Source organism: Pinus tabuliformis, chromosome 3_1 (genome assembly GCF_031772625.1).
Source record: "Pinus tabuliformis cultivar Carrire ecotype Pingquan chromosome 3_1, CPIR1, whole genome shotgun sequence".
Classification (NCBI taxonomy): Eukaryota; Viridiplantae; Streptophyta; class Pinopsida; order Pinales; family Pinaceae; genus Pinus; species Pinus tabuliformis.
In genome coordinates, this window is record NC_142301.1 from 564,381,530 (window position 1) to 565,534,962 (window position 1,153,433).

General features: G+C 38.2%; 2 protein-coding genes across 5 annotated transcripts; both read right to left on the bottom strand.

Annotated features, from left to right (window-relative positions):
- Positions 1–348,054: 348,054 nt before the first annotated feature.
- Positions 348,055–349,825, bottom strand: LOC149188245 (putative LRR receptor-like serine/threonine-protein kinase At5g48740). 3 transcript variants are annotated; one of them, XR_016256258.1, is made up of 6 exons: positions 349,617–349,825; positions 349,310–349,500; positions 349,078–349,204; positions 348,912–348,968; positions 348,365–348,806; positions 348,055–348,246 (listed from the first exon to the last, which is right to left on the bottom strand). XR_016256258.1 is itself a non-coding variant. In XM_089412965.1 (5 exons), the coding sequence occupies exons 1-5, from the start codon at positions 349,672–349,674 to the stop codon at positions 348,475–348,477; spliced, it is 777 nt and encodes a 258-aa protein (XP_089269091.1). In that variant the 5' UTR covers positions 349,675–349,821; the 3' UTR covers positions 348,289–348,474. The 3 variants fall into 3 exon arrangements, 1 of the variants encoding a protein (XP_089269091.1); XR_016256257.1 differs by having other exon boundaries at positions 348,070–348,246; positions 348,912–348,980; positions 349,617–349,821; XM_089412965.1 differs by lacking the exon at positions 348,055–348,246 and having other exon boundaries at positions 348,289–348,806; positions 348,912–348,980; positions 349,617–349,821.
- Positions 349,826–349,842: 17 nt separating this feature from the next.
- On the bottom strand, positions 349,843–353,048 carry LOC149188246 (putative LRR receptor-like serine/threonine-protein kinase At5g48740). Of its 2 annotated transcripts, none has more exons than XM_089412964.1 (8): positions 352,772–353,048; positions 352,064–352,598; positions 351,219–351,691; positions 351,010–351,136; positions 350,836–350,907; positions 350,326–350,394; positions 350,156–350,227; positions 349,843–350,056 (listed from the first exon to the last, which is right to left on the bottom strand). In XM_089412964.1, exons 1-8 carry the CDS (start codon positions 352,860–352,862, stop codon positions 349,981–349,983), a joined length of 1,515 nt encoding a protein of 504 aa, XP_089269090.1. In that variant the 5' UTR covers positions 352,863–353,048; the 3' UTR covers positions 349,843–349,980. The 2 variants fall into 2 exon arrangements, with proteins under 2 accessions (XP_089269090.1, XP_089269089.1); XM_089412963.1 differs by having other exon boundaries at positions 350,156–350,251.
- Positions 353,049–1,153,433: the final 800,385 nt, after the last annotated feature.

The window sequence follows — 1,153,433 nt, forward strand, 5'->3', positions numbered from 1 at the left end:
TATTGATGAGGGATCCCTTTTGACAACTTAATCATTTGGGGTTTGGTCTCCGAGCCGATGTTGCGATCCTCCACTTGTTCATCATCTCCTTGTTCAATAGGTTTTGAAGGCACACCATTGGATTTGAATAACCTCTCCAAAGGAGCTAAACCACGGGGAATGGTGTTTCCCTTTAACTGCAGAACTTTATGCCCTACAATAATTTCCTCCTAGGCTATTGGTTGTTCCTCTGTCACTTCTTCTTCTTCTTGGTCGATCATAGAATTCAAGAATTCCCCAATGAATTCCATGAAACACTTCATTTTTTCATCATATTCGAACACCTACAAGTATTTAACATTGTCAGGCACTGAGGGTCTGTACCTAACTTCAATTTCATACTTGAGAAGTGAATTTTGTGGCGGCTTGAAATTGTTGGCAGCTATATCCAAGGAATCAATCATTTGATTTCCTTCCTCGCATAAGAATTGGACATTAAAATCTAGAAATAATTTGTCAATTAAATCCCAAACCTCATTTATGTAGGCCCTTAGTCGAGGGTGCTTAGTCTGACATTGGTCGTTGATTTTCTTCATCACTAGTTCTGAGTCTCCAAACATAGCTAGGCATTCAATGTTTAAATTCCTTGTTGCTTGTAGGCCTAGTAGTACTTCCCCATGCTCTTCCACATTATTGGTTGCCTCGAATTATAATTTGAAGGAGAGGGGAATAAAGGTACCCTCTGGAGATATCAATAATACTCCTACTCCATTTCCTTCTTTAGAATTTGCACCATCAAAATACAACTTCAAGACATGACTACAATCTCTAAGTTGTTGGTCTAATTTGGCTGCAGGTTGTATTTATGTTTCTTATAAAATAATATCATATTCTTCTAGCATTAAGCAGGAGAGATACCTTTCTTAACCATACACAGGAGAATTATTTGGGAAGTCATAATAACGAACCTTGAATCCATGTATTGTCGCCTTTCTTCTCCACCAAATATAGGTATGGTAGCATAGGTAAGATCCAACTTGATCGAACCTCCAATCTTTGATACCAAATATCTAGACAAAATCATACCAAACATCATAGGGATATCATCTATTATAATGTCCTGTAAAATTTTCTCTACAAATCAGCTAGCTCACAGATATCATGTACAAATTTCACCTGAAGATCAAAATGATATATGCAATGTACTAAAGCATAATACTAGATCTACATCTACCATAAACTTTGTGAAAGCTTAATCAACCATGAGCAACATCAAGCATGAACACATATAACTGATGAGAAGGAAACAATCACACATAACACAAAATATATCAGTGGGGAAAGCACCAGCATAAAACCCCAACACTGTATTATCAATCTAGTGGAAATCCTTAACAACATACAAAAAGAATCAACTCAAAAGCTATCCTACTCTCTCTGTACTCTGATGATGTAGTTCATGGATTCTCTAGGCCTGTATATATAGGCTCCACAAGTCCTCCAAGCCCCTATTTCCTTGCGCAGTTTTGATTGGGGTCCAATTACATAACATGTGTGAATTGGCCAAATCATACCTGCTATCACCTTAGGTACAACTATGCAGTACTAAAAGGAATAATATTCCTTCCTCATGCAAGAAATTTTCACTAGGAATATCCTAGCAACTGATAGCACACTGTCCCTCATCTGATCTCAACTGGGTCTCTGTCTGAACTGCCATGCATCAATTATCCATGAGTGAATACTCAGTTATCTGAAAATACCAGTTGTCACATGCATGCAAGCATCAACAAATTGAATCTCATTAATTTAACAAACTGTTAAATTAATCTAACTGGACTTGACTAAGTTAAACTAAGTCAACTGATCCTCTCAATATAGAACTCATCCTTAATTCCTTAATCAGTGGAGCAAATCAAGGACACATTTCCCAATCAGTGGAGAAATTATTGCATCTTCTCACAAAGACTTCAAGTTTGATTTTCCTTAACTAATTAATTCAAACTGAATTAACTAATTAATATTCAAACTGCTGGTGAGACCAAATTTGAATTTTACTTCCTATTTTAGACTAGGGACTTCCTAAAAATAGGAATCCAACCAGAACTGCTAATTCCATTTTTCATTCCCTGTTTCCGAATCCAGCACTGGTACCCAAACTACTATTTTTAGCACTTATATTTTTAGAAATTTCTTGTTGCCAATTTTCAACACTCCCTCTCAACAAGAAAGGCTCCCTCTCGAACCTGATCCTGTACCTATAGAATGTTCTGCATGCAACGCATCTACCAAGTGTGGTTCTCCAACAACTCTCAGAACAAAAAACGCTCCCAACTGACCTCTCTGTTGGGCTAGAAGCATACTCTGATGCTGAAGCTCTACCTACTATTGATAAGTGCTCCCTATCTGACCTCTACACTACTGCAACATCTCCATGCATATCGCACTGTTGCATACCTCTCTGTGCTACCCTACACTGTGCAACACACTTGTGCCTCTCGCATTGCTGCAGCCTGCTAGCTCTGTGTCATCCTAGGATTCCTCACACTATAGCTATCTCTTCTACTCCATCTGCATCTGTCTCTAATCAATCAGTCAGTTGTGCTACTCCTCATCGGGGCTCCCATAGAAAAGTCGAATCAAAGAGGTTGGGTACCTCAAGGATCTTGTCCCTCCTCTATGGGATGATCACTCCACATTGCCCCATCTCCTACCTGAAGGTATGGCTGCATGTGATCCTTCAGCCCACCTGGCTCGAAGTTTCTCCCTATTGGAGGTCTCTGCATGAGTAGATGTCTCTACTCGATCTCCACTTGGCTTCCCTTGTTGTGGCTGCTCCACAACCTCCTGAAGTTGCTGCACCAAACATGGCTCCTCCACAATCGTCTGACACTTTTTCTGGCACATCATATTGAGAGGTAATATACCCTCCCTCTCAACCACCAAGTCTCCATTAGTTTACTTGCGGCTCAAGGCTTTGCATACATCTTGAACCTCAAGAGCATACAAATTCTTGACCTGTGAACTAATCTGCTTCACCTGTCTAGTGATGATGTGTCTAAGGAAAACCTTTCCCTTACTGAAGACTACATCATAGCCTCTATGTTCTAGCATTGCAATCGACACCAAGTTTCTCTTCAATCCTGGTACATACTTGACATTGGTCAAGGTAAGGCGAGCTCCATGCTCCCTCTAAAAAATAACCATGCCTACTCCTGGGACACTATACTTTTCATCATTACCCATCGCTATGAGTATCTAGAGATGTTTCTCCTCCAAAGTACTGAACAAAATCTTGTCGCTGGTCATGTGGAAAGAAGTTCCACTCTCAAGAATCCAACCACTTCCCACCATGGATGAAACCATGCATGCAAAGAGTGTGAAATCCAACTTGAACTATGAAGGAAGTGCCTCACCTTCAGATCCTTCCCTGGATCCCTTCTTGGATTTCCTCTGTGGACAATTTGCAGCAAAATGGTCCACCTCATGACAACGAAAGCATCACACTTTTGAATTGTCAACCTTCTTCCCACCATTGGAAGAACTGGATTCGGAAAGAGAAGCTTTCTATTTCCCCTTCTTTGCCTTACTTGCTAAGGAACAGTTCTCTTCATCCTCCATGGATTAAGAATTGTGTCCGGTGCTCCGTCTGATCTCCTCCTACAACAAATCCGACCATAGTCATTCCCAATACGGCAGTTTCTCCCTTCCATTAACCGAGTCTTGGTAGCTATGATAGCTCTTAGGAAGACCAAGGAGTGCTAGACTCACCATTTCATCATCATCTGTCACAACCCCTACACTTGCAAGCTCATCCCTGCATGTGATGAGCTTGGTTAGATACATAGAGATCGTCTCATCCCTTTCACACTTGATCTTTCGAATTTTATCCTTCAGTGCAAGCTTCCTTTAATCACTGCTATTCTGATATGAGTCTTTCAATGTTTTCCACATTGCAAATAGAGTCTCCTTCCCATGGAGGCTTGAGACAATGTGATCTCACATTCCATCAAAGAGAATTCTCCTAGCTCTAGCCACACACTTCTTTCATTCTGCTAGTTGAGCAGCATCAGTAGGCTTAGGTACTTCTTGATCAATGAAGTCCTTAAGGCCGTTTTCTTCCAATACTCCCTCCATGCGATCCTTCCAAGCTATATAGTTTGAGCTGCCATCAAGGGCATACTCAATCCTCAAACCATAGAACACCATCAGTGAAATAGATGTGATAAGAATTTGAGATCTATATCCCAAATAATAAACTTCGAATTCCTCTTGCTAGTATATGTTCTTCCTTGATCACTTGTGCTCTGATACCATGTAGAATTTTCTCTACAAATCAGCTAGCTCACTGATAGCATGTAGAAATTTCACTTGCAGATCAAATTGATATATGCAATGTACTAAAGCATAGTACTACATCTAAATCTACCATAAACTTTGCGGAAGCTTAATCAACCATGAACAACATCAAGGATGAACACATATAACTGATAAGAAGGAATCAATCACAGATAACACAGAATATATCACTAGGGAAAGCATCAACATAAAACCCCAACACTGTATTATCAATCAAGTGGAAATCCTCAACAAGATACAAAAAGAATAAACTCAAAAGCTATCCTGCTGTCTCTGTACTCTGATGATGTAGCTCATGGACCATCTAGGCCTGTATATATAGGCTCCACAAGTCGTCCAAGCCCCTATTTCCTTGCGTAGTTTTGATTGAGGTCCAATTACATAACATGTGTCAATTGGCCAAATCATACCTGTGTCACCTCAGGTCCAACTACGTAGTACTAGAAGGAATAATATTCCTTCCTCATCCAATGAATATTCACTAGGAATATCCTAGCAACAGATAGTACAATGTTCCTCATTTGATCTCAACAGGGTCTCTGCCTGAAATGCCATGCATCAGTTATCCATGAGTGAATACTCGGTTATCTGAAAATACCAGTTTTCACATGCATGCAAGAATTACCAAACTGAATCTCATTAATTTAGCAAATTGTTAAATTAATCTAACTGGGCTTGACTAAGTTAAACTAAGTCAACTAATCCTCTCAATGTAGAACTCATCCTTAATTCCTCAATCAGTGGAGAAAATCAAGGACACATTCCCCAATCAGTGGAGAAATTATTTCATGTTCTCACAAAGACTTCAAGTTTGATTTTCCTTAACTAATTAACTCAAACTAAATTAATTAATTAATATTCAAACTACTGGTAAGACCAAATTCGAATTTTACTTCCTATTTTAGACCAGGGACTGCCTAAAAATAGGAATCCAACTAGAACTGCTAAAAATAGAAATTCTATTTTTAGCACTTCGATTTTTCATTCCCTGTTGCCCAATCTAGCACTGGTACCCAAAATGCTATTTTTAGCACTTCTATTTTTAGCAATTTCTTGTTGCCAATTTTCAACATGTCCATCACCAAAAATTTTACTGGGATCTAGGCTAAATTCACCACGAAGTCCTTTATCATTCCCAATCACTTTACCATCTTAGAGTCAAAAGAGTAGACATCTTTGTATGGTCTAGTTATCTCTAGACCTAGTTGCTCCATTGCTGGCAGTGGAATCAAACTACGGGAAGCCCTTGAGTCCAACATGCAGTATGGAGCAAGAGGTCATGTGATACTAGAGTATCATAAAAAGGTGTTGTGTAGGGATCTTGTTCTTCAATAGGGGGTACAAAGACAACCATTGGCCTTTCTTCTTGGAGGTTTAAACTATCAAGAGGTTGGACTGAAGCGAAAGGAAACATGAACTGAGAAACTTGCGCCTTATAATTTGGTTGTTTCAAGAGATCGGATAATGGGATCTGGATCTTGAATTTCTCAATCTCTTTTTTGAAGATTAACGATGTTAGGGCCTTTTTCTACAGTGCTAACTTCTACCATCTCCTTTTATTTTTCATGCATGGGTCTAGAAGGGGGAGGTGATTTCCATTCTTTGAGGACTTCATGCTTATGGCAATTTTGATATGAGGACTCCTTATTTCTTTGAATAATCAGATCTAGAGGCCCCTTCCCCTTGTAAGCTAGCTTAGGAGGCTCTTGGGAAGAAGTACCTTCATTTTGGTCTTGTACTCTCCATCTCTTTCTAGATTACCAAATATTGTATTTCTTATGCAGCTGAGCTTGCATGAAATCAATGAACTACTTACAATAATCATCAATATCATCATCGTTCAACATTGTGTCAAGCTCCTCCTCCTCTTCTTAATATGTTATGAGTTATTGTTCTTCATTAGAGAAAGAGGAATATAGGTTCCACTAAACTTAATATGCATATGGTATATGTTCCTCTCGATCATCTTCTATATAAAAGGGAGGATGAATGTGATATCATTTCTCTTTCCTCTCCCTTTGTAGTATCTATAGGGGAGGCCTTCTGTATTAGCGATTAAAACCCCGATTAGTAGTCGAGAAGTTCTTTTGTTGAGGGATTTTATTTTCCAGCACCATTTTTGCCAGTTTATTTGATAACTTATTTATCAACTCATCCATCTCCTCTATCATTTATTCTTGGGAGTCTCTTCCATGACTTGAGGAAGATGCCTCCTCCTTCCCTTTTTCTTCTCTCCAAGGTTAGTTATGCTTCTTGACTTCCCTGTTTATGTAAAATTTTCTTCTACCTCGAGGGAATTAGTTTGAATATGGCCCAAGGTAGGGGCCTTCCTCTCTTTGAATGTGAAGCCGAACATTGATTCAAAGACCCTAATAAAAAATACTCGGGAAGAAGCCTGTGGAGTTTTAATCTTAGTAGGTAGATTGTTGTATGCCTTATTAAACATTTTATGAAATCTGAGATATCCTCACCATATTTATTCTTTATAGCATTGAAATCAGTAATAATGTATCTATGATCTCTCTTCTCTCCCCATTTCTACATAAATTAATCCTCCATTTCTTCCCAAGTGGTAATGGAAGCATCTAGAAAGGATTTGAAGCATTTCCTAACTTCCCGATCCAAATATTGGATGAAGAGCCTCAACACTACATCCTAGTGCTCAACATTCAAATTTTCTACAAAGGCACATAAAAAATCTATGTCTTTGCACTGATATGTTAGCTTCTTCATTAAACCTGGGTAGGAGCTTCAGATAGTCATGTGGCATACAATTTAAAGGTTGAGGAAGGTTTAAGGGAGAATATTTATTTAAAAAGAAACCTAGGACATCCATATGGATCAGAGGTGGTGGTGCTTTATTTATTTGGGGTCTTTGAAGTATGACCAATTATGAGACAGCAGACTCACCGTGGAATGAGAAATTTTTCACACTCTAGGTAGGGCTACTCTAGAGTATATCTTTTATCTCCTCAACTATAGGGACAAGAGGAAATGAGAGAGAAGGGATGTTGACTGGAACTTCTCATTCTTTGACCTCTAGGGAGGAGTTATTGAGTAGCTGACCACATTCTTAAGGATATACCAAAACTATAGGAGGAAAATCATAGCACTGAATTATGGCATCGTGTGAGATGGATGAGGTTGTTTCAAGAAACGAAGAGATAGTAGCACCAACATTTGGGGTTTTTTCCTTCCAAATCCTTTTGAATATTATTCCTTATGGGTCAACTACATATGGATTTATTTGCTAAGAGGTATCAGAGTGGGTATGGGGCCTCTTATAAGCCAGGATGATCAAATAAAAATTCAGACAGTGTAGTCGCCAAGGTGTTTATAAGGAAATTCAGATAGTGGAGTCACAAATGGGAGAGATATTTAACCCACACTTCCCTTGCTCACCTGATAGAGGGAATGTAGATATTTTTCATACCTAGGGGAAAAATTCTCTAATCTGTTCCCTGACAGTGGTGCCAAAAATATGTTGTCACTCCTAGAGACAACTTCTAGGTTGATGGGAGACTAGTGCCTAGGACATGTTAAAGAGTTCTATCATATATATCTTGAAGACGTATGTCACTATAGTTTGTCACAAGTAATGCAAATGGGATTGATTCAGAACGAATCATAAAGATAAAATATATGAAGAAACTTATACATAGGAAATAATCTTCAACTAGTGGTGGCCAAATTAGATTGAGAGTTTGCAACAAATTAATTGTTGAGATAGATGTAATGGTAGAAGACCGTGGAGGAGAAATCCATCATACAAAGAATAAAATATAAGAATTCTATACATATGGATTTAGAGAGAAGTGAGAGAAAGGTAGCATTTATGGAATGCTAAGATGCATGGAGATATTTTTTAAAGAATTAATTTCCCCATCAATATAGGCATTATCCAACAATAACTTGATTCAAATGAATCTGCATCTAAAGGAAAATATTTCTAGCTACTACATGACATGCAATCTTAGAAGAATATTTAACACATATTAAAATACAGAGGGAGAAGAACATACTACAATCCAATAAGTTGGAATCACCACAAATATTGTATTAATCTTTTGAGAAAAACAATGTACAACAAGATTCATACATGCCTCTAGGAAACCAGGAAAAGGTCCCGTAAGAGAAGTTTTTCCCAAAAATTATGAACCTTATTTAAGTGTTTCGTCCCTCCTTTTGTAAGGAGAGGGAGAGTCCAAAAATCAGTTACAAAATTATCCCATCCCGAGCTCCAAATATTTGATCGACTAGCTGTCTCGACATGCAAGGTATCTATCACACAAATCATTGCAACATAATGATTCTTTTCTTTAAAATATGATTACAATAGAATAAAAAAACAACAGATTTAGCAAAACATGTGAAAAATGAATTATGACTTATATCAAAATATCCTCATGCCACTTTTGATGACTGACTCTCGCCAAGTCACATCTCTGCCTCAAAGTGCATCTCTCACTTCTCGTCTAGTTCCCATCACTTTCCACCTCATCATCTCGAGTTCCCCATCTTCCAGAGCCGTGATCAATCACCCATGATGGCCTTAAACATTCTCTCAATGCAACTACCGACTCATCCATCTCCTTTAGTTCTTGTATCAAAATATCAGAACCCAATATGCCTTGTGAAACAACCTTGTTGCAAACTTCACAGTGGTGTGGCTTTTAAAACTGTTGATTTTTGATATCCAACATGATGAGCTACTTTTGATTTAGCCCCTTTCCAGATTTCTTCACCATAGAACTGAGGATGGTGACCATGTGCTTAGCCTTAAGGTGCTAGGGCTTTTAGTTCCTATCGAGGGGCCATTTTTCTTATGTAAAGTGGCCTTATACCTTTGATCCTTCAAGTTCATATTGACCCTTGTGCTTAGCCAAATATCGGAGCCCGTTTAGTTAGCAGTTGTTGGCTTAGTGGGGCCTAACCCAGGTTCAGAAGTGATTTAGCCAAGCAAATCCCTATACTACTAGCCCTTTTGGCAATAGTCCATGGAGCGCAGACTGAGGTCTCACCTAAAGTAGTATGGAAGGGTGCTAGGACTAGGTTTCCGCACCCTGGGGATGTCTAATATGAGGTGATTGGTATGCGGTCCAACCTTCGCACTTATTGTGCTACGTGCATCAGCGGGCACCCTGCGCCCCATGATATAGTCTTCACGCAGTTCTAGTCATAACGCGACCCGTGTTATTTACCCAAGTCTTCCTTAATTAGGCTTTGTTAGCTGATTACTTATATTATTTTCATATATAAGCATTCATAGAAGTATTTACCAATTGTGCACAGTAAATAAACAGAGTAAAAGTAATGCATAACATCAAAAGATGGATTCAAGAATAGATGTATATACCCAACTCCGCCCTGCACACTCAGCTGCAGGGGTTCGTGCACTCAGCTACAGACTCTACTACGCCTCTGTGCACTCAGTTGTAGAGCCTCTTCCTACTACTATGACCCAGTACACTTCAGATCTAACTCTAACCCTGAACCATGCCTTCGTTATTCTATCTCTCCTTGACCCTACTTTACAACTTAGAGCCTCGCTCTATTTATACAATCCCATGGTCTGTGGACCATGGGTAGGCCGACACAAGTTTACATCAAATTACAATATTTTAGGGTGGATAACCCTATGAGTCATCCTAGACTTCGCGCTCCGCACCCGCAATTCGCATAGTATTACAATATCATTGACCAAAACTTGGGCTTTGAGCCCCAAAAACATGCTGCGGGGGATCCCAATCCCAACAGGCCCCCAAAACAATCATTGTGACTCATCCCGAGTCACTCTGCTAGTGTGGTGATCATGGTACAGAGCCCCTCCAACTGTGCCTATGCTGCGAGAAGGTCCGTATTGCACTGTTTTGCTATCTGTTGGATCTGCTCTGCTCTTTCAGCCGAATGCTCACTGTTAGGGGAAAATCCCTATCTTAAGGCATGCATCATTTTCATCTGTGCGAGCTTTCCTTCGATGTCAGCAGTGATGAGGAAGGCCTCATCAATCCAAGGATAGATGCATGCTTTAAGTACTATCTCTTTCTATCGCGCGACATCCGCCTGTTCCTTCAATGCCTTCGCCAGCTGTAGCTTCGCTAGTCGTTGGGTCAGGAAAACTGTCTCCACCATTCCGCACATACTGTCATACTACAATTAAAGCTCCCACACCTTTGTTTCCAGACGCTGTATGGTGGGTTCCTCCTATAAGGAAGTGAGGACTGCAAAGGATTCTTCCAACATAGTAGTATAGGTCTGCACTTCCTATCCTATTTGCTCTGACCCTTTTTGGATAGCACCAGCACGTTGTTCCCTAACTTCTGGGGGCGTGGATGACTACATCTTTAATCGTATTTCGACAATCTGAAGGTTGAGGTACAACTATATCCTCGTTTTTTCCTCCTTTGCCTCATGGAATCTACTAGCCAATCTGTGAATTCGCACTCCCACTGGGAGGTTTGTCACAATTTCTAGCTCTGGAACATGGCAGCATGCTTCCTCTACCATTTGCTCCAATTGTTGATTCTACACCAGTGCTTGATCACGTTGTAGACTAAGCTTCTCGATGTTGATTCTCTATTCGCTGAGCATCTATACTGCGTCCTTCCCCAGCGTGGAGTTCTACTGTTGCTCCATCCTATAGCTGGTATAATGTATCCCCCGGAAGGGAAACCAAGTTTAGGCCAAGTCCCTTGATCCAGCCCACCACGGCTCTGTCCTTCATGCTTTCCACTGTTAGTGGTCCTTCCAGCAGCACGATGGTATTAGCCATTTTGGCCCATAGTAACTGCTCTGTTGCCGATGTACCTGCCGAACCATAGGTGGCTACCGTTCCCTCCTGTGGGGGTTGTACCTGCAGTTCCTGCAGTTGGTTCGTGAGGGCCCCCAACACATTCTATTGCTCCATCATCACTTCCTATAGCACTTCCTTGGTGACCTCGCGAACTGTGTTACCGATGTCATAGAGGTCACCCTTTGTCAGTGTAATAGGTTCACTGTCCAGTTTGGAAGCCTTGGTCTGCTTCCGTGGGCCTACTCGTTTCGTACTACACGGCTATTTCAATTGTGTAGATGTTGTGCTTGGGTCCGTGCCTTCCACTATGTCCACTGTTCCTTGTCCCGTGGTCAATCTCGGGCCTACTTCCTTCCGCTTCGTGGCAGCCCCTATTGCCTGTGATTTTGCTACTTTTTTGGCGGCCTTGGTTTTCTCTTCGGCGGCCTTCGTTGCCTCGCAAAAGGCTCTTACCTCCACGACAAACTTCTCGTTGTGCTTCTACTGAGCCAATAGGTTGGTGGCATCCTTTTGTTTTAGTATTGTTGTCTTACTGCACTTTGCTAGATTTGGGGCGTGCCAGTCAGGAGGGCATGAGTTGAGCACGACGAAAATGGAATCATCAATCGCGATGAAAGGAAGTTTGGTCCAATTCTACGCTAGATCCTTACGCGCCTTAATATACACATTGTGCATATCTGCCTTGAGGTCTACAAATATTCGCAAACTGTTGTACACGATGGGGGATAGGCACGACCTTTTGTTAATCCACATCTGGATGCTCGCCTCCATCACCACCCAGAAGATCTTGGTCTTGAGGATCCATGTGGCGTCCTTTGTAGCCCAGAGCGATGCATATTTTGCGGCCTCTGGCAAATCCTAATCAAGAGGAGGAAACTTACTATCCTCAAGCAGTTCCCCTGACACCAGTAAGATGGACAAGAGCAACCACGTGTATTGGAAGGTCTTGCCCTACTCCTGGACTTCCTTGCAGTTGGTGAGGAATTCTTCACAGAGGAAGGTGGCCCAGCTGAATTGGATCCCCTCTGTGCATTGTTTGGCCAGTGTGACGACTAATGCTAGTACCTCGTTGCCGCAACGTTTTCTCATCACCTTCCTAGCCAGCAGATGGGTGGCAACACACACCCGTTTTTCTGGAATGCTACTAATTACGTAGCCTCTATGCTTCTTTTCCAAGTTGTATTTCTTCTTCATTGCCTCTGCGAGCGCCAAATCTCCGCTTTTTGCAGCTATTTCTGTCGGGTGCCTTCCCTTACAGGGAAGCCGAGAAATCTTATGAATAAGCTCCGTTGTGATGGGAATAGGCTCATCTAGCAACGAGTACCCATCATGCACTAGGAAAAGTAGTTGCTTGATGATAAATATCATGATCTGTGCCCAGTAAAAGTGTGGAATCCATAGTAGTTGGAGTAGCCCAGCCTTCTCCACACTGAGCAACCATTTCCGCAGCTCTAGCACTATAGCTGACCCTTCCTTGCTTTGTTTCATGAGGTTGCTAGTCTCCAAATATGGGAACTTTTCACTGTCTGTGAGGTCCCAATATTCAAATTTCATCGTGGGCACGTGGCCCAGGACTGTGCCTTCAAACAGAATACCATCTGGGAGGAGTGCGGTTTAGAGTGTGCTCTTAGTGACATCCAAATCCTTGGGTACCTTTTCTTTCCCTTTCTGTGGAGGGACATACTCGGGCAGTCTTACTGTAGCATGCACCAGCTGGATGTCTTCTTCCATTTCTTCATCTGCCTCTATCTCCTCTACGAAAGACTAGAGGTCCTCCTCCTCATCATCTCTCTCAAGGTTAATAGTCTTTCCCTTGTCTTCCATAGAAATTTTACCAAACCGTGGATTTCACGGGGACATGTGGACTGGTCTCACTGCCTATGTATCTATCTTGGGCCTCATTGTCCAGGGTGATTTTGGAATTTCTAGTGCATCCCACACCAACTCCATAGGGTTCTCTGCAGCTTCCCTGTCAGTACTCTTTACAAATCCTACACCTCTCCTAGTAGTTGTCATCTTGTTGGAGCTGTCTGTAGTTGTTCGTGACTTTGGAAGCTTACACACTGCTTGGTGCTCAACACTCTGTGCCCTTTATAACAACTCAAATCTAAAATAAACAAGTGTTGTCTCATGGCCCACCTTGGTAGTTTTATAGCGTCTTTTGAATTCGAATTTGACTGTTCCCCCCATTTCTGGGTCATTAATGCATTCTTGGTGGTAGATCGTCCCAAATCTAGTTTTGACTTCATGTCTTAATTGCCCACCGTTTGCTCCTCTTTGTCTTAAATTGGACATCTTGTCATGGACCGTGACACCAACGATCACTTCCTAGCCTACCCGTGTGGTAGTGTATCCCCCTCTGTTACAGGGAAAAGTGTCTATATATAATTGCTCTATCCCACTAAGGTGTGACAACTGCCTTAGAAACAAACAGAGAAAAGATACTTTCGTTTTTCCTTTATGAATTATAGATAGAGAGGAACAGAAAGACCAACCTCTGTCTTGCGCTAATCTCCTGATTTGATCCCTCTCTTTTTTGATAGTCCTCAGCTACCTGCTCCCTTGCACGTCCAGCTTCACAAAGTACCTGTAAGATCACAGAGCATAGCACTATACAAAGACCTGGATCTATAATCATAAACAATCTAGGATCAGATGTAAATTGACCATACAAATGTGACAAGCATAAATGACACAAAATCATGGAGGAAAACTCAAATAGCTTTTATTGATAAACAAGAAAAGAGCCAAGAGGAGTTACAACTAGTTGTTGTGACCCAGCATCAACCTCCCAGCAAAGAAGCCCCTCTTCACCTCAAACAAAGCTTAGATCACCCAACAATCTGATGTTTGTCTCAAGAAACCAACAATAATTCCTTACAATATGCAAAATTCCAGCCCCTGGATCTCTGGGATGAGGGATCCATATATAGATATCTGTAAGGGGGATGAGTCAGCTTGTGATTTGATTAGTTTCTTCTCTCTGATAGTTCTTGCTTCCACTTGGAGACTGATGGCCTCTTACTCATCCTTGGTCGAATTTAGTGAGGCAAGTGTCACAGGAGAAGATTTTGGAAGCTTCCATTGCCTCTCCACCTCGCAGAATGACACTGCCATTTGTCATTTCCCACCCATCGAACCCCACATAAGGGACTTTTGAAATGAAACGCACCCTCACAGTGTATTTGGGTGAGATGCAACGCACTTAGCCAGTGGAGCAGCTGCAATGATCCTGTTTTGACCAATTCTGAGGAGTTTCTCATGGAGAACTTCTTGGAGAAGCTGTAATCTGTTGACCTTGTTCCTTTAGGGGTTAGAAAAACACTTTTAGGGACTTAGGAGCCCTTGGTTTTATGGACAATTCATGCTTGGGGTTGTAGGGCCAAAAAATGTCTATAACAGTTGCCCCCTAAAGCATGAGGCCGTTAATCTTTTGATGTCGGGTGAAATGCTTTATTATGAGGATTTGAATTTCTTTCAATGTTGGGAGGAGACCTGTAATAAGATACAATACAATACATCATCTTCATACTATTTTCATGATCTAGCTGAGGCGGGCATTCCCATGCTCAGCTTTATAAATTCATTTTCATGTACATAGGACAGACAATCGTCTGAGTGTAGATTGATGATTCTGATAGAGCCATCATCCTTTTGAGTGGATGATTATCGGTGCAGCAATGATGTACATTTAATGTCTTTATTTCCTTGAATATATATCGCAGCCCGGATGGATGAAACTAGATCCAGGGTCTTCAATCTCGTCCGATCTTCACTCAAAGTACAAGTCGATCCATGTGAGAAATGTTCTGAAGTCGAACATGGAAAGACATCGCTTGATTACCAGTCAATGATGTAAACTATTAACAAGCACGAGAGGAATCACTGATAATGCTAATGACCCTCAAGGTACTGCAGTACAATTCACGTGGTGTGAATAAAGGACTTGGCGTCGAACACCACGCAAAATCTTTCGGTCCAAGGCCATTGATGTAAACCTGTCGCCGGAAGTGAGAAACTTGCCATTGAGGCATGCAAGCTTCAAAGTACTGAATGGGGTGTTCCTAGATCAACTTCTTGGATAATGAGCTGATGTCGACAAGAAGTGATCCGTCACAGGAGGGCCTTAATGAATCCCACATCAATGACACGGAACGGAGCAAATGATTTTAATGGAGGTGAAAACGATCTGGTGATATAAGGTTCAGGGTGGCGGTCATGAAAGAATGGAGTATAATGTATGGTAGTGGGTGAGACACAGGTGAATTCTCTGAATGACTTCTCTTGAACATATCGGCGACACTGATGTGATGGATTGGTAGCATTAACCCCAAATGTGGATGGTATGGCGTGACCACGGTGATGTGACCGATGAATGAAACAACCCAACCCGACTCGGACACGGAGTGGAAGTGTCATGTTCAAGAGCGACTTGCTACCAACAAAGTTTCTTTAAGTTTTCTTCCCAATTTTCCCCAGTCATTGCTGACCAATACCTCTTTATTTTTGTCAAGCTTGAGGAGGATAACATATGCCTGTTCTATAATTTTCCCTTCGGGCAAACCCATCGCTATGTTTTAACGAGCCTAGCGATAGTGAAACTCGTTCTCGTCTGTAGACAAGTTTGTCGCTATTATACTTTTAACGAGTTTAACGACAAAGATAAGTCGGTCCTTCTCAATTTTAGAGAGTCTGAAAAGGAACGTGAAGGTAACTCCAAAATTCCTTTTTCGTCATCTAATCCTTTAAGTCCGTAAAAGTATAAAACAATATAGAAGGGATGAATTTTCGATACTTTTAACGAGCCGAACAAAACAAGCGCTCGATCTTTTTGTGTAATAATCCCTCAGGTCAAAAAAGATTAAAATCTGGAGGAGGGATAACACTTCCTGTCCCTTTAACGAGCTGGAGAGGCCAATGGCTCGACAATCTTTTCATATTTTACGAATCAGTTGAAAAGAGCTGAAAGGAGACTCGTCTTTTGAGGAACGAGTGATAAAATGGGTAGCAACTAATTCCAGGTAAGGTTTGGAATTTTCCAATCACAGCAGTGTCACAAGGATGGCTAGTGAAATCAGTCTTCACAGCTGTTCCTCAAAATGGCTAAACAATCAAATGGAGGTGAATGATCGACCAATGAAAAAGTGGAGGTGACGGTGCAAACACGACCAAGGCTTTAATGGCTGAAGTACAACATTCAAGATGGTTATTTACTGGGGAATAGTTCATTTTTTAACGAGCTTAAACGCGGGGGGAAACATTTGCTTATGTCTTATGTTTATTTTTTAACGAGCTTGAACTATGTGCTAAAACTTCTCTATTAATCCAATCATGTGATAAGAATGTCTCATATAAAAACGACAACTTTTAGAGTTTTTCCCAACATCCTTTCTTTATGCAAGTTAGGAAACGACCAATCCTACGAGTTTAAACGGTTATTGGACCTACAAATTTAAAAAAATAAATAGTCGCTCTTCGCTTGCACGCCAAAAGGTTTGCATGCCCTCAGGTATTAAACAGAGTTTCAAGGTTACCCCTACTTCTTTCCGTTAAAACATTTGTTTTAGCGAGAGAGGCCTACCTCTTATAGGTTACCCAAAGATTGTTCTATTCACAGTGCAGACAAAACACTTGTTCAGCGATGTCTACCGAAATAAACAAAGGTTAGTGGCGATGCCTGCCAACTCACATAACTTTGACAAAAGGATCTTATTCCAGTCCAACTCCCTCTTCCAATCACGGACGGGAGTACGGAGGTCATATTCTCTCGCGGAAACCTACCCTATACCTGAAGTTTTCCTGCCGAAGCAGACCAGGGTGCATGCCCCCTGGGTTTTAGTCATGTCCCTCGAATCACTCATGCTCATTGGGTGGATGGATTGGGGGTTGAGACATTTCTTGCGTGAAAATACCATTCAGGGATGGTATATGACTATTTTCTATGTGTGATCTGGGATATGAAAGATGGTCTACGAGCTTGACCACTCTTCCTTCGTGCGGAAAACACATCACTCTAAAGAGTGATGAGACAATGGCTCTCATGCAATAAATATAGTCTCGTCCAAGGAGTAGATTGCAATCTAGGGGTCCTTGAACTACCATTACATTCATGTGAACAGTTTTCCCTCTCAATGTTATGGGCACATTGGGAAGGATCCCTAACGATCGATTGGTTCCTTTATCAAAACTTGTTAGATTTCTCATCTCAGGCAAAAGCGATGGCGAACCAAGCGCTTTCCAAGCAGTTGAGGAAAGGATACTCACAGAAGCCCCCTCATCTATGATGGTACCAACCATAACCATTCTATATATTTGAACAATGATTCGGAATGGTATACTAGCTGGTAAACGGGGTCTGCCTAGTTGATTCCAGTCGAAGGAGACAATTAGGTTGCTTGGAGGTGGGACCGAATAGATGGTCGGGTACGACTCTGACGAACTTCCTTCCTGCAGTAAAGGAATGGGTAAATTTCCCCCATGTTCGTTGGAGTCTGTGCTTATGAAAAGAATTTGGATAGTGTCATCCTTATTCTCTTCAGTGATTGTATCATCTGAAGATGGAACCTCTGAAGGCAAGACCGGGTCAACTGTCGCCTCGACCTTTTGACTTTCGTCTGCTATGGATTCAGATGGTTTATCTTCAATGATAGATGCTTCGGCCGACCACCTGAGTGGGCCAGCCAGATTTTCAACTAGTGACGTACTCGACAAGATTTTTTTATATCCAGGAGGAAGTCGTAACGGTGAAACCAGACGATCATCCAAAACTCTTTTAGCTTCGTCTAATAAGGGACAATGGTGGACGGCATGATCGCCTTCGCACAATTTACAAGGAAATCTATATTTTCCTTTTTGTCCTGGGGCTTCACTTTCACTAGTTGACGGTGCGTTTTCAACATGATCATCAGAGGTTGACGACACCGGGTTGTGCAAACGAGGAGACCAGTCCCTTAAGATCCGAGGGCTGCAAGGACAATCTCTGTGATAGTGGTCTCCTTTGCAAATGAAACATGGCAATTTAGGCCTGGTCGGTGCAGTGTGTGGCTTTTCGCTAGACGACACTCGTTTGCCCCCATTCGCTTTTGGCTCCTTCTTCTTCTTCTCTTTCTTCTTCTTTTCCTTCTTCTCCTTAGGTACTTGAATTTTGGCTTTACCAGCCCTATCAAGCAAAGAGGAAGGAGGAGAGGAAGAATTAGAGGAAGTAGAAGGATGGTGGGTAACTCTGGACTCGTCTAGTTGCTGATTCGATTGTTCAGGAATTGTGGTGTTTTGAACGACAGAGGTTGAGAAGAGCCATACAGGAAAACCAATTGTCAGTCCTGGAAGCGACAATGTGGCCATATGGGGTGCACCAACATCTCCCCAAGAGGAGAAGGGACTAGGATTTCCTCCAAGGGGAATTCCTTGGTTGGTGGATTCTATTTTCTCAACCCAAGATCAACGTAGGAAAGGGTAATGAATATTCTGTTTAAAATAAATTTTAGATGCTTTGACACAACTTGTTTTTTCAATTTTTAAGAGTCGAGAAAAAACAAAAGATGACTCTAGTCTCCTTCAATTTTTAATGAGCCTGAAGTGACAAGTGCTCAGATGGACCTTTTTCGTTAAGGAGTCTGAGAAGGAACGAAAGGGACTGCTCTGGAAATCTAGGTAGAGGGATTACCAAACCAATAGCAAAACTACAGAATACTTTTTATGGTACGGCAGTCAATCTTCCCGAATGTTGTGTTCAGTGCATTGCGATCGATAGCGCGACAGACACGGCTTCCTATGGATAAAGAATTAAGCCTATTGGGGTCTCCCAAAATATACTCGACGGTACGTAGGAGCACAAGTCCGTACTGGCACTTATCGTCTCAAAGTGGAGGAATCACCCAACCATCAATGAGAACAACAGTTACCAGGCTTTACGACGTCGGAATACGTCTCTAGCCTAGACTTCTAAATGTTGTGCGTTAAGTTCCAAAGCGTTGTTAGATTCATTGAATTTATTTTAAGTTGATCTTGTTTATGAAGTTTGCATTTCAAGTTCACCACGAGATGTAGATGTAATTCCTAAAATGAAATCTAAGATGATAAACAAACTTTTTATCTCCTTTATGCAATGAAAATCCTAGCTACTAGGGAAAAGAAAGACAGAATCTTTTCACCAAGAGCAAAGAGCACACTCTAAATGCACTTTCCTAAATCAAGCCAATCAGACTCTCTATATGCAAATGCAAATGCACATGCATGTATTTGTTTTTGACTTTCTTAGTATATGAATGCTAAAAATAAAGTTGATGCACAAATCTGAATTTCTTTTCAAGCGACAAATATCAACAAGTTTCTTTTCGAAATAAAAAATGGAGACGATCACAACACTTCACGATTTTGAACTAAATACTTGTTCTCGACACTAGAAAATTACAAATTTAGACCAAAAGCAATAGTAACAGGGTAATCGACCATCAATAGCAATCAAGCTCTTTCCTACGATTTAAATCGACACTTGTGACAGATTCAAATAAAAGGACGACAGTATGATTACACTACTTTTGCAAAGGAGAACTGTAAATGACTCAACAAACACACAAAAACATCTACAGTTATTTTGTACAAAGGAGGTGGAATAACAACAAGGAAAAGGGGTTTCAAACAGACATATACTGATCACAGGAAGCAAAATTCAGGAATAGAACTGGAAAGAATGAATCACAGAAGCCACAATTGCACAGAGCTAGTCTGATCAGTGCACTTGTAACACAGAGAATCTGAAATGCAGCGCAGGTTGTCCACTCAGGAAGTGCGCTGAAATACAGAATCTCTGAACAGTACCTGTGCTGGGCCAGAAACGAGACTCTGTTCGGGTTCTGGGTCACAGTTTGTAGTTTAGCTCTTGGGTTTTGGCCGAGCAAAAAGCAATCAGTAATGCAACAATCAAGGGTAGATCTAAGGAGGATCTAAGAGCTATCACAAGGGCAATCAGATAGTTTGTGAATCAGTTGTTTAAATATTAAACAGATCCAGTGGATGGATTGAAGTAGCAGTTATGTACTTTGCATTTGTTATGGCAAATGCAGTTCGAATGCTACTTGTAAGTTTATGAAAAAAACAACAAAGAATGATAAAAAAACAAACTAATTACTTCCCCAGTGGAGTCGCCATTTTGTTACAGGGAAAAGTGTCTATATAGAACTGCTCTATCCCACTAAGGTGTGACAGCTACCTTAGAAACAAACAGAGAAAAGCTACTTTCATTTTTCCTTTATGAATTATAGATAGAGAGGAACAGAAAGACCAACCTCTGTCTTGCGCTAATCTCCTGATTTGATCCCTCTCTTCTTTGATAGTCCTCAGGTACCTGCTTCCTTGCACATCCAGCTTCACAAAGTACTTGTAAGATCACAGAAGCATAGCACTATACAAAGACATGGATCTATAATCATAAATAATCTAGGATCAGATGTAAATTGACCATACAAATGTGACAAGCATAAATGACACAAAAGCATGGAGGAAAACTCAAATAGCTTTTATTGATAAACAAGAAAAGAGCCAAGAGGAGTTACAACCAGTTGTTTTGACCCAACATCAACCTCCCAGCAAAGAAGCCCCTCTTCACCTCAAATAAAGCTTATATCACCCAACAATCCGATGTTTGTCTCAAGAAACCAACAACAATTCCTTACAATATGCAAAATTTCAGCTCCTGGATCTCTGGGATGAGGGATCCATATATAGATATTTGTAAGGGGGATGAGTCAGCTTGTGATTTGATTAGTGTCTTCTCTCTGATAGTTCTTGCTTCCACTTGGAGACTGATGGCCTCTTACTCATCCTTGGTCGAATTCAGTGAGGCAAGTGTCACAGGAGAAGATTCTGGAAGCTTCCATTGCCTCTCCACCTCGCGGAATGACACTGCCATTTGTCATTTCTCGCCCATCGCACCCCACAAAAGGGACTTTTGAAATGAAACACACCCTCACAGTGTATTTGGGTGAGATGCAATGCACTTAGCTAGTGGAGCAGCTGCAATGATCCTGTTTTGACCAATTCTGAGCAGTTTCTCATGGAGAACTTCTGGGAGAAGCTATAATCTGTTGACCTTGTTCCTTTAGGGGTTAGAACAAAACTTTTAGGGACTTAGGAGCCCTTGGTTTATGGACATTTCATGCTTGGGGTTGTAGGGCCCAAAAATGTCTATAACACCCTCTATGCGAGCGTGACCCTTGTGACATGTTGATCCTGCGCGCCACCTTTTTATCGCGCAACTTCATAGTAGACTCTTTTATAGTCTCGTGCTCTCTTTAAACTTCTTGGAGCATTGAGATTGTGCTTCCTATGGCTAGGCAAGTGGTAACACCACTTGGGCGAGTCTTCAATTCACCTTCTAGCCTAGTCTCCGGGCACTCCTTAATTACCCTTGTGACATTCAACGTCGCGCATTCTTCCTTGTGTGGTGCGCTCTGCTGGTTACTTTTTTTGGTAAGGTGTGGTTGCATCCATGGTAGCAGAGTCAGAAATTCTCGGCAACAATCTTCTAATGCAGTAGTATGGCTATCTGTATCTTGTCTTTTCGTTCTTATTTTATCAACGAGACATGCTTGTGTGATTTCATTTTCCAGTTTTTTGATCTCCGCATCCATTAACTCAGTCGTACCCGATCTTATTTGAGTTTGCGAAGTTTAAGGTTCCCTCGCCGATTGGATTCTTGAATCTGCATATGTTCGCCCTCGTGTAGCTGCATGATTCCTTCGTCCTAGCCTCACATACCATCCTAATTATGGGAGCTATTGCATGAGAATTCCTTTCCTCCGAACTTATGGTCTCGACTTTTTTCCTCAGCTTTAGAATTATCTCCATGCTCAGGATTTTGCACATGGTCCTATAGGCCAATCGAACCACTGGAACGCATAGGTCCCAATTAGTTCTTTTCACTTGGTGAACCCTGTTTAGGACTCTGCACACCTTATTGAATGCTTCCACATGGAACGTTTGTGGTGTGCATCGCCTTTCTTGCCGCTGCGTCTTGTTCCGGTTTTGAACCTTGAGTTTGGGGTGTGCTTGTGCGGGCTGCACAACACATGTCCGTACCCATCGAGACAGGTGGGAACATAAGTTGCTCTGTCCTTGCTAACCGACTCTTGTTCGAAGTTGTGGGCCTCCAAACCGTAGGCACATCATCCTTCTCCATCTACACCAGTCCTCAAAATTTCCTTGATGTGTACCCTACCATCGTGCCAGCGTTGCGCCCAATGCCCACTTCAACCCATCGAATCGCTGTTGTTCCGGTACTGTTCTTTCAAATTTTCTCAGGAATTCATCCACCACCATCAATCCATCATATGTCGACAACTCTCTTGCCTCTATTTTCATGAGATGCAGTGCTCTAACCATCATGTTGCAATTTCGCGTCGTCACTTTGTGCAACCGATTCTACCATCGCTCTACTTCTTCATCTGAATCCGAAGTGCAGGAGCATTCACACTCCCACGAGATCCTCCTATCTATAGTCATATTCACCCAATCCTAGCTGTGTGTATTTATCTTGTAAATAAAATCAAGATCATCGTCGCACACTGGTTTAGTGTAGTGCACTCCTTCTGTTGGGTCTAGTGGGACTACTACGTGTAGTGAATTTTTATTGAAGATCATTTTGGACTTCTTCAGGTTGATAACTCCGTTCGTATTAGTGGCCCAATCTATTATTAATAGTGTGAGATAGGGATTTTTGTCATCGATAATCTCTATTACTTCAAAATTTGCCTGCGCACTTGCACCATCAATATCAACTGTTACCCCTTGCAACATCCCCATGGGGAAAATATTCTGTTGGTTTGCCATTCGTAATTGAATAGGGGACCATTGTAACATGCGCCTGCCCATGCATTCCCATGTTTGCTTTGGTAATACATTCGTGTCCGAACCCAGATCTAGGATTACTTGATCCATTTCACACTCACCAATCTGTGCAGTCAACCTCATTTCCCTTCTAGTGCGCAATGCATGCTTCCCCAATTTTTGGACCATGCATGGTTCTCCTAACCCTGTGCACCTGGTAATCAGCTCCTGTAGTCCTTTAGCTGCCTTGTTATCACACAACAGTTTCATGCATGTCTCCAGAAAGGTAGTGAGAATTGAAGGATCCATTCCTAGCTCTAGTTGATCCTTACTACCTAAAGTGGAGGCCTCCATGAAGCTCTTCTTAGATTCCATGAATGTCTCCTTGGCGTGTTCTTAGTGAAACTCGGGTTCCTTTGCAAGAACCTTGTGAACTCATGTACTTTCCTCTAGCTACTTCCCCATATCCTCTCCCGTGGTCGTACCTCTTCTAAGCATCATGTTTATGTTTGGGTCCTCTTCACGCGGCTCAGACCTCATAATTGATATTTTGAGTTGGGGGAGGCTGGAATACCCCTTTTTCGCGCATCCTTGTGATCAATGTAGGACAGTCTATTGTTTCATGATCAAATTGAGCATAATATGAACAAGATATCCTCATCGGGTTGGTACAATCGCGGGCATAGTGACCTGGTCCTCCGCAATTGTAACAAATTAATTGTCCGTGGTCCCTTCCTGGTCCCATTCCACCTCATCCTCAACCTTGCCCCTAAAATACAGTGCGCACCATCCCCGCATCTAGGTCGAGGGCTTGCGTTTCGGCATGCATCCAGTAGGAAGGGGTCTGATCCATCATTAGCTCGTAACTACGACAATTGCGCTCATCGTGGCCTACCGACTTGCAGAAATTACAAAACAATTGTTGGGGTGTCTGTGTATACTTCTGCAACAAATGACAATTATCCATCGTGTGTTTCCCTCCTATCTGACAGATCGTGCACCATAAATCAGGTGTTGCACTTGGCCTTGTCTGTGCTTCCTGTCTCAACAAAATTGTCCCTCCTCCTACCAAGTAGTTCGTGAACATTAGACAACGATCCTTGTCATGGCCCTAGCCTTTGCATTTGATGCACCATACTTCCTCACGCGCCTCTGGCCACAGTGCCCTATCCTGCTTTAAACTTTTCATTTCCAAACACAGGTTCTGTAGTTGCGTGTGGATTTGTTGAACTCCCAACCCAGGGTCTTTTATCGGGGTCTCATGTAATCTCATTACCATTTCTAATGCTTTGGCCTAGGTGGAAAATTTTTGTTGTGATAGCTTCATCCTCAAGTGTAGCGTCAGAGATGCTACAAACCATGTGTGATGTTGTCCATCTGTCAACATCATATTGGCTTCACGGATCATACTCTTTAGTCATCGATCTAGATCCCAGGGAGTCTCGCCCGAGAGCATCGTGAATTCTTTAAATCCGATGATTGATTGTGTTTCTGACATTGGCCTGCTAAATTCCTAGTTCAACTAGATCTCTGATATCCCTACATTTGGGTGGTCGTTAGAGTGCTTTATATACCATGTTAATGCATGATCCTACATCGCGCTCATCAATGTAGCCTTCTTAATATTATCATCCATTACATCTTGTGCTTCCCATACTACTCTTACCACGAACCAGAATTGGTCAAGATCTTCATTCCTTACTTCGCTGAATAATGGTAGTTTGATCGCACTTGCCATACTGCACTGTGGAGGTGGTGGAGGTGAAGTGGGCGAAGATGGAGGTGAGGGAGGTAAAGTGGGTGGCAGTGTGGGTGGAAGTGGTAACCACGGAATTTGCTACCTTATCAAACTGACCGCACTTCTCAGAGAGACTTTAGCGAACTCTTCCTCGCTCTCTCGTGACGGTGAAACTAAGGGACTGTTTTCTAATTATTCCCTAATTTTGCAGATCTTTCCACTCCGTGTAGTTCCAAACATTAATGTATTCGCATGAACCTTTTTTCACACAATATCATCTTAATCCAAGTATTCAAAGATTTAATATACTTACCTCACGGTCCTTTGAGAAAGTGTCATTCTGCCTCGCTGTAGCTCATAGTTGTTTCTACCACAAACTCAGTGATAAATCCCCCTATTATTCGATCGAGCCAATGGTCCATAGCTCGTGTGATCTTATCCTCTGATGCTTCTAGTTTGCGCACTAATTCCAGAGTCCACACTATTGGTTTGTCGAACCTACACCTTCCCTGGGTGTCAGCTAACTTTGCGATCCACTCATACAACTCAGAAGGAAAGGTTGCAAAGAAAATATCATGGATTTCCATATACACGTAGTGCTCCAACCACTTTTACTTAGATACTTGCGGAGTTATGCTTTCCTATGTCGCGAAATCGTTAATCTTCTTGTCCAGCCACTCTTCAATTTCCTTCTTTGTTGGGTTCCAGTGGCATGACATCAGACATCCCTTATACAAATCCTGGTCCTGGCAATGGAACCATTTGTTGTCTTAGTGGGGCCTGACCCATGTTCAAAAGTGATTTAGCCAAGCAAATCCCGATACTACTGGCCCTTTCGGCAATAGTCCGCAAAGCGCGGACTGAGGTCTCACTCGAAGTAGTATGGGAGGGTGCTAGGACCAAGTTTCCACACACTGGGGATGTCTGATATGAGGTGATTGGTATGCGGTCCAACCTTCGCACTTACTGTGCTACGCGGAGTAGTGGCCACCCCATGCCCTGTGATACATTCTTTGCACAGCTCTAGCCGCAGCGTGACTCATGTTATTTACCCAAGTTTTCCTTAATTAGGCTATGTTAGCTGATTACTTAGATTATTTTCATATATAAGCATTCATACAAGTATTTACCAATTGTGCGTAGTAAATAAATAGAGTAAAAGTAATGCATAACATCAAAAGATGGATTCAAGAATAGATGCACAGAATAAACTTCTCTTTATTAACATTCAATCCCAAGTATAGACCCGACTCTACCCTGTGCACTGAGCTATAGGGGTCCACGCACTCAACTGCGGACTCTACTAGGCCTTTGCGCACTTAGCTGCAAAGCCTCTTCCTACTACTGTGACCCAGTACACTTCAGATCCAACTCTAAACCTAAACCATTCCTTCACTATTCTATCTCTACTTGACCCTACTTTACAACTTAGAGCCTTGCTCTATTTATACAATCCCATGGTCCATGGACCATGGGTAGGCCGACACAACTTTACATTAAATTACAATATTTAGGGCGGAAAACCCTATGACTCGTCCTAGACTTCACGCTCTGTGCCCACAATTCACAGATTCTTACAATATTGTTGACCAAAACTTTGGTTTTGAACCCCAAAAACATGCTACAAGGGATTCCATGCCCAACAGCAGTTTATTCATAATAGACATTATGAAGTAGTGAGCTTGGATATCCTTATGCCCCTTTCTTTAGCCGCCTTCTTTGTTTCTGTATCATAGAACCATGGTACATGACTTGGTACTGAGCCTTAAGGCATTGGGGCATGTTGTTCCTTCCCAGGGGCTACTTTCCCTTTATAAGGTGCTTTGCATCTTGATTTCTGTAACTTCCTCTAGACCTCGCGCTTAGCCAAATATATGAGAGCTCTACTCATCAGAGGTTTCTGGTTGGGGATTTAACTTTGGTGTCATGATATTTCAATTCTTTGATCATTGATATATGATTGGTGCTTAACCCTGACTATGCCTTTCCTTCTTCAAGTCCTTGTGACCATGGTGCCAGCCCTTATACTAGAGCCCCCTTATTAGCACTTTTTCAAGTGTCCACTACTGCAAAGTATCGACATCCGTCAACCTTCGATAACAAATATCTGAGGTGATATCATCACTGCCACATGGAACTTCTTGAGTGGTGACATGTGTCACCCATATATACCCCCATGGTCCCCCCTCAAAACACCAAAAAAGATTGCCACATGTCCTGATCAGAAGCAATCCTGTGCTGCCACATTTCCTCATGGAGGAGAGAAAAAAGGGCCCGTCCACCGTTGGTTTTTCACTGAAATCCTTTTGTAAATCATTCCCAGTGCTCCCCGAAAGTTTAACACGCAATCCACACTTTACCATTTCGTAGCTTTTTAAAAGATTTCATGTTCAGAATCGTTGATTGCCGATACGCAATCAGAAATATGCCGGAAAACTCGGGTGTGCATATAGTTGATGTGCTAGGACCTTTGATTATTGCAATTAGCGATCTTCCACCTCTGATATATCATAATTTTGTTACACGAGGTGTTGATATGCCATGTTTCTTGATCCTCCGATTGTCGATCTCCGATATTGGGCCTCTAGTATTCCTTCTTTCCTAAGTCTTGATATCCTTAGACTTCAACATGCCATATCTTCTGATCTAGAAGTCCACTTTTAGACTTCCACATACCATTGGAAATCTTGTTTAGAGAAATTTCCAATGGAAAGGGTATGATTTGGGTTTTGAGTGCTTATATGGCTTGGAAGATGGATGCGAACATATCTGCTCTTTTGCACTCTTTTTATAGCTGAAAACACATTTTGTAGAAGGTGACAACAACATGCTTGGTTACATTCTTGTATGCATGGTTGCATTTATCATTCTTGTAGGCTTGGTTAAAAGTGTTGTTTGTTTATGCTTGATTATATGTGTTTATGTGTGTGTGTGGTCTATATTTATGCTTGAGTGTTGTCTACATGTAGACTGGTGTATTGCCTACATTATGGTTGTGCATTGTCCACATACATTGGTACGATTTATGTCATCATGCATAAGGTCATGGTATGTGTGGTTATGCATTGATTATGCATGTTAATGTTTTCATGTGGTCAAGTGTAGAGTGATGAAATCGTTGTTATCATGCATGAGGTTGTAATATATGTTTTTGTTAAGGTCATGCATTGATGACTAGACTCTAGATAGAAGGATGGTTGCATAGATATATGTTTATGTGTTATGCTTCTATAAGTTGTTATTATTATATTATGCATGTATCACGTTATTTTTGATCTTACAGACAAGGCATCTTCCCCCATCTATGCTAAGGTACGTTTCTTTATTTTGATTTGGGTTAGCTAACATGATATACCTTGCAGGAAAAAATATCAAATGGATATCAAGATGGTTGACTACAAAGATTGTCCCTATGAATCCAAAGAACAGTATGGTGTTAAGAAATCTTCCGATTTGGAAGTGACACTAAGAAGATAAAAGGAAAAAATAAGGATTTGTAAGGGAGATAATGACATAGTCAAGTAGGCATATGAGAAAGAAGCATAGGTAAATGTAGTGATACTTCAGAGTTTGTCAGACTTGCAATGACAGGGACCATGCTAGATCAGTTATGAGCAGGAGGGAATAATTAATAGGTCCTATGGTAGTATATCACATGGTGGTCACAAATCAAATAGAGATGAAACAACCAAAAATGGAAGATTGTTGGACACTTTGGAAAGGATAGGGGATACAAACAGGTACTAATCTAGTTTTGATTCAGATAGGCACTATGATCATCATCATTATCATCCTTATAGGAGGAGTGATAGGGGATACTTTCCAGATGAGTTTAAGAAATAAAAACCACCTACTTTTGATGGAGAGATGAAGAAACCATAGGATGCAAAGGCATGGTTGCTTGGCATGAGGATGTTCTTTAGGTGAAATGATTATTTAGAGAACATGAAATCTAGAGTAGCTACATTAAGTATTAGAGGTAAGGCAGACATTTGGTGGGAATATGTACATAATGTCAGGTGTACTCATGAGGAAGACTTTACTTGGAGTGAATTTGAGTGGATATTAAATAAGAAGTACCTATCAAAGAGATATTTTGATGACAAGGAAAAATAATTCTATGAGCTAAAGATGGGATCCATGACAAATGAGGAGTACACTAGTAGGTTCTTAGAGCCACTCAGGTATGTGCCTTATCTCACAGAGGAAAAGGCTAAGATTCAAAGGTTCATTAGTGGGTTAACGGTTGCATTCAAAGATAATATTTTGTTTGATGAGCCTAGATCATTGACGGAGGCCATTCGGAAGTTGAGAAATTGTTATGAGAAATCGAAGCACAGATCTAAGACTAAGCCATATTGGAAAGGTAATGCAAAGAACAAAGGAAAATGGGACCGAAAGCGAGCAAGACCTTAGGGTACAGGTAATAAAGATAATTTTGCACCATATAAGAGGGTTCAATGAATCATATAGAGGATAGGGACATCGATATGAGGAGTAGAACATGGGTGCAGGTTGGAAGCCTATAGAGTGTTTGACTTGTGGCAAAGATCATCACAGGAGAGACTGTTCGCAGAATTAGTGTGGTAGACCTCATATATAGTGCACAAGAGGCACAAAATGTTGGGGATTTTGGTTAGAGTATTCAACATATTTATGCAACATTCAGTAACAAACAGGAAAACCATTAGGCATCTATCATTGAGATGGAAGGTAATCTTTGTGATCAAGTTATTCCTTTTTTATTGACCCTGCATCTGAATATAGCTATGTTTGTCCCCACTTGGTGGATAAGTGTGGTTTGAGTAAGGAATTTCATGCAGAGCCTTGGTTAGTGAAGTTGGCTACAGATACAAAGAATCGAGTTCATCATTGGATAAGAGCTTGTGCATTTGATTTGAAAGGTATGCCTATTGCAACAAATTTGAATGTATTACCATTGGGATCATACATTTTGTTTTTGGGCATGGATTGGTTGTATATTCATAGAACCAAGGTGGATTTTTATGATAAATATATTGAGTGCTTGGATGACAATGGGGAATCAAGCGTATTATAAGGTAAGAAGAAAGCCACATCAGTTAGGATGATGAAAACCATGCAAGAAAAGAACATTCACATGAAAGGGTGTAAGTTATTTGTAATACAAATTTCTAGTGATAAAGGTAAGGAGGTTAAGGATATAGATGTTTTGAGTAGGTACCGAGTTCTACAACAGTTCAAGGATGTATTTCTTGAGGATATTTCAAATTTTCCACCTCATAGGGAGGTATATGTTTCTATTGAGTTTGTGCTAGGGGTAGCTCCAACATCAAAAGCACCTTATAGGATGAGCACACTTGAGTTGGTAGAATTGAAGTTGCAACTAAAGGAAATGTTGGAAAATGGATACATTAGGCCAAGTGTATCATAATGAGGCACACCAATATTTTTTGTGAAGAAGAAATATGGTACTCCCAAATTATGCATTGACTATGGGCAGTTGAGCAAAGTGACCATCAAGAACATGTATCTTATACCGAGGATTGATTACTTGGTAAATTAGTTGAAAGTAGCACCAATGTTCTCAAATATCAACTTGAGATCCAGATATCATCAGGTACGTATCAAAGAAGAGGACATTTACAAGACTGCATTCAAGATTAGGTATGGGCATTATGAGTTTGTTGTAGTTCCATTCGGTTTGACTAATGCTATAGATACATTTATGTTCTTGATGTATAGTGTTGCATCCATATTTGGATACATTTTTTATTGAGTTTATTGATGATATATTGGCATATTCTAAAAATGAAAAAGATCATGTCGAGAATTTAGCAGTAGTATTGAGGTTGTTGAGAGAACATCAATTGTATGCTAAGATCAACAAGTGTAGTTTCTTTCAAACCGAGGTACATTTCTTTAGGGATGTTGTCTCGAAGGAGGGCTTTGGAGTAGATCTAGAAAAGATAAGAGCCATCATGGAGTGGGTAGCTCCTAAGAATGTGGATGAGGTGATATCTTTCATTGGTTTGTCTAGCTACTACAGGAGGTTCATCAGGAACTTCTCACAGATTGCTTATCCTATTACATCATTATAGAGGAAAGGAAAGAAGTTTGAATGGACAGAGGAATGTGAGGCTAGTTTTGAGTAGTTTAAGACGTTGTTGAAACATGCAATAGTGTTAAAGATTGCAGATCCAAAAAAAGAGTTTGTAGTATGTATATATGCTTGCAAGAAAGGACTTGGTGGAGTCCTTATGTAATATGGACAGGTGGTATCCTATGGGTAGTGGGAACAGAATGAGCATGATTAAAAATACCCCACACATGATTTTGAGTTGGCAGTGATCATACATGCATTGAAGATGTGGAGACACTATAATTTTGACAGGAGATCCACATTGATGAGTGATCACAATGGTTCGCGGTATCTTTTTGACCAACCAAATCCGAATGGTAGGCAGGCTCGATGGTTGGCTATGATCAGTGAGTTTTATTTCAAGATCAGGTACATTAAATGTAAAGAAACCAGAGTGGAAGAGGCTCTTAACATGCAAATATAGCTAAATCAATTAGTAGTTATGAGCTCCTATATGATAGAATTTCAAGATAGGATCTTGCAGGTAGGTTAGCAAGATGTGAGATATATGGATATTATGCATAGCTTATAGTACAGTCATAGGTGGTAGTATAGTTATAGGTACAAGGACAACTATAGGTACCTGTACCTATAGGTAGTATGGTATAGGTTCAGGTTCGCGGGATGTGGATTATTGTCTAAAATAAGATGAATTGGTTAGATTTCGAGGCATGATATATGTGTTAAATAATAGTGATCTCAAGAAGGTGATCTTGAGAGAATTTCATGTGAAACCATATTCATGTCACCCAGGTTATCAGAAGATGTTGACTGTAGTGAAAAGATTTTATTACTGGCCAAACCTAAAGAGTGATGTAGCAAAGTTTGTGGCTTGGTGCTTTGATTGTCACTGTGTGAAAGAAAAGTGTAAACATCCAGGTGGACTACTACAAACAATTGCAATTCCGAAGTGGAAATGGGATGCCATTTCCATGTACTTCATCACAGGGTTGTCGAGAACAGTGAGACAACATCATTCCATCATGGTTCTTGTGGATAGGTTGATAGAGGTTACACATTTCATTCTAGTGTGTTAGTGCAAGGAGTTACTCCTAGACTGCAAATGGGGTAAGCCTTGCACATCATGATTTCATTGAAAAAATTTACAAGGGTTTTTTGAGTGGTGGGATGGCTTCTGAAGGAGTTTTGAAATGATTGAGTTCCTCTTTAACTTTCATGCATTTGGCAAGTTGTGGAAAGCATAAATTGTATGGTTAAGTGAGTAGTATAGGGGAGCAGAAGAAGGAGAATAGGTAGCTGATACTTATCCTAAGAAAACTAAGTATCTTAAGACAATCACCTCAACTACATAAAGCCTTATAGCAAGCTCTGTTTTTTTATAAGGAGAATAACATATAGAAACTAAGAAAAAGTATAAAGTATTTCACAAATCCTTTTCGAAACCTTCACTAACAATTTCTACTTAAACTGATATTATGATTTACAACAAACTGGATAGTAGATAAGTCATCATTAGATCATATTAATGATTATCACTCATACTATAATAGCTGCTGTAATTTATCATTTAAAAGATTAAAACAGGATTGACAAGGAAAACAACAATTAGGAAGTAAAAATATGTATAAAGTATCTCACAAATCATTTGTGAAACCTTCACTAGCAAGTTCTACTTGAACACAAATTATAATTCATAGAAAAGTGGACAATAGATAAGTCATCATTAGATCCTCTTAATGATTCACACTCATACTATACTAGCTATTGCAAATTTATAGTTTAGAAAGTTGAAAAAAGGAGATAGACAAACCACACATTAGATATGACTTGAATCACAGAATCCTCCAACATGAAGTGTAGAAAAAGCTATTTTATTAAGCTGAGTCTTCAAGTGAACAAAAATCCAATCTTGAAGTGATATTTACAAAGCATATATATAGGGAGAGAGGCACCAACTCCAACTCTCCTTAATTGGTGGTTCCACTATATTCTTGTTACATGAGTGTCTTTTAGACATTAAGATCATCTCCTATCAAATTACAACATAAAGTACAGGTGTAGATGAGAAGAATAGGAAGAATGACACCTTGCAGCTGGAAAACTGATTGGCTGCCCCTTTTGCTATTGAATTTTCTCTTTATGGTCTTGCCTATTGAATGACCATATGTCTTCATTAAATCTAACCTTCAAAAACCTCATAACTGTCTTATATCCATCATATTTATTATCCCTATCCTTATGAATTGTTGTCTTCTAAAATTGGCTCAGAGGTTTGCTGCTGACAGCTGTATATTTCTGTTGTGACAGGTGCTACTGGAAATTCTAGTAATACCTCTAATGGAGAAAAAACTGGAAACACTTCAAAGCTTTCAATAGGATAATGTTTCCACTTCAAAATTTCAACAAAAAATGCTTCAAAATACCCTTTCATCCTATGTGAGCTCTAGCCTCTGCAAGCTTATCCAAGTTGGTTTTAATGCTACCAGATTTATACCTTGTGATTTTTGTTGTGTATTTTTTGATGATGGCCTCTCTCTTTTCTGCTTCTTTTTGGATCTTTTTTCTTTTGGAAGACTCTGATGGCTGGTCCATGGGAGCTTTGTCTCTTTGTTTCTTCAAGGATCTTCTGATTTTTGCAATTGAAGGATCCTCAGTTTGCAGCTCTGTAGGTTGTTCTTCTATAACTATTACTTCAGTTAGCAAACTAGGGTTATTTAGGGCCTTTGATTTCAGTCTGTATTTGTTCTTTTCCCTAGTATGCCTCCTCCTAGTTCTAGCAACTAGTCTTGGCTCTTCTTCCTTGTTTTTACTAGTTCTTGCATACCCTTCTTCCTTCAATATTTCCTCATCAAAATCAAGAGGTTGGTCTTCTTGTTGCTATTCATGTGCTTTTGGAACTTCTGGAAGCACCTGCGCTTTAAATTTCTCTTCAGCTACAAGTTTTTTTCTCCTAGTTCTTATGTAAACTTTAGGAAAAGGTTTAACAAGAGGAACCTTTTTTGAGCTTTCAACTTTCTGGGAAGAAGAGCTTTCTCCTTGATCTTTTTTGTTTTAAATTTTAGTAGTTGAAGGCTTCTTTTTGCTGCTTTTGGCACCTCTCCTCAAACCTTCCATTCTTGTCTTTCTTTTGGGGCTTCCCTCAGTAGATGCAGTTGTTGTTATCTTTGTTTGAACTCGTGTTGAAGAAGGCTTATTAGTTTCTTGGGGTTTTGGTGCAGGTTGGCCTGCTCTATAAAAAAAGAAATGGTCCCAAGTCTGGTTTCTCTTCTTCAATTCTTATTCAACCAGAACCTTGATAATTGCCTGATGATACAGGTTATACTTTGATTCTTCTTGATGTTTTTGAATCCTGGCTGCCATTTTGGTTAGGATTTTCAATATAAAATAAGGCAGATTAAGAGCCCTCATACCTGCAAAATGAAAAAAAAAACTCATATGGTACAGAAAAAACTACTGTATATCTTCTCTCACAGGTGAGGAAGATCTTAACTAGCTTGACTATTTCTTCCCATTCTTTCTTCAGATAACTATTGGGAATTCCTTTGACCCAATTGGGATTTTGGTATTCATCTCTGATAAAAGCATAGAGATCTCCTCCTCTGATAAGCTGTCCTTTTAACCACTCTTCTCCTTCTTGGGGAAGGTTAAAAGCCTCTGCAATAGATTGTTCTGAAACCTGCAACTCAAAACTAAAAATGATAGCTTCCTGTCCATTGAAAGTTTGAGCAAATTCATGAGCTACTCCTTGATGTGAGTCTCCTAACCTCATGCAGAGTGGATACTAGCCTGCCTGAATGAATAGCCTTCTTACCTTTGGATTAGCATTGAATAACTCAGCTCCTTGGGGTTCAATTCTCTTGAGCTTTTCACCTTTCTTAGACTTTGGTGCCATAGAATATTTGCTTGTTGATTATGAAGAATACATGGCAAAGTGTTTGAATCCTTACCCAATAGGGGTTGCAACTATCATGAGTTAGGCTGCCTAGAAATATGGGATATGTTCTTTAACTCCTTCAACAGTGTCTCCTTAGCTGCTCTTCAAAAATTCGAAATTGTGACATTTCTTTCATTTCCAAATATTTGATATGAAGCCATGGTTCAATCTCCTATGCATATAATCCTTCCTGCTTACACAATATTTCATGTCATGATAGACATAATGTTGCTGTAATGATGAAATCGAGTTGTCTTGGAGAGTGTAACTGATCTGCTATAGGTGGCTATACGATAATCTTGCAAATTTGGCAATTTTCCTGCATTAATTCAGATGCTACTGGAAATTCTGGTAGTGTATTACACGGAACGGAAAGAGAAACCATCATAATTTAGATATCTGGCTGAAACTAACACTGCATACATGCTATAGGCTTTGGGAAACTAGAGTTATTTAAGATGGGTGGGGTAGAAAACAGTTGCATAAGGCTATGGCTGACACCTAGCAAACATGATCAACCAAAACGATTAATGACTACCAGCTGACTTGACTTGGAGTTCATGACCTATCTAATTATGAAATCTCATGATTTGGATTTGATATTCCATTGACATGAAACATGGATAATTAGAAACGGTTGTGTTTTTCTAAATTATTTTTAAAAACGGGAAACACTACTAGAAATTCTGGAAACATCGAAAAAAACAAAAAAAAAGCATAAAAATGGAAAGAATGTCTGAAAAATAGGGGAGACTGTTTGAACGCGAAAGGAGGGTGCTATCGGAAATTCTAGTAGCATTTTATTTTATTTTTGAATTTACAAAAATTATTCCTTAAAATAATAAATTTCAAAACCTACTCATGACTTAGCCTAGAACTGTGCTTACATTAGCTCCACAGGGGATAGAGCTCTCCCTATGAGGCTCTAAGAACTTTTTTTAGTTTCAGTGCCTTGTCATTGGGCTATGGAGTCTTATTATGAAAGCACACTGGTATTTATAGTGAACTCAGGCTACCAACAGTGTTAGTAAAACAATTTTTTTAGAGAACGCCCATTAAATGGGCCCCCATATAGTTTTGTCCCATCAAGATTCTACAACTCAAAAGTATTGTTTTGTAAGACTTTTGAGATTTTGAAAGGACCAAGCCATAAAGCATCAAATTTTGAATGCTTACTTGGATCTTGGTGCTGTGCATCCCACTTCAGCCCTAGATCTCCAATCTGAAAATCTTATTTTTTAGTCCTTTTATCAAATACTTCCTTCATACCTTACTGATATTTTCTTACCAAATCATGTTGTTGTCCTCTCTTTTATTACACTTCTATGATCTAATACATTCTTCTACAATTATCATTTGGTTCAGATTCATGATCTTGCAGTAGTTTGGCTAGAGGAATAGCTAATTGGACTGCAAAAACAACATCAATCCCATAAACCATCTGAAAAGGTGATGTATTGATAGACTTTTTGATTGTCACCCTATCAGCCCATAAAGAAAATTTGAGTTTTGAGTCCCAAGCTTTCTTGTTTTGCTCCAACAACTTGGTAATTATTCTTACCAAAATTTTATTAGATTATTCAGCTAAACCATTCCCTTGTGGATAGTAAGTTGTAGAATCAGTAAGTTGAATACCATAATCTTCACAAAAGTTTACCAGTGGTGTGGCTTTAAAAGCAGCTGCATTATCTACTACTAGTCTTGATGGACATCTAAATCTGGTTATCATTCCTTCTAGAAAGTTAATAATAAATTTATGAGTGGCATTCTTGGTAGGTATTGCTTCGATCCATTTCGTGAAGTAATTAGTAGCAAAAAGAATCCAATGATGCTGCCCACTTGAGGGTGGATGAATTTCATCAATGAAATCTAATCGCCACCGCTGGAAAGGTACAGAAACGCTTATGGGCTTGAGAGGTAATGATTTCAGATGCTTTTTACCAGTGAACCTTTGACATTTTTCACATGTTCTAACCTCAGCATATACATCAGAAAATAAGATAGGCAAAAAATACATAGCTCTCAACATTTTTTATGTAGTAGTTCTCCAATAATGATGACCTCCACAAACACTACTATGCATTTCAAATATGAACTTTTTAGATTCCTATGGATCAATGCATCTCAATAGAACTCCTGTAGGATCTTTCCAATACAAACAATTATCCTTGATGCAATACTTAATGGTTTTCAACTTCAAAGATCTCACTCTACTTTTATCATACTCTAGAGGGGGTTTAAAATATTTTAGAAAATAAACAACATCTTTGTACCAGCTACACTCAGCAAGCTTTGAATCTACTGTCATATCATCAAAAAGTTCTGAAATTTTCCCTTCTAGATTATCATCCATGAAATTCAAACCCAACACTTTACAATTTTCTTTAGCAAGTAGCTTGGCTAGTCCTTGACCTTTGATTAGTTTAGTAGGCTTTATCTCTAAATCAAATTCAAGAACTTTAGTCACCCATTTACTCCTCTTTCCATCAATATCAGGCTGAACTAGTATCTCTCTAACAGTAGATGAAGGGCCATAGGGTATCGCTTGAGCATGCAAAATATAAACTCTAAAAGATTTCAGAGCTTTAACTAATGCATAAGCATTCTTTTCCAACATTTCATACTTTAATTCTCCATCTCTAAGAGCTCTGCTGAAAAATGTTATGGGCACTTCTTTATTTTCTGAATAATTTTGCATCAAAACAACAGTAATGGTGCCTTTGTTAGGTCCCTATAATACTAGTGATTACCCAATTACTATTGTAGTTGTATACCTTATTAATATTTTTGTGCCCCTATTGTTCCCATATTGTTATTATTGTGCCCCTTAGAATCCCTCTATTGTTATTTTTGTGCCTTTATATTATTATTATTAGGTCGACTGGGTTATATTGTGACCCCTTAAACTCCTATATATAGAAAGGAGGTTTTGTCATTTGAATCATCAAAGAATAATTCATTTGTGTAATGTAAAGGAGGTTTCCCCCTCAAAGAGGCTGAATTCTAAGGCCTTGATCTATCTTTTCTATCTTTTTGTGAGTTGGTTTCATAACATTTGGTATCAGAGCTTTGGATTCTAGGGTTTCGCTGCTCCAAATAGGTCATCGTGGAATTTTCTCTATAACTTTTTTTTTGCAATGTTTTAGAAGAAAAAAAGAAAACCCATTTGAGACGAAATCGCACTGAACTTCGGTTTCAAATTTCAGAGCTTTTCGTGCTATATTTGCGGAGATACGATCTGAGGAAGTTGGTCTTTTTGCAGACTCATGAATTAAATTCCAAACAGGGGACCTGGGGAAAATCGTCGTAACTTTCGCTCTGAGCATCGGATTGAAATTTCATAAGAAGGTATAGAAATAGGATGGACTGTGATTCCTTTTACATAATTTTCAGAACCAAATGTTGAAATAGGGACACGTGGCACGTCGTACAAGTTCGCTCTACTGAACTAGTCTATAATTAGGTCACTGTGGGATATTTGGCATAACTCTTCTTTGGAGAATCCAATTTGGATTAGACTGGCGGCATTGGAAAGAGGACATAGAGGGCTACTAGAAGCCAAAATTTCAGAACTAGATGATCCAAACTTACAGAGATACATCAGAGGCAATATAGAGCTCCTATAAAGTGAAAAAAGGTGTGTAGATTTTTTTTAAATTTTTACTTAAGCTTGGTTTGAAAAATTATTTTGAAGGAATTCAAAGGGCATAGTAGAGCATTATTATTGGTAACTGATGCCCCAAGGAAAGAAAATGCAAGCACCTAGTAAGCAACCTAAAGGCTCTAGCATGACTCATGAAGAAGAGGAAGAAATGCTACATGATATATCAAAATTACAAGACCAAGTGCAACAAATGTCACTTTCACAAAAGCTAACAGAATCTAAGATAAATGGCGTGGAATATAAGATAAAGGGCATGGAAGCTAAGATGAATGGCATGGAAGCTAATATGAACAATTTGAAGATAGATTTGAAGACAGATTTGAAGACAGACATGGCAGATTTGAAGACAGATTTGACAAATTTTCTACAAGAAATACTTACTAATGGTGAAAGGGTAGTAAAGGAAACTCATGATGTGAACAAAAGAAATGTTAAACATCATTTCATAGACTCTAATTTTGGATAGAATAACCACCATATTCCAAAAATTGATATGAGGAAGTTTGATGGCAAGGATCCCGCAACATGGATATTACAGATGGAGCAATTTTTTGATCTCAATAATGTGCAAAACACACAAAAGGTACGTATTGAAACTTTATATTTGGAACGAAATTAGTTTGTATGGTACCAATGGCTTTGCTCTCGTAAACAAATTATCACTTGGGCAATTTTTATGGAAGAATTGACAACACATTATGAGGATACAAAAGCAACACTTTTTTTAGCAAATTGATAAGTCTCAAACAAAAGGGTTCAATAATGGAGCACATTGAGGAGTTCCAAAAATTGAACATAAGGGTAAAAAATATTCCAGAGGAGCATAGGATTGATGTGTTCATAGGGACTTTAAAGGATAATATCCATCATGATGTTCGCCTTTGGGAACCTGATTCATTAGAGAAGGCATTCAGGTTAGCAAGAAAAATGGAAAGCAAAATTATGGCAACCAGGAAGCATACCACTCATAACTACAAAGATGGAAGTGTTGTTGCCCTTAGTCTTCCAAAACATATAAATTTTACACCACAACAATTTGAATAAAAAAGAGCAAAAGGGCTTTGTTACAGTTGTGATAGTAAATACACTAAATTTCATAAGTGTGATATGAAGAAATTATTCTACATAGATTGTGAAGAGGAAGAAGAAAAGGGGAAAGAAAGGTAAAAAGAAGAAGATATACTCCAGGAAGAAAGCCTAGATAAAAAAGAAATGAATCCAACTATATCTTGTAATGCATTGGCTGGAATTACCACTCCTCAAACCATTAAGATAGAAGGATAAATCAAAAAGAAAAACGTAATAGTGTTGATTGATTCAGGAAGTACCCACAATTTTATTCATTGGAAGGTAGCAAAAGAATTGAACTGCTTCCTATATCCAGCACCAGACTGTCAAGTGATGGTTGCAAATGGAGGAACAATAAATTGCTCTGGAAAGTGCCATAATATCAAGCTATCCATGGGAGAATATGTATTGACTAGCCTAATGCTTTCCATTCCAATGGAAGGTGTTGATGTTGTACTAGGAGTCCAATGGCTACAATCCTTGGGTACAATAGCTTTTAATTTTCAAGAACTTTTCATGAAATTTTCTATGGAAGGAAAGGAAGTTGAATTAAGGGGTATTGCAGGGAAACCAAGAAAGATAATCAGCTCTAACGGAATGAAAAAGCTTCTAGAAAAGGAACAAAGAAGTGTAATTTCACAATTATGTTCATTAGATGTTTCCACATCGAAATCATCTATTTCTCCAGATCTCCAAAAAGTTTTGGACAATCATTCCAAGGTATTTGAGACTCCCAAAGGTCTCCCACCTATTCGTGATCATGATCATGCTATTCATCTGATTCAAGGAAGTGTTCCTCCAAACATCAGGCTGTATAGATATCCCTATGCCCAAAAGAGTGAAATTAAACGTATGGTTGCAGAAATGCTAGAGGCTAGTATAATTCAACCTAGTCAAAGTTCTTTCTCTACTCCAGTAGTATTGGTGCACAAGAAGGGTGGATCATGGCGCATGTGTCCAGATTATAGGGAGCTCAACAAGCTCACTATTAAAGATAAGTTTCCCATTCCTGTCATTGATGAATTACTAGATGAATTGCATGGATCAATTTACTTCACCAAGTTGGATCTTCGTTTAGGATATCATCAAATCAGAATGAAGACTGAATACATTCCGAAAACATAATTTAGAACTCATGAGGGCCATTATGAATTTTTGGTCATGCCTTTTGGCCTTACCAATGCACCTTCTACATTTCAAGGTTTGATGAATTCCATTTTCAAACCCTTCCTTAGAAAATTTGTGTTAATATTTTTTGATGATATACTAATATACGACAAGTCTTGGAAGGATCATGTTGAACATGTTGATAGGGTGCTACAACTATTGGAGGAGAAACAATTATATGCAAAAAGATCCAAATGTTTCTTTGGAGTACAAGAGGTGGAATATCTGGGTCATATTGTATCTCATGAAGGAGTTAAGGTAGACCCTAGAAAAATTAAAGCCATTAAGGAATGGAAAATCCCCACATCCATAAAGCATCTGTGAGGATTTATCGGGTTGATAGGGTATTATCGCAAGTTTGTTAAGCATTATGGGAGAATAGCAGCACCTCTAACAACATTATTGAAGAAAGATGCATTTTCATGGACTCCAGAAGCAACAAAGGGCTTCGAACATCTTAAAGAGGCGATGTGCCAAGCACCGGTCTGAGCTGCACTGGACTTCACAAAAACCTTTACTGTGGAATGTGATGCTTCAGGAAATGGAATTGGTGTTGTTTTAATGCAATATGAAAGAACCATTGCTTTTTAAAGTCGTCCAATCAAGGGAATTTTTTTACACAAAGCTATTTATGAGAAGGAAATGTTGGCAATACCACATGCACTTAAGAAATGGTGACCCTACCTAATGGTGTTGGGGGGAAAAATGCCTATGCAGGACGATCCTATCCACCTAAGGTGTGACAGTGCCTTAGCAACAAACAGAGACAGCTATTCTAGTATTCTTCCTTTATGAATTAAGAATGAAGAGAGATGGATGGACTAACCGGTGTCTTCCGTTTGTCCCTCGATCCAGCTTCTCTTCTCTTTGAGAGTTCTCAGCTACTTGCCTTCTCGGTCGCCCAGCTTCAACAGGTCTCTGCAAGATCACAAGAAGAGAACACTACACAAAGACATGGATTCATATTTATAACTAGTTCAGGATTAGAAGTAAACTAAACATACTAATGCAATCATACATCAAAGATACATCAGTATATAGGAGAAACCAAGATAGCTTTATTGATGAATAACAAGGTTCAGGAAGAGATACAACCAAGAAGGCTCCAATCTAGCATCTCCTTCCCAGCAAATGGAATTCCTATCTTCACCTCCCTTCAAAGCATTAAGCACCCAATGATTCCAATCTCAAACCAACAGAAATTATTTGCAATAACAAAATTCCAGCCTCTAGATCTCATGGAGGAGAGATCCATATATAGATGTTTGGAGAGAGGATGAGTCAGCTTGAGATCTGACTAGTGTCCTCTCCCTCTATCAGTTCTTGATTCCACTTGGAGGTTCTTGCTTCCACTTGGAGATTGAGAACCTCTTACTCATCATAGTCGAATTCACTGAGGCAAGTGTCATTGAGGAAGATTCTGGAAGCTTCCTGGGTCTTGACACCTCTTGGAATGAACTTGCCATTTGGCAATTCCCGCTCAGCGCACCCTGGTAGTGCTTCTACGTGCGTTGAAGTGCATGTAGCCAGTGTTGACTTTGACATTCAGCACAGACAGCTAGTGGAGCCACTGAATTGATCCTGAATTGACTTGTTTTTTAGCAGTTTCTGGTGGAGAACTTCTGTGAATTGTTGTGGTTTGTTAGCCTTGTTCCTCTATGGGTAGGAACAACATGTTTAGGGACTTTGGATCCCTTAGATTATGGACATTTCATGCTCAATGCTGTAAGGCAGAAAAATGTCTATAACAGTTGCCCCCAAAGTATGAGGCCGTTTATCGATTGAAATGCTTTATCCAGGAGGATCTGAAGTTCATCCAATGCTGGGAGGAGACCTGTAATAAGATACAGTACAATACATTATTTTTCATACTGCTTTCATGATCTAGCTGAGGCGGGCATTCCCATGCTCAGCTTTATAAATTCATTTTTCTGTACATAGAACAGACAATCGTCTGATGGTAGACTCATAATTTTGATGAAATTATCATCCTTTGGGTAGGATGATTATCTGGTGCAATGATGTACATGCCAATGTCTTTATCTTTCCTGAATATATATCGCAGCCCGGATGGATGAAACTAGATCCGGGGTCTTCAAACTCATTCGATCTTCACTCTAAGTACAAGTCGATCCATGTGAGAAATGTTCTGAAGTCGAACATGGAAAGACATCGCTTGATTACCAGTCAATGAGGTAAACCGTTAACAAGCGCGAGAGGAATCACCGATAATGATAATGACCCTCAAGGTACTGCAGTACAATTCACATGGTGTGAATAAAGGACTTGGCGTCGAACACCATGCAAAATCTTTCGGTCGAAGGTCATTGATGTATACCTATCGCCGGAAGAGAGAAACTTGCCATTGAGGCATGCAAGCTTCAAAGTACTGAAGGGGTTGTTCCTAGATCAACTTCTTGGATAATGAGCTGATGTCGACAAGAAGCGATCCGTCAAAGGAGGGCCTTAATGAATCCCACATCAGTGACACGGAACGGAGCTAATGATTTTGATGGAGGTGAAAACGATCTGTGACATATGATTCAGGGTGGCGGTCATGAAAGGATGAAGGATAATGTATGGAAGTGGATGGGATACGGTTGACTTCTCTGAATGACTTCTCTTGAACATATGGCGAAACTGATGCGATGGATCGGTAGCATTACCCCAAATATGGATGGTATGGCAAGACCATGGTGATGTGACCGGTGAATGAAACAACCCAACCCGATTGTGATACGGAGGAAAAGTGTCATGTTCAAGAGCGACTTGCTACCATCAAAGTTTTCTTGAGTTTCTCCCAATTTTCCCTAGTCATTGCTGACCAATACCTCTTTATTTTTGTCAAGCTTGAGGAGGATAACATATGCTTGTTCTATAACCTGCCCTTCGGGCAAGCCCATCGCTATGTTTTAACGAGCCTAGCGATAGTGAAACTCGTTCTCGTCTAAAGACAAGTTTGTTGCTATTTAATGATTTTAACGAGTCTAACGACAAAGATAACTCGGTCCTTTTCATTTTTAGAGAGTCTGAAAAGGTACATAAAGTTAACTCCAAAAGTCCTTTTTCGTCATCTAATCCCTTAGGTCCGAAAAAGTATAAAACAATACAGAAGGGATGAGTTTTCAATAGTTTTAACGAGCCGAACAAAACAAGCGCTTGATCTTTTTGTGCAATAATCCCTCAGGTCCAAAAAAGTTTAAAATCTAGAGGAGGGATAGCACTTCCTGTCCCTTTAACGAGCTAGAAGGCCAAGGACTCGGCAATCTTTTCATATTTTACGAGTCAGATGAAAAGTGCTTAAAGAAGACTCGTATTTTGAGGAACGAGTGATAAAACAGGTTAGCAGCTGATTCCAGGTACAGGTTGGAATTTTCCAATCACAGCAATGTCACAAGGATGGCTAGTGAAATCACTCTTCGCAGCTGTTCCTCAAAATGGGCAAACAATCATATGGAGGTGAACGATCGGCCAATGGAAAAGTGGAGGTGACGGTGCAAACACGACCAAGGATTTAATGGCTGATAATGTTACATTCACAGTGGTTATTTACCAGAAATTGGTTCATTTTTTATTTTTAAATGAGCTTAAACGCTGGTGGAAACACTTGCTCATTGCTTATGTTTATTTTTTAACGAGCATGAAGTCCGCGTTAAAACTGCTCGGATCTTGCGTTTATTTTTTAACGAGCATGAACTGTGTGTTAAAATTGCTCGATTAACCCAGTCATATGATAAGAGCATCTCATTGAGATTCTATTTTTTATGAAGCTTCATCTCACAAAGCTATGACCTGCATCCTTTCCTTATGCAAGTTCGGAAACGACTAATCCTACGAGTTTAAAGGGTTAGAGGTCCTAAAAATTTAAAAAAATAAATAGCCGCCCCTTGCTTGCACTCAAAAAGGTTTGCATGCCCCCAGGCATAAAGTACGATTTCAAGGTTACCTCTACTTTAGTCCGGCAAAACATTTGTTTTACCGAGAGATGCCTACCTCTTTCAGGTTACCAAAGATTGCTCCACTCGCGGCCACGAATAAAACACTTCTTCGGCGATGTCTACCGAGATAAACAAAGGTGAGTGAAGATGCCCACCAACTCACATAACTTTGACAAAAGAATCTTATTCTAGAATAACCCCTCTTCCTAGACGGACGGGGTACAGACTAGTCATATTCTCCCGCGGAAACCTACTCTATACCCAAAGTTTTCCTGCCGAAGTAGACCAGGATGCATGCCCCCTGGGCTCCAATCATATCCTCCCGGATTACTCGCGCTCATCAGGAGGACGGACCGTGGGTTGAGACACTTCTTGCGTGAAGAGACCATTTAGGGATGGTGTATGGCTATTTGCAACGCGTGATCTAGGAAATGAAAGTTGGTCCACGAGCTTGACCACTTTTCCTTCATGCGGAAAACACATTACTCTAAAGAGTGAGGAGACGATGGCTCCCATGCAATATATATAGTCTCATCCAAGGAGTAGGTTATAATCCAAGGGTCCTTGAATGACCATCACATTCATTTGAACGGTCTTCCCTTTCAATGTGATAGGCACATTGGGGAGGATCCCTAAAGGTCGACTGGTTCCTTTATCAAAGCCTGATAGATTTCTCATTTTAGGCAAAAGCACTGGTGAACCAAGTGCTTTCCAAGCAATAGAGGAAAGGATACTCACAGATGCCCCCTCATCAATGATAGTGCCAGCCATTACCATTTTGTATATTTGAACGATAATTCTGAATGGTATACTGGCTGGTAACCGGGGTCTGCCTAGTTGGTTCCAGTCGAAGGACACAACTAGGTTGCTTGGTGGTGGGACCGAATAGACGGCCGGATATCGCTCTAACGAACTTCCTTCCTGCGATAAAGGAATGGGTGCATTGCCCCCGTGTTCGTCGGAGTCTGTGTTGATGAAGAGAATTTGGACGGTGTCGTCTTTATTCTCCTCTGTGATGGTATCATTCGAAGATAGAGCCTCTGAAGGCAAAACCGGGTCAACTGCCGCCTCAACCTTTTGACTTTCGTCAGGTATGGATTCACACGGTTCATCTCCAATGATAGGCGCTTCGGCTGACCACCTGAGCGGGCCAGCCGGGTTCTCAACTAGTGAAGGACTTGGCAGGAGTTTTTGATATCTAGGAGGAAGTTGCGCTCGTAAAATCGGGCGATCTTCCAAAACTCTTTTAGCCTCGTCTAAGAAGGGACAACAGTGGATGGCATGGTTGCCTTCACACAGTTTGCAGGGAAATCTAGCTTTCCCTCTCTGTCCTGTGGCTTCACTTCCACTAGTTGACGGTGTGCTATCAACATGGCTATCAGAGGTTGACGCCACCGAATTGTGCAAATGGGGAGACCAGTCCCTTAGTATCCGAGGGATGCAGGGACAATCTCTGTGGAAGTGGTCTCCCTTGCATATGACACATGGCGATTTAGACCTGGTCAGTGCTGTGTGTGGATTTTTGTCAGAAGACACTTATTTGCCCCCAGTCGCTTTTGGCTCCTTCTTCTTCTTCTCTTTCTTCTTCTTTTCCTTCTTCTCCTTAGGAACTCGGTTTTTTGTTTTACTAGTTCCGTCAAGCGAAGAGGAAGGAGGAGAAGAAGAATTATATGAAGTAGAAGGCTGGTGGGTAACTCTGGTCTGGTCTAACTATTGACTCGACTGTTCAGGAATAGTTGTGTTCTGAATGACATTGGTTGAAAAGAGCCAGACCGGCAGGCCAATTGTCAGTCCTGGAAGCGACAATGTGGCCATATGGGGCGCACCAACATCTCCCCAAGAGGAGAAGGGACTAGGATTTCCACCAAGGGGAATTCCTTGGTTGGTGGGCTCCATCTTTTCAACCTAAAGATCAACGCGGGAATAAAGGGTGATTGTTCCGTTTAAAATAAATTTTTAACGATGCTTAGACACAACTTGCTTTTTCACTTTTAAAGAGTCGAGAAAAAGCTAAAGATGACTCTAGTCTCTTTCGATGTTTTAACAAGCCCGAAGTGACAAATGCTCGGATGGACTTTTTCCGTTATAGAGTCTGAAAAAGGCCAAAAGGAACTGCTCTGGAGTTCTAGGCAGAGGGTGTGCCAAACCTTTCGCAAAACCTCAAAATACTTTTTAAGGTACGGGCGGTCGATCTTCCTGAATGCTGTGTTCACTGCATTGCGATTAGTAGGGCGGCCGACACGGCTTCCTAAGGATAAAGGTTATATTACTATAGGGGTCTCCCAATATATACGCGACGGTACTTGGGAGCACAATCTGTACTGGCGCTATCGTCCCTCAGGAGGAATCACGCACCATCAACGAGATCGACAGTCACCAGGCTTTACGACGCCGGAACACGTCTCTAGCCTAGACCTCTATGTTGTGCGTTATGTTGCGAAGCGTTGTTAAGTTCATTCAATTTATTTTAAGTTGATATTTTTAGAAATTTGCCTTTCTGGATCACCATGAGATGTATGATACAATTCCTAAATGCAGTCTAAAGATGATAAGCAAGCTTTATATCTTTTCAACTATGAAAATCCTAGCTACTAAGGGAAAAGAAAGACACCATCTTTTCTCAAAGAGCAATCAGCACACTCTAATGCACGTTTCCTAAATCAAACATGCAAACTATCAAAATGCAAATGCACAATGCAGGTGTTTGTTTTCCGCTTTCTTAGTATTGATGCCTACAAAGAAAGCTTTTTGTACAACTTTGAATTTGCTTTTACATGACGAATACAAACAAGTTTACTTTTTCGAAATCAGAAAGGGTAGAAGAGAATACAACACTTTGCGACTTTCGAAATGAACACTTGTTTCGACACTTAAATGAGACAAACTCAAACCAAAAGCAAAAGTAAATGTATAATCAACTGTAAACAGCCAATGAACTCTCTCCTAAGATCACAATCAACAGATTTGAATCAAGGGCTACAGGATGATTATTTCACTCATGCAAAGGAAAACTGTAAATGACGCCACAAACACATAAAAACACTCACAGTCTTTTTGTACAAAAGGAGGCGGAATTTAAGTAGAGAAAAGGAGTTATCAGACTGGTACCTATGCTAGTTACAGGCTGCAAAAATTAGAGATCAAAACAAGGCAAAACAGAGCAGAGAACCCCAGCTGCACAAGGCCTAACCGGATCAGCGCAACCTCAACACAGGGGTTTTGACATTCAGCGCAGGTAGCCTTCACGGGACCTGCGTTGAAATGCAGAACCTCTTCACAAGGGTCGCGCTGAAGGAGAAACGAGATTTTCTCACTGGGTTCTGGGTCACAGATTGCTGATTAATCTATTGTTTCAGGCCAAATAAAAGCAACAAGCAAGGTGAAATCAAAGGGATTCTTTGAGGGAGTACTAAGATCCATCACAAAGGATCATCAAATCATTTGTGATTCCATTGTTCAGATCATAGACAAATCCAGTGATTGGATCAAAGCAGCAACTGTCTACTTTGCAACTGAGAATAGCAGATGCAGTTCGATTGTTGCTGTTGAGTCTATGAAACAAACAATGATAGAGACACAAATAAAATGACTAAACAGATCTCCCCAGTGGAGTCACCAATTTGTTGGGGGGAAAAATGCCTATGCAGGACGATCCTATCCACTTAAGGTGTGACAGTGCCTTAGCAACAAACAAAGACAACTATTCTAGTATTCTTCCTTTATGAATTAAGAATGAAGAGAGATGGATGGACTAACCGGTGTCTTTCGTTTGTCCCTCGATCCAGCTTCTCTTCTCTTTGAGAGTTCTCAGCTACTTGCCTTCTTGCTCGCCCAGCTACAACAGGTCTCTGCAAGATCACAAGAAGAGAACACTACACAAAGACATGGATTCATATTCATAACTAGTTCAGGATTAGAAGTAAACTAAACATACTAATGCAATCATACATCAAAGATACATCAGTTTATAGGAGAAACCAAGATAGCTTTATTGATGAATAACAAGGTTCAAGAAGAGATACAACCAAGAAGGCTCCAATCTAGCATCTCCTTCCTAGCAAATGGAATTCCTATCTTCACCTCCCTTTAAAGCATTAAGCACCCAATGATTCCAATCTCAAACCAACAACAATTCTTTGCAATAACAAAATTCTAGCCTCTAGATCTCATGGAGGAGAGATCCATATATAGATGTTTGGAGAGAGGATGAGTCAGCTTGAGATATGACTAGTGTCCTCTCCCTTTGTCAGTTCTTGATTCCACTTGGAGGTTCTTGCTTCCACTTGGAGATTGGGAACCTCTTACTCATCATAGTCGAATTCACTGAGGCAAGTGTCATTGAGGAAGATTCTGGAAGCTTCCTGGGTCTTGACACCTCTTGGAACGAACTTGCCATTTGGCAATTCCCGCTCAGCGCACCCTAGTAGTGATTCTACCTGCGTTGCAGTGCAGGTAGCCAGTGTTGACTTTGACATTCAGCGCAGACAGCTAGTGGAGCCACTGAATTGATCCTGAATTGACTTGTTTTTGAGTAGTTTCTGGTGGAGAACTTCTGTGAATTGTTGTGGTTTGTTAGCCTTGTTCCTCTAGGGGTAGGAAAAACATGTTTAGGGACTTTGGATCCCTTAGATTATGGACATTTCATGCTCAATGATGTAAGGCACAAAAATGTCTATAACAAATGGGAAGGCACTTCAAGGTAAAAATGGATCATGATAGCCTTAAATACTTTTTAGAACAAAGATTATCCTCTGAAGAGCAACAAAAGTGGGTCACAAAGATGTTGGGTTATGACTTTGAAATAATCTACAAAAGAGAGAAGCAAAATGTCGTGGCAGATGCACTCTCAAGAAAGGATGAGGATGTGGAAGCATTGTTGTGCGCCATTTCTATTATCTAACTAGATTGGATAAATGAAGCAAGGGAGGAATGGAAGAATGATGAAGAAGTGTGGGCACTTATTCAAAAGTTACAACAAGATTCCAGTACATCTGATACATTTAGCTGGAAAAATGATTCATTATGGTACAAAGATCGCTTATACCTCTGTAAGAATTCCCAACTCAAACAAAAGATTCTTACGGAATTGCGCACTTCTCCCTTAGGAGGGCACTCAGAATTTTAAAAAACTTACCACAGGGTTCAGAAGGAATTTTTTTGGGAAGGCCTTAAATCGGATATTCAAAAGTTTGTGGTGGAATGTTTTGTTTGCCAAAAAAATAAAGTTGAAAAAATTAAGACCCCGGGTCTATTACAACCTTTATCCATTCCAAGCCAACTTTGGGAGGAGGTTTCAATGGATTTTATCACAGGTTTACCCAAGTCTGAGGGAAAGAGTGTCATCATGGTGGTAGTTGACAAAATTACCAAGTATGCACGCTTTTATGCATTATCACATCCATTTGAAGCCAATACAATTTTTACTGCGTTTATGGAAACAATTCAAAAGCTACATGGAAACTACAAGATTGTTGTAAGTGACAGAGATCCCATTTTCACTAGAAATTTTTAGACAGAATTATTTTCTTGTCTCGGTACTCAGTTAGCTCATAGCTCATCTTACCATCCTCAATCTGATGGGCAAACTAAGATAGTAAACAAATTTTTGGAAGGATATCTTCGTTGCTTTGTATTTGATAAACAAACACAATGGGTCAAATGGTTGCCTCTGGTTGAATGGTGGTATAACACTTCCTTCCATACAACAACAAAAATAACTCCATTTATGGCACTTTATGGATATCTGCCACCATCTATCACATCATATTTAAGAGAAAATTCTTAGGTTCAAGCAGTGGAACATCACATCGAGCATCAACAACAAGTCCTCCAACTCTTAAAGGATAACCTCATGTTAGTGACGAATAGAGTGAAACAACAGGCAGATCAACATTGCAGTGAAAGAAGTTTTGATGTATGTGATTGGGTATTTCTTCGGCTACAACCATATAAACAAATGTCCCTCAAGCAAGCTAAGAAGGATAATAAATTATCACCAAAGTATTATGGTCCGTACAAGGTGTTGCAAAAGATTGGTACTATGGCATACAAATTGGAGCTTTCTGTAGCTTCTCGAGTGCACCAAGTTTTCCATGTTTCATGTTTAAAGAAGGTTATAGGCGACAAGCTCCCAATTCAAACAATATTGCCAGAACTTGACGAGGAAGGAAAAATTATATTGGAACCAGAATCAGTCACAGAAACAAGAACTCGGCGGCTACGAAATCGATCAATTTCAGAGTATCTCATCAAGTGGAAGAACTTATCCGCTGAAGATTCCACATGGGAGGATGAGAATTTTATACAAAAGCATACAGAACTACTCAAGCGTTGAGGACAACACTTTTTTGAAGGATAGGGGCATGTTAGGTCCCTATAATACTGGTGATTACCCCATTACTATTGTAGTTGTATCCCTTATTAATATTGTAGTTCCCCTATTGTCCCCATATTGTTATTATTGTGCCCCTTAGAATCCCTCTGTTGTTATTTTTGTGCCTTTATATTATTATTGTTAGGTCAGCTGGGTTATATTGTGACTCCTTAGACTCTTATATATAGAAAGGAGGTTTTTTCATTTGAATCATCAAAGAACCATTCATTTCTATAATTTAAAGGAGGTTTCCCCCTCGAAGAGGCTGAATTCTAAGGCGTTGATCTATCTTTTCTATCTTTTTGTGAGCTGGTTTCATAACAGTCTTGAGAAGCAAATGCGAATATTAAGAAAGGTTTTGAATATTCAACACTTATCAATTGTGGTGCTTCAATGATAGCTTTTTTGATCAACTCAAATGAATTTCTGGATTCAACTGTCCACTTGACTTCTTTGTCCTTCCTTAGCAAACAAGTAATATGTTTCACCACTTCAGAAAAATTTGGGATGAATCTTCTGAGCAAGTTGATCTTACCGGAAATATTGAATCTCTTTCTTGGATCTTGGAAGTGTTAAATCTTGAATTGCAATCACTCTTTTTGGATCAATCCTCACTCCATTTTTAGAAACTATGTTACCCAACATCTTACCTTCTTTGAGAGAAAAATGAGAGTTCTTTAGATTCAAGGATATACCATGTTTTCTACATTTAAAAAATACTTGTCTCAAGTGCTGAAGGTGTTCTTGATTTGAAGCTGAAAAAATAGTAATTTCATCCAAATAGATAACCAAGAACTTGTCCTTTTCTCCAATGAATGCAAAGTCCATAGCACGTTGGAAAGTAGCTCCAGCATTCATGAGCCCAAATGGAATCTTTGCATACATGAATGTACACCAAGGAGTAGTGAATGCATTCTTTTCTCGATCTTCTGGCCAAACATATATTTGATTGTACCTAGAAAAACTACCTAGCATGGAAATTCTGTCTGACCTAATCACCTTTTGAAGAATATGCTCCATCTTTGGCATTGGGTAGTTATCTTTCTTGGAGCTTTTGTTAAGATTTATGAAATCCACACACAATCTAATTTCACCACTTTTCTTTCTTACTGGCACTAGATTGGAAACCCAATCTGAGTATCTCAATGGAATAATGATTTTAGCATCCAACAGTTTCTTCAATTCCTTTTCCATCACTGGTAGCAATAGTGGATTGATTTTCCTTAACTTCTGCCGAAAAGGTTTAGTACCATATTTCAATGGTATTCTATCCTCAATGATAGATGTATCATATGTCTTAAGATCTTCATATTTCCAGGCAAAAACATCAACAAATTCACAAAACAGCTTGTGATATTCCATCTTTCTTTCATCTAGTAAATCTTTTGACAACTTCACATACCTTGGTTCTTGTGCTGTACCCAAGTTGAAATCTTCTAATTCAACATCTGCTTCTGCTAACCATGGCTTGATTGCAACATCATTTTGATCAAAAAATTTCTCAAGTGGAATTAACCCCTTGGGAATATGATTGGTAGGCAGATGTATGATAGGTTGATCAACAATATGCTTTTTTAGATTTCTAGAATCTTGATGATCAACATTAACTTGTGGTAGGTCTTCCTCTTTATCAATATTTAGAACAACAAAATGTTCAACAACTTCAATGAATTTTCTGATCTCCTGGTCATCTTAAAAAGACTTTCCAATTCTTAACATTATCAGGAATGCTAGGTCTAAACCTAAATTCCACTTCATACTTAAACTTTATAGACATTGGAATTTTGAATGAGCTGGTTGAAATAGAGAGTGAATTCACTAGAATATTTCTTTCTCTTGGAATAAAGGAAATGTTAAGGGCCAGGAAGGATTTTTCTACAATGTCCCATACTGCATGCCTGTAATCTCTAAGTCTAGGATGCTTAGTTTGATAAACATTTCTAATTTGTTGAATAATAAGTTCAACGTCTCCAAAAATAGAAATTTATGATATATTCATGTCTTTTTCCTTTTCTAAGGCAATTAATAGAGTTTCATATTTAGCCACATTATTATTTGTCTCAAATTCAAGTTTGAAAGAAAAAGTGAAAATTTCCTTCAAAGGAGGAATAAGAACAATCCCTGCACCAACACCTTCTTTGGAACATGAGCCATCAAAAAACATTTGCCATACCTTTGATCCTTCATGACTGATTTGATTTTCAGTGGGATATAAAATCTAAAAATTTTCTGTATGCAAGGCAGAGTCAACCATATGTAGAATACTTGAACCAACTCTAGTTCTTTTGGAATATATCGGATGATTAGTAGGGTCTTTTCTATCACTAATGATATATGCCAGCTGAGCTTCTCTGTAAAGTCTTCTTTATTCTCCTCCAAAAACAGGAACAATAGCATAAGTTAAATCCATTTGCAAGGTTCCTCCCAACCTTTTAATCCATGACCTAGAATGTAACATACCAAATCTGGGAGGGATATTAGCCACAATAATATCCATTACCATCCCTCTCATAGGTAACTAAAAAATACATACTGCAAGGTCTTTGATGACACCAAGGCATTGGAATTTCTGGGAATCAAAAATAAAGATATTGATACTCCCTAGTTATCTCAAGACCTAGCTCATCCATAACTACCTTGGGCATTAGATTATGTGAAGCTCTAGAGTCCATAAGACAATTATGCAGGGTCTTTTCATGAATATTTAGAGATAGATAGAAGGGAGGGGTAGAGTCATCTTTTTCTTCTACCAATGGACGTAAAATAACATTGGGCCTATCATCTTGAAGGTTAACAAAATCAGAGACTACTTTAGTAGGTGACGGTTGACAAGCTTTCAATAAAGTATTTTTGAAATCTTGATTTTTCATGAGTTCAACAACGGGAACATGAACCTTGATCTTCTGAATCTCATTTTCAAAATTGAAAGAAGATTGTGGTTTGTGAGCAATTTTACCTCAAGTAAAGGCAAATCAGACGGTACCAGAATTTCCGATTTGTCAGGTTTGGTCACTTGTCTCTCTGCTAGAATATCGGATGCTACTGGAATTTCCAGTCTGTGAGATTTTTCCGCTGAAACTTTAACTGCATCTTTTTTCTTCTTTGTCTGTGAAACATGCTCAAAAGTATCATCATTTTTTTTTATCTAAGGTTGTATCTGCTTTTATGATCAGTTGCAATCATGGAATGATCAGGATTCGCTTCATTATTATGAGTATATGACATGAAGTCTTCATACTGTGCTTGTGTAAGATAAATCATCCCTTCTTTGTCTCTAAGACAATTTATATCAATGCCTCTTTCCAACCCTTCTGCTTCTTCTTCATCTTCAAATATAACATTTTGCAAAGGAGGCTCCACCTTTTGATCATCAACATCTCTTCTTTCTCTCTGCGAAATTTGAGGAGCATTAGGTCTTCTAAACTGCTGTCTATTTGGCAAACCAAATGAAACATTTCTAGTAGTAGATGGTCTTGATTCCATCTTCAACTTAGACATATCAGTAGTCAATGATTTTACCATCTTGGTAAGCTCATCTAGCTTAGGATCTATGTCAGAAGTTCCTGAAGTAGAAACTTCAGATTTTTGCTTTCCTTTTTCTCTGTCAATCCCTCCTCTGAGTCTATTAGCTGCTAATATATTTGATTCAACCTCTAGTGCATTATCTTGCATTTGTTATAGCATAGCAGATATTTTTTCTCTTAATAATAAATAAAAGTCACGATCAAAAGCACCAGCATAACTGATTTTAGTAGAGGCCTCAATAGGCTTGATTTTAGTAGGTATATTTCTACACATTTTATTGAATCTTTCAAAAAAATCAGAAACTGATTCTCCTTCATTTCTTTTGATTGCACGAATTTTGTGATATGATACAAAAAATATTTCTTGTCACCTAATTTTCTTAAAAATGTATCATCTAGGACTTCAATTCCAGTGATGCTACCAGCTGTCAAAGATTTGAACCATTTCCTTACATCACCCTCAAGACTCCGAACAAAAATTCTCATCCAAACATCTTCATGCTCAATGTTCAGATTATCAGCATAAGCATAAAAATCAGCAAGATGTTCTTCAGCTGTTACCTCCCCTTCACCATTAAATTTAGGTATATACTTGAGATAATCTCCTGCATGTAATGCATTCATAGGTTTAGGTAAAACTAAAGGAGCATACCTAGCAGCAACAATTGCATCCATTCGATTATAGGGTGGATTAGGACCTACCATGGTTGGAGTTACTGGGATTTGTGGAATAACATTGTAGTTATTGGGATTTGTGGAATAACAATTTGAGGATTTTGAACACTAGATGAGGAAGCACCAACACTAAATGTAGAGACTATTTGTTGACTGGAAAATGAGGGAGGTACATAAATACTTGTAAAATCGGGAGATATAATTTTTTGTAATTTTTCAGGAATAGATTTTGAAAAATCAAAAACAAAAGAAAAAAGATTTCACTTACACTTTTTCTTGATTAGCTTCTCAGGATCAAGGAATTGGCTTTTCAAAGGAGAATGTGGGTTTGCCCTGGTTTTAGCCTTACTTGGAGCCAAAACTTCTACAATGGAGTCGCCACATGTAAATCAGTCTAAAAAGATAGCTATAAATGTACACCTTAGAACCAAACTTATAACTTTGTCATTTACCCCGGGATAAACTTCAATTCACCTCCCTGGCAATGATGTCAAAGATGTTAGCTCAAGGAGTTACTCCTAGACTACAAAAGGATTAAGCCTTACACATTATGATTTCATTTCAAAATTTACAAGGGTTTTTTGAGTGGTGGGATGGCTTCTGAAGGAGTTTTGAAATGATTTAGTTCCTCTTTAACTTTCATGTATTTGGCAAGTTGTGGAAAGCATAAATTGTATGGTTAAGTGAATATTACAGGGGAGCAGAGGAAGGAGAATAGGTAGCTAATACTTATCCTAAGAAAACTGAGTATCTTAAGACAAACACCTCAACTACATAGAGCCTTATACCAAACTCTTTTTTTTTGATAAGGAGAATAACATATAGAAAGTAGGAAAAAGATAAAGTATTTTTCAAATCCTTTATGAAACATTCACTAAAAATTTCTACTTAAACTGATATTATGATTTACAACAAACTGGATAGTAGATAAGTCATCATTAGATCCTCTTGATGATTCTCACTCATACTATACTAGCTGCTGTAATTTATCATTTAAAAGATTAAAATAGGCTTGACAAGGAAAACAACAATTAGGAAGTAAAAACAAGTATGAAGTATCTCACAAATCCTTTGTGAAACCTTCACTAGCAAGTTCTACTTGAACACATATTATAATTCAGAGAAAGTTGGACAGTAAATAAGTCATCATTAGATCCTCCGAATGATTCTCACTCATACTATACTAGGTACTGCAAATTTATAATTCAGAAAGTTGAAAACAGGAGATAGACAAACCACACATTAGATATGACTTGAATCACAAAATCCTCCAGCATGAAGTGTATAAAAATATATTTTATTAAGCTCAGTCTTCAGGTGAACCAAAATCCAACCCCGAAGTGATATTTACGAAAGGTATATATAGGGAGAGATGCACCAACTCCAAATTTGCTAAATTGGTGGTTCCACTATATTCTTGTTACATGAGTGTCTTTTAGACATTAATATCATCTCCTATCGAATTACAATAGAAATTATAGGTGTATATGAGAAGAATAGGAAGAATGACACCTTGCTGCTGGAAAACTGACTGGCTACCCCTTTTGCTACTGAATTTTCTCTTTATGGTCTTGCCTATTGAATGACCAAATGTATTCATTAAATCTAACCTTCAACAACCTCATAACTAATATCCATCATCTTTCTTATCCCTGTTGTTATGAGTTGTTTTCTTCCAAAACTGGCTTGGAGGTTTGCCGCAGTAAGCTATATTTTTTTGTTGTGACAGGTGCTACTAGAAATTCCGGTAATATCTGTAATGGAAAAAAAACTAGAAACACTTCGAAGCTTTCAGTAGAATAATGTTTCCACTTCAAAATTTCAACAAAAAATGCTTCAAAATACCCTTTCATCCTATGTGAGTTGCAGCCTCTGCAAGCTTATCCAAGTTGGTTTTATTTCTAGCAGATTTAGACCTTGTGATTTTTGTTGTGTCTTCTTTGATGATGACCTCTCTCTTTTTTGCTTTTTTTTGGATCTTTTTTCTTTTGGAAGACTCTGATGGCTGGTCCATGGGAGTTTTGTATCTTTGTTTCTTCAAGGATCTTCTGATTTCTGCAATTGAAGGATCCTCAGTCTACAACTCTATAGGTTGTTCTTCTATAACTATTAATTCAGTTAACAAACTAGGGTTATTTAGGGCCTTTGATTTCAATGTGTATTTGTTATTTTCCCTAGTATGCCTCCTCCTAGTTCCAACAACTAGTCTTTGCTCTTCTTCCTTGTTCTTACTGGTTCTTGCATACGCTACTTCCTTCAATATTTCCTCATCAGAATCAAGAGGTTGGTCTTCTTGTTGTTGTTGCTGTTGATATGATTCTGAAATTTCAGGAAGCACCTGCGCTTTAGATTTCTCTTTAGCTACAAGTTTTCTTCCCCTAGCTCTTAAGTAAAATCTAGGAAAAGGTTTAACATGAGGAACCTTTTTTGAGCTTTCAACTTTTTTTGCAGAAGAGATTTCTCCTCGCTCTTTTTTCTTTTTAGTTTTAGTAGTTGAAGGCTTCTTTTTGTTGCTTTTGGCACCATTGCTCACTCCTTCCTTTCTTGTCTTTCTTTTGGAGCTTCCCTTAGCTGATGCAGTTGATGTTTTCTTTGTCTGAAACCGTGTTGAAGAAGGCTTACCTGTTTATTGGGGTTTTGACACAGGTTGGCCTGCTCTATAAAATAAGAAATGGTCCCAAGTCTGGTTCCTCTTCTTCAATTCTTATTCAACTAGAACCTTGATAATTGCCTGATGATATAGGCTGTACTCTGATGCTTCTTGATGTGTTTGAATCCTGGCTGCCATTTCGGTTAGGCTTTTCAATATAAAAAAGGTAGATTAAGAGCCCTCATACCTACAAAATGAAACAAAAACCTCAAATGGTATATAGAAGCTACTATATATCTTCTCTCACAGGTGAGGAAGATCTTAACTAGCTTGATTATTTCTTCCCATTCTTTCTTCAAATAACTGCTAGGAATTCCTTTGGCCTAGTTGGGATTTCGATATTCATCTCCGATAAAAGCATTGAGATATCCTCCTATGATAAGCTATACTTTGAGCCAATTTTCTCCTTCCTCGGGAAGGTTAAAAGGCTCTGTAATACATTGTTCTGAAACCTGCAACTGAAAACCGAAAATGACAACTTTTTTTCCATTGAAAGTTTGAGCAAATTCACAGGCTACTCCTTGATTTGAGTCTCCTAACCTTGTGCAGTGTGGATACCAGCTTTCTTGAATGAAAAACCTTCTTACCTTTAGATTAGCATCGACTAACTCAGCTTGTTGGGGTTCAATTCTCTTGATATTTCCACCTTTCTTAGACTTTGGTGCCATAGAATATCTACTTGTTGATTATGAAGAATAGGTGTCAAAGTGTTTGGATCCTTACCCAACAACTATTGCAACTATCTTGAGTTAGGCTGCCTAGAAATCTAGGATATATTATTTAACTCCTTCAACTGTGTCTCCTTAGCTGCTCTTCAGAAATTCGAAATGGTGACATTTCTTTTACTTTTGAATATTTGAGATGAAGCCATGGTTCAATCTCCTATGCATATAATCTTTCCTGATTACACAAGATTTCATGTCATGATAGATAACAAGTTGTTGTAATGATGAAGTCGAGTTTCCTTGGAGAGTCCAGCTGATCTGCTACAGGTGGCTATACGAAAATCTTGCAAATATGCCAATTTTCTTGCATTAATTCAGATGCTACCGAAAAATCCGGTATCGTATTACGCGGAACAAAAAGAACGATCATCGGAATTTAGATATCTAGCTGAAACTAACACCGCAGAAATGATATAGGCTTTGGGAAACCCGATTTATTTAATATGGGTGGGGTATAAAATAGTGGATAAGGCTATGGTTGAAACCTAGCAAACATGATCAACGAAAACGATTAATGACTACCAGTTGACTTGACTTGGAGTTCATGACCTATCCAATCACAAAATCTCATGATTTGGACTTGATATTCTGCTGACATAACACGTGGGTAATTAGAAATGGTTGTGTTTTTTGAATTTATTTTTAAAAACAAGAAACGCTACCAGCAACGTCGGAAAAAAAAAAAAAAAGGCATAAAAACGGAAGGAATGTCTGGAAGACAGGGGAGACTGTCTAAACGAGAAAAGAGGGCACTACTGGAAATTCCAGTAGTGTTTTTTTTTTTTGGAAATTTACAAAAATTAATCCTACAAATTAAAATTTTCAAAACCTACTCATGACTTAGCCTAGAACTATGCTAACATAGCGAAGTCTACATTCTCATACTATCTGAATGAGAAAAGGGGGCACTACTGGAAATTCCAGTAGTGTTTTTTTTTTCTTTTTGAAATTTACAAAAATTAATCCTAAAAATTAAAAATTTCAAAACCTACTCATGACTTAGCCTAGAACTATGCTAACATAGTGAAGTCTACATTCTCAGCTGGTGATGTAGCATAGGTATTCATTAGATATGTGGTTATATTGCATGGTGTTCCAAAGAATATTGTGTCAGATAGGGATGAAAACATCACTTCCAAGTTTTGGAAGGAGTTATTTGCAGGTTTGGGCATAGAGTTGGCCTTCAATACAACTTATCATTCGTAGATAGATGGATAGACAGAGAGGGTCTATAGGATATTGGAGGACATGTTGAGGATGTATGTGATGCATCAACCGTGAAAGTAGGAGGAGTATCTTCCACTGGTAGATTTCTCTTACAACAATGGTTATCAAGAGTCATTAAAGATGAGCCCTTTTGAGTCATTGTATGGGCAGAGTTGTAACTCTCCCATCAGTTGGAGTAATCCAGTGAACATGGTGTTGATTGGACCAGACATGTTGGCAAACATGTAACATGAAATGTAGGTGATCAAGAAAAATCTAAAGGTAGCACATGATAGGAAGAAGAGCTATGCAAATTGGAACATGTAGTTTAAGGAGTTCCAAGTTGGGGAACAAGTGTACTTTCATATCAAACCGAAGAAGAGATCCTTAAGGATTGGATCATGTGCCAAGCTTGAACCATTTTTTTGTGGACCCTTCAACATTATTGAGTGAATTAGGCTAGTAGGCTGTCGACTTGCACTGCGTATGATAGTGAAAGGACATGACATTTTCCATGTGTCATTTCTTAAGAAATATGTTAAAGATGTTGATCATGTGATTGACTGGTCTGTATTGCAGGTGGAACAAAATGGAGAATTCCAACTGGAGCCTCAGTTTATATTGTAGAAAAAGGTTCTCATGCTTTGGAACTGAGTAATCAAGAAAGTTAAGGTGTAGTGGAAGAAATTTGGGCCCGATGAGGCTACATGGGAGATGGCGGATAAGATGCAGGCTATGTATTGTTCCATGTTTTCTGGTTGAGGCAAAGTTGTTTTGGCATGGTGTTTTGGTATGGTGTTTTGGTATATGTTTTGGTATACATTTTGGTGATGTTGCTATAAGTACATATGGTTATGGATGTAAATACCACCATGAGATGTGCTATAAAGCTCCAATAAATGGTATGGGTGTCATGTCATGGTGATGTTATGTTTTTATATTTTCAAGTTGGTTTTCTTCTCAGCAGGTTAATCATTGTAAATACTACATCAAGCTAAGTTATAAAGCTCCATTGACAATATATTTTTCTTACAACATTTTTTTGTGGTTATAGGTGTTGTTGAACACTGAGGATAGTGTTCCCCCAAGGGGGAGGGTTCTGTAACAACCCTGGTAAAAATTTCATGTAATAAAAGTTAATAAAAGGAAAAATAATAACCATGGTTGATGGGAGACTTATTCACAGCTAAATGTTGGGCAAAATCCTAGTGATGGGGATCACTTGTGATTGTTTAATGGCTAACTATTTGGAAAAGTAAAATGGCATTTTGGCACAATTATTTATGAAAATAATGGAAATTAGGAGAAAAAGGAGGTGAAAGGTCACAGGTTTCATGTGTGGAGGAAAATCAAGCAAAATAATGGAAAATGAAGAAAATAGAGGCCTCATACATAAAAAGGCTTCTTAGGATTAGTTGGTAACCTTTTGTCAGTTTAGTTTTGGAGGTCTCTCATTATTCTCTCTCTCTCTCTCATACTCTTGGAGACTTAGAGGTTTCTTTGAGCACTCTTGGAAGGTGTGGCATACTTGGATTTTTGGAGCAAGAAGGAAAAGGAAGAGTGGGAAAGTGCAAGAGGGCATCGATATTAGTAGCTATTGTTAGTGTTGATATCTTCATCCCTCCATCAGTGATCAAAATTTCTCATTTTGCATGCATATTTGGTGTCTCATCTGATCAGCTGCATTCTATTAGGTCATGGATCAATTGATCGTAGTGGTTCATTATCAAATATCCCTCATGGTTTTTACCTGCTGGTCTATTTTCACAAGTTCAGGTCATTTACAGTCATCATTTGTCTTTACATTTGCAAAATCCATTTTTAGGGTTTTAGGTCGCATTAGGTTTAGGGTTTGTCATATTAGTCTTGTAAAAGCTCAATAATGGTCAGTCGGCACATGAGGAGGTCTAATAAGGTCTCAGCATCAAAAATTTCAATAATGACATGCTCAGTAATTGATTTTTCCTCAAAACCCTATTTTGAGGAAAAACAGAGTTTTATGTTCTATGGATAAAAATTTCATGTAATTTTAATTTTTCTTTATGTAATAAATTTGGAAATGTAGCCTTGGGTCACCTTCCCAAAACTCCTACACTCTATCTCTTGCAAAAGAGACAAGAAAAGCCAAGCATTAGTCCATCAAATGCCAAAAAGAGAAACAAACTGCAAAACAGAGTTTTTAAAAAACAAAGTGAAAAATCAAACTTTAGAAAGTGGGTTAAAGTCAAAAGGTATATAAAGGGTTTATTGGGTTGAAAGCTTCATTTTTGATCAAAGAGAGAGAGAACAAGTGAAAATCACGTTTTTGAGGTGAAAGAAGGGAAATCGCAGCAAAACTTAGAAGTTTAACTAGGTGCCATGCACCTGGGTATTGGCGCGGCACACATAGCGTAGAAAATACAAAGGAACTTGAACTAGCGCGGCGCACTTGGGTGTTGGCATAACGCACTAGTATTCCAAGCCTAAATTTCACCCAAACAATCTTCTAAAGCTCCAAATCTTGCAAACATCATTCCTCCAAGTAAGTAGAGCCTCCTAATTGCCGTAGCAAGACATTTGATCATCTTTGATGGTGTTTTAATAGGTGAAAAATGAAACCCTAATTTCTGCACAGTTATATTGCAAAAACTATCTAGGGTTTTGAATTTTTGTCATTCTTGCTGTTTTACTCCCCTGCATTATTTTCACATCCATCTCCACTGATTTCCCTAATTTCGTTTCCCTTTCCCTCTCTCACTTACACTCATCCTACCTCCTATCCCTAAAACCCTAAAACCCTAACACATGATTTCCACCCCAAACCCTAATCCTCATTCCCAAAACCCTATCACTCCCTAATAACCCTATAGCCATCATCAAAATCCTCCATTCATCAGTCCCACTCATTAGTCCCATTCATCAAACAGCAGTCACCTATTCTTGAGATAAAATCTCTTCATACTCATCATTTTACACCATACAGTGGCAAATATGGAAATAGATTCAACTTATGAAAGGGATGAGGAAACTGTGAGTGATTCCTCCCAAGAGATTCATGCACCAGGAAAACCACATAAGGGAGGAAAACACATGCGGGAAGAGCCCTCTACACTCATAGAGTTATTGGCTTGTCCTCTTGCAGTAGCATGCTTTAAACATCAGTCTTGCTACCAGTTTTGTGAGATGGTGGAAAGGCTGAAATACCACTTTGAGCTTGTTAGGCTATATTTTCTCCATGTTCACAATGGCCAGGTCAATTTAGCAGGTGTTACCTTCACTTTGACACCTGAAACTATAGCAGAAGTAATAGGTATTCCTAATGTGGGTGAACAGTGGAACAAATGACAGCTTGTGGACAAAGAGCATGATGAGCCTTATATTGAGGCTAGTTATCAAAAGAAAATTAGTAGGGTCTTTCCTTTCAGATACCTACAGGACATTTATGCTCCCCTCATGAAGCTCATTATCAAATACTTCAGCTGTGAAGGGAGATTTTCTCGCTTATACACTTATCATGTTAGATTGTTGATGCATTTCACTAGAGTGAGGATGATGAACCTCCCCTATTTCATATGCAGAAATATTGAGAAAATGACCACATTGGTGCAAAGAAAACCTCCTCATCAACAATACAACAAAATCTATCACTTTGCGTTGATCAAGATTGTTGTTTTGCATCAGCTGAGCTTGTTGAATGTTTCATGGGATGATTTCATTTCACATGGGGTTCTGAAAATCCCTCAAGTGACCCCATCAATATTTCAAGAGGCAGGAAGACCTTCAAATCAGCAAGAAGTTCATGAAACTCAAAGTATAGGTGTGCCAGTATTTATCACTTATCAAAAAGGCACAAAGAGATTAGTTGCAGCTGCCAAACGAGTAGTATCTCCACCTGGGGTGGAAGGGATCTCGTTTCCTTCTTCAGACCATAGGAAAATGATATCTTCACCTGGGGTGAAAGGGGATTTGCCTTCTTCTTTAGCAAAGTAGGTACAGGATAAAGGGAAACAACCATTGCATGATGAAGGACCTTCTGAAGGTCATGAGAGAGATTTCATTTTGATTCAGGATGAGAATACTGATTTGGGCTCCCAAAGCTCAAAACTCAAAGAGATCATCAAAGAAAAAGAAGCTGACATCCATGACCCATCTCTTAACCTTGAAAGAGCTAAGTGGATCATAAATTACCTGAGCAACAAAACAAGTAGTTGGAGGATAAGCAGACAATCATGGAGTTGCAAAACATAAGGGAAAACAAGTAAGCAACAAAGAGGAGGAAAGTCGAATTGACGCTGCTTGAGAAAGAGATTGATGTTGACTGGGAATCTTGGCTAGAGAGGGTAAATATGCATTTGGAAAAGCTTCTTGAGAAAGCCAATAAGGAGGAAAAGATGTTGTGGCACATGGCTTATCACTATTTGGCACGAAACAAGATTTGCAAAGCAAAGATAAGGAGCTTAAAAGCTAGGTTGAGGAAGACATTAAGGAGAAAGAAAGAGAAAGATAGGCTCAAGATCTTGGCTAAAGCTTCATTGTCCCAACATAGTACTTGATGTAGATTACTCATGCCAAATTTCAAGAAATTTGGCAAACTTTTTGGCAATTTTTAAATTTTTAAGGAAAAAACAGGGTTTTCCGACAGGTGGGTAGCGCCACCTGGCGCTCGCTTTTGATAGGGACCTCCTCTGGAAGAAAAAATTACGTTTTTGGATTCCTCATGAAAAATTATGCATACTTAGAAATTACTAGAAAATTTTGACAAGTTTTGGGCCTCCAAAAGGGTCAAAAACACCTCAAAAATGCCCTCTTTGCCACTTTTTGGCCACACAAGAATCAGTGTTGGGAGAACTAATCTTTGGAGGGGCAAATGGAAACCAAATTCAAATATTCCACTTGTCCTAGAAATTAGACAGACAAGCCTTTCCAAAAAGACCACTTGGAGTAGATTTGTTGAAGGGGAAGGCCTCAAAATGTAGCTGGGAAAAAGTGATACACACAGGAAAAAGTGGCGCTATGCATAGGATGAAAAAGTGCCAATTTTGCTAAAAAAAACTTTGTTTTTCACCTAGTTTTTTCTCAGTTTGACTTTTTCTCACTCATGGTCGAAAGCATGATGTAAATTGATGCAAATTGATGTAATTTGATGTAAAAATGATGAAAAATGACTTAAGGAGGTAGATACATCATGTATAGGTGGTTTTAAACTAAATGAATCAGTTTCCTAGGTTTTAGAGGCAAGTTGTTCCACTGCCTATTTTTTAGTTCTTAGTTTAGATTTTGTTGAAACAGCTCCTAAACTCATTAATTCAACCCCTAAAGGATAGCATGGGTGGCTTTTTTCCTATATCTAGTACTTTTTCAGTCATTTTAAAAGGTTTGACTGTTATGAATGCTTGAAGCATTATTGTACATTCATCTCTGCAGTTTGGTAAGGAAATAGACCAGGGTTTGCAGCATTTTGTGGGATTCTTGTGGCAAGGTGATTTAGTATTGTTTTTCCTTTTGTGATTCAAGTTTACATGTGTTCACGTGTGCCATCATCTCTCTATTTTCAACTTAACTAAATGAATTAAGTATAAAGGTGGAAATCATTGATGTTGTAGTGCTCTACCTTAGGGTTTGTTTAGCTATACATGTTTTCTACTGTTTGAGGAGGACTCATGACACTCCCATGCCCTCTTCAACTCCTAATCAGTCTTAATACTCTCCATTTCAATTAATTCAAGATACTAAAGCATTTGCCTACCTCTCCCCATAAAAACCTCTGCAAGACTGAGTCCATTCCCTGGACCCAAAATTGCCTTTCACATTTGATCCATCAAACCAACATAAAATTCAATCAAACTCCTCCAAACATATACCTTGCCTAAAATTAGTCTTTACATCAGTCATCTCAAGCCTCACTTGCTATATTTTCCTGAGATTGACAAGGAGAGAGTCCTCTCCCGACCTGGTAGGGCTAGCTACCAAGTTAAGCATGGTTTGATGTTGCCCTAGACCTGCCTTTCTCAGCCTGAGGTAGATTTAGGCCATAACATATTGGCGACTCCACTGGGGAACGTAGTTTTATGTTCTTCAGCAAAATCTATCAAGTTTAGATCTGATTGTTGATGGTGAACAACGATCAGACATCGGAAGGCTGAAATCGTTCACCTGGAGACACCAGTGTCTAAGAATCCCAAGGTTCAGACTTTTTATGGCAAATCTACTCTTCAAGAATCAGTAGCCTGAAGAATTTCTTGGTGAATTCATTGCTATCAAAATGGTTTCACTGGATCTAAGGTATGCTCCCATGAGCTGAGATCACATTCCAGGTTTTCCAAATAAAATTTTGAAGGTAGATTGGCAAAGGAATTTGCCTATGTTTAAAGATGATGATAGGAATGATGCTGCTTTACATATAGTTAGATTTCACATGCATATTCGCAAGTTGAAGGTTGATTTTCCTGAAGATTGCTTGATGAAGATATTCATGGCCACTCTGGAAGGTGAAGCCTGATCTTGGTATGAAAGTTTTCTACCTGCTTGTATTTACTGTTTAAAGGATTTTCATACCATGTCCTTTGAAAGGTATAAATAATCTTAACCATCCTTGAATTTAGTTCAAAACTGTTGCAGACATGCTTATTGTTTTATTGAAAGTATTGAGAAAGTTGATGAAGATGATAACTTCATGGATGATGAGATCTGTTAGTGTCGGTATCTTCATCCCTCCGTCAGAGATCAAATCCTCTTGTTGCTTTTCATATTAGGTGTCCCGCCTAGTCAGTTGCATTCCATTAGGAGAACAGATCATCTGACGGTAGTGGCTTCTTCTTCAGTTTCCCTCATGTCCTTTACCTGCTGGCCCATGTTTATTCATCAAAATCATATACAGTCACCTTTTTGTCTTTAAAATTTCAAGAGTCATTCTTCTAGGGTTTCACTGCCATTAGGTCTAGGGTTTCATCAAATAGGTTTTCAAAATGTCCAATAATAGCCAACAAGCACATGAGGAGGTTCCAGTACCAATAAATTTCACAATCAAGCGCTCAGAGATGTATTTTTCCTCAAAACTTTGTTTTGAGGAAAAACAGAGCATTTTAGGTTTTATTATATAAATTCATGTAATTTCAATTCTTTCATATGTAAATCAGTTCAATGGCAACTCTGGTCACTTTCCCTAGCCTCAGTAGCTCCAATCCCCTACCAAGCAAACAAAAAACAAGTCATTCAGTTCATCAAAGAGCTCAAATAAAGTCAAAAGCTCAAAAAACAGAGTTAAAAACTCAAGTCATATTCCAAACATTGTAAAAGTGGGTTTTTATGAAACAAAAATTAAAGGTCCTTGTATACAAATGATTTCTTCAATTTAAAAGCTCATTTCCATCCAAGCAACAAAGTGTGAGCAAAGGAAGGCCGTGTTTGAGCAAAAGAAGTGAAATTGGAGAGAAAACTTCCCGAAGTCAGAGGCGCAGTGCACTGGGTGAGAGGCGTGGCGCATACATCAGGTGCAAAACATAGGGCTACGATTTCTAGTGCAAATTTCAACTAGCACGACCCACTCAGGAGGTGCGGCGCATTGGGTTTGAGGTGCGGTGCATAGAGCTGCCAAGCCCGATTTCTTCAACAACTCCCTCAAATCGCCCAAAACGCTCAAATATTTTATTGTGCAAGTAAGTCACAATCTCTTCATTGCTAGTGAAGGAATTTGTCATAAAGTTTATGGTGGATTGTGTAAAGAAAAATCAAACCCTACTTCCTTGCCATTTCTCAAAGAAACTATTGCTTAGGGTTTGAACTTATCATTTTGCTGCCAAATCTATTTCTGCCACTTCTTCATTTTTTTTCACTCCCTCACTCATTTTCCCAGTTTATTTCCCCATTCCCTAACTCCCATATTCCCAAAAGTCATCTACCCCTATCCCCAAATCCCATTGTCCCAAATCCTAAATATAAATTCCCAAACCTAATTGTTGTCCCTAAAACTCCTATATCACTCCCTAATCCCCTATTTCCTTAACTCAACCTTGTGCTGACAGTTCCAAAATCCCTCATACTCTCTCCCTCCACAGTCCCTCCTATACTTTCCCATGGTGGCAGAAAATTAAAAAACACCATAATGCTCCTACTACTCATCAAGAAAACACACCCAATAGCAGAGATGGAGTCTGATCCTTCATATGATCATGAAGAAGAGACACACAGTGACTCTCCTACATAGGTACATGCACCAAGGAGGCCTCATAAGGGTGGCAAACACATACGAGAGGAACCTACTACCCTTGCTGAGCTACAGGCCTGCCCTCTCACCATGGCATGTTTCCAGCACCAGTCCTACTATGAGTTCTGTGAGATGGTTGCTAGATTTCAGTTTCACCATGAGTTGGCCCGTTTGTTTGCGCTTCATTTGCATGATGGTCAACCCACTCTAGCTAGTGTAACATTCACTTTAACACCGGAATCTATTTCACTAGCAACTGGTATTCCTAACATTGGAGAGCAATGGAACAAGAGGCAACAAATTGATAGGAAACATTATGAACCATACATCAAGCTTGGTTATTTGAGACAACTCAGCAAAGTTTTTCCTTTTCGGTACCTGAAGGATTCTTATGCTCCTTTGATGAAACTGATAATGAAGTATTTCAGTTGTGAGGGTCAGTTTTCATGTTTATATGCCTATCATATCAGGTTGCTAATGAATTTTACCAGGGTAAGGATGATGAACCTCCCTTACTTTATGTGCCGAAACATTGAGAAGATGACCACCCTAGTACAGCAAAAGACTCCTTAGCAGCAGTTTAACAGTATTTACCATTTTACTCTCATTCAGATTGTGGTCATCCATCAGCTTGGTTTGCATGGCATCACTTGGGAGGACTTCATTTCTTGTGAGTTCTTCATAGCTCCTGAGGGACCACCAGAGGCTTTACATGAGACAGGTGGACCTTCACATTAGCATGAGGGTCATGAGACAGAGACCGCTCGTATGCCGGTGTTTGTCACCTATCGAAAGGGCACTAGACGGTTATTTGCAGCAGCAAAGCGAGTATTATCTCCACCGGGGGTGGAAGGGGTCTCGCTTCCTTCATTAGCACAGTAGGTTCAGGACAAAGCTAAGAGGCCATTATAGGATTAGGGACCATCAGGTGAGCAGGAGATTGAGTTCATTCTCATTGAGGGTGATGATATTGATTTGGGCCCACAAAGCTCAAATATCAAAGAAGTCATCCAAGAGCAGCAGGCGGACATCAATGCCTTGTCCCTCAACTTGGAAAGAGCTGAGTGGATAATAAAATACCTGGAGCAAAGAAATAAGTAGCTTCAGGATCAACAAGTGATTATGGAGTTGCAAAACATTTGGGAAAACCGCCAACCAGCCAAAAGAAGGTGAAGCTCACATCGCTTGAGCAAGAGATCAATGCCGATCGAGAATCTCGGCTTGAAAGAGCTAATACCCACTTAGAGAGATTGTTGGAGAAGGCCAACAAGGATAAGACATTTTTGAGGCATATGGCTTATCATTACATGGCGAGAAATAAAATTTGCAAGGCAAGAATTAGGAGCTTAAAGGCAAAGTTGAAGAGGGCATCAAGGAGGCGAAAGGAGCATGATAGACTTCAGATATTAGTTGAGGCTTCCTTGGCCCAACACAATTCTTGATGGAGAAGACTCAGCCCAAATTTCAAACAATTTGGGGCACCTTTTGCATTTTTGGAACTTTTGGCACAAAAAAAAGAGTTTTCTGCCCTATGCGTCGGGCCACCTGGCACTCGCTTTTGATAGGAGATTCCAAATGACAAAAACTCAGCATTTTTGGATTTGGCATGAAAAAATATTCTTTCCTACCAATGGCCAAGAAATTTGGACAGGTTTTTAGCCCACATAAAGGTCAAAAACACTCAAAAAATGACCTTACTGCCCCTATTTTGACACACAGGAAGCAATGTTGGTAGAACTGATGTTTGGAGGGGTAAATGGAGGCAAAATTCAGAAATTCTACTTGGGTTGGAAATTAGACAGGTAGGCCTTTCCAACAAGGACACTTTAAAGCAGATTTTGACACCGGGAACACCTCCAACCGTGGCTCCAAATAGGCACTACGCATAGAGAAATCAGCATGATGCATAGGGGAAATTTTGCTCAATTTAACCAAGTATACTCTGTTTTTCGCCTAGCTTTTTACAGTTTGACTTTTTCTCCTTCTTAATGTCAAACTTGTGATGTAATTTAATGTAAATGGATGGATCATCATGTAAATATGTCAAATTTTCACTTATGAAGGTAGATTCATCTATCAAAAAGTTGTTTGAAACTGAATGAATTAGTTCCCTTGTTTCTAAAGGCATGTTGTTCCACTACCTAATTTCTAGTTCTCAGTTTAGAATTAGTTGGAACAGCTCCCAAACTAGTGAGCTCGACCCTTAGAGGCTAGGATGAGCTATGGTTTTTCTATATTATGTGGTTTTTTAGTCATTAGCATGGTTGGACTTTTGAGAAAGCCTTGAGCTTCATTGTATACTCTTATCAGCATTTTGGCTAAGGAATTGAGACCAGGGTTTGCAGCACTCCTTAGGATTCATGTGGCATTTTGTTTTGGTACAATGCTTTCTTCTGTATTTGTGAATTTACTTATGTGTTATGTATGTCATTATCTATCTTGTTTCTTCTTAACTAAATCAAACAAGAGTGAAGGTAGAATCCATTGAAATTGCAGTGCTCTACCTAGGGTTTAGTTTAGTTTCTTGATGTTTTCAGCTGTTTTAAGAGGATAGATGGATTTTCTTGCCCTCTTCAGCTCCTCACCTATCTGATCTATCCATCTCATTCAATTTGAAGTTCCAAATCAGTTGCCTACCTTGCCCCATTGAGATCTCTGCAAGACTGAGCCTCATTCCCTGCACCCAAGATCTACCTTTCCATTAGAGCCAAAAAAAATATCATTTCATTCAATCAAACTAATTTACACACATACCTAGCCTAAAATCAGTCAGCATATCAGTCATCTCAAGCTCTCAGTGATCATGTTTTGTTGAGATTGACTGGGAGAGAGCCCTCTCCTGCCCTGGTAGGGCTAGCTACTAGGTTAAGCGTGGTTTGATGTTGGCCTTGGATCCTACCTTTATCGACCTAAGGTAGATTTAGGCACTAACATAGTGGCGACCATACTGGGGAAGAAATTGTTTGTTTGTTAGTGTTCATCGTTTTATGCACTACAGACAGAGTCTGAAAATTAGCTAGGTAGCCTTCCAAACGCTTTTGCTTTGCATTAGCACAAGTATATTAAAGCTACTTCAGTCAATCTCCGGTCTAGTCTTATAAATGGAATATCTAACTTGAAAATTACCCCAGTACATTTGATAATTCTAAGCTTATGGATGATAAGTTTAGAATTTGATAGGCTGAACAAGTTTCTCATGTCCATTTGATATCTTGGAAATAATAGCACACTGGCTTCCAGAAGATATACTAGAGCAAATCTGGATCTTGATCCTCCTCTTGTGTATGAAAATCCCAATCTTATTCCAAGAATCCTTCGTCAAGAAAGTTCTGTGATTCCCGTGTTCAAATCTCATTCATGCCCTATGGTTTTTGAGTATCTTGAAGATCTTGAGTTTGATGAACAATTTGATTTGTCGTTGTTTGAGATGAAATCAGAAAGTGTTATTGTTTCTACTGTCCTTAATCCAGAGTTTGCCTTGAAATTGAAAAGGCCAATAAATCAATTGATGATTATATCTTGAAACAACTCCAAAATTCAATTGTGGCTTCAAACATCGCTGATTTATTAGAGTCTACATCTGTAACCCTTGGGTCCTCCGTGATTGCATCTAGCTCAAAAATTCCTACCGAACCGCCTTTCATTCCCACCATCCACGTGCAACCTTCTATCTCTGATAAAAAATCTGCAATGGTGTCACCTCCGTCTACTCCGTCTACCCCTCAAACATCTAAAATTTCTTCGCCTCCACACACACCTCCTCATATACCCCATACATCAGTTGTACCCACTCCCCCAACATCTCCAAGGCCAATTGCAAATCCACTAAGAGCAATGGCTGCTTGTTTTGCACCCCTTGTGCCGCCTCAAAATTTAGATGATATGCCCGCCGATTATCAAAGTAAAATTCTATTGTTTGATGGCACTCCTCACAATGTTATTTCTCAACAACATGTGGACAGGATGGTAGATTTCTTCGATCTTCATGAGATTGATGCAGAAAATGTGACAATGAGACTGTTTTAACAAACCTTCGGTGGTGAAGTGAGGAAATGGTTCAGAGCTTTGCCAGCTGCAAGTATCACTACATTGGCCAATCTGCAAAGACAATTCTTGGATCACTTGGAAGTGAAGAAAAATCCCCTTCAGATCCTTTCCAAACATGAGAACATCAAGCGGAATGTTGGTGAGTCCGTCCAAGGTTATTGTATCAGATTCAACTATGTTTACAATGCAATTCCTGATCATATAAAGCCACCTATGGGGCTGGCCTTTATTAAGTTTCCGGATGGTTTCATTCCTGGTATGGCCTATCAATTAAGAGAAAGAGATACACCCACTTTGGAAGACATGCAGAAGATTGCAGTCAGCATTGAAGCAAATTTGCTTGCCAAGAGAGCTAGAGCAAGAGCTAAAAAGAAAGTCACAATAAAGGAAGAGGTTTCCACTTCAGATCAAGTGCTTTGGAAGATGGAGCAGATGTTTGATAGATTGAAAATCGACAAGCCTAAACCACAAGTCAGAAACCCCAACTTCCGTGGTCAGTAGCAACCACAATTTAGAATCAAATAAAGAGAGCAGCGAGCACAAGATCAAGCAGTGCAGCAGCAGGTGAAGACTCCCTTACAGAAAAAATTTGTACATGGTCCACAATTAGATGAGGAGGAGAATGTAATTGGAGACGAGAATCATTTCTTTACACCTTATGATATGCCCATATTTATCACTGAAGATGAGGAGTACTCCGAAAATTCAGTTGTACAAAGGACGAAAATTTCATTTTGGCAAATGAGACAGTTCTTGAGGAAGAGTTTGATGAATAGCAAAGAGGATATATGAATGCTTTATCAGCCCAGTAGCGACAATATTCCCTCAGAAGTAGAGATGTGCCCATAAATCCAATTCAGAAAATGAAGGAGGTAGCAGTGTCAAGGAATGATCCTCCCATTGTGCAGAAAAAGGGAAAAGAGATGGCTGATCCTATCACCAACAAAACGCCATCAGTAAGTGAAAGATCCAATCAGCGAAGTGTGTCAAAGGAGAAAACCTAAAAGAAGGATGTTTCAGCAAAAGAGGTAGAAAAAGTTTCAGTTTTTAACTTAGAAAATGAAATTGCTAAGTTAAAAATATCTATTCCTTTGACTGTATTGATGAAGAACAGTAATTACAAAGATCAGGTTTCTAAGATTCTGAATTTAGATCCATCATCCAATATGGTGAATGTGGAGGATGATAGTCCTGAGTTGATTTTTGGTCTGCATTGGAAGGTTAGTCTCGAGATAGTGATGTAGCTCCTCTTTACATCAGTCTTAGGGTGCATGACTATGTGCTACACAATGCTATGTTTGATTTCAGAGCCTCTCATAATCTCATGCCTAAGGCCATCATAGAGAAATTGGGATTGGATATCACTAGAAAGTATCATGACCTTTACTCTTTTGATTCCGCCAGAGTAAGGTGCATTGGTCTTATCAAGGATTTGGTGGTCAGTTTGGATCAGATTCCAGCTAAAAATGTTTTGATGGATGTGGTTGTGGCAGCTATACCTCCTAGATTTGGCATGCTCCTTTCCAAATCTTGGGGAGCAAAGATTAAAGGGACAATGCAGCTTGATTTCTCCTATGCTACCATTCCCATGTTCAGTCAGATGAGGAAACTATATCGGGAACAAAAGATGAAGTATATGATCACTAGCAAGGATAAACTGGTAAATCATCCAATCAACTATGTACATACTGATTTAGAATCATTTGTTTTGTATTCAGATATCTTTAATGATGTAAGTAGCCAAGAAGTTGAAGTAGAATAAATTCCCAAGATCACTGAAAATTTTAGAGAGATCTTAAAGCAAGAAAGAAAAAGACTTGATAGTACTGCTGAGCAATCAGCCTTCTGACAGCAACAACATATTGATGGACAACAAGGAAGAGAAATAGATCAAACTGAATTTCAGCATTTGGAAGAGGACGAAGCAGGCCTGTGGAACATGGATTTTGATGGTGCAGTAGAAAGGGAAGGTGATGGAATTGGAATTTGGATACACAACCCTATTTTCACCCCAAACAAAGTGCCAAGAAATGTAAGCGTTTGCTCTTATAAACTAGCTTTTGACTGTTCAAATAATGAGGCTGAATATGAGGCTTTAATTGCAGGTTTGAAAATTCTTAGAAAATTGAATGCTAAAAGGATTTCAGTGTATGGTGAATCTGAGTTAGTTATCAAGCAAGTGAAAGGGGAATACCAAGCTAAGCATCCTCGAATGCGAGCCTACCGCAATGCGGTACTAGATATTTTGAGAGTATTTTCAGATTATACTTTGACATGTGTCCCTCGTGTTCAGAATGTCATTATGGATTCACTTGCAACAGCAGAAAGTAATTTGAATATTCCAATGAATTCAAACAACAAGTTTGAGATTCATGTGAAACATCGCCCAGCTATCCCCGACAATCAAAGGTATTGGCAAGTGTTTCAAGATGATGATGAGATCGATGAATTTCTGCAAAATGAAGGTAAATTCAAAGACACTTCTATTGATGTAGAGTATGATGATGGTGAGGTAGATATAGAAGTCAATTAGATGGAAGTTTTGCAGCTGAAAGACAACATCATTCCTAAAAATATAATACCTTTAGAGGAGTTGTTCGATTAGGATGATGTGGCTCGAAAACCAAGCTTGCTGCCAACCGAGAAAGGAGTTAAGGATGTGAACATTGGATCAGTTGAAAATCCTAAGATGGTAAAATTATCAAAGGTGTTGCCTCCATAGGTAAAAGCAAAGTATATCAGTTTGTTATCCTCTTTTACTGATGTATTTTCTTGGGATTATTCAGATTGAAGGCATATGATACAAGCATAATTCAGCATATCATCCCGATCAAACCAAATCAAAAGCCTTTTTGTCAGAAGCTAAGAAGAATAAATCCGAAGCTGCTGCCCTCAAATGAGAAGGAAGTGAATCAGTTGTACAAAGCTGGTATTATTGTCCCCATAAGATTTTCATATTGGATTTCAAACTTGGTGCCCGTGCGCAAGAAACTAGGTGAGATTCGGCTATGTATTGATTTCCGAAATCTGAAAAAAGTATCCTTGAAAGACAACTGTCCATTGCCTAAGATGGATCACATACTTCAGAGAGTAGTTCGAGCATCCCACATGTTGCTACTTGATGGTTATTCAGGTTATAACCAAATTCTAGTCCATGAGGATGATAGAGACAAAACAGTGTTCACCAGTCCGTGGGGAACTTTTCATTATGCAAAGATGCCTTTCGTATTGAAAAATGCTAGTGCAACCTTTCAGCGGGCGATGGATATCACATTTGCTAATGAAAAAATGTCTTTCTAGTTGTTTATCTTGATGATTTGACAGTTTTCTCTAATTGAGATGAAGATCACCTTTATCATTTGAAGATTGTATTTCAGCGGTGTAGGAAGTATGGCATCTCTCTCAATCCAAAGAAAAGTTTGTTTGCCATGGATGAAGGTAAGCTTCTCAAGCATATTATCTCAAAGGAGGGCATCCGCATTGATCCAGCTCGGGTGGAGGCCATTCAAAAGATTGATTTTCCATGAAGTAAGAAAGAAATCCAATACTTCAATGGTAAGATAAATTTCTTACATCACTTTGTGCCCAATCTTGCAGAACATTTAAGGGAAATCACAAACATGCTCAAAAAAGATAGTGTAGTGAGATGAACTGAGGAAGCAGTTAAGTCCTTCAATTTAGTGAAATTGGCTCTTTCTTCAGCTCTATTTTTTATCAGCCCAGACTATACTCAATATTTTATTTTGTTTTCCTTTGCCTCGGATCATACTATGGCAGCAGTCTTAATGCAGAAAAGAGACCAGCTTGAGAAACCAATTGCATTTTTTAGTAGAACTATAAGGGATGCAGCACTAAACTATAATATTATTGAAAAAAAGGCCCTTGCTTTGGTAAAGGCATTGAAATATTTTCGGGTTTGTATTTTTCATTCTCATATCCTTGCTTATGTCCCTAACGCTGTTGTTAAGGATGTATTAGTGCAAACAGATCCGGAGGGGAGAAGAGGCAAATGGATTGCTGCCTTGTTGGAGTATGACGTGGGAATCAAACCAACAAAGCTCATTACAGGATAGGGGCTGGCTAAAATAATAGTTGAGTCAAATTTGCATGCCCTAGACATTAATCTCATTACTGCTATGTTCGAGGAAGATGAAGAGAATCTGCCCGCTCAGGTATCAAAATTTTTTCTGCTTTCTCCTTGGTATTCAGACATTGTTTATGTACTCCAAAATTTGTCATCACCACTAGGAATGGCTAAGAAAAAGAGTAGGACCCTGAAATTGAAGGCTGCAAAGTTTTGTATCATGAATAATGCACTCTATTGGAAAGACCCCGGTGGTGTCTTGCTCAATTGTTTAGTGGAGGAAGAGGCAAAACAAGTTATGGAAGACTTTCTTAAAGGAGATTGCGGAGGCCATCTTTTCTGGAAGACAAAAGCCAATAAAATCTTCAAAGTGGGGTATTATTGGCCAACTCTTTTTTCTGATGTGTACAAAACAGTAGAAAGCTACCATGAATGTTAGATTTTTCAAGGTAAGAGGAAGTTGCAACCTTTACTTCTCAAACCCATTGAAGTAAGTGCTCGATTTCAGCAGTGGGGTTTGGATTTCATTGGTGAGATCCATCCTTCTTCTTTAGCATAGCATAATTGGATTCTCACAACGATGGATTATTTCACCAAATGGATTGAGGCGATTCCCACGAGGTAGGCCACTGATTCGGTAATTATCTCATTTCTTGAAAACAACATTTTGTCTCATTTTGGCTGTCCCAATAAGCTAATAATTGACAATGCAACAACCTTTAAATATAAAATAATGATTGACTTTTGTCATAAATATCAAATCACTCTGGGGCACTTGACTACTTATTACCCACAAGGCAATGGATTGGCAGAATCCTCAAATAAATCTCTTGTCAACATTATCAAAAAGACGTTGGAAACTAATAAGAAAAGTTGGCACAAAGAGCTGGTCAATGCACTTTGGGAAAATAGGGTAAGTCAAAAGAAATCCATAGGAATGTCTCCTTTTGAGCTTGTGTACGGTGTGGACATAATCTTCCCGACCTCTCTGGCAGTCCTGGTGGTCAAACTCCTACAAGAAATAGGCAGTGAAGATGATCATATGCAGCAGAGAATCAATCAAATTATTCATTTGAAGCAAACTAGAGAGGAGGTATTTCAGAACACTTTCAAGCTGCAAGAGAGAATCAAAAAGATATATGATCGAAAAGTGAAGGCAGACAGGTTTTAAATAGAGGACATAGTTCTGAAATGGGATGCAAGGAACGAAGAGAAAGGTAAACATGGCAAGTTTGAAAATATTTTGAAAGGACCTTACCGGATCACTGCATATCGGGGCCAAAATGCTTTCCTTTTACAAGAAATGAATGGCGAAGACTATCCTGGTGGGCCGGTCAACAGTCGGCTACTCAAAAGGTATTATTTGTGAAGTGTTTTCTGCTATCATACCCATCATTGTACATACCGGTTTGTTTAAATTCCATTGCAAGTATGTACTATTTTCATTCTTCAGTTTGGGGCCCGAGGTGAAGGCTATAAAACTAAGGTTTGATTTCAGTTTTGTTTGGTTTGTTAGAGTCAGGTCTTTCAGTCAATTTCAGTCTTGAAAATGAGTCAGTTTTGAGTCACATTTCAATCCTGAAATTGAGTCATTAAGTCAAGAGTTTGGTTTTGGTCTACCAAAGTTATTGACTCCATAGCCCAATGAACGAAGGCACTGCCTGCTTTCCCAGAGATCTATAGTTCTTGGCACCTCCAAGGAGCTACAATCCCCATTGGAGCCAATGTTAGTGTCAGTATCTTCATCCCTCCGTCAGAGATCAAATCCTCTTTTTGCATTGGATATTAGGTGTCCCGTCTAGTCAGTTGCATTCCATTAGGAGCATGGATCATCTGATGGTAGTGGCTTCTCCTTCAGTTTCCCTCATGTCCTTTACCTGCTGGCCCATGTTGATTCATCAAAATCATATGCAGTCACCTTTTTGTCTTTAAAATTTCAAGAGTCATTCTTCTAGGGTTTCACTGCCATTACGTCTAGGGTTTCATCAAATAGGTTTTCAAAATGTCCAATAACAACCAACAAGCATGTGAGGAGGTTCTAGTACCAATAAATTTCATAATCAAGCGCTCAAAGATGTATTTTTCCTCAAAACTCTGTTTTGAGGAAAAGCAGAGTATTTTAGGTTTTATTGTATAAAGTCATGTAATTTAATTTCTTTCATATGTAAATTAGTTCAATGGAAACCCTGGTCACTTTCCGTAGCCTTAGTAGCTCCAATCCCCTGCTAAGAAAACAAAAAACAAGTCATTCAATTCATCAAAAAGCTCAAATAAAGCCAAAAGCTCAAAAAACAGAGTTAAAAGGTCAAGTCATATTCAAAACATTGTAAAAGTGGGTTTTAATGAAACAAAAATTAAAGGTCCTTGTATATAAATGATTTCTTCAATTTAAAAGCTCATTTCCATTCAAGCAACAAAGTGTGAGCAAAGGAAGGCCGTGTTTGAGCAAAACAAGTGAAATTGGAGAGAAAATTGCCCGAAGTCAGAGGCGCAGCACACTGGGTGAGAGGCGTGGTGCATACAGCAGGCGCGACACACAGGGCCTCGATTTCCAGTGTAAATTTCAACTGGCGCGACGCACTCAGGAGGCGCGGCACGTTGGGTTTGAGGCACGATGCAAGAGCTGCCAAGCCCGATTTCTTCAACAACTCCCTCAAATCGCCCAAAACACTAAAATATTTCATTGTGCAAGTAAGTCACGATCTCTTCATTGCTAGTGAAGGAATTTGTCATAAAGTTTATGGTGGATTGTGTAAACAAAAATCAAACCCTACTTCCTTGCCATTTCTCAAAGAAGCTATTTCTTAGGGTTTGAACTTATAATTTTGCTGCGAAATTTATTTCTTCCACTTCGTCATTTTTTTTCACTCCCTCACTCATTTTCCCAGTTTATTTCCCCATTCCCTAACTCCCATATTCCCAAAAGTCATCTACCCCTATCCCCAAATCCCATTGTACCAAATCCTAAATATAAATTCCCAAACCCTAAATTCCAAAGCCCTAATTGTTGTCCTTAAATGTTATAGACATTTTTGTGCCTTACAGCTCTAAGCATGAAATGTCCATAAACCAAGGGATCCTAAGTCCCTAAAGGTGTTGTTCCAGCTCCTAAAGAAACAAGGTCAACAAATTACAGCTTCTCCCAGAAGTTCTCCACCAGAAACTGCTCAGAACTAGTCAAATCAGGATCATTTCAGCTGCTCCACTAGCTAGCTGCGTTGCAAAGCACCCAAATACACTGGCTAGGTGTGTTTCAATGCACTTGAATGCACTACCAGGGTGCGTTGAGCGGGAAATGACAAGTGGCAGAGTCATTCCACAAGGTGGAGAGACAATGGAAGCTTCCGGGATCTTCTCCAATGACACTTGCCTCACTGAATTCGACCAGTGATGAGTAAGAGGCTCTCAGTCTCCAAGTGGAAGCAAGAACTGACAGAGAGAGGCCACTAATCAATTCATGAGCTGACTCATCCTCTTTGCATACATCTATATATGGATCCCTCACCAAGAGATCCGGAGGCTGGAATTTCGTACATTGCAGAGAATTGTTGTTGGTTTTGAGATAGATATTAGAGTATTGGGTGATTTATGCTTTGTTGGAGGTGAAGAGGGGATTCTATGTTGGGAGGTTGATGCTAGATCAGGAATCATTGGTTGTAACTCCTCCTGGATCTTATTTTTTTATCAATAAAACTATTTGAGTTTCTCCTACATGCTTGTATATCATTGATGTTTGTTATATTTGTATGTTTAGCTTAAATCTGATCCTAAGCTATTTATGAACATAAATCCATGTCTTTGTGTAGTTTCTTTCTTCTGTGATCTTACAGGAACTTGGTGAAGCTGGGCAAGTAAGGGAGCAGGTAGCTGGAAGCTATCAAAGAGGAGAGAGATTGGATCAAAGGACTAGCGCAAGACACAGGTTGGTTCATCCTATTCCTCTTCGTTTATAGTTCATAAAGGAGAATACAAGAGTAGTTTTCCCTGTTTGTTTCTGAGGTCACTATCACACCTCAGTGGGATAGGGTCGTTCTAAATAGACACTTTTCCCGTTAGCAAAATGGCGACTCCACTGGGGATCGTGTCTAATTAGTTTGTTTGTGTTTCTCCTATTGTTTGTTTCATAAACTTAGAAGTAGCGAATCGAACTGCATTTGCCATTAACAAATGTAAAGTAGACATCTGCTGCTTCAATCCATTCACTGGATCTGTTTATGATTTGAATAGCTGGTTCACAAATGATCTGATTACCCTTTGTGATAGCTCTTAAACCTTCATTAAATCAACCCTCTGATTGTGAATTACTGATTGCTTTTACCCGGCCAAAAACCATAGATTAAACTGCAAACCATGACCCAGAACCCAGATAGAATTCTCGTTTCTGCCCCAGCGCAGGTGCTATGAAGAGTTCCTGCATTTCAGCGCAGTTCCCGAGAGGGAAACCTGCGTTGCAATCCAGTTTCTCTATGTACCAAGTGCGTTGATCAGCTTAGCCCTGTGCAGCTGAGGTTCTTTGCTCATTTTTTCTAGTTTTGTCTCTGATTTTTGCAGCCTGTGATCAGTGTGTGTGTCTGTTTAAAAACCCCTTTTCTTTGCCTTAATTCCACCTTAGTTGTATAAAAGAAACTATTATTGTTTTTGTGTGTTTGTTGCATCATTTACAGTTTCCCATTGCAAAAGTAGAATAGCCATACTGTCGTCCTTTGATTTAGATCTGTCATAAGTGTCGATTTTGATCTTAGGAGAAAGTTTATTTGCTGTTGACAGTTGATTATGCTTTTACTTTTTCCTTTGGCTTGAATTTGTGAATTTCTAGTGTCGAAACAAGTGTTTACTTCAAAATCATAAAGTGTCGTAATCGTCTCTACCTTTTTATTTCGAAAAGAAGCTTGTTTGTGTTTTTCACTTGAAAACAAATTCAAATTTGTACAACAACTTTCTTTTTAGACATCAATATTAAGAAAGTGAAAAACAAATACATGCACATGTGCATTTGCATATTGACATTCTGTTTGGCTTGATTTAGGAAAAGTGCATTTACAGTGTGCTCTTTGCTCTTTGAGAAAAGATTGTGTCTTTCTTTTCCCCTTGTAGCTAGGATTTTCATTGCTCAAAAGAGATAAAAGCTTGCTTATCATCTTTAGATTGCATTTTAGGAATTACATCTACATCTCGTGGTGAACCCAAAAGGCAAACTTCATAAGAAAGATCAACCTAAAATAAATTCAATTAACTTAACAACGCTTTGTAACTTAACGCACAACATCTAGAGGTCTAGGCTAGAGACGTATTCCGACGTCGTAAAGCCTGGTAACTGTTGTCCCCACTAATGGTTGGGTGATTCCTCCACTTTGAGATGATAAGTGCCAGTATGGACTTGTGCTCCCACGTACCGTCGAGTATATATTGGGAGACCCCTATAGGCATAAAACCTTTATCCATAGGAAGCCGTGTCAGCCGTCCTACTAATCGCAATGCACCGAACACAGCATTCGGGAAGATTGACTGCCATACCGTAAAAAGTATTCTGCAGTTTTGCGATTGGTTTGGTACTCCCTCTACCTAGACCTCCAGAGCAGTCCCTTTCGTTCCTTTTCAAACTCCTTAACGGAAAAGGTCCATCTGAGCACTTGTCACTTCAGGCTCATTAAAAATCGAAGGAGACTAGAGTCATCTTTTGTTTTTTCTCGACTCTTTAAAACTGAAAAAACAAGTTGTGTCAAAGTGTGTTAAAATTTATTTTAAGCGAAATATTCATCCCCTTTTCCTACTTTGATCTTTGGGTTGAGAAAATGGAGCCTACCAACCAAGGAATTCCCCTTGGTTGAAATCCTAGTCCCTTCTCCTCTTGGGGAGATGTTGGTGCGCCCCATATGGCCACATTGTCGCTTCCAGGACTGACAATTGGCTTGCCAGTATGGCTCTTCTCAACCAATGTTGTTCAGAACACCACTATTCCTGAACAATCGAATCAGCAATTAGACGAGTCCAGAGTTACCCACCAGCCTTCTACTTCCTCTAATTCTTCCTCTCCTCCTTCCTCTTCGCTTGACGGGACTGGTAAAGCTAAAAGCCAAGTTCCTAAGGAGAAGAAGGAAAAGAAGAAGAAAGAGAAAAAGAAGAAGGAGCCAAAGGCGAATGGGGGAAAATGAGTGTCGTCTAACGAAAATCCACACACAGCACCGACCAGGCCTAAATCGCCATGTGTCATTTGCAAAGGAGACCACTTTCACAGAGATTGTCCTTGCATCCCCCGGATACTAAGGGACTGGTCTCCTCGTTTGCACAATTCGGTGTCATCAACCTCTGGTGATCATGTTGAAAGCACACTATCAACTAGTGAAAGTGAAGCCCCAAGACAAAAAGGGAAAGCTAGATTTCTCTGTAAACTGTGTGAAGGCAACCATGCCCTCCACTGTTGTCCCTTCTTAGATGAAGCTAAAAGAGTTTGGGATGATCGTCCGGTTTCACCGTTACGACTCCCTCCTAGATATAAAAAACTCTTGCCGAGTCCGTCACTAGTTGAGAACCCAGCTGGCCCGCTCAGGTGGTCGGCTAAAGCGCCTATCATTGAAGATAAACCAACTGAATCCATACCAGACGAAAGTCAAAAGGTAGAGGTGGCAGTTGACCCGGTCTTGCCTTCAAAGGTTCTATCTTCGGATGATACAGTCACTGAAGAGAACAAGGATGACACCGTCCAAATTCTCTTCATCAACATAGACACCGACAAACATGGGGGCAATCTACCCGTTCCTTTACCGCAGGAAGGAAGTTCGTCAGAGCTATACCCGGCCGTCTACTCGGTCCCACCTCCAAGCAACCTAGTTGTCTCCTTCGACTGGAATCAACTAGGCAGGCCCCGCCTACCGGCAAGTATACCATTCCGAATTATCGTTCAAATATATAGAATGGTCATGGCTGGTACCATCATAGATGAGGGGGCTTCTGTGAGTATCCTTTCCTCTACTGCTTGGAAATCGCTTGGTTCGCCATCGCTTTTGCCTGAGATGAGAAATCTGACAGGCTTTGATAAAGGAACCAGTCGACCTTTATGGATCCTTCCCGATGTGCCCATAACATTGAGAGGGAAGACAATTCACATGAACGTCATGGTAGTTCAAGGACCCCTGGATTATAACCTACTCCTTGGACGAGACTATATTTATTGCATGGGAGCCATTGTCTCCTCACTCTTTAGAGTAATGTGTTTTCCGCACGAAGGAAGAGTGGTCAAGCTCGTGGACCAACTTTCATTTCCCGGATCACGCATAGCAAATAGTCATATACCGTCCCTAAATGGTCTCTTCACACAAGAAATGTCTCAACCCCCAGTCCGTCCTTCCGATGAGCGTGAGTAATTCGGAGGGATATGAATGAAACCGAGGGGGCATGCATCCTGGTCTGCTTCGGCAGGAAAACTTCGGGTATAGAGTAGGTTTCCGCAGGAGAATATGACTAGTCTGTACCCCGTCCGTCAGTGGAAGAGGGGTTATTCTAGAATAAGATTCTCCTGTCAAAGTTATGTGAGTTGCGGGCATTGTCACTCACCTTTGTTTATTTCGAGCAACATCACTGAAGAAGTGTTTTGTTTACATCGTAAATAGAACAATCTTTGGGTAACCTGTAAGAGGTAGGCCTCTCCTGATAGAACAAATGTTTTGTCTACAAATTGAGAGGTAACCTTGAAACTCTGTTTTATACCTAGGGGCATGCAAGCCTTTTGGAATGCAAGCGAAGAGCGACTATTTATTTTTTAAATTTATAGGACCTCTAACCCTTTAAACTCGTAGGATTGGTCGTTTCCTAACTTGCATAAAGAAAGGATATGAGGCAACACTCGAAAGATTGTTGCTTTTATATGAGACATTCTTATCATATGACTGGATTAATCGAGTAGTTTTAGCGCATAGTTCAAGCTCGTTAAAAAATAAACATAAGACCGAGCAAATGTTTCCACCCGCGTTTAAGCTCGTTAAAAAATGAACTATCCCCCCGGTAAATAACCACCGTGAATGAAGCATTTTCAGCCATTAAATCCTTGGTTGTGTTTGCACCGTCACCTCCACTTTTCCATTGGCCGATCATTCACCTCCATTTGATTGTTTACCCATTTTGAGGAACAGCTGCGAAGAGTGATTTCACTAAGCCATCCTTGTGACACTGCCGTGATTGGAAAATTCCAAACCTTACCTAGAATCAACTGCTACCCTTTTTATCACTCGTTCCTCAAAAGACGAGTCTTCTTTAAGCTCTTTTCTGCTGACTCGTAAAATATGAAAAGATTGCCGAGTTTTGGCCTTCCAGCTCGTTAAAGCGACAGGAAGTGCTATCCCTCCTCTAGATTTTAATCTTTTTGGACCTGAGGGATTATTGCACAAAAATATCGAGCGCTTGTTTTGTTCAGCTCGTTAAAGCTAATCGAAAATTCATCCCTTCTGTATTGTTTTATACTTTTTCGGACTTAAGGGATTAGATGACGAAAAAGGAATTTTGGAGTTACCTTTACGTACCTTTTCATACTCTCTAAAAATGAAAAGGACCGAGTTATCGTTGTCGTTAGACTCATTAAAAAGATTAATAACGACAAACTTGTCTTTAGGAGAGAACGAGTTTCACTATCGCTAGGCTCGTTAAAACATAGCGATGGGTTTGCCCGAAAGGAAAATTATAGAACAAGCATATGTTATCCTCCTCAAGCTTGACAAAAATAAAGAGGTACTGGTCAGCAATGACTGGGGAAAAATTGGGAAGAAAACTCAAAGAAACTTTATTGGTAGCAAGTCACTCTTGAACATGACACTTCCACTCCATGCCTGAGTCGGGTTGGGTTGTTTCATTCACCGGTCACATCACCATGGTCACGCCATACCATCCACATTTGGGGTAAATGCTACCAATCCATCACATAAGTGTCACCGACATGTTCAAGAGAAGTCATCCAAAGAAGTCACCCGTGTCCCATCCACTACCATACATTATACTTCATTCTTTCATGACCGCCACCCTGAACCATATATCACCAGATCGTTTTCACCTCCATCAAAATCATTTTCTCCATTCCGTGTCATTGATGTGGGACTCATTAAGGCCCTCGTTTGACGGATCGCTTCTTGTTGACATCAGTTCATTATCCAAGAAGTTGATCTAGGAACAACCCCTTCAGTACTTTGAAGCTTGCATGCCTCAATGGCAAGTTTCTCAGTCGTGGAGACAGGTATACATAAATGACCTTCGACCGAAAGATTTTGCGTGGTGTTCGACGCCAAGTCCTTTATTCACACCACGTGAATTGTACTGCAGTACCTTGAGGGTCATTATCATTATCGGTGATTCCTCTCGTGCTTGTTAACAGTTTACATCATTGACTGGTAATCAAGCGATCTCTTCCCATGTTCGACTTCAAAACATTTCTCACATGGATCGACTTGTACTTCGAGTGAAGATCAGACGAGATTGAAGACCCTGGATCTAGTTTCATCCATCCGGGCTACGATATATATTCAGGAAAAATAAAGACATTGAAATGTACAACATTGCAGCACAGATAATCATCCTACCAAAAGGATGATGACTTCATCAGAATCATCAATCTACCATCAGATGATTGTCTATACTATGTACATGAAAATGAATTTATAAAGCTGAGCATGGGAATGCCCGCCTCAGCTAGATCATGAAAACAGTATGAAGATAATGTATTGTATTGTATCTTATTACAGGTCTCCTCCCAGCATTGAAAGAACTTCGGATCCTCCTAATAAAGCATTTCACCCGATAAACGACCTCATACTTTAGGGGGCAACTGTTATAGACATTTTTGTGCCTTACAGCGCTAAGCATGAAATGTCCATAAACCAAGGGATCCTAAGTCCCTAAAGGTGTTGCATCCTGGTCTGCTTCGGCAGGAAAACTTCGGGTATAGAGTAGGTTTCCACGGGAGAATATGACTAGTCTGTACCCCATCCGTCAGTGGAAGAGGGGTTATTCTAGAATAAGATTCTCTTGTCAAAGTTATGTGAGTTGGCGGGCATCGTCACTCACCTTTGTTTATTTCGAGCAACATTGCCGAAGAAGTGTTTTGTTTACACCGTAAATAGAACAATCTTTGGGTAACCTGTAAGAGGTAGGCCTCTCCTGATAGAACAAATGTTTTGTCTACAAATTGAGAGGTAACCTTGAAACTCTGTTTTATACCTGGGGGCATGCAAAACTTTTGGAATGCAAGCGAAGAGCGACTATTTATTTTTTAAATTTATAGGACCTCTAACCCTTTAAACTTGAAGGATTGGTCGTTTCCTAACTTGCATAAAGAAAGGATATGAGGCAACACTCGAAAGATTGTCGCTTTTATATGAGACATTCTTATCATATGACTGGATTAATCGAGCAGTTTTAGCGCATAGTTCAAGCTCGTTAAAAAATAAACATAAGACCGAGCAAATGTTTCCACCCGCGTTTAAGCTCGTTAAAAAATGAACTATCCCCCCGGTAAATAACCACCGTGAATGAAGCATTTTCAGCCATTAAAGCCTTGGTCGTGTTTGAACCGTCACCTCCACTTTTCCATTGGCCAATCATTCACCTCCATTTGATTGTTTACCCATTTTGAGGAACAACTGCGAAGAGTGATTTCACTAGCCATCCTTGTGACACTGCCGTGATTGGAAAATTCCAACCCTTACCTGGAATTAGCTGCTAACCCGTTTTATCACTCGTTCCTCAACAGGCGAGTCTTCTTTAATCTCTTTTCATCTGACTCGTAAAATATGAAAAGATTGCCGAGTTTTGGCCTTCCAGCTCGTTAAAACGATCGGAAGTGCTATCCCTCCTCTAGATTTTAATCTTTTTGGACCTGAGGGATTATTGCACAAAAAGATCGAGCGCTTGTTTTGTTCGGCTCATTAAAGCTAATCGAAAATTCATCCCTTTTGTATTGTTTTATACTTTTTCGGACTTAAGGGATTAGATGAAGAAAAAGGAATTTTGGAGTTACCTTTACGTACCTTTTCAGACTCTCAAAAATGAAAAGGACCGAGTTATCGTTGTCGTTAGACTCGTTAAAAAGATTAATAGCGACAAACTTGTCTTTAGGCGAGAACGAGTTTCACTATCGCTAGGCTCGTTAAAACATAGCGATGGTTTTGCCCAAAGGGCAAATTATAGAACAAGCATATGTTATCCTCTTCAAGCTTGACAAAAATAAAGAGGTACTGGTCAGCAATGACTAGGGAAAAATTGGGAAGAAAACTCAAAGAAACTTTATTGGTAGCAAGTCGCTCTTAAACATGACACTTCCACTTCGTGCCTGAGTCGGGTTGGGTTGTTTCATTCACCGGTCACATCACCATGGTCACTCCATACCATCCACATTTGGGGTAAATGCTACCAATCCATCACATAAGTGTCGCCGACATGTTCAAGAGAAGTCATCCAGAGAAGTCACCCGTGTCCCATCCACTACCATACATTATACTTCATTCTTTCATGACCGCCACCCTGAACCATATATCACCAGATCGTTTTCACCTCCATCAAAATCATTTTCTCCATTCCGTGTCATTGATGTGGGATTCATTAAGGCCCTCCTTTGACGGATCGCTTCTTGTCGACATCAGCTCATTATCCAAGAAGTTGATCTAGGAACAACCCCTTCAGTACTTTGAAGCTTGCATGCCTCAATGGCAAGTTTCTCACTTCCGGCGACAGGTATACATCAATGACATTCGACCGAAAGATTTTGCGTGGTTTTCGACGCCAAGTCCTTTATTCACACCACGTGAATTGTATTGCAGTACCTTGAGGGTCATTATCATTATCGGTGATTCCTCTCGCGCTTGTTAACAGTTTACATCATTGACTGGTAATCAAGCGATATCTTTCCATGTTCGACTTCAAAACATTTTTCACATGGATCGACTTGTACTTTGAGTGAAGATCGGACGAGATTGAAGACCCCAGATCTAGTTTCATCCATCTGGGCTGCGATATATATTCAGGAAAAATAAAGACATTGAAATGTACATCATTGCAGCACAAATAATCATCCTACCAAAAGGATGATGACTTCATCAGAATCATCAGTCTACCATCAGATGATTATCTGTCCTATGTACATGAAAATGAATTTATAAAGCTGAGCATGGGAATGCCCGCCTCAGCTAGATCATGAAAACAGTATGAAGATAATGTATTGTATTGTATCTTATTACAAGTCTCCTCCCAGCATTGAAATAACTTCGGATCCTCCTAATAAAGCATTTCACCCGATAAACGACCTCATACTTTAGGGGGCAACTGTTATAGACATTTTTGTGCCTTACAGCTCTAAGCATGAAATGTCCATAAACCAAGGGATCCTAAGTCCCTAAAGGTTTTGTTCCAGCTCCTAAAGAAACAAGGTCAACAAATTACAGCTTCTCCCAGAAGTTCTCCACCAGAAACTGCTCAGAACTAGTCAAATCAGGATCATTTCAGCTGCTCCACTAGCTAGCTGCGTTGCAAAGCACCCAAATACACTGGCTAGGTGCGTTGCAACGCACTTGAATGCACTACCAGGGTGTGTTGAGTGGGAAATGACAAGTGGCAGAGTCATTCCACGAGGTGGAGAGACAATGGAAGCTTCCGGTATCTTCTCCAATGACACTTGCCTCACTGAATTCGACCAGTGATGAGTAAGAGGCTCTCAGTCTCCAAGTGGAAGCAAGAACTGACAGAGAGAGGCCACTAATCAATTCATGAGATGAATCATCCTCTTTGCATACATCTATATATGGATCCCTCACCAAGAGATCCAGAGGCTGGAATTTTGTACATTGCAGAGAATTGCTGTTGGTTTTGAGATAGATATCAGAGTATTGGGTGATTTATGCTTTGTTGGATGTGAAGAGGGGATTCTATGCTGGGAGGTTGATGCTGGATCAGGAATCATTGGTTGTAACTCCTCTTGGATCTTCTTGTTCTATCAATAAAACTATTTGAGTTTCTCCTACATGCTTGTATATCATTGATGTTTGTTATATTTGTATGTTTGGCTTAAATCTGATCCTAAGCTATTTATGAACATAAATCCATGTATTTGTGTAGTTTCTTTCTTCTGTGATCTTACAGGAACTTGGTGAAGCCGGGCAAGTAAGGGAGCAGGTAGCTGGAAGCTGTCAAAGAGGATAGAGATTGGATCAAAGGACTAGCGCAAGACACAGGTTGGTTCATCCTATTCCTCTTTGTTTATAGTTCATAAAGGAAAATACAAGAGTAGTTTTCCCTGTTTGTTTCTGAGGTCACTGTCACACCTCAGTGGGATAGGGTCGTTCTAAATAGAAACTTTTCCCGTTAACACTAAAACTCCCATATCACTCCCTAATCCCCTATTTCCCTAACTAAACCCTGTCCTGACAGTTCCAAAATCCCTCATACTCTCCCCCTCCACAGTCCCTCCTATACTTTTACCTTGGTGGCAGAAAATTAGAAAACACCATAAACCTCCTACTACTCATCAAGAAAACACACCCACTAGCAGAGATGGAGTCTGATCCTTCATACGATCATGAAGAAGAGACACACAGTGACTCTCCTACAGAGGTGCATTCACCAAGGAGGCCTCATAAGGGTGGCAAACACATATGAGAGGAACCTACTACCCTTGCTGAGCTACATGCCTGCCCTCTCGCCATGACATGTTTCCAGCACCAGTCTTGCTATGTGTTCTGTGAGATGGTTGCTAGAGTCCAGTTTCACCATGAGTTGGCCTGTTTGTTTGTGCTTCATTTGCATGATGGTCAAGCCACTCTAGCTAGTGTAACATTCACTTTAACACCAGAATCTATTTCACTAGCATATTCCTAACATTGGAGAGCAATGGAACAAGAGGCAACAAATTGATAGGAAACATTATGAACCATACATCAAGCCCAGTTATTTGAGACAACTCAGCAGAGTTTTTCCTTTTCAATACCTAAAGGATTCTTATGCTCCTTTGATGAAACTGATAATGAAGTATTTCAGCTGTGAGGGCTGATTTTCATGTTTATATGCCTATCATATCAGGTTGTTGATGCATTTTACCAAGGTAAGGATGATGAACCTCCCTTACTTTATGTGCCGAAACATTGAGAATATGACCACCTTAGTATAGAAAAAGACTCCTCAGCAGTAGCTCAACAGTATTTACCATTTTGCTCTCATTAAGATTGTGGTCATCCATAAGCTTGGTTTGCAAGGCATCATTTGGGAGGACTTCATTTCTCGTGATTTCTTCACAACTCCTTAGGGACCTCCAGAGGCTTTGCATGAGACAGGTGGACCTTCACATTAGCATGAGGTTCATGACACACAGACTGCTAGTATGCCGGTGTTTGTCACCTATCAGAAGGGCACTAGACAGTTATTTGTAGCAACAAAGCGAGTATTATCTCCACCCGGGGTGGAAGGGGTCTCGCTTCCTTCATCAGCACAGTAGGTTTAGGACAAAGGCAAGAGGCCATTACAGGATGAGGGACCATCATGTGAGCAGGAGACTGAGTTCATTCTCATTGAGGGTGATGATACGGATTTGGGCCCACAAAGCTCAAATCTCAAAGAAGTCATCCAAGAGCAGCAGGCGGACATCAATGCCTTGTCCCTCAACTTGGAAAGAGCTGAGTGGATAATAAAATACCTGGAGCAAAGAAATAAGTAGCTTGAGGATCAGCAAGCGATTATGGAGTTGCAAAACATTCGGGAAAACCGCCAAGCAGCCAAAAGGAAGAAGCTGAAGCTCACGTCGCTTGAGCAAGAGATCAATGCCGATCAGGAATCTTGGCTTGAAAGAGCTAATATCCACTTAGAGATATTGTTGGAGAAGGCCAACAAGGAGAAGACATTTTTGAGGCATATGGCTTATCATTACATGGCAAGAAATAAAATTTGCAAGGCAAGAATCAGGAGCTTAAAGGCAAAGTTGAAGAGGGCATCAAGGAGGTGAAAGGAGCATGATAGAATTCCTATATTGGTTGAGGCTTTCTTGGCCCCACACAATGCTTTATGGAAAAGTCTCACCCAAAATTTCAAAAAATTTGGGGCACTTTTTGCATTTTTGGAATTTTTGGCACAAAAAACAATGTTTTCTGCCCTATGCGCCGCGCCACCTGGTGATCGCTTTTGATAGGAGCCTCCAAATGATAAAAAATCAGCATTTATGGATTTTTCATGAAACAATATGCTTTCCTACCAATGGACAAGAAATTTGGACAGGTTTTGAGCCCTCAAAAATGTCAAAATCACTCAAAAAATGACCTTACTGCCCCTATTTTGACACACAAGAAGCAGTGTTGCGAGTACTGAATGTTGGAGGGGTAAATGGAGGAAACATAAAACAATTCCACTTATTTGGAAAGTAGACAGGTATCCCTTTCTAGAAAGCACACTTTGAGTGAGTTTGGGCACTCGGAAGGCGTTCAAAAGTGGCTCCAATTAGGCGCTATGCATAGAGAAATCAGTGCGGTGCATAGGGGAAATTTTGGTCAGTTTGACCAAGTATACTCTGTTTTTTCCTAGCTTTTGATAGTTTGACTTTTTCTCCTTCTTAATTTCAAACTTGTGATGTAATTTAATGTAAATGGATGGATCATGATGTAAATATATCAAATTTTCACTTATGAAAGTAGATTCCTCTATCAAAAAGTTATTTGAAACTGAATGAATCAGTTCCCTTGTTTCTAGAGGCATGCTGTTCCACTGCCTAATTTCTAGTTCTCAGTTTAGAATTAGTTGGAACAACTCCTAAACTAGTGAGCTAAAACCCTAGAGGCTAGAATGAGCTATGGTTTGTCTATATTATGTGGTTTTTCAGTCACTAGCATGGTTGGACTTTTGAGAAAGCCTTGAGCTTCATTGTATACTCTTATCAGCATTTTGGCTAAGGAATTGAGACCAGGGTTTGTAGCACTCTTTGGGATTCATGTGGCATTAAGTTTTGGTACAGTGCTTTCTTCTGTATTTGTGAATTTACGTATGTATTATTTATGTCAATATCTATCTTGTTTCTTATTAACTAAATCAAACAAGAGTGAAGGTAGAATCCATTGAAATTGTAGTGCTCTACCTAGGGTTTGCTTTAGTTTCTCGATGTTTTCAGCTGCTTGAAGAGGATCCATGGCTTTTCTTGCCCTCTTCAGCTCCTCACCTGTCTAATCTATCCATCCCATTCAATTTGAAGTGCCAAATCAGTTGCCTACCTTGCCCCATTGAGATCTCTACAAGACTGAGCCTCATTCCTTGCACCCAAGATCTACCTTTCCATTAGAGCTAACAAAAATATCATTTCATTCAATCAAACTCATTTACACACATACCTAGCCTAAAATTAGTTAGCATGTTAGTCATCTCAAGCTCTCAGTGATCATATTTTGCTGAGATTGACTAGGAGAGAGCCCTCTCCCGACCTGGTAGGGCTAGCTACCAGGTTAAGCGTGGTTTGATGTTGGCCCTGGATCCTACCTTTCTCAGCCTGAGGTAGATTTAGGCACTAACAAGATCATGGAAACCCTATATGAAAATCCATTTTAGCAGCATAAAGATAGCTTAGAGGATACTTATCAAGATGTGCAGGAAAATCTGCAGCAGAATCAAGATTTTAGTACAATGGAAAATGATGAAAGAGAAGGGATTATTTTAGATCTGTCCATAGAAGAAAATAGTATGCAGGAAAGTCAAGTTTCAATTTCAAAATGTGATAAAGTCAAGTCGACTATTTTAGAATCTCTAGATTCAGATTGTGATCATCAAGAGTACGTTGTTCTGAATCCCATGAAGGAGAGCTCTGTTATTGAGATTGTCTGGAAAGAAGAAGACAAAGTTATTGATCCAAGTGTTCTCATTTCATTAGAACAAAGCCTTCATGAGGAGGTAATTCAATCCTTTTATGAAAAAAAAGATGAGATCTTTGTTCAAGTAAGTGAAAAATCTTCTTTCGATAATTCAGTGGTAAATGATAATTTGATTGCCATCTCATATGAGGATGATCAACAATGTTTTCAAATTTCAGAAGATTAGGGAATTGAGGACTGTCAGTCAAGTTTTTCATGTTTTGAAATGTTATTTCAAGAAGACAATGATTGCTTGAGCAAAAGAAAACAAAAAGTCTTATCTCCTCTGTCTAAAGATGAAATAGATCAACTCCTGAAAGGTCATGTTACAGCCCAAGCTAATGCAGGTCTGCAGTGTGCACCTGGTCAAGAAGATGTTGGTGAAACTTCTTCCACTTTTGAAAATGATGACAGTCTTGAAATTAGATTTATAGATCAGCGAACAGATAATGTTTTCTTTCATGAAGATGATAGGGCTGTCATGTTTGATAATCTTGAAGATTGTTTTCTGTTTGATAACGAATTAGACCATGAAATTGAGGAATATGAGCTTAACAGAGACAATATGTCAGAATTTCTCATGCTCAAGGAATTTACAACCAAAACTCGCATTTTAGAAGCTTATACCTCTCTATGCCTTCCTATCACTCAGCAACCAGTTGTTCTTTCAGATCATAATGAAGGGAGTACTTGTATTTTTGCTGTTGGATCTCAAGACAAGCTAGTGCTTTAGGATTTTCAAGATCCCTTTGGCATTATTTTGCAAGAATTAGAGAAGATAAATTTTTCCTGGTTCATTAGCATAAGCCTTGGTTTCAGTTGTTATGGTGAGTTGCCTACATGTACGTCATTCTGCCTACTCGGGGAAAATGAGAGAAGAATTTCAGTATGTAGCCATCTGTTGGATTGGTTACATTGGAAGGCCCACTTCACATGATTGTACATATTTCATCAGTAGGTAGGTCGTTTTCATCATGATTTGAAGCCCTCAAATCTCAATGGTCTGCTGCCATTTAAAATCTTTGTAAGTACTTGCTTCAGTTAAGTTAGTCTTGAGTCATTTTTTGTTTTAGTCAGTTTAGTTTTGAGTCTACATATTGGTTTAGCTTGTAGAAGTTATTGACTCCATTGCCAAATGGAAGAAGGCACTGGTATGCTCTCCCAAAGGTCTGTGGTTCTTGGCACCACCAAGAGCTACGATCCCCATTGGAGCCCATGTTAGTGTCGGTATCTTCATCCCTCCATCAGTGATCAAAATTTCTCTTTTTGCATGCATATTAGGTGTCTCATCCGATCAGTTGCATTCCATTAGGTCATGGATCAATTGATGGTAGTGGTCCATTATCAAATTTCCCTCATGGTTTTTACCTGCTAGTCTATTTTCACAAGTTCAGGTCATTTACAGTCATATTTTGTATTTAGATTTGCAAAAGATATTTTTAGGGTTTTAGGTCTCATTAGGACTAGGGTTTGTCATCATAGTCTTGTAGAAGCTCAAAAGTGGTTAGCAGGCACATGAGGAGGTCTAATAAGGTCTCAACATTAAAAATTTCAATAATGACATGCTCAGTAATTGATTTTTCCTCAAAACCCTGTTTTGAGGAAAAACAGAGTTTTATGTTCTATGTATAAAAATTTCATGTAATTTTAATTTTCATATATGTAATAAGTTCGGAAATGCAGCCCTGGGTCACCTTGCAAAAGCTCCTGCACTCCAGCTCCTGCAAAAGAGACAAGAAAATCCAAGCATTAGTCCATCAAATGTAAAAAAGAGAGACAAACTGCAAAATAGAGTTTTTAAAAAACAAAGTGAAAAAGCAAACTTTAGAAAGTGGGTTTTCTAAATGAAAAAATTAAAGTCAAAAGGTATATAAAGTGTTTCTTATGTTAAAAACTTCACTTTTGCTCAAAGAGAGAAAGAAGGGAAATCACATTTTTGAGGCGAAAGAAGGGAAATCGCAGCAAAAATTAGAAGTTTCCCTAGGCGCGGCACACCTGGGTATTGGTGCGGCACACTTGCCCTGCACGGTGCACAGAGCACGAAAAATACAAAGGAACTTGAATTGGCACGATGCACTTGTTAGGCGCGGCGCACATGGGTGTTTGCGCGACGCACCAGTCTGCCAAGCCTAAATTTCACTCAAAGAATCTTCTAAAGCTCCAAATCTTGCAAACATCATTCCTCTAGGTAAGTATAGCCTCCTAATTGCCATAGCAAGACATTTGATCATCCTTGATGGTGTTTTAATAAGTGCAAAATCAAACCCTAATTGCTACACAGTTATATTGCAAAAATTGTCTAGGGTTTTGAATTTTTTTCATTCTTGCTATTTTACTCCCTTGCATCATTTTCACATCCCTCTCTAATGATTTTCCTAATTTCATTTCCCTTTTCCTCTCTCACTTACACTCATCCTACCTCCTATCCCTAAAACCCTAAAACCCTAAGACATGATTTCCACCCCAAACCCTAATCCTCATTCCCAAAACCCTATCACTCCCTAATAACCCTACAGCCAACATCAAAATCCCCCATTCATTAGTCCCACTCATCAGTCCCATTCGTCAAACAACAGTCACCTATTCTTGAGATAAAATCTCTTCATACTCATCATTTTACACCATACATTGGCAAATATGGAAATAGATTCAGCTTATGAAAGGGATGAGGAAACTGTGAGTGATTCCTCCCAAGAGATTCATGCACCAAGAAAACCACATAAGGGAGGAAAACACATCCAGGAGGAGCGCACTACACTCACAGAGTTATTGGCTTTTCCTCTTGCAGTAGAATGTTTGAAACATCAGTCTTGCTACCAGTTTTGTGAGATGGTGGAAAGGGTGAAATACCACCATGAGCTTGCTAGACTATTTGTTCTCCATGTTCACAATGGCCAAGCCAATTTAGTAGGTGTTACCTTCACTTTGAAACTTGAAACTATAGCGGAAGCAATAGGTATTCCTAATGTGGGTGAATAGTGGAACAAAGGACAACTTGTGGTCAAAGAGCATTATGAGCCTTATATCAAGGCTAGTTATCAAAAGCAAAAAAGTAGGGTGTTTCCTTTCATATACCTACATGACACTTATGCTCAACTCATGAAGCTCATTATCAAATACTTCAGCTGTGAAGGGAGATTTTCTCGATTATACACTTATCATGTTAGATTATTGATGCATTTCACTAGAGTGAGGATGATGATCCTCCCCTATTTCATATGCAGAAACATTGAGAAAATGACCACATTGGTGCAAATAAAACCTTCTCATCAACAATACAACAACATTTATCACTTTGCATTGATCAAGATTGTTGTTTTGCATCAGATGATCTTGTTGAATGTTTCATGGGATGCTTTCATTTCACATGAGGTTTTGTAAAGCCCTCAAGTGACCCCATCAGTATTTCAAGAGGCAGGAAGACCTTCAAATCAGCAAGAAGTTCATGAAACTCAAACTACAGGTGTGCCAGTATTTATCACTTATCAAAAAGGCACAATGAGATTATTTGCAGCTGCCAAATGAGTAATATCTCCACCTAGGGTGGAAGGGCTCTTGTTTCCTTCATCAGACCATAGGCAAATGCTATCTTCACCCGGGGTGAAAGAGGCTTTGCCTTATTCTTCAGCAAAGTAGGTACAAGATAAAGGGAAACAACCATTGCATGATGAAGGGCCTTCTGAAGGTCAGGAGAGATATTTCATTTTGATTCAAGATGAGGATACTGATTTGGGCTCCCAAAGCTCAAAACTCAAAGATATCATCAAAGAACAAGACGCTGACATCCATGAATTATCTCTTAACCTTGAAGGAGCTAAGTGGATCATAAATTAGCTTGAGCAACAGAACAAGCAGTTGGAGGATAAGTAGAAAATCATGGCACTACAAAAAATAAGGGAAAATAGGCAAGCAACAAAGAGGAGGAAAGTCAAATAGACACCAATTGATAAAGAGATTGATGCTGACCGGGAATCTTGGGTAGAGAGGGAAAATATGCACTTGGAGAAGTTTTTTGAGAAAGCCAATAATGAGAAAAAGATGTTGTGGCACATGGATTATCACTATTTGGCATGAAACAAGATTTGCAAAGCATCGATAAGGAGCTTAAAAGCCAAGTTGAGGAAGACTTTGAGGAGCAAGAAATAGAAAGATAGGCTCAAGATCTTGGCTGAAGCTTCATTGGCCCAACATAGTACTTGATGCAGATCACTCATGCCAAATTTCAAGATATCAACAAGCCCACCTGGACAAAATTTGGTGAAGGGGAAGGCGTTCAAATGCAGCTGGGACAAAGCGCTACACACAGAAAAAGTGGCGCTACGCACAGGATGAAAAAGTGCCAATTTTGCTAAGAAAAACTCTGTGTTTCGCCTAGTCTTTTCTCAGTTTCACTTTTTCTCTCTCATGTCAAACTCACGATGTAAATTGATGCAAATTGATGTACATTGATGTAAAAATGATGAAGATTGACTCAAGGAGGTAGATACATCATGTATATGTGGTTTTGAATTGAATGAATCAGTTTCCTAGGTTTTAGAGACAAGTTGTTCCACTGCCTATTTTTCAGTTCTTAGTTTAGATCTTGTTGAAACAGTTCTTAAACTCATTAATTCGACCCCTAAAGGCTAGAATGGGTGGTTTTTTGCCTATATCCAACACTTTTTCAGTCATTTGAAAAGGTTGGACTCTTGTGAATGCTTTGTGCATTATTGTATATTCATCTCCGTAGTTTGGTAAGGAAATAGACCAGGTTTTGCAGCATTTTGTGGGATTCTTGTGGAAAGGTGATTTAGTATTGTTTTTCCTTCTGTGATTCAAGTTTACATGTGTTCATTTGTGCCATCATCTCTCTCTTTTCAGCTTAACTAAATGAATCAAGTGTAAAGGTGGAAATCATTGATGTTGTAGTGCTCTACCTTAGGGTTTGTTTAGCTTTACATGTTGTCTACTATTTGAAGAGGACTCATGACACTCCCATGCCCTCTCCAACTCCTCATCAGTATTAAGACTCTCCATTTCACTTAATTCAAGATACTAAAGCATTTTCCTACCTCGCCGCACAGGAACCTCTGCAAGACTGAGTCCATTCCTCGGACCCAAAACTGCCTTTCACATTTGATTCAACAAACAAACATAAAATTCAATCAAACTCCTCTGAACATATAGCTAGCCTAAAATTAGTCTTTACATCAGTCATCTCAAGCCTCACTTTCTATATTTTCCTGACATTGACAAGGAGAGATCCCTCTCTCGACCTGGTAGGGCTAGCTACTAGGTTAAGCATGGTTTGATGTTACCCTAGACCTGCCTTTCTTAGCCTGAGGTAGATTTAGACCATAACAACTATATCAGATTTTCTTGCAGGTACTTATTTCATGTAAGTTTTCTTCACTAGTTTTGGCATGCATGGAATATGCATGTGGGTTATTGGTCATGATCTATCACTGGTATGGAGGATTTCCTGGATTGGCAGTGGATTTCCTAACCTTACCATTTCCTAGATAGCCACGGGGATTGTGGGTTCATCTCCATTGTTTTGTTTGGTTGGTTCTCATATTTCCTTAGCTTGGGTTGCGTTATTAGTTCCTCGGAGCCCTGGTTGGACAAACACTCTGGAGTACCTATAGCAACTTGGTTTGAGTGACTAGTCCTAGAAGCCTTGGTTGGGAAAATACTATGGAATCCCTTGGTGAGTTGAGTTAATAGTCATAGAAGCCCTGGTTGGAGAAATTCTCTAGAATCCCGATGACTTTTATGGGTTGAGTTATTAATCCTGGAAGCCTTGGTTGGAAAAAACGCTCAAGAAGTCCTAGAAGGCTTGGATGGATACCAATCTAATGATGGTTTTGTGATGTCCGACCATGAGGTGGAATCACTATTTGATCAGTTGAGGTGGATGGCCCCTCGCAGCACTAGATGGTTTTGGATTGATGTGTTCTATGAGATCCCACATTCATGCTTGGAATATGGCATGGGAGTTAATGGATGAAGAGAGATCTGGCTTAGCCATTCTATGGTTGCGTGGAACATGGATGTCCCATCCTGGGTTTGGATTTTGCATCATTAACGAAATTTTATTTCTCCTTGTATTTATATGAGCATTCAGATGGATTATATGTAGTCTATATGGTTGTACTTTCATTGGTATTTATGTTTCTGTTCTGCTGGTTATTTGCGTGTTTTATAACATGAGCTATGTATGGCTGTCATCATGTTTTTACTTGTAAATGAATGCTAAATGTATCTATGACATAATGGATGGAATGGAAGTTAATGCTCTGAGGCATCAATTTTTCTGAGTGACTCTCAACTAAGTATGAGACCCTTATGCTTACATATGTTATTTACACCTGTATTTTCCAAATTCGTGATATTTTTGACGAAATGCCTATCATTTCTAGTAGGGATATAGTCAAGATCTTAATGAAGTAATTTCTTTAGTACTATCATTTCCATGTTATTTTATTATTTTGAAGATGTGATTCAATTCTGGCCAATGAGTTATACTCTAGGCTTGAAAATGTGGCTCAAATATAGGGGACACTGGCACAACACTGACAAAAAGAGTCCTTGAACACTGGCAGAGAGGTCCGTGAGAGCGTGCAAAGGTCCTTAGATGTCAGCATGCCTATAGCATGTAGACTAATGGGGTTTAAGTTTTCCAAAATCTTAGTGGGACCCAAGGACTCGTTGGCATAATGGTTGGATTGGTTCTTGAAAATCTTAATGTTGATGTTGAATGTTTGTATGGTGTGTGTTCATCAATTCCACTTCATTAACATTACCTAGGAGGTTGAATAATATCATTGTGTCCTCTCATTTCATGTTTAGCTTGGCTGGACAGTCACTTCGGTAGATGTGGGAGGAGGGTGTTGCAGAAAGAAGCATCATAATCATTGCAAAGTGGACATAATATCACCTCTCCTTCTTGATTTATTCTTGAAATTACGTTTTCTTGCAATTGTAGTAGCAGTCATTTGAAAAACTCAACAGTGCAAACCCACATAGGGCCACTAAAAAACTAGGGCACTAATTGGGGGAAATCCCCCCAATCGTAAATAAAACCAAAACTAGGGTATGAAAAACATGAAAAATAAAAACAAGAATGTTGGTATATGGACTAACCAATATTGCACCATTTGTAGAGAATATAGACATTATGCACATAATTTACCTCAACTCCCAAAGTCGAAACATATGAGAGAGTCTAGCAAGAAGGGGGGAGCAAACCAACATTGAATGACCATGCAAAATCCATTTCCCCGTAAAGGAGTTGTAGTTACTCAACATGAGGCTCGTCATCCTCATTTGAACTACCCCATCTTTGATTTTGATATTGTTTGGAGAAAGACATGTTGAAAATGACACCAAGAAAGATTCTAAATTAAATTTGGCTTGAATTAAATTAGAAGAAAATTGTAATTTGACATCACATGACAAATTGTATGAGTTAAGTAAGTTAGTTTGACTTAGTTTGTTCAGTTAATTTGAGTTGAGGGTCTAACTTCGGTCATGGAGGGTGGCTCCTACTTTATAGGAGCCCTTGTAGAGTTTATTTTGAGATGTAATTGATTAATTCAGTTTATCTGAGTTAAACTTAGTTTAACTAGTTCCAACAGTTGGAGGAACTAGTGGAAGGTCAAAGTGTGGAAGTGGAACTTCAACCGCACTTACTGATCAACCAAATAACTGATAAATCAACCATAAATAACTCATTCAAGTATGATATGTGAGTTACCACATTGAGATTGGAGTTCAAGGGACGTATGCTATCAATTGTATAATCGTCCAAATTGTACAGGTGGTGAATTCAATCAGAGGAATGCCTATGATGGATAATTAAGTATTGAATGGGGATTTTCCTAATTAGTAGGAGCTGATTACCAAAGGAAAAAACGCAAGGAAATAGGGACTTAGGTAAGCCAAAATTTTGTTGAGTATTAGCCTAGGCTTGTCTAGGAAGTAGTGAGACAAATAGTGATAATGTAGAGGTTGCTCAAGCTTGAGCAAAGAATTGTAATCTTCTCATATTTTCTGACTAACGCAATATAAGGATAGTGAGGTTTTTAGTTGTAGCTTTTCCCAAGAGATCATTGTGTAATGCTTTGATTGAATTATTTATCTTGTATGCTTCATGATTTCGTGATCATTAATTATTTTCGTGGTTGGTAGAGTAGATTTAGGTCTATTTTTCTAGTAAATTACAATTATCAGTTTGAATCTACAAGGAATTTCTAAATGGTATCAGAGCTGAAATCACAATAGAAGAGAAGAATATGAGTTTGTACTTGCAGGAGGAACGAGTTTTGTAGATCTCTTCTCTAGAGCTAGCAACTAGATTAGGACGAAGTTCTATGGTTTGAGGCTAGTGTATTCCCTTGAGGATAGCTCGAATTACATTTCCTGGAGAGACCAAATGGAAGTAGCCATGGAAGATAATGGATTGAAGGATTTTAGTGATAGGGACATCTTGAAACCATCTCGAAATGGTGCACATGATCTAGCAGAGTGGAAGAAGTGTGTAGAAAAAGAAAGAAGGATCCTACTAGAAGGAGTTTGAGATGATATTGCATCGAACCTTTAAGGTAAGGTGACTCTATATGGAATATGGAAAGACTTGACAAACTTGTTTTAGAACAATGGTGACCATAAGAAATTGACACTAAATGAAAAGATCAAGAAAATCGAGATGGAGAAGAGTGACACAATACCACAATACTTAACTAGGTTCACCTAATGTTTTAGTTGCTATGCTGGAAGACTGTCACTATGATGTGATATTTAGAAAAGGAAAGGATTTCCTTCGACACATAGCCACATGAAAAAGTGAAGAGGGTTGGGGTTCAGGTGAAGAACCTCTAAAAATTGGATGTAGAAGACTGTGCTATTTTGAGCATAAAAGTAGATGAGGTGGAGAGCAGAGACATCAGTGAATTATAGCACATGCAACTTAGCCATTTGCACAATGGAGCTTTGAAGATCACGCATCAGATTTCTACAGGACTTACCAAGGGTACACTAGATTATAGAGATACATGCAATGGGTGTACATTGGGGAAGTACACAAAATCCACCTTTCATGATAAGCACAGTTAAGCGTACGCGATCCTTGAAAGAGTTCACTCAGATGTGTGTAGACTATTCTTGACAACCTCGATGGCCAAGCACATGTATTATGTGATATTTGTTGATGTTTTGTCACATAAGTGTAGGATATTCTTCATGCAAAAGAAATACTGAACATTCTCAAATTTTTGTGGGTTTAAAGAACTTGTTGAGAAATACACAGGTAGGAAATTGAAGGCTCTCAGGAGTGATAATGGTGGATAATATGTGTCAAATGAATTCAAGAACTTCTATGCATAAGAATGGATTCAATGAGATTTAATAGCACCCCATAACCCACAATAGAATGGGGTTTTATAAAGAAAGAACAAACATATTGTAGGGGTTGCATGAGCGATGTTCCATGATCAAGTCCTACCATTACACTTGTGGACTGAATAATGCAACACAATTGTAGAAAAAAAGTCCTCATTGGTTTCTCGAGATGAATACACCTTAGGAAGATTTTTCAGGTAAGAAACTAGATGTGGCACATTTCAGGCTTTTTTTCTCATCCATTTACTGTCATGTTAGCAAGGATACAAGGAAAAATCTAGAAACAACAATAGAGTTGGGAATATTTGTGGGGTACAATGATACACCTCACAACTATCAAGTGTACCTTCCATCTCACAGGATGACATTTTTTGTAGAGATGTGAAGTTCGATGAAGGGAAAGCCATGGAATGTTCCATTGAGAGGGAGGTTCAGTGTCATGTAGAAGAGGATCTTTTTGCTCCAAAGAAACAACATCAGTGGGTTGTGGAGTAGCCACAAATAGAGGAGGAGAGAGTGGAAGCACCCATTTATGCAGAGACATCTAGAGATGGAAGGAAGCACACCGGAGAGGTTGATAGGTTGATGGATGACGCTAGAGAGAATGTGGGAGTAGGCACATCACAGTACAGGCAGAGGAGGTCACGAGATTGTTACACTGGCTACATGGCTCTTATGAACGAGAGTGTAGAGACTAAGCCATCCTCATTCGAGGAAGCAGTGGAGAAACTAGTATAGATTGATTCCATGGTAGAGGATTATGACTCCATTATTAGGAACAATGCTTGGTAAGTTGTCCCAAGGCCAAGGGACAAGTGAGTTGTAGGATTGTTGGCTTAGTGAGTCCTGATCTAGGTTCAAATTTTTTTTTAACAAAATAATCCCTACACTACTGGCCCTTTCAGAATCAATCTACAAAGTGCGGACTGAAGTCTCACCTGAAGCAATATGGGGAGACGCTAGAACCAAATTTCCACATCCAAAGATTAGTGTAATGTCATTTTATGCCCTAAACCTGCCTTAGCGTAGAATGATAAGCCTTTAGGGCTTATCAATATGACTCCCTTTAATCAACCTCTAGACATTCACGAAGGTCTATGATTGTCTTTCGTGGACCCTAAATAGGTGAATCAACTACTTACATGACTCTGTGATTACTCTTAATCTTGTATTTATCCACATCATCCTAAGCATTGAGAACTTCAACATGTAATAAGATATGCTTCGCATAAACAGTTAATATTAAGTGCTTTCATATAACAAAATCAATTATGTAAAGTTGTGCATTAGTACAATATTACTTCATAAACCCATCATTCATTAAAAACATAAAGGCACATTCATTCATAACATAAGTATATAGACAAAACGTAGGAATTTCTAGAATAATCTCTTTATTAATAATTCAATTCTACTTACAGACTCACGACTTCCCTGTGCACTTAGCTGCAAGGGTCTACAAACTCAGTTGTAGACTCTACTCTAGGCCTCTACACACACAACTACAGAGCCTCTCTTCTACTCTAATACTTCTTCTCTCTTCCTCCTATTGACCCATTACATTCGTCTTCCTCATCGATACTACTTCCTTAAACATCCTAAGACACACCTTTTTATACAATCCCATGGTCTACAGACCATGGGTAGATATTCAAAAGCTGACTCAACTTACATAAAATAAGGGTAAAACCCTTTATGACACTTTACTATCTACGCGCTCCATGACCACAACTTGCGGAGCTTTACATTCAATACAAAAAAACTTGGGCTTTTTCCCCAAAACTGACCCTAGGGGACCCTGTCGCAACAGGCCCCCAACACAAAGATCGTGACTCACCCTCGAGTCACTCTTCTGGCATGCATATCTTACTACAGAGACCTCCCATCTCTACTTGTGCCACTACTACCTAGGCTGCGCTATGCATGGCTGCTTGATTGATCTGCTCCACCAGATGCTCTGTTGTTGGTCCCGCATTGTCTTCCTTATTTTTTTGCTGCATGCTCTGTAGTCTTTCCAACTTCTCCTGAATGTTTTCGAAGATAATGTAAGCCTTATCCAGCTAAGGCCACAATCTAGCCTTGAAGATAGCCTCTTTCCTCTACGCTGCTTCCACTTGTTCAAGTAGCTATTTCGCCTCCTGCAGCTTGGTTAATTGTTGTGCTATAGCAATGACGTGCATCGTCACTCTCGCTTCATCATACTGATACAACAATTGACATGCTTCTGTATTTAACCTCTTCAGGTTAGGATCTTCCTATAGAGCTATGACTACCTCCATGGATTTCTCGAAGAGCACGGTGCAATCCACCACTACAGCATCCACTGTTGTGACTCCATCCTTTACAGCAGCTTCGTGTTGTTCTCTAATCTCTGGCGGAGTTGAAGGATGTGACTTCAACTCTAACTCTATGATTTTTAGATTCAGTTCAAACTGAACCTTGGCCACTTATATCTTAGCGTTGCGCACACCTATAGCCAACTTCCTGATCTTCGCCTCCAATGGCGCTTCCTCCGGGATATGTAGTTCAGTGACTGTTCTGCATGCCTCAGCCACCATGGCTACAAGTTGGTCGTTTTGCGACTGAAATTTCTTCTATGCCTCCAGCATTGCTGATTTATCCACGAACATTTGTTCATTGTTGACTGTGTACTCTCTTAATAGGCTCAACGCATGCTACTCCCAATCCTTACCCTCTACTATCACACCTGCTTGAAGTGTGTGAAGAAAATCGCTAGGGAGCATGACGAAGTTAAGGCCAATATTCTTCAAAGAGTTCACAATAGCCTTGTCAGTGGCCACCTCCATGCTCAAAGCTCCATCATCCAACCTGACTTCCCAGAGGTCCAACGACTGAACCATCTTTGTGGCTTGCATGGTTCCCAACACCAAGCTTGTTGATGTAGCACTGCTCTCTCTTGCACCTGCCTGGATTCTAGTCATCTGGATCTACATCTTGTGCCAACCCATCTAGATGGTGCTTAATGCCTACATTTGTTGTTGCTTAAACTGTTGTAGTAGTTCTGCGGTAGTGTTGTTATGCTCCTATAATAATAGGTGTCATATTTCATGATTGATTGGTTGTGCTCTATAATATGTTCATCCTTTCCTTGTTGCAAAGGTTTCCATATTATAAAAAAAATAAAAAATGTATAAAATATAAAGAGGGTATGCCCTAAAAGAAAAATCAAGGGTAAAATAAGAATAAAGTGGTCAAAAGAAAAATGAAAAGAATTGAACCCAAAGCAAAAAGACCAGGAAAGTGTGCAAGCCCAAAACGCCACTACTATTTTATTTTTGCAATAATCTGATTGTGTGCAGTTTGTTAAATATTGCCACAGTTGATGAATGGCCAAACAACTCAATCTTGGCCAGTTCATGTTTCAATTTACTTGTTTTAGAAAAAGAGAATAATAATCTGTCCAAACTGTTCAATCTTGGCAGATAAATAATTAGCTAGAGAAGCAAAGGAACTCAATTGCTTAATCTGAGTCCTTGGAGGAAATAAGGGTAGATTTAGATAGGTTTATCATGTAAAGAAAAGAAAAGCTAAAAAAGGGTCTGCTAGTCCAAATGCACCAATGGAAAGGGAAGAAAAATCTTAGGTACAGTAGGCTGGGTAGGCAGTTTTGATGTTGAAAAAGCATACTTGTGATTAGTTTTGTCTCTCAAAGTGTTAATTTTACCTCTATCACCAATGATATGGTTAATATTTCTCTTGGAGCAACTCAAAGTGAGGCAGATTTCATGACTAATTCCCTCTCATATCTTTTCCCCAAATCATTTACTAAATTCCCCCAGAGATATTAAGATCTGCTCAATATCACTGAGTCACTCATTTCATTCCATAACAATTGCCTAAGTAAGAATCTGTTTTACTTAGGGAGTAGTCATATTTCTTGTATAAACTCTTTTTGCCCCTTAAGCCTAAGTCTAGCACTTAGCACTTTCATTTCTACTTCAAAAAGTCATATCAACACTAATCTTTTATTATATAAACTCCCTTACAAATATTTTTGCCCAATCCCGTATTATATTAATAGATAAAAACCCCAATTTTAATATATCCTGCCCCGGTCAAAATACGACCATATCACTGTTCAAGAGGAATTAACAGGTTTAAATGAAACTTGTTAAAAGAAACCTTCCTGTCGCAAATCACAAATCACACATTCACCACTGTTGCTTCCGCTTTCCTCTTTAACTTTCACGATGCGATTCTGCAATGCAATCTAATCGTAGATCGTGGATTGTAGATCAAAAAATGGCAAATCATATATGTATAAAGGCTCCAAACCCCTTGTCTTCCACCTATGTGATATTGCGATCGCCCCTCCGTCGTCGGATCTCGGCCCATTCATCCAACGGTCCATGATCATATCGCAACCCCCATTTTGGCCGCACGTTAGCTCCCAGGGAACAAGTGGTTTTGGCGCCCATGCTCTGGCACGCGTCGCGCTCCCAAGTTTCTCGCTGACCCTCCACTTGAAACTGCCCTAGCCCAAAGGTGGTGTGGGCCAAACCACTTACCACCATCTGCCCCGCTGACATCATGCTTACCTCATCTGTCCCTTACGTCATGCTGACGTCATCCGTCCTTTGGACCAAAATTTCCCGCTAAAAGTCATTTTTGTCCAAAATGTGGTAAAAGACTCAATTTTGTTATATTTTTATGCAAGCGGCGCTGCAGGCATGCAATCGACCATCTCAGTTCCAATGTTTCAACCACTTATGGATCACAAAAGCTCCATCGACGACCTCGACCTCGACAAACCCACCATTTTGCAGTTTTCTCCCTCTTACACACAGTCGGAAGCAAACAAAGGATTTCTAAACCCGCGAAAGATGGAAACATAGATAAATAGAGATACTTGTTGCCCCAGCCAGTGAAAATCGTCCAAGACATGAATTGCTGGACAACAGTGAGTAGAGATTAGAGCAAAGTCAAATAGTATCAGATCAAGCCATAAAGAGTATCAACACAGAAATAAAGGTAAATCAAGTCAGAATTAATGAATATCAGAGCCAACTAAGAAAAGTAGATCAGAAGTTAAGGAATAGTTAATGCAAACAGTCGGCACAGAGCTACAAAGGACATCTACATGCTGAACCCTAAAGAGCCAGCCTCTAGCTCAACATCAAACATCTTCTCCGAGCCATTCCTATCTACTTTGCTTGTAAATTAGGGTAAACTTAGATATTATCTCATAGCTTTGATGGGACATCCTGTTGTATATATTTTTTGTTGTATAAGTACCCCCTTCCTCAGCGTTTTTAGGAGGTGGGGTATGTGTAGATTTCCTTAGACTTTGCTATAAATACTGAACTTTGGAATAAAAAGTTGTTGGAAACATCTGTTGTTCGGCTTACTGGATGAGAACTTGATGCTGAGGACCTGTTACAGAATTCTTGAATCATATTATGGATCAATAAGCCCCTTCTAACTTGTGTTTCACAGTTTATCTGTTTATTATTTCATCTATGTTTCATGATCTCAATAGTAAAGAAAAAGAATAATTCAGAACTTGCTTAATTGTACTCTGTCTTCAATCTTTGCTATTTTCTATGTTTTCTTCAGAATTAGCATATACAGTGAATTCTTAATTGCTCCTGTATCCCCTGATTCTTTCACCTTGAATATTTGCTAAGGAATTCTTAATTGCTCCTTAACAGTAATCAACCATTTTCCCTCTATCAACATGATGAAGGATTCTTAATTGCCCTTCACCCCTTGACTCCACTCCATCTGATTTCAACTTATGAATTGTTCCATATTTGAGTACCTTGCTCTGTGATGCCATCCTCTATCAGAAGCTAACTCCAGAAAGCCTATTTCATTTGAGTCCATCATGCCCAATGGACTGAACTCTTCAATTTTACATCTTTGTTCTATTGACTCAGCACCGAAACTCAAATCAAAACCCTGTACTTCATAACTAGCCTAATATCCTAAAAAACAAAGCTAAATCATAAAGAGAGAGCCCTCTCTAGATGCAGATTGGCTAGAATCTGTATCTAAAAGATTGGTCTGTGGTTACCTCGGCCGTATTCCATTTCTTACAACTTTTGGGAACAACCTGAGTGATAACATCATTGGCGACTCAACTGGGGAACTGAATAATTGTTTGTTACTATTTTTTTCTGTGTAAGCTATAGATAGAGCCTAAAGTTAGCCAAGTAGCCTTTGAAACTACTTTTGCTTTGCAATTGCATAAGTAAATGAATGCTACTTCAGTCTATCTACGGTCTAGCTTATGTTTTGAATAGTTGGTTTCAAATACCTAATCAGTTCCTCCTATCAAATAAAATCTTTAAGAAAATTTAAAACTCATATCTGAAGCCTCTTAAAGAAATCATAAAAGTTGTTTTGGAAAGTCATAAAAGTAAAAATAATCAGAAAATACTCAAAATTTATTTTTCTGGAGAAACTAACCTTTTCTTCAAAAATTGTTTTACAGATTCAGATCTGACCTATGATGGTGGACAGTGATCAAACACACAAAGGTTAAAATCATCCACCTGACAACTCCATATCAATTTCACAATCAAGAGTCCACTAGAGAAATGAACCTGAAAGAACTGTGTGAAGAGATCAGGCTTTTAGCTTGGATTGTTATCCAAGACATTACGTTCTTTCTAATTGACAAAGTTTTTCAATCTATATTGTATTTTAGAGATGACTTCAGATTAAATTTTTATTATTTTCCTTTGAAAAATACATCTGAAACTCTCCTAACACATTTGAACAACAGTCTTCTAATTCTTATGAAGATTATCTTCCAATTAAGGAGAATTAAAAAATCAATACCAATCAGTCAGTCCCTATACATATTTTGTTACCTCCTAAAGTTCTTGTAGGTATAAACCACTCATTTTGCCTCCTACACTCCATGCTTTCCCTATCAATTATCCCATGTATCTCCCTAGATTTGATAGAGAGAATGGCATCACTGCCCAAAAACATGTCCAAGTCTTTGAGGATTATCTCGACTTATTTGAAGCAAATGATGAGGATGTTAGTATTAGGTTTTTTCTCTTTCTTTGCAAGGCAAAGTCAGGAGTTGGTTCAAAACCCTGCCTGAGGAAAGCATCTCAAATCTTGAGCAGTTTCTTAAACTCTTCCTTGATAGATGGATAATCAAAGTCAATCTCCTCATGATCATAGAATACTATAATCAGTTAAAAAGACATCCAGATGAAACAGGACAACAATTTTCAAACAGGTTTAATCAGATCTATCATTCAATACCATTGAATATCAAACCTCCCCCTGATTCAGCTCTACTGCATTACCCAAGAGCATTTGATTCAGAGATAGAATTTCATCTGAGAGAAAGAAACCCCTCCACTATGGAACAGATGCAGAACATGGTTGTGGATGTAGAGGTTAATCTGAAAATTAGAAAAGAAAAGCTGAAAGCAGAGAAAGAGGAAGGACTTGACATTTTGGTAAAGAACGCAGAGGAAGTAATGCAGAAGATCACAATGAAAGTTGAATGTTTTGTTCAAAATCATCATAACAAAGTTGTTTCACAAGAGGAAAAGGTTGATATTCATGAACAAATTCCTACCAATTCCAACTGCCATAGATAAGAAAATAGACACACAGAGCAATCCCCTAGTCTAAAGTGTGTATTTGGTGACATTCCTCCTTTTGATAATTCACCCAGATATGACTAATATGATGATGGTTATGTTTCTCAAATCCGAATTAACCCTACATAGGAATCAGAAGATAATTTGGGGAATAGCAAAGTTCAGGTTCAACAGCTTGAAAGTAGTGATCAACTTGTTCATTTCAGCTATAAGGATAAGGAGGAAAGTGTAGAAAATTTTGCAATCAGTAAAGGAACTTGACCATTTTGTTTTGAGTCTTTTCAGTTTATCAGAGATAACTATCATGTAATTAAAAAACAAATGTCAAAAGATCTTGATATTGACCATCTAGAGGGTAATCAAATCGTTGTTCAAGATTTATCATATCTAGATTTGCAGTCCCAGAATGCCATTAAATATCACACTGTAGAAGAAAGCTTGGAAACAACAATATATGATCAAAAATCCCAGGTTGATTCTTTGCCCCTTTGTTTCAAATCATCTGAAACCTTTAAAGAAAAAGAAGAGAAGCTTGTAGGAATCTGTCAAGTTCCATTTGAACCCGTGTGCAATAAGTTGCAAGGATCCTCCCAAGTTCTTTATGATCCAATAGTTGACAAGTTGAGCGAGGAAAGAAATCAGAGTTTTTCTCCATCAATAGACTACGAGAGTTAGAATCAAGATGATAATGGTTTTACAAGACATATATTATAATCAGTGAAAATATCATCACAATGCTCATCTGAAAGCCTGTAGAGTGACAAAGACAAAAGTGATTTCTCAGTTTCATGGCATGAGAGTTATCCAGGATATTTGTACAGTTGTTTGAATCATTTCAAGAGTAGTTTATATATTTTACAAGATCCTTTTGTACAGTTTCTAGATTCAACAAAGGAGAGTGGGAATTTCCTTATCTTCTCAAAGGTTAACAAAGCCAAATTTGATTACAAGATCTCAATTTTAAACACCAACAAGCACAAGCAGCAAAGTTCACCAATGTATATAATGCTTGATTGGTTGCATTGGTTGTTTCATTTTACCTAACCAACAAACAGAAAGCTTATTAGAGTAAGTAGGTAGGATTTCAGTTTTGGTTCAGATAGTAACTTGTTGCAGTTGAAGCCTGAATAGATGGCCCTAAGCTTCAAAAGTGTGCTGTCATACATACAATAAAGTAACCAGCAAAAGGAGATTTTAGGGCGAATTCAAAATTGTTCAAAAGGATATCTGACCTACTCTTCTTGACTTTCCACAAGGGAAAGCCATCCCCAAGTGGAGCCAGTGTTATGCTCCTATAATAATAGGTGTCATATTTCATGATTGACTGGTTGTGCTCTGTAATATGTTCATCCTTTCCTTGCTGCAAAGGTTTCCATATTATCAAAAAAATAAAAAATGTAAAAAATATAAGGAGGGTATGCCCTAAAAGAAAAATCAAAGGGTAAAAAAAGAATAAAGTGGTCAAAATAAAAATGAAAAGAACTGAACCCCAAACAAAAAGACCAGGAAAGTGTGCAAGTCCAAAACGCCACTACTATTTTATTTTTGCAATAATCTGATTGTGTGTAGTTTGTTAACTCTTGCCATAGTTGATGAATGGCCAAAGAGCTCAATCTTGGCTAGTTCATGTTTCAATTTACTTGTTTTAGAAATAGAGAATAAAAATCTGTCCAAACTGTTTAATCTTGGCTGATAAATAGTTAGCTAGAGAAGCAAAGGAGCTCAATTGCTTAATTTGAGTCCTTGGAGGAAATAAGGGTAGATTTAGATAGGTTTATCATGTAAAGAAAAGAAAAGCTGAAAAAGGGTCTGCTAGTCCAAATGCACCCATGGAAAGGGAAGAAAAAATGTTAGGTACAGTAGGCTGGGTAGGCAGTTTTGATGTTGCAGAAGCATACTTGTGATTAGTTCTTTCTCTCAAAGTGTTAATTTTACCTCTATCACCAGCGATATGGCGAATATTTCTCTTGGAGCAGCTCAAAGAGAGAAGATTTCATGACTAAGTCCCTCTCATGTCTTTTCGCCAAATCATTTACTAAATTCCCCCAGAGATATTAAGATCTGCTTAATAGCACTGAATCACTCATTTCATTCCATAACGATTTCCTAAGTAAGAATCTGTTTTACTTAGGGAGTAGCCATATTTCTTGTATAAACTCTTTTTTCCCCTTAAGCCTAAGTCTAGCACTTAGTGCTTTCATTTCTACTTCAAAAATTCATATTAACACTAATATTTTATTATATAAACTCCCTTATAAATATTTTTTCCCAATCCCGTATTATATTAATAGATAAAAACCCTGATTTTAATATATCCCGCCCCGGTATAAATACGACCATATCACTGTTCAATAGGGATTAGGAGGTTTAAATGAAACTTGTTATAAGAAACCTTCCCGTCGCAAATCGCAAATCGCACATTCACCACTGCTGCTTCCGCTTTCCTCTTTAACTTTCGCGATGCGATCCAATCATAGATCGCAAAATCACAAATCATATATGTATAAAGGCTCCAAACCCCTTGTCTTCTACTTGTGCGATATTGTGATCACCCCTCCGCTGTCAGATCTTGGCCCATTCATCCAACGGTCCATGATCATATCGCAACCCCCATTTTCGCCGCACGTTAGCTCCCGGGAAGCAAGTGGTTTTGGCTCCCCTGCTATGCCACACGTCACGCTCCCGAGTTGCTCATTGCCCCTCTGCCCGAAACCACCCTCGCTTAAATATGGTGTGGGCCAAACCACTTACCACCATTCCCCCCGCTGACGTCATGCTTACCTCATCTGTCCCATACGTCATGCTGATGTCATCCGTCCTTTGGACCAAAATTTCCCGCCGAAGTCATTTTTGTCCAAAATGTGGTAAAAGACTCATTTTTGTTATATTTTTCTGCCAACGGCATTGCAGGCATGCAATCGACCAACTCAATTCAAATGTTTCAACCGCCTATGGATCACAAAAGCTCCATCGATGAGCTCGGCCTCGACAAACCCGCCATTTTGCAGCTTTCTCCTTCTTACACATTGTCAGAAGCAAACAAAGGATTTCTAAACCCGCGAAAGATGGAAACAGAGATAAACAGAGATACTTGGTGCCCCAGCCAGTGAAAACCGTCCAAAACATGAATTTCTGGACAGTGGTGAGTAGAGATGAGAACAAAGTCAAAGAGTATCAGATCAAGCCATAAAGAGTATCAACACAGAAATAAAGGTAAATCAAGTCAGAATTAATGAATATCAAAGCCGACTAAGAAAAGAAAATCAGAAGTTAAGGAATAGTTAATGTAAACAGTTGGCACAGAGCTACAAAGGACACCTGCAGGCCGAACCCTAAAGAGCCAGCCTCCAGCACAGCATCAAACATCTTCTCCGAGCCATTCCTATCTACTTTTCTTGTAAATTAGGGTAAACTTATATATTATCTCATAGATTTGATGAGACATCATGTTGTACATATTTTTTGTTGTATAAGTATCCCCTTCCTCAGAGTTTTTAGGAGGTGGGGTATGTGTAGATCTCCTTAGACTTTGCTATAAATACTGAACTTTGGAATAAGAAGTTGTGGGAAACATCCGTTGTTCGGCTTACTGGATGAGAAATTGATGTTGAGGACATGTTACAGAATTCTTGAATCATATTATGGATCAATAACTCCCTTCTAACTTCTGTTTTACAGTTTATACATTTATTATTTCATCTATGTTTCATGATCTCAATAGCAAAGAAAAAGAATAATTCAGAACTTGCTTAACTATACTATATCATCAATCTTTGCTATTTTCTATGTTTTCTTCAGAATTAGCATATACAGTGAATTCTTAATTGCTCATGTATCCCCTGATTCTTTCACCTTGAATATTTGCTAAGGAATTCTTAATTTCTCCTTAAGAGTAATCAACCATTTTCCCTCTGTCAACATGATGAAGGATTCTTAATTGCCCTTCACCCCTTGACTCCACTCCATCTGATTTCAGCTTATGAATTGTTCCATATTTGAGTACCTTGCTCTATGATGCCATCCTCTGTCAGAAGCTAACTCCAGAAAGCCTATTTCGTTTGACTCCATCATGCCCAATGGACTGAACTCTTCATTTTTACATCTTTGTTCTATTGAATCTCATCACCCAAACTCAAATCAAAACCCTGTACTTCATAACTAGCCTAATATCCTAAAAAACAAAGCTAAATCATAAAGAGAGAGCCGTCTTTGGATGCAGATTGGCTAGAATCTGTATGAAAAAGATTGGTCTGTGGTTACCTCAGCCGTATTCCCTTTCTTACAACTTTTGGGAACAACCTGAGTGATAACAAGTATCTCGTACCTTATCTCCAATTTAATCTAGGTCGCCATCGGTAAAAGTAATCGGATCTAGCGACAGCTTGGTCGATTTTTTCTTCTTCTGCAGTCCTTCCTTTTCCTTCTCCCTATACCACTTCACTTGAAAGGGAGTTCTCCCCTAAAGCTCACTGACACCTTGCTCTGACCGCTCTTCCTCCTCCGTTTTGGGTGAAGGAGACTTCTGACTTCTTTCGAAACTATTCTCTTCCTGCTCTGCCTGTTTCTTCACGATGCGCTCCACTTCTAACTAGGCCTTCTCCTCAGCCTCTTTCTTGCACTTTTCAGCCAACTTCTGAACCTTCTATTTGGCTGCATCCTTCTTCTTCTTCTCCACAGACTTGCTAGTCCCTATGGCTAGGATGGAAGGAGAATTCCACTCTATGGGCCAGCACTTGATGACCTCTTCGATAGCGTCATCCGTAGTAACGTAAGGTAGGTTTAACCACATTTTCTTAGGATCCTTTCATCCTTGGATGTATACATGATGGAAGTCCACTTTGAACTTCACATAACGTAAGGGTTGTTCAAACACGGTTGGTGACAACTGCCACCTCTAGTTGATGGCCGTGCGAATCCTTGCCTCCATTAGCACCCAAAAGACTTTTCTCCCTATGACCCATGGAGCCTCTTTCGTGGCCCAAAGAGATGCAAATTTCACGCTTCCTGTAAATATTTCTCCACTGGAGGAAACTGGCTATCCTCTGGAAAATCCCACGTGACGTGTACTATTAGAGCAACAACCATGAATAGTGGAATATCTTACTCTTGTCCTATGCTTCTCTACAGTTTTCTAGCAACTTGTTAGCACCTAAATTTGCCTTAGGCTGAAGGAAGGCAAAAATTAGGGTAACCACAAACCATGCTCAGTTTGGTAGCTAACCCTTCCAGAACAAGAGAGGGATCTCTCCAAGTCACACTCAGTGAATAGATAAGCAAAAATGGTCTGAGATGACTTACAGTGAAATATTGATCTTAGGCTAGTAAGTGAATATGGATACAAGAAACAATTTTTATGAATTTCCGAGCTTCTGGGATGGTATGGGACCAACGGTCATCAAAGAACAGAGAATTTAATACAAAGGAATAGATTAATTCGTGAGGCAAGGAAGGCAAAAAGTGTAGCAATTTAGTTTGGAATAACGCGGAGCGGAGAGATTGCTGAGGAATGTGAAAAGGGCATAGGAACATGAATCATTTTCAACAGAAGAAGAACACTAAACATGAAATTTTCCCACAGGCAGAGCAATAAAATTGAATTCTACCTAATCTCACTCAAAAAATTTCACTGGAAATGAACATGAATTGAATTATGAAACATAACGAAATACATATGAAAACATAAGAGACACATTTGCTACACTCACAACCACAAGAATCTCATGAAACAAAGCCACTGCCTTTCATTAATTCTCTGTCAAAAATACACAGTGAAGAAACAGAGTTTCTTTCCCACAGTCTCCCAGAAGTTACAAACCAACCAACCCTTTGCAAATAGCTTGCATAAAATATATAGAATGTGTAAGGAAGAGATAGAACGCCCAAGGGTTGGGGAGTTACTCGAATCATTACAAAATGGAGATGAAGAGCCAACCATCAGCTACAGGTGTAGCGCTACAAACATGACAGTTGGCTTGGGTGACCGTTTTCCTTCCTTCGCCACTTGGATAGAAGCAAATCTAGAGAAAAAATACTTTAAATGCCGCCTTTGGTGACAAAATACTGATGTGTAGATGAGCGGGTCCACTTGGAGAAGTTGCGAACCGAAATTTCGCGAAATGGAAGCAAATTTGGCAATTTTTCCTCTGTGCGCCGCGCCATTTTCTTTGTGCGCCGCGCTAATTTGGGGTCTGTTTTTGGGCACTTGCAGGTGTCCAAAATGTGCCCATGTGGGGTTTTTAGAAAGTCTGTCTTGTCTAATTTCTAACCCAACTAGAATTTTTGAATTTGGTGCTCATTTGCCCCTCCAAATCTTCATTCTCCCAAGACTGCTTCCTGTGTGTCAAAAAAGGGGCAGAGAGGCCATTGTTTGGGTGTTTTTGACCTCTAGGAGACTCAAATCTTGCCCAAAATTCTTGTTCGGACACCAGTAGTCGTGATTTTCCATGCTGAATCCAGAAATGCAAACCATTCCTCATTTGAAGCTCTAGATTTTTAGCGTCGTGCCACTAGGAGAAAAACATTTTTTTTTTCCCAAAAATTTGTCATGGGACCAAAATTCCCCAAATTCCTTGAAATTTGGGCTGGATGTTCTCTATGGGGTGTTGTGATGTGCCAAGGAAGCCTTAGCCAAGATTCGAAGTTGATCTTTCTCTTTTTCCTCTTTTTCGTTTCTTGTTGCTTCCTCAATTTCGCCTTCAAACTCCTTATCCGGGCCTTTGCACTCATATTTAGTGTCCTGTAATGATAAGCCATGTGTCTCAGTAAGGAAAGGTCCTGATTGGCCTTGTCCAATAGTCTCTCCAAGTGCATGTTGACCCTCTCGAGGTTGGCCTCTCGATCCTCATTGACTTCTTGCTCCAATGATGTGATCTCAGCTCTTCTCCTTTGAGCAGCTTGGCAATGCTCACGAATTTTTTGCAGCTCCATAATCACCTGCTGGTCCTCAAGCTGCTTGCTTCTCTGCTCCAGGTACTTCATGTTCCACTTGGCCCTCTCCAAGTCAAGGGATAAGGCCTCAATCACTGATTGCTGCTCCTGGATGATCTTTGTAAGCTCTGCATTTGTTGGTTCTGTATCTGTCTCATCATCATCATTGAGGAGAACAAATTTAGTCTCTCGTTCACCTGATGGCCCTTCCTCCTACACCGACTCCTTACCTCTGCCCTGCTCCTGTGATGCTGATGTCAGAAGCGAGGCCCCTTCCACCCTGGGTGGAGATAACACTCGATTTGCTGCTGCAAACAAAGGTCTACTGCCTTTCTGATAGGTGATGTATACTGGCATAGTAGCAGTCTCATGGCACTCATACTGATGAGATGGACCACCTATCTCATGCTCTGCCTCTGATACTACCTGTGGAGTGCTGAAGAAGTCACGGGGGATGAAGTCCTCCCAAGAAATACCCTGCAATACCAACTGATGATCCACCAAAATCCAGATAAGAGCAAAGTGATAAACGTTGTTGAGCTGCTGCCGAGGGGTCTTGTGCTGCATGAAATTCTTCATCCTCTATATGTTCCCGCAGATGAAAAATGGGAGGTTCATCATTTGCACCCTGGTAAAGTGCATGAGCAACCTGATGTGATAGGCATAAAGGTGAGAAAACCTCCCCTCACAACTGAAGTACTTCATGATCAATTTCATGAGCGGAGCATACTCATCTCTCAAAAAATCTAAACGGGAAGACTCTTGTAAGCTGACTCAAACAACTTGCCTTAATGTAAGGCTCATAATGATGCATCTCCACCTTCTTCTTCTTATGCCACTGTTCTCCAATGTTTGGTATGCCTGTTGCCACTGATATGGTTTCAGGTGTCAATGTGAAGGTGACCCCAACCAAGATAGACTGACCTCCATGTAGGTGAAGTGCAAAAAGACGGGCCAACTCATGATGAACTCTGACATTTTCCACCCTTTGACAAAATTCAAAACATGCTAGGTGCTGGAAACGTGACATAGCAAGAGGGCATGCCTGCAACTCAGTGAGGGTGTTTGTCTCATCTCTAACATGTTTGCCACTCCGGTGATGTCTCCTAGGGGCCTGTTCTCCTGAAGCTGTATCACTGTGAGTTTCCCCCTCATATTCTGATGAACCCTTAGATGCCATGGTTGTTGTTTATATGTTGTATTAAGGCTTCCCTTTGATGATGGTGAAGCTGGGTGTTGTTTTGATAATCTGCCACCAAGGATAACAATGAAACAGGGAGTATTAGGAAGGGAGTGATGTAATGGGAATAAGGGTTATAGGGAGAAATTTGTTTAGGGATATGGGAAGAGTTTGGGTATTTTGATAGGGTAGGGTTTGGGGTTTTAACAAGGTAGGGTTTGGGATGTTATGTTGACCAAATAGTGGAGGGATAGGTGAGAGGGTTTGGTAGTAATTTAGGGCAGGGATATTAGGAAAAATGAGAAAGGGAGGATAGGAAAAATGGTAGGTGAGGGGAAAATGATGGGTGGAATGGAACCTTGGCACTAACAACACACTTTAGCAACCTTAGCCATCATGGTTTTTTAGTGATTTCTTATGGTTGATTTTATTGAATTTGGTTGCATTCAAACATTGCTATAAACCACCATATCGTTTATAAAACTTGATGAACAAATGATGTCAAAGAGCCTACCTTTTAATTTGATGGGCTTCACAAAAATTTGGAGGTGATTTGGCCTTGTTTCGGCCCTTGGTCTATGTGCGCCGTGTGCAAAACCCAGTGCGCCGCACTCTGGGTATGCACCGTGCCTGTGGAAAATTTGAACTACGGGCAGGCTCTGTGTGCATCGCGCCCTCTGTGTGCACCGCACCCCTGAGTATATGCACCGTGCTTCTTCAAACTGCCTCCAACTCCCTCAAACACTCACGATGCACACTCACACCTTTTGCAACATTTCTCCAAGGCTTGGATTAGCACAATGCCTTTGATTTTGATGAAAACTTGTATATATAGCCTTGGAAGTAATGGGTCAAATTTTTTGCTTCCTTGAAAACCCATTTTTCTAATGTTATGTTTTGACACTTTTTCACTAACGTTAGAACACACTGATTTTCACTTTCCCTTTGAAATTTTAGCTCAAACGATGAAATTTTCGGCACTATTTGCAGGGATTGCATGACAGAGCATCTGGTCATGGAAACCATGACTGCACTAGAAGAAATCAATTGTCGACCATTTTTTGAATTTTTTTTCACCAATAGCACTGTTTGACTTTTCTTCAAAATAGAGTTTTTAAGAACCGTCGAATTTTATCAATAAGATGATGGAAATCTACAGATCATTACTTTGCAAGAGCATCACTCTGGCCTGCATGGCTTTACTGGACATATTTAAAGACAAAACTGATCAATCCAGAGACCTAATGACCAAAAATGACTTTTTTTCATTAAAGGACCAGACCTTGACTGTTATGGACTTTTTGATTATTTGACACAAAGACATAAGCCAGCAGGAACCAGGCATGAGGGGAAATGACTAGCATGACCTTCTCCATCAGAATATGGCATGCCCTAGTGGAATGCAGCTGAGTGAATGGAGAGAGACACCTAAAAATTAAATGCATAAAGAGTTTTGATCTCTGACAGAGGACTGACTAGACCGACACTAACAGAACTCATTACATAGGTAGCGCGCCTAGTTCAACTGTACGCCCTCTGCACACTGTGCTGCCAACGAAACTGCAAGCGTTAACACCTCGTCCGTGCATCACTCTCTAATAACCTTGCTAGCCAAAATCTATGTGGCAACCTTTATCGTGGGGGTCAGTAATTGATGTAATCGAGTACCCATGCAGATTCTTCACAAGTTTAAACTTCTCCTTCATCTTCTCAGCGAGGTCGTTCTCACTCATCTTTCTGCCAAATGCCTTGGCCAGATTTAACCCTAAGTGTGGAAATAGCATGATCCAATGGATCAACATATCGATCATGGGTATTAGCACACTCAACCATAAGCACCTATCATTTACTAGGCACAACAACTGCTTAATGACAATCAAGTTTATATTTGAGCGATGGTAGTGGTGCACCCACAACACGTTCAACAACCTTGACTTGTTTACTCCACGAATCCATTCCACAGGCTCTATCCCCATGACAAAAGACTCTTTATAGAAGACTCTCTTCATGTACGTGTCTATAGCCAGGTGGGGGAACCACTCGTGGTCTTCCAAATCCCAATATTCTAGCTTCAAGTGTGGGATCTGCACCAAGCACAAACATTCAAAGGTGATGTTCTCCAGCAACAGGGGCATGTTGAGGAGGAACTATCCTGCATCTGGGTCTTTTGGGACCTTCACCTTTCCCTTGTGTGGAGGGATATACTCCATCAACCTAGATATAGGGTCCACCCCCTCAATGTCGATATCTTTCGTGCCCTCCTCAACCTCAAGATCCACCACTTTCCCCTTCTCCTTCACACTCATCTTTTCTTTCCTCTAGGCCTATGTAGTGACATGCTTACTTAGTGACTCGTGCACTGGCATAGGCTTATTTTTCTTATCTTTATTTGGTTTGGGGAAATCCCTTACCGGTGTAGGCTTTGGTCTAGGCAAACTTGGCACCGTAGGCATTGTAGTTGGGACCTCCATACTCACAACATCTGGAGTAGCTCCCTAAGAGGTGATAGATTCCCTAGTACTAGCAGTCTCAGCTGGTCCAAACATTGTGCTAAGAATAAACCACTGAGTGTCTTTAGATAACTTCTCAAACATAGAGGCATTGAACAAATCCACGTAAAGATGAGGATTCATAAACACTCGACAACTGAACTTAGGAATTATCAGGATGCAAAGTGTTTCTCGTTGGATGGCCACACGTAATTTATAGCTGAATTCGAGTTCAAATTCGATGGTTCCCCTCAAAATCATCCGTAAATGCTAGATTGACGATAGATTTCCAAATATTTCACTCTTAAATTATGTCTTAAATGTCGCCCCCCACTCCTCTTAACCATCTCCTTAATGTCAAATGATGAACAATGATGGTAACAGTCATTTTCTAGCTGTTTTGCACGGTCTCTCCCACTATAGCGCAACTCTCTTCGTGCTTCTTCTAGTACTGTGACACCCTTTTGCTTCGCTCTTACCCCTTGTGGCGTAACTCTACAAACTGGCCAATGTATGTTATAGTCTCGGGCCTCCTTGCAGCTGCCTAGAGCACTAAGATTGTGCTACCATCATGTAGTCATTGGGTCAGATCCTCGGTGTATGGCTTCAATTGGCTTCCATTTACCTTTCCCGAAAATGGATCTCCATTCAATTTCATGAGCTAAACTACCTCACCATCAATAATCTCTTTGATGACATATGTCCCCAGCCAATGCATCTGAAATTTTCTTGGAAACTTATCAAACTTACTGTCATATAATAAAACTAAATGATTTACCTTGAAGGTGCAAAGTTTGATGTGTCGATTGTGACATGCCTTTTCGCGTTCCTTTTGAACCTGCTGACGAAATCTAGCCAAACATATATCTTCCTCGAGCTCTACTACCTACATGAGCCTTTCTTCTAAGGCTTCACGGTCTGCCATTCCTGTAAAATCCTCTATGCGTAGGCTAGGCACAATGTACTCGATAGGCATCACAACATTTACGCCATGGACTAGCCTAAAAGGTGTCTGACTAGTAAGCTTCTTACAAGTAGTTTTGTAAGCCCATAATATTGTTGGTATGTGCATGTCCCAATCATTCCTCTATGGATTGCAAACCTTTGTTAGCACACCCTCCAATATTTTATTAAACGCCTCAACCATCCCATTGGCCTGAGGATGATATGGCATACTCTTCTAATGATAAAATTGGAATTATTCTGTCAGCATGCTGATCGTTTCATTGAGGAAATGCATACCATGATCACTCATCAAAATATTCAGACAACCAAACCTGGTCAACACATATTCAAATAAGAAATCCACTGCTATTTCCCCTGTATAGTCCTTCATGGGTTGTGCCTCTACCCATCTAGTCAAATACTTGGTCGCGGTGATGATATACCACACACTTGTCTTCTTTCCCGAACTTGATATGACCTGGGAATCTATACAATACATTGTCATAGCTACGTGAAATTCCCTGGACCATGAGTTAGCGCTGCACGAAGGTCAATTGTACACCTTCGCGGTGGTACTAAAGGGCTGAATAAAGGGTAGAGTGACAACACCCTAAGTATTAGTGACCTATGAAAAAGAAGGGGTAGAGGGTATAAACTCACATCACGACCATCCCAGGGTGTGGAAACTTGGTTACAACAACCCCCCATACTGCTTCGGGTGAGACTTCGGTTCGTGCTCCGTGGGATGATGCCGAAAGGGCCAGTAGTGTAGGGATTTGTTTGGCTAACTAACGCTAAACCTGGGTCAGGGTCCACAAATCCAACAAATGGTTTTGTTGCCAGGATCGAAATCTGCATGAGAGATGTGTGATGCCGTATCACTGGAATCCAACTAAGAAAGAGGTCGAGGATTGGTTGGATAGAAAGATCCACAAATTCAAGGCACACGAGAACAGAAACTCGCGGTTGACAAAGGAAATCCATGAGATCTTCTTTTGTTCCTTTCAAGTTGAATTATACGAGTGGATCATGATGCTAGTAGATAGCCAAGGAAGGTGGAGGCTTGATGGTCCTATTGTCTGGACCCGAAGCTAGTATAGAAACTGGAAGCTTCTGAGGATAAGATCGCCCGCACTATCAATCATTAGCTCGATCATATCATAGGAGGATTTTTGAGTGAATTTATGGTCAATACTTTAGTCAGTTACAATGAGGTGGAGTGATGTTTTTTCAAAGGTCCGCGAGGTAAGTACCCGAAGTCTTTAAATACTTAGATTAAGATGTTATTGTGTGAAAAAAGAGTTATGCAGCTACCTTGATGTTAAGAGCTATGAAAAGTGGAAAGACTTACAAGAATGAAGGAAGAAAGGGACCTGAATATAGCCCACTAATTTCACCTCCTTTAAGTAACAAAGAGGGAATAGTGCAGGTTTCTCCACAAAGTGCAGTTCAGTTAATAAAACAAGGATTCCCGTGACTGCCACCTCCACCTACACCACCTCCAACTTCACCACCGTCACCTATGACTTCGCCCAAACCACCACCACCTCCACCACAGTTCAACATGGCGAATTCAATGAAGCTAACTTTGTTTAAGGGCTTGGGAAATGAGGGCCCGGACCAGTTCTGGTTCATCGTAAAAGTTTTATGGGAAGCTCATGGTGTCACAAACGATCACATGAAAAAGGCAACATTGGTTAGTGCTTTACAGGATCATGCACTAACTTGGTACATCAAGTACTCTAATGATAACCCAAATGCTGGGTTGGCAGAGATCTACACCACATTGAATAAAGAGTTTAGTAGGCCTAAATCTGAGGCACAGTCAATTGTGGGGTTCAAGGAAATCATGATGAAAGCAGGTGAGACACCTTAGGAATTGGATCAAAGATTGAAGTGTAAAATCCACAAAGCTAATATGAACTTAACAGATGGACAACACCGTGAGTGGTTCATGGCTTCACTCCTGCCTCACCTAAGGGTTGCACTGTCACAATAGAAGATTAAAACTCAGGCAGAGGCCTTGGAGATTTCACTAAGACTGCATGAAACACCAATGCAAGATCTAAAGTTGGGGGTTTAGCAGATCCATGTGCAGTTGCAAAATCTTTGCCTCAAAATGCAAAGCTTGAAGCAGGATAGAACAGTTCGACCGAAGGCATGCAAAGAGATATGGTGCGTAAAATGTAAGTATCAGGGGCATGAAAAAGACCACTACCTAGTCTTTGCGAACTATATTGTAGGAGGAGGACCGATTCCTTTGAGGCCGAAATTCCAAGCAGGACCGAGTGCGAGGCCTGCATTGTGTTGTGCTATATGTCAGGTAGTAGGGAAACTTACGACTGATAATTGTCATTTGCTGCAAACGTTTGTACAAACACTACAACGACTGTTGTGCAAATTTTTCAGGTCGGTAGGGCATGATGAGCGCAATTGTCAAAGTTATGAATTAATGATGGACAAAACACCTGCCTATAGAGTTCAGGTAGAAATGCGGCCCCCTCACTAGAGTGTTGGGATGGAGCGAGCAGGCTATCAGGGGTGCGGATGAGGCCGAGGCAGAGGAGGACCTAGAAGAGGTCGAGGAAAACTGATCTATTACAATTGTGGAGGACCAGGACACTATACCTGTGAATGCACTAACCCAACGAGTTTGTCATGCAAATATTTTACTCAGTTTAATCATGAGATGGAGGATTGTCCTACACTGATAGAGAGGATATCTGAAAAAAGGGTTTTTATCACCACAGTTGATCAAAAAATTATCTAGGACTTCAACCACAATGAAGAACCAAGGTTAAAGATCTAAGGGTAAAAGGTTAAAGGGTTAAAAGAGCTCATTTGACCTTAAAGCCCAAAACCTTTGTTAAGCATTAAATCCTTTGCTAAAGCGCTAAATTCTTGGTTAAGCGCAAAACCTTCTATAAAGTGCTTTTTCGTTAAATCCAAATAAAGCACATGGGCTATATTGGCCAAAGCAGTAAATGGTATATCACCCGGGTGAAAGGTTGGAAGCGATAATCAGCCAAGAGCATGCAATTCCATTCAACAAGCGACACATAGTGGAGAAAAACTACTCTTATCATGCACCCTTGGTCAGATATCGTTCGTTCAGGAAATCTGTGCGATATGAGCAACGTCCGTTGGATCGAGTGGGGTCACATCTACAATCAAGATTGTCCGGGCAAGTTGTCCGCTGGACAACGTGACATCCATTGGATGACGGGACAGATCCATGGTCCAGGATGAACCCGACTGCAAAATCGCAATGGCTGAATGTCCCTAACCACTGGGGTTATATCACACATATGTGCACCCAATAGTTGCAGTAATATAAATGACTACCTCTGTTAGTTAGCCTAGCAAAATAGCTAGAGTTTAGCGAATGTGCTAATTTTAGTGGAAGTCAGGTGCGATAGATAAATTTGGTTGAGCTGTCAAATAAAAGTAGAGACAGAATAGTTGACAAATGATGGATTCCAAATTCCAAAGGGAAATGGGGATTACAAAGGAGTTTTGTAGAGAGTCCAAAGAGAGAGAAGCAGAGCCTAAGAATGAACCAAGAGGTTCACTAGACTAAATAGCGCCTTCTGCAGCTAATGGAATGATCCATAGAAGCTGAAGAGGTCATCTTCATGGAGAGTTCCATCCAAGAAGATTGATTCTAGAGCTTAGAAGCCACCAAAGGTTGTAGGCAGTTGGAGGAGCTACCAGAGCTCATTCTCAGTGATCCAACAATCCATTCTAACTGTAAAGGACCCTCTGAATCCGTTGTGGGGATTTTCAAAAGCATCTGAATACTTCTACGGGCCAAGATGCTACATTGAATTTTTATAACAGAAAATGATCAAATGATTAGTTTGTTGCTGGTGTCTGATGTGTGTTGAAGACAAAAGAAAGAGTTCTAGAGATAGTTAGCAGAATTCTGAGGGAGTTAGTGCCATCCAGAAGCTCAAGTCAGCTTAGTGTACTAATTGAAGGAATCTAGTCCAGATAAGCCTAGATCTATCTGCAGAGTAAGGACAATGAGGGATACGATGGTATTCTAAGCCCATTGGTTCAGTTGTGAACCTTTGGATTTGAGTTTGGAACTTGTAAAAGAAGTTTTACCATAATCCCAAAGAGCCCAGTCAAGTTGACTAGAGCCCAAGGAGATGTAGCCCATGATATTAGGGTGAACTCCAACATTATATTGATGTTATGTGTGATTGTCTATTTTATGCATTTTATTATTATTTGTCTTTAATATTAGCATAAGCAAATAAGCACTTAAATAATATAAACAAGGACATACACCTAATTCAAGTCCTTAATTCCACATTTGTCAATATTAGCTAGATCATAAATTTGTTAAGCTTTGGAGTGGGAGGTTCTTATAAGTATGACAAGAAGTTAGACCCCCATTTCAGATCAGGTGGTATCGGAGCTACCTACTTGATTGACAAAAGCATAAATGCTTGATTGATAGAAGCATAGATTGCTTGTTTGACTTGAAAGGTGTTTAAATAGTACAAATGATTAGACTGTTTGATTGTTTGTAAACTCACTATTGTTTGAGTTTGAAAACGTGAAGGGAAGGCTACTGATATCTAAGTCCAGGAGAGGACAAGAAGGAAAAAGGTCTGAAGGCATTCTCCTCACCCCAAGGACCTCAAGGCAATCCTTGAAGCACAAGAGTTTTGATTGGTAAAGATTGCTTGAATAAGTTGTTTGTGAATTTTGTTGAAGTTCTTTTGTTCATTGTTATAGTGACAACTTCTACAAGTGAGTTCTCAAAATCCTCCTCCTTCACAAGATTATTTGATGAAGACTTGAAGCAAGAAATGTTCATCATGATGAATATGGTGAGAGAAATGTATGAGGATGGAAGGGAGAGCATCATACTGCGAGAGCAGTTGAATTCCATGAAGGAAGAGAAGTAGTTGCTTTCTGATAGATTGCAGGAAGTGGAAAGCCAACTTCATATTGCAAATATGAACCTTCAAAGGATGCATGAGTTGGAGACATAACTCCTTATTGCCAAAGAAGCCTTAGTCAAGTATCAACTTGCAGAAAAGGTAAACAATTCCACTATTTCTTCAATTTCCTCTGAGAATGTAAATGTTGGTTCTTTGAAAAACATACAAGAGGAATAGGGTCCAAGTTGATGTCAAAAATGGGCTATGAAGGAAAAGGATTGGGCAAACATGCATAGGGAATAGTTGAGACAATAATGGTTGAGCAAAGGCCTAAGTATTTGGGTCTTGGCTATGGACAAGTTGATGGAGAATGTTCCAAAGCAGCCATGAAGGCAATTGAAATATTTCCTAGAAGGAGTCTCATGTCAAGTCTTCTACCTCAAGAGTGTAAATATTGTATTCTTGGGAAATGAAATAGTTTGAAACATACTTTGCAGGAAGAAGGTGTTCATAAGGAGGCACTTGAACCAGAGAGTTGTAAAATCTCTGAAAGCATTGAAGAGATCGATGGTGTTCCAAAGGAAGCCACTTCATTCGATTCACCTCCTCATGAAGGTAAAAAAGGTGACAAATAAAGGTATAGATCTGATTTTAATCATATTCCTTTTGATTATGTAAAGCATGAAAAATTTCTACATAAGCATGGGAAAAGAATTGCATGTTCCTTTTGTGGTTTGTATAACCATATTGTTTCTAGATGTTGGAAGAGAATGGCCACATACAGGAAACTACTGAAGAAAGGGAGGCAAGAAGCCAAAGGTCCATTAGACAAGGTAAATCATGCTATCAAGAAGATTCACATGTGTTTCACTTACTGCCATAAGAAAGGAAACATTGCTGAAAAGTGTTGGACTCTGAATCCAACAATGCTTCCAGAAAACCTGAAGAAGGTGGAAAGAGAGAATGGAAAGAAAGTTTCCATAATTGATGTGTTGTAGGATGATTCATATGTTGAAGTCAATGAGAAGACAAAGGAGGAACCTTTGAAATGGATTGGTAATTAATGGTTAGAGTTCTTAACTAATTAAAGGTTGCATGTCTTTGATTTGCTACATTTATTTGCTAATGAGATGCAAGTTGAAAGGGTTTACCAATAAGGTGAATTGTAAAGTTGAGTATGTAGACTCACTTTATCATTGCAAACATTATATTCATTTTAGGTTTCAAAATACAGTGTGCTTAAGAGAAATTTGAAGGATGGAGAGCATGCATGAGAAATATATGCATGAACACAGGGTTGTTGATGATTTCCTTGTACCTAAACATGTATGTGTAATTAACTTGAAGGGTTGATTGCTTTGTTTTTTTTTTTTAACTGCATGTAATGTAATATTGACTTGGGAAAAATTGATTTGGTCTCCAAGATTGTAAAAGGGAGAAAGTGATGAAGTGTTTCATCTTTGAAAAATAATCCTTAAGTTCTTTTTACATGCTTGACTTGAAGGGTCAATTGTTGTAAAGGAATGTTTTTGTTGGCTTGTTAACTAGTCAATCATTTGTACAAAGATGTAAACCCATGATGATGATTCACAGTATGTGAAATCTGTTTCTTTTGATGAAGCAAGGGTCTAGGCCATCCAATTGTTTTCTTGTATTTTGTTGTTTTTAACAATATGTCAGAAAAACATACTATAACTAGTACAAATGTACATTTATATTAAGAAGATGTAATCTTACAATTGTTTGAAACACCATGGATCATGATCAAGGCAGAGAGGTTCAAACTACCTTCTGTAACCTTCTCAATAGGAATTCTACATGAATTCAGGAAGGAAAACCATTTTTAACACGAGGACAGTTCTTAACAGGAGAACAAGTGCATCCAGGAAGGAAAGCTTCAAAGTTTTGGTTCAAAGGCACTAGCCATGCATGGCAAGTGTATGGAGGCTGAAAGAAGAGGGTGTCATACTCTCATCTATAGTTTATATCAGTGTATTAGTCTTTTGGGGTCCAAAATATTCTCAATGGGGAAGAGTGATCAGAAAATGATCCAGGACTTCAACCGTAGTCAAGAACCAAGGTTAAAGAACTAAGGGTAAAAGGTTAAAGGGTTAAAAAGGTTCATTTGATCTTAAAGGGAAAAACCTTTGTTAAGCATTAGATCCTTTCCTAAAGTGCTAAATTCTTGGTTAAGTGCAAAACCTTTTATAAAGTGATTTTTCATTAAATCCAAATAAAGCACGTGGGTTGTATTAGCCAAAACGGTAAATGGTATATCACGTGGGTTAAAGGCTGGAAGCAGTAATCAGCCAAAAGCACGTGATTCCATTAAGCAAGCGACACGTAGTGGAGCAAAACTGCTCTTATCGCAGACCCTAGGTCAGATATCGTTCGTTCAGGAAATCTGCACGATATGAGTGATGTCCATTGGATCGAGTGGGGTCACATCTACGGCAGAGATTATCTGGGCAAGTTGGCCATCGGATGACGCAATAGCCATTGGATGATGGGACAGATCCATGGTCCAGGATGAACTCGACCACAAAATCTCAATGGCTAAATGTTCCTAAATGTCTGGGTTATATCGCACATATGTGCGCGCAGCAGTTGCGGTAATATAAACGGCTACCTCTGACGGTCAGCCTGGTGAAATGGCTAGAGTTTAGTGAATGTGCTAGGTTTAGTGGAAGTCAGGTGTGATAGCTAAATTTGGTTGAGCTATCAAATAAAAGAAGAGACATAAGAGTTGGTAGATGATGGATTCCAGATTCCAAAGGGAAATAGGGATTACAAAGGAGTTTTGCAGAGAGTCTAGAGAGACAGAAGAAGATCCCAAGAGTGAACCAAGAGGTTCACTAGACTAAATAGAGCCTTCTAAAGCTAATGGAATGATCCATAAAATTTGAAGAGGTCATCTTCATGGAGAGCTCCATACAAGAAGATTGATTTTGGAGTTCAAAAGCCACCAGAGGTTGGAGGCAGTTGCAAGAGCCACCAGAGCTCATTCTCAGTGATCCAACAGTCCATTCTTACTGTAAAGGACCTTCTGAATCCATTGAGGGGATTTTCAAAACCATCTAAGACTTATATGGGCCAAGATGCTAATGTGAAGTTTCAGAACAACAAATGATCTAACGATCAGTTTGTTGTTGGTGTCTGATGTGTGCTGAAGACAGAAGAAGGAGTTCTAGAGACAGTTACCAGAATTCTAAGGGAGTTAGTGCCATCCAGAAGCTCAAGTTAGCTTAGTGTACTAATTAAAGGAATCTAGTCTAGAGAAGCCTAGATCTGTCTACAGAGTAAGGATAGCTAGGGATAAGATGGTATTATAAGCCCATTGGTTCAGTTGTAAACCTTTGGAGTTGAGTGTGGAACTTGTAAAAGAAGTTTTACCATAATCCCAAAGAGCCTAGTCAAGTTGACTAGTGCTCAAGGAGATGTAGCCCATGATATCAAGGTGAACTCCTATATTATATTGTTGTTATGTGTGATTGTCTATTTGTTGCATTTTACTATTATTTGTCTTTAATATTAGCATAAGAAAATAAGCACTTAAATAGTATAAACAACGACATACACCTAATTCAAGTCTTTAATTTTGCATTTGTCAATCTAAGCTAGATCATACATTTGTTAAGCTTTGGAGTGGGAGGTCTTGTAAGTATGACCAGAAGTTAGAACCCCATTTCAGAGTAGGTGGTATTAGAGCTAGCTTCTTGATTGATAGAAGCATAGATTGTTGATTGACAAAGAATAGATTGCTTGTTCAACTTGAAAGGTGTTTAAACAATACAAATGATTTGACTGTTTGATTTTTTGTAAACTGACTATTGTTTAAGCTTGCAAAGGTGAAGGGAAAGCTACTGATAGCTAAGTCCAGGAGAGGACAAGAAGGAAGAAGATCTAAAGGTATTTTTCTTACTCCAAGGACCTCAAGGCAATCCTTGAATCACAAGAGGTTTGATTTCTGAAGATTGCTTGAACAAGCACTTTGTGAATTATGTTGAATTTCTTTTGTTCATTGTTATAATGATAACTTCTACAAGTGAGTTCTCAAAATCCTCCTCCTTCACAAGATTATTTGATGAAGACTCGAATCAAGACATGTTCATCATGATGAATATGGTGAGAGAAATTAATGAGGATGGAAGGAAGAGCATCATATTATGAGAGCAATTGAATTCCATGAAGGAAGAGAAGCAATTGCTTTCTGACATATTGGAGGAAGCGGAAAGCCAACTTCATATTGCAAATATGAACCTGGAAAAGATGCACAAGTTGGAGACACAGCTCCTTATTGCCAAAGAATCCTTAGTCAAGTATCAACTTGCAGAAGAGGCAAACAATTTCAGTATTTCTTCAATCTCCTCTAAGAATATAAATGTTGGTTCTTTTGAAAAACAAACAAGAGGCATAGGGTCCAAGTTGATGTCACCAATGGGCTATGAAGGAAAAGGAGTGGGAAAACATGCACAGGGCATAGTTGAGCCAATAATGGTTGAGGAAAGGCCTAAGTATTTGGGTCTTGGCTATGGACAAGCTGATGGAGAAAGTTCCAAAGCAGCCATGAAGGAAATTGAAACAGTTCCTAGAAGGAGTTTCATGTCAAGTCTTCTACCTCAAGAGTGTAAATATTGTATTCTTGGGAAATGCAATAGTTTGAAACATACTTTGTAGGAAGAAAGTGTTCATAAGCAGGCACTTGAACCAGAGAGTTGTAAAAGCTCTGAAAGAATTGAAGAGATTGATGGTGTTCCAAAGGAAGACACTTCTTCATTTGATCACCTCCTCGTGAAGGTAAAAAAGGTGAGAGAGAAAGGTATAGATTTGATTTTAATCATATTCCTTTTGATTATGTAAAGCATGAAAAATTTCCACATAAGCATGGGAAAAGAATTGCATGTTCCTTTTGTGGTTTGTATAACCATAGTGTTTCTAGATGTTGGAAGATAATGGCCACATACACGAAACTATTGAAGAAAGGGAGGCAAGAAGCCAAAGGTTCACTGGACAAGGAAAATCATGCTGTCAAGAAGATGCACATGCATTGCGCTTACTACCATAAGCAAGGACACATTGCTGAAAAGTGTTGGACTCTGAATCCAAAATTGCTTCCAAAAAATCCGAAGAAGGTGGAAATAGAGAATGGAAAGAATGAAAAGGAAGTTTCCATAATTGATGTCTTGCAGGATGATTCATAGGCTGAAGTCAATGAGCAGACAAAGGAGGCACCTTTGAAATAGATTGGTAAGAAATGGATAGAGTTCTTAACTAATTAAAGGTTGCATGTCTTCTGATTTGATGCATTTGTTTGCTAATGAGATGCAAGTTGCAGGGTTTACCAATAATGTGAATGGTAAAGTTGAGTATGTAGACTCACTTTATTGCTGCAAACATTATATTCATTTCAGCTTTGAAAGAATAGTGTGTTTAAGACAAAGTTGAAGGATGGAGAGCATGCATGAGAAAGATATGTGTGAACACAAGGATGTTGATGATTTCATTGTACCTAAACATGTATGTGTAATTAACGTGAAGGGTTGATTGCTTTGTTTTTCTTCTTAAACTGCATGTAATATAATATTGACTTGGAAAAAATTGATTTGGTCTCCAAGATTGTAAAAGGGAGAAAGTGATGAAGTGTTTCATCTTTTAAAAAGAATCCTTAAGTTATTTTTACATGCTTGACTTAAAGGGTCAATTGTTGTAAAGGCATGTTTTTGTTGGCTTGTTAACTAGTCAATCATTTGTACAAAGATGTAAAGCCAAGATGGTGATTCACAAGATGTGAAATCTATTTCTTTTGATGAAGCAATAGTCTAGGCCATCTAGTTGTTTTCTTATATTTTTATTTTTTTAACAATATGTCAAAAAAGCGTACTGTAACTGGTACAAATGTACATTTCTGTTAAGAATATGTAATCTTACAGTTGTTTGAAGCACCTTGGATCAATGATCAAGGCATAGAGGTTCAAACTTCCTTTTGTAACCTTCTCAGTAGGAGTTCTACATGAATTCAGGAAGGAAAACCATTTTTAATAGGAGGACAATTCTAAACAGGAGAACAAGTGCATCCAAGAAGGAAAGCTTCAAATTTTTGGTTCATAGGCACTAGTCATGTAGGGAAAGTGTATGGAGGCTGAAAGAAGAGGGTGTTGTACTCTCATCTTCTGTTCAGATCAGTGTATCAGTCTTTTTGGGTCCAAAATATTCTTAGTGAGGAGGAGTGATCAAAAAATGATCGAAGACTTCAACCGCAGTCAAGAAGGAAGGTTAAAGAACTAAGGGTAAGAGGTTAAAGGGTTAAAAAGGTTCATTTGACCTTAAAGAACAAAACCTTTGTTAAGCGTTAAATCCTTTTCTAAAGTGCTAAATTCTTGGTTAAGCACAAAACCTTTTATAAAGTGCTTTTCCATTAAATCCAAATAAAGCATGTGGGTTGTATTGGCCAAAGTGGTAAATCGTGTATCGCACGAGTGAAAGGCTGGAAGGCATAATTGGCCAAGAGCACATGATTCCATTCAACAAGCGACATGTAGCAGAGTAAAACTGCTCTTATCACACGCCCTCAGTCAGATATCGTTCGTGCAGGAAATCTGCGTGATATGAGCGATGTCCATTGGATCAAGTGGGGTCACATCTATGGCGAAGATTGTCTAGGAAAGTTTTCCATCAGATGATGCAACAACCGTTGGATGACGAGACAAATCGACGATCCAGGATGAGCCCGATTGCAAAATCTCAATGGCTGAATGTCCCTAACTGTCGGGTTTATATCACACATTAAGTGTGCCCACCAGTTGCATTAATATAAACGTCTACCTCTGACAGTCAGCTTGGCAGAATGGCTAGTGTTTATTGAATGTGCTAAGTTTAGTGGAAGTCAAGTGCGATAGCTAAATTTGGTTGAGCTATCAAATAAAAGCAGAGACAGAATAATTGACAGATGATGGATTCCGAATTCCAAAGGGAAACATGGATTACAGAGGAGTTTTGGGATGATCCTTTTGAAGCTATTGGAATGATCGATAGAAGCTGAAGAGGTCATCTTCATGGAGAGTTCCATCCAAGAAGATTGATTCTAGAGTTTAGAAGCCACCAGAGGTTGGAGGCAGTTGCAAGAGCTACCAAAGCTCATTCTCAGTGATCCAACAATCCATTCTGACTGTAAAGGACCTTCTGAATCTATTGAGGGGATTTTTAGAAGCATCTGAAGACTTCTACAGGTCAAGATGCTACAGTGAAGTTTTAGAACAAAAAATGATCTAATGATCAGTTTTTTGCTGGTGTCTGATGTGTGTTGAAGATAAAAGGAGTTCCAGAGATAGTTAGCATAATTCTGAGGGAGTTAGTGCCATCCAGAAGCTCAAGTCAGCTCATTGTACTAATCTAAGGAATCTAGTCTAGAGAAGCCTAGATCTATCTACAGAGTAAGGATAACTAGGGATAAGATGGTATTCTAGGCCCATTGGTTCAGTTGTAAACCTTTGGAGTTTAGTGTGGAACTTGTAAAAGAAGTTTTACCATAATCCCAAAGAGCCTAGTCAAGTTGAGTAGAGCTCAAGGAAATGTAGCCCATGATATCAGGGTGAACTCCAATATTATATTGTTGTTATGTGTGATTTTCTATTTGTTGCATTTTACTATTATTTGTCTTTAATATCAGCATAAGAAAATAAGCACTTAAATAGTACAAACAAGGACATAGACCTAATTAACATCCTTAATTCCACATTTGTCAATCTAAGCTAGATCATAAATTTGTTAAGCTTTGGAGTAGGAGGTTCTTGTAAGTATGACAAGAATTTAGATCCCCATTTCAAATCAGCAACCGAATGAGAACTTGCAGATGATGAGGGATGAGACTCACGAAGAGGATCAAAATGTGAATATAGTGCTTTGAAGTGGAATTGAAATGCACAACGATAAGGGGAAACAACTAGAAGACAACGCATGTGTTCATAAAGCTCTGGCAAAGGAGGTTGAATTTTCTTTGGATCATGCACGTGAAACATTCATGGAAGCAAAAAAGAGATTTGTCAAGGCCTCTACCTCAGGGAGCTGAGATAAACCTATTCAGGAAATGGACCCTTCTATGCTTACGGACTTTCTAGAGACCTACATGAAGCTGATGCACGATAGCAAGGGTATCAACGGGTTACAGGAACTTATAAATAGATGCGTCGAAAATGCTCCGGGTGAACCACGCATGTTACGAAAGATTTGTAAGCATGAGGCAAGGACAGGGCGTGAGATGAGACTCACCATGTAGATAGTAGAATATGAAATGGATCAGATTATTCTGGCTCTAGGGTGAGAAGCAAACATCTTGCCGAAGTAGAATTAGGAGTGAATGGGGAGACCTACACTACAATGGTCTCTGATTCAGTTAAGGATGTCAAATTAGCAGACAATCATCCCCATGGGATGGTTGAAAGGAGTAACTATAGATATTGAAGGCGCAAGTGCATTGGCTGACTTTAAAGTGATAGAAATTGTGGATGATAGCAACCCCTACCCTACCCTCCTTAGCATTTATTGGGCTACTAACATGAATGGGGTAATCAACCTAAAGAAGCGAAAGATGATACTTGAAAAGAAATCGCTTCACATAATAGTACCCCTAGATCTGGCTAAAGGACCACGCTATACTGAACCAGTCCGCGATTATGAAAGCTATGATGATTTGTACTACATATATAAAATGACAGTGGGAGACCAATATTGGGTGAATCAGATAGCGGTCCGAATTACATAGGATCGCAAGAGTTCCTGCACCTCAGACTTCGATGAAGTATTAGAACACTAGCAGAATCAGCTACATGAAGTAGCTACGCTAAGATGTAACATGATGACCTAGTTGCTATGCTGTGTGTCGCTAGAGGCATGAAATCTGCCTACTTATGAGGGCTTGAATAATGTGGATGTGTTTTTGGATGCATTTGAGAGGGAAGTATGAGAGAAGAAGCACTTCCAGGCTTTAGACTGGGCACTCTGCGCTACGCCCGCGAGATGGTGGGGTACGCAAAAGGGTAGCTTTGACAACTAGTGCGAGTGTAGGAGGATGATGAGAACATGCTTTGGGAAGCCGAAGGTACGAGTGATAGACAAGTATGACGGGAAGGACAATCCGCGTGCACACTTGGCCAAATGGCTAAGGCCTATGGCACAAAGCCTCAACCTAAATGGGTGCACTTGTTTTGTCACACCTTAGATGTCATCCCGATGAGCTGGTACTTGGAGACAGAGTTCCACCATGACACAAAAGAATGGGATATTCTACGCAAAGTATTCATAATGATGTTTAGCTTCGAATACAGGTTTGACTGTATTGATGAAGCGCTACAAGAAGTTAAAGCAGTAATATTTAGGATACCGTAGGATCCTTTGGATCTAATTAAACTGATTGGACTACTCAGTTGAGCCACACGATGGAATGCTATAACGTGACAATCAAAGAAGAAGACAAGGACCCCCAAAAGATTGATATCCTTGAACCTGAGGGTCACCGTGAGGTCGAGGGACCATAGATCTATTGGGTTTGGAGCATGATTATATTTTGTATTCAAAGGTTTCAGCTGAATGTATACCCCCCAGGAAGATTGCACACCCCTCCATGCGGGGTGGACAAATCCCCCCTACGGGGGCCCGTGGGGGCTAATCCCCCTCGGCTAGGGGGTCTGGGGGCCAGCAGTGGTTCAGTGGAAGCACCCCTAAAGCTAAAAATAGATGTAAAATTGCCTTGTAAAAGTCGAGTAATTTCTAGTCAATCTGGGCCATTCATTAGGCGAATGATCTGACGGTAGAAGTTATGTTTAATTTAGGGTTTTTTGCTCTAGAAGGAAACCCCTCACTATATATGAGGGAATTGCATTGCATCTATGTATATTTGTATTCTGAGTGAGGGAGAGAGGAGATTGAGAGTGAAGAAGGTGTTACAACGGATCTATTGTAGGTTGTATCTCTTCAGTTTGTTGGATAATATAATAAAAGAAGGACTGATTGTTTCTCTGTGGATGTAGCCCAAACTAGGTGAACCACGTATATCTGTGTCTCTCTTGTTTTATGTGTTTTCTGTGTTTACATTTCTACAATATTTTATCTGTTCCATTGCTCCGTAATATATAATTTTCTAACAACTGGTATCAGAGCCAAAGGTCTATTTGGTTGATAAACTCGTAGGAGAGAAGGGGTCCTGGTTCGAGTGGGAGCAATGGCGGAAGATGGTAGGTTTAGGGTCGAAAAATTCAATGGCCAAAGATTTTTGCTGTGGAAGATGCAAATGGAAGATTATCTGTATCAGAAAGATCTGTACCTACCATTGGGCGGAAAAACAAAAATGTCGACGGGTATGACAGATGAAAAATGTAATCTTCTCGATAGAAGGGCACTCAGAACAATACAACTATGCCTAGCAGCGTCAGTAGCATTTAATATTTCAAAGGAAATGACAACAAAGGGTTTAATGTCGGCATTGGCCAAACTATATGAAAAACCTTCAGCCTCAAATAAGGTATTTCTTATGAAGCATTTATTTAATATGAATATGTCAGAAGGTGGATCTGTTTCAGAGCATTTAAATGATTTTAATACAGTTACAAGTTAGTTAAGTTTTGTAGGGGTAATTTTTGATGATGAAGTTAGGGCTCTGTTATTTTTGTGCTCATTGCCAGAAAGTTGGAATGGTTTAGTTATAGCCATTAGTAACTTTGTCTCTGGATCTAGTACTTTAAAGTTTGATGATGTTGTCGGTGCAATCCTTAGTGAGGAAATGCGACGAAAAAGCTCCGGTGAGACATCAGGTAATGCTTTGACTACAGAGACTAGGGGAAGAAAAATGGAAAGAGGAAAGAGCCCAGGAAATCGTAGTAAGCCAAGAAAAGGCAGATCAAAGTCCAGATTGGGGATAGTGTGCTGGAAATGTGGGAAGAAAGGACACCTGAAGAAATACTGCAAGTCTCAGAAGGGAAAAGAAGGAGATGCACAACAAGAAAACAATCATGAAGCGAATGTAACACGTGATGTGTTGCAAGATGCTTTTGATTCTTTCATTAAAAAATATTATTGATGCATGGGCGGTAGATTCAGGGGCCTCATTCCATGCCACACCTGATAGGAAACATTTTCATGATTGTGTTCTAGGAGATTTTGGACAAGTTCGATTGGGTGATGATAAACCCTGTAAATTCGTTGGAATGGGTACAGTTTTCATAAAACAACAAAATGGAAATCAGTGGCTATTGAAGGAGGTAAGGCGTGTTCTAGATCTGAAGAAAAATCTGATTTCAAGAGGGAAGTTGGGAGGTGAAGGTTGCATAAGTACTTTCACAGATAAAACCTAGAAGGTCACTAAAGGATTCTTAGTAATAGCGAAAGGAGGAAAGGTTGGTACATTGTATTTATGTAATGGTATTTCTAATTCTGTTAATGCTTTAACCTCTACAGGAGAAGATACGACATTGTGGCATCATAGGATCGGGCACTCGAGTGAGAAGGGGATGCAGATTCTTCACTCAAGAAATTTGTTGCCAAGTTTGAAGCATGTTGATTTAAAATTCTGTGAAAATTGTGTTTATGGAAAATAGAAGAAAGTCAGATTCCTTAGAGTTGGGAAAGAAAAGAAGAGCGAAAAATTAGAGCTTGTGCATATAGATGTATGGGGACATGCTCAGGTATCATCTCTTGGAGGCTCCCATTATTATGTTACTTTTATTGATGATGCAACGAGAAAAACCTGGATTTATTGTATTCGAAATAAATATGATGGATTTGATACTTTCAAGAAATGGAAAGCTTTCGTTGAAAATGAGACAGGGAAATGGTTGAAGTGTCTTAGATTAGATAATGGAGGTGAATATTGTAGCAAAGAGTTTGATAGGTACTATTCAGAGAATGGAAGTGGCAGAGAGAAGACAGTTTGAGGAACACCACAAGAAAATGGTGTGTTAGAAAGGATGAATAGGACAATCGTGGAGCATGCAAGGTGCATGAGATTGCATGCAGGATTGCCTTTACAATTTTGGGTAGACGTTGTAGACATTGTTGTTTATCTAATAAATAGAGGGCCTTCAAGTTCCTTGGATGGTGGTATTCCAGAGGAGGCATGGACAGGTAAAAAGGCAAACTACTCATTTTTAAAGACTTTTGGTTGTGAAGCCTTTGTCCACATTGATAAAGAAAATAGAACAAAGATTGAGGCAAAATCAAAGAAATGTACCTTTATTGGATATGGTGTTAATGATTTTGGTTATTTCTTATATGATTATGAAAATCACAAAATCATTAGGAGCAGGGATGTAATATTCAATGAAAAGGTCTTGTATAAGAATCAGTTACAGGAAAAGAAATAGGAAAAAGAAAACAGAGAATACACAGTGCTTGATGATATCACAGGAAAAGTGATAGTGCCTAAATATCATAATGATCAATAGCTAGAAAAATAACCACAACAACAACAAGCGCCTCAAACACCTGAAAGTGGTGTTAGAAGATCTACCATGATAATTAGACCCCGTGAACGATACTCTCCTTCATTATATTATGTATTGTTAACTAATTCTAGTGAACCAGAATGTTATGAAGAAGCAGTGTAGGTAGAAACCAAGAAGAAGTGGGAGCAAGCCATGAAAGAAGAGATGGAATCCTTAGCACATAACCAGACTTGGGATTTAGTCAAGTTGCCTACAGGTAAAACAAAAATGCAGAATAAATGGGTTTGCAAGTTGAAGGAAGAAGATGGAGGTAGAAAAAGGTATAACACTAGACTTGTGGTGATAGGGTTTGCACAAAAAAAAGGTATAGAATTTGATGAGATATTTTCTCCTATTGTGAAAATGACTTCAATCAGAACTATTCTAAGTCTAGTAGCTGTTGAAGATTTACATCTTGAGCAGTTAGATGTAAAGACAACCTTTCTCCATGGGGATTTGGAGGAAGAGATATATATGCAGCAGCCACAAGGATATGAGGTAAAAGGGAAGGAGAAACTAGTGTACAAGTTGAATAAGAGCGTGTATGGATTAAAACAGGCTCCAAGGTAGTGGTATCTAAAATTTGACAGATTTATGTGTGAACAAGGTTATACTAGATGTCACTCTAACCATTGTGTTTATCTCAAAAGCCAAAATGATGGTAACTATATTATATTGTTATTGTATGTAGATGACATGCTTGTTGAAGGTTCTAACATGCAAGAAATAAATGCGCTCAAAAGGAAATTGGAAAACTCATTTGCAATGAAGGATTTGGGTGCTGCAAAACAAATCCTTGGTATGAGAATAACTAGAGACAGGAAGAATCGAAAATTAACATTGTCTCAAAGTGAGTACATAGAAAAGGTGTTGAAAAGGTTTAATATGCAGAATGCAAAACCAGTTGGTATACCTTTGGCTAGCCATTTCAAGATAAGTAAGGACGTGTGTCCCAAGACTTAGGAAGAAATGGCTCATATGTCTAAAGTTCCATATGCATCAGCAGTTGGAAGATTAATGTATGCACAAGGCCTGATATTGCACATGCAGTGGGAGTTGTAAGCAGGTACATGAATAATCCAGGAAAAGAACATTGGATGGCAGTGAAGTGGATTCTCAAGTATTTGAGAGGTACCACAAATCAAGCATTATGCTTTGGTGGTTCAAACATTTCTCTGCAGGGATATGTTGATGTAGATATGGCAGGTGACATAGATAATTGGAGGAGCACTACAGGATATGTATTTACTCTAGGTGGAACAACTGTTAGTTGGGCTTCAAAAATCCAAAGTGTTGTTTCACTTTCAAAAACAGAAGTAGAGTATGTTGCTGCTATAGAGGCTGGTAAAGAAATTATTTGGTTACAAAGGTTTCTGGATGAATTGGGTAAGAAGTAGGAGTTGGGCAGGTTATACAGTGAGAGCCAGAGTGTCATACATCTTGCAAAGAACTCTACATTTCATTCCAATACTAAACATATACAACTCAAATACCATTTCATATGGTCAGCATTGAAAGATGGACAGTTGAAGTTGGAAAAGATACACACTAGCGAAAATCCTACAGATATGCTAACAAAAGTTGTAACCAGGGAGAAACTGAGAATCTGCTCAGTTTCAATTGGTCTTCAAGTATGATGAAGAAGATGAGAAATAGCCAGGTCCAAGTGGAGTCATTGTCTAGCAAATGAAGCAGTGGTGGAGTTGCTATAATCAGTCTGGAAGTAGGAGATTGTTGGGTGTGGAGCCTGATTATCTTGTGTATTCAAAGGTTTCATCCAGATGTATACCCCCCAAAAATATTGTACACCCCTCCAAGTGATGGGGACTTGTCCCCCCCATGGGGGTCTTTGGGGCTAATCCCCCCTGGCTGGGGGGTCCGGGGGCTAGCGGTTTCCTGGCGGGGGTTTGGGGGCAGCACCCCCGAAGCTAAAAGTTGATGTAAAATTGCCTTGTAAAAGTCTAGTAATTTCTAGTCAATCTGGGTCGTTCATTAGGCAGATGATCTGACGGTAGAAGTCATGTTTAATTTAGGGTTTTTTCCCTAGAAGGCAACCCCTCACTATATATGAGGGAATTTTATTGCATCTATGTATATCTGTATTCTGAGTGAAGGAGAGAGAGGAGATTGAGAGCAAAGAGGGTGTTATAACAGATCTGTTGTAGGTTGTATCTCTTCAGTTTGCTAGATAATATAATAAAAGAAGGATTGGCTGTTTCTCCATAGATGTAGCCCAAACTGGGTGAACCACATATATCTATGTATCTCTTGTTTTATGCATTTTATGTGTTTATATTTTTGCAATATCTTATGTGTTCCATTGCTTCATAATATATATTTTCTAACAAGATCGATACTCTTGATGTAACCGCACAACTAAAAGTGAAATAGCTAAATATTCGTATGGAGGAAAAGCCCAAATTCGTGAAGATTGGATGTTACTGGGATGAAACATGGTAGATAAGGTCGTTGAATTAATCCGTGAATATCGAGATTTGTTCCCTAATAAGTTTACAGAGTTAAAGGGGATAATAGGAGACCTGGGCATTATGAAGATCACGTTAAAACCTGATGCGAAGCAGGTTAAGAAAAGACCTTACCATCTCAATCCGAAGTATAAGGAGAAGGTCCACTTAGAGTTAGATAAGATGCTCACAGCAGGCATCATTGAGCCCGTAGAAGAATCTGATTAGGTCAGCCCAATGGTGGTACAAGAAAAGAAGTAGAATGATGAAATAAGGATATGCATAGATCTCAGGAAGTTGAATGACACTTGCATGCATGATCCTTTCCCGAATCCGTTCACTGATGAGGTATTGGATAATTTAGGTGGCGAGGAAGCGTACTCCTTCACTGATGTGTTTTTTTGGTACCATCAGATCAAAATCGCGCCTAAAGATAGAAGCAAGAAGACCTTCATGACTGAATGGGGATGTTTTTAGTACACTACAATGCCTCTAGGATTGAAGAATGCGCCTATGATTTTTTTGCACGTAGTCATTGCTGCATTCAAAGACATCATTCATAATTTTCTGGAGGTGTAATGTTATGACCGGAATGTGTTTGGGTTGGTAAAATTCCATGTGGCCTGTTTGCGCTTAATGCTAGATACTTGTCAAAGGTACCAAATTGCACTCAATTTGAAGAAATGTTTGTTTTGTGTTCCTTTTGGGACTTTGTTGGTTCATGTGGTTTGTTGGTTAGGTAAATCCCCTCTGTGGACAGAGGCGATCCCACTAGCTTAAAATAGAACTAGCCACAATCAATCCACGCTACCACGCAAGTTCCTAGTTGTACATTAAAGGTGAATTAAGAAGACCAACCTGGATTCCAACGCTATAGTTGAAGCAGAGTTGGTGTTCCCGCTCCCTCGCTCCGGCAGGTCACAATCCTTGCGATCCTTGCAAACGGACACCTGCACATGCAAAGGAAGAAACAGATACAAGCATAAAATCCACCAAGGCACAACTATATTTCAGTCAGAAAGGAAATAAATCAACATCACTATAATAGACAATGAGATTGGAACTATAATAACAGTCGTTCATTAATTAATAACAGACAGGAAAAGTTACAACCAAGGTTCTGACGTTGAACCTTTCCTCTGGCTGGGCGAGCAGCTATATGCCTTACAGTAGACTTCCTCTCTCTCGGACTCCTGGTAGCATTACCTCTCTAGCATTACTCCAACAACTCAAGAACTCAAAACTACAACACTTCGGAACTCATAAACTTGCAACTCCTAAACTTGGAACTCATAAACTTGGAACTCCTAAACTTGGAACTCATAAACTTGGAACTCATAAACTTGGAACTAGCTTGTATAATGCATGAGGACAGGCTTTTATAGATGAAGAAGGGAGAAAGATTCAATGCACCAGGACACCCATTATGGAATGGCAACATCCATGAAAAGCTACTGCGGATAGATATGATGACTCTCGAGCTTTATCAGATGGATTTTTCCCTCAAAGGACTTCATGTTCTGGGAGGAAAAAATCATATAGTCGTGCTTTTGGCAAAAACCATTACTAAACTCGACTGGCGCGGGCATTTTTCTAAGACAGAGCGCCAATGGGTGCACCCCTTTCTGAGGATCTGAGTTATTGGCGCGGGTCAGACATTGGGTACCTGCGCCAATGGGAAAAGGGCACTTTTCAGGGATAATTTGTAGAAGGTGTCTTGAGGGAACATGAAGTACATACTCAGGGGAACATAGTGCAAGTGTTTTTAGGCTATGTCACTGCTCACAGGTCCCGAAATGCATCCTCCAATGTACTGGAATCGGGGCGATAGGGATGGTGACCAATGGTGACAAATTACTGTGTAACATGGTTTATAGACAGGGAATGATGGTAGATCTTGTGAAGATCGCAGTGATACTTAAATTGGAGGTGTCGAGGAGTGTGAAACAACTGTGCGCAACCTTGGGACATATTAAGTACGACAGGAAGTTTATCAAGGGCTATGCCCAGATCACCGCGCCTATGGAGAAGCTGTTGAAAAAGCATGTCACGTTCTGTTGGAATGAGGACTGTCAGAAAAGCTTGGATGTTCTGAAAGGAAAAATGGTCACCACGCCGATTTTATTCTTCTCATATTGGAAGAAGGAGTTTCATGTACATGTAGACACGTCATGTATAGCACTAGGAGTAGTACTGACATAGGTCAGCAGAGGAGACTTGGACCATCCTATAGCATTTGCAAGTAGGAGGTTATCCAAGGTTGAGAATAGCTATTCCACCACTAAGTGTGAAGGATTAGCCCTGGTATACGTGCTCCAGAAGTTTAGACACTATTTGTTGGGTGGACATTTTAAAATGTATACGGGTCATTTCGCATTGAAATACCTAGTCAATAAGCCTGTGTTGGGGGGAGAATCTGTAGGTGGTTATTATTGTTCCAGGAGTATAATTTTTAAGTTATTGTGAAGCCTGGATGAATGAACGTGGGACCAAACCAACTGTCGCGCATAAAAACGAGGGAAGAGGCCATTAATTTGGAGGAGGGATTTCTTGACGTGTATATCTTTGTAATGTGCATCATGGATGGTCGCTTTGAAGACATCATACACTTCTTAGCGACAGGAACTACCCTGCAAGGGTACATTGTCTAGCAGAAAAAGGAGTTAGTGGTGCGCGCGACAGACTTTTATATCATTGTCGGACATCTGTACAAAATGGGGTCTGATGAAGTATTGTGATGATATGTACCAGAGTTTGAAAGAAGCAGTACCCTCATAGACTCTCATGGGGTTGCCATGGGAGGCCATTATGCTAGAAGAGTGACTGCACAGAAGATTCTATGCACAGGGTTGTGGTGGTCAACCCTCCATCAGGATTCCAAAGCCTACTGCAGGGCATGCGACGTGTGTCAAAGGAATGGTAGGCCATCGTGGAGAGATGAGCTGCCCCTGAACCCACAGATGATGTTACAACCTTTCAAGAAATGGGCCATATATTTTGTGGGACCCACTCAACCCCAAGGAAAGTAGACGAGAGAGTGGTACATTATCACCACGATTGATTATTTGACTCAATGGGCAGAGGTACATCCTAGGTTTGATAGCACAGGATCAACCATTACAAAGTTTCTCTTTGAGTATGTACTGATGCGATTTGGGTGTCCAAAGGTTATTATAAGTGATCACGGTACGAACTTTTCTGAACAAGATGATTAGCACTGTGACAGAGGAATTTTAGGTGTATCACCAGAAAATCACACCTTATAACCCACAGGCTAATGGGATGATGGAAGAATTCAACAAGGTGCTAGAGAACACATTGAGCAAGGTTTGCAATGCTCAACGAAGTGATTGGGACCAACACATACCCACAGTACTATGGGCCTATCAAACGACATGCATAAAGAGTATTGGGCAGACACCCTTTAGGCTTGTATATAGTGCTGAAGAAGTGATGCCCGTGGAATAAACTGTTCCTAGTTTGCACATAATGGCACTCACATGTATGATGGATTGCGTAGCCCTGGAAGAGAGGCTCGTGTAGCTTGCTGAGCTTGAGGAAGAAATATTTCTGGCTAGATTTCAACAACAGGTCCAAAAGTAGTGCGAAAAAGCATGGCATGATTAGCGCATTAAATTGTGCACTTTTAAGGTAAATGATCTAGTTTTGTTATATGACAGCAAGTTTGATAAATTTCTAGGGAAATTCAGAATGCACTGGCTAGGGCCCTATGTCATTAAGGAGATTACTGATGGTGGAGCAGTTTATTTGGTTAAATTGAATGGAGATCCCTTCTCAGGAAAGGTGAATGGCAGCCAATTGAATCCATACACTAGTGATCTAGCCAGATGACTATATGAAGCTAGCATAGTCTTAGTGCTCTAGGCAGCTGAAAGGAGGCGCGGGACTATAAACTACACTATCTGGGTTGGGGAACTGCATGATTAGGAGATTGTGCAGAATGAGGCAATGTCACAGGGTTCATGACAACACAAAGAGAGTTGCGCTACCCAGGGAACAACCGCGCAGGTCATCTGGAAAGTGACCGTTAAAGTCATTGTTCATGATTTGACGATGAGAATGCAGCCAAATGGAGCAGGCAGTAAACATTTAAGACAAAATTTATGGGTAAGATCCTTGGAAATCTTCCACCAATATGGCATTAATGAATTGAATGTGGGGGGAATGGTCGAATTTGAATTCAAAATGGCCTACAAATTATAGGTTGAGGCCCAACGAAAAACACTTAGCAGTTTGAACATTGAGTTGGTGAGCTCTTAGATGTGCAGGATCTGCACATTCTTCAAAGAATTGCTTGACTACCTAATGGTTGATCGATTTATAGAGTCAAACAGCAATTTCATCTGTGATTTTATCCCAAGACCCACAGCTATTGACGCCAAAGTAGTGACATCTGAGGGGGCTGTGCCGAAGGTTGTTATAGAGGCAGAGGGAGTTGCTCCAGAGGTTGTAGAGGTACTAGCTGAAGTCCCCAAGTCACCACGGATGCCTATACTGAAGCCTACCCCGACCAAAGAGAGTTCGAAGGATAAGAAGGGAAAGTAGGTTGCGATACCAATGCACATGTCGCCTAGAAGAAACCCATAGAATGAAAAGCTCACGGCATAGGAAAAGGGAAAAACCATTAACTTAGAGCTGGAGGAGGAAGAAATTGAGGACGTCCCGATGGATGATGAGGATTTGGGGGTGGAAGTAGAGGATGTTGAAGTTGAGGGTTCTAACCCTATCACTATGTTGCCTCAGTACGTACCTCCACACAAAGGAAAGACCAAAGTGCCGAAGGACATCGACGAAAGCAAGGTCGCCCTACACATACCTCTACTAACGGATGAGATTGTCTTTGAAGTTCCATGCTTGGGGTGGGTTCCTCTGTTAAAAATGGAAGATTGGGACTTTGCTGACAATGAGAAGTTCCTACACTTGGTCAAAGAATAGCTAGTGCACCATGTTGTTCACACAATCACCGAGATGATTGCATTGGAACTGTGGTAGCGGCTTAGGCATGTAGACAAAGTAGGTCTGATCAACCTACTATGGGTGCCCCACTATAATGGAACACCCATTATAGTATTGCTCATCAAGTAGTTTCTATGCTTGGTGACGATGGGTGTCTGTGGCTGGAGGAGCCGATACCCATCACTGACAGGTTGATCCATAGGATCACGCGGCTGCCCTATACAGGGCAGAATCTGACCATGATGTTTGGTGGAAAATGTGGCAAGAAGGCCCTCACAGAGGCCATGAAGGAGAAATTCAAGCTCGTAAAGAAGTTGTGTGGCTATGCCATCTCGAGTTTCTGCGACCTTGCAGTCAAGGTGGCCACGCAGATCCTGGCAGTAAAAGTTATGCGAAAGTGTTTCACAGATGAAGTGTTGGCACCTGTCGTTTCTCTAGTAGCCCAATGCACCGAAGGTGTCCAGTTTAATTGGTTGTGATACCTCTGCGATGAGTTCCTTGCAAACTACTGTGAGGCATAAGAGCATAACAATACCTTCCACTATGCGCCTCTTGTTGTTCATTGTGCTGGTAGCCTGGGAGCTACCAAAAGATAGTCAATTCCCCTCAATCACATCGGACCTACTAGAAGTAGGGAATTATATTTCACTGTGGGTGACCAAGGATGCTCAGTGCATCAAGGATAGCAAGATCTTTTGGATCTTGATGGAAATGAACATACGCATGGCTATCAATCGCAAACTGCAATTGTCGCCAACTTTTTTTGCCAAATTGCTGGAGTATGTGGAGTTGAAGGCATACTTTTAGTGCATTGCGATCAGGGCATGGAATGACCCTAAGTAGAAGTGACATGACTTGCCTTACTTCGCGACAGATGTCGCAATTGATGTAGTTCTTGATCGTTGGCTGGCAGAGTGGCACACTGCCTCAGACTCAGCGGTGGGGTCGAGCAAGTCCACCGTGCAACATAAAAGGGAGGAAGCCAAGCTCAAGATGGTGCAATTGGCTAAGAAGAGGAAGAAGGATGCTGTTGACAAGGACCAGGTAGAGCGCGATGCCGTCCAGCAGGTGGAAAAGAAGATAGGTGAAACAAAGCGTGGATCTGACAAAGGTGCGAGGTTGCCTTCACCCAAAATAGAGGAAGAAACGGACAAGCAAACAGAGTAGCATGGAGCAGACGCACAGACAACATCATACCACATCAAATGTCCAAGAGAAAAAGAAAAAGTGGGGCTATGGAAGAAATCCAAGGCTAGTAAGATGTCACTGGACCCAATCACCCTAACAAAGGAAGATTTGAATGACATTAGAGAAACGGTGCACGATGTTATCATGAAGGTACTACAGTGGTTCGAGCAGCAGCAACAACAACTATTGGGGGATATTCAGACAGGTCTGCATGAGCTGCAAATCCACCCATCATAGGCTGGCACAGTGTCCACAAACCCCTCTATTGGTACTTTAGAAGCTACCGAGATGCTACGTGCAAAGGAATCTCGAGCGATAGTACTGCCGGATGGAGCACTCACCACAAAAAACAAAGCTGACATGCCCACTGTCAGTGCCCTCAAGGGAATGGGGTTGAACTTGGCAGCACTTCCTCATGAGGCACTCCACCTACTACAGGATGGGGTGATTGCGGAGCTGAGGGACCATGAACAGTGCGCCTTGTAGGTAATTAGTGAGCAGAAGATTAATAATGTAAAGATGGCCCTGCAGTAAGACACCACCATCACTTCCAAGGTGGAACTTACTAACACATATGTGCATGATTAAGGTCGTGAGGGAAGCCTGCTGCATGGTCCCCGAATTAGCCATTCCTAACAATAAGGAGGTAAATGAACTGGTCTACAAGCTTGCTATAGGGGTGTGTGATGCTTGCATAGAGTTGGCTAAATTTCAGCTGGAGCTAAACCTACATATTGTAGATTTACAGTTGAAGGCCCAGCCATCAACTCTGCTAGAAATAAAGGAGCAATGCATAACCACTGTCACAGAGGTGATAACAGTGGTAGAAAGTGGAGTAGCAGACTATACACGGCTGTTTGAACAATTCGAGGTCATAACAAGTCTGCAGGAGGATCCTAATGTACAATGGCTAGAGACAGAGGCGCAACAACTGCAGCATCACTACAACGAAGTAAAAGGTACAACGTGCACCGTCGCTCTCACACAGAGACTGGTGAAGCTACAGGAGGCTAAAACATTGAAGGAACATGTAGATGCAGCATAGCACAAAGAGGCAGTACTGAAGGTGCACTTGAAGCCTTGGTTGGATGAAGCTTATTTGGTCACAACCTCCATTGAAGGCAAGCTTTCTAATATCCAAGCAATTCATTAGAAGCTTCAGGTTAACAGTTCAAGATCAACAATAGAGCAGTTGGTTAAGGAAGTGAAGCAGAAGGTCACGCAATGCACCGCCGAAGTGGCAGTCATACAAGTCGAGATCGGAGGTCTTTGCACCAAGATTTTCGCACCCACTGAGTGACTCGAGGGTGAGTCACCATGTTTGTGTTTGGGGCCTGTTGGGAACGGGTTCCCCCAAGAGCAGTTTTGGGGCTAAAAGCCCATGTTTTGGGATAATTTTGTAATAAAGTTGTAAATTCTCTGCATTTTGTGGTCGTGGAGCGCGAAGGTTTCAAGAGTCATAAAGGGTTGTCCACCTTTATTTTGTAAAGTGTCAAGTTAGCTGTAAAGATCCACCCATGGTTCGCGGACCATGGGATTGTATAAAAAGGAGCTAAGTAAGTAAGCTCTAGGTAGTGAAGTTAAGTAAGGAAGAAAGCAGTGAAGTAGAGTGGAGAAGTCTAAGTGTTCCTGGGTCTTAGCATAGGTAGAGGCTGTGCAGTTGAGTGCATAGAGGCCTGGGGTGGAAGTCCACAGTTGAGTGCATGGACCCCTGCTACTGTGTACGCAGGATGGATAGAGTCTATATTAAACTGAAAGATATCAATAAAGAGAAGTATTCTGCAATTACTATGTGTTTAGTTCCTGTTAATGCATTTGATTATATTTCATTTTGGCTTTAATTTACAATGTTTGTTTGATGCATGAATATATGTGATTGTATCGGTTGATTGAACGCAAGTAAGGATATTATTTTACACGGCACTAACTGTGATTGATTAGCAATATAAGTAAAACAGTTGAGATAACTTGGGAACCTATACAATAAATTGTCATATCTGCATGAAAGTACCTGGACCATGGGTTACGGTTGTGCGAAGGTCAATCATGAACCTTTGTGGAGGTACTGAAGGGCTGAATAAAGGGTAGACTGACAGGGCCCTAAGGCTTAGAAACCTATGCAAAAGAAGGGGAATAGGGTATAAACCGACATCACGACCATCTCATGGTGCAGAAACTTGGTTCCAGCATGCCCCCATACGGCTTCGGGTGACACTTCAGTCCACACTCCACGAAATGATGCTGAAAGGGCCAGTAGTGTAGGGATTTGTTTGGCTAACTAATGTTGAACCTGGGTCAGGGCGCATAAAGCCAACAGAGATCACTAGTAATAAAAAGGAAATACAATAGCGATATAATAGTGTCCCAACCCAAATGATCAAACATGCATAAGGGAGTTTATTCTATATACTACAAGGAAATATGTGTGCACTTGGCCTCCTCACAGGCTGGGGAAGGATTTTGGGTCTGATGCAAATTCTCACACTCCACTCAAGTGATCTACCTTGTCCACACCTGATCTCAATCCCTACACACAACCATAAACAGACAAAGACAACAAGTGAGCTTTCTCGGAAGATTGTTAGTTTATAATATCATACAAAAATTAAGAAATATCACTGCAAACATGTAGATACAGAAAATGAGCATGAATCTATTGATCCAAAATGAAAGTAAAATAGATGTATATCTTCCAACAAAAGAGATCCTCTTTGTAGAGCTCTTGTGCTATAGTTTGGACACTCCCCTTTTCCTACCTGCTTTGATCTTGGCGAGATTATAACATGTCATATTATCCTTTAGGGGAATGTATATAGACACCTTGGGGATTGAGAAGTTAGCAAACTTCTACAATAATGGACCCCTAGCGAAATCATACACAAGTGGGTCAAGTTGATATCCTTGGGAATGGAAAACTCTAGAAACCTTTTTAACAAGTATGAGATTTTTTCAATTATCTCAATTATGAAATAATTATTATCTCATAATTATAATATTTTGTCAAATCAATTATGAGAAATTTCTTAATTATGTAATTCCACCCTTTTATCATGGGATAAATCTCACATAAGTAAAATAAAAGGTGAAAATGGATGCATTTCAGCCAAACAACCAAGGTAAGTTGATATTGGGCTTCTCTCACTATAATGGAGTGGAAAATAGGGTTATAACACAATGATAGAGTTTGTGTGGAAGTAAAGTATATGTAGAGGTAAAAGGGTAAGTTCCACTACTCTACACAAGGTGGGGCCAAAAGATATAATTTAGCTTTGCACATGCCAAGTTCGACATAGATTTTAGCTGCACACATGTCTTACTTCCATGCATTCCTTGCTTCTGCACATACCTTATGTTGGTATTGATGTCAACAATGTATCATGGTTCATTTGTTTACCTAATTGATAGATAGGTTCTCTAATACAGTGTATTGGAAGTGACCTACTGATGCTTCCCCGATGGGTCATTTATAAAGAGAGTGTAAGTAATTATGGCTCTAATAGAGCTTATTTCACAACTGAAAGGTGCTAACGCTAAGAAAAGAAAAGTGATAGTAGAATTTACAATGGATTTCCCTCTACTCTCTGTAACTATATTGAGTTGTATTTTATAGATTATGGAAATTACACTTGGTTCCCAACTGTATTCACACAAACATTACCAGGCCTTGTAAATAATTCTTGAGACTCTCCTCATGTTGAATCTTCAGTTTAGTGTTGGCTCAAATTACCATTGAATACTGCCATAGAAATTCCCATTTTAATTTGTTCAGTTGGCTAGATTAGGTCACTAATTGTGGGTATAAATCACCACTTTTAGCATCAAAGAAGTAAACAATGTAGAGAAATTAACTGGTGTGGTTTGATTAACATAGTGGTGTTTGTATTTTTTTCCCACAGGAGCATGGTGTTCACATGATTCTCATGTGATGGTGGATCTCCTTTATGATTTTAAAATCAAATTAAATATGGTGAATTTACCTTTTTCCTTTTTTCCTTGTTTTAGTCCAAGTATATTGTTACATTTATGAATACAGTATATATGGCCTTATTTGGTGCTGAATAGAAGAGTAATTTTTTTTTCTAATTTGTTGTGTATAGTCCTATTAATGAATTTTGGGTATGTGGTCTAATCTAGTGTGTGATCAAGTATGAGAAGCAACATCACTAAGGTGAGAATAACAATATCCATCCAAAGGGTATTGATCCTATAACTTGTGATCATGTGTGTGCGGTCATGGTTAATCTAGAAAGTTATCTTCAAACCAATTGGGTTATGAGTCAAGACTAATATGTATGTGAAATTAAGTTACAATTTAGTGCATTGGGGAAAAAGGGTGTATGTCTCTATGATATTTTTTTGCATCATTTCTCTTTGGAGTTAATACCATCCAAATTATAGTGCCAGGAGCATAGGCATGTGGATGATCAAAGAAATAGGTAGCACATTCTGAGGGAGTTCGTGGTGAGCATAAACAAGGTTAAGTATGGATCTTAGATTGATAAAGTTTAACTTGTATACAATATCTTGAACTATGCATGAAGTAGGAAGAATGGTATGTAATACCTATTCATTTTAATGCTTTGACGTCATTCACATATAATGGTTAGGGTGTTTAATCAATGATAAGATTCCCTGCAAATTAGTTTAAATATATTTGTGAATAGTCAAGCAATTATGTATCTCATATTGTTATAAATATTTATTGGCGAAATGTGCACAATGTATAGTGTTCATTTTATGAAACAAATTTATGATGTGTGAAGGAGATTTATGTTCACAACATTCAAACCAAAGGAATAGTGCTATAGAATAGATCTATATTCCAAATTTTTGTAGGACCAACGTGTGAAATCAAAATTCTAGTATGTAGGGCCAAAGACTGATAAACAACGCTCCTAACTAACTCTATTGCAGGATATAATTACGTCAAACGATCAAGCTATATTATTAGGGAAGATATTGTACACTTATGTTGTTCTCTATGTGAGGTATACAAGTGAACAAGATTGGAGAGTGTCATAAAGACTAATACCAAATCTGGTTATTGTGTGAAAACTCTCTCTTCATTAAATATTTTTTTGAGTATTTTTTAAGTAAGGAAATTGGAAGCATATTGATCTTAATGTTGATCTTACATATGAAATGTTGAAGTTGTTTCTAGACTTATAGTTGTGACAATCCATGGAACAATGTCAGGCTTCTTTGAAATCTCTAGTTCTTATGGTGTGTATATAAGGTCAAAATTTGAACACTAACCATTATTGTGACAGATGGTATAGTTCTTTATATAATGAATTGGTTGTCTATGTAATTGTTTGTTGAGGTGAGGTCAGTGTTGCTAATTTCGTTTTCAGGACTTATAAGAGTTTTATGTGTTATCCAAGAGTAAGTGAAGATAATGATTTGGTTATTGTAGCTGATTCAGATTACGAATGTTGATATGGTGTATGACAAGACTCAAGTTGTGACTAAGATATGTGATAGAGTAAAGGAGTTTTGATAGTGATATAGGTTTTTTCCAGGATATGGGACAATGTTAGAGGATTGTTTGAAAAATCAAGCTCTTGTCATTTTAATGCAGATACAAACATTCACCACCAACAATTTATGGATACTACAATGAGTATGTTATGAGTATTGTTATGTTAGAATTATGTCAAGAACATAATTGGTTTATTTATTTTGCTAGGGGATGATTATAATATAATAATATTGTAAAACTATAGTGTTGAGCATGATACTGATTAATGGTTTTTGTTGTTGAGTTACATACTTAGTGTGTTATCAATGACATAGTGTATGGTGATGTTGTTGACAATGGAATGTATAGTTGGTTTATTGATATTAAAGAGGTATGAAAGCTAATGATAAGGTTTGGAAAATTATACTACAAGATATATTATTTATTATTCGAAGGTTGTGATGTTGGGATGAATTTTGAGAGTAATTGTCGATAACAAAGTAAGTGTGTTATTGAGTAGATATAATGTGTTGTTGAAAAATGAGAGAGAGTGTGTTTGTAGAGAGAGAAAATTTTAGGTGTTGATGATGACAGTGGAGAGAACATGTTCTTGAAAAAAGAGGAATATTTAGGAAGGAAAAAATTTGTTTGAAATTATTTTAGGTTTGTGCCAAAGGAAGTGGATATAGTTTGAAAATGGATAAAGGGAGGTCCACAATGATTTTAGGGGTCAATGCTTCTAACCATTTGGTGAAAACAGACGAATCTGGTGGATTAGGTGCTTCTTGCTAGTGGGTCCTATCAAAATAGTGAAAATGAAGCGAGTGATTCTTTCTATTGGGTGCCAGTGAAATGGTGTGAAGGGAGTGGGTGCTTCCTGTTGGTGGCTACAAGTGAAAATTTACTAGGGATTGAGTGCTTTTTACTACTAGTTTCTAGTAAAAACTTTGAAAGTAATTAGGTTCTTCTTACTGGCTTGTTCCAATAAATTCATGTAGGAAATGATTGAATATAAATAAGAGATACTCATTCACCCACTCATTATTTCCAACAGTTGGTATCAGAGCCAGGTTCTTCAACATTCTTTTAACACCTGGAAGAATATTGAAAGAATTGTGGAAAATAAAAAGAAACACAAGAAGAAAACATATCAAATGAATAAGGAAATTCATATGAAGGATTTTCAATATGAAAGTAATCTATTAGCTGTATTTGTAGTATTAGTAATTGTCAATAAAGGATCATAAAATTCAGAATAATTCATTTCAGAAAACATAGATCATCAATCTTTGCCTCTACTCAATGATGAAAACTATCTGGTTTGGAAATTAATGATGAAATCTAGATTAAGAGATCTCTAATTTGATGTTTGGAATATAGTTTTTAATGGCTATAAAAAAATCCCCCATCAAGTAAATAATTGTGGAAGAATGCTCAGGCTCTGAATGAAATTTTTTGTAGTCTACCTAATTTAGTATTTAAGAAGATTATGCATAATGGAATAAAAAATGATATATGAGACGAGATACAATCTAAAAATGATGCATGGAATATGTTGGAAGCCCTCCATGAAGGAGACAACAATGAAAGCTATGTATATGAAGAACAAGTTCAATCTCCAGGTAAGTTTCTATGTATGGAGATAGGTCATCTTGCTTCTTACTATTCTAGAAACCATCATAATGATCAAGAGCATAGGAATGAGGAAACATTCAACGTGTCTAAAGAAAATTGTACTTTGTCAAAATATGGGTGTGGCCATGTAGAAGAATATGTTCCTTTAATGCTAGACGATGTTATAAATTTAGAAGAAGAATGGTTAGAAATGGAATTTGATTTTAGAAGGAAACTTGTCTCTTCCTTAGAAAATATTAAGAGTCTCAAGGAGATTTTACAAATATATGAAAGTAGGGATCAAAATTTGGGTGAATTAAATAATAATAAAGTAGCCCTAAAATCCCAAGATAATGTGTTAAATAGCTAATGAAGTAGTGACTAGATAGTAAATGAAAAGGAAAGTCACTGTGAGAGACTGGGAGCTCAAATTATCTCTCTAAGGACTAATCTAGGAAAGACAAATGAACTTCAAGAATAAATTACTATGTTCAAAACTCATTTAGAAGAAGAAAGGAGAATTGAATAAGTAATGAGAAACCAACTAAAGGAACTATAAGTTCAATATAAGAGATTATAAGTTGAGGTTGTTTCATTAAAGAGTGATATAGAAGAAATTAAAAAACAATTGGAATTTCAGGATAGTTCCAAGATATTTCCTAATCGCCTTAGCTTCCAAGCGTCTCCCTCCATTAAATAAGGTCTTGGATTTCATGGAATGACTATGGGAGAATCTAGCTCATAGGCCTATACCATAGTAGTCTGAAAGAAATTAAGGCAACATCTAAAAATACTGTTAAATAAAATAGTAGGAACAAGATAAAGAAAAAAATAATGTGGTCAATAAAAAGGAAGCAATCAAGAAAATGAACAACCAAGAAGATAGAATTTTCCAAGAAGAGAATTTGTTCCCTGGGATGAGTATGGCAAAAATATAACCTTCCAAAAGTGGAACAACAACTAATTTTATACTTTTATAGATGATATTGGGTTCATTATCTACCAAAACTATGGATGCATTTTAGTTTATTGTAGAACCAGATTGTCTAGAACTTATAATTAGATTATGAAAAGGAATAATATTTCTCAAGAAACTAGTCAAGGAAGAATATTCTCCCCCGTAAGAAGATCATCAGTTACCAAGTATACAATTTTCTTCTACGGCTATTAATTTTCTTGTACTTTATTTGGGCATAAGGTTGTATATTGCAATGGAAATGGAAGGAATATGAGGTAGAAACCATATATGTACAATAGTTTTAGAATGCATGATTATTTTCCACCTCCTATGGACACATAAGACGTTATGCATGCAATGAACTTGTACACATGGAAAATGATTATAGGAGTGAGCCCAAATAGTAGAAATAATTTACAAAAAAAAAGAAGTTGAATGAGAAATCAAAGGAATATCCATTTAAAAAAGTTAAACATACTAAAGCATGGTAGACAAAGGAAGAGAAGCAAGAGACATATATTCTTACTCAATATGTTGAAGATGTGGAAAAATTATGGTACATAGATAGTGGATTCTCTAATCACAAGAATTATAATAAGAGTAGATTAATCACTATGAAGAAAACTATGGGTGGAAATATTGTTCTAGGAGATAATACGTCAGCTAAAGTGATAGGAAAATTTAAAGTCAATATCAACTACAAAAATATATATGGAGTAATTGTTCTATTTGTTGAGGGACTATAACACAACATCCTAAGTGGGTCAAATAGGTATTAGAGAAAATGTAGTCATATTTACTTCAAGAGAAGTAAAGGAATAAATTAGAGATCAAATGAAATCCCTTCTTCATATTTGGAATAAAGGAAGCAAGGCTCATCTGTAGTCCTTTATTCCCAATATATAGACAATGAGAACCACAAAAGAAAGAGAGAATAAATATTAACAGTCTTAGGGGGAGTACAATACAACATCTCAAGGTATATGAGGAAGAGAATAAACTTTGAAGATGAAGCTATAATATAAGAGTTGTAAAGGTCCAAATTTTTAGTTAAGTCCATAGGAATATCTCTCAAAAGGAATCAAAGAAGGTAGATGTCATGTAGCATGGACAACCACATGATGAAAAAAGCTAGATGAGCAGTTTAGAGTGTTCCACATGTTGAGGGGGAGCATTTGCAACAAAATAATGGATCAGTAAAAAAAATATAATTGTTTGACATGTAAGAACAATAGGATTTATCAGTACAGAATATGGCTATTAATGATTAATTTTCAGGTGCGACACATGCTCAGGGAGAGTGAGTGTTTTGATAAGTAGGAATTTTAAAAAATTCTTAACAATATGTGTTAGTAGGTGCCACATGAAATATAATCATATGTAATAACCACAAGAATTTTTGTAGTTGGCATTGATACTTGGAGGTGTACTGGGATCACAAAAAAGGATTCCAATATTATTTCCCTTTTCCATTCATGTCGAAAAGGGGAGAGAGACATCAACCACAACTTTGGTTGTAGTATGTGGTTACCATCAATGCTAAAGAGGGAGAATGTTGGAATTTTTTGCATTGACATTGATGTGAATTATGGTGGCATGGATCATTTGTTTACTTGATTGATTGATAAGCACTCTAATGTAGTGTATTGGAAATGAGTTATTGATGCTTCTATGATGGATCATTTATACATGATAGTTTAACTAATTGTGGTTCCAATGTAGCTTTCCTGATAGTTGAAAAGTGTCTAGGCTAAGAAAAGATATGTGAGTGTAGAATTCACATTGTGTTTTCACTTCTTCTATGTGTAACTAATTTAAGCTATATTATACATATTGTGTAAATTATGCATGGTTTCTATGTGTAGCCCATGCAGATGTTTCCAAGCCTTGTAAACAATGAAACACCTCAAAAACCATCAGATTCTCCTCATGTTGGCCACTCAATTTAGTTTCGAATCATAATATTGTCGAGCTTTACCATAGAATTTCCCATGGTAATTTGATTAGATGGCTAGATTTTGACACCAAATGTGGATATAAATCACCACATTTGGAATCCAAGGAGTTCACAACGTAGAACAATTAAATGTTGTGGTTCAATCACTATAATGGTGTGTCTATTTTTATATCATAGGTGCATGGTGGTTGCAAAATTCTCATATGATCAGTGTGTCTCCTTTATAGTGTTAAAATACAATTAATTCAAGTGTCTACATTTTTTTTCTATATGAGTATATGGTTAAACTATATGGTCACATCTATGACTTCTGGGTATATGATATGATCCGGTGCTCCATTGAAGATTAAATTTAATACCTATCATCCTATGTATGGTGACATCATGAATTTTGGGTATGTCATCTAATATTATGTGCGATCAAGTGGGAGAAGCGAGATCGGTCAAGTAAGAATAACTATATCCATCCAAAAGGGAATAAACCCTATAGCTTGTGATCATATGTGCATAATCATGGTTAATCTGAAAAATTTGTCTTGAAATCAATCGGGTGAGGGGTAGAGCCTAAACTATATTCAAAATTCAGTTGTAGTTAAGTGCATTGGGAAACTAGGGAATATGTCCCTATAGGGTCCATCGCATGATTTCTCTTGGGAGTTGATACCATCCAAATAGTGGTGCAAGCAGCGTAGGAATATGGGCCAATGAAATAAATATGTAACACGTCATGAGGGAGTTCATGGTGAATTTTTTTGGTGAGAAGAGGAAAGTTCAAGCATGGATCTTAGATTCATGAAGTTTAAACTTCTATACAAGATGTTGAAATCTACTTGAAGTAGGAAGAATGGTAGCAACAATTATTCAACTTATTGGTCAGACCTCATTCGGGTATAATACTTCATGTCCTTGGTTAATTATAAGATTCCCTGCAAAATAGTTTAAATATAACTATGAATAATGAAGGAATTATGTACCACATGTTGTTGTAAATCTTTATGAGCAAATATATGCAATGCATAACATTCATTGTATGCAATGGATTGATGATGTGTGAAGGAGAGTTATATTAGCAACATACAAACCAAAGGAACACTAAGATAGAGCAGAGCTATATTCCAAATCATTACAGGAGATTTGTGCGAAATTGAAGTTATTGTATACATGGCCAAAGACTAACAAATAAAACTCCTAATGGACTCTATTGCATGACATAATTGCTTCAAAGGATTATGCTATATTATAAGCAAAGATCACAACACACTTCTATTATTCTCTATGCCATGTCTATAAGTGAAAAATACTAGAGAGTGTCAAAAGACTAATACCAGATCTAATTATTGTGTGAAGACTCCTTCTACTTTAAATTCTTTTCCTAGTCTATTTAAGGAAGAAAATATGAAGCCTGTTGATCTTAATGCTGACCATACTTATGAAATGTTAAAGTAATGTTATTGTATTTACTACTTTTATGGTCATTTTGATGCCCCGAAAATCACTGCATCAACATCAGGGAAAATCACCCAGTCCGGACCTTAAAGCAGTTCCTTTTCCGTTTGGTGTGGTGGCTCTGACTGGATATAATGGGACCAGTTTCCCAATGATATATGATTTGGATGGATGATTGGTTTATAATATCTAATGGGGGTGATAAGTGCTCTATTCTAAAATGAAAAAAATATATCCCGGGAATTCTTTCTCTTAATGCAATTTTTGGTTGTTCTTATTAACAAGTAAACATAAAGATGACTTACTCATAAATAAAAATATTCATTCATAAGATAATTACTTTTTTCAAGTAATTGAACAAAGTAATAATTAAAATATTATCACACTGATCATTATATATCACTGACATATTTTTATAGACATTTTTGGGCACTACAACCCCAAGCATGAAATGTACATAAACCAAGGGCTCCTAAGTCCCTAAAAGTGTTGTTCTAAGGTCAACTGATTATAGCTTCTCCCAGAAGTTCTCCATGAAAAACTGCTCATAATTGGTCAAAACAGGATCATTTCAGCTGCTCCATTGGCCAGGTGCGTTGCATCTCACCTGAATACACTGTGTGGGTGCGTTGCATTTCAAAAATCCCTTCTATGGGGTGTGATGGGCGAGAAATGACAAATGGTAGTGTCATTGCACGAAGTGGAGAGGCAATGGAAGCTTCTAGAAACTTCTCCTGTGACACTTACCTGTCTGAATTCGACCAAGGATGAGTAAGAGATCATCAATCTCCAAGTGGAAGCAAGAACTATCAGAGGGAAGGCACTAATCAAATCATAAGCTGAATCATCTCCATTACAGATATCTATATATGGATCCCTCATCCCAGAGATCCAGAGGCTGGAATTTTGCATATTGTAAGGAATTGTTGTTGGTTTCTTGAGACAAACATCAGATTGTTGGGTGATCTAAGCTTTGTATGAGGTGAGGAGGGGCTTCCTTGCTGAGAGCTTGATGCTGGGTCAGAACAAATGGTTGTAACTCCTCTTGGTTCTTTCTTGTTTATCAATAAAAGCTATTCAAGTTTTCCTCCATACTCTTGTGTCATTGTTGTTTGTTGCATTTGTATGGTCAATTTACATCTGATCCTAGATTGTTTATGATTATAGATCCATGTCTTTGTATAGTGCTATGCTACTGTGATCTTACAGGTACTTTTTGAAGCTGGGCGTGCAAGGGAACAAGTAGCGAAAGACTATCAAGGAAGAGAGGAATCAAATTAGGAGATTAGCGCAAGACAGAGGTTGGTCTTTCTATTCCTCTCTATGTATAATTTATAAAGGAAAAATGAAAGTAGCTTTACTCTGTTTGTTTCTAAGGCAGCTGTCACACCTTAGTGGGATAGAGCAGTTTTATATAGACACTTTTCCTTGTAACAAAATGGCAATTCCACTGGGGAAGAATTAGTTTTTTTGTTTATCATTCCTTGTTGTCTATTTCATAAACTTACAGGTAGCATTCAAACTACATTTGCCATAGCAAATGCAAAGTAGATAAATGCTACTTCAATCCATCTACTGGATCTATTTATGATTTAAATAGTTGATTCAAAAACTCTCTGATTTCCCTTGTGATAGCTCTTAGATCCTCCTTAGATCTACCCCTGATTATTGAGTTACTGATTGCCTTTTGCTCGGCCAAAACCCATGAACTGAACTGCAAACTGTGACCCGGAACCCAAACAGAGTCTCATTTTTGGCCCAGTGCAGGTACTGTTCAGAGAATCTGAACTTCAGCGCACTTCCCGAGTGGAGAACGTGTGCTGCATTTCAAATTCTCTGTGTTACAGGTGCGCTGATCAGACTAGGCTCTGTGCATTTTTGGTTTCTGTGTTTCATTCTTTCCAGTTCTATTACTGGATTTTGCTACCTATGATCAGTATATGTCTGTTTGAAACCCCTTTTCCTTGTTGTTATTTCGCCTCCTTTGTACAAAAGAACTGTAAATGTTTTTGTGTGTTTGTTGAGTCATTTTCAGTTCTCCTTTGCAAAAGTAGCGTAATCGTACTGTCGTCCTTTGATTTGAAGTTGTCGCAAGTGTCGATTTCAATCATAGGAAAGTGTTTGATAGTTGTTGATGGTCGATTATCCTGTTACTATTGTTTTTGGTCTGAATTTGAAATTTTCTAGTGTCAAGAACAAGTATTCATTTCAAAATCGTAAGGTGTTATGATCGTCTCCATTTTTTATTTCGAAAGGAAACTTGTTGATATTTGTCGCTTGAAAAGAAATTCAGATTTGTGCATCAACTTTCTTTTTAGCATTCATATACTGAGAAAGTTGAAAACAAATACATGCATGTGCATTTGTATATAGACAGTCTGATTGGTTTGATTTAGGAAAGTGCATTTAGAGTGTGCTCTTTGCTCTTTGTGAAAAAATTCTGTCTCTCTCCTTAGTAGCTAGGATTTTCATTGCACAAAGAAGATAAAAAGATTGTTTATCATCTTAGATTGCATTTTAGGAATTACATCTACATCTCGTGGTGAACCTGAAAGGCAAATTTCATAAACAAAATCAAATATAAAATAAATTCAATGAATCTAACAACGCTTTGGAACTTAACGCAAAACATTTAGAAGTCTAGGCTAGAGACGTATTCTGGCGTCGTAAAGCTTGGTAACTATTGTTCTCACTGATGGTTGGGTGATTCCTCCACTTTGAGACGATAAGTGCCAGTACAGACTTGTGCTCCCACGTACCATCGAGTATATTTTGGGAGACCCCAATAGGCTTAATCCTTTATCCATAGGAAGCCGTGTCTACCGCCCTATCGATCGCAATGCACTGAACACAACATTCAGGAAGATTGACTGCCGTACCGTAAAAATTATTCTGCAATTTTGTGATTGGTTTGGTAATCCCTCTACCTAGATTTCCAGAGCATTCCCTTTCTTTCCTTTTCAAACTCTTTAACAGAAAAGGTCCATCTGAGCACTTGTCACTTTAGGCTCATTAAAAATCGAAGGAGACTAGAGTCATCTTTTGTTTTTTCTCGACTCTTAAAAATTGAAAAAACAAGTTGTGTCAAAGCGTCTAAAATTCATTTAATTCAGAAACATACTTCCCCTATATTTTTAGTTGATCGAGATATCCGCAATCGTGGAAGAAAGTCAATTGAAACCCCGTCGTTCTCGGAGGCTTACGAGCCAACCGTCTTTGTCTCCGGAATCAAAGCTAGTACGGACAAAGCGAACTCGTTTAACCGGTTCCAAATCTCCTGTTAAAGTTAGAACAAGTGTTCCAACAACATCAGAGACTCCAGTTACTCCAAAAAATTTTGGAATCCCTGCCTCTACGAAAGAAGTTCAGCAGCCACAGAAGGACAGTAGTACTGATCCTAGTCTGAGGGTAAACACTTGTGTTACTGAACCAGTTCCATTTACAACCGGTTTGGAGAGTCTTGCTGCTCAAACATATGTTGCTGCCGATTCCATACCTTCTTCGGCACCAGAAATATTCTACGGACCTGACGGTCTACCCCTCCCACCTGGTCTGATTGCCATAGAAGAGATTGTAGAAGATCCTCCAAATAGTACTCCATTGAAATTTGGAGTCGGGATCACTCTGTATCCTTCTTCATCAGAAGTTAGTCTACCACCAGCGGAAGCTCCTGTAGAATCGCTAGGTAATCTTTTGGATAGACTAGAAATGTCTGAATAACCGTCAACATCTAGGACTGTGTCATCTAACACAACGACGGCAGAACCCCCTGCTATCACTCCAACAATGTTCGCCGGTATACCATCTATCCCAACTAGCTCTCAATCGCTAGAAGGAGCCCACTCAAGGGCCATTTCGACAATATGGTCTGTTCCTGTTTGTTCATCCGGAATAATATCCGGGAAGTCTTATGTTGAGTCTCAACAAATTGATCCATTTGGAGGTCAATTTGGGTAGTCCGGCCCTCAAGGGCAAACCATTCCCTCGAGTTCTAGATTACCACCGTATGGAGGGTAGTATGCCCTTTCATTATCCCCTCCGGGAGGACAACCATACGGGAGTTCACAACAAAATTCGAGTTATGCTGGAATTACTTCAACCGGTTGGGTACCAATACTACCTCAACAACCAAGAGTTGTATACTCAATGCAACAATGCTTACCTATGTCAAATATACCAACTACACTAGCTATTGTGACGGTGTCGCAAGTTCAAGCGCTGCTTGTTGTATGCCAACCTCAGGTTTCTCAGGTTGTAATGAAACAGCCCCTTGACCCTGCAACTCAACCACAATCGCCGACTGGTGGAATGACACAGGTTCAGACGGGTACAATTACCCCTCATCTTGGTCAAACTGTTAGTATCGGGCAACAACACATGGCTTCACAACCATGGCTAGTACAATACCAGCAACCGCAATCCCAACAAGTATACCAAGGTTCTGAGCAACAAATCTTTGCAAATAGTAGACAGCCGTATATTCAAAACGGTCAAAATCAACCATTTTACAATGGTCATGCCCACCAACCTTACCAAAGTTACCAGCATCAAATGCATTATGCCGGTATGCAAATACCAATTGCTCGGGCAATCCCATATTATCCTGGGTATGCTTCACCTAACATGAATCAGCAGTTACCCTTTGTGGCAACTTTAGAGTTACCTGATTTAAATCGGTTAACAAACGATCCAATCGCTTACGCCCCTTGGTGGCCAGCGATTCTGCATAAAATTCCATCAGATATTCCTAAATTTAATGGAAATCTGGGTGAAGATTTGTCGAATCATGTGATGACCTTTCATCTGTGGTGTTCATAAAACACCCTAAATGATGATTCGATAATGCCTCACCTTTTTCAGAGGATGTTAACTGGTCCAGCGGCAAAATGGTACATTGAATTGCCTAGAGCTTCATTCGACAACTTCAGTACCCTAGCCACAACCTTTTTAACCCATTTTCAATTACCGATAAGGTACGAAACAGGAATGGAACTCCTTACCAACTTCAAACAGACAATGACCACTCACATATCTGATCATATACATGAGTGGCGACGTCGTCGTAGAATGGTAAAAAAGTATGTTCTCGATCAGCTCTTAGCTAAATGGTTTATCAAGTCATTACTACCTTCCATCACGGAATATGTGGCAAAGGGGGGGGGGGGGTCGTAACAGAAGAGAAAGTTATCGCTCGTGCGAAATATTTGGACTTGATTACACTCAGTTCGGCATGCTCTATGATAAAATACCTGATGCCCCTAGACCAGAATTCTCAGTTCCTCCTCCTCCTAAACCAAACAATGACTCTCATGCCAGCGATGGCGTGATTGGCGCAACAGACACAAAATTGACAAAGGCTACATCCAAAAATGCCCGTAAGATTTCAGGTCAAAATGCAAAAGGTGAACTTCTTGCCTCGGAAGTAAATGCCGTATCGACAGAAAATGGTAAAGAAACCAAACAACCAGGGGGCAAGAAGAAAGGGAAGAAGAAGAAACAGGAAGAATCATCACCTAAAAAATATTCTGCAAACCCTCCTGGAGATATGAAACCAAAAAATCCATGCTTTATATGCGATGAGGATCATTGGACCACAAATTGTCCACACAGAGCTGAGCTTAAAAAATTCTTCAAGAATTCAAAAACCTCCGCAGTGTTAACTGATCTGTTTCTGAATCCAGGAACAAAATTGGTTGAGAGTGGAAATGCTTCCCCGTCTCAAGTGCTAATGTTGTCGGTTTCAAAACAACAAAATGATGCTTTGATATCGACGAGGAACAAAGATTATGGGAATCCACAACTGTTGAACAACAAGGATAAAGATCAACCTAGTAGTTCGACAACAACTTCAACAGAAGTTGCGCCGCCCATCATTCCTGAATTGACAATAAAACCACCAAAGGGAGTAGTACAGAAGTCGACGTTTAATCCCCGTGCTAGAGTGGCACAGCATTATAATATAGTGGAAGTTTTGGCCCAATCGCCATCCGCTATGTCGACTCTTGAAGTACTACAAAATTGCCCATCCCAAAAGCAGGCTTTATTATCAGCCATTGGTGGGATAGACCCAAAGGATTCCAATCGTGTATCCTTCGATCATAAAGGATACGATCCTCAATTACCAGCTCAACTAGCTTTCCTTGTTCAAGTGAAAGCCCTCAACAAAACTGTTCATTGAACAATTATTGATGAGGGAGCATCTACATGCATTATGTCGATGAGTTGTTGGAAAACTTTAGGATCTCCAACCTTGTCGCGATCTTCGAATACATTAAAAGAATTCGACGGAAGAACATATACCCCATATGGTATTCTAAATAACTTGAAGGTTGAACTAGGAGGGAAAACAGTAGAAATAGATGTTGAAGTAATCGATGGGAATCTCGATTACAACATCATACTAGGAAGACCATGGATATATGCTATGGCTGCCGTTGTGTCGATCTATTTTAGGAAGATTTCATTTCCCTTTCAAGGAGGGATTACAATCGTCGATCAACAAAAATTCCTCCCTAATGGTTCTCAAGTTACAAGAATCATTCCTATGATCCATGGAAGCCCCCATTCGCTTCAGAATATCGGAGTAGGCCTACTAAAAGATCCTATATTAATGGGAACTTTCACCCTTCCACGTCCAATCAATCTGGCAGAAGTAGCATCGGTAGGAACCTGCAATATGATATCTTCTAAAAAGATCTTAGAAAACAATATCGACATGGATCATGCAATGGTTTTGCCTCCAAGCCCAACGAAAATATTGTAGCAATCAATGTTCCTAGCATGGAAGGCAAACCCAAATCAACGCTCATCAAGCGTTTGGATAGATAGGTTTGAGGAATATGGTACCCCTTATTATCCTTGGTCATGAGTTCATGTCACCGACGAAGGAATTTTTCAATCAATGGTAATTGAAGGGGCACCATGGAATGATTCCCACCATCGTTCCCTTCTTCCAGATTGTGGATAAGATACTCCTGATGACCTTTATCATCCTTCAGTTTTTGATTTTCTATCAAATATTGTAAACACGGTGGATTTCAAGCGAAACTTGTCCAACATTGAAGAAACTATCGCCATAAATATCTCGACCAAAACAGATGTTGTAGAGAATATTTATGTTGGCAAATGTTGTTCTCCTTCAGAACTGGAAATATATGACGCTCTTTTTCGCAAATTCAGAGATGTCTTTGCCTGGTCATATAGTGAAATGCCAGGCATTGACTCGAGTATCGTTGAACACGAAATTAAGATGTATCCAGATGTCAAACCAGTACGGAAACGGCTACAGTAGGTGCACCCCATGAAAGCCACTGCCATTAAGGCAGAAGTTGAGAAACTTCTCCATGCTAGTTTCATTTACCCGGTTCCTCTAACCGATTGGGTATCGAATATTGTCCCTGTTATGAAAAAACAAGGAACAATTAGAGTGTGCGTCGATTATAGGGATGTAAATCAAGCTTGTCCAAAAGACAACTACCCTACACCCTTCATCGACCAGATAATTGATGAATGCGCCGGATGTGAAATATTTTCATTCATGGATGGATTCTCCGGGTATAATCAAATAAATATCTGCCCACAGGACCAGTCAAAGACTGCATTTATTTGTCCGTGGGGCACATTCGCATATCGAAAATTACCCTTTGGTTTAAAGAACGCAGGGGAAACGTTTCAGAGGGCAATGAATTATGCCTTCCATGACATCAAAAACATCGTTCAACCATACCTCGACGACCTTCAGGCTCATTCGTGAAAATGGACTGATCATCCGCAGCATTTAAGAGCGATATTTCTACGTTTCTGACACTACAAAATACGACTCAATCCACACAAATGTGTATTTTGTGTCAGTTCTGGTCGTTTACTTAGCTTTGTAGTCTTAAAAGACGGGATTCATCTCGACCCATGTAAGGTTCAGGCAATCATAAATTTTCCTCCACCTTCAAATTTGCTTCAGATTCAGAAACTCCAAGGGAAAGCAAACTTTCTGAGGAGGTTCATTCCAAATTACGCCAAACTTGCTAAGGGTTATACGCGTCTTTTGAAAAAGGGAGTACCCTTTGTCTGGGATCAGGTTGCGCAAGCTTCCTTTGATGCTTTAAAAGAATCCCTAATGAAAGCATCATTAATGTACGCTCCTGATTATCAAAAGGACTTTAACTTGTATCTGGCTGCAGCGGATACAACCATCACAATGGTTTTAGTTCAAGAAGACAACGGAATTGAACATCCTATATATTAATTAAGTAAGAACTTAAATGATACAGAAAGCAAATATTCTTATGTTGAAAAGCTAGCGCTCGTAGTTGTTCAAGCGGTACAGAGATTTCGACACTATGTCCTCTTTCGAAAAACTACCATTCTGTCAGATTGCAACCCCATGACTTATATATTATCGCGACAGTTGCTGGGGGGAAAATATTCAAAATGGATAGCAATTCTACAAGAGTTTGATCTAGAATTTGTAAAATCCAAATCAAAGAAAGCTCTGGTTTTCGCAGAATTATTATGTGATCTCCCATTGTCGTCCAACGATGAAACATCCAAAGAAACGATCGTGGACGAAAATTTGTTTCTAATATCTTCAAGCAATCAGTGGTATCGAGATATAATCATTTATCTCCAAACCCAAAAATATAGGCCGAATACCTCTCGCTCCGAACAAAAACGTATTCGATACCAAGCAAAAGACTACATGATCGTCGGTGATACACTTTACCGTCGCGGCGATACAGTTCTGAGAAGGTGCCTCACCCATGAGGAGGCCGAAAAAGTCCTGAATGATTTCCATTCGGGCGCGTGTGGGGGGCATCAATCCGGTTATGCTACAGTGCAAGAAATCTTACGAGCATGATACTTCTGGCCAACAATGTTCAAAGATTGCATAACCGCAGTCAGAAGTTGCCATGCTTGTCAAATTTTCGATAGCAAAACCAGAAGATCACCCGCACCTCTGCAGCCAATAGTTGCTGTCGGGTCATTCGCCAAATGGGGCATCGATTTCATGACATGTAACCCCACCTTGACTGGGGGGCATGGGTATATCATAGTCGCAGTTGACTATTTTACTAAATGGGGTGAGGCGATGCCTACATTAGATAATACTGGTGAAACAACTGCCCTCTTCTTTTTCAATCATGTAGTCGCCAGATTCAGCGTACCACAAGCTATAGTCACAGATCATGGATCGCATCTTCGCAATCACATGATGGTTGAATAAGCTGCCAAACTAGGGTTGTCTCACGACAGCTCTACTCCATATTACCCGCAAGCCAACGGACAAGTTGAAGCAATCAACAAGGTCCTGAAATGCATGCTGCAAAGGATGATTGGAGTTCACAAAATAATATGGCACCTAATCTTGTACTCAGCTTTGTGGGCTTACCGAACGTCGGCAAGGAATGCAACTGGGTTTACGCCGTTCCAATTGGTATATGGCCTGGAAGCAGTCTTACCAATCCAGTGCAAAATCTCGTCTCTCAAACTCGCAATTGATCTCCTCCCTAGAACTTCAGAAGAGGAAGCTTGTTTCTTGGAACTAATCCAATTGGATGAAACTCGTCGTGATGTTGCTTTGGCTAACGAAGCACATAAGAAACGAGTCAAAGCGCAGTTCGACAAAAATTTCAAACCCCGTGTCTTCTCAGAAGGTGACTTGGTCTTGCTTTACGACCAAGAATTCGATAAATTGGGAGCAGGTAAACTTAAGTCTTTATGGATGGGCCCCTATATTGTTAAGCGAGTGTTAGCAAAAGGAGCCTATGAGTTAATGGATTATGACTGAATTCCACTGATGCAACCTCGTAACGGGTTGTATCTCAAGCGGTACTATGCATAATGGTAACCTATATGCTTTTGTTATGTTTTTGTTTTCGCTAAAGTGTTTATTTTGGTCAAGTAATCCACTTTTTACATTTATTGCAGATGTCAAACCTATTGGAGTCATGTGTTGGATATGCCGACGGAGGGAGTCGTAGTTCGCGGAACCTATCTTCCGCAGCTTGGGCCATTTTTGATCCAAGTGGCAAGTTAGTAAGTTTCAAAGGGGTATGTATTGGTCGATCAACAAATAACATTGCTGAATATAGCGCGTTGATAGAACTTCTCTCTGATGCCATCGCACATGGTATACCCCGACTGATTGTCAGGCTAGACTCACAACTCGTCATAGTACAACTCACTGGTATATACTCTGTCCGAAATCCAGCTATTTATCGCATGTTTATAAGGGTTAAGATTTTGGAAAGGAAATTTTATTTTATTCAATATCAACATATTTCCAGAAACTTAAACACATTAACTGACTCATTGGCAAATTATGTGTTAGATATACATTTGCAACATTTATAAAAAGAAGCATACCATCAATGTTTGCATTTGGATCATGTAACTTAACCAAAATAAAACTCAGAAAATAAAAAATATATATAACTGTTTATGGTTTACACATAATGTTCTGTAACCATGACAAAATCGGTCAAGTGACCAAAAACTCAAAATGCTAGGGGGCACCCTAGTCTAATGATGCTCGTGATAAGAAGTCACTGCCTGTGCAATCATGCATAACAGACGAGTCCATCGTCTTGGCACACAAGTAGTATGCCACTGCAACCTCAAGGGCAGCTCGTCAGTCCTCACATCTGGAATACCAAGAGTGAGTCCCTCAACCTGCTCCTGTAATGCTGTGAGAGTCTCAGCCACATCAAGGTCGCGAAGGATAGCCCTTCCAACAGCCTCTCCAGCTGGGGCGGCAGCTGGCACTCTCAGGCGTGCTACTGGCCAAATAGGACCAACATCTGTAGGTTTTAACCCTGTACAGAAATAACCTGCATACGAATTCTTAAACAAAGAAAATAAACAATGCGAGAGCATAACCCATAAAACACATATGCACAGAGATTTTTCCCTGGATCCCAAAACCGGGACTACCAGCTTGATTTTTCATTATGTTCCTTTCAATGTTACAATACATATTTATACATGCCGAAGCATCCAATACCATGGACCGAAAAACCATCGCGTCTAATACCATGTGCGAAAATCATGCACAAAACCATAGGTAGGTTCGCCCAACCTAATATAGGGTCCAAAAAAAAATTTCTCGGGGCGCTGCCCCGGACCCCGTAGAGGGGGGCTACCCACCCCCCGCTATGCAATCGGTGCAACGAAGGGGGGCTACCGCCCCCCTCTAACCCCCCGTTCAACTATGTCGGTTAGTCGTGGAAAGAATATAACACAACCCAACAATGTCCCACTTGTTGTTTTCTTTCCACAGGAGAGCTTAGTCATTTTTCCAGCCCTGAAACACCCATTGTTTCTCTACACCAAGAGAACTTCTCAGAGCTCATAGATTTTGTCAATGCATCTGCAGTATTCTTCAAAGTGTCCACCTTTACCAGCAACACCTTTTTGTCTTCTATCATATCCCTCACAAAGTGATACTGAACATCAATGTGCTTTGTCTTTGAATGATAAGCAGGGTTCTTTGCCAAGAAAATTGCAATTTGGCTGTCACAGTCTATTCTTATATCTCCCTGTACTAACCCCATACTTGAACACAACCTCTGCAACCAAACTGCTTCCTTGCTTCCATGAGTGCCTGCCATGTATTCTGCCTCTGTAGTTGATAGTGCCACTACAGATTGTTTCTTACTCATCCAACTGACTGCACCTCCAAATAGGTTAAACACATACCCACTTGTAGATCTTCTCTGATCCAGATCTCCATCCCAGTCTGCATCAACAAAACCATGAATATCCAACACTCTGTCCAATCTTGGTCTTCCTTGGTAGCACAAACCATAATCACTAGTGCCACGCAAATACCCGAAAACCCGCTTCATTGCTGTCCAGTGCTCCTTCCCAGGTTTTGACATAAACCTGCTCAATACTCCCACTACATGTGCAATGTCTGGTCTAGTACAGACCATTGCATACATCAGGCTACCGACTGCACTTGCATATGGAACACGGGACATGTCCTCTTCCTCTTCTTGTGTCTTGGGACACTGTTCAGCAGATAACCTCACACCTACAGGAATAGGAACCTTCACCGGTTTACTATCCTGCATATTAAACCTCTGCAGTATTGTCTCGACATACTTCCTCTGGTTTAACTAGAGCTTCCTCTTTGCCCGATCTATTTTAATTTCCATGCCCAAAATATAGTTTGCAGCACCAAGATCTTTCATGTCAAATTTGGAGGACAATTGGGTCTTAAAATCCTGGATAATTTCTTTTTCATTTCCAACCAGCAACATATCATCCACATACAAGACCAGATAAATAACACGGTCACCAATTAATTTAAAATACACACAATGATCTGCTTTGCTTCTGGTGAAGCCAAGTCCCCATATAAATGTATCAAATTTCTGATACCACATCCTTGGTGACTGTTTTAACCCATACAGAGACTTCTTTAACTTGCATACCAGTTCTTTCTTACCCTTCACCGCAAAGCCTTCAGGTTGCCTCATGTAGATTTCCTCTTCCAAATCCCCGTGAAGAAATGTTGTCTTCACATCCATCTGTTCTACCTCAAAATCAAAAGCAGCAACAACAGATAAAAGTAATCTAATAGAAGCTACCTTGGCAACAGGAGAAAAAATATCACCAAAATCAATTCCCGGCACCTGGGAATAACCTTTTGCTACCAACTGAGCTTTGTATTTCTCCACCTTTCCTTCTGCATTAGTCTTCTTCCTGAACACCCATTTGCTGCCAATGGGTTTCCTTCCAGCCGACAACTCTACCAGATCCCAAGCCTCATTTTTGTGCAAAGATGCCATTTCATCAACCATGGCCTCTTTCCAAAGTTTTCCATCCCTTGAATCCACTGCTTCATTCACAGTTCTGGGATCATCATCAGTAACAGACAAAGCAAAATTTGAACTGAAAGCAGACGGACTATACCTTTCTGGCTGCCTTCTTTCTCGACCTGATCTTCTCACAGCCGGAGTTTGTGGCTCTTCATCTTCTGATTCCTCCTCTGCTGCAGAGTCTGATTCTTCCTCCTTTGGCTCAAACTCTATCTTCTCAGGTTCCTTTGGTTGGACTTCAGATTGAATAACATCTTTTACCTCTCTGAACACCACATCTCGGTTGTACACAACCTTCCGTGTGACTGGGTTCCAAAGCTTATAACCCTTTAAACCATCCTTATACCCAATAAAGATGCACTTTTCAGATTTACTATCCAACTTGGTTCGTTTCTCCTTTGGAACATGTACATATGCATCACATCCAAATACCCTCAGATGTGAAAGAGAGGGTTTCTTACCAGTCCATACTTCTTGTGGAGTCTTATCCTCCAACGTTGATGAGGGTGATCTATTGATCAGGTAACGTGCAGTATCCACCGCCTCTGCCCAGAATTCCTGTCCTAACCCGGCACCACTGAGCATGCTTCTTGCCCTTTCCATCAACGTCTTGTTCATTCTTTCTGCGACTCCATTTTGCTGAGGTGTATATGGAGTAGTCTTCTGTCGTGCTATACCACACTTCTTACAAAATTCTTCAAATTCCTTGTTGCAAAATTCTCCACCATTATCTGTCCTAAGCACCTTTATCTTCTTCTCTGTCTGATTTTCCACCAGAGCCTTAAATTCTTTAAACCTGTCAAAGACTTCAGATTTCTTCTTAAGGAAATATATCCATGTATTCCTTGAGAAGTCATCTATGAATGATACATAGTACACAGACTTACCCAGTGATGGAACCTTCACAGGTCCAAACACATCACTGTGCACAAGCTCTAATATCTGTTTCGTCCTCTTACCACCAGAGGGGAAACTCACTCGATTCTGCTTCCCATACACACAATTTTCACAGAAATCAAAATCCAGAGAGCTATCATTCATACCTTCTACCATACCTTTACCATGAAGTATTCGAAGGCCCTTCTCTCCAATATGTCCAAGCCTTTGATGCCACAACACGGTCTTCTCTCCAGAGACCACTAGATTTTCTACTCCATTTTCAGGAACCATAGAACTATTGCACCCATCAACAACAGTGCTACCTTGCATCTTGTACAGAGTTCCAATCCGAACTCCCCGCATCAATATCAGTGCTCCTCGAACCATCTTGCAGGTATCTTTCTCGAACACCGTCTTTACACCTGCATCATCCAACTTGCTTACAGAAATCAGATTTCTGGCCAATGCAGGAATATGTAGAACACCCGGAAGTGTTCTAACCCTTCCACCTTGCAACTTCAACTTTAATTTTCCCCGACCAATGATTCTAGCCTTCCTATCATCTCCTAAGAAGACATCACCACCATCGTATTTCTCATACTCGCAAAACCACTCTCTATGGGGAGTGAAGTGAAAGGATGCACCTGAGTCAATCAACCATGCCTCATGATCTACATGTGTACTTGAAGAAGCCAAGTACACATCCCCACCTTCATCTGAGGTGGTTTTCGCCTCTGCAGAAGGAGCATCATCAGATCCCTTTCCTTTATCAGGAGCTTTAGATTTACAATCCCTTCTGAAATGCCCTTCCTTTCCGCATTTCCAGAACACCACCTTTGTAGGTTTTCCTGGAGATTTAGATCTCCCTCTAGATTTAGATCTCCCACTCGATGACTTATTTTTGTTTCTGTTTTGGGACCGTCCTCGTACAGACAAGGCATCACCATTCTGGTTGTCCATATTCTCCATCTCATCTCCTCCGTCAGCAAGGCTGAGACTATTTCATCAAACTGCAAAGCAGTTGCATTGCTACCTATTGCAATAACAAGACTATCCCACGAATCTGGTAGAGAACACAATAGACTGATGAACTTATCTTCATCTGAAATTTTAATATGAATAGATAATAATTGACTTACCACAGTATTAAACGCATTCATATGCTCTGTCACCGAGTCTCCATCTTTCATCCTCAGGTTATACAGCTTTTTCCGCAGGAACAGTTTATTCACCAGAGACTTAGATTGGTACAAAGTCCCTAACTTGACCCACAAAGCTTTTTCCGTAGCTTCCCCTGATACATTCAGCAATACTGAATCTGAGACACACAATCGTATTATGCTCTTTGCCTTCCGATCCAATTTCTTCCATTCTTCATCGGTCACTCCCGATGGTTTAGTACCCGGATCTACCGCGATCCACTGATCTTTATCGACCAACAGATCCTCCATCTTGAGTTTCCACAACTCAAAACTCTGACCATTGAACTTCTCAATCTCGATCTTTCCACTGCTCGCCATCTTCTTTCACCACCAAAATCGATCTCGTAGATCTCCCACTGAACAGGGTCTACCACAGGCCCGAGCGAAACCCCTCAGCAACAAAGGCGTCCCCTTGAAGCCAAAACAGCTCTGATACCAAATGTAGGTTTTAACCCTGTACAGAAATAACCTGCATACGAATTCTTAAACAAAGAAAATAAACAATGTGAGAGCATAACCCATAAAACACATATGCACAGAAATTTTTCACTGGATCCCAAAACCGGGACTACCAGCTTGATTTTTCATTATGTTCCTTTCAATGTTACAATACATATTTATACATGCCGAAGCATCCAATACCATGGACCGAAAAACCATCGCGTCCAATACCATGTGTGAAAATCATGCACAAAACCATATGTAGGTTCGTCCAACCTAATATAGGGTCCAAAAATAATTTTCTCGGGGCGCTGCCCCCGATCCCATAGAGGGGGGCTACCCGCCCCCCTCAAACCCCCCTGTGACCCCCTTGCTACGCAATTGGTGCAACGAAGGGGGGCTACCGCCCCCCTCTAACCCCCCGTTTAACTACGTGGGTTAGTCGTGGAAAGAATATAACACAACCCAACAACATCTGCGTGAACACATGAGTTGGATTAAGTCTTGATAGAATAAAGCATAAGGACATTATAAATGAAAAATGATAAACAGGAATATGGTCAAATAATTTACCAATGGTGCCCCACTGTTTCCCATCCGGCAGTACTAAATCTGGATCACCCCGGAAGTCCATGCCAGTATATGGATACTCGGAATAAACCATCTCCTGATGATCAAACCACCTAAAGAAGGTATCAAAAAATGAAATCTGAGACTGACCAGTGTGCCTAGACATATGGTCAACCCATCCCTGCATACGTGGTTCAGTAGGTGAAGGTAAATCGAGTGCGATATACTGCGACTACATCAGTGGTATCTTTTCCAAGGCAAAGGCGGTCAAAATAGAACCATATGCAAAGTTTTTCAACCTCCCACTCTTTATCTTGGTCAACTGTTCTTTCATCACAAGAAGTACTGCATCGCACCAGTTGAACACCTTCGGTTGGAGGCATTCCAAGGCATACTTCATATAAGATCGGTTGGCTACATGAAGAGACGCACCACCAGCCATCCTACCAAAAGTAAACAGAATAGTCCTGAGGGACCTGTCAGTGACATCACGGATGATGATATTGTTGTCTTTACTCGGCTGGGATCCCTCTCTGCAATATCGACGAACATAATCTCTCACAGATTCACCTCCTTGGGCCAAACCTGATAAAGAGATGGGGGCACCCCGCCTCGACAAGCCAATCAAGAAATAGATGTCTACTACAGTCAAGGGGATAGATTTTCCCTTGATCTAGAACACCTGGTTGGTAGGATCCCAAGCATTGAGAAAATACTATAGTAAGTTGATCTGTTGCCTCATGCTAGAAATGCGGAAAAACTTCAGTAAGACATAGTTCTGCAGTGCGTTTACTGTAACCGGATCATGAAGGGCAAGCATGTCCTCTTCTTCATGCTCACGTTCTCGCCATGTAAAAGTCATCTTACTCGAAAGATCTCTGAAAAACAAACAAGAGAAGAGTTAGATCCTAAATTTGGTAAGAAACAGGCAAAATTTCCATCAAAAACTGTGCATAAAATTCCTTCTCTGCACCCATCGCACCTACAGTAGTGCTATGGGTGCATTGCATGTCAGATAGCCATTAGACAGGCCAACATCCAACGCACCTTTCGATACACAGAGGGTGCGCTAAAGGTAGAACGAGTTTTTCAAACCCCAGAGGTTCAGAAAAACCAGGAATCAATCTCAGAATGTAAAATGGAAAGCATGAAATGAAAGAGCTCAGGTTTAGCTCCTACCTGGTCCGGACGGTGCCGAGAATCGTCCACAGAATCTCCCAAAATCAGCTGATGAAAATCAAGGGGGAAAGCACCGTAAAGCTCCAACAAACCAAGAGTTCAAATGAAATGGTAAAATGAGAGGTAAAATAACTTTTCCATTACTTTTTACGTAGTTCAAAGTAAAATATTAGTGTTCTAACTCATTTTTCAATATTATATTATTCATTTCTGACTAGTTTGATGAAGCAATTGAAAATACAGTACAATCTTTGAAAGAACAAAGCTATTTATGGTAAAATAAAAAAGAGACCATTTCATCGAGCAGTTTTAGCACATAGTTCAAGCTCGTTAAAAAATAAACATAATCCATGAGCAAATGTTTCCCCCCGCGTTTAATCTCATTAAAAAATGAACTATTCCCCGGTAAGTAACCATCGTGAATGTAGTACTTCAGCCATTAAAGCCTTCGTCATGTTTGAAACATCACCTCCACTTTTGCATTGGCCGATCATTCACCTCCATTTGATTGTTTACCCATTTTGAGGAACAGCTGCGAAGAGTGATCTCACTACCCATCCTTGTAACACTACCGTGATTGGAAAATTTCAAACCTTACCTGGAATCAGCTGCTACCCATTTTATCACTCGTTCCTCAAAAGACGAGTCTCCTTTAAGCTCTTTTCAACTGACTCGTAAAATATGAAAAGATTGGTGAGCCATTGGCCTCTCCAGCTTGTTAAAGGGACTAGAAGTGCTATCCCTCCTCTAAATTTTAATCTTTTTGGACCTGGGGGATTATTACACAAAAAGATCGAGCGCTTGTTTTGTTCGGCTCGTTAAAACTATCGAAAAATTCATCCCTTCTATATTGTTTTATACTTTTTCGGACTTAAGGGATTAGATGACTAAAAACGAATTTTGGAGTTTCCTTTACGTTCCTTTTCAGACTCTCTAAAACTGAAAAGGATCAAGTTATCTTTGTCGTTAAACTCATTAAAATTTTAATAGCGACAAACTTGTCTATAGACGAGAACGAGTTTCACTATCGCTAGGCTCATTAAAACATAGCGATGGGTTTGCCCGAAGGGAAAATTATAGAACAAGCATATGTTATCCTCCTCAAGCTTGACAAAAATAAAGAGGTACTGGTCAGCAATGACTGGGGAAAATTGGGAAGAAAACTTGAAGAAACTTTGTTGGTAGCAAGTCACTCTTGAACATGACACTTTCACTCCGCATCCAAGTCGGGTTGGGTTGTTTCATTCACCGGACACATCACCATGGTCCCATCACACCATCCAAATTTGGGGTTAATGCTACCAATCCATCACGTCAGTGTCGTTGATATGTTCAAGAGAAGTCATTCAGAGAATTCACCTATGTCTCACCCACTACCATACATTTATACTCCATTCTTTCATGACTGCCACCCTGAACCTTATATCACCAGATCGTTTTCACCTCCATTAAAATCATTTGCTCCGTTCTGTGTCATTGATGTGGGATTCATTAAGGCCCTCCTGTGACAGATCGCTTCTTGTCGACATCAGCTCATTATCCGAGAAGTCGATCTAGGAACACCCCATTCAGTACTTTGAAGCTTGCATGCCTCAATGGTAAGTTTCTCACTTCCGGCGATAGGTTTACATCAATGGCCTTCGACCGAAAGATTTTGCGTGGTGTTCGATGCCAAGTCCTATATTCACACCATGTGAATTGTACTGCAGTACCTTGAGGGGCATTATCATTATCAATGATTCCTCTCGCGCCTGTTAACAGCTTACATCATTGGCTGGTAATCAGGCAATGTCTTTCCATGTTTGACTCTAGAACATCTTTCACATGGATCGACTTGTACTTCGAGTGAAGATCGAACGAGATTGAAGACCCAAGATCTAGTTTTCCGGGCTGCGATATATATTCAGGGAAATAAAGACATCAAATGTACATCATTGCTGAACAGATAATCATCCAATAAAAGGGATGATGGCTCTACCAGAGTCATCAGTCTTCACTCAGACGATTGTCTGTCCTATGTACATGAAAATGAATTTATAAAGCTGAGCATGGGAATGCCCGCCTCAGCTAGATCATGAAAATGTTATGAAGATAATGTATTGTATTGTATCTTATTATAGGTCTCCTCCCAGCTTGAAAGAACTTCAGATCCTCATAGTAAAGCATTTCACCCGACATCAACAGATTAATGACCTCATGCTTTAGGGGGCAACTGTTATAGACATTTTTGGGCACTACAACCCCAAGCATGAAATTTCCATAAGCCAAGGGCTCCTAAGTCCCTAAAAGTGTTGTTCTAACCCCTAAACGAACAAGGTCAACTGATTACAGCTTCTCCCAGAAGTTCTCCATTAAAACCTGCTCAGAATTGGTCAAAACAGGATCATTTCAGCTGCTCCACTAGCCAGGTGTGTTGCATCTCACCTAAATACACTATGTGGGTGCGTTGCATTTCAAAAATTCCTTCTATGGGGTGTGATGGGCGAGAAATGACAAATGGCAGTGTCATTCTGCGAAGTGGAGAGGCAATGGAAGCTTCTAGAAACTTCTCCTGTGACACTTGCCTCTCTGAATTCGACCAAGGATGAGTAAGAGATCATCAATCTCTAAGTGGAAGCAAGAACTATCAGAGGGAAGGCACTAATCAAATCATAAGCTGACTCATCTCCATTACAGATATCTATATATGGATTCCTCATCCCAGAGATCCAGAGGCTGGAATTTGGCATATTGTAAGGAATTGTTGTTGGTTTCTTGAGACAAACATCAGATTGTTGGGTGATCTAAGCTTTGTATGAGGTGAAGAGGGGCTTCCTTGCTGAGAGGTTGATGCTGGGTCAGAACAAATGGTTGTAACTCCTCTTGGTTCTTTCTTGTCTATCAATAAAAGCTATTCAAGTTTTCCTCCATACGCTTGTGTCATTGTTGTTTGTTGCATTTGTATGGTCAATTTACATCTGATCCTAGGTTGTTTATGATTATAGATCCATGTCTTTGTATAGTGCTATACTACTGTAATCTTAAAGGTACTTTGTGAAGCTGGGCGTGCAAGGGAACAAGTAGCGAAAGACTATCAAGGAAGAGAGGAATCAAATTAGGAGATTAGTGCAAGAGAGAGGTTGGTCTTTCTATTCCTCTCTATCTATAATTTATAAAGGAAAAACGAAAGTAGCTTTACTCTGTTTGTTTCTAAGGCAGCTGTCACACCTTAGTGGGATAGAGCAGTTCTATATAGACACTTTTCCCTGTAACACATATACATATGAAAGATGACAATTCAGAAACATTCAATAGTGACAAGTTAAAAAATTGTTATGGAAACATATACACATCAATAATAGCAAAGTTGATAAATTTTGATTCATATAGAAGCATATAGCAAAGGCATAGATAGTAGTACCATATGCATTTGTGTCTCCTCCGATATCAATCCCATTCAAATCTTAGCTTTTAATTTGAGACTACTTTCATAGGAAGAAAAAGTGCATATGACATAAAAGCCTTCTTTATCAAAACTCAGAATTTTGGTCCAGTATTTTAAAAATATATATATATCTGAAGTACAATAGTGCAACCTCTGATTTAAGTCTTAATACAAAAAATTGAGGACCCTTTCCAAAACATTGAAAGGGTCTATAAATACTACAAAAAATAACAAACTATGAAAGAAAATATGCTCTGCGCTAGTATAACCGAAACATAAAAATATGGGACTCATCCCAAAATAGCAATACTACAGTTGGTCAAAGAGGTTCACTATATTGGCTGATCATTTTGTGATCAGAACTGACAAATGGTAAGCATTGGCTAGAATTTTGGTGGATGACTCATACGTGAGTGTAATTGGGCTGTGTATGTGGCATCTGCAAGCTCGGAGATCATGTGACTAATCGCATTGGTGAGACATCTCATCATTGTTTTCTGACTATATGGTTTCACAAGAAAAAGACAAAAGGTTTCCCATGTTAAGCTGTGAATGCATGCGATTAGTTTTTCCTTTTGCTCAAGCTCTTGTTTCCACTGCTGCTTTAATGATTTCATTTGTGGAAGTTTTCCTGGGGAACATTCTATTATTAAGCTTGATAGATACAAACTATTGCTGATTTATTCAACGAGGTTGCTTTTTGCTAATCTACATCTGGATGTTTCTCTCTCGGCCTCCATTAGATGAGACTCCCATTCGATGAATATAATTTCTTTATGCGATTCTTGGATTTGTTATTGGCAGCTTTTCCCTCTTTCAAATCCTGCCAAGACAGAAAATTCGTTAATTTCTCATCTGCTTTCTCTAACTCCAGTCTTGCATTCACTGATTTTTCAATCATGGATGATGAGATATCACACAAAGGAATTTCCAACGAAATATTGTGACATAGTAGGTTCAACTGCCAAGACAATGCCTTGGTAATTTCTAGGGCCTCAGTTCTAAATTCTCCTACTTGGGGATATTCCTTGAATCGCTTTATCTGAAATTTCATTTGACTGATTTGCTCTTCTTTTGATTTACTCATTTGTTCATTCAATAGCTGTAACTTGCTTAATGCTTGAGACAACTCCTGCTACTTATGAATAGCTTGCTCATCAATTCTTTGCTTTTCTTTGAAAAATTGCTCATTCAACTGTTCATTAAGTTGTTTCTGTGTTGTTAACTGTTGTTCCAACTGTTCTATCTTCTGTTGTTTTTCTTGTGACTATGCCTCTAGCAGACTGATCGCTTGGTCCTTTTCTTTAAATAAGTTACTGACCTCCAATGCCTTATCCATTGTTGCCGTTGTATATGCTCCGGCATACTGAGAAAGTTTGGTTAGATCTTCAAAAGGATTTACTTCCTCCCTCCATATCACATTCATCATTTCCATTTGAGGAGTCAAAAGAGGAGAGTGATCAATTTTACTTTTTTTCCTTTGTCTTTTGACTACAGCCCTATGCTTAGGGTTGTAGAAGATATCTAGTGGTGGTATCTCTTGTACATGCAAAACAATCTCATCGGAGGGATTTTTCAGGGATAATCTCTATGTCTTTATGAATCTTGGGTGGGTCGCTTGTTTCTTCAATCAGAACTATGTTGACTACTATTTTCTATGTTGTAGACACCTCTGGTGTAGTAAACCCTTGGTTATTGATGATAAAATCAAATTGTTCCCATTCCTTGATCAAATTTTGGTCAACATTACTGTGTGTATCAAAGGGTTCACTACTTGTTACCGTCTTCTACTCTAGTTCAGGTGTCTTCTTCTTCTCAAGAACCCCATCCACTATAGGGGGATTCTCAACAATTTTCTGTTCATTCTGACCTTGTGGTTGAACTGTTGGGTTTGTAGCTAATAAATCCAAAGGCAGGGTTTGCAGTCTCTGGGCTCTAAGCCTATTGAATTCTTCTATTCCCAATTTAATCTTAGCCAAACCCTTGACCTGGAAAAACAGCTCTGTTGAACAAAACAAGTCATCAAAGATATCCTCTTCATGATCAAATCTGGTGAGTTTAGCCTAAGAAGTAACATTATAGGCAATCTTTTTAGGGTTATATTGCCTCGTTGGAATAGTTGTGAGATTTAACATTTGAATTTCTCAGCCTATTTCTCTACATGTTTATAATCATGCAAGTAAAAACGCCACACCAAAGGGGAAATGTAGGTCACATGTGTTTCTTGGAATCCCTAAGGGTCTTTGACGTTCCCACAACTGGTATCTAATATGCTAACTCACAAGCCAACAGTTTATTGGGGGCATACAGAAGAAGAACATGGGGATCAGTGGGGCTGCCATAAAGCCTTACATAAGTGAATTTATCTTCTCCAAACCAACTTCCCACTGTTGTTAGGTCAATTGTTGCTTCCTCAAATATCCTAGGGGCAGGCTTATTAAATATAGCATAATATACAAGCCGAATAAAACCATTATAAATTCTATAGAAATGACTGTTATAATGGGCCTTCCATAGCTCTTTGTGATAGATATGAATAGGATTGGGATCCAGGGAAGTCCATTTCCATCCGAGAATGGGGTATTGAGAATTAAAACAAATCATATTGAGAATATAGGCACTGTAATGAAAAGGAGGAATGACCTGGGTAGTTGCATACCTCTTTTTCCTATATTCCAATATCTCAGTGGCTATTCTATCATAGAGAATATTTGCCCAATCCATTACATAACCATGAATTACAACTTCCATTAATGGGACCATGCCTATGGAGAGCTTAGCAGAATCATGGACTCCCCACAGTTTACACGTCACTGCGCCAGCATAACAATAAGGAGAGGCTAATGAATCAATTGAATACATACCTGATGACTCATGTTTATGTTTATTTAGGAAATTCCTCTAGCGCCTGATCGAGTCTGACTCCATGTCATTTTCTTTTGCGAATGCCTCCAGAAATGCCTTGTTATAGCGATTTTCCGGTTGAGGTAGATGATACATTTGCTTAAGATCCTTTGGTTTAAATGACCCGAATATTTTTCCATCGACCGTGGAAAATGTTCGGTCTGTGGTTGGAATTTTTTCAACAACCCATCTAACCACATCAATATATGGCAAAACTTTGGCCTGCGCTGCTATTCTGTGTAGGTATGAACAAGCCAAATCTTTCAGAGTTCCTTCTGATTTTCTTATGGAATCAGCTGTACCTTCCTCTTCAAGTTCTTCAGGTTCTGCTTCGATTAAATTATAGATACTCTCCCATATTTCATTTCCTAGACCGAGGCATGTCATATTTGATATCAATCCTTTCTTATTCGGCTCTGGTTCTTTAACTATGGTAGGGGCCTTGGCTTTCTTTGCTTTCTTTCCCATTTTCTCCAAATTCATGAGCTCAGAGTAATTCTGCACAGAAAATGGAAAACGTAATAGAGAAATATTTTACCGCTGAAAGCTAATGCGGAAATGAAAAGAGAGTTAAGGAAATTCACATATGACAAACCAAATGTAATTAAGAATCACCACAGGTGAAATCCTTGAAATATCCACCCTTAAATTGTGAAATTAATAACCGTCATAGCCGCTAATCGTAGTGAATAAATTTCATAATTACTCATCGCATCAACCATATGTTGAATGATTATTTCAAGTGTGTCTTTAGATTTCTTCGTTCAACGATAAGTGATAAATCGCAAATCGCAATCGGGAGATTCAATAGGTAAGGTTTAGTGTGATAGTCCCTGATAACTCCGATTGTGATAGAGTAAAATTATAATAAGGCTGAGGCATGATTTTAAGCGAATTAGTTAAATCTATTATTTTAAAAGAGTTATGCATGCAAACCATACCGCTTTAATTATTTATCCTTGAAATGCGCACCTTATTTATGAATCACAATTGGGGAATTGGCTAGTGCTTTGGATTTTTGTCATATGATACCTCCAACTGCCAATTGTGATTACGTTTATCAGATTTGAGGTTTTGATGAGGCTCCTTTTTGAGTGTATCCTTTGATCATTGCGATATGCAATCTTCAATCACTTTATTGCATCATAACATTATTTATGATGATTTGTTCAAAGGAATACTTTATATTTTATTCAAAAGGTTTCATATAATAGTTAAATTACATCGGGCCTTTTGATAAATGTTTTTTTTTTTTTTTATGTATGATATGATTAATGCCAGGCATGTAGGTTTATTAAATCAAAAATTTCACTAAGTTTTAAAAGGGACCCATTTCTAGCTAAAGGTTTTTGTAAAAGTTTTTTAGAAATGGGGGAGGGTTGTTGTACAACACAAAAATTGGCGATTCACTGGGAGAAATAGTTATCTCTGAGAAAGTAATGCAATATTCTAACTTTATTAATCTGAAAACGTTTGGGTATAGAGAAAATCTAAAATAACTAGATAATTATGAACTCTCAATATAATGAAAACCATGTCTGCTATCTCTTTCTTATCTCAAAAAAAAACATTCCAAGTTTTATTAAGCCTTAGTTGGTTGATAAAGATAAAACAAAAATATTTCTCCAACTTAGCTTATATAATGGCTCTGGTGTCACAGGTAGAGACTTTGCTACCAACAAACATTTATAGTCTTGACAGGGTTACCTTTTAACCATTCAATCATTCATTGTCCCACCCATTTGAGAGTATAATTTCTAAGAATCAATCAAAAAAGATATGTTTCCACATATTTTACTTCTTTTTGTATTTTCCATGTTCTTTATTTCTTATTTTAAAAGATAAAAAGCCACTGTCCTGGTTTGGTGGCCAGCTATTGGCAATGCCATTCACCGGTTGTAATTTAATCGAACAAGTTGGCTCGTGATGAGACCCCTTATCTTATAATTATAAGCCATTACCCTGTTTTCGTATGCAGTATTGGTAATGTCAGTTGAATTAGTTCCCTATGATCATGGTAAGCAGACTCGTAATGAGACCTCTTATCTCTTATATCAAACATATTTTAGAATTACACTTTGAAAGATCATAAACTTTTGTGGATGGGGTGAATGATTTACTCCTTAAGAGAACATGGATGACAATTTAAGAGTTGAAGATGCTAAGTTTGGATAATCTTTTCTTTTTATTGATAACCTTATTTAGTCCTAAAAACTTAGGATAATTTACAGTATTTCCGATGTTTGAGAAGATTTTACAAAAATAAAAGGGGTTTTCAGAGTTTAATTATACCTAATTTCCTAGAACTTTCCTCTTTTCCTTCAAGGCTTCCATTTATCAAAAGTAAATATTAACACCATTTTCTTTAGCAACTTTTTCAAAATAGTAAAGACCAATAGAAGGCTATTTACAACCTTATTTTCTAAGAAACAAACAAAACTGCAAATTCACACAAATATAGCTAAAAATTGAATATTTACAAATAAGAAGGGATTACCTCCTCAAGTAAAGAAATTTTTTAAAATAAGCCCATTGACAAGAAGAGAATCTCCCTTTCCTGATAGATCTTGCAATATAAATGTTTATGGGACTATCTTCTCGATGATTTGAAACGGTCCTAGCCACATTTTCTAAAATTTAGTGTGTTTTCCTTTATCCTTGTGTGCTTTGTCCCATTTCAAAACAAGATCACCAACTTGTAAAAAAATTTGGCCGGTAGAAATTGTATCAAAAGAAGACTTAATAACTTGTTGATGCTTTGCATGTGTAATTCTGGATTTCTCTCTATCTTCTTCTAATTTAAGGATCTGATTATGTCTCAATTGAATAGAAGATGAGGGATTTTCTTCAATAAACTGCACCAGGGCCAGGGAAGGGAGTGCTAAGTTTGCTGGTATGACAGCCTCCTTTCCATACACCAGATTAAATGGAGAAGTGCCTATTGAGGCCTTCTGCATTATGCGATCTACCCATAATGCAAATATTAAATACTTATGCCAATTCTTTTGATTCTGATCAACAGTTCTCTTAATGATTTTGATGAGATTTTTATTGGTGGATTCTGCTAAACCATTACCCTGAGGATAGTAGTTTGCAGAATATTTCAATTTAAACCCTCTTTTGATAGCAAATTCAAGTATAGTATTACTAGAGAAATAAGATACATTATCAAAAATAAGAGCGATGGTACACCAAACCTAGTAATGATGAACTGATTTATGAATTCGATGATTGCCTCAGAGTTGGTTGCCTTCAAAGGAATTGCTTCTACCCACTTAGTAAAGTAATCTGTGGCTATAAGGATGTACCTGTAATTTCTCCAATGATATCTAATCCCCATTGTTTAAAGGGCTGCTCAATGTTAACTGGTTGCAAAGGAAAAACTAGCTTTCTTTGTCTTCCACTGGCAATTTGACACATTCAACATTTCCTCACATATTCATGGGTATCTTTAAATAAAGTCAACCAATAATACCCAGCATGTATAATTTTGTGAGCTCTTGTATCAGCTCCAAAATGTCCACCTACTGGACCATCATGTAATTCCTGCAAGACCTTTTGGGCTTCAGTCTTTCCAGGCATCTTAACAAAATCGAATCATAATTCCTCCCAAACAACACATCATCAACCATAATGAAGTCTTTTTCTTTCAACATTAGGGCCCGTTTATTTTTATAGGAAAGAGCAAAAGCAACATATCCATTTTTTAAATAAAATATCAAATCTGCATATTGAGATTGAGGATTGATGATACTTATTTCATTGATTTCCTCAATATTGTTTGAATCTTCATGTCCCTGAATATTAGAAGCTCCTACTAACAACTTGCAAAAACCTTGGCGTTTGACAATCTTTGCTGGTTTAATATCCAAATCATATTCTTGTAGAGCTGTAACCTAGTTTGCCCTCTTTTCTCCCAATTCCCTTTGCACTAGTAATTGTCTTACTGCTGAAAAAGGGACTATTACTTTTGTATGAGTCTTTAAGAGGAAGGGCCTAAAGTGTTTAATGGATTTGAACACAGCAAAGGCTTGTTTTTCAACTTCTGAGTAATTAAGCTCAGCACCTTGAAGATTTGAACTATAAAATGATATCGGTGCTTCCATGTTTTGATCATTGATTTGTGTCAATACTGCTGCGTAAGAGGTATCAGATGCTAGAGTATATAAAATGAATTGATGAGAAAAATCTGGAGTATTTAATGCAGGAGAATTTATGATTGACTATTTGATTGAATCAAAAGCTTCCTTTTCTTCATACCCCCATTTGAAGACCGAATTTTTCTTGATCATATTCTGTAATGGTAAAACAATTTGTGAAAAATCTGGGATAAATCATTTTAAAAAATTAATCTGACCTAAGAATGATTGCATTGAATTTTTGTTATGAGGAAGTGGAATATCAGAAATCTCTTTGATTCTTTCTGGATCAATGTAAATACCATCTTTTGAGACAATGAATCCTAAGAGTTTACCTTGGTTGAGAGTAGAAAATGACTTCTTGGGATTTAATGAAATTCTATATCTTATACAACGTTCAAAGATCTGCTTCAAATCATGCAAATGATTTGATCTTTTCTTGGAAAAGACAGTAATTTCATCTAAATAGACAACTACTGACTTATTAATCAGACCTTTGAATGCTATATCCATTGCTCTTTGGAAGGTAGCTCCAACATTAATTAAACCGAAAGGCATTTTCTGGTAAGCATATGTCCCCCACTTAGTTCTGAAAGTAGTCTTGAGTCTGTCATTAGGGTGCACCAATATTTGGTTATATCCAGAAAAAACATCTAAGAAAGACATTAATTCAGAACCAGCTACTGAATGAAGAGTTTGTTCCATCATTGGTAGTGGGAAATTATCCTTTTGACAAGGTTTATTAAAATTTTTGAAATCAACGCAAATTCTAATGTCACCATACTTCTTTCTAACAAGCACTAAATTAGAAACCTATTTTGAATGTCTAACAGGGAAAATTATCTTAGCCTTTAAGAGTTTGTTTAACTCTAATTTAATCTAACTTTCCATGTTCGGATGAATCTTCCTCACTTTTTGCTGCACTGGCTTCTCTTCAGATATCATTGGAATTGTATGTTGTATGATAGAAGTATCATATGTTTTCAAGTCATCATAATTCCAAGCAAAGACATTTTTATATCTATTCAACAATCTGATAAATGCAAATCTTTCTTCTGGAGTAAGTCCTAATCCCAGATTGATAGTTTGTGGTTTGACCTCAGTGCCAAGATTTATTAATTCAAACCTTAAAGTGGAGCTCTGAAGTTTGGAATTAGTAACCTATTTAAACCTATCCTTGTTGTCATAAAGATCTTCAAGCTTGACTACTACTTTAGGTATAGAATTCTCCTCAAGTCTTTTCTTCATTTGAAGATCATGCTCACTCTCACCAATAATCTGGTCATCATAGGATTTATCAGAAGTCAAGAAATTCAAACTCGCCAGTTAGTGACATTGTCAAGAACCGATGGTCTAAAAATTAATTCAACTGAAAATCTATTTGGATTGTAATACTCAGATGGTAGTAGCTTAGAAGCGACATTAGCTAGTAAATCAGCTCCTGCATTCTGGGATCTAGGAATGGGAGAAATATTAAACGCAAGAAAATGAGATACAAGATCTTGAACCAAGGACTAATAATGTTTAAGATGAATAGAAAGGCAATGTATAGTATTCCTTACTTCTTTAATAATGATTTCAGAATCACCGAATACTTTAAGATGCTTCACTTTCAAGCCTATTGCTTTGTAAAGTCCTTGGATCAATGCCTCATATTCAGAAGTATTATTTTTACACTCAAATTCTAGCCTGCAAGATAGCATAGTCTTTTCTCCCTCAGGACTAATTAAAATACATCCTCCTCCTGCACCATCATTGGACTTTGAGCCATCAAAATATAAAGACCAAAATATAGGTTTATTTAGAGTTTTATTTACAATTTCCTCAGTAATATCAACACAGCTTGATGTATTTGTATGAGAAAAAATTTCTATTTGAGATGTGAAACTATTAACTGAGAAAGTTGATAATTGAGCATTAAAATTACCAAAGAATAATTCAAATGAGTAGTTGCCAAGGATGCTATTGTTGAATGCTATAGGTTGATTCTTTTGACCGAATTCTATTAGAGTATGAGTCATGTACTTCTCTCGATCGATCTTAATTTGATTTGACTTTCCTTTATAAGGAAGCCACATGTGAGACCAATCGGTAGAAATGTAACCATGAAGTTTCTCAGACCAATCTATGCTTAGAATCAAACCATAAAACTCAAGAATATCAGCAATTAATATATCAATTATCTTAACTACTCTTGGATCAGCTAACAACCTAATGGTAACTGAATTGGTTTCTCCTAATACTTGGACCTTAGTTCTATCCAACTGGACAATATGCACTGTAGAATTTTGGGGTTCAATATTTAGTTTTGAGAAAACCAAAGCTGGCATTATACTCGATGAGTCCCCTATGTCTATCAAGCAGTTATACAAATTTCTATTATAAATCTCATAAGTCAAGAGAAAATGAGGAGTATGGGAATTAGATCTATCTCCGATTAAAATAGCATAAGTATCTTCTACTCTATCAGATGGTGGCTTCCCTGTTCCATTAGCTGCCTTGGATAGTACAGCGCTTGGAAGAGGAGAAGAAGGCACAACATTTAATTCTTTAAGTATTAATTTTTGTTGATGTTTGAGCTTACTAATCTCAAATAAAGAAATATTTTCCTTAGTCTTCTTCATGTCTTCTATGATATTATAATCCATAGAGTCTGAGACTACCAATGTTTTGGATGATGAGGAAGGATCTGTAGATGTTGACTGATTTCGAGTAGGTACTGTTGTAGACTTCCTTGTGGGAACCTTATCTTTGGTAGTAGGACCCATATTTTTCTTCTTTAGAGTTGGTTGAACAGGTTCTATGGTTCCTTTACTTCTTGTACTTACTGGGAATGCTTCCTGTTCATTTTCAGTATCAGAATTTGGTAAAATGAAGTCCCACATACCATGACATTCAACAACCTCTTCTTCCTCAGCTTCTTCTGATGATAAGATAGTATCTTCCTCCTCATCATTGTCTAGATCTGATTCTGCATTAGATATAGCATTAGGTGGTTTTGTTTCAGCTCTTTTGAAGTTTCTAAATGGCTTCTTAGTTGAGGTCTCAGCTACTTGTTTTTTGATTTCTACCATTTCATTTGACATAGTTTTTAGAACCTTTTGAAGACCTTCCATATCATATGGATATTTAGCCATTTTCTTCTTTGAATCATCTTTAAAGGTAACCTTTTTGGACTTTCATTCTTCAATGGCAGTTTTCTTCTCTAAGGCGATGACACATTTTTTGACAGCGACTGCTTCCTTCATATTCTCTACTAAAGTGGGATTTACAGCTCGGTCAACAAAGATTGCTATATTTGAAGGTAAGGTTGATATGTACCATTCACTTCGAACCTTTTCACTAGGTTTAGATGTAGTAGGAATCTTGTTTAAGAGCTTGTTAAATCGAGAGTTGAAATCTTTGACCGGTTCTCTTGGTTCAATCTTGAGATTTGAGAGATCGTTGACTAATGTCACTCTTGATCTATCATTCCCATATTTAGTCAAGAACTGCTCTTGGAAAATATTCCAACTAGTAATAGATCCTGATGGTAATGAAAAATACCAAGACCCAGCTACTCCTTGGAAGGTATACGGGAAAGCTTAACAACCACATCTTCTTCACTTACTCCTTTTAATTTTATTGACAACATAAAGTTGTTTATGTGTTCTTCCACTAGTATGCCTGTATCTGAGTTAAACTTTGGCAGCCATTTCTCGAGATGAGCCGGAAATTGACTCAAGGGTGTAGGCATTGTGATTTCCCCTCGATTGTTCCATGGTCTCCGAGCCATTGTTGAGCTACTAACAGAGGAAAGGGCATATGAAGTCCCTAATGGTTGGGAAGGAGACGGTGAAGTTCCAATACCCTGTTGAACAACAATATGGAGTGGAGGGGTAGATGGTTGACTTTGCAATGGAGTTGATGAAATGGATGATGATGATGAAAGAATCTCACTATTAGACTCTTCAAGTGTCTTCCTTGCTCTTTTTCTTTTAGGTAGAGGAAATTCTATAGGTTCAATACCAATCTTTTCACTTTGTAGTTTGGTAAGAGGATGGGAAGGAATGTATTGTGAAGTCACACTGCCTTGAGATACCTTAGAATTCTGTAGTGATATTGAAAATCCTTGAAGTTTGTGAATTAAAGACTGAACTTTAGGAGGTTCAAGAGTAGATTTATCTAAGATGTTTTGGGGTTCAGTAGTGGTTGTTGTTTTCTCAACTTATCACTTAGAAATTGGAGATTGAGAATGTGAGGGAGAAGTCGAAGGTGATGTGGAGGGAGATTTACTCTCAGAATGGGGTATAGGTTTGGATTTGCTTACCATTCACAGCTTTTTCCCTCCTTCTAGCACCAAAAATTTTGATGCCTCGAAAATCGCTACATCAACATCGGGGAAAACCACCCAGTCCGGACCTTAAAGCAGCTCCTTTTCTGTTTGGTGTGGTGGCTACGACTGGATATAATGGGACCAGTTTCCCTATGATATATGAGTTGGATGGATGATTGGTTTATAATATCTAACGGGGGTGATAAGTGCTCTATTCTAGAATGCAAAAATATATATATAAGTAACTAATCTATCCTGGGAATTCTTTCTCTTAATGCGATTTTTGGTTTTTCTTATTAACAAGTAAAAATGAAGATGACTTACTCATAAATAAAAATATTCATTCATAAGATAATTACTTTGTTCAAGTAATTGAACAAATTAATAATTAAAATATTATCGCACTGATCGTTATATATCACTGACATATACATATGAAAGATGACAATTCAGAAACATTCAATAGTGACAGGTTAAAAAATTGTTATGGAAACATATACACATCAATAATAGCAAAGTTGATAAATGTCGATTCATATAGAAGCATATAGAAAAGGCACAGATAGTAGTACTGTATGCATTTGGGTCTCCTCCGATATGAATCCCATTCAAATCCTGGCTTTTAATTTGAGACTACTTTCATAGGAAGCAAAAGTGCATATCACATAAAAGCATTCTTTATCAAAACTCAGAATTCTGGTCCAGTCTTTTATAAAAATATATATATCGGAAGTACAATAGTGCAACCTCCAATTTAAGTCTTAATATAAAAAATTGAGGACCCTTTACAAAACAATGAAAGGGTCTATAAATACTACAAAAATAACAAACTATGAAAGAAAATATGCTATGCGTTGGTATAACTGAAACATAAAAATATGGGACTCATCCCAAAATAGCAGTACTGTAGTCGGTCAAAGAGGTTCACTGTATTGGCTGATCATTTTGTGATCGGAACTGACAAATGGTAAGCATCGGTTGGAGTTCTAGTAGATGACTCATACGTGAGTCTAACTGAGTTGTGTATGTGGCATCTGTAAGCTCGGGGATCATGTTACTAATCGCATTGGTGAGACATCTCATCGTTGTTTGTTGACTATGCGGTTTCAGAAGGAAAGACCAAAAGGTTTCCCATGTTAAGTTGTGAATGCCTACGATTAGTTTTTCCCTTTGCTCAAGCTCCTGTTTCCACTGTTGTTCTAATGATTTCACTTATGGGAGTTTTCCTGGGGAACATTTTGTTATTAAGCTTGATAGATACAGACTGTTGATGATTAATTCAACTAGGTTACTTGTTGCTAATCTGCATCTGGATGTTGCTCTCTCGGCCTTCATTAGCTGAGACTCCCATTCGGTGAACAAAATTTCTTTATGCGATTCCTGGATTTGTGGTAAATTGGCAGCTTTTCCCTCTTTCGAATCCTGCCAACACAGAAAATTCGTTAATTTCTCATCCACTTTCTCTAACTCCAGTCTTGCATCGACCGATTTTTCAATCATGGATGATGAGATATTGCACAAAGGAACTGCCAACGAAATATTGTGAAATAGTAGGTTCAACTGCCGAGACAATGCCCTAGTAATTTCTAGGGCCTCAGTTCTAAATTCTCCTACTTGGGGATATTCCTTGAATTGCTCTATCTGAACTGTCATTTGAGCGATTTTCTCTTCTTTTGATTTACTCATTTATTCATTCAATAGCTATAACTTGCTCAATGCCTGAGACAACTCTTGCTACTTATGAATAGATTTCTCATCAATTCTTTGCTTTTCTTTGAGCAATTGCTCATTCAACTGTTCATTAAGTTGTTTCTGTGTTGTTAACTGTTGTTCCAACTGTTCTATCTTCTGTTGTTTTTCCTGTGACTATGCCTCTAGCAGACTGATCGCTTGGTCCTTTTCTTTCAATAAGTTACTGACCTCTGATGCCTTATCCATTGTTGCTGTTGTATATGCTCTGACATACTGAGAAAGTTTGGTTAGATCTTCGGAAGGATTTACTTCCTCCCTCCATACCACATTCATCATTTCCATTTGAGGAGTCAAAAGAGGAGAGTGATCAATTTTCCTCTTTTTCCTTTTTCTTTTGACTACAACCCTAAGCTTAGGGCTATAGAATATATCTAGTGGTGGTATCTCTTCTACATGCAAAACAATCTCATCGGAGGGATTTTCAGGGATTATCTCTATGTCTTTATGAATCTTGGGTGGGCCGCTTGTTCCTTCAATCGGAACTATGTTGACAACTGTTTTCTGTGTTATAGACACCTCTGGTGTAGTAAACCCTTTGGTATTGATGATAAAATCAAATTGTTCCCATTCCTTGATCAACTTTTGGTCAACACTAATGTGTGTATCAAAGGTTTCACTACCTGTTACCTGCTTCTGCTCTGGTTCAGGTGTCTTCTTCTTCTCAGGAACCTTTTCCACTACAAGGGGATTCTCAGCAATTTTCTGTTCATTCTGACCTTGTGGTTGAACTGCTGGGGTTGTAGCTAATAAATCCAAAGGCAGGGTTTGCAGTCTTTGGGCTTTGATCCTATTGAATTCTTTTATTCCTAATTTAATCTTAGCCAACCCCTTAACCTGGAAAAACAATTCTGCTAAAGAAAACAAGTCATCAAAGACATCCTCTTCATGATCAAATCTGGTGAGTTTAGCCTGAGAAGTAACATTATAGGCAATCTTTTTAGGGTCATACTTCCTCGTTGGAATAGTTGCGAGATTTAACATCTAAATTTTCTCAGCCTCTTTCTCTGCATTTTTATAATCATGCAAGGTAAAAACGCCACACTGAAGGGGAAATGTAGGCCACATGTGTTTCTTGGAATCCCTAAGGGTATTTGACGTTCCCGCAACTGTTATTTGATATGCTAACTCACGGGCCAATAGTTTATCGGGGACATACCGAGGAAGAACATGGGATGAGTGAGGCTGCCAAAAAGCCATACATAAGTGAATTTCTCTTCTCGAAACCAACTCCCACTGCTGTTAGGTCAATTGCTGCTTCCTCAAATATCCTGGGGGCATGCTTATTAAATATAGAATAATATATAGGCAGAATAAAACCATTATAAATTCTATACAAATGATTCTTAAAATGGACCTTCCATAGCTCTTTGTGATAGATATGAATAGGATTGGGATCCTAGGAAGTCCATTTCCATCCAAGAACAGGGTATTCAGAATTAAAACAAATCATGTCAAGGATATAGGCACTGTAATAAAAAGGAGGAATGACCCGGGTAGTTTCATACCTCTTTTTCCTATATTCCAGTATCTCAGTGGCTATTCTATCAGAGAGAATATTTGCCCAATCCACTACATAACCATTAATTACAACTTCCATTAATGGGACCATGCCTATGGAGAACTTAGCAGAATCATGGACTCCCCACAGTCTACACATCATAGCATCAACATAAAAATAAGGAGAGGCTAATGAATCAACATAATATATACCCGATGACTCGTTCTTATGTTTATTCGGGAAATGCCTCTAGTGCCTGATCAGGTCCGACTCTATGTCATTTTCTTTTGCAAATGCCTCCAGAAATGCCTTGTTATAGTGCTTTTCTGGCTGAGGTAGATGATATATTTGCTTGAGATCCTCTGGTTTAAATGACCTGAATATTTTTCCATCGACCATGGAAAATGTTCAGTCTGTGGTTGGAATTTTCTCAACAACCTGTCGAACCACATCTGTATATGGCAAAACTTTGGCCCACACTGCTATTCTATGTAGGTATGAATAGGCCAAATCTTTCAGAGTTCCTTCTGATTTTCTTGTGGAATCAGTTGTAGCTTCCTCTTCAAGTTCTTCAGGTTCTTCTACTTCTATTAAATTATAGATACTCTCCCAGCTTGCGTTTCCTAGACTGAGGCATGTCGTATCTGATATCAATCCTTTCTTATTTGACTTTAGTTTTTTAACTACGGAAGGGGCCTTGGCTTTCTTTTTTTTCTTTCCCATTTTCTCTGGATTCATGAGCTCAGAGTAATTCTGCACAAAAAATGGAAAACGTAACAAAGAAATATTTTACTGCTGAAAGCTAATACGAAAATGAAAAGAGAGTTAAGGAAATTCACATATGATAAACCAAATGTAATTAAGAAACACCACGGGTGAAATCCTCAAAGGATTCACGCTTAACTTGTCAAAGTAATAACCGTCATAGCCACTAATTGTAGTGAATAAATGTCATAATTACCCGTCGCATTGACCATATGTTGAATGATTATTTCAAGCATGTCTTTAGATTTCTCCATTCAGTGATAAGTGATAAATCGCAAATCTCAATCAGGGGATTCAATAGGTAAGGTTTAGTGTGATAGTCCCTAATAACTCCGATTGCGATAGAGTAAAATTATAATAAGGTGGAGGTATGCTTTTAAGAGAATTAGTTAAATCTATTATTTTAAAAGACTTATGCATGAAAACCATACCTCTTTAACGATTTATCCTTGAAATGCGTGCCTTATTTATGAATCGCAATCGGGGAATCAGCTAGTGCTTTGGCCTTTTGTCATATGATACCTTCGACTGTCGATTGCGATTACGTTTATCGGATCAGAGGTTTTGATGAGGCCCCTTTTTGAGTGTATCCTTTGATCATTGCGATATGCAATCTTTGATCGCTTTATCGCATCGGAAAATTGTTTATGATAATTTGTTCAAAGGAATACTTTATATTTTATTTAAAAGGTTTCATATAATAGTTCAATTACATCGGGACTTTTGATAAAGGTTTTTTGTTTTTTATGTATGATATGATTAATGTGAGGCATGTAGGTTTACTAAATCACAAATTTCACCAAGTTTTAAAAGGGACCCATTTGTAGCTAAAGGTTTTTGTAAAAGATTTGTAGAAATTGGGAGGGGGGGGGGGGCGGTGGGTGGGGGGGTTGGTTGTTGTATAGGGGGGTTGGTTGTTGTATAGCACAACAGGTCATTGGAACAATGTTAGGACTATTTGAAATATTTACTTCTTGTGGTGCTTATATAAGTTTAAAATTTGAAGATTAACCCATTGTTGTGATAGAGGGTATAATTGTTTATATAATGGTTGGGTTTTCTATGTAATTGTTTGTTAAAGTGAGTTCAATGGTTTTATTGTTTTATTAAATACTTGTAAGAGTTGTTATGTGTTTTATTAGAGTAAGTCATGCTGACTGTCTTGTTGTTGTAGTTGAGTAAGATGATAAATGTTGATTAGGTGTATGGCAATGTTTCTATTGTGACTAAGATATGTGATAGAGTAAGGGGTTGTTGAGAGTGACAAAGATTTTTTGTAAGACATGGGAGTGTGTTAGAGGTATGTTTGAAAAATCAATTTCTTTTTGTTTTAATGTAGATACAAAGGTTCAACGCTCACCATTTATGCAAGCTTGCATTGAGTACGTTACAAGTATTTTTATGTTATACTATGTGAAGAGAAAAATTGTTTTATTTCTTCTACCATGGTTTGATCATGAGATCTTTTTGATGCAAGAATGCATTGTTGAGCATGATATTGATTAATAGTTCTTCCTACAGAGTTAGAGAATTAGTGTGTTGCTAATGACATATGGTATGGTTATGTTGTTGATGACACAATTTGTAGTTGGTTCTTTGCTATTTCTTAGGTATGAAATCTAATGAGAATGTTTGGACAAGGATGATGTAATATATATTACTTATCATTCAAAGTTTTTGATGCTATGATGAATTGTGAGACTAATTATTGATAAGATAGTAATTTTATTGTTGAGAAGATAGAATTTGTTGTGGATGATTGAGTGAGAGTATGTTTGCAGAGAGAGGAATTTGTAGGTGTTGATGATGATAGTGGACTAAATGTTTTGTTGAACAAAGACAAATTTGTAGGAAGGTGTATACTGATTTGAATCTTATTCTAAATTTTATGCTTAAGGGAGTGGATCCAAATTGAAAATGGATGAAAGGGAGGTCCATGATGATTTTTAAGGTCAGTGTTTCTAGTTAGTTAGTTAGTTCTAGAGAAATTATTTGAGGGAGTATGTACTTCTTGTTGGTCGATACCAGTGAAACATTGCAAAGGGATTGGGTGCTTCTTTCTAGTGAATCCCAAAAAAAAAAATGCAAAAGGAGTGGGTTCTTGTTACAGATCCATTTGGGCACATCACTCCCATCATCCAGATCAATGTTTTAGGGCTCATCAAACCCTAATTTCAGTTACTACATACCCTAAACAAGTCACCCCTTTGAATGCCTCCTTCCTAGATAGTTTCATGAGTTGAAGAGATCCAGAAATGGCCTCTAGGGGGACCAGCATAGGTAGGCCCATGTAAGGGTGCACAACAGAGTAGCTAAGTCCATGCCAAGGTTCTCTGCAGAGCACTTAAGCTTCCTTTCACTTGCGCTAGGCGAGTTTGAGTGAAACTCGCATAGGGTTTGGGGAATATTCTTATCTTTTGGAGTCATCTAGAAGGTTCCCTCACTTATAAGCTCCCATGAGCTTGAAAATGGCAGGGGAATGATTTACGATGCATCATATCCTCTCATCCCTTCCTCCATGGAACTAATTCTAAGTATGGAAGGCCATTTAATACCACCATTTATGATAAAACCTCCTTCATCTCCCTATAAATTGACCACTCATCTAAGTGATTAGGGGCTAGATTATGTTGAATTGTAAGGAGATAATGTTGCTATGAGAATTGGCTTTGAAGCAAGTATTGTAATTCTACAAGTTTGTCATGCTTTTGATGTGATGTGCATGGGATCCAAGCTGGAGGAATGACTTTGAATCAGACACAATGGTTGTAATTCCTTCTTCTATTCAATAAAGTGTTTGAATGTTTCTCCCATATGTTTTTATTGTCTTATAATTCTTATATGTGTGAAATGTATCTTATTCCATTCACTTATATTCAATATATCTTTTGCTTTGATTGATTCTTTATTTTATGTTGTGTTTACAGTTACTTCTCAAGCGTATTAAGTATGGGAAGGAGCGATAGGATCAATACAAAGGAGACAATGGGAAAGCAGAACTACAAGTAGGTCTTATCATCTTCTCATATTATCTATTGCTTATAGGGAAAGACTAAAATATTTTAAACTGTTGTTCTAGATATGGCTACTTCTCTAGGGAATTAGTATTTATCCGTACATAGCAAATTCTCCAAAACAAATTGGCAACTCCACTGGGGATGATCACCTTTCCTAGTAGCTTATCCACCTCCTAGGACATTCTTGCAGACCCTACTTGTGTTCATTTATTGTATTTCAGCTCCTTTTCATTGAAATGTTTGTCAAAACGATGTCAAATTGCCTTTTGAAATGGCTCACTGTCACCAACGCAGGATTGTGAGGGACACAGTGAACTGCAGAGCACCCCTGGCTTAGGGACAGTGCCTTGAAGGGCACTGTCTCCCATTCAGGGTTATGTTGATCCTCCTAGGGTTAGTTTCACACCTCTGGAATGTGATTTTGCCAACTTTTCTCTATTTGTTTGCTTGTTGATTGATCAACAAATGCATTTCTCGGAGAACAAGTTTCTATCTCCTTTGCTAGCCCTACTTTAACTTGGTTGATTAATGGTTCTTAAATGTTTTCTTTGTCGTTATCGATCCATAGTCAAAGTTAGATTATATTCAATTAATCTTTGTTCGAAAGAAAGTGTCATAAAAGTCTTCTTTTCCTTCGAAACAGAACTGTCGTAAAGTCTTCATTCTTGTTAAAGATTGATTGATTGTATGTGCATTAGTTTCCTTTTTGTTCATCATAACATTAAGGGATTTGAAAAGAAAAACTTTCATTATTCATATTGTAGTTTGTGAATTCTTGAAAGGAATGGCTAGGGAAATTCCATTAGATGTGCTCTTTGCTCTTTGTCAAAGATCTAATTGCTTTATCCCTACTATCTACGGTTTTCATTGTTCAATTGAATGAGAAGAATGCTTATCATATTAGCTACATTTTAGGAATTGCAAACATACATCACATGGTGAACCTTGAAAGGAAAATTCTAAAGAAGATCAACTTAAAATTTATCTGAATTTACCTAATGAAGCATTGTCACCTAATGAATAACATTTAGAGGTTCTATGCTAGAGACATGTTTCAGTGTCGTAAAACAAAGCAGTTGTCACTAACTTGTCTAAAATACATCCTGTGTGTGATACCCCATTCCACGTACATTAGTATATCGTAGCTCGTCCACGTACCTTTTGGTATATAGGGTGGTGTTATAGTAGGTAAAGTATATGGGAATGCTCTCACTGTGCAGTTTTGCATTAGGTAGCGCTTATACGGATTGGGCCTCCACGTACCTTCAGGTATATAGGGCAGTGTTACAGTATGTAAAGTATATGGGAATGCTCTCACTCTGCAGTTTTGCATTAGACAATGTTTATACGGATTATGCCTCCACGTACCTTTGGGTATATATGGGAGGACAACACTAGTTGGATATCCATCCTTAGGTAACCGAGTCGCCGCCTTGTACACTATGATACACCGAACACAACATTTAGGGAGATTGTTTGTCCGTACTTCTTGGTTTTTCGGGAGGTATTTTTTAGTTCATAGTTTCTTGGTAAATCTTTTGCCTAGATTATCCCTCTTTTGTTTTGTTATGTTACTTTGATTAAAATAAAATTAATTGACCATGGATAACATCTTCCACACTCGCTCCTTAGTTGATCTTAGGTTGAGACATATGGAAATAAATTCAGAGTCCATCGATCAAGGAATTCCTTTTGATGGGAATCCTAGTCCTTTTCCTCCTTTTGGAAATATTGGTGCTCCATATATGGCTACATTGTCCCTTCCAAGACTTACCGTTGACTTGCCAGTATGGTTGTCTTCAACCTCCTTGGTTCAAAATATCATGATTTCTCCATAATCGAGTACACCTCCAATTGGACAAAATCAACCTCCAGTTGATCCTAAATTTGACCCTTTTCCTTCTTCCTCGGTGGTTTCTTCCTCCCCTTCTTCCTCTTCGCCTCGTGAAAGTATTGGTACTAGTAACCAGGTGGCTAAGAAGAAGAAGAAGCAAATTCAATAGAGGAGCAACCAAGAAACCATTGCTTTGAATGCAACATCTAATGAGAGACTGTCCATCAAGCCTCACAAAGTTTGACATCCATGCAAACTTTGTGCGGGAGACCATCTTCTTCGAAATTGTCATGATAATACTGATATCTTAGAAGAATGATCTTCTCATTCACATCATCCTGTGTCATCAACTTCTAGAGATCATGCTAGTGGCACACCATCAACTAGTGGTAGTAAAGTTCATGGAACGAAGGGTAAAGTTAAGTTTCCATGTAGGTTATGTGAATGGAATCACCCCATTCACCTTTGTTCCTATCTGGATGAAGCAATAAAAGTGTTGGATAATCGTCCTGCTTCACCGCAGTGAATTCCATCTAGTTACAGGAGACTTTCCCTTAATCCTTCACTAGTTTAGGAATTGACTGACTCAAATAAACCATCGGTCAACCACACTCTCTTTGAAAGTGAATCCCATGAGTCTATACCCGACCCAAATCAACAGGTCAAGGAAACACTTGACCCGATTTCACCTTCAGTTAATCTTACCTTTCCCAAAGAGAGTGAATATGATACCACTCAAGTTCTTTTTGTTTCTTCAAATTCAAATGAGCTTGGGGGCAACCCTTCTGTTCCATCAAGATAGGAGGAAACTTCTCCCATTCCCGTAACTCAAGGGGATAATACTTCCATTTCTACGATACCCCCTCCAGGTAGTCTTGTCACTTCCTTTGATTCAAGTCAACTGGTAGGATATCGTCTTCCTTCTTATGTGCCTTTCCACATCATAGTACATGTTTGCAATATGATTGTAGCTAGTACTATTATATATGAAGGTTCATCAGTGAGTATCCTTTCCTCCACTGCTTTCCAAGCACTCGATTCACCGTCGCTTGTGCCAGTTACCCAGAAATTGTTGGCTTTTAACAGAGGAACCAATCAATCATTAGGGATCCTTCCTCAGTTGCCTATTACTTTGGGAGGAAAAATCAGTTATCTGAATGTGATGGTAGTCCCAGGCCCTTAAGATTACAATTTACTTCTTGGGAGCGACTATGTTTATGACATGGGAACTATTGTTTCAACACTCTTTCGAGTGATGTGTTTCCTGCATGAAGGAAGAATTGTCACTGTTGACCAGCTTTCATTTCTCAGTCCAAATATGGCTTCTAGTCAACCATCTTCCCTAAATGGTCCTTTTGTACCAACAATATCATTCCCACCACGGGTTAATTATGTGGCAACCAATTCCATGCCTACATCAACTAACGATCAATTCAGTGATGTTGTACATTATGTATTGGGGGCATTAGAACCAAATATCTCCTTCTAGAGCATTGTTCTCCCATCTGATGAGAACCTCTTGGAAGTCATGACCTCCTATCATGGGTCATGAAACAAAGGGTACGAGGACAATTCCTTATCTTTTGTCAACCTCGTTAAAAAATGAAACCAAATATATGAGGATAATTCTTTTATTGTCTCAACCTCATTAAAAAATGAAACAACTCCCATGAGGATAGTTCCTTGTCTTGTGTCAACTTCGTTAAAAAATGAAACCAAGGATATGAGGATAGTTCTTGGTCATGTGTCAACCTCATTAAAAAATGAAACAAGGAACACGAGGATAGTTTGTTGTCTTGTGTCAACCTCGTTAAAAAAGGAAACAAGGAATATGAGGATAGTTCCTTGTATTGTGTCAACCTCGTTAAAAAATGAAAGAATAGGCATGAGGATAGTTCCTGGTCTTGTGTCAACCTCGTTAAAAAATGAAAGAAGGAGTATGAGGATAGTTCCTTGTCTTGTCTCTACCTCCTTAAAAAATGAAACCAAGGATATGAAGATAGTTATTTTACTATGTCAACCTCATTAAAAAATGAAACATCTCCCATGAGGATAGTTCCTTGTCTTGTGTCAACCTCGTTGAAAAATGAAACCAAGGATATGAGGATAGTTCCTCGTCTTGTGTCAACCTCATTAAAAAATGAAAAAAGGAATATGAGGATAGTTCTTTGTGTTGTGTCAACCTCATTAAAAAATGAAACAAGGAATACGAGGATAGTTCCTTTTCTTGTGTCAACCTCATTAAAAAAATGAAACCAAGGATATGAGGATAGTTCCTTGTCTTGTGTCAACCTCGTTAAAAAATGAAACCAAGGATATGAGCATAGTTCCTTGTCTTGTGTCAAGCTCGTTAAAAAATGAAACAAAGAATCTGAGCAGAGTTCCTTTTCTTATGTCAAGCTCATTAAAAAAATGAAACAAGGTCCCCTAGAGAAAAGTTCCAAGTCGAGTCTTTAAGTAGATCTCATAAAATCCCAATCGAGTCTTTCACTTGATCTCGTAAATGAACTTTCATTCCATCCACCAGCCACGAGTAGTCTACTTAGGTGAATGTAATGAAGCTTGAGGGGCATGCACCTAGTGGTAAACTTAAGTTTCCCTTTAGGTTATGTGAAGGGAAACATCCCATTCACCGTTTTCCCTATCTAGACGAAGCCAAAAAGGTGTTGGATAACCATCCTGCTTCACCACAATGACTTCTAGCTTGTTACATGAGACTCTCCCTCTCATCATGTTGGAGGCATGTAAACCAATCTCAAGCATAGTTCTTCATTGCAAGCTTCTGTAAAAACTAAACTGAATTCAAGCATAGTTCTTCATTTTAAGCTTGTGTAAAAATGAAACTGAATCCAAGCATAGTTCCCTATGGTTCAAGCTTGTGTAAAAATGAACCCATTTCCATTTTTAACCCTCGTGATTTCCATTCTATCAGCCTTTTTCATCAAATGAGACTTGGTTGTTTTCATCCGATTGCCACCCTCCCTTTGGCCGATCATACACTTTCACTTGGTCGTTTTACCCATTTTTGAGGAACAGTTACAATAAGTGGTCTTATTAGCCAGCCTCTTCACATAAATCAACATGTTTTGAGAAGTTCCAACATCACCAGAACCAGTTGCTACCCTAGACACCACTGTAGAGCTATAAAAAGGCTCTCTTTCACCTCTAATTACCTCACATTAATATGTCAATCCGGGAGCGTTTTGTTATTTCAAAGAGTGTCTCAGTCTGGGGCTATCATTTGTTAGAGTAATGCTAGTAGTACAACATTCAGAAATATAAGAGTAAATGGATGCTTGTCTTCAACTAAGCTAATTCAAAAGAGTAAATCACACACTTGGAAAACTAAGCAATTTATCAGTCAACGGTTCGGCAGCGATAACCCATCCCTTTGGAAATCGATGGAAAGGAAATTAGGGAACAGACCACGGGTCTGGGAACCAGACAGTAAATGCTGAGGCTCACTACAACCTTAGATCATCTCCTACACCAAAACAACAAATGCTAGTAAATGACACAACAAATAAGAAACTGGAACGACAAATAATAAATCGAACAACAAATCTGGAATGGAACAACAATTATGAAATGGAACAAAAATTCTTAAAAGGAACAGCAGCTAAACAACTAAGTATCTCAAGCAGTAATCAAACTTAATCTACTAACTCAAATGCATTAATCATAATCAAACAACAATCTTTCACTCTTAAGGCAGATCAAGAAGCACACACTAATGGAACAACACTGATTACTGATACGTTAAGGAACAGTGCTTGGAAACCATTTACACACACAACACGCTTGAATAGTAATCTGATCTAAGCATTAATCTCAATTAAAAGGAATATGACTGCATTTCAAAATGGAATAGTATTGCTTCCGAATCCAACAACCGTAAAGAACACAACTTTCAAGATGAATCCTATAACATGAATGTACAACACAAAAGCTCTGTAATAAAATAGTAACAATATTCGGTTAAGACTAATAATATTCAATCAACTTTGAAAGGAACAGTAATATGATGCAGAGTCAATACAATAGTTTTGTCCGTAGAAATCTTAATGAATTAATCTTAACATAGCATGTGATGTAAACTTATAAAGCATATATGATTACCAAATAACGACGATAAGCAAATCATGCAGAAATCAAATCATAATAATACAGAAGCAAGTGTCCTCCGGGGTCGGGCCCTTAGCCTCCAAGGGTACACCACTTGAGGTTAATCCAGACGCAGAGATGAAATAATTACCAAGTTTGTATTAATGCATGAAACAAAATTACAATGAACCAGTTCTTATCGAGACTCGATGATCAAAGTCTTGATCTTAACAGAAATTACATAAAAGCATAATCATGTCGAACTCCCAAAGCTAACAATGTTGTCCCTTTTTATAAGGGTGATAGCGGAGATGTCAAAGTAACAAGATAGATAAAGCAGCAATCCCTCAAGATCAAGGATCCTGAGGGATTCGCCAAACCGTTAATCCTTAATCATCTCTTTTCCCTCCTGCGCCGAGCTGGTGTCTTCACCTCCTTTTCAGGGCCAATTTTCTTTGATCTTCTTAGCCTTGTTTGCATTCGGTCTCCCATCAAAGGGAGATTGGTTACCTCATCCTTGTCCTTTCCTTTGGAACAACAACTCCTCGTTTTGACCCCTTCCTGCACGAGGGAATGACATTTGTCAACGGTTAAGTCTTGCATATTAATCTCACATGTTTTGTTATAATTCTTTATCATTTTCCAAGTTCATGATGCAAAAAGGTTTACAAGTTCTACTGAAAGGCCACTGCAATGATCATCAAAAACATACCTTTTTAGTACTCCACACACCCCCCTACTTACCCTGTTTCATGCCCTCATGAAAACGTTGTAGTTGACATGCAAGGCAGTGAGAGAATAGGCTGGAGAAGGAATCTCATGTGAAGGCCTACAGCCATGATGAGTAACTAGGTAGTCAAAGAAATGGCCTGTTTGACTCTCAGGCATCTCATACAAGGCTTGGTATCCGAGTGCAGGGTGCCAAATAATTGGACTATGGAACCTATATCCTAACCAAGATTGTCCTGCTCTCAAAATGCTTTCGCCATAAAGGTGCAAACGATTGGCAGCTAATTTAAAATTCTCATACTTAAACGGTTCCCTGAGCTGGATATTCGGATTAGAGATTTGATACCGAAATTTAGCTGCATCAATGGCAAGGTCTTTGATAGAAAGAAAGTATTCTAATCCTTGTTGAATAAGTGCCTCATGCATGGGTCCTAATGTTTCCATGACACCCGGAGTCTTCATGAGGTTTCTATGTGCTTTCCACAACTATACTGGGTTGCTAGTCTCAGCCCTTACCCACAAATCTAAGCCATTTTCTTGCCTATGGAAAGTATTGTAGGCTTTAAGCCATTTAATCTGATTAACCCCAAATGAGATGAATGCCTGCAATTGGATGTCTCCAAAAAAGGGGCCAGGGTTCAGCTCAGTCTCCTGGTCTAGTACAAGGTTATGCAAATAGAATTCGCACAGCAGTCTCTGGACCTTCACCCCGTAGTGTTTACATCATTCTATAAAGTCATTGACAATGTTAATTTGTATGGGAGCACCTGCTTTAATAGCTTTTATTTTTAAGTGAAAATACCATTCCAGTAAAAACAGGGCATAATTTTTGGTAGGGGCCCTACATGCTAAGACGTCATTGTATAAAGAACACAAGGTGTCCATCTGCTTGATAACAATATCTAGCCTACAAGTTACCTTTGCAACATTCTCTTTTTCCTTCCACCAACCTTCAAAGGCCTGGCTTTCGGATTGATTGACGTTCCTAAGTTGCTGTTGTAGCTCTTCATACTTTTCGCGAGGGACCGTTTTCTCTCTAAGATTTTCTGCTTCTTGATGATCTTGTTTCAACCCCTTGCGCAAGGTTACTGTTTTTGGATCTCTTCTCCATGCAGCAGTGGAGGTCGGGAGTTTTACGTGAACTTTCTTATTGCGTTTCTTTGAGTTCAGAAACCTTATTACCCCTGAGAGTGGTGCCTCCATCTAAATTTTCTTGTCACAGGTCATCATATCGTCCATTTCTATTTTAACGTGGATACCAGTCTGTTGCTGTTGCTTTTCAAATGGAACAACAGTCTGTTCTTCAGCATCATTTGGAACAGCAGCTGGATTTTCAACAGGGTTTTGAACAGCAGGACGAATTCTGATCCTCCGCCTTTTTTCCTTGCGGGGTTTTGCTGGAGTGGTCACCCTTTTCTTCCCTGCAATCTTTCTTACCCTCTGCCTTGCTTTCAAGATCCTAATATGCTAGTGGAGCTGGGTTATTATTATAAATAATCTCTGTTGTTCCTTTCACAATTCTTTAATTTCCAAAATTTCGTTAGAAGGAACAATAGGCTATCTGCTGCGGCCTGGGCCGTGACTAGTCCCTAGATCTTCCTTGTGGGGTATTTCTTCATTGTTCTGCTCCGCCTGTTCTGAGGTAGGAACCCTAACTGGTTCTGTCAATTCTTGGGCAACTTCTTTTTCTGCCCCTGCTTCCTCCGGAATTTCTTCCGGTGTCTTAGGAACGAATTGTTCCTGTTCAGTATCTCTTATTTTCTCTTCCTCATGAACAGGTAGGTTTTCTTCTTCTGCCTCTTTTGCATGTGGTTTTTCAGGTGCATTTTCCTCTTGGGGTTTGTCATCGAGGTCCGATGGACTGGAAGGTTGGCCATGTTCACCCATATTGGCCAACACTTCGGCCAATTCATCTTCTCCTACTGGGTCCTGTGGTGGGCTACCTTCCTGCTGTCCCATTTCCTCCTCCTGCTTGGATTGTTCAGCTTCTGCTTCAGAATGCTCAGCTTCTGTTTCAGAATGCTCAGCTTCTGTTTTAGACTGCTCGGCTTCTTCCTCATTTTCTTCTTCGGATTGCTCGGCCTCCTCTTCAAATTGCTCTACCTCTTCTTTCTCTTCTCCTTTAGATTGCTTGGCCTCTTATTCTGGCCGTGAGGGTCACTCATCTTCAATTTCTACTGGCTGGCTGGTGTTTTCCTGGAGCTTTTCCAGCCTTCCTCATATCCGAGCTAACCTGACCGATTTCTTGCGTTTCTCTGGTTGTTTGGGTGTACCGGTGGCATGCTTATGCTTTGCTGATTCCTTACGTGTTTCTGGACGTTCGGATGTACTAGTGACATGTTTCTGTTTTGTTAATTCTCTGCATTTTTCTGGACGTTCTGGTGTGCTGGTAGCATGCTTATGTTTTGGCGATGGTGCTGTCAACCCCCCCTCAATAATTGCAACTAGCTCTTCCAAGCTGCTCTCCTGCTGGGTGAGGCTATGACTAACAATTAATCGAATTAACCCATGATGACTAACAACTGACTCTACATGCTGTGCCTCTTTTAAGCTTCGTGCAACGTCATGAAGTAACGAATTCAAAAGTGCAGGGAGATTTACAAAGCATTTCTGATTTAAAATAGCTAAGAGTTTAAGATGTCGTGGTCTTACCACATCTTTTCTACCCTCGCAGGTGATGTAGCTTTGAACGGTCCTTGCCAATTCTGCCTAGAGCTCTCCTAGCGTTGTTGGCAGAACTCCCTTCCCTTTAATTGTCAAGCTCTGGCCTTCGTCCTGGAAGATTTCTACAATCTTCTGTAATCTCTCCTTTTTTAACGTTCATACAGGTCCGGTGGCTGGTATTCCCGAGACTTTTGTGATTATATCATCAGTGACTGTTATCTGTATCCCCCTTACTGTGGAGTAATCCTCCTGCAAATTCTGCAGGAATTCAATTGCCACTATCTTGTTAGACTCCTGCAAATGATTGAGATAAGTTAGCCACCCTGCTCTTGCTAGGATTTCCCGGGCAGCAGTGAAGACTGTCAACACCTGCGGTTCCCTCCGGATCGCTCTTCCTCCCATGGTTTCACTGTGAATTCTCAATGGAACAGCAACTGTTCGTGCCGTTGAAACACGGGGAGGGTAATAGACGCAAGACTTGTTTGAAAAAAATAGAGTATGCAACAGAAATGGCTTATGAACAGTAATTCGTGTACCAAAAATAGAAAATAGCATGTCGTTAAGCCATGCCATACTTTCCCGAATAGTAAGATGACACGTAATCCAGGGAATAATGAGGTTAACCTCCCCCCCGCAATGTGATAGGTTGTCCCAGCCGTCAAATAAAGGAGAAGCGACCATTCTGAAACAAGGTCATAAAGGAACAGCATATAAAAATATGCCATGTTTAGAAAAACAACAAATTACCGAAATTGAGGCGGAGTTGGATCGCGTATTACATAAGAGGCTGTTGTGATATGATTCGAGGCTGGGGGGATAGGACGTCTGTCGTACTTGCCAAATCTCATGTGGTCATTGTCACTTACTCTGCCATGATTGGTGGTAATAAATTTTCATGCGATATATAATTCGGGAAATGATATATGATTAATTACTAGGATATAAGAAACAAAAGAGTATTAGTATCTTACCTATTGGTGTAACCAATGTGACTTCAATACCATTAATAGTGCTCTACTGCCGACAGGTGTCCATAACCTTGGCTGAGTTGTTTATTTCACCCCAGGAACCATGATACTTTGTGTATATGTTAGGGAGTGTAATGTCAAAATGTAGGCCATTATGCTGGCTTGGTAACCAGTTAACCATAACACCATTGAAGAGGAAGGAGAAAAAAGTGGGCAGGCCAGCTCGTGATGAGACCTCCTGTTCCAAGGTTTGTTTATTTGATATATCTTTTGGACCACATCCTTGGTGTGGTGGCCATAGTGGGAATTCCACTTCGCTTCCATCCTCATGATCATGGTAGGTTGGCTCTTGATGAGACCCCCTATCCTGCATTTTACAACTCATAAGTCATGTTTACTTTCTTTTTTTCTTTTTCATAGAGTACTTTTCCTTATTTATACACAAAGGGTGGTTCAACACTCCTTAAGAGTAGGAATGGTGGAAGAAGTCTTATCATCTCAATAGGAAGATATAAACCCTTTGCTCTTATTCCTAAATAATAATCAAAGGGGATTAAAGGGATCGTCATGATAAAGATAACCAATCAGAGCAAAATGAGTAGAACAATGAGAGCAAAAGATGATAAGTAAGTGTGTCCTTCCTTTTGTCCTCTTATCAATGCACAACCTTATAAAGATAGCGATTTATGATTTGAGGATTCCAGTGTGTTGTGATTTTGTATTCATTGCATAAGTGCATAGTTGTCTTATCATCTCAATAAGAAGATATAAACCCTTTGCTCTTATTCCTAAATAATGATCAAAGAGGATTAAAGGGATCGTCATGATAAAGATAACCAATCAGAGCAAAATGAGTAGAACAATGAGAGCAAAAGATGATAAGTAAGTGTGTCCTTCCTTTTGTCCTCTTATCAATGCACAGCCTTATAAAGATAGCGATTTATGATTTGAGGATTCCAGTATGTTGTGATTTTGTATTCATTGCATAAGTGCATAGCTGTATCTTAATGACTTGAAAGAATAGGAGCAAGAAGCATCCTCAATTTAGATCATCAAAAGGAATAAGCTGTTTCACAAGGAGAGAAAAAGCATGCTAGTGGTGTTCCTTTTGGAAAAAATAACAGCAAAAGACCATAGATAGAAAAAATGCAAATGTCGTTCCTTTGAAAAAGAAACAACAGAAGACACCAATGCCATTCCTTTGAAAAAGGAACAACAAAAATAAAAAAAAAATCCTATTCCCTTGGAAAAGGGCATCAAAACACTCGAAATGTCGTTCCTTTGAAAAAGGAACAACAGCAGCCAAAAATGTTGTTCCTTTGAAAAAGGAACAGCAAAAGACGCAAAAATGTCATTCCTTTGGAAAAGGAACAACAGAAATCAAAAAAGAAAAAGTATGTTGTTCCTTTGGAAAAGGAACAACAAAACATGCCAAAATGCTGTTTCTCTGGAAAAGGAACAACTGAAGTCGAAAATGTTGTTCCTTTGGAAAAGGAACAACAAAAGATGCAGATATGCCATTCCTTTGAAAAAGGAGCAGCAAAAAAAAAAAAAACCGTTCCTTTGGAAAAGGAACAACAAAAAGCAAGGATGTTGTTCCTTTGGAAAAGGAACAGCAGCAACACATGAATGCCATTTCTTTTGAAAAGGAATGGCAAAAATAAAAAATGTTGTTCCTTTAGGAAAAGAACAGCAAAGCACACAAAAAATAAAGGAAAAGATCCTAATGACGGCTGATCCTAAAGGATTTGCTTTTCTTGAACAAGGAACAACCGGAAGAAATGTTGTTCTTTTGAAAAAGGAACAACAAAAATGACAGCAAAACATTAATTCAAAAATATGTACAAAAAATGATTTAAAGAAAAAGAACTTATGTAAAAACTGTAAAAAGAAGTGAATTCCCTAATGAATTACAGGTGAGGAAGACTTATCTTCCTCTCCCAAAATCTCCATATCAGTGTCTCGGCGTAGCTATCAGCAGAAGGACTGCTGAGTGAGTGGTTTGCGATAGAGACAAACTCGGTGGGCATTTACTTTGAAGGCATATCCAGAACCGTCAATAGTGCTTAGAGTAAGGGTTCCATTGTCATGTACTTTTTGTATTTCGTATGGTCCCAACCAACGAGTCTGGAGTTTCCCAGGGAAGTCCTGAAACCTAGAGTCGTACAATAGATCCCAGTCTCCCTCGTGGAAGACTTTGTTTTTAATGAGAGCATCATGCCATTTAGCTCGCTTCTATTGAATCAGGGCAGTATTTTGAAGTGCAGAGAGCCTAATTTCGTCCAACTCATTGATCTGTTGTATTCGATTAATCTGTGCCTCTCTTAGATCTAAGCTAACTTCCTGTGTTGTCCGTAATGTTTGGATTTCGAATTCTATGGGGAAAATGGGTTGTTTTCCAAACACTAATTGATAAGGTGAGTAACTAGTGGTGCTTCTCCATGTTGTTCTGTAGGCCCACAATGCTTCAGGTAGTCTGGCAGCCCAATCACGCCTGTTTGACGCAATGGTTTTTGTTAGGATTGATTCTATTACCTTATTGCTGCTTTCTACCTACCCATTTGCCTGTGGGTGGTAAGGAGTAGTGATTTTATGTTGGGCGTGATAGTTGTTGAGTGTTGCAGCTATTTTGTTCCCAGGAAATTGTGGTCCACCGTCTGTAATTATTTCTCTTGGAAGGCCATAATGTACAAATAGATGGAATAAGAACTGTATGACAGAGTCCTCTGTGGCTCTTGGCAATGCCTCTGCTTCCACCCATTTGGTGACATATTCTGTTGCCACCAAAATATATGTTTTCTGATTTGATGATGGGTTGATAGGTCCAACGTGTTATAGACATTTATGTGCCTTATAGCATAGAGCATGAAATGTCAATAATCTAAGGGATCCAAAGTTCCTAAACAAGTTGTTCTTACCCTTAGAGGAACAAGGTCAGCAAACCACAACACTGCAAATCAGTTCTCCACTGAAAAACACTCAAAAACAGGTCAGTTTTGGATCATTTCAGCTGCTCCACTAGGCATCTGCGCTGCATAGCAGGTACAACAAAGGCTACCTGTGTTGCATAGCAAGTAGAACAAAGGCTACCTGCGTTGGGCGTACTTGGACATGTGGAGGAATCTTTTTCTCAAAGTGGCAGTGCCTAGGAAGCTTCTAAAAAGACACTTGATGATAAGATTCGCCTAATGATGAGTTAAGAGCTTCTAAAACTCCAAGTGGAAGACAGAAACTCCAAGTGAAGAACTGAAGAACAACTGGAGTTGAAGAGGACAACAAGTCACACATCAAGCTGACTTATCTTCACTCCAAAACTCTATATAAGGATCTCATCCCATAGGATCTGGAGGGCGGAATTGAGTGCAAAGAATTGATGTTGGTTTACAGTTGTGAGCATTGGGTGATTGCTTGAGGGAGGTGAAGAAGAGATTTCTCTCCGTCGGGAAGGTGATGCTGGATTGGACCTCTTATGGTTGTATCACCGCCTGAACCTTACTTCCATATATTAATAAAGCATTTGAGGTTCTTCTATTCGCATGTGTTTCAATGATGTATTGTCTTACTTGCGTATTTGATTTATGCTAATCCTTGAATCAGTTATGAATGCATGCTTCTTGTAGTTTCCTTTTCTTGTCTTATTTGTAGGATCTCGTGTAGCTGGGTCCGTAAAAAAGACTTGGATCTGGGAGCAAGCGGCAAACAAAGGAGATTGGATCGACCATTTGCGCAAGACATCGGTAAGTGGATCTCTCCCTTCTATCTCTTGCATGTCATAAAGAAGAAACTTTAGATAGCTTTGCTTTCAGCTGTTGCTAAGGAACTGTCACCCTTAGAGTGGGTTAGGGTCATTCCGAGTTGGATACTTTCCCCCACAACAGACTGGCGACTCCGCTGGGGAGCATGTCTTGTTGGTAGCTTGTGTTTCTTGCTATTCATTTCTTGAACAAAGAGAGTACCGAATCGAACTGCATTCGAGTCTTTCGAATGCAAAGTAGAGGGCAGCTACTCTAGCCCAGTGCTGGGCCTGTTTATGATTTGAAGAGCAGATCCACAAGGACTCTTTTTAGCTCTTTGTGATAGTGTTCATCTTCCTTTAATCATCCTCTAGTGTATACTTGACTGACAGCCTCTGATTTGGCCAAAAACCGCTCATTTTTGAGCAAACTGTGACCCGGAATCTGAGAGAGACGTGACTTGTCTCATCAGTGCAGCTTCCACAAAGGCTACCTGCACTGCAATGCAGGTCCCGAAGGGGCTACCTGCGCTGCATCTCAGATTGATAGTGCAGCACCTGCGCTGATCCAGTTTTTCCTTGTGCAACTGGGATTCCCCACTGTCTGTTGCCCAGTTTTCAGTATTGTTTTTGCAGCCTGTTGTCAACCTGTATACCCAGTTGAAACCACTTCTCTTTGCCTTCATTCTACCTCAGTTGTATGAAGAAACCGTGATTTTTCTTATTGTATTTCTTGCTGTCATTCACGGTTTCCCATAGCGAAAGTGAACTAGTCTTGCTATGACCTCTTGAATCTAGACCTGTGAGAAAGTGTCGTTGTGATTCTAAGAGTTAGTTTATTGTTGTTCATAGCTGCTTGAGCATTTGCTTTCGTTATATGGTTCGAATTTCAGTATTTCTTGTGTTGAAACGAGTGAATCTTAAGGTGTTCTTTTGATTGTTGGACAAAAACTTGTTTTCTTTCACTTGAAATTGAATTCGAAATTATACAACAGCTTTCTTTTTGTAATACATCAACATTAAGGAAGAAGAAAAGAAATACTTGCATTGTGCATGTGCATTTTGACAGTTTGCATGTCGATTTAGGAAAAGTGCATCAGTGTGTGCTCTATGATCTGTTTGAAAAGATGATGTCTTTCTTTTCCTTCAGTAGTTAAGGTTTTCATAAGTTGAAAGACTTGAAAAAGCTTGCTTATCATTCTTAGACTGCATTTAGGAGTTGTATCATACATCACGTGGTGATCCGTAAAGGCAAACTGCTAAGCAAGATCAACCTAAAAAGAACTGAATTTTTCTAACAACGCTTTGAAACATAACGAAACACAGTAGAGGTCTAGGTAGAGACGTGAACCGGCATCGTTAAACATAGTGACTGTTGATCTCTACGAAGGTGGGTGATTCCTCCTGAGGGACGATAGCACTAATACGGACTTGTGCCCCCGCGTACCGTCACGTATATTGGGGGACCCCTATAGGAACAAAGCCTTTATCCATAGGAAGCCGTGTCGGCCGCCCTACTGATCGCAATGCAGTGAACACATCATTCACGAAGATCGACCACTCGTACCGTAAAACGTATTCTGTGGTTTCGCGAAACGTTTGGCACACCCTTGCCTAGAACTCCAGAGTAGTTTCTTTTGGCCTTTTTCAAACTCTATAACTGAAAAATTCCATCTGAGCATTTGTCACTTCGGGCTCGTTAATGCATCGAAGGAGACTAGAGTCATCTTTAGCTTTTTCTCGACTCTTAAAAAGTGAAAAAGCAAGTTGTGTCTAAAAGCGTCGTCATATAAAATTCATCTTAAACGGAACATAATCACCCCTAATTCCTACGTTGATCTTAAGGTTGAGAACATGGAAAACACTAATCAAGGGATTCCACAGCATGGGACCCCTAGCCCTTTCTCCTCTTGGGGAGAAGTTGGTGCGCCCCACATGGCCACATTGTCGCTTCCAGGACTGATAATTGGCCTGCCAGTTTGGCTATTCTCAATCGCTGTGGTTCAGACCACCACGGTTCCTGAACAGTCGAGTCAACAGTTAGACCAATCTAGAGCTACCCTCCAGCCTTCCACTTCTTATGATCCTTCCTCCGATCCTTCTTCTTCGAAAGGTCAAGCCGCCAAAAGCGGAGCTCCCATAGAAAAGAAGAAGGAAAAGAAGAAGAAAGAAAAGAAGCAAAAGGAGCCAAAGGCGCCTGGGGGCAAGCAAAAGGCATCTAACGAAAACCCACACACAGCACGGACCGGGCCCAAATCGCCATGTGTCATATGTAGAGGAGACCACTTCCACAGTGATTGTCCCAGTATTCCCTGGATACTAAGGGACTGGTCCCCTCGTTTGCACGATTCGGAAGCGTCAACCTCTGACAACCAGGTTGAATGCTTACCGTCGACCAACGAAAGTGAAGGTCGCAGACGACGAAGAGGGATGAGATTCCCCTGCGAACTGTGTGAAGGCGATCACACTCTTCGCCGTTGTCCCTTTTTAGACGAGGCAAAGAGAGTTTTGGAAGATCAACTGGTGGCACCGGTGCTACCTCCACCTGGATATCAAAAACTCGCGCCAGGTCCTTCGTTGGTCGAAAATACAGCTGCCTTGCTCAGAGGGCCAGCTGAAGTGTCAGTCACTGAAAGTGAACCTACTGAATCCGGACCGGACGAAAGTCCAAAGGTCGAAATGGCAGTTGACCCGTTTCTCCCTTCAGAAGTTTCATCTTCAAACACCACAGTCACTGAGGATTCATCTTTAGTTGACACCCCCGCCGAAGAGAATAAGGATGACACCGTCCATATTCTTTTCGTCAACTCTGATTCTGATGAACATCAGGGCAATGTGCCCACTCCTTTATCGCAGGAAGGAGCGTCGTCAGGATCATATCCGGCCGTATATTCGGTCCCTCCACCAAGCAACCTAGTTGTGTCCTTTGATTTGAACCAACTAGGCAGACCCCGGTTACCAGCGAGCATACCATTTAGAATTATAGTCCAAATATACAAAATGGTGATGGCTGGAACTATCATTGATGAAGGGGCATCTGTGAGTATCCTGTCCTCTATTGCTTGGAAAGCACTGGGTTGCCCGGCGCTTTTTCCCGAGACAAGGCATCTCTCGGGTTTTGACAAAGGAACCAGTCGACCATTAGGGATTCTACCTAATGTGCCTATTACCTTGAAAGGGTAGGCCGTCAAGATGAATTTGATGGTCGTCCAAGGACCCTTGGATTATAACCTACTCCTTGGACGAGACTACATATATTGCATGGAAGCAATAGTCTCCTCACTCTTTCGAATAATGTGTTTTCCATACGAAGGAAGGATGGTCAATCTCGTAGACCAACTTTCATTTCCGGGATCACGCATCGCGAATAGTCACATACCTATCCTCAATGGTCTTTTCGATCAAGAAAGGTCTCTTCCCCCGGTTCTTCTTCTTGATGAATGCGAGTGATTCGGGAAAGGAACGCAGGAGCCCAGGGGGCATGCATCCTAGTCTGCTCTGGAGGCAGAAAAAACCTTTGGTGTAAAGTAGAATTTCCGCGGGAGAATATGACTAGTCCATACCCCATCCCCCCCTTCATCTTTGAGAATCTTCCTCTAAGCCATATTCATGGAGAAGAAGGACAAGAAGACGAGGAGAGAGATGGGCTCTCAGAAGGGGTAATTGGGAGTGGGGTTGTTCTAGAATAAGATTCTCTTGTTAAAGTTAAGTGCGTGGCGGAGCGTCGTCATTCACCTTTGTCTAAATAGGTAGGCTCTGCCAAAGAAGGGGATCCGTTTGCGGCAGCAAGTAGTAACCATCTTTGGATAAAAGGCAAGCCTCACCCATTAAAACAAATGTTTTAAAGGATAAGTAGGGGCAGCCTCCAAAGAAAGAAATTCTATTGCTGCAACAAATTGTAACCATCTTTGGATAACCTAATGATAGACATCGCCGAAGAAAGTTTCTGTTTAAAAGAATTAACAGAACAATCTTTGGGTAACCTGAAAGAGGTAAGCCTCACCTGTTGAAAACAAAGGTTTTTAACGGAAAAGTAGGGGCAATCTTGAAATTAGACTTACACCTGGGGGCATGCAAACCTCTTGGAATGCAAGCACGGGCGGCTATTTTGTTTTTAGTTTTTTAGGTCCTCCCTTTAAACCTGTAGGTCTAACCCGTTAAACTCGTAGGATTAGCCGATACCCAGCTTGCACAAAGAGAGGATATGGAGCAAAGCGTAGGGAGATGAAGCTCCTTAAAAAATAGGAATCTTCCATGAGACCTTACTACTTTATGACTGGTAAAAACGAGCAGTTTTGGCAAAGTTCATGCTCGTTAAAAAATAAACGCAAAACCGAGCAGTTTTCGCAAGAGTTCATGCTCGTTAAAAAATAAACACACATGTGAGCAGGCTTCCCCCTAGTGTTCAAGCTCATTCAGAAAAAATGAACCGGTAAATAACCATTTGAGACCGTAAATTCATCAGCCATAAAAGCCTTGGTCATGTTTGTGTACCGTCACCTCCACTTTTCATTTGGCCGATCATTCACATCCACTTGATTGTTTACCTATTTTGAGGAACAGTTGCGAAGAGTGATTTCACTTAGCCATCCTTGTAATACTGCCGTGATTGGAAAATTCCAACCTGTACCTGGAATCTGCTGCTATCCCTGTTTATCACTCGTTCCTCAAAAGACGAGTCTTCTTTGAGCTCTTTTCACTGACTCGTAAAATATGAAAAGTTTGCCGAGTTTTGGCCTTCCAGCTCGTTAAAAAGACTGGAAGAGCTATCCCTCCTCTAGATTTTAATCTTTTTGGACCTGAGGGATTAGTGCACAAAAAGATCGAGCGCTTGTCTAGTTCGGCTCGATAAAGATATCGAACATTCATCCCTTCTGTATTGTTTTATACTTTTTCGAACTTAAGGGATTAGATGACGAAAAAGGACCCCTGGAGTCTACTTTATGTACCCTTTTCAGACTCTCTAAAAATGAAAAGGACCGAGTTGTCTTTGTTGCTGGGCTCATTAAAAATATTAGATAGCGACAAACTTGTCTTTAGGCAAGAATGAGTTTCCCTATCGCTAGGCTCGTTAAAACATAGCGATGGGCTTGCCCGAAGGGCAGGTTATAGATCAAGCATATGTTATCCTCCTCAAGCTTGACAAAAATAAAGAGGTACTGGTCAGAAATGACTGGGGAAAAATTGGGAAGAACCTCAAAGCTTAATGGTAGCAAGTCGCTCTTGAACATGACACTTTTGCCTCCGTAAATATCGGGTTGGGTTATTATCATTCACCGGTCCCTTCACCATGGTCTTGCCATACCATCCATACATGGGGTAATGCTACCGATCCATCACATCAGTGTCGTTATATGTTCAAGAGATGTCATTCAGAAAGTGTCAACCGGGTCCCATCCACTACCATACATCATCTTTCATCCTTCCATGACCGCCACCCTGAATCATATTTCACAGATCGTTTTCACCATCATCACTAGCTTCGTTCCGTGTCACTGATGTGGGATTCATTAAGGCCCTCCTTTGACAGATCACTTCTTGTCGACATCAGTTCATTATCCAAGAAGTTGATCTAGGAACACCCCCTCAGTACTTTGAAGCTTGCATGCCTCAATGGCAAGTTTCTCACTTCCGGCGATAGGTATACATTAATGACCTTCGACCGGGAGACTTTGCGTGGTGTTCGACATCAGATCCTATATTCACGCCATGTGAATTGTGCTGCAGTACCTTGAGGGTCATCATCATTATCGGTGATTCCTCTCGCACTTGTTAACAGTTTACATTATTGACTGGTAATCAAGCGATGTCTTTCCATGTTCGACTTCAAGAAATTCTCACATGGATCGACTTGTACTAAAGGTCGGACAAGTTTGAAGACCCCGGATCTAGTTTCATCCATCCGGGCTGCGATATATATTCAGGAGATAAAAACATAGACATGTGCAGCAGATGAGCATCCTACTAAAAGGATGATAATTAAAAGCAGAGAATTATCCGTCTCTTGTCAGACGATCGTCTGTTTATGTACGGCAAATGTATTTATAAAGCTGATCATGGGAAATGCCCGCATCAGCTAGATCATGAAAAGAAAGTATGAAAAGATAATGTATTGTATTTTATTTTGTTACAGGTCACCTCCCGGCAATTGAATGAACTTAGGATCCTCCTAATAAAGCATTTCACCCGATAAACGACCTCATACTTTAGGGGGCAACTGTTATAGACATTTTTGTGCCTTACAGCATAGAGCATGAAATGTCAATAATCTAAGGGATCCAGAGTCCCTAAACAAGTTGTTCTTACCCTTAGAGGAACAAGGTCAGCAAACCACAGCACTGCAAATCAGTTCTCCACTGAAAAACACTCAAAAACAGGTCAGTTTTGGATCATTGCAGCTGCTCCACTAGGCATCTGCACTGCATAGCAGGTACAACAAAGGCTACCTGCGTTGCATAGCAAGTAGAACAAAGGCTACCTGCGTTGGGCGTACTTGGACATGTGGAGGAATCTTTTTCTCAAAGTGCCAGTGCCCAGGAAGCTTCTAAAAAGACACTTGATGATAAGATTCGCCTAATGATGAGTTAAGAGCTTCTAAAACTCCAAGTGGAAGACAGAAACTCCAAGTGAAGAACTGAAGAACAACTGGAGTTGAAGAGGACAACAAGTCACACATCAAGCTGACTTATCTTCACTCCAAAACTCTATATAAGGATCTCATCCCATGGGATCTGGAGGGCGGAATTGAGTGCAAAGAATTGTTGTTGGTTTATAGTTGTGAGCATTGGGTGATTGCTTGAGGGAGGTGAAGAAGAGATTTCTCTCCGTCGGGAAGGTGATGCTGGATTGGACCTCTCATGGTTCTATCACTGCCTGAACCTTACTTCCATATATTAATAAAGCATTTGAGGTTCTTCTATTCGCATGTGTTTCAATGATGTATTGTCTTACTTGCGTATTTGATTTATGCTAATCCTTGAATCAGTTATGAATGCATGCTTCTTGTAGTTTCCTTTTCTTGTCTTATTTGCAGGATCTCGTGTAGCTGGGCCCGTGAAAAAGACTTGGATCTGGGAGCAAGCGGAAAACAAAGGAGATTGGATCGACCATTTGCGCAAGACATCGGTAAGTGGATCTCTCCCTTCTATCTCTTGCATGTCATAAAGAAGAAACTTTAGATAGCTTTGCTTTCAACTGTTGCTAAGGAACTGTCACCCTTAGAGTGGGTTAGGGTCATTCCAAGTTGGATACTTTCCCCCACAACACAACGAAATCAAGAGCCCATCGCTCGAATGGTTCAATGACTAACTGTGGTTTCAGAGGCATATCATCAGATTGACCAGGACGTCCTGCTCACTGGCAACTGTCACAGGCTTGGACAAATTTCCTTGCATCTTTGAAAATCGTGGGCCAATAATACCCTGTCTGCAGCACTTTATGTCCAGTTCTGCACTCAACGAAATGTCCACCACATGGTCCATCGTAACAGGCTTTTAGGATGTCAAAGATTTCATCTTCTCGAACACCTCTCCTGATATGCATGTCTGCCCTTGTGTGAAACAAATAGCCCCCAATCCACGGGAATCGAGCACTCTTCTGAACAATCTGTTTGTGCTCATTAGGGGTTAGGTGTTTTGGTAGTTTACCTACTGCGAGGTAATTGGCAACGTCAGCATACCAGGGTGTTTGAACAACAACAACAAACAGATGCTCGTTCAGAAATTGATCTTCAACTGCTGATGCATCGATTGGATTTGGCATTCTTGAGAGAAAATCGACTACAGTGTTTTCTTTGCTAGGTTGATCCTTGATTGTGATATCAAATTCCTGCAATAAAATCAACCATCTAGTTATTCTGTCATTTGTGACAAGCTTATTTGCTAAATATTTTATGGCTGAATGATCTGTATACAAGATAACAGGATATCCCGTAATATAATGTCTAAACTTATTGACAGCATGTATTGCAACTAGGAATTCGTTTTCAGTAACAGTGTAATTTAATTCAGCAGGAGATAAATTTTTGCTAATGTAATAAATAACATATGATTTTTTTATCTTCTTCCTGCCCAAGGACTGCGCCAATGGCTGTATCTGAGGCATCAGAGGATATCTGGAATGGAAAATACCAGTTTGGTCCTCGAAGGACTAGGGTTGTGGATACGAGCTTCTTTAAATCCTTGAAAGCACGCTCACATTTTTTTGTCCAAAGAAAATCAATGTTACCAGTTAGTGCATATAAAGGTGCAGCAATGTTCAAATAATGTTCGATAAATCGCCTATAATAACCAGAAAATCCAAGAAAGCTGCGTACCTCTGTTTGAGTAGTAGGAGTGGGAATAAGCAAAAGTATTTGGATTTTGGCCGGGTCTACCTAAATGCCAGCTGCTGAAACATAGTGTCCTAGGATAAGTCCTTCAGTCATCATCATATAACATTTCGTGGCTTAAGCAAAGCCTGGTAGCGATGCAACGTTGTAGGACTTTTTCTAGGGTGTCTAATGTTGGATCGAAATCATCTACATATGGTGTAAAGTCATCCATGTATACTTCAAGTCCATCATTTATTAAATCTGCAAAAATACTAAAGATAGCCCTTTGGAATGTGGCAAGAGCATTACATAAGCCAAAAGGTAGAACTCGATAGGCAAATGTTCCCCAAGGACAATTAAAAGTAGTTTTATCTTGGTCTTTAGGGGCAATATGAATCTGATTGTATCCATTGAAGCCATCCAAGAAAGAAAATAATTTCTTTCCTGCTAGAGTATCTAATACTTGGTCTATGAATGGCAGAGGAAAGTGGTCTTTTTGTGTTGCTTTATTTAGCTCCCTGTAATCCACGCAGATTCTCCATTTCCCATTCTTTTTTGGTACCACCACAAGCGGAGAGACCCATTTACTATCAGAGATAGGATAGATAAAATTGACATCTAAAAGTTTTTGAAGTTCAGCTTTTACCACATATTTTAGATGAGGATTAGGTCTCCTTTGAGGTTGAAGAACAGGTATGGCATCATTTTCTATATAAATGTGGTGTGTACATAATTGGGGGTCAATTCCTTTCATATCAGGGTAATCCCATGCAAATGCTTCTTGATATTTTCTTAACAAATGGATGAGCTTCGTTTCTTCTTAAGGTGTGAGGTTGGCATTAATATTTAAGGTTTTTCCTGATTCAATTTCCACAATTTTACTATTTGCAACAGAAGTAACCGGTATTGTTTGATCATGTGTATCTTTCAGAGGATCTTCCTCTAATTCATTATCAAATGCTGCTTCTATCATGTGACATTGTGTGAAGGATCCGGATTCAGTTTGGCTAATGAAGTTATTAATGGCATCATCTTTTGTTTGGTCTTTAAAATCAAGTGCCTCTTGTATAGTTAATGGAGATCTAATGTTATCAATAAGGTATGATACATGGTGCTTGTTAGTTTTAATTATTGTGACACTTGGCTGTGCTGGAGGATATAGAACTAAATTCTTGATATTTGGTCCCTTGGTTATGGTCATATTTCCTTATCGGCAGCCAATGTAAGCATCGGCAGTGGCAAGCCAAGGTCTACCTAAAATCAGCGGGTGTCCATCAAGTCGGGTTTTTGGATTAATTATCAGGAAACCGGTTGGATATTCCCAGGAATCTATAGAGACCATGACATCATGTAGAGTACCCTCCGGCCTAACCATAGATCGGTCAGCCAATTCTAGCAAAGTAGAGGTGGGTTCTACAGATGTAATGTCGAGCTTTTGGCAAGTAGTGGTTGTTAAAATATTAATTGCAGCTCCTATATCAACTAAGGCATTAGACAGGGTATGACCATAAATTTGAACAGTTACAATTGGATTTCTTGGGTCTTCATATTTAATGGGTGTTTCTTTCCCTGATAGTAAATCAGATAAACTGCCGACTACTTGGACTCTTGGATTATTTGTTATATTCCTCCTTGGTTTCTTTATGCACAATTCTTTGATAGTTTTTGTGTATATGGGAATGTCTTGAATGGCTTGGAGGAATGGAATTTTTATGTACAAATTTTGTAATTCTCCCAGAATGTCAAAATCAAGATATTGTAAAGGTCGAGGTATGACTAATCGTTCTGGGAATGGAGGAGAGGATGTGGTTTCTTGATTATGAGTCTACTACTTATTCACATCCTCTTGTTGCAACAGATGTTCTTTTGGTAACTGATTTTCAATATGAATTGTTTTATCTCCCTCAGTTTCAATAATATGTCCAGATCTTAACTGAAGATCATTACATTCCCTCAGGTCAGGTCCTATTTCTGGTGATTCTATAATTTGGAGAGATTGGACCGGTCTGTTATTTGGATTGGGGTTGGGTTGGGCTGGGAGTTGCGGTCTCAGATTAGACTGGGGATTTTATTGTAAGGCTGGCAGTGTAGGTTGAGGGAACGGAATAGTTCCTACTGGTTGATGCATTGGTCTCTACCAATTTGTCTGCCAGGCCGAAATTTGTGAAGTAGAGGGAGTCCATTGTGGAGGATATGGGCTACCTTGCCAATATGGTGGAGTGTAAGGGAAATTCGGCCAACCAGATTGGCTTACCTAATTCAGCGACGGGTTTGAAGAAGGAAACGACTGTGATGACCAGTTTGAAAACGGGGGTTGGGACTGACTTTTCCACATACTATATTGTTGAGAATTATACTATGGAGGCTGAAAAGAAGAAGTTGGGTCTGGAAACATACCAGATTGTCTCAGTTGCCACTGACGGCACTGGTTGATCAAGTACACCGATTCTGGTTCTTCTTCGGCTTCCTTATATACCACTTTCAATGCAGGAAGTGAGGGGCAGCTCTCCGTAAGGTGATCTTTTGTACAGATGGCACATGTTTGGACTGTATCCAGTGGACATTCATTGTGACTATGCTTTTTCCTGCATCGGGGATAGAAGATCGCCAAATTCTGTTCTGCTTCCATTTGCTTCTGTTTAGCCTGCATAATATCAAGTTGTGTAGTTAGTGTCCCCAAAATATCAGTTTTAAAATTTTCCAATAAATTTCCAATTTCTACACGTGTTACTCCTTCTGTTGAAATTTTGATATCTCTTACAAACCGATCATGTTCAGCCAGTTTTACTCTTGTGCTGCCTCTCGAACTCCTGATACATAAATCAATAATGTCAGTAAAATTCTCTTGATAAATATCCCCTTTTCCAATAATGTTTAATATTTCGATCCATTGTTCCTTCATGCCCCTTATCAATGTTGTTTTTAACACGTTATCAGGTAAAGGTAGTGATGCATAAGGAGATCTTTGCAGATTATACTGGAAACGTTCCACATACTCTTCTAATGTTTCATTCGGTCTAGCTGTCATTTGGAATATTTTGTCCTTCAGTTCTCTATACCTGCAGTAATCCTGATATTTTTTTAGGAAAGATTCTTTAATTTGATCCCAGTGGTTTATGATCCCACCACCTAATCCCATAAACCATCTTAAAGTAGCCCCTTTTAGTGTAGAGGGAAATAATTTTAGTTTCTGGGGGTCGGTGGTGTAATCATATCCCGTACACAACACATCAAATTCAAATAAAAATGCATCCGGATCTTCTGATGTGAGACTGTGAAATGTAGGGATATGTTGAAGAGGGATTGCTTTCATAGGTGCATTTGCTGCAGAATCCACTATAGGGTATTGTAATGTAGAGGTTTGAGTGTTTGGCTGATTCTGAGCCATAGGGTCGAATATATGCCAATAACCTTCTGGGATATCTAGGAGGGTATTCCTAGGTTGAGAGGGAATGGATTTAACAGGGATAGTTTTAATAGCACTTCCTCTATCTGGGATAATGAGACTGCCTAATGTCTGAGGAGATTGGGTTCCTTCAAGAATGATTTTTGCAGCACTCCCCTTATCTGGGCTATTTGATGGCTGATTTGTTCCAATAGGAGATCTTGGTTCCTCGGTTTCCCCTGTTTCTCCTTCTCCTTCACAAAGATTGCTGAAATTCCCTTCCTGTAATAGTTCTAGAGTAGAATTTTCAATTTCTTGAATGTCCTGCTCTTCAGTTTGACTATGCACCTCAGCAACGGCTACAGATGGTGATCCTGTGGCCTCAAGGGAACTAGTAGGCTGTTTAGAAATGATTTTCCTGGGTCCTACTGATGGCTGAGATTCTGTTTTCTTACAGATTTCGTCTATAAAGGTCGTTCGGCCAAGGGTCACCGGCCCCTTAGCTTTTTCAGGTTTTGGTGGATGTTTGATATTTTTTTCTGGTTTTTCCTACTTAGTCATGCACTCAAATGAACTATTAAATTCTATTCAAACAAAGCAGCAGCAAATCTGTTAGGAAAGCGGACAGAGGAGTAGGGCTTTTACATGCTCCGTACGCAGGTTCTTACCTTCCGTTTTTAAAATCCAACTCTTCCCTAGCAGGTTCATACACTACTCTGAAAAGAAAGGACAAATGGCTACACTCCTTCCCCGGCAACGGCGCCAAAATGTAGAGCTATAAAAATGGGCTCTTTCACCTCTACTTACCTCACATTAATATGTCAATCTGGGAGCGTTTTGTTATTTCAAAGAGTGTCTCAGTCTGAGGCTATCATTTGTCAGAGTAATTCTAGTAGTACAGCGTTTAGAAATACAAGAGTAAACAGATGCTTGTCTTCAACTAAGCAATTTATCAGTCAAGGGTTCGATAGCAATAACCCATCCCTTTGGAAACTGATGGAAAGGAAATTAGAGAATAGACCACGGGTCTGGGAACTAGATAGTAAATGCTGAGGCTCACTACAGCCTTAGATCGTCTCCTACACCAAAACAACAAATGCTAGTAAATGGAACAACAAATAAGAAAATGGAATGGCAAATAAGAAATTGAACAACAAATCTGGAATGGAACAACAATTCTGAAATGGAACAACAATTCTTAAAAGGAACAGCAGCTAAACAACTAAGTCTCTCAAGCAGTAATCAAACTTAATCTACTAACTCAAATGCATTAATTGTAATCAAACAACAATCTTTCACTCTTAAGGCAGATCAAGCAGCACACACTAATGGAACAGCACTGATTACTGATAAGTTAAGGAACAGTGCTTGGAAACCATATACACACACAACACGCTTGAATAGTAATCTGATCTAAGCATTACTCTCAATTAAAAGGAATACGACTGCATTTCAAAATGGAACAATATTGCTTCCGAATCCAACAATTGTAAAGAACACAACTTTCAAGATGAATCCTGTAACAAGAATGTACAGCACAAAAGCTCTGTAATAAAATAGTAACAATATTCGGTTAAGACTAATAATATTCAATCAACTCTGAAAGGAACACTAATATGATGTAGAGTCAATACAATAGTTTTGTCCGTAGCAATCTTAATGAATTAATGTTAACAGAGCATGTGATGTAAACTTATAAAGCATATCAGATTACCAAATAACGACGATAAGAAAATCATGCAGAAATCAAATCGTAATAATACAGAAGCAAGTGTCCCCCGGGGTCGGGCCCTTAGCCTCCAAGGGTACACCAATTGAGGTTAATCCAGATGCAGAGATGAAATAATCACCAAGTTTGTATTAATGCATGAAACAAAATTACAACGAACCAGTTCTTATCGAGACTCGATGATCAAAGTCTTGATCTTAACAGAAATTACAAAAAAGCATAATCATGTCGAACTCCCAAAGCTAACAATGCTATCCCTTTTTATAAGGGTGACAGCAGAGATGTATAAGTAACCAGATAGATAAAGCAGCAATCCCTCAGGATCAAGGATCCTAAGGGATTCGCCGAAGCGTTAATCCTTAATCATCTCTTTTCCCTCCTGGGCTGAGCTGGTGTCTTCACCTCCTTTTCAGGGCCGATTTTCGTTGATCTGCTTAGCCTTGTTTGCATTCGATCTCCCGTCAAAGGGACAGCGGTTACCTCATCCTTGTCCTTTCCCTTGGAACAGCAACAACTCGTTTTCACCCCTTCCTGCACGAGGGAATGACAATTGTCAGCGGTTAAGTCTTGCATATTAACATCACATGTTTTGTTATAATTCTTTATTGTTTTCCAAGTTCATGATGCAAAAAGGTTTACAAGTTCTACTGAAAAGCCACTGAAATGATCATCAGAAACATACCTTTTTAGTACTCCACAACCACTAGTTCCTCAAAGTGGAGTACTCTTTAAGCTCTTTTCAGACTCTTTAGATATGAAAAGATTGTCGAGTGCTTGTCCTTTTTAGCTCATTAACGGATTGGAAACAACATCTCTCTCATATTGTTTTACGCTTTTTTGGGCTTGAGAGATTAATTTACGAAAGAAAATTGTGGAGTTTTCTTTTTTTCCCTTTTCAAACTCTCTAAACATGAAAAGGACAGAGTTATCTTTATCATTAAACTCATTAAAACATCAAATAACGATATACTTGTCCATCTAGAAAAGTCTAAGTTTCACCTTCGCTAGACTCGTTAAAACATCACATAGTGATGGATTCACCCAAAGGGTGGAAATACACAACAATAATATGTTATCCTCCTCAAGCTTGATAAAAATAAAGAGCCATTGGTCAAAAATGACTAGGTAAAATGAGAAAAAGGGGAAAACCACTTTATGGTAGTAGGTCACTCTTGAACATGACACTTTCACTCCATCACCATGACTATTTGGGTTGGGTTATTAGCTTGATGGTTATCACACTGTTGGTCTCTCATACCATCCATCACATTGTTTTGGGTCAATGCTACCAATTCATTTCAGTGTCATCGACATGTTCAAGAGAAGTCATTCAATCAAAATTCATCCTTTTCAATACCATACACCTTCATTTTCATGACCGCCATTCCTGAACCTCGTGTCATCAATCAAATTCCATCTCCAAAATCATTACACTCATTTCGTGTTGTTGATGTGGGATACACCAAGGCCCTCCTGCGATGAGTCGCTTCTTGTCGACATCAACACATTATCTAAGAAGTTGACTTAGAAACACCCTTCCAATACCTTGAGGATTGCATACATCAATGATAGGTTTCTCACTTCCAGCGATAGGTTGACATCAATGGCCTTCGACCGAAATAGTTTCTATGGTGTTCGACATAAAATCATCCATTCACACCATGCAGAATGTGCTATAGTACCTTGAGGATCATTGTCATTATCGGTGATTTCTCTCGCATCTGTTAACAACTTACGTTATTGGCTGGTCATTGGATGGTGTCTTCCCATGTTCGACTTCAGATCATATATTCACATGGTTAGACTGGTACTCGAGTAAATTATTTGAGATAGAAGAACTCGGATCTAGTTTCATCCATCAGGGCTGTGATTTTAGGAGTACTAAATAATATGTAAAATGGTTTTACATTGATAGTCATTCCGATCATGGGTCTATATCTATAGACGATTGTTTATGTACATGTAATGAAAGTTTATAAGCTGAGCATGGGTATGCCTTCCCTCAGCAAGTTCATGTAAAAATCAAAATAGCATGATATATGTGTTGGGCCTAAGAAGAATCCTTAAAATACATGCACTTTCACTCCATTCAACATCCACTTTCTCTCCATTCTCACATTTTCTCACCTCTATTCCACCACCATGTCATCACATTAGCTTCACTTTCATCATTAAATGGGTTATCATTGTGTTTTCAAAAACATTATTAATTCTTAGTATTTTTAAAGAATTTGTTGTTAAACTTTAGAATATAATATCCATATACTTATACCTAACAATTAGAATGAGTTTTTTGACATGTGTAGGTACAAAGGAAGCTTCTAAGTCACCCTTATGTGGCACTCTATGTTAAAATTCGAATTTGAGGAGATCATGAACCTCATGGGGAAGATCATGGAGGATAGGGTTATGTGTCACCATTGGTTGAGAAATATGTGGATCAAAGGAGGGAATAGTGGATCATCATTATGAGTTTGTTATCTCATCTTGTTATATAAATAGGAGTGTTATCTCCTTCATTTGTAATCTTAATTTCCCCTAGAATTTAGATACTTAGTACTTCATTTGTAATTTTCGATTTTAGGATCATTGTAATGGAGATTTAGAATCTCTTGGAATGTAGAACTTGGAGCTTGTAATTGCAATTTGCAATTGATGATAAATAAAGTGGATTGGATTTTCTTCTACATTTGACTTCTTTCTAGGTGTGCTTGTGGAGCTATGGAGGACCCCCATTTCCTCACTTGCATACTTGTTTTCGTATAGTAAGGTTTCATTTATGCTTTTAATTTCATTAGTTTAAAGATCTTGATGCTGTAAATATAAATGAATAGTCTCTTGTAAGAGAGATTTAATATTTCCTATAATCAATTTGAATTATGTTTAAATGCCTTCATTTCTTAGTTTATTGATTAAGATGGTTAGAAATATTAATGAATAGACCTCCTGTAAGGGAGCTTTGGTATTTCTTCACCTAGATCTTAATTTAGTTTGTCTCTAAGTCCACATATGGTGGATGTTCCTTGAAGTTTTACTTTCCCGGGTTGATAGTAAATGAAACTCTAATTTGCATCTGCATTTTAGACCCAACATTTTGGCATCACTGCCAGGGAGGATCATTTAGAGATAGACTTAGGAAGTTATCTTTATTGCAATTTCTTTTTATGGACTAACTTGTGAAACCTGGTGACAGCAGGATCTTCATAAAGATGTTCAAGTTGAGCTTTTTTATTTTTCATACATAGTTTGATTTTAAATTTAGTTTTTTATCAAACCCCCCATTTCTTACTAATTCATCTATGGATGAGAAATTTGAAGATGTTAAACAGGTACTTCTTGGAGAGAAAGGACAATACTGAAGACTGGTTTCAAAAGAACCTTGCCCCAACTCCAAGAATAAGACATGTTACTCACATCCTTGCAAATAATCAGGTAAAAATTTTAAATCTTGAGGTGAGCATTTTCGAATTCTTAGTACGTAGGTGGCTTCACTGGAAGCATGCTTTTAGCTAAGAAAAAAAAAATCTTTTAACCAAGTTAAGGTAGAATATATTAGAAAAATAAAATGAGATCTCACTAGATTTTTTAGCCTAGTTTTTCTTTGAAAAAAAAACATCCACATTTCTCATGAATAAATTTAGGTAAGAGCCATTTCATCCACGCTAACCTGCAAGAAAAAGAAACAAAAAAAAAGAAACAAATCAATAGGTTAGTATGCTCTCTTCTTTTGCTTCGAGCGATCAGGGAAATCATAAAGTCTCTTGATTTATTTTCAAAATTAAATAAAAATCTCTTGCTAGGAATTTGCACAAATCATTAAAACTACAAGCATTATAAGAAATCGAAATCATTTTTTTTTAAGAAATTCTTTATTTTTGATTTCAAAATTAAATCTGTAGTTTCATGATTTGATAATTGTGTTAAAACTTCTCTGCATCACGAACATTTGAAACATCTAGTTGTTGCATCAAGAGATCATAAGGTAACACCTTTGTAGTTTCTGCCAATGTTAACATTGTTAGCTACTTCAATTTGAGCACTGAGCAGAACACCAAAATATTCGATACCGAGAGAATTTCAGAGAAAGCGAACAATGATGAATGCACAGTTGCATTTTGGATTAATTTGATGACTGCATCTGCTCCTCTGCATCTCTTGTAAATATTTAGATACTTGGTGCTACATATGTTTCCATTTAATAACAAAGACCCTGGCAGATGATAAGAGAGATTATATCGGAATCGAAATCAAACTTAGCAGCTGAATCATTTGTTGTTGCTCCTGCTTCCTGAATTGAACAGAGGCAAGCAGAATATATACAACAGTTCGTAAAGGAAGCAGAGAATGCGAGAGGAGCGATTTGAGCATGCATATTTTGGGGCACGATTTGAGTGGTTTGATGATTTGAGGATTACATGCAGATTTTCTGCCATTTCACTAGAATAGAGATTTGATCTGCATATCTTTATCTTAAGAAAAGGGAAAGGAGCCACCATCTACTCTGGCATTTCCTACATAATTGGTCAATCTAATACTGAAAGGAGCATTTTATCAAATCAATGCAACTTTAATGTACATTTGCTAAGGAATTTACTCTTGGGAGTCTATGCATTGATAGGTTTACTCAACAGATATTTGTTGCTACCCTTCCCATGCTCTGGTTAAGTGACAGGCCTTTTTCGATACTACTAAAAGAAAAACAAGCATAACTCCACCAGTTTTCTTTGAATATGGTACCATTTCAGAAATGTCCTCCACCTACTCAGCCTTGTTTGTAATCACTTCAGCCCACAAGATAGTCACAAACCAATCCTCCTTTCCTTCACTTGAGCTGCTTCATGTCTGTGTTTGGGTTCAGATGTCTTATCTATGAATTGATGCACAGGTTTGACAAGCACTTGCATGTGATTCAAGGTCTAACAATCCTCCCATGGTTTTCATTTAACTCCATTATACTATCTATCCCTGTTGTGCTTCGTCTCTCCATTATGCTCCTCATATGCTTGTGCCTTTATCTCAAACACCTCTTCTCTCATCAGTATATAAAGAAAGCATGGGCTAGCAACATCTATCTCTCTACTCTTTTTTGTCATTGCCACTAGCTCCACGAAAGGCAACACCCCATCCCCAAACGTAGTTGTGGCAGCTTCAAGCAAGTAAATCTAGAAAGGAATCGTGGACTATGTATAACATTCTCTCTCCTCGGGCTACGTGTTCTTAGCCATCTCCAGCATTGGAGCCACATGCTTTGGCATAGATAAATCCAAAGAGGCAAACCTCTTGTCCTACAATGCAAGGTTTATTTTCTCAGGGCTTCACGCAGAAGTTGTGTGAAATTATGTGAAGTATGTGGGAAGGTCATTACTAAAGCATTTTCTTGGATTAATATTCTACAATAAAGGGACACTCTTCCATTATATTGCATGAGGAATATTTCATCCACCGATAAGTCAGAATTGTATATAGTTTCTGGACACCAGGATTTGAGTGTATGCATGAACTATAATTCATACACTAAGAGCCTTTAGAAACCAACACAACCATGACTACTGTAGACAAAATGAATTTCAATTATCTATGGTGGAGATGCGGGGAAAGTAATTATTGTTTGTGTTGTGGCCAAATTTTTGCTATAGTGGTTCAAAAACTTGATGTTGTGAAAGAGTCTTGGTGTTGAGAGTCGACGGTTATGTCCAAACATATTTCAGTTGTTAGAGAAAGTAATGAATAATCACGTTGACCGATATGATTCGAGCATTGCACATGATCTTGTGGATGTCTTACTTGCAACTTTTGCAAAGAAAGATAACGAGTTCCAGATTTCATGTGATACTATATAAGCACTTGCTTTTTATATGTTGTTGGGTGGCTTAGAGTCAGCATCTATAGTGATAGAGTGGGCAATGGTAGAAGCCCTGAGAAACCTGCAGGTGATGAAGAAGCTTCAGGAGGAGTTGGAATGCGTCGTAGGATTGGATCACATGGTATGCGAATCTGATCTACCCACCTCATTTATTTACAAGCTATGGTCAAAGAAATGATTCACTTCCATCCACCGTTGTAACATGTACTAAATGTGATGTGGCATGTGCACTATATGCCAACCTCCATCGAAATAATCCCTCAATTACCGCAGTGGATTGCAATAGCACTAGCGGAAAACGTGGAGTAAAATTTGTGCACATATCGTGCCTCAAGAAAGAACTCAAACAAACGTGGAACCTTTTGTTCGCTGTCATCCCACCAATGCCTTCATCGTAAAACTCCACCAAAGGTGGTTAATGTTACCAATTTTCATGCGCTGTTCCATAGATCATGCCAAGAACTTGGCATGCCAATGGTAATTTTCCACTGATTGTGAAAAAAAATATCATCGAATTAGGTACGATCTAACATTTATCACTGACATATGATCTATTGAATAGAATCCTTGCACTATTATCAACTTCATGAAGAATAATCATAGAAAAACATTTACACGAGGAGGACAAGTTGGTGAGACAGGACGGTATGGAAATGGTTTGTTTCACATATACGTCATTCCAGAATCGATTGTAGTCGGAGGTAAGAGGTAAGCACCTATCAAAATTTATGTGCAATAATGATTGAAAATTCACCTACATTTTGATTTCTTCAGTAACGATGGTATACATAAAGGGTAATAAGGGGAGATACTATGTATTGTAAATTTTTTGAAAGCACATATAAATATAATAATTTATATATGAAAAAAAATGATTCATTGAAAATTTAAAAGAGTCATAACTGGAATAGCTCCTAGCTCCTATTTTCTTATAATTCCTTCACAATCTATATTTTCATAAATATGATATTCTAATCATAACTCTTACAATTACTCAATCACAATGTAGATTTTTGCATAATTTTATAAATATAATATTATTAAACAAAAGATTTTTAAGGAAGAAATGAAATAAGATTGGACAATCGCTCAGTTAGTCAAATAACCAATCCAACATTTGACATGCAACAAAAATATTGAAACTGGGTATAGAAGGTGAATGGCATGTCGATTGGATACAATGAATTATTGACAAGTGGTCTGTGTTATAGTTGAATAACAAGTCAAAGTGATTCAGTATGTTCACAATTGGACACAAATTAGGAGGATTCATTTATAGAACATTTAGAGGATTATAGATGGAATTAAAAACTATGCTTTATTCTTGTTGTATGCTTTTATGTAACGTACTAAGGTGCAGGACACAACAAATCTCTAATGCCATGCACATTCCATGAACCGTCTGACACAAACAGGAAGTAATTTAATTTTCATGGTTATTACTTAAAAATGGATTATTATCAATATTATGAATTGGAATGGAAATTATGCTTTTGATTCTCCATAATCTGTCTCATTTGGCATTAATTTTTGCGTAAGAATCAGGAAGGGAATGGCTAATTCTTCTTGAACACACTTCTGTTCTTTATGCCAAGTTTTTTTGCAGATTTCAGATGATCAACTGATCATTAAGGAAAAACATTGTGCACACAATTGGTCTTCAAAAGACAATTCTAAAAAACAAGACCATGTAGATAAACAAAATTTCCAGAAAATTACAAGTTCTTGCAACTTCTTGTAATAGCTTAATAGTTTGACATGTTGCATGACAGATTAGCAAATTCAAAGATCTGGGGTTTGTTCCTAAATGTACAAGGATGGTGAAATACCTATCCACACATGAATTCAAAGAATACAGGAGGCTATTCAACGATGGTGAAACTCAGTTATTTTAGCAGAAATTAGGAATTAATGAGCAAATTTGCTATTTTTGAGATTTTGGATGCCAAAATTTAGTTTTTCCCAACAAGAGTCATTATCCAATTCCCATTACCCACAGACACTTCATTACATTTTCTTCAATCCTAACCCACCAATAAAACCAACTAAGCTCACTTACAAGATTTTTGTTCCACTTTACATATTCATTGTCAGTTTCCTTTTTCCTACCCTTGCAAATAAAACCTTGCTTCTGTACACCATTAAGTCCATAGTCCTTGAGTCTAAATATTTTTCTAAAAACACCTTGAAGCTTGCATGCCTTAAGGGCAAGCTATCATGCCAATAAAAAAGAGAATACATCAATGTCCCTTGTTCGCCGGATCATATGAGTATTCGACAACAACAAATTCATTCATACCTAGAAAGATGTGTTCGAGGCATCTTGACTCTCATCCACATCAAATATGAGAGCTCTCGTGTTGACTAGTGGCATACATCAATGGCCACTAAGTTAACAATTTCTTGTTATGTTCGACACCGAAACATTTATTCACATGACAAGAATTGTAACAATGAGCATTGAAGACATGAAGACCAATCATTTCGTAGCAGAGGAAGCAGAATTACTTTCATTACTTTTCAATTTTTGATGTAAATGACTTGAGGACAAGTCAATAAACAAGGCTGGGGGGGGAGTGTAAATTCTAAATTTTGTATACCTTCCAAGCCTTACACATTTTCAGCCACATTCAGCAACAGATTCCGAACATTCAGCAGAAGATCCAGCAGCAGATTTAGCAGCAGATGCAGCAACAATAAAAGATTCACTTTTTTTTACTTCATCAACCATTTTCACAACCAAGTGAAGAAGACTATGATCATAATTTTGCAGCCATGCATGCACAAATCTCATCAATTTTTTAAAGGGTAAGTTGAGGTATGATATTTTCTAACTTTTAACCATTTAATTCCTTGAAAAACTAGAATGATAATTTTTGGAAAAAAAAATAAACTTCCTTTCCTCATTTCACAAAATTGCCAAAACCATCAGTTTGGGGGGAAGCGGGGGGATACATTTACATTCATACTTTGTCACCATCATATTTTTCCATATTCATATATCACATTCTAAAACCGACATACTTCCAAAATATATTGACTATTACAACACCATGAGCATAAAAATGGCTCTGTAAAAAGTATTTAAAAGTCAATTGGATGCCAAAAAAATCATGGTTGTTACACAAGAACCAACCATGATGCATTCCAACAAAAATACATCGCAATAAAAATCACATTATCAATATGCAAAGATCATACATTAAAATTGAATGCAACAAAAAAAATATGGTTGAAACAAAAGAACCAACCAAGTTGCAATCCATCAAAAACACTTCGCAAGATTTAAGTAAATGATATCATGCAAAGTTTAAGCTAAAGCTCAAGTATCAAAAGTAATGTAATAGATTCCATGAGGACATGCAATACTTTCAGTTTGGGGGTATGTTGGGCCTAATAATTATCCTTAAAATACATCCACTTTCACTCCATTCAACATCCACTTTCTTTCCATTCACACATTTTCTCACCTGTATTCCACCACGATGTCATCACATTAGCTTCACTTTCATCATTAAATGGGTTATCATTGTGTTTTAAAAACATTATTAATTCTTAGTATTTTTAAGAGAATTTGTGGTTAAACTTTAGAAAATAATATCCATATACTTATACCTAACAATTATAATGAGTTTGTTGACATGTGTAGGTACAAAGGAAGCTTCTAAGGCACCCTTATGTGACACTCTATGTTCAAATTCGAATTTGAGGAGATCATGAACCTCATGGAGAAGATAATGGAGGATAGGGTTATGTGTCACCATTAGTTGAGAAATATGTGGATCGAAGGAGGGAATAGTGGATCATCATTATGAGTTTGTTATCTCATCTTGTTGTATAAATAAGAGTGTTATCTCCTTCATTTGTAATCTTAATTTCCCTTAGAATTTAGAAACTTGGTCCTTCATTTGTAATTTTAGATTTTAGGATCATTGTAATGGAGATTTAGAATCTCTTGGAATGTAGAACTTGGAGCTTGTAATTGCAATTTGCAATTGATGATAAATAAAGTGGATCGGATTTTCTTCTACATTTGACTTCTTTCTAGGTGTGTTTGTGGAGCTATGGAGGGCCCCTATTGCCTCACTTGTATACTTTTTTGGTATAGTAAGCTTTCATTTACGTTTTTTTCCATTATTTTAAAGATCTTGATGTTGGAAATATAAATGAATAATCTCTTGTAAGAGAGCATTAATATTTCCTGTAATCAATTTGAATTATGTTTAAATGCCTTCATTTCTTAGTTTATTGATTAAGATGGTTAGAAATATTAATGAATAGACCTCCTGTAAGGGAGATTTGGTATTTCTCAACCTAGATTAATTTAGTTTGTCTCTAAGTCCACATATGGTGTATGTTCCTCAAAGTTTTACTTTCTCGAGTTGACAATAAATGAAACTCTAATTTGCGTCTACATTTTAGACCCAGCAATATGTATTGTAATTGATGCAGGTCACCTTCCACTTCGAAACTTCCTCATCACATCGTAAAGCATTTCATTTAACATTGGCATTTTTCCAACTTCATGCTTTAGGGGGGAGCTGTTATAGATCCATTTGGGCACATCACTCCCATCATCTAGATCAATGTTTTAGGTCTCACCAAACCCTAATTTTAGTTGCTACATACCCTAAGCAAGTCACCCATTTGCATGTCTCCTTCCCAGATAGTTTCATGACTTGAAAACATCTAGAAATGGCCTCTAGAGGGACTAGTGTAGGTAGGCCCATGTAAGGGTGGGCTAGAGAGCAGCTAATTCCATGCCAGGGTGCTTTGTAGAACACTTAGGCTTCTTTTCCACTTGTGTTGGGTGAGTTTGAGCGAAATTCATATAGGGTTTAGGGAATATTCTTATCTTTTGGAGTCATCTAGAAGGTTCCCTCACTTATCAACTACTATGAGCTCGAAAATGGATGACGAATAAGTTAAGATAAATCCTATCCTCTCATCCCTTCCTCAATGGAACTAATTCTAATTATGGAAGGCCATTCAATACCACCATTTATGAAAAAACCTCCTTCATCTCCCTATAACTTGACCACTCATCTAAGTGAGCAGGGGTTGGATTATGTTGAATTGTAAGGAGATAATGTTGCTATGAGAATTGGCTTTGAAGCAAGTATCATAATGCTACAAGTTTTTCATGCTTTTGATGTGATGTGGATGGGATCCAAGTTGGAGGAATGACTTTGAATCAGACACAATGGCTGTAATTCCTTCTTCTATTCAATAAAGTATTTGAACCTTTCTCCCATATTTTTGTATTGTCTTATAATGATTATATGTGTGAAATGTATCTGATTCCATTCACTTACATTTAATGATATCTTGCTTTGATTGATTCTTTGTTTTTTGTTGTGTTTACAGGTACTTCTCAAGTGTATTATGTATAGGAAGGAGCAACAGGATCAATACACAGGAGACAAGAGGAAAGGGGAACTACAAGTAGGTCTTCTCATCTTCTCATCTTATCTATTGCTTATAAGGAAAGACTAAAATACTTTAAATTGTTGTTCTAGATATGGCTACTTATCTAGGGAATTAGTATTTATCTGTAGATACCAAATTCTCCAAAACAGTTCTTCCTATTGGTGGGTGGTAGAAATTTTTTACTAGGGAGTTGGTGTTTCCTACGAGTCAATGAAATTGAATTTATCATAAGAAAATATTGAATATCAAGAAGAGAAGAAGTATGGTGGTTTTGTCCCGTTATGTGTTTCCACAAAAATCTTTCTGTCATTTTTCCTTGACGTTTATATGCAAGTTTATGTTTTACGATTCTTCTCATATGATTGATTGCTAAAAATGTTCAGAGTATTAATTTATAATAATTCTTAAAATATTGATTCACCCCCTCTCAGTATTTCCAGCAACTTTCGTCAATTATAGGCTCAGTAAGAATTATCCAAGAGGGAAACTTCTAACACAAGTCTATAGACATTAATTTATGCACATATATATTTGCATTAATGGAATTAATAAATCCTTTACCAAAAAATTAAAAATTTCTTGTAAGCATAAATTCCTAGACAATTTTTTTCAAGTAAAAACATGGGAGTTACATTTGGACATAATATCTTATTTCACACATGAAATAATGCTAGCACACCAAAATTTATGAAACAAAAAAAATACTTACAGCAAATGGGGGGGTGTGTTGTTACTCATTCATGAATATACATGACCAGGCATTTTTTGAAAACACAACAAAGAGTGTGATGGCTCATAATCCAAATATGCATAAATAATTGTACCTAGTTGTGTATCTAAAAATGGTTTTCAATTGGAAGTACTTCCACTCTCCACCGAACCATAGGCCAATGTACCAAAGAATTGTTGTATTTGACAACCCTTGAACCATATTTAGAGCTGGAGGAGTTAAGTGTGCAAGGGAATGTATAGCAATATTTATTTAATAGATAATCAAGGCAAGCATTCCATTGTCCAGGCAGTTTATTGAGTGCCTCTAGCAATAAGAACCACAATGTTGCTTTAACCAAACGAGAATCAAATACAGGGATTCACCAAAGTCTCAGTAATGTATGATTCAGTTTCAGGAGGTTGAATACACTATGTGTTTCGTTTATCATTTGATATTTGCAAGGAATGCATTATAGGAAGCAAGAGCCCACTAACGAGGTGTTTTAATCATGATGTATTTAATAAAATAGAGTACTTGGTATGTAAAGTAAGTGAAGTGAGATGAATGAAGGGTAAATTGGCTAAGGATTTGAGACCATGCCATTTGTATTGTGAAAGAAAAACCCTTAAACCATGAGTAGGACCACTAAGATGAGATGAGGAATTTAAGGGGGACATGATGATGACATCCATTATGAATAGAAAGTGTTCTAATTTATGAGAAATGAGCTTGTGGGATATTGTAACTCCCCCCTCATCATAATAAACCCTTTCTAGTTGAATAATCTCACGAAACACTATGCTCACTAAATCCACAAACAAGGTCGTGCTCCATTGAATCTATGGAGATAAAACCACAAAACTCAAATGAAAAAAATGAGAAATTAACCAAACTACCTAGCGAGTAGGGCTTTTGTCCAAGTCCTCCATTTAGGAATGGGATGTGGGCCTCATACAAGGCCACATGTTGGCTAACCCCCCAATTCCATTACATAATCCTCTAATTCAGGTAGGGGCATTGTTTACATAATTTTATTTTTCTTTCTTATATTTTAAGATTTCTTAAAGTTTTGTTTTTCTCTAATTTTCAATTTTAATATTATTACTATTTTTATTACCTAATACCATTAATTATACTTAATTTAAATTACTAAGGTGTAATCAAGTTTATATATAATTGGGGATTAATTACATAAGAAATGGTTAAAACTAGCAATTGCACCAGATGTTGCAAAGGAAACGCTATAAGGCATAAATTCAAGAAGAATCGTGATATATAAAAAATCATTGAAGATAAAAATTAGTAAACAAAATGTCATTCAAGGCTAGAGGATAAAGAGAAATCACTTACATTAATATGCCAAATTTTTGTTTAATATTTTTATTGATTTTGAAGAATAACAAGTATTATGTCATATTTTAGTTAGAAGAAATATAAAGATAAATTCCAACTATTTATACTTATTTTATTTTGATGTTATGCTCTCAATATTTCCCAAATTTCCTTCTAGGTGGTAGGTTTCTACTTATGAAAGAAAAGGTAAGGATACTCAAAATTGCATTCTAGTTATTAGGACTCACCTTAGAGAAAGAAAGGTGGTGATACACAAATTGTATATCATTTTGCAATCTTTTAACTTAGACGGTAACCCCTCTATATATTCTAGGGATTTCTAATTTTTTGAAGGTTTGTTTTTTAACATATTTGACTTTGTACTATTTTATATCTGTTAACACCCAGGTTGTTCCGTATGACTCCCAAGGGAATACGGCTGGGGTAACCACTAACCAATCTTTGGACGACAGTTTCTAGCCAAACTGTAGTCAGAGAGGGCTCTCTCTTTATAATTTATCTATGTTTGTAATGATTTTAGGCTAGCTATAAGTTCAGGTCTGTTTTAAGTTTTTTGCTTGGATGATAATTTCAGTCAAGGTGCTTATGTATTTTCCAAAGAGTTCTAGTCCATTGGGCTATGGAGTCAGTGGTCCGTTAGTTTGGTGTGCTGATTTACCAAAGTAATGAAATTGCAAAGCTGGGTAACCGTCTGAGAAACGATGCTATGAATTTGTGGTTTAGTGTGATATGATCAGAATATGAAAGGCACTTAAGGATCTTTCATTAAACTGAAATACTGAAATAGTGATAAAGAGATAATGTTACCTAGAAGCAGTGAAGGATTTCTAAATAGCATTTACAATAAAGATTTAAACAAAACATGAGCATTTAAGAATTCATGTCCATTTAATTTTGAAGAAAACATTTACAGCAAAACAAGATTGAGCATAGGGTGTGAAGGAAACATATCCTGCACTATTCTTTTTCTTTATTGCTAGATTTGATGAAAACATGAGCATGTAACAATATAGGAAAACAAAACAGAGATTTAAGAAAACATATCATTCCACCAGACGGCACAAGAATTCTGCAACAGCACTTAGATCACCAGCAAAACACCATACTTCCAGAAAATCACTGAGTTGAGCTTGCTCTTTGTATTAAACTCTTCTGAAAATATACAGTATACATGCCTTAGAGTGAAAATTCTCAACCCTTATGCGTTACCAAGGGGAGTATATATAGAAAGTTTACACAAGAAAATATCTAAAATGAAGAGTACATGCTGCATTAATATCCTGCCAACTGCTGGAGTGTATTAGTTGAGAAAGTTAATGCTGTAATAACTTCCTGTCTTTTAGCTGTCAAAATTGGTCAGAGCCTGTTGATCCGGTGGCAGTTGGAGTCGGCTGAGGGTATGCTGTCCAAATTTGCGCAACTCTTTATCTTTTGGCTGGCCGTTAGAGTCTATATGCTGAGTCATCACTCAGCTGCTTTCAATGCTGACTTTATCATGTTGTCTGTCTTTAAGGTGACTTTGAGCTGGCAGTGACCAAACAGCTGGAATTACCATGGCAAAATCTGAAGCATAAACTGCCACCAATCCTCCTTAGGCATTTGATGCCTGCATATTTTTATCAATGTTTCCTCTGCCTCTGTATGTTTTTAAAGATTGGGAGGGGTCTCAAACAGGTGATTCACCTCATTCTCAATGAAGAACATGCCTTCAAGTTTTTCATATAAACTCTGTCCTGTAGGAGGCCCTGCTGGTTCAGATGTACTGCCAGATGCAATAATCTGATTTTCAATAGTGGTTGCCATTCTGTTGGCCATTTGATCTAGGGAGATCAGCTTTCCTGCACCACTTAGCAAGCTGGGCAGGCCTTTTGCTTGCAGCACTCCCATTTTGGCCTTGTATTCCTCCACATCTGCTTGCATTTCAAAAAATTTCCTCTCTACTGTTTGTATATAGTTTCTTAGAGTTAGTGCCTTCTTGGCAGAGAGGACAACTTATGTTCTGTTGGGAATGCCTATGGCTGCCAATTCTTCCCTTTCCTGTCTATTCAGGAAGTCGATCATCCTGTTTGCCTGTTCTGTTTTGTTTCCTAGTACTGTCTTGGCCTTCTGAATTTCCGCTTGTGCTTGGCCCATCAAATCCATCTGCTCATGCATTATTTTTATTGATCTCCACTGCTGTTTGATGGATTGGCCAATTTTAGCCCATAGGATTCTCTTTATGTCAACCATAGCTGTCTCTAGATTCAGCTCCTTTTCTAAGGCCTTTATCTTGTCTCTTTGGGCCTTTATTTCTCTGCCCTGTTCTGCTACAGTCATTTTGGAGTTGGTATACTTGGAGTCCAGTTCTGCCAATTTTTCCTTGGCCTTCTTTATTTCGTCTGCTTGGAGCTCCATTGCTTTGACGGCCTTGGTCAATTCTTCTATACTTGGACTGGCATCTGGGGCTGCTGCTGTTCCTGCTGCTTCTGTTGTGGGGGCACTGCTGCCCCTAAAGTTGCTGTTGTTGTTGATGTAGTTGTAGGAGCTTGGGAAGTGGAATCTGCTTGTTTTTCCTGTAATATTCCTTCCAGCTCTTTCTCCAGTTCCCTATTCCTTTGGTCTTGCTGCATTAGGAGGTCTAGCTGGTCCTCAGCCCGTTTTTGCTTTTGAAGTTCTGTTGTTTGAGGGTGCTCTGTGGGCTCCAGCTTCAACCTCTTCTTTAATGCGTTCAAGTCATCATCTTTTTTCTTCATGAGGGCCTTTACACCCGTTGGATCACTAGGATCATGTCCTAGATCGATGATGATCTCCTCCAGGGACTTTATTCTATTGTCTTTGGCTTGGGATGACAATCTCTCAAAATCCAACTGGGTGTTGGTGTTTTTTAGGGACTCCTTCAGCTCATGGGCCAAGGTGGCCTTCTCTACTAGGGTTGCATAGACCATCTCTCCAGTTTTCTTGTGGAGTTCAATCTGGTCCATGGGATGTATATCCCTGGCTAGGACCTCCACCCTTGTCTTTATGAAATCTGCAGGTGTCTTAGGCTCCGGCCCCATTGGCTTGAAGTGGCTCAGGAGCAATTTCTCCTGCTGAATGTCATATACCGACAATAGTCTCTCTTGCTGGGCTGGTGTTGCATCTACGAATTGCTTGTAGACCTCGGCCCTTAGCAGCTCATTCTGAGCTTTTATCTGTTTGAAAGAAGCCTTGGTGCTTTTGGGCTTCTTTGTCATCTGGGAAGAGGAGGACACCTCTAAGCCGAGTTGTAAAGTTTGCTCCTGCTCAAAGGAGCTTGTACCTGTGTGTTGACTGCCCTCCTTGTCTTTTCTTTCACTCTCCAAGACATCATCAGTAATGTATTCTACCTCTAGGGAGTCTGCTCTTTGCCTTTTGGCTTCTGGCTGGTGGGAGGATCCACTGAGAGGAGTGGACTCTTCTCTATCTCTTTTAGTTCCCCTTTCCTCATGTGCTGGGGTCTGTAAGATTGGGGCAGTTACTGGCTCTTTTTGTGGAGGTGGAATTTGCAGTGTTGGAGCTGCTGGTAGCTGAGTCTGTGGAGGGACATTTTGCCCTTGTTGCTGTTCTTGTTGTTGCCCTGTTTGCTGCTCTGCTTCAGGGGCAGGCTTTTCTTTTTTTACCTCCTCTTCTGTACCCATTATACCCTTGCCTTTATCTAACACTGGTGCTAATGTTGAAGGTGCCTGTGGTGCAGTCTTTGTAGCCGAGGTCCCTTCTCCTATTGAATAAGGCGGTCTGAAAGGTACCTGCTGCACATAGTCTAGGTCAATAGTCTTTTCAAGCTCCCTCCTACTCTTTAGCATTCTCTCTTCCTCAGTTAGATTTTCAACTAGAGTGTCCATCTGCCATTCTTGCAGGTTGGCATATTTTTCAATGTGAGAGTACTCGCAATGTTTAATGCCTATAAGCCTATACTTGTTTCTTCTAGCAGTGATGAAACCTTGAGGGTCATAATGGACCCACCGAAAACTATAGGATAACTTGTATTTATCCTTGAGGATTAGGTCTGCCTCTTCCCACCCTTCTTTTTTGTTCATGATGAAGGGGCCCAACTCGTGTTTGAACTTGAGGTGGGCCTTCTTTTTGGCGCTGTGGAAATGGGTGAGGTCTGACTGAATCAACTGCCTGTAATATTCCAAGGCAAATAACCTCATAGGTACATATTTTGGGATCCTGTATGGACAGAGCTTACAGCCATAGATCCTAATGACAGTATGGTTCTCATATAGGTACCAGTCACCTATTTTATATTTTCTAGAAAGCTGCAGGGCTTTCTTTATCTCATTTGATATTCTGGGAGGAGGGGACTTCATCAACAGGCAAGAGACTGGGTATACAAATTGGTCAACAAATTCACAGTAGGTATAGGGTGAATTTGTGACCTTATGAAAGACAGAGGTCCAGAAGATAATAGATCTTCTTTCCCCTTTGTGATCCAGCCTTCTGTTGTAGCATGGGAAGGCTTCAGAGTGGTAGTACATGAATAGGTGGTAAATATAGGTTGAGTACCTGAAGACCCCCTACCTGTCCACCTTGCTCAGCTAATCATGAATCTTATTGGCAATGAATTTAGCAAAGTTATATTTCCTGGCAGGGGGTTGGCGTGGGCTATATGCAGATAGCAATACAAGCATTGTTTTGTCCACATGCTCACTGTTTTTGTATCCCAGCACATAGGCAATCATGTCCAGTAAAAGCCTGCCTATATCATTGAAAAGGATACCCAGGTAGGGAGGTGGCTCTGTAGGCTGGCACTCAGGTCTCATGAAATCTCTGGTGACCTTTTGAATCTCCTCACTGGTCATCTTTTCACCAGTCTCTAGCAAATAGCTAATGGAAAACGGGATTAGCAATTCTGTCTGATCAAAATGTAACATTTTGTTGATAGACTCAGCATTAATGTAGAAAAGGATCCTCCCAGATGTGGAGCTGTAACAAGGGTCTTTTTCACCTCTAGTTATCTCACATTACAAGTCAATCCGGGAGCATTTTGTTATTGTAAGGGACATCTTAATTTGAGGCTATTTTTCAGGATAATGCTTTGTAGTATAGATCTAAAGAATACAAGAGTAAACGGATGCTAATGCTAAATTACTTTTGCATAAATAAATCACACACGCAGCAACTTCGTCGGTCGAGGGTATGGAATCAATAACCTATCCCTCTAGAAACTGATGAAGGAGTATGGATCATGATCTGGGAGCATTATAGCGTCTGCTGTATCTCACAACAGTCTTGAACCTCCTCTCATGCCACTTCAATAAACTCAAGCAAGAAAACAGAATGAAACAGCAATCTTCAGAAATGGAACAACAATAAAAGGAACGGCAATAAATGGAACAGCAGTAAATGGAACGGCAGTAAAGAAACTAAGTCTCGCGAGGTCTACACTTCGAATCCTTGGCACACACTTGCATACGAAAAGGAAAGCAATCGTTTATACAGGTTTGCAGCTTTAACCAAATGGAACAGCAAATTATTAAAACAGGAAACGTCAATCATATATATATCAAATGGAACAGCAAATCATTAAAGACAGGAAACGTCAATCATATGTATACGATCTGCAATAGTCACCAACAATCCATTAACCCCAATCACCTGTAGCTGAAATATTCTACTTATGAATCCTGTAATTAATGCAAACAACTCAGATCAACAGTATGCGAAGAAATCTGAAAGTATGATATGAACTTATCACAGAGATTTATAACAGGAAAGCTATAGATGAATAAATATGAAACAACATGCAACCATAACAGATTATGAGAAACAAACCACACAAAGCAGAATTGTAATGGTACAATCATCCAGTGTCCGTTGGAGCCGGGCCCAAAGCTTCCAATGGCGCACTGCCGTAAGCTACTTCAGACGCACGGAGAAATTAACGCCAAAATATTATATTAACGCATCGATGAGAGTACAAAACTAAGTCTCAGAGAGACTCAATAGTCTGAGTTCAACTGACAATAGAATTCATGAACAGAAAGTTAAAGATACCAAAGTCCTACTAGTTTTCAATGCTACCCTCCTTTTATACAAATAACGGCGGAGTTCATCGGTCGACAAAACGATTGATCATAGCGATCCCTCAGGATCTTCGATCCTGAGGGATCCGCTAAACTGTTAACGCTTTCCTTTACTCGGCCTGTATTTCCGAACTGGCAGTCCTTCATCTCGTTCCGGATTGATCTTCCTTGATTTACTCGACCTGGTCTGAACCTTATTTAGAACTGGAGGGACAGCCGTTATCTTCTCGTCAAATCCTCGTTTTGTATTGCGCCTTCCTGCTTTTACCTTTTCCTGCGCAGAGAAGACAACTGTTAGTGATTGGATTATTTTAGACTCGTTCTCGTTGCATTCTCCCTTCTTTATAATAAAGAAAAGATTACAACTATTGCTTAAGACATCACTAAATCATTTATTAAAACATACCTTCCCAATGCTCTACACACCCCCCGACTTACTCTGTTTCATGGCCTCATGAAACCGTTATAATTAACATGGAGAGCAGTAAGAGAATAGGCTGGAGAGGGTACTTCATGAGGGGGTCTGCAACCATGATAGGCAACCAGATTATCAAAGAAATAATGCAACTGTTCTGCAGGCATATCATACAAGGCCTGGTACCCCGGTGCAGGGTGCCAGATAATTGGGCTTCGGAACCGATATCCTAACCATGATGGTCCAGCTTGCAGAATGCACTGGCCATAAAAAGGCAATCGTTCAGCAGCCAGCTCAAAGTTCTCATATCTGAAGGGCTCCCTGAGCTGGATGCTTGGGGTGGAAATCCGATAACGGAATTTGGCAGCCTCCAAGGCGGAATCTTTAATAACCAGGAAGTATTCTAAGCTATTTCGAATCAACTCCTCATGCATGGGTCCTAGTAGTTTCATAACGCCAGAGTTTCTCATAAGGCTTTCGTGTGATTGCCATAGGCGAACTGGATCTCGAGGCTCAGCCCTGACCCATAGATCTAGGCTGTGCTCCTGCCTCTGAAAGGCATTGTAAGCCCTGAGCCATTTTAACTGGTTGACCCCAAATGAAACAAAGGCTTGCAGCTGTATATCCCCCACAAAGGGGCCAGGGTTTAGATCAGTTTCTTGCTCAAGCACCATATTGTGCAAATAAAATTCACATAATAATCATTGGACCTTAACCCCATAATGTTTGCAACAATCAATAAAATCATTAACAGTGTTAATCTGAATGGGGGCACCTGCCCTGACAGCTTTTATTTTCAATCTTAAGTATCTTTCAAGGAGGAATAAAGCATAATTCTTCGCGGGGGCCCTGCAAGTCAAAACATCATCATACAACGAACATACAGTGTCCATTTGTTTAATAACAGCATCTAGTCGACGTGTTACCTTAGCAACCTTTTCCTGCTCCTTCTGCCATCCTTCGAAAGCCCGACTCTCCGATTCACTCATGTTTCTCAGCTCCTGTTGCAGTTTTTCATGTTTTTCCAGAGGGATCCTTTGTTCCTCTAACTGCTCAGCCTTCTGCTGCAATTCTTCGTACTTTTCTCGAGGAATCCTCTGCTCAACTTCCTGCTGCAGCTCCTCATATTTCTCTCGAGGGATCATTTGCTCAACTTCCTGCTGCAGCTCCTCATATTTCTCTCGAGGGATCATTTGTTCAACTTCCTACTGCAGCTCCTCATATTTCTCTCGAGGGATCATTTGTTCCCGTAGCTGTTCAGCCTCTTGTTGGGCCTGTCTTATCTCACGGCGCAAGGCCTTGGTTTTTGGATCCCTTTCCCATAATTCCCTGGAGGCCGGAAGTTTCGCCTGGACCTTTACATTTCGTCGCTTAATTCTCCCTGAAGGTGGTGTCTCAGTGTGGACTGCTCTATTTTCCCCTTCCTTCTTGACATGTACAAAGGGGTACGGTGGTCCCTCTGTAACTGGGATGTCGTCTTGTGGCTCAACTTTAATTGGAACGACAGTTGGTTCTAATGGGCTGTTTGGAATATCAGCCTGCTCCTCTATGTCAATAGGAACGGCATTCTGGTGCTCTGTTCCAGATGGAACAACATTTTGTTCCTCAGTATTAATTGGAACAGCTGCAGGTTTGCTAGCAGAATATCGACCTACTAGATGCCTATAGGTGCTCTGTCTTCCTCTCTGAGAGGACCCAGCTGTATTTGCCCTTCTTTTTCTTCTCACAGTCCTCTTTATTCTCAAACTGGCTTTCAGACTTCGAATTTTCCGCCGAAGCTGGGCTATAATGGTCAGCAATTTCTGTTGTTTCCTTCTCAACTTCTTAATTTCTTTTGCCTTGGCTGTGGGCACATGGGTGGCCCTCAGTTCTGCTCCTCTTTCATCGAGGGTTTCTTCCATCATTCGGGGAACGTCCTGTTCCCGACAAACATTTTCATCCTCCTCGCCATCAGCGGGTGGATTTCCTTCTGGTGTTTTAGGAACGGCTTGTTCCTGATTGGTATTCACATTTTCTTTGTCAATGACAGGGGAGTTTTCTTCTCCTGCCATTCCATCATGCAATTCGTCACGCGTCTCTTCCTCAAATGGTCCTTCGGGAGGCTCTGCCGGACTAGAGGGTGAAGGATAACCTCTAAGGCTGGCCAAGATGGTGGCCATCTCTTCTTCCTCCACAGGGTTTTGTGGATGGCTACCCCCCAATTGTTCCATCTCCTTCTCCCGAATTGGCTGCTCAGCAGCTGCCTCTGGATAGCTGGTCTCGGCCGCAGAGTCGTCATCCCTATCTCCTTCTTCAGCTTCTACTTCATTCTCTGTTTGTTCCAGGTTTTCCCCAGGTATTTGTTCTGGCGCTGGAGGATCTACTATTATTTCAATCGGCTGGCCTACGTTTGGCTGGATTTTCTCCAGCCTACCTCTTATCTTTGCCAACCGAACTGACTTTCTAGGCCTCCCGGGCTGTTCGGGTGTGCTAACCACCTGTTCCTCCTCCTCCACCTTTCTGCGTTTTTCAACCTGTTCTTCTATGCCGGAGGAATGCCTTCGCTTTAAGGTAGCAGGTCTTTCTGCGGCCAATTCCTTACGCTTTTCTGCATGTCTAGTTGCTTCAGGGGTGCATTTCTGTTTCCCTAGCTTTATGCGTTTCTTCGCTTGCTCGGTTGTGTCCGAGGGTTGCTTAGGTTTTGGCGATTCTCTGGGTTTTTTAGGTGTTTCGGAGGTGCTAGCGGGGTACTTCGTCTTTGGGGATGGTGATTCTACTTCCCCTTCAATTGCTGTAAGAAGTTCCCGCCAGCTAGTCTGCTGCCGAGCGAGACTGTATGTCACTATCAGGCGGATCAGCCCGTGGTGGCTAACCACTGCGTCTTCATGATGTGCCTTTTTCAGGCTCCGAGAGGTATCATGCAACAATGAATTTAACAATGCAGGGAGATTCACAGCACATTTTCCTTTTAACACAACTAAGAGCTTAAGGTGACGCGGCCTTACCACATCTTTTCGTCCTTCGCAGGTGATGTAGCTCTGTACTACCTTTGCCTGTTCGCTCGAAGATTCTCCTAGTGTTGCCGGCAGCACTCCTTTTCCCTTCACTGTCAGCTCCTGCCCTTCATCTTGGAAGAGTTCTACGATCTTTTGCAGTCTTTCTTTCTTTGTCGTCCAAATTGGACCTAAGTCTGGTAATCCGGTTACTTCCGCGATTATTTCCTTCGTGACTGCTATTTGCTTCCCACCTACCACTGAGTGTTCTTCCTGCAAATTCTGCAGGAATTCCATGGCCACTATTTCGTTTGATTTGCGCAGGCGGCCAAAATAAGTTAACCACCCTGCTTTTTCTAAGATCTTCCGAGCGGCTTCAGAGACTATGAGCTCGCTCGGCTCACTTCTGATAGACTTTCCTCCCATGGTTTTGTTTCAGGGTCTAGATGGAACAGCAATGCAAAGAACGTAATTGCGGCAAAAAGAAAAGATACAGAGCATGCATGAATAATTGATCATAAATAACAACTTTTTCAAAAAATAGCATTGTCATGCCGTTAACGCATATCGTACCTCCGTATCATATCATTTCCGAATGATGTGTTAACACATGGCCGGCGGAGTAATGAAGTCACCTCCCCCCCGTGCGAAATGATAGGCTGCCCCAGCCGTCAAAATAGAAGAAGGCGGTCATCCCATCACCGAGTCATAATGGAGCAGCTTTTAAAATTTTTCCATGTTTTAGATTAGACAAAGAAATACCGAGATCGATGCGACAGATAGATCGCATTTAACATAAGCCTTCGTGATGTGATGCAGAACATAAGGATAGGACGTCTAACACTCATGGAAAGTCTGAGATTGTCATAGTCAATGCCTTTGCCATAATTGGTAATGATAAATGTTCATGTGACGCATCCACTGAGGTGTAAGATATAATTATTACGAGGATAGAAAGAAAGATTTAATAAGATCCAAATTGGTGTATATGTTTTGACTCCGATACCATTAACAGAGCTCTGCTGCCGACCGGTGTTTATAACCATGGCAGAGTTGTTTATTTCACCCCGGAACCATAATCCTTTGTGTAGTTTTGAAGAGCAATTCTTGTCAACATGCAGGCCATCATGCTGGCTTGGTGACCAGATAACCATGACGCCATTCACCAGAGAGGCGCGAAACGTGGGCAGGCTAGCTCGTGATGAGACCCCTGTTCCAAGGTTTGTTTATATAATGAACCTATTGGACCATATCCCTGGTGTGGTGGCCATGATGGGAATGCCACTTCGCTTCCAATCTTATGATCATAGTAGGCTGGTTCTTAATGAAACCCCCTATCCTGCTTTTGACAAATAATTTCTTTTGGTTCTGCTGTTGCTTTTTTTCTTTGAGATGGACTTTTGCTCTTGTATAGTTACACATAAGGGTGGTTCAGCCCTCCTTAAGAGTGGGAATGGCGGAAGAAGTCTTGTTATCCCAATAGGAAGATATAAATTTTCTATTCTTATTCCCAAGTAATAATAAAGAAAATTGTAGGAACGTAACATGATAAAGTTTTCCAACAGGGCAGAGGAGGTGAGACTTATGGCTGAAAGAATGATGAGTGTAAGGTTCCTTCCTTTGTTGTATCAATACTAGGGCTGTTATAGATAGCGATTTATGATGTGCTGATCTTGATATATCATGCCTTTTATATTTGTTGCATAAATATATAGCTGCTACTCATGGCCTCGGGACAATGTTTTCTTCTTATAGAAAGGACGAGGGCATACTATTTCTTCCTTACAAGGGAGGGTGGGAGGGTTCTTTTTGATGCAATGTCCTAAGATAACAAAATCACTCAAATGCTGCTTGCTAAAAAAAGATTGAAAAAAAACACACAAATGTTGCTCCTTAAAACGTAATAAGAAAATTCACAAGTGTTGTTCCTTTTGAAAAGGAACAGCAAAAATTCAAAAGTGTTGTTCCTTTTGGAAAGGAACAGCAAAAATTCAAAAAGTACTATTCCTTTTGGAAAGGAACATCAAAACTCAAGGGTGTCGTTCCTTTTGAAAAGGAACATCAAAACACACAAGTGCTGTTCCTTTTGAAAAGGAACAGCAAAACACACAAGTGTTGTTCCTTTTGAAAAGGAACAGCAAAACACACAAGTGTTGTTCCTTTTGAAAAGGAACAGCAAAACACACAAGTGCTGTTCCTTTTGAAAAGGAACAACAAAACACGCAAGTGTTGTTCCTTTTGAAAAGGAACAGCAAAACACGCAAGTGCTGTTCCTTTTGAAAAGGAACAGCAAAACACACCAGTGCTGTTCCTTTTGAAAAGGAACAGCAAAACACACAAGTGTTGTTCCTTTTGAAAAGGAACAGCAAAACACACCAGTGCTGTTCCTTTTGAAAAGGAACAACAAAACACAAGGGTGATGTTCCTTTTGAAAAGGAACAGCAAAACACACCAATGTTGTTCCTTTTGAAAAGGAACAGCAAAACACACACTTGAAACATATATACAAAATGTACAATCTTATATACAAAATGTGGTAATTAAAGAATGAAATTCTTACTCATCTATAGGGGAGGAAGTTTTTGCTTCCTCTCCCATAATCTTGATGTTAGTATCTTGGCGTAACTGCTGGAAAAATGATTCCCGAGTGAGCGGTTTGCGATACAGACGAACTCGGTGGCCGTTTACCTTAAATGTATATCCAGATCCATCGATTGTAATCAAAGTAAGGGTCCCATTGTCATGGACTTTTTGAATCTCATATGGTCCCAACCATCGAGTCTGAAGCTTCCCCGGGAAATCCTGAAATCTAGAATCATATAACAGAGCCCAATCTCCTTCGTGAAATATCTTGTTTTTGATGAGCGCATCATGCCATTTGGCTTGCTGCTGCTGGATGAGTGTTGTATTCTGTAATGCAGCGAGCCTTGTTTCGTCCAACTCATTAATTTGCTGTAATCGATTTTTCTGTGCTTCACTTAAATCCAATCCGACTTCCTGGGCAGTTCGCAGGGTTTGGATCTCAAATTCTATAGGAAAAATGGGTTGCTTTCCAAACACTAAGTGATATGGTGAATAGCCAGTGGTACTTCTCCATGTGGTTCGATAAGCCCACAGTGCCTCCGGTAGTTGGGCGGCCCAATCGCGGCGGTGTGAAGCAACAGTTTTTGTCAAAATGGACTCTATTATCTTATTACTGTTCTCGACTTGCCCATTTGCCTGCGGATGGTATGGGGTAGTAATTTTGTGATGGATGTGATGGTTATTGAGCGTTGCAGCTAATTTATGTCCCACAAATTGTGGTCCTCCATCTGTAACCACTTCCCTTGGGAGACCATAACGTACAAACAAATGGAACAAGAACTGGATTACTGACTCCTCTGTAGCTCTGGGTAATGCCTCCGCCTCAACCCATTTGGTAACATATTCAGTTGCCACCAAAATGTAAGTTTTTTGGTTTGATGGGGGGTTGATGGGTCCGACAAAGTCCAGAGCCCAGCGTTCGAAAGGTTCGATCACCAATTGAGGCCGCAAAGGCATTTCGTCTGCTGGGCCAGGTCGTCCTACACGCTGACAACTATCACAGGCCTGGACAAATTTTTTTGCATCTTTGAAGATTGTAGGCCAGTAATATCCCATTTGTAATACTTTGTGTGCTGTCCTTCGTTCAGCGAAATGTCCTCCACATGGCCCGTCATGGCAGGCTTTCAAGATATCAAAGATTTCGTCTTCTTGAATACATCTTCTGATTTCCATATCTGCGCCTGTGTGAAATAGATAGCCCCCAACCCACGAAAATCGATTGCTTTTCGCAACGATCTGTTTCCGTTCGTTGGGAGTTAAATGTTTTGGAAGCTTACCTACTGCAAGATAATTAGCCACATCAGCGTACCAGGGAGTCTGAACAGCAACTGCAAATAAGTGTTCATCTGGGAATTGGTCCTCAACTGCTGTTGTTTCAACTGATTTTGGTATTCGTGAAAGAAAATCAGCTACAGGGTTCTCCTTCCCTGGTCGGTCTCTGATTGTAATGTCGAATTCCTGCAACAAGATCAACCACCTGGTTATTCTTCCATTTGTAACAGGCTTATTTGCTAAATACCTAATAGCAGAATGGTCTGTATACAAAATGACGGGATAGCCTGTAATATAGTGTCTAAATTTATTAATAGCATGTATCACAGCTAAAAATTCTTTTTCGGTGACAGTGTAATTTAATTCAGCCGGAGCCAAATTTTTGCTGATGTAATAGATAGCGTATGGTCTTTTCTCTTCTTCTTGGCCCAACACTGCACCGATTGCTGTGTCTGAGGCGTCGGTTGAAATATGGAATGGTAACTTCCAATTAGGTCCTCTGAGAACTGGAGCTGTAGATAGCAATTTTTTTAATTCAGTGAAGGCTCGATCACATTTTTCTGTCCACAAAAAATCAACATTTCCAGTTAATGCATGTAGAGGTGCGGCAATACGTGAATAATGTTGTATAAATCGTCTATAATACCCAGAAAAACCAAGAAAACTGCGTACCTCTGTTTGATTAGTGGGGGTTGGGATAAGCATAAGTATTTGGATTTTAGCCGGGTCTACCTGAATGCCAGCTGCTGAGATGTGATGTCCCAGAATGAGTCCTTCTGTCATCATCATGTAACATTTTTCGTGACTCAAGCAAAGCCTGGTAGCAATGCAACGCTCTAGAACTTTTTCGAGAGTGTCCAGGGCTGGATCAAAGTCATCTCCATATGGTGTGAAATCATCCATATAGACTTCCAATCCATCATTAATTAAATCTGCGAAGATGCTAAGAACAGCCCGTTGGAATGTAGCCGGAGCATTATATAATCCAAAGGGTAAGACTCGGTAAGCGAACGTTCCCCAGGGGCAAGTAAAGGTGGTCTTGTCCTGGTCTTCAGGGGCAATCTGAATCTGGTTATATCTGCTGAAGCCATCCAGGAAAGAAAAAAATTTCTTGCCTGCTAAGGTGTCCAATACCTGGTCTATGAAAGGAAGAGGGAAGTGATCTTTTTGTGTAGCTTTGTTTAATTCTCTGTAATCAACACAGATCCTCCATTTCCCGTTCTTTTTAGGTACTGCCACAAGTGGGGAGACCCATTTGCTGTCAGAAATAGGATAAATACAATTAACGTCTAATAATTTCTGCAGCTCATCTTTTACAACATCTTTTAAATGGGGATTGAGTCTTCTCTGTGGTTGGCGAACTGGTCTTGCATCTTTCTCGATATAGATACGATGTGTACATAGCTGGGGATCAATCCCCTTCATATCGGGATAGTCCCAAGCAAATGCCTCCTGATACTTTCGTAGGAGCTGGATGAGTTTGGTCTCTTGCTCAGATGTCAGATTAGCGTTAATGTTCAAAGTTTTGCCCGGTTCAATTTGTATTACTTTGCTGTTAGCAACAGAGGTTACGGGTATATTTGGGTCATTGTCATCTTTTAGAGGATCTTCCTCTAATTCGTTATCAAATGCTGCTTTTATCATAAAGCATTGTGTATACGATGTGGACTCTGTTTGATTAATGAATTTATTGATGGCATCATCTTCTGTTTGATCTTTAAAATCTAGCGCTTCCTGAACTGTTAATGGTGGTCTAATATTATCAGTAATATATGAGGCAGGGCGCAGATTGGTCATCGATATATGAGGTGTGATGCTTGGCTGGGCTGGCGGGTACAAGATTAAATTTTTGATATCCGGTCCTCTGGTTATGGTCATGTTTCCCTGCCGGCATCCAATGTAGGCGTCAGCAGTAGCGAGCCATGGTCTACCTAGAATTAGCGGATGTCCATCTAGTCGGGTTTTTGGATTAATGACCAGAAAATCAGTCGGGTATTCCCAAGAGTCTACTGAAACCATGACATCATACAAGGTGCCTTCTGGTCTTATTACTGATCGGTCAGCTAGCTCTAGTAAAGTGGAAGTAGGTTCTACCGATGTGATTCCAAGCTTCTGGCAGGTTGATGTTGTCAGGATGTTAATTGCAGCCCCTAGATCTACTAAAACGTTGGTCAGGGTCTGCCCATAGACTTGAACAGTGACAATTGGGTTTCCAGGATCCTCATATTTAATTGGTGTTTCTTTTCCTGATAAGAGGTCGGATAAGGTGCCGACTACCTGGACTCTAGGGTTAGGGGTTATATTTCTTTTTGTTTTTCTGCTACACAGGTCTTTTATGGTTCTTGCATATATGGGGATATCCTGTATAGCCTGAAGGAATGGAATTCGTATATACAAGTTTTGGAGTTCTCCCAGAATATCAAAATCCGGATATTGCATTTGTCTCGGAATGGCCAGTCGTTCTGGGAAAGGTGGAGAAGATGTAAGTTCTTGCTGATGAACTTGGTCTTTACTTACTTCTTCTTGTTGTGACGGTTGTTCTATCGATAACTGGTTTTCAATATGAGCGGTTCTATGTCCCTCAGTTTCTATTATTCGCCCAGATCTCAACTGAAGATCATTGCACTCCTGCAGAGCAGATTCAAGCTCGGAAGATTCTATAATTTGAAGAGATTGAACTGGTCGATTATTTGGGTTCGGGTTGGGTTGGGCTGGGAGTTGCGGTCTTAGGTTGGGCTGGGGATTTTGTTGCAAGGCTGGCAGAGTTGGTTGAGGGAGCGGAATTGATCCTGGCGTTTGATATGTCGATCTTGGCCAGTTTCTCTGCCAGGGTGAACTTTGCGAAGTGGAAGGGGTCCACTGTGGAGGATATGAATTATTTGGCCAATATGGCGGAGGATAAGGAAAGTTTGGCCAACCAGCTTGGTTCATCCAAGGGTTCGGAGTAGGAAACATTTGAGGCGGCCAATTTGAAAATGGGTGCTGAGACTGATTCTGCCACATATTCTGTTGCTGAGCATTAAATTGCGGCGATTGAAAAGAAGAGGAGGGATCTTGAAACATACCAGGTTGCCTAGGTTGTCATTGACGACGCTGGTTGATAAAATATGCTGATTCTGGTTCCTCTTCTGCTTCTTTGTACACTGCCTTTAAACCAGGGAGCAAGGGACAGCTTTCAATCGGATGGTCCTTGGTACAAATAGCACATATTTGAACTGTATCAAGCGGGCATTCTTTCTGGCTATGTTTCTTCCTGCACCGCGGGCAGAAAATTGCCAGATTCTGTTCCGCCTCTGCTTGCTTCTGTTTAGCCTGCACAATATCAAGCTGTGTAGTTAATGTCCCCATGATATCAGTTTTAAAATTCTCTAACAGATTTCCAAGTTCCACTCGTGATACTCCTTCTGTTGATATTCGATTGTCTCTAGTGAAGCGATCATATTCTGCTGGTTTTATCCGTGTGCTGCCTCTTGAGCTCCTGATACACAGATCAATAATGTCAGCAAAATTTTCCTGATAAATGTCTCCTTTTCCCATAATATTCAACGTTTCAATCCATTGCTCCTTCATACCTCTAATCAATGCAGTTTTCAACACGTTATCGGGTAGAGGTAACGATGCATATGGAGATCTCTGCAAGTTATATTGGAAACGTTCTACATATTCTTCTAAAGTTTCATTTGGTCTGGCAGACATTTGAAAGATTTCATCCTTTAGTTCTCTTGATCTACAGTAATCCTGATATTTTTTTAAGAAGGCCGCTTTCATTTCGTCCCAATTGTTTATGACTCCACCCCCTAGACCCATGAACCATCTCAGAGCTGCTCCCTTCAAGGTAGAGGGAAACAGTTTTAGCTTCTGGGGATCAGTGGTGTAATCGTATCCCCTGCATAACACATCAAATTCGAATAGAAACGCATCAGGGTCTTCTGATGTGAGTCCATGAAACGTTGGAATATGTTGAAGCGGAATTGCCTTCATTGGCGCATTCGCAGCAGAATCTACTATGGGATATTGCAAAGTAGAGGTTTGGGTATTTGGCTGATTCTGCGCCATGGAATCAAATATATGCCAGTAATCTTCAGGAATTTCCAATAGTGTATTCCTTGGTTGCGGAGGGGTAGTCTTAGCAGGAACTGTTTTTACAGCACTCCCTTTATCAGGGATAATGATGGCCCCTACGGTCTGAGGTGAATGAATTCCCTCAACAAGGATTTTTGCAGCACTTCCTTTATCCGGACTATTTAAAGGCTGGTTTGGTTCAATAGGAGATCTAGGTTCCTCGATTTCCCCTGTTTCTCCTTCTCCTTCGCAAAGGTTGCTAAAATTTCCTTCGTGCACTGGTCCAGGAGTCGAATTGTCAAATTCTTGAAAGTCCTGCTCCTCTGTCTGACTGTGCACCTCCGCAAAGGCTTCAGATGGTGATTCTGAGGCCTGAAGGGAACTAGCAGGTTGTTTAGAGTTTACTTTCTTATAACCTACTGATGGCGGAGATCCAGCTTTCTTGTAAATTTCGTCTATAAAGGTCTTTCGTCCAAGGGTCGCCGACCCCTTGGCTTTTTCGATTTTGGATGGAGGCTTTTGATTCTTTTCTGGCTTTTTCTGCTTAGTCATGCACTCCAATTAAATTACTAAATCAATTCTGCTAGGAAAGCGGACGGTGGAGCAGGGCTTTTACATGCTCCGCACGCAGGTTCTTACCTCCCGTTTTTAAAATTTAGTTCCCCCCTAACAGATTCACACACTACACTGTTAAAAAAACAAATGGCTATGCCCCTTCCCCGGCAACGACGCCAAAATGTGGAGCTGTAACAAGGGTCTTTTTCACCTCTAGTTATCTCACATTACAAGTCAATCCGGGAGCGTTTTGTTATTGTAAGGGACATCTTAATTTGAGGGTATTTGTCAGGATAATGCTTTGTAGTATAGATCTAAAGAATACAAGAGTAAACGGATGCTAATGCTAAATTACTTTTGCATAAAGAAATCACACACGCAGCAACTTCGTCGGTCGAGGGTATGGAATCAATAACCTATCCCTCTAGAAACTGATGAAGGAGTAATGATCATGATCTGGGAGCATTATAGCGTCTGCTGTATCTCACAACAGTCTTGAACCTCCTCTCATGCCACTTCAATAAACTCAAGCAAGAAAACAGAATGAAACAGCAATCTTCAGAAATGGAACAGCAATAAAAGGAACGACAATAAATGGAACAGCAGTAAATGGAACGGCAGTAAAGAAACTAAGTCTCGCGAGGTCTACACTTCCAATCCTTGGCACACACTTGCATACGAAAAGGAAAGCAATTGTTTATACAGGTTTGCAGCTTTAACCAAATGGAACAGCAAATTATTAAAACAGGAAACGTCAATCATATATATATCAAATGGAACAGCAAATCATTAAAGACAGGAAACGTCAATCATATGTATACGATCTGCAATAGTCACCAACAATCCATTAACCCCAATCACCTGTAGCTGAAATATTCTACTTATGAATCCTGTAATTAATGCAAACAACTCAGATCAACAGTATGCGAAGAAATCTGAAAGTATGATATGAACTTATCACAGAGATTTATAACAGGAAAGCTATAGATGAATAAATATGAAACAACATGCAACCATAACAGATTATGAGAAACAAACCACACAAAGCAGAATTGTAATGGTACAATTAGCCAGTGTCCATTGGAGCCGGGCCCAAAGCTTCCAATGGCGCACTGCCGTAAGCTACTTCAAATGCACGGAGAAATTAACGCCAAAATATTATATTAACGCATCGATGAGAGTACAAAACTAAGTCTCAGAGAGACTCAATAGTCTGAGTTCAACTGACAATAGAATTCATGAACAGAAAGTTAAAGATACCAAAGTCCTACTAGTTTTCAATGCTACCCTCCTTTTATACAATTAACGGCAGAGTTCATCGGTCGACAAAACGATTGATCATAGCGATCCCTCAGGATCGAAGATCCTGAGGGATCCGCTAAACTGTTAACGCGTTCCTTTACTCGGCCTGTATTTCCGAACTGGCAGTCCTTCATCTCGTTCCAGACTGATCTTCCTTGATTTACTCGATCTGGTCTGAACCTTATTTAGAACGGGAGGGACAGCCGTTATCTTCTCGTCAAAACCTCGTTTTTTATTGCGCCTTCCTGCTTTTACCTTTTCCTGCGCAGAGAAGACAATTGTTAGTGATTGGATTATTTTAGACTCGTTCTCGTTGCATTTTCCCTTCTTTATAATAAAGAAAAGATTACAACTATTGCTTAAAACATCACTAAATCATTTATTAAAACATACCTTCCCAATGCTCTACACCAGATGGAGTGCTAACAGTTCTGTGCTGCACATTATAGTTTTAAGCACATAGGTGAATGATTTCAGGGAAGACATTTACAGCTGGGAGACAATAGTATGGTAGGTTTGACTCCCATATTCCATGTGTACCATGACCATCCTTATAGTCCTCTCTCAACTAACTGAAGGTCTGCAAGAAGTCCCTGTTGCCCTCAAAGTCTTCAATAAGACAGTCCTTGTCAACAAATGGCAAGGCCTCCAGCTCTCTATTTGTTGGATTCAATGGAGCTACACTGAGGGATGACGATGCAGAAGCAGCCATTGTAAAACTTGATTTGAAATAAGGTGATGGCAATTGTTTACAAAGTCTTTTAAAAGCTTGAGTAATAGGACCAATACAGACCAAGTCTGAAGTGTTTTTCTCAGTGAAAATGCAAGCTGGTTTCTGCAGTTTGCTGCAACCTCTCAGGGACGTGAACTGCCAAGGGTAAGTTGCAGAGGTAATGAGGTTTCTTTTGGTAAAAATGCAGCTGGCCTGTACTCGGAAAAAGGGAACAATGCCGAGCACCTCGAGGACAATTTTATGGTTTCATCCCGTGGAATGAGCGCTCTAATGTTGAATTATAGTTCAGGGGCGGTGCAGGTTGCTTGGGCTTACTTTAGGTAACAAGCAGAGGTGAATTTAGGATTTTTACCAGTTTTCTAATGGTGAATTTACAGAGAATTGGAATGCATGGGCAAAAGTGGGGAAAACTGGTGAAATACCTAGAAAAACTAGCTTGGAAGCTTGCGGGCCGGGCTGTGGAGGTTTAATGCCATCGAATTCTGGACTTGTAGCGGTCGAAATGTTGAATTTGATGGCTGGGGACAAATTTCGCGGCAGCTGGTTGACAACGGCTACTTCTTTTGCGCGTGAAAATGACCCAAAACGGCTCATTTGGTCGTTTATAACGTTAAATTTGGAAAAAGTATGCATTTGGCGCTTTTTCGCCGATGACGTCAGCATGACGTCATGGCGGGGCCCGGGTACGGAGGTGACGTGGCTGCTGAGGTGTGAGCTAGGGTGGCAGGACACGGTGGCGGGTAAATAAGGTGGCAGGGCTACATGGAGGGCCACGGGATGCGGGGGCGGCGGAAGCGACATGACGTCAGGCAGACGTGAGTGATGACGTGCGGGGAGGGCAGTATCGGTATAGTGGTAAGCGGGTTCCCCGCACCGCTTTTGCTGATGAGTGGTATTGGGGAGGGGGGCTCCGAACAACCCCAGCGTTTGACACGCGTCCCTGTACGGGGCGGAAAACCATTTTCCCCAAACGCTAAAGGTCGGCAGGTCGGGGAACAGAAATGACCGCCCACCGTAGGATCATGGGTGGCGGAAGATCGACGGCTGATGGGCCCTCCGACGGATCGTGCAGGTTTGGGGGGGGCCCGCTGGCCTATTATAATATTCAATTTAATATTTCGGGCGGGGAACCTTGGGATAGTGGGATTTTCATGTGTTTTGGGAAATTTTCGGGTTTTTCAAGGGTTTTGTAAGAGAAAGGGGTTTATAGGAGGGATTTTAGCAAGGGAAAAAGGGGTTTTTTGTGCTTTTGAGCAGAGGGATGGTGAGGGCTGAGGGAAGAGGTTGCTGCTCATAACCAGAGGTTAAAGCAGCTCCAAGATAGGGTTGACCACAGTCCCAGATGGACTAAAGTCTCCCTTGACCATTTATTTGGCTATAGTGCCAAGAGGAGGATATGTACATAGTGTTGGGATTTATACACCATAGTGTTATTATAGTAGGGAAAGGGGGACATAGGGGATTTAGATAGTAGAGTTAGGGGTTAAGATGTATGAAAGGGTAAATGAAGGGGAAACCACTAAGTTTGTTTGAAACTCAGTTAGTTTAGGGAGTAGATCAAAATGAAAAGAACTTTAGACAAGAAATGTGGCTTCTTAAAAGATTACGAATCACCATGAAACCATAATTCTTCCATGAATCTCAACTGATGAGGGAATGTTAGTAAATGACATGAAAAGGGGGAAAAGGGAGGTTAGACATGCTCCTTTGCTTGCTGCAACTTGATGAAGAAGAACACCTTCTCAATTCATTGACTTTGCTTTGGTAAACAAAGTTAACACACATGCAATGGTAAAGATAACCTTTCTGCAACCCCAACTACTTACCCAGCTACTTGCCTAGCATTTTTTATTTCTTCTTGGAGGGTGCACTTGGACTTGCAGACCCTTACCTGCCTTTTCTTTTCTTTGGCTTTTTCTTTTGTTTTTCTATCTACTTCTACCCTTATTTCTTCCAAGGTCCCAGATTAAGCTGTTGGGAGCCTTTTCTTCTCTACCTGAACTACTTGTCTGCCAAGATTAAACAGTTTGGACAGACTTCTTTCTCTAATCTACAACTGCAAATTTAAACCATGGAATGATCCAGATTAGACTGTTGGACCATCCATCAAAATTGGGACGCATTAGGCTATTTACACACCTTGTACTCCTTTGGAAATATGTGATCTTTGCATGATCAAAGTAGATCATATTTGGAACTTCTATAGCCAATCATGAAATATGAAACCTATTGGTATAGGTAGCTAACAGTGGCTCCACATGGGGATGGTTTTTCATTTGAAAGACCATGAACAGCAGGTCAGATTGCCTTGGCCCTTGACATGTTTTACCCAAAACTTGAAGTGTGCTGCTTTGAAATGCCGATCTTGTGCTTTTCCTTCTTAGTAGATCTTTGAATCTATGTGCCTTTTGCTGACAGTCAATAAACTTGGAAAACTGCATTTTTACAATCTAAACAGAAAATAATATATACATCTTCATATATACAAGGGAACCTCAGGTTGTACGCATGGGTAATAGTCAAAATAATGCTTCAGCATCCTGCCATTCACAGGACCTTCATCCAAGTCAGTTTCATTAAGACTTTTTAGGAAGTAAGTGTTGTTACCTTGCACTGCTTGGACAACAAATGGTCCTCTCCATAAGGAATCGAATTTTCCATGTTTTCCTTTGTCTTCTCTTCTTGCATCCCACTTGAGGACTTTGTCTCCCACACTGAAATCTTATGCCTTAGTTTTGCGGTCAAAAGCCTTCTTTAGCTTTTCTTGTAACACTTGAACTCTGCTGAAAACTTGATCTCTGGTTTGCTGCAGACATATGATTTGATTGATTCTTCTTTGCATATCATTTGGTTCAGCTTGGCTTTCTTGAAGAAGCTTCATAACAGGCACTCCTAGTGATGAGGGGAATTTGGCCTCTAATCCATAAACCAACTCATATGGGCTGGTCCCAATTGATCTTTTGGTTGTTAGTCTATCTGCCCATAGGGCATTCACAAGCTTCTTATGCCAATTCTTTTTGTTCTCTTCAAGTACTTTCTTTATGATATTTACCAGACTTTTATTTGATGACTTAGCAAGGCCATTTCCTTGGGGATAGTATGCAGTAGAATGACCCAAAGTGATGTGAAATTTATGGCAGAAGTTCACCATTTTCTTGGATCTGAAAGCAGCAGCATTGTCTGTTATTATCTTGTCAGGACAGCCAAATCTAGCTAATATATTGCTCTCCAAGAACTGAATAATTATTGAATCATTTGCTTGTCTGCATGGGGCAGCTTCAATCCACTTAGTGAAGTAGTCTGTTGCTGTTAAAATCCATCTGTGTTGTCCTGAAGATGAGGGGTGAATTTCCCCAATGAAATCCAAGCCCCATTGTTGAAAAGGTCTCTCTGTTGCAATAGGCCTTAAAGGAAGTGGCAGCAACTGTCTCTTTCCCTCAAACACTTGACATTTATGACATGAGGTGATGAATTTCTTGACATCAGAGAACATGGTGGGCCAGTAATATCCAGCCCTTAGTATCTTGTCCACAGTGGACTTCCAGTACAAGTGCCCACCAGAGTCACCTGCATGAAATTCTTTTATGATATTGTCAGTTTCATTTTCAATTAAACAGTGCAGCAATATACCTTCATGGTTTTTCCAAAGCAGATTTCCATCCATCACACAAAATCTTGAGGTTTTCATTTTTAAGAATCTACACTTAGTTCTGGACAGTCCTGGGGGAGCACACAGGTTTTGTAACACATAACAGATATCAGAATACCAGGGGGATTGTTCAAAGGCTACATTGATCTTTGGAGTCGCCAGCTCCGGTTCACTGTCCAGCTGGTTGATGTCTAAGGCTTGGAAATTTGTTTCTGTCATTAATTTGGCCAAGCCTTGCCCTTTTATTAGTTTTGTAGGTTTTATCTCAATGTCAAATTCCAAGATGTTGGCCATCCATTTTCCTCTTCTGCCCTCTAAATTTTCTTGGGTGAGAATGTCTTTGACAATAGGACTTGGCACATATGCTATAACATGGGAATAAAGGATATAAATCCTAAAGTCTTTAATGGCTTTGAATAAAGCATAAGCTTGCTTTTCCATGATTTGATACTTTAAAGGTGCATCTCTAAGAGCTTTTCTAAAGAAAGCAATTGGCTTCTCATTTCCTTGGTCATCTTTTTGCAATAAAACAGCAGCAATAGTATGCTGGGAGGCAAAAGAGAAAATGATAAATTCTCTGTCAAACTGAGGATTGGTCAACACTGAGGTTTGGGTAAGGGCCAATTTTATACCTTCAAAGGCTTGATTGGCTTCAACAATCCATTTGACTTTTGAATCTTTCTTTAGCATGTTATTTAATAATCTGATTAGTTCTGCTAAGTTTGGGATAAACCTTCTCAAGAAATTGATTTTTCCCAAGAATCCTTGCAACTCTTTGACATTTCTTGGGTGGGGCATTTGTAGGATAGCCTGTATCCTATATGGGTCAATTCTAATGCCATCTTTAGAAATGATGTGGCCCAATAGCTTACCTTCCTCTAAACCAAACAGGGATTTCTTGGGATTCAAGGAAATTCCATATTTTCTGCATTTTAGGAAGATCTGTCTCAGATGTTTTATATGTTCTTGGTCTGATTTTGAGAAAGGTGTAAGGTCATCTAGGTAAATGACTAAAAAGTCATGAATCTCCTTGGCAAAGGCAATATCCATGGCTCTTTGAAAAGTTTCCCCTGCATTTTTCAATCCAAAAGGCATCTTTACATATTTGAAAGTTCCCCATGGGGTTGTAAATGCAGTTTTGTCTTGGTCATCAGGGTGCACCAAGATTTGATTGAAGCCTGAAAATCCATCCAGTAATGAGATCCTTGAGGCCCCTAACACTCTTTGGAGAATGTGATCCATCTTGGGTAAGGGATAGTTGTCTTTGAGGGATACTTGGTTCAGATTTCTTAGGTCCACACACAGCCTGATTTCCCCAGTCTTCTTTCTTGTAGGGACTAAGTTGGAGATCCATTCAGAGAATCTGATTCGCGCTATGATGCATGCCTTAAACATTTTCTGTACTTATTGTTCCATTGCTGGGAGAAGCATAGGATTGATTCTCCTCAATTTTTGTTTAAAGGGCTTTTGATCAGGCTTGAGAGGGATAGTGTGCTGGATTACAGAGGTGTCATAGGACTTTAGGTCCTCATAGCTCCATGCAAAAACATCCTGGAACTCTTTAAAGAGGTCAATGTATTTTGGCTTTTGATCAGGAGGTAAAGATGCAGACAATTTAATTATTTTGGGTTTGTCAATTGTACCTATGTTGCATTCTTCAATGGCTGCATTTAAGGGCTGCATTTTTGGTTTTCTGGGGATGTCATTTGAGTCAAAGATGTCTTCTAGTGGAGTTAGGCCTGTTGGAAGAAAATTGTCTTTCAGCTCTATGATTTCAGCTTCAGCATTGGCTACCTCTTCACAATTAATTTGTTGAATTTGCTGAATGTTTTCCTTGTTGAAAATGGTTGGATTGAGCATTTGTTTTGCTGTTCTAGGTGATATTGGGTAAACAACCTGTTGAAACTGTAGTTGTGATTGACTTGCTCTGTCAAGTATTTGTGATTGACTTGCTCTGTCAAGTATTTGTGATTGACTTGCTGTATCAAGTATTTGTGATTGACTTGCTGTATCAGTGTCAATATTTAATCCTGCAAATTCTTGTTGCAGAGTTAAAAATTGGTTTATTTGCTTGTCATCCTCAAATACTTGCCAATCATTAACATTGTTCGGGATGGAGGGTATGTGTTTTACCTCAGCTGTAAAACAATGATGAGGCTCAAAAGGCAGCTTGCAGGTACTTGCAAAGGTGGCTAAACTATGAGCATGTAGATTGTGGGTTCTAGGAATTTTAGTGATTTGAAATTCAGAGAAAAAGTTTAGTACTTCAGCAACAGCAGACCTATAAGTCCTTAGTATTTTGTCATTGGTGACAAAGTTTCCCTTCACTTGTTGAATAACCAAATCTGAATCACCCATGATTGAAACCCCGACAGCTTGTAAGAACTTTACTAACTTGAGGCCTAGTAAAAGAGCTTCATATTCTGCCATGTTATTAGTACATCTGAAGTTCAATCTATAGGCTCTGCCTTCTGCATGACTATTCTCTTTATTGTGTACCCAAACTCCAGCTCCTGCCCCTAATTTGTTGACTGAGCCATCAAATTCAAGGAACCATAGAATATCTTGTTGTGGTGGAGATTTGATGATCGGTTCATGGGCTAGCAATGTGAGTAGCAGTTGTGGTTTTTCATCCAGCATGTCTTCTAGGACAGTTTCATCATTTGATTGGGTATGCTTGATATTTAGAACAGCAGCAGTATCTAGTGTTTGATTGACTGTTGTTTCATGGGTAGTAATTCTTTCATTTGAGCTTTCCTCCTGTATGAGTATCTTGGTTTCAACCTCACCTTTTGAGGGAGTTGTGCTGTCATTGAAGAGAATGTATGAGTCTATGTCTGAATGGATGGCATATATGGGGAATTTTTGAGGCTTTTCTTCACTGCTGACCATATATTTCATAAGTGTTTCTCTGTGCAGTCTTTTTGGTTGCCCAAAAACAGAGATGGTGGCATATGACATGTCTAATTGTAGGGAACCTTGGAGTTTAGCTCCCCATGATCTTGATAACAGCATCCCATACTTAGGTGGGATATCAGCAACTACCACATCCATTAGGATTGTCTTGTTTGGGTATTGAACCAGAGACACACATAAGTCTTTTATGAGACCTAAACACTTGACTTGGCTGGAGTCAAAGGAAAACAGGTCCTTGTATGGTCTTGTTATGTCTAGATTCAATCTCTCCATGACCGCTTTTGGCATGAGATTGTGAGAGGCACCTGAGTCAAACATTGCGTTATGTAATATTTTATCATGAATATGTAAACTGACATAAAAAGGTAGTATCCCTGTGACTACTGTTTTTCCATCCACTTCTGAGCCAAATAGGAGTTCTGGGGTGTCATCCAGCACATTGACATCATCTTTGTTGCTAGTGAGTTGAAGGGACTTCTTAATTTGTAGTTTATAGATGTCATGCTTGGCTAGTTCTGAGAGAGGGATTGCTATTTTTAGTTTGCCGATTTCAGTTTCTAGGTCAAAAGGTTTTTCAGATTGGGTTTTGGGGTTATAGATAACAGTCCTTTCCTTGTTCATTAAATCTTCTTCTTGATTTTTATCTTGACTTTGGGACTTGCCTCTTTTACTCATCTCTTGGGGAGTAACATTTAAATTAGGATGAGAAGATGAAGTGGCCAGAGGCTGCTGTCTTAAGGACAGTGGTTCAGTGATCTCTTCAATAATCACTTCTTCTGCAGGTGAATTTTTTTTGTCATTAGGCTCTGTGACTATGACTCTTTCAGGCTGCTGATTGCCCTTTATCTTTTCAGGCTGGTTTACAGTCACAGTTCTGCTCCTTAGCTTGTATTGTTTATGGACCTCATAAACAGCAGTGTCATAGCCTTGCTTAAAGTCAAAGGATTCACCTGATTTAGTTTGGAACAGTTTTCTTTCATCATCCTCATGATCTTCTTGTGTTAAGAAAACCTGACTTTCACCATCTAGACCCATTAAATTAATCTCAGGATCTTCATTGGGCTCTGTTGATGTGGAAGTTTCTGCATAATTTTCTTGGAAAGGGGGTCTTATGTCTTGATCAGCACTGGTTTTTCCAATGCCTGGGTTTTGAGTTCTCCTAAAACTTGGATTCCTAGGAGGGTTGTTTTGTGGTGCTTCCCATGATGATTTTCTCTCAACCGATTCCACTCTATCACCCAATCTTTTCATTCCATTGAGTATCGCATCTAGCTTTTGGTCAAAGGCAGAGGGTTCTTCTTTGAAAACAGTCCTCTTTTCCAACCTTGCCCTGTTTCTTTTGGCAATTAGGTTGGCTTCCACTATAACTGCAACCCTTTGGGCCTCTGCAAGGGATTGAGGATCTCTTTCCTTCAACTGATAGGCCATGTCAGGGTGAAAACCATCAGGGAATTTGTCCAAAGATAGATCAGGAGGAGGTCTTAAATTTTGTGGAATCGCGTTATATACATTGTTAAATCTTGCACAACACTCCAAAACAGTCTCTTGGAGACCTCTTTTGATAGTGTCATATTCCCCAAGTATGTGCAGAGGATCTTTCTTCTTTTCCCATCTACTGGTAAAGGCTTGATACAGTTCATCAGGAGTTGTAATGGAGTTTGCATTGAGGGATCTAAACCAAGTTCTTACATCCCCAGTCAGGCTTTGAACAAACATCCTCATTCTGACACTGTCATCATCTATTTCATAGGTCTCAAAATGGTCTTGCATCCTCTTAGCATGTTGGACAACTGTCAGAGGGCCATTGGAGTCAAAATATGAGATTTTGGTTTGGTAATCTTGGGGTAGAGCTGCAGCATTAGCTGGTATCTGCAAGGGTGCATATCTGTTAGCCATATTTACAGGATTTAGAGGATTAACAGGGGCAGCTGGGATAATAGGAACAGTGGGTACCACAGGGGTAACAAGTAGGGGTGAACCTAGAGTGTTGGTCAAGGGGATATGTGCAGTGGATGAAGATGTGAGAGGAGGACTTTGAGATGTGGATGGTGAACTAGGGGAACTAGGGGTAGACCGGAAAAGGACTTTGCATGGAGTAGGGATGAGGCTGGGATGATCTAAGTCCGAGGTTAAATCAGCAGGCTGCTCCTGCCTTTGCTGCCTCCTGATGTTTCTAGGGATGGTATTTGGATTATCAACAATGATGGGTGGATTAGGGTCAGGATTTGCCCTAGTGTGCCGTGGATATTTCTTGGGAGCCAGCTTCTAACTGTTTTTTAGGATTTTGTAGGAAATTTTTATATCTGTAAGGACTGGATAAAGATTTTGGAATGGCTATATATACTTCAAAGCTGAGATGAAGATTCTCTGAAAGAGCTCTTCCCTAGAACTATCAATGTTACACAGAAACAGTTTTGAAGGCCTCCTGACTTGTTTCAGGCTTGATTTCAGGCTTTGAGGGATGTATAGAAATTGGAAAATCCTAAGAAGTCCCCAGTGGAGTCGCCAATTATGTTAACACCCAGGTTGTTCCCTATGACTCCCAAGGGAATACGGCCGGGGTAACCACTAACCAATCTTTGGACGATAGTTTCTAGCCAAACTGTAGTTAGAGAGGGCTCTCTCTTTATAATTTATCTCTGTTTGTAATGATTTTAGGCTAGCTATAAGTTCAGGTCTGTTTTAAGTTTTTTGCTTGGATGATAATTTCAGTCAAGGTGCTTATGTATTTTCCAAAGAGTTCTAGTCCATTGGGCTATGGAGTCAGTGGTCCGTTAGTTTGGTGTGTTGATTTACCAAAGTAATGAAATTGCAGAGCTGGGTAACCGTCTGAGAAACGATGCTATGAATTTGTGGTTTAGTGTGATATGCTCAGAATATGAAAGGCACTTAAGGATCTTTCATTAAACTGAAATACTGAAATAGTGATAAAGAGATAATGTTACCTAGAAGCATTGAAGGATTTCTAAATAGCATTTACAATAAAGATTTAAACAAAACATGAGAATTTAAGAATTCATGTCCATTTAATTCTGAAGAAAACATTTACAGCAAAACAAGATTGAGCACAGGGTGTGAAGGAAACATATCATGCGCTATTCTTTTTCTTTATTGCTAGATTTGATGAAAACATGAGCATGTAACAATATAGGAAAACAAAACAGAGATTTAAGAAAACATATCATTCCACCAGACGGCACAAGAATTCTGCAACAGCACTTAGATCACCAGCAAAACACCATACTTCCAGAAAATCACTGAGCTGAGCTTGCTCTTTGTATTAAACTCTTCTGAAAATATACAGTATACATGCCTTAGAGTGAAAATTCTCAACCCTTATGCGTTACCAAGGGGAGTATATATAGAAATTTTACACAAGAAAATATCTAAAATGAAGAGTACATGCTGCATTAATATCTTTCCAACTGCTGGAGTGTAGTAGTTGAGAAAGTTAATGCTGTAATAACTTCCTATCTTTTAGCTGTCAAAATTGGTCAGAGCCTGTTGATCCGGTGGCAGTTGGAGTCGGCTGAGGGTATGCTGTCCAAATTTGCACAACTCTTTATCTTTTGGCTGGCCGTTGGAGTCTATATGCTGAGTCATCACTCAGCTGCTTTCAATGCTGACTCTATCATGCTGTTTGTCTTTAAGGTGACTTTGAGCTGGCAGTGACCAAACAGCTGGAATTGCCGTGGCAAAATCTGAAGCATAAACTGCCACCAATCCTCCTTAGGCATTTGATGCCTGCGTATTTTTATCAATGTTTCCTCTGCCTCTGTATGTTTGTAAAGATTGGGAGGGGTCTCAAACAGGTGATTCACCTCATTCTCAATGAAGAACATGCCTTCAAGTTTTTCATATAAACTTTGTCCTGTAGGAGGCCCTGCTGGTTCAGATGTAGCCAGATGCAACAATCTGATTTTCAATAGTGGTTGCCATTCTGTTGGCCATTTGATCTAGGGAGATCAGCTTTCCTGCACCACTTAGCAATCTGGGCAGGCCTTTTGCTTGCAGCACTCCCATTTTGGCCTTGTATTCCTCCACATCTGCTTGCATTTCAAAAAATTTCCTCTCTACTGTTTGTATATAGTTTCTTAGAGTTAGTGCCTTCTTGGCAGAGAGGACAGCTTCTGTTCTAATGGGAATGCCTATGGCTGCCAATTCTTCCCTTTCCTGTCTATTCAGGAAGTCTATCATCCTGTTTGCCTGTTCTGTTTTGTTTCCTAGTACTGTCTTGGCCTTCTGAATTTCCGCTTGTGCTTGGCCCATCAAATCCATCTGCTCATGCATTATTTTTATTGACCTCCACTGCTATTTGATGGATTGGCAAATTTTAGCCCATAGGATTATCTTTATGTCAGCCATAGCTGTCTCTAGATTCAGCTCCTTTTCTAAGGCCTTTATCTTGTCTCTTTGGGCCTTTATTTCTCTGCCCTGTTCTGCTACAGTCATTTTGGAGTTGGTATACTTGGAGTCCAGTTCTGCCAATTTTTCCTTGGCCTTCTTTATTTCGTCTGCTTGGAGCTCCATTTCTTTGACGGCCTTGGTCAATTCTTCTATACTTGGACTAGCATCTGGGGCTGCTGCTGTTCCTGCTGCTTCTGCTGTAGGGGGCACTTCTACCCCTGAAGTTGCTGTTGTTGTTGATGTAGTTGGAGGAGCTTGGGAAGTGGAATCTGCTTGTTTTTCCTGTAATATTCCTTCCATCTCTTTCTCCAGTTCCCTAATCCTTTGGTCTTGCTGCATTAGGAGGTCTAGCTGGTCCTCAGCCCTTTTTTGCTTTTGAAGTTCTGTTGTTTGAGGGTTCTCTGTGGGCTGCAGCTTCAACGTCTTCTTTAATGCGTTCAAGTCATCATCTTTTTTCTTCATGAGGGCCTTTACACCCGTTGGATCACTAGGATCATGTCCTAGATCGATGATGATCTCCTCCAGGGACTTTATTCTGTTGTCTTTGGCTTGGGATGACAATCTCTCAAAATCCAATTGGGTGTTGGTGTTTTTTAGGGACTCCTTCAGCTCATGGGCCAAGGTGGCCTTCTCTACTAGGGTTGCATAGACCATCTCTCCAGTTTTCTTGTGGAGTTCAATCTGGTCCATGGGATGTATATCCCTGGCTAGGACCTCCACCCTTGTTTTTATGAAATCTGCAGGTGTCTTAGGCTCCGGCCCCATTGGCTTGAAGTGGCTCAGGAGCAATTTCTCCTGCTGAATGTCATATACCGACAATAGTCTCTCTTGCTGGGTTGGTGTTGCATCTACGAATTGCTTGTAGACCTCAGCCCTTAGCAGCTCATTTTGAGCTTTTATCTGTTTGAAAGAAGCCTTGGTGCTTTTGGGCTTCTTTGTCATCTGGGAAGAGGAGGACACCTCTAAGCCGAGTTGTAAAGTTTGCTCCTGCTCAAAGGAGCTTGTACCTGTGTGTTGACTGCCCTCCTTGTCTTTTCTTTCACTCTCCAAGACATCATCAGTAATGTCTTCTACCTCTGGGGAGTCTACTCTTTGCCTTTTGGCTTCTGGCTGGTGGGAGGATCCACTGAGAGGAATGGACTCTTCTCTATCTCTTTTAGTTCCCCTTTCCTCATGTGCTGGGGTCTGTAAGATTGGGGCAGTTACTGGCTCTTTTTGTGGAGGTGGAATTTGCAGTGTTGGAGCTGCTGGTAGCTAAGTCTGTGGAGGGACATTTTTCCCTTGCTGCTGTTCTTGTTGCTGCCCTGTTTGCTACTCTGCTTCAGGGGAAGGCTTTTCTTTTGTTACCTCCTCTTCTGTACCCATTATACCCTTGCCTTTATCTAACACTGGTGCTGATGTAGAAGGTGCCTGTGGTGCAGTCTTTGTAGCCGAGGTCCCTTCTCCTATTGAATAAGGCGGTCTGAAAGGTACCTACTGCACATAGTCTAGGTCATTAGTCTTTTCAAGCTCCCTCCTACTCTTTAGCATTCTCTCTTCCTCAGTTAGATTTTCAACTAGAGTGTCCATCTGCCATTCTTGCAGGTTGGCACATTTTTCAATGTGAGAGTACTGGCAATGTTTAATGCCTATAAGCCTATACTTGTTTCTTCTAGCAGTGATGAAACCTTGAGGGTCATAATGGACCCACCAAAAACTATAGGATAACTTGTATTTATCCTTGAGGATTAGGTCTGCCTCTTCCCACGCTTCTTTTTTGTTCATGATGAAGGGGCCCAACACGTGTTTGAACTTGAGGTGGGCCTTCTTTTTGGCGCTGTGGAAATGGGTGAGGTCTGACTGAATCAACTGCCTGTAATATTCCAAGGCAAATAACCTCATAGGTACATATTTTGGGAGCCTGTATGGACAGAGCTCACAGCCATAGATCCTAATGACAGTATGGTTCTCATATAGGTACCAGTCACCTATTTTATATTTTCTAGAAAGCTGCAGGGCTTTCTTTATCTCATTTGATATTCTGGGAGGAGGGGACTTCACCAACAGGCAAGAGACTGGGTATACAAATTGGTCAACAAATTCACAGTAGGTATAGGGTGCATTTGTGACCTTATGAAAGACAAAGGTCCAGAAGATAACAGATCGTCTTTCCCCTTTGTGATCCAGCCTTCTGATGTAGCATGGGAAGGCTTCAGAGTGGTAGTACATGAATAGGTGGTAAATATAGGCTGAGTACCTGAAGACCCCCTGCCTGTCTACCTTTCTCAGCTGATCATGAATCTTATTGGCAATGAATTTAGCAAAGTTATATTTCCTGGCAGGGGGTTGGCGTGGGCTATATGCATATAGCAATACCAACATTGTTTTGTCCACATGCTCACTATTTTTGTATCCCAGCACATAGGCAATCATGTCCAGTAAAAGCCTGCCTATATCATTGAAAAGGATACCCAGGTAGGGAGGTGGCTCTGTAGGCTGGCACTCAGGTCTCATGAAATCTCTGGTGACCTTTTGAATCTCCTCACTGGTCATCTTTTCACCAGTCTCTAGCAAATAGCTCATGGAAAATGGGATTAGCAATTCTGTCTGATAAAAATGTAACATTTTGTTGATAGACTCAGCATTAATGTAGAAAAGGATCCTCCCAAATGGAGTGCTAACAGTTTTGTGCTGCACATTATAGTTTTCAGCACATAGGTGAATGATTTCAGGGAAGAGATTTACAGCTGGGAGACAATAGTATGGTAGGTTTGACTCCCATATCCCATGTGTACCATGACCATCCTTATAGTCCTCTCTCAACTGACTGAAGGTCTGCAAGAATTCCCTGTTGCCCTCAAAGTCTTCAATAAGACAGTCCTTGTCAAGAAATGGCAAGGCCTCCAGCTCTCTATTTGTTGGATTCAATGGAGCTACACTGAGGGATGAGGATGCAGAAGCAGCCATTGTAAAACTTGATTTGAAATAAGGTGATGGCAATTGTTTACAAAGTGTTTTAAAAGCTTGAGTAATAGGACCAATACAGACCAAGTCTGAAGTGTTTTTCTCAGTGAAAAAGCAAGCTGGTTTCTGCAGTTTGCTGCAACCTCTCAGGGACGTGAACTGCCAAGGGTAAGTTGCAGAGGTAATGAGGTTTCTTTTGGTAAAAATGCAGCTGGCCTATACTCGGCAAAAGGGAACAATGCCGAGCACCTCGAGGACAATTTTATGGTTTCAGCCCGTGGAATGACCGCTCTAATGTCGAATTATAGTTCAGGGGTGGTGCAGGTTGCTTGGGCTTACTTTACGTAACAAGCAGAGTTGAATTTAGGATTTTTACCAGTTTTGTAATGGTGAATTTACAGAGAATTGGAATGCATGGGCAAAAGTGGGGAAAACTGGTGAAATACCTGGAAAAACTAGCTTGGAAGCTTGCGGGCCGGGCTGTGGAGGTTTAATGCCATCGAATTCTGGACTTGTAGCGGTCGAAATGTTGAATTTGATGGCTGGGGACAAATTTCGCGGCAGCTGGTTGACAACGGCTACTTATTTTGCGCATGAAAATGACCCAAAACGGCTCATTTGGTCGTTTATAACGTTAAATTTGGAAAAAGTATTCATTTGGCGCTTTTCCGCCGATGACGTCAGCATGACATCATGGCGGGGCCCAGGTACGGAGGTGACGTGGCTGCTGAGGTGTGAGCCAGGGTGGCAGGACACGGTGGCGGGTGAATAAGGTGGCAGGGCTACGTGGAGGGCCACGGGATGCGGGGGCGGGCGGAAGCGACATGACGTCAAGCAGACGTGAGTGATAACGTGCGGGGAGGGCGGTATCGGTATAGTGGTAAGCGGGTTCCCCGCACCGCTTTTGCTGATGAGTGGTATTGGGGAGGGGGGCTCCGAACAACCCCAGCGTTTGACACGCATCCCTGTACGGGGCGGAAAACCATTTTCCCCGGACGCTAAAGGTCGGCAAGTCGGGGAACAGAAATGACCGCCCACCGTAGGATCATGGGTGGCGGAAGATGGACGGCTGGCGGGGCTTCCGACGGATCGTGCAGGTTTGGGGGGGGGGGGGCGCTGGCCTATTATAATATTCAATTTAATATTTCGGGCGGGGAACCTTGGGATAGTGGGTTTTTCATGTGTTTTGGGGATTTTTCGGGTTTTTCAAGGGTTTTATAAGAGAAAGGGGTTTATAGGAGTGATTTTAGCAAGGGAAAAAGGGGTTTTTTGTGTTTTTGAGCAGAGGGATGGTGAGGGCTGAGGGAAGAGGTTGCTGCTCATAACCAGAGGTTAGAGCAGCTCCAAGATAGGGTTGACCACAGTCCCAGATGGACTAAAGTCTCCCTTGACCATTTATTTGGCTATAGTGCCAAGAGGAGGATATGTACATAGTGCTGGGATTTATACACCATAGTGTTATTATAGTAGGGAAAGGGGGACATAGGGGATTTAGATAGTAGAGTTAGGGGTTAAGATGTATGAAAGGGTAAATGAAGGGGAAACCACTAAGTTTGTTTGAAACTCAGTTAGTTTAGGGAGTAGATCAAAATGAAAAGAACTTTAGACAAGAAATGTGGCTTCTTAAAAGATTACGAATCACCATGAAACCATAATTCTTCCATGAATCTCAACTGATGAGGGAATGTTAGTAAATGACATGAAAAGGGGAAAAAGGGAGGTTAGACATGCTCCTTTGCTTGCTGCAACTTGATGAAGAAGAACACCTTCTCAATTCATTGACTTTGCTTTGGTAAACAAAGTTAACACACATGCAATGGTAAAGATAACCTTTCTGCAACCCCAACTACTTACCCAGCTACTTGCCTAGCATTTTTTATTTCTTCTTGGAGGGTGCACTTGGACTTGCAGACCCTTACCTGCCTTTTCTTTTCTTTGGATTTTTCTTTTGTTTTTCTATCTACTTCTACCCTTATTTCTTCCAAGGTCCTAGATTAAGCTATTGGGAGCCTTTTCTTCTCTACCTGAACTACTTGTCTGCCAAGATTAAACAGTTTGGACAGACTTCTTTCTCTAATCTACAACTGCAAATTTAAACCATGGAATGATCCAGATTAGACTGTTGGACCATCCATCAAAATTGGGACGCATTAGGCTATTTACACACCTTGTACTCCTTTGGAAATATGTGATCTTTGCATGATCAAAGCAGAGCATATTTGGAACTTCTATAGCCAATCATGAAATATGAAACCTATTGGTATAGGTAGCTAACAATATCTATCCCCTATTTTATTTTGGCTGGTATTCAAGTATATTTCTAAAGAGTATAAAATCTATCATCAAAATCAATCCACTCAAATATGTTATTGGAATCGATTCATGTAAAGCATTGATTAAAAATTCTATTAACAAATACATCCATTTAAAATTACAACTCGGAAGTTGGAGCCCTAGGAAATAGGATTTAAATTGAGATTTTAATGAACCTTCTTTTAAGAAAATCCTAGGATAAAATTTATCCTAATAGGAGCTAGTATAAAAATAGGAGCTAAGTATAAACGTAGACTATGAAATTGAAGCTAGTAAACCAAGTCTAACATATTAGACATACATTAAAATCAGAAGAGATTAAACATACATTAAATTGATTATTAACAAAAAGGTTGGAATCCATTATAGATTCTTCACTATTGCTATTGATTGATGCTTGCTAGGAGAATTCGGGTAGACAGGCTTGTTTGTTGGCTCGTTGGTGGTAACCTCACTTGTTTGTTTGTAAGTACTTCCCTCTCTAATCAGTTGGGAACGATGGGGGACATCTCTTCTCTCATCTGGCAAACATCTCTTCTTTCATCTGTTGGCAACTTGGAATGGGTGAGTTTGGGGAATGGGTGCTTGCTAAGTATCACCTCCCCTCCATCTGGCCAACAACATAATAAAATTTCATTCGCATGGCTTTGTTGAACTAATTTTCTCGAGTCTAGTGGAAACTTGGGAACTCAAGAAGATCATATGGTAATATCTTGGCTTAATCTCTTATGGTGGTGGTGGTGGCTAAAAGGCCTTCTCTTTCTTTCAAGTACTCAGTGATGGGGACCTTCTCTTGTGGTCTGGCATACTACTCTCGTCATCTATTGGGAACATGGATTATGTGGAATATTTAGGGTGATGGGTGCTATTACAAGTACAACTTAACACTAGGACTACATAATGCACTTCCCACACAGAAAAAGCTACACATTCACTAACTTTCTCTTAGTTGGAGGTTGCATTGTATCATAAGTTTTATTCTGAGTTGGTGGGTTTGAGAAGTATTATTGTTACTCTTAAAGAAGAAATGATTATACTCTTTCTTCCTCTTTTCTTGCCCTTATCTCTTTTTATCCATCCATATCTTATGGAAGTCATGTTGGCCTCCTCACTAGTCTTAAGTCAAATTGTTTCCTCTAATTTATTTGGCTCCATGACTTGAGTCTCATTTTTTATTAGAACCTACAGTTCGTTGAGTAAACAAATGACTTAAGTTGTCCATCCTTCATAAATGAGACATACTTTAGAAGATTCATGAACTTACATTCATATTTACGTAGTGTCATAGTTCCCTTATTTAGGTCATGAAACTCATTGAATTTTTTCATATAATAAGAATAAAATCAATACCTTTTATCAAGGTACCTTCTAAATTGTTTCTAGGTTCGTTTCCTTTGTCTATCCTTCTTCCCTTGTTGATTATGTTCCCATGATAATGAGGTATTCTCAGCCAATCATATATTTCAAATCTTGCCTTTTGGCTTCTTGTTAACCATGCTTCAAATTCTTGCCTCATTCTCATCTTTGCATCAAATGTTAGCAATTTTTCTTTATTTCATATTCATTGAAGATTATTGGTGGGCATTTCTACCTTTTTATCAAATTATGATAACTCTATGATGGCTCTTAAGGAAGTGGAATCAGAGGGTGAATTCCTTGATCCATGAGTTCCCTTTGTTAGTGTCGGTATCTTCATCCCTCCGTCAGAGATCAAATCCTCTTGTTGCATTTCATATTAGGTGTCCCACCCAGTCAGCTGCATTCCATTAGGCACATGGATCATCTGATGGTAGTGGCTTCTCCTACAAATTTCCCTCATGTCATTTACCTGTTGGCTCATGTTTATTCATCAAAAATTGTATACAGTCACTTTTTGTCTTTAAGATTGCAAAATTATTTTTAGGGTTTCATTGTCATATAGGTCTAGGGTTTCATTAGGGTTTCATCTAAAAGTGTTTCAAAATGTCCAATAACAACCAACATGCACATGAGGAGGTTCCAACATCAATAAATTTTATAATCAAGTGTTCAAGATGTGTTTTTCCTAAAAATTTTGTTTTGAGGAAAAATAGAGTATTTTAGCTTTTATTGTACAAATTCATGTAATTACATTTCCTTCATATGTAAATCACTTCCCCTACAACCCTGGTCACTTTCCCTAGCCCCACTAGCTCCAACCCCCTGCAAAACAAACAACACGTAAGTCATTCAGTTCATCACAAGTTCTAATAAAGTGAAAGAGCTCAAAACAAAGTTAAAATAAAGTCATTTTCAAAACATTGTAAAATTGGGTTTTGCAAACCAAAAATTTAAAGGCTCCTTGTATATAAGTCATTTCTTCAATTTGAAAAGCTCATTTTCACTCAAAGACAAAGTTGGGCAAAGCAAAGTCGTGTTGGTGAGTAAGTAAGACAAAGTTGGTGAAAAATCGCCCCAAGACAGAGGCGCGGCGCATAAAGCCGCGATCTCCAGTTCAAATTTATACGGGCACGACGCACACACAGGGCACTGCGCATTGGGTTTGATGCATGGCGCACAGAGCCGGAAAACCCGAAATCTTCCACAACTCACTCCAAATTTCCCAACATGCTTGGATCTTCACTTGTGCAAGTAGGTTGAGCCTTTATCACTGCTAGTGAAAGATTTTGCTACAAAGTTTATGGTGGTTGTCTTATGGTGATTGTTTAAAAGGAAACCAAACCCTATCTCTTGAAATTTCTCAAAGGAAATTGTTGTCGAGGGTTTGTATTGATTATTTTGCCACCAAGTCCACCTTTCCACTCCCTCACTCCATTTTCCCTCATTTCCCCTATTCCCTAAATTCACACATTCCTAAAACATCATTTATTCCTACCCCAATTCCCATTTCCCAAAATCCCAAATACAAATTCCCAAACCCTAGTCGTGTGCCAAAAGCTCCAAAATTACTCCATAATCCCTTGTTTCCCTAAATAAACTCTAGCCAAACAGTCCCTAAAATCCCTCATTTTTCCCTCCCTCTACAGTCCCTCATGTCACTTTTCCCTTGGTGGCAAAAGTCAAAACACATCACAAATCACCTACTTCTCATCAAGACAACTCCAAGACAGCTCACCCATTAGCAGAGATGGCATCTGATCCCTCATATGATTATGAAGAGGAGACACACAGTGACTCACCTACAGAGGTACATGCACCCAGGAGGCCTCATAGAGGTGGCAAACATATTCGAGAAGAACCAACCACTCTTGCTGAGTTACAGGCCTGCCCTCTTGCCATCACTTGTTTTCAGCACTAGTCCTGCTATGAATTTTGTGAGAAGGTTGCTAGCATTCAGTTTCATCATGAGTTGGTCCGCTTGTTTGTGCTGCATTTACATGATGGTCAAGCCACTCTAGCTGGTGTAACTTTCACATTAACACCAGAATCTATTTCACTAGCAACCAACATTCCTAACATTGGAGAGCAATGGAACAAGAGGCAGCAAATTTACCGGCAACATTATGAACCATACATCAAGCTTGGTTATTTGAGACAGCTCAGGGGAGTTTTTCCTTTTCGGTACCTCAAAGATTCATATGCTCCTCTAATGAAACTGATCATGAAGTATTTCAGCTGTGAGGGCCAGTTCTCCCATTTATATGCCTATCATATCAGGCTGATGATGCATTTTACTAGGGTAAGGATGATGAAGCTCCCATATTTCATGTGCCAAAATATTGAGAAGATGACCACCCTAGTACAGCACAAAACCCCTCAGCAGCAGTTCAATAGTATATATCATTTTTCTCTCATTAAAATTGTGGTCATCCATCAACTTGGCTTGCAAGGCATCACTTGGGAGGACTCCATTTCTCTTAAGTTTCTCAGAGACCCTCAGAGACCTTCAGAGGCTTTGCATGAGATAGGTGGACCTTCTTATCAGCATGAGGATCATGAGACACAGACCGCTAGTATGCCAGTGTTTATCACTTATCAGAAGGGCACTAGATGGTTGTTCACAGCAGCCAAGCGAGTATTATCTCCACCCAGGGTGGAAGGGGTCTCGCTTCCGCCATCAGCACAATAGGTTCAAGACAAAGGCAAGAGGCCATTATAGGATGAGGGGCCTTTAAGTGAGCGGGACTTTATTCTCATTGAGGGTGATGATACAGATGTGGGCCCACAAAGAACAAATCTCAAAGAAATCATCCAAGAGCAGCAAGCGGACATCAATGCCTTGTCCCTCAACTTGGAGAGGGCTAAGTGGATTATAAAATACTTGGAGAAAAGGAATAAGTAGGTTGAAGATTAGCAAGCAATAATGGAGTTGCAAAGCATTCGGGAGAATCACCAAGCTGCCCAAAGGAGAAGGGTGGAGTTCACTTCGCTTGAGCAAGAGATCAATGCCGATCGGGAGTCATGGCTTGAAAGAGCCAATATTCAATTAGAGAGGTTGTTGGAAAAGGCCAACAAGGAGAAGGCATTGTTGAGACATATGGCATATCATTATATGGCGAGGAACAAAGTTTGCAAAGCGAGAATTAGAAGCTTAAAGGCAAAATTGAAGAGGGCATCAAAGAGGCAAAAGGAGCATGATTGACTTCATATATTGGCTGAGGCTTCCTTATCCCAACACAGTACTTGATGGAGAAGACTCAGCCCAAATTTCAAAAAATTTGGGGCATTTTTTGCATTTTTGAAATTTTTGGCACAAAAAACAGGATTTTCTGCCCTATGCGCCATGCCATGTGGCGCTCGCTTTTGATAGGAGCCTCTAAATCACAAAAACTCAGCATTTTTGGATTTTTCACGAAAAATATGTTTTCCTACAAATGGCCAAGAAATTTGGATAGCCTTTGAGCCCTCAAAAAGGTCAAAAACACTCAAAAAAATGACCTTATTGTCCCTATTTTGACACACAGGAAGCAGTGTTGGACGAACTAAATTTTGGAGGGGTAAATGGAGGCAAAATTGAAAAATTACACTTGGGTTGGAAAGTCGATAGGTAGACCTTTCCAACAAGCACACTTGTAGCGAATTTCGACATCGGGAAGGCCTCCAAAAGTGGGTCCAAACAGGCGCTACGCATAGAGAATCACGCGCGGCGCATAGAGGAAATTTGGCCCAGTTTGACGAGGAATGCTTTGTTTTTCACTCAGCTTTTACCAGTTTGACTTTTTCATCTTCTTAATTTCAAATTTGTGATGTAATTTCATGTAAATTGATGGATCATGATGTAAATATGTCAAATTTTCACCTAGGAAGGTAGATTCATCTCTTCAAAAGTTGTTTGAAACTGAATGAATCAGTTCCTTTGTTTCTAGAGGCATGTTGTTCCACTGCCTGATTTCTAGTTCTTAGTTTAGAATTAGTTGGAATAGCTCCTAAACATGTGAGTTCGACCCCTAAAGGCTAGGATGAGCTATGTTTTGTCTATATTATGTGTTTTTTAAGTCATTAGCATGGTTGGACTCTTGAGAAAGGAAGGAGCTTCATTGTACACTCATATCAGGATTTTGGCTAAGGAATTGAGACCAGGGTTTGCAGCACTCTTTGGGATCCATGTGGAATGTTGTTTTGGTACGGTGCTTTCTTATGTATTTGTGAATTTTTTTATGTGTTATGCATGTCATCTTCTCTCTTATTTCTTCTCAACTAAATCAAACAAGAGTGTAAGTAGAATACATTGAAATTGCAATGCTCTACTTAAGGTTTGCTTTAGTTTCTTGATGTTTTCAACTGTTTGGAGAGGATCCATGGCTTCTCTTTCCATATTCAACTCCTCCTCTGTCTAATCCATCCATCTCACTTGATTTAGAGTTCCATATACAGTTTCCTACATTGCCCCATTGAGATCTCTACAAGACTAAGCCTCATTCCCTGCACCCAAGATCAACCTTTCCCTTCGAGCCTGCAAAAATATCATTTTGTTCAATCAAACTCTTTGTACATATACCTAGCCTAATATCAGTAGCTATATCGGTCATCTCAAGCCCTTAGTGATCATAATTCACTGAGATTGACCCGAAGAGAGCCCTCTCCCGACCTGGTAGGACTAGCTACCAAGTTAAGTGTGGTTTGATGTTGGCCCTGGATCATATCTTTCTCAACCTGAGGTAAATCTAGGCTCCAAAACCCTCATTGGAATCTATGTTTCCATTGTATATTATTTTCCTTTCAATTGTTTATTTATTTATGCAAATTTCCACAACAACTAATTATTTACCTAATTTTTATCCTCTTATTCTTGCTCTATATGCACAAAAAGGTCTCTTACTATCCTAGCAAGATAATTTTGCATCTCTTCTAATGACCATTTGAATGCATCTCTGCTTCTTTGATGTGGATTTAATGCTCATTAAAGTTCCACATAAGAAGGAAGGCATTGAAAGGACTTTTTGGAGCTGACTATCAGGTTAAAACTAACAGTTTTCTAGGGAGCTAGGGAGTAGGTTTACTTCACGAATTCAAAATAATATTGATAAGGATCCATTTTTTCCTTTATGTTTCAAAGGGGGAGCCTTCCCATGACTTATGTAATGAAAAATCGTACACAACCACAATTATTCACACAAGTTCCAATTAGTAGCAATTAGTCTAAAATGACTCAAATTTCCACACTTGAAAGACTCCTTGATCACTCCTTCTTGAGAGCTATTCAAGAAGTACCTATATGCCCTCCTACTTAGACACCTCTATACTAGTGCTTCTCCAAAAGCACAGAATTGAACTTATTTTTCGCCATTTTTGACATGGATAAACCCTTAAAAAATTTATCACTTTCTTTCTTCACTAACTTGAGTGAGAGACTTATTCTTTAGTCCAAGTGACTCCTTCACTAGGCGGTGACTCACATCCCAAAGGGAGTCAAACATAAGTCCAATTTATTCAATGTAAATTGACCAGGATGAGCCCAAGCAAAAGACGGGAAAAAAACCAAACATAATGCCATGTTAACTATTTTGACATTACCAGGTACAATGCTAAGTTTCTATCAAGGAAGGGAACTTTGCAGTACCCATTACCTTCGGCCTCTATACTCCCAAATTGTTACTGATATTTCCCGTATTTTCTTCTTTATTTTCTATAATATTTGACTAGGAAACATGGAATCCAAATCTGAGGTTGAAGTCAAAATCGATGAGAACGGGTTTGTTATTCAAATCAAGCAAGGTATGGACCTACAACAAGAAGAAATAGTTCCCAACGGGAAAGTTACTCACAGATTTTAGAAAAGACTCAACGGTCAAAAGTTTGAGTCCGTCGTTGTGGAGGAGTTTATGAAGCATGACTCATGAATCTGGAGCTCATAGCTCATTGAATACTAGGAAGCAACCTTGTCATGGATCATGGCTCCAAATGTCGCCTTCCTTGTTGAATGCCTGCCAGTTTTATGCGAGACATGCAGACCAAATCTTAGATGCAGACGTCAGGCAACTTGGTCGAGTCTTTGATTCGACTGGCACCAAAACTGCGCACAAATCCATTGTCAGAGATACAAACACAGAGGTCATTTTAAGAAATTTAGTAGGCGGAGAGAATTAAACCTTAGAGGTGTAAATATTTCTTCATGTTTTATGTTTAAAAAGAGGTTTACATTTGGAGAGATTTGATCTTTTTAGATAATTTGTGAATAAAAGATTAAAATAGATTTATGTTGATTATAAATATCTTGAATTAAAATATTTAATTACTCAATGTCTATTTCTCATTCATTTTCAAGGGGTAAAAAAATATTTGAAAACTTTTTCATTTATAAATTTAAACTAAAATAAATCTAAATTTATTGTCTATTTTTATTAAGTATGGGGGATTTACGCAGTGCATTATATTAGATATCATTTTTGGGATTCAACTGCGTTAAGTAAGTCATTCAAACGTATGACCATTTCCATGAGAGGTAGTCGTAACTGACTAATTTCTCATGATTTTTGAATAGTTCACTTAGCACTCATTGCATCGGGTGATGCTCACAGGGGTGAAGAAGTGGGATTGAAACTAGTGAAATGTGGAGAACGAATCACATAGCATCAATCATCACTTCCGGGGCTTGCACCCGGTAACCAGGACTTCCCAGGAGGTCACCCATCCCAGAACTCCTCTGGCTCAAGCGCGCTTAACTGTGGAGTTTTTCCCCACAATCAAGCCCACTTAGCTTGCTACCCCATTTGCAAAACCTTAGCAAGTATTGTGCCTCATGAACCATTCAAGTAGAGATCCCTTGACTTTTTTTGAATTTAAGTATGGGGGATTTACGCAGTGCATTATATTAGATATCATTTTTGGGATTCAACTGCGTTAAGTAAGTCATTCAAACGTATGACCATTTCCATGAGAGGTAGTCGTAACTGACTAATTTCTCATGATTTTTGAATAGTTCACTTAGCACTCATTGCATCGGGTGATGCTCACAGGGGTGAAGAAGTGGGATCGAAACTAGTGAAATGTGGAGAACGAATCACATAGCATCAATCATCACTTCCGGGGCTTGCACCCGGTAACCAGGACTTCCCAGGAGGTCACCCATCCCAGAACTCCTGGTTACCGGGTGCAAGCCCCGGAAGTGATGATTGATGCCATGTTATTCGTTCTCCACATTTCACTAGTTTCAATCCCACTTCTTCACCCCTGTGAGCATCACCCGATGCAATGAGTGCTAAGTGAACTATTCAAAAATCATGAGAAATTAGTCAGTTACGACTACCTCTCATGGAAATGGTCATACGTTTGAATGACTTACTTAACGCAGTTGAATCCCAAAAATGATATCTAATATTTTTATTAAGTTAATACATGTACTTATTTTGAAGTAGAAATTGGATAATTCTTATTTTAAAATTATCATTGAAATGCAATAAAGAATATATTATTGGTCCTTTCTTCATGTTTTGTGTTTAAAAAGAGGTTCAAATTTGGAGAGATTTGATATTTTTAGCTAATTTGTGAATAAAAGAATAAAATAGATTTATGTTGATTATAAATATCTTGAATTAAAATATTTAGTTACTCAAAGTATATTTCTTATTCATTTTCAATTAAAATATTTAGTTACTCAAAGTATATTGCTTATTCATTTTCAATGGGTAAAAAAATATTTGAAGATCTTTTAAATTTGGCTAAGTCGTTTATAAATTTAAACTAAAATAAATCTAAATTTATTGTTTATTGTTATTAAGTTGATAAATGTATTTATTTTGAATGGTACTCTTCCAACTTTTTTTAAATGTGAAAAATCTTATCATCGTGTGAGAGAATTAAATCTTGGAAGTGTAAATCTTTCTTCATGTTTTGTGTTTAAAAAGAGGTTCACATTTGGAGAGATTTGATCTTTTTAGATAATTTGTAAATAAAAGATTAAAATAGATCTATATGATTATAAATATCTTGAATTAAAATATTTAATTACTCAATATCTATTTCTCATTCATTTTCAAGATGTAAAAAAATATTTGAAGATATTTTAAATCTGGCTAATTCGTTTATAAATTTAAACTAAAATAAATCTAAATTTATTGTTTATTGTTATTACATTAATACATGTATTTATTTTGAAGTAGAAATTGGATAATTTTTATTTTAAAAATACCATTGAAATGTAATGAAGAATATATTATTGGTCCTCTTCCAACTTTTTTTAAATGTGAAGAATCATGGAGGTGTAAATCTTTCTTCATGTTTTGTGTTTAAAAAAAGGTTCACAATTGGAGAGATTTGATCTTTTTAGATAATTTGTAAATAAAAGATTAAAATAGATCTGTATTTATTATAAATATCTTGAATTAAAATTTTAATTACTCAATGTCTATTTCTTATTCATTTTTAAGAGGTAAAAAAATATTTGAAGATCTTTTCTCATTCATTTTTAATAGGTAAAAAAATATTTGAAAATCATTTAAATCTAGCTAATTCGTTTATAAATTTAAACTAAAATAAATCTAAATTTATGGTTTATTGTTATTAAATTAATAAATATATTTATTTTGAAGTAGAAATTCGATAATTCTTATTTTAAAATTACTATTATAAAGAATATATTGAAATGTTATAAAGAATATATTATTGGTAGTCTTCCAACTCTTTTTAAATGTGAAGAATCTTATCATCTTTCTCCATGGCTTATAAAATTAGAATTTAAAGGCATCTAAAGTTATCATTCATTTAATTTAATGTTCAATATGTATCCATTAGTTAATTCAGAATTTGTAACCACGCCCAATATCATTCGCTTACCCCTGGAGCCGTGTTTAAGCCACTTCTTCACTAGGTGCTGAGGGCTGCCTATTTGTTCGAGCATGTGAAATTGTTAATATAGAAAACCGAAAAAGAATTGGAAACCTGAACAAGTAGTGGATGAATGCTAGAGTGCTAAAAGTACGTCCGTATGTATTCTGTAATTCTAGTTCTACAAAACAAAAACGACTAATTTTTCAAACAGAAGCCCAACACTATAATTTCATATTCATCACACATCCCAATATACAGAACCCTAGAGATGAATGCCAAATTATATCGACAGTTTCTCTATTAGATGGAATGAAAAATTATCAAATGGAAGACTGAAGATACATAAATTTCTATCATGGAATTAATGTTGGAAGAATATGATCAAAGACATATATGACATACACAGGGTTGCTCGCTTTGCGAATGAAATAAAACCTAATTTCTTCATATGAATTCCTCGGTCTGTTTATTCCAAATCATTTAGGATCTCCACTTAGAAGCGCTCCACCCTCGACACGGTGTAATATTTTCTGTTCTTTCTGCAACAAATACCCATTATAGTATATACTACCAGATTCTGCGTGAAAAATGCTTTTCATCCTTGGTTGACTGGCCTAGGATTCGACCTTGCGGCGTTATACATAGACGTGGCAAGCAGCATAAGCACTCTAACTTGTGTACCATCATGTGAGTGCCTGCATACCCTGGACCTGCATCTTGAGCGCCACGATGTCGTCAGCGACCTCTTCCAAGAAAACGGGCGTGTCCAGCCGGAGACTTCCGGGAATGAGCTCCCTGAGTGTCTACATACCAGGAGCCAGAGTGCCCTTTTCTGAGCGGATGCCAGATTTGAGCATTCAGATAGGGCCATAGACGTAGCATGAGGCCATAGACCTAGCATTCCAAGCTTTGGGGGCCCCTGGTGCGATGGTTTTCATTCGAACGGCGAAGCCATTCTCATTCTTTAGTAATATTGCTTCTCTTCCCATCCAAATCCGCAACTTTCTGACAGTTAAACATGTGGAGAGAAGAGAACCGTGTTGTGTGAGCTTATCCTATACCAGGATAGCAACACTGAATATATTTGGCACAGAATAACCCTCAACGCTAACCAATCTAGCTCGCAAGATTTTCAAAGGGAGTTGTCTATAATGCGATTTTTTGGAGATTCCGGTGACGGAATCTGGCGGAAGAAATTGAGATTAAATCATGATTTGTTGCAGTTAAAATGGTTTTTTAACTGCATATTCGGATTCAGCACCCTGAAAAACCCCTCGGACGCTTTGATTGTGCAGAAAATAGCTATCAAACTTGAGATTCCAATAAATTGCTGCCGGATTTTCACCGGAAAAACCCGCCAGAAAGGCTTTCAAAAAGTCGCATTATAGACAACTTCTTTTTGGAGTTGTCTATAATGCGACTTTTTGGAGATTCACGTGACAGAATCCGGCAGAAGAAATTGAGATTAAATCATGATTTGTTGCAGTTAAAATGGTTTTTTAGCAGCATATTCGGATTCAGCACCCTGAAAAACCCCTGGGATGCTTTGATTGTGCAGAAACTAGCTATCAAACTTGAGATTCCAATAAATTGATGCCGGATTTTCACCGGAAAAACCCGCCGGAAAGGCTTTCAAAAAGTCGCGTTATAGACAACTGCTTTTCGGAGTTGTCTATAATGCGACTTTTTGGAGATTCCGGTGACGGAATCCGGCGGAAAAAATTGAGATTAAATCATGATTTGTTGCAGTTAAAATGGTTTTTTAACTGCATATTTGGATTCAGCACCCTGAAAAACCCCTGGGACGCTTTGATTGTGCAGAAACTAGCTATCAAACTTGAGATTCCAATAAATTGTTGCCGGATTTTCACCAGAAAAACCTGCCAGAAAGGCTTTCAAAAAGTCGCGTTATAGACAACTGCTTTTGGGAGTTGTCTATAATGCGACTTTTTGGAGATTCCGGTGACAGAATCCGGCGGAAGAAATTGAGATTAAATCATGATTTGTTGCAGTTAAAATGGTTTTTTAACTGCATAATCAGATTCAGCACCCTGAAAAACCCCTGGGACGCTTTGATTGTACAAAAACTAGCTATCAAACTTGAGATTCCAATAAATTACTGCCGGATTTTCACCGGAAAAACCCGCCGGAAAGGCTTTCAAAAAGTCGCATTATAGACAACTGCTTTTCGGAGTTGTCTATAATGCGACTTTTTGGAGATTCCGGTGACGGAATCCGGCGGAAGAAATTGAGATTAAATCATGATTTGTTGCAGTTAAAATGGTTTTGGTTTTTTAACTGCATATTCGGATTCAGCACCCTGAAAAACCCCTGGGACGCTTTGATTGTGCAGAAACTAGCTATCAAACTTGAGATTCCAATAAATTGCTGCCGGATTTTCACCAGGAAAACCCGCCGGAAAGGATTTCAAAAAGTCGCGTTATAGACAACTGCTTTTCGGAGTTGTCTATAATGTGACTTTTTGGAGATTCCGGTGACGGAATCCGGCATAAGAAATTGAGATTAAATCATGATTTGTTGCAGTTAAAATGGTTTTTTAACTGCATATTCGGATTCAGCACCCTGAAAAACCCCTGGGACGTTTTGATTGTGCAGAAACTAGCTATCAAACTTGAGATTCCAATAAATTGCTGCCGGATTTTCATCGGAAAAACCCGCCGAAAAGGCTTTCAAAAAGTCGCGTTATAGACAACTGCTTTTCGGAGTTGTCTATAATGCGACTTTTTGGAGATTCCGGTGACGGAATCCGGCAGAAGAAATTGAGATTAAATCATGATTTGTTGCAGTTAAAATGGTTTTTTAACTGCATATTCGGATTCAGCACCCTGAAAAGCCCATTAATACACGTTAATAACCGATTAATACCCGTTTTCAATCAATCCGATGGCAGAAATTATTTCTATCGTCTAACATGAAAATCAATGACTCACAATTGGACAGGTAGCATGCGAGGAGAGTTATTCTCATAAGAAACGCCTTAATAATTGTAATTCATAATTTCTAAAGTTAATTAAATGTTATTCAGAGTTAATTCGTTTAGATACTTTGTTAATATTTTTAAAAAATGAGGTACCTAATTAATATTAGTTAGTGATAATGTATATCAATTTATGATGATTAAAATAAACCTACAGTTGTTATAAGACTAATATGGTAATACTATTAATTGAATGTTTTTTTTGTGGGCATAGGAATTTGGCATGCTAGGAAGACAGCTAAGGGTTATTATCAAATACATGAAAATGAAAGTTATTGTTTAATAATTTAAATGGCATCACTATTAAGTGGAAATAATAATTGCAAATCACTTAATAAGTGTAAATGGTATTAACCATTTTTATAACAACAAACCTCATGACCTCATAAGCATAAACGATTTTCCACAATTTCAAAAAAATAAAAATATATATATATATATATATATATATATATATATATATAATAAAGAAGATTTCAAACTTATAGGTTATGAAAGTGTAAATTTATCAAAATATTTTTAGTAATGACCATCTAATTTGGTTAGTTATGACCTTTATATATATATATATATAATATACCAGAGATTTTTTGGGGTTTAAGGAAGACTTGTATTTGATCTATATTTAAATATTTGTTCACTTAGTTTTTTGTTTGAATAGTTGTTATTCATCTGCTTTATAAAAGAAAAAATGAATTTTCTTTTGCTATCATTTCCCTACTACTAGCGAGTGACTAAAGAAAAGAAAAGAAACAAAATAAACTTAATACATATTTTTCTTATTCTTCTTCTTTTGGGGCTTTTTGTTTAACCATATGGAATTTATGATCAACATTAAAAATGAAATATGCTTCTTTTCTACTACTTCTAAGGTTTTCAAAGTCATCTACATGTTGTGGCAGGTGCAAAATTTCATCTCTTCAACTTTTATGCAGAAAAACAACAATATGGTAGCACTACTTGAAACAAAATTTTCCATAGTTCATAGAAATAGGTTATATGATACCAAGTTATTCAATACAAACTTGCATACCTATATCCATACATCTATAAAAGTGTGCATTTAACTCTTATTAATAAGTTTCTAGAAAAATGTTGGTTTAACTTTTATTATATAGGTCTATAAGCTATCGACTCACTTTGAGGATATTTTTTCAAATTCAGTGAAAAACATGTTTATGTGATAAAATTGACAAAGTGTTATGGTATTCTTAATGCAATATTAGAAATGAATATACTAGTTCATTTCATTGGTACTCTTTCTATAATCGATAACTAAACGCGAGTTTAAACATGAGTTTTATTACAAGAATATGAAAGTTTAGAGTGATACTATTTGTTTACATCTTGATATTCAACCATTTTTTTCATTTTTCACAGTTACATCCTAGGGAATCCACAATTATTTCACATTATCCAAAGAAAGATAACATTTGAATTCTCAACATCTTGAAACATTGTGATATTTTATTATTTTCATTGGATTCATTATTCAATTTCAAGGGAACATATTATCTCCATCTAAGGTGGAACTTGTCAATATTTATTGGTGTCATCATAATTCTAGAAAATTTCCATTTGGTACAAGGTATGCACCTTTGACCAATATGTAAATGTTATTAATAGAAATTGTTTCTGTAAATACCCTCACTTATACTTAAAAAATGGAATTTCGGCACTCCTCTTTAGATTTCGAGTTTCGTTTTGGCTTCGAGACTTAGGCTTTTGGTTTTGGCTTCCTCTTTAGCCTTTTTTCACTTTAGCTCCCCTTTTTGGCCACCATTTGACATAATTTTACACAATTATAAAAAGGTGTAGTAGGTGACAACACACACCACAAATTCCTTGTTGGGGTCAGCCAATTTTAAAATTCTAGTTGGATACAAAGTTGTTTAAGCTTGTCAAAACTATCTTAACACTTTTGACTCCACTGAAATTCGATCCCCTTATTTTGTAGACTAGTGATTGGGTATGCAAGCTTAAAAAATACTTATATAAAAGTCATATAGTAGCATGTGATGCCCATAAAATGTTTGACTTCTTCCACATTATTGGGTGTTGGCCATTCCATCATTGCTTTTATCTTCTTAAGATCTACAACAATTCCTTCTTCTGATATTACATGTCCTAGATAGTGAATTTGTTGTTGGTAAAATGAACACTTTGCTAAATTTAGCATATAGCTCATTTTCTCTGAGAGTTTGAAGGATCACCTTCATATGTTGGTCATGCTCTTCCTCACTCTTTGAATATACCATAATATCGTTTACAAAGAAAATTACAAACTTATCTAGAAATAGCCTTAGTAATTTCTTAATGAGACACATGAATGTAACACTATAAATTAGTCAACTCCAATGGAAGAACTATAAAATCATATAGTCCATAATGTGTGTGAAACATTATCTTGTGTATGTTCTCATCATGTTGGGAAGCAAATGGGTGTTTAAGAAGAATATGAATGTAGAAGGAAAGGTGGAGAAATACAAAGCTTGGTTGGTAGAAAAAGTTTATTCCTAGGTGTCAGGAATTGATTTTGGTAATATTTTTTCTCCTGTTACAAAGGTAGATTCTATTAGATTAATTTTATCCGTTGTTGTTGCATTTGATTTTGAGGTAGAATAGATGAATGTGAAGATAGCATTTCTTTGTGGGGATCAAGAAAAAGATATCTGCATGAAGCAACCTTAAGGATTTGCAGTGAAGGGAAAGAAATAACTAATACACAGGTTAAAAAAGTCTTTGTATGGGTAAAAACAGTCACCAAGGATGTGGTATCAGAAATTTGATACATATATACGGGGACTTGGATTCACAAGAAGAAAAGTGAATCACTGTGTGCATTTTAAATCAATTGATGACCATGTTATTTATCTCGTCTTATATGTGGATGATATGTTGTTGGTTGGAAATGAAAAATAAATTTTCCATAATTTGAAGACCCAATTTTCCTCCAAATTCGACATAAAGGATCTTGGTAGTGCAAACTATATCTTGGGCATGGAAATTAAATGATACCAGGAAAAGAGGAAGCTCTGGTTAAACTAGACGAAATATGTCGAGACAATAATGCAAAGATTTAATATGTAGGATAGTACACTAGTTAAGTTTTTGATTCCTGTAGGTGTACAATTATTTGTTGAACAATGTCCTAAGATGAAAGAAGAGGAGGAGGACATGCCTCATGCTACATCCGCAATTGCAGTCGGTAGCCTGATGTATGCAATGGTATGTACCAAAACAATCATTGCACGTGTAGTGGGAGTATTGAACAAGTTTATGTCAAAACTAAGGAAGTAGAAATGGACAACAGTGACGCAGGTTTTCAAGTATTTGTGTGGCACTATTGATTATGGTTTGTGCTACTAAGGAAGACCAATATTGGACACAGGTTTGGAATTATGTGGCTTTGTTGATGCAGACTGCACTAGAGATCTAGATTGGAGAAGATCTACAAGTGGGTAGGTGTTTAGGCTATTTGTAGGTCCAGTCAGTTGGATAAGAAAGAGACTATATGTAGTGTCATTTTCAACTATAGAGGCACAATACATGGCATCCACTCATGCAAGAAAGGAAGTATTTTTGTTTCAGATATTGTGTTCAAGTATGGGGTTAGTACAACGAGCTATAAGGATACACTGTGATAGCCAAAGTGGATCTTTCTTGGAAAAGAACCCTTCTTATCATTCAAAGACAAAGCACATTTATGTTCAGTATCACTTTGTGAGGGATATGGTTGAGGACAAAAAGGTGTTACTAGTAAAGGTGGACACTTTGTATAATGTTGCAGATGCATTGATGAAGTATGTGAGCATTGAGAAGTTTTCTTGGTGTATAGAAATAATGGGCATTACAGCGCTGGACCAATGACTAAGCTCTCTTGTGACCCCCTGTTTGGAAAAGAAAACAACAAGTGGGAGAATATTGAGTGTGTGGTATATTCTTTCCACAACTAGTCACATGTGCATGGGGGCACAACCCCCCTGCACGAGGTCCAAGGTAGCGCCCTAGAAAAAAAAAAATAGACCATAAATTAGGTGGTTGAACCTACTTATAGTTTTGTGCATGGGTTTTGCACATGGTTTTGGGCATGATGGTTTTCTATCCATGGTATTTTATAGATTTGATCCAGGAAACTACGGTTATGTTCTAATCCAGGGTTAATAGATTGGGGCTTATGAATTCTTCATTATGTATACATATGTATTGTAATATTGAAAGGAACATAATGAGAAATCAATCTGGTAGTCCCAGTTTTGGGATCGAGGGGAAAATATCTATGTATTTGTTTTATATTCTCATCATTGTTTATTTTGTAATTTTTTACAATTTGTCTCTAGGTAATCTTTGTACAGGGTTAACATGCACATCCATAATCCTGATTTGATGATACCTTGATATTAGATCAATTTTAGAGAATAAATAAGCTCCTCTAACTTGATCAAATAAATCATCTACTCTTGGCAGGGACTTCTTATTTGTTATGTTCATATTATTCGGTTTTCTATAGTCTATGCATAGTCTGAATGTTCCATCGGCATTTTTCATAAATAACATTGGTGTTCCCAAAGGAGATACAATTGGATTACATAGTTTTTTTCCAATAATTCCTATAATGGAATACTCAACTCGATTAGTTCAAGAACACGTATTCTGTATGAGGCCTTGGAAACTGGAACAACACTATGTATAATATCAATGGTAAATTCAATATCCCTCCTTAGAGGAAGTCTTGTTATTTTTTCGAAATACATCCTTGAACTATTCTAATACAAGATATTCTTCTAATGATGGTTGTTGTTTATTTTCAGAAAATTCTTGTACTTGGAATATAAATAGACGACACCCTTTTCTAGAATATTTATTCATCTGTATAACAAAAAATTGTCTAACAATTCTTTTTCTTGAAATCCCTTGAAGCATACGAGATTTTCCTTCATCATTAACATAGGTAAAAGACTTTTTGAGGCAGTTTAATATCACTTTATGTGCTCCTAACCAATCCATTACTACGAGGATATAATAATATCCCAATGGTAAGATGTTCATATTAAGGGTAGTTTGCATTTCATTCAGATTTATTGTGCAGTTTTTACTCATTTCAGTCACTATTCTCTTAGTTCTTGTGGCCAACTATACTAACCAAGGCTTATATTGTTTTTCTTTTCCAAGTTTACACTTTTAAACTAAAATAAGGGAAACATAACTTAATGTAGATCTTCAATCTATCAGTAAAAAAACAATTTTATTAGAGATTTTATCTTGAACTTCCACTGTGGTTGAATAATGATCTGCTTGCCTCCCATCCAATGCAGTGCTAATTTCACGTATGTTACATGCAACATCATTTACAAAGGATGCTTCCTAAAAATTATTTAAAATTATCTTCTTCTTTAATGGATTTTGTGGAAAATCTATCCATGGGTAGTTTTCACCACAACCACAACATTTTATAGGTGGTTTTACTGACTCACTAAATTTTTTGTTTCCTATAACATATCCTCCTTTATGTCCAAAACTTTTTTACTAACTAAAATTTCTATTGTAGTTCCATTCTTGGGATTTTTAAAACCCTTTCTTTTGTTGTCAAAGTGGTAAGGCTTCTTTGATATCCATCCTTTAAAATTTTCTCCTTTTGGCTTCCTCTAATTGAAACATAGTTTAGCGTTCCTAATGGTTTCATCCATAGTTTTAGGTTGTTCAAACTCCATGTTTTCCCTATATGATAAAGGTAGGTTACTAGAAAAAAAATTGGGTTTTTTCCTCCTCCTTCTTCTCATCCATAGTAAGTTGTCCCAACTTTAGCTCATGAAACTCCCTAGCCTTTTCATCAAAATATATCTCAGTGATATATTTCCTTTCAAATTCTTTCTTAAACAATTTCCAAGTTACATTCTTGCTTCTGATTCTTTTGACAAACTTATTTTCTTCCTATCATTAGGTTTCCTTACTTGTCAACTAGTTAGTTACCATTCTTTCCATGAGATTACTTGGATAATTGAATACTTCGAAGTATTTAGACACATTGAGGAGCCATGCTTCTACTCCTTCCTCAAATTGACCATCAAAATTGGGAGGTGTGATTTTCTTAAATTCTCCCTATAATTGAGAGGATGATCTTATTTTCCTTGGTAAAGAGGTGTTTCTAGTGGATTTCTATTTTTCTTGACCACTAGACTGATTTGTTTAGTTTTCACTATAAGTTATTGAATTGGTTATGCTTAGCGTGCTAGTAGATTTACTCCTAGCTATTTTCGTGTGAGTATTTTAATCAAATTTCTTATTCTATAATATCCTTAACAAATACCCATTTATCTCCTCTTGCTCCTCTCTATCCTTGGCCAACATTTCCTAATTTTCCTTTATATCATCTAGATTTATTTTGAAAATCCATATTAGTTGCAATAGTTCATAGTTTTTCCTTTCTACATCATTGGTTCCACCATCAACCATTTTTAATTTGGTGTCATTCTTTTCATCACCCCTTCATGATCCTATAGAGGTTGTTCCATTAAATTATTCATCCATACTTCAATTTATTCAGTTCTTTTTATGTAATTTTTTCATGATAGGTATAATTAATTTAATTTCAGGATCCATAAGAGGCCAAATGTTGTAACAACAACTCTGATACCATTTGTAAAGACCCTAACTTATACCTCATAGATATATATATATATATATATATATATATATATAATGCTCCATCTTCAATTATATAGTTAATCCATTTATTTGTTGTAACCATTATTGTAACTCCACATTTATATTCTCTCTAATGGTTAATGCTTTATAGAAATGTTAATTAGGAACACCATTAGGTATCTCTTCTCATTATTATTATGGTAATCCTTATGGTTTATTGATCCGAATTGGATCATTATATTATTTTTCATCCATCTTGATGCAGTTGGAGTGAAAAAATTGGAGGAATCCCCTCACGGGAAAATTATTACCGGTGAGACCCAGTTTGGCGAAATGGGGCTTGAAACTTTTTGAGAGCATTTTGAGGCATGAAATGACATTTGTAGGGGTAAAAAGTTTTCGCTTCAATGTGGCATAATTTGATTCTTTTCTACACACATATATATTTCCAACGGTATAACAAGTGCATCAATCAAAGTCAATATGAAAAAGTAATGCCTCGAAAGTTGACACTCTTGTTTTGACACCTATAGTTCAAGAGGATACCATGTTAAGCCCCATTATTCATGGGAAAGGGGCTAGCCACATGATTATGATATAAAAGACTGTAGAAGAGTCTATATTGTAACTCTAGTGAAGAGTTGATGTAGTCAAAATTAACCACAAATGATAGTGAGGAGAGATAGAAGGTAGAGAACACAAAGAGGATCTATGCATTGTAACATCCCAAGAGTGATTTAGGTGGATATTAGTGGTCACCTACCTATTCCACTTGCACCTCCACCATTGTTTCTTTCATTTTTTCAGTTTCCTCAGTTGTAGCACAATTTACTATTTTTGGTAGTTTTTTGGGTCCTAAACTTCCAGAGCTGTTTTGAGGCCCTAAATGACATTTTTTGGGAAACCCACCGGTGGAAAATATAACACTTTAACTTCATATTCACTGTCAGTAATTGTAATCCTCAGATATATCTTTCTAGTGAGGTACCATGTGCATCAAACGGAGATCGTATGCCAAAGATATGACCCCAGGAAGTTGATGTACCAACTTACCCCAACGGGGCCCACAGTTTGGCGTTTCAACTCCTAGGGTTAGGTTTTTCCATTCTTTCTCAATAATAAATAGGCCTTCAAGCCTCATTGTAACACATTGTAGAGGGATGTAGCCACCACATGTGTTCTCAGAGTTAAGCTGCAATTGCCCGAGCTAGCCTTATTTTCATTCTGTTTGTAAGCATATTTCAGTATTTGATATTAACGAAATGAAGTGTTATTTATGTTGCATCTCTGTATTTATGGTTATATATGTAATTTTTTTCCTTCTTGTTTAGATTCAGATCAACGAGCCATAGGCATTACTACTTTTTACCTACAACCATATTTCCAGATAGAGAAAGAGAGTGGAGCAGCCTCACCTTCCAACTGGGTTTTCTCCCGAAAGGTTTCCCAGAGAGTATATATTGTGTCTTCTGTGTGTGTGCTTATTTTTTCATTCTCTAATTTTCTGAATAATTTCCATTCGCATGCATGCACTAATTACTATTAAATCCACAAATCCTAAAGTTTAATAAACTATAATAGTGTAGAATTTCCAGAGTTTTAATATAATATTATTAGATATGTTGTGATGAACTCTCCAATTGAATATCTAGGACATTTTATGGATCTTTTAATGTTAGAAAATATTTATTTTGGTATTTTGTGGAGATTTCATGGATCTAGATCGGCGTGGCCAAAAATTGTAAAACCTAATCATGGCCGATGAATTTGTAAATGAAGCTCGTGATCTCGCAGAGGTGACATTTTTTCGGCCCAAATAACAAGTGGTGGATATAAACGCAATGTAAAATTCCTCATGGTGGCCCTAAGAAATAATTTTGGGATATTTGGAGAAGATGGGGGTTCGAATGTAGAAGACAAATCATAAGGGGGATCGGGAGGTCAGGAAGACACAAAGAACCAACCAAAGAAAGAACCTGAAAAATATCAACCTAGTTTGAGTGTTGTGAACCAATCCCTACTTAAAATGGAAGAAAAAGTTGATATCAAGTCATACGACAACAATATTGATGCTCTAAATTTGAACCACTACTTGTAGCAACTGGAAGTTTATTTTAGCATCCATCAGATTGAGGAAGGAAAGAAAATCTCATTCGCACGACTGAAATTGGAGGGTCATGCACTGACTTGGTGGGAGAGCCACATGGAAAACCTAAGGTTGGAGGGAGAACCTCCAATGACTAAGTGGGAAAAATTCAAAGGTCTCATTAAGTCATAGTTTTATCCCATTGGGTATGTGAAGGACTAGTGGATCTGATGGCATTACTTTTGGAAAAAGCTAATCCAAAGCATGCAATAATACACCATGAAATTCAGAAATATGGTTATAATGTTGGGTATCTCTCCAAAGAAACAAGATGTACTCCTCAATTATTTGGGGGGTCTACACCTCCATCTACATGAGAAAGTGTTTTTTTTTTTAATCCCAACTTAGTGGATGAGGCTTATGTACAGGTACAATACCTGGAGAAAATAGGCCTGAAAAGACTGCAATCAAGTGGATTGAAGGAGAAGGAGAAACATGAAGCTTCTAAGGAGGGGAAGAAGAAGTAAAAATGGGTAAAATATAAAAATATAGTAGCCACAACACACTAGTGCAAATATCCTAGCAACCACTGCAACTTCTACAACATTGATGGCCATACAAAGGAGAAGTGTTGGAAATTGCATCCAAAGCTAAACCTGGAGAACAAGAAGAAAGATAATAAAAAGAATAATCTCATGGCCACATATTCAAGTAAGCAAGTTGAAAGTACCTCAGACATGGATTAGATGATCATTTTTACATTACTGCAGAAGGAGGCCAACAATAAGAAGAGAAAGAAATGACCAAAATCTTCCATATAAAGATATAGGTTAAGAAGACAAAGATTGATGTTTTGTTTGACTAAGGATGATATGTGAATCTCATTGGAGCAGATCTAGTCAAGAAGTTGGGGCTGGAAGTTCATGATCATCCAAAACCATATCCATTGAAATGGGTAAATAAGGACGAAGAGTTGAAGGTAACAAAACAATGTATAATTAGATTTGTTATTAGTGTTGATTTTATTGATGAGGTAGACCTAGATGTGGTTCCCCTTGATGTACTATGTGGAGTCATGTTTGGGAGTCCATACATGTATATCTGTCATGAAATATTCATGAGGATAGCTAACCTATATTGGTTCATCAAGGATGGAAAATATTTCATCATCAACACACATAAAGGCAAGTCTAAAATTTCATTGATAAGTGCCAACCAAGCTATGAAATTGATCAGTTCCAATAAGAAGTATGTTTTATTATTTTTAAGAGAAGCTTAGTGTCAAGAGGAGTCAATAAGAGGAAAGGCATCCCTAGAAGGGTGTAACAAGAAACATAAATAAGAATTGAAGGAGTTTTTACAGGCATACAAGGATGTGATCCTAGAGCCCAAAATGTTACCACCTAATAGATAAGTGGAGCATAAGATCCATCTATTACTAGACTCTCCATTGCCAAATATTGGGTTGTATAGGCAGTTTTTTATAGAATCAAGTGAGGTGAAGAAATAGTTGTAGCAGTTTTTCGAACAAGGTTTCATTCGACTAAGTGCATCACCATGTGGGTCACCCATAGTCATTGTGGTGAAGAAGGATGGGACTTGGCATATGTGTATATAAACTAGAGTGTTGAATAAAATCACACACAACAACAGATAGCCCCTACTAAGGATAGACGATTTTCTAGGTCAGTTGTAGCAAACAAAGTACTTCACCAGGTTTGAATAAAAGAAGAATGTACATGGAAGACCACCTTCAAAACTAGGAAAGGTTTGTATGAGTGGTTAGTTATACCATTTGTCCTATGTAATGCACTAGATACATTTATGACATTAATGAATGATATGTTGCGACCTTTTATATATTCAATTTTTATTGTCTATTTGGATGATATACTCATATATAATGCTACCTGTGAGGAGCATATTTCATATTTGATGCAGGTGCTACAAACACTGAAGAAGCACCAATTGTTATCAAATCTCAAGAAGTGTGATTTTGTGCAGCAGTCCTTGATGTATTTGGGGTATGCGATGAGTGGAGGAGAACTGAAGATAGATCCTTCCAATATTGAGGCCATCATGAAATGGTCGGTACCTACTAATGTTTCTGAGATCAAGAGTTTCATTGGTGCAACATAGTACCTGAGGAAAGTCATAGCCTCATTTTCAATGGTAGCAGCACCACTCCATGCCATAATAGAAATGTGGAAATATTTTCTAGTGGGGAAAAGGTTACCAAAAGGATTTCGAGGAGATAAAGTAGAATATTAGTCAAGCACCAATTTTGGCATTACCAAACTTGCAGCGACCATTTAAAGTGGAGACAAATGCGAGTGGGTATGTTATTAGAGTTGTCTTAATGTAGGGAGGAAGGCCTGTATGCTACCATTCTAAAGTATTTCATGGGGAAGTTCTTAACTACCCTACCTATGACAAGGAGCTTTATGCCATGGTGCAAGTTGTGAAGAAGTGGAAGCATTATATGATGGGAAAGGAGATAGTAATCCACAAATATCATGGGTTGTTACCATACTTGAAGGACCAAAGTAAGCTAATACATACAAGGAATTACAAGTGGATGGGGTTTCTACAATTATTTCATTCGATGATCAAGTATAAGAAGGGAAACACAAACAAGTTGGACAACATATTGTTAAGGCCACCCACATCGACAATGACATCTTTGGGGACTCTTATATACATGGAACCATTCACCCATGATGCATATAGAGAGGAATATTAAAAGGATGAGGACTTGAAGGAGGTGTATCAACAGTTGCAGAGTCAGAGTTATGTGCACGATGGTGACATAAAAGTTGACTACCATCTCTAGGATGGGTTACTCTACAGGGTGGATAAGCTATGTGTTCCTAAAGGTGAGCATCTTCAGTTGATTAGAAAGGATCACACCTCTAAGGTTGCAAGGCACTTTGTTGTGGGGATGCCCATGGATAACTTGCATAGGTATGTGTATTGGCCCAATATGCAAGAGAAGGTAGCTAGGTTCTTAAGAGGATGCATTCTTTGTTGTACCAGCAAGTCATGCAATAGGAAACATGGTCTATATCGTCCCTTACCTATACCTACTCATTCTTGGGAAGGCATTTCCATGGACTTTGTGGGAGATTTATCAACACCCAGGAAGGGACATGCCTACCTATTCATGGTAGTTAACAGGTTCAACAAGATATGTGTTTTGATTCCCTATAAAAGGACCATCAGTAGACAAGAAGCAACAAACTTTTTCTTTGGACAGTTCTAGATGCACTTTGGGATACCAAGGAGCATCATTTTAGATAGGGAAACAAGATTTCTCAGTGTATTCTGGACTACATTGTGGGAGAATATGGACACAAAGTTGAAGAGATCTACAACATTCCATCCAAAAGCAGATGGGAAGGAAAAATTAGTCAATAAGACTTTGGTGCAGCTTCCGAGGGGATACAACTAGAAGCATCTGAGGACCTGGGATGAAAATATGGTATATATACAACATTATTATAACATATAAATCCAAACTTCTACAGGAAATCCCCCATTTAAGACTTTTTTGGATATTTGCGACGTTCACCTTTCGATATTGCATTTCGGCAACAAGGAGGAGTGAGGGAATATCTTATAGGAGATGCTTTTAGGGCTAAAAATTTTATAGAGAAGATCATGAAAATCCATCCATATGTACATTAAACACTACATAAGTTGCATGATAAGTATAAGGCTAAATATGATCAACACATAATAGAGAAATGATTCAAGGTGGGAGATTGAGTATCGTTATAGTTGAATAATGAGAGGTTGCAGGGTCTTGGTAAGAAAATCAAGGCTCTAAGGTATGGCCCCTTTGAGCTACTGGAAAAGGTCATTATTAATTACTATAGACTCAATTTACCAATGTATGTTATGAAACCAGCTCACAAAAAGATAGAAAAGAAAGATTAATGCCTTAGAAATCAGCCTCTTCGAGGGGACCACCTCCTTTGCATTACACAAATGAACAAATCTTGGATGATACAAATGAAAAAACCTCCTTTCTATATATAGGAGTCTAAGGGGTCATAATATAATCAAATCTGACCTAACAATAATAATATAAGGGCACAACAATAACAATAGTGGAATTCTATGGGGCACAATAGTAACAATATGGGGACAATAGGGGCACAACAATAACAATAAGGGCTACAATGACAATCGTAATGGGGAATCACTAGTATTATAGGGACCTAACATGCCCCTCTCCTTGAAAAAATTGTTGTCCTCAACACTTGAGTAGTTCTGGATGCTTCTATATAAAATTCTCGTCCTCCCGTGTGGAATCTTCAGTGGGTAAGTTCTTCCACTTGGCAAGATACTCCGAAATTGATCGATTTCGCAGTTGTTGAGTTCTTTTTTCTGTGACTGCTTCATGTTCCAGTATGATTTTTCCTTCCTTGTCAAGTTCTAGCAATATTGTTTTAACTAGGAGCATGCCACCAACAACCTTCTTTAAGCGTGAAACATGGAAAACTAGGTGCACTCACGAAGCTACAGGAAGCTCCAATTTATATGTCGTGGTACCAATCTTTTGCAACACCTTGTACGAACCATAATGCTTTGGTGATAATTTATTATCCTTCTTAGCTTGCTTGAGGGAAATTTTTTTATATGGTTGTAGCCATAGAAATACCCATTCACCTATATAAAAACTTCTTTCACTGCGATGTTGATCTCCCCGTTGTTTCATTCTATTTTGTGCCAAAGTTAGGTTATCCTTTAAGATTTGGAGAACTTATTGTTGATGCTTGATGTGATCTTCCACTACTTGAACCTTATAATTTTCTCTTAAATATGATGTTATGGACGATGGGTGATATCCATAAAGTGCAATAAACGAGGTCATTTTTGTTGTAGTATGGAAGGAAGTGTTATACCACCATTCAGCCAAAGGCAACCATTTGACCCATTGTGTCTATTTATCAGATACAAAGCAACAAAGGTATCCTTCCAAACATTTGTTTACTATCTCAGTTTTCCCATCAAATTGAGGATGATAAGATTAGCTATGAGCTAATTGAGTACCAAGACAAGAAAATAATTCTGTCTAAAATTTCCAATGAAAATGGGATCTCTCTCATTTACAATAATCTTTGGGTTTCCATGTAGCTTTTGAATTGTTTCCATAAATGTAGTAGAAACTATATTGGATTTAAATGGATGAGATAATGCACAAAAGTGCGCATACATGGTAAGTCTGTCAACTACCACCATGATGACACTCTTTCCTTCGGACTTGGGTAAACCTGTGATAAAATCTATTGAAACCTCCTCCCGATGTTGACTTGGAATGGATAAAGGTTGTAATAGACCTGGGGTATTATTTGTTTCAGCTTTATTTTGTTGGAAAACCAAACATTCTGCCACAAACTTCTGAATATTAGATATAAGGCCATCCCAAAAAAATTCCTTCTTAACCCTATGGTAAGTTCTTAAGAATTCCGAGTGCCCTCCTAGGGGAGAGGCGTGCAATTCCATAAGAATATTTTGTTTGAGTTGGGAATTCTAACATAGGTATAAGTGATATTTGTACCATAATGAATCATTTTTGCAGCTAAATGTATCAGATGTACTCAGACTGTGTTGTATCTTTTGAATGAGTGCCCACACTTCTTCGTCATTCTTCCATTCACCCCTTGATTCATTTATCCAATCTAGTTGGATAATAGAAATGGAACATAGAAATTCTTCCACATCCTCATCCTTTCTTGAGAGTGCATCTGCCACAACATTTTGCTTCCCTTTTTTGTATATGATTTCAAAGTCATAACCCAACATCTTTGTGACCCATTTTTGTTGCTCTTATGAAGATAATCTTTGTTCTAAAAAGTATTTAAGACTATCATGGTCGGTTTTTACCTTGAAGTGTCTTCCCATTAGGTAGGGTCATCATTTCTTAAGTGCATGTAGCATTGCCAACATTTGCTTCTCATAAATAACTTTGTGTAAATACTTTCCTTTCATTAGATGACTTTCAAAAGCAATGGGTCCTTCTTCTTGCGTTAAACAACACCAATTCCATTTCTTGAGGCATCACATTCCACAACAAAGGTTTTTGTGAAGTCCGACAATACTAAGACCAGTGCTTGTCACATTTCCTCTTTAAGATGTTCAACCACCTTCGTTGCTTCTGGAGTCCATAAAATTGCATCTTTCTTCAATAATTTTGTTAGAGGTGCTGCTATTCTCCCATAATTCTTAAAAGACTTGCGATAAGACCCTGTCAACTCGAGAAATCCTCGCAGATGCTTTATGGATGTGGGGATTTTCCATTCCTTAATGAATTTAATTTTTCTAGGGTCTACCTTAACACCTTCATGAGATACAATATGACCCAGATATTCCACCCCTTGTACTCCAAAGAAACATTTGGAGATTTTTTCATATAATTGTTTCTCCTCCAATAGTTTGAGCACCTTGTCAACATGTTAAACATGATTCTTCCAAGACTTGTTATAGATTAGTATATCGTCAAAAAATAATAACAAAAAATTTCTAAGGGTTTGAAAGTGGAATTAATCAAACCGTGAAATGTAGAAGGTGCATTGGTAAGGCCAAAAGGCAAGAAAAAAAATTCATAATGACACTCATGAGTTATAAATGTTGTTTTCGGAATTTCTTCAGTCTTCATTCTAATTTGATGATATCCTAAACGAATATCCAACTTGGTGAAGTAAATTGATACATGCAATTCATCCAATAGTTCATCAATTACAGGAATGAGAAATTTATCTTTAATAGTGAGCTTGTTGAGCTCCCTATAATCTGGACACATGTGCCATGATCCATCCTTCTTGTGCACCAATACTACTGGAGTAGAGAAAGAACTTTAACTAGGTTGAATTATACGAGCCTCTACAATTTCTGCAACCATACACTCTTTTGGGCATAGGGATATCTCTAAGGCATGATGTTTAGAGGAGCACTTCCTGGAATCAAATGAATAGCATGATCATGATCATGAATAGGTGTTAGACCTCTGAGAGTATCAGATACCTTGGAATGATTGTCCAAGGCTTTTTGGAGATATGGAGAAATAGATGATTTCGATGTGGGAACCGCTAGCAAACATAATTGTGCAATTAGGCCTCGTTGTTCTATCTTTAGAAGCATTTTCATTCAGTTAGAGATGATTATCTTTCATGATTTCCCTACGATACCTCTTAATTCAACTTCCTTTCCTTCTAGAGAAAATTTCATGAAAAGTTCTTGAAAATTAAAAGCTATTGTAACCAATGATTGTAGCCATTGGACTCCTAGTGCAACATCAACACCACCCATTGGAATGGAAAGAATTAGGCTATTCAGTACATATTCTCCCATGGATAGCTTGATATTATGGCACTTTCTAGATAAATTTATGGTTCCTCCACTTGGAACCATCACTTGACACTCTGGTGCTGGATATAGGAAGCAATTCAATTCCTTAGCTATCTTAAAATGAATAAAATTATGGGTATTGCCCAAATCAATCAACACTATTACCTTTTTCTTCTTGATATGTCCTTTTATTTTGATAGTTTGAGGAGTGGTAATTCCGTCCAATGTATTACAAGATATGGTTGGATTTGTTTATTATTTCTCTAAGGTTTTTTCATGTTGTATATCCTCTTCTTTTGATGTTTCTTGTTCCTTTTCTTCCTCCTCTTCACAATATATGTAAAATAATTTCTTCTTAGCACAATTATGACATTTAGTGTATTTTCTATCACAACTGTAACAAATCCCTTTTTCTCTTTTTTCTTCCAATTTTTTGGCTACCAACCTTGTAGATTGTGGAAGGCTAGGGGAAAAAACAATTCCATCCTTATCCTTGTGAGTGGTAGGCTTCCTTGTTTCCATAATTTTTCTTTCCATTTTTCTTGCCAACCTAAATGCCTTCTCCAATGAGTCAGGTTCCCAAAGGCGACCCTCATGTTGGATGTTATCCTTTAAAGTATCTATGAACACATCAATCCTATGCTCCTATGGAATATATTTTACCATTATATTCAATTTTGGAAGTCCTCAATGTGCTCCATCATTGAACCCTTTTGTTTGAGGTTTATCATTTGGCTAAAAAATTGTTTCTTTTTGTTTCCTCATAATGTGCTATCATTTCTTCCATAACAATTTCCCAAGTGAAAATTTGTTTATGAGAGCAAAGCCATCAATACCATAAAAACTGATTTGGTTCCAAATATAAAGTTGCAATGCATACCTTTTGTGTGTTTTTCACATTATGGAGATCAAAATATTGCTCCATTTCTAGTATCCATGTTACGGGATCTTTGCCATCAAACTTCCTCATATCGATCTTTGGAACATGGGGGTTCTTCAATCCTATGTTAGAGTCTATGAAATCATTATTAACATTTATTTGTTCTCATCATGAGTTTCCTTTATTACCCTTTCACCATTAGTAAGCATTTCTTGTAGCAACTTAGTCAAATCTATCTTCCAATCTTCCATGTCGCCTTTCAATTTTTCTTCTATACCATCCATCTTAGCATCCATGCCATGCATATTAGCTTCCATGCCATCCATCTTAGCTTCCACGCCATCCATCTTAACTTCCACGCCATCCATCCTAACTTGCACACCATTCATATTAGCTTCCACACCATTCATCTTAGCTTCCACGCCTTTCTTTAAACCATCAATCTTAGCTTTTGTTACCTTTTGTGAGAGTGAAATTTGTTGCACTTGGTATCATAATTTTGATATATCATGTTTCATTTTTCCTCTTCTTCATGAGTCATGCTAGAGCTTTCAGGTTGCTTATTTGGTGTTTCCATTTTCTTTCTTCAGGGCATCAATTAATGATAATTATGCTTCACTATTCCCTTTGAACTTCAAACTATTTTTTCAACCCAAACTTATGCAAAATTTTAAAAAGACTACACACCTTTTTTTGCTTTGTAGATGCTCAATATTGAATCTGTTGTATCTCTGTAATTGCGGATCTCGAAGGTCTGAAATTACTTCCTATGGTATCCCTCTAAGTCCTATTTCCAATGCCACTAGTCTGATCAAAATTGGATTCTCTAAGAAAAAGTTATGCCGAATCTCCCAAGATGACCTAATTATATAATTTTTCAGTAGAGCAAACTTGTACAATGTTCCATGTGTCACTGTTTCAACCTTCAGATTTGAAAAAGATACACAAAAAACTAAAGTATGTCCTCTTTCTGCAACTTCTTACAAACTTTTAATCTGATTCTCAAAGGGAAAGTTATGAATACTTTCCTCAGATCATATCTCTGAAAATATAATGAGACAAGATCTAAAATTCAAACCCAAGATTCATAATGATTTCGACTCAAATTTGGTTTTTTTAAGCTTCTGAAATGTCGCAGAAAAAAAATGTTATAGCGAAAACTCCACGATTACCTATTTGGAGCAGAAAAACCCTAAAATCCAAATCTCACATACCAAATGTTATGAAACCAACTCACAAAAATATAGAAAAGAAAGATCGTCGCCTTAGAAATCAGCCTCTTCGAGGGGGAAACCTCCTTTACATTACACAAATGAACAATTATTGGATGATAAAAATGACAAAACATCCTTTCTATATATAGGAGTCTAAGGGGTCACAATAATATAAGGACACAACAATAACAATAGTGGGCTTCTATGAAACACAATAATAACAATATTGGGACAATAGGGGCACAATAATAAAAATAAGGGCTACAATGACAATAGTAATGGGGGAATCACTAGTATTATAGGGGCCTAACACTGCATATGAAAATTTACTTAGTTGTGAATGTAGAGAATTTGAAACTCTATGAGCCTTCCATGCTAGATTAAGAAGAGGAAGAAGTCCTACCTTCTTTGGAGGATTTGGCACCAAATTCTTAGGTAGAGTTGACAGAAGATACAGTTTTGTAGAAGAGGTCCAGAACTACAATACAAGGGCAACATGACCTTTGGAATACTGTGTTGAAGGGACAACTTTGAGGAAAAGCTAAATGTTATACCAGAGAGAAGGTGGAGGAAAAAATTCCTCACCTCATTCTGTAAACTCTTTTGGGGACCAAAATCCTCCCAAAATAGGGAGGTGTGATCCAAATTGTATCATTATATTGTTTTTAATCCATATCAATGCATTTTGAGTGGAAAAAGTGGAAGAATCAACTTACAAGACCATTTTTACCTACGGGACACAATTTGGTGAAACGAGGTCTTAAACCTTCTGGGAGCAATTTGCGGCACCAAAAAACGTTTTTTGGTGGTAAGAATCTTCTTATTTAGTGTGCCACCCTCTCATGTTATTATACACATAAATATATTTCCAACGGCGCAAGAAGCGTGTCAATCAGAGTTTGTATGCCAAATTTATGCCACTTAGACGTTGACCTTCTTGTTTTCACACCCATAATTTGGGAGGATGTCCAGTCAGCCCCTATTATTCATGTAAAATGGGTTAGCCACATGATTATGATGTAAAGGACTCTAGAAGAGTCTATATAGTAACTCTAGTTAAGAGTTATTGTAGTCAAAATTAACAACTAGTAGGTTATCGAGTTATGTTCTAACCGGGCCACTACAAGGAAGATGCATTTCCTTCTTCCAAGAGAATTTTGCTCGATAGCTGAGAAAAGATAGACAAGAGAGATAGGAGGTAGAGCACTCAAAGAGGATGTGTGAACTATAGCATCCCATGAGCCACGAGAATTACTTCTTTGTACCTGCAGCCATATTTCCATACAGAAAAAGAGAGTGAAGCGACCTCACCTTCCAACTGGGTTTTCTCTCAAAACGGTTTCCCATAGATCATATATTGTGTCTTGTGTGTGTGTGTGTGACTATTTTTTCGTTCTCTACTTTTATGCATAATTTCCATTCACATGCATGCACTAATTACAGTGAAATCCACGGATCTTAAAGTTTAATAAACTGTAATAACATAGAATTTTCAGAGTTTGAATATAATGTTATTAGATATGTTGTGACGAACTGTCTAGTGGAATATCCACGTTAGTTTATGCATCATTTATATTGTAAGTATTTTATTTGTAACTATTTCAAAACCATTTGTTTATGTATTTCTAGTTCCACCACCAACCATTCCTAATTTGATGTAATGTTCCACATCATCCCTTGGTGATCCTATAGAGGGTTGTCCATTAAATTCCTTAGTCATACTTCAATTTCTTTAGTTATTTTTATGTAACCTCTTCATGACATACATCACTATTTTAGTTTTAGGACCCATAAGTGGCCTAAGGTTGTAACAACAACTTTGATAACACTTATAAAGACCCTCACTTATAACTAAAAAAAAAATTCCCCATCTTAGATTTCTGTAGTTAATCCATCAATTATTTGTTGTAACCATTATTGTAACTCCACATTTATATGCTCTCTAATGGTTAATGGTTTATACATATGGTAATTAGGAACACCATAAGATATTTCTTCTCATTATTCTTATTGTAACCCTTTTGGTTTATATGGTAACTATTTTATTTGTAATTATTTCAAAATCATTACTAAGGATTTTATCCTTTCACATCTTACCAATTGTCTCCTTTACCAAAGATTACTCACATAGGTTTGTTAGTGTTTCCAGGAAAACTAGTGTCCATTCGGACTGCTGGTCCCACTAAGATGGGTAGCTATCTTAGAAACAAACAATCAAAGAAATTCAAGATTTCCTTTAAGTGTACTAGATAAGAGGGAAGAAAAGAGGACCAACCTAGATCTTCTGCTTGGATCCTTGTTTGATTTCTCTTTCCCTTGATAGAATTTGCCACTCCTCTCCTACTTGTCTCACTTTAAAGAGTACCTATAGAGTCAAAGTAACTGAAAACCATCAGATCATCTCTATCTAAAGCATCGTAAACAATGCAGAATCAGAAACACATTGACCATACAATTGCATTCAGAAACAATAAGATTCACAAACACACGATTATATGGAGGAAAACTCAAAGAACTTTGTTAATAGTAGAAGAGAGGATTACAACCCAGCTATCTGATCCAGCATCATCCTCCCAACATAAAAGCCCTCTTCACCTCATGAAAAGCAAGATCACCCAACAATACAATGTCTCTTCTCACTGATAAACCAATAGCACTTCCTTGCAAATTACAAAATTCCAGCCTCTAGATCTCTCAGATGAGGGATCCATTTATAGATGTCTTTGAAGGGTGTGAGTCAACTCTGGGTTTTTTATTAGTGTCATTCCACTGATAGTTCTTGGTTCCACTTGGATATTTCATTGATCTGTTACTCATCCATGGGCGAATTCAGAGAGGCAAGTGTCATATGAGAAGTTTCTGGAAGATTCCATGATCATCCACTTAGCAAAATATCTCTGCCATTTGTCTATTCTCGCTCATCATGCCCCACAGAAGGCTCTTTCAGTATGCATCGCACCTGGATAGTGTGGCAGCCAGTATGCATCGCACCTTAACCATGAAGCAGTCAGTATGGTCCAGTTTTGGCTAATTCTGAGTGGTTTTTCAGGTGGAACGTCTGGGAAATGATGTAATCAGTTGACCATGATCCTTTAGGGTATGAAACAACACTTTTAGGGGTTAAAGAGCCCTTGGTTTATGGACATATGATTTTGGGGTTGCAGTGCCAAAATATGTCTATAACAATTTCCCCCTAAAGCATGAGGTCGTAAATCTTTTGATGTCCGTGAAATGCTTTATCATGAGGATCCGAGGTATTTGAACTGGAAGGTGACCTGTATAAAATACAATACAATACATCATCATCATATTATTTTCATGATCTAGCTTAGGCATGCATTCCCATGCTCAGCTTTATAAATTCATTTTCATGTACATAAGACAGACAATCGTCCGCTATTGCAGATTGGTGATTCTTCGCATGAAGAGTCATCTTCCTAGCTTAGATGACTATTTGTGGAGCTTCTGCGTACAATTGATGTCTTTATTTTCCTAAATATATCGCAGCCCGGATGGATGAAACTAGATCTGGGGTCTTCAAAGTCATTCAGTCTTCGCCCGATGTACAAGTCGATCTATGTGAAAAGATGTTCTGAAGTCGAACATGGAAAGACATCACCTGATTACCAGCCAATAATGTAAGATGTTAATAGGCGCGAGAGGCATCACCGATAATGATAATGACCCTCAAGGTACTACAGTACAATTCACGTGGTGTGAATATATGATCTGATGTTGAACACGACGCAAAATCTTTCGGTCAAATGCAATTGATGTAAACTTGTCGCAGGAAGTGAGAAACTTGCCATTGAGGCATGCAAGCTTCAAAGTACTGAAAGGGTTGTTTCTAAGTCAACTTCTTGGATAATGAGCTGATGTCAACAAAAAGTGACTCATCTTAGGAGGGCCTTAACGTATCCCAGATCTACGACATGAAACGGAACAGAAAGATCTTCTGGAGGTGAAAACGATCTGGTGATATAAGGTTCAGGAATGGCGGTCATGAAAAAATGAATGGTGAAGGTATTGCAGTGGATGAGGCATTTGGTGGATGGTGAATTCTCTGAATGACTTCTCCTGAACATGTTGGCGACACTGAGATGGATTGGTAGCGTTAACCCCAAAAGATGGATGGTAGGGAGGACCAATGGTGATATGACTGGTGAAAGTGTCATGTTCAAGAATGACCTGCTACCAATAAAATTCTTCAAGTTTTCTTCCCTTTTTCCCCAGTCATTGCTGACCAGTACCTCTTTATTTTTGTCAAGCTTGAGGAGGATAACATATGCTTGTTCTATAATTTGCCCTTCGGGCAAACTTGTCGCTATGTTTTAATGAGCCTAGTGTTAGTGAGACTCATTCTTGTCTGGGTGGACAATTTTGTCTCTATTGTTTTAACGAGTTTAACAAAAAAGATAACTCGTTCCTTTTCATGTTTAGAGAGTTTGAAAAGGGATGAAAAGGAAACTCCAATATTCCTTTTTCGTAGCATAATCCCTTAAGTCCGAAAAAGTATAAAATAATACGAAAGGGATGATTTTTAGATTGCTTTAGCGAGCCGAAAAAGACAAGCACTCGATCTTTTTGTTTGATAATCCCTCAGGTCCAAAAAGATTAAAACATATAGGAGGGATGGCGCCTCTCCTTACTTTAATCAGCTGGAAAGGCCAATTTCTCGAAAATATTTTTATATTTAACGAGTCTAAAAAGAGTTTAAAAGAGACTCATTTTTTAGGAACAAGTGGTGTTTTCAGGTAGCAACTGGTTCCAAGTAAGTTTGGAACTTCTCAAAACATGGCAGTGTGAAGAGGGTGGCAATTAGAATCACTCGTTGCAGCTGTTCCTCAAAAGGGTAAACAATCAAGTGGAAGCGTATGATTAGCCAAAAGAATGGAGGTGACTGTAGGAATACAACCAAGGTTCAAAGGGGCTGATAGCAGGGCAATCACAAAGATTATTTACCAAGGATGGATTCATTTTTTAATGAGCTTGAACTAGGAGAAACTATGCTCGTAGGCGGGTTTATTTTTTAATGAGCTTGAACCTTGCGGAAACATTGATCATGCCAATCATTTTAAAGATTTCTCTCATTGGTAGGCTTATTTTTTAATGAGCTTGAGCTCTACTATAACATGTGCTCATCGCCTTTTTATGTAAGCCAGAAACGACCAAACTACAAAGCTAACTACACTAAAAAGCTAAAAAGCTAAAAAATGCTAAAAAGCTAAAAACTACTAAAAAGCTAAAAAATGAAATTGGTCCTTTTTCACTTGCATACAAAAGGTTTGCATGCCCCCAGGTATTTAAGAAAAGGAGAGTTTCTAGGTCACCCTATGGAAGTCCCTGCAGTTAGGCAGGATTGTTTCTGTCAGCAATAGACAAAAAACACTTCCTTGGCTTTGTCCATCGAAATAGACGAAGGTGAATGGTGTGAACCTCCAATCACGTAACTTATAAGTAAATGGTTGTTTCAGACTGATCACATAACCTACAAGGAAATTGTTTTTCAGTCCAATCATATAACCTTCAAGGAAATCTTTCTTTTCATCTGGGTTCGCCCGAAGCAGACCAGGGTGCATGCCCCCTAAACTTCGTTACATTCACCAAACTAGTCGCGATAATTAGGTGGATGGAATGAAGGTTGAAGGGACATTGTTGACGCAAAGAGACCATTTAGGGATGATGGTTGATTCGTAGCTATGTTTGAACCTAGAAATGAAAGCTCGAAAAATTGTACCAATTTGCCTTCTTGTGGAAAACACATCACTCGAAAGAGTGTGGAAACAATAGTTTTCATGCTATATATATAGTCACATCCAAGGAGTAGATTGTAATCTAGTGGCCATTGGACTACCATCACGTTCAAGTGAACAATTTTCCTTTTCAAAGTTATCAACAACTTCGGAAGGATCCCTAACAGTCGACTGGTTCCTTTGTTGAAGCCTGACAAATTTTGTGTTTCAAGCGAAAGAGATGGCGAACCAAGCGCTTTTCAAGAAGTTGAGGAAAGGATACTCACTGAAGACCCTTCATCTATAATAGTGCCAAACATGATCATTTTGTAAACTTGTATTATGATCCGGAATGGTACACTAGATGGAAGGCGGGGTCTTGCTAGTTGATTCCAATCAAAGAAAATGACTAGACTGCTCGGAGGAGGTACCAGATAAACGGCTGGATAAACCTCATGAACTGGGGGGCTTTCCTCTTGTTGTAAAGGAATGGGTGGATTGCCCCCAAGTTCACCAAATTCTATATCGACAAAAAGAATTTGAATGGTGTCGTTCTCATTCTCTTTGGAAATTGTATCATCTGAAGGTGGACCTTCTGAAGGCAAGACTGGGTCGACTGCCATCTCGACCTATTGACTTTGGTCCGGTATGGACTCAGAAGGTTCTCTTTCAATGATAGGAATTTTGACTGAAAAATGAGTTATTTCAGTCAGGTTTTCAACTAACAATGGACTTGGTAAGAGTTTCTTGTATCCAGGCAGAAGTCGTTGTGATGAAGTGGGACAATTATGCAAGATTCTCTTGGCCTCATCTAGAAAAGGACAACGGGGAAGGTGATGGTCTCCCTCACATAGTAGACATGGAGTTTTGACCTTTCTTTCCTGTTCAGGGATTTCATTTTCACTAGTTGACGGTGTGTTATCAACCTGATTTCCAGAGGTTGATGACACTAGATGGTGCGGATGGGGAGACCATTCTCTCAAGATCCATGGAATGCAAGGACAACCTTGATGAATATGGTTTTCTTTGCAAATTAGACAAGGATATCCAAGAGATTTAATGTGTGAATTTTCACTAGATGAGTCATTGTTTCCCCCTTGTTTAACTAGCTTCTTCTTCTTCTCAGCTACTTGGTTTTTAGTATCACTAGTTTCACCAAGCGAAGAGGAAGAAGGGGAGGGAGAAATAAGTGAAGTAGAAGGTGAAGGGACCGCTTCAGTATCATCTAGTTGCTGATTTGATTGCTGAGGAATCACGGTATTTTGAACAACAGAGGTTGAGAATAGCGATATTGGTAGGCCAATTGTGATTCCGAGAAGGGACAATGTAGCCACATATGGAGCACCAATATCTCCCCAAGAAGAGAAAGGACTAAGATTCCCTCCAAGAGGGGTTCATTGATTAGACTCCATTATCTCAAACTAAGATCAATGAAGGAACAAGGATGTTATTCCGATTTAAATAAATTTTATGACGCTTTGACACAACTTTGCTTTCAATTTTTAAGAGTCGAGAAAAAGCTAAAGGTGACTCTAGTCGCCTTCGATTTTTAATGAGCCTGAAGTTACAATTGCTCAGATGGACCTTTTGTTTTAAGGAGTCGAAAAGGAACGAAAGTGACTAATCTGGAAATCTAGACAGAGGGATTACCAAACCAATCGTAAAACGACAATATACACCTTGGTGGTAAATTAAAGAGAAATTACCAAGGACTTCACGTACGGTAGTCAATCTTCCCGAATGTTGTGTTTAGTGCATTGCGATCGATAGGGCGGTAGACAGGGCTTCCTAAGGATAAAGGATATTAGCCTATTGTGGTCTCCCAATATGTACCCAACGATACGGGGAGCAAAAGTCCGTACAGGCACTTGTCATATCAAATAGGAGGAATCACCCAACCTTCGATGAAAATTATAGTTACCAGATTTTACGACACCGAAACACATCTCTAGCCTAGACTTCTAGATGTGTCGCTTTAGGTTCCAAAGCATTTTTATGTTCATTGAGATTTATTTTAGAGTTGATCTTGCCTTGAAGTTTGTCTTTCAAGGTTCACCGCGTGATGTATATGTAAAATTCCTAAATATGCAATATAAAATGATAAACAATTGTTTATTTTTTTTTAGCAATGAAAATCCTAGCTACTAAGGAAAGAAGAATACAATTCTTTCAACATAGAGAAAAGAGCACACACTAAATGCACTTTTCCTAAATCATCTTTCACACACAATATAAATGCAAATGCAAATGCATGTATTTGTTTTTCGTTTCCTTAATGTGAGAATGATCAAAAGGAAAAATAAGTACAGATCTGAACTATTTTCTTCAAAGCAACATTTCGACAATTTCTTTTCAAAAAACGAAAGGAAGACTAAAACGACACTTTTCGATTTTGAATGGAAAACTGCTTTCGACACTTCACATATTAAAAATCCAAATAAAATACAATGACAAAAGTACAATCTACTATATAGAGGAGGAATACTTTACGACACTCTTCTTTTTGACTCAAAATGACAGTTACGACACATTTTTGCATCAAAAAATGGCAGTTCGATTAAGCTACTTTCGACAAAGGAGGACTGTAAATGGTTGACAAATACATAAAAACATTTACAAATCCTAATCAATGGAGGCTGAATAATGTAAAGGAAGGAGGCTTCAACAATGAGATACTGATCATGAACAGCAAAACTACTGAATAGAGCTAAAAATAAAGAGGAAAAACCAAATTTCAAAGAGAAAAATAGTGTCACTCAATCATCGCACATGTCCTTCAGGGAAACAGGGATGCATCTCACCTACAATACATGGGAGGTGAGATGCACACAGGCTTCCCAGTTGTAGATAGTGCGATGGGCCAGGGAGAGAAACTGAGTTTGGTTTTTGCTCAAAATTTACAGCTAAGTTCAGTGATTTAGGCTGAGTTATGATGGACAGTAAAAAAAAAGTATAGGGGTATGATCTTATGAGGTTATGAGCTACCATAAGGGAACTTAGGATGCTTATAAGTCAGATTTTCAGTTCATAAACCAACCCAAATATTGACTAAAGCAGCATTAATCTACTTCGCAATTGCATAGCGAAGGCGGTTCAAAGGCTAGATGGCTAACTTTAGGCTTTGTCTTTAGTTTATAAAGCAAACAACAATAACAAACAAACAAACTATTCGCTCCCCAGTGGAGTCGCCATTTTTTCCGGGAAAACTAGTGTCGATTCAAACTGCTAGTCCCACTAAGATGGGTAGCTATCTTAGAAACAAACAATCAACGCAATTCGAGATTTCCTTTAAATGTAATAGATAAGAGGGAAGAAAAGAGGACCGACCTGGATCTTTCGTTGGATCCTTGCTTTATTTCTCTTTCCCTTGATGTAATTTGCCACTCCTCTCCTACTTGTCCCGCTTTAAAGAGTACCTATAGAGTCAAACTAATAGAAAAACATCAAAGCATCTCTATCTAAAACATCATAAACAATGCACAATCAGAAACACATTGACCATACAATTGCATTCATAAACAATAAGATTCACAAACACATGATTATATGGAGGAAAACTCAAAGAACTTTATTAATAGTAGAAGAGAGGATTACAACCCAGCTGTTTGATCCATCATCATCCTTCCAGCATAGAATCCCTCTTCACCTCATGAAAAGCAAGATCACCCAAAAATACAATGTCTCTTCTCACCGATAAACCAACAACACTTCCTTACAAATTACAAAATTCCAGCCCCTAGATCTCTTTGATGAGGAATCCATTTATAGATGTCTTGCAAGGGTGTGAGTCAGCTCTGTGTTTTTGATTAGTTTCATTCCACTGATAGTTCTTGGTTCCACTTGGAGATTTCATTGATCTCTTACTCATCCATGGGCGAATTCAGAGAGGCAAGTGTCATAAGAGAAGTTTCTAAAAGATTCCATGAACATCCACTTAGCAAACTGTCTCTACCATTTGTCTATTCTCACTCATCACACCCCACAAAAGGCTCTTTCAGTATGCATCGCACCTAGCTAGTGTGGCAGCCAGTATGCATCACACCTTGACCATGGAGCAGTCAGTATGGTCTAGTTTTGGCCATTTCTGAGTGGTTTTTCAGGTGGAATTTCTGGGAAATGATGTAATCAGTTTACCATGATCCTTTAGGGTATGAAACAACACTTTTAGGGGTTAAAGATCCCTTGTTTTATGGATATATGAGTTTGGGGTTGCAGTGCCCAAATATGTCTATAACAGTTAGGCCAATATTTTTTGTTTCCATTTTATCCTTTCACATCTTACCAATAATCTCCTTTACCAAAGATTACTCACATAGGTTTGTTAGGTCAATATTTTTGGATATTTCTTTGAAAATATATTATACATGTGTTATTTCTTGCAATTATATATATATATATATATATATATATATATATATATATATATATATATATATATATATATATTTGGCTATATGTGGAATATTTCTTGGACAATATACATCATGACATTCTATAAACTATGTAAATTAGTCCATTAACATATTTAAATGCAAATGTAAATGAACTTGCTGATTATTTAAAAACTCTTATACCTACCCTACTACCATACCTATAATATTTAATAGTTCTCACCTTATAACTTCATGAAGTACGACTTGTTGCTTTGACCCAATGTAGACATAGCTGTATGAATGGTGTTGTGTTATACCTATCCTACTAGCATAGCAATAATATTTAATAGTTCTCACCTTATAACTTCATGAAGTACGACTTGTTGCTTTGAGCCAATGTAGACATAGCTATATGAATGGTGTTGTGTTTTATATGATTTTGAATGTGGTACTATTTGGACTCACACATGAAACATTTATATCAAATTCATTGCAACGTAAGCAAGAAGCTCGTTTTCATTGCCACGTAAACCACATGACCTAACCCAGTGTAATGGTTCAGACGAATTGTTCTCAGATAGATGATAGGGATAACATTAGGGTTTTCATTGATTTAGGTTTTCATTGATTTACTAATGAATATATCTTTTTTTCTTTATAACATTCATTTTGTTGATGTTTTCCACTGATTCTGCCTCTTTGTATCTAGGGTTCTTGGAATCACAAAATAATGAACCCTTTCTAGCAATTATATTTTCCTTTCCGTTTGACTTTTTATTTTCCTTTAGTGGTATGAGTTTGTTCACTCTTGTTCTATCAAATTGATTGGCTTCCACCTCTTCAGGTCAAGCGATTTCAACAAAGGTAATTCTCTTTAAATGTTATTCCTGCCACAGTTGAAAATTGTGTTTTCCCTTTACAATTGATTCCTTTTTTTCTTGATACATCAATTTTCATCATTTGTGCAGGTTTGCAAAGGCTATTATTCTTCATGAACAAGTTTTCTAAGGATTCTTCTATCCAATCCCTTTTATGGGGTTCTATATCCATAAACTTCAGGAGGGTAACATCCGACTGGGTTACCTCCTTCAGCAATCCAAGTATGACTCTATAGAAGAACCAACTCTTAAATCTGGTACTTCTAATCTATTCCTCTTTTACTGGTTATTATACTCACGGAGTTATTTACTCTCTTAGTATTATGGGATGATAATGTTACCTTGTTTGTCATAAAGTTTGAGAAAGTGATTAGGGTTTATTTGAAAGGTTGGATTTTCGCATTCAACATTTTTGTTGGGAAATATATCTGAGTTTTCTCTAATATAAAAAATTAGTGATGAGGGTTTATTTCTTTTTATGGCTCCTTTAGTCAAGAATCCCCATCCCCATTCTCTTAGAACGGTTTTTTTTTCTAGAAACAAAATTAGCGTTTGCTCAATTTATATTAAATAAGGAGTTCTTTGGAGGTTATTCTCTCTTGTTATTTTAATTCTTGTATTTGGAACTTTAATACCCAGTTCGACTACCAAGGTTTTTAGTAAAATGAGCATTTTTTCCTTTGTATTTTTTAGACATCCAAGCGAGAGATTTAAGTGTATAGGATTGAGTATATTTTTATTTGTTCTTCTAAAAGTAGTTTTGAGGTCAAGCGCATCATGGTTTTTTATTTTATGCCTTAGATTACAGGGTTGTATGGCTAAGCGTACTTGGTAATGGGTTTTTTTAAAGTCATCCATGTTTTTCATATATTCATTTATAATTCGTGGAATTCAACCTTATTGTAAAGTCCTTTTAGAGTGTGATTTGCAAACTATATTTATAACTATTTACATTAAGTCCATGGAAAACCATTACATGATTTTCAATTTCAATTGTAGTTTAATTTGTATACTTATTAATTTTCTAATACAACTCCTTCCTTCTAAACACACGTAGTAGGTTCATTCCAACAATCTTCCATCAAGGTATCTATTCTTTGATATATTCTACATAGTATTCTATTTTTTAAACTTACATCATTTCACACAATGTACTCATTACTCTAATTTATTTTTCAGGCATTTATTATACAATTAATTTTCAAATATTTTCGACATTAACATTCTCAACTTTACAAGCTTTGGTCTACAACTCATCTATCTTTTTTAAGAGGTGTTGGGAAGAGATCCCCTAGGGTTAAGCTTACATGTTATGATTGACGCTTAGAGTCTGAACTGCTTTTTCTGTATTGAGGTGAAGGGGAGGGCTCCTGGTGTTGTGTGTGTGGAGACCTTGGTAAGTGTGTAGCTCAATGTGCATGCCCCTACTGCTGTGTGCACATGGTCTGAAAAGTATATGTATTGAAGATTTGGAATAATAAAGAGTATTTGAAACATTTTTCTTTCCAAACTGTATACTTATGTGTTTTCTATATTTATGCTCAATTGAATACCATTTATCTCTAATATTGTCTTAATTACACCGTGAAGATCTCAATTTACCGTTATATGTTATTTATGCATGATTAGACCCTTAGGCGAAGGTCATAACTCTCTTTAATTGGAAATTGCTTTAAGTTTGGGGATTTTGACGATAAGGGTTCGCTAAAGGTAAGATCAACTCTCAAGCTTAAGAAACACCTTACCCACACATCACATAGCCTTTTGGATGCAAAAAATTGGTTCTAGCATCCCCCAATACTGCCTCGGTTGAGACTACAACCTACACCAAGCGGGTTGTTTCTAAAAGGGCCGATAGTGTAGGGTTTTTTTCGTTAGCGCAACTAACTCTGAACCTGGGTCTATGCCCCCTCAAGTCAATAGCCCTATTACACCTAGAGGTGCGATGCAATTACTAGATCGAGATACTTCTCGAATTACACATCCATCCACTACACCTCTACCTTCACCTTTGCCTCGTATATATACACCTCCACCTCCACCTCCACGTCCAACTCCACTATTCAATATGACAAATACAATGAATGTGCCTGTATTTAGGGGTCAGGAATCAGAGGATCCCAATTAGTTTTGGTTCATCGCAGAAGTTGTGTGGAAGGCATAGTGGGTTAACAATGATGACATGAAGAAAGTGCAATTAGTTACAATGCTATAGGAAAGAGTGCTTACTTAGTACATAAGCTATAGTACGACTCAACTCGCCGCTTCATTAGCTGAGACGAAGGATGCGCTGAATGTAGAATTTAGGAAGTGAAAGTCGCAAGCTCAATATGTGACCGAAATAAAGGAGATCAAGAAGAGGGTTAACGATTCTGCATGGGATATAGATCAACAACTCAACTGTTTATTGAGCCAAGCTAATCTTCAGATTTCAAATGAAAAAAATAAGGACTGGTACATAACAACATTATTACCTCACTTCAGGTCATAGTGACATTCGTCTCATGTTTACCCTCATGAGATTGTGAATTTGTGTAAATGTGGGAAGGGATGGTTACAGATACCATATGCCTTAGAATTGATCTCTTAAGGAAAGTAAACCTCTAAAACATGAGTTAGGGTTGCAGGGACTGAACTAAGAAACTTTGACCGCGGTGACTATGACGTTAGGGTGCACCATGTGACCCTAAGGCTATGATCCCTCTGTTAGACACTAGGTTGCAACAATTGTGGAAAAAAATAGGTTAAAATAATGGCCAAAGCTCAAGCAAGATTGATGAATACGAACTCTAGGGAGAAAAATTAGGCTGATAGCAAATAGTCCTACATGAAATCTATATGATTGCATGATCCATTCATCAAACAACAATGGGCATAAATAGAGGCCAAGATGTTATCACAATGACTTCAACAAATATAGAATATCAATGGTTCTTGTGGTGAAAGCTCATTTCTATGCATTTTTCATTTAACGTAACATGAATATGACGTGGCTTTCTTGCATCTCATTATGGCCTAGAATTTCTCAGACATAGTTTTTAAAAGTGATTCTTTTACATTAAATTCATAGACCACTTTTTCAAACTTAACATAAAAAAATAAAACAGGAGTTTCGGATTGGAAGGGTTATATTTTTCTTTTGTAACTCCCATATGACAAAAGATACATAGAAGGTGGATTTTTTTTTCATAGATGGCTTATGTTTTGGGGCTACATATTTGTGTGTGGCCTGTAGACACAGGAGATATTTTGACTTGATTTAACTTAGACAGCTACAAGTTAGGCACACTTAATGTTATTCAATATCATAAAATTTGGTGCAATATCATTTTGAACCATTGGAACACAGAGGAACTATATTTATGAATAGCATACCATTACTTTCAAAAAATACCAATTGTATGGAATAGAATAACAATTCCCTTCCATAAATAAAAAAAATTCTTAGAAAAAACATTGAGCCAAACCAAAAAACGATTACAATTCCTATTAATGTTTCTAAGAAAAACACATCAAAGAGCATGGTAGTTTTGTAACTCAATAATTTAATTTATTAAACCAAAAAATCAACGGAAAATCAAAAGTAGCTAGAGTTCATCATAAGAAGAGGAAGTATCCACTAAACAACATTATCACACTCACTAAACAAAACTTTGAAAAAACAATTGTTGATATGCCTATCTATGATTTCTCATGCTGTTATCAAACTTTCTTTATAAAGGGTGTTATAAAAAATCAACAAGTTGATTCACAATAAAGAACATGTTGCAACTAAACGCATGCATCTGAAAGACTACAATAATGTCAAACTGGAAAATGAATACATTTGAAAACCATATAAGAAATCCTTGGACCATGGTCAAATTCCCAAGTTTTCATGCCCTCGATAAATTAGATGCAATAAGTGTATCCACATCTTAAAAAAACTAATTGAGCTAAAAAAAATGACTAGTATCAATGTGCTTACCTTTCATGCAAATTTTGGAGTTGGACCAAAAGTATATAGGTAAACAAATGTTCCATACTAGAAGTATAATGAATGTTCCCATTAACATGTGTCGGATTCAACATGCCCTTCCAAGTGATATAAAAGGAACTAATACAATTGTTGTGGTGATACAAAAAAGTTGTGCTATAAAAACACTTATGCTTATGGTTATGTTTAGGTGCATCTAGTCATGAAAGAATTGCATCGCTTACACTAAACCATGATTTATTAGATGGAGATGATTGTCATAAAAGGAAATTCGAAGGAGATTTTTTATGGAGGCTACAGATACAATTGCACTTGAGATATATATTGAAATAGAAAGTGACATCAATGAAAACAATGAATATCAAGTGACAAAAAAATTATTGCATGGGTTCACAGAATGACATAGTATTTATGATCTTAAAAGTAATTAATTAAAACCTTCCCCTGGTGAGGAGTATATACCATTGGAAATTTTCCACGACAAATATTCATAGGAAATGAGATTTATGGAACTTTTTTATGTATAAAAACATCCACATGATATTACACAAAAGTTTATATTTCAAAAAACTATTCAATGGGGAATATTTCACAAGGACCATGAGTTTTCATATCTGTTATGAAACCAACTCAGGAATGGATAGAAAAGATAGATCAACGCCTTAGAATTTAGCCTCTTCAAGGGGGCAACCTCCTTTACATTACATAAATGAACAATTCTTGGATGATTCAAATGACAAAACCTCCTTTCTATATATAGGAGTCTAAGGAGTCACAATATAACCCAGCCAACCTAACAATAATAATATAAAGCCACAAAAATAACAATAGAGGGATTATGTGGGGCACAGTAATAACAATATGGGGATAATAGGGGCACAACAATATTAATAAGGGATGCAACTACAAAAGTAATGGGGTAATTACTAGTATTATAGGGACCCAATATGCCCCTCTCCTTCAAAAAAAGTGTTGTCCTCAACACTTGAGTAGTTCTGGATGCTTCTGTATAAAATTCTCATCCTCCCATGTGGAATCTTTAGTGGATAAGTTCTTCCACTTGATAAGATACTCTGCAATTGATCGATTTCGTAGCTGTCGAGTTCTTGTTTCTGTGACTGCTTCTTGTTCCAATATAATTTTTCCTTCCTCGTCAAGTTCTAGCAATATTGTTTGAAATGGGAGCTTGTCACCTATAACCTTCTTTAAACATGAAACATGGAAAACTGGGTGCAATCGAGAAGCTGCAGGAAGCTCCAATTTGTATGCCATAGTACCAATCTTTTGCAACACCTTGTACGGACCATAATACTTTGGTGATAATTTATTATCCTTCTTAGCTTGCTTGAGGGACATTTGCTTATATGGTTGTAGCCGTAGGAATACCAAATCACCTACATCAAAACTTCTTTCGCTGCGATGTTGATCTGCCTGTTGTTTCATTCTATTCTGTGCCAACACGAGGTTATCCTCTAAGAGTTGGAGGACTCGTTGTTGACGTTCGATGTGATGTTCCACTGCTTGAACCTTAGAATTTTCTCTTAAATATGATGTGATGGATGGTGGCTAATATCCATAAAGTGCCATAAATGGGGTCATTTTTGTTGTTGTATGGAAGGAAGTGTTATACCACCATTCAGCCAGAGGCAACCATTTGACCCATTGTGTCTATTTATCAAATACAAAGCAACGAAGATATCCTTCCAAACATTTGTTTACTATCTCAGTTTGCCCATCAGATTGAGGATGATAAGATGAGCTATGAGCTAACTGAGTACCAAGACAAGAAAATAATTATGTCCAAAAATTTCCAGTGAAAATGGGATCTCTGTCACTTACAATAATCTTTGGGTTTCCATGTAGCTTTTGAATTGTTTCCATAAATGCAGTAGAAACTGTACTAGCTTTAAATGGATGTGATAATGCACAAAAGTGTGCATACTTGGTAAGTCTGTCAACTACCACCATGATGACACTCTTTCCCTCAGACTTGGGTAAACCTGTGATAAAATCCATTGAAACCTCCTCCCAATGTTGGCTTGGAATGGATAAAGGTTGTAATAGACCCAGTGTCTTAATTGTTTCAACTTTATTTTGTTGGCAAACCAAACATTCCGCCACAAATTTTTGAATATCTGATTTAAGGCCATCCCAAAAAAATTCCTTCTTAACCCTGTGGTAAGTTTTTAAAAATCCTGAGTGCCCTCCTAAGGGAGAAGTGTGCAATTCCATAAGAATATTTTGTTTTAGTTGGGAATTCTTACAGAGGTATAAGCGATCTTTGTACCATAAAGAATCATTTTGCCAGCTAAATGTATCAGACGTACTGGAATCTTGTTGTAAATTTCGAATAAGTGCCCATACTTCTTCGTCATTCTTCCATTCCTCCCTTGCTTCGTTTATCCAATCTGGTTGGATAATAGAAATGGTGCACAACAATGCTTCCACATCCTCATCCTTTCTTGAGAGTGCATCTGCCACTACATTTTGCTTCCCTTTTTTGTAGATGATTTCAAAGTCATAACCCAACATCTTTGTGACCCACTTTTGTTGCTCTTCAGAGGATAATCTTTGTTCTAAAAAGTATTTAAGGCTATCATGATCCGTTTTTACCTTGAAGTGTCTTCCCATTAGGTAGGGTCGCCATTTCTTAAGTGCATGGAGTATTGCCAACATTTCCTTCTCATAAATAGCTTTGTGTAAAAACTTTCCCTTGATTGGACGACTTTCAAAAGCAATGGGTCTTTCATCTTGCATTAAAACAACACCAATTCCATTTCCTGAAGCATCACATTCCACAATAAAGGTTTTTGTGAAGTCTGGTGTAGCTAAGACCGGTGCTTGGCACATTGCCTCTTTAAGATTTTCAAGGCCTTTGTTGCTTCTGGAGTCCATGAAAATGCATCTTTCTTCAATAATGTTGTTAGAGGTGCTACTATTCTCCCATAATTCTTAACAAACTTGCGATAATACCGTTTCAACCCGAGAAATCCTCGCAGATGCTTTATGGATGTGGGGATTTTCCATTCCTTAATGGCTTTAATTTTGCTAGGGTCTACCTTAACTCCTTCATGAGATACAATATGACCCAGATATTCCACCTCTTGTACTCCAAAGAAACATTTGGATCTTTTTGCATATAATTGTTTCTCCTCCAATAGTTGTAGCACCCTATCAACATGATCCTTCCAAGACTTGCTTTAGATTAGTATATCATCAAAAAATACTAACACAAATTTTCTAAGGAATGGTTTGAAAATGGAATTCATCAAACCTTGAAATGTTGAAGGTGCATTGGTAAGGCCAAAAGGCATGACCAAAAATTCATAATGACCCTCATGAGTTCTAAATGTTGTTTTCGGAATGTCTTCAGTCTTCATTCTGATTTGATGATATCCTGAACGAAGATCCAACTTGGTGAAGTAAATTGATCCATGCAATTCATCCAGTAATTCATCAATGACGGGAATGGGAAACTTATCTTTAATAGTGAGCTTGTTGAGCTCCCTATAATCCAGACACATGCACCATGATCCATCCTTCTTGTGAACTAATACTACTGGAGCAGAGAAAGAACTTTGACTCGGTTGAATTATACCAGCCTCTAGCATTTCTGCAACCATACGTTCAATTTCACTCTTTTGTGCATAGGGATATCTGTACGGCCTGATGTTTGGAGGAACAATTCTTGGAATCAAATGAATAGCATGATCATGATCACGAATAGGTGGGAGACCTTTGGGAGTCTCAAATACCTTGGAATGATTGTCCAAGACTTTTTGGAGATCTGGAGAAATAGATGATTTCAATATGGAAACATCTAGCGAACATAATTGTGCAATTACACCCCTTTGTTCCTTTTTTAGAAGCTTTTTCATACCATTAGAGCTAATTACCTTTCCTGTTTTCCCTGCACTACCCCTTAATTCAACTTCCTTTCCTTCCATGGAAAATTTCATGAAAAGTTCTTGAAAATTGAAAGCTATTGTACCCAAGGATTGTAGCCATTGTACTCCTAGTACAACATCAGCACCTCCCATTGGAATGGAAAGCATTGGGCTAGTCAATACATATTCTCCCATCGATAGCTTGATATTATGGCACTTTCCAGAGCAATTTATTGTTCCTCCATTTGCAACCATCACTTGACACTCTGGTGCTGGGTATAAGAAGCAATTCAATTCTTTTGCTACCTTACAATGAATAAAATTGTGGGTACTTCCTGAATCAATCAACACTAGTACCTTTTTCTTCTTGATTTGTCCTTCTATCTTGATGGTTTGAGGAGTGGTAATTCCCGCCAATGCATTACAAGATATGGTCAGATTCATTTCTTCTTTATCTAGGCTTTGTTCCTGGAGTATATCCTCTTCTTTTGACCTTTCTTGCTCATTTTCTTCTTCCTCTTCACAATCTATGTAGAATAATTTCTTCTCAGCACACTTATGACCTTTAGTGTATTTTCTATCACAACTGTAACTAAGCCCTTTTTCTCTTTTTTCTTCCAATTTTTGTGGTGTCAACCTTATAGGTTGTGGAAGACTAGGAGTAACCACACTTCCATCTTTATAGTTGTGAGTGGTATGCTTCCTGGTTGCCATAATTTTTCTTTCCATTTTTCTTGCTAACCTGAATGCCTTCTCTAATGAATCAGTTTTCCAAAGGTGAACATCATGTTGGATATTATCCTTTAAAGTCCCTATGAACAAATCAATCCTATGATCCTCTGGAATATCTTTTACCCTTATGTTCAATTTTTGTAACTCCTCAATGTGCTCCATTATTGAACCCTTTTGTTTGAGACTTATCAATTGGCTAAAAAAAGTGTTGCTTTTTGTATCCTCATAATGTGCTATCAATTCTTCCGTAAAAATTTCCCAAGTGATAAATTGTTTACGAGAGAAAAGCCATTGATACAATACAAACTAATTTGGTTCCAAATACCAAGTTGCAATACGTACCTTTTGTGTGTTTTGCACATTATTGAGATCGAAAAATTGCTCCATCCGTAATATCCATGTTGCGAGATCCTTGCCATCAAACTTCCTCATATCGATTTTTGGAATATGGTGCATATTCGATCCAACATTAGAGTCTATGAAATCATGATTAAAATTTCCTTTGTTTGCATCATGAGTTTCCTTTACTACCTTTTAACCATTGGTAAGTATTTCTTGTAGAAAATTTGTCAAATATGTCTTCAAACTTGTCATGCCTGTCTTCAAATTTGTGTTCAAATCTATCTTCAAGTTGTCCATATTAGCTTCCATGCCATTCATCTTAGCTTCCACGCCATTTATCTTAGCTTCTGTTAGATTTTGTGACAGTGACATCTGTTGCACTTGTTCTTGTAATTTTGATATATCATGTAGCATTTCTTCCTCTTCTTCATGAGTCATGCTAGAGCTTTCAGGTTCCTTACTAGGTATTTTCATTTTCTTTCCTCGGGGCATCAGTTACTGATAATAATTCTCTACTATGCCCTTTGAATTCCTTCAAAATAAATTTTCAAACCAAGCTTACGCAAAAATTTAAGAAAATCTACACACCTTTTTTCACTTTGTAGGAGCTTGATATTGCCTCTGATGTATCTCTGTACTTTCTGATCATCTAGTTCTGAATTTGTGACCTACACTAGCCCTATGTGTCCCCTTTCCAATGCCACAACTTTGACCCAAATTGGATTCTCCAAGGAAGAGTTATGTGAAATCTCCCACAGTGACTTGATTATAGACTAATTCAGTAGAGCGAACTTGTATGACGTGCCACGAGTCGCTGTTTCAACCTTTGGATCTGAAAAATGCATACAAGAGACTACAGTTTGTCCTCTTTCTGTACCTTTTTACGAAATTTCAATCCGATCCCCAAAGAGAAAGTTATGATGATTTTCCCCAGATCACCTGTTTGGAATGTAATTCAGGAGTCTGCAAAAAGACCAACTTCCTCAGATCATATCCCCGCAAATGTAGCGCAAAAAGCTTTGAAATTTAGAACCGAGGTTCAGCGCCATTTCTTCTAAAATGGTTTTTTTTTTCATCTTCTGAAACATAGCAGAAAAACAGTTATAGCGAAAATGCCACGATGACCTGTTTTGGAGCAGCGAAACCCTAGAATCCAAAGCTCTATTACCAAATGTTATGAAACCAGCTCAAGAAAAGATAGAAAAGATAGATTAATGCCTTAGAATTTAGCCTCTTCAAGGGGGCAACCTCGTTTACATTATATAAATGAACAATTATTGAATGATTCAAATGACAAAACCTCCTTTCTATATATAGGAGTCTAAGGAATCACAATATAACCCAACCGACCTAACAATAATAATATAAAGCCACAAAAGTAACAATAGAGGGATTATATGGGGCACAGTAATCACAATATGGGGATAATAGGGGCACAACAATATTAATAGGGGATGCAACTACAGAAGTAATGGGGTAATTACTAGTATTATAGGGACCCAACAATATCACATCACAAATTTGTTTTACAAGGAAATATGCATTATACTTAGAAAGTTAACAATTGTATTTGGGTAAGAATAAGAAAAGGAGAATTAAAGGGAGGAAAACTACTAACAAAACCTATTAACTCAAAGACAAATCTAGGACACATTCTTAAATTAGATGTTGGCTACATGGATTTAAGAACAACCCACCCATTTCCAAATTACTTTCTTGGTTTAAGTAGGAATTTCTATGCAATGACAGGACAATTGGGTCCAATTCCGACATTCTTTGTCTCCTTTAGTTGTGTTCAGCACCATTGGAAACCTTTAGTAAATGCAATACAACATCTGAAGGAAAAAAATGACCATTCTACTAACAATGAGAAAGAAAAAATCATGCTTGAAACCTTATTAAGAAATGATCCACTAACATGATCATGTTACTATAATAATAAAATGGGTGCCCAATGACAACTAGTTTCCAATGATAAAAAGTATCTTTGTAAATTACAAGATCATTTTTTTTTAAATTTCAAAACATAGGAAGCCAATATCACCACCCATTTCTATGGATAAAGAATGCATTGGTCTATCGCAAAAATAAAAATGTTGAAATAGAGGACTTTCCACATAGACATTGGCTAATGATTCACGGATTGTTGCAAATGATCTTAAAGCAATTTAACATCATCATTATACAATATATTTTAGGAAAGAAAATGTTCATTGTACATTCATTTTTCCCATTCCCGAATAAAAAAAATAATTATACTTGAACCAACTGAGTTCAAAGATTACTAAACAAAGAAAAATGGAAAACTTATTTTGAAACACTTGAACATACCAGATAAAATGAAACATATATATTTGACACAGTTTTGAGAGATTTGAGTTTGACAAAGCATAAATATATTAATGCCATAAAATCTAGTTTAAAATATACAATTATTTTACTGAAAGGAAGGGAAACTGACATATGGACAATAATTATTTTTCGTTATATTCTAAAAATGTGCAATACAAACATAGATGATCAAATTGTGGTTGATTATGATGAAACAATAAAATACTATAGCTCTTATATGATAAAACCCGATAAAACCATGATAGAAAATTTTAAACATATATGAGAAAAATATATATATAAATACTTGGATATTGTGCAAACAATTGTCTCACTTGGAAAATATTTGCTAAACTTGCAACAAATGTTTGCACACCAGGTTGTATGTATTTTTTGTCCCTTCATTTGCCTCCTATTTCAGAAAAATGTATATTAATCAATAATTTTCCTAATGACCAATTAGTGTCTATTAAATTACAGCAAGAAGCAGATGATTCAGAGAATGTGTTCTACACTTCAATAAATGATTGTTACTTGGAACAACATTCAACCATTGAACACATTTTTTTAGCAAAGTTCGCATCAAGCTATACAAAAAGGGGAAAGAAATGAAAACATGGCAATGTGCGAGATGTTATAATATTCATAATATATAATAAACATAACGATGGAGACACATGTTAGTGAGAAAAATTGATGCTATATGTCTCATATAGGCTTGATGAATATAATTTTAATCTTATGTACTCTACTTGGATTAATGTATATTTGAGAGTAAAATAAACCATAAGACAAAATGAATAAAGCTTCACTTATATAGTTTGTAAAGCATGGGGTGACCTTTATGACACACCAAACATTGTTGAGCTCAATGATTGTGGAGATTTCTTTTTCTTTGCTGAAGCAAGAGATGATCCTTCTATTTCATTAAAACAAAAATAATGTTACAAAATATACAAAAACCGTCCGATTTCATGGACTTAGAAGAGACAAGTGGCAACCCGCCATAGACTTGACCCCCCTACAACCATCATTAGCAAACTCTTAAATTACACAAAAAGTTGGACTAAAAGTTTCTCCAACCACGTAGTAGACTCAGTGCCTTCCACCCCCCCAGCCTGGACAAATAACAATAGTCGCCACCGACTTGAATTCGCGCACTAACCAATGATAGAGGGAAAAGGTGCCCTCATAAGACTCGTGGACAAAAAGACCTGGACCCACCAAAATAGCATGGCTGAAACTGACCGTAGATCTCGACGGCTATATCCAATGGCCAGGAGCCATATCGCGCTACTTAGAAGACCGGACATTAGTGTGCGATGGGGGGCGGTATTCCTTACCACCCCCCTGCCACGTGTAGGAAGCCTAATGGGATCGCTTCCAAAAATCCAATACCACTTACCACTCCAGAGCCCTACGATCACCTGGAAACTGCTTTGTACATGGTTTTCCGTTCCGAAAGTGGATTGAAGGGAGATTGCCACTGCCGAAAAACCCGCCAATCTAGGCTGAAAAATAGTACGATTAATCCCGGCTGTCGAATCACTTCACTTGATCCGATGGTTGAGGATCAAATCATACCACCTGATAATATTGAGAATTAGCACTTCCCACCAGATAGACCAGTAACTTGCATTTTCAATCCCTGTCGTTGAAACGCTCCGCATGATCTGATGGCTAAGGATCATTTCGCACCAACTAATTTTTCTAAACATTAGTTTGCAATGAGGGTGGTATTATAGTCGACCCCACTGCCACGTGTAGCCCTCTATATGGAATCGCTCCAAATTCATCAAAACCATTTTCTGCTTGTGAGGGTTGCGATCACCAGAAAACCTTTCTCGGCCCGGTAAACTGATCTCAGACAGAAAACCCCTGCTTTTGCGGTTGCCTAGAGTTCCCGAGATCCTTCGTAAGTTTTCTTTCTCTCTGCCTGAAACTAGTGAGGCTGAAACTCCCATCAAACATTCTTTTTTATATGAACCAGGGCCACCGGACTGAGTGTCCATTGGAATATCAAAAACAAATCTGACTCATTTAACTATGGTCGAAAAGGAACTGTAACCCCCTGAAGACTTGAAAGTAGAAAAAGAAGGCACATAGAACACCTAAATCAATTAGATTCCATCTCCATGGCCCTACTCCAAAATACAATCCTGTCTTCATCTACCTGGTCCGAACATTTTTCTTTTAGCCTACTCTGAGGCATTTCTTTCCAGCTGAATGCAACCATGTTCTCTGTGTGGATCACCCCTTGATTGGCCAGAAGATCAGCTAATTTGTTTGTCGATATTCTTACATGCTTAAAACTAACAGTCTTAAGGCTCTGGAGGTGCTACTGAATCCATTGAAAGCCCTGGATCAGACACCAGTTCCTTGAGAATTTTTCCAGCTTTGTGCCCCAACTGATCCTCTTGACTAATTCGATGATTAACTCTGAATCAGCTTCAACAATCATGTTTTGTCGGTTATCCTGTTTCAGGAAATTTAAGCACTACTCCGTAGCCATCAATTTCACCATATTATTAGTGGCTCTTCCTAAATGACAGTAGAAGATGAAAAGTACTCCACCATTCTCATCCCTTAACACACCTCTGTGACCCGCAAAGCTCGGATTTCCCTTTGAAATCCCATCAATGTTGAATTTTAAAAAGCCTTTTGGAGGGGGAATGCCAGAAATCTTGCTTAAAGTCAAGGGAAATATTTATGCTATCCCATCCTTTAGGTATAAGGCCCTGCAGACCCAGATCACCGAGAGTTTCAAATCCTCAGCCGAAGGAGGGTTCTTAGATAGATTTCGCACAATAGTGCTAACTGTTTCCTTGATTTGTTTTAAGATCTGTTCAAAAATGCTTTGGGATGGTCTCTTTTCACTCTTAAAGATTCTATTGTTACTTTCTTTCAATACATTCCAAATAATGAAACCTGGCATGATGGCCCATGCTGAGCTTAGAATCTCATTGTCTGAAAAGGTTCTTCTCCATCTATTTAGGGTATTGATAATGCTCCCTTTGTCCCTGTCAGTCTGTTGGAAAATGTTGGCAAAAGAATCCCATAAACTGGATGTGAAGATGTAATTGTTGAGGAGGTGCTCCATAGTTTCCTCTTGGGCTTCACAGAGCTGACATCTAGAAGGCCCCAGGACACCCCTCTTCCTAATATTATCCCAGGTCAGGATTTTCTTGTGTAGAACCAACCACATGAAGAGTTTAATCTTCATCCATCCTTGATGTCTCCATAGGTCTTGCCAAGTCTTATCTAGAACATGTGAGTTAAGGTCAAGGAGAATGAGTTTTTCTTATTTGAGATTAAAGGTACCCTCACTTTTGTTGCCCCATCTTAGTTGATCTTGCTCCCCTGATTTCAAGATCTTCCTTTGTTCTAACATATTTTTTAGAGTCTCATCTTTAGCCTTCAGGGTGTTTTCATCCCTGGGCTCAAAGTTCCTCCAAGTTCCCCATTTTTCAATACTATTGGTTTGGACCCAAAAATCTTTTACTTTAGATAACCCCTTAGAATTTGTATCTTCCTTGAGATCCCTCAAGTCTTCCTTTAACAAAATAGGTTCTTGATGCCATCTGTCCTCCTAGAATAGGGCAAGGTTTCCTTCTCTAATTTCCTAGAAGTTGTTTCCTTGGATTATGCCGCTATTGTCCCATGCATTATCCCAGATGTGAGAGCCTTTATTATATCTTGGCATTCTTATTAGATCATTGTTTTGCCACATGTGTGAATATTTTTCTTTCCATATCTTTGCCCATTGTGCCTCAAGATCTTTGACCCATCACCACCATAATTTAGCTCCTAAAGCCTTACTTAGAATCTCAAGATCATCCAGATCGAGTCCTCCATAGTTTTTGGGTTTACAGATTTTTTCCCATGCTACCAAGGCCCATTTCTTTTTTTCTTCCCCCTTGCCCCAAAGAAAGTCTATTTGTACTTTTCCAAATTGTTGTAGAACATCTTTGGGTGCTGGGAGAGCTGATAGCATGAAGACTGGGATTGCTTGAAGGACAGCCTTGGTTAGCACAACCTACTAGCCAAATTTAAAGATCTGAAAGTCCATTTCCTAATCTTATCTTGTAGTTTGCTAATCACTATCTCCCAGATACTCTTGTGTAAAGGCTTGGCCATTAGAGGGACTCCCAAATATTTTTAAGGGAGGATCTCCCTCTGAAAGCCCAAAATTCTTGAACTATTTCTTTGAATAGCAATTTCAGTGTTAAAGAAAAAATCTTAGATTTGGAGAGATTAACTTCCATACCTGAAGCCATGGCAAAGTCTCTCAGGATTTTCCTGTAAGCTAGAGCTTCTTTGACTGTGGGGATGCCTTGTAGCATGGTATCATCCATAAATTGTTGATGTGTTAAGGCTTGACCATCTTCAGTAAGTTGGAGACCTTTGACTTTACCAACTTCTTTAGCATGCCTGATAGATCTGCCCAACCCTTCCATCATGAGAATGAAGAGAAAGGGAGAGTGTGGATCTCCCTGAAAAAGGCCTCTTGAAGGAATAAAAGTCTCCGAAGGAGAACCGTTAACAATAATTGAAAAACTATGAGAAGTTACTAGGGCCATTACCCATCTGATCTAATTGTGATCAAACCCAAAAGCCATGAGAACTTTCCTGATATAGTTCCAATTCAGTTTATCATAAGCTTTGGCTATATCCAACTGCATGATCATTCCAGCTTTCCTCTTGCTTGTTAGTGAGTGCACCACCTCATGAGCTTGAATAATGATGTCGATGATTTGCCTACCTTCCACATATCCAGATTGTTCTCCTGACATCAGGGTGGGGAGAATAGGTTTGATTCTATTCGCCACAACCTTGGATATTATCTTGTAGACCACATTGCACAGGGCAATGGGTATGAACCTATCAAGAGTTAGAGTTGAATCTTGTTTAGGGATCAAGGCAACAAAGGTGGTGTTAAGCGCCTTCAGAATGGTTTTGTCCCTCCTAGAGTTTTCCACTACATTCAGAACATCTTGTTTTACAATATTCCAGCAAGCTTTGAAGAAATCAACATTGAAACCATCCAGACCTAGAGCCTTACCATTTTTCATTTCTTTTAGGACCTCATTAATCTCCTCTTTCGAAATTGGTCTATAAAGGTTGAAATTGTCCTCATCGGAAACCAGCTTAGGTATGTGTCTTGAAATAACCCTGATAGACTATTCCCTATCTGAACAGGATTCCTAAGCAATACCACGAAAGTGCTGAACTAGAACTGTTGCTATTTCTTCATGAGAATGAAGAAGATTACCTCCTTCATCCTTGATAGAATAAATTTTGTTGTGAACTCTATTCGCCAAAGTGGATCTGTGGAAAAAACAGGTATTGCGTTCTCCTTCTTTTAGCCATTGTACTCTGGTTTTTTGCCTCCAAAAAATATCCTCTTGTTTGCAAAAGTTCTCCCGTTCTTGTTGATACTTGGTAGCCTACTCATTTATATCCTTATCGAAGCCCTCCTTGATGAGGGTTTGGTTGAGTTCCTGCATTTTTCTCTCAACATATTTTTTTCCTTCAAAAATGTTACCAAACTCCTTGTTCCATTCCTTGAGCCTAAGTTTGATGTGTTTTAGTCTTTTTTGGAGTAGGAACATGCTTGTGCCCTAAATGTTTAATTCTTCCACCCACCAGATAGCTATGTTGTTGGCAAAATCTTGGTGGGAAAGCCAGATGTTTTCAAATCTAAAAGGTATATTCATGGGAGTACCAATACCCTACATTTCCAGTTGCACTAGCCAATGATCAGAGCCTCCAAAGGGGAGAACTCTTGCAACAATGTCCTTGTCCTTGAGCATAATATCCTCTGAGATAATGAATCTATCTAATTTGGAAGCCACCTGAGACTGTCCTCGTCTTTTATTGTTTCAAGTAAAAGTTCCATTACTCATAACAATATCCACTAACTTCATATTATCTATGAAATATTGGAAAGCACAAGAATATTTATTTAGAGTTCTGGTACCCCCTTTTTTCTCCGACAACGATTTGATCATATTGAAATCACCCCCCAAGATCAAAGGAATACTTGCATGTCTTTCGTTGAGATCCTGCAGGGAGTCTAAAGGCTTGAGTTTGCCATCCATTCTTTGGGGGCCATACACATTCGTAACTAGGTAGAATTACTTATCTCCCACTGGCTATATGACCACTGATAGATAATCCCTGACTACCTCTGCATCTATAATGTCAATTTTTTGGGGGTTCCAAAGCGTGAGAATGCCACCTGTTGAATTCTCTTCTTTGACTCTGAGAAACCCAAATTTTTTGAGCCATTTACTGTGAATCTCTTTTATTTTCTGAATGGAACATTTAGTCTCCTGGATGAAGATTACATCTGGTGCTGCTTGTTTCATTCTATTACTAAGTAACCTTTGTTTTCTTTTATTTCCTAGGCCTCTAATATTCCAGGAAGTGAACTTCATTATTAACAATCTGTAAAGGAGTAACTGGATAGGTCTTTCATCTTACTTAAGTCTATCATTAGCTTTCCACATTCCATCAAAATCTCATTCTACTTTTTCTTGCCTCTTTTCTTTCCTGGGTATCTAGGTGCCAAGACCGGTTTGGTTTTCATAGCTTTCGCACCTTTGCTGTTGTGCCTTTCATGATTCCCTTACTTTTCTAGCCCTGTGGTCTGAGTTTTCCAGAAGAACAGCTGTTGAACTCTATTGAACTCCTCTAGAGGTAACAAATCCACTCCCTCCCTAGTTCCTTGTTTCAGGAATCCTTCTAGATCTAGATTCTCTTTCTCAAGAATCTCCTGTAGTTTGTGGTCTTCCATTCCCATCTCACTCTGGGTCATTTCTAGATCCATCTCTAATTCTGTGTCACTTGTCATTTCTTCTTTATATTTGTTAATTTTTTTTGTTTGCTCCCCCTCTTCTTTGTTCTCCTCGTTCACTGGAGTGTCTCCCTTAGCCTGATCTGCTTTCGTTATCCCTTCTTCCTCTTCCTGTGCTTGGAATCTATTTTGAGTGTCTTATTTCCTTTCATTTTGATGTGTATTCGATCCCCTCTTACTCCCTTTTCCTTTCTAGACCACTTTATGAAAGCCTTCATTGTCTTTTATGGTATTGGTTTTACTAGTATTTTTAGTTTTACTGAGAGGGAAATCTCTGAATAGATGCCTATTCTCATGACATTTACGACATCTAAATGGGATGTGCTCATAATCCAATGTTTTTACCCATTCTTTGTCAAACACTTCCAATATTACCTCATCCATCAGAGCTCCAGAAAGATCCATCTCCACACATATTCTTGCAAAGGATGTGTATTTTCCTCTTCTAGTGGCTTCAGAGGCTTTGAAAAAATGTCCTAACTTATTTCCTATGGCAGATAGGGATTCCAGTTGCTAGTAATCCAAAGGTAGAGAGTAGAGTCTTACCCAAACCAGGACCGAGGTAAAAGTTTCACGTTCTGGGAAAAAATTCATGATCCAAGGTCTCATGTACAGGCCTGCTGCTGCATAAAAGTAGGGCCCTCCTTCGAACACTCTGTCCTTATCTTCAATGTTTGCAAAGACTACAGTAAAGAATCCCTTTGACCCAAGATGTAGTTCTATGCTTCCTTTTGGTTTCCAGTGGTATTTAATCCATGTCTGTAATGCTTTTTCAGTGGGCCATAAACCCATGAACTTACAAATGATTGCATAAGTCTGCATGTGGTCCCCATGCGCCTGTAGAGCAGGGTCATTCAAAACAACTCTAGGAGTGATAGTAGTCTTGGGTTTTCATGGTCCCCTTTGTGTTTTGTCTTTTGTGTCTTGTTCCTTGTCCTCTTCCTTGCTTTCTTTAGTGTTGTTATTCTCCTTAGATTTAGAGCCCTCCTGCTCCTTTTCACTATTTCTTTGCCTTTCAGCTGAAGGATCTCTATCCTCTTCTTATGGTTTCTTTCCTCTATTGGCCACTGCCTACTTGTAGGAGGGAGTGGAGCTCCCTCCTTTGTGGCCTTCCATGGAGAACGAACTTTGCTAAATTGTAACCATAGCTCCAAAATCACCCTCCTGCGTGCTCTCCCGTTCCCACCCAACTCATAATCACGTCCTCTCAATGATTGTGGAGATTTCAATAGAGATATAATGGAAGAAAAAAATTCAATTTCCAATTCCATCTTCTTGAACAAAAGTAGACAATATGAAGAGTATGTTATTGATGATAAGCTTCACTACTTTCATAGAACGAAACACATAAAAACATAGTTGATCAACTTTATCATATTTTAAAACAACCATATATATATAGAGGAAAAAGAATTCTATAGCATAAAAAGACAATGGAACAAAGAAAAAGCAACAATAGTAAAATACATCTTGAGTAAAAAAGGAATGGGAAGGAACCAATATATCTTTTTCTACTTGAGATGTAGACACTAGAAATATGTTTATTACAAGAGAAATTTTTGAATCTCTTGTGTACATATACAATAATAATATTGAATAAGATCCACTTACATTGAAAGGAGTCATTATAGTGTGTACAAGAAAAGTAGCTTTTAATGTTGGTGATGTCACATTGCACTTTGCCCTTCCCATGCCTTTTAACAAATATGAAAACTTTCCTTTAATAATGAAAATATAGATACATTGTTGAAACACTTTGATTGATAAGGTTTATCTTGTTGGTTCTACACTTTTGTACCATCTTGATAAACAATTGCATTAAATAAAACATACCCCTATAAAATGCTTTAGAAATGTAGATTTGATAATGCATGGTGAATTGTATCATGCACCTCTCAAAGACACTATGGTCTCTGAACACTCAATGTTGAACGAGGTGAGAGTGCCATATATTTTTTGGCAAGAAAACGTAAAATGCTATCTTTTGCATATTCCAATCCATCAAAAAGAAATAAATTTTGCTTTAATTTTAAACAAAATGAGATTGAAAGCCTAGTCAAATGCTGACATAGAATTCAACAATCATCATTGTTATAGGCCACCACCAATTGATCCACTTTTCCATATCTATTTTATAGTAATAAAGGTGCAAACATACAATCAAAAAATGTTGTTACATGTGGCTACAAAGTTAATAATTCTTGAAGCATTTGACAAGGTTGAAAGCATCAAACAAATTTTGTATCTTATGAAACAACAACCATACTACTATTGAGAATACTAGTAAAACTAAATATTCTCTTTGAATTATATGCTGGAAAATATGACATCAATGATGGCCTTGTTAATGGTGATGATGGAGCAATGAAAGCTTATTCAATTGGAGAAAATGGAAAAGATGCTTCTTGTTGTAAAGTTATTACCATCATTTAGGTAGAAAAGAAATTGCATTATAAGAAGACAATTTCTAGTACAACTAGCATGCACTAGGATAACGCATAGAGCATGAGGCTTGACTTTAGAAAAACTTGCATTTGTCCCAAGTGAATTTAGAACACAAGGTTTAGTGTACAAATATCTTTCACAAGTGAAAAACCATGGATTCATTGTTCTTGCATCAGAGATTAACACGCCACAACTTCCATTTTAGCAAAATAATAGACACATAAATGAAACACTTGGTTGAAAATGCATCATGGAACTTTGATCTTGTTTGTAATTATTTTGCAATTACCAATAAACTTACATTAGTGTCCTTGACCATGTAGCTTGCACGCCCATCATGATTATATTAAAAAAGATGAAGACATTATGAACAATATGGTTATTTGCAACCAAGAGATACACACACATTTCCTATCTAACTGACAATATTCAAATTGAACGCATCATACTTTGTTCATGATTTCCTTGCAAAAAAAAACATAATCATATTTGAAACAAAAAACCTTTGAAATGAAAAAGTTGAGTTTGTAATGTGAGAGATCTATATAATACAACCAATTTGATTTATGAACATATATGTTGTTCCTTTTACTGTTGTCCTTACAATAAATGAAATGATAGCAATAACCATATTACACGTAGTGATTATGATTGGTAATTTCAATGTTGACATCTACTCAAATAGTCAAAATAGTCAAAGAAGAAAGCAACTAATTGAATATACAAAATCAATTCACTTGCAATAATTGACATACAATTACACTCCAAACTTAGAATCTCAAATACACCATGTTTGGACAAGCAAGAATTGACATACAATTACACTCCAAACTTAAAATCTCAAATACACCATATTTGGACAAATCTCTATGCAAGTTGTTGTCAAGTAGGTTTGTTAGATGCATATTAGAGTGATCATACAATTCATGCTATCTTGCACCTAAACTTAACTTTACAACAAATAATCATATACCTATTTTGTTTTACCTTTCAAAAAAAAAAAGTAAAACTTATTATAGAGAGAAAAAATCACTACCCTTATTCCTACAATTGTGTTCTCCTCTCATTATTTATATTCTTCTTTAATACTTGAAATATTATCATATGCTATAGTACCAACACTAACCTTTGTAACATGAATTTAAACATTTTTTTGATAAATAAGAGATGAAAATTCTATTAATCTAATCAAATTACATAATATACAGAGTGCCCTAGATAGCAAGGGCAGAGAAAAACCAGGAACCAAATCTTACAAGATTCTTACAAATAGCACAGGGTGGTTCCTCCTGCATCCACCAGATGGACCTGATGGCAACAATAAAAGTCCACTAAACAAAATGGGTTTGAAACCCTTAGGAAACAGGCAGGAACCAATCCTCACCGTTGAAAACATAACCCCAATCCAACGGCCAACAAGCCAAGGGACCCACAAAGGGACCCACCATCAGGCAACCAACACATCTAATCCCAGTCGTTGAAAGCAAAGTCTCGATTCAACGGCCAGTGGGGATATCGCACGGATGACAAGCATGGAGGTTAACCGCGCGATGAGAGCGGTTTTCTCTCCCCTCTCATTGCCACGTGTTACCCCCTGAGTGGAATCACATGCATCTTTCACAAAACCAGATACCAGCCATGTCTCGCACGATATACCAAATAAGGTTTTGGGTTTTGTGTCCATGGTTTCGCAGAAAGCCCGGGGCCCATACAAGGACCCACCGTGTACCCCACTACCCTTTGCAAAACGGACCCGATCTCAACTCTAAACTAGATCTAGAAAACAGAAATAGGTCCGGAGCCCTGAGGCAACAAGCCCAATCCATCTCAGCCGTTGAATACATAATCCCGATCCAATGCTCATCGGTGATATTGCACGGGCAAGAAGTGCAGAGGTTAACCGCACAATGAGAGCATTTTTCTCTCACCTCTCAATGCCACGTGTTTCCCGCTGAGTGGAATTGCATGTACCTACCAAAATACCAATCTAAGTCCCATGCGAAATACCACTTATGGTATTGCGTTTGTGGTTTCATAGAAAATTTGGAACATTCCGCCAGACCTTGTGGAGCCTTCCACCTGGAGTCGCCAACAGAAACTCGCTGAGCCAAATACACCCAAGCAATCCATTTTGTATCATTACCTAACTTGAAGCCTTCGTCATTCATCCGAAAGTGAACAAAGTTGTGGAGAGCAACCATATCCCAAAATCGTGGATGAATTAGGTGATATCATCCTCACTCCTATCTCCCGAATCCCTTCGATCAGCATTGTTCATCCATAAATCCCAATCATTGGCTACCAAGATGAAATAGTCCTCTCACAATTTCTCTTCAGGTAACAACTCCCAAGAATGTCGAGAATCCCTGTCCTTATTGGCCACACCTTCGTTGGCCAACCAATCTGCAAGCATATTTTCCTTCCTTCTAACATGAAAAAATCTAAACGTTTTAAGCGTCTGCAAGTGAGAGTGGATATGGTGAAAAACCTACAGCAGCTTCCAGTGCTTTGACACTTTATCTGGCGAAGTTCCATTGTGAATATTCTTGGCTGCTCTGATGATCAAATCCGAATCTGCTTCAATGATAACATTCTATAAATTTGCCTCCACCAGAATCTCCAAGCATTGATCTAATGCCAGAAGTTCAGCCATGTTATTGGTACCCTTTTCCAAGTGGCCATGGAAGATGTATTTTTTGTTCCCCTAATGATCTCTTATAGCACCCCCAAAGCCAGCTTCCCTCGAATTGCCCTTAGAAGCTCCATCAATGTTTACTTTGAAGAAGCCCTAAGGAGGGGGCTGCCATCTACTGGCCTCTGTGTTAATTGTTCTCACTTCCTTCCTTATTCCTTGAGGATTTATAGATTGAAGACCCAAATTAAGGATAACAATCACCTCGTGAGGTAGCAGAGAATTCATGGGAATTGACCTCAAAAGGCTCTTAACTTTTTCTTTAATCTGTTTTATAATTTCATTGATTATGTGTTGTGGCTCACTAGCTTTATTTATGAAGATCCACCTATTGTGTTCTTTCCAAACATTCCAAATGACAAAGCCTGGTACTAGCATCCAGGCTTTGTTTATGGTCTCAGTCTCTGAGAAGTTCTTCCTCTAGTTTTTCAGAGCGTTGGATATGTTGAGACTATCCCTGTCAGTTTGTCTGAAGCTTGAGGCCACCTAGTCCCACACCTTAGTAGAAAAAGAGCAGAGGTTGAGCAGGTGTTCAATCGTTTCCTCATGTGAGCCGCATAGGTGACATTTGGAAGGGCCACTGAAGCCTTTCTTTAGGAGGTTTTCCCAAGTTAGGATCTTTCTTTGGTGCACAAGCCAGATAAATAACTTTATTTTCATCCAGTGAGGATTTTGCCAAAGCTCCTTCCAGACTTTATCAGCATTTACAAAGTTGAATCCTGTGATTGCTTATTTTGCCTCTTTGAGGTTAAATTTACCTTCGTTATTCTTCCCCCATCTTAATTGGTCGTGTGAGGAGGAAACCAGAATCCATTTGTGCTTTAAGTCCATGGTGAGAGCCTCTGCCATGGCCTTCAAAGGACTCTCATCACTGTAACTTAGTTCCTTCCACTTCCTCCATTTATCATTGTTCCTTCCCTGATCCCAGAAATCTTTTACCAATAATAGGCCTTTGTTGTCTGTGTCTCTTTTGAGGGTTGCCAGGTCATTCCTGTTAAGGATGGGTTCCTGTTTCCAGCTGTCCTCCCAGAATCAAGCTCGGTCCCCTGCTCGGATTTCCCAAAAGCAATGCTATTGAACAATGCTTTTCTTCTCCCAAGCAAGGTTCCATATGTGTGAACCCCTGATTTGTCCTGTCATTCTAATAAGATCATTTTCCTGCCAGTGCTTGGTGTACTTTTGTTTCCAAAGGTTGGCCCAGGGGGCATTCGGCTCCTTGATCCATCGCCACCAAAGTTTAGCTCCCAAAACTTTACTGGGAGTTTCCAGATCATGCAACCCCAAGCCACCATGGCTTTTGGGCTTGCAGAGCTTGTCCCATGCAACTAAGGCCCACTTTTTTTTCTCTTCCCCTCTACCCCATAGAAAGTCCCTTTGAATGTTCCTTATCTGTTGCTCAATACCTTGAGGAGCAGGGATAGATGCAAACATAAAAATGGAAATGGCTTGCAAGACCACCTGTGTGAGCACAAGTCACCTTGCTAAGTTTAAGGATCTGCATATCCATTTTCTGATTTTCTCCTAAAGTTTAATTAAAATTGGTTCCCATATTTTCTTGCTAAGAGGTTTATCATTAAGAGGAATGCCAAGATATTTCGAAGGCAACTATTCCCTTTGAAAACCAAGAATCCTAGTATTGTTTCTCTGTATAGCAATATTAGTGTTAAAGCAAAAAACTTTGGACTTGTTTAGGCTTACCTATGTACCTGCTTCCATAGCAAGGTCCTTTAAGATATCTTTGATTTCCCTAGCTTCCCTGACTGTGGGTATGCCCTGCAGCATAGTATCATCCACAAATTGTTGATGAGTGTTAGCCTCTCCATCCGGGGTGAGCTTGATCCCTTGAATTTGACCTTCAACATTAGCCATTTTAATTGCCCTGCCTAGCCCTTCCATCATGAGGACAAAGAGGAAAGGGGAGAGCGGATTGCCTTGTCTGAGCCCTCTGGAAGGTGTGAAGGTATTTGAAGGAGCTCCATTAAGCAGAATGGAAAAACTAGTTGTGGTGACTAGTGCCATAACCCATCTTATCCAATTCTGGTCAAAGCCATATGCTTTCAGAGTAGCTCTGATATAAGACCAGCTGAGTTTGTCATAGGCTTTTGCAATGTCCAACTAAATAATCATGCCTGCTTGCTTGTTGCTTTTGAGAGAGTGTACCACCTCATGTGCTTGGATGATGTTGTTGAGAATTTGTCGTCCCTCCACATAGCCTGTTTGCTCTTCCGAGATGAGGGAAGGTAGTAGGGGCTTGAGTCTATTGGCTATCACTTTGGAGATGATTTTATACACCACATTACATAAGGCTATGGGTCAAAATCCATCCAGAGTCATAGCGTTTTCCTTTTTAGGGAATAAAGCTATGGAGGAAGCGTTCAGTGCTTTTAGAAACTTTTTGTATTTGCTTGAGTCCTGCACAACCTCGAGGATGTCTTGTTTGACTGTATCCCACCAGGCTTTGAAGAAATCAACATTGAATTCATCCGGGACTGGTGCTTTTCCACTTCGCATTTCCTTGATCACCTCACTGACCTCCTCTTCCGAGACTGGCCTATTGAGATTATGATTGTCCTCTCTAGTGACCAACTTGGGAATATACCGGGTGAACTCATCAATGAACCTAGATCTATCCTCCATTGGCTCCTTTACAATATTAGAGAAGTGTTGTACTAGATTTGATTTCATGTCCTTGTGGGAGACAAACTCAACACCCTGAGAATCCTTAATCTTTGTGATTCTATTATGTGCCTTGTGGGCCATAGTGGACTTGTGGAAGAACTTAGTATTTCTTTCTCCCTCTTTGATCCATTGAATCCTGGATTTCTGTCTCCAGAAATTTTCCTCTTGTAAGCATCGATCCTCCCATTCTTCCTGTAAAGAGTTGGTTAGCTTTTGCCTCTCTTCATTGAAGCCCTCTATGATATTGATCTGATTGATATCCTAGAGTTTTTGTTCAGTCTCAATTCTAGCCTTGAGGATATTACCAAATTCCTTTCTATTCCAAGCTTTAAGTTTGGGTTTAATATATTTCAGTCTCTGCTGGAGCATGTACATTTTAGTAACCTGAATATTAAGATCCTCTTTCCACCATTTGTCAATGTTACTGGTGAATTTGGGGTGTGAGAGCTAGGCATTCTCGAATCTGAAGGGCCTGTTCCTTGGAGTGCCCATAAAGGTAGCTTCTAGCTGAACTGGCCAATGATCTGAACCCCCAAAGGGTAGAATGGACGTTGTGATGGCTGGTCCTGTGAGGAGGAGATCCTCAGAAACGATAAATCTATCAAGTTTTGAAGCCACTTGAGAAGCCCCTCCCCTTTTGTTATTCCACGTGAAGGTTCCATTTATTGTCTCGGTGTCCACTAGTCCCATGTTCATGATGAAATCTTAGAAGGCTCCAGAGTCTCTGCCTAGTTGTTTGGTGCCTCTTTTTTTTTCCAAAAGAGATCTTATCATATTGAAATCACCTACAACTATCCAAGGCATATTGGGATATCATGCTCTTAGATCTTCCAGGGAGGTAAGAAGCTTGAGTTTATCCACTTGCTTTTGAGGTCCATAAACATTTGTTATCATGTATATCTCTTTATCACCTACAAGACTACACACCAAAGATAGATAGTTCCTGGATGCTTCAGCATCCAGGATTCCAAATTTCTGTGGATCCCATAGTGTGAGAATCCCACCCGCCGACTTATTTGCCTTAACCTCTAAATACTCTTACTTTATTAAACATTTATTATGAATTTCTCTTATTTTCTCCATTGAAAATTTGGTCTCCTAAATAAAGACCACATCTAGTTTTTCTCCTTTTATTCTGTTACTTAGATTCCTTTGTTTCCTTCTACTACCTAAGCCTCTAATGTTCCAAGTTGTGAGCTTCATTGAGAAACTTTGGTAAAGGAGTAGCTGGTAAAATCTTTCATCTTACCTGAGTTAATCAGTAGTTTTCCACATTTGTTTAGTAGTTCATTCTGTCTTTTCCTTCCCCTTTTCCTTCTTGAGTTCTTTGGAGATTGTGCCTGTAAGTTCTCCATCATTTTAACCCCACTCTGCTCCTGGCTTTTGTGGTTTCTCTTGACACCAGTTCCCTTCGATTGTGCCCTCCATAGAAAGAGCTGCTAAACTCGATCATAGTCTCCTTTTGGCAAGGAGTCCACTCCTTTGTTGCTGCCTTATTCTAGAAATAGTTCTAAATCCAGATTTTCCCTATCTAGAATCTCCTATAGTTCATGGTCCTCTGTTCCTGCTTCAATTGGAGTCATCTCATGGTCTTTACTAATCTCCATGCTGCTTGGAAGATCCTCCTTCAGCTGGTTGTTTATTGTGATATCCTCCATTTCAGCTTCTGTTTCCTGCTCCTTAGATGTGTTCTCCCTATCCTAGACTATCTCCACATTCTCCTCTACTTCCTCTAGGATTTTGAAACTATTGTGTCTTGTATTTCTGTCTTCACTACTTTTCTTGTGTGGTCGTTTATCCCCTTTCCCTTTGGCCCCAACCTTGGTAAAACCCTTCTAATCTCTATCCAAAGAGGTTTTCACATTGCCTTCCATACTATTTGTTGGGCAGTCTCTAAATAGATGGCCATGTTCATGACATTTGCGGCACCTAAGAGGTATGTGCTCATAGTCCACCATTTGCACCCACTCTTCATCATATACCTCTAAAATTATTGCTTTTGGAAGGGCTCTAGATAGATCCATTTCCACACATATTCAAGCAAAGGAGGTATATTTACCTTTGATAGTTCCCTCTGATATCTTCAGAAAATTCCCCAACTTGTTGCCTATGGTTTTCAAAGATTCTGGTAGCCAGTAATCCAGAGGTAGTGAGTATAGTCTGATCCAAACTGGTACAGATGTAAATGTTTCACGTTCCGGGACAAAGTTCATCATCCATGGTCGCATGTAGAGTCCTGCCGCAACATAGAAATATGACTCCCCTTCAAACACTTTGTCTTTGTCTTCTAGGTTCGCGAACACCACTATGAAGAAGCCCTTAGAACCCAGATGTAAATGTATTTCTCCCTTTGGCTTCCAATGGCTTCTAATCTAGATGCGAAATGCCCTTTCCATTGGCCATAACCCCATGAACTTGTAGATAATCACATGTTCTTTCATATGATCCCTGTGCACTTGAATCACTGAATCACTCAATATGACTCGCGGAATGATGCTTGATTTGGGTTTGCAAACCCCCTTGGTTCTTGTGGAAGTCCCTTTTCCGCTGCCGCCTCCCTTCCCTATTTCTTTACTTGTTTCCCATTGATTCCCTTCCTGACCCTGGGGTTCGTTTCTTCCAACTATCTCCTTGCCTTTTGCTTCTGAAATCTTTTCCAACGGTTTTTTGAAATGCTTCCCTCCTGCTTCCTTGCCTCCTTCTGTGACTACCTGACTGTAGGAGGGAGCAGCGCTCCCCCTGCGCGTCCCGCCATGGAACCCTAATGCAAAACCCCAGCGTCAACTTCGATCCTCATTCAGGTTCTGCTCCCAATCCTTTAACTCCCCTCAATGAAATTATTTCCTATTAGGTCCATGAATTTAAACATTAATTTTGTTATCTATTCACATTGTTTTAACCTTCTTTTAAGCAATACACTTATTTATGTGAGATAAACATTGGTTGACATTATTTTTTTTATTATTTGTAGTTTTTTTCTAACATTTTTCCTTCTTCATACATTCACACTTTAATATAATCTTACTTAATAATATTGGATATTTGGCATCTTTCTCATCGTGCTTGTTTGTGAAGCTCTAGATTTTATCGTATTTGTAATTCCTAGAGGTTCAAGTGAAACCAACAACTTAAAACCATAACACCTTCCTAACAAATACATGCACACCACATTTTTTTTCCTAGCTCTAGCTCTAAAGTTATGAATCAAAGGACAATCCCTCAATTAGAGAAGCTTTCTTCCTTTTTGCATTATACATAAAACTACTCTGCTTCCTTTTTGCATTATACATAAAACTACTCTGCTTAAATATAACTAGTGATAAACTGAGTATGTCTTTGTGCATGGTATTTGTTTTTTTACACAAAACTTAGCTATTAAACCTTTTTCAAGTCATACTTTGTTTCTTTCATTCTATTCTTCTTAATGATGCAGTTGTAGCAACGGTGTTATGTAGTCCATTTTAACTGTCTTTCATTATGTACATACCTATAAATTACTTACATATAATAGACATAGAAATATGTTGACTTGAACAATGCTTACTCAGTTGCAGCAATCGTGTTATGTAGTCCATCTTAACCGTCTTTCATTATGTACCTACTTATAAAGTACGTAATAGACATAGACATATGTTGACTTGAATAATACTTACTCTTTAAGACTCATATAGATGTAGCTATTGAATGTTACACTAAAGGCTACCAATGATTTGTAGTCTCTCTTATCTAGTTTGTTTTTGTGGCTCAACCTTGTAGTCTCTCTTATCTAGTTTGTTTTTGTGCCTCAACCTTCTTGATTATTATTGGGATAGTTGAGACCTCTAATTACTCTAATTTAATTTAGACAATATTAAGAAGAAGAACTCTTAGCATTGAATTTGAGGGTATTGTTTCCTTTTTTTCCCAAAAAAAACCTAATAGTCTATGAAACTTCTACACCCTATTCTATAATAAACTTCTGCACCCTGTTCTCATGTATAAACCAAGCTGGCTAAAGGGGATTTAAACCTGGGTTGCCTTATTTTCACAATTCCACAAACTTCTAAAAAAACCTAATTGCGCTGAGACAAATTGAGGCTATTGTTAATCAAGCAATGGGGTTATAGTTATTTGAACTACAAAAATTAATTCTTTCAATGTGTATTTTCTAAAGAAAGCATCTACTGGAGTAGTGTTTAATATCTAATTCAAATTCTCGCGTTTCCTTAATGCAAATGAATAAATTTGAACAATAATTCTGTTTTGTACATATAAATAGATTTGTTACATGTTTTTAACACTACATATGCATTGAATCGATTTCTGCATTGAGTCGATTAATGAGATAAGTTTAATTTACACAATCAGAGTTTAAAACATCTAGGTCCCTGGATATAATTTTTCATAGTTGATATGCTATATATTTACTTAATAATTCTGTGAAACAATGAAAAAGATATCAATTTCTGTGAAACAATGAGAAAGATGTCAATTAGCAAAACGGATAATACAACAATTGAAAATAAAACTAGGCATTTATACAAACAATTCATACTCCGTCCACAATCGAGAACAAAGCACAATCTATGCATTTTGGCATTAATAAAATTTTGCATTTTCTTTTACAGTTTGTAAAATGGAAAACAGTACAAACTATTAAGACAAATGTTTTCTTTAAAATAGGCAGACCAAAACAAAAGCAACATCGTCTTCCCTAACTGACATTTGCATAAAATATTCAACAAATATTATTGAAGAAAATGTCTATAGTGTAATCTTGGTTCTAGTAGAGCATCTTCATCACCAAAAACTCAAGTCGTACATGCTGATCTGGTTTACGCGGTAAATGGACGTATTACAATAATGACAAGCTAATAAAGCAAACAAGTGAAGATTGATTCGACAGGCTTTACCGGTCAGCGCAATTGGTTGAATGGTTATCAATGAGCTTGCACTCATCTTACGTTAATGGACGCACTTCGGAGCTGTCGTCAACCCATCCCATATCCTCGGATTGAGCATTATTCTCTTTCTCAACCGTGATAGCATCTTTTATCTCTCCCACTACATCGGTCATGCTTGGCCTCTTCTCTTTCTCAATTGGCCTCTTCTCTTTCTCAAGCCTGATAGCTTTTTTTATCTCTCCCACTACATCGGTCATGCTTGGCCTCAAGCTCGGTGTATCGTCAACACATCTCAGCGCCAGTTTTGCAACACGATCAATTGATTCCAAGTTGTAATTTCCGGCCAACCTCTCGTCTATGATTTTTGGGCCTGCTTTTTCATCCTTCACGTAAGGTGTCACCTGTAAATACATCCAAATATAATTATTACGAGTCTCACATAACATAAGCTTAGTATGAGATACGCTTAGTCTTTGGCAGAAAATGCAATTGAATGTTATTTTATGTTGTTCAGATTACCCAATTAACGAGGTTAATTTCCTCTTCATGCAGACTTTCATCTGCGGCTTTTCTGCCGCATATCATTTCAAACAAAACGACTCCAAAGCTATATACATCACTCTTCTCAGTCACCTTGTGAGTGCGTCCATACCTGTAAAACATCCCCAAACTAAATTGAAATTGCTTCTTCTCTCATTAAGTAATCGAATAATTTTAATCATGAAGAAGAATATTTGAAAGAAAGTGGAAGTTATATGTGTGATATACTCTGGATCGATGTATCCAGGCGTTCCCTTTGCCATAGATGTTGTAGCATGTGAAGCCTCCCCATCCTTTGCTATCTTCGAAATACCAAAATCGGCCAGTTTTGCATTCATATTGTTGTCTAGAAGGATGTTGGCGGTCTTGACATCCCTGTGAATTATCTTTGGGGTGCAACCCGCGTGCATGAATTCGAGTCCTTTGCACAGAAATAGATGATGTATATTGTTAGACATGATTTGTCCTTTGTAACAGCGTTTAAATCACAAATAATAACTGTGCGTTAAATTACTGAAAGAGTTACCCTGCGCCACATTTAAAGCTATGTTCAGCCTTGTTTTCCAATCAAGGTTCGAATCTCCTGCAACAGCACCTGGACGATAAATTTAAAATCAAATCTAAAGTATTTTTCTAAAATTCTGTCGTAGTAATCAATGTTAAACTTCAGCAACTCAACGAAACATCTTTACCATGAAGCTTGTCCGATAGGGATCCTCCTGACATGAGCTCGTAGATAAGCATAGGATTTTTCAATTCACTACAGTAACCGTGTAAAGGCATCAAGTTCTTATTCTGGGCTCTAGAAAGAACATCAGCCTGTTAATAAAAGAAAGCCACCCACATGAATTTTAGTGTACATTTTTTGGGTGCAACCAAATTATTGTCAGTATAATTAGACAATGCAGAACTTGTATTATGTACCTCATTCAGGAACTGCTGAAATGTTGAGAACATTTTAACTGCTACATCTCTCCCATCCCGCAACTTACCATAGAATACCTTTCCCGAGTTCCCTTGTCCAATTTCTCGACTAAAGTCTTCTGTGGCTTCCGCCATATCCTTAACCGTAAAGCGGGGATACTTTTCGAGCTGTGGCACCTTTATAGTGTCATCTGCAATCCAGATAAATATACAAATTATAAAAGCAGGGTTTTACGCAATTTCTCATATGCGTTTCCTAGGACGTCTCATATGACAATATTCGTAAAATTGCAAATTCCTGCCTGACCTTTATTGTGGCGCTGTCTTTTCCTCGATTTTCTCCGGTATACGGCAATAGCCCCCATCGCTAAAGCAATTAAACCTCCACTTATAGTTATTCCGAGGATAATTCCGAGATTAACACGCTTTGAATTGCTTCTGGTTTCCTGAATTTGTCGGACACATTCCCCCGCCTCAGAACTGCAGAGGTAGTTGTTCCCAGTGGATCTGCAACAAATCAAAACGATTTGCTGTGAACTATGAACTTTAAGCAGTAAGGCTAGATATGAGGTATCGCATTGCTGGTAAAGAAAATACTGAAAAATCACTACTTCAAAATATACGAATGGGAATCTACGGTGAATAAAAGAAGTAAAATATAAGATATTTGATTACTTGATATTCAATGAATTCTTGTCGAAAAGTTGCCCCGGAATTACCCCGCTGAAATTGTTGTTCTGGATAAACCTGTTATAATGGTACAAATGATGGCTATATGATATTAGAAATTACAGTTAATGTTAATTTTAAAGAGGAACTGGCAAATGAAGCAGGATCGGGATATACAATTCTTTAAGGTTGTTGAGGTTGGATAACCAGTCTGGAAGACTACCGTTCAAGTTGTTGTTTTGTAGATGTCTGCACAACAAGCGAACCAAGCCTCTTAAAATTACAATCTATCTGAGTTAAGAACAAAAGACTTACAGGGAGGGTTTATGTTTAAAAGAATTACTTACAATCTCTCCAACATGGTTAAACCGGACAAATCTGGCAAGGGTCCGATCAGATTATTATTTTCAAGTGACCTGCTTATTTTCAAACACAAATGGGTGAATGCCATACCAATATAATATTCAAATTGCTAGCGATGCTGCCTAGACGCATCATCAAACTCTATTTTTTACACAATCACAGGTGGGAGGGAGATTTATGAACCGTTAATAATTTTTAAAAGAAAATGAAGAATGGTAGGACACATTTCAACTAATTAGGTGCACATGAACGAGTCTGTTCTGTCAAATTTCGAACTTCACACATACATGAATTTTAATTTTTGCACAAATATTTTCAATCAAGGTTTCAAAATCCTTTGTTGAGGTTTATATATATATATATATATTGAAAATATAAAATTTTAAACTTTATTGGACATGGCTAAGTATCATAATTGCATTTGTTACCCTGCAACTTTTCAGTATAAGGATTTCAGGATGGAAGAGTTACACACAAAATTAAAGTCTACTTACACGTTGACTAACGCTGTCAACTGTCCAATTTCCTCAGGTACGGATCCTGTAAGATTCCTTCCCGACAAATTTCTGGCGACATGGAGGATTACTGTAAGGTCTTGCAATTTTGACTTAGAAGTTTTCAGTTCTACTGCAATTTCAGCTATAAACAAATCGAAGAATTAAACTTACATTTCCGAAATTTTATTGGCCTGAGAACTGTAAACACAGCCCAATCCATTCCACGGAATCAAATAACAAGGATCGGAAATCCAGCCTTTTATGCCATACTTACTTTTTATAGCGCCAAGAGCTTCAACTGCAGAATAAGAACTATTTGGTTACACGTTGAATTCTGGTACAAGTAATTCTAGGAGTAGAAGTTTAGTGAGGGCACTTACTGTCCTGTGAATTTGTTGCCGTCTGCGTAGGATGTATCGTGTAATACTCAAAAGCATTAATTATAGGACGATTCGTGGAGCGAGGAGCCTTCACGAGGTGAAATATGAACTCGTTTGCTTCATTGGATATGAATGTTAGCTCTAACGCAGAATAATTTCTCACCAGCCAAATGGTTTCAGACCTGTATTCCCCATTTATGGTGACGTAAAAAGATGTAGATTCGGATGTATTGAGCGTCTCGAGCTCCGCTAAATATAGCAGCAGTAATGACTTGGCCCAAGGGGCTGTTGGTAGAGTAAACCGAAAGTCGTCGATATTCATGACCCATGCCGTTTGCATGACAGCAGTTGGAGGATGGTTTTTGGTACTGTCTGAGAAAATGGGCTCTTTCGAACTTACATTCCGTACGATACTTGAATCAGTAAGATCTATATCTGGTTTCCAGATGCGGTCGAAGTTGTCTCGAGGATATCTGCTTGAGTAACCGTACAAAGCACAATATTAGTGCATCAAAATTGGCTTACCTACATCACGCTTGTTTTAGGCATATTTGGTAACGGTGTGAGAGGTTTCACTTAATCTCATATAATCCTTTCTATCAATTATATGAAAACCATAAAGGAAAACACAAAACATCACGCTTGTTTTAGGCATATTTGGTAACGGTGTGAGAGGTTTCACTTAATCTCATATATTAATCCTTTCAATTAATTATATGAAAACCATAAAGGAAAACACAAAAAGCCGTTCTACGAAGTGATAACTGAGCTTCAAGCAGTATATAGATTGAACTATAGAACAACTCGTTTCAGTATGTAAAAAGTCTAATGCTCAAAATGCTCACCTCACTATCGAATTTCCACCAAGATCTGCCCTTTCTTGCATAAACAACATTGTGCCTGATTTCGCTTGGCTATACATGCCATTTTGGAGGGTTCTCAACTCAATAGCATTGATAAAGGGATCATCCGCGTCCCGGCTTCTGATTAAACAAACATATAGCACTTCCCCAGAACTAACATAGATTCCTTCATGAATATATGGATCTGGAATGGGATTCGGTAACTTCAAATAAATCAACATACCAGATGTCTCAATACTGCGATTAAATTCAGGGTAGGAGCCGGAGAATCTACTGTAATTTCCAAGAGCGAAGGATAATCGTAAGAGGTAAGGCACATTGGGGGATACAGGCAAACGATAGCAAGACTTGTTGAGAGGCTTTGGGAAGAATCTTAGTCTTTGCAGGTAAGATGGCAAGGTTGCGTTCCCGGTGACTGCTGTCTCACCGACGTCTATGTAATTAGCATCGGTGACCCATGAGATTTTGTTTTCGTCAGTGTAATTTTCTTTTCCTGCGCAATCAACACTCAGAAATCCTGCTACCACCCAAATATTCAATTAATACAAAGAAATATCTTGTCGACCAAAGAATAGTAGGAACACCAAATCAGTGATGCATCTTTGAAAAACAAAACGTTCAATGACAATTCAAAACGAAACTAAACAGAAATTGCCGGTAAGAGCGTGCTGGTGTGGAGTCTTAAATCACCTGGTTGAGCAATAACATTATCAGCCAATAAACTCAACAGCACGGTGATCGCCATCCAAATGGCCCATTTGCCATAGCCAACCTTTTCCATTGTTCCACCAATTTTTAGGAAGCCGCACCTTACTCTTAGAATCAAGGGAAGACCATGCACGCAGGATTGAGAATCCTAAATAAATCTGCCTAATCTTGGAAGCTAATATGCATCTAAACAGAGCGGAGTTTGTAGCGTCTGTTAGATCCAGGGGAATACAATGCACGCAGGATTGACAATCTTAGATATATCTGCCTAATCTTGAAAGTTAAGATGTATATAAACAGGGGAATTTCTAGGAGTTGTTTATGGAGGTAGATGAATTGTTTGGACGGTCAAAAGTGGCTGGAATCTGGTCAAAATAATTTCAAAAATTCTGGGGAAAATAATTTTCAAAAAATCTTGTGGATGCAGTGTTTGAATCATGTTTTTGATAGTAAAAATGAATTCGCACCATCAAAATATAAAACACCTAAAATTTTAAACTTTAACAACTATAACTTAAATTTACAAAAAACCTTACCAAATTTTCTCTAAATATGACTAAAATTTCTGGAACTTTCCCCACCCTTCTTCCTACTGGTTAGAATACGGCGAATTTCTATCGTCCGACGGTCTAAGTTGCTGCAATCATTCACAACATGCAAGGAATCTACTTTTGGCTCCGTAGTGTCTGTTCCGGTGGGCCCGGAAGGGCAAAAAGGGGTTTACGTCATCATCAAGTTGCAATTATAATTATGATTATCTCGAGAGTTTCTCCGTGATCCCGAGGTAAAAAGGTCATCCTCGATTATTACCATTTAAGATAAACTTTCATCTATTAATAATAAATTGATATTAAAACTAAATCGAGGTGTGGAGATAAAAACATTAAATGGGATTATTTAATTTTTTTGACTCAATAAATGATGTCTATGCATATATACATTTTCTTATTATATTTTATGATATTGTCATTTGCAATTATGTAAATTATAAGAGGTATTGTTATTACTAAATACACTTAGGGTAAGACTTTAATTATCGGGGGGATTTAAGATATTCCGTGATGGAAACACTAAAGTTTTTTGTTGGTATTTTTTTTTGAGTTGTTTTTAGTGTGATTTTTTGGAAGCTTTTTCGGTGGGTTTTTTTAGTCTATTTTCTCTAAAATTTGGCAAGAATTTATTGAAATCACAAGTTTCATAGGTAACTCCTACACAATCGAAGAGCCTTAGGGGTTTTTAAGGGTGCTGAATCCATATATATAGTCAAAAAACCAGTTTAAATAACACAAATCAAGATTTCACTTCAATTTTTTCTGCTGGATTCGAGCATCGGAAAGTCCAAAAAGTCTCATTAAAGACAATTCTTTTTTTTCTTGTGGGGGGGCGGTTGGCTAGGGTTTTTCATTCTCATGAGTTTTTCCTTAGTTATAAGCTCCTTTATTATGTCGCTATAGCTTCACAATGTACATCCATTAAAATATGAGTATTTTTTTTGTAACAGGGTGTTTCTCTCCTTTAAGGTGATGCCATCACTTTAGATCACTCGATCTTTTTTATTTTCGTGAGGCTTTCTCTGAGGGGTACCCTCTATTTGTTGGTGGGAGCTTTGGCAATTCGACATATTTCATGATGGAAACACTAAAGTCTTTGGTTGCCACCTTATTTTTGGGGGTTTTTCATCTTCATGAGTTTTTCCTTGGTTAGGAGCTCCCTCATTGTGTCGCCATAGCTCCACAATGCACATCCATTATATTGTAAGCAAATTTTTTTTTGTAGCAAGGTTCTCCCTCCTTTAAGGTGATGTCACAGCTTTAGATCACTTGATCTTTTTGGTTTCCAAGGGGACTTCTCTCAGGGGGAACCTTTTGTCTACAGGTGGGCACCACCAACATTCTCGCAGAGGAATATGTTCCATCTCAATGTGTTTCCTACATGGGGGTAGGCAACTTCAAGAAGGGATTTTGCTCAAATATTATGGTATAGCTAAGGACATCTTAATCCCATTAGTCTCAACATTGAATGTAGGAGCCGAAGGCTAGGGTGTTACCTCTTCCTCTGAGCCATGATCCTTTAAAGTTGCTCTAAAGCTAGGGCTCTTGCAATAGACTCCCAAAGTTATCACAAGGTCATCCCTCATTGTAGAACAAGAGGAAGATATTCTAGAACTAGAGGTTGAAGACCCAAAATCCAATATTTTTAGCTTATCCTATGAGAAAAATGCCATAATATGTCGTTTTAATGGGCTATGGCCATAAAAATCCGAACTCTAGGAATGGATGAATCAAACCTAGTCCCGAAATATAGATTTATATTTCTATTCAAAAGGATTCTTTTTTATTTATTTCAAAACTTTGAAGGGTCGTCAAAGATTTTTTATCAAATACCTTGGTTTTCAAGTTGCTCTAGGCTCTCCTTTTAGCAATGTTTTGATGAATTCAACCCTTTATCCATGATAGCTCTCGCCACTCTAATTTGGGTAAGACTTCCTAATATGCCCATTCATTTGTTAACTTTGGATATCTTAGCTTTTATAGGAAACTCTCTAGGTCATTTTATTAAGATAGATAATAATAAGATTGAGAGGGGTATTGTAACCTTTACACACAACTGTAAATAGATCTTAGCAAAGGGTTTTCTAATAAGATCTTTATCAATTTGACTGACATAACATTTTCATAGCCTATGGATTGTAAAAACACAACTTCATGCTATGGGTCTCGTCGTCAACAACCAGGTCATATCAATAATGATTTTCCTTCTTCTAAAGGGCATTCTCATCCCCTTGATGCCAAGAAAAATATTAAGAATGGAAAGACCCAAAAGGATATAAGAATTAGTCATCTCACACACATGATAACATGCAACAATAAAAAGAAATTGCAACCAAATTTAACTCTTCGACCTTAGCTTAAACACTCGTAGTGCCAATTCATCCCACAAACACTGTGATCACTCCTCCTTTTCCATTTCCCCACTTTCATTCTAATCCTTTGGATAGAGAAGTGAGAGATACAACTATGATCTTGGCTTCATCCACAAGTGGACATAAACATCATCATGAATCATGAATCAGATCACTTGGATAGCAATATGGAAGTAGCCATTATTGCATATCCTCCTAGAATAGAAATTCCTAATGGAAATGCAACAATTGTCTCCATATGAGATGCTCCCAACAACTTCTTGGGATGGATTGACATTCACAAGGAAAAAAGAAGAAAATACCTTTGAACTACTCATTGATTAGTTTTTGTCTCTGGTTGTTGGTCTCCCTCGAGTGGGGCAACAAATGGTTTTGATCTCTATTTTTTCTAAATCCTCTTCTAACTTTAATGTTTGGTTTCCAATGTGGGACACAAGAAAGAGTAAATAAATCTTTTCTATTACCATCCAAAAACAACTTTAAAAAAATAAATTATAAGGATTTTTATTTTATGAATGTTGATTTTGGTTTTTAAAGGATTTCTAATTGATGGAAAATTATGTTTTCTATTGCGATTAAATATATTTTTAATAATATTTTAACTTTTTTCTTTTTTAGTTGGATTACAATTTCGTTTAAAATTTAGTTGTAAAAATATTTTAATAATATCATTTTTTTTAATTGGTCTTCTATTTTTTCAATGGTTTAACTACGAGTGAGTATTTTTATGCCATTTTTTCTTAAATATTAATTAACTTTTATTGGAATTCAAAACAATATTAGAAATATCTTATCTTTTATATTAAATTATTTTGTAATGTAACATAAGTGTTGTTATGTAACCTTAAGTGCCTAGTCATAGGCTGACTTTTAATAAGTGGTCGTCCATATTTTAACGAGAAGGTTTGATAAGGAAAAACAAAATACACCTTTCACTATTCCTAATTAGCATGAATATAAAAAAGAGGAATGATTACTATCCTAAACTGAGTAAGGGCAACACTCTCAATTTAGAAAAAATAACAGAACATTTAAAATTTATTTATCAATCTTTTATCACAAAGAAAAACTAATCTTTTGATTTTTATATATCTCATCTTATTGTTAGAAATCTGCTATTGGAAACAGCAAATGCTTTTAACGTTAAAGCAGTTTCTAATCTTAATGTGACCCGATCTAATCTTAAAGCATTTAGATCTTATCTTAAAGCAGTTTCTAATCTAAAGCATTAGATCTTAAGCGTTGAATTGGTATATGATGGACGTACCAGATTAGAGTTAAATAATATATAAAGGATTGGGTCCTCTCTCTCCCACACAAGAGTTGCATTCTTCTCCATCAAGAAGCACATAAAGGAAGTGAGGGCAAGAGGAGAGAAACCGAATTCTGAGAAGAAGACAGACAGAAGACAGAAGATGGCAGCCATTACATCTTCCGCTGTTAGTCAAGGTATGTCATCTTAAACAACATATTAAGTTCTGAATGTGAAATATTTGGTATTGATAATCTTTGGATGTTAGTAGCTATATTTTAAATTTGGTATCAGAGCCACAATCAATAACTGAATATTTCCCGTGATTGCAATTGATCTGTTCTGTGCTTTACTCATGTGATTGAGCCTTCGGGAAATTGTGGGGGTTTCATGAAATGATCACGAAAAAAAAAATAACACATAGCAAATGTAACGCAGTGTAGTTTTGTGTTTCATAATCTCTTTTTCCCACTCCTGGCGAGCCTCTGGAATGCCATAGAGGGAAGGGAAGCACGTGGACGAACTTTTTTGCTTACAGCTCATTACAGTATGAGTGGATGGTCAAGATTATTAATTCCAAGATAAGGTTTAAGATGGGATGAATTTTAATACCCTATTAAATCATTCACACCTCATGTCGCGCCCTCACTCCGCCACGAGACTTAGTAGTCGAGAGGGCAGTTGAAATAAACAGGGGAAGTATAAACAATCCAGGGTTAGTCTCCGCAAAATCGTGAATCGATTCGAATTGACAATGCCTACACTCAATTTGAGTACCAATGTGCCGGTGGATAGCGTGGTCAGCTCGGATATCCTCAAGGATGCCAGCAAAAGTGTGGCCAGAATCATTGGCAAGCCCGAATCAGCTAGGCACCAATATTAAATGAAAATCCCATCGGGTTATGTACAATGTATGCGAATTAAAAAAACCAACATAGCTGAACTGAAATCAGAACTGACTACATTTCTGAGAACTAACTACATTTCTTATGAAATAAAGTAACAAGAAGCTTAATCGATGACGTTTCCTATGAGATCTGTCACTAGTACAAAATAATTGTTTGAAATTTGGGCATAAAAGTAATTGCTCTATGACTGATTGTTTTGCATAAGGTATGTGTTATAAATTAATTATGCACATGAGATTTATGATTTTGTTAATCACCAAAGTGGTCAAAATCAGAATGTTGTTTTGCATAAGGTATGTGTTATAAATTATTTATGCACATGAGATTTATGATTTTGTTAATCACCAAAGTGGTCAAAATCAGAATAATCATTTAGTGCATAAGTGACATAATGATTATTGATAGAAATTGCCAGTTATAATAATACCAATTAAAAACTGGCGTCACTAATGATAGAACCTGAGAACTTACCCAAAGGAAAGTCTTGTTCTATAACTAGTTGACATGATGAGGTTTGATAGATATTTTGATTAAATAAATATTGATCATCCAAAGATGTCAGTTCTATTTAATTGAATATATTTATTACCTACTTATGTTTTGGTATTTAATTATGTTAAGTATAAGATAGTATCTACCCAAAGGAGTGCTATATTATACTATTATGTCTACATCTGAATCGCGTTAGTTATGAGCTTATAGTTATTTCATTTTTGATTTCAAGGTTATCTATCTTTCGTATGTTTTGAATCAAATTTAGTTGAAGTTCCTATTAATACATGGTGGCTTGATACTGGTGCTACAACTCATGTTTCCAACAATATGCAGGGATTTCTTACGATCCGAACCATAAATCCAAATGAAGATCGTTTTCTCTTTATGGGAAACGGAATGAAATCTTCAATTGAAGGCATTGGGACTTATCGTCTAATTCTAAAAAGTGAATATGTATTAGACTTATACAGTACCCTTTATGTACCTTCATTATCTAGAAACCTTATTTCCGTAAGTAAGTTGGATAATTCTGGTTTTAGATGTATGTTTGGATCTGGCTGTTTTGATTTATATAAGAATACTAATAATGTTGGTTATGGTATTCTAATTGATGGTTTATATAAATTGAAACTGAATGACACTTATGCGAATTCCTTGTTGAATGTAGTAAATAATGTTGGATGTAAACGTAGCAGGTTGAATGAAAATTCTGCTTTCTTGTGGCATAAACGACTAGGTCATATATCCAAAGAAAGAATGATGAGATTAGTAAGTAATGAAATTTTGTCAAATTTGGACTTTAGTGATCTAGAATTATGTGTGGATTGTATTAAAGGTAAACAAACCAAACATAATAAGAAAGGAGCCACTAGAAGCAGCCAGCTTCTTGAACTAATACACACTGATATTTGCGGACCTATGGACACTCCAGCCTTTAATGGAGAAAAGTATTTCATCACTTTCATTGACGATTTTTCCCGTTATGGTTATGTCTATTTGCTTCATGAAAAATCTCAATCTGTGAATGTCCTTGAGACGTTTGTAAAGGAAGTTGAGAGGCAATTAGATAAAAAGGTGAAAATCATAAGGTCTGATAGAGGTGGTGAATATTATGGTAAATATAATGAGTCAGGCCATTGTCCAGGTCCATTTGCAAAATTCCTCGAAAGTCATGGTATATGTGCGCAATACACAATGCCAGGTACACCACAGCAAAATGGTGTAGCAGAAAGGCGCAATAGGACGTTAATGGATATGATTAGGAGTATGATGTCAGATTCTACACTACCTAAGAATTTGTGGTCGTATGCTCTCAAAACCGCTAACTACACCTGCATGTTTGGGGTTGTCCAGCGGAAGCGAGAATTTATAATCCACATGAAAAGAAATTAGATTCTCGAACGATCAGTGGGTATTTTTTAGGTTACCCTGAGAAATCTAAAGGGTATGTGTTTTATTGTCATAATCATAGTCCAAGAATTATAGAAACTGGTAATGCAAGATTCATTGAGAATGGTGAAGTCAGTGGGAGTACTAGAAGAGAAATAGTAGAAATAAAGGAAACAAGGGTAAATGTTACATTGCCTAGAATAGTTCCTCCATCTACTATTACTCCAAATGTTGTTCCAGCTGTTGTAGAACGGCATGATGATAATGAACAACATATAAATGAAGAAGTACTTCCTGAAGGAAATGACTTACATAATACTGATATGCATGAACCACAACAAGTAGCATTAAGAAGACCTCAAAGAAATCGTAGGTCATCTATTTCTGATGATTATGTGGTTTATATGCAAGAATCAGATTATGATATTGGAATCAATGAGGATCCAGTTTCGTTTTCACATGCTGTAGAAAGTAAAGAGTCAAAGGAATGGATTAATGCCATGAAAGAAGAAATGAAATCCATGCAACATAATGAAGTTTGGGATCTCGTTGAGTTACCACATGGCTGTAAAAGAGTCGGATGCAAATGGGTTTTTAAAACCAAACACGACTCTAGTGGTAATATCGAACGGTATAAAGCTAGACTTGTTGCTAAGGGTTACACTCATAAAGATGGTGTTGATTACAAGGAGACATTTTCTCCTGTTTCGAAAAAGGACTCACTAAGAATAATAATGGCATTAGTAGCTCATTATGATTTGGAGTTACATCAAATGGATGTGAAAACAACCTTTCTGAATGGAGATCTTGATGAGGATGTTTATATGGATCAACCTGAGGGTTTTTCTGTAGAAGGTAAAGAACAATTGGTGTGTAAACTTAAGAAGTCAATATATGGGCTTAAACAAGCATCCCGACAATGGTATATTAAGTTCAATACCATTATTACATCTTTTGGTTTTAAGGAAAATACGGTTGATCACTGTATATACCAAAAGATCAGTGGGAGCAAGTTTATTTTTCTGGTCCTTTATGTTGATGACATCTTGCTTGCTGCAAATAATTTAAGTATATTGCATGAGACTAAGGAATTTCTCTCAACGAACTTTGAAATGAAAGATATGGGAGAGGCATCCTATGTGATTGGAATAGAAATATTCCGTGATCGATCAAAAGGAATATTGGGATTGTCTCAGAAAGGATATGTCGAAAGGATTCTAGAGAGATTTGGAATGAGTAAGTGTTCACCTGGAATTGTTCCTGTACAGAAAGGTGATAAATTCAATCTCATGCAATGTCCTAAGAATGATGTTGAACGAAAGGAAATGGAATCAATTCCATATGCATCTGTTGTTGGTAGCCTAATGTATGCTCAAACCTGTACTAGACCGGATATCAGCTTTGCGGTTGGTATGTTAGGGAGGTATCAAAGTAATCCAGGAAGGGAACATTGGCAAGCTGCAAAGAAAGTTTTGAGGTACTTACAAGGCACGAAAGATTACATGCTCATGTATAGAAGATCCAATGAATCAGAGGTGATTGGATATAGCGATTTAGATTTTGCTGGATGCATCGATACTAGAAAATCGACTTTTGGTTACCTGTTTATGTTTTCTCAAGGCGCCATATCATGGAAAAGTGTGAAACAGACTATCGTTGCTTCATCCACTATGGAGGCAGAATTTGTGACATGTTTTGAAGCCACAATTCATGCATTATGGTTGCGGAACTTTATTTCAGGACTTGCGGTTGTCGACACCATTAGCAAGCCGCTGAAAATTTATTGTGATAACTCTGCAGCAATATTTTTCTCAAAGAACGACAAGTACTCTAAAGGTGCCAAACATATAGAACTGAAGTATCTTGTTGTGAAAGATGAGGTTCAGAAAAAAAGAGTGTCAATCATGCACATCAGGACAAAACTTATGATTGCAGACCCTTTGACGAAAGGGTTACAACCAAAACAATTTAAGGAACATGTTCAAAGAATGGGTCTTGGTTGTATTAATAATAATTGATGTGTGACATTCTGAGCTCTTTTATGTGTTTCTGATATACAATTATGTGTCTCTTGTTTTAATGTAGTAGTACGTATTTTATGTAATTTTAAACAAGAAAGAGTCTTATAAAGATATTATGTTTAATCATTATGATATAAGACATTATGTGGACCATTATGCTGTTTTATATAAATTATGAGTATGAATTGATGGATTGCTGGTATTGTAGTATATGGAAGGGAATGCATTGAATTAATAGTGCACAACTGCCATAACTCTTAGCAATTTATCATAGTATGATGTTCAACACTTAATATTATGAATAGTCGGGTCAAGTGGGAGAATGTTAGAAATCTGCTATTGGAAACAGTAAATGCTTTTAACGTTAAAGCAGTTTCTAATCTTAATGTGACTCGATCTAATCTTAAAGCATTTAGATCTTATCTTAAAGCAGTTTCTAATCTAAAGCATTAGATCTTAAGCGTTGAATTGGTATATGATGGATGTACCAGATTAGAGTTAAATAATATATAAAGGATTGGGTCCTCTCTCTCCCACACAAGAGTTGCATTCTTCTCCATCAAGAAGCACATAAAGGAAGTGAGGGCAAGAGGAGAGAAACCGAATTCTGAGAAGAAGACAGACAGAAGACAGAAGATGGCAGCCATTACATCTTCCGCTGTTAGTCAAGGTATGTCATCTTAAACAACATATTAAGTTCTGAATGTGAAATATTTGGTATTGATAATCTTTGGCTATTAGTAGCTATATTTTACACTTATTGCTAGTGGCAATCTTTTATCACAAAGAAAAACTAATCTTTTGATTTTTATATATTTCATCTTATTGCTAGTGGGGATTCAAGTTTCGTTAGGTTATTAGTGGCGATTTGAGTTTCATTATCTTATTAGTGGGGATTTGACTTTAAATAAGAAATATAATATCCATTCTCACCAACCACCCAATATAATCTCAATTAACAATTCATTTTTTAATTATATATATGTTATTTTTTTTATTTCATTTTAGTGTTTCAACAATCTTTTTAATCAATGAGTTTAATATGTTTAATGACTTAGATGGAATATGAATTTCAAATTTCTAGAATATAGAGTCTTTATTTGCAAAATGGAGTTTTTGAAATTTGGCTTCTCTTTATTATTAAAATTATGGAAATCATTTTTAAAATTATTTAAAACATTAAATAAGTATATTACTTTTTATTAAATTTTATATTTATTCTTAAAGTTTGGTGTTTATGTGCTTTGATATAGTATTATTTTTGTATGAGAGTACCGATGCAATTTAGGATAGGAAGAAATATTAGAGAAATATTGATTAAAACATATTTACCATATATGATGGTAAGGTAGGAGAAATACTGAATAAAACATATTATAGAGTGTGGTGATAGAAAAATATTAGGAAAAACATATCTACCAAATATGATGTGATGTGAGGGTGGGAGAAAATATTAGATTTTCCTAATATCCCACTCACCTCATCCTCATACTCTTAATATTAAGATGAAATGTCTAAAATTATTTTCCAAAATCAAGTTTGCATAAGCTTACTAATCATAAAACAACATCTATTTTATTAGATTTATGATTATTCACACATATGAAAGCTTCTATTACGAAATATTAAGTTGAAAATGCATGTTTAGTTTATATGAACTATTGCTAAGAAAATCCTTGTGTATATGTTTTGGACACCATATATAGGGAAAGAATAAAAAAAATGGTGAAGATAGACTGAAGATAATAATTCCAACATGTATGTTACTCTTCTATTCACAATAATTAGCAAAAACAAATATATTAGTTAATAGTTAATTGATGGGAAAAAATGCATATCAAACATCATGCAAAGAGTAGTTTTAGAATGAAAACTATCAGGGATAGCGGGTATTTGTTAACCGTTTGAAGGTTCCGATGGATTTTGTCATGTGCATGCATTAATTGATGACATTTTTTCATAGTGAAAGTGACGTTGTGGTTCAAGCCATATGCTTCGACACTGTCCATTGCAATAAAAAATTTCAACTTAATACCTCTTGGAAGGATATTACAGATTGATATAGATAATATCCCCAAGGCATTTGAGAAGGTAATATCTATAGTTTTGGCACATCATACAAAGTGAGATGAAGAAGTCTGTAACATACAAAAGGTCAGCAAAGAATCACACTTGTTCTACAATTCTTGCCATTATGGAATTAGAAATATATATTGAAACTAAAATTCTTGCACCATTGTTATTGTAATCAAGTAATATAATTGTAAAATCACATTAATATAGTTATCAATGAAAACCTAGAAGACGGAAATAATGCCTTCAAAAACCTGGAAATATCCCTTTATCGAGCTTGAAAATCAAAGGATAGGATGCCTTTTCCTTAAAAATAGGTGAAAGATTAGTCTAAAATTAATGGGACACCAAAGTAATGCCAGTGAGACTAGACCAAGTAGTTACTATATAACTTCCATCTCAAGATAGGTGGGAAATATGTATGAATCTCATTTTAATAAGTAGTATTTTAGTTTGAAGCAACTAGAAAATGAAAAAGGGAGGGATAAGTTTCATTCAGTCACTTGAAATGCTTATATCATTGAATGGAATTCTTTGCATATTTCATTTGTTTGGATATAGGTGTTCTAGTAATGCCTAATGTTTCATGTTTTATACATGTGGAAACTTGGGTAGTTATTATCCAATTTTTTTATGCAGTGGAGTTGGTTGATTGAGTGACTTGCATGCAAAAAAGATAAAAAGGGGAAAAAATGTGAACTCAGTTTAAACAATCAAAGCATGCCAACCAACTTGGAAAATTAGGAATAGATGGTTATTAAGTTATGGAAAAACTAAAAAAGCTCTTAAAAAGTTATTACTTCATGGAAATGATTCAAAATAGGATATCATGCATTCATAATTTTTCATCCAAATGCTCAAAATATCTAGGAATCATGAACATTTTTTTTCCAATAAATGCATGCATTCCTCTTCCTCTTATGTTGAAAAGTGCATCTCACCAACCTTGCAATATACAATGAATTATCTTGGAATTTCTCTAATATTCTTGAAAACCTTTGGTCTATCTCTAAATGTGTCAAAATGTCTAAAAATAATTTTGTATGTCATTATTCAACCTTTATGAGCATGCCATGAGTAAAACCTAGAGATAGTGATATGAACTCTCAGTAAAGGGTCTCTTCGTGTGATATCCCTCCGCTTAAAAACTTAATTATATTTATATGTATATATAAGTTTAATTTTTAAGTTAGTATACTACATTAGAAAGATAGACATATTTGGTTATGAGTAACGTACTGATAAGGATTGAGGTATAGTTGATGTCGAAAAGATTGAATTTGTATTTATTATATATATATTTATAAAGGACAATTGGAAATTAATGACTAAGTACAAATGAATGAAAGAGGAAAAAAGATGCAATTTTATTTTGGAAAAATTGTTATTGTCTGTCAAAGTCCTACGAATCTAATATGGGTGATTATATTTATTTATGAAATTATTTTACTGGTCAATTTCATGTTTCCTAGAAGAGGAGATGTTGTCTCCAAAAGTGGGAAACAAAATCTCATAAATGTGCAGTTAACTACCTACCACATGTTGGTGAGGTGGAGGAAGTTAATAACCACCCAAATAGTGGCAGATGGATATTATCTAAGAATTCTCCTATTTTTCTCTCAAGTTTTTTGAGAATGGAATAGGAGAGACTAAAGAGAAGAATGGAGAATAGACATACAAAAAAAAGTTTGCAGACCTAAATTGCATAGGGGGACAAGAATATTTTGTTGTGTCAAGGTTGGGAGAGTTATTTCAAGTCGGTGCTTCTCACCTTATACTTTTATGTTTCAGAAAATTTTTATGTTCAACTTTTTCATATGTTAATTTATGTTTGTTGTCCCAAGTTCATTGAAAACAAATGATTAGTTCATGAAAACAAATGATTAGTTTTTTAGATGGGATTGTGAAGGTTATTTTTTTAAGTTTCTAATTATGACATTTGGATTTTGAATTCTAAAAGAAAATATCGTATTGAAATGATATTATTAGTAAATTATTAACCTGAAGGCACAAATAACCTTGCAAAGGATTATTCCATCGTGGTACTACAAAGTTGAAATGTTGTAATTAAAGTAGTAAATAGTAGTTATGTTTATAATGTTGTTGCTAAGAGAAAAATAATGTTTAGAGGAGCATTTATAAGTGGATGACACATCCTCCATTTTGTGTTTAAAAAAAAACCAGAATATGTAAAGAAAATAAATAATTCATGATAGATATACAATCATATCTACACTTTGTTCTACAGCTAGAAAGTATAGATTGTATAAATACATTTACTCACATAGTGATATATTCTAATCATATTGATGTGTTATAACCATTGGAATGCAATCATATATATATTATTATATTTCTAACATTAAAACAAAAAAACAAAGAGAAGAGAAATTTTTTTATGAGTGCAATTATATAGCACAAAGAAAGGAACTGGTATGGTGTTTAAATAAGAGTAAACTTCTATCTCTTCAACAATATTAGACAAAGTAAGAAAATTGATCATTCAGTTGAAAGAAAGAAAGACAATGAAGTTAAATATGTGTGTAGAATGCATATACATTAAGTAATTTGGTTTAACAACTTGTAACACAACTATGTCTTACTGAAGAATATCTACAAAACATATATAAGTTATATTGGAAAATATACATAGACAATCAGTTAATGGAGAACTTACTAAAAGGAAAATTTAAAAATAATTCAATATTATATACAAATTGTATAGAGAATCCTTGTTAGGCAATAATTCCTGTATTATAACATAAGCACAATTTTCCTCAAAGGAAATTACATTTTCCCTATTACTTGACATGAAGAAAATGAAACTAAAATGAGATTAACAAATACAACAAATGTTTCTATATTGTATAACAATTGTCTCACTCGGGAACACACAAGAGATACTGTGTAGTAAGCCAACTGGGAAGCAGAGGAAGTGATGTGTTAAAAACTTTGGAATCCCATAATATCAAGTTGTCACTTAACACAGGAGGAGAAAAAATACAATTACCTAGAACAAGTAACAAGAAATCTTTAAATTAATGTACGATAAAGAGTAATATAAGGAATATTATTTACCCACAAACCAGGGACAAAGTTATGCCAATAGATACAAGAAACTACTCCAAAGTTCTGCCTGTCTTGTCACTGAAGCAGAAAAATGTTAGAATTATAACCTTTTTCAACTTAGGAATTTTGGTGATAGATTAGAAGAAAAATAAAAGAATTTGACAATAGGATTATTAAAAACCTTCCGCAATTTTAAAATCTCTAAAATAGAGGAGAGGGGAAGACTCTTAAATATTCTAAAAAGAAACCTTTTGTAAAATTTTAGAGTTAATGGTAAGGTTTTTTGCTATAATATATACAAGTCATAGACATAAAAGTGACGAGAACTACTCAGACCCTTAAAAGTAAAAATATACAACTAGAGACTATATTTGTCTTTCGTGCGATAGTTACACTCTGAAGAAAGATATTTATAAATAACAATAGCTAGTCATAATTTTATAACCCTAGGGTTTGGGAGAGTCACAATTCATCTATGAAACCCCATAGGGTTCAGTGACATAAAATACTAGTGACTCAACTATTCAACTCAGATAATATAAAAAACTAACCAAGTCCATACAAATTTATTGCAACCAGTAAGATACTATAAAAGAAGATTCGATAAAGACAAAAATCCCCTATGAACACTAACAGGGAGAAAACTATAAATAATACAAAACTTATTATGCAACAGATATGAGGGTTTCCCCAAGCGAAACATAATTACAAAAATAATACTAGGGTATTTTGTATCTAGAACAAGTTGCATAAATTTCAAGAATCATTTATGTTCAATCACATTGCTTACCTACATGTTGCATATGTTTTGGAACCATAATCCTTTTCCATCAGTTATACCCAAATAAATATCCCTACAGACCTATAGAAAGGAAATGTAAAATCTTTAGTATATTCTCAAACCAAGTATTTAGAATAATAGAAGAAAATCAGAATACCACATGGGTGCGAGTCTATTTAAAGTATAAATTTACCTCTGTTATTGAGCTCTAGAGTTTAACAATCACATCATTAGGGAATTTTGAGGTCTAAAATGGGCCTCCTGAGAAAAATGTATAACCAAAATAAACTTTATAAGAACCAATAGGATTCAAGATGATGATGTAAACCATGGGGGGTGATTCACCATTTTTGGAGTCAAAAAGTAAAAAGATTAAAAAATAATAAATTAATAAAACTACTTTTTTAACTCATATTTTCAACTTATCTCCTAATGTTTTAATCAAATTTCAAGCAGGAGTACTTGTTGGATGCAAAATGTAATTCCTCATCCAAAGAATACCCATGTTCCATACTTTTGATGGACCCTGCTACATGAAAAATGAGAAATACATGAAAAAATGTGATTGCAATCACATTTTTCATGTATTTCTCATTTTTCATGTAGCAGGGTCCATTGAAAGTATGCAACATGGGTACTCCTTGGATGACGAATCAAATTATGCATGCAACGAGTGTTTCCACTTGAAATTTGAGTAAACCCATAGGGAGATAAGTTGAAAATACAAGTAAAAAAATAGTTTTTCTTTTTTCCCTCTAAAATTTGATGATGTAATATAATCTTGTTTTATTATTTCCACTATTATTTTATAATTTCCTTAGGAGTCCCATTTTAGACCTAAAAACTCCCCTAATGAATCTTTCTTATCAATAGGTATTGAAGCCAATTATCAATCTGTAAAATTTGAGAGGCCATTTTTCCAACAAAAATGACCCAAAACTACAATTTTTAATGTATCCTCGAAGGGAATGTAAGTTCCATTGAAACCCTAACAAAATTATATCCGCGGGAAACAACATGACCAAACAAGAAAAGCATAATGAATGGGAGAGAAACGAGTCTTGAAAACCATTCATTCCTTTGGAAACCCTAAACAAACGGAACATTGTTCTTTGATAACAATGTATACATACTGTCAATGAGGTCAAAATACAGGAAGGGATACGTGGCAATGTGAAACTAGTTCCCGTCTAGTGGTCGAACATTCCAGATAATATCTCCAAATAATCCCATATTGGAAATGGAAAAATAAAGGTCCATGTTTATATAAGTTCCAAATTATGTAATGAGAAAAACACATAGAAATATGACCAAAGTATTGACAAAGCATAATTGAACGATAAATGTCATGATAGGGGTGTTATATGTATACCTTGCAAAGATTCGAATGATGGAATAAAAATTACCATTGCATTAGTATATAATATTGTATAATTGGAATAGGGTCTAGCGTTTTAAAATGAGTAAAAGGAACATTGGAAAGGTCGATGACAACAACAATATACGATTATTTGTAACTCAAATTTCTTTGTAAAATGAAAATTTTATATTGAACAAGGTATAAGAAATCTAATTTGATATGACTCCCCACACACACATATATATAAACAAAGGAAATATTTATTTTTTATAAATATACCATATACAAGAAGTGCTAAAATAAGCACGGTGATGAAATAAGTTGGATGAAGATAACTTTTATGATGGGAATAAAATGTGAAGTATTAATTTACGACAAAAAACCATGTATTAATTTGGACAAATGTGTCAATTTAAATTAATTAAAATTCCATTGTAGAGCATTTTTTAGTAGTTAAAGATATGAAAATGAATTGTACATTGAATAGTCATAATAACAAAATGGAAACTAATTGAATTGTACATCATCATCATCATCATCATCATAATATTATTATTATTATTATTATTATAGTGTCTTTACAAGTGGTATCAGAGATGTAGTTACAAAATTGGGCCTTTCTTAGGTCCAGGAAAACAAAACTACTACACCTGTCATGGACAAATTGTATTGAGGAATGAAAGAACTAGAAATGTCAGGGGAATTTAACAGTCAAACCTCTGTGGGATCAACTAGAGTGAAGCAAAATATGATACTGAAATAGGAATGGTTGGAGGCAGAACAAGTAATGCATAAGGGAAACATATTAAATTTCTGCAAGTAATAAGGAATTTGAAAATTTACTTGGATGATATTAAAACAAATCAATAAAGACCGGTTAAAGAAAGATAAGACCTAGAAGAAATCAATGGGTATTTGTGAAGAAAAATGGAGAAGGAAAAGGCTAGTAGAAAGAATCATAGGAAGAGATGTAGAAGTAAATTTGTTAGCACTACACATAGAAGTAATTCAGAAAATTCTAGTGGTAGTGAAACCAATGAGACAAGTGAGCAAGAGGAACATAATCAAGAAGTAGCACTTCCTCATCTAGAAAAAAAAATCATATTCTCAGTTACAGGGAGAGTTTAAGAAAATACGACCTCAAAATTTTGATGGTGAAACTAAAGAAGGAGCAAAGGTGTGACTCCTTAATATGTCCAAATATTTTGAAGTGTACAAATTTACAAGAAATCTTAAGGAAAGTTTGGCCACATAGCAATTTACTGGTAAAGAAACCTTATGATGGGAAGAAAATAAAGTTGTTAAAGTAATCAAAATCAAAATTCTAACTTGGAAATCGTTCAAGAAGGAATTTAAGAAGTATTTGAATTAAAGATACTTTGATGAAAAGGATAGAGAATTTCATGAGTTGAAACAACAACAACTCACAATTGATGAGTTTTTCAATAAATTTATGAGTCCCTTTAGGTATGTCCCTTACTTGAAAGAAGAAAAATAAAAAATCCAATTATTTATCAGTTGTCTACCTCTCTCATACAAAGAAATAATTGAATTTGATCAACCAAAAACAATGGATGAGGCTATTAGGAAAGGAAAACTATTCTTTAATTGGAGTACGAAAAAGGGAGAAAGCTATAAAGGATGGGTGTCCAAGAAATCAGAAAAATTCAACAGTAAGAAGAAGGGGTTTAAAAATCTCATTGTTACAAAAAGTATGCAAGATGGAAATTATAACAGTAATTATAATTAGCAGAAAAATAGTGGAAATAAAGGAGGAACTGTTGCAAGTAACAAAAATTTCATTGAATCTGTGAGGCCACCCATAAAATGTTGGGGTTGTGGTGAGAGTCACCCGTGGAGAGATTTTCCATAGAATCCATTAAAGAAAAAGGTTGTGTTAAATCAAATACAAGAAGCCTCAACAATAAATGATGTAGCCTATAATATACCAAGGATCAATGCAAATTAGATGGAAGGGAGGAAAATCATCAGTCAAAGGTGATACAAGTGAATGGTAAGATCTTTGACAACAATGTATCTATACTTATAGATCCAAGATCTACCTTAAGCTATATATCACATGTTGTAATTGAGAAATGTAAAGTTAGAAGAGAAAAACAACATAAACCTTGGTTAGTGTAGTTGGGCATAGGAAATAAAAGAAAAGTATCTGAAATCAGTAAATACTACACTATAGATATTAATGGAATTCAAATTGTCCTCAACCTATACATTTTACCATTAGGATCCTATTATGTCCTCATAGGAATGGACTAGTTAGAACAAAAAAAGTAATATTAAATTGTCTAGATAAATCCTTTAACTTCGTGGATGATGGAGGAAAAGCATACACGATTCAAGGCATATGAACAAAATTTTTGTTCAGACATAGTTTTGTTGTACAAATGAAGAAGAATGTTAGGAAGGGTTACCAATTATTCACAGTTCAAGTGAAAAATTGTTTGAAAAAGACAAGCAACCATCATTGGATGAATACCCTATATTGGAGTAGTTTAAAGATGTATTTCTAGAGGAAATACCAATACTTCCTCCAAGAAGGGACATTGATTTCACAATTAATCTTGTACTTGGTTTTGTTATGGCTTTCAGGGTACCATACAGAATGAGTTTACCTAAACTAATGGAACTAAAACTTCATCTGCAGGAGTCATTAGACATAAAGTAAATCAAATGAACTGTGTCTCCTTGGGGAGAACTTGTATTTTTTGTGAAAAAGAAGGATGGAACATTTTGATTGTGCATAGATTATAGACAATTGGATATGATGATAATTGAAAACAAATATCCCTTGCCAAGAATAGATGACTTGTTTGATCAAGTTATGGGAGCTTCTATATTTTCAAAGAATTACTTTAAGTCATGATACCATCAAACTAGAATCAAGGATGAAGATATACACAAGACAACTTTTTATACTCATTATGGGCACTATGATTTTGTAGTGCTTCCATTTGGGCTAACTAATGCACCTGCCACATTCATGTGTCTCATGAACAGTGCGTCAAGAACCTTCTTAGACAAATTTGTCATTTTATTTATAGATGATATTATGTTATATTCAAAGAGTATGGAAGAACATGATCAACACTTGAATATGGTTCTCCAAACTCTAAGAGATAATGAACTTTATGCTAAATTTAACAAATATTCATTCTACCAAAATAAAATACATTATTAGGGACATGTAATATCAAAAGAGGGAATTTTTGTAGACCTTGAAAAGATAAAAACAATTTTGGAGTGGCCAACACCCACGAATGTGGAAGAATTCAAATATTGTATGGGCACAACAAGTTATTATATGATATTTATCGAAGGATTATCTAAAGTTGCTTATCCAATCACTGATCTATAGAAGAAAGGAATCAAGTTTGAATGGAATCCTAAGTGTCAAGCTAGCTTTGACAAGCTTAAATAGCTCTTGAAAGTAACTCCTACTTTAAAACTAGATGACCCCAATAAATAATTCATGGTTTGCACATAAGAAACCAAGGAAGGATTGGGAGGAGTTTTAATGCAAGATGGACATGTCATTTTCTATGAATCCAAAAAATTGAAGGAACTTGAGAAAAAAGTATGGTATGCATGATTTAGAACTAGCGGCAATAATTCATGCATTTAAAATGGGGAGACATTATCTGATAGGGAGAAAATTTTAGCTAAGAATAGATACTGTAAGTCTGAAATATTTGTCTGATCAACCTAATATGACTTCTAAACAAGCTAGATGGTTAACATTCATTAGTGAGTATAATTTTGAGATTTTACACTTTAAAGGAAAGGAAAACAAGATAGTTGATGCTTTACCATATTTTTGCTACAACAACAATTATTTGGTTGACAGATATTCCTGAAAAAAAGTCAAAACACCTGCAAGTTCAGATCTAAAATATGTAAAGATTAAAGAGAAATTGCAGAAAAATAAAAATTTGGGAGAAAAATAATATGATTTCTCAATTAACAGCCAATATTTATTGTTGTTTAGAAGCAGAGTTGACATACCATATGAATTAAATATTAATAACTGTGTATTAGATGAGCTGCAAAAAATACCAATGATTGGTCACCCTGGATATAAAAATATGATTACGATATTGAGGAAGGATTTCTATTGGCCCAACATGAAAAGTGAAACAACTAAATATGTAGCAAAATGTCTTGAATTCCAACAAGTTAAGGCATCTCATCAACATCCTGCTAGTTTGTTACAACCATTACGCATTCTTGAATGGAAATGGGAGACTATCTCAATGGATTTCATAACAGGACTACCAAGAACTATGAAGAAACGTGATTCCATTCTAGTTGTAGTTTAAAAACTCAACAAACCAACACACTTCATTACATTCAAATACACTTTTAAGGCTATAAAATTGTATAAATATTTGTGAGGGATATTTTCAGACTTCATGGGATACCTAAAGTTGTAGTTTCAGACAAAGATGCTAATTTTACCTCTAAATTCTAGAAGGGATTATCTAAAAACATGGGAACCAAGTTAAATTTTAGCACATCCTATCACCCTTAAACTGATGGTCAAATAGAAAGGACCAATCAGATATTGCAATAGCTCTAAGAATGTATGTGAATGATAAACAAACTAAAAAGGAATATTATTTACACTTATTTGAATTTTCCTATAACAATGGGTATCATAATTCTCTAAAAATGAGTACATTTAAGGTCATATATGAAAGGATATATAAGGTTCCATTGAGTTGGGATCACCCTAAAGATATATTGATGTTAGATCTAGACATGTGTTGCGACCACATAATTCTGCAGCTGAAACATGGGGGATAACCACCTGGTCTGAACCTTAAGGAAACTCCTTTTCTGTTTAAAGTGGTGGCTCCGACTAGGGATAATGGGACCAATTTCCCAGTGTCAATTTTAAGATGAGAGTGGGTGGTCCACAACTGTTTGTAATAGAATAATGATAATCTAAATGACTTATTCTATGATGGTATTCTCTAACTAAATTATTCTAATATAAACCCGAATATTCCTGTGTGGTATGCGATCTACAAAGATATCTGCTTAACATGTGATAATAAAGATTGATCACAATTAAACAGAGATGATAACATATAAAGATAATTTATTTGACTAAATAGTTAGTCAAAGAAATTTTCACATATATGATGACTTATATATGAAAATCACAATTTCAGCTCGGCATCATACAAAAGTGCAATTAACGCATAACTGAAACAATAAATCTCACACACAATTCATGAAAGTAAAGTTTTTCCACTAATTAAATGTAAACAGAATCAATCATACAAGATAATAGTACCATATGTGTGAATTCCTCCTCATTTGACAAATGACATAGACCAATTTCTTTCTTCCAATCAAATTGTCTCCCAAGAATACAATAGTGGATCAACAAAGGAAAGTAGTCTGATATCTAAAAGAAACGATCATGTTCCATAGTTTCACCAAAGCATTCACAAACTTACAATAGTGCATTCTTTGCAAATGTTTTTCATAAAGTTCTGGAGCTTTTTCTAAATGCATGAGAAGGGTATAAATACTATTCTAACAAATGTGCAAAAATAGATTATATAAAATTTGAGGAGGTTTCAAACAGCCTTCCTCCTAACTAGGTAACTAACTCCAAGAATAAATAGTGGCTAAATGAACAAAACTAAGAGGATCACTTGATTTCTGCCAGCTTGTCCTTCAAATTGCATATATCGATCATCGGTTGAATTTGAGGAGGTGCCCCAAAATGTGTCCTAAAATGCCCTATGAAAATCACATCGGTGAGAGGTGGCAACATTCATTGAGTCTTATGAAGGGGACAATTGAGAGTCATAATTTGGCTGTGTGGCTTAACAAGATACTACCAATACAACTCCCAATCAGTCGTGGTCAATTTTGTAATTGCCTCTCTTTGAGTCCCCGCCTTTTCTTGCCAGCTTCTATACAGAGTATTTAAATCGGGCATTTCTTTCAAATTTCCTTCTTTAATCAGGTTGGTGGCAAAAATGGTGTGATTAACTGCCTTAATGATATTCTTTGATAGCCTAGTTGCCCTTGCAACTGCTAGCTTAGCCGATTTGATTTTGGCATCCCAATCCATGAACAGAATGTCTTTATGAGTTTCCTCAATCTCGGGTAGATTGGCTTTCCTTCGGTCTTTTGTTTCCTACCATTCGATGAACTCAAAGATTATGTTGTCTAAATCGTTAAACTCTATTCTCTGGTAGATTGCCTTATCTGTCAGCTAGTCACTAGTAGTCAGATAGGGAGTAATGTGTGACATCTTCTAGCAAAAATACTTTTTTTGTTTCACTAGAAGGGAATTTAATTCCAGTGCCTCTTTAATAAACTCCTCAATAGTGGGAACATCCTCGTATCTTTCCATGGCTTGCTGAATTTCTTGGAGTTGCATGTTTTTGGTTGATATATCGACTTCATGGCTTATTTTTAGGACCTCCATGTCTTGTTGCAATTGTGTGAGCTGCTCAGCCACTTACCTGTTTACACTTTCTCTCTCTGCCTCGAGCTGTGAAATCCTCTCCTCTTTTTCCTTAACAAAGTAGAGACTTTAGTAGCTTTGTCCATAGTGGCCGATGCATATGCTCCTGTGAACTGTGATATTCTAGTCAAGTTCTCGACCGAATTGAAAGGAATGTCCTTCCAAACAATGTCCATCATCTCATTTCCAGGTGGGAATTCGAGTGTGTCTACCCTTTTCCTTTTTCTCTCCCTTCTCACTACAGCCTTGTGGAGAGGGCTATAGAACACATCAAGTGGAGGTATTTCAGTTATTTTCAAAACAATTTCTGATGTGTGTTATAGTTCCAGATATCACTCTTGATATTTGTGATGCTGCATTTTTGGCCTAGGGCAACCACTCCTTCGAGACTTGGTCCAAATATTTAAAAACAATGTTTTACTCCCTGTCCATGGCATTGCCCTGAGCTAAACGTGTGTGTACATAGGTCAGTGTATACCCAACCCGCGTAAATGTCTCAAAACACTTAAAAAAATTAAATCTCCTTAATTTCAGGCGGATATCACGGGTTTTACCTGTTGATTACCTATTAGTGCGCATGGCCCCAACTGTTCCCAATGAATTCCCAACTAAAAAAATAATTTGGGAGAAGTATAAAAAGGCTTCAATGGGAAGGCCTTAAAGAGGAGAAAAGAGAGAGAATTACTTTACTGAGATTATCCCTGATCAAGTCTGAAGATCCCTATCCTTCCAGCACTTCCCCCACTATAGGAAACCCTTGTTTCCTTGAGTTATGATGTCATTTCACTAGTTGAGATATTCTTGTGTGAGTCATGGAAGGAGCCTTTTGAAGACTTGGGATTGGACAAACCCGAAGGATGGTTCCACTTGGAGCCAGCAAGAGGAAGATTTAGGTGATATCATCCCTTGCGTTTTCTTAGTTATCTGCAATGAAGAAACATTTGTCTTGTTCCTGAAATCAATCTTCTTTATGCATATGATGTTATTGTTATGGTTCACATATGAATAGTTGTTTCAATGTATAACTAACCATCTTTCAATAAGTTATGAATTTGATCTCTATGTGATACTTTGTCCATATATTGCTATGCTTCTTTGAATTGGTTGTTTTGCAGGTTCAAGGATCGAGAGGAACTCCAAGAGGGTTTGGACCCTGGCTGGATCTACCTAAACGAAGGACCCCCAGGTGCACCTCTCTTCACATAGTTTTCTTATTTAAGTATCATGTCTATGTGGAATGCTTGTCTTTTACTATAGAAAACCCCTCGCTCTGCTAGGGTGTTGACCCAAAACCCTAGGGGACTTAGTCCCTCAACAGAATTGGTGACTCCATTGGGGACAACAGTATTATTGTTCCTAGTTTGGGTTAATTTAAGCCAATCAGGGGTTAGCCATTGATTTTCTTGTTGTAACTGATTTGTTTGTTCCTGTAGGAACTGATACTTTAAGTCTGAGCAGTTTCTTTAGACCTCCTTTTTGTTTTTTCTTGTGAACTATCATATACGCAGCTTTGTCAGGTTACAATAGCATATGTATGCAAGTTTCCCCATATGAACCTATGTATATGTAGGTTTCTTTGGGTTGAATTGCATATACATGCAACTGTGTATTGACACAATCGCGTATACCCTAATTTTCCAAGATTTTTTCAAGTCTTTCTGTCTCAGAATATTTGTTTGTTGGTCTAAGTATTTCCTGAGCAGCCAATTTTTGTTGTCAGTCTTTGATTTTGCAGCAAGTTTACAATTTTGAATTCTCTCATGTTGTGGAAAGTTTTGGTCTTGCTTTGTTTTGTTGCGAGTGTCATCATTTGTGTTTGAGCACACGAGATTTCTTTCTGGGAATCTTGGCTGTTCTGGCCTTCAAGAGCAGAAAGATTGATTTCAATCTTTCTGACAAACTTTATCTTTATGATCTTCTTGCTTTGTGTGAAAACTGCATCTTGTGGCCATTTACTTTTCTCGCTTTTGGAAAGTTGTTGAGTGAAGATTTTGAAAGTTGTTTTTCTTGGTCTTTTGATCATTGTCATCAAGCTCTTTTTGCTGCTTTTTGGTCGTTCAGGGCATCTTGAAACACTTATTTTGTTGAGTTCTCGCCCATTTGGAGTTGATAACTTGCAAAGTGTTTTTGTTGCCTATTTTTCGGTCTTAAAGTCTTCAATAGTATTTGGAGCACTTTTGAAAAGTTGTTTTTTGCTTTTGTGAAAAAGAAAATTCCTCAAAAACTTGGGTTTTGCTTTCTTTTACCTTGTTTTGTTTTGGTTTCTTTTTGTCAATGAAAGTGCATTTTTTTTGTCTTAAGATTTGCTTTTAGTGTTTGGACGAAAATGACCATTAGGAACTTATATTCTATCTAAACATCTACGGTGGCTAATTAGAAGCGATAAACAATTTTCTTTCATTCTTTTCTTTAGAGTAATCTTAAGTTTTTGCATCAGCATATACTCATTGCATTAGGGTAGTTTGTGCATATTTTAGGGCATCCAATAGTTTTTTTAAGTGTGAAGCTTGTTGAAAGAAAAGAAAAGAGAAATTTATTGTTTTATTAGAAGTTCCTTAGAACCTGGTAGAAATTTCTTTTCATCGAAGAACGAAACAAGTGCATGTGCATATAGTTTAGTTTTTATTAATTTCTTTTGCATCGATAAACACCACAAGTTTCACTTCTGTTTATCCCTTGACTTAAGAACAACCGATTTAAAAACAAGTGCCAAATAAAATATACCAGAACTTTTTTATATTGTCAATTTAGACACACCAACAAGTTTTAGGATATTTAGGGCCTTGGATTAGATGACTGGAGAGAAAAATCTCCAAGGCCACTTTAAACTATTAAACATAGAAGTCTTAATAACTAGTGCAAATCCAATAGTGTTAGGGAGACCAGGAAAGCTCCAGATCTTGGAGTTAAGCACGAGGGTTTTTGAAGATAAGGAAGAGAGATACCCCCTCTCCTACTTGTCGGATCTTACCTCAAGACTATTCCACCTGGCTTCTAACACAAGTTGGTAACCTTAGTTGCTTATCCTAGGGATCTACACAGGTGGCTATGGTGGGGAATCCCGTGGCACCTGAGGTTGACATTGTATCACTCTCAACAGTACTTCTAGAGGGCACCCTTGCGAAGCTTGGGGGCTTGCATCGGCACAGGCTATTGTTTGGAGGTCAGCATAACTTCCTCTGATACCTTTGCTAGTAGGCCTCGGCTGTCATTATCCCAGACTATCTTCAAGAGGCCCCTACTTCACTTTCTTGTATTTTGGTTTCCGGTCCTCATCACCCGGAGTGGAAATACTTGAAAGTTGTTTGACTGGCTTATCTTTTAAGGACATTTTTAGTGTGTGCTCTATGCTCCTAGTTGGCCTAGATTTCATTTTTCTTGAGTCTTTCATTAGATCTTAATAAAAATTCAAAGTGGTTGACCGATCACCTAGATGGTCTCGAAGAATTCGTGGTCTTTCACCACCAAGTTCAGATCCTTCTCCTAGAAGGCACAGAGGTAATGCTGTCAATGGTTTTCACCCCGTGGCAAATGACGCATCAGAGATTTATCGTTCGCTCGGGGGCATTACTGTTCAAGGTAGGCCTGGTACTTTCGTAGAGCTAGAGAGGAACACCCTAGTTCTTTCTTGAGTCCTCTTCCAGTAGGAAGATAACATTGAGGTAGAAGAACTCCCAGAGTCGTTAGTGGCTCCGAATTCGCCTCTACCTCCTGATCATTCAAACGTATTACAATATGCTGGGACACTACCACAAGTGCTACCACCGTGCAGACTCCAACATCAATCCAAGGGGGAGGAACTATTTCCATCCCATTTGCATCCTTATTTGGGTCTATTGCTAGCACATATTTAGTTGGGTCTACCTCCATTCCATCTACGAGTGGAAATTCCCAAGCCAATGCATCTAGTTCTGGATTTTTCCTACTTGGCACCCATTCACATGGTATTCCGTCAGTTCTATTTAGTGCCTCCATATCCAAGATGAGTGGATCGACTTCATTTCAGGGTTTTCCTTTTGGAAGTGGTCATATACCACATTTTAACCTGACGATAGGATCTATGCCTTTTTATTCTATAGTTCAAGGTAGTAATCCCTTTCAAGGTTGGACTAACCCTGTGGTTAGCGGTGTAGGAACTGGGAATCCATTTTTCGACCAACAAGGGAATAGGTCGTACTCCACAATTAGTTCGTTTTGAGGTATTCCTCCCTTAGCTACCGCTTGGAATCCTTATCAGGGGTTATCGACTCCTTATAATTTTTTAGGAGGGAACTTCGCTGGTTATGGATGTTTTTCAGCTGGAGTTGGTCAAACTCCAAGTTTTGCTAGACCACAAGGGTCATCTTTTGGTTCAGCGGGTTCTGCTGGTTACTTCGGGTAGCCTGGTGCCTTTGAAAATCCAAGCCAATCTTTTCAGAACTTTGGGAACTCCACCCAATCTTGGTGGAATACCCAAGTTCCTCCCAGGCTTCCTTTTCTGGCAATGTTGAATTTGCCAGACCTCACAAAATTGAAAAATGATCCAATTAGATACAATCTAGCTTGGCCTCCCGTCCCAACCAAACTCCCATAAGATATTCCAAAGTTTGAGGGGAAGGTGGTGAAGACCTAGGTGACCATGTAACCACATTCCATTTGTGGTGCTCATCAAACTTCCTCATGGATGATTCGATTAGGTTGAGACTTTTTCAATGCACCTTAACTAGCAATGCGGCTAAGTGGTATATAGAGTTGCCAGGGGGAAGCTTTACATCTTTCGTCGATTTGGCTAACATTTTCCTAAACCATTTCTAGTTGTCCATCTGTTATGATGTTAGAACTAAACCTTTGGCCAATTTCCATTAGGATACGACAACTCACATCTTTGATCATATTCAGGAATGGAGACGAAGAAAGAGGCTCATTAAAGCTGAAATTCCTCCTGAATACCATCTCGAATGGTTCTTGAAATCGTTACAACCTGAGATCTCTAAGGATGTATCTCTGTCTAGAGTCTATTCTGAAAAGCAAGCTATTTTTCGGGCCCAGCAGTTAGAATTGATTTAATCTTAGTATGGGATTCTTCAGAAAATCTTGCCCGATGCTCCTAGGACTAAGGTTGATATAGCCAAATCAAATCCAGGTCCCCATGCAAATGGTATTGCTGGATCAATAGACACCAATGCAATGAACCTGTTGAACCAATTGCAGCAGTTATCTTTACAAACTGCTCCTTCCAATCAGGTCACATCGTCTAACCCTTCTCCTTCCCAAGCCTCTTCCATTAACGTCATCCAATCTTCTAACCCCAAAGAAAATCAAAATTCCAATGCAAAGAGGAAAGGAAGGGGTAAGAATAAGAGTCAAGATGGGAAGGATGACACAAAAAAACCCAGCAATAGTGCTGGTGAGGGTGGAAAGTAGTCCAAAAAGAAAGTTAAGTTTCCATGCAAGTTATGCAATGGAGACCATTTGACTCTTCTCTGCCCCAAAATTCAATATGCTTAGCACTTGCTAGTGCAGAATGGGTCTTCTAGCTCTCAAGCTGTGTTAACCAACCCTTTTCCCCAAGGGCAGCAGTTGCTTGTTGGCACAAACTCAAATCCTGGTCCCTCTGCAGGGGGCAACCAGGAAGGGGATAAATCATCAAATGTCTTCATGATGGGTTCTCATGTTAATGTGGCCACTCGGTCACATGATTATGGTGAAACTGAAACATCCAAGGACAAATATGCTCTCAGAACTACTGACCCACTTCTTATTGAGCGACCCTCTGTCGAGACTATACCTTGGATACCAAAAGGTTCCACTCAACGCGCGACGATCAACCCTAATGCTAGGGTAGCCCAAAACTACTCCATTGTTGAGGATCTGGCTCATAGTCCAACGCTATGTCCGCTTTATAGGTGCTCCAGTCGTGTCCAACTCAACAAAGTGCTTTTCTTTTGGCGATAGGGGCAGTTGATCCAAATAATGCCTTAGTGCTCACTTTTGACATGCTTAATGTAAAAAAGCGACTTCCTCATCATATGGCTTTTCAAATTAAGCCTACTTATTGAAAGATTAATGTTTTCTGAACAGTTGTAGAAGAGGGAGCTTCCACATGTGTGATGTCGATGTCTTGTTGGAAGGCCATTGGATCACCTTCAATTGTTCCTTCACCTACCCTCCTGACAGCATTTGACGGGCATTCTCATAGGTTGCATGGGATTATCCCAGCCTTTCCTATATGTGTTGGGCAAAAGGTCATTCATATCGAAGTAGAAATCATTGATGCTAACCTAGATTACAAAATCCTCTTAGGATGGAATTGGATCTATGAAATGGATGCTGTTGTTTCAACTCTGTTTCGTGTCATTTTCTTTCCTCATGAGGGGAAAATTGTTAAGGTTGATCAATTGGTTTATTCTCTAGTCGATCCTCGAGCGACTTCAGATTTTACTATTCCCTTAGTGGATAACCCCCGTCTGCTTATTGAGAATATGTGAGTTGGGATGTATTCTTCATTGATGGGTACATTTGATTTTCCCACCCCTATTGCTAGAATCAATGTCATTTCATCATCCAAAGTGTCTTCATGGCAAGAGTTCCTTCGAACTTGTCATTTTTTAGACCCTTGGACCTTGGCTTCACCTACGACCACATTAGATGAAGGACAAGTTGGTGGAATGGAATTTCCTGTGTTTGCAACAGAGCTTAGGTATTAGTTTATCGTCAACTCTGCGGACAACCATTCTACTCCTTTCTCTGAAGAGGAGTTAGATAGTGATGTGGCCCAGCCTGGACCCTTGATTCTACCTCTGCTATGGACTACTTAGATACAGTTTTACCATTAGAATAAGCAATCTCAAAAGTAATGACTAGTGTAGATCGACCTTGGGAAGACTTACACCATCATTCATATTTTCTTCCTCCATCCCAGGAAGTCGAATCTAGGTTCTCCAAGCTATTTACTAGTGATTTTTGTAAGGTATAAAATCCTTTGGCTCTAGCACACATTTGTGCTGAAGGTCATATGTTGATGATTTCAAAAAACTATACCTATAAACATCTCCAGGAACCTTAACGTGATTGAGAATCTCTTCATCGGAGCTGATTGTTCCCTTGAAGAAATTCAAATTTACAGCGACCTATTTAAAGAGTTTCGAGATGTATTCACTTGGTCTTATGAAGAAATACCTGGTATTGATCCATCCATAGTTCAACATGAGATCAAGACATATGAAAATGCTAAGCCAATTCGTCAGAAGCTTCGGTTGGTCAATCCTAGGAAAGCAACATCTATTAAAGCTGTAGTAGAGAAGCTGCTCAAGGCGGGTTTTATATACCCTATTCCTCTTACAGATTGGGTTTCTAATCCAGTTACAATTGATAAAAAGCAAGGAACAATCCGAGTATGCATTGGTTTTAGAGACCTAAACAAAGCTTGTCCCAAAGATAACTACCCCATGCCATTTATTGATTAGATAATTGATGAATGTGCGGATAATGAGATTTTCTCCTTCATGGACGTATTTTCCGGTTACAATCAGATCTCTATCCGTCCTGAAGATCAGCATAAGACAAATTTTATATGTCCTTGGGGTGCCTTTACATAAAAAAGGATGCCTTTTGGTCTTAAAAATGTTAGAGCTACCTTCTAGCGGGCCATGTCATATGCTTTCCACGATATCAAGCATATCATTGAAGCATACTTGGACGATTTAGTTGCTCGTTCTCGAAAGAGAATCGATCATCCTAGTCACCTTCTATTGGTTTTTGAGCGATATCTTTTTTACAAGATCCGGTTGAATCCCAATAAGTGCATTTTCGCGGTTACATCTGGTTGGTTATTAGGTTTCAATGTTTCAACTGAAGGGATTCGAGTTGATCCCTTCAAGGTAGAGGCAATAATTCAGTTGCCTCCCCCATCCTCTATTCGAAAACTTCAAAGTCTTCAAGGGAAGGATAATTTCTTAAGAAGGTTTATAGCAAATTATGCCAAGATCACTAAAGGGTTTTTGCGTTTGCTACGGAAAGGAGTTCATTTGTATGGAATGAATTTGTGTAATGGTCGTTTGATGCCTTGGGAAAGGAATTAGTCTCTGCCCCACCTTTGTGTCCATCAGATTATGGTAGGGATTTCCTTTTATATCTCGCAGCTGTGGAATCAACCAAAGGTATGGTTCTCGTTCAGGATGATGATGCTCTCATAGAGCATGTGATTTATTACTTGAGCCAAGGCTTGGTAGGTCCTAAAATTCTCTATTCTCCTGTTGAGAAGTTGGCGTTGGCAGTTGTCCATGCTATCTAGTGGCTCCGCGATTATAACTTGCTACACAAAACTTTTTTCTTAGTGGCAGTCAATCCGTTCCAATTTGTCCTCAGTAGGCAAGTGATTGGGGGCAAATACAATCGATGGATCATCATTTTACAAGAATTTTATCTCGATTTCTTAACTGATATACTTACCATAAGGTCGATCCAATCGTGTCATTTTTAAGTAAACCAACTTAACTCGCCGACTTTTTAAACTTTGACACGATGGTAGAGCCATCCTTTTCATGGGCATCGTAGTTAGCACCTCACTAACATTTGTTTCCCATGCTGCTTCATTTGAGTAGGCTCGGGAGTCCTCTTTAGTTCTGCCATGACTTATGCACTGAAGACTCATTCCTCTTTGCTTCTTCACTTCGTTCTGGCCTTATACCCTAGAGGCTCCCTCGTGCTGATTTGTACTACTGCATTGTATATTGACTATTTGCACCTTTTGGCCTTTAGCCGGCTTCACTTGGACTCATGTTTAAACCAACTTTTGACCAAGTCATCTGCAAAATCAAACTTTCAACCCTTTAACTTCTGCAACTTTACACACTGTGACCCATGGAAGGAACATACCTTTGAGTGTCTTTGACCAGTTTTCACCTCCCTGCATTGAACATAGGATTGTTCCAATCCCAAGAACTATATCATCTGTTTCATCGACACTTGTTCTTTCCACTATATTATAGCATTATTTTATTCTTTTTCAAGCTTAATGAAAAAGACAAAAAAATTATGTATTCCTGAAAAAAAGAGCGGGAACGGGACAATATTTTCATTTATTGTTGGCAGCTAGAGTCATGTCGCCCTTAAACAAAGCACTCAAACAAAGTGTCTCATCCATTTGGGTGGGATATAGATTGGCTTAGGTATGCCTTAACCTTTTTATTGAGTTAGTCCTCCTCGGATTGGTTATCTCTTCCAATCATATGGAGAGTTTGTTCATGCCTCCTGTGTGACGAGCTTATACAAAGTTATCATATGCTGCCACAAAGTCATCATTTCAGTCGTGCTTTTGTTCAAGGGAAGTAAGACTGAGTCAGCCTCTTTGCGCTGTCTCTTGACTCATTTTTCAGTTGGCCGTCCCTGATTATCAGTGTCTTGCCTATCATCACATTAGTTATATTGGTCCATTACTTGTGCCAGTTTGAGAAGGTCCCCATTGACTTCTTGCCGGTGGGTCTTGTTCCTTTTCGACAGTGACATCTTGCTTTGAGGACAGGCCTAGAGCCGCACCCTGGCCCTATTTTCATTATTGATAGGTTACCTTGTGCTCAACTTCGATTAGTATCATGGGTTTTTCACTGAGTGGTTTCCCTTATGTTCAATGTCAGCTTACGTTATCACACGTTGGGATTCGTGTAGTACCTTGGTTTCCATTTGACCTTATTGGTTGATACCTCACCTCTGCGTCAGCTTTCATTATTAGTTGCTTCAGAGGGTTTCTGTCGTGCGCTAGCTACATCTTGTTTATGCAGGAAACGTGCTTCGGTTAGGTTACTACTATTTTTTTGTCTGATTCCTTCTACATTATTGGCCTGCGGGTTACATTCGTGCTAGACTGATCAAGGATGCCTTAATGCCTTCCTTCTAGCGGATCTTTCCCCATCAGCTATGACTCATTGCTTTGGGGAAAAGGTCTAGAGTCCATTTGGCAATACCTTGGGGTTTGCAGTCATTAGTGGTAGATCTTTCGCTATTGACAGTGGGAAACCATCATTGTCTCCTGATCGATAGATTCTTCTAGGTGTTCGACTTCAGATCATTTATTCACACTTGTTAGATTGTACTGGGGTACCTTGACTCTCATTATCATTATCAGTGAGTAGTATCGCGTTTGTTAATGGTATACATCAATGACAGGTAATCAAACGATTTATCGCATGGTCAACTTCAACTCTTCATTCCCATTGTGTAGAAATGTACCACGATGGTTAGTGAAGACCTCAGGTTGCATCAGCATTCATTGGTTCACTTGATAGTTTTTCCTATTGCTGCTAGTTGATACCATTCTACCTTATATGTTGCAGTCATTCATGGTGACATTCTATATGTTGGCACGTGAGTTTGTAGTGTATTACCATCTTATTCCATCGTGTTCATTTTTTACTATTGGGATCAGCCTTTGATATCAGTGATCAGCTTCATCTTTTAGCATCATTGACATTCTTATATGTGATATTCAGACATGTACTTGTTCGATCGTGATTAGATGATCCATTATGTATTTCCAATCTTTTATACTTTTATACTTAGTGGATCCGCTTGTACTTAATATACGAACATGCTTTACTTTCTTTGAGCATAGGTATGCCTGCCTCAAATAGTGTTTCTTTCTGATCTTCTTTCATGGCTTGATAGGCTGAAATCTAGTGAAGTCCTTCTCATTTTTTGACAGGTTTCCTTTCCATGTACTTAATACATTTTGGCCATCATGTACCCCTTCTAACCTCATATATTAGGGGGCATATGTTATAGCTCCAAATCTCACTTTTGATATTTATGATGCTGCATTTATGGCCTAGGGCAACCCCCCCTTCCAAACTTGGTCCAAATACTTAAAAAATAGTGTTTTACTCCCTGTACGTGACATTTCCCTGAGATAAACGCGTGTCTATGTGGGTTAGTGTATACCCAACCCCACTTATATGTCTTAAAACACTTAAAAAAATTATATCTCCTTAATTTCAGGCGAATATCATGGGTTTTACTTGTTGATTACTTATTAGTGCCCATGGCCCCAACTGTTCCCAACGAATTCCCAACTACGAAACTAATTTGGGAGAATGATAAAAAGGCTTAAATGGGAAGGCCTTAAGGAGGAGAGAAGAGAGAGAATTACTCTGTTGAGATTATCCCTAAGTCGAAAGATCCCTGTGCTTCCAGTACTTCCCCCACTACAGGAAACCCTTGCTTCCTTGAGTTATGATGTCATTTCACTAGTTGAGATATCCTTGTGTGATTCATGGAAGGAGTCTTTTGAAGGCTTGGGATTGGACGGACTCGGAGGATGGTTCTGCTTGGAGCCAGCAAGAGGAAGATTTAGGTGATATCATTCCTTGCTTTGTTTTGGTTATCTGCAATACAGAAACATTTGTCTTGTTCCTGAAATCAATCTTCTTTATGCATATGATGTTGTTGTTATTGTTCACATATGAATAGTTGTTTCAATGTATAACTAACCATCTTTCAATAAGTTATGAATTTTATTTCCATGTGATACTTTGTCCATATATTTCTATGCTTCTTTGAATTGGTTGTTTTGCAAGTTCAAGTATCGAGAGGAACTCCAAGAGGGTTTGGACCCTAGCTAGATCTACCTGAACGAAGGACCCCCAGGTGCACCTCTCTTCACATATTTTGCTTATTTAAGTATCATGTCTGTGTGGAATGCTTGCCTTTCACTGTAGATAACCCCTCACTCTGCTAGGGTGTTGAACAAAAACCCTAGGGGACTTAGTCCCTCAACAATGTGGGTAGAATAGGGATAATTTCAGTATACTGGGATGTTGTTGCTTGTTCCTCCATAGGCTTGGACTACTCACCAATAGACTTGGGCTATGTATCCTTATGAACATGTAGAGCAATTTTATATTCCACTGTTTCTTGGGTATTTGTCGCTTTGGGAGTGCCTTGTAATTTCTGATTAAACTGATCCCACTCCTGTTTCAAACTATTGCCTTTAACCTCTAAACTGATCTTTGTAGTCGAGGTGTTCATCACTTGTTTCTCAGCTAGCTTCTTGTTGGACTTAGTTGTGTTATATGTGCCTTGTGGTTTCCCTGTGTTTGGTGTATTCCAAGTATTTACCTCAGAGTCTACTTGAGAACTAGGGCCTTAACTATCAACAATGAAACTTGGTGTAGGCTTATCCTCAGGCTCCTACAATTGCATTGGGATCACTTCGAGCATTTCATTTCTAAATTCCTGAAATATTTGAAAATCTTCAGGTTTCAGATTCACCTTTACCCATTCGAACACTTATTCGAAGGATTCATCTGACTATAACAAGTATTCAAAATAGTTATCCTCATGGTTGTATGGCTTGAGCTTTACTCCAGTAGTGACATTATATGCCACTTTGTCTTGATCAAATTTCCTCTTAGGCAATGTATGAAGCTTGAGGGCTTCTGTATGTGCTAACTCTTTAGTAGCATGAACAAAATTGGCTAAAGCAAAAGAATCGCACTTAACAGAGAAAGAGGGCCATAATGACTTCTTGCCATCTTTGAGAACTTTAGTCAGGCCTTTTCCCACGGTCTGGTAGGCAATCTCTCTTGCTAATAATTTATCAGAAAAATATAAAGGAAGGACATGTGGATCGGTTGTGCTACCAAAAACCCTAATGTAGGTGAACCATTCTTCAATGAAATATTTTCCAACAGTAAACAAATATTTTGTGGCTTCTTAGGAAAACCTAGGGTCTTTCTTATTGAAAATTATTTTATGTAGGGGCAACACAACAACATGAAATATCTTGTAGAAGTGAGGTATATAATGTGATTCCCATATTTTTCAATGACTGAGATGGATTGGGTAGGAGTCCTGTAAGGTCCATTTCCAACCCATGGTTGGAAATGTCGTGCAAAAATAGATGGCATCCATAATGTAGGCACTAAAATAGAAAAGAGGGAGGTTATCTAGAGAGGAGGCTCTCTTCTGTCGATATTCGGTAATGGTGGTGGCTAGGTTATCAGATAGGATGGAGGGCCAATTCATGATGTGGGAATTAACACAAGCATCAATCAGAGGAATCCATTCTATGGAAAACTTAGTATTATTGGGTAACCCATATAATCTACATAACATAGTTGTTGCATTGTTGTAGGGGTTTGCCAATGAGGATATAGCATACATAACTGATTTGTCATATTTGAATTGGATGTCCAATACTCTCCAACCCTGAATCAGTTTGAAGGGGTCTGGGTTCTTCTTTGCGAAGTTGGCCACAAGTGTGTTGTCGTAGATATCCTAAGGGTTAGGTATGTGATATATTTTTTTCAAGTCCTCTGCTCTGAACGACCCTATGAGCTCCATTCTTGAATTATTGAATCGCCTATCTTCAGTGATGAAGTTTTTGATCACCCACCTAATCATATCCGTGTATGGAAGAATTTAGCTCTTGCTCCTATCCTATGAAGGAAAGAATAGGAATCATCCCTGAATTAAAGTGTCGAAGGCCTTATTGAATCAGTTGTCTCTCTCGTGACAGTGATTTTAGGGCATTCTTCCTCAAGCCTATTGTATATGACCTCCCAAGTTGTTGCGCCTTTGGCAGCGTTGCAAACTATATCAGTGAAAATAGGAGCCATCTCTGTAAAATAGGATTCAACAATGGTCTACTTACTTTGTTTCTACATCACCTTCCTTAGTGACATGTCTTTTGTAGCTTGCATGAAATAGACAATATATATCAGTGTAGATGGTATCAGGTAATTAAGACTGAAAGCTTCTCTGAAATGACTTTGGATCATGAGAAAGGTTTAATGAGATATTCGATGTTAACTACCCATAACTTAGAAAGTGATTATCCTGCCTCAGGCTACTAAATATTTATTAACATGTCAATTCGTTCATTTTGATATTAAAACGTAGTTATTTCACATGGTTTACCACTCTTAATCACACATTGCAATCTTTAAATGGATACAGTATACCACTACTATATGCATAAAGGGAAATGTGATTGTGAATATTGCAATATCGCATTTTGCAAATTGCTAATGCACATTCTAATGGCATAGCTAAATTTGTTGTGAAGTTTGCGAAGTCCGAAATGCGATTTACGAAATGACAAGGTGCTATTTATTGGGCTATCGCAATGGGATATTTGATCGCAGATCACAATTTTTTGAAGATGTTTTAAGATAGTCACAGAGAAAAGTGTGATTTGTGATTTGCGATGCGGATTTCATCATTAGTTTGTTTTGAAAGGTTTTTCGAGGTATTTTCTTATAGGTATTATTATCCTAAGCGTAAAAATTTAAAAGGGTCCCCATTTATAATTCTAACCTTAGCTATTGTGATTTATAAATGGGGCAGTTGTTTCATAGTACAACAATTGGCGATTCACTTGGGAGAACTAGTTATCCCTGAGTAGTTTTTTCAAATTTCTAAAAACTTTCAAAGTAGTTAGAGCTATAAGAATAATGATTACATGAGTCATAAGGCAAACAACATTTCTTGTATTTAATTACTTTATTCTTGTAATAATAAAAATATAAACGTTCGCATCAGCCAATAATAATATTTAAAGTAATATAGAAGGTGTCTTCTACAGATTAGTTTTTTGTTGTTTACTCATTTTTCACAAATAGAGCCTCTACTTCCAACAGGCATTCATAGCCTCGATGGGGTTATCTTTTAACCAACAATGATTCATTCTCCCATCTATAGGAATTTTCAAATTTCAAAATGATATTCACTTTCTGTGAATCTCACTTGGACCTGATCCCTTTTTCCTTTTTGAATATAATGTTTTTCTTTTTGGTTTCTTAAAAGACATTGTCTAGGTATGGTAACCTAATAATGACAATGCCATTCAATGGTTGTAACTAAACTGAACAAGCTGGCTCTTGATGAGACCCTTGTCTTCTGATCAAGGAGATCATTAGATATTACCATGTTTGATATGCAGTATTGGTAATATCAGTTTAATGATTTCCCTATGAACATGGTAAACAAGCTCGTAATGAGACTTTGTATCCTCTAAGATTTATATATTTTAGAATTACACTATAAAAAAGGAAAATTTTATCAGATGGGGTGAACCATTGGTTCTTTTGAGAATTTTGGGTGATAATGATAGAGTTTTTTACGATACTCATCTACAGAAAGTCCTTATTAGGTTAAATATTCTTTTCTTGACTGATAACAAAATGTTCATAATCTATAAAGATAAGAGTTTGTTCGTATAATAAATGTTTCAAGAAAGATCAAGTTTTCCAAAGAAATGAAGTTTACTTTAGTACTCAAATGCCCCAATTATTTCTTTTAACTCTTACTTACTTATAAAAGCGAAAAAATAGATTTGATCAAAGATTTTATTTTGAAAAGCCAAAAGAAAATACTAGCTAACCATTATTTTCCTAATAATCTTAAAAGATATATGTTACAAAATTGGAAGAGGTTATCTCTTAAGAAATGTATTTTTTCAAAAATTTCCCATTAATGGGCAAAGAATACTTCTTACCAGACAAGTCTTGTAAAAGAAACATTGATTGTCCAATTTTTTCAATGATTTGAAAAGGGCCAAGCCATAGTCTTTGGAATTTGGTATGTCTACCTTTTTCCTCATGTGCTTTGTCCCATTTCAAAGCTAAGTCACCTACTTCAAGAGTTTTTTGACTGGTAGAAGTTGTATCAAAAGAAGCTTTGACTAAGTGTTGATGATGGAAGTGGGTTTCTTTAGCCTTTTCTCGTTCTTCTTCAAGCTTGAGAATATGAAATTGTCTAGCCTGGAGAGAAGAAGAAGGGTTTTCATCGATGAATTGTACTAAGGCAAGAGATGGTATTTATATGTTTGTGGGAAGAACAACTTCTTTTCCATAAATTAAAGCAAAAGGAGAAGAACCGATAGAGGCTTTCTAAGTAATTCTATCTGCCCATACATCAAATGTTAATTCTTTGTGCCAATTCTTGTGATTTTGATCAATAGTCCTTTTGATATTTCTGATGAGGTTCTTGTTTGTTGATTTTTCTAATACATTACCTTGTGGATAATGATTGGCTGAATATTTCAACTTGAAACCTCGCTTTAGAGAAAATTCAACCATTGTATTTCCAGAAAAGTAAGATGCATTGTCAAACATTAAAGCTGAGGGTAAGCCAAACATGGCAACTATGTACTGATCAATGAAGTTTTGATGCTTTCTGTATTAGCTATCTTTAATGGGACAAATTCTACCCACTTTTTCAAATAATCAGTAGTTGTAAGGATGTACCTATGTTGTTTGGAAAAGTTAGGAACAATCTCACCAATTATGTCTAATCCCCATTGTTCAAATGGTTGTTGGATGTTAACTGTTTGTAAGGGGAATGCTAGCTTTCTTTCTCTTCAAGCTCTGGTTTGACAGGTTTTGCACTTTCTTGTTTATTCATGTATATTTTTAAATACCGTTGGCCAATAATATCCTGCATGTAGGATTTTGTGAGCTGTAGTATTTCCCCTGAAATATCCTCTAGCTGGTCCATCATGTAATTCCTACATGACCTTTTCGGCTTCAGGTTTCCCCAGGAATCTTAGCATGATTGAATCATAATTTTTTCAAAGAAATACATCATTGATTGGTTCATACTGATTTGATTTCAATCTTAAAGCTCACTTTGTTTTATAATTAAGATGAATAGGAGCATATCTGTTTTTTAGATAAAATTTCAAATCAGCATATTATGCTTGTGTATCATTGAGGCTTACCTCTGATATTTGCACTTCATTATCTTGATCCTCTTCTAGTGGTAACTAGGAAGCACCTATTGACATCCCGCAGAAACCTTGGCCCCTGACAATTTTAGCTGGCTAGATTTCTACATCATATTCTTGAAGCGTAGTCACCCAATTAGCTCTTTTCTCCCCTGCTTCTATTGATTGGGTTGTCTTATATTCTTTCCATGACTAGCCCACATAGTTAATGGGGGAGGGGGGTGGTGGGGGTGGTTAGAAGGGGGGCAAAGCCCCTCCTTCATTGCGCCGATTGCGTAGTGGGGGGGGTCACATGGGGGTTGAGGGGTGAAACTAACCCCACTCTTTGTTTTTGGACCCTATATTAGGTTGGGCGGACCTACCTATGGTTTTGGCCATGATTTTTCGCACATGGTTTTGGATGTGATGGTTTTCGGTGCATGGTTTTGGACGTGATGGTTTTCGGTCCATGGTATTGGATGCTTCGACATGTATAAATATGTATTGTAACATTGAAAGGAACATAATGAAAAATCAAGCTGGTAGTCCCGGTTTTGGGATCCAAGGGAAAATCTTTGTGTATATGTGTTTTATGTGTTATGCTCTCTCATTGTTTATTTTCTGTGTTTTAGAATTTGTATGCAGGTAATTTCTATACAGGGTTAAAACCTACATTTGGTATCAGAGTTGTTTTGGCTTTAAGAGGACGGCTTTGTTGCTGAGGGGTTTCGCGCAGGCCTCTGGGAGACCATGTTCAGTGGGAGATCTGCGGGATCGATTCTGGTGGTGAAATAGTCTAGCGAGAAGTGGAAAGATAGAGATCGAGAAATTGAATGGTCAGAGTTTTGAGTTATGGAAACTCAAGATGGAGGATCTATTGGTGGATAAAGATTATTGGATCACAGTAGATCCAAGTACTAAACCAATGGGAGTGTCTGATGAAGAATGGAATAAGTTGGATCGGAAGGCTAAGAGCACAATACGATTGTGTGTCTTAGATTCAATATTGCTGAATGTATCAAGGGAAGCTACAATGAAGGCTTTGTGGGACAAGTTAGGGACTTTGTCCCAATCTAAGTCTCTGGTGAATAAACTGTTCCTATAGAAAACGTTGTATAACATGAGGACGAAAGATGGAGACTCAGTGACAGAACATCTAGATGCATTAAATACTGTGGTAATGTTGGAAATAATACTGAGAGGGGGGTGAATCAGTATTATCAGATCAATAATTTAATTTTCCAAATAGATTTATACACGTTATTTCGGCTAAGTTAACTAGCGTGTACACGCGACTGTACTTAAAGAAACCAACGTAAATGTAGAGAACTTTTGATTTAGATAGTTTATCATGTATTGAACTTTAACCAGTATATCAGAGATTTATTAGACAATGCGGTAAAATTAGAATAAAGCATCACACATGAGCAATACACATGAACACCAAGATATAAGGTGGAAACCCAATGAGGGTAAAAGCCACCTGTTGTTGTCATCTTTGTCTTCTTTTATTAATAAGAAAATATGTTTACAATCTTGTACTGGTGCAGATTCATACCAGTATGCAGGCACCCACCTGTAGAAGGATACAACCTTCTCTCGTTCTCTAGCTACTACTAGAAGGGAGCTACAACCCCCTATCTCTTGTACTAGCCAATATGTTTACTAGTACATAGGTGCCAGCCTAAAAAAAACTCCACTCTTCTACCAAGGACCACGTTTCATGAATTTTTAGACTGGCTAATCCTAGATCACAACACCACAATTTGAAGGGCGTGTTTCATTCAATTTTCATACTGGACCCATCAATAACTGCAATGCAATCACCAAGTATATCTTTATCAACCAATCACTAAAACTCAATCATCATAACCTGAATCTGATCTTTTAGAACATTGTCACCAGAACCCAAAGTAGAACCCAGAACTCTACAACAACAAACAAACAAAAGACTGAAAAATACTTCATAAGGTATATGTTACTTCCATGTGTTGAACCAACGTGTATATGCACTTTTATCAAAGCCAACCAGCGTACATATCTGTAAATATTAATTCATAATTTTGGAGCTATTCTAGACTTTAGTTATACCCAGATCATAACATTTATAGAATAACACATGCGTCAGTATTCAGATCTAGACTATACATGATCAAACCATATAATGATAATTCATTTCAAGCCTTAAGATCCTGATCCATCATTAGATCTTATCCCTCATCAACCGCTAAGGTTCATCCTTGGTTTAGATCAAGCAAAGCACCATAAGCCAATAACCTGCATATTATATCTCACACTTCATCAAATATTCGATACTTGCACACTTTGGCCTAATGATCTTCTCCTCCTTATATAGTTTTAGGCCTTTCTCAATACCATGGATCAAAACCACTTAGGACTAATACCTTGGACCAAATACCAAAGGTCAATACCTCAGACCAAATACCTTGGACCAATACCATGGATCAAAATAACTTGGACCAAATACCTTAGACCAAAAACTTAGTTTTACAACATGTATACACTTTTCCTTCTATGAAAGTGCATGTGTACGTATACGCTACTTGTGTTCAGTGAACTTGCATGTATACGCAACTTGGGCAAGGTGAACTTGCGTATACCTCTCTTTCTTCATTCTTTGTAGTCTGATCTATAATTCTTTGTTGTTGACATGCTGCACCATGATCTTTCATTTGAGTGAGTTACCATCAAGGACACCACATGTATCATAATGCCAACAATATCCCCCTTTTGGACTTGATGGCAATAGAAAAACCAAGTCACTCTCCCCCTTTGACATCAAGGGTAAAGGGTGGACTAAGATAATTTCTCCCTTTGACATACATTATGCTGGTCATGCTCCCCGTGAGTACATGTTCAAATATTTGATTGAGATTCCCTTCTGTACATGCTAAGATGCACTGAAACTGTCCATGCTCTTCCTGAGTACAGGCAGAGTCTGCAAAAAAAATATTTTCTAAAAGAATAACATGACTCTATAACTCAACTATGTGAGGATGACCTTCCTATCACCAATGACTCATACATACATCCATCCCAACTGAGTGGGGATATACCAAATTTGACTCATCCACCCAACCAAGTGGGGATATACCAATTGTTTATACATGACAGAAACAAGAAATATTACATCATCCATCCCATGTAAAGTGGGGATACAAATTACATCATTTGTCCAAGAGGACTCATATCACTTCCTAGACTTTTACATGACTTGAGTAACAAATGGTATAAATATCTGAAGCCATAGCTGGAATCAACAACCATAATGCCAACAATGTTGAATGTACGTGAAGGCTAATTCTCCCCCGGAACCTGTGCTACCTGTGCATTGTTAACAAGTTAATGATCAAGGCATCTTTGTTAGTAAGATAAAATTAATGAAAAGAGCATATAGACATTAATCATCAATACCAGTCAGTGCACACATATCAGATCTTGCCTGTTATAGACATATTTGGGCACTGCAACCCCAATATTATATGTCGATAAACCAAGGGCTTTTTAACCCCTGAAAGTGTTGTTTCATACCCTAAAGGATCATGGTCAACTGATTACATCATTCCCCAGAAGTTCCACCTGAAAAACCACTCAGAACTGGCCAAAATTGGACATATTGACTGCTCCACTGTCAGGGTGTGATGCATACTGATTCCTACACTATCCAGGTGCAATGCATATTGAAGAAGCCTTCTATGGGGTGGGATGAGCGAGAATGGACAAATGTCTGAGACAATTTGGTAAGTGGATGCTCGTGGAATCTTCTAGAAACTTCTCCCATGACAATTGCCTCTCTGAATTCACCCAGGGATGAGTAAGAAATCCAAGAAATCTCCAAGTGGAACCAAGAACAACAAGTGGAATGACACTAATAAAAAACCCAGAGGTGACTCACACCCTTTCAGACATCTATAAATGGATTCCTCATCTGAGAGATCTAGAGGTTGGAATTTTGTAATTTGTAAGGAAGTGCTGATAGTTTGTCTTTGAGAAGAAACATTGTATTGTTGGGTGATCTTGCTTTTCATGAGGTTAAGAGGGATTTGATGTTGGGAGGATGACGCTGGATCAGACAAGTGGGTTGTAATCCTCTCTTCTATTATTAATAAATTTCTTTGAGTTTTCCTCCATATAATCGTGTATTTGTGAATGTTGTTATTTGTAGATGCCATTGTATTCTCATTGTATTTCTAATTCTACAATGCTTATGATATAATAGATCGAGATGCTTTGATGGTGTTTTGTTACTTCATTTCTACAGGTATTCTCTAAGCAAGACAAGTAGGAGAAGAGTTGCAAGCTCTGTCAAGGAGGAGAGAAATCAAGCAAGGAGTTAAGCGGAAGATCCAAGGGCATCCCTTTGCTTCTCTCTTATCTATCATACATAGAGGAAATCACAAATTGCTTTGATTGTTTTTTTTGGGATAGCTGCCAGTCCTAGTGGGACTAACAGATCGAAAAGACACTAGCTTTCCCGGAAACACTACCCCACTACTTTTCTTGTCTGAAATACATATACGCTCCTTTACCCATAGAAACCCACATTTGTACATGACTATACTTCATGAAACATGCATATAATAGCCTTTTTTATTAAAAAGTTGCATTTAACAGCAGGATGATGCAGCAACTACTCCCAGCTTTTGTTTGAGATATTCAAATGTCTCTCTGGGCAGTGGTTTAGTGAATATATTAGTAACCTATTCTTTGGAGGGAACATACTCCAATTTGACCTTTTGTTCAAGCACTTGTTCACGTAGAAAACGGTATTTGATGGGTATGTGCTTGGTCTTGGAGTGCATGACTGGATTCTTTGAAATACTTATGGCACTTGTATTATCACATAGAATGGAGATGGGTGGAGTACATGTGATCTGAATGTCTTGCAAGGTTTGCATTGTCCAAAGTAGTTGTGTGCAGCAAGATGCATCACCCACATATTCTGCTTCAGCTGTAGATAACGCAATTGAACTTTGTTTCTTGTTGAACCAAGACACTAACCTAGAACCCATATAGAATGCACCACCACTAGTTCTTTTTCTGTCATCAACACTTCCTACCCAATCTGCATCTGTATATGCATGAAGAGTGAGATCTGTATCTCTGGGATAACATAAATCAAAGTTTTGTGTTCCTTGAAGATATTTGAAAATTCTTTTGACTTCCTGAAGGTGTGATTCCTCTGGATTTGCTTGGGATCTTCCAACTATTCCTACTGCATGCATAATGTCAGGTTGGGTACCTGTTAGATAATGCAGACTGCCAATCACGGATCTGTAAGTTGGTTGATGTACTGTTGTTGATTCATCATTTGAGCTGAGATTGCATCCTATTTCCATTGGGGTATATACAGGTTTAGAATCTTCAATGCCGTACCTTTTCAAGATCTATTTGAGATATTTGGTTTGTGAAAGAAAAATACCATCTTTATTTTGTTGAACTTGTAGACCAAGAAAATAGGTAAGTTCACCAAGAAAGGACATTTCAAATTCTTGCTGCATTACTGAATCAAAATTCGGACTCATGGATTCTTCATTGCTACCAAAAATGATATCATCAACATAAACAACAATAATTAGCAATTTATCAGTGTCAATCTTTGTATATAGATTGTTATCTACTGAACCTTTTGAAAAACCTTGTTGGTGTAGATATTTGTCAAGATGGTAATACCAGGCCCTTGGAGCCTGTTTCAGACCATAGAGAGCCTTTTTGAGTTTGCATACAAGTTTTGCATCATTTCCAAGAATAAATCCTTCTGGTTGTTCAATATAAACTTATTCGTCTAAATCTCCATTAAGGAAAGTGGATTTTGCATCCATTTGGTATAATTTGAATTTCTGAAAGCTAGAAAGAGTAAGAAACATCCTTATGGCTTCAAGTCTAGCAATAAGTGAAAAAGTTTCTTCAAAATCTATACATTCTTCTTGAGCATACCCTTTACAAACAAGTCTAGCCTTGTTTCTAATGACTTCTCCATTTCCATTCAGCTTGTTTTTGAATATCCATTTAGTTCCTATAAAATTTTTATCATGATGTCTAGGAACCAATTCCCAAGTATTATTCTTTTCAATTTTCTCAAGTTCTTCATTCATGGACTTGACCCAACAATCATCTTTGCATGCTTCATTTACATTTTGAGGTTCGGTGGAGGATAGTAATGCTAGATAGCTTGAGGTTTATGTAATAGTTCTTCTTGTTTGTACACCTGTGTCTTTTTCCCCTAAAATTTGAGTTTCTGGATGATTTTTTTGAACATACCTGGACAAAGTCTTTTGTTCTACCGTTATCTCTTCTTCTGGTGCTTCATTGGTTTCTTCTTCAATATCATTGTGATTTGATGTGGGAAAATACTCCCCATCTTCTTCATTGTCATAATCTTCTGTTTTTGTTTGTTTTGTATTTTTGCATGCTTCATCAACTACAACATCAATACTTACAACAATTTTCCCAAGTCTTTTATTATAAAATTTATATCCTTTACTTCGGGAAGAGTAACCAAGAAGAATACCTTCTTCTGCTATGGGCTCAAACTTACCAATTTTTTCATCAGTCCTTTTGATATAACATTTGCTTCCAAAAACTTTAAATTATTTTACAATAGGAGTCTTACCACACCAAAGTTCATGTGGAGTTTGATTGCTATTTACTTGAATATTTGTTTGGTTGAGAATAGTTATGGTGGCAAATGCAGTTTCACCCCATAAGGTTGCAGGAGTTCCAAATTCATCTAGCGTAGCTTGAGCCATTTGTCGAACAGTTTTGTTCATTCTTTCTACCACTCCATTTTGGTGAGGAGTCCTTGCGGTGGAGAATTGCCTTTTTATTCCATGTTGTTCACAAAATTCAAAGAATTCATCTAAGGTAAATTCCCCTCCTCGATCAGATATGAGGCATTTGATTTTTCGATCTGAATCTTTTTCAACCAAAGCTTTTAAGGATTGGAACTTTTCAAATGCTTCATATTTATGCTTTAGCAGACCTATCCAACACATTCTGGAAAAATCATCAATGAACAAAATAAAGTATTCTTCTCCACGAGGTGACTTTCTCCTTGATACTCTACATAAATATGTATGAACAATTTCAAGAGGCTTACCAGCTGACCCTTCTTTTTCAATGAAGTGAGCTCAGTTTTTTTACCAAATTGACATGGTTTGCATATTGTATTTTCAGGGATGTTGATATCTATAAGATAATGAACAACCTTGAATTTGCATGCTTTTCTTATTTGAGAGAAGCTTATATGTCCCAATCTTCTATGCCACAGCCAGTTTTCATCATTTTTGCTTAGATAACACTATTGCTATCCTCCCTTGAGTATATATAAGTTGTTTGGAGCTCTTGTACCTTTGATCATGGTCTCCCCTGTATCAATTTCACGAACAACACATTCGTTTGATCGAAACACCACTTCATTTCCTTGATCACATATTTGAATGACACTCAACAGGTTATGCTTTAAACCGTCTACATACATAACATTTCCAGATTTGACCTTTCTTTCAAGAAAATAGATCCTTTACCTTTTATGACAGCAGGAGCGTCATTTCCAAATGAGATATTCTTTTTTTTTCTAAGGCATTATATGAGTGAAGTTTTTCTTTGTCACCTATCATGTGTTTTGAGCATCCACTGTCGATGTACCACTGATTTTCTTGTCCTTCTGCATACAAGGCTATACCACATCTTTCTGATTGAGATTATTTCCTTCTCCATATCTTGGGATTTAATGGAGTTTTCTCCTTTTGAGATGATTGCCGAAATTTTCTCCTGCATTCAGATTCTTCATGACCAAAGTTGTTATAGATTGAACATTCTATTTCATTTTCAAGAAGAGAAAAGTTATTATATGAAATTTTCTTGATCCCTGTTACATTCCTTTGATTCCGTGCTTCTCTAGTCATGATGGTTTTGTAAGCAAAAAATTGAGTAGCTTTGTGTCCAAAATTATGACATGAAAAACATTGCCCATTAAAGAAGTTCCTGCAACTATCGAATCTATTGACTTGGTGATTGTAGTTTCTATTGATATTCATCTTCGGAGAAAATTGAGTATGATTTACCTAATATTGGTTGTGGATTCTATTCATCCTTGGAATAAATTGAGTCTGATTTACCTGGTGATCTGCTTTATGCCTTTGCTCATGATTGTCATACTATTCACTAGTCTTTGTTGCATCAAGATAGCCTTTAGTGGAGGTTGACAGCTTCTGTGATTGAGATGCTTCTTCAGTATATCCAAGACCTGTCCTTATCAGAGCAGAACAGTGCACTTTGATAATTTCATCTAAGGTTTCCGATCCTTTAGAAAATCTAATATTGAGAGATTTTGTTTTCTCAAGGTATTTTCTTATACCCACAATTTCACATTCTAGTTTTTCATTGTGTTTTCCTTTTTTAGCAAGTTGGTATGTCAAGGTATCTATAATCATATTCTTTTCTTCTAAACAGATTTTGAGTTTAGAAATTTCTTCATGAAGGTCATCTTCTTCTAAAGTATCCCAAAAATTATCATCATCATAAGCCATTAGAAGTCTATAGTCATTACTATTTTCATCTTCATCACTATTTGGTAAACCATTGCTATCTTCATGAGTATAGTAACTTCTTTTATCTACAACTTGTTTTCTATTCCATTTTTCATATTCCTTCCCTTTTCCATATTTATCTTTATGAGGACATTTGGTAGCATAATGACCGACTCTACCACAGGCAAAGCATTTGAAGGGTAGCTTACCTCTAAATCTTTCGGAACCCCATTGAATCTTCTTGACAAAGTTTACCTCATCTTCTTCTTCTAAAATATGTCCTGATTCATTGTTTTCTTCCTTTCCTTTTGTTAAAGCTTTAAATGCGGCTTCTCTCAATATAATGGACCTCCTTTTCTCATGTCAAAGGCAGTTAAGATTATGTGAAGCTGTGTTCTGCATATTCCTGCATTGGCCATAAATTTGATTTCTATAAGCAAGCTAGATAACAGTGTTTGAGAAGGATACTTGCAAAATGGTTCGGGGAGTACTGGTATTGATGCGGGGAGTTTGGATTGGAACTCTGTACAAGCTGCAAGGTAGCACTATTATTGATGGGTGCAACAGTCCTGTGATTCCTGAAAGTGGAGCAAATATAGTGGTCTCTGGAGAGAATACCATAATGTGTCATCAAAGGCTTGGACATATTGGAGAGAAGGGCCTTCGAATACTTCATGGTAAAGGTTTGGTAGAAGGTATGAGTAATAACTCTCTTGATTTTGGTTTCTGTGAAAATTTTGTATATGGGAAGCAGAATCAGGTGAGTTTCCCCTCTGGTGGTAAGAGGGTGAAACATATATTAGAGCTTTTGGATAGTGATGTGTTTGGACCTATGAAGGTTCCATCACTGGGTAAGTCTGTTTACTATGTATCATTTATAGATGACTTCTTAAGGAATACATGGATATATTTCCTTAAGAAGAAATTTGAAGTCTTTGACAGGTTTAAAGAATTTAAGGCTCTGGTGGAAAACCAGACAGAGAAGAAGATAAAGGTGTTGATGACAGATAATGGTGGAGAGTTTTGCAGTAAGGAATTTTAAGAATTCTGTAAGAAGTGTGGTATAGCATGACAGAAGACTAATCCATATACACCTCAGCAAAATGGAGTTGCAAAAAGAATGAACAAGACATTTATGGAAAGGGAAAGAATCATGCTCAGTGGTGCCGAGTTAGGATACGAATTCTGGGCAGAGGCGGTGGAGACTACATGTTACCTGGTCAACAGATCACCTTCATCACCATCGGAAGATAAGACTCCACAAGAGGTATGGACTGGTAAGAAACCTTCTCTTTCACATCTGGGGGTATTTGGATATGATGCATATGTACATGTTCCAAAGGTGAAAAAAACCAAGTTGGATAGTAAATTTGAAAAGTTCATCTTTATTGGGTATAAGGATGGTTTAAAGGGTTATAAGCTTTGGAACCCAGTAACAAGGAAGATTTTGTATAGCCAAGATGTGGTGTTCAAAGAGGTGAAATATGTTATTAAACATGAAGTCCAACCAAAGGAACCTGAGAAGATAGAGTTTGAGCTAAAGGAGGAAGAATCAAACTCTACAGGAAAGGAGGAATCAGAAGATGAAGAACCACAAACTCCGGGTTTGAGAAGATCAGTTTGAGAAAGAAGGTAGCTAGAAAGGTATATTCCATCTTCTTTCTCTTCAAATTTTGGTTTATCCATTACTGATGATGATCCCAAAAATGTGAAGGAAGCAGTAGATTCAGAGGATGGAACACAGAAAGGCCATGGTTGATGAAATGGCATCTTTGCACAAAAATTAGGCTTTGCATCTAGTGGAGTTGTCGGCTAGAAGGAAACTCGTTGGTAGCAAATGGGTTTTCAAGAAGAAGACAAATGAAAAAGGAAAGGTGGAGAAATACAAAGCTCAGTTGGTAGCAAAAGGTTATTCCTAGGTGGCATGAATTGATTTTGGTGATATGTTTTCTCCTATTGCCAAGGTAACTTCTATTAGATTAGTTTTATCTGTTGTTGCTACTTTTGACTTTGAGGTAGAACAGATGGATGTGAAGAAAACATTCCTTCACGGGGATCTACATGAAGCAACCTGAAGCTTTTGCGGTGAAGGGTAAGAAACAACTGGTATGCAAGTTAAAGAAGTCTCTGTATGGGTTAAAACAGTCACCAAGGATGTGGTATCAGAAATATGATGCATTTATACGGGGACTTGGCTTCACCAAAATAAAAGCATATCATTGTGTGTATTTATTAAAACAGCCACCAAGGATGTGGTATCAGAAATATGATACGTTTATACGGGGACTTGGCTTCACCAAAAGAAAAGAATATCACTGTGTATATTTTAAATTAATTGGTGACTGTGTTATTTATCTGGTCTTGTATGTGGATGATATGTTGCTAGCTGGAAATGCCAAAGAAATTATCCAGGATTTGAAGACCCATTTGTTCTCCAAATTCAACATGAAAGATCTTGGTGTTGCAAACTTTATTTTGGGCATGGAAATTAAAAGAGATCATACAAAGAGAAAGCTTTGGTTAAACTAGAGGAAGTATGTTGAGACAATATTGCAGAGGTTTAATATGCAGGATAGTAAACCGGTGAAGGTTCCTATTCCTGTAGGTGTAAAATTATCTGCTGAACAGTGTCCCAAGACATAAGAAGAGGAAGAGGACATATCCCGTGTTCCATATGTAAGTGCAATCGGTAGCCTGATGTATGCGATGGTATGTACTAGACCAAACATTGCACATGCAGTGGGAGTATTGAGCAGGTTTATGTCAAAACTACGGAAGGAGCACTGGACAGTAGTGAAGCGGGTTTTCAGGTATTTGCGTGGCACTAGTGATTATGGTTTTTTCTACCAAGGAAGACCAGTATTGGACAGAGTGTTTGATATTCGTGGATTTGTTGATGCAAACTGGGTTGGAGATCTGGATCAAAGAAGATCTACAAGTGGGTATGTGTTTAACCTATTTGGAGGTGCAGTCAGTTGGAGGAGTAAGAAACAGTCTGTAGTGGCACTATCAACTACAAAGGTAGAATACATGGTAGCCACTAATGCAAGAAAGGAAGTAGTTTGGTTGCAAAGATTGTGTTCAAGTATGGGGTTAGTACAGGGATCTATAAGGATAGACTGTGGCAGCCAAAGTGCAATTTTCTTGGCAAAGAAAACTGCATATCATTCAAAGACAAAGCACATTGATGTTCAGTATCACTTTGTGAGGGATACGATAGACGACAAAAATGTGTTGCTGGTAAAGGTGGACACTTTGAAGAATACTGCAGATGCATTGAGAAAATCTATGAGCTCTAAGAAGTTCCCTTGTTGTAGAGAAACAATGGGCATTGCAACGTTGGATAAATGACTAAGCTCTCTTGTGGCCCCCTGTGGAAAGAAAACAACAAGTGGGAGAATGTTGGGTTGTGTTATATTCTTTCCACGACTAGCCCACGTAGTTAACTGGGGGGTTAGAAAGGGGGTGAAGCCCCCTTCGTTGCGCTGATTTCATAGTGGGGGGGTCACAAGGGGTTTGATGGGTGCAGGTAACTGCACTCTATCGGGTCCATGTATGTGTTGTTGGACCCTATATTAGGTTGGGCAGACCTACCTATGGTTTTGTGCATGATTTTGCGCACATGGTTCTGGATGCGATGGTTTTCGGTCCATGGTTTTGGACGCGATGGTTTTCGGTCCATGGTTTTGGACACGATGGTTTTCAGTCCATGGTATTGGATGCTTTGACATTTATAAATATGTATTGTAACATTGAAAGGAACATAATAAAAGATCAAGTTGGTAGTCTCGGTTTTGGGATCCAGGGGAAATTCTTTGTGTATATGTGTTTTATGTGTTATGCTATCACATTGTTTATTTGATGTGTTTTAGAATTCGTATGCAAGTAATTTCTGTACGGGGTTAAAACCTACAGCGCTTAGGGCCTGTTGGGGCCAAAGTCAAAAAAGGGAGGAATTTTCAAATTTTGGTTGTATGGAGAAATTATGTGGTGAGGACATATAGAATATCATGCAACAAATGATAGCAAGCACCACATGTAACATAGAAGCACGAAACCATACTATGCAGATGTTATAAAGAGCTTGCAAATGTGTGACGAAAGCTATGAAGAATGTGATGTAACAAGAATATGTATATGTCGATATCACATCTTGAGTTGTATGATAAATTTAGTTATGGTAATTTGTTGCTTGTGATTTGGCCCAAAATTATCAAGTAATTGATTGCATCTCAACACATACATGGAAAACTCATCAAGATGAGTTGGGTAAGCTAGTTGGCCTAAGATTCTTTGGAGTGTGATGATGAAGATGGAAGTTATATAAAGAGTTTTTAGTTTTTATTTTGGATAGTTCCCTTCTAATGTTTGTTAAGCTTTTGTTTTGTGTAGCTTTATACAACTTTTAAATCTGAAATCCCTTGTGCTTTTACTTAGTTTGTATGGCTATTGTCATCATGTTATGCATTCTTGGGTTAATTATCTTAAATTTAGGCGTGATAAGGGAAATGTTTATCATTTATCATATTTACATTGTTTCAATAAAAATTAGATCACTTTTTCTTTAATGAAGGCGTAATTGTTCCTAGGAATCAAAGATCCTGCACTGTGTCCTATAATCAGAAGAGGAGGTCACACACATGATTGATGGGTAAAGGGATCACCAAGTGGACATATTTAATGGATTACTTGTACACGATTATATAAGGTCAAGTGTGCTCAACAAAATTGCAGCTAGTTCAATTCCTGGACCAAATACAGTTCCGGCACCAATTTGGGGCTTGACCTATTAGCACACTTCTGTGAGAAAACCAAGACATGGTTTATGTCTATAATGATTTTTTCATGCTCCAACATGAGTTAGAATTCACCCAATTTTTACGCGTCAATTTTTAGAAAATAATTAATAATTCAACCCTAAATTCACAAGATTTTCAAACTTCCAACTTCCTCCACGATTTGGGTGTGTATGAAGGTGAACCTCAAAATTATGGGACATGGGTTTTTCTCATCTTGTAGGAAACTAAATAACACACAAGTTGTTTTCTAGAATTATCCATGGTTTGGGAGATCCAAAGGGTTCTTTGAGGTAGATTTTTTTTTTTAAATAGAATTTTCCCAATTTCCAAATCATTTCCAGATTTGAAGAAAATGAAGATTTTTAAATTCCTTATGCACCAGATCTCTACTTACTTGTTTGTACTATGGATACACTAGACTTCCATCAATGGAAAACTATTTGGATATTCATTTATTTTATTCTGAATTTAGTTTGTAATGTAAAAAAATATATAAACAAGGTTACAGATCCAAGCCTATCTAGCAATTCCATTTTTTTCACACTCTTATGTTGTTGGACTGAGTTTTGGGGGATAACCCTAGTGGTTGATGGGATTCTCATCATTTGGTTTACAATGTAAAGGAGACTAGCAATTCCATTTTTTTCAAACTCTTATGTTGTTGGAGTAAGTCTTGGGGGATAACCCTAGTGGTTGATGGGATTCTAAGCATTTGGTTTACAATGTAAAGGAGACTGAGCAAGTATTTTAATTTAAAGTCTTGATGTCATGTTATTTCCTTATTTACAATGAATTTGATGTACATATTGACTCTATGGTTTAAGTAGTTTGCAAAGGGTGTGAGTTGGATTGGTTGGGTCCACCAACCAACTTAACACCTCTCTTCCTAATCTCTTTATTTGAGTAGTTTATTTATCTTCTATTGGATTGAATATTTTATATCTTGGTGTGTCAAGTATTGTAATTTATTTTCAAGGTTTCATGATTTAGGGTCGTGTGTTTAAGATCTATATTCTATTTTTCTACTATTTGCATAACTCTTTAATTTGTGTTTGTTTCATACACAAATCTAGGGATTTTTGACACTAGAGTTGCAGATCCATTATATCATCTAATTCCTCTATCATAATGTAACTACAAAAAATCTTTGATTTTCAAAACTTCTTCTTGAATATTGTGCCTATGATTTAGAAGCATTTAATGAGACATTTGTTTACTATTGAATGAGTTAATAAGTCTTGAAAAGCATAAAGATTTTATTTTCATCTATTGGATTGAGACTTATTAAAAAGATAAAACCATAGTGCAGAGTTCATATGACATGGAACAAATAGTTGAGACTAGAGTTTGTAGAAATTATGCCTGTAGATAAACCTGATTATGCAATATAATTAAAGAAAAATATGTAATGTACTTCTACAATCAAACTGCGGAATCTTAATAGATTTGAGCAAGATGAAGTGGAACACATGTAATGGAGAAGAAGAATCAATACACATGAAACACATAAGAATACTCTGGGGAAAGCCTCAGCGAAAATGCCCGCTATCTATATTGTCATACAAGTGGAAATATCTCAGGATTACACACAGCTTTAGCTCTCAAAACTATCCAGCTCTCAGTACAATCCCTCACAATGCTCATAGACATAATAGATTGCTCATATGCCTTCTCCTCTGCCCTCCAAGCGTCCTATTTCATTGCACAGTTTTCCCTGGGTGATCCAGCTGTAACCTTGTGTGACACTGATCTCATACACTGCTCCATCACACTGTAAAACTGTGCAAATCTCAAGGAATTAATTCCTTATGCATGCAAGATATTTTATTATAGGAAAATTCTCACAACTGATAGTACACTGTCTCTGCCTTTAATCTCAACTGGGTCTTTTTTTGAACTGACATGCATGAGCTATTTATGAGAGAACCTTCAGTTATCTAGAGTACACTAGTTGGATGCATGCATGCATTAACTGACTAAACTCACAATTATTTCCTCAAACTATTTGGAACTAATTTAATTGGACTTAACTTAGTTAACTGAGCTAACTAATTACAACTCATATACAACTCATCCTTATATCCTTAATTAAGGGATAATCTACTTAATTTAAGGGATAACTGTTGCATGACTTCACAAAGACTTCTAGCTTGAATTTCTCCAACTGATTAACTCAAGATGAATTAATTAATTATTTTTCAAGCAGATTGTGAGACTAAATTCGAATTTTAATTCCCGATTTTAATTCAAGGACAAATTAAAATTGGAATATTCTTGTTGCCACATTTCAACACTCCCTCTCAACAAGAAAGGGATTATCTACAACCCTGATCCTGTCTCTATGGAACTCGAACTTACACTTTGACAGTGCCTTAGTCAAAATGTCAGCATCTTGGTCCTCGGTCAAAATATATTGCAACAACATGATCCTTCTGACCACACATTCCCTGAGATGATGATATCGAATTTCGATGTGCTTGGACCTATCATGAAACACTGGATTCTCAGAGAGTTTGATACAACTCTGATTATCACAATAGATCACAGTTGGATCATCTCAAATTCTCTTGCAAGGTCCTCCTTGCAAGACATAATCAACTAATCATCACCTGTTAATATGAGATCATCAACATAAAGAACAATGATCAATTGCTTACCTTTTACCATGATGTGGTACAAGTTTGCATCCGCTTCAATCTTTGTGAAGTCCAACCTGGTGAAGTAGTTGTTGATCCTGGTGTACCAAGCATGTGGTGCTTGCTTTAGCCCGTACAAAGCTCTCTTGAGTCGGCACACATGCGACTCATGATTGAAGGTCTCAAAACCTTATGGCTACTCTATGTACACCTCTTCCTCAATCTTTCCATTGAGGAATGCAGTCTTCACATCCATCTGATGGATCTTCCAACCCATCTATGCTGATAGTGCCAACATCGATCTGATAGATGAGTACCTTGCTACAAGAGCAAAAGTCTCATCATAGTTGATCCCCTCGACCTGTGAGAAACCACGGGCAACAAATCTTGCCTTATGTTTCTCCACACTACCATCAACAACTTGATTTACCTTGTAAAGCCAACGGGAACTCACAATTGACTTGTTCTCCGATCTTGGAACCACATCCCAAACACTGTTTCAAACTATGGAGTCATACTCCTCCACCATAGCATCAACCCAAATTGGTTGTTGCACTGCTTCCTCAAAGGAATATGGCTTAATCTCAATACATTCCCCAACAAGGGGCATGTATCCAGTGTACCTATCAAGTGACCTCCTCTGTCTGCGCTAAGAGGATGGTTCTCCCACATTCTCTCTCACATCTGACAACAATCTATCAACTTCTCTTGTGTGCTTTTGTCCCTCTCTGGAAGACTCTGCTTGAGTGGATGTTTCCACTCTTATAATCTTTGCATGTGGCTGCTCCACATCAGTCTGAGGCTTCTCCTCCTTAGGAACCAAAATTTTCTCCATGGCCTGTAGGTGGAGCTCCCTCTCAAGGGAATCTTTCATGGCCTTCTTCTCATCAAACTTGAGATCTCTGCGAACCATTGTCCTCCAACTGGTAGGCAAGTACACCTGATATTTGTGAGGTGTATCAGTGTACCCCACAAGTATTCCCAACTCAATTGTCAGCTCAAGTTTCTTCCGGGCATCCTTGGTCACATGGAAATATACCAATGAGCCAAAGATCCTGAAGTGACCCACATCTGGTCTCTTCCCGGAAAATGCTTCCTCTAGTGTCTTCATCTCAAGTATGCGATGTGGGCTTCTATTATGCAAATATACCATTGTGTTGCATGCCTCGGCCCACAAATGAAGTGGTAGGCCTTGGTCATGCATCATTGTCCGAGCTTCCCCCACAATCATTTTGTTCTTCCTCTCAGCCACCCCATTCTACTATGGGTTATGAGGTGCCATCAACTCCCGTTTAATTGCTTCTGCTGCACAAAAGTCCTTAAACTCTTGAGAGACATACTCTCCACCATTGTTGTTTCTCAAGCCCTTGATCTTCTTCCCTAACTCTTTCTCAATCAAAGCTTTGAACTCACAAAACTTTGAGAAGGTTTGGTCCTTCTTCTACATGAAATAAATCCAGCATTTACGAGAAAAATCATTAATGAAAATCAATAATACCTTTGCTTCACGATGGATGCTGTCGATAATGGTCCACACAAAACAGTATGAACTCACTCTAAGATCTCTTTAGCTCGACTATCTCGATCATGAAAGGAAGACTTGGCATACTTTCCCAAGGTACAACCTTTGCATGTGTCCACTTGTTCAAGTTTATCTTTGGTAAGTCCGATAGAGACCTGTTGCATTATCTTCAAGGCCCCATGATGCAAATGGTCCAAATGCCTATGCCATAACTCACCAATGTCTTGGATTTGCACCAATTCTACTTTCGAACTCAATGCAGCAAAATCATCCACCTCTAGTTTATGGATATTCTTCACTCAAATCCCAATCCTCTGTTGGCATTATGAGATAAGTGTTGTCCTTGATGGAAAACCACACTGATGACAAATCATAGTGCAGAAGGTCAGCAGCAAGGAATTGATGATCAGACTATAAGAAGAAGAGAAAATTCATATACGCAGGTTCATTAAGCCCAAGTCGCGTATACACGGTGGTTCGCTATATACCAAGTCGCGTATACGCAGGTTAGCTATATACCAAGTAGGGTATACATGCAGGTTAATGAACGGAAAAGAGCGTACGTGTCAGAAAGCTTACTTTTGGTTCGTGGTAGTTAGTCCTCGGTACTTGAGCCTATGTTTTTAGACCAAAGTATCTCGACAGATGTGTTGATCCCTAGTATTGAGTTGATGGTATTGTTTTACTATGGTTTTGGACCGTGGTATTATGAAAGGCCTAAACCTATATAAGGAGAAGATCATTAGGCCAAAGGGAGTGAGTGAGTAATGAATATCTGATGAAGTGTGAGATCCAAATGCTGGTTATGGGTTGGTGATCTGAACCATGGTTTCACTCATGTGGAGGATGATCAACTATACAACGAGATCTCAAGGCTTGGAATGATTATCTTCATATGGTTTGACTGTGGATAGACTAGATCTATTGACGCATGTTCATTATTATGATCTGGGTATGTTTTGATGTATGATATAGCTGCGGAATTATAAGTTAGGATTTGCATATCTGTACGCAGGTTGTATTTGGAAAAAGTGCGTATACACGCAGGTTGGGTTTGTCCAAGTAGCGTATACAATGTGAAGTATGATATTTGAAGGTGAAGTTGGATCTGGTTATTGTTATGTTGTCTATGTTGTTGACAGGGTTTCAGTGATTCAGTATTGGGTGATTCAGAGATTGATGATGCAGGTTGTTTTATGGATCCAGTATGAAAATGTATGAAACATGGTCCCGGGAAGATCGTAGAGTTCAGTAGGCTGGTGCCTATGTACTGGTAAACATATCAGCCAGTACAAGAGCCAGGGGGTTGTATCTCCTTTCCAGGAGCAGCTGGAGAACGAGTAAAGGTTGGAGCATTCTGTAGGCAGGCACCTACGTACTAGTAAATGGATCGGCTAGTACAAGAGCTAAGAGGGTGGTAGCCCTCTGCAGGTTGTAGCCTGCCTGCTGGTAAAGGACTGCACCAGTACATTGTAAAAGAAGTTTCTTATTAAAGGAAGATAGAAACAAATTGCAGTAGGTGGTTTTCACCCACATTGGGTTTCCACCTTATATCATGGTGTTCATGTGTGTGGCTTTTGTGTGATGATCTGTTCTGTTATACTGCACCTGTTTACTGTTAAATATGGTTAATAATGTTTTGATGCATTTACTGAAGATAAGCTAACTGAATCATAAGATTTCTGGATATACGCTAGTTGCTTTAGACACAGTAGCATGTACATGCAGGTTCACTTAACTGAAGTAGCGTATTTGTTTCTGAGCATGAAATTTGAAAAGTATTATTGATCTGATAATACTGATTCACCCCCCTCTCTCAGTATTATTTCCAACAATTGGTATCAGAGCAGGTCCTTTGATAGAAGCTTGATCGCTTGAAGGAGATCTGTGGAACAATGGGAAAGAAGCTTAAGAAGAAAGCTCATAAGAAGAAGAAGACATCTCAGAAGGACTATGACAGTGGGAGAATCGATTGGGGATTAGGTATAAGAAGCTCTTCAGATTCAGAATCAGACTCAGAATCATTATCAGGTATGAATGTGTTATCCTCTGATGTTCCAGCTATATTTCCTTGTGAAAGAGATGGAAGTGATAGTGAAACTACTGAACTTGCTTTTATGGGTGAGCAAGAAAAGTATCAAATAGAGGCAGTATTTAGAAGGCTTACAGAAAAAATTAAAGATCAACAAGATCTATTGAACAAAAGGGAATGTGCTTTCAAAGAAGAAGTTACCAAACTAAAAGCTCAATCAGAGGAAGGAAACAAGGTAAGAAAGTTACTCAAGGACACGGAAAATCAATGTCAAAAGTTGCAGGGTGAAGTGACATCATTAAGAGATGAATTCAACGAAAGAAGCACAACCATCAAGAAACTCAGAGATAGATCCAGTTACTATGAAAGTCTTGAAGCCACGATCCGCTCGCTAAAGAAAGATCTTGAAGAATCAAAGAAGCAGAATAAAGATCTACTCCAAGCTATTGAAAAACAGGTAAACGAAGATATCAGCTTAAAATCTCAACTAGAATGTGCCTCCCGAGTTCGTCAAATGCAGCAGGATCTGAATGAAGAACAAGAAAAGGAGATTCTCAAACTAAGGGAACAAATGGAAGAAGGAAGGAAAGCTGAAGAAGATTTGAAAAAGCAATCTCTTGAAAAGGAAGAACAGCTTCAGGTTGAGGTAAATATCTTGAAAGGTAAACTAGAAGAAAAGGATAAGCTTTTACGATTTCAAGATAGTTCTAAAGTCTTGGATGATATTCTTAGTAGTCAAAGGTCTCCTGCTATAAAGACTGGTCTTGGTTTCCATGAATCTGTTGAAGGTGAATCTAGTTCACAAGGTGAGGCAAGGAACTTTAAAGAGAAATCTAAAATGATCATCAAGGAAATAAGAGGTCAACCCCATCAACATTCAAGGAAAGAGATTCCTCATAGAAAATCTTTCACTCTTCCTATGAATAATGTTGAATGTTATGTATGTCATAACCTTGGACATGTTGCAGCTAGATGTAGAAGAAGAAGAGTTCAAGACCATCATACAAAAAGATCATCACATTCAAGGTACTTTAATGGATATCGCTTTGCTTGCAATATGTTTGGTCACAAAGCTGCTAATTGCTATAGGAGAAATATGAAACATGTAAGATGTTATGCATGTAACAAGCTTGGACATATAGCAAAGGAATGCAGGAACAAAGCACAGACTTCACACCAAAAGGAGAAAACAACATCACACTTGAAGATATGGAAGAAGAAGGAAGTACAGACAGAAAGATGTGGCACAACAAAAAATACTCAGGTTCAGCACAACACAGACATAATAAACTTAGAGGGAGCTGAAGGTGTAAAACTTCAGTGTCCTGAAACTCATACGCAAGTTTCATAAATGAAAGTCGCGTATATACGCGAGTTATACACTACAAAGTCGCATATATGTCAGTCTGTGGAAAAGCAGTGGGGACAGGCTCATAAAAGGGGTCTGATATGATTCAATCCAGTATCTGCTCTATTAGTTAACAGTTACAGTCTGCTGAGAATGTCTTGAAATGTCTTGATACTTGTAAGATGCTAGAAGTGTTTTAATCCTAACTTGATGATGATGATGTCTTGATGCTTACTACTGATGTATGCATGTTCAGATCTAACAGCAAACAGATGGCACAGGTTGAGGGGGAGAATATGCCCTTAATATTGCATTGTTGGCATTATGGTTGATAGTCCTTGGTGATGATGCTTATATGGCTAAATGATATATCTCGCTATGATATGGTTATGAGTTGTCCATGATATGATTCTTGTGGTTACATAGTTGATGTTCAGATCAGATTTATGGTTGATTCTTTGATAATGCATATATGGTGCTTACATAGTGATCTTCATAAGGATAAGGAGAAGTACAAAGCTTGAATACACATCTTCCTCACTTGATGATGAGTCACTCTTATGCTATTGTCATCATATGCATAAAGATCATACAGTTATGATGCAGGCACTCATGTGGATAAGGATTGTTGTTGTTGATGATATCAAGAAGTTTTGTCAAAAGAGCTTGAGCTCAAGATACATAGTGCTGATACATGGATGACTACTCAAAAGTTGCCTTGTTGGAGACATGATGATGAGTTCTTATCTATATGATGATAGGTTGATACTTACATATGATGATTGATGCAGATGTTCCCAAGTAATGATACTTGGAGCATGTAGATCTTGACGTTGATGTAATGACTATAGTGGTGTCACATATAATGTGAATGATTTCATGATGATGTTTAAAAGGAGGAGTTGACTTCTATGTTCAGACATACATTGTTGCAGGACATTTACAGGTTGCTGATATGGAAATAGTTGTACGCGAGTTTCATAAGGCCTATCCGCGTATATACGCTTGTTTATGTGGATGCAGACGCGTATATGGAGTTTTGAAGGAAATCAGCAGGGACAGATGTTGGTTGCAGAGAGTCTGATATGGGTCTGACAGAGACCATCTGGCACAGGTTCAGGGGGAGCTGATAATCTTCCAATGATGCATTGTTGGCATTATCTTAGAAGCTTTTGGTTCTAGTTCACATTTGTTGTTGGTTTCAGGTGGAACAAAGGCGAAAGGAGAACAGAAGGATCTCTTGGTTGCTGCTCTGAATGGTGATTGACAGATGCTGCTAATATCAGTTATTGGTGACATTCATAAGTCTTGCTCTAGATATTTCATCTCTATGACATATATCTCTTTTGTGGTATCTCTTTCATGGTGTCAAGGTCATGTAACGGCCTATTTTGGTTTCCCCACTATGCCTGGGATGATTGATGCAATGTGATTGGGTGTCATATGTAAACTTTTGATGTATCCCCACTTGGTTGGGTGGATGAGTCAATTTTTTGTATATCCTCACTTAGTTGAGAGATGGATGTATGTAGGAAGGTCTTTTATGATGTATAGAGTTATGTTCTTCTTGAAGAACATCTTTTGCAGATCTTGCCTACAGTCAGGAAGAGCATGAACATCACACTTAAGCAGTACAGAGACTCGACATGTACTCAGGGGGAGCATGGACAGATTGGTACACTTTGGCATATACAAAGGGGGAGATCATTCAGAGATTTTAACAGATACTCAGGGGGAGTATGGACAACGAAATGTTCAGCAAAGGAAGAGAACATCTTGGTCCACCCTTTGCCCTTGATGTCAAAGGGGGAGAGTGATTTGGTGTTGTTGCCATCAAGTCCAAAGGGGGAGATTTTTGGCATTATGATGCATGTGTTGTACTTGATGGCAACCCTCTCATAGAAGAACATCTCACTTATGTATAGTTGGACGAATCTTCAGAAGAGATATCAGATGTGACTGATGGAGGACAGCTCAAAGGAATCAGATGATAGTTCTAAGTGTAACAAGTTAGCTTTGCCATCAAGTCCAAAGGGGGAGATTGTTGGCATTATGAGATAAGTGTTGTCCTTGATGGCAAACCACACTGATGACAAATCATAGTGCAGAAGGTCAGCAGCAAGGAATTGATGATCAAACTATAAGAAGAAGAGAAAATTCATATATGCAGGTTCATTAAGCCCAAGTCGCGTATACACGCTGGTTCGCTATATACCAAGTCGCGTATACGCAGGTTCGCTATATACCAAGTAGGGTATACACGCAGGTTAATGAACGGAAAAGAGCGTACGTGTCGGAAAGCTTACTTTTGGTCCGTGGTAGTTAGTCCTCGGTACTTGAGCCTATGTTTTTGGACCAAAGTATCTCGACAGACGTGTTGATCCCTAGTATTTAGTTGATGGTATTGTTTTACTATGGTTTTGGACCGTGGTATTATGAAAGGCCTAAACCTATATAAGGAGAAGATCATTAGGCCAAAGGGAGTGAGTGAGTAATGAATATCTGATGAAGTGTGAGATCCAAATGCTGGTTATGGGTTGGTGATCTGAACCATGGTTTCACTCATGTGGAGGATGATGAACTATAGAACAGGATCTCAAGGCTTGGAATGATTATCTTCATATGGTTTGACTGTGGATAGACTAGATCTATTGACGCATGTTTATTATTATGATCTGGGTATGTTTTGATGTCTGATATAGCTGCGGAATTATAAGTTAGGATTTTCAGATTTGTACGCAGGTTGTATTTGGCAAAAGTGCGTATACACGCAGGTTGGGTTTGTCCAAGTAGCGTATACAATGTGAAGTATGATATTTGAAGATGAAGTTGGATCTGGTTATTGTTATGTTGTCTATGTTGTTGACAGGGTTTCAGTGATTCAGTATTGGGTGATTCAGAGATTGATGATGCAGGTTGTTTTATGGATCCAGTATGAAAATGTATGAAACGTGGTCCCGGGAAGATCGTAGAGTTCAGTAGGCTGGTGCCTACATACTGGTAAACATATCAGCCAGTACAAGAGCCAGGGGGTTGTAGCTCCCTTCCAGGAGCAGCTGGAGAACAAGTAAAGGTTGGAGCATTCTGTAGGCAGGCACCTACGTACTAGTAAATGGATCGGCTAGTACAAGAGCTAAGAGGGTTGTAGCCCTCTGCAGGTTGTAGCCTGCGTGCTGGTAAAGGACTGCACCAGTACATTGTAAAAGAAGTTTCTTATTAAAGGAAGATAGAAACAAATTGCAGCAGGTGGTTTTCACCCACATTGGGTTTCCACCTTATATCATGGTGTTCATGTGTGTGGCTTTTGTGTGATGATCTGTTCTGTTATACTGCACCTGTTTACTGTTAATATGGTTAATAATGTTCTGATGCATTTACTGAAGATAAGCTAACTGAATCATAAGATTTCTGGATATACGCTAGTTGCTTTAGACACAGTAGCGTGTACACGCAGGTTCACTTAACTGAAGTAGCGTATTTGTTTCTGAGCATGAAATTTGAAAAGTATTATTGATCTGATAATACTGATTAACCCCCACCCCCCCCCCGCTCTCAGTATTATTTCCAACATCCTCTTGGTATGATCCATGGCTATGTGTCTTAGGAACACCTTTCCTTTACTAAAGACAACATCATAACCTTTGTCCTCCAACATCGCGACCGATACCAAGTTCTTCTTCACTCTAGGAACATACTTTACATCAGTCAAGCTGAGAGGAGCCCCATGCTCCCTCTGTAAATCAATCGTGCCTTCTCTTGAAGCACAGTACTTTCCATCATCACCCATTTCTATGCACATCTTGAGGTCTTTCTCCTCCAAGGTACTGAATAAACTTTTATCGTCGGTCATGTGGAATGAGGTTCCACTATCAAGATACCAAACATAACCCACCATCAATGAAACCATGCATGCGATGAGGGTAAAATCCAATTCGAACTAAAAGGCTAATGCCTCACCTTCTGATCCTTTCGAGGATCCCTTCTTGGATTTCTTCAGTGGGCAATTAGTTGCATAATGACCCATCTCATGACAATTAAAACATCTCACTTTAGATTTGTCAATCTTCTTCCCTCCATGAGAAGAACTCAATTTGGAATGGGAAGCCTTCCATTTCCCTTTCCTTGCCTTACTTGCTAAGGCCATATTTTATTCATCATAATGCTTAGATGAATAACCATCTCTTGTGCTCCTCCTGATCTCCTCCTACATCAGATTTGACCACAATCATTGCTAATCCAGTAGTTTCTCTCTTCCATTCAGAGAGTCCTGGTAGCTATTCCAGTTCTTTGGAAGACCGACGAGAGCTAGGATCACTATATCATCACCGATTGTAGTTATTCCTACACTACCAAGCTCATCTCTGCAGGTGGTGAGCTTGTTCAGGTATGTGGAAATAGTGTCGCCCTTCTCCTTCTTGATTTTTTGAAGCTTATCCTCGAGTGGTAGATTCCTCTGGTCGCTACTGTTATGATATAGGTCATTCAATGTCTCCCACATTGAAAATAGAGTCTCCTTCCCATGGAGACTCGAGACAATATGGTCTCGAACTCCCTCCAGAAGAATCTATCTCGCCTTCGCCACACACTTCTTCCATTAAGCCAATTCTTGTGCATTAGCTGCAACTGGCTTAGGAATTTCTTGATCAATGAAATCCTTCAAACCATTGTCTTCTAATACTACTCCCATGCGATCTTTCCATGCTATGTAATTCAAGATGGCATCCAAAGCATACTCGAGTCTGAAGCCATTGGACGCCATTGGTGAACTTTGAAGTATGATAAGAATTCGATTTTGTACTTGCAACCAGGAACTTCAAACTTCAAATTTTCCCTTCTAAGTATATTGTTCATAGCTTCGATAACCTTTGCTCTGATACCATGTAGAAATTATGACTGTATATTAACCTGATTATGCAATATAACTAAAGCAAAATACTTAATCTACTTCTACAATCAAACTTGCGGAAGCTTAATAGATTTGAGCAAGATCAAGCGGAACACATATAATAGAGAAGAAGAATCAATACACATGAAACACAGAAGAATACTCTGGGGAAAGCCTCAGCTAAAAACCCCGCTATCTATATTATCATACAAGTGGAAATATCTCAAGATTACACACAGCTTTAGCTCTCACAACTATCCAGCTCTTAGTACAATCCCTCACACTGCTCATAGATAGAATAGACTGCTCATATTCCTTCTCCTCTGCCCTCCAAGCCTCCTATTTCCTTGCGCAGTTTTCCTAGGGTGATCCAATTGTAATCTTGTGTGACACTGATCTCACACACTGCTCTAACACACTGTAAAACTGCACAAATCTCAAGGAACGAATTCCTTCTGCATGAAAGAGATTTTCTTATAGGAAAATTATTGCAACTGATAATACATTGTCCCTGCCTTTAATCTCAACTGGGTCTTTGTATGAACTGACATGCATGAGTTATTTATGAGAGAATCTTCAGTTATCTGGAGTACACTAGTTGGATGCATGCATGCATTAATTGACTGAACTCACTATTAGTTCCTCAAACTGTTTGGAACTAATTTAACTGGACTTAACTCAGTTAACTGAGCTAACTAATTAAAACTAAAATACAACTCATCCTTATCTCCTTAATTAAGGGATAATATCCTTAATTTAAGGATAACTGTTGCATGACTTCACAAAGACTTCTAGCTTGAATTTCTCCAACTAATTAACTCAAGATGAATTAATTAATTATTTTTCAAGCTGCTGGTGAGACTAAATTCAAATTTTAATTCTCAATTTTAATTCAGGGACAAATTAAAATTGGAATATTCTTGGTGCCACATTTCAATAGATTTTGAATTCAAACCCTGAGACAATATTCGATTCATTTTGTATTATTGTGAAAACATGGTCTACAAAATTATTATTATGACTACGTGGTTTATCAAGTTTGCATGTTTTGTTGTCAATTTTATTTATAGAGTTTGCACTTGTAATCATTGGAATAGTGGTTTAAAATTATGCACTTACAATATTTGATGAATAATGATTACAGAGAAGACTATTGGATGAAGGAGGATTTGATCTTTTAAACAATATATATCGATAGCTTTGTTTTGGATATTTATCTGCAGGACATTGGCTTGTAAATCTAAGATTAAAAAGTGTGTGTTTGCTCCAAGTTATCTTTCCTGCACCAACATTAATAACTTAAACATTTCCATCATCAAGATCTTATTTGGAAGAAAAGTTATTTGTTATAGAGTGGACGCAAGGGATAGATAGTGGCTATTTCCTATTCATTCACACAATGTTTGCTCATATAATTGATGCATTAGTTTGTGTTGATTTCACTTTAGGTAGATCTTTAGTTGCATTTTTTATACACAGAGTTGAGTGAAGAAAGAATGAGAGTGCGAGATTTATACCTAACGTTTATTTTTTCTTTGGCTTGAATATTTTGTTTGGCCTAAAAAGTACACAATTTGTCTAGGATTTTCCAAAAACATTCTTTATGTTTGATTTTTTTAGTTAGTTAAGGAGTTTATGCTCAGGTTTCTAGTTGCTAGGGTTTGTATTTTCCTTTCAATTATCAATTAGGGTTTACTTTTTGGTTATTAGTAGTTACAATTTTCTTTCAACTATTGATAAAATTGTAGGATTGGTGTTTGCAATAATAAGGGTTTTATTTCTAATGAATGCTTTTGATTGTAGTATTAGTGTTTATGATCTCATTTTTAAAGATTGATTTTGACTATAGGATTAAAGTAGGGATTGATTAGTACAGGAACTCAAGGTGTGTGCAGGCAGTCCAAGGTTATGTTTTTTAGTTTCCAGAAGTCCTTCTCTAGCATTTCTAGAGTTGTGCCTTGAAATCCATAGACCCCAAGATTGACATTAAATATTGGTCCATTAAAATACCCTATACTGCAACCAACACTATTTTTCTGCTATTGTTGTTCTATTGTTAGTGTGTTGTTACTTCATTATTAGTTTGAGGATGGTTCTCTATATATTGTGTTTAGTCAAATGATATTTCTTTTCATGTTATTTCTCTCTGATACCTTCCTAAACACTTATACTACTAATTGTACTTAGGTTGGCTTGCTAATACAAAATGGACAATGATGGTATTATTTGTCTCATTTGGGTGTATGATACCCCATTGTAATGCGTATTACTATTATTTGTTGTTAATATGAAGTATCTAGAGGTTTTATGCTAATTTCTTATGGTTGTTTTATATTTCATTTTAATACCAATGGTTGGGTAAATGAATGAATGATGGAGACTTGGTAGAAGTTCTTGGAAAATGTCATATGTTGATATGTTGTAGTTGACATATTATGTAAGTGATAGTGTTTGTGTATGAATAAAACAATATTTCCTATATTATGTTAGATTTAGCTTTGAGTTTGCATATCAAACTTATCCTAGATAGTTAGTTTTCTAGTTATACAACGTGTTTTTGATTGACCAATGTATGGCATAATTTAATGGGCATGTTTCAACTCATGTTGTAAAGGTCTTCAAATGTAATTCTTTTAATGGATATATCTGTGAAATATGACAAATGCAATAGCTTAGAGTGGGTATTATGAATCGAGTAATCTTTGTTTCCCCTTTTTCATTGCATTGAAAATTTTGATGTGTAAGGGGGTTTTGTTGGCTTAACTCCGAAGTCTTGGTCACCCCAGTGCACCAACAAATATTTTGTTTGATAAACTAAAGTGGATGTTATGGGAGGAGTTTATTTCAGAAATTTATTTTAAAAAACAAAAAATCACAAAAAATATATTTACTCACGTTGATGATAAAGAAATTCCAAACCATGTGGGAAAGCATGAAGATGGATTATCTAAAAACAATATAAAAATAATATTTTGGAAAATGATAAAGTATAAAGGATGCCATTTAAAAATTTCATATTGGGGAAGCTTCACAATAAATCCTCAAAATACATGAATATTCTAATACTAAAACTCTTAGTATGAGGTTAAAATCTTTTTTACCTCTTTGATTTCTTAGTTGAATGGTTTATATAAGTTGTTGGCTTATTTTTATTTTTGTTATGTATTAATGATGTCCAATAATTTATTTTAATTACATATTCATGATATAAATTCTTTCATTTGGATACTTTTATATTATCATTTGGATACTTTTATATTACCTTGTTATTCATATTTCTAATTATGGTTAATGCATGTGGTTTAAACATTATTTCAAAAATAAGTTATTTGTATTGAAAAACAAGGAATAGATTTATAAAGTTTGATGGTTTATTAGAGAACTACCAATATACAAAAATTCTAATTTTGTGCATGAGTATTAGATAATACATGAATATTGAGTCTTAGATATTATAAATATTGCAGGACAACATTTTTTTATAACTTTATTTTTTTCTTATTTAGATGATATGGAACTAAAAAATCTCTAACCAAATTTAAATAGTTAAAGAATCAAAATTCAAGAGACATAGTTGCATTATCTAAATTAAAACTTATGTTTAATTTTGTTGGTATATGGTTATTCACTTTCAATAATATTTCTTTTGAGGTTACTCAATTTTTAGCTTTTCCTTTGGCTAGTCTGTGATCTCTACATGGCATAAATATTTTAGCTATTGATAAATTTATTTACTTTTAACTAATTTCAATTTTGTGAGAGAGGGAGATTGTTCCCATTTAGGACACTAAGAAATTGTAATAAATTAATTGATTTTCTTCAAAATTTTACTTTTATGATTGAAAATATTGAAAACATTCTTTCCAAAATCTCCATAGTTTTAATGAATTAATAGTGCAAGAAGGTCGTTATTGTTAAGAATGTTTTGAATTTGAGATTTAATGACCGATGCATGGATCATTTTTAAAAGAAAGTGATTTTCATCCTCCACCTTCTTAGGATCAGAATGATGAAAATTTCTTTTGTCACATGGCATTATTCACTATGGAACTTGTCAAAGTTCCCTTTTATTTTGGTAATATTGATTTTCTTCTTTAAACTAGCTAAACAAAAAGGCGTTTTTGATCTTCTATATTGAAGTTACCCATCTCTTTATAATATCATAATTATTTTCCCTTATTTTTAATCATGCTAGAATTTCTTCTAAAATTTAGATGCCATAATGTTGTTAATGGTATCAATATTTTGCAAAGTGACATTCTCTTCTATTTAGCCAAGACTCAACATCTTTATGTCAACCCATCTTAGGGTGACATTGAAATTCAAATCTAAATATATGTATACATGTGTATATATACTAAGTATTAATCCTACAATTAACCTAAAATTACACATTTCCCTCACATTGAAATGTAAGAAAAAGGTTCTTCTTTTAAAAGAAAAAAAACCAACAACGAAAAGGTTACCTATCCTATAAATATAAAAGTTTTGAACTTAATTTAATATCTAATTAAGTTATGGAAGTTTTGAACTTAATTTAATGTCTAATTAAGTTATAACCTGGTTATTAATAATAATAGAAAATGTCTCTCTACTTAACAAGTGTTTAAAAAATAAATAATATATTCATTTTCACTTGAATTTGGAAAATAATACCAAAATAAAAATACTTTTCCGCTTAAAAAATAAGCAAATAAAAAAAATTATAAATACATTAATGGAATCAAAAGTAAATATTTCAGCTGGTTAGTAGGTTTTTATTTGTAATTGTTAATATGAATTGGTTTAATATATTAGGTTTATTTATATAGAAATTAATATATATTTCCCTAATATTTTTAATTAACCTCTTAATATAAGAATTGGCATTTTAATGCTTTGATATAATAATTTCGATATAACCATTAATTAATATATTAATTATTATATTAACCAATTATAAATATTTATTATTTATAATTGTTAATATAAAGTAGTTTAATATATTAATTTAATTTATATAGAAATTATTATATTAGTCTTATTTTTCTATTCCCTAATTTTATCTTTAGGTTTTGTATTAATTTATTAATTATTAAATTATAAGTTATTTATAAAAATAAAAGTAAAAATTTTAAATTTTAAATTAAAAATTAAATTATTATTCCAAGCCGACAGTATGTGGTTCCCTAAAAATTTTCCTCATTATTATTTATTCTCAAAAATAGCTCTTCTTCTATCATCATTCTAAATATCCTGATGATGGATCCTATTTGGGATTTGAAACGTTGGTATAAAAATGTTCATACTGTGGATTCTCTGGTTATTGATTCAAAAGATGCAAACCACAGATCTCTTAAATCCAAGATGATAACAATAATCACTCAGTTTTTAAACCAATAATTTAGTTCATCCACCTCACCCAAAGCGAACGTTGCTCACATTTACTTCAAAGATAACAAGAAAGTATCATAAAAATAAAATTCCGTTTTCCTGAAAAAGAGCTTTCAATCATTTTAATTTAATTATATTTTAATTTTTTTAATTTTTTTATTTTAATTTAATTATATTTTAATTTTTTTAATTTTTTAATTTTAATTTAATTATATTTTAATTTTTTTTAATTTCATTTTTGTATATTAATTTTTTTATAGCGAAAATGTTTAAATTTTGTTTTTATGATAGAAATAAATATAGTATTATAAAAAATCCATAAAATACTAAAAGAATTTAAAACTTAATAATCATAATTTAAATTGTTAAATAATGAATCCATACAAGTGAGGATAGTTTTAAATAGAGGAGGAATGACCTGTTATAGAGTTTTATGAACCCAACATTTTGGACTACCAAGTGAGTCCATCATCACTTGATAGTCTGAAACGATGGGTTCATAAAACTCTATAACAAGTCATTCCTCTTCTATTCATAACTTAAATTTCTAAAAAATTTAAAAATTTAAAAAATATTACAAAAATTCCCATTATTTTCTATAATGCTTAATAATAATAATCCCTTTCCTATAAAAAAATTCCATTGCGATTCGAAATAGATGATTTCAATCTCAGGTTCAAGTTAAATTAATTACGCCGTAAGGCATTTCCCTCTGAAATCAACTTTTCTCTCTGCCTACGTGTCATTACTTTGCACCATTAGATGATATGTTAGACGATTGAGCCATCTTGAGTCATTGGATTATGTTAAGGTAGCTGCAACTCCTTAACGGCCTCAGCAGCGCATCGGCTTCGTCTCCTTGGGTACTGTATCGATGGCGGGGAGAAGATGCTGGTGTACGAGTATATGCCCCAGGGGCCGCTAAGTCTGCATCTGTTTGAATGGGCGGCAGCCGGGCTGAGGCCGCTAGAATGGAAACAGAGGCTTAGCATTGCCCTCGATGTCACCCGCTGAGTTGAGTACCTACACAGCCTAGCACAGACGAGCTTCATTCACAGAGATCTGAATCCCTCTAATATCCTTCTGGGCGACGACATGAGGGCCAAGGTCTCGGATTTCGAGTTGGTCAAGTTGGCCCCTGATGGAAAGTTTTCTGTTGAAACCAGGCTGGGTGGCACTTTTGGTTATTTGGCCCCTGAATACGCAGGTAAGCATGGAATCACTCCATTTCATTCCATCAATCTAGCTTTGTTGGAATTCAGTAGCTTTGTTTTGTTTCATTCCATTAATTTAGGTTTGTTGGAATTCACTAGCTTTGATTTGTGCATAGATCAGTGGTTGCATGTTACATTTACTATTTGCTTAATGACTGTGTATGTTTCATTTTTTGCGTCAAAAGCAGCAAATCACCTCCCAAGTCCACCATCTAATACAATGCCCCTTTTAGAGCTGCAAACCAACCTCAAGAATCGACAAATCACCTCCCAAGTCCACCATTTGAGACAACAACACTTTTCTGGGCATTGACATGGGACAACGCAAGGGTTTGAAGATACGTTTGGGCAGCATACCACCCCATTGTGACAACAGGGATTTCAGGAGTCCAATTGTAGCAGCAGACAGATTTTAGGGCATTGAGGTAGGCTGCAACCTATTTCCAAAGGCCCTGTTCGATAGCGGCCTAATCCTATGACAACAAAGAAGGTGTGCTAAATTCCTCTTGGTAGCGAGGTACGGTGGAGAGGGTTTGGAAGCAGTGGAAGCCCAGATTGGTATCAACAACAGCCTCGAGATAATCTCACGCAGTCTGGAATAGTCTGGAGCAGTAGGAGGTACAAAGTACCGAAGATAGAGGTAAGGTCAAATTAAGTAGCCCAGTAGGATTTCTGATAGAAATTAATGTGTTTTTGGTTTGTAACGTAACATTGAGAGGACTGGTCCTAAGCTCTCTATGTATTGTGGAATTGGTTTCATGTGAATAAACTATTGACTGCATGGTTACCTTATTGTACTTCAATAATGAATCTGGTTGCAATAAATTAAGGGAATTATTGTTGAATTCAAATCTGTCATGAGCTCTTTCCTAACCCTAAGGGCAGTTTCAAAGCAAGAGCATTGAAATTCAATGTAAATCCAAAATTGGAGGCTATCAAATTCATAATCAATGAACCACCTATAGTTGGTTGTTCTTATGATGTCTGTAGTTTTGGTTAGCTCTTATAGTTTGCATCATTAATTGGTTAAAATACATGGAATCTGTTGTTTGTTTTTCTTCTTGAAATAATACATAATAATCCAATTTTCCACATTAATGATGACGTGGACAATTTAGGTGGGCAGTGGTGATTCCTGCAAGTCTGGCCAATCTTACACAGTTCACACTTTCTCAAGAGCATCAACAGTCATTTATTATCATATGTCCCAACCATAGTATCCAACTATTGAGACCACATTTCATTGATAATCACATAAGCAACCATATCAACATCATTCATTCCATGCATTCTAATTAGTTCGACAGACAAGATTACAGACAATATCTCATCATAACACACATGTATATATACATAAGTAGTCTGTTCAATAGCCAAAACAGTGCATAGAATTATTAGTTCCCATGCCATAGATAAGACAAGTCATCATGCTGACCAAGGATAGACATCCTGATCATATGCAAAACAAAGCTAGGCAAAATGGAGCATTACTGATGAAGTTGCCCACTTGCAGGCCTCTCTTGCTAAGCTTTGTGAAGAAGTTTCCCCTCTTCAAGAAGATAATAACTATTTGATGAGTATAAGGCATTGAAAGAATATTATGACTCCTTGCTGCTGCATCTGACTAAGAAGGATCGAACGATTCAAGGATTGTTGGTTTGCAGACATGACCTTGAGTAAGAAGTCGGTTGATTGTAGCATTCTGAGAAGAAGAGTATTGAGCTACCAGGATCATCGACTATTGATTGTAAGACTACTAATGTCGATGTTTTAGTTTCACATCATGCTTTATTGGCTACTAATGATGCTTCTCCTAGCTTTGATAACCACAATATCAGAATTGGGTCTTTACTGCTGAGAAAAATGGGATATACAGGACGAGGACTTGGGAAAAATGGGCAGGGTATTGTTGTTCCTATTTCCCATATGATACAAACATATAAAGCATGTTTTGGATATGATGTTGCTTCTACCTCCTTGCCTACACCTGGCCTTGCTGAGCACAGGAAAGTTTTGTTTGTTGCTGGTGGTATTTAGACTGAAGAGCAACCTATTGTTGATTATTGCTGGTTGTGGTTCACAAATTGATGAGATGGCTATTCCTAATAGGCAAGAACTTGAGAATGTTGTTGTAGCTTATGTTGTCACTCATGTTATGACTAAGTTGTTGTCAGAGCATCCTACTGCTAACTATGCTGAAATAATTGATGAGGTGGCTATTTCAACTCTTGTTGGAAGTGTTGTTTGTCATTTAGAGCTTGAGCCTCAACACTCTGTTCCTAAAAAAGAGAAATATGAGCCATATCGTCACCCTCATAAGACTAAGAGAATTTTTCCCAGGAATCAGAATTATTAGAATAGTGGAAGGAAATGAAAGCTTCAAACCTGGAGCTTTCCCAATAGGGTATGGTGGGCTTGGGTCACCCGGAATAGGGTGCCCCAGCTGAAGGGTTTTCCAGCATCATTCATAAAGAAACTACATGATTTGAAGCCATCTAAATATTATATTTAAAATGAATTGATAACCTGTCCCATTAACCGTGTTCAGAGGCATATTCCCACACATATCACTGTTGGCATATAATATCAAAATCTCTATCTTATGCACAATAAAATCAGTATCAAATAAATAAAAATTTGTAGTGCTTCCTTTAAACCAAAATTTGAATTTGAAGCCATGAAAACATTGTATTTAAAATAAATTGATAGCATTTCCCATCAACCCTGTTCGGAGGAAGATTACCAGTAGCAGTTTCAGAATATACTTGGTTCTGTGAGTAGTAGTGCTGCAATTCCTTGTCTTACTTGGATATTCAGTTTTAGCAATAAAAGGTCAAGTTTTATCTTCATTTTATGAGTCAGATAGATGACCTAGTTTTGGAATTGAATTATTGTGCTTTACACCTCATATTCTCACATTAGGAATTGGATTTGCGGCAGAGTGCTTTGAAGTTGGTTGATAAAAGTGCTGGCCCATTTTGGTTGTCCTCACGTTGTCCTTGTGTCTCCCTGGAATTGGATTTGTGGCAGAGTTCTTTGAAGTTTCTTGTTGATAAATAAAAGTGCTGGCTCATCTTGGTTGTCCTCACACTGTCCTTTTGTCTCCCAACCCAATGGCCTCTCTACCTTCAGAGTTATTATATTAATCATGAATCTGAATATACATGAGAACTTGTTAAGACAATGGCACAAATGGCTGAAGATACAAATGACCTCTCCAGTGAATTTGCTGGTGCCCAATGAGAAACCTGGATGGCTCCTCCAAGACTAGCTAGGGTTGAGTCTTTTGCCACCAAAGACTAGTTATTTTAATCAACTAGGGTGGGTAATTGCTCCACTGAAGAAGATCATGCTCAGGGTTATAAACCCTCAAGCAAGCTCCAAGAGTCAAATTAAACAATCCATCAGATATCCAGACATGCCTAAAGAATGATCTTGAGCTCTCTTTTATAATCTTTTGCCACCCCAATATCTGTGGATACCAATACCATGGATACCAATATCATGGGCAAGTAAATACATAATAATGTGACTTTATAAAGTCCCCCCTTTGTTCTCCTGACCACATTTAAATCTAATCAGATCAATTGTTCTCCTACAGTGATTACTCGGAAAAGAGACATGGCATTACATGAACTCTAAAAGCAAATGGCTACCATCCATGACTATTGGCTCATGCATCAGTGAATTTTGGCCCTAGAGAAATAAATGCTCCTGCTTTTGAAGAGTATGGTATAAAATCAGATTCATCAAGCACTCTTGGAGTATCTCAAGTTATTGAGTGGGAGGGGCAATCTTTTAGTACAGTCAGTGCAATGGCATTGTTTTTCTATGGGGCAGGATCTAATTTTATCAAGAAACATGTCTCGGTTCAGAGTGAAAGTAATGTCCCATTTGAGAATTTGGTCAGAACCTACTGCACAATGGCAGGCCATGCAAAACATAAGGCTAATGAAGGAAAATGCAACTTTTTTGGAGAGGCATGTATTCATGCTGGTACAGTAGGGCTTACAGATTTGATTGCTCCACCATTTGATTCTCCCAGCTCCGAAACACAAGTGGATTATAACAGCCCTCATGCTGATCCACCTTCAGAGACTGGAGGTATGGCATAAGTTTGGATTGCAAGCAAAATAAACAAAATACAGTGTACCATATGAAGAGAGGAGTGTGACCACTGTTGTATGCTCAGCAGAATCAATCATTCATGTAATGCATTAGCTACAGAAGACTTGAGGTATGGCACAAGATTGTATTGCAAACAAAATGTGCAAAATACAAACCATTCATGTAATGTTTTAGCTACAGAAGACTTGAGGTATGGCATAAGATTGGATTGCAAACAAAATGTGCAAAATACAGACAGTGGGCATTATGAAGCGAGGAGTGTGATCAATGCCATTTCTTCAGCAGAATCAATTATTCATGTTGCTGTATGGTCAGTTACATAACTAGAAAAATTGTATTTTATGGCAAACATTGGCAACTGCAGGGTTGTTTTAGGGATTTCTGCAAACAAATCAATCAAGGCAGAATGATTGACTAAAGATCACAGTGCAGCCATGGAGGAGATTCATAAGAGCTTCAAGCACTCCATCCAGTTGATCAAAATATAGTGGTTTCCAAGGACAACTCTTGGCTGGTTAAAAGAAAATGTTCAAAATACAAACAATGCACGTTATGAAGCAAGGAGTGTGATCAGTGCCATTTCTTCAGCAGAATCAATCATTCATGTTTCTGTGTGGTCAGTTACATAGATAGCAAAATTGTATTTAATGGAAAACATTGGCAAAATCTGGGCTGGTTTTAGGGATTTCTGGAAACAAATCAATAAGGGCAGAATGATTGGTTAGAGATCACAGTCCTGCCATGGAGGAGATTTGCAAAGAGCTTCAAGCACTCCATCCATCTGGTCAAAATATAGTGGTTTCCAATTCAGATTTTATACTTGAGTAAATCATGTTTTAATAGATACTGGAATTTGATATATGAACAGTGTAAAGATAACATTTTTGTTGGGAGAGGCCTATGTTCATGAATGTGATATCAAAGCAGAGTATAAATTCATGATATTTTTGTGGGATGGCCTCGGGGAGCATTTGTCTGACAATGAAGCTGTGCAAATTGTGCACAGGTATAGTTTCAATGGAAAAGCCAGGTTGTTAGATTGAGCTGCTCTTGACAAGAGAAAAACTGGGTGGTTAGATCGAGCTGCTCTTGACAATGCAGCGAAAATGCATGGTTTTATCAGCTATGATGATCATGGAAAATATGAAACATATACCCGGAAGCAGCCTGTTACTTCTTGTCAGTGTATATATATGCATGTGTACTACTGGTTTGGTTGCTGCTGAAGGTTTAAGTTTAGCGCTTGCATCTCTGATGTTGTTAGCCTCATTCCTGTGTAGGTGCAATAAATTCATGCTACCTGGAACAGATCCCTCAATGGGAAGAAGAGGTTGACTCATGTCTAGAGAAATTGTTGAAGGTACAATGATCCCATACATACTGTTCCATCCAGAAATAGTCATGGAATAACATTTCATGAAGACTTTACAAATAGTGGATATGAGAAGGTTGTTGCAACATCTACCGATGCAATAGAAGCAAGGGTAAGACATTTGATTGTTTCATCCGAGACTTTTAGCGGGTAAATGTCCTGTGTGATGAAGAATTTCACTCCATAGACATGATGCTGCAAATGAGTTGTTCTCCATTGCAACTATATATAGACTTCCTTAAATTCAACATATTCCTGTCAAGTTGCAATTAAATGCATCATTAATTAACACTATTAATGTTATAATGGAGTTGGGAGTTGCATGTGTAATGTTTTATTTTATAACGAAGCAGTTGGCTAAAAAAAGGATACCAAACTGCTTATCCCTTCTCGTTTTGGTACCGATCTTAAAAGGTGATGAAGGGGAAAGAGGGACAGGTTGGTCCACAAGGACATTGGAAAATCACAAATTGCACATTCCGGATTCCTGGAGACTGGGGTTTTTTTCCAGAGGACTCCGTTTGCATTGTGCATTTTTATATTTCTTTTTACTTAAATATTCTCATTGCTGGATCAAAATGGGAAGTAACTTGTGTTTTGTAACAGTGGCAATGCTACTGGCCGGATTTTCTATGTTTATCTATTATTTTATTGAATGAAATAACATTTGAGTATCATTATTATGCTATCTTTATTCTTGAAATCCTTACCATTTCGGTTAGCTCTCAGGACTATAAAAGTGTTCTGTTACTAAATCAGTTTTTTGATCAAATGCATTTTCGTGTTCCTATCTTTAAATTGAAAATTTCCAAAAGCTGTAAAATAGTGATTCGAAGTAATTCTATGTCATGGGTATGCAGACCTGTATCTCAGGTACAGATCCTGGATGGGGATGTTGGGTACATCCTGGGTGTGGCTGGGTTGTATCCAGTTTGGGAGGGTATGTGGGGGTATATCCCCCTTCCCTATTCGCCATTTCATGGACACCTGAACATATCCTGTGGGTTGAGGGATGTCCACACATCCCCTGCATGCGGGTGCACCCCATTCCAATAAAAGAAAATAAAGGAAGAAAACTTTAATCTGTCCTATCCTTTTCTAATTGATTCATCGACCCATTTCCCTGTATTAAAATCTATTCAAATCCCAAGTCGGATGACTTACACCATTTCCTATTCATTCATTTGCTATCCATTTTTTTGCATTCGCTGGTGTTGGACATTCCTTTGCTATTGGGCATTTATTTGGAGCTGAAAACCACATTCGCAGATGAGTTTCTGCGTGTTCCCTATGGATATGACATCTGTGGTGTTGGCGAGGCACTCCTGGGGCATTGGAGAAGCATTCTTGGGAGTTTGATATGTTTATTTTTCTCATTTTACACACAGAAGAGTTTCTTTTGGCTTGGAAACATGTCTCGGCAGATTTTTCCCGCTCCCATCATTGATTAAGTGTTTCTCTGTGATTGGAAACTTGCCACGACAGTTTTTCTCAAGCTTGAGGAGTCTATTACATGCTAAATTTTTTTTTGGCCTGAGACACCTTCATTACACCGTAAGGCGTTTCCCCTTGAAATGAATTGCCCCAGCCGATGCCGTGTCCTATTACATTTGGAATTGGATTTGCGGCAGAGTGCTTTGAAGCTGGTCGATAAAAGTGTTGGCCCATCTTGGTTGTCCTTACGCTGTCCTTGTGTCTCCCTGGAATTGGATTTGCGGCAGAGTTCTTTGAAGTTTCTTGTTGATAAATAAAAGTGTTGGCCCATCTTGGTTGTCCTCACACTGTCCTTTTGTCTCCCAACCCAATGGCCTCTCTGTCTTCAGAGTTATTGTTCGGGGATGTTTCCTCTGGAGGTATCCGAGCTAGGGCTACAGCACGCAACTCTTCTTTGGCGGCAGAGAAAAATCCAGAATCTGTTCCCCTTGAACCAGCTAGATGACGACATGCCAACTCTCCAGAAGCTATGAATATGCGAGGGGTTTGAACACTGATTTTGTCCATTAAGTCAAAAAAAAGACCCTGCAATTCAATTTACAGGAGTGGAGCTATGTCAATGAAATTAAATCCATTAACCTATAGTCAGAGTGATCGAATGCAAAGAGTTCGAAAATAATTTTACTAGAGCCAAATGGTGTGCCCCTGGGCATAAAACTAAAACTGAGATACCTTTTGTATAAAGATAAGATTGATGACTTAAGGATCCATACCTTCATGTATAAAGTAGGGTGAATCATGGCTACTCCTGTCATTCTGGGACTTAGAGCCCGAGTGCTTACAAAGAATCATTGTAACTAACTCTGCATAAATGAAGGGCTGCACCATAATAGAAGATCCAAACTCCAAGATGACCTCCAGTCAAAAGAAGAACTATAAATCCACTGTACCATACCAGTTATACCAGAGACATCCATATTCTCTTCCAGTTAAAGAAGATAGCTGAACAAACTGTACTTCAACCTTTAAATAGGAATAAGTCATACCAACAAGTGCCGCTATCTGGGTGAATGAGTCGCAATGCATGTTCTTCTGATGTGCAACTAATGTAACTGAGCAATACAAGAAGCAGTTCTCAGAAGATTTCCTCCCACACAGACCTTGTTCAAAAATGGCAGATCTAAGATGTCAAACACACAAATATTGGATAGGAACTAAAATTTGCTCCCTGGTTTGCAGGCTTTCAAAATAGCATTTACTTCTACACCACCTTCTTCCAAATTTCAGCTAATTCAATGGAGAGTGAACTGCTTGACTCATAACAAAAAGCCAGTAATCCTGGGGGACACAGGTTGCACAGGTCAGTTAGAGCAACCCGTCCTGCATGACAGGCAGTTTATTGGATTCCCACTAAAACAATTACTTTCTAAAATTTACTTAGCTGTTTGAAGTAGGCCTACAATTAAGACCCATCAAAAGTAATTACCATTCAGAATTTCTTCCACGGGCTGTAGAGGGATTGCTAACTAATTAGAGTCATAAAACCTTAATGAAGCAGACAAGACTCCAGATGGTTCATTGAAGCAGACCGTCAGGATATACAACATTTGGAATAGGAATCTTGGAGGCATAAACATGGTTGTGAATTACAAATCACCATCAGATGGTTAAAAGGCCATTTTGTGATTTTGAATTCTCTCTGTTTTTGCTGCTCTTCTACATGGATGTAATAACCACGTGGGATATTATTAATGGCCATTCGGAATCTGTCGGAGTAAAAACTTTTTTATGATGATTTGGTTATATATTAGCCATGTAGCATTGGGTAGAAGGTAGACAATTAACAGTTATCTAATATTCTTTTCTTCCCTCCTATAATACTGAAATACCAAAGCTGAAATCTAAAGAGAAAACAAAAAAGCAAATACCTTACCCTTTCCAACTGAAAGCCTGGTCTAGTCCACTTACTTTTGTAAACCACTAAACTGAATATGAATGGTACATGCATACCAATTGAGGTACCCCAAACAATCAGACCTGCCCACTTTTAGCTCAAATTATTTTTGATGTACCTTAAAGATTATTTTTGATGTAACTTGAATACCATATCCTTCGGGTTAAATTTCATTTCTTTATGTAATAGAATTTTCATTTGAACCATCACGGGAAAGCTTTGTTAATACAGTCTGGGCTTCTTTTATTCTGCCTGCACTGTGAAGAGTGTCAACCAGAATCTTGCATGACTCTGTATCTGGAGCACATCCTTTGGATGTCGATTGTGAAGAGTGTCAACCAGAATCTTGCATGACTCTGTATCTGGAGCACATCCTTTGGATGTCGATTGATTAAAGGCTTTCAGAGCTTCATTAACATTGCCTGACCTACAAAATGCACTTATAAATACACTATAAATGTCACTATCTACAATGTAATCCTTGTCAAGCAATAAGCTAACAAGCATATATGCTTCAGGCACCTGAATAAAAGACCTGTTTCTTGTACCGTTCTTTCATAAATCTGCATTATTGCAGTAAAGCCCACAACTTGAAAAAAGTGCATATTTATTGTACCATACGTGCCCTCATTCCTTTTTATTTTATTGTTGGATCTGTAAGTAAAAAGGAACCCCAACTCCACATTACTGCAGTAAAGCCCACAACTTGAATAAAATACCTGCTTCTTGTACCATTCGTCCTTAATTCTCTCTTGTTTTTTGATGCATGGTGAGTTGTAAACCTCAACTCTGCATTATTGCAGTAAAGCCCACAGCCTGAATAACTTAATAAGACACCTGTTTCTTGTACCATTTATGTCTTCATTTCTCTCATTTTTAGATTTATGAAACCCAACTCCACATGATCTCGGTAGGGTTCACAAACTGAATAAGAGACTGTTTCTTACACCACCATTGTCACTTAACATGTGGTCATGGTCATCAAACTCAACTAAATAATACACAAGATCAAGGCTTTATGCCTCCAAGGTTTGAATGTGGGTCATTATTGTGGCTACGAGGGTTGCTTCTTATTGGTTCAGTTCTTGAGATGCACTGACCCACCTTGTAGTGTAAGGCTTGCCCTTTTGCATTTTACATATTTGCACTAAACGTGAATAGTTTGAATGTATCTGCCTATTTTTCTACTTTAAGTATCCAATCAGATAATGATATCAATACTTGAAAATTGTGGAAGACTATCTTCTGCGTTTGGTCTATTTATTGTGTGTCCTTTGACTGTATTTGGAATTTGTGAATGAATATATTGTGCATTGGCTCCAATGAGTAGAGCTTTGACGAAATAATGTCACTGATGTTCATTGATTTCAGTTTGTATATTCAAATTTCAGACAACTTACATGCCACATAGTTTCAATTTCAAGATTTTCCTTCTTTCGAATCTCGTTTCATTGAAGATGTTTGTTTGTTATTTTATATTATATTGAACAAAAATAAATGCTAATTTTTTTAATGGTTAAAAAATCAAGGCCAGTATGTATTTATATTAATTTATTTTCACGACTTTTTTTGGTATTTTTTCTGAATAGCAAGTGGTTTTTTTTTCCTTTATCAATCTATGCACAGATTTCTCCCACCTGGAACAGTGTACACAATTATCCCACCCTAAACTGCAATAACATATGTGTGCAGCTATTTGCAAATTAGCAATGGAATTAAGAATTCTGGCAAATTCATGGAATTTGATTTAGAAATATAAAAATTTATTAGAAATCTTTAAAAATGGTATTAGAGAGTTGACTTTTATCTACTATTACACAAATCTACACCCTCTAGCACAAAATCCTTACAAGGTACTGAGCTTAAGTGTAACATGAAAGAGTTGTCATTATCACCTAGAGATATACTTCCTTTCTGTTAAGTTTAGCCGAACTGGACTTCTATACGTATGCAAAGTGTGAAATGTATATGGTTTATAACATATCATCCGTGAACAAAGGATTTATCAGGCCAGAAACTGGTTTTGGTGTGCAAGTCCCTGGCTAATGTCATAGTATCCTTCCTCACTTTGTTACTAACATTGTAAACGGTTTCAGTGCCATGCCACATGGGCGATCTTTGGTTTGTAGCTGTTTTCTATGTGATATTTCAGGTGATCTTATTGCAGTGGCATAACTGGATGTCCCTATTTTGGGATTATTGTGTGTATCTTGACATTGCTGTTGGGATTATTTCTCTGAAGAATTTTCAACTTCAAAAGAATTCAAAATGGCACAAGTATTTTTTGTTTTGGGAATTCTCCAACATTTAATAATTTACGGTTTTAACTATCTTTCAAAAAGAATAATCATATAGAAGTTGTTGTAATAAATATCTTTTTTATTATGTTTACGAGCTTAGATAACCACTCATTTAGAAACAAATTAAACATGCTTCTTGCCCTTTCTCCACACCCATTTAATCTAACAATGGACATAGAGCATGTATATTTATACTTGTGCATTGGAAATACCATTTTATACTTTAATGTTTATTATTTTTGTTTTATTATTATTACTTGAATTTCTTCTTAACAAGTGGTTGTGTTTCTTTTCCTTTTAGTGAAAGTATGGGCTCCAATGTTGGCTCTCTTATTATGGAGTATGATTCATCTTTGAGAATTTTTCAATTATTAAATTAGGTTAGTCAATTGCTTAAAATATTAAATTTATTTCAAAAAGTTTTTGTTACTTTATAGGTTAGACACTGGCTTGAAATATTAAACTTATTTCAAAATGTTTTTGTTACTTTATAGATAAGGCGTAGATTTCCTGGCTCTGTGATGAAAATAATGAAGGGAAAATACATGTTAATCTGTTACGTGTGCTCTTTGATGGAAGTTTTGTAATGCATGACTGAAAAATACATGGTGAGAGAAAAATGCATATTATGCTAATTGAGGAATTTTTTTGGCTTGTCAAACTTACAGTATTGAATTTAACACACTAACACTTTACAACAATGAACTAACAATATTCATGATGAAAATAGCAATATGGAAGATTTATCTCCATAATTAAAAAGACAATATGGGAGATTCCAATCACGTTCCAAGGCATTTTTTAAAATGTGGATGTGACAAAAGGTTGTTGTGGAAGGTGTTGTTTGTATATGGGAAATTTCTTGATCATTGTGTATAATCCTAATGTTGATAGATATGTCTACTAACTCGTTTCAGTTAATGGGGCATTGATTTGAGTGTTCAATATATTTTTATTCTTTATCAAAGTATTCTTTTGTTGTATTTGTGTTCTTCAATTCATGCCTTACGGCGTATCCTTTGCAACATCTGGTGCAAATGCTAGTAATAATCTTTTGCACGCAGAGCACCGACAAGGTTGCGTGTGAACATGTTTAATCAAATTATCGTCTGGATGCCCTTTCAATTTCAATGATAAAGAACAAAGAGGCATAATAATGATAATGACATCTATTTAAAAAAAACGGGAGGTTCTGTACCACGTGAATATAAAATTTGAAATTAATTTTTTTTTTATAGTTATTAAAAATATTTAATATATTTATGTGATAGGTGTGTTTATTTTCAAAGAGGAGTTCTAGAATTCTAGTTTAGTTATAGAAAATTATTCGGTAGATGAACAAGATTTAACATTTACAAAATATTTATAATAATATAGATAAAATTGAGATTTATTTTCGAAATATTTTCTAATTAAAAGAAAAAATATATAAACCAGTGCAAAATAAAAAGTGAGAGTTCTTTTTGACAATATGATATTGACAAACCATAGTATTGGTTCATAAATATCTATAAATTAATTTTTTTTATAATAAAATAAAGATAATAAATCATGATTAAAAATAAAAATGTGTATATTTAACCTATATTAATTTTTTTATTGTTTATTAATAATAATATTATTTAAAATAAAATTATAAATATTATAATATAAAATGTATTATATATACTTATTATATATTGATGTGTATCCATATTTATTAATAAATTAAAATAAATTTTACTAAAATAGTTATTTAATTTTATAATATAAAACCATCCCTATTTTGATGTTCTATAATGAAAAATTATTACAAAAGAATCTTGTATTGTGCAAAAACTACGGGTTATTTTAATTGGGAGGGTTTCTCTATTTGTATAAAGGGCATGACAATAAGTACATTTTTGTAAGTCTTTATCAAAAGTTAAGCACTTGTATGTCGTGCAATATCACTTTAGAAAATTAGAACATAACGATACCAATTTCCATGATGGTGGGTCAATTACGTTTTAGAATAGAAATTGGTAAGAAGAAAGAGGCACACTAATGAAAATCGTATAGTCTAATGGAAGAGTTGCTCAGAAAATTATGGAAATTTTGGTTATATAAAGGGCATGAAAATAAAGGGCATGACAATAAGTACATTCTTGTGAAAAGATATTTATGTCTTTATCAGAAGCTAAGCGCTCGTATCTCGTGCAATTTCCCTTTAGAAAATAAGAACGGAAAGATAGCAATTTCCATGGTGGGTCAATTATGCTTTAGAATAGAAATTGGTAAGAAGAAAGAGGCACACTAATGAAAATCGGGTAGTCTAACGGAGGAGTTGCTCAGAAAGTTATGGAAATTCTGGTTATATAAAGGGCATGACAGTAAGTACATTCTTGTAAAAAGATATTTATGTCTTTATCAAAAGTTAAGCACTCGTATCTCGTGCAACGTGCAATTTCACTTTAGAAAATAAGAACGGAAAGATAACAATTTCCATGGTGGGTCAATTACACTTTAGAATAGAAATTGGTAAGAAGAAAGAGACACACTAATGAAAATCGCGTAGTCTAATGGAGGAGTTGCTCAGAAAGTTATGGAAACTCTAGTTATATTTAGAGAAAATTTGGTAAGGATTTTTGTAAATCCAAGTTATAGTTGTTAAATTTCAAAATTTTAGGTGTCCTAGAAGTTTTTGATAGTGCTGAATCCATTTCCACCATTAAAAACAAGATTAAATCACTTCCTCTACAAAATTTTTTGAAATTTTTTTACCCGGATTTCAACCACTTTTTGCTGTCCCGGGAATTTCTCCGCCTCGTTAAACTACTCCAATGAATATTACGGGTTCTATTCCACGTGAATTGACATATCACATGTATCACGGCAAGCATGATATCCTTCGGATGTCATTTCATGGATAAGCACATCCATATTATATATTATATAACTTTGTATTGTTGTGGTTTTGCGATTAAAATAGAATAAATTATTAAATCCGCTAAGGTTTTTGATGCATTGAAATTGATTTTTCACCATTATTAAAAATATTTAACATATTAGATTATTTAAAATAAATTTTAATAAAATACTTTTAAAGCTTGATTTTAATTTTACATCCTCAAGCATTCAATGTTCCAGAAAAATGATTGAAGTGAAACCTTTATTTGTTTAAAGAACAGTGTGTTATTTTAATCGAATGGGATCCTCCTTTTGTATAAAGGGCTTGACAAAAAGTACATGGTTAAGATTTCCACCCATGTCTAGTGTAATTCCAGTTTGGAAAATAAGAACAGTTGACGCATTTATACAAAGGAAATCCATTCTATCAATCTTATCGAAGTTAAGCTTTTCCATTCTCAGTCAATTACCTTTTAGAAATTGGTAAGAAGAAAGAGCAATGGTAGTGATAATAATTAGATCTCTTTTAAGAAAGAGATTCCGTCCCACGTGACTGTGTTCAAGATTTAAGCGACACCTTTAACTTTGGAATTTCTTTTCGAATGAAGAAGAATTATCTTTGGCGCAAAAAGCAACGGTCCCCACGGTTGCGGGGTTCCACACAGGCCCAATGGTTGGTGAGGCTAGAAATAGGCCCCCCAAAAGGGACGATTATCAAGGCCTGTTAGCAGCCCCTGAAGCGACGTCCAACCCGCCCATCGCTTTGGGCGGTCAGAAGCGACGTAAAGAGAAGCGCATAGACGTATTGGGTAAGGAGGAGTTGGTTGATTGACAAACAATGTCGGTAAGATTCCAAGAGCAAAAACTTATGTTTGGGTGTTTCCGTAATATCATATTATGGATATAGATTCATATCATTACGACCATAAGAAAAGGTTGGTAAAAATATTTACACCACGTAAAATATTCTTAAATGATTAAGCATTCACTTCTTCCATATGTTGATTGACTTATTTTCTTAAGAAAAGCCGTTAACCACCAAAAAAAAATTCAAGCAATTTTAAATCATATTTTTAATTTTTTTTATTGAACACAAAAAATATAAGTAATTTTAAATCATATTTCCATTTTTTTTTTGAAATCTTATGTTATGAAACCAGCTCACAAAAAGATAGAAAAGAGAGATCCACGACTTAGAATTCAGCCTCTTCGAGGGGGCAACCTCCTTTACATTACATAAATGAACAATTCTTGGATGATACAAATGACAAAACCTCCTTTCTATATATAGGAGTCTAAGGAGTCACCATGTAATCCAGCCGACCTAACAATAATAATATAAAGCCACAAAAATAACAATAGAGGGATTCTATGGGGCACAGAAATAACAATATGGGGGTAATAGGGGCACAACAATATAAATAAGGGGTATAACTACAATAGTAATGGGGTAATCACTAGTATTATAGGGACCCAACATGCCCCTCTCCTTCAAAAAAGTGTTGTCCTCAACGCTTGAGTAGTTCTGGATACTTCTGCATAAAATTCTCATCCTCCCATGTGGAATCTTCAGCGGATAAGTTCTTCCACTTGATAAGATACTCTGAAATTGATCGATTTCGTAGCTGTCGAGTTCTTGTTTCTGTGACTGCTTCCGGTTCCAATATAATTTTTCCTTCCTCGTCAAGTTCTGGCAATATTGTTTGAATTGGGAGCTTGTCACCTATAACCTTCTTTAAACATGAAACATGGAAAACTGGGTGCAATCGAGAAGCTGCAGGAAGCTCCAATTTGTATGCCATAGTACCAATCTTTTGCAACACCTTGTACGGACCATAATACTTTGGTGATAATTTATTATCCTTCTTAGCTTGCTTTAGGGACATTTGCTTATATGGTTGTAGCCGTAGGAATACCCAATCACCTACATCAAAACTTCTTTCACTGCGATGTTGATCTGCCTGTTGTTTCATTCTATTTTGTGCCAACACGAGGTTATCCTTTAAGAGTTGGAGGACTTGTTGTTGATGTTCGATGTGATGTTCCACTGCCTGAACCTTAGAATTTTCTCTTAAATATGATGTGATGGATGGTGGTTGATACCCATAAAGTGCCATAAATGGGGTCATTTTTGTTGCTGTATGGAAGGAAGTGTTATACCACCATTCAGCCAGAGGCAACCATTTGACCCATTGTGTCTGTTTATCAGATACAAAGCAACGAAGATATCCTTCCAAACATTTGTTTACTATCTCAGTTTGCCCATCAGATTGAGGATGATAAGATGAGCTATGAGCTAACTGAGTACCAAGACAAGAAAATAATTCTGTCCAAAAATTTCCAGTGAAAATGGGATCTCTGTCACTTACAATAATCTTTGGGTTTCCATGTAGCTTTTGAACTGTTTCCATAAATGCAGTAGAAACTGTACTGGCTTTAAATGGATGTGATAATGCACAAAAGTGTGCATACTTGGTAAGTCTGTCAACTACCACCATGATGACACTCTTTCCCTCAGACTTGGGTAAACCTGTGATAAAATCCATTGAAACCTCCTCCCAACGTTGGCTTGGAATGGATAAAGGTTGTAATAGACCCGGTGTCTTAATTGTTTCAACTTTATTTTGCTGGCAAACCAAACATTCCGCCACAAACTTTTGAATATCTGATTTAAGGCCATCCCAAAAAAATTCCTTCTTAACCCTGTGGTAAGTTTTTAAAAATCCTGAGTGCCCTCCTAAGGGAGAAGTGTGCAATTCCATAAGAATCTTTTGTTTTAGCTGGGAATTCTTACAGAGGTATAAGCGATCTTTGTACCATAACGAATCATTTTTCCAGCTAAATGTATCAGAAGTACTGGAATCTTGTTGTAGCTTTCGAATAAGTGCCCACACTTCTTCGTCATTCTTCCATTCCTCCCTTGCTTCGTTTATCCAATCTGGTTGGATAATAGAAATGGCACACAACAATGCTTCCACATCCTCATCCTTTCTTGAGAGTGCATCTGCCACCACATTTTGCTTCCCTTTTTTGTAGATGATTTCAAAGTCATAACCCAACATCTTTGTGACCCACTTTTGTTGCTCTTCAGAGGATAATCTTTGTTCTAAAAAGTATTTAAGGCTATCATGATCCGTTTTTACCTTGAAGTGTCTTCCCATTAGGTAGGGTCGCCATTTCTTAAGTGCATGGAGTATTGCCAACATTTCCTTCTCATAAATAGCTTTGCTTAAAAACTTTCCCTTGATTGGACGACTTTCAAAAGCAATGGGTCTTTCATCTTGCATTAGAACAGCACCAATTCCATTTCCTGAAGCATCACATTCCACAATAAAGGTTTTTGTGAAGTCCGGTGTAGCTAAGACCGGTGCTTGGCACATTGCCTCTTTAAGATGTTCAAAGGCCTTTGTTGCTTCCGGAGTCCATGAAAATGAATCTTTCTTCAATAATGTTGTTAGAGGTGCTGCTATTCTCCCATAATTCTTAACAAACTTGCGATAATACCCTGTCAACCCAAGAAATCCTCGCAGATGCTTTATGGATGTGGGGATTTTCCATTCCTTAATGGCTTTAATTTTGCTAGGGTCTACCTTAACTCCTTCATGAGATACAATATGACCCAAATATTCCACCTCCTGGACTCCAAAGAAACATTTGGATCTTTTTGCATATAATTGTTTCTCCTCCAATAGTTGTAGCACCCTGTCAACATGTTCAACATGATCCTTCCAAGACTTGCTGTAGATTAGTATATCATCAAAAAATACTAACACAAATTTTCTAAGGAATGGTTTGAAAATTGAATTCATCAAACCTTGAAATGTTGAAGGTGCATTGGTAAGGCCAAAAGGCATGACCAAAAATTCATAATGACCCTCATGAGTTCTAAATGCCGTTTTTGGAATGTCTTCAATCTTCATTCTGATTTGATGATATCCCGAACGAAGATCCAACTTGGTGAAGTAAATTGATCCATGCAATTCATCCAGTAATTCATCAATAACAGGAATGGGGAACTTATCTTTAATAGTGAGCTTGTTGAGCTCCCTATAATCTGGACACATGCGCCATGATCCATCCTTCTTGTGCACCAATACTACTGGAGCTGAGAAAGAACTTTGACTCGGTTGAATTATACCAGCCTCTAGCATTTCTGCAACCATACGTTCAATTTCACTTTTTTGGACATAGGGATATCTGTACGGCCTGATGTTTGGAGGAACACTTCCTGGAATCAGATGAATAGCATGATCATGATCACGCATAGGTGGGAGACCTTTGGGAGTCTCAAATACCTTGGAATGATTGTCCAAGACTTTTTGGAGATCTGGAGAAATAGATGATTCCAATGTGGAAACATCTAGCGAACATAATTGTGCAATTACACCTCTTTGCTCCTTTTTTAGAAGCTTTGTCATACCATTAGAGCTGATTATCTTTCCTGGTTTCCCTGCAATACCCCTTAATTCAACTTCCTTTCCTTCCGAAGAAAATTTGATGAAAAGTTCTTGAAAATTAAAAGCTATTGTACCCAAGGATTGTAGCCATTGGACTCCTAGTACAACATCAGCACCTCCCATTGGAATGGAAAGCATTGGGCTAGTCAATACATATTCTCCCATGGATAGCTTGATATTATGGCACTTTCCAGAGCAATTTATTGTTCCTCCATTTGCAATCATCACTTGACACTCTGGTGCTGGATATAGGAAGCAATTCAATTCTTTTGCTACCCTACAATGAATAAAATTGTGGGTGCTTCCTGAATCAATCAACACTATTACCTTTTTCTTCTTGATTTGTCCTTCTATCTTGATGGTTTGAGGAGTGGTAATTCCCGCCAATGCATTACAAGATATGGTCGGATTTATTTGTTCTTCATCTAGGCTTTGTTCCTGGAATATATCCTCTTCTTTTGACCTTTCTTGCTCCTTTTCTTCTTCCTCTTCACAATCTATGTAGAATAATTTCTTCTCAGCACACTTATGACCTTTTGTGTATTTGCTATCACAATTGTAACAAAGCCCTTTTGCTCTTTTTTCTTCCAATTGTTGTGGTGTCAACCTTGTAGGTTGTGGAAGACTATGGGCAACAACACTTCCGTCTTTATAGTTGTGAGTGGTATGCTTCCTAGTTGCCATAATTTTGCTTTCCATTTTTCTTGCTAACCTGAATGCCTTCTCTAATGAATCAGGTTCCCAAAGGCGCACATCATGTTGGATATTATCCTTTAAAGACCCTATGAACACATCAATCCTATGCTCCTCTGGAATATCTTTTACCCTTATGTTCAATTTTTGGAACTCCTCAATGTGCTCCATTATTGAACCCTTTTGTTTGAGACTTATCAATTGGCTAAAAAAAGTGTTGCTTTTTGTATCCTCATAATGTGCTATCAATTCTTCCGTAAAAATTGCCCAAGTGATAAATTGTTTACGAGAACAAAGCCATTGATACCATACAAACTGATTTGGTTCCAAATATAAAGTTGCCATACGTACCTTTTGTGTGTTTTGCACATTATTGAGATCGAAGAATTGCTCCATCTGTAATATCCATGTGGCGGGATCCTTGCCATCAAACTTCCTCATATCGATTTTTGGAACATGGTGAGTCTTCGATCCAACATTAGAGTCTATGGAATCATGATTAACATTTCTTTTGTTCTCATCATGAGTTTCCTTTACTACCTTTTCACCATTAGTGACCCTTTCTTGTAGCAACTTCTTCAATTCATCCATCTTATCATCCATGCCATCAATTTTAGCGTCCATGCCATCCATCTTAGCTTCCATCTTAGCTTCCATGCCATCCATCTTAGATTCCACGCCATTTACCTTAGATTCCACGCCATTTATCTTAGATTCCACGCCACTTATCTTAGCTTCTGTTAGCTTTTGTGAGCGTGACATTTGTTGCACTTGTTCTTGTAATTTTGATATATCATGTAGCATTTCTTCCTCTTCTTCATGAGTCATGCTAGAGCTTTCAGGTTCCTTACTAGGTGTTTGCATTTTCTTTCCTCGGGGCATCAGTTACCGATAATAATGCTTTACTATGCCCTTTGAATTCCGTTAAACCAAGCTTACACAAAAATTTAAAAAAAACTACACACCTTTTTTCACTTTATAGAAGCCTGATATTGAATCTGATGTATCTCTGTAATTTCGGATCATCCAGTTCTGAAATTGCTACCTGTAGTAGCCTTCTGCGTCCTCTTTCCAATGCCACAAGTCTGAGCCAAATTGGATTCTCCAAGGAAGAGTTATGTGAAATCTCCCACAGTGACTTGCTTTTAGACTAGTTCAGTAGAGCGAACTTGTACGACGTGCCACGAGTCACTGTTTCAACCTTTGAATCTGAAACACACCCACAAGAAACTACAGTCCGTCCTCTTTCTGTACCTTTTTACGAAATTTCAATCCGATCCTCAGAGAGAGAGTTATGACGATTTTCCCCAGGTCACCTGTTTTGAATGTAATTCAGGAGTCTGCAAAAAGACCAACTTCCTCAGATCATATCTCCGAAAATATCGCGCGAAAAGCTCTGAAATTCGGACCCAAGGTAGCGCCAATTCTTCTCAAATGGGTTTTTTTTGCGACTTCTGAAACGTCACAGAAAAAAAGTTATAGCGAAAATTCCACGATGACCTGTTTGGAGCAGCGAAACCCTAGAATCCAAAGCTCTGATACCAAATGTTATGAAACCAGCTCACAAAAAGATAGAAAAGAGAGATCCACGCCTTAGAATTCAGCCTCTTCGAGGGGGCAACCTCCTTTACATTACATAAATGAACAATTCTTGGATGATACAAATGACAAAACCTCCTTTCTATATATAGGAGTCTAAGGAGTCACAATATAATCCAGCCGACCTAACAATAATAATATAAAGCCACAAAAATAACAATAGAGGGATTCTATGGGGCACAGAAATAACAATATGGGGGTAATAGGGGCACAACAATATAAATAAGGGGTATAACTACAATAGTAATGGGGTAATCACTAGTATTATAGGGACCCAACATCTTATATTGTGTTTTGTTTTTTATTTTTCAGATGAAAAATTAATTTTAAGTTATAGAAATTATGTATATTAAAAATAAATGTGTATATAAGTTATATATTCATATTATTTAATTTCTTTTTATTTTTGTTTTCAATATTATGTGAGTTTTAAGATAAATCGTGATGGAACTCCCAAACAAGTATAATTTAAAGCCTATCTAATAATCTTTTGGCATAGTTAACTTTTTTTTTTTTGCATTTGATAGTTTATTTTTGGGCCACTTTTTGAATGTTAAGAGATATTTTCTATAATATGTGTGCCTAATACATTAAATGTGCACGATATTGAGGTTTTATTGTGCATATCATAAAAAAGACCAGTATGAAAGGATTAGGGGGTTTGTTCCTTGCTACATGCTAATCACAACTTAGCTGCTGCATGGACATTCATTATTTCCCTATTGCTACGAGAACACTAGGGAACCAAATCCACATTTTTAGGGATTTTGGAGGGAAACATTCTTCCCTTTAAGGAGGTTTCCCTTTAAACACTTGTTGTATAAACAAAGGGCCTTATCAACCCAGTAGGATATTTGAATTCTAGGAGAATGATATTCACTACAAGAGAAAGGCTATTGCTTATCATTTTAGTTGTCATGTTTTATGTATAAACACTTTTACAGAATAATGAAAATAATTTAATTGTTCTTAGTATGATTTTCTTCTAAGGGACTTGAGTCTCCTTGAGTTAGGGCCCAACCCAAGTGCTTAGGCCCCTCCATGTACAATACTTTTCCATGCATTTAATGTAGTTGTGATTTTTTGCAATTTTTATTTCTAAGAAAAGTATTGTCTTTGCAAGGTTTATAAGTGAGCTACTTACTGAAGTTTGCTTATGTACCTTGTTCTAATAACCACAAAAATAGTTCATGCAATATTAGTTTTAATTCTAAATTCAACTCATCCTTTCCACTATTATTTTACTTTATGCAATTAGTGGTTTAACAATTGTTTAAAAATTTTCCTTTTATCAATTAGACATGCACTTTGCTTGTAGATGGATGGTATTGTTTCATAGGTTAAATTAGTATTGTCTCCATGCATTGGATCACTCACATCATGACCTTTTCACCCACTACTTTACATCTCTGTCAACTACTTATAAACCAAAATCTGCCCAAACGAGCTACATAAAACCCCCAGTCTTGTTTCTTTTATAAACTGACTCATTGAGTGTGCTTGAACTTGGTAAGGACCTTTTTTCCATTCCACAACCTTCAACCACCTTTTCCACCATCCAAACCACTCCTAAACTTCATAAAGTTGCTCTTGAATGTTTCTTGTAGCAAAATAGGGCATCTTGTAGCAATACGTAGATTGCCTTAGAACACCTCCAAAATTGCACCAAAAGCTTGTCCATCACCCCTTAGCATTTAACAATGACCATTAGACCTTGAAGATGGAGTTTAGAGGATCAGAGACCCCTTAGGAACTTTTCCTTAATAGTTGTAGTCTCCTTCCTTCAATTAGGGTTTGCTTCTTTTTCGACGTCTTTGATATGTTATGCACCATAAAGTAGGATTTATTTTCTTTAGAATTATTGAAGTATTTTCTTTGCTTTCTTGTAAGTAGAGTAGGGTTTAATTCAATCATTTCCTTTCATACAATAGTAAATATTTACTTTCTATAAAGGAGGGTAGAACTACATTTTGTCATTTACATTCTTGTAATTAGATTAGGGTTTACTTTCTATCATTCAATTTTTTGTAATGTAATAGGGTCTATTTCAATTCTTTCCTTTCTTGCAAATTAGAATAGATTTATTTATTGTTCACTAAATTTTCCAAGCATTTCGTGTAGCATAGTGGTCATTGTGCATCTTGACCTCTCTTCACTGAATCAAATGAACCTAAGTAGAATATATTATCTGTTTTCCATATAGCATTGATACCTCTTTGTATGAACCTCGTGTTGATAATTAAAGTTGAGCCCCTCAGGAGTTCCAACATTCTTGTTGTAATACTGAGGGCCATCAACTACCATACCTAACATGTGGCTTGAGTAACCGTGACCTAGGGATACCTAGGTGATGAACCCCAGTATTGCAACACGAATGCTACAAATCCTAAGGCTACCAACTTAAATTATCAACCTGGGCTTTGTACCAACTTAAGAGGTGTCAGCACTATATGTACAGCATGCAATGTGTCCTCCTTTCGTTGATCTGATGCAATGAAGTGAATGTCATGAAACCCAAGCCTAAACTAATTGTAGAAATGGAAATGTTACTCTGTTTGCATAAAGGAAACCTAATTAATTTTATAGAGAGGAAAACCTAGTTACATTTGGAGAAAGGAAAGGTTATTCTACTTTGCATGAATTGTTGGGAAGGGGTCCCTAGGGTCAATTGAGTCAATTTTGAGTAAATTTTGTAGTTTCTTTTTCTAATGAATGTAAAGTCTCCGTGAAATGTGGAAGCGGTTCGCGAAGCTAGTAGAAGTCAAAGGGGCTTTAGTCCCTTATTTGGCTAGGTGATAGAGTTGTTTTGAGACCCGCCTATGGTCCACAAACCATGGTATTTTAAAGAAGATGCTATAAATAGATGAGTCATAGTGAGTCTAGGAAGTAATCAATTAGAGAAGAATCATTGTAAGTGCAAGGTGCTAAGGCAGGAAAGGTTTATTTCTTGTACTTAGGGGATAGGGGAAGGCTCCTGTAGCTAAGTGCATGGAGACCTTGGTAAGTCCACAGGCTAAGTGTGCGGGCCCCTGCAGCTGAGTGCTCAGGATGAAGAAGTGTGTAATGGAACATTTATACTTAATAAAGACTATTTTGGGCCAAAATTGATGCATCTGTGTCTTATCATTTACTTCTGCAAAGTTTATGTATCTTCACTCTGTGATATGTTTTATGTGAATTAATGCTTATTTACTATGTGAAATTGGTAAATTTGTAATATTTACGCATGATAAGTATAATTAAGTACCTTCACGAAGATCTGAAAGTCATTTAGATAGATTTGCAGTAGTTGTCTGTTAGGAAGGGATAAAGTTGTGCGAAGGTAGATCTAAACCATAAAAGCTACAGGAACACATCACATTGGCCTCTATATTGTTGATGCAGAAACCTGGTTCTAGCATCCCCCAATATTGCTTCGGGTGATACTACAACCTACGCTACCCGAGTTGTTGCCGAAAGGACCAAAAGTTAGGGTTTTGTTGGCTGGCGCAGTTAAAGTTGAACCTGAGTCAGGCCCCATCAAGCCAACATGAATGTAAATGCTAATATTACATGTAGAAATGTTAACATTATCCTATTTGTAGAGTGTAAATGGTACATCAAAAGGAAACCTAGCCTATGCAATAGAAATAATAATGCTAGAAATGGAAACCATAGCTTAAGATGTATAAAATGAAATCGTTTTTCAATCACTGCATTCAAGAGAGATTTTGTGAACAAATTTCATAAGGTGCTGCATGAATTAATCATCATTATGCTCTTTAAGTCATGAATATATCCACTAACAATAAATGTAGAGGTGAATTCCAATAGTTAAGAGGCAAGTCTTAAGAGGTTTTTGGTCATACTCAATCATGGTTTCATAGCCTAGGTGTAACACCCTCCTCACACATCTACCCAAGTAACTAGCTAACTGGGGTAAACATGCGACGAGAGGCTACTATGATTGGATTTGACCTCCTATGTGAACTTAAGGAAGTGGAATTGACAGAACACATCAACCTACGGCGATGGTAACTCATCTCTGAGAAGAGATGTGGCAGCTACATGCGTCTGAACTGTGTTACAATGAGGCTCGAAGACCTATTTATTATTGAGAAATAATGGAAAACACTAAAAATCCAAAAACCTAACCCTAGAAGATGAAACACCAAACTGTGGGCCTTGTTTGGGTAAATTGGTACATCAATTTCCCGGGGTCGTGAATTTGGCATATGATCTCCATTTGACACACATAATATCTCGTTAGAAAGATCTATCTGAGAACTACAACTTTAGGAAGAGAAAAATTGGTCTATGGACCCATGTTTCTCCCAATGTTCCCAAAAAGCGTCGTATAGGGCCTCAAAACGACACCGGAAGTTCAGGACCTGAAAAACTGCTAAAAATAGTAAATTGTGCTACAATTAATGAAACTGAAAAGCTGAAGGAAACAATGGTGGGGGTCCAAGTGGACTTGGTAGGTGGCCACCAATATCCACCTGGATCATTCCTCCCCCTTAGGAATCAATGGTCCCCATTGTGTTGAGTTCCTCCATGAGATGAGGAAACTTCTGTTAAACTTGGTCCCTGGTGAGCCACTTGCCTTGGTGAAGCAGTTGGCCTACTTTGACAACTCGATATAGTTGGATATTCTGTTGGCGAGTGTGCTTGATCTGTGTGTCCATGATTCGATCAATTGCAGCTTGTTCTATGCAATATGGATTTAACACTCTTGGTGTGAGTTGTTCTTCAATGTCAGATGTGTCTAGTAATGGTGGAAAGTATGGCCGAAGGCGGTCCACATTGAACACTAGGTACAGGCCAAGGAATGGGAGAATGTTGAGCTCAAATGCATTGTCTCCCACAGCCTTGGTAATGGTGTAAGGACCATATTGGAGTGGTCTAAGTTTCCGATAGGCTTTGGTAAGGCATTCCTTTTGCAAATGCAACCAGACTTCATTGCCCACCTAAAACTTGTGTGGCACCCGATGTTAATCATGTCGCTGCTTATACTTGGCATTTGATTTCTCCAGAATGTCATGGACCTGCTGGCAAATATGTTGGATGTGCTCAATGAAGCTGGTTGCCTTATTTGTTTCGGACTGGACATGAGCTGAATCTACATGAATAGCTGCAAATGGCATGGCCACATGAATGGGAGATAGTGGCTGGAATCCTAAGCTCACCTGAAAAGGGTTGTGGCTAGTCAAGCTATGAAGATCCTGGTTATAGTTGTGCTAAACATAGGGGAGGCTCTCATCCCATGTGTGTGGATGCTTTGAGTTGTACATGCGCAGAATGTGTATGATCATCCTATTGAAAACCTAGGTCTGGCAATCAGTTTGAGGATGGAAGGCTGTGGACTTAGTGAGTTTGGTGTCTAGCATCGACTAAAGACTAGACCAAAATGTACTAAGGAACCTGTTGTCCCAATATGAGATGATAGACTGTGGGATCCCAATGTGTACCCACACTCATTCAAAGAAGATTTTAGCAGTGGCTTCTACTGTGATATTCTTCTTGTAGGCCGCCATAATGGCCATCTTCGAGAACCTATTGACGACCACAAAAACATAGTTGTTTCCATCCTTAGTGGAAGGAAGGCTTGACATGTAATCCATGGAGATGGATTCCCAAGGTCGATTAGGGGTAGGCAGTGGCGTATAGAGGCCTTGCTTCTTGATGTTCGGTTTAGAAATGGCACAGACAGTGCATGATCTGATGTACTTCTTGACATCCTGTCGAAGATTCGGCCAATAGAAATACTTCTGCAGTACTGCCACCATTTTCTCGACCCCAAAATGCTAAACAAATTGATTGTAGTGTGCTTTCCAAATCATCTTGGCACGCTCGCTTGAAGGAACACAAAGGTGACCCAGGCGGCATAATAGGGCATCCTGGAGGTGAATATCTAGAACATGATGACCCTCCAAGAGTGTCTGGTATGTGTGGCCGAATTCTGGGTCGTTTTTGTATAGAAGTGGCCAATAAAAAGTCTCATGCCCACAAGAGTTGAGCACAGTGGTTAATGCCATGATCGATGGTCGACTGAGGCAATCTACAACATTATTGGTGCTGTCCTTCTTATACTTGATATTCAAATGGAACTGTTGCAGGTATGCGGACCACTTCTGATGGTGATCATTCTTCAATTTCCCTTAGGTTTGTATGAACTGCAGGGGTTGGTGGTCTGTGTGGATGACTGTTTCCTTCCCCAAAATGTAATGCTTCCATTGTTGGTAGGCCTGCACAATGGAATACATCTCTTTGTCATAAGTGGGATACTTCTAGACTTTGTCTGAAAGTGTCTCACTGTGATATGCGATTGGATGCCCATGTTGAGTAAGGACTAGTCCAATAGCATAGTTAGAGGCATCTGTCTCGACCTCAAATGGTTGTTGCAGGTCTGGTAATGCGAGCACTGGTGCCATGTAGAGGCAATCTCTCAACTCTTTAAATGCTTTCTATTGAGATTCAAACCAAAAGAATTTTTCTTTCACTCCTCCCTTGGTGACTTGACTCAAGGGCTAAGTGATATGAGAAAATCCCAACATGAACCTGTGGTAGAAGTTGGCAAGACCTAGAAAGATGTCGAGCTTTGTTAGAGTTGTTGGAGATGGCCAATCTCGAATGACTTGGATCTTAGTTGGATCCACATGCACCCCTTGTTCATCAAATAATGTATCCCAGATACTAAACCTAGGTCATGCCAAAAGTGCATTTTTCCAAATTTGCACATAACTTGTGTTGCTGTAGTGTTTGGAGAATGTGTCAGATGTGATGTAGGTGCTCTTCCCAAATTTGGCTGAAGATGAGGATGTCATCCAAGTATACCACTACAAATGAGTTGGTGAACGGTCGTAACATGTCATCCATTAGCCTCATGAAGGTTGCAGGAGCATTCGTCAATCTGAAAGGCATAACCAACCATTCAAAAAGGCCCTCCTTAGCTTTGAAGGTAGTCTTCCACACATTGGAGGGTTTGATTGGTACCTGGTGATATCCTGACTTCAAATCGATCATGCTGAAATATTTTTCCCCCTTCAGTTGGTCTAGGAGGTCATCAATCCATGGGATTGAATACCTATTATGGACAGTGATCTTGTTCAACGCCCGATAGTCAATACAAAGTCGCCAAGTCCCATCCTTCTTCTGTATCAACACAATTGGGCTCCCACAGGGCGATGAACTCGGATGGATGTGACATTTTTGCAACAGCTCCTGAGTCTGCCTCTTGATTTCATCGTTCTCCAAAACGGAGCACCGATAGATTGGTCCATTGGGCAGCGGCACACCTAGGGTCAAATTGATGGAGTGCTTGACCTAGTAGTGCAGAGGAACCCCTGCAGGGGAGGTGAAGATGTCATCGTACTCCTCCATGACCTTTTCCATCTGTAGTGGTCGTGCAGAGGGGCCTTGTCTGGAGGTCATGGCCACCATCTTCTTCTTTCCTTGAGGGTGTATCATCAGGAAAACAAATTTCCTAGTTTTGGAAATGAGCTTACTTCATTGTTTTGTAGTAACAAAAGAGATGGTGGTAGGCGGTGCTAGCTCTGGTATCTTATACAACTTATTTCCCAAAGTAAAAATAACATCACGGGGCCTTGATTCATACATAGCATGTCGCTTCCACAAGTATGGTTGTCCTAATAATACATCACAAACTTCAAGGGAAGCAATTTCACACAATACCTCATCTGTGAAGGGCTTGATGTTGTATGGAAGGAAACACTGTTGGCTCATGCGAAGAGCCCATCCTTGGTGAATCCACACGATGGTTTACGATTGTGGATGTGTTGTGGTTGGTAAGCCCAGCCACTTCATGACCTCTGTAGAAATGAGGTTCTTTTGGCTCCTGTTGTTGACAATGAACTGTATTGGGGCGCCCTTTACCCACATCTAGGAGTGGAAGAGATGCTCCTCCTCCTCTGGATATTCGGGTTCCTCCTTCTGTATCTTCATGGTGGCAACGGTGGCATTGGGATCCGCATTGATAATTTGATTCCCTTTTTCATTCCCCTTGTTGGGTTCTAACTCAGAGTCAGAACATGCATCTGATTCTAAAACCTTTAGCTCGACCACTAGTGACTGGTTGGCTTGACACTCAATTGTGTTATGAGTGGAGCTCTTATGGAACTCACACCACTTTCCCGTGTCCTTTTTCAGCTTCACGTTGCTATTCTTTGCTTGCAGCTTTGGCGGGTTGTCTTGGGCCACCCTGCCTTGGCTTTGTCCTTTGTTCTACAATTTGGGGAACCTTTCCCTTGCTTCAGATTCATAGATCCAAAGTCTCTCTTCTTCTGTTTAAAATTTTGCTCGACCTTGATGGCATATCGGTATGTTGTGCCGAAGGAGGGGATCTTCAGGAATTCTATTTCTTCCTGGATGTACTTGTGCAGGTAGTCATGGTATTTGAGTACCAAATGATGCTACAAATCCTTGATACCCAACTTTGTGTGAAGGGTATGGAAAATATTGGTAAACTCTGGCACGTCTTGGTCCCTCCCCTACCACAACGTGGTCCGCTTTATGTATTGATCCTCATAGCTTCCGATAGGGTAGTACTACTCCTTGATGGCATCCTGGAATGAATCCCAAGTGGGTGTGGCTGAAAATAGTGAGCCTATACTTTCATCCTTCTGCTCGCAGTAGGTTTCCCACTAGCCCTTGACATGGGGGGCCACTTTGAGAAGAGTGAAAATAATATTTTCCCGACTGCAAAAATCATGAATAGAAAAATAACCCTCTAGTAGATTTAACCATTTATCGACGGTATATACGTCTATCTGACACTCGAATATGGGGATTTCAAAATTAACTTGTACCTTAAACAGTGTGGTGTTTCCAGAGTAGCTGTTGGAAGTCAATGTGTCGCCCCTAGGTAGCCACTAAAGGATCTGGGCAAAGATATCCATCATTACGTTCCTTTTTCACTCGAGGGCTTTTTCGAGCAAGATTTTGATAGGATCTCCTACCCCCTCATCTTTCTTTTCATCCGCCATGGGAGGTCGTCGGGATTTGTGAGGCTGGTCTTGCAAAGGTTTGACTAGTTCAAGCCTGAACTCCTTATATCCTGACCTTGTTGGGGAAATGGAAAGAAAAACAGAGAAAAAGCAGACCGCTCTGATGCCACTGATCTGAATTTAAACAGGAACGTAACCAATTATAGAGATAACCATAAACACAGAGATGCAATGGAAATAATACTTCATTTTATTAATGTAAAATACTGAAATATGCTTACAAACAATAATGGAAATAAACCAGCTAGGGCGATGGTAGCTTATCTCTGAGAAGAGATGTGGTGGCTACATGCCTCTGAACTGTGTGACAATGAGGCTTGAAGGCCTATTTATTTTTGAGAAACAATGGAAAACCCTAAACATCCAAAAACCTAACCCTAGAAGATGAAATGCCAAATTGTGGGCCTTTTTTGGGTAAATTGGTACATCAACTTCTCGGGGTCGTGACTTTGGCATATGATCTTCGCTTGACGTGCACAATATCTCATTATAAATATATATCCAAGAACTACAACTTTGGGAAGAGAAACATTAGTTCGTGCTCCCAGGTTTCCCAAAAAATGTCGTTTAGGGCCTCAAAACGGCTCTGGAAGATCAGGACCCGAAAAACTGCTAAAAATAGTAAACTGTGCTACAATTAAGGAAACTAAAAAGCTGAAACAAACAATGGTGGTGGTCCAAGTGGACTTGGTAGGTGGCCACCAATATCCACCTGAATCACCAACATAATTAACACATCATAACAATATTTACCATGATCTCCACCCAATCACTAGGCCAAACAAGCATGGATGCCACTAGATTTCTCCACCTACACTGTGAGTAATTTTCATGTCTCTTAGTCTCTCAGGTTTTACCACAATCCAAACAAGGATCACGAGGCCCTAAACCATGACCCAATTTCTAGGCTTTACCACATATCCCAAACCCAGGATTACTAGGCCCAACGGAGAAAAAACAACCTCTTGGCTTTATCGTATATCCTTCCATTCACCGACAAGGATTCCTAGGCCCACCGAGGCAACATAATCCTGGCTTTACCCAAACCCACAGTCTGTCTCATGGGCCACTAGGCCCATGGATTTTGTAGAAATTTTGAATAATTTAACACATATTCACAGAGATTATCCTGATCATACAATTATAAGCGGAACATGTATAATACATAATCTCCTGTACGTTCATCATCAATTTACAGAAGCAAAAACATTCACAGGCACACATAGAAGCATCAATCAAACTCATAAACACAGTATGTATCCCGGGGAAAGCATCTCGCTAAAAACCCCACACTATCTGTATATTATATTGATTGAATCATGTAACAATACACAGCATAATACTTCTCACAAGTATCTCCACCTGTTACACACAATACAGCTCAGATCTGATCTCCAAATCTATTCCACTGCTTGCCTGCCTCCACTGCTCAATACCTGCTCAAGAACTGATGAGAATGGCTTCCCAAACTCATTTTTCACCTGCAAAATAGTCACTCACTCTTTGTTGGACGTGAGCACAAGCTATAATTTGGGCAAATACGTGAGCAAACTCATTGGCATACTCAATCCCTTGATTGTGAAAGATCTGGTGCACAACTATAGTCACAACTGATAGCAATCTGATTCTCTACCACCTGTCCCTGTTGAACTGAACATGCACTGACATGCAACTGAGTTAACTGATGTATTCATTAGTTGTATTATGAGTTAATAACTTGTGAATTAATTAATAACTAATTCACCCAACTCATCTCTAGTCTATTTGCCAGTTAGACTAAATACAACTAGTTTAACAAAGCTAAACTGAACACAACTCCATCAACTCCACAATCAACTCCACCAAACTCAACTGATTGAGTTCTAACTGAATTCATGCATGCAACAACTCAACTGACTCATAAGAAAAGCATATTTCCTTCTGACAGCTGCATGTGCCACCTCTGTAGCTCAAACTGAAGTGCTCCAAGAGAATAATATTAAGTTTATAGTCCAAATATTATTGTGAGATAATAATATTTGACTTTTCTATTTTTGACAGCCAGTCTAAAAATAGACTTTGATCACTCACACTGTGATCACTCATACTTTAATCAAAAATAGAAGTCCATCTATTTTTTCCCAACTTGATCAATCATCCATAAACACCAACCTGCAATCCATAGACATGATCCATATGTCTAAAAATAGACATAGTCTAAAAATAGACTTGCGCCAAAAATAGCCTGCGGGCCCACTTAGTGAAGGCGACTCTTTTCACTAAGCTCCATCATCTTGTTGCAATATCAACACTCCCTCTCGACAAGATATAAATTATCAGCAACCCCTATCCTGCCTCGGTGGTACTCGAATTTTCTTCTGGTGAGAGCCTTCGTCAGAATATCAGCATCCTGATCCTCCATTGGAATATACGAAAGTAACATGATCCTCCGCTGCACACAATCTCTGATATGATGGTAGCTGATGTCAATATGTTTAGATCTATCATGAAATACAGGATTAGCCGAGAGTTTAATGCAACTCTGGTTATCACAGTAAATCACAGTAGGATCCAAATGAGAACCGAACAAACCAACTAGGATCTTCCTCATCCATATAGCCTCGCATGCAGCCAAACTTGCTGCCATATACTCGGCCTCCACTGAACTGAGTGCCACGGATCTCTGTTTCCTGCTGTACCAAGAAACTATTGTCGATCTAATACTGAAGACCCCTCCTGATGTGCTCTTTCTGTCTGTTGGGCTCCCTGCCCAATCTGCATCCGTGAAGCTACATAGCTTCACCTCATCCTCCTGTCTGTACCACAAACCATATCCCGATGTGCCTCTCAAGTAGCGCAATACATGCTTGCCCGCCTTCCAGAAGAGATTGGTAGGCTTAACCATAGCTTGTGAAAGCTGGTTAACTGCATAGCATATATCAGGTCGTGTATTGACCAAATACATTAGCGACCCCACCAACTGTCGATAAACAGTGGCATCCACTTCTTCTCCCGAAGTGGCATCCTCCTTCCTCCAACCTCCAGGAAGAGGAGTATCAACAGGCTTGCAGCCATGCATGTTGAACTTCTCCAGTATCTCCCGAGCATACTTGCCCTGAGAAACAAACAGTCCACCACTACGCTGCCATATTTCCAATCCCAGGAAATAGTGAAGGAGGCCCAAATCATTCATCTCAAACTCTGTAGCAAGATCCTTCTTGCATGACAGTATCAACAGCTCATCACCCGTTAGAATCAAATCATCAACATACAATACAATGATAAGAAACTTACCCTCCACCAGAATCTAGTATAGGTTCGGATCCGCCTCGCTCTTGGAGAATCCAAGTCCTGTGAATTAGCTGTCTATCCGTGTGTACCAAGCACGTGGTGCTTGCTTCAACCCATACAGCGCTCTCTTGAGCCTGCACACATGCGACTCGCTGCTGAAGACTTCAAAGCCTTCGGGTTGCTCAATGTACACCTCCTCCTCAATGACTCCGTTGAGGAACGCAGTCTTCACATCCATCTGATGAATGTGCCATCCCATCTGCGCTGAGAGAGCAAGAATCGTCCGTATGGAAGAATACCTTGCGACAGGTGCAAAGGTCTCCTCAAAATCGATCCCCTCAATCTGTGAAAAACCTCGGGCAACAAATCTTGCCTTGTACTTCTCCACACTCCCGTCACCTGCCTGCTTAACTTTGTAGATCCATCTCGAACCCACCACTGATTTCCCTTCCGGTCTAGGAACAATCTCCCATGCACTGTTTCTGACAATAGAATCATACTCTTCCACCATGGCATCTACCCATGCGGGATCCTCCACAGCTTCCTCGAAAGAGGATGGCTCAGTCACAACACACTTGCTCATAAGAGCCATGTATCCAGTGTACCGATCAGGTGACTGTCTCTGCCTGCGTTGGGCTGTAGGTGGTCCTACAACTTTCTCTGCATCTTGAGCCATTCGCTCAGCTTCTGTCAAGCGCTTTCGCCCTCTGATGGTTGGCGCTGCATGAGTGGTCTCTTCCACTCCATGAACCTCGTCCTGTGGCTAATCCACGTCCTGAAGCTCATCCTTAGGAACTAATAGCTCCTCATCTACATGCAAGTGTAGCTCCCTCTCAAGCGAACACTTCATGGCTTTCTCCTCCTGAAATTTTATATCCCGTCCCACAATAGTTTTACCACTGTCTGGCAAATACACACGATAGTTGTGGGGCATATCAGTGTACCCCACAAATATCCCAACCTCTGCGGTCAGCTCCAACTTCTTCCTGGCATCCTTCGTCACATGCATGTAAACGCTAGCACCAAAAATCCTCAAATGAGAAAGATCAGGCTTCTTACCAGAATAAGTCTCCTCAGGTGTACTCATGCCAAGTATCCTATGAGGACAATGGTTCTGCACATAAACTGCTGTATTGCATGCTTTTGCCCACAAGTGAAGGGGTAGGCCCTGATCATGCAACATTGCCCGTGCAGCACCCACAATCATTCTGTTCTTCCGCTCAGCTACCCCGTTCTGCTGTGGGTTATGGGGAGCTATGAGCTCTCTACGAATCCCTTCTGTCTTGCAGAAATCTTTGAACTCGTCCGAGATGTATTCACTACCATTATCTCTCCTAAGAGCCTTCACCTTCTTCCCCGACTCCTTCTCGACCAGTGCTTTGAATTCACAGAACTTTGAATATGTCTCGCTCTTCTTTTGCATGAAGAAGATCCAGCACTTACGAGAGAAATCATCAACAAAAATCACATAATACCTGTGTTTTTCTGTCGAAGCAATTGAGAAAGGTCCACACATGTCTGTGTGAATTCTCTCAAGGATCGTCGTGGCACGACTATCCTTCTCGTGAAAGGTGGCTTTCACCAACTTCCCCAAAGTACACCCCTTGCACTGATCTGACTGTGCAAGTGTGCCTTTAGGAAGCCCTGTAGTGATCTGCTGCAGTATCTTCAAGGCTCCATGGTGAAGGTGACCCAATCTCCTGTGCCACAACTCGCCATCATCCTGGCTCACCAATCCTTCTGCCTTGCCTGCCATTGCTGCGCATCCATCTACATGCAACTGATAAAGGTTCCTCACTCGAACCCCTATCTTCCGGGTCTCACCGGTTGTCTTGCTGCGCAGGAAGGCCTTTCCCTCGCTGAAAACAACATCATACCCCTTGTCTTCTAACATCGCCACTGAGATGAGATTCTTCTTCAATCCTGGAACATGCATGACTTCCTTCAATACAAAGGGTTTACCAGACTCCCTCTCAAAGGAAATGGTACCGATACCGGTCGCACTGTATCTACCATCATCGCCCATCTCGATGTGCACTCCAAGATCTTTGTCCTCCAGATCAGAGAACAAATCTCTATCTCCCGTCATGTGAAAAGACGCACCACTGTCCAACAACCACACTGATCCCATCACACTTGAAACCAAGCATGCGATCAATGAAAAATCAAGCTCAAACTGAGAAGCTAAGGCCTCTCCCCCTGCAGATCCAGTAGCTTGCTTGTTCTTCTTCTTCTGCGGACAATTTGTGGCATAGTGTCCGTGCTGGTGACAGTGAAAACTCTTCACCTTGGACATGTCCTGCTTCTTGCCTTTTGCACTGGAATGAGAAGCTTTCTCGTTCTTCCCCTTCTTTGCTTTGGCAGCCAAAGCGCAATTCTCTTCATCAGATACCTTTGATGAAGATGCATTCTCACCTTTATTGTTACTAAATTTATCCTTGAGTGCCAGGTCGCTCTTGCTTTGGAATAACATTCGCAATCCGTTGAAAGACATTTCAACAACACTGCTGCAAATTCGAATTCCACCAGCTCCAACTCAGCTGCCTCGGATCTAAGATTCGTGAGAACACAATATTTCTCGTACAGAGATTGACTGTATGGGCATTCACCGGATATCTCACCTTCCAAAGGAAGGATGAATCCAGAGGCTACCTGGCCCGATTACAAACTCTGCCTAAAGAAATAGAATGTAAACACTTCTTGAATAGTAGATCTGATGATCAATCCTCGCTTGATATCCTGTAAAAATCTCTTCTACAAATCAAGCAGCTCTGATACCATGTAGAAATTTTGAATAATTTAACACATATTCACAGAGATTATCCTGATCATAAAATTATAAGCGGAACATTTATAATACATAATCTCCTCTACGTTGATCATCAATTTACAGAAGCAGAAACATTCACAGGCACACATAGAAGCATCAATCAAACTCATAAACACAGTATGTATCGCGGGGAAAGCATCTCGCTAAAAACCCCACACTATCTGTATATTATATTGATTGAATCATGTAACAATACACAACATAATACTTCTCACAAGTATCTCCACCTGTTACACACAATACAGCTCAGATCTGATCTCCAAATCTATTCCACTGCTTGCCTGCCTCCACTGCTCAATACCTGCTCAAGAACTGATGAGAATGGCTTCCAAAACTCGTTTTTCACCTGAAAAATAGTCACTCACTCTTTTTTGGACGTGAGCACAAGCTATAATGTGGGAAAATACGTGAGCAAACTCATTGGCATACTCAATCCCTTGATTGTGCAAGATCTGGTGCACAACTATAGTCACAACTGATAGCAATCTGATTCTCTACCACCTGTCCCTGTTGAAATGAACATGCACTGACATGCAACTGAGTTAACTGATGTATTCATTAGTTGTATTATGAGTTAATAACTTGTGAATTAATTAATAACTAATTCACCCAACTCATCTCTAGTCTATTTTCCAGTTAGACTAAATACAACCAGTTTAACAAAGCTAAACTGAACACAACTCCATCAACTCCACAATCAACTCCACCAAGCTCAACTGATTGAGTTCTAACTGAAGTCATGCATGCAGCAACTCAACTGACTCATAAGAAAAGCGTATTTCCTTCTGACAGCTGCATGTGCCACCTCTGTAGCTCAAACTGAAGCGCTCCAAGAGAATAAGATTAAGTTTATAGTCCAAATATTATTGTGAGATAATAATATTTGACTTTTCTATTTTTGACAACCAGTCTAAAAATAGACTTTGATCACTCATACTGTGATCACTCACACTTTCATCAAAAATAGAAGTCCATCTATTTTTTCCCAACTTTATCAATCATCCATAAACAACAACCTGCAATCCATAGACATGATCCATATGTCTAAAAATAGACATAGTCTAAAAATAGACTTGCGCCAAAAATAGCCTGCGGGCCCACTTAGTGAAGGCGACTCTTTTCACTAAGCTCCATCATCTTGTTGCAATCTCAACAGATTTACCGTGATCCAAAGTCTAGTTAAGGACCACTAGGTGATGTGCTCTATCATTGAAAGATCCACCCCACTCAGCTTTGAATCCATCTGGCAATCCAGCTCAACCAAAAAATGAGAACCCCATCACACCATGGCTATCTAGAAATGGAAAGGCTAGGATAAAAACATTGTTACACCTGGAAAAACCCATGCCACAACAACAAAACAACCGCATGCAATACTATGCATAAAAAATATAACAAGGAAAATACACATGAAAATCGATACTTGCAAATAATCCTACTCTAGGTACTTGATCCTGCCTTTCCCTACTTTATCTTTGCTTCCTCTTGCCTTCTTTGGCTTTCTTTCTCCAATGCCAAAATGCTCCAAGAAACTCTAAGTGTCCAAGAGTGTGAGAGAGAGAATAATGAGAGAGCTCCAAAAATCAACTAACAAAATGTTACCAACTGATCCGCAGAAGCCTTTTGATGAGTGAGGCCTCTATTTTCTTCATTTTCCATTATTTCCGTTCAATTTCCTCCTCACATGCAACCTGTGAACTTTCAACTCCCTTTTCTCTTAATTTCCATTATTTACATAAATAAATGTACCAAAAATGTCATTTTTCATTTCCAAAACCTTAGCCATTTCCTTTGCCAATTTCCTTAGCCATAAACAACCAAATGAACACCCCCTAGGATGTCTTGCCCAATATTTAGATAGTAATAAGTGTCCCATCAACCGTGGTAATTAATTTTTCCTTTATTAACTTTTATTACATGGAATTTTCACCAGGGATGTTGCAGAACCCTCCCCCTTGGGGAACACCGTCCTTGTTGTTAGACCACACCAAGACCTCATCAAAACCATTGAAAAGAAAACATACTACCCATGGAGCTTTATAACATAGCTTGATACAGTATTTACAAATGACCACCCTATTGAAAATCAAACCAACATCATAACAACATGAAAAAATAATGACATGACACCCATACCGCTTATTGGAGCTTTATAACATAGCTCATGGTGATATTTACATCCATATACATAGGCACATATAGAAAAGTCATCAAAACATATACTGAAACATATACCAAATTATATACCAAAATCACACCAAAACATCAAGCCACAATTACTTTTCCTCAACCGGAAAACAAGGAAGGATACATAGCCTACATCTAATCTGCCATCTACCATGTAGCTTCCTTGGGCCCAAAGTGCTTCCGCTGCAATTTAACTTGATCGATTGCTTGGTTACGGATCATGAGGACCTTTTTATGCAATATACACTGAGGTTCCCACTGGAATTCTCCATCTAGTTCCACCTACAATACAGATTAGTCAATCACATGATCAACATCCTTAACATACTTCTTAAGAAATGATACATGGAAAACATCATGGAATTTCACTTTCAGAGGCAGTGCAAGTTGATAGGCTACTGATCCAATCCTCTCAATGATACTAAAGGGTCCACAAAATTGTGGTGCCAACTTGGTGTGAAAATTCTTGCACTGAAGGAACCCTTACCATAGCAAATATGAATTTACATCACCTACTTGATTTCTTAAATTACAATTCATCAAGTTATTCTTCTGAATACTGAAGAAAATTACTTTTGTAGCCTACACTAATTAAATATTTGATCTCATGAAATAGAAAACAGAGCAAAGAACAAGATACATAGGACACACTTATTTTTTGACACAATAATCCCTAGAAAAACCCAATGTGGGAAAACCGGTGCAACAGTTCTGAGGGTTTATTATTATGCAGGAGAAATATTTGAATACAATTCTAGGATACTCATCTTGAAATCCTTTACAGAGAAAATACTAGCGGAAAATCTGAGTGAGTTTTACCTCACTTCACTCGGCAGAATTCTAGTTGATTCGACACAAGACTGGCTAACCTTGGCTATTTTTGTGATGGATCTATGTCATCCCTACATCAACTTATTTACCCTCTGTGTCAGCTCTCCTAGCTATTCTTACAGTTCTCGGTAGTTCTAGCAGTTCCTAGAAATTCTGGTAGGTCCCGGCAGTTCCGAAAGTTCCTGTAAGTTCTGGTAGTTCTTGAGAGTTTTGACAGTTCTGGTTGTTCCAACATTTCTGGATTTTGTGTGACATGCACCTTTTCTTCTCTTTGCTGGCCCTTCTAGCTCTGTGTAGGGACTTCGTGGGCCAAGACTGGCCCAACATCAGCCTTTCCTGGCTACTACAGTGCCTCTCTGCAAGCTCTCTCCGCCTCTCTGTTGTATTCTCCAGAAATTCCTTCTTGCAGATTCTCTATGAACTTCAGCTACAAGATCTCCCAAATCAAATTTCCTCCTAAGAACTTCTCACCTCAGAAAATTGATTTCCTCAATCTCTCTATGTCTGTTTCCAAATGAAACCCAAACCTCCCTTTTATAATTTTCTCGTTGAGTCTTCAACAACCGAGATTAAGTCTCTAATCAACAACTAAGATTAAAACATGACTTGATCTGCCTTCTAGATCATTCTCACCTATATTTAAATTAATACCCATTAATATTTTAATTTCCTTAAGTTTAGACTTAGGAACTCCATTAAAAACATTAATTACTTTAATAAAATACAATATGGGTTGAATTTCACCAAATGGTTTCTAGGTTCTTTAGAACACACGTGCCTTAACTTTTCCACGAATTTTCAAGGCTAGAAAACTTTCGATACGCTCCCTCTTAGCGAGGAAAGTGCTCTAGCAACAATGTCCACCTGCATGCTGCTCTATTTCTGAAGCAGCTCCTTTATGCACTGCTACTACCACAAACACTGTGTTGTTTCTACTACTACTGCACTGTTGAAAAGTGTGCAACAATAAATGCTAAATTTAGAATGTGCTAAAAATAGCATGTCTAAAAATAACATTTCTAGGTCCCTTCCTATTTATAGCAGTCCCTAGTCTATCTATAGGAAGTAAAATTAATTTTGGTCTTAACACCAGTTTGAATTATTAATTTATTAATTCAGTTGAGTTAATTAATTAAGGAAATTTGAATTTGAAGTCTTTGTGAGCATGCACATGAGTTTCCTCCACTGATTGAGGGAATAAGCATGAGTTCTATAATGAGAGAATCAGTTGACTTAGTTCTAACTAGTCAAGTCCAGTTAGATTATTTTAACAAGTTGTTAAAATAATAAAATATAGTTTGTTAATGCTTGCATGCATGTGACAACTATTATTTTAGATAACTAAGGATTCATTCATGGATAACTGTTGCATGTCAGTTCTATCAGAGACCCAGTTGAGATCAGATGTGGGACAGTGTACTATCAGATGCTTAACTATTTCTAGTAAGTAGTTTTTGCATGGTTGAGGAACTAGTGTTCTCAAGTAATACATAATTGGACCATTGGTTGTTTTTGGTATGTTGGAATTAATAGCATATGCTTTTGCTATTATTTCCTAAGCAAACTATGTAAGGACCATAGGGAAAGCCTATATAAACAGGGCTTGGATGGTTCATGAGACATATCTTCATATCTTCATGGTTCATTGAGAACTGAATAGCTTGAGAGCTAATTCTTCTTGTATTCTGAGGAGGATTTCCACTTGATTGATAATACATGGTTGGGGTTTTATGCTGGTGCTTTCCCCTAGATATATCTTGTGTTATGTGTGATTAATTCTCTTGATCAGTTATGCATGTTTCTACTTGATGTTGCTCATGATTTCAATTATGCTTTTGCTTAATTTTTTTGTAGAAGTAGAACAAGTATTGTGCTTTAGGACATTGCATATATTGGTTTGTTCTACAGGTGAAATTTCTACATGGTATCAGAGCACAGCTGATCAAGCAAGAATAGTATACTAGCAGGAGGAATTCGAAGTTTCTTATTCTTTATATAGATCTCAAGTTCTTATCACATATATTTCATCGATGGCATTCAATGGTTTGAGGCTTGCGTATGCCCTTGATGGCAGCTCAAACTATATAGCTTGGAAGGATCGCATGGAGGAAGTTTTGGAAGATAATGGTCTTAAGGATTTCATTGATAAAGAAGTCCCTAAGCCTACTGACAAGACTGAGTTGGTGGAATGGGGTAAGTGTGTGGCTAGAGCTAGGAGAATTCTCTTGGAGGGTGTTCGAGATCATAGAGTCTCAAGCCTCCATGGGAAGGAGTCTCTATTTGCAATGTGGAAAATGTTGAAAGATTTATATCAGAATAGCAATGATGAAAGGAAGTTGGCACTGAAGGACAAGCTTCAAAAGATCAAGTGTGAGAAGGGTAACTCTATTTCTACAATCTTGAACAAGCTCACCACTTGCAGAGATGAGCTTGCAAGCATAGGAGTCACTACAACTAATGAGGATATGGTGAGTCTAGCACTCCTTGGCCTTCCTAAGAGCTGGCATAGCTACCAGGACTCAGTGAATGGAAGGGACAAACTGCTAGATTGGGAACGACTATGGTCAGATTTGATGCAGGAGGAGATCAGAAGGAGCACCAGGGATGGAGCTTCTTCATCAAAACATGATGATGAAGAGAACTTAGCTTTAGCTTCTAAAGCTAAGAAAGGGAAAGGGAAGACATGCCATTCCAAGTCTTCTCAAGGAGGGAAGAAGTTTGAAAAGTCGAAAGCGAGATGCTTTCATTGTCATGAGTTGGATCATTATGCTAATAATTGCCCAAAGAGGAAGTCCAAGAAGAAAGGTTCCTCCAAGGAATCTAATGGTGATGCACTAGATTCACAATTTGAGATGGATTTCTCGCTTATTGCATGCATGGTTTCATCCAGCATGGGATGTGTTTGGTATTTCGACAGTGGAGCTTCTTTCCACATGTCAGGTGATAAGAATCTTTTCAGCACTTTGGAGGAGAAGGATCTCCCGATACGAATTGAGATGGGCGATGACGGAATGTACTGTGTCTCGGGTAGAGGTACGATTATGTTTCAGAGGGAGCATGGTTCTCCCCTCACTCTTTCTAATGTTATGGATGTACTAGGGCTGAAAAATAATCTTGTGTCTATTGCTATGCTTGAGGATAAAGGCTATGATGTAGTCTTTAGTTTGGGAAAGGTTTTCCTAAGGCATATCGGCACTGGACAGACCAAACAGATTGGGATTTGAATTAAGAATCTCTACAAGTTACAGGTAGAATATTGTGCTGCTCTCAATTCCAAGGTAGAAGTGGTGCATGGCCAAGATATTGGTGAGTTATGGAGTAGGAGACTGGGCCACTTGCATCATGGGGCCTTGGAGATCATGCAGCAAATTTCTATCGGATTACCCAAGTTCAAACTGGAGCAGACAAGCACATGCAAAGGTTGTACTCTAGGTAAGTATGTGAAGGCTTCCTTTCATGATCGGGGTGGTAGAGCAGGAGTAGTTCTAGATCGAGTTCATTTAGATGTATGTGGGCCCTTCTCTACAGCCTCCACTGCGAAGCAAAGGTACTTTGTTATTTTTATAGATGATTTTTCTTGTAGATGTTGGATATACTTCATGCAAAAGAAGGATCAAACCTTCTTGATGTTTTGTGAGTTCAAATTTTTGGTAGAGAAAGAATCAAGGAAGAAGATAAAGGCCTTGTGGAGTGATAATGATGGAGAGTATGTTTCTTGGCAGTGTAAAGATTTATGTTCTTCAGAAGGAATTAAATGGGAACTCACGGCACCTCATAACCGACAACATAATGGGGTGGCCGAAAGGAAGAACAGATCTATTGTGCGAGCAGCTCGAGTGATGTTGCATGACCAAAGCCTACCACTTCATCTGTGGGCTGAGGCATGAAATACAACAATGTATCTTTAGAACAGAAGTCCTCATCGTATTTTGGGGATGAAGACACCTATAGAGGCTTTTTCAGGGAAGCGACCAGATGTGAGTCACTTTCGTATCTTTGGATCACCATTTTACTATTATGTGACCAAAGATGCTCGGAAGAAGCTAGACCCAACAACTGAGTTGGGAATACTTGTGGGGTAGATGGATACACCTCACAACTATCGGGTGTTTCTGCCTGCCAGCCAAAGGAAAATAGTGTGCAGGGATATGAAGTTTGATGAGCAGCAAGCCATGTGAAAGTCACTTGAAAGGGAGCTCAAGTTGCATGGTGATGATGAGGAACTACTAGTTCCTAAGGAGGAGGAGCCTCCTGATGATGCGGAGTAGCCACATGCAGAGATTCCAGTGGTGGAGATCACCACTACTGGAGAGTCTTCCAGAGAGGGGCGGAAATGCTCTCGGGAAGCTGATAGATTGATGCAGGATGTGAGAGAGAATGTGGGGTAGCCATCCTCTCATTGTAGACAAAGGAGATCTCTCGATAGATGCACTGGCTACATGGCCCTAGTTGGGGAGTGTGTAGCGATCGAGCCTTCTTCTTTTGAGGAGGCAGTGCAGCAGCCAGGTTGGATGGATGCGATGGTAGAGGAGTATGATTCTATCATGAGGAACAGTGTATGGGATGTTCTTCCTAGACTGGGGGACAAGTTAGTGGTTACTTCCCGATGGCTTTACAAGGTAAAGCAGGCAGCTGATGGCAGCATTGAGAAACATAAGGCAAGATTTGTTGCCTGTGGTTTCTCATAGGTTTAGGGGATTGACTATGATGAGACCTTTGCTCCTGTTGCAAGGTACTCATAAATCAGATCGATTCTAGCACTATCAGCACAGATGGGTTGGAAGATCCATCAGATGGATGTGAAGACAACTTTCCTCAATGGGGAGATTGAGGAAGAGGTATACATTGAGTAGCCTGAAGGATTTCAGACCTTCGATCATGAGTCACATGTCGACTCAAGTGAGCATTGTATGGGTTGAAGCAAGCGCCCTGTGCTTGGTATACCAGGATCTTCAGCTATTTCACTAGGTTGGGCTTCACCAAGAGTGAAGCGGATGCGAACCTCTAGCGCATCATTGTAGATGGTAAGTTATTGATTATTGTACTTTATGTCAATGATCTGATTTTGACAGGTGATGATGAGTTGATCAAGTCTTGCAAGAAGGATATTGCAAGAGAGTTTGAGATGAAGGACATTGGCCCCATGCACTACTTTCTAGGCATGGAGGTGTGGCAGAGAGATGGGGAAGTATTTGTTTCTCAAGGCAAGTATGCCAATGACATACTGAGGCACTTCCACATGGATATGTGCAAGCCCATGGAGACTCCTCTAGTAGGTAACTGGAGGAAGGAGGATGCTACTTTAGGTGAGGTAGTAGCTGCTACATTTTATCGATAGCTTGTGGGTTCACTCATGTATCTAGTGAACAAACGACTAGATTTGTGCTTTGCAGTGAACCACCTGAGTCAAGCTATGCTTCAGCCAAGCAAGTTATTTTGGAAGGCGGCAAAGCATGTGCTGAAATATCTCAGAGGCACTACACAGTATGGTTTATGGTACAAGCAGACAGAGGGGGTGAAGCTCCAAGGCTTCACAGATGCAGATTGGGTAGGTAGTCCATCAGACAGGAAGAGCACTTCTGGAGGGATCTTCAACCTTGGGTCAGCTGTAGTTTCTTGGTATAGCCGGAAAGAGAGATCAGTTTCACTTAGCTCAGCAGAGGCAAAGTATATGGCAGCAAGTCAGGCTACATGTGAGGCCATTTGGATGTGGAAGATCCTAGTGGGATTGTTTGGTTAGATGATGGATTCGACGGTGATATATTGTGATAATCAGAGTTGCATTAAACTCTCTGAGAATCCAGTGTTTCATGACAGGTCCAAGCATATAGATATCCGCTATCATCATCTACGGGATTGTGTGGTCAAGAGGATCATGATGTTGCAATATATTTCGACCAAGGAACAGGATGCAGATATTTTGACAAAGGCATTGTCAAAGGGCAATTTTGAGTTCTATAGAGACAGGATCGGGGTTGCTGATAATCCCTTTCTTGTTGAGAGGGAGTTTTGAAAAGTGTGCAACAAGAAATGATAAATTTAGAATGTGCTAAAAATATCACATCTAAAAATAGCATGTCTAAAAATAGCATTTCTGGGTACCTTCCTATTTATAGCAGTCCCTAGTCTATCTATAGGAAGTAAAATTAATTTTGGTTTTAACAGCAGTTTGAAATATTAATTAATTAATTCAGTTGAGTTAATTAATTAAGGAAATTCGAATTTGAAGTCTTTGTGAGCATGCACATGAGTTTCCTCCACTGATTGAGGGAATAAGCATGAGTTCTATAATGAGAGAATTAGTTGACTTAGTTCTAACTAGTCAAGTCCAGTTAGATTATTTTAACAAGTTGTTAAAATAATAAAATATAGTTTTTTAATGCATGCATGCATGTGATAACTATTATTTTAGATAACTGAGGATTCAATCATGGATAACTGTTGCATGTCAGTTCTGTCAGAGACCCAGTTGAGATCAAATGTGGGACAATGTACTATCAGATGCTTAAGTATTTCTAGTAAGTAGTTTTTGCATGGTTGAGGAACTAGTGTTCTCAAGTAATACGTAGTTGGACCATTGGTTGTTTTTGGTATGTTGGTATTAATAGCATATGCTTTTGCTATTATTTCCTAAGCAAACTACGTAAGGACAATAGGGAAAGCCTATATAGATAGGGCTTGGGTGGTTCATGAGACATATATTCATATCTTCATGGTTCATTAAGAACTGAATAGCTTGAGACCTAATTCTTCTTGTATTGTGAAGAGGATTTCCACTTGATTGTTAATACATGGTTGGGGTTTTATGCTGGTGCTTTCCCCTAGATATATCTTGTGTTATGTGTGATTAATTCTCTTGATTAGTTATGCATCTTTCTACTTGATGTTGCTCATGATTTCGATTATACTTCCGCTTAATGTTAGTATTATGCTTTAGGACATTGCATATATCGGTTTGTTCTATAGGTGAAATTTCTACATGCTCATGACACTAACACTGACACTAGTAGATCTATACTACATCTCCCTATCAAAGATTGCATTTTCTATGCTACTAGCACTGCCACTGCTAACATTGCATTAATACTGCAACTCAGTTTCTGAAAGAAGAAACTGTAAAATATCAAAAATTAGTTGAACTTAAATGTGTTTAGTATAATACAATGAAAGTTGGAATCTGAATTCTGCTAATTCTGATCCTCTAAATCTTCTATGTTGCTGCTGACTCCCGCACTTTATCAACAGCGCTACTACCAACCTTGCTCTGCACTAATCATTCTTTGGTCCCCAGCTACTGCATCTGTCCTCCAAACACTCAACAACATCATCTCACACTAAGTCCATCTTGCTACTGCTGAATCTCGGGCTCTCGTAGCAAGGAATTGATCCAAGAGGTGGACTCCTCAATGATCCTTCCCATATGTAGCTCTTTCGAACTACAACTCTGAATCTCCCCACCTCCCTCCTGGAGATGCGATACCATCTCTGCCAAATAGAAATGTCAAATGACCTCCTCTATCCTCTGGACACCACTTAGATTGTCCTATGCACTCCTTGCTAGAACTTGTAGATCTTCCCCTCTCTGATGTTGTTCAACAAGTGAAAATTCAAACTCCTTAGCTGGAAGTCCTCTGAGGAGAAAATTCCCCTTCTATGTATCTTCGCTCTTTTCTAGTGGATTTCTTCCCCGACAAAAATTGTTCCCTTTAAGCACTATGTTGAGGCTTTGCATCACTCCCTCTACCTCTACAAACTCACCAACTGGAAATCCTACCTCTCTGTCGTATCACTCAAAGAGAGATTTCCTCGAATCTACTTCCCGACAAGGACTGTACAATCCCTTCAAGGGGATTCAAATTGTTGCCAAGTGCAGCTTTCAGCCTCACTGCTCAACAATGGATTTTCTCTTCCTGCCTCAAAATCAATGCTTTGATACCATGTGAAAAATCCTACACTGAAGGAACCCCTACTGTAGCAAATCTGAATTTACTTCACTTACTTCATTTCTTAAATTACATTCATCAACTTATTCTTTTGAATACTGAAGAAAATTACTTCTATAGACTACATTAATTAAATATTTGATCTCATGAAATAGAAAAGAGAGCAAAGAACAAGATACATAGGACACACTTATTTTTAGACATAATAGTCCTTGGAAAAACCCAATGCTGGAAAACCAGTGCGGCAATTCTAAGGGTTTATTATTATTCAAGAGAAATATCTGAATACAACTCTAGAATGTTCATCTAACAATCCCTTACAGAGAAAATATTGGAGGAAAATCTGAGTGAGTTTTACCTCACTTCAACTGGCAGAATTCCGGCTGATCTCGCACAAGACTGGCTAACCCCGACTATTTCTGCATTGGATTTACATCAGCCTTGTGTCACCTTCTATTCTCTCTCCGTTAGCTCTCCCAGTTATTTTGGAAGTTCTCAGCAGTTCCGACAGTTCTGGCAGTTCCTAGGGATTTTGGTTGTTCTGGCAGTTTTGGACTCTACATGATAAGCAACTTTTCTGCTCTGCGCTGGCCCTTCTGGCTCTACGTAAGGACTGCATAGGCCCATACTAGCCCATCATCAACCTTTCCTGGCTACTACACTACCTCTCTACAAGCTCTCTCCACCTCTTTGTTGTATTCTGTAGAAATTCCTTCTCATGGATTCTCTCTGCCCCTCAGCTGCAGGATCCCCCCAATCCATTTTCCTCTCGAGAAATTCTCACCTTAGAAAATCGATTTCCTCAATCTATCTCTATGTGTTTCCAAATGAACCTAAAGCCTCCATTTTATACTTTTACTGTTGAGTCTTCAATGGCCGAGATTAAGTCTCTAATCAACGACTAAGATTAAAACATGACTTGATCTACCTTCTAGATCATTCTCACCCATATTTTGGTTAATACCCATTAATATTTTAATTTCCCTAATTTTAGACTTAGGAACTCCATTAAAAATATTAATTGTTTTAACAAAATATAATCCCGGTGGAATTTCACCAAACAGTTTTTGGTTTTTTAGAACTCATGTGCCTTATCCTATCCACCAATTTTCAATCCTAGAGCACTTTTGATGCTACCAAATACTAACACTTGGCACATGATCCAATATACAAGGACCTCTTATTTGATTTGATGCGCAAGTACATCTGTTCCCTAACTTAGAACTCCTTGAACAACATGTTCCTATTTGCATAACTCTTCTGCCTATCCTGTGCTACCTTTGGATTTTTCTTTATAACCTGCATTTCCAGTTCCATGTATGCCAACATCTCTGGTCCAATCAATACCCTTTTAATCGGATCACTCCAACTAATGGGAGTATTACAACTCTACCCATACAATGCCTCAAAAGGACTCATCCTCAATGACTCTTGATAACCATTGTTGTATGCGAACTCTACCAAGGGGAGATACTCTTCCCACTTCCATTGTTGATTCATCACATACATCCTCAACATGTCCTCAAATATCCTATTGACCCTTTATGTCTGTCCATCTGTCTGTGGATGATAAGCTGTGATGAATTCCAACTCTATGCCCAAACCTGCAAATAAATCCTTCCAAAACTTGGAAGTTAACTTTGCATCACTGTCTAACACAATCTTCTTCTGAACACCATGCAATTTGACCACATCTCTGATGAATACCTGTGCCACATCACTATTTGAGAATGTAGAATTCATCGGAATGAGATGTGAAACCTTTGTTACCCTGTCCAAAATAGCCATGATGGAATCATGTTGTCTCAATGTCTTCGGAAACCCTGCGATGAATTCCATGGAAATGACCTCCCATTTTCACTCTAGAATCACAATCGGTTGTAGTTTTCCACTTGGATGCTTACACTCTACCTTTAATTGCTGACAACCAAAACACCTAGCCACAAACTTTGCTACATACTTCTTCAAATTTGGCCAAAAATATAATTTATTCACTGCAGTCAATGTCTTCTGATAACCCGGGTGGCCTAAATAAGGTTTTTCATGAATCTCTCTTAAGATCACCTTATTGAGCTCACTACTATCTAGTACATATATCCTATCTTTCAATCTGACCAATCCATCCATTGTAAGACAATAATCCATAGCTTGTGCACCTGCATGTGTGCCTGTACTTGTATTTGTACTTCCACCTATACCATTACCACTACCTATACCAGTACCTTCACCTGTACCTATACATGTACTACTACTTATACCTATACCACTACCTGTACCTATACCACTACTTGTACCTATACCTGATCTTGAAATCAAACTCACTGATCATAGCCAACCATCTAGCCTACCTGGAATTCAGATTTGGCTGGTCAAATAAATATCTCAACCCAATATGATCACTAATAAGTAGAAATCTCCTTCCAAGAAGATAGTTTCTCCACACCTTCAATGGATGTATGATCGTTGTTAACTCAAGATCATGTGTTGGGTGGTTCTACTCATGCTCATTTAACTTCCTTCATAACATACCACCTATCCATCCTACATAAGGACTCCACCAAGTCCTCTCTTGTAAGCATTTGTGCATACTACAAAATCGTTTTATAGATTTGCAATCTGTTGCATTGGTGCATGTGTCGACAACTGCTTAAGCTTCTCAAAACTATCCTCACACTCTTCTTTCCATTCAAACTTCTTACCTTTCCTTTTGGAATGATGCAATAGGTTAAGCAACCTTCCATTATTTCTTGATGAACCTCCTATAATAGCCTACCATCCCCATGAAATATCTCACCTCATCCACACTCTTAGGAGCTACCCACTCCATGATGGCTCTTATTTTCTCTGGATCTACTGCAATTCCCTCCTTGGAGACAACATGCCCCAGGTAATGTACCTCAGTCTAAAAGAAACTACATTTGCTAAGCTTAGCATACAATTGATTCTCCATAAAAAACCTCAAAACTACTGCTAAATTTTCGACATGATCTTCCTCATTTTTAGAATATACCAATATGTCATCAATGAACATAATAACAAACTTATCCAAATACGGACGCAACATACTATTTTTCAAGCACATAAATGTAGTTGTAACATTAGCTAAGCCAAATGGAACTACAACAAACTCATAATTCCCATACCTAGTCCTGAACGCTTTCTTGTAAATGTCCTCCTCTTTGATGCGTAACTGATGGTATCTGGGTCTCGGATCAATCTTCGAGAACACTGCTGCTCCCTTCAACTGATCGAACAAGTCACCAATCCTTGGAAAATGGTACCTTTTCTTGATGGCCACTTTGTTAAACTACCTATAGTCAACGCATAATATGACAGTACCATCTTTCTTCTTCACAAATAATACAGGTGCGCCCCAATGTGATACACTTGGCCTAATGTATCCATTGTCCAACATTTCCTTCAACTGTAGCTTCAACTCAAACAACTCAGGTGTGCTCATCTTGTAAGGTGATTTTGATGTTGGAGTTGTGCCTCACACTAACTCAATAGAAAAATCTGCCTCCCTATGAGGTGGCAACTTTGTAATGTCCTCAGGAAATATAGCCTGAAACTATTGCAAAACTGGGTACCTTCTCAATAACATTTGCATCCTCAAACTCCTTACATTTGTCACTATAAATGTGCATTGGAAACAGCATACATCCTTTTTTGGGACTACGCTTTGCTTGCATAGTTGTCACCATCCTAACTAATGTGGCTTTCTTCTTACCCTTCAAGACTCTTGGTTCTCCATTGTCATCAACACACTCAATGGATTTGTCATAATAGTTTATCTTGGTTCTATGAAGATACAACCAATCCATTCCCAACAACATATTGTATGATCCCAATGGTAATACATTTAGATGTGCTACAGTAGACATATCATTTAAATAAAATGCACAAGCTCTTACCTAATGATGAACTCACTTCTTTGTACCTAAAACCAACTCCAATAACCAAGACTTTGCATGCAATTCCTTACTCAAAACACACTTATCCACCAAGTCAGGACTAACATAGCTATAATTAGATCTAGGGTCAATAAAAATAAAAATAACTTGATCACAAATCTTACTGTCCATCTCAATGATAGATTCTTGATGGTATACCTGCCTATGGTCCACAGTTGCATAGATACGTGGAATAATCTGACAAACATCCCCAATAGTCTGTGCCTCCTGCACACTATATATATGAGGTCTACCACCCTGATTCTATGGAAAATCTCCCTTAAGGTGTTCCTTGCCACATGTCCAACACTCCAAGCGACCAGTACCAACACCTCTATGCTGCTGCTACAACTCATGTCCCTGTCTAGTTGCATTAAACCTTTTTTATGGTGCCACATTTTCTTTCTCATATGCATGTTGAGGCCTTGTCCTCTTAGAATTTCATTTATCTTTACCTTTGTATTTTCCCTTCCATCCTTGCTGAGATTCATTATTATGCTTTGATTGTTAATAGAAATGCTTCAATTTCCCAATAACTTCCTCAAGTGACCGAGGCTCATCATACTCAATTTGATATCTAAATGTTAATGGGAAACCACTGACAAATCTCTAAACTTTAGCCTTCTCATCAGTAAGATACGTAAATACCTCAATAGCTCAAGAAACTTGGTCATGTAATCTTCATTTGTCATTTATCCCATCTTTAGCTCATAGAATTCTTTGGCTTTACTATCGTAGTACCTCTCTGACAAGTACTTCTTCCTGAAAAGCCTCTTGAATTCCTTCCAACTCAAATCATTTGTCCTAATGTCTCTGACCCACTTACAATCTTCTCACCAAATATCGACTTTACCTTTCAAGCTGAAGATCACTACTCTAGCCTTCATGTTATCTGTGTACTTATGAAACTCAAAGAATTTGTTCATCCCAAGTATCTAAGCCTCTGCATCTTCTAGATTCTTCATATCTCCATCAAAATTAGGTTGCTTTGCTTTCTTAAACTCATATGGTAAGTACCCCCTATCATTCCTTCTATAAGGATGATAGCGATGACGATCATGATGTCTATCAGAACCAGAACTAGAATAGTACCTATATCCATAGCCTCTCCTATCCGGAGTATCCAAAAACTTGCCATCTTTCACTGCGTTAGATCTATCCAACCTGTGTCTACTAGGATACCTAATGCCATATGCCCCATTAGTTCTATCCTCATGTCCATGGCTCATCTAAAGTGTCCCTTATCCCTGCAAGTTTGATAAACTCTGAAGGAGTATAGCAATAACCTCTACTTGTTTCTCTTGTGCCTGTATGACTCGATCATTATCTACCTTACAACTCCTTATCTCTTCCTTCAAGCTTCTCAATGTGTTTGAAAAACCATAAGAGTGCCCCACACCATGCTGCCCATTTGATTCATAGGTATATTCTATGTAGTCTACTACCTTGCTATCCATTTGATCTATTTCTTGCAATGCATAATATGTCAGATAAACGAAATCACAATAAATAAATGTACCTTAGTATGATTTGGGGAGGATACCTTGTCTTTAAGATCATTAAATCAATGTGATACATGTATATCATAAACATAAAAACATATAGACATACACAAATAAATGTATCAACACATAAACATCACTCTAGTTAGGGTCTAGTCATCAATGCAAGGCCATATCAAAAATGCATGCTATGACCTCAAGCATGAAAACAACCATTATTCCACTGTACACATGGCCACATGCAACCATCGATCATGCATAAGAAATGCTAAATCAACTACACATACACATAGACGCATGTAATCCATCATAAGCGATCAATTCTTGTAACCAACCTACAAGAATGATATATGTAATCAAACTTACAAGAATGTAGCCTAACATACAAGGATGTAAGTAGGCAACATATAATCAACATGTAAGTGACATGTAACAATATGTAACCAGTCATATACTCATGATGATGCATTCCACAAACTCAACATCAAGTTCCTCATGAAAACCTTACTACCATCATGATCAACATCAAGAAAATGTAAAAAGCACATAGAATTCAAGTGTAAGAGACACACATCCAAGTGACATGCATGCATCACCAACACACAGTGCCCATCCAGTTTGAGGGGTCTAACATCTCTGATACCAATCTATAGCACCCTCCTCCCACATCTACCTAAGTAACTAGCCAACCGAGGTAAACATGTGACGAGAGGCTACTATGATTGGATTCAACCTCCTGTGTGACCTTAAGGAAGTGGAATCAAGGAAATACATCAACCAACCTATCCACATCAGCAAAAAAAACCTTAGGATACATGTCAGCCACTCAGACATCTTGTCCCTAGGTTCTATTGATGTTATGGACATCTTAAGCCTCAGTCACTCTCATGCTATAGGCATGATAGCGTCCAAAAACCCAAATTCAGTCTCACAGGCCTGCCTGGTAGCATCTAGAGACCCAATTTACTTGTGTTATGCTTGCAACCTTGGGATTTGGGCCACTTTTTTAGGCCCAAATCCCAGGTCACTACCTAGAATGGAATGATAACTTAGGAGCAATAAAAGAATAGGGAAACAATGATGCAAAAGAAATAAGTTAAACAAGACCTTAATCAGACCCCTACTAGCCATGCTAGGCATTTTGTCAAACATATCTTAAACATGTAACCTACAGGTGTAAACAAAAAAATTAAGTGTAGGGATATCCTACTTATTTGAGAATCACTATGAACCATTGTTCCCTCATGCCATTTGTTGCATTACCATCTATTAGGCCATAGATACATTATCCATTCATTTACAAGAAAAAACATGTTGAGAGCCATACATAGATGTTGTCATGAAACACACATATAACCAACATAATAACAATAAAAATAATTATGAAAGTACAACCATATAGACCACATATAATCCATCAAAATACTGATAGAAATATAAGGAGAAATAACCTTTCATTAATAATGCAAAATCCAAACCCGCAATTAGACTTCCACATTCTACCCGACCATAGAATGGCCGAGCCAAATCTCTCTTCATCCATTCACCCTCATTCCATATTCCAAGCATGAATGTGGGACTCAAACCAAAATAACCAACTAGGGAATACCAAGGCTAAACCACCTCACCCTCATTAATAAAAACCAAGCTTTACTATAATCCATCCCTAATCACTAGGCCAACACAATGAACACATCATAATAGGCTTTATCGTGATCTCCACCCGATCACTAGGTCATACAAGCATGGATGCCACCGGATTTCTCCATCTACACTGTGAGGAATTTTCATGTCTCTTAGTCTCTCAGGATTTACTACAATCCAAACCCAGATCACTAGGCCCTAAACTGAGACCCACTCTCTAGGATTTACCACATATCCCAAACTCGATATTACTAGGCCCAACAAAGAGAAAACCACCTCTTGGCTTTACCGTACATCCTTCCATTCACTGGCAAGGATTCCTAGGCCCACCAAGGCAACACAATCCTGGCTTTACCCAACCCACAATTTGTCTTAGGGGTCACTAGGCCAGTGGATTTACCTTGATCCACAGTCCGGTTGATGGAAAACTAGTCCATGTGCTCTATGACTCAAAGATACACCCTACTCAGCTTCGAATCCATCCGGTAATCCATCTCAACCAAAACATGAGAACCTCATCACACCATGCCTATCCGAAAATGGTAAGGCTACACTGAAAACACTGTAACACCTAGAAAAACCCATGCCAAAACAACAAAGAACCACATGCAATACCATGCATGCCAAATCTAGCAAGGAAAATATAGATGAAAATCGATACCTACAAAGAATCTTGTTGTAGCTTCTTGACCTTACCTTTCCCTTCCTGATATCTTCTTCTTCTTTCCTTCTTTTTCTTTCTTGCTCCAATGCCAAAATTCTCCAAGAAACTCTAAGTGTCCAAGAGTGAGAGAGAGAATAATGAGAGAGCTCCAAAACTCAACTAACAAAAGGTTACCAACTTATCCACATAAGCCTTTTTATGAATGGGGCCTCTATTTTCTTCATTTTCCATTATTTTCCTTCAATTTCCTCCTCACATGTAACACGTGACCTTTCACCTCCCTTTTCTCCTAATTTCCAATATTTTCATAAATAAATGTGCCAAAAAAATGATTTTTCCTTCCCAAATCCTTATCCATTGCCTTTGCCAATTTCCTTAGCCATAAATAACCAAATAAAACACCCCCCTAGGATGTCTTGCCCAATATTCAACTTGGAATAAGTTTCCCATCAACCGTAGTTATTATTTTTGGAATTATAACTTTTATTACATGGAATTTTCACTAGGGTTGTTACACTAGTGATCGTTATTCAAGCCTAAGAAGCAAAAAGAAACTTTTTGCAGAAAATATGGTCAACTTTACATGTGCTACAAGAGTGCTATAGGAGGTGCTATAGGAGGCCCTGTTTTTCTACATGATTGCCAAATTCCCAAGTAAATCAAATTCAAATGAGATTGAAATTATTTATTTATTAATTAGGATGTCCTAGGACTCTGTTCCAAGTGGAATCACTCCAAAATACCCCTATTAACATGTGCTAATAAATAGTAGAAAATTACTACTCTAAAAACGAGAAATTCAAGAACTAGTGAGCTAGTTAACCTACCAAATGCCTAAGCTAATCAAGTGAAAATGGTATGGGGTAGATTTCGTTATTGAATTGAATGTTTTATGAACCAATACAAGTGGAATCGATTTGAGAAAATCTCATTAACACGTTCTAAAAAGGAGCAGAAAACTATTACTAGTTTTCTACAAGGGACTTCCAGAAATTCTAGATTTAATAAGAGACTTTTCAGTAGAAATCACATAGGAGAAAATTTTGCTGACGCATTCCAAACCAGTTAGTTTGGTTCATCACTAGGACGAGATGAATATGCCGATCATGGCATAAGCTTAAATAGAGGGCGATGTAGAGACCAAAATATCATATAACAACTAGTTTATGAAAATTAATATTTTAATAATGATTATTAAGATCAAATAATATTCCTATAACGGGTAATATAATGGGTATTTTAAGAATAATAATATTATAATTTATAATAATAATTAAGACATATAAAAAAAATCACTCCATTTTGATTGTTTTGTTTTAATTTTAAACTCATTTAATTATTATTCTTGTTATAGGATCTTGACTCATTAGTCGGGTCTTGATTCCTCTTTATATATATATATATATATATATATATATATATATATATATATATATATATATATATATATATATATATATATATATATATATATATATATATATATATATATATATATATATATATATATTACTTTGTTCCCTATCTTTGGTTGACTTTGATTGTTTATTTCTTATTAATGTTTTCATTTTTTGATCTTTATATATATATATATATATATATATATATATATATATGTATATATATATATATATATATTTGTTTTTCTTATTATTTAATAATAATTATAAAATATAATATTATTTTTCTTAAACTAGCCGTTATAGGATTATTACTTGATCTTAATAATCATTATTAAAATATTATTTTTATAAACTAGCTATTATAATAAATAAATAAATAAATAATAATAATATAATAATAATAATAATAATATTAATCTCCCTCTTGATTTCTTTGTTTTAATTTTTGTCTCCTTTAATTATTATTTTTATTATAGGATCTTGACTCATTAATCAGGTCTTGACTCCTATTTCTTTATTTTATTTTATTTCTTTATTTATTTTTACTCTGTTCCCTGTGTTTGGTTGACTTGGATTGTTTGTTTCTTATTAATTTTTACGTTTTTCGATCTTTCTTAATTATTATTATTATTTTAATTTTTTGATATCTTAATTATTATTCTTAAACTAGTCATTATATTAGCCATTATAGGAATATTATTTGGCCTTAATAATCATTATTAAAATATTAATTTTCATAAACTTACCGTTATATGATCTTTTGGTCTCTACATCGCCCTCTATTTCAGCTTATGCCATGATCTGCATCTTAATCTGGTCTTGATGATAAACCACACTAGTTGGTTGGAAACTCATCAACAAATTTTTCTCCTATGTGATTTCTACCGAAAAGACTATTCTTAATGTAATATGGATCACACAAGCCTGAATTCAGAAATTGTAGATTTGTGAACTAGTAAACCAATCCAATTAGCTCAATGATGAATATGAAATTTCAAAGATGATATAAGGATGAATCATGCTTGTGACTATGTAAATAATGTGTAAAACAACTCACTTATATCATTTAACCAATATGACCTACAATAAAAGAAGAACGAATAGTAATTGCAAAAATAAGAGATACAAGTAAAAAAGGCATTCAAAGGAAATAAATAAATTGTACATGAGGGCTCTGAGGCTCCTGGGATGGCCAAGCCCAAGGAAATTCAGATTCCTATGAAGGAAACCAAGCTTTATAAGATAAAAATGACATCAAACTTCATTATTTGTATCAATCCATGTACATCCCTGCTAGAAATGAAAGTGGAGTTGCTAAATAACAAGTTTTTTCCACAAGAAGACTAATAAATGCATGCCTCTAGAGGAAAATTCGAATTCGTACTTATAAAAAGTGACGAGGAAGCATTCTCCTTGAAAGGAGGCATCTTTCCCCTCCAAAATCCCTTAGAAAGTGGATCTAGTTCCCAATACTAGGAATTTTCATTAAATGACAGGGAACACATTCCTATATTTTCTCAATCACTAGAGATCTAAAATTTGTGTAATAATTTCATAATATCATGTTCATTTATAATCCAATCTTGATCCTCCTGTAGTAGAGAGCAAGTCCCTCAATTACCTCCTCCTCCAAATCTTCATAATCTGCCTAATATTCTCACAATATTCTACAAAAATAAATAATATTAGGCACAAATATGAAATTATCTTTAAAACTTCCTAATGAACATATTAAAGTTGAAAATTTGTAATCTAATGCAAAAAGAAAGGTTTAATGTGCTGAAGGATGGTCAAATGGGCCTTAATTTATATCTAATTTGGAGGCCCATAATAGCCCCCTACTGAAAGTGTTTCTCCTCCTCTAAGAAACTTAGCAACCTAATTATGCCTCATTCATGGTCGTGGTGGCCTCCCTGATCTGTCCTATAGTTGTCCAACACTTTCCTGTAGCAACTTTTTGCCTTCATGTAGCAACTTTCTTCCTTCATGTAGCAACTTTATGCCTTCCTGTAGCAATGAATATTCTCTTTCATTTGTTTGGTCATGGCTCCCTTTTTGCTTGGCTTCTTTTGAGAGGCTCGAGGCTCCTTTATTTTGGCTTGGAGGGAGGTTATCTCTTCATTTTGCTTCTTATTCTCCTTTTATCCTTCATTCTGATTTCTTTTCGGGAACGTTTTCTTCTGTTTCAACCTTTTCTTTGTCTTTTCCACCCTCTTCTTCTTCTACATAGTCATCCTTGGATATCTCTACAAGTCCAAAAAAGATTCTCTATCCATGTCAATAAAATTTGTCCATGTGTTCAAAAGGTTTGTGCAAGGGAACTCTGCTGCCAATTATCAATTTTAGAGCACTTAGGATTTCAACTTATGGCAAGAGGAGTGCTTCGTACTGATGAGTGACGTGAAAAATGGTATGCCAATTATAATGCTCATCCTCACAAGAAAACTCAACACTTCAAAATTTTTTGTTCTCGGGGTTCTGCTACAGGATGTTTAGTGGATGAATTTTGAAAAAAATCTCATAATTGTTTTTTGTAAGGGTTGAGATATGAAGTACTTACCCCTTCCTTCAATACTCCTTCAAAATTCTAGGGCCTTGAAGCTAATAATTCTCAATACAAGGCCCCTTTTTTCCTCTTGGAACATTCCTGTAGTAGGTAGATTTCCTCCTATAGCACCTGCTCTATCTGCTATAGCACATAGTATATCTCTCATGTAGCAGCCATGTTTCTCCTGTAGTAGACATGTTTCTCCTATAGCAGTTATGCCCGATCCTGTAGAACCTGTAAATAAACTATGTATCTCTTTTGTAGTACCCTAGGCAGCCATTGGTAGCATCTAGCTCAAACTTTGATGCCTTAATGAGCCTCTCTAACTGTGTTGGGAATGAGCATCGATACAAATTAAGTTGAGCCTTGTTCTTTTATTTATTTTTGTGGCAGTGGGCTCGCTCCGCTTGGTGATCTGGTCCTCTTTCCTTGTAATTATCACTTCACCACTTTGATTTCTCGATGATTCATGGGTGTTTGAGTAAACTGTAGTCTTACTAGTCAAGGGTGGCCAAGTTTACTGGCCACATTATGCTTATAAAACCTTCTTTCATGTGCATTGAAAAAATCTTTTTCTAACCATAATATTCTCATTAGGAGAGGTGAAGAAGAATGCATACCTGTTCCTACTTGTTGTCGAGCTATTTTAGATTCATGCATTCTTCTGTTGGGCTGATGATTGATCAAATGTCCTTTGGAGGTGCCATCTTTCATTTTCGTGCTTGTGGAGAAGTCGTCAATAATGTGATGATGTATTTGACTAATACAATCTCTCTTTCATGTAGGTCTTTTCTAGTGTTTTATATGTTGTTTCTTGAGTGAATTGGTGACCTTGAATTTGCTCCTCGCGGATGGTTTGACTTCTATAAGCCTCTAGGATGGCCTCTTGATGCATCAAGGTGGCCAAATCTTCATTCTAGAGCTGCAACAGTACTTTGTCTATGATCTTGTTGGACCTGTACAGGTTGCTACAAGATTGATCTCCTTCCTGTAGTAGTCACATTGTCCCTCCCCAAAACCTCATTCAAACCTTATGTTTCTTCTTGGAATAAATTCAATGAATTGGATGAATCATGGTGAGCCTAGGGACAAGAAAAAAAACTCTGCTGGTGGTGAAAGCTTGTGAAGAACGGGTGAATGCAAAGTCTTTTTTTTTTTTTTCAGAAAAAAGGTGGAATCTTGAGAAGAATTTGGTTAAATGGAGTGGATGAGTGGTGAAGGAGGTTTAATGAAATTCTCTTGACATTTCCCAAGAGAAAACATGAATTTTGACTCATTTTCCTAAGCAGATCTTACTCCTATAGCAAATCTAGATGCTCTTGTAGCAATTTTGGAACACTCCTGTAGCAGAATTGGTTTATCAATATCTCTCAAACAGTTGATTGGATTGACCTAAAATTATTTGATCATGTTTTAATAATCCGTATGCATCTCCCCATAAAACATCTTTTCCAATGGATGCATAAATATTGAGAAAAAATAAAAATGGTGGTAGATGATGGTGACCAAATTCTCAAAAAGTGTGCACTCGAATTCGCTGAAATTTATTGAGTGTGTTACCATCATCCATATGCATCTCCTGATGAAATAGATAGACAAAAATATGCATATTTTTTGAGATATGGTAAAAATAATTTTCTGCCCTGTGTATTTTGGCCTCCTATAGCAAAACATAACCTTCCTGTAGCATTTTAGGAAAACGATGGAAATGAATGGGAAAGGCTTGGAAATGATGGGTGGATGATGGAAATAGATGAGGGTGATGGATTGACATGGCCTTATTCCTATTGGAGCATCTAATCAAAAGAGGAGAAAGCCCAAGTTTGGCTTCCTTTGACTAGGTTTTTGATCAACGTTTTGGTGCTAACTTGTTCTTGTTGCTTGCAAAGGTTGGAGAGCACCTACATTAATCACACGTGCACGCACACACACACACACACACACACACATATATGTATATATATGGGGAAAATAAAATTTTCATTTTTCATTTTTCATTTTTTATTAATCCTACTAGCTCCCTTAATGATGTTTTCAATTGGTAGGTTTGCCTAGGCGCCTCAAAGGAGGTTTTCACCTAAGATCTTTTCTTTTTCTTTTCTTTTTTCTCTTTTTGCCAACCCATTGAATGCCTCATGGAGGTTTTCAGTCAATGAGCCAATCTTAGGCGCCTAAAAAGAGGTTTTTACCTAAGACCTTATTCTTTTCCTCTTATGTTTTTCTCTTTTTGCATTTTTTTTCTATCCTACTCTACTTGAAAAAACAAAATCTCTTTCAAGTGTAGGAATACTTCTAATGGAGGCATGTGCATAACAAGATGAAAAATAAACTCATGTGTAAGATCAAGATATATGATTTGTCATGTACATGAATATCAAAGACCAAACCTCAATATAGCTTTGATTCCCTTGGTTCAATTTCTCATCTGGATCATCCTTCATGTCCTATTTTTCTATTCCATTCAAATATTCTACTATGTGTTGATTATTCCCTTGAACACATAAAGGATCTTATGATAATCATGTCAAAAACTCTTCAATATCAGGCTCCAATGGATGCTGTCTATAAAATGTGATACATGATGCTTCTGGATCTTTGTGTTCTATATGTTATTCTTCAATGACATTAGGAAAATATATTTTTTGGAATACCCTTATTGATATAAGATGAATACCATTTATATCAAGAGGAGTTATTTGGAAGTACATACCTCAACATCGTCAGTGGGTTGAGCTACTTCCTTGTGTGGATTTGGAAATGGTGGTACAGGTAGTTGAGTGGGAGTGGATATTTTAGATGGATGTGGTTGAGATTGTGGTTGTGGTGGAGGTGGATGGTAGGTACAACGTGGAGTTGGGTATGGAAGATATTCATGAAAATATTGAGGATATTATGGATTTCTCCCATAAGTTCATTTCCAACCTTGTTGCCAAGATTGGTTTTTGGGGTTGAGATGGCCAAGGTTTCCAATGAAAGAGTGTGTTCCAATTAATTTGAGATGGATGCACATAACCTTGAAATTGAGAATTAGGTTCTTGCATCATATCAAGTTGACTAGGCCATTGTCCTCTTGGTAAACTTCCTTCAACCTCGGTAATGATGGGAAATAGTTAGTAGCCTGTGATTTTGCATGGATAACAAAAATATCAACATCCTCTTTTTGTTCATTTTGCATTCTTAACATTTATACTTGTTCACTTAGATTGCCAAGTTTTTTTCTTTAAAGTTATCAAGTAAATTTCCAAGTCCATCTTGACTTACCGATCTTGATGTTGATTTACTTACCCTTTCCCTTCCTCTTGAGATGCGCTTGCATGTTTCACAATTTTTTTCAAATGATAATTGCTATACATCACCTCTACTCATGAGATCAAGGATATCAATCCACTCATCCATAATTGTTCTAAGTAAGATGGTTTTTAATGTGTCAAATCCTAAATGCTGTAATTTTTCCCTCTTAACATTTTACATAAATCTGTCTATTAGATCCTCAAGGCTCTAATCTTTTATTTGATTCATTCTAAATATTTCTTCTTTAAGATCATGATATTTATATTTTTCTAAAAAAATATTTTGCATATGATTCCATGATATTATTGAATTAGTCCCTATACTCATGAAACATTTAAGAGTTCTATCCTTCAATGTTGCTGAAAGCAATCTCAATTTTTGAGTGTCTAATAAGTAACCATAAGATCTACAAAGTATTTAAAATTCAAAGAGAAGGTTTATGGATCCTCTTACCTTATACCATGGAATTTGGGAAGGAAAGATTGAGGGATTCTCTTCATATGGACATTGATATTAGTATCTTGAATGTGAAATCCAAGAGGATCTTCCTCAATGTCATCATCTCCATCCATTTCTTCTACCTTCTTTGCCACCTATTCTTCTTCTACTTGCAAAAGTGGATGGTGATGTGATTTTTATTGCATCACATGATCAAATGGGGGAGTTTTGTGTTGGAGAAGAAATTTTTATGATTTTATAAAAAATTTGAATAAGAATGCTAATGCAGGACATTGATATCAGTATCTTGAATGTGAAATCCAAGAGGATCTTCCTCAATGTCATCATCTCCATCCATTTCTTCTACCTTCTTTGCCACCTATTCTTCTTCTACTTGCAAAAGTGGATGGTGATGTGATTTTTATTGCATCACATGATCAAATGGGGGAGTTTTGTGTTGGAGAAGAAATTTTTATGATTTTATAAAAGAGTTGAATAAGAATGCTAATGCAATGCAATTTTCTAAAATGAAATTTGTCGAACGCAATTTTTTTTGTTTTTCGAGAAATGGATCAACTAGGGAAGAAAAAAATGCAAACTTTGACACCTCCTCGACAATGACACCAAAAAGGGATGAGTGACAATATTGCGACAAGAATGCTACAAATATCAAGGCTACCAACTTAAAATATCAAACAGGGGTTCGTACAAACTTAATAGTTGTCGGCACTATATGTGCAACGTGCAATGTGTCATTATTTCGTTGACTTCATGCAATGAAGTGAATGTCATGAAACCCAAGCCTAAACTAATAGCATAAATGGAAATGTTCCTCTGTTTGCAGGAATGAAACCTAATTACTTTTGTAGAGAGGAAATCCTAGTTACTTTTTCTGAAAGGAAAGACTATTCTACTTTTGATGAATGTAAATGATAATCTTGTTGTGGGGAAAAATGCCTATGCAAGACGATCTTATCCACCTAAGGTGTGACAGTGCCTTAGCAACAAACGAGTACAGTTATATTGGTTTCTTCCTTTATGAAATGTGAAAGAAGAGAGATCAATAGACTCACCGGTGTCTTCCGTTTGTCCCTCGATCTAGATCCTCTTCCCTTTGGGTGTTCACAGCTACTTGCCTCCTCGCTCGCCCAAGAGAACAACTACTTGATTCCTGCGAGATCAGAAGAGAACAGCCACTTGCGACAAGAGAAGAACATGAAACAAAGGCAAATATACATATTCATAAATGATTCAAGATTAGAAACAAATCAAATACACTAATGCAATCATACATCAAGAAAACATCAGCATATAGGAGAAACCAAGATAGCTTTATTGATGAATAACAAGGTTCAGGAAGAGATACAACCCAGAGGGCTCCAATCTAGCATCTCCTTCCCAGCAAATGGAATTCCTATCTTCAGCCCCTTCAAAGCATTAAGCACCCAATGGTTCCAGTCTCAAACCAACAGCAATTCTTTGCAATAACAAAATTCGAGCCTCTAGATTTCATGGAGGAGAGATCCATATATAGATGTTTGGAGAGAGGATGAGTCAGCTTGAGATCTGACTAGTGTCCTCTCCCTCTGTCAGTTCTTGAGTCCACTTGGAGGTTCTTGCTTCCACTTGGAGATTTGGAACCTCTTACTCATCACTAGTCGAATTCCCTGAGGCAAGTGTCATTTTGGAAGCTTCCTGGGTTCTGACACCTTAAGGAATGAGTCTGCCACTTGTCCAATCTCGCTCAGCGTAGGTAGCCAGTGTTGGAGTTGACATTCAGCGCAGGTAGCCAGTGGAGCCATTGACATTCAGCGCAAAAGGTCAGTGGAGCAGTTGACATGATCCTGAATTGACTTGTTTTTGAGAAGTTTCAGGTGGAGAACTTTTGTGAATTGCTGTGGTTTGTTAGCCTTGTTCCTCTAGGGGTAGGAACAACATGTTTAGGGACTTTGGATCCCTTAGATTATGGACATTTCATGCTCAATGCTACAAGGCACAAAAATGTCTATAACAGTTGCCCCCTAAAGTATGAGGCTGTTTATTGGGAAAAATGCTTTATCAGGGGGATCCGAAGTTCATCCAATGCTGGGAGGAGACCTGTAATACAATACAATACAATACATTATTTTCATACTGCTTTCATGATCTAGCTGAGGCGGGCATTCCCATGCTCAGCTTTATAAATTCATTTTTCTGTACATAGAATAGACAATCGTCTGATGATAGACTGATAATTTTGATGAAATTATCATCCTTTGAGTAGGATGATTATCTGTTGTAATGATGTACATGTCAATGTCTTTATCTTTCCTGAATATATATCGCAGCCCGAATGGATGAAACTAGATCCAGGGTCTTCAAACTCGTTCGATCTTTACTCTAAGTACAAGTTGATCCATGTGAGAATTGTTCTGAAGTCGAACATGGAAAGACATCGCTTGATTACCGGTCAATGATGTAAACCGTTAACAAGCGCGAGAGGAATCACCGATAATGATAATGACCCTCAAGGTACTGCAGTACAATTCGCGTGGTGTGAATAAAGGACTTGGCGTCGAACACCATGCAAAATCTTACGGTCGAAGGTCATTGATGTATACCTGTCGCCGGAAGTGAGAAACTTGCCATTGTGGCATGCAAGCTTCAAAGTACTGGAGGGGTTGTTCCTAGATCAACTTCTTGGATAATGAGCTGATGTCGACAAGAAGCGATCCGTCACAGGAGGGCCTTAATGAATCCCACATCAGTGACACGGAACGGAGCTAATGATTTTAATGGAGGTGAAAACGATCTGTGACATATGATTCAAGGTGGCGGTCATGAATGGATGAAGGATAATGTATGGCAGTGGATGGGAGACGGTTGACTCTTTCTGAACGACTTCTCTTGAACATATGGCGACACTGATGCGATGGATTGGTAGCATTACCCCAAATATGGATGGTATGGCGAGACCATGGTGATGTGACCGGTGAATGAAACAACCCAACCCAATTGTGGTACAGAGGAAAAGTGTCATGTTCAAGAGCGACCTGCTACCATCAAAGCTTTCTTTAGTTTCTCCCAATTTTTCCCCAGTCATTGCTGACCAGTACCTCTTTATTTTTGTCAAGCTTGAGGAGGATAACATATGCTTGTTCTATAACCTGCCCTTCGGGCAAGCCCATCGCTATGTTTTAATGAGCCTAGCGATAGCGAAACTCGTTCTCGTCTAAAGACAAGTTTGTCGCTATTTAATGATTTTAACGAGTCTAACGACAAGGATAACTCAGACCTTTTCATTTTTAGAGAGTCTGAAAAGGTACATAAAGTCAACTCCAAAATTCCTTTTTCGTCATCTAATCCCTTAAGTCCGAAAAAGTATAAAACAATACAGAAGGGATGAATTTTCGATAGTTTTAACGAGCTGAACAAAACAAGCGCTCGATCTTTTTGTGCAATAATCCCTCAGGTCCAAAAAGATTAAAATCTAGAGGAGGGATAGCACTTCCGGTCGCTTTAACGAGCTGGAAGGCCAAAACTCGGCAATCTTTTCATTTTTTACGAGTCGGTTGAAAAGAGCTTAAAGAAGACTCGTCTTTTGAGGAACGAGTGATAAACAGGGATAGCAGCTGATTCCAGGTACAGGTTGGAATTTTCCAATCACGGCAGTGTCACAAGGATGTCTAGGTGAAATCACTCTTCACAACTGTTCCTCAAAATGGGTAAACAATCATATGGAGGTGAACGATCGGCCAAATGAAAAGTGGAGGTGACAGGTGCAAACACGACCAAGGATTTTATGGCTGATAAATTTACGATCACAGTGGTTATTTACCGGTTCATTTTTTCTGGATGAGCTTGAACTCTAGGGGAAAGCCTGCTCACAATCACTTTTCTATTTTTTAACGAGCATAAATTCTGCGTTAAAACTTCTCGGATCTTGCGTTTATTTTTTAACAAGCATGAACTTTGTGCTAAAACTGCTCGATGATAAGTTTTCATGCCCCGAGCATAACAACGCAAATCGAGGTGCATGCCCCCCAAGCTTCATTGCATTCAACTCGGTGGTTGGAATGAAGGTTTACCTTTGAGACTCGGAAAGGGGATTTGTTTCATTTTTTAATGAGGTTGACACAGTAAAAGAACTATCCTCATGACTCCTTGTTTCATTTTTTAACGAGGTTGACACGAGATAAGAACCGTCCTCGGAGTCCAAATCCATTAGATGTAGAAGGTTTCATATTCCACTGTGGCCACTTCCGCCAGATTACTCGGAGGTGGTAGGACAAAAGTACCCATTAAGGCAGGGTCTTTTAGGAGACCTACTCCGATATTTTGGAGCGAATGATTCCTTCCATGGATCATTGGAATGCTTCCCATAACTTGTGAACTGTTGGGGAGAAATGTTTGTTGGTCGATGATTGTAATTCGTCCTTGGAAGGGAAATGCGATCTTCCTAAAATAGGTCGACACAACAGCTGCCATGAAATATATCCATGGTCTTCCTAGTAGGATGTTGTAATCAAGATTCCCATCGATGACTTCAACATCTATTTCTACCGTTTCTCCCTCTAGTTCAACTTTCAAGTTATTTAGGATACCATATGGGGTATATGTCCTTCCGTCGAATGCTTTTAACGTCGTCGTAGACCTCGACAAGGTTGGAGATCCTAAAGTTTTCCAGCAACTCATCGACATAATGCATGTAGATGCCCCCTCATCAATAATTGTTCGATGAACAGTTTTGTTGAGGGCTTTCACTTGAATAAGGAAAGCTAGTTGAGCTGGTAACTGAGGGTCATATCCTTTATGATCAAAGGCCACAAGATTGGAATCCATTGGGTCAATCCCACCTATTGCTGATAATAAAGCTTGCTCTTGGGAGAAGCAATTTTGCGGTACCTCAAGTGTCGACATAGCAGACGACGATTGGGCCAGGTCCTCTATCCGTGCTATTTTCGCACAAGGATTAAATGTCGATTTGTGTACTACTCCCTTTTGCGACTTTATCATTGGCTCAGGAACGATGGGTGGCACAACTTCGGTCAAAGTTGTTGTCGAACTACTAGGTTGTTCATTAGCCTTGTTGTTCGACACCTTTGGATTACTGTAATCTTTATTCCTCATCAAAGCATCATTTTGCTGCTTTGATACAGACAACATAAGCACTTGGGATCGGGAAGCATTTTGATTAGCAACCAGTTCGGTTCCTGGGCTTGGAAACAGATCAGTCAACACAGTTGAGGTTTTCGAACTCTTAAAGAATCTTTTAAGCTCAGCTTTGTATGGACAATCTGCCGTCCAATGATCCTCATCGCATATATGACACCCCGTAGGGGGTTTCCTTTTTCTCCCTTTCTTTTTCTTCTTGCCCCCTGGTTGCTTCAGTTGTTTGCCCTTGTCGTCCGACACGACACTTACTTCCGAGGCAAGAAGTTCCTCATTTGCATTTTGACCAGAAATCTTACGGGCCTTTTTAGATATAGCCTTTGTCGATTTCATGTCTGTTGCGCCAATCACGCCATCGCCAGCATGAGAGTCATTGTTTGATTTAGGAGGAGGAGGAATTGAGAATTCCGGTCTAGGGGCATGAGGTATTTTGTCGTAGAGCGTGCCGGACTGACTGTAAACCAAGTCCAAATATTGCACACGAGCGATGACTTGCTCTTCCGTTACGACTCCCCCCTTTGCCACATCTTTCGTGATGGCAGGAAGTAATGACTTGAGAACCATTCAGCTAATAGTTGATCGGGAACGTACGTTTTTACCATCCTACGACGACGTCGCCACTCATGTATATGATCAGATATGTGAGTGGCCGTTGTCTGTTTGAAGTTGGTTAGGAGTTCCGTTCCCGTTTCATACCTTATCGGTAATTGAAAATGGGTTAAAAAGGTTGTGGCTAGGGTACTGAAGTTGTCGAATGAAGCTCTAGGCAATTCGATATACCATTTTGCTGCCGGACCAGTTAACGTCCTCTGAAAAAGGCGAAGCCTAATCGAATCATCATTTAGGGTGTTTGATGAGCACCACAGATGAAATGTCATCACATGATTCGATGGATCTTCACTCGGATTTCCATTAAATTTAGGAATATCTGACAGAAGTTTATGCGGAATCGCTGGCCAGCAAGGGGCATAAGCAATTGGATCATTCATCAGCCGGTTTAGATCTGGTAATTCTAGAGTTGCTACAAAGGGCAACTGATGATTCAGGTTAGGCGAAGCATATCCAGGATAAGATGGAATCGCCTGAGCAGTGGGTCTTTGCATACCAGCATAATGTATTTGATGTTGGAAACTTTGACAAGGTTGATGGGCACAACCATTATAATATGGTTGTTGATAACCGCTTTGGAAATGCAATTGCCCATTACTTACAAAGACTTGTTGCTCACGTCCTTGATATGATTGCTGGAATGGGGGTTGTTGAGTTTGAACCAGCTCTGGTTGTTGAACCATTTGTTGTTGACCAATACTGGATGATTGACCAAGATGAGGAGTCACAATACTTGTTTGATCCTGATTCGCTCCAGATAAGGAGGCACTAACCTGAGGTTGTGATTGAGTCGTTGAGACAAGAGGCTGTTGTATCGCAACTTGAGGCTGCTGGGGTTGACATACAACAGGTAGCGCTTGTACTTGCGACGCAGTCACCATAATAGGTATAGTGGGAATATTCGACACAGGGTGGACTGGTTGCATTGAATATACAACCCTTGGTTGCTGAGGCAGTATTGGTACCCAACCGCTGGATGTAATTCCAGTTCGACCTGAACTTTGTTGTAAACTCCCATATGGTTGTTCTCCGGAAGGGAACAATGAAAAGGCATACTGCCCTCCATATGGTGGCAATCCAGTACTTAAAGGGTAGATTAGCCTTTGAAGACACATTGGATCAATTTGTTGAGTTTCAACATAAGAAATACCAGGTGATAATCCGGATGAAGAAATAGGAACTAACCATGTCGTCGAAACAGTCTCTGGTTGGACTCTAGCTTGTTGTTGACAATTTGCCGGGACAGATGGTATACCAGCGAACATCGTTGGAGTAGCAACAGGAGGCTCTGCCGCTGCTGCGTCGGATGACACAGTCCTGGATGTCGACGGTTGTTCAGACATATTTAGTCTATCCAAAAGATTTTCTAACGATTCTACAAGAACTTACGATGAAAAGAGACTAACTTCGAAGATCAACGAGGGAATGGTGATGATTATTCCGTTTAAAATAAATTTTAACGACGCTTAGACACAACCTGCTTTTTCAATTTTAAAGAGTCGAGAAAAAGCAAAAGATGACTCTAGTCTCCTTCGATGTTTTAACGAGCCCGAAGTGAAAAATGCTCGGATGGACTTTTTCCGTTATAGAGTCTGAAAAAGGCCAAAAGGAACTGCTCTGGAGTTCTAGGTAGAGGGTGTGCCAAACTTTTCGCAAAACCACATAATACTTTTTAGGGTACGAGCGGTCGATCTTCCTGAATGCTGTGTTCAGTGAATTGCGATCAGTAGGGCGGCCGACACGGCTTCCTAAGGATAAATGTTTTATGCCTATAGGGGTCTCCCAATATATAAGCAACGGTACATGGGATCACAATCCGTACTGGCGCTATCGTCCCCAGCGGAGTCGCCAATTTGTTGTGGGGAAAAATGCCTATGCAGGACGATCCTATCCACCTAAGGTGTGGCAGTGCCTTAACAACAAACGAGTACAGTTATATTGGTTTCTTCCTTTATGAAATGTGAAAGAAGAGAGATCAATAGACTCACTGGTGTCTTCCGTTTGTCCCTCGATCCAGATCCTCTTCCCTTTGGGTGTTCACAGCTACTTGCCTCCTCGCTCGCCCAAGAGAACAACTACTTGATTCCTGCGAGATCACAAGAGAACAGCTACTTGCGATAAGAGAAGAACACAACACAAAGGCAAATATACATATTCATAAATGATTCAGGATTAGAAACAAATCAAATACACTAATGCAATCATACATCAAGAAAACATTAGCATATAGGAGAAACCAAGATAGCTTTATTGATGAATAACAAGGTTCAGAAAGAGATATAACCCAAAGGGCTCCAATCCAGCATCTCCTTCCCAGCAAATGGAATTCCTATCTTCAGCCCCTTCAAAGCATTAAGCACCCAATGGTTCCAGTCTCAAACCAACAACAATTCTTTGCAATAACAAAATTCGAGCCTCTAGATCTCATGGAGGAGAGATCCATATATAGATGTTTGGAGAGAGGATGAGTCAGCTTGAGATCTGACTAGTGTCCTCTCCCTCTGTCAATTCTTGAGTCCACTTGGAGGTTCTTGCTTCCACTTGGAGATTTGGAACCTCTTACTCATCACCAGTCGAATTCCCTGAGGCAAGTGTCATTTTGGAAGCTTCCTGGGTTCTGACACCTTGAGGAATGAGTCTGCCACTTGTCCAATCTCGCTCAGCGTAGGTAGCCAGTGTTGGAGTTGACACTCAGCGCAGGTAGCCAGTGGAGCCATTGACATTCAGCGCAGATGGTCAGTGGAGCAGTTGACATGATCCTGAATTGACTTGTTTTTGAGCAGTTTCAGGTGGAGAACTTTTGTGAATTGCTGTGGTTTGTTAGCCTTGTTCCTCTAGGGGTAGGAACAACATGTTTAGGGACTTTGGATCCCTTAGATTATGGACATTTCATGCTCAATGCTGCGAGGCACAAAAATGTCTATAACAAATCTTACTTGTAGAAATGTGAACATTATCCTATTTGGAGAGTGTAAATCATACATCAAAAGGAAGCCTGGTCTATGCAATAGAAATAGAAACGTTAGGAATGGAAAACATAGGTTAATATGTATAAAATGAAAACATTCTTCAATTGCTGAATTCAAGAGATATGTTTTCAACAAATTTCATAAGGTGCTTCATAAAGTAATCATCAATATGCTTTTCAAGTCATGACTCTATCCACTAACCATTATTGTAGATGTGAACTGCAATGGAGAATAGGAAAGGCTTAAGAGGTTTTTGGTCTTACTCAATCATGGTTTTATAGCCTAGGGGTTATTATTCAAGCCTAAGAAGTAAAAACCAAGCATTTGGAGCAAATCTGGTCAAGTTTACATGTGCTACAAGAGTGCTACAAGAGGTGCTATGGGAGGCCTTTTTTTGCTACAAGAGTGAGATAAATTGTCGAATGCCAAAGTAAATAAAATTAAAATGACATGGGAAAATTTTTGTTATTAATTAGGATTTCCTAGGACTTTGTTCCAATTGGAATGACTATTAGGCCCCTATACTACTAGTGTAACCCCTTATTGTTATTAGTACAACCCCCTTATTATATTGTTGTACCCATGTAGTCCCCATATTGTTACTATTATGCCCCATAGAAGCCCACTATTGTTAATATTGTGCCCTTGCATTATTATTGTTATGTCGGCTCTGATTATATTATGACCCCTTAGACTCCTATATATAGAAATGAGATTTTGTCATTTGTATCATCCAAGAATTGTTCATTTGTGTAATGTAAAGGAGGTTTCCCCCTCGAAGAGGCTGAATTCTAAGGTGTTCATCTATATTTTCTATATTTTTGTGAGCTGGTTTCATAGCAATCACCTCAAAATAACCCCGTTAACACATTCTAAAAAATAGCATAAAATTACTACTCTAAAAACCAACAATTCAAGAACTAGTGAGCTAGTTAACCTATTAAATGCATAACCTAATCAATTGAAAATGCTATGGGGTAATTTTTTTATTAAATTGAATGTTTTTATGACCCAATACAAGTCGAATCAACTCAAATTAAGCTCTTTAACACGGATTTGTGAACTAGTAAACCAATCCAAGTAGCTCAATGATGAATATGACCTTTCAAAGCTGTTCTAAGGATGAATCATGCTTGTGACTCTATCAATAACCGGGAAAATATCTCACTTCTATCATTTAACCAATATGACCTACAACAAAAGAAACATGAACAATAAATGCCAAATAAGAGGTGCAAGTGAAAAAGACATTCAAAGGAAATAAAGAAATTGTACAAGAGATTTTTGAGGCTCATTGGATGTCAAAAACCAAGGAAACACAGAGGCTTATGAAGGAAACAAAGCTTTAGAAGCTATAAATGGCACCAAACTTCATTATTTGAATCAATCCAAGTACATCCGTGCTAGAAATGAAAGTGAAGCTGCTAAATAACAAGTTTTCTCCACAAGAAGACTAAGAATGCATGTATCTAGAGAAAAATTCGAATTGGTAATTATAAAAAGTGATGAAGAAGCATTCTTATTTAAAGGAGGCAACTTTTCCCTCCAAAATCCCTCAAAAAGTGGATCTAGTTCCCAACACTAGGAATTTTCATTAAATGACAGGGAACACATTCCTAGATTTTGTCAATCACTGGAGCTCTAGAATTTATGAAATAATTTCATAATATATTTTTCATTTATTATCCAATATTGATCCTCATATAGCATGGAGCAAGTTCCTATGTTATCTCCTCCTCCAAATCTTCATAATTTGCCCAATATTATCAAAAATATCCTACAAAAATAAATAATATTAGGCAAAAATATGCAATTATCTCTAAACCTTCTTAATGAACATATTACATCTAAAAATATGTCATCTATTACAATAAGAGAGGTTTAATGTGATAAAGTATGGTCATATGGGCCTTAATTTATGTCTAATTTGGAGGCCCATCACTAAGCCGTCAAAATCAGCTAGGGATTGCACCTGTCCTTGGCCACACAAGCACTTAGCATGACTAGATTTTTTCCAACAGAGTTTCGAATAATTGACCTTTATACCACAAAGTGCATTAACATAACAACTTGTCACCATCTACTCTATGTTCCATGGGATACATCATTTAAATTTAAATAATGTAAAAGTATTTAACTTATTTTTTTATTAAGCATGATATATGATATCAACCACTTTAATAATATTTATTATTAATTAAATTATCTTAGTATATTAAATAACTTCAATATTAATATTATATATATTAACATATTTCATTAAATTTGAAATTAAATAATGGATCTAGAATTTCAAGATAACCAAAAAACTCAATTCTAGCGATGTTTTTATATAAAAATTTTCCAATTATAATGAAATATGTGTTTGACATTCAAAATTATAAATAATTGTATGTATATAAATATTTAAGTATATTAATTTAAGTAGTTTGTGCTATTAGCGTATTTTCCCACATTTGAGTCAATTCTAGCCATTCCTATATTGTTAACCCTTTTGCACACCCTTGTTTCTAAGCCTCTTAGTGCAGACGTTGGTTAGCATATGTTAATCAAGGTTTTCATTGATTTCAATATGACATTGGCCGAGATGGAAAGTATTCTTGAGATGCCTGTTTCCAGATGATGATGAGGTACATGTTCAAAAAACTCTTGTTTGATAAATATGCCATCAATGAAGATGCCAACCTATTAATATGTCAAGCCACTAATGAAGTCCTTGAACTAACTATGATGTTGCCAAGTGTCAATCATGTGCCTTGATTGATGATCTAGACCTTAAGTTCCAATATACAAGTCTTTGATGTGGAGGACTATACTTGATGAAGTCATACACGTGATGATGTCATACTCTTGAATGACCACACTTGATAATGGTCTTGATGACATGGTTGGAAGACTACTTTGGAACTTTCCTAATGATGTTGCACTATAACATATCAGTGCACTAGTATATAATGATATTTTCGGATACATGATGACATGGATATTGCACTCCTATATGATTCTATAATGAGGAAGAATCCAAACAATGGAGAAGTTATACTATCCCAAACATTTTATGCACACAATTTGAGGACAGTTTCAAAGAAAAATAAAATTGGGCAACTTGGAGGCAATCTTTCAATATGGAACCTATACCATCTTAAAGAGGATTTTTTCCTCTTTCCAATGAGCCCTTACTTTCCCCGAAATTCCAAATAATTTTGAGATATTGAATTTTCAAGTTAAAAAATATATTTTTGATAGTGAGCCAACCTACACCTTGTCTTTCAAGTCAGTCTCCATACCGTGACACGTCTCTTCACTTTGGTTTGGAAAAAACACTATATATAAAGTTCGGACTACATTTCTCCTCAACAATTTAGATGACCATTTCAGAGAAGGAGCACATAATTGTAAAAAAGGTCGAGAAGACATAATAATATACTATTTGGGGTGATCTTTTTGTTGAGTTGACATTCAAAGCTAAAAATATATAGCTTGGATCATAGAATTGTGGACCAAAATTTGTTTTTTTGGAAGATCACTATAGTAGAGACTTGTGAATGCGTTAAACTCTTGGACAACCACCTGTGACAAGACACAAACCTCACGTAAAATTGAATTCTAGTTCTGTCTATGATATTTCGGACCTATGGTCTATATACTAGTGCATATCTTAGAACAATTACACTGTGGAGAAGTGATTGGACAATATTTTGTGAAGACTACGATCTACAAGTTTGTTAAGTTCTCAGACTATGAGAAAAATCTCTTAAATAAGCTCGATCTTCAATTGCAGAAGACTGTTACTAGTGCAGCAAGCTGTGAGAGCCACCTGTGATTAGTCTCACCTGGGAACAATTTTCCGCATAACTAAAGAGCACACCTTCACACCATATTGAAGCAGTTTTTCTTAAACTTAAAAGGAAGTTTGGGAGAGATCTTTATAGAAATTTATTGAAGGTATTTCTCAAGTGCCTTTTAAGGCTGTTAGACGCCAGTTTTGGACCAACTATTACTATAGGGATTAATGCACGGGTGTTTGGTGATAAACCCTCAAGGATCTTCCCAGGATCCTTGGAAGACAGTGAGATAACTGCAACTGTCACAAAGATACATGCATATCTATGTTTAACAAATGAATATCAAAGCGAGAGGGAATCATTACCTTGAGTCTTAGTGTGGGGTTGTTGGAGAGTGCAATCCAACTAGGTGGAAGACCCCTGAGCCGGCTCTAGATAAAAACCTACACATAGCAAAGACACGCATAATATCACAGCATAAAACCTTTATAAACAGTCCATGAACATATAAAGATATCTAGCTGCATATAAATAAGCTACTCATGCTAATGATATTGAATAAACATACAAACAAGTCATACTAACAACATCTTGGAGTGGACAACACAATTGCAGTTCTATATTGATGTAGAAAGAGTGATTACAACCATCATTTGCATTAGCCTTCCCTTACCCCTCCAGCTCCTCTCTCTCTCTCTCCCTTCTTAACCTCTTTTGATGCCTTAGTCTGAGACTCTGCTCGACAGTCAAATAGGAAATCCTTTCAAATGGTTTGACCTCTTTCATAATGGCCCAAGCCTTGCATATATAGCATGTAAGGTTAGGGTTTCCAAGTCCTTCATGAGTTCCATTAGGAAAAAGGAGTGATGTTTCCATGCCTTAGTGCTCTTTCCCATTTGCATACTCCATTAGGAATTAGTAACTCCCCTAAACAGGTCGAGTTCTGATGTTTCCCTGCTTTTATGAGTTAACATAGGAGAGAATCTAGGGATATTTTCACAGTCAACTCATTCCCTTGACCCGTAGAAACTCATTAGGTTTAACTAACTCTCTTCCCGAGGTAATAGAAAGAGTTACTTTGGGCACTAACACACCCTTAGCCTTGCTAGGAAGCTTTATAAAGCATGTTGCTAGTGTTTAGGAAACATTAGCTTGACAACTAGGCCTGTGAACATGGTCAGTTCTTTAGTCATCATGTCTTTATCCTCTGAGTTGATGAGGAGGTCATTTTCCTATATAACAAATTCCCCCTAATGTGTGAGATCAGAGGCTACGACGATGGTCGAAATACTTTATATTCAACTATCCTTTTCTTTGGAAAAAATAGAGAGAGGATCAGAGCTTTGGGCGATATGAGAAACCTGATACAACACATATATATAAAATAACTAAAATCATGTCCTAACTTAGGAATTTCCATGCTCAGTAGCTATGTCAGAGTGATTTTCTTAGAAAAGAGATATGATGATGCTGGATGCCAACCATAGAGTTGGTTGAAGGGACCCGTGCTAACCATGCTATATTGAGTGTTATAAGGAGCGCTATATGTAGCACTTGTCGAAGGTCTAGGGGCTGACACAAAAGGGGTGGAACTCGGAATGTAATGGATTCCACTCGTGGTGGGTGTCACGATAGGGTTTGAACCTGGGAAAGATGGGATAGTGGGGTTCACCATTAGAGGTGTGGTACTGACTGTCGACTAGGGAGGTGGTGGTGGACCAAAAGTGTCCACAAAATCCCATGACATCATAGTCGTCGATGGGATGGGTGGAAATATTCCAACGAAAGACAAAGGAGGTACAAATGCAACGAGAACCAAGATGGTCCCAACGGATTCGTGATCGGAGGATTGTATGGAGGAAGAAATCCTTGAGTAAAGAAATCCTCTGGTAAGCTTGAATTGTGGGATTTACAAATTGATTTTGTGTTAGATATCGGAGACTGATTTCCCAAAGACGGGTAATCCAATTCATTGGGGCTTGGAGGATCCTCCATAGTGAGTGGAGGAAGTCCTAACAACTTTCTAGATTGATGACGAGGGCCGAATGTAGCCATGGCGGCCGATAATTTTTATTAATAAATTTTAGAGTAATGTTTATTAAAGTCTTGGTGATAACACTCTGGCAGTTAAAAAAAATACACTAAGAAAATCAATCAAGAAACTGAGAGAAATGACCTTGTCTGATAAGCACCAATCACTAGAGATGAAACCGAGTATCACAATGAATAACAGAGAGATCCAACAAAATGTACAAGATTACTCTTGAGCTCCACCTGAACCTCAGATTAAGGGTCCAAGTACTCTCGTGAAGACGAGCACCCTCCCAAAGACCAAAGACAAAGTAGATTCGTCTGTGTTAGGTACCAAGGCAGCCTGCCCCCTTCACCTTGTGTTCATCCGTAAAAGTATGACCACTAAGGATAACTCAAATCATAGACACAACCAGGGGGGACATACTCACAGACAGTATGATGTGTGGGCAGGATACCTGAGTCCCCGACTCAGCTCTGATATCCCCGAAGGGATCACCGATACACATAATACCTAAAGGAGATGTAAGCAAAGGTGGGCTATCTCCACTTACAGTTCGATGTTGTCTTGTATTTAGCTCCTCTTTTACTGGAGTGATCCCGGATAGTATGAGTGCAGAAGGATTTCTCTCTTTAATGACACTAGTTTCGGTGTATGATCTTGGGTAGTTAACTCACACTGCCTATCCCAACATCTTAGCCTAAACTAATGTGTTTTTAATCTAAAAAGAGTTGTTGATTGATTTTATTAGGTAGATTTTAAATTTACTTCATTAGAATCTTCGGTAGGGGTGTTGACGTATGAAATTATATGGGACTATGACTCAAAGCATGCAAAAACAATGCTCGTAAATTTTCACTTTCGATGAATAAGTTGCTTCTACAAAGGGAGAGTCATTCATACATCAATATTTATACCATGCATCCTATTCAGTAAAACACTAGCACAACCGACAAAACTTCAATGTTCACTAACAACTATTGAAACCAAATAATGCAGATCTAATCATCTAAGCATAACAATAAACTTTTTTGTATTTTTTCTTTAATGAAAACAAAATCTTTAAGAAGTAAATCTATTTTCTTAAAAACAAATTGTTCAGGACACAGATCAGTCAAACAAGTGCAACTGCAGATCCGTGATCAGTCTACATGCAGATTTCCTAACCCATGAGGTCACATTGGAAGTTGTTTATTAAGAAATGGTTGACTAACGCTCTGTACTAGAGGCTACAAAGAGTTAGTTTCAGCACTAACCCTCTGTTTGTGAGGGCACAATGCTTTATAAAGCACTATTTTCACTAGTAAATTGTGTTAGTGAGGAAACATACTAAAAAAATGGGTTGTGGGGATTAGATCTAGGGCTGAGCACTGAGAGAAGGGTAATGTATGGTCTTGAATGGTCAGAAAGGGGATGAAGAAGTACAGGAAGGCCCAGAAGAAAGAGATATCTAGGAACTTTCTGGGAAAAACAAGGAACTAAGTATAGTCCCCAATGGAGTCGCCAATTCTGCTATAGGGATTAATGCACGAGTGTTTGGTGATGTATAAACCCTCAAGTATCTTCCCAGGATCCTTGGTAGATAGTCACATTAGATGCAGCTATCACAAAGATGCATGCATATCTATGTTTAACAAATGAATATCAAAGCGATAAGGAATTATTACCTCGAGTCTTAGTGTGGTGTTGCTGGAGAGCGCAAAGCTAGGCGGAAGACCCCCGAGCCATCTCCAAATCAAAACCTGCACATAGCAAAGACAAACGTAATATCACATCTTAAAACCTTGATAAATAATCCATGAACATATAAAGATATCTAGTTGCATATAACTAAGCCACTCATGCTAATGATATTGAAAAAACATACAAACAAATCACACTATCAACATCTCGGGTTGGAGAACACAACTACAGTTCTATATTGATGTAAAAAGAGTGATTACAACAATCAGTTGCATCATCCTTCCCTTACCCCTCCAGCTCCCTTCTCTCTCCCCCTTATTAACCTCTTCTGATGCCTTAGTCTGAGACTCTGCTCGATAGTAAAATAGGAAATCCTTTCGAATGGTTCGACCTCTTTCAGAATGGCCCAAGCCTTGCTTATATAGCATGTAAGGTTAGTGTTGCCAAGTCCTTCATGAGTTCCATTAGGAAAAAGGAGTGATGTTTCCATGCCTTAGTGCTCTTTCCCATTTGCATAATCCATTAGGAATTTGTAATTCCCCCAAACAGGTCGAGTTATGATGTTTCCCTACTTTTATGAGTTGACATAGGAGAGAATCTAGGGATATTTTCTGAGTCAACTCGTTCCCTTGACCCATAGAAACTCATTAGGATTCATTAATGCTCTTCCCAAGGTAGCAAACAGAGTTACTTTGGGCACTAACGCACCCTTAGCCTTTCTAGGAAGCTTTATAAAGAAGGTTGCTAGTGTTTAGGCAGTGTTAGCTTGACAATTGGGTCTATGAACTTGGTCAGTCCTTTAGTCATCATGTCTTTATCCTTTGAGCGAATGAGGAGGTCATTTTCCTGTATAAAAAATTCCCCCTAATGTGTGATATCAGAGGCTACGATGATGGCCAAAATACTTTATATTCAACTGTCCTTTTCTTTGGAAAAAATAAAGAGAGGATCAGAGCTTCGGGCGGTATGAGAAACATGATACAACACATATATATAAAACAACTAAAATCATGTCTTGAGTTGGGAATTTCCACGCTTAGTAGCTATGTCAGAGTGATTTTCTTAGAAAAGAGATATGACGATGTTGGATGCTGATAAGAACAATTCAGAACCAGTGTCATAATAGGATCATTCTGATAAGCTGTCTCCAAAAAACAATAACGCAACTTGGAAGAGGAAACAAGGCTGAGTGATGCAAGCCTTTACCCAAGATCTTGATTTTTGCTTCACCGAAAAACATAGATTGATACATGTGAATATAGGCATTGATGTTGGACATGCACAAAATCATCTGATTACCAATCAATAATGAAGACCGTTAACAGACGCAAACAATTGTAGAATGATTTAAATAGGAGCCAATAATGAAAAGCCCTGACCAAACACAAGGTGACTTGCCACTAATGTCTGCAAGTACCAAGGAACTAAACTATTTCTGGGTCTTTTTCCTAGATAGAGTGTTGAAGTTGATAGTAATAGACATGTCGAAAGGTAGGAAATAAGGAGTCCTACATCAGTTGACATGAAAGGGGACAAGAATGATTTTTTTTTTGAGGAATCTTTTGAGAATTGGGTCAAAGTGATAGAGGGCATGATGGTAGGATATGCTTGATGGTTTGATGGAGGAAACAGAAGATAAAGGTTTTCCCTTGAAAAATAGAAGGCATGACAATGGTTTTAACCATGCAGTACTAGACTCACGAACACAAAAGAGTGTTAGGATACAGAGATGCAAGAACATCGGGGTATATAGGCTAAACTCATAGGATTGTGAGATTCATATTGAGAGGCCATCACAAGGAAGGTTTATCTGAGGAAATGCCATGTTCAAGGGAGCGACTCTTGCCAAAAAACTCTTTCAAAATACAAAACATAACGCAATTTTATTGTCCACTTTCCCCATCTGATTAGTTTAGTGAATCGAGACAGGTAAACTCATCGATATTTTCATTTTTTAAGAGTCTAAAAAGGACCATAAAAAGTGTGACTCTATGCCATATCTGATTAGTTTAATGAGTCCAGATAGGCAAACTTGTCGACCTTTTCATGTTTTAAGAGTCTAAAAAGGATCGTACAAAGAGCGACTATATGCCCTATCTTATTAGTTTAATGAGTCCAGACAAGAAAACTCGTGGATCTTTTCATGTTTTAAGAGTCTGAAAAGGATCTTAAAAAGAGCGACTCTATTCCTCATCTGTGTAATTTAATGAGTCTAGATGAGACAACTCGGTGGTCTTTTCATATTTTGAGAGTCTGAAAAGATCATAAAGAATGACTCTAAGGTGGTCCCTTTGTCATAGTTTTTAACCGGGTGCGACAAAGGTTTAATAGTATACCTATAACGGTTCCTTTTCTATAAGTTAATCTACTGAGTTCAGATAAAGAGAAACCTATTCTCAATAGATGTTTGCCTCATTTTGTTACGAGTACGAGGAGACAAAATAAACTCAATTTTTGTCATGAAACTTTAATGAGTCATGCGACGACAAAATCAATACCTTCATCGAATTTTAACAAGTCAAATGAAGAAAAATCAAGGTATGTTTTTTAGTTTAGTGAGTGAGGAAAAAGAGGTAAAATAACTGCTCATTCCTTCTTCGTAGATTTAATGAGCCTGAAGACGGGAAAAAATTGGGGACTTTTTGATTTTGAGAGCAAGAAATAGTCCCAAAAAAGAAAGTGCTCTATCATCGTCATAGATGTTTAACGAGCCCAATGATGAAAACTCAGGGTTTTTTCAATTTAATGAGAGAGAAAAGTTCCTAAAAATAATGCTCAGAGCTTCTTCATAAGTTTTTAATGAGGCTGAATAAGGAACTCAGGGTTTTTTTTTATTTTATGAGCGAGAAAAAAGTCCCAAAAAAGAATGCTCAATCGATCTTTTTTCAGTTTAGTGAGCTAGCAAAAGAGGAAAAAGAGTTTCTCGGATCATCATCGTAAGTGTTTAATGAGCCTGACGATGAAAAACGCGAGGATTTTTAAGTTCAAGAGAGAAAAAGTCACAAAAGAGAACACGCTCATATATTCTTTGTAGTAGTTTAACGAGCCCAAAGAAGGAGACTCGAGGTTTTTTGGATTAATGAGCAAGAAAAATACCATAAAAATAATTCTCTATATTCTTCATGGTAGTTTAATGATCCTGCAGAAGGAGACTCGAGGATTTTTGAGATTAACGAGCAAGAAATATACCATAAAAAGAATGCTTGATACTTATTGATCTCATGCTTGACAATAAAAGGGTCTATGCCATGCATTTCCTCATAACACCAAGGGAAAACATTGTGGAAATCCTTAAAAGGGTAGTTGAAGCTCGCAATTTCCTTAGGATTGCATTTGGCTCCAATCTATATATTTTCCCCAATGTCTGGCTTGACTGAAATATTGATGAGCAATGTTTTTTAAATATCGCCCATGTTCCTATCCAATTCCAAAGTTTGGATAGTTATATAAGGCGACGGAACAATTTTAGCTGTGTCAGATGATAGGATTTGAATAGCCATTGTGTTCGAATCAGATATCAAAACACGATGGTGGGAGTCCTCTAAGGGTCGTTCTTCTAAACACATGATCTCTCTAATAGCTTCATCTGAAGGTATGACTTGATTGAGGAGATCAAAAGAAGGAGCAGTTATGGGAGGGGAGGTGGTACCATTGGCCGTGACAAATGTGGCTGGAGATTTGGATTCAAATTGAATGGCCTGGTATGCCAATTCAATTGGTGACAACGACATTTGTTCTTCGTAAGTGTCAATGTCTGAAGGGGCTAGTAGGATCCAAGGATTGGTCGGTTCATGAGGAATGGATGAAACCATATTGATTGTTTGTGGAACCACTGGCGGCAAAAGAGGGAAACAACCCATCAGGGAAGAGCCCTTCAATAGACTAGTACCGATACTGATGTAAGAGTTAGGTACACCACCCACTAAGGGTATAGAACCGCTAGGTAACGGGGAATAATCAGGGGTGAAAAAGGAAAACTGGTCCACTATGACTATCTTTCCATCCAATGGAAATAGGATGATGCAAAAGACAATAGACATAATGGCAGTCATGGTGTAAGTCCAACTGCAACCCAACAATAGATTATATTCAAGCTTTCTATCTACGACTTCAATGTCCATCGTTACTGTTTTCCTGTTCAAGGTGATGGGGTAGCTAGCTAGGTAACCTTTTGGGATGAAAGTGTGGCCGTCGAAAGCTTTAAAGGAATTCAACAATGGGGATAGGGTTGGAGAACCCAAAGCGAGCCAACATGAAGCCGACATTACGCAGGTTGAAACACCTTCGTCAATGATAGTTCTATGTATTCCTTTCCCTTTCAAAATATTTTCACCTGAAATGAAAGATGGTGTGAAATGGGACATTTACATTTTTTCATGTCGAAAATTACAAGCATGGAATCCTGGGGGTCGATACCACCAATAGCAGAAAGCAAAGCTTTCCTTTGTGCTGGACAGGTGTGTAATACTTCAAGCGCCAACATAGCCGACAGTGGTTGCACCAAATCTTCTACAATATTGTAGTTTTGGGCGGCACGTGCAGATGTATTATGTGTTGTGCGACGAAGTGCCCCTTTTTGGGGGATGAATCACAAGATCAGCAACTGGCCTTTCGATATGAAGATCATTAGAAGGCAGTTGGTTTTGACTTGAGGATGGTTCCTCTGAATGAGCCACTGGAGCTCCATAAGATTTGGCTTTGGTTTGTAGATCTACCATTTCAAAGGTGTAAATCGTAGATGGTCCTTCACCAGCTGAAGGATGTTGCGAACCGCCATTGTCTGCTTACGGGGGTTGGGGTTGGTTTGAAATAAGGCGTTGCTACTGCTGAGTAGGGAAAGGATTATTAAGGATAGCAGGGGTCCTACCAGTGTCCTTTTTAGCAATGAAATCAATGCATTCCTGAAGACCCGGACAACGATAGGTCATGTGGTCTTCAGCACAGATTTTGCAAGGGAATCTAGTGGGTTTATCGTTTCCATCATCATAGGGCACAACAAACTTCTGCTTCAGGTTGTACTAATTTTTTGACAACTCTTCAGAAGGAGTGGTCTTTTTCTTATTCTTCTTGTTCTTACCACCAGGTTTTTGTGTAGACTGCACAGAGTTTATCACGGTGGTAGGAAGAGCAGTCAATTTCATAGATGGGTCAACTGACATCTAGGCAATGTGGCCACTGAGTTGCTTTACAACAACCCCAAAGGTTGCACTGATAATCCCATTGGCATGCACTCTGAGTTTCTCAGTAGTGGGAGCATTGGAGTTGTGAGGAGCATTGGGAATAACGTTGTATAAAGTGTTAGACAACAAATATATCAGATCTAAGTGAGCATTGGAGTTGCGAGAGGCATTGGGAATAACGCTGTATAAAGTGCCAGACTACAAATATATCATCTCTAAGTGTTGGGTATGATGAATGGATTGGTCTTCTGTGGTCGCACCGCCTAAGGTGACATCTTTAGCAATTTAGGGTAGTAGAAACTTGCAGAACCAATCTGCTAATAGATAGTCTGGGAGGGGAGCTTTGACTAACCACCGCCAACTTCTCCATTCATGTATATGATCAGAGATGTGGGTGGCAGTATCTGTTACCACCCCAAGAAACTCTCATAGGTTGTATCTCAGAGATCCTTGGGAACATTACAAACTCAACAATAATGTTCGAAATAAGTGGATGAGTGGAAGGAATGATGCATATTCAAGCCAGATAACCACTTCTACTATGCTTAACCCAAGACATAGGTGAACACCCCCAGACTACAAGGCTTTAGACCACCAATTACTCACAGTTTGAGGAACAAGTGAAAATGGAGAATACTGACCACACCATCAGATGCACAGGACCCTGTGATGGCCAGCTGCAACTAGTTAAAAGGTTTGTAAATCTATTTCCTAATGCACAGACAGGATGACAGCTCTCTGGCATTAAAATAACAGAAACATGCATACACATTCAATGATACATACTAGATTTTAACACAGAGGTGGGATGACAGCCCCTCTAATGCTAAACATCAAGAGCACATGAAAAATGCATAACAGGCACAGCCTGGAGAAAAGAAGAAGTGGAAAGTGAGCAATTAACAGGAAAATAAGCTTCTATTAGCTGAAAATGAAGACTAGATGCTGCAGGTATCACAGTAGTTACAGTCTCCAGAAGTTGAACCTTACATCAAAACAACAACCATCACCCTCATTACATCTGTGCTCTGAGTATATATAGAGGTTGATTACAAAAACATCTGCTATCCTATGCGTGGAGGGGTCATAATGAACCACCAACCACATTAACTGTCTAAAATGGGCCTCTGCTATGATCTGCTACCTTTAATGAACAAATTGACATTCTCTGGTGTTCTATTGTACTCCTCGAGCAGGTGGAGTGTTGACTGAAAGAAGCTCCATAACTAGTAAATGCTGTGATCTGCTCGAGGCTGTCCTTTTTCCTTCTCGGCCATGCTTTCTTGTTAAATGCAGTTGCTGAGGATTTAATGCGCCAGGTACTGGATTCTGGCCTCCTTCCTCCTTCGGGTACACTGGACAGGCTATGGACATGGGCAGCATGGCAGAAGCATGGCTATGACGGGGACAAAGCTCAGTCGTTGGATCGCGTGGATCGACGACGGGGATTGTTTTGCAGTGGCTATCAGGAGACGTGAGATCGGGACAAACGAGGGCCGTCGGATCGCGATCGGGCAGATCCGACGGCAATTGGGAGGTGAAAGCACGCGCGAGATAACACGCGGGGACGGGTGGGATGATGGTAAGTGGTATTCCCTGCACGGCCTTTGGAGCTACGGCAATTTCCTTATAAACCCACAGGATCCCACTCAATTTGTGACACGTGGCGGACTTGACCGGCAGGAAACTGCTTTCCCCATGCGTTAACGAGTGGGCAACTCGCGCGATCGAGAGGAGTGACTACCGTTAGATCTCACGGTGGATGTGATCGACGGTGGGGAAATGAACAGGGTTTAGCGCGCGGGAAAAAAGGGTTGTGGTGGCGGGGACCGTTGGATCAGGACGATCAATGGTGGGGATTAAATCAATGAATTATGAAAGCGCCAAGTCATACGGTCGGGTCATATGGTGGATTTAAACTTCGCGCTTAGGAGTAGGGCTAAAAAAGGGGTTTTGTCGAATTTTAGAGGGTTTATTCAGGGAATGGAGAAGTTCTATGGAAGAAAACATAGATAGTGGGGCTAGGGGAGGAGGGAGGAAAAAACTACAACAAGCTTTCCTTAAGCACAAACAACACGGTGGAGCTGGTATTTTGTCCCCCAATTGCTGAAGTTTGTAGCAGAGCTAACACTGGCTCCATCTGGGGATGAGATCCTCCCTGTGAGGTCTCAAGAACTGCAGACCGATGCCTTCATACAAAAGAAGCTTAAAAACAATGCCTAGTATCCATTGGGCATGGAATCAAATTAAGTCTACACTAAAACCTATAAAAGAAAATGCTTACAATCATTAAGGCCTGAGGACCTTAAACAACATAAATATTCAAAAAATGGCCAACTGATGGGCCATCAAAATTGTTTCTCCTCCTCTCGGCCGGTTCATCATAGAGCTGCAAAACTGGATTTATTTGATCATCTACCTCAAAAAGTTTAGGACATTTGAGCTTAATAGGTAGATATGGATCAAATTTTATCTCCCTTCTGTATGCTCTCCTCCTTGGATGTTTTTCATGAGAGCTTCTGTACACCTGCTGAATAACCATGGTTGCTGTGTACTTGTCTTTGTCATCTGTGGCCTGCACAATTAGTATAAATGGTGTACCAATGTATTCATGTGTGGAGGACACAAAGACACCATCTGCTCCTTTATTTTTCTTAGAACAGTCCACATCCAAGGAGGAGTTCCAAGACTGTGCACCCTCTTCCTCTGTCATCTGACAAGCTGCCTTTTCAATCTGTGTGGAGGCCACCTGAGCAGGCATCAGAATATCAAGACTGAGATGATCAGTATCAGCCTTGGGCTTTGAATCATGGCCTGCCTCAGAGTTCAGGGGGCAACTTTGAAGGATTGTCTTTTGAGCAGGCAGAGGGACAAAAGATGATGGGGAGCTTTCCTCTCCCTTTTTGATTACTGGTCTGGGGATAACAGCAGGCTGGCTAATTTGCAGATCTGCATAGTCATTGGAAGATGGGCTAGCTTCAGGCTCTTCGAGGATGGTTGGACCTGCTGCTGGTTGCTTCTGCTGATCAGCTTGTTGTTCTGCAGCTACAACAAACTGGTGAGCAGTGCCTATAGATAATGACTTTTCATAGGCAGCTCTGGTTAAGAAGGGGGCACTGCCCTTATCTTCCAAACCATGGACCTCCTCCTCTTCTTCATATTGCTCTTCCTCCATGACTATAGTTTGAAAAAAGGTTTTCACCCTTTTGTCTTCGTTTGTATCTCTACTTCTTTGCAAAATCTGCAACTGCTCCTGTGCTCCTCTATATGGATTTGGCTTTGGAAGAGTAAGGGAACAAGGAGCTCCTACTTCCTGAGAATACTGCTCAGCCTCCAGTCTGGAAACTTTAGAGGCCAATAGCTCTATCATCTTGATCAATTTATCGATCTTAGGATCAAAGGATGATGAGGACTCACCCCCTGTCTTCTGCTTTCAGTATTATCTTCGAGCCTCTCTGCAGCTATGATGTTTGATTCTACTTCAAAAGCTACATCTTGCATATCAGCCAAAGAAGCACATTTTCTTTCTCTTAACAATAGGCAAAACTAAGAATCGAAGGCATTGGCATAAGTGAGCATAGCAGAAGTAGGAGTGGGTTTCACTTCATATGGTATTTTGCTGTACAAATGGTTGAATCTCTTGTTGAAATCAGACAACAGCTCACCCTCTTCTCTCTGCAAGTTCCCAAATTCAGTATAATAAAAGAGAAAATCTTTATTATCCCCCCAATGCTTTAAAAACACATCATCTAAGGCCTCAATGTCTGCAATGGACCTAGGGGGTAATTCTCTGAACCATTTTCTAGCTTCCCCATCTAGGCTTTGGACAAAAACCCTCATCCACACATCCTCTTCATTGATATCCAGGTTATCAGCATAGCTATAAAAGGCCTCAAGGTGCTCTTCAGCTGTTACTCCTTCTGTACCAGTAAATTTAGGCATATATTCTTGATAATCTCCTACAGGCATGGGATTTAAAGGAACAGGCAGAACCAGGGGTCCATACCTGGCAGCTACAATTCTTTCTATCTTCGTAGGTGCTTGCTGGCCTGCCATGATTGGGGTATATGAAAGGATACTGGTAGACTGAGTGGTATGGATCAATGAAAAGGATGACAGAGACAGAGGACTATGATGGACTGCATGGATGCTTCTTTGGACTGAGATCCGAAAGGGAAATGAATGACTAAGGAGCTTTATGAATCTCTGAAGGTGATTTTCACTAGCAGAGATACATGGGACTTCTAAGGCTTACCTGGTCCTGATGCTCCTTACTACGAAATTTTCTTCTGCTTAACGATCTTCTCAGGGTCAGGCACTAGTTCAGCTGGTGATTTTTGAGGATTTCTTTGAGTATGTCTCAAAAACTGAGCCAGAACTTCAATGTCGAGTTGCCAAAGGTTGGTCTTCCTCCGGTGGAGTCGCCAGATAGATGATTACAACCAGAATATGTGTCCAAACCTTGTCTATCATCAAAGCTTGGAACTATGTCATTCTCCCAGGGAAGCTGAGCTTCGATCTCCTCTCCCCGGCAACGACGCCAATTAATGTTATCACCCCAAGAAACTCTCCTAGGTTGTATCTCAGAGATGCTCAGGAACATTACAAACTCAAAAATAATGTTGGAAATAAGTGGATGAGTGGAAGGAATGATGCATATTCAAGCCAGATAACCACTTCTACTATGCTTAACCCAGACGTGGGTGAACACCCCCAAACTACAAGGCTTTAGACCACCAATTACTCAAAGTTTGAGGAACAGGTGAAGATGGAGAATACTGACCACACCAGCAGATGCACAGGACCCTGTGATGGCTGACTGCAACCAGTTAGAAGGTTTGTAAATCTATTTCCTAATGCACAGATAGGATGACAACTCTCTGGCATTAAAATAACAGAAACCTGCATACACATTTAATGATACATACTAGATTTTAACACAGAGGTGGGATGACAGCCCCTCTAATGCTAAACATCAAGAGCACATGAAGAATGCATAATAGGCACAACCTGGAACAAATAAAGAGTGGAAAGTGAGAAATTAACAACAAAAGAAGCTTGTATTAGCAGAAAATGAAGACCAGATGCTGCAGGTATCATAGTAGTTACAGTCTCCAGAAGTTGAACCTTACATCAAAACAACCATCAACCCTCATTACATCTGTGCTCTGAGTATATATAGAGGTTGATTACAAAAATATCTGCTATCTTATGCGTGGAGGGGTCATAATGAACCACCAACCACATTAACTATCTAAAATGGGCCTCTACTATGATCTACTGCTTTAATGAACAAATTGACAGTCTCTGGTGTTCTATTGTACTCCCCAAGTAGGTGGAGTGTTGACTGAAAGAAGCTCCATAACTGGTAAATGCTATGATCTACTCGAGGTTGTCCTTTTTCCTTCTCGGCCATGCTTTCTTGTTAAATGCAGTTGCTGAGGATTTAATGTGCCAGGTACTGGATTCTGGCCTCCTTCCTCCTTCGGGTACATTGGACAAGCTATGGACATGGGTAGCATGGCGGAAGCATGGCTATGACGGGGACAAAGCTCAGTCGTTGGATCGCATGTATCGACGATTGGGATTATTTTGTATTGCTTATCGGGAGAGATGAGATCAGGACAAACGAGGGCCATTGGATTGCGGTTGGGCAGATCCAACGGTGATTGGGAGGCGAAAGCATGCGGGAGATAACGCGCGGGGACTGGTGGGAGGACGGTAAGCGGTATTCCACGCATAGCCTTTGGTGCTGCGGTGGTTTCCGTATAAACCCGTGCGATCCCACTCAACACGCAACACATGGCGGACTTGATGGGCAGGAAACCGCTTTCCCCATGCGTTAACGAGTGGGCAACTCGAGTGATCGGGAGGAGCGACTATCGTTAGATCTCACGGTGGATGCGATCAACGATGGGGAAATGAATAGGGTTTAGCGCATGGGAAAAAAGGGCTGTGGCGGTGGGGACTGTTAGGTTAGGATGATCAACGGTGGAGATTAAATCAATGAATTATGAAAGCGCTGAGTCATACGGTCGGGTCATATGGTGGATTTAAACTTCGCGCTTAGGAGTAGGGCTAAAACAAAAGTGTTTTGGTGAATTTTAGAGGGTTTATTCGGGGAATGGAGAAGTTCTATGGAAGAAAATAGAGATAGTGGGGCTAGGGGAGTATAAGGGAAATGAAGGAGGAGGGAGGAAAAAACTGCAGCAAGCTTTCTTTAAGCACAAACAACATGGCGGAGCTGGTATTTTGTCCCCCAACTGTTGAAGTCTGTAGCAGAGCTAACAGTATCCTAACGTAATGAAGTGAGGAGTTCCGTCCGAGTTTCATAGTGGATGGGTAACTGGGAGTGCTTTAAGAATTCCATCGCTATAGTGCCAAAGGTATTGACTGACGTGCATGGTAACTCGATGTACCACTTGGCTACATTGCCAGTAAGGGTGCGGGGAAAGAGATGCAGCGAGATACTATCATCCACCATGGAGTTAGAAACACGCCATAGATGATAGGTGGTGATCTGTATACCTGGATCCTCCCCTTGTTTCCCTTCGAACTTCGGGATGTCTGTCGGTATTTTATGCGGGATTGGTGGCCAAAGTGAGTTGTGATAGATGGGGTCATTTGTAATTTTTTACAAGCCGGGGATATCAAGCGTTGCTAAGAAAGGCAAGGTGTTTCATGCCCCTGAATCGGACCAAGGTGATTGTTATGAAACCAGCTCAGGAAAAAGATAGAAAAGATAGATCAACGCCTTAAAATTCAGCCTCTTCGAGGGGGCAACCTCCTTTACATTACATAAATGAACAATTCTTCGATGATACAAATGACAAAACCTCCTTTCTATATATAGGAGTCTAAGGAGTCATAATATAACCCAGCCGACCTAACACTAATAATATAAAGCCACAAAAATGATAATAGAGGGATTCTATGGGGCACAGTAATAACAATATGGGGATAATAGGGGCACAACAATATAATAAGGGGTACAACTACAATAGTAATGGGGTGATCACTAGTATTATAGGGACCCAACATGCCCCTCTCCTTCAAAAAAGTGTTGTCCTCAACGCTTGAGTAGTTCTAGATGCTTCTGTATAAAATTCTCATCCTCCCATGTGGAATCTTCAGCAGATAAGTTCTTCCACTTCATAAGATACTTTGAAATTGTTCGATTTCGTAGCTGTCGATTTCTTGTTTCTGTGACTGCTTCCGGTTCCAATATAATTTTTCCTTCCTCATCAAGTTCTGGAAATATTGTTTGAATTGGGAGCTTGTCGCCTATAACCTTCTTTAAACATGAAACATGGAAAACTGGGTGCAATTGAGAGGCTGCAGGAAGCTCCAATTTGTATGCCATAGTACCAATCTTTTGCAACACCTTGTACGGACCATAATACTTTGGTGATACTTTATTATCCTTCTTAGCTTGCTTGAGGGACATTTTCTTATATGGTTGTAGCCATAGGAATACCTAATCACCTACATCAAAACTTCTTTCGCTGCGATGTTGGTCTGCCTGTTGTTTCATTCTATTCTGTGCCAACACGAGGTTATCCTTTAAGAGTTGGAGGACTTGTTGTTGATGTTCAATGTGATGTTCCACTGCTTGAACCTTCGAATTTTCTCTTAAATATGATGTGATGGATGGTGGTTGATATCCATAAAGTGCCATAAATGGGGTCATTTTTGTTGTTGTATGGAAGGAAGTGTTATACCACCATTCAGCCAGAGGCAACCATTTGACCCATTGTGTCTGTTTATCAGATACAAAGAAACGAAGATATCCTTCCAAACATTTGTTTACTATCTTAGTTTTCCCATCAGATTGAGGATGTAAGATGAGCTATGAGCTAACTGAGTACCAAGACAAGAAAATAATTCTGTCCAAAAATTTCCAGTGAAAATGGCATCTCTGTCACTTACAATAATCCTTGGTTTTCCATGTAGCTTTTGAATTGTTTCCATAAATGCAGTAGATACTGTACTGGCTTTAAATGGATGTGATAATGCACAAGAGTGTGCATACTTGGTAAGTCTGTCAACTACCACCATGATGACACTCTTTCCCTCAGACTTGGGTAAACTTGTGATAAAATCCATTGAAACCTCCTCCCAACGTTGGCTTGGAATGGATGAAGGTTGTAATAGACTCGGGGTCTTAATTGTTTCAACTTTATTTTGTTGGCAAACCAAACATTCCGCCACAAACTTTTGAATATCCGATTTAAGGCCATCCCAAAAAAATTCCTTCTTGACCCTGTGGTAAGTTTTTAAAAATCCTGTGTGCCCTCCTAAGGGAGAAGTGTGCAATTCCATAAGAATCTTCTGTTTTAGTTGGGAATTCTTACAGAGGTATACGCAATATTTGTACCATAAAGAATCATTTTTCTAGCTAAATGTATCAGACGTACTGGAATCTTGTTGTAACTTTCGAATAAGTTCCCACACTTCTTCGTCATTCTTCCATTCCTCCCTTGCTTCGTTTATCCAATCTGGTTGGATAATAGAAATGGCGCACAACAATGCTTCCACGTCCTCATCCTTTCTTGAGAGTGCATCTGCCACCACATTTTGCTTCCCTTTTTTGTAGATTATTTCAAAGTCATAACCCAACATCTTTGTGACCCATTTTTGTTGCTCTTCAGAGGATAATCTTTGTTCTAAAAAATATTTAAGGCTATCATGATCTGTTTTTACGTTGAAGTGTCTTCCCATTAGGTAGGGTCGCCATTTCTTAAGTGGATGGAGTATTGCCAACATTCCCTTCTCGTAAATAGCTTTGTATAAAAAATTTCCCTTGATTGGATGACTTTCAAAAGCAATTGGTCTTTCATCTTGCATTAAAACAACACCAATTCCATTTCCTGAAGCATCACATTCCACAATAAAGGTTTTTGTGAAGTCTAGTGTAGCTAAGACCGGTGCTTGGCACATTACCTCTTTAAGATGTTCGAAGGCCTTTGTTGCTTCTGGAGTCCATGAAAATGCATCTTTCTTCAATAATGTTGTTAGAGGTGCTGCTATTCTCCCATAATTCGTAACAAACTTGCGATAATACCTTGTCAACCCGAGAAATCCTCGCAGATGCTTTATGGATGTGGGGATTTTCCATTCCTTAATGGCTTTAATTTTGCTAGGGTCTACCTTAACTCCTTCATGAGATACAATATGACCCAGATATTCCACCTCTTGTACTCCAAAGAAACATTTGGATCTTTTTACATATAATTGTTTCTCCTCCAATAGTTGTAGCACCCTGTCAACATGTTCAACATGATCCTTCCAAGACTTGCTGTAGATTAGTATATCATCAAAAAATACTAACACAAATTTTCTAAGGAATGGTTTGAAAACGGAATTCATCAAACCTTGAAATGTTGAAGGTGCATTGGTAAGGCCAAAAGGCATGACCAAAAATTCATAATGACCCTCATGAGTTCTAAATGCTGTTTTCGGAATGTCTTCAGTCTTCATTCTGATTTGATGATATCCTGAACGAAGATCCAACTTGGTGAAGTAAATTGATCCATGAAATTCATCCAGTAATTCATCAATGACAGGAATGGGAAACTTATCTTTAATAGTGAGCTTGTTGAGCTCCCTATAATCAGGACACATGCGCCATGATCCATCCTTCTTGTGTACCAATACTACTGGAGTAGAGAAAGAACTTTGACTCGGTTGAATTATACCAGCCTCTAGCATTTCTGCAACCATACGTTCAATTTAACTCTTTTTGGCATAGGGATATCTGTACGGCCTGATGTTTGGAGGAACACTTCCTGGAATCAGATGAATAGCATGATCATGATCATGAATAGGTGGGAGACCTTTGGGAGTCTCAAATACCTTGGAATGATTGTCCAATCCTTTTTGGAGATCTGGAGAAATAGATGATTCCAATGTGGAAACATCTAGCGAACATAATTGTGCAATTACACCTCTTTGTTCCTTTTTTAGAAGCTTTGTCATACCCTTAGAGCTGATTATCTTTCCCGGTTTCCCTGCAATACCCCTTAATTCAAGTTCCTTTCCTTCCACAGAAAATTTCATGAAAATTTCTTGAAAATTAAAAGCTATTGTACCCAAGGATTGTAGCCATTGGACTCCTAATACAACATCAACACCTCCCATTGGAATGGAAAGCATTGGGCTAGTCAATACATATTCTCCCATGGATAGCTTGATATTATGGCACTTTCCGAAGCAGTTTATTGTTCCTCCATTTGCAACCATCACTTGACACTCTGGTGCTGGATATAAGAAGCAATTCAATTCTTTTGCTACCTTAAAATGAATAAAATTTTGGGTACTTCCTGAATCAATCAACATTATTACCTTTTTCTTCTTGATTTGTCCTTATATCTTGATGGTTTGAGGAGTGGTAATTCCCGCCAGTGCATTACAAGATATGGTCGGATTCATTTGTTCTTCATCTAGGCTTTGTTCATGGAGTATATCCTCTTCTTTTGACCTTTCTTGCTCATTTTCTTCTTCCTCTTCAAAATCTATGTAGAATAATTTCTTCTCAGCACACTTATGACCTTTAGTGTATTTTCTATCACAACTGTAACAAAGCCCTTTTGCTCTCTTTTCTTCCAATTGTTGTGGTGTCAACCTTATAGGTTGTGGAAGACTAGCGACAAAAACACTTCCGTCTTTATAGTTGTGAGTGGTATGCTTCCTGGTTGCCATAATTTTGCTTTCCATTTTTCTTGCTAACCTGAATGCCTTCTCTAATGAATCAGGTTCCCAAAGGTGAACATCATGTTGGATATTATCCTTTAAAGACCCTATGAACACATCAATCCTACGCCCCTCTGGAATATCTTTTACCCTTATGTTCAATTTTTGGAACTCCTCAATGTGCTCCATTATTGAACCCTTTTGTTTGAGACTTATCAATTGGCCAAAAAAAGTGTTGCCTTTTGTATCCTCATAATGTGCTATCAATTCTTCTGTAAAAATTGCCCAAGTGATAAATTGTATACGAGAGCAAAGCCATTGATACCATACAAACTGATTTGGTTCCAAATATAAAGTTGCCATACGTACCTTTTGTGTGTTTTGCACATTATTGAGATCGAAAAATTGCTCCATTTGTAAAATCCATGTTGCGGGATCCTTGGCATCAAACTTCCTCATATCGATTTTTGGAATATGGTGCGTCTTCGATCCAACATTAGAGTCTATGAAATCATGATTAACATTTCCTTTGTTCGCACCATGAGTTTCCTTTACTCCTCTTTCACCATTAGTAAGTATTTCTTGTAGAAAATTTGTCAAATTTGCCTTCAAATATATCTTCAAATTGTCAATCTTGGCTTCCACGCCCTTTATCTTGGATTCCACGCCATTTATCTTAGCTTCTGTTAGCTTTTGTGAGCGTGAAATTTGTTGCACTTGGTCTTGTAATTTTGATATATCATGTAGCATTTCTTCCTCTTCTTCATGAGTCATGCTAGAGCTTTCAGATTGCTTACTAGGTGTTTGCATTTTCTTTCCTCGGGGCATTAGTTACCGATACTAATGCTCTACTATGCCCTTTGAATTCCTTCAAAATAATTTTTCAAACCAAGCTTAAGCAAAAATTTTAAAAAATCTACACACCTTTTTTCACTTTGTAGGAGCTCAATATTGCCTCTGATGTATCTCTGGAATTTTGGATCATCTAGTTCTGAAATTGCGACCTACGGTAGACCTCCGTGTCCTCTTTCCAATGCCACCAGTGCGATGCAAATAGGATTCTCCAAGGAAGCGTTATGCAAAATCTCCCACAGTGACCTGATTATAGACTAGTTCAGTAGAGCGAACTTGTACGGTGTGCCACGAGTCATTGTTTTGAGCTTTTGCTCTGCAAAATATATGGAAGAAACTACAGTCCATCCTCTTTCTGTACCTTCTTACGAAATTTCAATCTGATGCTCAGAAAGAAATTTATGACGATTCTCCCCAGGTCACCTGTTTGGAATGTAATTCAGGAGTCTGCAAAAAGGCCAACTTCCGTAGATCATATCATGGAAAATATAGCGCGAAAAGCTCTGAAATTCGGACCTGAGATTCAGCGTGATTTTTTCTCAAATGGGTTTTTTTTTAGCTTCTGAAATGTCAGAGAAAAAAAATTATAGCGAAAATTCCACGATGACCTTTTTGGAGCAGCGAAACCCTAGAATCCAAAGCTTTGATACCAAATGTTATGAAACCAACTCAGGAGAAAGATAGAAAAGATAGATCAACGCCTTAAAATTCAGCCTCTTCAAGGGGGCAACCTCCTTTACATTACATAAATGAAAAATTCTTTGATGATACAAATGACAAAACCTTCTTTCTATATATAGGAGTCTAAGGAGTCAGAATATAACCTAACTGACCTAACACTAATAATATAAAGCCACAAAAATAATAATAGAGGGATTCTACGGGGCACAATAATAACAATATGGGGATAATAGGGGCACAACAATATTAATAAGGGGTACAACTACAATAGTAATGGGTTAATCACTAGTATTATAGGGACCCAACAGTGATGACATATGACTTGAGGATCCAAAGTGGTCCTCCCATCGTGTTGTTTCCAATATTATACACAGGTTGCATGGTATAGTAATTGCCTTCGGGTATAGTATTGTATTGTGGGTTTCCATAGGGGTTGTTAGGCTAAGGGATGGAAGTGCCCCCAGGATAAGGAGTGCCCTCTTGACTCATTTGAGGTTGTGAGTAGGGTACCCCTATGGATTGATTGGGACCTTGTTGAGGGTTCCCGCTCGCCACATAACTAACCATAGGTCCTTGACTAACATAAGGAGGGTTCATGTCAATCAATTACTGACCATGCAGACCTGAAAATGGAGGGGGAACTGTTACGCTCCCTGACGATATATGCATATTGGGAATTGTGCCCCCAGATACCTAAATCTGGGGGTTAGAACTATACAATGGATGCCAACCATAGAGTTGGTTAAAGGGACCCGTGCTAACTGTGCTATATTGAGTGTTATAAGGAGTGCTATATGTAGCACTTGTCAAAGGTCCAGGGGCTGACACAAAAGGGGTGGAACTCGGGATGTAATGGATTCCACTCGTGGTGGGTGTCATGATAGGGTTTGAACCTGGGAAAAATAGGATAGCGGGGTTCACCATTAGAGGTGTGGTACTGACTGTCGACTGGGGAGGTGGTGGTGGACCAAAAGTGTCCACAAAATCCCATGACCTGTTAGTCATCGATGGGATGGGTGGAAATGTTCCAACGAAAGACAAAGGAGGTACAAATGCAACAAGAACCAAGAGTGGTCCCAATGGATTCGTGATTGAAGGATTGTATGGAGGAATAAATCCTTGACTAAAGAAATCCTTTGGTAAGCCTGAATTGTGGGATGTCCAAACTAATTCATGTTAGATCTTGGAGACTGATTTCCCAAAGACGGGTAATCCAATTCATTGGGGCTCAGAGGATCCTCCATAGTGAGTGGAAGAAGTCCTAACAACCGTCTAGATTGATGACAAGGGCCAGATGTAGTCACAGTGGTCGATAATTTTTATCAATAAATTTTATAGTAATGTTTATTAAAGTCTTGGTGATAACACTCTGGCACTTAAAAAAAAATACACTAAGGAAATCAATCAACAAACTGAGGGAAATGACCTTGCCTGATAAACACCAATCACAAGAGATGAAACCCAGTATCACAATGAATAACAGAGAGAGCCAACAAAATGTACAGTTATGATTACTCTTGAGCTTCTCCCGAACCTCAGATTAAGGGGCCAAGTACTCTCGTGAAGATGAGCGCCCTCCCAAAAACCAAAGACAACATAGGTTCGTCTGTGTTAGGTACCAGGGCAGCCTGCCCCAGTCACCTTGTGTTCATCCATAAAAGTATGGCCACTAAGGATAACTGAAATCACAGACACCACCAGGGGGTACATAGTTGTAGACAATATGCTATGTGGGCAAGATACTTGAGTCCCCGACTCAGCTCTGATATCCCAGAAGGGATCACCGTTACACATAATACCCAAAGGAGATGTAAGCAAAGGTGGGCTAACTCCACTTACAGTCTGATATTGTCATGTATTTATCTCCTCTTTTACTGGAGTGGTCCTGGATAGTATGAGTGCATAAGGATTTCTCTCTTTAATGACACTAGTTTTGGTGGATGATCTTGGGCAGTTAACTCACACTGCCTATCCCAACATATTAGCCTAAACTAATGTGTTTTTAATATAAAAAGAGTTGCTGATTGATTTTATTAGGTAGATCTTAAAGTACTTCATTAGAGTCTTTGGTAGGGGTGTTGACGTATGAAATTATATGGGACTTTGACTCAAAGAATGCAAAAATAATGCTCGTAAATTTTCACTTTCGATGAATAAGCTAATTCTACAAAAGGAGAGTCATTCATACATCAATATTTATACCATGCATCCTATTTAGTAAAACACTAGCACAACCGACAGAACTTCAATGTTCACTAACAACTATTGAAACCAAATAATGCAGATCTAACCAGCTAAGCAGAAAAATAAACTTTTTTGTATTTTATCTTTATGAAAACAAAATCTTTAAGAAGTAAAGCAATTTTCTTAAAAAAAAATTGTTCAGGACACAGATCAATCAAACAAGTGCAACTACAGATCCATGATCAGTCTACATGAAAATTTCCTAACCCATGAGGTCACATTACAAGTTGTTTATGAAGAAATGGTTGACTAATGCTCTGTACTAGAGGCTACATAGAGTTAGTTCCAGCACTAACACTCTGTTTGTGAGGGCATAATGCTTTATAAAGCACTGTTTTCACTAGTAACTTGCGTTAGTGAGGAAAAATACTCAAAAAATGGGTTGTGGGGATCAGATCTAGGGTTGAGCACTGAGAGAAGGGTGATGTATGGTCCTGAATGGTCGAAAAGGGAATGAAGAAGTACAGGAAGGCCTGGAAGAAAGAGATATCTAGGAACTTTCTGGGAAAAACCAGGAACTAAGTGTAGTCCCCAACAGAGTCACCAATTATGCTATAGGGATTAATGCATGAGTGTTTGGTGATGTATAAACCCTCAAGGATCTTCCCAGGATCCTTGGCAGATAGTCATATTAGATGCAGCTGTCACAAAGATACATTCATATCTATGTTTAACAAACGAATATCAAAGCGAGAAGGAACTATTACCTCGAGTCTTAATGTGGTGTTGCTGGAGAGCGCAATGTAGCTAAGCGGAAGACCCCTGAGCCATCTCCAGATCAAAACCTACACATAGCAAACATAAGCGTAATATCACAGCATAAAACCTTGATAAACAATGCATGAACATATAAAGATATCTAGTTGCATATAACTAAGCCACTCATGCTAATGATATTGAATAAACATACAAACAAGTCACACTATCAACATCTCGGAGTGGACAACACAACTACAGTTCTATATTGATGTAAAAAGAGTGATTACAACAATTAGTTGCATCATCCTTCCCTTACCCCTCCATCTCCCCTCTCTCTCTCCCTTATTAGCCTCTTCTGATGCCTTAGTCTGAGACTCTACTTGATAGTCAAATAGGAAATCCTCTCAAATGGTTTGACCTCTTTCACAATGGGCCAAGCTTTGCATATATAACATGTAAGTTTAGGGTTTCCAAGTCCTTCACGAGTTCCATTAGGCAAAAGCAGTGATTTTTCCATGCCTTAGTGCTCTTTCCCATTTGCATACTCCATTAGGAATTAGTAAATCCCCCAAACAGGTCGAGTTATGATATTTCCGTACTTTTATGAGCTGACATAGGAGAGAATCTAGGGATATTTTCTAAGTCAACTCGTTCCCTTGACCCATAGAAACTCATTAGGATTCGCTAGTGCTCTTCCCGAGGTAGCAAACAAAATTACTTTGGGAACTAACTCACCCTTAGCCTTGCTAGGAAGCTTTATAAAGAAGGTTGCTAGTGTTTAGGAAGCGTTAGCTTGACAACTGGGCCTGTGAACTTGGTCAGTCCTTCAGTCATCATGTCTTTATCCTCTGAGCTGATGAGGAGGTCATTTTCCTGTATAACAGTTGTAGCAGCAATTGAAAGTCTTTTTGAAATAGTCATGAGGTACCCTTTTGTAGCACATTGAAGACCCTTTTGAAGTTGGATTTATAGCAGATTAGATCTTGGAGCTTGTGTGAAGCATACTTGAGTCTTGATTGAAGGTTAATCCTATATTGAAGCATAATTGAAGGACACTTCAAGCTTTTAATACCTGTTAAAGAACACTCTAAGAGTGGTGTGTAAGCATATTGAAGAAGCCTTTGTAGATTTTTCTTGTAGCCACTTGAAGACATCTTGTTGAGAAGCTTTAGTTGATCTTGGAGATATTATTGGAGACTATGTTGCGTTGAAGCAATCATGAGGTGACTTTGGAGATATTTGTTTTGGGTATCATGAAGAACAATGGAGACATGATGTGGAGACTAACTGAAGGGATAGCTGAAGCTTGATAGGGTTCATTGAAGAAGACATTGGGAGCCGTGAAGTATAACGAAATATATCTTGACGAAGTAAACTAAGGGTTGGATCGAAATATGTTAGATCCTCGAAAAGACAAGGTTGGTGCCTTGGAGGATAGGGTTGGAGCCCTAGAGGATCAGAGTCATTAAGAAACTAGGTTAGAGCATGAACCAGATATATGGTTGGATGTCTTGAGGTTGGTGCCTCAAAACTTACAAGGTTGGAGCCTTGGAAGTCCAACTCGGTGCTTGGCATATTACAGGTTGAAGCCTGGGAGATTGAAGATCAGTTTCTTATTCTAGGGTTGGAGCCCTACATATATTGTACTTGATTTATTGTAAAGAAGAAATTAATAAAATCATTTATTCTTATTGTTCATTTTGTGTTATAAATATAAGTGATCTAACTGATAAAAATAACAATTGAAAAAAAAATACCAATTCACTACCCCCTCTCAGTATTTCCAACAATTGGTATTAGATCCAGAACCTTCACTTACAAGCCTAATAGCCTGAAGGTTGATCCTTAGAACACAAATGGCAAACCCAAGGAGGAAAGCTCCCAATCCTCCTCAATATATCTCTTCCTCAATCGTGAAAAAATGAAAACAATCAAATTACGAAGGTGTCATTATTCAATGGAAAATTTGATGTATGGAAGGTAAGAATGGGAAATTTCTTAATGGTTCAAGGCGTTGAAGTATGGGAATCAGTGGTTACTGATAATATGATGAACGAAGAATCTAAGGAGTAGAATGCAAAAGCGATGAAGGCAATCTTGAATGGGCTACCAGATTCTATAAAGGCCAATTTGGAAAAATGTTCGTGAGCAAAGGGTATATGGGACAAACTTCATGACCTTCAGTCAAAAGGATCTTTAACCATGACCATTAGTCAAGAAGACGATGGAAATCAAGAAGAAGGAAATTCGAAACCCATCAAGTAAGATGAAAATAAGAATGACAACATCAAGGCCAAAGAAGACCTAGAAGAAGAAGAAAGTAAAGAAGACTTTGAAGAAGATCTCCTAACTAAACTTATAGCTTCAAAGGAAGAGATTAACAGTTTGAAAAAGGAAAATGAGGAACTTAAGAAGAAAGTGCAAGATCGTGACCAACACAAGACAAGGAAGGAAGTTGACCTTTTCAAGCTTCAAGTACTAGAAAGAGATGAGGAGCTGACCAAACTTAAGGAGGAATTTCATCAAAACAAAATAAAGCATCATGAAGAAGTCATATCCATGAAAAATAATTTTGATAAGGAAAAGAAAATGGAAGAAACTTTGTTAAGCCAGCTTGAACAAATACTCAAGAGCTTGAACAAACTTGAAGTAGAAATTCGTCAATACAAGGAAGAGGTCTCCTCCCTTATATCTCAAATAGAAGAAGCAAGAAAAAAATCACAAGGAGCTGAGAAGGTGATGGAAGATTTGGCATTCATAGAAGGGAAAGTTGATGAAGAAGAAAAGGAGAGAAACACCATGATATGCCAACTAGAAGAAAAGGATGATGACATCATCAAGTTAAGATCAGAAATCACTTCTCTTAAGGCGTAATCATGTGAAGCAACCAAGATGAAGGAAGAAATGGTGATCATTTTATCAAAGAAGGATGAAGAATGGAAGAAAATGAAGGAAAAAATTATCTTTCTTAAAAAGGAAGTTGACTTGCTGAATAAGAACTTGAAAAGTTCTCAAACCCTAGATGACATCCTAAGTCATCAAAGGTATCCCCTCAATAAATCAGGTCTTGGCTATGCAGGTGAATCCTCAAGCAAGAATGATAATTCTTCAAACGAGAAGGATGTGAGGAAGCTAGAAAGAAATGTTGATGCTCCGAGTTCCAACAAAGGAAAGGAGAACGGTCAAGAAAACAATGGAAGAAACCCTATTCCAAGGAGACTTGCAGATGGTGTAAAGAATACAAAAGGTAATGAATATCATCAAAGAATCCCAAGGAAAAAATACTTCAGAAATACATCAAGGAAATATTCATCTCCCAAGTATCAAAGTATATTTCTTGGTTATTGTTATTCTTTTACAAACTTTGAGCACATGGCAAAATATTGTAGGGCATATCTCAAAGACAAATATAATGGTCCCCGTCAATATCCTAGAAGTAATTTTGCAAGAAGAAGTCATGATTTCTTATTCATGAACAAGATGGAGTGCTTCAATTTCCATAACATTGGACATATGGCACGTGACTGTAACTTGACTTGGGTCCCTAAACAAGCTAAAACTATGTCAACCAAGCCAGAAAAGAAAGTTACACAAATATGGAGAAAGAAGCAAATTGGATCCGAAAGTCTCTTGGACACTCTAGACAACAACACATGTAGTTAATTTGATGAAGACATCAAGATGTGATATCCCAAGTGTTTGATGATGAGACTTTGCGAAAAGGGAGACCATGCATATAGTTAGGTGGAGCTTGTGATCATTCTTGTAGAAGCTATCCGTGAAAGGGCACTATGAAACCTTTGATGAGTCACACATGGAAAATCTTGAAAGATCATCTCCATTGAAGAATATGATCCTTTACTCACCTGATGGACCATTGTTGAATATGTCTTCCACTTGATCACAAGGATGCAATATTTCTTTTCTAAAGAAAAAATAAGAGCTAACTGAGGTTATGTAGGCAGGGGAAGTCAGTTGATCATCTACCTCATCCATTTCCATGAAGGCATGCAAAGGCTTAGGGGGGTTAACATACCTATGAAAAACTACTACTGATAAAGAAAAGAAGCAGATTAATAGGGGGAGTACATGGGCACCCCGTTTTCCATTGATGTCAAAGGGGGAGAGAATGTTGGAAGGGAAAGAATATTGTCATCCATGACAAAGGGGGAGATTGTTAATCAAGGTTGTCATTAATGTCAATATGGCATTGGCCAAGATGACAAGTATTCTTGAGATGCCTGGTTATAGGTGATGATGAGGTACATGTTCAACAAACTCTTGTTTGATAAAGATGTTGTTGGGTTGTGTTATATTCTTTCCACGTAGTTAACAGGGGGTTTGACGGGCACTTGTAACCCCACTTTATGGGGTCTGGGGCAGCGCCCCGGAAAATTTTGGTTTTGGACCCTATGTTAGGTTGGGCAGACCCACCTATGGTTTTGTGCATAATTTTCACACATGTTTTTTGGATGCGAAGGTTTTCGGTCAATGGTATTGGATGCGATGGTTTTCGGTCCATGGTATTGGATGCTTCGGCATGTATAAATATGTATTGTAACATTGAAAGGAACATAATGAAAAATCAAGCTGGTAGTCTCGGTTTTGGGATCCAGTGGGAAAATCTTTGTGTATATGTGTTTTATGTGTTATGCTCTCGTTGTTTATTTTTTTGTGTTTTAGAATTCGTATGCAGGTAATTTCTGTATGGGGCTAAAACCTACATTTGGTATCAAAGCTGTTTTGAATTCAAGGGGACGCCTTTGTTGCTAAGGGGTTTCACTCGGGCCTGTGGTAGACCCTATTCAGCGGGAGATCTACGAGATCGATTCTGGTGGTGAAAGAAGATGGCGAGCAGTGGAAAGTAGAGATCGAGAAATTTAATGGTCAGAGTTTTGAGTTGTGGAAACTCAAGATGGAGGATCTGTTGGTGGATAAAGACCAGTGGATCGCGGTAATCTGGGTACTAAACCAAGGGGAGTGTCCGATGAAGAATGGAAGAAGTTCGATTGGAAGGCAAAGAGCACAATACGATTGTGTGTCTCAAATTCAGTATTGTTGAATGTATCAATGGAAGTTATGGTGAAGGATTTGTGGGATAAGTTAGGGACTTTGTACCAATCTAAGTCTCTGGTGAATAAACTATTCCTATGGAAAAAGCTGTATAACCTGAGGATGAAAGATGGAGACTTGGCGACAGAGCATCTGAATGCATTTAATACTGTGGTAAGTCAATTAGCATCTGTTGATATTAAAATTTTAGATGAAGATAAGTGCATCAGTTTGTTTTTTTCTCTACCAGATTTGTGGGATAGTCTGGTTATTGCAATAGGTAGCAATGCAACTGCCTTGCATTTTGATGAAATAGTCTCATCCTTGCTGACGGAGGAAATGAGATAGAAAAATATGGAGAGAAAAAATGGTGATGCCTTGTCTGTATGAGGGCAGAACCAGAAAAAAAAAAAAAATAAGTCATCGAGTGGGAGACTTAAATCTAAAGGGAGATCTAAATCTCCAGGAAAACCTGTAAAGGTGGTGTGCTGGAAATGTGGAAAGGAAGGGCACTACAAAAGGGACTGTAAATCTAAAGCTCCTGACAAATGAAAGGGATCTGATGAGGCTCCTTCTGCAGAGGTGAAAACCACCTCAAATGAAGGTGGAGATGTGTACTTGGTTTCTTCAAGTACACATGTAGATCATGAGGCATGGTTGATTGACTCAAGTGCATCCTTTCAGTTCACTCCCCATAGAGAGTGGTTTTGCGAGTATGAGAAATATGATGGTGGTGATGTCTTCTTGGGGGATGACATGAAGGCTAGAATCGTTGGTTGCAGAAAAGTAAAGTTGAAGTTGCAAGGTGGAAGGGTTAGAACGCTTCCAGGTGTTCTACATATTCCTGCATTAGCCATAAATCTGATTTCTGTTAGCAAGCTGGATGATGCAGGTGTAAAAACAGTGTTCGAGAAAGATACCTGCAAGATGGTTCGGGGAGCACTAGTATTGATGCAGGGAATTTAGATTGGAACTTTGTACAAGCTACAAGGTAGCATTTTTATTGATGGGTGCAATAGTTCTGTGGTTCCTGAAAGTGGAGCATAAAATCTAGTGGTCTCTGGAGAGAAGACCATGATGTGGCATCAAAGGCTTGGACATATTGGAGAAAAGGGCCTTTGGATACTTCATGGTAAAGGTATGGTAGAAGTTATGAGAAATAGCTCTCTGGATTTTGATTTCTGTGAAAATTGTGTATATGGGAAGCAGAATCGGCGAGTTTCCCCTCTGGTAGTAAGAGGGCGAAATAGATATTAGAACTTGTGAACAGTGATGTGTTTGGACCTGTGAAGGTTGCATCACTGGGTAAGTCTGTGTACTATGTATCATTTATCGATGACTTCTCAAGGAATACATGGATATATTTCCTTAAGAAGAAATCTGAAGTCTTTGACATGTTTAAAGAATTTAAGGCTCTGGTGGAAAACTAGACAGAGAAGAAGATAAAGGTGATGAGGACAGATAACAGTGGAGAGTTTTGCAATAAGGAATTTGAAGAATTCTGTAAGAAGTGTGGTATAGCATGGCAGAAGACTACTCCATATGCACCTCAGAAAAATGGAGTTGCAGAAAGAATGAATAAGACATTGATGGAAAGAGCAAGAAGCATGCTTAGTGGTGCCGGGTTAGGACAGGAATTCTGGGCAGAGGCAATGGATACTGCATGTTACCTGGTCAACAGGTCACCTTCATCAACGTTGGAGGATAAGACTCCACAAGAGGTATGGACTGGTAAGAAACCCTCTCTTTCACATCTGAGGGTATTTGGATGTGATGCATATGTACATGTTCCAAAGGAGAAACAAACCAAGTTGGATAGTAAATCTAAAAAGTGCATCTTTATTGGGTATAAGGATGGTTTAAAGGGTTATAAGCTTTGGAACCCAGTCACATAGAAGGTTGTGTACAACCGAGATGTGGTGTTTATAGAGGTGAAAGATGTTATTAAACATGAAGTCCAATGAAAGGAACCTAAGAAGATAGAGTTTGAGCTAAAGGAGGAAGAATTAGACTCTACAACAGAGGAGGAATCAGAAGATGAAGAGCCACAAACTCCGGCTGTGAGAAGATCAGTTAGAGAAAGAAGGTAGCCTGAAAGGTATAGTCCATCTTCTTTCTATTCAAATTTTGCTTTATCTATTACTGATGATGATCCCAGAACTACGAAGGAAGTAGTAGATTCAGAGGAAGGAAAACTCTGGAAAGAGGCCATGGTTGATGAAATGGCATCTTTGCACAAAAATGAGGTTTGGGATCTGGTGGAGTTGCCGGTTGCAAGGAAACCCTTTGGCAGCAAATTGGTGTTCAAATAGAAGACAAATGCAGAAGAAAACGTGGAGAAATACAAAGCTTGGTTGGTAGCAAAAGGTTATTCCAGGTGCCGAGAATTGATTTTGGTGATATTTTTCTCCTGTTGCCAAGGTAACTTCTATTAGATTACTTTTATCTGTTGCTGCTGCTTTTGATTTTGAGGTAGAACAGATGGATGTGAAGACAATATTTCTTCACGGGGATCTAGAAGAGGAAATCTACATGAAGCAACCTGAAGGCTTTGTAGCGAAGGGTAAGAAAGAACTGCTATGCAAGTTAAAGAAGTCTTTGTATGTGTTAAAACAATCACCAAGGATGTGGTATCAGAAATTTGATACATTTATACGGGGACTTGGCTTCACCAGAAGCAAAGTAGATCACTGTGTGTATTTTAAATTAATTGGTGACCATTTTATTTATCTAGTCTTGTATGTGGATGATATGTTGCTATTTGGAAATGACAAAGAAATTATCCAGGATTTGAAGACCCAATTGTCCTCCAAATTTGACATGAAAGATCTTGGTGCTGCAAACTATATTTTTGGTGTGGAAATTAAAAGATATTGGGCAAAGAGGAAGCTCTGGTTAAACCAAAGGAATTATGTGGAGACAATACTGCAAAGGTTTAATATGCAGGATAGTAAACCGGTGAAGGTTCCTATTCCTGTAGGTGTGAGGTTAGCTGCTGAACAATGTCCTAAGAAACAAGAAGAGGAAGAGGACATGTCCCTTGTTCCATATGCAAGTGCAGTTGGTAGCCTGATGTATGCAATGGTTTGTACTAGACCATACATTGCACATGACAGTGGGAGTATTGAGCAGGTTTATTTCAAAACCAGGAAAGGAGCATTGGACAATAGTGAAGCGGGTTTTCAGGTATTTGCATGGCACTAGTGATTCTGGTTTGTGCTACCAAGGAAGATCAAGATTGGATAGAGTGTTGGATATTTGTGGCTTTGTTGATGCAGACTAGGCTGGAGATCTGGATCAGAGAAGATCTACAAGTCGGTATGTGTTTAACCTATTTGGAGGTGCAGTAAGTTGGATGAGTAAGAAACAATTTGTAGTGGCACTATCAACTATAGAGGCAGAATACATGGCAGCCACTCATGCAAGCAAGGAAGCAGTTTGGTTGCAGAGATTGTGTTCAAGTATGGGGTTAGTACAGGAAGCTATAAGGATAAATTGTGACAGCCAAAGTGCAATTTTCTTGGCAAAGAACCCTGCATATCATTCAAATATAAAGCACATTAATGTTCAGTATCACTTTGTGAGGGATATGATAGAAGACAAAAAGGTGTTGTTGGTAAAGGTGGACACTTTGAAGAATACTGCATATGCATTGACAAAATCTGCGAGCTCTGAGAAGTTCTCTTGGTGTAGAGAGACAATGGGCATTTCAAGGCTAGGAAAATGACTAAGCTCTCTTATGCCCCCCTATGGAAAGAAAACTACAAGTGGGAGAATGTTGGGTTGTGTTATATTCTTTCCATGTAGTTAACAGGGGGGTTGAAGGGCACCCGTAAGCCCACTTTATGAGGTCCGGGCCAATGCCCCGGAAAATTTTGGTTTTCGACACTATGTTAGGTTGGGCAGACCCACCTCTGGTTTTTTGCATGATTTTCGCACATGTTTTTTGGACGCGATGGTTTTTGGTCCATGGTATTGGACGCGATGGTTTTCGGTCCATGGTATTGGATGCTTTGGCATGTATAAATATGTATTGTAACATTGAAAGAAACATAATGAAAAATCAAGCTGGTAGTCCCGGTTTTGGGATCCAGTGGGAAAATCTCTGTGTATATGTGTTTTATGTGTTATGCTCTTGCATTGTTTATTTTTTTGTGTTTTAGAATTCGTATGCAGGTAGTTTCTATATGGGGTTAAAACCTACAGATGCCATCAATGAAGATTTCAAGCTATTAATATCTCAAGCCACTAATCAAGTCCTTGAACTAACTATGATGTTACAAATTGTCAATCATGTGCCTTGATTGATGATTTAGACCTTGAGTGCCAATATACAAGTCTTTGATGTGGAGAAATATACTTGATGAATTCATACACATGATGATGTCATACTCTTGAATGACCACACTTGATAATGTTCTTGATGACATGGTTGGAAGACTACTTTGGAACTTTCCTAATGATGTTGCACTATAACATATCACTACACTAGTATATAATGATATTGTTGGATACGTGATGACATGGATACTACACTCCTACATGATCCTATGATGATGAAGAATCCAAACAATGGAGAAGTTATACTATCCCAAACATTTTATGCACAAAATTTGAGGAAAGTTTCAAATAAAAATAAAATTGGGAAACTTGGAGGCAATCTTTCAACATGGAACCTAGACCATCTTAAAGAGGATTTTTTCCTCTTTCCAATGAGCCCTTACTTTCCCCGAAATTCCAAATAGTTTGTGAGATATTTAATTTTCAAGTTAAAAAATATATTTTCAACAGTGAGTTGACCTGCACCTTGTCTTTCAAGTTGGCCTCCATACAATGACGTGTCTCTTCGCTTTCGCTTGCAAAAAACACTATATATACAGTTCAGACTTCATTTCTCATCAACAATTTCAGTGATCATTTCAGAGAAGGAGCTCAAAATTGTACAGAAGGCCAAGAAGACATAATAGTCTACTATTTGGGCTGATCTTTTTGTTGAGTTGACATTCAAAGCTAAAAATATATAGCTCGGATCACAGAATTAGGGACATAACTTTTTTTTTTGGAAGGTCACTACAACAAAGACGTGTGAATGTGTTAAGCTCCTGGACAAACACCTGTGATAAGGCACATACCTCACCTAAACTTGGATTGCAATTCTGTCTATGATATTTTAGACCTATGGTCTATAGACTAGTGTAGATCTCAGAACAATTACACCATGGAGAAGTGGTTGGACAATATTTTGTGAAGACTAGGATCTGCAAGTTTGTTAAGTTCCCGGACTGTGAGAACAATCTCTTAAAGAAGTTCGGTCTTCAATTACAGAAGACTGTTACTAGTGTAGAAAGTTGTGGGAGCCACCTATGATTAGTCTCACCTTGGAACAATTTTTTGCATAACTAAAGAGCAGACCTTAAAACCATATTGAAGCAGTGTTTCTCTAACTTAAAAGGAAATTTGGGAGAGATATTTATAGAAGTTTATTGAAGGTATTTGTGGATCACCTTTTAAGGCTATTAGAAGCTAGTTTTGGTCCAGTTGTACCAACAATTGAAAGTGTTTTTGAAACAATACCGAGGTGCCATTTTGTAGCACATTGAAGACCTTTTCAAAGTGGATTTATAGTAGATCAGATCTTCGAGCTTGTGTGAAGCAAACTTGAGTCTTGATTTAAGGTTAATCCTATATTGAAGTATAATTGAAGGACACTTAAAGTTTGATAACCTATTAAAGAGCACTCTAAGAGTGGTGTGTAAGCATATTGAAGAAGCCTTTGTAGATTTGTCTTGCAGCTATTTGAAGACATCTTGTTGAGAAGCTTTAGCTAATCTTGGAGATATTATTGGAGACTACGATGTGTTGAAGCAATCATGAGGTGAATTTGGAGATATTTGTTTTGGGTATCATGAAGAACAATGGAGACACCTTCATGTGAAGATCGAGGTTGTTATTAATGACGTGACATGGAGAATAATTGAAGGGATTGTTGAAGATTGACAAGGCCCATTGAAAAATACATCGGGAGCCGTGAAGTATAACAAAATATATCTTGACGAAGTAAACTAAGGGTTGGATGCCAGGAGGTTGGAGCATTGAAAAGACAAGGTTGGTGCCTTGGAGGATAGTTTTGGAGCCCTAGAGGATTGGAGTGCTCAAGAAACGAGGTCGGAGCCTGAACCAGATATAGGGTTGGAGCCCTTGAGGTTGATGCCTCAAAAGACAAGGTTGGAGGCTTGTAAGTCCAAGTTGGTGCTTGGCATATTACAGGTTGGAGCCTGGTGTTATAGACATTTTTGTGCCTTACAACATTGAGCATGAAATGTCCATAATCTAAGGGATCCAAAGTCCCTAAACATGTTGTTCCTACCCCTAGCGGAACAAGGCTAACAAACCACAGCAATTCACAGAAGTTCTCCACCAGAAACTGCTCAAAAACAAGTCAATTCAGGATCAATTCAGTGGCTCCACTAGCTGTCTGTGCTGAATGTCAAAGCCAACACTGGCTACCTGCACTGAAATGCAGGTAGAAGCACTACCAGGGTGCGTTGAGCGAGAATTGCCAAATGGCAAGTTCATTCCAAGAGGTGTCAAGACCCAGGAAGCTTCCAGAATCTTCCTCAATGACACTTGCCTCAGTGAATTCGACTAGTGATGAGTAAGAGGTTCCCAATCTCCAAGTGGAAGCAAGAACCTCCAAGTGGAATCAAGAACTGACAGAGGGAGAGGACACTAGTCAGATCTCAAGCTGACTCATCCTCTCTCCAAAACATCTATATATGGATCTCTCCTCCATGAGATCTAGAGGCTGGAATTTTGTTATTGCAAAGAATTGCTGTTGGTTTGAGATTGGAATCATTTGGTGCTTAATGCTTTGAAGGGGGTGAAGATAGGAATTCCATTTGCTGGGAAGGAGATGCTGGATTGGAGCCCTTTGGGTTGTATCTCTTCCTGAACCTTGTTATTCATCAATAAAGTTATCTTGGTTTCTCCTATATACTGATGTATCTTTGATGTATGATTGCATTAGTATGTTTAGTTTATTTCTAATCCTGAACTAGTTATGAATATGAATCCATGTCTTGTGTAGTGTTCTCTTCTTGTGATCTTGTAGAAACCTCTTGAAGCTGGGCGAGCGAGAAGGCAAGTAGCTGGGAACCCTCAAAGAGAAGAGAGATCAGATCGAGGGACAAACGGAAGACACCGGTTAGTCCATCTATCTCTCTTCATTCTTAATTCATAAAGGAAGAATACTAGAATAGCTGTCTCTGTTTGTTGCTAAGGTACTGTCACACCTTAGGTGGATAGGATCGTCCTGCATAGGCATTTTTCCCCACAACAAATTGGCGACCCCACTGGGGAGATCTGTTTAGTCATTTTATTTGTGTTTCTATCATTGTTTGTTTCATAGACTCGACAACAACAATCGAACTTCATCTGCTATTCCCAGATGCAAAGTAGACAGTTGCTGCTTTGATCCAACAACTGGACTTGTCTATGATCTGAACAATGGACTCACAAATGATTTGATCATCCTTTGTGATAGATCTTAGTACTCCCTCAAAGCATCCCTTTGATTGCACCTTGCTTGTTGCTTTTATTTGGCCTGAAACAATAGATTAATCAGCAATTTGTGACCCAGAACCTAGTGAGAAACTCTCATTTCTACTTTAGCGCGACCCCTGTGAAGAGGTTCTACATTTCAACATAGGTCTCATGAAGGCTACTTGCACTGAATGTCAAAACCCCTATGTTGAGGTTGCACTGATCCAGTTAGGCCTTGTGCAGTTTGGGTTTTCTGCTCTGTTTTGCGTTGTTTTGATCTCTGATTTTTGCAGCCTGTAACCAGCATAGGTACCAGTCTGATAACTCCTTTTCTTTGCTTAAATTCTGCCTCCTTTTGTACAAAAATACTGTGAGTGTTTTTATGTGTTTGTGGCGTCATTTACAGTTTTCCTTTGCATGAGTGAAATAATCATCCTGTAGCCCTTGATTCAGATCTATTGATTGTGATCTTAGGAGAAAGTTCATTGGCTGTTTGCAGTTGATTATACATTTGCTTTTGCTTATTGGTTTGAGTTTGTCTCTTTTAAGTGTCAAAACAAGTATTCATTTCGAAAATTGTTAAGTGTTGTAATCTCTTCTACCCTCTCTGATTTCGAAAAAGTAAACTTGTTTGTATTTGTCATTTAAAAGCAAATTCAAAGTTGTACAAAAAGCTTTCTTTGTAGGCATCAATACTAAGAAAGAGGAAAACAAACACCTGCATTGTGCATTTGCATCTTGATAGTTTGCATGTTTGATTTAGGGAAAGTGCATTAGAGTGTGATGATTGCTCTTTGAGAAAAAATGGTGTCTTTCTTTTCCCTTTGTAGCTAGGATTTTCATAAGTTGAAAATATATAAAGCTTGCTTATCATCTTTAGACTGCATTTAGGAATTGTATCATACATCTCATGGTGAACCTCAAAAGGCAAACTTCTAAAAATATCAACCTAAAATAAATTGAATGAACTTAACAACGCTTTGAAACATAATGTACAACATAGAGGTCTAGGCTAGAGATGTGTTCCGGCATCGTAAAGCCTAATGACTGTCGATCTCGTTGATGGTGGGTGATTCCTCCTGAGGGACGATAGCGCCAGTACGGATTGTTCTCCCACGTACCATCGCGTATATATTGGGAGACCCCTATAGGCATAAAACCTTTATCCTCAGGAAGCCGTGTCGGCCGCCCTACTGATCGCAATGCACTGAACACAGCATTCAGGAAGATCGACCGCCCGTACCCTAAAAAGTATTCTGCGGTTTTGCGAAAAGTTTGGCACACCCTCTGCCTAGAACTCCAGAGCAGTTCCTTTTGGCCTTTTTCAGACTATATAACGGAAAAAGTCCATCCGAGCATTTGTCACTTCGGGCTCGTTAAAACATCGAAGGAGACTAGAGTCATCTTTAGCTTTTTCTCGACTCTTTAAAATTGAAAAAGCAAGTTGTGTATAAAGCGTCGTTAAAATTTATTTTAAATGGAACAATCACCCCTTATTCCTGCGTTGATCTTTAGGTTGAGAAAATGGAGCACACCAACCAAGGAATTCCCCTTGGTGGAAATCCTAGTCCTTTCTCCTCTTGGGGAGATGTTGGTGCGCCCCATATGGCCACATTGTCGCTTCCAGGATTGACAATTGGCTTGCCAGTCTGGCTCTTTTCAACCAATGTCGTTCAGAACACCACTATTCCTGAACAATCGAGTCAACAGTTAGACCAGACCAGAGTTGCCAACCAGCCTTCTACTTCATCTAATTCTTCCTCTCCTCCTTCCTCTTCGCTTGACGGAACTGGTAAAACAAAAAAACAAGTTCCTAAGGAGAAGAAGGAAAAGAAGAAGAAAGAGAAGAAGAAGAAAGAGCCAAAAGCGACTGAGGGAAAACAAGTGGCGTCTGACAAAAATCCACACATAGCACTGACTAGGCCTAAATCGCCATGTGTCATATGCAAGGGAGACCACTTCCACAGAGATTTTCCCTGCATCCCTCGGATTCTAAGGGACTGGTCTCCCCATTTGCACAGTTCGGTGGCGTCAACCTCTGATAGCCATGTTGACAGCACATCGTCAACTAGTGAAAGTGAAGCCACAGGACAGAGAGGGAAAGTTAGATTTCCCTGCAAACTATGTGAAGGTGACGATGCCATCCACCGATGTCCCTTCTTAGACTAGGCTAAAAGAGTTTTGGAAGAGCGACCGATCTTACGAGCGCAACTTCCTCCTGGATATCAAAAACTCCTGCCAAGTCCTTCACTAGTTGAGAACCCGGCTGGCCCGCCCAGGTGGTCAGCCGAAGCACCTATCATTGAAGATGAAACATCTGGATCCATACCTAACGAAAGTCAAAAGGTTGAGGCGGCAGTTGACCAGGTTTTTCCTTCAGAGGCTCTATCTTCGAATGATACCATCATAGAGGAGAATAAAGACGACACCGTCCAAATTCTGTCCATCAACACAGACTCCGACGAACAAGGGAGCAATTTGCCCATTCCTTTATCGCAGGAAGTAACTTCATCAGAATCATACCTGGCCATCTATTCGGTCCCACCACCAAGCAACGTAGTTGTGTCCTTCGACTAGAACCAACTAGGCAGACCCCGGTTGCCAGCAAGCATACCATTCAGGATTATCGTTCAAATATACAGAATGGTAATGGCTGGCACTATCATTGATGAGGGGGCATCTGTGAGTATCCTTTCCTCTATTTCTTGGAAAGCGCTTGGTTTGCCAGCGCTTTTGCCTGAAATGAGAAATCTATCAGGCTTTGATAAAGGAACTAGTCGACCTTTAGGGATCCTCCCCAATGTGCCCATAACATTGAAAGGGAAGACCGTTCAAATGAATGTGATGGTCATTCAAGGACCCTTGGATTATAACCTACTCCTTGGACAAGACTATATATATTGCATGGGAGCCATCTTCTCCTCACTCTTTAGAGTAATGTGTCTTCCGCATGAAGGAAGAGGGGTCAAGCTCATGGACCAACTTTCATTTCCTGGATCACACATCGCAAATAGTCATATACCATCCCTAAATGGTCTCTTCACGCAAGAAGTGTCTCAACCCACGGTCCGTCCTCCTGATGAGCGCGAGTAATCTGGGAGGATATGACTGGAACCCAGGGGGCATGCGTCCTGGTCTGCTTCGGCAGGAAAATTTTGGGTATAGGGTAGGTTTCCGCGGGAGAATATGACTAGTCCGTACCTCGTCCGTGATTGGAAGAGGGGTTGTTCTAGAATAAGATTTTTTTGTCAAAGTTATGTGAGTTGGCGGGCATCGTCGCTCACCATTGTCTATTTCAGTGGACATTGCCGAGGAAGTGTTTTGTTTGAAAGATTAACGAGACAATCTTTGGGTAACCTAAAAGAGGTAGGCCTCTCTCGGTAAAACAATTGTTCTGCCGGACTAAAGTAGGGGTAGCCTTGAAACTCTGTTTTATACCTGGGGGCATGCAAACCTTTTGGAGTGCAAGCAAGGGGCGGCTATTTATTTTTTAAATTTTTAGGACCTCTAACCCTTTAAACTCGTAGGATTAGTCGTTTCCGAACTTGCATAACGAAAGGATGCGGGGCATAGCTTTATAAGATGAAGCTCCATAAAAAATAGAATCTTAATGAGACATTCTTATCATATGAATGGGTAATCGAGCAGTTTTAGCACACAGTTCATGCTCGTTAAAAAATAAACGCAAGATTCGAGCAGTTTTAGCACACAGTTCATGCTCGTTAAAAAATAAACGCAAGATCCGAGCAGTTTTAGCACATAGTTCATGCTCGTTAAAAAATAAACATAAGATCGAGCAAATGTTTCCACCCGCGTTTAAGCTCGTTAAAAAATGAGCTATCCCGATAAATAACCACTATGAATGTCATATCATCAGCCATTAAAGCCTTGGTCGTGTTTGACCGTCACCTCCACTTTTCCATTGGCCGATCGTTCACCTCCATATGTTTGTTTACCCATTTTGAGGAACAGCTGCAAAGAGTGATTTCACTAGACATCCTTGTGACACTACCGTGACTGGAAAATTCCAACCTGTACCTGGAATCAGCTGCTAACTTGTTTCATCACTCATTCCTCAAAAGACGAGTCTTCTTTAAGCTCTTTTCATCTGACTCGTAAAATATGAAAAGATTGCCGAGTCCTTGGCCTTCCAGCTCGTTAAAGGGATAGGAAGTGTTATCTCTCCTCTAGATTTTAATCTTTTTGGACCTGCGGGATTATTGCACAAAAAGATCGAGCGCTTGTTTTATTCGGCTCGTTAAAACTATCGAAAACTCATCCCTTCTGTATTGTTTTATACTTTTTCGGACCTAAGGGATTAGATGACGAAAAAAGACTTTTGGAGTTAACTTTATGTACCTTTTCAGACTCTCTAAAAATGAAAAGGACCAAGTTATCTTTGTCGTTAGACTCGTTAAAAGCATTAAATAGCGACAAACTTGTCTTTAGACGAGAACGAGTTTCACTATCGCTAGGCTCGTTAAAACATAGCGATGGGCTTGCCCGAAGGGCAGGTTATAGAACGCGCATATGTTAACCTCCTCAAGCTTGACAAAAATAAAGAGGTACTGGTCAGCAATGACTGGTGAAAAATTGGGAGAAACTCAAGAAAACTTTGATGGTAGCAAGTCGCTCTTGAGCATGACTTTTCCTCCGTACCACAATCGGGTTGGGTTGTTTCATTCACCGGTCACATCCATGGTCTCACCATACCATTCATATTTGGGGTAATGCTACCGATCCATCGCATCAGTGTCACCATATGTTCAAGAGAAGTCATTCAGAAAAGTCAACCATGTCCCATCCACTGCCGTACATTATCCTTCATCCTTTCATGACCACCACCCTGAATCATATGTCACAGATCATTTTCACCTCCATCAAAATCATTAGCTCCGTTCTGTGTCATTGATGTGGGATTCATTAAGGCCCTCCTTTGACGGATCGCTTCTTGTCGACATCAGCTCATTATCCAAGAAGTTGATCTAGGAACAACCCCTTCAGTACTTTGAAGCTTGCATGCCTCAATGGCAAGTTTCTCACTTCCGGCGACAGGTATACATCAATGACCTTCAACCGAAATATTTTGCGTGGTGTTCAACGCCAAGTCCTTATTCACACCACGTGAATTGTACTGCAGTACCTTGAGGGTCATTATCATTATCGGTGATTCCTCTCGCGCTTGTTAACGGTTTACATCATTGATCGGTAATCAAGTGATGTCTTTCCATGTTCGACTTCAGAACATTTCTCACATGGATCGACTTGTACTTAGAGTGAAGATCGAACGAGTTTGAAGACCCCGGATCTAGTTTCATCCATCCGGGCTGCGATATATATTTAGGAAAGATAAAGACATTGACATCTACATCATTGTAGCAGATAATCATCCTACTCAAAGGATGATAATTTCATCAAAATTATCAGTCTACCACCAGACGATTGTCTGTTCTATGTACAGAAAAATGAATTTATAAAGCTGAGCATGGGAATGCCTGCCTCAGCTAGATCATGAAAGCAGTATGAAAAATAATGTATTGTATTGTATCTTATTACAGGTCTCCTCCCAGCATTGGATGAACTTCGGATCCCCCTGATAAAGCATTTCACCCGATAAACGACCTCATACTTTAGGGGGAAACTGTTATAGACATTTTTGTGCCTTACAGCATTGAGCATGAAATGTCCATAATCTAAGGGATCCAAAGTCCCTAAACATGTTGTTCCTACCCCTAGAGGAACAAGGCTAACAAACCACAGCAATTCACAGAAGTTCTCCACCAGAAACTGCTCAAAAGCAAGTCAATTCAGGATCAATTCAGTGGCTCCACTAGCTGTCTGCGCTGAATGTCAAAGCCAACACTAGCTACCTGCACTGCAATGCAGGTAGAAGCACTACCAGGGTGTGTTGAGCGAGAATTGCCAAATGGCAATTTCATTCCAAGAGGTGTCAAGACCCAGGAAGCTTCCAGAATCTTCCTCAATGACACTTGCCTCAGTGAATTCGACTGGTGATGAGTAAGAGGTTCCCAATCTCCAAGTGGAAGCAAGAACCTCCAAGTGGAATCAAGAACTGACAGAGGGAGAGGACACTAGTCAGATCTCAAGCTAACTCATCCTCTCTCCAAAACATCTATATATGGATCTCTCCTCCATGAGATCTAGAGGCTGGAATTTTGTTATTGCAAAGAATTGTTGTTGGTTTGAGATTGGAATCATTGGGTGCTTAATGCTTTAAAGGGGGTGAAGATAGGAATTCCATTTGCTGGGAAGGAGATGCTGGATTGGAGCCCTCTGGGTTGTATCTCTTCCTGAACCTTGTTATTCCTCAATAAAGTTATCTTGGTTTCTCCTATATACTGATGTATCTTTGATGTATGATTGCATTAGTATGTTTAGTTTATTTCTAATCCTGAACTAGTTATGAATATGAATCCATGTCTTGTGTAGTGTTCTCTTCTTGTGATCTTGCAGAAACCTCTTGAAGCTGGGCGAGCGAGAAGGCAAGTAGCTGCGAACCCTCAAAGAGAAGAGAGACCGGATCGAGGGACAAACGGAAGACACCGGTTAGTCCATCTATCTCTCTTCATTCTTAATTCATAAAGGAAGAATACTAGAATAGTCGTCTCTGTTTGTTGCTAAGGTACTGTCACACGTTAGGTGGATAGGATCGTCCTGCATAGGCATTTTTCCCCACAACACCTAGGAGATTGAATATCAGTGTCCTCTTGTAGGGTTGGAGCCCTACATATATTGTACTTGATTTATTATAAATAAGAAATTAATAAAATAATTTATTCTTATTATTCATTTTGTGTTCTAAATATAAGTGATCTAATTGGTAAAAATAACAATTGAAAAGAAATAATGATTGTTGTCTAGGTAAATCCTCTCGGTAGACATAGATAATCCCTCTAGCCCAATGAGTGGGACTAGCAACCAACATGACAATCTAGGAGACACTTTCCTAAATTACAATTGAAATGAGAGAATAGGAAGGAGACCTACCTCATTCTAATGCTATAACACACTCCTTTGTTGAAGATCTTGATCGCTTGCTCCTCAGGCTCAGTCCTTACTGTTCACAACATTTGAATACCTGCACAAGATACCAAAGACAAAAAAAATCATACAATTGCAATAAGCATAATGGAATGTAATCCACTTAACAGATCAAGGAGTATTAAGATAAATGATGCATTGACACAAGATTTTATGGAAAGTGAATCAACATTTGTATATATTAAGAAATAAAAGAGGAAGCATACAACCTAGGCCTTAATGTTAGTAAGCCCTCCTTGAGTGAATGTCCAAGTCCAAGCTCAAGCTCTCCAAGCACTCCTTCTCTAAGCCAAAGTGAATAGCATGTAGGCACTATCTTACCATAAGGGTGAAAATAATCAGAGAAAACCATTTGGGAATGGAAGAGGATGAATATATAGGTAGGGAGAGGGAGTTAGGATCTCTCCAAAGATATGGGAAGGTCCTAATCTCAAGGAGGAAGATCATAGGGATAATATCAAAGGGAAATATTGGGAGAATTCGACCACATCCACAATGAACAACCTCTATCTCGTCATTCTGGAAGCCTATAGATCATGAAGCTTCTAGTCCTCTTTGGGAAAACTTGCCATTTAGGGATGAGAGCGAGTATCCAATCAAAAACCATGCTAGCAGTGCGAGGCTAATATGGTGCAACCTGCCATCAACACTAGTTGGTAGTGTCACAGTCACGTTGGCCTTGAAATTAGGGTTTTGGTTTCATTTCTTCAGGGAAGGCTCAAGGCATGTTTTCATTAGTTCTTCATGGAGGATCTAAACTACATATCAGGATGGGTACACTACATAATTTCCAAGTTTTGAGCACTTCGAGGTATAGCACAGGGAAGTGTAGGAGGTGTGACAAAATATTGTGTAATAGATGGCCTCTAAAGCATGAAGGAAGAACAAGGAGTGATGGCTAAGATGCTTTATGAGCTTTTTCAATGATGAGAACAAACATTGTCATGAGACCTACAAATCAAGGACACATATACATATACATATATGATATCAAAACATGAATCCATGGTATGGATGCATCCATCAGGATACAAAAGACCATGTGAAAAGATCCACGGTATGATCACAACGATCCAAATGAAAAGGATCGTCTGGAAATCTAAGATCTAAGGTATGGACACAACCACCCGATATAGAAGGATCATCATCATCATAGATATAAGGTCCCACGGCATGGTCACAACCATCCGTATAGAGGAAACATGTATACAATCATGAAGAATACATAACTCCATGCAACCTGAGTTGGTCTTTCGCTCCATCCCAACCCAATCAAAGTACAAATTCTAAAATGCGAATGAATTTGTCAAAGTCGAACATGCTAGAAAACCACCTGATTATCAACCAATGATGTGGACCATTTAACAAGCATGAGAGAAACCACCAATAATGATAATGGTCCTTAAGGTAGGACAATAAAATCCATGAATGTGAAAATAAAGCTGAAGTCTAACACTCATGGAATCATTCGATCGAAGGCCAATGATCAAAAACATGTCGTCATATGCAAATAAATTTCCATTAAGGCATGCAAACTCTAAGGTAATGAAAGGGAGTTTCTAATTAATCTTCCTGGATAATGAGCTGAAGTTGACAGGAATTGACCCATCGAAGGAGGGGCATAATGATTCCCTCATCATCGACACAAAACAAGGAATAAAGTGGAATAAATGAGTATGATCCAAGACTGTGGAAGAAAAGGTTAGACAATGTATATGTAATAAACTGTAGATAAGACTTCTCCTGAACATATCGGCGACACAACTAGAGAATGTGGAAAAATTTGACTCAACATAGGACCAAGGGTCATGATGAAAAAGTGGAATAGTCAGATGAGAAGAAAAAATGGACCACCCAAACCCGGAAGGACAAGTGACTGAGTGAGGATATCCCAAACCCGATACGAGAAACAAATGAGTGTAATGTTCAAGAGCAACATGCTGCCTATACAAGAGATGTTTCACTTTCACTTTTCCCCACTGTTTCTAGTGAGTATCCCAATTATTATAATCACAAGATTTAAGGGAATAGAATATGCTTTTCGTATAAGTTCATCCTTCGAATGAATCCATCCTAGTAAGTTTTACGAGCCCTAGGAAGGAGAAAATCGGTCTCATCATGGTGAAAAGTATTTTTTCGTTTAAAGTTTTACATGTCCAATGGAAGAATAATTCGGTGTCTTTTTCATATTTAGAGAGTTTGAAAAATATATGAAAAAGAAAAATCTATCATATCCATTTTCGTAATTTGTCTCTTGAACTCGAACAGGTAGAAAACAATATTCGAAAGAACCTCTTGACCATATCGACCAAGGTGTTCCTTTTTCGTAAATAGTCAATCCCAACCTGAAAAAGGGGTAAATGTATACTGAGAAGACACCAATTCATTTAATTTAATGAGTTCTAAAAAACAAGTACTCGAAGATCTTTTCATATTTCTAGAGTCAGAAAAGATCTTAAAGATGACTCTAGGGGGGTTCCTTTTTCGTTTATTTTTAACAAGTCCAAAAAAGAGATAAAACAAAAACTCGTTGAATCAGTCAAAAATAATCACCGTTACCACCAAAGAGATATTGTAACTGCACAAAGACAACCACACATCACTAATATCGAGCAAAATTAATAAAATATTGGAAAAAGTGTGTTTAAAAACTTATAAATAGACCAAAAGTAAAAACAATTTACCATTTCACTTGGAGTAAATTGGAGAGTGCATTTTATCCCATTTTCTTGATTCTTCAGGCAAGTGATGTGGGAGATCCAAGGCACCATTTCATGAACTATCAACTGAAGGTAAGAGATATTTCCTTTCTCTTTATTTTTAGTTCATTTACATGCCATTTCATAGGATTTATTTATTTATTATTTTTATTTATTTATTTTTTCTGTTGAAGGGGAGGATTTTCATTTTTATTATTGGGGGAGATCAACGTGAGTCTGATCATCTAATCTGCACTCATCACCCCTTATCCCAAAAGTATCTCACACTACCAACATGAAAATAATTTAGAAAGTCGCAATGGACAGAGAGCAAAAAATAAAATGAGAAATCCTCTCCTTAAATTGTTTCTTTCGAAATCTTCATTTGTGGAAAGGATTCTAAATAATGTTAATGGGTTGTTTTGTAGGAAATTTTGACAGACATGTCCATCTAATGGAAAGAAAGAGGTCATAAGGAAGAATATCACCATGTTTCTCAAAGCATTGAATGTGTTATTGCTTTGAGGGACTATAGATTACTGAAGTTCTTTTGAACCCCAGGACTGAGAGCTCGAAATGAGCTGTTAGAATATCTCATTAGATTATGGGATGCTGATCACTAGATCTTCATCTTTGGAGATCAAGAACTATAGCTAGAAGTAGCTGAAATCTACTTCATCATTGGATTTTCTAGAAGATGGAAGAGGGTCCAAATCTTTGGAGCTCGTACTTGAGGAGAGAGCACCAATACCTTGATTAGAATGCATTTCCTTGGTGCAGATACAACTATGAGTGGGAAGGTGAAGATAAAAACCATCGAAAACCTTCCATTGAGGATGATTATACACACCATGGCTCGCATAGCTAGGGTGCATGCATTGCATGAGGCAATGAAATCACAATTTCAATACACAATGGATTACCTTGCTCCAACAGTGTTCAACGGGTGCAAAGGACTGCTAGTTAACATGAAGAGATAGATGCCCAAACGCAAGTTGGGAAACTTGAAGTAGTTCAGGTTTGAATCAATTTTGGTCACTTTAGTTTTGGAGCGTGTGATCCTATTTCAATACCAGTGGGTAGAGGTGGATGATCCAACTCCACAAGATCCGAGGTTGCTCAAATGGAGTGAGATCATGCCTCGATGGGGAGGAGGTCAACGGATGTATTTCCCTCCACTATTCTTTGGTTGGCTATGCTAGCAACTAATCATCCTGGATGAATATGCCTATGTACGAATGGATTTCATAGGAGATACAAATATTCCTCTACCATCGGGTGCACAGTGGACCAATGCAGGTAAAAATTGTTTGCGGAATTTTTTAATTTTTATATATTGTTTTGTTTGAAGTGTATCTGAGAGTTTACTTGTGATAATTTTGCAGATGTGGGACTGAAAAGGCCTCTCGACATGTTTCCAATAGCACAACGGGTAGCACGTCAGATAGATGAGAATGCTCCGTACGAGGAGGGAGTAGACCCTATAGAATAAATTGAACAAAATCTAGAAGTGATTACTCGAGGGATTCCAGAATATGCCACTATAGATGACGTGCTGGTGCAATACCAAAGGCATACAATAAGAGTATCCATGAGGCTGTGTCGGTTGTTAGGCTGAGTAATTAGAGTGGTCTCATGCTATCATGAGCATCATGTGGGTGAATACCCTTTTCCTAGTCGTGTTATCTACACTTTTGTAGGCTTTGAAAGCAATGTGTCTTAGAACACTATTTTTGGGATTTTGATGAACAAACTTTCACAAACTTGATATATATATATACATATTCATGTTTCTATTGTCTACTTATGTGTTCATACATCATGATGATGTGAACATTTTTTTTTAATAAGTGACGCAAATGTCTATCTAAAACATAACTTGCTAATACATCTGCTAGTGTATTCAATTTTCGTGGAATGTGTTGATATGTGATATAATCAGAATTTCTTTCCAGTAATCAAACACGTATATACATGCACAAAATTTGTGGATTTCTTACCAAATAATGACCATTTAATTGAAGCACAACAAGTTGTGAATCTAACTTAACAACCAAATTTCTAATTCCGAGGGAAACTGCTTCTGATAACAGTTCAATAACTACACTATACTCGACAATATTATGAGTTGTTCATCCGAGGCAGATACCTTGTAAATTGATCAAATCTCCATTTGGGGAAAGAGTTCCCAAGACACAGAAGATAAGTTCTATGTGCTACGACAAGCACCGTCAACAAAATCAACATAATTTTGACGACATCTATGACCCGAGTGGAACACAAGGTAAGCAGAGGAAAAACATGTCTGCAAAGCAAACAATCACACCAAAAAATAAAAATACACACTAACTAATTCAAACACTAATGTACCAAATTAATTACATGGATGATCACACATAAAAAGTTCAGATGGATGCCATTTTCAGACTTGGGTAATCAATCAATATAGAATGAAACCGAAGTTTCACCGTTGGTATGACATGTAAGCATTGCCTCAGCCAAATAGTGGAATAGAGCACATATATGGCTATATCCTCATGCCCCTCGGGTGAGTGAGGGTTATGAGTCATAAGATGAATACCCCATTGCGATAATGGGCGAATGATAAAGACTCGGTGGGAAGATCTCATCAAAAAATACGAGAAAATCTTAATCTCATGGCGAGAAGAAGATGCCTCTAATTAAAATATTTTGACAACTTTAGTTTGGACTGAAATGTCAATGGGAAAGGTAGTAGAAATATTTCCCATATTACCTTCAAACAAAAATCCGTGCACCAAAACAGGTGTTTTAAGTGGATGTGTCGGTTTATAAGAAACAAAATCCTCAAGACACTAAGGAATCTCACTAAAAATTGGAAGAAACAAGGAACGATGATGGACATCATTCCAAGAAGTTTCTTTAAGAGACATAACCTCAACAATACTCTCATTGGTGGGGAATATCTCTTTCAAGGGATCTACAGAATCCCAAGAACCAAGCCAAGGATATTACAAATACGTATCTAGGTGCATACTGAGAATAGTATGACTTTCTGAAGCAGTCGCTAGAGCTAAGACAACTTCTTAATAATATTGATCTAAAGGACTGAGTGGCATAGCATCATCAAAATAATAAACATGATGTGGAGTAGGGATGATCCATGAATCATTGGAGGTAGAGATCATGTTGATCGAGGCAACATGAGGAGGTGGGAGAGAAAAAGTTCCCATTAAAGAAGAATCTTTGAAAATAACTGCTCCCACGATCTCATACTAAATATCAGTATTTCCCACATATGGGGTGATGCCATTTGAAGAACCAGAAGAGAAAACGGATAATTGATCGATGGTGACAATTTTCCCCTAATGAGTAAAACAGAGCACCCAGAAAAAAGAGGACACCACAAAAAACATGGCATGAGTCTAGCTTCACCCAAATAGAACGTCGTAATTCAAATTTTCATCCAGAACTTCTACTTCTAACTTGATAGTTTTCCCTTCTAAGTTGATGGGAAAACTTGTGAGAATAACATAAGGATGGGAGCCTCAGCCATCAAAGGCTTCTAAGGTGTTTGGGGACTAGTTGAGAGGTGGAGAGACGATGGCTTTCCAACATGAAACATACATGATGCAGGTGGAAGAAACCTCATCAATGACAGTCTAATGAATCATCTTTCCTTTTATAACGACTTGAATCAAAAATGCATTTTGAAGTTGTATAAGAAACTGTTGGGATTGAAGTTGTAGAAGAAACTGTTGGGGTCGAAGTTTTTGGAAAACTTGTTGGATTCAAAGTTACTGGAGAGGTTAATAGTCTCAAAGTTGTTAGAGAATTTGCTGGCATCGAAGTTGCTAAATAAGTTTCTAGAAGGAAATATCATCAAAGAGGAAGGATTTACTTGGTCTTGGAGGGGTCTTTGTTAAGGGTCTTAAGTCTTAGAATTCGTCATCTCAACATTCTATAAGAAGATAAGTATTCTTGTGGGTTTTCCTCTCAAGAGGAGAGGTAATGGCCTTGGATGATAGCCTACATTTTTTGTCTCATCTCATTGATCTTCAATACTCGATAGTTGTTTGATGATAGAGAATGATAATAATAATCAAGTGAAATAAGAAGTTAATCAATTTAAGTAAAATTACATCACACGTACTTATCAAAGTAAGAGAAATAATGTAATATAGTTTCACGTAGACTTATAAGCATTGTATCAAAGTTGAGGTAACTAAAAAAACAAAAAGAGGTACCTTGAATATCACATCATTGAAGAAGGATACATAAGGGCCAAGCAAGAAGCTCCAAGGAGGAGTACTAATCTCAAGGATCACATCATCACTAGGAGAATAAGACCTGAAAAAACCTAGATCATTAAAAGAAGGATTCTACACATGAAGCATTCTTGGGAAGCTCACACATTCTATAATTGTCATATAAGGAAGCAAGAATAAGCATTGACATAATCATCAAATAATCAAGGTGATCTCCATCACATTGAAGAAAATATCACATCTCAAACATCCTTGAATAAGATCATCAAGGAAACAACATCATCAAGAAGGCATCATGTTGAAGATATCATCATCTAGGAGTACCTTCACATAAGTATATTTATATTTATGTCTAAATCTTTTATCAACATGACTTCATTATGGAAGGAGAGTAATAAACTAGTTGGGTCATCAAATTTCCTTGCACAGAAAAATAGTATATATTTGATCCTCATAGAGAATGAAGTTATTGAATATGTTAAGGGTTCAATCTCCAAACTATATCAAGAGCAAGCTCAAGAACTATCAAAATATATGAAAGGAGAAATAAGGGCATAAATAAACCTCATAGAATCAATCAAGGATTCCCTCATCCCTTTTATAGAAAATTTGAAGAAATTGAAAGATATCTATGAAAGGTTGGTAGAACTATTATATGTAAGAACTGTAGGAGAAGTTATATCATTGAGAACCGAGTTATACAAAATCAAGGTATGTAAGGATCATACCTTATGAGGGTATCACAGATAATAGATGAACTACAAGAACTAGGAGAAATGATGTCTGATAAAGAGATGACCAACATTGTGCTTAATGCACTAGCTGATGAATGGGGAAACTTTGTGTTATGTATTTATTAAAAGAAGGAAGCCACTCCATTCAGTGAACTTTAGTCATTATGTAAGATTGAAGAAACCAGGTTGAAGGAAAAACATGATGTTGGATCAAATGAACATGTTCAAGCATATGCAGTCATGGTCAAGAGAAAAGGAAAGTTTGGAAAGTTTGATCCTCGGTAAAAGAAGAAGATAATTATATTAAAAATGAAATGCTATAAGTGTAATGAATATGGGTACTTTGAACAAAATTATCCCAAAATCAAGAAGGACAACAAAAGGATAAATGAAATAAATGAAGCTTGTGTTACCAAAGAAGTGGAAAAACTTGAAAAGAAGAAACCAAAGAAGTAAGAAGTGAAAGATATTTTCTATGATTGAGATAACCTCCTTCACTTAGTTATTTTCTGTTATAGATGATGATAGAAAGTATTACAAGTATGATAGGATGCATTATTGAAAGATGGAGATGAAATTATCATTAAAGCGAAGGATAGTTGAAGTAGAAGTTTATGTGGTTAAAGTAGCCATCATGATAGAAATAAAGTAACTCATGCTATCTTCATTGAAAGTATAGAAGGACAACCAAAGTTTAAATATATATGGTTGAAGAAAGTCATCTCACAAGATATAAGATAAATAAATGTCATCATAAATAATCATTATTAGAAAGGAGCATTTTCATAATGAGGATCATTAAGATCCTCCACTAGAATCTTTATGAAAAGGTTCACCTCTATGATGAGCCTCATCATTGGGTAACTATATGGACCTTAATACACCTCCTAGCTTATTTAAATAAACTCTTCTCATAATTCCTTACATATTTTGATTATATTTTTCTTAATGATATGAGTAAAAGTGAGATATTATGCCTAGTGGACTAATGTGCATTGATTGTAGGTTTTTGAGAGAAAATCATGGCAATTTTGGATAATTAAGGGCAAAAAATCGAATGAGAGATTGTAGGATGTAGATCATCCTCATTTACTACTCACTTACTCAAATATTCCTCCATCAAATCACACTAGCTCGGAGTTGCAAGCAGCCGAGCCAGTAATAGTTAAAGAGCCATTTCATCTTGAGTTTGGGAGCCAAGCCTCCCTATATTTAAGGAATTCATTGGAGACTTCATTTGTATAAATAAATAGGCCTAGATCCTCATTAGGATTCGAATTTTAGACGTAAAATCACTAAGCATTTTTTCAAGTTCAAGACTTGTGGAAGACATTGTTATGTAATTTTCTGATTTGATAATGAGAATGAGAATTTCCTTGATCCAGCACTGTGTTGACTCAGAGGGCTGAAGCCCTTGGGTTAGGGCCCAACCCTAGTAGCAAAGGCTCCTCTTCTTGTATTTTTATGCTTAGTTAATTTCATAGATTAATGGTTGAACTGTCTTTAGCATTATTTCATTGCAAGTAGTTGTGGATTTGATTGGTTTGCTTCCATTTGTGCATTGCTTCAGTAGTAGCATAGGAAGATAAAGGAATATAAAAAAGATGTTAGTAGGTGGATTTGGCCTCACTCCTCCCTTCAAGGACCATGGTTTGAGGAAATAACTCTTATGATGCCCCAAAAAGATGAAATTTTGATTTCTTGTGGAATTTAGGGTTTTATGTTACTTAGGCCAGCATTTTACTAATTTTCAAGAATAGGATTTAAGTGTCATTTTTGGTGTCTTTAGCCTTGCATTAGATCTCATAAAGGTTTCACATTATTCTACAAGTTTTCCCAATCATGAAATAGACAACTAGATAATATAATTATGGTTTTGCTTAGTTAATTGAAATCCCTCTTGTTTACATGACTTATTGATAAATGTTAATGATTGATGTAATGCAGGAGTTTCAGTAGTACATAGAGATTTCATGACCAACAATGACATCCTAACCTCATTCATCCATGATCATCACTTTTTCCACTAAATCCTTCACCAAATTCATCATTCCCTAAAAATACTTCTCCAAACTTGTTGAGCAAATCCAACCATCTCACAAACTTTGTTTTGAGCTCTGAAGGAGTCCTAGTGACTCCTTTTCCTCATGTTTCTCACCATTCACCTTCCCTAAGCCTTAAAACACCTTCGAAATCCCTCCTCTGTTGGGTTTTGTTATATTCTTTCCATGACTAGCCCACATAGTTAACCAGGGGATTAGAGTGGGGGCCGTACCCCCACTTTGTTGAACTGATTGTGTAGTGGAGGGGGGGGGGGCGGGGGGTCACAGGGGGTTTGAGGTGTACCCATAACCCCAATTTATGGGGTCCAGGGCAGTACCCAAGAAAATTTTGGTTTTGGTTGGGTGGACCCACCTATGGTTTTGTGCATGATTTTCGCACATGTTTTTGGACGTGATGGTTTTCGGTCCATGGTATTGGACGTGATGGTTTTCGGTCCATTGTGTTGGATGCTTCGACATGTATAAATATGTATTATAACATTGAAAGGAACATAATGAAAAATCAAGTTGGTAGTCTCGGTTTTGGGATCCAGGGGAGATCTTTGTGTATATGTGTTTTATGTGTTATGCTCTCGCATTATTTATCTTTTGTGTTTTAGAATTCGTATGCAGGTAATTTCTGTATGGGGTTAAAACCTACATTTGGTATGAGAGCAGTTTTTGATTCAAGGGGACACCTTTGTTGCTGAGGGGTTTCGCTCGGGCCTGTGGTAGACCGTGTTCAATGGGAGATCTGTGAGATTGATTCTGGTGGTGAAAGAAGATGGCGAGCAGTGGAAAGATAGAGACCAAGAAATTTAATGGTCAGATTTTTGAGTCGTGGAAACTCAAGATGGAGGATCTGTTGGTGGATAAATATCAGTGGATCACGGTAGATCCGGGTACTAAACCAATGGGAGTGTCCGATGAAAAATGGAAGAAGTTGGATCGGAAGGCAAAGAGAACAATATGATTTTGTGTCTCAAATTTAGTATTACTGAATGTATCAGGGGAAGCTACGGCAAGGGCTTTGTGGGACAAGTTAGGGAATTTGTACCAATCTAAGTCTTTGGTGAATAAAATGTTCCTGTGGAAAAATCTATATAACCCGAGGATGAAAGATGGAGACTCGGTGACAGAGCATCTGAATGCATTTAATACTGTGGTAAGTCAGTTAGCATCTGTTGATATTAAAATTTCAGATGAAGATAAGAGCATCAGTTTGTTGTGTTCTCTACCAGATTCTTGGGATAGTTTTGTTATTGCAATAGGTAGCAATGCAACTACCTTGCAGTTTGATGACATAGTCTCAGCCTTGCTGATGGAGGAGATGAGACGAAAAGAATATGGAGAGCCAGAATGGTGATGCCTTTCCTGTACGAGGACAGTCCCTGAACAGAAACAAAAATAAGTCATCGAGTGGGAGATCTAAATCTAGAGGGAGATCTAAATCTCTAGGAAAACCTATAAAGGTGGTGTGTTGGAAATGCGGAAAGGAAGGACACTAAAAAAGGGAATGTAAATCTAAAGCTCCTGATAAAGGAAAGGGATCTGATGATGCTCCTTCTACAGAGGCAAAAACCACCTCAGATGAAGGTGGGGATGTGTACTTGGCTTCTTCAAGTACACATGTAGATCACAAGGCATGGTTAATTGACTCAGGTGCATCCTTTCACTTCACTCCCCATAGAGAGTGGTTTTGGGAGTATGAGAAATACGATGGTGGTGATGTCTTCTTAGGGGATGATAGGAAGGCTATAATCATTGGTCTTAGAAAAGTAAAGTTGAAGTTGCAAGGTGGAAGGGTTAAAGCACTTCCGGGTGTTCTGCATATTCCTGTATTGGCCAGAAATATGATTTCTGTAAGCAAGCTAGATGCTGTAGGCGTAAAAATAGTGTTCGAGAAGGATAACTGTAAGATGGTTTGCAGAGCACTGGTATTGATGTGGGGAGTTCGGGTTGGAACTCTGTATAAGCTGCAAGGTAGCATGATTGTTGATGGGTGCAACAGTTCTATGGTTCCTAAAAGTGGAGCAGAAAATCTAGTGGTCTCCGGAGAGAGGACCATGTTGTGGCATCAAAGGCTTGGACATATTGGAGAGAAGGGCCTTCGAATACTTTATGGTAAAGGTATGGTAGAAGGTATGAGTAATAGCTCTCTCGATTTTGATTTCTGTGAAAATTGTGTATATGGGAAGCAAAATCGAGTGAGTTTCCCCTTTGGTAGTAAGAGGGAGAAACAAATATTAGAGCTTGTGCACAGTGATGTGTTTGGACCTGTGAAGGTTCCATCACTAGGTAAGTCAGTGCACTATATATTATTTATAGATGACTTCTCAAGGAATACATGGATATATTTCCTTAAGAAGAAATCCGAAGCCTTTGACAGGTTTAAAGAATTTAAGGCTCTTGTGGAAAATCAGACAGAGAAGAAGAGAAAGGTGCTGAGGATAGATAATGATGGAGAGTTTTGCAGCAAGGAATTTGAAGAATTCTGTAAGAAGTGTGGTATAGCACAATAGAAAAATACTCCATATACACCTCAACAAAATGGAGTTGCAGAAAAGAATGAATAATACATTGATGGAAAGGGCAAGAAGCATGCTTAGTGGTGCCGGGTTAGGACAAGAATTCTGGGCAGAGGTGGTGGATGCTGCATGTTACCTGGTTAACATATCACCTTCATCAGCGTTGGAGGATAATACTCCACAAGAGGTATGGACTGGTAAGAAACCCTCTCTTTCACATCTGAGGGTATTTGGATGTGATGCATATGTACATGTTCCAAAGGAGAAACGAACCAAGTTGGATAGTAAATCTAAAAAGTGCACCTTTATTTGGTATAAGGATGGTTTAAATGGTTATAAGATTTGGAACCCAGTCACATGGAAGGTTGTGTACAATTGAGGTGTGGTTTTTAGAGAGGTAAAAGATGTTATTAAACATGAAGTCCAACGAAAAGAACCTGAGAAGATAGAGTTTGAGCTAAAGGAGGAAGAATCAGACTCTACAGTAGAGGAGGAATCAAAATATGAAGAGCCACAAACTCCAGGTGTGAGAAGATCAGTTCGAGAAAGAAGGCAGCCAGAAAGGTATAATCCATCTGCTTTCTGTTCAAATTTTTCTTTGTCTATCACTAAAAATGATCCCAAAGCTATGAAGGAGGCAGTAGATTCAGGAGAGGGAAAGCTCTGGAAAGAGGCCATGGTTGATGAAATGGCATCTTTACACAAAAGAGATGCTTTGGATTTGGTGGAGTTTCCGGCTGGAAGGAAACCCATTGGCAGCAAATGGGTGTTCAAGAAGAAGACAAATGCAAAAGGAAAAGTGGAGAAATACAAAGCTCGGTTTGTAAAAAAAGGTTATTCCCAGGTGCTGGGAATTGATTTTGGTGATATTTTTTCTCCTGTTGCCAAGGTTACTTCTATTAGATTACTTTTATTTATTACTGTTGCTGGTATGCAAGTTAAAGAAGTCTCTGTATGGGCTAAAATAGTCACCAAGGATGTGGTATTAGAAATTTGATACATTTATACGGGGATTTGGCTTCACTAGAAGCAAAGCAGATCACTGTGTGTATTTTAAATTAATTGGTGACCATGTTATTTATCTGATCTTGTATGTGGATGATATGTTGCTGGTTGGAAATGACAAAGAAATTATCTAGGATTTGAAGACCCAATTGTCCTCCAAATTCGACATGAAATATCTTGGTGCTACAAACTATATTTTGGGCATGGAAATTAAAAGAGATCGGGCAAAGAGGAAGCTCTAGTTAAACCAGAGGAAGTATGTCGAGACAATACTGCAGAGGTTTAATATGCAGGATAGTAAACCGGTGAAGTTTCCTATTCCTGTAGGTGTGAGGTTTTCTGCTGAACAGTGTCCTAAGACACAAGAAGAGGAAGAAGACATGTCCCATGTTCCATATGCAAGTGCAGTCGGTAGCCTGATGTATTCAATGGTCTATACTAGACCAGACATTGCACATGCAGTGGGAGTATTGAGCAGGCTTATGCCAAAACCAGGGAAGGAGCACTGGACAACAGTGAAGTGGGTTTTCAGGTTTTTGCGTGGCACTAGTGATTATGGTTTGTGCTACCAAGGAAGACCAGGATTGGACAATAGTGTTGGATGTTCATGGCTTTGTTGATGCAGACTGGGCAGGAGATCTGGATCAGAGGAGATCTACAAGTGGGTATGTGTTTAACCTATTTGAAGGTGCAGTCAGTTGGATGAGTAAGAAACAATTTGTAGTGGCACTATCAACTATAGAGGCAGAATACATGGCAGCCACTTATGCAAGCAAGAAAGCAATTTGGTTGCAGAGATTGTGTTCAAGTATGGGGTTAGTACAGGAAGCAAAGAACCCTTCATATTATTCAAAGACAAAGCACATTGATGTTCAATGTCACTTTGTGAGGGATATGATAGAAGACAAAAAGGTGTTGCTGGTAAAGGTGGACACTTTGAAGAATACTGCAGATGCATTGACAGAATCTGTGAGCTCTGAGAAGTTCTCTTGGTGTAGAGAGACAATGGGCATTTCAGGGTTGGAAAAATAACTAAGCTCTCTTGTGGCCCCCTTGTGGAAAGAAAAAAACAAGTGGGAGAATGTTGGGTTGTGTTATATTCTTTCCACGACTAGCCCACGTAGTTAACCGGGGGGTTAGAGTGGGGGCGAAACCCCCCCCTTCGTTGCACCGATTGTGTAGCGGGGGGCGCCGGGGGGGTCACAGGGGGTTTGATGTGTACCCGTAACCCCACTTTATGGGGTTTAGGGTAGCGCTTCGGAAAATTTTGGTTTTGGGCCCTATGTGTTGTGGGGAAAAATGCCTATGCAGGACGATCCTATCCACCTAAGGTGTGACAGTGCCTTAGCAACAAACAGAGACATCTATTCTAGTATTCTTCCTTTATGAATTAAGAATGAAGAGAGATGGATGGACTAACCGGTGTCTTCTGTTTGTCCCTCGATCCGGTTTCTCTCCTCTTTGGGAGTTCCCAGCTACTTGCCTTCTCGCTCGCCCAGCTTCAAGAGGTTTCTGCAAGATCACAAGAAGAGAACACTACACAAAGACATAGATTCATATTCATAACTAGTTCAGGATTAGAAATAAACTAAACATACTAATGCAATCATACATCAAAGATACATCAGTATATAGGAGAAACCAAGATAACTTTATTGATGAATAACAAGGTTCAGGAAGAGATACAACCCAAAGGGATCCAATCCAGCATCTCCTTCCCAGCAAATGAAATTCCTATCTTCACCCCCTTCAAAGCATTAAGCACCCAATGATTCCAATCTCAAACCAACAGCAATTCTTTGCAATAACAAAATTCCAGCCTCCAGGTCTCATGGAGGAGAGATCCATATATAGATGTTTGGAGAGAGGATGAGTCAGCTTGAGATCTGACTAGTGTCCTCTCCCTCTATCAGTTCCTGATTCCACTTGGAGGTTCTTGCTTCCACTTGGAGATTGGGAACCTCTTACTCATCACTAGTCAAATTCACTGATGCAAGTGTCATTGAGGAAGATTCTGGAAGCTTCCTGGGTCTTGACACCTCTTGGAATGAACTTGCCATTTGTCAACTCTCGCTCAGCGCACCCTGGTAGTGCTTCTACCTGCGTTGCAGTGCAGGTAGCCATTGTTTGCTTTGACATTCAGTGCAGACAGCTAGTGGAGCCACTGAATTGATCCTGAACTGGCTTTTTTTGAGCAGTTTCTGGTGGAGAACTTCTGTGAATTGCTGTGGTTTGTTAGCCTTGTTCCTCTAGGGGTAGGAACAACATGTTTAGGGACTTTGGATCCCTTATATTATGGACATTTCATGCTCAATACTGTAAGACACAAAAATGTCTATAACAGTTGCCGCCTAAAGTATGAGGCCGTTTATCGGGTGAAATTCTTTATCAGGAGGATCCGAAGTTCATCCAATGCTGGGAGGAGACCTGTAATAAGATACAATACAATACATTATTCTTCATACTGCTTTCATGATCTAGCTGAGGCGGGCATTCCCATGCTCAGCTTTATAAATTCATTTTTCTGTACATAGAACAGACAATCGTCTGACGGTAGACTGATAATTTTGATGAAATTATCATCCTTTAGGGTAGGATGATTATCTGCTGCAATGATGTACATGTCAATGTCTTTATCTTTCCTGAATATATATCGCAGCCCGGATGGATGAAACTAGATCCGGGGTCTTCAAACTTGTTCGATCTTCACTCTAAGTACAAGTCGATCCATGTGAGAAATGTTCTGAAGTCGAACATGGAAAGACATCACTTGATTACCGGTCAATGAGGTAAACTGTTAACAAGCGCGAGAGGAATCACCGATAATGATAATGACCCTCAAGGTACTACAGTACAATTCACGTGGTGTGAATAAAGGACTTGGCGTCGAACACCACGCAAAATCGTTCGGTCGAAGGTCATTGATGTATACCTGTCACCGGAAGTGAGAAACTTGCCATTGACGCATGCAAGCTTCAAAGTACTGAAGGGGTTGTTCCTAGATCAACTTCTTGGATAATGAGCTGATGTCGACAAGAAGCGATCCGTCAAAGGAGGGCCTTAATGAATCCCACATCAATGACACGGAACGGAGCTAATGATTTTGATGGAGGTGAAAACAATCTGTGACATATGATTCAGGGTGGCGGTCATGAAAGGATGAAGGATAATGTACGACAGTGGATGGGACACGGTTGACTTTTCTGAATGACTTCTCTTGAACATATGGCGACACTGATGCAATGGATCGGTAGCATTACCCCAAATATGGATGGTATGGCGAAACCAGGGATGTCACCGGTGAATGAAACAACCCAACCCGATTGTGGTACGGAGGAAAAGTGTCATGTTCAAGAGCGACTTGCTACCATCAAAGTTTTCTTGAGTTTCTCCCAATTTTCCCCAGTCATTGCTGACCAGTACTTCTTTATTTTTGTCAATCTTGAGGAGAATAACATATGCTTGTTTTATAACCTGCCCTTCCGGCAAGCCCATCGCTATGTTTTAACGAGCCTAGCGATATTGAAACTCGTTCTCGTCTAAAGACAAGTTTGTCGCTATTTAATGATTTTAACAAGTCTAACGACAAGGATAACTCGGTCCTTTTCATTTTTAGAGAGTCTGAAAAGGTACATAAAGTTAACTCCAAAAGTCCTTTTTCGTCATCTAATCCCTTAGGTCCGAAAAAGTATAAAACAATAGAGAAGGGATGAGTTTTCGATAGTTTTAGCGAGCCGAATAAAACAAGCGCTCGATCTTTTTGTGCAATAATCCCTCAGGTCCAAAAAGATTAAAATCTAGAGGAGGGATAGCACTTCCTGTCCCTTTAACGAGCTGGAAGGCCAAGGACTCGGCAATCTTTTCATATTTTACGAGTCAGATGAAAAGAGCTTAAAGAAGACTCGTCTTTTGAGGAACGAGTGATGAAACAGGTTAGCAGCTGATTCCAGGTACAGGTTGGAATTTTCCAATCATGGCAGTGTCACAAGGATGGCTAGTGAAATCACTCTTTGCAGCTGTTCCTCAAAATGGGTAAACAAACATATGGAGGTGAACGATCGGCCAATGGAAAAGTGGAGGTGACAGTGAAAACACGACCAAGGCTTTAATGGCTGATGATATTACATTCACTGTGGTTATTTGCCAAAATAGTTCATTTTTTAACGAGATTAAACGCGGGAAAACACTTGCTCAATCTTATGTTTATTTTTTAACGAGCATGAACTATGTGCTAAAACTGCTCGGATCTTGCGTTTATTTTTTAACGAGCATGAACTATGTGCTAAAACTGCTCGATTAACCCAGTCATATGATAAGAGTGTCTCATCAAGATTCTATTTTTTATGGAGCTTCATCTCACTAAGCTTTGCTCCGGATCCTTTCGTTATGCAAGTTTGGAAACGACTAATCCTACGAGTTTAAAGGGTTAGACCTACAGGTTTAAAGGGAGGACCTAAAAATTTAAAAAATAAATAGCCGCCCCTTGCTTGCACTCAAAAAGGTTTGCATGCCCTGAGGCATAAAGTACGATTTCAAAGTTACCTCTACTTCATTTCCGTCAAAACATTTGTTTCACCGAGAGAGACCTACCTCTTTCAGGTTACCCAAAGATTGTCTCGTTAATCTTTCAAACAAAACACTTCCTCAGCAATGTCTACCGAAATAGACAAAGGTGAGCGACGAAGCCCGCCAACTCACATAACTTTGACAAAAGAATCTTATTCTAGAATAACCCCTCTTCCTAGACGAACGGGGTACAGACTAGTCATATTCTCCCGCGGAAACCTACTCTATACCCAAAGTTTTCCTGCCGAAGCAGACCAGGACGCATACCCCCTGGGTTCCAGTCATATCCTCCCGGATTACTCGCGCTCATCGGGGGGACGGACCGTGGGTTGAGACACTTCTTTCGTGAATAGACCATTTAGGGATGGTACATGACTATTTGCGATGCGTGATCTGGGAAATGAAAGTTGGTCCACGAGCTTGACCACTCTTCCTTCGTGCGGAAAACACATTACTCTAAAGAGTGAGGAGACGATGGCTCCCATGCAATATATATAGTCTCGTCCAAGGAGTAGGTTAGAATCCAAGGGTCCTTGAACAACCATCATGTTCATTTGAACGGTCTTCCCTTTCAATGTTATGGGCACATTGGGGAGGATCCCTAAAGGTCGACTGGTTCCTTTATCAAAGCCTGATAGATTTCTCATTTCAGGCAAATGCGTTGGCGAACCAAGCGCTTTCCAAGAAATAGAGGAAAGGATACTCACAGATGCCCCCTCATCAATGATAGTGCCAGCCATTACCATTCTGTATATTTGAACGATAATTCTGAATGGTATGCTTGCTGGCAACCGGGGTCTGCCTAGTTGGTTCCAGTCGAACGAGACAACTAGGTTGCTTGGTGGTGGGACCGAATAGACAGCCGGGTATGACTCTGACGAAGTTCCTTCCTGCGATAAAGGAATGGGAAAATTTCCCCCTTGTTCGTCGGAGTCTGTGTTGATGAAGAGAATTTGGACGATGTCGTCTTTATTCTCCTCTGTGATGGTATCATTCGAGGATAGAGCCTCTGAAGGCAAAACCGGGTCAACTGCTGCCTCAACCTTTTGACTTTCGTCAGGTATGGATTCAGATGGTTCATCCTCAATGATAGGTGCTTCGGCTGACCACCTGAGCGGGCCAGCCGGGTTCTCAACTGGTGAAGGACTTGGCAGGAGTTTTTGATATCCAGGAGGAAGTTGCACCGGTAAAACCAGGCGATCTTCCAAAACTCTTTTAGCCTCGTCTAAGAAGGGACAACAGTGGATGGCATGGTCGCCTTCACACAGTTTGCAGGGAAATCTAGCTTTCCCTCTCTGTCCTGTGGCTTCACTTTCACTAGTTGACAGTGTGCTGTCAACATGGCTATCAGAGGTTGACGCCACCGAATTGTGAAAACGGGGAGACCAGTCCCTTAGTATCCGAGGGATGCAGGGAGAATCTCTGTGGAAGTGGTCTCCCTTGCATATGACACATGGCGATTAAGGCCTAGTCAGTGCTGTGTGTGGATTTTTGTCAGACACCACTTGTTTGCCCCCTGTCGCTTTTGACTCCTTCTTCTTCTTCTCTTTCTTCTTCTTTTCCTTCTTCTCCTTAGGAACCTGGTTTTTTGTTTTACCAGTTACGTCAAGCGAAGAGGAAGGAGGAGAGGAAGAATTAGATGAAGTAGAAGACTGGTGGGCAACTCTGGTCTGGTCTAACTGTTGATTTGACTGTTCAGGAATAGTGGTGTTCTGAACGACATTGGTTGAAAAGAGCCAGACTGGCAGGCCAATTGTCTGTCCTGGAAGCGACAATGTGGCCATATGGGATGCACCAACATCTCCCCAAGAGGAGAAGGGACTAGGATTTCCACCAAGGGGAACTCCTTGGTTGGTGTGCTCCATTTTCTCAACCTAAAGATCAACGCAGGAATAGGGGTGATTGTTCCGTTTAAAATAAATTTTAACGACGCTTTAGACACAACTTGCTTTTTCAATTTTAAAGAGTCGAGAAAAAGCTAAAGATGACTCTAGTATCCTTCGATGTTTTAACGAGCCCGAAGTGACAAAGGCTCGGATGGAATTTTTCTATTATAGAGTCTGAAAAAGGCCAAAAGGAACTGCTCTGGAGTTCTAGGTAGAGGGTGTGCCAAACTTTTCGCAAAACCGTAGAATACTTTTTAGGGTACGGGCGGTCGATCTTCCTGAATGTTGTGTTCAGTGCATTGCGATCAGTAGGGCGGCCGACACGGCTTCCTAAGGATAAAGGTTTTATGCCTATAGGGGTCTCCCAATATATACGCGATGGTACGTGGGAGCACAATCCGTACTGGCGCTATCGTCCCTCAGGAGGAATTACCCACCATCAACGAGATCGACAGTCACCAGGCTTTACGATGCCGGAACACGTCTCTAGCCTAGACCTCTATGTTGTGCGTTATGTTGCAAAGCGTTGTTAAGTTCATTCAATTTATTTTAGGTTGATATTTTTAGAAGTTTGCCTTTTGAGGTTCACCACGAGATGTATGATACAATTCCTAAATGCAGTCTAAAGATGATAAGCAAGCTTTATATATTTTCAACTTATGAAAACCCTAGCTACAAAGGGAAAAGAAAGACACCACTTTTCTCAAAGAGCATTCAGCACACTCTAATGCACTTTTCCTAAATCAATCATGCAAACTATCAAGATGCAAATGCACAATGAAGGTGTTTGTTTTCCGCTTTCTTAGTATTGATGCCTACAAAGAATGCTTTTTGTACAACTTTGAATTTGCTTTTAAATGACAAATACAAACAAGTTTACTTTTTCGAAATCAGAGAGGGTAGAAGAGATTACAACACTTAACGATTTTCGAAATGAATACTTGTTTCGACACTTAAAAGAGACAAACTCAAACCAAAAGCAAAAGTAAATGTATAATCAACTGTAAACAGCCAATGAACTCTCTCCTAAGATCACAATCAACAGATCTGAATCAAGGGCTACAGGATGACTATTTCACTCTTGCAAAGGAAGACTGTAAATGACGCCACAAACAAATAAAAACACTCACAGTCTTTTTGTACAAAAGGAGGCGAATTTAAGCAGAGAAAAGGAGTTATCAGACTGGTACCTATGCTGGTTACAGGCTGCAAAAATCAGAGATCAAAACAAGGCAAAACAGATCAGAGAACCCCAGCTGCACAAGGCCTAACTGGATCAACGCAACGTCAACACAGGGGTTTTGACATTCAGCGCAGGTAGCCTTCACGGGACCTGCATTGAAATGCAGAACCTCTTCACAGGGTCTGCACTGAAGGAGAAACGAGAGTTTCTCACTGGGTTCTGGGTCACAGATTGCTGATTAATCTACTGTTTCAGGCCAAATAAAAGCAACAAGCAAGGTACAATCAAAGGGATGCTTTGAGGGAGTACTAAGATCTATCACAAAGGATCATCAAACCATTTGTGAATACATTTTTCAGATCATAGACAAATCCAGTGATTGGATCAAAGCAACAACTGTCTACTTGGCATCTGAGAATAGCAGATGCAGTTTGATTGTTGTTGTTGAGTCTATGAAACAAACAATGATGGAAACAGAAATAAAATGACTAAACAATTGTCCCCAGTGGAGTTGTCAATTTTTTGTGGGGAAAAATGCCTATGCAGGATGATCCTATCCACCTAAGGTGTGACAGTGCCTTAGCAACAAACAGAGACAGCTATTCTAGTATTCTTCCTTTATGAATTAAGAATGAAGAGAGATGGATGGACTAACCGGTGTCTTCCATTTGTCCCTCGATCCGGTTTCTCTGCTCTTTGGGAGTTCCTAGCTACTTGCCTTCTCGCTCGCCCAGCTTCAAGAGGTTTCTGCAATATCACAAGAAGAGAACACTACACAAAGACATAGATTCATATTCATAACTAGTTCAGGATTAGAAATAAACTAAACATACTAATGCAATCATACATCAAAGATACATCAGTATATAGGAGAAACCAAGATAGCTTTATTGATGAATAACAAGGTTCAGGAAGAGATACAACCCAAAGGGCTCCAATCCAGCATCTCCTTCCCAGCAAATGAAATTCCTATCTTCACCCCCTTCAAAGCATTAAGCACCCAATGATTCCAATCTCAAACCAACAACAATTCTTTGCAATAACAAAATTCCAGCCTCCAGATCTCATGGAGGAGAGATCCATATATAGATGTTTGGAGAGAGGATGAGTTAGCTTGAGATCTAACTAGTGTCCTCTCCCTCTATCAGTTCTTGATTCCACTTGGAGGTTCTTGCTTCCACTTGGAGATTGGGAACCTCTTACTCATCACTAGTCGAATTCACTGAGGCAAGTGTCATTGAGGAAGATTATGGAAGCTTCCTGGGTCTTCACACCTCTTGGAATGAACTTGACATTTGTCAACTCTCACTTAGCGCACCCTGGTAGTGCTTCTACCTGCGTTGCAGTGCGGGTAGCGAGTGTTGGCTTTGACATTCAGCACAGACAGCTAGTGGAGCCACTGAATTGATCCTGAATTGGCTTGTTTTTGAGCAATTTCTGGTGGAGAACTTCTGTGAATTTCTGTGGTTTGTTAGCCTTGTTCCTCTAGGGGTAGGAACAACATGTTGAGGGACTTTGGATCCCTTAGATTATGGACATTTCATGCTCAATGCTGTAAGGCACAAAAATGTCTATAACACTATGTTAGGTTGGGCGGACCCACCTATGGTTTTGTGCATGATTTTCACACATGTTTTTGGACGCGATGGTTTTCGGTCCATGGTATTAGATGCTCGGCATGTATAAATATGTATTATAACATTGAAAACAACATAATGAAAAAGCAAACTGGTAGTCCCGGTTTTGGGATCTAGGGGAAAATCTTTGTGTATATGTGTTTTATGTGTTATTCTCTCGCATTGTTTATTTTTTGTGTTTTAGAATTCGTATGCAGGTAATTTCTATATAGGGTTAAAATCTACATCCTCTCGCTCATGTTTGTATCCTATAGGAATATAGGGGATCCTGTAGGAGCATTAGGGCATCTTGTAGGAGGCATTAGGACATCCTATACGAGGAATTAGGACATCCTGTAGGTGGACCTTTAGTGGTCTGTTTTGAGGTCGAATTGTGGAAAAAGAACCTAGGAAGATAGGAGAAGACCCCTACTTCCCTCCCAACCCATTTGAACATTCGCCATCATCCCTAATCCACCTGCCATATCACCAAGAGGAGTTAGCATTCACATTTTCACAGAAAAAAAGGATAAAAGGAAAAAAGAGTTATTTTGTTCATTTACATGCACAGCAGTATAATGTTTGGATGTTTCAAATTGCATGCCTAGGATAGTAGGATTGCACATATGTTAATTTAGAATTCTTTTGAAGCAAAGCCTCTTAGCAGTTAGTTATATGAATAGTGTGTTTAACCATTTTATTTCAGTTTTTTCCTTACTACAGTAGAAAGGAGTTCATTTAGTGTAAATTTCCCTTTTTCTTCATTGGTAAACAAGCTTCTTCTGAATCAATAGAAGGTTGGTTTGAGAAACCATAGTGGTCTATCTCTAGCTTAGCAGTGACAAATCGAGGACCCATTGCATCTAGTTGTGTATATAACACTATCACCTCCAAGTTTGTATGAACCCTAGGTTGATAAAGTAAAGTTGGTAGCCCCATGAGTTGCAACATTCTTGCTGCAATACTGGTACTCATCACTCTATGTGGAAGAAGAAAGTGTCTTGTTAGTAGTATACATTCCACATTATGTGGGATCCATTGTTTAGAAGGATGATGGTATGGTGACAAAAGAGTGCATCATGTCAAGTTGGTTGAAGTATTTTTATCTTCAGGCAAGGAGAGGAAGTTATTAAAGGAAGTCTAGATGACCACATGAAGGCAGAGGTATGTATGTATTTCATAATAGATATATAAAGTCATATCATCATATGGTTGAAGAGAAATGGTTAAATTATCTATCTCATGAGCATGATTAATAAATGTGTTCAGTGTGGAGCCTGATTATCTTCTTTATATAGAGGTATCACCATATTGGACCCCAGTTCATAATGTGGCAGTAAAGCTGCCCATAAAATATATGCTACAGGGGGGATCCAAGGGTAGGCAGCTGTGACCTTTGGGAGCCCCCCCTGGTGGGGGGATCAGGGACAGCACCCCTGAAGCTAAAAATAGATGTAAAATTGCCTTGTAAAATGTTGTAATTTCGTAGTCAATCCGGGCCATTCATTAGGAGGATATATCATGGTAGAAGTTATGTTTAATTTGGGGTTTTTTTTCCTAGAAGGCAACGCTTTGCTATATATGAGGGAATTTTATTGTGTCTATGTAGATTTGTATTCTGAGCGAGAAGAGAGAGGAGATTGAGCGAGAGAGAAGAGGGAATTACAATGGATCTGCTGTAGGTTGTATCTCTTCAGTTTGCTGGATAATATAAAAGGAAAGACTAGTTGTTTCTACGTGGACGTAGCCCAAATTGGGTGAACCACGTATATCTATCTCTCTTGTTTTATTCATTTTCCATGTTTATATTTCTGCAATATTTTAAGTGTTCCATTGCTATGTAATATATAATTTTCTAACAGAATATGAGTCTCTTCTATTGGGAAGGTGCATGAAGGCATGTAGACAATATGCCTTGAAATCTTATACATATTCACAATGTGGAATCAACGTAATATCACCTCATGAAGAATATGAGGTGGTTGGAAACTATGGTTCCTATTATGAAGGAAGTATGTATAGATGTTCTTAGGGAAGAAATATGCGAAGAAAGGAATAAGAATTTTTAAAAGGTGCAACTATAGTCACGTAAGATAAGATTAGTGACCACCATTTGATAATTCGAAGAATTAGCTATGAAATATCCATGGAAGAAGAAAGATATGAAGACCCTTTTGAAGCCTCGAAAATATTTATTTCAACATGGGGGAAAATGATCCGGATTTAAATAGGAACGCAATAAAATACAGAGATAACCATAAAGATAGATATGCAGCGGAAATAATACTTCATTTCATTACTGTAAAATATTGAAATATGCTTACAAATAGAAATAGAAATAACCCAGCTAGGGCGATAGTAGCTTATCTCTAAGAAGAGATATGTCGGCTACATGCCTCTGAACTGTCTTACAATGAGGCTCGAAGGCCTATTTATTGTTGAGAAATAATGGAAAACCCTTAACATTCCAAAACCTAACCCTAGAAGATGAAACACCAAACTATGGGCCCCGTTTGGGTAAATTGGTACATCAACTTCCCGGGGTCGTAACTTTGGCATACGATCTTCGTTTTACGCGCATGATAGCCCGTTGGAAAGATCTCTCTGAGGACTACAACAAAAAAGACAATTTTCTACCTAAAACAGCGTGGAGCTAGATTTCCCAAAAAACGTCGTTTAGGGCCTCAAAACGGCTCCGGAAGTTTAGGACCCGAAAAACTGCTAAAAATAGTAAACTGTGCTATAATTAAGGAAACTGAAAATGTTGAGAGGAACAATGGTGGGGGTCCATGTGGACTTGGTAGGTGGCCACCAATATCCACCTGGATCATTCCTCCCCCCTTAGGAAGCAATGGTCCCCATTGCGTTGAGTTCCTCCATGAGATGGGGAAACTTTTGCTAAACTTGGTCCCTGGTGAGCCACTTGCCATTGTGAAGGAGTTGGCCTGCTTTGACAACTCGATACAGTTGAATATTCTGTTGGCGAGTATTCTTGATCTGTGTGTCCATGATTCGATCAGTTGCAACTTGTTCGATGCAATCTGGATTTAATTCTGTGGGTGTGAGCTGTTCTGCAATGTCGGATGTATCTAGCAATGGTGGAAAGTATGGTCGCAGGCGGTCCACATTGAACATTGGGTGTAGGCCAAGGAATGGGGGAATGCTGAGTTCAAATGCATTGTCTCCCATAGCCTTAGTAATGGTGTAGGGACCATATCGTAGTGGTCTCAGTTTCCGATAGGCTACAGTAAGGCATTCCTTTTGCAAATGCAACCAGACTTTGTCGCCCACCTGAAACTTGTGTGGCACCCGATGTTGATCATGTCGCTGCTTGTACTTGGCATTTGATTTCTCCAGAATGTCATGGACCTGCTGGCGAATATGTTGGATGTGTTCAATGAAGCTGGTTGCCTTGTCTGTATCGGAGTGGACATGAGTTGAATCTATGTGAGTAGCTGCAAGTGGCATGGCCACATCAATGGGGCATAGTGGCTGGAATCCCAAGCCCACCTGAAAAGGGCTGTGGCCAGTCGAGCTATGAAGAACTCGGTTGTAGCTATGCTGAACATAGGGGAGGCTCTCGTCCCATGTGCGTGGATGCTTTGAGTTGTACATGCGCAGAATGTGTACAATCAATTTATTGACAACCTATGTCTGGCCATCAGTTTGAGGATGGAAAGCTGTGGATTTAGTGTGTTTGGTGTCTAGCATTGACCAGAGGCTGGACCAAAATGTACTGAGGAACCAACTGTCCCGATCAGAGATGATAGACTGTGGAATCCCAAAGTGCACCCACACTCATTCAAAGAAGAGTTTAGCAGTGGCTTCTGCTGTGATATTCTTCTTGTAGGCTGCCACAATGGCCATCTTCGAGAACCTGTCGACGACCACAAAAACACAGTCATTTCCATGCTTAGTGGAAGGAAGGCCTGACATGTAATCCATGGAGATGGATTCCCAAGGTCGACTAGGGGTAGGCAGTGGGTTATAGAGGCCTTGCTTCTTAATGGTCGGTTTGGCAATGGCACAGGCAATACATGATCTGATATACTTCCCGACATCTTGTCGAAGATTCAGCCAATAGAAATACGTTTACAGTACTGCCACCGTTTTCTCGACCCCGAAATGCCCAGCAGTTCGACTACAGTGTGCTTCCCAAATCATCTTGGCACGCTTGCTTGAAGGAACACAAAGGTGACCCAGGTGGCATAACAGGGCATCCTGGAGGTGAAAATCTGGAACATGCCGACCCTCCAAGAGTGTCTGGTATGTGTGGCCAAATTCTGGGTCGCTTTTGTAGAGAAGTAGCCAATCAGAAGTCTCGTGCCCACAAGAGTTGAGCACAGTGGTTAACACCATGATCGGTGGTCGACTGAGGCAATCTGCAACATTATTGGTGCTATCCTTCTTATATTTGATATTCAAATGGAACTGCTGTAGGTATGTAGACTACTTCTGATGGCGATCATTCTGCAATTTCCCTTGGGTCTGTATGAACTGGAGGGGTTGGTGGTCTGTGTGGATGACCGTTTCCTTCCCCAAAATGTAATGCTTCCACTGTCGGCAGGCCTGCACAATGGAATACATCTCTTTATTATAAGTGGGATACTTCTGGACTGTGTCTGAAAGTGTTTCACTGTGATATGCCACTGGATGCCCATGTTGAATAAGGACTGCCCTAATAGCATAGTCAGAGGCATCTGTCTCGACCTCAAACGGTTGTTGTAAATCTGGTAATGCAAGCACTGGTGCCGTGCAGAGGCGATCTTTCAACTCTATGAATGCCTTCTGTTGAGATTCATACCAAAAGAACTTTGCTTTCGCTCCTCCCTTGGTGACTTGACTCAAGGGACAAGTGATATGAGAGAACCCCAACACGAATCTGCGGTAGAAGTTTGCAAGACCTAGAAAGCTGCGGAGCTCTGTTAGAGTGGTTGGAGATGGCCAATCCCGAATGACTTGGATCTTGGCTAGATCCACATGCACCCCTGTTCATCAATAATGTATCCTAGATACTGAACCTAGTTCATGCCAAAAGTGCATTTCTCCAAATTGGCACATAGCTTGTGTTGCCGCAGTGTTTGGAGAACCTGCCGAATGTGGTGGAGGTGCTCTTCCCAACTCTGGCTGAAGATCAGAATGTCATCCAAGTATACCACTACAAATGAGTTGGTGAATGGCCGCAAGATGTCATCCATTAGCCTCATGAAGGTTGCAGGAGCATTCGTCAATCCAAAAGGCATAACCAACCATTCGAAAAGGCCCTCCTTGGCTTTGAAGGCAGTCTTCCACACATCAGAGGGTTCAATTGGTACTTGGTGATATCCTGACTTTAGATCGATCTTGCTAAAATATTTTGCCCCCTTTAGTTGGTCCAAGAGGTCATCAATCTGTGGGATCGGGTACCTATTACGGACAGTGATCTTGTTCAGCGCCCGATAGTCAATACAGAGTCTCCAAGTCCCATCCTTCTTCTGTACCAACACGATCGGGCTCCCACAAGGTGATGAACTTGGACGGATGTGATGTTTCTGTAGCAGCTCCTGAATCTGCCTCTTGATTTCATCATTCTCCAGAACGGAGCACTGATAAATTGGTCCATTGGGTAGCGGCACACCTGGGGTCAGATCGATGGAGTGCTTGACCTGACAGTGCAGAGGGACCCCTGCAGGGGAGGTGAAGATGTCCTCGTATTCCTCCACGACCTTGTCCATCTGTAGTTGTCGTGCAGAAGGGCCCTGCCTAGAGGCTGTGGCCACCGTCTTCTTCTTTCCTTGAGGGTGTATCATCAGGAAAACAAATTTCCTGGTTTTGGAAATGAGCTTACTGCATTGTTTTGCAGTAATCAAAGAGATGGCGGTAGATGGTGCTACCTCTGGTATCCTGTACAACTTGTTTCCCAATGTAATAATAACAGCACGAGGTCCTGATTCATACACAGCATGTCGCTTCCACAAGTATGGTTGCCCTAATAATACATCAAAAACTTCAAGGGGAGCAATGTCACACAATAACTCATCCGTGAAGGGCTTGATGTTGTATGGAAGGCAACACTGCTGGCTCACACGAAGATCCTGTCCTTGGTGAAGCCACCTGATGGTGTATGGTTGTGGATGTGCTGTGGTTGGTAAGCCCAACCGCTTCACGACCTCTGCCAAAATGAGGTTCTTTTGGCTCCCGCTATCGACAATGAACTGTAGTGGGGAGCCCTTTACCCACATCTGGGAGTGGAAGAGACGCTCCTCCTCCTCTGGATCTTCGGGTTCATTTTTCTGGACCTTGGCGGTAGCAACAGTGGCGTTGGGATCTGCATCAATGATCTGCTTCCCTTTGTCATTCCCCTTGTCGGGTTCTGACTCAGAGTCGGAACATGCATCTGATTCTGAAACCTTTAGCTCAGCCACTAGTGTCTGCTTGGCCCGACACTCACTTGTGTTGTGAGTGGAGCTCTTATGGAACTCACACCATTTTCCCGTGTCCTTTTTTGGCTTCGCGGCACTGTTCTTTGCTTGCAGCTTGGGCGGGTTGTCTTGGGCTGCCCCGCCTTGGCTTTGTCCTTTGTTCTGTGGTTTAGGGGCACCTTTCCCTTGCTTCTGATTCGCAGATCCAAAGTCTCGCTTCCTTTGTTTAAACTTTTGCTCGATCTTGACGGCATATCGATATGCTGTGCCAAGCGAGGAGATGTTCAGGAATTCTATTTCTTCCTGGATGTACTTATGCAGGCAACCGTGATATTTGAGTATCAAATGCTGCTCCGTATCCTTGATTCCCAACTTTGTGCGAAGGGTATGGAAAAGATTGGTGAACTCTGGCACGTCTTGGTCACTTCCCTGCCGCAGCGTGGTCCACTTTATGTATTCATCCTCATATCTTCCGACAGGGTAGTACTTCTCCTTGATGGTATCTCGGAATGAATTCCAGGTGGGTGCGGCTGAAAATAGTGAGCCGGTATTTTCATCCTTCTGTTCGCAGTAGGTTTCCCACCAGTCTTTGACGTGGGGGGCTGCTTTGAGAAGAGCAAAAACAATCTTTTCCCGACTCGAAAATTCATGAACAGAAAAATAACCCTCTAGCAGATTTAACCATTTATCTACGACATCCACGTCTATCTGACCCTCGAATATGGGGATTTCAAAATTAACTTGTACCTTAAAGGGCGTGGCGTTTCCAGAGTAGCTGCTAGAAGCCGATGCGTCGCCTCTAGGTAGCCGCTGAAGGATCTGGGCAAAACTATCCATCATCGTGTTCCGTTGTCACTCGAGGACTTCTTCGACCAAGATTTTGATAGGATCTCCTGCCCCCTCGTCTTTCTTCTCATCCGCCATGGGAGGTCGTCAAGATTTGCGAGGCTAGTCTCGCAAAGGTTCGACCAGTTCAAGCCCTAACTCCTTATATCCCGACCTCGTTGGGGACATGCAAAGAAAAGCAGAGAAAAAACAGACCGCTCTAATACCACTGATCCAGATTTAAATAGGAATGCAATAAAATACAGAGATAACCATAAAGACAGATATGCAGCGGAAATAATACTTCATTTCATTACTGTAAAATACTGAAATATGCTTACAAATAGAAATAGAAATAACCCGGCTAGGGCGATAGTAGCTTATCTCTGAGAAGAGATGTGTCGGCTACATGCCTATGAACTGTCTTACAATGAGGCTCGAAGGCCTATTTATTGTTGAGAAACAATGGAAAACCCTTAACATTCCAAAACCTAACCCTAGAAGATGAAACGCCAAACTATGGGCCCCGTTTGGGTAAATTGGTACATCAACTTCCCGGGGTCGTAACTTTGGCATACGATCTCCGTTTTACGCGCATGATAGCTCATTGGAAAGATCTCTCCGAGGAATAAAACGAAAAAGACGATTTTTTATCTAAAAGATTGTGGAGCTAGATTTCCCAAAAAAACGTCGTTTAGGGCCTCAAAACGGCTCCGGAAGTTTAGGACCCGAAAAACTGCTAAAAATAGTAAACTGCGCTATAATTAAGGAAACTGAAAATGTTGAGAGGAACAATGGTGGGGGTCCAAGTGGACTTGGCAGGTGGCCACCAATATCCACCTGGATCAGAAAACCACCCAGCCCGGACCTTGGTTGGTAGCTCCTTTTCTGTTTGGAGTGGTGGATCCTATTGGGCATAATGGGACCAGTTTCTTAATCTATTTAATACTTGTGCTAATGGGGTGATATGTGATGTTTTTAAAGCAATGTCTAAGCTAAAAGTAATCTAATCTTAACTAACAATCAGATGCATTTTATACTAATTTAAGCACTATCTAATTATAAATATACCCATCATTAAATTGATGTATGTGATCTACAACAATATCTGAAAGCAATTGGTAATAAATATCATTCAATTGCGATGAGAAGTGAATCTATTTTAACAATAATCGTTTCGTATAAAAATTTATCCGAAACGATTTTGAAAGATATATCGCATAAGGAATTACTCATATATTCAGCATAAAATATAGATCATCATCATACAGAAGTGCAATAATGGTAATCAAGATTCAGACTTTCATACATAAACAATTCGAAAAGAAATCATTGCTTAATACATAACTAAAAAATATTATGAGATAAAAGTACCATTTATAATACGTCCTATTCATGTGTTTCAACAATATTGATCTATCTTTAGTCCATTCAACACTATCTAAGAGTACAAAAGTGCAATTTCAGTAAAAGATGCTAAATCTGATAGAAAATAAATCTTGGTCCATTAATTTCACCAGAACTTCCTCAAAGGGACAAAAGTGCATGTTTTGAGGACTGTTTCTGATAAAATTTTGGACCCCTCTCTAAATGCATGAGAGGGGTTTAAATACTTAAACTATAAAACTAAAAATAGATTATTACAAAAATAGTTGAGGAGGTTTAAACGACCTACTTCAATTTGTGCAAAAATAAAATCAAAATGGAAATAAACAAGGTGACTAACTATCCTGCATTTGGTCCTTCAGATCACAAATATCCATCATGGGCTTGAGCTGTGTTGGTTGGTCGAATTTAGATTTCAACTATCCAATGAATATGACATTGGTTAGTGCTGGCACCATTTTCTCCGTAGAAGTGGTTAGGCATCGCAAGGTCATCCATTGGCTATGAGATTTTACCAAATGTTGCCAATATGCCTCCCAATTTAACCTGGTCATTTGCCTTATCACTTCTTCTTTTTCTTCCATGGCTTGTTTCCATTGTTGTTCAAGCTATTTTGTATTAGGAAGGAAACCTACAATGGACTCTACCACAAGATTGACACTATGCAAATTTTCATTGATGTTTTCTATGACACTATTTGTTGCTGCCACTGTGTCTACTGTTGCCTTTTCTGCTTCTTTAAGTTGAGAATCCTAGCTCACAAATAGGATTTATTTATGCGATTCTTCTAGCTTGGGTAGGTCAGCCTTTCTCCCATCTTCTATATTTTTCTAGGTGATAAAATCAGAGACCTTTTTAAAGATCTCATCATATTCAAGTCTCATTTCCACGACTTGACTTGTTAGTTTATCGCTTGTTTCGCAATAAGATCTCCACAGTGAAATCTTCTCCCAGAATAATTCCTTCTGGTGCATCAGCTGGGAGTTAAGATCGAGTGCTTCGGTGACAAACAGATCAATTTTTGGATCGTCTTTGTGTAGATCAGTTATTTCCTGCATCTATTTATCCGTCTCGGCTAAGCTGGTTCGATGTTATATTTTCATTTGTTTGAATACCTGTTGTAGCTTAGCCAACTATATCTCTGCCTGTTGGTCAGATTTTGCTTGTTGTAATCGTTGCTCAAGCGACGTTATTTTATATTCCTTTTCTCTAAGCAACATTTGTACTTATGTTGATTTGTCCATGGTCATTTTTGTGTAAGCACCTGCAAACTGTGAGAGTCTAGTAAGGCTGGCAGATGGATCAACGAGTGAGTCTTTGCATAGAACATCCATTGGTTCATTTTCAGGGGTAGTAGCAGATGTAGAGTCAAATTTCCTTTTATTTCTTTGTATTTTCACCACGACCTTATGTTGTGGGCCATAAAACAAATCCAGAGGGGGGATTTCTTCAATTCTCAGAATTATTTCAAAGGTGGGGGTAACAGAGATGTGCTCTACCTCTTGTGTATTTGAGGTCTCATCCACTGCAATTTCCAGAGTTGTTTTCTGTTGTGGAGTTTGCAACTTCGGCGCCTGTTCCTTTGTGTTGAGAAATTTATTAAATTGTCCCAATCTTCCTCTAAAACAATTACCAAGGGTTTTATTGGCTGTGCGGTGGTAGTAGGGATTTCATCCTGCTTGCTACCTGAAGTTTCTTCAGCTATCTTCTATGTAGATTGAGTTGTATTCTTTACTGACGCCATGCTTTTGATTTTCCCATTTTGTGATGACTGTTGTGATTCCCTCGTAGATTTCAATTGAGATTCTGCTCCAGAATCAGTCTTAGAATTTTCTTTGGAGTCACCTTCTATAGTCACACTGGGAGTTGGCTCCCTTATTGGTTCAATCAATAATTGATCCAATGGGACATTTGCTAACCTCCTTTCTTTGTAACTGTAAAAATTTTCCAGATCTTCAAAGTAAAAAAGTAGTTGTGCCATATGCTTCACATCTGCGAAGGATTTTTTATGCAAAAATATGTCATTAAAGGCATCCTCCTCATTACTGAATACTTTTATTTTCATCAAAGTGGTGAAATTTTCGACAGTGTCGAACGGGTCATATTGCCTTCCAGGGACTTTAGGTAATCACAGAGATAGCATGTTCTATGCTTCTTTGAATGCATGCCCTAGGTTGTGTAATGAAAATGCTCCACACTATATAGGGAATGTAGGCCAAATGGTATTTTTTGATTCCTTTAATGTCTTGCTCATTCCTCCCTCACTAGTTGTTTCATAGTCTATCTCTCTAGCCATCAATTTATTTGGAACATAGTATGGGAGGAAATGGGGGAGGTGATGCTAACAAAACCCTGATATATGTAAATGTTTCCTCCCCAAACCATCTGGCCACCGGGAGGATGTCTACTTCAGCTTCTTGGGAAAACCTGGGGGCATCTCGATTATAAAGATGCTTGTGAATAGGGAGCATAACTCCATGAAAAATATTGAAAAAATGTGGTTTAAAATTGGATTCTCACATGTCCTTGTGGTATATGTGAATGGGAAGTGGATTTCAAACAGTCCATTTCCATCCCATGATAGGGAATTTCGAACTAAAACAAATTTCATCCATGACATAGGCGCTCATAAAAAATGGAGGGTAAACCCTCGAGCAACACTTCTTTTCCTTCTATACTCGATAATTGTTTTTGCTAAATTGTCAGACAAAATTTGTGCCCAATTCATTACAGTTGCGTTAACAGCTGCATCTATTAATGGCAACCACTCTGGAGAGAACTTAGTACTATCGGGTCTGCCAAATAGTGTACATAACATGGCCTCTGCAAAACTGTGAGGGGGCAAAACATATGAAGTAGTGTACATACTATTTTTGTCTTTATTGATTTTTTCCTCATTATTCAACCAGGTCTGGGTGAAGTCCACTAGTTCGTCATTCTCTTTCGTAAACTTCTCCATGAACTGCGTGTTGTAGATGACTTATGGCTCTGGAAGGTTGTACATAAGCTATAGGTTGTCTGGGATAAAAGATCCCATAACCTCCTGCCTTCTTGTCTTGAATTATCTATCTAAGATGCCAACTTCATCAATAACCCATTTAACCATGTCGGAATAAGGGATTATCTTCGGCTGCACAGTTATGCGATGCAAAAATGAGCATGCCGTCTCTAAAATGGAAATGTCTGAGGAATCATGTCCATCAATTGTAATTTGTGTTTCAATACTCCTCGATTTCTCTTCCTCCAGTATATTATACATAGCCTCCCATGTAGAGGTTCCTCCCTCTCTGTTGCATGTACTGTCCATAAATAGAGGAGTCATTTATGACTTCTCAGAGGTGATTGCCTTGCCTTTCTTCACCATTGTTCTCAATGCTTTGCTCTACGAATTTTTCCTGAAAGTGAAGAACAACAGCTATCTGATACACAAGGATGAACGTAAATTGAAATAATGCAGATAACTTGTAAAGGTGATAAAAGGAGTTTTATTTGAACGCACATAAGAAGATGTCATATCACACTAAATAAATTTTCACACATAAATGCAGTTATCTCTTATTAAATTCCCACTAATGATTCGTTATCCCTTAGCTTTAATGCTCATAAATTTTTGCATCGTAAAATATGAAGAAAGCTTCTAGTGTGACGAGCCTTTGAACTGCGATGATAGTGATTGTGTGATTTGCAAAGCAATATCACAGATCACAATATTGCAATATGCTTTTTTCCTTTGTTACCTCCCACTGTGTTTCTGCGAGATGCGAGATGTGAGCCGCTTATTAGTTGTTCCAAAAAGTAGTTGATTTCCAGGTTTATCTTATGTAATAGACCCCTTTTATTGAGTGGCAGACCTAAAACATTCACTTATGATATTTAAGAAGTGGGTCCAGGTCTTAATTGCATTTCGCAATATCGGCTGGTGGTAAGTAGATGGGTTTTCGTTTGAATACCTGAAATGCGATGCGAGACTTAAGCCTAAAAAGCTTAAGGACTTAGTTTATGTCGGATTTTATAATAATTTCGAGCATATAGTCCTTACTTAATCATTTTTGCTAATTTTGGAGGTTTAGAAAGGTGTTTTGGTGGGTCTTAATCATGCTATATGTGAGAAGGTAAGTATTTAGTAGTTTTGTAAAAAGGGGGGTTTTTGTTGTTATCTTTTCTTTATTCCAAAAAATAAAAGAAATGCCTAAATGCTAAGTTTTGTTTTCTGCATAGAGTTTTTGAAGGGTCCCCATTTATTAACGTAATATTAACTACTATCATTAATAAATGGGGTTTGTTGAATACCACAACAATTGGAGATTCACTTGGAATAACTAGTTATCTCTGAGAGTTTTTTGAAATTTCTAATACTTCCAAAATAAATATAGTTTTGAAAATAAAATAAGTAATATGGAATATAAGGTAAGTAATACTACTCTTTATTAGTTAAACAACATCTACCTAACTATCGTTCTTTTGATTATTCTTTTCTCATAAAAAGTCACTTTATCTACATCAATTTTTATTTGGTTTTTAAAAGATAAAAGCAAGACGTCTCTTCTCATATCAGTTTTTGGTATACTCAGTTATCGTAGGTAGAGCTTCTGCTGCCAGCAGGCATTCATAGCCTCAACATGGTTACCTTTTAACTAGTAATGGTCTAGCATCCCACTTAAATCAGAATGCAATTTTAAAGATAAGCTCATAAGTGTACTTATTTCTTTCTTTGTTTTCTAAAGTAATTCATTGTCGATTCAGCTCTTCATTTTTTATTTCTTAAAGAACGGTGCCTTGGTTTGGTGGCCAATATTGACAATGCCATTCACTTGATTTGTAACTTAACTGAACAAGCTGGCTAATGATGAGACCCCTTGTCTTTTGATTACCATAATCTTAAGCCATTACCCTATTTTGATATGTAGTATTGGTAATGTTAGTTAGTTATAATCTTCTGATCATGGTAAGCCAACTCTTGATGAGATCTCTTATCCTTTAAGTTTAAGTATATTTTAGAATTACACTCTAAAAATGAAAGCTAATTAAGTGGGGAGAATCATTGGCTCTCTAAGAGTTTCTGGATGATAATTGCAGAGTTTTAAAGATGCCTTTCTGGAGAGGGACTTTGCTTTGTTATAGATACTTTTCTGGACTGATGTAAAGGAGAAGTTCCTTTCTTAATGCTAAGTTTCATTAAAAAACAGATAATTGAGGCAAAAACATGAAGTTAAGAGCAATAGGACTTAACTATATATTTCATATGTGAATATTACTTTCATAACAATCTTTATTTATACAAGTGAAAAGTCAAAATTAAAAAAAGACTATCCTTTGTAAAACCAAAAGTAAATGCTTTTCAATTGGTATTATTATTTCTAAAGGAAATTTTTAACTAAAGGCAATAATATATAGTGAACAGAAGAGATCATCTTCTATGGAAAGTAATTCTTTAGAACATGTCCTTTAATAGGTAGAGATTCTCTCTTACTTGATAAATCATGTAGTAGAAAAGTCGATGGGCCTAATTGTTCCACAATCTGAAATGGACCAAGCCACATTTTTTGGAACTTGGTATGTTTACCTTTCTCCTCATGGGAATTATCACATTTTAGCGCTAGATCTCCGAGTTGAAAAAACTTTGAGGTTACAAAATTTGAATCAAAGGATGCTTTGACTAACTGCTGATGATGTGCATGCCTGGTCCTGGCTTTTTCCCTTTCCTCTTCAGGTTTAAGAATTTGTAATTGTCTAACCTGCATAGATGAGGAAGGAGTTTCTCCAATGAATTGAACTAAGTATAAGGAGGGAATAGCTACATTTGTTGGAAACACTTCTTCTTTCCCATAGAACAAATTAAAAGGAGAAGTGCCAAAAGAGGCTTTCTAAGTTATTCAATCTACCCATAGAGAAAACACTAAAGACTTATGCTAGTTCTTTTGGCCTTGGTCAACAATTCGTTTAATAATGTTGATGAGATTTTTTTTGTGGATTCGGCTAATCCATTTCCTTGCAGATAATAATTGGACAAATACTTAAGCTTAAAACCTCTTTAAGAGAAAATTCCGTCATAGCATTGCCTGAAAACTAAGATGCATTATCAAACATCAAAGCAGATGGTAAGCCAAACCTAGTGATGATAAATTGATCTATAAATTCAATAATATTTTCTAAATTGGCTACCTTGAGTGGAATTGCTTCTACCCATTTGGTGAAATAATTAGTGACTGTAAGGATGTATCTATGCTGCTTAGAAGAATGAGGAATGACCTCACATATTACGTCCAATCCCCATTGTTCAAATGGTTTGTCAATGTTGACGGGCTGTAATAGTAGGGCATGTTTTCTCTCTCTTCCAACAGTTGTTTGAGAAATCTTGCAACTCCTTATATAACTATGTGCATCTTTGAACATCGTTGGCCAGTAATAGTGGACATGTAGGATTTTATGTGTTGTATTATCACCTCTAAAGTGACCACTAGCTAGTCCATCGTGAAGTTCCTGCAACACCTTCTGTGCCTCAGATTCTTCAAGGCATCTAAGTAAAAAAAAATCATAATTTATTCTAAAAGTCACATCATCAACAATTTGATATTTCCTAGCTTTTAATCTCAAGGCTCTTTTCTTTGTGTAATTTAATTGGGTTGGTGCTTATCCAGTTTTGAAGTAAAATATGATATCAACATACCTTGATTCCCTGTTGTTAAGGATTACCTCATAGATTTGTACATCGTCACCTGAATGCTACAATTCTGATGGATTCGATGCTCCTGCCAGCATCTTGCGAAAACCTTTACCATTTACAATTTTTTCTGGATTAATTTCTATGTTATATTCTTACAGCGCTGTCACCCAATCAGCTCTCTTTTCTCCTATGTTCCTGTCTATTAAAATATTTCTCACTGTTGAGAATGGTACTATTACTTTAGTGTGGGTTTTGAGGAGAAAAGGTGTGAAGTGTTTTATAGATTTGAAAACAACAAAAGCTTATTTTTCAACATATGAGTAATTTAATTCAGCTCCTTGCAAATTGGAGCTAAAGAAAGAGATTGGGGCTTCATCTTTTTCTTGATTTACTTGTGTCAATATGGCCACATATGATTTCTCAGAAGCGAAAGTATATGGAATGAAATGATTGGAAAAATTCGGTGTCGCTAAAGATGGGGCATTTATAATTGCTTGTTTTATCAAGATAAAAGCTTCATGTTTTGAATGTCCCCACTTAAATAGAGATTTTTTCTTTATCATTGATTGAAGAGGTAAAACAATTCTTGAGAAGTCAGGGACAAATATTTTAACAAAATTTATTTGACCCAGTGTTGTGGGGAAAAGTATCCGACTCGGAATGACCGTATCCCTACTCTAAGGGTGATAGTTCCTTAGCAACAACTGAAAGTAAAGCTTTGATATTTTTCCTTTATGAAAGTACAGAGAAGGAAGAAAAGATTGACCAACCGATGTCTTTCGCTTTTGTCGATCCTGTCTTCTCTCTTTGCCTCTTGTTCCCAGCTCCTTGCTCCCTTTGCCGGCCCAGCTACACAAAGATCCTGCAAAAACAAGAGAGGGAAACTACAAGAAACATGTACTCATAACTGATGCATGGATTAGAATGAATCAAATATACAGATAAAAACAATACATCATTGTAATACAAGTATATAGGAGAACATCAAAGCTTTATTGATAGAAGAAAAAGGTTCTGAGAAGGTTACAACCATAAATGGCTCCAATCCAGCAGCACCTCCCCAGCAGCAAGAAATCTCCTCTTCCCCTCTATAAAAGCAATCACCCAATAGCTATAACTGTAAACCAACAGCACTTCCTTGCTTTGGACAAAATTCCAGCCTTCCTAGACCTCATAGAAGAGCTCTATATATAGGAGATTTGGAGAAAGGATGAGTCAGCTTGAGACTGACCTAAAGCTGCCTTGTGTCCTCTCCCTCTTCAGTTAAACTTCAGTTCTTGAGTCCACTTGGAGATCAAGTACCTCTTACTCATCATAGGGCGAATTCCTTGAACCAAGTGTCAGTTTGGAAGCTTCCTGGGCAGTTGACACCTTGCAGAATGACTGTGCCACTTGGCCAATCTCGCCCAGCGCAGGTAGCCTTCATTGGTTTTGACTTTCAGCGCAGGTACAAGGAGGAGCAGTTGACATTCAGCGCAGATGCTCAGTGGAGCAGCTGACATGATCCAAAAATAGCCTGTTTTTGAGTGTTTTCAGGTGGAGAACTGATAGAAAGTGTTGTGGTTTGCTGACCTTGTTCCTCTAGGGGTAAGAACAACATGTTTAGGGACTGAGGATCCCTGTAATTATTGACATTTCATGCTCCATGCTGCGAGGCACAAAAATGTCTATAACAGTTTCCCCCTAAAGTATGAGGTCGTTTATCAGGTGAAATGCTTTATCCAGAGGGTCCGAAGTTCATTCAAGTGCTGAGAGGTGCCCTGTAATACAATACAATACAATATATTATTTTTCATTCTGTTTTCATGATCTAGCTGAGGCGGGCATTCCCCTGCTCAGCTTTATAAATACATTTTGGTACATAGAACAGACGATCGTCTGATGGTAGACTGATAATTTTCTGCTGAAATTATCATCCTTTGAATAGGATGATCATCTGCTGCAATGATGTACATGACAAATGCTTTTATATTTCCTGAATATGTATCGCAGCCCGGATGGATGAAACTAGATCCGGGGTCTTCAAACTCATTCGATCTTCACTCTAAGTACAAGTCGATCCATGTGAGAATTTCGCTGAAGTCGAACATGGAAAGACATCGCTTGATTACCGGTCAATGATGAAAAACCATTAACAAGCGCGAGAGGAATCACCGATAATGATAATGATCCTCAAGGTACTGCAGTACAATTCACGTGGCGTGAATAAAGGACTTGGCGTCGAACGCCACGCAAAATCTTCTGGTCGAAGGTCATTGATGTATACCTGTCGCCGGAAGTGAGAAACTTGCCATTAAGGCATGCAAGCTTCAAAGTACTGATGGGGTTGTTCCTAGATCAACTTCTTGGATAATGAGCTGAAGTCGACAAGAAGCGATCCGTCAAAGGAGGGCCTTAATGAATCCCACATCAATGACACGGAACGAAGCTAATGATTTTAGTGGAGGTGAAAACAAACTGTGACATATGATTCAGGGTGGCGATCATGAATGGATGAAGGATAATGTATGGCAGTGGATGGGACATGGTTGACACTTTCAGAATGACCTCTCTTGAACATATAACGACACTGATGCGATGGATCGGTAGCATTACCCCAAAATGTGGATGGTTTGGCGAAGACCATGGTGATGAGACCGGTGAATGAAACAACCCAACCCAATGTGGTACGGAAGAAAAGTGTCATGTTCAAGAGCGACTTGCTACCATTAAGCTTTGATGTTCTCCCAATTTTTCCCCAGTCATTTCTGACCAGTACCTCTTTATTTTTGTCAAGCTTAAGGAGGATAACATATGCTTGTTCTATAACCTGCCCTTCGGGCAAGCCCATCGCTATGATTTAACGAGCTTAGCGATAGGGAAACTCGTTCTCGTCTAAAGACAAGTTTGTCGCTATTTAATCATTTTAACGAGTCTAACGACAAGGAAAACTCGGTCCTTTTCATTTTTAGAGAGTCTGAAAAGGTACAGAAAGTTAACTCCATAATTCCTTTTTCGTCATCTAATCCTTTAAGTCCGAAAAAGTATAAAACAATACAGAAGGGATGGGTGTTCGGTACTTTTAACGAGCCGAACAAGACAAGCGCTCGATCTTTTTGTGTAATAATCCCTCAGGTCCAAAAAGATTAAAGTCTAAAAGAGGGATAGCTCTTCCGGTCCCTTTAACGAGCTGGAAGGCCAGAACTCGGCAAACTTTTCATATTTTACGAGTCAGAAAAGAGCTCAAAGATGACTCGTCTTTTGAGGAACGAGTGATAAACAGGGATAGCAACTGATTCCAGGTACAAATTGGAATTTTCCAATCACGGCAGTGTCACAAGGATGGCTAGGTGAAATCACTCTTCGCAGATGTTCCTCAAAATGGGTAAACACACAAATGGAAGTGAATGATCGGCCAAATGACGGTGGAGGTGACGGTGCACAAACACGACCAAGGCTTTTATGGCTGATGAATTTACGATCTCAGAAGGTTATTTACCGGGATAGGTTCTTTTTTTAGATAAAAATGAGCTTAAACTCTGGAGGGAACATTGCTCACTGCTTTTATTTATTTTTTAACGAGCATGAAGACCGCATTAAAGCTGCTCGGATCTTGCATTTATTTTTTAACGAGCATGAACCATGTGCTAAAACTGCTCGATGATAAGTTTGCATGCCCCCAGCATAATAATGAAAATCGAGGTGCATGCCCCCCAAGCTTCATTGCATTCAACTCGGTGGTTGGAATGAAGGTTTACCTTTGAGATTTGGAAAGGGGATTTTTTTATTTTTTAACGAGGTTCACATGAGATAGGAACTATCCTCGAAGCCCACTGTATTTACAATATTTCTATTAGGGCAATGATCCATGCTGAAAAAATGTTTAGGAATCTTCCGAATCCATTAGATATAGAAGATTTCATATTGTAGGTTTCCACTGTGGCCACCTCCGCCAGATTACTTGCAGGCGGTAGGGAAAAAGTACCCATTAAGGCAGGGTCTTTTAGGAGACCTACTCCAATATTTTGAAGCGAATGATCGCTTCCATGTGTCATTGGAATGCTTCCCGTAACTTGTGAACTGTCGGGGAGGAAAGTTTGTTGGTCGACGACTGTAATCCCTCCTTGAAAGGGAAATGCAATCTTCCTGAAGTAGGTCGACACGACTGCGTCCATGGCATATATCCAGGGCCTTCCTAGTAGGATGTTGTAATCGAGGTTTCCATCAATTACTTCAACATCGACTTCTACTGTTTTGCCCCCCAGTTCAACTTGCAAGTTACCTAAAATCCCGTAGGGAGTGTATGATCGTCCATCAAATGCTTTTAAGGTTGTTGACGATTTCGACAAGGGTGGTGAGCCTAAATTTTTCCAGCAACTCATCGACATAAGACATGTAGATGCCCCCTCATCAATAATTGTTCGATGAACAGTTTTGTTGAGGGCTTTCACTTGAATAAGGAAAGCTAGTTGAGCTGGTAACTTAGGGTCATATCCTTTATGATCAAAGGCCACAAGATTGGAATCCATTGGGCCAATCCCACCTATTGCTGATAATAAAGTTTGCTCTTGGGAGGGGCAATTTTGCGGTACCTCAAGTGTCGACATAGCGGACGGCGATTGGGCCAGGTCCTCTATTATATTATAATTCTGTGCTATTTTGGCACGAGGATTAAATGTCGATTTGTGTACTACTCCCTTTGGCAACTTTACCATTGGTTCAGGAATGATGGGTGGCACAACTTTGGTCAAAGCTGTCGTCGAACTACTAGGTTGTTCATTAGCCTTGTTATTTGATAGCCATGGATTCCCGTAATCTTTATTCCTTGTCAAAGCATTATTCTGCTGCTTTGAGGTAGACAACATAAGCACTTGGGATCGGGAAGCATTTTGATTAGCAACCAGATTTTGACTAGGATTAGGAAACGGATCAGTCAACACAGCTGAGGTTTTCGGACTCTTAAAGAATCTTTTAAGCTTAGCTTTGCATGGACAATCTGCTGTCCAATGATCCTCATCGCATATATGACACCCCGAAGGGGGTTTCCCTTTTCTCCCTTTCTTTTTCTTCTTGTCTCCTGGTTGCTTCAGTTGTTTGCCCTTGTCGTCCGACACGGCACTTACTTCCAAGGCAAGAAGTTCTTCATTTGCATTTTGATTCGAAGTCTTACGGGTTTTCTTAGACGAATCCCGTGTTGACTTTGCGTTTGCAGTGCCAATCACACCATCGCCGGCATGAGAGTCACTATTTGATCCAGGAGGGGGAGGAATTGAAAATTCCGGTCTAGGGGCGTCAGGTATCTTGTCATAGAGCATGCCAGACTGAGTATATACTAAGTCTAAATACTGGGCACGAGCAATAACTTGCTCCTCTGTTACGACGCCTCCCTTGGCCACATCTTCTGTTATAGCAGGAAGAAGCGACTTTATAAACCACTCAGCTAAAAGCTGATCTGGAACATAAGTCTTTACCATTCTGCGACGACGACGCCACTCATGTATATGATCTGATATATGTGTGGCCGTTGTCTTCTTGAAATTGGTTAAGATCTCGGTTCCAGTTTCGTACCTTATAGGTAACTGAAAGTGTGTTAAGCAAGTCGTGGCTAGGGAACTAAAATTGTCGAAAGAGGCTCTAGGTAATTCAATATACCATTTAGCCGCTGGACCAGTCAATGTCCTCTGGAAAAGGTGAAGCCTTATCAAATCATCATTCAAGGTATTCGACGAACACCACAGATGGAAAGTCATCACATGATTCGACGGGTCTTCGCCAGGATTTCCATTGAATTTAGGAATGTCCGAAGGAAGTTTGTGAGGAATCGCTGGCCACCAATGGGCATATGCGATTGGATCATTCGTCAATCGATGTAAATCTGGTAATTCTAGAGTCGCCACGAATGGCAACTGCTGATTTAGGTTTGGCGAGGCGTACCCAGGATACGATGAAATCGCCTGAGTAGTAGGCCTTTGCATACCAGCATAATGCAACTGATGTTGATATGACTGATATGGCTGGTGGGCTTGGCCACTGTAAAGTGGTTGATTTAACCCGTTCTGAATATAGGGTTGCCCACTATTGGCAAACATCTGTTGCTCAGATCCCTGGTACACCTGTTGAAACTGAGGTTGTTGGTATTGCACCATCCATGGCTGTGAAGCCATGTTTTGCTGTGCGATACTAACCGACGGACCAAGATGCGGGGTTATGGTTCCCGTTTGTATCTGTGTCGTCCCGGCAGTTGGTGATTGTGGTTGTGTTGCAGGGTCAAGGGGCTGTTGCATTACAACTTGGGGTTGACATACAACAGGCATCGATTGAACTTGCGACACGGTTACAATTGCTGGCGTCGTCGGGATGCTAGACATAGGTACACATTGTTGCATGGAATATACAACTCTCGGTTGTTGGGGCAACATAGGTACCCAACCACTCGTTGTAACTTCAGTCAAACCTGAATGCGGTTGAAAACTGTCGTATGGGTATCCTCCCGGAGGGGGAAGTGAAAGGGCATATTGCCCCCCATACGGTAACAATCCGGAGCTCAAGGGTATAGATTGCCTTTGAGGACTGGATGGTCCAAACTAATTTCCAAAGGGATCAATTTGTCTAGTTTCAACATAAGAATTACCGGGTATTATACCGGAAGAACAAACTGGAACAGACCAAGTTGTCGTAATAGTCCCTGGGTGGACTCCTTCTAGCTGATGAGAGCTAGTCGGGACAGCTGGTATGCCGGCAAACATCGTTGGAGTGACAGCAGGAGTTTCTGCTGTCGCCGTGTCATTTGGCACAGTCCTAGATGTCGACGGTTGCTCAGACATTTTAAGTCTATCCAATAAACTGCCTAACGATTCTACAGGAATTTCCAGTGGCGATGGACAAACTTCTGATGCAGAAGGAAAAAGAGTGGCGCCTACTCCAAAATGAGTTGGAGTATTTGCTTGCTGGTCCTCTACGATTTCCTCTATTACAATCAGACCAGGAGGAAGAGGAAGACCGTCAGGTCCGTAAAAGATTTCTGGTGCCGAAGAAGGGGTTGCTTCGACAGCGACAGTTGTTTGAGCAACAAGACTCTGTGGACCGGTTTCAGATGGAACTGGTTCAGTTATGCAAGTACTTGTCCTCAGACTAGGATCAGTACAACTATCCCTCTATTGCTGTTGAACTTCTTCAATAGAGGCAGGGATTCCAGAAATATTAAGAGTGACCAGAATCTCAGATGTTGTCGGAACTGTTGTTCTAACTTTAATGGGAGATTTTGACCCGGTCAAGCGAGTTCGCTTCGTCCGTACTACTCTCGATTCCGGAGACAAAGACGGTTGACTCGCGAGTCTCCTCGAATGACGGAGTTTTAATTGACTTTCCTCCACGGTTGCGGAGTACTTGATCAACTAAAATACAAAAAGGGGAATTATGTTTCCGTATTGAATGAATTTTATTAGACGCTTTTAGACACAACTTTGCTTTTTCATGTTTTAAGAGTCGAGAAAAAGCTAAAGATGACTCTAGTCGCCTTCGATGTATTAACGAGCCCGAAGTGACAAATGCTCGGTTGGACTTTTTCAGTTATAGAGTTTGAAAAAGGCCAAAAGAAACTGCTCTGGAGATCTAGGTAGAGGGTGTGCCAAACCTTTCGCGAAACCACAGAATACATTTTACGGTACGGGTGGTCGATCTTCATGAATGCTGTGTTCACTGCATCGCGATCAGTAGGGCGGCCGACACGGCTTCCTAAGGATAAAGGATAAATGCCTATAGGGGTCTTCCAATATACGCGACGGTACGCGGGAGCACAAGTCCGTATTAGTGTTATCGTCCCTCAGGAGGAATCACCCACCTTCGTAGAGATCGACAATCACTACGTTTAACGACGCCGGAACACGTCTCTACCTAGACCTCTATTGTGAGCGTTATGTTACAAAACATTTTTAGATTCATTCAATATATTTTAAGTTGATCTTGTTTAGCAGTTTGTCTTTCAGGATCACCACGAGATGTTTTGGTACAAATTCCTAAATGCAGCTAAAATGATAAGCAAGCTTTACAATCTTTTTAGCTTTGAAAATCCTAACTACTGAGGGGAGAGAAAAACATTATCTTTCCACACAGAGCACAAAGCACAAACTAATGCACTTTCCCCTAGATCAATCACGCAAACTTATCAAAAAATGCAAATGCAAGATGCATGTATTTCTTTTCTTTTCCCTTAATGTTGATGTAGACAAAAGGAAACTGTCGTATAATTTTCGAATTCAATTTGAAGCGTAAACAAACAAGTTTTGTCTAAAATCAAAAGACGCCTTACAGGTACTTGTTTCGACACTAAAAATGTATGAATTCAAACCATAAAATGAAAAACAAACAAACTCAAACAGCCATGAACAGTAATAAAACTAGCTCTTAAGATCACAAAGACACTTTTACAGTTCAGGATCTAAGAGGCCACAGCTATACTGGTTTGCTTTTCACAATGGGAAACTGTAACTGAAACAAGAAATACTGAAAGAAAAATCACAGTTTCATCACACAACTGAGGCGGAATAATGTCAAGGAAATTTGGTTTACAGCAAGTACAATGACAAGCAATCAGCAGCAAAATAACAGTGAAAACAGGGCCAAGACTCAGTGGGAAACCTCAGGAAGACATAGCCTAACTGGTTCAACGCAGGATCTGGTCTGTCAAACTGACTTTCAGCGCAGTTCCCGAAGGGAGTACCTGCGCTAAAATGCAGACTGCCTTTGGACAGCCTACACTGAGACACGAGAGTTGCGTTTACAAGGGTTTCCGGGTCATAAAAAGCTCAAAAATTCACTGTTTTTGCTGAAATAAAAAGCTATAGGTCAATTACAAGCTAAGGGATGATCAAGAGGATGAAAAGCTATCACAAAGAGCACAAGATTCCTTGTGGATCAGCTCTTCAAATCATAAACTTGCTCAGAAACTGAGCCAGAGCAGCTGCCCTCTACTTTGCAATTGAAGGACTCAATTGCAGTTCGATTTGGTGCTCTCCTTGTTTATGAGATGAATAGCAAGAAACACAATAAACCAACAAGATACTAGGTCCCCAGCGGAGTCGCCAGTTTGTTGTGGGGAAAAGTATCCGACTCGGAATGACCCTATCCCTACTCTAAGGGTGATAGTTCCTTAGCAACAACTGAAAGTAAAGCTTTGATATTTTTCCTTTATGAAAGTACAGAGAAGGAAGAAAAGATTGACCAACCGATGTCTTTCGCTTTTGTCGATCCTGTCTTCTCTCTTTGCCTCTTGTTCCCAGCTTCTTGCTCCCTTTGCCGGCCCAGCTACACAAAGATCCTGCAAAAACAAGAGAGGGAAACTACAAGAAACATGTACTCATAACTGATGCATGGATTAGAATGAATCAAATATACAGATAAAAACAATACATCATTGCAATACAAGTATATAGGAGAACATCAAAGCTTTATTGATAGAAGAAAAAGGTTCTGAGAAGGTTACAACCATAAATGGCTCCAATCCAGCAGCACCTCCCCAGCAACAAGAAATCTCCTCTTCCCCTCTATAAAAGCAATCACCCAATAGCTCTAACTGTAAACCAACAGCACTTCCTTGCTTTGCACAAAATTCCAGCCTTCCTAGACCTCATAGAAGAGCTCTATATATAGGAGATTTGGAGAAAGGATGAGTCAGCTTGAGACTAACCTAAAGCTGCCTTGTGTCCTCTCCCTCTTCAGTTAAACTTCAGTTCTTGAGTCCACTTGGAGATCCTCTTCCACATGGAGATCAAGTACCTCTTACTCATCATAGGGCGAATTCCTTGAACCAAGTGTCAGTTTGGAAGCTTCCTGGGCAGTTGACACCTTGCAGAATGACTGTGCCACTTGGCCAATCTCACTCAGTGCAGGTAGCCTTCATTGGTTTTGACTTTCAGTGCAGGTACAAGGAGGAGCAGTTGACATTCAGCGCAGATGCTCAGTGGAGCAGCTGACATGATCCAAAAATAGCCTGTTTTTGAGTGTTTTCAGGTGGAGAACTGATAGGAAGTGCTGTGGTTTGCTGACCTTGTTCCTCTAGGGGTTAGAACAACATGTTTAGGGACTGAGGATCCCTGTAATTATTGACATTTCATGCTCCATGCTGCGAGGCACAAAAATGTCTATAACACCCAGGAAAGATTGCATTGATTTTTTGTTATGAGGTAAGTATTTCAGAATTTTCTCTAATTCTGCTAGGGTCAACATGAATTCTTCCTTTGGAAACAATGAATCCAAGGAGCTTTCCTTCACTTAATGCAAAAAAGGACTTCTTGGGATTCAGAGAAATTCCATACCTTTGGCAACGTTCAAAGATATGTTTTAAATCTCTTAGATGATTACTGCATTTTTTGGAGTATACTGTTATATCATCTAAGTAGATGACTACTGATTTGTTTACTAAACCTTTGAAGGCTATATCCATAGCTCTCTGGAAAGTGGCACCGGCATTGATCAGTCCAAATGGCATCTTCTGATAGGTGTAAGTGCCCCACTTTGTCCTGAATGTAGTTTTCACCTGGTCACCTGGATGTACTAAGATTTGATTGTAACCTGATAATCCATCTAGGAAAGACATTAGCTCTAAGCCTGCTACTGATTGCAAAATATGTTTCATAGGGGGTAATGGGAAATTTTCCTTTTGGAAAGCTTTATTGAGGTTGTGAAAATCTATACATATCCGAATATCATCGTTCTTTTTTCCGACTGGGACAAGATTGGAAACCCAGCGGGAGTGTCTGACAAGAAAGGTAATTTTTGCTTTCAGCGGTTTATTCAACTCAGATTTAATTTAACTTTCTAAATTACGATGGATCTTCCTCAATTTCTATTGTATAGTTCTTTCGTTAGATATGATGGGAATAGTATGTTGAATAATAGAGTTGTCGTATGTCTTGATATCTTCATAGTTCCATGCAAAGACATTCTTGTATCTTTTCAACAAGCCTATGAAAGTTGCTTTTTTGTCTGACGTAAGATCAAGACCTAAGTTAATATTTTGAGGTTTTAAATTAGTCCCAATATTGATCAATTCAAACCTCAAAGTTGAACTTTGAAATTTTGAATTGGTGGATCGTTTAAATCTGTCTTTAAGGTCATATAAATCTTTCAACTTAACTAAAAATTTTGGTATAACATTAATGACTGTTTCTTGTTTAAGTTGGTTATCATGCTGGTCCTCATTAACTACTTGGTCATCGTAAGAGCCCTGTGAGGTCAAGAAGCTTATGATATCCAGATCGTTATTAAAGACTCTCCAATTGGTGATATTGTAAGGAATAGAAGGCCTAAAAATTAATTCAATGGAAAATTGATCTGGGTTGTAATCTTCAGGTGGGATAAGCTTGGAAGAGACATTGGCTAGAAGATCGGCACTAACATTTTGGAGTCTCGAAATAGGGGAATATTAAATGTTGTAAAGTGGAGAGTCAGGTCTTGGACTAATGACTGATAATGTTTCAAATGTCATGACAAATAGTGTATAGTATTTCTCACCTATTTTATGACAATCTCTAAATCTCCTAATACTTGGAGGTATTTAAAGTTAAGGCCAATTGCCTTATACAAACCTTGAACTAGTGCCTCATATTCAATGGTGTTGTTTGTGCAATCGAAATCAAGTTTGCATGCTAACATAGTTTTTCCCCCCTCTGGGTTGACTAAGATGCAACCTACTCCTACTCCATCATTGGATTTAGATCCATCAAAAAATAATTTTCAAAATAAAGATCTAACTACAGGTTTATCTACAAAATTTACACATTTAGAAGTGTTTGTTTGAGAAAAATTTTCAACTTGAGAGACAACAAAGTTTTCTAGGAAAGGTGAAGTATGAGCATTGAAATTCCCTAGAAATGATTCTATAGAATAATTTTTGATGATATTATTACTATACGCGACTGGTTCATTTTCTCCTTCTAATTCTGTCACTATGAACTTTTGATGTTTCTCACGATCAACCGCTATTTGATTTGGTTTTCTATTATAGGGAAACCAAAGGTGATACCATTCAATTGTAAAATAACCGTGAAGTTTTTCTGACCAGTCTCTACTGAGGATTAAGCCATAGAACTCAGGAATGTCAGCTACAAGTATGTTAATGACTTGGAAAAATTTAGCGTTTGATGAAAGTCTGATGGTTACTTGGTTAAGTTCCCCAACAACTTTGACTTGAGAATGATATAACTGAACTATTTTTACAACAGATTTCTGAGGCTAAACATTTAACTTTTCACAAACTGTTCTGGGTAAGATGTTAGATGAAGCTCCAAAATCAACTAGATATTTGTGTAAGTTTTTGTTAAAGACTTTAAAAGTAAGAAGAAATGGTGGAGTGTAGGATTTTGATCTCCCCCCAATTAAATCTATGTCAATCGGATCAATATTTTTCAAATAAACATTAGAGGGTCTTCCCATTTCTTGGGCAACTTGTGAGATCATGACAGCAGGAAGTAGTGCAGTAGGTATTGCTTTAATTTCTTTGAGAAGTAACTTCTACTTATGTTTCAATTTACTAAGCTCATGAAATGTGATGTTTTCCCTAGTCTGCTTCATATCATCAATAATATTATATTCCATTTCATCAAAAGCTATCAAAGTTTTAGATGAAGGAGAAGGATCCAACTGAGTAGGTGTAGTTTGAGTGGATTTTGGTACAAATTTCTTACCTGTTTCTTTGTCCCTAGGGGGTGGCATTGAAGCCTTCTCTTTCGTATTTGTTTGTGACAATTTAGTAGGATTTTACTTCGGGTAGCAACAGGTAATGCTTCTTGAGTTTCTTCATTGGGAAGTATAAAATCCCACATCCCTTGTAACTCTGCTACTTCTTCATCGTCCGTTTGTTCTTCATTTGTTGAAACTTCATCCTCGTCTCCATCTGATTCAACATTTGATATGGCATTTGGGGGTTTAGGATCAATAGGGGAATTCCTTTTGAATGGTATAAAAGGTTTTTTAGAGGAAGTCTTTGCTACCCATTTTTTAATATCAACCATTTCATTAGACATGGTCTTGAGGAATTTCTGTAACCCTTCAAGATCAAAAGGATCTTTTGGTGGTTTCTTCTTAGAGTCATCTCTAAAGGTTACTTTCTTAGTTTTCCATTCTTCTAATGATTTTTTCTTTTCCACATCTAAAATGTTTTTTTCTACAACTATTTCCTTTTTCATAATTTCTACCAAAGTGGGTTTGGCAGCTCTATCAATGAAGATAGTTCTGTTTGATAGTAGAGAAGAGATGTACTACTCATTTTGGACCTTTTCGCTAGGCTTAGATTTCATTTGTATCTTATTCAATAATTTATTGAAGCGAGAGTTGAAGTCCTTAATGGGTTCCTTCAATTCAACTTTCAAATTGAAGAGATCATTGATTAGGGTAGTCGTAGATCTATCATCTCCGAATTTAGTTAAAAATTGCTCTTGAAAAGCATCCCAACTATTAATAGAACCTGATAGTAACGAAAAGTACCATGATCCTACTGATCCATGAAAAGTATATGGGAATAATCTTAAAACTACATCTTCTTCCTCTACTTCATTCAAGTTAATGGACAACATAAAATTATTTATATGTTCCTCAGCTAATAGGCCATTATCAGGATTGAATTTGGGCAACCATTTCTCTGGGTGTGCTGGTAATTGATGTAAAGGTCCAGCCATCCTAACAGCTCCTGGATTTGTCCATGGCCTTGGAGGATTCTGTGCCATTGCTGGTATGTGGGTAGGGGAAGGTGTAGTAGTAGTGTTTGAAGGTGATTACGTAGAGGAAGATGTAGATCTTGTACCTGTTTGAATCACAATATGGAGTGGTGAGGTGGATGATTGACCTTCTGAGGGTATAAATGGAATGAATGAAGATGATGACAAAAACTAGTTGTGAGATTCAGATGGTGTTTTCTTAGCTTTCTTTTGTCTTGGTAGAGGAAATTCGAACAAGGGAATTTTGAACTTTTCGCTTTGTGCTCTAGTTAACCGTTGAAATGAGGTGAACTGAGAGGTAACACTATCCTAGGATAACTCAGATTCTCCTTGAGATAGAAAAATATCGTGTAATTTATGAATCAAAGATTGAACTTTAGGGGCTCAGTAAAAGAATAATGATCTGGCTTGTTTAGGATTTCAACAATGTGTTGTATAATATTTTGTGCAACTTCTCACTTAGGATTAGAGGATTTGGAAAACTTTCGAGAAGTTGGAGGTGAGGGTGAGGTAGTTTTACTCTTAGAATGACCTGTTAATTTAGAACTTGTCATTCACAGTCAGGCCCTCCTTCTAGTGCCAAAATGTTGAAGCCTTGAAAATCGTTACTTCAACATAGGGGAAAATGACCTAGTCTGAAACTTGTTTGGCAACTCCTTTTCATTTGGAGTGGTGGCTCCGACTGGGGATAATGGGACCAATTTCCCAATCTATTTAATGCCTGTGCTAATGGGGTCATATGTGATGTTTTTAAAGTAATGACTAAGCTAAAAGTAATCTAATATTAACTAACAATCACATGAATTTTATCCTAATTTAAGCACTATCTAATTATAAATATACCCAGGATTAAATTGATGTATGCGATTTACAATAATATCTGAAACCAATTGGTAATAAAGATCATTCAATTGCGATGAGAAGTGAATCTAATTTAATAATAATCATTTCGTATAAAGAGTTAGTCGAAACAATTGTGAAAGATATATCGCATAAGGAATTATTCATATATTCAACATAAAATATAGATCATCATCATACAAAAGTGCAATAATGGTAATCAAGATTCAGACTTTCATACATAAACAATTAGAAAAGAAATCATTTCTTAATACATAAGTAAAAAGGATTATGAGATAAACGTACCATTTATAATATGTCCTACTCATGTGTTTCAGCAATATTGATCTATCATGAGTCTATTCAACACCACCTAAGAGTACAAAAGTGAAATTTCAGTAGAAGATACTAAATTAGATAGAAAATAAATCTTGTTCCATTAATTTCACCAGAACTTCCTCAAAGGGACAAAAGTGCATGTTTTGAAGACTATTTCTGATAAAATTATGGACCCCTCTCTAAATGCATGAGAGGGGTTTAAATACTTAAACTATAAAACTGAAAATAGATTATTACAAAAATAATTGATGAGGTTTAAACGAACTGCCTCAATTTGTGCAAAAATAAAATCAAAATGGAAATAAACAAGGTGACTAACTATCCTGCATTTGGTCCTTCAGATCGCAAATATCCATCATGGGCTTGAGATGTGTTGGTTGGTCGACTTCATCTTCAACTGTCCAGTGAATATGGCATCGGTCAGTGCTGGTGCAATTTTTTCTGTAGAAGCGGTTAGGCATCACAGGGTCACCCATTGGCTATGAAGTTTTACCAAATGTTGCCAATATGCCTCCCAGTTTAACCTGGTCATTTTCCTCATCACTTCTGCTTTTTCTTCCACTGCCTGTTTCCATTATTGTTCAAGTTGTTTCGCGTTAGGAAGGAAACCTAGAATGGACTCTGTCGTAAGATTAGCACTATGTAAATTTTCATTGATGTTTTCTATGACAATGTTTGTTGCTACCGCTACATCTGTTGTTGCCTTTTTTGCGTCCTCAAGCCTAGAATCACAGCTCTCAAATAGGATTCCTTTATGCAATTCTTGTAGCTTGGGTAGGTCGACCTTTATCCCATCTTCTGTATTTTTCCAGGCAATAAAATTAGAGACCTTTTAACAGATCTCATTGTATTCAAATCTGATTTCCAAGACTTGACTTGTCAGTTTATCGCTTGTTTCACAACAAGATTTCCACAGTGAAATCTTCTAGCAGAATAATTCTTTCTAGTGCATCAGCTGAGAGTTAAGATCGAGTGCTTCGGTAACAAACTGATCAATTTTTGGATCATATTTGTGTAGATTAGTTATTCCCTACATCTATGCTTCTGTCTCGGCTAAGCTGGTTTGATGTTCTATTTGCATCTATTTGAATCCCTGTTGTAGCTTAGCCAACTGTATCTTTTCCTGTTGGTCAGATTTTGCTTGCTGTAATTGTTGCTCAAGCTACATTATTTTATCTTCCTTTTATCTAAGCAACATTTGTACTTCTGTTTCTCTTTCCATGTTCACTGTTACATAAGCACCTGCAAACTGTGAGAGTTTAGTAAGGTTGGCAAATGGATCAATGGGTGAGTCATTGCGTAGAACATCCATTGGTTCATTTTTCAGGGGTAGTAGCAACCGTAGAGTCCAATTTCCTTTTATTTCTTTTTCTTTTCACCACGGCCTTATGTTGTGGGCTATAAAACACATCTAGAGGGGGAATTTCTTCAATTCTCAAAATTATTCGAAAGTGGGGGTAACAGGGATGTGCTCTACCTCTTGTGTATTTGCAGTCTCCTCCACTATAATTTCCAGAGTTGTTTTTTGTTGAGAAGTTTGCAACTTTGGCGCCTGTTCCTCTATGTTGAGACATTTATTAAAATTATCCCACTCTTCCTCTAAATCAATTACCAAGGGTTTTATTGGCTATGTGAAGGTATTAGGGATTTAAGCCTGCTTGCTAGCTGAAGTTTCTTTAGCTATCTTCTGTGTAGATTGGGTTGTCTCCTTTACTCACTCCACGCTTCTTCTTTTCCCATTTTATGATGACTATTGTGATTTCCTGGTAGATTTCGCTTGAGATTCTGCTCTAGAATCAGTCTTAGAATTTTCTTTGGAGTCACCTTCTATAGTCACACTGCAAGCAGGATCCCTTATTGGTTCAACCAATAATTGGTCCAATGGGACCTCTGCTAACCTCCTTTCTTTGTAATTGTAAAAATTTTCAGATCTTGATGGTCAAAAAGTATTTGTGCCATATGATTCATGTTGTGGGGAAAAATGCCTATGCAGGACGATCCTATCCACCTAAGGTGTGACAGTGCCTTAGCAACAAACAGAGATAGCTATTCTAGTATTCTTCCTTTATGAATTAAGAATGAAGAGAGATGGATGGACTAACCGGTGTCTTCCATTTGTCCCTCGATCCGGTTTCTCTCCTCTTTGGGAGTTCCCAGCTACTTGCCTTCTCGCTCGCCCAGCTTCAAGAGGTTTCTACAAGATCACAAGAAGAGAACACTACACAAAGACATAGATTCATATTCATAACTAGTTCAGGATTAGAAATAAACTAAACATACTAATGCAATCATACATCAAAGATACATCAGTATATAGGAGAAACCAAGATAGCTTTATTGATGAATAACAAGGTTCAGGAAGAGATACAACCCAAAGGGCTCCAATCCAGCATCTCCTTCCCAGCAAATGAAATTCCTATCTTCACCCCCTTCAAAGCATTAAGCACCCAATGATTCCAATCTCAACCCAACAGTAATTCTTTGCAATAAAAAAATTCTAGCCTCTAGATCTCATGGAGGAGAGATCCATATAAAGATGTTTGGAGAGAGGATGAGTCAGCTTGAGATCTGACTAGTGTACTCTCCCTCTGTCAGTTCTTGATTCCACTTGGAGGTTCCTGGTTCCACTTGGAGATTGGGAACCTCTTACTCATCACTAGTCGAATTCACTGAGGCAAGTGTCATTGAGGAAGATTCTGGAAGCTTCCTGGGTCTTCACACCTCTTGGAATGAACTTGCCATTTGTCAACTCTCACTCAACGCACCCTGGTAGTGCTTCTACCTGTGTTTCAGTGTAGGTAGCCAGTGTTGGCTTTGACATTCAGCGCAGATAGCTAGTGGAGCCACTGAATTGAACCTGAATTGGCTTGTTTTTGAGCAGTTTCTGGTGGAGAAATTCTGTCAATTGTTGTGGTTTGTTAGCCTTGTTCCTCTAGGGGTAGGAACAACATGTTTAGGGACTTTGGATCCCTTAGATTATGGACATTTCATGCTCAATGCTGTAAGGCACAAAAATGTCTATAACAGTTGCCCCCTAAAGTATGAGACCGTTTATCGAGTGAAATGCTTTATCAGGAGGATCCGAATTTCATCCAATGCTGGGAGGAGACCTGTAATAAGATACAATACAATAAATTATTCTTCATACTCCTTTCATGATCTAGCTGAGGCGGGCATTCCCATGCTCAGCTTTATAAATTCATTTTTCTGTACATAGAACAGACAATCGTCTGATGGTAGACTGATAATTTTGATGAAATTATCATCCTTTGGGGTAGGATGACTATCTGCTGCAATGATGTACATGTCAATGTATTTATCTTTCCTGAATATATATCGCAGCCCGGATGGATGAAACTAGATCTGGGGTCTTCAAACTTGTTCGATATTCACTCTAAGTACAAGTCGATCCATGTGAGAAATGTTCTGAAGTCGAACATGGAAAGACATCGCTTGATTACCGGTCAATGAGGTAAACCGTTAAAAAGCGCGAGAGGAATCACCGATAATGATAATGACCCTCAAGGTACTGCAGTACAATTCACGTGGTATGAATAAAGGACTTGGCGTCGAACACCATGCAAAATCTTTCGGTCGAAGGTCATTGATGTACACCTGTCGCCGGAAGTGAGAAACTTGCCATTGAGGCATGCAAGCTTCAAAGTAATGAAGGGGTTATTCCTAGATCAACTTCTTGGATAATGAGCTGATGTCGACAAGAAGCGATCTGTCAGAGGGCCTTAATGAATCCCACATCAATAACACGGAACGGAGCTAATGATTTTGATGGAGGTGAAAATGATCTGTGACATATGATTCAGGGTGGCGGTCATGAAAGGATGAAGGATAATGTACAACAGTGGATGGGACACGGTTGACTTTTCTGAATGACTTCTCTTGAACATATGGCGACACTGATGCGATGGATTGGTAGCATTACCCCAAATATGGATGGTATGGCGAAACCATGGATGTGACCAGTGAATGAAACAACCCAACCCAATTGTGGTACGGAGGAAAAGTGTCATGTTCAAGAGCGACTTGCTACCATCAAAGTTTTCTTGAGTTTCTCCCAATTTTTCCCAGTCATTGCTGACCAGTACCTCTTTATTTTTGTCAAGCTTGAGGAGGATAACATATGCTTGTTCTATAACCTGCCCTTCGGGCAAGCCCATCGCTATGTTTTAACGAGCCTAGCGATAGTGAAACTCGTTCTCGTCTAAATACAATTTTGTCGCTATTTAATGATTTTAACGAGTCTAACGACAAGGATAACTCGGTCCTTTTCATTTTTAGAGAGTCTGAAAAGGTACATAAAGTTAACTCCAAAAGTCCTTTTTCGTCATCTAATCCCTTAGGTCCGAAAAAGTATAAAACAATACCAAAGGGATGAGTTTTCGATAGTTTTAACGAGCCGAATAAAACAAGCGCTCGATATTTTTGTGCAATAACCCCTTAGGTCCAAAGAGATTAAAATCTAGAGGAGGGATAGCACTTCCTGTCCCTTTAATGAGCTAGAAGGCCAAGGACTCGGCAATCTTTTCATATTTTACGAGTCAGATGAAAAGAGCTTAAAGAAGACTCGTCTTTTGAGGAACGAGTGATGAAACAGGTTAGCAGCTGATTCCAGGTACAGGTTGGAATTTTCCAATCACGGTAGTGTCACAAGGATGGCTAGTGAAATCACTCTTCGCAGCCGTTCCTCAAAATGGGTAAACAAACATAAGGAGGTGAACGATCGGCCAATGGAAAAGTGGAGGTGACGGTGCAAACGCGAGCAAGGCTTTAATGGCTGATGATATTACATTCACTGTGGTTATTTACCGGAATAGTTCATTTTTTAACGAGCTTGAACACAGGTTGAAACACTTGCTCGATCTTATGTTTATTTTTTAACGAGCATGAAATATGTGCTAAAATTGCTCGGATCTTGCGTTTATTTTTTAACGAGCATGAACTGTGTGCTAAAACTGCTCGATTAACCTAGTCATATGATAAGAGTGTCTCATCAAGATTCTATTTTTTATGGAGCTTCATATCACTAAGATTTGCTCCGGATCCTTTCGTTATGCAAGTTTGGAAACGACTAATCCTACGAGTTTAAAGGCTTAGACCTACAGGTTTAAAGAGAGGTCCTAAAAATTTAAAAAATAAATAGCCACCCCTTGCTTGCACTCAAAAAGGTTTGCATGCCCCCAGGCATAAAGTACGATTTCAAAGTTACCTCTACTTCATTTCCGTCAAAACATTTGTTTCACTGAGAGAGGCCTACCTCTTTCAGGTTACCCAAAGATTGTCTCGTTAATCTTTCAAACAAATCACTTCCTCGGCAATGTCTACCGAAATAGACAAAGGTGAGCGACAAAGCTCGCCAACTCACATAACTTTGACAAAAGAATCTTATTTTAGAATAACCCCTCTTCCTAGATGGACGGGGTACAGACTACTCATATTCTCCCGCAGAAACCTACTCTATACCCAAAGTTTTCCTGCCGAAGCAGACCAAAACGCATGCCCCCTGGGTTCCAGTCATATCCTCCCGGATTACTCGTGCTCATCGGGGGGACGGACCATGGGTTGAGACACTTCTTGCGTGAATAGACCATTTAGGGATGGTACATGACTATTTGCGATGCGTGATCCGGGAAATGAAAGTTGGTCCACGAGCTTGACCACTCTTCCTTCGTGCGGAAAACACATTACTCTAAAGAGTGAGGAGACGATGGCTCCCATGCAATATATATAGTCTCATACAAGGAGTAGGTTATAATCCAAGGGTCCTTGAATGACTATCATGTTCATTTGAACGGTCTTCCCTTTCAATGTTATGGGCACATTGGGGAGGATCCCTAAAGGTCGACTGGTTCCTTTATCAAAGCCTGATAGATTTCTCATTTCAGGCAAAAGCGCTGGCGAACCAAGCGCTTTCCAAGAAATAGAGGAAAGGATACTCACAGATGCCCCCTCATCAATGATAGTGCCAGCCATTACCATTCTGTATATTTGAACGATAATTCTGAATGGTATGCTTGCCGGCAAACGGGGTCTGCCTAGTTGGTTCCAGTCGAACGAGACAACTAGGTTGCTTGGTGGTGGGACCGAATAGATGGTCGGGTATGACTCTGACGAAGTTCCTTCCTGCGATAAAGGAATGGGAAAATTTCCCCCTTGTTCGTTGGAGTCTGTGTTGATGAAGAGAATTTGGACGGTGTCGTCTTTATTCTCCTCTGTGACGGTATCATTCGAAGATAGAGCCTCTGAAGGCAAAACCGGGTCAACTGCCGCCTCAACCTTTTGACTTTCGTCAGGTATGGATTCAGACGGTTCATCCTCAATGATAGGTGCTTCGGCCGACCACCTGAGCGAGCCAGCCAGGTTCTCAACTGGTGAAGGACTTGGCAGGAGTTTTTGATATCCAGGGGGAAGTTGCACTGGTAAAACTGGGCGATCTTCCAAAACTCTTTTAGCCTCGTCTAAGAAGGGACAACGATGGATGGCATGGTTGCCTTCACACAGTTTGCAGGGAAATCTAGCTTTCCCTCTCTGTCCTGGGACTTCACTTTCACTAGTTGATGGTGAGCTGTCAACATGGCTACCAAAGGTTGATGCCACCGAATTGTGCAAACGGGGAGACCAGTCCCTTAGTATCCGAGGGATGCAGGGACAATCTCTGTGGAAGTGGTCTCCCTTGCATATGACACATGGCGATTTAGGCCTGGTCAGTGCTGTGTGTGGATTTCTGTCAGACGACACTTGTTTGCACCCAGTCGCTTTTGGCTCTTTCTTCTTCTTCTCTTTCTTCTTCTTTTCCTTCTTCTCCTTAGGAACTTGGTTTTTTGTTTTACCAGTTCCGTCAAGCGAAGAGGAAGGAGGAGAGGAAGAATTAGATGAAGTAGAAGGCGGGTGGGCAACTCTGGTCTGGTCTAACTATTGATTTGACTGCTCAGGAATAGTGGTGTTCTGAACGACATTGGTTGAAAAGAGCCAGACTGGCAGGCCAATTGTCAGTCCTGGAAGCGACAATGTGGCCATATGGGGTGCACCAACATCTCCCCAAGAGGAGAAGGGACTAGGATTTCCACCAAGGGGAATTCCTTTGTTGGTGTGCTCCATTTTCTCAACCTAAAGATCAACGCAGGAATAGGGGTGATTGTTTCGTTTAAAATAAATTTTAACGACGCTTTAGACACAACTTGATTTTTCAATTTTAAAGAGTCGAGAAAAAGCTAAAGATGACTCTAGTCTCCTTCGATGTTTTAACGAGCCCGAAGTGACAAATGCTCGGATGGACTTTTTCTGTTATAGAGTCTGAAAAAGGCCAAAAGGAACTGCTCTGGAGTTCTAGGCAGAGGGTGTGCCAAACTTTTCGCAAAACCGCAGAATAATTTTTAGGGTACGGGCGGTCGATCTTCCTGAATGCTGTGTTCAGTGCATTATGATCAGTAGGGCGGCCGACACGGCTTCCTAAGGATAAAGGTTTTATGCCTATAGGGGTCTCCCAATATATACGCGACGGTAAGTGGGAGCACAATCCATACTGGCGCTATCGTCCCTCAGGAGGAATCACCCACCATCAACGAGATCGACAGTCACCAGGCTTTACGACGCCGGAACACGTCTCTAGCCTAGACCTCTATGTTGTGCGTTATGTTGCAAAGGTTGTTAAGTTCATTCAATTTATTTTAGGTTGATCTTTTTAGAAGTTTGCCTTTTGAGGTTCACCACGAGATGTATGATACAATTCCTAAATGCAGTCTAAAGATGATAAGCAAGCTTTATATCTTTTCAACTTATGAGAATCCTTGCTACAAAGAGAAAAGAAAGACACCATCTTTTCTCAAAGAGCATTCAGCACACTCTAATGCACTTTTCCGAAATCGATCATGCAAACTATCAAGATGCAAATGCACAATGCATGTGTTTGTTTTCCGCTTTCTTAGTATTGATGCCTACAAAGAAAGCTTTTTGTACAACTTTGAATTTGCTTTTAAATGACAAATATAAACAAGTTTATTTTTTCGAAATCAGAGAGGGTAGAAGAGATTACAACACTTAACGATTTTCGAAATGAATACTTGTTTCGACACTTAAAAGAGACAAACTCAAACCAAAAGCAAAAGTAAATGTATAATCAATTGTAAACAACCAATGAACTCTCTCCTAAGATCACAATCAGCAGATCTAAATCAAGGGCTACAGGATGACTATTTCACTCTTGCAAAGGAAAATTGTAAATGACGCCACAAACACATAAAAACACTCACAGTCTTTTTGTACAAAAGGAGGCAGAATTTAAGCAAAGAACAGGAGTTATCAGACAGGTACCTATGCTGGTTACAGGCTGCAAAAATCAGAGATCAAAACAGGGAAAAACAGAGCAGAGAAACCCAGCTGCACAAGGCCTAACTGGATCAGCGCAACCTCAACACAGGGGTTTTGACATTCAGCGTAGGTAGCCTTCACGGGACCTGCGTTGAAATGCAGAACCTCTTCACAGGGTCTGCGCTGAAGGAGAAACGAGAGTTTCTCACTGGGTTCTAGGTCACAGATTGCTGATTAATCTAGAGTTTCAGGCCAAATAAAAGCAACAAGCAAGGTACAATCAAAGGGATGCTTTGAGGGAGTACTAAGATCTATCACAAAGGATCATCAAATCATTTGTGAGTCCATTGTTCAGATCATAGACAAATCCAGTGATTGGATCAAAGCAGCAACTGTCTACTTTGCATCCGAGAATAGCAGATGTAGTTCGATTGTTGGTGTTGAGTCTATGAAACAAACAATGATGGAAACACAAATAAAATGACTAAACAGATCTCCCCAGCGGATTCGCCAATTTGTTGTGGGGAAAAATGCCCATGCAGGATGATCCTATCCACCTAAGGTGTGACAGTGCCTTAGCAACAAACAGAGACATCTATTCTAGTATTCTTCCTTTATGAATTAAGATTGAAGAGAGATGAATGGACTAACCGGTGTCTTCCGTTTGTCCCTCGATCCGGTTTCTCTCCTCTTTGGGAGTTCCCAGCTACTTGCCTTCTCACTCACCCAGCTTCAAGAGGTTTCTGCAAGATCACAAGAAGAGAACACTACACAAAGACATAGATTCATATTCATAACTAGTTCAGGATTAGAAATAAACTAAACATACTAATGCAATCATACATCAAAGATACATCAATATATAGGAGAAACCAAGATAGCTTTATTGATGAATAACAAGGTTCAGGAAGAGATACAACCCAAAGGGCTCCAATCCAGCATCTCCTTCCCAGCAAATGAAATTCCTATCTTCACCCCCTTTAAAGCATTAAGCACCCAATGATTCCAATCTCAAACCAACAGCAATTCTTTGCAATAACAAAATTCCAGCCTCTAGATCTCATGGAGGAGAGATCCATATATAGATGTTTTGAGAGAGGATGAGTCAGCTTGAGATCTGACTAGTGTCCTCTCCCTCTGTCAGTTCTTGATTCCACTTGGAGGTTCTTGCTTCCACTTGGATATTGGGAACCTCTTACTCATCACTAGTCGAATTCACTGAGGCAAGTGTCATTGAGGAAGATTCTGGAAGCTTCCTGGGTCTTGACACCTCTTGGAATGAACTTGCCATTTGTCAACTCTCGCTCAGCGCACCCTGGTAGTGCTTCTACCTGTGTTGCAGTGCAGGTAGCCAGTGTTGGCTTTGACATTCAGCGCAGACAGCTAGTGGAGCCACTGAATTGATCCTGAATTGGCTTGTTTTTGAGCAGTTTCTGGTGGAGAACTTCTGTGAATTGATGTGGTTTGTTAGCCTTGTTCCTCTAGGGGTAGGAAAAACATGTTTAGGGACTTTCGATCCCTTAGATTATGGACATTTCATGCTCAATGCTGTAAGGCACAAAAATGTCTATAACACTTCACCTCTTTGAAGGTGTTTTTCTGCAAAAATATGTCATCAAAGGCATCCCCCTCATGACTGAATACTTTTATTTTCACCAGAGTGGTGAAATTTTCGACAGTGTCGAACGGGTCATTTTTCCTTCGAGGGAATTTAGTTAATCATAAAGATAACATGTTCTCTTATTCTTTGAATGCATGCCCTAGGTCGTGTAATGAAATGCTCCATACTATACAGGGAATGTAGGTGAGAAGGACTTTTTTTATTCCTTTAATATCTTGCTCATTCCTCCCTCACTAGTTGTTTGATAGGCTATCTCTCTAGCCATTAATTTATCTGGAACATAGTATGGGAGGACATGGGGGGAGGTGATGCTGCCAAAAACCTTGATAAATGTAAATTTTTCCTCCCCAAACCATCTGACCACTAGGAGGATGTCTCCTTCAGCTTCTTGGGAAAACTTGGGGGCATCTCGATTATAAAGCCGCTTGTGAATAGGGAGCATAACTCCATGACCAATCTTAAAAAAATGTTGTTAAAAATTGGATTCCCACATGTCCTTGTGGTATATGTGAATGGGAAGAGGATTTCGAACAGTCCATTTCCATCCCATGATATGGAATTTCTAACTAAAACAAATTGCATCCATGACATAGGTGCTCATATAAAATGGAGGGTAAACCCTCGAAGCAACACTTCTTTTCCTTCTATACTCGATACTTGTTTTTGTTACACTGTCAGACAAAATTTGTGCCCAATTCATTACAGTTGTGTTAATATTTGCATCTATTAATGGAAACCACTATGGGGAGAAATTAGTACTATCGAGTCTGCCAAATAGTATACATAACATGGCCACTGCAAAACTATGAGGGGGACAAATAGATGAAGTAGTGTACATACTATTTTTGTATTTCTTGATTTTGTTCCTCATTATTCGACCAGGTCCAAGTACAGTCTATTGGGTTGTCATTCTCTTTGGAAAACTTCTCCATGAACTTCTTGTTGTAGATGACTTGTGGCTCTCGAAGGTGGTACGTAAGACGTAGGTTGTCTGGGGTAAAAGATCCCATAACCTCTTCGCTTCTTGTCTTGAATTCTCTATCTGAGATGCCGGCTTCATCAATAAACCATTTAACCATGTCGGTATAAGGGATTATCTTCGGCCACATGGGTATGTGATGCAAAAATGAGCATGCCATCTCTAACATGGAAGCATCTAAGGAATCATGTCCATCAACTGTAATTTTTGTTTCCATAATCCTCGGTTGCTCTACCTCTAGTATATTATACATAGCCTCCCATGTAGAGGTTCCTCCCTCTCTGTTGCATGTAGTATCCGTAAACAGAGGAGTCATTTCTGACTTCTCAGAGGTGACTGCCTTGCCTTTCTTCACCATTTTTCTCAATGCTTTTCTCTACGGATTTTTCCTGAAAGTGAAGAACAACAACTATCAGATACACAAAGATGAACGTAAAACGAAATAATGCAGATAGCTTGTAAAGGCGATAAAAGGAGTTTTATTTGAACGCACGTAAGAAGATGTCATATCACGCTAAATTTCTTTTCACACATAAATGCAGTTATCTCTTACTAAATGCCCACTAATGATTCATTATCTCTTAGCTTTAATGCTCATAAATGTTTTCATGGTAAAACAGGAAGAAAGCTTTCAGGGTGACGAGCCTTTGAACTGCGATGATAGAATTTGTGTGATTTGGGAAGCAATATTGCAGATTGCAATATCGCAATATGCCTTTTTCCTTTCTTACCTCCTACTATGTTTCTACGAGATGAGAGATGCGAGCCGCTCATTATTTGTTTCAAAATGTATCTGTGCTAGGTTTATCTTATGTAAAAAACCCTTTTTATTGAGTGGCAGACCTAAAACATTTTCTTATGATATTTAAGGAGTGGGTCCAGGTCTTAATCGCATTTCGCAATATCAGTTGGTGGTAAGTACACGGTGTTCATTTGAATGCCCGAAATGCGATGCGATAAAGGTTACAACGCCATCACAGTTTCACATCTCGCATGTTTCGCAATGACCTTTTTAAAGCGGGCCCTTTATGAATGGTGATATGTGATGCGAGACTTAAGCCTAAAAAGCTTAAGGACTTAGTTTATGTCAGATTTATGATAGTTTTGAGCATAGAGTCCTTACTTAATCATTTTTCCTGATTTTGGAGGTTTAGAAAGGTATTTTGGTGGGTTTTAATCATGCTATATGTGAGAAGGTAAGTATTTAGTAGTTTTCTAAAAAGGGGGGTTTTGATTGTTATCTTTGCTTTATTCCAAAAAATAAAAGAAATGCCTAGATGCTAAGTTTTGTTTTTTGGATAGATTTTTTGAAGGGTCCCCATTTATTAATGTAATATTAACTACTATCATTAATAAATGGGGGGTTGTTGAATACCAAAATAGACCCTCATGTTTGAGTTAGTAAAAAGAAGAACCTTGGTAATGTATGTTTTAGATATGGATTCATACATGTGTAGGATGTTTATTTTAGAAGATGATATCATGACGAAAGGCCATCATAAAAAGGTAACTTTGAGTTATTATTCCTTTTGATTTTTTAAATCATCTGGTTGGTTTGAAATAGGGCCACCTAACGAGATTCATAGATGCCACCTACAAATAGTACTCATGAGATTGGATGGAAGATCCTAACAGAAACATGAGTTGTAAAAGGTTTCTATATGAAGGATAAAGAGATGTGAACTAGAAGATCACTCTCTGATGAAGAGAAGGATGGCATGACTATTGATCAAAACTATGGTTCATTTAAGGAAAGTAATGGAGAAGATGGTCAATGCCCTACAAAGATGTATATAGAAGATGCGGGCTTCATGATGAAGAAGTTGGCGTTCATGACATAGAAATGAGGATCCCTACTATTGGCTAATAGTACTGTGATCTCCACCAAAGAGATGATGGCTAATGTTGGAAACAAGTCCCTAGTTAAGAGGGAGCTTGGTAAAGTTCCTAGGTAAGAAGGAACTTGGGTATATTCATTTATATAGGAATGAGTATATCCTCCCTAGTTGAGAGGGAGAGATAGACATATCATTCTTGTCTTCATGTTATGAAGAAGCAATGGAGGATTGGGTAATAATATGAGATTGATTCCGATATTTATTTAGGATGTGGTAGGGCATCCAATATGAAAGAGTAGTCGAAGAGGAAATTCCTTGAGGATGTGTTATTCCAAGATAATAATGTTCATAAGAGGACATACCTTGCGAACATCCAAAAGGGTTATGTGCCTTAAGAGACAATGATGATGGTGTCTATCAGTTATTGTCTTGCCAACATTGTACTCTGATCTCCTCCAGAGATAGAGTTGCTAGTTAAGGCCTTGCTATGTGAAAATGTTGTCTGGTATGATGAGATGCACTAGTGTAAGCTGAGAAAATCACTTATGGGATGGTTTACCAATCCGACTCTTCTTATGAGAATTATTTAGTATGGATTATGAATACCTCCTTAGTTAAGAGTAAGTGTTGAAATGTGTAACTAGGTTCAGTCTTCATAATGTCTATTGTAATCATGATTATATATATATATATATATATATATATATATATATATATATATATATATATATATATGATATTAAAGAGAAAATAAATTTATTATTGTCTTTCTTGATGCACAAGTTTCATGCTCAAGATAAATTTATTTGTAGTTCAAGCACCCATTGAGTGCTTCTAGGTTTTTCATAGAATTATGAAGTAAAAAGAGTCATTTTCATACATGTAAGGCCCCTTTGAGCATGTACCTTTTCAACAAGAAATTTCTAAAGTCAAAAGTGTCATAAAGACCCTCCAGGTCCTTGTCGAAAATTCGACCTACAAGAAGGATCATGTTAGCCTCATAGACAACAATTCGACCTCTAAGAAGCCTATATATAAGAGACATCGACCTCAGTTGAGGGAAATCCATCCATCTCTCAGGAAGTTCGATCATGCGAAGGAAGAAGACCAAAAGAAGGGATCAATAGAGGAAAAGAAGCTAGAAGAATAAAAACAAAATTTTGAATCTGTTTTGGGCTATATCTCTTCACATGTACGAGATCTAGGGAATCATCTTGCTGCACTTAGACCAAAATTTTAGTCACATTGAAAGGCCAAGATTAGGTATATAAAAGATAATTTTGTAATATGAATTACTAAGGAAGAAGAGGATCCCTGTTATCACTAAAAAATGATCACCTAAACATTTCTAACTAGGTGGATCGAAATACACCATGTAGATTTAATTTTACCATAGTAAAATCAATTTTACTATGGAAAATAATTTACTAAACCACTTTTATTAAATTATTTTCTTATTTAAAGCATAAAACTCGTTGAGAATACTTAGATAAATCATTATTTATTTCATTTTTTCTAGGAATGATTATTAAATATTATTTAATAATTATTCCTTGTCACATTTGACTAAATCCCTTAGGAATATTTAAATAAATCATTATTTATTTGAATTTCCTTATTCTTATCATTATAATAATTCTTAAATTACTATTTAATAATTTTTTTGATTTCACACCTTTCTTGTTCCTCATGAAATAATTAATAAATCATTTTATTTGTTAATTATTTCTCAATAAAGATATTTAACCATTTTAAATTAATTTTCCCTCTCCAATAAATATAATAAAGTAGTCCAAGTAGTTAGATCTAAATTTGGTTAATAATATTTTATTATTCTCCATTTTCGAGATTAACTCCATACTTTTCTATATAAAGGTAGGTTTTTCATTCATTCTTCACCATGTTCATTATCATCGTTAACATTATCCTCATTTTTCTTGAGCTCCCATTTTGAGTTCTGCACTTTTTTTTTGGTTTTTTCACATTAAGAGAGAAAATCAATTTTCTAAAGTGTCAAGGATATCAAAGGACCCATCCCATGGAGGGGGACTTATAGACCAATTTGTAGATCTCCTTCACTAGGTGTTATCAATAAAATATTAATTCATTTAAAATTGTCTTTCCAATTGGGTTATTATACTGGATTCTTTATATTGTTTCTTTCTATTTTGGATTATATCTTATTTTACTGCATATTTTCTATTTATGTCTTAGATCTAAGATGAAAAAAACCATGAGCTTGTTGTTAGGGTTACTTGTCACCTAGTGACTTAAGTGAAGTGTTATTGATACACCTTCCGAAATTTTCACACTAACAAACCCCAAGAAAAGGAGAAAGAAAAAATCATCACACGTGAAAAAGCTAGGGTATCTACACTAGTCGAAGATGCAAAAGAAACTTTTAGGGTCGAAGTTGCAAAACAAACTGGTGGGGTCCAAGTTGCTGGAAAATTTGTTGGAGTCGCAGTTGTTGGAGAAGTTTCTAGGGTAATTTTTTTTTTGGATAAGTTGTTGGCATCAAAGTTTCTAAAGAAGTTACTAGAAGGAAATCTCATCAAGGAGGAACGATTGACTTGGTCATGGAGGGGTCTTTTTCAAGGGCCGTAGGTTTTTTAATACATCATCTAAATGTTCTATAAGAAGAGAATAATTCTTATGTGTTTTCTGCTCAAGAGAAGAGGTTTCGGCCCTGATTGACAACCTACATTTTGTGTCTTCTTATCTCCTTGATCTTCATTGTTTAGTAGTTGTTTGATGATAGAGAACACTGATAATAATCAAGTGAAAGAATAATTTAGTTGATTTAAGTACAAATACAACACAAGTAGTTATCAAATTAAAACAAATCATCTAATCTAACTGCCCCTAGATTTCTCAACATATTGAGCCTTGAAATTTATAAAAACATTAATACTTCAATATAAGGGTGTTTTTTACTGGTCATATGATGATCTCAAAATGTATGATACATCTATCATTCAACCTAAATCAGTTCTACAATCCATTCCATTGTATCGTATGTTTGTTATGCCAACACCAAAATATATTTGGAAAGGTTTCATTTCCAAGTAGAGATGCTTTTTTGTGGCGAGGGTCAAACAAAGTGAAGAGGTGGAAACTAGTGGCATGGGAGACCTTCTATTTTCCTAAGTTAGATAGAAGATTAGGCCTGCATAACCCTAGTTGAGGAAATATGGCCCTCTTTGGTCACTGGAAGAGAGACTCAAATATAATATGAACATTTCACATTTAGTTCTATGGATGTGGACTCAACAAAATCATGGTGTTGTGGAAAAATATTAAATTTGGGAGGATAAAAAGGGAATTTTGTTTTATTTTGGGATTATTCTTGGAAGCAACTTTCATGTTTTTTCTGATAGGGAATGCATCCAGATTTTTAATATGTTTATGTTGGCACTAGGAGTTGTGAGGATTAAGGATTATTGGCTGGTCGGACATGACTCAATGCTTTGGCAAAGGTGGAAATTCAAAGATGATTGGTCATCATCACCCTTGGAACTACCATGTGAAATTTTGAATCAGGAATTAATGGAAAGGAATATTAGACTATCAGATCATCCAGATACATTACGATGGGGTTTTCAACCTCTTGGAATGTTTACGCTAAAGGAGGCATATTACCTTCTTCCTGGATTTCTAGATTTGGAGTAAGAATTAATATGGTGACATATCTTCTCTGGTATTCACTATCCCAAGGTATTTCTCTTCTTATGTTTATTAAGGAGGTGTGGAGTAATCACCTGGAACTCGTTCAGAAGGAAGGGTATTAAATGCCCTTCCATTTTCCTTCTTTATAACATGGTAGAAAAGACAATGGAATATTTATTTAACTCTCGTCAATTTGTAGAGAAGGTATAGTCCCTTCTATTATTTTTTGGAGATCATGTCTTTAGTAGCTTAACAGAATTATTTTTCATTTAAAAATCCTATAGTTCAAAGGGATTGGGTCTTCACGAGTGATTTTATCCTATTGAATTTGTGGAAGGAAAGACACACAAAAATATTTAAGGATAAATCAAGGATGGACAAGGCACTCAAGGAGGTGATCATTCATAAAATTTATGAAACCTTATTAGGAGTCTTTTGGTTGATGGATGATTGGAAGGTACATAGTGTAAAGGCATTGGTTTTGAAGAAGCTTGAATTGGACCAAAAGATGAGTGACCCCCAATAGAAATCATATTTGAATCTATGCTCTATATCAATTCTTCCATGCTCTCCTCCTTTTAGAGGCTTTATTAAATCAAATTTTGATGAGGATTTCAAGAGAAATCCTGGAATTATTGGTTTTGTATTTGTATTTAGGAATTGTCTATCTTCCACTTTTAGAGTTTTTGAATAGAGTTTTGGTTTGAATAGAAATCACATGGCTAAGTTTATGGCATTACAAAAAGGTTCTCCAAATAGCTAATCATGAGGGATATCATTTGTTACATGTTGAAGGGGACTCTCCACTTGAAATTTAGTATGTCCAATTACTTTTAAATGGTCAACCCCCAGGTAAAATAGAGAAAATATGGGGGTTAGAGTGTTTAGTTGAAAGAATAAATAGGTTACTTAGCACTGTGTACTATGTCATAGTTCTTCACTCCAAAATATTGGGTAATATGGTTTCCAATTTCATTGCAAGTTTGGGAGTGTTAATCTCATGAACTTGAGTTGGACGAGTGATAGGCTCTCTCTTTTTAGATGCAAGAAATTGAGACTCTTCAGAGGTTGTTGGGTAAATATGGGATGGCCCCTGATGGGGGTGACACTCTTGATTTCGTGGACTCATTAGAGGTCATGGCCTCCTCCTCCCAAGGTACCAGCTCCACTGAGGAGCTCAGGCATATTTTGTTTTGTCAACTAGAGTACACATGCAAGGTGATGGGTGGTAGTGTCTTAATATTTTATTCTTAGTGATTTTCAATGTGTGGGGTAGTTAGTGTGAATGTTGGTGAGGGAAGGCCCTCTATCAACTTCAATTGTTATTTATCCATTGCTTTGCACTTTTTTTCCTTCTTGTTTTGATGTTTTGTTGTTGTAGATGACAAGAGATGATATTTATATTCAGGGGAGCAATCACAAGTCTATTAGTGTGTTGGTGAGCAAGCTCTAACTTGTTTCTTTTATATTATTTCAATTATGTCTTTAGTATATTATTTTTAGTTGGGTTGTTCATATTTATCTTATATCTATCCTTAGGTTAATTATATAGTCCTTTGAGGCTCTATATTGGTCATTGGGTGCCTTTCAACTTTAATTCCAGTCAGTTTTTGAGATACAGAGTGTTTGCTTCTCAAATTAGCTATTAGTTTTTCTTTTGGAATTTCGTTTGTTTCTTTCCGAGTTAGTTGTTAATTCATGGAACTATCTTGTTGGTGTTGTATATTTTATTTTCAAATAAATTCATTATAAAGGTACACCCTTCTCTATTTTAGGGTATTTTTCAAGTCATTTGGGTCATGGTTATTGTCTCTTAGGAGCTCGTTTACTTGGTGAATTTGGAACTTTTAGTTTATACATTTAGTGATGATATAGTTGCTCATAGGTCTAGTGTTTTGGGTCATATGTTGAGCCTTTCTTATTGCTATATTTTATGTCATCAACCCTTCAACATTTTCCCCAAGTGTTATCTTTGCATAGTTCTGATGCCTACTAGGAAAATGATCAATAGTAAGTGGGATGGAGGAATCAATTATTATTTGGGGGTAAAGAGATCACATCCTTTTACATATGATTCTATGGCTTCTTTCTCAATGTTTTTCCTCATGAGGTGAGGAAATAAATTTAACTTTTGGATACTCAATACGAATAAAATCATTTATAGCATTCTAATTCAGATCTGGTGGGTGCTGATTTGAAATTGAAAGGCATTTACTACCCTAGAAAGTCCAAAAATAGGATGATTCATATTCTAAATACTCTTTCTTTAAATATTCAAGTTTCAAATCTATTGCAAATTTTCTTTAAGTATAGGCAGGTAATAAACTACAATGTATTCTCATATTTGGAGGATATCAAACACATGCTCTAAAATTACCAGTTTTGTCTAGATAGATTGGACTCTCATTTGGCCTCTATAGAGCATTTTCTTGTGAGGTACTCTTCCCCTATTGACCTCATGGACCCCTTGGGATCTAGTGCTTAGGAAATTCCTACAATCTCGTCTTCCAACCATGATTAGAGATGAAGAATTTCTATGTTTTTGGAAACAATTTTGGAGTATCTTCAATGAGATTGATAAGGAATGGATTTTTGGCTCCCTAGACTCTTATTTGTATCCTCTTCACATTTCATTCTAGGTGCATTTGGTTGAAGAAATCCTCTTAGCTGATATGCGGCATAATATTAGTGAGAGTTATTTATATTCTCATCTTTTAGTTGGACAGTGGTGTACATGGTACTGTTTTGGGATTGTGCATTTAAGAGGGTCTAGGTCAAGGTGTTTTTGGTGGTCACTCTAATTGAATATTTTGGATCTCATTCCCTTCTATATTTTGCAATGGCAGTGGAATGGATGTGTATAAGGTGTGTTTTCAATATGTTGTTTTCACATTTTTTTGGCACCTCATGTCTTATTCTTTGTAACCGGGACAAAGCTACTTTATACTCATATGGTGATGTTACATATTCCTCTTGCTCTTTACTTTTACCTATTGTTGGTTTTTCCATGATGGTGATGACACATTTTCTTTTTGTTTTCTGGTCTTGTTGGAGTTAGATATTTTCTTTTATGGAAATTAAATTCTGATAATTTCTTATTGGTGTGGAGCTGCTTTTCTCGAATCCTTTCAATGGTTTTTGGTATTGACTGGAAAACCTTTTTTCTTTTGTGACAACTGATTTTTGGTGATTCGAAGTTGTAGGGAAGAATATTTTGTTTTTGTATATTCTAAATCGGCTTCTAGTTTTGATGGTGAAAGCATGTCTTACTAGTTTATTGGGGCTGGTATACTCCATTTCCTCTTGAGGAAGTTGATGGTCTCTATTATTTATTTATGCATTGTAACTTTTTGAGTAGGTTTAAGAAGTTCTTGTGGACTTAGTCTCTTTTGGTCCTGTTTGTTCTTAGTTAGGAATCAATTAGCATAATTATGTCAAGATGCATTGGATTGAGCGTTTAGCTCTCTGGATTTATCATGGATTTCTAGTATATTTAGTGGATTGATCAACAAGATCTATAATGAATTTTTTCCAATGAGATATAAGTTCAATTTACTCTCTCTCTCTCTCTCTCTCTCTCTCTCTCTCTCTCTCTCTCTCTCTCTCTCTCTCTCTCTCTCTCTCTCTCTCTCTCTCTCTCTCTCTCTCTCATAATAGGAGTACATCCTCTCTCTCTCTCTCTCTCTCTCTCTCTCTCTCTCTCTCTCTCTCTCTCTCTCTCTCTCTCTTCAATTTCTTTTAGATAATCTAAAATTGACCTAGGAATAATGTTGTGAACTTGAGAGAATCATTACATCCAATTTTTCACTAGAGGAGTCTCAAAAATATGAATTCCAATTATATTTTTCTCCTTACACATTATAATGTAAGTGTCAATGTGAAATTTGTATAATTCTTGTGGCCAATCCCCATAGTTTCTTTGGAATTTAGCACAATCAATGTCACAAATGTAAATAATTCTTCTATTTTCATATGAATAAAGGTAAATAATTCTTCTAGCTTTCTTAAACTCTAGAGGACATTTCCTAGCTCAATAATTGATAAACCCAAGTTGTATACTTTTCAATTTGCAATTCAGGCCCACTATCTTAAAACTCCTTAATTAAGAATAATTTTACAAAATTGAATCATATATCTCACTTGAGCAAAAAACTGTAAGGATAAAATGAAATTTTCATCAAATATTTAGGAGGTTCTCACTGGCCAAGTATCCCATATGACTAGAAAACAAGTATATTTGTATAACTTTAATTACCTTTTATTAATCCATCTTATAAAGCATTACTTGATTGACTCACTAACCCACACAATTAGCACTCCAAAAAAGCTTTCAACGTCCTCCCAAATTTGTTCCATATGTGGATAGAATAACTAAATGAATTATACTTTATGCCTCTGCTTCATGTAAAATGCAAGTTCCTAGGCCATGTCTGCTTCTCCTTTATGATTCCTCTAGTGTCAAAGGCTAAATTTTTAAGGTGAGTAATAGAAGAATTCTAGTTTTTTTTATCTTTTAATTTATAGAACTGACTCCATGACTAGATGGATCTTGGATATCTTAAGCAAAGATATATTTATAAGTAATAAAAAGTGGTTTATTGTTTTCCATTCTTATTTTATGCCCATCAAATAGTATCCATATCCTCCTTTAATCTAATCAATTTTTTCTTTAGAATGTTTGGACAAGTGTTCCATGAAACTATTTGATAATCAACCAACCCAAAAGAATGCGTTGAACTCCACCCTTCACACCAAATGTTTGTATCTAAATGATTCTAACTTAATTGAACTTATAAAATATTTTTTCCTAGAGAATAATAATAAAATTTTCCAACAATATTACTCTTTCATTAAAACTATAGTAGATTTAGCTCCTATCCTCAATTGTTTCATAATTCCAGCTTTCAAATGCTCTGTAATAATTAGAAAATCATATACTAAAATTCTTCTCAATTATAATTATATATCTATATATATCTATATCTATATCTATATATATATATATATATATATATATATATATATATATATATATATATATAGATATAGATATATATTTCACGTGTAGGATTTTCTATCATTATCTCTTAATTTTCTTGGAGTTGAAGATGATTCATATTAGAAGAAGGGAGAGAGTTTTCTTCAAAGAAATTTGAAGAAACCATTTTTAAGATTGGGAGGGGATAAGTCAATATGATATTTTACTATTCTATTTTGAGATATTTTTCTTATTATTAACATAACATTTCCTTCTCTACTATATCTAAGGATGGCTATATTGAGACATGAATTATATCTAATAATAAGTTTTGTAACATCCCCATAACAACCCAACTAAAGAATATTACTGCTCCACTCTACTTTTTTTTCCATGATTTTTTCAAAAGATGTATAAACTTAGAAGTCAATGATTATAGGATGTATTTGACTAAACATGGAGATGTATCTCACATTGCCTATCTATTACTAGCATAGTAATTTTTCTATGAATATAATACACTTATAATCTATTATTATTAACTGCATAAATGGGAATACCATTCATTCACTATATACTCAATTTACAGCCATCAAATATGATCCAAGTAGATAATAGTGGCCACCCACATCTTCCACTATCTCAGTGATTCTCCATCTTCTTCATGCTTTTTATTTTATGTCTTAAATTTTTTTGGACCTAAATCACGATTTATGGAAATTTAGAGGCAAGTGATTTCCATGGCATGTCTAGGTCCCTATCAAAAGTTGTAGTCCATGGATAATATTGATTTTATTGATGAACTAGAATTAGATGTAGTTCCCCTTGATGTATGTATAGTTTTGTTTAGAAGTCCCTATATGTACATGTGAGATGCAATCTTCATACAGAGAGCCAACTGGTACCACCTCATCAAGGATGGAAAATCCTTCACCATCAATGGGCCATATTTTTGCTGGTATGTACCATCTAAGCCAAGAATTTTATTAGTTCGAGAAAAAAGTGTGTTTTACTATTTTTAAGAGAAAATTATTTTTTATATGAGTTAGTGAGAGAAAAGTCAACCTTGGACTCGTGTACTAAGAAATAGAATTAGCATTTGGAATATTTATTATAGGCATATAGAGATGTGTTCTATGAACCTAAAGGACTACCATCGAACAGGGAAGTGGATCTAGAGATCCAACTATTTCCTGACTCCCCATTTCTAAGCATTGGGTTGTTTAGATAGTCTATTATATAAGCAAGTGAGGTGAAGAAGCAATTGCAACAACTACTAGAAAAATGTGGCATTCAACTAAGTACCTCGGCATGTGGGTCACCCATCATCATTATGCAAAATAAGGATGGGACTTGGTGGATTTGTATAGACAATCTACTATATTAGTTGAAATAAGCCAAATACTTCACCAAACTAGACCTAAATTCATGATATCACCAAGTTCGGGTCAAAGAAGAAGATACATAAAAGGCCATCTTCAAAACTAGGTAAGATTTTAATGAGTGGCTAATCATTCCATTTGACCTATGTAATCCACCAATTATGTTTATGGTGTTATTGAATGATATATTAAATTCTTTTATATATTCATTGGTAACTTTATATTTGAATGATATACTGGTAAACAATGCTACCAAGGAGGATCAAATATTGTATTTCATGTAGGTGTTGAAGATAATGAAACTATAACTGATATCAAATCAGGAATTGTGATTTTTCACAATAGACTTTAGCGTATCTAGGGTATGTGATAGGTGGAGGACAGTTTAAATCAATCATACCAAGATGGGAACCATAATGAAAGTGTTTGGTTCCTACTATTATTTATGAGGTCACGACTTCCATTGGGGTAGCAAAGTACCTGAAGAAATTCATAGTTTCATTTTTAGTAGTAACAACACCACTCCATTACATAACAATGTGTGGAAAGAGTTTCCAATGGGGAATCCTTAGCAGTGGGCCTTTGAGGAGTTAAATAAGAACATCAAGTGAGCACTAGTTATGGAATTATTGAACTTGGAACAGACCTTTAAACTTGAAACAAATGCAAGGGAGTATGTTCTAGAAGTGGTCTTCATGTAGGAAGGAAGGCCTAAATGCTACCATTCTAAATTATTTCATGGGGTAGTTATTAACTACCCTACATATTGAAGGTATTTTTCAATCACTTCTAATTATCTTAGTGACAAATTGATTAGTTGCACATTTAAGTTATCAGTTTTAGGTTTCTTCAAAACTTGTAACTATGATGCACAATATATGCTAGTGTAATCTATTATGTGTCTTGAAGTTGCAGTAATATGATGATTGTCACAAAAAAATTAAATGTTCTTTTACTAGTCACTGATCTTGATTAAACACACCACACTTTACATGAAATAAATCACAATTGAAGGAAAGTAAGTGACAATTCATGAATGTAGACACACTTGCAGAAAAATAAACACACCAACTTACAATAGTGGCATGTTCAAGTATCCTCATATTCTTTATCTATGTAAAAAATATGCAATGAAATGTGCATATGATGTAATTAATGAAAAGAAAAAACCACAAAAAATGCAACCATCACATGGATCTCAATAATAAACTATTACTGAAAACAATGTAAAAGTAAGCTAGAGGGGAGTTGCGACAACATCCATAATTTTTTGAAACATGCAAATCTATTATCCAATCGTTAATATTGGAATTAATGATTTAAATATGTAACCTAACTTTGTAGCAATAAGTAACATGACTTCAAAACAGAAAAATATTAGAGCTTCATCAAAAGGAAATTAGTATAATTATAGCAAAAGGAAATAATAGAATTGCAGCAACATGAACTAGTTTATAGAACTACAAATACTAACTTCTTGCTAATGCTACCTAGAAATACCAAGTTAAGGAGTGGGACTTACCTCCATAACCAAGGGACTATGAAATATTCAATCACATGATCATGAAATTGAGTCACATTGAGTGATTGTAGCAAAGGACTTTTTCTATTACAATGAAAAGATCAATTATACAACAACTAATAATAAATTTTTCCTTTCTTTAAAATCCCTAGGCTTCAAAGGAAGCCGCGAATTTACACAATATTATTTCTATATAAAATAAGTATAAGGTGTGATGACCAACTTAAGCGAGTCTTTTTACAATAGTATATTTAGGAATTGGTGTGAATTGAGAAAAGGTTGACTCAAATTAGTTGAGCATCATTGGAAACTAAGTTTCCCTTCTCAGTTAGTCATGTACATGCCTCTGTTACCTTCCATCATGTGAAACTCATGTTGGGCATACATTTGGAGTGTTGACCAATGAGCTAGCGTAGTATGCTAGGGTTGCAGTAATGAGAGATGCAACAATGCAAAGTCTAAGGAATTTTTGAGTTGAAGTAACTTCATTAGTCATGGAAAAATTGAAGCATTCCCTTTTGCAAGAAACCATGCCAGAGTTGTAGTGACACAGAGGAGTTTCAACAATGGCATGGAGTAGTTGTAACACTTCATTTTCATGGTTTGAGGAGTTCATCACTAGTTTGTAAGCCAAAATCACTAGTTATGGGATTGTAGCTGGTGTTGTAGCAACATGGAGTTACAATCACCAAATTTTTCTCATGCCTGACAATGTTAGTATGAGAGATGATTTTTTTTAGAATATGATGCATTAAAATAAGTGTGAAGTAAGTGAAAATAGATTATTCATACCTACACAAAAAATTGGGAGATAATGGATGAAAAAGGTACAAGGAATACATGGAAGGTAGAAGAATGACATAAAAAAGGTTATAGGTGGGTGTTGAAAATGTGTCAATATAGACAACTTTCATCTTCCCTAAGCCAAAATTGTTGCATTTCCCTTATGAAACTAATGGTTAGTCAGAGTTAGAGAGAACAAGGATCCCATGGAGGTTGCTTAGGTTGAAGCCTACCTATCCTGCTTCATCTGGAAGGACGTACCCTCCATTTTCTCATATGGTTTTCCAATAGGTGGCTTCCTTTCTCTTGGCCAATTATATTCGTTATTTTAGTTCTTTCCCAATAACCATGTCATGGGATACTAGAAATATGTTCCAATCCAATTGTCCCTGCATTCTCACATGCACCTTACATAGTTCTGCACTCTCTCTAAGGTAATATCTAAATTTCTAGGAATGAATGGGTATCTTCACTTTATACCGCCCTAGCCTCTTTCCATATTACTTTGAATCTTTCATTGGAAATTTATCTAAGTATGATGATTTGATATAGGAAATATGTATTTGCCTCATGCATACTCTTCAATTTAAAATCGAACTTTGGGGGAGAATAAATCTATCTCTTATGATTTTATATGACTTGTAAAGGTATGGAATGTTCTCCCCTTATCCATAGACTATTGTCAAAAAAAAAATATACAACTTTTTGAAATTCATCCTAGTCAAATTGATTGGTAAAAAGGGAAACAAAAGGAATAAGTTGAGTATTCCTAAAAAAATTATTGGGTTTCTAGAATTTGTCCTAGAATAACAGGACATCATGCTAATATAACTCATAAAGGATGTTTTTTCTGTGTGAGTACACTCTATGTAGATTGATATCCTCCACTAGTATTCCCAACTGAATCTTTTTTATTTCTAATTTGTTGGTTGTATGCTCCAGTTTCTCCACCTTCTTCCTCACCTCTTCCTCTACTTCCCATCTCATCTTATAAACCTTTATTGTCTCAACCCACTTGTCCTTCAAATATTTAACTAGCTTCTAGTGCTCCTTGATGGTTATCAGCTCCTCCTCATAGGAAGCTAGTAATTTTTTCTAGATGTCTTATTCTACCCTTATCCACTTTTCATATTTATTTTCCCATATCCCCTTGTCCTCCTTTGTCCTATTTTCGGTTTGTGCTTTTTTGTTAGTAGTGGAACTTATGGTCTATACTGCCACATTATTCTTTCCTCTTCCTTCATCCAGGGTTATCTCCACTTGTTTTCTAGTGGGTTCCATATCAATAAGAGAGTCTAGTTCTTGTGTGTGATATTCTAATCCATTAAAAAAATTTCATTGATATTCATTTGATTCTTTCCTCATCATATGAATCATCGCTTGCATTTACCTATTTTTTATTCTGAGAAACTTATTTTACTGAATGGGTGATTTGGATAGAGGCAAAGAAGGAAAATTCCCTACCTTTTTATGCTCCCTAGGAGTAGTAGCAATTGTTTCTTCAAGGTTAGCAACATTGATCTCCATAAGAGTGGCACTAGGTGTCCCCACAGGAGTAAAAGTAGTTGCATCCTAAGGAGTAGCAACAGTTGTGTCTGTATGAGTAGCAAAAATTGTGTACTCAAGAGTAGCATCCTCATCTTTAAAATATACCTCAAATGGAATAGCAAGTACATCCACAAGAAGCAAGGTCATCCATTCCAAAAATTTTAAATTTTAAGTCTCTCGCCCTACTAGTTCTTGTGTATCAGCAAGGGTGACATCTTCATATCTCTCTATAATTTATTTTTGCCCTATGGCTTATGGATTAGCAAGGGTTTGGATGGTGAAAAGCATGTACCTAGTTCCTCTATTCCTTTGAACATAGGGTAGTCGTTTCCAATTCCCTCTCATCCTTTTGGTATTTTTCTTACTACTAATTATCCTTATATTAGTGGTACTTTCTCTTTGTGGTATTGAATACCTTATCCATTATTCCTCATAAGGTATTGGTGGGAACTCTATAGTAAAGGGAATGACAACAATGTAATCCTATTCCTTCATAGTTGTAGAAGGTGGAGTTGCAATAAATACATGTTCATGTGGTAGTGTTGTAATCGCTACAACTGCAATAATTTTTCCCATGTCCTCTCTTCTCTATCTAGATTTCATTACAAAAGTAACTTGATAAGGCCACAATGTGAAATGGTGTCTCTTTTCCTATTCTCCTTCTATCCATGGGCCCCAATGTTTTACAAAGTTATTAGGAAGAAATATGGGAAGTCAACAATGTGTTCATGCCTAGGGTGGTTGAGAGGAAATGCTTTTGGATATATACACTTTCATAGCATACTTAACATATGATAAATCTATATATGAGTGAATATATGTCTCCCTAGGGGTTTGGGAAATACCAATGGTAAATACCTATTCCTTTCTTCACTAAAGCCTTTCTAGGTTCCAAAAACTACTAGAGGTCGATGTCTGGTTGCAATAAAATTGTTGCCATTCTTGTAGAATTCTTGTCACTTCTACCAGAATTTCCTCTATCACTCTACAACCATTCACACAACAGCAAACCTGTTGGACCTAATATTCAGGGAAAATTGTGGTTTCACTTCATCATTTAGTCCCTCAACCTATGCACATACTCCATCCATCCCACCTCCTAAAAAAAGGTCCAAACATGGTTGTATTATTGAAATATTACTATCTCAGTGGGTTTATGGTGGATAAGTGAGCCTCCCATGGATTCTTCCACTGTTCTCCTTCAACTATCATTGTTATAAAGGGAAAATGGTGGATTTAACAACTTTTAGGGGTATTTTCCAAATTCTATGTGGAGTGTCAGCTTCAACGATTTTTAATGGATGGGTTACGAATTTGCGAACATGATGTAAGGGAATGGTGATAGTAGTTAATCATAAAAAATTATTATTGCCACTTAATACCTATTCATTATTCAAAATGTTATAGAATTAACCTAGCATATCTTGCTTTTGTGGCTTTTCCTTCGTACAAAGGTTGAGTTAGTGACTGGTCCCATAGATCATGTGTTGTAGTCATAGTTGCAGAATCATGCCTGGAGTTGCAATTGTCGAAAACATGGTTCCAATCATCTTGGCCTTGATGTAAATAAACTTGGAGGATTTCTCATGATTATTTAATTATTTTTGATGTGTTCCTAATGGTTGTAGAGGTCCTATATGTGTTGGAGAATACGATAAATAATTTAGAAGCAGTTCTAGGTAGAGAAACCTTATTTTTTATGAGTAATCATAGGCCTTAACATCTCTCCCATGCTTCACCTATGACACTGACCTATGTAGTATCTTATACAATGTGGAAGTGTGACAATGTCTTATTTTTCTCTCTTTATATGTGTGATGCTTCAATTCGGTGAAGAAAAATAAAAACCAAGGGAAAAACCATTGAATTTAACAATGAAAATTGTGTGATTGAAGGGGCTTAATGTCTACTTTACTTGTCAAGAAAATACTATAAAAAAATATATGGCTTTTCCCATGGCAATTAAATGTAAAATAGCTTATAAATTGGTAGGAAAATTTTTCATTTGTTTGAACTTCTAAGGATTGATTGATCAGTGTACTCTAGCATCAAAATTCATCATTTTCGATTGTTTTGAATTTTTCTGGCATAGGTTCATAAGAGTTTAAGGATATCTTTGTTCAATCATTGTAGATATGAGTTCACATAGTCCATTTGATATTGAAATATTTTAAACATTCTTATCTACAAATGATTGCCAGATCTGGAGGTATGCTTACATATTGGTCTGATTTGATCAATCTTGAGCATATATTTGATCAATCTTTTCATTAATGAATTGTTATACCCAATTATTGTCACTTATGTAATTGATCCAACAATCCTATCAAGAGTGAGTATGCACCTCAATCTGATGGCTAAAGGACATATATGTGTGTGAGATAAAACTTGTGGTGTGAATTCTGTGATTAGACTCAAATTGCTGATACCTGTAGCTAAATAGTTTGAATGGACAAAAGATAGTCAAGTACACAGAGTATATTGATTTGAGGAACATGCCTATGCATTGAATGAGTTTTGGTACGGTTCCATAAAATGAGAAAGATGTGTACATTCCCTGATTGATGAAGGGGGAGATGGTAAGATTTTGTTTTCTATGTGCACCTATGCGAGTGACCTTGACAGGTTGATGAAATGAGCCCATGGAGTGTGCAAGATCTTATAGTAAATATCGTTTGAAGATTGGTACATTCTAAAAGTTAATATGTCCAGAGTGGTAGTTGTGCAATGATTGTTGTTTGAGACAATTTGTTATGCAATGGAAATGAGGAAACATGTGTGTAGAACTAAATATGTTTTAGATCGAGTTGTTGGAGAATTAATAAGTGTAATGAATGTAAGAGGTTGTGTGCAGTGTTTATACTAATCATTACACTTGTTGGAAACCTTGAGCACTACTAAGAGGGGAGGTGAATCAGTAGTGTGTCTTATTACCAATTTTTACTAATTATATGTTCTCCACTGAATCATGCATCAAATTAACTAACAACCTATTAGATAGTCATATAAGAACATAACCATGCAAAAAGCTAAATCAAACAACCATGAGAGCAACAATAAACAACACATCAAGGAACAATCACATGATCACACATGAGACACAAGATATCTAGTGGAAAACCCCCCTAGGACAAAAAACCCACCCTTGTTGGTTTTGTGCTACTATGTATCACTATTATGTGAAACAATTGTCCTTTATATAGATTAGTTATTGGGACAATTAATTGATCTAAAATGCGAACTAGCTAACACACATTAAACTGTCAACCCAAGGTTTTGTCTTGTTATTTCAAGGTTGTTTGCAAAGTCTATGCAAAAGGAAGTGCCACAAACTAACAAAAGTTGTAACCAAAGGAACAAAAATAAAGGAATCAACTCTTAACTTAAAGAAAACAAAACCACAAATTTATATTATAAGTAATGGACCCTATATCATGTAAACAATATCTAATAATTAACACTAATGACCACACTATTATCCCTTATAATATGTATTATATTAATAACAATAAGAACTAGTTCAAATTATAATAATTACTATTATTAACTTTATTAATAATTATTATTACTAACTCAGTGAGTTTATAATAGTAATTAATATCTTATAATAATAATAATAATAATAATAATAATAATAATAATTAGTATTATCGTTATTATTATTACTTAAATTTATTATTAGTATTAATTATGTAATTAATACTAACTATAATAATAACTAATAATAATAACGAGACGGTGAGCAGAGGAAAATGGTAGACTAGGGTTTCTAACAAACCCTTACACGGCACAGAGACAGAGAAAGCAGTCTCTCAGGATTAAGCAGTACCACTGCCAGCGTGGGTTTGGCAGATCTGGTAGCAACAACCAATAAACATCCCGATGGGGGAGGCAATAGGGCCTCCCCCCATAGGTCGTGTTATCACAAAATCACTACTGAGGGCTGCAACCAAGCAAGATTTCATGTAACTCTTTCAACCTAACTTTAGATCAAAGCTTAGCCTCTTTGATCAGAGAGGGCTCTCTCACAAACTCTTGATAAAAATCATTCACTACAACAAATGGCTAACTCTTTACTCGGTCATGAAAGCAAAAGCTGGTTGGAAACATATCAAACTGGTTCTCATTGGGCTATGGAGTCTCATATACTAAGTAAACAAGAAAAACATAGTCATTTCATGGAAGTCAAGGCTCTTTGCATTACATGTCAAACATACTCCATCAAAACCACAGCTTGCCAAACACACAGGAAGTCAGAGCATAAGATTATGAATTCTGAGTGATTGTGTTACAACAAGGCTGTAAAAGAACATAAAATATAAAACACCATCATTATATTTGAACACAATAATCCATCGAGAATCTTGAGAAGAAATCAACACTGTTTTACTATTACTGTCACAAGTCTTACAATGGCCCAAATAACTCTGTTTTTGTATAAAATGTCCAACCTTTTTTACATCAGAGTCATTTCTATATATAGCAAACCAAAATACTACTACCTGAGACTCCTCAACAAGCATGAAGGGAGCTCGGAATTCTATCATTAATTACCTTATCTATATCTTAAACAAACTAATTAATTACAAAAGGTATTGTGCTACGAAAACAGAGGATTCCATTCCATTGAAACTTCAAGTCTATCTCCTCGTGTACATTGATGCGTTCTTGAAACTTTGACACCTGTAGCACTTCAATAATAGCCAAACCAAACTGAAAGCACATTCACTTGATGAGCAGCTTCGGATGCCTGATATGTGGATGATTCATCAACAAATAAGAATCTGTGCCCTATGTTCACGGTCTTTGTCTCCCATTAGTGTTCATGCATTTAAGATCATGTTTCAAGCCATTTAATCTTCTAATAGTCACGTATGATGGAAGGAATCTTATGATCTGGCCATCTCATAAACTGAACAAGTGTACCACTCAACACCTCGGCAACCCTACCAGAACCCTAAAAATTCAGACATAAAGTGAAAACTTTAACAAAAGACAAAATTTCACCTTTTCCTTGAATACTTACACCTGGCACCTTTTTAAACATCTGAATGACTTTCTATAATCTCCATGCTAGCCTCGAGTCATCCCTTTAAGATTTGCTGACCTCAGCATTCAATCTCAAATTTTTCACATAAACAGTCATCTACAGCAGTTTCGTAGCGCACTACGAAATTGCTGTGTGACTTAAAAACACAGTCTTCCTCTAAACTGCTCACAAAATTGAATATTTGCTGTTTGCTAGGGTTCACGGTTCACCATTTGAAGGATACTGCCATCGTAGACAAACCCACTGGTTGCAGCTGTTGCTATTGGTCATTATGAAGAAACTACCTCTGTTGGTGGCTTCCTTTAGATATGCTTATTGATGTGTTGCTTTCAGCAGATGAGTTTATAACAAGTCTCGGTTTGTGCCTTGACTTTGTCAAGTGAAGCTTTCTTACAGGATATAGTATCTGAAAGTTGGGAGGTTTCATTTTGAGAAACTTCTCCAGTTTCCAAATCTTGAAAAGAGGCAATGATTGCTTCCATGATCACTCTTTCTTCATCATCTATTGAAATTGAAACTCGAGCAAATCTAGCCAAAGTACAGTCAGAAACTCGGTTGCCTGTGAGAAATGCTGCTACAGTATTACTACAATTTCTGTCAAGGATGCTGTCACTACTTTTATCTCATTTACCTCCTAGAGGGAAGCAAAACTCTGTACAATAGGCATGCTAGGATTTGGACCTTCACTGAAAACTCGAACCAATTCCCAATTTCGTAGCACGCTACGAAACCAGCTAAACAGGTAGCGCTGCGAAACTGCTAAAAGAATTCTGGCGCTGCGAAAACACCCGGTCTTTAACCTAGGCTAAAAAATTTTGGCAACAGCATTTTTAGTGATAACAGGTCGCAACAATGGAAATCAGCCACATGGGGATGGAAATGAACAATCCTCAACTAGAAGCACAAAACAACCAGAGGTACAACCTGCGGAGTAGTAGGAGAAGAACGAATAGGCAGATCTGAACAATGAAATATAAAATAACCCTGCAACATCTGAACAACCAAAGAAGGCATCGTATTCCACTTGCAAGCCCATTGCAATGGAACGACCCAAGATTGAGTTACCCAGTCACAAAATCAATGCACAAATACAATATATGAAAGACCATGCACTGATAGGTAAATTTATAGGCTACTGGCCCATCAAAAAAGCTCTGCAAGGATGGATAACCTCAAAGTGGAAGCCCAAGGGACATGTTACCCTACAACTAGGCCCCAAAGGTTTTTTTACAGCCATCTTCAACTACATTGAAGACAGAAATCGCGTCCTAGATGGAGGATGTTATTTCTTCAATGCAACAGGTCTATTTCTAGAAGACTGGATAGAAAGATTCAATCCAGACAAGGAAGACTTCAGCTGGGCACCAATATGATTTCGCATGTATTCCTTACCTCTAGAAAACTAGGATGAAGAATCACTTAAAGCTATTGGCAATGGGTTAGGAGAATTCATAAAGACTACAGAGGAAACAAAGCTTCGTTGGTACACCTCATATGCTCGCATCTGCGTTTATATGAAACTCGGAAAGGCACTGACGGATTCAATAGGTCTCCTTCACGATGACTTTGAATGGATACAAGCCATAGATTATGAACATGTGCCTTTTAGATGTAGGAAATGCCACACCCATGGACATCTATTCCATGATTGTCCTGTAAATGCCCCTCCTAAATCTACAGACCATGGGCGAAAATCTGATGCAAAATGGTTTACCAAAGTTGATAATAGAAAGAAGCATAATAAAAAACCCCCTAGAACACCAAAAAACGTAATACCATCCTATGATGTACCATCCTCAAGCACCATTTTTGACCTTCTGTCAAACCTAGATATGCCAGAATTAGATCCTTCCAATATAGCTAAGACAACTTTTGCACCATCCACCAAACTTTTCGCTGTAGCTAACCCTAATGATGTCAGTCAACCATCATTAGCAAATAAATGAGATCCACAACCAACAAACTCGCAACCCATTCCGCTTCAAGATCACAACAAATCCCTTTGGTATGCAAAAGGAATGGACATTGACAACTTGATGACAGAACCACTCATTACAACACACCACATGGATGAGAGAAGTCAACAAAGTCTCATGGAAGAAGAACCTGAAAGCTTTGATCTAGAGGACCTAGACATTTTTAGTCTAGAACAAGCATGAAAGAAGAAAGAGTTCGGCAAAATACCAGACAAGCAACATGAAAATCTGGAAGTAGTACTCTTAAAAGTGCATCAACACAACACACTAGGCATACAACAAGGAAGCAGATCGGATGGGAAACACATTACCAAAGATGGGAAGAAAAGAGGTAGAAAGACAGATTTACAATGTACCATCCTCATTGGGGAAATCCGAGTGGAGTCCAGAAGGTACTCCAAGCTGACTAAATACTATAGATCATTACCTACTGGTCAACCATGAAGCTCATCTCATGGAATGTTCAAGGAATTAATAGTCCCGGGAAATACAGGATGATAAAGAACATGATTCAGCATGAACGACCACATATTTTATTTATGCAGGAAACAAAATGTAGTACTAACAAATTGGCCTCCATTTTATCCAAAGCCTGGTCAGGATACCAAATTGTTACGGTAGATGCAATGGGAGCTTCGGGGGGGTTTGCTATAGCCTGGAATATGTATCACGTCTCCCTTACAGATTTCCATGCTTCTCATCATTTTATCCAAGCCACTTTTCACCTCATTGGAACCAAGATACATGGTCACTTGACAAATGTATACTTCCCTTGAGATACTATGCAAAAGAATTTGCCACTAAAATCGCTAGAAATTCTTGATTCCACAAGAACACATCCATTGTGGATCACAAGTGGTGACTTCAATATGATCACTCGGTTGGAGGAAAAACTAGGAGGCAGAAGGAAGCTGGATAGTGAAAGCAGCAGCTTCAAAGAATACATTCAAAATAATTGGCTAACTGATTTACCATTTGATAATGGTACTTTCACATGGAAGAATAAAAGGATGGGCTCTCAACAAATCTCGTCCAGGTTGGATAGATACCTTAACTCAGATAAATATATACATCTAGGAGGTGATATTAGAGCCTCAATACTCCCCATTGCCAGCTCAAATCACTAGACTATTTCCCTGCAATGGAAGGATCCTGGAAACTCAAACAAGAGACCATCTAGATTTGAAACTTTTTGGCTCACTCACCCCGAGTTCAAAAATATGGTCAAATCAGCGTGGGAGAGCTTTATTCCCAATGGTGGCTCAACTATGTATAAATTCCAGTAGAGGTTGAAGCATATCAAAAAGCAAATCAAGAACTAGAATCACACCACACTTAGTAATATATTTCAAGATCAAAAAGTGCTCGAGCAAAGTATGATAGAGCTACAAAAAATATCATTACAGGAGGAAAAACCGAGAACTTAGCAAGTCAAGAACAAGCTCTTCTCACACAATTGGAAGAAAGAAGGAAACAAGAGGAAATGATCTGGAAACAAAAGTCAAGAATCAGATGGCTAAAAGAAGGGGAAAGAAACACCAAATTCTTTCACCACACAACTATCCAAAGAAGAATGAATAACACCATTTCGCATATTCAAAATCCACAAGGAGAAAAAACGGAGAAATAGGAAGATATTGAGAGAGAGCTCACTAATCACTTCAAAACAGTACATCAAGAGCTACCTACAGATAGACAACCTGCAATAAACAAAATACTCCAGCATATTCCTAGAATTATAACAGAGGAGCACAATCAGCTCTTGCTGCGACCGGTTACTTTGATGGAAGTAGAAGCGGCTTCAGATCAATTGAAAGATGGGAAAGCTCTAGGACCTGATGGCTTCACCTCTAACTTCTACCATCACTTTTGGGATTTAATCAAAGAGGAAGTTTGGAATGTGGTAGAAGAATCATGAGCTATACATTGGCTACTTCCTTCTTAGTTGAGTACTCCAGAGAAGTTTAGGCCCATTGGTCTACGAAATGTCATATACAAAATCATTTTGAAAGTCATTTCCAATCGCCTCAAACCGCTTCTCCCTCTTCTCATTTCACCGGAACAATCTGGCTATGTTGAAGGACGTCAAATCTTGGATGGCATCATTTTGACTCATGAAATCATTCACTCCTTAAAGAGCAACAAACAAGCTGGTATGCTTCTTAAAATCGATCTTTCTAAAGCTTTCGACAAACTTAGCTGGTCCTATATAAAACACATGCTGACTGCCTTCGGCTTTAGCCCGACCTGGGTTAGATGGCTTATGAATCTCATATCCTCCCCCTTCTGCTCCATCCTAGTTAATGGAATCCCCTCCAAACCCTACTCCCCATCCAGAGGAATTCGTCAAGGTGACCCTTTATCCCCCTTCCTCTTTATTATTATGGCAGAAGGTCTGGGTCGCCTTATAAAGAATGTTGTTCAATCTCATGACCTTAGAGGCATCTCTGCCCATGGAACCTTTGCTATAACTCATCAACAATTTGTTTATGATAATATGTTATTCGAACATCTCTCTGTCAATGAAGCTCGCACCTTCAAAGCTCTACTAGAAACCTTTTCAAGGGCCTCAGGAACCACCATTAATACTACCAAATCTCAAATTTTCTTTTTCCACACTCCTCCTGCCACTCAAAGAATAATTGCCAGAATCATAGGATTCTCACAAGCTAAACTTCCATCTAAATATTTGGGCGCTCCACTGATAGATTCAGCCTTAAAGCATGCATCCTGGCAACAACTCATTGAGAAAATCGAAAGTCGCTTATCGTCCTGGACCTACAGAACTCTCAACATGGCAAGCAGGCTCATTCTGATAAAGGTAGTTTTACAATCCATGCCTCTCTATCTCTTCTCAGTTCTTGCAGCACCGAAATGGGCACTCAAAAAGATAAAAAATTTGCAACGCAACTTTTTATGGGGCTCCACAGGGAAAAACTATAAATGGGCATTAGTAAAATGGGTCATGGTCTGCACACCAAAAAAGTAGGGGGTCTAGGATTGTGAGACCCGCAACACAGTAACACATTAATGGGAGCACGAATATGGTGGCAGTGGGTTTCAAGCCCACAGAAGCCATGGGCACAAATATGGACTGCAAAATATGCGAACAATCGTCCACAGGAAGAGTTGATTAGAATCACCACTACAGACACAGGATCTCTAATCTGGAATGCAGCAAAACAACATAGAGAGCTAATACAAAAGCACAACTTCTGGGAGATACACGATGGGCAAACTGTGTGTTTTTGGATGGATTCTTGGCAACAGAGACCAAAAATTGCAGGAATCCTTCCCCCTATTGATGGAAACAACATCAACCAGACTGACCATGTAGCACACTACTGGACTCAAAGTACCAATCAAGGCTTTAGGCAATGGAAACCTATTGAACAAATAATATAGCATGAAACTGAAGCCTATAACTCAGATCTACACAAAGAACTTACCAGCAGGAAAATCAGATGTACTAATGGAAAAGATATTTTGAGATGGGGCTACACCCCAAGGGGAACTTACACAACAAAAGAAGCTTATAAGTTGATGCTCCACACATAGGAACCAGTTGATCCTGCTTGGACTCGTCTCTGGACTACAGGAATATGGCCCAAAATCTCTACCTTCACTTGGTTGCTCTATCATCAACGAATTCTCACTTGGGATAATTTAATTAAAAGAGGATTCCAGGGACCCTCTTATTGTCCTAATTGTCAAAGACAAGGAGAAACTATTCAACATCTCATGGACTCCTGCTACATGGCTAATCAATTATGGGAAAAACTCACCTTTAGATGTCAGAGACCATGCAGAATCCTAGGGGATATCAAAGGCACCATCCGCAATTGGCCCCCTGTGCCATATAAAAGCAAACTTCTAAATGCGCTATGGACAATTCTCCTGGGAAAGAAACAAAATAATTTTAAAAAATCAAAGCACTACTTTAGAGATCATTTGGACCAATTTATGTCAGAATATTCAAGAAACCCTAGCTCTCCAACAGTGGAGTGTTGAGGACTTTCCCACTCAGGCACAGGAACAGAGCATATGGGACAACTGGAAATTAAAGCTCCCACATGTTCAAATTGATCCCAACAAAGCAAACATTATCAACAAGCAGCCATCACATTGGAACCCCCCTCCAACAAATGTGATCAAACTAAATTTTGATGGGGCCTCAAAAGGCAACCCAGGAAAAGCTAGACATGGTTCAAAGGATGGGACATGAATAACTCTGCAAAGCTGGAAGGATTGTGGCAAGGTATGAACTTAGTGCATCAACACAATTTCCATCCTATTATAATAGAAGGGGACTCCAAAATTTTGATACACATGGTTACCCAAATACAATTGGGAACCACAGCTTCAAGAGTCGCTACCAGCTGGAGACTAGAGGCCAGGCTCGAACTAATAGAGCAATGGATGAAAAACAGATGAGCTACCAACTTCATTCATGTCAAAAGGGAAAACAATAGGGTGGTCGATCTTTTGGCAAACATAGGAGTTGAACATTATTAGGTCCTACACTCTGGAACAATCAATATTTTACATGACCAAGCTCGATTACAAGCATGCACTGACCTGGTGCACAAGCAAGCACTTCCCCCGCATGCGGGTGCTCAGCAGGGATAATGCAGTGGTGGCAAAACAGAATGGCATGTGGCTAAACCACATGGCCCTCCGTAATCTGGCACACTGGTCTAAAAATGACATTAATAACAACCATAAATGGAAATTAAGGGGACGCCATCTCCAACCTGTCTATAAAAACCCACCTTGGCTCCACACAAAAATGAATACCATCGATACTCTTACCACTACACCTATCCATCATCCTCTGCCTCTGCAATGCCTCTGCCCTCATGCTGCTGCTGCACCCAATTCTCGCACTTCCACCGGGAGGCACTACCATCTCCTCTGCTACATTGACTTAGGCCCAGGAATTCATTTCACCCAGATCTTGGCTTGCCATTTCGTCTTCCACTCAACCTCTACAGCTAGTCCCTCCTCGGAGCCGCCTGTTAATTTCGCTGAGCCTCTGCATCACTCTAAGCCCAATTCCAGAAGAATTTCACAAACTTTTGGAACCAACATGACGAGAACATGTCACCGTATGTGTAGTCACCGAGGCAGAAGCAGAGGAAGCTTGGCTCATCCCCCACCTTCCCCGGTCTCTGAATCCACTTCCTCTCTAGCCCAGCAAATTACAGGGTGCTACCCAAACACCCACAGTGGCAGAGGTAGAAGCCGCTCTCAACCTCACCACCTCCATTCGATGCCCCCTGCCTCACCTCCCAATGATAGTCCTTCGAATCCTACTTCGAACCCTAGGGGTACTCCCTCAAATCCTCATACACATCTCCAGTCCGCCAAATTCACCTTCCGTTCATCCATGAACAGGCCCCTCATCACTGCCACTATCTCCATTAGCTTTCATGAGATGGAGTGTGCAATTGAGGGACATACCGTTGTAGGTGGTGGCCACACTTGAACAATTGAGGAGCAGGCCACTGATGGTGGTGGCCACAACAGAGCAACTTTGGACATGGCTCAGATGAGCACCCACGGAGCAAGGATGTGGCAAATTGAGGAGGAAACGAGACAAACAGGGAAGGAGGTGGACCAGGACTAGAAGGAAGAAGAAGAGGTGGAACCTTAGAGTTGTTTCATTGAGGAAGAACAACCGGCATGGGAACTTGACGACACGGAGGCTATCCACCAAGAAGATGTCAACATGGAGGAGTACGGGTGCTTCATCATGGAGGAACACCCCTCGCCTCTACCTCTCTCCTAGTTAGCCTCTCTACTTGCCATGTATTTGCCACATGGTCTGCCACATAGCCTACCACGTGTCTGCTTTTTCACAGGCTTTTATTGGAATTGTGCTTTCTAGCTTTGTTAATGGGGGTTCAGGAAAAACTGATAGATTTAAGTTCCGTGGATGGTTTTTGTTTAACTTTGAACAACTGATAAACAATTATGCACAATTGTTGGATTCCCCTGCGTGGACAACATGTTAATTTTGCACTCGTTTTTTGATTTGGACTGGTTTCCCATTTTGGGCAGTCAAAACTCTGTTTCTGCTATTTTTTGCAAACTCTCAGGCATGGCTATGCACAGGCTAAGGCCTCAGTGTACAATATTTTTTCAGTAATAGAATTAGCCTAAATTAGAACAAAAACCTACTAATAATAATAATAAGAATAATTATAAGTATTTTTTTTTTTGTAAATCAACATTTTTGTATTAATTTATAGAATACATAGAGTACAAAAAGGTCTGCTTGCACAGACTAAATAGAAACAACCGTGCCCATTTACAACACTTATGAACCGCTCAAATTCTGTCAAAACGACCCCACAACATACCACACAAGTTAGAGAAGGGTTGGGGCCTACAAAATAGTGTGCCCTTTCCGGTGACTGGAAAACAGATAGACAACAGACCAGATGGACATCCAAGACTGAAAAAAGTCAAAACAGAAAAGCGACTAGTAAACTTGAGAAACAGAGACAAAACAAGTGCTAAGCAGCAATAGCAAACTGAAGCTGCCAAAACAAGCCATTACAGCTTGAGGATGACATAATATTTCGTGGTCGTACCCGGGTTGGCTGAAGTAGTTGAATTACTAGCCAGAATAGAGCGCTGAGATGTACGCTTCCCCTGGCTGGTTCTGGTGGCCTCCTCTACCCCCTCCCCCGCAACAGAGGAATCCTGGTGAATAGTGTGCCTGAGAAGACTGATTAAAACACTCATTTTTTGGGAGAGATTGTCGACTTGCTGCACCAGAGCACTAATCTTGAAATCCAAGGCTTCCAGGTGTGCCTTGTGCTCCGTGGTAATAACAAAGATAGCTTGATGAGCCTGATTAATGTATTCCCCTTGCGTACTTATTGCCTTTGCTAACACAGTATTCATCCTCCACATCTCCGCCTGAATGTGCAAAAATTGGGTAGCCTGAGTGGTTGCCATTCCAGGATCCTAAATCCACTCCACCTCCTTCTCCAAATCTTGTTCCTCCAGGTGCTCTTCCTCCTCTGCAACAATCGCTTCAAGCTCCTCTATCTTGCACTTTTCCTTAAGGGAAGTTCGTGTTTCATAAGAGTCTCGATTACTCTGCAGGTCTCTGTTAGCCAAGGCATTACGGCTACCCTCATGCGCCATGCTTCTATGGTAGAGAATAGAAATTCTAAGCCTTCTGAGAGCACAACTGATACTATGTTGAGTGTCGTGGGAAAGCAGTGCATTACCCTTGCGATGCGAAACCGTAGTTATAGTAGATGGAAACCTTGAATGGCCTAAGGCTTCCCACTTCTCCATCTGATGAGAAAATGTCCAGTCATAATAATTTTTGCTTTGATCCCCACATTTTTGTTGATGATACGAATCCTTATTATTAACTCTGCCACGCTTGAGCCAATTTGCGGATTGCCAAGTGTCTCCCTTTGTGATTTGATGCCGGCGTTGACGATATTTTTTTTTCGCTGTGCTCCTTGGTACTAGCCCTACATTCTTGTGAATTAATTGCCACTTCCTTTCTTGTACTCCCTGAGCCTGCCATCCACTTATCCTAATGTCCCTTCGATCGGTTGAATTCATTCTCCTCATATGGGGAAATTCTTCGCACCCCTTCGCCACTTCTTTCGTTAAATAATGTCTTGCCTCGAAAGAAGAGTGCACCTATTCCTCAGCTCTGTGCATGTGATCTCCTGCCAATAGGTGTCCAAGTGGGTTGAGGGGTTATCGATTATGTAATTTCCCAAATGATCTGCCACTGAATTCGCCTTTCATTTGAATGCATGAAGGATTAATCCATCCAGGCATGATAGGTGTTCTGCGATGAGTTCTGTTATCTTAGCAAGCCTCCAGTGCCGTGTGACTTTACTTGGTTTAGCTCCTGTATACATTCTTCTTGCTGCCGTGAATGCCAGTTGAGAGTCCCCTTCCACCATGGTGGCTTTAGCTTTCAGTCTTCTGAGAATTCTCAAACCTTGTTCAAGTGCTGCAAATTCCATTTCGTTATTAGTCCCTTCACCCAGCGATTGACTATAAATATGCTGAATTTCACCTTTGCTATCCCTGAGAACACCTCCAATGCCTGCAGGTCCTAGATTTCCCCTGGAGGCTCCGTCAAAATTGAGTTTGAGGAAGCCTGTCAGTGGAGGAATCTAGGTATTCACATTGGTATTTAGATCCTGTCGATGATTCGATAAAGACGTGAAGGTTCCCATGTTAATTTCAAAAGATTTCAGAATCTGTAAGTTCGAAATAGAGATGTTCTTGTCCTATTCCATTCTCCCTTTGGAGAGAACTGTTTGCTTGATATTTTAAAGAATTGTGTCTTTTGTGTAATTTATGCCTCTTGTTTCATTTAGTAATACTCACCTGTTTCTTACTTTCCAAATTGTCCATGCTATAAACCCTGGTATAAGTTTCCATATTGTATTTACCAATTGGGTAATGGAGAAATTACTTCTCCAATTCTCTATTGTTTCTTGGATTGAATTCCTTACCCTATCCGTCCTTTTAATAATGGTTTCCGCCCAATTCCATATGTTGTCTGCCCATTCACAGGCGTCGAGGAGGTGATTCATGGTTTCCTCCTCAATTCCACACATGGGGCAGTGAGAAGGACCTATGAATCCTTTTTTCCAGAGATTCTCCCACGTTAGCGTTCTTCTGTGCATCGGGAGCTAGAGGAACGTTTTAATCATCGACCACAGTTGGGTGTCCCATACTTTGTTGTGCCACTTGACTTTTTCTTCATGCTCAGTACCTTCTATATGTATTCTTGCTTCTTTGAACATAAAGTTTCCCCCTTCAAGCTTTCCCCAGCGTAGTTGGTCATTATCCCCTGCTTTCCTTATCCTTCTTTTGGCCAGCTGTGTTCACAGGTCCTTTAAACTATTATTTTCTTCTACCAGAGGTTCTATCTCATTGAATATCGATGTTCTCCATGCATGGTACTTTTCATTAGGCTTCCAGTATTGATTCACTATAGTTCTTCCTAGCTCCTAGTTTCTTCTTTGGATATCTAAGAATTTAGGGCTTTCCATCTTAGGGAGTTGTTGCCATGCATCTTCCCACAAAAGGGGTTTTTTTATGTCTCGAATTTCCCAAAAACTTTTCTCCTGAATTATATGCCGGTTGGTTCTTGCCATGTTCCAAATTGGAGAGCCTTCTGGGGTTTCTTACATTTGGATTAAGTTCTGCAGTCTATAATTTTGAGCATACTTCTATTTCAAATGTTTGGCCCATGGTAATTTGGGTTCCTTTAGCCACCTCCACCATAATTTTTCTCCACAGGCACGGTTAACCGTGAATGGGTCTTGTAGGTTTAGCCCTCCCATATGTTTGGGTTTGAAAAGCTTATTCCATGCCATTAGCGACCATTTCTTCTTCTCTGAATTACCCGACTAGAGAAAAGCCCTTTGGATGACCCTTATCTTCTGATGGAAGAATGGAAAGCATGTATTTTGGAATGGCCTGGAGGTCTGCTTTGGTGAGGACCAGTTGACCTGCGAAGTTAAGGGTTCTGTGTGTCCAATGATGACATCCTTTTTCCAGGCTAGGTAAAAGCTTTTCCTAGTGCAATTTTTGCCAGGGCTTGTCAGTCAGAAAAACGCCGAGGTATCTTGAGGGTAGGTTGCATCTTTTGAAGCCTAGGATGGTAGAGAGATTTTTTTGAACAACTAGGTGCATATTAAAAAAGAAGATAGAGGATTTTGAGGGATTAAGCTCCATACCTAAAGCTTTGCTGAAGAGATTGAGAATACTTTTGTATCCCATAGCTTCTTTAACTGAGGGTGTGCCATGTAGCATTATATCATCTACAAACTGTTGATGAGTGGTTGTTGGATTTGAGGGAAGGGGCTGAAATCCTTCAATGATTCCTTCCTCTTTAGATTTTCTAATTAGTCTACTTAAACCTTCCATCAAAATCATGAAAAGGAAGGGGGATAAGGGATCACCCTGCCTCAAGCCACATGAAGGAGAGAACTGGGTAGTTGGGGCTCCATTAACCAGTATTGAAAATCTTGTGGATTTGACCAAAGCTAGGATCCAGTTTATCCATTGCTTAGCAAAACCGAAGGATTCCAAAATAGTTTCCAGATAGTGCTAGTTTACCTTATCATAAGCCTTTGATAGGTCTAGTTGTATCATCATACCTGCTTTCTTCTGCATTTGAAGTGTGTGAATCATCTCTTGTGCTAGTAAGATGTTGTCCAAAATCTGTCTCCCCTCTACATAACCTGATTGCTCCTACGAAATAATACCTAGAAGAATGGGTTTCATTCTATTGGCTATGACTTTGGAAATAATATTGTACAAGACATTGCATAGCGCAATTTGACGAAACTTTGAGGGCATGTTAGCTTCCTCCTCCTTTGGAATAAGGGCAAGGAAAGTAGAATTGAGGGACTTGAGGATTGAAGAGGAGCACTGAGAATCCCCCATTGCTTCCCAAACCTCTGTCTTGACTATCGCGCAACAAGATTTGTAAAAGATGATGGTAAATCCATCAGGCCCAGGTTCTTTACCATTTGGCATCTCTTTTACGGCCTCTTCCACCTCTTCCAAGGAGATTTCTCAATTTAGAGCTATGTTTTTCTCCTCCATGATTAGCTTGGGGATGGAGGATATAAGTTCCTTAATGGCCTCCTCTCTGTCGATCTCAGGTTCCTGAGAAATTCTGCTGAAGTGGGTTATAAGAAGGTTGGAGATTTCTTGATGTGTCTGTATAGTGGCTCCCTGTTCATCTTTAAGGCTTAGAATTTTCTTAGCCCCTGTGTGGTCAATGGCAGGTCTATGAAAGAATTTCGTGTCATGTTCGCCTTCGTTAAGCCATTGGATTTGAGATTTTTTCTTCCAAAGTGTTTCCTCCTGTTGGCATCGTAGTTGCCAATCCTGCATTAACTTCTTTTCCCTATCCACAGTGTCTTGGTCTATGTTACCTTGAATCCATCCTTCATGAATATGTTCCATTTGCTCCTCTAGTTTCCTTTTTTCCTTGAATATATTCCCAAAGACTTCATGATTCCAGACTTTGATTTTGGCTTTGATGTGTTTCAGCTTAGCTTGCAGAAGATACATTTTGGTACCTCTTATGCCCAATGGTTCATTCCACCATTGTTCGATTTTCTGAATGAACTCAGGATGAGTGAGCCAAAACTTTTCAAATCTGAAAGGTTTATTTCTATGAGTGCCTTAGATTGCTACAGTCATTGTGATGGGCCAATGGTCTGACCCTCCACTGGGAAGAATGTCCGATTCAACAATAGTTCCTTCTAGAAGAATGCTTTCTGTCACTAAAAATATGTCCATACGAGAGGCTATTTTCCTTTCACCTCCCCTTTTGTTGTTCCATGTGAAATCTCCACTCTTGGGTAGTACATCAACCAGATTGGCTGATCTAATGAAGTCTAGGAAAGCTTCAGAGTCTTTGCTGAGTTTTCTAATACCTCCTCTCTTTTCTATGAGCGAAGTGATCATGTTGAAATCACCTCCAAATATCACCTTTGCTTTAGGATATCTTAGCTTCAGGTTGAATAGTGTTCTTAGAAATAGAAGTTTCGCCTCTAGTTTCTGGGGACCATAGACATTGGTGCAAAGATAAGTCTCTAAGTTCCCTATTACTTGGACTTTTATAGCTAGGTAGGATTTGGCTGCCTTAGAGGAAAGAGTTGGATTACCTGTGGATTCCACAAAATGACCAAGCCTCCCTCCCATCCATTGCTTGATGTCTCCAAGTATTCCATGCGTTTATCTAGTTTTTTGCTGATATTGACTATGGTATTGCTTGAGAATTTAGTTTCTTGCACAAACACTATGTCTGGTTGTTCCTTTTGGACCTTCTTCTTTAATAGACACTATTTTGTTTAGCTATTTAGCCCTCTAGAATTCCAAGAAAGAACTTTAATTTTAAACAGATTTTGGGAGGTTAGTGAGAAAGCCTCAACGACTTTCATCTTACCTGAATTTAAGAGCATTTGTCCTAGTTCTTGTAATGCCTCATTGTTAGTCCTTCTTCCTCTCTTTTTCCAGTGCTTGGAGTTGATGGAGGTTTGATGCAATCCCTATGTGTGGACCCCTAGCCCCTTAGTTGTTCCCAAGCACTTACTCTGCAGCTCCATCTCTACCCGTTGTCGTGCTATGAATATGTCATTGATTCTCTTTACCTCCTCTTCCGATATATGTTCCATTCCCTTCTTTTTCTAGTTCTCAACCATGTTTGGTAGATCCATACCTTCTTGCTCTAGTATGTCGCTTAATTCCATATCTTCGAGCCTGATTTCACTGGTGAACATCTCCGAATCTTCTTCTACCCCCTCCGTTGTTTCTTGAACCTGATGGATGATACTTAAAGGGTTCGCCTTCGGTTCCTTCATTTCTGGTGTTGCTGTAGATCTGCTTGTTTTCGTGGTTTCTTGTTCTTTATTGTTGTCCTCTGATTCCGTTTCTATTTCTAATACTTCAAATGCATTGCTTATATTTCCATGTGAAGTACTTGCCTTGGTTTGGCATTTTTTATTTGCTCTCTGTTTGGCTTTCGGTCTTGTGAAGATTTCCTTGTTCTTCTCTCCTTTGTTTTCCTTGTTTTCCCCTGCTGCTTTGTTCAGTGGGCATTCTCTGATTAAATGACATACTCATGACACTTTTTGCAATGGAACGGGATTTTCTCATAGTCTATGGCTTGGAAATAATCTTCATCTCTGTATTCCAGCCATAGGCCCTCATGCAATGCTCCCGAAACATCCATCTCCATGTAGATTCTAGCACAAGAGGTATACCTTTTTTGTAATGTCGCTTCTGAGGCCTTGATGAAGGTCCCTAGCTTGTTGCCTATCTGTTCCAGAGCTGCATGTCCCCAATAATCAATTAGAAGAGAAAAAACGAGTATCCATACTGGTATCTGCTTGAAGGTTTCCTTTTCTGGTACGAAGTTGGGTTTCCATGGCCTTATGTAAAGACCCGCGGAGGCAAAGAAATATGGCCCTCCATCGAATATCCGATCCTTGTCTTCCAGATTGGAGAAAACAATAGTAAAGAAACCCTTGGCTCCTAAGTGCAACCTTACATCACCTATGGGTTTCCATTGTTGCTTTATCCACTGGCACAGTGCTCGCTCTGTTGGCCAGAACCCCATGAACATGCAAATCATTGCATGTTCGACCATGTAATCTCAGTACGACTGAATTTACGGATCAGAAATTACAACCCTTAGGGCTTCTGTGGCTTTGGGCTTGCACTGACCCTAGCTCTTTTTTCCATTGGGTGCTGACATTGTTCCTCCTTATTTCTCTTTATCATGATTTAGAACCTCTTCCTCTACCACTGCATGTTCCTTCTCCGCTTTGTTTCCTTGAGAAAACTGTCCTTGGGAGGGATTCTTGCTGTCTCTGTACTCTGTACTTTTGCTTTCATCATTTTCCTTCAGTTTTTTCGTATTTTTACCTTCATTACTCCTCTTCCCCTTGCTAGATGGATTCTCCTAATCTGACTTCTCATACCCTGATATTTGCACCCCATCCTATTTTGTCTTCTTGTTCATCATTATCTGTTTGTATGATGGGGTCCCAATGGACGCCGCATTTTCCATCTGTCGGGTCAACATTTGCCCCCTTCTGTGAAGCTCTGCCGCTTTGGCCCTGTTATTCTCCAGAGTTAATACTTAGGTTGCTGTAGAATCCATGATCTTCAAACCCTAGTTCCCACCAGAGCTCTCGCCTTCACCTAATGAGGAACCTTACTTGCTTGAATAAGAATAATTATAAGTATTAACTTTATTAATTATTAATAATAATTAAAATATTGATAATAATCTCCCTTATATTAATTATTAATCTTCCTTACCAATAATATCTATTATTAATAAGAATTCTACAATCTAATAAAATTTATAATTTATTAATTCTCCTTAATAAAAAAGAAATTTAACTGGTCGGCTCTTTCACATTACATTTCCTTCCATTCCATATTAATTTCCATCATTTCTCACTCTTCTCTGTAGGGTTTTTTCTTGATGATGAGCCTCGTTATAGACTCAAAACATCGACACAAAAATGGCTACTCTAGGATTAATTATGAGCATTAAACATATGCAATATACCCACCATTGAAATCATTAAACAATCATCAGCTCCATGTATCGAAGGGACATATGGATGGAGGTTTGTAATCTTGAGACAATTAGGGCAAAAATTTAGAGAATATTCGTTGATTTGTACTTATTAAAATGTTGTCATGATTTTAATCTAATACCTTCCTTCGCTTGCATAAAGCATAAATTGCATAACCAATTTAACAATAGGGAATTTGATCGATTAAGCAGATCTCTAATTCACTATGAAATCCATAGAATTCACTTCTCTTTGAATCATCAGTCATTATTGGCAATCAAGAAGCATCTGGAACTTTCTTAGAGAATTCTCCATGACCTATGGAGGACTATTCACACTATCACAACTCTTAAAGTTGAGAAACAAGGGCGTTTGGTGAGAGATAATTAGAATAAGAAAATTAAAAAAATGAAAAAAGATATGAAAGGCTTCCAACGGATAAAATACATACCCACACATATATGAAAATGTGAACAATGATACAACCTGAAGATTAAAAATCACCTTTTTACACATTGTAATGAACGAAGAAGGAAATCTAACTGCAGGAGATGTGGAAAACAACCATGTCATTGTTAGCAAACAACATGATGAAGGGAGTAGATCTGTTAGCATCAATACCAACACCCTTATCACCTCAAAGAAATCTGATGAGGAGCACAAAAATGTAAGAACAAAATTTACAAAAAATGTGGAAAACTTGGAAGTTATAGTGAGTAGCTAGTGGATAAATGCGCATAAAAAACTGCACGCAGTTTCCTCGAAACCAAATAGCATAAAATCTGTTGACAATTTATCAGTAAAAGTCATGGAAAGCAACCATATCAACCAACTATGAGTTGATAGAGGTAGTATCTCTAAGAGAAACGATGGCATCACCCATATCTCCACTGAAGACATGGATAAACAACTCAAAGATGTAAAAGTAGATGTCGTTGTAAATGTTAGCCACATCTCCACAAATATCATGGGTAGCAAAACAGTGGTTAATATTTCTTCTTGTGAGCTAAGTATGAATTAGAGGTATTAACTAAAGGACTAAGATTTTCCATATCCCCAATCCATATTCTGACTCAAGAAATTATTTGCAGCCTTGAGGATGGGATAAAACGTCTAAGGGATGAAGATAAGGAACAAATTAGGCAGGATTGTGTAGTCATGTTAAGAAAAGAAAAGCCTCCAAAAATCAATTTGATCCATGGGTGGAAAATATCCCTAATAAGTCCGAGAAACAAAACATTGTCATATTGAAAGCAGACAAATGGGGGAAATAATAGTAATGGACAAGGAATAATATGTCACCAAAATGAGGGACCACCTGTATAATAGTGGCAGCTACAAGAGGCTCAAGGAAAACTCTATTTCTAAGATTATCAAGGTGGTTAGAAAGCCCATCAAGGATTCTAACCTTGATGATAAAATAAAGAAGCACCTTTCTCCAGATAATGAAATTATCCCATGAATTTATGAGGCCCCTAAAATTCATAAAGAAGGTGCCCCACTCAGACACATTATCAACACTATTAGGGAACCCACATACGAATTAGCCAAATATGTTACAAGCACTTTGGCTCTGCTGGTTTGAAAAAAAAAGTTCATACATTAAAGGCTCTAATCATTATGTGGAGCTTATAAATAAAGAGAACTTGGATCCTGGTGATAAGATTATAATTTTTTATGTTTTCAACTCTTCACAAATATTCCTTTAGATGAAACTATCCAAGTGATAAACAGGTCACACACCCCCAAGCTCCAAGGCTTATGGAGATATTTATTCATTCTACATTCTTTACCGTCTGAGGTGTATTCTTTGATAAAACATATGGAGTGGTTATGGGGTCGCTGCTATCACCTATAGTAGCCAATATTTTCATGGAAAATTTTGAAAAGAAATGCTTGGAAACCTACCCTCTAAAACTAAAATACTCTATTATGTTTTTTGATGACACCAGTGTAATTTGGCCACATGGGAAAAAGGAGTTAAGAAAATTTCTAGACCACCTTAACAACTTATCTAAGGACATAAATTTCACTATGGAGGTTGAATAAAACAATTGCATCCCATTCCTAGACACTGTCCTCCTTAGAAATGAAGATTGATCATTAAGACACAAAGTTTTCATGAATAAAGCACACAAAGATAACTACCTTCATGCAAAATCACACCATCATCCAACACAAAAATGGGAGTGATCAAAATCGGGCTTCTTCCCTAAACCATTAAGAATATCCGAGTCAGAGCATGTAGAGGAGGAGATAAAATATTTGAAGAAAGTCTTTGCTAGCATTGGGTATAAAAGTAAAGACATCATAAAAACCATCAAAAGAGCTACAACTATAAAAGGGGAAAGAACCTCTTTGAAAAGCTTCCAACCTTCTAATAATAAGGCTTATCTACCATTCATTGAAGGAGTCATGGATAAGTTGGTCAGGGTTCTCAGAAAGAAAAACATCGATACCTATTTGTTGTGCTATACAACAGCCCTCCCCATTTCAAAATTTTTCATAAAAAAGCTTTAATAAGAAATGGGTACCCTTTAGAATATAAATAAAATCAATAAAATGTTTGAAAATTAAATTTTATAATAAGTCATATAAAAATTTGCTTTTAGGGTAGGTTAAATCGCAATCGCAATTTGCAAATCTATTAAACCCATGAAAGTCCTCTTGATAAGGTCCGATCCGATTTGAATTATAATAAAACCTTATCATAAAGTTTTATCGAATGAAAACAATTATAAAAAGAATATATCGCATTGCGCACATCCTTTATTTCAATAATGGACTTAAAGTGTTCCATTGAAATCCTCCGATGCGATAACTCTATCGGAAAATCTCATATCGCTTCTCATCAACAAATCACTTCAAGTCTTCCATTGAAAACCTTCGATGCGATAAGCTGATCGCAATCGTGCATCGCTAAAATCATAAGATACATTCTAAAAAAGCTCCTTCGAAATCTTCCGATGCGATTTTATTATCATGAAGCGCACTTTTGATAACAGGCAAAACATGAAATATCACGAACATGTGCGACTTAAAGTTATAAATCAATTATAAAGAAAATTTAAATAATTTATTAAGTTTAAAACAAGTCGCCTCCCCATGCTAGCTCACCAGTGATCGCAATCACAACCATACAAAGGAACCATTTAGGCACAGCACTTGTAACTCCCGATCTGTGATGTGCGATTATCGCTAATCGCTGATCAGAAAGTCACGATACCCATACTATAAAGGACCGTTATAAATTTCCGATGTGACATATCATCATGGAATTAAATTTTCCATTGGAAGTTACGAGGAAATAATTAAGAAGAAGTTATGATCGAATCTTTCAAGGATTTCACCCATGGTGGCTTAATATGTCATAGTTCTGTAGCATCTATTGTGCTTAATTGATGTTACTCCTGTATGTTGCATATTAGCTTTGAACAATGTTTTTTCCACTGTTATGTCCTTCTGTTTCGTTTCGTAGAGCGAATTCAAAACCATCGGTCCAGCAAAAATGTTTAAGAGAGCCCGGAAAGCGAAGGCCCCCGCCATAGCGAAACATGAACTAGCGGAGATGGTATTGATAGCTGACACTACCTATGCAGGCCTCGGCAAGACTTCCTGGGAGGGTATATATAATTTACTTGAAGTCGAGGATCCAAGTGAAGTTGGAGAATAAGGAGAAATGGCTAGCTCAACTAATAAATCAGAAAAATCTCTTTACGATTTAGCTAGCTCCTTCCTCCACAGAATAGCAGCCCATGCAAAATTATTACCATACAATGACCTGGCGAGATGGGTTATAGAATGTATCAACATAACTGACAGAGCATTCTATTCATCTTATGGAAGGATGTTTGGGACATTTAGGGCAGAAGATGTCAAGAAGATGTATCATTTTCCAGACCCCCAGAAACATTACAACAAAGAATTTTTAGAAGGTTTCGCTAAGGAGAATGATGTAGAGTCGGACCCTATCAGGCAATGGAGGCATTTCCCAAGCAAGCATAAGCACGAATCCACTGGTATGTACTCCGTAGACTCCTTAGAATCTCCCTATTTCTATGCCGGTGCTATGATATGTAGACTCTTTGGAGTCTCTGATTTAGCTAGGTTTTCCATATAAATGGTGCCTTTAATGGAAGCAACAATCAACTCTTATATAATGGATTGGGCAACCATTTTATTAGATAAAATGGCCAACCAAATCCTTGATTATAGAATAAATAGGTTTGTAAGTAACCCAACAATACCCCTGTTCTATATGAGAACCTACATCATGGATACCATCTGTTTCAATTCTGATTACCCCATTCTAGCTTGGAAATGGATGCCTCAAGACCCAACCCCTATTCACATTTATCGTAATTATTTGTGGAAGGCCCATTATAAAGATCATATATATAGAATTTTCCATGGTTTTGTTTTACCTGTCCATCAGGCCATATTCAATAAACTTGCTCCTCGGTTATCTGATGAAGCCAGCATCGACCTAACATCAGTCGGCAGTTGGTTCAGTGAAGAAATGTTTACCTATGTCAAACTTTCTGGCAGCACTACAGATCCACATGTTCTCCCCTTGTACATTCCTGATAAGCTATTGTCTAGAGAAATATCTTACCAGTTAACAGAAACATGGATGTCAAGGAACCTCAAAGAGTGCAAGAAACAAATGCGGCTTCCACTTCCCCTCCACTGTGGTACCTACACACTGCATGATTTCAAACATGGAGAGAAGGAAATAGAGAATATAAAAATTCTGAAGTTAACAAACATTGCTAAGAGACAGTATGATCCAAGAGCAATGGCTTACAACTTCACCAGTCAGGTGAAACTTGTCAAATTCGAACATGAGACAGATGAATATGATGACTTGTTCACTTCGGTTGAGTTATTTTCATGGGTAAAACATCTAGCAAAGATAAAATTAGGAGCAGGAGGAAGAGATAAGTTTATGTAGTTCATGGAACAAAGGTTAAAACACTGCCTCTAGATTTATTGGCCACTACGCCTACGGTGCAGCAAGAAGGTCATAGTGAAGAACAAACTACTGAGAAGAGTCCTAAAAAGGAGAAGAGTCCTCAAAAAGAGAAGAGTCTCGAAAAGGAGAAAAGTCCAAAAAAGGAGCAGACAAAAAAAAATGACCAGCGAGCTCCTACATACCAATGTAAATATTGATTCTAGCTTAATCAAGGAATGGGAGCAGTTCGATCAAATGATCAAGAACTAGAATGACTCTCAAAACATCGTTACACAAGAGTTGACCGCAACATAGGAGCCTATTGTTACTAATACTACAATTGAAGCGTCAGTCAGCACAGTGAACACTTAGCAGGACATTGACATAATTCCAGAGAATCCTTCTGAAGAAATTGTATTGAAGGTAGAGGAAATACCAGCACTGGATGTATTTTATAGTCCAAAGCATAGGGCTGTGGTCAAAAGACAAAGGGAAAGGAGAAAAATTGACCAGGGAACACTCTCAACTCATTAAGCTGAACTAATCAATGTGGTATGGAAAGACTTAGAAGTCAACCCTTTTGAGGATTTAACAAAGTTGCCTCAGTATGCAAGTGCCTATACAACCGATACAATGGACAAAGCTTTCGATGTTAGCCAACTGATCAAGGAAAAGGATCTAAGGATCACCCAACTTGAAGAGCAAACAGCATTGGAACAACAGAAGATCAGACAACTTGAGCAACAGTTAGCAGAACAAAAACAATAGAATGAGCAACTAAAAGAACAGCTAAATCTGGAGAAGCAAAAGATCGATCAGCAAGCTCTTCAGAAACAACAAAAGTTGTCTCAAGAACTCGGCAAGCTTCAAGTGGAAATTCAACAGGAGAAGAAAACTAAAGAAGAACAAATTGCACAACTGCAATTACAGTTAGAAAGTTTCAAGGGTTATCCGAAGGTTGATGAATTCAAAAAAGAAGCCCTGGAAATGACTAAAGCCTTATCTCAGCAACTAAATATCCTTTTCCATAAGATATCATTGGTTGACCCATTGTGCACTATCACTGCATCACTCATTGAACATGCAGTTGATAACAGGTTAGAGTTTGAAAATGCAGATGATAAGGTAACAAAATTTCTCTCTTGGCAAAGTTTAGAAGAAGGCATGGTTGCTAATCTACTGAAAATCCAAGAATCGTACAAAGAAATCTTGTTTTCGTAGTGGGAATCACAGTTAATTAAGGCTGAGAGAGCTACTTCCAGAGCCAAGGCTACAAGGAATAGTGTGATTGAGTTGGTAAATTACAACTTATATCTAACTATCTTGATCTCTGATTTTTCTCCAGGAAAGCTCCCAAAAGCAAAAGTGCTAGAAGATCAATGGAAGCAAGATCTAGCAAGCAAAGAAGAACAAATCGACAAAGTGCAAAACTTGACTTGGGATGCATTTTGGTTTTTCATAGTAAAGCGGCACAGTCACCAGATGGCCACCAAATTCCTTGCTGACACTGTCAATCTCATGGTTCCCGAACTTTCAGATGCAACATAGTCAGCTCAACTACATTCTAGGCTGAGTTGCCCTATGGAAATCTAGCAAATGCTATCAATTTGTCAGCTGCAAGCGCAAGAGAAGAAGTAGACACATTGAATTAGTTAAAAGGCTATTGCACTATTATTTTTATAAATCAAATCCCAGATTTTCATGTTTGTTGTTTCAATAGCTCAAAGCGATTTTTATTGACAGTTAGTTTTTTATTTTATTATTTAAACCCTTTCATGTCTTTGAAGAAAGGGTCCTCAACTTGTATAATATTTGACTTGAGAAGTTGCACTTTTGTACTTCTAAATATTTTTTATCAGTAGTGGATCAAGGTTCTACAATTTTGTGAACAAACTTTTTCAAGACCTGCACTTTTGTATTTCCTAGAAGGTTTTTTGAAATAAGAAAGTGGAATCAGAATGTTATTTACATAGAAAAGACTCAAATGCATGCGGTATTTTATCACTGTTCTTTTGTCTTGTTTCCTTGTGTAATGAAGCATTTCTTTTAAAATTTGCTATTGTTGATATATGTATGTTGTTCAAATAATTCTTTATCATGTCATTTCTGAAGATTTAGAATTGTTATATTTTAAAGATATATGTCAACGATATACATTGTTATGAATGCGATATGTTTTATTAATAATTACTTTGTATAATTTCTTAAACAAAGTAATCATTATCTATCAATGCATCTTTCTATCGATCAATAATTCATCTATATGGTTATTTGTCTGTTAGAAATAATCAGAAATCGCATTGTTAATACATTACCCAGGTTTAGATAAGCATATTTGTATATGTTTGAGTTATAGGTTAAAACACTTATCATCCTTATTATACATTATAAACCAATCATCCATCAAACCATTCATTATATGGGAAACTGGTCCCATAATATCCAGTCGGAGCCACCACACCAAACAAAAAAGGCGTTGTACTAAGGTCTGGACCGGGTGGTTATCCCTGATGTTGGTGCTAAGATTTTAGAGGCATTAACATTTTTGGCACTAGAAGGAGGGCTAGAGTTGTGAATGGCGAGTAAATCCAAATCCATAGGCCATTCTAAGAGTAAAAACCCCTCACCATCTCCTCCAACTTCTCCTTTGCATTCTAAATCTCCTATTTTTAAGCAAGAAGTTGGAAAGGAAAATATAACACCCACTGCTGAAAACTTAAGAACACTTGAAAATTATTCTCTTGAACCCCTTGAAGTACAGACCTTAATCATAAACTCCAAGGGTTTTCAATATCCCAAGAAGAGTCTGAGTTATCCCAAGGCAGTGTGACTTTACAATATATTCCATCCTAGCCTCTTACAAGATCCCAAAGTGAAAATATTGTTATTCCACCAACTGAATTTCCTCTTCCAAGAAGAAAAAGAGCTAGGAAGACACCTTTAGAGTCTGACAGTGAGACTCTATCTTCATCATCATCCATTCCATCTAAACCATTGCAAAGTCATCCATCCATCCCTCAACTCAAGATCATAGTCCATAAAGGTAGAGGTTCTCAAACATCCTCTACCCAATCACTTTCAACTGCCTCTTCACCCTCTTCTACTATTAGTTCAACAATGGCACATAATCAACCTCAACCAAGACCATGGACAAATCTAGGAGTTGTCGCTATGCCTGCACCCTTAAGTCAATTACCATCTCATCCTAAAAAATTATTACCAAAATTTAATCCATACATTCGCATATTAGCTGAAGAACATATAAAAAATGTCATGTTGTCAATAAACTTGAATGGGGTAACAAAAGAAGATGTTGTTGTTAGGATTTTTCCATACACTCTACAAGGGGCAGCTGGATCGTGGTATTTTTCATTATCACCATGATACATCAATAGCTGGGATGTTTTTCTGGAGCAATTTTTAACCAAGTTTGGGGATGATAGGTCCACATCGAATTTGATTAATGACCTCTCCAATCTAAAATCCGAATCAAAGGAACCCATCAAAGACTTCAACTCTTGATTTAATAAACTGTTGAATAAAATTCCTGCAACATCCAAGCGTAGTGAAGAATTCTGAAGCGAATGGTATATCTATGCTTTACCTTCAAACATAGCCATCTTCGTTGATAGGGCTGCCAAACCCACATTAGCAGAAAATATGAAGGAAGCGATTGTTGTTGAAAAACGTATCATTGCTTTCGAAAAGAAAAATTCTCTTGAGGAAAGAAAATAAAAAAGGTTACCTTCAAATGTGATTTAAAAAATAAAATAGTTAAAGACCCATATGGCATGGAAGGTTTACAAAAGGTTTTGAAAACTATGTCTAATGAAATAGTAGAAATAAAAAAGCAGGTAGCTGAAACTTCTACTAAAAAACCATTTAGAAACTAAGAAATTAGTCAACTGAACCAAAACCACCTAATGCTATATCTAATGCAGAATCAAATCAAGATGATGATGAATATGAAGACACAGTTTTATCATCAGAGGAAATAGAAGAAGAGGAAACCGTTGAATGTCATGGGATGTGGGACTTTATCATGCCCAACTCTGACAATGAAAGTGAACGGGAAGCTATCCCAATAAATACCAAAAGTAAAAATGTAGCAGAGCCTATCCAAACAAATACAAAGAATAAAAATTCAAGCCCTGTTACTAAAGACAAATCTCCCATGAAGAAAACTCCAGTTGTGCCTACCCAAAATCAACCATCGTCCTCCAATCCACGCTCATCATCTAAAACATTAGTAGTCTCTACCTCTATGGATTACAATTTTGTGGAGGACATGAAGAAGACTCGAGCAAATATTTCTTTATAGGAACTTAGCAAGATAAAAAACCAATAGAAATTGCTACTTAAAGAGTTAAATGCAGTACCTTCCTCTCCTCTTCCAACCGGTTTATTATCCAAGGCATCTAAAGGATCAGGTAAACCAATATTGGATAAAGTAGATGCTACTGATGTTGTTTTGAATGGATATATGTCTAATTCTCATACTTCTCATTTTCTCTTGACTTATGAGATCTATAATAGAAATCTGCATAATTGCCTGATAGATTTAGGGGCTTCATCAAATATAATGCCAGCCTCAGTTTGCTCTAAATTAAACATTGAGCCCCATAAATATGTAGTTCATATTTTTCAATTAGAGCAGACTAAAGTTCAAGTTTTAGCAGAGATTAATTCAGTTACTATCAAACTATCGGCTGATCCCAGAGTAGTTCAAAGCATTAATATATTGATTACTGACATCCCTGAGTTCTATGGTTTAATTCTAATCAGCGATTGGTCTGAGAAACTCCATGGTTAAATTTCCACTAATTGGTATCACATGTGGCTTCGCTATAAAGGGAAACCTAATCAAATCAAAATAGACCACGAAAACACATGACTCATACAGTAACGAAGTTTGAACAAGAAAACCAACTTGTAGCTTTCAATAACAACATTCTTGGAAATTACTTCACTGAGTCATTCTTTGGAAATTTTAATGCTCAATAATCACCTTTTCCTGTTAATAGTATCACAACACAAATTGAAATTTTTTCTCATACTGATATCTCAAGATGTGTTAGATGAACTTGTAAATAAATCTTTAGATAAGAATTTATTTTGGTCTTTATATTTTGATGGATCAAAATCCAATGACAGTGCAGGAGCAGGGTGTATTTTAGTTAGTCTAGAAGGGGAAAAAACTATGCTATCATGCAGACTAGAATTTGAGTGTGCCAATAACACTAGAGAATATGAGGCATTTATCCAAGGGCTTTATAAAGCAATAGGCCTGAATATTCAATATCTGAAAGTGTTTGGTGATTCCGAGATTGTCATTAAACAAGTAAGGAACACTATTCATTGTCTCTCAGGTCATCTCAAACATTATCAATCCCTTTTTCAATATCTCATAACCCATTTTCTAGCATTTAATATTTCTCCTATTCCTAGATCTCAGAATACAGTAGCTAATTTATTCGCTAATTTTGCTTCTAATATCCTTCCATCCAAGGATTATAGTCCAGATAGGTTTTCAATTGAATTAATTTTTTGGCCATCTCTCCCAGACAATGTCACCAATTGGTGAGTATTTAATCACGATGAAGACATTTTAAATTTCTTCGCTTCTGAAAAATCTTATGATGATCAGATTATTGATGAAAGCAATCATGATCTTCAGCTAAAACAAATACTAGGTGAGAATTCTATTCCTAAATATGTGGTCAAGCTAGAAGATCTATATGACATCAAAGATAGATTCAGAAAGGTCACTAATGCAAAACTTGAAATTTCTACTTTAATGTTTGAATTAGTAAACCTTGCCACTGAGGCCAAACCACAAAATGTCAATCTATGGCTTGAATTCACATCAGAAGAAAGATTTTATTTCATCAGATTATTAAACAAATACAAAAATGCTTTTTCTTGGAATTACGAAGATCTGAAAACTTATGATACTTCTATCATTCAGCAAATAATTCCAATGATTTCTGATGAGAAACCTGTACAACAAAAGTTAAGGAAAATTCACTTAAATTTGGAACGTCAAATCAAAGCAGATTTGAATAAACTTCTGAAAGCTAAGATAATTTTCCTGGATAGACATTCTAAATGTGTTTCAAACTTGGTACCTATAAGAAAAAAGAATGGTGATATTAGGATTTGCATAGATTTTAGAAATCTGAATAAGGCATGTCAAAAAGATAATTTCTCATTACCAACAATGGAATAGATACTTCAATCAGTAGTTGGTTGAGAGTTAATGTCCTTTCTTGATGGTTTTTCATGATACAATTAGATAATGGTGCATCCAGATGATAGACTAAAAACCACATTCAAAACTAAATGGGGAGCATATGCTTATCAGAAAATGCCTTTTGGCTTAATAAATTCTAGAGCTAATTTCCAATGGGCCATGGATATAGCCTTCAAAGGTTTGATAAATATGTCAGTTGTTGTCTACTTAGACGACATAACTGTTTTTTCCAAGAAAAGGGCCAACCATGTACATGATTTAAAACATATCTTTGAGCGATGTAAAAGGTATGGGATTTCTCTAAATCCCAAGGAATCATTCTTTGCTCTAAATGAAGACAAACTCTTAGTGTTTATTGTATCCAAAGATGGCATATATATTGATCCTAACAGGATAAAAGAGATTTCTGATATTCCTTTGCCACAGAACAAGAAATCAATGCAATCATTTTTAGGACAGATAAATTTTGTAAAGATATTTGTTCTTGATTTTTCTCATATAGTTTTACCTTTACAAACTATGATTAAGAAAAATTCATTTCTCAAATGGGGACATAACGAAAAAGAAGCCTTTGAATCAATCAAATAGGAAATTATTAATGCTCCTGCATTGAATACTCCCAATTTTTCTAATCATTTTATTTTGTATATTTTGGCCACTGAAACATCTTATGTTGTTGTTTTAACACAAATCAATGATCAGCAAGTAGAAGCACCTATATCTTTTCTTATTTCCAATTTGTGGGGTGCTGAACTAAACTATTCCGAAGTTGAAAAACAAGATTTTGCTGTGTTTAAATCTATCAAACACTTTAGACCATTTCTTCTAAAAACACACACAAAAGTAATAGTCCCATTCTCTGTAGTGAGGCAATTGCTAGTGCAAAGGGAAGTAGGAGAAAAGAGAGCTAATTGGGTAATAACTTTACAAGAGTATGATATTGATATTAAACCAGCAAAAATTGTGAGAGGGAAAGGTTTTTGCGGGTTATAAGCAAGAGCTTCTAATATTCTAGAAAATGAAGATTCAGATAATGTTGTTCAAGTGAATGAGATAAGTATCGTAAATTCCGAATCTCAGTATGCTGATCTAATATTTTACATGAAAAATGAATAAGCTCCCCCTAATTTCAGTTACAAAAACAAACGTGCCTTAAGATTAAAAGAAAAGCACTTTGAAATCATTGATGATGTGTTATTAAGAAGAAATTATGATTCAATTTTATTAAGATGCATAGAAAAAACTGAAGCATAAAAGGTTTTGCAGGAATTACACGATGGTCTATTAGGTGGACATTTTGGAGGAGATACTACAACTCACAAAATCATACATGTTGGATATTATTGGCCCACTTTGTTTAAAGATGCCCATGATTATTTCACGAAATGCAAGATATGTCAAATTGCTAGTGGAAGACAAAGGAAACTAGCCATTCCTTTACAACCAGTAAACATTGAGCAACGATTTGAAGTGTGAGGTCTTGATATCATAGGAGATATTGTTCCACATTCTTCCAAGCAACACAGATACGTCCTTACAGCCACTGACTACTTCACAAAGTGGGTAGAAGAAATTCCATTAAAGGTAGCCAACTCTGATGCAATCATTGAATGCATTGATCAATTCATCATTACCAGGTTTGGTGTACCTAATGCCCTTATTTTTGATAATGCATCTTATTTTTTTAGGACTAGTATAGTTGAATTTTCTCTTAAGAGAGGTTTTAATATAAAATATTTTGTAAATCAATATCCTCAGGGTAATGGTTTGGCAGAATCAACTAATAAGAATCTCATTAAAATTATTAAAAGAATTGTTGATCAAAATCAAAAGAATTGGCATGAATCTTTAATATTTTCATTATGGGCAGATCACATAACTCAGAAGGCCTCAATAGGTACTTCTCCCTTTAACTCAGTGTATGGGAAAGAAGCTGTAATACCTTCAAACTTAGCACTCCCATCTCTAGCCCTAGTACAATTTATTGAAGAAAATCCTTCTTCCTTTATTCAATTAAGATTTGACCAAATCCTTAAATTGGAGGAAGAAAGAGAGAAGGCCAAAATCACTCATGCTAAACATCAACAAGTCATTAAATCTTCTTTTGATGCAAGTTCTATCGGAACCAAAATGTTGCAAATTGGTGATCTCGTGTTGAAATGGGACAAATCAAATGAAGACAAAAGTAAACAGGCCAAATTTCAAAAGATGTGGCTTGGACCATTTCAAATCATTGAAAATATAGGCTCATCAACGTTCATACTACAATATTTATCTAGAAAGAGAGATTCTCTTCCTGTGAATGGGCTTATCTTAAAGAAATTCTTTTCTTAAGAAGGTAACCCCTTATTACTTGTATATATTCTTTATGTAAGTTTGTTTATTATAGAAAATAAAGTTGTAAATAACCTTCCATTGGACTTTTAGTATTGAAAAGCTTTTTGAGAGAATATTGTGAATACTTGCTTTCAAATGCTACAAACTTTTAAGGAAATTATTACAGTTTTGGAAAGTTGGATAAAACATTAAACTCTGAAGACCTCTTTAAAGTTTGCAAAGTCTTCCAAAACCTTGAAAATATTGTAAACCATTCTAAGTTTTATAAAGTTAATAGAGATTATTCATAAAAAGTAAAGACTTTTCCAAGGTTAGCATCCATAACTCTAAAATTGTCATCCATAAACTCTTAAGGAGAAAGTCATTCACACCATCCACCAATTTTATGTTTTTTCAAGAGTGTAATTCTAAAATATGTCCGAAATAAAAGATAAGAGGTCTCATCATGAGCCTACTTACCATGATTATAGGGAAGTAATTAAACTGACATTACCAATACTACATATCAAAACAGGGTAATGGCTTATAATCATAAGACAAGGGGTCTCATCACAAGCCAACTTGTTCAGTTCAATTATAACCAGTGAATGGCATTGTCATTAGCTAGCTCCCAATCCAGGACAATGGCTTTTTATCTTTAAAAATTAAAAAATATATATATTTGAACATATCCCTATGGATTTATCTTTCAGAAGTTATACTGTTGGATGGATGGGACAATGAATGACTGATGGTCAAAAGGTAACCCTGTTGAGACTATAGATGTTTGCTGGAAGTAGACGCACTACCTATGAAAAAAGAGTAAATTTAAAAGCTATGTTGGAAGAACCACCTACTTTATCTTTATCAACCAATCAAAAACTTGAAGAAACCAAAAATGTTTTTATTTTTAAGGGATTGTAAAAGAAATTGCAAAAAATTGTCATTTCATTTAGAGTTAATTTTTGTTTAGCTATTCTTAGATGGTTTTCTTTATCCTCAATTGTTTCCAAACTCAGAAAGTTTTAGATATTGCATTATTTTTCAGAGATAATTGTTTCTCCCAGTGAATCGCCAATTGTTGTGCTATACAACAACCCTCCCCATTTCAAACTTTTTTATAAAAAATCTTTAATAATAAATGGATACCCTTTAGAATATAAATAAAATGAATAAAATGTTTGAAAATAAAATTTTATAATAAGTGATATAAAAATTTGCTTTTAGGGTAGGTTAAATCGCAATCGCAATTTGCAAATCTATTAAACCCATGAAAATCCTCTTGATAAGGTTTGATCCGAATTGAATTATAAAAAACCCTTATCATAAAGTTTTATCAAATAAAAACAATTATAAATAGAATATATCGCATCGTGCACATCCTTTATTTCAATAATGGACTTAAAGTGTTCCATTTAAATCCTCCGACACGATAACTCTATCGTAAAATCGCATATCTCTTCTCATCAACAAATCGCTCTAAGTCTTCCATTGAAAACCTCCTATGCGATAAGTTGATCGCAATCGTTCATCGCTAAAACCATAAAACACATTCCAAAAAAGATCCTTTGAAATCTTTCTATGTGATTTTATTATCATGAAGCGTGCTTTTGATAACAGGCAAAACACAAAATATCACGAACATGTGCGGCTTCAATTTATAAATCAATTATAAAGAAAATTTAAATGATTTATTACGTTTAAAACATGTCACCTCCCCATGCCAGCTCACCATTGATCGCAATCACAACCATACAAAGGAACCATTTAAGCACAACACTTGTAACTCCCGATCTACGATATGTGATTATTGCTAATCGCTGATCAGGAAGTCACAATACTCATACTATAAAGGACCGTTATAAATTTGTGATGCGACATATCATCATGGCATTAAAGTTTCATGTTGGAAGTTATGGGGAAATCATTAAGACGCAGTTATGGTTGAATCTTTCAAGGATTTCACCCATGGTGGCTTAATATATTATAGTTTTGTAGCATCTATTGTGCTTATTGTTGTTACTCCTATGCGCTGTGTATTACATTTCAACAATTTTTTTTCCACTGTACGCCCTTCTGTTTCATTTTGCAGAGCAAACCTGAGATCATTAGTCCAGCACAAATGTCTAAGAGAGCCCAAAAAGAAAAGGCCGCCGTCGTAGCGAAAGATGAACCAGCGAAGTTGGTACTAATAGCTGACACTACCTATACAGGCCTCGGCAAGAGTTCCTGGGAGGGTATATATAATTTACTCAATGCCGAGGATCCAAGTGAAGTTGAAGAAGAAGGAGCAACGCCTGGTTCAACTGATGAATCATAAAATACTCTTTCCAATTTAGCCAACTCCTTCCTCCATAGAAAAGCAACTCGTGTGAAAGTGTTACCATACAATGACTTGGTGAGATGTGTTATAGAAAGTATCAACATAATCAAAAAAGCATTCTATACAGTGGATGGAAGGATGTTCAGGACATTCAGGGCAGAAGATGTCAAGGAGATGTATCATTTGCTGAACCCACAGAAACATTACCACAAAGCATTTTTAGAAGCTTTAGCTAAGGAGAATGATGTGGAGTCGGGCCCTATTAGGAAATGGAGGCATTTCCAAAGCAAGCATAAGCATGAATCCACTGGTATGTACTCCGTAAACTCCTTAGCATCTCCCTATTGCTATGTCAGTTCTATGATATGTAGACTCTTTGAAGTCTCTGATTCAGCTAGGTTTTCCATAAAAATGGTGCATTTAATGGAAGCATCAACCAACTCTTATACAATGGAGTGGGCAACAATTTTATCAGGTAAAATGGCCAACCAAATCCTTGATTATAGAAGAAATAGGTTTGTAACTACCCGAACAATACCCTCATTCTATATGAGCACCTACATCATGGATACAATCTGTTTCAATTCTGATTACCCCATTCGAGGTTGGAAATGGATGCCTCAAGACCCAACCCATATTGACATTTATCATAAGTATTTGTGGAAGGCCCATTATAAAGATCATATATACAGAATTTGCCATGGTTTCGTTTTACCCGTCCATCAGGCCATATTCAATAAACCTACTCCTCGGTTATCTGATTAAGCCAGCATTGACCTAACATCAATTGGAAGTTGGTTCAGTGAAGAAATGTTCACCTATGTCAAACTTTTTAGCAGCACCACAGATCCACATGTTCTCCCCTTGTACATTCCTAATAAGCTATTGTCCAGATAAATAGCTTACGAAATAACATAAACATGAATGTCAACGAACCTCAAAGAGTCCAATAAACAAATGTGGCCTCCATTTCCCCTCCAATGTGGTACCTACACACTGCATGATTTGAAACATGCAGAGAAGGAAATAGAGAAGATAAAAATTTTAAAGTTAGTAGTCATTCATAAGAGATAGTATGATCCAAGAGCAGTGGCTTACAACTTCACCAGTCAGGTGAAAATTGCCAAATTCGAACATGAGACAGATGAATATGATGACTTGTTCACTTTAGCTGAGTTATTTTCATGGGTAAAACATCTAGCAAAGGTCAAATTAGGAGCAGGATGAAGAGATAAGTTTATTCAGTTCAGGGCACAGAGGTTACAAACACTACCTCTATATTTATTGGCCACTACCCCTATGGTCCAGCAAGAAGGCTAGAGTGAAGAAAAAACTACTGAGAAGAGTCCTGAAAAGGAGAAGAGTCCTAAAAATGAGAAAAGTCCTGAAAAGGAGCAGACAAATAAAAAGATTAGCAAGTTCCTAGATACTGATGTAAATATTGATTCCTGCTTACTCAAGAAATGGGAGCAGTTCGATCAAATGCTCAAGAACCAGAATGACTCCCAAAACATCGTTACACCAGAATCGACCACAACACAGGAGCCTATTGTTACTAGTACTACAATTGAAGGGGTAGTCGACACAGTGAACACTCAGCAGGACATTGAAATAATTCCAGAGAATCCTTCTGAAGAAATTGTATTGAAGGTAGAGGAAATACCACCCCTAGATTTATTTTACAGTCCAAAGCATAGCGCTATGGTAAAAATACAAAGGAAAAGGAGGATAAATGACCAGGGAACACTCTCAACTCCTCAAGCTGAACTAATGAATGTGGTATGGAAAGACTCAAAAGTCAACCCTTCTGAGGATTTAACAAAGTTGTCTCAATATGCAGGTGCCTATACAGCCGATACAATGGACAAAGCTTCCGAAGTTAGCCAACTGATCAAGGAAAAGGATCTGAGGATCACCCAACCTGAAGAGAAAATGGCATTGGAATAGTAGAAGATCAGGAAGCTTGAGCAACAGTTAGCATAACAAAAGCGACAAAATGAGCAACTAAAAGAACAACTAAATCTAGAGAAGAAAAATATTGATCAGCAAGCTCTTCAGAAACAACAAAAGTTTTCTCAATAACTCGAAAAGCTTCAAGTGGATATTCAGCAGGAGAAGGAAACTAAAGAAGAGCAAATTTAACAACTGCAATTACGATTAGAAAGTTTCAAGGGTTATCCGAAGGTTGATGAATTCAAGAAAGAAGCCCTGGAAATGACTAAAGTCTTATCTCAACAACTAAATATCCTTTGCCATAAGATATCATTGGTTGACCCATTGTGCACTATCACTGCATCACTCGTTGAACAGGTTGTTGATACCAGGTTAGAGTTTGAAAATGAAGATGATAAGGCAACAAAATTTCCCTCTTGGAAAAGTTTAAAAGAAGGCATGGCTGCTAATATATCAAAAATCCAAGAATCACACAAAGAAATATTGTTTTCGGAGTGGGAATCACAGTTAATTAAGGCCGAAAGAGCTACTTCCTGAGCCAGGGCTACAAGGAATTGTGTGATTGAGTTGGTAAAATAAAGCTTATTTCGAACTAGCTTGATATCTGATTGCTCTCCAAGAAAGCTCCCAAAAGAAAAAGCGCTAGAAGATCAATGGAAACGGCATCTGGCAAGCAAAGAAGAACAAATCGGTAAAGTGAAAAACTTGACTTGGGATGCATTTTGGTTTTTCCTAGTAAAGCCGCACAGTCAGCAGATGGCCACCAAATGCCTTGCCGACGCTGTCAATCTCATGGTTCCCAAACTTTCAGATGCTACGTACTCAACTCAACTGCATTCTAGGCTGAGTCACCCTCCGGAAATCTAGCAAATGCTCTCAATTTGTCAGCTGCAAGCGCAAGAGAAGAAGTAGATACAATGAATTAGTTAAAAGGCTATTGCACTATTATTTTTATAAATCAAATCCCATATTTTCATGTTTGTAGTTTCAACAGCTCAAAGCCATTTTTATTGACAGTTAGTTTTTTATTTTATTATTTAAACCCTTTCATGTCTTTGAAGAAAGGGTCCTCAACTTGTATAATATTTGACTTGAGAAGTTGCACTTTTGTACTTCTGAATATTTTTTATCAGTAGTGGATCAAGGTTCTACAATTTTGTGAAGAAACTTTTTCAAGACCTGCACTTTTGTATTTCCTGGAAGGTTTTCTCAAATAAGAAAGTGGAATCAGAATGTTATTTACATTGGAAAGACTCAAATGTATGCGGTATTTTTATCACTATTCTTTTGTCTTGTTTCCTTGTGTAATGAAGCATTTCTTTTAAAAGTTGTTATTGTTGATATATGTATGTTGTTCAAATAATTATTTATCATGTCATTTCTAAAGATTTAGAATTGTTATATTTTAAAGATATATGTCAGTGATATACATCGTTATGAATGCGTTATGTTTTATTAATAATTAATTTATTTATTTTATTAAACAAACTAATCATTATATATCAATGCATCTTTCTATTGATCAGTAATTCATCTATATAATTATTTGTCTATTAGAAATAATAAAAAATTGCATTGTTAATACATTACCCAGGTTTAGATAAGCATATTTATATATGTTTGAGTTATATGTTAAAACACTTATCATCCTTATTATACATTATAAACCAATCATCCATCAAACCATTCATTATATGGGAAACTAGTCCCATAATATCCAGTTGGAGCCACCACACCAAACGAAAAAGGAGCTCTACTAAGGTCCGGACTAGGTGGTTATCCCCAATGTTGGTGCTAATATTTTAGAGGCATCAACACTATTTTAAGTCATTAACAACCATCAGACATGACATGAGATCGATAAAAGATAGTCTTGATCACCTCCAACACAAAGGGGTTTATAAGGTCTTGTCTTCATGTGTGTTGTGGGGAAAAGTATCCGATGCGGATGACCCTATCCCTACTCTAAAGGTGACAGTCTTTAGCAACAACTGAAAGTAAAGCTTTGATGATTTCCTTTATGAAAGTACAGAGAGATGGAAAAGAAGGTCAACCAACCTGGTGTCTTTCACTTAGTCAATCCTTGTCCTCTCTCTTTTGTCTCTTGTCCCCAGCTCCTTGCTCTCTTTGCCGGTCCAGCTATACACAGATCCTGCACAAAACAAGAGAGGAAACTACAAGATACAAGTACTCATAACTGAAGCATGGATTAGGGTGAATCAAATATACAAGTAAATACAATACATCAATGCAATACAAGTATATAGGAGAACATGCAAAACTTTATTGATAGAAGTAACAGGGTTCTGAGAAGGTTACAACCATAGATGGCTCCAATCCAGCAGCACCTCCCCAGCAGCAAGAACTCTCCTCTTCACCTCTAGTAAAACAATCACCCAATAGCTCTAACTGTAATCCAACAGCACCTCCTTGCTTAACACAAAATTCCAGCCTCCTTAGACCTCATAGAAGAGCTCTATATATAGGAGAGAAGAAGAGAAGATGAGTCAGCTTGAGACTGACATGAAGCTGCCTTGTGTCCTCTCCCTCTTCAGTTAATCTTCAGTTCTTGAGTCCACTTGGAGATCCTTGCTTACACATGGTGATCAAGTACCTCTTACTCATCACAGGGCGAATCTCATGAACCAAGTGTCAGTTTGGAAGCTTCCTGGGCAATTGACACCTTGCAGAATGACTGTGCCACTTGGCCAATCTCGCCCAGCGCAGGTAGCCTTCATTAAATTTGACTTCCAACGCAGGTACAAGGAGGGACAGTTGCATTCCAGCGCAGAAGCTCAGTGGAGCAGCTGACATGATCCAAAATTAGCCTGTTTTGAAGTGTTTTCAGGTGGAGAACTGATTGGAAGTGCTGTTGTTTGATGACCTTGTTCTTTTAGGGGTAAGAACAACATGTTTAGGGACTGAGGATCCCTGTAATTATCGACATTTCATGCTCCATGATGCGAGGCACAAAAATGTCTATAACAGTTGCCCCCTAAAGTATGAGGCCGTTTATCGGGTGAAATGCTTTATCTAGAGGGTCTGAAGTTCATTCCAGTGATGAGGAGGCGCCCTGTAATACAATACAATACAATACATTATTTTTCATTCTATTTTCATGATCTAGCTGAGGCGGGCATTCCCATGCTCAGCTTTTATAAATACATTTTGGTACATATGACAGACGATCGTCTGAAGGTAGACTGATAATTTTCTGCTGAAATTATCATCCTTTGAATAGGATGATCATCTGCTGCAATGATGTACATGCCAAATGCTTTTATATTTCCTAAATATATATCGCAGCCCGGATGGATGAAACTAGATCCGGGGTCTTCAAACTCGTTCGATCTTCACTCTAAGTACAAGTCGATCCATGTGAGAATTTCGTTGAAGTCGAACATGGAAAGACATCGCTTGATTACCGGTCAATAATGAAAACCGTTAACAAGCGCGAGAGGAATCACCAATAATGACGATGACCCTCAAGGTACTGCAGTACAATTCACGTGGCGTGAATACAGGACTTGGCATCGAACGCCACGCAAAATCTTCTGGTCGAAGGTCATTGAGGTATACCTGTCGCCGGAAGTGAGAAACTTGCCATTGAGGCATGCAAGCTTCAAAGTACTGATGGGGGTGTTCCTAGATCAACTTCTTGGATAATGAGCTGAAGTCGACAAGAAGCGATCCGTCAAAGGAGGGCCTTAATGAATCCCACATCAATGACACGGAACGGAGCTAATGACTTTAGTGGAGGTGAAAACAAACTGTGACATATGATTCAGGGTGGCGATCATGAATGGATGAAGGATAATGTATGGCAGTGGATGGGACACGGTTGACACTTTCAGAATGACCCCTCTTGAACATATAACGACACTGATGCGATGGATCGGTAGCATTACCCCAAATGTGGATGGTTTGGCGAGGACCATGGCGGTGAGACCAGTGAATGAAACAACCCAACCCGATGTGGTACAGAGGAAAAGTGTCATGTTCAAGAGTGACTTGCTACCATTAAACTTTGATGTTCTCCCAATTTTTCCCTAGTCATTTCTGACCAGTACCTCTTTATTTTTGTCAAGCTTGAGGAGGATAACATATGCTTGTTCTATAACCTGCCCTTCGGGCAAGCCTATCGCTATGATTTAACGAGCCTAGCGATAGGGAAACTCGTTCTCGTCTAAAGACAAGTTTGTCGCTATTTAATCATTTTAACGAGTCTAACGACAAGGAAAACTCGGTCCTTTTCATTTTTAGAGAGTCTAAAAAGGTACATAAAGTTAACTCCATAATTCCTTTTTCGTCAGCTAATCCCTTAAGTCCGAAAAAGTATAAAACGATACAGAAGGGATGGTTGTTCGGTACTTTTAACGAGCCGAACAAGACAAGCGCTCGATCCTTTTGTGCAATAATCCCTCAGGTCCAAAAAGATTAAAATTTAGAGGAGGGATAGCGTTCCGGTCATTTAACGAGCTGGAAGGCCAAAACTCGGCAAACTTTTCATATTTTACGAGTCAGTGAAAAGAGCTCAAAGAAGACTCGTCTTTTGAGGAACGAGTGATAAACAGGGATAGCAGCAGATTCCAGGTACAGGTTGGAATTCTCCAATCATGGCAGCGTCACAAGGATGGCTAAGTGAAATCACTCTTCGCAGCTGTTCCTCAAAATGGGTAAACAAACATATGGAGGTGAATGATTGGCCAAATGAATGGATGGAGGTGATGGCATATAAACACGACCAAGGGCTTTTAATATGGCTTTCAAAGGTTACATTTCTCGAGGTTGTTTACCGGTTCATTTTTTCTGGATGAGCTTGAACTGCTAGGGAAAGATTGCTCACAATTTACGTTTATTTTTTAACGAGCATGAACTTCTACACAAAAACTGCTCGATTCTTTTGCATGCCCCCAGCATCATAATGACGCATGTCAAAGGAGGGTGCCCCCCAAGCTTCATTGCATTCATCTTGGTGGTTGGAATGAAGGTTTACCATTGAGATCTGGAAAGGGGATTGTTTCATTTTTTAATGAGGTTGACATAGTAAAAGAACTATCCTCATGGTTTTTCATTTTTTAACGAGGTTGACCTGAGATAGGAACTATCCTCGATCTTTCAGATCCGCTAGAAACAGAAGGTCTCATATTCCATTGTGGTCATTTCCGCCAGATTATTCGAAGGCAGCAATGCAGAAGTACCCATTAAAGTAGGGTCTTTTAGGAAAATGACTCCGATATTTTGGAGAGAGTGATTCCTTCCCTGGATCATAGGAATGCTTCCCGTAGTAAATGGTGGCACAACTTTTGTCGAAGTTGTCGTCGAACTGCTTGGTTGATCATTTCCTTTACTGTTCGACGACTGCGGATTCCCGCAGTTTTTGCACTTTGTCGAAATCAAAGCATCGTTCTGTTGCTCAGAGGTCGACACCATTAGCACCTGGCATCGGGAAGTATCTCCACTATCAACCAGATTTTGACTTGGATTGGGAAACGGATCAGTTAATACAGCTGGGGTTTGTGAATTCTTTAAGAATCTTTTAAACTCGGCTTTATATGGACAATTTGCTGTCCAATGATCCTCATCGCATATATGACATGGACTCGTTGGTTTCCCTTTCCTAGGAGGGCTTGAAGAAGTTCTTTGAGGAGATGATTCATCCTTTTTCTTCTTCTTCCCTTCGTTTTGATTTTTCTTGCTTCCTGGTTGATTGGAGTTTTTGCCTTTATCCGTAGATACAACATTTACTTCCGAAGCAAGAATCTCTTGATTTGCTTTTTGATTCGAAGTCTTACGGGCTTTCTTATTCGAATCCCTTGTCGACTTAGCGTTTGCAGTTCCAATCACGCCATCACTGGCGTGAGAGTCACTATTCGATCCGGGAGGAGGAGGGATTGAAAATTCTGGTCTGGGGGCGTCAGGTATCTTATCATAGAGCGTGCCCGACTGAGTATATACTAAGTCCAAATATTGAGCATGAGCAATAACCTGCTCCTCTGTTACGACGCCTCCCTTGGCCACATCTTCTGTTATGGCAGGCAGAAGTGACTTTATAAACCACTCAGCTAATAGCTGATCTGGAACATAGGTTTTTACCATTCTGCGCCGACGACGCCACTCATGTATATGATCTGATATATGCGTGGCCGTTGTCTGCTTGAAATTGGTCAAGATCTCTGTCCCAGTTTCGTACCTTATAGGCAACTGAAAGTGTGTTAAGAAAGTCGTGGCTAGGGAACTAAAATTGTCGAAGGAGGCTCTAGGTAATTCAATATACCATTTAGCCGCCGGACCAGTCAATGTCGTCTGGAAAAGGCGAAGCCTTATCGAATCATCATTCAAGGTGTTCGACGAACACCACAGATGGAATGTCATCACATGATTCGACGGGTCTTCGCCCGGATTTCCATTGAATTTAGGAATGTCCGAAGGAAGTTTGTGAGGAATCGCTGGCCACCAATGGGCATAGGCGATTGGATCGTTCGTTAATCGATGTAAATCTGGTAATTCTAAGGTCGCCACGAATGGCAACTGCTGATTCAGGTTTGGCGAGGCATACCGAGGATACGATGGAATCGCCTGAGCAGTAGGCCTTTGCATACCAGCATAATGCAACTGATGTTGATATGAATGATATGGCTGGTGGGCTTGGCCACTGTAAAGTGGTTGATTTAACCCGTTCTGAATATAGGGTTGCCCACTATTCGCAAAGATCTGTTGCTCAGACCCCTGGTACATCTGTTGAAACTGAGGTTGTTGGTATTGCACCATCCATGGTTGTGAAGCCATGTTTTGCTGTGCGACACTAACCGACGGACCAAGATGCGGGGTTATAGTTCCCGTTTGTATCTGTGTCGTCCCGGCAGTTGGCGATTGTGGTTGTGTTGCAGGGTCAATAGGTTATTGCATTACAACTTGGGGTTGACATACAACAGGCATCGATTGAACTTGCGACACTGTTACAATTGCTGGCGTCGTCGGGATACTGGACATAGGTACACATTGTTGCATGGAATATACAACTCTTGGTTGTTGGGGTAACATAGGTACCCAACCACTTGTCGTTACTTTAGTCAAACCTGAATGTGGTTGAAAACTGCCGTATGGGTATCCCCCCGAAAGAGGAAGTGAAAGGGCATATTGCCCCCCATACGGTAACAATCCGGAGCTCAAAGGTGTAGATGGCCTTTGAGGACCGGATGGCCCAAACTGATTCCCAAAGGGATCAATTTGTCTAGTTTCAACATAAGAATTACCGGGTATTATACCGGAAGAACAAACTGGAACAGACCAAGTTGTCATAATAGTCCCTGGGTGGACTCCTTCTAGCTGATGAGAGCTAGTCGGGACGGCTGGTATGCCGGCAAACATCGTTGGATTGGCAGCAGGAGCTTCTGCTGTTGCTGTGTCGTTTGGCATAGTTCTAGATGTCGACGGTTGTTCAGACATTTTAAGTCTATCCAATAAACTTCCTAACGATTCTTCAGGAACTTCCAGTGGCGATGGACAAACTTCTGATGCAGAAGGAAAAAGAGTGGTACCTACTCCAAAATGAATTGGAGTATTTGCTTACTGGTCCTCTACGATTTCCTCTATTGCGATCAGACCAGGAGGAAGAGGAAGACCGTCAGGTCCGTAAAAGATTTCTGGTGCCGAAGAAGGGGTTGTTTCGACAGCGACAGTTGTTTTAACAACAAGACTCTGTGGACCGGTTTCAGATGGAACTGGTTCAGTTATGCAAGTACTTGTCTTCAGACTAGGATCAGTACAACTGTCCTTTTGTTGCTGTTGAACTTCTTCAATAGAGGCAGGGATTCCAAAAATATTAGGAGTGACCAGAATCTCAGATGTTGTCGGAACTGTTGTTCCAACTTTACAAGGAGATTTTGACCTGGTCAAGCGAGTTCGCTTCGTCCGTACTACTCTCGGTTCCGGAGACAAAGGTGGTTGACTCGCGAGCCTCCCTGAACGACGGAGTTTTAATTGACTTTCCTCCACGGTTGCGGATTACTTGATCAACTAAAATACAAAAAGGGGAATTATGTTTCCGTATTGAATGAATTTTATTAGACGCTTTTAGACACAACTTTGCTTTTTCATGTTTTAAGAGTCGAGAAAAAGCTAAAGATGACTCTAGTCGCCTTCGATGTATTAACGAGCCCGAAGTGACAAATACTCGGTTGGACCTTTTCAGTTATAGAGTTTGAAAAGGGCCAAAAGAAACTGCTCTGGAGATCTAGGCAGAGGGTGTGCCAAACCTTTCGCGAAACCACAGAATACGTTTTACGGTACGGGTGGTCGATCTTCGTGAATGCTGTGTTCACTGCATCGCGATCAGTAGGGCGGTCGACACGGCTTCCTAAGGATAAAGGATAATTGCCTATAGGGGTCTCCCAATATACGCGACGGTACGCGAGAGCTCAAGTCCGTGTTAGTGCTATCGTCCCTCAGGAGGAATCACCCACCTTCGTAGAGATCGACAGTCACTACGTTTAACGACGCCGGAACACGTCTCTACCTAGACCTCTATTGTGAGCGTTATGTTACAATGCATTTTTAGATTCATTCAATATATTTTAAGTTGATCTTGTTTATCAGTTTGTCTTTCAGGATCACCACGAGATGTATTGGTACAAATTCCTAAATGCAGCTAAAATGATAAGCAAGCTTTCACAATCTTTTTAGCTTTGAAAATCCTAACTACTGAGGGGAGAGAAAAACAATATCTTTCCACACAGAGCACAAAGCACAAACTAATGCACTTTCTCCTAGATCAGACACACAAACTTATCAAAAATGCAAATGCAAGATGCATGTATTTCTTTTCTTTTCCCTTAATGTTGATGTAGACAAAAGGAAATTGTTGTATAATTTTTGAATTCGATTTGAAGCGTAAACAAACAAGTTTCGTCTAAAATGAAAAGACACCTTACAGGTACTTGTTTTAACACTAAAAATATATGAATTCAAACCATAATATGAAAAACAAACAAACTCAAATAGCCATGAACAGTAATGAAACTAACTCTTAAGATCATACAGACACTTTTACAGTTCAGGGTCTAAGAGGTCACAGCTATACTGATTCGCTTTTCACAATGGGAAACTGTAACTGAAACAAGAAATACTGAAAGAACATTCACAGTTTCATCACACAACTGAGGCGGAATAATATCAAGGAGAAGTGGTCTACAACAAGTACAATGACCAGCAAGCAATCAGCAAGAAAATCAGTGAAAACAGGGCCAAGACACAAAGGGAAAGCTGAGCTAGACAATGGCTAACTGGACCAGCGCAGGTTCTAGTCTGCCAGTTTGACTCTCAGCGCAGTTCCCGAAGGGAGCACCTGCGCTGTAATGCAGACTGCCTGTGGACAGCCTGCACTGACACACGAGAGTTGTGTCTGCAAAGTTTTCCGGGTCATAAAAAGCTCAAAAATGCACTGTTTTTGCTGAAATAAAAAGCTATAGGTCAAGTACAGGCTAAGGCATGATCAAGAGGATGAAGATCTATCACAAAGAGTAAAGAGTCTTTTGTAGATAAGCTCTTCAAATCTTGAATTTGCTCAGCAAATGAGCAAGAGTAGCAGACCCTCTACTTCGCTTTTGATATAGTCAAAAGCTTTTCGATTTGGTACTCTTTTCTTCAAGAAATGAATAGCAAAATACTACAAACACCAACAAGATACTAGGCTCCCCAGTGGAGTCGCCAGTTTGTTGTGGGGAAAAGTATCCGATGCGGATGACCCTATCCCTACTCTAAAGGTGACAGTCTTTAGCAACAACTGAAAGTAAAGCTTTGATGATTTCCTTTATGAAAGTACAGAGAGATGGAAAAGAAGGTCAACCAACCTGGTGTCTTTCGCTTAGTCGATCCTTGTCCTCTCTCTTTTGTCTCTTGTCCCCAGCTCCTTGCTCTCTTTGCCGGTCCAGCTATACACAGATCCTGCACAAAACAAGAGAGGAAACTACAAGATACAAGTACTCATAACTGAAGCATGGATTAGGGTGAATCAAATATACAAGTAAATACAATACATCAATGCAATACAAGTATATAGGAGAACATGCAAAACTTTATTGATAGAAGTAACAGGGTTCTAAGAAGGTTACAACCATAGATGGCTCCAATCCAGCAGCACCTCCCCAACAGCAAGAACTCTCCTCTTCACCTCTAGTAAAACAATCACCCAATAGCTCTAACTGTAATCCAACATCACCTCCTTGCTTAACACAAAATTCCAGCCTCCTTAGACCTCATAGAAGAGCTCTATATATAGGAGAGAAGAAGAGAAGATGAGTCAGCTTGAGACTGACATGAAGTTGCCTTGTGTCCTCTCCCTCTTCAGTTAATCTTCAGTTCTTGAGTCCACTTGGAGATCCTTGCTTACACATGGTGATCAAGTACCTCTTACTCATCACAGGGCGAATCTCATGAACCAAGTGTCAGTTTGGAAGCTTCCTGGGCAATTGACACCTTGCAGAATGACTGTGCCACTTGGCCAATCTCGCCCAGCGCAGGTAGCCTTCATTAAATTTGACTTCCAGCGCAGGTACAAGGAGGGACAGTTGCATTCCAGCGCAGAAGCTCAGTGGAGCAGCTGACATGATCCAAAATTAGCCTGTTTTGAAGTGTTTTCAAGTGGAGAACTGATTGGAAGTGCTGTTGTTTGATGACCTTGTTCTTTTAGGGGTAAGAACAACATGTTTAGGGACTGAGGATCCCTGTAATTATCGACATTTCATGCTCCATGATGCGAGGCACAAAAATGTCTATAACAATGTGGAGAATGTTATATTGGAGTGCATGAAGATCCTTCAAAATTAGACTCAAAGAACACAACTTCGACATTAAAAGTAGTAGAACCCAATCTTCAGCACTTGCAGAACACTCATCAAGGACATGACACCATGTTTTCCTTGAAGACAAAAAAATTGCCAAAGAAAAGAATTACTATAAACGAAAGATCCATGAAGCCCTTGAAATTATTAAGAATCCTCACAATCTTAATAGAGATGGGGGTATGGAAGTAAGTAGGAGTTGGACCCCATTACTCACTTAAGTATCCTAGTCTTACAACCTCGACTATAACTTCTCACTCTTGTTCCCTTTTTCACTTAAGCCCTCATTTGGTCGTTCCTCTGTCCCTCTCCATCATTTTCATTTTCCCTCCAAACCTCTTACTACATCGCCCTTCTCCTTATTCCTTCAATTCTATCCTTACTAATTCCTTGATTTTATAGCTATATCATCTAAACAATCTCTAATAATTAACCCTAATGATCACACTATTATCCCTTATAATATGTATTATATTAATAACAATAAGAATTAATTCAAATTATAACAATTATTATTATTAAATTTATTAATAATTATTAGTACTAACTCAGTGAGTTTATAATAATAATTATTATCTTATCAGGTTAATACTAATAATAATAATTAGTATTATTGTTATTAGTATTATTAATTATATTTATTATTAGTATTAATTATGTATTTAATACCAATTATAATAATAATTAATACTAATAATAAGAATAATTATAAGTTTTAACTTTATTAATTAATAATAATAATTAAACTAATAATAATTATCTCCCTTATATTAATTATTAATCTTCATTACCATCAATATATATTATTAATAAGAATTCTAGAATCTAATAACATTTATAATTTATTCAATTGCCATAAATATTAACTAAAAGAAATCAACTTGTCGGTTGTTTCACATTACATTTCCTTCCATTCCATATTAATTTCCATCATTTCTCACTCTTCACTGTAGGGTGTTGTCCTGGTGATGAGTCTTATTATAGACTGGAAACGTCGACAAAAAATGGCTATTGTGGAACTAATTCTAAACATTAAGCATACATAATGTACCCACCATATAACTCTTCAAACAACGAGGAAAAGGTGTTATACTAGTGTAAGAATAGTAATGATCTAACAATAACCTTCAAAGAACAACAACAAAGCAACAATGATTGCACACTAAATTATCGAAAATCATTCTCTATAAGCAAGTACTGCGATTATCGAATAAACATTCAATATGAAAATTAATCGAATAATTAAATAACATCAAATAATAGAACACAAAAATAATAATACAACTAAAGACACATATTCTTCTAGAAGTGGGACCAGGCCATTGGAATCAGATTGTCTCGGAAGAGAGATAAGAACAATAGACTAGCTTTTGGTGACAGAAACTTGCATTATATTTAGAAGAGAACGATTATAGTGCTAAATGATTTTTTCAAAATATGTATCATAAAATATTACATTAAAAAAATATTATGTTCGGGACATAAGTCTCCATATTTATACTGGAACCATGAATTACGAAAAAAACAAATATTCTCAAGAGAGAGCAATTTTGGAAATATAAAGATTCCTAGGACGCTCTTTTCAGATACAAAAGGGCATAATATCATATGGATGAAAGAACCAAGGATTTTGTCCCAAACAATCTTGTTCAGATAGAAATCAGCTTCACTCATTTTTCTCAAGTTAGCAGGGACAACATCACGTTGTCTGATTATGTTGGGAATAGGTCAAGAAACAACACTGACTTCTAGCTATCACAAAGCCCCTATTTTCAATAACAATCTAGACATGATAAAATAAGTTTTTTTATAACTGAATTGATTTATCAACAAAGTGAAATGATAAAAATGAACTAATTTCTTCAAAATACTATATTATACAAATTAATATATCAAAAACATAGAAAAATATAAGAAAGTAGTATTAAAATTAACAAATAAGGTAGGAGAACTATGGTATTTGTGAGGCCCAACATCACCACCCAACTGACATTTTTGCATGTCCTCATGCAAACAAATGATTGACATGAAATGTAGCTAAGGAGTAGTCTTCATAAGGCTCTTCTCCTCTAAGCTTGAATCTATTCATGCTTTTTATTTCTTGGAAGGAAACATACTTACCTACTTCTCATAGCTCATAATCAAACTGTTAATAACACCCAGGGGACCAAATCATTGGACACCTATACCTATATCCCATCCATTGAACCCTAACTTTCCTTATAATATTGTTATAATCTTGCACTCTAGTGATAGCTTGCTGGAAGTTATACAGGTCAAAAGGCTCCTAGGTTTTGACCTCTCTAGATGTCACTTTCCATCTCATCCTGGCTCCATGGATAGCTTCATCCCTTATATCCTCCAGTTCTTCCCATATTGAGTGAAATACCTCATTATGAATGTGACCAAGTGAAGTATGATATGCTTTTATCCATTTAATCTGATTTAATGAGAATGATATGAAGGCCTGAAATCGAATGTCCCCAATAAATGGGACAATATTCTCATTCACCTGTTCTTCTAGAAAAAGTCGTGCATGTAAAGCTCACATAGAAGGTATTTTTTTTCTCATCTTTCTTGTGGAAAGCATCGATTAAATCCAACAAATCGTTGAATTCATGTAGTTGATCATATTGCATGGCCTTGGCATTGATCAACATGTATTGTTTAGGTAAGAACAAGGCATGGTTTCTAGTTGGAGACCTGCATGCTAAGGCATCCTTGTAGATAGAGAAATTTTATGTCTTTGTTCTTTTAAATCCTGAATTTTCTTTTAGTTGCCCTTAACTTTGCATAGGTTTCATCCTGTGTTTCATTTAATGCCTAGAATCGTTAAAGTAGCTTATGGTATTCTATCTGAGGTACTACTCCCCATCGATATCTTGCTATGGTCACCTTATATTTTTCCATAGTTTTAACACCCTTATTGTAGCATCCATGATCAGTGAGGTATAATGAGGCATAGGATCCATTTTTTATCCTCTCTCAATAGGAAAAGATACATAGTTGGTTCCAGTCTCAACTTTTGAAAAAGTAGGAGGATCAATATAGATTTCCTATTCAATAAAAAATGCTGCAAAATTGGTTTGAGTTCCTACCTCAGTAGAAGCAAGGGAAAAATAAGTTTTCAGACCTGCTTCAATGAGCACAATTTTAGTTTGGGTTTCAACATCATGGACTTCTTCCTTCCTATCATCATCCCCTTGTTGCTCTATAGATTTCTTTCCACAAACTTTAGGAATATGTTTATTAATATGAAACTATCTTCTCATCTTTTGTACTTTTCTATGTAGTCGATCATTTTCCCTCCTTGGTACAAGGACTTTTTAAAGAAGTTTACTTTTCACCTTACCCTTCATGGTTCTAGCACCTTTGGTTTTTCGAGAAAGGTTTCTACCGAGCACTATTGAAGGGAGAAGGGGAGGAACAAAAGTTGTCACTCCTTTAGTACTAGTCCTTTGGACAGAGTCACCTATTAAGGAATCAATGATTGAATTATCAACTTCCATAAGAATTTTGCCAACCATGGGTTTTGATAATTTTTTAAAAAGAGGGTAAGCCTATAGTCCATCCTAGAGAACAACATCTAATTCTTGGTTCTCGTCAATTGGGTCTCCATAAGGAATTTTTGGGACTATGTTTTCTATAGAAGAAGCCTCCAGCTCGGTAGAAATAAAGTCCCCATACTATTATTAAGTAAGAGAATCTTCATAGTAATCAGAGGATCCTAGGATAACATTGGCCATGGATTCAACAAAAAGAGACACAGTTGAAGAATTAGGCAAGGTATTATGATTGGAATCGGCGTGATCTTCTAAATGAGTTGCATACCCTTCCATTATTATTTTCACTAAATTCTCCAACCCTTCTAATAGCTAAGATATTTCTATTCCTTGTTCCTCCCGACTTGCATCTGTTTGCTCAGGAATTAATGGATTCTAGCCAGATTCTCCTCAGGGGTTCTTTGTCATGCTTCTTTCTCACCATTTAATTATTGAACTAGATTTTGAATTTTTGACTGCTCAAGGGGTCTTGAAAAAATATGGCCCTACTACATTTCAACTAATCTAGATGACCTTCTCCGTTTCTTAGGCAGAGAGGCCAAGAAAGATGCTACCTTCTTCTCTGATTGACTGAGTTTTTGAGGAGTTGTATTTTCAATTTACATGGGTTCCTGTGAAATATTTCCCATCGTTGGGGTTCCACCTTGATTATACTTAGTGCTTCTTCCTTCATGTACATTATCAGCAGAAGGATTTCCAGATGTTCCCATAGTTTCTTCAAGAATTTCTTGTTCACCCGTAGAGTCTACTAAGAATTCACCCTAATTCTATTGAATTTGAAACAAATTCCTTACTACTAACAGTTTAATAAATGAATGTTTGCTAACAATTGAAGCTTGATCCTTAGACTTCCTTAGCCTACCAACAGTATCATGTAGTAGTGAGTGCAAGAAATGAGAAAGGTTTAGAGTAACCTTTTCTCTCAGAGATGCCATTAGTTTGAGATGAAGGCCTGACACCATTTCATACCTTCCATTATAGTTGATATACCATTGATTGATGTCTACTAATTCTTTCTATAGGTCTAGAAGTGAACTAGGGCTATAGCCTTCCCCCTTTTTGACCAATTATTTTCCAGGGTTTGCAGAAATAAGAGTTGCATTCTGAAGTGAAGTGTGTACTTCATACCATTTTCACCTTCTAAAGAGAGACATGTTACTCCTTCTATTACTTCCTCGTTCACTTGGATTTTCATATTCCTTACTGTTCCAACTCGTTCATTCATATTCTGCATAAATTTGAGTGCAACCTCCTTATAAAATCCTTATAGACACTCGAAGTATTCTAACCATCCCCCTTGATTTAGAATGTTGCAGGTTTCCTCTGAGAAAAATAATGGAGTTGGTTTGTGGTGTATTAAATGGCCTCCCATCTCAGTTGTTCAATAAGGAGCAATTCGTAACTAGGAGAGCATGATTCAAAAATAACAATGTTGCATAAGATATGGAATATCAGAGAACATGCAGCAGTGTTTTCATAGGAATTCAGTAAACATACCACGAAATGACACCTTCTGCCCCACCCCTCATAAAATTTGAGGGTATTTTACAGTCTTCGATCAAGTTTATGAGGTGACAAAATTTGTCATAATTAATGGATAAAACCATATTAATTATGTACAAGAGGAAAACAGTAAAAAATAGCAGTGGGAAATGAGAAACATTGGTAATGCACCAAGAAATGATTAAAATTGATCACCAATCATAAAATGAAATAATTACAGAATCATTCCAATATCTTAGAACATTAATATGAAAATGAAATGAAAGCGTGAGTAAATTTAAATGGATGGTTGGAAACATGGGTGGATAAAAAATATCGCATGGAGGAAAAGAATAAGAGTCGTTAAAGGAATATGATAAAATGATTGGATTCAAAATAACCTATAGTTTTTGCCCCTGATTTGTAGAATTTTTTATTTAGCCACATTAATAATTAGTGTTATCACATTATAGGGCTTGTTTAATAATACACCATAAAATGTTCTAACAATTTTAACAATTTTCCTTTGTTGATTATTGATAGTAGGGAATCAAGCTAGCTAATTTGATTGTAGTCTTTAAATTGACTTCAATACCATAGGCATATCCACTTTCTCCAGGAGGTGTCCGTAGCCTCGACATGGTTTCCTTTTAACCCTTTGATGTGCCAATGCCCCATCTATTGGGAATAAATTCATAGATTATAATTTTTTTTGTTTTATTAAGTGTTGACAGAAGGCCATTGTTTTGGCATAGTGACCAATTGATAACAATTCTATGTACGAGAAATAATAAAGTGAACAAGCCATCTCACAATGAGACCTCTTGCCCTCTGACCTTAAGACCGAAGTCCATCACCTTGGCATGGTGACCAAAAATGGTAATGTCACTTTACTAGGTCCTATGATCATCGTAGGTCAACTCGTGATGATACCTCCTATCCCCTAATGACTTGTATTTTTAGTTTTGCTATGATTCTTATTAACCATAAAATATTACTTAATAGATGGGGTGGAATATTGACTCCTTAAGACTTAGGGATGGCATAAAAATATTTATAATAACTACCTTTCTGGCTGGATAGTCTTCTCCCCCAAAATTAATTTCCTCCAAGGAATTGTAGAGTTGTTTGAAAAATTGGAGTCAGAAATGGTTCCCTAGGTAGTGATAGAAGAAATGTGTAATGAGGATTTTTATGTTTTTCGTACAATGTTAGGGAATTAAGGATTTTATGAATGTTCATGAATCCGTAGAACAAAATCATCTTTTTAGAAAAGATTCTCCTTTGAAATATAAATTCTCATGTGGTAAGTATCAAATAACCTAGCATTCCAACCATCTTATTAGAAAGGGATTCTAAGTGTTCCTTGTCCAAAAATAAACAAAAATATAGGCAAGTAAACCATGAAAAGACCACACACATGGAAACAATATTTTCTTCTAAAGAAACTAGAACTATGACCAAGGAAACAATAGCTACGATAACGATGTTGTGACTAAGGAAAAAATAATTGTGATAATGATGTTGTAACTAAGGAAACAACAACTGTGATAACAATGTCATGACGAAGGAAACAACAACCATGATAAAGGAAACAACAATTGTGGTAACAATGATGTGACTAAGGAAACAAAAACAGTGATAAAAATGTTGTGACTAAGGAAAAAACAACTATGATAAACAAATCAAAAAATGTAATAAAGGAACCAACAATTGTAAGAAAGGAAACAACATTATAACTTAGACACATTAGTTTACAGTAACCATTAGAGTAGCAGTGTTTTGTAAAAATATATTGTGATGTTTCCCTTAAATAAACAAAATTAGCACACCAAGAAAATGAAGACTATTTACATTATCTAGATGACAATAGGAGGTTTCCATAAAAAATTTTACCTAATTGTGGTTGTGGGGATATTCAATTGTTCAGATACAACCTGCAAATTTGCATAATTATGAATTTCATGTAGAAAAGACTCTTGTGTAAGTGGTTGGTGTATAGGAAAAGTCAATGACCATTGGAAAGGAAAGAGTTGACAGAACCATTGATCGTATTGATGCATGCTTCCCCATTATCATAAACTTCACTATTTTCATAAGGACCCAACCATCTTGTTTGTATCTTACCTGGGAAGTCATGGAATAGAGAATCATATAACAACGCCCAGTGTTATTTTCGAAAGGTATTATTTTAAATTAAATGGTCATGCCACTTAGCTCTTTGTTGTTGAATGATTTTCATGCATTGAATAGTATTAAGGAGTGTTTTGTCCATTTCATTGAGTTGTTGAAAAATTTTCTTTTGTTCTTCTAAAATATTGAGACCAACTTATTGAGCGGTCCTGATATTCTTAACTTCAAATTCAATTTGAAAAATGGGCTCCTTACCAAACACAACGTGATAAGCTGAAAATCCAATAATATTGTGCCATGTCATCCTATAAGCCCACAAGGCTTCACAGAGTTTGGAGGCCCAATCTCACTGGTTTGTAGATACTTTCTTGTTTGGGATCCTTTCCAAGACTTTGTTTGTTCTTTCAACTTGTCCATGTTCTTGCGGATGGTAAGGGGATGTGATTCTATGCTTGATATGATATTTTTGCAAAGTGGCAGAGATTTTATGGGCAGTAAATTGTGATCCTCCATCAATTACAAGTTCTCAAGGCAAGCCATATTGAACAAATAATTCAAATAGGAATTTGATGACTACTTCCTCGATATCCTTTCAAACTCCTATTGCCTCCACCCATTTTTTTACATAGTTTGTGAAAACTAATATGTATGATTTTTGGTTTAAAGGTGGACTAATAGGACCTACAAAATACATTTCCCATCTTTTTAACAGTTCCAGTACTAGCTGTGGCTGGAGAGTCATTTCGTCTAACTAAATGGGATGACCCATCTATTGATAGTTACCGCAACTCTGGACATATTTCTTGGTGTATTTGAATATCAAGGGCCAAAGATAGCCCATCTGTAATACATTGTTCCTAATTTTGTAGTCAACAAAATGTCCCCCAGAGGGTTTGCCATGGTAGGCCTTGAGCATATCATAAATTTCATCCTCCGTAATTGATCTGGGGACTTGGAGATCTACTCCTGTATGGAAGAGGTAACCATATATCGATGAGAATTGAACATTACACTGAATAATGTGCTTCTTTTCCCATGGTGAGAGATGTGATGGTAGTTTTCGAGCCACTAAATAATTTGTGATTTCAGGGTACCACAATGTTTTAACAATCACAACGAATAAGTGTTCATTTGGAATTGATATTCCACTCGTGAATAATCAATTTTAGGTGGAATTCTTGACAAGACATCTACAATGTCATTCTCCTTCCTTGGCCGATATTTTATAGTGATATCAAATTCCTGCAACAACAATAACCAACGAGTTACTCTACCATTGGTAACATATTTACTAGCTAAATATGGAATAGAAAAATGATCAGTATATAGAAAAACTAGATACACTGTTATATAATGTTGGATTTTTTTATGGCATAGACAATGGCTAAAAATTATTTCTCTGTTACTATATAGTTTAATTATGCATGTGTTAGAATTTTACTAATATAATAAATTTCATAAGGTTTCTTATCCTCTTCCTGTCCTAGAACTGCCCCTATCATTGTGTCAAACGTGCTTGAGGATATGTGGAATGGCAAGCTCCAATATAGTCCCCATAGCATAGGCATTATTGAAACCAATTTCTTTAGTTCTACAAAAATAATATCACACTTTTCAGTCCATTCAAATTCTGCATGCCTAGTTAATGCATACAATGGTGCTACAATTTTGGAGAAATGTGTTATAAAACAATGATAATACACAACATAACCAAGGAAACAATGTACCTTTGTTGTTGTTCGTGGAATAGGGTGTTTAAGAATTACCTCGATTTTAGCTAGATCTACTTGAATACCTACAACAGAAATGAAATGTCCCAAGACTACACCTTTTGTCATCAGCATATGGCATTTCTCATTGCTGAGGCATAGTCTAGTGGCTATACATTGTGCAAGAACATTTTCCAAGTTGTCCAAATTTTCATCAAATTCATTACCATAAGGAGTAAAATCATCCATATAAAGTTCAATTCCATCATTAATTAAATAAGAAAATATACTTATAATTTCACTCTGAAAAGTGGTCAGTGCATTGCATATTCCAAATGGTAAAACTTTATATGCGAACACTCCCCATTGTAATGTGAACGTAGTTTTATCTTGATCTATAGGAGCAATCTGAATTTGACTATATCTACTAAACCTATCTGGGAAAGAAAAATTATTTCTTCCCCACAAGTGTATCAAGGGCTTTGTCTACAATGGAAGAGATAAATGATCTTTCTATGTGGCCTTATTTAAGTCTTTGTAGTCTACACAAATTATCCATTTCCCATTCTTTTTTAGGGGTTACCACCGATGGTGAAATCCACTATGATGCAACAAACTAACCATAGGTTCTACACTTAAAATTTATCATACACTAAAACTAAAATCCATACACAAGGAATGCACATTAAAATCTCAGAAAACATTAACTAAAGAAATAAAATATTTACAAGAGAATTGTTGGCCTACTCATTTGCCTCTAAATCCTAAATCTCAGACACTTACTTACACACTTACATGCCTCATGGGCTCACCTAGATTTATACAAGTGGATATGAACCCAAAGTAGCTTCTAGATCCTAAAGTAACTCCCAAACTATCTCTCATGATCCATAAAATCTCTCACTTAATCCCTTATCTCTAGAAAATATCTAACTAACCCACAATTCTCTTAGTTCTTCCATAATACTCTCGAACCTTCTCCTATTTACAATAATTCTCATTCTCTCCTAAAAATATAGGAAAATACAATAAATTATTAAATACTAACTTAGGAAACTAACTCCTTTAGTAAACATTCAACCTTATGTTAGATGCACCGAAATCACACTAGCTGTCAGATATAGGGTATATAAAATTGAAATTGAGTATTTTTTGTAGTTCTGCTTCACTATGTCCCTAAGATGTGGATTCAATCTCCTTTGGGGATGACAAATTTCTCGGGCGTCCTTTTTAATTTAAATTTCATGTGTATATAGTTGTGGATCAATACTTTTCATATATAAATAGTCCCAAGAAAAAACTTGTTTCTATTTTTGAAGGACTTGAATCGGTTTCTTACACTGGAGATTATTTAGGCTAGCATTAATATTTAATGCTTTTCCTGGTTCAATCTCAACAAAGAATGTTGTTATTGACTGTGGTTGTTGGTATATGATCATTATTTAACTCCTCCAATGCATCACCTTGGGCTTTGTTATCGAGTACTACTTTTAGCATCCGGCATGTGGGATATGCTCCAGTAGAAGGTTGGCTTATAAAACCATTGATTGTATCATCCTCAGTTTGTCTCTTAAAGATAAGATATTTTCAATGATAAGGGGAGATCTTAGCATACCTTCTTCAAAATTGCGAATAATTGACTTAATATTATCAGATGACATTATGCGTTTAGCAACTGTATATAAAATGATATTTTTAATGATAATTCCTTTAGCAATATTCATACCTTTAGCAATATTCATACTTCTAACCCGATACCTAATGTACGCAGTTGTAATGGTGAGCCGTAATCTGTCTAGTGTAAGAGCATGTCCTTCCAAATTACTTCTTGTATTAAGAACCAAAAAATATATTAGGTATTCCCAATATTCCACATAGATGATAACATCATCGAGGGTTCCTTCTAGTTTTATGACTTCTTTGTCAGCTAGCTCCAACATAATTGGTTTTAGATTTAACATGGTTATTCCAAGGAGGATGCAAGTGTCAAGTGTTATGATATTTATAGCATCTCCTAAGTCCACTAAGGTATCTAGAAAGCTAAGTCCCTAAATCTAAATGGTGAGCACTGGATTTCCAAGATCATCGTATTTGATGGGTATCTTCTTTCCTAAAATAAGATTAGAGAGTTTCCCAAGGACATGGATTGTAGTAGAATCTTTTGGTTTCCTTTCGGGTTTGTTAACACATAGTTCTTTGATGGTATTAGCATAGATTGGTATATCTTTGATAGCTTGAAGAAGGGGAATTTTAATACGCAAATTATGTAGTTCTCATACAATATCAAATTTGGGGTATGTGGGTGGCCTTACTATGTCCAGTGTTTCAGGAAATGGGGGAGCAACATTTGGATTTTTTCAAGGCACTTATTTCTTAGTCATTTCTCTAGGTGATTTTGTCTCAGTTATAATTACATTATAAGGAGGTTTTTCCAATTTATGCTTCTCTTTCGCAGGATTTTCATCTTTTGGCTTTTCCAGATTTGTTGAAAGCTCTTATGGGAATTTGGTTTGGGCAGATCTTTGATGAAGTTCATTGCATTCTAAAGATGAAGGATAATAGTCAAAAGTTTCAAGTATTTCTAAAAACTGCATAGTTCTATCATTCGCTTTTGGTTTGGCTATAAAAATAGCTGGGGGCATAATGAAGGTGAGGTGTTCATGGGTAACTGTACTAGAGGTTGTAATCATGGTAATTGTGGTTATGATTTTGGAAACACTCTTGTTGATTGGTTAATGAGTCCTATAGGGTAGTGCCAACTTTGGGACCATATTGGTCCTTGTGTGGGTTGGTTTGACCATTGCGAAAGATATGGATTACCCTGTGGATTATACCATGAAGGTGCACTGAATTATTGATTTAGCCATGGAGGCGCAGGAAATGACTAGTTTGGCCAAGTTGATGGGGGATATGACTGAGGTTGTCAAGCTTTTTCTAGACCCTGCTAGGTTAGTCTGGGAAATTGTTCTTGATTACACTATCTGTAAAAAGATTTAGGGGCCTTGAGTGATATTGGTAGGGCGATTTTTCCATTGTCATCATTGTACCATGAAGAATTTAGGCTCTAGATATTCTCGGACTTCTTTAAACATGGCCTTTAACCCAGGGAAAGAGGGACATTGATCAGTAACATGATCATGTGTGTAGATAGCACAAATTTCAAATGTATACAATGGGAATTCCTTACGGTGAAGCTTTCATTTACATCGAGGACATAACAGTGCTAATGCCTGTTTTGCTTCATCCTGCTTCTTTTTTACCTGCATGACATCCAGTTATGTAGTCAATGTGTTTAATTAATCAATTTTAAAATTTTCTAACAGATTACCAATTTCTGCACATGTGACTCCTCCGCTTGTAGTCCTGTTGATTCTACTAAGAGGATCATGAATAACAGTCTTGGTTCGTGTACTCCCACGTGAGAACCTGATACAAAATTTCACAATATCATCATACTCTTCTTTAGAAATATCATCGTTTCCCATTAGGTTGAGTGTTTCTATCCATTCATCCTTCATCCCCCTAATTAGAGTAGTTTTCAATACTTCCTTAGCTAGAGTAGTGTAGGGTGATCTCTGTAAGTTATATTGGAACCTCTCAATGTATTCCTCTAAAGTTTCATCTTCCTTAAATTTAATTTTAAATATTTCTTCCCTTAAGTCCCAAAATCTACAATAATCTTGGTATTTACTAAGGAAGGCTTATTTCATCTCATCTGATGAATTAATAGTGCCACCCCCCAATCCCATAAACCAACTTAATGTTTCTCCCTTCAAAGTGGAAGGGAACATATTTAGTTTTGGTGGCTTAGTAGTGTAATCATATACCTTACATAAAACATCAAATTCAAACATAAATGTGTCTAAGTATTCATAGGTAATTCCGTGAAAATTTGGAAAATTTTGAAGTGGAATGGCCTTCATAGTTGCATTAGCTTGAATATTGAAAATGGGGTATTCTATGGTTGACATGTGTACCTGATACTTGTCCTGCAATTTAGTTAAAATTTGACAAGTACCCTTTAGGAATTCCAAAATCAAGAGGTACTAACTAAAACGTATCAGTGTGGTGATGGGACACTAAACCTGGTCTAGGCCTTCAATGCTACACAAATTAGGAATTTTAGCTCCTTCCATTATAATAGGTGTCCCAAGAGATTCTTGCTTAGAAGGTTGAAGATATGGATTTCTTGTCTCACCTCCTCCTTCCTTAAGTTGCAAGAGTGTTCCTCGATCTTGCTAAAAGGATCAAGGTACATTTTTGATATATCTTGGAAGCTCTGGTCTGACCCTATTGTTTTGTCATGAATCTCGACATTAGTCACAACAAAATATTTTTCTACTGGAGGGGAGATAATATTGAAACCTTTTTTGGATATCGTTCGAGGTCCTACCAAGGCCTGAGATTATTCCTTTTGAATGATATCATCTATGAAGGTTTCTCAACCAAATCCAACTTGACCTTTTCTTTTAGTACCCTTTGAAGTGGGATTTTGGTCTATTCCTACTTGGTTCCTATCTTTAGCATTTTTCCTAGTCATACACACTACACAATGCTAGATTTATCAACTGAGGGAAGACACCACCACACGTTTCTAATTACTAGGGAGCATGCACAAGATATTCCCTTTTCTCCTCAATTTCCAACCCTAAAAAGATCAAATTTGTAACTATAATGGCACTCTATTTGGACAAAATCCCCAATAACGATGCCAAAATGTTGGGACAATTAATTGATCTAAAAGAGAAACTAACTACCACACATTAAATTATCAACATGAGGTTTCATCTTTCTATTTCAAGGTTGTCCACAAAGTCTATGCAAGAGGAAGTTCTACAAACTAACTAAAGAAGTAACCAAAGGAACAACAATAAAGGAATTAGCTCTTAACTTAAAACACACATTAAAAGATATAACTCGCAAGCAACTAGTACTTCCTAGAAATCGTATGAAAATATTAAATTCTACTTACTATGTGACAAGAAACAACAAAGAGATAGATCTAATACTAAGTTTCTACCTAAGGAAAAGCAATCTCTAAATCAGATAAACAACACCAAGAAATTGTATTCTAAGTAATGGAAAGAAACAAATAACATGAAAAGATGTTATATTATTTCAAGAATAGTAATTCTCTAACAATAACCTTCAAAGAACAACAAGAAAGAAACAATGATTGTAAACTAAATTATCTAAAAGAAACATTTTGAATATCAAATAAACATTCAATCTCAAAATTAATCTAACAGGTATATAACATCAAATAGTAGAATGAAAAACTAATAGTACAACTGAAGACAAATATTCTTCCAAAAGTGGGCCCAGAGCACTGGAATAAGACTGTATTGAAAGAGAGATTAGACAAATAAACTAACTTTTGGTGAAATAAACCTTCATTATATTCAGAAGAGAATGATTACAGTGTTGAATGATTTTCTCAAAATATTACATTCAAAAAATCGTGTGTTTGGAACATAAGTCTCCATCTTTATACTACAATCATGAATGAGAAAAAAAACAAATCTTCTCAACAGAGAGAAATAATGAGAATCTAAAGTTTCTCAAGATGCTCTTTTCAGTTACAAAAAGGCTTAATATCCTCTATATGAAATAACAAAGGAACTGTTCCAAATAATCTCATTTGGATAGAAATCAACTTCACTAATTTTTCTAATGTTAGTAGGGACAACATCGCGTTCTCTGATTCTATTGGGAATATTTCAAGAAACAACATCAAACTGCAGCTGTCAGCAATAAAATCCATACATGAGAAAACAAGTTCTTTTATCACTAAATTGATTTATCAACAAAGATAAATTATTAAAATTAACTAATTACTTTAAAATATTATATTATACAAATAAATATATAAAAAGTACAGAAAAGGATAAGAATGCAATATTAAAATTAAGAAATGGGACAAGGAAATTATGGCATTTGTGAGGCCCAACATTATAGGACACCCATCATCCATGATACTAGACCTCATATACTATTAGCTGAAACCCATCAACTAGGAGACTCGATCCCTATGATCATCTAGGAAGACTTTTCTCTCACGACTCTATAGACAACCATCCACTAGACACCACCTTGACCAATGAGCCTCTCCCAACACCCATTCAGCTCTCCAACCACCATTGGATTGAGAAACTACTTCCAATATAATATCGCCACAAAATCACTGCTCTAACTTTATGAGGCTACTCCTCCTCTACACTATGAGGACCCTGATTTCATACATTTTCAAACTAGATCCTCAGACTCTATCCTCAACATGACTCAGCTCTACAATCTCAATCTCAACAACAAGGCACCACCAGTAAATTAAATAAAAAACCCACAAAGAATATGCTCTCTAATCGAGAAAAAAGTGGTCACAACACAACTATACAGAAACTTACAAAACTCATACATCGAAATTCCATTGGTAACTTTACAGTTTCGAAACAATAATAGATCAACCATACAAAGCAATGTTATAACCAAACAACTGAAAATCAGCCATATAAAGAAATTTTATAACTAAACAACTAAATCTTCCCCTGCAATCACAAAAAATATAAATCACATTAAAATTCAACTACATTAATCTCTCTATCTCTGCCCTACATTAAGTTCTCCACCTCTACCATCGCACTCTAATCTACACAATCGGATGTTCTGCTACAAAAATATGCTTTAAAAATCTGCAACATACTTCAGACTTTCTTACTTTACTGAAGCTGGCCTCTCTATGTACCTCTCTTCTCTCTAATTTTTTTCATTATCATTGTGTGTGCACATCCTTCAGTACCTCAATCTCTAAATTCGCACCTGTTGAAAGAGCTTGACCTCCTTTTTCTGCACTCACTTCTGCTTGCCCTACACTCAACCATCTAACCTCACAATGATGTATTTTCTCCTCTATTTAACTAGATATGTCCACCATATCCACTACTCAAATAATCAATGATTCCACACTTTAACCACTTATTCGAGTTATGGATTATCTCCATAAAAGTTTCCAAGCCATACCATGGGGAATTACCATTGCTTCAACCTCTATAAAACACTTTATATGTGAGGAATGTGAGAAAATAGAGTTTACATGGGGTAATGTTGTTCTTTCCTTCGATAAGTGCATTCATGGCAGAGGTTGTGGAGTACTGAAGAAGGTATGTTTTTATTGCTTATTTTGTCATCTTTTCTTTAAAACTCATAACCTCTTTCCACCATGAACTAGGTAGATAATAAGAAATCATGACAAAATCTATAGGATTTATACACAACATAAAAAGATTAATAATTTCCATTTCTTATGCAGGAAAAGGGAAAAATGAAAGATTGTTGTTCCAAAGAAGAAGACATGGCCAAGTTAACTGCTGTCCCTTTGGCAGGGAACCACATGCAAACAAGGCAATCCAAATTAAAGCATATCAGCCAAGGAAAGGAAAAGGAGATATCAACTTGACGCAAGAAAACAAATGGATAACTGGGAATTAGTAGTTTGGCGAATCCCTTAGGATCCTTTGATCCTGAGGGATCGTTGCCTTAACTATTTTTACATCATTGATATCTCCGCTTCGATTGTTATGAAAAGGGGCAGCACTGCTAGCCCGGGGGATGATTTGCTATTATTCTCTATGTAACTTTTCTCTGTATTTGAAACTTTGATCATCGACTCTCGTTGAGAAGTGATTTATTGTAGCTCTGTTTTAATGCTTTAATATAAATTTGGTTGATGTTCCATCTTTGATCCTGGAATAATCTCAAGCGATGTATCCCTGGAGGCTAAGGGCCCGGCCCTGGTGGAACCCTTTCTGCTGTACCATTATCTTTAGTTCGTGCGTGGTTTTCATTATTAGCTTTGTTCGGTAATCTGATGTGTTTTATTATTTTACATCACGACCCTGTTATATTGGATTTATGTTCGACTGAGTAATACCGTTCTCTGTGACAGGAATGTTGTATTGTTCATTCTGATTCTGTAACGCATTGTTGTTCCTTTAATCATTGATATAACATTACTATTCTTTACAAAATACTATTGTTGTCCAAATACAGAGTAACCGTGTTGTAATAGCTATAAATTGGTATTACTGTATTCATCTATGGTTTACACTTAATCGCGATTGTGATTAACTGACATTGTTGTTCCATTATGAATTACAATCGTTATTCTTATAACTAAGATTGATATTTGTGGTATCGAAATTAGATTACTATTTTTCACTATACTAAGGCATGTCGTGTGTGTTAATAACCTTGGTTTATTGTGGATTTACATTTTTATCTAAGTTTTATTCTATATTTCATTGCTAATCAGTTGTCGTTCTATTTTCGTGTGATGTCCGATTTATTCTTATAGTAAAGCTTGCTATTTGATTTCTGTAGGATACGACTGCAACACTTATTTCCGTAGATTAAGGTGTTGTTGTTTTTAAGGATTATTTGTTGTTACATTTTCTTAGTTGCTATTCCATTTCTTAGTTGTTGTTCCATTTCCTAGTTGCTATTCCATTTCCTGTTATTTGTGTTATCATTGCTTTGGTGTGCAAAACAATCTGAAACTGTAGTGGGTGTTGACATTTGTTGTCTAGTTCCCACATTGATGATCTGTTCCTTGATTATCTTTAGTTACATCAGTTTATAGAGGGATGAGTTATTGTTACTGGACCCTTGACTGATAAATTGCTTAGTTTTCTGAATGCATGATTTCAGCTTTAAAGTGCTTTGCTGTAAGCAGATCTTGTTTTGAGCATTCATTTACCCTTGTATTTCGAGCACTATACTACTAGCATTACTCTGACAAATGACAGCCTCAAACTAAGTACACACTTTGAGATAACAAATCGTTCCTGGATTGATAAGTTAATGTGAGGTAAATAGAGGTGAAAAAGACACTTTTTGCGGCTCGACATTTTGGCGCCATTGTCGGGGAAGAGTGTAGCCATTTGTCTCTTTTCCATAGTAGTGTAAGAGCCTGTTAAGAAAGAATTAGGTTTTAAAAACGAAAGGTAAGAACCTACGTGTGGAGTATGTAATGGCCTTGCTCCCCTGCCCACTTTCCTATAGATTTGTTGTTGTTTTGTTTGGGTAGAACCTAGCAGTTGATTTATGTGCATGACTAAGCAGAAAAAGCAAGAGAATAATCCCAAACCTCTACCCAAGCTTGATAAAGTTAAGGGGCCGGTGACCCTTGGCCGATCAACCTTTATAGACCAAATCCTTAAGAAAGAAGAACCTCAGCCTTTAGTAGGACCCAAAAAAGTTACTTTTAGACAGCCTACTAGTTCCCTTCAGGCCACAGGATCACCATATGTAGCCTTTGTTGTGGTGCATAGTCAAACCAAAGAGCAAGATTTTCAAGAAATTCAAAATTCTAGCCCAAAATCATTGCAAGAAGGGAATCTTAGCAACCTTTGTGAAGGAAGATGAGAAACAAGAGAGACTGAAGAACCAAGATCTTCTCTTGTTGTAATTCAGCCATTAAGTATCCCAGATAAGGGAAGTGCTACAAAAATCATTTATAACAAAGTTGGAGAAACTCAAGGACCTGAACCCCACCAAACATTAGGCATTCTCATCATCCCAGATAAAGGAAGTGCTGTCAAGGCCATTCCTGTTAGAGCCATTCCCCCTTGACAACCTAGGAATACCCTCCTAGATATCCTAGAAGGTTATTGGCATATATCTGACCAAATGGCCCAGAACCAGCCAAACACCCAAACCTCTACAATGCAATATGCCATTGTGGATACTGCAGCTAATGCACCAATGAAAGCAATTCCTCTCCAGCATATCCCTACATTCCATGGCCTTACATCAGAATATCCGGATACATTCCTATTTGAATTTGATGTGCTGTGTAGAGGATATGACTATACCACCGATCCCCAAAAATTGAAATTATTTCCCTCCACATTAAAAGGCGTTGCTTTAAGATGGTTTATGGGATTGGGTGGTGGTGTTATAAATAACTGCGATCAAATGAAAGAGTCTTTTCTAAAAAAATATCAGGATTATTGCAGGTCTAGAGAGTTAAAAGATGAAATATTTCAGATGGTAGCTAGACCAAATGAAACATTAGAAGAATATGTTGAACATTTCCAGTATAATCTTCAAAGATCTCCTTATTCATCATTACCCTTATCTGATAATGTATTAAAAACAACATTAATGAGGGGAATGAAGGAACAATGGATTGAAACACTAAATATTATGGGAAAAGGAGATATTTATCAGGAAAATTTTGCTGACATTATTAATCTATGTATCAGGAGCTCGAGAGGCAGCACAGGACTAAAACTAGCAGAGCATGATCGGTTTGCAAGAGATAACAAAATTTTGGTAGAAGGAGTAACTCGTGCAGAAATTGGAAATTTATTAGAAAATTTTAAAACTGACATATTGGAGACACTAACAACACAACTTGATATTATGGAGGCCAAACAAAAGCAAGCAAAGGCAGAACACAATTTGGCAATCTTATGTCCCAGATGTAGAAAGAAAGACAGCCATAAGGAGTGTCTGTTAGACGCAGTCCAAGTTTGTGCCATTTGTACAAAATACCACTCTACAGAAAGTTGTCCCTCACTTCCTGGATTGAAAACAGTATACAAGGAAGTAGAAGAAGAGCCAGAATTGGTGTATCTACTCAATTAGCGCCGTCAATGGTAGTCGCGACAATCAAGTATGTTTTCAGACCGAGCTTCTTCTTTTCAGCCTCCACAATATCATGCTCAACAATATAATGCAATGTGGAAAAATCAACCTACCTTCCTGAATTGGTCACAACAGTCATTTCCTTCATCATTTCCATGGCCAAATCAAGTAAGCCAACCCAATTGGCCAGATTTTCCCTATACCCCACCATATTGGCAAAACAATGTATATCCAGCACAATGGACCCCTCCTACTTCAGAGAGTCAAGCCTGATAGACAAACTGGCAAAGACCGATGAATCAGCCAGTAGGAACCATCCCCCTCCCTCAACCTACACTGCCAGCCTTACAACAAAACCCCTAGTCTAACTTAAGACTGCAGCTCCCAACCCAAGCCAACCATAATCTGAATAACAGACCAGTCCAATCTATTCAAATAATTGAAACACCAGAAATAGGAACCGATCTAAGGGAGTGTAATGACCTTCAATTAAGATCTGGGCGTATAATCGAAACAGAGGGAGATAAAACAACTCAAGTTGAAAATCAGTTACATATAGAACAATCGCCACAAGAACAGGACGTGACCAGACAACAAATTCATAATCAAGCAACCACATCCTCTCCCCCATTCCCAAAACGATTAATTATACCTCAACCTATACAATATCTTGATTTTAACATTCTGGGAGAACTAAAAAATCTGTACATAAAAATCCCACTCATCCAAGCCATTCAAGACATCTCGATATATGCAAAGACTATTAAAGAGCTATGTATAAAGAAACCAAGGAGGAAAATAACAAATAACCCAAAAGTCCAAGTAGTTGGCACTCTATCCAACTTATTATCAGGACAAGAAATACCCGTTAAATACGAAGACCCGGGAAATCCAAAAGTAACCGTACAAATCTATGGTCAAACCTTCTCAAATGCCTTAGTTCATCTAGGAGCTGCAATTAATATCTTAACAACCACTACTTGCCAAAAACTAGGCATTACATCAATAGAACCCACCTCCATTTTACTAGAACTAGCTGACCGATCTGTGGTTAGGCCAGAAGGTACACTACATGATGTCATGGTATCCGTTCACTCCTAGGAGTATCAAGCCGATTTTCTGATAATAAACCCCAAAAACCGACTTGATGGACATCCATTGATTTTAGGCAGACCTTGGCTTGCAACTGCCGATGCTTATATTGGCTGCTGATAAGGCAGTATGACCATAACTAGGGGGGGAAATATCAAGAACTTAGCTTTATATCCTCCAGTGTAGCCAAGTGTCACAATAATAAAAACTAACAAGCATCCTGTATCATACCTCACTAAAAATATTAGATCTCCACTAACCATAAAAGAGGCCCTCGATTTCAAAGACCAAATGGAAGATGATGCCATCAATAATTTTATTAGCCAAGCGGAACACAGATCCCACATACAATGTCACATGATAGAAGCAACATTCGATAATGAATTAGAAGAAGATCCTCTTAAAGATACACACGATCAAACAATACCTACTACCTCTGTTTCAAATAGAAAAATTGTAGAAATTGAGCCAGGAAAGACTTTAAACATTAATACCAACCTCACTTCTCAACAAGAAGAGAAGCTCATCCAACTACTGAGGAAATATAAAGAAGCATTTGCATGGGACTACCCTAATATGAAAGGAATTGATCCCCAATTATGTACACACCACATTTACATAGAAAAGGATGTGAGACTTGTTCTCCAACCACAAAGGAGACTTAATCCTCATCTAAAAGACGTTGTAAAAGCTGAACTTCAAAAACCTTTAGATGTGAACTTCAACTACCCTATCTCCGATAGTAAATGGGTCTCTCCACTTTTTGTGGTACCAAAGAAGAATGGAAAGTGGAGGATTTGTGTAGATTATAGAGAACTAAATAAAGCAACACAAAAGGACCACTTTCCCCTTCCATTCATTGACCAAGTATTAGACACTTTGGAAGGAAAGAAATTCTTTTCTTTATTAGACGACTTCAGTGGATATAATCAGATTTAGATTGCCCCTGAAGACCAAGACAAAACCACTTTTACTTGTCCTTGGGGAACATTTGCCTACAGAGTTCTACCTTTTGGCTTATGCAATGCTCCTGCCACATTTCAAAGGGCTATCCTCAGCATCTTTTTAGACTTAATAAATGAAGGGCTCGAAGTATACATGGATGAATTTACACCATAGGGAGACGATTTTGACCCAGCATTGGACACACAGGAAAAAGTCCTGCAGCGCTACATTGCCACCAGGCTTTATTTGAGCCATGAAAAATGCTATATGATGATGACTGAAGGACTTATTCTAGGCCATTCTATCTCAACAACTGGCATACAGGTAGACCCAACCAAAATTCAAATAATCTTGCTAATTCCCACTCCTACCACTCAAACAAAGGTACGCAGTTTTCTTGGATTTTCTGGTTATTATAGAAGGTTTATAGAACATTTTTCGCATATTGTTGCACCTCTATATGCACTGACAGGTAATTTTGACATTCTTTGGATAGAAAAATGTGTCCGTGCTTTCTAGGATTTGAAGAAGCTTGTGTCCACAGCCCCAGTCCTTCGAGGACCAAATTGGGACCTGCCATTTCAAATTTCATCAGATGCCTCAGATACAGCTATTGGAGCAGTCCTTGGGCATGAAGAACATAAAAAACCATATGAAATTTATTATATTAGCAAGAATTTATCTCCTACTGAATTGAATTATACTGTTACTGAAAAGGAATTTCTAGCTGTAATACATGCTGTCAATAAGTTCAGGCATTACATTACTGGATATCCTGTTATCTTGTATACAAATCACTCCACCATAAAATATTTAGCAAATAAACCAATCACAAATGGTAGAATAACTAGATGGCTGATTTTATTGCAGGAATTTGATATTACAATCGAGGACCGACCTGGAAAAGAAAATCATGTAGCCGACTTTCTCTCGTGAATGCCAAAACCAGTGGACGCAACAACAGTTGAAGATTAATTTCCAGATGAGCATTTGTTTGTTGTCACCGTTAAAACACCTTGGTATGTTGATGTTGCGAATTACTTAGCAGTAGGTAAATTACCGAAACATCTGACCCCTAATGAACGAAAACAGATTGTCCAGTGAAGTGCTTGATTTTCTTAGATTGGGGGCTACCTATTCCATATAGGGGTAGATATGCACATTAGGAGATGCATCCGTGAGGATGAAATTTTTGACATTTTGAAAGCTTGTCATGATGGACCATGTGGCGGACATTTCACCGATCGCAGAACTGGACATAAGGTGCTGCAAACAGGGTATTATTGGCCCACGATCTTCAAAGATGCAAAGAAGTTCGTTCAAGCTTGTGATAGTTGCTAGAGAGAAGGACGCCCTGGTCAATCTAACGAAATGCCCCTGAATCCACAGCTAGTTATTGAACCATTCGAGTGATGGGCCCTCGATTTCATTGGTCCAATTAACCCATCTTCGAACCAAAAAACATATATTTTGGTAGCAACAGAATATGTCACCAAATGGGTTGAAGTAGAGGCATTTCCAAGAGCCACAGAGGATTTTGTCATACAGTTCTTGTTCCATATATTCATGCGATATGGGCTTCCAAGAGATATAATTACAAATGGTGGACCACAGTTTGCTGGTAACAAGATTGCTGCAACACTCAAAAACTATCATATCCAGCACAAAATCACCACTCCATACCACCCACAAGCAAATGGTCAAGTAGAAAGCAACAATAAAATAATAGAATCAATCTTAACAAAAACCATTGCGTCACATAGATGCAATTGGGCTGCAAGATTACCATAAGCCTTGTGGGCTTACAGAACAACATGGAGAAGCACTACCAACTATTCACCATACCAATTAGTGTTTGGAAAGGAACCCATTTTTCCCATAGAATTCGGAATCCAAACACTGCGAACAACACAAGAAGTCAGCCTAGATCTAAACGAGGCACAGATTAATAGATTACAACAGATCAATGAACTAGATGAAATCAGGTTCTCTGGCCTTCAAAACACTGCATTAATCCAACAATAGCGAGCTAAATGGCATGACGCTCTCATTCAAAATAAAGTCTTCCACGAAGGAGATTGGGCGCTCTTATAGGATTCCAGGTTTCAGGATTTTCCCAGGAAGCTTCAGACTCGTTGGCTGGGGCCATATGAAATCCAGAAGGTACATGATAATGGCACCCTTACCCTAATCACCATTGACGTATCTGGACATACCTTCAAGGCAAATGGCCACCGAGTCCAATTTTACGGAAAACCACTTACTCAGGAGTCATTTTACCAGCAACTACGCGAAGACTCTGACATGCAAATTTTGGAGGAAGAGAAATCTTCCTCACTTGTGATTCATTAAGTGATTAAATTGTTTTTAAATTTTGTACATAATTCCTTTGTTTTGTTAGCATAAATTATTTTTCTGTACATATTTTTTTGTATTTGCACTTTGCTATTCCTTTTCAAAGAATCAGCAATTCTGTCGTTTTTGTTGTTCCTTTTAGAAGAAACAACACCTTCACCATTTTTTTGTTCCTTTTTTTTCAAAAGAATAGCACTTCCATTTTTCTGTTGTTCCTTTTTCAGAAGGGACAGCACTGTCGTTTTTGCTGTTCCTTTTTTGAAGGAACAACATTTGTGTGCACCTTTATTTTTCTGCTGTTCCTTTTCCAAAGGGACAACATTTTCGTTTTGCTGTTCCTTTTTCAAAGGAACAACACCTTTTGTTTCAGCCATTCCTTTTCACTTTCATTTTTTTTGTTCCTTTTCCCAAAGGAACAACACTTTCGGTTTTTGTTGTTCCTTTTCCAAAGGAACGACATTTGCATTTTCTGTTGTTCCTTTTACAAAGGAACATCACTTTCGGTTTTTGTTGTTCCTTTTCCAAAGGAACGACACTTGTGTTTTCTGTTGTTCCTTTTCCAAAGGAACAACACTTTTTGTTTCTGTTGTTCCTTTTCCAAAGGAACGGCACTTGCATTTTCTGTTGTTCCTTTTTCAAAGGAACAACACTTGTATTTTTTTGCTCTTCCTTTTTGAAACGACAACATTCTCGTATTCCTTTTATTTATGCTTGTTCTCCTTGCTGTTCCAATTTAAAGATACCTACTACTCCTGCTGTTTCAAGTCTTTTGGAGCACAACTATACACTTATGCAATGGATACAAAGCTAGAGCATACTGAAATCAACAAATTATATAAAATCGCTACTTTTACAAGAAATTGATGTGAATTGATAAGAGGAAAGAGGAAAGGACACAATTATTCATCACTTTTGCTGTCATTATCCTACTAATACTGATATGATTGGTTATCTCTATTATGGTGGTTCTTTTTAAATTCCCATAATCTTCTTTGATCATTATTAAGGAATAAGAACAAAGGGTCTATATTTTTCTATTGAGATGTTAAGACTTCTTCCACCATTCCTACTCTTAAGGAGTGTTGAACCACCCTTTGTGTATAAATAGGAAAGTACTTTATAAAAGAAAAAAAGAGAAAAATGTTTACATGAGTTGGCAAATGCAGGATACGGGGTCTCATCAAGAGCCAACCTACCATGATCATAAGGAAGAAATTGAAGTGGCATTTCCACTATGGCCACCACACCAGGAATATGATCCAAGAGGCACATTAGAAAAAATAAAGAGTCCTTAGAACAGGAGGTCTCATCACGAGCCGGCCTGTCCACCTTTCACTCCTTCTTGGTGAATGGCATTATGGTTTAACTGGTTACCAAGCCAGCATAATGACCTCCATTTTGTGATTGCACAACACTTCCCAAGCATACACAAAGGATCATGGTTCCATGGGTGAAACAAACAACTCTGTCAAGGTTATGGACACCTATCGGTAGCAGAGCTCTGTTAATGGTATTGAAGTCACATTCCTTATACACCAATAGCAATCATCAACACCCTTCTCTATCTTATACCTCTGTAATACGTCAAATAAGATTATGTATATCACTTCCTTGAACCATTAAACACATGAAAATCCATTATAACCAATCATGACGAAAAAGTCGATAATGACCGCATTAGACTTTTTGTGCACGTCAGCTGTCCTATCCTCCCAACCTCGCATCATATCACAACATTCTCTTATTTGTCAAGTGATCCTGTTATACACCTCGATTTCGGTAACCTGCTCCTTTTGTAAACATGGCATTTTGGCATACGTTGTTCCTTTATGACTCTGTACCATGGCAGTTCGGCATGCCGCTCCCTCATTTGATGGCCAAGGACGGCCTATCACATTGAAAGGGGGAGGCTGACCTCATAATTTGCTGGTATACATGTTAGACTATTATTCAGAAAACTTTTACCTGGGAGTAGCAAGGCTTAACGTTATCTCGTTTTTCAATTGGCATGCCTTGCTATTCCTATGCTGTTTCCGTATTATAGTCTACAACAATTAGTAAGTGACTCAGGATTTGAATGAGCCTTTCTGTTTCGTTATTTTCTCTGTGTTCTAACAGTTTGAACAGCCTGTTGTTCCATTGTCGTCTCTGCATTTTTACAGTGAACTAAAGCATGGGAGGAAGATCAATTCAAATAGAACCACAGGTATTGACGGTTTCTGATGCTTCACGGGAAATCCTCACAAGGATAGGTTGGTTAGTTTACCTCAATCGTTTATAGGAATCCAACAAGACCGTAGCAATAGAATTATTGGAGAACTTGCAAGAATATCACTCCACAGTAAGGGGGAGACACATAGCAGTCACTGATGACATAATTGCAGAGGTCTCGGGACTGCTAGCCACTGGACCTGTGTGGACTCTAAAGAAGTAGAGACTGTGAAAGATCATAAAAATCTTCCAAGATGAAGGCCAGAACCTGACAGTCAGAGGAAAGGGAGTTCTACCAGCAGCATTAGGAAAGCCATGGGCATACTTGGCAAAGATCATCTAGAGCTACATCACCTGTGAAGGCAGGAAAGACGTGGTAAGACCACGACACCTTAAACTTTTAGCCTATTAAAATAGAAATGCTTTGTGAACTTACCTGCATTTTTAAATTCATTACTTCATGATGTTTCCCGAAGCATGAAAAATCACAACATGTAGAATCGGTAGTAAGTCACCATGGGCTAATATGGCTGATAGTTAGCCACAGTCTTGCTTAGCAACAGAGCAGCTGGGAAGAGGTAATTGCAACGATAGATGGGGGACTGACTCTGTCAGCCCCGAAACGTAAACATGCTACCAGTACACTGAATAGACCATTGAAATGGAGAAAATTAGTTAGATTGGCATGGATTAGAGGAAGGTTGGAAAATACCCAAGGGAACACCATCCAACCTGTGGAAATAGATGATTCAGCGGACAAGCAACCCCCGCAATTGGAAGGAGAAGAGAATGAGAAAGAATTGGAAGGAAATGAGGAAGGAGAAACAGAGAAAGAGACTGAGCAGCCTGGGTAGGCGGAGGCAGAGACATAGCAACGTGAAGAAAACCCATTGCAAAATCCATTGCAAGAGGACGAATTGCCCCAAATTCTAGCCAATATGGGAAAATATTCCCAACCTCTTAGCCCACTAGGCCTCCATATTGAGGAAGAACAAAAAGAGCATTCTTCTCAGGACAAAAATGCACCTGAAGAATTGCGCGGCGAGGAAGAAAAAGAAGAGAATCATTCCATTCATGATGTAAGTATGACAGGAGACAAAAGTGATAAAGAAATAGAAGAGGAACAATCTACTCCCAGCCAGGCTACACTGGAAGAATTTCATGGAGAAGAAGGGGCAGAAAAGAAGTTACCCAGGAAATAACAGAACCAGCTAGGGTTTTTACTCCTCAGCAACCTGAACAAAACAACGAAGGAGCAACCCAAGAAGAAAACCAGGGAATTAGCCAAGATAACAGTCGAGGCTCGAGTAAAAAGACAGTTGTTCCTTATAAGAAAATAGAAGAAATTAAAAGATTACAGAAAGAACAACAAAGATTATTGAATGTGATAGCTTGACTTCGACAAAAATTCAGGGTTTTGAAAATGAGAAAGAGAGAAAAAAGGACTTTGGGGGTAAGACATGCAACTACTCCGACAAGACCCCTCAAGAAAAAGGTAAGGAGGACTCAAGTCCAACCTGCCATTCAAAACCAAAAGGAACAACATTCAACTGTTACCCATGTTGAAGTGCAAATAGATGATATATTGGCCTGTGACAAAGAAGTTCAAACAGAGGCACAACCCTCTAGAGAAATGCAAACCATAAACACGAGACGATGCAATAATAAGATTCAAGTGAACCTTCCACTTACCACTACCATGTGGGACAGTGATCTGAGGACAGTAACCCTACGAGAGGGTTTGGTACAAGCTCAGCAAGCAGTAGAAAAACTCACAGAACAAACGGTTTCTCGATAAAAGTATGAAGAATTACAACAACAGCTAAGGAATGTCAATTTATCTGAAAGCCAGGCCTTGGAAGGATGGTGAAAGGAAGAAGAAAAAGTTACAAAGGTAACTCATAAGTTAGATGTAGTTATCAAGCAGATGGATACCTTATGCTCTTTGTACACTGACGTCCTAGCATGTAGAGCCCCTGCTAAGAATTATGCCTTGTTTTTAATGGAACGATATTTGCAATTGAAAATTAAGGCTGTCAAAGCAGGAGCCCCTATACAAATTAATACTATTGATGATTTTATAAATTGTTGTAAGCGCTATGGAGTAAAGGTTTAAAGATCGTTGTGTGAATTTTATCTACATAACCTTATGTTAGATCAAGAGACAGAGCAGAACCTCGGCCCTTTCATTGGGGATATCCAACTGCAGGCATTTATTTCGTTTGGAGTTAATCAAATCAAATGGCTTAAAGCCTATAATGCCTTCCAAAGACAAGAAAACGGATTAGATTTGTGGGTAAGAGCTGAGCCTAGAAATCCAGTGCAGTTATGGAGGGAACATAGGAACCTCATGAGGACTCCAGGCATGATTGAAGCATTAGGACCCATTCATACAGTAATCAATCGGCAAGGGATAGAATACTTCTCTACCATCAAAGACCTTGCCATTGATGCTGCTAAATCTCGATATAATATTTCTAATCCGAATATCCAACTCAGGGAACCATTTAATTATGAGAACTTTAAGTTAGCCGCTGATCGCTTGAACCTCTATGGTGAACTTATCTTGAGGGCAGGGCCATCTTGGTTAGGATATAGGTTCTGGAGTCTGATTATTTGGCACCCTGCGCCTGGATACCAAGCCCTGTATGAGATGACTGAGGGTCAGACAGGCTATATTTTTGAACACCTAGTTAGGCACCATGGCTGTAGACCACCACATGAGATCTCTTCTCCGACCTACTCTCTCACTACCTTACATGTCAACTACAATGTTTTAATGAGGGCATGAAAAAGGGTAAGCAGGGGGGTGTGTGGAGTACTGAAGAAGGTATGTTTTTATTGCTTATTTTGTCATCTTTTCTTTAAAACTTATAATCTCTTTGCACCATGAACTAGGTAGATAATAAGAAATCATGACAAAATCTATAGGATTTATATGCAACACAAAACTACTAATAATTGCCATTTCTTATGTAGGAAAAGGGAAAAACGAAAGATTGCCGTTCCAAAGAAGAAGATAGGGCCAAGTTAACTGTTGTCCCTTTGGCAGGGAACCACATGCAAACAAGGCAATCCAAATGAAATCATATCAGCCAAGGAAAGGAAAAGGAGATATTGACTCGACGCAAGAAAACAAATGGATAACTGGGAATTAACAGTTTGGCAAATCCCTCAAAATCCTTTGATCCTGAGGGATTGCTGCGTTAACTATTTTTGCATCATTGATATCTCCACTTCGGTTGTTATAAAAAGGGGTAGCACTACTAGAACGGGGGACGATTTGTTGTTATTCTCTATGTAACTTTTCTCTGTATTTGAAACTTTGATCATCGACTCTCGTTGAGAAGTGATCCATTGTAGCTATGTTTTAATGCTTTAATATAAATCTGGTTGTTGTTCCATCTTTGATCCTGGAATAATCTCATGTGGTGTATCCCTGGAGGCTAAGGGCCTGGCCCTGGTGGAACACTTGCTCCTGTACCATTATCTTTAGTTCATGCATGGTTTTCATTATCAACTTTGTTCGGTAATCTGATGTGTTTTATTATTTTACATCACGACTCTATTATATTGGATTTATGTTCGACTGAGTAATATCATTCTCTGTGACAGGAATGTCATAATGTTCATTTTGATTCTGTAACGCATTGTTGTTCCTTTAATCATTGATATAACATTACTGTTCTTTACAGAATACTATTGTTGTTCAAATACAGAGTAACCGTGTTGTAACATTCATAAATTGGTATTACCGTATTCATCTATGGTTTACACTTAATCACGATTGTGATTAACTGACATTGTTGTTCCATTATGAATTACAATCGTTATTCTTATAACTAAGATTGATATGTGTGGTATCGAAATCAGATTACTATTTTTCTCTATAATAAGGCGCGTCGTGTGTGCTATTTACCTTGGTTTATTGTGCATTTACATTTTGCTCTAAGTGTTGTTCTATATTTCGTTACTAGTCAGTTGCCGTTCTATTTCTGTGTGCTGTCCGATTTATTCTTAGAGTAATGCTTTCTATTTGATTTCTATAGGATACAATTGTTGCACTTATTTCCATAGATTAAGGTGTTGTTTTTTATAAGAATTAGTTGTTGTTACATTTTCTTAGTTGTTGTTCCATTTCTTAGTTGTTATTCCATTTCCTAGTTGTTGTTCCATTTCCTGTTATTTGTGTTATCATTTCTTTGGTGTGCAGAACGATATGAAACTGTAGTGGGCATTGACATTTGTTGTCTAGTTCCCAGATTGATGATTTGTTCCTTGATTATCTTTAGTTACATCATTTTACAGAGGGATTAGTTACTGTTACTGGACCCTTGACTGATAAATTGCTTAGTTTTCTGAATGCATGATTTCAACCTTAAAGTGCTTTACTGTAAGCAGATCTTGTTTTGAGCATTCGTTTACCCTTGTATTTCAAGCACTATAATACTAGAATTACTCTGACAAATGACAGCCTCAAACTGAGTACACTGTTTGAGATAACAAATCGTTCATAGATTGATAAGTTATTGTGAGGTAAATAGAGGTGAAAAAAACCCTTTTTACGGCTCGACAGAGGTAGCATAACGCTAATGAATGTAACATGTGTTTAAACACTCACCATGCATTGGAAGCTTGTGCTACATTTATTTTATCCCTAAAACCGAGTCATCTCAGCTCAAAACTTCCGAAATTAATTTCTTTGTACTTGCAACCATCTCCCAAGCTTCTAGAAATACTACACCATATTATCAAGCTATATGAAGGATCTAATTCATCATGTCAATGCTTCCAACATTGACTAATGTTAATGCCTCAAAGCTAGTTTACATCCTCTCCTTAGACATCTACACGACCTCTAATATCTTTGCGCAACTCTATAGAACCTTTTTAACATTTCCATAAGGCTAAACCACCTCTGCAAGAAGTCATGAAAATGAACATTAACATGATACCAGGTCTTCCAAACAAATCAACGTGGAGCATGAATATCTCTAACACCTATCCAAGAATCACACCATACCAATACCATCATCCTACATCAATGCCATTTTAAATACCATCATGAGGTTGACATCAATGGTCCATCTAGATCATCACAAGGCATCACAAGCTTGACATAAATTCCAATACAACTAGCTACAACCAATCATGCATAAGCATCACTAAACATCTGGAACACATGATACAAGGTTGACATCAATTCCAATACAAGCCAATTGCAACTACACAAGCCATAATGCCAACAATCTCCCTATTTTGCATTAATTCCAACCACACACAATTTCTAGACAATCTCCTTTATGATCTCCCCTTGACATCAATGGAAAATGTTGAACTCGCTCAGATGAGGCAACAATAAATCATACATGGCTGAAAATTAATACACCTCAACAAGCACCCATTCCTCTCGCATCAACGACAAGCAAGATATTAAGCCAAGCATCAACCTGTCTCCTTAGACAAACATATCAAACCAAATAACTCTAGTAGTAACAACAATATGCACATGAGACAACCATACAGAACTGTGTTCATGAGGAACCAACCTAGACTCTCTGTAGTAGTAACCAAAAGTCAACAGCCACCAACCATCTATGAGTGCAACATCTCTAACAGTCATGACATAGCATGAGACACACCATGAACACCACCAAGCAGACCATAATGCCAACAATGCATGATTAAAGAAACAAGAGAAAATAAGATGTTCCCTTTGAACACATTCCATCTCCAAGTTGTAATGAACCGCTTCTGTTGCAAACAATGCTTTCTTGCCACAAGTAGAAACACCATATGGACCAAGACACATAATTCCATGACTTAATGGAACATATAATGTAAATTCATGGTCATAGCAGTGACATAAGACCTCATAGATGACACTCATCTGACCTCATAATTGTTTCTCTATTCCACTAGATGAACCAATGATAAGTACAATACAATTACATGACTTCATGAGAATTTTACATGGATTTATCAATGAAATACATGGCTTCTATGAAATTCCCTATGGATTGGCGACTCATAATTGTAAAATATCATGGTTGTTGTTAACACCCAGGTTGTTCCCTATGACTCCCAAGGGAATACGGCCGGGGTAACCACTAACCAGTCTTTGGATTGCAGCTTCTAGCCAAGCTGTAATCAGAGAGGGCTCTCTCTTTAAAGTTTAGCTCTGTTTTGATAGTATTTTAGGCTAGCTATGATATTCAGGCTTTTGTTTTCGGAATGTGTTTGGTGATGACTTTAGTTAAGATGTATTTGTTCTCACTAGTATGTCCTAGTCCATTGGGCATGGAGTCAGTGGTCCTTTAGTTTGTCTGAGATACAATGTGATACCTTAGTGATGCTGCAGAGCCAGATTTGTGTCTGAGGAAAAACGTTCATAATAGTTATTAAGTGGGGTGTATCCAGTTTGTGTAAGGCAATTAAGAATCTCACAGAAAACCGCTAAAGAAAAGATGGTAAGAATATCAATCGAGAAGCAATGAAGAATTTCTAGTTAACATTGCCACATATAGAATTAATAGACACATGAGCAATTAAGAATTGATGTACATCGTTAATCCTGAAGACAAACATTCACAGCAGTAAAAATTGAGCACAGGGTGTAATAAAACAAATCCTGTACTATTCTTTTTCTTCACTGCTAGCTTAGTACAACATGAGTATGGTTTGATAAACATAAGAAGACAAGAAACAGAGATTGAGGAAAACTTGTTATTTCATCAGACAGCACAGGAATTCTGCATCAGCACATCTAGCATCATCCATACATCAAATACTTCAGGAAATCACTGAGCTGGTCCAGCCCTCTGTATTAGATAAACTGAAAGTATACAATAGATTCTCCTTAGAGTCAAAAATCACCAACCCCTTATGCGTTACTAAGGGGAGTATTTATACAAAATTTACATGTAAAAAGATCAAGAAAAGGAGTTAATGGCTCATAAATGTTATGCCAATTCCTGGAGCTTGGTAGCTGAGAAAGTAAAAGTTGCAGTAACTTTTTATTACTTTTAGCTGTCAAAAATAGTCATAAATTGATGACTTGGTGGGTGTCGAAGTCGGCTGAGGCTAAGCTGTACAAATATGCGCATTTGCTTATCCTTTAGGCTAGCTGTCATTGTCCTTGTGCTGAGTCACCCTTTCAGCTGCCTTTATTTCTGACTTTGTCATGCTGTTTGTTTTGTAGTGACCTCGAGCTGGCAGTGGCCGAACAACTGAGGCTACCATGGCAAAATCTGAAGCATCGCTTGCCACCAATCCTCCTTAGGCATTTGATGTCTCCGAATTTTAATCAAGGTCTCATCGGCCTTTGTATACTTATAAAAGTTAGGAGGAGTTTCAAACAGATGATTTACCTCATTTTCAATGAAGAACAGGCCTTCAAGTTTATCATATAAGCTCTGTCCTGTGGAGGGGCATGTTTGCTCAGATGTACTGCCAGATGCAATAATTTGATTTTCAATGGAGGTTGCCATTCTGTTGGCAAATTGATCTCGAGAGATCAGTCTTCCTGCACCACTTAGGAGGCTGGGCAGTCCCTTTGCTTGCAGCACTGCCATCTTAACTTTATATTCCTCCACCTCAGCTTGTATCTCATAGCACTTCCTCTCCACAGTTTGTACATAGTTCCTGAGAGTTAGTACCTTCTTAGCAGTGAGGACAACCTCGGTTCTGTTGGCAATGCCTATGGCTGCCAGTTCCTCCTTTTCTTGCCTGTTCAGGAAGTCTATCATCCTGTTGGCCTGTTCTGGCTTGTCTCCCAGTGTTGTCTTGGCCTTGTGGATTTCTGCTTGTGCTTGGCCCATTAAGTCCATCTGTTCATGTATTGTTTTGATTGACCTCCATTGTTGACTGATGGAATGGCCAATTTTGGCCCATAGAATCCTCTTTATGTCGGCCATGGAAGTCTCTAGATTCAGTTCCTTCTCTAAGGCCTTTATCTTGTCTTTTAGGGCCTTTATTTCTCTACCCTGCTCCGCTACAGTTACTTTTGACTTGTCATATTTGGAATCCAGTTCTGCCAATTTTTCCTTGGCCTTCTTTATTTCATTGGCCTGGAGCTCCATTTCCTTGATGGCCTTAGTCAATTCTTCTATACTTGCGCTGGCATCTGGAGCTGCTGTTGTTCCTGCTACTTCTGTTGTGGGGGCCACTGCTGCCCCTGAAGTTGTTGCTGTTGTTGAAGTAGTTGGAGGAGCTTGGGAAGTGGATTCTCCCTGTTTATCTTGTAATGCTCCTTCCAGCTCTTTCTCCAAATCCATGATCCTTTGGTCTAGCTGCATTATGAGGTCTAATTGGTCATCAACCTGTTTTTGCTTTTGAAGCTCTGCGGTTTGAGGGTGCTACGTGGGCTGCAGCTTCAACCTCTTCTTTAATGCATTCAGGTCATCATCTTTCTTCTTCATAAGGGCCTTCACACCCTTTGGATCACTAGGATCATGTCCTAGATCAATGATGATGTCCTCAAGAGACTTTATTCTATTGTCTTTGGCCAAGGAGGACATTCTCTCAAAATCCAACTGTGTATTGGTGTTTTTCAGGGACTCTTTTAGCTCATGGGCCATGGTTGCCCTCTCCACCAAGGTTGCATCAACCATTTCTCCAGCTTGCTTGTGGAGTTCTATTTGGTCCATGGGATGGATGTCTTTGGCCATGAGCTCCACCCTTGTCTTCACAAAATCTGTAGCTGACTTAGGCTGCGGTATTGTAGGCTTAAAGTGACTGAGGATTATTTTTTCCTCTTTAATGTCATACACAGACATTAGTCTTTCTTGCTGGGCTGGTGTTGCATCTATAAATTTCTTGTAGACCTCAGCCCTCAGCAGATCATTCTGAGCTTTTATTTGTTTGAAAGAAGCCTTAGTGCTCTTGGGCTTCTTGCTCTGCTGGGAGGAGGAAGACACCTCCAAACCAAGTTGCAATCCTTGCTCCTGCTGAAAGGAGCTTGTCCCTGTGTGATGGCTGCCCTCCCTATTTTTCCTTGAGCTGTCAAGGAATTCTTCAGTGATGTCTTCTACCTCTGGGGAGTCTAGCCTTTGCCTGTTGGCTCCTGGTTGTTGGGAGGATCCACTAATTGGAGTGGACTCTTCTCTATCTCTTTTCATACCCGTTTCTTCATGTGCTGGGGTCTGCAAACTTGGAGCAGTCAATGGCTCAGTCTGTGGAGGTGGAGTTTGCATTACTGGAGCTGCTGGTAGCTCCGTTTGTTGAGGGGTAGTCTGCTCTTGCTGTTGTTCTGTTTGCTGCCCTTGTTGGGGCTCTTGATGCTGCTCATTTGCAGGGGCAGGCTTTTCTTTCATTGTTTCCTCCTCTGCACCCATTTTCCCTTTGCCTTTGTCTGCAGCTGGTGCTGCTGTGGAAGGTGCTTGTGTGACTGGTGCAGTCCTTGAGTCTGAGGTCCCTTCTCCTGTTGAATAAGGCCGCTTGAAAGGTACCTGCTACACAGAGTCTAGGTCAATGGTTTTTTCAAGCTCCTTCATATTCTTTAGCATTATCTCTTCTTCAGTTAGCTTTTCAACTAGAGTACCCTGCTGCCATTCTTGCTGGTTGGCATATCTTTCAATATGTGGGTATTGACAATGCCTATAACCTAGAAGCCTGTATTTGTTTCTTCTGGCAGTAATGAAGCCCTCAGGGTCATAAGGGACCCACCGAAAACTATATGATAGTTTATATTTGTCCTTGAGGATGAGGTCAGCATCTTCCCACCCTTCTTTCTGATTCATGATGAAGGGGCCCAACTGGTGTTTGAACTTGAGGTGGGCCTTCTTTTTGGCGCTGTGGAAGTGGGTGAGGTTGGATTGAATCAACTGCCTGTAATAATCCAAGGCAAACAACCTCATAGGCACATATTTTGGGAGCCTGTATGGACAAAGCTCACAGCCATAGACTCTGATGACTGTATGATCCTCATATAGGTACCAATCACCTATTTTACATTTTTTGGAAAGCTGCAGAGCCTTCTGTATCTCAGCTGACATTCTGGGAGGAGGGGACCTCATCAAGAGGCAAGAGACTGGATACACAAATTGGTCAACAAACTCACAATAGGAATAGGGTGAGTTTGTGACTTTGTGATAGACAGAGGTCCAGAAGATCACAGATCTTCTTTCCCCTATATAATCCAGCTTTTTGATATAGCATGGAAAAGCCTCGGACTGATAGTACATAAAGAGGTGATAGATATAGGCCGAGTACTTGAAGACCCCCTATCTATCCACTGCACCCAACTGATCATGGATTTTGTTAGCTATAAACTTGGCAAAGTTATATTTGCGGGCAGGGGGTTGGCCTGGGCTGTAAACAACTAGCAATACTAGCATTGTCTCATCCACATGTTCGCTGGTTCTGTATCCCAGCACATAAGCAATCATGTCTAGGAGTAATCTGCCTACTTCAGTGAAGTAGACATCCAAATAAGGAGGTGGCCCTGTAGGCTGGCACTCAGGTCTCATGAATGTCCTGGTGACATTTTGAATCTCCTCACTGGTCATCTTGGCACCAGTGCCCAGCAGATAGTTCATGGAGAATGGGATTAGCAGCTCCGTCTGATCAAAATGTAGCATTTTGTTAATGGATTCAGGATTAATGTAGAAGAGGATCCTCCCAGATGGAGTGCTAATAGCTCTGTGCTGCACATCATAGTTTTCAGCACATAGGCGAATGATTTCAGGAAAGACATTTACAGATGGGAGACAATAGTATGGCAGGTTTGACTCCCATATCCCATATGTGTCATGACCATTCAGGTAGTCCCCTCTCAACTGCCTGAAGGTCTGCAGAAAGTCCCTGTTTCCCACACAGTCTTCAATAAGGTAGTCCTTGTCAGCAAGAGGCAAGGACTGCAGGTCTTTATTGGGTGGATTTAATGGAGCAACACTGAGAGCTGTGGGTGCAGGGGCAGCCATTGTATGATCCGACTTTGAATAAGGTGAGTGCAATGGTTTGCAAAGTTATTCAGAGCTTAAATGATAGGCGAACTGTAGACAGTGTCTGAAATGTTTTTTTTTTTTTTTAGAGTGGAAAAGCAGGCTTGTTTCTACAGTTTTTGGTGAATTCACAGGGGTTGTGAATTGCTAGGGGTAACTTTCAGAGGGTATGTAAGGTTTATTCTGGTAAGAAACTGCAGCTGGTCTACACCCAGCAAAAGGGAACAATGTTGGGCACCTTGGGGACGAATTTGCAATTTTGGTGCGCGAATTTGACTGTTTCAATGTCGAATTATAGGGCTGTGGCAATGCAGGTTGTTTTAGCTCTTATTTAACTAGCAGACAGTGATTAATTGTGGAACTTGACAGGTGTTTTAATGGTGAATTTGCAGAGAAATGGTATGCATGGGCGAAATAGGGGAATTATGGTGAATACCTGTAAAAATCGCTTAGAAAGCCTGCGGGCCGAACTGTGAAGGCTGAATGTAGCTTGGTTGATGAGTTGGTACGGCTGCAAGTTTGAATTTGGAGGTTCGGAGGCGATTTGGCAGTGAATCGGCGACAACGGCTATGTCTTTTTCGCTCGAAAATGACATAAAACGGCCCAAACCGCGGCTTTTAACGACAAATTCGGAAAAATAGAGTAATTGGCGCCTTTCCGGCGATGACGTCAGCATGATGTCATGGTGGGCCCGGGTACGAAGGTGATGTGGGCGCTGAGCTAGCGGACAGAGTGGACTGACACAGTGGCGGGCAGATAGGGTGGTAGGGCTACGTGGAGGGCCACACGGCGCGGGGCCGGGGGAAGGGTGCTACGTCATGATGACGTATGTATGACGTAAAAGGGGGGTGGTAATGGGGATGGTGGTAAACGGTTTCCCCGCACCACCTTCGGGCAAAGGCGGTATTGGGGATGGGGGCTCCGAACAACCCCGCCGCCTGCCACGCGTCCCGGGTACGGCGCCCAATACCGCCTTTCCCCGGACGTGAAAGGGAGGCAGGTCGGGGAGCGAAATTGACCACCCAATGTTAGATATGGGCGGTGGAGATCGGACGGCTGGCGGGTAATGCCGACGGTCGCGCAGCTTTCTGGGTTGGGTCCCACCCATTATTAAAATATTCCATTTAATTTAAATGTGCGGAACCTTAGGATAGAAGGGTTTTGGTGGATTTTTCAGGATTTTTGGGTTTTTCAAGGGTTTTTTATTAGGAAAAAGAGGTTAAGAGTGAGTTTAGCAGAGGGAAGGGGGTTTTCTATGGCATTTTTGAGCAGAGGGAAGGTGAGGGCTTAGGAGGAGGTTATCACTCCAACCAGAGGTTGAAGAAATCCCATTACAGGTTTGACCATAGTCCCTGTTGTACTAAAGTCCCCCAAGACTAACTTACTTAGCTATAGTGCTAAAGAGGGAGGATATTTATACAATGCTGGGATTTATACACCATAGTGTTATAATAGTAGGGAAAGGGGGACATAGGGGATTTAGATAATAAAAGTTAAGGGTTAATATGGATGAAAGAGGTGAATGAGGAGTGAAATCACTAAGTTTATTTGAAAACCACTTAGTTTAGGGAGTAGAACAAAATGAAAAGAATTTTAGACAAGAAATGTGGCTTTTAAAGGAATAAGCACCAGCATAAAACCTCAAATTCTCTCATGAACACAACTGATGAAGGGATGTTAGTTATGAATGGGAAAAGGGAAAATGGAATGTTAGACATGCTCCTTTGCTTTGCTGCCACCTGATGGAGAAGAAGAGCTTCTCAATCCATTGATGTTCCTTTGTGAATAGGTTAGCACATTTTCAATTGTAAGGAATGACATTTCTGCAACCCCATCTGCCTACCCATGTACTTGCCTAGCATTTTTTTGTTTCTTCTTGGAGGGTGCACTTAGACTTGCAGACCCTTATTTTCCTTTTCTTTTCTCTTGGATTTTCTTTTGATTTTCTATCTAGAACTACCCTTATTGCTTCCAAGGTCCCAGATTAAGCAGTTGGTAACCTTAATTCTCTACCTAAGCTACTGGTCTGCCAAGATTAAAAAGTTTGGACAGACTTCTTTCTCTATTCTACAACAAAAAATTGAAACATGGCATGGTCCAGATTAGGCTGTTGGACCATCCATCAAAATTTAGTCAACCTCAAGCTATGTACCCACATTGTTTTCTCTTGGAAATATGGGATCTTTGCATCATCAAAGCAGAGCATATTTGGACCTTTCTTTGCCAATCATGAAATATGAAACCTATTGGTATAGGTAGCTAACAATGGCTCCACTTGGGGATAGTTTTTCTTCTTGAAAGACCAAGAACAACAGGTCAGAATGCCTTGGCCCTTGATCCATTCTTTCCAAAATTTGAAAATTCTCCCTTTTGTATTTCAAAACTAAAAGCTATCACCTCTGTGGACTTTCTGGCATGTAAAGCCCCTTTCTGTTTATTTATAGTGACTTCTCAAACTGAACTATTTATCTGCTGAAAGAAAATATATACAGCTGATTATGTACAAGGGACAATTAGGCTGCACTCATGGATGGTAGTCAAAATAGTGCTTCAGCATCCTGCCATTCACAGGACCTTCACCTAAGTCAGTGCCATCCAAATTTTCCAAAAAGTAAGTATTATTTCCCTGTATTGCTTGAACAGCAAATGGTCCTTTCCAAAGGGAATCAAACTTTCCATGTTTTCCTTTATCTTCCCTTCTGGAATCCCACTTAAGGACTTTGTCACCAACTTTGAAATCTTCTGCCTTGGTCCTTCTATCAAAAGCCTTTTTTAACTTTTCTTGTAACACTTGCACTCTGCTGTAAACTTGTTCTCTAGTTTGCTGCAAACATATTATTTGATTTACCCTTCTTTGCATGTCATTTGGTTCAGCTTGACTTTCTTGCAGTAGTTTCATAATAGGAACCCCTAGTGATGAAGGGAATTTGGCCTCTAGTCCATAGACTAACTCATATGGGCTGACCCCAATTGATCTCTTGGTTGTTAGTCTATCTTCCCATAAGGCATTCACATGCTTCTTGTGCCAATTCTTTTTATTTTCGTCCAATACCTTCTTTATGATGTTTACCAGGCTTTTATTTGATTATTCAGCAAGGCCATTTCCTTGAGGATAGTATGCAGTTGAATGGCCCAAGGTAATGTGAAACTTGTGGCAGAAATTTACCATCTTCTTAGATCTGAAGGCAGCAGCATTGTCTGTTATTATTTTATCAGGACAGCCAAATCTAGAAAGAATATTGGTCTCAAGGAACTGAATGATAGTGGAATCATTTGCTTGTCTGCATGGAACAACTTCAATCCATTTAGTAAAGTAGTCCGTAGCTGTCAGAATCCATCTATGTTGTCCTGAAGATGAGGGATGAATTTCCCCAATGAAATCCAAGCCCCATTGTTGAAAAGGTCTCTTTGTTGCAATAGGCCTCAAGGGAAGTGGCAGTAACTGTCTCTTTCCCTCAAACACTTGACATTTATGACATGAGGTGGTGAATTTCTTGACATCAGAGAACATGGTGGGCCAGTAGTAACCAGCCCTCAGTATTTTATCCAGAGTGGACTTCCAGTACAAGTGTCCACCACAGTCACCTGCATGAAATTATTTTATGATATTGTTAGTTTCATTCTCAATTAAGCAGTTTAACAATATCCCTTCATGGTTTTTCCAAAGTAAATTTCCATCCATAACACAGAATTTAGAAGCTTTCATTTTTAAGAACCTACACTTAGTTCTGGACAATCTTGGTGGAGCACACAGGTTTTGTAATACATAACATCAGAATACCAATGGGATTGTTCAAAGGCTATATTTATCTTTGGAGTCGCTAGCTCCATTTCATTGTCCAGCTGGTTTATGTCTAAGGCTTGGAAATTTGCTTATGTCATTAGTTTGGCCAAACCTTGCCCTTTTATTAGTTTTGTAGGTTTAATCTCAATATCAAATTCCAAAATGTTGGCAATCCATTTTCCTCTTCTGCCTTGTAAATTTTCTTGAGTGAGTATGTCTTTTACAATTGGACTTGGCACATAAGCTATAACATGGGAATAGAGGATATAAATCCTAAAGTCTTTAATTGCTTTGACCAAAGCATAAGCTTGTTTTTCCATGATCTGATATTTCAGAGGTGCATCTCTAAGAGCTCTACTGAAGAAAGAAATTGGTTTCTCATTTCCTTGGTCATCTTTTTGTAATATAACAACAGCAATAGTATGCTGAGAGGCAAAAGAGAAAATGATAAACTCTCTATCAAATTGAGGATTTGTTAAGACTGGGGTTTGGGTAAGGGCCAATTTTATACCTTCAAAGGCTTGATTTGCTTCCACTGTCCATTTCACTTTTGAATCCTTTTTTAGCATGTTGTTTAATAATCTGATTAGTTCTGCTAAGTTTGGGATAAACCTTCTTAAGAAATTAATCTTCCCTAAGAAGGCTTGCAATTCTTTAATGTTTCTAGGGTGGGGCATTTGCAGGATAGCTTGTATCCTATCTGGGTCAATTCTGATGCCATCCTTTGAAATGATGTGCCCTAAGAGCTTTCCTTCTTCCATACCAAACAGGGACTTCTTTGGATTCAATGAAATTCCATATTTCCTGCATTTTAGGAAGATCTGCCTTAAGTGCTTCAAGTGTTCTTGGTCTGATTTTGAGAAAGGTGTAAGGTCATCTAAGTAAATGACAAGAAAGTCATGAATCTCCTTGGCAAAAGCAATGTCCATTGCTCTTTGAAATGTTGCCCCTGCATTTTTCAATCCGAAAGGCATTTTCACATATTTGAAAGTTCCCCATGGGGTTGTGAATGCAGTTTTGTCCTGATCATCAAGGTGCACAAGGATTTGATTAAAACCTGAGAATCCATCAAGTAATGAGATCCTTGATGCTCCTACCACTCTTTGGAGAATGTGATCCATCTTAGGTAGGGGATAGTTGTCTTTGAGGGACACTTGGTTTAAGTTTCTAACATCAACACAAAGTCTTATTTCACCAATTTTCTTTCTTGTAGGTACCAGATTAGAAATCCAATCAGAAAACCTGATTGGTGCTATGATACCCGCTTTAAACATTTTTTGTACCTCTTTCTCAATTGCAGGGAGAAGCATAGGGTTTATTCTTCTCAATTTTTGCTTAAATGGCTTTTGATTTGGCTTGAGAGGGATTGTGTGTTGGATAACAGAGGTGTCATAGGATTTTAAGTCCTCATAACTCCATGCGAAGACATCTTGGAATTCTTTGAAGAGGTCAATGTATTTGGGCTTCTGATCAGGAGGTAGGGATGCAGATAATTTTATTATCCTGGGTTCCTCCACGGTTCCTATGTTGCATTCTTCAGTAGCAGAGTTAAGGGGTTGCATTTTTGGCTTCCTATGGACATCATTTGAATCAAAAATATCCTCTAGTGGGGTTAGGCCTGTTGGTAGAAAGTTGTCTTTAAATTGTATAACTTCAGCCTCAGCATCAACCATTTCTTCACAACCAATTTGTTGAATTTGTAGTATATTGTCTTTGTTGAAAATTGTTGGATGTAGGATTTGGTTAGCTGTTTTGGGTGATATTGGCTTATGATTCTGTTGATTAGGTATTTGTGATTGACTTGCTCTTTCAAGTGTTTGTGATTGACTTGCTCTTTCAAGTATTTGTGATTGACTTGCTCTTTCAAGTATTTGTGATTGACTTGCTCTTTCAAGTATTTGTGATTGACTTGCTCTTTCAGTGTCAATATTTAGTCCTACAAATTCTTGTTGCAAGGTCAAGAAATTATTTATTTGTGCATCATCTTCAAATACTTGCCAGTCCTTGACATTGTTTGGGATAGAAGGTCTATGTTTTACCTCAGCTATGAAGCAATGGTGGGGCTCAAAAGGTAGCTTGCAGGTACTTGCAAACGTGGCCAAGCTATGGGCATGCAGATTATGGGTTCTTGGAATTTTGGTAATCTGAAATTCAGTGAAGGAATTGAGTATTTCAGCAACAGTAGTCCTATAAGACCTCAATCTTTTGTCATTAGTGACAAAATTTCCCTTTACTTGTTGGATGACTAAATCTGAATCTCCCATAACTGAGACCTTTATGGCTTGTAAGGACTTTACTAGTTTAAGGCCTAGTAAGAGAGCTTCATATTCTGCCATGTTATTAGTGCATCTGAAATTTAGTCTATAGTCTCAGCCTTCTGCATGACTGTTTTGTTTATTATGTATCCAAACTCCAAATCCTACCCCTAGTTTATTTACTGACCCATCAAATTCAAGGAACCACAGGATATTTTGTTCTAGGGAAGAGTTGATGACCTCTTCATGAGCTGGAATTGTAAGTTGAAGTTCTGGTTTGCCCTCTAGTTTGTCTTTTAGGACTGTCTCATCTCTTGATTGGATCAATTTGACTTCTAGAGCAGCAGTTTTGTTTGATGATTGATCAGCCATTATTTCTGGGGTAACATTTGGTTGATTGATGTCCTGCTGTTGTTTACGTGTCTCGGTTTCTTCATTGTTTATAAGACCTGTGTTGTCATTGAAGAGAATGTATGAGTCTATATCAGAATGAACAACATATATAGGAAAATTTTGAGGTTTTTCTTCACTGCTGACCATGTATTTCATAAGTGTTTCTCTGTATAGTCTTTTTGGTTGCCCAAAGACAGAGATAGTGGCATATGACATGTCTAACTGCAAAGAACCTTGGAGTTTTGCCCCCCATGACCTTGATAACAACATCCCATACTTGGGTGGGATGTCAGCCACTACAACATCCATCAGGATTGTTTTATTGGGATATTGGACAAGTGAGACACAGAGATCTTTTATGAGACCTAAACACTTAACTTGGCTGGAGTCAAATGAGAAAAGGTCCTTATATGGCCTTGTTATATCTAGATTTAATCTTTCCATGACTGATTTAGGCATCAAATTGTGAGAGGCACCTGAGTCAAACATTGCATTGTGTAATATCTTATCATGAACATGTAAACTAACATAAAAGCGTAAGATACCTGCAACAGCTACTTTTCCATCAACTTCTGGACCAAAAATCAATTCTGGGGTGTCATCTAACACATTCACATTATCTTTATTACGAGTTAGTTGAAGGGACTTTTTGATTTGTTGCCTATAAATGTCATGTTTGGCCAGTTCTGAGAGGGGAATAGCTACCTTCAATTTTCCAATTTCAGCTTCTAAGTCAAAGGGTCTATCAGGTTGGATCTTGGTGTTGTGAGTGGCAGCCTTTTCCTTGTTAACCAGGTCTTCCTCTTGTTTCTTATCTTGATCTAGAAGTTGGTCCTTCTTAGTGACTTCTTGAGAGGTGTTACTTAGGTTGGGATGCAAGGGTGAGGGATCTACTCGCTGCTGTTTTGAGGAAAAGGTTTTAGCTATTTCCTCAACGGTTACCTCATCTGTATTTGGACCAGTTTTGTTACTTGGTTCTGTGACAATGGCTTGCTTCGGCTGCTGGCTATCCTTTGTTTTTTCAGGCTGTGTTACATTTATAGTTCTACTCCTTAGCTTATATTGTTTATGAACTTCATAAACAGCTGTATCATAGCCTTGTTTAAAGTCAAATGACTCACCTAACCTAGTTTGGAATTGTTGAATATCATCATCCTCATGATCTTCTTGACTTAGAAAGACTTGTTGCTCTTCATTCAGGCCCATCAGGTTGATGTGGGTGTCATCTATTTGTTCATCTGAAGTGGATGCCTCAGTATAGTTTTCCTGAAAAGGAGGTCTTATGTCTGGGTCAGAACCGGTCTTGCCAACATTTGGGTTTTGATTTCTCCTAAAATTTGGATTTCTGTTAGGGTTGTTTTGTGGTGCTTCCCATGATGACTTTCTCTCAACTGATTCTACTCTATCTCCCAACCTCTTCATACCAGTGAGTATGGCATCCAATTTTTTATCAAAGGCTGAGGGTTCATCTTTGAAGGTGGTTCTCTTTTCCAATCTTGCCATGTTTCTCTTGGCAATTAGGTTGGCCTCCACTGTGACAGCAACCTTCTGGGATTCTTCAAGAGTTTTAGGGGCTCTTTCCTTTAACTGATATGCCATATCAGGGTCAAAACCATCAGGGAATTTGTACAAGGCCAAATCAGGAGGAGGTCTTAAATTTTGTGGTATTGCATTATATACATTGTTGAATCTTGCACAATACTCCAAGACAGTCTCTTGGGGACCTCTTTTGATTGTATCATATTCACCAAGTATGTGTAAGGGATCTTTCTTCCTCTCCCATATGTTAGTAAAGGCTTGATAAAGCTCATCAGGAGTTGTGATGGAATTTGCAGCCAGGGATCTAAACCAAGTCCTTACATCCCCTGTCAAGCTCTGGACAAAGATTCTCATTCTTATACTATCATCGTCTATTTCATAGTTCTCAAAATGTTCTTGCATCCTCTTGGCATGCTGAATTGCTGAGAAAGGGCCAGTGGAGTCAAAATATGTGATCTTGGATTGGTACTCATGAGGCAGAGCTGCTGCATTAGCAGGCAGCTGCAGGGGTGCATATCTATTAGCCATGTTTATAGGATTTATTGGGACAACTGGGATAGTATGAATGACAGGTACTATAGGGGTGATGGGGAGAGTGGAAACCACAGTATTGGTCAAGGGGATATGTGCAGTGGATGGAGGTGTGAAAGAAGGACTTTGAGAGGTTGATGGTGAACTGGGGGAATCAAGAGTAGAACGAAACAGAACCTTGATTGGAGTTAGAACCCGTTCAGGGTTAGCTGTCTCAGGGCTCAAATCAGTAGGATCTCCCTGCCTTTGTTTCCTCCTGATAATTTTGGGGATTGTGTTGGGATTTTCAAAAATAGCTGGTGGATTAGGGTCAGGATTTGACCTAGTGTGCCTGATTTCCTTTTAGGAGCCAGCTTCTGAACTTCTTTTTGGTATTTTTTAAGATATTTTTTAGGACTGTTTTAAGGGACTGCTCAAGCTTTTTTTTAAAAACCACTGTCTTAGCAGACAACAGTTGAAAAACAGTATGCTCAGGTCCCCAGCGGAGTCGCCATTTATGTTAACACCCAGGTTGTTCCCTATGACTCCCAAGGGAATACGGCCGGGGTAACCACTAACCAGTCTTTGGATTGCAGCTTCTAGCCAAGCTGTAATCAGAGAGGGCTCTCTCTTTAAAGTTTAGCTCTGTTTTGATAGTATTTTAGGCTAGCTATGATATTCAGGCTTTTGTTTTCAGAATGTGTTTGGTGATGACTTTAGTTAAGATGTATTTGTTCTCACTAGTATGTCCTAGTCCATTGGGCATGCAGTCAATGGTCCTTTAGTTTGTCTGAGATACAGTGTGATATCTTAGTGATGCTGCAGAGCCAGATTTGTGTTTGAGGAAAAACGTTCATAATAGTTATTAAGTGGGGTGTATCCAATTTGTGTAAGGCAATTAAGAATCTCACAGAAAACTGCTAAAGAAAAGATGGTAAGAATATCAATCTAGAAGGAATGAAGAATTTCTAGTTAACATTGACACATATAGAATTAATAGACACATGAGCAGTTAAGAATTCATGTACGTCGTTAATCCTGAAGACAAACATTTACAGCAGTAAAAATTGAGCACAGGGTGTAATAAAACAAATCCTGTACTATTCTTTTTCTTCACTGCTAGCTTAGTACAACATGAGTATGGTTTGATAAACATAAGAAGACAAGAAACAGAGATTGAGGAAAACTTGTTATTTCATCAAACAACACAGGAATTCTGCATCAGCACATCTAGCATCATCCATACATCAAATACTTTAGGAAATCACTGAGCTGGTCCAGCCCTCTGTATTAGATAAACTGAAAGTATACAATAGATTCTCCTTAGAGTCAAAAATCACCAACCCCTTATGCGTTACTAAGGGGAGTATTTATACAAAATTTACATGTAAAAAGATCAAGAAAAGGAGTTAATGGCTCATAAATATTATGCCAACTCCTGGAGCTTGGTAGCTGAGAAAGTAAAAGCTGCAGTAACTTTTTATTGCTTTTAGCTATCAAAAATAGTCAGAAATTGATGACTTGGTGGGTGTCGAAGTCGGCTGAGGCTAAGCTGTCCAAATATGCACATTTGCTTATCGTTTAGGCTAGCTGTCATTGTCCTTGTGCTGAGTCATCCTTTCAGCTGCCTTTATTTCTGACTTTGTCATGCTGTTTGTTTTGTAGTGAAGCATCGCTTGCCACCAATCCTCCTTAGGCATTTGATGTCTCTGAATTTTAATCAAGGTCTCATCGGCCTCTGTATACCTATAAAAGTTAGGAGGAGTTTAAAATAGATGATTTACCTAATTTTCAATGAAGAACAGGCCTTCAAGTTTATCATATAAGCTCTGTCCTTTGGGGGGCCCTGTTTGCTCAGATGTACTGCCAGATGCAATAATTTGATTTTCAATGGAGGTTGCCATTCTGTTGGCAAATTGATCTTGAGAGATCAGTCTTCCTGCACCACTTAGGAGGCTGGGCAGTCCCTTTGCTTGCAGCACTGCCATCTTAACTTTATATTCCTCCACCTCAGCTTGTATCTCATAGCACTTCCTCTCCACAGTTTGTACATAGTTCCTGAGAGTTAGTACCTTCTTAGAAGTGAGGACAGCCTCGGTTCTGTTGGTAATGCCCATGGCTGCCAGTTCCTCCTTTTCTTGCCTATTCAGGAAGTCTATCATCCTATTGGCCTATTCTGGCTTGTCTCCCAGTGTTGTCTTGGCCTTGTGGATTTCTGCTTGTGCTTGGCCCATTAAGTCCATCTGTTCATGTATTGTTTTGATTGACCTCCATTGTTGACTGATGGAATGGCCAATTTTGGCCCATAGAATCCTCTTTATGTCGGCCATGGCAGTCTCTAGATTCAGTTCCTTCTCTAAGGCCTTTATCTTGTCTTTTAGGGCCTTTATTTCTCTGCCCTGCTCCGCTACAGTTACTTTTGACTTGTCATATTTGGCATCCAGTTCTGCCAATTTTTCCTTGGCCTTCTTTATTTCATTGGCCTGGAGCTCCATTTTCTTGATGGCCTTAGTCAATTCTTCTATACTTGCGCTGGCATCTAGAGCTGTTGTTGTTCCTGCTACTTCTGTTGTGGGGGCCACTGCTGCCCCTAAAGTTGTTGCTGTTGTTGAAGTAGTTGGAGGAGCTTGGGAAGTGGATTCTCCCTGTTTATCTTGTAATTCTCCTTCCAGCTCTTTCTCCAAATCCATGATCCTTTGGTCTAGCTGCATTATGAGGTCTAATTAGTCATCAACCTGTTTTTGCTTTTGAAGCTCTGCGGTTTGAGGGTGCTCTGTGGGCTGCAGCTTCAACCTCTTCTTTAATGCATTCAGGTCATCATCTTTCTTCTTCATAAGGGCCTTCACAGCCTTTGGATCACTACGATCATGTCCTAGATCAATGATGATGTCCTCAAGAGACTTTATTCTATTGTCTTTGGCCAAGGAGGACATTCTCTCAAAATCCAACTGTGTATTGGTGTTTTTCAGGGACTCTTTTAGCTCATGGGCCATGGTTGCCCTCTCCACCAAGGTTGCATAAACCATTTCTCCAGCTTGCTTGTGGAGTTCTATTTGGTCCATGGGATGGATGTCTTTGGCCATGACCTCCACCCTTGTCTTCACAAAATCTGCAGCCGACTTAGGCTGCGGTATTGTAGGCTTAAAGTGACTGAGGATTATTTTTTCCTCTTTAATGTCATACACAGACATTAGCCTTTCTTGCTGGGTTGGTGTTGCATCTATAAATTTCTTGTAGACCTCAGCCCTCAGCAGATCATTCTGAGCTTTTATTTGTTTGAAAGAAGCCTTAGTGCTCTTGGGCTTCTTGCTCTGCTGGGAGAAGGAAGACACCTCCAAACCAAGTTGCAATCCTTGCTCCTGCTGAAAGGAGCTTGTCCCTGTGTGCTGGCTGCCCTCCCTGTTTTTCCTTGAGCTGTCAAGGAATTCTTCAGTGATGTCTTCTACCTCTGGGGAGTCTAGCCTTTGCCTTTTGGCTCCTGGTTGTTGGGAGGATCCACTAATTGGAGTGGACTCTTCTCTATCTATTTTCATACCCGTTTCTTCATGTGCTGGGGTCTGCAAACTTGGAGCAGTCAATGGCTCAGTCTGTGGAGGTGGAGTTTGCATTACTGGAGCTACTGGTAGCTCCGTTTGTTGAGGGGCAGTCTTCTCTTGCTGTTGTTCTGTTTGCTGCCCTTGTTGGGGCTCTTGATGCTGCTCATTTGCAGGGGCAGGCTTTTCTTTCATTGTTTCCTCCTCTGCACCCATTTTCCCTTTGCCTTTGTCTGCAGCTGGTGCTGCTGTGGAAGGTGCTTGTGTGACTGGTGCAGTCCTTGAGGCCGAGGTCCCTTCTCCTGTTGAATAAGGCCGCTTGAAAGGTACCTGCTGCACAGAGTCTAGGTCAATGGTTTTTTCAAGCTCCTTCATATTCTTTAGCATTATCTCTTCTTCAGTTAGATTTTCAACTAGAGTACCCTGCTGCCATTCTTGCTGGTTGGCATATCTTTCAATGTGTGGGTATTGACAATGCCTATAACCTAGAAGCCTGTATTTGTTTCTTCTGGCAGTAATGAAGCCCTCAGGGTCATAAGGGACCCACCGAAAACTATATGATAGTTTATATTTGTCCTTGAGGATGAGGTCAGCATCTTCCCACCCTTCTTTCTGATTCATGATGAAGGGGCCCAACTGGTGTTTGAACTTGAGGTGGGCCTTCTTTTTGGCGCTATGGAAGTGGGTGAGGTCGGATTGAATCAACTGCCTATAATACTCCAAGGCAAACAACCTCATAGGCACATATTTTGGGAGCCTGTATGGACAAAGCTCACAGCCATAGACTCTGATGACTGTATGATCCTCATATAGGTACCAATCACCTATTTTACATTTTTTGGAAAGCTGCAGAGCCTTCTGTATCTCAGCTGACATTCTGGGAGGAGAGGACCTCATCAATAGGCAAGAGACTGGATACACAAATTGGTCAACAAACTCACAATAGGAATAGGGTGAGTTTGTGACTTTGTGATAGACAGAGGTCCAGAGGATCACAGATCTTCTTTCCCCTCTATAATCCAGCTTTTTGATATAGCATGGAAAAGCCTCGGACTGATAGTACATAAAGAGGTGATAGATATAGGCCGAGTACTTGAAGACCCCCTGTCTATCCACTGCACCCAACTGATCATGGATTTTGTTAGCTATAAACTTGGCAAAGTTATATTTGCGGGCAGGGGGTTGGCCTGGGCTGTAAACAACTAGTAATACTAGCATTGTCTCATCCACATGTTCGCTGGTTCTGTATCCCAGCACATAAGCAATCATGTCCAGGAGTAATCTGCCTACTTCAGTGAAGTAGACATCCAAATAAGGAGGTGGCCCTGCAGGCTGGCACTCAGGTCTCATGAATGTCCTGGTGACCTTTTGAATCTCCTCACTGGTCATCTTGGCACCAGTGCCCAGCAGATAGTTCATGGAGAATGGGATTAGCAGCTCCGTCTGATCAAAATGTAGCATTTTGTTGATGGATTCAGGATTAATGTAGAAGAGGATCCTCCCAGATTGAGTGCTAATAGCTATGTGCTGCACATCATAGTTTTCAGCACATAGGTGAATGATTTCAGGAAAGACATTTACAGATGGGAGACAATAGTATGGCAGGTTTGACTCCCATATCCCATATGTGTCATGACCATTCAGGTAGTCCTCTCTCAACTGCCTTAAGGTCTGCAGAAAGTCCCTGTTTCCCACACAGTCTTCAATAAGGTAGTCCTTGTCAGCAAGAGGCAAGGACTGCAGGTCTTTATTGGGTGGATTTAATGGAGCAACACTGAGAGCTGTGGGTGCAGGGGCAGCCATTGTATGATCCGACTTTGAATAAGGTGAGTGCAATGGTTTGCAAAGTTATTCAGAGCTTAAATGATAGGCCAACTGTAGACAGTGTCTGAAATGTTTTTTTTTTTTTTTTTTTACAGTGGAAAAGCAGGCTTGTTTCTGCAGTTTTTGGTGAATTCACAGGGGTTGTGAATTGCTAGGGATAAATTTCAGACGGTATGTAAGGTTTATTCTGGTAAGAAACTGCAGCTGGTCTACACCCAGCAAAAGAGAACAATGCTGGGCACCTTGGGGACGAATTTGCAATTTTGGTGCGCGAATTTGACTGTTTCAATGTCGAATTATAGGGCTGTGGCAATGCAGGTTGTTTTAGCTCTTATTTAACTAGCAGATAGTGATTAATTGTGGAACTTGACAAGTGTTTTAATGGTGAATTTGCAGACAAATGGTATGCATGGGCGAAATAGGGGAATTATGGTGAATACCTGTAAAAATCGCTTAGAAAGCCTGCGGGCCAAACTGTGAAGGCTAAATGTAGCTTGGTTGATGAGTTGGCACGGCCGCAAGTTTGAATTTGGAGGTCCGGAGGCGACTTGGCAGTGAACCAGCGGCAATGGCTATGTCTTTTTCGCTCAAAAATGACATAAAACGGCCCAAACCGCGGCTTTTAACGACAAATTCAGAAAAATAGAGTAATTTGCGCCTTTCCGCCGATGACGTCAGCATGACGTCATGGCGGACCTGGGTACGGAGGTGACATGGGCGCTGAGCTGGCGGCCAGAGAGGACTGACACGGTGGCGGGCGGATAGGGTGGCAGGGCTACGTGGAGGGCCACACGGCGCGGGGGCGAGGGAAGGGTGCTACGTCATGATGACGTATGTATGACATAAAAGGGGGGGTGGTAACGGGGTTGGTGGTAAACGGTTTCCCCGCACCACCTTCGGGCAAAGGCGGTATCGGGGAGGGGGGCTCCGAACAACCCCGCCGCCTGCCACGCGTATCGGGTATGGTGCCCAATACCGCCTTTCCCCGGACGTTAAAGGGAGGCAGGTCGAGGAGCGAATCGACCGCCCACCGTTAGATCTGGGCAGCGGAGATCGGACGGCTGGCGGGTAATGCCGACGGTCGCACAGCTTTCTGGGTTGGGTCCCGCCCATTATTAAAATATTCCATTTAATTTAAATGCGCGGAACCTTAGGATAGAAGGGTTTTGGTGGGTTTTTCAGGATTTTTGGGTTTTTCAAGGGTTTTTTATTAGGAAAAAGAGGTTAAGAGTGAGTTTAGCAGGGGGAAGGGGGTTTTCTATGGCATTTTTTAGCAGAGGGAAGGTGAGGGCTTAGAAGGAGGTTATCACTCCAACCAGAGGTTGAAGCAATCCCATTACAGGGTTGACCATAGTCCCTCTTGGACTAAAGTCCCCCAAGACTAACTTACTTAGCTATAGTGCTAAAGAGGGAGGATATTTATACAATGTTGGGATTTATACACCATAGTGTTATAATAGTAGGGAAAGGGGGACATAGGGGATTGAGATAATAAAAGTTAAGGGTTAATATGGATGAAAGAGGTGAATGAGGAGTGAAATCACTAATTTTATTTGAAAACCACTTAGTTTAGGGAGTAGATCAAAATGAAAAGAATTTTAGACAAGAAATGTGGCTTTTAAAGGAATAAGCACCAGCATAAAACCTCAAATTCTCTCATGAACACAACTGATGAAGGGATGTTAGTTATGAATGGGAAAAGGGAAAATGGAATGTTAGACATGCTCCCTTGCTTTGCTGCCACCTGATGGAGAAGAAGAGCTTCTCAATCCATTGATGTTCCTTTGTGAATAGGTTAGCACATTTTCAATTATAAGGAATGAAATTTCTGCAACCCCATCTGCCTACCCATGTACTTTCCTAGCATTTTTTTGTTTCTTCTTGGAGGGTGCACTTAGACTTGTAGACCCTTATTTTCCTTTTCTTTTCTCTTGGTTTTTCTTTTGATTTTCTATCTAGAACTACCCTTATTGCTTCCAAGGTCCCAGATTAAGCAGTTGGTAACCTTAATTCTCTACCTAAGCTACTGGTCTGCCAAGATTAAACAGTTTGGATAAACTTCTTTCTCTATTCTACAACAAAAAATTGAAACATGGCATGGTCCAGATTAGGCTGTTGGACCATCCATCAAAATTTAGTCAACCTCAAGCTATGTACCCACATTGTTTTCTCTTGGAAATATGGGATCTTTGCATCATCAAAGCAGAGCATATTTGGACCTTTCTTTGCCAATCATGAAATATGAAACCTATTGGTATAGGTAGCTAACAGTTGTTACATCATCATTAACCCATATACATGAATGCAAAATGACTCCATAAGACTCCTCCAAAACATTTGTATCATCACGGTGGCTCCACATACTAAGGATTGGACTCTCAACCAACATAACATGATGAAACAATAAAAACTAAACAGATATAATAATCAGCATATAACAACCCATACATGCTTGGTCCATGTCTCAAGTCACTCTATTTATGACATTGCCACATTGTCTTCATGCTAGGGAAGCTGAAAAATGATTAGTAAACATTTTAACAAGGTTGATATACATATATTTCCACGCATAAACAATAAATATACAAGTTATGAGTGGAAAGAAATAAAACCATCAAGAAAAATCCTTGAAAACATAGCTCCCGCAAAGCATTATATACCTCTAATACGCAGGTTGATCTTGCAAGCCTGAATGTTCATGAGGCTCAAGTGAGCTCATTATATTCTGCTACTATAGCTCGTACTCATCAAACTCACATAATTTTTTTCCATAGCCTCCCCATGAGGGTATGAACCTCTCATGAACTTTGTAGTCTACTAAGAATATGCATGACGTAACCATAGACTGCAAAGGAGGTTGATCTCTCTACCTCATGGGATGCTTCTCCTTCTTTCTCCACATGGTCTTGTATAGTCTCATTGCAATATACTCTAGTTTTCTACTAACTCCTCCCTTATTTTGTTGTTTCTACTAGATTTTCCTTGAATAATGAGGAAACATACAATCTCTTGCCATATGGCCAAACTTTCAGAATGTATTTCTCTCCACATGGCCAAAATATGAGGCAAGATGATTAATTCTCCTACTTCTCATGTTAAATCTATACCTTGTATGCAATGTGCTTCTCCTCCATTGGCTAGATCTGTAGTAAATTGAATTGTGGCCAAATAGTTTGCATCAATAATAATAACCATAAAAATCATGATTATACCAAATGGTCAATGTCCTTGGTTTTTGATACTTCTAAAACCTCCATTGATTAGTTAGTTGCAACATGTCCAAACTTGTGACAATTGTAACACTCTATCTTGTGCTTCGAAGAATAAAGGGGCTTTGATTCCTTTGAAATTTTTATAGATCTGACACAATCTTCTCTTGGAGAAATGGATCTTCTGAACGTAGGTTATCCTTGAGTTTTTTTCTCTTTCCTACTACTAGATCTATTTCTTGTTTCCTTGTTTTTTATTATTGTTGTCACTATTGTTCGATGTAGGTCCTTTTGGTTCAACTTTGTTGTTTTTGCTTGCATGTGAGCTAGACTCACCCTTTTCAAATCCAAGACCAGATCCATGGAATGGTGATCATTGGATCTCAAGAAAACTGTCCAAGGCTATTGTGCTCTTCCCCATATTTAGCTACTTCCTCATGAACAACACTTTAGCTTCTATTTCTCCCACTGATATTCCTTCTCTCTATATTGCTTTCATATACCTTCTTCAACTCTTTCTAGTTCTACCAAGTCTACAAGTTTATAAACTCCTCATTGAGCTTGGACTCCTTATCATCACCGATCTACAATGGTTTTTATTGATCCTTGCATGTAGTTGTTAGCCTAATAATCTCATCTCTAAGAACCTTAATATCATTCTCATCTTCACTAGGCAATTTAGTATGACCAAAATTTGAATCATCAAAATTGTAACTCAAAATAAAATCATTAGCATGAATACCTTTCGATTCATTTTTTTGCAATAAATTTGGTTCTTGATCTTCTGATTTTTGCACATTATTGGTTGAACAACTTGCACCAAGAGATGAGACTCTTTTGGTCAAGATTCTTATTTTTGAAGGCCCTTCTTCTTTTTCTTCTTCTCATTCTCTTTAATGTCGCTTCTTCCATATACAAACATGGTCTCTAGCATGTCCCACATTTATTTAGTGTATTTCGAAGATACTAGCATCTTTAAATCATTAACATGAAGATTCTGGTAATTATGCATCTAGCTTGAGCATCACGTTGCAAAAATTCAGGTGAAAGTAGTTCCTTGCCACATTCTTCACATACTACTCTCAAAATGTTAGATTGAGAAGACAATAACTGATATTCAACATTTTTGTTGCATACCTTGAAATTTGCAGCAGTGAGGATAGACACTCCTTGAGAAGTCATTTAAAAAAAAAAATTCAATTTTTTTCCTACAAAACCCCATATCTACACTCCAACAACCAGGCTGAAACCAAGAGCCTCACTCTTATACCAATTGTTGGAAACCTTTATCACTACTGATATGGGTGGGTGAATTAATAGTGTTCTTATTACCAATTTTTACCAATTATAAATTCTCTACTAAATCATGCACCAAAATAACTAGAAGCATATTAGATCATCATATAAGCACATAACCATGTAAGAAGATAAATCAAACAACCATGAGAGAAAAAATAAACAACACATCAAGGAATATCCACATCATCACACATGAGACACAAGATATCTACCGAAGAACCCCTCTTAGACAAAAAGCCACCCTTACTACTGTTGCACTACTCTGAATCTATATTATGTCTGTAGGTTTTAACCTCGTACAGAAATTACCTGCATACGAATTCTAAAACACAAAAAATAAACAATGCGAGAGCATAACACATAAAACACATATACACAGAGATTTTCCCCTGGATCCCAAAACGAGACTACCATCTTGATTTTTCATACATATACACAGAGATTTTCCCTTGCATCCCAAAACGGAACTACCAGCTTGATTTTTCATTCTTCTTTTTCAATGATACAATACACATTTATACATGCTAAAGCACCCAATACCATGGATCAAAAACCATCGTGTCCAAAACCATGGACTGATAACCATCACATCCAAAACCATGTGCGAAAACCATGCACAAAACCATAGGTAGGTCCACCCAACCTATATAGGATCCAAATATTTTCCTCGGGGCGCTGCCCTGGACCCCGTAGAGGGGCGGCTAGCCACTCCCCTCAAACCCCTTCTGAACCCCCCCATAGAAAAATCAACGCAACGAAGGGGGGGATCTGCCCCCCTCTAATCCCCTAGTTAACTACGTGGACTAGTCATGGAAAGAATATAACACAACCTAACATTCTCCCACTTGTTGTTTTCCTTCCATAGGTGGCCACATGAGAGCTTATTTATTTATAGAGCCCTGCAACACCCATTGTTTCTCTACACCAAGAGAACTTCTCAGAGCTCACATATTTTGTCAATGCATCTGTGGTATTCTTCAAAGTGTCCACCTTTACCAGCAACACCTTTTTGTCTTCTATCATATCCCTCACAAATTGATACTGAACATCAATGTGTTTTGTCTTTGAATGATAAGCAGGGTTCTTTGCAAAGAAAATTTCACTTTGGTTGCCACAGTCTATCCTTATAGCTCCCTGTACTAACCCCATGCTTGAACATAATCTCTTCAACCAAACTGCCTCCTTGCTATGAGTGGTTGCCATGTATTTTTCCTCTGTAGTTGTTTGCGCCACTACAGATTGTTTCTTACTCATCCAACTGAATGCACCTCCAAATAAGTTAAACACATACCCAATTGTAGATCTTCTCTGATCCAGATCTCCAGCCCAGTTTGTATAAACAAAGCCACAAATATCCAAAACTCTATCCAATCCTGGTCTTCCTTAGTAGCACAGACCATAATCACTAGTGCCACGCAAATACCTAAAAATCTGCTTCACTGTTGTCCAATTCTCCTTTCCTCGTTTTGACATAAACCTGCTCAATACTCCCACTGCATGTGCAATGAATGGTCTAGTACAGAACAATACATACATCAGGCTACTGACTGCACTTGCATATGGAACACGGGACATGTCCTCTTCCTCTTCTTGTGTCTTGGATCACTGTTCAGCAGATAACTTCACACCTACAGGAATAGGAACCTTCACCAGTTTACTATCCCTTTGTAGTATTATCTCGAAATACTTCCTCTGGTTTAACCAGAGCTTCCTCTTTGCCTAATCTCTTTTAATTTCCATGCCCAAAATATAGTTTCCAACACCAAGATCTTTCATGTCGAAATTGGAGGACAATTGGGTCTTCAAATCTTAGATAATTTATTTGTCATTTCCAACTAGAAACATATCATCCACATACAAGACTAGATAAATAACACAGTCACCAATTAATTTAAAATATACACAGTGATCTTCTTTGCTTCTGGTGAAGCCAAGTCCCCATATAAATGTATCAAATTTCTAATACCACATCCTTGGTGACTGTTTTAACCCATACATAGACTTATTTAACTTGCATACCAGTTCTTTCTTACCCTTTGTCACAAAGCCTTCAAGTTGCTTCATGTAGATCTCCTCTTCTAGATCCCCTTGAAGAAAGGTTGTATTCACATCCATCTATTCTACCTGAAAATCAAAACCAGCAACAACAGATAAAAGTAATCTAATAGAAGCTACCTTGGCAATAGGAGAAAAAATATCACCAAAATCAATTCCCGGCACCTAGGAATAACCTTTTGCTACCAATTAAGCTTTATATTTCCCCACCTTTCCTTATGCATTTGTCTTCTTCTTGAACACCCATTTGTTGCCAATGAGTTTCCTTCTAGCTGGCAACTCCACCAGATCCCAAGCCTCATTTTTGTGCAAAGATGTCATTTCGTCAACCATGGCCTCTTTCCAGAGTTTTCCATCCTCTGAATCTAATGCTTCCTTCATAGTTCTGGGATTATCATCAGTAATAGATAAAGAAAAAATTGAATAGAAAGTAGATGGACTATACCTTTCTGGCTGCCTTCTTTCTTGAACTGATCTTCTCACACCTGGATTTTGTGGCTCTTCATATTCTAATTCCTCCTCTGTTGTAGTGTCTAATTTTTCCTCCTTAAGCTCAAAATTTATCTTCTTAGGTTCCTTTGGTTGGACTTCATGTTTAATAACATCTTTCACCTCTCTAAACACCACATCTTGGTTGTACACAACCTTCCTTGTTACTCAGTTCCAAAGCTTATAACCCTTTAAACCATCCTTATGCCCAATAAAGATGCACTTTTTAGATTTACTATCCAACTTTGTTCTTTTCTTCTTTGGAACATGTACATACGCATCACATCCAAATACCATAAGATGTGAAAGAAAGATTTTCTTACCAGTCCATACCTCTTGTGGAGTCTTATCCTCCAATGCTGATGAAGGTGATCTGTTGACCAGGTAACATGTTGTCTCCACCGCCTCTGCCCAGAATTCCAATCCTAACCCGACACCACTGAGAATGCTTCTTGCCCTTTCCATCAATGTCTTGTTCATTCTTTCTGCAACTCCATTTTTCTTAGGTGTGTATGGAGTTGTCTTCTGCCATGGTATACCACACTTCTTACAGAATTCTTCAAATTCCTTGCTGCAAATCTCTCCACCATTATCTGACCTCAACATCTTTATCTTCTTATCTATCTGGTTTTTCACTAGAGACTTAAATTCTTTAAATCTGTCAAAGACTTCAGATTTCTTCTTAAGGAAATATATCCATGTATTCCTTGAGAAGTCATCTATAAATGATACATAGTACATAGACTTACCCAGTGATGGAACCTTCACAGGTCCAAACACATCATTGTGCACAAGCTCTAATATTTGTTTCGCCCTCTTACAACCAGAGGGGAAACTCACCCGATTTTGCTTCCCATATACACAATTTTCATAGAAATCAAAATCTAGAGAGCTATTACTCATACCTTCTACCATACCTTTACCATGAAGTATTTGACGGCCCTTCTCTCTAATACTTCCAAGCCTTTGATGCCACAACATGGTCTTCTATCCATAGACCACTAGATTTTCTGCTCCACTTTTAGGAACCACAGAACTGTTGCACCCATCAACAACAGTGCTACCTTGAAGCTTGTACAGAGTTCCAAACCGAACTCCCCACACCAATACTAGTGCTCCCTAAACCATCCTGCAAGTATCCTTCTCGAACACCATTTTTACACCTGCATCATCCAGCTTGCTTACGGAAATCAGATTTCTGGCTAATGAAGGAATATGCAGAACACCCGAAAGTGTTCGAATCCTTCCACCTTGCAACTTCAAATTTACTTTCCATGACCAACGATTCTTATTGGGTTGCGTTATATTCTTTCCATGACTAGCCCACCTAGTGAACCAGGGAGTTAGAGGGGGGGAGTGCAGAGCCCCCCCTTCATTGCGCCAATTACGTAGCAGGGGGGTCATAGGGGGGGCGACAACCCCCCCTATCCAAGGGGTTTGAGGAGGGTGGGTAGCCACCCTCTACAAGGTCGGGGCAGCGCCCTGGGAAAATTTTTTTTGGACCCTATATTAGGATGGGTGGACCTACCTATGGTTTTCGGTTTATGGTGTTGGACGCGATGGTCTTCGGTCCATGGATTTGGATGCTTCGGCATGTATAAATATTTATTGTAACATTGAAAGGACCATAATGAAAAAACATGCTGGTAGTCCCAGTTTTGGGATCCAGGGGAAAATCGTTGTGTATATGTGTTTTATGTGTTATGCTCTCGCATTGTTTATTTTCTGTGTTTTAGAATTCGTATGCAGGTAATTTCTATACGGGGTTAAAACCTACATTTGTTATTAGAGTTGTTTTGGCTTCAAGGGGAAGCCTTTGTTGCTGAGGGGTTTCGCTCAGACCTGTGGTAGACCTTATTTAGCGGAAGATCTGTGGGATCAATTATGGTGGTGAAAGAAGATGGCAAGCAATGGAAAGATAGAGATCAAGAAATTTAATGGTCAGAGTTTTCAGTTGTGGAAACTCAAGATGGACGATCTGTTGGTGGATAAATATCAGTGGATCATGGTAGATCCAGGTACTAAACGAACAATAGTGTCCGATGAAGAATGGCAAAAGTTGGATCGGAAGGCAAAGAGAACAATACGATTGTGTGTCTCAGATTCAGTATTGCTGAATGTATCAGGGGAAGCTACGACAAAGGCTTTGTGGGACAAGTTAGGGACTTTGTACCAATCTAAGTCTCTGGTGAATAAATTGTTCCTACAGAAAAAGTTGTATAACCTTAGGATAAAAGATGGAGACTCAACAACAGAACATATGAATGAATTTAATACTGTGGTAAGTCAGTTATTATCTGTTGATATTAAAATTTCAGATGAAGATAAGTGAATCAGTTTGTTGTGTTCTCTACCAAATTCATGGGACAATCTAGTTATTGCAATAGGTAGCAATGTAACTTCCTTGCAGTTCGATGAGATAGTCTCATCCTTGCTGACAGAGGAGATGAGATGGAAAAATATGGAGTGCCAGAATGGTGATGCCTTGTTTGTACGAGGACATCCGAGAACAGAAACAAAAATAAGTGATTGAGTGGGAGATCTAAATCTATAGGGAGATCTAAATCTCTAGGAAAACCTGTAAAAGTGGTCTGCTCGAAATGTGGAAAGGAAGGGCACTACAAAAGGGACTATAAATCTAAAGCTCCCAACAAAGGAAAGGGATCTGATGATGCTTCTTCTGCAGAGGTGAAAACCACCTCAGATGAAAGTGGGGATATGTACTTGGCTTCTTCAAGTACACATGTAGATCATGAGGCATGGCTGATTGACTTAGTTGCATCATTTCACTTACTCCCCATAGAGAGTAGTTTTGTGATTATGATAAATACAATGGTGGCGACGTCTTCTTAGGGGATGATAGGAAGGATAAAATCATTGGTCGTGGAAAAGTAAAGTTGAAGTTGCAAGGTTGGAAGGGTTAGAACACTCTGGGTGTTCTGCATATTCCCGCATTAGCCAAAAATCTAATTTTTGTAAGAAATCTGGATGATGCAGGTGTAAAAATAGTGTTCGAGAAGGATACCTACAAGATGGTTCGGGGAGCACTGGTATTGATGCTAGGAGTTCGGACTAGAACTCTATACAAGCTGCAAGGTATAATTATTGTTGATGGGTGCAATAATTCTGTGGTTCCTGAAAGTGGAGTAGAAAATCTAGTGGTCTCTGGAGAGAAGACCATGTTGTGGCATCAAAGGCTAGGACATATTTGAGAGAAGGGCCTTCGAATACTTCATGGTAAAGGTATGGTAGAAGGTATGAGTAATAGCTCTCTGGATTTTGAGTTCTGTGAAAATTGTGTATATGGGAAGCAGAATCAAGTGAGTTTCCCTTCTGGTGGTAAGAGGGCGAAACAAATATTGGAGCTTGTGCACAGTGATGTGTTTGAACCTATGAAGGTTCCGTCACTGGGTAAGTTTGTGTACTATGTATCATTTATAGATGACTTCTCAAGGAATACATGGATATATTTCCTTAAGAAGAAATCTAAAGTCTTTGACAAGTTTAAATAATTTAAGGCTCTGGCAAAAAACCAAACAAAGAAGAAGATAAAGGCGTTGAGGACAGATAATGTTGGAGAGTTTTACAGTAAGGAATTTAAAGAATTCTATAAGAAGTGTGGTATAGCACAGTAGAAGACTACTCCATATACACCTCAGCAAAATGGAGTTGCAGAAAGAATGAACAAGATGTTTATGGAAAGGGCAAGAAGCATGCTCAGTGGTGTCAGGTTATGATAGGAATTTTGGGCAGAGGTGATGGAGACAGCATGTTACCTGGTCAATAGATCACCTCATCAACGTTGGAGGATAAGACTCCACAAGACGTATGCACTGGTAAGAAACCCTCTCTTTCACATCTTAGGGTATTTGGATGTGATGCATATGTACATGTTCCAAAGGAGAGGTGAACCAAGTTGGATAGTAAATTTGAAAAGTGCATCTTTATTGGGTATAAGGATGGTTTAAAGGGTTATAAGATTTGGAACCAAGCAACAAGGAAGGTTGTGTACAACCAAGATGTGGTGTTCAGAGAGGTGAAATATGTTATTAAACATGAAGTCCAACCAAAGGAACTTGAGAAGATAGAGTTTGAGCTAAAGGAGGAAGAATCAGACTATACAGTGGAGGAGGAATCAGAAGAAGAAAAGCCACAAATTCCGGGTGTAAGAAGATCAATTTGAGAAAGAAGGCAGCCAGAAAGGTATAGTCCATATGCTTTCTATTCAAATTTTGGTTTATCTATTACTGATGATTATCCTAGAACTATGAAGGAACCAGTAGATTTAGAGGATGGAAAACTCTGGAAAGAGGCCATGGTTGATGAAATGGCATCTTTGCACAAAAATGAGGCTTGGGATCTGGTGGACTTTCCAGTTGGAAGGAAACCCATTGGCAGCAAATGGGTGTTTAAGAAGAAGACAAATGCAGAAGGAAAGGTGGAGAAATACAAAGCTCGGTTGGTAGAAAAAGGTTATTCCTAGGTGTCAGGAATTGATTTTGGTGATATTTTTTCTCCTGTTGCCAAGTAAATTCTATTAGATTATTTTTATCTGTTGCTGCTGCTTTTGATTTTGAGCTAGAATAGATGGATGTGATGACAACATTTCTTCATGGGGATCTGGAAGAGGAGATCTACATGAAGCAACCCGAAGGCTCTGCAGTGAATGATAAGAAAGAACATGTATGCAAGTTAAAGAAGTCTTTGTATGGGTTAAAACAGTCACCAAGGATGTGGTATCTGAAATTTGATACATTTATACGGGGACTTGGCTTCACCAGAAGCAAAGTAGATCATTGTGTGTATTTTAAATTAATTGGTGACCATGTTATTTATTTGGGTTTTTATGTGGATGATATGTTGCTGGTTGGAAATGACAAAGAAATTATCCAGGATTTGAAGATCCACTTGTCCTCCAAATTAGACATGAATGATCTTGGTGAGCTACAAACTGTATTCTGGGCATGGAAATTAAGAGAGATCAAACAAAGAGGAAGCTTTGGTTAAACCAGAGGAAGTATGTTGAGACAATATTGCAAAGGTTTAATATGCAGGATAGTAAACCAATGAAGGTTCCTATTCCTGTAGGTGTAAAGTGATCTACTAAACAGTGTCCCAAGACACAAGAAGAGGAAGAGGACATGTCCCGTGTTCCATATGCAAGTGCAGTCAGTAGCCTGGTGTATGGGATGGTCTGTACTAGTCCAGACATTGCACATGCAGTGGGAGTATTGAGCAGGTTTATGTCAAAACCAGGGAAGGAGCATTGGACAGAAGTGAAGCAGGTTTTCAGGTATTTGTGTGGCACTAGTGATTATGGTTTGTGCTACCAAGGAAGACCAGGATTGGACAAAGTGTTGGATATTCATGGCTTTATTGTGGCAAACTAAGCTAGAGATATGGATCAGAGAAGATCTACAAGTGGGTATGTTTTTAACCTATTTGGAGGTGCAGTCTGTTGGATGAGTAAGAAATAATATGTAGTGGCGCTATCAACTACAGAGGTAGAATACATGGCAGCCACTCATGCAAGCAAGGAAGCAATTTGATTGTAGAGATTGTGCTGAAGTATGGGGTTAGTACAAGGAGCTATAAGGATAGACTGTGACAACCAAAGTGCAATTTTCTTGGCAAAGAACCCTGCTTATCATTCAAAGACAACGCACATTGATGTTCAGTATCACTTTGTGAGGGATATGATAGAATACAAAAAGGTGTTGCTGGTAAAGGTGGACACTTTGAAGAATATTACAGATGCATTGAAAAAATCTGTGAGCCCTGAGAAGTTCTCTTGGTGCAGAGAAACAATGGGCATTTTAGAGCTGGATAAATGATTAAGCTCTCCTGTGGCACCCTGTGGAAAGAAAAAAACAAGTGGGAGAATGTTGGGTTGTGTTATATTCTTTCCACGACTATTCCATGTAGTGAACTAGGCGGTTAGAGGGGGGGCAGAGCCCCCCCTTCGTTGCACCAATTGCACATTTGGGGGGTCAGAGGGGGGCGGCAACCTCCCCTATCTAGGGGGTTTGGGGGGGGCCCCTCTACGGGGTCCATGACAGTGGCCCAGGAAATTTTTTTTTGGACCCTATTTTAGGTTGGTCGGACCTACCTATGGTTTTTGGTCCATGGTTTTGGACGCGATGGTTTTCGGTCCATGGTTTTGAACGTGATGGTTTTTGGTCCATGATTTGGATGCTTTGGCATGTATAAATATGTATTGTAACATTGAAAGGAACATAATGAAAAATCAATCTAGTAATCCTAGTTTTGGGATCTAGGGGAAAATATCTGTGTATATGTGTTTTATGTGGTATGCTCTCAAATTGTTTATTTTCTGTGTTTTAGAATTCGTATGTAGGTAATTTCGGTACGGGGTTAAAACCTATAATTCTAGCCTTCCTTTCATCCCCCAAGAATACATCACCACCATCATATTTCTCATACTCGCGGAACCACTCTCTATGGGGAGTGAAGTGAAAGGATGCACCTGAGTCAATCAACCATGCCTCATGATCTACATGTGTACTTGAAGAAGCCAAGTACACATCCCCACCTTCATCTGAGGTGGTTTTCACCTCTGCAGAAGGAGCATCATTAGATCCATTTCCTTTGTCAAGAGATTTAGGTCTACAATCCCTTTTGTAGTGCCCTTCCTTTCTGCATTTCCAGCAAACCACCTTTACAAGTTTTCCCGGAGATTTAGATCTCCCTCTAAATTTAGATCTCCCACTCAATGACTTATTTTTGTTTCTATTCTAGGACTATCCTCATATAGACAAGGCATCACCATTCTGTCTCTCCATATTTTTCTGTCTCATCTCCTCTATTATCAACGATAAGACTATTTCATCAAACTGCAAGGTAGTTGCATTTCTACCTATTGCAATAACCAGACTATCCCATGAATCTGGTAGAGAACACAACAAAATGATGCACTTATCTTCATCAAAAAACAATAACTAACTTACCACAGTATTAAATGCATTCAGATGCTCTGTCACCAAGTCTCCATCTTTCGTCCTCAGGTTATACAACTTTTTCTGTAGGAACAGTTTATCCACCAGAGAATTAGATTGGTACAAAGTCCCTAACTTGTCCCACAAAGCCTTCGTCGTAACTTCCCCTGATACATTTAGCAATACTAAATCTGAGATGCACAATCATGTTGTGCTCTTTGCCTTCCGATCCAACTTCTTCCATTCTTCATCGGAAAGAATATAACACAACCCCTCTAACCCCCTGGTTAACTACATGGGCTAGTCATGGAAAGAATATAACACAACCCAACATGTCAAACAATTATCCTCTACATAGATTAGCTTACACCCATAAGCCAAGAGACTTGACCTTATATATTATAAGTTGAAATGGATAAACTAGGAGATTTGATGCTTACGATCAGCTAGGAAGACTCTTCTCACACGACTATACAAAAAACCATCCGCTGGAATGCACCATGACTAACGAGCCTCTCATAACACCCATTTGACTCTCCAACCACCATTAGATTGAGAAGTTTCTTCTAATATGTTGTCACCATAAAATCACTGCTCTAACTTCATGAGGCCACTCCTCCTTTACCCTATCCAAAGCTCGATTTCATACATTTTTAAACTGGATCCTAAGGCTATGCTCAACAAGACTCAACTTTGCAATGTTAATCTCAACAACAAGACAACATCAATAAATAAATAAGTAAAACACCAAAAAAATATGCTCTCTACACCAGAGAAAAGTGGTCACATTGAAACCATCCAACTACATACAAAAATCCATCAACATCTTCACAATCTGCAAAAAATAATGTATCAATCAGAAAAAGCAATGCTACAACCAAATAGCTAAAACTCTTCCCATGCAATCACAAAAATACGAATCATGTAAACATGAAACTTCATTAAGCTCTCCATCTCTTTCAACAAAGTCCAATCTACACAATCTAATGTTATTCTACAAAACTCTGCTTTAGAAATATGCAACATACCTCAGATCTACCAACTTTACTGGAACTCACCTCTCCATGCACCTCTCTACTCTCCAACATTTTCCATTACAATTGTGTGTGGACGTACTTCAATACCTCAACCTTTGGAATTTCGCCTGCTAAAAGAGCTCAACCTCATTTTTCTACACTCACTTCTACTCGCCCTGCACTCAACCATTTAACCTCATAATGATGGATCTACTACTCTATTTAACTAGATTTGTGCACCATATCCGCTACTCAAATCATCAATTAGTTCAGACTTTAACCACTTATTCGAAATTTTGATTAATTCAAGATAAGTTTCCAAGACATACCATGGGCATTTATAATTGTTTCAACCTCTAGAAAGCACTTGATGCATTAGGAATATGGGTCGATAGAATATACATAGGGTAATGTTTTTCCTACCTTTGGGAAGTGCATTCATGGTAGGGGTAACATAGGTATAATGAAGGTAACCTAAGTTTAGACAGTCCCAATGCACTAGTATCCTGAGTTACCCTTATTTCAGCCCCAAAACTGAGTCAATTTGGCTCCAAAACTTCCAGAATCCGCATCTTTATGCCTGCAACCATCTCACAAGCCTGTAGAAATATTACACCAACATATCAATCTCATATAAAGGCTCTAAGTCATAATTTTAATGCCTCCAACCCTGACAAACTGATCAACATGTTAATGCCTCCAAGCTAGTTGAAATCCTCTCTTCACACATGTGTACAACCTTCAATATCTTTGTACAACTTTGTAGCACCTTTGTAACATCATCATAAGGTCAAAACACCTCTGTAACAAGTCATGAACATGATACCTAGTCTAACAAACTCATCAAGATGGATCAAAAACATATCTAACAACTATCCAAGAATAAAGCCACATCAATTTGATCATCCTATCAATGCCAAAATGCAAACCATCACAAGGTTGATATTAATGCACCATCTAGATCATCACAAGGAATCACAAGGTTGACATCAATGGAAATACAACCAACTAAATTCCAACACAACCAACTGCAACTAATCAAGCATAATCATGACTAAACATCTGCAACACATGCTATAAGGTTGAAATCAATTCCAACAAAAACCAACTACAGCTACACAAGCCATAATTCCAACAACACCTATAGAAGAGTTTTGGATTTGGGACCAAGTAGAATTATGTGTATAGATCATATTTCAGTGCAATAAATTAGAGCTAGTGTGGTAGAGTGCAGACAAAGTTCGATGGTTGTTTTATGGCTTCTCCGAGAGGCAAATTTAAAGTGTTAGTTCCTTTTCGATGTTTTATACATAGAGCCAAGTCCAAAGGAGTTTTGTAGCATAGTTCATGATTATGTCGCTAACATGATTGTTTTGTATGGGCTCAAGTTTATTATCATGTATGTTTTTTTATGGATATATTGTATTCTCTTGAAGCATTCACATTTTTCCATGTAACATGTTGTATGTTAAGGGTTTGATGAGAGGTGTCTATAATATTTTAATTTTCTACTATATTATTGTGAGGGTTTGAGTCCTATTGTGTGGCTGAGATAATGAGAGGGGTATTGGTTGAGGCTAATGTATTGAGGACTAAGTTTAGTTTGAGAGCTAGTTGATTAAGTTGATGTTGTGAAGTAGTCTATTGTGTCCTAACAATGGTATTATTGTGGGAAGACAACGCTTATGGAGTTACAAAAGTTCTTTCATGTATTTGTAGTAAATTCAAGCCTTGTAATTGTTGTGTCTTTGTTGTAACTTTATACTAAGTATTTCTTCAGAGGGTTTAACAATTTGTTTGTAGAGTTTCCCTAGTTGAATTGATTATGTCTTCTAATGTAAAAAGGAGTGATGTATGTTTCTACTATGATGTGTGTGTCAGAGTATAAGAATAGAAGATTGAATGTCGTAGTTTCTAGAGTGAGTTTTTATGGCTGAGCTAGAGTATTGATAAGATGTTTTTGGACATCATGGCTATCTTATATTGTTAGTGTTTCCATTATGAACATGTTGAAATTGTAGCAAGGAATGGCTTCTTTGAATTGTACCTTATTAAAAGTTGTTAATTTGAATTCATTCTTATAGACACTTGAGTTAGTTGTCAGTTAATATATGTGATGTGGCCTATCACTAGTTTATTGTTAGTTAATTTGAGTTAGATGGCTTGTAGTGAGTTGTGTACTAGTTAATAGCTAAAATTTAGATATCTAGCAGAGTTAAACTCTAGTGTCTATCAATTAACTGATATCTAGTTCTAGAATAGAGATAGACTTGAGTTCTTGAATTTCATTAAGTAGTTTGAATTTTGTTAACTCAATTGGCCCTCAATTAACTAGTTGCAACTACTAAATTTAGCCCTAGTAGGTCATGCAATTCAAATTTCCTATTGAGACTGAATGAAGGCATAGATATATTTATTCATTTTATATAGGTTTTTGTGTAGAGGCTTGAGAAGTAAGAAGATAAATTTCTCTTGGGAATTGCATAAGGAAATAGGACAAATTCCTATTTTTTAGGGGTATAATCGTGCTAGAAAATAAGAGCTCCTAGTAGGCCTTATCTGCCTAAGTGTTAGGAAAGTCTTGTAGAGATTTGATTAGTATTGCAGGAAACATCAAGGTTGAAGAAAAATATATGTAATATATCAGATTTATCAGTTCAGTCAATATAAGCAAGAGGGGTTTTTCCTAGTTGGGTTCCCCATATAAATTTTTGTGTGTTATTCATCTATCTGTGATTGTGTTTCTATTCAATTTTTTCTTTCCCGTTTTTTTTGGTATAGAAATCTTTTGTCTTTTGTTATCGGTTTGATCTCATTAGAAGTTGAAAGATTTCAATGATTTTGTACATGCCATCAACGTCTAAAGCAAGATAGAAACCAAGTTCTTTGATTAAATTCAAAGCGCATTGAAGAGGAGATCAACTGGTGTAGAAATTCGACAAGTGCAAGAATCATGTGAGTCTATGGTTTGGGGATAGAGCATGCACTGGAAGGGACTTCAAATTTTTTTGCATCGAAGGAAAAAATGGAGGTTGTGTTACATGATAATGGGATTTTGGAATACATCATGAATGATATTCCTAAACCTACTACATCAAATGCGAAAAAATTGAATCAATGGAAGAAGGACCTTACCAAAGCTTGGAGGATGATCTTACATGGAGTTAGAGACCATATAGTTCCAAATTTTCATGCGAAGGAAACACCATTCTAGATGTGGAAGGCCCTTACTGATCTATTAGAAGGAAGTAGTGATGCAAGAAAACTTCCTTTGAAGAAAAAATTGAGGAACATTTGAACGGGTGAGGATGAGCCAGTTGTTACATATCTATCCGAGTTTACTTAAGTGAGGGATGAACTTGGAGGTGTTGGAGAGCTAGTTCCATCAACAGATCTTGTGAGACTTTCTCTTCTTGGGCTTCACAAATCCTTGTAGAGTTTCCAGGATGTAGTGAATGGAAAAGATAAGTTCCCTAGTTGGGAGAGACTATGGTTAGATCTTGTGCAGGAAGATTTAAAGAGGAACATAAGGGATGGAGTCTCATCTAGGACAAAATATGAGGAAAATGTTTATTTAGCTGGAAAAGGGAAGAAATCCAAGGGCTAGAAGGCCCAAGCCAAAACCGAGACTAGTAAGAATGGAGGTAAGGAAACAAAGTATCTTAGCAAAATCAAGTGTTTTCATTGTCATTAATTTGGACATTATTCTAAAAAATGTCCAAACAAAAAATCTAGCAAACATGTTGTATCATCAACATAAGGAGAAGCACTCTCTTCTTAGTTTGAATTGGATTTCTCCTTGATACCTTGCATGGAAATCTCAAAATGGGGTAATGTGTGGTACATGGACTCGAGGGATTCATTCCACGTGATGGGGAACAAAGATTTCTTCAGCAATTTGGAGGAAAAGGACACGCAACTCCATATTGAGCTTCGAGGCGATGGTAGATATATGAACAAAGGAGTTAGCAGAATAACCTTTAAGAGGGAGTTTGGTTCCCTTCTCAATCTCAAGAATGTAATGTATGTTCTAGGATTGAAGAAAAAATGTGTCTTAGTAGCAGTCCTTGAAGACAAAGGGTACAATGTAGTATTCAACAAAGGGAAGGACTACGCCAAGAATTTACCTTCAGGACATTCCATGTAGATTGGTGTCAGGATTTAAAATGTCTACAAATTTTATGTTGATGCATGTGTAGCCTTGAGGAGCAAGTCAAAGAGTTCTCAGAGCGGAGATGTGGTGGTTCAGTGGGAGTAGGATAGAGGTCTCAAGATGGAGCATGAATCAGTATCTCAGTTTCAGTTTAATCTAGTTGGCATTTGGGATGACTAGCAAGGTGATGATGAGGACCATATAAAGGTGCAAGTGGAGGCTTCCACTCAGTCAGATACTTCAGGTATAGAGAATATTCATGCCAAGAGGGCAGAATACTTGGTCAAGGGAGATGAAAAGAGAATTGAGTCTCCTAGATTTATGAAGTAGATCATGGTGGGAAAGAATGGGTCTTCAAAACAAGTTATGTAGAAGAAAGCAAAAAAGTCCTCTAATTTAGAGGGAGTAGTTACAGTAGCAAAGAACTTGGTAGAGTTGAAGATAGATCTAGGTGGATATGGTTCTTCCAAGAAGCCCTTCTTCGCTAAGAGCGAGTGTTGAAATTGTATCATGGAATGGATTCATTGACTTTTGCCTTAGTCAAATCTGCTAACTCAAATGCATTCTCATAGATACTTGAGTTAGTTTTCACTTAACACGTGTAATGTGGACAATCACTAGTTTATGGTCAGTTAATTAGAGTTAGATGGATTTTAGTGAGTTGTGTACTAGTCGATAGCTAACATTTAGCTATCTAGTGGAGTTAAACTCTAGGTTCGGTCAGTTAAATGATCTCTAGTTCTAGAATAAATATAGACTTGATTTCTTGAGTTTAGTTGAGTAGTTTGACTTTTTTTTAACTCAACTCACTCTCATTTAACTAGTTGCAACTACTAAGCCCTAGTAGGTCATGAAATTTGAATTTCCTATTGAGATTGAATGAAGGCATGAATCTATTTATTCATTGTACACAAGTTTTTGTGTAGAGGCTTGGGAAGAAAGCAGAGAAAATTCTCTTGGAAATTGCAAAAGGAAATAGGAGAAAATCCTATTTTTTAGGGGCAAAATTGTGCTAGGAAATAGGAGCTCCTATCTAGCCTTATTTGCCTAATTACTGGGAAAGTTTTGTAGAGAGTTGATCAATATTGTGGGGAGCTTCAAGCTTGAAGTAGATTCCATGTAATATATTAGATTAATCATTTGATTCAATACAAGCAAGAGGGGTTTTTCCTAATTTGGTTCGCCCTATAGGTTTCTAAGTGTGATTGTGCTTCAATTCATTGTGTTCTTTCTGTGGAATTTTTGGTAGAGAAATCTTGTGTCTTTTGTTATCAATGTGATGTTATTAGTAGTTTCAAGGTTGATGTAATTTTCTACAGAATATGTGCCACATAAATATATGTTGTTGCTAAGTGTATAAGCTTTGTAATGTATTACTATCATTATAGTTGAGTGCTATATATAAGCTGAGTGAAATGTTTTGTCGTATCCAAATGTGTATGTTGTCAGTTGAATTTATGTATGCTTCAGGGGAGAAGTGCTTGATGTGTTACAAAGGTATTTTGTTACATCTTATGAATTAGGGTTTATTCAATGTTATATGGTGCTAGGGTTTGCGATAGCTAATTTTTCACAAGGAAAAAGATGTATTAGGTCATATTGTGCAATTAATGCTGAGAATAAGAGAGTGCATGGTTGAGTATATTGATGGAAAAATGTTTGGTTACCATTGAAGTGTTACTATCAAGTTGTTGAATCATTGATGTATTGTATGTTTGTGGTTATGTCAGGGTTGGAAGCTTGTTATTTCGCATGTTGAGGCTGAAATATTTTTTTTGTATTGCCATGATTGTTCCCTTGTATAAGATGCTTGTACATCTCTTATGTTGAGCTGAGCTCGATTGTGTGTTACATGGTTGTAAGGATTGTTGCTACGATTTGGGGTAGCTAATTGTCACGATTAGAGGATTTTTAAGGTTTGCGTTACAAAGAGTTTTTTAGTCAATTGAGATGTTCTTAAAGAACTTAGAAGGCTAAGGGGATCTGGTTTGAAAAGTAATGAATAGTGGCCTCGTGAGTTTGACTAGGTTTGGGCCTCTGGGAAGTGATGGTTTTCTAAGTTCAGAGTAGTGGCCAAAAAATAGTTGATAGGGAGTTATGGCGTCCTACTGGTGGTGGCCGACAAATTGTTGTAGGGGTAGTGGCTCCTTGTGTTGGCATTATGACATAGGTTTGGCGCTATGACACAAGTGTTGTCCTTGATGGCAACTCACTCAAATGATAGATCATAGTTCAGAATGAAAGAAAAAGAGATATACGCAGGTTCCTCTTAACCAAGTCATATATACACGTGGGTTTTACAATCAAAAGGCGCGTATGCGTATGCACGCACTTTCATGAAAGGAAAAGTGTGTACATTCCGGAAAACTTATTTTTTGGTTCATGGTATTTAGTCCTTGGTATTTGGACGTATGGTTTTGGGCCATGGTATTGAGTAAGGCCTAAGACTATAAAAGGGGAAAGAGATCATTAGGCAAAAGAGATTCACAAAAGGATTGAACATCTTATGGAAAGCAAGACCTAGAATTGGGTTATTGTGCATAGCTGGATCTAGACCAAGGAGGAACCTGAGCGCTAGAAGAAGGATAAGTTCTATTGTTGGGTCAAGATCTTAAGGCTTGAATAGTAGTATCTTTGTGTGATTTTGATCTGTTATATTTGGCGCATGACTAGATCTATAAATCTGATAATTTGGGTATAAGTGATGTCTGAATAAGAAAAAAGGTAAATTATCTTTTATAGATCTGTACGCGGGTTCAGCACAGGAGAGGTGTGTATACACGCTGGTTTAGTAAGTCAAGACTGCATATACGCTGGTTGGCCTTAATACAGAAGGGTATGCACGTAGGTTATACATATTTAAGTAGCATGTATTTGATGTTTGATTATTGTCATTAATGGATCCAGTCTGAAAATTTATGAAATGTGGTCCCTGAAAGAAAGAGAAGGTTGTAGCCTTCTGTAGGTTAGCACCTATGTACTAGTAGATCAACTAGTACAAGAGCTAAGGGGGTTGTAGCTCCCTTCCAAGAGAAGCTGGAGAACGAGAGAAGGTTGTAGCCTTCTACAGGTAGAAGCCTGTGTACTGGTATAAGACTGTACCAGTATAGAAATATTGTAAAAAGAAGTTTCTTATTAAAATAATATAGAGACGAATTGCAATAGGTGGTTTTCACCCACATTGGGTTTCCACCTTATATCTTGTGCCCATGTGTGTGATGATCTATTCTATTTTACTGCACCTGTTTACTGTGCTTATGGTTAATGAAGTTATGATGCCCTGATTAAAGATCAACATTTTATGAATCATAAGTTTACCGATATACGTTGGTTGCCTTAGACACAGTAGTGTATATACGAAATTTCCCATAACTGAAGTAGTGTATACAAATCTAATTGTGAAATGAAAAATAATTGATTTGATAATACCGGTTCACCCCCCGCCCCCCCCCCTCTCAATATTATTTCCAACAATTGGTATCAGAGTGGGTCCTTCAGAAGAAGCTTGATCGCTTGAAGGAAGATCTATCGTAATGAGCAACTACAAAAAAGAGGCATCTATCAGGCCACCAATCTTTGATGGGAGCAACTTCGTCTATTGGAAGGTAAGAATCACAACCTATCTTCAATCTCCTGGTACAGAAGTTTGGGATATCGTGGAAGCGGGATACACATTTCCATCAACAACTCCTACAGATATAGCTGGTAAGAAGCAGTATGAAACAAATGCAAAGGCTATCAATACTCTATTAGGGAGTTTATCTCAATCAGAATTTGTCAAGGTTATGCAGCTCAAAACCGTAAAATAAATATGGGACAAGATCATTCTAAGCTATGAGGGAGATGATCAGGTAAAACGTGCAAAACTACAATCTCTCATAATTCAATATGAAAATCTCGGAATGCACAATGATGAAAGTGTGGCTAATTATTTCTTACGTATAGATGAGATTTTAAATCGTATGAAAAACTTGGGTGAAGAGATAAAAGAAGTTACTTTGGTTGAAAAGGTTCTAAGATCTTTGTCCTCTAAGTTTGAATCAAAAGTTTCTGCCATAGAAGAAAAGCAAAATCTACAGAGCATTACCATGTCACAGCTGCACAAAATCCTAATTTCTTGTGAAATGAGAAAAGGGGGACCATCAGGTTGGGGAGAAGCCGCATTCAAAGCTTCAGGAAAAGGAGATTACATTGACTCAAGACATATTTGAAAAGGAGAGGAAGAATCAAACTTTGTCAAGAACCTTCAACGGGGTTCTGGAAGATTCAAAGGTAAGTTACCTTTCAAATGTTCTTCTTGTGGAAGAGTCGGTCACTATGCAGCCAAGTGTCCTCATAAAGATAAGCTTGACAAAGGTAAGGAACTAGTTAGATGGAACATAAAACAAAATGTAAGTAAGAAGAGCTATTATACACATGAAGACAGTGATGGATTTTCATTTAGTGATGAAGATGAACAATGTAATGATTATAGACTTTTGATGGCTTTTGAAGATGATGATTTCTTGGATGCTATAGATGAAGATGATATCTATGAAGAAATTTCTAAACTTAAAATCTTTTTAGAAGAAAAGAGTATGATCATAGATACTCTAACATTCCAACTTGCTGAAAGGGAAAAACACAATGAAAAGTTAGACTGTGAAATTGTGGGATTTAGAAAAGATATTGAGAAAACAAAAGCTCTTAATCTTAGATTTGCTAAAGGATCTGAAACATTAGATGAGATTATCAAAGTGCAACATTCTCCTCTAATCAAGACAGGTCTTGGATATTTTGAAGAACCATCTCAAACACAGAAGCCATCTACCTCCAAAAGTTATCTAGATGCAGCAAGGAGAAGTTAACAGGTTGACAATCGACAACAAAGGCATAAAGCAGATCACCAAGTAAATTAAGGTCAATCTACTTCAAGGATGAATAGAGATCACCAAGTAAATCGGGGGCAATCTACTTCAAGGATGAACAAAAGTTACAACCAAAAGCAGGTAAATCATTCTCAATTTGACTATGGAAACTACAATCACCTAGACGGTAGGTTTGATAATCGTAGGAATTTCTTCAATGACCAATGTTTCTCTTGTCATAACTTTGGACACAATGCTGCTCAATGTGTTGCCTACAAGACCATCATGACTAGAGAAGCACGAAATCAAAGGAGTGTGACTAGGATTATGAAAAGGACCTACAATAAATTTTCTACTCTTGAAAATGAAATAGAATGTTTTATTTGTAACAACTTCGGTCATGAAGATTCTGAATGTAGGAGTAGGTTTCGACAAACAACTCAGAAGGAGCAAGCCTCGTTGAGTCCCAAAACATGGAGAAAGAAAGAACTGCAACCAGAAAGATGTGGTATAGCCTTATATGCGGAAGGACAAGAAAATCAGTGGTACATCGACAGTGGATGCTCGAAACATATGACAGGTGATAAAGAAAAACTTCAGTCATATAGTGCCTTAGAAAAGGAAAGGAAGGTCTCATTTGGAAATGACACCCCTGCACTCATAAAAGGTAAAGGTTCTATTCTTTTGAAAGAAAAAGTCAAAGCTGGAAATGTTATGTATGTTGATGGCTTAAAGCATAATCTATTGAGTGTCAGTCAAATGTGTGATCAAGGAAATGAGGTAATATTTCGATCAAATGGATGTATTGTTCGTGAGCTTGATACAAGAGAAATAGTGATCAAAGGCATAAGAACTCCAAATAATTTATACATACTCAAGGGAGGACAAGAACAATGTTATCTAAGCAAGAATGATGAACACTGGCTATGGCACAAAAGATTGGGGCATCTAAGTGTCTCTCAGATAAGGAAAGCATGCAAATATTAGGCAGTTCGTGATCTCCCTCACAACAGAATTCCAGACAATACAATATGCAAATCATGTTACTTTGGCAAGCAAACCAGAACTAATTTCCCTGAGAAAGAAGGATCAGCTAGTAAGCCACTTGAACTTGTCCATACCGATATATGTGGTACATCCAGGAAAAGGTCACCTCGAGGAGAAGAATACTTCATATTATTCATTGACGACTTTTCCAGGATGTGTTGGATAGGACTCCTGAAGCATAAATACGAAGCTTTCGAAAAGTTCAAAGCATTCAAAGCCTTGGTTGAAAACAAATCAGATCCCAGAATCAAATGCCTCAGGTCTGACTGAGGAGGGGAATTTACCTCGAATGAATTTTTTTATTTTTGTGAAGAACATGGAATAAGAAGGGAATTCTCTACTGCAAGGACTCCTCATCAAAATGGAGTAGTACAAAGAATGAACAGAAGGGTTCAACAAATGGCTCATGCTATGCTTGATGAGTCTGGAACTCCTGCCACCTTCTGGGGTGAAGCTACATTTGCTGCCATTACTATTCTCAACAAGAAAAATGTCAGGGTGAACAGCACTTAGACTTCTCATGAACTTTGGTATGGTAAGATTCCTATGGCAAAATACTTCAAAATTTTTGGAAGCAAATGTTACATCAAAAGGACTGATGAAAACCTTGGCAAGTTTGAACCTAGAGCAGATGAAGGCATTCTTCTTCGTTACTCTCCCCACAGCAAAGGATATAAGTGTTACAATAAAAGACTTGGAAATTTTTTTGAAAGTATAGATGTAGTGGTTGATGAAGAGGAAACAATCCTAGGTAGGTAAAATCCAAAGATTTCAAAGATGATGAGGACTATCCTTCAACATCAAATTAGATGTATGATGAAGAAGAAACATATGAGGCACCAGAAGAACAGATAAGGGTAGAAGAAAAGACTCCATCCAGGTATGTCCAGAAGAATCATCTAGAGACTCAAATTTTGGGGCGGAAAGAGGCAAGTGTACAAACAAGAAGAACTATTTCAGAAGCTTCAAGCTATCTAGCATTGCTCTCCTCCACTGAACCACGAAATGTAAGTGAAGCATGCAAAGATGAATGCTGGGTCAAGGCCATGAATGAAGAACTTGATCAAATTGAAAAGAATAACACTTGGGAGTTGGTTCCAAGACCAAATGATAAGAATGTCATAGGGACCAAATGGATATTCAAAAACAAGCTAAATGAAAATGGAGATGATATTAGAAATAAGGCTAGACTTGTTTGTAAAGGATATGCTCAACAAGAAGGTATAGACTTTGAAGAAACTTTTGCACTAGTTGCTAGACTTGAAGCCATAAGAATGTTCCTTGCTCTTTCTAGCTTTTAGAAGTTCAAAGTATTTCAAATGTATGTGAAATCTGCCTTTTTAAATGGAGACTTAGAACAAGAAGTGTATATTGAGCAACCAGATGGATTCATCCTTGGAAATGATCCAAAACTTGTATGCAGACTTAAGAAGGCACTATATGGTCTTAAACAGGCTCCAAGGGCTTGGTATTATCATCTAGACAAATACCCCCATCAACAAGTTTTTTCAAAAGGATCAGCAGATAGCAATCTATATATAAAAATTGATAATCATAAATTGCTAATACTTGTTGTGCATGTTGATGATATCATCTTTGGTAGCAATGAAGAAGCCATGAGTCAAAACTTTTCTTTGGTGATGCAGAAAGAATTTGAAATGTCCTTGCTTGGTGAGCTGACATATTTTCTTTGTTTACAAGTCCAACAAAATAAAGCCGGTATCTTTTTATCACAAACCAAGTACCTCAAGCAGATCTTGAAGAAATATGGCATGGAAGATTCGAAACTAGTATGTACCCCTATGGTAATAGGATGCAGCCTTAACACAAATGACAATTCAACAGTAGTACATCAACCAACCTATAGATTCATGATTGGTAGTCTACTCTATCTGACAGGTACCCGACCAAACATCATGCATGTTGTGGGAATAGTTGGAAGATTCTAGGAAAATCCAAAAGAAGCACACCTTCGGGTGGTTAAAAGAATTTTCAAATATCTTCAAGGAACACAAAACTATGGCTTATGGTATCCTAGAGATACAGATCTCACACTTCATGCATATACAGATGCAGATTGGGCAGGAAGCGCGGATGACAGAAAAAGCACTAGTGGTGGTGCATTCTTTATGGGTTCCAGATTAGTATCTCGGTTCAGCAAGAAACAAATTTCAATTGCTTTATCTATAGCTAAAGTGGAATATGTGGCTGCTGCATCTTGCTACACACAACTCCTTTGGATGTTGCAAACTTTGCAAGATTTTCAAATCACTTGTACTCCACCTATCTCTATTTTATCTGATAATACAAGTGCAATCAGTATTTCAAAGAATCCTGTCATGCATTCAAAGACCAAGCACATACCTATCAAATATCATTTTCTCCGAGAACAAGTACTTGAACAAAAGGTCAAATTCGAGCATGTTCCCTCCAAGGAACAGGTTGTTGATATACTCACCAAACCACTACCCAGGGAGACATTTGAATACCTCAGACAGAAGTTGGTTAGTAGTTGATGCATCATCTTTCTGTTGAAACTTATCTGTTTCAAAGTAAAGTGGTTGTATGCGAGTTTCATGAGGAGCATCCGTGTACATATGCCGGTTTCTGTGGATACAGTCGCGTATATGTAGGTTTGAAGACAATCAGTGGACCAGGCTCAAGATGAAAAGAGTTTGATATGGGTCTAACAAAGACCATCTGGCATAGGTTCAGGGGGAGCATATATACTTCTAATAATGCATTGCTGGCATTATCTTAGAAGATCTTGGTTCAAGTTCACATCGTTTTTAGTTTCAGGTGGATCAAGTGCAGAAGGAGAAAATGGTTGCTGGTATGAATAATGATTGACAGATGCTGCCGATGATAGTTGTTGATGACTATCATAGTTTTGTTGTAGATATTTCATCTCTATGTCATGTATTTATTTTCTTATCAAGGTCATGTAACAGCCTATTCTGGTTTTCCCACTATGCTTGGGATGGATGATGTAATGTTCTTATTTTATCATGTGTAAACTTTTGGTGTATCCCCACTTGGTTGGATGGATGAGTCAATATTGGTATATGCCCACTTGGTTGGGAGACGGATGTATGTATGAGTCTTTGGTGATAGGAAGGTCATTTATGATGTATAAAGTCATGTTTCTTCTTGTATAACATCTTCTTGCAGACCTTGCCTACAGTCAGGGGGAGCATGGACAACACAGCAAAGCAGAGATTTCAGCATGTACTCAGGAGGAGCATAACCCTTTGCACTTGATGACAAAAGGGGGAGAATGACTTTGAGTGACTATGGGTTGCCATCAAGTCCAAAGGGGGAGATTGTTGGCATTATGACACAGGTTTGGCGCTATGACACAGGTGTTGTCCTTGATGGCAACACACTCAAATGATAGATCACAGTTCAGAATGAAAGAAAAAGAGATATATGCAGGTTCCTCTTAACCAAGTCACGTATACACGCGGGTTTTACAATCAAAAGGTGCGTATACGTATGCATGCACTTTCATGCAAGGAAAAGCATGTACATTTGGGAAAACTTATTTTTTGGTCCATATTATTTAGTCCTTAGTATTTGGACCTATGGTTTTGGACCATGGTATCTCATATAAATTGTTTAACCCAGGTATTGGGTCCATGGTATTTCTTCTCTATGGTTTTGGACCATGGTATTGAGTAAGTCCTAAGATTGTAAATGGGGAAAGAGATCATTAGGCAAAAGAGATTCACAAAAGGATTGAATATCTTATGAAGAACAAGATCTAGAATTGGGTTATGGTGCATAACTGGATCTGAACTAAGGAGGAACATGAGCACTAGAAGAAGGATAAGTTCTATTGTTGGGTCAAGATCTTAAGGCTTGAATAGTAGTATCTTTGTGTGATTTTGATCTGTTATATTTGGCGCATGATTGGATCTATAAATCTGATAATCTGGGTATAATTGATGTCTGAATAAGAAAAAGGGTAAATTATCTTTTATAAATCTGTACGCTGGTTCGACATGGTAGAGGGGCGTATACACGCTGGTTCTGTAAGTCAAGACTGCGTATACGCTGGTTGGCCTTAATACATAAGCATATGCACACAGGTTCTACATATTTAAGTAGCATGTATTTGATGTTTGATTATTGTCGTTAATGGATCTAGTCTAAAAATTTATGAAACGTGGTCCCTGGAAGAAAGAGAAGGTTGTAGCCTTCTGTAGGTCAGGACATATGTACTATCACATTAGCTAGTACAAGAGTTAAGGGGGTTGTAGCTCCCTTCAAGGAGAAGCTGGAGAATGAGAGAAGGTTGTAGCCTTCTGCAGGTAGAAGCCTGTGTACTGGTATAAGACTGCACCAGTACAGAAATATTGTAAAAAGAAGTCTCTTATTAAAAGAAGATAGACACGAATTGCAGCAGGTGGTTTTCACCCACATTGGGTTTCCACCTTATATCTTGTGTCCATGTATGAGATGATCTGTTCTATTTTACTGCACCTGTTTACTGTTCTTATGGTTAATGAAGCTATGATGCACTGATTAAAGATCAACATTTTATGAATCATAAGTTTATTGATATACGCTGGTTGCCTTAGACACAGTAGCGTATATATGCAGTTTCCCATAACCGAAGTAGCGTATACAAATCTGATTGTGAAATGAAAAATAATTGATTTTATAATACTGATTCACCCCTCCCCCCCCCTCTCAGTATTATTTCCAACACCTTGTTGGTAGTGGATAGGTAAAATATTTAAAAGAGATTTATAGAATTAATAAAATAATCATAGCAGTGTAGAAAAAAAAGGGTGATTTTCTTCCCCTTGAGGGTTTCCACTAGATATTATTGTCTCCTTTCACATGATTGTTTTGATTGTTTTTATGGTGTTTATGTGTTGATTTTATGTTGAATTTACATATTTAGATCTATTTTTTTGTGTTAGGTTATTGATATTTTCACATTTTTGAAAAAATATTTAAAATTTCTATAAATATTTTCACTACTGATTCACCACCTACCCTTAGTACCGATCTAATTCCAATATAAATAAGAGTACTTGTAGTAGTATAAGGTACAAAAATAGGCTTTATAGAAAAATGAGTTGCAGCAATGGAAATTGCAGTAGTGGAAGTAGAAGATTTAGTTGGAGGAATTGTAGAAATGGTAATTACAACAACCAAAGTTGTAGCAATAGATTTTTCAATAAGAGGAGTTGCAGCAATGGTGGTTGTAGTAACATGAGTTGCGACAATAGGAGTTGAAATAATAGAAATTGCAGCAACTATTGATAAACATCAATGCTCTTTCCTACATGTTTACAAATCATTTTTATTGGAGAATGATCCTCACATAACCATCACCAAGCTATGAAGCTCCCTTCTCTTTCTCTTTTCTTGGATGTTGTTCTCGCCAAAGTTGGATTTCGCACAACATGTGTGCATGTATGCCCCTTGGGGATTTCATATCTTGGATTATTTATAGATTAATTTTTCTTTTGGAATAAAAGAGAATTATCCTACATGACTGTTTTGTTTCTGAACAGACTCCAAATCACTATTGGGCCATCTTCTTGAATTTTCCATAGGAAGGATTCTTTAGATAAGCTTTGACAATATAACACAAGCTTGTCTCCATTGGCCATTAGAAGATCTTATTTCCTCATCTATAGTTTGGAGTTTGATGGCTCCATTGTCATAAACAATCAATCAAATAAGGCCTCACCCTAAAGTATTTAAATATGGAGTTAAACAACAAATCGTAGTCTCTATCCTTGAACTTCTTCTTAATGAAATTGTAATGTCATCACAGCATCTAATTTTGTATCATTTTTTTCCAGTACAAGGAAGCTCGATGAAGTTTTTCCACCTCATTAATCTAGACAAGTCTCCACCTTTAAGCTTTTGTTATGTCCATTCCAGGTTAGACAATTGTTCCAAGTGTTTGGATCTTTGACTCAATTAACAGTAATTCTCCTTTTTCATACAATATCTCACAATGAGTGTAGCTAGTAGTAGTTGCCTATTTGGTCTAATAGGCCCATAAATCTTCAAGAAGTCTATTAGCCAAATCCTTAAGATGTAAATAAAAAATTCTAGTGATGATGATGTCAAATATATTATTTGTTCCTTCCACTTATCTATTGGCCTATAAATGATATGGTGTGCTAACTATGTTCTTTATCTTGTATTTCTCCATTGAGTCTTCAATGAGCCTTAAGGGGCTATGTTCCTCCATCCATGAATATCTCCCGCATATCCTAAATCTGGTGAAGATTTATTCATTACAATTTTTTTTTACTTCTTATTCAGTTGCAGTTAGAAGTGCCTCAACCTCCATCCATTTCACCACATAATTTGTGGATACCAGAATGTAGGAATTGCAGTGATAAGGAGGGTTTATTGGCCCAATTAAGTCGATGGACCATTAATCAAAGGGTTCCAATACTAGTTATGGTTATAGAAACATATCATGAGATTGCATAGGTATTCCCATGCACTTGTAGCTATCATACCTCTTCAAATACATCTTAGTGTATTTAATGATGGTGGGCTAATAGTAACCCTATTGAATTACCTTGTGCCCTATCCTTTTATCGATAATGTGGCCCTCACAAGGACCAAAATGGCACATTTTTTAGGACCTTATAGAGTTTGTCCTCTCTTACACATGTTCAAATAATGATATTATGGCTTATGTAAAAGAGACACCAACGAATTCATGAGAAGCTTTTGATTTGTATCATAATAACTTCAAATTCCTTCAACAAGAGACGGTGTGGAAGCTTACCTACATCATAGTTGTTAGGGATAGCTAAAAATCATGGGGAGTTTGTAGAAACTGCAAATAGGTTTAACACAAGAAAATAATATTTTAGGAAGGCTCATTTTCATTGGATGTGAGTCTAGTGAGGAAATGATCCATAACATTGTTCTCTCCTAGTTTATCTAGAATGGTGATACCATATTCTTGTAATAAAATTAACCATCTAGTAACTCTGCCATTGGTAATTGGTTTATTCATGAAATAGTTGATAGGGACATGGTCAGTATGTAATACCAATATATAAATTGTAATATTACATCAGAATTTACTGATTGCATAGATAACCACAAGGTATGAGCTTCTTCAATTTTTGTATAGTTTAGTTCTGTTGGTGGGAGATTCTTATTGACAAAGTAGATCAAATACAAGTTTCCTTCTTCAAGTTGTCCTAGTATGGTTTATATGGAAGTATCTGGGGCATTCATGGAAATATGGAATGGGGGGGGGGGGGGGGGGGACAATTAGCTCCTATTAAGACCAAATACCCAAAAAAAATTGGACTTCAACTCATCAAAATCATGTTTGCATTTTTCTATCCATACAAACATAGGATTTTCAATTTGTAAAGAAAATAATGGATGAGAAATTTGTGAAAAAATTTCAGTGAAACATTGATAGTAACCACTGAGCATGTCTAAGAGAAATATGTACCTCTTTTTTTTAATGAGTGGGAAAATTTAATATTACCTTAACCTTTGTTGGATCCACTTGCATACCTTTTGGTAATATATGGTTCTCTAACGCAGTTTCATCAGTTAACATCATTTGAAATTTTAAATTGCTACATGCCACATTAGATTCCTTACACCTTAATGCTTTATTAAAATTAGATAGTCCCTTATCAAAATCATCACCTTAAGTCGTGAAATAAGCCATATGCATCTCCACATAATCATGTATAAGATTGGAGAAAATAATGATTGTAGCTCATTGAAAGGTGCCAATGTCATTACATAATATGAATGCTATGACTGGATATGCAAATGTTTCCCATGTAAAAGTGAGTGTGATATTTCTCTCATATTTCAAACAAATTTTGGATCTAATTATAACTGTTAAACCCATCGAGGAAAAAAACATATGTCTTTCCTATTAAGGTGCTTAAGACCTAGTCAATGAAAGAATGTGGGAGATGTTATTTGTGAGTTCATATATTAAGTTATTAATAATATATACCATTTCTCCATTTCAAACTTTTGTTGGGTACAATGACAAAAGGAGAGGCCCATTTACTATGTCAAATTGGGTAGATGAAATTAGTTACAAGCAATTTCTGGTGGTCCTCCTTTACTATGTCTCTTAGTGCTAGATTCATTAAGCGTTGGGAGTTGAAAGTAGGCATATATCCTTCCTTACTATGTGTGTGTGTGTGTGTGTGTGTGTGTGTGTGCATAAGCATTTGGCAATTAATTTTTCATTTTAATTACCATTTCTTTACACATATTTGATCCATTTCTATCATTCTTTATCACACCATTTATCATAATTTATCATATAATTCCATTTTATAATTATTTATGCTCTTGTTGGTAAATAATTTTTGTTCTCCTTTACTTTTCATATATTGATGATTATTATGCATGATTTTTCCAATGATATTGTATTAACGAATTTTTTATAACATCACTCATGATTTTAGCCTCCAAGATCTCTTCCAAATTGCAAATTTGATCTCCAAATCATAGTCAAATATTCCAACTCGGAAATTTGCTGGGATAAAAAGTGACAATTTTGTATTAGACTTTTCAGGAAAATTAAGATGAATCTTGAAAATCAAATACATGGGTTTTGTGAAGAACAAAGAAAATTATTTTTTTGTTGAGAAAGTTTCCAAAATTCGGTCTGGATTGAGAAAAAATTAATTTTAATTGAAGGATATTTTATTTGAATTGTTGTTGTGGTCGTTTTCCAAATTTTCACAATTGAAATACCAGATTCAACTAGTTCCAGTGAAATCATGATGGAGAGATATCTCAGATCTGATCTTGTTTATTTATATTATGTAATCAATCCAAAATTGTAAGGAGAAATCATTTTAGTTGTAATTTTCATTTGCTCATTGTGTATTTAAATGAAAACATAGATCAAAGAGGGGGGATGGACAATTATTGAATTAAAGGGAGAGCTCAGAGTTGCATTGTATCTATTTCTAATTTGTAATGAAAGGAGCTATCAGTGGAATTTAATCATTGTCTACATTTAATCTGACTTGAATTATTTTTCAGGGCAAAACTGACTCTTGGGAAGTTGGGCCCACTACCGTAGACGAGGTGCTGCCTTGAACATCTAATGTAGTTTAGCCGTGTGATTATTTCTTTGAAAATCAATTGTTTTTACTTAAATTAAGTTTCCTTTTCTTTTAAATAATTTGTTGGCTACTGCATTTTCCAGATTTTTTGTTCCCTACAATTTCTAGGTTTCATTTAATTTGCTCATATAGATTAGCACTTGAATTATGTTGGGTGCAATAGGTTAAATTTCCAATTGGGCAATGTGTGGTTTAATTTAGTATTGATTCAAACCATTTTATTAACATAACTATTTTCTTGTCATTTACTTTCTTCTTTTCAAATTTAGTATTGTTTTTCAAGTCTTAAATTTTATTTCTTGTCGAATGAGTTTGATAATGTAGAACCCAATCATGTAGAACAAATGTTAGATGTTTGTAGTTACTTCCATATATTTTGTTAACTGCCTTGAAACAAAAATTCGTTAATCGGATTGATAATTAATTTCCAGATGATTAGCTTTTATTATTATTAAAGTAATTAATTTCCCAAACAATAAGTTAGAATGGGCCCCCTTCATGCCCAAGTAATCCCAAGTGGAGGAATCACTATGCTTTTGTATCACCTTGATCTATCATTAATTTTATTTTTCCTTTAGTCATTGGTTAATGTTCAAGGCTCATCTAGGACTAATTTCCATGGTCTTCATAGTGGAATCTTAATCTTATTTGGTTGAAGACTAATTATCCATAGGTGATGTTCTTTTTGAGGTAATAAAATTTTGTATCTAGGGGTGAAAAATATGATCAAAAATGTGTGTGTAATTTGATGAATAAGAGGAATATATGAAGTTCTTGATTTCATCATCCTCTATTTTCTCATGAACAACCAAGTGACTTGATGAAATTATCCCTCTTCATCACTATCCTCCTCCTTAGTATAATTAGATACTTTCGAATTATGTTGGGATTGGCAAATGGACAAAGGGTCAAATATCTTGAAAAGGTCCCATGTGATATGGTCATGTTACCTGACCTATAACCAATGTAAGAATTAGTAGTGACCAACCAAGGTATTTGTAGTATCATAGGATTCCAACCCAAAGAGTTTTTTTGTTACATAATCGTGAAATCTATAGAGTATTCCCATGAATCTACTAAAACTACTACATCCTCTATTTCCCCTTCTAGTTAATGGTGGATTGTCAATGACTTGCAACATAGTGGTGGTTTTCCTAATACTGAAGAGTCCTAAGGCTTCCATAGTATCATGTTTCATGACATTAATGGTAGCACCCTAATTGATCAATGTGTTATGAGTAACAATGTTGTTAATCTACATATTAACCATTTGGTTGTCATGTTTTGAATACTTTTCTGCTAGGACCCCTCCCATCATTAGTTATAACAGTTTCCCCATAACATGGTCCCTCTAAGGGTATTTCCTCTTTTTTCTAAGCTTCCTAAAAAGAGTTCCTAATCACTATAGAATAAATTATTGCATATTTGATGGCTTGAAGTGGTGATATTTTTACACACATGTTTATGAGTTTCCTCGAAAGAACAAATTTGGTTTGGGCAATAGGTTTATGTTGGCTTAATATTTCAGGGTAAGGTAGAATGTTGGGTTTAGGATATGGAGGTTCAAGAATTGATTCCCATCATAATTGCTCCTTCCAAACCTCTTTCTTTAGATCTTAACTATAAACTTAAGGTTTGTTTTTGGTTAGGATCTTCCCATATCACAAATGAATATCATTGCAATATATGGACGAGATAGAGTAGCTAGGATAGGTAGTTGAAACATATGAAATTTGAGATTAATTCCCATTATTTAGGTTAGGGATAGGTTATTTGGGAATTGAGATCTAAGGGGGTTAGGTGTGGTTACATAAAATTGTTGAGGAGGAAGGTGTTATCTGGGTACTTGCATGACAACTTGTTTGGGTTAACATAGGTGGGTTTCCTCCACCATGGTTTCCAAAGCTGGGATGGGGGAGGAGGAGCCCATGATTGTGTTGGGAGATTCCATGACTATGAAGTGTACTCAATAATAGGGTTAGTCTAATAAGAATTATTATAAAACTAAGATTATTCTAGATCAGACATTGAGGCACAGAGTACCATGTTTTCTTTGGAGCAAGGAAATGAAGTTAATGTTGTTCTTTTTCTTCTTCATATATAGCCTTCAAACTAAGAAGAGAGGGACAACTATTAGTGTTAATTTCATTCAAACATATAACACAAATCTCCACCTTATTTGCATGACATTTCTTGAGCATATTCATTTCTCTATATTTGAGGTATAATATATCTAAAGCTTCTTATGCTTCCTCCTCCTCCTTTTTAACTTTCAATAAATCCAATCGAGAACCCAACAAACTTAGCAACTCAGTTTTGAATTTTGCCAATACGTTTCCAAGCGCAACTTTGATGAATCCATTTGCAGCGGCCTTAGTATTTACTTCCATCATTTCCTAGAGTTCTTTGCCTATTTTTATGCTTATTTAGTATATATATGGTAGAGATCTATGATTTTTTCATATTCTAGCTAAAAGACATATCCTAGACCCATCAGGTTGAGGAGATCCATGCACTCATCTAAAATTCATGTTAATATCAAAACTTAGTGAGTCTTAGGGGTTAAGTCTTATTGTGCTACTTTTCATAAGTTGTAATTAAATTTCTCAACATAATCCTTAAGGCTCTCTTCTTCTTCTTGGGTCATTCTAAATACTTCCTCCCTTCCTTACTTGTATTTACAATAATATTGATATATTTTCAAGAATTTTTGATTCATTTGTTGCCACAAATAAATGCTACCTTGGTCAACGCCCACGAACCAATGTAATTTTGAATCATTAAATGTAGCATGAAATAGATTAATATTATGAGCATTATTTATGTAATAATAGTTTCAACAAACAACATTGAACACATAAAGGTATCAAGATCTTCCTATGGAAGGCCATGAAAGTTTGATAATATTGAATAAGGAATACTCTTTATTTTAGTATATGTGTCTAATTCTTAGATGGGGTGATCCAGGTGGATATTGGTGGCCACCTGCCAAGTCCACTTGGACCCCCACCATTGTCTTTCTCAGCATTTTCGGTTTCCTTAATTGTAGCACAACTTACTATTTTTAGCAGTTTTTCGGGTCCTGAACTTCCGGAGCCGTTTTGAGGCCCTAAACGACGTTTTTTGGGGAATCCGGGGGCAACATGGGTCCATGGAATGGACTGATGTTGCCCATTCCAACAATGATAGTGCTCGGACAGATCTTTCTAATGAGCTATTATATGCGTCAAAAGGAGATCATATGCCAAAGTTACGACCCCGGGAAGTTGGTGTACCAATTTACCCCAAACGGGGCCCACAGTTTGGGCGTTTCATCTCCTAGGGTTAGGTTTTGGAATGTTAAGGGTTTTTCCATTGTTTCTCAACAATAAATAGGCCTTCAAGCCTCATTGTAACACAGTTGAGAGGCATGTAGCCATCACATCTCTTCTCAGAGATAAGCTACCATCGCCCTAGCTGGTATATGTCCATTTCTTGTTGTAAGCATATTTCAGTATTTTCCATTAATGAAATGAAGTATTATTTCCACTGCATCTTTGTGTATATGGTTATCTCTGTAATTTGTTGCGTTCCTGTTTAAATCTGGATCAGTGGTATCAGAGCGGTCTGCTTTTTCTCTATTTTTCTTTGCATGTCCCCAACAAGGTCGGGATATAAGGAGTTAGGGCTTGAACTGGTTGAACCCTTGCAAGACCAGCCTCGCAAATCCTGACGGCCTCCCATGGCGGACGAGAAGAAAGACGAGAGGTCAGGAGATCCCATCAAAATCTTGCTCGAAGAAGCCCTCGAGCGACAACGGAACGCGATGATGGACAGCTTTGCCCAGATCCTTCAGCGGCTACCCAGAAGCGGCGCATCAGCTTCCAGCAGCTCCTCTGGAAACGCCACACCCTTTTAGGTACAAGTTAATTTTGAAATCCCCATATTCGAGGGTCAGATAGACGCCGATGCCATAGATAAATGGTTAAATCTGCTAGAGGGTTATTTTTTTGTTCATGAATTTTCGAGTCGGGAAAAGATCGTTTTTGCTCTTCTCAAAGCAGCCCCCCACGTCAAGGACTGGTGGTAAACCTACTGCGAGCAGAAGGATGAAAGTACTGGCTCACTATTTTCAGCCGCACCCACCTGGGATTCGTTCCGGGATGCCATCAAGGAGCAGTACTACCCTGTCGGAAGCTATGAGGATGAATACATAAAGTGGACCACGCTGCGGCAAGGAAGGGACCAAGACGTGTCGGAGTTCACCAATCTTTTCCATACCCTTCGCACAAAGTTGGGTATCAAGGATTCGGAGCAACATTTGATACTCAAATACCATGGCTGCCTGAACAAGTACATCCAGGAAGAAATACAATTCCTAAACATCCCCTCGCTCGGCGCAGCATACCGATATGCCGTCAAGGTCAAGCAAAAGTTTAAACAAAAGAAGCGAGACTTTGGATCTGCGAATCCAAAGCAGGGGAAAGGTGCCTCTAAACCACAGAACAAAGGACAAAGCCAAGGCGGGTTAGCCCAAGACAACTAGCCGAAGCTGCAAGCAAAGAACAATGCCGCGAAGCCGAGAAAGGACACTGGAAAATGGTGCGAGTTCCATAAGAGCTCCACTCACAACACAATTTAGTGCCGGGCCAAGTAGTCACTAGTGGCTGAGCTAAAGGTTTCAGAATCAGATGCATGTTCCCACTCTGAGTTAGAACCCGATAAGGGGTATGAAAAAGGGAAGCAGATCATTGATGATGATCCCAGCGCCACTGTTGCTACCGCAAAGATCCAGAGGAGGAGGAGCGTCTCTTCCACTCCCAGATGTGGGTAAAGGGCTCCCTGATGCAGTTCATTGTTGATAGCGGGAGTCAAAAGAACCTCATTTCGGCAGAGGTCGTGAAGCGGTTGGGCTTACCGACCACAGCACATCCACAACCATACACCATTGGGTGGCTTCACCAAGGGCGAGATCTTCGTGTGAGCCAGCAGTGTCGCCTTCCATACAACATCAAGCCCTTCACGGATGAGGTATTGTGTGACATTGCTCCCCTTGAAGTTTGTGATGTATTACTAGGACAACCATACTTGTGGAAGCGACATGCTGTGTATGAATCAAGGCCCCGTGCTGTTATTATTAAATTGGGAAATAAGTTGTTCAGGATACTAGAGGTAGCACCACCTGCCGCCATCTCTTTGATTACTGCAAAACAATGCGGTAAGATCATTTCCAAAACCAGGAAATTTGTTTTCCTGATGATACGCCTTCAAGGGAAGAAGAAGACAGTGGCCGTGGCTTCCAAATGAGGTCCCTCTGCACGACAACTACAGATGAACAAGATTGTGGAGGAGTACGAAGACATCTTCACCTCTCCGACAGGGGTTCCTCTGCACTGTCAAGTCAAGCACTCCATCGATCTAACCCCAGGTGTGCCGCTACCCAATGGACCAATTTATCGGCGCTCCATCCTGGAGAACAATGAAATCAAGAGGCAGATTCAGGAGCTCCTGCAGAAAGGTCACATCCGTTCGAGCTCATCGCCCTGTGGGAGCCCGATCGTGTTGGTGCAGAAGAAGGATGGGACGTGGAGACTTTATATTGACTATCAGGCGCTGAACAAGATCACTGTCCATAATAGGTACCCGATCCCGCGGATTGATGACCTCCTAGACCAACTAAAGGGGGCGAAATATTTCAGCAAGATCGATCTGAAGTCAGGATATCACCAGGTACCAATCGAACCCTCAGATGTGTGGAAGACTGCCTTGAAATCCAAGGAGGGCCTCTTCGAATGGTTGGTCATGCCTTTCGGATTGACGAATGCTCCTGCAACCTTTATGAGGCTAATGGATGACATCTTGCGGCCATTCACCAACTCCTTTGTAGTAGTATACTTGGATGACATTCTTATCTTCAGCCAGAGTTGGGAAGAGCACCTCCACCACATCCGACAGGTTCTCCAAACACTGCGGCAACACAAGCTATGTGCCAATTTGGAGAAATGCACTTTTGGCATGACCGAGGTTCAGTATCTGGGATACATCATTGATGAACAGGGGGTGCATGTCGATCCAGCCAAGGTCCAAGTCATTCGGGATTGGCCCTCTCCAACCACTCTAACAGAGCTCCGCAGCTTTCTAGGTCTTGCCAACTTCTACCGCAGGTTTGTGCTGGGGTTTTCTCATATTTCTTGGCCCTTGAGTCAAGTCACCAAGGGAGGGGCGAAAGCAAAATTCTTTTGGTCTGAATCTCAACAGAAGGCATTCAGGGAGTTGAAGGATCGCCTCTGCACGACACCAGTGCTCGCATTACCAGATTTACAACAACCATTTGAGGTCGAGACAGATGCCTCTGACTATGCTATTGGGGCAGTCCTTACTCAACATGGACATCCAGTGGCATATCACAGTGAAACGCTTTCAGACACAGTCCGGAAGTACCCCACTTATGATAAAGAGATGTATTCCATTGTACAGGCCTGCCGACATTGTAAGAATTACATTTTGGGGAAGGAAACAGTCATCCACATAGACCACCGACCCCTGCAGTTCATACAGACCCAAGGGAAATTGCAGAATGATCGCCATCAGAAGTGGTCTACATACCTGCAATAGTTTCACTTGAATATCAAGTATAAAAAGGGCAGCACCAATAATGTTGCAAATTTCCTCAGTCGACCACCGATCATGGCGCTGACCACCGTGCTCAACTCTTGTGGGCACGAGATTTCTGATTGGCCACTCCTCTACAAAAGCGACCCAGAATTCGGCCACACATACCAGACACTCTTGGAGGGTCGGCATGTTGCAGATTTTCACCTCCAGGATGCCCTATTATGCCACCTCGGTCACCTTTGTGTTCCTTCGAGCGACCGTGCCAAGATGATTTGGGAAGCACACTACAGTCGGGTTGCTGGGCATTTCATGGTCGAGAAAACAGTGGCAGTACTGCAAAATTATTTCTATTGGCCGAATCTTCGACATGATGTTGGGAAGTACATCCGATCATGTACTGCCTGTGCCATTTCCAAACCGACCATTAAGAAGCAAGGCCTCTATACCCCATTGCCTACCCCTAGTCAACCTTGGGAATCCATCTCCATGGATTACATGTCAGGCCTTCCTTCCACTAAGCATGGAAATGACTGTGTTTTTGTGGTCATCGACAGGTTCTCGAAGATGGCCATTATGGTGGCTTGCAAGAAGAATATCACAGCAGAAGCCACTGCTAAACTCTTCTTTGAAAGAGTGTGGGTGCACTTTGGGATCCCACAGTCTATCATCTCAAATTGGGACAGTCGGTTTCTCAGCACATTTTGGTCCAGTCTCTGGTCAATGCTGGACACCAAACTCACGAAGTCCACAACCTTCCATCCTCAAACTGATGGCCAGACAGAGGTTGTCAATAGGATGATTGTGCACATTCTGCGGATGTATAACTCAAAGCATCCACGCACATGGGACGAGAGCCTCCCCTATGTTCAGCACAGCTACAACCGAGCTCTTCACAGCGCCACTGGCCATAGCCCTTTTCAGGTGGGTTTGGGATTCCAGCCACTATGCCCCATTGATGTGGCCATGCCACTTGCAGCTACTCACATGAATTCAGCTCATGTCCAGTCCGAAACAAATAAGGCCACCAGCTTCATTGAGCGCATCCAACATATTCGCCAGCAGGTCCATGACATTCTTGAGAAATCAAATGCCAAGTACAAGTAGCGACATGATCAACATCGGGTGCCACACAAGTTTCAGGTGGGAGACAAAGTCTGGTTGCATTTGCAAAAGGAACGCCTTACTGGAGCCTATCGGAAATTGAGACCACTCCGATAGGGTCCTTACACCATTACTAAGGCTATGGGAGACAATGCATTTGAGCTCAGCATTCCCCCATTCCTTGGCCTGCACCCAGTGTTCAGTGTGGACCGCCTTCGGCCATACTTTCCACCATTGCTAGACACATCCAACATTGCAGAACAGCTCAAACCCACAGAATTAAATCCAGATTGCATGGAACAAGCTGCAACTGATCGAATCATGGACACACAGATCAAGAACACTCGCCAACAGAATATCCAACTGTATCGAGTTGTCAAAGTAGGCCAACTCCTTCAGCAGGGCAAGTGGCTCACCAGGGAACAAGTTCAGCAGAAGTTTTCTCATCTCATGGAGGAGCTCAACGCAATGGGGACCATTGCTTCCTAAGGGGGGAGGAATGATCCAGGTGGATATTGGTGACCACCTACCAAGTCCACCTGGACCCCCACCATTGTCTTTCTCAGCATTTTCAGTTTCCTTAAATGTAGCACAACTTACTATTTTTAGCAGTTTTTCGGGTTCGGAACTTCCGGTGCCGTTTTGAGGCCCTAAACGATGTTTTTTGGGGAATCCGAGGGCAACATGGGTCCATGGAATGGACCGATGTTGCTCGTTCCAATAATGATAGTGCTCGGATAGATCTTTCTAATGAGCTATTGTACACGTCAAACGGAGATCATATGCCAAAGTTACGACCCTGGGAAGTTGGTGTACCAATTTACCCCAAACGGGGCCCACAGTTTGGGCGTTTCATCTCCTAGGGTTAGGTTTTGGAATGTTAAGGGTTTTTCCATTGTTTCTCAACAATAAATAGGCCTTCGAGCCTCATTGTAACACAGTTCAGAGGCATGTAGCCATCAGATCTCTTCTCAGAGACAAGCTACCATCGCCCTAGCTGGTATATGTCCATTTCTGGTTGTAAGCATATTTCAGTATTTTCCATTAATGAAATGAAGTATTATTTCCGCTGCATCTTTGTGTATATGGTTATCTCTATAATTTGTTGTGTTCCTGTTTAAATCCGGATCATGGGGAATCCAAAGGAGTCAAATTCCTCATTAACAATATGGTATTCCATATTTCCTAAGGGGGTATATTTTTTTTTAGGGTGCCTTTAGATATTCAAGAAAGTTGTTATCTTCTGGATTGTACCACTCCTCAAAAGGACATTGTTCACATTTTGGATGGTTTGAACAATGAAATGGTTTTCACAAGATTATTGTTCATCCTCCAGAGATTTATGCCCAATGAACTAGAAATATGAATTATCAAAAATAAAAATTCATTTGTATTAGAGATCTATCCAACTCCCATTTTTTGACTAGGACCTTATGCAGTGGAAGTAGAATATCCAAGATTTTTCTGGCAAGAGAGCTTTGTATTAGCATGATGTAGCTGGGATGATTTTGTTCCTTTCCCTCTTGTGAGTGTCGTACAATGTTAGTATGGGTATTTTTCTTGATAAATATACCAATTTGGTCTCTACTCCTAGGCATCTATCAAGTCATAGTAAGAGAAAAATAAAAGGTTAGAATGATCAAGTTTTGAAGATTCAAAAATTAACAAACAAATTCACATAAAAATTGACAAAAGAATTGATTGTTCTATTAGAAACTCGCTAGTAATGGTGCCAAAAATGATGTTCTTTCCAATTATTTATAATTATCTTATTAGGAAATTGATTATTTGTAAACTTAAATTTTCAATATGAGGTTCATTTGGAACTTGCAAACTGATGTGCACAATATATGGAAGTGCAATATGTTATGTGTATTGAAGTTGTAGTAATATGATGATTGTCATAGTATAAGATAAATGTGCTTTCAAAATTCACTGATCATGAATAAAGACACCATAGTCTACATGAAATAAATAATTGTTGCAGCAAAGTAAATTTTAGGGAAAGTAAATCACAATTCATGAAAGTAGACACACCTACAAAAAAGTAAACACACCAACTGCTAATAGTGACCTGTTCAAGAATAGTGATATTCTTGATTTGTTGTAACAAATATGCAATGGCATGTTACTATGATGCAATGAAGGAAACGAAAACAACCTAGAAAGGACATTCAACTATCAAACAAATCTCAATCTTAACTTGTTACTAAAAGAAAAATAAAAGTAGCTACAGGGGAGTTGCACAAACAGCTAGAATTTCCAAAAAACATGCAAATTTGTTAGTCAATCATTAACATTGGAGTTAATTCTTTAACTAAAACTATAGTTGGAGAAGCAAGTACCTAACATGACTACAATATAGAAAAATATTGGAGTTCTAGAAAAAGGAAATTAATGGAATTGTAGCAAAAGGAAATTATAAAAATTACATCAACATGAACCGATTAATATAACTACAAATAAAAGCTACATGCTAATGCTACTAAGTAGAAACAAGCTAAGGGGGCCCAACCATGTTAGATGAAGTAATATGAAATATCTAGTCACATGATCATGAAAATAACATTGAGTGATTGGAACAAAGTATTTTTTCTATTACAACGAAAAGATAAATTATATAACAACTAACAATAAATTCCTCCCTTATTTTTCCTCCCTTGGTCTTTGAATGAAGCTAGGCATTTTTACAAGATGCTTGTTATCTAAACTAAGTGTAAGATTGGATGGCCATCTTGAGAGAATCAAGCGATTCATCTTGTTATGATAGTATATTTAGGAATTTTTGCAAATTGAGCAAATGTTGACTTGGATCGGTTAGGAATTGTAGACAATTAAGTTGTCCTTCTTCATTGGTCACCCACATTCCTCCATCACCTTCCATCATGAGAGACTTATGCTACGCATACAACTAGAGAACTGACCGAAAATCTAGAATAATATGACATAGTATCAGTAACAAGATTTTTCAGAACAAGAGTTGCAACAATGGAATGTCTAAGGCATTCATGAGTTGCAACAACTTCGTTGGTGATGGGTGAGTTGCAACATTCCCTTTTATAAGAAACCATGTTGGTGTTGGAACAATGCATATGAGTTGTATCAATAGCATGAAGAATTTGTAGCACTTTCTTGTCTTAGGAGTTGCAACACTTGCTGGTAACATTGGCTATGGGCTTACAACTGGTGTTGCAACAACATGGAGGAGTTGTAGGCACTAAATTTTTCTCCTATGTAACAAAGATGAAATTTTCACAATATGATGCAAAAGAATAAATGTAAAAGTTGAAAAAAAGAGATTATTCATACCTATAGCAAAAATATGGTGATAATGGATGAAAAATGTATAAGGAAGGGGTGGAAAGTTTAAGAATGACTTCAAAAAGGTTACGGGAAGGTGTTGAACATGTGTTAATTTATACACCCACCACCTACAATAAGGATCTCTATGCCCTAGTGAAAGATATGAAGAAGTGGAAACTCTATATAATGGGAATGGAGATAGTAATCAACACAAATCATTAACTACTGCAATATATGTAGGACCATAGTAAGCTACAACAAAGTAGGCATTGAAAGTGAAGAGAATTTTACAATACATTTATTTAGAGATAAAGTTCAAGAGCGGAAGCACAAACACGTTAGTCAACATTCTATAAAGGCCACCCACATCAAATATCACATGTTTGGAAGTTTGATGTACATGGATCCATTCACCCATGATGCATACGGAGAGGCATATTTAGAGGATGGGGACTTTGAGGAGGTGTTTTATCAGTTGTAGACCTAGAGCCATGTGCATGATGGTGATAACACCATTGAATACGATTTTAAGGATGGGTTAATCTACGAATTGGATAATTTATGTGTTTCCAAAGGAAAGTGATTGCATCGTATTAGAGAGTTTTGCACCTAGAAAGCTATAGGGCACTTTGGTGTAGGGAAAACAATGGCCATCTTCTAGAGGTATGTGTATTTGCCCAATTTGGAAGAATGAATATCTAGGTTCATAAGAGGATGCATGTTTTTTTGTACCAAGAATTCTTGTAATATGAAAAAGTTTTATGTCATCCCTTAATTGTACCCAATCGTTCTTCAGAACACATTTCCATCGACTTTGTGTGAGGTTTACTGACATGAGGAGGGGACATGACTACATTTTCATGGTAGTTGATAGGCTCAACAATATGTGTGCTTTGATGCGCTACCAAAATATCATTATTGGGCATGAAGAAATGAAATTATTATTTGGATAGTTCTTGTTGCACTTTTGGATATCAAGGATAATTATTTCAAATAGGGACACAAGATTTCTCACTGCACTTAGAAATACATTATGGGAGAATATGGAAATGAGTTTGAAGATATCTACAACATTCAACACATAGATAGATGGGTAGAGACAAGTAATCACAAGTATTTGTTGCAACGTTTGAGGGGTTACATAAGAACCATTTGATGACCTAGGTAAAAAATATAATATATGTACAACACTCCTATAATAGTGTAGCCCACACTTCTACTAGTATGTCCCCATTTGAAAACTCTTTTCGATATATTATACCTTCCCTTTGTATATTTTATATGGGTAGCAAGGAAGAGTAAAGGAGGATCTTACATGGGGTTCCTTAAGTAAGAAAAAGATGACAAGAATATAGAGTAAATCCATTTATAGGTGCAAGACAGACTACATACGTCACAAGAAAAACACAAGGGTAGGCATGATCAACATAGAATAAAGAAGACCTTCAAGTTAGGAAATATAATATGCTTATGGTTGAGCAAGGAGTGGCTAGAAGGTCCCCGTAAGAAAATTAGGGCTTTGCGATATCATCCCTTTGAGATATTAGAAAACGTAGGAGATACCTACACACTCATTCTATCCCCATACATGCACATTGACTCATCGATGAATGTACATAATTTGAAACTTTATGAGCCTTCTGTGCTAGATCAGGAAAAGGAACAAGTCCTACCTTTTGTAGAGGATTTGGAACCACATTCTTAAGTAGAGTTGATATAGGATACAATTTTATAGAAGAGGACCATAAATACAAGACAATGGTAGCAAGATCTATGGAATATTTGGTTGAAAGGATAGCTTCTAGGAAAAACTAATTGGTACACCTGAGACAAGGTGGAGGAAAAATCTCCTCACCTTAATCAGTAAAAAATTTAGGGACCAAAGGACTCTCGAAATGGGCCCTGTGATCTAGATTCAATCATTAAATTATTTTTCATCCATATCAATTATTTCATAATGGAAAACATGGAAATAATTAGTTCATAGGACCATGTTTACCAACAGGTCATAGTTTAGAAAATTGGGATTTTGAACCTTCCAAAAGTATCTTGTAGCGTGAGACGAAATGTTTTGGGGACATTAAAACTTTTCATCCCAAGTGCGACAATTTTTTGGACCCTTACACACATAGATACCTTTCCAATGACATAAGAAGTTCCTCAATCAAAGTTTATATTCCAAAGTTATGCCACTCAAAAGTTGAACTTCTTGGTTTGGCCACCATAATTCGAGAGGATATCCCATCATCCACCATTATTCATGGAAAATTGGATAGCCATGTGATCATGATGAATAAGACTCTAGAGGAATCAATATTGTAGCTCTAGTTAAGAGTTAAAGTAGTCAAACTTAAACACTAGTAGGTTGTTAGGTTGTGTTATAACTAGCTAAGAAGGGGGGGAAGCGATGTTTCCATTCTATTTAAGTGCATTATGTTCTATAAATGACAAGAGTAGCTATGAGTGTGTTATCACTCAAAAGTTTTCCTTGGTTGTGAAATGAAACTCACTAAGGTAGCCTTTAAGCAAATTATTGATTGCAAGTTGCTCGTTAAATCTGGAGAGGGATTTCTCCTGAACTCTACCACTCAAGGTCACTTTAGCAGCAGGTTACTAAGCTCATTGGCTATATTTTAGTTTGTAATACATGAAATTGGTTTGGAATGGAAAGAAAGGGACCATTGGGAATGGAGTCTCTCACAAAAGATAAATACTTTCTAAACATAGATTACATGAACAAATATAAACAAAGGCAATATAACTCACGATTTATTTGACAGGTTATCATCAAGGTATGTAGAAGACTATAGAAGATAAACATCAAAATAAAGCACTAAGATTTTTGCATTGATATTTAAGCTGAAAAAATAATTAAGCATCTAAATAACATGAATCTAAGGAATTCCACATGAATTCTAATTCATCAAGCTTTATCCAAATATTGAAGACTAATGTTCAAAAGGTGTGGCTAATGAGAAGTTAAACATAGTAGAAACAAATAGGAAATCATTCATACATGAATCTCTCAAAACTGGGCATATAATACTATTTATAGCAAAATATATTAATCTCAAACTATCCAACAATATATAAGTTTTTTTCCAAAAAATCGCAACCCTTCTTCTATCTTTTGGAATAAATTTATAGAGAACTACTTACAAACCGAAACCATGATTCTAGGAACATTTAATTACAATTTGTTTTTTAGGAAATATATCCTATCTCTTATATTAAAACTAATATGCATTTACAAAAAATAAATATTTAATGAGTTGTCTCTTGAATCCAAAGTGCATGATAAACTACTTGTAATAAAAAGTGGAGTTGTAGTTGGTAAAGTTGATGAAGAAAAGGAACAAAAATAATTAGTCGATATTTTCCATAAAATATGGTTATTCCTTATCTTATGCCTCATAATATTGCTCAAACATCCATTTCCATACTTAGAATAGCCCATCTTACTAGACCTTTGATCTGATCCCCAAAAATGATCTCAATTTTGTAAACATATCCTCGAGATAACTTCATCGAAACTGATCCTATAATCATTGCCAGAATTCAGCAAAATATCTCGGTGCTGAAAAAATAATTGTAATCATATATCAGGAGGCAATCCTGCAATTGCTTGCCAAAACAGCGAAAAACTAGTGATGACAACATAATTGTCATCACTGAAAAAATAATTGTCAACACTCTGTGTAAAAGCTATCAAAATGACCGCTGAAAAAATAATTGGTAGCGTGTTTCAAAAAATATCATTTGAGCTACTCTTCTTCTCTAAGTAAAAGTACCACCTCATCTGTTTTATTTAATTTCATATTCTTAATCTTCCTGATCTTTGCCATGCGTCCCTACTTTTGTTTCTTGGAACTATAAACACTTTCCTTGTTTATCACCATATCTTTTAATGGTGAATCATCTAATTGAATGACCTAGTTTGCTACGGCATGGTTTTTCTTCAGTTTAAATTTGAGCTGGAGTTTATTTATAGGTCTAGTGTGGGGCTTTTGAATCCCATAGATTTTAGCCAGTGTAGGTTTTTTTCCCTCCTCTTTTGTACTGTCAATTTTATCCTCCCCTGTTTCACTAGGTCCTTGTTATGCAACCTCAATTGGTTCATTTGTAGGCATTTTCTCTGGAGGGTCTGCAGTTTTGGCTTGCTTTGGTTCTTGGGGAGGAGATAGGGTTTTCTCTCTCATGGCCCTTTTGGCTTTCCTAGTATAAACCCTTCCCAATGTTGGTATAGGAACAGGGGTTTCAGGTGGTGACACCCTTCCATTACTTCTGGTTTGAATGGAGGAGGATTCCCCTGAGGCTTTAGCAGTTTTCATAACACCCTTATGTCTCCTTCATTAGTTGGCTTTACATTTAGGGTTTATTGTTTCAACGAAACCTCTCCAAAATAGAAAATGTTCCCAGGTTCTACTTATTTTCTTTAAATGATCAAACACTAGCAATTTAATCAAAGCTTTATGAAAATTAGAGGATTTTGTCTTGGGTCAAACCTTACCAAACATTTTCTTCAAGCTCATCAAGAAGAAATAAGGCATATTCATACGCGCTTACCCATAAATATGTGGTAGAAATTTAAAGTGGTACATAATTGTTCTGTGTTAGCGCCCTTCGCAGGTGAAATATCTTAGAATAACATTTAGAGTCTCATTCCACTCCTTTTTAAGCCAAGACCTATGTACACCTAACTGCCAGGGTTCATCTTTGTGCTCGTCTTTGAGGAAGAATGGAATGTTGATTCCTTCCAGGGTTCAGTTTTTAAACCATTGATCTCCATCAACCAGAAGGCTTGTTGCCTTAGAAATCGTGTGCTTTGTGACCGGGAAAGAAATGTCAATGATGCTAACATTTTCCCAACCAAACTCCTCTGCAAAAGCTTAGGTAACTCCATTGTGATAGCCATCACATATAAAACAAAACTCTTCCCATCTTGTCTAATGAAATTATTCTCGAGCTTTTGGGATGGCTTCAAGGATCTCAGGGCCTCCTGGTTCTCCTCTCTGCAACTAATCGCATTTCCCCATGGTTTGTAATGATAAGGCATAAAATATATAGATGACGTTGAAATAATGATGTTAATATTTGGCATGACAAAAGATACATGAACCTCGTATGTCGTGAAGAAATGTATGTGTCGGTCATTTTGATAATAACAAAACATATGCCTTGCACCTTAATCATCACATTCATCAATCACCTGTAACAAATTCATGAGGACTATTCACCTTGGCTAGGGACAAAATCATATCAATTGCCATCCCTGTACTTTGCAACACTCATCAAATCATGTCGTTAACATTTGATTTGTCAGTGCCCGTTGTCAATTGAACAATAGGCTAGTGTTGACAAATTATTTGGCAGCTCCTTCATTTTAACATATTGACCATATCACTGTCATTTGATTTGTTAGCGATTTCCTTATTTCATTTTGAAGCCAAGACTGAAAAAATAATTGTCAATGCTTTCAAAAAGAATAATAGAAAAAACGTTAAACATTGGTTTCAAGTTCCTAAAACTCTAACCTCAAATCAAAAATTGTGATAACAAAGTGGATATGGAGAGAAAATAAAGAGATTTGGGCAATATAGAATCCCATGGGCCACACATCTCACTTCATTGTATCTACATACATTCTTCTTTTAGAAGAAGAGAGTAGAGTAGCCTTAGATTACATTTTAGGTTTTTTTCCAAAAAAAAATTCCAATTACAACTTGTATTAATTTTTTATTTTTAAATTTTGTTTCATTAACCTCTATTTTTTTGCATTATTATAATTTTCATGCATATACAATAAACTGTAATTAATAAATCCAAAAATCTAAGGAGAATAAATTTTAAATTTTATTTTATTATTCTCTATTTTTTTTTGACATGATTATAATTTTCGTGCATATTCAATACACTTTAATTAATAAATCCAAAAAACTAAAAAAAAATAAACTTTAATAATGTATATTTCTCGAGATTTTCTAGTTCAATATTCACAGTAATTTATGCAACAATTTTTTTATAAAAATAATATGTTTAGTTATCCAAACCTATAAGCTTCCTCTCCGATATCAATGTTATGAAAGAAAGAACAAACAAGCTTATTTGCTAGCATGGTCACATCTGCAAATGTGATCAATGAAGACATCTTATACATACAAATCGAAGTAAATGAAAACGAAAATTAGTTTACCTTACACGCTAACCTTCACGCTTGTACTAATCTTCCAATTCTAATGAAAATTCATATCATTGTTGGTAAGGTATCTTATTCAAAAGAAGGTTGGATATTACTCATTATATAATCGATCAATCAAACAATAAGGAAAGCGATTTGAAAAATAGTATTGTGCTTCATTCTTAAAATAATGTTTGTATCAAAAGAACATCTCATATATTATGTCCAATTAATATGATAGACAAGATAACGTACTTTCATCATGAAAGTAATATAACATTATTTAGAAGAGATTATATCATATATTTAGGAAAGGATATCAATAAATAATATTTCAAAGTCTTTGAAAGCATGTCATTCAAAGGTGATCATGCATAGGGATAGTGGAAATAAAAAATAGTCAAAAGAATGTTTTTTTATTAAATGAGAATGTTTGCTTTATTGATATTAATATATGTATTATAACATTTTGGAATTTGCAATATTAGAAAGTAAATGTGGAAGAAGTGAAAAATCCGGTTTTTCCATTTCTCACAAACTTTGCAACAAAAGGAATTAAAGAGGTTTTTATTGTTTTTTATAATAAACTTCCTTATGAATCTAAATATGAATATGGAAGGAAATACTTATACTTTAATATTTATGATTTAAATTTAAATATGAACATAGAATGAAATCCTTATGTTTTGAGATTTATATCTTGGATGGTAATCTACTATTTCTTCTAAGAAAAACAATTCAAAATCAAGATAATAAATCAATTCATTCATAATTTCACTCATAAATAGTGTTTCCTTCATTTTAGTGTTCTATAAAAAATTTCTACATATTTTCATCCTTTACCAATGAAACAAACGAAAAATTAATTAAATTACAATCGGCCAAACTCCCAAGAAAGAGACATTTTAGGTCATAACAATGACTAGTATAGATTTTGTTTCCTTAGAATCATTCTTCACGTGTTTCTTTGGTAACTAGAGAAATTGACAACTAGGTTGGGATCGTACTCGTGTGACATGGAGTCATTGCAATCGTTACGAATATACCTATAGGGCCTATGACTTATCCTCATTCTCATAGACTATGTTACTTATGGGATCGTACTCGTGTGACATGGAGTCATTGCAATCGTTACGAATATACCTATAGGGCCTATGACTTATCCTCATTCTCATAGACTATGCTACTTATGGGAGATTTGAACCTCCGATCTCTTATTTTACACAATACTTCATAGTGATATCCAACTAAATTGAACCTAGGGAAAAAACCATTTTCCACCATTATTTTTGATGTATAACTTTATTTTATTTTTTTAGCCTTGAAATATGTTGGTTTTTGGAAGTTCCAAAATAAATGTATGGATTATTTTGATGTTTTAAGCAAGGAAAACTTGAAAGGTAAAATAAATCCTATATTCATATCAAATGATTTATGGAACAAATAGTGTGTAGTGATTGAACTTTATAAAAATGGTTCATTGACATTCTCACCTAACATCATCAAGTAAAATGACTTCATTCATAATAAAATAAAACATTGTGGAACTAATAATTTTCTACCATTGTATGACATTGACGAAGTAGAATCTCATTAATGATGTAGAGAAAATAATATTAATATATATATATATATATATATATATAATGTAATGAGCATTATAACTATTTATGTAAAAACATTATAAAAATTTTACTAACAAACCAAAAATAAAAAATTATTAGAAATATGGTTTGTGAATATTTTAAAATTTACTAGCAAACCAAAAATAAAAAAATATTAGAACTAGCATTTGCACCACATGTTGCAAAGGAAACGCCGTAAGGCGGTATAAGGAATAATAGCATAAAAAAAGAAATTTTCGTAAGTTATCTGAGTATGTTTCTAGTTGCAAACCATTAATCATTAACCCCAAACACATACTCTCTAAATGACAAAGAGAGTTTAAAAAGTGGAATGTTATCATTCATGTTTATATTTTGAGCCCATTAAAAAATCACCGATTACGAGATTTCACAATTAAGAGACTTCACAATAAGGCAGTCCCTTTTTAGAGGATTTGTAATGTCTGTGTCATGTAAATCACCCAGACATTTATGTAATATTTACAACATAAAAATGCTACATGAGTGGCATAAGAAGGAAAGTGTGTTGATACGAAGCTACTCTTTGTTTTACACTTTCACCCATGAAGAAATGTCAAAACAAAGCAGATAGGAAGGTACCTTATAAAGAGTCTAGGTGTTTTAAGCCTTGATGAAGGCCACATTCCTCAGAGTCACAAGTCAAAGATTTGGAATTTATTAATGAGAGTGAATTCAAGGCTTTGAACTCTGCAATATGAATACAGAGAAACACTCCTTTCGTCCACTTTGTGACTTATTATCAAGATAAAACATAGGTGTATAATGTATTCATGAAGACAGATCAATGTCAAGACAAATAAAACTGGTGTTCTTTGTAAATTGTCTCTGTTCTTCTAAACACATGCACGCATGCAATACCCAACTTTTTGTTGGTATTGTTGCATAACTGCTAGGTTTTGCCCACGCCTACCTTGCATGAGGAATTGATCACAAACCAAATATAAATGTCATTTTCTGCTAAATTTATCATGCAACCCAAACTATCCATCTTGCCAGCAGAAGACAAATAATCAGTATAAACTATGAGCATGAACAATATGAGCAGGAACAAGGCACTTGTCACAACATGCATATTGTTCCATTTCTGCGAGTACAACAGTCCACCTGAATACAAAGAAACACTCCTACGCTCCTTTAGTCCACTTTGTAACTTGTTATCAAAATAGAGGATAGTTGTATAATGTATTCATGAAGACAGATCAATGTCAAGACAAACAAAGCTGGTGTTCTTTGTATGTTGTCTCCATTCTTCTTAACACATGCACGCATGTAATACCCGTCTTTTTGTTGATATTGTTGCAAAACTGCTAGGTTTTGCCCACCCCTACCATTGCATGAGGAACTGATCACAAACCACATATAAATGTCAATTGCCTGCGAAATTTATAATGCATCCCAAACTATCCATTTACCTCTCGTAAAATTCCATTCATTTTAATACCAAAAGTATCCTTAAAAACTTTCTTGATAGCATTAATCTCTGCCATATCTCCTACTTGGGTTGAGGTTGCATATGCATTGATATAGTTAAATTGCAGTGTTATTGAGGATACGATAACTGGTCATTAAGAATTTATAAGTTTCAATAAAATATTAAAACTGTACTAATTCTACAACACTGATGTGATCCTTTATTAAAAAACCAAAAGCACTGACCTCCTTTGGTAAAATTCCTGCATCTTCCATAGCTTTCCGAATGCAAATTAAATCTCCAAGTCCATCAGAGTGTGGATCGGTCATCTGGAAAACATCACAAGGGACAGTTCAGCTTACGTTGGGCTTTTGATTGAAATCTCAATAATTTCAGGGATCATGGCTTTGAATGTTGACGTAATTTTTGAAATCTTAAAGCGAGTGGATGGCGGAACAATTGCTAATGTAGAGTGTGTGCCCTCTTTATTTTCTGCTCTGCAACAAGAGAAGATCATGGTTGGCTATGCTTCTCACTATGACTTTGCAATATTTACATAACATTCCCATTAACATTGGAAATATAGAATGCATAAATTATTGCAATCCTCTACTATGGTATGATTTTTTCCTCCACTTGTTCCACAAATTTGACCATTTCGGTTTGTAGGAAAACTTCTGTGGGTCATTGAATTCTATGCCAATATGCTTGTATAATCGTAGCACCATGTGTTGATGCATTGACTACAAATGGTCTGCATTCTGCTATCGATTAGGAAACTTCTGAGTCCATTACCAAAAAGCATGTGTTGTGCCACTTCACTCTCCATATGCCATGGAATTTTGGCAATCTTGCTTTTTTCCAGTGGTAATATTATACAGCTAATCCAAGACAACCGCATAAATTATTATTAGATGTCATCCTATAGATCAAAATGACAAAAGGATGGCAGGTGGTGCCTTTCTGGACAGTAGGGTGTCTAAAAGGGTAGCCTGGTTCCTTAAGTGTTGTCTTGCTTCACTATACTATTTCATGTTTCAACATGTTAAAAGATGGATTGGAATTTCCATAAGGAGCTTCATCATTCAAAGAGACAAGAATGATCCAGCTGGAAGTAGGGGATATTTTGGAATTTGTTTCCAATGAATTGCCAGACAAGCCAAGGGCAATTTATGCCCTCTTAGTGCAATGCATGCCAAGAAGTTCAGAATATTTAGCTTTTTACTTGGAGACACTTTTGAGCCAATACCAAGCAAGCACTAGAAGCAATTCTTTGCGAGATATCACAAAATGCCCAGCTTGATTTCTGCAGGTATTAAATTTGCAGAAGCCAGGTTTTAATCTTGTATACTCTGTATTAGAGTTAGTTAACATTATCTCTCATGGCAACGAGGCAGAATTATATATTGCAAGGTTGAAGAAATTCTATAGACTTTTCAGTAGTACTACTCTCTTGCACTGATCTCTGAAAGAGTATATTGTAGATACCTTTAGCTCAGCTTCAACAGAAAAGCTGCTCAACAGGTTCATGATATGCCTGACAGAATATTGTCTTGAAATAGTTTCTGATGTTTTTTCGTTGTTGAACAACATGGTGTTTCAAATAGAGAGTGGAGAAAGCATTGATTGCTACTGTTAGTTCCTTGTGGGTTTGCACACCGCTCAGGCGGGAAATGCAATTTCCTTAACAAACGCTAATCTTCCAGGGAATAAAATATCGTTGTTAGTTGAAATTACAAGTTTACAAACAAATGATGAGGCTTTGGGAAATTGTTTGAAGGGGTTTCCTTGTGTTAAGAATCAGGGAAGATATGGCTATATTGATGTGTACATGGACACTTATTTTCAATTGCTCCAAGAGGATTTCTTATGGGGTTTGAATAAGGGTATCTCTGCTCTAAGGAAGAATTCATTACAGGATGCGCCAAGGCACTTGATGATTTGGAAAAATGGTTATGTTCTGGGAATCCATTTCGATGGAAGCTATTCACAACTGTGGCTATACATGTAAAGAAGTTGAAGAAATATAAGCGTCCTCTGTCTGGAAGCCTTCTTTGTCTCTCCGATGATGGAGGGAACTTTGAGTCTCAATTTGGGGTGTTGTGGCTCACTGTGAATATTCTGTGAATGGAATGATCATGTTTGCAAGGATTGTGGATGGAAGAAGCGAAACAGGAGAAGTGGAGATCCAGGCAATTGGCTGAATCTTGTGTGCGAGCTCGAATATTGTGATAGTTGAAAGCCCTACATTTTACAAGGCCTATCGACCTGTATTGAAAGCATTGCAGGAGAAAGATATGGTAAGGGTCATTTCACTAGCAATCGAACCAAATAGAATATCCTCCTTTGCAACTAAGAAAGGTTGAATCCTCTTTGTTTGATACAATGGAGGAAGCCCTGTGGTGGACCTGACGAGGATACTTTGGTCAAAATCCCACCATGTAACTTGTGGCCCTTGGATTGTCACCCAATATGTAATCAACCGACAAGATAAAGGTTTTAGCCAATAGATTGGAGAAAATTTCAGTATTTCTAGATCTTAGAGAAACTAAATTATCATCGTGAATAACCATAACCCACCAAGAAGACATTGGTTCTCAGATCAAATTTAGGTGATCATTGGTCTATACGTGTGACTTAGCAAATCCAAACAATTCTGATGGATTTACTTGTGCACCCTGAGATAGTTTAGAGACGACTTACAATTTTCTCTTTGATTTGTATATACAATATTTATATGTATATACAATCTTTCTATATTCTCGATTCTTGACTACTGCCATCTAAGACTGATAAACAAAATTCTAACCAGTTTACTTGAAGTTGGTAGATTGTGTTGCAATATTTACATAACTATTGGTAGATTGGAAATATAGAATGCATTAACTATTGCAATCCTCTACTATGGCATGATTTGTTCCTCTACTTGTTCCACAAATTTGACCATTTCAATTGTGCAAGAAAACTTTGGTGGGTCATTGAATTCTATGAAAATACACTTGTATAATCACAACACCATGTACTGATGCATTGACTGCTAATAGCCAACATTCTGCTATCGATTAGGAAACTTCTGAGTCCATTGCCAAAGAGCATATGTTGTGCCACTGCACTCTCCATATGCCATGGGATTTTGGCAATCTTCCTTTTTTTGAGTTATACAACTAATCCATGACACCCACATAAACTATTATTAGATATCATCCTATAGATCAAAATGACAAAAAGGATGGCAGGTGGTGCCTTTCTGGGCAGCAAGGTATCTAAAAGGTATTCTAGTTTCTTATGTAGTGCCTTGCTTCCCTATATTATTTCATGATTCAATATTTTAAAAGACGGATCAGAATTTCTATAAGTAGCTTCATCATTCAATAATAGTCCATTCTTGTCCTCCATGTTGCTCTCCCTTTTTTTTAATCTCCAACCGCTTCCTGATCTGAGACAATTTTTCTCTTAATTATCTTAAATTTTAATTCTACTTCTTGTTCTATCACCCTTCTCTTCAAATTGTGGAATTCGCTTTTCACATTTTTTGAGTCAGCTTCCACACTATTTTCCCTTCTCAAGGTTATTCTAACGAGGACATTGGAATTGCTTTCCAACAGAAGACAAATAATCAGAGTAGAATATGAGCAGGAATAAGGAACTTGTCACAACATGCATATTGTTCCATTTCTGTGAGTACAACAGTCCACCTGAATACAGAGAAACACTCACTTAGTCCACTTTGTGACTTTTTATCAAGATAGAGCATAGGTGTATAATGTATTCATGAAGACAAATCAATGTCAAGACAAACAAATCTGGTGTTCTTTGTATGCTTTCTCCATTCTTGTGCATGGAACATTTCTGTGAGTACAACAATCCACCTGAATACAGAGAAACACTCATTTAGTCCACTTTGTGACTTGTTATCAAGATAGAGCATAGGTGTATAATGTATTCATGAAGACAAATCAATGTCAAGACAAACAAATCTGGTGTTCTTTGTACGTTTTCTCCATTCTTTTGAACACATGCACACATGTAATACCCATCTTTTTGTTGGTATTGTTGCAGAACTGCTAGGTTTTGCCCACCCCTACCTTGCATGAGGAACTGATAATAAACCACATATAAATGTCAATTGTCTGCTAAATTTATCATGCAGCCCAAACTATATCTCTGGTAAAATTCCATTCAATTTAATACTAGAAGTATCCTTAAAAACCTTATCGATAGCATTAATCTATGCCAGATCTCCTACTTTGGTTGAGGTTGAATGTGCATTGATATGGTTGACCTACATTGTTATTGAGGATATGATAATTGGTAATTAAGCATTTACAAGTTTCAATAAAATATTAAAACTGTAGTAATTCTACAACATTGATAATCCTTTATTAAAAAATCAAAAACACTGACCTCCTTTGGTAAACTTCCTACATCTGCCAGAGCTTTCCGAATGCACATTGAAACTCCAAGTCCATCAGAGTGTGGATATGTCATGTGGAAAGCATCACAAGTGACAGTTCAGCTTACGTTGGGCTTTTGATTGAATTCTCAAGAATTTCAGGGATCATGGCTGTGAATGTTGACCTAGTTTTTGAAATCTTAAAGCCAACAATTTCCAATGCAGAGTGTGCATCCTCTCTATTTTATGCTCTGCAACAAAAGGAGAGCACAATTGGTAGGAATGATGCTTCTCACTATGGACTTCCACTATAAATGAAACCCTCTCTCTGTAAACAGAACCGTTGGAAAACAATCTGTGTATAACTCCTACTTGTTGGAGAGGACTTTGGCTTAGGTTTTGGATTTTGAGGTAGATCATGAGTTGGAGCAGGGGAACCTGAACCTGATCCAGGCCTAGGAACAACAATTTAAAGAAACAACCATTAGAACACCACCAACAACATCATCACTAAAACAAACTAAAACCAAATTAATTGCATCCTATAAGAGAAGGCTACTTGGAAGACTCTGGTCATTTCCAGCAATTCCCCTATAAAGTCTGGCCAAAAATCCCACCATAGGCCATTTCCAGCAATCCCCCCCCTAAAGTCTAGCCAAAAATCCCACCATAGGCCTACTGTTGTAGGTTGTAGGTTTTTTCCGCTGATAGTTGTCTCTTGCATCTACGAAGTTATCATTGTTATCAGGTCCTGCAACAACAATACCAAATAAAACGTTAGGGTCATTCCACTAGCAATCAAACCATATCGAATATCCTCCTTTGCAACTAAGAAAGGTTGAATCCTCGAATCCTCTTTGTGATGCAATGGAGCAAGCCCTGTGGTGGAACTGACGAGGACACTTTGGTCCATATCCCACCATGTAACTTGTGGCCCTTGGATTGTCACCCAGTATGCAATCAACCTGCAAGAGAAAGATTTTAGCCAATAGACTGGAGAAAATTTCAGTATTTCTAGCTCGTAGGCTAACTGAATTATCATAACGAATAATCATAACTCACCAAGAAGACATTCCAGGCACCAAAAGCAATGTTCTGCGAGATATTAGAAAATGCCCAGCTGGATTTCTGCAGGTATTAAATTTACAGAAGTCAGGTTTTAAACTTGTATACTCTGTATTAGAGTTAGTTAACATTATCTCGCATGGAAATGAGGCAGAATTATATACTGCAAGGTTGAAGAAATTCTATAGGATTTTCAGTGGTACTTCTCTCTTGCATTGGTATCTGGAAGAGTATATTGTAGATATATTCAACTCAGCATCAGCAGAAAAGCTGCTCAAGAAGTTCATAATACGCCTTGCAGAATACTATCCTAAAACAGTTTATGATGTTTTTACGTTGTTGAATGACGTGTGTCAAAGAAAGAGTGGAGAAAACATTGATTGCCACTGCCAGTTCCTTCTGGGTTTGCTCACCGCTTAGGCGGGAAATGCAATTTCCTTAACGAACGTTAATCTTCCATGGAATAAAATGTCGTTGTTACCTGAAATTACAGGTTTACAAACATATGATGAGGCTTTGGGAAATTGTTTGAAGGGGTTCCCTTGTGTTAAGAAGGGAAGCTATGGCTCTATTGATGTGTACATGGACACTTATTTTTTATTGCTCCACGAGGATTGCATCTGGGGTTTGAAGAAGGGTATCTCTGTTCTCAGGAAGAAGTCATTACAGGATGCGCCAAGGAACTTGAAGATTTGGAAAAATGGTTATGTTCCAGGAATCCATTTCGGTGGAAGCTGTTCTGGCAAGTATAAATATTTTAAATGTAAAAATTATGACATGAATAATGCAATTGTATTCACATATTACTGTAACAAAAAAGTAGTGATAAATTTATCCACCCGGCATTGTATTAAATATTTAATAAAAGTTAATATGCATGAACAAAAAATATATATTTTACCAATTTTGTATTACAAACTTAATAAAAATTAACATGCGTGAATACAAAAATATATATTTTACCAATTTTAGAATTACTCCAGTTTTTCTGTAAATCCAACTTACATTTGAGTTGTGTGCAGTGACTTCATTTTTTATCTGTAATATTCCTTATGGCAAGAACTATACTAATTACTTCGATGAATAGTTTAAGACTTTAAGTTGATTAACTATTGCAATCCTCTACTATGGCATGATTTGTTCCTCTACTTGTTCCACAAATTTGACCATTTCAATTGTGCAAGAAAACTTCGGTGGTTCATTGAATTCTATGAAAATACACTTGTATAATCACAACACCATGTACTGATGCATTGACTGCTAATAGCCAGCATTCTGCTATCGATTAGGAAACTTCTGAGTCCATTGCCAAAGAGCATATGTTGTGCCACTGCACTCTCCATATGCCATGGGATTTTGGCAATCTTCCTTTTTTCCAGTTATACAACTAATCCATGACACCCACAAAAACTATTATTAGATATCATCCTATAGATCAAAATGACAAAAAGGATGGCAGGTGGTGCCTTTTTGGGCAGCAGGGTATCTAAAAGGTTGTCTGGTTCCTTATGTAGTGCCTTGCTTCCCTATATTATTTCATGTTTCAATATTTTAAAAGATGGATTAGAATTTCTATAAGGAGCTTCATCATTCAATAATAGTCCATTCTTGTCCTCCATGCTGCTCTCCCTTTTTTTTAATCTCCAACCGCTTCCTGATCTGAGACAATTTTTCTCTTAATTATCTTAAATTTTAATTCTACTTCTTGTTCTATCACCCTTCTCTTCAAATTGTGGAATTCGCTTTTCACATTTTTTGAGTCAGCTTCCACACTATTTTCCCTTCTCAAGGTTATTCTAACGAGGACATTGGAATTGCTTTCCAGCAGAAGACAAATAATCAGAGTAGAATATGAGCAAGAATAAGGCACTTGTCACAACATGCATATTGTTCCATTTCTGTGAGTACAATAGTCCACTTGAATACAGAGAAACACTTATTTTTTCCACTTTGTGACTTGTTATCAAGATAGAGCATAGGTGTATAATGTATTCATGAGGACAGATCAATGTCAAGACAAACAAATTTGGTGTTCTTTATACGTTTTCTCCATTCTTTTGAACACATGCACACATGTAATACCCATCTTTTTGTTGGTATTGTTCCAGACCTGCTAGGTTTTTCCCACCCCTACCTTGCATGAGGAACTGATAATAAACCACATATAAATGTCAATTGTTTGCTAAATTTATCACCCAAACTATATCTCTGGTAAAATTCCATTCAATTTGATACTAGAAGTATCCTTAAGAACCTTATCGATAGCATTAATCTATGCCAGATCTCCTACTTGGGTTGAGGTTGCATGTGCATTGATATAGTTGACCTGCATTGTTATTGAGGATATGATAATTGGTAATTAAGCATTTACAAGTTTCAATAAAATATTAAAACTGTAGTAATTCTACAACATTGATAATCCTTTATTAAAAAATCAAAAACACTGACCTCCTTTGGTAAACTTCCTACATCTGCCAGAGCTTTCCGAATGCACATTGAAACTCCAAGTCCATCAGAGTGTGGATATGTCATGTGGAAAGCATCACAAGTGATAGTTCAGCTCACGTTGGGCTTTTGATTGAATTCTCAAGAATTTCAGGGATCATGGCTGTGAATGTTGACCTAGTTTTTGAAATCTTAAAGCCAACCATTTCCAATGCAGAGTGTGCATCCTCTCTATTTTTGCTCTGCAACAAAAGGAGAGCACAATTGGTAGGAATGAAGCTTCTCACTATGGACTTCCACTATAAATGAAACCCTCTCTCTGTAAACAGAACCGTTGGAAATTTATCTGTGTATAGCTCCTACTTGTTGGAGAGGACTTTGGCTTAGGTTTTGGATTTTGAGGTAGATCATGAGTTGGAGCAGGGGAACCTGAACCTGATCCAGGCTAGGAACAACAATTTAAAGAAACAACCATTAGAACACCACCAATAACATCATCACTAAAACAAACTAAAACCAAATTAATTGCATCCTATAAGAGAAGGCTACTTGGAAGACTCTAGTCATTTCCAGCAATTCCCCTATAATGTTTGGCTAAAAATCCCACCATAGGCCATTTCCAGCAATTCTCCCCCCCCCCCCCCTTAATTTCTGGCCAAAAATCCCACCATAGGCCTACTGTTGTAGGTTGTAGGTTTTGTCCGCTGATAGTTGTCTCTTGCATCTATGAAGTTATCATTGTTATCAGGTCCTGCAACAACAATACCAAATAAAACATTAGGGTCATTCCACTAGCAATCAAACCATATCGAATATCCTCCTTTGCAACTAAGAAAGGTTGAATCCTCGAATCCTCTTTGTGATGCAATGGAGGAAGCCCTGTGGTGGAACTGACGAGGATACTTTGGTCCATATCCCACCATGTAACTTGTGGCCCTTCGATTGTCACCCAGTATGCAATCAACCTGCAAGAGAAAGATTTTAGCCAATAGACTGGAGAAAATTTCAGTATTTCTAGCTCGTAGGCTAACTGAATTATCATAACGAATAATCATGACTCACCAAGAAGACATTCCAAGCACCAAAAGCAATGTTCTGCGAGACATTAGAAAATGCCCAGCTGGATTTCTGCAGGTATTAAATTTACAGAAGCCGGGTTTTAAACTTGTATACTCTGTATTAGAGTTAGTTAACATTATCTCGCATGGCAACGAGGCAGAATTATATACTGCAAGGTTGAAGAAATTCTATAGGAATTTCAGTGGTACTTCTCTCTTGCATTGGTGTTGTTGGGAAAAGTATCCAATACGGAATGACCCTATCCCACTCTAAGGGTGATAGTACCTCAGCAACAACCGAATGCAAAGCTATTCAAGATTACTTCTTTATGAGATGTAAGAGAGGGGAGAAAAAGATCCACTAACCGTTATCTTCCGCTAATGTTTGATCCAATCTTCTCTCCTTGCTGCTTGCTCCCAGCTCCTTGCTCTTTCACTGGCCCAGCTACACAAAGATCCTGCAAAAGCACAAGAAAGGGAAACTACAAGAAGCATACATCCATAATTGATTCAAGGATTAGAATAAATCAAATATACAAGCATCAATACGCCACAGAGACACATGCATATAGAAGAACCTCAAATGCTTTATTAATGGAAGAAGTAAAGTTCCGAGAGTGTTACAACCATAAGAGGCCCAATCCAACAACACCTCCCAGCAGAAAGCAATCTCCTCTTCACCTCCTTCAAAGCAATCACCCAATAGTTCTATACTCAAACCAACAGCACTTCCTTACATTCACAAGATTCTAGCCTCCCATAGACCTCATGAGAGAGCTCTATATATAGGAGCTTTGGAGAAAGGATGAGTCAGCTTGAGCTTGGCATGAAGCTGACTAGTGTCCTCTCCCACTTCAGTTATACTTCAGTTCTTGAGTCCACTTGGAGGTTCTTTCTTCCACTTGGAGATCTAGACCCTCTTACTCATCACCAGTCGAATTCCTTGATGCAAGTGTCACTTTGGACGCTTCCTGGGCTCTGACACCTTGAGGAATGAGTCTGCCACATGTCCAAACACGTTCAGCGCAGGTAGCTAGTGTAGCAGTTGACATTCAGTGTAGGTAGCCAGTGTAGCAGTTGACATTCAGTGCAGGTATCCAGTGTAGCAGTTGACATGATCTAGAATTTGCTTGTTTTTGAGTGTTTTCAGGTGGAGAACTGATATTTAGTGCTGTGGTTTGCTGACCTTGTTCCTCTAGGGGTAGGAACAACATGTTTAGGGACTTTGGATCCCTCAGATTATTGACATTTCATGCTTCATGCTGTTAGGCACAAAAATGTCTATAAAAGTTGCCCCCTAAAGTATGAGGTCATTTATCGGGTGAAATGCTTTATCAGGAGGATCCGAAGTTCATTCAATCGCTGAGAGGTGACCTGTAATAAATACAATACAATACATTATTTTTCATTCTGCTTTCATGATCTAGCTGAGGCGGGCATTCCCATGCTCAGCTTTATAAATTCATTTTGGTACATAGAACAGACGATCGTCTGATGGTAGACTGATAATTCTCTGCTGAAATTATCATCCTTTGAGTAGGATGATCATCTGCTGCAATGATGTACATGTCAAATGTCTTTATATCCTGAATATATATCGCAGCCCAGATGGATGAAACTAGATCCGGGGTCTTCAAACTCGTTCGATCTTCACTCTAAGTACAAGTCGATCCATGTGAGAATTGCGCTGAAGTCGAACATGGAAAGACATCGCTTGATTACCGGTCAATAATGTAAACCGTTAACAAGCGCGAGAGGAATCACCGATAATGATAATGACCCTCAAGGTACTGCAGTACAATTCACGTGGTTTGAATATAGGACTTGGCGTCGAACACCACGCAAAATCTTCTGGTCGAAGGTCATTGATGTATACCTGTCGCCGGAAGTGAGAAACTTGCCATTGAGGCATGCAAGCTTCAAAGTACTAAGGGGGTTGTTCCTAGGTCAAATTCCTGGATAATGAGCTGAAGTCGACAAGAAGCGATCCGTCAACGGAGGGCCTTAATGAATCCCACATCAATGACACAGAACGGAGCTAATGATTTTAGTGGAGGTGAAAACAATCTGTGAAATATGATTCAGGGTGGCGATCATGGGTGGATGAAGGATAATGTATGGCAGTGGATGGGACACGGTTGACTCTTTTTTAACAACATCTCTTGAACATATAACGACACTGATGTGATGGATCGGTAGCATTACACCAAATGTGGATGGTTTGGCGAGGACAATGGTGATGAGACCGGTGAATGAAACAACCCAACCCGATGTGATACGGAGGACAAAGTGTCATGTTCAAGAGCGAATTGCTACCATTAAAGCTTTGAGGTTCTCCCAATTTTTTCCCCAGTCATTTCTGACCAGTACCTCTTTATTTTTGTCAAGCTTGAGGAGGATAACATATGCTTGTTCTATAACCTACCCTTCGGGCAAGCCCATTGCTATGTTTTAACGAGCCTAGCGATAGGGAAACTCGTTCTCGTCTAAAGACAAGTTTGTCGCTATTTGATCATTTTAATGAGTCTAACGACAAGGAAAACTCGGTCCTTTTCATTTTTAGAGAGTCTTAAAAGGTACAGAAAGTTAACTCCAAAATTCCTTTTTCGTCATCTAATCCCTTAAGTCCGAAAAAGTATAAAACAATACAGAAGGGATGAGTTTTCGATAGTTTTAACGAGCCGAACAAAACAAGCGCTCGATCTTTTTGTGCAATAATCTCTCAGGTCCAAAAAGATTAAAATCTAGAGGAGGGATAGCTCTTCCGGTCGTTTAACGAGCTGGAAGGCCAAAACTCGGCAATCTTTTCATATTTTACGAGTCAGTTGAAAAGAGCTTAAAGAAGACTCGTCTTTCGAGGAACGAGTGATGAACAGGGATAGCAGCTGATTCCAGGTACAGGTTGGAATTTTCCAATCACGGCAGTGTCACAAGGATGGCTAGGTGAAATCACTCTTCGCAGCTGTTCCTCAAAATGGGTAAACAATCATATGGAGGTGAACGATCGGCCAAATGAAAGTGGAGGTGGCAGGTGCAAAACACGACCAAGGCTTTTATGGTTGATCAAGTTACATACTTAATGGTTATTTACCGAGATGGGTTCATTTTTTAACGAGCTTGAATGCGCCAAAACACTGCTCAATCTTATGTTTATTTTTTAACGAGCATGAACTATGTGCTAAAACTGCTCGGAGATAAGTTTGCATGCCCCCAGCATAATAATGCAAATCGAGGTGCATGCCCCCCAAGCTTCATTGCATTCAACTCGGTGGTTGGAATGAAGGTTTACCTTTGAGAAAGGGGATTTGTTTCATTTTTTAATGAGGTTGACACAAGATAAGAACCGTCCTCGGAGTCCAAATCCATCAGACATAGAAGGTTTCATATTCCACTGTGGCCACTTCCGCCAGATTACTTGGAGGCGGTAGGGAAAAAGTACCCATTAAGGCAGGGTCTTTTAGGAGACCTACTTCGATATTTTGGAGCGAATGATTCCTTCCATGGATCATTGGAATGCTTCCCGTAACTTGTGGACTGTTGGGGAGAAAAGTTTGTTGGTCGACGATTGTAATTCCTCCTTGGAAGGGAAATGCAATCTTCCTGAAGTAGGTCGACACAACTGCGACCATGGCATAGATCCATGGTCTTCCGAGTAGGATGTTGTAATCGAGGTTTCCATCAATTACTTCAACATCAATTCCTACTGTTTTGCCCCCCAGTTCAACTTGCAAGTTACTTAAAATCCCGTATGGAGTGTATGATCGTCCATCAAATGCTTTTAACGTCGTTGACGATTTCGACAAGGGTGGTGAGCCTAAATCTTTCCAGCAACTCATCGACATAAGACATGTAGATGCCCCCTCATCAATAATTGTTCGATGAACAGTTTTGTTGAGGGCTTTCACTTGAATAAGGAAAGCTAGTTGAGCTGGTAACTGAGGGTCATATCCTTTATGATCAAAGGCGCCAAGATTGGAATCCATTGGGTCAATTCCACCTATTGCTGATAATAAAGCTTGTTCTTGGGAGAAGCAATTTTGCGGTACCTCAAGTGTCGACATAACGGACGGCGATTGGGCCAGGTCCTCTATTTGTGCTATTTTCGCACAAGGATTAAATGTCGATTTGTGTACTGCTCCCTTTTGCGACTTTATTATTGGCTCAGGGACGATGGGTGGCACAATTTCGGTCAAAGTTGTTGTCGAACTACTAGGTTGTTCGTTAGCCTTGTTGTTCGACAACTTTGGTTTCCTGTAATCCTTATTCCTTGTCAAAGCATCATTTTACTGCTTTGATACAGACAACATAAGCACTTGGGATCGGGAAGCATTTTGATTAGCAACCAGATTTTGACCTGGGTTGGGAAACGGATCAGTCAATACTTCTGGGGTTTTTGAACTCTTAAAGAGTTTCTTAACTTCAGCTATATGTGGACAATCTTTCGTCCAATGATCCTCATCGCATATATGACACCCTGCTAGGGGTTTCCTTTTTCTCCCTTTCTTTTTCTTCTAGCCCCCTGGTTGCTTCAGTTGTTTGCCTTTGTCGGTCGACATGGCATTTACTTCTGAGGCAAGAAGTTCTTCATTTGCATTTTGACTAGAAATTTTGCGCTTGCCAATCACGCCATCGCCGGCGTGAGAGTCATTGTTTGATTTAGGAGGAGGAGGAATTGAGAATTCCGGTCTAGGGGCGTCAGGTATTTTGTCGTAGAGTGTGTCGGACTGAGTATAGACCAAGTCTAGATATTGCGCACGAGCGATAACCTGCTCTTCCGTTACGACCCCCCCCTTTGCCACATCTTCCGTTATGGCAGGAAGTAATGACTTGATAAATCATTCAGCTAATAGTTGATTGGGAACGTACGTTTTTACCATCCTGCGACGACGTCGCCACTCATGTATATGATCAGATATGTGGGTGGCAGTCGTCTGTTTGAAGTTGGTAAGGAGTTCTGTTCTCGTTTCATACCTTATCGGTAATTGAAAATGGGTTAAAAAGGTTGTGGCTAAGGTACTGAAGTTGTCGAACGAAGCTCTAGGCAATTCAATGTACCATTTTGCCGCTGGACCCGTTAACGTCCTCTGAAAGAGGCGAAGTCTTATCAAATCATCATTCAAGGTATTCGATGAACACCATAGATGGAATGTCATCACATGATTCGACGGATCTTCACCTGGATTTCCATTAAATTTAGGAATATCTGACGGAAGTTTATGCGGAATCGCTGGCCACCAAGGGGCATAAGCAATTGGATCATTCGTCAGCCGATTTAGATCTAGTAATTCTAGAGTTGCTACAAAGGGCAACTGTTGGTTCAGGTTAGGCGAAGCATATCCAGGATAAGATGGGATCGCCTGAGCAATAGGTCTTTGCAAACCAGCATAATGCTGGCAACTTTGACAAGGTTGATGGGCATAACCATTATAGTATGGTTGCCCATTACTTACAAAGACTTGTTGCTCAGGTCCTTGATATGATTGCTGGAATGGCAGTTGTTGAAATCGAACCAGCTCTGGTTGTTGGACCATTTGCTGTTGACCAATACTGGATGATGAATCAGGATGAGGAGTCACAGTACTTGTTTGAGCCTGAGTCGCTCCAGATAAGGAGGCACTACCCTGAGATTGTGATTGAGTCATTGAGACAAGAGGTTGTTGTATTGCAACCTGAGAAACTTGGGGTTGACATACAACAGGTGGAGCTTGTACTTGCGACGCATTCACTATAGCAGGTATGGTGGGAATATTCGACACAGGGTGTACTGGTTGCACTGAATATACAACCCCTGGTTGCTGAGGCAGTATTGGTACCCAACCGCTGGATGTAATTCCAGTTTGACCTGAACTTTCTTGTAAACTCCCATATGGTTGTTCTCTAGGAGGGAACAATGAAAGAGCAAACTGCCCTCCATACGGTGGAAATCCAGTACTCAAAGGGTAAATTGGCCTTTGAAGACACATTGGATCAATTTGTTGAGTTTCAACATAAGAAATACCAGATGATAATCCGGATGAAGAAATAGGAACTAACCATGTCGTCGTCCCTGATTGGACTCCGGCTTGTTGTTGACAATTTGCCGGGACAGATGGTATACCAGCGAACATCGTTGGAATAGCAGTAGGAGGCTCTGCTACTGCTGTGTCGGACGACACAGTCCTAGATGTCGACAGTTGTTCAGACATATCTAGTCTATCCAAAAGATTTCTTAGCGATTCTACAAGAACTTACGATGCCAAAAGACTAACTTTGAAGATCAACGAGGGAATGGTGATGATTGTTCCGTTTAAAATAAATTTTAACGACGCTTAGACGCAACTTGCTTTTTCACTTTTTAAGAGTCGAGAAAAAGCTAAAGATGACTCTAGTCTCCTTCGATGTTTTAACAAGCCCGAAGTGACAAATGCTCGGATGGACTTTTTCAGTTATAGAATTTGAAAAAGGCCAAAAGAAACTGCTCTGGAGATCTAGGCAGAGGGTATGCCAAACCTTTCGCAAAACCACAGAATACGTTTTACGGTACGGGTGGTCGATCTTCGTGAATGCTGTGTTCACTGCATTGCGATCAGTAGGGCGGCCGACACGGTTTCCTATGGATAAAGGCTTTGTTCCTATAGGGGTCTCCCAATATATACGCGACGGTACGTGGGAGCACAAGTCCATATTGATACTTATCGCTTCACCGTGGAGGAATCACCCAACCACTCAACGCTAAGATATCACGTTTAACGACGCCAGAACACGTCTCTAGCTTAGACCTCTATGTGTTTGCATTATGTTTCAATGCGTTGTTATGTAAATTCAATTTATTTTAAGGTTGATCTTGTTTAGCAGTTTGCCTTTATGGATCACCACGAGATGTATAGTAACACTCCTAAATGCAGTCTAAGATGATAAGCAAGCTTTTCAATCTTTCAACTTTGAAAATCTTAACTACTGAGGGAGAAGAAAGACAACATCTTTTCACACAGATCATAGAGCACACACTAATGCACTTTTCCCTAAATCAACATGCAAGCTGTCATAATGCACATGCACAATGCAAGTATTTCTTTTCTCTTCCTTAATGTTTATGCGACACAAAAAGAAAGTTGTTGTATAACTTTGAATTCAATTTCAAGTGAAAGCAAACAAGCTTGTCCAAAATCGAAAGACACCTTAAGATTTACTTGTTTCGACACTATAAATATATAAATTCAAACCAAATGACGGAAGTAAAAGCTCAATCAGCTATGAACAGCAAACAAACTAACTCTTAATATCAAAACGACACTTTATCACAGGTCTAGATCTAAGAGGTCACAGCAAGACTAGTTCACTTTCGTTATGGGAAACTGTAAATGATACAAGAAATACACAAAGAACAATCGCAGTTTCTTTATACAACCGAGGCGGAATAGTGACAAGGAAAGTTGGTTTCAGATAGGCACATTGACTGGTAACAGGCAGCAAAAACAAGAGTGAAAACAGGGCAAGAAACAACAGGAAACCCCAGTAGCACAAGGCAAGACTGGTCCAGCGCAGGTGGGACACTGTCTGTTTGACCTTCAGCGCAGGTAGCCCCTTCGGGAACTGCGCTGAAATGCAGACAGCCTTTGTACAGCCTGCACTGAAGAACGAAACTTTCGTTTCTCTTGGTTTCCGGGTCACAGATTGCTCAAAAATTCACAGTTTTTGCTCAAATCAGAAGCTATCAGTCAAGGAACCACTAAGGGATGAAAAGGAGGATGAAAAGCTATCACTAAGAGATTATTAGAGTCCTTGTGGATCAGCTCTTCAAATCATAAACTTGCCTAGAAATTGAGCTAGAGTAACTGCCCTCTACTTTGCATTTGAAAGATTCAAATACAGTTCGATTCGGTACTCCCTTTGTTTATGAAATGAATAGCAAAAACACAAAAAACCAGCAAGATATGATCCCCAGTGGAGTCGCAAATTTGTTGATGGGAAAAGTATCCAATACGGAATGACCCTATCCCACTCTAAGGGTGATAGTACCTCAGCAACAACCGAATGCAAAGCTATTCAATATTACTTATTTATGAGATGTAAGAGAGGGGAGAAAGAGATCCACTAACCGTTATCTTCCGCTAATGTTTGATCCAATCTTCTCTCCTTGCTGCTTGTTCCCAGCTCCTTGCTCTTTCACTGGCCCAACTACACAAAGATCCTGCAAAAGCACAAGAAAGGGAAACTACAAGAAGCATACATCCATAATTGATTCAAGGATTAGAATAAATCAAATATACAAGCATCAATACGCCACAGAGACACATGCATATAGAAGAACCTCAAATGCTTTATTAATGGAAGAAGTAAAGTTCTGAGAGTGTTACAACCATAAGAGGCCCAATCCAGCAACACCTCCCAGCAGAAAGAAATCTCCTCTTCACCTCCTTCAAAGCAATCACCCAATAGTTCTATACTCAAACCAACAGCACTTCCTTACATTCACAAGATTCCAGCCTCATAGACCTCATGAGAGAGCTCTATATATAGGAGCTTTGGAGAAAGGATGAGTCAGCTTGAGCTTGGCATGAAGCTGACTAGTGTCCTCTCCCACTTCAGTTATACTTCAGTTCTTGAGTCCACTTGGAGGTTCTTGCTTCCACTTGGAGATCTAGACCCTCTTACTCATCACCAGTCGAATTCCTTGATGCAAGTGTCACTTTGGAAGCTTCCTAGGCTCTGACACCTTAAGGAATGAGTCTGCCACATGTCCAAACACGTTCAGCGCAGGTAGCTAGTGTTGGAGTTGACATTCAGCGCAGGTAGCTAGTGTAGCAGTTGACATTCAGTGCAGGTAGCCAGTGTAGCAGTTGACATTCAGTGCAGGTAGCCAGTGTAACAGTTGACATGATCCAGAATTTGCTTGTTTTTGAGTGTTTTCAGGTGGAGAACTGATATTTAGTGCTGTGGTTTGCTGACCTTGTTCCTCTAGGGGTAGGAACAACATGTTTAGGGACTTTGGATCCCTCAGATTATTGACATTTCATGCTTCATGCTGTTAGGCACAAAAATGTCTATAACAATTGGTCTCTGGAAGAGTATATTGTAGATATATTCAACTCAGCTTCAGCAGAAAAGCTGCTCAAGAAGTTCATAATACGCCTTGCAGAATACTGTCCTGAAACAGTTTATGATGTTTTGTCGTTGTTGAATGACATGGTGTTTCAAAGAAAGAGTGGAGAAAACATTGATTGCCACTACCAGTTCCTTCTGGGTTTGCTCACCGCTTAGGCGAGAAATGCAATTTCCTTAACGAACATTAATCTTCCATGGAATAAAATGTCGTTGTTACCTGAAATTACAGGTTTACAAACATATGATGAGGCTTTGGGAAATTGTTTGAAGGGGTTCCCTTGTGTTAAGAAGGGAAGCTATGGCTCTATTGATGTGTACATGGACACTTATTTTTTATTGCTCCAGGAGGATTGCATCTGGGGTTTGAAGAAGGGTATCTCTGCTCTAAGGAAGAAGTCATTACAGGATGCGCCAAGGCACTTGAAGATTTGGAAAAATGGTTATGTTATGGGAATCCATTTCGGTGGAAGTTGTTTTGGCGAGTATAAATATTTTAATTATAAAAATTATGACATGAATAATGCAATTGCATTCACCTCTTCAGCAAGAAATGCACCACATGGATTATGGTGGTATATATTGTCACACATAGAAAATAATATGGCACTGGGAATTTCATGGTTAGAAGTGGGCAACAAAACCAGCAAAAGCCGAAGTCTATTTAAATACAAATAAAAAGACATCATACACGTAATTATGAAAGTTTATCCAACCACACTTTCTACAACAAAGCTAGAACAACATACATACAAAAAGTTGGAACACTTATGGAACAAAACACACATTTGCTTGAAAATCTAGGAATCATTTTAAGGGGCAAATCAGAAATGGGTATAAAACTACCAACGCTGCAAGATGTTAGGGGATCCTTCTGGGAATCCGTGAGCTCCTTCAGAATCTTTCTTGACACCCATAAAAGGGAAAGAAGCACAAAAATAAAGCCCATAAATTGAAATCCCCACAAATAAAATAAAACACATAAACTTAATCATATCCAAAAAAAAGCAAGCAATGCAATTAAGAAACACACACCATGAAAAAAAAACCAAACCCGCAAATTACATGCATATCGAGTAAACTAAAATAGGGAAAAGGAAAACTATAATAGTTGCAATTCAGACATTACCGAGACAAATCACCCATTGGAATGCCATTTCTCGACATTGTGGAGCGATTCGAATTGAAACTCTGGTTAAATAGGGAGGAAGCATCCAACAAACATATGCAGGTAACTTTCGAACCCTTAAAAAAACGCAACCCACATACAAAAAGCTAGAACATCATACATACAAAAAGATGGAACAATTACATATTCTTTGTGCCAGAAAGTTGCATAAAACAAAACAAACATTCGCTTGAAAACCCAAGAATCAATTTAAGGGGAAAATCTGAAATGGGTGTAAAAATAACTGCGTTGCAAGATGTTTGGGATACCACTGCAAATCCTGGAGCTCCTCCAGAATCCCTTTTGAAACTATGGCTGCAACTTTGAATGTTTTGCAAACCCTTCACTTATTAAAACATACGAATGGAAGAATACAGATATGTCACCAAGCGATTGATATAATAATCCAATCTTATCGTCTAACAAAATGATTGGATGATGCACAACTGCACACAGTGACACGGAGCAGAGTAGCAAGACCTAGCTGTCAGAAAAACCAAGCGAGACCTAACTGCCACATAAACCTACCAGTGGCATGGAGCCTCGTAGCGCTAATGTTTTGAACAATAAATACTCATGTTTGGGTAGTTACCAACCTCACACTGACACGGAGCGGAGTAGCAAGACCTAGTTGTCAGAAAAACCAAGCGAGACCTAACTGCCACATAAACCTACCAGTGGCATGGAGCCTCGTAGCGCTAATGTTTTGAACAATAAATACTCATGTTTGGGTAGTTACAAACCTAACAGGATCGAACCGAACAGTAGAATTTGTTTTAATTGTCTAACATATAAGATCGACGATGCGCAATGAGACAAGTGGTATGGAGAGGAATTCTATTTCAAAGGGAAACGCCTTACGGCGTAAATATGATTGATGAATATGTCAAATTTTAAAATAATGAAATATAATCCTTTTATAAGTATTTAATAAAAATGTGATTGAATTTTACAAAACTCCTAATATCATTTATTACAACTATACACTATTCTATGTGCGGAGAAGTAAACAAAATCTCCATAAAAAAAAATAAGAAAAAGAAAGAAGAGTAACCTAAATTTCCAAAGCTACATCAAACACATTAGACATATATAATAATACGCAAGATATTAATATCACAATGAAATGAGAAACATACCCAATGTTTTCTTTGTCAATGTTCTTAATCATTGTCATTACGAAACACATTAATCGACACTAACTCTCTTCAAGCTCTTTTCTATGAGCTTATTGTTTTTTACAGGACTAACCTTGATTATCTCTGGATAGAATCTAATGTCTTCGGATTACTATTTTACTCGGGTTAAATGCAAACACGTGTACTTTAATTTGCATAATTGATGTCCATGTATCATATGTGGTTAGTAAAGATTTCTCTCAATTGTATAAGATATCAAAGAAAATTGTAAAAGAGTATCTGTTCTTTAGAATTTATTGAAATTATTAAATTTCGATAGTTTTTTTTGTTGTATAGTGTTGTAGAATTAGATTTGAAAAGAAAATTAATTTATTATTTAAACAGATATAAATTGACATGATGAAATACCCCACTTTTTGATCTACTATTTTGTTTAAGGATTTTAGTTTAAACTTAAAAAATCATATGTTATCAAAAGAAAGATTTACCTGATCCAAAGGTATAATTGTTTCATTATATTTTGCATGTAGATCTATTTGTCCTGTGAACCAGTTAAGAAAGACACCACTTATTTCAATCATGGAAACAATTAATAAAAAATATACATGAAATGTTTTTATCAAACAGTGCTTACTCAACAATTCTTTTGCTGTTTTAAAATATCTTATCTATTTTTATTTTTATTTAAATGTTATTTTTATTGACTAATTGTCTTTAATATTTGAATTTTTGTGTAATTGTCGAAGATAATGACTCAAAAGAATATTCTAATAAAAATGGAGATTTTGAACAAAGTGACGAGGGTGTGGATATTCTACTCGAAATTACAATTCAAATGCGAGATAAGATTAGTCAAGAAAATGAGAAGCCAATTATGTATGTTCAAATCAATGTGGTTAAAAAGTTAGATATTTTAAAGTTTCTTTCGTCCTGGTAAATAAAAAATGCATACCTTTATTGTTCTATAGGATATAACACTACAAGTGAGAATTCTTAAAATGATATAAGATAAATTTACATGATAAAGAAAGAAATAGTTCAATCAAGCTTGATAGTACCTGTAGGACGTGCTAGTCTAATTATAACCAATCACTAATCCATCCTTTGCAAATAATACTTCGTGAATATAATTATTCTTTAAAGGTCCTTTGAAATCTATAGAAAATTTATTATGTAGTATATGATATACATCCATTTCTTTTCCTATGGTAGTTTCATATAAGAAATTGTCGTTTGATAATAGAGTTGGATTTTTTTTTCTTTGAGTTAGAGTTCTTGCAAAAATTAGACGGAAGTTTCCAAAAGTGTTTATCATGAAAATGATTTTAAATAGGTACAATCATATATATTAGATGTTTTGGAATCATGTATTATAAAATTTAAATATTTAATTTTGTTAATTAACATTACAAGTGATGGATTTTATTTGGGAAATTTATTAGTGAAAAAGATTTGAAAAAAAACTATTATTTCCATTAAATGATAAATTTATGAAATGGAATGATAGTAAATACATAAAAACTTCCTAACCAAGTAGGAAAAAGTTGGAGATGAATTTTCTAAAAACAAAATAGAAATAGTTATTTTGGAAGGTGACAAAGTATAAAGAAAAACATTTAAAAATTATATATTAGGGAAGTTTCACAATATATGTTTGTATTTCCTCTAAATACAAGCATAATCTAATACTTGGAATCTCATTAAAAATTAAAATAGATCTCAGAGATGACGTTAAAGTCTTTCTTATGTCTTTAAGAAATGAAAAAATGTTTTAATAAAATACAAATTTCGTATAATTATGGAAGTAAATATTCTTTATATATATTTTGTTGTTTCATTTCATTATGAATAATGATTTTCAGTTTAATGATTGATATCAATTGCTGACTTATTTTTATTTTTATTATATATTTATGATATCAAATAAAACTTTATTTTGATTATAAGTTCTTTCATTTAGTAATTTTCAGTTTGATTATAAGTTCTTTCATTTAGTAATTTTCAAATTATTTAGCTGTAGTTTTATTTTTTCTTATTATTAATTAATCCACATGCTTTAAACATCAGCTCAAAAGAAGTTATTGGCAGTAGAAGTAGAGGAAATATTTTATGGAGTTTGAATGTTTACTACAGAAATATGAACTTACAAAAAGTTTAATGTCATGTAAGAACATCATATTATATATGAATATTTAATCTCAAATATTATTAATTAGATATAGCTTTATTGTTTTTAATTTATATTACATGGAATTAAAAATACTTGTAACCGAATTTAAATGGTTGAAGGATGAGAAGTCAAGAGACATATTAATAGTTTCATTATCCAAATTAAAATTCATGTGTATATTTTTGCTAATACTTAATTACCCGCTTCCATTAACATTTCATTTGATGTTGCTTAATTCTCACTAGCTTTCCATTTGGCTAGTTTGTGATTACTATATAATACAGACATTTTAAGGATTTACTATTAATTAATTTCAAGTGCTTATGTGTGTGCGCGTGTGAGAGATTGTTCTCCTTTAGCACTTAAGAAATTGTAAGAAATTAAGTAGTCTACTTTAGAATTGTATTTATGTGATTGAAAAGAGTGGACAAATTCTTTTCAAAATCTCCACAATTGTGATGACCTAATAGCATAGGAAGGTCCGCATTGTTAACAATATTTTAAATATTTAATAAGGCATGTATGAGTCATTTTAAAAGGAAGTGTTGGGATAGGGTCCCTAGGGCCAGGTTTGGGGTTATTTAACCCAAATTTTGTATATGTTCTTGTAAAAGATGTAAAGTCTCTCCGATATGTGGATATGGAGAGCATAGATAGATAGGTCTCAATGGGGTCTTAGCCGCTTGTTTGGATAGATAGTTAAGTCGGTTTTGAGACTCACCCATGGTTCGCGGACCATGGTACTATATGAAGGAAAGTTATAAATAATTAAATCTTAGCGAGCCTTAGAGATAACTTTCATAGAGAATTGGGTACGTTGAAAGGTTTTTGTTGTCTTGGGCAAGTGCTAAGGTAGGAAGACTCTTCTTCTTGCGCTTAGGTGAATATGGGAAGGCTCCTGCAGCTAAGTGCATAGGAGGCCTAGATAGAGTCCACAACTTAGTGCACGGACCCCTGCAGCGTAGTGCGCACGGTAGAAGAGTCTATAATCTGAACATTGAAGATCAATAAAGACATCTTTTGAAGAATTACTGTGTATTTCTATTGAATCTGTTTATGTTATATTATGTTGCTTAATGATATGTTTTTATGAAATAATGAATGAATGTTGCGCGAAGTCACTGAATCTGTCTTATTAATGCATGATTTAAGTAGTTATCTTGTTCCGCAAAGATAATAGTTAATTCTGCTATGTTTTCTGACGAATTGGATAGATCTGTGCAAACTTAGATCTAGGGTTGTTTATTGATGCACAAAATTAGATAAATTGTCTAGTTAAGGTCCGCAAAGACTGATCGTAGACCTTCGTGAAGGTTTAGAAGCCATTTTGACTTAGATACAGTGACGAGCCCTAGAAGGATACTGATTTGTACAAAGGAAGATCTGAACTATAAGATTCTATGAACCATTTATCACATGTCCCTAGATGCAAAAAACTGATTCTCACATCCCCCAATACTACTTTGGGTGAGACTTCAACCTGCGCTATGTAGGTTGTTGCCAAAAGGGCCAACATTTGAGGGTTTTGTTGGTTGGTGTGAACAACTCTGAACTTGGGCCAGGCCCCCTTAAGCTAACAAATGGTTATGTTGTTGGGACCAAGATCTATCTAAGAGATGTGCGATAAATGGTTTCCTATGAAGAGAGAGCTTGATAAGTGAATTGATCAGAAATCGCGCATATTCGTGACTTAGGAGAATAGGAGCCCTAAATTATCTAAGGAGTAGTGGCTGTAGAGGATTTTATACATAGATGAGACTGACACGTTCTTTTGTTTCTTCCTTAGAGAACTATACGAGTGCTTGTCTAAATTAGCTGCTAGTCAAGGGACGTGGAGGCTCAAAGGCCCTATAGTGTGGACTCCTGAACTAGTGCATTGTCTGGAATAATTAGGAAGCAATATCATGTGGCCTGTGGATCACTGGGTTGATCGAACATTGGGAAGCTCTATGACTTATTTCACAATTGACAGGAATATCAGCTATAGTGAAGCAAAGCGAAGGATATTTAAAGGACCGCGAGGTAAGTATTTGAACTCACTAAATACTTCGATTAAAATGTTGCTATGTGAAGAGAGGGTTATGAAGTTACCTTGATGTTTGGGTCTACGTGAAGTGGGGGACTCTTTAGAAGAAATGAAGTATCTAGCCCAAAATATAGTATGCTCATTGAACCCCCTTCCAGTGACGACAATGGGGCAGTGCTGACTACGTCTCTGAGTGTCGTTTAGTTAATAACTTAGGTTATTCTGAGGATATCTCATACATCCACTCCACCCTTGCCTCCACCTCCACCTCATACACCTACACCTTCACCTCCTCCACCTCCACTTCCACCATTCAACATGGCGAATGGATGAAGATGTTGATTTTTAAAGGAACAAGCGATGAAGATCCAAAACAATTTTGGTTTGTTGTAGGAGCTATGTGGGCAATGAAAAACATTACCAATGACAATATTAAGAAAGCATAGTTGGTCACCGCCTTGAAGGACTTCACATTAACTTGGTATATAAAGTATTGCACTAATAACCCCAACGCATCGTTGGAAGATACCCAGCTAGCTTTGAATAATTAGTTCAGTAGGCCTAAGTTAGAGATGCAATAAGTAAATTAATTTAAGGAGATCCGAGTGAGAGTCGATGAGATGCCTTGGGAATATGATCAGAGGTTGAAGTGCCATATCAGGTAGGCTAATATGCAAATCTCAAATACCCACCATTATGGCTAGTTTAAAGCTTCGATTTTGCCGCATTTAAGAATACCTCTATCACCTCAGAAGATAGAAACGTAAGTAGAAGCTTTGGAGATTGCGATGAGGCTGCACACATCACCTATTCCAGATACGAACCTTGTGGTGCAACAGATTCATTCACAGCTGGAGAGCCTACACTTGGAGTTGCAGAGCTTCAAAAAGGGAAGGGAAGGGAAGCTGGAGGTGCGCGCTGAGATCTAGTGTCTAAAATGTAAAATCCATGGACATGATAAGGATCATTGCCTGGTCTTTAGGAACTATATCATAGGGGGAGGACCTGCTCCCCTGAAACCAGAGAGAAATGTTGGAACGAGCATGGGAGTTGCGCTATGGTGGATTATTTGTCAAGTTATAGGACAACATGCTACAGATAAATGCCATCTATTGTAGAAGTTTGTACAGACCCCTCAGTAGTTATTTTGCAATTTCTGTAAGTCAGTAGTGCACGATGAATGCCATTGTAGAAGTTATGAGTTGATGATGGATAGGACCCCTACCTATAGAATGCAGGTAGAAATCTGGCCTTAGGATCAAAGCGCGGGAGAAGTGCGTGGAGGATTCCAAGGTCGAGGACAAGGAAGAGGTGTTGGACTAGGGCAAGGGCATGTGTAGGTAATTTCCTATAACTGTGGTGAAGCGAGGCACTTTGAGCATGATTCTCCAAATCCCATGCATCCCTCATGTCAGTATTGTTGATAGTTTGATCATATCATATTGGAATGTTTGGTCCTTATGGGAAATATGCAAGAAACGAAGGTGCAACCCCAACAACCTACATAGAACATTCAGATGATGAGGGTTGAGCCCCGCGAAGGGGATTAGAACATAAATATTGTATTGAGAAGTGGTATAGCAATTGGCATGGATAAAGGTAAGTAGCCTGAGGAGGAGGGATGGGTATGCAAGGCTACTGAGAAGGAAGTCGACTTTGATCTAAATCATGCTAAAGAAACGTTCTTGGAAGAAAATAAGAACTTCGTTGAGGCCTCCACCTCAAGAAGTCAGGAGAAAATTCTTGAGACTAATGTGACTCAAGAAGTAGACCCTTCAATACTAGCTACCTTTCTGAAGACTTGTATGAAGCTTTTGCATGATCAAAAAGAATTCGAAGGGTTGCAAGACTTAATAGAAAAGTGTGCCAATAAGGAAAAGACTCCTATGGAGAAATGCTAGTTAGAAATATTTGTAAGCATAAGGTACGAATGGGGAACGAGATGAGGTTAACCGCGCAAATCGATGAATATGAAATGGACCAGATAATCTTGGATCTAGTCTCTGATGCGAATGTCTTCCCTAAGAAAACATGGGAAAGGATGGGGAGACCTTCTTTGCAATGGTATCATATTCACTTGTGCATGGCAAATCAGCATAATATTATTCCAATGGGATGCTTATACGGTGTAATGGTGGAAATTGAGGGTGTGAATGTGTTGGCTGATTTTGAGGTCATTGAGATAGTGTATGATAGTAACATGTACCCTGCACTACCAAAAATCAACTCAGCTATTGATATGCATGAACTAATTAACTTGAAGAAGCGAAAGATGTCCCTTGAGAAGAAGTCACCTAGGGTAGTAATGCCATTAGACCCTACATAAGGAACATGTTACACTGAACCTATGCACGATAATGTAGAAAGTGACGAGGACCTCGATCAGATACATAAGATAACAACGTGCGATGAGGATTGGATTAATCCCACAGTAGATGGAAAAATCGCATGGGATAGTGATAGCTCCTATGCCTCGTATTTAGATGAAGACCTTGAGAATTGGAAGAATAGGGTGTATTAAGTATCTACACTCTGCTATAATATGATGACAAAGTCATTAAGTTGTATTTCGACGTATGTAATACAACTTTCACATTATGATGGGTTGACTGATGTGGAATCTTTTTTAGATGAATTTGAATGCGAAGTACTGGAAGAGCATCGATTCTACGTAGTAGAATTGGCACATCATGCTATGCCTACCCGTTGGTGGGATAAGCACAAGGAATGCTTTGCTAGATGGACAGAATACCACCGAATGATGAAGTTAAGGTTTGGGTAAGCTAATACTAGAATGACATAAAAATGTAGTGGAAGGATGATCCTTGTGATCATTTAGCACGATGGACTAAGGCATGGGGAACCAAACCACAACCAGAGTGGGTGCATATCTTCTGTCATACACTAGATACAATCCAAATGAACTGGTATTTGGAGATGGAGCTTTGCCATGGAACAATTGAATGGGACGTTTTAAGGGATAATTTTCTATTAATGTTCAGATTCAAGGATGGGTTTGAGAGCATTGATGAGGCATTCCAAGAAATTAAAGTAGCTATATTCAGAACACTGAAGGAACTAGTAGAATGGACTCAATTAGATTGGAGTACACAACTACGCCATGAGTTGGAATGCTATAATGTTACTGCTAAAGAAGAGGATGAACTGCAAAATATTACCATCCCTGACATTGAAACAAGGTGTGAAGTCGAAGGACCGAAGGTGGTGAACCCAGATATATCAGAGCCTCTAAGAACTCGACAGGTAAACATTGGGTCTAAAGAAGAACCCATGTTCATGAAGGTAGGAGATTATTAGGACAAAGATACGATTGATAAGGTATTTGAGCTCCTGCGTGAGTACCAAGACTTATTTCCCATGAAGTTTTAATATTTGAGAGGGATTGTTAGAGATTTAGGTGTTATGAAGATTACATTGAAACTAGATGTGAAGCCTATTAAACAACAACCTTATCGATTGAATCCAAAGTATAAGGAAAAGGTGCACCCATAACTGGATAAGATGCTGGAAGCTGGCAGTATTGAGCCTATAGAAGAATTTGATTGGGTAATCCCATTGGTGGTCCAACAAAAGAAATATAAGGGTGAAATCCGCATATGCATAGATTTGCAGAAGTTGAAAGACGCTTGTGTGCAAGACCTATTTCTGACCCCATTTATTGATGAAGTATTAGAGAATGTTGGTGGACAGGAAGCATATTCATTTATTGATGGATTTTTACATTATCTTCAAATAAAGATCACGTCAAAGGGTAGAAGCAAAGAAACCTTCACGATAGAGTGGTTTGCTTCCAATATAAAGTTATGCCATTCGGATTGAAGAACGTGACTGCTATCTTTTCCCAAGTAGTGATCACGGCGTTCAAGGAATTTATTCATAAGTTCATGGAAGTATATTTCAATGATTCAACCATGTTTGGGTTGGTGAAGTGCCATGTATTGAGTCTACACCTCATTCTAGAAACATGTCGAATATTTTAGATCATGCTAAACTTGAAGAAGTGTATATTTTGTATGCTTTTCAGAAATTTTCTTGGCCACGTTTTCTATAAGCAGGGATTGATGGTGGACCCTGCAAAGATCATCGTTATTGTGAATTTGGAACCCCCCATCAATGTGAAACAACCACGTGTGACCTTGCGACACACTGGGTACTATAGAAAGTCTATCAAGGCGTATGCCCAAATAACCATGCTGATGGAAAAGTTGCTAAAGAAGGATGCGATGTTTTGCTGGGATGAAGATTGTCAGCACAACTTGGATGTCTTGAAGGAAAAGATGGTGACAACACTTATCATGGTGTTTCTCGACTGGAAAAAGGAGTTTCATGTGCATGTTGATGCCTCCTATATTTCACTAGGAGCAATATTAACCTAGGCAGGAGAGTGAGAAATTGATCTATTTGATAGCTTTCGTGAGTAGAAAGTTATCCAAATCTGAGAAGAATTACTCCACCACAGAGCATGAAGGGTTGGCGATGGTCAACGTGCTGCAAAAATTTATGCATTCTTTGTTGGGTGGACACTTTAAGATGTACAAAGATCACTCCACACTGAAGTACTTGGTCAATAAGCCCGTGTTGGGGGGGAAGATCTGCCAATGGTTGTTATTGTTCCAGGAGTATGACTTCAAGGTGATCGTGAAACCTGGAAGATTAAATTTAGGCTCGACCATCTATCAAGGATCAAAATAGGCAAAGAACACACTAGCTTGGAGGAAGGACTGCCAAACACATAGCTCTTTGCAGTGTGTGTTGAAAATGACCATTTTTCTGACATTATTTAGTTTTTAACGACGGGAACAAATCCAAAAGGCTACAACACTCAAAAAAAGGATTTAGTAGTTCACGCCACAAATTTTTCAGTAATTGCAGGGAATTTGTATAATATGGGGGTAGATGAGATATTGCAAAGGTATGTTATGGAGTTCAAACACATGAGTATCCTAGCTAATGCCCATGGGGGAGTGGCAGATGGTCACTATGCAAGGAAAGCGACTGCGTGGAAGATTTTGCACATTGGGTAATGGTGGCCAATGTTACACAAAGATTCTAAGGCATATTGCAAGGTGTGTGATGCTTGCCAAAGGATGGGGTAGCCTTCACGAAGGGATGAATTTACTTTAAATCCCCAAGTTTCGTTGCAAGTATTTGAGAAATGGGCCATTGATTTTATAAGTCCCATACACCTACCAAGAAAGAAGACGGGCGCACAATATATTATTACTGTGACAAAGTATTTAACCAAGTGGGTGGAAGCGTAGCCAGTGAGGGACAATACAATCGCCACTAATGTGAAGTTTCTCTTTGAGTACGTCTTAGCACGGTTTGGATGTCCTAAGATTCTAATGAGTGATAGGGGTAGGCATTTTTTGAATGAAATGATCAGCACGATGTTGAAATAATTTCAGGTATATCATCAGAAGAGTATGCCCTATCCACCACAGAAAAATGACATGATGGAAGCTTTTAATAAGATTTTGGAGCATGCATTAATCAAGGTATGAAACGCACAAAGGAATGACTGGGACATGCGCATACCTGTTGTGTTATGGGCTTATAGGATGACCTGGAAGAAGTTAACAGGACAAACGCCATTCAGGTTGGCCAATGGAATTGAAGTAGTCATGCCGATGGAGTATATTGTGCCCAGTTTAAGGATTGCAGCCTTGAACTAGATGGCAAACTGCGAGACCTTGGAAGAATGGATCGTGCGTATCATGGAGTTAGAAGAAGGTTTCTTCCTTATAGGATTTCATCAGCAGGTGCAAAAGGAACACGAGAATGGATGGCATGATCGACATATTAAGCTACACAATTTCAAGGTGTATGATTTGGTGTTTTTATATGACAACAAGTTCACAAAATTTCCAAGAAAATTTCAAATTCACTAGTTGGGGCCGTATATTATTAAGGAGACCATGGATGGTGGCACATTTCAGCTCGCGAAGCTGAATGGGGAACCATTTCCTGGTAATGTGAACGGAAGTAGGCTAAATTTATACATAAGGGATGCTTCCTTATGTGATGACTAAATGGTAGTAGGAAAGTTTCAGTAATCCAGGCAGTTGTAAGGGATTGCGGGACTATAAACTACGCCGCCTAGCGACAAATGACAGAGGTGCAGCAGGTGAAGCTGCGCTTGATGAGTTGCACCATGGGAGATGGTGGCGCAAAAGTGCGTCCAAATGTAGCCATTAAAGTTACTATTCATGATTTGATGGCCAAAATTCAGTTAAGAAGAGTGAGTAGGCATTATTTATGGCACAAATATTTGAAGATATGCCACCAAAGGGGCATTTATTATCAGATTTTCGGGGGAATGGTTGGATTTGAATTAAAAACTCCCTATAAATCTTGCTTGCTGGACCAACAAATAAAACTTTTCATTTTGAGACTTGTCTAGGTGATTCATGTTTGAAGTTTATGAGTCATCAGTTCTGGGATGATTTCGTGGCAATCCTAGCATTTTCTTCCTTACTTACATGGAATTAGAAGGTTATTCTTCAACAAATGATTACTACCAACCCTGCCAAAGTCGTGAGTTCTAAAGCTGCTATGTCTTATGCATCGAGCCTTGAGATTTCGAGTATGGAGAAAATTCTTGAGACTAATGTGACTCAAGAAGTAGACCCTTCAATACTAACTACCTTTCTGAAGACTTGTATGAAGCTTTTGCATGATCAAAAAGAATTCGAAGGGTTGCAAGACTTAATAGAAAAGTGTGCCAATAAGGAAAAGACTCCTATGGAGAAACGCTAGTTAGAAATATTTGTAAGCATAAGGTACGAATGGGGAACAAGATGAGGTTAACCGCGCAAATCGATGAATATGAAATGGACCAGATAATCTTGGATCTAGTCTCTGATGCGAATGTCTTCCCTAAGAAAACATGGGAAAGGATGGGGAGACCTTCTTTCCAATGGTATCATATTCACTTGTGCATGGCCAATCAGCATAATATTATTCCAATGGGATGCTTATACGGTGTAATGGTGGAAATTGAGGGTGTGAATGTGTTGGCTGATTTTGAGGTCATTGAGATAGTGTATGATAGTAACCTGTACCCTGCGCTACCAAAAATCAACTCAGCTATTGATATGAATGAACTAATTAACTTGAAGAAGCGAAAGATGTCCCTTGAGAAGAAGTCACCTAGTTTAGTAATTCCATTAGACCCTACATAAGGAACATGTTACACTGAACCTATGCACGATAATGTAGAAAGTGACGAGGACCTCGATCAGATACATAAGATAACAACGTGCGATGAGGATTGGATCAATCCCACAGTAGATGGACAAATTGCATGGGATAGGGATAGCTCCTATGCCTCGTATTTAGATGAAGACCTTGAGAATTGGAAGAATAGGGTGTATTAAGTATCTACACTCTGCTATAATATGATTACAAAGTCATTAAGTTGTATTTCGACGTATGTAAGACAACTTCCACATTATGATGGGTTGACTGATGTGGAATCTTTTTTATATGAATTTGAATGCGAAGTACCGGAAGAGCATCGATTCTAGGTAGTAGAATTGGCACATCATGCTATGCCTACCCGTTGGTGGGATAAGCACAAGGAATGCTTTGCTAGATGGACAGAATACCACCGAATGATGAAGTTAAGGTTTGGCTAAGCTAATACTAGAATGACATAAAAATGTAGTGGAAGGATGATCCTTGTGATCATTTAGCACGATGGACTAAGGCATGGGGAACCAAACCACAACCAGAGTGGGTGCATATCTTCTGTCATACGCTAGATACAATCCAAATGAACTGGTATTTGGAGATGGAGCTTTGCCATGGAACAATTGAATGGGACGTTTTAAGGGATAATTTTCTATTAATGTTCAGATTCAAGGATGGGTTTGAGAGCATTGATGAGGCACTCCAAGAAATTAAAGTAGCTATATTTAGAACACTGAAGGAACTAGTAGAATGGACTCAATTAGATTGGAGTACATAGCTACGCCATGAGTTGGAATGCTATAATGTTACTGCTAAAGAAGAGGATGAACTGCAAAATATTACCATCCCTGAGATTGAAACAAGGTGTGAAGTCGAAGGACCGAAGGTGGTGAACCCAGATATATCAGAGCCTCTAAGAACTCGACAGGTAAACATTGGGTCTAAAGAAGAACCCATGTTCATGAAGGTAGGAGATTATTGGGACAAAGATACGATTGATAAGGTATTTGAGCTCCTGCGTGAGTACCAAGACTTATTTCCCATGAAGTTTTCATATTTGAGAGGGATTGTTAGAGATTTAGGTGTTATGAAGATTACATTGAAACTAGATGTGAAGCCTATTAAACAACAACCTTATCGATTGAATCCAAAGTATAAGGAAAAGGTGTACCCATAACTGGATAAGATGCTGGAAGCTGGCAGTATTGATCCTATAGAAGAATTTGATTGGGTAATCCCATTGGTGGTCCAACAAAAGAAATATATGGGTGAAATCCGCATATGCATAGATTTGCAGAAGTTGAAAGACGCTTGTGTGCAAGACCTATTTCTGACCCCATTTATTGATGAAGTATTAGAGAATGTTGGTGGACAGGAAGCATATTCATTTATTGATGGATTTTTACGTTATCTTCAAATAAAGATCACGTCAAAGGGTAGAAGCAAAGCAACCTTCACGATAGAGTGGGTTGCTTCCAATATAAAGTTATGCCATTCGGATTGAAGAACGTGACTGCTATCTTTTCCCAAGTAGTGATCACGGCGTTCAAGGAATTTATTCATAAGTTCATGGAAGTATATTTCAATGATTCAACCATGTTTGGGTTGGTGAAGTGCCATGTATTGAGTCTACACCTCATTCTAGAAACATGTCGAATATTTTAGATCATGCTAAACTTGAAGAAGTGTATATTTTGTATGCTTTTCAGAAATTTTCTTGGCCACGTTTTCTATAAGCAGGGATTGATGGTGGACCCTGCAAAGATCATCGTTATTGTGAATTTGGAACCCCCCATGAATGTGAAACAACCACGTGTGACTTTGCGACACACTGGGTACTATAGAAAGTCTATCAAGGCGTATGCCCAAATAACCGTGCTGATGGAAAAGTTGCTAAAGAAGGATGCGATGTTTTGCTGGGATGAAGATTGTCAGCACAACTTGGATGTCTTGAAGGAAAAGATGGTGACAACACTTATCATGGTGTTTCTCGACTGGAAAAAGGAGTTTCATGTGCATGCTGATGCCTCCTATATTACACTAGGAGCAATATTAACCTAGGCAGGAGAGTGAGAAATTGATCATTTGATAGCTTTCGTGAGTAGAAAGTTATCCAAATCTGAGAAGAATTACTCCACCACAGAGCATGAAGGGTTGGCGATGGTCAACGTGCTGCAAAAATTTATGCATTCTTTGTTGGGTGGACACTTTAAGATGTACAAAGATCACTCCACACTGAAGTACTTGGTCAATAAGCCCGTGTTGGGGGGGAAGATCTGCCAATGGTTGTTATTGTTCCAGGAGTATGACTTCAAGGTGATCGTGAAACCTGGAAGATTAAATGTAGGCTCGACCATCTATCAAGGATCAAAATAGGCAAAGAACACACTAGCTTGGAGGAAGGACTGCCAAACACATAGCTCTTTGCAGTGTGTTTTGAAAATGACCATTTTTCTGACATTATTTAGTTTTTAACGACAGGAACAAATCCAAAAGGCTACAACACTCAAAAAAAGGATTTAGTAGTTCACGCCACAAATTTTTCAGTAATTGCGGGGAATTTGTATAATATGGGGGTAGATGAGATATTGCAAAGGTATGTTATGGAGTTCAAACGCATGAGTATCCTAGCTAATGCCCATGGGGGAGTGGCAGGAGGTCACTATGCAAGGAAAGCGACTGCGTGGAAGATTTTGCACATTGGGTAATGGTGGCCAATGTTACACAAAGATTCTAAGGCATATTGCAAGGTGTGTGATGCTTGACAAAGGATGGGGTAGCCTTCACGAAGGGATGAATTTACTTTAAATCCCCAAGTTTCGTTGTAAGTATTTGAGAAATGGGCCATTGATTTTATAAGTCCCATACACCTACCAAGAAAGAAGACGGGCGCACAATATATTATTACTGTGACAAAGTATTTAACCAAGTGGGTGGAAGCGTAGCCAGTGAGGGACAGTACAATCGCCACTAATGTGAAGTTTCTCTTTGAGTACGTCTTAGCACGGTTTGGATGTCCTAAGATTCTAATGAGTGATAGGGGTAGGCATTTTTTGAATGAAATGATCAGCACGATGTTGAAATAATTTCAGGTATATCATCAGAAGAGTATGCCCTATCCACCAAAGAAAAATGACACGATGGAAGCTTTTAATAAGATTTTGGAGCATGCATTAATCAAGGTATGAAACGCGCAAAGGAATGAATGGGACATGCACATACCTGTTGTGTTATGGGCTTATAGGATGACCTGGAAGAAGTTAACAGGACAAACGCCATTCAGGTTGGCCAATGGAATTGAAGTAGTCATGCCGATGGAGTATATTGTGCCCAGTTTAAGGATTGCAGCCTTCAACTAGATGGCAGACTGCGAGACCTTGGAAGAATGGATCGTGCGTATCATGGAGTTAGAAGAAGGTTTCTTCCTTACAGGATTTCATCAGCAGGTGCAAAAGGAACACGAGAATGCATGGCATGATCGACATATTAAGCTACACAATTTCAAGGTGTATTATTTGGTGTTGTTATATGACAACAAGTTCACAAAATTTCCAAGAAAATTTCAAATTCACTATTTGGGGCCGTATATTATTAAGGAGACCATGGATGGTGGCACAGTTCAGCTCGCGAAGCTGAATGGGGAACCATTTCCTGGTAATGTGAACGGAAGTAGGATAAATTTATACATAAGGGATGCTTCCTTATGTGATGACTATATGGTAGTAGGAAAGTTTCAGTAATCCAGGCAGTTGTAAGGGATTGCGGGACTATAAACTACGCCGCCTAGCGACGAATGACAGAGGTGCAGCAAGTGAAGCTGCGCTTGATGAGTTGCACCATGGGAGATGGTGGCGCAAAAGTGTGTCCAAATGTAGCCATTAAAGTTACTATTCATGATTTGATGGCCAAAATTCAGTTAAGAAGAGTGAGTAGGCATTATTTATGGCACAAATATTTGAAGATATGCCACCAAAGGGGCATTTATTATCAGATTTTCGGGGGAATGGTTGGATTTGAATTAAAAACTCCCTATAAATCTTGCTTGTTGGACCAACAAATAAAACTTTTCATTTTGAGACTTGTCTAGGTGATTCATGTTTGAAGTTTATGAGTCATCAGTTCTGGGATGATTTCGTGGCAATCCTAGCATTTTCTTCCTTACTTACATGGAATTAGAAGGTTATTCTTCAACAAATGATTACTACCAACCCTGCCAAAGTCGTGAGTTCTAAAGCTGCTATGTCTTATGCATCGACCCTTCAGATTTCGAGTATGGAGAAAATTCTTGAGACTAATGTGACTCAAGAAGTAGACCCTTCAATACTAACTACCTTTATGAAGACTTGTATGAAGCTTTTGCATGATCAAAAAGAATTCGAAGGGTTGCAAGACTTAATAGAAAAGTGTGCCAATAAGGAAAAGACTCCTATGGAGAAACGCTAGTTAGAAATATTTGTAAGCATAAGGTACGAATGGGGAATGAGATGAGGTTAACCGCGCAAATCGATGAATATGAAATGGACCAGATGATCTTGGATCTAGTCTCTGATGCGAATGTCTTCCCTAAGAAAACATGGGAAAGGATGGGGAGACCTTCTTTGCAATGGTATCATATTCACTTGTGCATGGCCAATCAGCATAATATTATTCCAATGGGATGCTTATACGGTGTAATGGTGGAAATTGAGGGTGTGAATGTGTTGGCTGATTTTGAGGTCATTGAGATAGTGTATGATAGTAACCTGTACCCTGCGCTACCAAAAATCAACTCAGCTATTGATATGAATGAACTAATTAACTTGAAGAAGCGAAAGATGTCCCTTGAGAAAAAGTCACCTAGGTTAGTAATTCCATTAGACCCTACATAAGGAACATGTTACACTGAACCTATGCATGATAATGTAGAAAGTGACGAGGACCTCGATCAGATACATAAGATAACAACGTGCGATGAGGATTGGATCAATCCCACAGTAGATGGACAAATTGCATGGGATAGGGATAGCTCCTATGCCTCGTATTTAGATGAAGACCTTGAGAATTGGAAGAATAGGGTGTATTAAGTATCTACACTCTGCTATAATATGATTACAAAGTCATTAAGTTGTATTTCAACGTATGTAAGACAACTTCCACATTATGATGGGTTGACTGATGTGGAATCTTTTTTATATGAATTTGAATGCGAAGTACCGGAAGAGCATCGATTCTAGGTAGTAGAATTGGCACATCATGCTATGCCTACCCATTGGTGGGATAAGCACAAGGAATGCTTTGCTAGATGGATAGAATACCACCGAATGATGAAGCTAAGGTTTGGCTAAGCTAATACTAGAATGACATAAAAATGTAGTGGAAGGATGATCCTTGTGATCATTTAGCACGATGGACTAAGGCATGGGGAACCAAACCACAACCAGAGTGGGTGCATATCTTCTGTCATACGCTAGATACAATCCAAATGAACTGGTATTTGGAGATGGAGCTTTGCCATGGAACAATTGAATGGGACGTTTTAAGGGATAATTTTCTATTAATGTTCAGATTCAAGGATGGGTTTGAGAGCATTGATGAGGCACTCCAAGAAATTAAAGTAGCTATATTTAGAACACTGAAGGAACTAGTAGAATGGACTCAATTAGATTGGAGTACATAGCTACGCCATGAGTTGGAATGCTATAATGTTACTGCTAAAGAAGAGGATGAACTGCAAAATATTACCATCCCTGAGATTGAAACAAGGTGTGAAGTCGAAGGACCGAAGGTGGTGAACCCAGATATATCAGAGCCTCTAAGAACTCGACAGGTAAACATTGGGTCTAAAGAAGAACCCATGTTCATGAAGGTAGGAGATTATTGGGACAAAGATACGATTGATAAGGTATTTGTGCTCCTGCATGAGTACCAAGACTTATTTCCCATGAAGTTTTAATATTTGAGAGGGATTGTTAGAGATTTAGGTGTTATGAAGATTACATTGAAACTAGATGTGAAGCCTATTAAACAACAACCTTATCGATTGAATCCAAAGTATAAGGAAAAGGTGCACCCATAACTGGATAAGATGCTGGAAGCTGGCAGTATTGATCCTATAGAAGAATTTGATTGGGTAATCCCATTGGTGGTCCAACAAAAGAAATATATGGGTGAAATCCGCATATGCATAGATTTGCAGAAGTTGAAAGACGCTTGTGTGCAAGACCTATTTCTGACCCCATTTATTGATGAAGTATTAGAGAATGTTGGTGGACAGGAAGCATATTCATTTATTGATGGATTTTTACGTTATCTTCAAATAAAGATCACGTCAAAGGGTAGAAGCAAAGCAACCTTCACGATAGAGTGGGTTGCTTCCAATATAAAGTTATGCCATTCGGATTGAAGAACGTGACTGCTATCTTTTCCCAAGTAGTGATCACGGCGTTCAAGGAATTTATTCATAAGTTCATGGAAGTATATTTCAATGATTCAACCATGTTTGGGTTGGTGAAGTGCCATGTATTGAGTCTACACCTCATTCTAGAAACATGTCGAATATTTTAGATCATGCTAAACTTGAAGAAGTGTATATTTTGCATGCTTTTCAGAAATTTTCTTGGCCACGTTTTCTATAAGCAGGGATTGATGGTGGACCCTGCAAAGATCATCGTTATTGTGAATTTGGAACCCCCCATGAATGTGAAACAACCACGTGTGACTTTGCGACACACTGGGTACTATAGAAAGTCTATCAAGGCGTATGCCCAAATAACCGTGCTGATGGAAAAGTTGCTAAAGAAGGATGCGATGTTTTGCTGGGATGAAGATTGTCAGCACAACTTGGATGTCTTGAAGGAAAAGATGGTGACAACACTTATCATGGTGTTTCTCGACTGGAAAAAGGAGTTTCATGTGCATGCTGATGCCTCCTATATTACACTAGGAGCAATATTAACCTAGGCAGGAGAGTGAGAAATTGATCATTTGATAGCTTTCGTGAGTAGAAAGTTATCCAAATCTGAGAAGAATTACTCCACCACAGAGCATGAAGGGTTGGCGATGGTCAACGTGCTGCAAAAATTTATGCATTCTTTGTTGGGTGGACACTTTAAGATGTACAAAGATCACTCCACACTGAAGTACTTGGTCAATAAGCCCGTGTTGGGGGGGAAGATCTGCCAATGGTTGTTATTGTTCCAGGAGTATGACTTCAAGGTGATCGTGAAACCTGGAAGATTAAATGTAGGCTCGACCATCTATCAAGGATCAAAATAGGCAAAGAACACACTAGCTTGGAGGAAGGACTGCCAAACACATAGCTCTTTGCAGTGTGTTTTGAAAATGACCATTTTTCTGACATTATTTAGTTTTTAACGACGGGAACAAATCCAAAAGGCTACAACACTCAAAAAAAGGATTTAGTAGTTCACGCCACAAATTTTTCAGTAATTGCGGGGAATTTGTATAATATGGGGGTAGATGAGATATTGCAAAGGTATGTTATGGAGTTCAAACGCATGAGTATCCTAGCTAATGCCCATGGGGGAGTGGCAGGAGGTCACTATGCAAGGAAAGCGACTGCGTGGAAGATTTTGCACATTGGGTAATGGTGGCCAATGTTACACAAAGATTCTAAGGCATATTGCAAGGTGTGTGATGCTTGCCAAAGGATGGGGTAGCCTTCACGAAGGGATGAATTTACTTTAAATCCCCAAGTTTCGTTGTAAGTATTTGAGAAATGTGCCATTGATTTTATAAGTCCCATACACCTACCAAGAAAGAAGACGGGCGCACAATATATTATTACTGTGACAAAGTATTTAACCAAGTGGGTGGAAGCGTAGCCAGTGAGGGATAGTACAATCGCCACTAATGTGAAGTTTCTCTTTGAGTACGTCTTAGCACGGTTTGGATGTCCTAAGATTCTAATGAGTGATAGGGGTAGGCATTTTTTGAATGAAATGATCAGCACGATGTTGAAATAATTTCAGGTATATCATCAGAAGAGTATGCCCTATCCACCAAAGAAAAATGACACGATGGAAGCTTTTAATAAGATTTTGGAGCATGCATTAATCAAGGTATGAAACGCGCAAAGGAATGACTGGGACATGCGCATACCTGTTGTGTTATGGGCTTATAGGATGACCTGGAAGAAGTTAACAGGACAAACGCCATTCAGGTTGGCCAATGGAATTGAAGTAGTCATGCCGATGGAGTATATTGTGCCCAGTTTAAGGATTGCAGCCTTCAACTAGATGGCAGACTGCGAGACCTTGGAAGAATGGATCGTGCGTATCATGGAGTTAGAAGAAGGTTTCTTCCTTACAGGATTTCATCAGCAGGTGCAAAAGGAACACAAGAATGCATGGCATGATCGACATATTAAGCTACACAATTTCAAGGTGTATTATTTGGTGTTGTTATATGACAACAAGTTCACAAAATTTCCAAGAAAATTTCAAATTCACTATTTGGGGCCGTATATTATTAAGGAGACCATGGATGGTGGCACAGTTCAGCTCGCGAAGCTGAATGGGGAACCATTTCCTGGTAATGTGAACGGAAGTAGGCTAAATTTATACATAAGGGATGCTTCCTTATGTGATGACTATATGGTAGTAGGAAAGTTTCAGTAATCCAGGCAGTTGTAAGGGATTGCGGGACTATAAACTACGCCGCCTGGCGACGGATGACAGAGGTGCAGCAGGTGAAGCTGCGCTTGATGAGTTGCACCATGGGAGATGGTGGCGCAAAAGTGCGTCCAAATGTAGCCATTAAAGTTACTATTCATGATTTGATGGCCAAAATTCAGTTAAGAAGAGTGAGTAGGCATTATTTATGGCACAAATATTTGAAGATATGCCACCAAAGGGGCATTTATTATCAGATTTTCGGGGGAATGGTTGGATTTGAATTAAAAACTCCCTATAAATCTTTCTTGTTGGACCAACAAATAAAACTTTTCATTTTGAGACTTGTCTGGGTGATTCATGTTTGAAGTTTATGAGTCATCAGTTCTGGGAGGATTTCATGGCAATCCTAGCATTTTCTTCCTTACTTACATGGAATTAGAAGGTTATTCTTCAACAAATGATTACTACCAACCCTGCCAAAGTCGTGAGTTCTAAAGCTGCTATGTCTTATGCATCGAGCCTTGAGATTTCGAGTATGGAAGCTTCAACCCTTGTTCCTACTATGCCAAGGTTGTCAAGGCCATAGAAATCCATCGCATGAGAGAAACAGCCAACTGCAAAAGAGAAGCAACCATCCATAAAGAAGAAGCATAAGAATTTGGTGCAGGCAAGAATGTCAATGAGGAAGAATTGGGAGGTGTAACAGAAGGAGAAAAAAGACAAACAACTAGAAAAAGTGGTGGATTTAGAAGAGGAGGAGTACCAAGGTGTCGAAGAAGTGGATGCCGAAGAAATCAAACCTATCTCAAGGCTTCCTGAGTATATCCCTCTATGAAGGGGGAGAACCAAAGTGACCAAGGACCCAGATTCTGGAAAATTTGTGGTGTCGACTCCCTTGCTACCTGAGTAGGTCAAATTTCAAGGCCCCAGATTAGTGTGAATTCTGTATTGAAAATGGAGGACTAGGACCTCACGGACCATGAAACATTCCCACATTTGGCGACCCATAAATAAATGAAAAATATAAATTATGATGAAACAGGAGTTACACAGTTGGAGCCCATGAAGTGGGTCCGAGACATTGAGCAGGTGGGGCTTTTGAACATGCTCTTAGTGCACACTATCATCGTTGCAGCTATCAACACGGTGTGTGTACACCAGATCCTCGCGCTAGTGCACGATGGGTGTTTGTGGCTCAGGAAGCCCATTCTAATAACATACATGTTGATCCATAGGATAATGAAGTTGCCTCATAAAGGAACAAACTCTGCCAAGGTGTTTGGAGGGAAAACTAGGGAGAAAGAATTAGATGACAAAATTAAGAAAGAGTATGGTCTTGTGAAAAATTCACAAGGATACTCTATCCTTTCAATTCAAGACCATGAAGTTAAATTCGCTACCCAGATTCTCACCAGTAAGATCATGAGGAAGTGTTGCACGTACAAATTTTTGGCACTGCTAGTATCACTTGCAGCACAATGCACGAAGGGTGTGCACTATAATTGGGCCAAATATCTATGCTAGGAGTTCCTCACGAACTATCAAGACGCCCAAGAAGAAAGCGATAAATTTCATTATTCTTGGCTTTTATTTTCTATCGTGTTAGTTACTTGGAGGTTGCTAAAGGACAACTAGTTTCCTCCACATAACGAAGATTTACCCAAGTTAGCATTGTTCACGTCGCTGTGTTCTACAAAGGATCCGACCCGATTCAAGAAGACGAAGATTTTATGGGTCCTAATGGAGATGGATCTTCAGATGGTGGTTAATCAGAGGCCAAGGTTGTCGCCAAACTTGTTCTAACAATTGACGACCTACGCAAAGTTCAAGGCTGACTTTCACAATGTGTTAATCAAAGAGAAAAAGGACCGAGAGCTCACATGGAATCTCTTGCCATATTTGGTATCCTAGACGGATGTGCAAGAAGTTGTAGGGTATTGGCTAGAAGAGTGGCACAAACCTACGACAATAGATGTTGGAACAAGCAAAGTTGCAAAGATCTTTGCTACACATAAGCAGAAGGATGTCGCTCAGAAGGCCATGCGCCTTGGCCGAACAGAAGAAGAAGGAAGCTGCTAAGGAAGATGTGGAGAAGGAATGAATGGAAAAGGAGTGTCCTACTAAAGAGTAGGCAGAAAAGGAACAACAGGAGATAGAGGAATGTGGAAAGTTTATTTCACACTACACATACGAGCAGGAGTTGTCTATGCAGGAAGGAGGTGAGGGTGAGCAGTAGAGCACTCTATTTACCTTGAAGTGACGGATTCAAGAGTAGCCTATTGGATAGAGGAAAAACCACAAGTTACACAAGAAGGCACACACTGAACCTATGGTGCTGACAGAAGGTGATCTCAATGAGATTGGGGACAAAGTTAGGGACACAACAACTGAAGTGTTGTTGTAGTTTTAGAAACAATACATGCAGACACTAAGGAGTGTCCAAAAGGATCTATGAGTTGTAGATCCAGGTGAACAAGATCTAGATGGGTGTTGAGAAAGCGAGTGGAGTGCAAGCAAGCCTAGCATAGGGAAGTAGCATAGTGGTGAAGCTAGAAAGGACTCTGGACCTCGGAGTCATACCATTTCCAGAGGGATCAATTCCCGCCAAGTTAGATGACAATTGCATGGTGATCATCACAATAAAGGACATGGGCCTGAATTTGTTTGTACTACCACTCCAGACCCTCCATGCATTGCATCAGGGGTTTTCAAAAGAATTATAGATTAGAGAGGAGGGTGCCCTTCCAGTGATTAGCAAGTTTAAGATGAACAATGAGAAAATGTTCACAGAGAAAACTTAGGCACTTAAGGCGAAGGAGGAGATGTAGTAGAAAATTCAAAGCTTAGAGATAGTGATAGAGCAGGCCTGTAAATCAGTGCCAGAATTGCAGATCCCGAAGGATGCTAAAGCCTTCACAAAATTAAGGAAATTGGCTACCCTAGTATGCGCATCAAAGGATGAAGTTGGCAGGGTTATCTTCGAGTTTCAGATGAAGATATCATGGTTGTAGACGAAGTTGCAGTCAACAACTCCACCAGAGGTTCGGGATTATCACAGAGCAGAAATTAAGGATGGCATGAATACATTGGAGACAACAGTCAATCACTGATCCTCAATGTTTGATGCAGTGATGGAATTATGGATGAATCTGTAGGAGGACCCAAACTTGCAGAAGTTGAACACAGATTATCTGAGAGATGCAGCAGGAGTATGATGAGGCCCAAGCGACTGTGTGCACTTTGGCGCTAGCGTAGTGCCTAGCGAAGTTACAGGAGGGAAAATAGCTGCTCGCACAAGTGGAGGACTTGGAGAGGAAAGAGGCGTTTCTGGAGGCCAGATTGTAGCTGTGGTTAGAGGAAGCTTGTCAACTTACTATGTCACTTCAGGAGAAGCTCAACGGGCTACAGCAGATGTAGAGGAAAATATGTCTAGCACTAGAAGGCCCAACAATAGAGAAATTGGTTGAAGAGGTACAATAGCTAATGGCACAGAGCGCTGCTGAAGTTGCAGTGATGCAAGTTGAGTTGGGTGGTCTTCACAGCAAGATCGTGGCACCAGAAAAGTGATGTTGGTACACTAAGATGTCTTTTTACTAGAAATATTAATTCCTTCATTAATAATCAACCCAGTGCAAGTCTTTTTATCTCAAGAGTGTCAGCACTATATATGCAGTGAATTCAGAGGTTAACTGATGATGAAAGAAATTGGAATCGTTGCAATTTCTAATGACTATCTCTTTTAAATTCAATCCAAACCACTCTGAAAGAAATGACTCTAAGAGAGATTCATAACACACTTTGTAGTTCTACTTAATCCATTCTAAAAGAAAATGAATCTTAATGCCACTAGAAAGAATCACACTTGGAAATCTTAACTACAATTGAAACTAACTCATTTAATCATTTAATAGAACTATAACAATTGAACAACAAATAATAATTGAACAACAAATGCTAATTGAACAACAAATGATAAATGAGCAACAAATAACAAGTGAACATCAAATAATCATGTAGCCATTTCCCGGCAAGCAATAAATTCTATCTTTGAAATTTATGATAACATTACTTGGAATGAAAAGTGATCTAATGCCAGAACTAACATAACCAATTCAATCAAGAGCATCACACATATCTAACTCACAGCTAAATATGTATCTTGAATAAATAGCCAACGTAAATTGGAATCGCCAATCCTGACAGTAATCAAAATGATATTAACTTTGCAGTAACAAATAGTAAAGAATAAATAGAAAGGATTATAACACAGGTCAAGCAAAAAATCTTCTCTTGACTGGGCCCAAAGCCTCTAGAAGTCCCCGCTATTAGATACTTAGAAGATGATTATGAATTAAACACATTCTTCTTCATTAAAACAAGTAACAGAGTTATAACATCACCAAGATGAAAGTATTATATGTCAAAAAGAATAGTTACAAACTATGAATTTCTGAACTAGCCATCCAGTTTGCCTTTCAGCCTTATATATAGCATTTAGTAAAGTCAATAGATAAAAGTGAATCCTTAGGATCAGGGGATCCTAAGGATTTCTCAATACTTGACCTGATTCCATCATAAAATAGCATCGGTCTGCATGGTCTTTCGTTGTCCTGCTTTTCTTCAGACGTTTCCTTTACGGGCTACTGTTGTTCTATCAATTGAACAACCATCATGCAATCCATGTCTTCTACACACAAAGATAATAGAAACTAGTTTTCCATGCCTGGATTTATCTAATTTGTTACTAATTCCTTTTACCCAACTTCAACTATTGTTTCCTCTACTTTTATGTATAAAATTAAGATATACATGTGAAGATGAATGGTAAATAAAGTGAATTACAAGTATAAAATGTACCTTTTTCTTGTCCCAACATACTCCCCATCTTACCTTATTTCATTTTCTCATGGAATCAAATGGTTTAGGTGTAGCTGAGTTAGGAAATATGTAGTATATACCTCCTCCTTATAAACTCTAAAACGGTTTTTCTTTTTAAGCACAACGAAAGCTTGGTTCACTTATTGATCTGTCAGGTTATAATCATAGTGGTACCTATCTGGGGGATACCATATAGTTGGGCTTCTATACTGACACCCTATCCACTTAGGCCCCATGGTTAAGACCATGTTATTGTATTTACAGAAGCGAGAGGAGGATCTTTAAAATTCTAGTATATGAATGGTTCTTTGTTCCTAATAGTATTGTTGGAGACTTCCCACCTTTGTCTAGCTACAGAAAAAGCTTCTTCTTTGATCTCCTAGAAGTACTCCTTCCCAGCTTATAAAATGTTTTTGTGGAATGGCCCTAATTGGCCCACAACACCAGCTCGCTTCATAAATTGCTTGTCCCTGACAGAGAGATGCATGGGTTTTGTAGGCTCCCCACTAACCCATAGGTCGATGCCATATTATTATTTTCTAAAACCACTATGGGCCTTGGCCCATTTAGTCTTGTTAGTAGCAAAGGAAAGAAAGGCTTGGAATTGGATATCCCCTATAAAGGGGGCAGGGTTGCTATCTCTGTCATCATCTAAAAAGAAATTATCCATGTAAAGTTCACACAAGAGGCGATGTATATGTTGATTCTTCTCTCTAAATCATTTTACAAAGTCTGGGGTGGTCTTGATTTCCACAAAATTTCCAACGTTAACAAATTTGATTTTCAGCAGGAGGTACCTTTCTAGGAGGAATAATGCATAGTTTCTAGCAGGAGCTCAGCATGACAAGGTGTCTGAATAAAGAGAGTAAACAGTCTCCAATTTCTCTTTAGTCGTCTGTAATTTGACCTGTGTTTTTTCAACCTTTTTCTGCTCCTCCTTGTACTAAGAAAAGGTATCATCCTCAGTGGTTGTGAGTGACTCGAACTTCTTCCTTAATTCTTGATGTACATGTAGGGGCACTACTTCCTCTTTGTGATGAGTTAATTCCTACTAGACCTTAATTAATTCATTCTACAATTTTCTAATGAATGCTTCCCTTACTAGGAAAATGTAAGAAGGTGTCTCCTCTGTTTGGGCCACATCATCCTTTTTTTCCATATGGTCAGTCTGAACAATAGCCTCAACTTCTTCTTGAATCATGCAATAATAAAATGGGATGCTCTCTTCAGCATCAGTTTGAATGGAAGCATTCATAGTAGGGAAGTCTGATTTGGTCTCCTGTGGGCAAACATAGGGGTCTTCTGTCTGCATTTCACTGTCTTCTACAAGACATGGCCCTTTTTGAGTTTCCTTTGAATAAACCTAAAGAGTCTCAATCTGGATTTCAGCGTCTTTTCTAGAAAAATGTTTTGTCTGTGTCCATGTGGTCTCCATTTCCACTTTCAATTTTCTGACCCTGACTGCTTCTTTCAACCACAATCTTAGTTGCCCAATTGTTCTCTTTTTATTCCTATACTTTTTGAGCATCTTTCTGAGCCTATCCTTGTAGGTTTTCTTTGTTGTGAGACTTCTAACTAGTGGTGGTGTAGCTGCATTTACCTCAGGTTCATGCTCAGGTGGAATTGTGTCAGCATCAGGGAGGGGTTCAATTGCAACTATATCTCTTGATGGATCTTCACCTTCTAGCTCTCTTTCATCATGAATTTCTCTCTCTAGAGACCCCTAATGGAAAGGTGTCTCCTAAACAATTATTGTTCTTCAGACTTTCTTCTACGTGGGCCTCGTCCTCAGGGGACTTCATAAAACTAGCATTTCCTGGTTGATTTTCACCTCCTAGGGTTTCATCTGTAGAATTTTCTTCAACTGGAGGGTTCAATTGACCAGTATTTGCTGATTGATTTTCCTCTCTAATGGTTTCTTCTTTATGCACTTTTACTTCTAGGGGTTTTTCCATAGAAGGGGCTGGTTCCCTCTGTTCTTCCATAGAATCAGTAAATGACAGGGTTTAATCATAACCAGGGCTTCTAGCAGAGGCAAACTGGTTGGGGGCACAATTCTGTCCTTCAAAATTCTTAGATTGTTCCCTGCCCTCAACAAATATCCCCATTTTTTCTAGTACCTTGGTCACCTCTTCCTCATAATCTTGCAAGGAGTCATTTTTCAGACTTGGAGGTGGTTTGTGAGATGACCTGGCCTAATTTGTTTGAATTGGGGTCTATCACTATGAATTCACCCACATAAAGTGCCTTCATTTTGCTGGGTTCAAGGTCATAGAGGAATTCTTCCTTTTTAGTGTCCTTCTTGAACATGGGGTTCTTGGCCCTTGCTGTTCAGTTGCTGGGCTTTCTATAGGTGGTGCCAGAGTAGGACTTACAATATTATCCCAGGTTCACTGTTGTTGGGCCAGTCCATGCATGATAATCAAATTGATCAGCCCATGATGACTGATAACTATATGTGGGTCCTTTTCTAACTCGACGAGAAACATCATGCAATAGGGAATTTAAATAAAACGACAAGTTAACTGAAATTTTCTATTATAAAATGGATAATAGTTTGAGTTGGCAGGGCTTTACCACATCCTGTCGACCGTCACATGTGATGTACCTCTGCAAAATGACTACTAATTCCTGCCATGGTTGTCTTAACGTTGAAGGGTGAATCCCTTTCCCATTCGCATCAATTGCTCACCTGGGTCTCGAAATACTGCAACTGCATTGTATAGAAGGATGTGTTTGTTTGTCCATTTTGTTTCCTCTACTAGAAGTCCAGTGACTTCAGCTATGCCTACTTCGGAGACCATTATGTTCCTAACTCTTGCAATGGTGTTTTCATTCTACAAATTCTGCAGAAATTCAAGTGTCATCTCTTCATGAAATCCCTGTAATTTATTCAAATATTGCAACTAGCCAACAAACTCGAGAATTGCACGAGCTTGGTCTGTTATGAGACCAGCTCAAGAAAAGATAGAAAAGATAGATCAACACCTTAGAATTCAGCCTCTTCGAGGGGGCAACCTCCTTTACATTACATAAATGAACAATTCTTGGATGATTCAAATGACAAAACCTCTTTCTATATATAGGAGTCTAAGGAGTCACAATATAATCCAGCCGACCTAACAATAATAATATAAAGCCACAAAAATAACAATAGAGGGATTCTATGGGGCACAGAAATAACAATATGGGGGTAATAGGGGCACAACAATATAAATAAGGGGTATAACTACAATAGTAATGGGGTAATCACTAGTATTATAGGGACCCAACATGCCCCTCTCCTTCAAAAAAGTGTTGTCCTCAACGCTTGAGTAGTTCTGGATACTTCTGCATAAAATTCTCATCCTCCCATGTGGAATCTTCAGCGGATAAGTTCTTCCACTTGATAAGATACTCTGAAATTGATCGATTTCGTAGCTGTCGAGTTCTTGTTTCTGTGACTGCTTCTGGTTCCAATATAATTTTTCCTTCCTCGTCAAGTTCTGGCAATATTGTTTGAATTGGGAGCTTGTCACCTATAACCTTCTTTAAACATGAAACATGGAAAACTGGGTGCAATCGAGAAGCTGCAGGAAGCTCCAATTTGTATGCCATAGTACCAATCTTTTGCAACACCTTGTACGGACCATAATACTTTGGTGATAATTTATTATCCTTCTTAGCTTGCTTAAGGGACATTTGCTTATATGGTTGTAGCCGTAGGAATACCCAATCACCTACATCAAAACTTCTTTCACTGCGATGTTGATCTGCCTGTTGTTTCATTCTATTTTGTGCCAACACGAGGTTATCCTTTAAGAGTTGGAGGACTTGTTGTTGATGTTCGATGTGATGTTCCACTGCCTGAACCTTAGAATTTTCTCTTAAATATGATGTGATGGATGGTGGTTGATACCCATAAAGTGCCATAAATGGGGTCATTTTTGTTGCTGTATGGAAGGAAGTGTTATACCACCATTCAGCCAGAGGCAACCATTTGACCCATTGTGTCTGTTTATCAGATACAAAGCAACGAAGATATCCTTCCAAACATTTGTTTACTATCTCAGTTTTCCCATCAGATTGAGGATGATAAGATGAGCTATGAGCTAACTGAGTACCAAGACAAGAAAATAATTCTGTCCAAAAATTTCCAGTGAAAATGGGATCTCTGTCACTTACAATAATCTTTGGGTTTCCATGTAGCTTTTGAATTGTTTCCATAAATGCAGTAGAAACTGTACTGGCTTTAAATGGATGTGATAATGCACAAAAGTGTGCATACTTGGTAAGTCTGTCAACTACCACCATGATGACACTCTTTCCCTCAGACTTGGGTAAACCTGTGATAAAATCCATTGAAACCTCCTCCCAACGTTGGCTTGGAATGGATAAAGGTTGTAATAGACCCGGTGTCTTAATTGTTTCAACTTTATTTTGCTGGCAAACCAAACATTCCGCCACAAACTTTTGAATATCTGATTTAAGGCCATCCCAAAAAAATTCCTTCTTAACCCTGTGGTAAGTTTTTAAAAATCCTGAGTGCCCTCCTAAGGGAGAAGTGTGCAATTCCATAAGAATCTTTTGTTTTAGCTGGGAATTCTTACAGAGGTATAAGCGATCTTTGTACCATAACGAATCATTTTGCCAGCTAAATGTATCAGAAGTACTGGAATCTTGTTGTAGCTTTCGAATAAGTGCCCACACTTCTTCGTCATTCTTCCATTCCTCCCTTGCTTCGTTTATCCAATCTGGTTGGATAATAGAAATGGCACACAACAATGCTTCCACATCCTCATCCTTTCTTGAGAGTGCATCTGCCACCACATTTTGCTTCCCTTTTTTGTAGATGATTTCAAAGTCATAACCCAACATCTTTGTGACCCACTTTTGTTGCTCTTCAGAGGATAATCTTTGTTCTAAAAAGTATTTAAGGCTATCATGATCTGTTTTTACCTTGAAGTGTCTTCCCATTAGGTAGGGTCGCCATTTCTTAAGTGCATGGAGTATTGCCAACATTTCCTTCTCATAAATAGCTTTGCTTAAAAACTTTCCCTTGATTGGACGACTTTCAAAAGCAATGGGTCTTTCATCTTGCATTAGAACAGCACCAATTCCATTTCCTGAAGCATCACATTCCACAATAAAGGTTTTTGTGAAGTCCGGTGTAGCTAAGACCGGTGCTTGGCACATTGCCTCTTTAAGATGTTCAAAGGCCTTTGTTGCTTCCGGAGTCCATGAAAATGAATCTTTCTTCAATAATGTTGTTAGAGGTGCTGCTATTCTCCCATAATTCTTAACAAACTTGCGATAATACCCTGTCAACCCAAGAAATCCTCGCAGATGCTTTATGGATGTGGGGATTTTCCATTCCTTAATGGCTTTAATTTTGCTAGGGTCTACCTTAACTCCTTCATGAGATACAATATGACCCAAATATTCCACCTCCTGGACTCCAAAGAAACATTTGGATCTTTTTGCATATAATTGTTTCTCCTCCAATAGTTGTAGCACCCTGTCAACATGTTCAACATGATCCTTCCAAGACTTGCTGTAGATTAGTATATCATCAAAAAATACTAACACAAATTTTCTAAGGAATGGTTTGAAAATTGAATTCATCAAACCTTGAAATGTTGAAGGTGCATTGGTAAGGCCAAAAGGCATGACCAAAAATTCATAATGACCCTCATGAGTTCTAAATGTAGTTTTTGGAATGTCTTCAATCTTCATTCTGATTTGATGATATCCCGAACGAAGATCCAACTTGGTGAAGTAAATTGATCCATGCAATTCATCCAGTAATTCATCAATAACAGGAATGGGGAACTTATCTTTAATAGTGAGCTTGTTGAGCTCCCTATAATCTGGACACATGCGCCATGATCCATCCTTCTTGTGCACCAATACTACTGGAGCTGAGAAAGAACTTTGACTCGGTTGAATTATACCAGCCTCTAGCATTTCTGCAACCATACGTTCAATTTCACTTTTTTGGACATAGGGATATCTGTACGGCCTGATGTTTGGAGGAACACTTCCTGGAATCAGATGAATAGCATGATCATGATCACGCATAGGTGGGAGACCTTTGGGAGTCTCAAATACCTTGGAATGATTGTCCAAGGACTTTTTGGAGATCTGGAGAAATAGATGATTCCAATGTGGAAACATCTAGCGAACATAATTGTGCAATTACACCTCTTTGCTCCTTTTTTAGAAGCTTTGTCATACCATTAGAGCTGATTATCTTTCCTGGTTTCCCTGCAATACCCCTTAATTCAACTTCCTTTCCTTCCGCAGAAAATTTGATGAAAAGTTCTTGAAAATTAAAAGCTATTGTACCCAAGGATTGTAGCCATTGGACTCCTAGTACAACATCAGCACCTCCCATTGGAATGGAAAGCATTGGGCTAGTCAATACATATTCTCCCATGGATAGCTTGATATTATGGCACTTTCCAGAGCAATTTATTGTTCCTCCATTTGCAATCATCACTTGACACTCTGGTGCTGGATATAGGAAGCAATTCAATTCTTTTGCTACCCTACAATGAATAAAATTGTGGGTGCTTCCTGAATCAATCAACACTATTACCTTTTTCTTCTTGATTTGTCCTTCTATCTTGATGGTTTGAGGAGTGGTAATTCCCGCCAATGCATTACAAGATATGGTCGGATTTATTTTTTCTTCATCTAGGCTTTGTTCCTGGAGTATATCTTCTTCTTTTGACCTTTCTTGCTCCTTTTCTTCTTCCTCTTCACAATCTATGTAGAATAATTTCTTCTCAGCACACTTATGACCTTTAGTGTATTTGCTATCACAAATGTAACAAAGCCCTTTTGCTCTTTTTTCTTCCAATTGTTGTGGTGTCAACCTTATAGGTTGTGGAAGACTAGGGGCAACAACACTTCCGTCTTTATAGTTGTGAGTGGTATGCTTCCTGGTTGCCATAATTTTGCTTTCCATTTTTCTTGCTAACCTGAATGCCTTCTCTAATGAATCAGGTTCCCAAAGGCGAACATCATGTTGGATATTATCCTTTAAAGACCCTATGAACACATCAATCCTATGCTCCTCTGGAATATCTTTTACCCTTATGTTCAATTTTTGGAACTCCTCAATGTGCTCCATTACTGAACCCTTTTGTTTGAGACTTATCAATTGGCTAAAAAAAGTGTTGCTTTTTGTATCTTCATAATGTGCTATCAATTCTTCCGTAAAAATTGCCCAAGTGATAAATTTTTTACGAGAGCAAAGCCATTGATACCATACAAACTGATTTGGTTCCAAATATACAGTTGCCATACGTACCTTTTGTGCGTTTTGCACATTATTGAGATCGAAGAATTGCTCCATCTGTAATATCCATGTAGCGGGATCCTTGCCATCAAACTTCCTCATATCGATTTTTGGAATATGGTGATTCTTCGATCCAACATTAGCATCTATGGTATCATGATTAACATTTCTTTTGTTTTCATCATGAGTTTCCTTTACTACCTTTTCACCATTAGTGACCCTTTCTTGTAGCAACTTCTTCAATTCTTCCATGTCTGTTTTCATATCTATCTTCAAATCTGCCATGTCTCTCTTCAAGTCTGTCTTCGAATCATCCATCTTAGCTTCCATGCCCTTTATCTTAGATTCCATGACATTTATCTTAGATTCCACGCCACTTATCTTAGCTTCTGTTAGCTTTTGTGAGCGTGACATTTGTTGCACTTGTTCTTGTAATTTTGATATATCATGTAGCATTTCTTCCTCTTCTTCATGAGTCATGCTAGAGCTTTCAGGTTCCTTACTAGGTGTTTGCATTTTCTTTCCTCGGGGCATCAGTTACCGATAATAATGCTTTACTATGCCCTTTGAATTCCGTTAAACCAAGCTTACACAAAAATTTAAAAAAAAACTACACACCTTTTTTCACTTTATAGAAGCCTGATATTGAATTTGATGTATCTCTGTAATTTCGGATCATCCAGTTCTGAAATTGCTACCTGTAGTAGCCTTCTGTGTCCTCTTTCCAATGCCACAAGTCTGAGCCAAATTGGATTCTCCAAGGAAGAGTTATGTGAAATCTCCCACAGTGACTTGCGTTTAGACTGGTTCAGTAGAGAGAACTTGTACGACGTGCCACGAGTCACTGTTTCAACCTTTGAATCTAAAACACACACACAAGAAACTACCGTCCGTCCTCTTTCTGTACCTTTTTACTAAATTTCAATCTGATCCTCAGAGAGAGAGTTATGATGATTTTCCCCAGATCACCTGTTTTGAATGTAATTTAGGAGTCTGCAAATAGGTCAACTTCCTCAGATCATATCTCCGAAAATATCGCGCAAAAAGCCCTGAAATTCGGACCCAAGGTTCAACACCAATTCTTCTCAAATGGGTTTTTTTGAAACTTCTGAAACGTCACAGAAAAAAAGTTATAGCGAAAATGCCACGATGACCTGTTTGGAGCAGCGAAACCCTAGAATTCCAAAGCTTTGATACCAAATGTTATGAAACCAGCTCAAGAAAAGATAGAAAAGATAGATCAACGCCTTAGAATTCAGCCTCTTCGAGGGGGCAACCTCCTTTACATTACATAAATGAACAATTCTTGGATGATTCAAATGACAAAACCTCCTTTCTATATATAGGAGTCTAGGGAGTCACAATATAATCCAGCCGACCTAACAATAATAATATAAAGCCACAAAAATAAAAATAGAGGGATTCTATGGGGCACAGAAATAACAATATGGGGGTAATAGGGGCACAATAATATAAATAAGGGGTATAACTACAATAGTAATGGGGTAATCACTAGTATTATAGGGACCCAACATGGTCTGATACCATGAGCATTGTGGGTTCATTTCAGATGGGTCTTCCTCCCATGGCTATTTTTTTCCTGTGGCTGGTTCACTTGCATGTGCTTCTCTTTCACTTTCTCTGTTTAAAACAACAACAGAGAACGTTAAAGATATTAACAGGGAAATTACATTGTTTTTGGAATTAATATCATATACAGTCAAGTCATTTGTCTCATTAACACTATTTGATGTAGGATCACAATCAATCTGCATGCAATCCATAATGGTTGTTACCCTTCCTCCAATCAGAAATGCTTTGATAATAATTATACATATACAATCACCATTCCATCCTTTAACTCGAAATCAGCTTAATAATTATCACACAATTATCCGTAAACTATCACACATGTTGTTCATACGCAGACCATCCCCCCTCCAATGGGAAAAGGGTGTCCATGTCCACCAAGCATGGGAAAAATAGGAGAAAGCGTCGTTAATACATAAATGCAGGAAACCAATCAATAAAAGTGGCACAGTATACGACAAGGAAATTAAAGAAATACACATCATCGGATTTGCAATGGTCATAAATTAAAATAGAGATTTAAATCATTATGTCAAAATATTTTTACCTTAAGTTATATTAGTAACAAATGTATGATTGGCAGTAACTATTAATGACTATCATTAAAGTGATTGGACAAAAATGATATAATGAATATAGAATATAAATTACCATGCATGTTTTCTAATTAGGAATGTTGTTAAAATGGGAAATTTCCTTTAGAAACGAATCCATAGGTGGTAATATAATAGAGAGCATTTGGTAGTGTCACATAGTACTCGAATACCACAGGCAGAGCCACTGCTTCCAGCAGGCATTCATAGCTTTGATAGGGTTGCTTTTTAACCCCAAAAATGAGCTACAGTCCTCCTTTTAGTATGTAGATACATCTTTCTTTTCTTGCCATAAAGAGACCATTATGCTGGCATGGTGACCAGATAATCGTAGTGCCATTCACCAAGATATAACAAAGTGATCAAGTTGGCTCGTGATGATACCCCTTGTCCTTCTGACAATTTTAATTATCAAGAAGGTCACTACCTTGGTTTGGTGGAAAAAATGGAATGTCACCCGTTACATCCTTATGATAATGGTAGGCTAGCTCGTGATGAGACCCCCTATCCTCTTTAAGACAATGTTTGTTGCCTTTTTATATTTTCCTATTTTGATGCTTTTATTGTAAAAAGAGGGAGGCTCATTTACTCCTTAAGAGTCAGGGATGGTGTAAGAAGTAAAAAAAATGCCAATGAAAGTTTATACTTTTACCCCCATATCATCATATCAAAGGGATTTATCCATTTGAAAGTGTGAAAGATAAACCAGCATGGTATTAAAATAATAAATCATTTTATGATGTGTCCAAAGAAAATATATTCAGCCAGTCATTATAAAGATGCACCATGTCAGCTTTTGAATAAAGATGACCATCAAAAGGTTTTATAGGTCATAATGATATTAACCTTACTATTTTTCTTTATCTTAGGCACAAATCCAACTAGATGGTTTTTATTCAAAACATAAAAGAGAAACAAAAATGGCAAAAAGAGTGACCGATGATGAAACAGCAAAGAGAAATTATAGTTGTTTATTCTACCAATTACACACAAAAAGAAAAATCAGGGCTTATTCAATTGATTGAACATCATCCACTCAAAAAAATGTTGCTCAATTGATTGAACAGCAATCGTTCAATCGATTGAACAACAAAATCGTAGAAGCACTCAAGTGTTGTTCAATTCATTGAACAACAATCATTCAATCGTTTGAACAGCGAAATCGAAAAGAAAAAGACACAAAAGAACTTGTTCAATTGATTGAACAACAATCGTTCAATCTATTGAACATTAAAATTGAAAGGAAAAAAGTGCAAAGGTGTTGTTCAATTGATTGAACAACAATCGTTCAATTGATTGAACAACGAAACGTAAAGGTAAAAAACGTAAAAGCAATGTTCAATTGATTGAACAACAATTGTTGAATTCATTGAACAACAAAATCAAAAAGGAAAAAAAATGCAAAAGTGTTGTTCAATTGATTTAACAACAAAAATCGTAAAACGCAAAAAGTGTTTTTCAATTGATTGAATAACAATCGTCCAATCGATTGAACAACAAAAATCATAAAATGCAAAAAGTATTGTTCAATTGATTGAACAACAATCATTCAATCGATTGAACAACAAAAATCGTAAAGTGAAAAAAGTGTTGTTTAATTGATTGAACAACAAAACACACAAAAATAAGTGTTGTTCAATTGATTGAACAACAATCTTCAATCGGTTGAACATCAACACGAATTCCAAAATAAGTGTTGTTCACTTTATTGAACAACAATCATTCAATCGACTGAACAACAATCATTCAATCAATTGAACAACAACATAAACACAAAAATGAATGTTGTTCAATTGATTGAACATCAATCATTCAATCGATTGAACAACAACACACACACAAAAATAAGTGTTATTTAATTGATTGAACATCAATCGTTCAATCTATTGAATAACACTTATCAAACACCTAAAACAAGAAAAATCCTCATATTTACATGGTGATTCTTAACTGAATTGCAATCAATCGGAAAAAAGAATATATACATTTTTTACAATTAAATAAAATCACAATTTTACTAAAGAAAAGTTGTCGAGTCATCACTCCCTGCAACTAAAATTTGCATGGTGGGGTCCTCACGCACCTGTTGGCAGAAAGAATTGTTGGTGAGTGGTTTGTGATAAAGATGCACCCGATGCCCATTGACCTTGAAATAATGGCCAGACCCATCAATGGTAGTCAAAGTAAGAGTACCATTCTTATGTACTCCTTGGATTTCATAAGGGTAGAGCCACCTTGTTTGTAACTTGCTCGAAAAGTCTTAGAATATGGAGTCGTAGAGGAGCGCCCAATCTCATTTTTGAAATGTCTTCTTTTTTATTAGGTTGTCATGCCACTTTTCCCTTTGTTGTTGAATAAGTGTAGTTCGTTGCAGATCAAGTAGTAGATCCTCATCAAGTTTGTTTATTTGTTGAAGTCACTTGGTTTGGGTTTCTGTTAAATCTAGTACCACTTCCTTAGCCATTCTTAGAGTCTTTATTTAGAATTCAATTGGAAAAATAGGTTCTCTGTCAAACATGAGTTGTTATGGAGAGTATCTAGTAGTGTTCCTCCAAGTCATATGATAGGCCCATAAGGCCTCTGGCAGTCTAGCAGCCCAATCTTGCTAATGTGTTGAGACTGCCTTGGTGAGAATTGCTTCAATGACCTTATTGGTGCTTTCAACCTGCCTATTCACCTATAGGTGATACAGGGAAGTGATTCTATGTTTAATGTTATGGTTTATGAGAGTGGATGTAATCTTGTGTCCTAAAAATTTCCCTCCCCCATCTATTATCACTTCCCATGGTAAATCATACGGCACAAATAGCCCAGAAAGGAAGTTAATCACAACTTCCTCTATAGCTCTTAGCAAATCTATTGTTTTTACCCATTTCATCACATGATCTATGGAAACCAGTATGCAGGCATTTTGATTTGATGGAAGATGGAATGGGCCAACAAAGTCCAATGCCCATTGTTTAAAGGGTTGTATGATTAGTTGGGGCCGCATTGGAATTTCATCAGATTGATCAGGTTGGCCCATCCTTTGGCATCTATCAAAGGCTTGGGCATATTTATTGCATCTTTAAAAATAGTGGGCCAATAATATTCCATCTATAGTACCTTCTGTCATGTCCTTCGATATGCAAAGTATCCCCCGTAGGGCTTGTCATGGAAAGCCTTCAGGAAGTCATAATTTCCATCCTCGCGAATGCATCTGCGTATACACATATCATACCCTGTGTGAAAAAGATATTCGTCAATCCAAGAGAGTCGGGCACTGCGCTGGACAATATGTTTCCTTTCCCTTGTTGTAAAATGCCTAGGTAGCTTCCCCACTGCTAGATAGTTTGCTACATCTGCATACCATGGCATCTTGACTGCTACGACAAACAAATTCTCATCTGGAAATTGGTCATCCACTACCAGTGGATCATTTATCTTTGGGACTCGAGACAGAAAATGAGTGACTGGGTTTTCCTTCCCCTAGCGATCTTTGATATTAATGTCAAACTCCTGCAAAAGAAATATCCAATGAGTCACTCGACCATTCGTGATAGGTTTGTTAGCTAAATACCTAATGGTGGAGTGATCAGTATACAGAAAAACATGATAGCCAGATATATAATGTCTAAATTTGTTTATGGCATAAATGACACCTAAGATTTTTTTTTCTGTTACTGTATAATTAATTTCAACAGCAGTAAGATTTTTGCCGATATAATATATAGCATAAGGTTTTATGTCCTCCTCCTAGCTGAGGACAACGCCTATTGCTGCATCTGATGCATCCATGGATATGTGAAAAGGCAGCTCATAGTTTTTTCCACGTAATACTGGTGCCATCGAGACTATTTTCTTCAAACCTATAAAAGTTGTGTCACATTTGTTAGACCATTTAAAATCAACATTTCCAATTAAAGAATATAAAGGCACAACAATTTGTGAATTTTTTTTGATAAACTTGCAATAATAGCATGCATACCATAGGAAGCTATGTACCTCCATCTGAGTACAGGGTGTAGGTAGTAGAAGAATTACCTGTATTTTTGCTAGATCTACCTATATCCCTGCTGTGGAAATATAATGTCCCAATATTACGCCTTCAGTCATCATCATGTGACACTTGACATTGCTTAAACATAACATGGTAGCAATGCATCGCTATAAAACCTTTTCTAATGTTTGTAGCACTTGATCAAAATCATTCGCATATGGAGTAAAGTCATCCATATAAACTTCAAGTCCTTCATTTATCTAATTAGCAAAAAGGTTGAGTATATCTCTCTGAAATGTAGTTAGGGAATTGCATAAGCCAAATGGTAGCACTCTGTAAGCGAATCTACCCTAGGGGCAGGTGAAGGTAGTTTTGTCTTGGCCTTCACGGGCAATTTGAATCTAATTGTAGCCATTGAAGCCGTCTAAAAAGGAAAAGAACTGCTTCCCCACCAAATTATCAAGGACTTGATCAATAAATGAAAGAGGGAAGTGATATTTCTATGTTGCCTTGTTCAATTCTCGATAATCCACATAAATACGCCACTTCTCGTTTTTCCTGGGGGCAACCACCAATGGAGAGACCCATTTTCTATCTGAAATAGGATAAATGGAATTCACGCCCAACTTCTGTAACTCTTCTTTTACAATGTCCTTGAGATTCAGATTCAATCTTTGTTGAAGCTGTCGGATATGACGAGCATCCTTTTCGGTGTAGATGTGATGTGTACAGAACTGTGGGTCTATACCCTTCATGTCAGGGTAATCCTATAAAGTCCCCTATGGCCTTACCACCGAACGATCAACAAGTTCTAGTAGGGTGGTGGTTGGTTCCAAAGCTGTAATACCAAGTTCTTGACATGTTTATGTTGTTAAGATGTTAATGGTCGCACCCAGATCAACTAGTGTATTGGGAAAGGAGCGACCATATATTTGAACTGTAACTATGGGATTCCCAAGGTCTTCATACTTTACCAGAGTTTCTCCTCCCAAGAGTAAATCAAATAAGGTCCCTACAACATGAATGGTGGGTGAAGTTTTTGCTTGCCTCATAAGCTTCTTTACACATAGCTCTTTAATTGTTTTAACGTAAATGGGAATATCTTGGATGGCCTGGAGGAGAGGAATTTTAATACAAATATTTTTTAGTTCCCTTAGAAGATCAAAATTTGGATGAAATATTTTTTTAGGTATCGTTAACATTTTAGTGAATGGGGGATAATTAACTATGAGTTTTCCAAGATCTTCATGTTGATTTGTCTCTTCTCCTTTTTTTATTTATGTATCAATTACAGTTGGTGGTATATGTATAGGTGGGGTTTCAATCTCGATTGATGGTTGCTCCCTGTTTTTCTTAAGGGTGATGATACGTCCAAACCTTAATCTCAGTTCATTACATTCTTTTTGTTCAATCTCATAGTCTGAGCTTTCGACAATTTGCACCAACTAAACTGATCAGTTATTGGGATTCAGATTCGGTTGAGTTGACAATTGAGGGCATAGAAGAGGCTGAGGATTTTGTTGTAATGGATATGGATCTGATAATGTCAGTTGAGGTTGAGGACCTATCCTCATAGGTGTATTGGATATCCCCAAAGGTTACTGCCAATTTGTAGACAAGTTCGGATTTTGAGAAGTGGATGCAGGCCACTGAGATGGATACGGATTACCTTGCCAAATAGGGGTAAAATGAGAATTTGGACAACCATTACTCAGAAAGGATTGAGTTGGCAAAGGTGCCATAGAGAATGGCTGGGATTTCCAATTCGAGTAAGGTGATTTGCCTTGCCATGTTGCCCCACGATTCTGTTGCTAATTAAATTATGAAGAAGGAAATAACTGGGACGTGTCTTATGACATACCTGAAGGTTTGGCCTGCCACTATCGACGTTGGTTCATTAAATATACCAGCTCTGTCTCTTCTTCTGCTTCCTTGAAAACTTATTTTATCCCTAGAAGTGATGGACATTGTTTAGTGGTTTGATCCTTAGTGCAGATAGTGCATGTCTGAACCATGTCCAATGGACATTTCCGTTGGTTGTGCTTCTTCTGGCAGCATGGACAGAAAACAAACAATTTCTATTCTGCTAAGGCTTGTTTCTGTTTAGTCTGTAGGACGTCCAGCTGCATTGTGAGGGTGCCTAGGATGTCTGTCTTGAAATATTCCAGGAGGTTACTAATTTCCATTAGTGTTACACCTCCACTGTGTGGATTGCTTCCCCTGGTCATAGGTTCTTGTCTTCCTACTCTTGTGTGTGTGATTCCTTGCGAACAGTTGATATGCAAGCGAATGATTTCATCATAATATTCTTGAGAAATATCTCCTTTCCCCATTAAATTTAGAGTTTCTATGCATTGTTCTTTCATTCCTTTAATTAAGATAGCTCTTAGGACTTCTTTTGGTAAGGTGGTGTGTGGAGATCTCTGCAAATTATAATGAAATGATTCGACATATTCTTCTAGAGTTTCATTATCCTATGCAACCATCTTAAAGATTTCATATTTTAGTTCCCTAGTCTTGCAAAAGTCCTGGTATTTTGTGAGGAAGGAAGTTTTCATGTCATCCCTAGAATTAATAGTACATCCACCTAGACCCATGAACCATCTCAAGATTGCTCCCTTCAGAGTACAAGGGAATAGTTTTAGCTTTTGAGAGTCAGTGGTATAGTGATACCCTCTACAGAGGATATCAAATGTGAATAGGAAGGCATTAGGATCCTCCGTGATCATCCCATGGAAATTTGGGATGATATGTAAAGGAATAGCCTCCATAGGGGCATTGGCCACTTGGTTGACTATGGGTTATTCCAATGTCGAGGTTTGAACTTGAGGTAGCTGACTGTCCATTTGGTAAAAAATATACCAATATCCTTCAGGAATTTCAGGAGGTGTTATTTGAGTGAGCGGAGGATTAGCAGTTCGAGTTGGTTTCGCAGCACTTCCTAGATCTTGGATCACAGTAGATCCTTGTTCATACATCTGAGGTCCTACCTTAGCAGTTCCACTCGTTTCTCCCTCTCCTTCTCTTAAGTTACAAGATATTCCCTCTTGTAGAGGACGAGAATGTAAATTTGTTGTAACCTGAAGACTTTGTTTAGATCCTCCAATTTGGCTTTGAATCTCAGCGTAGGTTGCAGATGGTGAGCCTGCTACCTGAGGGATTACAGTAGGGATTTTCCCAGATACAGTTTGGAATACTACGGATGCTTGAGACTGTGCTTTTCTTACGATTTTGTCTACAAAAGTTGTTATCCCAAGGTTCATTGATCCCTTGGGTTTTGTGGATTTAGGTGGGGGGTTCTGATCTTTTTCTATCTTTATATTCCTAGTCATTCATAAAAAAACCTATTCCTATTTAACCTCTATGCTTTTGCTGAAAAGCGAGCTGGAGATGAAGCACTTTAATTGCTAGTTATGTATGTTCTTACCTCTCGTTTTTAAAACCAAATTGTTTTATAGCAAGATAAAAGGAAATAACTTTGAGACACTCCCCCCAGTAATGATGCCAAAATGTTGGTGCACTAAGATGTATTTTTACAGGCAATCTTAATTCCTATGTTAATAATCAACCCAGGGTAAGTCTTTTTATTTCAAGAGTGTCAGCACTATATATGCAATGAATTCAGAGGTTAACTAATAATGAAAGAAATTGGAATCATTGCAATTTATAATGACTATCTCTTTTAAATTCAATCCAAACCACTCCGAAAGAAATAAATCTAAGGGAGATTCATAACGCACTTTTCAATTCTACTTAATCCATTCTGGAAGAAAATGAATCTGAATGCAACTAGAAAGAATCACACTTGGCAATCTTAACTAGAATTGAAGCTAACTCATTTAATCATGAAATATAACTATAACAATTGAACAACAAATAGTAATTTAACAACAGATGATAATTGAACAACAAATGCTAAATGAACAACAAATAATAAGTGAACAAGAAATAACCATGTAAGCATTTCACAACAAGAAATCAATTATATCTTTGAAATCTATGATAACATTACTTGGAATGAACAACGGTCTAATGGCAGAACTAACATAAACAATTCAATCAAGAGAATCACACACATCTAACACACAACTAAATCTAAATCTTGAATAAACAGCAAACGTATATTAGAATCATCAATTCTCACGGTAATCAAAATTATATTAACTTAGGAATAACAAATAATAAAGAATAAATAGAAAGGATTATAACACAGGTGAAGCAGCACATCTTCTCTTGACTGGGCCCAAAGTCTCCAGAAGCCCCCATTATTATGTACTCAGAAGATGATTATAAATTAAACATAGTCTTCTTCATTAAAACAAGTAACAAAGCTATAGCATCACCAAGAGGAAAGTATTATATGTCAAAAATAATAGTTACAAACTGTGAATTTATGAACTAGTCATCTAGTTTGCCTTTCGGTCTTATACATAACATTTAGAAAAGTAAATAGATAAAAGTGAATCCTCAGGATCAGGGGATCCTGAGGATTTCACAATACTCGATATGTTTCCATCATAAAATAGCATCAGTCTGCTGAGTCTTCCATTGTCCTGCTTTGTCTCAGATGTTGTCTTTTTCCTTGACGAGTTGTTGTTGTTCTATCGATTGAACAACCATCGTCCAATCTGCATCTTCTGCACATAAATATAGTAGAAATTAGTTTTCCATGCCTGGATTTATCTAATTTATTACTAATTTCTTTTACCCAACTTCAGTTGTTGTTTCCTCTACTATTATCCATACAAAAAAGATAGACATGTGAAGATGAATGCTAAATAAAGCAATTTACAAGGAGAAAACATACATTTTTCTCGTCCCAACAAGTGAGGTGAGGGCGAGTGATGACATTTGTGTTGGGGGCCTATTGGGATAGGGTCTCTAGGGTCAGTTTTGGGGTTAGTTAACCCAAATTTTCTATGTTTTGTAAAATATGTAAAGTCTCTGTGATATGTGGATGCAGAGCACTTAGATACATAGGTGTCAAAGGGGTCTTAGCCCCTTGTTTGGATAGATAGTTAATTTGGTTTTGAGACTCACCCATGGTCTACAGACCATGGTACTATATGAAGAAAACCTATAATAGTTGAGTCTTATCGAGTCTTAGAGATAACTTTGATAGAAAATTGGGTATGTTGAGAGGTTTTTGTTGTCTTGGGCAAGTGCTAAGGCAGGAAGGCTCTGATTCCTGCTCTTAGGTGAATAAGGGAAGGCTCCTGTAGCTGAGTGCGTAGGAGGCCTAGATAGAGTCTGCAGCTGAGTGCGCGGACCCCTGCAGCTAAGTGTGCATGGTAGAAGAGTCTGTAATCTGAACATTGAAGATCAATAAAGACATATTTTGAAGAATTACTGTGTATTTCTGTTGAATCTGTTTATGTTATATTATGTCGCTTAATGATATGCTTTTATGAAATAATTAATGAATGTTGTGTGAAGTCACTGAATTTGTCTTATTAATGCATTATTTAAGTATTTATCCTGTTTCGCGAAGACAATAGTTAATTCTGCTATGTTTTCCGATGAATTTGACATATCTGCGCGAACTCAAATCTAGGGTTGTTTATTGATGCACGCAATTAGATAAATTGTCTATTTAAGGTCTGTATAGACTTATCTTAGACCTTCGCGAAGGTCTAGAAGCCATTTTGACTTTGATACAGCGACGAGCCCTAGAAAGATATTGATCTGCGCAAAGGCAGATCTGAACTATCAGAGCCTAAGAACCATTTACCACATGTCGCTAGATGCAGAAACCTAGTGCTTTGGGTAAGACTGCAGCCTACGTTATGCAAGTTGTTGCCAAAAAGGCCAGTAGATGAAGGTTTTGTTGATTGATACGAATAACTCTAAACCTAGATCAAGCCCCCTTAAGCCAACAGAAAGTGTTTTTTATTATCCTTTTTTAAGATGAAATATTAAATGTCATATTTCATTATGAAACTTGAGAAAATTCCTTTTTCTTTGAATAATGTAATTTTTTTAAAATGAAATACATTTTTAATCTTCCACATTGAAATTAATAAATACTTCATAAGATCATAAACTTTTTCCTCTCCTTTTTATTATGCTAAAATTTCTTCTAAAATTTACATGTTAGAGTGTTATCCACGATATTAATATTTTACCAAGTGACATCTTACTCTTTTTAGCCTAGGCTTAACACTTTTATGTCGACCCCAATTTATATTGATATTGGAATTCAAAACCAAATATTTGCGTACATCCTTGGGCATTTACCACATGTCGCTGCCATATTGAACACAAAATTACATCTCTCCATGTTATTGACATTGTCTCTATCATGTGAATATGAAGGTTTTGTACATCAACTTAATGTTTAACTAAATTATAATCTCAAATAGGAATAGAAAGCGTCTCCAACGCAACACAATTCTTCAAAAATAATAATATACTTATTTTCACTCATACCCACTTATACAATTTCATTAAAATAGTAATAAAATGAAATTACTTTTTACTTTAAAAATTAATAATAAAATAAAAATATTAGCTTCTTTGTCCACTTTTTTTTTTTAATATTAAGAACAAAGAATATGATAATAATAATCACTCTGTTTGTAAACATATAATTCATCCACCTCACCCAAAGTAAAGCTTTATGTTGTTCACCTTTACTTTAAAAATAACATAAAAATAATCAAATTACATTTTCAATACATCTAACCAAATCATGTAAACATATAATTCATCCACCTCACCCAAAGTAAAGCTTTATGTTGTTCACCTTTACTTTAAAAATAACATAAAAATAATCAAATTACATTTTCAATACATCTAACCATATTTCAATGGCCTCTTAAAATTAACTCCAAGATATTAAAAAGAGGAAAAATTATTATAATTCTCTTTGAAAGATAAGATTTCAAATTAATGTTCAACTTTTCTTTTGTATTCCTTTTATTAAAAACAAATATCTTTTGCACACATTGGAACGATGAGGTTTGCGGGTGCACACATATCCAATCAAATTATTATCTCGATGCTCCTTAGTTTCAATGTGTAAGGAAGAAAGAGGCATAATAATGATCATTACATCTATTTTTAAAAGAGATATTTTCAGTTTTATGTTCAACTATGGTATAATAACCTTATTTGTCTATGTCAATATTATTTATTTAGTTTGAACTATTTTTAGTTGTGATGGTTAGAAAGTGGCTAGAAAGTCATAGTTAACTTAATTTGAAATAAAGTAGGGTGATGTAATAAATAAATAAATGGAGATTTATTTTGGAAAGAACACTTGAGTTAGAGATATTATTACCTAGGTTTGAAAACTAATGTGGATGGATAAGATTCAGACAAACTTCTGTCAATTTACTCTTAAAAATATATAGCGGTTGCTTGAGATTTAATATGATTGGAAGGAAAAAATCTATTAAATCAATCAGTGTAGAAAGAACATTGTGTAAGGGTGAATAAAGCGCAACGGGAGAAAAGGCGGGCTATAACAAAAAATGGAATATACTTTTTCAAAATATAAGAAAAATCATCGGTTATTGAGTTGACAGACCCTAGAAAGAGGGATGCTGCTAAGGAAAAGTCTGCTAGGGAAGCAAGGCATAAAAAAACCTTGTTTATAATCATAAGAGGTTGTTGATTCTGAGGTAAAGAGATCTCAACTCGGTGGGACCTGTGGTGAAAGTTCATGGTTGAGTGGAAAATTGTTCATCCTAAGAAGATCCAATTGGTTACAGTTAGAGTTTATGGTTGTTGTTTATTTAAATCATTTTTTTTATCTTACCTGTTAGTTGGTACAAAATCCATTATGTTTGTCTACAATCGAAATTTCTATTGCATGTTATTTTTTCTTGTTTATAACTGATAATTTTGTTGCATATTGAATTATGGAGACAAGGTAGCAGTTTAAATGAGATGTAGATGGGTTATGCATGAGGACCTTATACAGAGGTTTTGTATTTTAATGAATGGCTCATGGGAACTAGAATTGTTCCCACAATAGCATCTTATGTTAAATTTATTATTGGTAATGTAATATATATAAATTAAATACGTATGCAAAGTTTGTCTAAATTGGTGAATCTTGGTGTGTGTGTGTGTGTATATATATATAGTGCAGCATAGTGCAGGCGGCTGCTTAAATAATTTAATTATGATTAGGGGTAAATGCCATATCAAGGTTTGTCCAATGGCATCCTTACAGAAAAAGGGGTGCTTTTTCAAATGGACAGTTGAGTGTCAACAAAGTTTCAAAAAGTTGAAACACTTGCTTACCACTGCACTAGTGCTAAAAGTGGAAGATCTGGAAAATTATGTATGACCTTGAGTTAAAAGCAGTAGTCATGCATGTAAAACGTGGTGACACTACCTGTTGGGGAAGAAATTTATGCTATTAACTGATCATAGTAGCCTTACCAATTTCTTCAACCATTCTAGCTTAAATGCTCGATAGGCTAAATGGACAACATTCTTAAGCGAATTCGACTTCGACATCAAACATCTTAATGGAAAGGAAAATCAGGTAGTGAACACGTTGAGCAGAAAGGTACATTGCATTTATGAGGTTCAAATGAGCCAAGCTAGCTCAAATATCCCTGAAATTGTAAAGGAAGTAGCGATGCAAGACACTTGGAAAGGTCCACAGTATCGGGGCGCTAACTGAGCGCAACCCTGCCACTGTAAGGATCTTTTCCAGGGTTTTACTCTTAAATATATGTGATCCCCCGATTGAAATTCCGTGTATGATCTCTTTTTATCTGAATAAACTTTTTGCCTATCTTGGACTGCCCTTATATTTTGCCAAATTTTCTTCACCATCTCCTCCATTTCTGCTAGCATGTCAGGCCCCAAAGCTAGTTTATTAACTAGGTTATTCTAGTCTATCCATAGAACACTTCAAAGGGGCTCGTGCCCAATGGTTCATGATGCCCATTATTATATGCAAATTCCACTGGAGATAATCCTCCCATTTATGTGGTTGATGCATTACAAACATGCACAGTATGTCTTCCAACACCGGATTTACTTGTGAGTTTGTCTGTCTGTTTAGGGGTGATAGGTAGTACTAAACTAGATCTGAGTACCTAATCACAAAAAGAGAGTTTTGCAGAAAGTGCATGTAAATTTTACATCCCTGGTGGAGATTACCACTTTGGGTTTTCTGTGTAAACGAAAAATATCCTTCATAAATATGTTTGCGATCTCCACAGTTTTGTAAGTGGACTTTACAGGTATAAAGTGAGCAGTTTAACTCAGCTTATCTACTACCACCATAATTGAGTCATGTTTCTTTCTGGTACAAGATAAGCCAACTATAAAATCCAAAGATATGGTTTCCCCTTTCCATTCCCGAATGGGAAACGGCTGCAGCAAACCTACAGGATGTTGATGTTTTGTCTTCACCAATTGAAAAAAGGAAGAAGTTTAACCTTGTTTGGAAGATGGGTGCCTATGGGCCACTTGAATATTTAGACCTAACTGTGGCGGAAAATTTTTATATTTTCCCTACCTTAGATAAGGGAAAAATACTTTAACTTTGGATTTATAAGGCTGAGTGACCCAGGTAAATCACCTGGTGAGGGTAAGAACGGCTAATCTCAATACGCAAGTGTAAGAAAAAATCATAATCAAGTTGTTTTGTGCTTTTAAAAAGTGGAAATAACCAGTCTGGAATATATTGGTCTAGTTATGGTAATGGTGGCATATGCCAAATATTGAAACCATAAACTAAAAAATATGCAAACTAGAAGACATGATTGGAATACTAGAAGACATGATTAGTAGTAACTTACTTTATTCCAATTATGAAGATTGAGAGAGCACTAATGGACTTTATAACAAGAGTTGAGTAGCAATAGAGAATTATATCAGAAAACCTTCAATTAATTCAATAACTTATCAGCATACGCATAGTACGGTAATTAAGACATATAGGGAGACATCATTGTCAAATGTATGCTTAGAGAAGAGTTAGGTAGAATTTGTTTCTCTATTACTACATGAGAAAGCCAAATTGCAAATAGAGAATGAAATAAACTGAATGGCCCGCGCTAGATAGATAGATAAATTCTTTGTCACTCAAATTTTTTATTTAATACCAAATGCATTAAACACACAGATAAACAAATGTCCACCTAATATATTCTTAAGAATATCTGTGAGTATTTCTCAACTTCAGCAAATGATGCAAGTTAACATTTAAATTGAATAATATGCTTAACATTCATTTCGAAATGCATTAATTAAATAACTTTTGTAAATGGAAAAAAAAATGCAAAACCATTATTGGAACCGAATACATATTAAACTAGAAGGTATCGATTTGTAATAACTTAACTATGATTACAGGATTCATGCCAGATTAGTACCTTATTTCTCAGTCCTACTATATTATCCAGAAGGGAAACTAAAATAACTCGCACCAAAATAACAACTACAGGACGAGAAATAAAATAAAACAGTGTATGTTGAATAGAGGTATTCATAATCTGATAGCTTATACAAAAACAAACTAACTTCCCTCAAGGGTATAAATTTTGAATATAAAGTTATACAATTGTCACTTCACTAGGAAGCAATTTAGTAAATGGATAGTATGCATAACTTAAAGTCATGCAACAAATCCTAATCTGAAGTAAAGAAAACAAATCCTAATCTGAAAACCTCTCATCACAGAAGTAGATGCGATGAAACAACCTGTAGGAGTGTGGGCGTTGTTAGTCAATGATCCTTCATCTAAGGCGGAATGAGATAAACAAGCCATACATGAATACGGTCTCCATACCTATGAAAGGGACAACAAACCAAAAATAAATCTATTAACAATAAATGAGACACGATGCCTAAAATACAAAAGGGGAAACTTCAATTACAAGCCTAAATTAAACATGTATAAAGGTTTACCTATTATGCAAGCTGCCACCGAGGTATTTTCCTCTTCTATCTGAGAAGGGGTCAACAAAAGTACCCAAATCAAGCATGCTATAACTGAATATAACCTAGAAAGGAATATCCAACTTTAAAGGTGGAAGGAGAAAAAAAATTAATATGGGCATAAGCTAGTATTACATGGTATGGGAGTTGAACAATTGGACGCTGAAAAATTCCATAAATTCTCTCAGCCATGTGTCAAGCAGAAAACCTAGAAAATAGAATCCAATCAAATACCTGATGCATTCCTTCCCTATATCAAAAAAACAAAAACCTCAGTTTTCCAAATAAAGCTATTATTTCGAAAAATAAATAGTGTGAATATGAACAAAATAAACTAAACATAAATTCAGCAAACCCTACCTTTGGAGCACGTGTAAACCTTTGCCATGCAAGCTAGTGGTTGAACATTCAGACGGAGTGGTTGGGAGTGGAATTTAAAAGGGGTAAGCTGCAAGTTTTTATAGAAAAACACATAGCCATCCTCTGTGGCATAGTCATAATAAGGTTGCATACTTAGGGAAAATTGCGAGCCATATAAACAAAATCCTCAAATTTACTAGCTAGACACCTGCAATACAAAGGATGGTGACGCAAACACATTGCAAACCAGTGTTGTTTTTCACATCTACTAGTGTTTACGCTCAAAGGAGGATTTTCACAACAAATGACAAAACGAAAAGTTGAAGGAGGGGGTTTAGGGTTCGAGAAATGCACTTCGAACCAGCAGATGGCCTCGAAGCATCCTAACCATTCACAAAAACCCAAGTCTGAACCCTTCCATGTGACATGCACATGGTGTGTGATGAGTTTGGCTAAGATGGTTGGTCACTCATTTTCCTAGGCATACAACCTTCAATGCCCTGTGACATTTGTACAATGGAGTATTTAAGTGAGATATTGTGGCATTAAAACTTTAGAAAAGAAAGTATACCATATGTAGAACTTTATAATACTCCCCAAGATCACATTGGTAATACAACTAATTATCAATGAAAAACAATGTATAGAGATGTGCTCAACTAACATAATGAAACTATGACTATAATACAAAGTGATAAGTTTAGAAAACAATTGAATAAATGTATAAAACGATAGTTACCAACAGTAAGGGGTGGTTCACCATCAATATGTCACATTAAAGTTATTGCACAGGAAATGAGTATATACATATAAGGTTAATCTCATCAATGCCATAAAGGATAGTTATAATAAGGTATAGAACCTATGTATTATTCCGAGTAAGGTATGTAGGAATTATGGTTATATAATAAGTTCATGTTAATTTTCTTCATAAACACAACAACAAAAAAACAAGTATAGAGTGACCAACATTGCAGTGAATATGTAGAGGAAGAAAGTAATGCAGGTTACTAATATAGATTTATTTATTTTTTTGTGCTAAATAGGTGTGTGACAAGCGCTATCAAAGAACCTAGTTTTAGCATTGGATCTGCAATGGACCATCACAGTCAAGAAAATTATGTATAGAAATATTATTACGAAAATATTGATAGTAGGTTGTACTACATTATAAGGTACATAAGTGAAGAAGACTGTTTGGGGATGGCAGAGGAATCTCCTCCATCCATAGCAAGTGGTGAAGAGATATATTTTGAATTGGGAGGAGCAAGCACTCCACAAAAATCCTAGTTTATGAAGGTTACAAAAACCTACAAAAAGAACTTGCTCATCTCATAAACAACAATGAACGTCTATTGAGGGCTCGTGAGGAGAAAGAACATATGATAAGGGAGTTGACTGAGAAGTCTAGTCATAGAAGCATAGAACCAAAAGTGTTTAAAGTAAAAAGAGGCAAGAACAGAGTCAGAGAAGTCTGAAAGTGTAGGAGAGTAAGATAAGATGTATCCAAAATCATAGGAGAGAAAGAAGAAAATGGAGTTACAGGGAGAGTTTTAAAAAGTCAAACCCCTATTTTTGAAGGGGAAAAAGAGGAATATGTGGAAGCCTAGCTTCTTAACAATATCAAATAATTTCAAGTATAGGAGTACGAAAGTAATTTGAAGGTCCAACTAGCTATTTACTAGTTGCAAGGCAAGACTACTCTTTGCTGGGAAGAGGCTAAGTGTACATTTTTTGGAAGAGAAGATAGTTTCTTGGGAGGAATTTCATAAATGGTTTAAGTCTCGGTACCTGAGTGAACGATATTATGATGGTTGTGCTAAGGAATTCCATGATTTAAGTTTGGGGAAGGTTACTATGGATAAGTTTGTAGCAAAATTTACAAACTTATTACAGTATGTGCCCTATATTAAAGAAGAGAAAGCAAAAGTACAAATATTTTTGAACTGTTTACCAGCACCTTACAAAGAGAGGATTGAGTTTGGCAATCCTAAGTCCATGGATGAAGCAGTAAGGAAAGCTAGATTGTGTTACCAGCAGTTCAAAAATAGAAGTGAAGGTTCAAAACCATGGAAAAGTAAGGATAAAACCAAATATTCCATGAATATAAAAAGACAGAAATATCCTTATCTTAAAAATTATGGAAAGGATCATTAGAGGAAGAAATTTAGCAAGGGAAGTGTAAATCAACCTGCTCAATCTCACACAAGGTCAATGCCCATGGAATTGAATAGAAAAAAGAGTATAGTGGGCAAGGAAAGTGAACCACTAAAGTGTTGGGGTTGTGGTGAACCACATATTTTAAAGGATTGTTCTCATAATCCACGATGAATTAAAAATATTCAAGTAGTCCATGGAGCCATCACTATAAATGATGTTTCTAGAAATATTCCCAGAATCAGTGCATCATTAGAAGACAGACAGGCTAAGCATCAATTTACTATTATTGAGATTGAAAGTACTATTCTAAACCAATATGTTTATATTTTAATTGATCTTGGGGCTAGTTTGAGTTACATTAGCCCCAAAATTGTGGAAAAATGTAAATTGCAATTTGAAAATTTCTAGAATGCGTGGTTGGTACAATTATTAAGAAGTATCAAATGAAAGGTAATGCATCAAATAAGACAATGTCACATGGAATTAAATGGTTACCACACATAAGTGGATTTAAACATTCTTCCCTTAGGATCATATGATATATTAATTAGCATGAATTGGTTGGAGAAATAGGGATTTGTCATAAATTGTTTGGAGAAAACAGTGATTTGTGTGGATCAAAATGACCAACTCAGATTAATTAGAGGAAAACCAAAACCAATATCAGTCCAGAAAATATCAACATTAAATTTAAAAGGGGGTGCAAGGAAAGGATGTCAAGTATATTTGGTGCATGTAGAAGTAAATGAATAACCAATAGAAAAACGAAATTTAGGGACCCTACCTGTTATAAGAGAGTTTCAAGATGTTTTTCCGAAGGAAAAAACCAAAGTTACCTCCTCGTAGAGATATATACCTCTTTATCAATTTAGTACCAGGTGTAACATGTGTGTCTAGAGCCCCTTATTGAATGAGCATACTGTTATCACCCCAAGAAACTCTCCTAGGTTGTATCTCGGAGATGCTCAGGAACATTACAAACTCAACAAAATGTTGGAAATATGGTGGATGAATGAAAGTAATGTTGCATATTCAAGCCAGATAACCACTTCTACAATGCTTGACCCTAGACATGGGTGAACACCCCTAGACTACAAGGCTTTAAACCACCAATTACTCACAGTTTGAGGATAAGGTGATAATGGAGAAGACTGACCACACCACCAAATGCACAGGACACCATGATGGTCGACTGCAACCAGTTGAAAGGTCTGTAAATCTGTTTTCTAATACATAGATAGGATGATAGCTCTCTGGCATTAAAACAACAAACATTTGTAAACAAATTCAATGATGCATGCTAAATCCTAACGCATAGGTGGGATGACAGCCCCTCTAATGTTAAACATTAACAGCACATGAATAAATGAAAAATAGGCACAGCCTGGAATAAGAAGAAGAAGTGGACAGTGAACAATTAACAGCAAAAGAAGCTTGCATTAACTGAAAATGAAGACAAAACCCTGCAGGTATCACAGTGGTTACAGTCTCCAGAAGTTAAACCTTACAGTAGAATAACACTCATCAACCCTATTAAATTCTGAGTTCTGGATATATATAGAGGTTGATTACAAAAATATCTGTTATCCTATGCGTGGAGGAGTCATAATGGATCACAAACCACATTAACTATCTGATATGAATCTTTGCTACAATCTGCTGTTTCAATAAATACATTTGACATTTTTGGTACTTTACTGTCCTTCCTGAGCAGGTAGATTGTCCAATGAGAGAATGATCCATAACTAATTAATGCCGTGAACTGCTCGAGGAATGTCCTTTGTTTCTTGGCCATGCTGCTCTTTAAACTTGGTTGTTGGAATATTAACTGTGTAGAGCACTTGGCAGCTGATCGCTTCATCCTTCTAGTAAATGATATAGTTAGAGGCACGAAAACAATCATGAAGGATGCATGGGCGGGGTAAGGATAAACAGTAGCCATTGGATCAAACAAGCGAGTGGAGGAGATCAATCTACGGAGGATATCGGGAAAAAAGTGAATGGAAAGATGTGGACTGTTGGATCGTGGTCAGACAAATCTGATGGTGATCAGAGGTTGTAAAAGCGCGGACGTTAACGGGTGGGTAATGGTACGAAGGGCGGTAAATGGTATCCCTTCACCGCTTTTCTAAGGTGGGTGGTATCCGTATGCGGAGGAGCGATGCAATGAGTGCAGGATGCGTGGTTGATGTGATAGGGACAAACCTTCTTTCCCCGCAGGTTAATGAGCGAGCAAGTTATGGTAGCGGGGGAAGTGTATGACATTGGATCGGGGCGACTGACAATCGGACGGTAGGTGTTTAACGCACATGCATTTTTAATGATGTAAAAGGAAAGGGCTCATAGAGCGCACGGTTTTATGGATAAGGTCATATCATGGGTTTAAACTTTAGTGCCGAGGGGATAGACAGAACAGGGCTAAGACAGGGTTTTGGTGGCTAAAGGGAGGAAAACAGGGGTAGTGGGAGTTATAAGGGTAGAATGCTAATTAAGGAGGAAGAGTATAATGGACTGCTGCAAGCTCTTCATGCATGAAACAACGCTGCCACCGTAGTAATTTGGTTCTCGAAATGTATAAGTTTGTAGCAGAGCTAACACTGGCTCCTTCTGGGGATGAGATCCTTCCTATGAGGTCTCAAGGACCTGCAAACTAATGCCTTCTTAGTGAAAACAAATTAGAAAAATCCCTAGTGTTCCATTGGGCATGGAGTTTGACTAAACCTACCCTAAACTTCTTAAAACAAAATATTTACAACTTTTAAGGCCAAAGACCTTAAATCACATAAACTTTCAAAAAGCGCCCATTAACTGGGCCGTCAAAAACTACTTCTCTCCCCATACTTTGTAGTATGAAGGTATTGTTCCCTTAGATTTGTGAAATAATAAAAGGCCATGTCCAGAAAGCATCAAATTTCCCATGATTGCCTTTCTTTTCTTTCGATGCATCCCATTTCAGGACCAAATCTCCAACCTGAAAATTATCTGGTTTTTTCCTTCTGTCGAAGACTTCCGTGATCTTTTTCTGATGTGCTACAGCCTTTTCAACTAGTTGTTATCTGATTTGATGTACCTCTACCAAATCTGTGATTCTTTTTTCCATGTCTTCTTTCTCATCCTGCTCTATTTGCAAAAACTTTGCCACAGGGAGCATAAGCTGAATTGGAAATACTGCCTCTGTGCCATACACTAGCTTGAATGGAGAATTTCCTGTGGATCTCTTAATGGTCACTCTGTCAGCGCAAAGTGCATATTTGAGCTTGGAATCCCAATTCTTTTTGTTATCATCCAACAACTTCTTAATTATCCTTATTAAACTCTTGTTGGAAGATTCTCCTGGACCATTACCCTGAGGATAATATGAGGTGGAATGAACGAATTTAATGCCCATTGAATTGCACATGTCCACCAAATCTTTTGCTCTGAACGTTGTTGCATGATCTGTTACTAACTTACGTGGACAACCAAATCTGGTGAGGATATTTTCTGTCAAAAATTTCATGACCACATGATGATCAGCCTTCCTGGTAGGGATTGCTTCAGTCCACTTAGTGAAATAATCAGTGGCTACTAAAATCCATCTGTGCTGGCCACTGGGATGTGGATTGATTTCTCCAATGAAATCTAAGCCCCACTGCTAAAAAGGTCCTTTTGCATATATTGGTTTTAAGGGTAGGGACTGCAATTGTTGTTTCCCTTCAAATCTTTGGCACCTGTCACAAGATTTAACAAATGAAAATACATTAGAAAATAAAGTGGGCCAATAATATCCAGCCCTGAGGATTTTGTGGGCTGTATTTTTCCAATAGTGGTGCCCTCCACATATGCTGGAATGAAACTATTGCATAACTTCTATTGATTGTTCTTTGTCCAGACATCTTAAAAGCACTCCAGATGGATCCCTCCAATAGAGTAGATTTTCATTAATGCAATATTTAGTTGCTCTAAGCTTAATTGTTTTGGCTTGACTTTGAGTAAATTTGGGAGGGATTTCTATCTTTAGCAAGAAATCGATTATTGCAGAATACCAATCACTAGAAGCTAGATTTTTAGCCATAGACTGCTTTCTCTCTGGTTCAACTGCTTCCTCTTCTGTTTGACCACTTTGGGTATCTGTGCTCATGAGATTTATGTCCAATGTTCTGCAATTTTCTTCGGCTAATAACCTGGCAAGGCCCTGACCTTTGACAAGCTTTGTGGGCTTCAATTCTATATTAAATTCAATTAATTTTGCAATCCATCTGGCCCTTTTTCCATCAGCATCAGGTTGTGTGAGAACATCTTTTATTGCATCATAAGGTACATATGAAATTATCTTGGAATGAAAAATACAAACTCTGAAAGTTTTAAAAGATTTGATAAGAGCATATGCTTTTTTTTCAACAATATCGTACCTCAGCTCAACATCCCTTAAATTTTTGCTGAAAAATGCCACTGGATGCTCTGAGCCCTCTTTATCTGCCTACAATAAAACTGCTACAAGGGTGTCTTCAGAGGCAAATGAAAATATATGGAACTCCTTGCTATAATCTGGACTTATTAATGTGGGAGCTTCCATAATGGCCTTTTTAAAGGAATCAAATGATTTTATTGCTGCATCAGTCCATCTTACCTTTGACACTTTTCTTAACATTGAGGTAATATGCTTCACTAGTTCTGCAAAATTTGGAATAAACCTCCTCACAAAATTTGTTTTGCCCAAAAAGGATTGCATATCCTTCTTTAATCTCGGGATATACAAGGTCTATATTTCTTTAACTTTTTCTGGGTCAATTCGAACACTTGCAGCAGAAACAATATGTCCTAACATCTTGCCTTCTTCTAAAGCAAATTGTGACTTTTTCGGATTGACTAAAATTCCAAACCTTCTGGACTTCAGGAACACTTTCTTCAAATGTTGTAAGTGGTCTTGATGACTGCTGGAGAATACTATTATTGTTGGCATTATGATTCTGGTATGGCTCTATGTTACAGGTGTTGTACTTGATGGCAACTCTCTTAAGTGGCAATGCTCTGTTCAGGCTCTCATAATAAGAAAACAAGAGGTACGCAGGTACACCGTACAAAAGCTGCGGACCCGCAGGCACGTCATAGATAAAGTGCGTACATACCCGCAGGTTACCCGTTCATGAGGTGTGGACCCCCAGTTCACTCACTTCAAGGCAGAGAAGCGTGCTCACATGGGGTTTCTTATGTTTGGCCCGTGGTATTTAGCCTGTCGTTCTTGATTCTATGGTTTTGGCCCGTGGTATAGGATCTAATTTAGCCTCGGTTTGGATCCCTTGTTTTGGTTATCTATGGTATTGATCCATGATTTTAGGAAGAGCTTGCCTATATAAAGCAAAGGAGATCACTTGGCTAGACACTTGTGAAATTAGAAGATCTTAAGAGAAGCTAGATCTAAAATTCGTGTAATCGGTTTGTGAGAGAGAGTTGAATCAATATCAAGGAGAAACATGAGAATTACAAGTCGGATCTACTAATGGGTTGATATCTCCTCGGCGCATGTTCAGATCTGTAGATCTGACAGTTTGGGTTATTCTTGAAGTCTTGAAATTATCTATACCCGCAGGTACGCAAGTACAGTGAAAGAAATGTGCGGAGATACGCAGGCGTAGAAGTGCTGCAGGTGCGCAGATACGCAGGCCTAGAAGCGCTGCATATGCGGAGGTGCACAGGCAATTCATTGGACACAGAGCACAGGTACGCAGGAAGCCCGTGAGGCACAGTGGGTGGGTACGCAGGAACGCAGTTGGAAACAGTGCGGATGTACGCAGGTGGTCTACTAGTGAAGCTGCAGACTTTTCATGAAATCTATTTAGCTGCCCCTATTTATTATTGTTGTGTTCTGGGTTTTGAAGTGATGTCTGGTATTATGTTCTAATAACAACAGTGATTGATTGAATGATTATGATTAGCTTCAGTATTGATAGATGAATGGATCAGGTTCATAATGACTTATCCTTATATGATCTGATGGACTACATCTGGTTGATAACTCTCATTGCATATGTATTGATCTAGTGATTGGGTGATTCAGAAGGTTGGTTGATTATGAGCTTCAATGTTGTTGTTGGGTCCAGTATGAAAATTGGATGAAATGTGGCCTTTCAGATTCTGTGTTGTGCTTCAGTGTATCCATTCTGAAAATTGATGAAACGTGGTACCTGGAGGAGAAAAGATTGTAGGCCAGCACCTACGTACTAGTATCTAAGCTAGTACAAGAGCTAAAGGAAATCTTTGGAGCATTGTAGCAGGTAGCAGCCTGCGTACTAGTAAATGGATCGGCTAGTACAAGAGCAAAGGGGGTTGTAGCTCCCGTACTGGTATAAGACTGCACCAGTACAAAATATTGTAAAAGGATTTTCTTATTAAGAAGAAGATTGAGATGACTTGCAGCAGGTGGTTTTCTCCCGCATTGGATTTCCACCTTATATCATGGTGTTCATGTGTGTGCCTTATGTGTGATGATCTACTCTATGTTACTGCATCTGTTAACTGATAATATGGTTGATAATGTTCTAATGCACTCATTGAAGATCAATTAACTTAATCATAAGAAGTTGTGGAAGTAGCATATATGAATCTGATTATGGAAATGAAAAAGTTTTATTAATGTGATAATACTGATTCACCCCCCCTCTCAGTATTATTTCCAACATTTATATCATCAAGGTAGATAAGGACAAACTGGTCCTTCTCTCCCACAAACGCTATATCCATAGCTCTCTAAAAGGTGGCTCTAGCATTCATCAATCCAAAAGGCATTTTGGCATACATAAAAGTGCCCCAAGGAGTGGTGAATGTAGTCTTCTCTTGGTGATATGGGTGCACAACAATCTAATTAAAGCCTAAAAATCCATCTATGAAAGACATTAATTTGGCTCTTGAGACCTTCTGCAACAAATGATCCATCTTGGGTAGTGGATAATTGTCTATTTTAGAACATTTATTTAAGTTTCTGAAATCAACACAAAGCCTAATTTCTCCACTTTTCTTCCTCACCACTACTAGATTGGCTTCCCATTTAGAATACCTGAGAGGGACTATGATTTTGGCAGCCAACAACTTTTTAATTTCTTTTTCAATCAAAGGAAGGAGCATAGGATTTATTGGTCTCAGCTTCTGTTTAAAAGGTATGGTGTCTTTCTCTAGAGAAATTTTATGCTGGATAATGTTCTTGTCATATGATTTTAGGTCACTATACTCCCAGGAAAAAACATCAGCAAATTGCTTCATTAAATCACAGTATTCTGAACTTTGGTCAGCAGACAAATGAGTGGATAGATTTATGTATCTAGGTTTACCTGGACCTCCTATATCATGCTTATAGACTGCAAACTTGTCTTCTTTTTGGGCAGCCTTGTAAGGCACATCATTTTGGTCAAACAGTCTTTCTAAAGGAATTAGACCCTTAGGTATATGATTGTTGGGTAGTTGGACAATGCTATTTTTTACCAATTTTATTTCTAAGCTGGGATTCTAGGCTTTCTTGCAAGGCTTCATTCTCTTGGTCAATTTGCATTTCAGAAAACTCATCAATGACTTGCAAGAATCTATTCAATTCATTATTATCCTAAAAAACTTTCCAATGGTGGACATTATTAGGCAAGGAGGGTCTGTACTTCATTTGGACTTCACAAATTTGTCTGGGAAGCATTGGAGGGATAAATAGACTAGCAGACATAGCAAGGGAATCAACAAGCTGATTTTGGGCTCTAGGGATATATGAGATACAAAAACTATCAAAAGCATCTTTGAGTCTCCATACCTCATTTCTGTATGCTTTCAGCCTTGGGTGCTTTGCTTGAAAAGTTTTGTTTACTTGCTGTATGATCAAATCAGCATCTTCGAACACCTTTATTTTCTTGATTCCTCTGTCTTTTGCTGCGTTCAGACCCAATATTAGAGCCTCATACTTTGCTATATTGTTTGTGACTCGAAAAGCCAGATTAAAAGACAATTGTGTGCTTTTTTGTTGTGGAGATACCAGCACCACCCCTGCTCCTGCAGTCTCCCTGGAAAATGCTCCATCAAAGAACATCTCCCAAACTTGACTTCCTTTCTCTTCCTCGGCTTGAACTGTTGGTTTCTTAAGCTACATTGAGGCCTTCTGAGATTCTTCTATTTGGAGAATACAACCTCCAAAATCAGTGTCCACAACATAAATAGGATGATTAGAAGGATTCTTCTGATCATCGATAATGTATGCCAGTTGTGCTTCTCTATATAATCTCCTACTCTCTCCTCCAAAAATTGGGATAGTAGCATAAGATAAATCATTTTGTAATGTCCCACCCAGTCTCTTAATCCATCCTCTCGACAAAAGCATGCCAAACTTAGGAGGGACATTCGCCACCACTATGTCCATCACCATGCTCTTCATGGGTAGCTGAGTTAGGGTAATGGCTAAATCTTTGATCAGTCCTAAGCATTTCGCTTTCCTTGAATCAAATGAAAATAGATCATGGTATGCTCTAGTGATATCAAGGCCTAACTCTTCCATGATAGCCTTTGGCATCAGATTGTGGCTAGCCCCTGTGTCTAGCAGGAAATTGTGGAAGATTTTGTCATGAATGGTCAAGGAGACATAAAAATATGGAGAATTATCATCAGCAGGCTCGGCCATGGGGCTCAGCACAACTGCAGGTCTGTCATCTTGCAAATTGACTGAGTCAGTGGAGGTTTGTGTGGTTTTCAGCTCAAGAGCTTCAAGGATAGGCATTCTAAATACTTCACTCTTTACAAGTTTTAATAGAGGGACAGATATTTTTAACTTCTGGACTTCTGCTTCAAAGCTGAAAGGGGAAGGGGGCTTATCAGTACCTCTTAAGTCTTGAACTGGTGCCTTGAGGATGACTGGATTAGTTGATGGTCTTCGTTGTTTGGTATTCTATGATTCTATTTGGACAACATCTCTTTGAGCAGGATTCTCCTTGACATTATTTGCTTGCGACCTCAGATTGTATCTTTGCTGCTCACTCGTTTGTAGAATAGTCTCTCTGTCCCACCTTTGACTGGTTTGTTCTTGCAACAAAGACTCTTCATATTCAGCGAATGTCAAAAAGGCAGCACTGCCTTTATCTTCCATGCAGTGAATTTCATCCTCATCTTCAAGTTGTTCCTCCTCCATGACTACATTTTGAAAAGGGGCTTTAACAATCTATTCTTATTTTGTTTTTTTACCCCTTTGAATGATTTTTAATTGCTCATTTGCTTTTCTATATGGATTTGAGTATCCAGAAGAAAATGTGTTCTGCTGCCTTGCCTTTCCTGAGTTCTTCTCAATCATTAGCTTAGATATCTCTGCTGCCAATGACTCTATCATTCTAGTCATTTTATCTCATTTAGGCTCTGAAGATGAGGCAGAGGAAGAAGAAACCTCACCTCTCTGCCTTCTTCTATCAGCATGACTTTTAAGTTTTTCTGCAGCCATAATATTAGATTCTACTTCTAGAGCTGCATCTTGCATATCAGCTAGAGTAGCACATCTTCCTTCTCTTAACAATAGGCAAAAATTAGAGTCAAAAGGATTAGCATAAGTGAGTTTGGCTGAAGTGGGAGTTGGCTTTACCTCAGCTGGTATCTTACTGTACATTCTATTAAATGTTTTATGAAAAGCGGGCAAAGATTCCTCATTTTCTCTTTTAAGGTTACCAAACTCAGTATGGTAATATAGCAAATCCTTTTTATCTCCCCATTGCTTCAAGAATGCATCATCTAAAGCTTCAATATCAGCAATAGATCTAGGGGTCAATTCTCTGAACCATTTCCTAGCCTCTCCATCAAGGCTCTGAACAAAAACTCTCATCCACACATCATTCTCACTAATATCTAAGTTATCAGCATAACCATAAAAGGCTTCAAGGTGTTCTTCAGCAGTTATCCCATCTGAACCAGTAAACTTAGGCATATATTTTTGATATTCTCCCACAAGCCTAGGATTCAAAGGAATGGGCAATACCAAAGGTCCATATCTAGTAGCAACAATCGTTTCCATCCTTGTGGGTGCTTGCTGGCCTGCCATGAATGGAATATGTGTAGGGATACTGGCAGACTGAATAATGGGAATCGATGAAATGTATGGCAGAGACAAAGGAATATGATGGACTGTATGGGATGCTATCTTTGGACTAGGATCCAAAAGGGAACTAAAAGAATAAGGAGCTTTACAAATCTCTGCAGGTGATTGTTCACTAGCAATGTTAGGCTCTAAATCTTCAAACTGTGTATCTTCAACTAAGAATTTCTCATGCAGAGACAAATAAGATTTCTTGGGCCTACCTAATCCTGATGCACCTTTCTGCGATGATTTCTTTGACTTGATAATCGTCTCAGGGTCAAGCACTGAGTCAGTTGGTGATTTCTGAGGATTTCTTCGAGTATGTCTCACAAATTGAGCCAGAACTGCAATGTGGAGTCTCCAAAGGTTGGTCTTCCTCCAGTAGAGTCGCGAGATAGATGATTACAACCAGAATATGTGCCCAGACCTTGTCTATCATCAAAATCTGGAACTGTGTCATCTCCCAGGGAAGCTGCGCTTCAATCTCCTCTCCCCAGCAATGGCGCCAATTAATGTTATCACCCCAAGAAACTCTCCTAGGTTGTATCTTGAAGATGCTCGGGAACATTACAAACTCAACAAAATGTTGGAAATATACTGGATGAATGAAAGTAATGCTGCATATTCAAGCCAGATAACCACTTCTACTATGCTTGACCCGAGACATGGGTGAACACCCCCAGACTACAGGGCTTTAGACCACCAATTACTCACATTTTGAGGATGAGGTGATAATGGAGAAGACTGACCACACCACCAGATTCACAGGACACCGTGATGGCCGGTTGCAACCAGTTGAAAGGTCTGTAAATCTGTTTTCTAATACACAAACAGGATGACAACTCTCTAGCATTAAAACAACAAAAACCTGTTCACAAATTCAATGATGCATGCTAAATCCTAACACAGAGGTGGGATGACAGCCCCTCTAATGCTAAACATTAACAACACATGAATAAATGCAAAACATGCACAACCTAGAATAAGAAGAAGAAGTGGACAATGAGCAATTAACAACAAAAGAAGCTTGCATTAGATGAAAATGAAGACCGAACGCTGCAGGTATCACAATAGTTACAATCTCCAGAAGTTGAACCTTACAGTAGAATAACACTCATCAACCCTATTAAATTCTGAGTTCTGGATATATATAGAGGTTGATTACAAAAATATCTGCTATCCTATGCGTGGAGGAGTCATAATGGATCACCAACCACATTAACTATCTGATATGAATCTCTGCTACAATCTACTGTTTCAATAAATACATTTGAGATTTTTGGTACTTGACTGTCCTTCCTGAGCAGGTAGATTGTCCAATGAGAGAATGATCCATAACTGATTAATGTTGTGAACTGCTCGAGGAATGTCCTTTCTTTCTTGGCCATGCTGCTCTTTAAACTCGGTTGATGGAATATTAACTGTGCAGAGCACTTGGTAGCTGGTTGCTTCATCCTTCGGGTAAATGATACAGTTAGAGGCACGAAAACAATCATGAAGGATGCATGGGCAGGGCGAGGATAAACAATAGTCGTTGGATCAAACGAGTGAGTGGAGGAGATCAATCTATCGAGGATATCAGGAAAAAAGTGAATGGACAGACATGGACCGTCGGATTGTGGTCAGACAGATCCGATGATGATCGGAGGTTGAAAAAGTGAGGACGTTAACGGGAGGGTAATGGTACAAAGGGCGGTAAATGGTATCCCCGCAGCGCTTTTCTGAGGTGGGTGGTATCCATATGCAGAGGAGCAATGCAATGAGTGCAGGATGCGTGGTTGATGTGACAGGGACAAACCCGCTTTCCCCGCGGGTTAATGCGTAGGCAAGTTATGGTAGCGGGGGAAGCGTATGACATTGGATCGGGGCGCCTGACAATTGGACAGTAGTTGTTTAATGCACATGCCTTTTTAATGATGTAACAAGAAAGGGCTCATAGAGCATGCGGTTTTATGGATGAGGTCATATCATGGGTTTAAACTTTAACGCTAAGGGGATAGACGAAACAGGGCTAAGACAGGGTTTTGGTGGCTAAAAGGAGCAAAACAGGGGTAGTGGGAGTTATAAGGGTATAATGCTAATGAAGGAGGAAGAGTATAATGGACTATTGCGAGCTCTTCAGGAACGAAAAAACACTGCCATCGTAGTAATTTGGTTCTCCAAATGTATAAGTTTGTAGTAGAGCTAACACATACTAGACTTGTTAGAACTCAAAATGGAGTTACAGGAACCCCTAGATGGGGGTTACATTAGACCCAGTGTCTCACCATGGAGGGACCCTATGCTATTTGTTAAGAAAAAGGATGGAACCTTTAGAATTTGCAATGATTATCAACAAATGAATAAGTTAAATATCAAGAATAAATATCCACTACCCCTAATTGATGACCTATTTGATCAAGTAAGGGGAGCAACTGTATTTTTAAAAAATCATTAAGGATTGGTTATCATCAACTCTGAATAAAAGATGAAGATATTCACAAGGCATCTTTTAGAATTCGATATGGTCCCTATGATTTCGTAGTGTTACCCTTTGGTCTCACTAACGCACCAACAACCTTTATGAGTATAATGAATAGCATACTTCAAAAATATCTTGACACGTTTGTGTTAGTATTCATAGATGAAATCCTAGTGTACTCTAAAGATGAATAAGAACACAAAGAACATATCAGATTAGTGTTACATACTTTAAGAGAACATAAGCTATATGCAAAAGTCAGCAAATATGAGTTTTTCAAGAACATAATATAGTATTTAGGGCATATCATTTCAAAGGAAGGATTTTTTGTGGACCTGTTGTGCTCTACAACAACCCCCCATTTCATATCATCTCTACATATAAATATTAATGTATGAAATGGGTCCCTTTAGAATTTAATTTTGTATCAATGCTATTATAATCCAAAAAAGTCCAAAAAATGAATAAATGCACTTTATAAAACTTTCTGGGTAAACCCTTAAAAGAAATCATGAAATGATTTGTCATTGCGATAAAGCGATCGCAAGATCGCATATCGCAATGACACATGAATTATAATTAAGCACCCAAAAGTGTTCCTTCGATGCGCATTCGGTGCATTCGGCGATCGGCAATATTCCATGTACATGTTATAATGCCCCATGCCAATAGTCCCGACGCGATACACATTCGGCGAATTCGGCGATCAGCGACACGCTACAACATTTGTGATGTTTCCAAAGACTTGTCCCGATGCGATGCGCAATCGGGAATCGGGTATCACGGCAATCTCACTCAAGTCTTATTGCGCTCAAAACTTTTCGCCGATGCGATATCGCATTCGGTGATCGGTGATATCCAATACGCACCATTAAAGCACACTAATTACATCCCCGATTGCGATCCGATAAAGCGCGGTTTTCAACGAAGAGCCGTTAAGTGATGGGATGGCGCAATTCATTTGTAATAAAGGCTTGATCTTTCACGCAATCCTTCATCTACGCTCAACCGCCAAAACGTCCATTGCATGCTTAAGTGAATCGTTCACCCGAGTAACGATATAATGGGCATTTATGGAATGACGGAGTGAAAACAGCTAATTAATAAGATCATGTCCTAAAATCTTTTCACGGATTGTATACGCGCCCATTTTAAAAGCTAAATCCTTCAGTTACGCATCTATTCATATGTGCTGTATCACTTAAGAGTTTTTATCGCTATCTCTGTGTATTACGCCCAATTGACTCTTTGTGCAGAATTCATTCACGGAAGCTAGGCCTGAGAAGATGGGAAAGAAGTCCAAGAAGACTGCAGGTTCTTCCGCAACACCATCTGCGGGACAAGCGGCCGCAAACAAGAAGAAGGGACTAATATCCGATACCACATGCACGGGACTCACCAGAGTAACTTGGCAGGGTACTTATAACCTAATTGAAGCTGAGCAACCACAAAGGATAGTGACAGAAGCTAGTGTGGACTTACTCAAGAAGTCTGATGCGACTCTCAAAGATTTGGCCGACTCTTTCCTTCACAGGATAGCAACCAGAGATCAAATTCTTCCTTATACAGACATTGTGCAATGGGCGATTAAAGAAATCCCCATATTGGACAGGATTTTTAACACAAGAGATGGGAGGATTTTCAGATCATTCAAGCCAGAAGACCTAAGGCAAATGTATCATTTGCTTGAACCAGAGAAAATATATAACAAAGACTTCTTGGAGAAGTTCGCAAGCGAGAATGAGATCGAGTCTGAACCTATCAAGGATTGGAGGCAAAATCCCAACAAACACAAGCACGAATCCTCCGGTAGGTACTCGGTCGATTCTTTGGCTTCTCCTTATTGTTATGCGGGGATTATGATGTGTAGGCTGTGGGGATTGCATGATTCTGCCAATTTTACCATTGAAATGGTTCCTTTAATGGAGGCAGCAGTAAATAGTTGGATTATGGATTGGGCTACTATCCTTTTGGATAAATTAGCAGTAGCTGTTCATGATTTTAGGTCTCAGTCTGTTGTTTCAGAAAGGAAAATGCCCCAGTTCTACTATAGTGCATATATCCTAGACACTCTTTGTTTTAATTCCGAATTTCCTGTTCTCGGGTGGAGGTGGACTGCACAGGACCCTTCACCCATTCATATATATCATCAAAAATTGTGGAAGTCTTCTTATAAAGACCACCTGTATAGGAATTGGATCCCTTCGATGACTTAACAAAGCTATCACAGTATGCAGGCGCTTATTTGGCGGCAACAATTGACAAAGCATCGGAGGTGAGCCTTCTATTGAAGAATAAGGACCAAGAAATCCTTGCGTTATAGGCGGAATTGGTTGAAACAAGGCAAAAGGCAGCACAAGCCGAAGAACAGTTGCTGGCGCAACAGCGAGAGAACAATCAGTTGGCTCAGCAATTGCAAGCGGAAAGGCAAAGGATCGATCAGGGCGCGATCCAGAAACAAAAAGAATTGTCGGAGGCGTTGGAAAATTTGAAAGTGGCGAATGAGAAAATGATAAAGACCAAAGATGAGCAGATTTCTCAAATGTCATCGCAGCTGGAAAAGATGAAGGGTGCATCGCAGGTAAAAGAGTTTAAAACAGAGGCATTATTGATAAACAATGCGTTGATAGCTCAGGTCAGACTCTTATGTCAACAGATCGATCAAGCTGAGTCCCTATGTGAGCTAACTACAGCGATAAATCAGCAGGTAGAAAAGGCCAGGACTGAACTAGATCAAGCGGACGAGGCCATTACTGGACATCTTGATTGGCAAGATACTGATTTGGGAAAAGCAGCAAAATTGCCCAGGATTAATGAAACACAGAATGATATTCTTTTCATAGAATGGCACACTCAAGTGATGAAGGCAGAAAGGGCGGCTTCAAGATGTAAAGCAACCGCCAGCAATCTAGTGGATCTAGTCAATAACACTCTTTACCTGGCCAACATGATTTCTCAATGTACACCGGGAAAGATGACAACTACAAATACATTAGAGCAAACATGCTACCCTGAATTAGAGGAAAAAGGGAGATTGATCGCTGGAGTTAAAACCTTATCCTTAGATGCATATTGGCTCTTCTTAATCAAGCCACATACACAGAGATCTGCCCTAAAGTGCCTTACAGACGCAATCGGGTGTATAATTCCTGATATCCAAGATGCCACCTACGCTGCACAGCTCAGTTCGCGCCTCAACAAACCTCCGGAAGTTGAGCCAATGCTTGCAGTTAATCAGCTCAGATTCAAAGGAAAGCAGCCGACTTAATGAGTCACCCTCCTGCTTGCCAGATCGCCAGCCGAAACAGGATCGAAAGTTATTGATACCAGCTTAGTAGGATTTCTGTTTAGTAGATATTTAAAATAGATTAGTATTTATAGACCCTTTCATTGTTTTGGAAAGGGTCGTAAAATTTTGTAACAAACTTAATAGGCTGAAGTTTGCACTACTGTGCTTCAGTCTCTATTATTTTATGAAATTGGACCAGTTGTTCTGAATCCGACATTAAATTATTTTTGCAATTGCGCACTATTGCCTTTGTTGAGGACGATTTCTGTGTTGAAGGAAGAACTGCCAATAGAGATTGATATTTGGGAATGTGTTGCAGCTCATATGGTACTTTTATCTACGTCTTAAGTCATTCCTTTTATATGAATTGTTATGCTATATATTCTTGCTATTATTGAATACATGCATGCGCTATAACAACAAATCTCTATCTCAGCCCACTATTGGATGTTTTGTGATTTGCATTTCTTTTAGTTATGTATGTACAATGATATAAATGATAGTGTAGTAATTTCGCTGTTATCACTTTGTGTAACTATTTATGCATAGCAATCTTGAACAATTTAATATCTATGTTTGAAGACAGAGTCATCTATATGCCTGTCTAAAAGCTCAGATCATCAAACGCTACACTCTAGAGATCGATAAAACCCCCGGGGTAGATTATAGTTATTATATTCATGCCGATAGTTGTAGTTATTCTCTTATCACTAGCATAATCTATAAATCGCTCATCCATCCCATTTTATCCTTTTTTGGGAAACTGGTCCCATTATCCCCAGTCGGAGCCACTATTCCAAACGGAAAAGGAGTTGTACTAAGGTCTGGACCGGGTGGTTTCCCCTATGTTGTTGCAGCGAATTTCGAGGCCTCAACATAATTGGCGCTAGAAGGAGGGCATCAACTGTGAATGGCACATAAGTCCAAACCTATAAGCCATTCCAAGAGTAATTCTCTCTCCAAATCCCCTCGACCTTCCCATTTGCACACTGGTTCGCCGGTATCCGAACAAGGAGAAGGGGAATCAACTACCACTGCTCAAACCCATCATACCACAGAACAATTAAGTCTTGAATCACCTGAAGTCCAGTCTCTAATCCATAAACTTCAGAGCTTCTCGATTTCACCACAGAAATCTGAGTTATCAGAAAGCAGTGCGACTTCGCAGTTCAATCTCACTCACCCTCTCACCAGACTTCAGAGCGAAAAACTCGGTATTGAACCCACTGAGTTTCCTTTACCCAAGAGGAAAAAGGCGGAGAAAATTAATGAAGGATCTGATAGTGAAGAGCTCTCATCCACGTCCTCCATTGCATTTTCTCCTTTGCGAGGTCAACCATCCACTCCCCCATTATAAATTGTCGTTCACCAGGGATTAGAAGCCTCAATATCCCAACCTGTTCACTCCTCATCTTTGATCCCTTCCCATACATCTGGAATCCCAACAGTAGTGTCAACCACTGTCGCTATCACAATGGCAGACCCATGGACTAGGCCAGGTGCAGTCAACATGCCTGCACCATTGCACGATCTTCCAGATGCTCCTGAAAAATGGTTTCCTAAATTTAATCCAGATGACGGGACTCATGCTGAAGAACACATAAACAATTTTATGTTAGCAGTTAACTTAAAGGGAGTGACAGAACAAGATGTTGTCGTAAGACTTTTTCCCTACACCTTACAAGGATCAGCAGGATCCTGGTATTTTTCCTTACCCTCTAGTTGAATTACCAGTTGGAACACATGCCAAGAGTAGTTCCTTACCAAATATGGAGATGATAGGTCCTTAGCCACTTTAATAAACGACCTCTCCAATCTGAGAATAGAGCACAGGGAACCAATAAAGGAGTTTAATGCCAGATTTAATAAACTCCTGAATAAAATCCCTACCGCTTCTAAACCAAGTGAACAAATCCGAAGCGAATGGTATATTACCGCCCTACCTGCCAACATAGCTATTTTTGTAGACAGGGATGGGAAACCTACCTTAGCTGAAAACATGAGAGAAGCACTTGCTGTTGAAAAGCGCATCAATGCTCTAGAAAAGAAAGCTGCTTTGGAAGATAGAAAAGCTAAAAAGGTCTCATTTAAAGAAGATTCCAAGAAGAAAACCCCAAAGGACCCGTACGACATGGGAGGTTTACAAAAGGTCCTTAAAACGTTGTCTAACGAAATGGTCGAAATAAAGAAGCAGGTGGCCGAAACCTCAAACAAAAGACCATTTAGAAATTTTAAGAAAACTGAAACAAATCCGCCCAATGTTATATCGAACGTAGATTCAGAGCAAGAAGAAGAGGAAGAGGAAACAACCTCACAAACCGATGATGAAGAAGAAGTAGCTGAATGCCACGGAATGTGGGATTTTATACTCCCAAACTCTGATACCGAGAATGAAGAAGAAGCCTTTCCAGTTACTACAAGAAGTAGAAGTACTTCAGAACCTGCTCAGGCAACTTCAAAGAAGAGGAGCGCAGGTGCTGCCACAACAAAGGAAAAAGTTCTCCCAAAGAAGTCGCCTGTAGTTATTCCGCAAAAACAACCTTCAACTTCTAATTCTCCTTCAACATCCAAGACATTAGTAGTATCCGATTCAATGGAATATAACATTGTTGATGACATGAAGAAAACTAAGGCAAACATAACTATGTTTGAGCTTAGTAAATTAAAACATCAGCAAAAATTACTTCTTAAAGAATTGAATGTTGTTCCCTCTACTCCCCTTCCCAGCGCAAGAGCTGCTAACGATTTAGGCCAACCTCCTTCAGGTATGGTTGAAGCTACCGATTCAGTTCTAATCGGAGATAAATCAAATTCTCACACTCCACCCTTCCTGCTAACCTATGAGATTTATAACAGAAACCTGCACAACTGTTTAATTGATTCAGGGGCATCATCTAATATAATGCCAGCTTCAGTTTGTTCTAAGCTGAATATTGAACCCCAGAAGTCTGCCATTCATATTGTACAGTTAGACAGGACCAAAGTGCAGGTTGTGGGAGAAATTAATTCTGTAACCATCAGGTTGTCTGCCGATCCCAGGATTGTACAGAGGATAGATATCCTAATTGCTGATATACCTGAGTTCTATGGTTTAATTTTGAGTAGAGATTGGTCCGAAAAACTGCATGGGTACATTTCTACAGATTGGTCACATATGTGGCTTCCCTACAAGGGAAAGCCAAATCAAATAAGGATCGATCGAGAGAAGCATATGACCCACATAGTTACTGAATTTGAGCAAGAAAACCAACCTGTGGCGTTCAACAACAACATTTTGGGGAACTATTCGTCAGAATCATTCTTTGGCAACTTTGTTGCCCAACCATCTCCTTTTTCAGTCAATCATTTTACATCCCAGATTGAAAATTTTTCACAAATTGATAAGTCCAGATGTTTTAATGATCTTGAGGAAAATGTAAATATTTGTGTTAATACTCCTTTATTTTGGTCTTTATATTTTGATGGCTCTAAGTCCAACGAGGGCTCAGGAGCAGGCTGCATTTTGGTTAGTCCACAAGGAGAAAAGACAATGCTGTCTTGTAGGTTAGAATTTGAGTGCACTAATAACGCTGCCGAATATGAAGCTTTAGTCCAAGGATTATATAAAGCAATCGGCCTCGAAGTGCAATATCTAAAAGTATTCGGCGATTCGGAAATCATTGTCAAACAGGTGAGGAATGCAATTCATTGTCTTTCAAGTCACCTCAAGCATTATCAATCGCTAGTACAGGATCTTACCTCACACTTTTCAACATTTAACATTTATTCCATTCCTAGGTCACAAAATTCGGCAGCCGACCTACTAGCCAATGTAGCTTCTAAGCTTCTACCTTCTGAAGACTACAGCCTTGATAGATTTTCTGTAGAATTACTTTTTAGGCCTTCAATTCCTGACAATGTCACTAATTGGAGAGTATTTAACCATGACGAAGATATCTTACAGTTTCTAACTTCGGAAAAATCCTATGACAATCAAGTTATTGAGGAAGATGATCATGATCTACAGATGAAAGAAACGCCTCAAGAAAATTCAATTCCTAAACCAGTGGTAAAGCTCGAAGATCTTTATGACATAAAAAATAGGTTTAAACCTGTAATTAATGCAAAGCTTCAATGTTCTACCCTTAGGTTTGAATTGATAAATCTAGGCACTGACGATGCTCCTAAAAACATTAACCTAGGATTAGGACTTTCCCAGGAAGAAAAAGAAGCATTTATTAAACTGTTAAGAAAAAACAAATAGGTCTTTGCTTGGAAGTATGATGATTTAAAGACGTATGATACATCTATTATCCAGCATACCATTCCTATGCTTCCTGATCAGAAACCGATTCAGCAAAAGTTAAGAAAAATACATCCAAATTTGGAGAGCCAGATAAAGTCGGAGCTTAACAAGCTCTTGAAAGCCAAGATTATTTTTCCGATCCGACATTCAAACTGGGTCTCTAATACGGTGCCAGTCAGAAAGAAAAATGGCGACATTCAAATCTGTATTGATTTCAGGAACCTAAATAAAGCAAGCTTGAAAGATAACTTCCCATTACCTACTATGGAGCAAATCCTCCAATCAGTAGCAGGCTCTGAATTGATGTCCTTTCTTGATGGATTCTCAGGATATAACCAAGTTCTGGTTCATCCTGATGACCAACTTAAAACCACATTCAGAACAAAATGGGGAACATATGCATACCAGAAAATGCCTTTTGGACTCATAAATGCAGGAGCGACATTCCAGAGAGCCATGGATATAGCCTTTAAAGGGTTGATTAATCGATCAGTAGTCATCTATCTAGACGATATTACTGTGTATTCTAAGAAGAGATATAATCATTTGCATGACTTAAATCAAATCTTTCAGCGATGCAAAAGATATGGTATTTCTCTGAACCCAAAGAAGTCTTTCTTTGCTCTTGATCAAGGAAAACTCTTAGGTTTTATAGTATCCAAAGATGGCATTTATATTGATCCTAATCGGATCAAGGAAATTTCTGAAATCCCTTTCCCACACAATAAAAAGTCGATGCAGTCATTTTTGGGCCAGATTAATTTTGTTAAACGATTTGTTCCAGATTTTTCTCAAATTGTATTACCACTTCAAACAATGATCAAGAAGAATTCAGTCTTCAAGTGGGGATCAGAAGAAAAGCAAGCTTTTGATGTTATCAAGCAATCAATAATCAATGCCCCAGCCTTGAATACTCCAAATTTTTCTAATCATTTTACATTATATACCATTGCGTCTGATGTATCTTATGCTGCAGTTCTCATGCAGCCAAATGCTCACAATTTAGAAGCACCCATATCATTCTTCAGTTCAAATCTTCAGGGTGCCGAATTAAATTATTCCGATGTAGAAAAACAAGCCTTTGTTGTATTTAAAGCGGTCAAACATTATCGACCCTTTCTTTTGAAAACCCATACAAAAATAATAGTTCCTTTCCCGGCAGTTAGGCAACTATTAATCCAGAAAGAGCTGGGTGAAAAAAGGGCAAATTCGGTCACAGCGCTTCAAGAGTATGACCTTGAAATTAAGCCAGCAAAGATTGTTAGGGGCCAAGGTTTTTGCAGGATATTGGCAGGAGCATCCAACATTCCAGAATCAAGCGACACAGATCAAGCTCAAGAAATTAATCAGATAAGTGTTACTATTCTAGATCTCAATATGCAGATTTAATCTTTTATCTAAAGAATGGTTATGCACCTCCGAATTTGTCTTACAAAAACAAAAGTGCCATTATATTAAAAGCGAAGAATTTTACCATCATTGATGACGTGCTTTTTAGACAGAATTACGATTCTATCTTGTTAAGATGCCTTGAAAAACCTGAAGCCCAAAAGGTTTTGTAGGAGTTGCATGACGGACCAGCAGGAGGACATTTCGGAGCTGACACAATAGCTCACAAAATTATTCATGCTGGTTATTATTGGCCTACTTTGTTTAAAGATGCTCACGAGTACGTAAGGAAATGTCTAAATTGTCAAACTGCTAGCGGAAGACAACGTAAATCAGCATTCCCCCTGCAACCAATCAACATTGAACAGCCATTTGAGCAATGGGGATTGGATATCATTGGGGAGATTACTCCAGAATCTTCCAAACAGCATAAGTATATCCTTACTGCTACCGATTACTTCACAAAGTGGGTGGAGGCAATCCCTTTAAAGACAGCAAACTCTGAAGCAATCATTGAATTCATAGATCAATTCATCATTACCAGGTTTGGTGTCCCAAATGCTCTTGTTTTTGATAATGCATCTTACTTTTCAGGCAATGCTATCTTTGATTTCGCTATTAAAAGAGGATTTAAGTTAAAATATTCTGCTAATTATTATCCCCAAGGAAATGGTTTAGCAGAATCTACTAATAAGAAGTTGATTAAAATCATTAAGCGAACTATCGAACAAAATCAGAGGAATTGGCACAAATCCTTAGTATTCGCATTATGGGTTGATAGGATAACACAGAAAGCTTCTATTGGAACTTCTCCATTTAATCTTTTCTATGGAAAAGAAGCAATCTTACCCTCAAATCTTATTCTTCCTTCTTTAGCCCTAGTGCAGTTTATTGAAGAAACTCCTTCCTCTTCTATTCAATTTAGACATGACCAGATCCTAAAATTAGAAGAGGAAAGAGAAAAAGCCAAAGTTACCCATGCCAAACATCAGCAAGTCATCAAAGCAGCTTTTGATTCAGCCTCATCCGGTTCAAAACAGTTCCAAGTCGGTGATTTAGTTCTGAAATGGGACAAAGCCCATGAGGACAAGGGTAAGCACTCTAAGTTCCAGAAGTTGTGGCTTGGACCATTTCAGATCTGTGAGAAGATAGGCCATTCAACCTTTATATTGCAAGATTTATCACGTTTGAGAGATTCTCTCCCTGTTAATGGCCTTGTCTTAAAGAAATTCTTTCACTGAGGAGGTAACCCCTTCTCCTTTCATTTCAGTAGGATTTTAATAGTTTGTAGGATTTTAGGAAATAAGGTTGTGAGATGTCTCCCATTGACCTTTTTCTGTATTCAAAAAGTTGTCCCATAGAATGAATATGAACATCTGCTTTTAAAATGATAGAACTTTTAACCAAAAAGGATAATTTCTAGGAAATTAGATGTCTTTGTATTCTGAAATCATAATTCAAATTTTTGTCAACTCCTCTCAAAGCATAGAAATATTGTAAACCATTTTCTGTTTTTAAATTGGTCTTTAAAGGTTATCCATACTAAGATAGGAATCAATCCAATCTCAGCATCTTCAACTCTTACTCTGTCATCCATTACTCTTAAGAAGAAGATTGTTCACCCCATTCACTAAAGTTTATGATTTTTCAGAGTGTAATTCTAAAATATAGGATATTTAAGATAAGAGGTCTTATTACAAGCCTGCTTACCACGTTCATAGGGAAATAGTTTATCTGACATTACCAATACTGCAAACCAAAACAGGGTAATGGCTTGAAATTTCAAGACAAGGGGTCTCATCACGAGCCAGCTTGTTCAGTTAAACTACTATCAGTGAGTGGCATTGTCAAACAGCTGGCCACCAAACCAGGACAATGGCTTTTTATCTTATCAATGACAAAGAAGAAAGGAAATGAAATACAAAATATTAAAAAATATTTTGAATTCATTCTGTTAATCACACTCTTAATTGGATGGGACAATGGACAATCACATGGTTAAAAGGTATGCCTGTCGAAACTATAGATGTTTGCTGGCAGCAGAGGCTCTACCTATGACAGATGAGTTTATTATAAAAGGCTGATTTGGAAAGGTATTCTATTTTATCATTACAAACCAATAAAGACCTATTTCAAAGCTTAGAATGTTTTTATTTTCATAGAAAAGAGGGAGTTAACAAAATAGTTTCATTTTTCTCAGAATATATTGAAATCTAGTTATATTAGAAATTTCCCGATTGATTGAAACTCTATTTTTTGAAAAGGCTTAAATGTTCTATTTTTTGAAAGAGATAACTGGTTCTTCCAGCGAATCGCCAATTGTTGTGCTCTACAACAACCCCCCATTTCATATCATCTTTACATATAAATATTAATGTATGAAATGGGTCCCTTTAGAATTTAATTTGGTATCAATGCTATTATAATCCAAAAAAGTCCAAAAAATGAATAAATGCACTTTATAAAACTTTCTGGGTAAACCCTTAAAAGAAATCATGAGATGATTTGTCATTGCGATAAAGCAATCTCAAGATCGCATATCGCAATGACACATGAATTATAATGCCCCATGCCAATAGTCCCGACGCGATACACATTTGGCAAATTCGGCGATCGGCGACACGCTACAACATTTGTGATGTTTCCAAAGACTTGTGCCGATGCGATGCGCAATCGGGAATCAGGTATCGTGGCAATCTCACTCAAGTCTTATTGCGCTCAAAACTTTTCGCCGATGCGATATCGCATTCGGCGATCGGTGATATCCAATACGCACCATTAAAGCACACTAATTACATCCCCGATTGCGATTCGATAAAGCGCAGTTTTCAACGAAGAGCCGTTAAGTGATGGGATGGCACAATTCATTTGTAATAAAGGTTTGATCTTTCACGCAATCCTTCATCTACGCTCAACCGCCAAAACGTCCATTGCATGCTTAAGTGAATCGTTCACCCGAGTAACGATATAATGGGCATTTAAGGAATGACGGAGTGAAAACGGCTAATTAATAAGATCATGTCCTAAAATCTTTTCACGGATTGTATACGCGCCCATTTTAAAAGCTAAATCCTTCAGTTACACATCTATTCATATGTGCTGTATCACTTAAGAGTTTTTATCGCTATCTCTGTGTATTACGCCCAATTGACTCTTTGTGCCGAATTCATTCACGGAAGCTAGGCCTAAGAAGATGGGAAAGAAGTCCAAGAAGACTGCAGGTTCTTCCGCAACACCAACTGCGGGACAAGTGGCCGCAAACAAGAAGAAGGGACTAATATCCGATACCACATGCACGGGACTCACCAGAGTAACTTGGCAGGGTACTTATAACCTAATTGAAGCTGAGCAACCACAAAGGATAGTGACAAAAGCTAGTGTGGACTTACTCAAGAAGTCTGATGCGACTCTCAAAGATTTGGCCGACTCTTTCCTTCACAGGATAGCAGCCAGAGATCAAATTCTTCCTTATACAGACGTTGTGCGATGGGCGATTGAAGAAATCCCCATATTGGACAGGACTTTTAACACAAGAGATGGGAGGATTTTCAGATCATTCAAGCCAGAAGACCTAAGGCAAATGTATCATTTGCCTGAACCAGAGAAAATATATAACAAAGACTTCTTGGAGAAGTTCGCAAGCGAGAATGAGATCGAGTCTGAACCTATCAAGGATTGGAGGCAAAATCCCAACAAACACAAGCACGAATCCTCCGGTAGGTACTCGGTCGATTCTTTGGCTTCTCCTTATTGTTATGCGGGGATTATGATGTGTAGGCTATGGGGATTGCATGATTCTGCCAATTTTACCATTGAAATGGTTCCTTTAATGGAGGCAACAGTAAATAGTTGGATTATGGATTGGGCTACTATCCTTTCGGATAAATTAGCAGTAGCTGTTCGTGATTTTAGGTCTCAGTCTGTTGTTTCAGAAAGGAAAATGCCCCCGTTCTACTATAGTGCATATATCCTAGACACTCTTTGTTTTAATTCCGAATTTCCTGTTCTCGGGTGGAGGTGGACTGCACAGGACCCTTCACCCATTCATATATATCATCAAAAATTGTGGAAGTCTTCTTATAAAGACCACCTGTATAGGAATTGGATCCCTCCGATGACTTAACAAAGCTATCACAGTATGCAGGCGCTTCTGTTAGTATTCATAGATGAAATCCTAGTGTACTCTAAAGATGAATAAGAACACAAAGAACATATCGGATTAGTGTTACATACTTTAAGAGAACATAAGCTATATGCAAAAGTCAGCAAATATGAGTTTTTCAAGAACATAATATAGTATTTAGGGCATATCATTTCAAAGGAAGGATTTTTTGTGGACCTGTTGTGCTCTACAACAACCCCCCATTTCATATCATCTCTACATATAAATATTAATGTATGAAATGGGTCCCTTTAGAATTTAATTTTGTATCAATGCTATTATAATCCAAAAAAGTCCAAAAAATGAATAAATGCACTTTATAAAACTTTCTGGGTAAACCCTTAAAAGAAATCATGAAATGATTTGTCATTGCGATAAAGCAATCTCAAGATCGCATATCGCAATGACACATGAATTATAATTAAGCACCCAAAAGTGTTCCGCCGATGCGCATTTGGCGCATTCGGCGATCGGCGATATTCCATGTACATGTTATAATGCCCCATGCCAATAGTCCCGACGCGATACACATTCGGCGAATTCGGCGATCAGCGACACGCTACAACATTTGTGATGTTTCCAAAGACTTGTCCCGATGCGATGCGCAATCGGGAATCGGGTATCGCGGCAATCTCACTCAAGTCTTATTGCGCTCAAAACTTTTCGCCGATTCGATATCGCATTCGGTGATCGGTGATATCCAATACGCACCATTAAAGCACACTAATTACATCCCCGATTGCGATCCGATAAAGCGCGGTTTTCAACGAAGAGCCGTTAAGTGATGGGATGGCGCAATTCATTTGTAATAAAGGCTTGATCTTTCACGCAATCCTTCATCTACGCTCAACCGCCAAAACGTCCATTGCATGCTTAAGTGAATCGTTCACCCGAGTAACGATATAATGGGCATTTATGGAATGACGGAGTGAAAACGGCTAATTAATAAGATCATGTCCTAAAATCTTTTCACGGATTGTATACGCGCCCATTTTAAAAGCTAAATCCTTCAGTTACGCATCTATTCATATGTGCTGTATCACTTAAGATTTTTTATCGCTATCTCTGTGTATTACGCCCAATTGACTCTTTGTGCAGAATTCATTCACGGAAGCTAGGCCTGAGAAGATGGGAAAGAAGTCCAAGAAGACTGCAGGTTCTTCCGCAATACCAACTGCGGGACAAGCGGCCGCAAACAAGAAGAAGGGACTAATATCCGATACCACATGCACGGGACTCACCAGAGTAACTTGGCAGGGTACTTATAACCTAATTGAAGCTGAGCAACCACAAAGGATAGTGACAGAAGCTAGTGTGGACTTACTCAAGAAGTCTGATGCGACTCTCAAAGATTTGGCCGACTCTTTCCTTCACAGGATAGCAACCAGAGATCAAATTCTTCCTTATACAGACATTGTGCGATGGGCGATTGAAGAAATCCCCATATTGGACAGGATTTTTAACACAAGAGATGGGAGGATTTTCAGATCATTCAAGCCAGAAGACCTAAGGAAAATGTATCATTTGCTTGAACCAGAGAAAATATATAACAAAGACTTCTTGGAGAAGTTCGCAAGCGAGAATGAGATCGAGTCTGAACCTATCAAGGATTGGAGGCAAAATCCCAACAAACACAAGCACGAATCCTCCGGTAGGTACTCGATCGATTCTTTGGCTTCTCCTTATTGTTATGCGGGGATTATGATGTGTAGGCTGTGGGGATTGCATGATTCTGCCAATTTTACCATTGAAATGGTTCCTTTAATGGAGGCAGCAGTAAATAGTTAAATTATGGATTGGGCTACTATCCTTTTGGATAAATTAGCAGTAGCTGTTCATGATTTTAGGTCTCAGTCTGTTGTTTCAGAAAGGAAAATGCCCCAGTTCTACTATAGTGCATATATCCTAGACACTCTTTGTTTTAATTCCGAATTTCCTGTTCTCGGGTGGAGGTGAACTGCACATGACCCTTCACCCATTCATATATATCATCAAAAATTGTGGAAGTCTTCTTATAAAGACCACCTGTATAGGAATTGGATCCCTCCGATGACTTAACAAAGCTATCACAGTATGCAGGCGCTTATTTGGCGGCAACAATTGACAAAGCATCGGAGGTGAGCCTTCTATTGAAGAATAAGGACCAAGAAATCCTTGCATTACAGGCGGAATTGGTTGAAACAAGGCAAAAGGCAGCACAAGCCGAAGAACAGTTGCTGGCGCAACAGCGAGAGAACAATCAGTTGGCTCAGCAATTGCAAGCGGAAAGGCAAAGGATCGATCAGGGCGCGATCCAGAAACAAAAAGAATTGTCGGAGGCGTTGGAAAATTTGAAAGTGGCGAATGAGAAAATGATAAAGACCAAAGATGAGCAGATTTCTCAAATGTCATCGCAGCTGGAAAAGATGAAGGGTGCATCATAGGTAAAAGAGTTTAAAACAGAGGCATTATTGATAAACAATGCATTGATAGCTCAGGTCAGACTCTTATGTCAACAGATCGATCAAGCTGAGTCCCTATGTGAGCTAACTACAGCGATAAATCAGCAGGTAGAAAAGGCCAGGACTGAACTAGATCAAGCGGACGAGGCCATTACTGGACATCTTGATTGGCAAGATACTGATTTGGGAAAAGCAGCAAAATTGCCCAGGATTAATGAAACACAAAAAGATATTCTTTTCACAGAATGGCACACTGAAGTGATTAAGGCAGAAAGGGCGGCTTCAAGATGTAAAGCAACCTCCAGCAATCTAGTGGATCTAGTCAATAACACTCTTTACCTGGCCAACATGATTTCTCAATGTACACCGGGAAAGATGACAACTACAAATACATTAGAGCAAACATGCTACCCTGAATTGGAGGAAAAAGGGAGATTGATCGCTGGAGTTAAAACCTTATCCTTAGATGCATATTGGCTCTTCTTAATCAAGCCACATACACAGAGATCTGCCCTAAAGTGCCTTACAGACGCAATCGGGTGTATAATTCCCGATATCCAAGATGCCACCTACGCTGCACAGCTCAGTTCGCGCCTCAACAAACCTTCAGAAGTTGAGCCAATGCTTGCAGTTAATCAGCTCAGATTCAAAGGAAAGCAACCGACTTAATGAGTCACCCTCCCGCTTGCCAGATCGCCAGCCGAAACAGGATCGAAAGTTATTGATACCAGCTTAGTAGGATTTCTGTTTAGTAGATATTTAAAATAGATTAGTATTTATAGACCCTTTCATTCTTTTGGAAAGGGTGTAAAATTTTGTAACAAACTTAATAGGCTGAAGTTTGCACTACTGTGCTTCAGTCTCTATTATTTTATGAAATTGGACCAGTTGTTCTGAATCCGACATTAAATTATTTTTGCAATTGCGCACTATTGCCTTTGTTGAGGACGATTTCTGTGTTGAAGGAAGAACTGCCAATAGAGATTGATATTTGGGAATGTGCTGCAGCTCATATGGTACTTTTATCTACGTCTGAAGTCATTCCTTTTATATGAATTGTTATGCTATATATTCTTGCTATTATTGAATACATGCATGCGCTATAACAGCAAATCTCTATCTCAGCCCACTATTGGATGTTTTGTGATTTGCATTTCTTTTAATTATGTATGTACAATGATATAAATGATAGTGTAGTAATTTCGCTGTTATCACTTTGTGTAACTATTTATGCATAGCAATCTTGAACAATTTAATATCTATGTTTGAAGACAGAGTCATCTATATGCCTGTCTAAAAGCTCAGATCATCAAACGCTACACTCTAGAGATCGATAAAACCCCCGGGGTAGATTATAGTTATTATATTCATGCCGATAGTTGTAGTTATTCTCTTATCACTAGCATAATCTATAAATCGCTCATCCATCCCATTTTATCCTTTTTTGGGAAACTGGTCCCATTATCCCCAGTCGAAGCCACTATTCCAAACGGAAAAGGAGTTGTACTAAGGTCTGGACCGGGTGGTTTCCCCTATGTTGTTGCAGCGAATTTCGAGGCCTCAACATAATTGGCGCTAGAAGGAGGGCATCAACTGTGAATGGCACATAAGTCCAAACCTATAAGCCATTCCAAGAGTAATTCTCTCTCCAAATCCCCTCGACCTTCCCATTTGCACACTGGTTCGCCGGTATCCGAACAAGGAGAAGGGGAATCAACTACCACTGCTCAAACCCATCATACCACAGAACAATTAAGTATTGAATCACCTGAAGTCCAGTCTCTAATCCATAAACTTCAGAGCTTCTCAATTTCACCACAGAAATCTGAGTTATCAGAAAGCAGTGCGACTTCGCAGTTCAATCTCACTCACCCTCTCACCAGACTTCAGAGCGAAAAACTCGGTATTGAACCCACTGAGTTTCCTTTACCCAAGAGGAAAAAGGCGGAGAAAATTAATGAAGGATCTGATAGTGAAGAGCTCTCATCCACGTCCTCCATTGCATTTTCTCCTTTGCGAGGTCAACCATCCACTCCCCCATTATAAATTGTCGTTCACCAGGGATTAGAAGCCTCAATATCCCAACCTGTTCACTCCTCATCTTTGATCCCTTCCCATACATCTGGAATCCCAACAGTAGTGTCAACCACTGTCGCTATCACAATGGCAGACCCATGGACTAGGCCAGGTGCAGTCAACATGGCTGCACCATTGCACGACCTTCCAGATGCTCCTGAAAAATGGTTTCCTAAATTTAATCCAGATGACGGGACTCAGGCTGAAGAACACATAAACAATTTTATGTTAGCAGTTAACTTAAAGGGAGTGACAGAACAAGATGTTGTCGTAAGACTTTTTCCCTACACCTTACAAGGATCAGCAGGATCCTGGTATTTTTCCTTACCCTCTGGTTGAATTACCAGTTGGAACACATGCCAAGAGTAGTTCCTTACCAAATATGGAGATGATAGGTCCTTAGCCACTTTAATAAACGACCTCTCCAATCTGAGAATAGAGCACAGGGAACCAATAAAGGAGTTTAAAGCCAGATTTAATAAACTCCTGAATAAAATCCCTACCGCTTCTAAACCAAGTGAACAAATCCGAAGCGAATGGTATATTACCGCCCTACCTGCCAACATAGCTATTTTTGTAGACAGGGATGGGAAACCTACCTTAGCTGAAAACATGAGAGAAGCACTTGCTGTTGAAAAGCGCATCAATGCTCTAGAAAAGAAAGCTGCTTTGGAAGATAGAAAAGCTAAAAAGGTCTCATTTAAAGAAGATTCCAAGAAGAAAACCCCAAAGGACCCATACGACATGGGAGGTTTACAAAAGGTCCTTAAAACGTTGTCTAACGAAATGGTCGAAATAAAGAAGCAGGTGGCCGAAACCTCAAACAAAAGATCATTTAGAAATTTTAAGAAAACTGAAACAAATCCGCCCAATGTTATATCGAACGCAGATTCAGAGCAAGAAGAAGAGGAAGAGGAAACAACCTCACAAACCGATGATGAAGAAGAAGTAGCTGAATGCCACGGAATGTGGGATTTTATACTCCCAAACTCTGATACCGAGAATGAAGAAGAAGCCTTTCCAGTTACTACAAGAAGTAGAAGTACTTCAGAACCTGCTCAGGCAGCTTCAAAGAAGAGGAGCGCAGGTGCTGCCACAACAAAGGAAAAAGTTCTCCCAAAGAAGTCGCCTGTAGTTATTCCGCAAAACCAACCTTCAACTTCTAATTCTCCTTCAACATCCAAGACATTAGTAGTATCCGATTCAATGGAATATAACATTGTTGATGACATGAAGAAAACTGAGGCAAACATAACTATGTTTGAGCTTAGTAAATTAAAACATCAGCAAAAATTACTTCTTAAAGAATTGAATGTTGTTCCCTCTACTCCCCTTCCCAGCGCAAGAGCTGCTAACGATTCAGGCCAACCTCCTTCAGGTATGGTTGAAGCTACCGATTCAGTTCTAATCGGAGATAAATCAAATTCTCACACTCCACCCTTCCTGCTAACCTATGAGATTTATAACAGAAACCTGCACAACTGTTTAATTGATTCAGGGGCATCATCTAATATAATGCCAGCTTCAGTTTGTTCTAAGCTGAATATTGAACCCCAGAAGTCTGCCATTCATATTGTACAGTTAGACAGGACCAAAGTGCAGGTTGTGGGAGAAATTAATTCTGTAACCATCAGGTTGTCTGCCGATCCCAGGATTGTACAGAGGATAGATATCCTAATTGTTGATATACCTGAGTTCTATGGTTTAATTTTGAGTAGAGATTGGTCCGAAAAACTGCATGGGTACATTTCTACAGATTGGTCACATATGTGGCTTCCCTACAAGGGAAAGCCAAATCAAATAAGGATCGATCGAGAGAAGCATATGACCCACATAGTTACTGAATTTGAGCAAGAAAACCAACTTGTGGCGTTCAACAACAACATTTTGGGGAACTATTCGTCAGAATCATTCTTTGGCAACTTTGTTGCCCAACCATCTCCTTTTTCAGTCAATCATTTTACATCCCAGATTGAAAATTTTTCACAAACTGATAAGTCCAGATGTTTTAATGATCTTGAGGAAAATGTAAATATTTGTGTTAATACTCCTTTATTTTGGTCTTTATATTTTGATGGCTCTAAGTCCAACGAGGGCTCAGGAGCAGGTTGCATTTTGGTTAGTCCACAAGGAGAAAAGACAATGCTGTCTTGTAGGTTAGAATTTGAGTGCACTAATAACGCTGCCGAATATGAAGCTTTAGTCCAAGGATTATATAAAGCAATCGGCCTCGAAGTGCAATATCTAAAAGTATTCGGCGATTCGGAAATCATTGTCAAACAGGTGAGGAATGCAATTCATTGTCTTTCAAGTCACCTCAAGCATTATCAATCGCTAGTACAGGATCTTACCTCACACTTTTCAGCATTTAACATTTATTCCATTCCTAGGTCACAAAATTCGGCAGCCGACCTACTAGCCAATGTAGCTTCTAAGCTTCTACCTTCTGAAGACTACAGCCTTGATAGATTTTCTGTAGAATTACTTTTTAGGCCTTCAATTCCTGACAATGTCACTAATTGGAGAGTATTTAACCATGACGAAGATATCTTACAGTTTCTAACTTCGGAAAAATCCTATGACAATCAAGTTATTGAGGAAGATGATCATGATCTACAGATGAAAGAAACGCCTCAAGAAAATTCAATTCCTAAACCAGTGGTAAAGCTCGAAGATCTTTATGACATAAAAAATAGGTTTAAACCTGTAATTAATGCAAAGCTTCAATGTTCTACCCTTAGGTTTGAATTGATAAATCTAGGCACTGACGATGCTCCTCAAAACATTAACCTAGGATTAGGACTTTCCCAGGAAGAAAAAGAAGCATTTATTAAACTGTTAAGAAAAAACAAACAGGTCTTTGCTTGGAAGTATGATGATTTAAAGACGTATGATACATCTATTATCCAGCATACCATTCCTATGCTTCCTGATCAGAAACCGATTCAGCAAAAGTTAAGAAAAATACATCCAAATTTGGAGAGCCAGATAAAGTCGGAGCTTAACAAGCTCTTGAAAGCCAAGATTATTTTTCCGATCCGACATTCAAACTGGGTCTCTAATATGGTGCCAGTCAGAAAGAAAAATGGCGACATTCAAATCTGTATTGATTTCAGGAACCTAAATAAAGCAAGCTTGAAAGATAACTTCCCATTACCTACTATGGAGCAAATCCTCCAATCAGTAGCAGGCTCTGAATTGATGTCCTTTCTTGATGGATTCTCAGGATATAACCAAGTTCTGGTTCATCCTGATGACCAACTTAAAACCACATTCAGAACAAAATGGGGAACATATGCATACCAGAAAATGCCTTTTGGACTCATAAATGCAAGAGCGACATTCCAGAGAGCCATGGATATAGCCTTTAAAGGGTTGATTAATCGATCAGTAGTCATCTATCTAGACGATATTACTGTGTATTCTAAGAAGAGATATAATCATTTGCATGACTTAAATCAAATCTTTCAGCGATGCAAAAGATATGGTATTTCTCTGAACCCAAAGAAGTCTTTCTTTGCTCTTGATCAAGGAAAACTCTTAGGTTTTACAGTATCCAAAGATGGCATTTATATTGATCCTAATCGGATCAAGGAAATTTCTGAAATCCCTTTCCCACACAATAAAAAGTCGATGCAGTCATTTTTGGGCCAGATTAATTTTGTTAAACGATTTGTTCCAGATTTTTCTCAAATTGTATTACCACTTCAAACAATGATCAAGAAGAATTCAGTCTTCAAGTGGGGATCAGAAGAAAAGCAAGCTTTTGATGTTATCAAGCAATCAATAATCAATGCCCCAGCCTTGAATACTCCAAATTTTTCTAATCATTTTACATTATATACCATTGCGTCCGATGTATCTTATGCTGCAGTTCTCATGCAGCCAAATGCTCACAATTTAGAAGCACCCATATCATTCTTCAGTTCAAATCTTCAGGGTGCCGAATTAAATTATTCCGATGTAGAAAAACAAGCCTTTGTTGTATTTAAAGCGGTCAAACATTATCGACCCTTTCTTTTGAAAACCCATACAAAAATAATAGTTCCTTTCCCGGCAGTTAGGCAACTATTAATCCAGAAAGAGCTGGGTGAAAAAAGGGCAAATTCGGTCACAGCGCTTCAAGAGTATGACCTTGAAATTAAGCCAGCAAAGATTTGTTAGGGGCCAAGGTTTTTGCAGGATATTGGCAGGAGCATCCAACATTCCAGAATCAAGCGACACAGATCAAGCTCAAGAAATTAATCAGATAAGTGTTACTGTTCTAGATCTCAATATGCAGATTTAATCTTTTATCTAAAGAATGGTTATGCACCTCCGAATTTGTCTTACAAAAACAAAAGGGCCATTATATTAAAAGCGAAGAATTTTACCATCATTGATGACGTGCTTTTTAGACAGAATTACGATTCTATCTTGTTAAGATGCCTTGAAAAACCTGAAGCCCAAAAGGTTTTGCAGGAGTTGCGTGACGGACCAGCAGGAGGACATTTCGGAGCTGACACAATAGCTCACAAAATTATTCATGCTGGTTATTATTGGCCTACTTTGTTTAAAGATGCTCACGAGTACGTAAGGAAATGTCTAAATTGTCAAACTGCTAGCGGAAGACAACGTAAATCAGCATTCCCCCTGCAACCAATCAACATTGAACAGCCATTTGAGCAATGGGGATTGGATATCATTGGGGAGATTACTCCAGCATCTTCCAAACAGCATAAGTATATCCTTACTGCTACCGATTACTTCACAAAGTGGGTGGAGGCAATCCCTTTAAAGACAGCAAACTTTGAAGCAATCATTGAATTCATAGATCAATTCATCATTACCGGGTTTGGTGTCCCAAATTCTCTTGTTTTTTATAATGCATCTTACTTTTCAGGCAATGCTATGTTTGATTTCGCTATTAAAAGAGGATTTAAGTTAAAATATTCTGCTAATTATTATCCCCAAGGAAATGGTTTAGCAGAATCTACTAATAAGAAGCTGATTAAAATCATTAAGCGAACTATCGAACAAAATCAGAGGAATTGGCACAAATCCTTAGTATTCGCATTATGGGTTGATAGGATAACACAGAAAGCTTCTATTGGAACTTCTCCATTTAATCTTTTCTATGGAAAAGAAGCAATCTTACCCTCAAATCTTATTCTTCCTTCTTTAGCCCTAGTGCAGTTTATTGAAGAAACTCCTTCCTCTTCTATTCAATTTAGACATGACCAGATCCTAAAATTAGAAGAGGAAAGAGAAAAAGCCAAAGTTACCCATGCCAAACATCAGCAAGTCATCAAAGCAGCTTTTGATTCAGCCTCATCCGGTTCAAAACAGTTCCAAGTCGGTGATTTAGTTCTGAAATGGGACAAAGCCCATGAGGACAAGGGTAAGCACTCTAAGTTCCAGAAGTTGTGGCTTGGACCATTTCAGATCTGTGAGAAGATAGGCCATTCAACCTTTATATTGCAAGATTTATCACGTTTGAGAGATTCTCTCCCTGTTAATGGCCTTGTCTTAACGAAATTCTTTCACTGAGGAGGTAACCCCTTCTCCTTTCATTTCAGTAGGATTTTAATAGTTTGTAGGATTTTAGGAAATAAGGTTGTGAGATGTCTCCCATTGACCTTTTTCTGTATTTAAAAAGTTGTCCCATAGAATGAATATGAACATCTGCTTTTAAAATGATAGAACTTTTAACCAAAAAGGATAATTTCTAGGAAATTAGATGTCTTTGTATTCTGAAATCACAATTCAAATTTTTGTCAACTCCTCTCAAAGCATAGAAATATTGTAAACCATTTTCTGTTTTTAAATTGGTCTTTAAAGGTTATCCATACTAAGATAGGAATCAATCCAATCTCAGCATCTTCAACTCTTACTCTGTCATCCATTACTCTTAAGAAGAAGATTGTTCACCCCATTCACTAAAGTTTATGATTTTTCAGAGTGTAATTCTAAAATATAGGATATTTAAGATAAGAGGTCTTATTACAAGCCTGCTTACCACGTTCATAGGGAAATAGTTTATCTGACATTACCAATACTGCAAACCAAAACAGGGTAATGGCTTGAAATTTCAAGACAAGGGGTCTCATCACGAGCCAGCTTGTTCAGTTAAACTACTATCAGTGAGTGGCATTGTCAAACAGCTGGCCACCAAACCAGGACAATGGCTTTTTATCTTATCAATGACAAAGAAGAAAGGAAATGAAATACAAAATATTAAAAAATATTTTGAATTCATTCTGTTAATCACACTCTTAATTGGATGGGACAATGGACAATCACATGGTTAAAAGGTATCCCTGTCGAAACTATAGATGTTTGCTGGCAGCAGAGGCTCTACCTATGACAGATGAGTTTATTATAAAAGGCTGATTTGGAAAGGTATTCGATTTTATCATTACAAACCAATAAAGACCTATTTCAAAGCTTAGAATGTTTTTATTTTCATAGAAAAGAGGGAGTTAACAAAATAGTTTCATTTTTCTCAGAATATATTGAAATCTAGTTATATTAGAAATTTCCCGATTGATTGAAACTCTATTTTTTGAAAAGGCTTAAATGTTCTATTTTTTGAAAGAGATAACTGGTTCTTCCAGCGAATCGCCAAATTTTGTGCTCTACAACAACCCCCATTTCATATCATCTTTACATATAAATATTAATGTATGAAATGGGTCCCTTTAGAATTTAATTTGGTATCAATGCTATTATAATCCAAAAAAGTCCAAAAAATGAATAAATGCACTTTATAAAACTTTCTGGGTAAACCCTTAAAAGAAATCATGAAATGATTTGTCATTGCGATAAAGCAATCTCAAGATCGCATATCGCAATGACACATGAATTATAATTAAGCACCCAAAAGTGTTCCGCCGATGCGCATTTGGCGCATTCGGCGATCGGCGATATTCCATGTACATGTTATAATGCCCCATGCCAATAGTCCCGACGCGATACACATTTGGCGAATTCGGCGATCGGCGACACGCTACAACATTTGTGATGTTTCCAAAGACTTGTGCCGATGCGATGCGCAATCGGGAATCGGGTATCGTGGCAATCTCACTCAAGTCTTATTGCGCTCAAAACTTTTCGCCGATGCGATATCGCATTCGGCGATCGGTGATATCCAATACGCACCATTAAAGCACACTAATTACATCCCCGATTGCGATCCGATAAAGCGCAGTTTTCAACGAAGAGCCGTTAAGTGATGGGATGGCACAATTCATTTGTAATAAAGGCTTGATCTTTCACGCAATCCTTCATCTACGCTCAACCGCCAAAACGTCCATTGCATGCTTAAGTGAATCGTTCACCCGAGTAACGATATAATGGGCATTTAAGGAATGACGGAGTGAAAACGGCTAATTAATAAGATCATGTCCTAAAATCTTTTCACGGATTGTATACGCGCCCATTTTAAAAGCTAAATCCTTCAGTTACGCATCTATTCATATGTGCTGTATCACTTAAGAGTTTTTATCGCTATCTCTGTGTATTACGCCAATTGACTCTTTGTGCAGAATTCATTCACGGAAGCTAGGCCTGAGAAGATGGGAAAGAAGTCCAAGAAGACTGCAGGTTCTTCCGCAACACCAACTGCGGGACAAGCGGCCGCAAACAAGAAGAAGGGACTAATATCCGATACCACATGCACGGGACTCACCAGAGTAACTTGGCAGGGTACTTATAACCTAATTGAAGCTGAGCAACCACAAAGGATAGTGACAAAAGCTAGTGTGGACTTACTCAAGAAGTCTGATGCGACTCTCAAAGATTTGGCCGACTCTTTCCTTCACAGGATAGCAGCCAGAGATCAAATTCTTCCTTATACAGACGTTGTGCGATGGGCGATTGAAGAAATCCCCATATTGGACAGGACTTTTAACACAAGAGATGGGAGGATTTTCAGATCATTCAAGCCAGAAGACCTAAGGCAAATGTATCATTTGCCTGAACCAGAGAAAATATATAACAAAGACTTCTTGGAGAAGTTCGCAAGCGAGAATGAGATCGAGTCTGAACCTATCAAGGATTGGAGGCAAAATCCCAACAAACACAAGCACGAATCCTCTGGTACGTACTCGGTCGATTCTTTGGCTTCTCCTTATTGTTATGCGGGGATTATGATGTGTAGGCTATGGGGATTGCATGATTCTGCCAATTTTACCATTGAAATGGTTCCTTTAATGGAGGCAACAGTAAATAGTTGGATTATGGATTGGGCTACTATCCTTTCGGATAAATTAGCAGTAGCTGTTCGTGATTTTAGGTCTCAGTCTGTTGTTTCAGAAAGGAAAATGCCCCCGTTCTACTATAGTGCATATATCCTAGACACTCTTTGTTTTAATTCCGAATTTCCTGTTCTCGGGTGGAGGTGGACTGCACAGGACCCTTCACCCATTCATATATATCATCAAAAATTGTGGAAGTCTTCTTATAAAGACCACCTGTATAGGAATTGGATCCCTCCGATGACTTAACAAAGCTATCACAGTATGCAGGCGCTTCTGTTAGTATTCATAGATGAAATCCTAGTTACTCTAAAGATGAATAAGAACACAAAGAACATATCGGATTAGTGTTACATACTTTAAGAGAACATAAGCTATATGCAAAAGTCAGCAAATATGAGTTTTTCAAGAACATAATATAGTATTTAGGGCATATCATTTCAAAGGAAGGATTTTTTGGACCTGTTGTGCTCTACAACAACACCCCCATTTCATATCATCTCTACATATAAATATTAATGTATGAAATGGGTCCCTTTAGAATTTAATTTTGTATCAATGCTATTATAATCCAAAAAAGTCCAAAAAATGAATAAATGCACTTTATAAAACTTTATGGGTAAACCCTTAAAAGAAATCATGAAATGATTTGTCATTGCGATAAAGCAATCTCAAGATCGCATATCGCAATGACACATGAATTATAATTAAGCACCCAAAAGTGTTCCGCCGATGCGCATTTGGCGCATTCGGCGATCGGCGATATTCCATGTACATGTTATAATGCCCCATGCCAATAGTCCCGACGCGATACACATTCGGCGAATTCGGCGATCAGCGACACGCTACAACATTTGTGATGTTTCCAAAGACTTGTCCCGATGCGATGCGCAATCGGGAATCGGGTATCGCGGCAATCTCACTCAAGTCTTATTGCGCTCAAAACTTTTCGCCGATGCGATATCGCATTCGGTGATCGGTGATATCCAATACGCACCATTAAAGCACACTAATTACATCCCCGATTGCGATCCGATAAAGCGCGGTTTTCAACGAAGAGCCGTTAAGTGATGGGATGGCGCAATTCATTTGTAATAAAGGCTTGATCTTTCACGCAATCCTTCATCTACGCTCAACCGCCAAAACGTCCATTGCATGCTTAAGTGAATCGTTCACCCGAGTAACGATATAATGGGCATTTATGGAATGACGGAGTGAAAACGGCTAATTAATAAGATCATGTCCTAAAATCTTTTCACGGATTGTATACGCGCCCATTTTAAAAGCTAAATCCTTCAGTTACGCATCTATTCATATGTGCTGTATCACTTAAGAGTTTTTATCGCTATCTCTGTGTATTACGCCCAATTGACTCTTTGTGCAGAATTCATTCACGGAAGCTAGGCCTGAGAAGATGGGAAAGAAGTCCAAGAAGACTGTAGGTTCTTCCGCAACACCAACTGCGGGACAAGCGGCCGCAAACAAGAAGAAGGGACTAATATCCGATACCACATGCACGGGACTCACCAGAGTAACTTGGCAGGGTACTTATAACCTAATTGAAGCTGAGCAACCACAAAGGATAGTGACAGAAGCTAGTGTGGACTTACTCAAGAAGTCTGATGCGACTCTCAAAGATTTGGCCGACTCTTTCCTTCACAGGATAGCAACCAGAGATCAAATTCTTCCTTATACAGACATTGTGCGATGGGCGATTGAAGAAATCCCCATATTGGACAGGATTTTTAACACAAGAGATGGGAGGATTTTCAGATCATTCAAGCCAGAAGACCTAAGGCAAATGTATCATTTGCTTGAACCAGAGAAAATATATAACAAAGACTTCTTGGAGAAGTTCGCAAGCGAGAATGAGATCGAGTCTGAACCTATCAAGGATTGGAGGAAAAATCCCAACAAACACAAGCACGAATCCTCCGGTAGGTACTCGGTCGATTCTTTGGCTTCTCCTTATTGTTATGCGGGGATTATGATGTGTAGGCTGTGGGGATTGCATGATTCTGCCAATTTTACCATTGAAATGGTTCCTTTAATGGAGGCAGCAGTAAATAGTTGGATTATGGATTGGGCTACTATCCTTTTGGATAAATTAGCAGTAGCTGTTCATGATTTTAGGTCTCAGTCTGTTGTTTCAGAAAGGAAAATGCCCCAGTTCTACTATAGTGCATATATCCTAGACACTCTTTGTTTTAATTCCGAATTTCCTGTTCTCGGGTGGAGGTGGACTGCACAGGACCCTTCACCCATTCATATATATCATCAAAAATTGTGGAAGTCTTCTTATAAAGACCACCTGTATAGGAATTGGATCCCTCCGATGACTTAACAAAGCTATCACAGTATGCAGGCGCTTATTTGGCGGCAACAATTGACAAAGCATCGGAGGTGAGCCTTCTATTGAAGAATAAGGACCAAGAAATCCTTGCGTTACAGGCGGAATTGGTTGAAACAAGGCAAAAGGCAGCACAAGCCGAAGAACAGTTGCTGGCGCAACAGCGAGAGAACAATCAGTTGGCTCAGCAATTGCAAGCGGAAAGGCAAAGGATCGATCAGGGCGCGATCCAAAAACAAAAAGAATTGTCGGAGGCGTTGGAAAATTTGAAAGTGGGGAATGAGAAAATGATAAAGACCAAAGATGAGCAGATTTCTCAAATGTCATCGCAGCTGGAAAAGATGAAGGGTGCATCGCAGGTAAAAGAGTTTAAAACAGAGGCATTATTGATAAACAATGCGTTGATAGCTCAGGTCAGACTCTTATGTCAACAGATCGATCAAGCTGAGTCCCTATGTGAGCTAACTACAGCGATAAATCAGCAGGTAGAAAAGGCCAGGACTGAACTAGATCAAGCGGACGAGGCCATTACTGGACATCTTGATTGGCAAGATACTGATTTGGGAAAAGCAGCAAAATTGCCCAGGATTAATGAAACACAAAAAGATATTCTTTTCACAGAATGGCACACTCAAGTGATGAAGGCAGAAAGGGCGGCTTCAAGATGTAAAGCAACCGCCAGCAATCTAGTGGATCTAGTCAATAACACTCTTTACCTGGCCAACATGATTTCTCAATGTACACCGGGAAAGATGACAACTACAAATACATTAGAGCAAACATGCTACCCTGAATTAGAGGAAAAAGGGAGATTGATCGCTGGAGTTAAAACCTTATCCTTAGATGCATATTGGCTCTTCTTAATCAAGCCACATACACAGAGATCTGCCCTAAAGTGCCTTACAGACGCAATCGGGTGTATAATTCCCGATATCCAAGATGCCACCTACGCTGCACAGCTCAGTTCGCGCCTCAACAAACCTTCGGAAGTTGAGCCAATGCTTGCAGTTAATCAGCTCAGATTCAAAGGAAAGCAACCGACTTAATGAGTCACCCTCCCGCTTGCCAGATCGCCAGCCGAAACAGGATCGAAAGTTATTGATACCAGCTTAGTAGGATTTCTGTTTAGTAGATATTTAAAATAGATTAGTATTTATAGACCCTTTCATTCTTTTGGAAAGGGTCGTAAAATTTTGTAACAAACTTAATAGGCTGAAGTTTGCACTACTGTGCTTCAGTCTCTATTATTTTATGAAATTGGACCAGTTGTTCTGAATCCGACATTAAATTATTTTTGCAATTGCGCACTATTGCCTTTGTTGAGGACGATTTCTGTGTTGAAGGAAGAACTACCAATAGAGATTGATATTTGGGAATGTGCTGTAGCTCATATGGTACTTTTATCTACGTCTGAAGTCATTCCTTTTATATGAATTGTTATGCTATATATTCTTGCTATTATTGAATACATGCATGCGCTATAACAGCAAATCTCTATCTCAGCCCACTATTGGATGTTTTGTGATTTGCATTTCTTTTAATTATGTATGTACAATGATATAAATGATAGTGTAGTAATTTCGCTGTTATGACTTTGTGTAACTATTTATGCATAGCAATCTTGAACAATTTAATATCTATGTTTGAAGACAGAGTCATCTATATGCCTGTCTAAAAGCTCAGATCATCAAACGCTACACTTTAGAGATCGATAAAACCCCGGGGTAGATTATAGTTATTATATTCCTGCCGATAGTTGTAGTTATTCTCTTATCACTAGCATAATCTATAAGTCGCGCATCCATCCTATTTTATCCTTTTTTGGGAAACTGGTCCCATTATCCCCAGTCGAAGCCACTATTCCAAACGGAAAAGGAGTTGTACTAAGGTCTGGACCGGGTGGTTTCCCCTATGTTGTTGCAGCGAATTTTCGAGGCCTCAACATAATTGGCGCTAGAAGGAGGGCATCAACTGTGAATGGCACATAAGTCCAAACCTATAAGCCATTCCAAGAGTAATTCTCTCTCCAAATCCCCTCGACCTTCCCATTTGCACACTGGTTCGCCGGTATCCGAACAAGGAGAAGGGGAATCAACTACCACTGCTCAAACCCATCATACCACAGAACAATTAAGTATTGAATCACCTGAAGTCCAGTCTCTAATCCATAAACTTCAGAGCTTCTCAATTTCACCACAGAAATCTGAGTTATCAGAAAGCAGTGCGACTTCGCAGTTCAATCTCACTCACCCTCTCACCAGACTTCAGAGCGAAAAACTCGGTATTGAACCCACTGAGTTTCCTTTACCCAAGAGGAAAAAGGCGGAGAAAATTAATGAAGGATCTGATAGTGAAGAGCTCTCATCCACGTCCTCCATTGCATTTTCTCCTTTGCGAGGTCAACCATCCACTCCCCCATTATAAATTGTCGTTCACCAGGGATTAGAAGCCTCAATATCCCAACCTGTTCACTCCTCATCTTTGATCCCTTCCCATACATCTGGAATCCCAACAGTAGTGTCAACCACTGTCGCTATCACAATGGCAGACCCATGGACTAGGCCAGGTGCAGTCAACATGGCTGCACCATTGCACGACCTTCCAGATGCTCCTGAAAAATGGTTTCCTAAATTTAATCCAGATGACGGGACTCAGGCTGAAGAACACATAAACAATTTTATGTTAGCAGTTAACTTAAAGGGAGTGACAGAACAAGATGTTGTCGTAAGACTTTTTCCCTACACCTTACAAGGATCAGCAGGATCCTGGTATTTTTCCTTACCCTCTGGTTGAATTACCAGTTGGAACACATGCCAAGAGTAGTTCCTTACCAAATATGGAGATGATAGGTCCTTAGCCACTTTAATAAACGACCTCTCCAATCTGAGAATAGAGCACAGGGAACCAATAAAGGAGTTTAATGCCAGATTTAATAAACTCCTGAATAAAATCCCTACCGCTTCTAAACCAAGTGAACAAATCCGAAGCGAATGGTATATTACCGCCCTACCTGCCAACATAGCTATTTTTGTAGACAGGGATGGGAAACCTACCTTAGCTGAAAACATGAGAGAAGCACTTGCTGTTGAAAAGCGCATCAATGATCTAGAAAAGAAAGCTGCTTTGGAAGATAGAAAAGCTAAAAAGGTCTCATTTAAAGAAGATTCCAAGAAGAAAACCCCAAAGGACCCGTACGACATGGGAGGTTTACAAAAGGTCCTTAAAACGTTGTCTAACGAAATGGTCGAAATAAAGAAGCAGGTGGCCGAAACCTCAAACAAAAGACCATTTAGAAATTTTAAGAAAACTGAAACAAATCCGCCCAATGTTATATCGAACGCAGATTCAGAGCAAGAAGAAGAGGAAGAGGAAACAACCTCACAACCCGATGATGAAGAAGAAGTAGCTGAATGCCACGGAATGTGGGATTTTATACTCCCAAACTCTGATACCGAGAATGAAGAAGAAGCCTTTCCAGTTACTACAAGAAGTAGAAGTACTTCAGAACCTGCTCAGGCAACTTCAAAGAAGAGGAGCGCAGGTGCTGCCACAACAAAGGAAAAAGTTCTCCCAAAGAAGTCGCCTGTAGTTATTCCGCAAAACCAACCTTCAACTTCTAATTCTCCTTCAACATCCAAGACATTAGTAGTATCCGATTCAATGGAATATAACATTGTTGATGACATGAAGAAAACTGAGGCAAACATAACTATGTTTGAGCTTAGTAAATTAAAACATCAGCAAAAATTACTTCTTAAAGAATTGAATGTTGTTCCCTCTACTCCCCTTCCCAGCGCAAGAGCTGCTAACGATTCAGGCCAACCTCGTTCAGGTATGGTTGAAGCTACCGATTCAGTTCTAATCGGAGATAAATCAAATTCTCACACTCCACCCTTCCTGCTAACCTATGAGATTTATAACAGAAACCTGCACAACTGTTTAATTGATTCAGGGGCATCATCTAATATAATGCCAGCTTCAGTTTGTTCTAAGCTGAATATTGAACCCCAGAAGTCTGCCATTCATATTGTACAGTTAGACAGGACCAAAGTGCAGGTTGTGGGAGAAATTAATTCTGTAACCATCAGGTTGTCTGCCGATCCCAGGATTGTACAGAGGATAGATATCCTAATTGCTGATATACCTGAGTTCTATGGTTTAATTTTGAGTAGAGATTGGTCCGAAAAACTGCATGGGTACATTTCTACAGATTGGTCACATATGTGGCTTCCCTACAAGGGAAAGCCAAATCAAATAAGGATCGATCGAGAGAAGCATATGACCCACATAGTTACTGAATTTGAGCAAGAAAACCAACCTGTGGCGTTCAACAACAACATTTTGGGGAACTATTCGTCAGAATCATTCTTTGGCAACTTTGTTGCCCAACCATCTCCTTTTTCAGTCAATCATTTTACATCCCAGATTGAAAATTTTTCACAAACTGATAAGTCCAGATGTTTTAATGATCTTGAGGAAAATGTAAATATTTGTGTTAATACTCCTTTATTTTGGTCTTTATATTTTGATGGCTCTAAGTCCAACGAGGGCTCAGGAGCAGGTTGCATTTTGGTTAGTCCACAAGGAGAAAAGACAATGCTGTCTTGTAGGTTAGAATTTGAGTGCACTAATAACGCTGTCGAATATGAAGCTTTAGTCCAAGGATTATATAAAGCAATCGGCCTCGAAGTGCAATATCTAAAAGTATTCGGCGATTCGGAAATCATTGTCAAACAGGTGAGGAATGCAATTCATTGTCTTTCAAGTCACCTCAAGCATTATCAATCGCTAGTACAGGATCTTACCTCACACTTTTCAGCATTTAACATTTATTCCATTCCTAGGTCACAAAATTCGGCAGCCGACCTACTAGCCAATGTAGCTTCTAAGCTTCTACCTTCTGAAGACTACAGCCTTGATAGATTTTCTGTAGAATTACTTTTTAGGCCTTCAATTCCTGACAATGTCACTAATTGGAGAGTATTTAACCATGACGAAGATATCTTACAGTTTCTAACTTCGGAAAAATTCTATGACAATCAAGTTATTGAGGAAGATGATCATGATCTACAGATGAAAGAAACGCCTCAAGAAAATTCAATTCCTAAACCAGTGGTAAAGCTCGAAGATCTTTATGACATAAAAAATAGGTTTAAACCTGTAATTAATGCAAAGCTTCAATGTTCTACCCTTAGGTTTGAATTGATTAATCTAGGCACTGACGATGCTCCTCAAAACATTAACCTAGGATTAGGACTTTCCCAGGAAGAAAAAGAAGCATTTATTAAACTGTTAAGAAAAAACAAACAGGTCTTTGCTTGGAAGTATGATGATTTAAAGACGTATGATACATCTATTATCCAGCATACCATTCCTATGCTTCCTGATCAGAAACCGATTCAGCAAAAGTTAAGAAAAATACATCCAAATTTGGAGAGCCAAATAAAGTCGGAGCTTAACAAGCTCTTGAAAGCCAAGATTATTTTTCCGATCCGACATTCAAACTGGGTCTCTAATATGGTGCCAGTCAGAAAGAAAAATGGCGACATTCAAATCTGTATTGATTTCAGGAACCTAAATAAAGCAAGCTTGAAAGATAACTTCCCATTACCTACTATGGAGCAAATCCTCCAATCAGTAGCAGGCTCTGAATTGATGTCCTTTCTTGATGGATTCTCAGGATATAACCAAGTTCTGGTTCATCCTGATGACCAACTTAAAACCACATTCAGAACAAAATGGGGAACATATGCATACCAGAAAATGCCTTTTGGACTCATAAATGCAGGAGCGACATTCCAGAGAGCCATGGATATAGCCTTTAAAGGGTTGATTAATCGATCAGTAGTCATCTATCTAGACGATATTACTGTGTATTCTAAGAAGAGATATAATCATTTGCATGACTTAAATCAAATCTCTCAGCGATGCAAAAGATATGGTATTTCTCTGAACCCAAAGAAGTCTTTCTTTGCTCTTGATCAAGGAAAACTCTTAGGTTTTACAGTATCCAAAGATGGCATTTATATTGATCCTAATCGGATCAAGGAAATTTCTGAAATCCCTTTCCCACACAATAAAAAGTCGATGCAGTCATTTTTGGGCCAGATTAATTTTGTTAAACGATTTGTTCCAGATTTTTCTCAAATTGTATTAGCACTTCAAACAATGATCAAGAAGAATTCAGTCTTCAAGTGAGGATCAGAAGAAAAGCAAGCTTTTGATGTTATCAAGCAATCAATAATCAATGCCCCAGCCTTGAATACTCCAAATTTTTCTAATCATTTTACATTATATACCATTGCGTCTGATGTATCTTATGCTGCAGTTCTCATGCAGCCAAATGCTCACAATTTAGAAGCACCCATATCATTCTTCAGTTCAAATCTTCAGGGTGCCGAATTAAATTATTCCGATGTAGAAAAACAAGCCTTTGTTGTATTTAAAGCAGTCAAACATTATCGACCCTTTCTTTTGAAAACCCATACAAAAATAATAGTTCCTTTCCCAGCAGTTAGGCAACTATTAATCCAGAAAGAGCTGGGTGAAAAAAGGGCAAATTCGGTCACAACGCTTCAAGAGTATGACCTTGAAATTAAGCCAGCAAAGATTGTTAGGGGCCAAGGTTTTTGCAGGATATTGGCAGGAGCATCCAACATTCCAGAATCAAGCGACACAGATCAAGCTCAAGAAATTAATCAGATAAGTGTTACTGTTCTAGATCTCAATATGCAGATTTAATCTTTTATCTAAAGAATGGTTATGCACCTCCGAATTTGTCTTACAAAAACAAAAGGGCCATTATATTAAAAGCGAAGAATTTTACCATCATTGATGACGTGCTTTTTAGACAGAATTACGATTCTATCTTGTTAAGATGCCTTGAAAAACCTGAAGCCCAAAAGGTTTTGCAGGAGTTGCATGACGGACCAGCAGGAGGACATTTCGGAGCTGACACAATAGCTCACAAAATTATTCATGCTGGTTATTATTGGCCTACTTTGTTTAAAGATGCTCACGAGTACGTAAGGAAATGTCTAAATTGTCAAACTGCCAGCGGAAGACAACGTAAATCAGCATTCCCCCTGCAACCAATCAACATTGAACAGCCATTTGAGCAATGGGGATTGGATATCATTGGGGAGATTACTCCAGCATCTTCCAAACAGCATAAGTATATCCTTACTGCTACCGATTACTTCACAAAGTGGGTGGAGGCAATCCCTTTAAAGACAGCAAACTCTGAAGCAATCATTGAATTCATAGATCAATTCATCATTACCAAGTTTGGTGTCCCAAATGCTCTTGTTTTTGATAATGCATCTTACTTTTCAGGCAATGCTATGTTTGATTTTGCTATTAAAAGAGGATTTAAGTTAAAATATTCTGCTAGTTATTATCCCCAAGGAAATGGTTTAGCAGAATCTACTAATAAGAAGCTGATTAAAATCATTAAGCGAACTATCGAACAAAATCAGAGGAATTGGCACAAATCCTTAGTATTCGCATTATGGGTTGATAGGATAACACAGAAAGCTTCTATTGGAACTTCTCCATTTAATCTTTTCTATGGAAAAGAAGCAATCTTACCCTCAAATCTTATTCTTCCTTCTTTAGCCCTAGTGCAGTTTATTGAAGAAACTCCTTCCTCTTCTATTCAATTTAGACATGACCAGATCCTAAAATTAGAAGAGGAAAGAGAAAAAGCCAAAGTTACCCATGCCAAACATCAGCAAGTCATCAAAGCAGCTTTTGATTCAGCCTCATCCGGTTCAAAACAGTTCCAAGTCGATGATTTAGTTCTGAAATGGGACAAAGCCCATGAGGACAAGGGTAAGCACTCTAAGTTCCAGAAGTTGTGGCTTGGACCATTTCAGATCTGTGAGAAGATAGGCCATTCAACCTTTATATTGCAAGATTTATCACGTTTGAGAGATTCTCTCCCTGTTAATGGCCTTGTCTTAACGAAATTCTTTCACTGAGGAGGTAACCCCTTCTCCTTTCATTTCAGTAGGATTTTAATAGTTTGTAGGATTTTAGGAAATAAGGTTGTGAGATGTCTCCCATTGACCTTTTTCTGTATTTAAAAAGTTGTCCCATAGAATGAATATGAACATCTGCTTTTAAAATGATAGAACTTTTAACCAAAAAGGATAATTTCTAGGAAATTAGATGTCTTTGTATTCTGAAATCACAATTCAAATTTTTGTCAACTCCTCTCAAAGCATAGAAATATTGTAAACCATTTTCTGTTTTTAAATCGGTCTTTAAAGGTTATCCATACTAAGATAGGAATCAATCCAATCTCAGCATCTTCAACTCTTACTCTGTCATCCATTACTCTTAAGAAGAAGATTGTTCACCCCATTCACTAAAGTTTATGATTTTTCAGAGTGTAATTCTAAAATATAGGATATTTAAGATAAGAGGTGTCATTACAAGCCTGCTTACCACGTTCATAGGGAAATAGTTTATCTGACATTACCAATACTGCAAACCAAAACAGGGTAATGGCTTGAAATTTCAAGACAAGGGGTCTCATCACGAGCCAGCTTGTTCAGTTAAACTACTATCAGTGAGTGGCATTGTCAAACAGCTGGCCACCAAACCAGGACAATGGCTTTTTATCTTATCAATGACAAAGAAGAAAGGAAATGAAATACAAAATATTAAAAAATATTTTGAATTCATTCTGTTAATCACACTCTTAATTGGATGGGACAATGGACAATCACATGGTTAAAAGGTATCCCTGTCGAAACTATAGATGTTTGCTGGCAGCAGAGGCTCTACCTATGACAGATGAGCTTATTATAAAAGGCTGATTTGGAAAGGTATTCGATTTTATCATTACAAACCAATAAAGACCTATTTCAAAGCTTAGAATGTTTTTATTTTCATAGAAAAGAGGGAGTTAACAAAATAGTTTCATTTTTCTCAGAATATATTGAAATCTAGTTATATTAGAAATTTCCCGATTGATTGAAACTCTATTTTTTGAAAAGGCTTAAATGTTCTATTTTTTGAAAGAGATAACTGGTTCTTCCAGCGAATCGCCAATTGTTGTGCTCTACAACAACCCCCCATTTCATATCATCTTTACATATAAATATTAATGTATGAAATGGGTCCCTTTAGAATTTAATTTGGTATCAATGCTATTATAATCCAAAAAAGTCCAAAAAATGAATAAATGCACTTTATAAAACTTTCTGGGTAAACCCTTAAAAGAAATCATGAAATGATTTGTCATTGCGATAAAGCAATCTCAAGATCGCATATCGCAATGACACATGAATTATAATTAAGCACCCAAAAGTGTTCCGCCGATGCGCATTTGGCGCATTCGGCGATCGGCGATATTCCATGTACATGTTATAATGCCCCATGCCAATAGTCCCGACGCGATACACATTTGGCGAATTCGGCGATCGGCGACACGCTACAACATTTGTGATGTTTCCAAAGACTTGTGCCGATGCGATGCGCAATCGGGAATCGGGTATCGTGGCAATCTCACTCAAGTCTTATTGCGCTCAAAACTTTTCGCCGATGCGATATCGCATTCGGCGATCGGTGATATCCAATACGCACCATTAAAGCACACTAATTACATCCCCGATTGCGATCCGATAAAGCGCAGTTTTCAACGAAGAGCCGTTAAGTGATGGGATGGCACAATTCATTTGTAATAAAGGCTTGATCTTTCACGCAATCCTTCATCTACGCTCAACCGCCAAAACGTCCATTGCATGCTTAAGTGAATCGTTCACCCGAGTAACGATATAATGGGCATTTAAGGAATGACGGAGTGAAAACGGCTAATTAATAAGATCATGTCCTAAAATCTTTTCACGGATTGTATACGCGCCCATTTTAAAAGCTAAATCCTTCAGTTACGCATCTATTCATATGTGCTGTATCACTTAAGAGTTTTTATCGCTATCTCTGTGTATTACGGCCAATTGACTCTTTGTGCAGAATTCATTCACGGAAGCTAGGCCTGAGAAGATGGGAAAGAAGTCCAAGAAGACTGCAGGTTCTTCCGCAACACCAACTGCGGGACAAGCGGCCGCAAACAAGAAGAAGGGACTAATATCCGATACCACATGCACGGGACTCACCAGAGTAACTTGGCAGGGTACTTATAACCTAATTGAAGCTGAGCAACCACAAAGGATAGTGACAAAAGCTAGTGTGGACTTACTCAAGAAGTCTGATGCGACTCTCAAAGATTTGGCCGACTCTTTCCTTCACAGGATAGCAGCCAGAGATCAAATTCTTCCTTATACAGACGTTGTGCGATGGGCGATTGAAGAAATCCCCATATTGGACAGGACTTTTAACACAAGAGATGGGAGGATTTTCAGATCATTCAAGCCAGAAGACCTAAGGCAAATGTATCATTTGCCTGAACCAGAGAAAATATATAACAAAGACTTCTTGGAGAAGTTCGCAAGCGAGAATGAGATCGAGTCTGAACCTATCAAGGATTGGAGGCAAAATCCCAACAAACACAAGCACGAATCCTCCGGTACGTACTCGGTCGATTCTTTGGCTTCTCCTTATTGTTATGCGGGGATTATGATGTGTAGGCTATGGGGATTGCATGATTCTGCCAATTTTACCATTGAAATGGTTCCTTTAATGGAGGCAACAGTAAATAGTTGGATTATGGATTGGGCTACTATCCTTTCGGATAAATTAGCAGTAGCTGTTCATGATTTTAGGTCTCAGTCTGTTGTTTCAGAAAGGAAAATGCCCCCGTTCTACTATAGTGCATATATCCTAGACACTCTTTGTTTTAATTCCGAATTTCCTGTTCTCGGGTGGAGGTGGACTGCACAGGACCCTTCACCCATTCATATATATCATCAAAAATTGTGGAAGTCTTCTTATAAAGACCACCTGTATCAAATCTGTAATGGTTTCATGGTCCCCATTTACTATTCCATTTTTGATAAACCCATTTCAAAAATTTCCTATCAAGCTTCCTTTGATTTACCAGCAGTAGCAAGTTGGTTTGGAGAAGAAAATTTCACCTATATCAGAGTTTTCGGCAGCAAAGCCGACCCACATGTTCTTCCTCTTTATGTTGCAGATAAGCTGCTAGCAAGGGAAATTGCATATCAGATCATGGCTGAGAGTACTACACAGACTCTCAAAATAGAAAAGAAGAGAGGATGGCCATCTTTTCCCTTCAGATGTGGCGTTTATACTCTGCATGATCTTAAACATGCAGAAAAGGAAGCCACGAAGCTCCAGTCTTTAACGCTGGCCACGATCCCAAACAGACCATACGACCCAAAAAAGACTGCTTACAATGCATTAGAGCAGGCCAAATTAACGAGGTTTGAGCATCAGAAGGATATGTTTGATGACCTGTTCATTGCCTCTGAGACAATAGGTCATGTTAAAGAACTCGCTAGGATGTGATATAACGATGAGGGATTAACTGAGTTCAATAAACTCAGAGAACAGAGGTTGCAAACTCTGCCTCTGCATTTACTGGTAACATCCCCAGCAACATCATCGAGCCGACCTGTTCAAGAACAGGAGGAGCAGCAGAAGAAGCAACAGGAGGAGCAGCAGAGAAAAGAACAGGCAAAAAGGCTAGAGAAATAACAAGCCGAGAAATAGCATAGAACACAAATGGAACAAGAAGAAAGAAGGAAGAAAGAACTGGCAGATAGGTAGAAAAGGGAGAAAGAAGTACAACGAAAGAAGGAACGGGAAGAAAAACAGAGGAAAGAAAAAGAGGAGCAGCAGAGGAAAGAGCAGGAGAAAGAGAAGCAGAAGCAAACCACCAATGTAGACACTGCTATAGACCCCAATTTATTACAAGAATGGCAGCAATTTGACTCCATCATCAGTGGATTGGAATGTTAAAAAAATGGGGATAATTCTAAGACAAACGATACGCAGGATGTTACCTCCCCTCAGGTTCTAAGTGGAACCAGCGGCCCACCAAGTTCTAAAGAAGTTGAAGTTATTCCAAAAGACCCCTCTGACCAAATTATTCTACAGATAGAAGATATTCCGCCATTGGATGTTTTCTACAGCCCAAGACACAGGGCAGTTGTAAAGCGGTCAAGGAAGAGACGAAGGATTGATCAACCTTCTATCTTCCCCGAACAAACGGTCACGGGTAATGTAGTATGGAAGGAGGAATTGGATCCCTCCGATGACTTAACAAAGCTATCACAGTATGCAGGCGCTTATTCGGCGGCAACAATTGACAAAGCATCGGAGGTGAGCCTTCTATTGAAGAATAAGGACCAAGAAATCCTTGCGTTACAGGCGGAATTGGTTGAAACAAGGCAAAAGGCAGCACAAGCCGAAGAACAGTTGTTCGCGCAACAGCAAGAGAACAATCAGTTGGCTCAGCAATTGCAAGCAGAAAGGCAAAGGATCGATCATGGCGCGATCCATAAACAAAAAGAATTGTCGGAGGCGTTTGAAAATTTGAAAGTGGCGAATGAGCAAATGATAAAGACCAAAGATGAGCAGATTGCTCAAATGTCATCGCAGCTGGAAAAGATGAAGGGTGCATCACAGGTAAAAGAGTTTAAAACAGAGGCATTATTGATAAACAATGCGTTGATAGCTCAGGTCAGACTCTTATGTCAACAGATCGATCAAGCTGAGTCCCTATGTGAGCTAACTACAACGATAAATCAACAGGTAGAAAAGGCCAGGACTGAACTAGATCAAGCGGACGAGGCCATTACTGGACATCTTGATTGGCAAGATACTGATTTGGGAAAAGCAGCAAAATTGCCCAGGATTAATGAAACACAGAAAGATATTCTTTTCACAGAATGGCACACTCAAGTGATGAAGGGAGAAAGGGCGGCTTCAAGATGTAAAGCAACCGCCAGCAATCTAGTGGATCTAGTCAATAACACTCTTTACCTGGCCAACATGATTTCTCAATGTACACCGGGAAAGATGACAACTACAAATACATTAGAGCAAACATGCTACCCTGAATTAGAGGAAAAAGGGAGATTAATCGCTGGAGTTAAAACCTTATCCTTAGATGCATATTGGCTCTTCTTAATCAAGCCACATACACAGATATCTGCCCTAAAGTGCTTTACAGACGCAATCGGGTGTATAATTCCCGATATCCAAGATGCCACCTACGCTGCACAGCTCAGTTCGTGCCTCAACAAACCTCCGGAAGTTGAGCCAATGCTTGCAATTAATCAGCTCAGATTCAAAGGAAAGCAGCAGACTTAATGAGTCACCCTCCCGCTTGCCAGATCGCCAGCCGAAACAGGATCGAAAGTTATTGATACCAGCTTAGTAGGATTTCTGTTTACTAGATATTTAAAATAGATTAGTATTTATAGACCCTTTCATTGTTTTGGAAAGGGTCGTAAAATTTTGTAACAGACTTAATAGGCTGAAGTTTGCACTACTGTGCTTCAGTCTCTATTCTTTTATGAAATTGGACCAGTTGTTCTGAATCCGACATTAAATTATTTTTGCAATTGCACACTATTGCCTTTGTTGAGGACGATTTCTGTGTTGAAGGAAGAACTGCCAATAGCGATTGATATTTGGGAATGTGTTGCAGCTCATATGGTACTTTTATCTACGTCTAAAGTCATTCTTTTTATATGAATTTTTATGCTATATATTCTTGCTATTATTGAATACATGCATGCGCTATAACAACAAATCTCTATCTCAGCCCACTATTGGATGATTTGTGATTTGCATTTCTTTTAATTATGTATGTACAATGATACAAACGATAGTGTAGTAATTTCGTTGTTATCGCTTTGTGTAACTATTTATGCATAGCAATCTTGAACAATTTAATATCTATGTTTGAAGACAGAGTCATCTATATGCCTGTCTAAAAGCTCAGATCATCAAACGCTACACTCTAGAGATCGATAAAACCCCCAGGGTAGATTATAGTTATTATATTCATGCCGATAGTTGTAGTTATTCGCTTATCACTAGCATAATCTATAAATCGCTCATCCATCCCATTTTATCCATTTTTGGGAAACTGGTCCCATTATCCCCAGTCGGAGCCACTATTCCAAACGGAAAAGGAGCTGTACTAAGGTCCGGACCGGGTGGTTTCCCCTATGTTGTTGCAGCGAATTTCGAGGCCTCAACAGGACCCTGAAAAGGTCAGGACAATTATGAATTGGCTCACACCCATGGATGTGTCAGCAGTTCGGTCATTTATGGGGATTGCAGGATACTATCGAATATTTGTAGAAGGTTTTTAAAACTAGCCTACCCCATTACCTCCTTGAAGAAAAAGTGAATAAAGTTTCAATGGACAGCCAAATGTCAAGAAAGTTTTGAAAATTTAAAACAACTATTAACAACATCCCCTATATTAAAATTTGCAGAGCCAAAAAAGGATATTTTTGTCTATACTTATCCCTATTTGGAAGGACTTGGGGGTTTGTTGATGTAGGAAAATGTAGTAATAGCCTATGAGCCCATGAAGATAAAAAAAAAATGATTTTTTTTTATGTTGTATATGATCTAGAATTGGTAGTGGTGATACATACTCTAAAAATGTGGAGACACTATCTATTAGTAAAGAAGTTCATTTTGGTGACAGATCACATTAGTTTGAAATACTTCTTTAGCCAACATGATTTAAATGCTAGACAAGAAAGGTGGTTAGCTTTCCTTAGTGAGTTTGAATTTGATATAAAACACATAAAAGGAAAAGAAAACAAGATCGCATATGCTCTAAGCAGACATGCCCACTCTCTGATAGAATGTATGTGAGAAACACTAGTATAGATTTTGGGGAACATATTAAAAATGCACTGCAATAAGATCCTTAATATTAGGAAATTCAACAAAAATTATAGTAAAAAGCAATTCCATGATATGCTGAAAATTCTAAAAAACTATTAACCTACCGAAATAAATTGTATATTCCCAATGTGGTCATGATAAAATAAATGATACTATATGAATACCACAAGAAACCATATGTCTCTCATCCAAGATACCAAAAGATGATAACAACATTAAGAAAAATATTGTTTTGGCCAGGTATGAAGAGTGATGTGGCAGAATATTTAGCAAAATGCATAGAATGTCAACAAGTAAAGGTGGAATACCAACATCCTGATGGATTGCTAAATCCATTTCCTATTACTGAATGGAAGTGGGAGGTAATCTCAATGGATTTTATTACAGGATTACCAAGAACAAAGTACCAACATGATTCCATCATGGTGGTGGTAGAAACTTTGACTAAAGTAACACATTTTATAGTCTACTTTTGGAATCACTCAGGTTTCCAACATTTTCATGAAGGAAATATTTCGACTACATGGTGTACCAAAAATGATAGTGCCAGAAAAAGATGCTAAATTTACCTCCAAGTTTTGGAAAGATTTGTTTGGGGGCATGGGGACTCAATTAAACTTCATTACTTCATATCATCCTCAAACAGATGGATAGATAGAAAGGACAAACCAGATCCTAGAAGATATGCTACAAATGTATGTCATGGATAGGCCTACTAAGTGTCAGGATTTTCTACACTTAGAAATTTTTTTCTATAACAATAACTACCAAGCTTCCATTAAAATGATTCCTTTTGAAGAATTGTATGGAAAGAAATCTCACACGCCACTCAATTGGGGTCAACCAGAAGATAGATTAATATTAGGACTAGATTTTTTGCAATAAATGGAGTAGATAGTGCGAAAGATTAGACAAGATATCAAAAAACACAAGAGAGGCAAAAAATTTACGCAGATAAGAAGAGGATTCATAAATAATTTAGCATTGGAGACCATGTCTACTTATGAGTAAAACCTAGGAAAAGTACTCTTAGAACCATGACTTGCACAAAGTTGGCACCATGATTCTACAAGCCTTTTGAAATCTTAGACAAAGTTGGTCCAGTAGCATATTAGATCGCTCTGCCTAGTCATATTAAAGTTCATAATGTTTTTCATATTCCATTATTAAAAAGTATATCCATGAAAACTCTAATGTAATTGATTGCAACTTGATATAGGTGGAACCTTAAGGAGACTTTCTGCTAGAGCCACTTTGTATCTTGGATAGGAAAGAGACCGTGCTCCGGAATCGATTTGTCACTCAAGTTAAAGTGCTATGGAGGCACTTTACACCTAAGCAGGCTAATTGGGAACTAGACGATACTATGAAAGAAGCCTACCCAACATTATTCAAAAACTAGATAGTTGAGTAGTAAATATCAAGGAAAGTGTTATTTTCAAGTGGGGGAAGATGTAATACCCCTTTGTGCCTATGTAAATATTCTTTATTTAGATTGAACTATTTTTAGTTGTGATGGCTAGAAAGGCATAGTGAAATCAATTTAGAATAAAGTATGGTGATGTAATAAAAGAAATAATAAAAAAATAACCAGAGGTTTACTTGGGAAAGAACACTTGAGTTAAAGAGATCATTACCCAGATCCGAAAATTAACGTGGAAGGATAATATTAAGACAAACTTCCCTCAATTTATTCCTAAAAATCCTTAGGGGTTGCTTAATGAGGTTTAATATGATTGGAAGTAAAAAATCATTTAAATCACTCAGTGTGAAAAGAACATCGAGTAAGGGTAAATAAAGTGTCACGGGATAAAAAGTCAAGCTTTAACAAAAAATCAAAGATACTTTTTCAAAATATAAGAAAGAGCCTAGGCTATTGGGTTGACAGATCCTAGAAAGCGGGACAACACTAAGAGAAAGTATGCTAGGGAAGTAACGCATAAAAATGCCTTGTCTACAATCACAAGAGGTTGTTGATTTTGGGGTAAGGAGATCTCAGCTCGGGGGGAACCTGTGGTGAAGGTTCATGGTTGGGTGGAAAATTATTCATCCCAATCATATCTAGTTGGTTACGGTTAGAGTTTCTGGTTGTTATTTATTTAATTTATTGTTTTTATATTACCCATTAGTTGATACGAAATCCATTATGTTTGTCTACAACTAAAAATTATATCGCATGCTATTTTTTCTTGTATATAACTAAGAATTTTGTTGCATACTGAATTATGGATACAACTACCTATTTGAGTAGAAATTGAAATGAGATGTAGATCAGTTATGCATGAGGATTTTATGCACAAGTTTTGTATTTTAATGAAGGGCTCACAATAATTAGAATTGTTCCCACGATAACGTCTTATGTTAAATTTATTATTGGTGTTATGTTAAATCTTTTATTTGGCCACTAATGTAGTATATATAAATTAAATACTTATGCAGAGGTTGTCTAAAAGGTGACTCTAAGTGTGTGTATATATATATCTATATCTATATATATATATATATATATATGTATAATAGAATAATAGAAAGATTAGAGAGAGTTTTAGAGAATTTTACTTGTCTCTATATAATTCTCGTAGAATATTTATCTATATATATATATATATATCATAATTTTGTGATTTTTAAGGTATAATATTTATTTTATAGAATTTGGGCAGATTTTAAGAAAACGGGAAACTAATGAATTGTTTTTGTAGAAAAAGCATGGAAAATTAATCATTTATAAATACATCACTAAATAATGATAGCTAAAAAAAATAGTACTCAGGGACTCATTGTAATTTACAAAATTTCTTTTGTCTTTCAATAAAATGTTTCAGCTAGTTAACTTGTATATAATAACATATATATTTATGTTCATAGGTATTGTTATCACTCTAGGAAACTCTCAGAGGTTGTAAATCAGAGATGCCTGGTAACATATAATCTTCAATATTGTTCTCTGAACTATTGGAATGAAAGATGGTTTGAATCAAGTCGGATAACCATTTTAGCTCTATTCACACTCAAGACATGCATGAACACCCCCAACAACACAAGGCTTTAGACTGCTAGTGCTCAATAGTTTGTAGATTTAATGGATAGATGGAGAACACTAACTATGCCAGCAGATTGCATACAGGGACCTATATGAATGGCTAGCTACAGGCAGCAAATGAACTTATTGACTATACTGGCAGATGCATATATAATCACACATATAAATGGCTAGCCATAGGCAGCAAAGAAGCTTGCAAATCTAATATATCAAAGCAGAGATAAGATGACAGTTATCTGGCCTTAAACACACAGAAAACCTGAACAAATTGTTCAAGTGCAAGCATAGAACATAAGAGAAATGGACATTAAACATGTAACAACAAAAGAAGCTTGTATTACTAAAGACTCCAGATGAGAAGCTTGAAGGAACAGGGGAGGAATAATCTCCAAAAGTTGAACCCTTGTTACATCTCGTTTTCAGCTATTTATAGCTTGTTTACAATGGTTCTGAGCTCTCTAGAAGGCTTGGAGTCTTAAACTTGTCTGATCTATCCCTTAACCGTTTGATTCCCTCAATAGTCAGGCATGGCTCGGAGGTTTTCTTCTTCTGACAAAGGAATAACCATATTCAGATATTTTGGGCAGCCTGCTGTGATGCTTGGGAGCTCTGTCGTGCCAGAGATACCCCATCATGTTTGTTAGGATGACTGTTGCGCTGGCAGGACTGTTAATGCTCCATGATTTCGTTTGATTTGGGTTGCGGTGTGTAGTGGCCCATCTCCTTCCCCTTCCGGGCTCTATTTGCCAGCTGCTATCTTTCTGTCAGATCCTTCTTCTGGTGCGGGTTGCATCATGTTGTGTTGTCACCTTTCCACTTCCTTTTCCGTGTTCTCTTTGTCAGTCGTTGTCTTTCTGCCGAATCCTTCTTCTGGTATGTAACATGACTACACGACTCCTCTAAGGATGGCTTGCCGCCTGAACCTGTAATGGAGTGGCTATCATGCCTATGAAATCCCTGTACCGGTCCCATTCAGATGATAGCCATGAATGTTTTTCAGTTGTCGTGGCTGTTCGGGTCATAAACAACGAAAACGCTACAATACTGCTAAATCCCGCCCATCACTGTCCTTTTCAGACTTCAAAAAGTCCATAAACATGACTAATTCCTTTATCGGGTCCGCTCTTCAGGTCGTTGTCACATGTCGCACTGCCCCAAGGTTCCTTTGTATTTTGTTTATACAACGAAAATTCACCAAAAACCATTGAAAACAGCTTTAGAGCGGACCTGAAATAATATGCAATAGAGTGTTATATAACTGTCAGGTCCGGTTATCGCATCGCAAATACGTATGTGCCCTCTGGCCCTTGGTGAAGCGCCGCAACGATCCTGCGATGCGAAGTGGGCCCTCCGATAGCGATCCTTCATCGCTGAGCACAAATCGCAATCGCACTTGGTCCTTGTTTACCCTGCTAGCTTACCTCTGCCGATGCGTTCCGCCTATGCGATATTGCGATGCGATCTGATCACAATCGCATATCGCTATATGTAAAGGCCCTGCCCCCTGGTCTTCCCGATCTGCGATCTGCCGATTAGATCTGGGCCATTGATCGGCCAGATCGAACGGCTGTCGTGCATCTATTGTTTAAGCCTGCGCCTGTGGATTTTTTCATGGTTTTGTAGTGTTTCCACCTCTCGATAGTGTATTGCCGACCCTTCCAAGGGCTCTCCTCTTGCGATAGTTTTGACTTTGAATGATCCTCAAGAGGAGTTTGAAGAATTTTGGGGCATACTTGGATCCTTTTTGATCCATTTGTCAGCGGAGCTAACCCTGGCTCCTTCTGGGGATGAAAGCCTCCCCACGAGGTTTCAAGAATCACAGATCAATGCCTTTCCTATGAAAAGAAAATTAAATCTTCGTCGTAGTGTTCCATTGGGCATGGAGTCTATTTTGCAAAAGAAATCGAAAAATAAAAACTGGAAAAACATATTTACAATGACAAGGCTTTAAAGCCTTAAACAAAAAAAGGTTTTAAGAACCGCCCATTTACTGGGCCATCAAAAACTGCTTCTCCTCCCATGCTCTTCAGCATGAAGATATTGTTCCCTTGGATTTGAGAAATGATAAAAGGCCCTGTCCATAAAGCATCAAACTTCCCATGATTGCCTTTCTTTTCTTTTAGTGCATCCCACTTCAGAACCAAGTCTCCAACCTGAAAATTATTTGTTTTTATCTTTTTGTCAAAAGCTTCTTTGATCTTTTTCTAATGTACTGCATCCTTTTCGACCAGTTATTCTCTGATTTGATGTACCTCTGCCAAATCAGTGATCTTTTTTTCCATGTTCCTGTTGCAGGAACTTTGCCACAGGGAGAGTCAACGAAATTGGGAACACGGCCTCAGTGCCATATACCAACTTGAATGGAGAATTTCCTGTGGATCTTTTAATGGTCACCCTGTCAACCCAAAGTGCATATTTGAGCTTGGAATCCCAATTCTTTTTGTTGTCCTCCAGCAACTTCTTAATTATCCTTATCAGACTTTTGTTGGAAGATTCTGCTAGACCATTGCCTTGAGGGTAGTATGAGGTGGAATGAACCAGTTTAATGCCCATTGAGTTACACATTTCCACCAATTCTTTTTCCCTAAAGGCTGCTACATTATCTGTGACTAATTTATGTGGACACCCAAATCTGGTGAAAATATGCTCAATCAAAAACTTCATGACCACATTATGATCAGCCTTTCTAGTAGGGATTGCTTCAATCCACTTGGTAAAATAATCAGTGGCTACTAATATCCATCTGTGCTGGCCACTGGAATGTGGATTGATTTCTCCAATGAAATCCAAGCCCCACTACTGAAAAGGTCCTTTTGCATGTACCGGTTTTAAGGGCAGGGACTTCAATTGTTGTTTTGTTTCGAATCTTTGGCACCTGTCGCAAGATTTGACAAATGAAAAGACATTAGAAAATAAGGTGGGCCAATAGTACCCAGCTCCGAGGATCTTGTCGCCTGTAGTTTTCCAGTAATGATGTCCTCCACACATGCTGGAATGAAACTGCTGCGTAACTTCCATTGACTGTTCTTTGTCCAAACACCTCAAAAGCATTCCAGATGGGTCCCTCAAATAGAGCAGATTTTCATGGATGCAATATTTTTCTGCCCTGAGTTTAACAGTTCTGGCCTGACCTTGAGTAAGGCCTGGAGGGATTTCTAGCTTCAGCAAGAAATTAGCTATTGCAGAATACCAATCACAAGAAGCTAGATTCTCTATCAATGACTGCTTTTCTCCTAGTTCGGCTGCTTCCTCTTCTTCTGTTTGACCATTCTCTGAATTCGAACACATGAGTTTCATGTCCAATGTTCTACAATTTTCTTCAGCTAATAGTCTGGCAAGACCCTGACCTCTGACAAGCTTAGTGGGCTTCAGTTCTATATTAAATTCGATTAACTTCACGATCCATTTAGCCCTTCTTCCATCAGCATCAGGTTGTGTTAAGACATCTTTTATTGTAGCAGAGGGTACATATGCAACTATTTTGGAATGCAGAATATAAACTCTGAAAGCTTTCAAAGACTTCATAAGAGAGTATGCTTGTTTCTCAATAATATCATACCTTAGCGCAGTATCCCTTAAGGTTTTACTGAAAAATTCCACTGGATGCTCTGAGCCTCCTTCATCTGCTTGCAATAAGACTGCTGCAAGGGTGTCGTCAGAGGCAAAAGAAAATATGTGGAACTCCTTGCTGTAATCTGGACTGATTAAAGTGGGAGCCTCCATAATTGCCTTTTTAATGGACTCAAATGATTTTCTTGCTACACCATTCCATTTGATCTCTGACCCCTTCTTCAACATAGAGGTAATATGCTTCACAAGTTCTGCAAAATTTGGGATAAACCTCCTTACAAAATTAATCTTGCCCAGAAAGGACTGGATGTCCTTCTTCGATCTCGGGACAGACAAGGTCTGTATCGCTTTTACTCTTTCTGGGTCAATTCAGACACCTGCAGCAGAAACAATATGTCCCAACAACTTGCCTTCTTCTAAAGCAAATTGTGACTTCTTAGGATTTACTAAAATCCCAAACCTTCTGCACTTCAAAAACACTTTCTTCAAATGTTGCACATGGTCTTGATGGCTACTGGAGTATACTGTTATATCATCAAGGTAGATAAGGACAAATTTATCATTTTCTCCCACAAATGCTATATCCATAGCTCTCTGAAAGGTGGCTCCAGCGTTCATCAACCCAAAAGGCATCTTGGAATACATAAAGGTGCCCCATGGAGTGGTAAATGCAGTCTTCTCCTAATCATCTGGATGCATAGCAACCTGATTATACCCTGAAAATCCATCTAGGAAAGACATCACTTTGGCTCCTGAGACCTTCTGCAGCAAGTGCTCCATCTTGGGTAGAGGATAATTGTCTTTCTTGGAACATTTATTTAAGTTTCTGAAATCAACAAAAAGTCTGATTTCTCCACTTTTCTTCCTCACCACTACTAGGTTGGCTACCCACTTGGAATATCTGAGAGGGGCTATGATTTTGGCAGCCAACAACTTTTTTATTTCTTTTTCAATCAGAGGGAGGAGAATAGGATTTATTGGTCTCAGCTTCTGTTTGAAAGGCTTGGTGTCTTTCTCTAGAGGGATTTTATGCTGGATGATCTTCTTGTCATATGTTTTCAGGTCACCACATATTCCCAGGAAAAGACATTAGCAAATTGTTTCATTAAATTGCAATACTCAGCACTTTGGTTATCAAACAGATGGGCGAACAGATTTATGTATCTTGGTTGACCTGGACTCCCTACATCATGCTTACAGACTGCAGACTGATCTTCATTTTGGGCAACCTTATAGGGTACATCATTTTGGTCAAACAGTCTTTCTAGAGGAATTAGACCCTTAGGAATATGATTGCTAGGAAGCTGGACAATGCTATCTTTGCCAATTTTGTTTCTAAGCTAGGATTGGGGGGTCTCTTGCAAGGCTTCATTTTCTTGGTCAATTTGCATTTTAGAAAATTCATCAATGACTTGCAGAAACCTATTTATCTCATCATCATCATCAAAAACTTTCCAATGCTGGACATTATTAGGCAAGGATGGTCTATATTTCATTTGAACTTCATAAACTAGTCTGGGAGGCATGGGAGGGATAAATAGACTAGCAGACACAGCAAGGGAATCAGCAAGCTGATTTTTGGCTCTAGGAATATATGAAATACAGAAATAATCAAAAGAATCTCTGATCCTCCATACCTCATCTTTGTATGCTTTCAGCCTTGGGTGCTTTGCTTGAAATGTTTTATTTACTTGCTGAATGATCAAATCAGCATCTCCAAATACCTTCAGATTCTGGATTCCTCTGTCTTTTGCTACATTAAGACCCAGTATCAGAGCTTCATACTCTGCTATATTATTGGTGACTTGGAAGGCCAACTTAAAAGATAGCTGTGTGCTTTCTTGTTTTGGAGATATCAGCACCACCCCTGATCCTGCAGTCTCCCTGGAACATGCTCTGTCAAAGAACATCTCCCAAACCTGATTAGCTTGCTCCCCCTTAGACTGAACAATTGTTTTCTTGAGTTGCAACAAGGCCTTCTGAGATTCTTCAATTTGGAGGATACATGCTCCAAAATTAGTGTCCACCGCATAAATGGGATGATTAGAAGGATTCTTTTTATCACTGATGATATATGCTAGCTGTGCTTCTCTATACAATCTCCTACTTTCTCCTCTGAAAACTGGGACAGTGGCATAAGATAGGTCATTCTGCAATGTCCCACCTAGTCTCTTAATCCACCCTCTGGACAACAGCATGCCAAACTTAGGAGGGACATCTGCCACCACAATATCCATCATTATGCTCTTCATGGGCAGCTGGGTTAGGGTAATGGCTAAATCTTTAATCAATCCCAGACATTTCACCTTTCTTGAATCAAATGAGAATGGTCTGGTGATGTCAAGGCCTAACTCTTCCATGACAGTTTTAGGCATCAGATTGTGACTGGCACCTGTATCTAGCAGGCAGTTGTGGAGAATTTTGTCATGAATGGTCAAGGAGACATAAAAAGATGGAGAATTATCATTGGCAGGTTCAGTCATTGGGCTTAGCACAACTGCAGGCCTATCATCTTGCAAATTGACAGAGTCAGTGGAGGTTTGTGTGGTTTTCAGCTCAAGAGCTTCAAGGATAGGCTTTCTAAACACTTCACTCTTCACCAGTTCTATCAGAGGCACAGATATTTTTAACTTCTGAACTTCTGATTCAAAGCTGAAAGAGAGAGGTAACTTGTCAGAACCTCTTACCTCTTGAACTGGTGCTTTGAGGATGACTGGATCAGCTGCTGGTCTTCTCTGCCTGCTATTCTGGGTCTCTGTTTGGACGACAGCTTTTTGGGCAGGATTCTCCTTGACATTATTTGCATTTGACCTCAGATTATATCTTTGTTGCTCCTCAGTTTGTAGAATAGCCTCTCTGTCCCACCTTTGACTGTCTTGCTCCTGCAGCAAAGACTCTTCGTATGTAGCCAATGTCAAAAAGGCATCACTGCCTTTATCTTCCATATAGTGAATTTCATCCTCATCTTCAATCTGTTCCTCCTCCATGACTACATTTTGGAAAGGAGCTTTAACTCTTTGATCCTCGTTAGTTTCTTTACCCTTCTGAATGATCTGCATTTGCTCATTTGTTCTTCTGAATGGATTTGAATATCTTGGAGAAAATGTATTTGGGAGCCTCACCTTCCTAGAGTTTTGCTCAACCTCCAGCTTAGATATTTTAGCAGCCAATGATTCGATCACTCTAGTCATTTTATCAAGTTTAGTATCTGAAGATGAAGCAGAGGGAGAAGAAGCCTCACCTCTCTGCCTCCTTCTATCAGCGTGACTTTTGAGCTTTTCTGCAGCCATAATGTTTGATTCTACCTCTAGTGCTGCATCCTGCATTTCAGCTAGGGTAGCGCATCTTCTTTCTCTCAGCAGCAAACAGAAATTAGAGTCAAAGGCACTGACGTAGGCAAGTTTGGCAGAGGTGGGGGTAGGCTTTACCTCAGCTGGTATCTTACTATACATACGATTGAATATTTTATTAAAATCGGACAAGGATTCCCCATTTTCCCTCTTCAGGTTCCCAAACTTTGTATGATAGTATAGCAGGTCCTTTTTGTCTCCCCAATGTTTTAGGAATGTATCGTCTAAAGCTTCGATATCCGCTATAGATCTCGGGGCTTGTTCTCTGAACCATTTCCTGGCCTCCCCATCTAGGCTTTAGACAAAGACTCTCATCCACACATCATCTTCACTAATATCCAGATTATCAGCATAGCTATAAAATGATTCAAGGTGTTCTTTAGCAGTGACACCTTCAGTCCCAGTGAAATTAGGCATATACTTCTGATATTCTCCACTGGGCATAACATTCAAAGGAGTGGGCAGTATTAGAGGTCCATACCTAGCGGCTATGATTATTTCCATTTTGGCGGGTGCTTGCAGGCCTGCCATAACTGTGGTGACTAAAAGACTACTAGAAGTCTGAATGAAAAAAGGCGGAGGAGTGATTAACGAGACCAAAGGAGTATGGTGAATAGGAGGCGATGTTCCCTTTGGGCTAACAACGAAAGGAGAAACTAAAGAATAAGGAGCTTTATGAATTTCTGAGGGCTTTTCTTCACTACTAGTATTAGAATCTGTACTCTCAATATGTATTTGTTCTATTGAAGGATTTTCTTGAAGAGATATAGAATATTGTTTAGGTTTACCTGAACTCGATGCTCCTTTCTGTGATACTTTCTTCTCCTTGATGGTCTTTTCCGGGTCAGGTACTGGGTCAACTTGCGATTTCTGAGGATTTCTCTGAGTATGCCTCACAAACTGAGCCAGAATTATGAAGTGGAGTCGCCAAGAGGTTCGGCCTCCAGTAGAGTAACCAGATAGATGATTACAACCAAAAATGTGCTCGGACTTTGTTTATCATCAAACTTGGGTCTATGTCGTTTCCCAGGGAAACTGAGCTTCAGTTTCTAGTCCTTTGCAACGGTGCCAATTATGTTATCACTCCAGGAAACTCTCCGAGGTTGTAAATCAGAGATCCCTGGTAACATATAATCTTCAATATTGTTCTCTGAACCATTGGAATGAAAGATGGTTTTGCTCAAGTCGGATAACCATTCCAGCTCTATTCACACTCAAGACATGCATGAACACCCCCAACAACACAAGGCTTTAGACTGCTAATGCTCAATAGTTTGTAGATTTAATGGATAGATGTAGAACACTGACTATGCCAGCAGATTACATACAGGTACCTATATGAATGGCTAGCTACAGGCAGCAAATGAACTTACTGACTATACTGGCAGATGCATATATAATCACACATATAAATGGCTAGCCATAGGCAGCAAAGAAGCTTACAAATCTAATATATCAAAGCAGAGATAAGATGACAGTTATCTGGCCTTAAACAAACATAAAATCTGAACAAATTGTTCAAGTGCAAGCATAGAACAGAAGAGAAATGGACATTAAACATGTAACATCAAAAGAAGCTTGTATTACTAAAGACTGCAGATGAGAAGCTTGAAGGAACAGGGGAGGAATAATCTCCAAAAGTTGAACCCTTGTTACATCTCGTTTTCAGCTATTTATAGCTTGTTTACAATGGTTCTGAGCTCTCTAGAAGGCTCGGAGTCTTAAACTTGTCTGATCTATCCCTTAACCGTTTGATTCCCTCAATAGGCAGGCATGACTCGGAGGTTTTCTTCTTCTGACAGAGGAATAACCATATTCAGATATTTTGGGCAACCTGCTGTGATGCCTGGGAGCTCTCTCGTGCCAAAGATGCCTCATCATGTTTGTTAGGATGACTATTGCATTGGCAGGATTGTTAATGCTCCATGATTTTGTTTGATTTGGGTTGCAGTGTGCAGTGCCCTTCTCCTTCCCTTTCCGGGCTCTGTTTGCCAGCCATTGTCTTTCTGCCGGATCCTTATTCTGGTGCGGGCTGCATCGTGTTGTGCTGTCACCTTTCCACTTCCTTTTCCAGGTTCTCTTTGTCAGTCGTTGTCTTTCTGCTGAATCCTTCTTCTGGTATGTAACATGACTACACGACTCCTCTAAGGATTGGTTGCCGCCTGAACCTGCAATGGAGTGGCTATTGTGCCTATGAAATCCCTGTACCGGTCCCTTTCAGATGATATCCATGAATGTTTTTCTGTTGTCGTGGCTGTTCAGGTCATAAACAACGAAAACGCTGCAATATTGCTAAATCCCGCCCATCACTGTCCTTTTCGGACTTCAAAATGTCCATAAACATGACTAATTCCTTTATCGAGTCTGCTCTTCAGGTTGCTGTCGCATGTCGCACTGCCCCAAGGTTCCTTTGTATTTTTTTTATACAATGAAAATGCACCAAAAACCATTGAAAACGGCTTTAGAGCGGACGTGAAATAGTATGCAATAGAGTGTTATATAACCGTCGAGTCCGGTTATCGCATCGCAAATACGTATGTGCCCTCTGGCCCTTGGTGAAGCACCGCAGCGATCCTGCGATGCGAAGTGGGCCCTCCGATAGTGATCCTTCATTGCTAAGCGCAAATCGCAGTCGCACTTGGTCCATGTTTACCCTGCCAGCTTACCTCCACTGATGCGTTCCGTCGATGCGATATTGCGATGCGATCTGATCGTAATCACATATCGCTATATGTAAAGGCCCTGCCCTCTGGTCTTTCCGATCTGCGATCCACTGATTAGATCTGGGCCATTGATCGACCAGATCGAACGACTGTCGTGCATCTATTGTTAAGCCTGCACTTGTGGGTTTTTTCATGGTTTTGTAGTGTTTCCGCCTCTCGATAGTGTATTGCCGACCCTTCCAAGGGCTCTCCTCTTGCGATAGCTTTGACTTTGAATGATCCTCAAGAGGATTTTGAAGATTTTTGGGGCATACTTGGATCCTTTTTGATCCATTTGTCAGTGGAGGTAACACGTATGTCTATTTTGGAAAAAGACTTCCAACTTTTCAATTTAATCAATAATTATTAAATGGGTGGTGGGAATTTAAATTCTATGGAACATTTTAGAATATTCTTAGTAGTAGTCACATATTAAATGTTGAGATTTATTTTACAAGCAAATATGCAATTTGAGAGCTGTCTAACCAATAGATGAAATGACCATTTTCTACAAACATTTTATATTCGATATAGATTTTTAACAATCATAATTTTAAGTTGTTTAATTTCAAGGTTTGAGTTCTCATAGGTCCTTTAAGGTGCTGAATTCATTTCTACATAGAAGTGTATCTTAAATGAGAAAAAATCACAATAAATTCCTGCTAATTTTTTTGTTAATTAAATTGTGTCATGCTTTTTTTCTATTTTAATTAAATTGATTAATTAAAAAATGTCATATTAACATGTGTCATATTAATCTATCATACTTAGAGAGATCAAATCCTTTCCCATACAAATATTCCTTTAAATTATATATTCTAAAGAAATGCAATTTTTTTTTAAATTATATACTCAAAAGAAAAGTTTATACAGGAAAATTTAAAAAACAAACAATATTAGTTTTATAAATAATATTCCTTTTCCCTAAAATAAAATCGATTGGAAAGAATGTAAAGTCTTTTCGGTCATAAAATCCTAAACCGTAAATCAAATTGCATAAAAATCGTACATCAAATTTGTATAACTGAATGAATGATCCTTATGAAAATTTGATTATCATGTTTAACTGAGTTGCAATTTCAATGACTAAATTGTGTTATTAAAAAATAAACAATGGTACTAGGAGTTAGCCTCTTCGATTTAATTATATCATTCAGCGACTCTAATTATATAGCTAGCATTAATGTTAACCATGGTCGTCCATACAAATATGATAGCGTCTCCAAACGACTTCTCAGTTGGGCACAGTATTTTTGTGCGTACATTACCCATCGAATTTGTATAACCGAACGAAATTTGTATTTGTTTATTGTTTTCGCATTAAAAAGAAATAGTATTTAAAATTTGATTTATATGTTTAACTAAGTTTCAATTTGATACTATCTCTATGCATTATGGATGATGTTATAATTTGCTTCTAAAAATGGAATATCTGTAAGTTATCTGGACTGTCATAGTTTTTGTGGAGTACCTGTATAATCTGCTGCTTGAACTTTTCTGAATTTTGTTCCAGGATGAGACGGTCTTTTTGTATGTATACAGAACTTTATATTCTCTTAATATAATCCATGTTGATTTTCTCTCTGAAAAAAAAGTTTCAATTTCTATAGATAAATTGGGTTGTGAACTAAAGAAAATGGTTGCGGGGACTGTACAACAAATTGCAGAAAAATACGCTGGATTATTTAAAAAAAAGACAATAGTATTATTTTTGTAGTCAGGAAATTAATAAGCGCAACCAAGTCCCTTAACTTAAAAAAATTCAATTTCACAAAATTATTAAACCATACATCAAATTGCATAAAAACACACTGATTAGGTTTGCCAGGAATTTTTTAAACGTTTTGAACACTCTAATTCAGTATTGATAAATGAAAAACTCTAATTCAGTATTGATAAATAGGATTTCATGTTATGAGATTGCTGAGCCTACACATTGCAGAAATTATTTACTTCTATTGAAAACTTACGTGAGCACGAATCCAACGACAGAGAACAAGATCAAATCCAGCTATGGAGTGCGAATCAGATCAAACCCAAAGTTGAACTTACTTAATTGTTGTTTTAATTGAATTTTACCTTCTTATTTATATGGCTATTTAAATTTTTGTTTAAATCTATATTAGTTAGAATTATTTTCATTATTATTTTACTTTTATGGTTTAAGATAATATTAACCAAAATTATTATTTTTATTATTTTTTATTATTTAATTTTTTTATTAAATATGTAAAATATTTACATGTAATTGTCATATTAAGTTGTACAATAAATTTTTCATTGTAACTAGCTTAGATCTATCTAACACCTGATTTATTATGTATTAAGAGAGATCAAATCCTTAAAATCTCAAACTTTTCTTTAAATTATACTCTCTGAAAATTGAAATTATAAAAATTAAAAATTAGAAAACAAACCATACAATAATATTCTCTTTGAAATCTTTGGAAAATTAACAACCCCAAACAACTCCTTTTCCTTTGAAAAAATAAAAATTCAATTTACATCAAATTGCACATAAACTATACATTGAATTTGTATAACCAAACGAAAGATCCTTATGTGATAATTGTTGTATATGATTATTACTTTTACATTAAAAGATAGTAAACATCTCAAATTTAATTTATAAATTTAATTAAGTTCCAATTTAAATGAATACATTTTGTTATAAACCAAAAAAAGCGGTGTTCGGAGTGATTTTCTTCGATTTAATTATATCATTCCACGACTCTAATTATATCGCTAACAATAACGATATCCCTTTAGTCCAAACATATACCATAGATGCTCCAAACGGTTGGACCACTCACAATATTTTGTGCTTATAGTACCCATATAATTACGCCGATAGGCGTCCCCCCATGAGAATGTGCAAGTTAATCATTTTCTTAAATCTTTTTGATTGGATGGCTGGAATTGAAAGATGCCAGTATATTTTTGTAGTCGTCAGTAAATCAATGGATGAAATTAGCTACAGTAACTTTCTTGCATGTCTAGAACATATACTTAGACCACACTTAAATTATTTTTTACAAAGCATGATTAAAAATTTATTGTGCGATTAAGAAAAAATGAAATAAAAAAATTACTTTCGAACCCCTGTTTTTCATAGTGGCTTTGAAAGTGGTCTCTTTTCATTCTGAAACGTATGCATGGTTGAAGCATAAGGACATGTTTTGATTGATTATAATAATGGTTGAAGGATTTATGCCCGACAATCATCCATAACCATGAAAATGAGGTATGTAGGCATAAATTCGAGTAATAAGGAGACGTTTAATGCATTACAATGAGGGTTGAACCATTTGTGCGCGACAATCATCAATAACCATGACAATGAGGTATGTAGGCATCAATCGATGAAACATTTCTTTAATTCACTTAAGTAGAGTCGAAATGTGAAACATTTTGCCTATTCGTATTCTCCTCCACGGGGTGTTTTGATTTTTTAGTTACGTTACAAAAGTTCGAACCTCATAGTATGGCCCATTTGATATATTATAATGAAATGCTCCGTGGATGCATGCATTTCTTTGTTAGCACTTAAGGTTGTTGGAATTGTTGAAGGATAACTAGAATGCTCGCTTCTCTCGGCTTCTATCTGGTAAAAAAGGTGGCAAATCTCATTGTGTTTTTAATTGTTTCCAAGCTATCGTGGCTGTCTGTGATAATTTGGTGTAGTTCATGTCTGATTGAATTATTCCCTACTATTTTTTCAGGTTTCAACATTGAAGAAATGCTTTCTCAGTGATTGTCAAATGCTCCGTGGATGCATGCATTTCTTTCTTAGCACTTAAGGTTGTTGGAATTACTATTTTTTCAGGTTTCAAAGGCGTTCAAAAATCAATCTTACAGGTATGTACAATTTTTCTTTCCATGATATTTTTCCACTTTAATTCAAATGAGATGACTAGCCCGTGGAAAAAAAGAAGGGAATCAATTGTGTATAAACCATTTACAAAGGCAAATGCCCGCATAAACATACCTTTCCACCCTTCCATATAACCTTGTCACATTTCTTGAGGTTTAACCTCATCACAATCGACCATCGGTCATACCACGATCATACATATATATATATATGTGTGTGTGTGTGTGTGTGTGTGTGTGTGTGTGTGTGTGTCTTCATCACCCCTTCTACTCCGATATACGATATAGGAGCATTAACGTATGTTTTAGCGTTAAACCACTTTAACGAAAATATGAATTGCACAGGAAACCCACTTTGAATCATATATATAACGGATATCAAATTTTATAAATTTGCCACTATACACCCATCGGTTCTCAGTCTCCAAGCCTTTTCATTACGCACTCCAATCTGTGCTTCCTCTGATTGTGATTTGCAATCAGATCTTGACCATTAATCTGATCCTTGATCCGACGGTTGAGATTAAGTTGGGCAATCGCATATCACTCAACCTCAATGCAGGACACCTTTCGCTTCCATACGCCGATGTGATATCTTTACGGACCCGATAGGGATATAAACCATTCCCTATAATATTTCAAGTCTGGCAGTTGATTCCTACTGTGTTTTTCACCGTTTGTTTGTGTAATTGGGTTTTCCACTTGCGGGAGTTAAACTATATAATGAGCCCACCGATGCGATATTTTGCCTTCCTGATTCAATCTGCGATCTGACGGTTCAGATTAACTTGCGTGATCGCATATCGCTCAACCTCAATGCCTTCGTGATATCCTGGCCCATAGAAAAAAGAAGGTTCTGGTCTTTTTTTTAAATGCTCTCCCAAAATTTATTCCTTCTCTGGCGTTGATCTTCTCCCGAAATATCGGGACTTAAAACCACTTCACAACCTTTACAAAACCTTATATCACACATATATAAGCTTCCCCTTAAAAAACCTTTGGCTACATATGTTTTTAACACATAAATCCCTTATTGGCGCATATTTCCTTATTAACGATTCACAATGGAAAATGCCCACATAAACATAGCTTTTCGCCCTTCCATACAACCTTGTCATGTTTCCCGAGGTTTAACCTCATCGCAATCGGCCATCGGTCCTTCCACGGTGATACGTATATATATGCATGTTCATCACCTATTCCACTTCGATATGCAATATCAAAGCATTAACGTATGTTTTAGCATTAAACCACTTTAACGGAAATATATGGATTGCACAGGAAACCCACTATGAATCCTATATATAGTAGATATAAAATTTTATAGATTCGCCACTATATGCCCATCGGTTCCCGGTCTCCAAGCCTTTGCATTGTGCACTCCTATTGCGATTTACGATTAGATCTTGACCGTCAATTCGATCCGCGATCTAACGGTTGAGATTAAGTTGCACAATTGCATATCACTCAACCTCAATGCCAGACTCTTTCTGCTTCCATATGCTGATGCGATATCTTTACGGACTTGATAGGGATATAAACCATTCCCTATAATATTTCAAGTTCGGTAGTTGATTCCTACTGTGTTTGTCACCATTTGTTTATGTAATTGGGTTTTCCACTTGTGGGAGTTAAACTGTATAATGAGCTCACTGATGCGACATTTCGCCTTCCCAATTCAATCTGCGATCCGACGGTTCAGATTAACTCGTACAATCACATATCGCTCAACCTCAATGCCTTCGTGATATCCGTGCCCATAGAAAAAATAAGGTTCTAGTATTTTTTTTAAACACTCTCCCAAAATTTATTCCTTCTTTGGCGTTGATCTTCTCCTGAAAGATCAGGACTTAAAACCACTTCACAACCTTTACAAAACCTTATATCACACATATATAAGCTTCCCCTTACAAAACCTTTGGTTGCATATGTATTTTAACACATAAATCTCTTATTGGTGCATATTTCCTTATAAAAAATTCACAATGGAAAATTCCCACATAAACATAGCTTTTCACCCTTCCATACATCCTTGTCACATTTCCCGAGGTTTAACTTCATTGCAATCGGTCATTGGTCCTTCCACAATGATATGTATATATATGTATGTTCATTGCCCCTTCCGCTCTGACATGCGATATCGGAGTGCTAACGTATGTTTTAGCATTAAACCACTTTAATGGAAATATATGGATTACACAGGAAACCTGCTTTGAATCATATATATAGCAGACCTTAAATTTTATAGATTCGCCACTATACACCCATTGGTTCCACGTCTCCAAGCCTTTGCATTGGGCACTGCGATTTGTGCTTCCTCCGATTGCGATTTGCGATCAGATCTTGACCGTTGATCCGATCCGTGATGTGACACTTGAGATTATGTTGCACGATTGCATATCACTCAAGATCAATGCCAGACTCCTTCGCCTTCCATATGCCAATCTGATATCTTTACAGACCCGAAAGCGATATAAGTCATTCCCTATAATATTTCAAGTCCAATAGTTGATTCCTACTTTTTTTTTCACCATTTGTTTGTGTAATTGGGTTTTCCTTCCTTCTTAAGATATTTCAGGAGAAAATGGAAAATTGTGTGTGGTAAATTATGTATTTATGTTACTTTTAATTTTGTTCAACATTAAATTATTTTGTTGATATCAAATGCCTTTCTTTTACTGTTAAGTGGTTTCACTGTTTCATCATGGACCGAGTTATTTGGAGTTCTCTTCCATTCGAAGTTCTTGAAATTGTGTTGCTATGGCTCCCTTTATTAGTTGTCATCAAGTTTGGCACTATGTGTAAAACATGGAAGAATGCTTTGCAGGACCCTTCTTTCTTTTTACGTTACAAGAATGTCTCCACGAACCAATTTGGATTTCTTGTTTTTTTTCTCAATAGCGAAGACAATTGTTTTGCTACACAATACCTTAATCAGAATGGCCACATGTATCAATTTCATTTGGGATTCATAGGTTCAAGATATATAATAGAGTGTGTTGTTGGACCAATGGTGGTTTTATCCTTACCAACAGAATTCTCCCAAACACACAACTATTTTGTATCCAATCCATTTACAAAGGCATTTAAAAACACAGTGCCAGTACGAATTTGAGACTCGAGGTTCTTTCCATTATTGGAAAATGTAAGCAGTAGAAAATATGATTGGGTTGTTCTAAAACATATCTATGATAGAATGCATGCTAAATTTTATTTTTGTAGTAATCTTGGTGTATGGCAAAGGGTTGGTGTTCCATTTGGTGGCACTTCACCCCCCAAGAATGTAGTGTTTTATAAAAGTAAAATGTTTTGGTTGTATCTTGACAAGGAGTATGAAGATTATCCTCGGTATGGGTATACAATCTACTGGTTTGACGTAATAAAAAATGAGTGGGGTTTTTCATTTGTTCCAATCACTGACATACGTTGTATGTCATTAGCAATATACATGAATCAGTTGATATGCCTTGTCAATGATGGGTCCACTTTTGTATGGTCAATTGAAGAATTAGATCATTTCCAATTTGGTCAACCATGTTTTGAACAAAGAATTGACAACATTGAAGATGATTGGGGTTTCAAATGGAAGTTGTTGGAAGAAATTTCTGCAGATATAAATAGCAAATGTCCTGGGTACCTTCCGTTCCAAATAGTCCATGGTCTAGTTCTTATGTGCAACAGCAGTGAAGTTCCTTTCCTATTATATGACATGGTGACTCACATCTATTTTCCAATAGATATTGATAGTTCAACTAATGGGCAGATGTGTCGGTTTTGGTAGCCAACACAAGAGGACTGCAATGATCTGATTGAGTATTGAGATGTTTTTGCAATTGCTGCCTATATGGATTCCGTTGATGAGATTCCACCATTGGATATGGTGATGGATTCTTAAGATATTAGTATTCTTGGGAGTTCTTATAAATATTTCCATTTTATATACTCTCTGTGGTTGTGGAAGATATTTCCATTTTTTCCTCTATACATACTTTGTGTCTTTATGGTAATACTTTAAAATTATGTTTGTATCAATCCTTGTGATGTAAAATGTTTAATATTTTTTCCCCTAAAGTTTTCTTATTTACATGTAGATGTTTCTCAATGTTATGTTTTTTCCTTTGTTTGTATAATGATAATTTCTATGATTTATGTTATACATTATATTTGTAATGGTTTTTATCATTGATTCTCAAATAGTTTTATATGTTTATGTTCATTTTAAAATTTATATTTATATTTTCATAGCATATATAGTTCCAAATTTTTAGATTCTTGTGTCGCAATAGCATGGGTTCCATTTTGATTATAATAAGATACATGGAAATTTAGGCTTCTTTTCTTGTGGGCCATTTGGAAGAATTCATTTGTTTTTTTTGCCATTTTGAAATTATTTCCTTTTGTTTTTAGGCATTTGGAAAAAGCCGTATACATTTTCATAAGTTTATACGCTTGGAACAAAAAATAAAATGTACACTTTTTATGTTCGATGTTTATGATTGCATAATGAATAATTATTATTCATTATAGACATGTCATCTGAAGCCACAAGCATGCGTGGAAGAAAAAGAACTTTGTCATCACAATCACGTGAGAGGTCTAATGAAAGTCATCGTTTGTGGTATGAACAAAATAAGGATGCGATAAATGAGCATAGGAGAGCTGCATATAAGAGAAAAACAAGTGAAGCCACTCTTCAAAATGATTCTATAGTTCCTTGTAAGTATCGTAGTATGGATGATATAATGGAAAGAGAATTTCTTGTTGATAGTTCATTATTAGGATATGCTCCTCCTCAGCATAGCCTTGTTGTTCAATGCTCATCTGAAAATGTTCATAACATTGGGGAAACATATTACAATCGGGAAGAATGCCATATCGATATTGTGCATGAAAATGTCCACCCTAACCCTTCCGTGTGTCCAATTGCATGTTCTGATGGCCAAAGGTTGCAAATAAGTGATGGTCGAGGTAATGATGACCTTTTCTGTGATGATTTGAATGATAATTTCGTTGGCCATTTGTTTGATAATTTGGATTCAGCTGCTCAAAACAAAAGACCTTCAAATCCCGCTTCTGAAAGTAATGTGGTCCCACCAAGAGAATCGGTCATCCCTAATAGAGTTTCGTGTGGCACAATGTGGGCAACACAATTATATTTTGGTTTTCCCTAGAATAGTGGTTGTTCAGCTACATTCCAGACTGATGTAAATTTTCAGTGTTTTTTGATGTGCCTTTCATTTTTTAAATTTCTAATTTCTTACACAATGAATTTTATTTTCTTTGAACAGGACAAAAGTCAATCCAATAAAGGCGTAGAAATTAACTTCGTAGATGTTACATCTACTGATGTTAGATGTGAAGAGGAACTATCTCATAGCATTCATCCACATCGCCAAACAAATGTAAACGTTGAGTGGATTTGATATTTTTCTCATTTTCTCATTTACAGTTGCCTTGAAATTGAGTTTTCTAATATTTCGTGGAGAAAGCATGATGTCATCTCGTTAGGTTGGCCAATTGGAATCCAAAAGATCAAATTGTAAAACTATTGTAGATGTATTTGATTTATTTTCAATTTTTGAATCTTTATTTTTTGGACATTTAGTTTTATAACGTGTTTTATTTCTTTGAAATAGGAAACAACTCATTTGAATAGAGGCAAAAAAACTACATGCAAAAATGTTCTGTCCACTGTTCTTAGAATCCAAGAGCAACCATCTAATAACCCTCATCCACGTGAAGACAGAAATGTAAATTTTGAATGCATTTGATTCTTTTTCATTTTCTTCATTTATAGTTAGTTGCAAATTAAATTTTAAAGTCTTTTATGACAGACAAACCCTTACATCCTCTCAAATTCGTGAAATGCACACCATAAATTAGAGAGCATATTCATTTTAATGAAAACATGATTACAGTGCATAAAAGGTTTCAAGAAAAGATGGACAGCTTGTTAGTTGTCCAGATGTGCCACATTTGCCAAGAATCATATCTCGGAATCATTGTTGTTAGACATTTTGAAGGACCTCTTTATAGACGATGTAGGAGTGAAAGAGGAGTCCATCGCTTTTGTCGGTATAATAACATGGATCCTAGTGAGCAACCTCATATTTTAAGAATTCTTATTCAAGTTGAAGAAATGCTAGTAGCACGTGTGAATCCCATTTTGTAAGTGACACATGCTCAAGGTAGGAAATATAAGTATAGTGGTCATATAATTATCTTTCCTCAAGATATTTCTACAATTGTACGAAGCTTTCCCCGACGTGTTGAAGATATCGACTTTCTAATTGTGAGGAGACATGGTGCTAAGTTTAAATATTATGAATGCTATGTCAAATATCTCGAGTGATGGATGCATTGCTTTTCAAAATCCAACATGATCAATACTATCGAGATGTTGTAATCGATTATGATTCACTAAATACTCTGCTCAAAAGTTAAACATATGTCTCCTCTAGGCATAAATTTGTTCATTCTCATATTGAAGAATCTGAGACCAGTGAAATTAATAATGAAGAGTTTCATGCTGAGCATTTTCCCTCTCATCCTTCTTCCTCTGTTGCTCGCCTACCAAATGAATGGAGAGAAGTGGAAGAAATTAGAGCATTTCTTGATAATGTTCATTCTTCACATGTTCAAGACATGGATTGGCCCACTATTGGAACCTCTCCTGTGAATAAATATAATACAAAGGGGTTGTTCGATATGGCATTCCCAACATTTTTCCCCACTGGTGATGCTAATTGGTTGCAAACACGTGTTTGTAGTGTTGAACTTCATGAATATGCATTGCATCTTCTTAGGTACTATGATCAGAGATTTGGAAGCCATCCTCGGTTTCGATATTACCTATTAAACATGATAATGTGGCATTGGAGCCAAGCAACTACTGCAGTTTTTGCAAAAAAACATTTACATGATAACTCACCTACAACAGTTGAGGAGTTGTGTCACCAACTATCTAATTTACCAGATAATAAGTTGGTTGAGCATCTTATGTGGTTTGGTTCTTCTTTGAGAGGTACAAGGGCATACTAGACTAAGTGTCGATCTGAATTGACGAACATGATTACTCAATTAGGATGCCCATGTTTATTTTTTACTTTGAGTGTAGCTGACAGAAAGTGGCCAGAGTTGCATAACCTCATGCCATACATTCACATTCTCATTCTTCAAATGAGCATCGTATGAAAATTGAGAATGTTATCCAGTACCCTCATATTGTTGTTGTATTTATGCACCACAGATTCAATATTTTTCGAGAGGAAGTTATCCAAAAATACCTTAAAGCTAAAGACATTTGGTACAAGTTTGTGTTGAATTTTTCTTCTATACTTTTTCAACTTTCATTTTGGTTCTATATATATTGTTTGTAGTAACTATATGTTCATTTATTTCAGATATGAGTGGAAACACAGAGGCTCAGCGCATATCCATGGTTTCCTATGGTTAGAAGGTGCTCCTGACATGGAAATACTTGATTGGTCAAATAGTTCTAATGTACAGCTTGCAAAGATGTTCTTCAACAAATATGTAACTGCATGGAATTCGCATGACATCCATCATCACAATATAATGGTTCCACGAGGCCTCAATGATGACCCTTGCCTACTGAATACTGGTCAGGTTTTCTCTTGTGATCCTCATAATGATTACGAAGAATTGTTAAACCGTGTCTAAAGGCACACAAAGTGTATTGTGGGTTCTTGTTTGCGCAAAAAGGGCACTATTCTAAAATGTCGGTACAATGCTCCATGGGATCTTTGTGGTTAATCAATATTGTTCATAGCTGATCAGGGAAGAAAAAAAAGATGAGCCAGCAAGAAATGATGACAGGCTTAATCTACATAACATTGACCTTCTAACAATGTGGCATGCAAATGCTGATTGCTAGCCAGTGCTTTCTCGCTATCTTGTGTTGAAATACATTGCTAAGTATGCATTGAAAGAAGAAAAAAGGTCTGAAAGTTATCATCATATGTTAACTAGAATCTCAAATTCTATTGGCCTTGAGGATCCTGCTTTATGTACATATAGAAAGTTTCTTGCAGAAACAATTGTTGACCGTGACATTGGAGCTCAAGAAACATACCATATGTTGGTTAAGCTACCTCTTGTTGTTTTCAGTTGGAAATTTGTTTCCTTAAATGTTGGAAGAAAGTTTTTTAGGAAAATTTCAAGGGATGGATTGCAATGTTCATCTAAGAATACTTTTGTTCAACATTATCATAAGAGACCCTTTTTCCTCAAACATATATCTTTGATAGAAACAACAAGATCTTGGACATTTGATAGCAAGCATAAGCAAGATCCATGGAAGCCTAGAGATGTTTATGTTGTTGTTCGGGTTTGGCCACGATTTTATTCTATTCCTAATGAGGCTTCAAAGGAATTTGAAACCTTTTGCTGGTCAGAATTGATATTGTACAAGCCATTTCATGACATTTCTACAGAAATTGGCCTTACAGCTGAAGTTATTATTGAAAGTTGGAGAAATTTTTGATATTGAGCATGGCATGTTGATCAACACCAAACAATTGTAAACAATATTGAAGATGAAGAAGATGGTGATTTTTCTAACCACGAAATGAATGTTGAAGATGATTTTCAAGAATGGCAGATTTTCTCTCATTTGGTTCCACCAAACGATGTGAATGTTTCTAATCTTCACATCCTTGGTCGAAGGGACTTTGATATATCCTTCGACTGGGAAAGTACAACTATTTCTGATGATGTTACAGAGGAAGCCTCTAATTTTATAAGGATTACAAAATCAACGTGTGATATTGTTGACGTTTCAAATAGAACATTTGCATCTTTAGATTCTTTATCGAAAAAGCAACGACTTTCTTTTGAGATTGTGTTAAGGTACTTTTCTAAATATGAAATTCGTGAAGCTCTTTTTATGATTATTCAAGGCACTGTGGGCACTGGGAAGTCTTTCCTTATCCATTGTATTTTTGAATCTCTTTCTAATTCATCAAGTGATGGAAGAAGCCCTTTGCTTCTTCTTGTGCCAACAGGAATATCTGCTTTTAACATACATGCAAAAACAATACACTTAGCTCTAAAAATCCCAATTAAAGATATGCAGCCACTAGAGGGGCAGTCACTTGCAGTATTCCAAGAAGAAATGAGACATGTTAGATATATATTGATTGATGAAATGAGCTTTTTGGGATCAAGGTTGTTTATGCAAATAGATGCTTGGTTATGAGAAGAATTTCCAGAGAAAAATAATTGTCCTTTTGGTGGGAGATCCATCATCCTTGTGGGTGACCTTAGCCAACTGCATCTTTTCAGAGATAAGCCTTTGTATGCAGGTAATACAACAGGGAAAGTCTTGTGGGACAAATTCAACATTGTTGTCACTCTTGACACAATCTTTCGCCAATAAGGGAATAATCAGAAACAATCTTGTTTTCATAGAGTCTTCAATAACATAAGAAATGTAGAACCTGTTCTTGAATATTGGGACTTTCTTATGTCTTGGGCTGATATGAGGTTGCATCCTACAGAAAGAGATTTATTTAATGCAGCAGTTCACATGTTTCCAACAAATAATTTGGTGTCCTTGCATAATAGGCATATGTTAAAATCATTAAATTCTCCAATTGCACGATCTCTTGCTAAATATTCAAGGCACTCAGAAATGGGTGGTGTTGATGATGATCAACTAGACTGTGAAGTTTTGTTGTGTTGTGGCCAGCATGTTATGTTGACATGTAATTTATGGGTTGAAACTGGCTTGGTGAATGATGCACTTAGATTGGTTAAGGATATATTCTATGCACCGACCTCTAAGCCACCTGCACTTCCAATGTTCACAATTGTTGTTTTTGATAAGTATGCTGGCGTTCCATTTGATTCAATCAATCTAAACATTGTCCCTATCACCCCAACGATAAGAGAAAATAAAAAACAAATTCCTTTGAAGATAGCATGGGCTCTTACAATCCACAAGTCACAGGGATTGACTTTAGAATGAGCGTCAGTTGATATCGGGAATAAAGAGCAGCAAGGCCTTACCTTCACAACCATATCAAGAGTGAAATAAATAGATGGTTTACGCATTGCACCACCTTTTACATTCCAACGTTATGCCAAGATGAAAGATAATGCATATGTTACAATTAGGAAGAAGGAAGAGGAGTGATTGAAGTCCATATCACTATGAAATACAACTAATAACATTGTGGCCTTCTTTATAGTTTTGAACTTCAATTTTGTAGTGGATTATTTGATGTAGACAAAACAAAAAATATATGTTAAGACTCAATGTTCTTTCTGTGGTTGCAATGTTGGTTAAATTGTGATTATTTTAAACACTAGTGTTGTTTTTATGTGCAAAATTGTATATCTCTGGTCTTAGAGTGTCCTATTATGTTGTTCTTCTTTAAATCCAATGTGTCCAATTTAGATGTGTTTTTTCATTTATATTGCTTTTCTCCAATGGGAGTGTTACTATTTTATATCTTTCTCTTGCATTTCTGATTGTTGTGGTCTTTTGTGTGGATCCCTTCGCATTGTTCACCAGCATCCATAAATGAAAATATTGTTTACATTTATAATATTCTTGTTGCGATTTCATGTTCTAGGTATTTATATCAATATTCTTGACATATATAGTATTAATACATTCATGTATTGATATCGATGTATTTATGACCCGAATTCTATTTAATGTTTGTAATGTAGTGACATAAATGTGTTATTAATGTAGTCATGGTGTATCATTATCGCATTCATCAAAATATATATATCGCTGACATATATCCTTTGAAGTATAACAATTCTTATTGTTCAGAAATGATATGATAAAGAATTATTTGAGAAAAAATACATATATCAATAATAGAAATTTTTAAAGAATTGTTCATTCACATAAGGAAATGAGACAGAAACAATGATAGAAGTATCACATGCATTTGAATCCTTCCAATGTCAACAACAATTTGATTCTAGTTTCCTATTTGAGGAAACCTCCAGAAGATGCAAAAGTGCAAGTCTTGAAAAAGCTTCTTGGTTTGCAATGTGGTTCTTATATTGGTTTTGGTTTAGATCACTATGGAGCTAATCTATTTTGACTCTTCTGTAGGAAATATTAATATTGGCACAAGCATCTTAAACAACAGAGTAACATTTACTTCATTTTCAAGAACACGAGTTTCACTTCGCAAGTTTGAAGCATGTGGAATGGATCTATGACGATGTCTTTATCCTTCAACCGAAAAATATATAAATATTCTTATCTAAGCCGGGTGATTTATAAACAATGTGATATTTGGTTATTCCTAAAAGACAAATAAGCATATAGATGGCTTACTTATCAAATAGAAAGATGCATTCATATAATGGTTACTTTGTTTATGAAATTAAACAAAGTAGTTATAAAAACATTATCACATTCATCAAAATATCTATATATCTATATCTCTATCTATATATATATATATATATATATATATATATATATATATATATATATATATATATATATATATATATATATATATATATATATATATATATATATATATATATATATATATATATATATATATATATATATATATCGTTGACATATATCCTCTGAAATATAACAATCCTCAATCTTCAGAAATGATATGATAAAGAATTATTTGAGAAAAAATACATATATCAACACTAGCAATTTTTAAAAAACTATTCATTCACATAAGGAAATAAGAAGTAGTGCATGCATTTGAATCCTTCTGGTGTGAATAACACTTCGATTCCACTTTGCTATTTGAGAAAAACCTGTAGAAGATGCAAAAGTGCAAGTCTCGAAAAAGCTTCTTCATAAGAATGTGAAGCCTTGATGCAGTTTTTGATAAAAAAAATATTTAGAAGTACAGTAGTGCAACTTCCCAAGTCAAAATTTTATACAAATTGAGGACCCTTTCTAAATACATGAAAGGGTCTTAAATAATAAAAATAAAAACTACTATCAACAAAAATCGCTATAAGGTGTTCAAACTGTGACATGAAAATCTGGGATTTGGTATAAAATTAGCAGTGCGATGGCAGTTGACCTAATTCATTGAATCGACTTCTTCTCTTGTGCTTGCAGCTCACAGATTGCTAGCATTGGTTGGATTTCCGGAGGCTGGCTCATCCTAGAATGTAGTTGGGCTATGTAGGTGGCATCGGAGAGTTCGGGAACCATGAAGTTGACTGCGTCAGACAGGCATTTCATGGCCATTTGCTGGCTATGAGGCTTGACTAGAAGAAACCAGAATGCATCCCATGTCAAGTTTTGAACTTCTCCGATCTTTTTTTTCTCTGCTTGCCAGCTTCTATCTCCATTGATGTTCTAGTTCCTTTTCTTTCGGGAGTTTGCCTAGAGAGCAATCAGAAATCAAATTAGACATATATAAACTATTATTGGCTAATTCAATTACAACATTCATTGTAGCTCTGGCTCTAGAAGTTGCCCTTTTGGCTTTCATTAGTTGAGATTCCCATTCTGAAAATAGGATTTCCTTGTGCAATTCTTGTACTTTTGGAAAATGTGTAGCCATTCCTTCCTTTCAATTTTGCCAAGAGAGAAAGTTTGTTATTTTTTCATCTGCTTTCTCCACTTCCAATCTCCTGTCAACTTCCTTGTTAATCAATGATGCAGAGATGTTGCACAATAGGTCAGCTAATGATATATTATGGGAAAGGATGTTCAATTTCCAGGACATGGCTTTGGTTATCTCCAAGGCTTGTTTTTTGAATTCAGTAACCTATGGATAACCCTTGTATTTTTCTATCTGTAATTGTAGTTGTGCAATTTGATCATCCTTGGCCTTCTTTTCTTACTAAATCGCTATCTGAAGGCTGCTTAGTTCTTGAGACAACTTCTGTTTTTTCTGGAGAGCTTGCTTATCAATTTTCTGTTTCTCCAGATTCAACTGTTCTTTAAGTTGGTCATTTTGTTGACTTTGTTCTGCTAGCTTCTGTTCTAGTTGAATAATCTTTTTTTGTTCTTCTGCCGATTGCATTTCAAGCTTATTGATCCTTTGATCTTTATCATTGATTAGTTGACTGAACTCTAAGGCTTTGTCCATTGTTGTTGTTACATAAGCCCTTGCATACTGAGATAATTTAGTTAAATCCTCAGAAGGATTGACTTTTGACTTCCATACCACATTCTTCATTTTGTCTTGAGGAGTTAAAAGAGGTCCTTAATCAGTTATCCTCTTTTTCCTCTGTCTTTTAACTGCAGCCCTGTGCTTTGGACTGTAGAATACATCAATTGGTATTTATTCTATTTTTAATACAATCCCTTCTGTGGGATTCTTGGGAATGATTTGTATATCCTGTTGTATTTTGGGTAGGCCGCTTGTCCCTTCAATCGAAACACTAATAACCTCAGACTGTTGTGTTGTGGGTTGTTTTGGTGTAGTGAGGTTTTGGGAGTCCTTTTTCTTTATGCTCTACCTTTCAGGGCTCTTCTACTTTTCAGGAATGTTCTGGGTAGTTTTTCCTTCACTTTGGCCTTCATGTTGCAGCATAGGGGTGGTATTTGATAAGTCCATCGGTAGAGTTTGTAACCTCATTGTTCTGAACTTTAGAAATTCTTCTACTCCCTCTACTCCCAATTTGATTTTTTCAAATTGTTTTACTTGAGAAAATAACTCAGCTAAAGTGAACAAATCATCATAATCATCTTTCTCATGTTCAAACAAGTTGGCAATTTTGACATGAGAGGTGAAGTTATAGGCTATTGCTTTTGGATCATATTGCCTCTTTGGAATGATTGCTAACTTTAGCGCTTTTATTTTATCTGCTTATTTCTCTGCATGTTTGAAGTCATGTAGTGTGAAAGTACCACATTAGAGGGGGAATGCAGGCCACATTTGCTTTTTTGAGTCCTCTAGGTTTCTGGACATCCCTTCTTCTGTGATTTGATAAGCTATTTCCCTGGCAAATAGTTTATCAGGAATGTATAAGGGAGAACATGTGGAGCAACAGTTCTTCCAAAAAGTCTAATATAGGTGAACTTTTCTTCACCAAACCAATTACCAATTGATGCTAAGTCGACACTGGCTTCATTCAGATATCCGAGGAGTGGGTTTATTGAATATACCATAATGAATAGGCAAGACAAAACCATGATAGATTCTATAAAGATGGATTTTATATTGAGTTTTTCACAATTCCTTATGATAGATGTGAATGGGGGTTGGGTCTTTTGGAGTCCATTTCCAACCTAGAATGGGGTAAGCAAAATTGAAACAGATAGTGTCCATAATGTAGGCACTCATATAAAATGGGAGTATTACCCGGGTAGTCACGAACTTGTTTCTTCTATAATCGAGGACATGGTTGGCCAATTTATCAGACAAAATGGCTACCCAATCCATGATATATGAGTTAACTGTTGCCTCCATTAAAGGAACCATTTCAATTGAAAACCTAGCGGAATCGGAGACTCCAAATAGTCTACATATCATAGCACCAGAATAGCAGTAAGGAGATGCTAAGGAGTTAACAGAATACATACCTAATGATTCATGCTTGTGTTTGTTTGGGTAATGCCTCCACTGCCTGATAGGATCTGATTCCACATCATTTTGTTTGGCAAAGGCTTCGATAAATGCCTTGTTGTAATGCTTCTCCGGTTCCACCAAATGGTACATATTTTTGATATCTTCTACTCTGAACAAGCCAAACATCCTTCCATCAGCCGTAAAAAATGCTCTGTCTATTATGTTGATGCTCTCGATTACCCATCTAACTAAGTCATTGTAGGGTAATATTCTGGGGTGGGCAACTATTCTGTGGAGAAAAGAGCAGGCCAAATCCTTGAGAGTATTCTTTGATTTGTCACTGGAATCAACTATTCCCTTTTCTTCTTCAATTACTTCTGGATCTTCAGCTTCCAATAAATTCTATATGCTTTCCCATGAAGCTTTTCCCAGGCCGATGCAGGTAGTATCACGTATCAAGCCCTTCTTTACTGGTTCCTCTTTGGTTAAGACTGGAATCTTTACTTTCTTTGATTTCTTTGACATTTCTCCTAAATTGATGAATTCAAACCTACTCTGCAAAAGAAATAGATGACCGTAACAGAGGAGAAAATTTGTTCGGAGATAATGCACAATACACAAGATTGATAGCAATTAAGCACAATAAGTGATATGAATTTGATATATTATGTTACCACGGATGAAATCCTTAAAGGATTCAACCATAACTGCTTTATTAATGATTTCGGCAACTACCCATCATGATCATTAAATGCCATAATGATATGTGGCATCGCACATATTCATAACGGTTCTTTAAAGTAAATATGGTGAGTTTCCCGATCAGCGATTAGTAATAATCGCATATTGCAGATCGATAGGTCAAACTTTATGCTTTAGCTATTTCCTTCACATAGCTCTGATTGCAATAAAGAGTGAGTTGTCATAGGGAGGCGGGATAATCTTTAAGAAATCAATAAATCGTTTATTTCTCATTTACTAATGATTTATGCTCTTAAAACCCACAAGCATTCGTTTAACCATACTATTTCCACTTTATTGACAAGCGCACCTTTATTTATGATGATGAAATCACATCGGCGGATCTCAAATGGGCATTCGTTATGTTTTTCAGGTCCTTACCAATCGGCGATTGCGATTTCCTTGTCGCATCGGCAGACTTATATGACCCCATGGAATGTTTCCTTAAGAAATTTGCGATATGCACTTTCCGATTCTGTTATCGCATCGAGGAATGCCAAAGGAAACGTTACTCCATCTTTTAGCCAAAGGATGTGCGCGATGTGATATGTTTCATTTATAGTTTATCTTATGACAAGGTTTTGTTTCGCCTTTACATTGGATCATACCTCATCATAAGGATTTTCATGTATCATATGCATTTTTTGCAAAATGCAATTATTATTGAAGTTATCCTAAAAGAAAAAAGACTCTTTATTTAGAACTATTGATTTTAGCTAAGTTTAATAAAAAGGGGACCCATTTCTTGTTAAAATTTTTATATAAAAATTTTGAAATGGGGAGGGTTGTTGGTTTAATATTATTCCATTGGGTTCATAATCCCTTGGGTTTTTAGTATTAATCACTTGGGTTTATTGTTCATTTGGGTTTTAGTATTAATCCCATGGGTTTATTGTTCATTTGGGTTTACAATATCAATCCCTTGGGTTCATTATTGCATTTGGTTTATAATATCAATCATTGTAAACCATTTTCAATCATAGCCAAACATGGTCAATCATGGTTGAATGTCGCATAGTGACAAGAATTGTCTCACCATCAAAATAAACCATGATTATTTTAGTGTTTATAGTATTTATATTTGGGTTTACCAATGTTTGTTTTATAATATTAGTCCCTTGGTTGAATGCCGCAAATATTATTCCTTTGGGTATATTGTATCAACCCCTTGGGTTTATAATCCCTCGGGCTTTTAGTATTAATCCCTTGGGTTTATTGTTCATTGGGGTTTTAGTATTAATTCCTTGGGTTTTATTTTTAATTTGGGTTTATAGTATCAATCTCTTGGGTTTATTATTCCCTTGGGTTTATAATGCCTTGGGCTTTTAGTATTAATCCCTTTGGTTTGTTGTTCTTTGGTGTTTTAGTATTAATCCCATGGGTTTATTGTTCATTTGGGTTTATAATATCAATCCCTTGGGTTCATTATTGCGTTTGGTTTATAATATCAATCATTGTAAACCATTGTCAATCATAGACAAACATGTTCAATCAAGGTTGAATATCGCATTGTGACAAGAATTGTCTCACCATCAAAATAAACCATGTTTATTTTAGTGTTTGTAGTATTTATATTTGGGTTTACCAATGTTGGTTTTATAATATTAGTCCCTTGGTTGAATGTCACAAATATTATTCCTTTGGGTTTATTATATCAATCCCTTGGGTTTATTATTCCCTTGGGTTTATAATCCCTTAGTCTTTTAGTATTAATCCCTTGGGTTTATTGTTCATTGGGGTTTTAGTATTAATCCCTTGGGTTATCATGGTTGAATGTTGCATTGTGACAAGAATTGTCTCACCATCAAAATAAACCATGTTTATTTTAGTTTTTTTAGTATTTATATTTGGGTTTACCAATGTTGGTTTTATAATATTAGTCCATTGGTTGAATGTCAAAAATATTATTCCTTTGGGTTTATTGTATCAATCCCCTGGGTTTATTATTTCCTTGGGTTTTTTTTTGTGTAAATCAGCATTTTATATTAAGACAATAATACATATTTACAAAAGGTCTGCTCGTGCAGACATGAGACTGCTTTCCTAGTCCGAATACACCCAATCATGACCAAAATGACCTCCTAAAGAACCCCAGGGCACACCACGCAGGGCGGCAGAGAAAGTCAGGGGTTGACAAAACACAAATAGTGAACCAACCGAATAACAACAAAACCATAGTATATCCAAAGCCGAGGCTCACTGAGACCCACCTAGAGCCTTAGATAACTACTGAGAGAAGAAAACCAGAAAACTGACAAAACGGATAAGTTCCAAGGTCAGTGATCGAGTGTACAGACCCATGCCCCAGGAACTCACCCAGTGCTTGCAGCAAAGACCCATTACATCTCGAGAACCACATAATTCTTGGAGGAATCCTGACCAGTCAGAGCCTTGGCTCTGCCCGCCTGAGGTAGCGATGAGCGTGTGCCCTGACTGGTGCCCGTTTTCTCCTCCGCCCTTTCCCCAGAACTCACAGCTTCCTGACAAATGGAGTGACGCAGAAGGCTGATCAAGATTGTTAGCTTTTTGGAAATGCTATCGAATTGCTGCTCCAGACCGCTAATTTTAAATTCCAAGGTTTCCAAGATCGCCGCATGCTCCGCATTAGTTACAAAAATAGTATGTTGAGCCTGTCGTGCCTGGCTGATATAATCACCTTGCATGCTTATGGCTTTTTCCAGCATCGTCTTCATCCGCCACATTTCCGCCTGCGTGCAGACATAGTGGGTGGCTCGAGTTGTAGATGTTCCAGGGTCCTGGACCCACTCCATATCCTTTTCCAGTTCATGCTCCTCCAAGTTCTCCTCTTCCTCAGCCACTATAGCCTCCAACTCCTCAATCTTACGTTTTTCCTTCTGAGAGGTCCTTGTTTCATAAGTTTCCCGAGCTCGCTTGAGATCTCAGTTGGCAGAAGCATTTCTGCTGCCCTCACCCGCCATTGTCTTGAAATTTAGCACCGAACAACACCGTATTCTGAGGGCCGAGAAAATGAGTTTCTGTAGACTAACAGAATACACAGTGGTGCTACCGTTATTGGGGACCAAAGATATAGAGGAGAGAGCGGGTGGGTCACTTGCTGCGTTCCATCTTGTCACCTGTTGACCACAAATCCTTTCATAATTATCCTTGCTTCGTGGTTCACACTTTCGATGATGTATCAGATTTTTGCTCTTAAGTTTTCCCCGCTTGAACCTCTTCGATGAGTGCCAAGTGTCCATACTTTTAAATGGGTGCCGGCGGAACTCATACATTTCGTTCATGGAGCTGAAGGGAGTACCTCCCGCCTACTTGTACATTTAATGCCTATTTTCTGCCTGTCCTTCATTCTTCTGCTGACCCTTAATTCTCCCAGCAGTACGATTGATAATAATCATATCCCAATATCTGCAAAGAGCGTCGTCCCTCTGGCCTATCTTTCATTAACCATGTCCTGCCTCGAGAGCAGAGTACACTTGTTTCTTACTTCCGGGTAGGTGACGTCCTGCCAACAACTGTCCATGATGATAGTGGGGTTCTCTATACCATAATTTGCCAGATGATCTACTACGGTGTTAGCTTTGTGGCGAACTGCCTAAAAGATTAAACCATTCAAACATGCAAGATGTTTGGCTATACTCTTTGTCACCTTGGCCAGTCTCCAATGCTGAGTGACTTTGCTTGCTTTGGCTCCCTCATACATCCTTTTCGCTACAGTGATTACGAGTTGAGAGTCCCCTTCTACCACTGTTGCGCCCACCTATAATTTCCGAAGAATTCTCAGACCCTTTTCCAATGCTGCAAACTCCATCTCATTATTGGTTCCTTCCCTTTAGGCTCTACTATAGATGTACTGAATTTCTCCTTCGTTGTTCCTGAGAATGCCTCCAATGCCGGCCAGACCTGGATTACCCGAGAAGCACCATCGAAATTTAGTTTAAGGAAGCCTGAAGGTGGCCATTTCCAAATGCTTAAGGTGGTATTTATCTCCTGTTGGCGATTCACGGTGGCCGCAAAGGTTCCTTTATACAGGTTGAAAGCTTTCAAGATTTGTAAGTCCCCAGTTGATGCTTTAGTATCTTGTTCTGGTCTTCCTTTGACAAGAACCAATTGCCTGATATTTTGTATAATAATATCTATAGAATGATTTATATTTCTGGTTTCATTTAAGAATACTCTTTTATTCCTTTCCTTCCAGATTGACCATGTAATGAATCCTAGCATGGTTTTCCAAATGATGTTGACCAATTGATTGTTGTAGAAATTGCCTTGCCAATTCTCGATGGTTTCTTGAATGGAATCTCTTCTTCTGTCCGTTTGCTACAAAGTGATTTCCGCCCAATTACTTGGGTTTATTGTTCATTGGGGTTTTAGTATTAATCCCTTGGGTTTATTGTTCATTAGGCTTTTAGTATTAATCCATTGGGTTTATTATTCATTTTTGTTTATAATATCAATCCCTTGGGTGAATGTCGCAAATATTATTCCTTTGGGTTTATTATATCAATCCCTTGGGTTAATTATCCCCTTGCGTTTATAATCCCTTGGGCTTTTAGTATTAATCCTTGGGTTTATTTTTCATTGGGGTTTTAGTATTAATTCCTTGGGTTTATTGCTCATTTGGGTTTATAATATCAATAGCTTTGGTTTATTATTCCCTTGGGCTTTTAGTATTAATCCCTTGGGTTTATTGTTCGTTGGGGTTTTAGTATTAATCCCTTGGGCTTATTGTTCATTGTGGTTTTAGTATTAATCCCTTGGGTTTATTGTTCATTTGGGTTTATAATATCAATCCCTTGGGTTCATTATTGTGTTGGTTTATAATATCAATCATTGTAAACCATTGTCAATCATAGCCAAAAATGGTCAATCATGGTTGAATGTCGCACTGTGACAAGAATTGTCTCACCATCAAAATAAACCATGTTTATTTTAGTGTTTAGAGTATTTATATTTCGGTTTACCAATGTTGGTTTTATAATATTAGACCCTTGGTTGAATGTCACAAATATTATTCCTTTGGGTTTATTATATCAATTGTTGGAAATAATACTGAGAGGGGGGGTGAATCAGTATTATCACATTAATAAAACTTTTTCATTTCCATAATCAGATTCATATATGCTACTTCCACAACTTCTTATGATTAAGTTAATTGATCTTCAATGAGTGCATTAGAACATTATTAACCATATTATCAGTTAACAGATGCAGTAACATAGAGTAGATCATCACACATAAGGCACACACATGAACACCATGATATAAGGTGGAAACCCAATGCGGGAGAAAACCACCTGCTGCAAGTCATCTCAATCTTCTTCTTAATAAGAAAATCTTTTTACAATATTTTGTACTGGTGCAGTCTTATCCCAGTACGAGAGCTACAACCCCCTTTGCTCTTGTACTAGTCGATCCATTTACTAGTACGCAGGCTACTACCTACTACAATGCTCCAAAGATTTCCTTTATCTCTTGCACTAGCTTAGATACTAGTACGTAGGTGCTGACCTACAATCTTCTCTCCTCCAGGTACCACGTTTCATCAATTTTCAGACTGGATACACTGAAGCACAACACATAATCTGAAAGGCCACATTTCATCCAATTTTCATACTGGGCCCAACAACATTGAAGCTCATAATCTGAATTACCCAAGCACTAGATCAATACATATACAAGTGAGTCATCAATCAGATCTAGTCCATCAGATCACATAAGATGAGTCAATAAGAACCTGATCCATTCATCCATTAATGTATAAACATTTAATCAATCACTGCTGTTATCAGAACTTAATACCAGAAACCAGACATCACTTCAAAACCCAGAACACAACAATAAACAGGGGCAGCTAAATAGATTTTATGAGAAGTACGCAACTTCACCCATATAACACCTGCGTAGAAGTACGCATTGTTTCCAACTGCGTTCCAGCGTACGCACGCACTGTGCCTTACAGACTTCCTGCGTACCTGTGCTCTGTGTCCAATGAACTGCCTACGCACCTCCGCACCTGCAGCGCTTCTCGTCCAGCGTATCTGCGCACCTGCAGCACTTCTGCGCCTGCGTATCTCCGCACTTTTCTTTTACTGTACTTGCGTACCTGCGGGTATAGATAATTTCAAGACTTCAAGAATAACCCAGACTGTCAGATCTACAGATCTGAACATGCGCTGAGGAGATATCAACCCATTAGTAGATCTGACTTGTAATTCTCATGTTTCTCCTTGATATTGATTCAACTCTCTCTCACAAACCGATTACGAGAATTTCAGATCTAGCTTCTCTTAAGATCTTCTAATTTCACAAGTGTCTAGCCAAATGATCTCCTTTGCTTTATATAGGCAAGCTCTTCCTAAAATCATGGATCAATACCATAGATAACCAAAACATGGGGCTCAATAATAATAATAATAATATAAAACAATACCACGGGCCAAAACCATAGAAACAAAAACGGCGGGCTAAATACGATGGGCCAAACATAAGAAACCCCACGTGAGCGCGCTTCTCTGCCTTGAAGTAAGTGAATTGGGGGTACGCACCGCTTACATGGGATACCTGCGTGTATGTACGCACTTTATGTATGACATGCCTGCGGGTCCGCACCTTTTGTATGGCGTACCTGCGTACCTCTTATTTTCTTCCAATCTGAGAGGCTACTCATCAATCTTTGCTACTGGCTTGATGTTCTATGATCTGTCACTTGTATGAGTTGCCATCAAGGACAATACTTTAGCCATAATGCCAACAATCTCCCCCTTTGGACTTGATGGCAAAGCTTACTAAGAACTTGCCATTTGATTCCTTTGAACTGTCTTGCATCTATGTATTATGTCACATATGATATCTCTTCTGTAGATTCATCTGAATGTATATAAGTGAGATGATCTTTTATGAGAGGGTTGCCATCAAGTACAACACATGCATCATAATTCCAACAATCTCCCCCTTTGGACTTGATGGCAACAACACCAAATCACTCTCCCCCTTTGACATCAAGGGCAAAGGGGTTTGCTCCCCCTAAGAACATGCTCCCCTAAACCAGATCTGTTGAAGTCTCTGAATGGGCTCCCCCTTTGTATATGCCATGGTGCACCAATCTGATAATGCTCTTTCTGAGAACAAGTTGAAATGTCTGCTCTGCTATATAGTGTTGTTCATGCTCAAGCTCGCCCTGACTATAAGCAAGGTCTGCAAAAAGATGTTCTACAAGAAGAACATGACTCTATATATCATAAATGACCTTCCTATCACCAAAAGACTCAATACATACATCCATCACCCAACCAAGTGGGGATACATCAGGAACTAAATACATTACATCTTCATCCCAGGCATAGTGGGGAAACCAACATAGGTCGTTACATGACCTGAAGAGATGACTACAATAGATAGAGACATACTATTAAATCATGAGTCATGATATGACATTTATAACAGAGACCAATCACCTAAGATAAACATCAGCAACAACACTGTATGATCTGCTCCATAGTATCTGTCAACAGCAACTAGATCAGCAACTTGCATTAGTGCATGAATCATCAAGGTATGTCTGCATCAACTCATCCAAGTATCATCAATCTGCATCAATCAACATATGTACGAAACAACCTATCATATAGGTAAGAGCTCATCATCATCATGTCTCCAACAATGCAACTTGAATAATCATCCCTGTATCCAGCCAACAATCCTCATCCATTTGTGCCAAGAATGAAAGGAATCATGCATCATAACTGTAATATATGATCTTTATGCATATGCCAACAACAGCGTATGAGTGACTCATCATCAAGAAGATGTGAATTTAGGCTAAGTGCTTCTCCTTATCCTCATGAAAATTACCATGTAAGCACCATTAGAGAATCAACCACAAATCTGATCCATGAACCATGTGAACAACTCATAACAAAATGAATCATTTATCTATATAAGCATCATCACCAAGGACTATTAACCATAATGCCAACAATGTATTAAAAACATATTCTCCCCCTAAACTGGTGCCATGTGTTAGATCTTATCAACAAGAAAAGTCAGCCAAAAAAAATGCCTTAAGAGAGATACGCAGTTTTTCTTTCTCTGGCATGCGTTGCTACGCACTTCACCTTCTGCACTTCTGCGTATACATGCACTTGACTTTCTGGGTTTCTGCGTATTTACGCAGACATCCTTCTACTACAGTGCGTACCCACGCACCTATGCCATCAGTTGCGCCGCGTACCTCACACATCCTTTTCTTCTATCGCGTCACGTACCTCTGATCTTGCTCCGCACCTCTTCTTCTATCTCGCCGCGTTCGTCCGCATGTTCTCTTTTGTTACACTGCGTACTTATACTGTACCTTCGCAGCTCGACCTCCTATGTCGCCGCGTACCTACGCACCAGGACCATTGCTGCGCTACGTACCCTTGCACTTTCACTGTGTATCACCTGCGTACCTCTGATTAGAACCCAATTAATAGTCCTCCTCTGTGCCACTGACAGTCAGATTCTCAGAGCTGATCTTGTGCTCGAGAGATCATACTTCATAGATTCACTTCCAACTTCACTTTCCCTACTGCCTTTCTTCAAACAATCATATACGCGATTGTGCAGTATCCAACTCGCGTATATACGCGACTTTCCTTTATGGAGTTTTCATATGAGATTCAGGACACTAAAGTTTTGTACTTTCAGCTCCCTCTGATTCTGGTATGTCTGTACGTTGTGCTGTGCCGCCTTTTTCTGACTGTACTTCCTTTTTCCTCCATATCTTCAAGTGTGATGATGACATTTTCTCCTTTTGATATGGTGCCCACACTTTGTTCCTGCATTCCTTAGCTATATGTCCAAGCTTGTTACATGCATAACATCTTACATGTTTCATATTCCTCCTGTAACAGTCAGCAGCTTTATGACCATACATATTGCAAGCAAAGCAATATCCATTAAAGTACCTTGAATGTGATGATCTTTCTGCATAATGGTCTTGAACCCTTCTTCTTCTACATCTAGCTGCAACATGTCCAAGATTATGACATACATAACATTCAACATTATTCATAGGAGTAAGGGATTTTCTTTGAGGAATTTCTTTCCTTGGTTGATGATGAGATTGACCTTTCATTTCTTCTTTGATCACTTTAGATCTCTCTTTAGAGTTCCTTGTCTCACCTTGTGAACTCGATTCACCTTCAACATTTTCATGGAAGCCAAGACCAGTTTTGATAGCAGGAGACCTTTGACTATTAAGAATATCATCCAAGACTTTAGTACTATCTTGAAATCGTAAGAGCTTATCCTTTTCTTCTAATTTACCTTTCAAGATATTTACCTCAACTTGAAGTTGTTCTTCCTTTTCTAGACATTGCTTCTTCATGTCTTCTTCAGCTTTTCTTCCTTCTTCCATTTGTTGCCTTAGTTTGAGTATCTCCTTTTCTTGTTCTTCATTCAGATCCTGCTGCATTTGACGAATTCTGAAGGCACATTCCAGCTGGGATTTTAAGCTGATGACTTCGTTGTCTTGTTTTTCAATTGCTTGGTGTAGATCTTCATTCTGCTTCTTTGATTCTTCAAGATCTCCTTTTAGTGAGAGGATTGTAGCTTCAAGTTTTTCATAGTAGCTGGATCTATCTTTGAGTTTCTTGATGGTTGTGCTTCTTTCGTTGACTTCTTTTCTTAATAATGTCACTTCATGCTGCAATTTTTGACATTGGTCTTCCTTGTCCTTGACCAGTTTTCTTACCTTGTTTCCTTCTTCTAGTTGGGCCTTTAGTTTGGTAGCTTCTTCTTTGAAGTCACATTCCCTTTTGTTCAATAGATATTGTTGATCTCTAATTTTGTCTGTCAGCTTTTTAAATTATGCCTCTATTTGATATCTTTCTTGTTCACCCATAAGAGCAAATTCAGTAGTTTCGCTATCACTTTCATCTCTTCCAAAAGGAAATATAGCTGGAACATCAGAGGATAATATATTCATACCTGATAATGATTCTGAATCTGATTCTGAATCTGAAGAGCTTCTTATACCTAATCCCCAAACGATTCTCCCACTGTCATAGTTCTTCTGAGATGTCTTCTTCTTCTTATGAGCTTTCTTCTTAAGCTTCTTTCCCATAGTTCCACGGATCTCCTTCAAGCGATCAAGCTTCTACCAAAGGACCTGCTCTGATACCAATTGTTGGAAATAATACTGAGAGGGGGGGGGTGAATCAGTATTATCACATTAATAAAACTTTTTCATTTCCATAATCAGATTCATATATGCTACTTCCACAACTTCTTATGATTAAGTTAATTGATCTTCAATGAGTGCATTAGAACATTATCAACCATATTATCAGTTAACAGATGCAGTAACATAGAGTATATCATCACACATAAGGCACACACATGAACACCATGATATAAGGTGGAAACCCAATGCGGGAGAAAACCACCTGCTGCAAGTCATCTCAATCTTCTTCTTAATAAGAAAATCTTTTTACAATATTTTGTACTGGTGCAGTCTTATCCCAGTACGGGAGCTACAACCCCCTTTGCTCTTGTACTAGATGATCCATTTACTAGTACGCAGGATACTACCTGCTGCAATGCTCCAAAGATTTCCTTTAGCTCTTGTACTAGCTTAGATACTAGTACGTAGGTGCTGACCTACAATCTTCTCTCCTCCAGGTACCACGTTTCATCAATTTTCAGACTGGATACACTGAAGCACAACACATAATCTGAAAGGCCACATTTCATCCAATTTTCATACTGGGCCCAACAACATTGAAGCTCATAATCTAAATTACCCAAGCACTAGATCAATACATATACAAGTGAGTCATCAATCAGATCTAGTCCATCAGATCACATAAGATGAGTCAATAAGAACCTGATCCATTCATCCATTAATGTATAAACATTTAATCAATCATTGCTGTTATCAGAACTTAATACAAGAAACCAGACATCACTTCAAAACCCAGAACACAACAATAAACAGGGGCAGCTAAATAGATTTTATGAGAAGTACGCAGCTTCACCCATATAACACCTGCGTAGAAGTACGCACTGTTTCCAACTGCGTTCCTGCGTACGCACGCACTTTGCCTTACAGACTTCCTGCGTACCTGCGCTCTATGTCCAATGAACTACCTGCGCACCTGCAGCGCTTCTCGTCGAGCGTATCTGCGCACCTGCAGCACTTCTGCGCCTGCGTATCTCCGCACTTTTCTTTTACTGTACTTGCGTACCTGCGGGTATAGATAATTTCAAGAGTTCAAGAATAACCCAGACTGTCAGATCTACAGCTCTGAACATGCGCCGAGCAGATATCAACCCATTAGTAGATCCGACTTGTAATTCTCATGTTTCTCCTTGATATTGATTCAACTCTCTCTCACAAACCGATTACGAGAATTTCAGATCTAGCTTCTCTTAAGATCTTGTAATTTCACAAGTGTCTAGCCAAATGATCTCCTTTGCTTTATATAGGCAAGCTCTTCCTAAAATCATGGATCAATACCATAGATAACCAAAACATGGGGCTCAATAATAATAATAATAATAATAATATAAAACAATACCACGGGCCACAACCATAGAAACAAGAACGGCAGGCTAAATACCACGGGCCAAACATAAGAAACCCCACGTGAGCGCGCTTCTCTGCCTTGAAGTAAGTGAACTGGGGGTACGTACTGCTTACACGGGATACCTGCGCGTATGTACGCACTTTATGTATGACATGCCTGCGGGTCCTCACCTTTTGTACGGCGTACCTGCGTACCTGTTATTTTCTTCCAATCTGAGAGGCTACTCATCAATCTTTGCTACTGGCTTGATGTTCTATGATCTGTGACCTATATGAGTTGCCATCAAGGACAATACTTTAGCCATAATGCCAACAATCTCCCCCTTTGGACTTGATAGCAAAGCTTACTAAGAACTTCCCATTTGATTCCTTTGAACTGTCTTGCATCTATGTATTATGTCACATCTGATATCTCTTCTGTAGATTCATCTGAATGTATATAAGTGAGATGATCTTTTATGAGAGGGTTGCCATCAAGTACAACACATGCATCATAATGCCAACAATCTCCCACTTTGGACTTGATGGCAACAACACCAAATCACTCTCCCCCTTTGACATCAAGGGCAAAGGGTTTTGCTCCCCCTAAGAACATGCTCCCCTAAACCAAATCTGCTGAAGTCTCTGAATGGGCTCCCCCTTTGCATATGCCATCATGCACCAATCTGATAATGCTCTTTCTGAGAACAAGCTGAAATGTCTGCTCTGCTATATAGTGATGTTCATGCTCAAGCTCCCCCTGACTGTAAGCAAGGTCTGCAAAAATATGTTCTACAAGAAGAACATGACTCTATATATCATAAATGACCTTCCTATCACCAAAAGACTCAATACATACATCCATCACCCAACCAAGTGGGGATAGATCAGGAACTAAATACATTACATCTTCATCCCAGGCATAGTGGGGAAACCAACATAGGTCGTTACATGACCTGAAGAGATGACTACAATAGATAGAGACATACTATTACATCATGAGTTGTGATATGACATTTATAACAGAGACCAATCACCTAAGATAAACATCATAAACAACACTGTATGATCTGCTCCATAGTATCTGTCAACAACAACTTGCATTAGTGCATGAATCATCAAGGTATGTCTGCATCAACTCATCCAAGTATCATCAATCTGCATCAATCAACATATGTACGAAACAACCTATCATATAGGTAAGAGCTCATCATCATCATGTCTCCAACAATGCAACTTGAATAATCATCCCTGTATCCAGCCAACAATCCTCATCCATTTGTGCCAAGAATGAAAGGAATCATGCATCATAACTGTAATATATGATCTTTATGCATATGTCAACAACAACATATGAGTGACTCATCATCAAGAAGATGTGAATTTAGGCTAAGTGCTTCTCCTTATCCTCATGAAAATTACCATGTAAGCACCATTAGAGAATCAACCACAAATCTGATCCATGAACCATGTGAACAACTCATAGCAAGATGAATCATTTATCTATATAAGGATAATCACCAAGGACTATTAACCATAATGCCAACAATGTATTAAAAACATATGCTCCCCCTAAACTGGTGCCATCTGTCAGATCTTATCAACAAGAAAAGTAAGCCAAAAAAAATGCCTTAAGACAGATACGCAGTTTTTCTTTCTTTGGCATGCGTTGCTACGCACTTCACCTTCTGCACTTCTACGTATACATGCACTTGACTTTCTGGGTTTCTGCGTATTTACGCAGATAGCCTTCTACTGCAGCGCGTACCCACGCACCTATGCCATCAGTTGCGCCGCTTACCTCACGCATCCTTTTCTTCTATCGCGCCGCGTACTTCTATGTACCTCCGCAGGTTATCCTTCTATCGCGCCGCGTACCTTCGATCTTGCTCCGCACCTCTTCTTCTGTCTCGCCGCGTCCGTCCGCATGTTCTCTTTTGTTACGCTACGTACTTATACTGTACCTTCGCAGGTCGACCTCCTATGTCGCCGCGTACCTACGCACCAGGACCATTGCTGCGCTGCGTACCCTCGCACTTTCACTGTGTATCACCTACGTACCTCTGATTAGAACCCAATTAACAGTCCTCCTCTGTGCCACTGACAATCAGATTCTCAGATCTGATCTTGTGCTCGAGAGATCATACATCATAGATTCACTTCCAACTTCACTTTCCCTACTTCCTTTCTTCAAACAATCATATACGCGATTGTGCAGTATCCAACTTGCGTATATATGCGACTTTCCTTTATGGAGTTTGCATATGAGATTCAGGACACTAAAGTTTTGTACTTTCAGCTCCCTCTGATTCTGGTATGTCTGTACGTTGTGCTGTGCTGCCTTTTTCTGACTGTACTTCCTTTTTCCTCCATATCTTCAAGCGTGATGATGACATTTTCTCCTTTTGATATGGTGCCCACACTTTGTTCATGCATTCCTTAGCTATATGTCCAAGCTTGTTACATGCATAACATCTTACATGTTTCATATTCCTCCTGTAACAGTCAGCAGCTTTATGACCATACATATTGCAAGCAAAGCAATATCCATTAAAGTACCTTGAATGTGATGATCTTTCTGCATAATGGTCTTGAACCCTTCTTCTTCTACATCTAGCTGCAACATGTCCAAGATTATGACATACATAACATTCAACATTATTCATAGGAGGAGTAAAGGATTTTCTTTGAGGAATTTCTTTCCTTGGTTGATGATGAGATTGACCTTTCATTTCTTCTTTGATCACTTTAGATCTCTCTTTAGAGTTCCTTGTCTCACCTTGTGAACTCGATTCACCTTCAACATTTTCATGGAAGCCAAGACCAGTTTTGATAGCAAGAGACCTTTGACTATTAAGAATATCATCCAAGACTTTAGTATTATCTTGAAATCGTAAGAGCTTATCCTTTTCTTCTAATTTACCTTTCAAGATATTTACCTCAACTTGAAGTTGTTCTTCCTTTTCTAGACATTGCTTCTTCATGTCTTCTTCAGCTTTTCTTCCTTTTTCCATTTCTTGCCTTAGTTTGAGTATCTCCTTTTCTTGTTCTTCATTCAGATCCTGCAGCATTTGACGAATTCTGAAGGCACATTCCAGCGGGGATTTTAAGCTGATGACTTCGTTGTCTTGTTTTTCAATTGCTTGGTGTAGATCTTCATTCTGGTTCTTTGATTCTTCAAGATATCCTTTTAGTGAGAGGATTGTAGCTTCAAGGTTTTCATAGTAGCTGGATCTATCTTTGAGTTTCTTAATGGTTTTTCTTCTTTCGTTGACTTATTTTCTTAATAATGTCACTTCATGCTGCAATTTTTGACACTGGTCTTCCTTGTCCTTGACCAGTTTTCTTACCTTGTTTCCTTCTTCTAGTTGGGCCTTTAGTTTGGTAGCTTCTTCTTTGAAGTCACATTCCCTTTTGTTCAATAGATCTTGTTGATCTCTAATTTTTTCTGTCAGCCTTTTAAATTCTGCCTCTATTTGATATCTTTCTTGTTCACCCATAAGAGCAAATTCAGTAGTTTCGCTATCACTTTCATCTCTTCCAAAAGGAAAGATAGCTGGAACATCAGAGGATAATATATTCATACCTGATAATGATTCTGAATCTGAAGAGCTTCTTATACCTAATCCCCAATCGATTCTCCCACTGTCATAGTTCTTCTGAGATGTCTTCTTCTTCTTATGAGCTTTCTTCTTAAGCTTCTTTCCCATAGTTCCACGGATCTCCTTCAAACGATCAAGCTTCTAGCAAAGGACCTGCTCTGATACCAATTGTTGGAAATAATACTGAGAGGGGGGGTGAATCAGTATTATCACATTAATAAAACTTTTTCATTTCCATAATCAGATTCATATATGCTACTTCCACAACTTCTTATGATTAAGTTAATTGATCTTCAATGAGTGCATTAGAACATTATCAACCATATTATCAGTTAACAGATGCAGTAACATAGAGTAGATCATCACACATAAGGCACACACATGAACACCATGATATAAGGTGGAAACCCAATGCGGGAGAAAACCACCTACTGCAAGTCATCTCAATCTTCTTCTTAATAAGAAAATCTTTTTACAATATTTTGTACTGGTGCAGTCTTATCCCAGTACAGGAGCTACAACCCCCTTTGCTCTTGTACTAGCTGATCCATTTACTAGTACGCAGGCTACTACCTGCTACAATGCTCCAAAGATTTCCTTTAGCTCTTGTACTAGCTTAGATACTAGTATGTAGGTGCTGACCTACAATCTTCTCTCCTCCAGGTACCACGTTTCATCAATTTTCAGACTGGATACACTGAAGCACAACACATAATCTGAAAGGCCACATTTCATCCAATTTTCATACTGGGCCCAACAACATTGAAGCTCATAATCTGAATTACCCAAGCACTAGATCAATACATATACAAGTGAGTCATCAATCAGATCTAGTCCATCAGATCACATAAGATGAGTCAATAAGAACCTGATCCATTCATCCATTAATGTATAAACATTTAATCAACCACTGCTGTTATCAGAACTTAATACCAGAAACCAGACATCACTTCAAAACCCAGAACACAACAATAAACAGGGGCAACTAAATAGATTTTATGAGAAGTACGCAGCTTCACCCATATAACACCTGCGTAGAAGTACGCACTGTTTCCAACTGCGTTCCTGCGTACGCATGCACTATGCCTTACAGACTTCCTACGTACCTGCGCTTTGTGTCCAATGAACTGCCTGCGCACCTCCGCACCTGCAGCGCTTCTCGTCCAGCATATCTGCGCACCTGTAGCACTTCTGTGCATGCGTATCTCCGCACTTTTCTTTTACTGTACTTGCGTACCTGTGGGTATAGATAATTTCAAGACTTCAAGAATAACCCAGACTGTCAGATCTACAGATCTGAACATGCGCCGAGGAGATATCAACCCATTAGTAGATCCGACTTGTAATTCTCATGTTTCTCCTTGATATTGATTCAACTCTCTCTCACAAACCGATTACAAGAATTTCAGATCTAGCTTCTCTTAAGATCTTCTAATTTCACAAGTGTCTAGCCAAATGATCTCCTTTGCTTTATATAGGCAAGCTCTTCCTAAAATCATGGATCAATACCATAGATAACCAAAACATGGGGCTCAATAATAATAATAATAATATAAAACAATACCACGGGCCAAAACCATAGAAACAAGAACGGAGGGCTAAATACGATGGGCCAAACATAAGAAACCCCACGTGAGCGCGCTTCTTTGCCTTGAAGTAACTGAACTGGGGGTACGCACCGCTTACACGGGATACTTGTGTGTATGTACGCACTTTATGTATGACATGCCTGCGGGTCCGCACCTTTTGTACGGTGTACCTGCGTACCTCTTATTTTCTTCCAATCTGAGAGGCTACTCATCAATCTTTGCTACTTGCTTGATGTTCTATGATCTGTCACCTGTATGAGTTGCCATCAAGGACAATACTTTAGCCATAATGCCAACAATCTCCCCCTTTGGACCTGATGGCAAAGCTTACTAAGAACTTGCCATTTGATTCCTTTGAAATGTCTTGCATCTATGTATTATGTCACATCTGATATCTCTTCTGTAGATTCATCTGAATGTATATAAGTGAGATGATCTTTTATGAGAGGGTTTCCATCAAGTACAACACATGCATCATAATGCCAGCATCAATCCCTTGGGTTTATAATCCTTTGGGCTTTTAGTATTAATCCCTTGGGTTTATTTTTCATTGGTGTTTTAGTATTAATCCATTCGGTTTATTGTTTATTTGGGTTTAAAATATCAATCCCTTGGGTTTATTATTCCCTTGGGCTTTTATTATTAATCCCTTGGGTTTATTGTTCATTGGGGTTTTACTATTAATCCCTTGGGTTTATTGCTCATTTGGGTTTATAATATCAATCCATTGGGTTCATTATTCCATTTGGCTTGTAATATCAATCATTGTAAACCATTGCCAATCATAGCCAAACATGGTCAATTATGGTTGAGTGTCGCATTATGACAAGAATTGTCTCACCATCAAAATAAACCATGTTTATTTTAGTGTTTGTAGTAGTTATATTTGGTTTTATAATATTATTCCCTTGGTTGAATGTTGTAAATATTATTCCTTTGTGTTTATTATATCAATCCCTAGGGTTTATTATTCCCTTGGGTTTATAATCCCTTTGGATTTTAGTATTAATCCCTTGGGTTTATTGTTCATTGGGGTTTTAGTACTAGTTCCTTGGTTTTATTGTTCATTTGTGTTTATAATATTAATCTCATGGGTTTATTATTCCCTTGGGATTTTAGTATTAATCCATTGGGTTTATTGTTCATTGGGGTTTTAGTATTAATCCCTTCAGTTTATTGTTCATTTGGGTTTATAATATCAATCCCTTGGGTTCATAAACCCTTGTGTTCGTAAAGCCTTGGGGTCTTTTCCAACTTTTAATATTGTTAGCACGACTATCGAGGCATACCCCTTATCGCAATCGCCAATTGGAATTTCCCCATATATATATATAGATATAGATATATATATATATATATATATATATATATATATATATATATATATATATATATATATATATATATATATATATATATATATATATATATATATATCTGTATGTATGTATATATATATATATACACATTATATGGTTGATATGAGGAACCTGCCACAGTCATGAACATAATACATAGGCTTTCAGGTCTGACTTACCCATATCGAAATCGGCAATCATTTCTATTATAATATGTTTATAATTGAAATATATAAAATGTGCAATGACATAAAAAGACTTTTCAACCTGCCGGACCTAACGGGACTTACAACCATAATGAATATACGTTTCAGGTCTAGCTTGCGATCACAGATCACAATCGCTGATCATCGAATGCACCAACATACATATTCAACATTTTACGAAGCCGCCAAGTTGTTAAAACATAACGTAAATACGTTTCGGGTCCGGCTAACCCATATTGCAATCAACAATCATTGAATGCACCAACATACGTATTAAGTGCCTTACGGACCTGTCGAGCTTTTAAACATAATGTAAATATGTTTCGATCTGCTAGCATTAATCGCAATCGGCAATCTTTATATATGTAGATACATATAACTGAGGACTCAACAAGACTTTACAACAAAATATAAATATGTTTCGGATCTGCATTGCTCATCGCGATCAGGGATCGCTGATTCTTGTGGTAATAAGCTGCCCACTACACTTTTGTGATTGTGATTTATTTGCATTAGTAATATATATATATATATATATATATATATATATATATATATATATATATATATATATATATATATATATATATATAAGGGGACCACTCCATATAACTTCTTATATTATGAGTTGATTTAATTCTTGGTTGTATTCAGCGCCTTACGGACCCGCCGAACTTTTAAACATAACGTAAATATGTTTTAGGTTCGCCAACATTAATCACAATCGACAATATTTAGATATGTAGATACATATAATTGCGGACCCACCAGGACTTTACAACAAAATATAAATGTATTTTGGGTCTACACTGCTCATCGCAATCAGGGATTGTTGATTCCTATGGTAATAACCTCCCCACTGCACTTTTTCAATTATGATTTACTTGCATTAGTAATATATATATAAGGGGACCACTCCATATAACTTCTTATATTATGAGTTGATTTAATTCTTGGCTGTACTCGGTGCCTTATAGACTCGCCGGCCTTCTAAACATAATGTAAATATGTTTCAAGTCAGCCACCATTAATCGCAATCGACAATCTTTATATATGTACATACATATAACTACGAACCCGCTAGGACTTTACAACAAAATATAAATGAGTTTTGGGTCTGCACTGCTCATCGCAATCAGGAATCGGTAATTCTTGTGGTAAAAACCTGCCCAGTGCACTTTTGCGATTGCAATTTATTTGCATTATATATATATATATATATATATATATATATATATATATATATATATATATATATATATATATATATATATATATATATATATATATATATACATATACATATATACATATACATATATATACATATATATATATAAGGGGACCACTCCATATAACTTCTTATATTATGAGTTGATTTAATTCTTGCCTATATTATTATAATATTATAATAATATTATAATATTATAATATTATAATTAAATATTATTATTATTGTTGTTGTTAATAATTTTTTTTAATTTTATATTATTAGATTATTTAAATAATATAATGATAATCTAATATTATTAATAATCCTATATAGTTATTAATAATCCTAAATACTGATAATAATTAACCCTATGTATACAAATGCTAAGATAAATATTAAAAATACTAATAGTATTATGATTTTATATTATTATAATAATAATAATATAATAATCATACATATATAAGAATATAAGAATATAGTTCCCCGGATGCGGGTGGCATCGTTAATGTAAATGCCCAAGCGCGCGAGGACGGCAGCTGGCGGCCTGGAGTCTGCAGCGATTAATTGTCATGGCAGAGCATTTAAGTGATTTAACGCCTCACTTGGCTCACGGCAGGCGAGGGTTGTTTAACAAGATGGGCAATAGGTTCCGCAAGGATGCTCTCAGGCATTTGACATTCCTTTGGCAGCGTTCAGGAATTTGTTATTCCTCCGGCGATTACGCTCCTGCGAGATTTGGTACGCGTGTTCCTGAGGCAGAGGGGCGCGTTTGGAAACCTCCCTGGTTGCAGAGGCGCAGACGCTTGGCCAATTTCATCACCTGGTTAACTTCGAACACGCTTTGCATTTGGTATGTTTATTATCTGGTTTCTTGGCTTCATTCTGGCATTGCTCACGTATCTGCTTGTGGGTCGGTCGTTTGTTTCCAATTTGAACCAAGACTTGAAGGTTTAAAGGGAGAGTTAGAAGTTCAGAGTCTTAATTGTGTCCAATCCTTCGGATACTGGTTTGTTTGGTGTTTGTTGTGCTTTCGAGCCCATAATCTGGTTCGCCACCCTGCAATGGCTCCCCGACAGCGCGGAATTCCCCGCAGAGGTAGTAATTATGGTGGGCGTGGGGGTAACAGGGGCAGAGGAGAGCCCGTTCCTCCCTGTATAGTCCCGCTCGCCTCCAAATCTCCGTCATCCTCGTCCTCTGAACATTTTGGTCCTTCTCTGCATAGTTCCCTTCACTCCTGCCGGTTCAAATTCAAAAGCAAATTGCACAAACCCACCATTTCTGCCCTGCTCACTGTTATTTTTTCCGAGGAAGAAGAGGACTCCTCAAGCTCAGATGATTACATCAGGGACAGTCCTCACTCCCATAGCCCCAGCAATTCTCATGAAAATGAAGCTGGTGACATTCTCAATGCCCCAGACCCGCTTCGGAATGAAGAGCAGCACGAGGATTCACCCCTGCATTCAATCTCTGCTAATGACGATATCATTCCATGCGCTCCAGCTTCCTCCTCAGGCAATAGGCTACACATGATGTCTCTGCCGGAGCGCGCAGAACAGGTTCCAGAGGAGAAAATGGGGGTCGAATGGGTCAGTTCCACCGGTTGCGACATGGACGCGGATGAAGACATGCCACCTCAGGCTTGAGCAGTCTCAGAATGAAGTTTTTGTTTGAAATTGCGTACAGTGGTTTTTCTCCAGTCTTCTCACTATGGATCACTACTATCTTCCAGCTTATAGGAGTTTTTTTCTAATCTTTTGTAAAAGTCTCAGAACTGATGTATGGCGGGAAAAGCAGGATGTTCTTTTTTGGGGTTTTAGTTTTTTGAAAACTGCATTATGGATTGTAATCAGATTTTTCAGAGCTGTATGCAGCAGATTTTGTGATAGAGGGCTGGCTGTTGCCCCCTCAGAGGTCTATACCTCTCTGTAAATATTTTTTACCTTTTTTAATATAATAGATAGTCTTTACTTAGAAAAAAAAAGAATATAAGAATATAATTGTTATTATTTGTGTAGTTATTAATTATCATAAAGAATAAATAATTGGTCTTTATTGTTGTTATTATAATAATATTAATTATATTATTATTATAATAATAATTATATTTGTATATATTATTCTAATATTATAATAAAATATTATTATTATTAGGTTATTTAAATAATATGAAAATAATCTAATATTATTATGAGCTATTCTTAATATTAATTAATATATATTAATTAATATATATTAGGAGTTTATATAATTATTATAATATTAATATAACATTTATATAGTAATATATATAAATAATATGGTTTTTAATCCTTGTGTAGTTATTTATATATTTATGAATAATCGTAAATACCCATAATAATTATTTATGTGGTTGATATAAGCCTATCGGTGTATATCAACCATATTTACCTTCGTAAATATGGCTGTGCTAGTTTGTATATCCATGAAATTTGAATCTGATTTATATGTTTAATTGAGTTCCAATTTTAATGGACAAATTGTGTTATAAATCAAAAAATAAATTTGGTGTCGGGACCATACATCAAATTGCAGAGAAAAATATTAGATTATTTAGAAAACAAGCACTAGTATCCTTTTTGAAATCATTAAGAAATTAATAAAGGCTAGCAATTCTTTAGAAAAATTCAATCCATATAAATGCAAATTACTTTTAGTTCTAAAATCATCAACCATACATCAAATTGCTGTTTAGGGTTGTTACGAAATTTTTTAAACATTTTACACACTCTAATTGAGTATAAATAAATAAGATTTCATGTTATCAGATTAGAGAAGCTACACATTGAAAAATTTATTTATTTATTCATTTTCTATATGAAGAACTTACTTGATCAAACACAAATCCAATTATTAAGAGGAAGATCAAATTTAACTACTAAGTGGGAATCACATCAAATCGGGTTTTGAACTCACTTACTTGTCATTTTTAATTGATTTTTACTTCTTTATTTATATGGTTATTGTAGAAATTCCCATTGTAGATCACTTGATAATGCAATAGAATAAAGCAAAATAATTGATCTACTTCTACAAACAATTATGCGGAAGCTTAATCAAATATGAGCAAGATCAATGGAACACATATAATTGATAAGGAAAAATCAATCACACATAACACAGAAGAAATAACCAGGGGAAAGCATCAGCCTAAAACCCCAACTTTGTATTATCATACAAGTGGAAATCTTGTTCAAGTTACAAAAAGAATCGGCTCTCAAGCTATCCTGCTCTCTCTGCAATCAAACAATACAGCTCACAAACTGAATAGACATAGAATATATCCTCCTCAAGCCCTCCAAGCCTCCTATTTCCTTGCGTAATTTCTCTTGGGGTCTAGTGAAGCCACATGTGTGAATTGGCCTCATCACACTCACTAAACAGGAAGAATAACTGTGCAATCCTCAAGGAAAGAATTTCTTCTGCATGCAAGGAATATTCACAATGGAATATTCTACCAATTGATAGTACACTATCCCTCCATCGGATCTCAACTAGGTCTCTATCAGAACTGACATGCATGAGTTATTTATGAGAGAATACTCAGTTACCTGAAATGCAGCAATTATATGCAAGCATGCATTAACTAATTGAACTCACACTAATTGAACAAACTGTTTGAATTAATCTAACTGGAGTTGACTTAGTTAGTTGAGCCAACTAATTTCAACTCAATATTACAACTCATCCTTATCTCTTTAACTGATGGATAAATCCCTCAATCCATGGAGAAACTGTTACATGTCCTCACATAGCCTTCATGTTTGATTTTTCACAACTAATTAACTCATGGTGAATTAATTAATTATTTTACAAACAACTGTTAAGTTCAAATTCGAATTTTACTTCCTATTTTAGTTTAGGGACTAACTAAAATAGGAAGGTATCCCGAAATTCTATTTATAGAAAATATATTTTTAGCACTTTCACTTTTCATCCATTGTTGTTAAGTTCAACACTGGTTGAACTGCTATTTATAGCAGTGCTACTTACAGCAGTGTTATTTTTAGCATTTCTATTTTTAGCCTTTGTTGTTGCTATTTTCAACACTCCCTCTGAACAAGAAAGGGATTATCAGTAACTCCAATCCTATCTCTGTGGAACTCGAACTTACATCTTGGCAATGCATTTGACAAAATATATACATCATGTTCCTCGATCGAAACATATAGAAACAACATGATCCTCTTGACCACACAGTCTCGAAGATGGTGATACTGGATATCAATGTGCTTGGACCTGTCATGAAAAACTGGATTCTCAGAGAGTTTGATGCAACTCTGATTATCACAGTAGATCACTGTAGGATCCATCCTCTGACCAAACAATCCCTCTAGAACCTTTTGCATCCAAATGGCCTCACATGTAGCCTAACTAGCAGCCATTTATTTAGCCTCTGCTGAGCTAAGTGCAACTGATCTATGTTTCCTGTTGTACTAGGAAAGTGCGGCTGAACCAAGGTTGAAGATTCCTCCAGAAGTTATCTTCTGGTCTAATGGACTCCCTGCCTAATCTGCATCTGCGAAGCCTTTAAGCTTCACTCCCTTTGTCCATCTGTACCACAATCCAAACTGAGATGTGCCTTTGAGGTATCTCAGCACATGCTTCGCTGCCTTCCAAAACAGCTTGGTAGGCTAAACCATAGTTTGACACAGCTGGTTCACCGCAAAGCATAAGTCAGGTCGCGTGTTCACCAGATACATAAGTGAACCCACCAGCTACCGATAAACAGTAGCAACTACTACACCACCTGAAGTAGCATCCTCCTTCCTCCAGCTCCTAGCTAGAGGAGTTGGCATGGGTTTACACTTCTCCATATGGAACTGTCTGAGGATCTCATTAGCATACATTCCTTGAGACACAAAAACTTCTCCATCTCTCTGCCACACTTCCATGCCTAGGAAGTAGTTTATAAGACCCATGTCTTTTATCCCGAACTCTCTTGCAAGGTCCTCCTTGCAAGACTGTATCAGCTGATGATCATCTGTCAAAATTAGATCATTGACATAAAGAAAAATGATCAATGGCTTACCTTCTACCATGATGTGGTAAAGGTTCGCATTTTCTTCACTCTTGGTGAAGTCCAACTCGGTGAAATAGCTTTCGATCCCGGGGTACCAAGCATGGTGTGCTTGCTTCAGCCCATACAGAGCCCTCTTAAGTCTGCACACATGCAACTCACTAGCGAAGGTTTTGAAACCTTTTGGCTGCTCAATGTACACCTCCTCCTCAATTGTCCCATTGAGGAATGTTGTCTTCATATCAATCTGGTGGATCTTCCACCCCATCGGAGCTAATAGTGCCAATATCGATCTAATCAATGAGTGCCTCGCTGCAGGAGCAAAATTCTCATTGTAGTTGATCCCCTCGACCTGTGAGAAACCTCGAGCAACAAACCTTGCCTTGTATTTCTCAACACTGCCATCAGCTACTTGTTTTACCTTGTAAATCCATTTGGAGCTCACCACTGACTTGTCCTGAGGTCTTGGGATAACATCCCAAACACAGTTTCACATGATGGATTTGTACTCCTCCACCATTGCATCAACCTAGAATGGTTGCTGCACTGCCTCCTCGAATGAAGAAGACTCAGAATCTACACACTCCCCAACTAGGGCCATGTAACCAATGTATCGCTCTGGCGACCTCCTCTGTCTGCGCTGAGAATATCATTGTCCCACGTTCTCTCGTGCATCCAGCATCAACCTGTCATCTTCCCTTGAGCATTTCCACCCATCTCTCGAAGTATCAGCATGAGTGGATGTCTCCACTCCTGGATCCTCTACATGCGGCTGCTTCACATCAATCTGAGGTTCCTCCTCCTTAGGAACCAAAGGTTGCTCCTCTACATGCAACTTGAATTCCCTCTCAAGTGACACTTGCATGGATTTATGCTCGTCGAACTTTAAATCCCTCCGTACCGCAATCCTTTGAGTGGAAGGTAGGTACACCCGATAGTTGTGGGGTATATCCATGTACCCCACAAGTATTCCCAACTCAGCGGTTGGGTCTAGCTTCTTTCTAGCATATTTGGTCACATGACAGTAAACTAATGATCCAAAGATTTGGAACTGACTTACATCAGGTCGCTTCCCAGAATAGGCCTCCACAGGTGTCTTCATCCCTAGTATATGGTGTGGGCTTCTGTTCTGCAAATATACTATTGTATTACATGCCTCATCTCCCAAATGCAGTGGTAGGCTTTGGTCATGCAACATCGCTCGAGCTGCTCCCACAATCGATCTTTTCTTCCTTTCAACCACACCATTCTATTGTGGGTTATGCGATGCTGTCAACTCCCATTTAATTCCTTTCGTAACACAGAAGTCTTTAAACTACTGGGAGACATACACTCCAACATTGTCGCTTCACAAATATTTTATTTTCTTTCCAGATTCTTTCTCTGCCAAGGTTTTAAACTCACAAAAGCTCAAGAAGGTCTGATCCTTCTTTTTCATAAAGTAGATCCAAAATCTTTGAGAAAAATCATCAATAAAAATAACATAGTACCTTTGTTTAGCTGTGGAGGCTATAGAGAATGGTCCATAAACATCTGAGTGAACTCACTCCAGGATTTCTCCACCTCTACTGTCTCAATCTGGAAAGGAAGATTTCACATACTTACTCAAGGTACAACCTTTGCATGCATTCGTCTGCTCAAGTTTTCCCTTGGGTAATCCGGTAGAAATCTGTTGCATGATCTTCAGGTCTCCATGGTGCAAGTGGCCCATTCTTCTATGCCAAATCTTGCCAAAATCTTGGCTTTGCACCATCTCATCTTTGGAAGTCAAAGCAGCACAGTCGTCTACCTCCAGCTTGTAGAGATTCTTAGCTCGAATCCCTATTCGCTTTGTTTGTCCAGTGTCGATATGCCTCAGGAATACCTTTCCTTTGCTCAAGACTACATCATAGCCTTTATCTTCTAGCATAGTAATGGACACAAGGTTCTTCTTCAGACATGGTACATACTTTACATCAGTCAGGGTGAGGGGAGCACCATGCTCCCTCTAAGACATAACTGTACCTTCACCTGAGACATAGTACTTTCCATCATCACCCATCTCGATCTGCATCTAGATTTCCTTCTCATCTAGGGTACTAAAAAGATTCTTATCACCTGAAATGTGGAATGAAGCTCCACTGTCCAAGTACCAAACACATCCCACCATGGATGAAACCATGTATGTGATAAGAGAGAAATCTAGCTCAAACTGTGAGGCTAGTGCCTCACCGTCAGATCCCTTAGAGGAAACCTTCTTGGATTTCTTGTGTGGACATTTCGTAACATAATGGACCACTTCATGACAATGAAAGCATCACACTTTCGATTTGTCAAACTTCTTCCCACCATGGGAAGAACCAAATTTGGATTGGGATGCCTTCCCTTTCCCCCTCCTCGCCTTACTAGCTAAGGCTATATTTTCCTCATCATCTTGCTTCGATGAGGATCCATCTCTGGTGCTTCTTCTTACCTCCTCCTGCATCAGATCGGACCAAATTCGTTCTCAATCTAGCAGTGTTTCTCTTCCATTAACCGAGTCTTGGTAGCTATTCCAACTCTTAGGAAGACTGAGGAGTGCAAGGCTCACCATGTCATCATCAGCGGTCATGATCCCCACACTTCCAAGCTCATCCCTATAGGTGGTGATCATGTTCAGGAACATAGAGATCGTGTCTCCCTTTTCACACTTGATCTTTCGAAGCTTGTCTTTCAGCACCAACTTCCTCTGATCGCTACTATTCTGATATAGATCTTTCAATGTTTTCCACATCGAAAATGGTGTCTCCTTCCCATGGAGACTCGAGACTATGTGGTCTCGAACTCCCTCCAAAAGGATTCTCCTTGCTCTAGCCACACATTTCTTCCATTCCGCCAATTCAGCAGCACCAATCGGCTTGTGGACTTCTTGATCGATGAAGTCCTTTAGACCGTTTTCCTCTAGTACTCCTTCCATGTGATCCTTCCAGGCTATATAATTCGAATTGCCATCGAGGGCATATTCGAGTCTTAAACGCTGAACGCCATAGGTGAAATAGAGATGTGTTAAGAACTTGAATTCTATATTAAGGAATCACAGACTTTGAACTTCTCCGTTCTTGTATATTATTCTTCCATGATCACCTTTTCTCTGATACCATGTAGAAATTCCCACTATAGATCAGCTGATAATGCAATAGAATAAAGCAAAATACTTGATATACTTCTACAAACAATTGTGTGGAAGCTTAATCGAATATGAGCAAGATCAATGGAACACATATAACTGATAAGGAGAAATCAATCAAACATAACAAAGAAGAAATAACCAGGGGAAAGCCTCAGCCTAAAACCACAACTCTGTACTATCATACAAGTGGAAATCTTGTTCAAGTTACAAAAAGAATCGGCTCTCAAGCTATCCTGCTCTCTCTACAATCAAACAATACAGCTCATAGACTGAATAGACATAGAATATATCATCCTCAAGCCCTCCAAGCCTCCTATTTCCTTGCACAATTTCTCTTGGGGTCCAATGAAGCCACATATGTGAATTGGCCTCATTACACTCACTAAACAGGAAGAAGTAACTATGCAATCCTCAAGGAAAGAATTCCTTTTGCATGCAAGGAATATTCACAATGGAATATTCTAGCAACTAGTAGTACACTAACCCTCCATTTGATCTCAATTCGTTCTCTGCCTGAACTGACATACATGAGTTATTTATGAGAGAATACTCAGTTATCTAAAGTGCAGCAGTTATATGCAAGCATGCATTAACTAACTGAACTCACATTAATTCAACAAACTGTTTGAATTAATCTAACTGGACTTGACTCAGTTAACTGAGCAAACTAATTACCACTCAATAGTACAACTCATCCTTATCTCTTTAACTAATGGATAAATCCCTCAATCAATGGAGAAACTGTTGCATGTCCTCACATAGACTTCATGTTTTATTTTTCACAACTAATTAACTCAAGGTGAATTAATTAATTATTTTACAAACAGTTGTTAAGTTCAAATTGAAATTTTACTTCCTATTTTAGTTTAGGGACTCACTAAAATAGGAAGGTATCCACAAATGCTATTTATAGAAAAGCTATTTTTAGCACTTTCACTTTTCATCCATTGTTGCTAAGTTCAACACTGGCTAAACTACTATTTATAGTAGTGTTATTTTTAGCATTTCTTGTTGCTATTTTCAACAGTTATTTAAATTTTTGTTTAAGTCAATATTAACAAAAATGATTTTTGTTAGTATTTTAGTTTTGTTCTTTTAGATTATATTACTTAAAAAAATTACTTTTATTACTTTTATCTTTTTTATTGAGGAAATATTTACCAAAGGTCATAATGGGTTGTAGAATGTACAGTTGAGTAGTAATATTTTTAGTTATCTTTATTTGTTGATGTATTCATAAATGGGCTAATTTTGTTAAAAACTAAAGACAAAGAATATATTCAACAAACTGAGAAGCTCTCAGGTGAGGGCTTCACCTGGAGACAGCCTCTCACATAACCCTCTACACACTCTCATTAACAATCAAGAATATATAGTTTACAAGAAAATAGGGAGTTTAGAACAACCACCTAGAAAATAGGAACAAAATCTTAATCTAAGTCTCACATGTAACTAATGAACTAACTCTCTCCTAGAATACGTTTCTCCATTAACTTTAACGCTCCTCCTTAATGAGGAAGGGTTCACTAGCACTCCTAACATCTCCCTAAATAACTCAAATTTAATTCTTCCAAGAGGCTTAGTAAAAATATCTGCAGCATTGTCACAAGTATTACAATATTCAATATGGATTTCCTTTGACTGAACCTTCTCCCTAACAAAGTGAAACTCTGTATCAACATGCTTTGTGTTTCTATGAAACACTACATTATTTGCAAGTTTGAATGAGCTCTAGGTATCACATCTGATAACAGTTGCATCTTTTTGTTCTTCTCCAACATCCTGCAGAAGTCTCCTCAACCAAAATGCCTCACATGTTGCTCTGCACATTACTTGATACTCTGCTTCTGCTGAAGACAAGGATACAATGTTATGTTTCTTATTGATCCATTCAATGAACTCAAACCCAATGTTGAATGCATAACCTTTTATGGATCATCAGTCATCTATATTTCTAGCCCAATCTGAGTCTGAGAAACCTATTAATCTAATATCAAACGAATCAGTATATTTAATATCAAAGTCTAAGGTTTCTTGAAGATACCTTAAGATGCCTTCCACTGCAACCTAATGAATCTCAAGAGGCTTTGACATGAATTGGCTCAATACACTAACTGGAGAAACCAAATTTGGCCTTGTTGTAGTCAAGTAAATTTATACTCCCAAGCATTTGTTTATACAGTGTTGCATCGACCTCCTTATAGCCATCATTATTATGAAGTTTGGTATTCTGTTGTAAAGGCATTGATGTTGCTTTGCACTAAACCATGTTGAACATTTTCAATAAACTCCTAACATACTTTCCCTGAGAAAGAAAAGTTTGGGCAGAATCCCTCCAAACATCAAGACCAAAACAATAGTGTAACTCTTCGAGGTATTTCTTCTCAAAAACCTGTGACATCTGCTCTTTGATTTCTTTAATGAGTACATCAACGTTTCTTGTAATGATATGATCATCTACATATAAAGAAATCAAAACAATCTTCCCATTTTCATCAAACATAGTATACAAATTAGGGTCATTCTTGCTTCTTTTATAACTATATTGTAGGAAAAATGAATCAATTTTATCATACCATGAACTGGGTGCCTGTTTTAGTCCATACAATGTTTTCTTCAATCTATAGACTAAATGTTCCTCCCCCTATTTAACAAACCCTTCAAGTTGCATTAAATACATTTCTTCTTTTAATTCCCCATTTAAGAATGCAGATTTCACATCTACCTGGTGTATCATCTAATGATGTTTGGTAGCTAAATAAATTAACATTCTAATTGTGTTTAATTTAGCTATAGAGGTGAAGGTTTCCTCATAGTCTATGCCTTCCTTCTGTGAGTACCCCTTTGCAACTAGCCTAGCTTTATATTTGTCTATGCTCCCATCTACTTTAAATTTAGGCTTGTATAACCATTTGCAACCTATGGGTTGATTTCCTTCAGGTAGTTCAACAAGATCCCAGGTTTCGTTTATAAATATTGCCTCAAATTCCTCTTCCATGGTTTCCATCCATTCACTATATTGACTTAATTCTTTATAATTAGAGGGCTCAACAACATTTAATGTACTAGTTATAAGAGCATGATCCCTATATCTTATTGGCAATTGAATTTTCCTACCTGATCTCTTGAGTGGTGTAATGGCTCCAAATCTATTATGATCATCCCTTGGTGAACTTCGCCTGCGACCTGCATCTGTACCATCCACATCTTCCTTTTCTCTGCTACTACTTCTCATGGTTGTCCTTTTAATGACTTCCATCTTCCATCAACAAAGGCATGTACCATTCTTCATTGCTTCTATCATGGTTTCCATCATCAACCTGTTCTTGGAATACTATGTTTAGTTGCAAACACTTTATGCGTAGAGGGATTAAACAATTTATAACCTTTAAACTCTATGAGGTACCCAACAAAAAATGCATTTAATGCCCTTTGAATCTAGTTTCTTCTTATCCCCTTTTGGAACATGAGAAAATTCTTTGGAGCCAAAAAATCTTAAATGATTAACTGCAGGCTCATAACCTAATAAAGGTTTGAATGGAATTTTAAAATTAAGGCTTTTTTTTGGACTCCTATTCTTCAAATATACTACATTGTTTATTGATTATGCCCAAAAGCCATTAGACATGTTCTTACCTTTTAACATGCTTCGAGCACACTCCACAAGGGTTCTGTTCTTCCTCTCTACAACTGTGTTCTGTTGAGGAGAGTCGGGTATTGTGAACTACTGAATTATCTCATGGTCCTTGTAATATTTGATGAAGCCACCCTTCTTGTATTCTCCCGCTTGATCTAAGTGGATAATTTTGATGAATTGTCCTGTCTGTTTTTCAATCATGTTTCTGAACTCTTTAAAATATTCAAAAGTATGACTCTTTTTTCTGAGAAAATACAACCAAGTAAATCTCGTGCAATTATCAACAAATAATAGGAAATAATAGGCACCTCCTAATGGCCTCGTTTGCATCTGCCCACATAGATCAATGTGCACAAGCTCTAGTATATCTCTCTTCTTTCTATCTACATTTGCAGGAAACTCATCCCTATGCATCTTTCCAAGAGCACATGCTTCACAATCAACATGAAAATTCTTTAAAATGGGAAGACCATTGACCATACCTCGTTTCTAAAGTAGCAACAAGTCATTGAAATTGATATGACTAAATATTTGATGCCATAAGTCTTGTGCATTCTTAACTAATGAGCTCAAGGCTTGGTGTGATGCGCTTCTTATGTTCAGCTTATACAATCATCCCACTTGAATACATGATGCAATTGGCTTCATACGATCCAACAGATCTTTAAAAACATAATACGACTTATAAAATTATACCTTAAGGTTTTAATCTGTTATCATAGAAACATAGATGAGATTCTTTTTTATTATGGGTACATACATTACATTTGGAATATGTCTAATATTTCCATCAGGAAAAACGACAGGAACATTACCATACCCTTTGATCCGGTACCCTCTATCATCACCAAGGTAGATATTTGCACCATTGTTGGTTTCTTTAAAATTATCAAACTAATGTCTATTACCTATCATGTGAGTGGAAGCTCCTGAGCCCACAAACCAAGTTTATGATTCATCATCCTAAGTAGAGAACGCAGAATCAGATACAAACAACATGAGATTCTGATTCTGATCTTCATTAGAAAAGTGTCCTGCATGCTTCTTATGTCTATGGCGACCTTCATCAAACTTTTCCTTCTCACAATTTTTAGCTATGTGACCAACTCTACCACGATAAAAACATTTGGGTATTGAATCACTTCTGCTTGAAGACACACCTTGAGGTGGTTTTCTTTGTGATGTACTTCTGCCTTTCTGTCCTACACTTACCTTCCCTCTGAAGGGCTTCTTCTTCGCCATCAGAGAAAAATATGAACTATGGGGTTTCAGAGTCATCCACCTCTCTTCCTCTTGCATCAGGATCCGTGTCAATTATTCAAAATTGGGGGCTTTCTCTCTCGCATTCGAGCCCGTGATAAACATTTGATAGTCATCAGTCATACCATTCATGGTAATTGTGAAAATATCAGTGTTTGACACTATCTTTCCTCTGTCACCCAACTTATCTATCAAGTCCTTGATTTGAGAGATGAATGCAACCACTGATTCATTTTCCTCCATTTTAATGGAGAGATTCTTGCTTTTCAAAAACAACATATGATTTGTGTTTTTGATCTCGTACATGTCCTTGAGATTTTTCCAGATGTCGTTTCCTGATTTACATTCATGGATGTGAGGGATAATACAACCTTTCACTGACAATTTTAACAACACTTTTGCTTTGTTCTCCCTCTTTCTCATCATCGATTGCAAGCGCCAATGCATTTTTCCCCTCCAACTGGGTCCGTAACTTAAATTTCCAATTAGAGTAATTGGATTCGCCGAGCTTATTACTCTCGTTCAATTATACCTCTGCCATCTGGTTATTCATCTTGAGAGATCTCCCTCAAAAAATAAAAAAGTTCGACCTCCCGCAATTAAAACACAAATCTATTTGCAGATCCATGGAGTAATCTCAAAAAAATAGGTGTTCTCTTAATTAAAAAACAGCTCCTCCAATTGAATGCGAAAAAAACAATGATCCCCCTTTTTTAATAGAAACCCTCCTTTCAAAAAAAAATATGACTCATGTTTATCAAATGTGCCCAACACTTCCAAAAAAAGTTATAACCCCTTTAAATTTTTTTATTTTTAAAAATCGGGTTTCAGTGCACCTTACTCTCGGCCTTCGAAATTCAGGCCCTTTGACTTTTGGCCACTGCTTGACCTCCGACACCTTCGTTGTCAATCGAGCTGCAACCAGGCCCGACCGACGGTAAAATGCAAAACAACGATGAATTTGTGTTGTGTTGTGGGTATGGTATCTATGTGCCAGAACGATGTAGTAACGCATCGACTTTAACGCCACAAATCCACCAAAGGCAACGGGCATTCATTGATAGTCTTGCGGGAGGAAAGCATGATGAATTATATGAGGGCCGCAATGGAATCCAAACATGTCACATTAAGGCCGCATTGAAAGTCGGCAGTTTTTGGGACAAAATCCGTTCTTATGGCTACGTTTAACTTTCATGTGTGCACAGTGACAAAATATGAAATTGAGGATGAGATGCTCTACCATGTCCGTAAAAGTAGAGACCATAGCGTGCAACGATTTTAATCGACATGGACGATCCACCTCAGATCTATACAGCACCTCGCTCTGCTTCGCCCCGACGTTTCCTTCAATCAATCAATGCAACAACTGCATGTGGTCTTAGCTAACCAATGTGCACCCACTGGCCACTCCAAGATGGGGTCGTGCGCAAGAAGTCCCAGATTCGCTGCAGCCACACAACGCTTCTGCTGCATCCACAACATGCCTCCACCACGCTAGATCCACTGCTTTCAGGTCAACAGACCTTGCCCATGATTCACCGCAGCGATCTCCACCTCCGCTGCTCCACACCTCCACGATTTAAAAAAAAAAAACGCAGATCCACCAACAGACAACAGATTCGCCAATTATCTCCACGGATCACGCAGCACACCAACAAATCCGAGATCAACTCAGTCACAACCCATCTAGCAGCACATTTACTCAGCACCTCAGGTTCCCACTGCTGCAGATCTACTCGATTTCTGACCCACGCAGCACACCGAGTTTGAATCTGGTCAAAACTTGCTGGTCAAACTCCACGTGGACAGAGTAGCGCGCTTTCTCCCTCCAATTCCGCATTGATGCCCCGCGCTGAGAAAAATTGCTTACAGGAACGACCTAAAAGCGTGTGTTCCCCTCCAACACTTAAAAACGCGTTTCTGGAGCCAAAATGGGCGCTGAACAAGCAGAGGAAGAAAAAACATCTCCAAACTTTCTCCGCCACCAAGAACATATCTGCTACTAAGTGCGACACTGAATCTTAATCAATCACACTGGCTTTACTTTATTCAACTCTGAAGTTCTGATACCATGTTAAAAATGGAAGGCAAAGAATATTGGAGACACACATTTATTACTAATAATTAAAAATATAATTAATCAAGAATAGTTTACAAACAAATAAAAAGGTTAAAACAACCACCTAGAAAATAAGAATAAATTCTTAATCTAAGTCTCACACATACCTACAGTACATTTCTCTATTAACTCTAACAAATTTTCTGTACATTTTATACAAAATAATTCACTAATTTTAATTTTTTCTTAAAATGATTATTCAAATCACAAAAATTGTGTAAATGATATATATAGATAACATAAATATTACCAAATATTTTATAGGTTATATATTACAAATGTATGCTCCCGCAACCCTCATTCGTTGCTCTGTGTGCAAAATACATTTATATTTCTTTAATAAAAGAAATACAAAAGCAAAGTTGAACCTGAAATTGAAATCGTTATCATTCGAAGAGACCTAATTATTATCATTATCCCTCCTCCGTATTTAGTATCTTGGAGTGAAATTTGGGAGGGATTTGAAACATAATTTGATTACATTGATTGTAATCTTTTCTTCAGCCCAATGTTGTATTATTATTATTAAAGTAAAGGTGAACAATGTAAATCTTCACTTTGGGCGAGGTAGATGAAATATATGTTTAAAAACTGAGTTATTATTATTATCTTTTTTTTCTTATTTTTATTATTTTTTAAATCAAAATGGATTAAGATTGCTTTTCTTATTCTTATTACTTTCTAAATCAAAATGGATGGAAAAGATGGAAGAAGCTGGAATATTGCTTTTGATTAGTAATGTATTTATAATTTTTTTTTTTTTAAGCATTAGTTAAATTTTATTTTTATTTTTATTTTAGAAAGTGAAATTAATTTTGGTGGATTTAAGTAAAAATGAATACATTATTACCAATAAATATAGGGAATCCCACTTTATAAAATATTGATATTATTGAGAACACTATGACATCTAAATTTTAGAAGAAATTTTATCATGATAAAAAACAGAGGAAAATAATTATAATATTATGAAGTGGTCATTAATTTCAATGTAGACTATCAAAAACATCTTTTTGTTTAGCTAGATTAAAGAAGGAAATCAGCTTTACCAAAAGAAAAAGGAAATCACACAAGCTCCATAACCAAATAGGATATCTAATATTTCTCAATAATACCATGTGATAAACGAAAGTGGAGAATGAAAAACAATTCTTTTTAAAATTTCTCATGTATCCCTCATTAAATCTAAAATTTAAAATATACTAACAATATCAACATTCCTACCATATTAGTTGATCAAAATCATAAAAATTTAAAATAAAATCTACCCAATTATTTCAACCACATAAATAAAATTTTAAAACGCTAATTAATTTCTTACAATTACTTAATGTGCTAAAAAGGAACAATTTCACACACCCTCCCACACACGAATAATTGAAACTAATTAGAAGTAAATAAAATTACCAATTGACAAAGTGTCTACGTTATATAGTAATGGTAAAGTAGCTAAATGTTATATAGTACTGTTATATAGTACTGGTAAAGTAGCAAAAGGAAAAGCTAGTGATAATTGAGCAACATAAAATGATATTACTGAAAGTGGGTAACTAAGTAACAACAAAATTATACATATGACTTTTAATTTGGATAATGAAAATATTAAGATGTTTGTTGACTTCTCATACTTCAACTATTAAAACTTGGTTAGAATTATTTTTAATTCCATGTAATTTAAATAAAAAGGCAATGAAACTATATCTCAATGATAATAAAAAACACTGAATATTTTAGCAAATATTTATTTGTATACTCATGCACCACACTAAACTCTTTATAAATTGGTATTTCTCTCATAAACATTCAAAATCCATAAGTTAGTTCCTCTACTTCTGATACCCATAACTGTATTACTTCTTTTGAGTTAATGTGTAAATCACATGCTTTAACCAAAATTACAAATAAAACTATAAAAATTATGGAATGGAAGAATTTATATTATAACTATGTAATCAAAATAAAGTGTTATGGATCATTAATATATAATAAAAATAAAAATAAACTAATAAATCATATAAATCATTAAACTAGAAATCATTATTTATAATTAAATAATACAAAAGAATATATAATTAATATAAATAATATTTACTTTAAAAACTATATGAAGTTCGATATCTATTAAATAATTTCTTCAATTTTCAAAAAAATAATTTTTTTAACATATATGTTAAATCTATTTTACTAAGAACCCCAGCATTAGATTATGCTCATATATAGAGGATATATTGTGACATGCAATTTTTAAATGGCTTTCTTTATACTTTGTCACTCTCCAAAATAGCCATTTCTATTTTGTTCCTAAAGAATTAATCTCTAATTTTTTCTCTATTTTGTTCCTAAAGAATTAATCTTTAATTTTTTTCCACTAACGTATTTACCATTATTCTATTTCATAAATTTATCACCAAATATATTAAAAAAAAAAAAAAAAAAATCTTCAAATCTTATTTTCTTTAATAAATTTAAAACAAATAAACTCTTCTCATTACTTACTTTTGGTTGATAACGTTAAATATTGGAATTGTATAACACATCATTGCAACAAATCTAATGTCTATCGTTGTAACAATACAATTTAGACTTATATTTAAAACACTTTTGGATACTTCCGGAAAAAAGTATGTATGTCACATACTACATAATAAATTTTTTATAGAATTCAAAATACCTTTAAAGAAATTTTGTGTAGAACTCAAAATACCTTTAAAGAATGGTTATATTAAGTAATTATCAATTACTTGCAAAGGATGGATTAGTGATGGCTATAATAGAACTAGCACGTCCTACTTGAACTATGAAGATTGATTGAACTGTTTTTTGTTTATCAGGTCCCATAATGGAAATATCTATTTTTTTTATTTTATCTTATATCATTTTCTGATGATTTCTCACCAATAAAGATTATTTTATAGCCATGTATTTTCTATTTATCAAGAGTGAAAGAAATATTAAAATATTTAAGTTTTGAAACACATTCAAATGAATGGGTTTAATTACATTGTAATTTCTAGTAAAATATCAAACACCCTCTTCACTTAACTCAATTTTTCCATTTCTACTAGAGTATTCTTGTGACTCATTATCTTCGACAATTACACCAAAATTCAAATATGGAAAATATTTAGTAAAAAAATGACACAACAAAAAAGAAATACTTAGTTAGATAATATATTATAAAAAATCAAAAGAATTATGAAGCAATAACAACGTTTGATAAGAACATTTCATATTAATTATTGATTAGTTCAAAATATAATGAAACCATTGTATTTAAAAGTGAAATTTCATTAAGTTAATCCATATTCATATGAATAATAAATCAATTTCTTTTGCAAACCTAATTCTACAACACTATATAACAAAGAACTTTTTGATGGGCTAGAATTCACCACCAACAACAAGGGGATATTCCTAGTGCATAATACCAACTAGACTCTATATTGTTTAATTTAGGGAGCTAGTCTGATATGTAGGTTCGACTACCATAAAATTTGTTGATCTTTGCTTCAGACGAAAGTGGAACATCGAGTAGGAAGAACAAATAAACTTCAACAAACACAAGAGAGTAACTGATGAATGTTCCATAACATGAATACCATAAATAACAATATTAGAACTTCAAAACATGAATCTTAAGTAAAGCATTGTTAGAAAAACTTCAAATAAGATCACGCATATCTAAAGAATACACTTAATGACTATGAATGAGTTCAAGATGGCTAAGCATTAACAAACACAAGTGAGTGCACAACCTACAATAAAATCATGCCAATATCAATAAAGCAGTTCATCAATATAAGCATAGAGTTAGAATATCATATACCATCCATGTGTTGCAAACGAGATTCATAGCACAGGTGGATACACGAGGAGACTGACATCAAAAGTTCATAGGGCCCTTTGATTAATCAAGCTAATAATATTCATGTCATTGCAATATAAAATATTTATCCAATCCAATAGTGGAAAACAACTATTATTCCTTTTCTTTATTAGATGAACACAATTTCTCAGAACAATATGCACCAAAATACGTCCCAAGCTAAAATTCCTTTACAATATGCCATGAGGGTGTATTTATAGAAAAGAGGGTAAATTTTGGTCACCCTTGACGCTTAGACTTCTTCATGACCTTTCAACTACCTCATGATTTTTAGACTTCCTGATGACTCTTCATGTCCCTACTTTATCCTATTTTATTCTATCTTTTTATTCCTAAAAAGTGAGAAAATTCTATCGTATCAACTAAACAATGTACAATTTTGGAATGTCTAAATGTAGTTGCTCCACAAGGTAAGTGTGTCAGAGCTTGTATTCAACATCTATGGGGGCTATCTTCGGTTGTTCCTCATCATTCCTATGCAGACATTTGAGGGCATATGGGATGATCATGCTTCTTTTGACATTAACTTGATTGGCTAAGGTCATCAACTTTGTGTACATTCTCACTGGTTCCACCACGTATCGCGTGATGTTCTCCTTTGTAACATGCAGGTCGTCTGAGTCGGCAACTTTCCTGTAGGTATCAACAAATGCCTGAACCTCCTGTGAGATGTCCTCTTGCTTCCTTACTTTTCCAACTGCCCTAATAGAAGGAACCCCATGGTTCTCGATCACTGACTCCAAACCACTCAAAAGATGTTTGTAGGAAGCCAAAACTTTATCTACATCTCTGGCTAGTTTGTCTCATGATTGGATCTTGATGCAAAGCTGGACTTTGTCATTTTGTGTGGTGATCCAATATTTATTTGGGAGTACCGCTGGTTCTTATGGATACATGGTGTTCCACTCATAATTTTTATCAAAATCTATGATGGTCTCCTTTAGCATGGTAGATGTTTATTTTGTGTTAGCTTGTATGGCTAGAATTGGGGCCACAGTGTGATGAAGTTTTGACATCTCCTAATAAACCATCATCATGTCTCCCCTAAGGGTTTCAACTCCGTCTTTGATCATGCCTCCCAAACTCCTTCGTCATGGAGTGATTCAAGTGGAGTGTTGCGTTTTCTTCTTCCATCCTCCTTTTATATTCTTCTACTTTCATGACCCTCTTCTCAGATGCATAAAGCTTGGTTTGGAGTTCCGTGATTTTCTTGCTCATCCTGCTAACATTCATCTCAGTCGCGGTCACAAATGCGGTCCCGAGGGAGGAGTTCATCTCGGGATTAATTGTTGTATCTTGGAAAATTTCCTTCTTTGTGGTCATAGATAGAGGCTCTGCAGGGTTCCTGGCATAACAATTTCTTCTTTCCTGCATGATATTGAAACTAACCTAATCAAAAGTGAGTTTGGTTATCTCAAACAATTCGTCTTCAATCTCATCAAGAATATCTAGTTTCTTGAGAAGAAGTTGTCTTCTGGTGATGGGATTAGATGGGAAAACATCTATGGAGGTAGCTCAAATTTCTCATTGGACTACTGCTGTTGTTCGGATTCCTATTGAGATTTCTTGTTGGCCTCTTCTTTTTGCTTTGTTAATTTCTCTTCTTTCTCTCTGCTCTTTTCCTCCTCTTGCTTCCTCCTTTTTTCCCCTTCAGGTTTCTTCACTTCTTGTTCTTCATGCTCCTGTTTCTTTCTGAGCTCTTCAACTTGTCTACGCATCTCCTCTTTCTCTTTTCGTTCTTGTTCCAATCTCTTTATTTCTTCTTCTTCTTGGGCTCTCTACTCCTCCTGACTTTTCAACTATTCATCTTCTAGTTTTTTCTTCTTCCTTTCATCCTCGAGTCGTCTCCTCTCGAGCTGGTCTTCGAGTTGTTGGTCACCCGATTCCTACAACGTTTGAGTTCTTCTTCTCTTTTTCTTTATATTTATTATTTTTTTCCAGCCAAGGTTGCATTTCTTTTCTCCAATGTCTCATCATCTTCCACTTCATCTTGGTCGCTTAGGGGATCTCCCCCCTCCTTACCCTTGTGTTTCTTGAGCTTGTTGGTTGCCTTATGCTTCTCTTTTTTCCTCTTTAGGGAAGTTGATCTCTCTATTAGGCTCACATTCTCCTGGGAATGTTCAGGTTTGTCGTCTTCTCTTTCTTGTTCTTTACTGGGGCTGAGTTCTTAAGTGGCATTGTAGCAATTCCTAATTTTGTCTTCATGAGCATGCTTGAAATGTGGGTATGACCAATCAAAGTTGGATTTCTTACAGTGAGTTGCCACTACTCTTTTGAGGTCATAGGTGTTGTGGTTTAGAATCACAAAATAATAACCCTTTATTTCTTCTGCTTGCCTCCACTTCCTTGAACTTCTCAACTACGTAAGCCGTGATGATAAGATGGAATGCGGGCAAGGGCTTCTTCTTCCCTTTTCTTAGCGTCTTTCAAAATCCTTGGTTAATCTCACAACATACTTCATGCATGAGTACTCTATCTATGGTGAATTGAGGAAGTGTGTGAGGGCTCTTATAAGAACCAAAACCCTTGATGAATTTCCCCTCCTGAGCTGGGAACCAATGTGCCACCTTGTTGATAGTCTCCATGGCTCTTTTAGACATGCAAGAGGCCTCTGCCCCGGAATGAACCTAATATAACAAGGCGATAAATGATTCAGAGATGGAGTGGAGCATACCCTTATAACTGGGGTTCCAAAAGACCTTGTAATGTTGATGTACCAATTATGTTACACTTGTGGTCTAGTTGCAGCTCTAGTGGTCAAAAAGACATCTTGTGCAAACTGCGCCCAATAGTTATGAGGACATATAAAACTCTGACGGTTGGTCTTCCTCAGGTTTCTTAGCTGTGACTATATTCATCATTAACGTGAAAGCTAGGATGATGTCCTAGTTGAAAATTGTACCCCTAGTGGTGACAGTGTACATGATATGGGCCCATGTCCCATGGAAGACATCAATGTTGGCCCTACCCTACAAATGATTCATCATAGTGGTAATAAGTTGGTAAACATTTTTCAGCCCATTTGTCATGTATATCTAGTCGCTCTTGACTTGGAACTTGGACGGGTCTTGCCACCACTGCATCAGAATATCCTTGGTTGGAATTGAAAAACTCGAGAGCCATCTGGTATTAAATTATTTCTCCTTTTCAGGCAACCTATAGTAAGAAGTGATGTCTGCTGAGGAGATTTCTACGAGCACTACACTTGCATGATCCCTTACTATCCACCAATCTGTATTAGTATTTTGTATGATCCAGTCAATAGTCTCACAACATAGAAAAAGTAGGGGGTGTGAGGCCACCTTGTGGAGCCTTAATCTCTTCATATTGATGTATAGTTGGAAATCATCTTGGTCTTTAGAAATTTCCTGTTTAGAGAATTTTGCATATATATTGGACCAAGAGAGCTTGGTATTTTTATTGATGTTGCATGCAATGCGCCTGTAGATTGGGGGTGGTGGGTCCTAGTGAACCTACGATGCACTACTTTTTGATATTTTGTTGGAATATTTCACTACTAGATGTGCATATCATCATATAAGGAAGAAATGGAGAGGCACTCGACCTTATTGTCACCTGACATGTCAAATAAACAGTCCCACAATGAGAGAGACAACATGAATAATAACTGCTAGGAGCGAACACAAATTATAGTTTCCATATTTCTTGGCAAATACCGAGGAGAATATGTCCTTAGTAGGTCATACAGTCATAGGGATTAGGGGGTCACAAAGGTCATGAGAATGACTACGAGACTTGGTGATTAGTAGGCTAGGTCACAAATAAAGTCAAGTTGCAGAGGTCACGAGTCGCATGGGTTGTGTAGTCGTAGGGGTCACTTTAATGATAGGTCACAAGGGTTGCATATTCATAAGCGTCGTGAGGTCACATCCTTTCACCTATCATTGCTTTTAGTCATGCAACATCTCGTTCAGGGCAGCTCGAGGAGGGGAATGAGGCTCAAGAAGGCTTATTTAGGAATCCCCATATTAGATGACTTGGTTAGTGAGGGGTGCAAGCTAGTTTGGGAAGAATGTGGGCAGAGACACTCTTGAGAGAAAGAGGAAGTGGCCAAGTGTTTTATGGCCAAAAACATGATCCATTACTTGGATAAAACCCCCCCAATTTGGAATATGTAGGGTCAAGGCGGAGGAAATGACCAAATGGTAAGAGGTAAAGATTAACAAGGAAGAGCAAGAGTCACCTACCTAGCAGGGTTGCACACCTCCTTCAAGTCGTTGAACCTCTTCATCCTTCGTGCGACCAAAACAACTTATCAAATGACCAGCGGTTTCGACAATTTATAACTTGCGGTCTCACGTGTGGGGGTCGCAAGGTTGCAAGGTTACACTAGGTGTGATTTCAGACTATGCGACCTTGTGACCTCAGGCGGGTCGCAAATTTGCACGGTCGTAAGGTTCTTGTACCGGTATGGTTGTGACCTATGTGACCTTACAACCTTGGGAGGTCGCAAAGTCACATCGAGTGATAGATCAAATCATTTCCCATGCGACCTAGTGACTTCACTTAGTCACAAATTAGAGCAAGTCACATGGTCATGATTTTTAGGCTCATGAGAGTCAATTCGATGTGACCTTTGACTTAGGCAGGAAAACTAGCCTTTGGGGTCTTTTAGAGTTAGGTTAGTGACGAGATTAGAAATATCTAGGCCAAGGGAATAGGTTTCAAGAATAGGGAATAGTCATGGACATGGTACAGGGTATCCAAAATTTTAAAAGGTAGGGAATTTTAGAGGGTTGTTGCAGTAGCTAAAACAATTAGCGATTCGCTGGTAGAACCTTAGTATCTCTACCTGTTCTTGGCCTTTTGTAAAGCATACCTTAATGAGTACCTTTTCTTAAGGTTGTGGGTCCCAGTGATGGCTCCATATCTTCCCTTGGTATTAATCAATAATCTACAACTACTAAGACTTGGCTTGTTGTCACATACAGAGTAAAGACCATTCCTGTTGGCTCGATGTGGAGGGATTGAATAATGATATGAGATTTAAGGATTTCCGGTAAGGTATTTACAGGTCTCTCGTGTTTCTCTGCTGTCAGTGAGCCTGAAAAATACCCTGATGGAGTCACTACCTCGAAATCGTACACGTTGCTCCGCTGCGAGCTAGCTTGGACAGTACCTCGACGGAGCTGTTACATAACCTCTCTACACATGAAGCCTATCTAGGTCAATTTTCCCTTATTAATTTAATTCATGTGCTCATTGGCACTTATTCACATGTGCCTACATTATGATACGTCAAAATGCGAAAATTCCCCAGTTCGTTCTAAAGGTGGTCTTTAACCGGTCTAGTTCGGCCACCAACACCTGGTTATACCTGGAGAAACCATCAAGCAAGGAAAAAATTTATGATCTTGAAACTGTTTGAAGAATCTATTCCATGGAGGGAACTAGGTAGTTTTCCTTGTCTGAATTCTAGTTGAGATTTCGAAGTCGACGCACATTTGAATTTCACTGGAATTTTTCCATACTAGAACAAGGTTTGGAACCCACAAAGATTCCCTAATTTTGAAGTTAATATGGGCATCCAACAATTTCATCAGCTCCTTTTGAATGAGGGGTTCTAATGTGGGATTTACCTTTCTCAATTTCTAGTGAAATGGCTTGACCCCTTCTTTCGTAGGAATAACATGTTGAATGATCTGGGTGTCATATGTCTTCTAGTCATCATACATACAGTAAAATACATCATGATAATTCTTGAATGAGCTAACGAGGGACTTCCTTTCATCAGGAGAATACCAACACCTAGGTTGACTAATTTGGTGTCGGTCTCAGTACCGAGGTTAATTTTCTCGTGTGAAAGTATAGAGCTTTGCATTTTGTTATTTGGTGGGTCTTGAAAATGGTTCCACAAATCAAATAATCTTTCCAGTGTAACCACGTCTTTGGGAATAAGGTTTCCCTTGTGCTCGTTTTCTTCCTCTTGCAGGGTCCTTTTGTGTTCTTCCTCTTATATTGTCGTATCTTTAAACACATAAGTGTTTTCCATAAAATCCAGTATCTGTTGATCATCATTGAAAATGCACAAATTAGTTATGTTATCTGGGACAATAGGTTTATAAATAATTTCAATTGAAAATCCATCCCTTAAAGGTGTAAACCTAGCTACGGCATTAGCTACAGTATCAATAACTACGTTATTAAAACTAGGAACAAAATTAATACTCAAAGCATTAAAGGAACATATCAAATGCCATACCTCTTGTTGATAAATTTTCACGTGTGGTAGCAGACAATACATCGTGTTTCGTACTTGTCTTGTAATGATTTCATAATCACCGATGACCTTCAAACATTCAACCTTCAGGTTAATAGATTTCTTGAGCCCAAGGATCAATGCCTCATACTCTGTAGTGTTATTAGTGCATTGGAATTCTAACCTACAAGAAATTAAAATTTTGTTTTTTTGGGGTCCATGAGGATGCAGCCTATGTCGACTCCATCATGAGTCTTGGACCCATCATAATATAAAGTCCATATTTCATTACTAGTCATATCTACGCTTAGAGTATTTACATCTATAGTACAATTTTCATCACCATCAACTGGAGGGCAAGGCATAAGTCTCAGTTTCATATCATGTGGATGGGTGATGGCAAGGCTTGATAACACCCAATATCAGCTTCCAGAAAACACATTCCCAACTCTTCCTGAGAAAAACTAATAGGTTCATTCGAGCCCTCAAGATCCATGACCGTGTGCTTCATGTAGGGTTCACTGTTAACTCTGATTTGATTTTTCTTGACTTTGTAAGGTAGACACAAGTGGACAAATATGTGGCAAAATACCCATAACGTTTACTCAACAAATCCCTACTGAGTAGCAAACCATATTCTTCAAGGATTTCAACCACAATTATGTATATGCATTGGTGTGCCTTAGACTCAGAAGACAACCTGATTATGACATTGTTTATCTCACCTATGGCGGGGACCTATGATCTATCCAATTGGATGATCTTGGAATATATCTTCTCAGCTTCAATGTTTCACTTTTTTCACAACGATAAAGGAATGACATTAGTTTATGCACCGGAGCCGACAAGGCAATTGTGGAAATTGTAGTTAAACATTTTGAAAGTTAAAAGGAACGGGGGAGTCAAACCCCTCTAATTTTCATTCGTAGCATTAATAACATTTATTGAAGACTGACTGGGAGAGCTAACATTTATCTAAGAAGCATCTTTGTTGGTTGAAGATGAGGTAGCGAAATCTTTAACAATTAGTTCGCGTTGGCTGGCTAGCTTGGAAAGCTCATAAAGTGAAATGTTGGCCCGTGTCTTCTTCATATCTTTGATGATGTTATACCCCAAGTCCGAAGGTGCAGTGCCCTCCGGGGATGTCTGTGGGAGTGAAGGGGATAGGAAGGACTTGTTAAATGTCTCTGATGTGGATTAGTTCCCGTTACCACTTTATGAATCATCCTTTGGGTTTTGGCTACATGAACCCTTAGGAATCGGGGTGAATGGCTATCTTGAATTTCTAGGAGGAAGGATCCTCAGTAGTGCCTTATTCTTCTCTTCCAAGCTAAAATCTAATATTGGCCCCTCACTCCTGATTTTGTGGGTCTTTGGAGGCTTAGGGGCGAGGGTATTCCCTACATTAGCTTCTTGAAGGGATTGGACCTCTCCCCTATAGATGACTTTGAAGGTTAGAATAGTGGAAGCAACGTTTTCATCTAGAGGTGTGGTTTCTTCTTCCGGATTGTTAGACTCTTCCTCATCCTCTCCCATGGCTTGATCTTCCAAGAGTTGGGTCACCACAACAGTCATGTTGTGGATCCATTGTGGGAAGGTCTTCTTGGAATGAGAGGCTTGGTGAAAAGTGCATAAATTATCCTTTCCTAGCTCTTCCACATTGAAATTTGTATTAGAACCATGAGATGACTTCACGGGGGGACTATTTGTCTTTTGGAATAATTTTTTTCCGATTTACTCCCTAAATAGGTCTCATTGTTCTTCCTTTTCAATTCAGAGACCTCATTTGTTAATTGCTTCAAGGATTTGGCTAACCCCTCGAAATTGAAGGAATCCTTGTCTTTATCACTAGACTTGCTAGTTGAGGCTTGGGATTTCTTTCTCGATGGCTTAGACTCCTCTCGGGTGTCATGCTCAAGGGCCCCTATAGACAACAAATCTTTCTCCACCGCAAGAGCTTCCACAAAATTTTCCACTAAGGTGGCTTTGGCTTCACGCTTGACAAACACAACGATATCCTGTGGGAGGGCCCTAGTATAATAGTTGATTGTAATAGAATCATTGAGAGTCACATCCATTGGAAACTTATTCAAGATGGTAGTAAATCATTGGTTAAAATATTTTACCTTTTCCTTCTTATGACACTTCAATGTGCTCAACTCAGTCAGGAGCATGGAAGGTGTCTTGTCTTCTGAAAACTTCTCGAGAAATGTTTTCTGGAACTCCTCCCAAGTTCAGATTGATGCCACAGGCAGGGAACGATACCAGGTTGTGTCTTTATTTTCGAAGGTGTAAGGGTAAATCCTGTAAGATACATTGTCGTATTGCACCTTTATCATTTGCAGGGATAGGTAAAAATTGTTGATATGGTCCTAAGCCGCGGTTCCGTTTTTTGGTTCAAACTTTGAAAGGTGTTTCTCGGGGTGACAAGGCATATCATGGAGGGGGCATCAGATACCTAAAGGGGACTAAGCCATCCAAGCTAAATTTTTTCTCTGGTTTCCTCTCAGTGGTGGGGGAAATAAAACATGATTGCCATTTTCCTCTGAACCACTTTCATTTCTTGACCCTCACTGGTGTCGGGTGGTCGTCTGCCATAACCCTTGGGAACTCTCAAATGCCCTAAGCCTTGTAAGTTCCTAACATTTATGAAATTTCCTATATTCCTGGGAAACCTTAAACACAATTCATTACAAGGAGGATCAATATTGTAAAAGTTATTGTGGTTTTTGATATTCTCCTCGTTCCGCTACCCTAGGGGCACTTGAAAGTTTCCTCTCGGCAGTTGGTTGTTAACCCAATTATCCTCTGGCGTTGGTCGATAATTTTCCCATGTCTCTTCTTGCTATGGTTAATTATTACCCCTTGTGATTATGGTCCTTGGGCCTTCTCTTTCAGATGTTAGGGGGATTTCCAAGCCTTCAATCGAGATCCTTTCTATAATGTCCACATAACCATCCAAAATCATCCCAATCAGATAGGGTACTGAATTAACTAGGGCGCCCTGACGAGTATGGTGAGGCTTGGAGGTTTGTGGATTAGGTAGGGAGCTAGTGGTGGTAATGTACTTCATACCTCTCGTGAACTAATGGGTAATAGAGCGTCAAACCCTCAACTGATTATATGTGACCTTTGTTACGATCCTATAAATTATAGGATCTCAAGGTGATTTAGTATTTTGTATTTGTGATTTCATATTGTACATAAATTTCGATTTTCAAATGATTTCCAAAAAATATGAAAAAAGGAAAATGAGAAGAGGGTATGTTAAAAATGAGAAGAGGGTATGTTAAAAAATAAATAAGAGGAAAGTGTTGCAAGTCTAAGTGCCACTACTGATAAGTTAGATCTTTTATTCCATTTTCAAATAAGGTTGCGTGCAAATTATTTTTGGATTCCACAATGACTAAAATTCTGTTAAGGTCATATAGTTTAATCATGACTAAACACATTTAAATTTTTGTTAAATAGGTTAGTGAATGAAGATTTTCCAAACAGTTTAATCTTGGTAAATCAATAGCTAGGTAGAAATAAAATTTACTCAATAGTTTAATCTGAGTTAATGGCGAAATAAGTGATAGGATAAGGTAGATTTTCATAAAAGAAGAATGATTTGGGTCTGCTAGTTTAAGTGCACCCTACAAAGTAGGAAGAAAAAATGTTAGCTTAGGAAAAGAATTGAAATGATAAAGGGTCAGTGGAAGCACTATGGTGGTTAAAGGAAACGCATGAAAGTTTTATTCTAAGATGAATTTCAAATATATTTCATGTGTAGAGCAAAGGAAAAAGAAATTAGAGTTTGATTCTAAAGTTCAGCATATTAAGTGGTTTGATATACTAATCCCCTATTCCCAACTTTTAATACCCCAAAGTCACCCCTCCGCTCACATTTTCATTCACCCCCTACCCCACCATACACTCCAATCATTCCCCTGCCACACATTAAATATGTTTCCCACCCCCACCATATGCCCTGTCACATCGCATTAACAACCCACAATTTTTCCCATCATTCGCACCTATCTCTTCAAATCTGATGGCCCACAGTGTGTTTTGACCCCCCCTCAACATCCAAACTTGACCATCGGGGGGGGGAGGTCCGAAATGGGTGATATTTGAAACCACACCCACCACAACGTGTTAGCATTGTATGATTTCACACCCACCTCAGGCGAAACCATTCACCACCTCCCAACCTCTGAAAAGCAGTTTCTCCACCTGTGGATATGACAACTCTATCCATTGCGCTCCTGCCACTCACCCTTCGCCACGCCATCTACCTGTTGATCTTGCCAATCACATCCGCCCCCTTCAAAATTAAGTCGTCAAACAATAAAATGGTTTAACAGTTAATCCAACGGACATGCACCACCATCAACGGGAAAGCCTAGAACATTATAAAATCCCTCTCTCTGCTCATTAACTAGTTACTGAGTTCATACATTGCCACAGCTATTTCTTTGTTATAGGTGTACCAGTCCAAACTATAAAAACTTCACCAGGTCAGGGAAATTTCCAGCTAACCAAATTTTAGGCAATTACTACTGTTTTTTTCTGCAAATCCCAAGTCCTCTCTGCATACTATAAGCATATAATCTAGATTAACCACTGTCCTTAGCTTTATCCAATCATGCCTCCAAAGGACAAGGGACCAAAAGAACCTGTGAGTCCTCTGATCCACCCTCCCATTGATTTTCACCACACCCCTTTGGTAGAAAGAGAATATAAGATTCATGAAACTCTCTGTGAATTGGAGCTTTTCAGATGTATTACTGGCCCGAGGAAAAATATATATATAAGTTTGATGATATTCAGCCGTGGGAATCTAATTTGCCCCATTATATTTTTCCCTGTACCCACAACACCCCAGAATTTGTTAGGAAGTGTCATGCTTGCTATCTGCCTAGCCAAATAGCTATTATTGGCCCCCACTAGAGAAATTCTATTCACCATCACTCCCCAAGCCATAGACCAAATGATGCAAACTCCTACAATAGAGAATGCCACCCCTTTTTCCTATGAAGCACTTGTTGAATTGTATCAGAAATTAGACTTTGCTAAGAGATCCAGAACCCTTGAGCTTTTCTTGACAGAAGATGCCTCATTACCAAAGAAAAATCCTCCTTATCCATCCTCTATTTTCCTTGAGACAGCCAAGAAAATTATCACAACCGTCTCTTACCTTGTTGTCTATTACTCATATCAGTGGGTAGATGAGGCAATTATAGGATTTCTTTCCATTTTCTCTGTTGATTCCAAGCCTTCAATCTTGTTCAACTTTAGCCAATTGATTGCAAATTCTATCCATGAGCAGTTTATCAAATTATAGACCGAGGAAGTATTTAAATATACTTCTGTGGTAGTGTACATGTTTCTATATTCTTAGGGAGACGACATCAAGCTTGCCTTACAAAAACTAGATGAAGAAGGAAATCAGCAGCGAGTCATCTTCTAGACTACACTGGTGATGAAAGAACAAAATGAATACTCATACAAACAGTTCATAGAGATGTTTGTACATCCAGCACTTAGTCTCCTAAGCAGCAGGTCAGAGCCAAGGATCAGTGATGAAATTAGGAAAGTTTTGCAATTATCAAACCAAGTCCCAAGTAAGGAATTGGTACCTCTATTAGAATTATACACAACTGAGGATATTTGGGTGTGAGCTTGCCCCTTGCAAGCTGCCAAAATTCCTCCCAATGAGGATTTTTGCTCTAGAATACATTAGGTAGATGCTTAATATGGATGAGATTCCCTTCATAGCTTCCAAGAAGACTTGTCAATTCAAAATTAAAACTCAAATAGGGCCTTTCATTTGCAACAATAGGGAAACAGGGGAAGAAGTAGATAAGTTATTGAAAGAGATGCAGTTCAGCCTTAGTTTCACCTAGTCATATGATCCATTAGGGGTCATTTCTAAGTTAAGAGTAGAAAATAAATCTACTACTTATTTTCACACAGCCAAACCAGAGATAGAGAAGTATAAAAATCAACTAGAATGGATTGAGAACACCCTACAAGAGGCCGAGGAGCAGCTGGTGTCATCCTCCACAGTACAGAATCCTATCACATAGGAGAAAACAACAAAGAGAAGTAGAGAAGAAGAGTCACCTTCAGGGACTGAGATTTTCAGTGAAGGCTTCAAAATCATGTATAGGAAGAAGGCCAAGATCAGTTCAAAACTAAGCCTCAGCAAGGATTCAGAGTAGGAGAATATCATCACCTCTAAAGAGCCACTTCTTTCCTCATTGATAGGTGATCACACTACACTTTCTCCCACTACCTCCATAGCTTCACAGGATCAGCAACATGTTATGCAGACCAACACATCTACTACATGGGAGACAGAAAAAGGTGTATTTGATATTTTTAAGGAGATTAAAGTGAGGAATGAGGCCTTGAAGATCAACACCTACAATCAGTTTTGGAAGCAGACTTCCAGTTCTCAAAGTAGGAAGCTGTCAGCCTCTGATTTAGAGAAAGGTAATATGCAAATGGAATTACTCCAAGCACAATTTCCCCATCCCAAGGTAGCATCAGACTATAAGAAGACATCGTTTGGGTTTGATGTGAAATACATACATCCCATTGACCAAATGGATATACACAAGCAGACTGGGAAAATGATTTTTTCCACTATCACTAACACTGCTATGAGTTTGTCTAAATTGCAAGTTACATTAGCCAATGTTCAATCACAATTGAAGATGGAGAAGGTTTTTGCACTTGCCAAAGACACAAGGATCAAAGCTTTGGAGGATTTGGTGATCAAAGTAGGTTATGATCCTATAAACATCAATGCTGGAGAAGAGATCATAAGCAAAAAAATTATAGACATAGAAACATTAATGATGCAGTTGAAGTTACCAGCCACAAAAGGTCCTCTGGCCAAGGACATTGAAGAAAGAGAGACACAAAAGGCAGACATGATGAAGCTCGTCATGGAGAAGAGTGCACAATTGAAGAAAATGGAGACAAAAGTGGAGAAAATAATCAAAGAAAAGTATCACGCTGCCAAAATCGCTATTGTCCCTTTGGAAGCACTACCTATCACTGCCATCCCTATAGCTACATCTTCTACAAGAAACACAAGGGCTGTTGCAGATCAGTTGGCAACTACAGTGCATAACATGTCTCTCCAAACTGAAGAAATCAAAATACTGCAGGCTCAATTCAATCTTCTATAGGATCAGAAGACAAGGATTGAGACTTTCCATGCAGCAGAGCTATAGAGAGCTCAAAACTAGATAGAAGTATGGAGGAAGTCAGTAATTGATTCCTCTATTGGCCATACACTGTCCCAGGTTAAAGAAATTATATGGAGTAATATCATTGAAGAAATAGATGAAATTTGGCCACGTATCCATACTATATTTGAATAGAAAGAATTGATGGACAAAGGCAAGAAAACCATTTCCACCATCAATGCTAAATTAGGAAAAATGCCTGCCACAACCAACAACATCATAAAGTTTCTAAAATCCAAGAACAGATATGAGCTGGATGATTTGGGAGTAGATGAAAGAACATAAATGATCTTGGAAGTAAATAAAGTTATAACAAAGAAGAACTTGGTTGTGTAACTGACAAATAAATGTCACACTTTGGAGGTAGCATTCAACAGGTTTTTCACTAGAATAGAAGCATTAAACAAGAAATGTTTGCCTTGTTTATTTGTGATCAATGAAAAATTGATGACCAGGGAATATTACATGAAGAAGCTTCAAGGCATTTCCAAGGATGCATCCAAGTATTCCCACATCAAAGGTGTTATGACAGGAAGCGCTTTTTATGAAGCTATTGACAACATGAGCTTCATCCAACATGAGATAAAACACATTTTTGTGGTGAAACCCACTTTCGCGCGGTATACCGAGGTAGATGAAATCTACCGCAAAGTAACAAAAATTTCCATTCCAGATGAGGAACGGTGGGATAAGTTGTATGAATTCTAGGATTAAAAAACAGGTCAGCTTCGCCAATGCAACACCTGAATAGTGGCCACTCTGCAACTATTCTCCACCAAAGCAGTGCCAGCCATCCAGTTCACTTCACTAGATTCATCTCTTTTGGTCACATTATTTCATTATATTAGTTTGAAGTTAATAATAGGATGCCATGTCGATGAGGCATTTATTGTAATATTTTTTGTAAATTATGTTTAAATACTTCATTCTTTCGAAGTATTGAGGGTTGGTTCCTGAACATTGTAACTCTTTCTATCAAGCATTGTAATTTTTCCACATTGTTGGAGCACCATTAATAAAAATACTCTTCACAGGATACTTGTGTTATGAAATACTAGCAATGTTTTTCCTACTGTAATTATGTTTTCATTGTTATTCTCTTTATCTTATGCATCTGAAATCTAATTGTAAAATAGGGGATTTGAAAAATAAGATATGTTTTTGAACACCTTATTTGGACTGCATTTAAAATTTGTATGTTTTATTCTGAAGTCTGATTGAGAAATTCTTAATTTATTTTCAATCCATGTTAAAGCAAACCTTTTCTCCATTCCATAATTTAATTTAAAGATCCAGTAAATCTAGCTAGTTTGCCTTCTGATTACTCCTTTGAAGTTTTGGTGCAGAATCCAATTTTATTTGACTCCATAGCCCAATGGAAAGAAAGCAATTTGATTAGATCAAACAACCAAACCAATCAACCAAATTCAAACAAACAACCAAGAATAATCATAACTAGCCTAAAATAAACTTAAAATCCAAGTTAAAGCATAAAGAGAGAGCCCTCTCTGAAGCTGGTAGGGCTTGATCCCAGTTTCAAAAGTGGTTTGATGTTGTTAAATGTATTTACTCCCACAACCTCAAAAATACAAAACGATAATATCCTCATAGAGAGGAGCTTCCTCCCTTACAGGGGTGTCCTCGAGTGGAGGAGGTTAGGATTCCCCAAGCTAGAGATTCCCAAAAGGTGGGCCAAAGGTAGGGTGAAGAGGCGTTTCAGGGGAAGCAGGATGGGGTTGATTAGTAGCTATATGGGAAGTTTCTGTACGAGGGCATGTGTTTCTGTCAACCATGAGGCCCTCCTTCTAGCGCCAAATCTATTGATGGGAAGAAATTAACCGCCAAAAGAAGGGGATTTCCCAACTGCAGAATCCCAACTAGACTCTACACCATTTTATTTAGGGATACCATCTGGTATGTAGGCTTGACTATTGTACAGGTGGTTGAGGTTTGCTTTGGATGAAAGTGGAACACTGACTAGGCATAACACATAAAATTCAACAAACAAAAGAGAGTAACTGATGAATATTCCATAACACAAATACCATAAATAGAAAGAATAGAACTTCACAACATGAATCTTAAGTAAAACGTTGTTAGAAAAACTTTATATAAGATCACGCATATGTAAAGAATACACTTAATGACTATGAATGAGTTCAATATGGCTAAGAATTAACAAACACTAATGAGTGCACAAACTGTAATAAAATCATTCCAATATCAATAAATAAGTTCATCAATATAATCATAGAGTTAACATATCATATACCATAGAAGTGTTGCAAACGAGATTCATAGCACAGAAAGATACATAAGGAGACTGCACATCAAAATCTCACAAGAAACTTCGATTTGTCCAGCTAATAATATTTAAGGAATTGACATATAAATTGTTCATCTAATCCAATAGTGGAAAACAACTATTATTCCTTGCATTTATAAGAAGAGCACAAGTTCTCAGAACAATATGCACCAAAATAAGTCCCAAGCTAAAAGTCCTTTACGACATTCCATGAGGGTGTATTTATAGAAAAGAGGGTGACTTTTAGTCTACCGTTGAGCCTTGGATTTCCTCATAACCTTTCAACTACCTCATGACTTTTAGACTTCATGAGGACTCTTCAGGTCCCTAATTTGTCCTATTCTACTCTATCTTGCTATTCCTAACAAAATGAGAGAATTATATGCTATCAACTTAACAATGGACAATTATGGAATGTCTAAATGTAGCTGATCCATGAGGTAATTGCATCAGAGCTTGTATTCAATAGATATAGGGGCTATCTTCGGTTGTTCCTCATCATGAATGTCCATAAATTCAAGGGCGTCCAGGATGAGAGTGCTTATTTTGACATTAACTTGATTGGCTAAGGTCATCATCTTTTTGTACATGCTCACTGGTTCCACCATGTATCACATGATGTTCTCCTTTGTAACCTGCAGGTCATCTGAGTTGGAAGCTTGCATGTATGTATCAAAAATTCTTGAACCTATTGTGAGATTTAATTTTTATTCCTTGCTTGTCCCATTGCCCTGATAGATACAACCACATGTTTCTGGATGAATGACTCCAAATCACTCAAAAAATGTTTGTACGAAGCCAAAACTTTATCTATATCTCTGACTAGCTTATCTTGTGATTGGTTCTTGATGTGGAGGTGGACTTTGTGGTGATCCCATATTTCTTTGGGAGTACCACAAGTGCATCTGGATACATCGTGATCTATTCATGAATTGGGGCCAAATTGTGATGAAGCTTTGACATCTCCTCATAAACCATTGCCATGGCTCCCCTAAGGGTTTCAGCTTCATCTTTCATCACAACCTCTAACTCCTTCATGTTTGATTGAATCAAGTGGAGTGATAAATTTTATTCTTCCATCCCCCTTTTATCTTCTTCTACTTTTGTGACCCTATGATTAGATGCATAGAGTTTGTTTTGGAGTTTCGCGATTTGCTTGCTCATCCTGCTAATGTTCAGCTCAATGCAGTCACAAACATGGTCCCAGTGGAGGTGATAATCTCAGGATTAAATGTTGTATCTAGGACAATTTCCTTCTCTCTAGTCATAGATAGAGGGTCTAAAGGGTTTGTTTCATAACACTTTCTTCTTTTTTGCATGACCTTGAAATTAACCTGATAAAAAGTGAGTTTGGTCAAGTCCAAGATTTCATCTTCAGCATCGTGAGGAATGCCTAGTTCCTTGAGAGGTAGATGTCCTCCAGTGTGTTGTAGCAGCTACAACCACCATCCAAAATTTTGCCTTAGCTTCATTTTGGAGCCTCCCTACCAACCATCCTTAGTAGCATGTATTGCACTATCCAAGTGCATAGGCTTTAGTTGATGTTAGCATTATAATGTATGTGTTGTACTTGATGGCAACCCACTTGTAGCAGAAGAACTCACTTGTATATGGTAACTAGATGAATCTACAGAAGATATATCAGATGTGATAGAGTGTAGATGAAAGATCACAGTATAGCAGGTAAACAACAAAGGATTACAGACCAGTCTTCATAGAATGAAAAAGGAGAGGTATATGCAAGTTCGCCATTGACCAAGCCACGTATACACACAGGTTCACTATATACAAGTCGCATATACGTACACACACACTTTCACAAAAAGAAAAGAGTGTATACCTTGGAAAACTAAGTTTTTGGCTCGAAGTATTTGGTCCATGGTATTTTGATCCATGCTATTGGTCCAAGGTATCTGGTCCGAGGTATTGACCCTAGGTATTTGGTCCAAGGTATTGGTCCTAAGTGGTTTTGGTCCATGGTATTGAGAAAGACCTAAAACTATGAAAGGAGGAGAAGATCATTAGGCCAATGTGTTCAAGTATCAAATATATGATGAAGTGTGAGATCTAGTATGCAAGTTATTAGGTTATGGTGCATTGTTGGATCTGAACCAAGGATGAACCTTAGCGAATGATGAGGAAGTAGATCTAATGATGGATCAAGATCTTAAGGTGTAAAATGAACTATCATTATTTGTTTTTGCTCATGAATATTCTAGATCTGAATATTGGCACATATATTATTCTGTAAATGATATGATCTAGGTATAACTGAAGTCTGGAATAGCTGCAGAATTATGAATTAATGTTTGCAAATGTATACACTGGTTGGATTTGAGAAAAGCGCGTATACACGCAGGTTTGACACATGAAAGTAGCGTATACCTTATAAAATATGTTTTAGTTGCTGTTGTTTGTTGTTGTAGAGTTCTGGGTTCTAGTTTGGGTTCTAGTTACTATAGCTTGGTGACAGTATTTTGAATGATCAGATTGATGGGTTGTCAAAGTGATTGATTGATTCGGTTGTGGTTGGTTCAAAAGGTGATTCGTTGATGCGGATATATTTGATTGAATTTCACTTATGATGTTGTTGATGGATCAAGTTTGAAAATTTATGAAATGTGGTCCCTGGAGGAAGAAAGAAAGTCGTAGCCTTTTTTAGGTCGACACCTACGTACTAGTAAACGTATCAACTAGTATAAGAGCTAGGGGGTTGTAGCTCCCTTCTAGTAGTAGGTGGAAGACGAGAGAAGGTTGTAGCCTTCTGCAGGTAGAAGCCTGTGTACTAGTATAAGTCTACACCAGTACAAAATTGTAAACAAAATTTTCTTATTATTAAAAGAAGACAAAGATGACAGTAGTAGGAGGTTTTTACCCACATTGGGTTTCCACCTTTTATATTGGTGTTCATGTGTGATGCTTATGCTTTATTCTATTTTTGCTACACTCTCTAATTAATATCTGACATACTGGTTAAGGTTCAATACATGATAAATTGGGTAAATCAAAATTTCTCTGCATATACGCTGGTTGTTTTAATAACAGTCACGTGTACACGCTGGTTCACTTAGCTAAAGTAACGTATACAAATCTGACTATTGAAATGAAAAATTATTGAGTTACTAATACTGATTCACCCCCCCTCTCAGTATTATTTCCAACAGTTGGTATCAGAGGCAGGTCCTTCTGAAGAAGCTTGATCACTTGAAGGAAGATCCATCATCATGAGTAATCAAGAAAGCGGGGGATCTATCAGGCCCCTAATGTGGGAGAAACTTTGTTTATTGGAAGATAAGAACCACAACCTACCTTCAATCACTTGGAACAGATGTCCGGGAAATCGTCGAATGAGGATATATATTTCCATCAGCAATTCCTATAGATACAGCAGGTAAAAAGAAATATGAAACCAATGCTGAGGTTGACAATACTTTATTGGGAAGTTTGTCACAATCAGAGTTTGTCAAAGTTATGCAACTCAAATTAGCCAAAGCAATATGGGACAAAATCATTCTAAGCTACGAAGGAGAATCTCAGGTAAAACATGCTAAACTGCAAACTCTCAGAATTCAATATGAAACTCTTAAGACGCACAATGATAAAAGTATTGCAAGTTACTTCTTACGTATAGATGAGGTTTTTAATTGCATGAAAAATCTGGGTGAAGAGATAAAGGAAGCTACCTTAGTTGAGAAGGCTTTAAAATCCTTGTCTGCTAAATTTGAATCAAAAGTATCTGCAATAGAAGAAAAACAGGATCTACAGACTATTACTATGACACAACTTAACGGAATCTTAATTGCCTTTGAGATGAGAAAAGGAGGCCCATCAGATATGAGAGAAGCCGCATTTAAAGCTTCAGCAAAAGGAAAAGGAGACCTCAATGAATCAGGACATATTTCAAAAGAAGAAGATGAAGTAAACTTTGTCAAGAAGCTTCAACGGGGTTCTGGAATATTTAGAGGTAAACTACCTTTCAAATGTTTTTCCTATGGTAGAGTCAGTCATTATGCTGCCAAATGTCCTCATAAAGATAATTATGATAAAGGGAAGGAATCTACAAAATGGAATAGAAAACAAAGTGTAAGTAAAAAGAGCTACTATACTCATGAAGATAGCAATGGATTATCAAATAGTGATGAAGATGAAAATAGGAATGACTACAGAATTCTAATGGCTTATGAAGATGATAAATTTTTGGATGCTTTAGAAGAATATGAACTTCATGAAGAAACTTCTAAACTCAAAATCTGTTTAGAAGAAAAGAATATGATTATAAATAACTTGACATATCAACTTGCTGAAAGAGAAAAACACAATGAAAAACTAGAATGTGAAATTGTGGGTCTAAGAAAGGATCTTGAGAAAACAAAATCTCTCAATCTTAGATTTACTAAAGGATCAGAAACCTTAAATGAAATTATCAAAGTACAATGTTCTCCTTTGATAAAGACAGGTCTTGGATATACTGAAGAAGCATAGAAGCCATCAACCTCCACTAAAAGCTATCTTGATGCAACAAAGAACAGTGAACAATATGACAATCGTCAACAAAGGCATAAGGTAGATCACCAAGTAAATCAGGCTCAGTTTGCTCCAAGGATAAACAGAAGTCACAACCAACCTCAGGTAAATCATACTCAATTTGTTTCAAAGATGAATAGAAACTACAATCACCAGATCAATAGATTCGATAATTGCAGGAACTTCTTCAATGGTCAATGTTTCTCATGTCATAATTTTGGACACAAAGCTGCTCAATGTGTTGCTTACAACACCATCATGACTAGAGAAGCACGGAATCAAAGGAATGTGATAGGGATCAAGAAAAGTTCCTATAATAACTTTTCTCTTCTTGAAAATGAAATAGAATGCTCAATCTGTAAAAAATTTGGCCATGAAGAATCTGAATCCAGGAGTAAATTTCAGCAAATATCTCAAAAGGAGAAAACTCCATTAAATCCCAAAATATGGAGAAATAAAGAACCGCAAATAGAGAGATGTGGTATAGCCTTGTATGCAAAAGGACAAGAAAACTAGTGGTGCATCGACAGTGGATGCTCAAAACACATGACAGGGGACAAAGAAAAACTACACTCATATAATACCTTAGAAAAGGAAAAAGAATGTCTCATTTGATAATGACACTCTTGCTGTCATAAAAGGTAAAGGCTCTGTTTTCTTTAAAGAAATAGTTAAAGCTGGGAATGTTATGTATGTTGATGGTTTAAAGCATAACCTATTGAGTGTAAGTCAAATGTGTGATCAAGGAAATGAAGTGGTGTTTTGATCAAATGGATGTGTTGTTCGTGAGCTTGATACAGGAGAAATCGTGATCAAAGTTACAAGCAATCCAAATGACCTATACTCAAGGGACGACAACAACAGTACTATCTAAGAAAAATGATGAAAACTGGCTATGGCAGAGAAGATTGGGACATCTAAGCTTTTCTCAAATAAGAAAAGCATGCAGATTCCAGGTTGTTCATGATCTTCCAGATATTAGCATTCCTGAAAATACTATATGCAAATCATGTCAATTTGGTAAGAAAACCATATCTCACTTCGTCGAAAAGGAAGGGTCAACTAGTAAGCCTCTTGAACTTGCTGATACTGATTTATGTGGACCATCAAGGAAAAAGTCACCTCGTGGAGAAGAATACTTTATATTATTCATTGATGATTTTTCCAGAATGTGTTGGATAGGTCTTCTAAAGCATAAAGATGAAGCATTTGAAAAGTTCAAAGCCTTCAAAGCTTTAGTTGAAAATGAATCAGATTTCAAAATCAAATGCCTCATATCTGATCAAGGAGGAGAATTTACCTCGGATGAATTCTTTGACTTTTGTGAACAACATGGAATAAAAAGGCAATTCTCCACCACAAGGACTCCTTAGCAAAAATGGAGTGGTAGAAAGGATGAACATAACAATTCAACAAATGGCTCGAGCTATGCTAGATGAATCTGGAACTCCTGCAACATTCTGGGGTGAAGCTGCATTCACCGCCGTCACTATTCTCAACTAAGCAAATGTTTGGGAAAAAATCACTCAAACTCCACATGAACTTTGGTACGGTAAGACTCCTACTATAAAATACTTCAAAGTTTTTGGAAGCAAATGTTACATCAAAAGGACTGATGAAAAACTTGGTAAGTTTGAACCTAGAGCAGATGAAGGTATTCTTCTTGGCTACTCTTCCCAAAGTAAAGGATATAAATGTTATAATAAAAGACTTGGGAAAATTATTGAAAGTATTGATGTTGTGGTTGATGAAGCATTCAAAAATCCAAAATAGATAAAAACCGAAGATTATGACAATGAAGAAGATGAGGATCATTTTCCCACATCAAATCATGCTGATTCTGAAGAAGAAACCAATGAAGAACCAGAAGAAGAGATAACAGTAGAAGAAAAGACTCCATCTAGGTATGTTCAGAAAAATCATCCAGAAATGAAAATTTTAGGGGAAAAAGGGGCAGGTGTGTAGACAAGAAGAACTATTGCAGAAGCCTCAAGCTATCTAGCATTAATGTCTTCCACCGAACCTCAAAACGTAAATGAAGCATGCAAAGATGAATGTTGGGTCAAGGCCATGAATGAAGAACTTGAGCAAATTGAAAAGAATAATACTTGGGAATTAGTTCCTAGACCTCATGATAAAAATATCATAGGAACTAAATGGATATTCAAAAACAAGCTGAACGAAAATGGAGAAGTTATTAGAAATAAGGCCAGACTTGTTTGCAAAGGATATGCTCAACAAGAAGGTATATATTTTGAAGAAACTTTTGCACCTGTTGCTAGACTTGAAGCCATAAGGATGTTTCTTGCTCTTTCTAGTTTTTAGAAATTCAAAGTATACCAAATGGATGTAAAATCTGCCTTTCTTAATGGAGACTTAGAAGAAGAAGTCTATATTGAGCAACCAGAAGGATTCATTCTTGGAAATGATGCAAAACTTGTAAGCAGAATCAGAAAGGCTCTCTATGGTCTAAAACAAGCTCCAAGGGCCTGGTATTACCATCTTGAAAAATATCTCCACCAACAAGGATTTTCAAAGGGATCAGCAGATAACAATCTATATACAAAGATTGACAATGATAAATTGCTAATAATTGTTGTTTATGTTGATGATATCATTTTTGGTAGCAATGAAGAATCCATGAGTTGGAATTTTGCTTCAGTAATGCAGCAAGAATTTGAAATGTCCTTACTTGGTGAGCTTACCTATTTTCTTGGTCTACAAGTTCAACAAAATAAAGATGGTATTTCTCTGTCACAAACCAAATATCTCAAACAGATCTTGAAAAGGTACAACATGGAAGATTATAAACTAGTATGTACCCCAATGGTAATAGGATGTAGTCTTAGCTCAAACGATGAATCAGCAGCAGTACATCAACCAACTTACAGATCCATGATTAGAAGTATTCTTTATCTAACAGGTACCTGACCTGACATCATGCATGCAGTAGGAATAGCTGGAAGATTCCAAGCAAATCCAAAGGAATCACACCTTTAGGCAGTCAAAAGGATTTTCAAATATCTTCAAGGAACACAGAACTTTGGTTTATGGTATCCAAGAGATACAGATCTTACACTTCACACATATACAGATGGAGATTGGGCAGCAAGTGTTGATGACAGAAAAAGCACTAGTGGTGGTGCATTCTATATGGGTTCCAGGTTAGTGTCTTAGTTTAGCAAGAAACAAAGTTCAATTGCATTATCTACAGCTGAAGCAGAATACGTGGCTACTGCATCCTACTGCACACAACTACTTTGGATGATGCAAACCTTGCAAGACATTCAGATCACATGTACTCCACATCTCCATTCTATGTGATAATACAAGTGCCATCAGTATTTCAAAGAATCCAGTCATGCACTCCAAGACCAAGCACATACCCATCAAATATCATTTTCTACGTGAAAAAGTGCTTGAACAAAAGGTCAAATTGGAGTATGTTCCCTAAAAAGAACAGGTTTCTGATATATTCACTAAACCACTTCCCAGAGAGACATTTGAATATCTCAGACAGAAGCTGGGAGTAGTTGCTGCATCATCCTACTGTTAAAATCCATTTTTTTTAGAAAGGTTGTTATACGCGAGTTTCATGAAGTGTAGTCGCATACATACGCTGGTTTCTATGGGCATAGTTGTGTATATGTTGGTTTGAGGAAAAGCAGTGGGCCAAACTCAGGAGAAAGGGGTCTGATATGGTTCAGTGAATTATCTGCTCTGTTTGATGATGGTTACAATCTGTTGATGACATGTGGAAATATGTTGGTTCTCATAAGTTGTTGATAACTTGATGTATATTTGATTGATGATGATGCCTTGATAATTCTTCTGATATATGCAATGATCAGATCTGACAGTGAACATCTAGCACAGTTTCAGGGGGAGAATATGCTTCTAATAATGCATTATTGGCATTATCTTAGAAGATCTTGGTACAGATCCGCATGGTTGTTGTGATTCAGGTGATTCTTTTTTATGGACATAAACAAGTTGATGGTCTAGATGCTATTCACAGATGCTTATGGAGAAGATCATATATGGTGTATGATAGTTGCTGATGACTATCATGGTCTTGTTTAGATTTTTGGTCTCTGTTATAAATATCATGTATATCATTCAATGTAAAGGTCATATCAAGACCCATGATGTAATAATTTTTCTCTTTCTATTTTAGCCTTTTGATGAGTCCCTTTTGGTCATATGATGTAATCTGTACCCCCACTATGCATGGGAAGGATGATGTAATAATTGCTATATTTCAATCATGTATAAACAATTGGTATATCCCCACTTGGTTGGGTGGATGATTCAAGTTTGGTATATCCCCACTTGGTTGGGAGAATGGATGTATGTATGAGTCTTTGGTGATAGGGAGGTCAAACTCACTCAGTTGAGTTATAGAAGTCATGTCATTTTTTCTTGAAAATATTTGTAGACTCTGCATGTGCTCAGGGGGAGCAAGGATGATACAGTACATCTCAGCATGAACAAAGGGGGAGTTCAATCAGAGAATTCAGCATGTGCCTAGGGGGAGCATGATCAATATTCAGCTATTGAAAGTCATCTTGGTCAGCCCTTTGCCCTTGATGTCAAAGGGGGAGAGTGACTTGGTGTTGTTGTTGCCATCAAGTCCAAAGGGGGAGATTGTTGGCATTATAATGTATGTGTTGTACTTGATGGCAACCCACTTGTAGTAGAACAACTCACTTGTATATGGTAACTAGATGAATCTACAGAAGATATATCAGATGTGACAGAGTGCAGATGAAAGATCACAGTATAGTAGGTAAACAACAAAGAATTACAAATCAGTCTTCATAGAATGAAGAAAGAGAGCTATACGCATGTTCACCATTGACCAAGCCGCGTATACACGTAGGTTCATTGTATACAAGTAGTGTATACGTACACATGCACTTTCACAAAAAGAAAAGCATGTATACTTTGGAAAACTAAGTTTTTGGTCCAAAGTATTTGGTCCAAGATATCTGGTCCGGGGTATTGACCCTAGTTATTTGGTCCAAGGTATTGGTCCTAAGTGGTTTTGGTCCATGGTATTGAGAAGGCCTAAAACTGTAAATGGAGGAGAAGATCATTAGGCCAATGTGTGCAAGTATCGAATATCTAATGAAGTGTGAGATATAGTATGCAGGTTATTGGGTTATGGTGCATTACTGGATTTGAACCAAGGATGAACCTTAGCGGATGATGAGGAACTAGATCTAATGATGGATCGGGATCTTAAGGCATAAAATGAACTATCATTATGTGTTTTTGCTCATGAATATTCTAGATCTGAATACTGACACATATATTATTCTGTAAATGATATGATCTAGGTATAACTGAAGTCTGGAATAGCTGCAAAATTATGAACTAATGTTTGTAGATGTATATGCTGGTTGGCTTTAAGAAAATCACGTATACACGCAGGTTCGACACATGAAAATAGCATATACCTTATAAAATATGTTTTAGTTTCTGCTCTTTGCTGTTGCAGAGTTTTGGGTTCTGGTTTGGGTTCTGATTACTATAGTCTGGTGATAGTATTTTGAATGATCAGATTGATGGGTTTTCAAAGTGATTGATTGATTCGGTTGTGGTTGGTTCAAAAGGTGATTGGTTGATGTAGATATATTTGATTGAATTACACTTATGATGTTGTTGATGGATCTAGTCTGAAAATTTATGAAATGTGGTCCCTGGAGGAAGAAAGAAGGTCATAGCCTTCTGTAGGTTGGCACCTACGTACTAGTAAACATATCGGCTAGTACAAGAGCTAGGGGGTTGTAGCTCCCTTCTAATAGTAGCTGGAAAATGAGAGAAGGTTGCAGCCTTCTAGAGAGAGAAGCCTATGTACTGGTATAAGTCTACACCAGTACAGAATTGTAAACAAAATTTTCTTATTATTAAAAGAAGACAGAGACAACAGCAGCAGGTGGTTTTTACCCACATTGGGTTTCGACCTTATATCTTGGTGTTCATGTGTGATGCTTATGCTTTATTCTGTTTTTACTGCACTGTTTAATTAATATCTGACATGCTGGTTAAAGTTCAATACATGATAAATTGGGTAAATCAAAAGTTCTCTGCACATACCCTAGTTGCTTTAATAACAGTCACGTGTACACGCTGGTTCATTTAGCTAAAGTTGCATATACAAATCTACCTATGGAAATGAAAAATTATTGAGTTACTAATACTAATTCACCCCCCCCTCAGTATTATTTCCAATAGCTGAGTTTCAGTGGCTTACTAGTCTGTGTTGGTCAACTTGTTTGCTTCCCACCCATAGGCTGACATTTTAGACTTAGTCATTTTTTGGCTAACGTGCTCACCTAGAAAATTGCACAATTCTAGAGGGGAACCAACATTCCCTCCATAAATTGTGCAATCCATTTGGGCTACCTTCTGGGGTTTAGAAATGCGCAATCCATTGAGGCAACCTTCCCTCTGGAAAATGCATGGTTTAGCCCAACACTGGGCTTCAGCTCAGAAAATGTGCAATTTTGACTGCTAGCCAGGGCTTCAGTCCAGAAACTGCGCAATTCATGAGGGATAGCTAGTCTTTCTTAGCCCAATAATTGCACAAATTTCATCCCGAGGCTTGCGGACTGTTGCATGTGTTTTCACATTGATGATTCCCCCATAGAACTGAGAAATCCTAATTTGCATGCATGGTTGATGTTTCCCGAAAATGCAAAAAACAAAAAGCAGAAAAGAATCCCTAGATTTTAGGGATCCATTTTTAGCAGCTAGAGGTTACATGCCAAGACTGTTTTAGGAACTTCCCACCAAGTTTTGCTTTTTCCTATATTTTTGGCATGCATGTCATAAGCCTCATTCTTATCAAATTTATTTAATCGACGTTGCACAACTCATTCCTCACATTGATCTTGGAGCTCTGATATCCCACATCGCATCTAGGAGTCTTCGACACATTCATCTCAGCTTTTTCCGGGTAAGTCTGTTCTTCATGTATTTTACTACTTTCTTGTCACTTTGTGAATTTCTCTTTGGGTGATGTTGTTTGCTTCATTTTGTTGAATTCCTATTGTTGTTTTAATGCATGTTATCTTGTAGAAGCATTGTTTCAAGTTTTTCATTGCATCTCATTGTTGTCGCATGCATGACATTGTTTCTACACTGACGGTCATCGTTGTGGTAACTCGCTTCACACACATGATTTTTTTCCCATTTTTTGAAACCTGCACTCACTGTTTTCTTGCATGATCATTCACTCTTGTTTTTGTTGAGCTTCACCATGCATTCAAAACTTTTCATGTCTTCAGTTGCCCATCGGCGAGTCTGGGTTGCCTTGGCCTGGAGCTTTCCTTCCCCAGCTAACAATGCGCATTTATGAGATTTAAGTCTCTTCCTTCCCTCCATAAACTATGTAAAGCTGGCCAAACACTGGCCTGCAGGCTTGTTTTGCATAATTCTTGGAGGCAATGCCATGTTGGCCCCAGAAATTGCACAATGGGGTTTGTTGGGTTTGCATGTAATTATTGATTGAAAGTGCACATTGTGTAGTTTCAATCCTCAGCAGGTTAGGATGGACTGTGCAGTGTTTAGTTATAGTAGTCAGTCAGCCCCCTGACAACTTGATCTATGCCTTGCACAATTTTGGCAGTTAGTCTCCCAACCTCCTAGTGAAAATTATGTAATCTTCCTAGTCAGTCACCCGAGTATGTTGCATGTTAGTCCTCAAAGTTGTTTTTATTTTCAACTGAAAGATTTCTTTCCATGAGTGTTGATATGTCTCTAGGTATCACAAGTGTTTTTCCATCTCTCAGCACTATAGGTACAATGGCCTCCAAGAGAGCAGGTTTAAAGGACACCGTCGAGAGCACAACTGGAGATGCAGTTGAACAAGTGTCTATGACCTTTTCTATCTACTAAGACATCAAGTTGTTCATAGACAAAGATATCATATTGAAATGTAAGTACATCAATGATAAATTCTCATGCACATTTGAGGAAAATATGGAAGACTGCAGGGTCTATGTCAACATTATCAATTCTAGCTTGTACCGGATTGCATGCAGGTACCCCGTGTTTCCATGCGTGGACATGATCCACTGGATTTTCTCACATACTGATCCCAAGACAATGGTGTTGAGCAATGCCAGTGCAACAAAACTTTCTACCTTCATGGCGAAGGACTTTTAGGATATGTATTACTTGCCATAGCTGGTGATCACAATGGAGAAACCCTTCAGCAGACCCAATAACAATGCAAACTCAAGAGATATCTTGGAGAATTGGGTGAAAGAGCCAACCAAGTTCAAGACAACGCCTAGCTAGGTTTACAAGATTAAGATACTGTGGAAGGCATATCAGTACTTGGTCATCTTTGCATGTCACTTATATGGCCAAGAGAGCACAAATACCTTCCTGCAAAGTTGGGTGATCGCATTGGACCAACTAGCCAGCAAAAGAAGACCTTGCAACTGGTCCGACATGTTGGCTCTTAGGTTGAAGGAATAGGTGATAGAAGCCCGACATCCACCCAAGGGTCAGAAAGCGAAGATATACATGTCCTCTTACATACTGGATGTAGTTTGTACTCATCAGCAATTCCCAAGCTTGGGTTGGGCATGGAAACCTTCGGAATCCTCTGTACACACTTATTGAAAATTGTTCTTCGAATGCAGCTTTGTGGAGTTATGATATGGTTGTAAGACCAATTTTTCACCCTGGTGTACAAAATGATATTTGAGAAGGATCCACCTTGCATGTCATAGGCAGGGATGGAGGCATTGATCAGAATAGCATATTGGTATTACTCACCCCTTGGCACCTTCATACGGATGTAGAACACAGACAAGCTCATCATGCAAGAGGTGTCATATCACATCTTGATAGCATTGTTAGCGAGGCTGTATAGGAAGAAGAAGGCACCTTGGCTCACTCTTCCTTTGTGGATTAGGGTGTATGAGATTTATAATCTCGAGCATGTTGAGGCCAAGATGAAGGAGTTCAAGAGATTCACCTTTAGCACCAAAAGTTTCAATCTGTATGACCTGCATTGCTTGGTAAAGGACCACTGTGCAAGAGTCCAATTTCCTTTGATCCATGGGGTGTGTCATTGGCCTGAGGAAGACCCATGGAGATACTATTATCACTCCTCTAGGCAACATCATCATTAGCAGCAGATGGTAGAAGTCTTGTGCGTGACAAAGGCAAGAGGAAGGTTGTTGACAATGCAGAGGTAGAGAAAAGATGCAAGTTCAAAGCAGATCCACTTATGTTGAAATCATCTTTGAATATTGAGGCTAAGAGGCGAAAACATGACAAGAGGATCGCACAAAGGCTAACAGAGAAACAGAGGATGGCAGAAACAAAAAAGGAGTTACAGGAGTTGAAGTGACAACTCTGGGAAGAATAGGAGATGCACAAAAGAAAGAAGGAAGCGCAACAGAGACATGTACATAAGGAGGCACAAAATGCACTGATTGATGAAATTACACCCATAAAGGTTATAGACTCATATGAGTAGCTAGCACTGAGAAAAAAGGGTGAGTAGTCGCAGGAGCAGGACTTAGCTCAAGAGATCGAAAAAATGCTAGAGTAGATGGACATGGATATGGTCCAACCAAAGTCAGATCAGGATATTAACCTCATGTTGTGGAACCAAGATGTCACCCCACCAGCTTCACCAGATCTGGAAGCAAAGCAAGTCCCAAGCGATCAAGGAGACATAGAGATCCTTGAAGACAATACGAAGGTAGAGATGCGCAACATATCTTTCGACTAATCACAACACCTAGTTGTGCAGTCGCACAGAGTGCCCACTCCGGATGTTCACATATCTCCTACATAGTTTGAAGAACAATTGATCATATCCAATGTGCACAAGAATCCAACAACATTCGTCGATGCTACTAGAGAATATGATAAAGCCACTAGCTCGAGTGTTAGATTCTTGATCGCTACGAACGTGCATATGGCTAAGGAGTTACAAGCAGACAAGTAGGGATGAGAATAGGTTACAAAATTTTCTAGAGTAGAGTTGAAGAGAGCGATACTGGATGAAGTATTGTCTCTTGAGACAGTCATACGGACATTGTATTCTAGATTCGTCACCGTGCATAAGTCAGTTGTCTAACTCAACAATTGACAGTAGTGTTCTGCTAAGAGAGCGCACATCTTCTCAAATCTACATACTATTGTCGATCACATGCAAACATGGACAATGAGATATAAAAGATCCCCATTGCACTTGCCAAATATGATGAAGCCAAAGGTGGTAGAGTTGAAGGCATGCATCTACAGTCAGATCTGGAACAATGAGGAACTCTCGTAGGTCATCACCAATTTGTAGGCTTCATATGGACGAGTATTCGGAATAATGGATGTCATAGTCTACATGCACGCGATCCCATCCATTGGCGGACTCACCGAGGTGAATTCAAATAACCAAGTTCGACTAGAGTTGGACATGTAATTTGATGAGTTGATGTGCATAGCCACCAACATAGAGTTGGAGATCAGCGTAGACACTATGGATCAGTATGTCGCTGGTCTGACTGTACTCAAGGGTATGATGCGCATGTTATCAGACAAGTTGGATAGAGGTGCCAAATTAGTGTACCCAAATGCAATGGAGGCAAGAGTGCGCTTTCAGTAGGAGGTCACCATTTAGCACGTGGACACTATAATGGACTACCAAGTGTGGCATCAATTCGCCACTGTCAATCATCGTGAGGATGTCGAACAGTTGGTCTTCCCACAATTGTCCGAGTCTTAGTAATGGCTTGCATGGCTTACTCAAGCCTATTTTGTCTCACATGGGTACATGTGTAGATTGTAATGTAACATCTTGTAAAAGAGAAAGACTAAGTGTCGATGGTAGAGTGTAACAGTCATGTAGTAGTTGAAGAGCCATGAGGGTAGGTGAAACATTACAAAGGGGAATGTCAAGGGTCACCCCACCCTTTTCTATTTATAGAACCTCATAACTCATTGTACAGGATTTTGGGAGCCAAGCTTCCTATAGGTGTATCTTAGAGAAAGGTTGGAGTGTATTATAACAAGCCTTGGCTTCTCCATAGTGTAGAGCTAGTATATCTCTTTGGAGAAGTAGGTGGAAGTGATTGTAATGTTCCGTTTTCGGCCCTAGCGGTTGGTCATAATTGTATAGATGATTGGATCTTTCACTTTATTAATATAATAGAGCCAACACATTTCATGCATATGTTGTTATTGTATTTCAATTGTCTTGATTACTCTAATGATATATGTAGTTGTTGTTTACACATGTATGTATGGACTTTTCTGTATATGTTTGTATGAATCTTATCGAAATGTGTTGTTGGTATAACCATCACTTTGGATCGTTGGCTAACCTACTTTCCAGCTTGTGATGTTTTGATGTTCGTGTATTCCCTTTCAAGCTGCGTGCTACCATAGGTTTCCAAGGTGTGCACTCATTCCCTCGTTCTGTGTGTTAGATCCATTCATGCACCTTCCTTAACTTGTTGGACATGTTAGACCCTTGCTACCAACAAGGACATCTTACTCACCTCTGGCGCAACTGTGATCAAGGCGATACCGTACTACGCCACTATTGGGACTCCTACACCAAACGATCTGAGGTTTAGTTAGGACTTCTTATTGGGGAGATCCGTTGAAATGTTGGCAGGTCCAGCACCATCAACACAGTGATGGTAGTAGATGGGAGAACATCCAATGGAGGTAGTGTTGGAAAATCAAAGTAATTATATTAGGGTTTGATTATCCTTTCTTGATCATTACTTATGAGTCTGTTGGCTTCCTTTACTTCTTTATTGTCTTATCATTCATCAATAAATAACCATATTATGTGTGTATGAAGATCACAAAACAAGAGACACAAGATATAGGCACCTGCTAGGGAAAAACCCCACTCAAGGGGACAACCGAGTCAAGATAATTCTTCCTTTCAAAAGTATTCTTTGAGTCTCTTCACCCTAGAAAAAGACCAGACTTTCCCTCCACACCAAGTTAGCCTCCTGGAGCTTCGACCCCTTCTAGCAACTTCGACTAGGCAGTAGCTTTTGACAACAACAAAACTTATGAGACTTCGATATCCCAATCTAGACCATGAAAAAGTGAGAGAGAGAGGCACAAAAATTTCAATTTTTCCTTTCTCCTTAGACTTCCCCAAACTCACTTTCACTTTGTTTTCCTGACAAAAGACTTCGCACTCTTTCCCAACTACAAGATAAATTTTCACTTTTTCGCAACTACAAGAGATTTCGAACTTATGTGAGATAATGATGCTCCAAATGAATTCGATGAGCTTGATTTTTTAGGCTTCTTGTGAGCTCAAATTAGGGTACTTGAGCAGACTTGATCTTCTTTTAGGTTGACACGGTGTGGAGGTTACATAATTCATATTTGACTCAATACTTAACCTTTTTCCATGATTCAAAAGCCCATGAATGATCTCTTTAAAAGTACAATTAATCTATTGAATCATAATTAATCCTAAAAGTCCTCAATGGGGACTTTGTCCTAAAACATGGTGACCCAAGCATGAAACCCATGCTTTAATGAGTCACAATAATAATAATAATAATTATTTTCTTTATTCTTTTGATAAGGGCATTACATGATGACTTAAGTACATTAATAAATATTGAACATGGTTACATTTTCCAACACTCCCTCTTAACTAGGGGATATTCTTATTTTACAAATACAATGGAATATCTCAAACTATATGAACCATGAAGAACTTCAGGCACCACAATGCCATGGACTAGATTCCTAGAGGTACGTGGATTAGGAAGAGAGTTAGTGGCGGGGATGCACTACATACCTCTTGTGAACTGATGGGCAATAGGGTGCAAGGCCCTCAAATGATCATATGTGACATCGTAGAGAGGAGCTTCCTCCCCTACCTGGGTGTCCTTGAGTGGAGGAGGTTGGGACTCCACAAGCTAGAGATTCCCAAAAGGTGAGCCAAAGGTAGGCTGAAGAGGCATTTTAGGAAAATCAGGATGGGGTTTATTGCTAGCTAGATGGGAAGTTTACATGCGAGGGCGTGTGTTAGAGTTGGCCATCAGGCCCTCCTTCTAGCACCAAATCTGTTGACGAGCAGTAATTCACTGCCAACAACAAGGGTATTTCCCCAGTGCACAATCCCAACTAGACTCTACACTGTTTGATTTACGGATATCATCTGTCTGTCGGCCTGACTACGTACAAGTGGTTGAGGTTTGATTCAGATGAAGTGTAAATCTGAGTAGGCAGAACACATAAAATTCAACAAACACAAGAGAGTAACTAATGAATGTTCCTTAACGTGAATACTGTAAAATGCAAGATTAGAACTTCACAACATGAATCTTAAGTAAAGCATTGTTAGAAAAACTACAAATAAGATCACACATATATAAACAATACACTTAATGAGTACGAACAAGTTCAAGACAACTAGGCTTTAACAAACACAAGTGAGTGCACAGCCTACAATAAAATAATGCCAATATCAATACAACAATTCATCGATATAAGCATAGAGTTAGCATATCATATACCATCCAAGTGTTGCAAACGAGGTTCATAGCACATAAATATACACGAGGAGACTGCACATCAAAAACTCATAGGAACGTTCAATTCATCGAGCTAATAATATACATGGAATTGCAATATAACTTATTCATCCAATATAATAGTGGAAAACAACTATTACTCCTTGTATTTATTAGAAGAGCACGAGTTCTCACAAAAATATGCACCAAAATAAGTCCCAAGCTAAAAGACTTTTACAATATGACATGAGGGTGTATTTAAAGAAAAAAGGGTGACTTTTGGTCTAAGCTTGACCCTTGGAATTCCTCATGACCTGTCGATTACCTCATGACATTTAGACTTCTCGATGACTCTTCAGGTCCCTACTTTGCCATATTCTATTCTATCTTGTTATTCCTAACAAAATGAGAAAAATATATCTTATCAACTTAACAATAGACAATTCTAGAATGTCTAAATGTAGCTACTCCATGAGGTAAGTGCACCAGATATTGTATTCAATAGCTATGGGGGCTATCTTTGGTTGTTCCACATCATGCCTGTGCAGATATTCAAGGGCGTCTAGGATGAGAGTGATTTTTTTGATATTAACTGATTGGCTAAGGTAATCAACTTTGTGTACATTCTCATTGTTTTCACCAGGTATCTTGTGATGTTCTCCTTTGTAACCTGCAGGTCATTTGAGTTGGAATCTTACCTATAGGTATAAACAAATTCCTGAACCTGTTGTGAGATGTCCTTTTGTGTCCTTACTTGTCCAACTGACCCAATAGAAGGAACCCCATGATTCTCAACCATTGACTCCAAACCACTCAAAAGATGTATGTAGGAAGCCAAACATTTATTTACCTCTCTGACTACTTTATCTTATGATTTGATCTTGATGCAAAGTTGGACTTTGTGGTTTTGTGTGGTGATATCATCTTTCTTTGGGAGTACTGTCGGTGCATCTGGATGCTTGGTGGTCATCTTATGAATGTTATCCAAAGTTGTGACAGCCTCCTTTAGCATTGAATATCTTTCTTTTGTGTTAGTTTTTATGGCTAGAATTGGGGCCACATTATGATGAAGTTTTGACATCTCCTCATAAACCATCACAATCGCTCCCCTAAGGGGTTTCAGCTTCATCACTGATAACGGCCTGTAACTCCTTCATTCTAGAGTGAATCAAATGGAGTGCTATATTTTATTCTTCCATCCTCCTTTTATGTTCTTCTACTTTTGCAGCCCTCTGCTCAGATGCATAAAGCTTATTTTGGAGTTCCACAAATTTCTTTCTCGTCCTGCTAACATTCAGCTCAGTCGTAATCGCAAAAGTAGTCATAATGGAGGCGATCATCTCAGGATTAACTATTGTATCTAGGACAATTTCCTTCTTCCTGGTCACATATAGAGGCTGTGTAGGGTTCCTAGCATAACACTTTCTTCTTTCCTACATGATCTTGAAATTAACCTAATCAAAAGTGAGTTTGGTCAAGTCCAACACTTCATCTTCAGCCTCATCAGGAATGCCTAGTTCCTTGAGAAGAATATTTCCTCCAGTGATGGGAGTAGATGAAGGAACATCCATCGAAGGCAATGTTGGAAAATCAAGGTAATTATATTAGGGTTTGATTCTCCTTTCTTGATAATTACTTGTGAATGTGTTGGCTTCTTTTACTTCTTTATTATCTTATCTTTCATCAAGAAATTATCATATTACGTGTGTATGAAGATCACAAAACAAGAGACACAAGATATAGGCACATGTTATGGAAAAACCCCCCCTGAGGGGAAAACCCAGTCAAGATAATTCTTCCTTTAGGTAGACGAGGAATGACCTGTTGTAGAGTTTTATGAACCCAACGTTTCGGACTACCAAGTGAGTCCATCATCAGGGGAGGATGCGTCAATAGATATTCTTAAGATCTTAATGATGTATCCAAGAGCTCTAATTAGGGTATATATATAAGTTATTAAACAAAAGAAATAAGAAAATAGGTCGGCTCTTATCTTTTTATTTAATTAATTAATTAAATTATTTATTATTATTATTATTATTATTATTTTTAATTAATTAATTAATTTACTCAAGGGGATAACTTAATCTAATAATTTTGTTATTTATAGAATTAATTATTATGTTTATTAATTCTATTTTAAATAATTGGTTCAATTGATTCATTAATTTGTTTAAATAATAAATTAATTTGTTTGATTAATCAAATTAATTAATTTAATTATGTTTATTCATTTATTTACATTATTAATTTATTAATTTGATTAATTAATTCATTAATTAATAAGTTTATAGGGATAAATTAATTACTTATTTTTCTATTAATTACTTTCAAAAGTATTTTTTGAGACTCTTCACCCTATACCAAGACTAGACTTTCCCTTCACACCAAGTCAACCTTGAAGATCTTCGACCCCTTCTAGCAACTTCGACTAGGCATCAACTTCTAGCAAAACACAGCTTCCAACAACAGTGAAACTTAGGAGACTTTGATCTCCCAATCCATACCATGAAATAGAGAGAGCAGAGAGGCACGAAAATTTCAATTTTTCCTTTCTCCTTAGACTCTGATGAGCTTGCTTGTATAGGCTTATTATGAGGTCTAATAGGGTCCTTTAGATGAAATGATCTTATTTTAGGCTAACATGGTGTGGAGGTTACATAATTCATATTTGACTCAATACTTAACCTTTTTATATGATTCAAAATCCCAAGAAGGGTCTCCTTAAAATTATAATGGCTCTATTTACTCATAATAAATCCTAGAAGTCCTCAATGGGGACTTTGACCTAAAACAAGGTGACCCAAGCATGAAACCCATGCTTTAATAAGTCACAATAATAATAATAATAATAATTTTCTTTATTCTTTTGACAAGTACATTACATGATGACTCAGGTACATTAATGAAGACATAACATAGTTACATTTTCCAACACTCCCTCTCAACTAGGGAGGTATTCATAATTTTCAAATAGAATAGAATATCTCAAACTATATGAACAATGAAGAACTTTAGGCACTGCAATTCCATGGACTAGATTCCTGACCAAGGAAATCTATCCATGTGGGACTAAGATGGACTCAAGCATTCAGCCCCTATAGGAACCATTAGGATTACTTGCTAACCATAAACCCATAAGTCTAGGTGTGTATCCAAAATAGATCTCAATAACTGACACCACGTTTCCAACTTCGAGACCTAGATATCAACACAAAGTGTCAGCCATATGTCTTCCTAGGAAATACTTCACTCACAAAGCCTCAACACCAACCTCTCCCAATAAAACTGATTGGTAACTAGCATGCTATCAAAACCTTCGTCATATTCACCTGTACAAAGACAGCCCAATCAATAATACTTTCATATTTACATAGTCATATACAAAACTTCGGGGTCTTCCAAACAACATGATGTTGCTTCTCAAATTTTCATAGAGGACTATAAATTGAATATTTGATAGAATATTCCTTAATCATACATTTTTCCTCCTACTTCATATGTAGAAACCTATTCTTCAATCAGATCCTACTTTTCTTCTTTCAATAGCACCGTAAAATGCATTATCCAATTTCCTTCTCCTGCTCATGGCCTTCACTAAAAGTTACAGTTGTTAGTCTTGGTATAGTGCATGACACATCAAGTAGAATCATATCTATCACTCCCTCTTAAATAAAGAGGATCTAATCATTCCTATACAATAAATATTCTCAACCATCATCTTATCCTAGGGATATTCCTTCCATTCAAGCTCCCTCTTAACCTAGGGATATTTTATCCAGACTCACTCTTAACTTAGGGAGTTCTACTTCATCTTTTCATCATCGTAGAATATTTCGTGGCTTCCTGTTACGTAGTATTTTGTCACACCTCTCGCACTTCCATGTGACGTACCTTGAAGTGCTCGAAATATGACCCTCATACAATGTACTCATCTAGATATGCAACTCAGATCCTCCCTACGACATTGATTGGAAAGTGCCTTGAGCTTCCCCTAAAGGAAATGACTCTTAAATCCTAATTTGAGAAACATCACCCTTATGAGACTAAGAACCATGATGGTCATCTGTTGCACTATGCCAGACCCGCAATGATCGCAGAAAGGCAATTTTCCTAAATAGGATGAGAAGCTTCGTGATTTGGAAGCTTCCAGAGCGATGAGCTAGAGGTTGTTCGGTGTAGATGAGGTCGAATTCTCCCAGCTTGGCCTCTTGGTCTTATCCCTATGAGCTACCTCCTTGAGATAAAGGCCTAATTATATTTTTGGAGAGGTCCTAACTCCCTTTCCCAACCTATATATTCATCCTCTCCCATTCCCAAATGGTTGGTCAGGTTAGAGGCTGGGTTGGTCTATGTCTATCTGCACCTTTATGCTAAGCTTGTGCCTAGAGGCTATTCATTTGACTTGGTGAAGGTGTGCTTGGAGATTTCATGGTTTGGACTTGGATTACCATTGAAGGAGAACCTTTCAACATAAAGGCTTTGGTTGTAAGCTTCCCTTTATTTCCTAATAATATATAACGGTCGGTTCATCTTCCCAAAAAATATATGTTCATGTATTATTTAGCTTGACATTCCTTGATCAGTTAAGTAGGCTGTTATTGGATTTACTATTCATTTTGGCATGCTTTGTTGTCTCTTCTTCAGTTGTGCAAGTACATAAACACTGAGAGAAGCAGGAACAAGTGCGTGACACAAGCAGTTTGAGATCCTCAACAAAGGAAATTGCAGTAGCATTAGAACGAGGCAGGCCATCTCTTTCGTTATTCTTTCCAGTTGTAACCTAGGAAGATGTCTAGTTCATTTTCACCTCAACTACTAGACCCACTCATTAGGTTAGATGGATCATCTCTGTCCGCAGAGAGGATTAACCTTGTCAACACTTCCAACCATTTCATCAAAGTTACTATCATCCTCATCATGCTTATCAACGATCATCTTCACCAAATTGAAGGTTGTGTACCTGCACAACTTTGATAGAAAGTACAACCAAATCTATAGAAACATGAAGTTAGTCATATCAGAATTATGGAAGCATTTCAACTTTACACATTACATACCCAGACTTAATTATACACAAGAGACATATACTCTTCAACATATTGCTAGGGAATGTCATAAACCCTAGACTACTTCATAACAACTTTCATTCCATCTAGGGCTTCAATGTTCCTTCTGAAAATATGACATACCTTACTTCAAAATATAGCCAACACTGGAGATAATTCAAACAAATATAGATCTAAAAAGCATCCAAATTTCATATGTTAGAATTCTCACTAGGGGTTCACACAAATCCTAGATTTCATACAAAATAATCAATCAAAGTTAGTCACAACTTAGTCGTTAACTTGACCAGCTTCCACTAGGGTTATTTCCAAGCCCTATATTTTTTATCAATCATCAAATCCATCAAAAACTGAAATTTCAAAATCTGTCACAAATATCAAATCATCATCAAATATTTTTACTTAACTAAGGTTAAACTCAAAACCCTAGAATTCCACTTTCACAATTTCAAAAAATGTCAAATTATCATATTTCATAGATTTTACTTTGACTAAGGTTCAAATCCAAAACCCTAGAGTTCCATTTTCTCAGTCTTCAACAATCATTAAATACATAGATCTCGTATTGTTATATGACACACACTAGAAAATGTTCCTACTAGGATTTAGCTGCAAGATCCTAGACCTTCATTTTCGACAATCATTTAAATATATCTCATATTGATATATCATACATACTAGACAACTCAAGTTCACTAGGGCTTAGCTACAAAACCCTAGACTTTCAAATATCATCATCCTAAAATTCCAGACAAGGACTTCCAATAAATCCTAAAACTCATGAGCATCAACGACTAGGTCAACCCATGTATCTAGGATTTCATAATCATTCATATTCATATCAGATGTCTAGTCACATTAATACATTTGATCTAGACCAAGCTAGGGTTTCAACCAAAAGGACATACGTATATTGTTGAAGAAAGTGTAACTAAGTTCGGTCTTGATAAATATAAATTTGATCTTTGTAGTTGTAAAAGAAAAACAACTTTGTCATTATCATGAATGGGTTTCTTGCCCATTTGATAGGTCAGACACATGTTTAAGTGTTTCTAGGAAAGTCAAAGAGTAATTGTAATTGTTAAATACCCATGTGGGCATGTTACACTATGTAAATCTATTTATTAGAGTAAAAAAATATGTCAAAAGAGATCCTCCAGATAAATGACAAGTCTCCTCTTCAAGTCAGCGCAAATAAATGAATTTTTGGTGCACTTAAGGACATGTTTGCCTCACTAGCTCAAGTTGGCCCAAATAGGAGGAAAATACTCCTATATATAGGCCATTTCGATCTCACAATTAGACCATCAAGTGATCTTTATCAGCGAAACATAGAGTTAATAAAGAGGTGCGAAAAAGGAGTAGAAAGGTACTTCTAGGGAAGGGAAGAAGAAAAAGTAGAAGCCAAGTTTGGGAGGACTGTTTTAGGGCCTAATTTTGTCACATGTGCTAAGAAATGAGGGAATTTTTACAGCCACATCAGATCCTCAAGGGCAAAAACATAATATATTTCAACTGGGCTAAGAAGATACTCCACATAGGCATCCATCTCAAGCGAAGGAGCTCCCTTGGAGAAATTACACAGGGTCTGAAGCCCTAGATCAACGACTTGTGTGAATAAATCAGATCTATAGTAGGGTTAAGAGGATCAATGTCTAACTCAGAGATACAATAGAAGAAGAGTCTCATTATCAAGCTTAAGTATCGAGGAGAAGGAAGGTTGCCAAACAAGGTAGAGAAAGAAAGGAAGACACAAAGAATAGGTATCCAAGGAGACCTAGGGTTTCTGCAGTTGTTAGAAAAAGAGTGAAGAAAAGAGCCATCAATTGCCGAAAGAAGTGTGAAGGAAGAGATCACAGTGTAGTGCAGAAGAAGTATTTTATTGAAGATCATAAGGGAAGGTACAAAAGAGAGACTGTGTCTTGTGCTTGGAGGATCTACTTCTCAAGGGTCTAGGGTTTGGTATTTGTCAATTAAAGCTTCAATAAGAGAAATTTGTAGAATGGTTTTCCTCTCTAGGAGAGAGAGGTTTTTCCCTAGCTGAGATCCAACATCTTTTGTTCTTGTCTCTTTTGTTTTGGTAATTGTTTTATGAAGTATGATAACACACTGTGAAAATAATAAGAGAAGATCGTGCTAATAAGAAAAAGTAAAAAGGACGTCACAAATAGTTATCAAGGAACAAGAATCTAATCATACCTAGATGCCTTAAATTCTTCAACATCATATCAGAGATAAGGTGACACATCAAGGAAGGGAATGTCAAGAACAAATAGAAGATTGAAGAATTAAGATCAAGAAGCAAGGGCACACAAAGGTTGAAGCATCATATCTACAAGCATGGATTCTAGATCCATCAAAAGAAAGGAGGATACCATGTCCTTTCCTAGATCCATGAAGAAGGTTTACATCAAAGACTCATCTCTTTCAGAGGAAGGTACTCAAATCCAAGCCAATCATTGAAGAGCTCCAGGTCTACACATTGACAAGTTTTCATCAACAAACAAATCCCTCCCAAGGCACCTTGAAGGAAGAATCTTGAAGAACTCGAAGATCCAAGAAGTTGAAAATTCATTCATCAAGGAAGAAGAAATATCTCCTCATCTCTAACACTCTTAGGTAAGTATTTTTATGTCCTCTTATAAAGATATCAAATTGTATTTTTGCAAGGAAAGAAAAAAATTAGTTGGGACTGCTAATTTCCTTTCATGGAAAAAGAGGACTGATCTACTTCTTAAATAAAATGGACTTCTGGACTACATCAAAAGGAGTGTCACTGTTATTTCTAAGGAACAAACTCAAGCCATAGAAAAATATAATAAGAATGAAACAAGGGCCCAAAGGATTCTGATAGAATCCATTCGGAACCCTCTCAATTTTTATGTTTCCAAACTTGAAACATGTAAATAAATCTATGATAAGTTGGTGGAGCTATTTTCAGTTAGTACAGCTAGAGAAGTGATATCATTGCATAATGAACTATATAAAATGAATATCTACAAGGAATAAGGAATATATCCCTACTCCATGAAGGTCTCTCAGAGGAGGGACCAGCTGCAAGAACTGGGAGAAGTTATGTCAGATAGACAGATGTCAATTGTGGTGCTCAATGCATTACGCGAGGAATGGGGCAACTTCACATCAAGTATATATGCCAAGAACGAAGCTACCCCATTGAATGAACTTTGTTCTCTATGCAAAATTGAGGAGACTAGATTCAAAGCCAAATATGATGTGGGATCAAAGGAATAAACATATGCTGCTATGGCGAAGAGAAAAGGGAAATTTGTCAAGTTTGGTCCACAGAGAAATGGTAAAAGAGTATGGACACTATAAGATGGATTGTCCTAAGTTCAAGAATGACAACAATAAGAGGAAATGAGAAGAAGCCCACATTACCCAATAAGTGAAAGAACAAGAGAAGAAGCAAAAGAAGGAGGACCTTCCGGATATCTACTATGACTGAGATCAACATCTTCACATAAGTTTTCTTTAACGTTTTTGGCTACATAGGAATATGTACCAGTAGGATAGACTGCATGATTTATGATAATGGAATATTCAGAAATATAGGATCATTAGGTAGAGATAGCTCAAATAAATATATTCATATAGGAAGGATGGAACATGAACTCATCAATGCATAAAAGAATTATCATGATTATGAAGAATCGTCTTAGAAGGCCACTATCATCAACATGAAGGAACATTTGTAGGAAGAGGACCACAAGGACCCTCTAGTGGAATATTCAATAGGGGGTTCATGACTTTCAAGAAAATCATATGTCTTGATAGGAATTCCACTTATGGTGGATTAAAGAAAGGATGATATGAAGGCAAGGAAAGATGTAGCAAAGCAAAGTAGATTGAGGTAATCTTAATCTTGGAAGCTATCAAAGGAAGCTAAGATGATCAAGGAAAGAACTAAGATGAGGTATGTATGTATCTATGCTTTCAGTTAAAGTCATGTCATCATTTGTATCAATGAGCATGGAAAAGTACTCAGGAAGCATGGCCTAGAATAGGGTAGATCTCTTTTCATTGAGAATATGCACAAAGGCATGGTTCACATAGTGATAGAGGTCAACATGAGAAATGTCCTTATATGAAGAATGAGGTGATTGACAAGAGAACCTATAAATAACCATATGGGAAAAGAGATCAGGGATAAAAGGACGTCATGGAATATAGGAATCAACATCCAACATATTTTTTGAGACATCTCTTGAAAGAAGGCACATAAGTTTTGACCAAGGAAGAAAATATTAAAGGACCCTTAACACCTAGAGAGGCCTTGGAGATATAAAAATGCAGGATGTTGATTATTCAAGCCAACAAGATGTCATGATGGAAATCCATATCGTAAGGTACTATTTCATTTAATGCTATGCTTTTTATTTCTTGAATACTATCTGGATAAGTTCATGCAGAGATACTAGAACAAGGGTTGTCAGTACAAGTACAACTAGAATTCATCTCGTGGATAGAAATTCCTAGAAGAAACGTGATGAAGAATAAGTAGCCATATGACAAAGGTCCCAGATATGTATCAAGAAGGCCACTTTCCATGAAGAAAGGAATGACATCACGAACCAAGAAGGAATGTGATTGATGGATGATGCCCTACAAAGAAGAAGCTCGACTGAATTTCGTGACATTAAGGAAAGGAATTGATCAAACAGCTGAAGGACCCACAAGAAGAAGTTGTTGATGAAAATGAGAGTCCCTAGTTGAGAGGGAGCTCTGACAAGTCCCTGATTAAGAGGGAGCTTGGGCAAGTCCCTGGTTAGAGGGAGATTCGGTACATTCCTTTACAGGAATGGGCATATATTTCGTAGTTGAGAGGGAGAGATAGAAACAACATTATTTTCTTCAATTGGGAAGAAAGAATGGAGAATTGGGTAATCGTCTGGCATTTGATGCTCTTCGAGGATGTGTAGGGCATCCAAGATAAGCGTAGGTGAGAGGACCGATATTCTTTGAGGGTTGGTAACCCAAGACAAGAATAGTCCTAGAAGGTCATACTTAGTGAACACCCGGGTGGGTATGCACCTTGAGAGACAATGATGAAGGTGTCTATAGTCATTGGTCTCACCAACATTGTGCACTGATCTAATAAGAGATAGAGTTGTCAGTAAAGGCCTTGTTGTGGAAACAATTTTGGTTACTATGATGGTAGAACATATGGATTTCCAATCTAATTTCTCTTATGTGAATTCTTCAGATTGAAAATGCCCAAAAACCTTGTAAAATGACTTATGAATACCTACCTAGTTAAAAGGGAGTGTTGAAGAAAGTGTAACTAAGTTCGATCTTCATAAATGTAATTTTGATATTTCTACTTCTAAAAGAAAAAGAATTACTATTATTTTCATTATAAATAATGGGTTTCTTTCCCATTTGATAGGTCAAGCACATGTTTAAGTGCTTATAGGAAATCCAAAGTTTCAATGTAATTGTTGAAGACCCACGTGTGCATGTTAGACTATGTAAATCTATGTACTAGAGTCAAATAAATATGCCAAAAGAGATGCTTCAAAGAAAAGACAAGTCTCCTGATGAGCCTCATCATTGGGTAACTATATGGACCTTAATTCACCTCCTGGCTTAGTCAAATCAACTCTTCTCACAATTTATTACATATTTTTATTATATTTTGTTTAAGGAGATGAGTCAAAGTGAGATATTATGCCTAGTGGACTAATGTGCATTGAATGTAGGTTTGTGAGAGAAAATAATGGATTTGTGGCTAATTAAGGGTTGAAACTCAAATGAGACAAGGAGAAGAGATTGTAGGAGGTAGATCCTCCTCATTCACTGCTCCCTCATTCTAATATTCCTCCATCGATCACACTAGCTCAAAGTACAAAAAAGCAAGTCATGGAGATCAAAAGGCAGTTGAGCAAGTGACAATTAAAGAGTTAGTCTATCTTGAGTTTGGGAGCCAAGCCTCCCTAGATTTAAGGAATTCGTTGGAGACTTCATTTGTATAAATAAAGAGGCCTACAGCCTCATTAGGATTTTAATTTTTTCTATAAAAACACTAGTCATTTTCGAATTCAATACTTATGGAAGACATTGCTATGTCATTTTCTGTTTTGATAATGAGAATGAACATTTCCTTGATCCAGTACTGAGTTAACTCAGAGGGCTAAAGCTCTTGGTTTAGGGCCCAACCCTAGCAACAAATTCTTTTCTTCTTGTATTTGTATGTTTAGATTGATTTCATAGATTAATTGTTGAATTGTCTTTAGAATTATTTCATTGCAAATAGTTTAGATCTGATTAGTTTGCTTATTAGTTTTCTTCCATTTGTGTTTTAGTTCAGTAGTAGTTTAGAAAAGATAAAGGAACATCAAAAAGCTATCAATAGGTGTTTTGGCCTCACTTCTTCGTTTAGGGATCGTGATTTGAGGAAAGAACTCCTATGCAGCCCAAAAAAGACAGAATTCTACTTTCTCATAGAATTTAGGGTTTTTTGTGCTTAGGCCAACATTTGATCAATTTGCAAGAGTAGGATTTAGTTATCATTTCATCTATATTTAGTCTTACATTAGATCGCATCAATTATTCCATCTTATTCTGCAAGTTTTCCTCATGCATGAAGTAGACAACTAGCTCATGAAATTATGTTTTCCTAGATCATTGAAATTCTTCTTGTATACATGATTTTTGGGCAGATATCAATGTTTGATGAAGTGCAGGTGTTTCAGAGGTAAAGAGAGATCTCATAGTCAGCAACCTCCTTCCAATTTCATTCATCCATGATCATTCCTTGCTTTCACTAAGACCCTCACCAATTTCATCATTTTACAAGGAAAATTCTCCAATCTTGTTGAGAAAATCCAACCATCTCCCAACTTTGGTTTTGAGTTCTGAAGTGATCCTAGGAATTTCCTTGCCTCATTCCATCCACTGACCACCTTACCTAAGCCTTCCATCACCTTCAACACCCATCCTTTTTCTCTCAGTTGTATCCTTGTCACACGGAATGAGTCGATCTTGCGTACCAGATATACCTTCCTAGAATCTAACGATATCTAGTGACAAGCAAGCCAATCAAAAACTATCTTTCTCTAAATATGCATTTATAAACAAAGGCAAACGAGTGTTTAGGGCTACCTTGGGTCCAATGCAAGTTTGTGGAAGCCTCGCTCATTTGATCCAAATGATCTCCCTTGTTGCGAATCTGCAAACACAAACAAGCAAACAAATTAAATAGCACCTGAAAAGCCAATATCATAAAGCATACTTAACATGATGATCAAGGAATTCATGAAACAAATGACATAAGACAATTTGCTGAGAAAAATGAATCTGATTGTATTAATTCAAATCAAAGAAGAACTTTACAACCTGTGCCTTGATGCTGTACAAGCTCCTCCCAAGGTCCAACAAGAAGTCTCCTCTACTTTGACAAGTTTCACTCTCTTCCCAATGAAGCCAAAAAGGTATGTGATCTCTCCTCTCAAGCTTAACTAGGAAGTCTCAATTCCACCAGCATTTACCCTAAAAAATGTTCAGCTTCTAACCTCCCTAGCAACCAACCCAATACCTTAATTTATAGTGCAATGGAGGGAAGTTACTAGGTCCTCCTTCAAAGGGATAGCTCCTCTCATCAAGGGATTAGCTCCTTCTCTTTTGAGATGCATGAACCACCTAAGAGCGACCAATCCATGTCAAAATTCCTTCTAGAATCATCTAGAATTAACCCAAAGTGAGTTTTTTAGAATAAACTTGTGCCTTTTTGACTTTCACAGGGGTCCGCACCCACTCCTTTAGGGACAGAGCGGGCAGGTCCGCAGTTTTTGTGAATAGGAGGTGTGGGACCGCAGGCGACAGTGAGAGAAAGTGTGGAACCAGAGCTTTGTTGATTTTCAATGTCTTTCTTTCATTTTCAAAGCTTAACTTGAAGAGCTGAGGTCTGAGACTTTCTTAGGAGGACAGTACAAGTGATGATAGACCCATACTGACTGCAAATAATCATGGTGACGATATTTTTGTGTAACAGATTGCCCCCTAAAGTGTGAAGTCTATAGTAGATGAGGATTTCATTTATCATTTAGGAAGAGTGAAGTACTTTATCATTTTGAGTATCATCTTGTGGAGAGCCCGGTCGGAACCTGTAAAAACATTCAATGCAAGATATATATATGAGATCATATCATCGCTGAGGTAGGCATTCCCATACTCAGATCAAAACTGACTTAGAAAACTAACTACTTCTCTGATATAGGAATGATCTTGTAATACATCACAAGTATAGACTCATGTAGACACAATATGGACGCAGTCATCTATTTATGAATAGTCCACCATATAATGAATACAAAATTCCTCGCAACCTGGATTGCGGAAACCAGCTCCATGGTCTTCATTTCTACTTCCTGAAACGGTACAATTCTATCCATGCGAATGAATGTGTTGAAGTCGAACATGGTAGAAACCACTTGATTACCAGTCAATGATGTAAACTGTTAACAAGTGTGAGAGAAATCACTAGTGATGTCAATGGCTCTCAAAGTACCCAGTACAATCCATGAGATGTGAATAGATGTGTTGATGTCGAACATGTCACAGAATACTTTGATCGAAGGTCAATGATGCAACCTGTCGTCGAAGGCGAGAAACCTGCCATTGAGGCATGCAGATCCCAAGGTACTGACGATTTCTAGATCATCTTTCTAGATAATGAGCTGAAGTCGATAGAAAGTGATCCGTCGTAGGCAAGCCCACAACAAAAAATCATAGATCAAGTTGAAGAAATTTAGTTGCAATGACTGACTCAGGGATGGTCAAGATGGATGACAGATATTTTGCAGATGAATGGCTTATTAGCACTGACCTCTTGAACACATAATGACACAACAGATGGTTTGGTGACAATTGACCCAAAGTTAATACCCAGAAACCAGCTAAAGACTTTCAATGTGGTTTGATCAACTATTAGGCAAAGGATTTCCCAACCTAGGTGAATAAAAGTGTCGTGTTCAAGAGTGGTTACAAAGTATGACAAACAGGCTCATTTTTCTCTCTTTTCCCCCACCATTTCTGGCAAGTACCTCTTTATTTTTGACAAGCTTGAGGAGGATAACATTTGCTTGATTATAAGCTCATCCTTCGGATGAGTCCAACTTAGTTTAAATTAGAACCCTAAGAAGGAGTGGTTTGTTCCCGGTTGAAACTGAAGAGTAGGATGATGTGGTTTACCTGGAGGAGACGGTGTTCGATTCCGACAGATGGATTTTCCGCAATCTTCACGGGAAGTTTCTGAACAAAAGCTATTTTGTCACACGGAATGAGTCGATCTTGCGGACAAGATAGACCTTCCTAGAATCTAACGATATCTAGTGACAAGCAAGCCAATCAAAAACTATCTTTCTCTAAATATGCATTTATAAACAAATGCAAACGAGTGTTTAGGCCTACCTTGGGTCCAATACAAGTTTGTGGAAGCCTCGCTCCTTTGATCCAAATGAGCTCCCTTGTTGCGAATCTACAAACACAAACAAGCAAACAAATTAAATAGCACTTGAAAAGCCAATATCATAAAGCATACTTAACATGATGATCAAGGAATTCATGAAACAAATGACATAAGACAATTTGTTGAGAAAAATGAATCTGATTGTATTAATTCAAATCAAAGAAGAACTTTACAACCTGTGCCTTGATGTTGTACAAGCTCCTCCCAGGGTCCAACAAGAAGTATCCTCTACTTTGAAAAGTTTCACTCTCTTCCCAATGAAGCCAAAAAGGTATGTGATCTCTCCTCTCAAGCTTAACTAGGAAGTCTCAATTCCACCAGCATTTACCCTCAAAAATGTTTAGCTTCTAAGCTCCCTAGCAACCAGCCCAATGCCTTAATTTATAGTGCAATGGAGGGAAGTTACTAGGTCCTCCTTCAAAGGGATAAATTCCTCCTTCAAAGGGATAGCTCCTCTCATCAAGGGATTAGCTCCTTCTCTTTTGAGATGCATGAACCACCTAAGAGTGACCAATCCACGTCAAAATTCCTTCTAGAATCATATAGAATTAACCCAAAGTGAGTTTTTTAGAATAAACTTGCACCTTTTTGACTTTCACAGGGGTCCACACCCACTCCTTTAGGGACAGAGCGGGCAGGTCCGCAGTTTTTGTGAACAGGAGGTGTGGGACCACAGGCAACAGTGAGAGAAAGTGCAGAACCAGAGCTTTGTTGATTTTCAATGTCTCTCTCTCATTTTCAAAGCTTGACTTGAAGAGCTGAGGTCTGAGACTTGCTTAGGAGGACAGTACAAGTGATGATAGACCCATACTGACTGCAAATAATCATGGTGACGATATTTTTTTGTAACAATCCTGTAGAAAATACATGGGATCCTGTAGGTTTTTAGGACATTCTGTAGGTTTTCCTGTAGTGATCTATTTTGAGGCTGAATTAAGGGAAAATCCTCTAGGAAGCTAGAAAAGGTCACCTTCTAGTCTCCTCAACCTTCTAACCATTTGCCATCATACCTAAAACACCTGCCACGTCACTAAAAGAGATTAGCTTGCACACTTTCACATAAAAAAGGACAAAAGGAAAATGGATTTATTTTAGTCATTTACATTCACAATAGTAGATTATTTGATACTCTAAATTTGCATGCTTAGGACAATAGGATTGCATAGATGTTATCTTAGCATTCTTTTGGAGCATAGCCTCTTAGCAGTTAGTTAGAAAATAGTGTGTTTTATCATTTGATTTCAATCTTCTTCCTTACTACAATAGACAAGCTTTCTCTTAGAGTAGATTTCTCTTTCTCTCATGAGTAATCAACCTTTTTCTGAATCCATAAAAGTCTAGCTTGAAAAACCATAGTGGTCCATTGCAAGCTGTGTAGTGACAAAGAGTAGACCCATCACTTTTACTTGTGTATACAACACTGTCCACTCCAAGTTTGTACGAACCCTCGGTTGATAAAGTAAAGTTGGTAACACTAGCAGTTGCAGCATTATTACCGCAATACTTGTGCTCATCACTTTTTGGCATCGTTGCCGAGGAGGTGTCTGAGTAATATGGGATTACTTCTTTCTTTCCTCCATTTCTTGTCAATCATATTCTATTATTACTTTCATTTCTGAAAAAGTAATTTAGTTTTCTTTCTTTTCCATTCTACATTCTTTGGTTTCCTTTCCATTCTGCAAGTAAGATTTCATTCAAGCAGTTAGTTTTTATTCAGTCAGTTAATTTTCATTTTGTCTACAATTATTTTCAATGTTTGAAAAAACACAAAAACAAAACAAAAACACTTCTTTCATGCCTCGTAGGAATAGGGATAACTTAGGGAAATTTTTGCCAAATACCCCCACTACTTCAAAAGCCAACCTTCCCTCTTCTTCGGTGGCTGTGAATTGGAGGAACCCTTAGGAAAGAAACCAGATATATTTGAAGAGCGTACAGGGGGGGAAGAAGAAGAAGAACCCATTCCTACTTACCCAATGTCTGAAAATAGAAACGACAGAGGAAATAGAGAAATAGTTGAGGGTGCCTTCCTCATCAGGGAAACCAATGGGGATACTAAGATGAAGAATATAAGCCCCTCTGCCCTTCCTCATTTCCATGGCCTGACCTCAGAATATCCAGACACTTTCTTGTTTGATTTTTCTATTATATGCTGAACCTATGATTACACCAATGATGAGCCAAAGTTGAAACTATTCCCATCCACTCTCAAGGATGTAGCTTTGCGCTGGTTCATGAATTTACCTAGGGACAACATGACAACTTGGGCTGAGATGCAGCAAGCCTTCAACAACAAGTATCGCGACTACTGCAGGTCTAATGAAACTAAAGAGGAAATTTTTAGGATGACCTTAGGGCATGATGAGTCCCTAGAGGATTATGAAGAAATATTCCAGCTTAGCTACAAAAGGGCCAGGTGCACACTTGACCCTGAGTCACTAAAGCTAGTCCTGCTTAGAGGGGTAAGTGAAGATCTTCTAGATAACCTACATTTTCTAGGAGGAGGGGACATCTACCAGTTACCCGAGGAGGGTATCAAGACTGTCTTTACAAAACCATTCTTGGGCAACTAGGAAAAAAGTTAGGGGTAGTCAACCTATGGTCAGTCCATCCTCTTCCAATACATCCATCAAGGGTGAAATTGGAAACATGCTGGAAGATTTCAAGAGTGAGATGTTGCAAAACTTTTCCCTATAGATGGAAGCTATACACACTAAGAGAAAAGAGGAGGAAGGAGAGAGAGCCTTAGCCATTTTCTTCCCTAGATGCACAAGGAGGCACCCTAGGAATGAATGCCCATTAAACCTAATTGAAGCCTGCCCAGTTTTTGAAGAGAACCACTCCAAAAACAAGTGTCGTTCTCTACTTGGACTAAAATTTGTATATGAGGGAGCAGAAGGGGTGACTGAATAGCTGTGCCACATAAATCAAAGGAGACCTTATAGCCCTCGGCCATACAATAGGGCTTACAAGGGTTATCCCATGCATATGACAACCCCAACCAGACCACATCCATTCCCGTTTGGGGCCCCCCTACTCATCCTTCTTGGTCTACACCTTCTCCTTGGTACTTTGTACCTCAGTATCATTTCCAGCCGACCAGCCAATTATTTCAACTATATGCTCGGCCACCACCTCAGTGGAATGCACTGCACTAGTGGTGGAGGCTCCCATACAACTATGCTCCAACTTTATTTCCTTCACCACCTGCTCAACCACAAGTTTTACACCCTACTCCACCTAAACAACCCTATATGCCTGCCTAGCCAACTCTGAACTTGAACAATAGACAAGTATATAGTGGAGAGACATCCTATCTTGCTTATGCTGTGGAGATTTAGGAAATCAACCTGAGATCCGGGAGAGTACTCCTAGACAACCAAGCTCTACCTCCACTTAGGGAGGTTGAGGAAGAAAGAGAGGAAATCATGCCTAAAGTAAATCCACCACCCTTCCTGAGAGATTAACCCAACCAATCTAGCCTACCCCGGAAGAGACTGAACTTCTGGGAGAAGTGAAAAATCTATGTGTCAAAATTCCTCTTCTCAAAGCTATAAAAGATGTACCTATTTACAACAATTTTATTAAGGAGAAGTGCTTCAAACATCCAGGGAGGCGAAAAAGAGATGCCCCTACAATTAATGTCATTGGACAAATGTCCAACTTAATGCTGGGGTAGATAATCTGTCCAAAGTATTTGGACCCTGGAAGCCCTATAGTAGATGCACACATCAATGGCACCATTGTCCCCCACACTTTGATTGATCTTGGGGCTACCATTAATGTGATGACCAAGGACAACATGCTCAAGATTAACCTCCAGGGTTCATTGAGAAAGACCACAATGGTCCTGTAACTTGCAGACCGCTCCATAGTGACCCCTGAGGCGATTGTATGCAATGGTGTCCATTGACTCTTGGGAGTACCTTGCAGATTTCCTAGTTCTCCAGCCTAAGGCTAAGCTTACTGGTTACCCTCTCATCCTTGGGAGGCCCTAGTTAGCCACTGTCAATGCCTACATTAGTTGTAGGGCTAGAAATATGACTATAAAAAATGGGCATATGTCCAAGAAGTTAGTCCTATACCCTCCTGCTTAGCCATCTCTAGAACATGACTTACCTTTATGGCTGGAGGAGGAGGAAGAAGATGAAGTTTATTCCTCCCAACTCTATACCTTAGAAACAACCATGGGAGGAGGACAACCGGATGAAGATGATTTGATTGAACACATACTCCAAAGTCTAACTCCTAGCACATTTTCCTTAGAAGAAGTAGTAAAGGAAACCCAGAACAACCATCATATTGATCTATGCTTAGCTGATTCAAACCATACCCATGTCAAAACCATATAATTCGGCCCTGAGAGAACTTTGAAAATCAACCCATCTCTTTCTGTTCACCAAGAAGAAAATTTGTGCAACATGCTAAAGGAACATCTAGATGCCTTTGCTTGGAGTTACAAAGAAATGAAGGGAGTGCACCCCTCGGTGTGTACTCACCACATTTATATCAAAGAAGGTTGCAAACCAGTTCGACAACCCGAAAGGAGAATTAATCCAACTCTCAAGGATATAGTCAAAGAAGAACTCCAAATGCTGCTAGAAGTAGGATTCATTTACCCTATCTCAGATAGTGAGTGGCTCTCTCCTTTGGTGTTGGTTCCAAAGAAAAATGGTAAGTGGAGGATTTGTGTCGATTACAGAGAATTAAACAAAGCCACAAAGAAGGACCGTTTCCCTCTACCTTTCATTGACCAAGTGCTAGATGGCCTGGCATGGAAGAAGTTTTTCTCTTTCCTAGGTGGGTTCAGCGGGTACAATCAAATCCAAATCAGCCCAGAAGACCAGGATAAAACCACCTTCACTTGTCCTTGGGGTACTTTCGCCTATAGCATCCTTCCTTTTGGCCTATGCAATGCCCCTACAACTTTCCATAGAGTACTCCTAAGTATCTTTGCCGAGCTAGTCCATGATGCAGTAGAGATTTATATGAATGATTTTACACCCTATGGGTGTGATTTCTAGGAGGCTCTATCCAACTTAGGTAAGGTGCTGAACAAATGCATTAAAATGAACCCGTCCCTTAGCCCCGAAAAATGTGAGGTCTTGATGACTGCAGGGAATGTGCTAGGTCATTCAATATCCCAACAAGGACTGCAAGTGGACCCAAACAAAATAGATATCATCCAAAGGGTCCCACCTCTGCAAAAGTAGGGAGATGTTAGAAGTTTTATAGGTTTAGCTGGATACTATCGGAGGTTTGTAAAAGACTTCAGCAAGTTGGCTTCTCCTTTATTTGGGTTGTTGGCCAAAGACTCTGAGTTTGTATGGTCAAAAAGTTGTCAAGAGGACCTGGACACCCTGAAGGACAAGTTGACCACTGCACCTATCCTCTGAGTCCCAAATTGGGCCCTTCCTTTTCATATACATGCTGATGCCACACACAAAGCCATAGGAGCAGCTCTAGGCCAAATAGATGACAAATTGCCTTATGCCATTTACTTTATCAATAAGAATCTATCAAAGGCCCAGCTAAACTACAAAGTGACCGAAAAGGAGCTCCTAGTTGTTATGCATTCATTGAAAAAGTTTAGGCATTACATTACAGGTTATCAAACATTTATACATACTGACCATGCTACAATCAAATATTTAATGAATAAACTTGATGTGAATGCCCATATTATTAGATGGTTAATTTTATTATAGTAGTTTGATCTAACTATTGTTGATAAGCCTGACAAGGAAAATGTTGTTGCAAATTTTTTGTCTAGGTTAACATTGCCTGCAGGGGAGGAAGGAATGGTCGATGGTCAATTACCAGACAAACACGTATTCACCATTTCATTTCTCTCTCGATGGTTTGCTGACATAGAAAACTATTTGGTGTCTGCATAGTTCCCACTGAATTTGTCATTCAAAGAGAAAAGAAATATTGTGAGGAAGAGCGCCCCCTTCACTTGGATTGGGGGAAACCTCTTCAAACTAGGCCTGAATCAAATTCTCAGAAGATGTGTCAGGGAGGAGGAATTCTTTGACATCCTTCTGACCTGTGATGATGGGCCTTGTGGAGGTCACTTTGTAGCCAAGAGGAAAACATTCAAGATGTTACAAGTTTTTTATTATTGGCCCACTCTTCATCAGGATGTGAGAAGGTATACTAGTCAGTGTGATCAATGCCAAAGGATGGAAAAGCCTACTCCAAGGGATGAAATGCCTCTGCAACCTCAAGTGACTTTCGAGCCATTTAACAAGTGGGGCATGGATTTCATTGGACCTATTGACCCTCCTTCTAAGAAAAATCAATACATCATTGTGTGCACTAACTATTTGACTAAGTGGGTTGAAACCAAGGAAATAAAGTCAACAATAGAGGAGAAGGTGGCTGAGTTCTCAAGGGAAAATGTATTTTACAAGTTTGGGTACACTAGAGAATGGGTCACTGATCAACGAAACTAGTTTACATCTAACATGATTTAAGAATTGTTAAGCCAGCACAAGACCAAGCATAGAACCTCCACTCTCTATCACCCACAAGCTAATGCGAAAGTGGAGGTGACCAACAGAGTGCTGGAGGGTATTCTGACCAAAGTGGTTAGTAGCAACATAAAATATTGGGTAGATAGATTAGTTGAGGCCAATTGGGTCTACAATACCACCTAGAAGACCACCACTCGATTCACACCCTATGAGTTGGTCTATAGGAAGAAGGCCTTGTTGTCCATTTAATTTGAGTACAATACATTGAGGATGGTAGCCCAACTAGATCTAGATCTCAACAGTTCAAAAAAAGAGAGATTTCTCTAGTTGAATGGGTTAGATTAGTTCAGAATGTAGGCTCTCCTACACTCAGAGGTGACTCAAATTCAGAAGAAGATCTAGCACGAAAAGAACACCAAGGACAAGAAATTTCAAGAAGGTGATTGGGCTTTGTTATATGATTCTAGATATAAATACTTTAAGGGGAGGTTAAGGAGTAGATGGTTAGGGCCTTATGTCATAGAGAAATGTCATGATAATGGTTCAGTGTAGATTAGAACCATAGATGCAGAGGCCATCCCTTTACTTGTTAATGGGCACAAATTGAAAGTTTACAATAGGCCATTATCAAAGCAAGAGTTCATTGATGGCATCAAAAAAATAGTGATGGTGGTGAAGCAAGTCTAAGCCCTACCACATTAAGTCAGTGAAAGAAAAAAAGAAGAAAAAAAAAGGAGAGAAAAAAAGGGAGAGAACAATAAGGAGACTCATGTGAAAACCTCCATGAGGTGACTGAGTCCAACTGTTGGGTTGAAAACCTCTTGTGGTGGCATAATGGTGTGAAAGAAAAAAGAGAAATTAAAAATCTCTAGGTGAAAACCTCTCTTTAGGTGCCTAGGGAAAGGAACTAGGATGAAAACCTCTTGGAGGTAGACTAGTTTTTTTCAATTAAAAAAAAAAGAGAAAAGAAAAGTTATGGAAATATTGTTTGCAGGTCAGCAGGAGTATGATCAAAGCAACAAAAGAGAATCAAAAGGGACCTGTCCAGCTCATGTTTATATTTCTCCATTCATTATCCTCCATCATTCCATCATTCTTTCCATTTTTCCACTCATTTGCCTCAAGTTGCAAGGGTTATGTGTTTTCTACAGGATTCCCTCTAAACCTATAGGATTCCCTGAAAACCTACAGGATGATCCTGTAGGAATTACAGTGGCTTGGGAATCCTAAAATGAGTAACCCTAGAGAAAGTGGACGACCTACCCATATCAAAAAATAAATTCCTACTTCACCATCTCGTCCCCATACCTCTCTCCACCAAGATCACCCCTACATTCAACAAAAAGTCAGTTTAAAAAAAAAATACATTTTTCAAGAAAAAACACAGAGAAAGGGGACAACACATGAAGGCTATTTTTCATCATTCACAAACCCCTAGACCTCTTCTCTACCCATGGTAATCATCCTTAAGTTCCAGCAGTAAAATGATTAAAAAGTTTGAGGGAGAAGCAACTACAGGGATCTTGTAGGAAATCTTGCAATAGCCTATCCAGCAAAACATAAATCATAGGTTGCAGTTAACTTTAAGCATGGAAGATCCAAAGGTTGAAGAAGCTCCTCTAGAGCTTAGCAGTAGCATCAACATCATCATCATCAACACCAACTACCTGAACATCAAAGAAAATCATCAATGGACAATGAAAAAGAAGGAGAAAAGAACATGCAGCCAACACAAAGAAAAGACTTGATTTCTTCAAACAAACTGCATCAAGGCATCATTACCATAGGTAAGTATCTCACTTCCACTCTCTCATTAGCATAATGTGATCAAAATTTGTAAAAGTTGTGAATGAGCTGGTTTATAAGCGAAAGGTGGCCAGTTAACTTGGCCACCTTCGTTCAGTCAATGAGGAGAAAGCATTTAGTCCTCACACATGTGGCAGTAGTCAAGTCAAAGAAAAGAAGGACAAGGTCAAAAGTAGTTAAGCTATGGATGCCCGAAGTGGGAGATGATTACGAGGTGAGGAGAATGATGATGTGGTATGGGACCAACGGTCCAAAAATAGATATTCGTACCTCTGCTGCAAGCACACCACCTCACTCAAATCACCCATATGAGGAAATAAATGTTGATCCCCATGCATAGAAGCATTCAAATTCTCAACGCTCATGCTATAAAAGTCGCTCTTGGCCCTCAAGTAGTCTACAAGAAAGGAAAGTTTCATTTTTTCTACGCAGGACCACCTACAGGATCCTACAGGAAATCCTATAGGATCCTACAGGAGATCCTACAGGATGCAATCAAGCAGTCTACAGGATTGGCAGTGAGCAACTTCGGAAAGGAAAAATAGAAGGTGGCTTCATCAAGCAGTGTTAGGAAGGTAGGCTCTACATTTTCCCATATTTTTTCCAAGTGAAAGGAACATAAAAAAATCTTCTAGTTTGTTGAAAGTGATTGCAGCACAAGGGAATTCTATACAGAGAATTTTCAATTAAATTTCCTCCTTCATTAAATTTTGTATCATACATATAGACTCCTCCTTCCATCATAGAAAATGACAGGGGGGTTTAATAAAAGGGAACCTATCAACACAGTGAGGATTCATTAGCACCCTCTTGTGTTAGAGATATTCACAAGGCACAATTGGATGGGGTTCTTTGAGAAATTGAGGGGGTATGATGATGAATTAGCCAGAGATTTTTCTCTCTCCCTCATTCCACTGACTAGGATCCATGCACTATTTTGGGGAGAGGCCTCTCCATAGAGTTCACCCTTGAAATCATAGGCATAATTGCCACACTTCCCTTAGGAGTGCCTTGGAGAAAGGAGGACAAGGGAAACAACCAAAATGCAAAGAAGAAACTCTTTTTAGAGGGAGAGGAGGCCATGGAAGACAAAAATGGAGTGAGAAGAGCAAGCATACCCTATCCTTCGAATGAAATTAGCTACCACCTTATAAAATATATATCATGTGAAGGTAGGTATAGTGTGGTATATGGATACCACTTTAGGCTTTTTGAAGAATTAAGGTTTGGAGCAGACACACCTTCTCAACACAAACTCAACATACCCTACTTCCTTCTTCATTCATTGATAGATATGAGCATGAAGGTGCAGAAAGGAAACCACTAACAACCAGCCCATCATGGGTTAATTAGACTTCTCATAGAAGATGCCCTCCAAAATCTCAGAATTCCTATCACATGGGAAATTTTCAGAGACATGCAAACAAAGCAGAATATAAAATCCCTTGAATATGAAAATAACCGTACTAATAGTGAAAGGGATGAAGAAGAAACTGAAACAGATGAAGAAGAAACAGAGAGGGATGAAGAGGAAATAGATGAGGAAGAAGAGGAAGAAAAAGATAAGGAAAGTGTTGAAGGTACAAAAGAAGATACCAAGGAGGAAATTGATGAATAGAGTGAGGAACTAGAGGGAGAAGAAGAGGAGAAAAATAAAGATGAGAGGGGGAATGGAAAATAGGAGGCAAAAGACAAGGAAGAATCACTCAGGGTATCTCTAGAACCCACTGAGAAAGAGGCAACAACTACCCTCACTGCCCTTAGTACCCCTATCAAACAAAAAGGAAAAAGATAGAGACAAACCCCATTATAATTTAGGACAAGGAAAAGTACAAGAATAAGGCAGGGAAAACCTAAAACTCTCACCAAGGTTCCTATTGTTATTGAAGACTCACCTAAACAGCAGGAGAAGATGGCCCCACTTATGAAAACTCAAGGAGAAGGATCCTTAGGACAAGCCTCTCCCAAGTCTCCTATCACTTATGTGAGAAGGCTTGTGGCTAGATCTACCTCATCGAAGGGAAAATGAATCCTATAGGATACATAGAAGGACCTATAGGAAGCAGAGGCAATCCTACAGGAAACTCTACTAAACCTAAAAGATACTTAGAAATTGGATAAAGAAGGGAGTGTGTAGCAATAAACAAAGAAATAGGATATAGACCTAAGGGAACCTAGTCCTCAACCTAACCTTGACTCCTAATACAGGTTCATTGAAGGGGCTAGGGTCATTCCACAAAAAATTTCCATCCCATTATTCTTTGAGCTTGAGAAATAAAGAGAAAGAACACATAGATGGATGCAGATTGCCAAGTCCAAGGGAGTGGAGGAAATAGGTCACATGGAGGAAAATCTTAAAGAGATGGGCAGAGAGCTGAGCAACCTGAGGGACAGAGAGGTAATGATGAAAGCTCAGTTGGAGGTAGAAAATCCATGGTTAAAAGGATAGCTACAAGAAGGAGAGAATCAATTGACACCCATGACCAGTCTATCATTAGAGGCTATCCAGTGGAGGATGCTAGCTAAGTCCTATGCATTATACCTTAAGGAACAGTGGTTGCAATTCCAAATCAAGATCCTAGCACAGAGAGGCACTATGCCATTCTAGGAATGTAGATAGTTCATTGATATTTGTGATTAAAGCACATTGGAGGATAGGGATAAATTATTTGAGTTCTACCTACGTAACCTAGCCTTGACAGGTATGAATGTATGGGACCTTAATGCAAAACTAGGGGATTTACAATTGATGGCTTTGGAATTATGGATGAACCATGAGGAAGCAAGGGTTGCTCAAATGAAGAAAATAATGGAAAGGGAAGAAACAAAGCCTCTCATGATTAGAGTTGAGCAGTCAAATCCAATGGAAATGACCCTCAACTTGCACCCAGGTATCTTGCTACCCAAGAGCAAGCCATTACACATTTTGAGGACATGTTTAGGCTATTAAGGGATGACAGCATGCAAGATTACCAAAGGAGATGGAATACTTTTCCCTACAGTTTGAAAATTAGAGAGTACCATTCTCCTCAAAGAATGAGATAAGCACTGAATAGGACACCCATGTAAAAGCTCAGTCCATCATTGCTCTTAGGGATGTTAAAAGGAAGGAAGGAAGAGGAAGAAAGAGAGCAGTGGGAGGAGATAGAAAGGAAGGCAGGGTTCTATACATAGGAAGAGGAAACTATAACAGAAGCATGGGATGTCAGGGAGGCCACTAGACTATGAAAGACATGGATATTAATTGAGTTTCTCAGAGGATGAGCAATACTTTTAATAGGTGGGTGATGATGAGCCTCATCATTAGGTAACTATATGGACCTTAATTCACCTCATAGCTTAGTAAAATCAACTCTTCTCACAATTTATTACATATTTTGATTATATTTTGTTTAATGACATGAGTAAAAGTGAGATATGATGCCTAGTGGACTAATGTAGGGTTGTGAGAGAAAATCATGGATTTTTGGCTAATTAAGGGCTGAAACTAGAATGGGATAAGGAGGAGAGATTGTAGGAGGTAGATCCTCCTCATTTACACATCCCTCATTCGAATATTCCTCCATCAATCACACTAGCTTGGAGTACAAGAAACCAAGTCATGGAGATCAAAAGACAATCGAGCAAGTGACAGCTAAAGAGTTAGTCTATCTCAAGCTTGGGAGCTGAGACTCCATAGATTTAAGGAAGTCGTTGGAGACTTCAGTTGTATAAATAAAGAGGCCTAGAGCCTCATTAGGATTCTAGTTTTTGTTTAAAAAAAACTAGTCATTTTCGAGTTCAAGACTTGTGGAACACATTGCTACGTAATTTTCTGTTTTCATAATGAGAATGAGAATTTCCTTGATCCAACACTGAGTTAACTTAGAGGGCTAAAGCTCTTGGGTTAGGGCCCAACCCTAGTAGAAAAGGCTCCTCTTCTTGTATTTGTATGTTTATATTGATTTCACAGATTAATGGTTGAATTGTCTTTAGAATTATTTCATTACAAATAGTTTAGATTTGATGAGTTTTCTTATTAGTTTGCTTCCATTTGTGCTTTACTTCAGAAGTGGTTTAGAAAAGATAAAGGAACATCAAAAAGCTGTCAATAGGTGTTTTGGCCTCACTTCTTCCTTCAGGGATCATGATTTGAGGAAATAACTCCTATGCAGCCCCAAAAAGACAGAATTCTACTTTCTCATAGAATTTAGGGATTTTTGTACTTAGGCCAGCATTTGATTAGTTTGAAAGAGTATGATTTAGTTATAATTTATTCTATCTTCAGTCTTACATTAGATCTCATCGATGATTCCATATTATTCTTCAACTTTTCCTCATGCATGAAGTAGACATCTAGCTCAAGAAATTTTGTTTTCCTAGATCATTGAAATTCTTCTTGTTTACATGATTTTTGGGAAAATATCAATGTTTGATGTAGTGCAGGTGTTTCAGAAGTATAGAGAGATCTCATAGTCAGCAACCTCCTTCCAACTTCATCCATCCATGATCATTCCTTTCTTTCACTAAGACCCTCACCAATTTCATCATTTTACAAGGAAAATTCTCCAAGCTTGTTGAGCAAATCCAACCATCTCCCAACTTTGGTTTTGAGTTTTGAAGTGATCCTAGGTATTTCCTTGCCTCATTCCATCCACCAACCACCTTCCCTAAGCCTTACATCACCTTCAACACCCATCCTTTTTCTCTTGTCTATATCCTGTAGAAAAGTCAGGGGATCTTGTAGGTTTTTACGACATCCTGTATGTTTTCTTGTAGTGACCTTTTTTGAGACTAAATTGAGGGAAAATCCCCTAGGAAGATAGAAAAGGTCACCTGCTGATCTCCCCAACCTTCCAACCATTCTCCATCATCCCTAAGCCACCTTCCACATCACCAAAAGAGATTAGCTTGCACACTTTCACATAAAAAAGGATAAAAATAAAAACATATTTATTTTAGTCATTTACATGCATAATAGTATATTGTTTGATACTTTGAATTTGCATGCTTAGGATAATAGGATTTCATACATGTTAGCTTAACATTCTTTTATAGAATAGCCTCTTAGCAATTAGTTAGAAAATGGTGTGTTTTAGCATTTGATTTCAGTCTTCTTCCTTACTGCAGGAGACAAGCTTTCTCTTAGAGTAGATTTCTCTTTCTCTCATGAGTAATCAAGCTTCTTATGAATCCACAGAAATTTGGATTGAAAAACCCTAGTGGTCTATTGCCAGCTGAGCAGTGACAAAGAGCAGATCCATCACTTTTACTTGTGTATACAACACTGTCAACTCCAAGTTTGTACAAACCCCGGGTTGATAAAGTAAAGTTGGTAGCCCCGAGAGTTGCAACATTCTTGTTGCGATACTGCTGCTCATCATCTCCTCTTCAGCTCGGCTCAAAGAAATGAATTTTTGGTGCACTTAAGGACATGTCGGCCTCACTAGCTCAAGTCGACCCAAATAGGAGGGACAAACTCCTATATGTAGGGCAGGTCGACCTCACAATTAGACCATCAAGTGATATATGAAATCAACGAAGAGAGAAGTCAAGAAAGAGGTGTGAAAAAGGAGAAAAATGGTCCTTCTAGGGCAGCAGAAAAGGAAAATTAGAAGCTGAGTTTGGGAGGACTATTTTAGAGCCTAATGATGTCACACGTGGGAAGAAATGGGGGAAGTTTTTCAGTCACATTAGATCCTCAAGGGCAGCAACAAAATAGAGTTTTATTGGGATAAGAAGAGACTCTAAATAGACCTCCATCTTAAGAAAAGGAGGTACCACATCTAGCGAAGGAAGGAATTTAGTACAAAGGGTATATCTCAAGCCCTAGATCAGCTAGAAGTGTGAAGAAGTAATATTTGCAATAGGGTTAAGAGGATCACCCTCTAACTCAGAGATACACCAGAAAAAGATGCTCATTATCAAGCCTAACTATCAAGGAGAAGGAAGGTCGTGAAATACGATAGAGAAGGAAATGAAGACACCAAATAATAGGTTTACAAGGAGACTTAGGGTTTCTATAGTTTTTGGAAAAATAGCAAAGAAATGTACCATCAGTTGCTGAAAGAAGTGCGAAGGAAGAGATCAAGGTGTAGTGCAGGAGAAGGCTTTGATTGAAGATCATAAGGGAAGGTACAAAAGAGATATTGTGCCTTGTGCTTGGAGGATCTACTAGTCAAGGGTGTAGGGTTTGACATTTGTCAATTGAAGCTTCAATAAGAGAAATTTACAGAAGGGATTTTCCTCTCTAGGAGAGAGAAGTTTTTCCCTGGCTGAGAGCCAACAACTTGTCTTGTTGTCTCTTTTGTTTTGGTAACTGTTTGATGAAGTAAGAGAACACACTCTAATATTAATAAGAGAATATTATTCTAATAAGAAAAAGTAAAAATTACGTCACAAATAATTATCAAGGAAGAATAATCTCATCATACCTAGATGCCCTAGATTCTTCAACATATATATGCCTAGATTTCATCATCATGCAAATACATTTCATGTCATGTGATAGTAAAACCCAACTTCACAGAAAAATATCAAGCACGAGTTAGGCATATAAACTAGATTAAACTAGGGTTTGATCACACAAACACACACATACCAAGGAAATAATTTCTAAGACAATAAGGGTCTTGCTCAGACACTCCACCAAACCCTAATGAGTTAGAGTTTTGATGTAGAAACATAGCAAACCGAACATTACCAAAACTTCAAGGGTTTGGGATTTAAGACCTTATCATTCAACCCTAAAAAGTTAGTTTTATCATACCAAAATCCCAAACATGACATCATCAATAAAACTCCAAAGAGTGTTTCATAATATGCCTAAGTAGTTTTAGGCTTTCATACATTCACATTAGCATTATCTTCAGTTATGGTCTTCCAGAACCTATCTAGATTTTTACAAAATCAGTTCAGAATATGAAAGGGGGTGGGTAGATTTATCAAGATATGAATCATCCAAAAACAAGAATCGTTATGATTCAATATAGATATAAATAACAATATTAGTAATAGATTGTCAAATTAATAGTCCTTTAAATATAAATAAATCAATGTATTGAAAGAATACCTTGCTTCCTTGACCTACCTTGTCCTGAGAGGTTCTCCTTCATACTTGTTGATAATATTGTAGATGTCTTATAGAACACGAATATATGTTGGACTTCCAAAGATTCAGAGGTGATCCACACTTGACTTATTTTCTGTGAATACTTCTTTGGGTGTTGTATTATCAAGACTCTTATGAGGGCTCCTATTTTGAATGTATATGACTGTCAGTGATGCTTCTTGATCAAGGAGAATAGTTCGAATGCCTTCTTCAATTAACCTATTCTTCCTTTCAGCCAATATAATTTGTTCAGGATAATATGGAACAATGAGCTCCATCTTAATACCAGCTTTCTTACAATATCAAATCAATTCCTTAGAAGTGTATTTCCCACCATTGTGAGACCTCAATTTTTTTTATCTTTCTTTCGGTTAGGGATTCCACTTCAATGGTAAACTCCTTAAACTTATCAAACACTCCATCCTTGTCTTGAGGAGGTAGAGCCATTTCTTTCTAGAGTGGTCATCAATGAATGTTACATAGTAGATATGACCTCTAAGTCATTTTTTAGACATGGTCTCATACACATCGGAATGGGTGAGGTCTAATATCTCTTTAGACCTAGTTTCATGAACTCCAATAAACCTAACATTATCAATACTAGAGCCTTTTTCCCTAACCAATCTTTTTCATTAAAAAAATATTTCTTTCCCTTTTATATTATAAACAATCAAAAGAATTTTTTTTTTTCAAACTTGGAACATGTAGAATGCAGCTTCGATCCATTATCTAGCTTCAACGATGTTGATCCCAAGCCTCTAACAACATAGTCATCAGTAAGAGAACCTATAAGAGTAGCCAAGAGTCCTTGACTCTTGACCTTTTTGAACAAGTAGTAGATGACCTTCTTGATCCAGCTTCCAGCAGTGTTCAAACCCATTCTTATGTAGTTCAACATAGAGGCAGAATCCATGCCAACAAAGTCATGTTCTACTCTTCTTGACCTATGCTCTAATACCATGTTGGAAAATCAAAGTAATTATATTAGGGTTTGATTATCCTTTCTTGTGAGTGTTTTGACTTCTTTTACTTCTTTATTATCTTATATTTCATCAAGAAATGACCATATTATGTGTGTATGAATATCACAAAACAAGAAACATAAGATATAGGCACATGTCAGGGAAAAAACCCCCTCAAGGGGAAAACCCAGTTAAGATAATTCTTCCTTTCAAAATTATTCTCTGATACTCTTCACCATCAACCAAGACCAGACTTTACCTCCACACCAAGTCAACATCCCATACCTTCATCTCCTTCCAGCAACTTTGACTATGTAGCAACTTCTAACAGCAGAGAAACTTAGGTGACTTCAATCTCCCAATCTATACCATGAAATAGAGAGAGAGAGGCACCCAAATTTCAATTTTTCCTTTCTCATTAAACTTCCCAAAATTCTCTTTCACTTTAGCTTCTTGGAAACAACTTTCACACTCTTTTCCATCTACAATATATTTCTAACTTGTGTGAGAGAATGATTCTCCAAATGAATTCGATGAGCTTTCTTTTATAGGCTTCTTGTGAGGTAAAATAGGCCCCCTTGGACTGACTTGATCTTCTTTTAGGCCAACATGGTGTGGAGGTTACATAATTCATATTTTACTCAATACTTAACCCTTTTACATGATTCAAAAGCTGAAGAATGGTCTCTTTGAAAGTACAATGACTCTAATGACTCATAATAAATCCTAGAAGTCCTCAATGTGGATTTTGACCTAAGACATGGTGACCCAAACATGAAACCCATTCTTTAATAAGTCACAATAAAAATAATAAAAATTATTTTCTTTATTCTTTTGACAAGTACATTACATGTTGACTCAAGTGCATTAATGAAGAATAAACATAGTTACATTTTCCAATAGGTACCTCAACTTGATCACTGGACTACTCCTGTTGTTCGAATTCTTGTTGAGATTTTATTTCAGCCTCTTCTTGTTGCCTCTTTAATTTCTCTTCTTCATCTCTACTCTCTTCCTCCTCCACCTTCATCCTTTATTCATCTTCTAGTTTCTTGTTTTCTTTTTCTTCCTACTCTTGTTACGTTATGAGCTCTTCTTCTTGGGCTCTCTACTCCTCCTTCCTTTTCAACCGTTCGTCTTCTAGTTTTTTCTTCCTACTTTCTTCCTCGAGTCACTTATTTTCGAGCTAGTCTTTGGGTTGTTGGTCACTCGATTCCTACGGCCATTTGAGTTTTTCATATTTTTTTCTTTTGAGTTATTTATTTTTTCTTGCTAAGGTCCCATTTCTATGCTCCAATGTCTCATCATATTCCCCTTCATCTTGGTCGCTTCAGGGATCTTCCGCCTCCTTACCCTTGTGTTTCTTGAGCTTTCCTATCAACTTTTGTTGGTTTTTTTCCTCTTTAGGGAATTTGATCTCTCTTGTGGGTTCATATTCTCCAAAGAATATTCAGGTTTCTCATTGTGTCTTTCTTGTTCTTCAATGGGGCGAAGTTCTCTAGTGGCATTTTACCAGTTCCTGATTTTGTCTTCATGAGCATGCTTGGAATATAGGTATGGCCAGTTGAAGTTGGCTTTCTTAGATTGAGGTTACACTACTCTTTTGGGGTCATAGGTGTGGTGGTTCAGAGTCACATAATGATACCCATTTACCTCTTTGACTTCTGCCTCCACTTCCTAGAAATTATCACCTACATAAGCCCCGATGATAAGAGGGAATGTGGGCCAGGGCTTCTTCTTCCCTTTTGTTAGCATCTTTGAAAAGCCTTGGGCATATGATAGCATACTTCCTGCATGAGTACTCTATCTGTGGAGAATGAGGAAGCTAGTGAGGGATCTTATAAGAACCAAAAACCTTGGTGAATGTCCCCTCCCGAATTGGGGACTAATGTGCTACCTTGGAGATAGTCTCCATGGATCTTTTAGACATGCAAGGGGGCTCTTCCCCGAAAATAACCTGATATAACGGGGTGATAAATGATTCAAAGATGGAGTCGGGCATACCCTTATAGTTGGGGTTCCACAAAATTTGTAATGTTGATGTACTGGTTCTATTGCAGCTATGGTCCAGTTGTAGCTCTAGTGGTCAAAATGGCATCTTACAGAAACTAAATCCAGTAGGTATGAGGACATATAAAACTCTAACGATTGGTCTACCTCAGGCTTCTTAGCTACGAATATATTCATCCTTGATGTAGAAGCTAGGATGCTAACCCAGTTGAAAATTGTACCCCTAGTGGCAACGACATACATGATAGGGACCCATGTCAGATGTAATATGTTAATATCAACCCTGCCATACAAATGGTTAACCATAGTAGAATACGTTGGTAAACCTTTTTCAGCCCATCGATCTTGTATATCTATTCACTCCTAACTCAGAACTTGGATGGATCTTGCCACCACTCCCTCAGAATATCCTTGGTTGGAATTACAAAACTCGAGAGCCATTCGGTATTAAATGCTTCCTCCTTTTTAGGCAAGCTGTACTAAGTAGCGATGTTTGCTGAGGACATTTTGATGAACATTACACTTGTGTGATCCCTTACTATCAACCAATTTGTATCATTATTTTGTATGATCCAGTCAATAGTCTCAGCACACAGAAAAACTCGGGGATGTGGCCACCTTGTGGAGCTTTGACCTCTTGACAATTATATAAAATTGGAAATCCTCCTGGTCTTCAGGAATATCCTATTTAGATAATTTTTCACAGATATCGAACCAGGAGAGCTTGGTATTTTTATTGATGTTGCACACTGTGTCCCTTTAGATGGGGGCTGGCGGTGCTTGGTGAACCTCTTGTACCCTTCTTTATGAGATTTTGTGGGAATATTTCACTACTAAAGGTGACATCACGTCAGTGAAGGAAGAAATGAGGATTCACTCGAGTTCAATGTCACCTGACATGTCAAATAAATAGTTCCATGAAGAGAAATAAGACATGAATAATGACTCCTAGGAGCGAAGACAAATTAAGGTTTCCATGTTTCTTCGCAAATCCTCAGGAGAAGATGTCCTTAGCTGGTGGCATAGTCACAATGACCAGGGGGCCGTGGAGGTTGCAAGGATAAGTGTGAAACTTCACGACTAGTAGGCTAAGTCACAAATAAATTCAGGTCGCAAAGGTCGCGAGTCGCATGGGTCACTTATTCGCATAGGTCACTATTAATGATAGGTCGTAGGGGTTGCATGGTCATGAGGTCGTATCCTTTCACCTATCGCAGCTTTTAGCCATGCGACCTACCATTTAGGGCAGTTTGATGAGGGGAAGGAGGGTCAAAAAGGCCTATTGAGGACTCCCTAGACTAGATGGCATGTTCCCTGAGGGGTGGAGGCTAGTTTGGGAAGAATGTGGGCAGATTGATTGGGAAGAGGCACTCTTGAGAGAGAGAGAGGAAGTGGCCAAGGGTTTTTCAGGTGAAAAATGAGAATTACTTGGATAAAAGCCCCTTGATTTGGAATTTACAGGGTTAGGATAAAAGAAACGACCAAATGGAAAGAGGTAATTGTTAACAAGGTAGAGCAACAGTCACCTACCTGGCAAGGTCGTGCACCTCCTTCAAGTCGCAGAGCCTCCTCACCCTTTGTACGACAAAAACGTATTGTCAAATTACTAGCGGGTTTGACAATTTATGACCTTTTGTTACACATGTGTCAGTCGCAAGGTCACGTTAGGTGTGATTTTAGACATGAGACCTATGTAACCCTGTAAGCTTGCGACCTCACGGGGGTCGCGAGGTCACAAAGTCTCATGGTCGCAAGGATATTGTACTGGTATGGTTGTGACCTATGCGACCTTGGGACCATGGGAGGTTGCAAAGTTTCAAATTCACACAGGGTGATAGGTCACATCATTTCCCATTCAACCTAGTGACTTGACTTAGTAACAAATTAGAATAGGTCACATTGTCGTGATTTTTAGGCTCATGAGAGTCAATTCGATGCGACTAGTGAATTATGTAGGAAAAATAGTCCTTGAGGTCTTCGAGAGTTAGGCTTCTGATGGGATTAGAAATGTTTAGGCTGACCAAAGCCATTTTGAGAATAGGAAACTGTCTTAGACATGGTACAGGGGCTCCAAAGTTTTGAAGGGTAGGGAATTTTGGAGGGTTTTTGTAGTAGCTACAACATAACCCTATGCATCAATATGTTGAATACAACATAACCCTATGCATCAATATGTTGAATACTTCTTGTAAATACCTAAGAATGTGTATTCTTTTACAATATTCATTGATATATTATATGATTGAGAAAATTGTTTGTTAATCAAATATGATACATGGACATTAATTATACAAATCCAAATACATGTTTTCACATTTAAAAAAAAGGATAAAAATAATTCCAAGACATTAGATTCTATCTAGACGTAAACATGGTTAGTGATGTCAATAATAATAAGCTCATAGACAAGAGCTTCAAAAGAGTTAATGTCGATTAGTGTGTTTCATAATGACAATGGTTAAGAACATTGAGAAAGAAAACTTTCGATATTTTTCTCATTCCATTGTCACATTAATATCCCTTTCATTATTATATATGGCCATGTGTTTGTTGTATCTTTGGAAATTTCACCTCCACCTCTTTCTCTTATTTCCTTTTCTTTGATGGATATTTTTCTTACTTTTCGACCTATAGATTAGTGCATAGTTGGATAAAATGATTTATGTAGTTTTGTAAAATTCAATGACATTTATATTAGAGACTTACAAATATGTATATAATTAATTATTCTAAGATTTGAAATATTCAAAAATCATATTTGTAGTAGTTCTTTCATCTTTGGCATGCATGTTAAATTTTAATAATGTTTCTACATGAATATTATATCCAACTTTCTCTATTACTATTTGAGATTTCACTTTATCCATGTCATACAACAGTATAAAAATATTAGTTATGTAATGCTTTATTTTATTATGAATGAATTCATTTTTCTTGATGCTCTTATGGGAGCATGCTAATGAATTATTTTTATAAATTTGAAACACTACACACCATTTGTTTCATAAATCATTTGATATCAATATGAGAGTTATTTAATTTTTTAGGTCATCCTTTCTTGAAATATCAAAATAATCTATAAATTCATTTTGAAAATTCTAAAAACAAAGATATTTTTAAGAGAGAAAAATGAAATTACATAAACAATAATGTTGGAGAATGGTTTTGTCTCCAAGTGAAACTTATTTGGAGATCACTGTGATATGAAGTGAGGTGTAAAATAAGATATCCAAGGTTCAATCCCTTATAAGTAACCTGGTCTACAAAGAGGATGGCAATTCATAGGCCTTAGAGGTATAGTGGGAGCGATTAGAATCAACCCCATACCATGCAAATATGATCCCAACCCAGTTGTTGATTCCTCTATTTAAAAAACAATAGTAACGAATAATTCTAAGTAAATAAGATATATACATAACATTTTTATGATCTAATATGTCACTTTCTCATGAGGTCTTTGGGCTATTATAGTTTATTAATTTCTCCCTTATTTCCATCACCCAGTAAATGAATAATCTGCAAAAATTATTTATGAAACACTAAACTGAAGGAAACAATATTTACAATAGTGAAATTTGGAATGAATTGGCGTTTTAGAAGAAATAGTAGATTGTCATTATTATATATATATAGAGATATAGAAGTGTAAGGATTTCATTCCATATTCATATTTAGATTTATGTTCATAAATAAGTTTGGGCTCACTATTAAAAAAAATAACCATTAAAAGACTTTAGATATATGTTGTTGTAAAATTTGTGACAATGAAAATACAAGATCTTTCACTTCTTCCACATTTACTTTCTAATATTGCAAATTCCAAGGTGCTATAATGCAACATTTTCACTTAATAAAAATATTGCATATATTCTTTTGACTAGTTTAATTTTTCAGTTTCCACTAGGCCTATACATGATAACCTTTGAATGACTTGCTTTCACAAACTTGAAAAATTATTTATTGATATAATTTCCCAAACATATGATATAATCTCTTATAAATAAGGTTATATTACTTTCATGTTGAATATAACTATCTTGTTTATCATATTAATTGGACATAATATATGAAATGTTTCTTTTGATACAAACAAATTTTTTTAATACTATGAACAATGCTATTTTTCAAATCGGTTTCCTTATTTGTTATTGCTTGATTTCATGGATTACATAATGGGTAATATTAAAACCTTGTTTCGAATAATATATCTCATCAATAATGATATGGATTTTCATTAGAATGAGAAGATTAGTACAAACATAAAGGTAAATATGTAATATAATTTGGTTTTCAATTATCTCAATTTGGATGTATAATATGTCTTCCTAGATCGAATTTGTAGATGTGACCATGCTAGAAACTAAGCTTGTTTATTCCTTTTCTTCTTAAAAATATGATTCTTAGTGGAAGTTGATAAGTTTGAATAGTTAAATATACCATTTTTATGAAAAATTGATCTATAAATTATTTTGGATATTGCATTTTACAATTCATCTAAAAATATCAACTACTATATATTAAAAAATAGGAAATATACATTATCAGAGTTTATTTCTAAAACTTATGGAGTCGTTAATTACATTTTGTTGTGTATTGATGCAAATTATAATTATGCAAAAAATAGAAAATAACCAAATAAAAATAAAAAACCACAAATTAACACAAGATATAACTTGAGAAACCCTATTGGATAAAACGTAGTTGGAAGATGAGACTACTCTACTCTATTTCTCTGGAAGAGAAATTTATGCATGTACAAAGAAGTGAGATTTTTTGACCATATGCTTCTATAGTGCACAAATCCTCTATCATTTCTCTCTTCCTATCCACTCCTATCGACTCGCTTTGTTTATGGAACATAATTTACTTGAATAGAATGAAACCCTTTATCCTCCTATTTCCCTGGTTATAACACAACTTGATTGCGCGCTAGTGCTTAAATTTGACTCCTTCAACTCTTAAATAAATCTACAATGTTGACTCCTCTAGTTTCTTATTTTTCATGATCACATGAATAGCCCATTTTTTGATGAATACTGGGGAATGATGGGACATCCTCTTGAATTATGGTGGTCAAAATAGGAAGGTAAACTATCATGTGCGATAACCTTGGAATAAAAAAAGGAAATTGAGGAAAATCTTATGTTGTTGGAAAGGTATATGTATATGTAAGACTCCAAAAATATGTCGCATTTATTATGAAAAGTTTTAACACCCAAAAAACTATCATTTGATGCTTCAAACTACTTCCCAAAGGTTGAAAACTCTAATGTTCTAAACTAGGACTCGCTAATAATCATGGTCCCGTGAAATAATATTTCCAGGTTTTCTATTCTAAAATAATTGAGATGGATAACAAATAATATAATGATTGAATCTACATCATAAGTCCCCATTTTGGGAGTCCTTCAGTCCCTAAAATATTTTACCGAATAAGGTGAGGAAATTTGTCCCCTTCCTTATCTCTAGTATACCATTTAGTTTTTCCTAGAAGCTATATTTTCAAACTAATATTCCATAAGTCATGCTATTACTCTCTTGTATTTATGGACCTCTTCTGCAAAATTGTATCCTCTTTCAACTATACCTCAACATGTGGTGTGAAATCCTCTGCTAAAGATAAAACCTTTTCTGTTTCTTGATCTAACATTGAAGGCTCATAAATTTCTCATTAGGTCACAAAAAATTTGTCACTAGGTCTAGTAATGATTTCCCAAACCCCATTCTTCATGATTCATTGATATAATTCTTGAATCTCTTTCTTCTATTCATCATGATGAGCAACTTATTCAAATGTGGTTGGTTATTTTTTGATTAGTTTCATCATATATGTTGCATATTTGGAGTACCTATTTGGTTTCTTTCTTTCTCTAAAAGTGCCTTTTGCTTCTCCATGTCCTTCGGCATTTTCAAGTGTGGCTTTAAACCAATTTTATGCCTTCTTTACTTCAAGAATGATTGTTGGTTGAATGGGTTCACTTGGTCCTACTTATTGATTTTTAGGTGCTTTTTCATGTCGCTCTTCTTCTTCAAAGAGTGGTATATCTTCTTCATTAGATTCAATGAGAATTTCATTGGTTTTCTTGTATGAAAAGCTTTCATCAAATACGACATTTATGCTACCTTCAATTCTACGATCTTATTTTATGTAGATTCTATAATCTTTTGATGAAAGGATAAAACCAACATATATACCCGTTATACTAGTAGAATCTAACTTCTCTATCTTATTTCTAGAAATATGAATATAGGTATGGTGTCCAAAGATACAGAGATGATTTACATATGGATTCTTTCATGGGAATGCTTCTTCTAGTGTCATATTTTCAAGAATTCTATTTGGAATTGTATTTTGTATGTATATTGTTGTCATTGATGCTTATCTCCATAATAATTTTGGAAGTCCTCGATTATATATCATGGTTCTAATGCATTCTCTAATGGTCCTATTCTTTCTTTCTACTAGTCCATTTTGTTCAAGATTATAGGGAACTATGAGCTCCCTCTTAATACCTACTTCCTTGCAAAAGGCTATGAGTTCCTTAGATGTATACTCATCACCATTGTCATATCTAAAGGTATTTATCTTCCTTTATGTTAAGTTCTCCACTTCTAATTTTAAATCTTTGAACTTATCAAATACTTCATCCTTAGATTTGTGAAGATAAATCCAAGTTTTTCTAGAGTGGCCATCAATGAAGGTCACATAATATAGATGGCCTCCAAGAGATTTATTTTCCATTGGTCCACACACATCGGAATGAATGAGGTTAAATATTTATTTACACCTTGTTTCACTACTTGAAAATGCTCTCTCTGTATTCTTTCGTGAAGCAAATCCCTTACATACTCCTCCTTCACGTTGGGGACGCCTTTCACCATTTGACTTTTGTAGGGAGATATTTTATAATGAAGGTGTCCATACCAACTATGCCAAACTTTATAGGTATTAATATGAATGTGAATAGGAGATTGAGGAGGCAATGTTATAAGTCTATACAACCTCCCCTCATGAATCTTGATAACCCTATCTTTCTCAATACTAGATTCCCTTTCCAAAACAAGAACTTTTCCATCTACAAAGGGAATTATATCTCCTTTATCTCCTAGACAAGAAATATAAAGTAAGTTATTTTTCAAACTTGGGACATAGATAATGTTGTTGAGATGAATTTTACCACCATCTTCTAGCTCCAGTGAAGTAGATCCAAGACATTGGACTACATATCTATTATTGTCTACAAGCTCCACTGAATGATGATGACCCTTTTGATATGGCTTGAAGTTGTCCACTCTATCTTGTCATGTGCCTTGAGGGTCTAGTATCAATGATCCAAACATTGTCATCATAAAGTGTACCTGTAAGTGTAGCCAAGAATCATCCAATATTAACCCTCCTAGATAGATTGTAGATGATCTTGACACCAAAGTTTCTTGCAACTTTCAAGAGATTTTTATGGGTCATGAGTCCCACCTTCAAATAACTTTCCATTGATGAGAGAGATCTTATAAGAGTGTTTTTCCTTCCTTCAAATGATAGCCAACAAAGTGATCTTCAAACAATTCTTCCTTCAACTTAGCTCTGATACCATGTTGATAAATCAATGTATGTAGTTAATAGGGTTTTGATTCCTCTTTTCTTAATAATTAGTTGTGATGTGTATTGGTTTATTTATTTCCTTGATATGTTATATTTCATCAAGAAATTACCAAATCAAAATATATGAATACCACAAGAACAATAGAAACAATATGTAGGTGCTTAGTCAGGCAAAAATCCCTATCCTAGGGGAAAATCAAGTCAAACGCTTCTTCTCTAATGGAACCAAGTTAAAACGATACAATCCAAGACCTTTTGACCAAGATAAAGACCTTATCTAATCACCAAGAAAAACCTCCTTCCAAGTAGACAAATTATGTCAAAGTAAACACAAGTCAACACCCTTTATATATACTCCAACTGAACCCCCCCCCCGTAACACAAAAATTTGGACCTGCAATAACTGCAGAAATTTTCGGCCCCTACAACTTTCCGAGAAACCCTAGAAAAAATCGCAAGTGTGGGAGAGAGATGCCTAAAAAATGTCCTTTTCACTTCTCATTTATTTTTTCTTCCTTATTCTAGACTTTGTTCTTCTCTTTGTCTTATTTCCATTGTAGATCAAACTTGTTGATGGATGGATTCCAAATAGGTCAAATTAATCTTCTATATATACTACTTCCACAAGGTCGAATAACCCCAAATTGGGACAACTTCATCAAGGTAGGTCAAACTTGGTGAGGATGTGTAAAATAACTATTCTGACCCAAAAATGATTTTCGTTACATGATACAAAAGCCCAAGAAGGGTCAAATACATGTGAAAATGAATATTATGACTCAAGAAAAATGTAGAAGCCTTCAATGGAGGCTTTTGCTGAAATAAGGAATTGTTGAGAGGGGGGAGGGTGAATCAATAATTATGAAACTCTTTTTCCTTTTCTATTATGCTTACAGTCCCTTCTTATATTCTTTTACTTGTGAGAGAATTCATTCGTGAAAGTAGTGAATCAACAATTTCAAGCATACATGTTCATACAACAATCTCATAAGCAACACACACATTTGACACAATGTTTTTCACGTGGAAACCTAGAGGGAAAAAACCACCAAATTTGTTGTTTGTTTATGATGTAAATTAAGCACCCACTTAATTACATATGTTTGTTTGTGAGCACCCACTCGTAGGACGCACCGACTTGCCAAGAGGCACCAACCTGTTCACTGTGCAGGCACCAACCTGATCTTGCCACTATTTTACTATTTCATACAATTTTCAAACTAAAAACAGAGGCATACAAATTACAAGTAAAATACCAAAATGGTTGGTCGCAGATTCAACTTTTTCACTTTATCTTCTGTGCTCTCATGCAATAGTTCTTTACTTTTTCTCACAACAACATCTCCTCAATACTCTGCCTACTCTATCAAGGGCTCTCTATTGTTTTCTCTTCAACATTACACTCTCTATTCTCCACACAACACACCTACTTCACTTGCTGCTATATCACTCAGTGTGCTACTTGATGAGCCCCAAAAATGGATAATTATATGGGCTCATTTAGCCTCCTAATTCAACTTAATCCACCATTCTCATTAGTTTATTGCATGTCTTTGATTATATTTATGCTAATAGAGTGAATTGGGTTAGTCATTATGCCAACAAATCTAATGTGTGCTTTATGCAGTCTTTTTGGTCAATTTGGAGACAAAATCAAAGGTTAAATGAGCACTTGGTAGCCAAATTCATGGAGAGGATTTTTAGGAAGGTGTCCCCTTCATTTATGGGTCCTTACCTCAAATTTTGCACCATCAGCTCGGAGTTCAAGGGCCACCAAATCGATTATCACAAGGGTAGTCGAGCAAGGGCTAGTAAAGTTGCTGTTAACTACAAGTTTTGGCAGCCAAGTTCCTAAAATTTAGGAGGGATGTTGGGGTCCTCAATTTGTATAAATAAGAAGGCTTAGGGCCTCATTTCAGTTAGTCATTTTGTTGGCAGAAGTTAGCTAGTTTGTAGTTCGATTTTAGTCATTTTTTAGGCGGTAGATTAGCTCTGCATTTCAGCCCATTTCCAAGCTTTTTATTGTGGACAGTTTTCAGAATGTAACTACTCTTTTTATCAATAAAGATGAATCCAGCTTTGCACCAGCTCTAATCTCTCTTAGGAGTCTGTATCTCTTGGGGTTGGGCCCAACCCAAGTGCCCAGTACCTCCTTTGTTTACCTTTATGTGTTTTTGCTTCATTCTTAGAATAAAATTTGCTATTTAGATTTAAATATTGTTTTGTTATTTAGGTTGCTTTTGATGATTAAAAAAGGCTTTTCCTATTCAGATTGATTTGATAGGTTATTAACAGGGAATATCTTCAAAAAAAGGCCATCAAGCACCTCTGATCTCACCTCTCCCTCAGTGGGATCATGAGCTGGGACAAAGGTGGCCTTGCTGCCAACAAAAAAATTGTCTTTGCCTCACCATGCAATCATTAGTGTTAGATTCTCATTTGCAAAAGTTCATACCAGTTGTGGTTAAGCGTTCAGATTCATGATTGCTCAGTTTGCATAACTATTTCATGTGATTTAATTGCAAATAAACTGTTGTTCATTTTCTTTGTTGTTATTTAGGATAGATTAGGTTAAAGTAGCTAGGTCCTTGATCTTCCTAGTCTTTGTTTGTTCAGTTTGAGAAATAACTTGCATAGCACTTGTGAAACCTCCTCTCCTACCCCTACCCCATCTATGCAAACTACTTCGTCCTCTAACTCAGATTCTTGCCTTACATTTGCCACATTCTCTCCCTTTGCCCTAATTTCTACATTCTTGTGCATCATTGCTCCCTCCATCCTTGAACCAAATCCAATTTCTGTTTAGCCTCATGCGCCAGGTCCTAGACCCCTTAACATCTTTATCCAACCTCCATGTCCACTTTCCCACCGTTTTTCCTCCATCAACCCTCCAAAATCCTCTTTTCGGAACATCCTGTAGAAATTTCAGAACATCCTGTAGAACCCCTACAGACTTCCTGTAGAAGCTCACGAAAGCGGTTTCTTGATAGCCAAACTCTGTGAAACTGTCTGGAAGGGTGCTAGGGACCCCTTAGGCCCTCTTCTAACCTTCCCAACCCCCTTCAAGCATTTCCTTTCGCCAATCCACCTCTGCACAGTCAAAAACAGTTAAAGCACATGCACAATAATTCTGCCAACTTACTCAAAAATACAAAAAGAATTTTCTTTTCAGATTTCACTTCTGAAGTAGCTTATTCACATGCATTTTACCTTTCTAAGAGTCAATGGAATTCCTTTCTGTAGCTTTCATCATTTTTCTTACACCAGTAGGGTTAGTCGGAAACTAGGTTTTGCTAGGGTTTTCATTTCCTTTCCGCTTTTCGCTTCTTTCTACAAGTAGATTAGCCTCCTTTAAGTTAGCTTTCATCCATCAATTAAAATGCTCCTTCTAAGATCTCATAGAAGTTGGCTTAAGCTCCTAGCGGACTTGTGCCAGCTGACCAAGTTACAGCCGCGGCAAGAGCTAGTACTTGTGCATACAACACCGTCGCTTCCAAGTTTGTTATGAACTACCGGGTTGATAAAATTAAAGAAGGGAGCCCTAGGAGTTGCAACATTATTGCTGCAATACTGGGGCTGACCATCTTTTTGGCGCCGTTGCCGGGGAAGTGTCAGAGTATTGGTGATTGCTGCTTTTCTTCTATTTTCTACTACAACCTTCTTCTAAGTAGTTTATTTCATTTCCATTCTGCAATTTCATTTCTACAATAGTAGATTAGACATTTCCTGCTTTCATAGATTAGCATTTCAATTCTGCAAGGATAGATTATCATTTCAATTCCGCAATTTCAATTCTGCAAGCGTAGACTAGCATTTCATTCCTGCAATTTCATTTGAGCAAAATAGATTAGTCCTTTCCTACTTTCATTTCAATTCCACATTTTCATTTTAGCAAGATAGTTTCAGTTCAATCTATTTTAGTTTTCTAGGTAAAAGCAGAAAAAAACCAAAAATCAACCAAAAAGATTTCCTTTCATGCCTTGTAGGAGTAGAGATAATTCAGAAAAATGATTGCACAACGCCCCCACTACTTCACACAGCCAACCTTCTCTCTTCTTCGATGGCTGTTATTAAAGAACCCTTAGGTGGACAACAAGACATATTTGAACAACCTCTAGGGGAGAAGAAGAAGAAAACATTCCTCTGGAGCAAATGGCTGCAAATAGAAATGTTGGGAGCAGTACCTTATCCAAAAACGAATTTTCAAATTGGATGGAAGATTTCAAGAGCGAGATGAGGTAGTTTCTTGCCATGCAACTGCATACCTTGCAGATCCAAAGGAAGCAAGAGGAATCCAAGAGGGCTTTGGACATTTTTTTTCCCAGGTGCACTAGAAAGCATCATAGGAACGAATGTCCATTGCACTCCATAGAAGTGTGTTTTGTCTCTGAAAGAGACCATCCTACGAAACAATGCCCTTCCTTGCCCGAGCTTAAAGCTGCATATCAGAGGGCAATATGATTCACTAAACCACTCTATTATATGAATCAAAGGAGGCCACATGGACCCATAACCTACCAGTAGGAATGCAAGGGACATCCCAGACTTATTACAACCCTTATCAAGCCATTTCCATGCCTTCTTGGGGTCCCCCTACTCATTCTTCCTGGTCCACACCCCCTCCTTGGTCGTATCCATCTCAATATCATGCTCAACCAGCTACTCATCCATTTGACCCCTATGCTCAGCCACAACCTCAGTGGAATGCACCTCATCAGGGGTGGAGGCCCTAGTACAACACTCCTCCCACTCCTTTTCCTCCACCACCTGCCCAACCACAACCCCATCCACATCCATCTCAGATATACACCCCCACTCAACTACCCATACCACCATTTTCAAACCCGCACATTGAAATAGCTCAACCCAATTGCAAAGCTGAGGCACAACATGTCCAAATGACTCCTCTTGAGCTCAATGATCTTCACCATAGCTTAGGAAGAGTATTGCAAAAAAGAGATTATCTTGAAAGCATTGAAGGACCACATCCAGCAAAAGAAGATTCAAAAGAGGAGATCAAAGAACCATGGGCTACACTTGATGAAGAGAAGACATCAGAGCTAGAGATCGAGAGAGTTCCCTCATGGTTACCATCAAATCCTCCATGTATTCAAGAGAAAACTCAGCAAAAAGAGGAAGATGTGAAGGTCATGATAGAAGAAGATATGGAGAATGATCCAGATCAGCAAAAGGACCAAGGATATCAGAGCTATATTGAGATATGGTTTCAAACAGTCACTAAGTTGCAACAATACTCTCTTCCTCAGCTATGTTTGATCCCTTCAAAGTCGAATCATTTGGTCTCTAAAATCTGGATAGTTGTCAAAGCATGCATTTCAAGCCTCCACATCATTTTGTCTCTAATCTTGATGTGTACATGGATCCATTGGAAGTATTCTTATACTTGAAAATGATTTTGTTTTTCAAGTAGGGTAGGGTAGAAAAAAAGAAAAAAAAGAAGAAAAAAGAAAAAATGAAAATAAGAGAAAAAATAAATATCTAAGGTGAAAACCTCCTTGGAGGCGCCTTAGATTGGCTCATTGATTGAAAACCTCCATGAGGCGGTCAATGGGTTGGAAAGAAGAAAAAAGAAAAATAAGATCCCTGGGTGAAAACCTCCCTTGGAGGCACCTAGGGTAGGCAATTAGGGTGAAAACCTCCATGAGGTGCCCTAGTTGTTTTCAAAAAAAAAAAGAGAGAGAAAAGAAGAAAAAATAAACCTAATTTCTATTGAGTAATTACAGGTTGCAAGAAAGACATTGCAGGTGAGGAGGATCTCTCAAGACCAAGACAGAGGAAGTTTTGTGCCTTCTACAAGAAGTTGTGTGTCTTCTACAGGAAGCCTACAAACAAGCCAGAATCGATCTCCGAAGAGGACCAGAAGGCTAGGAATATGTCCATGAGGCCTGCAAGCATCCATTTTTCCATCCCTCACCCTTCTCCATCATTTTTTCCATCTCATTGTGCTTCTTTTCTAAAAACTGCGTGTTCTACAGGGAGTTCCTGTAGATATTACAGGATTTCTACAGGAAGCTAGAAATGGATTTCAAAAAGGTAGTTTGGCGAACATGATAGCTTCCTCAAGGTTCAGAAGTCCTCCTTCAATCTTCAAACTCCTCCTCCATCATCTCGATGCCTGCATCACAGCCCAAGCTCATTTTTTCTTTCTATGCAAAAACTTGCAGAATGCTTTGAAGCAAAAATACATAGAACATAATCTTTTTTTTCCCTTATGTGAAAAAGTACATCCATTTACAAAATCGTTTTATGGCGAGTTGTACAGGGATGATGGAAACATGCCCGAGCAGTTTCAGCCAATTTCGGTGCACGATTTCCAAGAAACCAGCCTCCATCATCTTCAGCCATTTTTGCATTTTCTCTGTATCCGTGCATCTGTTTCAAAACCTGTTTCATGGGGAATGAATATGGGTGATAGTAACCTACCCAAGCAGTTTCAGCTAATTCCGATGCACGGTTTCTGAGAAATTGATCTTTGTAATCTTCAGCCATTTTCTGTTTTTCTCGAAATCGGTGCATCCATTAATCGCAATTTTTCTATGGGAGGTGCATAATGATGACAGAAACATGCTCAGAAATTTTCAGAACGATCTGGTCTATCATTCAGGAGCAATGGAGAAAATAAGTCGTTGCCTTGTAAAAATTCAACATCAGCAGCTTGAGGGTGCAAGTCTGAACATGGAAACAAACTCTTGCAGCGTAGATCCATCCAGAGGATACCTACACAAGAAAAACAGCCATGAATCAGCAACCAAGCCATCATGCAACCATAGAAACAAATGCATGCAGTAGCAAAAAGCACCTCACAACAACCACATTCGACTTCAAGGTACGTGACTAAACTCGTTCCTCTTATTGCATGAATGTAATTTGAAAATTGCGTGAGCAATGAGATGGTTGTGATTAAAAAAATCGGTGGCCAGCTAACTGGCCACCCTCATCCACTTCAAACAGCGCTTGGTGGGTGAATACGACACGTGTGCTCAGCCATCTCAGGAGGAAATCTGCAACTAGGTAGTGGTGACCGTTTAAACCTCAGCGTGATTGATGGACGTGGTTACAGGCAGAGAACAAACAGTTAAACATTGCATTGGGGACCAACAGTCTGCATGGGGCCAACGTGCAGTTGGCCAGCTCACCCTCCATCAACGAAAATCTTCATAAACAACCAATCGAACTCTCACCACTGTTGTTTCTAGGTTATCATCGTCCTTGCAGCTGCAACAAGCTCCATACCACCTCCATAGCAGCAAACCAAGCTTTCTCGGCCATTTTTTAAAAACCCTCCTGCTTATCGGCGTTCTACAGGAAGAAGTTCTACAGGAAGTATGACACAACTTTCAGAAGCAGGGAAGCCTGGACTTTTCTTCATCGAATTTGGGGTTCTGAGAGAGGTAGGCTCGAGACACTCTTCCATGCATGATATATTCCGCAAAGATGATGAACTGAGCTGTTTTGAATTGGAGGGTTAGAGACAAGTCTGCCTGTGAGTCGAAAATAACAGTTTGCCTGTGTTGCACGGAATTTCTCAGTTGGTTTTGCGTTAATATTCTCCTCCACAGTTCCTGTTAAAACATTTTTTTTCCTATAGAAAAGATAAAGCACTATGAGGGCTAGCCTGTAAAAAAAAAAAAAAAAAAAAATAAAAAAAAAATTGAATATGCACGTTTGTATGTATGCTGGGAGTAAAATAATTGAAGTGATGTACCCTATCTGTGGAAACCAAATTTCTCCCTCCATAAATGGGCAGCCGAGTTCTAGGCAGCAATAGCCTTAGAACTAGGGAATCAATGCTAATTGATAGTTGAAATCCCTTGTCCAGGGGAGAAATCCATACACGACATTCCCTTTTCTAATCAGAGCATAAAACAAAGCACTCTCACCATCAGCAGTGAAGAATGGGAACACACTGAGGCAGGAGAGAAAGCCAATAGTAAAGAAACACAGGAAAAACCACCACAGAAAGAACAGAAGGGGAAACAAGGAAAAGGCCAAGTTGCTGAGCATAAAACTGTGGGAGGACCAATGGCACAAACACCCATGGAGAAATGACTACATAGTAGAGCAGAGAGGATTGAAAAAGTCCAAACAACGAAGGGCACAACCAAGGCAACCAAACAGGAATTAAAAAGAAAGACACATCCAACCAAACAAGCCGAAACAGTCTCTACAAGAAGTCTGAAAACAATTTCTACAGGAAGTTCAAAAATAGTTTCTACAGGAAGCATGGACGTAGAGCAGTACAAGGAGAAATCTCCAGAGATTCTGGCCAAGGAGGCAGCAGTCATGCTTGCCACCTTAAGCACACCTCCAAAACAAAAAGGGAAGAGAAAAAGGCAAACTTCCTTGTACTTTAAGGCAAGGAGGAGCACACAGGTAGAAGTAGGCAGACCCCAGCCACAGTCAAAGGAGAAAATTGTCATTAAGGACACAACAGCTAAACAAAAGTAGGAGTCTCCTTCAAATATAACCATCACCTATGAACAAGGAAGCCAAAACCCTTCACTTGGAGAGAGAGAATTCAAATGATGGACTCAAAGACAGCTCTATAGGAAGCTGAGGATTCTCTATAGGAGACTTGCGCTAAGTTAAAAGAGACCGAGAAATTGGAGGAAAAGGTGGCCAAACAATCACAGGAAGAAGGAAAGACAAGGAAACATCTGATGAACAACAAAGAGAGGACAAGCTGCAGGCTGAGGTTGAGGCGCTAACATAACTGATACAAGAAAAGGATCATAGGAAGTGGGAAGAAGCAGAGAGAAAAGCATGGTTTCATGACCGAGAAGAGGACATCACTTCAGAAGCTTGGCATGACAGGGAGGCCACCAGGGCCATCAAAGATGAGGAGATAGATTAGTTGCTCAGAGGATGAGCAACACTTTCAGTAGGGGGTGATGATGAGCCCCAAAAATGGATAATTATATGGGCTCATTTAGCCTCCTAATTCAACTTAATCCACCATTCTGATTAGTTTATTGCATGATTTTTATTATATTTATGATAATAGAGTGAATTGGGTTAGTCATTATGCCAACAAGTCTAATGTGTGCTTTATGCAGTCTTTTTGGTCAATTTGGAGACAAAATCAAAGGTTTAAATGAGCACTTGGCAGCCAAATTCATGGAGAGGATTTTTAGGAAGGTGTCCCCTTCATTTATGGGCCCTTACCTCGAATTCTCCACCATCAGCTCGGAGTTCAAGGGCCACCAAATTGATTATCACAAGGGCAGCCGAGAAAGGGCTAGTAAAGTTGTTGTTAACTACACTTTTTGGCAGCCGAGTAACTAAAATTTAGGAGGGTTGTTGGGGTCCTCAATTTGTATAAATAAGAAGGCTTAAGGCCTCATTTCAGTTATTCATTTTGTTGGCAGAAGTTAGCTAGTTTGTAGTTCGATTTTAGTCATTTTTTAGGCAGTAGTTTAGCTCTGCATTTCAACCCATTTCCAAGCTTTTTATTGTGGACAGTTTTCGGAATGTAACTGTTCTTTTGATCAATAAAGATGAATCCAGCTTTGCACCAACTCTAATCTCTCTTAGTAGGCTGTAGCTCTTGGGGTTGGACCCAACCCACGTGCCCAGTACCTCCTTTGTTTACCTTTATGTGTTTTTGCTGCATTCTTAGAATAAAATCTGCTATTTAGATTTAAATCTTGTTTTGTTATTTAGGTTGCTTTTGATGATTAAAAAAGGATTTTCCTGTTTAGATTGATTTGATAGGTTATTAATAGGAAATATCTTCAGAAAAAGACCATCAAGCACCTCTGATCTCACCTCTCCCTCAGTGGGATCATGAGCTGGGACAAAGGTGACCATGCTGCCAACAGAAACACTGTCTTTGTCTCACCATGCAATCATTAGTGTTAGATACTCATTTGCAGAAGTTGATACCAGTTGTGGTTAAGCATTCAGATTCATGATTTCTCAGTTTGCATAACTATTTCACGTGATTTCATTGCAAATAAACTGTTGTTCATTTTCTTTGCTGTTATTTAGGACAGATTAGGTTAAAGTAGCTAGGTCCTTCATTTTCCTAGTCATTGTTTGTTCAGTTTGAGAAATAACTTGTAGAGTGCTTGTGAAACCTCCTCTCCTACCCTTACCCCATCCATGCAACCTACTTCATCCTCTAACTCGGATTCTTGCCTTACTTTTGCCACATTCTCTCCCTTTGCCCTAATTTCTACATTCTTGTGCATCATTGCTCCCTCCATCCTTGAACCAAATCCAATCACTCCTTAGCCTCATGCGCCAGGTCCTAGACCCCTTAACATCCTTATCCAACCTCCATGTCCACTTTCCCACCGTTTTTCCTCCATCAACCCTCCAAAATCCTCTTTTCGGAACATCCTGTAGAAATTTCAGAACATCATGTAGAACCCCTGCAGACTTCTTGTAGAAGCTCACGGAAGCGGTTTCTTGATAGCCAAACTTTGTGAAACTCTCTAGAAGGGTTCTAGGGACCCCTTATGCTATCTTATAACCTTCCCAACATCCTGAAAGCATTTCCTCTCGCCAATCCACCTCTGCATAGTCAAAAACAGTTAAAGCACATGCACAATAATTCTGCCAACTTACTCAAAAATACAAAAGGAAGTTTCTTTTCAGATTTCACTTCAGAAGTAGCTTATTCACATGAATTTTACCTTTCTAAGATTCAATGGAATTCCTTTCTATAGCTTTCATCATTTTTCTTACACTAGTAGGGTTAGTCGGAAACTAGGGTTTGCTAGGGTTTGCATTTCCTTTCTGCTTTTTGCTTCTTTCTGCATGTAGATTAGCCTCCTTTGAGTTAGCTTTCATCCATTAGTTAAAACACTTCTTCTAAGAGCTCATAGAAGTTGTCTTAAGCTCCTAGCGGACTTGTGCTAGCTGACCAAGTGACAGCCGTGGCAAGAGCTAGTACTTGTGCATACAACACCGTCGCTTCCAAGTTTGTTATGAACTACCGGGTTGATAAAATTAAAGAAGGGAGCCCTAGGAGTTGCAGCATTATTGCTGCAATACTGGGGCCCACCACTACTCAGTGCTTAGACTTCTCTATCTCTGACACACACCTCTCACTTCTCAAATTCAATAATCTTTTGAACTCAGCGATCTCCTCAATTGCAAGCGATGGTTTTGTTTCACTATGCCACTTAGCACAAGGAAATCTCTGTTGTTTGTACTCTAACTGCCCATATGTACTTCGACATGGCTCCCCCTGGCCTTGTTGTGTCTCCTGGTAGTTTCTTGTCACCATATCTGTTAAGTCCCTATAATACTAGTGATTCCCCCATTACTATTATCACTGTATCCCTTATTGTTATTTTTGTGCCGCTATTGTCCCCATATTGTTATTATTGTGCCCCATAGAAGCCAACCATTGTTATTTCTATGCCCTTATATTATTATTGTTAGGTCGAATTTGGTTATATTGTGATCCCTTAGACTCCTATATATAGAAATGAGGTTTTGTCATTTGTATTATCCAAGAATTATGCATTTGTGTAATGTAAAGGAGGTTTCCCCCTTGAAGAGGCTTATTTTGAAGGCGTTTGTCTCTCTTTTCTATCTTTTTGTGAGCTGGTTTCATAATATTTGGTATCAGAGCTTGGATTCTAGGGTTTCGCTGCAACAGACAGGTCATCGTGGCATTGTCACTATACATTTGTTTCTACGACGTTTCAGAAATGAAAAACAAAACCCATTTTAGGTGAAATCTCTTTGAACCTCGGGTCTGAATTTCCAATCTTGTCTTGCTATATTGTTGGAGATATGATCCAAGGAAGTTAGGGTTTTTGCCGGATCCCAGATTATATCTCAAACTTTTTGCTGAGCATGAAATTGAAATGCCGTAAGAATTTACAAAAAGAGAATGGATTGCAGTTTTCTATGTATTCGTTTTAGATCCTAAGGTTAAAACAGTGACACACGACACTTCATACAAGCTCACTTTACTGAACTAGTCTATAATTAGGTCATCGTGGGAGATTTGGCATAACTCTTCATTGGAGAATACAATTTTTATCAAACTTGCGAGGTTATAAAGAGTCCTCAAAAGGTTGCCACAGGATGCAATTGCAAACCCTGGAGATTCAAAATTATAGAGAAATATCAGATTCAATATCGAGCTCCTACAAAGTGAAAAAAGGTGTGTTTTTTTAAATTTTTGCATAAGTTTGGTTTGGAAAATTAGTTTGAAGGAATTCAAAGGACATAGTGAAGAATTATTATCAGTAATTGACGCCCTGAAGAAAGAAAATGGAAACACCTAGTAAGCAACCTGAAAGCTCTAGCATGACTCATGAAGAAGAGGAAGAAATGAAACATGATATATCAAAATTATGAGACCAAGTGCAACAAATTTCACTCGCACAAAAAGTAACTGAAGCTAAGATGGATGTTTTAAAGAAAGACGTAGAAGCTAAGATGTATGGAAGGAAGCTAAGATGGATGGTTTAAAGAAAGGCGTAGAAGCTAATATGAATGACGTGGAAGCTAAGATGGATGGCGTGGAAGCTAAGATGGATGGTGTGGAAGCTAAGATGGATGGCGTAGAAGCTAAGGTGGATGTTTTAAAGAAAGGCATGGAAGGTAAGATGGAATATTTGCGGACAGATTCGACAAATTTTATACAAGAAATTCTTACTAATGGTAAAAGGGTAGTAAAGGAAAACATGATGAGAACAAAAAAAATTTAATCATGATTTCATAGACTCTAACATTGGATCAAAGAACCACCATTTCCAAAGATCGATATCAGGAAGTTTGATGGAAAGGATCCCATAACATGGATACTACATATGGAGAATTTTTTTGATCTCCATAATGTGAAAAACACACAAAAGCTACACATTACAACTTTATATTTGGAACCAAATTAGTTTGTATGGTATTGATGGCTTTTCTCTCGTAAACAAATTGTCACTTGGGCTATTTTTATGGATGAAATGATAGCACATTATGAGGATACAAAAAGAAACACTTTTTTTATCCAATTGATAAATCTAAAACAAAAGGGTTCAATGATGGAGCACATTGAGGACTTCCAAAAATTGAATATAAGGGTAAAAGATATTCCAAAGGAGCATAGGATTGATGTGTTCATAGGGAATTTAAATGATAACATCTAACATGAGGTTCGCCTTTGGGAACCTGATTCATTGGAGAAGGCATTCAAGTAGGAAAGAAAATGGAAAGCAAAATTATGGCAACAAGGAAGCCTACCACTCACAATCACAAAGATGGAAGTGTTGTTGCCCCTAGCCATCCACAACCTACAAGGTTGACACCACAACGATTGGAAGAAAAAAGAGCAAAAGGGCTTTGTTACAGTTGTGATAGAAAATACACTAAAGGTCATAAGTGTGCTAAGAATAAATTATTTTACATATATTGCGAAGAGGAGGAAGAAAAGGAACAAGAAATGTCAAAAGAAGAGGATATACATTGGGAACAAAACCTAGACAAAGAAGAAACGAATCCGACCATATATTTTAATGCATTGGCTGGAATCACCACTCCTCAAACTATCAAGATAGAAGGGCATATCAAAAAGAAAAAGGTAATAGTGTTGATTGATTCGGGTAGTACCAATAATTTTATTCATTGTAAGATAGCCAAGGAATTTAATTGCTTCTTATATCCAGCACCAGAGTGTCAAGTGATGGTTGCAAGTTGAGGAACCATAAATTTCTCAAGAAAGTGCCATAATATCAAGCTATACATCGGAGAATATGTATTGAATAGCCCAATGATTTCCATTCCAATGGGTGCTACTGATGTTGTACTAGGAGTCCAATAGCTACAATCCTTGGGTACAATAGCTTTTAATTTTCAAGAATTTTTCATTAAATTTTCATCAAAAGGAAAGGAAGCTGAATTAAGGGGTATCACAGGGAAACTGGGGAAGATAATCGGCTTGAACAGAATGGAAAGTCTTCTAAAGAAAAAACAGTGAGGCATAATTGCACAATTATGTTCACTAGAGGTTCCCACATCGAAATCATCTATTTCTCTAGATCTCCAAAAATTCTTGGACAATCATTCCAAGGTATTTGAGACTCCCAAAGGCCTCCCACCTATTTGTGATCATGATCATGCTATTCATTTGATTCTAGGAAGTGTTTCTTGAAACATCAGGCCTTATAGATATCCCTATGCCCAAAAGAGTGAAATTGAACGTATGGTTGCAGAAATGATAGAGTTTGGTATAATTAAACCTAGTTAAAGTTATTTCTTTTATCCAGTAGTATTGGTTCACAAGAAGGATGGATCATGGCACATGTGTCCAGATTATAGGGAGCTCAACAAGCTCACTATTAAAGATAAATTTCCCATTCCTATTGTTGATAAATTATTGGATAAATTGCATGGATCAATTTACCTCACCAAGTTGGATCTTCCTTTCGGATATCATCAAATCAGAATGAAGACTGAGGACATTCCAAAATATCATTTAGAACTCATGAGGGTCATTATGAATTTTTGGTCATGCCTTTTGGCCTTACCAATGCACCTTCTACATTTCAAGGTTTGATGAATTTTGTTTTCAAACCCTTCCTTAGAAAATTCGTGTTAGTATTTTTTGATGATATACTAATCTATAGCAAGTCTTGGAAGGATCATGTTCAACATGTTGATAGGGTGCTCAAACTATTGGAGGAGAAACAATTATATGCAAAAAGCTCCAAATGTTTCTTTGGTGTACAAGAGGTGGAATATCTGGGTCATATTGTATCTCATGAAGGTGTTAAGGTAGACCCTAGCAAAATTAAAATCATTAAGGAATGGAAAATCCCCACATCCATAAAGCATCTATGAGGATTTCTCGGGTTGATAGGGTATTCTCACAAGTTTGTTAAGAATTATGGGACAATAGAAGCACCTCTAACAACATTATTGAAGAAAGATGCATTTTCATGGACTCCAGAAGCAACGAAGGCCTTTGAACATCTTAAAGAGGCAATGTGCCAAGCACCGGTCTTAGCTACATCAGACTTCACGAAAACCTTTATTGTGGAATGTGATGCTTCAGGAAATGGAATTGGTGTTGTTTTAACGCAAGAAGAAAGACCCATTAGTTTCAAAAGTCGTCCAATCAAAGGAATGTATTTACACAAAGCTATTTATGAGAAGGAAATGTTGGAAATACTACATGCACTTAAGAAATGGTGACCCTATGTAATGGGAAGAAACTTTAAGGTAAAAACAGATCATGATAGCCTTAAATACTTTTTAGAAAAAAGATTATCTTCAGAAGAGCAGCAAAAATGGGTCACAAAGATGTTGGGTTATGACTTTGAAATCATCTACAAAAAAGGGAAGCAAAATTTTGTGGCAGGTGCACTCTCAAGAAAGGATGAGGATGTGGAAGCATTTCTTTGTACCATTTCTATTATTCAACCAGATTGGATAAACGAAGCAAGGGATGAATGGAAGAATGACGAAGAAGTATGGGCACTCATTCAAAAGTTACAACAAGATCCCAGTATATCTGATACAATTAACTGGAAAAATGATTCATTATGGTACAAAGATCGGTTATACCTATGTAAGAATTCCCAACTCAAACAAAGGATTCTTAGGGAATTGCACACCTCTCCCTTATGAGGGAAGTCAGGATTTCTAAAAACTTACCACAGGGTTAAGAAGGAATTTTTTTGGGATGGACTTAAATCGAATATTCAAAAGTTTGTGGTAGAATGTTTGGTTTGCTAACAAAATAAAGTTGAAACAATTAAGATCCCAGGTCTATTACAACCTCTATCCATTCCAAGCGAACGTTGGGAGGAGGTTTCAATGGATTTTATCACAGGTTTACCCAAGTCCGAAGGAAAGAGTGTTATCATGGTGGTAGTTGATAGACTTACCAAATATGCACACTTTTTGCATTATCTCATCCATTTAAAGTGAGCATAGTTTATATTGCATTTATGGAAACAATTCAAAAGCTACATGGAAACCCAAAGATTATTGTAAGTGACAGAGATCCCATTTTCAATGGAAATTTTTGGACATAATTATTTTCTTGTCTTGGTACTCAGTTAGCTGATAGCTCATCTTATCGTCCTCAATCTGATGGGAAAACTAAGATAGTAAACAAATGTTTGGAAGGATATCTTCATTGCTTTGTATCTGATAAACATACACAATGGGTCGAATGGTTCCCTTGAATGGTGGTATAACACTTCCTTCCATACTATAACAAAAATGACCCCATTTATGGCACTTTATGGATATCATCTACCATCCATCACATCATATTTAAGAGAAAATTCTAAGGTTCAAGAAGTGGAAGATCACATTGAGCATCAACAACAAGTTCTCCAACTCTTAATGGATAACCTCACCTTGGAGTAGAATAGAATGAAACAAAAGGTAGATCAACATCGCAATGAAAGAAGTTTTAATGTAGGTGATTGGGTATTCCTATGGCTACAACCATATAAACAAATGTCCCTCAAGCAAGCTAAGAAGGATAATAAATTATCACCAAAGTATTATGGTCTGTACAAGGTGTTGCAAAAGATAGGTTCTATGGCATACAAATTGGAGCTTCCTGTTGCTTCCCAAGTGCACCCAGTTTTCCATGTTTCATGCTTAAAAAAGGTCATAGGTGACAAGCTCCCAGTTCAAACAATATTTCTAGAACTTGATGAGGAAGGAAAAACCATATTGTAACTTGAAGCAGTCAAAGAAACAAGTACTCAAAAACTACGAAATCGACCAATATTAGAGTATATCATCAAGTGGAAGAACTTACCTATTGAAAATTCCACATGGGAGGATGAGAATTTTATATAGAAGCATCTAGAATTACTCAAGCATTGAGGAAAACACTTTTTTGAAGGAGAGGGGAATGTTAAGTCCCTATAATACTAGTGATTCCCCCATTACTATTGCCATTGTATCCCTTATTGTTATTGTTGTGCCCCTATTGTCCCCATATTGTTATTATTGTGCCCCATAGAAGCCCACTATTGTTATTTCTGTGCCCTTATATTATTATTGTTAGGTTGAATTTGGTTATATTGTGATCCCTTAGACTCCTATATATAGAAAGGAGGTTTTGTCATTTTTATTATCCAAGAATTATTCATTTCTGTAATGTAAAGGAGGTTGCCCCCTCAAAGAGGCTTATTTTGAAGGTGTTTATCTCTCTTTTCTATCTTTTTGTGAGCTGGTTTCATAAAATATGAAATCAAAGATGGACCTTGGATTTATTTTATTGTCTGACTGTGTAAAGCTAAGAAATTAATTCTCAGGCAACCTACTGACTCCTATAAAACTCTCATTCTCATTTATCGCTTCATAGAACTTGACAGTTTATTGAGATGACCTCCCTAATCCTCATTTAACACAACCAATCATGTTCACCCCAATTCGTCTCTGCCAAAAATGTCATCCTCTATTCCTTGTTACAGATTCTTCTGCAGGTTTAGCCCATTTAAACGATCAAGTCCCCTAAGCCTACATTCAATTCCACAGCTGTTGAGCCCTGCATCCTTTAACTCGTTGTACCGCTTCATAGGAAAAATGCCATATTATAACTTTACAAAGGTGGAATGTTACAATATTGAACTCCCTGATATCCTTGGCTCCCTTTGGCTTCAACTCCTTTAGCAGTCGCTTTCTCATAGGACCAAGAGTTATGACCAGGGTTTAGTTCAGTATCGAAGCCCCTTAGTATTGTAACTTTCACAATTGAAATGTTATTATATTTCTTAGTCTCGATATTCTTGGCTCCCTTTTCTAACTGCTTTGAGCCCTTGGTCCTTTGAACTCTCATGAGGACGTTCCAACCCAGCATCAGAAGCCCCTTCCATCTTAACTTTTCCAAAAACCATTTGCACTAAATTTACGAGGTCCTCATCCTTCGATATGACTACCTCTGAGATGATGTCATTAATCCATCTGGTGACTCCTTAGTGCTGACCTGTATCACTCAGATTTGGCCCATTAGGCCACCCAATAATGTTGAATCTAACTGCCACATGTCATGTCGTACTACCATGTCATGTTGACGTTAGTTGCCATTATAGCTTCTCAGAACCAATCTCATGCTTCCATGTGTCCTACTAGAGGGGAGAGAAGAGGGCCCTTCAATCCTTGGTTTTACAATGGGTTACTTTGTTAATTTACTTGGGAATTCATCGACTGTTTTTAGCACAATCAACACTATCAGATATCTTAACTTCTAAAGGTTCCTCTCTTAATACTTTTTCATATTTTGATATCCGATATGCCATGAGCTTCGACATCTCGATATATAATGTCCTGATGTTCCAATGCTATGATTCTTCGATGCTGTAATCTTTGGGGTTCTAATATTGGGTCCCTATGGAATCCTATCTCTGATATTTTATTCTTCTTTAGGCTTCAAATCCCTAGACTTCGGTAGACCATATCTTTTGATCCAAAAGTCTAGTTTTAGACTTCTGCATATCATTGGAAAGCTCTTCGAGAGAAATTTTCAATCGATAAGGTTCGATGTAGGCTTCGAGCCCATATGCTACATATGATATGGCTACAAAAGTTCTACCATGCTTTGCTCCTTCACTCTTCTTCTTGTGCTTGGAATGTTGAACTCCCAACCACCATAGTCATCATTTTATGGATTCTCCCATAAGCCTTCTACTGTGATGATTCTCTACATAAAATGTACAAGTACCATAGAATTCCATCTTTTCCATCACTGTAGTCATCATTTATGACATTTCCAGTAAGCTTGCTACTATTATGATTTTCTACAAAGCACTCCAACAACCATGGGATTCCTCACGAACGCCCAATCATCATGCTGACCCTTGTCGACATCAATTCCAACATTAACACAGCCACCCATACACCACCAATTCTCCAAAAATCTCTCCCTTTGGAATTGATGGCAACACCATAAGGTCCCCCTCAGATTAGGCGTGGTCTACTCCGATGCTCCTGTAATATTCTCTCCTTTTGACACCAATGGAAAGGAATACTTGTTGAATACTCCCCCTGAGCCATTGCAACCTTCTCTCCTATGAGTTCCACATGTTGAGTAGTTGCCACCACCTACCAAAATGAAGTCATTTGAATGGAGGAGTCACAACTCCTGTCTATTGCTTGAGATATTCAAATGGTTCTATTGCTAGTGGCATGGTAAATATATCTTCCAGTTTCTCTTTAGTGGCCACATATTGAAGTCTTGCAATGTTGGTTGCAACCTGTTCCCTCAAGAAATGGAAATTGATAGGAATATTCTTAGTCCTTGAATGCATGACTGGGTTTTTGGAGATGTTGATGGAATTTGTGTTGTGACACACTATTGGAATGGGATCAGTTAGCTCTACCTGAATATCTTTCAAAGTTTTCTTCACCTATAGAACCCTACTTTAATAGTCGACAAATAAATGGAGGCTTGTTTCTTGCTAACCCATGACACCAAGCATTTTACCAAAAAGAAATTTGCACCAAATCTACTCTTTCTGTCATCAAGGCTTCCAGCCCAGTATGCATCTGTGTAGGCCTTCAACTTGAATTATTTTATCTTAGCATACCATAGTCCATACTCTATTTTTCCTTGAATATATTTTCAAATCTTCTTGACAGCAACAACATGACTGTCACGCAGGAAATCTTGAAATCTAGCCATAAGCCCCACTTCTTGCATGATGTCTAGCCTTCAAGTTGTCAGATACAATAAGCTTCCTATAATTGATCTATATTTAGTCTACTTTACTAGCGGTGCTCCATGTTCTTTGTACAACTTGCATCTTGTAGTCATATGCATCCTTACTGGTTTGCAATCTTCCAGCCCAAATTTCTTCATAGTTTCCTTAAGAGATTTGGATTGGGATATAAACACTCTTTGTTGAGACTAAGCAATTTTCATACCCAAAAATAAGGACAACTCTCTCATCATGGACAATTCAAATTATGTTTGCATACATCTTGCAAATTGATGCCCTAGTTGTTCCATATCATTGCCAAATATCATATCATCCACATACAAAACCACTATAAGTAGATGATTTATAGGTTACTATAAACTCTACATTTCTTGAACCCTTGTTGCTGCAGGTATTTATCCAACCTTTCATACCAATCTATGGGAGCTTGTTTGAGTCTATACAGGGACTTCCTCAATTTTCATACAAACCCTTCATCTAAGATGAGTATAAATCCTTTTGGGTGCTCAATGTAAACTTATTCTTCTAAATTTCTATTGTGAAAAGCAGAATTCACATCCATCTAATATAACTTGATATTCTTATGGGTGGCAAAAGCAAGAAATATCCTAATAGCTTCAAGTTTCGCTACTGGTGCAAAGGTTTCTTCGAAATTTACCCCTTCTATTTGGGCATACCCTTTGTAGAAAAATCGAGCTTTGTACCTAATTACTTGACCCTGTTCATTTAGATTGCCTTTAAACACCCATTTGGTTCCAATAATATTTTTCTCTCTATGTCTTGGAACAAGCTCCCAAGTGTTATTCTTTTCAATCTGATCAAGTTCTTCATTCATATCTTTCACCCAGAACTTGTCTTCACTTTCTTGAGAGAGGTTCTTGGGTTCTACCAATGATAACAAAGCCATATTCACATAACTTCTAACGCCAACAAGTTTCCTCCTTGTTTGGAAACCATGTCTTTAATCTCCAAGCATCTAATGCTCGTGATGTTCCTTTTGTACATACCTATAGGGTGTATTTGAACTTGAAGTTGTACCTTATTCCACACCTTCAATGTCTAAATTAGTTTCCTTCAGATCCGCAGACCATATCTGAACTTTCTTCATCATCTGGATTCATATTGTTTTTAAATGACTCAAGTTGTGAACCTATTTCATCTACTATCACATCAATGAAATCCTCAATCTTATTTGTCCGCTTGTTGTAACACTTATATCCTTTTCTTCAAGCAGAGTACCCAATAAATATCACTTATTCAGTGAATGAATCTCCAGGATTCTTATCATTCATTTTGATGAAGCACCTTCTTCCAAACACCTTAAGGTGTTTAAATGATGAAGTTATTCCCTTCCACAACTCATAAGGAGTTTTATTACTATTAGGCCTGAGTTTTGTTTGATAGATACACTGTTGCTTGTGTTGCTTCTGCCTAGAAGAGATAAAATAGCTTCATCCAACATTGATCTGCCCATTTCCTGGATTATTTTGTTCTTCTTCTCTGTTACACCATTTTTCTATGGAGTTATAGCCACTGTGTACTTCCTCCTGATGTCATGCTCTTCACAAAATTCCTCAAATTCTCTTGAGGTGTACTCTCCTCCTCTGTCTGATCTTAAGAATTTTATATTTAAGTCTTTCTCATTTTCTACTTGAGCTTTAAACTTCTTGAAATGCTTGAATGCTTCTAATTTTTCTTTTAAGAGAACAATCCAAGTGGCCCTGGTGAAATCATCAATGAGCAACATGAAATACCTTTCTCCTTTTGAGGATTTTTCTCTATTTGGGCCAAAAATGTCTGTGTGAATGAGATCCAGAGGTCTAGACGAGGAGAACTCTTTTGACTTGAAATGAGTGCTAGTCTTCTTGCCAAACTGACATGGCTTGTAGATTGAATTATCAATCCTTGATAGTCTAGGTAATGCTATCATGGCTCCCATCTTACTAACCTTTATCAAACTGTCAAAATTCATATGCCCAATCCTCTTGTTCCACATTGTGCTTCATTCATTTTTCTTAAACAACATTTAACCCTAGAATCATCAAATGCATCTACATTATTATGGGTTCTCATAGATTTTCCTACAAACTTTCCATTCTCCATGTTGAGGATTTCATAGTCTTTAGATCAAAAGGTTACATCATCGCCATTATCACACACTTGGAAAACACTAAGAAGATTGTGCTTGAGACCTTCCACATACAACACATTTTGTGCTTCTTTTTTTTGTCAAGACTGATGCATGTTACAGGTCTATTTGGGCACATCACTCCTAACATTCAAATCAATACAATTAGGGCTCATAAAACCCTAATTCGGTTGTCATGTCATTGAATGCTTCCATCCATGAAACTTTCCTAGCCTAAAGCCTTGGTGAAATGCCTGCTTGGGACACCAGCGTAGCCTTGGTTAGGGGTAATGTTATGAGGAATTTGATATCTATGGTTAAATATTGATTCCATAGATAAGTAGCCATATCTAGAACAATAGTTTAAAGCACTTTAACCTTTTTCTATAAACAATATATAAGGAAAAGAGAACGAGAGGACCTACTTGTACTTTCACTTTCCTCTTTTCTCCTTTGTATTGGTCCTGTCGCTCCTTCCCGTACTTAACACACCCGAGAAGTACCTGCAAACATCATTAGAAGACAAAGAACCAATCAAAGAAAAAGATCTATTGATTACAAGTAAATGGAATTAGATATATTCACACATATAAGCATTCATATATCAAGATAAGCATATGGAAAAGGGTGTAAATACTTTATTGAATAGAAGGAAGAATTACAACCATGAAGGTTGATTCGGAGTCACTCTTCCAGCTTTGGTTCCATCCACATCACATAATAGGCATGACATTCCAGTAGCATAATGACATTTACAATAGTCTCAAATCTCAAACTAGCATTATCTCCTTACAATTCATCAAAGTCCAGCCCCTGATCACTTAGATGAGTGGTCAATCTATAAGAATATGGAGGAGGTTTTGTCATCAATGAGGGTATTGAATGGCCTTCCAAACTTAGAATTAGTTCCATGGAGGAAGGGATGAGAGGATAGGAGGTATATTAACTCATTCCTCATCCATTTTCGAGCTCATAGGAGATGATAAGTGTGGGAATCTTCTAGAAGGCTCCAGAAGATAAGAATATTCCCCAAACCCTATGTGAATTTCACTCAAACTCGCCTAGTGCAGGTCAAAGAGGGCCTAAGTGCTCTGCAGAGCACCCTTGCATGAGCCTACCTGCGCTGGTCCTTCAAGGAGTCATTTCAGGATGTCTTCAAGCCATGAAACTGTCAGGGAATGAGGCATTCAAAAGGTTGACTTATTTAGGGCATGTAGCAACTGAAATTAGGGTTTTGATGAGCCCTAAAACACCAATCTGGATGATTGGAGTGATGTGCCCAAATTGATCTTTAACAACTGCCCCCTAAAGCATGAAGTCAAAAAACGTTAATGTCGAGTGAAATGCTTTACGATCTAATGAAGAGGTTCTGAAGTGGATGGTTACCTGCATCAATTACAATACATAATATTTTGATTTTTTGATTTTTTCTCATGAATTTCTGAGTGAAGACATACACATGCTTAGCATATAAACTTTCATTACAAGTACATAGATAGTCGTTTGTAGATATAGACCCATGATTAGAATGACAATCAATGTAAATCCATTGTACGGATGAATTGGTACATTTCCTGAAATCACAGCCCCGATGGATGAAACTAGATCCAGGGTATTCTATCTCGTTCAATGGTTTGCTTAAGTACGAGTCCAACCATGTGAATATGTGATTTGAAGTTGAAAATGGGAAGACACTATCTGATTACCAACCAATGATGTAAGCCATTAACAGACGTGAGAGAAATCACCGATAATGATAATGATTCTCAAGGTACTGTAGTACATTCTGCATGGTGTGAATGGATGTTTTGATGTCGAAAATCATACAAAGTATTTCAGTCGAAGGCCAGTGATGTCAATCTATCACTGGAAGTGAGAAAATTGCCATTGATGTATGTAAGCCTCAAGGTACTGGAAGGGTGTTTCTAAGTCAGCTTCTTGGAAAATGTGTTGATGTCGACAAGAAGTAACTTGTCGCAGGAGGGCATTGATGTATCCCACATAAACGAAATGAAACAAGTGTAATGATTTTGGAGACAGAATTTGACTGATGACGGAAGGTTTAGGAATGGTGGTCATGAAAATGAAGGTTTATGGTATTGCAAAGGATAAATTTTGACTGAATTACATCTCTTGAACATGTTGGCAACACTAAAATGAACTTTTAGCATTAACCCAAAACAAAGTGATGGATGGTATGATAGACCAATGGTATGATAACCATCAAGCTGATAACCCAACCCAAATAGTCACGGTGATGAAATGAAAGTGTCATGTTCTAGAGTGACCTGCTACCAAAAGTGGTTTACTCCTTTTTCCATTTTCCCCGGTCATTGCTGACCAGTACCACTTTATTTTTTATGAAGCTTGAGGAGGATAACATATGCTTGTTGTATAATTCCACCCTTTCGGTGAATCCATTGCTATGTGATTTTTTAACGAGCCTAGCGAAAGTGAAACTCAGTCTTGTCATGATTGACAAGTTTTTTGCTATTTGATGTTTTAACGAGTTTAATGACAATGATAACTCAATCCTTCTCATGTTTAGAGAGTTTGAAAAGGGATGAAAAGAAAACCCCACTAGTTGTTTTTCATAGATTTGCCTCTCAAGCTTGAAAAGGTGTAAAACAATACGAGAGAGAACCTATTGACCATATTCGGTCAATGTATTCCTTTTTCGTAAATAATCTATCTCAGCCCGAAAAAGGGTTAAACTTATACTGAGTAGATGTCGTTTTGCAATCTATTAAAAATCTGAAAAGGACAAGCGCTCGACAATATTTTCATATTTAGAGAGTTTGAAAAGAGCTTAAAGAGGACTCCACTTTGAGGAATGAGTGGTGTCTAGGATAGCAACTGGTTCCAGTGATGTTGGAACTTTTCAAAACATGTTGATTTATGTGAAGAGGCTAGCTAATAAGACCACTCAAGAAAGTATAAAACAACCAAGTGAAAGCGTATGATCGGCCAAAGAGTGGTGGCGATGGGATGAAACAACCACGGCTCATATAGCAAAAGAGGCTAATAGAATGGTAATCACGAGGGTTAAAATGGAGATGGGTTCATTTTTACACAAGCTTGAACCATGGGGAACTATGCTTGGATTTAGTTTCATGTTTACACAAGCTTGAAATGAAAAACTATGCTTATATTCAGTTTCATGTTTACACAAGCTTGAAATGAAAAAATATGCTTGGATTTGGTTTCATGTTTACATAAGCTTGAAATGAAAAACTATATTTGGATTCAGTTTACATGCCCCCAGCATGATGACTTGATTCTAGGTGCATGCCCCCCAATCTTCATTACAGTCACCTATGTAGACTACTCGTGGCTCTCAGGTGGATGGAATGAAGGTTCATTTATGAGATCAAGTGAAAGATTCGACTGGGATTTTACGAGATCTAATCAAAGACTCAAATTGGAACTTTTCTCCAGGGGACCTTGTTTCCTTTTTTAATGAGCTTGACACAAGACAAGGAACTCTGCTCAGATTCCTTGTTTCATTTTTTAACGAGCTTGACACAAGACAAGGAACTATGCTCTCAGCCCTGTTTCATTTTTTTTTAATGAGGTTGACAGAGTAAAAGAACTATCCTCATATTCCTTGTTTCATTTTTTATTGAGGTTGAAACAAGACTAGGAACTATCCTCATCCTTTTGTTTCAATTTTTAATGAGGTTGACACAAGACCAGGAACTATCCTCGTGTTTTTGATCATGACCCATAAAAGGTCATGACTTCCAAGAGGTTCTCATTAGATGGAAGAACAATGCCCTAGAAGGAGAGATCTGGTTCTAATTCCCCCCAGTACATAATGTACAACATTACGGAATTGATCGTCTGTTGATGTAGGCATGGAACGGGTTGCCACATAATTGACCCATGGTAGGGAAGATACCATTCGGACAAAAGGATCTTTTAGGGAAGATGGTTGACTAGAAGCCATATTTGGACTGGGAAATGAAAGTTGTTCAATTGTGACAATTCTGCCTTCATGTGGGAAACACATCACTTGAAAGAGTGTCAAAACAATAGCTCCCATGTCATAAACATAATCGTGCCCGCGAAGTAAATTTTAACCTAAAGGGCTTGGTACTACCATCACATTCAGATAAACGATTTTTCCTCCCAAAGTAATAGGCAACAAAGGAAGGATCCCTAATGGTTAACTAGTTCCTTTGTTAAAAGCCAATAGATTCTGGGTAACAGGAACAAGTGGCGGAGAACCAAGCGATATCCAAGCAGTGGAGGAAAGGATACTCACATATGTACCTTCATATATAACAGTTCCAGATACAACCATATTACAAACTTTTACTATGATCGGGAAAGGCACATAAGAAGGAAGACGAAATCCTGCCAGTCGATTCCAATCAAAGGAAGTGACTAGACTACTTGGAGGGAGTACCAAAAGAATGGGAGAATTACCCCCTTGAGTTACTAGAATGGGAGGATTTTCCTCCTGTCTTGATGGAATAGGAGGGTTGCCTCCAAGCTCATCCAAATCCGAAGAAATGAAAAGAACTTGAGTGGTATCATACTCACTCTCTATGGGAAAGGTACGATTAACTGAAGGTGAAAATAGGTAAATTGTTTCCTCGACCTATGTTGGGTCAAGTATAGACTCATGGGATTCACATTCAGAGAGAGTGGGTTTGACTAATGGTTGATTTGGATCAGTCAATTCATCAACTAGTGAAGGATTAAGGGATAGTCTCCTATAACCAGATGGAGGTCGTTGTCGTGAAGCAGGACAGTTATCCAAAACATTTTTGGCTTCATCCAGATAGGGACAAAGGTGAATGGGGTGATTCTCTTCACATAACCTATAGGGAAACTTAACTTTACCCTTCTTTCCATGAACTTTACTACCTCTAGTTGATGGTGTGTCACCAGCAGATCTCCAAAAGTTGATGACACAGGATGATGTGAATGAGAAGACCATTCTTCTATGATATCAGGAATATCAGGACAATTTTGAAGAAGATGGTCTCTCGTACAAAGTTTTCATGGATATCGAACTTTGTGAGGCTTATCGGATGGTTTCTCATCAGATGTTACATTTAAAGCAATGGTTTCTTGGTTGCCCCCTACTCAATTTTCTTCTTGTTATTCTTCTTCTTCCCTTTCTTCTTCTTCTTAGCCACATGGTTACTAGTACCAATACTTTCACCAAGAGAAGAGGAAGAAGGGGAGGAAGAAGCAACCGAGGAAGAAGCAACCGAGGAAGAAGGCAAAGGGTCAACTCTAGGATCAACTGGACATTGATTTTGTCTAGTTGGAGGAGCACTCGATTGTGGAGAAATCACAAAATTTTGAACGAAGGAGGTTGAAAACAACCATACTAGCAAGCCAATGGTAAATCCTGGAAGGGACAATGTAGCCATATAAGGAGCACCAATATTTCCGAAAGGAGGAAAAGGACTAGGATTCCCATCAAAAGGAATTCCTTGATTGGTGGACTCTGGAGTTGTCACCATATGTCTCAAGCTAAGATCAGCTAAGGAGAGAGTATGGAGGATGTTATCCATGGTCAATTAATGTTATTTTAATCAAAATAACAAAACAAAACAAAAGAGGGATGATCTAGGTAAAAGTTTTACCAAGCAACTGTGAACTACGGAATACCTCCCAGCGAACCGAGAAGTAGGGGCAGGCAATCTCCTCGAATGTTGTGTTCGTTGTATCATAGTGTACAAGGCGATTGACTTGGTTACCTAAGGATGGATAGAAACCTAGTGTTGTCCTCCCATATATACCCAAAAGTACGTGGAGGCCCAATCCATATTAGCGTTGTCTAATGCAAAACCGAATAGTGAGAGCATTCCCATATACTTTACGTACTGTAACACCGCCCTATATACCCGAATGTATGTGGACAAGCTATGATATACTCACATACGTGGAATGAGGTATAACACTCGAGATGTATTGCTGACAAGTTAGCAACAGCTGCTATGTTTTACGATGCCAGAACACGTCTCTAGCCTAGACCTCTAAATGTTTTTCGTTAAGTGACAATGTTCCATTAGGTTAATTCAGATGAATTTTAAGTTGATGTTCATTAGAATTTTCCTTTCAAGGTTCACCGCGCGATGTATGTTTGCAATCTATAAAATGCAAATATTATGATAAACATTCTTTTCATTCAATTTTAACAATGAAAACCTTAGCTAGAAAGGGATAGAGCAATCAGATCTTTGACAAAGAGAAAAGAGTACATCTAATGAAATTTTCCTAACTATTCCTATCAAGCATTCACAAACTACAATATGCACAATGCAAGTTTTCCTTTTCAATTCCCTTAATGTTGTGATGAACAAAATGAAACTAATGCACATACAATCAATCAATTTTTTTTGCAAGAATGAAGACTTTATGATAGTTCCGTTTCGAAAGAAAAGAAGACTTTTATGACACTTTCTTTCAAACAAAGATTAATAAACTATAATCTAACTTTGGCAATATAATAATGATAAAGAAGTCATTTAAGAAACATTAATCAATCAAGCCAAAGTAGGGCTGGAAAGAGAAATACAAGTTGATTTCAGAGATACTGCAATCATTGATATTTTAGCAAACATAAACAAAAGGAAATTTGGAGAAAAAACCCAATCCAAAGGTGAAAATTTTCCCTAAGGTGGATCAACGTAGGTCAAATAGGGACTAAATTCAATGCAGAGCACCGTATCTCACTCAAGCTGATCTGCAAAGCACTCTACCCTAACCAAGCCTGCGCCGATTCCTAAGAGGCCACTCAAGAGTCATCTAACCTCAATTTTTTGACCAAATAACACTTCAACAAGGCTAAAATAGAATAAATGAAAGGAAGTAAGGTCTGATAAAGTGTCATAGGATGTGGATAAGCTACATGGAACGATGATCGTTCCCCTCTATGGTCATCAATTTGTTATGAGGAATTTGGTATCTACGGATAAATACTAATTCCCTAGATAAGTAGCCATATCTAGAACAACAATTTAAAGAACTTGAACCTTTTTCTATAACCAATAGATAAGACAAAGAGAATGAGAGGACCTACTTGTACTTTCACTTTCCTCTTGTCTCCTTTGTACCTATCTCGTTGCTCCTTCCTATACTTAACATGCTTGAGAAGTACCTGTAAACATCAATAGAAGACAAAGAACCAATCAAAGCAAAAGATCTATTGATTACAAGTAAATGGAATAAGATACATTCACACATATAAGCATTCATATATCAAGATAAGCATATGGAAAAATGTTTAAATACTTTATTGAATAGAATGAAGAATTACATTGATGAAGCCCAATTGGAAGTCACTCTTCCAGCTTTGGTTCCATCCACATCATATAATAAGCATGACATTATGGTAGCATAACGACACTTACGATAGTCTCAAAACTCAAACTAACATTATCTCTTTACAATTCATCAAAGTCTAGCCCCTGATCACTTAGATGTGTGGTCAATTTATAGGAAGATGGAGGAGGTTTTTTCATTAATGAGGGTATTGAATGGCCTTCCAAACTTAGAATTAGTTCCATGGAGGAAGGGATTAGAGGATAGTTGGTATCTTAATTCATTCCTCATCCATTTTCGAGATCATAGAAGATGAAAAGTGTGGGAATCTTCTAGAAGGCTTAAGAAGATAAGAATATTCCGCAAACCCTATGTGAATTTTGCTCAAACTCGATTAGCGCAAGTCAGAGTGGGCCTAAGTGCTCAGCAGAGCAACCTTGCATGGGCCTACCTATGCTGGTCATTCAAGGAGTCATTTCAGGATGTCTTCAAGCCATGAAACTGTCAGGGAAGGAGGCATTCAAAAGGTTGACTTGTTTAGGGCATGTAGAAACTAAAATTAGGATTTGATGGGACCTAAAACACTGATCTGGATGATGGGAGTGATTTGCCCAAATGGATATGTAATAGGTAACTATGTTGCAAAGCAAGTAGGCCTATTCAGGCCTACACTGAAGTGCACTTAGGCCCTCTCTAACCTGCGCTAGGCTAGATTGAGCGAAAATTGCATAGGGTTCTAGGAATATTCCTTGATTCTAGATCATTCTAGAAGGATCCCATCTCTTATATCCTCTTATGAGCTTGAATTTGGATAGGCTAAGGATCAATTAACCTCCTATCCTCTCATCCCTTGCTCCATGGAAACTAACTCCAATTTTGGAAGGCCATTCAATACCCTAATTTATGACAAAACCACCTGCATTTCCCTATAAATTAAGCACTCATCATAGTGATTAGGGGGGCTATAATTTGAATATCTTAGAGAAATTCTATTGGTTTGGGATTTGAGTTCATGTCAAGCAATGTTATGTGGCTGGATTGGTGTGCTTTTGGTGTGACGAGGGTTGGACTGAAGCTGGATTAGTGGCACATGATCGAACTATATTAGGTGAAACTCTTCCTTCTACATTAATAAAGTTATTTATTATTTTCCTCATATTCTTGTTCATATCTATGATGATTATGTGTTTCAATGTATTCAATTCCATTGGTTTATAGTAGATAGATCATGTATTGTTTGATTGTTGTTGTTTCTGTTTCTATTGACACAAGTACCAATTGAGCGTATTTATTTCAAGTGGGAACGATGAGAGCAATTCAAAGGGGACCAAGGAAGTGAAAGACTACAAGTAAGTTCCTTCATCTCATCTATATACTATAGGAAAAGGTTAAACTACTTTCTTTTTGTTGTTCTAGGTGTAGCTACCCACCTAGGGAAAATGTTTTATCTGTAGATGAAAATTCCATATAACAAATTTGTGACTACGTTGGGGAATGATTGTCATTTCTAGTAGCTTACCCTCATCAAATTACATCCTAGTAGACTTTGCTTGATTTCATTGATCTTATTTCAGTCTTTTTTAAGTGTTTTTGGTCAAAAGGTGTACTTGAATGTCTCTTGATTTGACTCTTTGGCACCAACGTAGTGTTGATCTTGAGACAATGTGCTACAGATTAGCCTTAGCTTATTGACAGTGCACTGCAGTGCATTGTCTCCCACTCTAGCTTGCGTTGATCCCTCTTATGCTAAAAAACCCACCTTTCGCTTGATTTTTCCAAAGTTTCTTTTGTTTTTTTTTTGCTGAAAGATCAATGTTTCTTATGGTTTTGAAATCAAGTTGTATTTCTCCTCCTAGTCCTACTTTGGCCTTCATTGTTTAGTGTTTCTTAAGTTATTCCTTTATCGTTATCAATTCATTGTCAAAGTTAGCTTATAATTGATTAGTATTTTCTGAAAAGGAAGTGTCATAAAGTATTCATTTCTTTGAAAAAGAAATTTTCGTAAAGTCGTTGTTTCTTGCGAAAAGTATTGATTGATTGTTTGTGCATTTAGTTTCCTTTTGTTCATCTAAAAATTAAGGGAAATGGAAAGAAAAACTTTCATTATGCATTTAGAGGTTTGTATGTGCTTGTAGGAATAGTATAGGGAAAGTTGCATTAGATGTGCTATATTCTCTTTGATTAAATATTTCGATTGCTTTATCCCTTTTAGTTAAGGTTTTCATTGTTCAAATCAAATGAAAATAATGTTTCTCATCATAGTTGCATTCTAGGAATTTCACAGACATCACGCGGTGAGCCTAAAAGAAAAACTCATAAACAAGGTCAACTTAAAAGTTATCTCAATTAACCTAATGGAGAATTGTAACTTAACAGATAACATTTAGAGGTTCTACGCTAGAGACGTGTTCCAGTGTTGTAAGACATAACAGCTATCATTAATTGTCTACGATACATTCCAAGTGTGATACCTCATTCCACGTATGTAAGTATATTGTAGCTCGTCCACGTAACTTCGGGTATATAAGGCAGTGTTATAGTACGAAAAGTATAAAGGAATTGTCTCACTGTGTGGTTTCACATTAGATAGCGCTAACACGGATTGTGCCTCCACATACTTTATGGTATATATGGGAGGACTACATCAGGTTTCTATCCATCCATAGGCAACTGAGTCAGCCACCTTGTATATTGTGATACACCGAAAACAACATTCGGGGAAATTGCGTGCACGTATGTTAAGTCCTTGGTTTACTGAGGCAGTGTATTGCAGTTCACAGTTACTTGGTAATCCTTTTGCCTAGATTATCCCTCTTTCATTTTGTTATGTTATTTTTATTAAAATAAAATTAACTGAATGTAGATAACATCCTCCACGTCACTCCTTAGTTGATCTTAGGTTGAGACATATGGAAACAACTTCGTAGTCCACCAATCAAGGAATTCCTTTTGATGGGAATCCTAGTCCTTTTCCTCCTTTCAGAAATATTAGTGCTCCTTATATGGCTACATTGTCCCTTCTGGGACTTACCATCGGCTTGCCAATATAGTTGTTTTCAACCTCCTTTGTTCAAAATGTCGTGATTTCTCCGCAATCAAGTACTCCTCTACCTGGACAAAATAAACCTCCAGTTGATCCTAAATTTGACCCTTTAACTTCTTCATCAGTTGTCTCTTCCTCCCCTTCTTCCTCTTTGCTTGGTGAAGGTATTGACACTAGTAACTAGGTGGATAAGAAGAAGAAGAAAGGGAAGAAGAAGAAGAAGAAAACTCAGTAGGGGGGCAACCAAGCAACCATTTCTTCGAATGCAACCTTTGATGAGAAGCAGTCTAATAAGCCTCACAAACTTTGATATCATTGCAAACTTTGTATGGGAGACCATATTCTTTGAAACTATTCTGGTATTCCTTAGATCTTATAAGAATGGTATTCTTGTTCACATCATCCTGTGTCATCAACTTCTGGAGATCATGCTGGTGACACACCATCAACTAGTGGAGGTAAAGTTCATGGAAAGAAGGGTAAAGTTAAGTTTCCCTGTAGGTTATGCTAAGGGAATAACCCCATTCACCTTTGTCCCTATTTGGATGAAGCCCAAAAAGTGTTGGATAACTGTCCTGCTTCTCCGCAACGACTTCCATCTGGTTACAGGAGACTCTCCCTTAATCCTTCACTAGTTTATGAAGTGACTGACCCAAATCAACCATCAGTCAAACCCACACTCTGTGAATGTGAATCCCATGAGTCTATACCTGACCAATCACAGGTCGAGGAAATAGTTGACCTATTTTCACCTTTAGTTAATCTTACCTTTCCCGTAGAGAGTGAGTATGATACAACTCAGGTTCTGTTTGTTTCTTCATATTGAAATGAGCTTGGAGGAAACCATCCCATTCCATTAGCACAAGAAGAAAATCCTCCCATTCTTGTAACTCAAGGGGGTAACTCTCTCGTTCTTATGGTACCCCCTCCAAGTAGTCTGGTCACTTCCTTTGATTGGAATCAACTGGCAAGATGTCATCTTCCTTCTTATGTGCCTTTCCAGAGCATAGTTCCTTGTCTTGTGTCAAGCTCGTTAAAAATGAAACAAGGAATCTAAGAAGAGTTCCTCGTCTTGTGTCAAGCTCATTAAAAAATGAAACAAGGTCCCCTAGACAAAAGTTCCAATTCGATTCTTTGAGTAGATATCGTAAAATCCCAGTCGAGTCTTTCACTTGATCTCGTAAATGAACCTTCATTCCATCCACGTAATAGCCATGAGTAGTCTACTTAGGATAATGTAATGAAGCTTGGGGGGCATGCACCTAGAATCGCGTCATCATGAAGGGGGCATGCAAAACTGAATCCAAGAATATTTTTTCATTTCAAGCTTGTGTAAACATGAAACTAAATCCAAGCATAGTTCCCTACAGTTCAAGCTTGTGTAAAAATGAACCCATCTCCATTTTAACCCTCGTGATTGCCATTCTATCAGCCTCTTCTGTCAAATGAGCCTTGGTTTTTCTCCTTCCATCGTCACTATCTGCTTGGCCAATCATACGCTCTCACTTGGTTGTTTTACCATTTTTGAGGAACAATTGCAATGAGTGGCCTTATTAGCCAGCCTCTTAACCATTACATGTTTTGAGAAGTTCCAACATCACCGGAACCAGTTGCTATCCTAGACACCACTCATTCCTCTAAGTGGAGTACTCTTTAAGCTCTTTTTAGACTCTCGAAATATGAAAATATTGTCAGGCACTTTTCCTTTTCATCTTGTAAACAGATTGGAAATGACATCTACTCAGTATGAGTTTAAACCATTTCCGGACTGAGACAGATTAATTACGAAAAAGGAATACGTCAATCAAACATGGTCAATAGGTTCTCCCTTGTATTATTTTACGCTTTTTCAGACTTGAGAGAGAAATTTACAAAAAATAACTTGTGGAGTTTCCCTTCTGTCCCTTTTCAAACTATCTAAACATTAAAAGGACCGAGTTCTCATTGTCATTAAACTCGTTAAAACATCAAATACCAACAAACTTGTCAATCATGACAAGACCGAGTTTCACCTTCACTAGGCTCGTTAAAATGTAACATAGCAATGGATTCACTCGAAGGCTGGAATTATAGTACAATCATATGTTATCCTCCTTAAGCTTGTTAAAAAATAAAGAGGTACTGGTCAACAATGATCGGGGAAAATTGGAAAAGGGATAAATAACCTTATGGTAGCAATTCGCTCTTGAACATGACACTTTCACTTCATCTCTGTGACTATTTGGGTTGCGTTATCTCCTTGATGGTTATCATACCTATGGTGTATCACACCATCCATCACTTTGGTTTTGGGTAAATGTTTCCAATTCATTCAGTTTCACCGACATGTTCAAGAAAAGTCACTTAGTAAACTTCATCCTTTGCAATACTCATAAACCTTCATTTTCACGATCGTCATTCCTGAACCTTGTGTCGTTAGTCGAATTCTGTCTTCAAAATTGTTACACTCATTTCATGTCATTGATGGGGGATACATCAAGGCCCTCCTATGATGGGTCGCTTCTTTTCGACATCAAGACATTATCCAGGAAGTTGACTAAGAAACACCCTTCCAGTACCTTGAGGCTTGCATACATCAATGGCAAGTTTCTTGCTTTCGGCGACAAGTTGACATCACTGGCCTTCAACCAAAAGACTTTGTATGGTGTTCAACATCAAGACATCTATTCACACCATGCAAAATGTACTGTAGTACCTTGAGAATCATTATCATTATCGGTGATTTCTCTCGTGTCTGTTAACAACTTACATCATTGGCTGGTAATTAGACAATGTCTTCCCATGTTTGACTTCAGATCACATTTTCACATGGTTAGACTCGTACTTTGAGCAAACGATTGGACAAGATAGAAGACCTCAGATCTAGTTGCATCCATATGAGCTGAAATTCCAGGAGAATACTAAATCATCTGTACAATGGCTTTACACAAATGGTCATCCTATCATGCGTCTATATCTATAGAAGACCATCTGATTTATGTACATGTAATGAAAATTTTATATGCTGAGTATGGGTATGCGTTCCCTCATCAATTTATGAAAAATTCAAAAATATCATGATGTTATGTATTGTAATCAATGCAAATCATCATCCACTTCGGATCCTCCTCAACACATCGTAAATCATATCACTCGACATTATCATTTTCGACTTCATGCTTTAGGGGGAAACTGTTACAGGTATATTTGGGCACATCACTCCCGAAATTCAGATCAGTACAATTAGGGCTCATCAAACCCTAATTCAATTGTTACATGCCCTAGACAAGTCATCTCATTGAATGCTTCCATCCATGAAAGTTTCCTAGCCTGAAGCCTTGCTGAAATGCCTCCTTGGGACACCAGCGCAACCTTGGTTAGGGGTAATTGTGCTACAGAGTAGGTAGGCCCATTTAGGCCTGCACTGCAGTGCACTTAGGCCCTCTTTGACCTATGTTGGGCGAGATTGAGTGAAATTTGCATAGGGTTCTGGGAATATTCCTTGATTCTAGATCATTCTAGAAGGATCCCATCTCTTATCTCCTCCTATGAGCTCGAATTTGGATAGGCTAAGGATCAATTAACCTCCTATCCTCTCATCCCTTTCTCCATGGAAACTAACTCCAAGTTTGGAAGGCCATTCAATACCCTCATTTATGACAAAACCACCTCCATTTCCCTATAAATTGAGCACTCATCATAGTGACTAGGGGGGTTAGAATTTGAATATTGTGGAGAAATTATGTTGGTTTGAGATTTGAGTTAATGTAAAGCAATATTATGCTATTGGATTTGTGTGCTTTTGGTGTGATGAGGGTTGGACTGAAGTTGGATGAGTGGCACATGATCAAACTGTAATGGGTGAAACTATTCCTTCTACATTAATAAAGTTCTTTATTCCTTTTATCATATTATTGTTCATACCTATGATGATTATGTGTTTTAATGTCTTTGATTCCATTGGTTTATAGTAGATATATCATGTATTCTTTGATCGTTGTTGTTTCTGTTCTTGTTGACATAGGTACCAATTGAGCAGATTTAGTTCAAGTGGGAGCGACGGGAGTAATTCAAAGGGGATAAAGGAAGAGAAAGACTACAAGTAAGTTCCTTCATCTCATCTATATACTATAGGAAAAGGTTAAACTAATTTCTTTCTGTTTTTCTAGGTGTAGCTACCCACCTAGGGAAAATGTGTTTATCCGTAGATGCAAATTCCATATAACAATGCCTTTACCCTTGATTCTAGCTAGAGCATTATTTCCAAAGTTGACATTGTTTCCTTTGTTCTTTTCTTTTAGTGATAGAAATTTTCTCTTTTCCTGAGTCATATTTTGGAACAACCACTGTGCACATACCATTTGTTTTCTTGATTATGAGTTGATAAGGCAAGTCCACACTGCAAGCTATTTTTAGTCTTCTATTTCCAGCTCGCCTTATTCTTTTGGATAGTTTTCTATCTAATATTTTCGAACTTAGACGTGTATTCAGACCTACATCTGCACTCACTGGTTTTGTACCCAAAATTACTACATTTTAATAATTATACTTCACTTAGCAAGGGAGAGAAGACATTCTGATTTTTGAGAGAAGAGTTTTGCGATTTAGAAATCTGATACATATTATATCTAGGATTTTCATATCTTTCAACTTTGATCCTTCTACATTCACTATATTTATGTCCAAAGGTATGAAACTTCTAACAGTGACCATAAAATAAATAGGCATGCCTATTGTTGGAAGTATTATGAGATTGTGTAGGAAAATACCTTGGTCATTTGGTTGATTGATTCATTCTCCAATGATGATCTCCTCTTTTCCCTGCTGCTCCTTTTTCTCCATTAATTATTTCATGATGCTTCCTCCCATGGCTCTGTGGTTCTTCGAATCCTGTCGACCTAAAGTTTATCTTCCCCATATAAGCTTCTTGTGTGTTAGTGTATCCCTGACTAGTTTTGACTCTCGAGGGCCTTTGACTATTCAGGATATGATTTAGTATCCTTTTCCCTTCAACAAATTTTCATTTAAACCCTTCTCCATCTTTTTTCTCTCAAGATCTGATCTCGGAGAGACAACCTCTGCTTCAAGACTCTGACAGTTCTATTGCCATTCATAGATTCTATCTCGAATAACCTCTTATTTTCGTTTAGCCTCCTCGAGTTTAACTTTCAAAGAAAGAATATCATATTTGGACGTCTGAGATCATTTCCCTTTTTAACTTGAGAAACTCCTTATTTAAATTCTATTTTGCCTCTTCTAGTCTTTCACAGTTTCCTTGTTTTTGTTCTAGTAGAAGGACTAGACTATCTTTTCTCTTGATAACTTCCTCAATATTTTATATTTGATAGGGAAAACTCCTCATTGTCAGATTGATACATACCTTCCTCTACTCTTTCTAATAGTTCCTTCACTTGCTTATTTTTTTTCCTTGCTTTATTTAACTCATCAAGGGCACTGATTAGTTCCCCTTAAAGGTCCATTACTCCTTCTTCTTCCTCTTCACAGTCCATGATACCTTGTTTCTTGGAGTTTGTTTCAAAATACGTAAGAAGATACTTATCTAAATCATTACCCGATGCATTTTTGTTGTTTGAATCTTGTGCTGAGCTATCCTCTTTAGAGTAGAACCCATCTTTCTTATAGATCTTTTTCTTCTGATGTGTCCGAGACTTGTTCAAATTTCGGTTCCTCTTCCTTTTCATCCTTTTCTTTCTAAGGGAATTTGGACGTGAAATTTCCAACTCTTCTGAGTAAAAACACTTAAAGGGAAACTTCCCTTTATATTTTCCTGGGCCATGCTTCTTTTTTCTGGCTAGTTGAACCAACTCTTGATCAAATTCATAGCTAGATTCTTGATGATCTTTATGTTCCTTAGCCTTTCTTGATATTTTGAATATTGCTTCCTTAGGTTGAAACTTTTCTATTCCTACTCTCATCTCATAGGTTTTAAGAGTACCATGTAGTTGGTCCATCTTGAGATCCTTTAAATTATCCATTTCTTCAATAGCTAAGACTTTGGCATTAAATCTCATGGATAGAGATCTTAATATTTCTGAACAATCATCTCCTCCTTGACCTCTTCACCAAGTCCTTTAATAATATCAGTTACTTCATCAACTCTGAGGAATTATTTTTCTATGCTTTCATTTTCACTCATTCTCAAGCTCTCAAACCTCATTCTGAAAGTCTGAAGTTTTGCCTACTTGACTTTGTCATCTCCTTCATGACTCTGATTAAGCTTTACCTAAACTTCCTTAGCAAACTTATAGTGAATAACATTTACAAGTTCTGATTGACTAAGGCCAAAGAGAATGGAATTTTTGGCTTTAACATTGTTCCCATATAGTTTTTTACCATTTGCATCAGTGGGAGGAATATTAGGGACATTATAGTCCACTAGTATTGAAGTCCAAACATCTACTCCCAGGGACATGACATAAGATACACTTCCATTCATACTTTCAAAAAGGCATAGTTTGTCCCATCAAACACTGGTATTATACCTGAGTAAGCATTTTGACTCTCTTTCCTAGACATAATTCCTTATAGATCTACCTTCCAATGATTAAATTATTATTGAAGGAACCAGGCTCTGATACCAATTATTCAAATAAGGAATTGGGGGGGGGGGGGGGGGGGGGGGGGGTGGTGGGGGGGGGGCGCGGCGCGGGGGCGGGTGGGTGAATAAGTAATTATGAAACTCTTTTTATTTTTCTATTATGCTTACAGTCCCTTCTTATATTCTTTTAATTGTGAGAGCATTGATTGACAAAAGCAACGAATAAAAACTTTCAAACATACATGTTCCTACAAAAATCACATGAGAAACACACACATTTGACACAGTGCTTTTCACGTGGAAACCCAGAGGGAAAAAACCACCAAGTTTGTTGTTTGTTTATGATGTAAATTAAGCATCCAATTAACTACATCTAGTTTTTTGTGAGCACCCACTCACAAGAGGCACTAGCCCCCTTTGTTAAGCAAACACCAACTTGCCAAGAGTCACAAACCTCTTCAGTGTGCCGGCACCAACCGGCTCTTGCCATAGTTGTATTATTTCATACAATTTTCAAACTAAAAATAGAGGCATACAAATTACAAGTAAAATACAAAAATGGCTAGTTACAAATTCAACTTCTACACTCTGTATTTTGTGCTCTCATGCAATATTTATTTACTTATTTTTCACAACAACATCTCCTCAGCACTCTACCTCCTCTATCAAGGGCTCTTTGTTGCCTACTCTTCAACACTACACTCACTGTTATCCACACAACACACTGGTTGGACTTGTTTTTGTATCACTCAGTGTGCTACTTGGTGCTTAGAATTCTCTATCTCTCACACACACCTATCACTTCTGAGCTTCAACAATCTTCTCAACTCACCTATCTCCTCAATTGAAGATGATGGTTTTGTTTTGCTGAGGCACTATGTCCAAGACAATGTCTTTTATTTATACTCTAACTGCCCAAATGTACTTTGGAATGGCTCTCCCTACCATTGTTTCGTCTCCTGGTAGTTTCTTGTCATAGTATCAAATAAGAGATGGACCTTGGAGTTCTTTTATTATCAGACTGCATAGAGCTCCATACTGAGAAATTAATTCTCAAGCGACTTGTACACTCCTCTGAGAGTCCCATTATCATTTATCACTTCACAGAGCTTGACATTTTACTGACATGAACACTTTGATCCTAATTTAGCATGACTAATCATGTATGTGAAGCAGTTGATTGCTTCCTTCATTCACCCAAATCGTCTCTACCAAAAATGTTCTGCTTGATTCCTTGTTACAAACTCTTCTCCAAGTTTAGCCCATTTCAATGATCAAATCCCCTGAGCTTGCATTCAATTCTATAGTTTCCAAACCATAAATCCTTTAACTCGCTGTACTGATTCATTGAAAAACACCATATCATAACTTTCCAAAGGTGGAACATTACGATATTTGACTCCCTGATATCCTTGGCTCCCTTTTCCTTCAGCTCCTTTGGCAGCCACTTTTTGATAGGACCAAGAACTCTGACCATGGCTTAACACTATATGGGAGCCCCTTTTTATCATAACTTTCACCATTGAAATGTTACGATATTTCTTAGTAACGATATCCTTGTATCCCTTTCTTAACTACTCTAACCCCTTAGTTCTTTGAACTCCCATGACCAAGTGCCAACCAAACATCAAAAGCCCCTTAAATCATAACTTTTCCAAAAATCATTTGCACTAAAGTTAAGAAGTCTTCATCCTCCAATATGCTGACCTCCGAGATGATGTCATTACTCCATGTCGCAACTCCTTAGTGGTGATACATGTCACCCTCATTTGGCCCATTAGGCCACGCAATAATGTTGAATCTTCCTGCCATGTGTCCTGTTGTACTTCCACGTCATGATGACATCAGTTTTCACTAAATCTTCTTGGAGCCAATCTCATGTTGCCATGTGTCCTACCAGAGGAGAGATAAGAAGGCCTGTCAATCCTTGGTTTTGCAACAAGATCCTTCATTAATATACTTCAGCATTCATTAACACTTTTTAGCACAATCGACACTATCAAATATTATCTTAACTTCTAAAGATTCCTCTCTTAAGAAGATCCGATATTTTGATATCCGATAGGCCACTAGCTTTGATATCCTGATATCCGATGTCCTGATGTTCTGATGCTCTGATGTTCCAATTCTATGATCTTCAGGGTTCTGAGATCGGGTCCGTATGGATTCCTATCTCTAATATTTTATTCTTCTTCAGGCTTCAAATCACCGAACTTCAGCAGACCATATCGTTTGATCCACGAGTCAATTTTTATACTTTTTCATACCATTGAAAATCTCGTCCACAAAATTTTTCAATTGAGAAGGTCAGATGTAGCCTTCGAGCCCATCTTCTACCTCTGAGATGGCTATAAAATTCCTGCCACACTTTTCTCCTTGACTCTTCTTCTTGTGTTTGGAATCTTGAACTGCCAACCACCATAGTCATCATTTTATGGCTTATCCAATAAGCCTACTACTATGATTATTATGTACATAAATCCTATAGCTACCATGGAATTCCATCTAGGCTATCATGGTAGTCATCATTTTATAGCCTTTCAAGTAAGCCAGCTACTATGATGATTTTCTACAAAGCACTCCAACAACCATGGAATTCCTCCTGAACACCTAGTCATCGTGTTGACCCTTGTTGACATAATTTCCAACACTAACACAGCCACCCATACACCACCAATTTTCTAAAAACTTTGACCTAATAAACAAATAAAAATATCATGAACCCCATGCTTAAAAGTAATTTTCTTTTCTTATTTTTCAATTTTACAATAAATACATAATGATGAAATACAAGAAATTATGAAGATAGACCATAGCTACATTTTCAATAGATTGAAGCACAAGAAAGGCTTGTGAAATCTCAAAAAAAGCAAGTTGAGGTTGATGCAATTATTCTTCAAAGCCTTTAAAATTTGTAGAAGCATGGATAACTGGGGATTATTCATGGAGACAGATAGGAAGAAAATTCTAATGGGGAAGATGGAAGCCAATCTTAGAAAAGGTATAGGATCAATCATGATGATATAATGAAGAGTGGCAGACTCTTAGGTATACCTGAGAGGAGGGCTAGTATGCATCGATTTTATTATAGCTCTACTTCTAGGACACATCATCACCATGACCACCAACATCATCATAGAAGGAGTGATAAGAAGTATATGCCAGAAGAATTCAAGAAATCCAAGCTTCCTACTTTTGATGGTGAGATGACCAAATCAGAAGATGCAAAAACATGGTTTCTTGGAATGAGAAATTTTTTCATATTTCATGATTACTTAGAGAATATGAAAGAAAAGATAGCTAACTTCAGTCTCAAGGGAAAAGTAGATATTTGGTGGGAAGATTTCAAGCATGTCAAGGGAATCAGGGAAGAGAACTTGACTTGGGAAGAATTTTAAAGGCTCTTCATAAATAAGTACCTATCTGAGAGGTATTTGTTGAGGGACAAAGTCCCCTAGGGTTTTGGGTCAATACCCTAGCAAAGCAGGGGTTATCTACAATGAAAAACAAGTGTTCCACACAGCCATGATACTAATATAAGCAAACTACGTGAAGAGAGGTGCACTTGGGGGTCCTTCGTTTGGGTAGATCTAGCCAGGGTCCAAACCCTCTTGGAGTTCCTTTTGATCCTTCAACCTACAAAACAATCAATTCAAAGAAGCATAATAGTATATGGACCAAGCACCATAAATAAATCAAATTCATAGAATATTGAAAGGTAGTTAGTTATACAATTGAAACTGTTAGAGCCTAAATCTACCTTAGGCTGAAGAAGGAAAAATTCAGGATAACCACAAACCACGCTCAGCCTCGTAGCTAGCCCTACGCTGACAGGAGAGGGCTCTCTCCGGGTCACACTCAGTAAAAATACACAATAGGGTCTGAGATGACTTAAAATGAATTACTGATTTTAGGCTAGTAAATAGATATGAAAGAGAGGCAATTTTTTGAATGACTGAATTTTCTAGGTTGTGTGGGACCAAAGGACCGCATGAGCTGGGAAATTAAATCAAAGACACAGAATAGTTCGTGAGGCAAGATAGGCGGGAGGTTTAGAAAACATATTTAAATGAAATGGAGTGGAAAGACTATTGAGAAAAGATAAAAAGTGTATATGCATGAATCCTTTTCAGACAGAAGAAGATACAAAAAATATGAATGCTTTACAAGGCAGAGCATAAACTGAATTCTACCTCTTCTACTTAAGAGCATTCAACCAGAAATGATTATGAATGGATGGTAAACATAACATAATACATATGAAACATAGAAATAAAAACAAATTTGCTAAACTCACACCACAGGGATCTCATGAATCAGAGCTGCATCATTCTATTAATTTCCAAGCCAAAACTGTACAATGAAAGTGCTGGGTTTTTCTCCACGCTATTCCTAGAAACTCCAACCCTTTACAAATGACTTTCAATACAATAAATAAGCTCAGAAGTGGGAAAGAAAATTAATGAAGATAGGGAGTCATTTAATCATCATTAATGAACTGAAGCTGAAGAGCCAACCATTTGCCAGCGTTACATTTTCCACCCAAACGACCGATGGAGAGGTCTCGGGACTCAAAACTTGCCCAAATTTCTTGGCCATGCACCATCAGTCATGATTTTTCATGCCAAATCCAATGATGTAAATTTTTTTCAATTTTGAGCTCCCTAGAAAAAGCACGCGCCACGTGCGCGGTGCATAGGGAAGTGGTGCAGCGCATTGGGCTTGAGGTACGGCGCATAGAGCCTGTGCGTAGTGCTTTTTGCAGGAGACTTTTGGAGGCCTTCCCGGTGTCCAAATTGGGCACAGGGTAACCCGTTGGAAAGGTCTTTGAGTCTACTTTCCAACCCAACTAGATTTTTTCAATTTGAAGTTCATTTCCACTATCAAAAATCAAATTTCCCAAGACTAGTCAAAATGTGCCAAATGAGGCTGCCTCAAGGCAGAGTGTTATTGCAGCCAACTTTCGAAGGTGTTCCTCAACTCCAAATTGAGCTCATGATATCTCATTGGAAGGATATTTGTGTCTAGTTATCATTTTACTCATCAAGAAAGTCATTTGGCTAAGAAAGCTAGGAGAAAACTTGATTTTCCCAATGTCACTTTAGAGGTGCATCAATTCTCCCGAGGCAATTGTATTTTTGACATTTCTCTAAAACCATGCCACCTGTGTAAAATGTGAAGGAGGTTTTACTTCCTTGGCCTATTGGTGGACAAAAATATCTCTCAGGTTTCCAAAATTCATCTTTTCTTGCTCTGAAACATCATTTGAGTGAATTATTGAACCTTCCTCTGGCCTGCAAGTATTATTGAAGCACTTTGAAAACAACAATTTGCAAACCCTAGACCTAATGACCAAGTTGACTCTTTTCTTATCAAGCGATAAAAACAAGACTGTAAATGATTTCGAGACTGTCTTAATGAACTTTAATAAAAAGATATGAGCCAGTAGGACATGGCATAAGGGATAAATGAGTGACTGGGTCCTTCCGTCAGAATATGGAATGCTCCTAAATGGAATGTAGGTGATCGAGCAGAATGGGACACCTAAAAATTAAATGCAAAAATAATTTTGATCTCTGAGGAGGACTGACAAGACCAACTCTAACAGAAACAACTATTCATATGAAAATCATAACAACAACATCATAAGCATGAAGAAGATTGATTTCGAGAGCAAGACAAATGTTTCTCTATTGTAGATAACTAAAGTAAACCAAGGAATGATATCACCTGAATCTTCCTCTCGTAGGCTCCAGGTAGAACCGTCCTCTGGATTCGTCCAATCCCATGTCTTCAAAAGGCTCCTTCCATGACTCACACAAGGATATCTCAACTAGTGAAAAGACATCATAACTCAAGGAAACAAGGGTTTCCTGTAATGGGGGAAGTGTTGGAAGCACAAGGATCTTCAGACCTAATCAGGGATAATCTCAACAGAGTGATTTTTCTCTCTATTCTCTCCTCCCTTAGGCCTTCCCATTGAAGCCTTTTTATACTTCTCCCAAAGTATTTTTTTAGTTGGGAATTCATTGGGAACAGTTGGGCCACAGGCACTAATAGGTAATCAATAGGTAAAACCCATGATCTCTGCCCAAAATTAAAAAGATTTAATTTTTTTAAGTGTTTTAAGACATATAGACGGATTGGGTATACACATACCCGCTGACACACGCATTTAGTTCAGGGCAATGTCGCGTATAGGGAGTAAAACACTGTTTTTAAGTATTTAGATCAGGTCTGGGAGGAATGGTTGCCCTAGGCCATGAGTGCAACATCACAAACATCAAGAGTGAAATTTGGAGCTATAAGAGATGCCCCCTTATATATGAGATCAGAAGGGGCACATGATGGCCGAAACGTATTATGTAAGTACATGGAAAGGAAAGTTGTTAAAAATTGAGAAGGACTTCACCAGAGTTCAGCCTTCCAAGCCACAAAAGGAGATCAGAAAGAAACACTGTCTGAGGTGGGCATACCCATTCTCAAAGAAAGTAAAGCATGTCTGCATATCAAGTACAAGAATATCCACTAAGTATATAAGTATAGAAGACTGGAAGATACATAATGGATCATCTGATCACAATTGAACAAGTACATGTCTGAATATCACATATAAAAATGTCAATGATGCTGAAGGATGAAGCTGATCATTAATATCAAAGACTGATCCCAAAAGTAACAAATGAACATGATGGAGTAAGATGGTACTACATTGCAAACTCAGGTGCCAACATATAGAATGTCGACATGAATGACTGCAACATATAAGGTGGAGTGGTATCAACTAGCAGCAACAGGGGCAACTGTCAAGTGAACCAATGAATGGTGATGCAACCCGAGGTCTTTGTTGAGTAGTAAAAGGGGTATTTTTAACCTCTATTACCCGACTTTAGTTATCAATCCAGGTATGATTTTTTATCTCAAGAGTGTACTCAGTGTGAGGCGGTCACTTGGTCAAGAGTAATGCTAACAGTATAGTGATTCACAAAAGTAAATAAATGCTGGAAACAAACTCTAAGTGTAATGGCAAGAAACTTAAATTCTTTTTAACTAAATCATTCACTTAAGAAACTACAAAAATCACCAGTCAAGGATTCGGTAATGATAACGCTTTCCCCTGTAAATTGATGTAAATGAAAATCAATTAAAGGAAAGATCTCCAATCTGGGAAGTAGACAACAGTAGTCAATGTTCGCTACAACTGTAGATCTTTCTATTCACACCAAATAAAATACTTGAAATGAAAATTTAATTAACAGAAAAGGAACAATAACTAATCTATTAGAAAGATCGAACAACAAGCTTAATCTACAGGAATGAATTAAGCAGCAATCTTTGACTAAAAAAGAGATTGAACAACAATCTAAGGAAGGAACAAAAAACGTAAGTAAGTCTACGGAATATTGAACAACAAACTTAATCAAATGTAAACACATAACGACTATGGAATTAGTAATCTTATTCTAGCATAATGAGTATTAACCACAGTTATAAAGGAACGACAATTGCAGTTGTAATGGAACAACAATCGAATTAACATCAATCAAAATTGTAAGTAAACTGTAGCTAAATGAACATCAATGCCAATCTATAAATGAACAACAATATCAATCTGTAAATGAACAGTAGTGTCAATCTGTAAATGAGCAGCAATGTCAATCTGTACATGAACAACAACATTCGAATTAGACAGTGCGATATTATTTCAGAATGAACAACATAAAATTTTCAGTTGCAAATAATAGTCTTGTTGTTCAATTACAAATTCAATATAACAGAGCAAGTCAATGAAATGTTCAGGAACAGAAGATTACTGAATAAAGCGAATTTAAAGGAATGCAGAGGAAATCAAACCACACATGACTGTAATTGGAAAATAATGATACAGAAAGCAAGTGATCCACTAAGGCCGAGCCCTTAGCCACCAGGGATGCACTGTTGCAGTTACTCTAGGATCAGATAACGGAACAACAACAAAGTTATGTATTAATCATAAAAGCAGAGTTACAACTATCGCTCTTTAAAGAGAGTCGATGATCAAAGTTCAGATTACAATAATAAATTCTGCAAATCAACAATAATCCGCCCCTTGGGCTAGCAGCGCTGTCCCTTTTTATAATGGCCAGGCGGAGATACCAAAAATACAGATAGCCTTGAGGTAGCAATCCCTCAAGATCAAAGGATCCTGAGGGATTCACCATATCTTTAATCCTCGGTTATTGTTTCGTCCTCTTGCACTGATACCGTGTTTCTTCTTCCTTTTCCTGGTCCATGCACTCTGATCTTGATTTCCTCGTCTGGATGCGGTTTCCTGTCAAAAGGACAACAATTGGTTCTTCTTTGTCATTTCCTTTGGAATGGCGATTTTTCATTTTCTTCACTTTCTGCATAGAAAAAGACAATAATTAATCATTTTACATCAATCAGAAATCCCCTTAATTCTATCATAATCCTTTATCATATGACCATCTTAGAATGTAAAGAATTTATGAATTAAAGGAAAAGATAAATAAATAAGTGCTAATTACATACGTTTTCCAATGCTCAACGCACCCCCCTGCTTACCCTTTTTCATGCCCTCATGAAAACATTGTAATTGACATGCAAGGTAGTTAGGGAATAGGCTGGAGAATGATTTTCAGTCAGTGGTCTAAAACCATGATTTCTAGCTAAGACTTCAAAATATGCCCTGTCTGACATTCAAGCAATTCATATAGGGCTCTATATCCTGGTGCAAGATACCAGATGATTGTACTTCAAAACCTACAGCCTAATTAGGACAGGCCTTCTCTCAAGATGAGGTCGCCATAGGTAACCAAGCAATCAATAGCTAGCTTAAAATTTTCGTAATTGAATGGTTCTCTATTTTGGATATTCTGATTGGAAGTCTGGTATCGGAATTTGGCTACTGATATGGCAAGGTCTTTGATGGTTACGAAGTATTCTACCCCTTGCTGGACAACTGTTATGTGAATAGGTCCAAATGTCTAGATCACACCCTTCATTCTCATTAAGCTTCTATGCTTATTCCACAGTTGCAATGGGTTTCTAGGTTCACCCCTTACCGACAGATCTAACCCATTCTCTTATCTCTGGAAGGTATTGTAGGCTTTAAGCCACTTTATTTGGTTAACAGCAAAAGAGCTGAAGACCTGAAGCTGGATGTCACCCACAATAGGGCTAGGGTTCTTTTTTGTTTCTCCGTCCAACACAAGATTATGCAAATAAAACTCACATAGCAGTCGCTGGACTTTCACTCTGTAATGCTTACAACAATTTATGAAATCATCAATGGATTTTCTCTCTATGGGCACCCCTACCTTGACAGCCTTAATTTTCAATTGTAAATGCCTGTTATAGCTCCAAATCTCACTCTTATGGTTTGTGATGTTGTACTCATGGCCTAGGGCAACCCCTCCTTCCAGACCTGGTCCTAAAATTTAAAAAAACAGTGTTTTATCCCTTATACGTGACATTGCCCTGAGTTAAACGCGTGTATACGTGGGTCTGTGTATATCCAACCCACGTGTATGTATTAAAACACTTAAAAAAATATAAAACTCCTTATTTTTGGGCAGAGATCGCGGTTTTACCTGCTGATCACCTGTTAGTGCCCGTGGCCCAACTGTTCCCAACCAACTCCTAACTAAAAAACTACTTTGGAGATGGTATAAAAATACCTCAAAGGGAAGGCCTAAGGGAAGAGAGAAGAGAGAGAAAGGTTATTATGCTGAGATTTTTCCCTTGACTAGGTCTGAAGTCCCTTGTGCCTTCTGCACTTCCCCCATTTTGTACAGGAAACCTTTGTTTCCTTGTGTGTTGATGTTCATCCACCATTTATGACATCATGGAGAGAGTCATGGAAGGAGTTTGTTAGAGGCTTGAGGCTGGAACGGATCCGGAAGGAAGCTTTGCTTGGAGCCTGCTGAAGGTGACTCAGGTGAAAATATTCCTTTTATTGTACTTTATTTGTATATAATAAAAGAAACACATGTCTTGGTTCCCGAAATGAATCTTCTTTATGTTAATGATATTCATGTTTAGAATTCATATGTAAATGGTTGTTTGGATTTCATAACTAACTACCTTTCTTTATAACATAAAGATGATTTCTTTATAAGTTTTTGTCCATGTATTGTTGTGTTCTTTGAATTGTTTGTTTTGCAGGACAAAAGAGAAGAAGGGAACTCCAAGAAGGGTTTGGACCCTAAGGGCCTTCTCAAACGTAGGACCAAAGGTACATACCCTTATCATAGAATTTGCTTACCATACCATAATGTCTGTGTGAATGCATGTTTCTTTGAATAGATAACTTTCAGTCTGCTAGGGTTTCAACCCAAAAAGCCCTAGGGGAATATTTCCCTCTATCAATGCCTTTCCATAAAAACAAAGCATAGTTTTTGGCAAGTGCCCTACATGCTAGAACATCAGTATACAGAGAACATAAGGTATCCATTTTATTCATAACTATGTCTAGTCTATTGGTTACCTTTCTAACTTTTTCCTCTACCCTTCGCCATCCATCGAAGGCCTCGCTCTCCAATGCATTGATGTTCTTTATCTTCTGCTGTAACTTCTGATAGTTCTCCTGAGGAACAATTTCCTCTGTTGGATTTTCTATCATTTATTGGGCCTATGCTAGATCTTTTTGAAGTTTCACTATCCTCGGGTCATTATCCATCATGACATTTTTGGGCTGGAGATCTACCTGGATCTCCTTATTGCAACATCTGGTTTTTATAGTCTGTTTTTCCTTCTCACAAACTATCTGGTTGGTTGTGATGCTAGAGGAGAATGCCTCTATCTGGACTTCCTTATCGCAGACTGGTGTGTTTTCTGTTCGGGCTTCTGCATTTGTAACAGCCACATGTTGTTCCTTGTAGTCCTAAATAATAACGGGTTTGACTTGAGTCCTTTTGATCTTCTTTTTATGGGATTTCACCTTGGTGGCTGTATTGTTTGCTCCAGGGGTTCTTTTTGAGCTTTTCCCCATTTTTAGGATGCTTATTTGTTGTCGAAGTTGTTTAATTACATTTAGCAATCTCTGTTGTTCCTTTTGCAACTTTTTGATTTCATTTGTTTCCTTTGAAGGAATAGTTGTTTCTTTTCTTGGGCCTGGGCCTTGTTCTTTAGGTATTTTACCCTCGCCTTGGACAATTTCCATGTTTCCTACTTGGAACACTTCTTCAGTGTTCTCTTCCTACTGATTAGGTTTTTCAGGGGAGGAAACCCTAGTTTGTTTTGTTGTTTTCCGGGCAACTTCTTCTTCTACTTCTTCTTCACCATGCATTTCTTCAAGTTTACTTTGACTGTGAGTAGAGGGTTCCTGAGATTTTCCTTTTTCATCCTCCTCATCACCCATCTCCCCAGATGTACTCTTATCATGAGAAGAGTGTTCCTGGGATTGTCCTTCTTCTTCCTCCTCATCACACATCTCCTCAGATGCACTCTTATCATGAGCAGAGTGTTCCTGCGGCCCTTCTTCAGTATCAGGGTTGAGTGGGTTGTGAGGTTGGACATACTCGCCCATATTGGCCAAAATTTGAGCCAATTCATCTTCTTGTAGAGGGTTTTGCAATGGGATTTCGCTGGGTTTCTCTGCTTCCTCCCCTTCTTCCTGACCGAATTTCTCAGTTTCCTCTTCCAATTCCTCTTCTTCATTTTCTTCTAATTCTTCTTCATTTTCCCCTCCTTCAAGTTGTGGGGGTTGCTCGTCCTCTAAGTCATTTATTTCTATAGGCTAGCTATCGTTTCCTTGGTAATTTCCTAGCATTCCTCTGCTTCTCCCAATCTCACAAATTGTCTTCATTTCTGCAGTCTAATTGACGTGCTAGCGATGTTTTTTTGTTTTGGGGCTGGCAAGGATAGTCCCCCATCTATTGAGAAGATCAATTCTTCCCAACTACTCTGCTGTTGGGCAAGACTATAACTGACTATCAGCCAAATTAAACTGTGATGACTTACTATTGATTCTACATGACGAGATTTTGTTATACTTCGGGCAGCATCATGCAATAAAAAATTTAACTACGCGGGCAAATTCACAACACATTTTTGTTTTAACACAGCTAATAGTTTGACATGGCATGGTATTACCATGTCTTTTCTGCCATTGCAAGTGATGTAACTTTGGACAATTCTGGCCAATTCTGCCTAAGGTTCTCCTAGGGTTGCCGGTAGGACTCCTTTTCCTTTGACAGTAAGGTTCTGTCCTTCATCCCGGAAGATGGTTATAGCATCTTGCAGTCTCATATTTTTTAGGGTCCATACTGGTCCAACGACTGGTAGTCCCGAAACTTCAGCAATTATCTCATCTGTTACTGTTATTTGTCTCCCCCTCACCATGGAATGATCTTCCTGTAGATTCTGCAGAAATTCAATGGCCACCGTCTCGTTAGACTACTGTAGATGGTTAAGGTAGGCAATCCATCTTGCCCTTACTAAGATTTCGCGTGTAGCGTCAGAGACCATTAACACCTACGGTTCATTGCGAATTGATCTGCCTCCCATTTTGTTCAAGATTAGTACACTATAAAAAAACACAGAGATGATGATGGAATAGAAAGTTGTTCAAACTTTAGCTCACTGTTAAAAAAAAACACAGAAGTGACGATGGAACAACAAGCTATTCAAACTTTAGCTCACTGTTAATTTTTACAGAGCCAAAACATAGAAATGGCATTGGAACAGCAAGTCTTGCATATTGGGAAATACAATATCGTTAAACTTGCTATTCTCGAGTTTTGATGGAGTCACAATACCTCCAAATAATGAGTTAACACATATGCCAATGAATTATGGAGATCACCCGCACCCTCATGAAATGTGATAGGCCGTCCTCGACCGGCAAATGAAGGAGCAACATGTTGAACTGCAATCATACAGTAGAATAAAGGAATGGCATATAGATCCATGACATGTTTACAAAAATGAGCGGATTACTGAAATCGAGGCTTATGATGGGAATTGCGAATAAATATGGAAATGCCATGATATGATGCGAAAAATAGAGGATAGGACAACTGACGTAAGTAAGAGTTCTTATGCGGTCATTATCAACTATAACCATTATGATTTATTTATAAATGATTTTCATGTATAAAAGGTTTGAAAGGGTTATATAACATAATCTCATTTGAAATCAATATAAAGATATAAGAAGAAGGGTTTATAATGACTATTGGTGTATAAAAAATATGACTTCAATACCATCAGCAAAGCTCTAGTGCCCACAAGTGTCCATAACCTTGATAGAGTTTCTTATTTCACCCTTGGAACCATAATCCTTTGTGTATGCCTAGGAAAGTGTTGTGCGATGTCAGATTGGAGGCCATTGTGCTGGCTTGGTAACCAGATGAATCACAATGCCATTCACCAGGAAGGAGTGAAAGGTGGGCAGGCCGGCTTGTGATGATACCTCCTGTTCCAAGGACCTTTTATTTTTATAATGTGCCTCTTGGATCATATCCCTAGTGTGGTGGCCATAGTGGGAATGCCACTTTACTTTCTTCCTTATGATCATGGTAGGTTGGCTCTTGATGAAACCCCCTATCCTTCATCTGACAAATCATGTTAGTAATCATATAGATATGTATTTTACTTTTTTTTTCCTCTCTTTTATATAACACTTTCCCATTTATATACAGAGGATGGCTCGACACTCCTTAAGATTAGGGATGGTGGAAGAAGTCTAAACATCTCAATAGAAGAAAGTATGCCCTTATTCTTATTCAATAATAATGATCAAAGAAAATTATGAAGATTTAGAAAAAAACCATCATGATAAAAATAATCAATCAAATTGGTGTTAGTGAAAATAAAGACAACAAAGAGATATAAATAGTGGTGTCCTTTCCTCTTTTCTCTTATCGATTCAAAGCAATTTCTTTAAAGATAACGATTTTTCTTTGGTTTGTTGATTTTAGTATCCTCTAGTTTTTGTATTCTTGCATAAATATATAGTTGTGCCTTAAATGACCATCATTCACAAAAATCCTTTAAATGGTGAAACACACATACACACAAAAAGAAAAAAATGCACTCAAAAAGTGTTGTTATTTGGATGGAATAGTTGTTGTTCCTTAAGAGGGATAGCAAAAGAACATCTGCATGGAAAAACCATGGTTCCTTTAAGAGGAACAACAAGAAAAAGAAAAAACATACTCGAAACTGCTGTTCCTTAATTGGAACAACAAATAAAGCAAGTGTGAAATAAAATACCGCTTCCTTTAGTGGATCATCCTAAGATCATTCGAAATCGAAACTGTTGTTCCTTTGGAAGGAATGACAAAAAGGAAAAAAATGTAAGGGCTGTTCCTTTAAAAGTAACAACAAAACAATCTAGCGAAAAACGCAGAAATGTTGTTCCTTCAGGAATTAAAGGAAAAATGCAAAAGTGTTGTAAAATGCAAAGATGTTGTTCCTTCGGAAAGGAACAACAAAAATGAAAGTGTTGTCCCTTCGGAAAGGAACAACAAAAAATGAAAGTGTTGTTCCTTCGGAAAGGAACAACAAAGAACGAAAGTGTTGTTCCTTCGGAAAGGAACAGCAAAAAGACGGAAGTGTTGTTCCTTCGGAAAGGAACAACAAAACGTGAAAGTGTTGTTCCCTCAGAAAGGAATAGCAAAAACGTGGAAATTTTGTTCCTTTAGAAAGGAACAGCAAGATGAAAAAGTGCTATTCCTTCAAAAAGGAACAACAAAACGATAGAAATGTTGTTCCTTCGGAAAGGAACAACGAAATGCAAAAGTGTTGTTCCTTCAGAAAGGAACAACAAAATGGCAAAAATGTTGTTCCTTCGGAATGGAACAGCAAAATGCAAAAGTGTTTTTCCTTCGAAAAGGAACAGAAAAATAGCGAAAATGTTGTTCCTTTGGAAAGGAACAACAAAATGCAAAAGTGTTGTTCCTTCGAAAAGGAACAACAAAATGGCGAAAATGCTGTTCCTTTGGAAAGGAACAATAAAATGTAGAAAAAAATGCAAAAATGAAAAAATATGTACAGAAAGTAATTATACAAGAAGAAAAGAAAAAGTTAAGTACAAAATTTAGGAATAATGAAATTACTTAGTGAACCAATGCTGAGGAAGAATTATTTTCCTTAGCAAGAATCTGCATATAAGAATCTTCCCAGCGCTGCTGGTAGAAGGATTCCCGAGTAAGCGGTTTATGGTACAGTCGCACTCGGTGGCCATTTGCTTCAAAGGTATGTCCAGATCTGTCAATAGTAGTCAAAGTAATGGTTCCATTGTCATGCACCTTTTGGATTTCATACGTTCCAAGCCATCGAGTCTGAAGTTTTCTGGAAAAATCTTGAAACCTGGAATCGTATAGGAGTGCCCAATCTCCTTCGTGGAAGATTTTCTTTCTGATCAGGGCATCATGCCATTTTTCTCTCTGTTGTTGAATTAATGTAGTGTGTTGAAGAGCTGAGAGCCTAATTTCATCTAGCTCATTAATTTACTGCAATCTATTAGTCTGGGCCTCATTTAAATCTAGACCGATCTCATGTGCTATTCTTAATGTTTGTATTTCAAACTCTATTGGAAATATGGGTTCCTTTCCAAATACTAGCTAATATGGTGAATAATCGGTGGTGTTTCTCCACATTGTTCGATATTCCCACAAGGCTTCCGACAATCTTGAAGCGCAATCACGCCTGTGTGATGCAGTTGTTTTTGTCAATATTGCCTCTATCACTTTATTCGTGCTTTCTACCTGGACATTTGCCTGTGGGTGATATGGAGTGGTAATTTTGGGCTAAATGTGATAATTTTTTAATGTTGCAATGATTTTATTACCTGCTAACTATGGTCCTTCATCTGTGATTATGTCCCTTGGGAGGCCATATCACACAAATATTTGGAACAAGAAATGAATGACAGAGTCCTCTGTAGCTCTTGGAAGTTCCTCTGCTTCAACCCATTTGGTCACATACTCTGTTGCTACCAGAATATATGTTTTCTGGTTTGATGATGGGTTGATCAGACCAACAAAATCGAGCGCCCAATGCTCAAATGGTTCGATTACTAGCTATGGGTTTAAAGGCATTTCGTCGGACTGTCCAGGGCATCCTGCTCTTTGGCAACTGTCACAGGCTTGAACAAATTTCTTCGCGTCTTTGAAGATTGTGGGCCAGTAATAACCTATTTGCAAAACCTTGTGACCAGTTCTTCAATCTGCGAAATGTCTGCCACATGGTCCGTTATGACAGGCTTTCACAATGTCAAATATTTCATCTTCACGTATGCATCTTTTGATGTGCATATCTGCCCCTGTATGAAATAGATGGCCCCTAATCCAAGAAAATTGGGTGCTACATTGCACAATTTGTTTTCGTTAATTGGGGGTCAGATGCTTTGGTAATTTGCCTACTGCTAAATAATTTTCAACATCAGCATACCAGGGTGTCTTGACAGTAATAGTGAATAAATGTTCGCCTGGAAATTGATCTTTGTTTGTTGTTGTGTCCACTGGCTTCGGCATTCATGAGAGAAATCAGCTACAGGATTCTCTTTCCCAGATCGATCTTTTATTGTGATGTCAAATTCTTGTAATAAAATCAACCATCTTGTTACTCTACCATTTGTAACAGGTTTATTTTCTAAATATTTTATGGCAGAGTGATCTGTATATAGAACAACAGGATATCCAGTGATATAATGTGTAAATTTATTTACAGCATGTATTACAGCTAAAAATTCTTTTTCAGTAATAGTATAGTTTAGCTCAGCAGGAGACAAATTCTTGCTAATATAATAGATTGCATATGGTTTTTGTCTTCTTCCTGCCCAAGGACTGCTCCAATAGCTGTGTCTGAAGCATTTGATGAAATTTGAAATGGCAGATCCCAATTTGGGCCTCTAAGCACTGGGGCTGTTGACACAAGCTTTTTCAGATCCTCAAAAGCACAATCGTATTTATCTATCCACACAAAATCAACATTCCCTATCAGTGCATATAGAGGTGCAGCTATTTGAGAAAAATGCTCTATGAATCTCCTATAATAACCAGAAAATCCAAGAAAACTGCGTACCTTTTTCTGTGTGGTAGGAGTTAGTATTAACAAAATTATTTGAATTTTGGCCGGATCTACCTGTATTCTAGCTGCTGAGATATAATGACCTAGGATGAGTCCTTCAGTCATCATCATATAGCACTTTTCATGGCTCAAGCAGAGCCTAGTGGCGATACATCATTACAACACCTTTTCCTATGTGTCTAGTGCTGGCTCAAAATCATCTCTATATGGTGTGAAATCATCCATATATACTTCGAGCCCTTCATTTATTAAATCTGAAAAATATGTTGAGGATGGCCCTATGAAATGTGGTAGGGGCATTGCATAGGCCAAAGGGTAGGACTCTGTAGGCAAATTTTCCCCAAGGATAGGTAAAAGTAGTTTTGTCCTGGTCTTCAGAGGCAATGTGAATCTAATTGTATCCACTAAAGCCATCCAAGAAAGAAAAGAATTTCTTTCTTGCTAATGTGTCTAATACCTGATCAATGAATGGAAGGGGAAAGTGGTCTTTCTGGGTTGCTTTGTTTAATTCTCTATAATCTACACAAATCCTCCACTTTCCATTCTTCTTTGGCACCACTACTAGTGGAGAGACCCACTTCCTATTGGAGATTGGATAAATAAATTTTACATCCAATTTTTTTTGTAATTTATCTTTCACAATATCTTTCAGGTGAGGGTTGAGTCTCCGTTGGGGTTGGCGAACGAGACTCACATCTTTTTTTGTATTAATGTGGTGCGTACACAGTTGGGGATCAATTCCCTTCATGTCCAGATAATCCCATGCAAAAGCTTCCTTATATTTTCTCAGTAGTTGGACCAACTTTTCTTCTTGTTCAGGAGTCAGGTTATTATTGATGTTCAAGGTTTTTCCTGGCTCAATCTCTATAGTTTTACTGTTTGAAACAGAGGTAGTGGGTGTTATTTGATCATGGGTGTCTTTGAGAGGATCTTCTTCTAATTCATTATCAAATGCTACCTCTCTCATGTGACATTGTACATGGGATCTAGATTCATCTTCATTAATGAAGTTGTTAATAACATCATCCTCTGTTTGATCTTTAAAATTGAGGGCATCTTCTATGGTTAATGGGGACCTAATATTTTCTGTGAGGTATGATACATGATGTTTTTTAGTTTTTATTATTGTTACATTTGGCTGGGCTGGAGGGTATAGAGCTAGATTCTTGATGTTACTCCCTCTAGTTATGGTCATACTGCCTTGTTGGCAGCCAATGTAAGCATCAGCGGTCGCAAGCCAAGGTCTGCCTAAAATTAACGGGTGTCTATCGAGTTGGTTTTTGGGGTTTATTATCAGAAAGTCGGCAAGATATTCCCAGGAATCTACTCATACCATTACATCATGTAGTGTACATTCTGGCCTAACTACTGATCAGTCAGCTAGTTCTAATAAGGTGGAGGTTGGTTCTACTAATGTAATGCCCAGTTTTTGACAAGTAGTGGTTGTTAAAATATTAATTGCAGCCCCTAAATCAACTAGGGCATTTGAAAAGGTTTGTCCATTGATTTGCACTGTCACTATTGGATTTCCTGGGTCTTCATATTTGACAAGTGCTTCTCTTCCTGATAATAGATTAGATAGGGTGCCAACTACTTGGACTGTTGGGTTATTTGTTATTCTCCTCCTTGGTTTTTTTATACATAGCTCTTTGATGGTTTTTGCATATATTGGGATATCTTGGATAGCTTGGAGGAGTGGGATCTTCGTATACAAATTCTCTAGCTCTCCCAAAATATCAAAGTCAAGATGTTCTATAGGGCGTGGTATGATTAATCATTCTGGGAATGGGGGAGAAGATGTGGTTGCTTGGTCATGACTCTGTTGTCTGACCACATCTTCTTCTTGTAATGGTTGTTCTATGGGTAACTAATTTTCAACTTGAGCATGTTTGTCTACCTCGGTTTCTATAATGCGCCTAGACCTTAATTGAAGGTCGTTGCACTCCCTTAGATCGGTTTCTAGTTCTGGTGTTTCAATTATATGAACAGATTGAACCAGTCTGTTATATGGGTTTGGGTTGGGTTTGGCTGGGAGTTGCGGTCTTAAGTTGGACTGGGGATTTTTTTGTAGTGCATATGGCACTAGCAGTGTAGGTCGAGGGAGTGGAATGGTTCCTGCTAGTTGAGTCATCAGTCATTGCTAATTTGTCTACCAGGCTTGACGCTGTGAAGTGGGAGGGGACCATTGTGTTGGATATGCATTCTTTTTCCAATATGGTGGAGAATAGGGAAAATTTGGCCAATTAGATTGGTTTGTTTGATTTGAAAATGGTGATGATGAAGGAAATGGTTGTTGTGACCAGTTTGAGAAGGGAGGTTGACTTTGCCACATTGTATTATATTGTTGAGCATGATATTGCGGAGGCTAGAAAGAAGAAGACAGATCAGAGGACATACCTGATTGTCACGGCTGCCATTGACGACACTGATTAAGTAGGTACACCTGTTCTGATTCTTCTTCCGCTTCTTTGTATACTGCTTTCAAACTAGGAAGTGAGGGACAGTTCTCTGTGGAGTGATCTTTTGTATAGATAGCGTAGACTTGAACTGCATCTAGTGGGCACTCTTTGTGGTTGTGTTTCTTTCTGCATCTGGGGCAGAATATTGCCAGATTTTTCTCTGCTTCTGCTTGTTTCTATTTTTCTTGCATAATATCAAGCTACATTGTCAGAGTCCCCAATATATCAGTTTTGAAATTCTCCAGTAAATTTCTGATTTTTGCATGGCTTACTCCTCAAGAGATCTTGTTGTCCCTTGTGAACCTATCATGTTCCGCTGGTTTTAGCCTTGTGCTACCTCGCGAACTCCTGATACATAAGTCAATAATGTCAGCAAAATTTTCTTCATAAATTTCTCCTTTTCCCATAATATTTAGTGTTTCAACCCATTGTTACTTCATGCCTTTAATTAATGTTGTTTTCAATACATTGTCAAGTAAGGGTAATGATGCATAAGGAGATCTTTGAAGATTATACTGAAAACGTTCAACATATTCTTCTAGTGTCTCATTAGGTCTAGCTACCATCTGAAATATTTCATCTTTTAACTCTATAGACCTACAATAATCCTGATATTTCTTTAGGAAAGCACCTTTCATCTAATCCCAGTTGTTTATGACACCTCCACCTAACCCCATAAACCATCATAAAGTAGCCCCTTTTAATGTAGAGGGAAATAATTTCAGCTTTTTGGGATCAGTGGTATAGTCGTACCCCCTGCATAGCACAACGAATTCAAACAAGAATGCATCTAGATCTTCCGATGTTAGGCAATGGAATGTGGGGATATGATGGAGAGGAATGGCCTTCGTAGGTGCATTAACTGCAGTATCTACAATGGGATATTGCAGTGTGGAGCTTTGGGGGGTTTGCTGGTTCTGGGCCATTTGGTCAAATATGTGCACAGGATTATTAGTGCGCACTAATGGAGGAGAAATCAAAGGTTGTCCTCAACAAAACATAACCAGTGAGGTAGGAGCTATACCTTCCATGTTTTCCTGTTAGAAAGAAGAAAACTCATCTGTTGATTAAGGAAATTGCAGTCTAGGAGAATTGTATTGTAGAGTTAACCCTCCATCCTCTCTCACCTACCATAATTCTTAAATTTTATTCATCCAAGCCTCCACAATTACCAGGGAAAGATGATAGGGGTTTTAACAAGATAGAACCCGCAAACACAGTGAAAAATCACCAACATCCTCTTGTAGTAGAATTTTTGACAAGGCACCAATGGATGGGGTTCTTTGAGAGGATGATAGGGTATGATGATGAGGTGGCCAGGGAGTTTTCTCTCTCACTCATATCCCTCACTAGGACCCATGCCACTGCTATCGTGGAAGGCCTATTGATAGAAATAACCCCTAAATTTATAAGCAGAATCACTACACTCCCTTTAGGGTTGCCTTGGAGAAAAGAAGATAAGGGTAACAACACCCTTGAAAATAACAATTTTTTTTTGGAAGGGGAGGAGCCAATGGAATACAAAAATGGGGTAATAAGAGGAAGCATTCCATACCCTTGGAATGAAGTTAGTTACTATCTCATTAAATACATATCATGTGAATGGAAATACAACGTGGTGTATGGATACCACTTCAGACTTCTCCAGGAACTGAGCTTTAGAGTAGACACACCTCCTCAAAATAGATTAAGTATACCCTACTTTCTTCTTCAATCACTGATAGATATGAACATGAAAGTGTAGGAGGGAAAACATCAACATCTAGCCCATCATGGGTTGAACATATATTTCATTAAAATTGGAAACATTTTATTACAAGGGCATCACTAAAATTGAGTTTTTTGGTTATTTGAAAATTCTAGATCCACTATTTAATTCCAAATTTAATGAAATATGTGATGTTGATCAAACTTATCCTATAAGATGCTCTACAAAACCTAAGACTCCCTATTACATGGAAAAATGTCAGAGACATGTAGGCAGAGAGAGAAATTCAAGCTCTTGAATATGACAAAAGCCCCACTTATAGTGAGAGGGATGAAGAAACAAAAGGAGAAAATGAAGAGGAAATAGAGGAGCTAAAAGAGGAAGAAAAGGAGGAGGAAAATGAAGAAGAGACAGATGATCAGAGTGAAGAACTAGATGAAGAAGAGAAAGAAAAAGATAAGGATGAGAAGGAGAATGAAAAAGAGGAAATAAAACAAAAGGAAGAATAGAGGTCTACAGTTCAAGGTAGAGAAAGGGAAGAATCACCAAGGGTATCTCTAGAACCCATAGAGAAAGAGGTAGCAGCTGCTCTTACTTCCCTAAGTACACCTATCAAGTCAAAATGGAAGAGGAAAAGGCAAACCCCACTCTACTTCAGAACAAGGAAGAGCACAAGGATTAGGTAGGGAAGACTTCAAACCCCCACCAAAACTCCTATTGTCATTGAAGACTCACCAAAGCAGTGAGAAAAGGCAGTTCCTCTAGAGAAAAATCAAGGAGAAGGATAATCAAGACAAGCCTCTCCTAAATCTCCCATTACATATGTTAGGAGGCCTATCATAAGGTCAACCTCATCAAAGGGAAAATGTCTCCTACAAGAGACGTAGGCAGACCTACAAGAAGTAGAGACTATCCTATAGGAAGCCTTGTCAAACCTACAGGATGTGCAGAAAAGGGACCAAGAAGGTATCAATCCACAAGAACCAAAGGATGAAGACCCAGGACTCAGAGAACCTACTCCACAACCCAACCTCAACTCTTACTACAGGTTCATTGAATGGGGTAGGGTCATCCCACAAAATTTTTCCATCCCCATATTCTTTGAACTTGAGAAAGAGAGGGCAAGGACACATAGGTGGATGAAAATTTCCAAATCAAAAAGAGTGGAGGATGTAGGCCACATGGAGGAAAAGTTGAAAGAGATGGGCAGAGATCTAAACATCATAAGGGATAGAGAGGAAATGATGAAATATCAATTAGAAGAAGAGAATTCATGGCTAAGAGGAAAACTACAAGAAAGGGAAAGACAGTTGGCAACTATGGCCATTTTATCCTTGGAGGAAATCTAGTGCAGGATGCCAGCAAAGTCTTATGCCTTGTATCTCAAGGAACAATGGCTAAAATTTTGAATCAAGACTTTAGTACAGAGAGGCACTATGCCCTTCGAGGACTATAGACAATTCATTGATCTCTGTGGTCAAAGCACCTTGGAAGATAAAGAAAAAATTTATAAGTTTTACCTACACAACTTGGCCTTAATAGATTTGAATGTGTGGGACCCAAATTCAAAACTAGGATACATGTAATTGATGGCTTTAGCATCATGGATGAATAATGAGGAGGAAAGAGCTACAAAGATGAAAAAAGGAATGACAAGAGAAGAGACAAAACCCCTGATGATCAAGGTTGAACAATCTAATCCAATGGTTGTCATCATCACCCACAACCTCATTGAAAATGATCCTAAGCTTTCACCTAGGTACCTTGTTGCACAAGAACAAGCAGTCACACACTTTGAAAACATGTTCAGATTGCTAGGAGATGACAACATGCAAGCTTGCCAATGGAGGTGGAACACCTTGCCTCACAGCCTCAAAATCAGAGAATACCATTCTCCTCGGAGAATGAGAGAGGCACTAGATAGAACACCCATGTACAAGCAGGCTCTACAAAGACTCAAAGTCAATTGGATTGGATTCAGACTTAGTCCACCACTACTTTTAGGAATGTTAGAAGGGAGGAGAGAAGAAGAATAAAGAGATAAGTGGGAAGCGATAAAGAGGAAGGCAGGATTTTATTCCCAGGAGGAAGAAACTACTGCAGAAGCATGGGATGTCAGGGAGGCCACTAGAGCAATGAAGGACATGGTTATATATCAATTTTCTCAGAGGATGAGCAACACTTTCATTAGGGGGTTGACGATTAGCCTCATCATTGGGTAAATATATGAACCTCAATACACCTCCAATATTATTAAAATAAACTCTTCTCGTAATCCCTTACATGTTTTAATTATATTTTTCTTAATGAGATGAGTAAAAGTAATATGTTAAGTCTTGTGGTCTAATGTGCATTGATTGTAGGTTTTTGGTAGAAAATCATGGCAATTTTGGTTAATTAAAGGAAGGAACTTGAATGAGACAAGGAGGAGAGATTATAGGAGATATATCCTCCTCATTAAATCCTCACTCATTCTGATATTCCTTAATCAAATCACACTAACTCGAAGTTGCAAGCAACCGAGTCATGGATATCATGGGTAGTCGAGCCAGTGACAATTAAGAACCGATTCATATTGAATTTAGGATACAAGCCTCCCTATATTTAAGGAATTTTTTGGATACTTCAGTTGTATAAATAATGAGGCTTAGAGCCTCGTTAGGATTCATATTTTTTATGTAAGAGCACTAAGCATTTTCGAGTTCATGTTTTGTGGAAAAACATTGTTATGTAATTTTTCTGATATGATAATGAAAATGAGAATTCTCTTGATCCAACACTAAGTTGACTCAGAGGGTTGAAGCTCTTGGGTTAGGGCCTAATCCGAGCAGCAAAGGTTCCTCTTCTTGTACTTGTATGATTAGGTTATTTCGTAGATTAATTGTTGAATTGGTTTTAGCATTGTTTCATAGAAAGTAGTGGTGAAGTTGATTAGTTTGATTCCATTTGTGCAGAGCTTTAGAAGTAGATGTAGAGAGATAAAAGAATACCAAAAAGGTTGATATAAGGTGGATTTGGCCTCACTCCTCCCTTCAGGGACCATGGTTTGAGGAAAAATTCCTATTTAGCCCCAAAAAGTCATAATTCTGATTTCTTATGGAATTTAGGGTTTTCTGCTACTTAGGCCAGCATCTTTTCAGTTTTCAATAATAGATTTCAGTTTTCATTTCTAACATCTACAATTTTGTTTTAGATCTCATGGTATTTCACAATATTCTACAAGTATTTCCATGCATGAACAAGGCAACTAAATAATGGAATTCTATTTTCTTAAGTTGATTCGAAATCTTCCTTGTTTGATATGATTTATGGATAAATGCTAGTGATGTATGTATTGCAGGAGCTTTCAATAGTGCAGGGAGTTCTCATGTTAGCAATGCCAGACTAACCTCATCCATCCATGATCACAAAAATCCACTAAGTCCCTCAACCTATTCATCATTCCACAATAACATCTTCCTAGGTTTGTTGAGCAAATCCAACCATCTTACAAACACTGTTTTGAACTCTGAAGAAGTCCTAGCCACTCCATTTTGTAAGATGGTTGGATTTGCTCAACAAACCTAGGAAGATGTTATTGTGGAATGATGAATAGGTTGAGGGACTTAGTGGATTTTGGTGATCATGGATGGATGAGGTTAGGCTGACAGTGCTAACATGAGATCTCCTTGCACTATTGAAAGCTCCTGCAATACATACATCACTAGCATTTATCCATAAATCATATCAAACAAGGAAGATTTCGAATCAACTTAAGAAAATAGAATTTCATTATTTAGTTGCCTTGTTCATGCATGGAAATACTTGTAGAATATTGTGAAATACTATGAGATCTAAAACAAAGTTGTAGATGTTAGAAATGAAAACTGAAACCTATTATTGAAAACTAAAAAGATGCTGGCCTAAGTAGCAGAAAACCCTAAATTCCATAAGAAATCAGAATTATGACTTTTTGGGGCTAAATTGGAGTTTTTCCTCAAACCATGGTCACTGAAGGGAGGAGTTAGGCCAAATCCAGCTTATATCAACCTTTTTGGTATTCTTTTATCTCTCTACATCTACTTCTAAAGCTATGCACAAATGGAAGCAAACTAATCAACTTCACCACTACTTTCTATGAAACAATGCTAAAACCAATTCAACAATTAATCTATGGAATAACCTAATCATACAAGTACAAGAAGAGGAGAATTTTCTAGTCGGTTTGGGCCCTAACCCAAGAGCTTCAGCCCTTTGAGTCAACTCAGTGTCGGATCAAGAGAATTCTCATTTTCATTATCATATCAGAAAAATTACATAACAATGTTTTTCCACAAAACATGAACTCGAAAATGATTAGTGCTCTTACATAAAAAGTTTGAATCCTAACGAGGCTCTAAGCCTCATTATTTATAAAACTGAAGTATCCAAAAAATTCCTTAAATATAGGGAGGCTTGGATCCCAAATTCAATATGAATTGGTTCTTAATTGTCACTGGCTCGACTGCCCATGATATCCATGACTCGGCTACTTGCAACTTCGAGTTAGTGTGATTTGATTGAGGAATATCACAATGAGTGAGGATTTAATGAGGAGGATCTATCTCCTATAATCTCTCCTCCTTGTCTCATTCAAGTTCCTTCCTTTAATTAACCAAAATTTCCATGATTTTCTCCCAAAAACCTGCAATCAATGCACATTAGACCACAAGACTTAACATCCTATTTTTATTGATCTCATTAAACAAAATATAATTAAAACATGTAAGGGATTATGAGAAGAGTTTATTTTAGTAATATTGGAGGTGTATTGAGGTTCATATATTTACCCAATGATGAGGCTAATCCCTCATCAACCCCCTACTGAAAGTGTTGCTCATCCTCTGAGCAACTTAATATATAACCATGTACTTCATTGCTCTTGTGGCCTCCCTAACATCCCATGCTTCTGCAGTAGTTTCTTCCTCCTAGGAATAAAATCCTACCTTCCTCTTTATCGCTTCACACTTCTCTCTTTCTTATTCTTCTCTCCTCCCTTCTAACATTCCTAAAAGTAGTGGTGGACTGAGTCTGAATCCAATCCAATTGACTTTTAGTCTTTGTAGAGCTTGCTTGTACATGGGTGTTCTATTTAGTGCCTCTCTCATTCTCTGAGGAGAATGGTATTCTCCGATTTTCAAGCTGTGAGGCAAGGTGTTCCACCTCCTTTGGTAAGCTTGCATGTTTTCATCTTCTAGCAATCTGAACATGTCTTCAAAGTGTGTGACTGCTTGTTCTTGTGCAACAAGGTACCTAGGTGCAAGATTAGGATCATTTTCAATGAGGTTGTGGGTGATGATGACAACCATTGGATTAGATTGTTCAACCTTGATCATCAGGGGTTCTGTCTCTTCTCCTGTCATTCCCTTTTTCATCTTTGTAGCTCTTTCCTCCTCAGGATTCATACATGACGCTAAAGCCATCAATTACATGTATCCTAGTTTTGAATTTGGGTCCCACACATTCAAATCTATCAAGGCCAAGTTGTGTAGGTAAAACTTAGAAATTTTTTCTTTATCTTCCAAGGTGCTTTGATCGTAGAGATCAATGAATTTTCTATAGTGCTGGAAGTGCATATTGCCTCTCTGTACTAAAGTCTTGATTCAAAATTTTAGCCATTGTTCCTTGAGATACAAGGCATAAGACTTTGTTGGCATCCTGCACTAGATTTCCTCCAAGGATAAACTGGCCATAGTTGCCAACTCTCTTTCCCTTTCTTGCAGTTGTCCTCTTAGCCATGAATTCTCTTCTTCTAATTGATATTTCATCATTTCCTCTCTATCCCTTAAGATGTTTAGATCTCTTCCCATCTCTTTCAACTCTACCTCCATGTGGCCTACATCCTCCACTCCTTTTGATTTTGAAATTTTCATCCACCTATGTGTCCTTGCCCTCTCTTTCTCAAGTTCAAAGAATAAGGGGATGGAAAAATTTTGTGGGATGACCCTACCCCATTCAATGAACCTATAGTAATAGTTGAGGTTGGGTTGTGGAGTAGGTTCTCTGAGTTCTCAGTCTTCTTCCTTTGGTTTTTGTGGACTAATACCTTCTTGGTCCCTTTTCTACACATCCTGTAGGTTTGACAAGGCTTCCTGTAGGATGGTCTCTGCTTCCTGTAGGTCTGCCTACATCTCCTGTAGGAGACATTTTCCCTTTGATGAGGTTGACCTTATGATAGGCCTCCTAACATATGTGATGGGAGATTTAGGAGAGGCTTGCCTTGATTATCCTTCTCCTTGATTTTTCTCTAGAGGAACTAACTTTTATTACTACTTTGGTGAGTCTTCAATGACAATAGGAGTTTTGGTGGGGGTTTGAGGTCTTCCCTACCTAATCCTTGTGCTCTTCCTTGTTCTGAAGTAGAGTGGGGTTTGCCTTTGCCTCTTCCTTTGTGACTTGATAGGTGTACTTAGGGAAGTAAGAGCAGCTGCTACCTCTTTCTCTATGGGTTCTAGAGATACCCTTGGTGATTCTTCCCTTTCTCTACCTTGAACTGTAGACCTCTATTCTTCCTTTTTTTTTTTTCTTTTCCATTCTCCTTCTCATCCTTGTCTTTATCTTTCTCTTCTTCCTCTAGTTCTTCACTCTGATCATCTGTCTCTTATTAATTTTCCTCCTCCTTTTCTTCCTCTTTTGCCTCCTCTATTTCCTCTTCATTTTCTCCTTTTGTTTCTTCATCCCTCTCACTATAAGTGGGGCTTTTGTCATATTCAAGAGCTTGAATTTCTCTCTCCGCCTGCATGCCTTTGACATTTTTCCATGTAATAGGGAGTCTTAGGTTTTGTAGAGCATCTTATAGGATAAGTTTGATCAACATCACATATTTCATTAAATTTGGAATTAAATAGTGGATCTAGAATTTTAAAATAACCAAAAAACTCAATTTTAGTGATGCCCTTGTAATAAAATGTTTCCAATTTTAATGAAATATATGTTCAACCCACGATGGGCTAGTTGTTGATGTTTTCCCTCCTACAATTTCATGTTCATATCTATCAGCGATTGAAGAAGAAAGTAGGGTATACTTAATCTATTTTGAGGAGGTGTGTCTACTCTAAAGCTTAGTTCTTGGAGAAGTCTGAAGTGGTATCCATACACCACATTGTATCTCCCTTCACATGATATGTATTTAATGAGGTAGTAAATAACTTCATTCCAAGGTTATGGAATGCTTCCTCTTCTGACCCCATTTTTGTATTCCATTGGCTCCTCCCCTTCCAAAAAGAATTTGTTATTTTCAAGGGTGTTGTTACCCTTATCTTCTTTTCTCCAAGGCAACCCTAAAGGGAGTGTAGTGATTCTGCTTATAAATTTAGGGGTGATTTCTACCGATAGGCCTTCCATGATAGTAGTGGCATGGGTCCTAGTGAGGGATATGAGTGAGAGAGAAAACTCCCTGGCCACCTCATCATCATATCCTATCATCCTCTCAAAGAACCCCATCCATTGGTGCCTTGTCAAAAATTATACTACAGGAGGATGTGGGTGAATTCTCACTGTGTTTGCGGGTTCTATCTTGTTAAAATCCCTGTCATCTTTCCCTGGTAATTGTGGAGGCTTGGATGAATAAAATTTAAGAATTATGGTAGGTGAGAGAGGATGGAGGGTTAAATCTACAATAAAATTCTCCTAGACTTCAATTTCCTTAATCAAATGATGAGTTTTCTTCTTTTTAATAGGAAAACGTGGAAGGTATAGCTCCTACCTCACTGGTTATGTTTTGTTAAGGAAAACCTTTGATTTCTCATCCATTAGTTCCATTTCGTCAAATATGTGCCCACTAATATTTCTAGCACTTCCTTTTGCACCATTGGTCCCAATATCTGTCCATCATTCCACCTTACCTCATAATCATCTCCCACTTTATTCCTTCGTAACTTAACCATTTTTTTCCTTATCTCCTTTTTCTTCTGATTTGACTACTACCACGTGTGGATTGGTCTAACTGCTTTCTCCTCGTCGAATGGACGAAGGTTACCAAGTTAACTGGTCACCTTTGCTTATAAAACCAACTCTTACTTAATCCTAATTTTTTATTATATCGTGCTAATGAGAGAGCATGAGTAAGATGACATACCTATGGGTAAGATGTTTTAATGATGATGCATGCTCGAGAATGCTTTCCTGTGTTGTGTATTTGTTGCATATACTTTGTATTGGCCTCTTTTGATGCTAGTTCCTTTTGATGTGCAGGTGTTGTAGAGTGATGTGGTGATCTTGCTGTTGCTGCTAAGATCTGGACGAGCGTCCTCAACCTTGGAATATTTCTGCTGAAGATGGATGCAACCCAAAGAAGTTTCCTTTGTGGGATAGGTTGCTATAGGATGTCTTGTAGTTGCCTTTCCCCTAAAATTTCATACTTTGTTTTTTAACTTCTAGAGCATGAGGATTGTTGACATGAGTAGAGAACGGTTTAGTGAATGATAGGTGAGAGGTATAGCCTTCTGGTATTGTCCCTTTGGCATCTATTCTCGCCTTCTTCTATTTGTTTTTTTTTCCTTTTGAAAACTATATATATATATATATATATATATATATATATATCTATATATATATATATATATATATATATATATATATATATATATATATATATATATATATATATAGATATATATATATATATATATATATATATATATATATATGTATATATTAATTAACTTATTGGATGGATGCAGGGATAACATGGTGTTGAAAGACATGGCAATGATGTGATGGAGTGAATGTTTTATTTTTTTAGACACAGCATTGTCATCCCCTTTGCTCTAGGATCACTTTTCTTGGGATTTCAAAGCCACTGTAATTCCTATAGGAAACTCCTGTAGGTTTTTAGGGAATCTTGTAGGATTATAGGGAATCCTGTAGAAAACACAGAGCTTGTGTAAACTGAGTTTGAGGAGTCCATAAATGGAAGGATGGATGAAATAATGAAAAATATGAGATGGAGGGATTAAAATATGGAAATTTTAGGTCCTTCTGTTCCTCTCAACCTACATTGATCCTCCTCTTGCTTACATGCAAACAACATTTCCAGATTTTTTTTATTTTTTACTTTTACTCTTATTTTTTTTAAACAGCTAGTCTGCCTCCAAGGAGGTTTTCATCCTAGTTGCTTGGCCTGGGTGCCTCAAAAGAGGTTTTCACCCCCAGATCTTTTTATTTTTTCTTTTTTCAACACCATTATGCTGCCCCAAGAGGTTTTCAACCCAACATTGGGACTCAAGTGCCTCATGGAGATTTTCATCTAGGTATATTTATTTTTTCTTCTTTTTTCTCTTTTCTTCAAGGACTTGATGGGCTGGAAGCTAAGACTTTTTCCACCACCATCACTGTCTTGTTGATACCATTGATGAATTGTTGTTTTGACAAGGGCTTCTTGTAGACCTTCAATTTGTAGCAATTGACAAGTAAAGGGATAGCCTCTGCATCAATGGTTCTTATATCTACTGAACCATTATCATGACATTTTTCTATGACATAAGGCCCTAACCATCTATTCCTTAACTTTCCTTTAAAATCCTTATATCTGGAATCATACAACAAATCCCAATCACCTTCTTAAAACTATTTTTCCTTTATGTTCTTTTCATGCCAATTCTTCCTTTGAACCTGATTCACCTCTGTGTGGAGGAGGGCCTGCATCATAAATTCATCTAACCCATTTAGCTAGAGCAATCTTTCTTCTTGTGGCGTAGTGAGATCTAGATCCAGTTGTGATGCCATTCTTAAGGTGTTGTATTGAAATTGAATTGACAGTAGGGCCTTCTTCCCATACACCATCTCATAAGGAGTGAATCCAGTGGTGGTCTTCCATGTGATATTGTAGGCCCAAGTGGCCTCAAATAATCTATCTGCCCAATCCTTTCTACTTCTACTAATCACTTTGGTCAGAATGCCTTATAGTGCTCTATTGGTTACCTCCACTTTCCCATTAGCTTGTGGGTGGTAAGGAGTGGATGTTCTATGCTTGATCATGTGCTATCTTAACAAATTTTCAGTCATGTGAGTTGTAAAATGGCTGCCTTGATCAGTGACTATTTCTCTAGGGTACACAAAACTATAAAATACATTTTCCCTTAAGAATTCAGCCACTTTCTCTCCTATTGTTTCTTTGATGGCCTTGGCTTTATCCCTCTTGGTTAAATAGTCAATGCACACAATGATGTACTGCTTTTGCCTAGATGGAGGGTCAATGGGTCTAATGAAATCCATGCCCCACTTGTCAAATGGCTTGAAAGTCACTTGAGGTTGTAGAGGAATGTCATCCCTTGGGGTAGGCTTCCCCTTCCTTTGGAACTGATCACACTAACTGGTATACCTCCTCACATCTTTGTGAAGAGTGGGCCAGTAATAACCAGCTTGTAGTACCTTGAATCATGTTCTTCTGGCTGCAAAGTGACCTCCAAAAGGCCCATCATGATAGGTTAGAAGGATTTCAAAGTCTTCCTCCTCCCTAACACATCTTCTCAGAATTTGATCCAGGCCTAGGTTGAAGAGATTGCCCCCAATCCAAGTGAATGGTGCACTCTTCCTTACAATCTTGCTATTTTCATTGGAGGATAAAATTTGGTGGAAATGATGCAGACACCAAGTAATTTTCTATGTCAGCAAACCATATAGAGACAAATGAAATGGAGAATAAGTGTTCACCCCATAACTGATCATCAACCATTTATTCCTCCCTTATAGGCAAAGTCAATCTGGACAAACAATCTACAACAACATTCTCCTTCCTAGGCTTATCAATAATAGTTAAATCAAACTATTGCAATAAAAGTAATCATATAATAATCTTGGAATTTACATCAGGTTTATTCCTCAAGTATTTAATTGCATCATGGTTAGTATGTACAAATGTTTGGTAACATATAATGTAATGCCAAAAAATTTCCAATGAATGCACAATAGCTTGGAGCTCCTTTTCAGTCATTGTGTAGTTTAGTTCGGCTTTTGATAGATTCTTACTGAAGAAGTAAATGGCATAGAGTAGCTTGTCATCTATCTATCCTAGGGCTACTCCTATGGCTTTGTGAGAGGAATCAACATGTATATGGAACGGAAGAGCCCAATTTGGGCCTTGGAGAATAGGTGCAGTAGTCAACTTGTCCTTTAGGGTGTCCAATGCCTCTTGACAACTTTGTGACCATAAAATTTCGGAGTCTTTGGCCAATAACCCAAATAAAGGAGAAGCTAACTTGCTGAAGTCTTTTATAAATATCCTATAGTATCTAGATAAACCTAGAAAACTTATGACATCCCTCTATTTTTGCGGAGTTGGGACCCTTTGTATTATGGCTATCTGATTTGGGTCTACCTGCAGCCCTTTTTGGGATATTGAATGACCTAGAACATTCCTGCAGTCACCAAGAACTCACAATTTTCGATACTAAGGGACAAGTTAATTTCAATGCATTTGTTTAGCACCTTACCCAAGTTGGAGAGAACCTCCTAGAAATCACACCCATAGGGTGTAAATCATCCATATAAATTTCCACTACATCATGGACTAGCTCGGCAAATATACTCAGGATTGCGCTCTGGAAAGTGGCAGGGGCATTTCATAGGCCAAAAGGAAGGACCCTAGAAGTGAAAGTACCCTGAGGACAAGTGAAGGTGGTTTTGTCCTGGTCCTCTTGACTAATCTGGATTTTATTGTATCTGTTGAACCCATCTAAGAAAGAGAAGAACTTTTTCCCTGCTAGGACATCTAACACTTGGTCAATGAATGGTAGAGGGAAATGGTCCTTCTTTGTTTATTTGTTTAACTCTCTGTAATCAACACAAATCCTCCACTTCCCATTTTTCTTTGGAACCAACACCAAAGGAGAAACCCACTCACTGTCTGAGATAGGGTAAATGAATCCTGCATCCAGCAGCTTTGGCAATTCTTCTTTGACTATATCCTTGAGAGATAGATTCATTATCCTTTAGGGTTGTTGAAATAGTTTGTAACATTCTTTGGTATAAACGTGGTGAGTACACACCAAGGGGTGCACTCCCTTCACTTATTTGTAACTCCAAGAAAAGGCATCTAGATGTTCCCTTAGCATGTTGCACAACTTTTCTTCTTGGTGTACAGAAAAAGAGGGGTTGATTTTCAAATTTCTTTTAGGGCCGAATTCTGTTGTCTTGGCACAATTAGGGTTTGGATTTGCTAAGCATAGATCAATTTAATGGTTTCTCTTGGTTTCATTTACTACTTCCTCTAAGGACTAGGTGTTGGGAGTTGGATTTTGGAGTATGTGTTCAAACAAATCATCTTCATCTAGTCGTCCTCCTCCCAATGAAGCTTCTAGGGTATAGAGTTGGGCTAGGTAGACTTAATATTCTTCCTCTTCTTCTAGCCATAAAGGTAAATAATGTTCTAAGGGTAGCTAAGTAGGAGGGTACAAGACTAAGTGCCTGGACAGATGCCCATTTTTGATAGTCATGTTTCCAGCCCTGCAAATGATGTAAGCGTTGGCAGTGGCTAACCAAGGTCTCCCGAGTATGAGAGGATAATCATTAAGCTTGGCCTTAGGCTGGAGAGCTAGGAAGTCTGTCGGGTACTCCCGGGAGTCAATGGAGACCATCACATCCTCAACAATCCCCTAAGGGGCCACTATGGAATGGTCTGCAAGCTACAAGACTGTTGTGGTATTTCTTAATGAACCCTCGAGATTTAGCTTGAGAATGGTGTCCTTAGTCATTACATTAATAGAAACCCCAATATCAATCAAGGTGTGTGGGACAATGGTGCCATTGATGTGCACATCTACTACAGGGCTTACAGGATCTAAATACTTTGGGAAAATTACCTGCCCCAACATTAAGTCAGACAACTTCACAATGACATTAATGGTACGAGTGTCTCCTTTTCACCTCCCTAAATGTTTGAAACACTTCTCTTTAATCAGTTTTTTGTAAATAGGTACATCCTTAAAGGCTTGGAGAAGTGGGATTTTGACACATAGATTTTTCAATTCAACCAGGAGTTCATTCTCTTCTGGGGTAGGCTAGACTGGATGAGTTAATCTTTTAGGAAAGGGTGGTGGCTTCACTCTACGTATAATTTCCTCTCTTTCCTCCTCACTCTCCCTTGGTGGAGATGGAGGTTAGATGTGCGGGAGTACTCTCCCAGACCTCAAGTTGATTTCCTGAATTTCCACAACATAAGAAAGGTAGGATGTCTCTCCACTATATACTTGTTGTGCTTGTTTGTTGGACTAAGATATCTTGCTTTAGAATAATTCTAAGCTAACCCTGTGTGTAATCCTAATTGTCCTAGGCATGCAATTTGAAATAACCAAACATTTTACTATTACGCATATGAATGAACACAACAATTCTTATTTCTTTTTGTCCTTTTTTGTGAAAATGTGAATGCTAAATCTTCTTGGTGATGTGGCAGGTGGTTTAGGGATAGTGGTGAAAGTTCAGATGGCTTGGGAGGCAAGTAGGGGTCTTCTCCTCTCTTCCTGGATGGTTTTTCCACAAATCAGCCTCAAAACAGGCCGTTATAGCTCATCCTATATGATGTCCTAATGCTTCCTACAGGATGTCCTAATGCTCCTACAGGATCCCCTATATTCCTACAGGATCCAGCCAAGAAAAATAGGAGTGATTTGGAAGTTGGTATAGGGCTTAAGGAAGGTGAAGGGTGGAAGAAATAAGGCAAGGGAGTGGCTAGGACTTCTTTAGCGTTCAAAACAGAGCTTTTAAAATGGTTTGGTTTGCTCAAAAGAAATTGGGAATTTGTTCTTATGGAATGATGAATTGGTTGAGGGACTTAGTGGCTTTTGGTTATCATGGATGGATGAGGTTAGGCTGAGGCTGCTGACATGAGATCTCCTTGCACTATTGAATGATCCTGCAATACATATATCACTAGAATTTATCCATGAATCATATCAAACAAGGAAGATTTACAATCAACTTAAGAAAACAAAATTTCATTCTTTAGTTGCCTAGTTCATGCATGGAAATACTTGCAGAATATTGTGAAACACCATGAGATCTAATACAAAGCTAGAGATTTCATAGTTGACAACTAAAACCTATTCTTGAAAACTGAAAATATGCTTGCCTAAGTAGAAAATAACCCTATATTCCATAAGAAATTAGAATTCTAACTTTTTGGGGCTAAATAGGAATTTTTCCTCAAACCATGGTCCCTGAAGGGAGGAGTGAGGAAAAATCCACCTGCTATCAGCCTTTTTGGTATTATTTTATCTCTCTACAACTACTGCTAAAGATATGCACAAATGGAAGCAAACTAATCAACTTCACCACTGCATGCAATGAAACAATGTTAAAATCAATTCAACAATTAATCTATGAAAGAACCTAAGCATACAAGTACAAGAAGAGGAGCCTTTGCTGCTAGGGTTGGGCCCTAACCCAAGAGTTGTTGGGTTGCATTATATTCTTTCCATGATTGCATAATGGGGGGGTAACATGGGGGGCAACAGCCTGTTGTTGGGAAAAGTATCTATTCAGAACGCCCCTATCCCACTCTAAGGTGTGATAGTGCCTTAGCAACAAACAAGGAAAACTGCTTGAGTATTCTTCTTTATGAAATGTAAATGAAGAGGAAGGATGTAACTAACCTGTGTCTTTCGCTATTTTGTTGATCCAATCGCTCTTCCCTTTGTTCGCTTCCCGCTGCCTGCTCCCTTACTGGCCCAGCTTCACTAAATTCCTGCAAGATCACATAAGAGAGAAACTACACGAAGATATAGATTTACATTCATAAAAAGCTCAGGATCAGATTAAGCTAAACATGCAAATATAACAAAACATCACTGATATACAAGCATGTAGAAGAAACTCAAATAGTTTTATTGATGTGATAAGAAAGTCCAAGAGGAGATACAACCAAGTGAGTCCCGATCCAGCATCTACCTCCCAGCAAAGGAATCCCTTCCTCACCTCCAACAAAGCATAAATCACATAATGTACTAATCTCAATCTCAAACCAACAGCAATTCTCTGCAAAGTACAAAATTCCAGCCTCCTGGATCTCTGGGATGAGGGATCCATATATAGATGTAAGCAGAGAGGATGAGTCAGCTTATGTTTTGACTTGTGGCTTCTCTCTGTCAGTTCTTTCTTCCACTTGGAGACTGAGAGCCTCTTACTCATCACTGGTCGAATTCAGTGAGGCAAGTGTCATTGGAGAAGATTCTAGAAGCTTCCATTGTCTCTCCACCTCGTTGAATGACTCTGCCACTTGTCATTTCCCACTCAACGCACCTGGGTAGTGCATTCAAGTGCGTTGCAACGCACCTAGCCAGTGTATTTGGGTGCTTTGCAACGCAGGCAGATAGTGGAGCTTCTGAATTGATCCTAATTTGACTAGTTTTGAGCAGTTTCTGGTGGAGAACTTCTGGGAGAAGCTGTCATTGGTTGACCTTGTTCCTTTAGGGGCAGGAACAACACTTTTAGGGACTTTGGATCCCTTGGATTATGGACATTTCATGCTTAGAGCTGTAAGGCAAAAAAATGTCTATAACAGATGCCCCCTAAAGTATGAGGTCGTTTATCGGGTGAAATGCTTTATTAGGAGGATCCGAAGTTCTTTCAATGCTGGGAGGAGACCTGTAATAAGATACAATACAATACATTATTTTTCATACTGTTTTCATGATCTAGCTGAGGTGGGCATTCCCATGCTCAGCTTTATAAATTCTTTTTTATGTACATAGAACAGACAATCGTTTGATGGTAGACCAATGATTCTGATGAAATCATCATCCTTTTGGTAGGATGATTATCGGTTCTGCAATGCTGTACATGTCAATGTCTTTATTTTTCCTGAATATATATCGCAGCCCGGATAGATGAAACTAGATCCGGGGTCTTCAATCTCGTCCGATCTTCACTCTAAGTACAAGTCGATCCATGTGAGAAATGTTTTGGAGTCGAACATGGAAAGACATCGCTTGATTACCAGTCAATGATGTAAACTGTTAACAAGCACGAGAGGAATCACCGATAATGATAATGACCCTCAAGGTACTGCAGTACAATTCACGTGGTGTGAATAAAGCACTTGGCGTCGAACACCACGCAAAATCTTTCGGTCGAAGGTCATTGATGTATACCTGTCGCCGGAAGTGAGAAACTTGCCATTGAGGCATGCAAGCTTCAAAGTACTGAAGGGGGTGTTCCTAGATCAACTTCTTGGATAATGAGCTGATGTCGACAAGAAGCGATCCGTCAAAGGAGGGCCTTAATGAATCCCACATCAATGACACGAAACGGAGCAAATGATTTTGATGGAGGTGAAAACGATCTGATGATATATGGTTCAGGGTGGCGGTCATGAAAGAATGAAGTATAATGTATGGTAGTGGATGGGACACGGGTGACTTCTCTGGATGACTTCTCTTGAACATATCAGTGACACTTATATGATGGATTGGTAGCATTTACCCCAAAGGTGGATGGTATGGTGAGACCATGGTGATGTGACCGGTGAATGAAACAACCCAACCCGACTCAGGCACGGAGTGGAAGTGTCATGTTCAAGAGCGACTTGCTACCAATAAAGGTTCTTTGAGTTTCTTCCCAAATTTTCCCCAGTCATTGCTGACCAGTACCTCTTTATTTTTGTCAAGCTTGAGGAGGATAACATATGCTTGTTCTATAATTTTCCCTTCGGCCAAACCCATCGCTATGTTTTAACGAGCCTAGCGATGGTGAAACTCGTTCTCGTCTAGCGACAAGTTATTAATCTTTTTAACGAGTCTAACGACAAAGATAACTCGGTCCTTTTCATTTTTAGAGAGTCTGAAAAGGTACGTAAAGTTAACTCCAGAGTTCCTTTTTCGTCATCTAATCCCTTAAGTCCGAAAAAGTATAAAACAATACAGAAGGGATGAATTTTCGATAGTTTTAACGAGCCGAACAAAACAAGCGCTCGATCGTTTTGTGCAATAATCCCTTAGGTCAAAAAAGATTAAAATCTAGAGGAGGGATAACACTTTCGGTCGCTTTAACGAGCTGGAAGGCCAAAACTCGGCAATCTTTTCATATTTTACGAGTCAGATGAAAAGAGCTTAAAGAAGACTCGTCTTTTGAGGAACGAGTGATAAAACGGGTAGCAGCTGATTCCAGGTAAGGGTTGGAATTTTCCAAGAACGGCAGTGTCACAAGGATGGCTAGTGAAATCACTCTTCGCAGCTGTTCCTCAAAATGGGTAAACAATCAAATGGAGGTGAATGATCGGCCAATGGAAAAGTGGAGGTGACGGTGCAAACAAAACCAAGGATTTAATGGCTGATAATGTTACATTCACGATGGTTATTTACCAGAGGATAGTTCATTTTTTAACGAGCTTAAACGCGGGTTGAAACACTTGCTCGATCTTATGTTTATTTTTCAACGAGCATGAACTATGTGCTAAAACTGCTTGATATTATGTTTATTTTTTAACGAGCATGAACTATGTGCTAAAACTGCTCAATAATCCAGTCATATGATAAGAATGTCTCATATAAAACGGCAACATTTAGATTTTTGCCTCACTTCCTTTCTTTATGCAAGTTAGGAAACGACTAATCCAAAAAACAGATAAATAATCGCTCTTTGCTTGCACTCCAACAAGGTTTGCATGCCCCTAGGTATAAAACAGAGTTTCAAGGTTACCTCTACTTCACTTCCGCCAAAACAATTGTTTTACCGAGAGAGGCCTACCTCTTACAGGTCACCCAAAGATTGTTCCATTAATCTTTCAAACAAAACACTTCTTCGGCGATGTTTACCGAGATAAACAAAGGTGAGCGACGACGCCCGCCAACTCACATAACTTTGACAAAAGAATCTTATTCTAGAATAACCCCTATCTCAATCACGGACGGGGTACAAACTAGTCATATTCTCCCGCGGAAACCTACCCTATACCCGAAGTTTTCCTGCCGAAGCAGACCAGGACGCATGCCCCCTGGGTTCCAGTCATATCCCTTTGAATTACTCGCGCTCATCGGGAGGACGGACCGTGGGTTGAGACATTTCTTGCGTGAAGAGACCATTTAGGGATGGTATATGACTATTTGCAATGCATGATCCAGGAAATGAAAGTTGGTCCACGAGCTTGACCACTCTTCCTTCGTGCGGAAAACACATTACTCTAAAGAGTGAGGAGACGATGGCTCCCATGCAATAAATATAGTCTCGTCCAAGGAGTAGGTTATAATCCAAGGGTCCTTGAACAACCATCATGTTCATTTGAACGGTCTTCCCTTTCAATGTTATGGGCACATTGGGGAGGATCCCTAAAAGTCGACTGGTTCCTTTATCAAAACCTGTCAGATTTCTCATCTCAGGCAAAAGCGATGGCGAACCAAGCGCTTTCCAAGCAGTAGAGGAAAGGATACTCATAGATGCCCCCTCATCAATGATGGTGCCAGCCATAACCATTCTGTATATTTGAACGATAATTCGGAATGGTATGCTTGCTGGTAAACGGGGTCTGCCTAGTTGATTCCAGTCGAAGGAGACAACTAGGTTGCTTGGAGGTGGGACCGAGTAGACGGCCAGGTACGGCTCTGACGAACTTCCTTCCTGCGATAAAGGAATGGGTAGGTTGCCCCCGTGTTTGTCGAAGTCTGTGTTGATGACGAGAATTTGGACGGTATCATCCTTATTCTCCTCAGTGACTGTATCATTCAAAGATAAAACCTCTGAAGGCAAGACCAGGTCAACTGCTGCCTCAACCTTTTGACTTTCTTCGGGTATGGATTCAGCTGGTTCATCTTCAATGACCGGCGCTTCAGCTGACCACTTGAGCGGGCCAGCTGGATTTTCAACTAACGAAGGACTCGGCGAGAGTTTTTTATATCCAGGAGGAAGTCGTAACGGTGAAACCGGACGATGATCCAAAACTCTTTTAGCTTCGTCTAAGAAGGGACGACGGTGGATGGCGTGATTGCCTTCGCACAGTTTACAGGGAGATCTAGCTCTCCCTTTTTGTCCTGGGACTTCACTTTCGCTAGTTGACGGTGTGCTTTCAACATGGCAATCAGAGGTTGATGCCACCGGATTGTGCAAACGGGGAGACTAGTCCCTTATTATCCGAGGGATGCAGGGACAATCTCTGTGAAAGTGGTCTCCCTTGCAAATGAAACATGGCGATTTAGGCCTGGTCAGTGCTGTGTGTGGATTTTCTTTAGACGACACTTGTTTTCCCTTATTTGCCTTTGGCTCCTTCTTATTTTTCTCTTTCTTCTTCTTTTCCTTCTTCTCCTTAGGAACTTGGTTTTTATCTTTACCAGTCCCGTCAAGTGAAGAGGAAGGAAGAGAGGAAGAATTAGAGGAAGTAGAAGGTTGGTGGGAAACTCTGGACTTGTCTAATTGCTGATTTGACTGTTCAGGAATAATGGTGTTCTGAACGACATTGGTTGAGAAGAGCCAGACTGGCAAGCCAATTGTCAGTCCTGGAAGTGACAATGTGGCCATATGGGGCGCACCAACATCTCCCCAAGAGGAGAAGGGACTAGGATTTCCACCAAGGGGAATTCCTTGGTTGGTAGGCTCCATTTTCTCAACCTAAAGATCAATGAGGGAAAAAGGGTATGAATATTCCGTTTTAAATAAATTTTAACGACGCTTGGACACAACTTTCTTTTTCAATTTTAAAGAGTCGAGAAAAAGCAAAAGATGACTCTAGTCTCCTTCGATTTTTAATGAGCCTGAAGTGACAAGTGCTCAGATGGACCTTTTCCGTTAAGGAGTCTGAAAAGGAATGAAAGGGACTGCTCTGGAGTTCTAGGTAGAGGGTGTGCCAAACCAATTGCAAAACCGCAGAATACTTTTTAGGGTACGGGCGGTCAATCTTCCCGAATGCTGTGTTCAGTGCATTGCGATCAGTAGGGCGGCCGACACGGATTCCTATGGATAAAGGTTTTATGCCTATAGGGGTCTCCCAATATATACTCGACTGTACGTGGGAGCACAATCCGTACTGGCACTTATCTTCTCTCAGGAGGAATCACCCAACCATCAGTGAGGCCGACAGTCACAAGGTTTTACGACGCCGGAACACGTCTCTAGCCTAGACCTCTATGTTGTGCGTTAAGTTACAAAGCGTTGCTAAGTTCATTCAATTTATTTTAGGTTGATCTTTCTTAGAAGTTTGCCTTTTTGGATCACCATGAGATGTAGATGAAATTCCTAAATGCAATCTAAAGATGATAAGCAAGCATTTATCTCTTTTCAACAATGAAAATCCTAGCTACAAGGGGAAAAGAAAGACACAATCTTTTCTCAAAGAGAAAAGAGCACACTGTAAATGCACTTTTCCTAAATCAAACCATACAAACTGTCAAAAATACAAATGCACTTGTGCATGTATTTGTTTTCACTTTCTTAATATTGATGCCTAAAAAGAAAGCTGTTGTACAAATTTGAATTCGATTTCAAGTGAAAACACAAACAAGTTTCTTTTTTGAAATCAAAAAGACGATTACGACACTTTATGATTTTAAAGTAAACACTTGTTTCGACACTAGAAATTCACAAATTCAAACCAAAATACAAAATTGAAAGCGCAATCAACTGTCAACAACAAACAAATTTTCTCCTAAGATCAAAACGATACTTACGGCAAGTCTAGATCTAAGGGCGACAGTATGACTAGTTTACTTTTGTAATGGGAAACTGTAAATGATGTAACAAATACACAAAAACAAATACAGTTTATTTTATACAACTGAGGCGGAATTAAGGCAAAGAAAAGGGGTTTTCAGATAGGTACACACACTGATAACAGGCTGCAAAAATCAGAGATAAAACTGAAGAAAATGAAGCAAAGAACCACAGCTGCACAGGGCAAAGGCTGATTAGCGCACCTGTTGCACAGAGAAACTGAATTGCAGCACAGGTAGCCCTCTCGGGACCTGCGTTGAAATGCCAAACCTCTTCACAGAGCCTGCGCTGAAGCAGAAACGAGAATTTTCTCTGGGTTCTGGGTCACGGTTTGCAGTTTAATCTATGGTTTTTGGCCGGATAAAAGCTATCAATAAGGTACAATTAGAAGGATGATTTAAAGGAGGACTAAGAGCTATCACAAAGGGCAGTTAGAGCATTTTTGGATCAGCTGTTCAGATCATAAACAGGCCCAGTGAATGGACTAGAGTAGCAGATCTCTACTTTGCATTTGTAAATGGCAAATGCAGTTCGATTTGCCACTCCTAAGTTTATGAGAAGAACAACAATAGAAACACAAATAAACTAACTAGATACGATCCCCAGCTGAGTCGCCAATTTGTTGTTGGGAAAAGTATCTATTCAGAACGCTCCTATCCCACTCTAAGGTGTGACAGTGCCTTAGCAACAAACAAGGAAAACTGCTTGAGTATTCTTCTTTATGAAATGTAAATGAAGAGGAAGGATGTAACTAACCTGTGTCTTTCGCTAGTTTGTTGATCCAATCGCTCTTCCCTTTGTTCTCTTCCCGCTGCCTGCTCCCTTACAGGCCCAACTTCACTAAATTCCTGCAAGATCACAGAAGAGAGAAACTACATGAAGATATAGATTTACATTCATAAAAAGCTCAGGATAAGATTAAGCTAAACATGCAAATATAACAAAACATCACTGATATACAAGCATGTAGAAGAAACTCAAATAGTTTTATTGATATGATAAGAAAGTCCAAGAGGAGATACAACCAAGTGAGTCCCGATCCAGCATCTACCTCCCAGCAAGGGAATCCCTTCCTCACCTCCAACAAAGCATAAATCACCCAATGTACTAATCTCAATCTCAAACCAACAACAATTCTCTGCAAAGTACAAAATTCTAGCCTCCTGGATCTCTGGGATGAGGGATCCATATATAGATGTAAGCAAAGAGGATGAGTCAGCTTATGTTTTGACTTGTGGCTTCTCTCTATCAATTCTTGCTTCCACTTGGAGACTGAGAGCCTCTTACTCATCACTGGTCGAATTCAGTGAGGCAAGTGTCATTGGAGAAGATTCTGGAAGCTTCGATTGTCTCTCCACCTCGTTGAATGACTCTGCCACTTGTCATTTCCCACTCAACGCACCTGGGTAGTGCATTCAAGTGCATTGCAATGCACCTAGCCAGTGTATTTGGGTGCTTTGCAACACAGGCAGCTAGTGGAGCTTCTGAATTGATCCTGATTTGATTAGTTTTGAGCAGTTTCTGGTGGAGAACTTCTGGGAGAAGCTGTCATTGGTTGACCTTGTTCCTTTAGGGGCAGGAACAACACTTTTAGGGACTTTGGATCCCTTGGATTATGGACATTTCATGCTTAGAGCTGTAAGGCACAAAAATGTCTATAACACAGCCCCCCTATCAAGGGGGTTTGAGGGGGGGCAGGTAGCCCCCCTATATGGAGTCTGGGGCAGCGCCCAGTGGATATTTCTTTTGGACCCTATATTAGGTGGCGCGAACCTACCTATGGTTTTGTACATGGTTTTCACACGTGGTTTTGGGCGCGATGGTTTTTGTTCCATGATATTGGATGCTTCGGTATGTATATATATGTATTGTAACATTTGAAGGAACATAATGAAAAATCAAGTTGGTAATCTCGGTTTTGGGATCCAAGGGAAAATCTCTGCGTATAGGTGTTTTATGTGTTATGCTCGTGTTCTTTACTTCTTGTGTTTTAGAATTCATATGCAGGTAATTTCTGTATGGGGTTAAAACCTAAAAGATCTTCAACCCTTTGAGTCAACTCAATGCTGGATCAAGGAAATGCTCATTCTCATTGCCATATTAGAAAAATCACATAACAATGTTTTGCCACAAAACTTGAACTTGAAAATGCTTAGTGCTCTTACATAAAAAATCCAAATCCTAGTGAGGCTCTAGGCCTCCTTATTTATACAACTGAAGTCTCCAACAACTTCCTTAAAGCTAGGCAGGCTTGGCAGCCAAACTCAAGATGAACTGGTTCTTAACTTTCAGTGGCTCGGCTGCCCATGATCTCCATGACTCACCTGCTTGCAACTCCAAGCTAGTGTGATTTGATTTAGGAATATTCGAATGAGTGATGATTTAATGAGGAGGATCTATCTCATACATAATCTGCAGGGCTAGAAATATGACTATAAAGAATGGGCATCTATCCAAGTAGTTGGTCATGTACCCTCCTTCTCAACCATCTCTAGAACATGACTTACATTTATGGCTAGAAGAGGAGGTAGAAGATGAAGTCTACTCCTCCCAAATCTATACCCTAGAAACTCCCATAGGAGGAGGGCATCCTGATGAAGATGATTTGATTGAACACATACTCCAAAATAAAACTCCCAACACCATGTCTCTAGAGGAAGTAGTGAAGGAACCAAGGAAAACCATTGGATTGATCTATGCTTAGCTTACTCAAACCCTAATCGTGTCAAGTAATAGAATTCGACCCTAAAGATCATTGAAAATCAACCGCTCTCTCTCTATACACCAAGAAGAAGAGTTATGTAGTATGCTAAGAGAGCATTTGGATGCCTTTTCTTGGAATTACAAATAAATTAAGGGAGTTCACTCCTCGGTGCATACTCACCATATTTACATCAAGGAAGGTTGCAAACCAGTCCTACAACCCTAAAGGAGAATGAATCCAACTCTCAAGGATATAGTCAAAGAAGATTTGCAGAAGTTGCTGGATGTAGGATTCATTACCCTATCTCAGATAATGAGTAGGTGTCTCCTCTAGTGCTAGTTCCAAAGAAAAATGGAAAGTGGAGGATTTATGTCGATTACCAAGAGCTAAAAAATGCCACAAAGAAGGACCAATTTCCTCTACCTTTCATTGACCAAATGCTAGAAGGTCTGGCAGGAAAGAAGTTCTTCTCTTTCTTGTATGGATTCAGCGAGTGAAATCAAATCCAAATCAACATAGAGGACCAAGATAAAACCACATTCACCTGTCCTTGGGGTACTTTTGCTTATAGGATCCTTCCGTTTGGTCTATGCAATGCCCCTACTACTTTCCAAAGAGCAGTCTTGAGTATCTTTGTAGAGCTATTCCATGATGCAGTAGAAATTTATATGGATGACTTCACACCCTATGGGTGTGATTTTCAAAAGGCTCTCTCTAACCTAGGCAAGGTGCTAAACAAATGCATTGAAATGAACTTATCCCTTAGTCCCAAAAAATGTGAGTTCTTGATTACTACAGGGACTGTTCTAGGTCACTCAATTTCCCAGGAAGGACTGCAGGTAAACCAAAATAAGATAGCCATCTTCAAAAGTGTCATGACTCCACAGAACCAGAGGGAAGTCAAAAGAATTTTAGGTTTAGTCATATACTATAGGATATTTATAAAATATTTCAACAAGTTAGCTTCTCCTTTATTTGGGTTATTGGCCAAAGAATCCAAATTTTTATGGTCAAAAAGCTGCCAAGAAGCCCTGGACACACTAAAGGACAAGTGGACTACTGCACCTATTCTCTGAGGCCCAAACTGGGATCTTCCTTTTCATATTCATGCCGATGCCTCTCGCAAAGCTATAGGAGCATATCTAGGCCAGATAGATGACAAACTACCTTATCCCATCTACTTGATCAGTAAGAATATGTCAAAATTTGAGCTATACTACAAAGTAACTGAAAAAGAGCTCCTAGCTATTGTGAAATCATTGAATAAATTTAGACATTACATTACTGGTTACCAGACACTTGTACATAACAACCATGCTGCAATTAAATACTTAATGAATAAACTTGATGTAAAAGCCCGAAATATTAGATCATTACTTTTATTGCAACAATGTTGGCTTGATGGGGCTTGACGCAGGTTCGAAGTTAATTAGCCAAACAAATCCCTGTACTACTAGCCCTTTCGACAACAGCCCACGAAGCACAGACTGAGGTCTCCCCCGTAGCAGTATGGGGGGATGTTGGAACAAAGTTTTCGCACCCTTGAAATGTCTGAGGGGTTGATTTAGTAGAATTGTGAATACCTTTGCGTAGGTTGCTTCGTGCACTTTTCTAGCCTATGAGGCCTTTGTACTCTATTATATTCACCTTCACCTAGACCTAATTAGGGGTTGAGGTGATTTTGGGCTGCTAAGGAAATGATCTATGCTATTTTCTTAAGTTACACTTCGGATCTTATCTTCTTATAACTGTTAACTAACTTCGCGGAAACAGATACTTATCTTATATTCGCTTATTCAACATATTCATATAAGTTCACGTAGCATAAAATAGTAAACTTGTAATTCATACCCAATACACTTCAATGTATAAAACAAGAAAAATACACATAGAATGATAAGAAACTTCTCTTTATTAATTTCTCCATGGTTATAGACTCGACTCACCCTGCGCACTCAGCTACACGGGTCTGCGCACTCAGCTACGGACTACTAGGCCTGTTCGCACTCAGCTGTAGAGCCTTATCCTATTCTACGACCCAAAAAACGCCTTTACACTTGCACAAAAACTCAATTCATCATCCTTATATCTTACCTACATCTCTCTCTTTACACTTAGAGCCTCACTCTATTTATAAAATCCCATGGTCCGCGAACCATGGGTAGAACTCTCAAGCCAACATTACATTACAAAACGTAATGGCGGACAATCGTGTGACTCAATTACAACATCATGCTCTGTGCCCATACTTCGCAAAGTCTTTACATCGGACATAGTCAAAACTTGGGCTTTAAGCCCCAAAAATTGCCTTGGGGGATCCTATGCCCAACAAGATCCCAATGCAAACATCGTGAGTTACCCTCAAGTCACTCTGCCGGTGTGGAGATCTTTGCGTGGAGACCTCCCAACTCTACTCGAACTGCTGCAAGGTTGGGAGCACATTGAGTGGTTGCCTCCTGTATCTCCTAGATGCATTGCTCAGAGACTGCGATGTCTAAAGTGCTTCCCTGTATCTGTTCTTGCATCCCCTGCATCTTCACGAGCTTGCCTTAATTTTTTTTTGTGATTAGTAAGGCCTCGTCAATCAATGTTTGGACGTGCGCCTTCAAAACCGCTTCGTTGTGTCGCGCCGTGTCTACCTACTCCTTAAGTGCCTTGGCCTATTGCATCTGCGGAAGCCTTTGTGTAAGGACCACCTTCTGTACGGTCCCTTTTATGTTGTCATATTGTTGCTGGAGCTCACGTTCCTCTATCCCCAAGCACTGAATGCTTGGGTCCTCCTACAGAGCGGTGAGAACCTCAAATGATTCTTCCAACATTTTGGTGCAATCCCTCACTGTACTGTTGATCTCTTCTATGCCCATGGTGATGGCACTAGTGCATTATTCCCTCACCTCTGGAGGAGTTTAAGGCTACTCCTTCAATCACAGCTCTTCTATCTGAATGTTCAACTCCAGTTGAACCTTCTCCATCTCTTCTCGCACCTCACACACCCCTATTGCTAACCTCTGAATGTGCACCTCTGCCGACGCCTCTACTGGGATGGCCAACTCAAGGACCTTCTAGCAGGCTTCTTCAAGTACCTGCGTTATCTACCTATTCTAGGACATGACCTTGTCAAGCTACAAGCTCAACTGCTCCATGTTGATTCTTTTTTCGCTTAATACCTGTAGTGCGCAGCCCTCCTTGGCCTATAGTTCTACAATCACTCCATCCTATAGGACATAGAGTGTCTCTCGAGGGATCATAGCCATGTTGATTCCTACTCCCTTCAGCGCACTAACCGTAGGCCTGTCAACCTCATTTTCTGTAACCAGTTCACTCTCTGGTACCACTATTTTATTGGTCGTGCAGGCGCACAACATTTCTTCAACCGTGGTCATTCCTATTGCGAGGTTGGTCAAGAGAGTACCAACCTGAGGAGTGCAAACCTGCAACTCCTGAATCTATGCCCGGAGGGCCCCCAAAACAAGCTGATTCTCCTCCACAAACTGCTAGAGGACCTTTGTGGTGACGCCGCACATCATCTCCCCTATATTGTGCAGATCTCCCTCTATGAGGGTGATCAAGTCGAAAGAAGTATTAGATGCTTTTGACTTCTTTCGCGGCCCCACCTGGTCTCTCTGGTGTTGGCGCTTTAACTGTGTTGATGTTGTTTGTAGGTCTACTCCACCCTTCTCTGTCTCTGTCTCCATTTCTTGTTCTTTCTCAGGCGAAGTCGACTTCTAGCCCTTGTGTTCCTTTTCAGCTACCTTTTGTGCCTCTGCTACGGCCATCGCACTATCCTGCGCCTCCTGTGCCTTATTGCTATGGTCTCTTTTCATCTCTTCTCTACCAACTACGCTACCCACATTTTTTCCTCCTCCTTCTTTCTCTATGTAGCAGACATTCCTACCTCCATCATGGAGATGGCTGGAGCATGCCACTTCGATGGCCACGCCTCAAGGACATCGAATATAACGTCATCCGTGGCCATGTATGGTAGTTCATTCCACTTCTTTGTGGGGTCCTTGTGTGCCCTAATGTACATGTGATGGAAGTCTGCCTTAAACTCCACAAAGCTTTGTAAGTTGTTATAGACAGTGGGCAATAATTGCGGCTTGCGGTTAATCCCCATTCTGATGTTCATCTCCATGAACACCCAGAATATTTTACTGTCTCGGATCCTACGTGTGTCTTTAGTGGCCCACAACAAAGCATACTTAGTGACCTCTAGGATATCCCTCACAATTGTGGGGAACTAACTGTCCTCAAGCAATTCCCCAGCCACCACCACTATGGATAGTAGAAGCCATGAATAGTGGAAGGTTTTCCCTTGTTCTTGTGCCTCGTGGAAATTCTTCAGGAACTCCTAGCACAAGTATTCAGACCAGTTAAACTAAACCCCCTCTACACACTGCTCAGCAAGTGTGACCACCAGCGTGGGCACCTCATCTGTGCGGCACTTCCACATGACCTTACCTGCCAGTAATTGAGTTGCGACTCTAACTTCCTTGTCATTGATACTGGAGATTGTGTAGCCCCTATTTCTCTTCTCCATCTTATATTTCTCTTTCATGGCCTCCACGATGGCCAAATCACTGCTTTTTCCCTCCGAAATGTCTGCTGGGTCTTCCCCTTTACAAGGGAGTCAGGTAATTTGATGGATAAGGTAGTCCATGATGGGGATGGGATCCTCCAGCCATAAACACCCATCATGCACCAAGCAAAGCAACTGCCTGATGACGAATATAGTCATTAGGGTGGGATGATAATGCGACGCCCAGAGTAGGTTCAACAACCCCGCCTTTTCGACGTCGCACAACCACTTGCATGGTTCCAACTCTACAACTCCTGCCACAGTGTTTTTCTTTGGTTTCATGAGTTGTGTGGTCGCCAAGTGAGGGAATTTCTCGTGCTCAGTTAGATCCCAATCTTTGAATTTCAAACTTGGCACCCGTCCTAGGTGTGCTCCTTCGAAAATGATATCATCGGGTAGCAGCAGAGTCTGTAGAGAGCTTTTACTCTCATCAATATCCTTGGGCACCTTTGCCTTCCCCTTCCGTGGAGGAACATATGTGGGAAGCTTGGTTAGAGGGTCTGCACCCTTAGTTTCTTTCTCCATGTCTTCATCCTCATCTTATTCTATCAGGATGTCCTCTAGGTCTTCCTCCTCCTCATCAATTTACAAATTAACCGCTTTCCCCTTTTCTTCCGTTGTTAATTTAGTTCATAGTGGGTTTTGCGGGGACACGTGCACCAGAATCCTCGGCAGCTTATCTTGGTTCTAAATATGTGGGGGTGATTTGGGGATTTCTAAAACTATCTCGGTGCTCTCAGGGGCATCCTCTATTGTCATGGCCTGCCCAGCCTCTTCAGTGGTCATTTCTCTGATTTCCCTAGCTTCTTCAGATGTTGTCATTTTGTTCATCCAGAAGTCTCTCAACTACTCAACCAGGTGCTTAAATAATTCTCGCAAAAGGCTAAACAGGTCTCGGTTTGAAATACTCTAGGTACACGAAACTCAATTCTCAAATGAACAAGTGTTGTTTGCTGGGCAGCCCTTTGTAATTTATAGCACCTTGTGAATTCAAATTCATTGTTCCCCCCAAATCCAGTCCATTAATTCTCCCTTGGCGGTAGGTTTTCCAAAATATTGCCCATAAATCTCACCTTAAATGCCTGCCGCCCACTCCACTTGGTCTCAAACCAAGCATCACATCATGAATAGTGACTATAATAGTCACTTTCCAGCCAACCCACGCGACAGTGCAGCTACCCTTGCGCTGTCACGGACCTTGTGACGCTTCGCTTCTGCGCGCAGTCCTAACATCGCGCAGCTCTTGGGCAGAGTAATTTATAGTCCCACACCTCCTTTCAACTGCCTGGAGCACTAAGATTATGCTTCCCACATCTAGTCAGGTGGTCAAGCCACTTGTGTGTGGCTTTACCCAATCATCATTTACTTCTTCTTGGAATAGTTTTCCTTTTAACCTTACTACTTGCATCATGCATTTTACCATTTGTGTCACACCACCATCTGGGATCCTTTTAGTAATACACAGTCCAATCCAAGGCATCAAGGTGATCAACTCTCAGCAGTAGTCTTAAAATTTATCAATGCAATCATGCGCATCGTGTTTTATCACCATAGTCCTTTTATCCAGAAAATCCCTTTTCATTCCTCCCTCCAGCTTCTTGACTTCTTCTTCTACCATGGCACTTTTCTCCCTCAAATGATATTTTTCATTCAAGAGTTCTTAGAGCCTAAGATTACCCCGATGGATCTCTTCATCAGGTCCCAAGCGTCCTTCTTCTTCCAGCTACATGTTCCCTTCTTTGAGGGCTTCACAATCTCTCGTATCCACGAGCACTGCTATGCGTGGACTAGGCATGAAATACTTCATCGGTATTTCAACACTTGCTTCATAAACCAACATAGAAGGCATCCTTCGGTCAGTTTCTTGCACGTCACCCTATAATCCCATAGGGTTGCTAGTACGTGCAAGTCCCAATCACTTCACTTCACATTACATACCTTGTTCAGTGCTTCACACACCTTATTAAATGCTTCCACATAGATAACTGTTTGGATGCTCATTCTTTCCACATTTTGTCGTTCCAATTTGAGGAGCCAGTCGCGTATTTTCCCCCCCAACACATGCTTATTAATCATACCTCCCATTTCGAAGTGTATGTGCATCCACACAGGTTGTTTATCATATGCCTGTGCCCACCTGGATAGATGCGCGCACGAATTATTTGAACCATTATATCTACCTCCCGACTGCCCTCTAGTTTTCCCAAACCATGTGCGCATCATTCTCCTACAGGCGCGTCAGTCATCAAAGTTTGCTTTGTATGTACCCCACCACCTTGTGGGTGTAGCATGTAGTACACAATTCAAGGTTTCAAATCATTGTTTTTCTGGCACCTCCCTCTCAAATTGGTCCAGGAAAGAATCTACCTCTCTTAATTGATCATAAGTAGGTAAATCTCTCATTTTTTTTTGATACGCATCACAACGATATTGTCATCATGTTACAGTTCAATGTGGTTACCTCGTGTAACCAATTCTACCATCGCTCTATCTCCTCATTTGAATCTGAAGTACATGATCTTTTGCGCTCCCATGAAATTCGTCCATCTGTAGTGGGATTTACCCAGCCTTGCTCTCATGCGGTTATATTGTAGATGCAGTCCAAATCATCGTCACTTTCATAGTCACGCATTGGTTCAGTGTAGCGCGATCCCTCGGCAAGGTTCAATGGTCTTACTACGTGCAAAGAGTTCTTTTCAAAAATCATCTTGTGCTTTTACAAATTAATCACCCCATTCATGTCAGTGTCCCAATCAATTCCTAAGAGCGCGGGGTAGGGACTATTTTCATCGACAATCTATTTCAATTCAAAGTCTGCTAGCGCACTTGCTCCCTCAATATACACAGTGATTCCCTGCAATCACCCCAGGGGAATTATCTTTTGTTTGTTTGCCATGCACAACTGAATAGGATACCACTATAGCATAGGCCTCCCCATGCGATCCCATGTCTGCATCGGCAGAACATCTGCGTCTGACCCTAAATCCAAAATTACTTTTTCCATCTCATATTCTCCAATCTGCGCAGTTAGCCTCATCTCTCTCCCCATCCTTTTGCTTATGCCTTCCAATCTTCTGGACTACGTGCGTTCTCTTGGTGCAGTCCCAGTGCATCTATTAATGAGTTCCTGCAATCCTTTTACAGCCTTACTGTCGCACAGTAGCTTCATGCATGTTTCCAGGAACATTTTGAGCATCAACAAGTCCATTTCTGGCTCTGCTCTATCTTTGCTTCCTGAAGTGGAGGCATCAACGAAGCTCTTCTTAGCTTCCATAGAGGTTTCTTGAGCACGCTCAAAATCAAACACCGCTTCTTTTGTCGGAGCTTTGAAAACCAAAGTACTTTCTTCAGGTTGTTTGCCTTTATCATCTCCCATCGTAATTCCACTTCGGAGCACAATATTTACATTTGGATCGTCCTCACGTGGCTCAGACCTCATCATTTGCAAGTTCTGAGTCGGGGGAGGTGGTAGCACTCCCTTGTCGCGTAGCCTAGCTATCAGCGTAGGAAAATCCTCCATCTCATGATCAAACAAGGTACAGTACAGACATGATGGACGCGTCGGATTTGTACAATCACAAGCATAATGTCCCAACCCTCTGCAATTGTAGCATATCAGTTGTCTGCGACCTCTCCCAGGTCCTCCTCCACCTCGGCCTCGTCCGTGCCCCTGGAATCCGGTTCGCGCCATCCCTACTCCTTGGTCTAGGGGCCATGTTTCGACCTGAACCCTGTAGGTGGGAGTTCTATCCATCATTAGCTCATAACTTCTACATGTGCGCTCATCATGTCCCACCGATCTACAGAAATTACAGAACAACTGTTGTGAGTTCTGCGTGTACTTTTGCAACAAATGGCAGTTGTCTGTAGCATGCTTTCCCCCTATTTGACAAATCACGCACCATAGAGCAGGCACCACGCTCGGTCCTACTTGTGCTTCTGGTCTTAATGGCATTGGTCCCCCTCCCACGAGGTGATTCACGAATACCGGGCAATGATATTTATAATGTCCCTGACCTTTTCATTTCACACACCACACCTCTTCGCGTGCTTCTTGTTGAACTGTTCTATCATGTTTTAGACTCTGCATCTCAAGGCATAAGTTTTTCAACTACGGGTGGATCTGCTGAACTCCCAAGTTGGGATCCTGTATTGGGGTCTCATGCAGCCTCATCGCGATCTCTAAAGCCTTTTCCTAAGTTGTTAACCTTTGCTACGACAACGCATTCCTCAAATGCGGTAATAGTGATGCTACAAACCATTCCTGGTGTTTTCCATCTGTCAGAGTCATGTTAGCTTCATGAATCATGCACTTCAGCCTATAATCCAGCTCCCAAGGAGTCTCTCTTCGTAGCGTCATGATCTCTTTAAACCCAATTATCAACTGCGCTTTTGACTTCGGCCTGCTAAATTCCCTAGTTAGCACAGCTTGGATAACCGTGATTCCCGCATTCGGATTATCACTTGGGTGCTTGATGTACCAGGTCAGTGCGCAATCCTGCAGAGTGCTAACCAATTTCTCTTTCTTGATATTATCATATGTAACTCCCTATGCTTCCCATACGGATTTTAAAATGAACCAAAACTGGTGTGGATCTTCATTTCCTACTCCCTTGAACACAAGAAACTTTACTGAGCTTGCCATCTTAAAACATGGTGGTGGCGGAGGTGGTATAGGTGAAGATGGAGGTGATGATGGTGAAACTAGCGGTGGTGTGGGTGGAGGTGGTATGTGTGGAATCCTCTTCCTTATCAATTGGATCGCACTTCACGGAGATACCTTCATGAGCTCTTCCTCGTCCCTTTGCAGAGGTGAATTCAAGGGGCTAGTCTCTAGTCCCGCACTTCCTTTATTTCTGTAAATTCTGCCACTTCACGTAGCCCCGATCATCAATGTAACTGTATAATCCTCTTTTCGCACAATACCATTTTAATCGAAGTGTTTAGAGACTTTACGTACTTACCTCATGGTCCCTTGAGAAAGCGTCACTCTACCTCACTGTAGCTAACCGAAGTATCTACTGCGAACTCAGTAATGAATCCTCCTATAATCCGATCAAGCCAGTGATCAGCAGTGCATGCAATCTTATCCTCCAATGCTTCTAATATACACACCAACTCTGGGGTACACACAATAGGTACGTCGAGCTTCCACCTTCCTTGGCTATCTACTAGCTTTGCGATCCACTCATACAGCTCAGTAGGGAAAGATATAAAGAAATTTCACAGATCTCTGTGTATAGGTAGAAATGTAAACCACTCTTCCTTCGATAGTCACAGATTTATGTTCTCCTATGCTGCAAATTCATGAGTTTTCCTATACAACCACCCTTCAATCTCCTTCTTAGTTGGATTCTAGTGATGTGGCATCATACATCTCTATGCAGATTCTAGTCCCGGCAATGGATCCATTTATTGGCTTGATGGGGCCTGACCCAAGTTTGGAGCTAATTATCTAAACAAATCCCTGTACTACTGGCCCTTTGGGAAAGAGCCTATGGAGCAGGGATTGAGGTATCACCCGAAGTAGTATGGGGGGATGTTGGAACCAAGTTTCTGCACCCTTGAGATGTCTGAGGGGTCGATTTAGTCAAATTGTGAATACCTTTGCATAGGTTGCTTCATGCACTTTTCTCGCCTGTGAGGCCTTCGCACTCTATTATATTCACCTTTGCGTAGACCTAATTAGGGGCTGAGGTGATTTCGCGCTGCTAAGGCAATGATTTGTGCTCTTTTCCTAAGTTACACTTTGGATCTTACTTATCTTCTTATAGTTGTTAATTAACTTCGCAGAAAGAGATACTTATCTTATATTCACTTATTCAACATATTCATATAAGTTCGCGTAGCATGAAATAGTAAACTTGTAATTCATACCCAATATACTTTAATGCTTAAAACAAGAAAAAGACACATAGAATTATAAGAAACTTCTCTTTATTAATTTCTCCATGGTTATAGACTCGACTCACCCTGCGCACTCAGTTGCAGACTACTAGGCCTCTATGAACTCAACTGCAGAGCCTTCTCCTATTCTACGACCCAAAACACGACTTTACGCTTCCACCAAAACTCAATTCATCATCCTTAGATCTTACCTGCATCTCTCTCTTTACACTTAGAGCCTCACTCTATTTATACAATCCCATGGTCCATAGAACATGGGTAGAACTCTCAAGCTGACATTACATTACAAAAAGTAAGGGCGGACAACCCTGTGACTCAATTACAAAATTTCACTCCACACCCATACTTCGCGGAGTATTTATATCGAACATAGTCAAAACTTTGGCTTTAAGACCCAAAACTTTCCTTAGGGGATCCCGCACCCAACAAACAATTTGATTTAACTATTATTGATAATCATGGCAAGGAGAATGTAGTTACAGATTTTTTTATCTAGATTGACTTTTCCTATAGGGGAGGAAGGAATGGTTGATGGCCAATTAATAGATGAACATTTATTCGCCATTTTAGTTTTCTCTCGATGGTTTGCTGACATAGAAAAATACTTGGTATCTACACAGTTTCCTCTAAATTTTTCCTCCGAGGAAAATAACAGAATCATAAGAAAAAGTGCCCCATTCACTTGGACTGGGGGTAATCTCTTCAAGGTAGGTCAGATCAAATTCTAAGAAGATTTGTCAGGGAGGAGGAAGTCTTTGACATACTTCTGGCCTGTCATAATGAGCCTTGTCGAGGTCACTTTTCAACAAAAAAAACAGCATTCAAGGTACTACAAGTTGGTTATTACTGGCCCACTCTTCACTGAGATGTAAGGAGGTATACCAGCTAGTGTGATCGATGCCAAAGGATGGGGAAACCTACCCTGAGGGATGAAATTCCTCTACAACCTCAAGTGACTTTCGAGCCATTTGACAAGTGGGGCATGGATTTCATCGAGCCCATTGACCCTCCATCCAGATAGAAGCAACAAATCATTGTGTGCACTGACTACTTAACAAAATAGGCTGAAGCCAAAGCCATCGAAGTAGAAACATAAGAAAAAGTCATTGAATTCTGAAGGGAGAATGTGTTTTATAAGTTTGGGTACCCTAGATAGTTGGTCACTTATCAAGGCAGTCAATTTACATCTCACATGATTGAAAATCTATTAATCTAGGACAAGATCAAGCACAGAAAATCCACCCCTTACCACCCACAGGCTAATGGGAAAGTGGAATTAACCAACCAAGCATTAGAAGGAATTCTGACCAAGGTGATTAGGAGCAGCAGAAAGGATTGGCCATAAAAATTAGTTGAGGCCACCTAGGCCTATAATACCACCTCAAAGACCACCATTGGCTTCACTCCTTATGGGCTGGCCTATGGGAAGAAATCCCTATTGTCCATTGAATTTGAATACAACCCCTTAAGGATGGAAACACAAATGGATCTAGATATCACAAGGGCACAACAAGAAATATTGCTCCAACTGAATGGGTTAGATGAATTTAGGATAAAGGCCCTCCTGCACAAAGAAGTGACTCAAGTTCGAAGAAAAAACTGGCATGACAATAATATAAAAGACAAACAGTTTCAAGAAGGCGATTGGGCTTTTTTGTATGATTCCTGGTACAAATATTTCAATGGAAAGTTAAGGAATAGATAGTTCGGGCCCTATGTAATGGAAAAGTGTCATGATAATGGTGTTTTTCAAATAATAACCATTGATGCAGAGGCTATCCCTTTGCTTGTCAATGGGTACAGATTAAAAATATACAAATTAAAAGCCCTTATCAACGCAAGAATTCATCAATAGTATCAACAACACAGTTATGGTGATTGAGGAAGTCTCAGCTTCCACCCCACCATGTCCCTGACAAAAAATAAAATTTATTAATCATAAATAAATAAATAAAGAGACTCAGGTGAAAATATCCATGAGGCACCTGAGTACAACTGTTGGGTTGAAAAAAAAAGAGAGACACAAGTGAAAACCTCCATGAGGCACCTGAGTACATTTGTTGGGTTGAAAACCTCTTGAGGCGACCTAAGAGTGTTAAAAATAAAATATCTTTGGATGAAAACCTATTTTGAGGCACATAGGGCAGGCAACTAGGATGAAAACCTCCTTGGAGGCAAACTAGGCTTTTTTCAAAAATGAAAAAAAGAGAAAAATATGCAAAGATGACAATTTTGTTTTGTAGGTCTGCAACAAGAAGATAATCACATCATATAGAGGACAACGGGGCCTAAAAAAACTATGTTTTATTTCACCCATCTCATATCCTCCATTATCCCCATAGTCTTCCATCTATACTCCACTCCAAATCATTTCAAACAGTTCTGTGTTTTCTACGGGATTCCCTATAATACTATAGGAGTTTCCTATAGTAATTACAAGAGGTCTTGAAAACCACAAGAAGAGTATTCCAATGGAAAGGTGGTGACATAATCCTGTGTTTTAATGAAAAAAACCATTTACCTCACCACAACACAGCCAATACATTTCATAACCATGCCACCCCTGTATCCATCAAAGAAATCAAATTTAAAGAAAAAATTACAAAAACAAAAAAAAAACACACAAAAAAAGGAAAGAGGAGGCATACCTAAAAGCAGCATCCCTCAACTTCCATTCCATAACCCCATTATCCACTCATTTCAACACCCCTTCTACTTCAAAGCTGAGGAAAAATGTGAGAGTTTAAGGGAAAGGAAGCTACAAGACATCTTGTAAACATCTTATAGGAAATCTTGTAGTAGCCTATCCCATAAAAGAGACCACAGAGACTACATCCATATTCAGCACTGGGACTACAAGGATGAGAAATCTCCTCCAGAGCTCAGCAACAGCAGGAATATTAGCAGAAATAAGGTCCAACACCTATACATCATCAAAAGGAACAAGTCATCAGAAGAGGAAATATACAGTTGAAAATATGCAGCTCGAAAAGAACAACAAATTGGCACCACTCTCCAGCATGCATCATCAACGAAGCAAAGGACCCACAGGTATGTCATATTACCAATACTCCCTTAGAAGTACAATATGATTAAAACTGTAGTAATAATGTGGTAGTTGATTTTATAAGTGAAGGTGGCTTGTTAACTTGGCCACCCTTGGTCAGATGACGAGAAGAAAAGGGTTAGTCCACTACAAACTTGGCAAGGTCAAATCAAAGGAAAAGGGGGGAATGAATCCAAAAAGGGTTATGTTACAGAGAATAAGAGTTGGAAATGATTACGAGGCAAGGTGATATGATGAACTGGTAGTGGTACCAATGGTCCAAAACAAGGTACTCGTAGTCGGCCAGCCAACACATCACCCAACACAATCATCCATAAATAGAAATAAACATTGACTCCCATATGAAGAAGGTAGAGGCAGCTTCGAGGAATCATCAAAATAAGAGGTTACTCTTGGCATTCCTAAAATAGCACCTACAGGAAATAGTCAGCACCTAGAGCAAGCAGGAAACCTATAGGATACAGGGGGATTAGCCTAAATATATATCAGTGGACACAAAAGGCAATTGAATCAAGGGCTATCATCATCAGAACATAGCAAAGGGAGGTAGGTTCCATACCTTCTATATTTTAAATTTAAGAAGAATAAATCCTCAATTCAATTAAGAATTTGCAGTCCATATAAGGATAGAAATATTGTGTTGCATGTCAATAAAGGTTAAACTCCAAAACTTCCTGACCTACCAAAAGTATTCAACTGTATCCTCCCAGACCTCAAGAATTACCAAGAAATATGACAGGAGGTTTCAACTAAAGAGAACCCAACAACACAACAAGAATCCACTAACATCCTCCTATGGTGGAAATTTTTACAAGGCATCAATGGATGGGGTTCTTTGAGAAGATGAGATGATACAATGATGATGTGGCCAAAGAATTTTCCATGTCATTCATACCCCTTACTAGAGCCAGTTCCACTGTTGTAGTGAAGGGTTTGTTAGTAGAAATTACCCCTAAGGTTATAAGCAGGGTAATTACACTCCCCCTAGGGTTACAATGGAGAAAAGAGGACAAGACTAACAACACCCTTGCAAGGAAAAGTTTCTTTTTGGAAGGAGAAGAACCAATTGAAGACAAAAATGGGGTTAGAAGGGAGATAATTCCACACCCTTGGAATGAAGTTAGTTATCACATCATTAAATATATTTCATGTGAAGGGAGATACAATGCAGTGTATGGATACCACTTTAGGCTAATACTGAGATTTGGAGAGAACACGCCTCCTCATAATAGATTGAGTATACCTTATTTTCTATTACAATCAATGATAGACATGAGCTTCAAGGTACAAGGGGGAAAACATTAGCAACTAGCCCATCATGGGTTGATCAAACTCATCCTTGAAGATGCACTACACAACTTAGGAATCTCTATTGCATGGACAACATTTGCATACATGCAAGAAGAAGGAGAAATTGAAACCATTGAGTATGATAGAATCCCTACTGCTAGTGAGGGGGAAGAAGAAACAAAGGAGGAAAATGAAGAAGAAAAAGAGGAGGAAGCAAAAGAAGAAACATATGAGAAGAATGAAGAAACAAGAAGGAGACAAAGAAGATGATGAAAAAGGAAATGGAAAAGGATGAAGAATAGAAGGATGAACAAAAATATATAACTCAGAGCAGGGAAGAAGAAGAATCACCAAGAGTGTCTCCAAAGCCTACAAAGAAGAGGCAACTGTTGCTCTAACTATCCTAATTACACCTGTCAAATCAAAGGGAAAGAGACAAAGACAAAATCCACTTTACTGTAGGACAAGAAAGAGCACTGGGATTAGACAAGGGAGACCTAAAACCCCTACCAAAACTCCAATTGTCATAGAGGACTCACCAAAAAAGTAAGAGAAAGGAGTCCCTCTAAGAAAAAATTACAGAGAAGGAACATCAAAACAAGGTTCTCCCAAGTCTCCAATCGCCTATGTTAGGAGGCCTATCACCAAGTTAGCCTCAACAAAAGGAAAAGGTCTCCTACAGGGGACATAGTCAGACCTACAAGAAGTTGAGACAATCCTACGGGAAACCCTGTCAAACCTACACGAAACACAAAAAAGAGACCAAGGAGGAATTACTCAAGAAGAAACAAAGGAAGAGGCCCAAGAACTGAAGGAACATAGCCCACATCCAAACCTCGACTCCTACTACAGATTCATTGAAGGAGGTAGGGTGAGACCATAGAAGTTTTCCGTTCCTCTAGTCTTCAAAGTTGAAAAAGAGAGGGCAAGGACACGCAGGTGGATGCAAATTGCTAGATCAAAAGGGGTAGAGGATGTAGGCCACATGGAGGAGAAATTGATGGAGATGGGCAAGAAATGAGTAGCATAAGAGAGAGAAGCAATAATGAAGTCTCAATCAGAGGCTGAGAACACATGGCTAAGGAAGAAGCTACAATAAAAGGAAGGCCAATTGGGAACTATAGCCAGTCTATCCATGTAGGAAATCTAGTGCAGGATGCCGGCAATGTCATATGCATTATACCTCAAGGAACAATGGCTACAATTCCAGATAAAGACCCTACCACAAAGAGGAACTATGCATTTCGAAGACTACAGACAATTCATTGACCTATGTGATCAAAGAACCCTAGAAGATAGAGAAAATATATTTGAGTTCTGCCTACACAAATTAGATTTGACAGATTTAAATGTGTGGGACCCAAATCCAAAGCTAGGGGACTTACATTTAATGGTCTTGGCATCTTGGATGAATCATAAGGAGACGAGAGCTACAGAAATGAAAAAGGTATGGGAAAAAGAAGAGGCAGAACCCCTTATGATCAGAGTAGAACATTCTAACCCAATGGTTGTCATCTGCACTCAGAACCTCATTTTAAATGATCCCAAACTTGCATCAAGATACCTTGTTGTACAAGAACACGTAGTCACACATTTTGAAGATATGCTAAGATTGCTAGGAGATGATAGTGAGCAAGCCTACCAAAGGAGGTGGAACACCTTACCTTACAACCTAAACATCAAAGAATATCATTCTCCTGACAGAGTGAGGGAGGCACTAAATAGAACCCCAATGTATAAGCAAGCATTAAAAAGACTCAAAGTCAATTGGATTGGCTTGAAGCCCAGTCCACTATTGCTTTTAGGTATGTTGGAAGGAATAAAGGAAGAAGAAGAAAGAAAGCAATGGGAGGAGATAGAGAAGAATGCAAGGTTTTATTCACAAGAGGAGGAGACTACAACAAAAGCATGGAATGTCAGGGAAGCCACCAAAGCAATGAAGGACATGGACATAGATTGAGTTGCTCAGAGGATGAGAAACACTTTCAGTAGGGGGTGATGATGAGGCTCATCAATGGGTAAAATATATGGACCTTAATGCACCTCCAGCTTACTAAAATCAACTCTTCTCATAATTCTTTACATGTTTTAATTATATTTTGCTTAATGAGATGAGTAAAAGTAAGATGTCATGTCTAGTGGTCTAATGTGCATTGATTGCAGGTTTTGGGAGAAAATTGTGGCTAATTAGGGTGCAGGAACTCGAATGAGACAAGAAGGAGAGATTATAGGAGATAGGATCTCCCTCCTTAACTCCTCACTCACTCGAATATCCCTCAATCAAATCACACCAGCTCGGAGTTGCAACTAGCCAGTGATGAGGATCATTAGCAGCCAAGCCAGTGAGAGTTAAGAACCAATTAATCTCAATATTGGGAGCCAAGCATCCCTAGATTTAAGAAAGTTGTTGGAAAATTCAATTTGATAAACAAGGAGGCCTAGAGCCTCATTAGGATTCATATTTTTTGTGCAAGATAGCTAAGCAGTTTTTGAGTTGAAGGATTGTGACCAAACACTTTTATGTATTTTTTATATGTTAATGAAAATGAGTAGCATTCCCTTGATCCAACACTGAGTTGACTCAGAGGGTTGAAGCTCTTGGGTTAGGGCCCAACCCTAGCAGCAGAGGTTCCTCTTACTGTATATGTATGCTTAGGTTATCTCATAGTTAGTTGTTAAACTGATTTTGGTGTTGTTAATTTGCAAGTATTGGTAGATTTGATTAGTTTGCTTCCATTTGTGAATAGTTCTAACAGTAGAATTATAGAGATAAGAAAATATTCAAAAAAAATTGACAACAAGTGGATCTTACCTCATCCATCCCTCCCTGGGATCATCACTTGAGGAACAATTCCCATTCAGCCCCAAAAAGACAGAATTCTGGTTTCTTAAGAAATTTAGGGGTTTTTTTCTGCTAATTAGGTCATCATCTTTCAGTTTTAAGAGATAGGTTGCAATTTATGTTTCTAATATCTTAGGTCTTGCATTAAATTTCATGTTTCTTTCACAATGGTTTCAAGCATTCCCATGCATGAACTTGGTAAATAAATAATGAAAGTTAAGTTTTTTTCTATTTTTGTAAACCCTTCTTTTTTTGAGATAAATTTATAGATAAATGCCAACAATGATGTATCTATTGTAGGAGTTTCTACATTGTAGGAAGACCTCATATCACCAGCCTCAGCCAAACCATATCCACCCATGATTGCGAAACGCCACTAAGTTCTCAATTCGAGTTATCATTTTACAAGGAAAACTTGCCATGCTTATTAAGAAAATCCAACCATTGTAAAGCTTTGGTTTGAGTTCTAAGTGAGTGCCTACCACTCCCTTGACATATTTAATCCTTACTCACATTATCCAAGCTCCATCCCACCTTTCAAACCAATCCTTATGCTTTCGGCTTGTTCCTGTAGGAAAAAGGCGGATCCTATAGGTGAACTAGGAAATCCTGTAGGAAAACCTGTAGTTGTCTATTTTGAGCCCGAATTGTGAAGAAAAACATCACTAAATCTAGGAGTAGACCCCTTCTTACCTCCCAATCCATTTGAACCATTGCACTCATCTCCCTCCACACCTATCTCACCTACCATGCAACCAAGAAGGATTAACATTTACATTCAAAAGAGAAAAAAACTAAAAAAAGGTATTTATATCTATTCATGCACACAGTAGTTAAGTGCTTATTTAGATCAGACTTCATGCTTAGCCTAGTTCATACTTCACATGTGTAAAATTAGAGTTCTTTTGCAAGCGAGGTATACTAACAAATAGCTAGATTAATTATGTGTTTCTATGCATTTCTTTCAGTCTTTCATTACTATGGTAAGTAGCTTTTCAATTATCTCAATTAGGGTAAAATTATCCTCTCTCAATTGGTAATCGGACTTCTTCTAATCAAGAGAAGGCTGGTTTGAGAACCCTAGTGTTCTATCGCCTCAGCTCAGTAGTGACAAAGAGTGGACCCATTACATTTATTTGTGTATACAACATTGTCACCTCCAAGATTGTACGAACCCAGGTTGATGAAGTAAATTTGGTAGCCCCAGGAGTTGCATCATCCTTGTTGCAATACTGGTGCTCATCATGGCTTTACCATGATCCACATTTGGGTTCAATTTCCTCCTCACATGCAACCTGTCACCTTTCCCCTTCCTTTTCTCTTAATTTCCATTATTTTCATAAATAATTGTCCCAAAAATTTCATTTTTCCTTTCCAAAGACGTAGCCATTTTCTTTTCCAATTTCCTTAGCCATTAATCAACCACTATTGATCCCCATCACTATTATTTTTCCCAACATTCAACTTGGAATAAGCGTCCTATCAACTGTGGTTGTTATTTTTCCTTCCTTTAACTTTTATTACATGGACTTTTCATGATGTATGTTAGAGAACCCTCCCCCTTGGGGGACACCATCCTTGGTGTTCAATCACACATATACCTCAGAAAAACTGATGGAAAGAAAACATAATGATCATGGAAGTTTATATCGTAGCTCAACTCAGTGTTTACAATGATCACCCTGCTGAAAAGAAAATCAACATAACAACATAACAACATGACAAATATAATGACATGACACCCATACTGCTTATTGGAGCTTTATAAGATAGCTCATGTTGGTATTTACATCCATATGCATATGCACATATACCAAAGACATACCATAACACCATACCAAAACTGATTTGCCTCAAATGGGAAACATTGAAGGATACATAGCCTGCACCTAATCCATCATCTTGCATGTAGCTTCATCGGGTCCAACGTGCTTCCATTGCACCTTATCCTGCTTGATTGCTCAATTCTGGAGCATCAACACCTTTTTCTACAATACACATTGAGACTCGAGCTAGAAATATCCATCTAATTCCACCTACAATACAAACTAGTCAATCACATGATCATCATATTTACCATACTTATTAAGCAATATATATGAAAACATCATGGAATTTCAGTATGGATGGCATTGCAAGTCGATAGGCTAATGGTTTGATCCTCTCAGTAATGTTGAAAGGTCCATAAAATTGTTGTGCCATCTTGGCACATGATCCAATCTGCAAGGAGCTCTTCTTTGGTTTGGTGTGCAAGTACATTTGTTCCCGAACCTGGAACTCCTTGAAAAACTTGTTTTGATCTACACAACTCATCTTCTTATCTTGTGTTTCCTTTATATTCTTCTTTATAACCTGCATTTCATGTTCCATGTATGCCGACATGTCCAGTCCAATCAACACCCCGTTAACTAGATCACTCCAATTGATGGGAGTATTGCAACTTTTCCCATACAATTTCTTAAACTAAATCATCTTCAAAGACTCATGATAACCATTGTTGTAAGCGAACTCTATGAGTGGAAGATACTCTTCCCACTTTTTTTGTTGATGCATCACATAC

Coding starts and splice junctions, on each gene's coding strand:
- LOC149188245 (XM_089412965.1), bottom strand. CDS start 349,674: ATGGGGGCTATTGCCGTATACCGGAGAAAATCGAGGAAAAGACAGCGC. Junction 349,501..349,616: donor AAGACAGCGCCACAATAAAG/GTCAGGCAGGAA, acceptor TCTGGATTGCAG/ATGACACTATAAAGGTGCCA. Junction 348,981..349,077: donor CCTATCGGACAAGCTTCATG/GTAAAGATGTTT, acceptor TTTATCGTCCAG/GTGCTGTTGCAGGAGATTCG.
- LOC149188246 (XM_089412963.1), bottom strand. CDS start 352,862: ATGGAAAAGGTTGGCTATGGCAAATGGGCCATTTGGATGGCGATCACC. Junction 351,692..352,063: donor GGTGGAAATTCGATAGTGAG/GTGAGCATTTTG, acceptor TTACTCAAGCAG/ATATCCTCGAGACAACTTCG. Junction 350,252..350,325: donor TTAACCATGTTGGAGAGATT/GTAAGTAATTCT, acceptor TGTAATTTTAAG/AGGCTTGGTTCGCTTGTTGT.